Raw genomic sequence first — 905,213 nt, 5'->3', positions numbered from 1 at the left:
AGACGCATCCCCACGGAAAACATCATATGCGGAGTCGAAGCTAGCCTAACCAAAATCAACCCAGATGAAGCCAATAAAATCAGACTTGAAGTCACCAACATCCTCTGCTCCAGCAAACCACCCAGAAGCAATTTACACAAAGAAGAACAGAAAGCACTCACCAACCTGAGGAAAGACAACAACATAATCATTCTCCCAGCAGACAAAGGTAATGCCACTGTTGTGATGAACACATCGGACTACCAAGCAAAACTATCAAATCTACTCCAAGACCCTACCTACCAACCTATAAAAACAGATCCCACCACCTATCTGGAAAAAACCACCAAATCCAAAATAAAAGCCTCTCCTATCAGTGAAGAAATCCAGCTAAGAATCATCCCCAGAGAAAAATCATCCAGATGCCCCAAACTCTACGGCCTCCCCAAGATACACAAAGAAGGAACACCACTCAGACCAATAGTCAGCTCCATAGGCTCACCTCTACAAAATCTCGCTAAATTTCTCGCTAAGCAACTTCAGCCCTATGCAGAATCCATCTCTTCACACGTTACAAACTCCTTCCAGTTCATAGAAACAATAAAGAAGCAAAACCTACATCCCGATGACCTACTTGTGAGCTTCGATGTTGTATCTCTCTTCACACAAGTGCCCATTAATGAAGCCTTGACAGCCATTCAAAACAAATACAATCCCCCCGAATACATCCTGGACCTGACCAACCACTGCCTAACCAACACGTACTTCATCCACAATGGACAAAGATACAAACAGATAGAAGGAGCACCTATGGGATCACCCCTCTCACCGGTCATCGCAAATCTGTACATGGAACACTTTGAAACCAATGCTTTAGACAAGTCAGAACACAAACCCAAACTTTGGCTCAGATATGTTGACGACACCTTTGTAATTTGGCCACACGGGAAAGAAAAACTAGATAGCTTCCTCACACATCTCAACAGCCTACACCCCAAAATACAATTCACTATGGAAATAGAAGCCAACAACCAGCTTCCCTTCCTTGACGTCCTAATCTACAAAAAACCTGATGGCTCCCTAGGACACACTATCTACCGGAAAAAAACACACACCAACCGCTACTTACATGCTCAATCACACCACCACCCTGCACAAATAAACTCCGTAGCCAAGACCCTCATCTCCAGAACCAAACGCCTGACTGACAAAGACCACTTGACAACTGAGTTACAGAATCTCTCAAATGTGTTAATCGCCAATGGATACCAGCAAAACAGGGTTACGAAGCTAATCCAAAAAGAAACACCCCCCAAAAACCAAGACACAGAAGAAAACAATGGCATGGCCCTCCTTCCTTATATCAAGGGCACTACAGATAAAATTAGCAAAATCCTCCATAAACACAATATCAAAACAGCCTTTTGCACCAACCAAAAAATAGCCAATATCCTCAGAAACCCCAAAGATAAAATCCAGTTGGAAAACCAAGGGGTCTATGAAATACCCTGCAAAGTCTGCCCAGCCACGTACATTGGACAAACAAACAGACGAATAAATGCACGTATCGCAGAACACAAGAATGCCGTCAAAAAAGAAGAAAAATCTTCCTCTCTTTTCCAACACATGAAAGAAACAGGACACGAAATTAATTTTGCAGATTCCAAATTGCTCTTTAACATGGAACATCACCACAAGAGAATAATCATGGAAGCCATCGAGATAGAGAAACACCCTCACAACATGAACAAGCGTGACGACACGTCCCGCCTGCCAGACATCTGGAAATTAGCCCTCCCCACAAAAACCGACACCAGATCCAGAGGCACACAGAACGCCACCACCAATCAACCACACCAGACCCAAACCCAGACCCTCTCCACAGATAAATTACAGACACCATCCAGTAACCAAACCATAGTGGCACCTCCGGATGCTGCACCCCCCTGCAATCCCTACACAGATCTGGCTGGCACAGGGCACAAAACCACAGCTCGCCCCTATACACGAAGCCAAGCCAAAGCACAACTAAGTGCAGTACAGCCATCTTCCCAGAAAAACTCTTCACAAATTCAAGAGGTCAAGACACGAAGGCTTTAGCAACTAATCCACACCTAATGACCCACCTAAGTGGTACTCAGAATATCACTCAAGTAATCACTCAAGATATCCCTCAAGTAATTAAGGAACAAAAGAAGAAAAGAACACTAGCCTGGGAACTTCCCCTCTGCCCAGAACTTTTGAGGCAATACACCACACCCCTCTACAGTATTTATAGGAACTCAAACACTGAGATCCCGCTCTGTTCCAGTAACAAGAAGCCGAAAGCACCAGCCTGAAGATGACGAGTGAGACCTCGTCGAAACGTCGCCTAGACACCCCAACTTTTACACGGGAAGACACCCGAGGACACCAAAACCTGCATTCCTGTACCCGTGAAAATCTACGAAAACATATATATATATATATATATATATGCTTTCGTAGATTTTCACGGGTACAGGAATGCAGGTTTTGGTGTCTTCAGGTGTCTTCCCGTGTAAGAGTTGGGGTGTCTAGGCGACGTTTCGACGAGGTCTCACTCGTCATCTTCAGGCTGGTGCTTTCGGCTTCTTGTTACTGGAACAGAGCAGGATCTCAGTGTTTGAGTTCCTATAAATACTGTTGAGGGGGTGTTACTGTTGTTCCAGTAACAAGAAGCCGAAAGCACCAGCCTGAAGATGACGAGTGAGACCTCGTCGAAACGTCGCCTAGACACCCCAACTCTTACACGGGAAGACACCCGAAGACACCAAAACCTGCATATATATATATATATATACACACACACACACACACACACACACACACATATATATATATTGCGGGGGGCGGGCAGTGACTTGGCTGCGGTTTCTGCATTGCCAGGGGGTTGGACTTGATGACCCCTGGGGGCCCCTTCCCAACTGCACTTCCGCGATTCTTCTGCAATTATAGCGAGCACCAGGCTCACCAGTAATGTTGCCTTTGTGTTCCTAACAATGAATTAATTGTTGTTGTTGTTAATTACATTTCTATACCGATCTTCATCCTGGAATCACAGGACGGTTTACAATATAAAAACACAAAAATTCATGCCAAAGTAACAAACAAAAACAATACTGTTATGTAGTGAAGTTCTCACCCTGGGCCAGCAGGGGGATACTGTAGATAGTTATGCAAATAAGGGATCGAAAGTGACGTTCAGTGATTGGATAGTTTTAGAAAATTGTTACAGTTACGTTGTACTGGAGCTCTATATAAGCAGGCTGACTGAACCCTTCAGTTCAGTTCTGTTCTGGCCTGGGAATAAACAAGAGCTGTTTGAAGAATCGCTGTGTCGTCTGATATGTTCACCCACAACTTAACAAATACCACCACCTTCTTCTTCTTTGGCGATCCCTCGTAGCCGAGTAAGATTGTCTTCCATAAACACGGTTTTAACAATGAGTCCGTAAGTGAGTGTGGAGGCCAATTCTGGATCCACACATCCTTCCACAGTGGGGACATTGGTTTCCGGGCGGGAGTTGATCACGGTGTGGATTTGCCAAACGTGACTTCCTCTTGGCACGTTTCTCCCTTGTGTCCTGAGTTTGAGCATCTTCAAAGCCCATGACACCTTTGGGAAAGGCTGTTCTCCAACTGGAGCGCTCGCAGGCCAGTGTTTCCCAGATGCCAGTGTTTATACTACATTTTTGGTTCGAAAACCAAAGCAGTTACTTCCGGGTTTTCGGCCTTCGAAAACTGAAATGTTCGACTTCCGAGATGTTCGAGAATCAAGGTACCACTGTATTGCAATTAGTAAGCTGAATCAAAATTAGTTGCGATATTGTCTGAAAAGCCGCAGAAGAGTCTTCAGCAGGCGTTTAAAAGGAGGAGGAGAGAAAGCCCCAGGCTTTTTTTCCAAGTCCCCGTTGACCGTCCCAGAAAAGCAAGATCATTTGATGACCTGCATGTGTGAAAGAGCTGCCATGGATTGAACACCACAGGCGTCTCTGTCCTTTTTGTGGCCCTCCATTTGTATCATGGGTAGGGAAATGTAAGAACATCCAGATGGTCTTTGGGCCTACCAGGCCCCCCATATTTTTGACCCTCAGCAGGATAAAGCCCAGTTAATGTGATATTTTCAGCTGAACCCAGGAAGCAGCTTGGGGTGCCCGTCTCTAGCTGCCTGGCATGTGGAACGGCTGATCCTTAGCATACTTCTTGGTCCAGCCCGAAGCAGCCACCCCAATCGGCTCCTTTCTGGGTCTCCAGCAGACATGGGAGCCCAGGAGATGACCTTCTGCATCGGATCAGAGCCCTTTAAATGTCATGGAGGCTCTGGGTGAGAAGATGGGAGGCAGGCGTTCCTTCTCCTTCCCTCCCTCCTCCGACCTGCGATAATCGCAGCATTTCCCCTTCGGGAAAGTAGAGCCAGAGAACATTGGAGGCACAAGCCAGGAAAAGTCCTTTAGAAAAGGTAAAGGAACATAAAACGCACATAATTAGAGACGTTTGGCAATTGCAATGTCACGGACATCGAGGCGGATCTGCTCCCCCGAGGTTTATGGCTGGGATCAGGAAGGCTGGAGACGAGCAGTAGCAGCAGACTCAGCTCCACGTTGGCCTCATCCTGAAGCCCAACAGCAGCTATTTGCCCAGCTGGCTGCGCAGGCGGGGGCTGCTTGCAGATGTAGGTGAAAACATCTGCGAGTGGTCCAAGTTGGGGAAGGCCGCCTGTATTTATTTTCATAAAACAAATGCACTTCTTGATTGCAAAAACCAACCAACCTCAAAGCGGTTTACCAAAAAGGTGGAACAAGAAAATTATCCACAAGGAAAATTAACCACAATAATTTAAGACTTTGGAAAAGTTAAACCAACAATCGTTTAGAAACAGATTCAAATTGGCAGCAGTTTTCTAAATGTCTGGCTGGGCCTGTCTGAACAAAAATATTTTTAGCAGGCACCAATAAGAGTACAGCGAAGGCTGTCAATAGGCAGGGAGTTCCAAAGTGCAGGTGCTGAGAGACGATACAAGAGCCACCTTCAAATATCTCAAGGGCTGTCACGTTGAAGATGGAGCATGTTTGTTTTCTCCTGCTCTGGAGGGCAGGACTCGAACTCATGGCTTTAAGTTACAAGAAAGGAGATTCCAACTCAACATCAGGAAAAACTTTCTGACAGTAAGAGCTGTTCAGCAGTGGGGTGGAAGGTGGTGGACTCTCCTTCCTTGGAGGTTTTGAAGCAGACTGGAGATTTCTTGAGCTGAGATTCCTGCCTTGCAGGGGGTTGGACTAGATGACCCTCAGGGTCCCTTCCAGTTCTATGAAATGTCAAATGGGTCTTATGGGGCACTAATTCTGCAGATCAAAGAGGTCAAGTGGTCGTAGGGTGCTGAAGCAGGAGCCAGGTGGAACGCCAGTCAATCACTTCATCTTGAAATGAAGGGTAGAACCTTTACTTGAAAAAACGGCTTTCCCAAGGGAAGGAACTTGGGCTCATTTCTGCTGCTTGAGGGTTTGCTGGGCCGTAGTTCTGAGACAGAGCATCTGCATGCAGAAGGCCTCTGCATCCCCAGGCAGGACGGGGAAAGAGCTTTCTCCTCCCTGAAACCCTGGAGAGCTTCTGGCAGGCAATACTATGCTAGATGGGTCAGTGAGACCCAGTGTGGCATAGTGGTGAGTATCTGATTAATCCCTGGGAAACTGAGGTTTAAACCCTTGCCCCTGGGCCACTCACTGCCCCTCAGCCTAATCTACCTCGCAGGGTTGTTGTAAGGAATGGGGGAGCCATGTACGCCGCCTTGAGCTCCTCGGAGGAAAAGGGATCTGTCGGCACCCGTCTATCTCGAGAGAAAACGGAGCGTGCCTCTGGGGCAAAACGCTGCATGAGCAGCAGTACTATTTCAGACACGTGGTTTATATACTTAACGTATGTGTTTGCCCTGTACATTTATGAACATTTATTCTATATCTGAGACCTTAGAATTCTTATAAGAGTTCAGAGCAGGGACCATAGTTGCACAAACTATTCCAGAAGGAGCAGGACATGTCCCCCACCAGAAGTACCATCCTTCCCCTAACACCCCATCAAAAGTCAAAGGGACCCCTGACCATTAGGTCCAGTCGTGGCCGACTCTGGGGTTGCGGCGCTCATCTCGCTTTATTGACCGAGGGAGCCTGCGTACAGCTTCCAGGTCATGTGGCCAGCAGGACTAAGCCGCTTCTGGAGAACCAGAGCAGCGCACGGAAACGCTGTTTACCTTCCCACCATAGCTGTACCTATTCTTCTACTTGCACTTTGATGTGCTTTTGAACTGCCAGGTTGGCAGGAGCAGGGACTGAGCAACGGGAGCTCACCCCGTCATGGGGATTCAAACCGCCGACCTTCTATTCGGCAAGCCCTAGGCTCTGTGGTTTAAGCCACAGCACCACCCACACAAATGCAATAAATAAACAAATGCCCTGACTTCCTGCCTTCAACTCGGGTTGCCATATGCCTGGAATTTCCTGGACATATCCAGAATATTGAGGTCGGCAGCAGTGCCGGGGTGGAAACAAGGGAAATGTCCGGGATAATCCAGACATAGGGTGTCAATTTTTCATAAAAATAGCTCGGAAACGTCTTTTTTTTTCTTTTTTCAATTTTACCAACTTTTCTGTCCAGATTTTCACTGTTTGAAACAAGCCAACCCTACTTCAGCTTGCCCGGGCACAATCCTGCCCTGTGCTTGCCTTCCTTTCCCTTGCACCCACCTTCCCCTTGCACCTTGCACACCCCTTGCACCCAGAGCACGTTCCCTTCCGCTCCCCGGCTTTGACGCTGCTGATGCCATTTCTAGGCGCTTGCACCCAGACTTCCTTTCATGCACCGACTCCACTCTTGGGGGGGAAAGGAGGCTGGGGGGGCGGCAGTGGCGAGGAGCACTGCGCTTGCGAGTGGCACTCCATCTGACCCCACCAGAGAGGCTAACGCAGAGGGACGTTTGCACATGCCTCTGATCTCCCTTGACCCGGCTTCAAAAGGGGTCTGTCTCTTCGGCACCTGTCTCGTCTGGCCCTAATGCTTGTGGACAGAGAGGCCTCGCGTGGCACACAGATCAAGGGCACCGAGTAGGATTTGTGCCAGGCAAAGCTGGCACACGGGGAGTGGGGGAATATGCCACGGATTCCCATCAGCGATGAAACGGGAGGGATGGAGCTCAGGTGTCAGGTGAGTCGCCCTGGAGGGATACAGGCAGAGACCCTCATGAAGCACCAGGCTGGTTACCATGCATTCCCTGACATGAAGTCATTGGGCAAAACCGTCTTAGCAACCATGAGGACTAGAATCGGTGGGATGTAATGCATTGGTGCAGTCAAATGCAACATTCCTTACCATATTTTTCGCTCTATAAGACACACTTTTCCCCTCCTAAAATGTAAGGGGAAATGTGTGTGCGTCTTATGGAGTGAATGCAGGCTGCGCAGCTATCGCTGAAGCCAGGACAGCGAGAGGGATTGGTGCGCACCAATCCCTCTCGCTCTCCTGGCTTCAGGGATAGCCATGCAAAGCCTCTTCAGGGCAATGGGAGGAACGCTCCCCCTGCCCTGAAGAGGCTTGGCATAGCTATCCCAGAAGCCAGAGCAACAAGAGGGTTCGCTGCGCAGCGATCCCTCTTGCTGTTCTGACTTCACTTTCCTGGAGAGGCGCTGCGCAGAGAGGGAAAGCTGCGCACAGCCCCTTCAGCAGAGCAGCAGGAGAAACGAAGCCCCTTCCATTTCTCCTCCCGCTTTGCTGGAGAGGTGCTGCGCAGAGAGGGAGAGAATATTTTTTTTCTTGTTCTCCTCCTCTAAAACTAGGTGCGTCTTATGGTTGTGTGCGTTTTATAGAGCGAAAAATAAGGTATTTCCCTAGCGTGGGCACAGGCAGGGGGACATCCATTCAGTATAACTTTCTGTTCCACTCTTCTGGAGCATCCTTCCACCTGGATGTGACCTGGGAGATGGGCATGGCCCTGGCTGACTCCATAAAAGAGCCGAGTCACACAGCCATTTTCTCAGTCCAGTTCCATCTTTTCTTGCTTGCTCTCTTCTATCTTTTGCTGCCATGCTGCTCTCCTGCAGCGCTTTTGTTATCTTAATGTAATTTTGCTGTCTGCTGGCTCTCAGCCAGCAGCACGTGAGTTCAGTCTCCAAATGAGACAAACTCAGACTTTTGTTTATGTCACCACCAAGTAAAGCCTGCCTTTCAGGGATCATACCGTGAACTGAAATGTGAGTAAACTTTTTGTTACTTTACTCAGAAAGACTCTGGTGTCTTTATTCTTTTAAGAGGGATTAAAGGGGGCACCAGGAAATAAGTAGGGGCGCGGGTGGTGCTGTAGGTTAAACCACAGAGCCTAGGACTTGCCAATCAGAAGGTCGACAGTTTGAATCCCCACCATGGGGTGAGCTCCCGTTGTTCGGTCCCTGCTCCTGCCAACCTAGCAGTTTGAAAGCACCTCAAAGTGCAAGTAGATAAATAGGTACCACTCCGGCGGGAAGGTAAACGGCATTTCCGTGCGCTGCTCTGGTTCGCCAGCAGCGGCTTAGTCATGCTGGCCACATGACCCGGAAGCTGTGCGCCGGCTCCCTCGGCCAATAAAGCGAGATGAGCGCCGCAATCCCAAAGACGGCCACGACTGGACCTAATAGTCAGGGTCCCTTTACCTTTAAGAGATTCAAATGAATCTGCAAACTAGCTTCCAGCTACAGTGGTACCTCAGGTTACATACGCTTCAGGTTACAGACTCTGCTAACCCAGAAAGAGTGCTTCAGGTTAAGAACTTTGCTTCAGAATGAGAACAGAAATCGTGCTCCAGCGGTGCGGCGGCAGCAGGAGGCCCCATTAGTTAAAGTGGTGCTTCAGGTTAAGAACAGTTTCAGGTTAAGAACGGACCTCTGGAACGAATTAAGTACTTAGCCCGAGGTACCACTGTATATTGAGGGGAATCTGCTGTGCTAAATCACTTCACTCGCGTGAGTGAAGGAAGGATAATACTTATTCAATATATCCTTTCCTACTACAAAAACAGAAGTACTGTTTTTGGGGGACAGGAGGCGGGCAGGTGTGGAGGATTCCCTGGTCCTGAATGGGGTAACCGTGCCCCTGAAGGACCAGGTGCGCAGCCTGGGAGTCATTTTGGACTCACAGCTGTCCATGGAGGCGCAGGTCAATTCTGTGTCCAGGGCAGCTGTCTACCAGCTCCATCTGGTATGCAGGATGAGACCCTCCCTGCCCGCGGACTGCCTCGCCAGAGTGGTGCATGCTCTGGTTATCTCCCGCTTGGACTACTGCAATGCGCTCTACGTGGGGCTACCTTTGAAGGTGACTCGGAAACTACAGCTAATCCAGAATGCGGCAGCTAGACTGGTGACTGGGAGCAGCTGCCAGGACCACATAACACCGGTCTTGAAAGACCTACATTGGCTCCCAGTACGTTTCCGAGCACAATTCAAAGTGTTGGTGCTGACCTTTAAAGCCCTAAACGGCCTCGGTCCAGTATATCTGAAGGAGCGTCTCCACCCCCATCATTCTGCCTGGACGCTGAGGTCCAGCTCCGAGGGCCTTCTGGTGGTTCCCTCATTCCGAGAAGCAAAGCTACAGGGAACCAGGCAGAGGGCCTTCTCGGTGGTGGCGCCCGCCCTGTGGAACGCCCTCCCATCAGATGTCAAAGCGATAAACAACTACCTGACATTCAGAAGACATCTTAAGGCAGCCCTGTTCAGGGAAGTTTTTAACGTGTGATATTTTATTGTATTTTTTGTTTTTTTGGAAGCCGCCCAGAGTGGCTGGGGAAACCCAGCCAGATGGGCGGGGTATAAATAATAATAATAATAATTATTATTATTATTATTACTACTACTACTACTACTATCCTTAACATTCCCACAGAATCATACCTTAGGGGAAGGCCTACAGCTCAGGGGTGGGACATCTGTGTTGCATGCAGAAGGTCCGTGGCTCAACCCCCGTGATCACTGGGAAGGCCTGGGAGACACACACACACACACCACACTCTGCAATTTTGGAGGGTTGCTGTCAGTCAGGGTATGCAATACTGAGCTGGGTGGAGCGACAGTCTGACTCACTATAAGGCACCTTTCGTGTGCTGGAGAACTTATCCTTGCCTCCATCCCATGATTAGCAGAAGGAGAAGACTGGATTCTGAATGCAGCATGTGTGATGTGCAAAAATGCATTATTTATCCACGTTGCATAATCCATCTCTCTGTGTGTGGAGAAAACCTGAACTGCCTTGGCATGGAAGATGGTTACATGCGCCCGTCCGCAATCTCCAAGCGGTGAGAGATCGCAAGGGTTCCGGCTACTTCCCCAGGGTTCGGTTTCCTCAGAATGAAAGTCAGCAGGGACCGTGGTGTCTAGAGTGTGCACGGTTTTATTTATTTATTTCATAAGATTTACACACTGCTTGACTGTGGGGTTTTTAAAAAAACCAAACCTCTGAGAGCAGTTTGCAAAAAGATAGAGCAATAAAATCAAGAAAGATTTACAGCCCTACTTTAAAACACGCAAAAGTTAAAATACTAAAACGGATTAAAACTACTGCAACTTTAGGGCATCTGGGTGGAAACTGTGAGAACAGGATACCGACCTTGATGGGCCATTGGCTCAATCCAGACGGCTTTTCCTATGCTCTTCCGCTGCCCCAAATGTTGCAATGCAGCTCTCCAGTCAAACATGTATGTGCTGGGGAGGAGGATGTATAAACCCATAAAATGGGCGTGCATTTGTGAAAATGACAGTACAAAAATGCATTCTGTTAGAGGAGATCCCTCCCAAGATGTGTCCTTTAGGTAGACTAATTTGTTTGTTTATTTATTATTTCAAAGATGGAAGTTGGAAAAGACAGGTTTGACTTACTGAGAGCATACGATTAGCCAACATAATTGATGCTTTCCTGTGGTTTTATAATTTGTTGGAAGCTGCCCAGAGTGGCTGGGGCAACCCAGTGGGGGGATGATATTATTATTATTATTATTATTATTATTATTATTATTACTGTGGGTGGGGAGATAAATAGATAAAGACCAAAATGAGCAGACTCACAGAGAACCTACATAAGGACTCTGTATGGGCTCTTGGATACCCCATAAGGGGAAAAGGAGCAGTATTTTTCTTACAACATGACCAACAGAGAAGTGGCGCCATGCGCTCTGGCGGAAGAAGGAATCAGCTGTGGGGCTGCGGGGGAAGAGGCGACACAGCCCTAGATGCCAGGCCTGTCTGCTTACTTAGCTAACCACATGGCACTAACGCCATTGTTCACCGGCCATTGGGCTTGTGCCCCTAGCCTGTGGCAAAGGAGGGGGTCTTTCTGCATGCGCCAGGTCTTTGGGATGCGCCGGCTGCTGGCGGGACTTTGTGTGCCCTGAAAGACACACACACACACACACACACACACACACACACACACACACACACCCTGCTCAAGGGAAGACAGTGCCACGCACTCTCTCCATTAGTGTCGCTTGCTCTCTGCCTTCTGTGGCTCCATTGATGCTCAGCGAAGGCAGAGTGCGCCAGGGAGGGAGCGCACCAGCCGGCCTCGTGTGGAGCACGCCTGCGGAGCAGAGCAGCCGTGCGTGGCAGATGGCGCCAGAGCCTCCAAACAGGAACCTTCTGGGATCAATCCAAAGCCACAGCGACCTAATGAACTCCCCTGCCCCCCCCCCCGGACTTAAAGGGACAGAGTCCCCTCCTTCTGCATACCCAGCACCCTGCCATCTATTTCTCTGTGCACTTGGCAACCCAGACAGGGAGTGTCTCTGCCCCTGAGGAACCTACAGTTGGAAGAAACTGGGTGGTGTGGTTTATTTTGAGGGGAGGAGGGAGAATCGGTGCAGAAAGGGGAGGACAAAGGCACGCACACAAATTGGGGTTTTGTTTGATGGTGGGGTGGGGAGTTCAGCCGAAAGCTTTGCAGACCAGGTGGGTCGAGAGGAAGTGCAGGAAGGTCTTAGATTGGACCGATCGACCAGTCACAAAAGCTCCCTTTCAGGGGGAAGGTGTTGGAGATTAGATGACCCTTAGTGGGGCGCCAACTATAGGGGGCCCTGGGGGCCCGAGCATCCACAAAAAAAATTGTTACACTTTGGAACTCCCTGCCACTTGGCACCAGGCAGGCGCCTTCGCCGCAACGCTTTCCATGCCTGCTAAAAACATGTTTGTTTCGGCAAGGCTACCTGGATGTTCGGAAAGCCGATGCAAGTTTCAATCTGTTACCGTATTTTTTGCACCATAACACTCACTTTCTTCCTCCTAAAAAGTAAGGGGAAATGTCTGTGCGTGCTATGGAGGGAATGCCTACGGGTGGCATGCCTGCGGATTTTCCTCCTCTAAAAACTACGTGCGTGTTATGGTCGAGTGCATGTTATAGAGCGAAAAATACGGTATTTCAGCTTTCCAAACGTCTTGACTTGGCGTTGCTAATTCTTCTTGTCGGTAAGTTTTCCTCTTCTTTTGCAAACTGCTCTGAGGTTTCGTTACGGGTCCCACAACCAAAAGGTGCGTGGATTTTATGAAATAAATAACTCAAAAGAGATGCGCTGGCAGAAGCTGATGAGATGTGGAGGCCAAGACATCCACTGCAGCCCCGGGTTGGGAAAGGCGGATGTGGGTATTCTGGGAAAGGAGCCGGAAGCAGAGAAAAAGAGCCGAGTCTTTCGGGATCAGGGAGAAGACCCCTTCTGGGCTGGCAGACATCCTTTGCCAGGACTGGGCTGGGGCAGGAAGCTGCAAGGAATGCTTTGTATCGCCCACAAGGCTCGATTTGGGCTGGGCCCATGTCAGGAAGAGACAAGGAGAGAGCCCCTGGTGAGGATAACACAGGTGTAAGGGAAGAGCAGGTATATTTAAACTCCAAGAGGCAATGACAGCCACCCACCTGGATGGCTTGGAAAGAAGATTAGGCCAATAAGGTAGCGCTTTGTCCTGGATCTTCAGCGAGTAAATCGAGGAAAAAGCTCAACAGTTGAAATTATTGGCAGGAATACAATGACACTTGTAAAGCAACATGGATTTCGGATAGTATGATTATATAAAAGAGAGATTGCAGTAAACGATGCAGGGATTTATTTTATTCTATTTTTTAGAATTGGAACCTATGGAGGGAGGGAGGTCCTAAGGTTCGAATAAACCTTTTATTAAGGATTGAAAATGTTATGTTTATGGTGTACAACCTTTATGTAAAACCAATAAAAAATTATATAAAAAGAGAGAGAAAATCTCAAGAACTTTAGGGTTTGTCTTAAGAAAGCTAGACAATTTCAGTGATTTCCTAAACAACTTTCAGGATGTTTTAGTTTTTACTTTTTGAAATAGGGTAAAGGTAAAGGAACCCCTGACCGTTAGGTCCAGTTGCAGACAACTCTGGGGTTGCGGCGCTCATCTCGCTTTACTGGCCGAGGGAGCTGGCGTACAGCTTCCGGGTCATGTGGCCAGTATGACTAAGCCGCTTCTGGCGAACCAGAGCAGCGCACGGAAATGCCGTTTACCTTCCTGCCAGAGTGGTACCTATTTATCTACTTGCACTTTGACGTGCTTTCAAACTGCTAGGTTGGCAGGAGCAGGGACCAAGCAACAGGAGCTCATCCCATTGCAGGGATTCGAACCACCAACCTTTCGATTAGCAAGCCCTAGGCTCAGTGGTTTAACCCACAGCGCCACACATATCCCTATTACTTTTTGAAATATGATGTTATAAGAATTTTAAGGTCTTAGATATGTAATAAATGTTCATAAATGTACCAAGCAAACACGTACATAAATATATAAACCACATGTCTGAAACCCCACAGAAAAAAGTCCTAAACAAATTGACCTCAAATATTTCTCTGCAATGTCAAAGTGGGAAACCTCCCCATTGTCTTTTCCTTCACAAATCCTGTCTTAAGTGTATGTCTGTGTTTGAATAGGGTGAGCCTGTGACCTGGCTCAGGAACTAAGTATTTATCATTACAAAAGACTGGCCAGGCTCCCCAGGGTATCCAATCAAGTGAGCATTATTAGGTAACCTGTCGGACGAGATAAACAACACACTCAAATTTCTGCTGTAGATCGCCTTTTCTGTGATGTAGGCTTGATGTATCTGGGGGGGTTGTCTTTGGTTATACCCCTTCTGTGATGTCTTGAGTTCCAGGGCAGGGAATTTAAAATGTCTATATAAGGGGGGGCACACCTTGGTTCTGGGTTCCTCCCCTTTTCCTGCATGTGAGGGGAGCACCCTATTGCAACAGATCAATAAAGATCAGGCTTACTAGCTGCTTTGCTTCTCAGTATTCTCTGGCTGGCCTCTGTTGTTTTCTCCTACCAATAGGGAACCTACGTAAGGACTCTATATGAGCTCTTGGATACCCCATAAGGGAAAAAGGGCAGATTTTTGTTTACAACAATGGCAACCTTAAGATATAGAGGAGTGGGCTATTGCTCTGCCTCCACAGCTGGAGCCCCCTAATGCTTCTGAATGCCAGTAAAAAGGTAAAGGTAAAGGGACCCCTGACCGTTAGGTCCAGTCGTGACCGACTCTGGGGTTGCGGCGCTCATCTCACTTCATTGGCCGAGGGAGCCGGCATACAGCTTCTGGGTCATGTGGCCAGCATGACTAAGCCGCTTCTGGCGAACCAGAGCAGCACACGGAAATGCCGTTTACCTTCCGGCCAGAGCGGTACCTATTTATCTACTTGCACTTTTATGTGCTTTCGAACTGCTAGGTTAGCAGGCGCAGGGACCGAGCAACGGGAGCTCACCCCGTCAAGGGGATTCGAACCGCCGACCTTCTGATCGGCAAGTCCTAGGCTCTGTGGTTTAACCCACAAATGGGCATCTGGTTTGCCCCCGTGAGAACATGATGCTGGGCTAGAAGGGTCAGTGGCCTGATCCAGCAGACTCCTGTTACGTTCCTCCTGAGGTGGGGGCACAGGGGGCTGGCGCCCTCATGTTTCTCCAGGGCGGATGGCAGAGGCCGCGATGCTTGTGAGAGATGCAGAGACTTGGAGGAGGTAACGCCGGGTGGCACTTGTGACCCTGATGCAAAGTCACCCGGCCGCGCACGGACCTGGCGGTGCCGTTGCTCGCTGACCGTGCTCTGAACGCCAACGCCCCTGTGTGGCAGCCCCAGAGCAGCTCAGCCCCCTCTTCCCCCGCCCCGCGCCCTCCAGGCAGCTCCAGGCCATCGGGAAGAGCAGCGAAGAAAAGCGAAGTGAAAGGTGGCACACCTCGCTCAGGCCCTGTCAGCCTTGCTCACTCTCTCCCTGGCATCAGACAGCACTTGTGGCAAAACACCCTCCTTCACACATGCGGTGTATCCCCAGGAAACGGTCTGTGCTCAGCCAAACAGACTCTGCTGGGATCAGGCCTGTGATGAGAATTTTAAGGTCTCAGATATATATTAAATGTTCATAAATGTACCAACCAAGCTCGTACACAGGTCAGCACAGGAAGACCGACCTGAAACCATTTTTGATTCCCAAACTGACCAAATGTTTTCCCTGCAAGGAGGGAGGGGGGGTCAGGGAGCCTTCCCATTGTCCCAGGAACTGAGTAATCAGCACTTTAATGGGGGGCAGACTATCAGGAAAGGCAATCGGATAACCTGGCAGACAGGAAAAACAACATTCAAATTTCTGTTTCAGACCACCTTTTCTGTGATGTAGGTACGTGGGGGGTGGTCTTGGGATACACTCCTTCTGTGATGTATGTATGACATATGGAGGGGTGGTCTTGAGCTCCAGGGCAGGGAATTTAAAATGTCTATATAAGGGCAGGCACACCTTGGTTTTGGGTCCTCCTCCTTCTCCTGCGTGAGAGGGGAGCACCTTGTGACAACAGATCAATAAAGATCAGGCTTACTAGCTGCTTTGCTTCTCAGTATTCTCTGGTTGGCCTCTGTTATTTTCTCCTACCAATAGGGAACCCACGTAAGGACTCTATATGGGCTCTTGGGTACCCCATAAGGGAAAAAGGGCACATTTTGTTTGTTGTTGCTGTTTAGCCATTTAGTCGTGTCCGCCTCTTTGTGACCCCCTGGACCAGAGCACGCCAGGCACTCCTGTCTTCCACTGCCTCCCGCAGTTTGGTCAAACTCATGCTGGTAGCTTCGAGAACACTGTCCCACCATCTTGTCCTCTGTCGTCCCCTTCTCCTTGTGCCCTCCATCTTTTCCAACATCAGGGTCTTTTCCAGGGAGTCTTCTCTTCTCATGAGGTGGCCAAAGTATTGGAGCCTCAGCTTCAGGATCTGTCCTTCCAGTGAGCACTCAGGGCTGATTTCCTTCAGAATGGAGAGGTTTGATCTTCTTGCAGTCCATGGGACTCTCAAGAGTCTCCTCCAGCACCAGAATTCAAAAGCATCCATTCTTCGGCCATCAGCCTTCTTTATGGTCCAGCTCTCACTTCCATACATCACTACTGGGAAAACCATAGCTTTAACTATACAGACCTTTGTTGGCAAGGTGATGTCTCTGCTTTTTAAGATGCTGTCTAGGTTTGTCACTGCTTTTCTCCCAAGAAGCAGGCGTCTTTTAATTTCGTGACTGCTGTCACCACCTGCATTTTGTTCACAAGAGGCCAAAGGGGGCCCATCGAGTCCAGCATCCCTCTCTCTCTCATAGTGGCCAAACATATGCCTACAGCAGGATTCAAACGCAAGAGCATCTCTCTCTCCTCCTGCGGTATTCAGAGGCAGTGCTGTCTCCGGCAATGTAGGCAGAGTGGTTTCTTGATGACCTCTTATTTTCATAGAATCGCACATCTGGAAGGGATACTAAGCACCATCTAATCCAACCCCCTGCAATGCAGGAATTGCATCTAAAGAATCTCTGGCAGACTGGCATCTCATCTACTCCTGGGAACCTCCAGCGGAGGAGAGTCCAGAGAGTCCGTTCCAAATGGCTCTTCCTGCCAGCAAGGTCTTCCTAATGTTTAGTCAGCATCTCCTGTCTGGTCATTTGATTGCATTGTTGTTCCTGATTTTCCTTGCATACACACACACCTGAGCGCTCCTTCCCTCTCTCCCTCTTCCCCCCTCTCTGCATCCTGTCTTCAATTTGGGCTGCTGCATAAAACATGATGACCGCATCTGTGTCCTCATTTTGGAGGGTCACGCAAACAGTGAGCTGCCCTGGATCTCCCCGAGGGCAGCTTGCATCTCAGGAAGGCTGCTGAGCCAGTGGAGTCTCTTCCAACCAAAATAAAGTCCCAGGTTCAATCCTGGGGCATCTCTAGGTAGGGCTGGGAACGCTCACCGTTTGACACCCTGGAGAGGCACCGCTGGCCAGAGAAGACAGTGCTGAGCTAGATGAGCCCCATCATTATTCCACTTTCCCATGATTCTTCTCCCCCTCCTAATCCCCACAACAACCCTGTGAGGTAGGTTAGGCTGAGAGGCAATGACTGGTCCCCAAGGTCACCCAGTTAGCTTCATGGCCAAGTGGGAGGATTTGAACCCTCGTCTCTCCCAGGTCTCTAACCACTACACCACCGCTGTCTCCCTGTGGTCCGACTCTCTGTGCTTCCTGTCTTCCTTTGCCCTCACTGTGCATGCATGAGAGGCTCAGGCTGCCAAAGACCCAAATTGATGGGGTGCCCTAACAAGTCAATTTGGACTCACAGGTTGCCCGGAGCAGAACCAGCGAGAGGGGTCTCCTGTGGGTGGTCTGTCCCCCTTGAAGAGGCAGGTTTGGCCCAGGACTTGGAACGAACCTGTTTTGTCTAAGGAAATTCACAGAGGACATCCAGAAAGCTCTTAAGCACACCTAGAAGTAGTTCCCTCGATTGCCAGCTAAACAGAATGTGAATTAAATTAACTTTGTGGTAGAACTTGGAGGCATCTCTAAAGCGAAAGGATAAGGCCATCAAACCCAAAGAACCGAAAGTGCCAACTCTCCCCCACTTTGCAGAGGAATACACTTAATGCCCCACTGATGGGGGTTGATGTCACGGACTGGCTGGATGCAGAAGAATGGTGGGAGCTGGGGAACCCCCCGGGGAAGGAGACCCAGAGCCCGGGGGTTGGTGGTGGGACGGCAGTGAGTGGTCAGAGAGAGAACAGGGAGAAGACTGGGGGAGGAGGTGTCCGAAATGGAAGAGACAACAGGGCCAAGGGAGCAGGGAGACTCTGTGGCAGAGAGCAGTCTAGGCTCAAAGGAAGGAAGGAGGGGGGCAGGGGAGAGAGGTGAGGCCGGCTGCTGAAGAATCCAGCCAGTCTCCCCCTCCTGCTGCAACCAGCTGCCCTTCCGCCTGATATCCCAGAACAAGGAGAGGGATGAAGAGCACAGAGAGAAACAAGGTGACGTAGTCTCAGGTTGCTGGGGGAGGAATAAGTGAGAGGGGGGGAAAGGCAGGCGCCTTCAGTTTTCACAACTGCCTTCTTGGGGCAAGGAGGAAGAGCTGCTGGGACCATTCGCCCTGTGCTGTTTGGCTTTCTTTGAATAAAGAGTTAACTTCAGATTATTCACCAAAGCCAGACTAAACGTCTTTCCTTCTGCAGTGTTGGATGGCAGGTTGAGAGGAGTTCCCTACCAGGACAGACTTTGTGTGCTCCAGACATCGATTCTATAAAACTGATTTAGCTGTGCTGTGCGAAATATGAACAAGCCAGGGCTGAACTGATACTACCCTTGCTGGTACCTTTCCCGGGAAAAATCAGAGGCTCACTATGTCAGGTTCCTATTGGAAGACCGGACAAACGCTAGAACATTAGCAGTGGTGAAGTTTTTATTGGTGGTTGCAAGAACCAATGATCCCTATCTTTAAGTCTGAAAAAAATGCTTGTTTAACCTGGAGGTAGGCTGTCTGAATTGTGCATTGCTTTGTAACGATTTGTTGGGTCTCTGGACCATAATAAAGATTGATTGACTGAAGAGTTAACTTCACTCACACCAGCAGATTTGCTGCTGACCTACTCCTGACAGGTGAGGATGAACACCACCACAGCTATAGGTCCTGCCCCCTAAGCTATGCAGAGGCTCACATCAGATATCTAACCAAATTCAATGGGCCCTTTTTAAGCATATCTACGAGACTTATATTGGAATGGCTCCCTTTTGACCTCAGCAAGGCTTACTTCTGAGTAAACACACATAGGATGGCTCCCATGAGCTCGCTCTCCTTGGGACAGGGGTGTTGTGTGAGGTCACAACACCTGGGGAGGGCACATGCTGTGAGTTGGGGGGCAGAGGGTGAAGGAGCCCTGTGGGCTTGGCAGACCGAGGGAGAAACGAGCTCTGTTGTCCACGGCAAACAATGTCACCGGAGCATGAAGGAACGAGCCTCATGGGCCCTGACCCTGTGAGGCTGCAGGGTCCCTGAGATGTGCCCCCTCCCCAAAATGTGCCAGGGGCTCCGACCCCCACTGCCCGCCCGCCCCACTACTTCCTTCGATTTCAGATGGAGCTCTTTCCAGATACGCAAAAGTCAGGTTGCAGGTGACCTCACCTTCTGGCAGTCCAGTTTGGATGGGTGGGTGTGTGTGCATGGAGCAAGGCCCCTCCAGAGAGGCTTCTGCGAGAAAGGGTGGCGCAAACCAGCCCAGATATTTGGAATCTCTCCGGCGAATCAAATCCCTCCTGGACTTCCGGATGGCAGAAGAGAACAAAACAGACAGAAAAACCAAGACTCCGTTCAGGAGGAAAAACAACTGTCAGTCTTTGGGATCCCCTGACAGACGGCCGCAGAGCTGAGAGCAGCACTGGGAGGCACGTGCCAGTCAGGAATGGGTGGAATCGAAGGGGAGAAGCACCTTTCCATCTGCAGACCTGCCTCCTGCCTCCCCTGGACTCGGAAACAGCACAGTGGCCAGGCATGGTGGTTCTCTGCTCTGCCTCCACAACCAGAGGCAGCAAAGCTCCCAGAAAGCAGCTCCTAGAACCTGAAGGGCTGGGGTGGGGATCTTTCGCTCGGATCCTGCTTGCACGTTTCCCATTAAGGACATGGTGAGAAGAGAACGGTGCGCGGAAGGAACCCTTGGCCTGACCTGGCAGCCTCCTCTCCTGTTCTTATGTTGGGGGGCCTCCCTCTGCCACTCTCCCCAAGGGCAGCCCAGCAGGATCTGCCTGCCAGAGGAGAGGATAAAAACCCATTTGCCAAATATATGGGAGGGAGAGGGAGTGATGGGCAGCAAAGGGAGATATCTTGGCTTGGAGAAGCAGGAACTGCTACACTGGATGCTGAGCATCTTTCTTCTGAGAGAGGGATGCAGGAATAAGGACACATATACCTCTGGGCAATGAGTGCAATGAAAACACACACACACACACACACACACACACACACACACCAACCCCGACAGTCTGTTGCAGAAAAGCCAAGAAAAAGTACTGATTTACGCAGCACATAGTTATCCTGTGGAACTCCTTCCCACAGGAGCCAGTGATGGTTCTAAAAGAAGATTAGACCAGAGCTGTTTGGCCATGAAACAGTCTCCCTCGGGAGGCGGTGGACTCTTCTTCCTTGGAGGTTTCTCAGCAGAGGTTGGGTGGCCATCTGCCATGGATGCTTGAGCTGAGATCCCTGCATTGGCCGGGGGTTGGACTGGATGACCCTTGGGGTTCCTGCCAACTCTATTAAATTCACAGAGGAAGAAAGGGCTGTCGATGGCTAGTAGCCACAATGGCTGTGCTCTGCCCTTCCCAGTCGGAGGCAGCCATGATTCTGAATGCCAGTTTCCGGAGACCACAGGAGGGGAGAGTTGCTCTTGTTCTCGGATCCTGCTCGTGGGTTTCCCACAATGGGCATCTGGTTGGCCCCTGTGAGAGGCTGGAGGAGATGCGCCAGCAGGGCTAGTCTTGCCCTTTTACGATTTACAAAGGGGAGCCACAGTGATGTTGTTTGATAACATCGATCGGGGGAGACCTTTATCCAGCTCAGATGCCTCCATTTCCACGGGAGAGGTGAGGGAGCAGTTTGGGCTGGATAGCACCCTGAGGATGCTCCCTGGCACAAGCAAAGACACCAGGGGACCCACATGGAGCCTGCAGACCACCTGTCCTCTCCAGGGACAGGTGTGGGAGGTCACCTGTGCCCTTGTCAACGGGACGAGCTCCATCCGGCCGGCCGGCCGAGTGGGCAAAGTTTGCCATGCGCCTCCCAGGAAATGTGCAGGGCCAAGGCCGGGTCGCCATTCTTTATGCATGCGTGCCCTGATGCGGCCTGACATGGAAGCTGCATTTGGTACCTCGCACATAAGTGATCTGAACTGCCTGCTATTTTCGTTGACGATAATTTGCTCCGTGTTTGCGTGCAGTTCATGGCTCGGTCAGCCTTGCCTGATACTATATTCCCGTTTGTTCCACTAAAGGTTTCGCTGTCAGCTCAGCTCAGCCTCGACGGGCTTGATGAACCGTGAATGCACCGCGACTGGGGATCCGGACACGTGAGCTCGCCGCAGATGGGAAGAAGCTGGACTGGCGGGGGCAGAGGAGAGGAAAACCAGGAGCCAGCCAAGCAGGGGGCACAAGGGGCGGCCATAGGAGTGGGCACTGAACCCATGGCCAGCACCACCATTGAGGAGAAGTCTGGGGACGGTGAGGAAGAAGAAACTCGCAAGCAGTATCCGAGCATAAGAGCAACTAGCCGCTCCTGCATGCTGGAAATTGCACCCAGAATCTGAGAGTCAGGCTTCTCCTGCCCCTGAACTAGAAATATTCATTTTCTCCACGAGGGAAAATGGCCCTGTGCAAAGCAAGTCTTGCCATTCCATAAAGTGCCATTATGCCAGGAGGTACCTCAGGCTCTGGGGACGTGGGTGGCGCTGTGGGTTAAACCACAGAGCCTAGGACTTGCCGATCAGAAGGTTGGTGGTTCAAATCCCCACAACGGGGTGAGCTCCCGTTGCTCAGTCCCTGCTTCTGCCAACCTAGCAGTTCGAAAGCATGTCAAAGTGCAAATAGATAAATAGGTACCACTCCGGCGGGAAGGTAAACGGCGTTTCCATGTGCTGCTCTGGTTTGCCAGAGGCGGCTTAGTCCTGCTGGCCACATGACCCGGAAGCTGTACGCCGGCTCCCCTGGCCAATAAAGCGAGATGAGCACCGCAACCCCAGAGTCGGCCACGACTGAACCTAATGGTCAGGGGCCCCTTTACCTTTATCTAGTCTAGCACCCAACAGTGGCTAACCAGGGTGGGAAACCTGCAAGCCAGATACGTCAGCAGGGGTCAGCAACCTAAGGCCCATGGGCCGGAAGCAGCCCATGGAGGTCGTTTGACTGGCCTACGAGCTGCTCCCGAATCGAGCTGCCCACTCGTGAGTTGCACTAAACCAGCACAATGCGGCGCCGGGACTCACTTCTGCGGTGCTTGAAATCGCATCTGCGCATGGGCAGACACCGGAAATTGTGGTTGTGCATGTGCAATCCAGCCCACGGAGGGATCTCTGTGGGACCGATCTGGCACAGGCCAGATAAACCTTGCTGACCCCTGCATCAAAGGATGAGGGAGCTGAGTGCGAGGCCCCAGGGTTGGGGGTTGCAATAGGAGCAGGCAGTAAACCCTTGCCCACCAGCACGACTGAGGATAAATCTGGGGACTGTGCAGATGAAACTAGCAAAGGGTGCACGCTCCATGTGGAGGGTGCTGGCCCCAAATGGGAGTGAATAATAATAATTTATTATTTATACCCCTCCCATCTGGCTGAGTTTCCCCAGCCACTCTGGACGGCTCCCAATTGAGTGCTAAAAACAATACAGCATTAAATATTAAAAGCTTCCCTAAACAGGGCTGCCTTCAGATGTCTTTTAAAAATAGGATAGCTGCCTATTTCCTTGACATCTGGTGGGAAGGCGTTCCACAGGGCGGGCGCCACTACCGAGAAGGCCCTCTGTCTGGTTTCCTGTAACCTCACTTCTCGCAATGAGGGAACTGCCAGAAGGCCCTCGCCGCTGGACCTCAGTGTCTGGGGTGGATGACAGGGGTGGAGACGCTCCTTCAGATATACAGGATGGAGGCCATTTACAGCTTTAAAGGTCAGCAGCAACACTTTGAATTGTGCTCTGAAACGTACTGGGAGCCAATGTAGGTCTTTCAGGACTGGTGTTATGTGGTCACGGCAGCCACTCCCAGTCACCAGTCTGGCTGCCGCATTCTGGATAAGTTGTAGTTTCCGGGTCACCTTCACAGATAGACCCACGCAGAGCGCATTGCAGTAGTCCAAGAGGGAGATAACTAGAGCATGCACCACTCTGGCGAAACAGTCTGCGGGCAGGGAGGGTCTCATCCTGCGTACCAGATGGAGCTGGTAGACAGCCGCCCTGGACACAGAATTAACCTGTGCCTCCATGAACAGCTGTGAGTCCAAAATGACTCCCAGGCTGTGCACCTGGTCCTTCAGGGGCACAGTTACCCCATTCAGGACCAGGGAGTCCTCCACACCAGCCCACCCCCTGTCCCCCAAAAACAATACTTCTGTCTTGTCAGGATTCAACCTCAATCTGTTAGCCGCCATCCATCCTCCAACCACCTCTAGAAGGGGCCCGTATTCTGCCTTGAGCAGTGGTCCGCCATGCACCCTGCAACACCGGGAGAGCCTTCTTCTCGCAGTGGCCAACCAGCTGCCCTTTATGGGAAACCCACAAGCAGCACCCAGGCACGAGAAGGATGCTTTCTATAGGGCAACTATCCTCTTCTGTGGTTTACAGCACCCGGGGCTCAGAAGCATTGCTGCCTGCGACTGTGATGGCCACAGCAGAACCACGCCAGCTGGTCACCATTGCTAGCCTTCTCCTTCTCCTCCACAAATGTCTCCAATCCTCCTTAAAAGCCACCCAAGTTGGTGGCTATCGCTGCCTCCTGTGGCAGGGAGTTCCACCACTTAACTCTGTGGTATGTGAAGGTCTTTCTTTTCTCCGTCCTGAATCCCGCAGCATCCAGCTTCACTCTGTGGGATGTGATACACAAGTAGCAGTCAAGTACAACATTCCCAGTTTTCCTAGAGTGGACATGCGAGGGAATGTTTGGTCCAGTCAGTCGAAAACTTCCTGTTTCTTCCTGACTGGGGCATACTTCCTCTTGCATGTGGCTAGAGGTGGGCATGACCTTACCTGTGCAGGTAACAAAACCACAAGGCACACAGCCCTCCTTTTCCATCTTCCTTTCGTTGTGTGAACAGCAGTGATTGCCAGTCTGCGGTCACTGGGATGAGATCCACATGTATATACTTTGTAACTAAGTCTGCCTTCAGGGATCCATCTGTGAACTGAATGTGTGAGTAAACTTCTTTTATATACTTTACACAAGATTGTGGCGTGTTTATTCTTTTAGGAGGGATATAAGGGGACTTACCAGGTCACTAATACTGAGAGGCTTAAACAAGCCTGCAACCAGCTACCTGCTGTGCATTTAAAGGGGAATGTAAAACTCTGCTAAGTTATAGAACTTGCTAGTGTAAGTTGTTGTTGCTTAGTCATTTAGTCGTGTCCGACTCTTCGTGATCCCCTGGACCAGAGCACACCAGGCACTCCTGTCTTCCACTGCCTCCTGCAGTTTGGTCAAACTCATGTTGGTAGCTTTGAGAACACTGTCCCACCATCTCATCCTCTGTCGTCCCCTTCTCCTTGTGCCCTCCATCTTTCCCAACATCAGGGTCTTTTCCAGGGAGTCTTCTCTTCTCATGAGGTGGCCAAAGTCTTGGAGCCTCAGCTTCAGGATCTGTCCTTCCAGGGAGCACTCAGGGCTGATTTCCTTCAGAATGGAGAGGTTTGATCTTCTTGCAGTCCATGGGACTCTCAAGAGTCTCCTCCAGCACCAGAATTCAAAAGCATCCATTCTTCGGCGATCAGCCTTCTTGATGGTCCAGCTCTCACTTCCATACCTCACTACTGGGAAAACCATAGCTTGAACTATACGGACCTTTGTTGGCAAGGGGATGTCTCTGCTTTTTAAGATGCGCAAGTTAGGAAGGATATTAATAAACAATATATCCTCTCCTGGCTCTGTGAACATTGCCACACACTCAGCATTCATTCAGCACTGGATGAGCAGTGCTGCTCTCTGCATGACATGTCTAACTTTTGTTTTGTTTCCTCTTGTTCTTTCAACTGAAAAGTTCCAAACACCTTGGCTCCCTGGATTGCAACTTTGCACCGCAGAGCCACGGGCTCCGTCCCTTCGTGGACCTCCGGGAGCCACTAATGCAGTTCAGAGACGCAACATGTAGGCAGTCTCCCCCCCGGTCTCGTCCCCCATCCTCTCACCTCCGGATAGATGAGACTCCCTGAATCCCAGCGCCATTAGGAAGTCTGTGCGCAGCATGTGAGCTTCTGGGAGCCCAAAGTGTGGCTCAGGAGAGAGCCGGCGGCTGCCACCGGGTCACTTTTCCTCAGAAGCCCCTTCCGAGGCCTTGCGAGGAGTTTGGCGGGGAGGGGGGCAGGCAGGCGCTTCGCCCGGCACTTGTCGCTTGAGATCTTGACGTCCGAGGTGCTGAAATGTTAACGGGACCCTCCAGAATGCTCTGCGACATTTCCTATTCCCTTCATAGGTGACAGCTCAGACCCCACAGCCAGGAGGAGGCTGCAAACGCGGCAGAATTTCCTGGAGCACTTGGCATGTTCTGGGATAGAGGTGAGAAGAAAGAAAGAAAGAAAGAAAGAAAGAAAGAAAGAAAGAAAGAAAGAAAGTTCAGCATTTGTTTCTTTTTTTTTGGAAATCGTTTTCATTTCATTTTACCAATACTAGATTATTAAAAAACCCTAATATATATCCATATACAGAGATTTCTCCGTATCTCAGGACTCCCCACCCCCCTCATTAGAGTCCCATTTTAAAGATTTGAACATTTAAACATTTGAAACTGCATCTTGTTCCAACTTTTATATCAGTCCATATTATCCATGGTAATTATCACACTACAAGTGAAACCAGAAAGTTCAGCATTTGTCAAGGCTGAATATACACATCAGTGTGGAAAGGGACCCCCAAAGGTCATCCAGTCCAACCCCTTTCAGGAATGACAGCTAGAGAATCCCTGACGGTTTCCCATCCAACCTCTGCTTAAGAACCTCCCAGGAAGGAGAGCCTACCATCTTCAGGAGTCGTCCGTTAGCTGTTGCTGCCAGAAAGTTCTTCCTAACGTTTAGTTGGAATCTCCTTTCTTGGAATTTGAATCCACACCAAACATCTAAAGCCCCCCAACTTTGTTCCATGGCTGTGCCTGTCGAATATCCGATCTCAGCCACTGGATCGGACCTTATCAGAGGCGAGGAAAATCAGAGGGGAGGTTTTGCATAATCGAGCTTTGATTCATTGAGGAAGATCGGATTTTCGCGAGGTGCAGCTGCGGAATGATAAGAAAAGCTCTCGCACCCAGGGGAATTAATCGGGACGTGACACATTCAAAATGCAGGTCAAGAGAAAGGGGAGACGAGCCCAGAGTTAAGCCTGGAAGGACGGATGCAGCCTTGAGCAAGTGGGGTTTGCTTCTGGGGGCAAACCCTCTTATGCAGGGGTCAGCAAACTTTTTCAGCAGGGGGCCGGTCCACTGTCCCTCAGACCTTGTGGAGGCCGGACTATATTTGGGGGGGGGGGGGGAATGAACGAATTCCTATACCCCACAAATAACCCAGAGATGCATTTTAAATAAAAGCACACATTCTATTCATGTAAAAACACACTGATTCCCGGACCGTCTGCGGGCTGGATTTAGAAGGCGATTGGGCCGGATCCGGCCCCTGGGCCTTAGTTTGCCTACCCATGCTCTTGTGGACCGAGAGACTCACAGGAGGGAAATGAACACCCAGCCCATAAGAAACAGCTCCTCTAAGGCTCGAGTCAGCAGCAGGTGATTCCACATCTGGAGGGATGACGTGATCCGAGCACAACCCTAAAATGGACAACAGCTGCAACTTTGCAGGAACTACTCTGAAAAGAATAGCACACCTCGGCTATTATGAGTTTTTTGGGGGGTGCAGGCCAGGTCAAGTTCTGAAGCACAGGTGGGCAAACTTGCAAGATCTCTCTGCAATAACAACAACAACAATAAACAAAATATTAAAAGACACCAAAAAAATCAACCATTAGTTCCAGCTTCTGATAAGAACAAGGGGGCGAGAGGAAGAGAGAAAGGAGATTTGGAAAAAGAGGGGCAGATCCCTTATTTTTCATTTTATTGATTTACGAATCCCCCTTCCACGTGAGCCCCGAGGCGATTTGCGTCACGGTGGCCAAAAATAGCTTCGAAAGTCGTACGCAAAACCCCGGCAGCTAGAAATAGCTGTAAAAACCCGAAGCAGAATAAACACCCAAGGCCTTTCCGCCCAGCTGGAAGAAATCTGTCAAAACCGAAATGCCTTTGATTGTTTCCGTAAAGCACTTTGCACCCGTAGCCAGCCTGCAGCCCTTGAGAAGAGGATTCTGGGATAGAGGGGCCTTTGGCTTGACCAAGCGGAATCTCCTGATGCTCTTATATTAATTGAAGATGACATACAAGCGAGCTGAAGGGTTAACTTGAGCCCAGGCACAGCTGGCTTCACACCACCTCTGGCCTTCTAGGAGACCTGCCTATTCCTGCATCGCAGGGGGTTGGTATGGATGACCCTTGGGGAACCCTATGATTCCATGTGATAAAACAATAGGGGGTGGAGAGTCAAACAGGGGTGCGGCGGAGGGGGGGGTCATGGCTAGCTCCCCCCTCCCAGTGTGAAACAACAAGGCAGATATTCTCTTTTCCAGCATCTCTAGGGAGCCGCCGGCACTTAGCTGTATGACCTAAATGGATTCCCAGATGCAGTTCTTAGGATCATTCAGGGTATTAATAATGGATCACACCCTGGAGGCTGCAAAAGCACTTTAGCAAAAAATAAAAATCTAAAAAACCATTCCTTCGGAAAAGGAGGAAGGAGGAAGGGCAGGAACCCAGACGCTGGCAGACAGTCTGGACGGCACCTTAGCAGAATCTTACACATGAAGGAAAAGCGCCAAGACGTTATCCTACATTTTCCAGCCCCACGAAAGGAAGGGGCGATCCTCACATGCCTGTCAGTCACTCGTCACAGGCCCTCCTCCCAGTGATCGTAAAGCACCTAAAAATATATGGACGGTATATGCCTCCAGCACATAGTATGGTCTGGCTTGCAGAAATCCATCTTTTTATTCTTATTCTTATTTCAAACCCACTACCATCCGATTCCTGTAATAAAGAGAGCAGAGAAATAATTAATAACGAAAGAGCTGCAATAATAGAAAAGCAGTGTGTTATCACGCACCCGATTCAAATCTGAAGTGGGTTTCGTACGTATCCTGCATTTTGCTGATTTTGAATTTGCTTTCCGTTCTACTTTTTTTGTATTTTAAGTTGTCTTTAGATTTACAACGGCATCGAAATCCCAATTAAAAATAATGATTGTGGAAACAAAAAAACCCCCAAACCCGCACATTTTAAAGCAGCCTTTCTCCACCTTGAAGCGCCAGATGTTGCTAGACTACAACTCCCATCGTCCCTAGCTAGCAGGACCAGTGGCCAGGGATGATGGGAGTTTTAGTCCAACAACAATTGGGGGCTCCCCGGCTTGCAGTTAAATGACCTTTGGGGGTCCCTTTTGACTCTACCATTCTATGACTTTCCACGACTTCTGCTCTGGAAACCTCTGGGTAAAAGCATGTTAGATTTCCATAAGCGGGACGATTTCTCCAGCACGCGGGGGGAATCCAGACATGACCAGCCTTCTGCAGTGGGAGAGGAGCATGAGGCGACTGTCCTACATCGGAATCAGGACGTCGGCTTTTAGAGCAAACCCTGGACTCTTCCGTAGCCTGTAGGTGGGGGAATTTCCCTGTGAGTTTATTAACTCATTTTCCCTCCCTGCCTGGGGCTAGCTGGCAAATGTTCAAAATAAACAGAGCTGGATTTTCCACTCTGCAGGAGGCTGTAATTGCTGCAAGAGCTTAAAAAAGGAGAGAGAGTGTGTGTGTCTCTTAGGTGGCAGTCGACAGCTTTTGGCAAGTGCGTCCCTTCCAGATGTTTTGGACTACAACTCCCATCAGCCCCTGGGCCTTTCCCCCACCCCAAAGGCCACTTTTTCAAAACCTGCAACACACTTGGTCCCTTTTGCCTTGTCCTCGCTGCTACCATCGTCTCCCATCCTTCTTAGGGATATTTTTAAAGCTACCCAAACAAGCCTGCAGGATGAAGCCAAACTGCACCAATCTCCAACTGCGTTCTTTGATTTTCAAAGGCCCCACGACAATGTGCAAAGACTTTGGGGGCTGGGGCAGGGAGTCCTAAGGAAATCATCATTAAACAAATGGATGGTGTTGTTAATAATGAATAAAGGCACAGCTGCGCCGCAATCTGCGCATTACAGCTTTGCATAAAAGGAGGGGGTTGTTTTCCCAGGGTCCCCCAAACAGAACCCCCACCCCCCACGCCAGGCCGCCCTGAAATAATCTCAATTATGGGAGCACGGATCATTTTTAATGACTTGTTTCCTTTGCTGCGGCAAAGATGATAGGCCTCCCTGCCAGCTCCAATTAGTTAATTGCCTTCCATTTGCAAGCTGACTCAATAGCAGAGCCACTGGTCTACAAGAAGGCTCCCCTCGCCGCTAACATTTCCACGGAGAAAAAATAACGAGGCTTTGATTTATTTTTTCAACCTTAAGCAGACGACGGGCTGAGCTGGTAATGGAACAGCAAGTAAGTCAAACCATTATTATTATTATTATTATTATTATTATTATTATTATTATTATACTGCCCTATACCCGGAGGTCTCAGGGCGGTTCACAGAACAAGATCAACATATAAAACCACAATACTCATAATCAAAATAAAAACAATAACCCATTAACACCCACCTCCAAAAGAACCACATTTTAAAAGCGCGTTCCGTTCCAAGGAATCGTTGAAACTGGCTTTCACGCATGCATTTCCTACAAACCCCACTGCACATCAGTTCTACTGGATCAGGCCATTATTAGCATTATGTCCTCATAACCTGCAGGCTCAGGATCTGAGCACAAGAGCAATTCTCCCCTCCTGTGGTTTTTTTTAGCAATTTGGTAGCTTTGCTGCCTCCAGCTGTGGGGGCAAATCAAAGCCATCTTGACTAGAAGTAATAATAATATTATAATAATTTATTATTTGTACCCCGCCCATCTGGCTGAGTTTCCCCAGCTACTCTGGGCGGCTTCCAACAAAGATTTAAAATACATTAAAATGTCACACATTAAAAACTTCCCTGAACAGAAGCTATGCATAGTCGTCTCTCTCCATGCACTGGGATGTACTGGGATGCATCAGTGAAAGAAATCTATCCGTTCTTAAAGGAGCAGCAGCAGGTATCTCATCCTCTCTGAAGACCAAAATGCTCCGCATCTCAAAATCAAGCTCCCATGGTGAGCGAGCTGCAGAGATGCCAAATCTTTCAGAGAGCACGTTCCCCGGGCGAAACAGAGTTGGCAAGTCAGCTTCAGCTATCAGATGCAAAGTCCATGCACCACCACGGCTTGCATGCCCATGGCCCCCAAGATAACAGAAACAGCTGAACCAGAGTTGTGCACGCAGGCAAATGTCCAATGCAGCCCATCTGGGCGCCCTTCCAAATGTTTTGGACTACAATGCTCATTGGCACAGCTGGGACTGATGGGAGTTGTAGTCCAAACCATCATAAGAACATAAGAAGAGCTGGCTGCTATGTCAGGCCAATGGTCCACCTAGCCCAGCATTCTGTTCTCAAAGAGGCCAACCCTGCGCCTGTGGGAAGACAGCAAGCAGGATTTGAACACAGGAGCCCTCTCCCTTTCTGAGGTTTCCTGCCATTGGTCTTTGGAAGCATTGCTGCCTCTGACTGTGGTCACAGGGCAGAGCCATGCCTGGATAGCAACCATTGCTCCTCCGTGAATTTATACAATCTTTTTAAAAAGCCAACCAGGTTGGTGCCCATCCCTGACTCTTGTGGCAATGAGTTCCATAGTATGTGCTGCATGAAGAAGTCCCTTATCTGTCCTGAATCTTCCAACCTCACTTTTGGACGTCCACCAGTTTGCCTGTTAGGAGACGGAGGAGAACTTTTCTCCATGCTGTGTACAGTCTGGGAAGCCTCTATTCCAGGGGTCAACAAACTCTTTCAACAGGAGGCCGGTCCACTGTCCCTCAGACCACGGGGGGGGGGGGAGCAGCGGACTATATTTTGAAGGGGGGAAAGAATGAATTCCTATGCCCCACAAATAACCCAGAGATGCATTTTAAATAAAAGGACACATTCTACTCATGAAAAAACATGCTGATTCCCAGACCATTCACGGGCTGGATTTAGAAGGCGATTGGGCCAGATCCGGCCTTAGTTTGCCTACCCATGCTCTATCCCAGGGGTCAGCAAACTTACCGCACCTCAGGCCGGTGTCTCCAGCGCCGATTGCGCGGCGGGCCTGTGGGTGGGAGAGCGCGTGCCCATACGCGTGTGCACACGCTATTTCCCACGCACTTCCAGGTCAGATGAGCACTGGAAATAGAAGAAGAGTTTGGATTTGATATCCCACTTTATCACTACCCAAAGGAGTCTCAAAGCGGCTCACATTCTCCTTTCCCTTCCTCCCCCACAACAAACACTCTGTGAGGTGAGTGAGGCTGAGAGACTTCAAAGAAGTGTGACTGGCCCAAGGTCACCCAGCAGCTGCAGGTGGAGGAGCAGGGAAGCGAACCCGGTTCACCAGATTACGAGTCTACCGCTCTTAACCACTACACCACACTGGCTCTCATAGCTTGTGCACATGTGCACAGGCTTCCTCCGACCCGGATGTGCACTGGAAATAACGCTTGCACATGTGCAAATAACACTTTCGCATGCGTACAAGCTATTTCCAGTGCTCCTCCGACCTGGAAGTGGGCAGCTGCGCAGCGCCGGTAAGAGCGGGTGGCGGCAGCTGGTGGTGGGTGTTGCTGTGGGCTGGATAAACGAGTCCCTCGGGCTTTATCCGGACGACTCTGGGGTTGCGGCCCTCATCTCGCTTTACTGGCCAAGGGAGCCAGCGTACAGCTTCCGGGTCATGTGGCCAGCATGACTAAGCCACTTCTGGTGTACCAGAGCAGTGCACAGAAACGCCGTTTACCTTCCCGCCGGAGCGGTACCTATTTATCTACTTGCACTTTGACGTGCTTTTGAACTGCTAGGTTGGCAGGGGCAGGGACCGAGCAACGGGAGCTCACCCCGTCGCGGGGATTCGAACCGCCGACCTTCTGATCGGCAAGTCCTAGGCTCTGTGGTTTAACCCACAGCGCCACCCGCGTCCCTAAACTTAGAAGTCCCAAATGCTGCAGCCTGTCTTCCTGGGGGAGCTACTGCAGCCCCTTGATCCAGAGGGCACCAGGTTGGCCAAGGGGAGTAAAAGAAACTCCGGGAGGGCATTCCAGGCCAAGGAGAAGATGGTGAGTCTGTCAAGGTGAAGGAGGAAAAGGCGCAGAACCTTCTGGGGTGGAGACAGAGGTGGGGAGGGCAAGACCTGTCCAGCTGAGATCTCCAGAGAGCAGCAGCGTTAGAAGAGCAGAAATAATAATAATAATAATAATAATAATAATAATAATAATAATAATAATAATAATAATTTATTTATACCCCACCCATCTGGCTGGGTTTCCCCAGCCACTGTGGGGAAAGGATAGAAAGTGATTTAAAAGGAGTAGGGGGGCGCAGAATTAGATTAAGTGACAGGAAGGATTCAAAACCTGCGGACCAGAGATTCACAGAAGATTGGTAGAAATATACAAATTATTTGAAGAGCAACTGTAATCAACAAACAATGCTAGTAGGACTACGTATGAGAAGTTTTGTAAGGAGAAATGTATGAAACATTGCAAAAGTAGAGGAAGAGCAGAGGATATCAGTTATGAGTTAAATGTAATTGTGGAAGTAAAGAAATGTATATTTAGTGAAGGGATTGGAAAATTTCCAGATGCGATTGATGGAAGTCAAAAGAATGGTATAAGATATGAAAGTATGTTTAATTACTGTTGAAAATGATAAGTCGAAAAACCAATAAAAAAATTATAAATAAATAAATGAATAAAAGGAGGAGGAGGGATGAGAGGAAGCCTGAAAAAGTGGACCAAACAGAAAATAAAAAAGAGGAGCGTCATAACCAACACATCCCTCCCTGCTCAGCTGCCCACCTGTCAATCATCTGGTGCACCACTAACACCAGGTGACATATTTCCCCCCCCTTCTCCATCCCATTTTAATTCTGCAACCTGACTCTGTGATTGAATCCCACCCCCCAAAAAACAAAACGACAACCATCTGGAAGCACCTGTAGACCCCTGTGCTGTTCTGTGTCTCTCTCCCCCCTCGCTTTTCCCTTCGCCAACCCCCCAACCCACAAGCGCTTCCCTGCCAGTTCATTAGCTTCCTTGACATCCTGACTAAACGTTTGGGGATTTTGCCCGCTGAGAGGATGCCCCCCTGGGCTGGGGGGAGTGGGGGGCGGGCGCCGCAGCATCTGGGGCACGGCTAGCCCACGCCAGGGAGTCACATTCAATTGCTGCTCTTCTGATCTGAGGCGACAGGGAAGCAGGCGGCAAAGGTCAGAGCCTGGCGCCTCTCGGCAGAAAAGGCAGGGTGGGGGGGCAGGCAGGAGGGAGGGAGGGAGGGGGCCCAGGAAGCCCCCTTGCTTCCCCCTCCCTCCCTTCCCCATCCCTTGTCCTCTCCCCAAATGGGAAGGGCACCAGCACCCGGTGCCAGGCCTGCGTTCGAAATCCCAGTGTGGAAGGCGGTTGGCACACAAGTTGGCAAAGTGATCTTCTTCTTCTAGGGCTGCCGTAAGTCCAGAATTTCCTGGGCACAGCCGGGATTCGCCCACCGGAAATGGCACTCGAGAAGAATTTTCAAAAATGGCAGCCCAGATCAGTGTCAATTTGGGGGCAATTTGGCTTCATTTTTCTTTTTTTCTGAGATTTTCAACAGCTTTCATATCTGGATTTTCACATTTTTGGAAAACAGCAAGCCTGTTTCCTTCCTTTATGCAGGTGACTCTCAACACACGCAGGGGCTACGTTCCAGGAATAGCGTGTAATGCCAAAAGAATAAAAACATTAATGATAATTTTATGATTTATACCCTGCCCACCTGGTGTATAAAATAGTGTACAGTCATACCTCGGGTTACAGACACTTCAGGTTGCGCTTTTTCAGGTTACGGACGCACTGAAACCCGGAAGTACCGGAACGGGTAACTTCCAGGTTTCAGCAGTCGCACATGTGCAGAAGCGCAAAATTGCAACCCGCACATGCACAAACGCGGCGCTGCGGGTTGTGAACGTTCTCAACCCAAGCATCCACTGTATAGTCAAAACACATTGGGTGCAATGGTGGGTAGAATTGCCAAAGCCTTTTTCCCTGGAAGGTTGCCCCCTTTTGATTTTTTTCACTTGCCAAGCATGTAAAGGGGCAACCCAGTCATATGGGTAGGGTAATAATAATAATAATAATAATAATAATAATAATAATAAAGACCCTGATGCTGGGAAAGATGGAGGGCACAAGGAGAAGGGGACGAAAGAGGACGAGATGGTGGGACAGTGTTCTTGATGCTACTAACATGAGTTTGACCAAACTGCGGGAGGCAGTGGAAGACAGGAGTGCCTGGCGTGCTCTGGTCAAGGGGGTCATGAAGAGTCGGACACGACTAAATGACTAAACGACTAAACAACAACAACAACAACAATAATAGGTGAATGTGCACAAGTTAAGTGTGTGTAAGTTGTGAGTTACCAATATTGTATACCGCCCCGTGATATACAGTATTGTAAACCACCCTGTGCTCTTTGAATGGAGGGCGCATCAGAAATTTAATAAATAATAATAGTTTGCCCACCAAAAGGCATTTCCCCAGGCCAGGCTGATGGAAAGTAACCCAGGTTTGGTTCTCGGTTTAAAAGGACTTCCTTTCTGCCCGCCCCTGTGGGGCTGCCCTTGGCCCCGTTTGGTGCAGAATGCTGCGACCAGATTGCTGGTCTGGCTGAGAACATGTGACCCCATCGCTAAAACAGCTGCACCGGGTTCGAGGTTCTTGTCTTAATTCACAAAGCCCTGAACATTTGCGATCCAGAGAATGTCAGGGACTCCCTGAACCATTATAATATGCATTCTGTATTTTTTATTCTGTATGTTTCTGCGGTCATTGGCTAAGGGGTTGGGCAATTTCAAAAGTCTTTAAAAGTTGTTGCACACTTCGTTTAAGGTCCTCACCTCCTTGCAAGTGGCGGGGGGGTGGCGGAGTCTGTTGCAACAGGAAAATAAAGTTCTCTCTTGCTTTCCTTCTACTGCTTTCTGCCTCCATGCATTTTCCTCTGACCAATATCGAACTTAGGGGACCCTGAACCCCTTGATGGAGAGTTGGGCAGCAAAAGCCAAACCCAAACGTTTCTAGAACATAGCTTTGAAGGGGATTTAAACCAGTTCATAAAATGCTTCCCTCCACGGTGATTAACCCCCCTGATAGCCCAGTGGAGCCTCCAAGTTCAGAGGCAGTCTACCTTTGGCTACCTGAGGCAGGCTGCAAACAGGGCTATTGCCTTCCTGCCTGGATTGCGAGCTTCCTGGAAAGGTCTGGCTAGCCAAGGAGGCAGGATTGGACCTTTAACCCAATGCATCAGCAGGGCTCTTCTGACGCCATTAATCAATTACCATTCTTTTAAAACAGCTGCGCTGACTGCCAGCTCATTTCCAGCTTCAGTTCAAGAAGGGTGTTTAAAGCCCTGAAAGGCCGTCTCCTTCTTCACAGACCCTCTCAGGTGCTGAGATCGGCAGAGGGGACAGGGGACGCTTGGCAGTTCCCCCCGCCCTCAGAGGCTCAGGGTGATGGTGGTCCAGGGAGAGAGGGTCTTCTCTGAGGCAGCCCCTAAGCTATGGGTCTCCATCTCCAGAGGTGCACCAGTATACCTGAAGGAGTGTCTCCACTCCCATCGTTCAGCCCAGACACTGAGGTCCAGCTCTGAAGGCCTTCTGGCAGTTCCCTCCCTGCGAGAAGCCAAGTTACAGGGAACCAGGCAGAGGGCCTTCTCAGTGGAACACCTTCCCATCAGAAGTCAAGGAAATAAACAACTATCTGACTTTTAGAAGACATCTGAAGGCAGCCCTGTTTAGGGAAGTTTTAGGGAAGATAATAATATTATTACCGGTATTATTTATTTATTATTATTATTATTATTATTATTATTATTATTATTATTATTATTATTGCACAGGATGCTGAAGACACAGCTCTTTGAACACTGGAGATGCCATGTCTTTAGGACGGGCCTTACTTTTAGGATTGCAAGTTGGTTTACATTGTTTTTGATCTTGGGTTTTAACGCTGTAACGTGCCCCGGGACCTTAGGGTGAAGGGCAGGTAAATCATAATCATGACGGCAATGATAAAAATGATTAAATGGTAATAGGACTAATGATGATGGTTTTAAAGGAGTCAAAGAATCGCCCTGCAATTCAAGAGGTGTAATGTTGCAGAGAAATCCCTGTTGGGTCACAACATTCAGATCATGGGCTAAAGAAAAAGCGTTAAAGAAATGGAAGCAGGCAAAGAGGGAAGAAATATGCTGAGAAGCAGACAATTCACGGGAAGAAAGTTCACCTCCGTGGTCCTGCATGCACAGAGAAACGTCCCTAAGTCGGCATAACTCGGGATTTCTTTCTTCGAAGTTCTGGCGCCTCGTTCCACCCGTCCAACTTTCACGAGATTTCAGCTCCCCAGCTTTTGGCATCCAAGACGGGGCTGAGCCCTATGGAAAGGTCCAAACCCAGTATCCCAGTCTCCCAGCATGTGGGATTTCGAACCCTCTGAGCCCTTGTATTCCACAGGTGCCAGAACCAATGGCAAAGGCACATTCAAATCGCTGGTGGTGATTTAGGAAGAGTGCAGTGCGACACCCAGTTCAGGTGAAAACAGCCAACAGCAGCCCTGTTCCCCAACTGGCATTGCAGGGCTGCAATTCAACCCTCTTCCGGCGGTTCTGCCCCTTGAGCACCAAGCTCATCCTCTGCAGATTGGTCCTCCAGGCTTCCCATCCCATCCTCCCATCCTCCAGGTTTCCCATCCCATCCTCCTCGCCGGGACCTGATCCCAACATCCAACAAACTTGCACCAAACCAAAAGTGTTCCTCTCGTCACAAAGATCGCAGCCTGTGAGTCCTCTGTGTGGCACGGCTAAAAGATGCTCAAATGAGACTTCGAGTTCCCAAGGCCCGTCATTTGGGGCAAACAGAGGAAACTGCACATCCAACTTTGCACCTCCCATTTCTCTGCCTCCAACGGAACGGTCCATATTCAGAATTTCAGTTCGGGGTCCATTCCGCCCATCCTTTGTCGCCTGTGGCGTTCACCCTTCGTAGCCGTGGCCGATTCGCCGTAAAAGTGGAGGGTACTTTCCCATTGTGCGGAAGCGTATTCTTTGAGGCTTCCTCTGAATTCTTTTTGCTCTGGTAGCCTGAATCCGGTCAGCTCTGAAACAACAACAGAAGCATAACCAGAAGGGAGCGAAACAGCAAATCCCAGAGCACTGTCGAAACGCAGACAATTCCCTTCTCTGTGTTTTCCATGCTATTTAAAAAGCAAAAAACAACAACACGCCACTGTCACGACGAAACAGTACAAAGCCACCTTCTGTCCCCCTCGCACCCGAGTCCAGGTATTTCTCTCACTTTATTCAGGCTCGCCTGCCCCCTCCCTCCCTTTCCACCCGGACGAAATGCGCCTTGGAAGCTCTCCTTGCCGCTTGCTCTGGGTGGGCGGCGCCAGGCACAGTATTTGGGTCACTCGGCACCACTTAGAGTTGGCGGCATCAGCAATGACCCTCCAGGAATCTCTGCCCCTTGGAAGGCCACTCCATCGCTTGCCAGTTCACAGAGGGCCAAGAACCACCCAATGGATTTGATGGGGAGCAGGAGTTGGAAAGTTTGTGAGCGACTAGCATGTGATTAGCATGCGTGCATGTGATAGTTGTTTATGCTCGCATCTGCATGTCTGCGCACAACCCCGGCTTGGACTGCTCACATTTCTCTTGAGCAGTCCTCCTCTGACTGGAATCTACCTTTTCGATGAAACATTAGTCAGAGTATCGCAGAGAAAGAAGCAGGGAAATCCACCTGCAGTTGTGAGGAGGTCATGGAATCAGAGAGATGGAGGAGACCCAAAGACTCATCTAGTCTAACCCCCTGCAAGGCAGGAATCACAGCTAAATGATGTCACGTAAATGAAACAGGCTCATGGAAGTCAGGGTCATCTTTCTGGTTTGTCTAGTTTCTCCAACATTTCCCCCTTCTGTGCTAAAGGCTGGCTTGGATTAGGCATGGCGGCCCCAAAATACGAGTCCTGCCATCAACACCTGTATTTTTGCATGCAACCGATCCCTCTGGGTTTCCAGAGGGGAAATCCAGAGAGGAGAGGGAAACGACTCTTCTCAGTTGGTAAACAGCAGAAAGCAAACACAACAACATCCATTTGTGGAGGGACAATCTCTGGGGAGGAATCTGGGGCCTCGGGCCAAGACGATTTATCCAAGCAGCACGCAAAACCATCTCCCCACAGCAACTGCGCTATATTGAACCACATTCAGGGCTGTTGCTATTTCCACCAAAGTCTGAGGTTGTTCCTAAAAGGCCAGGCTTTTTTTTCTTTTTAAAAACGCTTTATCGATTAAAGACAACAAACAAAGGGCAAATTCAAAGCGCAGACAGCGAAAGGATTCAGAGGTCGGGAGCTGCAAGGACTGTAATGGGTCCAGAATGAAATCCCATCATGAGTTTAGTTTAAGAGGAGGAGGAGGAGAGTGGAGATAGCTGGTTCCTTTGGGAAGAAAGGCGGGATATACATTTAATTAATAAAATAAAGAAATGAACAAGGAGAGAGGCAGACAGTGGTTTTTGCAGCGAATTGAACGGCGGTTGAGAGAGGCAATTGCTGCTTTTGAAGCAGACATGCATCCGATTTTTTGCTTCTTAGCAAACGGGTTTGATGGGAATAAGTATTGCTTCACAAAAACTTCCTGCCTGCTATGGGGAGATCTGCTCCCAGCCATTGGGGACTCCTGGTCTTCTCTAGGCAAACCTCCAGAGGGGTTTATAAACAGCCCCACTAGTTCATTGCAGCAAAACCCATGACACCTTGAAGGCCGACATATTTGCCGTGGTGCAAGCTTTCCTTGGCAACAGTCTACTTCATCAGATACGCAAAGCGGACTCAAATATGTATCTATATCCCACGGGAGGGCAAATGCATAAAGAAAAACTGAGGTATGCCAGTCGGGTGAGCCCCAATCCAATGCCGACCACAGAAAGATGCAGGATTCCTGGAGGACCCACTCTCACCACAGCCATGGACAACTCTTCTGACAGAAGAAGCGAGCTGTTTCCACCCCCAAAATACTGTGCATAAGACAAAGAGGAACGGACCTTCTCCAAAGGGAAGCAGAGTCAAGAGGAACATCTGAGCGTTGGGAGCTGTTTGCCCCTGGGATCCGCTACGGAGGACAAGATCATGAGACCACCTTCCTTGGAGGTCTCCAAGCCAGGCTGTTGGGGGAGGGGGTGTGAGATCCGGGATCCTGTCCTTCAAAGGACAGAGGTACAACAGGAGATCCACCAGGTCTTCCTTCCAGTCCTGACACCCCTGAACGCCAAGGAAACTCCTTACAGGGGAGGGAAGCCAGGGAGTTCTGGGTACCTTCTATCCAAAGCACCTTGGAAGTCTGAGATAAGAGGACTTACCTGAGTGTTGCTTCTCCAGCTTGCTCAGTGCTGGACTGAAACTTTGTCCCAAGTCCAGACCGAAAAAGGGGGAGCAGAGCGTCCTGGGGGGGGGGTGCCTCTCTGCCGCCGACGCCTCCTCCCAGCGTTCCCATCACATGGGACAGACAGGCTGGTGCCAGAGGACTCAGGGAGTTAATGAGGTGGAGAATCGGGTGGCGACGCCTGGACTCTCCTGTCCCCCCATGCACACGCCTGGCCGTTCTTCCTGGGGGGCCTTAACCCTTGCCCTGCCACTGCTGCTGTGTGCAAGTTGGTGGGGGGAAGGAAGCTGAGCTGGAGTCCTCAGTGAGAAAGGCAGGACTGTGCTGGGATGGGAAAGGGGCAGAGATCTCGCCGGCACACATAGATGAGAGAGAGAGAGAGAGGCCAGGCTGTGCGGGAATGTCGCGACATCTGTGGCTCTTAGGCACATAAGACCATAGAAGAGTCCGCTGGGTCAGGCCAGCAACCCTTGCAGCCCACTGCCCTGTTCTGTGTGGATTTGGATTTGTTATCCTGCTTTATCGCTACCCGAAGGAGTCTCAAAGCGGCTAACATTCCCCTTTCCCTTCCTCCTCCATAACAAACACCCTGTTAGGTGAGTGAGGCAGAGAGACTTCAGAGAAGTGTGACTGGCCCAAGGTCACCCAGCAGCTGCAGGTGGAGGAGTGGGGAATCGAACCCGGATCACCAGATTACGAGTCTACCGCTCTTAACTACTAAACCACACTGGCTCTCTGTGGGAAAGCAGCAAGCAAGATTCGAGATCCAGAGCAACTCCTGCGCTTTCCTGCAACCGGTGTTCAGAAGCCCCTTGCGGCCTCTGACTGAGGAGGGAAGAGCGTGGTCGCTGTGGCTAGGAGACATCAGCAGACCTGGGACTCAGCTTGCTGTTGTTTAGTCATTTAGTTGTGTCCGACTCTTCGTGACCCCCTGGACCAGAGCACGCCAGGCACTCCTGTCTTCCGCTGCCTCCCCCAGTTTGGTCAGACTCATGTTTGTAGCTTCGAGAACACTGTCCCACTATCTCGTCCTCTGTCATCCCCTTCTCCTTGTGCCCTCCATCTTTCCCAACATCAGGGTCTTTTCCAGGGAGTCTTCTCTTCTCAGGAGGTGGCCAAAGTCTTGGAGCCTCAGCTTCAGGATCTGTCCTTCTAATGAGTGTGTTTCAAGTGCATTATGCAAACGTGACACTAGATGGCGATGGTGAGCTTACGGCAAATTCGATGCCTTTTTCAAAACACTTTTTAAAAAAGCATTTGGTGGTGGACGTGCAAGATAACAAAATAATTCTGGGAAATGATATACAATGAGTTGAAAAAAATTGTTTAAAATAATGTTTGTGGAAAAATCAGCTTTTTTACTAGGAATTTTAGATGCAGAGATACCAAAGGAGCAGAAAAGATTATTTATGTATGTGACCACAGCAGCGTGGATATTACTGGCCCAGAGATGGAAAGAAGATAAAATCCCAAACAGAAAAGAATGGCTGATGAAGATGACTGACTATGCCGAAATGGCGAAAATGACCGGGGAAATCAGAAACCAGGAAGGTAGAAACTTTAATAAGGAATGGAATAAATTTACAATTTACTTAAGAGAACACTGTAAATAACTACAAACTTTGGCAGGATTTGAGGAAGGCTTGTAATGTATTAAAAGGTAAGGTAAAAATGTATTGTTTTAAGAAAAATAAAGAAAATATATGATGCAGTAGAAAAAGTTTGATAATGGAAACCATGGGGGGGGGAGGGAAGTCTAAGGATTCAGAAAATTCTAAATGTTGATGATAATGATTACTGTTTGAATTCAAATGCATAGTGTAGAACAGAATAAAAAAGATTATTATTTATTTTATTTTTAAAGAAACATTTTCATAGTGTTTTTATATGTTGCAGCTAGCTTGGTACAGAAGAGGCAGCCAAGCCATGGTAAGATTTTGGTTTTTCTAAAGGGCCGTTCCTCGGAAGGCGGAGCAAGGTTGTCTTCTGAAGGAGCGTCTCCACCCCCATCGTTCTGCCCGGACACTGAGGTCCAGCTCCGAGGGCCTTCTGGCGGTTCCCTCACTGTGAGAAGCCAAGTTACAGGGAACCAGGCAGAGGGTCTTCTCGGTGGTGGCACCCACCCTGTGGAACGCCCTCCCACCAGATGTCAAAGAGAACAACAACTACCAGACTTTTAGAAGACATCTGAAGGCAGCCCTGTTTAGGGAAGCTTTTAATGTTTAATAGGCTATTATATTTTAATATTCTGTTGGATGCTGGACAGCTCTTCTGTCCAGAGTGGCTGGGGAAACCCAGCCAGATGGGTGGGGTATAAATAATAAAATTATTATTATAGATGCAGGTGCAAATGTAGAAATTCTAAGGGCAACTGAATCAAGCTCTTCTTTCAGACATGCTGGGCCCATGCACTGAGCTTTCCTGTGGGGCTCAGCAGAATGGAGGGGATTCCTGGGAACAATCAAGTCAGAAGCATTTCGCTCATTTCCCAGTGTTGCCGATGCAGGACCCCTCGGATGCCACGGCTGCTGGCCCAAGAGCAACACAAGAACAGAAACGCCTAAATGGAGCCCTGCTGAATCTGGCCAATGGTCCGTCCTGTCCAGCATCGTGTTATCACAGTAATCAGCCAGATGTCGCAATGGAAAACCAGCAAGCAGGATTCGCACTCTGTCCTCCTGCAATTTCCAGCAACTGGCCCTCAGGAGCATTGGTGCCTACCAGCCTGGCTAGTAGCTGTTAACAGCCACCTCCTCCATGAATTTCATAAAATCATAGAACTGGAGAGTTGGAAGGGACCCCGAGGGTCATCTAGTCCAACCCCCTGAAATGCAGGAAATCACAGTTAAAGAATTCCTGGTCGATGGTCACCCAACTTTTGCTCAAAAACCTCCAAAGAAGGAGAGTTCTTTGGAGTTTTTTTTCCCAATTTCGTTGTTCTGTATGGGACAATGACAATAAAGATTATCGTACTGTATTGTATCGTACTGTATTGTATCGTATCGTTCACTACCTTCTGAAGGAGTCTGTTCCATTCTTGAACATGTCTTTCTTTCTTTCTTTCTTTCTTTCTTTCTTTCTTTCTTTCTTTCTTTCTCCCTCTCTCTCTCTCTCTTTTAAATTGTTATTTTCTTTTACAAAAACAGTAACCAAAAATTGAACAGCTCTTACTGTCAGTTCTTCCTGATGTTAGTCGGAATCTCCTTCCTTGTAACTTGAAGCCCTGGGTTCGAGTCCTCCCCTCCGGAGCAGCAGAAAACAAGCTTGCTCCCTCTTCCACGTGAGAGCCTTTCAGATATTTTTTGACGATGGCTCTCTTCTCTCCTCTTCTCCAGGTGAAACCTACCCAACTCATTCAGCCGTTCCTCATCCGACGTGGTTTCCAGTCCCTTGGTCGTCTCGGTCATCCTGCTTTGAGCCTGTTTCCCATATCAGCGCTGGATTTAGGACAGTGCGGGAGGTTCCCCCTCCCAGGACTCCAAGCCGAGAGACTGCAAAACAAGAGCAATAATAATTGTTATTATCATGAACCAACTTGGCCCCTGCAATCGGGATCCAAGCCCCTTTGTTTGTATTTTCCCTCTGCAGAAGATCTAGAGGGTGGGAGCCGGAGAACGGGGCCTTTTCTGCAGTGGCTCCCCATTTGTGGCCCGCTCTCCCCAAGGAGGCAGATCTCTTGCTTGCCTTATCCACCTCCTGAGGAACATGCAGAGAAATGGGCTCATGGCCCGTCGAGGGAGATTGGCAGCGGGTCGGGTCGCCTAGTGACTCTGAGCTACTGGATGAGGACACCGTGGGCAGGAGCGTCCAGAGCTGGGTTCAAATCAGCCAGGTGCCAGGCGCGTTTTGCAACCACGTGGAGATCTCTGGTTGGGGAAAGCAAAATGCCACTTTGAAATATTTTCCTTGACGCTTGAATTTGTTTTATTCAGAATTGTTTTATTGAAGGAAGGTGAGGACAGGTGACCTCACCTAGGCCCGAAGTCATCCCCCCCCCCCAAGCAGGCTCAAAGCTTCTCAAAGCTTTTCAAAATCATTTTCTCAGCAGCTAAGCATCAGAAACATTCCGCTTGCTGTAACTAAAAAGATTGCAACAAGGTAGAGAACAGAGCCCATTGTCTTCTCAGGCCTTTCTCAGAACCACATTGCAACTTGCTTTCTCTCCGGGAACCATGCCAAAGCAAAAGAATGAAACAACGGGAACACTCTGAAAACCCCCTCACCCCCTTTCCTGCCAAGAGTCCACAATAGTCCCAAGACAGCTTTCTGTTCATGCTCAGAGGACTCCTGAGGGAGGAGAAAGGAGGAGGGAACTGGAAGGGGTATATATGCTTGTGCACATGATTGTGAACTCGTGCATGCTTTTTGTGACTTATCACACTTGCTCCTTCTACCAGTTCACGGATGGTAGAAATAAAAGCCTTTTCTCCGAAACTATTCCTTGAGTGTCTGTTGACTCCCACTTCCCTTTCCCAGGCGCAATATTTTTCCCACCCGAGGGCAAAGCCTCATAAAGCTACATTATTTGATTTTTAATGTGCTGTCAACTTCTTTGAGATTTGTTCTTTAAAATGTAAAGGGGTATAGAAATGGAAATAATGATGATGTTGATAATAATAATAAGTGCTTTGGGGGGGGGGCGCAGGGGAAGGCATACCCTCTAAAGGTTTTGTGAATCTTTGTACTTTTGTCCATTTCCTGTATTTATTTTTCCCGATTTGAACTTTAAAATGGTGATTTTCTTGAGTCAAAATGAGAGTACCCCAAAACATTTTTTAGAAAAAGCACTGATTAATAATAATAATAATAATTATTATTATTATTATTTATTTATACCCCGCCCATCTGGCTGGGTTTCCCCAGCCACTCTGGGCGGCTTCCAACAAAATACTAAAATACAATACTCTGTTAAACATTAAAAGCTTCCCTAAGCAGGGCTACCTTCAGATGATAATGATGTTAATGAGAGTGATAATTCCATTGGAGGGGGGAATGGCACTAAGATTGCCATGTGTCTGGGTTTTCCCGGACATGCCCTCTTTGTAGGGGCCAACATTCCCACCCGGGGAAGGGTTGCATTTTATTGGAAATGTCTGAGTGGGGGGGGGTGTATTTATTTATTTTTTTAAAAATTATTTTTTTAAAAAAAATTGGCACTCTGCTGCAGAAGCAGTTGCTTTAGTGGGAGGTGAGCGTGCAGAAGGGTCTGTTGTTTGAACCGTCGCATTCGATTCGCTGCACAAACCGTTGGCAGGTCTCCCCATTTAATTTGGAGATTTCCTCTGCCCACGGACACGGGGGGGGGGGAGAGAGCAGCCCCAGGGGAGCCCCTCAGGGTGGCACCACGCCAGGGCACCTCCACTCTCCTTTCCAGCCGCCTTCCACGGGCACAAGAAGTGTGTCAAAATATCCTTATGCAACCCAAACATCCTGCCTGCTGTTATTTACTAATCTCTGGCACCCTCTGATGTCAGCCCTGGAAAACTGCTCCAGATCTCCAGATTCAGCCAAAGCAAGGGAGAAAACGGAAGACTGGAAAATATCCCCCCCCCCCCCCCAGGAAGCTGCAGGCAGATTGAAAGAATGGCCTTTGCCTGTTGGGTCACGATATGTTGTGCTCACCCCAACATCGCTGCCAGTGGAACAGGGTATGCAAGGCTTTATTATTTTGCAAAAAGCAAACAGCTCTGCAAATGAGGCCCAAATGAGGCTGCACTCTGCTCCACCCAGCTCAGTCTAGTATTTTTCTTATTTTGCATTATTTTGCATTGCCTGACATTTTCAGAAGGCAAACTTAAAATTCTTCGGTTTTTGTTTTTTAAAAAAAGATATTTATTAAGTTTTCACAAATTATAAAATCACACACAATACAAACAAACACACACAAAAACAAACAAGTATAATTTCAAATCCTTATTCTCTTAAAACTTACTTCACCGACCTCCTCAATTGCATTCCAATTTCAAATATTTAGTTCCGCAAATCCTCACGCTTAATTTAATCTAATTATAATCCTTTCTTTTCCTTTAACCTAATCTTTACAGCTGTAATCCGCTTACTTCTATAGCCGCAACAGTTTAACACTCATTAATTTTACAATGTCTCTTAAGATAGATCTTAAATTTCTTCCAATCTTCTTCCGCCGTCTCCTTCCCCTGATCTCGGATTCTGCCAGTCATTTCAGCCTAAATTCTTCGGTTTTTGAAGGTCGATCAAGGGCTTTCTCATCAAACATGGACATACCGAGCTAAACCAAAGAATCCTAGAGCTGGAAGGGACCCCCAGTGGTCATCAAGTCTGTCCCCCTTGCGATGCAAGAATCTCAGCTAAAACATCCAGGACAGGTGGCCATCCTCCAGCCTCTGTTTTTAATATTCTGTTGGGAGCCGCCCAGAGTGGCTGGGGAAACCCAGCCAGATGGGCAGGGTATAAATATTTATTTATTATTATTATTATTATTATTATTATTATTATTATTATTACAGTGGTACCTCGGGTTAAGTACTTAATTCGTTCCGGAGGTCCATTCTTAACCTGAAACTGTTCTTAACCTGAAGCACTACTTTAGCTAATGGGGCCTCCTGCTGCTGCCGCGTCCCCGGAGCACGATTTCTGTTCTCATCCTGAAGCAAAGTTCTTAACCCGAGGTAATATTTCTGGGTTAGTGGAGTCTGTAACCTGAAGCATCTGTAACCTGAGGTACCACTGTATTATTAACCTCCAAGGAAGGAAAGCCCACAAATTAATAATAATAATAATAATAATAATAATAATAATAATAATAATAATTTTTATTTATACCCCGCCCTTCCTGGTTCAAAAACCGGGCTCAGGGCGGCTAACAACAAATTTATTTATTTTTTTTATAAATTTTTTTATTGGTTTTACAACATTTTTTAGACAATACAAACAAATAAAAAGACAAACAAACATGTATAATTTCATAACCTTTTTTCCATAATCCTCCTTTCTCGGACTCCCCCATACCTCCCCTTTCTGCATCCCAATTTACAAAATTATTTCAGCAGCTTCTAAGCAATTTTATCAAATATATGTCCTCTTAGTCCTTTCTTTAACTTTATCTTATGTCACTGTATCCCTTTTTCTGGCTAACAACAAATTTAAAAGCAGCATAAAATACAGTATAACAATAATGACTACGATAAGGAGGATGATGATGATGCAATATAGGCCTAGGGTAGCTCAGTCAGTGGAGCATCTTAATCTCAGGCGGTGGGTTGAAGACCCACGTTGGGCTGGAGGGTGGGGTTGGACTGCGGGACTTTTTGGGGTCCCTCCCAACTCCTATTTCCCGCTTCTTTCTTTCCGCCAGGCCTGTAAGACAGAGTTGTTCCGACTGGCCTTTGGCTTGGAGCCAATTTGATTCCCTCCCCCTCTCTCTTTTTCCTTTTTCCTCCTGTGATGAGGCTGCATTTTAATATTTTAATGTTTCAATATTTTAATTGTTGTATTTTAATCTTGTTTTTAAGTTGTATTCATTCAACTTGTTTTTATTATTGCTTGTTAGCCGCCCGGAGCCCGGTCTTGGCTGGGGAGGGCAGGGCATAAATAAAAATTATTATTATTATTATTATTATTATTATTATTATTATTATTATTATTATTATTATTATTATTATTATTATCTTCTGTGCAGGTCCTTGGCAATCGCTTTTTACAAAACAATCTCCCTGCAGGGCGACACCTATCCAACTCCCCAGGCGTTCCCAGGACCCAAAGCTCTCCAGAATCCCTGATGCTTTTACGCAGCCCCTTCCCAAGCGGGGCCGGGGGTCTCTCCCTGCGCCGGGGCAACGGGGAGCGCGGAGAAGTGGGGGGAGGTCGATGGGGGGGGTCTTCTTCCTCTTCCTCGTGCCCCTCCCCCCTTCCCAAAATAGCCCCGGGCGCGCGTGGGAGGAGCAGGAGGCGGAGCGAGAGGCGGCGCTTTCCTTCCTTCCTTCCTTCTTTCTCCGGCTGCGCCTGGCGCGCTCTCGCCCTCCTTTCTCTTCCTCTCCCCGGGGCTCCTCGGTGTCCGGGGCGGGTCGGCGGGCAGGTCCCTCCCGGAGGCTCCATGGCTGCGATCTTCGGCGGCGTGGAGGGGTGAGTGAGGCCGGAGCCGGCCAGGGACCCTGCAGCCGGGCAGAGGGGAGGAGATGGGGCGCGTCTGCCTCCTACCTGGGCGCACATGATATGGGAGCGGGGTCCCTGTTTCTCCCCAGCCTCGCCCTCACCTGGGCTGGATCCTCAAAGGCAAACCAGCCAGATGGGCGGGGTCTTGCTATTTTTATTATTATGGGCGGGGTCTTGCTATTATTGTTGTTGTTGTTGTTGCTGTTTAGTTGGGTCCGCCTCTTGGTGACCCCCTGGACTAGAGCACGCCAGGCACTCCTGTCTTCCACTGCCTCCCGCAGTTTGGTCAAACTCATGCTGGTCTCTTCGAGAACACTGTCCCACCATCTCGTCCTCTGTCGTCCCCTTCTCCTTGTGCCCTCCATCTTTCCCAAGATCAGGGTCTTTTCCAGGGAGTCTTCTCTTCTCATGAGGTGGCCAAAGTCTTGGAGCCTCAGCTTCAGGATCTGTCCTTCCAGTGAGCACTCAGGGCTGATTTCCTTCAGAATGGAGAGGTCTGATCTTCTTGCAGTCCATGGGACTCTCAAGAGTCTCCTCCAGCACCAGAATTCAAAAGCATCTATTCTTTGGCGATCAGCCTTCTTTATGGTCCAGCTCTCACTTCCATACATCACTACAGTGGTACCTCAGGTTAAGTACTTAATTCGTTCCGGAGGTTTGTTCTTAACCTGAAACTGTTCTTAACCTGAAGCACTACTTTAGCTAATGGGGCCTCCTGCTGCTGCCCTAATGCTGGAGCACAATTTCTGTTCTCATCCTGAAGCAAAGTTCTTAACCCGAGGTACTATTTCTGGGTTAGCAGAGTCTGTAACCTGAAGCGTATGTAACCCGAGGTACCACTGTACTGGAAAAAACATAGCTTTAACTATACGGACCTTTATTGGCAAGGTGATATTATTATTATTATTATTATTATTATTAGCTCTCAGCGCTGCCCCTGCCTCTTGCGTTCGTTCACTGACTTCCTCGCTTGCACGTATCCTTTCTGCAGCTGCCCTCGCAATCCCGGCTTGCAGGGCTTTCCAACAGCGAGGCTTGAAGGCAAAAACGCAGCCAGGCGCCGCATGCGGGGAACCCTAGGGTTGTAGAGCTGGAAGGGAACCCCGGAGGTCCTCTAGTCCAACCCGCTGCAAGGCAGGGATCTCAGCTGAAGCCTCCAGGACAGGCTGCCGTCCGATCCCCACAAATGCATTAGAATGCAGCCTGTGAAATGCGTCTTGGATGTACTCAAGGGAAAGGTCCAGTGCTGAATCCTCTAAAGCCACACACTCCAACCCCCTTAGGAACACAGGAAGAGCTCTGCAGCTGGATCAGGCCAAAGGGTCGCCCAGGACAGGCCCACGATGGGGGTACCCACTTACAGTTCCCATCAACCGATTATTAGAGGCTGAACACAGTAATAATAATAATAATTTTCATTTATAATTTATATTTATAGCTATTGTGGCCGATAGCTCTCTATTCCACAAATTTCCTGCTCTGAAAGTCATCTAAATTGGTGGCCATCACTGTGGCAGGGAGTTCCACAGTTCAACTCTGCACAAAGGAGGACTTTGTTTTCTCCATCCTGAATCTTCCAGCCTTTCGCTTCATGGGATGTTCACAAGTCTTAGTCTTCTGGGAGAGGGAGGAAAACTTTCCTCTATCTTCTTTCTCAATACCATGTTATACTTTTATAAGCTTCTGCCCTGCTGCCTCTTCCTCGCCTTTTTAATCAACGAAAAAGTCCCAAACTCTGTGACCTTTCCTGGTAGGAGAGTTGCTACCCTGGAGAGCTCCGTCGGTTAGAGCCTGGTGCTGATAAAACGCCAGCCTTGCGGGTTTGATCCTGCTGCATATTCCTGCTTTGCAGGGGTCAGTGGTTCTCAATTGTGGGTCCCCAGATGTTTTTGGCCTACAACTCCCATGATCCCTAGCTCACAGGACCAGCGGTCAGGATGATGGGAGTTGTAGGCCAAAAACATCTGGGGACCCAAGGCTGAGAAAGGCTGGATAGATTATCCTTCCAACTCTCTGATTCTTTATATTTTGGTGGCCCTTTTTCCAGCTCTACCATCTCCTTTCCCAGAACTACACATGCTATTCTTCCAAGCGCACCACAGATTTGTATTTGCACAGAGCGACAGGTGCTCAGATTAATGAATTTTCCATTTCTCTCGCCTCTGCTCTCCCAGAGCAGACACCGTTTGAAACGCTACGGCAAAATCATTTTAAAAAGCAAAACCTGCCATATGCAGGCAAGCGGGATCCAAACAGAGATATCCGGGAGGCAAATGAAAAGGCCTTTGCCTGTTGCTGAAAGGAGAGTGTGCAGGGCACCAGGGGAGGGGTCCAAAGCGGGGGGGACGGGGGACCTGCGGCAACAGATTCCCATCAACCCCTGACCACCCTTTCCTGGGACTGATGGGTACTGGAGTCCAGCAACCAGCCTTGGAAGCTGCCCAGAGGGGCTGGAGCAACCAGATCGGTGGGGTATAAACAAATAAATAATTCTATAAATAATGGAATCTGTTCCACTGTCAAGCAGCTTTTGTTGTCGTTGTCATTAATATCTATCATCTATCTATCTATCTATCAATCTATCTATCATCTCCAGGCAAGTTAGAAAGTACATAATTATATGTGCACTAAACATGGTGAGAGGGAAGCGGGTGGCACTGTGGGTTAAACCACAGAGCCTAGGACTTGCCAATAAGAAGGTCGGCAGTTTGAATCCCCGCGACGGGGTGAGCTCCCGTTGCTCGGTCCCTGCTCCTGCCCACCTAGCAGTTCGAAAGCACGTCAAAGTGCAAGTAGATAAATAGGTACCGCTCCGGTGGGAAGGTAAACAGCGTTTCCGTGCGCTACTCTGGTTCGCCAGAAGCGGCTTAGTCATGCTGGTCACATGGCCCGGAAGCTGTACGCTGGCTCCCTCAGCCAATAAAGCGAGATGAGCGCCGCAACCCCAGAGTCGGCCACGACTGGACCTAATGGTCAGGGGTCCCTTTACCCAGTGTTTCCCAACCTTTTTTGGGCAAAGGCACACTTGTTTCATGAAAAAAATCTCGAGGCACACCACCATTACAGCCCTGTGACGTCAGCACACAGCGTCACGCCGGGAGGGACATGAATTGCTAGCAAATTACATAATCACCTCCTTGAGGGCTGGCTCATCTTCTCCGAAGGCAGAACCCCATTAATTAACAGCACAGACTCACACCATAGCCAAGACAAGGGCGGAAAACCTCAGTCATGCACAGTCATGCACATGTGGGGGCTAAATGAGGACGAAGACCGGGCAGAGAGCAGGGTTCAAATCACCCCACCTGGCCAGGACAATCCCTGGGTGCTCCCTTGGGCCACTTGCCTGACCCACCTCGCAGGGCTGTTGTTGCGAGGATAACACGGGGAGAACCATGCGCGCCCCCGGGAGCTCCTTGGAGGAGAAAGCGGGCGATGAATGCAATGCACGAAATATATGAGAGGCGACCAGGTTTTGCAGGTGAGGGGCCCCCGCCAGCCTCCGCTTCCAACACCCGGCGCAACGACGCCAAAGTTTCCCCCCGGGCTCGGCTCGGGGAGCAGCGCTGCTCCCCCCCGGCTCCCCTTCGCCCTCCCGGCTCTCTCTGCCGCCCACTGGGGACCCCACTCACCTGCCAAGTCCGGAGCGCCGGTGGAAGTTGCATGCATGCATGCAGGGCGCCGCGTTGCCATTGCATTGCACTGCACTCCATGCAACGCCTGCACGCATGCATTGCCTTGCACGCCCGCCAAGGGGTCTCCCCGCGGTCCGATGCGTCCCCTCCGGCGCGGATGCAGCATTGCAAAAATAAAAAAACCCCGGCGCAGCCCTACCTGGGGGGCAGCCTCCGCCTCCGCCGCTCCGCCTCCGCGGGGATCCCCGGGCTCCATCCTGCCGCCCGATCTCCACGGGAGCGCAGGCAGGCTGCGCGGGGTCTGTGCGGAAGAGCCCCTGCCCGGCTGGCCGCCGCCGCCGCGCTCATTCCATGGCCGGGAGAAGAGCGCTTCAAACAAAACGCCCGGCCCGCCAGGCCACGCTGGGAAACGTAGTTTGCGCACCCCGCGCGGGCGCGGAGCCCAAGGGCGAGGGGACTACGGATCCCGGCAGCCCCCGCGCCGGGGACGGAGGGGGAGAGGCCGGGTGCAGGGATGGAGGGACGGGTGGGCGAGCGAGTGAGTGAGTGGCAGCCACCAAGCCTTGGCCGAGAGCCAGGAAGGGCCTCCCCGGAGGAGGAGGAGGAAGAGGAGGAGGAGGAGGGAGGCGCAGAGCGGGAGGGAGGGAGGGAACCCCAGGGGTCATCTAGTGACGGCGCCCCAATCGAAAATTTGACTTAAAAAAAAAATCTTTCGAATTTTTTAATTTTTCCCGCGGCACACCAGGCAACATCTCGCGGAACACTAGTGTGCCGCGGAACAGTGGTTGGGAAACACTGCCTTTACCTTTACCTTAAACATGGTGAGACATACATAAAAGAAAGAAAAAGAGAAGGGAAAGTGAAGGGGAAGACGACCCAAAACTGTATACTTCCAAAGTTTTTATTGTATCCTTCAAAAGTTGTGGTTGTTGTTACTGGGTGGCTGCCCCTGGTCCAAACAGAGCCTATCATCCCTTTATTCCTGTTCCATGACATATTATTTTTTAAAAAATGTGGTTCTTATTCTTCTTACTTTGAGGGGTTCTCTATTGCTTTCTAAGTCTGGGTTGAGAACAGTGGAAGCAAAAGGTGGAGAAAAAGGGGAACCTGATGTCTTAGGAACCGGGAAATCCCATGATGGCAACAGTGCAAATGCGTCTTGGGGCAGGGCTATAACTGGAGGAGGAACCTGGGTGTTCTGGAGAGGCGTGGGGACACTGGCCGCCTGCCCAGTTAGAGTTTCGCTTCCTCCAATTAGTGCTGAGGTTGTCTGAAAGGTCTATCTCGGCTGCTTTCTTGAGGCCGTGGGTGTTGCTGGAGGGCTGCACAACTCAGGTTTCCTCCCTGCACAGCTTGTCAGCTGGAGGGTTTCAATCGGACATGTGTATTCTTGTCTCATAAATCTCCCGCGTGATCCGCAGAACCAATATCTCAACAGGCCACGTCTCCAACGGGAACGGACTCTTGCCCTCCATTTCGGGGCGCTGCTTTTACCCCAATGTCTCACGTGGCTTGAAATGGCAGGTGGTTAGAGGCGAGGGTGATGATTGCCTGCCAGGTGTGCTGAGGGATGCAGGAAGTTAAATTGCAGAGAGTTCGTGGGTTTTTTCTTATTATTATTGATTTCTGTGCTATCACGAGGGATGAGACTTGGCGGAGAAATCTTGGGTTTCGAAAGACCCGGGTGGAGCTGTGCATGGATCTTTCGGCAGGACAGAGTTCTAACAGCCTTTTTAATATAAAGCACCTGCCTCAGATTCTGAACATTTATTATGTACTCCTTCCTTCCTCCCTCCCCCCAACTTCCACTTCTGGCTTGTTTCTCCTTCCACCCACTTTGCTACCTCCTAACAGAAAAAAGTTATCAATAACATAATATCAAACCTAAAAAGATAAAAGTAAATACACCATAATATTTCTCTATCTTTGAAACATTTTCTAATACTAACAGTGTGAATGTTTATTTAAATCCTGCCATCAAGTCTATTGACTTTCTTTGTTTCTGCAAGTATAATATAAACGGTTCCCATTCTTTTTCAAAGTCTCTGTTGTCTTTTTCTCTTAGTCAGTCTGTGATTTTTTGCCAGTTCTGCATAGTTCATCAACTTCTCTTGCCATTGTTCTTTAATTGGTATTTCTCCAGTCTCCCAGTTTTGTGCGATCAACATTCTTTCTGCTGTGGTAGCATACATAAATAAAGTCCTCTTTTCTTTTGGTATGTCTTGGCCAAAAATACCTAGTAAGAAAGCTTCTGGTTTTTTTTTACAAAAGTTATTTTCAATATTTTCTTCAGTTCATTATATATCATTTCCCAATAGGCTTTTACCTTTTTACAATCCCACCACATATGATAAAACAACCCCACTTTCCTTTTTCAAGGAGCTTTCCTTGCTTCTAGATCTTAAACACACAGGTTGTTGGCTTTGGTGCTGGGCTGCAAGAAGGGCTTGTCAGTTGCATGTGTCTCTGCTATTTTGGGGTTTCCAGCACAGCTACAGTTGTGTTCAAGGAGACGGGGTAGATGTGAGCGATGCCTGGATCTCTGCAACTGTTCAGCGCTAAATACGCTGCAAAGTTGTCAAATCTATGAGATTCCTCTGTCACAGGCAGATGTGTGGCTTGGCTGCGCTTCGATGCACTTGGGTGACACAAATGGGCACCCAAACCCCTTTTGGGATGTTTGCATGGGGAACAAAAATAGCTTCTAGCCTTATGAAAAACGATCATTTACGAGACCATAATTCAGTGCTGGAGCATTTCCTTGGCACAGAAAAGGTCTCGGGTTCAGTCCTTGACAGCAGGCAGAGCCGAGAAAGACTTCCCTCTCTGAAATCCTGCAGACAGTTGGCGTAGAGCAGAGGTCAGCAAACTTTTTCAGCAGGGGGCCGGTCCACTGTCCCTCAGACCTTGTGGAGGGCTGGACCATATTTAGAAAAAATATGAACGAATTCCTGTGTCCCACAAATAACCCAGAGATACATTTTAAATAAAAGGACACATTCTACTCATGTAAACACATGCTGATTCCCAAACCGTCCGTGGGCCAGATTGAGAAGATTGGGCTGGAAGATTGGCCAGATTGGGCTGGATCTGGCCCCCGGGCCTTAGTTTGCCTACACATGGCGTAGAGAGTGCTGCAATGCATGGGACAATTGTCAGACTTCTCCTGAGGCAGCTTCTTGCAAACCCAGCGATGCAAAAAGGAGCAGCCCAGCTCAGGGTGCCTTTGGGTTGCTCAATGGTCATGCCCAGTTGTGCAATTCTGGGCTGCATCTGTTTGCAAAAGACGGGCACAGCCACCTGCTTGTACTCTTCAGAGAACATCATTTAGCTCCCCACTTAACATTGCTCTGGTGTGTTTATGGCTGCATGTGGAGACTTCGCAGAGGGTTGTGTTGCTCAGCTGTCGCGCCAACTCTGCATGAAGCAGATTGTGTCGAAGTCTCCTTTTTCCCAATTTTTTTTATTACTTTTCCAATAAATTTTAAACAAACAAATACACGAACAAACATAAATCTCAGCCTATTTAAACCAATCTTAGTAACATTATTAAGTGACTTCCCCGTATCCCCCTTGTTGAATTTCAGTGTATATCATTTTAACAGTTTTCCAAAACCAATGTTCTTATGAAATTAACTTAATCACATAACATATTTATTTCATTCAAATTTGGCATTAAACATATTAATTAATCACATTACATATTTAAATCCTAAGCCTACCTGATATTTGCAAGCTTTTCCAATTAAGTTAAGTTAACATATTTAACTAAATAGTCTTTAAATTTCGCCCATTCCTCCTGGTACTCCTCCTCCTTCTGGTCGCGGACTCTTCCGTCAGGTCGGCTAGCTCCAAAAAATCCATCATCTTCATCTGCCAAGGTTTTGTTGAAGTCTTGACGAAAATCTGATTCTTTAAAATAAAATAAAAAAGTTTGATGCTTTATTAGGTTTTATATGTTCTGTAAGCCGCCCAGAGTGGCTGGAGGAACCTAGCCAGAGGAGTATAAATTATAAAATGAAGATGATGTTGATGATGATGTCTTTTAAATGGAGCCCAAAGATTGCTTCGGGATTCTCGACGCTCAAGGCGTGAGCATCTTTCCCCAGCATCCTCTTGTGCCAGTGTTAGAAACTCAGATACATAATGTTGGAAATGCAAAGAAAAAGAAGGTACTTCCTATCATATGTGGTGGACGTGTCCCAAGGTGAAAGACTTGTGGGAAAAGATATATAATGAGTTGAAAAAAATGTTGAAAAATACATTTACAGTGGTGCCCCGCAAGACGAAATTAATTCGTTCCGCAATTTTTGCTGTCTAGCGAATTTTTCTTCTTGCGAAGCACGGTTTAAACGGTTTAACAAAGTCGCAAGACGTTTTCGTCTTGCGAAGCAAGCCCATAGGGGAATTCGTCTTGCGAGGCAAATCGCGAATGAAAAAACCTTTCGTCTAGCGAGTTTTTTGTCTTGCGAGGCATTCGTCTTGCGGGGCACCACTGTATTGAAAAACCAGAAGCCTTTCTACTTGGAATAATAGGACTGGAATTGCCCAATTAGACTGTTTTTGTATGCCACTACAGCGGCAAGACTTTTATTAGCCAAAAATTGGAAATCGCAAGAGATACTAACAGTAGAAGAATGGCAGATGAAGATGATGGACTTTTTGGAGCTGGCCGACCTGACTGGAAGAATCCGCGATCAGAAAGAAGAGGAGACACAAGAGGACTGGAAGAATTTTAAAGAATATTTGGCTAGATATTGTAACATAAGATAAAGAGAAATTTATTGGAAGTAATAAATAGCCTAGAATAAGAATATGTTGTTTATAAATATTAAGGATTAGAATATTAATAAAGGAGAAGTTGGTAAATGAAAGAAGTTAATATTATTAGAAATATGAATTTGGAGAACTGCTAAACAGGTGATATAATGAAATTCAGTTAGAGGGGATTCGAGGAAGTCTGTTGTCAATGTAATGAACTTAGGATTTGGGAGTAAAAATTCTTTTTTATGTGCTTTTCTTTGTTCTTGTGTATCGTAATGTTCTCCACATTGCTCTTGCTGGAAGGCAAGGTTTCAAAAAGTCCTCTCTTTCCTCTGTCCCGAATCTTCCACCGTCCGGCTTGCTCGGATGACCGTGGGTTTTATTGCGAGGAGAGAGGGAGGAGAACTCGTCTCTCTCCACTTTCTCCACGATAGGCATGATTTCATGAACCCCTGTCGTGCGGCTTCTGACTCGGCTATTTTGGCTTTTGTTTCTCCCCTCACCACAGGGGAGGGACCCACTCCCAGGTGGTCCTGGTCTCTGAAGATGGCAAGATCCTGGCAGAGGGCGAGGGGCCTTGCACCAACCACTGGGTAAGTAGCCCCACCGTGGCTTCAGAGGTCATAAAATCAGAGGATAGTAGACTCGGAAGGGATCCCAAGGGTCATCCAGTCCAACCCTCTGCAACGCAGGAATCTTTTGCCCAGTGTGGGTGTCGAACCCAAAACCCTCAGATTAAGAGTCTTATGTTCTCCCAACTGAGCTATATGAATGTTCGGAAATGCCTCTTAGTCTAGGGTTACCAGACGTCCCCGGTGCCCGGGGACAGTCCCCAGATTTGCAAATCCAAGGAAACGTGGCAGCGGCAGCCTCAGCAGCCTGGAGCCAGCTTGGTAGCGCAGTTGGCTCTGGCTGGCTTCAGGAGCTGCTCGCTGCCATGGCACCCGCCATTTTTCCTCGCCAGAAGTCCCCATGTGATGTGCTGCTGCCACTTCCAAAGGGGAGCCGGGAACGTCTGGCGCTACAGATCTCCTGCCGACTTCCCCCTTTGTTTTGACTTATTGGGGGAGGTTTGGGAGTTGCAGGTGGTCGGCCGTTGCCCAGTTTTTTAAAGCCCTATACGGCCTAGGACCCTCGTACCTACGGGACCGTCTCTCCTGGTACGTCCCACGGAAGATCTTATGGTCTTCAAACAAAAACATCTTGGAGGTCTCGGGCCACAGGGAGGTTAGGCTGGCCTCAACCAGAGCCAGGGCTTTTTCGGCTGTGGCCCCGATCTGGTGGAATGCTCTGTCACAAGAGACTAGGCCCTGCGGGACTTGACATCTTTCCGCAGGGCCTGCAAGACAGAGCTGTTCCACCAGGCCTTTGGCCAAGGCACAGTCGGACCCCCTCCTTCTGTAAACCTCACAGAACTCTAGCCCAATGGTTGCCATTAATTTGATATTTAATTCATTTTAGAATGAATTGATTTTAGAATGCTGTGTTACTTTTATTGTTATTAGCCACTCTGAGCCCGGTTTCAGTTGGGGAGGGCAGGATTTAATAAAAAATTATTATTATTATTATTATTATTATTATTATTATTATTAAACTCTGTGCATTTATGTTTCACAAGGCACGAAAGAAGGGCTTTGCACCTTGCCTGGCAGAGAAACCTCGCGTCTTGTGCCCCTCCTGGGCAACGGCCGCCCACCTGCGACTCCTGAGCTTCCCCCAAACTGTCAAAACAAAGGGGAAAGGAGGCTTTAGATTGGGAGTCACAGGCGGACAGCGCGCTGTTACCCAGATTTTTAAAAACTCTGCGCATTTATGTTTCACAAGGCACGAAAGAAGAGCTTTGCACCTTTATACAATATGCATGCGTGCTTGGGCCATAGCTGTCAACATTTCCCTTTTCTTGCGAGGATCCTGTTCAGAATAAGGGAATTTCCCTTAAAAAAGGGGAAGCATTGACAGCTATGGCTTGAGTCCAGGGTCTTTTGCCTCACCATCCCCACTACTGACTCCTTGTTGCTACTCATCTAAAAAAAAAAAAAAAGTGTCCCCAGATTCATTGAAAAAATTCTGGTAACCATATCTTAGTCACAAGGGACTAAGTCCTTCTTAGAAAGGGAAGCAGTTAGGGTTGGTCTTTTTTTAAACTGAAATCATTCAATGTCTTCCCCCCCTCATCCCCCCCCCCCCCCGTATCTCAGGCAGCAACAGAGACAACTTCCTAGAGTAATGTAGGGATCACAATAAATCTCTGTTCATATCCTGCAAGACAGGATATTCACATCCTTGAGCAACCCAGCTCAAGTGTTTTACTGTTATTGATTGATTTGTTCATGGCATTTAGACCCCCACCTTTGGCTCCCAGGTGGTGGCAAACGCAGTTCTCCTGCCCATTTTATTTAATCCCCACAACAGCCCTGTGAGGTTGGCTGGGCCGAGAGAAATCATTGACTGGCTCCCGACATCGGGCCCACTGAGCTTCATGGCCGAGCGAGGATTCGAACCCTGTCCTCCACCCAGGTCCTCGCCCACCACTCTAACCACTACACCACACTGCTGGGGCCTCGCTCTCCTTTTGAAGCCCTGCATCACACATCGTTGTTCACCCTGAGCAGCTTTATGTGCAGAGATGAGTGGCTGCGCTCATTTGGCCTGCCAAGTCTGTGCAGGTCCCGTATCTGCTAAGGGACAGTTAGCTCCAAGTGGAATGCTGTAATAATAATAATAATAATAATAATAATAATAATAATAATAATAATAATAATTTATTTCTACCCCGCCCATCTGGCTGGGCTTCCCCAGCCACTCTGGGCGGCTTCCAACAAAATGTTAAAATACCATAATGCATCAAACGTTAAAAGCTTCCCTAAACAGGGCTGCCTTCAGATGTCTTCTAAAAGTCTGGTAGTTATTGTTCTCTTTGACATCTGGTGGGAGGGAGTTCCACAGGGTGGGCGCCACCACCGAGAAGGCCCTCTGCCTGGTTCCCTGTAACTTGGCTTCTTGCAGGGAGGGAACCGCCAGAAGGCCCTCGGAGCTGGACCTCAGTGTCCGGGCAGAACGATGGGAGTGGAGACTGCTGCCTCGCTCCCGACAGGAAGATGCCCATATCCCGGAAGGGCCCACTGAGGATGGGAGGCCTTTCTCCTTCCTTTCCAGAAAGCTAGGATAGGGGAGCAAGCGGTGCCTGTCTGTGCCTTTAAGTTTGGGGTGCGGCGCTGATTGGGGTCTCCTTGCTTTCTCCCCTTGGCGAGCAGCTGGTTGGAGCAGACAGTTGCCTGGAGAGGATCAACAGCATGGTCAGCGAGGCCAAGGGCAAGGCAGGGGCTGATCCACAGGTTCCACTGCGCTCCCTGGTGAGTATCCTCTCCTTTGCCGAGCGGGTCCCCATTGGCCATTAGAACATAAGAATCTGCTGGATCAGGCCAGGGGCCAGCAAGCACGATCCAAGCTGCTTCTGCTGGGAAGCAGCAATTGCTTCCAAGCCACAGTAGCCACCCCTCGGGTGTGTCCTTGGGGGTTCCTCGATGGGATGAGCAGTTCCCAATCTTTCCTGGGCTCCCGACCCCTTGGTTTCATAAACCCCACCCTCTAAAAAGCCTGATTCAGAAGAGCGTTTTGCACAACCCGCTAAGGAAGATTAGGAACACAGTTCAAAACAGCGGCGACTAATTGCACATTTTTTTGAAACCCGGTTAAAACTATCATATTTTTTGCTCTATAGGACGCACCTTGTTTTAGAGGGGGAGAACAAGAAAAAAAATATTCTCCCCCTCTCTGCTCAGCGCCCCTTCAGCGAAGCGGCAGGAGAAACGGAGCCCCTTCCATTTCTCCTCCCGCTTGGCTGAAGGGGCGCTGCGCAGCTCTCCCTCTCTGCTGAAGCCGGGAGAGTCTTGCTCTCTCGGCTTCAGCAAAAGGAACCCAAAGCCTTCGGAACACAGTGCGAGTTCCCGCTGCGCTCCAAAGGCTTCAGGCGGCTATCCCTGAAGCCTGGAGAGCGAGAGGGGTCGGTGCGCACCGATCCCTCTCGCTCTCCAGGCTTCAGTGAAAGCAATGCGTAGCCTCTGGAGCGCGGAGGGTGCGCTCCCTCTGCACTTTGGGGGCTTCGCGTTGCTGTCATAGAATCATAGAGTTGGAATAGACCACAAGGGCCATCGAGTCCAACCCCCTGCCAAGCAGGAAACACCATCAGAGCACTCCTGGCATATGGTTGTCAAGCCTCTGCTTAAAGACCTCCAAAGTAGGAGACTCCACCACACTCCTTGGCAGCAAATTCCACTGTCGAACAGCTCTTACTGTCAGGAAGTTCTTCCTAATGTTTAGGAAGAATGTTTGCTGAAGCCAAGGAGCCTGCATTCGCTCCATAGGACGCACACACATTTCCCCTTCATTTTTGGAGGGGAAAACGTGCGTCCTATAGAGCGAAAAATGTGGTATTTAGTATAATAGATTATGGGTTATATTTGATGCAGTAATGCCAGTTTTTCCATGTTGCCTCTTAGCGCCCCCCCCCCAGTAACCCCCCCCCAGGGGGCAGTACCACCTGCTTTAGGAATCACTGGTTCAGACAGTATCCATGAGAGAGAGTTTCTCCACTGCAGTCTATCTTTTCCCGTAGCGTCTAGCTGCAAAGAAGTGCCGAGCTTCTTCCAGAGAGAATTGGGGAGCTTGGCAGCTCACCCCCCAATAAACGATGGGGTACACCTTGCCTTGCTCCCCAGAGCTGTAATTCTAGAGGAGTCCCAGGTAGAACCAGTTGCAGAATTTGCTTCAGGTGCAGCACAACTCCTCGGAAAACTGAGGCATGTCTTGTGTTCCGGTGGGCTTTCCGAAAACAGTCTTCCTCCTCGCAAGCAGTCCCCCCACCCTGGGCTGAACTCTCCCCTGGCCTTGTGTGGTTCCATTCTAGCCCTGCCTTGCTGTCCGGCCCAGATATTGGCGGCTGGGGCTGAGCCAGGGTTGGGCTGGTGACGGTGTGGGTGTTTTGGCGCAGGGCCTCTCTCTCAGCGGAGGGGAGCAGAAGGAAGCCATCAACAAGCTCATAGAGGAGATGAAGACGCGCTTCCCCTGCCTGAGCCAAAACTACTACATCACCACGGATGCCATGGGAGCCATGGCCACAGCCACCGACCACGGTAAGAGGGACGGGTTTTGTGTCTTCGCGCAAAGATAGGTTCACGGAATTGTTAAGCTGGAAGGGACCCCGAGGGTCATCCAGCCCAACCCCCTGCAATGCAGGAATCTCGGCTAAAGCATCCAGGACAGGTCACCACCCAACCTCGGCTGGATCCGGCCAGCACCCATCTTACTGTAATTTTACTGGTGTTAGTCGCCCTGAGCCTGGCTCTGGCCGGGGATGGTGGGGTATAAATAAATTATTATTATTATTATTATTATTATTATTATTATTATTATTAGGTCCAGAACCTGACGAGGTGCGCCAAGGGGGGCTGAGCTTGGCAGCCTCCCTCCCTGCCCCACTTGCAACCCAGCATTTGGCTGGGGCTGATAGGGATTGCCGTCCAAAATGTCTGGTCCTGGGTGAGCAGAGGGTGTGCTGTCCTTCCATGCTAATGTGCATTGAGTGGGAAGGTGCCCTGTACACGTGCACAATCTTCCGGCAGGGTACGAAGCAGTTGGGCTGGATGGGATGAAGGGGAACTGAGCATCTCTGCCCCTTGGCACCACGAGGGAGGCACCTCCAGAGCCACAGGTCTGGAGAAAGAGGACGAAACTGCCCTGTTGTTGTTCGCCTCCATCTGTCTTCAGAGACAAGGGTGAAGTCAAAGCGCAGTGTGAGCAACACCAAAGTCAGCTCCCTGGGGTGCAAGCCTGGGCCGTGTATCTGGAGATTCTGGGCTGCCCAGATGACAAGACCCCCCTCTTGGCCTCATTGACGGGGGTCAAAGGAAAGCAGAGCAAGATGCTTGGCAGCAGGAGTTGCCGGAAGGAGGCACACAAGACGCCAGCCTTAGGGACTCCGCTCTGCATTTGTGTAGGGTTTACTCCTTCGCCTTTTTTTCTCTGGTTGATGTCTCGCAAGGTAACGGAGGTTTAGGACCAGGATTTTCCTTCTAGATGAGCTACCTTCCCAGGTAGATGAGCCCCACCTGCCTCTCTCTCTTTATATACAGTGGTGCCTCGCAAGACAAAATTCATTCGTTCCGCGAGTTTTGTCGTCTTGCGATTTTTTTCGTCTTGCGAAGCATGGTGTCGGGAAAGTTTTGGAAAAGCTTCAAAAATCACCAAAGTCTTTAAAAACCTCAAAAAAGGCTACCACACCGCGTGCTATGAGTTGCTCCTCAAAGTCAAGTCGCAACTGTATTAACGGTGTTAAGAAAAAGGAAACAAACTTGCAAGACGTTTCCGTCTTGCGAAGCAAGCCCATAGGGAAAATCGTCTTGCGAAGCACCTCAAAAAACAAAAAACCCTTTCGTCTAGCGAGTTTTTTGTCTTGCGAGGCATTCGTCTTGCGAGGTGCCACTGTACTGTATTTGTCGCTCCATAAGACGCACCTAGTTTTTAGAGGAGAAAAGCAAGAAAAAAATATTCTGAACAAAACAGTGGATATATGATTTTTGTGGTTCATGCTGTGGCCACAGACATGTGATTTGACGGTGAGTTTGGGGTAGCCCAGTGCAAAAGTCCTGAGGATCCATGTGGATCCGTGCTTTGTAACCACGTTTTTGCGCCATTGCGGCCCCACGCAAGAGTGGGTGCGTGATTTCTTTGGTGCAGGCTGTAGCCATGGACATGCTATGTGATCTGATGGTGAATTTGGGGTGACCCCATGTAAAAATCCTGAGCCGCTTCCCATTCAGCGGCTTTGTTTCAACACCCACTTCTCTCTTTCAAATAAAAAGCATGATCTGCTTTTCTCCCCTGGGCAATTCTGCTCCAGGGACCACACAGTCGCTCCATAAGCCGCACAGACATTTCCCCTTACTTTTTAGGAAGAAAAAAGTATGTCTTATGGAGCGACAAATACTGTATATGTTTATTATACAACAAACAGCAATTCAAAATCTAAATAGTGAGATTACTCTGAATCTCCTGACTTCCCCCATCCCTTCCATGCGTCCTAATGAAAATATTTACAACTGCATATCCATATTTGTCCAAATATTTTTATTTCTGAATTATCCATAGTGTCCGTTACTTTACAAGTGCGATGAAAACCCTGCCAGTGTTTTGACCTGCTTGCAGTGGTCTCGTATATAAACTATAAACTTTCCCCATTCTTTTATAAAGTTCTTGTCTTCTTGATTTCTGAGCTTCCCAGTTCATCTCGCCATTTTGGCAGTCCGCCCTCTTGATTTGCCATTCTTCTCTGCTTGGGGTTGACTCTTCCTTCCATTTCTGGGCCGGTAGTATTGCCCCTCTCTTCCCTCTACAGCAGCCTTTCTCAACCTGTGGGTCCCCAGATGATTTTGGCCTACAACTCCCATCACCCCTAGCTAGCAAGGCCAGAGCTCAGGGATGATGGGAGTTGTAGCCCAACAACATCTGGGGACCCAAGGTTGAGAAGCACCGCTCTACATCAAGTGCAGGTCAGGCCTTCTTGACCATTGGACCCCCTCTTGGTCTTGTCCACTCAATTCATCGAAGCCTCTCTTCAGAGGAGGCTCCTAACTCACCGAGGGTTCGAGACAAATTGGCTACCTTCACTTGGTATACAGTTTATAGAATTTCAATTTTCTAGGACAGAGGCCGCCCATGGCGGAAAGAAGTTTGTGCATGGCTGTACTTGGAGTGTACAAGCTGCTCACGTGCTCCTCTTCCTCTCCAGGCGGTGTGGTCCTCATCTCTGGGACAGGCTCCACCTGCAAACTCATCAATCCGGACGGCTCTCAGGTCAGCTGCGGGGGATGGGGCCACATGATAGGCGACGAGGGGTCAGGTGAGGACAGGACGCCTGGTTGGTGGGGTGCTTTGCTCAGGAGATGCCGGGCTCAGGTTCTCTGGGGATGAAGCAAACCACTTGGCTTTACAGAGGGGCATCTCAGGAGTGGCGCAGATCTTCCCCAGAACCTCTGGATTGGACCCCATTATCCAGTCCACGTGGCCAAAAGGGAGCCCAGACGCTTGGAAGGCCTTGCCACCTGGATGGTATCGTTGGGCATCGAAAGGTGTGGCGAGATCTTCAGAGCATGGCTTGGCACCAGAGGTCAATGGTCACGCTTGGGAGGCTTCTGGCAATTTTCCGCAGGCCTCAGAGCTTCCTTTATAAGCACCTAGAAAAATCCTGCTGGATCAGCCCTGGGACCCAACAGGGACCAACCAGATGCCCGTTGTGGGGAACCCACAAGCAGAATTTGAGCCTGAAAGCTGTGGTTTCCAGCAACTGAGGTTCAGAAGCATTGCTGCCTGTGACTTTGGAGGCAGAACCGCCAATAGCCCTCTCCTCCATGAATTTCTCCAGTCCTCATTGAAAGCCACCCCGGTTGGTGGCAGGGAGTTCCTTTTTTTAAAAAAAGAATAATTCTTTATTTAGAATTCAACAATAACAAAGGGGAAAAAACCACAGTAGTTGCTACATCAATTCATTACAATTAACCAATTTTAACAATAGATAAATAATGATAGAAAAATTACACAACATCACTTTTAACTTACTGAAGTTTTCATATTACACTTTTATCTCTTTATCTCTTTCTTAACATATCAAAAAGAGAAAGACCAAAAAAGGAGGCACAAAAAAGAAAAGAGAAAAGGAAGAAGGGGAGGAGGGAGGAAGGAAAGGGAAAAAAGGAAAAAGAAAACAAAGCAAACACATTTAGCTTCCGATTAGACTCATTGTACAATTTTTTCACACACAGTTCCAAGTTGCTGTATTTCTTTCCTTGTTTTCGTCAGATATCAAAAAATATTCTATTTGTTGTTTTACAAGGATCATTCATTTCTGCCAGGAGATATTTGTTATTGTAATTCTTTTCCAAATACTTTTCCATTCTTTCTGTACTTTCTGTTTTGGATAATCTCTAATTTTCCCTTTCATCATGGCCATCTGTAGGTATTCTTTCATATGGACCTGCCACTCAATTTATCGTAGGTGTTTTGTCACTTTTCCAGTTTCTTGCAATTAAGATCCTGGCTGCTACTGTTGTATACATAAAAAGTGGTCTAATTTCTTTTTTGATTTCTGGTGACATTATTCCCAGGAGGAAGGTTTCAGGTTTGTTCTTTAATGAAAAGTTAAATAGTTTTTAAAATTCATTACAGATGTTATTCCAAAATTCTTTAATGGCTGTGCAGTCCCACCACATGTGCATATATGACCCTGTACCATCTTTACACCTCCAGCAAATTGGTGATCTATTTTTATACATCTTTGCGAGTTTTTCTGGAATGTGGTGGTGGCAGGGAGTTCCATAGCCCTTTCTGTTCTCAGTCCTGAATCTTCCCACATCCCTAGTGCCAGGCGTAATATCCTCTTTTGGTGTCTGTAGCTTATTGGATCGCTCACCAGGCGGTGAAGATGGTCTTTGACAGCCTGGACAACCTCAAAACACCTCCGCACGACATCAGCTACATCAAGCAAGCCATGTTTGACTACTTCCAGGTAAGCTGCCTGTCTGGTGGTCCACCCCCACCCCACCCCAAATTGTGCTTTTTTTGACTCATGGCGAGAGTTGGGGGCGCGAGAGGCTGGTCACTGGCTCTGGGATCATGGGAGAGAGATCTCGGGTTGTCCGCAAGGGACAAAATACAGACACAGCCCACTGAAACCAGAATCGGACTGCATTTTCCAGAAACTGGGATTCTGGAGCATTTACTGTCTCCATCTGCGGAGGCAGAGCAGAGCCACCATAGCTCAGATCTTCAAGAGACTTGTTTGTGCTCTGAGACCTTTTCTATATTTCTTGGTAAGTCATAAACAGGAGACCTTCCTTCTCCAATGGTGCCCCCTTCCTGGCTCTGCCTCCCCTTTTATCCCCATCCGCCCGCCTGGCACCCTGCCGCTGTTTTGTGCTACAATTCCCAGCCGACATGGTTGTGCCCTGCTGGAGCTGATAGCGCATAACAGCTGGAGGGCACTGACTTGGCAAAGGCTGCCTTAAATGTTCTTTGTGGCTGCTGGAACCAGAGAGGAACTTGTTCTGGAATAGTCAAACGTAGGTTCACAGGTGCAACTATCTGCTCTATCTCCTCCTTAACTGATGCTTTTCCCAGGCTGCAAAGGTAGGCTTGGATGCAAAGTGGGGGAATATTTTTTGGGGGAAATCATCTCCAGTGCCAGAGGACTTCTGTGCTTAAGAAGCAGAATTTCAGTAGCAGAATAAATCATGGTGTAATAAACAAAAATCTGCCCTTATTCCCTTATGGGGGACACAAGAGCCCTTACAGAGTCCTTTGTAGGTTCTCCATCGTTCAGAGAAAATAACAGAGGCCAACCAGAGAATATTGAGAAGCAAAGCAGCTCGTAAGCCTGATCTTTATTAAAGCTGTTGCAACAGGGTGCTCCCCTCACAGGAGGAGGACCCCGAACCTAGGTGTGCCTGCCCATATATAGACATTTTAAATTCTCTCCCTGGAGTCCAAGACCACCCTCAGAAACATCATACATACATCACAGAATGGGTGTAGCTCAAGACTACCCCCCAGACACATCATGCCTACATCACAGAAAAGGTGGTCTACAACAGAAATCTGAGTGCGTTGTTTACCTCCTGCCTGGCAGGTTACCGGTTAATGCTTACTTGATTGGATACCCTGGGGAGCCTGGCCAGTCTTTTGTAATGATAAATACTTAGTTCCTGAGCCAGGTAACAGGCTCACCCTATTCATACACAGACATACCCTTAAGACAGGATTTGTGTAGGAAAAGACAATGGGGAAGCTTTTCCATTTTCCTTGACCTTGCAGAGAAATCATTTGGTCAGTTTGGGAGTCAAAATGGTTTCAGGGCTGTTTTCCTGTGCTGCTTCAGACATGTGGTTTATATATTTATGTACGTGTTTGCTTGGTACATTTATGAACATTTATTATATATATAAGACCTTAAATTTGCGACTGGGCAAAAATGCAATGGCCTCTTTAACTGTTCAAAATTCAGATTTATTTTTCTTCGTAAGTGCAGAGAGTACATGCCCTGCGTATGTCCTCCATCTTCCTCGCTTGCTCCGGGGTGGGGGTGGGTCCGGCCGTTTAATGATTAGCCTCTTTGCTGCCTTTTAAGCACCTGCCAAAGTCCACCTGGCTCATTAGGGTTCTCATGTCATCTGACAGCTTTTATGGCTTGTTTCACCTGGCATGAAAGGAGCCTCTGCATTGTGCTTCCTTCTGCGTTTCCCATTTCCTGAAGTTCGCTGCTTTTGGCCTCGGAAGGGGAGGGGCCACAGCTGCCCCTGTTTTGCACATGACATCAGGGCTGGGCGATATCTGTTTTTCAACACTGTGATGCATCTCCAGCCAACCGCTGCGATAGGGCGATATATCACGATGTCTGGGCTGTGCAGGGAGGGGGGGACCAGGAGGAAGGGGTGAGGAGGATGCCAGCTTGCTCAGGCAAAGGAAGGCAAACACCTTCTCTGGCTCCCTCTGCCAAGGGCAGAGCTGCGTGAATCGATCTTAAAAGCACCACAGTTCTTTTCATAATCTTTTCCTTTCGGATTTGTACTAGATGTCACCTCTTATTTGCTGGTGCTTCTCTAACATTCACCAGGGTTGCAGTCAGCGTGGATAAAAATCAATGGTTTTCTTATTTTTAAAAATCGGATTTTTAAAATTTTAAATTGGATTTTTAAAATAAAATGCTTTTGGGGGAAAAATCTTTCTAAGGATAGTTTTCTATTTAAGTTACATTATAGTCCAAAGGCTATTCATCAGGAAATAAGGATTTGTTTTAAGTTTTTTCATATGTGGTAAAACTCAGACTAACCGCATCAGTTACCAAACATGGATACATATGCTATACTGCTGATGTTTTAGTTAAATAAATAGTTTAAATTGTTCTTAATAAAATGATTATTTTTCTCCTTCCAATAAAGTACAGCAGAAAAGTTGTCCAAATATCAACAGTTAACTTATTAAACCTCACAATAATTTCAAATATCAACAGTTAACTTATTAAACCTCACAATAATTTCAAATATCAACAGTTAACTTATTAAACCTCACAATAATTTCATAATTATCTGTCTATGTATTTCTAATAGTACAGTGGTACCTCTAGATACGAATGGGATCCGTTCCGGAGCCCCGTTCGCATCTAGAGGTAAACGTATCTAGCGACGGCATGTCTGCGCATGTGCGTGACATCATTTTGAGCGTCTGCGTATGCACAAGCGGCGAAACCCGGAAGTAACACGCTCTGTTACTTCCGGGTTGCCACAGAGTGCAACTCGAACGTGCTCAACTCGAAGCGTATTCAACCCGAGGGATGATGGTATAACCAAATCGGTACTTTTTGATAAAACTGTAAAAACTACTCTGAAAATTTATTATTCAAAAAATGAAACCTTCATTTGGTTGTAAATATTAAGATTATACCAGCAAGAATGAGTCTTTCTGTAAAAAAAATGATTTGAATCAAGTCTTACTGACTGGTGATTTAAATACAGTGGTGCCTCGCAAGACGAAAAGAATCCGTTCTGTGATTCTCTTCGTCTAGCGGTTTTTTTGTCTTGCGAAGCAACCCTATTAGCGGCTTAGCGAATTAGCGCTATTAGCGCTATTAGCGGCTTTTAGCGGCTTATCTGCTGATTGGATCAGCTGATAAGCGGCTTAGAAAAAGGGGGGGGAGGAAAAAACCCCCGCAGGAACTCGCAAGACATTGTCGTCTTGCGAAGCAAGCCCATAGGAAATTCGTTTTGCGAAGCACCTCCAAAACGGAAAACTCTTTCGTCTAGCGGGTTTTCCGTCTTGCGAGGCATTCGTCTTGCGGGGCACCACTGTAGTGATTCAAATCCACCTTGGTTGCAATCTTAGCCAAAGATGCTTTAAGCGGTTAAGATTCAGATCAGTATTGGTGCATAGCTTATATGAGGATCCTTTTGGGGGATCCTTCCGAGTCAGAGATCAGGGCAGAAATCATAGAAGACTTGCATGCAACTGAACTTGTTTTCTCCTGTTCCCGCAGGTGACGGACAGGATGGGGCTCCTGACTCACCTCTACAGAACCTTTGAGAAGTCCAAGTTTGCAGGGTTTTGCCAGAAGCTGGCTGAAGGTATCTGGGGAGGGGCGCCAGGAGGAGGCGTCCTTGCTTCTGAACTTCCCATCATCATCATCATTTTTTATTTGTATGCCGCCTTTCCCCAGTTAAAAAAACAATGCTCAAGGTGGCTTACAGCACAACAAGATTTGCATAATTACAAAGGTCATAAACAATGAATAAACCACATTTTAAAAAGATACACAACCAAATGTGAAACAATTTTCACATAAATCAAAATCTAAAACTAAGAATACAGCATTAATATCACAGTTTAAAATGACATAGGTAAAAAATAACAGCAATTTAAACAAAAAACAAAAACAAAATGTAGCCCTCTCTGCCCAGAGACCTCGGTGGAGTTCAGAGTTGTTGTTGTTGTTGTTGTTGTTGTTGTTGTTGTTGTTGTTAATTGAGTTTATATACCGCCCTATCTCAGGGTGGTTCACAGAAAAGATCACAACATATATAACCAACAACCTAGCCCTATTACTCAGTTACAGGACAAAGGAACTCTGCACATGCCCAGTAGCACTGTATTGTTATTTCATGGTATTGTTATTTAGACAAGGCCTGGGTCCTGGAAATTGTATCTTGCCAAGAACAGAAAGCCATGAATTGTGTGTTAGGTTGCTATCTGTGGGTCACTGGGCAGGGGACAGGAAACAGCCCACACCACTTCCAGATGTTTAATTCACTGGTTAGTTAGCCTAGGACTTGCCGATCAGAAGGTTGGCAGTTCGAATCCCCACAACGGGGTGAGCTCCCGTTGCTCGGTCCCTCCTCCTGCCAACCTAGCAGTTCAAAAGCACGTCAAAGTGCAAGTAGATAAATAGGTACCACTGTGGCGGGAAGGTAAATGGCGTTTCCGTGCGCTGCTCTGGTTCGCCAGAAGCGGCTTAGTCATACTGGCCACATGACCCAGAAGCTGTACGCCGGCTCCCTCAGCCAAGAAAGCGAGATGAGCGCCGCAACCCCAGAGTCGGCCACGACTGGACCTAATGGTCAGGGGTCCCTTTACCTTTAAGGTAGTCTCTAAGGGAGTATATTGTATTCAATTATGGGGTATCAGAGTTTTTAGGGGGTTAACCAGGCTGGGATAGCAGGCTTGTTGGTTTTTGAATGTCTGATGTAGATTTTTCAATTTCGTTGTTCTGTATGGAACAATGACAGTAAAGATTATTGTATCATAAGGTGATCACCACAGCAGTTACATTCAAAGGCTCCAGTTATTGGTTCCGCAGGCAACAGGGAGAGCCATGGTCCTGTGGTCTGTTGTGCTGGCAGAACATAAGAAGACCCTTGTGAGATTAGACCCAGGGCTCCTCTGGTCTGGTGTCTTGTTCTCCCTGTGGCCAAACCTGTGGTGAGCAGGATCCTGGCCCCAGAGCCAGTCTCCCCGCCTGCTCTTTCCAGCAACTAGCATTCAGGGACATCGCTGCCTCCAACTGTGGCAGAGCCATCTTGGCTCGCAGGCATCCCTGGCCCTTTCCTCGGTGCATTTGCCTCATCCTCTTTCAAAGCCTTCTAGGTTGGTCGCCACCAGTGCCTCCTGTGGCAGGGAGTTCCACAGTCTAACTATGCGCTGTGAGAAGAAATGTCAGGTGGATGATGGGAGCTGTAGTCCAAATTGGCCAGAGGACAGCAGGTTGGGGAAAGCCGGGCCTCATTGTTTTTGCACCTCTGAAGAATTTATGTGAAGGAAAAAATTCTCATTGGTTTGAAAAGGAAATGGCATCCCGGATGCCGGAGACTCATTTCTCAGCTTTCAGTCTGCCTGGGGCTTCTTGCAGATCTTCCTGTAGGATCTTGAAGATGCCTGAAATAACACTCATTTGACCCAAATGGTTCATGCTTTCAAAGAGGGCAAGCCGGTTTCAGGACCAACGCTATTCCTGCGACTGCGATTTGGCTCAGCTGCCTTTAATTCTCGATTTCAAATTGCTGCAAACCCTCCCTGGGACCTGCTGGCGAAGGGTTCATAATGACGACGATTAACCGTCGCCATAAGTTTCCTTCCCTCCCAAATCATTTCCGTGCTTGAAACCAGCCAGTTACATTGATCAGCCCTTTCCCAAATTCCCAAACCGCCGCTCGATTCAGAAAATATCAACTCTCCCCATGTCTGCGGACAAGGGCAGTTCCTCTTGGTCTGAAAAATCCTCCGGAAAACAATTAATGCAAGCAAAGCCGCTGCTGCTGCTGCGTTTGGTGCTGTGACTTCCGCGGCATCGTTTTCGGATGCTGACCCTGGTTGCCCTTTGGCCAAAGGGAGCTGGCTGGGAGCCAGGCTGGGAGCTGCCCGTTAAATTTCCTGCTGCCCCAAAGGCATCGCGGGAACTTTTTAGCGGCGACCCTCCGAATTCCCCGCTTGGGCCCACCAGGAGGGTTCACAGCTGCCCTAGGAAGCCGCCAGGGTGACGTCAGGCCTGCCCTGAGTCGGGAAGGACCCAGCGGTCATCTAGACCAGGGGTCGGTAAACTATGACCCGCAGGGATCGTTAAACTGGCCCTTGGCCCTTGCTGCCCACTCAGTCAGTCCCCGCGCAGAGCTAAACCGACTGACTTCCGGGACGCAGCCAATAGGAAGCTGCAGACGCCTCTTCCTCTCCCGCCATGGCTCTGAAAGCCAGCAGGGAATGAGCGGTGGCTGTGTGCGCATGCGCACGGTACACGCGCTCTTGCACACGAGCAACCCGGCCCGCCGGCGGAAGTTTGCTGACCCCTGATCTAGACCAGGGGTCAGCAAACTTTTTCAACAGGGGGACAGTCCACTGTCGCTCAGACCTTGTGGGGGGCCAGACTATATTTTTTTGGGGGGGGAAATGAACAAATTCCTATGCCCCACAAATAACCCAGAGATACATTTTAAATAAAAGCACACATTCTACTCATGTAAAAACACCAGGCAGGCTCCACAAATAACCCAGAGATGCATTTTAAATGAAAGGACACATTCTACTCAGGTAAAAACAAGCTGATTCCCAGACCGTCCATAGGCTGGATTGAGAAGGCGATTGGGCCGGATCCGGCCCCCAGGCCTTAGGTTGCCTACCCCTGATCTAGACCAACCCTGCAGTGCACCAGGGCTGCTTTCCTTAATCTTCCATATCTTCCATACTGAAGGTTATTTTTTTAGTCGCTTTGTAAGCCACGTTTCTAAACTCCAGCGGCTTCCAAGTTTTGTGAAACGATTAAACAAGGGCAAAATCTTTCTCCATGCAGGAGCCAAGGCTGGGGACCCCCTTTGCTGCTACGTTTTCAACCAGGCTGGAGAAGTGTTGGCCCGGCACATCGTAGCTGTGCTGCCAAAAGTTGATCAGGTAAGCTGTGAAAGGAAGGGGCGGTGGGCAGAGGTCAGAGCAGAGGAGTCGGGGGCTGGATCTCCCCAGGACACTGTCACTAAGAGGCTGGCCGGCTGGTCCAGAGAAGGCTTTGGTCCGTGCAGTTAGAAGCCACTGGATGGACTGCAATCCTGCAGCCCTGGTGTGCTCTGAAAAGCAGTTATAATATGAAAAATTCCATAATTATTATTATTTAATTATTATTAGTAGTAACAGTACTCCATCCACATGACTGGGTTGCCCCAGCCACTCTGAGCTACTTCTAATATGGTAACAGTGGGGCGACATTCTCCCCCCACCCCCCAAAAAATACCTTTGGAGGTAATGCTGCCCCAGCTAGGTTGGCAAAGATGACCACTGCCTGTTGGGTTGGGGTGCCACGCTTCTCTGGGTGGGGTCCAAGCAGGTTTCATGCCTTGTGGCTTATTTCAATATTCCAGTTCTGTCCTGACCAAGGGGATAGAATCATACAATTGCAGGGTTGCAGGAATCTCAGGTTAACTGGCATGCACACCTAAAGGTGCCAGTGTGGTTATTTGTACAGATGCCTTTGTCTTATCTCGCCTGGAAACCTGAAACCGTAGAGGGAATTGTAGAATTGGAAGGGACCCCTGAAGGTCATCCAGTCCAACCCCCTGCTATGCAGAGTCAGGGGTGCTTCTCTCTGGGTTTCCAGGTGGCGCCTGCCACACATTCCCAGAGGCACCTTACTCTGCTGGCATGCTGCGCAGCCACTATGCGGAAGGTTTGGGCAGTCCCAGGATGGGAGCCTTCCTGGGAAAGGCCCTGCGTGCAGGAAAGGGGCGTGTGTGGGATGTGAAACACATGAGCAGTCAAGTACAACATTCCTAGAGTGAACATGTTTACACATGGAGAGGAATGTTTGTCCAGCCAGCAGGTAAACTTCCTGTTTCCTTCTGGGCTGGGACAGACTTCCTCTGCATGTGACTAGAGGTGGGCGTGGCCTCACCTGTGCAGGTAATGACAAAAGCACAGGACAAGGCAGCCATCTCTCTCTTTGACTACATGCATCAAAGAAGCAACATCTGCTTAGCCAAAGATGCCCTCTTGGCCTCCAGTCAAGAGAGGACAAAGGGACTGTCTCCTTATGAGATACTTTCCAGGTATATGTTACTTTTCGAAGATAAGTCTGCCTTCTGGGATCCGATTGTGAACAGAATGTGAGTAAACTCTTTTTATACTTTCATAGAAGACTGTGTTGTGTCTTACCTTTTATGAGGGAATAAGGGGAAAATACCAGAACAGCTATTATAGAGGCTTTAGCGAGCCTGAGCAAATGCATCCGCTGTGAGTTTAGAAGGGGGAATGTTACTCTGCTAAATTGTGGAACTTGTTAACACAAGTTGAAAAAGGATATAATCAGACAAAATATCCTCTCCTGCATCCCTGAACAGGGGATAGGAAATAAATGTCAGAAATGAATCCTCTGAGGCTCTTTTGTGTCCTTTCTCTTCCCTGCCAGAGCCTCTTCCTAGGAGACCAGGGGCTGCCCATCGTGTGCGTCGGATCGGTGTGGAACAGCTGGGAAATGATGAAAGGAGGTGAGCGGCTGTCAGGGATGAAGGCAGTCGAGAGTTGCGCACCTCTTTGGCAAGGCCGGGGATGTTTTGCTGCAAAGAGTGTTGTGGAATTGCAGAGTTGGAAGGGACTTGAGGGTCATCTAGTCCAACCCCCTGCAATATGGGAATCACAGCTCCTGTGCTGCCTCCTGTTTGCCTGCACGAAGTGCCCATCTGGGTACCGAATTAGCACCTGGTAGGGCTGGTGGCGCTGTGGTCTAAACCACAGAGCCTTGGGCTTGCTGATCAGAAGGTCAGCAGTTCAAATCCTTGCGACGGGATGAGCTCCCGTTGCTCGGTCCCTGCTCCTGCCAACCTAGCAGTTCGAAAGCATGCAGTGCAAGTAGATAAATAGGTACCGCTCTGGCGGGAAGGTAAACGGCGTTTCCGTGCGCTGCTCTGGTTTGCCAGAAGCTGGCCACATGACCTGGAAGCTGTACGTCGGTTCCCTCGGCCAATAAAGCGAGATGAGCACCGCAACCCCAGAGTCATCCGCGACTGGACCTAACGGTCAGGGGTCCCTTTACCTTTAGGGATTGGTGTCCTCCGAATGACCGTTCCCTGCCTCTTTTCCTCTCCCAGGCTTCATCCGCGTCCTCGACCAGGTGCACAGAGAGCAGCCTGGCAGTGCCTTCTCCAAGTTCAGCCTCCTGAAGCTGAAGCAGTCCTCCGCGCTGGGAGCAGCTAGCCTGGGGGCCAAGCACATTGGCCAAGCCCTCCCCCTGGACTACGCAGCCAACGTGAATGTCTTCTACACACACTCCTTTGCCTAGAGGTGCAAGATGCTCCCCACCCCACCCCACCCCATGACCTGACCTGTCCTGCTCTTTCTTGTTCTCTCTTTCTCTCCATGCCATGGACCCGTTTTTTAAATGTTCAAAGACTGCCTGTTCTGCTTTGGAAGGACGTTTTTGTAGGGGCATGTTTCGTAACGTTCATTAAAAAAAAGAAAAAAAGCAAGACCGCCAAGCCGCCGTGTTCTTGGTATGGTGGGCTGTGTGTCATCATTCAGCCTGTTTTGTCGGCAGCAAGCACCTGGCTGCGTCAAGGAAGTTCACCTAGTGAGTTGCTGATTAAATTTCTCTCCTCCAAGCTGCCCGGAGAGATGGAGAAGGGCTCTTCCTTGCGGTTGGGATAGCAGACCCTACGACAGAGCTTTCCAAACTTGTCATGTTGGTGACACATCTCTTTAGACCTGCATCATTTCACGACACAGTCATTCAGTTTTTACTAGCAAAAACCGGAGGTTAAACTGACCCCTTTCCAGCCCCAGGACAGCAAGGAGCATTTGTGTGACAAACCTACACACAGCAGCCGCAACACACTGATGTGTCGTAACACAGAGTTTGGTAAGCTCTGCCCTACTGATTTGGGCTTTGAAAAGGCTGGGGCAGGTTTCTATAGGAACAGGCTGAGAAACCACGTCCCAGCACCTCGTTTCAGGCTTCAGACTTAAAGATTTGGCTTTCGTATTTGCAAAAGCCCAACTGCTCTCCTGCATAAAGATGCTGTCACTGTGGGACGGATAGTTCGTGAGCCAGTTTAGCCGTTTGGGGATGGTCAATAATTGTCACGTTTCAGGTCACGACTCTCTCCCGAAGATGGTCACCAACCAATGGCTTTGAAGGAGCATTCGGTCCAGCTGTGAGGGCCTTCTGTCTGTTCCCTCATTTTGAGAAGTGAAGTTACTGGGAACCAGGCAGAGGGCCTTGTCGGCAGCGGCGCACGCCCTGTGGAACGCTCTCCCATCAAATGTCAAGGAAATAAAAAACTAGCTGGCTTTTAGAAGGCAGCCCTGTTTAGGGAAGCTTTTAATGTTTCCCTGTTTCCCCCAAAAAACCTTATTCCAATGCCCATCATTCTCCACGTTCCTTGGAGCCTGGACTCCCTCTTTCATGAGATGGTACAAAGGAGAAACCAGCCTTTTCCGCCACCACGTTTTATCCATCGCCACCTACTCCCCTCTCCCATTGGGGAGCAGTAGGCTCCGTGAGGAAGCCCCTCTTCCGAAATTGGAAAGAACTCTGCATCACACCCAGCTCAAAACCAATTTATTTTAAGAATGCATTGTTTTAAAAATGGACAGAACATAATTGCAAAGACTTCCTCAGAAAGAAACCAGAGATTGCAGGGGGGGGGGGGGGAGAAAAGAGCAAAGGGAGAGGGAATGGGGAAGAGTGGATATGGCCCCACACATCTGCTCTGTCCAATTATACTGCTGATTATTTAAATAAGCAAGCCTGAAACATGGCTTTGAAGAAATCTGGATCATGGAGAACTTGCCCATCTCCTCCTTTTTAAAAAAGTCTCTAAGGCCAAGAGCAGAGCCAGCTGCCTCTGCCCCTCTCTACAAATGCCAAATGCAGGCAGGTTAGGGCAAATGGACCGGTGGCCACTGAAAGCCAGGCTGGCCTCTGCCCCTCAAAGAGTTTGGGCTGGAGAACTCTTTGCACATGCGCCAAGAAGTCAGGTAGCTGTGCAAGACAAGCTGCTCCAAAGTGGATTGACACGTGATATGCCTTTGCAACTGGGAATCCATGGAAAGAATCTGGGGAAGGGATCTGGACGCACATACAGCTCCGTGGCTAAGCTACTTTGTCACTTGCAACTGCAAGACCACAGGCTCCCGGCTGGATCCCTTCTGTCAGTCTCCCCCCCCCCCAAAAAAAGGTCAGACTTGGTGGGGGCACCCTATGCATTCAACAGGAACCAGATTTTAAAGAGGAGAGGGGCAAGCTGGCCGTCCTCCTTGGCCGTGAAGGTCTCTGCCCCGCCATCTCCTGGCAGCTTGCTTTGGGGACCCGGTCCAGAATGGATGAACTGCAGCTGCCCCACAAGTCCATGGGGGGGGGGTGTTCTTCCCATGGCCCCCAAGAAAGCAAGAGGGCTAAGCAAAGGGGCTCTGAGCTGGCAATGCTGATGGAGAACTGCTGCCCCCTCCCTTTTTTTGCAGATGAAGCTAGGTGTGTTCATGCTGTAAAAATCCCCTCAGCAATTCCAACATATTCCCTCACCATTTTCCCCTCCATGGGGGAGCCCTGGAAAAAGACAAAACTTGGATAAAAGGACCTCTGGCAGTAGGGGTGGGGTGAGATAGGGAAGTTTTCTCAGCTCTTGCCTAGCTCTCCTTTCCTGCTCTCCCAGGCAAGATGCAGAGCATGGTCTTGCCGTGGGTCTTTTGCTGAAGGTGGCGGCAGACACCGGACAACCCAGAAGCCCAGAGGTTGGGGAGAAGCTCCTTCTGTGCAGTTGGAGGTGCCTGGAGTTTTGCAAGCTGTTTAGGGCCTGTTGGGCTGGTGTGGCCCACCTGTTCTTTCTGGTCCGCAGACAAGCCCAACTGCAGCTCCCCAAACTTCTCAGCAGCTAGGATGTTGAGGGAACTGGGCCCAGTTGGAGAGAAGAGACAAACCTGCCGGGATCAGAAACCCCCTCTGCCAAAGGCTCCTGGGCAGGAGCAGCAATGAGCCCAAAGCCTCCCTTCCTCAGAGAGAGGTCCTTTGTTTGCACTGGATCAAACAGCTGCCAGGTGGAGAAAATGTACCCTGTCGTTCCTGATTATTTTAGTTGGGGGCCGAAGCAGGGAGGAGGAGGAGGAGGAGGAGGATAGGAAAGCTGAGAGAGAAAAACAGTGATGCAGAAGACCAGGAAATGGTTCATCGTGCCTCAACAACTCTGTGGACTTCCTGGGACCCCCCTCCCTGCCTCCTCAGCAGGAGGAGGCCACGTGCTTGCAAATGGAGCGGGATGAGGTTCAAGCCAACTCCCCCAAGCCCTCAGGCTCCCCTGCCTTCAAGACCCCCAGGGGTTTGGTGGTGGGAGAGGTCACTTTGCAGGCTGAGGCCCACCGAGCTGCAACCCCACCTGCTGGAATCACAACCGGCCTGAGCGAGAGAGGGCAAGAGGAAGGGAGGTGCTCCAAAGCTAGGCGGAAGAGGAGAAGCAGAAGCACCGGGCTGGCTGGTGGCAGATCTGGCCTGCCCAGCTTGAGAACTTCCACCAAGGAGAGACAGACGTCCGGGGGGGGGGGGGCTTTCCCCGCCACGCAGCAGGGCCTGCAAAGTGTCCAAAGCATGCCCAGCGAAGGGGCTGCCCAGTGGGGAGGAGGAGGAGGCGGATGGGCGGGCAGGAGACCCTGCTGGCGGTCAGGCTAGGCTGGCTGCTGTTAAACAGGAAAAGGTGAGAGGGGGGGAAAACAAGAAAAACCAAGGAGGTGCCCCGTCTGGATCTGTGCTGAGTCCTGTGGTGGGCATTCCTTCTCGTCAGTTCGTCTCAAAGTGTCCCGACGCAGCAAGAAAAAAGAGGGATGAAGTAGCGTAAAGAGTCCCACCGATTCACCCACCAGGAGTCTATTTGCCCCACCGCTGCTTGCGGGTCCCGCTGCCCCACCCCCACCCCCCACCCCCATCCAGGGCAAAAAGAAATTGTCTTTGCAAGAAGGTTCAGTACTTCACTCCGGGGACAAACTCCTTGGCGTCGGGGTTTAAGGTGCTTTTGCTCTGAAAGGGAGAAGGGGGGAAAGAGAGGTCAGCTAGTTCCGTTCAGGGATGCAAATGGCCCATTTCCCTCCATTCCCGTCTCCTGAGAGCCCACTGCCCACATCAAACTTAAAAAGCCCATAACTTAAAAAGTTTTGATCACTGTTATTTGTTGAAGTTAAGAGCCGTAACAAAATGAGGAAAACCGACTGAAAAATGATAAAAGCAGAATGCACTTAAGCCAGAAAAGAGGTGGCAATTCCATCACCAACCCAGTACACATTTTACTTTGGAAAGTGGCTTGGAATACTGGGCCCCGTGTGGTGGGTCATTTATTACTAGTTTATAGAGACGGACAGGCGGATGAGAAGGAGCACCCCAGCCCCAAGGGAGCTCAGGGAAGACCAGTTGGGGAAATGGCAGGATTTCAGGACTTCCTGGATTTTCACTGGGCCAGAAAAGTGTGCCTGAGAGCAAGGGAGCCCACTGCCTCCAGTGCAACCACTTGGGGGACGGGTAGGGGTCCCCACTCCAAGATCATGGTGGTGCAACAAACCTTGGTAGGGCTCCCCAACCCCCTGTAACCTTCCAAAGCAGGAGCTGAAGAGAGACCAGGATTTCTGCTCTCTTCCCAATCACTGCACAAGGGCTCTTCTCTTGGTGCTTGCATCCCCTCCCTGCCCTTTCTTCTAATACTAACTGGCTGAAGTTCTCATCTCTTGGGCTGTTCCTCATTTCTACGCCCTCTCGATAACCCCTTCCTCCCTGCCTACTCCTCCCTGCGCGCCTCCCATGTTGAGGTATTTCCTGCTTGGCAGGGGGTTGGACTCGATGGCCCTTGTGGTCTATTCCAACTCTATGATTCTATGATATCTCAGCTTCTTCCTGGCCTGACCCGGCCAGATTTTCCCATAAAATTGTCCATAAAAACAGTTTTAAAATGGCAGCTATCGATAGCAGCTGCTGCCCCTCTGATTGCGGATGGATTCTAAAATGTGGGAGCACCGAGGAAGATTCTGCCCACCTTTTTTCTCCCGCTTCACATCCCTGCCCCTTATCTGTGACCGACCGACACAGCCAGGTCCCCATGCCCACTTCCAGCCCCTGTCCCAGGGCTTACCAAAATGTCTTCCGATACGTGGCTGTGGGTGTTGTCGTTGACCGAGAGCCCGTTCAGCTGCTGTTGAAGCTGCCCAATGCCCTGGGGCAGGTCACGGGACGGGATGAACCAATCCTGGTCCTCTTCATCCAGCATCTCCTGGAAACAGCGGTCGAGGAATTCCTGCTCCTGAAGCTCCTCCTCCACCTGGCCAGGAAGCAGATCCACAAGGGAGGGTCACATAGGAAAAGATGTACCTCCAACTGCTTGTCATCCTGTCAAAGTTACTGCGCCAACCCCAAAACATTATTTCTTTATACAATCCCTTCCTTCCACCATGGATCCCAGGGCAGCAACACAGGGGGCCATCCAGAGCTGCTTAGCTTCAGCAACGTGGTGGCATCAACGGCCTTCAGACCATGGCCTGGGATTCCTCCCTGGCTCGCCAATGTCAGCTGCCACTGAGAAGTGCCACAAAGAAGTATGCAGCTTGGAGAAACCTGATGCAAACAAGGAGGGCAGCTCCTGGCCAGCCCCTGCTCTTCCAGATACTCAGCCTCACCTGGGTTTTCCCTTGTCAGTTACGAATCGCCAATGGCAGGCCTCTCCCCTTCTTTGAATGCTTTTAAAGCCACCTAAGCGAGTGGCTGCTGTTTCGCAATGAATTAATTCTGCACTCTTTTTTTTTTTACAATGCAAAACTTTGGTTTAGCTTGTCCCCCCCCCCCAAGATCTTTATTGAAACTTAACACATATACATAATAACCAAAAATTCCCAATGATTCCCTCACATAAAATAATATCTAAATTACAACAGCTACTTAATTATACACTTAATTATAAAACCCACCACCCACCCTCTACTTCCCTCCACAGCAATTCAACTTCTTTATATTTCTTTCTACCTTTTTTCCTTGCATTCTATAATAAATTATTTTTGTTACATTCTGATTTTTCCTTCTTTCTTTATTGGTTTTGTTATTGCTTACTTTTTTTATTCTAAGCCTATTAGCATGTTATTTTTAGAACAATATTTTGACATATAATCTTCGAAATACTTCCACTCCATTCTTAACTTTTGATTTGAGTGATATCTTATAATTGAAGTTAATTTTGCCAAATCTGTATACTTAATTTACAAATCCACTCTTCCTTTGTTGTGTGTCCTGAGATTTCCATTTAGTGGTAATTACTACCCTGGCAGCTGTTGTTGCATATAAAAAGATTGTTGTTGTTTTTCATATGTGGTATGCCTTTGCCCACCAACCCTAACAGATAAGCTTCAGGATTTTTTATCAAGGGGGTCTTTGAGGGACTCTCCTCTCTCAGTGGATAGGAGCACATTGTTAAACTACAGAACTTGCTCTGCAGGAGGCAGGGAGGGCCACCAACTTGGACGGCTTGAAGAGAGGATTAGAGAAATTAATGGAGGAGAAGAGGGCTGTGCTCTGCCTCACTGTGAGGGGCAGCAATGCTTCTGAATGTCAGTTGCTAGAAACCCCTTTCTCCAACTCTTCTTTCTGCACAGGGCAATCCATCTCTTCATTAAGTTTCACTCATCAAAGTCTAGACGTTTTCGGGGCTGCCAAGCCAAGGTTTTCACAGACACTTGTGTGTGAGCTCTAGCGTCTCAGTAGAGCTCATTAAAACAAGAAAAAAGGCCAGAGACACCCTGACCCTTCGCTTCCCAATCATGTCAGCCTTCAAATCGCCAAGCTGGCAGAGCAAGAACAAGCTCAGATTTCACGTCTCGTCAGCCCAACTGCAGGTGGTGCTGTACTTCAAGCTGGCGCACGGTGGCACTTGGGACCCACTGCTGGCATTTGTCCCCAAGAGGATGGAGAATGGAAGCTGCACCGGCCCCAACAACACTGCAATTTCCCCGACATGTGCTTAATCCAGACATCACAGCGAGCACTAAACACCCCACCCCACCTGGGAACTAATCCTGCATTAGGGGGCATTGTAACACAACCATGCATGCATGTGCCTGACCTTCAGCTGGGGGAAAGACAGAGACAGGCAGGTGACAACGAGCAGTCAAATGCAGACTTAGCTGTGGATTCACTGGGCTGCTGCCTCCCTCCCCTCTCCTCATTACTATTAATCTCCAATCTTACGGTAGCGTGTCTGTTTACTGAAGGCTAGAAGGTCTCTTGGCTGGGATCATGTGACATTTGGCTGTTCTGCAGCCAACATGCTACTAGTTAAACAGCCGCTGACTTCTACGGCTACCTTAATTTAGGATATTATCCCTGGACACTAGAGCAGGATTCTTTAACCTCGGCCCTCCAGATGTCTTGAAACTACAATTCCCAGCATCCCTTACCACTGGTCCTGCTAGCTAGGGATCATGGGAGTTGTAGGCCAAAAACATCTGGGGGGCAGAGGTTGGGGAAACCTGCACTAGAGAGTCTTCCCAACTGACTTGGGAGGAAAACTCCCTAGACAGAGTGGCACAGCCATTTGACTGCCAATTTGCTGCAGAAATCAATGTATTTCTTGTTTTCCAATGTTATTAATTCCACTGTATTGCTGCAGCCACCGCTTTAATTTATTGTTATACCGCTCCGTTGGGTGAATGGGCATGACAAACACCTTTTCCTTTAAGCAAGTGGTTAGGGAGTGTTTTTTGTCCCTCTCTTAAAACGCTAATTAATGCCTGTGGTCACCCAGTGAAGGCGCATGTTGGAAAATTCAGACTAGCTGTGATTTTTGCATTACAGAGATGCAACCAGATGACCCTCTGGGTCTCTTCCAACTCTCTAACTCATACACAAAGGAATACCTCCTTCACAAAGCCAAACTCTGACATGAGCTACTGCAAGGTGTAATAACGGTCACGAACTTGGATGGTTCTGATAAACTCACGGAGGATCCGGCGGTGAACGGTTGCTTGCCGCACCACCTAGTATGCCCATATATTTGAGTTGCTGGGAAACAAGGGTGGCAGAAAAGGGGGCTGCTTGTGGGCTTTCCAGAGGCATCTGGCAGGCCAGAGGGAAACAGGATGCCGGATGAGCAGGACCTTAAGCCTGACTTAGCCGCACAGCTCTTACGTCCTCATTCCAGGTGCTTCCTCCCCACTCAAAGCCCAAACCAGGGAACATGGTTAAAAACCAAGGAGGACTAGGAACATGGTTTCTCAAGCCTCACCTCAGATTGTATGTGGGACAGTGGGTGAAATGCACAGGCCCCAGCCATGGCCAACTGGTCAAGGCCTCCTGGCCACCACCAACTGTTCCACACAAGGAGGGCCCAACACAGCCTTGAGCAACCTGGCACTCACCAGACGTTTTGCATTACAACTCCCATCAGCCCCAGCCAGCATGACCATCCTTTTGTATTTGTTACTTATTCAATGCATTTCTAAGTTGCTTTAGAGAAAAAGAATACCTCTCAGTAAAGATGATGAAGCACAGAAATCAAGCAGAAGCAAAATTTAAAAGCACCGTGCAGTGCAAAACCCCTCAAATGCTCAGCCAACAGCACAGTAAGAAGGAAAATGCCTGGGCCACCCTATTAAAAGATGAGCAGCACAAGAGAGATGAACAGAATACTGTCGAGTTGGAAGGGACCACAAGGGTCATCTAGTCCAACCCCCTGCAATGCAAGAATCTCTTGCCCAACAAGGGACTTGAACCCACAACCCTGAGATTAAGAGTCTCATGCTCTACAATAGTACCTTGGGATGCGAACGCAACTTGCGTCCGCGCATCTGCAGGTCACGTTTTGCCACTTCCCCGCATGCGTGTGACGTCATTTTGACCGTGTGTGCATGCGTGCGTGATGAAACCTGGAAGTAACGCACTCCGTTACCTCCAGGTCGCCGCGGAGCGCAACCCAAAAATACTTAACTTGAAGCACATTTATCCCGAGGTATGACTGTCCTACTGAGCCCAAGGACTAAATAAACATGCCTTAGGCCAGTGCCTAAAAATGAAGCATGTTGGTGCCAGGCAAGATTACCCAGGGACAGCATTCCTCAAGGATGTGTGTGTTGCCCAATGAAAAGGCCTGTTTTCGTGTTGCCCCTTTTTACTCTTCCTGCGGATGAGGCAGATGGAGAAGGGCCTCCAATGAAGGCTGCAGGGTTTGAGTCAGTTCATGTGGGAGAGATTGTCCTCCAGGGGTTGGGATCCTGAGCCGCATAAGGCTGATGTAGTCCAAACAGCTGGAGATGCGGTCCAAACCATTGGGAAGGCCTCAGACTGGGGAGGACTAGTTTCACACTTCCTGACAAACAGTACCCTAGACCCCAGCTCCCCTTCTGCTTGTGAAGCTCAGTTGCATTTGCAAGCAGGGAAGTCCCAGCCAGTAAATCCCACGGCTTTTGTGGCTTTCATTTGCACCAGCCACAGAGCGGCCTCTCCTGGACCAGGGACGCTTCGTTCATCCCAGCAGCTGTCACAATGCAGGCATGCCAAGAAGCCCTTCAGAGGCCAACTTCTCACGGTTGCAGCATTTCTCACTGCACACGGAATGCTCGACAATCCCTCCACTTTCACAACCACTTTGTGAGTCAGGTTCCCCTATGGGCAACAGAGCGAGCAACTAGCCCCAAGCCAGTCAGCCCACCCACTCAGTTTAGGAGCCCAGCTTAAAGTTCAACCACACCCTATGCCACAGGGGCACGTCTGGCCTCTCCGCACTTCCATGCATGCCTCCATCCTGCGGCTTCTCCACTTCCCCAGAACGTCCTGCCTTTGTACTCTTTCAAAAGAAGGAGAATGAATGTCTCCCTGGTGACTCTGTGGCTTGCCCTGCCCACAGAGAACATTTTGCAGGAGCTGCCATCCTCCTTCTCAGTGGTCTTGCTGCAAGCCTTCCTATCTGCTTCTGGGCCCCACCCAGAGGCTGCCCTCCCAAACAGAAGAGGCTCAGTACTGATGCAACTGGCTCCAGGAAAGCAGCAGGGCTGGTCTGCTCACCCCCAAGAAGGAATGGTTTCGGATTTCTTGTTTTCGGCTGAAGTTGCCTCCTCTGCCAATGAGACCCTCGGAAGGCAGGCGGGGCTTCTCCTGTCATCCCTGAGCAAGATTCCTTCCTGCTGCGGAGGCTTTCCTCGCACACTGCCACATCGCAGGCTTGGCAGCTGGACAGAGGCCCCGAGAAGACAGGAAGCAGCAAAACCGCCCCGCCAAGGCTTGGAGCGCAGCAGGCTAAGCAGTTCCAGACCTCCCAGAGCAGAAGGGAGATGCCGAGAGCAGCTGAGATAAGAACCAGGGAGCTTCAGCTGTCAGGTCTGAGGGCTCAGCTCTCACCAAAAATTGCCCCCCAGCTCATCCTCAATGGTCAAGCACAAAGAGAGTCTGGGAGGCAGGAATATAGGGAGCTGTGTCGCAGCAGCTCAGCCCCCCTGACCCAGGTAGCCTTGTACTGTCTCCCCCAACTGCCAACTGTTCTCCTGGGCCTCAGGTGGAAAAGAGCTTCCCCATCACCTGCCAGCTGAACCTTTCTGCTGGAGATGCTGGCAGAGATTGAACTCGGGACCCACTAGAGGCCCATTCCGCCAGACTGCCTAAGCGGGAGAGAGATGGGAAGCAACGGGGCTCATTTAACGCGCTCTACTGGAGGCCCAGGACACGGGTGGCGCTGTGGGTTAAACCACAGAACCTAGGGCTTGCCAATCAGAAGGTCGGAGATTCGAATCCCCGTGACGGGGTGAACTCCTGTCGTTCGGTCCCTGCTCCTGCCAACCTAGCAGTTCGAAAGCACATCAAAGTGCAAGTAGATCAATAGGTACCGCTCCGGTGGGAAGGTAAATGGCATTTCCGTGCGCTGCTCTGGTTCACCAGAAGCGACTTAGTCATGCTGGCCACATGACCCGGAAACTGTACGCCGGCTCCCTCAGCCAATAAAGCGAGAGAGTGCCTCAACCCCGGAGTCGGTCACAACTGGACCTAATGGTCAGGGGTCCCTTTACCCTTTACTGGAGGCCCAGCTCCATCAAGCACCTCCCTGCCCCTGAACTGTGCCAAGCTCCTCATTGGAGGTGCAACTGTTCATAAATTGGTGCCCGAGTCTTTATTTCCCTCTTCCCTCCCTGTCCCTTTCACCTTGCATGTCAGGTTTCTTTTCAGATCATGAGTCTGTGGGTAGCGTCCGTCTTGGCTACACGTAAGCTGCTCAGGGAGCCTTCTGGGCACAAATGCAATAAATAAATATTTTGCCCTGCCCCATTCATCTATGGTTCTCTCCAAGGAGCTTCCTCAGCAGGGATGGAGTAGGCAAGGGAAGGGAGCTAAGGTGGCCAGGGCGGAAAAGCAGGCGGGGAGGGGAGAGGCAAGGACAGAGACAGACCCAAGGACTCTGGCAACAGATGTAGGGAAGAGGAGCGTGCATCCTAAAGAGAAGTGGCAGCAAGCTGCAGGATCCTGCTCCCTGCCACCTCCTACAGCCCAGCCTTTGCAGCAGTTCTGTCCTTGAAGAGGTATTGAGGAGCGCAGCGAATGCTCCTGCCGAGGAGCTTGTCCTGCCTGTTTGGCAACTGCTGTGCTGGCAGCTGCTGGGCCTTCTCCAGGCGGAATTCAAGGCACTCCTGCTTACCTTTCAAGCCCCTTGTGGCCTTGGAACCAGTGGGGTGGGGGGCACCGCAGCCTCTTCCTGTGGGAGCTCCTACGGCAGCTACAGGCCGAGCCCAAGAGGCGGCCAGAACTTGGGACTGCCAGGAGAGGGGCCTTGAGGCCAGTAGCCCAAAAGCTCTGGGCTGCCGTCCTGGAGGAGGTATGGCACGGCTCCTTTCTCCTCTGTTTTTGAGAAAGCATTCATCTGTTGGACAGTCCTTCCCCTGGTTTTTAATGCTGCTGGATTTTACCGAGTCCTGCCATTTCTAAAGTTTGCAATCGGAAGCCACCTCAAGGGTAGAAAAAGTGGGTTGAAGATAATCTAAAATGAATAGATTCATAAAGACCAAATTCCTAGCTGTCGTGCAGCCACAGAGGCAGGTGGAGACTTGCCATCAGAGAGATGAGGGAGAGACTGGGGCTTCCTGAAAGATCAGGAATGGACGTTTTAGTGCCCACAAAATCTCCTTTCTCCTCCCGTCCGACGTCTCCTGTGCCCTCTCCATCTTACTTCCCTTCTTTCTGTCATCTGTCAGCCTTATCTTTACCCCAAGATAAAGTTCTTTCAAAGAAGCTTAAACACACCCCTTGATTAAAGCCACATCTTAGTGGCATGATTTTATTTTTTTTAAGGTAGGCAAATCTCTTTCTATTACTAATGCAGGTGAAGGAGAGCCACTTGCCCAAGGCTGAGGCGAGGTTCTAATGGCAGACTTCCTGCCTCCCATGGCACTTCTATAGACAGGGCTAGACTCTTGCTCAACATGGAAGTTACAGAACTCCCTCCCACAGGAAGCAGTGATGGCCACATAGTTAGATGGGTTTAAAAGAGGATTAGACAAATCCATGGAGGAGAGGGCCAGAAATGGCTACTAGCCGTGACAGCTTTGCTCTGCCTCCACAGCTGTAATATTTCCAAATACCACTTGCTGGAAGCCACAGAAGGGGAGAGTGTTCCTGTCCTTGAATGCTGCTTGTGGGTTTCACAGAAGAGGCATCTTGGTTGGCCACTCTGATAACAGGAGGCTGGACTAGCTCTTATGGAAGGTCATAAACCCCAACCCCCTGCCCTATCCAGAGTGTAGGCTGCCCCAACCTGTGAGCGAGGACGACACAAAGCAGGCGGCCAGCCCGAGCATCTATTTTTAAGTGATTTCTGATTTTCTAATGGTGCTCTGTACTCTACTGGAATTTCGCTTTTCATAATCCCTGTAGGCTGCCCCATAAAAACTGGCCTATAAACCGCGTGCCAAGGAACAGACTGGAGAGTCAGCAACTGCAGCAAGCCCCTTGACTGCCTCACCTGCCGGTTGAAGTCCTCTTCGTTCTCCATCCACATGTACTCGGCAAAAGGGTTGTTCTCCTTCTCATCATGCCCGTTCACTACCTGGTCCTCCTTGGATTTTGCAGGGGTGGTGGCAGTCGTGGTCGTGTTTGCCACGCTGGAACCATTCATCATTACGGAATCTGAGAAGGGAAGATGAAAAATGTGTTAGGAATAGGGAAAAGAATATGGGACACTTTCACAGCTCAGGAGCCAACAGCAGATGCCACCCCAGCCCCCAGTATAATGGTCATGGTGCTTCACAGAAATACTCCCTAGGGATTGAGAATTTCTGAAAGCTTGGATGTCTGGGAAGAAGAGATTTCTCCTGTTCGTTGGCAGAAAGAAGAGAACCTCTGCTGGCATTGGGGTGGAAGTAAGTGAGAAAGAGATCCACAGTACTGACTTGGCTCTCTTATACACTAGACTGCACATAGGGCACTGAAGTCCTGCAATGAGCATCCATCAGCCTGGGAGATGAGAGCCAGAGACAGGCAACGCATGAGAAAGGAGGAGATTCCATAGCTACCCAGTCTTCTACATGTTTACTTGAAAGGAAGTACCACTGAACTCAGGGGGTTTTTCTCCCATGGAATGGGATACAGGGTTACACCACCCCAGAGTGGAAAAGAAGATGCCCTCATGCTGGCCCATCCATCACCGTCTTCAACCATGAACTTGGAAGAGAAGCAGTCCGCTGTTTGCCTCAGTGACAGAAACCATGAGAGTGGTTGCCGGCACAGCCAACGGCAGCTGCAACCCCTGAAGAACGAGGCAACAGCAGCAGCAGAAAGGCAAACATGTCACGCCATGATACTCTGTAGGACTAGAAAGGAGCAGGCCCTGTTGAACTCAGGGGAGTGTTGCTTCCTATTAAACATGCCCAGGCTGGGGCTGTTACGCCTCTCTTGTGGCAAGACGTGCAAAGAAAATCCATAATGGGGAGGGGAACTGCTAAGAATCCCACCACATATAAGTTTCTTACCCACCCTAATTACCACTTGCTGCATCTGCAAACACCTGAGAATTGTGCCCGTGAGTGAGAGGGATCCCATGGAGACAGGCAAGCCTGCAAGTTGACACAGGGCTTTGAAAAGGATCCACCTCAGGACTGGGCATGGAAAGAGATTAGGAGCCACACAGCTGCCTCAGCACTAGTGGCTTGGGCTCTCAATCCTGAAGCTGTATTCTGCATTGTCTTCAGGGACAGTCCAATGGGCAGTGCATTCAAGTCATCTAGAGGTAACCAGAGCATGATGGATCACTGGGTTAAGACTCTCTCCCAGACACCAGGGGACGTTTGTGCTTGAGTTTCTCCTGAGCATTGCCTCAGGCTAAGTTGGTCTTGACTGTGACAAGGAGGGACACAGGCAAAAGAGGGTCTTCTCCACAGCAAGGAGGGCTGTGCTGGTGATGAAGGAAGCGAAGATGCCCCGTAGCAAATAATACTGTCCTACACAAATCCGAGTTGTGGGGCCACAGAGCCCAAACCCTATCCAGGTGAAAAATAATATGCAAAGGAGGACAAGGGTTGGATTTGGCCCCCACCCAAACTAGTTTCCATGCTAGAGAAAACCAGATGCCCTGTTCCAAATTAAACAATACGTTTCATTAATAACGTTTATTCCGTTCAATAAGTTTATTGTGCTAGCCAAAGGCCATGACAAAACCATCCAAACACAAACATTTATTCATACTAAGCAGCCGCAAGAAAGACCAAACTCCCAATGGACCGCTTGGGTGACGTGAGAGCTTGAGAGAGTTTGGCAGTGAAAACTACACAAGGCACAGGAAACAGCAGCAGAATGACAACATGGGGGGCTGAGAGGGAGAACAGCATCTAGGCACCAACACCTCGCAGCTGCAGTGCTTCCCCAACCACCCCTGGAGCAACATTTGGGGTATTCTCGGTGTGTAGGAGGGATGCATAGCTGTAACTAGACTCGAAACTGGGACAGCTGGATTGAAGACCCCATCTCTGCTATGCATGCTCAGAAAATTCACTCCCTTTCAGCTTCAACTGCCCATCTGTAAAATGGGAATACAGAGACCTATAGAAAAGGGGTGCACACAAATAACCACAAAATACATGGATAGGTTCTCCCCTTTTTGCAGTACCCCCAACTCCTTTCCATGCCACCAACCAAATGCATACTCCGACAGGGAGGGAGGGTGTGGCTGGAGCTTCAATCCCAGAGGATGTTGCCACAGCCTCGTGCTGCAGGCTCCATGCCTGCGTGTTTAAAAGATCTGCATGCAAAATCACTATTTTCTAGCCAAACGGCACAAGGCCTCCTCTCTCACCAGAGCCCTCTGCACGGGGCACATTAGGAACTCCACATGGCTTTCTTCAAGAAGACATTTGGACAAGGTATTTTGACTGTCCAGGCTGAGCAAGCCCTGGTTCCATGCTTGGTACTCATCTGAGGGACCCTTCTGCAAGATCCAGAATTGTTTTTCCAGTGCTTCTACACGACGCTACAACGCTTTCCACATGCATCATGTCAGGAGGGTTTTGGGTATCACATGGCAGGACAGAATTTGAAACAAAGACGTGCTCCTCCCAAGCTCACATTCCCAGCATGTTTGCACTCCTGTCTCAGTGATGTCTACACTGCCTTGGTCATGTCCACAGAGTGGAAGATGGCAGGATCCCCAAGAACGTGCTCTATGGGGATTGCATCACAAAGATGTCTGCCAATGTGACACAAGGGCTGGCAAAAACAACCCCACCATGTGGGAATCCCTTGCAGATGATCACAGTGCCTGGAGGCAGGCAGTCAGGTCATGCATCCATAGTAGCGACCAGGGGAAGAATGACCACTGGGGGGAGCGCAGAGAGAAGAAACACCCTGGCCCATCCCATCTGTGGCAGCACAACCAGACACCTTCTTCTGCCCCAGATGCAACAAAACATGTCTCTCCTGCATCGGTCTCTACAGCCGCAGCAAGTGCTGTACTCTCCAACCCTTTGACCTCACCCTCAAAGGCACACTCCTCCATTGTTTCCCGAGACAGACGGACGCCAAGCAACCAACCATAGACTGACACTGAAGTTCCAGTTGCAAAGTTGACTTGGCTGAGCCATCGCCCTGAATCAAAGCACTGGCCTGAGCCTCCGGCAGCCTCAGATGCTGTGGGTTCAGGGGGCTTAGCTTTTATCTGTACAGTTGACAGGACGTGGGCAGGAAGAGGAAGTTCACTGCTTCACATGGGACTCCCTCTCTCTCTTTCATCCACCTTCACCTATGTACGTATCATCAGAAGCTGCTATATCTTGAGTCAGACCATTGGCCCATCTATTTCAGTACTGTCTGCACAGACTCCTCTCTGGGATTTCAGGCAGGGGTCTCAGCCAACCCTGTCTGGGGGTGCTGGGGATTGAACCTGGGACCTTGTGTTTGCAAGACAGATGCTTTATCACTGAGCTACAGTCTTTCCCATATGCACTGGAAAGGCCCAGTGTCGGATTTTGGAAATTACTAAAACTAAAATGAAATCTCTAATCCCTAAAATCTCTTTAAAATTCCATTGCTCCTGTATAAACTTGGCCTTAGGATATAACTGACAGATACACCAAGCATTTCATAACAAAACTTGCCCAAAGTAGCCCTTTATCGGTTTCCCAAGTCCTCTATGCTTGAGCAGAAAGTACTTCCATCAAGGCAGATTGCCAAAACCACTGGCTACTGCCCCCTGCCCCATCTTATTTCTCCCTTTCTGCTGAGTAAATGAGCAGTTGATCCAGCAAAGCCACAAGATTCATGGAGGCTGAGCTGGTGAACGCCAGGCGCTGGCAAAGGCGGGCAAAATCTCCTGCCAGAGTGAACTCCCCATGATGGGCAGAGGCCGCACCAGTCTCAACAACTGAATGCTGGCAGGCGAGGGGGCCCTGCTGGGGCAATGGGTGAAGGAGGCCTTCTTGCCTCAGCCTCTGAATGTCGTCCAAGCTGCATGGTCCAATGCAAACGATGCCTATCAATTTCAGGGAAAAGAGCAGAAGTAAAACTTTCTGCTTTGAACAGTCTCTGCAGGCCACGTGCAAGTCGGTTCCTATGAACAGACAGCCTTTGGGACTGCATCACACACATCTTCACAAGTGCCCTCCCAAAGACAGTGCCCAATTATTTAGAAAGATCTCCAATGTCCACGTTTTTTCCTTTCCGTACTATGTAACAGACCATTTCATTCAGTGCCGTTATGTGACAGGTTTTCCTCAGCCACTGGTCAATGGTTGGAGCCACAGGGTTTCCCCCAAATTTTTGCTACTGCTTCCAAGGCAAGAGCCCGCATTTCCAGTTCTCTTCCAGTAGACAGTACTTGCTTTGCGCACAGAAATCTCAAATGGCACCTCTGGCTTCAAAGTGTGTGCACAGGCAGGCACTAACGGGAGACTTCAACCTCCTGCACCTGGAACGTGCCTTGCTAAGGCCTAGCTAAGGGAGCCTGTCTTGAAAACCAGAGAAACACTGTGCCTCTGAGCATAGGCAGAGCACCACTCATATTCCGGTCAGATGAAAGCACAGTATTTCAGAAGAACCTTGGTCCCACGTTCCAGCTCTTTTAGGAGTTCATGACTGCCCCTTTGGACTAAAACGGGGGTGGGGGTGGAGCTGACTAGGATGCTGCTGCTCCAAAGAAGCCACCCAGGCCCAGGGGCTCTTTCAGAAGGGCTCCACCCACCGCGGGATTCGCAGCCATTTCCTGAGCAGCCAAAAGGCTTTCCCAGCCATTTGCCAGGTGCTGAGCAACAAAAGCTGGGAGCTGGCGGCATCTCCCACCATATGGGCTGTAAATCAGCCCAGTCTGCGCCGAGGCCCCGGAGAAGAGAGTCCCTGCCGAGCGGGAGTTGGCAGGAGAAAAGGAACCACGTCACCCGGAGAGGCCGTGGAAAAACACCACGCGCCGATGAGATAAATGGCAAGAGGGACCCCGGGAGGGAGCTGGCTGGCTCCTGGCCAAGGCGAGGAAGAGGACACTGCTCCTGCAACAGGGGAGGGGGCTAAATCCTCCCCTCCAGCCTTGCAGCAGCACTGCAGCTTAGCAAGCCTTGCATGGGGAAATAGGTCAGCCTAAGGACTTCCCAGTCGGCACCTGGCGGGAATCCAGAGGAGCCCGAGGACAAGGGGGGGGGCTTCCTCCACCAGACCACCAAAAGAAGACAGAGCGTAGCAAACTCAGCTGCCTGGTAACAGGACAGCAGCTGGTGAGAAATGGGAGAGTTTGCGGGGGGGGGGGAGGTTGGTTGTCATTCAGAGTTAAGGAGCTGCGTCAGACACAGCTTCTGTGCAACTGAGGGCAAGTTGGGCAGGGTGGGGTTGGCAGAAGGCCATCTGCAGCCAGCAGGAGCAAACCAAAGAGACAGCTTGGCTGTTTTTATAGGTGCAGGCGGGATTAGTTGAACCGCCCTGGCCCACCAGGGCAGAGAGGCTTCCTAAGCTTCCAGCTGAGAAGTAAGGAAAAACTGGGGAGGAGGAAAGAACGTATGGAGCCCCTTCTACCCTTCGTGAGAAGACCAACTGATTGAGAAAAAGGATTGCATGCTGCTTTGCAGAAGGAGAGTCTCAAAGTGGTTTCCAGACCCCAACAAGCACCAACGGCAATCGCGAAATGCAACCGTCAATCTAGCTGTGAGGGAGACCTGTTGCTCCTCCTCCTTCCCTGTGCCCATTGTGCTTCGCTGTCTTGAGGAATGGAGGATTCAGAGCGTCAGGTAACCACGACCAATGCCAGCCTCGCCCAATGCCTGGGTGGGAGCCCACCAAGGCAGCCCCCAGCGGGATGGCTTCCCAGAGCGACTTGAGGAGGTTCCTCTTCCTGCAAGTCTGAGGCTCGGATCCGGGAACCATAGAGACCAGGGCTTCATTTCCTAAGACTTTCAGAAATGTCTGAGTGGCTCCATGGGGGGCTAAGCAGGGTGTTGGGCTGCTCCGCTATGGAGTGGGCCTGTGAAAGTTGCTCCAGTTTCACCGCGACTGCTACTGGAGCAGGGTTGCCAGCCAAGGATGTGATGTCCAGAGTTTTAACTTTTAGCGTGGAAACAACTCACCCAACAAAACTACCATTTCCCATAGATGGACCCAGAAGATCCCAACCAGGCATCCTACCCTGGCCTTGTGTCTTGCTCTTTACATGCTCGTTGCCATGGAGGAAAGTGAAACATTTATTTGCTACCAACACAAGATGCGATCACAGCCCACAATAAAAAGCCTCTCCATGGATCCCAGGCCTGATGCCAGATCCTTGGATTCCACAGTTTTGCACGAAGGCAGAATTCAGTACTCGGCAGCGTCTTCAGCACTCAGAAAGAAAAGGTTTCCCCTGCTCCCCACCCCAAGAGCAGAATTTTAGTCTTATGGCTGCAGAAAAGAACTCTGAATGTGTGCCCAGACAACCTCAGAGCAAAGGCCAAGCTGGACTACCTACAGTCAAAAGGTGGGGATTCAGTACACCCTACCCCAAAAGCTTCTTCTAATGGAATCACAGTGAGTTAAATGTTCATGAAGTGGCCCCTGTAGACAGGTTCAGACTTCCTTGTAAAATCTCAGCACAGAGCCCACACACAAATTCAGAGACCTCAGCACACTCATTCACAGGGGCAGGGGATTTCCCACATGCTCAGGAGCACAGCCATCTCACAGAAGGGTCTTCAACAGGGTGGGGAGCTCTCAGCAGGCAACCAAGGCACTTAGAAAATGCAGCACCTTTAGAAGGTGCCTGGGAAGATTAAGAGGCAGAGGATTCCTCGGTGGCTGAAATGCTGCCAGCGTCAGCACATGCAACCTTCTAATTAAAGAGAGAAGCAAGGCATGCATTTTATGGCTGCTCAGTGAACAGCATGATGTGCAAGGCACAACCACCGCTTGAGAGATTTGGAAGGCACGAGGCTGCTGGACAGAGAGCCAAGAGGCACAGACACAGAGGCGGGCAGGGAAGCGGGCCATGGGGGCAAGGGCAGTCAGTTTAACCCTTGCCCCTCCCAGACACACATAGGTGGGCAGCAAGATTTCTAAAACCAAACAGCTCATCCCCCTGTGTTGCCTCCCCGAACAGTATTCTGCAAATACACCCAAAATTCCTAGTCCATACAGAACTATGAGACTCATTTGTGGTGCACCGGCACCTAGACTTTCCATGGTTAACGTATTGGTATTTTAGGTGTTACTTACTGATCCAATGTTATTGTAGTTTTACTACTGGGGTAGTTTGCTCACCTTTGCTCCCTGCACTTCACTCAGATCTCACCCATGGCTCCTAAAGCTGTCAGCATGTGACAGTGGCCACAACCCAGGGGCAGCTTTGATTCGCTGGCTAAAGCAGGTGAGGGTAGCCGATAGGTCCCAAACCCTCAGTGAGTTAGGAAGTTCCCCTGCATGCCAAGACAGGCTCCGGTGGATTGAGGAGACAAGACCAATAGTGGGTCCAAGAAGGTGGTTTCTCCACATGCTATGGAGGGAAGTGAGGGTCAGATAGGGCTCATCAACTTGGGAAGGGAGCCCAGCTAGAAGGAAAAATCTGACTCGTAACCTCCATTTCCTTGTGGGATATCTTCAGAGAAGAAAAGTCTCAGGAGTGAATGCTACACAAATCTGGAGCAGAGTCCCTAAGGTGGTTGGATGGTGCCTTCTGGCAACTCCTGCAGCCAAGCTGGTGCCAAAAGTATTGTTTTGCTTTCCTCTGGACCACATCAGTAAAGCTAAGGGGGGCAGGGCGGGTCTGGACAACCCGGGACCTCCAGACACACTGCCCAGGCACGTGCCCCAGGGAGGTCGCTTTGGTGCTGCTGATGCAGTGGTTTGACTTCACCTCTGGAGGTGGACTTCCCTGTCTCTCAATGGACACCAATAGCTACTACTGTTTGCTGCTTTGGTACCATTTTGACGTGAAAGCAGTAAAAAATTTCTTTTAATAAAATCAATAAAAGAGAAAGCACTTTTCTGCTTAGTTACCTGGAGCGAATTCTGAATTCGCCCCAGGCAACCAAGTTGGACAAGCTTCCTTTTTCAGCTGTACCTCCCCTCCCCTCTACCCCACAAAAATAGATGTTTTCATCACTCTGAAGGCAAACACACAGGAGCCAACCCCCCCCCCCTTGTGACATTTCCGACATGCCAGAATTCTGGCGTCAACTGACTGGGTTGTGGCGGGTGCAAACCTGAGCAGCTGGAAAAGGCCTGGGATCCTGCTGCTGCTGCTGCAGCCTCTGTGGAGGAATAAGAGCTGCCCTTTGGCAGGGCCAAGCTGAGGTGCCTTTTGTAAATGATCAGCCAGTCAACAAACTGAACGATTCTCAAAGCTATTTATAGGAGCTCAAACGGGAACCCAATCGCAGGTGGCCTCTTCGCTCACCTCACCCTTGACATTCCCACCTCGAACAGCTCTTGACCAAAACTCTGCCTTTGGGAAACACCAGCCAGTGGGGGAACAGAGGCAGACCCCACTTTCCACCAGGACCTTTTACTCAGCCTTGCAAAAAAGCCCACTCAAGTTGCTAGTCCACAAGAAACACCAACTAGCCTGTCTGTGCCTATAGTAGCAATTTTCACTGGAAATACTTAAAAGTAGGGTTTCATTGAACTTTTTATGGCTAAAAGATTAGGGAAGCAAAAGGGAGGGGGGCAAACAGTTTTCAACTTTAACCACAAGAGCAAATCACTGGACATCCTTCAACCATCGTGACAAGCTTTCCCACATCTAGGCCCATCGTGCTACTCAAATACTATGTCTGAAAGACAGGGTCAGTGAATCCCCCAGACGACTCCTTGGCCTTCTGGCCCAAGATGGCGCCTGTTTAAGGTGGTAGACCATCAAAGCATCCTGAAAAAGCTGCTTACCCATCAGCCAAGTGCAGGTTCACAGCCTCACCAGATGGCCAAATCAGCCAGGTTTGCAAAATCTTTAGATTGCCGCACAATTAGATCGCATTTCAGTCTCAAAATCAGATGTTAATCCCCGTTCCTTAATCAGCTTTGAGCAGTAACCAACAGAGATAGGAATCTTCAAACAGAAAAACAAAGGGGCAGACTCACACGCTAAGAGGGCAGTCACACACTTTGTACTTAGTGAGAATGTGGCTGGTGCTAGATTTGAACCCCAAGCTCTCACACAACCATCTACAAAACCAACCCTGACCAAACTCACGCTGTCTTTTATAGGTGTCCAAAACCTGCTGTATCACTGAGTCAGTTAGCTACAATTCTTATAAGCTTTTGTCAAAGATAAACTCAATGCACCTTATAGCCGATTAAAACATACAAAAGTTGAGCAAAACTACTTTAGAAAGCACTGTAAATCATTTCATAGTAACCCTAACCCTAAAAGATCAACCCAATGAGAGACACACTTGTGAGAAGGTATGGATAGAGCAGCAGAGTTCATTCTGACTTCCCCTACAGAAATAATTGCTGCCAAGGTATTGTGGTTTTGATAGAACTGCCAACTCAGCTGTGTTTTTCTAATCACTTGGATTTAGCAGCGCTGCCCCCTTTCAACTGTGTGATGCAGCAGCAAAAAAAGTGAATGCTATACTAGGCTGCATCAACCGAAGTCTAGTGTCTCAAACAAGGGAAGTCATAATCCTGCTCTATTCTGCCCTGGTCAGACCACACCTGAAGTCCTGTGTCCAGTTCTGGGCACCACAATTTAAGGCTATCTTTTTATTTATTTATTTCAGGTGTGTTTCCCACTCTAGGCTCCTTTGGGATGAAGCCCAGGATGTAAATCTGATTTATATAAACCAATAAACAACACAACAGAGGTTTCAACAGGCCCGGTCACACTCCCTTTCCCCTTTGCTCTGGAATGCAACACTCTTGCAAGACACACAGAGCAATATTAGCCTCCGGGATGTGAACATCCAAACCACTTGCACTGGATCCTAGCCTGCTCACATGCACTACTGAGGATGCCTCTTGGCTTCTGCTCCACGTTATGTGATGCTGGAAACTTCCTGCTGAATTCTGACACTACCAACGTCATGTAACTTCCCCAAGATAAAGAAGTCTACCATCACTACTGTGCCTGACAAACAGGTTGCCAACGACTCCCAACTGAGAGTCTGGGAACCAAGGAAAGGCAACTAAATCACCAAAGGACTACGCATATCTCATTGGAAAAGACACTCCTCTCGCCTCCAAGCAAAATGCTTCTTTAATAATAGGATACACACTCAGGACTTATTCCAGAAACAGATGAGTGCCTAAAGACAAGCATTGTTGATAGACAATCAATTTTTGTCACAAAGAAACAGAGCACCACCTGGGGTCGCAGCCATCTACTCTGGAGAAGCAGCAGGAAGACACACGCAGGTCAAATGAAAGAAAGGGTAATTTTCGCTTTTTAAAATTCTATTTAAGCTGTCTTGCAGGGGGACTCTGACCTGGCCCTGCTTACCTCACTTAGTTATTGGTGACCTAGAAGACAGCACACACAAATGCACACACACTTAAAGCTTGCCTTCCGCAGGCAAGTGGCTATTTGCAAGCCCATATTTAACTATTTCTTGGGAAACTTCCTGTTCCTAGTTCATCAATGGCATAGACCACGATCAGAGTAGGTCATGGTGGGTTGCAGTTATGTCACTGGCAAAGCAGGACAAAAAAATAGCAATCCCTATTTATGCCCTTGAAGTGTAGGGCACAGCCCACTAAACCCTGCAATTTGCAAGTCATAATAATAAACAATATGCCCATTAATAGGATGTGTGGGATGTGTGCAGAGAATCATTTATATATTGCAAGGACATTAATGAGGTTCCTCTAAACACTCCAAGGCATGCAGACTTTCTTGGGAGGCCAGCCTTTCCTGATGCAGGGGGGAGCGCAGGCAGTGCCCCCAACCAGCCCATTAGTTTCCCCAGAGTATGACAGATATACTCTTCCTACATGAAAGAAAAGTCAAGGGGAACAGTCTGGAACCCCATTTGGGTGCAGTCATACCAGCTTCCAAGAGCAACCAAGTCTTCCACCTTCTACATCCACTTGGGTTCAGTTTCTGGGTCAGACTAGATGTAAAGTCAGGATCTGGCTTGAACTCTCCTAGTACTTCTCAGGCTGCGTGCACTTCAAAATTCTCACTCCTCTCACCTGCAACCCTCTTGGGAGGTTGGTATGACTCAAAGAGCAGATCTTAGAATCATAGAATCATAGAGTTGGAAGAGACCACAAGGGCCATCGAGTCCAACCCCCTGCCAAGCAGGAAACACCATCAGAGCACTCCTGACATATGGTTGTCAAGCCTCTGCTTAAAGACCTCCAAAGTAGGAGACTCCACCACACTCCTTGGCAGCAAATTCCACTGTCAAACAGCTCTTACTGTCAGGAAGTTCTTCCTAATGTTTAGGTGGAATCTTCTTTCTTGTAGTTTGGATCCATTGCTCCGTGTCCGCTTCTCTGGAGCAGCAGAAAACAACCTTTCTCCCTCCTCTAGGTGAAATCCTTTTATATATTTGAACATGGCTATCATATCACCCCTTAACCTCCTCTTCTCCAGGCTAAACATGCCCAGCTCCCTTAGCCGTTCCTCATAAGGCATCGTTTCCAGGCCTTTGACCATTTTGGTTGCCCTCCTCTGGACACGTTCCAGTTTGTCAGTGTCCTTCTTGAACTGTGGTGCCCAGAACTGGACACAGTACTCCAGATCTTGCTCTTCTGTATGCTTCACTGAGGAACAGGGGTGACCCACTGCCTAAGCCCTTGCAATGCTACAGTGGACTGTATACTCCTGAGCAGGGACTCGTCTGTGTCTATTGACTCAGTAAACAACCATGAACATTGATAGTGACATATAAATAAACATAATAATTAAGCAAGATGTCCCAAAATGACATATTTAAAAAAATAGGAACAATAAGGGCTAAACCCAGCTACAAAAAGAGTAATAAAAAAGACCTGAAAGACTCATTCAAAAGAATATATAAAAGGAAGAAATCTCATCCACACTACTCAAAAGGTTAAGTATGAAAAAAGAAGCCACAGACATTAGGGACCCTCCCAAGGGACTGGGTAAAGAATGACAGGCACGCCTAGTGAAGCGCAACACATCTGCTTCTCTGCTTTGCAATGTTTGAGGCCTTTCACAATGCAAAGGATTCTCTCAAGAACCAGGACAGTATGGAGGGGAGAGAGGTTATGGCAAGAAGCCATGAAGGCTCTGCTCTACCTCCACTGTCAAAGGCAGCAGGCCCCTGAAGACCAGTTGCTGAAACCACAGGAGGCGAGAGGGCTGCTCTGGTCAGATCCTGCCTGAGGGCTTCCCAGGAGAAGCACCTGGATGGCCACTATGAAAACAGGTTGAAAGGCTGTGGGGGCCCTGGGCCTGATCAACAACCCGGCTCTCCTGATTCTCTTAAGAACGTAAGGAGAGCCTGCTGGATCCGGCCAATGGGGGCCCATCTAGTCCAGCATCCTGTTCTCACAGGGGCCAACCAAGATGCCAATTATAGGAAACCCATAAGCAGGATTTGAGCACAAGAGCAACTCTCCCCTCCTGCAGTTTCCAGCAACTGGGATTCAGAAGCATTGCAACCCCCAAGCGTGGAGGCACAGCAGAGCCACCCTGGCTAGGAACCACCAAGAGCCCTCTCCTCCATGATTTTGTCATCCAAGCTGGGAGCAAGTGCCATAGTTTAGCTTAGAGAAAGAAGTTACAGGGAGCTCTATCATGGAGATTCACAGGCAGACCACATTCTAGGACTGGCCATGCTGCTGTGCAGCCAGCAGAAAAATAATAAAGATCAACAGCAACCCAACTGAGACCCAGACGGAGCAACTACACAGCATTCTTGATGGAAGGTTTGATCCAGCCCCCACAGAAGCAATACTGCCAATACAAGCAGGAGGTTCAATGGGGCAGGCAGATGTTCACAGGATCAAAGTTCTGGGGCTGACCTGGTCACTTGCAGCATATTTAATAGAGGCAAGGAGACCCTGACACGCTCTATATGCTATTGGACTCGTTCCCATCAGCTTCAGCCAGCGTGGCTAAACATCAGGGATGATGGGAGTTGTAGTCCAACACCATCTTGATGGCCGCAGGGTCCTCCCCCCGGTTTAATGGATCATTCTGGTCCTTGTGAAGCCAAGCACACCTCTGCATTCAGAGCACCACATAGAATGGGGAACAAGTTCCAGAGGGGAAGCAGCGTCACTCCCTTGTGGCAAGAAAACACCAAGCCCTGTGACTTCTTAAAGATTAACAAATCTGTTGTGGCAGGAGCTTACGTGGGTGCACCCCCCCCCCCGGCAGACACACGAAGAGGTCACCTCAGGAGGAAAAGAAGCAGATGGCAAGCCAAACAGAGAGATGTCTAGGAAGTGGCCACGGCAGGCTAGAGAGAGCAGTCTGTGAAGCCTCTTCCTATGGAGAGTATAAACAAATAGCAGATTCAGCCAGAGGGAAAGGGAACCGTGCTTTTAGAAAAGAGGAAAGCTTATTGGCAGAGCATCTGCTTGGCATGCAGATGGGCCGAAATTCAATCCCCTGTGTCTCAGGAGAGACCCTGGCCTAAAACCCTGGAGAGCTGCTGCCAGTCAGTGTTGTCAACACTAAGCTATGAGGCTTGCTATAGGACAGCTAAATGCAGGAAGTCACCAGCCACTGATAACAGGCTCAATATTTACATGTACTAATGTGGGAAAGCAGGAGAAAGTGAAGCAGGGCTTGTATCAAGCCAGACCATTTCAGCTACTACTTCCCAATCCGACTGCCTTGGAATAGGTGTAGAGCCTCCCCTCTGCCCACGATTCCCAGAACCAGGGCTTTGAGGAGCACCACACAATGCTGCGAGAGAATAGGCTCTGCATGCTGGTAGCCCCCCCCCCCATGCCCAGGAGCAACAGGGCCAGGTGGCTGGAATGCACCGGCTGCCTCCATCACTTTCCTTGGCCTGGGAGAGAGAATTTGCAGAGTTCAGCCAAGGAAGATGCAGCTGCTCGCCGGGATGTTCCCGTAACAATATCCAGCCATGTTGATACATGTTTTCCTGTGAAACCTGAAGAAGAGGCAGGGAGCGAGTCCTGGGGACATGCAAAGTAATAGGCTCAGTTGCGGGGGGGGGGGGGTGGGCTACGCACCAAGCAGAGGCGCCCAAGACCTGCCCCCAATGGAGAAGGTAAGGGAGCTCAACTGACAGGCCAGGCAACCCGGCACTCACAACAGTCTCCCACCTGCCTCTATACTCTGGGGAACTAGAACAGGGCAAAATAGCCATCTGCTTCAACAAACATGGACGCCTACAAGGACCACCGAGCTTACTTCTATTTGGTGGCTACATTTTGTTTCAATAAAAAGAGCACATGCACAGCATGATCAAACCTCACGGTGGCTACAACTGAGGCACCAGTGGTGACCAAATCAAGAAGTCCACAGACACCAGTGGACCAGCTGGAGAGAGCTTGAAAGTTTCCACAGTGGAGAAACAGCAGGGGGAGGAGATGAAACCAGATGTAAGTTGGGGTGGAAGATTCCCCCTGGTTTATTTGTTTAGTTAGTGGGGCAGGATGCACATCATCAGGTCATCAGCATGGTCATTGGACAGACACCAATTGCAAATGCAACATTAGGCAAGTTTTTAGCTTTGTTCACCAAAAACAAGTAAAATTAGCATGCTGAATCAAATCGCTCTCTGGGGCAGCCTTCTCCAACCAGGTGCCTTCCAAACATCTTGGACTACGACTCCCATCAGCCCCAGCCAGCAATGTGCTCACACCCCAAGGAGAGGAAGCTCAAGGATGCAGAAAATCTGCTAGAGGCTTCACAGAAAAGGTGGAGCCTGGGGCAGCTTGATAAACCAAAGGAACTATAATCTGACACCAGGTAACTCCATGTGGCAGAGTGGTCATGAAACCTGGCCTAAGCAAAAGTGATATTGCAGTTCTTTTGAAGTGATCGCTCTTCTGACAGTCGGGGGGGGGAGGAGAGAGAGCTTGACTGATGTGGTGATGAATTCCTTCTTCTTTGCCGTTTGATCTTGGCACACAGAAGCAACAGGGAATGGCATCCTTTTCTCAATTATTAGTGCTAGCCCACCCTTCCTTTAAGAAGCCCAGCAAACGACACTGCCCCATTTTGCTACTCATCTTAAGAGACTGAGGGGGAAAGTAGGAAAGGCAGTCTTCAAGTGTATAACCGAAGTTCTGCAGTATTGGACCAACCCAATTTTACACTTATAGGATCAAATAAGAGACCGACTAAATATGGCCTTCTTCCTCCCCACAAAGGGCTAGAATGAAAGAGGGCTCATTACCATGAACAGAGCTCTACCCCACTCCTCAAAAAGCTCTAATGCTCTGCTTGGCCAAAGTCCAAAATGGCAAATGTTTGGACAGTGCCAGATCACCACAGCCCAGCAAGGACGTCCAGGGAAGGATGCAAAAGACCAAGAATATTTCCAACATCTCACGGAATGGGGAAGAGCTCATTGGGGTTAGATTCATGCCCACTGGTCCAATTCCCCAGGGATTGAGGGGAGGCTCCAGCTAGTTCCACGTCCATGGTCAGCAAGATGTGCGGCCATGCACAGAACCAGCAGCTTTCCTGCATTCCCCTCTTAGAAGCTGTGGCACATCCCTGGGAGCACCAGCTGCTTGGACTACAGCTGTGGGGCATGACTGCATTCGCCACTGTGAATCAGCACAGCCTCCTCTGGCCTTGAGCCATTCCTTGTCAGCTATATAGAACAATGGGGCTAAGGGGGGGGGGGCATGGAGGTGGAAAGAGATAGGCATCTGAAAAGACTGGGCAAAGCTGACCAAAGTTATAGGTCAAGACTTCTCCAACACAGCCACTCCAAGCCTCCTAAAAGTCGGAGAAGCATCTGACTAGGACAAAAACTAAGGGCAGATGGCAGAGGCAGGAGTGCCAACCCTGATCCCCACCCCAAGGGCAAGCAGATGGAAGGAGGGTGGAAGGCCTTCTGCCACACTGGCCTGTCCCTTTGCAGCATCTCCTCTTGCCAATCTGCTTACGTTCCTCATCCGTGAATCCCATCTTCCCCTTTTCTACCTCTTTAGTTGCTGGGATCCTAGAGGGCAGTGCAGAGTTGCCCACATCATGAGCCACTAGAGCCACAGACTCTCCAAAGAGTGTCTCCCTGGGTAGAAACAGGTCAGGTAACAGGAGTGACTACCACCACCATCTGACCACAGACCTTTCCTAACTGGAAGGGATGTAATGGCTCCCTGTTTGAGTCGGGACTTTGCCTAGGCAGCAAGAGACTTCCTAGTGCACCTGCCTGGGTTGCACCTGATAGCTACCTACAGCTAGGCTCTGACACCACCCCTCTGGCCTGGCTAGACTACTGCTGCTTATATCTTCCAATCCACTACTCCACTCTGATCCCCTTGACCCAATTCTATTCAAACTTCATGATAAATCAGGAATGAGGAATTTGTGGTTGGAATATATCTCCCCTCACCGCCAGACATGCAGGTTTGGGCTGATGGGAGTGGTGATTCAACAGCATCTGGAGAAGCACAGATGCTCCCCCAGTCCTAGGAAGAAGAAGAAGAAGAAGAGTTTGGATTTGATATCCCGCCTTTCACTCCCCTTCAGGAGTCTCAAAGCGGCTAACATTCTCCTTTCCCTTCCTCCCCCACAACAAACACTCTGTGAGGTGAGTGGGGCTGAGAGACTTCAAAGAAGTGTGACTGGCCCAAGGTCACCCAGCAGCTGCATGTGGAGGAGCGGAGACGCGAACCCGGATCCCCAGATTACGAGACTACCGCTCTTAACCACTACACCACACTGGTGTAGAAACCAATGTTTATTATGGCAGTAACAAACTGCATGCTTCCCCCATCTGCCCCCACCCCACCACAGCTGAGAAAAAGCTTTTACTTCTGTGCTTAATTAACTGCAATTTCATGTTGCAGCCAAACCTGAAAGCTGTAATTAAACTTAGCTATTGTTTGAAACAAGTGAACTTCACAACCCATGGTTTGAAGTTTGTTTCAAACAAACCATGGCTAATATTGACCAGAGTGCAGGATTTCGACACAATGCTCAACTGTGATTAATGCAAAAACGGAGCTCTGTTTTCCTCCTTGTGTCTGCACCAGAGGAGGAAAAGGAGCACACAAGTCCCAAGACTTGCTCAACCCCTTCCTGTCACCATAATCCATCATTTATTGCCATGTCTGAACCAGCTCAGTGGCCTCAGCTATGCTGCTCTGGCTCAAACAGCCTCCTCTTCCTCCTCTTCTCTTACTCATCATATATCTACATATACATTTATACAGCTAAATGTTTACATGATCTCCTCCCCACACTTCACCCTAAGGTCCCAGGGCAAATTATAACAATATACTGACAATTAAGTCTATGACCTGAAACATGCTCTCTGGAAGGCAAGCTCCAATTGAATTGAATATACTTACAAGATACTGTAGCAAGAAGTGGCCCCAAAGCAAAAGGTTATTTGACAGGTCTGATACAGCAGATGACCAAAAGATCGTCAGTCACATTCCTGTATACTGGCATGAAAGTGGCTTCATTATAAAACCCCTTTGCATCTCAGCAGCTGCTCAGTTTGGTGCAATTTTTTTATTTATTCAGTTTGCTGCAGTAACTTTTTCTATAAAAACAGCATCCCCTTAAAAAACAAGTTTTGCTGGACTAATAAAAAGCAAATCTAAAAAACACACAATTCTCCTGTGATATTTCATGATAAAGGCAGCAAAAGAATAATTAGGGAGCAAAACCATCTCCTGCTACTGCATCAGAGGCACGACTAGAAAGGTCTCATACACCTGTCCCATTTGAAACAGACAAGAGCTGGGTAAGTTAAATGCTCCACTCAGACTTCATCAAGGCTAGAAACTCCATCATTAGGCCCTGATCTAAGAAAAATATGGTGTTTATCCTGGCCCTTGTCAAATCTGCAAAATCCAAGCGGGTGACTGAAGGATATTAACACAAGCTAGTCAGATGAGCACTGCTTATTCCAATAATCTTCGCTCTGAAAATTCTGAAGCCCAGAATTTTCAATGCTTTCCCCACCTCTTATTTCTGGACAGGCCCAGAAGCCGCCAGCATTCCCACACTGTTGTGGCTTGCCCTTGCAAACCTGCCCGACACACATGCTTTGCTCAGCGGCCCCTTTGGCGCGTGCTGAACAAAGTACAAGTTTTTCTGGCTTGGCAAGTGTCGGGCTGCGCAAGGACTTCCAGCACTGGTTCCTAATTGGATATGGGTATCCCCTCCCAGAAGCGGCAGCATCCAAGCTGGTGCCAGGCACCAAAACAGAGGCTAAGCCTCTCCCAGCTCATGCCATAGCACCTGACCCCACCCCTCAGACTGGGGCTTGCTGGCAAACACCAACATCCTCCTAAAAAGTAAGGGGAAATGTGTGTGCGTCTTATGGAGTGAATGCAGGCTGCGCAGCTATCCCAGAAGCCAGAACAGCAAGAGGGATTGCTGCTTTCACTGTGTAGCGATCCCTCTTGCTGTTCTGGCTTCTGAGATTCAGAATATTTTTCTTGTTTTCCTCCTCCAAAAACTAGGTGCGTCTTGTCGTCTGGTGCGTCTTATAGAGCGAAAAATACGGCTGTTATTGGTATGAGCTTTCTTCTTCAGAAGCATGCATGCACACGAAAGCTCATATCAATAACTAACTTAGTTGGTCTCTAAGGTGCTACTGGAAGGAATTTATTTATTTGTTTTGTTTCAACTTCGGCAGACCAACACGGCTACCTACCTGTAACTAGAGCCGAGAGATTCCAAGGTCAGCAGACCTGGCCTCCTGACCTAGTCTTTCACTCCTCTCCAGTCCACAAATCCACCTCTAACCCACAGAAGGCAGAAGCAAACAGTGGTCTATGGATGACTCACACAAACGTGCCAAGCTTCAATATGGAGATGGCCAAAGAAACACTTCAGAAGCGTTTCCTTGTCTGGCCTTAAGAGAAAGCATTGCTGTATCCCTACCCCCACACACTGTTCAGTCTGCTCAGGTGTTAAGAAAGACCCAGCCACCAGGTCTCAAAAAGAGAACTGCTATGGAAGGAAAAGTCCAAGTAATCCCACTGAGCTCCACTCTGAATGGTTGCCCCCCATGCCAAAGTTCACAAAGGCTGGGTAGAATGCTCCAGGTTTAGCTGCCACGGGAAAAGGAATGTTTCTTCATTATGCAGGATAATTGATGCCCAAGGAAGAGCTCTGTGGACAAAAACTCAGAAACTGGCATACCCAAATCCCAACAACGCCCTCCCCCCCATGGTGCTCTTTATCTTTGGGACTACGTAACCTGAACTATCTACTGCAAAACCAGAAAACAAGGTAAGCAAGGGGGCAGGTTTGCATGGACCAAGGTGGCTTTCAGGTGTCAGAGCAAGGAACTGGGGAGGGGCTGTAGCTTCATTCACTGACAATCTGCACAAAGGGCAGCACAGCCAAGGAAGCACTTACGCTGCCAAGCACTGACTGGAAAGTTACCCCTAGCGAACCAGCCCCCACTGTAAGAGTCTCACTTCACCAAGGCTCTTGAAATTATCCCTCTGTGCCTACAAGAGAAAGTGTGGCCATGCTTCAGGAGCAGATCGCAACCACTAGTCCCCTTTGCAAAGGGATGCCCTTTGCAAACTCTGTGTTCAAGAGCCCCAGCTCCTCTTCTCTGCTGGAGGGGGGCGGGAAGGCAAAATGCAGGTGGAAAGGCAACAATTTAATCTGCAAAGTGGCTGGCCAGAAGCAGAACTGGAGTGCTGAAAATCGGGTTGGATAAACTGGACAAGGCACCCCAAGGCAGAAAAAACGCCTGACCTGCCAGGTAGGAGAGGCCCCCTCCTTGGAGAAGGCCTGGGGTGTGCCTGCCTGCCCTCCCACAAACTAGGGCAAGCAGCAGCAGCAACAACCCACCCTATGGCGGAAGAGAGGCTACAGGCCAGCCCTGCTGCAGAGCACCCCAGGCTCCCACGCCAAGGCTTCTCCGAACTTTCAACTCAAGTTCTGCCCAAACAAAGGGGCACCAGAGCCAAGTTCAGCTGAGCCTCAGCAATTTGGGACAGGGACCCATCTCTTTGTCCTCACTCCCGCTGACGGGGCTGGAGTCACAGAAGCAGGCAGTCTCTGGCATCAACCTCTCCTGGGCTCCGCCAGAGTCTCCCCTGCCCCAGGGAAGCGGCCAATACCTGTTTATTTGGTCGGCTCCCCTGCCCCACCCTCGGAGCCCAACCCTCGTGGCAAGGGGCGATTACAACATCTTAAAGACACACAATGAAGCAACATAAAACATGTAGAGAAAACTCCTTCCCAGACAGGCGCTCGTCAGCAAAAGCCAGGCCAGCTTAAAGAAAGTTTCGCCGTGGTTATTGTTTACAAGAGAAGTGGCTGGAGGGTGTTTTTTTTTGGGGGGGGGGGTATGGGACTACCTTCCAACTGCTCGTGCTTTCATATGCCCAAAGAGCTGCCATCACACACAAGAGGGCTATGGTGGGGGGTGGGGGGGGGAGAGATTCCCACCTTATCCATATGGGTCCCGTATTCCAAGATGGGAGGCTTCTGCTGAACGTCTGATGGGAAGCGCATGCCCAGCAAGGGGAGCCCTGACCCAGAAGCCTGGCCACCATCTCCTGGGGGGCGTCCAAGCCCTGGGTCCCCTCCATCCCTCAACTATTTTCCGGCAGAAGGAAGGGCAGACCTGAACCGCCCCCTCCGCACGGACAGCATCCCTAGTGGGCAGAGCAGAGCATCTCCCTGGGTCTTTCTCTGCATCCAAGCGCGTGGGTGAAGTAATGGCGGGGAGGGGGGACGCCCGAAACAGCGGGGTCCCGTCTCGAATAAAACATTGGGGGGACACACACCTGTCCCGCATAATCAATCGCAAGACGCCGCGCGTGCGCACCATTCGAATGGCAAGGCACGACAACCTGGGACAACCCCGCAACTATTTTATATGGGGGGGGGGGGGGAGACCTAAGGAACCTTGGCTCCTAAGTCCTGAAGCCACAGCCGAGCCCCCCTCGCTTTGCCGAGATCCCAGCCGAGGACCCGGGGGGGGGGCTTTTGTCGGGGGGGGCGGGTGAGGTGAAGATTGACAGGTCAGCTGGCCAACGGGCGGGGGGGCCGGGTAATGTCGCCCCTCCGGGCCCAGAGGAGGAGAAGAAAGGAAAGGAGCCCCCACTCAACCTCTGAAATCCCCCCCCCCGCAGCCCGCGCGCCCCCGGCCCTGAGTGCGCGTCCGTCCGAGGGGGGAGGGGAACCCTCGGGATCCCCCGGGGCTGAGGAGGGTCTTCCTCGAAGGCCCGAGCCTGAGGGGGCGCCGCGCAGCCTCCCCCCGCCCTCCCTCTGGCCGTACCTGGCGTGGGCCCCGCAGGGCCGCTCTCCGCGCGCTGCCCGCCTGCTCCGGCCGCTTCCTCAGCCGCCGCCGGCCCTCGCTTCTCCGCGCTCGCTCTTCTTCTCCTCGCTCTCCCTCAGACACGCCGCGCGCGAGGCCTGCCCCCCGCCATTGGCCGCGCCGCCCGCCACTCACCTCCGCCCCGCCCACGCTCGGCGGCCCGCGACGGGGGAAGGGGACGGCCGCTCCGCCGAGCCGAGCTCCCATTGGCCGCTCTCCGGGACGTCGCGCCTTCCCTGCTTTCCTCTGGGCGCCCATTGGCCAGCCGCCCCCGTCCATCTCTCTCGGAGCGTTTCCCACCCGCCTACCATCGCTTTGGCTCGCTTTCCGCTCAAAGGCGGCGAGGCCCCCGTCGAGAACTCGAGCGCTGATTGGCCGAGGGCTTTTCCTCGTAAGCCCGCCCTCCGTCCCCGCCCCTCGGCTCCGAAAGGCGGCGGGCGGGAGGCGTCCCCCACGTGGGGAGGCAGCGCGCGACGGCGATTGGGCTCTCGGCCGGCGTGGATTGGGCGAAGTGCCTGCCGCTCCAAGTTGGGACTCAGCCAATCCGGGAAGGCCTCTGCGGACTGAACCATAGACGCGGGAGGGGGGGGGCGGCGCAGAGAACAATGCCTTCTTCTTTTGCTGCGGCTGCATCCACTGGCTCCACTGGGGGGGGGAGGTTCTGTCTGGTCTTCTGGCCTGTGCCTTTGAGTGCATCTGCTGTGTTTATAAGTTTTTATTTAAAACGGGGCTGCTTTTGTTTTAACCCCACTCCTGAGCCAAGCAAATACTCTATCCCTCTCCATCTGATATGTCACAAAAGGAAAAGGGACCAGGGAGGGCAAAGGAGAAGCCGGAGCAAACACTTTTGTATTTCTCAGCTACAGAATATCTGTAATGACCAACTGGAACAGGAAGATTTCAAGGCGAGAAAGAGCCAGAAGCCGCTCATCGTTCAGCCGTTTATTCATTCAGTTTTTATCCTGTCCTTCCTCTCGGAAAGAGCTCTGGAGATGCACTCCAGTGTCTGGTGGGATGATGATGGCAGACACTGTGAGCAGCTTTGAGGACCGTGGTGGGGAAAAAGCATACAAACCTGCTAAAATGCAACCTGTCTGTGTGAATTTGGCAGACCTGACGAAACGTGATTTTCCACACAGCAGCAAGAAAATGCAGGCAGTATAATTTACGTTTCAAAAGCGTAAATGCCTCTAGATTATTTTATAGAATCAGAAAGATGGCTTGTTTAAGTCATGCAGTTGAAGCTTGGAGCATTCAGCTCAGACCTCCTGACTGGTAGCATTCACATGGTGGGAGAACGAAGAATTTGGTCACCCTTCTAAGTTGAGGGAATGGCAGGACAGCTTCCCCTATGGTCTTAATCCCTTCATGCATTAGAGTTAAGCACGTTGGTTATAGGAAGCAGATTTATCCCACATCTCTGGAGGGCCAAAGGTTCCCCACATAGGATTTGGATCAAAGCTGGGCGACTTTAATGTGCTGCACACTTTCTAAGGTGTGTTCGGAAACTTCAGATGGAGAACGGTGAGCTGCAAGGGATGTTGGTCTCGGCTACTGTATTTTTCTGGGACCAAAGTGCTGGCCATAAATGGTCCAAGGCTGGGATACCTAAAACACCCATTTCCCAAGAATCCCACTAATATTGGAGACTTGATTGCTGTAAGCCCGCCATAGGGTTTTGCCATGCCCTGTCTCAGGAGACCTGTCTAGCTCTCTTCCCCCACAACATGCTTCTACTGGCAGAAATATGCCTGCACTCCCACTGTCCCCATTTGGCTCCCCTTTGCCTGCTCGTTTGCTGACTTAGCTGGAATCTACACATATATATAAAAAAGCTGTAACATTGGTTTTTTAAAAAAAAATACATTGAATTTGCTATAGCTCACTTTCGCCATCTAGTGTCACATTTTTATCTTGCGTTGTAAAGGTAAAGGTACCCCTGACCGTTAGGTCCAGTCGGGGACATCTGGGGTTGCACACTCATCTCGCTCTATAGGCTGAGGGAGCCAGCATTTGTCTGCAGAGTTTCCGGGTCATGTGGCCAGCAGGACTAAGCCGCTTCTGGTGAACCAGAGCAGCGGAGTGGTACCTATTTATCTACTTGCACTTTGAAATGTTTTCAAACTGCTAGGTGGGCAGGAGCTGGGACCAAGCAACAGGGAGCTCACCCCAATCTGCAAGCCCTAGGCTCTGTGGTTTAGACCACGGCGCCACCCGCGTCCCATGTTGCACTTTACAACACACTTAAAATGTTTCATTTGCAGCTACATAGCTGAGTCCTTTATGTTATCTGCAGGTTCCTGTGTTGGTTTATTTACAGGCATTTGGAGCTCACCCTTAGCATGTGGTTCCGGGGCAGGTTACATATAGCTCAATGCAAATTCTGTAATGTGTAAATGTCATGAATCGTAATTCCTAAACCACTAGGCCATAAATTAAAGTGAATCAATGAACAGATATAGGAAACAATGTGGTGGTTGCTGGATTTTATTTATAGGATTTCTTACCCTAAGATCTTTCTTCACCACAAGCTCTCCAGGCAGGTACCAACAACATAATCAGGCAAAACAAGTAAAGCAGTTCCAAAGAAAGTCATTAAAAAACAACTTGTTGTGTAATGACTTTTGTGGGTTTTTTTGGATCATGTTGTAAGGCACGATTGCCTGATACTAGGACAGAAAAATAGAATATTATAAATCTTGTTAATTAATTAAGAGGGGGCCTTCTCTGTGGCTACTCCCAGACTTTGGAACTTCCTGCCTAAAGAGGTTAGACAGGCAGGTTAAGAACTTTTTGATCCAACAAGCTTTTGGGAACTGACTGCTTTTAATGAAAGGGCTGAGGCCATGCTCTTTCTACTGTAATCTGTGGCAACCTAGTCAGATGGGTGGGGTACAAGTAATGAATTATTATTATTATGACAATGACTAGTATACTTAATTTTTAAAATAATTTTCACACACACAATTCCATTAATGTTTGTTTCCCCCCTATGTTTTCAGCTCTTGTTTTAACTGTAAGCTGCCTAGAATCCCTGCAATGGGTAAGAAGAAGGGATGTAAATCAATATATATAATAATAACAGCAATTCTCTGGTCTTGCTGTTTGAAGCTAGTGGCCAGCTGCTGGCTCTCAAGTTTATGGCTTGCTTTGTTTCCGAAAGTTGAAGGTGGTGCCCAACAGGCAGTGGCTTGTGAAACGGATCCCTCTGCTGTCTCTGCTAAAAAGCTTTCCCTGGTGTGGGGGGGGGGGAGAGAATTTTACCCTCCAGATGTTGCTGAAAGACAACTCCTATCAGCCACAGCAAGAAGGGATTTAAAACACTCGGTGCAGGTGTAGGAAACCCCAATAAGGGTGTTAATTGCCACAGAATTGTAGCAGCATTGGAAGGGATCCCAGGGCCATCTAGTCCAACCCCACCTCCATGCAGAAATCTCAACTAAAGCACCCCTGACAGATGGCCATCCAACCTCTTGCTTGAAAACCTCCAAGGAGGGAGAGTCCAACACCTTCCTAGTCCTCTCCTGCTCAGCAGCTGGTCTTGGTAACATCGAGGTAGACCGCCTCTGGAGCTGGAGATTGCATAGCTGTCAACTTTTCCCTTTTCTTGCGAGGAATCCTATTCGGAATAAGGGAATTTCCCTTAAAAAAGGGAAACACTGACAGCTATGAGATTGTGCTTGGCTATCCTAGCTTAGGAGCTGCATACTTCTTTCATTCATTTCTTTTGCCTATATCCCACCTTTTGTCTGTAAACCACCTTGTGGCCCTCGGATAAAGGGCAGTACAGTATATCAATTTAATAAACCAATACTAATTCCCACGAAGGCGGTGTGCGTAAGTCTCCTCATCCTCCTTTTTATCCCCACAATAATAATAATAATAATAATAATTTATTATTTATACCCCACCCATCTGGCTGGGTTTCCCCAGCTACTCTGGGCAGCTTCCAACAAAATATTAAAATACTGTACAATAGCCTATTAAACATTAAAAGCTTCCCTAAACAGGGCTGCCTTCAGATGTCTTCTAAAAGTCTGGTAGTTGTTCTTCTCTTTGACATCTGATTGGAGGGTGTTCCACAGGGTGGGTGCCACCACCAAGAAGGCCCTCTGCCTGGTTCCCTGTAGCTTTGCTTCTCTCAGGGAGGGAACCCCCAGAAGGCCCTCGGCGCTGGACCTCAGTGTCCGGGCAGAACGATGGGGGTGGAGACGCTCCTTCAGGTATTTTTTCCAACAACAACCCTGGTGAGGTTGGTCCGGCTGGCCGAGTGCGGCGGGATTCGAACCCTGGTCTCTTCCAGGTCCCAAACCCACCAACCCTCGAATACCCCATGGCCGCCAACAGCCTCTCGTACGTGAGATAAGGAAGAGCGCTGCCGGATCAGGCGGCCGCCCCGACCCCTTTCCCGCCGCCATCCGGCTCCCGGGGGTAGACTGCCTCTGGCCACGGAGGCTCCACCAGTCAGGAGCAGGGGCGCACGCGCAGGAAGGAGACGCGGAGCGCGCATGCGCTTTTCTCCAGATGGGCCTGAGAGAGAGCGCGCGCACATTCGTTCGGCCCCGCCCCCTCTGCCCGCTGGCCAATCCGCAACCAGGGGCCCGCCGCGCATGCGCCCTTCTCCAGATGGGCCTGAGAGAGAGAGAGAGAGAGAGAGAGCATTCGTTCGGCCCCGCCCCCTCTGCCCGCTGGCCAATCCGCAGCCAGGGGCCCGCCGCGCATGCGCAGTACACCCCCGATCAGCGCCTGCGGTGGGAAGAGGTCTCGGCTGAGGTAAGCGGCGCAAGATGGCGGCCGGGGATGGGGGCGGCCGGGGATGGAGGGTCCGCGCCTGAAGAGGCCTCGTTCTCCTTCCCCCGCTCGCCGCCTTGGCTCCGAGGCGTCTTCTTCGGAGGGAGAACTCTTCGTCTTCTGCCTGCGGGGCTTCTAGTCCTCAGGGAGGGAAAGAGCGGACCCTGACTGGCTGCCCCCGGGTAGGCCTTTCCCGTTGCCAGGCAGAAGTCGGGATGGAGGCTCCCCGGGGAGGAGGAGAGGGGTGTACCTGGTGTAATAATAATACAGTAATAATAATAATGATAATAATGTATTTATTTATTTATGCCCCGCCCATCTGGTTTCCTCAGCCACTCTGGGCGGCTTCTAACAAAATATTAAAAAAGAATAATTCATCAAATATTAAGAGCTTCCCTAAACAGGGCTGCCTTGTGGTTGTTGTTATTGTTATTTATTGTTTTGTTGTTGTTACTACTACTACTACTACAGACCCTCCAAGTGTCCCTGTTTTCCAAGGACAGTTCCAGATTTACAAAAGCTCTCCCAGTTTCTGATATGATCCTGGAATGTCCCGTTTCCCCTTAGGATGTCCCTGTTTTCATGGGAGAAATGTTGGAGGGTATGGAGTTATCTGACCCCAGAGCCGTCGGAAAGCAATCCTGTAGAGGGAAGTTAATGATTTTTTATTCTATTTTCTATATGTTGGAAGCTGCCCAGAGTGGCTGGGGAAACCCCGTCAGATTGGGGGGGGGTAAAGAGTAAAATTATTATGGAGTAGGACATCCCTATTTTCATTAGAGAAAGGTTGGAGGGCATGTTTCTGCCTTGGTCCAACCACGCTTGGAGTCCTGTGTTCAGTTCTGGGCCCCACAATTTAAGAAGGTGATCAGCAAGTTGGATTGTGTGGAGAAAAGAGTGACCCAGAGTCTGGAAACCAATCCTGAGAAGGGAGCTGGGTAGGTTCAGTCTGGAGAAGAGGAGACTGGTGAGATAGTTGCAATCAAAATTATTCAACCCCCAAGGCAAATTGGGCTTATTATCAAAGTTTGCAGACTTTCAGTTGTTTGCCATGAGCAAATCAAACAAAAGCAATAGAAATGACTCATCGGAAGGGATGCTTGAAGTGGCTTCCACAAATTCAGCTGAAATTGCAGCTTATAAATTGTAAATTTTGATAATAAACCCAGTTTGCAATGGGGGTTGAATAATTTTGATTGCAAGTATATGAAGGCCAGTTCTAAGTGTGAAGCTCTTCCCTTGTGTTTCACACTTCTTGTTCTTAGTTTGTGAGCCTGAAGGTAGTGGTTTGCTTTGTTCTGTTCTGATAATTACATGCAAGCCACTCTGGCAGCCTTTTTGGTGAACAGCTGAGTAACAAATACTATAAAGCTAAAATAATGTGATGTGTGTCAGGGCAAAAATATCCCTTAGCTTCACATCTTTTCCCGGGGGGGGGGGGGGAGTCTGAGCTGGCAGTGATGGACCAGGAACGAGGCCTTGTGGTAAGAAGAAGAAGAATATATCTGGCTTCCCCCAGAGACTCTGGGGGGGCCTCCAATACAAAATGACCTCAACCATCAAAAACAGGGCTACCCTTGGATGTCTGCCTTGGCAGTTGCACCTACCCTGGGGGACAACCTCCTGTCAGTTGTTAAGGAAGTAAACAACTATCTGACTTTTAGAAGACATCTAAAGGCCGTCCTTCTGTGTGCCTCCTTAAGAGGTCTGGAGGGTGGCAACATGAGAGCAGGGTCTTTTCTGCAGAGGCCTCTTACTTTGGGGATGCTGTCCCCAGGGAGGCTTGCCTGGTTGCTTCCTTACTTTAGGCTCCAGGCAAAAAAATTCCTCTTCTGCTCAGGCTTTGGCTGATTGACATCTGATGCCCTTTTAAACTATGTGTGGGGAATCTGTTGTTGTTTTATTATTGTCAACTGCCCTGTAATCCTCGGATAAAGGGTAATACAGAAATTTAATAAATAATAATAGTATTAATAAGTACGCACTGGAGCTGAACAATACTCCTACCTTCTGAAAATGGCCATCCAAGTAGGACTGAAAGCATCACAAAGCTGTGTCACCCACCCACAACTTTGATAGCTACCCTAGTATAATACCATGATCTGTATTCCTACTTACAGTGGTGCCTCGCAAGACGAAAAGAATCTGTTCTGTGATTCTCTTCGTCTAGCAGTTTTTTCGTCTTGCGAAGCAAGCCCATTGACGGATTAGCGCTATTAGCAGCTTATCGGATCAGCTGATAAGTGGCTTAGCGGCTTAGAAAAAAGGGGGGGGGGAGGGAAAAAAACCCGCAGGAACTCGCAAGACATTTTCGTCTTGCGAAGCAAGCCCATAGGAGATTCGTCTTGCGAAGCACCTCCAAAACGGAAAACTCTTTCGTCTATCGAGTTTTCCGTCTTGCGAGGCATTCGTCTTGCGGGGCACCACTGTATCAGACCACCGGCTGTTAGGATTCCTCCATCCCTCCCTGGAGGACTATCTTCAGCACAAGAGGACAACTGCACATCCTCCAAGGAATGGTCCCCTTCTAAGGGTTTGCTTGCCACTTCCTTAGCATAGTGTTCTTCTAGGGGAGCCTCATTGTCCACAACAGCATAGGAGCTATCATTCTGGTCTCAGAACCCAGTAGTAAAATGCCCAAATGCCTCATCCTCTCTGCCTCTCTCAATTTCTCTTGGTCAGCCACCCTGGCCTCAAGGACAGCAGGCCAACAGTCATGCATGCGACGCACAGTGCAGTACACTGGAAAGCCTCCGCACACCTCCTTCCTTTCTGATTACATTTTGTGTTTTTACTTTCAGCTTGGTGGTGGTGTCTGCTGTGAATTGCTGTAGATTTGGCATTTCCCTCTGTAGTGTCCTCCTCTGCAGCTTGTTCAGTTTAAGACCAAGTGATCTCAGTGGTTGAACCCTGTTGCTTCTGACCATTCTGCCACACTTCATCCTTAAATTGGTCATAGGTGTAATTAGCCATGGTTAAGTCTAAAAAAAAGAAAAACCAACAGAAGAAGGGAAATTTCCGGGATTACAGGTGGGGACCTAGAGGATATATACCCCCATGGATGAGAGGTCCTTGCCCAGGTAACATGTGGGGACCCAGAGGAAATATGCCCCCATGGATGAGAGGTCCTTGTCCAGATGACACGTGGGGACCCGAAGGAGATATGCCCCCGTGGATGGGAGGTCCTTGTCCAGATGACACGTGGGGACCTGGAGGAGATATGCCCCCGTGGATGGGAGGTCCTTGTCCAGATGACACGTGGGGACCCGAAGGAGATATGACCCCATGGACCAGAGATCCTTGTCCAGATGACACGTGGGGACCCGAAGGAGATATGACCCCATGGACCGGAGGTCCTTGTCCAGATGACACATGGCAACCCAGAAAGAAACGCAGAAAATATACGCAGCCAAATATGAGTGGCCCCTGTCCTAATATGTGTGATCCTAAAGAGAGCATGTCTTCAGGACCTAATGCACCTGACCAAAGGCAGTGTAGGACTTTTGAAGGGCCAGGAAAGTCATCTTCTGGGATGGAAGGATGTGGCACTAACAGTCAGGAGAATGATCCATTGCCACCTGGTACTTGTAGCTCAGATCAGCCCACTTCAGAAAATGCTGCAGATACTCAGAGGCATTACACAGAAGAGAGTGCTGCAAGAATTCTCTCAAACTTTGGCTTATCTGCTAAAGATTTGGAGGAATTTGGCCACTTTTCAGATGATCAGCTGAAGCCTGAAAACATGGCTATGATTCTGAGGGACATCGTTGAGCGCAAGAAGGCTCGTCAGTTGCCCACTTCATCTCAGGGCAAAGAAGAGGAATCCTCTGGCGGACATGGTGGATCTGATTCCCTGATGAAAAGTAAGTCCAGTTATGAATATGGCAGTAAGTGTGTAGAAACCAGGCTAACCAGTAATCCCATGAAGACTTCAGGGTTAAACTATGGCATTTTCTACCACAGTGACAGCCACCAATGTGGATGACTTCAAAAGTGGATTAGACAGATTCAGAGAGTAAGGCTTGTTATGATGGTTGCTTGTTATGATGAGGGATGCAACCTCCAGGATTGGAGGATGGGCACATCTGTATACTAGTAGCTGGAGAACAGAAGCGGGCAGTGCTGCTGAGCTCTGCTCTTGCTTGTGAGCTCTGCAGAACTGGCTGCTGGGCTAGATAGGCTGCTGGCCTGATCAGGTAGCTGGGCTCTTTTTAAGCTCTTACAAACACTGGTGGAGAAGAAAGACAACAGTTGGGGTTCCAGGAAAGCCCTCTCACACACCCATGGGTACTATAAGCAAGGAGGTTTTGGGGGGAGGGGGTGTTTTTTGTTGTTACAGTTATTTATATCCCGCCTTTCAGGATCCAAATCCTTCCAAGGCGGTTTACAGGTAACATTAACCTTTTTTTTTTCAAAAAAAGATAACATAGTATAGAATCCCATCAGTATCCTGCCTACTGGGCAATGTCTGGCAGAATTATTTATTAGTTTATTTATTAATTTCATTCTATCCTACCTTTTTATCCAGGGACCTTGAGGGGGCGTACATGGCTCTCTCTCTTCTCTTTTTGTCCTCACAACTGCTCTGTGTGATAGGTTAGGTTGAGAGGCAGTGACTGGCCCAAGGTCACTTTGCAGGCATTGTAGCCGGGTGGAGATTTGAACCCTGGTCTCCCAGCTCTGTGTCCTACACTAACCACTACACCACTGTGGATCTTCAGAATGGCCCTGGAGGATGGGAGCGGTTCAGCTGAAACAGACCCTGATGCATTATTTGGTTACTGTCCCCTGCGCAGAGTAGTTGATGGGAAATGATCATTTTGGGGGGCAGGAATGGGATATCCAGTAGGAGCAAGCTCCAAGGTGGCCTTTGCCCTTTTCACCCTCTCTCCTGGAATTTCGTGGGCATCCATCTGTGCTGCATAACAGAATCACGCCTTCCTTCAGCAGGACCTGGTGTACCGTCAGCAGCTCAACCCACAACACCACCTGCGGCTTCATTTACGCCTCAGTCTTCAGGATCTCCATCTCCATCAATGATGAACGATTATCATGCTGTGTCGCCAACAGTACTTCCACATGTGTGTTCTCTGTGTAAAATAGAATGTGCAGATATGACGGTGAGTTCTTTGTTTTTGCAGGAAAAAAGTGCACACGGTTGTATTGAGCCCAGGATGAGTGCATTATCCACTCTGGCTTTCAAGCAGATCTTACGCTATGAGGAGTGGTTGATGTTATCTTGGGGAAGTCAACATGGTGACTGCCAAATGTTGTTGGACAGCATCACTGCAGCATATCTCCCCTCCCCTAATCCCCAAGGAGACATCTCTGCCACCTCAGGGCATCATGAATCCCACATCCAGAACGCCCATTTGACATTGGTGGGATTCAGACCTGACACCATGTCTGGAGACTCTTGTCTTATCTAACTTTGAGCTGCTGTTGTCTATTTTAATATTAAATGCATTGTACAATATTGAACATTGTCCAGTGTTAAACTCATACACAGGACTGAAGGGCAGGTGAGTGTGTTTCTACTCTGCTGTAGAAACTCAGATATATAACCTAGGTGACAAATGGCTCTTAAACCAAGGTGTCAGTTGCCAAAATGGAATGTCTAGTTGCCATTTGGGGGCCAGATGGATCTGAAGTCTTATTTTACTAATGATGGACTGACTGTGATTGATTCTCAGTTAAACATCCGGCTAGTTCAAGCGACAACCTTGAGCCAGGTTAAGAACTTTGACTGTCACGATCCCAGGATCCCCAGGCTTGCACCTCCAGGTTGTGGAGACGTCAGGCGCCATCCTGGCACCCAGGCATCTCCACTTGGTTGTAAGCGTCTGATAGCCAGGTGCGAAATGTGCTTGGCCCCTGGCTAGTTTTGAGCACTGCCACGGACTCTCATGACCTTAAATGATGAGATTATGCAGTTTTATAGATGGAAGCCCCATCAATGGGTATTGGGCATATCACTAAGTGGAACTTAGTGTTTTATTGTTATAAAAAAATGTATATACCGCTATGTTTTTTAAAAAAATATAGTTGCTGCTGAGAGAAGCAGCAGCAGCAGCAGCAGAGGAGGGCCCTTCTGTGGGTTTCTCAGAAGCATCTGGCTGACTGCCGCAGGAGAAGGGATGCTGGACTAGGTGACGCTTTGTTCTCATCTAGCAGCCAGGCTTTTCTATGTTCTCATGCTGATTTCTTCCCTCCCTCCCTGTAGGGCTGGAATCTGCACGTGCGCACTGCTGCACACTCCGAGAAATGTGATGAGCTACGCCAGCGGTAAGGCCTTTCATTTTAATTTATTGGGAATAGATTGAGGATTTGAAATGGTTTGGAAATGACTGCCTGGACACCTCAGGGCTTTGCTAAAAGCAGTAGAGCCGTTGCTTACATGCCTTGCCACAAACCTCAGCCAAGGAAGTTGTGGGAGCTCACCTTTGAAGGAACGGTGCCTGCTCTAGGTTCTGTTTTGCCTGAATTTGTATAAGTGGTCTGTAGGCCGATTATGGAGCTGAACCAGGGAAGAAGGCAGAAGCTCAGAGGCATCTCATCTTGCGTTCTGTGGCTTTTAGATGCCTGTGGAGCATGAGCAGAGTTTTACGAGGGGTGGCTTCAGGACAAACCAGTTCTTGGAGGAGCTGGGACCTGAATCTCATGCCAGGGAGCTTTTGGAATACTGGGTCAAAGAGTCAGGGAATCCTCATGGAATCACCTTTAAACTTCCCCAGAAGATCAGTAGTAAGAGATTAATAATTTGGACAAAAGGGAGAGAAGTACTTGACAGTTTTAGAAACCTGCCTGAATGATAATGGAGTGGAGTACATGTACTGTGTCAAATGAATAACACAGCTGTTTTGCTGGCTTTTCTTGAAACAGGCATCCTGACTGGAATCCAGAAGACTGCCGTTCGTTACAGAGGTAACCTTTCAATCTCAACATGAATACTCAGTAATGAGATTAGGCTGCAGTAATCTCATTTCCCTGTTGTCCCCGATGGTGTGGGTTTTTGGAGACATTTTGAATGGGAAATTGTGTATAAGGGTATTCTGCACTGGGACATTTTCTGATGCCCAAGAAAGTGACCTGTGATCTAATTCTGGTCCTTCATTGTATTTAGTAGAGAAAACTCAAAAATGTAAAACTGCCAAGTATCTGCAGTTAGCCCCCGTTCACTGCTTCTTAGGAACTATGTAACAAGAAACACTTCTGCAGAAAAAGTAACCACCCCCCCCCCCGGATAATATTTTCCACCCCAGGTTACTGGTTGTCACTGACCCCGTACATGTAGGAGCTGCTTAACTCAGACTGCAGGTCTTCATTCTAAGGCTCCAGGGGCCAGCTGGCTGAGCAGCTGTGGGTTGCACTGTAGCTAAGCCACTAGCAGGCAGGTAGCCATTGCCAGTGCAGGTGGCAGCCATAATTTTCTGGTATGAAGCTGGGCATTCTGTTCCCAGCATCTGAGTTCCTTTAGTCACTGGATGCTGCAGGCCCATCACCCGTATTCTGTAGGCTTTTGATGCTTTTACCTTTAACCCTGAGAGTTCTTACTTCTAGTTGATTTCCGTTTGCAAAAATAACATCTTGGCAGATCTGATTTCTGCTTTTACATTTGAAAAAGAGAAGTCTTTCAAATCCTGTTTTTTCTGCCTTTTGCAGAAATGAAGGCGACAAGAATGAAAAACATATTCCAATGCCATGCTCTACCAGTTCTAACCCAAACACTTCAGAGCACTCAATATCTGGCCATGCCTCGAGTCAGACTCGGTCACGATCTAGGAGCCCTGGGCCCCACAGCAAACGGTCACGATCTAGGAGCCCCAGATGTAGGTCCAGGTCTTCAGAGCGACCAAGCTCCCCCAGCTCGAGTTCTCAAAGCTCTTTTAGCCAGAAGAGAGAACTGAGAAAATCAACTAGATTTCCAGGTAAGATTGATGTTACAGATGCTTCAGTAACTGGCCTTAGGTTTTTTGTAAGCAGGATTATGTGTGTGACATTGGCAGGCGTGTTGCAGTGGCTTTGGCTCAGTGAATACCGTATTTTTCGCACCATAGGACGCACTGGACAATAGGACGCACTTTGTTTTAGAGAGGGGAGAACAAGAAAAAAAATATCTCCCCCTCTCTGCCCAGCGCCCCTTCAGTGAAGCGGCAGGAGGCGCTGCACAGAGAGGGGGAGAACTTTCCTCCTCTTGTTTTCCCGCTCTAAAACAAGGTGCCGTTCAGGCAGCTACCTTGGAAGCCTGGAGAGTGAGAGGGGTCGGTGTGCACTGACCCCTCTCGCTCTCCAGGCTTCAGGTTCCTTTCAACCTGCTCTTTGGGGCTGGTGGGGGGAAGCCCACCACCAGCCCCAAAGAGCAGGTCAGGGAGCAGCGGAAAGGCGCAGCGGAGAGGCTCCTGCCATAGCCGCACGTCACCTCTCCATCCGGGATTGGGTTGCGGAGCTATGGCGTCTTCGCTCCATAGGACACACACACATTTCCCCTTCATTTTTGAAGGGGAAAAAGTGCGTCCTATAGAGCGAAAACTACGGTAGTTTGTTCTGTTCTGGGGTTTTTCTCCTGGCTTTGTCATTGTGTCAATATAATGCCTGCCAAGGAGACCAAGCTTGTTCCTATATTGGATTGTGTGAGTGACTCTGCAACCCATTTCAAAATAGGTTGTTGGTTGATCTCAGCCATTTCACTCCTCTGGAGTTTTCCCCACCCACTTGGTTTTTTTTACAGTTGCTTAGTACAATGACCTTCTTGCACTCATGCAATGCAGGGTAGAACTTTGTTGCAAATTCAGCTGTGACCAAGGATCAGGGGAGATATTCTGCTGCTTCCCTGCAGTATTGTTGCCAAAGGTAGACCTGAAGTTGTTGCAATAGAGTGTTGATGAACTGGGGGGGGGGGTATTGGTTCCATTTTGTATCTTTTGGGTTTTTAAATCTTGTATTTTAATGTTGTGAACTGCCCCGAGATGTATGGATGGAGGGCGGTATACCAATTTAATCAATACTACTACTAATAATAATCATAATAATAATAATAATGAGCCACTTGCTTTTTCTCCCCCTCTTTAGCGTCGTCTGCAGAAGCAGGAAGCTCCAGGAAACCTCCATCCAAATCTGATGTGGCAGAACAACCACCCAACAAGTCGGAGCATCCACTGCAGACAAATCCTGGCCACCAGGAGCCGCCCAAGAAGGAGGCCGCAATGGAGGAACAAGCAGACCGGCAACCTCCAGCCAAATCTGATGTGGCAGGACAACCACCCAGCAAGTCAGACCATCCACCACAGACAAATCTCAGCCATCAGGAGCTGCCCAAGAAGGAGGCAGCAACGCAGGAAGAAGTAGACCAGCAAAAGGAGACCACGAAGACCAGGACAAGGAAAGGAGGAAAAAGGGGACCAGCCAAATCTAATGTGGCAAAACCTCCAGCCAAATCTGATGTGGCAGAACAACCACCCAACAAGTCGGCCCGTCCACTGCAGACAAATCCTGACCATCAGGAGCTGTCCAAGATGGAGGCAGCAACGCAGGAGCAAGGAGACCGGCAACCTCCAGGCAAATCTGATGTGGAAGAACAACCACCCAACAAGTCGGAGCATCCACTGCAGACAAATCCAGGCCACCAGGAGCCGCCCAAGAAGGAGGCAGCAGCGCAGGAACAAGGAGACCAGCAACCTCCAGCCAAATCTGGTGTGGCAGAACAAACACCCAACAAGTCAGAGCATCCACTACTGACAAATCCTGGCCACCAGGAGCTGCCCAAGGAAGAGGCAGCAACGCAGGAAGAAGTAGACCAGCAAAAGGAGACCTGGAAGACCAGGACAAGGAAAGGAGGAAAAAGGAGACCAGCCAAATCTAATGTGGCAAAACCTCCAGCTAAATCTGATGTGGCAGAACAACCACCCAACAAGTCTGACCGGCCACTGCAGACAAATCCCGACCATCAGGAGCTTCCCAAGAATGAGGCAGCAACGCAGGAACAAGGAGACCGGCAACCTTCAGGCAAATCTGATGTGGCAGAACTCGCACCCAAGTCAGACCATCCACTGCAGACAAATCCCGACCATCAGGAGCTGCCCAAGATGGAGGCAGCAACGCAGGAGCAAGGAGACCAGCAACCTCCATCCAAATCTGATGTGGCAGGACAACCACCCAGCAAGTCAGACCATCCACCACAGACAAATCTCAGCCATGAGGAGCTGCCCAAGAAGGAGGCAGCAACGCAGGAAGAAGTAGACCAGCAAAAGGAGACCACGAAGACCAGGACAAGGAAAGGAGGAAAAAGGGGACCAGCCAAATCTAATGTGGCAAAACCTCCAGCCAAATCTGATGTGGCAGAACAACCACCCAACAAGTCTGACCGGCCACTGCAGACAAATCCCGACCATCAGGAGCTTCCCAAGAATGAGGCAGCAACGCAGGAACAAGGAGACCGGCAACCTTCAGGCAAATCTGATGTGGCAGAACTCGCACCCAAGTCAGACCATCCACTGCAGACAAATCCCGACCATCAGGAGCTGCCCAAGATGGAGGCAGCAACGCAGGAGCAAGGAGACCAGCAACCTCCATCCAAATCTGATGTGGCAGGACAACCACCCAGCAAGTCAGACCATCCACCACAGACAAATCTCAGCCATGAGGAGCTGCCCAAGAAGGAGGCAGCAACGCAGGAAGAAGTAGACCAGCAAAAGGAGACCACGAAGACCAGGACAAGGAAAGGAGGAAAAAGGGGACCAGCCAAATCTAATGTGGCAAAACCTCCAGCCAAATCTGATGTGGCAGAACAACCACCCAACAAGTCTGACCGGCCACTGCAGACAAATCCCGGCCACCAGGAGCCGCCCAAGAAGGAGGCCGCAATGGAGGAACAAGCAGACCGGCAACCTCCAGCCAAATCTGATGTGGCAGAACAACCACCCAACAAGTCGGCCCGTCCACTGCAGACAAATCCTGACCATCAGGAGCTGTCCAAGATGGAGGCAGCAACGCAGGAGCAAGGAGACCAGCAACCTCCAGCCAAATCTGATGTGGCAGAACAACCACCCAACAAGTCTGACCGGCCACTGCAGACAAATCCTGGCCACCAGGAGCTTCCCAAGAAGGAGGCAGCAACGCAGGGACAAGGAGACCGCCAACGTGAAGATCAGTTGCGCTCGTCGTTGACGCCTCTTGTAGAACAAAGTGTCTTGCAGGCCCTGTCGCTGCTGCAGCCTGGAGGCGCAGTGGGTGCTGGACTCACCCAAGGAACAAGCTTGCCCCCTGTTGTGCAGATCGATCCAGCATCCCTTGTCTCCATGATGCAGCTGGTTGCAACCCAGGTGGTGCAAGCTGCCTTAGCCTCCAAGGAGGCCTCAAGTGTGCGGGAAAGCCCAAGTGTGGCTGGCCCAAGCCCCCAGTTAAGTATTCCTGCAGGAAGCGAAGAAAAGAAGCAGGAGAGCGGTCAGGAAGTGGTGCCAGGAGTCGTTCCTCCTTGCTCAGGTGAGGAGTTGTCGGGAAGGGGGCTGAGGGTGGGTCTGGCTGTAGAGGGAGGTTGTTCTGTGTTGGAGATATCCGTCAAGACTTGCATTGGTGATATAATGCACAGTCCCTGCTCAGGTTCAGGACTGCCCTGAGATCCAGCCAGCTTCTCTGGTAGTGGTGAACACACCTCTGCTGTTGCTTCTAGGGTGCAGGGATCTTTTCTGCAATCCGTTGGTCCGGTCGACTGGTTCCTTTTGTGGCATAGCGAATACACAATGATATGTGATTTTACTGCTTTATGGCTACATTTCTATCCTCCGATGAGAGAACGTGGCATACATGATTCTCCCCCTCTCATTTCACCCCACAACAACCCTGAGAGCCAGTGTGGTATAGTGGTTAAGAGCAGTGGACTCGTAATCTGGTGAACCGGGTTCGATTCCCTGCTCCTCCACCTGCAGCTGCTGGGTGACCTTGGGCTAGTCACACTTCTCTGAAGTCTCTCAGCCTCACTCACTTCACAGAGTGTTTGTTGTGGGAGAAGAAGGGAAAGGAAATGTTAGCTGCTTTGAGGCTCCTTAGGGTAGTGATAAGCAGGATATCAAATCCAAATTCTTCTTCTTCAACATCACCCACTGAGTTTAAAGCTGAGTGGGGATTTGAACTCGGGTCTCCCTGGCCCTAGTCCAGCACTCTCACCACTTCACTACGCTGGCGCTTGGGCCAGTGAGGAAAAATGCTAGTTGAGGCTTCAAGAGCTGTGCTAGGAGAGCTGGTGCATTGCTGTTTAGGTGTTCTCATTGCTGTGGATGGATCTCTTGTGATTCAAATACAGCTTGATGGAGAAGCAAGCGATTCTCAAGGAAACGGAAGTAATGAAGTCAGATCAGGGTTGTGTCAGAGCACATGTTGCTTATATTGTGGTTTGAGGTTTTGCTGAACAGGAAGCTACAAGTATGTTAACTGAGTATGAAAGGCTTGTGAGAATTTATTAATCCTCCAGTTCTCTTTAGCACATAGTTTGTGGATAGTATCAAATCTAGATATTTTGCTAAGGATCGGGGATGATGGGAGATGGGAGTCCTGCATTGCAGGGGTTGGACTACAGGACTCTTGGGGACTTCTCCAACTCTATGATTCCATTCACAGCACCTGGATGGCACCAGGATCCTCTATTCTTGACATAGTCCAACACTGCTTGGACATGAGGGGAGTCAGAGATTTGCTTGCAGGTCACCAGTCTGGGTGATTGAAGAGCAGGGGTAGGCAACCAAAGGCCCAGGGGCCGGATGCAGCCCAATCGCCTTCTCAATCCAGCCCTCAGATGGTCTGGGAATTAGCGTGTTTTTACATGAGTAGAATGTCTCCTTTTATTTAAAATGCATCTCTGGGTTATTTGTGGGGCATAGGAATTCTGACTCCCCCCCCCCAAATATAGTCCGGCTCACCACACGGTCTGAGGGACGGTGGAATGGCCCACTGCTGGAAAGGTTTGCTGACCCCTGTTGAAGAGGATTGTAAATGCACCAGAGATCAAGAGCCTCATGGCCTACCAACTGAGCTATATAGACTGCGCACAAAGGGGTACGTGGTGGCATCACGTTGACTTTGTTTCTGTTTAGTTGCAACCCCTGCACGTAAGGTTTTCTGGACACAGTTGTGTGCTGTGCAAGGAAGCGCATGCTGGCGTCCGGGAGAGAATCCCACCTTGGTCTGGGTCACCGGCTGCATGTCGTGTGGCTGGGTTAGGAGGGCATGCATGATTTGGGAGCGGCTGGTGCCTCCAGATGTTATCCTCCTGCAGCTGGGCAAGAATAACTTGGCCACACAGAAAGGCATAGAGCTCAACTCTTGGCAATGTTGGATCCACCTGAGCTCAGTATTTTCTATACCATTATTCCTCAAACTTGAATTCTCAGCTGTTGTTGGACTATAACTCCCATCATCCATAGCTAACAGGACCAATGATCAGGGATGGTGGGGGCTGTGGTCCAATGGAAGCTGAGAATTCAAGTTTGAGAAAAAATGGTCTGCAGGGACTGGTGGCTTCAGGCAGGGAGTCTCTCCCAGCCCTTTTTGGAGATGCTGGGAACTGAACCCGGGACCTTTTGGTGCTGGAAGCTGCATCATCCTGAGTCAGACCACTGGTCCATTTAGCGTAATATTGCCTCATTGACTGACAGAAGCTCTCCAGGGTTTCAGGCATGGAATGCCGCCAGCCCTGTATATCTGAAGGAGTGGCTTCACCCCTGTTGCTCGGCCTGGACATTGAGGTCCAGCTCCGAGGGCCTTCTGGCAGTCCACTCATTGCTGGAAGCGAAGTTACAGGGAAACAGGGAGAGGGACTTCCCGGTAGTGGTGCCTGCCCTGTGGAACACCTTCCTGTCGCTTGTCAAAGAGAGAGGAATTCTGAAGGCAGCCCTGTATCGAGAAGCTTTTAATGTTTGACACTGTATTTTTGTTGAAGCTGCACTGAGTGACTGGGGCAACCCAGTCAGATGGGCAGGGTAGAAGAAATAAATAGTTGTTGTTTCGTTGTTTTTGTTTTAATTACTTATTTGTTCTTTTATCTTGTGAACCATCCTGATATCACTTGTTAAAAGGCAGTACAGTGGTACCTCGGGTTAAGTACTTAATTCGTTCTGGAGGTCCGTTCTTAACCTGAAACTGTTCTTAACCTGAAGCACCACTTTAGCTAATGGGCCTCCTGCTGCCGCCGCGCCGCCAAAGCACGATTTCTGTTCTCATCCTGAAGCAAAGTTCTTAACCCGAGGTACTATTTCTGGGTTAGCGGAGTCTGTAACCTGAAGCGTATGTAACCCGAGGTACCATTGTATATAAATCTATTATTATTATTATTATTATTATTATTATTATTATTATTATTATTATCTGGAGATGCTGCTGGGGATTGAACCTGGGAACTTCTGTACACAAAGCAGGTGATCTGCCACTCCATGGCATGGGACTTCAGGTGTGAGGCTGGTGGGTGAGACTTGGGGAAAACAGTGTCACAGGTCAAACTGACGCCTGTGCCAGAACAGAATAAGCTTGTTGGCTGGAAATTTCCTACGTCAGCCGTAAAAGGAGCAGCGAACGGCACAGCAAATCCAGCAGGCTGCTGTGAAGCTCTGTATGCAACTGCTATAGGGACTTGAATTCAGGTGGCACAGATTTTGGGAATACAGTGGTGCCTCGCAAGACGAAATTAATCCGTTCCGCAAGTCTCTTCGTCTAGCGGTTTTTTCGTCTTGCGAAGCAACCCTATTAGCGGCTTAGCGCTATTAGCGGTTTAGCGGCTATTAAAGGCTTATCTGCTTAGTGGCTAAAAGGCTATTAGCGGCTTAGAAAAAAGGGGGGAAAGCGAAAAAAATTGCAACACTTGCAAGACTTTTTCGTTTTGCGAAGCAAGCCCATAGGGAAATTCGTCTTGTGAAGCGCATCGAAAAACGGAAAGCCCTTTCGTCTAGCGGGTTTTTCGTTTTGCGAGGCATTCGTCTTGCGGGGCACCACTGTATAAGGGTTCCTTTCTGAAAGGAAAGGAGCAGATTTCTTGACTATTGGTGACCTAAGATATTTGGGCCGGGAGGGTGGCTGGCTGGCTAAGCTGGCCTCCCCTGGTGATGCTCAATTGCAACTCCCATCATCCTCGCTTCTTAGCCTTGCTGGCCAGGGCTGTTGGGACTTGAAGTCCAGCAACCTTTGGGGTGCCAGAAATTAGCTACCCAGGTTTAGGGCCACGTCTGTAATGTATGAATTCTTGGAACAGCTAGGCACCTGCGTACAAACCCCTGACATAAAACTAAAATGTGAGAGAGGGCACTTGCTCTTCATGCAAAAGGCCTCAGGTTAATGTGTAATTATCCAGTTTGTTTGTGGGTCGGATTAGGATCTGTGTATGCCCCCTCCTGCAGTTACGTGCATAGTAGAGGGATTGCGATGGCATCTTGAGAAGGGAGCAGGAGGCAAGGAAACCAAGCTCAAAAGCAGCCCACCAAACAGCCTCAGGATTCTTCTTCCAAACAGGAGGGAGGCCCAGACATGAGGTCCGCTGGAGGCCACGGAGTGGGTAGCGAGTAAGAAACCTTCCAAATCTAGTAGAATGGCTACTAAACCACGTTTGCTTGATATTGCAGCCTGCGTGGAAAGATCGGAGGCTTCAGGTAGTAAAGGGGACTTGTTCACTCCGAGCTTGTTCACCGTGCCATGGCTTCAGAAGGAAGATGCAAGACCTCCAAAGCAGAATCTTCCAGCGGCGATATCTGCAGGTGAGAATCTGGCACTTACCTTCACAGTGGTGGGGCTGGCTGGCTTGGAGCTGGGTTTCACCACGGGGCTCCTGTTGTGGGGTTGAAGGGGTTACGCAAATTTGGCCATTGCCACTGCCAGTTTAGGGGGAGGTACCAAAGGATGGGACAGAGCTGACTGAAGAACTGACACACACACACACACACACACAGAGAGAGAGAGAGAGAGAGAGAGAGAGACATTTTAAATCTATATTTACTTATAGGTGGTCTCTATATTTAGAGAAGCAGAACAAATGAATAAAATCTGAGGGAATATGAAAGAAGATAGAAAAAGATGTATAGAAATTTATTTATTAAATTTGTATGCCACCCTTCCTTCAAAGATCAAGGGCAGCTCACAACATAAAAAAAAGAAAATGAGAATGCAAAATAGAAAAATGAGTCAACCTGGCCAGCAGGATTTTTGGCACCTGATGGAGCGACATTGGAGAAACGGCCCAGTTAGGAAGAGTCCTGATGAAGTACATGGGCATAATATTGAGGGCTTATAATGAATTTGTATGTGGAGTATGGTGAGCCTTCCCAATCAAGAAGAATGGCTACTAAACCACCTTTGCTTGATATTGCAGCCTGCGTGGAAAGATCGGAGGCTTCAGGTAGCAAAGGGGACTTAACTCCCTCGACCTTGTTCACCGTGCCATGGCTTCAGAAGAAGGAAAATGCAAGACCTCCGAAGCAGAATCTTCCAGCGGATATATCTGCAGGTGAGAATCTGGCACCTACCTTCACAGTGGTGGGGCTGGCTGGGTTTCACCACAGGGCTCCTGTTGTGGGGTTGAAGGGGTTATGCAAATTTGGCCATTGCCACATCCAATTTATGGGGAGGTACCAAGGATGGGTCACGAAGAGTCGGACACGACTAAACAACAACAAAACCAAAGGATGGTACAGAGCTGACTGAAGAGACGTTACTGATGCAGCCAGGAGATGTGCGAGGAGAACTTTGTGTAGCCGCCCAGACCGACAGTCAATTGGGTGCAGTCAGGTAAGAAGGTGGACGCAGTTATGAAAGGTATCTCATTCGGGGAGGCCTCAAGTTGGCCTGGATATCCTTGATTGCCTGCCGCCAATGAGCAAATATGAAAAAGGGAGTTTGTGGATGTGTTTGTCCTTTCTTGATTTATTTGTTCTTTTTATTAAACGTATTCGTCACTTTCTTACCAAAATAACTAAAAGCAGATTGCAATACTTTTAAGCAAGCAAGCAAGCAAGCAAACAAACAAACACACACACACACACAGAGACATTTTAAATATCTATATTTAATTATTGGTGGTCTCCATATTTAGGGAAGCAGAACAAATGAATAAAATCAAAGGGAATGTGAATGAGAAGATAGAAAAAGATGTATGGAAATTTATTTATTAAATTTGTATGCCACCCTTCCTTCAAAGATCAAGGGCAGCTCACAACATAAGAAAAACAAAATGAGAATGCAAAATAGAAAAATGAGTCAACCTGGCCAGCAGGATTTTTGGCACCTGGTGGAGCGACATTGGAGAAAAGGCCCAATAAAGGAAGAGTCCTGATGAAGTACATGGGCATAATATTGAGGGCTTATAATGAATTTGTGTGGGGAGTATGGTGAGCCATTTAGGATGCAGGTAGGCTTTGGTGGTAGTTTTGATATGGGATAGCATAGTGTTCGAAGCTCCCATTGTTCTAGGCGCATTTTGCGACAGGGAATTTCATTAGCGCGATCAGTTTCTCAGCTCTGGGTTCAATACTTCGCCTAAGATTTCAGATTAAAACTGCAGAGTAGAAGGAAAGGAGGACCCTTTTCTGCCTCCCCACATGAAGACTGGAGAAGAGACCCTCTTAATATTAGGGAGGTGAGCAGGAGAAGGACTAGGTCTAAGGTGCCATTGAGCTCCTAGCTTCCATATCTCAGTTTCTAACAGGAGATAGGCAGGAGACCGAGCTCTGTTAAAATGTGTGTTAGGGTCCAAGTAAGTCACTATCATTGGTAGGTCCATCTGTGAGCCTTGGGTGAATAAGCAACAAAACGTCCACACGGCTCCTCAGAGTATGAGGCAGCTGCCTGCTCTTTTGGTTCTGGTCCTTAACACAACGCAATGATTGACCAAGTTGAAATACTGGGAAGCTTGGGAGATTGTGATCATGTCCTCCTGGGTTTCATGATCTAGAAGGAAGGGAAAGCAGAGTATAGTCAGATTTTAAGAAGACCAATTTCAAAAAGCTTAGGGAGTTACTGAGTGAGATCCCATGGTCATAAATACTTAAAGAGAAAGGAGTCCAAGATGGATAGGAATTTCTGAAAGGTGAAATATTGAAGGTACAAAGGCAGACAAATCCAACAAGAAAGAAAAGTAGGAGGCATCTAAAGAAACTTGTGTGGCTGCATAAGCAGCTTACAGGTGAGCTGAGATTTAAGAAAGGCATGTATACAAAATGGAAGGAAGGACAAATCACGAGGGATTAGGGCAGTGTTTCCCAACCTTTTTTGGGCAAAGGCACACTTGTTTGATGAAAAAAATCTCGAGGCACACCACCATTACAGCCCCGTGACGTCAGCGCGCAGCGTCACGCCGGGAGGGACGCACGAAAGTGTAAGTTTCAATTTTTTCCCCTCCCCCTTGCCGGGGAACCTCCAAGTTTTGGGGTGGGGGGGAGGAGGCAGCAAAGCGAGGCAGGAAGGAGAGCGCGGCTTGGCTGGGTGAGCTTTGGCAGGGGCAGGGAATGAGAGCTGCGAGGCGGGCGCTGCGGACGGAGGCGCTGCCCGCCGAGCTCGCAGGCAGCCAGGCAGGCAGACGGCGAGAGCCCCGCGCTGGGCGGCCTCTCCTCGCCGCCGCCTCTCGCCGCCCGACTTGCCCGCCTCCCTCCAGGCAACATCTCGCGGCACACCAGGCAACATCTCGCGGCACACTAGTGTGCCGCGGAACAGTGGTTGAAAAACACTGGATTAGGGTACACAGTAGCCAACAGTTGCAGGGAGAAGGTAAGGCTTTTGACCAAGTCCCCTGTGATAGACTTGCAGAGAAACTGGTAAAATGTGGGTTGGACGAGCAGTTTGAAAGCATGCCAGTGTAAGTAGATAAATTGGTACTGCTGTAGCAGGAAGGTAAACGGCGTTTCCGGGCGCTCTAGATTCTGTCACACCAGAAGCAGTTTAGTCCTGCTGGCCACATGACCCGGAAAACTGTGGACAAATGCCGGCTCCCTCGGCCTGAAAGTGAGATGACCGCCATAACCCCATAGTCGCCTTTGAGTGGACTTAACTGTCCAGGGGTTCTTTACCTTTTTTTACTTTACCTTTAGGTGGGTTGGTAGCTGGTTGACGGACTGAACCCAAAGAGTGTCCGTTAATGGTTCCTCATCATCCTGGAAAAGTGACAAGTGGGGTGCCACAAGGTTCTGTCCTGGGTCGTTGTTCAACGTCTTTATATATGACTTGGATGATGGCATTATGGGGATACTCATCGAATTGGCAGGTGACACAAAACTTGCAGGGTGGAGCCACTTCCGGTTGGTTGCCCGCTGATGGCAGACAGGAGTTCTTTCGGTTCAAAAAGCCCCAGCACAGGGAAGCAAAGGGGTGACTGCTAGAGCAAAGCGGTACCCCGGGAAACCTCAGATAGAGCGTTCTGAGGGCATGGTGTTCCGGAGAGTGCCTTCTGCGACTCCTGTACTCCCGGGTATGCTCTGGGAAAGAGACCCGAGGGTGAGTGGGATTGGAGACACGGCACAATGGAAACGACTTGTTTCCTTCACAGTGCAAAGCTCTGAGTCTGGCGATCGTGAGCGGCCAGTTTCTCCAAAAAAAGGCTAATATTTCGAACCGTAAGTAAAAGGAAAAAAGAAAGCATAAATTTGGCAACAATTTGGACAGAAAGGGATTTAAATACGCAGGTCTATCCATTTTCGCTGACCTAAAAGTGAAAGCGGTGATTGTTGACTGAAGCCGCAAAGAGGAAAAGACGGTCAGAAAAGGGAGAGGAAACTTTCAACTTTCGCTTCCTCTTTGTATGATACAAAGTATCTTGTTAATGTCTGGACTGGTTTCTGTGTTACAAAAAGTATCTTTTACCTCCAGAATTCTTTTTTAAAATTCTGAGGGTTGTGAGGAGTACTAAATAGCCTGTCTTTATAATAAAAAGGAAAAGAGGATCTGCTGGCTATCTGCAACTGACCATTGTGGGAATCTGTTTTTTTCCTTTCCCCCTCTGTGTGATTGACCTTGAGATTCCTGAGCAACTATGAGATGGGAGAAAGGAGGTAAGGGCACAGTAAGACAAGGCTCCAGAAGTGCAACTTTTGAGGATTATGTCATGCAATTGTTGACTGAAATAAAAGAGGACATAAAAGGTAATTCTCAGGGCATTGAAAAATTGGGCAAGGACTTTGAGGAACTGAGTGGAACTGAAAGCGGTGAAAATGAGTTAAAAGTCACGAGATGAGACTGACTCAGCTAGAGACAACTAGAGTGACTGATTTAGAAAGATTACAATATGAAAATTCAAATTTGATCACATTTCTTCAGATGAGAGAGCTGGAATCTCAGCTACGATTGAGAGGGATACCTCAACTGGACCAGGATTGGCTCAGGGAGTGGATGATAGATCAATTTGTGGTGTGGTGGGACTTGAAAAAAGATGAAGTTAACTCTTGGATAGAAAAGGCCTACAGATTTGGTTCTAAAAAAGATTCAAAAATTATCTACGGTTGAATTGTGGTCTTCAAGCCTAAAGAACAAAGAGATATTATTTTGGGCCTGCATTACAAAAAAGGTTTAAAAATTCAGGATAAAGCAATTGTCCTCTTTAAGGAGTTTCCTAAACATTTTTTGAACTTGAGATCCAATTATACAGATTTGGCAACCACCCGAGAAGGAAAAATATATATTTATAGGTGGGTATTCCCGGAGGGCCTTTTCTTCAAATTTGAGGGAAGGAAACAAAGAATTAAGACTGTTGGAGAGAAGGATAGGTTTCTGCAAAGCACTCAGTTGAACTTGGGTTGGAAAGCCCACAGCTGGCAGGGGCAGGGGCAGCAGCACTCTAACTGATTAAGATGGCTTTGAGAATTTAATCTTGGAATGTCAATGGTTTAAACTCTCCACAAAAAAGGAGTCAGATTTATCATGTTTTGTCAAAGCAGAATTGGGATGTAATTTGTTTACGTGAAACACACATCAAAAGACAACATAGAAAAATTCTTTTGAATAAGAAACTTGGTCCAGAATTCATTTCCTCAGATAAAGTTAAAAAAAGAGGAGTGGTGTTTTATGTTAAAGAAAAATGGAATCCAACATTGATTTTAAAACATGAGGAGGGAAGATACATAGCAATAGAAATTGCAGCACAAGGCAAAAAACATCTATTGGGAATCTGTGCACCTCATGATGGCAAAGCGGAATTTTTTAAGAATGTGGAAACAAAGCTTCTGGACTACTTGGATTATATATTAATTCTAATGAGAGATCTGAATGGAATTGCATCAACTCTAATGGGCAGGACTCAGAGACAAAAAATACTGAATGCTGGCAGACTACCGAAGACATTTTTTGACATAACAGATAAATTTGATTTGTCAGACATACGAAGAATTAGAAATCCAAATTAAATGACTTCACATTCTATTCAGATGCAAATTGATCATTTTTGAGAATCAACTATTTATAGATATCCAGAGACTTGGTTCCCAGAGTAACAAAAATGGAAATTTGCCCCAAAACCTGTTCAGATCACTATGCAGTATTTATGGAAGTGAAATTGTTTTTACAGGGATCTTTCAGATGGAGGATGAATGATGATTTGTTGAGGAATGGGCAAATAATCAATAAGGCCCAAAAGACTCTAAATGACTATTTTGAGATGACTATGACTTTTGGAATGGAAAAAAGTCATTTGAGACGCAAGTAAAGCAGTAATGAGAGGATTCCTCATTCAACAAAATTCAATTAAGAGAAAGATACAAAATGAAAAGAAAGATAAAATTTTGGACCAATTAAAAGAAAGAGAAGGACCTTAGAAGTAATCCAACGAATTTGCAGATACAAAAGAAAATTAAAGCCTTACAGATCCAGTATTCACAGATTATAAACCAAGAAATAGAATGGAAATTAAGACTGATGAGACAAAGGAATTTTGAATTTGCATATAAATGTGGGAAACTCTTAGCTTGGCAGTTAAAAAAAAGACAGAAACAAAGTACTATTACAAATACTGTATCAGAAGGAAAGTCTGTGGAGACCCCTGTGGAGATAAGAAGATGCTTCCAGAAGTATTACAAACAAATGTATAAAAATGGTAAAGAAGACAAGGTCAAAATTGAGCAGTTTATTAAAACTAATGGCTTGCAGAAGATTCCTGAAGGTAAAAGGATCCTACTAAATGGTTTAATTACACGGCAGGAGGTCGAAAGTGCAATAAATTCAATGCAACTTGGCAAAGCCTCAGACCAGATGGATTGTCAGCAAAATACTATAAGACTATGAAAGATTGGCTTATTCAGTCATTGGTAGAAGTTTGCAATAAGGTAATAGGAGGGGACAACGCACCTGAAACCTGGAAGGAGGCTTATATAACCCTGATTCCAAAAGAAGATCAAGATAGATCTAATGTCAAAAACTATAGGCAAAAACTATGTGAAAGATAATGTTAGGAATATAGTTGATATTTTGGAAAAGTTAGAAACAAGAAAAATTGTAAAGCAATGTTAATGTTTATTGATGCGGAGAAGGCCTTTGACAACGTGTCTTGGAGTTTTATGATACAAAATTTAGAACGTATTGGGGTTGGACAGGAGTTTTTAATGGTATTAATGTGGTTTATCATGAACAAAAAGGCGCAGCGAATCCAGCAGGCTGCTGTGGAGATCTGTATGCAACTCCTAAAGGGACTTGAATTCAGGTGGCACAGATTTTGGGAATACAAGGGTTCCTTTCTGAAAGGAAAGGAGCAGATTTCTTGACTATTGGTGACCTAAGATATTTGGGCAGGGAGGGTGGCTGGCTGGCTAAGCTGGCCTCCCCTGATGAAGTTCAATTGCAACTCCCATCATCCTCGCTTCTTAGCCTTGCTGGCCAGGGCTGTTGGGACTTGAAGTCCAGCAACCTTTGGGGTGCCAGAAATTAGCTACCCAGGTTTAGGGCCACGTCTGTAATGTAGGAATTCTTGGAACAGCTAGGCACCTGCGTACAAACCCCTGACATAAAACTAAAATGTGAGAGAGGGCACTTGCTCTTCATGCAAAAGGCCTCAGGTTAATGTGTAATTATCCAGTTTGTTTGTGGGTCGGATTAGGATCTGTGTATGCCCCCTCCTGCAGTTACGTGCATAGTTGAGGGATTGTGATGGCATCTTGAGAAGGGAGCAGGAGGCAAGGAAACCAAGCTCAAAAGCAGCCCACCAAACAGCTTCAGGATTCTTCTTCCAAACAGGAGGGAGGCCCAGACATGAGGTCCGCTGGAGGCCACGGAGTGGGTAGCGAGTAAGAAACCTTCCAAATCTAGTAGAATGGCTACTAAACCACCTTTGCTTGATATTGCAGCATGCGTGGAAAGATCGGAGCCTTCAGGTAGTGAAGGGGACTTGTTCACCTCGAGCTTGTTCACCGTGCCATGGCTTCAGAAGGAAGATGCAAGACCTCCGAAGCAGAATCTTCCAGCGGAGATATCTGCAGGTGAGAATCTGGCACTTACCTTCACAGTGGTGGGGCTGGCTGGCTTGGAGCTGGGTTTCACCACAGGGCTCCTGTTGTGGGGTTGAAGGGGTTACGCAAATTTGGCCATTGCCACAGCCAGTTTAGGGGGAGGTACCAAAGGATGGGACAGAGCTGACTGAAGAGACGTTACTGGTGCAGCCAGGAGATGTGCGAGGAGATCTTTGTGCAGCCGCCCAGACCGACAGTCAATTGGGTGCAGTCAGGTAAGAAGGTGGACGCAGTTATGAAAGGTATCTCATTCGGGGAGGCCTCAAGTTGGATATCCTTGATTGCCTGCCGCCAATGAGCAAATATGAAAAGGGGAGTTTGTGGATGTGTTTGTCCTCTCTTGATTTATTTGTTCTTTTTATTAAACGTATTCATCACTTTCTTACCAAAATAACTAAAAGCAGATTGCAATACTTTTAAGCAAGCAAGCAAACAAACAAACGAACGCGCGCGCACACACACACACACACACACACACAGAGAGAGAGAGACATTTTAAATATCTATATTTAATTATTGGTGGTCTCCATATTTAGGGAAGCAGAACAAATGAATAAAATCAAAAGGGAATGTGAATGAGAAGATAGAAAAAGATGTATAGAAATTTATTTATTAAATTTGTATGCCACCCTTCCTTCAAAGATCAAGGGCAGCTCACAACATAAGAAAAACAAAATGAGAATGCAAAATAGAAAAATGAGTCAACCTGGCCAGCAGGATTTTTGGCACCTGGTGGAGCGACATTGGAGAAACAGCCCAATAAAGGAAGAGTCCTGAAGAAGGACATGGGCATAATATTGAGGGCTTATAATGAATTTGTGTGGGGAGTATGGTGAGCCATTTAGGATGCAGGTTGGCCTTGGTGGTAGTTTTGATATGGGATAGCACAGTGTTCGAAGCTCCCATTGTTCTAGGTGCATTTTGCGACAGGGAATTTCATTAGCGCGATCAGTTTCTGAGCTCTGGATTCAATACTTCACCTAAGATTTCAGATTTAAACTGCAGAGTGGAAGGAAAGGAGGACCTTTTTCTGCCTCCCCATATGAAGACTGGAGAAGAGACCCTCTTAATATTAGGGAGGTGAGCAGGAGAAGCACTAGACTGTGATAAACGGACGTAATATTCTACCGTATTTTTCGCTCTATAACACGCACCCGACAATAACACGCACGTAGTTTTTAGAGGAGGAAAACAAGAAAATAAATATTCTAAACGAAACAGTGGATGTATGATTTTTGTGGTTCATGCTGTGGCTACAGACGTGATCTGACAGTGAGTTTGGAGTAGCCCAATGCAAAAATCCTGAGGATCCATGCTTTGTAACCACGTCTTAAGTGGGGAGGAAAGGAAAAGCACTCAAGGGACAAGGAGCACGCGTGGGGTGGGTGGAGAAGGATGCTGCTAATAATGAAGAGGGGTATAAGGAGAGAAGGCTCCTCTCCTCTCTCGCTTTGCTCCTTTAAAAAAGCAGGCTCTCTGTCCCTCTCTCCTCCCCACTCAGCGGCTCTTCTCCCGCTTTGCTGTTTCAAAGCGAGCCACGGAGCGGGGAAGGAAGGGGAACCATGGATCCTCTGCTCACGACTGCAGCAGATCCCCCCCGCCATCCGTAGGCATTCCCTCCATAACACGCACAGACATTTCCCCTTAGTTTCTAGGAGAAAAAAAGTGAGTGTTATAGTGCAAAAAATACGGTATTTTTGTTATTTAAAAAAGTGTGCCTAGACATTCTGTTGTGCCCATAGCCTAGGTCTAAGGTGCCATTGAGCTCCTAGCTTCCATATCTGCTTCCAACACTGGATAGGCAGGAGACTGAGCTCTGTTACAATGTGTGTTAGGGTCCAAGTAAGTCACTATCATTGGTAGGTCCATCTGTGAGCCTTGGGTGAATAAGCCAACAAAACGTCCACACGGCTCCTCAAAGTATGAGGCAGCTGCCTGCTCTTTTGATTCTGGTCCTTAACACGACGCAACTGATTGACCAAGTTGAAACACTGGGAAACTTGGGAGGATGTGATCATGTCCTCCTGGGTTTCATGATCTAGAAGGAAGGGAAAGCAGAGTATAGTCAGACTTTAAGAAGACCAATTTCATAAAGCTTAGGGAGTTACTGAGTGAGATCCCAGGGTCAGAAATACTTAAAGAGAAGGGAGTCCAAGATGGATGGGAATTTCTGAAAGGTGAAATATTGAAGGTACAAAGACAGACAATTCCAACAAGAAAGAAAAGTAGGAGGTATCTAAAGAAACTTGTGTGGCTGCATAAGCAGCTTACAGGTGAGCTGAGATTTAAGAAGGGCATGTATACGAAATGGAAGAAAGGAGAAATCACGAAGGATTAGGGTACACAGTAGCCAACAGTTGCAGGGAGAAGGTAAGGCTTTTGACCAAGTCCCCTGTGATAGTCTTGCAGAGAAACTGGTAATAATTTGGGTTGGACGAGCAGTTTGAAAGCATGCCAGTGCAAGTAGATAAATGGGTACTGCTGTGGCAGGAACGTAAATGGCGTTTCCGTGCACCCTAGATTTTGTCACTCCAGAAGCGGTTTAGTCCTGCTGACCACATGACCTGGAAAACTGTCTGGATAAACGGCAGCTCCCTCAGCCTGAACGCGAGATGAGCGCCGTAACCCCATAGTCGCCTTTGAGTGGACTTAACTGTCCAGGGGTTCTTTACCTTTTTTTACTTTACCTTTAGGTGGGTTGGTAGCTGGTTGACTGACTGAACCCAAAGAGTGCCCATTAATGGTTCCTTATCATCCTGGAAAAAAGTGACAAGTGGGGTGCCACACGGTTCTGTCCTGGGTCATTGTTGTTCAACATCTTTATGTATGACTTGGATGATGGAATTATGGGGATGCTCATCGAATTGGCAGATGACACCAACCCTGGAGGGGGAGCTAATGCTGCAGAAGGCACAATTGGGATTCAAGATGACCTTAACAGATTGGAGAACTGGGTCCAAACTAACAAAATCAGTTTTGATACGGGCAACTGTCAGGTTCTGCACTTAGGCAGGAATAACAAACTTTACAAATATAAGACAGGAAATACTTGGCTTGCCAGTAAGACATGTGAAAAGGATCTAGGGGTCTTGGTGGTCCACAAGCTTAGCATAATTCAACAGTGTGCTGCAGCAGCAAAACTAGCTAATGCTATTCTCGGCTGCATCAAGAGAAGTCTAGTGTCCAGATACAGGGAATTAATAGTCATCTATTCTGCCTTGTTCAGACCATACCTGGAATACTGTGTCCTGTTCTGGGCACCCCAGTTTAAGAAACATGATTGATAATCTGGAAAGTGTTCAGAGAAGGGTGGCCAAGATGATCAAAGGTCTAGAAGCCTTATGAGGAATGGTTGAAGAAACTGGGTATTTTTAGCTTGGAAAAGAGGAGGCTGAGAGGAGATACGATACCCTTCTCTACATACCTAAAGGGCTGCCACATGGAAGATGTAGCCAGCTTATTTCCCCCCTCTCTGCAGGGTAGGGCCTGAACCAGTGGCTTCAAGTTAGAAGAAAGATTCTGACTCAACATCAGGAAGAACTTTCTGACAGGGCGAGCTGCTCAACAGTGGGATGGTCTCCTTTGGGAGGTTGTAGACTCTCCTTCCTCGGAGGTTTTTAATCAGAGGTTAGATGGCCATCTGTCTGTTGGGATACTGCCAGGGAGATAAAGTCCATCATGGCCCCAAGCCGTGTGCCGGACGATCCATCGATCTCCCGTAATCACGCAGTATCAGCAATTAGCGACATGAGTTTCTTCTAGAGCTCATGCACGCTGTATCAGCAGATAATGCACAGCCAAAAGTTGCACGCAGGAGAGCATTATTTACAAGCTTTATTCAGCGTTGATCAGAACAAAGAAAGACATGACTGCCTGCGACAGTGTCTCAGACAGAGAGAGAAACGAAAGCAATAGCAAACAAACATCCTGTGAACAGAAAATGCGCAGGCTGTGACACAAACATCCTGCTCCCCCCCCCTTTTTTAAATAATCTTTATTAAAGTTTCAAAAGGTTACAAAAAACAAAACAGAAAAACAAAAGAAAACACAAAAAACAACAAAAAGATTCCACCTTTTAGATCTCACTTTCAGTAACTTATTTTCATGACTTCCCCACGCCTCCCCTTATTGTATTCCAACTCCAATTGTTTGTTCAAACAAGTTTTTGTCCTTAATGTCCTAATCATAAATTGTTAATTTGCTTAACCATAATTTGTTAATATGATTCTATAGTAAGTTTATGCCTTATCATTATTATCCTTATCCTTAGCTTAGCTTATTCAACCATTTTTAAAATATATACCTTAATCATATATAAAATAAAAAATATAGAACAGAAAAAATATCTTTCCTAAAGTTGCCCTTAATTCCCATCCACGGATTCCCCATTCTTATAATAAAAAAGAACATATAATTTTTACACTGCAAGATGAGAATCAGGCCGCCTTTGGACTTCTAAATCCCACCCTTCTCTCCCCGGTTTCAATCCCAAACCAAAGTCCAGTTAGTCCGTCTTTTTAGCCTGGTGACCTTATGTCCGAGGCTTTCAAATCTCTCTCAGTCCCTTTCAGCCGGCATCTTCGAAAGTCTCTCATGCGAAACATCCAGGGTCGAAAAGGTACCTTCTCAGTGTTGACCATGCTTCTTCCAGCCATGCCTACTTGTTTAAAGATGGAGCTCCAACTCTGCTTCTTGAATTTGTATGTCCCAAATGATCCAACTTTCACCTTAGTTGAATTAGAGTTCATCTTAGCAGGTCTCCGGCTCTCTTTTATCTTCTGTGGCATTTCAGCCACCCCTTCTTTCTGCTCCTCCTGTTCAGCAGGTGTCTTTTCCTCCTCTTCAATTTTTAGTTTCTTTTCTTGTCCAGCTGCCTGTGTTTTGAGCATCAAGTCCCTTTCCAACTCAATAGGTGTGTTTTCTGTTAGCTTCGGTTTTGTGGGGCTTGTAGACAAAACATGGCCTCGCTCGCTCGTCTCTCGCAGCTTTCCCACGAGAAAAATAAGCTCTTGCAAATCAGCTCGTATTTCCCGACCTAGTTCCATTCTTGTAATGTCCAAGAATCCCCTCTAGAGGGATTCTGGTTACTTTGTATCCTTTTCCCTTCCGATCCAAAAGTCAGATTTATTTGTATCAGTCTTTCTTTACTTTCAATATTTTGTAGCAATATGACGGTTAAAATTTAAGCTTTCAGTTTTTCCCAACTTTGACAGCTAGTTTGACAGCTGTCAAAAGTTTTCTGTAAATCCTCAGCAGGCTCTTTTCACGGGTTACTCCCGGGCTTGAGAAAGGTGGTACTCAAACAAATAAACTCTTGTCCTCCAGCACACTAACTTAGTCCTTTAAATCCGTGGCATTTATATTTTTTATCCAATCACAACAATTCTTCTCGCAACCTTAGCTGACAGATCCTTGCTTTAAGCTGTTTACAATAGGGGGGGAGACGGACTTCCTTTTTTTTCACCTCCCCCGCTCGTACCAAATCCAAAACCGAATTATTTGTAATCCAATTTCCAAATTACTCACGGGTTGTTGCTCTTGATTTTAAGTCCAAATTTTGACAGAAGTCAGCGCTCTCCGACAAACGGCATGCGGCTACGCTCGGCAGGGGAAGCAGAAGACTCACAGCACCACGCCACTCCCCGGCACCTGTTCCATAGCCTTTAAAAAGGCTCCTTCACGAGTCGGGAGGGCGCTAACGGTGCCAGCCGAGTCACCATGTCCACGGGCTCCGTGCCCATGGTTTTTTAGGGTCCCCGTGTCGCCGGCACGGCAAGACCCAGCCCCCTGTCAAGCCGATTCCCTCCGGAGCTCGGAGGGAATCCGCCATTAGTCGAATGCGCTAAGCCGGAAGTCCATCCTGCTCCCTTTTAAGGTGGAACAGAAATATCCTAACACTGTCATGGATGCTTAGCTGAAATTCCTGCATTGCAGGGTTGGACTATTTGGCTCTTGAGGTCCCTTCCAACTCTACTATTATATGATTCCATCAGTTTTCAATGTTCAGATTAGGGTAGGGGTGGTAACATATATGATCTATAGCTGTTGAGCAACTTGGGGAGTAGAACTTGCATATTAGGCGGCAGGACTACTAGTTGGAACGTTAATAATAATAATATTATAATAATTTTTTATTTATACCCCGCCCTCCCCAGCCAAGGCTGGGCTCAGGGCGGCTTACAAACAATAATAAAAACAAGATGAATGATTACAACTTAAAAACAAAATTAAAATACAACATTAAAATATTGAAATATTAAAATGTAGCCTCATCACAGGAGGAGAAGGAAAAGAAAAAAGAAAAGGAGGGAGGGAATCAAATTGGCTCCAAGCCAAAGGCCAGGTGGAACAACTGTGTCTTACAGGCCCTGCGGAAAGAAATCAGATCATGCAGGGCCCTGGTCTCATGAGACAGAGCGTTCCACCAGGCCAGAGCCAGAGTTGAAAAGGCCCTGGCTCTGGTTGAAGCCAATCTAACTTCCTTAGGGCCCGGGACCACTAGGGTGTTGCTATTTATGGACCTTGAGGCTCTCTGTGGGGCATACTGGGAGAGGCGGTACCATGGGTACGAGAGTCCTAGGCCTTGAAGGGCTTTAAAGGTCAAAAGCAGCACCTTAAATCTGACCCTGTACTCCACCGGGAGCCAGTGCAGCTTGAAAAGCACTGGGTGAATATGCTCCCATGGCAGAGACCCCATGAGGAGTCTCGCTGCAGCATTCTGCACCCGCTGGAATTTATGGGACAGCTTCAAGGGCAGCCGATTTCCGTGATCATGGGCAGGAGGAGGAGTTACGCTAGGACCAGACCATGTCATTACCGAGGGGGCAGGTTTACTTGTTGTTTGGAGACTATCCCTGCCTCTGGGTCTGGTCCTGACCAGAAGGTTACAGGTATCAACAAGGGTGTCCCACATGACCTTCAGGTGCTGCTGTGTAATGCCAGGTCAGTGATCCAGAAGACCACTGCCGTCCATGACTTGATCATGGATGGAGAACTTGAACTGGAATGTGTAACAGAGACTTGGTTGGATGAGGCATATGAACCTGTTCTTGCTGGTGCTTGTCTGCCAGGCTTCCCTTATGCACAGCAACCCAGGTCCTGTGGGTGGGGAGGGGGGGGGTTGCAGTGATTTTTAGGAAGTCCTTTGTTTTCATTGGGCGTCCTTATTAGGAAGACCCACTTCTCTAAAGTTGGGCAATAGGGGCAGTACAGGATTGCTATTGGTGTACCAACCTCCCTGCTGCACCAAGGATTCCCTGCTCACACTGCTTCAGGTCACGTCGGATGTTTTCCTGGAGCCACCCATCTTGGTCCTGGGTGAGTTTAACATCCATGCCAACATGACCTTACACGGCGCTGCTTGGGACTTTGTGGAAAGCATGGCCTTCATGGGGCTGTACCTGAATAAGTTTGGTCGAACTCATAGTGGCGGACATGCCTGGTGTTCACCTCTATGGATGTGGGTGATCTGACACTAAAAGTGAAACAAAAGAAGTGCTATGTCCAGGAGACTTTTCAGGTGGTTCACAATTTAGCGGAACCACCTGCAACATCGGGGCCCAGTACGGGCCACATGTTCTCCTGCAATGATTTTGCAAAGTTTTTTGCAGATAAAATCGCTCAGATTTGGGAAGAAGTAGACTCCACCGTGGGAGCAGGGCCGGGGCGGGAGAGTGCTAGAGTTCTGTCTAGTCAAGTTGAGTGGGATCAATTCCAATCTGTTACCTCCGAGGATGTGGAAAAGCTGCTTGGACGAGTAAAACCAACCACCTGTCTCCTGGATCCTTGCCCATCCTGGCTTATAAAAGCTAGGCGGGAAGGACTGGGCGATGGGCTTCGTGGGGTGGTGAATGCTTCCCTCCGTGAGGGAGCCTTCCCAGACCCGCTGAAAGAGGCGGTTATTAAACCGCTTCTTAAAAAAACATCTTTAGATGCGGCCACGATGGCCAACTATCGCCCAGTCTCAAATCTTCCATTCCTGGGCAAGGTGATTGAGCGAGCGGTTGCCGAACAACTCCAGGCACGCCTGGAAGAAGCGGACCATTTGGATCCCTTCCAGTCGGGATTCAGGCCTCATCATGGGACTGAAACTGCCTTGGTCGCACTGGTTGATGATCTCCGGCGGGCTAGGGACAAAGGTGAGAGCTGTTTCCTAGTTCTGCTGGATCTCTCAGCGGCGTTCGATACCATCGACCATAGCATCCTTCTGGACCATCTTGAGGGGCTGGGAGCTGGGGGCACTGTTATACAGTGGTTCCGCTCCTTCCTCCTGGGCCGTGTTCAGAAAGTGGTGGTGGGGGATGAGTGTTCAGACCCCTGGGCCCTCACTTGTGGGGTACCTCAGGGTTCTGTCCTCTCCCCCATGCTTTTCAACATTTACATGCAGCCGCTGGGAGAGATCATCAGGAGGTTTGGGCTGGGTGTTCATCAGTATGCGGATGATACCCAGCTCTACCTCTCTTTTAAATCCGAACCAGTGAAGGCGGTGAAGGTCCTGTGTGAGTGTCTGGAGGCGGTTGGAGGATGGATGGCGGCTAACAGATTGAGGTTGAATCCTGACAATACAGAAGTACTGTTTTGGGGGGACAGGAGGCGGGCAGGTGTGGAGGATTCGCTGGTCCTGAATGGGGTAACTGTGCCCCTGAAGGTCCAGGTGCGCAGCCTGGGAGTCATTTTGGACTCACAGCTGTCCATGGAGGCACAGGTCAAATCTGTGTCCAGGGCAGCTGTTTACCAGCTCCATCTGGTACGTAGGCTGAGACCCTATCTGCCTGCGGACTGTCTCGCCAGAGTGGTGCATGCTCTGGTTATCTCCCGCTTGGATTACTGCAATGCACTCTACGTGGGGCTACCTTTGAAGGTGACTCGGAAACTACAACTAATCCAGAATGCGGCAGCTAGACTGGTGACGGGGGGTGGCCACCGAGACCACATAACACCGGTCTTGAAAGACCTACATTGGCTCCCAGTACGTTTCCGAGCACAATTCAAAGTGTTGGTGCTGACCTTTAAAGCCCTAAACGGCCTCGGCCCAGTATACCTGAAGGAGCGTCTCCACCCCCATCATTCTGCCCGGACGCTGAGGTCCAGCGCTGAGGGCCTTCTGGCGGTTCCCTCATTGCGAGAAGCAAAGCTACAGGGAACCAGGCAGAGGGCCTTCTCGGTAGTGGCGCCCGCCCTGTGGAACACCCTTCCAGCAGATGTCAAAGCGATAAACAACTACCTGACATTCAGAAGACATCTTAAGGCAGCCCTGTTCAGGGAAGTTTTTAATGTGTGATATTTTAGTGTCTTTTTGGTTTCTATGGAAGCCGCCCAGAGTGGCTGTGGGGCCCCAGCCAGATGGGCGGGGTATAAATAAATTATTATTATTATTATTATTATTATTATTATTATTATTATTATTACTACTACTATGTCGGATCACTTCCTGTTGCAACTAGACTTCTCCGCTACCATCACCTGCATAGGGAAGTGGGACTGATTAGAATGGTCCATCACAGCCACTTAATGGATCTAGTTTCCAGAGAGTGGTAGGGGATGTTTTATTCCATGTTGATGGCCTTTCAGCTGATTTACTGGTGGCTCGTTGGAATGCGGTGTTAACTAGGGTTGTTGACTTGTCTGGTTCCGAAGTGCCCACTCTGATTGGATGGAGCCTGGATGACCCCTTGGTTCTCCCCTGGGCTGAGGGCAATCAAACAATGGCTAGAGTGCCGGTGGCAGAAAACCCACTCTGAATCAGACTGAACACGGGTTACAGCTCAACGTTGAGCCTACCAAGTTTTGATAACGACGGCAAAGAGGACCTTCTTCACCGCCTCTATTGCATCTGCAGAAAATAGTTCTAGGAGACTTTTCCAGGTGGTCTGGAGTTTTACAGATCCACCTTCACCAGCTTGAGTCCAGCACGGACTGCAAGGTCTCCTATGATGACTTCACAAAGTTTTTTGCAGGTAAAAATCAGATTCGGATGGAGGTAGACCCCACAATGGGGCAGGGTTGGGGTGGGAGAGTGCCAGAGCTCTGCCTAATCATGTTGCATGGGAACCATTCCAGTCTGTTACATCTGAGGATGTGGAGACAAGTGAAACTGACCACCTATTTCCTTGATCCTTGCCCATCCTGGCTCATAAAGAGAGCTGGGAAGGGGTGGGCGATGAGCTGTGCAGGGTGGTGAATGCTTCTCTCTGTGTGGGAATCTTCCCATACCCACTTAAAGAAGCAGTTATTAAACCTCTTCTTAAAAAGCTATCTTTTGAGCCCAGCCATCATGGCCAACTATCGCCCAGGCTCAAATCTTCCATTCTTGGGCAAGGTGATTGAGCAGGTGGTTGCTGAACAACTCCAGGCACGCCTGGAAGATGCGGACCATTTGGATCCCTTCCAATCAGGGTTCAGGCCTCATCATAGGACTGAAACTGCCTTGGTCACACTGGTCGATGATCTCCGGCAGCCTAGGAACAAAGGTGAGAGCTGTTTCCTAGTTCTGCTGGATCTCTCAGCAGCCTTTGACACCATCGACCATGACATCCTTCTGGACCGTCTAGAGGGGCTGGGAGCTGGGGGCAGTTATACAGTGGTTCCTCTCCTTCCTCCTGGGCCATGTTCAGAAAGTAGTGTTGAGGGATGAATGTTCGGATCCCTGGGTGCTCAGTTATGGGGTGCCTCAGGGTTCCCTCCTCTCCCCGATGCTTTTCAATATCTATTTGAAACTGCTGGGAGAGATCATCAGGGGGTTTGGGCTGGGTGTTCATCAGTATGCCGATGATACCCAGCTCTACCTCTCCTTCAGATCAGAAGCAGTGAAAGTCCTGTGTGAGAGGGTTGGAGGATGAACAGTGGCTAACGCTGAATCCTGACAAGACAGAAGTATTGTTTTGGGGGGACAGGGTGGGCAGTTGTGGGGGACTCCTTGGTCCTGAATGGGATAACTCTGCCCCTCAGATATGAGGTGCGCAGCCTGGGTGTCATTTTGGACTCACAGCTGTCCATGGAGGTGCAGATCAATTCTGTGTCCAGGGTGGCTGTCTGCTAGCTCTATGTGAGATCCTCTCTGCCTGTGCCCTGTCTCGCAAGAGTGGTGCATGCTCTGGTTAATTCCCGCTTAGACTACTGCAATGCCCTCTACATGGGGCTAGCTTTGAGGGTGACTCAGAAACTACAACTAATCCAGAATGCGGCAGCTAGACTGGTGACTGGGAGTAGCCGCCAAGACCATATAACACCAGTCCTGACAGACTCACATTGGCTCCCAATACACTTCAAAGCACAAAGTGTGGGTGCTGAACTTTAAAGCCCTAAACAACCTCAGCCCAGTATACCTGAAGGAGCGTCTTCAGCGCCAAGGCCCTTCTGGCAATTCCCTCACTTCGAGAAGTGAGGTTACAGGGAACCAGGCGGGGGCCTTCTCAATAGTGGCGCCTGCTCTGTGGAACACCCTCCCGCCAGATGTTGAGGAGATAAACAACAATATGTTTTTTAGAAGACATTTGAAAGCAGTTCTGTATAGGGAAGCTTTTAAAGTTTGTTGGTTTACTATGTTTTTATGTGTGCTGGAAGCCTCCCAGAATGGCTAGGGAAACCTAGTCAGATGGACAGGGTATGAATAACAAATTATTGTTACTATTACATGAAATGGGGAGGCTTTGCCACTGCCACTCCTGTGCCTTCTGAGATCGCACATCTGTGACTACCAGGTTCCAGCGAGAGATCCCAAGAGGTCTGTGAGATCTCCCTGGAATCCAGAAGTCACAGCCGCTTTTCGTTGCTTTTCTGGTGGAGCACTTCTTTGCCACAGGAGAAGTGAGAAGACACTGGGACTATGGCGAGATCTTGCAAGTGTTCAGTAGGAGCAGGTGGGGTGCCTTTGCGGGATTCCAGCGCCTGAGGAGGCTGCCTCAGTCCGCTTCATGTGTGGTCCGGCCCTGCCTGTGATTTCTCAGTCTGGTGTTCTTGGAGGTTGGGGTTCTACTGAGGACGCGGTTCAATCCTGACCGAAGAGCTTGATGGTGCCGTTAAGCCCACACTTGGAGGCTGATCTCTGAGCAATGACTGTCTTCGAGGAATATGCAGAGCATAGGGGCAACTCTCCAGGGATCTTCATGCCTCGTGCGCATGGCCATCTTCTTACGAAGTTTCAGTTCTGGACAGAAACTAAGAAAACACTTGAGCAGCTGGTGCTGGGTGTGTTGGAGGTACTCTGGGCCTGCTCATTTAGGATTACGGTCGCCCCAACTGCAGTACACCTGGAGACACCTTTGAGAGGCATACAAAACATAAACAGGTCATGTTCAGCATCTTACCAAGCACCGATAGGCATCTGAAAAGGCGGGGGAAAGAAAACTGTCTGGAGTTGCAATTTACTGATGATATTTTTTGTTGACAGATGGCTGGGATGGAGGCCAGCGTGTCCAAGTCCTCATCGCAGGCCACCGTACAGTTCTTCAGGCCAGACGTAGTGCGATACATTCCAGTCTGGGAACTGACTTGGGTCTGAGCCACATGGCCTCTGTTCAGTGGTTGGGCAAGAAGAGTTGCAGGTGGAGTCATCTGTTGCACACAATCTTCCAGGGCAGGGTGGTCTGGCAGAAGCTGGACATTGTGGTTCTGCACTTGGACGACTATGAAATGAAGTTTATGAAGTGTGAGGATATAGTTTCTCAAGTGGTGGCGGATTTGGAGGCATTTAGGCAAACGTGGCCGGGGATCCTTATCCTGTGGTCCAGCATCTTGCCCAGGAGTGCCTCATGCACTAAACCGTTCATGCAGCGATTGCGCCAAAAGCGGCAGTATATTAATAGAGGAGTGAGAATGGCGCTGTTTGCAACGGGGGGTGGAATGATATCTCACCCCCAATTTAATCCCAATAGGAACGAACTTTACGGAAAGGATGGGATTTCCTTGTCTCCTGCTGGGAACGATGTTTTCCTCTCTAATCTCCACAGAGAAATAAAAGCACATATTCTGCGGTGGTGGGGGAACATGGACTAAGCCGAGCTTTATCCTCCTGCGAAAGGGGAGAAGTTGGCAAAACCGCGAGCACCCCAAATCCCTTTTCAGGTTTCTAAGCGGCTCCAGGGGGACCTGTGGGGCAGGAAAGGGATCTCTCTTGAGGTTGACCCGTGTCACTTGCCTGGATTTGTGGGGCTCCAAGGGTGCATGAGTCAGCCAGAGCTCACCTTAAGGGGTGCGGTGGGGGGAGAGGAGGGCAATGGAGACCACCTTCCTTCCTGCAAGGTTGGCTTAGCCATTCACGACAGGATTTGGAGTCTCAGGAGAGACTTATACTCCTGCCCACGCGTCTCCTCCTTTCCTGCCTGCCGTTTGTAAGTTACTCTGCTGTAGTTAATAAAGTGACCCTCTTTAAATCCCACACTTTGTGTCTTGCCTCTTTAGTCCTGGCCACCTCATATGGCTGTCTTCAACTGATCCAGACCCGAGACCTATCTCTGAATAATAAATAACAACAACAACAACAACAACAACAATAACTATTTTATTTTATTATTTGTATCCCATCCATCTGGCTGGGTTGCCATTCTGGGCGGCTTCCAACAAAAATAAAACATAATAAACCATCAGACATTAAAAACTTCCCTATACAGTTCTGCCTTCATGATACCTAACTTTATTTTTTGTTCATACTTAATAGTGCTAACCATATGTATTATTAATCACACAGAGCAATATACATTGTCCTACCTTAGCGTTACTTCTAAATAAGAACCTATGATTTTTATACTTTGCCAAAACACTGGAAAGCATTTTAAAATCGGCTCTTGATATATTTGGAGATGGCTCTCGGAACTTCTCATTGTCTCCTCTTGTCCAGGCTAAACATGGCCAGCTCCTTCAACTGTTCCTCATATGGCTTGTTTTCCAGACTCTTGATCGTCTTGGTTGCTCTCCTCTGCACATCCTCTAGCTTGTGTATCTATCTGGTGCCCAGAATTGGACACAGTATTCCAGGTGTGGTCCAGCTAAGGCAGAATAGGACTCCCCTTGATCTGGACCCTGTACTTCTGTTGATGCAGCCTAGACGAGCGTTATTGATGAATTTCTTTTAGTTTGCCATTGTTCACTGCCTCAGGCTGCAGGAAATGTTGTTCATGCCCTACATACAGTTTGCATTTTGGTCAGACAAGCAGGCTGAGATCCTGACCTTGCCTCTTGGATGTGAAATCTGCAAAAGGGCAGAGGGCTCTTTTGCTGGAATCCTATCGGTATCTCGTTGGCTACTGTGAGAACAGGATGCTGGACTAGACGGGACACTGGCCTCATCCAGCAGGCTTCTCTTATGCAGCCTTAACAGCATCAACCCAGGGACCATTTACAACAGGGCAGTTGGCAGCTAAATTGGACATTCTGAGTGTGCCCTGCAATCAGGGGTGGTGTGTCCCATTTCTCCGCCTGAGATGAAATGGGGAGGCTTTGCCGCTGCCCCTGCTACACCAAGGACTCGCTTTATGGAATCACGCGTCTGCACATTCAATGAGATATTCCAAGAGGTCTGTGAGATCTCCCTGGAATCTGGAAGCCACAGCCACTTCTTGCATCTCTGGGGGGCACTCCTTTGCCACAGGAGAAGTGAGGAGACGCTGGGGCCGTGGCGAGATCTTGCGAGTGTTCAGTAGGAGCAGGTGGGGTGCCTTTGCGGGATTCCAGCGCCTGAGGAGGCTGCCTCAGTCCGCATCATGTGTGGTCTGGCCCTGCCTGTGATTTCTCAGTCTGGTGTTCTTGGAGGTTGGGGTTCTATTGAGGACGTGGTCCAATACTGACCGAAGAGCTCGATGGTGCCGTGAAGCCCACGCTTGGAGGCTGATCCCTGAGCAGTGACTGTCCTCGAGGACTATGCAGAGCATAGGGGCAACTCTCCAGGGATCTTCATGCCTCGTGTGCATGGCCATCTTCTTACGAAGTTTCAGTTCTGGACAGAAACTAAGAAAACACTTGAGCAGCTGGTGCTGGGTGTGTTGGAGGTACTCTGGGCCTGTTCATTTAGGATTGTGCCTCAATATGGAAACACCTCTGCGAGGCTTCTGTACCGTTGGGTTTCTGAAAAGCTGGGGAAAAGAGAACTGTCCGGAGTTGCAATCTACTGACGATGTTTCTTTTTAACAGGAGGCCTGGCTGGAGGCAAGCGTGTCCGAATCCTCATCGCAGGCCACGGTATTGTTCTTGGCGCCAGTCATAGAGCGAAACACTACAGTCCGGGAGCTGACTTTGGTCTGGGCCCGGTGGCCTCTGTTCAGTGGTTGGGCAAGATAAATTTGAAGTGGAGTCAACTGTTGCCCACAATCTTCCAGGACGGAGTGGTCTGGCAGAAGCCGGACATGGTGGTCCTGCATGCAGGTGGCAATGACCTCGGGTTGATGCCGTATAACAAGTTGCTTAAGAAAGTGATAGAGGATTTGGAGGAGATTAGGCAAAGGTGGCCGGGGGTCGTTATCCTGTGGTCCAACATCTTGCCCAGGAGAGCCTGGATTAACATCCCAATCATGAAGCTATTGTGCAAAAAGCGGAAACAGTTTAATAGACAAATGAGAATGGCGCTGTTTGCAACGGGGGACGGAACGATATCTCACACCCAAATTAATCCCACTAGGAACGAACTTTACGGAAAGGATGGGATTTCCTTGTCTGCTGCTGGGAACGATATTTTCCTCTCTAATCTCCACACAGAAATAAAAGCACATATTCTGCGGCGGTGGGGGAAGAAGAACTAGGCCGAGCTTTATCCTCCTGTGAAAGGGGAGAAGTTGGCAAAACCGCGAGTACCCCAAATCACTTTTCAGGTTGCTAAGCGGCTTCAGGGGGACCTGTGGGGCAGGAAAGGCATCTCTCTTGAGGTTGACCCGTGTCACTTGCCTGGATTTGTGGGGCTCCAAGGGTGCATGAGTCAGCCAGAGCTCACCTTAAGGGGTGCGGTGGGGGGAGAGGAGGGCAATGGAGACCACCTTCCTTCCTGCAAGGTTGGCTTAGCCATTCACGACAGGATTTGGAGTCTCAGGAGAGACTTGGACTCCTGCCCACGCGTCTCCTCCTTTCCTGCCTGCCGTTTGTAAGTTACTCTGCTGTAGTTAATAAAGTGACCCTCTTTAAATCCCACACTTTGTGTCTTGCCTCTTTAGTCCTGGCCACCTCATATGGCTGTCTTCAACTGATCCAGACCCGAGACCTATCTCTGAATAATAAATAACAACAACAACAACAATAACTATTTTATTTTATTATTTGTATCCCATCCATCTGGCTGGGTTGCCATTCTGGGCGGCTTCCAACAAAAATAAAACATAATAAACCATCAGACATTAAAAACTTCCCTGTCCAGTTCTGCCTTCATGAGACCCAACTTTATTTTTTATTCACACTTAATCGTGCTAACCATATGTATTGTTAATCATACAGAGCAATACACATGGTGCTACCTTACTAGGGAGGAGACCCTGGGGCTCGTAGGGGGTAGCCTGATGAAGGTTCCAGTGGAGTGAGTTGTGACTGAAAACTGCAGATTCCATCCCAGGGATCATTATGAAAAGTGTGGAAAATAGAATTGCTGCTATCATAACACACTCATGCAGATCTGCAGTGCGAATGCGTCTGGAATATTGCATATAGTTCTGGTTGTCGCACCTAAGAAAGGATGTTGTAAAGGATGTTGTTTCCTGTTTGGCAGGGGGTTGGACTCGTTGGCCCTTGTGGTCTATTCCAACTCTATGATTCTATGATTCTATTCTAAGATGGGAAAGGTTCAGAAGAAGGGGAACAAAGGGTTCCAGTGGGGTGGATGGCATTTGGGGCTTTTCAGTTGAGAGAAAAGGTGGGGAAGAGGCAACATGATAAAAGTTTATGAAATGATGCAGGGCATGAAGAAAGTGGATAGGGAAAGTTTTTTCTCTCTTACAGCACTAGAAGTAAGGAAGCTGGATATTTGTAGAATCAGGACAGATAAAAGTAAGTGCCATCTAGTCCAACCCCCTGCAATGCAGGAATATTGGCTAAAGCATCCCTGAGAGATGGCCACCCAACCTCTGATTAAAAACCTCCAAGGAAGGAATCCACAAGCTCCCAAGGGAGACTGTTCTACTGTTGAAGCAGCTCTTAAGTTCTTCCTGCTGTTGAGTCTGAATCTCCTTTCTTGTAACTAGAATCCTACCCCCCCCCCCCCCGGAGCAGGAGAAAACAAGCTTGCTCCATCTTCCATGAGAAATTTGAAGATAGTTCTCTTATTTCCTGAAGAAGTGTGCATGCAGACAAAAGCTCATACCAATAACAAACTTAGTTGGTTTCTAAGGTGCTACTGGCTCTTCTGGCTTGAGAAAGCCTGTTGCCTCTTCAGCACCCCACCATTCCTCTCCTCCTCCTCTCTGCCCCACCATCATTCCCCAGGCTTTGAGCCTTCCTCCTCTGCCTGGCTGGTGCCTCCTAGCTAACCCCCCACATCACAACAAATTGGGACTTACTAGCAGATAGAATTAAATCCCTTAGGAAATGGCATTCCAGGGCACACCTGCGCCCCTGAACTTACACTGTCTTGTTTATTTTCTTGGTTTTTTGAGGATTGGCCACCAAGAAGGTATGGATTTGCGGGCACAGCGTTGTGTATTGGGCTGAAGTCCGCGCAGTTTCGTCCAGGTGGGGCAGCAACCTGGGCTTCCCCTCGAATATAGAGCTGTCGTGGATCAGCCAGAGGGGAATGAGGTGGCATCAGCTCCTACCATTGCTGACTGCTCGGATCTCTACGGCGGGCCCACCTGATATCATCATCTTTCACCTGGGTGAGAACGACGTGGGCGAACATAGGATTTATGACCTAGTCAAGGCTATCACTGAAGACTTGGAGACCTTGCACTTTCAATACCCACGGACCAGCCTCTGTTGGTCCGAGCTACTGGAGAGGCAGCACTGGCCTGTTATTCTGAGGCCTGGCGCCCCGGAACCGCGACGGGCATCCATGAAAAGATCAAGGGAGAGAATAAGGAAGAAAGTGAACAACGACGTCACGCGCAAGGTGCAGATGCTGGGTGGCTGGGTGATCCGACACCCTGACATCACAGTCCAACGAGAGGCCTTATTCCGACAGGATGGGGTAGACCTCTCCGATGAGGGACTTGATGTTTGGTTGACTGACCTGGTGGGAGGCCTAAAGTATTGTTTTCAGATGTGAGCGGTTTGGCGGCAAGCATTTCCTTGAGGGCCGGTTGATGCATTGGATAGGCGTAGTCTTGGATTGAGGGGAGGCTGTAGCCTCTGCCTACCCCTCCGGAAAAGGGATCCGGGAGAGATGCTTCTGCCCAGATGCCCAGGTGGGGGCTAGGGCCATAGCACTCCCCAGGTGCAATCCAGCAAGGGACTTACTCTTTGATGCAGGTCAAGAACTCGCTCACTTCCAGTTGACCCCAAATTAAGTCCTTCTGGCAGACGGGCCAGAAATTGTTGGTTCTCCCTGATGCCTATGTGAAACTTCTTACACCAGTAGTTAATAAAGCCATGACCTGATTTTACCCAAATACTACTTGCCTTGTCTCTTTATTCATTGAATTTAAGGGGTGGGGGTTTCCGTAGGACAGGGGGGTGCATGGTCACATAATTCCACTCCCTGTCCTTGGTTGGCGCCATTGAGTGCTGGCACGTCCTCCACCATGAACAATCTGATGAGGGAGGCCCCTTGGGTGACTTTGTGGGCAGCAAAGGAGGTCCTTGGGCTGAGCTTGCTGCCGGGGAGGTGGATCCTGGCCGCTTGCTCAAGCGAGGGGGCAGACTCAGTCTGGTCCCTGGGCATATAACCAAGGCCCCTGGCTTGCCTTAGCAGCCACTTCCTTGTTATTTTAGGATGTTCTTTGGGGTGGGGATTTCTGAAAAAGTGGGAGGGCATGGCGTTTGCTGCAGGGCGAGTCGGAAGTTAGGGCTCACCCCCACTGATTAATTCTCCCGAGGGTCCGAGAGTTTCTCTCCGTGACTTGCAAAAGCTCAATCTTATGTGCTGAATTGGATCTTACCAGATTGTGTGGAAAATCAGAAGAGGTTTTCCATAACCCGAGCTTCAGTGCAGAGGCGAGGAGGGGAAGGTGATAACTTCAGCAAGCCTGGCACCTCTTCAGGAGCAGCAGGGAATTTATGCAGTGAAGGAGAGTTCAGTGTTTTGGTTTTGATAAGGGTCTGCAGCGTAACCAGGAACTTGAAGGCTGAAGTTAGAAAAACAAGTTTGTCTTTTTCTGCTGCACCCCCTCTTTCAAATTGGGAGGCACACTATCCTGTCTTCTGCCTTGGCACCAGGACACGATACAAGATCTGATGTGCTATTATTTTGCTATGGTTTAAAAGGGTAATAGTCCTGTGCCATGTCAGATTGCATCCTATGTCAGGGTTCACATGGTCGAAAGCTTTTCCATTTCCTACAGAGAGAAAATGAGCACATCGGGGCGATGGCTAGGTTTCAACCCCTGTCCCTGACATGCTTGTTTTCTACATGCAGGGTTTTTTAAAAAAAAAAATCGCCCAGGAAGTAGACTGCCTGTGCCAGCTTTTGCCTTTGACAATATGGGGGCTATGTAGTAGGTTGGATGGCTTCAAAAGGGATTAGACAAGTTTGTGGTGATGTTTGGCCCTGGAGCAGAGCTAAGCGTCCTGGATTGTCCGTGATCTCCAGGCGGATATTTCTTCTGAAAAAGCCACAGAGGGCTGTCCGCAAGTGCCACAAGGGTTCGACATGAACCCTCAAAGCTTGCTAAATGACAGCTGGCGAAATCTAGTTAAGCTAATTTAATGCAGGGTAGTGGAGACACATATCAAGGGAGGCTTTCGACAATCGGAGGCCAGGCGGCAGAAGCTGAATGGGCCAGTGTGGAAACAGGAGCATTGGAAGTGAGCGCATGAATGGTCATACGAGATCCTCCCAACCCTATAATGACATCTGTTTTTGTAACTAAATTTGTAATTTTGTAATTAAAGGCAGCATTCGTTACATTATTTTATCCTTTGCTAACTGGTGCCCTCCAGCTCTTTTGTGCCCATCAGCCCAGTTTGGTGGATGCTGCATTAATTATTGCCTAAGAAGAGCCTGTTGGTTAAAAAGACTGAAAATTGTTTACTGAATGTATAGGAGAAATTTGTGTAAAACGCTGGTAGCATTAAGATAAATTTAACAGTGTAAATAAGTTTTGATGGATGTAGCAATGGATTACTAATGGTTTAGTTCATGTGCAATATGCAGGGATTTATGATATGCAAAATGAACCATGGAAGGAGAAGAAGGGAAGTCACAGATGTAAGGTTATTTAAATGCATATTTTGAAATGTAATTTAGAAAAGTTAATACAATTTATTTATTTTTTTAAAAAAGAAGAACCTGTTGGATCAGCCTTAAGGGGGCCAATCTAGTCCAGCATCTTCTGCCATCGATCGCCCTCTCCACCTCCATGAATTTGTCCAATCCTCTCCTAAAGCCATCTAGTTTGGTGGCCATTCCTGCCTCCTGTGGTTTAACGGTGTGTTGCACGAAGAAGTCTTTTCTTTATCTCTCCTGCGTGTTTTGCATCCGTCTCCTCAATCATCTTTTGTTATTAAGGATTGTGTTCACTTCATTATGCGTTACGTTTTCTTTTGCTAAAATAGCTTTTGTTGCTCTTCCTGTGTGCTGGGCTTCCCCTCCTGGGGTAATGGCGCTCCAGGACCTGACTTTGGCGTCTGTCAAGTATGCAAAACAAGATTTACAAGCAGCTGCAGGAAACAGACCAATGCAAATTGTCAAGGCAGTTTCTTTTGGCATTTCTTGAAATGATGGCTCGGGATAAGAACTCTTTAGCTCACAGGCTGTTTCCCTCTTTTTCATCCCCTTAAAGACTTCGGTCCCGTCAGCGCCAGTGGATTGAGCTGGGTAATAATGGTAGCCAAAAGGAAATAGTGTGTTCAAATTGGGCAGAAACCTGCCATGAGTCACAGCTAGTGCTTCCATCCCACTCACCCAGCAGACTTCTGCTTCTGCACTAGAACTACTTCCTCCTCCTCTCCCCTCTCCCATGGTCTTCTGCACCAAAATGTTTGTGGAGTCTCCAGATCATTGTTTTTTTTTTGGGGGGGGGGTGCACAGCGAGAGGAAGCAATCCTGCTGCACAAGTGGAACTCCATTGGCGAACCATTTGAGACACCCCATTATGATGATGATGATAATGATAATAATAATAATAATAATAATAATAATAATAATAATAATAATAATTTATTATTTATACCCCGCCCATCTGGCTGGGCCTCCCCAGCCACTCTGGGCGGCTTCCATAAAAACCAAAAATACAATAAAATATCACACGTTAAAAACTTCCCTGAACAGGGCTGCCTTAAGATGTCTCCTGAATGTCAGGTAGTTGTTTATCGCTTTGACATCTGCTGGAAGGGCGTTCCACAGGGCGGGCACCACTACCGAGAAGGCCCTCTGCCTGGTTCCCTGTAGCTTTGCTTCTCGCAATGAGGGAGCCGCCAGAAGGCCCTCGGCGCTTGACCTCAGCGTCCGGGCAGAATGATGGGGGTGGAGACACTCCTTCAGGTATACTGGACCGAGGCCGTTTAGGGCTTTAAAGGTCAACACCAACACTTTGAATTGTGCTCGGAAACGTACTGGGAGCCAATGCAGGTCTTTCAAGACCGGTGTTATATGGTCTCAGCGGCCGCTCCCAGTTACCAGTCTAGCTGCCGCATTCTGGATTAGTTGTAGTTTCCGAGTCACCTTCAAAGGTAGCCCCACGTAGAGTGCATTGCAGTAGTCCAAGCGGGAGATAACCAGAGCATGCACCACTCTGGCGAGACAGTCCGCAGGCAGATAGGGTCTCAGCCTACGTACCAGATGGAGCTGGTAAACAGCTGCCCTGGACACAGATTTGACCTGTGCCTCCATGGACAGCTGTGAGTCCAAAATGACTCCCAGGCTGCGCACCTGGTCCTTCAGGGGCACAGTTACCCCATTCAGGACCAGGGAATTAGCAGATAGAATGAAGTCCGTTAGGAGGTGGCATTCCAGGGCACACCTGCGCCCCTGAACTTACACTGTCTTGTTTATTTTCTTGGTTTTTTGAGGATTGGCCACCAAGAAGGTATGGATTTGCGGGCACAGCGTTGTGTATTGGGCCGAAGTCCGCGCAGTTTCGTCCAGGTGGGGCAGCAACCTGGGCTTCCCCTCGAATATAGAGCTGTCGTGGATCAGCCAGAGGGGAATGAGGTGGCATCAGCTCCTACCATTGCTGGCTGCTCGGATCTCTACGGTGGGCCCACCTGATATCATCATCTTTCACCTGGGTGAGGAGGACATGGGCCGACAAAGGATTTGTCACCTAGTCAGTGCTATCACTGAAGACTTGGAGACCTTGCACTTTCAATACCCACGGACCAGCCTCTGTTGGTCCGACCTACTGGAGAGGCAGCGCTGGCCTATTATTCCGTTGCCTGGCACCCCGGAACCACAGCAGGCATCCGTGAACAAATCAAGGGAGAGAATAAGGAAGAAAGTGAACAATGCCGTAACGCACAAGGTGCAGCAGCTGGGTGGCTGGGTGATCCGACACCCTGACATCACAGTCACACGAGAGGCCTTATTCCGGCAGAATGGGGTAGACCTCTCCGATGAGGGACTTGATGTTTGGTTGACTGACCTGGTGGGAGGCCTAAAGTATTGTTTTCAGATGTGAGGGGTTTGGCGGCGAGCATTTCCTTGAGGGCCGGTTGATGCATTGGATAGGCGTAGTCTTGGATTGAGGGGAGGCTGTAGCCTCTGCCTACCCCTCCGGAAAAGGGATCCGGGAGAGATGCTTCTGCCCAGATGCCCAGGTGGGGGCTAGGGCCATAGCACTCCCCAGGTGCAATCCAGCAAGGGACTTACTCTGTGATGCAGGTCACTTCCAGTTGACCCCAAATTAAGTCCTTCCGGCAGACGGGCCAGAAATTGTTGGTTCTCCCTGATGCCTATGTGAAACCTCTTACACCAGTAGTTAATAAAGCCATGACCTGATTTTACCCAAATACTACTTGCCTTGTCTCTTTATTCATTGAATTTAAGGGGTGGGGGTTTCCATAGGACAGGGGATACATGGTCACATAATTCCGCTCCCTGTCCTTGGTTGGCGCCATTGAGTGCCGGCACGTCCTCCACCATGAACAATCTGATGAGGGAGGCCCCTTGGGTGACTTTGTGGGCAGCAAAGGAGGTCCTTGGGCTGAGCTTGCTGCCGGGGAGGTGGATCCTGGCCGCTTGCTCAAGCGAGGGGGCAGACTCAGTCTGGTCCCTGGGCATATAACCAAGGCCCCTGGCTTGCCTTAGCAGCCACTTCCTTGTTATTTTAGGATGTTCTTTGGGGTGGGGATTTCTGAAAAAGTGGGAGGGCATGGCGTTTGCTGCAGGGCGAGTCGGAAGTTAGGGCTCACCCCCACTGATTAATTCTCCCGAGGGTCCGAGAGTTTCTCTCCGTGACTTGCAAAAGCTCAATCTTATGTGCTGAATTGGATCTTACCAGATTGTGCGGAAAATCAGAAGAGAGGTTTTCCATAACCCGAGCTTCAGTGCAGAGGTGAGGAGGGGAAGGTGATAACTTCAGCAAGCCTGGCACCTCTTCAGGAGCAGCAGGGAATTTATGCAGCAAAGGAGAGCTCAGTGTTTTGGTTTTGAGATCCTTAGGAGGATAAGGGCCTGCAGCGTAATCAGGAATCTGAAGGCTGAAGTTAGAAAAACAAGTTTGTCTTTTTCTGCTGCACCCCCTCTTTCAAATTGGGAGGCACACTATCCTGTCTTCTGCCTTGGCACCAGGACACGATACAAGATCTGATGTGCTATTATTTTGCTATGGTTTAAAAGGGTAATAGTCCTGTGCCATGTCAGATTGCATCCTATGTCAGGGTTCACATGGTCGAAAGCTTTTCCATTTCCTACAGAGAGAAAATGAGCACATCGGGGCGATGGCTAGGTTTCAACCCCTGTCCCTGACATGCTTGTTTTCTACATGCAGGGTTTTTTTAAAAAAAAAATCGCCCAGGAAGTAGACTGCCTGTGCCAGCTTCTGCCTTTGACAATATGGGGGCTATGTAGTAGGTTGGATGGCTTCAAAAGGGATTAGACAAGTTTGTGGTGATGATTGGCCCTGGAGCAGAGCTAAGCGTCCTGGATTGTCCTTGATCTCCAGGCGGATATTTCTTCTGAAAAAAACACAGAGGGCTGTCCGCAAGTGCCACAAGGGTTCGACATGAACCCTCAAAGCTTGCTAAATGACAGCTGGCGAAATCTAGTTAAGCTAATTTAATGCAGGGTAGTGGAGACACATATCAAGGGACACTTTCAACAAACGGAGGCTAGGCGGCAGAACCTGAATGGGCCAGTGTGGAAACAGGAGCATTGGAAGTGAGCGCATGAATGGACATGTGAGATCCTCCCAACCCTATAATGACATCTGTTTTTGTTATTAAATTTGTAATTTTGTAATTAAAGGCAGCATTCGTTCCATTATTTTATCCTTTGCCAACCTGGTGCCCTCCAGCTCTTTTGTGCTGCAGTGCCCATCAGCCCAGTTGGGTGAATGCTGCATTAATTATTGCCTAAGAAGAGCCTGTTGGTTAAAAAGACTGAAAATTGTTTACTGAGTGTATAGGAGAAAATTGTGTTTATTTAAAAGCGCTGGTAGCATTAAGATAAATTCAACAGTGTAAATAAGTTTTGATGGCTGTAGCAATGGATTACTAATGGTTTAGTTCATGTGCAATATGCGGGGATTTATGATATGCAAAATGAACCAAGGAAGGAGAAGAAGGGAAGTCATAGATGTAAGGTTATTTAAATGCATATTTTGAAACGTAATTTAGAAAAGTTAATACCATTTATTTATTTATTTTAAAAAGAAGAGCCTGTTGGATCAGCCTTATGGCGGCCAACCTAGTCCAGCATCCACTGCCATCGATCACCCTCTCCATCTCCATGAATTTGTCCAATCCTCTCCTAAAGCCATCTAGTTTGGTGGCCATTCCTGCCTCCTGTGGTTTAATGGTGTGTTGCACAAAGAAGTCTTTTCTTTATCTCTCCTGCGTATTTTGCATCCGCTCTTCAATCATGTTTTTTTTTTATTAAGGATTGCGTTCACTTCATTATGTGTTACGTTTTCTTTTGCTAAAATAGCTTTTGCTGCTCTTCCTGTGTGCTGGGCTTCCCCTCCTGGGGTAATGGTGCTCCAGGACCTGACTTTGGCGTCTGTCAAGTATGCAAAACAAGATTTACAAGCAGCTGCAGGAAACAGACCAATGCAGATTGTCAAGGCAGTTTCTTTTGGCATTTCTTGAAATGATGGCTCGGGATAAGAGCTCTTTCGCTCACAGGCTGTTTCCCTCTTTTTCATCCCCTTAAAGACTTCGGTCCCGTCAGCGCCAGTGGATTGAGCTGGGTAATAATGGTGGCCAAAAGGAAATTGTGTGTTCAAATTGGGCAGAAACCTGCCATGAGTCATAGCTAGTGCTTCCATCCCACTAGAACTACTTCCTCCTCCTCTCCCCTCTCCCATGGTCTTCTGCACTCAAAAACTGCTCCAAAATGTTTGTGGAGTCTTCAGATCATTTTTTTTTTGGGGGGGGGGGTGCACAGCGAGAGGAAGCAATCCTGCTGCACAAGTGGAACTCCATTGGCGAACCATTTGAGACAAGCCATTATTATGATGATTATGATGATGATGATTTGGCTTATGCCCCAGGAAGGTCACTTTGGTGTTGCTAGCGCACTGTTAGTCTCCTCCCCTGGAGGTGTACTCCATTGTCTCTCGGTGTAGACTTTATTGATACTAAGCCGCGCTCCCTGGTTCATGCTGCCCATTATTGTAGGCAATATTGATTGGTGTTGCTGCCAGTCTGTGAGGACAATATTTGATTCAGGCGGGCTGCCTGCCAGTGTAGACATTATTGACCTCAGTGGTTTGCAATCTTGTGTATACGCAACTGTCTTTTATTGTTTGCTATGCCTGCCAACAAGAAGCAAGCTTCTGGTGCTTCTCCCCCACGCACTAGGCACGGGACTGCTAGAGTATCTCAGTACTCTGCTCCTTTGTCCTGTTGTGTTTGGGTCTGAACATCGTTTTCCCCACCAAATTTATTCCGGGGGTTAATAACAACATGGCTGACGCATTATCTCAGTTCCAGGTGGATAGTTTTCCATTTTTAGCGCCCGAGCCCCAGCAGTTAACAGGGCATTTTTTGGAAGCTTGGAAGCTTGACGTGATGCAGGGAGTATCTGCCTCTTGCACCATCCATGCTTAGATCCTACAAAAAGGCGTGGTCCGATTTTATTGCTTTCCGCACAAAATCTAACTCAGACCTTGCCAGCCTCCTACGGAGGATCACGTATTGCCTTGTGCACCTCTGGAGGCTAGGTCGCATGGCTAAAACATTATCCATCCAATCTGCTGCTCTTGCCTTCTTCAGCAAATGTATTTCCTGTTGATCCCTGCGCAGCATTTATGGTATGTAGGGCGATGAATGTTGGGGTAGACTTCAACCACCAAACACGGAGAGTAGAAAAACGATCACTTTTGACCTCCTTTACCACATCTGTAGGGTTTTAACAGTCATTTGCTGGTTAAAATACAAGTCTCGCCTGTCTTGGCAGTATATGTCATAGCATTATTTGGGGCCCTCAGAGTGGGCGAAGTTGTCAATGAGGGTGAGCCAGGCATTTCCTCCAGGGGGTTACTGTTAGAGGACATAAATTTGTCTTAGAATTGGTAATATGCATCCAACAATCTAAAATCGGGGAAAGGAGCCCTTATCAGACTCTCGGCATCAGAGCACAAGGGCCCGTGTCCCGTAAAGGATGCCAGGAGATACCCCTGCTTCAGGCGTCCTGGTCCGGGCCCCTTCCTTATTCACCAAGATCGCTCTCGCCTGGCTCGACACCAGTTTACCCGCGTGATGCGGAAAGCTCTCCAGGCCTGTGGTCTCCCGGCTGTGGATCTTGCTGTGCATTCCTTTAGGATTGGTGCTGCCATGATGTCTGCCCATTGGGGTGTGCCAACCGACAGAATCAAGGATATGGGATGCTGGAGATCTGATGCATATAGAAGGTATATCTGCAAGAACCCATGGTAATCACGCTCTGTCACTCCTTTATTTTCAGGTTGCCCCGTGATAAACATATGGATCGTAGGACACTGTATTATCCACTGGGCCCGTGTGCGTGCCATCAATACTGGCTTGGGTAGCTGCCTAGGGCTTCCTGAAAATGTCAGTGTCTCCTGGGTCACAAGGTGTGACTTGAAATGGGAGGAACTTATGCCAATCGTGATGGCCAGAGCTGCCTTGCATGGCCCCCCCAACGCTCTGATTGTTCAACTTGGAGAGAACGACCTGGGTCAAAGGAACGGCAATGACCTAAACATAAGCATGAGAGAGGACTTTGCTAAACTGGCTGTTTTGTTCCCAGACATGACCTTAATCTGGTCTGAAATGCTGGTGAGGCGGCATTGGCGAGATTGCTCCCGCCCGCACAGAATCGACAAGGCCAGGAAAGCTATTAATCGTAGGGTGGGATATGAGGTGCAGCTCTTGAATGGACGGGTGATACGACACCCCAACATTACTTACAAGCAGGAGGACTTGTTTCATAATGACGGCGTTCACCTTTCCGATTTGGGAAGTGATGTTTGGCTGGTTGATATCGTCAAGGGCATTAGGGATTGGTTGCAGGTGTGAGGGTGTTGGCAGCGATCCTTTGGGGTTTGAGTGGCGGTTAGGCATTGGGTAAGTCTTGTTTATGGGAGGGGAGATTGTAGCCTCCGCCTGCCCCTCCTTGTTAAGGGTATCCTGTTAAAGGGATCCGGGTGTGTGGTGCCTGTCCAAAGCCTGGGCGTGGGCTAGGGCCATGCCACAACCCCTTCGGGGACCCTGGGGGTGCCACAATTTGATGTATATCATAGGGCTCCCACTACCGGTGGTTTATTCTTAGGATATTATTCTTCTCCCTGCAGACAGGCAGGAGTCAGGATATAGTCTGGTTTCGCCCAATGCCTAAGCCAAACCGCTCACATATGTAACCAATAAAGTTATGGCCCATTTTATCCCATTGACCTAAATATTTGTGCCTGTTTTTTTATTATCTAAGGGGGCGTAAGGGCCCGGGGCCTCGACATGCAGTGAGACCAGGCTTGATTTCTGTTTGAATCCAAGACCATGGTAGGCAGTAGCCCCCAAGCTGTGGGGTCATCCTGGGGTTCCTTTTGCCCGTGAGGAAGGCCACTTCAACCTGCTGCTCCCACCACCACCTGTAAGCCGTAAGGAAGTAATTTTTTATCTATACCCCGCCCTGCCCGGCCAAGACCGGGTTCAGGGCAGCTAACATCAAATATCAAATACATTAAAACACAATCAAACAATTGATTAAAATACAGTTTAAAAATTAGAATCAGGATAAAATTAAGTAACTGCCCATGAATTACAACCATAGGGGTTGGGAACCTCAAGTATTCATCAGGGCCAGCTATCCATGTTGATCCCACATGAGCCAATAAAAGGACCAAAGAGGTAACTTACAGGGTTCCATAGAGGGAGGTCAAATTGGGCCTGGACTGAAGGCCATGCAGAACAGCTCCATCTTGCAGGCCCTGCAGAAGGATGTCAAGTCCTGCAGGGCCCTGGTCTCCCGCGATAGAGCGTTCCACCAGAATGGGGCCAAAGCCGCAAAGGCCCTGGCCCTGGCTGAGGCCAGTTTAACCTCTTTGAGACCTGGGACCTCCAAGATACTATTATTTGTGGACTGTAAGGTCCTCTGCAGGGCATACCAGGAGAGGCAGTCCTGTAAGTACGAGGGTTCTAGGACGTATAGGGCTTTAAAGGTTAAACCCAGCATCTTAAACCTGACCCTGTACTCCAGCGGGGGCCAGTGCAGCTGGTATAGTACTGGATGAATGTGGTCCTGTGGCAAGGACCCCGTAAGGAGCCTTGCAGTGGCATTCTGCACCTGCTGGAGTTTCTGGGTCAGCTTCAAGGGCAGCCCTGTGTAGAGCGAGTTACAATAATCGAGCCTGGAGGAGACCGTCGCTTGGATTACTGTGGCTAGATCAGGGCGAGAAAGGTAAGGAACCGGCTGCTTAGTAAGGCGAAGGTGGAAAAATGCCGCCTTTGCTGTAGCTGCAACCTCCATAGAGAGAGAGGAGTAGAAGGTTAAACCCAAACTCCTGATGGAAGGCGCTGGCACTAATTGAGCCCCCGCAAGAGATGGGAGTTGGCCCCCCAACCCCATGTCATCCCGACCCAGCCGGAGAATCTCTATCTTTGAATGATTTAACTTCAACCGGCTCCCACGCAGCCATCTAGCCCCAGCTTCCAAGCATCTGGTCATTGTGTCCGGGGCTGAGTCAGGATGGCTGTCCATCAACAGATAAAGCTGGGTGTCATTAGCATATTGATGACAACCCAGCCCAAAATTCTGGACAAGGGGGTGCATAAAAATGTTTAAAAGCATCGGAGAGAGGATTGCGCCCTGCGGCACTCCACACACCAAGGGGTGCCGCGACAGCTCCCCTAGCACCACCCTCTGTCCCCGACCTGAAAGGAAAGAGTGCAGCCATTGTAAGACTGTGCCCTGAATCTCTACGTCGGCAAGGCGGTGGTCCAAAAGTTCGTGGTCGACCATGTCGAAGGCTACTGACAAATCTAAAAGAATCAGCAGTCCCGACACACCTCGATCCAGCTGTCTACGGAGGTCGTCTGTTAGGGCGACCACAGCAGTCTCAGTCTCATAACCAGGAAGGAAGCCAGACTGAAATGGATCCAAAGCCGATGTTTCATCCAGAAACCTACTAAGCTGTTCAGCAACCGCTCTCTGAATTACCTTGCCCGGGTACAAAAGGTTCAAAACCGGGCGGTAATTGGATAGATCTAAAGGATCTGATGATGTTTTTTGTTTAAGAGCGGACGCACCACTGCCTCCTTCAACTCCCCTGGGAATGTCCCCAAGCCGAGGGACAAATTGATGATAACCCAGGGGGGATCCGCACCTCATCTGGACACGCTCTAATCAGGACGGGCACGGGTCAAGGAGGCAAGTGGTGGGCCTTCCAGGTAGGAGGAGTCTGTCCACATCGGCTGGGGGTATCCTATCGAAGTGGTCCAATACTGGACCAGAGGACAGTCGAGGGGTCTCCAGTTCTGTTATTGTATCCAAATTGGCAGGGAGGTCACGGCGGAGCAGCAAGACACTCTGCAAAAAGGGTCGCAAATGCCTCACAGCTATGAGTCGAATTCATATTTAAATTTGGCTGTCCCTCTGGGGACGTTAACGACCTAATTATTCTAAAAAGTTGTGCCAGGCGAGAGCTAGCGGATGCAATGGAAGCTGAGAAGTAGGACTTCTTAGCAGCTTTCACTGCCATCTCATAGGCTTTCCTAAGTGTCCTATAAGATGTTCTTGAGCCTCTGTCGCGAGCATGCGACGTTGAAGTCTCCCAAAACCAATAGGTTAGGAACTCCAAGGCCCAGTCTGCCACCACCTCCAACAGGCCTGACAGGGTGGCTGCCGGTACGCTATGTGGTTGGTACACCTGCCAGACAGCCAAGCTCTCCTTGGTGTCCCACACCAGGCCAACACCTTCAATTCCGGACATCGATGGTGCTGGCAGAGCCCTGAAAGAGCAATCCTCCCGAACTAACAGTGCTACCCTTCCCCCTCGATCCACAGTCCGCGACTGGTGAAGGACGGAGAAACCCAAGGGGTGCCATCTCATGGAAGGCAAGTGTTTCACCTTCATGCACCCAGGTCTCTGTCACACAAGCCAGGTTAACCCCCTGCAAGGTGAAAAAGTCTCGTAGGGTAGCAGTTTTATTGCCTATAGACCTGGCATTGGACAACACCAGTGACAGAGGTAGGTAATCCCTGCTCACCCTACCTTCATCCCCCAGGATGGGGTGCAGATGGGAACCTTCCACTCCTCTCCCTGGAATCCAGAAGCCACAGCCGCTTTTCGTTGCTTTTCTGGTGGAGCACTTCTTTGCCACAGGAGAAGTGAGAAGACACTGGGACTATGGCGAGATCTTGCAAGTGTTCAGTAGGAGCAGGTGGGGTGCCTTTGCGGGATTCCAGCGCCTGAGGAGGCTGCCTCAGTCCGCTTCATGTGTGGTCCGGCCCTGCCTGTGATTTCTCAGTCTGGTGTTCTTGGAGGTTGGGGTTCTACTGAGGACGCGGTTCAATCCTGACTGAAGAGCTTGATGGTGCCGTTAAGCCCACACTTGGAGGCTGATCTCTGAGCAATGACTGTCTTCGAGGAATATGCAGAGCATAGGGGCAACTCTCCAGGGATCTTCATGCCTCGTGCGCATGGCCATCTTCTTACGAAGTTTCAGTTCTGGACAGAAACTAAGAAAACACTTGAGCAGCTGGTGCTGGGTGGGTGTGTTGGAGGTACTCTGGGCCTGCTCATTTAGGATTACGGTCGCCCCAACTGCAGTACACCTGGAGACACCTTTGAGAGGCATACAAAACATAAACAGGTCATGTTCAGCATCTTACCAAGCACCGATAGGCATCTGAAAAGGCGGGGGAAAGAAAACTGTCTGGAGTTGCAATTTACTGATGATATTTTTTGTTGACAGATGGCTGGGATGGAGGCCAGCGTGTCCAAGTCCTCATCGCAGGCCACCGTACAGTTCTTCAGGCCAGACGTAGTGCGATACATTCCAGTCTGGGAACTGACTTGGGTCTGAGCCACATGGCCTCTGTTCAGTGGTTGGGCAAGAAGAGTTGCAGGTGGAGTCATCTGTTGCACACAATCTTCCAGGGCAGGGTGGTCTGGCAGAAGCTGGACATTGTGGTTCTGCACTTGGACGACTATGAAATGAAGTTTATGAAGAGTGAGGATATAGTTTCTCAAGTGGTGGCGGATTTGGAGGCATTTAGGCAAACGTGGCCGGGGATCCTTATCCTGTGGTCCAGCATCTTGCCCAGGAGTGCCTCATGCACTAAATCGTTCATGCAGCGATTGCGCCAAAAGCGGCAGTATATTAATAGAGGAGTGAGAATGGCGCTGTTTGCAACGGGGGGTGGAATGATATCTCACCCCCAATTTAATCCCAATAGGAACGAACTTTACGGAAAGGATGGGATTTCCTTGTCTGCTGCTGGGAACGATATTTTCCTCTCTAACCTCCACAGAGAAATAAAAGCACATATTCTGTGGTGGTGGGGGAAGAAGGACTAAGCCGAGCTTTATCCTCCTGCGAAAGGGGAGAAGTTGGCAAAACCGCGAGCACCCCAAATCACTTTTCAGGTTGCTAAGCGGCTCCAGGGGGTCCTGTGGGGCAGGAAAGGGATCTCTCTTGATGTTGACCCGTGTCACTTGCCTGGATTTGTGGGGCTCCAAGGGTGCATGAGTCAGCCAGAGCTCACCTTAAGGGGTGCGGTGGGGGGAGAGGAGGGCAATGGAGACCACCTTCCTCCCTGCAAGGTAGGCTTGGCCATTCACGACAGGATTTGGAGTCTCAGGAGAGACTTGGACTCCTGCCCACGCGTCTCCTCCTTTCCTGCCTGCCGTTTGTAAGTTACTCTGCTGTAGTTAATAAAGTGACCCTCTTTAAATCCCACACTTTGTGTCTTGCCTCTTTAGTCCTGGCCACCTCATATGGCTGTCTTCAACTGATCCAGACCCGAGACCTATCTCTGAACAACAACAACAACAATTTTATTTTATTATTTGTATCCCATCCATCTGGCTGGGTTGCCATTCTGGGCGGCTTCCAACAAATATAAAACATAATAAACCATCAGACATTAAAAACTTCCCTGTCCAGTTCTGCCTTCATGAGACCCAACTTTATTTTTTATTCACACTTAATCGTGCTAACCATATGTATTGTTAATCATACAGAGCAATACACATGGTGCTACCTTACTAGGGAGGAGACCCTGGGGCTCGTAGGGGGTAGCCTGATGAAGGTTCCAGTGGAGTGAGTTGTGACTGAAAACTGCAGATTCCATCCCAGGGATCATTATGAAAAGTGTGGAAAATAGAATTGCTGCTATCATAACACACTCATGCAGATCTGCAGTGCGAATGCGTCTGGAATATTGCATATAGTTCTGGTTGTCGCACCTAAGAAAGGATGTTGTAAAGGATGTTGTTTCCTGTTTGGCAGGGGGTTGGACTCGTTGGCCCTTGTGGTCTATTCCAACTCTATGATTCTATGATTCTATTCTAAGATGGGAAAGGTTCAGAAGAAGGGGAACAAAGGGTTCCAGTGGGGTGGATGGCATTTGGGGCTTTTCAGTTGAGAGAAAAGGTGGGGAAGAGGCAACATGATAAAAGTTTATGAAATGATGCAGGGCATGAAGAAAGTGGATAGGGAAAGTTTTTTCTCTCTTACAGCACTAGAAGTAAGGAAGCTGGATATTTGTAGAATCAGGACAGATAAAAGTAAGTGCCATCTAGTCCAACCCCCTGCAATGCAGGAATATTGGCTAAAGCATCCCTGAGAGATGGCCACCCAACCTCTGATTAAAAACCTCCAAGGAAGGAATCCACAAGCTCCCAAGGGAGACTGTTCTACTGTTGAAGCAGCTCTTAAGTTCTTCCTGCTGTTGAGTCTGAATCTCCTTTCTTGTAACTAGAATCCTACCCCCCCCCCCCCCGGAGCAGGAGAAAACAAGCTTGCTCCATCTTCCATGAGAAATTTGAAGATAGTTCTCTTATTTCCTGAAGAAGTGTGCATGCAGACAAAAGCTCATACCGATAACAAACTTAGTTGGTTTCTAAGGTGCTACTGGCTCTTCTGGCTTGAGAAAGCCTGTTGCCTCTTCAGCACCCCACCATTCCTCTCCTCCTCCTCTCTGCCCCACCATCATTCCCCAGGCTTTGAGCCTTCCTCCTCTGCCTGGCTGGTGCCTCCTAGCTAACCCCCCACATCACAACAAATTGGGACTTACTAGCAGATAGAATTAAATCCCTTAGGAAATGGCATTCCAGGGCACACCTGCGCCCCTGAACTTACACTGTCTTGTTTATTTTCTTGGTTTTTTGAGGATTGGCCACCAAGAAGGTATGGATTTGCGGGCACAGTGTTGTGTATTGGGCCGAAGTCCGCGCAGTTTCGTCCAGGTGGGGCAGCAACCTGGGCTTCCCCTCGAATATAGAGCTGTCGTGGATCAGCCAGAGGGGAATGAGGTGGCATCAGCTCCTACCATTGCTGACTGCTCGGATCTCTACGGCGGGCCCACCTGATATCATCATCTTTCACCTGGGTGAGAACGACGTGGGCGAACATAGGATTTATGACCTAGTCAAGGCTATCACTGAAGACTTGGAGACCTTGCACTTTCAATACCCACGGACCAGCCTCTGTTGGTCCGAGCTACTGGAGAGGCAGCACTGGCCTGTTATTCTGAGGCCTGGTGCCCCGGAACCACGACGGGCATCCATGAAAAGATCAAGGGAGAGAATAAGGAAGAAAGTGAACAACGACGTCACGCGCAAGGTGCAGATGCTGGGTGGCTGGGTGATCCGACACCCTGACATCACAGTCCAACGAGAGGCCTTATTCCGACAGGATGGGGTAGACCTCTCCGATGAGGGACTTGATGTTTGGTTGACTGACCTGGTGGGAGGCCTAAAGTATTGTTTTCAGATGTGAGCGGTTTGGCGGCGAGCATTTGCTTGAGGGCCGGTTGATGCATTGGATAGGCGTAGTCTTGGATTGAGGGGAGGCTGTAGCCTCTGCCTTCCCCTCCGGGAAAGGAATCCGGGAAAGATGCTTCTGCTCGGATGCCCAGGTGGGGGCTAGGCCCATAGCACTCCCCAGGTGCAATCCAGCAAGGGACTTACTCTTGGATGCAGGTCAAGAACTCGCTCACTTCCAGTTGACCCCAAATTAAGTCCTTCCGGCAGACGGGCCAGAAATTGTTTGTTCTCCCTGATGTCTATGTGAAACCTCTTACCCCAGTAGTTAATAAAGCCATGACCTGATTTTACCCAAATACTACTTGCCTTGTCTCTTTATTCATTGAATTTAGCGGGGGGGGGGTTCCATAGGACAGGGGGGTGCATGGTCACATAATTGCGCTCCCTGTCCTTGGTTGGCACCATTGAGTGCCGGCACGTCCTCCACCATGAACAATCTGATGAGGGAGGCCCCTTGGGTGACTTTGTGGGCAGCAAAGGAGGTTCTTGGGCTGAGCTTGCTGCCTGGGAAGTGGATCCTGGCCGCTTGCTCAAGCGAGGGGGCAGACTCAGTCTGGTCCCTGGGCATATAACCAAGGCCCCTGGCTTGCCTTAGCAGCCACTTCCTTGTTATTTTAGGATGTTCTTTGGGGTGGGGATTTCTGAAAAAGTGGGAGGGCATGGCGTTTGCTGCAGGGCGAGTCGGAAGTTAGGGCTCACCCCCACTGATTAATTCTCCCGGGGGTCCGAGAGTTTCTCTCCGTGACTTGCAAAAGCTCAATCTTATGTGCTGAATTGGATCTTACCAGATTGTGTGGAAAATCAGAAGAGGTTTTCCATAACCCGAGCTTCAGTGCAGAGGCGAGGAGGGGAAGGTGATAACTTCAGCAAGCCTGGCACCTCTTCAGGAGCAGCAGGGAATTTATGCAGTGAAGGAGAGTTCAGTGTTTTGGTTTTGATAAGGGTCTGCAGCGTAACCAGGAACTTGAAGGCTGAAGTTAGAAAAACAAGTTTGTCTTTTTCTGCTGCATCCCCTCTCTCAAATTGGGAGGCACACTATCCTGTCTTCTGCCTTGGCAGCAGGATGATGCAAGATCTGACATGCTATTACTTTGCTATGGTTTAAATGGGTAATAGTCTTGTGCCATCTCAGACTGCATCATGTGTCATGGTTCACATGGTCGAAAGCTTTTCCATTTCCTACAGAGAGAAAATGAACACATTGGGGCTAGGCTAGGCTTCAACCCGTCCCTGACATGCTTGTTTTCTACAAGCAGGGATATATTTTTAATTGCCCAGGAAGTAGACTGCCTGTGCCAGCTTCTGCCTTTGACAATATGGGGGCTGTGTAGTAGGTTGGATGGCTTCAAAAGGGATTAGACAAGTTTGTGGTGATGTTTGGCCCTGGAGCAGAGCTAAGCGTCCTGGATTGTCCTTGATCTCCAGGCGGATATTTCTTCTGAAAAAAACGCAGAGGGCTGTCCACAAGTGCCACAAGGGTTCGACATGAACCCTCAAAGCTTGCTAAATGACAGCTGGCGAAATCTAGTTAAGCTAATTTAATGCAGGGTAGTGGAGACACATATCAAGGGACACTTTCGACAAACGGAGGCCAGGCGGCAGAAGCTGAATGGGCCAGTGTGGAAACAGGAGCATTGGAAGTGAGCGCATGAATGGACATGCGAGATCCTCCCAACCCTATAATGACATCTGTTTTTGTAATTAAATTTGTAATTTTGTAATTAAAGGCAGCATTCCTTCCATTATTTTATCCTTTGCCAACTGGTGCCCTCCAGCTCTTTTGTGCTCATCAGCCCAGTTTGGTGAATGCTGCATTAATTATTGCCTAAGAAGAGCCTGTTGGTTAAAAATAATAATAATAATAATAATAATTTATTATTTGTACCCCGCCCATCTGGCTGGGTTTCCCCAGCCACTCTGGGCGGCTTCCACAGAAACCAAAAAACACTAAAATATCATACATTAAAAGCTTCCCTGAATAGGGCCGCCTTAAGATGTTTTCTGAATGTCAGGTAGTTGTCCATCACCTTGACATCCGATGGGAGGGCATTCCACAGGGCGGGCGCCACCACCGAAAAGGCCCTCTGCCTGGTTCCCTGTAGCTTCGCTTCTCGCAATGAGGGAACCGCCAGAAGGCCCTCGGCGCTGGACCTCAGTGTCCGGGCAGAACGATGGGGGTGGAGACGCTCCTTCAGGTATACTGGGCCGAAGCCGTTTAGGGCTTTAAAGGTCAACACCAACACTTTGAATTGTGCTCGGAAACGTACTGGGAGCCAATGTAGGTCTTTCAAGACCGGTGTTATGTGGTCTCGGCGGCCGCCCCCAGTCACCAGTCTAGCTGCCGCATTCTGGATTAGCTGTAGTTTCCGAGTCACCTTCAAAGGTAGCCCCACGTAGAGCGCATTGCAGTAGTCCAAGACTGAAAATTGTTTACTGAATGTATGAGGAGGGAGAAAGGTTGTTTTCTGCTGCTCCAGAGAAGCGGACACGGAGCAATGGATCCAAACTACAAGAAAGAAGATTCCACCTAAACATTAGGAAGAACTTCCTGACAGTAAGAGCTGTTTGACAGTGGAATTTGCTGCCAAGGAGTGTGGTGGAGTCTCCTTCTTTGGAGGTCTTTAAGCAGAGGCTTGACAACCATATGTCAGGAGTGCTCTGATGGTGTTTCCTGCTTGGCAGGGGGTTGGACTCGATGGCCCTTGTGGTCTCTTCCAACTCTATGATTCTATGAGAATCTGGTAGCATTAAGGTAAATTTAACAGTATAAATAAGTTTTGATGGATGTAGCAATGGATTACTAATGGTTTAGTTCATGTGCAATATGCAGGGATTTATGATATGCAAAATGAACCATGGAAGGAGAAGAAGGGAAGTCATAGATGTAAGGTTATTTAAATGCATATTTTGAAATGTAATTTAGAAAAGTTAATACAATTTATTTTTTTAAAAAAGAAGAGCCTGATCAGCCTTATGGGGGCCAATCTAGTCCAGCATCTTCTGCCATCGATCGCCCTCTCCACCTCCATGAATTTGTCCAATCCTCTCCTAAAGCCATCTAGTTTGGTGGCCATTCCTGCCTCCTGTGGTTTAACAGTGTGTTGCACAAAGAAGTCTTTTCTTATCTCTCCTGCGTGTTTTGCATCCGTCTCCTCAATCATCTTTTGTTATTAAGGATTGCGTTCACTTCATTATGCGTTACGTTTTCTTTTGCTAAAATAGCTTTTGTTGCTCTTCCTGTGTGCTGGGCTTCCCCTCCTGGGGTAATGGTGGTCCAGGACCTGACTTTGGCGTCTGTCAAGTATGCAAAACAAGATTTACAAGCAGCTGCAGGAAACAGACCAATGCGGATTGTCAAGGCAGTTTCTTTTGGCATTTCTTGAAATGATGGCTCGGGATAAGAGCTCTTTCGCTCACAGGCTGTTTCCCTCTTTTTCATCCCCTTAAAGACTTCGGTCGCGGAATCGCCAGTGGATTGAGCTGGGTAATAATGGTGGCCAAAAGGAAATTGTGTGTGCAAATTGGGCAGAAACCTGCCATGAGTCGTAGCTAGTGCTTCCATCCCACTAGAACTACTTCCTCCTCCTCTCCCCTCTCCCATGGTCTTCTGCACTCAAAAACTGCTCCAAAATGTTTGTGGAGTCTCCAGATAATTTTTTTTTTTGGGGGGGGGTGCACAGCGAGAGGAAGCAATCCTGCTGCACAAGTGGAACTCCATTGGCGAACCATTTGAGACAACCCATTATGATGATGATGATGATGATGATTTGGCTTACGCCCCAGGCAGGTCACTTTGGTGTTGCTAACGCACTGTTAGTCTCCTCCCCTGGAGGTGTACTCCATTGTCTCTCAGTGTAGACTTTATTGATACTAAGCCGCGCTCCCTGGTTCATGCTGCCCATTATTGTAGGCAATATTGATTGGTGTTGCTGCCAGTCTGTGAGGACAATATTTGATTCAGGTGGGCTGCCTGCCAGTGTAGACATTATTGACCTCAGTGGTTTGCAATCTTGTGTATACGCAGCTGTCTTTTATTGTTTGCTATGCCTGCCAACAAGAAGCAAGCTTCTGGTGCTTCTCCCCCACGCACTAGGCACGGGACTGCTAGAGTATCTCAGTACTCTGCTCCTTTGTCCTGTTGTGTTTGGGTTTGAACATCGTTTTCCCCACCAAATTTATTCCGGGGGTTAATAACAACATGGCTGACGCATTATCTCAGTTCCAGATGGATAGTTTTCCATTTTTAGCGCCCGAGCCCCAGCAGTTACCAGAGCATTTCTTGGAAGCTTGACGTGATGCAGGGAGTATCTGCCTCTTGCACCATCCATGCTTAGATCCTACAAAAAGGCGTGGTCCGATTTTATTGCTTTCCGCACAAAATCTAACTCAGAACTTGCCAGCCTCCTACGGAGGATCACGTATTGCCTTGTGCACCTCTGGAGGCTAGGTCGCATGGCTAAAGCATTATCCATCCAATCTGCTGCTCTTGCCTTCTTCAGCAAATGTATTTCCTGTTGATCCCTGCGCAGCATTTATGGTATGTAGGGCGATGAATGTTGGGGTAGACTTCAACCACCAAACACGGAGAGTAGAAAAACGATCACTTTTGACCTCCTTTACCATATCTGTAGGGTTTTAACAGTCATTTGCTGGTTAAAATACAAGTCTCGCCTGTCTTGGCAGTATATGTCATAGCATTATTCGGGGCCCTCAGAGTGGGCGAAGTTGTCAATGAGGGTGAGCCAGGCATTTCCTCCAGGGGGTTACTGTTAGAGGACATAAATTTGTCTTAGAATTGGTAATATGCACCCAACAATCTAAAATCAGGGAAAGGAGCCCTCATCAGACTCTCGGCATCAGAGCACAAGGGCCCGTGTCCCGTAAAGGATGCCAGGAGATACCCCTGCTTCAGGGGTCCTGGTCCGGGCCCCTTCCTTATTCACCAAGATCGCTCTCGCCTGGCTGGACACCAGTTTACCCGGTGATGCGGAAAGCTCTCCAGGCCTGTGGTCTCCCGGCTGTGGATCTTGCTGTGCATTCCTTTAGGATTGGTGCTGCCATGATGTCTGCCCATTGGGGTGTGCCAACCGACAGAATCAAGGATATGGGATGCTGGAGATCTGATGCATATAGAAGGTATATCTGCAAGAACCCATGGTAATCATGCTCTGCACTCCTTTATTTTCAGGTTGCCCCGAGATAAACATATGGATCGTAGGACACTGTATTATTCACTGGGCCCATGTGCGTGCCATCAATACTGGCTTGGGTAGCTGCCTAGGGCTTCCTGAAAATGTCAGTGTCTCCTGGGTCACAAGGTGTGACTTGAAATGGGAGGAGCTTATGCCAATCGTGATGGCCAGAGCTGCCTTGCATGGCCCCCCCAACGCTCTGATTGTTCAACTTGGAGAGAACGACCTGGGTCAAAGGAACGGCAATGACCTAAACATAAGCATGAGAGAGGACTTTGCTAAACTGGCTGTTTTGTTCCCAGACATGACCTTAATCTGGTCTGAAATGCTGGTGAGGCGGCATTGGCGAGATTGCTCCCGCCCGCACAGAATCGACAAGGCCAGGAAAGCTATTAATCGTAGGGTGGGATATGAGGTGCAGCTCTTGAATGGACGGGTGATACGACACCCCAACATTACTTACAAGCAGGAGGACTTGTTTCATAACGACGGCGTTCACCTTTCCGATTTGGGAAGTGATGTTTGGCTGGTTGATATCGTCAAGGGCATTAGGGATTGGCTGCAGGTGTGAGGGTGTTGGCAGCGATCCTTTGGGGCTTGAGTGGCGGTTAGGCATTGGGTAAGTCTTGTTTATGGGAGGGGAGATTGTAGCCTCCGCCTGCCCCTCCTTGTTAAGGGTATCCTGTTAAAGGGATCCGGGTGTGTGGTGCCTGTCCAAAGCCTGGGCGTGGGCTAGGGCCATGCCACAACCCCTTCGGGGACCCTGGGGGTGCCACAATTTGATGTATATCATAGGGCTCCCACTACCGGTGGTTTATTCTTAGGATATTATTCTTCTCCCTGCAGACAGGCAGGAGTCAGGATATAGTCTGGTTTCGCCCAATGCCTAAGACAAACCGCTCACATATGTAACCAATAAAGTTATGGCCCATTTTATCCCATTAACCTAAATATTTGTGTCTGTTTTTTTATTATCTAAGGGGGCTGCAGGGCCCGGGGTCTCGACACGCAGTGAGACCAGGCTTGATTTCTGTTTGAATCCAAGACCATGGTAGGCAGTAGCTCCCAAGCTGTGGGGTCATCCTGGGGTTCCTTTTGCCCGTGGGGAAGGCCACTTCAACCTGCTGCTCCCACCACCACCTGTAAGTAGTAAGGAAGTAAATTTTTATCTATACCCCGCCCTGCCCGGCTAAGACCGGGCTCAGGGCAGCTAACATCAAATATCAAATACATTAAAACACAATCAAACAATTGATTAAAATACAGTTTAAAAATTAGAATCAGGATAAAATTAAGTAACTGCCTATGAATTACAACCATAGGGGTTGGGAACCTCAAGTATTCATCAGGGCCAGCTATCCATGCTGATCCCACATGAGCCAATAAAAGGGCCAAAGAGGTAACTTACAGGGTTCCATAGAGGGAGGTCAAATTGGGCCTGGACCGAAGGCCATGCAGAACAGCTCCATCTTGCAGGCCCTGCAGAAGGATGTCAAGTCCTGCAGGGCCCTGGTCTCCCGCGATAGAGCGTTCCACCAGAATGGGGCCAAAGCCGCAAAGGCCCTGGCCCTGGCTGAGGCCAGTTTAACCTCTTTGAGACCTGGGACCTCCAAGATACTATTATTTGTGGACTGTAAGGTCCTCTGCAGGGCATACCAGGAGAGGCAGTCCTGTAAGTACGAGGGTTCTAGGACGTATAGGGCTTTAAAGGTTAAACCCAGCATCTTAAACCTGACCCTGTACTCCAGCGGGGCCAGTGCAGCTGGTATAGTACTGGATGAATGTGGTCCTGTGGCAAGGACCCCGTAAGGAGCCTTGCAGTGGAATTCTGCACCTGCTGGAGTTTCTGGGTCAGCTTCAAGGGCAGCCCTGTGTAGAGTGAGTTACAATAATCGAGCCTGGAGTAGACCGTCGCTTGGATTACTGTGGCTAGATCAGAGCGAGAAAGGTAAGGAACCGGCTGCTTAGTAAGGCGAAGGTGGAAAAATGCCGCCTTTGCTGTAGCTGCAACCTCCATAGAGAGAGAGGAGTGGAAGGTTAAACCCAAACTCCTGATAGAAGGCGCTGGCACTAATTGAGCCCCCGCAAGAGATGGGAGTTGGCCCCCCAACCCCATGTCATCCCGACCCAGCCGGAGAACCTCTGTCTGATTTAACTTTAACCGGCTCCCACGCAGCCATCTAGCCCCAGCTTCCAAGCATCTGGTCATTGTGTCCGGGGCTGAGTCAGGATGGCCGTCCATCAACAGATAAAGCTGGGTGTCATTAGCATATTGATGACAACCCAGCCCAAAATTCTGGACAAGGGGGTGCATAAAAATGTTAAAAAGCATCGGAGAGAGGATTGCGCCCTGCGGCACTCCACACACCAAGGGGTGCCGCGACAGCTCCCCTAGCACCACCCTCTGTCCCCGACCTGAAAGGAAAGAGTGCAGCCATTGTAAGACTGTGCCCTGAATCTCTACGTCGGCAAGGCGGTGGTCCAAAAGTTCGTGGTCGACCATGTCGAAGGCTACTGACAAATCTAAAAGAATCAGCAGTCCCGACACACCTCGATCCAGCTGTCTACGGAGGTCGTCTGTTAGGGTGACCACAGCAGTCTCAGTCTCATAACCAGGAAGGAAGCCAGACTGAAATGGATCCAAAGCCGATGTTTCATCCAGAAACCTACTAAGCTGTTCAGCAACCGCTCTCTGAATTACCTTGCCCGGGTACAAAAGGTTCAAAACCGGGCGGTAATTGGATAGATCTAAAGGATCTGATGATGTTTTTTGTTTAAGAGCGGACGCACCACTGCCTCCTTCAACTCCCCTGGGAATGTCCCCAAGCCGAGGGACAAATTGATGATAACCCAGGGGGATCCGCACCTCATCTGGACACGCTCTAATCAGGACGGGCATGGGTCAAGGAGGCAAGTGGTGGGCCTTCCAGCTAGGAGGAGTCTGTCCACATCGGCTGGGGGTATCCTATCGAAGTGGTCCAATACTGGACCAGAGGACAGTCGAGGGGTCTCCAGTTCTGTTATTGTATCCAAATTGGCGGAGCAGCAAGACACTCTGCAAAAAGGCTCGCAAATGCCTCACAGCTGTGAGTCGAATTCATATTTAAATTTGGCTGTCCCTCTGGGGACGTTAACGACCTAATTATTCTAAAAAGTTGTGCCAGGCGAGAGCTAGCAGATGCAATGGAAGCTGAGAAGTAGGACTTCTTAGCAGCTTTCACTGCCATCTCATAGGCTTTCCTAAGTGTCCTATAAGATGTTCTTGAGCCTCTGTCGCGAGCATGCGACGTTGAAGTCTCCCAAAACCAATAGGTTAGGAACTCCGAGGCCCAGTCTGCCACCGCCTCCAACAGGCCTGACAGGATGGCTGCCGGTACGCTATGTGGTTGGTACACCAGCCAGACAGCCAAGCTCTCTTTCGTGCCCCACACCAGGCCAACACATTCAATTCCGGACATCGATGGTGCTGGCAGAGCCCTGAAAGAGCAATCCTCCCAAACTAACAGTGCTACCCCTCCCCCTCGACCCACAGTCCGCGACTGGTGAAGGACGGAGAAACCCAAGGGGTGCCATCTCATGGAAGGCAACTGTTTCACCTTCGTGCACCCAGGTCTCTGTCACACAAGCCAGGTCAACCCCCTGCAAGGTGAAAAAGTCTCGTAGGGTAGCGGTTTTATTGCCTATAGACACCAGTGACAGAGGTAGGTAATCCCTGCTCACCCTACCTTCATCCCCCAGGATGGGGCGCAGATGGGAAGGGGTTCGAGCATCTCCGCATCTCAAGCTCCTTCGGCTATTGTATCTGCCCCCAAAGCCATACCTGCCTCGCTCCTCAACAATGGTGATCCCAAGCCCAGTGTTGGCCTTCCTTATAAAAGAACGATGTCCCTTTAATGATATATTTAATCCCTGGTCCAGGTCTCCTGAATCAAAAGGTGTGATATTGAGATAAAAAGTCAGTGGGACAATGTCCGTGTATAGCCTGGGTACTATTGTGTAGTTTCAACTGTCTATCGGCGACATGTGGTTCTTTGAACAGCTTAGGAATGTCAGGGTTATCAGATTCCCCCTCTTCATCACTGTTGCTTGGGAAGAGAGGATGAGCTGGGACAGCTGAGACCCCTTCCCACTAGGGACTTTCCTGGGAGTATTACAGGACTCTTTCCTTTGCAATTATTTTTTTTAAAGTGGAGATGGAATTAGTATGTTGTGATTTTTGAAGGTGGGTGGGTTTCATTTGGCATGTCACCTGGAAGAGGAGGAGGAGGAGGAAGAAGAAGAAGAAGAAGAAGAAGAAGAAGAAGAGGAGGAGGAGGAGGAGTTTGGATTTGATATCCCGCTTTATCACTTCCCGAAGGAGTCTCAAAGTGGCTAACAATCTCCTTTTCCTTCCTCCCCCACAACAAACACTCTGTGAGGTGAGTGGGGCTGAGAGACTTCAGAGAAGTGTGACTGGCCCAAGGTCACCCAGCAGCTGCATGTGGAGGAGCGAGGAAGCGAACCCGGTTCACCAGATTACGAGTCCACTGCTCTTAACCGCTACACCACACTGGCTCCTCTTCTCTTCTTGGCCTTGGGGGGTGGGATGGCTTGCAGAGGGAGCCTCAGCTGGTGCATGGAGGTCAGGAAGGGGGAGAAGCTGCAGCCAAAGAGCACTGTGGGGCTGTCTCTGCTCAATGCAGGAGGGCTTCCTGGGCTTAGCCCTCACTCAGCTGCTGTTTCTCCACCTTCTGCACTCACCCCCACCCTGTGGTGAGGCACCATGAGGGTCTTTATGGTGATGTCGACATTCCTGCATGGCCAGGGGTTGGTCTGGATGACCCTTGGGTATGGTGACCATATTTTTTTCAATGAATCTGGGGACATTTTTTTTTAAAAAAACATGCTTTATTATCCATAATTACATCTATAAATCAAAGACATATCTTCCTTATTTTACATAAATCAGTTTTGTCAAAGCAAAAATCCAACAAAAGAATATGTCTTCCTACAATAATTTTGTACATAAACTTGACTTCCTATCCTTTCCAAATAAAAAATAAAAAAATTACGTTAAAAAACCTATTGCTTCAACAAGAAAACTCCACGGACAAAAACAACAGGCATATAAAAGTTATGACGCTGGTAGATGAGCCCCTCAGGTCGAAAGGCGTTCAACATGCTACTGAGGAAGAGCGGATGACATTAGGTAAAAAAGAAAAATGGGGAGGGGGAGAGGGACTGAAAAGTATATTTTTAAATAATATATATGTATATTTTTTGTAAGAAAGGGCAGACAAATGCAGAATTTTTTATGGGAACTGATGGTTCTGATGCACAAGAGAAACGACTCTGTAAATAAACAGTGTGTTCTTTGATATCCAGGATTATTTTATCATTTGTCTGGACTTATTACAAAGCCACAAGCTTTTTATATTTTCCTTGCCAGTTTGTTTCAGCATAAATGCTGATGGCAAAGAGTTGCATTGGGAATGCAGAAAGTTTGCGGGGGAGGGACGGACGGACTTGGAACCATTTTCACTTACAAATGTTTAATGTGTTTTAAATATTTTTTTAAAGGGGATGGAAATGGAAAATTGAAGCGGGAACAGCCTTGGTACATACATTTCTATGGATGGCATTGTAGTTAAAAATAAATCTAATTGAAGCTATTGTGGGGCGTGAGGCACTGAGGCAAATGGCTGATTAATTAGGGATGCAGGTGGCGCTGTGGGTTTAACCACAGAGCCTAGGACTTGCCGATCAGAAGGTCTGCGGTTCGAATCCCCGCGACAGGGTGAGCTCCTGCTCCTGCCAACCCAGCAGTTCGAAAGCACGTCAAAGTGCAAGCAGATAAATAGGTACCGCTCCGGCGGGAAGGTAAATGGCATTTCCGTGCGCTGCTCTGGTTCGCCAGAAGCGGCTTAGTCATGCTGGCCACATGACCTGGAAGCTGTATGCCGGCTCCCTCGGCCAATAAGGCAAGATGAGTGCCGCAACCCCAGAGTCGGCCACGACTGGACATAATGGTCGGGGTCCCTTTACCTTTACCTGTGCTGAAAGCTGCTCCCTTCTGGCAGGCAGGGAGCATCTGCAAAGTCCTACCCACAAGGTTTGGGAAGACCTGGGTATAATTTGCCTGATCCCACCGCGCATGTGGGTGGCTTTCCCCTATTTTTAACGACCTCCTAATTAGCGCTTTGGGAAAGATGGCGGGCACAAGGAGAAGGGACGACAGAGGACGAGATGGTGGGAGTGTTCTGGAAGCTACGAGCATGAATTTGACCAAACTGCGGGAGGCAGTGGAAGACAGGAGGGCCTGGCGTGCTCTCTTCCATGGGGTCACAAAGAGTCGGACACGACTAAACAACAACAACAAAATAAAAAAATTCCTTCCAGTAGCACCTTAAAGACCAACTAAGTTAGTTCTTGGTATCAGCTTTCGTGTGCATGCACACTTCTTCAGATAGGTCTTTAAGGTGCTACTGGAAGGAATTTTTTTATTTTGACTATGGCAGACCAACACGGCTACCTATCTGTAACAACAACAACAAAACATGGAGGGGGAAAAGCTAAACAACAACAACAATTCGTGCCTTTCCCCCATTCCTTGGAGGAGGGGAGTGGGAGACACGTGTGGACCTGCAGCTAGAAGTCTCCCACATGCTTTTACACTCCCGGTGAGTCTGAGGCTGGACCGAGACAGACAGGATACGATCATCCTTATAGTCATTGTCCCATACAGAACAACGAAATGGAAAAAAATCGACACCAGACATTCAGAAACCAACAAGCCTGCTATCCCAGCCTGGTTAACCCCCCCCCCCAAACTCTGATACCCCATAATTAAATACAATATATTCCCACAGAGACTACCTTACACTGCGTTTAAAACCAAAATCGCATTTGAATAAAAACTTTCTCGGGCGGCTAGTCCTAGTCTTTATAACCCTGGACCTTCTCCTAGAAGGCAGAAGCTGAAAATGTCTTAAAAGACAGCCCTGTTCAGGGAAGTTTTTGATATTTAACGCTGTATTGTTTTAACACTAGTCTAGGAGGGGGGCAGGAAGCAAAGAAGGGCGAGAGGCTCCAAGCCACAGCTGCCAACGTTTCCCTTTTTTAAAAGGGAAATTCCCTTATTCTGAATAGGATTCCTCACAAGTAAAGGGCAAAGTGGACAGCTCTGCCCAAAGCCGGGGCTGCAAAGACCCCCTCAGCGACCGCGGCGGGGAATCTCCCCTCATTTTTGAAATTTTTAGTCCCCCAAAATTACAAGGCATTAATAAAAGTACGGTACTTTCTGGGCCCGCTCTCTCTGGTCAGGCGCTCCCTCTCCTCAGAGGCTGCAGCGACACAGCGGGGCCGGGCGCTCTTTTAAACCTCCTCTAGCGGAGGCCGCGAGCCAAAAGGAAGTTCTTCGGCTGCCGCCTCAGTTTAAATACCCCCCCTCTCCGCCAGCGGATTGGCTGGCTGGAATGCTCGCTCGTCCCCATCCGGGAACCACCCGGGCGCGCATGCGCGGCGCGGCGCCGCCGTCCGTGTCGCTTGTTCCCCTCAGAGCAGCGGCCGAGGAGGAAGAGGAAGGAGCAGCAGCAGCTTGAGCGTCTCTCCCTCCGCGCAGGCGGGACCCGAGGCCCAGCCCGGCGGAGGTGAAGCGGCAGCGGGGGGCAGGAGGAGCGGGGGAGGAGGCAGGGGAGGGAGGCCTCGGCGCCCGCGAAGCCGCTTCTCAGAGTCCCTCAGGCCTCGGGCTCCGCCGCCAGGGCCCCCCTCCCCCCCCCCCAATGCGTGAGGGGAAGCCGTGAGGGGGGAAGGGAAGGCCTTCGTGGAGCTTCACATACCGTTAAACATATGGCCAGAACAGGACCAGCTTTGGTTATCAACATGGGTCTGGTGCTCCTAGTACTCCGTTTACTCTTTAGCATATTATACTGTACAGAAAGGCCATAGCTTAGGAATAGAGCATCTGCCTGGTATATCCCTGGTATTTCAAGATAGGGCAGGAAGACAGCCCTAGCAAGCCATTGCTAGTTATTATAGGCAATACTGCACTAGATGGATCAGCTCTCTTGACTCCGTATAATTTACTATGTTCATACTACAGTCCTGCAAAATCTGCCAAGCTAAGTTAAGAGCCCATAAAATCTGTGAAGAAATTTCCTGTGGCTTCTAGGGTGTAACTGAATGTTTCACTTCTTGGCATGTGGTTTGCACTCCCCAGATCAAAACCTCATTCGCTAGTGGAAATGGGTCTCACGACCTTCATTTTCAATGTGTGGTAACTTACTGAATTGAATCATAGAATCCTAGAGTTGGACTAGACCACAAGGGCCATCGAGTCCAACCCCCTGCCAAGCAGGAAACCCCATCAGAGCACTCCTGACATATGGTTGTCAAGCCTCTGCTTAAAGACCTCCAAAGTAGGAGACTCTACCACACTCCTGGGCAGCAAATTCCACTGTCCAACAGCTCTTACTGTCAGGAAGTTCTTCCTAATGTTTAGGTGGAATCTTCTTTCTTGTAGTTTGGATCCATTGGTCCGTGTCCGCTTCTCTGGAGCAGCAGAAAACAACCTTTCTCCCTCCTCTATGTGACATCCTTTTATATATTTGAACATGGCTATCATATCACCCCTTAACCTCCTCTTCTCCAGACTAAACATGCCCAGCTCCCTTAGCCGTTCCTCATAAGGCATCGTTTCCAGGCCTTTGACCACTTTGGTTGCCCTCCTCTGGACACATTCCAGTTTGACAGTGTCCTTCTTGAACTGTGGTGCCCAGAACTGGACACAGTACTCCAGGTGAGGTCTGACCAGAGCAGAATACAGTGGCACTATTACTTCCCTTGATCTAGGGAATTTACAGAATAAAGAAAGACATCTCTGCATGTTCAGTCTGATCAATTCTAAAGAATTGAACTTCTTTAGAATTGGTTAACATTTGATCCTTGCGGTAACTTGGTTTTGCCTTGAGCACCTGTGTTCCTTTCCCTAAAGGTGTTACATTCATACAGAGACCTTCCCGCATTTCCAGTGCCGTAGTGGGATATAACACAGGTAGAAATTTTGGGTTTACAGAATAAAGAAAGACATTTCTGCATGTGCAGTCTGAGCATGTCCTATCTCGGTGAGTTCAAACGGTGAAAGAGAATGAACAAAGGAGGAAAATTAACTTTCTTCCAGGTGACCAACTGAGTCTTGGAATACTGTGGTCTCAACCCTTTCGTGCATTATCTAGTCTTAAACTTGCTAGTTATATTTGACTGCAATTTCCCGCACTTCATTTCATTGGTTCATTTCACGAAATGTATACACCGCTTGATTGTGAGAGAATGGCACAACAAAAGCTGGCGCCCAAAGGGATGCAGTGAAGGCACCTGCCTAATACCAGTCATGCTATTCATAGTTCAGTAGGTGGAAGTGGTGGCCATGTGGCAACTGAAAGATAGCAATGGGCTTTTAAAGGCAGCAGGGAAAGGCAGAAAGTGAGTTCCCTTCTTTCCCTGGAACTGTGCTAAATGATGCTGTGGCTCTTCGGGTCTTAAAAGTTGAAAATAGACATCGCTAGATAAGAGAGGCAAGAGGTCATTCACAAGCAACAAAACAACCTGTATGCTCTTCTCAGTGACGATAGCCCTCTGGGTGCAGAAATGCATCTTTGATTTGATTGTTTTGTATGTCTTTAAATGGCCCTAATGCTTTAAATGGCCTTTAAAAGTCCTCAAACTGCATATTTTCAGACAACAAAATCTTGTCTTAAAATGCATTTGGCCCGCTTCAAAGGAGAGCGTAATTCATAGGATTTAATCGCCATCTTCCAATATCTAAAGGGCTTTCACATGGAAAATGGAGCAAGCTTGCTTTTTGCTGCTCTGGAGAGTAGGACCCAAAACAATAGCTTCAAGTTACAAGAGAGGAGATTCTGAATTAACACCAGGAAGAACTTTCTGGCGGTAAGCGTTGTGGAACGGAATTCGTCAGAAAGTAGTGGACTCTCCTTCCTGGGAGGTTCTTAAGCAGAGGCTGCTTGGGCACCTATCGGGGATTCTTTAATTGAGATTACTGCATTGCAGGGGGTTGGACTAGATGACCCTCAAATGCCCTTTCCAACTCTACAATTCTGTAATTCTGTGATTCTATGCTGTGTGTGGGAATGGAGTACAATGGTACCTCGGGATACATACGCTTCAGGTTACAGACTCTGCTAACCCAGAAATAGTACCTCGGGTTAAGAACTTTGCTTCAGGATGAGAACAGAAATCGTACTGTGGCAGCATGGCAGCAGCAGGAGGCCCCATTAGCTAAAGTGGTGCTTCAGGTTAAGAACAGTTTCAGGTTAAGAACGGACCTCTGGAACGAGTTAAGTACTTAACCCAATGTACCACTGTATCCTAAAACTGAGTTAGAACACTGAACAGAAAGCACTACAATGTTTTATTGTGAGTCCCCTTGGAAAATCCAACAAGTAACTGCTACATGTTTCTTTAAAAAGTCTTGTTTCTGAGCTGGGGCTGATGCTGCAACTATGGTGGATATTTGAAGATAGAAGATCTTCAAATATCCACCATAGTTGCAGCATCAGCCCCAGCTCAGAAACAAGATCATGAATTTATGGTGGACTTCATTAAAATGAATAGTACTGCTAATTTAGCCCACAAGGTGGCAACAAAATTGTGCAGCTCTAATCCCAATACTAAGGGACGCGGGTGGCGCTGTGGGTTAAACCACAGAGCGTAGGACTTGCTGATCAGAAGGTTGGTGGTTTGAATCCATGCGGCGGGGTGAGCTACCGTGGCTCGGTCCCTGCCAACCTAGCAGTTCGAAAGCACATCAAATTGCAAGTAGATAAATAGGTACCGCTCTGGCGGGAAGGTAAACAACGTTTCCGTGTGCTGCTCTGGTTTGCCAGAAGCAGCTTAGTCATGCTGGCCACATGACCCGGAAGCTGTACGCCGGCTCCCTCGGCCAATAAAGCGAGATGAGCGCTGCAACCCCAGAGTCGGTCACGACTGGACCTAATGGTCAGGGTTCCCCTTTACCCTTAATCACAATTCTGCACAGGTCTAGAGGTGAATTTGCCCCTGCTCTGCATTCTTAAGCAGACTAACCCAATTCTCACGTCACTGACTGAAACACAGATTGAAACATACTTATATACTTCAGATTTTGCATTTATCTGAATTTTATGGTGCAGTACCGAAACACATATGATAATAATAGTTTGGGATAGTGTTAGTATTATTGATTGGTGTTACCCCAAGGTCTCCAAGCATCTTAGAACACATTAAAAAATGTAAAATATGTTTAGAAATGGATACATTGAGGTAAAACACATTTGACTATTTTGTGATAATATTTAGGAATATTGTGGTTCAGTGGTTATTGCGTTGGGCTAGGATGGGGGGACCGAGATTAGCTTTGCTGTTTCTCCATGAAGTGCAATGGGTGGCCCTGGGCCAGTGTCTCTCTCACTTCTTAACCCTCCTCATCAGCTTTCTTCGAGGAGAAGTGAGGGGGGAAGAACATAGGAGGCCACTTTGAGCTCCTTGTAGGGAATGCCTGATAGAGGTTCAGCATTTGATTCCTTAGATTGCTGGGGGATGTTGCAGTGCTCTCAGCAAAGTGGTTTTTTGTTTTGTTTTAAAACTGTATGAATGAGTTTAGCAAAAATGCTGCAGGGGCTGAACATTTGGAGTGACAACTACTTTTGTTTCACAGAAAACTAGAAAATTTAGTTTCCTTTCCCCAACTCCCTTAAAAGTTGCCTGCTTTTTGTCAGCCAGGTCTACATTGGTTAGTATGTGTGTCTATCTTACGTTGGTGGTGTCCAGCGTAATTACTTTTGTAGATGCATGGATTTTGGGTTAAACATTGGAGCCTATCGTTTTCCCTCTAGCCTCCTCTAATCTCCTTTGTGGGGTTAAGGGAACTCCTGGAACAGATTTAGGGGATGCACCAGGAGAGGAAAATTCTGCTCTGCTGCCCAAGGGGTCCTTGCTCTAGCAGAAGCACTTAGCTGCCTATTGCCCCCTCCTTTTGGTTCTGTCACACAAGTCTATAGATGCAAAGTTACGGGAGCTGTCAAAATTTGCCAAACTGTAACTTAATGTTTCATGAGCTTAAAGCAGGAAAGCTTTTTGCATAACATGCAGTATAGTAGCTTGCACATATTCTCAGATAATCTCAGCAGAAAATAATGTCATGAAGTACCAGCAGTAACTCTGCATATGCAGTTAAACTTGGCCTCTTCAGATGTGCATCATTATACACAGGCATAAAATGTATGAAGTATTTATTAAGTTTGCACAAATAGAAATGGGTTTATCAACCTTTACATGTTTGTTCCCCGATTGTGTTGGTGTATTTTCCGATTCATCAGTTTGTGGAATTCACTAGATGCGGAAGCTGGAAGAATTTTGTGTGTGAAGTAAACTATTTTCTCATGGATTTTTATGGGCCTTCACATTTATGTTTAATGCCTGTTTGAAAACATGAACTGCTTGTAACATGCGCAGCAACTCTATGGGGCTGAGGTGTCTTTGGCTCCCTCGAAATCTGTTGGGAGGGGGCCAGGCCTCCTGAATGTTGGGGTGGAGGAGGCAAAGCGCGAAGCCAAATGGGGTGCGGCTTCAGTGGCAGGCTCCTCCTGAGCGAGAGAGAGGAGGAATTGCTCACTCATTGAAGCCGCACTGCGCTGGGCTTCCCACTGGGCCCCTCCTGGCGACGCGACTTTGCATGTGTAACGCGTGTCACGTGCATGACCTCACATGAGCATGATGCGTTCTGAGCGCACAATGTCACACACACGCTGGGCCACCTCGATCTTGGGCACAAGTTGACACCTCTGGTGTGTAACACGTCCGGTCTAAGAAAGAAAAGGTTTTCCCCCCTTTTTTGAGTTTTATTTATTTATTAATTTCTTATGTTACATTGGTAAACATCATGTTACATTACAAGGCTCATTATAATACAATTTTCTGCATGTATACAAAGATTATATACCTAAAGAAAGAAAAAACAAGGACAAAATATTACAAAATCATATATGTACCAACACTTTGGACTTCCTATCTATCCTGTTGTATATTCCTTTTTTACAAAGGAATGTACTCTTATTATTGTATATTTCTTTACATTTTATCTAATACATTCCTATATCAATATGTGCTCTTAGTCTTATTTCTCAACTCAGTCTCTCTCCAACGTCAATTGAATGCTAGCGTAGATAGCGAACCTTTACTGTATTTTTGAACATACATCTTATATCTATCCCACTTTACCATAAATTTTTGTTTTGAATTGCCTCTCAGGCTATTTGTCAACTGCACCATTTTAGCAAATTCTTGTAGCTTTTTATGCCAATCCGTTATTGTTGGGACATTTTCTTCCTTCCACCCCTTTGCCACCAAAGTCCGAGCTGCAGCCGTTGCATATAAAAATACCTCCTGAAAGGCATTTGGGATGTCCCTGCCAACAATACTTAACAGAAATGCCTCTGGTCTTTTTAAAAAAGTTATTCCAAATATTTTTTTTAACTCATCATAAATTAAGAAAGAAAAGATTTTGGGACATATCAAGGCTAGAACCTCCTGATGGAAGGCTATGAAATTATATTAGATAACAGTGGTAGGTAAACCTTCAGAAGAATTTTCTAAAGACTGGTAAGTCACCAATATAGCAGGCTACTGAGACTGATGGTAGTTTGACAACTTACTTGATAGGGGTCCTGCCAGGGAAATGGACCAGGTGGTCTGTTAATGCACTTTACTTGCTACTCTGTGATTTTCCCCTGCCCACATAGTATCTTTAAGCAATTTCTGTGTTGAAATTGTTGAAGCCATTTCGTTGGGAAATTGTATGTAGCTCTTGCCACAAAGTTTCAAACATCCTCTAGTTTTGTTACTTGATGAGGTCACATAAATAGTGGTTGTAGCACATCTTCATTGTCAAATACATTGTTTTATAGGGCAATCCTTTACCTAATTACTTGGAAGTAAGTCACATTGAATTGAATGGAACCTGCTGTCTAGTAATAATAATAATAATTGAACTCTGCATATCGTTGTAGTGTAAATTATTATCTTATTTTTCTAACGGCTTAATTAAATTACACTTGATATGTGGCTAGAATGCATTAAAATCACATGGGTTTTCAATTGAAAGTGCTTGTTTGGTTGGTTTAGAGTGGGATATAAAGCCTTTTAAATTCAAAAGTTGTAGTGCGTTGAAACACATATGAAATAACTTTCAGTTGACAAATGAGTAAAACCCCCAACCCCTTTGCTAAAACAATTTGTTATTGAGAAAAAAACGAAATGGTTGTGTTTTTCAAACAATTTACTTACAGGCAGTAGAACCATTTTAGAAAGTAGGTTAAAAATAAATGTAATCTAATTTTTGTGTGTTTAACTTTCAGCTTTGTGGTGTTCTTGGAAAATTTTGCACCTTTTGTGAATTCTCTGAACCTTGGCATTGCCGGCCCACTTCTGTTGGGCCCTCCTCCTCCTCCTCCTCCTCCTTTGCAGCTTGCTCAGATTAAGACACAGTTGGCTTTTCACCAGTTGAACTCGGTAGCTTCAACCCATTCTATAGCATCTTACGCTTTGTTAAATGAAGCATTTCTGAAAATTGCCATGTTTAACCCTAGAGGAAACATGCCTCCAAGGCCGAGGGGACCCAGTGCACCTGGTCCAATGCTGCGTGGCCCTTTTCTGGGGCCGGGACCGGGACCGGATGGTCTTCAAAGGCCACACCCGTCTGCTCCTCCCAGAATGCCCCAAAGGGTCATGGAACCAGAAATGAGGGCAAGATTCCCAAGGCCAAATGTTCAGGTCACGCAACATGGAATGGATCCTAGACAAGAGCGGCACCAGAGGGAAGAGGGATGTGCTACTCACTTTCCGCTTGTAAGTAGTAGCCAGATCACTTCAGGAGAGTTTGCACAACAAGCCACACGTATCCAGAACCGTTTTACAACCGAGAATGCTTCCAGCATCTTAGCAAACTTTGGCTTATCTAATGAAGACTTGGAGGAACTTAGTCGGTATCCGGATGATCAGCTGACACCAGAAAACATGCCTTTAATTTTGAGGGACATCCGAATGCGCAAAATGACTCATCAGTTACCAAGTTTACCTTCTCAGAGCAGAGAAAAGGAAATGTTTCACAGTGACGATGGTCGTGGTAGCATGGTGAAGTGCAAGGTAATTGACTACGGGCATAAAAGCAAATATAAATATATTGAAACTCTTCATGAGGTCAAAGACTATAATTCTGATGCATCAACTGAGGGGAACATGAAAGGATTTCCAACACAGCAGACGACTCTCATGTCTTCGGCGCCCTTTGGTTTAACCAGTAGTCAAATGAAGGTGGTAGAAGAGCTGTTACGAAAGATGGGATTCCAGAGAAGCACATCAAGTACGCAGTCCTTTCCCCCCATGGATGCTTCCAACAAGGGGCCAGGGCTATGCCTCCCTCCAGCAGGAGCCGAGATACCACCTGGACCTGCCAGTGGCCAGAAGAAAATCCATGAGAAACCTCAGCATCCTATTGAGTCACCTTTTGGCGTGGTGAAAGCCTCTTGGCTTCCAGTTTTTTCACAGGCAGATGTCCAGAAGCTGAAGAGATTGCCAACTCCGTCGATGATGAATGATTACTATGCTGCATCTCCAAGAATATTTCCACATGTGTGTTCTCTGTGTAATGTAGAATGTGAACAGTTGAAGGTGAGTCACTCCCCCCCCCCCATTACATACATTTGTACGCAACGTGTTCTATGTACTGGGTTTAATTGACTTCTGGATATCTGTAGATTTTATTCCCGTAAGATGTCCAACAATCAAGAAGCTTGGGAATAAATACTGCGTGTGTCTGATTTGCACAATGTGACTGGCTATTTCTGCAGGTTTCACCTGTAAAAGCTGCCTTACGATAGACAAGTTCTCAATTGACTTTGGATTCCCAGTTCCCTCTACTGCTTCCTCTGTCTATAATTAAACTTGCTCTAGTAGCTTCTGGGATCAAAGGAAGTTGGACTTAAAGTAGACAGTGGATTAAGGTTGCAGTCCAGTCAGAAACATTGGTAAAGAAAGCATTATAGCGTTAGAATATAACATACGAATGATAGAAGACTCTGTCTTATCTGACTTTGAGCTGCTGTTGTCTGTTTGAATATTAAATGCATTGCACAGTATTGAACATTGTCCAGTGTTAAACTCATACACAGGATTGAAGGGCAGGGGAGTGTGTTTCTACTCTGCTGTAGAAACTCAGATATATAAGCTAGGTGACAAATGGCTTCTTAAACCAAGGTGTCAGTTGCCAAAATGGAATGTGTAGTTGCAATTTTGGGGCCAGATGGATCTAAAGTCCAATGATGGACTAACTAATTGATTCTCAGTTAAACATCTGGCTAGTTCAAGTAACAACCTTGAGCCAGGTTAAGAACTTAAAGAAGATAAATCACTTGGTGCAGGGACATTCCACATATATACCGGCCTATTCCTACCTCCTTTTCTGAATGGTGTCACGGACCAAAATATAACTGATAGAATTCTACAGGATGTGGTGTTAGTGTGTGAAAACTATCACGATCCAAGGATCCCCAGGCATGCACCTCCAGGTTGTGGAGACGTCAGGCGCCATCCTGGCATCCAGGCATCTCCACTTGGTTGTAAGTGTCTGGTAGCCAGGTGCAAAATGTGCTTGGACCCTGGCTAGTTTTGAGCACTGCCACGGACTCTCATGACCTTAAATGATGAGATTATGCAGTTTTTTAGATGGAAGCCCCATCAATGGGTATTGGGCATATCACTAAGTGGAACTTATGTATATACCGTTATGTTGTTGTTGTTTTTAATAGTTGCTGCTCCGCAGCAGAGGAGGGCCCTTCTGTGGGTTTCTCAGAAGCATCTGGCTGACTAGGTGACGCTTTGTTCTCATCTAGCAGCCGGGCTTTTTATGTTCTCATGCTGATTTCTTCCCTCCCTCCCTGTAGGGCTGGAATCTGCACGTGCGCACTGCTGCACACTCTGAGAAATGTGATGAGCTACGCCAGCGGTAAGGCCTTTCATTTTAATTTACTGGGAATAGATTGAGGATTTGAAATGGTTTGAAAATCACTGCCTGGACACGTCAGGGCTTTGCTAAAAGCAGTACAGCCGTTGCTTACATGCCTGAATCTCATGCCAGGGAGCTTTTGGAATACTGGGTCAAAGAGTCAGGGAATCCTCATGGAATCACCTTTAAACTTCCCCAGAAGATCAGTAGTAAGAGATTAATAATTTGGACAAAAGAGAGAGAAGTACTTGACAGTTTTAGAAATCTGCCTGAATGATAATGGAATGGAGTACGTGTACTGTGTCAAATGAATAACACAGCTGTTTTGTTGGCTTTTCTTGAAATAGGCATCCTGAGTGGAATCCAGAAGACTGCCCTTTGTTACAGAGGTAACCTTTCAATCTCAACATGAATACTCAGTAATGAGAATTAGGCTGCAGTAATCTCATCCCTGACAGTACCCCCCCACCTCACCCAGCCCCGGAATAATACTTTCCACCCTAGGTTACTGGTTGTCACTGACCAGTATATGTAGGAGCTGCTTAACTCAGACCTAACATTGATTGGGCAGCCGGGGGGGGGAATTTTCACTCCACTGGAACCCTTGTGTCTCCACACTCACGTGAGGGCTTTTTGGGGGTGCGCTGAACTCTAGCGCTGCCCTCCAAGCCTCTCTGCCGGCTCCGTGTCGTGGACGACACTCAGCACACCGCCATTGTCCTCTGCAGCAGACCGGAAGTCAGGAGCGGCTCAACTCAGACTGCAGGCCCTCGTGTCTTCGTTCTAAGGCTCCAGGGGCCAGCTGGCTGAGCAGCTGTGGTTTGCACTGCAGCTAAGCCACTAGCAGGCAGGTAGCCATTGCCAGTGCAGGTGGCAGCCATAATTTTCTGGTATGAAGCTGGGCATTCTGTTGCCAGCATCTGAGTTCCTTTAGTCACTGGATGCTGCAGGCCCATCAGCCGTATTCTGTAGGCTTTTGATGCTTTTACCTTTAACCCTGAGAGTTCCTATTTCTATTTGATTTCCATTTGCAAAAATAACATTTTGACAGATCTGATTTCTGCTTTTACATTTGAAAAAGAGAAGTCATTCAGATCCTGTTTTTTCTGCCTTTTGCAGACATGAAGGCGACAAGAAGGAAAAACATATTCCAATGCCATGCTCTACCAGTTCTAACCCAAACACTTCAGAGCACTCAATATCTGGCCATGCCTCGAGTCAGACTCGGTCACGATCTAGGAGCTCTGGGCCCCACAGCAGAAAACGGTCACGATCTAGGAGTTCTGAACGTTGCAGGAGAAAACGGTCACGATCTAGGAGTTCTGAACGTTGCAGGAGAAAACGGTCACGATCTAGGAGTTCTGAACGTTGCAGGAGAAAACGGTCACGATCTAGGAGTTCTGAACGTTGCAGGAGAAAACGGACAGGATCTAGGAGTTCTGAACGTTGCAGGAGAAAACGGACACAATCTAGGAGTTCTGAACGTTGCAGGAGAAAACGGACACAATCTAGGAGTTCTGAACGTTGCAGGAGAAAACGGTCACGATCTGGGACTTCTGAACATTGCAGGAGAAAACGGTCACGATCTAGGAGCCCTGGGCCCCACAGCAGAAAACGGTCACGATCTAGGAGCCCTGGGCCCCACAGCAGAAAACGGTCACAATCTAGGAGCCGCAGACATAGGTCCAGGTCTTCAGAGCGACGAAACTCCCCCAGCTCAAGTTCTCAAACCTCATCTAGCCAGAAGAAAGAACTGAGAAAATCAACTAGATCTCCAGGTAAGGTGGATGTTACAGATGCTTCAGTAACTGGCCTTTGGTTTTTTCTAAGCAGGGCAATGTGTGTGATAATGGCAGGCGTGTTGCAGTGGCTGTGGCTCAGTGAATAGTTTGTTCTGTTCTGGGGTTTTTCTCTTGGCTTTGTCATTGTGTCAATATAATGCCTGCCAAGGAGACCAAGCCTGTTCCTATATAGGATTGTGTGAGTGACTCTGCAACCCATTTCAAAAGGGGATGTTGGTTGATCTCAGCCATTTCACTCCTCTGGAGTTTCCCCCACCCACTTTGTACTTTTTACAGTTGCTTAGTACAATGACCTTCTTGCACTCATGCTATGCAGGGTAGAACCTTGTTGCAAATTCAGCTGTGACCGAGGATCAGGGGAGATATTCTGCTGCTTCCCTGCAGTATTGTTGCCAAAGGTAGACCTGAAGTTGTTGCAATAGAGCGTTGATGAACTGCAGGGGGCGGGTATTGGTTCCTGTACGGATATCAGGGGGTTACTCGAGAGCAATCAGGCAAGTGCCTCCCTGGTCGGATGTAAAGCCTCGGTATTGGTGCGAAAAACCCTTCACCATGCAGAGCGCCACTCTTCCGTGGCTCGCTCATTCACTGGCAGAATCTGTGAGTGGGCAGTCCTTAAACCTTCCCCAGCAGAGTAGTTTCTTGACACCCAATCTGCGCCTCCCCTCTCAGCGGGGAAGCCTACTGTGCAGAGAGGGCGTGGGTAACGGAGGATCTCTCTCCTCCCTGCTTTCGCCAGGCAAGGTGTCCTGGCACCGCCTCGCCTCCTCCGAGCCCTGAAGCTCCTCTACACTGGAGGCGTGGTTACTCTCCTCCGCTGAGGAGGTGCTGCTTCCCACGATCTTTGGGGGATCTCTAATCCATACGGCTTTTCCCCTCTCGCCTCTGAGCCAACGGCAGTTCCTTGACAGTTCCATTTTGTTCTTCTTTTTATTTTGTATCTTTTGGGTTTTTCATCTTGTATTTTTATGTTGTGAACCACCCTGAGATGTATGGATGGAGGGCAGCATACCAATATAATAAATACTGCTGCTAATAATAATAATGATCCACTTGCTTTTTCTCCCCCTCTTTAGCACCATCTGCAGAAGCAGGAAGCTCCAGGAAACCTCCAGCCAAATCTGGTCTCTCAGGTCTGTGTCTGACACACTAACCACTACACCAGAGTGGCTCTTCATAATGGCCCGGGAGGATGGGAGGGGCTCAGCTGGAGCAGACCCTGAGGCATTTGCTTTCTGTCCCCTCTCTACCGGGCACCTCACTGTGTATAGTAGTTGATGGGAAATGATCATTTTGGGGGGTGGGAAGGGGATATCCAGTAGGAGCAAGCTCCAAGGTGGCCTTTGCCCTTGGCATCCTCTCTCCTGGAATTTAGTTGGCATCCATCTGTGTTGCGTAACAGAATCATGCCTTCCTTCAGCAGGACCTATGGTACCTTCAGTGGCTTCGTTTATGCCTCCGTCTTCAGAATCTCCATCTCCGTCAATGAGGAATGATTATCATGCTGTGTCGCCAACAGTACTTCCACATGTGTGTTCTCTGTGTAAAATAGAATGTTCAAGTATGATGGTGAGTTCTTTGTTTTTGCAGGAAAAAAAGTGCACACGGTTGTATTGAGCCCAGGATGAGTGCATTTTCCACTCTGGCTTTCAAGCAGATCTTACGCTATAAGGCGTGGTTGATGTTATTTTGGGGAAGTCAACATGGTGACTGCCAAATGTTGTTGGACAGCATCACTAATCCCCAAGGAGACATCTCTGCCACCTCAGGGCATCATAAATCCCCACATCCAGAACGCCCATTTGACATCGGTGGGATTCAAACCTGACACCGTGTCTGGAGACTCTGTCTTATCTGACTTTGAGCTGCTGTTGTCTATTTTAATATTAAATGCATTGCACAGTATTGAACATTGTCCAGTGTTAAACTCATACACCGGACTGAAGGGCAGGTGAGTGTGTTTCTACTCTGCTGTAGAAACTCAGATATATAAGCTAGGTGACAAATGGCTTCTTAATCCAAGGTGTCAGTTGGCAAAAAACGTATATACCGTATATACCATTAGGGTTTTTGTTTTTTTTAATAGTTGCTGCTCAGCAGCAGAGGAGGGCCCTTGTGTGGGTTTCTCAGAAGCATCTGGCTGACTGCCGCGGTAGATGGGATGGTGGACTAGGTGACACTTTGTTCTCATCTATCAGCCGGGCTTTTTTATGTTCTCATGCTGATTTCTTCCCTCCCTCCCTGTAGGGCTGGAATCTGCACGTGCGCACTGCTGCACACTCCGAGAAATGTGATGAGCTACGCCAACAGTAAGGCCTTTCATTTTAATTTATTGGGAATAAATTGAGGATTTGAAATGGTTTGGAAATGACTGCCTGGACACCTCAGGGCTTTGCTAAAAGCAGTAGAGCCGTTGCTTACATGCCTTGCCACAAACCTCAGCCAAGGAAGTTGTGGGAGCTCACCTTTGAAGGAACGGTGCCTGCTCTAGTTTCTGTTCTGCATGAATTTGTATAAGTGGTCTGTAGGCCGATTGTGGAGCTGAACCAGGGAAGAAGGCAGAAGCTCAGAGGCACCTCATCTTGCGTTCTGTGGCTTTTAGATGCCTGTGGAGCATGAGCAGAGTTTTACGAGGGGTGGCTTCAGGACAAACCAGTTCTTGGAGGAGCTGGGACCTGAATCTCATGCCAGGGAGCTTTTGGAATACTGGGTCAAAGAGTCAGGGAATCCTCATGGAATCACCTTTAAACATCCCCAGAAGATCAGTAGTAAGAGATTAATAATTTGGACAAAAGGGAGAGAAATAATTGAAAGTTTTAGAAATTTGCCTGAATGACAATGGAATGGAGTACATGTACTGTGTCAAATGAATAACACAGCTGTTTTGCTGGCTTTTCTTGAAACAGGTATCCTGACTGGAATCCAGAAGAATTTTCCTCATTACAGAGGTAACCTTTTAATCTCAACATGAGTATTCAGTAATGAGAATTAGGCTACAGTAATCTCAATTCCCTGTTCTCCCCAATGGTATGGGTTTTCAGAGACATTTTGAATGGGAAATTTGCATCAGGGCATTCTGCACTGGGACATTTTCTGATGCCCAGGAAAGTGATCTGTGATCTGATTCTGGTCTTTCATTGTATTTAATAGAGAAAACTCATAACTGAAAACTGCAAGTATCTGCAGTTGGCCCCCGTTCATTCCTTCTTAGGAACCATGTAACAAAGAATACTTCTGCAGAAAAAGTAATCACCCCCCCCCCCGATAATATTTTCCACCCCCGGCTACTGGTTGTCACTGACCCCGTACATGTAGGAGCTGCTTAACGCACACTGCAGGTCTTCATTCTAAGGCTCCAGGGGCCAGCTGGCTGAGCAGCTGTGGTTTGCACTGCAGCTAAGCCACTAGCAAGCAGGTAGCCATTGCCAGTGCAGGTGGCAGCCATAATTTTCTGGTATGAAGCTGGGCATTCTGTTCCCAGCATCTGAGTTCCTTTAGTCACTGGATGCTGCAGGCCCATCACCCGTATTCTGTAGGCTTTTGATGCTTTTAGCTTTAACCCTGAGAGTTCTTCTAGTTGATTTCCGTTTGCAAAAATAACATCTTGGCAGATCTGATTTCTGCTTTTACATTTGAAAAAGAGAAGTCTTTCAAATCCTGTTTTTTCTGCCTTTTGCAGAAATGAAGGCGACAAGAAGGAAAAACATATTCCAATGCCATGCTCTACCAGTTCTAACCCAAACGCTTCAGAGCACTCAATATCTGGCCATGCTTCGAGTCAGACTCGGTCACAATCTAGGAACTACAGACGTAGGTCCAGGTCTTCAGAGCGACCAAGCTCCCCCAGCTCAAGTTCTCAAAGCTCTTCTAGTCAGAAGAGAGAACTGGGGAAATCAACTGAATCTCCAGGTAAGATGGATGTTACAGATGCTTCATTAACTGGCCTTTGGTTTTTTGTAAAGCAGGATTATGTTTGTGATAATGGCAGGCGTGTTGCAGTGGCTTTGGCTCAGTGAATAGTTTGTTCTGTTCTGGGGGTTTTCTCCTGGCTTTGTCATTGTGTCAACATAATGCTTACCAAGGAGATCAAGCTTGTTCCTATGTAGGATTGTGTGAGTGACTCAGCAACCCATTTCAAAATAGGTTGTTGGTTGATCCCAGCCATTTCACTCCTCTGGAGTTTCCCCCACCCACTTGGTATTTTTGTACAGTTGCTTAGTACAATGACCTTCTTGCACTCATGCTATGCAAGGTAGACCTTTGTTGCAAGGGGTGGTGGTATTGGTTTCATTTTGTTCTTGTTTCTATTTTGTATGTTTTGGGTTTTTAATCTTGTATTTTTATGTTGTGAATCGCCCTGAGATGGATGGATGGAGGGCGGTATACCAATTTAATACTATGGTTAATAATAGTAATGAGCCGCTTGCTTTTTCTCCCCGTCTTTAGTGTCGTCTGCAGAAGCAGGCAGCTCCAGAGAACCTCCAGCCAAATCTGGTCTCTCAGGTCTGTGTCTGACACACTAACCACTACACCAGAGTGGCTCTTCATAATGGCCCGGGAGGATGGGAGGGGCTCAGCTGGAGCAGACCCTGATGCATTATTTGCTTTCTGTCCCCTCTCTACTGGGCACCTCACTGTGTATAGTAGTTGATGGGAAATGATCTTTTTGTGGGGCAGGAAGGGGATATCCAGTAGGAGCAAGCTCCGAGGTGGCCTTTGCCCTTGGCGCCCTCTCTCCAGGAATTTCGATGGCATCCGTCTGTGTTTCATAACAGAATCATGCCTTTTTTCAGCAGGACCTGTGGTACCTTCAGTGGCTCAACCCTCAACAACACCTGCGGCTTCGTTTATGCCTCAGTCTTCAGGATCTCCATCTCCATCAATGATGAACGATTATCATGCTGTGTCGCCAACAGTACTCCCACACGTGTGTTCTCTGTGTAAAATAGAATGTTCAAGTATGATGGTGAGTTCTTTGTTTTTGCAGAAAAAAAGTGCACACGGTTGTATTGAGCCCAGGATGAGTGTATTTTCCACTCTGGCTTTCAAGAAGATCTTACGCTATGAGGACTATGGCACCCAGGCATCTCCACTTGGTTGTAAGTTTCTGATAGCGAAGTGCAAGATGTGCTTGGCACGTGGCTAGTTTTGAACACTGCCACAGACTCTCATGACCTTTAATGACCAGATTTACAGTTTTATAGACGGAAGTCACATCAGTGGGTTTTGGGCATATCACTAAGTGGAACTTAGTGTTTTATTTTTATTAAAAAATGAATATGCCGTGATTTTTTTTAAAAAAAAGTTTCTGCTGGGAGAAGCAGTAGCAGAGGAGGGCCCTTCTGTGGGTTTCTTAGAAGCATCTGGCTGACGGCCACAGGAGAAGGGATGATGGACTAGGTGACGCTTTGTTCTCATGTAGCGTCAAGGCTTTTTTGTGTTCTCATGCTGCTTTCTTCCCTCCCTCCTTGTAGGGCTGGAATCTGCACGTGGGCAGTATTGCACACTTCAAGAAATGTGATGAGCTACGCCAACAGTAAGGCCTTTCATTTTAATTTATTGGGAGTAGATTGAGGATTTGAAATGGTTTGGAAATGACTGCCTGGATACCTCTGTCAGGATTCACAGAATGCTGTGTGAGATAGTAAGTCTGCAGGCTGGAGTTTGCTAGCTGATGCAACCAGCCTGCAATACTTTCTATGGAATTGCTGGGTCAGAATGACTCAGCAGTAATGTGCTGTCAGCTGATTGGCTGTCATCGGTTTAAAAGGGAAACCTGTCCAGCAGTAAGGTGGTGGTTTAGAGGTGTGTGGTCAGATAGAGTTAGAGGTCTTCCTATTTGCCTTAAGGTGCAGCCAGGTACTCTGACTGACTGTATGAACTTCTCGTGTATTATAGCCTGTAAATATTTGTGTATATATATCTCACAATAAATTTACTGCACTGAAGAACCTGGAACTCTGAGCATTTCTGCTAAAGCGCCACAACGAATTCGCGACAGGGTTATGGGCCCAGCACGCTTCTGCTGTGCAAGTGTACAGGTAGCAGTTATCTAGCTGTGGGGAGCTGGAGGTGAGGTGCAGGTATGGAGCAGTCCAGAGCTGGCATGTTGCTGGAGAAGCTGATGGCCACGAACTACAGCACCTGGTCGGTCCGCATGCAACACTTCCTCAAGCGTGAGGGCCTGTGGAAAGTGGTGGAAGCCCCCTGAGGAGGATGAGGACGATGATGAAAAGCTGGCAGATGCAGAGGCCCAGCTAGAAAAGGATGAGAAAGCCTTGACTACAATCATCCTTAGATTGGACGACAGCCAGCTAGTCTACGTAACTGATAAGGTGACGGCAAGTGAGGCGTGGAATGTGCTCAAGGCTGTCCATGTGCGAGACAGCTGGCTCTCTGATAACCTTGACCAGGAGAATGTACCAGTGTCGGGAAAAAATGGGTGACTCTCTGGTAAACCACCTAAAATTCCTAACAGGCTGTTTCCAGGAGCTAGCCTTAAGAGGGAAGCCTGTGGGTGAAGAGAACAAAGTCTTTATGGTCCTGAGTTCCCTTGACAACAGCTATGATATGCTGGTAAATTCCCTCAAGTTGGTAGAGAATGATAAGCTGACTCTGGAATACGTGACCGGACGGTTGTATGCAGAGGAGGACATGCATGCAGAGCGAAAGACAACTTCAGCCCAGCTGTTGGAGCATCCCAGAGAGAACAACAGCCAGGAAGAGCAGAGGTGTCGGGAGCCGGAGAACAGTCAAGAGGAGCTGCTGCAGACCAGCTGGTGGTCAACAAAGTAAAAAGGTGTTTTTGCTGAAAGTCCAGTGGACATCTGCTTCGGGACTGCCTGAGAAAACAACAAAAACAGCAGGAGGCAGCAGAGAGAATCTACCGCTTGGGTGTCTGCACATGGCCAAGAAAAGGAAGAGCTGTGGTTCTGGACAGTGGAGCTTCTCAGACTTTTTGTAAAAGAAAAGCATTGCTGACTGATGCTAGGGCTTTGAACAAAAAGCATGTAAGTCTTGCTACAGGCCAGAAAGCTAATGTGATCTGTGTGGAGGAGATTGTGTTCCCACAGCTGAGACACACATTCAGGAACGGGTTGTGTGTGCCTAGTTTGCAAAACAATCTCCTCAGTATTCCGGACTTGGCAAAAGTAGGCTTTGAAGTAACCTTCGTGGGAGATGAGTTCCAGATAAAGCAAAATGGGGCAGTGTTGGCAAATGCTAACCTTAGAACTAATATGTATGTACTGCGGTGTGAGTCTAAGGTTGCGAATGTGCAAAATGTCCCAATCCACAATATGTGTATTCATCTCCTGCACTGGCATCTGGTTCATGCTAGCTTTAAGGTGCTGAACAAAACTTTGGAGTTGCGTGGGGGGATGAAAAACATTTAAAGTTGTGATAATTACTTAGACTGCAATATTTGCAAGAAGGTTAAAAGCAGGGCTTGCCTAGTAGCAAGAGCAAGCCAGAGAGAAACCAAAAAACCACTGGAGTTTTTTCATGCTGATGTAGCTGGTCCTTTTCCACCAAGTGTCTCCCGTAACAAGTATTGTTTAATCCTAGTGGATGACTATTCTAGGGTCTGCTGGGTCTATCCACTAAAGCAAAAGTCTGAATTTGCCCAAAAGGTGTGCTCTTTTCAGATGGGCAGGGGAGGAGAATTTATGGCTAGCTCCCTAAGAAACTTATCCCAAGGGATTAAACATAGGTGTAATGGGAATTGGGGGTTGCTCGTGTGTAAGTTGCCGCCACTCTCGGTGAGGTTGCCTGGATAAACCTTTCCCTGGCTGGACAGTCCTGATTCCGCGTCTGTCTCAGTCACTGGCAGAATCCGTCAGTGGGCGTTTCCTGAACTTCTTCCAACATAAAAGCTCCTTGACGGATAGTCTCCGCCTAGCCTCCCTGCGCGGAAGTCTTCTGCGCAGGGTGGGTGTGGGCAGTGGAGGACCAATGCTCTCCCCGCTGGTCTCTGGCGAAGAGTCCTGGAGCCATCCCTCCGAAGCCCGCCTCTGCCTGCCTTTCTCCCTGGTGTAACGCTGATTTCCTTCCCCGGTCACTGAGTCCCCTCTTTTCCTGCTGGGACCTTCTCCGGCATCACTCGGGAGCCCTTCCTCCACTCCTGACTGCGATGGCAGTTCCCTGACAATAGGCTTACCAATGTGGCAACTCCTCAGGAGAACGGAGTAGCAGAGCGTAGGGGAGGTGTCTTGCAGACACAAATGAAAGCATTGTTAGCAGATGCAAATCTTCTTAATTAAATATTGGGCTGAGAGTATTAAGACAGCCAATTATATTGGAAATGGTTTGTGGTCAAGGGTATTAGACGACATACCTTACAAGATTCTTTATAACAAAAGTCCCAGTTTGCAACATTTGAGAATTTTTGGGACAAAGGCATGGGTTGACATACCTGTAAAAACCCCCGAAGAAAAGGTGGAAAAAGGGCACAGCAGTTGTTATTTCTTGGGTATGAAAGCAGAACGAAAGCCTATAAGTTTGAAGATGATAAAAATCTTTTGAGTTCTAGTCGGTCGGTCAGCTTTAATGAGCAGAGAAATTGGCCCAAGATACATGCAAACCAACTGCCAGAAAAGGTTTTACTGCCGAGCGTACCTGATAAGGCAGTTGAAACAAAGCTAAGAATTGGTAGCATTCCCAGGGAAATTGAAAGGGAGCAGGTAGAGACTGAGCATTTTTCTCCAGCTACTTGCATGGAGCAGGGGGAAAAAGAAAGTGCAACCGGGACAGGAGGAGGTAAATCTCCAGAGTCAATCCACCCCAAAAGCAGTCCTGAAGGTAACCTGGGGGGGGGGGGAGATTAATGACCCAAGGAGGTCTGAAAGAAGTAATAAAGGTCAACCTCTGGTCCGTTATGGGTTCCCAGTCACCATAAACCAGGTTTATGTAACTGAGCCAGAAAACTTTGAAGTGCAAGAGTTACCTACTCTAGAGAAAGAGGCGTGGTTAAAGGCAATGCAGGCAGAGTATAACTCTCTGCTGAACAGCCTAGGACCCTCGTACCCACGGGACTGCCTCTCCCGGTATGCCCCACGGAGAGCCTCAAGGTCCATAAATAGCAACATACTAGTGGTCCCGGGCCCTAAGGACGTTAGATTAGCCTCAACCAGAGCCAGGGCCTTTTCAACACTGGCTCTGGCCTGGTGGAACACTCTGCCTCATGAGACCAGGGCCCTGCAGGATCTGATTTCTTTCCGCAGGGCCTGTAAGACGGAGTTGTTCTGCCTGGCCTTTGGCTTGGAGCCAATTTGATTCCCTCCCCCTCTTTCTTTTTCCTTTCTCCTGCGATGAGGCTGCATTTTAATATTTTATTGTTTCAATATTTTAATGTTGTATTTTAATCTTGTTTTTAAGTTGTATTCATTCAACTTATTTTTATTATTGCTTGTTAGCCGCCCTGAGCCCGGTCTTGGCTGGGGAGGGCGGGGTATAAATAAAAATTATTATTACTATTATTATTAAACAATGTGTTTGTACCTACAGAATTGCTTGAAGGTAAAAAGCCCATAAGCTGTAAGTGGGTTTTTAAAGTGAAAAAGCTGGCTGATGGTAGTTGTCAAAGGAAAGCCAGGTTGATCGCAAGGGGTTTTACACAAAGGAAAAGGATACATTATGATGAAATGTTTCCCCTAACAGCAAAGGCTGAAACAGTAAAATAAGTTTTAGCAATGTCAAGTCTGAGGGGGTTGAAAGTTAATCATTTTGATGTTGCCTCAGCGTATTTAAATGCTCCTATTGACACCAAGGTGTATTGACCGCAAATAGCAGGTTATGAGCTGGAAAAAGACAGCATGGTGTTAAAGCTGCAAAGGGCACTATATGGTTTACACCAAAGTGCACATCTATGTCATGAATGCATAGACACAGCTTTGAAAAAGATGGGATTCAAACAAAGCCTGGCTGATTCCTGTTTATATACAGCAATGGTGCAAGGAAGCATTTGTTATTTACTTTTATATGTTGACAAGATCTAATAACAACTGCACAAAAGCAAATGTCTTGGTTTATGAACAACCTAGGTAACAAATACACACTGAAGTATTTGGGTGAGATTCAAAATTACTTAGGAGTAGCGATTCAGAGAAATGAAGAGGGTGTCTACTCTCTAAATCAGAAAGACAAGGTCAAAAAGTTACTGAAGACATATTGAATGCAGAAGGCAAATGAGGTTGACACTCCCAAAGCTAAACAGTACAAAAATGAACCAGAAAAACAAAAATGTGAGAGTGCAATAGCGTTTCATTCTTTGTTAGGTTCTCTGTTATATTTAAGTTGCTGGATGAGACTCGACATAGCATTGGTAGTGCACATGTTAAGCCAAAGAAGTGGAGACCCGGCTCAGAGAGATTGGGTAACACTTAAAAGAATCCTAAGGTATCTGAAAGGCACAAAAGATTACAAACTGGTGCTGAATACAGGATATGATCAGCAAGTGTATACATATGCTGATGCCAGCTGGGGAGAAAGAGAAAATGGAAAGTCTAACATTAGTTATGCTATATATATTGGAAATGCCCTGGTTCAGTGGAAATACCAGAAACAAACATTGTTGCCACAAGTACTTGTGAAGTAGAGTACTCGGCCATAAGCGAATGTGTGTCACAAATAGAGTGCTTTGCTTGCCTAACAAAAGAACCAGGAATACCTCCTGAAATGCCAATCACTGTGCTCAGTGATAACATGGCAGCACAACAGCTTGCCAACCAACAAAACTTTAAGAGCAAAATTAAACATATTGCGATAAGATATGGTAATGTAAAAATGCTTTGGAAAGAAAAGTACAGCATTGTAACAGAAGATGTAACGTGGCAGATTTATATACAAAATGTTTGGATGCTCCTAAATTTCGGGACTTAAGAGAATTGTTAGGTCTCAAGCCTTTGACTTAAGGAGGAGTGTTGGGATTAACAGAATGCTGTGTTAGATAGTAAGTCTGCAGGCTTGAGTTTGCTAGCTTATGCAACTGGCTGATGCAATCTGCCTGCAACACTTTCTATGCAAGTGCTGGGTCAGAATGACTCAGCAGTAATGTGCTGTCAGTTGATTGGCTGTCATCGGTTTAAAAGGGAAACCTGTCCAGCAGCAAGGTGGTGTAGAGAAGTGTGGTCAGAAAGAGAGAGTTAGAGGTCTTCCTATTTGCTTTAAGTTGCAGCCAGATACTCTGTTTGACTGTATGAACTGCTTGTGTATTATAGCCTGTAGATATTTGTATACAGTGGTGCCCCGCAAGACGAATGCCTTGTAAGACGGAAAACTCGTTAGACGAAAGAGTTTTCCGTTTTGGAGGTGCTTCGCAAAACGAATTTCCTATGGGCTTGCTTCGCAAGACGACAATGTCTTGCGAGTTCCTGCTGGTTTTTTTTCCTCCCCCCCTTTTGCTAAGCCGCTTATCAGCTGATCCGATCAGCAGATAAGCCGCTAATAGCGCTAATCCGCTAATCCTTCAATGGGCTTGCTTCGCAAGACGAAAAAACCGCTAGACGAAGAGAATCACAGAACGGATTCTTTTCGTCTTGCGAGGCACCACTGTATATATGTTGTTGTTTAGTCGTTTAGTCGTGTCTGACTCTTCGTGACCCCATGGACCAGAGTACGCCAGACACTCCTGTCTTCCACTGCCTCCCGCAGTTTGGTCAAACTCATGCTGGCACCTTTGAAAACACTGTCCCACCATCTCGTCCTCTGTCATCCCCTTCTCCTTGTGCCCTCCATCTTTCCCAACATCAGGGTCTTTTCCAGGGACTCTTCTCTTCTCATGAGTTGGGCAAAGTCTTGGAGCCTCAGCTTCACGATCTGTCCTTCCAGTAAGCACTCAGGGCTGATTTCCTTCAGAATGGATAGGTTTGATCTTCTTGTAGTCCATGGGACTCTCAAGAGTCTCCTCCAGCACCAGAATTCAAAAGCATCCATTCTTCTGCGATCAGCATTTTTTATGGTCCAGCTTTCACTCCCATATATATATATATATATATATATATATATATATATATATATCTCACAATAAATATACTGCACTGAAGAACCTGGAGCTCTGAGCATTTCTGCTAAAGCGCTACAAAGAATTTGCGGCAACCTCAGGGCTTTGCTAAAAGCAGCAGAGTCATTGCTTACATACCTTGCCATAAACCTTAGCCAAGAAAGTTGTGGGAACTCACCTTTGAAGGAACGGTGCCTGCTCTAGGTTGTGTTTTGCATGAATTTGTATAAGTGGTCTGTAGGCCGATTATGGAGCTGAACCAGGGAAGAAGGCAGAAGCTCAGAGGCACCTCATCTTGCATTCTGTGGCTTTTAGATGCCTGTGGAGCATGCGCAGAGTTTTACGAGGGGTGGCTTCAGGACAAACCAGTTCTTGGAGGAGCTGGGACCTGAATCTCATGCCAGGGAGCTTTTGGAATACTGGGTCCAAGAGTCAGGGAATCCTCATGGAATCATCTTTAAATTTCCCCAGAAGATCAGTAGTAAGAGATCAATAATTTGGACAAAAGAGAGAGAAATAATTGAAAGTTTTAGAAACTTGCCTGAATGATAATGGAATGGAGTACATGTACTGTGTCAGATGAATAACACAGCTGTTTTGCTGGCTTTTCTTGAAACAGGTATCCTGACTGGAATCCAGAAGAATTTTCCTCGTTACAGAGGTAACCTTTTAATCTCAACATGAATATTCAGTAATGAGAATTAGGCTGCAGTAATCTCAATTCCCTGTTCTCCCCAATGGTATGGGTTTTCAGAGACATTTTGAGTGGAAAATTTGTGTGAGGGCATTCTGCACTGGGACATTTTCTGATGCCCAGGAAAGTGATCTGTGATCTAATTCTGGTCTTTTATTATATGTAGTAGAGAAGACTCAAAACTGTAAAATTGTTAAGTTATCTGCAGTTGACCACTGTTCACTGCTGTTTAGGAACTATAACAAAAAACACTTCTGCAGAAAAAGTAACATGTCAGATGCTGCTGCTGGTTGCTCGCGAGTAACCAGGCAGGACTCCAAACCTGTCTTTTACAGGTTTTATTGTGCAAACTATTTACATTGCAGATCTCCAAAGTTCATGTCCGTCTTAGTCACTTACAGAATCTGGGAGTGGCCGCTTCCGGCTTCTCCCCCAACATAAGAACTTCGACACCCCAAGCCCCCCTCCCCTCCTTGCGTTTCACCCTTCTGTGCAAGCTGGGTGGCGGAAGTGGCGTGCATCCCTCCTGGCCAACCTGGCGAGTTGAGATGCTGGGGCTCTCTGCAGCATCCTTGAGCCCATTCCTCACTTGGCTGGCCCCTTCCCTCTCTTCTCCACTGGAGGTGTGGCTTTTCCCACTGCTGGAAGAGGAACTGCTTCTCAGGAGTTTCGGAAGCTCTCTGTATTCCAACGCCCCCCTGCCTCCCTCCCTTGTTCCGATAGCAGTCCCCTGACATCCACCCCCCTCAAAACCTCCCGCCCTGTCAGTGGGGTCCAAAGCTGCTTCCCACTCACTGGTGTCGCCAGGAGGGGGGGTGGGAACCTGAGGAAGGAATCGTCGTTCTCCTCTGTGGAGTCAAAAACTGCTCCCCCCCCGACAATTCCGGCTCTGGCGGGAAGTCCCCGGAAGGTTCTTCCTCATCAGAGACCTCAGCAATTTCGTCCTCTATTTCCTCCCCAGGAATCCCTCAAAGTCCCCCTCATTCTCTGTGGGTCCAAACACTTCCCCAAATAACAACTTTGGGGGTTTGGGCTTGTGCAGTAAGAGAGCGTGGAACTCCTCTACAAGATACTCCTCGGTCACGCGCCCTGCCGGAATCCACACGTTTTCCGAACTAGGAGCCCCCTCCCAGGCAACTAAGTACTCTAGTTGATGTCCGTTCCACCTGGAGTCAAGTGTCTCTGTCACTTCATTACAGACTTCCCTTCTACATTTGGCGAGGTGGGCATCCCCTGTTCTTCCCTCCCCGGGAAGCTGTGGCCCTTCCTGTAAGGCGACAGCAGAGACCTGTGAAACTCTGGATGTATCCTCATGTTATCCGGCAACTTCAGCCTGAATGCTATTGGGTTGACCTGCTGTGTCACCTCAAAGGGACCAACCCTCCTAGGCTGCAGTTTCTTGCACCCCTCTCTCAGGGGCAGCCCCTGAGTATGACAACCACACCTTGTCCCCCACCCTGATAACCTCCCCCGGTCTCTTATGTTTGTCTGCCGCCTTCTTGTAGGCCTCCTTGGCTCTTTCCAGAGTCATCTTGAGCTGTTGGTGTATGGCCTCCATCTCTTCTGCGAAATGTTTTGTGGCTGGTACACCCCATTCCTTCTCCTTCTGCCCTGGAAAGGTCCTGGGATGACACCTGTAATTGGCAAGAAAGGGACTCATCCCTGTGGACACGTGTTCAGCATTATTGTACACAAACTGCCAGTGCTAGCTTCTCCACCCAATTGTTCTGCCACTGATTGACGTAGCAGTGCAAGTACTGATGCAAAATGGCATTTGCTCTCTCTGCCTGTCCATTAGTCTGTGGGTGCCAGGCTGTGGAAAAACTCACCTCTACCTACAACAAACTCATGAGCTAGCGCCAGAAACACGAGGTGAACTGTCTTCCGTGGTCAGCAATTACCCTAGAAGGGGTCCCATGCAGCCGAAAGATGTGATCCAGGAACAGCTTGGCAGTTTCCTAAGGTGACACCACATGGGAGGATGCCACAAAGTGGCATATCTTGGTCAGCAGGTCCACCACCACCAGGACTGCCGTCTTGCCTCGGGACATGGGCAGGTCCATCGTGAAGTCTATGGACACCACTTCCCAGGGTCTCCCTAGTGTTGGTAAGGGTTCTAGCAGCCCCGCTGGGGCCGCCCTTTCCCTCTTTGCTCACTGACACATGTCGCACCCTCAGACATGTTCCCGCACATCCTCCCTTACCTTGGGCCACCAGAAATCCCACCTAACTAATCAAGGACTTACGCTTTGTAATCCAAAGGGCATAATGAGGTATTCAAATGCCCCTAGGGGGGGTAAACATTGTCATCTTCCATTCATCTCCCTTCCGTACTCTGATCAGGTTGTAAGCTCCTCTGAGGTCAAGTTTGGTAAAAATTCTGCCCTTGCGTACTCTCGCCAGCACGTCATCGATGCGAGGCATGGGAAATGCAAGGAGTTCTGACAAGGAGTTGACAACCCTGAAATCCACCACCAGACGGCACTCCTTGGTCCCCTTCTTGTCCACGAAGAACACTGGACTTCCCCCCACCGTCTTTGATTTTCAGATGAAACCTCTTAGGTTCTTGTCAATAAAATACAGATCCTGTATCTCTTGCTCCGACATCCAGTACCGCTTACCCGCCGTCAACCTGGCCCCTGGGACCAAATTGATCTGACAATCATACGGCCTGTGGGGAGGTAACTTGTCAGCCTCCCACTCGCTGAAGACTTCCTCAAAATCCACATATTGCTGAGGAATTCTCTTCTCCCCCAGACTCGCAGTAGTGACCTTGGCTTTGCAATGGAAAGTCTAGTGGGAGTAGGTGCAACTGGTGCTCCAAGGCTAAGTCTCTGCTGAAGAAGTTTGCACTGGATCCTGAATCAACCAAGCCCTGCATTTCCACTGGGTAGCCATTAGCGAGCTCCAGTAGCACTGTGACCAGTATGCCCGCCTTGGGGGGGGCATGGTCAGGGCCCTTCTGCTTGCCTGGCTGGCTGCTGTCGTTTCTGTACTCTTTGGGCTCCTCTCCTTCCTCCATAGCTGCTCCCCCCACCATTCGTTGCCAGTCTTTGCGCTGCGGGCAAACCTTGGCAAAGAGTCCCGGTTGTTGGCAGAGGAAGCACTTTTTGGCTGACTTCCATCCCGTTCCCTCCTTTTTGCTTGGAACCGCAGCGTTTGAAATTTCCTGCGCCCGGGCTCCGTCAATTTCTATTGGCTCCGCCTGGGGCAGCCTGTGTGTAGTCCCAGCTGGTGTCTCAGGAATGTGGTTGCCATAGAAATGCTCCCCTCTGGCCTCCCGCCTTGTCTGTGCGTGTGCCTTCTGCCGTACACCAATACCTAATACTGCTTTGGTCAGCTCATGCATCGATCTCGGCCGGGGTCCCATGGAGAGCACATCCTTAATGTCCGAATTTAAGCCCATCTTTAAAAGTGCCTGCATGGGTTCGGACAACAAATCCCAGCCCAGTTTATGCACCAGCATTGCGAACTGGGACCAGTAGCTACAAACAGGGATCCCTGTTTGAATGTCAGGAGCTCCTACTGTGTGACATCCCCTTGAATTTCACTGGTAAACATTGCGTCCATTGCCTCGTAAAATTTCCGCAAGTCCTGGAGGGCATTGTTTCCTGCCGCTATCAGGGGTCTCACCCGTTCCCGGGCTGCGCTTTCTAAGTGGGAAACTACAAATGCCACCCTTTCCTCAGCATCGGCAAATTCCTTCTTTTGCAAGTCCAGGGTGTATTTAATTTCAATCTTAAAGGCAAGGTACTCTTGAGAGTTCCTGCTAAATTTGCTCACCAGCCCCGGTACCTTTCTCCCCACCGGAGTTGCTTTGATGTGCTGCTCCTGCAACCTGCGCTCCTCCAGCCTTGTTGTGAGGTCAGCGACATATGCTTCCAGCTCCACGTTCCTCTGCACCAGGGCCGCTATATTCCACGCCTCCTCTTCCTCAGCACCTCCGCCTGCAGCTCCTTGCTCCTCTGGCCTCCCTTTATTATTTTGACTCATCATGCTGCTCTTCACTGCTACACACGAACAACCGCAAAGACTCCCGGATTGCAGTCAGATGCTGCTGCTGGTTGCTCGCGAGTAACCAGGCAGGATTCCAAACCTGTCTTTTACAGGTTTTATTGTGCAAACTATTTACATTGCAAATCTCCAAAGTTCTTGTCCATCTTAGGCACTTACAGAATCCAGGAGTAGCCCCTTCTGGTTTCTCCCCCAACATAAGAACTTTGACACCCCAAGCCTCCGCCTCCACTCCTTGCATTTCACTGCTCTGCACAAACTGGGCGATGGAAGTGGCGTGCGTCTCTCCTGGCCAGCCTGGCAAGGTGAGGCGCTGGGGCTCTCTGCAGCATCCTCGAGCCCTTTCCTCACTTGGTTGGCCTCTTCCCTCACTTCTCCACTGGAGATGTGGCTTTTCTCACTGCTGGAAGAACTGCTCAGGAATTTCGGAAGCTTTCTGTATTCCAGTGGGCCACCCTGCCTCCCTCCCCTGTTCCAATGTAAGTCCCCTGACAGTAACCCCCCGGGATAATATTCCCCCCCCCCCAGGTTACTGGTTGTCACTGAGCAGTACATGTAGGAGCTGCTTAACTCAGACTGCAGGCCCTCGTGTCTTCATTCTAAGGCTCCAGGGGCCAGCTGGCTGAGAAGAAGAAAAAGAGGAGTTTGGATTTGATATCCCGCCTTTCACTCCCTTTAAGGAGTCTCAAAGCGGCTAACATTCTCCTTTCCCTTCCTCCCCCACAACAAACACTCTGTGAGGTGAGTGGGGCTGAGAGACTTCAGAGAAGCGTGACTGGCCCAAGGTCACCCAGCAGCTGCATGTGGAGGAGCGGAGACGCGAACCCGGTTCTCCAGATTATGAGACTACCGCTCTTAACCACTACACCACACTGGCTCTCTGTGGGTTGCACTGCAGCTCAGCCACTAGCAGGCAGGTAGCCATTCCCAGTGCAGGCGGCAGCCATAATTTTCTGGTATGAAGCTGGGCATTCTGTTCCCAGCATTTGTGTTCTTTAAGTTATTGGATGCTGCAATCCCATCAGCTGTATTTTGTAGGCTTTTGATGCTTTTAGCTTCAACCCTGAGAATTCCTACTTCTAGTTGATTTCCATTTGCAAAAATAACATTTTGACAGATCTGACTTTTCCTTTTACATTTGAAAAAGAGAAGTCATTCAAATCCTGTTTTTTCTGCCTTTTGCAGACATGAAGGCGAGAAGAAGGAAAAACATATTCCAATGCCGTGCTCTACCAGTTCTAACCCGAACACTTCACAACACTCAATCCCTGTCCATGCCTCGAGTCAGACTCGGTCACGATCTAGGAGCCCTGGGCCCCACAGCAGAAAACGGTCACGATCTAGGAGTTCTGAACGTCGCAGGAGAAAACGGTCACGATCTAGGAGCCCTGGGCCCCACAGCAGAAAACAGTCACGATCTAGGAGCCGCAGACATAGGTCCAGGTCTGCAGAGCGACCAAGCCGCCCCAGCTCGAGTTCTCAAACCTCTTCTAGCCAGAAGAGAGAACTGGGAAAATCAACTAGATCTCCAGGTAAGGTGGATGTTACAGATGCTTCAATACAGTAGTGCCTTGCAAGACGAAATGAATCCGTTCCGCAAGTGTCTTCGTCTAGCGGTTTTTTCGTCTTGCGAAGCAACCCTATTAGCGGCTTAGCGGATTAGCGCTATTAGCGGTTTAGCGGCTATTAAAGGCTTAGCGGCTATTAAAGGCTTAGCGGATTAGCGGCTAAAAGGCTATTTGCGGCGTAGCGGCTTAGAAAAGGGGGGGGGGGCGAAAAGAAAATCGGAACACTCGCAAGACGTTTTCGTCTTGCAAAGCAAGCCCACAGGGAAAATCATCTTGCGAAGCAGCTCAAAAACGGAAAACCCTTTCGTCTAGCGGGTTTTCCGTCTTGCGAGGCATTCGTCTTGCGGGGCACCACTGTAACTGGCCTTCGGTTTTTTCTAAGCAGGATTATGTGTGTGATATTGGCAGGCGTGTTGCAGTGGCTGTGGCTCAGTGAATAGTTTGTTCTGTTCTGGGGTTTTTTTCCTGGCTTTGTCATTGTGTCAATATAATGCCTGCCAAGGAGACCAAGCCTGTTCCTATATTGGATTGTGTGAGTGACTCTGCAACCCATTTCAAAAGGGGATGTTGGTTGATCTCAGCCATTTCACTCCTCTGGAGTTTCCCCCACCCACTTTATAGTTTTTACAGTTGCTTAGTACAATGATCTTCTTGCACTCATGCTATGCAGGGTAGAACCTTGTTGCAAATTCAGCAGTGACCAAGGATCAGGGGAGATATTCTGCTGCTTCCCTGCAGTATTGTTGCCAAAAGTAGACCTGAAGTTGTTGCAATAGAGTGTTGATGAACTGCGGGGGGGGGGGGGGGGCGGGGTATTGGTTCCATTTTGTATCTTTTGGGTTTTTTAATTTTGTATTTTTATGTCGTGAACCACCCTGAGATGGATGGATGGAGGGCGGTGCAGTCGTACCTCATGTTAAACATTTTAAGGTTAAACATTTTAAGGTTTCGCCGCATGCACAGATGCTCAAAATGATGTCGCTTATGCGTGGAAGCGCCAAATCGCGACCCGCGCACGTGCGGACGCGGGTTGCATTCGCTTCAGGATGCAAACAGGGCTCAGGAACAGATCCTGTTTGCATCCAGAGGTAGCACTGTATACCAATTTAATAAATATAAATATTACTAATAATAATAATAATAATGAGCCACTTGCTTTTTCTCCCCCTCTTTAGCATCGTCTGCAGAAGCAGGAAGCTCCAGGAAACCTCCAGCCAAATCTGATGTGGCAGAACAACCACCCAAGAAGTCAGACCATCCACTGAAGACAAATCCCAGCCACCAGGAGCTGCCCAAGAAGGAGGCCGCAATGCGGGAACAAGGAGACCAGCAACCTCCATCCAAATCTGATGTGGCAGAACAACCACCCAGCAAGTCAGAGCATCCACTACTGGCAAATCCCGGCCATCAGGAGCTGCCCAAGAAGGAGGCAGCAAAGCAGGGACAAGGAGACCGGCAACCTCCAGGCAAATCTGATGTGGCAGAACAACCACCCAACAAGTTAGACTATCCACTGCAGACAAACCCTGGCCATCAGGAGCTTCCCAAGAATCAGGCAGCAACGCAGGGACAAGGAGACCGCCAACGTGAAGATCAGTTGCGCTTCTCATTGACACCATTTGTAGAACAAAGTGTCATGCAGGCCCTGTCGCTGCTGCAGTCTGGAGGCACAGTGGGTGCTGGACTCACCCAAGGAACAAGCTTGCCCCCACTTCCTGCTTTGCAGATCGAAGCAGCATCCCTATCCCTTGTCTCCATGATGCAGCTGGTTGCAACACAGGTGTTGCAAGCTGCCTTAAGTGTGCAGGAAAGCCCAAGTGTGGCTGGCCCAAGCCCCCAGTTAAGTATTCCTGCAGGAAGCGAAGAAAAGAAGCAGGAGAGCAGTCAGGAAGTGGTGCCAGGAGTCGTTCCTCCTTGCTCAGGTGAGGAGTTGTCGGGAAGGGGGCTGAGGGTGGGTCTGGCTGTAGAGGGAGGTTGTTCTGTGTTGGAGATATCCGTCAAGACTTGCATTGGTGATATAATGCACAGTTCCTGCTCAGGTTCAGGACTGCCCTGAGATCCAGCTGGCTTCTCTGGTAGTGGTGAGCACACCTGTGCTGTTGCTTCTAGGGTGCAGGGATGTTTTCTGCAATCCGTTGGTCCGGTCGACTGGTTCCTTTTGTGGCATACCGAATACACAATGATATGTGATTTTACTGCTTTATGGCTACATTTCTATCCTCCGATGAGAGAACATGGCATACGTGGTTCTCCCCCTCCTCATTTCACCCCACAACAACCCTGAGAGCCAGTGTGGTGTAGTGGTTAAGAGCAGTGGACTCATAATCTGGTGAACCGGGTTCGATTCCCTGCTCTTCCACATGCAGCTGCTGGGTGACCTTGGGCTAGTCACACTTCTCTGAAGTCTCTCAGCCTCACTCAACTCACAGAGTGTTTGTTGTGGGGGAGGAAGGGAAAGGAGAATGTTAGCCGCTTTGAGACTCCTTAGGGTAGTGATAAGCAGGATATCAAATCCAAATTCTTCTTCTTCAACATCACCCACTGAGTTTAAAGCTGAGTGGGGATTTGAACTCGGGTCTCCCTGGCCTTAGTCCAGCACTCTCACCACTTCACTATGCTGGCACTTGGGCCAGTGAGGAAAAATGCTAGTTAAGGCTTCAAGAGCTGTGCTAGGAGAGCTGGCGCATTGCTGTTTAGGTGTTCTCATTGCTGTGGATGGATCTCTTGTGATTCAAATACAGCTTGATGGAGAAGCAAGCAATTCTCAAGGAAATGGAAGTAATGAAGTCAGATCAGGGTTGTGTCAGAGCACATGTTGCTTATATTGTGGTTTGAGGTTTTGCCGAACAGCAAGCTACAGATATTCAAGTATGTTAACTGAGTATGAAAGGCTTGCGAGAATTTATTAATCCTCCAGTTCTCTTTAGCACATAGTTTGTGGATAGTATCAAATCTAGATATTTTGCTAAGGATCGGGGATGATGGGAGCTGGGAGTCCTGCATTGCAGGGGTTGGACTACAGGACTCTTGGGGACTTCTCCAACTCTATGATTCCATTCACAGCACCTGGATGGCACCAGGATCCCCTATTCTTGACATAGGCCAACACTGCCATGGACAAGAGGGGAGTCAGAGATTTGCTTGCAGGTCACCAGTCTGGGTGATTGAAGAGGATTGTATTCTCTTTATTCAGTCATTTAGGGTTGGGTGAACGTTATTTAACAGAATCACAGAACCTTTGAATTGTGGAGTTGGAAGGGACCCAAAGCGTCGTCTAGTACAGTGTTTTTCAACCTTTTTTGGGCAAAGGCACACTTGTTTCATGAAAAAAATCACGAGGCACACCACCATTAGAAAATGTTAAAAAAATTAACTCTGTGCCTATATTGACTATATATAAAGTAATTCTCTGGAATAGGAATCAAATAAACACAAAAAGTATTTTATAATTACTTTATTATGAAATAGTAAGTAAACAGAAATATGAAAAATTATAAAATACTTGATTCAGTGCGCAACCTGGGCCTGTTTGGCTGAACACAAAGCTGATATTCTGGCTGGAATCGAAGAAAGACACACACGTAGCTCTTCGTCAACAGCTCTCTGTCTCTCTCTGTATTTAGTTTTTATAGCAATCATGCTTGAAAAGCTCATCTCACACAGATACGTAGTGGAAAATGGGAGCAATGTCAAAATAGCTTTGTTTGCCAGAAGGGGGAACTCCTTGGCAGTATCCAACCAAAAACTGTCCAAAGGTGGATCAGCAAATCTTAGCTTGAAACCACGATTTTGTCTCAGTTCAGTTCGTTCCTCCTGCTCCTGTAAAGTCGTGTCCTTTCCACCAACTGATGCTGAGCTATAAGGATCCCTAACCCAGTCAAGGCATTCAGTGGAGACTGAAGAGAAATAAAATGACAACTTCTCCGGTCCTCCTGGTGACTCGAGTTGTGACGTCTTCTTCTCTCCGCTGCTGCGCACACTGTGGTCGGGCGGGAAGGAAGTCGGAAGATGATGTCCTACTGTGATAGGTCCAGGCTGGAGTCTGGACCAATCACAGCCCGGACATCAGAAAAGTGGAGGGTGTCCCCCTGAGGAGCGCCAATCGGCACCCCTGCTGGCCGAGGGTGGGATCAAAAACCCCACCCCACCCATACCCAGGACACAGTCCGGCGCCCGCCTAGTGGGCAAAAATTTGAATTTTTATTTTTTAAAAAAATCTTTCAATTTTTCCCACGGCACACCAGGCAACATCTCGCGGCACACTAGTGTGCCGCGGAACAGTGGTTGAAAAACACTGCTTTATAGGTCTCCTGGGGTTGCCTCCTCAGCTGCCTGGGGTGGGGCTCCCAAAAGCCAGTAGCACCGTGCCAGGGAGGTGCTAGTCATTTCCCTACAATTATAGAATCATAGAATTGTAGAGTTGGAAAAGACCACAAGCGTCATCTAGTCTAACTTGCTGCAATGCAGGAATCTTATGCCTAACGTGGGACTTGAACCCATGTCCCTGTGATCCAAAGCCTCATGGTCTACCACCTGAGCTACAAAGGCTGCACTCAATGGGGTACTTGGAGGCATTAGTGGCGGTATCACTTTTTTGGGGGGGGTTATTAAACATATTTATTAAACATCCAATTAACATATCAAATCATAATCCAATTAAAATAAAAAACTAAAATATAAAAAGACCAAATTACCATCCAAATTATTGTTATTAATTTTTCGGGGCTTCCCATAGTCTGGACCTTGAAGCATCTCCAAATCTCAGTCCTGCCTCTCCTCGTTGTTTCAATATTTTCCACATCTCGATTTTAATGCTTTAAAGTTCTCCTCTGGCTCTGTGATTCTCAGTCATGTCAGACATCATATATCCTTGCATCCATCGAATACAGCTTTATTTGTATATATATCTTTTTTCAACTGTCTTTTTGCCCACGCAGCTTTCTCTGATTCCAGGTTCCATTCCAATCTAAGCTGTTTTCCAAATCTGTTATCTGAAGTTTCTGAAATTTAATGACGCAGCAACTCCCAAATTGTTAATCCTTCCAGTCCGGGCTGTTGTCCAAACCTTCCTTTTGAGATTTAATAACACGGTACCTTCCACATTATTGAGTTATTCTTAATAATTGTTGAGCAGACTGTTTGCAATATTGTAAGATAAATAAACTGTATTCCACAAATATCAGTCATCTGGCGATCGATCAGCCTTCCTGGAGACACAGTCCCTCTCCGGGCCCTAGAGGGGGGCTGCTAGGCATCCATCTAGCCTTCGCTCTCGCTCATAATGAAAAAACCTTCTGCAAACAGCTGCACTGTATGTTATCCAAAATATTGTTTCAAATCATTGTAATCAGCCAGTAAATAGTTCCTGTTTCTCTCAAAGAAAGGAGGATTTCACATTTTCCCGTGCTGCATAGTACTGACAGGCGCCATCTTATTTTTTCTTCTATCTTTAGGAAGCATTTCAAGTCTTAAGTAAAGGTGTGCAGTTGAATCCCCAATTTTAAATAAAAGTCCATTTGTACTCTTTTTTCTTTTTTTTCTTTTTTAAAATTTAGTTCTTAATGAGGCTTGGCATGGAAAGCCAATTGTAGATGTTAAGAAGAGAGAAAAAAGAACATACCAAACACCTCCACAATCCACGCACCAAAATGAGTATCTCTTTTAAGTCCAAGCTTGTGCACCAGAGACTATACAATTCTGCAGGTTTTTTCTTAAGCTTCTTCGGTCCAGACAATGTCTGTTTATTGTCCAATTCTAATCATTTCTTCAAATAGATATTCCCGGCTATGAGAATGACATCAGAGAGTGCCAACCTTCACTTGCTCTGCGACCCAGTGTCCTGCCACTTGCACCTTGATGCAAGTTGGCAATCTCAGACAATCTGCGGGTCTACGAGACAGTCCTCCTCCAACCTAGGGAGGCTGCCAGGGCTAATTACCCCCATATCAGCCCTGAATTACTGGGACGGCTGGGGTCCGGTCATATGGGAGTCAGTCATCACATTGACTTTGTTTCTGTTTAGTTGCAGCCCCTGCCCATAAGGTTTTCTGGACACAGTTGTGTGCAAGGAAGTGCATGCTGGCGTCCGGGAGAGAATCTCACCTTGGGCTGGGTCACCGGCTGCATGTTGTGTGGCTGGGTTAGGAGGACATGCATGATTTGGGAGCGGCTGGTGCCTCCAGATGTTATCCAGCAGCTGGGCGAGAATAACTTGGGCACGCAGAATGGCATAGAGCTCAACTGGAACATGCAGAGGAACTTGGTCTGGTGCACCGAGCAGTTCCCAGCAGCCGAGATCATCTGGTCTGATCTGTTGCAGAGGCTTTGTTGGAAAGACATCAGTGCGCCTGCAAAGATTAATTGCGCACGGGGGGGAATCAACAGGGCGATCACGTTCTTTGTGAAGTCCCGTGGCTGGGGTGTCATTCAGCAGCCAGGCATTTATTTTGATCGCTCAGAACTACACGGAAGATGGCTATAAATCTCTCAGACAAGGGCATTGACAAATGGCTGAAGAACATCTGCTCTGGTCTTTTGGAGCTGGTATAGTTTCCATCAGTGAGGCGTCAGTCCAGCTTGGACATTGGCAAGAACTGTAGTGGTGCTGCTGGGTATTGTGCATAGGGTACCTGAAGATGCCAAGGGAGAGGGACATAGGCGCCGACTCCATGGGGCCTGAGGGGGCCCGAGCCCCCTCAAAAATTCGTTTGGGGGGCTCTGCCCCCCCCCAATAATTTAAGAAAATTATTAGGCACCTTGCCAAAAACCGCGCAGGGGACTCCGGCGCGCGCCTCCCAAAGTGACCGGGAGCTCCTGAGAAGGGGCGGGCAGGTCGGTCAGTCAGAGGAAGACCCCCAGCGGCGGGACTTTAGAAAGGAATGGAGCCGCGGGGCCGAGGAACGGCGCATTCGTCACCGGCGAGGGACCTGGGTGAGGGGAGAATGGAGGGGACGGGAGTTCCCGCCGCCGGAGCGGGGCTTTTTTTCTGGGTTCGGCTAAGGTGACATTGGTAGGAGGGGGTGGCTGCCTCCCGGCGCGAAGCCTGGGGAGGGCAGGCCGGTTCTTGCATGCAAAAGCACCACTGCCATCCTGCCGCCAGTGTGGACCCCGGTATGGGCCCCCCCAATATTTTTTATAAGTCGGCACCCCTGGAGAGGGATGTTTCCTTAAGGAGCCATGGCACTTTGAGTCCTCAGCTGGTCAGCACTGGAACCTTAGCTTGGTGGCTGCAGGCACATTGAACAGTCCACATTGTCTGCTGCTTTGAGCTACTCCTCAGGTTATCCATCAGTCATTTTTCTCTCATGCCAGCAGCCGTCTCTGGACTTTCGGTTCCCTCATCTAATTGTCATCACGTGAGGAAGAGCTGGGATTTGTTGCCAGCATCCCTTTCTCCGTTGCATCCTCTTACTGCCCTGCTGCACTTCCATGCTTTGGGAAAATGAACAGCCGCAGTGAGGGCATCACAGAGAATTCTGAATCTCTGAAGTCTGATCTTGTGGGAATACAAATGGAGCTAATATTTGGGCTGCCCCTGCCAACTATGTCTAGGAAGCTGCCAACGGGGAAAACATGGCCTGTTCCAACTCAGCTGTGTGCGTGGATTCCTGAAGTTGGTGTGAACGGTTGCAAAAACTGAAGCCATCAGAACAGAAAATTCACAGGATGGCAAAGTGCAGGAGAACATGCTGTCTCCTTGGAGAGTACTTTCTCCTTGGAGAGTATTTTCTATACCCGTGTTCCTCAAACTTGAATTCTCAGCTGTTGTTGGACTATAACTCCCATCATCCATAGCTAGCAGGACCAGTGATCATGGATGGTGGGGGTTGTAGTGTAGCCTTATTGGAGTTCACCGATTGGGTCTGCGTTGCTCCGGGACAGGAGGAAGGAAGTCAAATGACACTGAGGTTGATTCCAAGAAAGAGTTTATTCTGCTCTCCGGATAGCAGAAGGCACTTGCGTGATCAAGTCCACAGCAAGTTCAAAGAAATGACAAGTTTCATGCAGTATATATATCCTCCAGGCACCCTCTTCCTCCTTCCCATATAAATCCAACCACGTCAGCCTATGTACGCAGGTTGACATCACATATCTTCTTGCTCTGGTATTCTTAACCATAAAAGGATCTTCCTCTTCCTACTCTTATCTGGGAGGAATAGGCCATCATCTCCGGGAACACTCTCTGGCGCTGTTCCCAGATTGGGTCTGTGCGTCTTTTGTGGTCAGCACATAAGATAAGGCACACACGCATCATCCCTGCTCTACTGGAACTTGGCAAGGTCACTCATTGCCGCCACGGACTGATAAGGGAGAGAGCTTCGAGGACAGCCGGGTTTTTGTTTATACATTGACTCAGAGCTCAGGTTAATGGATTTTAGCTAAGGAAAAATTTTAGCTAAGGAAACCCATTCCTTCAGTAGTCCAACAGCAGCTGGGAATTCAAGTTTGAGAAAAAATGGTCTGCACGGACTGGTGGCTTCAGGCAGTGAGTCTCTCCCAGCCCTTTTTGGAGATGCTGGGAACTGAACCCGGGACCTTTTGGTGCTGGAAGCTGCATCATCCTGAGTCAGACCACTGGTCCATTTAGCGTAATATTGCCTCATTGACTGGCAGAAGCTCTCCAGGGTTTCAGGCATGGAATGCCGCCAGCCCTGTATACCTGAAGGAGTGGCTTCACCCCTGTTGCTTGGCCTGGACATTGAGGTCCAGCTCCGAGGGCCTTCTGGCAGTCCACTCATTGCTGGAAGTGAAGTTACAGGGAAACAGGGAGAGGGACTTCCCGGTAGTGGTGCCTGCCCTGTGGAACACCTTCCTGCCGCTTGTCAAAGAGATAGGAATTCTGAAGGCAGCCCTGTATCGGGAAGCTTTTAATGTTTGACTGTATTTTTGTTGAAGCTGCACTGAGTGGCTGGGGCAACCCAGTCAGATGGGCAGGGTAGAATAAATAAATTGTTGTTTCGTTGTTTTTGTTTTAATTACTTATTTGTCCTTTTATCTTGTGAACCATCCTGAGATCATTTGTTAAAAGGCAGTATATAAATCTATTTATTTATATTATTATCATCTGGAGATGCTGCTGGGGATTGAACCTGGGAACTTCTGAACACAAAGCAGGTGATCTGCCACTCCATGGCATGGGACTTCAGGTGTGAGGCTGGTGGGTGAGACTTGGGAAAACAGTGCCACAGGTCAAACTGAGGCCTGTGCTGGGACAGAATTAAGCTTGTTGGCTGGAGATTTCCTACGTCAGCCGTAAAAGGAGCAGGGAAGGGCACAACGAATCCAGCAGGCTGCTGTGAAGCTCTGCATGCAACTGCTGTAGGGACTTGAACTCAGGTGGCACAGATTTTGAGAGCACAAGGGTTCCTTTCTGAAAGGAAAGAAGCAGATTTCTTGACTATCGGTGACCTAAGTTACTGTATTTTTCGCAATATAGGACACACTTTTTCACCTCCAAAAATGAAGAGGAAATGTGTGTGCGTCCTATGGAGCGAATGCACTGACCCCTCTCGCTCTCCAGGCTTCAGGAAGCTATCCGCAAGCCTTGGGAGCCCAGCAGGAACTCCCAAGGCTTGCGGATAGCAGCCCAAAGCCCAAAGCCCGGGGAGCGCAGCGCTGCGCACCCCAGGCTTCGGGCAGCTATCCGCAAGCCTTGGGAGCCCGGCGGGAGTTCCCAAGGCTCAGAAGGCTTGCAGATAGCAGCAAGCTCCGGGAGCGAAGGCAAGGTTGTGCGCAACCTCGCCCCCCCGCTCCCGGACCTGTTCTGGGGGCTGGGGTCGGGGGATGCTCGGGCTTCCCCCGCCCCAGCCCCGCGGCTGAAAAGGAAGCCAAGACAGCGAGCGGGATGGATCCTGCTGGCTGTCCTGGCTTCTTTGCTCTTTGGGGCTGTGGGAAAAAATATTTCCCCCCCTTTATTCCCCCCCCCAAAAAAACCCTAGGTGCGCCCTATGGTCCGGTGCGCCCTATAGAGCGATAAATACGGTATTTGGGCAGGGTGGCTGGCTGGCTAATTTGGTCTCCCCAGATGATGCTCAATTGCAACTCCCATCATTCTTGCCTCTTAGCCTTGCCAGCCATGGCTATTGGGAATTGAAGTATTCCGGGTGTTATCTGACCCAAGGCAGAATAGAGCAGGACTATTCCTTCCCTTGATCTGGACACTAGACTTCTGTTGATGCAGCCTAGAAGAGCATCGTTGATGCATTTATTTTAGCTTGCCATTGTTTGCTGCCTGGAACTGCAGGAAAGGTTGCTCATGCCCTACATCTAGTTCGCATTTAGGTCAGACAAGCAGGCTGAAGTCCTGACCTTGCCTCTTGGATGTGACTGATCCCGACGCTAAGAAAACAAACCTGACCCTGTGTGTGCCAGCGATCCTCCCCCAAGATTCTTGGCCTCATGTCCAGCCAGCTGGACTTGAGTGACAGGCAGCTCTGCCTTTGGACAGCGCATTCCAGGGACAGCTAATGAGACCCTCTTGGCACAGGCAGACGACTGAGTACAGCGTGTCCCTTGCCCAGAGGTGGCTGAGCTGTCGTTTTCCCTTCCTGCCATGCGGAGAACGTGGGACGCTTTTCTCCGGTGGATGGTCCCAGCCACCGGCATAAAGAGGAGAAGGATGGGAGACAGCAAGAGGCAGGCAAGGTCCAAGGGCGACCCGGACCTCTAAGGAGTGGTGGGGGGAGAAGGACCTGGTGTTCCCTGCACCCTTGTGGAAGGAGAGTCTCCTGTGTCCTCTCCCGTCTTCCAGCAACCTAGAAGGAGGACCTGTTTTCAGCATAAGCTACCCTTTGGCCAAGGAGTTTCTCTCCTCCGTTGATAGAGGAGCAGAGGCCAATGGTGACCGAAGAATCGGCTTGGATTGGATACCCTTGAGCCAAATATCTCATGCTTAGCCTTCACCCTTTTGCACTTCTCCCAAGAAGCCCTGGGGGGAGGAAGTTTTTGCCTGGGTTCCTGCCGATCTCGCTGATGGGAAGATGCAAGACGGGAAGAAAGCAGCAAGCACCAAAGGGAGCAGGGCTCCGTCCGGTGAAGTGGCTGCTCAGCACCCTCTAGATCCACTGAGACGGTAAGTCCATGCTGGACCAAGGCGGTCTAATCTGGAGTCACTGTTAGTAGCCCAGAGATAAGCTTTCTGCCCATCCATTGTCAGGATTCTTAAAGGATTTTGAGGGTCATCTCGTTCAAGCTCATAATACCATGACACTAATGCCTGGATGCTGGTCCAACATTTATTGGTTTCAGGGACCCTCCCTGTTTCTGGGACGCTTTGATCCCTTGTTAATTCATGCTTTTGTGAAAGGGCTTGTTGGTTCTCTTACCTGGGTATGCAAGGGCTTTCAAGTTGACAGGCCTCCAGCGGATGTGCTCTGTAAAGAAGAATGGAAGGATCTAGGTATAGTAAAGCACAAAGAGCAATGGCTTTCGGCTGTGCAAGAAAAGAAAGAAAGTTGGAATGAAGCAATGATTTTAAACCACCAGAGGTAGATTTAAATACGAAGGAAGGGGTGAAGTGAAGTCTTTCTAGGTTAAATACACACATACATATACATGAGCCAGAGAGAGAGAGAGTATACACACTCCACTTTGGGAGAATTGAAGCAGGACCGTGAATAAGTTATCTATAATACCCAAGTAAAAATTGAGTAATGACTGCATAATGGAAAGGATGTTTGTGTTGAGAGCCAGTGTGGTGTAGTGGTTAAGAGCAGTGGACTCGTAATCTGGTGAACTGGGTTCGATTCTCCGCTCCTCTGGTGACCTTGGGCTACTCACACTTCTCTGAATTCTCTCATCCTCACTCACTTCACAGAGTATTTGTTGTGGGGGAAGAAGGGAAAAGAGATTGTTAGCCGCTTTGAGACTCCTTCGGGTAGTGATAAAGCGGGATATCAAATCCAAACTCTTGTTGTTGCTTTATCAGTTTTTTAATAGAACAGATTGCTAACGTAGGAAGTGTGTGAAGTATCCTCTGAAGCTTTCTGAAGGGTTGAGCAAGGATTGTGAAGTGCAGCCTATCTCAACCTTATCCTTCCAAAAGAGCTGCCTTCCCCCAGTTCTGCTTGTGCCTCTCCTTGCACACAGGGGTCCTCTTTCTGTCGTTGCTCAGTGGCAGAAGGCAAGCTTTGCGCATGGAAGGTCCCAGTTCTCATCACTGCCATTTCCCTTAAAGATGAAAAGCCCTGCTGGGGAGGGCTTCTCCCTCTTCCGAAGTCCCTAGAGAACTTCTGCCACTCTGAGTAGGTAGCACTGGGCAGGCTGATCAGTGGACAGACTCGGCATGGCATTGATGTACGTTCCTTAATGGAAGTCAATTAAGAGAGCGGATTGAGGCCTGTGCTGCTGTGTAATTCTGTGCCAGCTCTTATGGCTGCCTCTCAGCAATTCTTGAGCTGTGATTCCTGCATTGCAGGGGGTTGGACTAGGTGGTCCAATGGTGATTCCTTCCAACTCTACACTTCTGATTTTATTGTAGTTGTTGCGGGCCTTTCTGGCAAAATGCACAGCAGAAATGTGTTTCGATACTATAAACGGCCCTGTAATCCTCGAATGAAGGGTGGTGCGTAAAATTAATATTCCCCCCCCCCCTTTAAAACAGTGAGCTGAAGTTGGTCATAGCGCTGAAGAGGAAGCATCTTTGGTCTCAATGACTCCAGGTGCATTGCTGAGCCTGCTCAGCGGCTGATGGGGGTAGATGGGGGGTATGGATGAATGGACTGTTTTGTCCTGCTTGGGCTACAGTGTAAAGGCCAGTTGCTGGCCAGACAAGAGACTGCAAAAAATCCTGTGTTGACTGTGTCCTCTCAGCCGTCTTGACTGTGATGTCTAGGCCAGTGGTTACATGGCGAGCTATGGCTCAGGCAACTACAGATGCGGGCATTTCATTGGGGTCCTGTGGCCTAAGCCTGGCTTCCTACAGTCAAAGCCCACTGAGCATAAAACACAAGGAGCTGCTCCTGCAAAAGCCCCACTGAAATGGGCTTGGGTATTTCACCAGGACATGCATTGGACCCTGTTTCTTGGGCACTAGAAAGGAAGGGAACAAGAAAGAGCAGGTTTAGGAGGGCAGCTGTTCCCTCTGCGATACCATAGGAGGGAGATGACTCCGCAGGATTCTGCTGTGAGACTGAGAAGACCCTGATATGAGATCCTCCCTGGAGGTCATGTGCAGGGTTTTGTTGCCCTCCCTTCTCAAAGCTCAGTGCATTCTCCAATCTTTGAACAGCTTTCAAAGAGGACCAGGCAGGAGGAGAAAGGGCTGTTTTCAGTAGGGTTGCCATATTTTAAAAGGTGAAAATATGGACAACTTTTTTTGGGCAAAGTTATTGAACTTTTTTTAGTTTTGCCCAAAGTTGCTGAGCTTTTCTTGCAAAAATCTCAAAATGAGATTTTAAGTAAATTTGGCGAAATCTACTTCCGACATGGGTTGCCATGCGTCCGGATTTCCCCTGACATTTCCATGATTTTTGCCCAAATACTGCTCTCGACTTCCGTATTCCATCCATGTCTAGGAAATTCTGGACGTATAGCAACCCTATTTTCAGCTACTGGCCACCGTGGAGCTGCTCCACTGTCAGATGCACCATGCCTCTGAATATCATGCCTTATGAATTAAGGTGCTTTTGATAAATAAATGCCTTAGCCCGGGGCTGGTTCCCCATGGCCTGGCATTTTACCAATCACTCAGCAATAACATACATTAGAAAAAGAAACCAAAATATACCAATTGTAAAACAAGTGAAGGAATTTATTTGAAAAGACCTAAGGTGAGATATGGCAGAGGATAAGTATTAAGGGATTTGTTAACTGAAATGGTGACTGTACTCTAAATTTCATGGTAGGTTCTTAAGGCAATCGTTTTCTAATGGATTAAGATGCTGTTGGTTTCATGGCATAGTATTTTGCTATGATAGAGGGTGGCAAGGGAGGTCCAGGAGAAAGCTGGTCAGTATGGATTAAGCGCAGGGGTCAGCAAACTTTTTTAGCAGGGGATCGGTCCACTGTCCCTCAGACCTTCGGGAGGGCCGGAGTATATATTGGGGGGGGGGCGAATTCCTATGGCCCACAAATAACCCAGAGATGCATTTTAAATAAAAGCACACATTCTACTCATGTAAAAACACGCTGATTCCTGGACTGTCCGCAGGCCGGATTTAGAAGGTGATTGGGCCAGATCCAGCCCCCCAGGCCTTAGATTGCCTACTCATGGATGAAGGGGAGGGATCCTTTCACAATCCAAGTATTTCTTGAAAATTGTCATGGAGAGTCTGCACCTCCACTTTGGAACTCCCTGCGTAGTGATATTAAGCAGACACCTTCGCTGTGCTTCCCCCCCCCCCCAGTCTGCTAAAATCATCTTTGTATATAGGCAAGCCTACCTGGATGTTCATAAAGATGGTGCGAGTTTTAATTCGTTTCCGTTTGAGCTTTCTCAAAGCCTTAAATTGTTAGTAATTCTTCTTACTGATCATTTTATCATTATACCTTTTTCCGTAAACTGCTTTCCAGTTTGTTTATTGGTTCATACAATCAGACAATGTGTAATTTTTATGAAACAGATAATAAAAAGATTGTGTGGTAGTTGTAACTGGGGAATAGTGTGTCTGACCAAAAAGCAGCAGCAAAGTTAGTTGGTGAGGAGGTTTTATGCCACCCAAAAATTGCCATGGGCAGATGTGTTGCTGAGCTGAGGAGGACGGAGTCAGAGTTGTGAATGACAACCCTGAACTGTAGCCCAGTGTGACTCTTCTGTTGTGTTCCTATTGTAGTAGCATTGCACATTTGGACCAAGGTGTTCAGGGACCGTCGGGTCTGCTTCTGGTCCGATAACCAGGCAGCGGTGAGCGTTTTGGCAAAGTCTTCACGTTCCAGCAGAGTCTCGGCCCTCTTACACCCTTTCGTTCTGCACTGCTTAAGTTTCAATATTGTGTTTTCTGCCCGGTTAATTCCGGGAGCTTCTGACGACATTGCTGGTGCTCTGTCCTGCTTTCATCTGGAGTGCTTCAGGTCCCTGGCTCCGGATGCACAGCAGCTGCCTGAGTTTCCCCCCGGATCATCTATGGAACCTTGGCGGCATTTAGTTTTACAGGGAGTAGCGGCTTCCGCTTCCCCTCCTACACTTAGGTCTTATAAGAAGGCCTGGACTGACTTCTTAGCCTTTCGCTCGCAGTTCTTGGCTATTGATAGGAGTTTGTCTCCATCTACTGAGCAGGTGCTGCAGTATTTGGCGCACCTGTTGCAGCTTGGTCGTGCCACTAAGACTATCAGGATTCAGTCGGCTGCAATTTCGTTTTTTAGCAAATCACTATTTTCTAAAGACCCTTGCGCTAAGTTTATCGTGTGCAAAGCCTTGGAGGGCTGGAGTAAGCTTCAACCTCCCAGAGCATTAGGGAAGAAGCCTGTCACATTTGACCTTCTGTGCCGCATTCGCAGTAAGTTAAGACTTATCTGCAGGACAAAATACGAGGCTAGAGTTTTTTCAGCTGCATATTCCATTGCATTTTTCAGAGCACTACAGGTTGGTGAGGTGGTGCTGGAATCTGCCCAGGGTCGAGTTACCAGAGGTCTCTTTCTGCAGGATGTATCCTTATCAGCAGCGGAACTCGTCATTACTGTCAGGAACCCCAAGACTGACCAATTGGGCAGAGGCGCCAGGGTTAGGCTGCCTGCCACTGGTAGGGAAGGCCCTTGCCCAGTTAAGGATACCAGGAAATATATGGCTCTTCATCCCCCTGGGGCTAGCCCATTCTTAGTGCATGAGAACGGCACCCCATTAGCTAGGCATCAGTTTACGCGGGTGATGGGTAAAGCTATTTCAGCCTGTGGCTTGTCAGCCACTGAATATGCGCCTCATTCTTTTCGCATAGGCACTGCCACAACAGCAGCACCTTGGGGCCTGTCAGTTGACAGGATAAAAAATATGGGATGCTGGAAGTCTGACGCTTACAAGGGTTATGCCAGGAAGCGTCACCAGCAGTGTGTGTTCTGATGCCTGCTTGTTATTCCCTTCTTCTCAGGTCTAGCAGCCATGCGTATTTGGATTGTTGGCCACAGCATTGTGCACTGGGCCAGTCTGCGGGCTGCGGAGTCTGAACTGGGGCACTCTCTTGGCCTTCCCAACCATGTGAGCATATCCTGGATGTCCAGATGTGGAATGCGATGGGATGAATTACTCCCACTGGTGCGGGCAAAGGTGTCCTGTGAAGGACCTCCCGCAGCGATGGTGGTGCAGCTGGGCGAGAATGATTTGGTGATGGTACACAGCTTAAGTTTGCGTTCCCGCATGCAAGAGGACTTGGAAGAGCTGGCGGCCGCTCTCCCTGGACTCAAAATATTTTGGTCACAATTGCTACAGCGACGTGCGTGGCTTGGTAGCAACAGCCCAACTGCCACCGAAAGGACTAGGAAGCGCACGGATAGTGCCGTGTCCAAGAAGGTTGTTACTCTGGGAGGCACTGTTATCCGCCATGCGGGCATTAACTTCAAGGATGCTGCCTTGTACAGGCCAGATGGTGTAAATCTTTCCAATGCTGGAAATGATGTTTGGCTGAGCAATGTGTCAGTGGGGTTGATGGGTTGGTTGCAGGTGTGAGTGGTTTGGCGGATATACCCATTTTAGCACAGAAATTTGGTCTTCTGTTTCTAGTTTTTCTGCTGCTTTAAACAAATACATTCAGATGCCTACCAAGCCATCAGATAATGGTGAGTGCCTCTTCAGCACTGAGATACCCATTGGCAACAAGATAACTATTGGCCAGGACATTCATAGTCATTGATTGATTGGTTCGTTGGTTGATTGTTATACTTCCACATTATTTTAAAAATGTCATTTTATCAGCTTCAAACAACATGGTATTTCAAGTTTGCTGATGAATGGGTCTGTCTTTCTTTCTCTCTCTCTCTCTTTCTCTCTCTCTCTCTCTCTCTCTCTCTCTCTCTCTCTCTCTATTGCACCTTCTTCCCTGATGGAACCTAAGGCGGTGTACAGATAAAAACAGGAACTGCTTATAACCCCATTCACAGTCAGTCAATGGATATTGAATGTACGTTGGCAATGAGAAGAGAGATCACATGCATTATCCATGTCAAATCTGCACACATTCATTTGAATGGGAGAACAGAGTGTACACTCATACAAATCTGTGTGTCAAGGGAGCTAGCCTTCCCCCCCCCCCCCCGGGAACAAGAATATTGCTATTCTCAAGTGAGCTAATTCGATAACAGAGTATGGCTTCATCCACTCACGCATTCAACGTTGCTGGAATGTTTATCTGAAAAGGGTTTAAAGTTTTATATAATGTGACCTTGATATGAGAATCCAGGATTTGACAAAAGGATGTTAGTGCTTCTGTATTAGTACCTGTGGATGTTTCCTAAATAGGCAATAAATAGACTGGGGAGACGAGTTGTTGGCAGATGCTATGTGAAAGCCAAACTACAAGTTTAACAATGTACTTATGGTGGACTATTTATTCCTCCTTAATAAAAAGTAGCTAGGTGCCCCCAGTCTGGAATGATACCAAGGGCAGTAGAGTGGCATTAACCTTGCATTGTTTTTCTACTGAAAATTCACCTCTGAAGCTTCTATTTAGCTCCAGTGGTACTATTTGCAGCAAATGGTGCTACATTACCACTCAGGGCTTATTCGCACTTCCGTTTGCCCTGTTTCTTCCCTACAGGGAAGCCCATTCTTTAGCGATGAATTGGAACAAATAGCAATCGGGTTTTTGGTGGATTGCTGTTTGTTCCAATTTCGCACTAAAGAGTGAGATGGGAAAACACCATCCCTAGCTGCTACTACTACCTAGAGCAAAGTCAGACGTATGAGAGGGTAGAACATATGGAGAATTCTGCTAACTGATATTTAGCATGAGCCTCCTATGCATAAACCATCAGCCTTCACTTGACTTGCTCTCTTGATTATAGCTACAGCTTGCCTCTTGAGCAAGTAGTAGCTACTACTCTTAGAAGGAGTTGTGTAATGGGACCTAAAAGTGTAGCAAATTCAGTTATATTTCAAGCTCCACATTTTGGCTCCATATGCAAATGATTCCATGTCCAGTGCACTCAAGATTTTCAAATACTTTATTTGCAGGATGTTAAGAACCTGGTGAAATAATTACAACTTTCCCTCAACTTCCTTTCATTACACTGTGCTTCAGTTAGACGCCCGAGTTGGACAGCACTTATTTCTGGGTAATGGCAAACTAATGTACCTTTCCCTGGACTTCAGCTCATTAGACCATTCTTCCATTAGACTGTGCTGATTTCTTTATACTTTCAACCTGTATTCAAACTCCCACTGCAACAATTTTATGTGAAATTTAGAGCTAACAGATTGTAAAATTAGGCTATCCACTACTATCTGAGATGATGTACAGTGTCCTTCCACCTGCTCTTGTTAACAAGGTCCTCAGAAATTCATACTTGATCTTCCATTCATGTGTTTAACCAGCATTTGCCCTCAGACTGAATCTTTCATGTGCTGTGCTGGCAAAATGAAACAAGGGCTTTAAATCGTATCAGTACTCTGTAAGCCAGGTTTTGTGGAAAGTTTATGAATGACACTTTGTAAATACAATCAGCACCATTTTGAAGATTTTGTGTGGACACATAACATACGGATCAACAGCTCGTATGGATCAATGTTTTTTTCCTGGCAGATCATTAAAACAGGTAGGTGGCACTTATAAATTTTGTACATTTAAAACCCTATTGTCCTGCAACTTAAAAAAAATTGTAAGGAAAGTTGAGCAAAAACTATTCCCCTTGCTTTGCTTTTGAGTCACAAAAAACTCCTGTTTTCCACCATTTTTGGGAGGAAGTACCTGAAAGTGATTCAGTGAAGTTAATTATGGGCCGGAGGGAGTCTGGGAAAACGGTCTTGGTGGTGAGTGGAAATGCGTATTTCCAGCAACTGGCATTCGGAAGCATTTCTGCCTCCAGCCGTGGAGGCAGAGCCATCTTGGTTAGTAGCTGTCAGCAGCCCTCTCCTCCCCAAGAGGGAAGCCTTCCACCTGACCCCTCAAGACTCTCTTTATGGTGTGAGGCTAAGGCTGTAATCCTCACAGCACTCTGCAGGGCTTATTTATGCCTCCACGCGGCGAGGATCACAAGATATGTTTTGAAGCAAACAACACGTCTTGCGTGCGCTCAGTTTCGGATGCGGCCGGGACACTGGACTGCTTTTTTGTAAATGAGCGAATGAAGACATCTGAAACAGGGGCTGCTGTCACAACAGCTCGGTCACTTCTTGCACAGCTGACCTTTGGCATCATGTGTCTGCCGCACACCAGCTGCCTTGAAGGCGAAAAACAACATAATCTCCCTGCTCCGGCTGGCAACCATGGGTGGGGAGCAGAGGCTGGGGAGAGGGGACCAGGATGGTTTGGAGACATTGATGGGTGAGGGGGCGACGTGCTTTGCAGCATTTTAGAGAGCCACCCCCTGAGATCCACATAATGGTCACCGCCTTGGCCAGAAAGTGCTGGACCACTGCCAGCGTGCGTTGAGCGCAGTTATGCTCTTACTTGGAGGTGACGTTCTTCAGGAGTTGCCAGCCTGCCCACGATCTCCAAATGCTTGTAATTCAGTACCCTGGAGATGTATTAGCTAGTCCTGCCGCCCTCCTGCCACCTTCATTTATGGCTCTGCAAAACAGACAGCTAAAAATAGCCAGGGGCTGGTGGTGATGAAATTGTAATTGCTCATTGCATGAAATGCCAGGGTATTCTGCCAAGGCGCTGAGCGCCCCTTGGTTCAAGACCCGGGAAAACCATTTAGAGGGAAGGGTTTGCAATAGGATGAGGCGTCTGGCCCCTGCTGGGTTATTTTTCTTTACTAAGGCATAGCCAAGCAGGCAGCACCATCAAAGAAACTGAGACAGCCTGGAGACTCCCAAGTTAGTCACAATGCTGAGTTCTTCTGCAAAGCTGCCTTTTAGGTTTTTGGTTTTCAGCTGAAACTAAAGCAGAACAAGGCATTCTTCATCTGCAGTTTTTGAACCCCTCTGCAGGCAGCTAGGTAAATTGCATGTTAGGTTGGCATCTGGGAGACAATGGAGGGGGTGAGGTCAGACTGTTGGCAGGTTGCAGCGTCTGCTGTGGCTGTAGAAGCCGATGCAGGAGAGACATGTTTTGTTTCAGCTGGGGCAGGTGAAGGCATCTGGCAGATGCACCAAGGTGTTTCTTCTCTCTCTGCTCCTCCCGCAGTCATTCCTCCTCTGATCACTGCTTTGGATACACTACTGCCTGTCTCCAATCACTGCAGTTGTATCTCTTGATGGTGGCAACTCAAGGAACTCCAACGGCTTCCTCCTGGTGGGTGGGTGGGAATCGGGGAGGTGAGGAATCTGTTCTTTGTTCTGCAAGCCCTCTGTGTCCTTGTAGATAAGGGGGTTGGGGAGCTTAGTGTTGGAAAACGCTCTGGGGGTGCCAGCAAGTCCCCGGAACTCCGAACATCCTCTGGTACGCGCAGCCCTGGAAAAGGCATCTCTCTTCTCTTCCAGTGCTCTTCTAGCGACATCATAAGGATATATGCACACTGAGCTTCTGGCAAAACACAGCAAGAAGTGTAAGACATCGTGGAGCTAATCTACTATCTATTTACACGCTTTGTACAGACAAAAGCATAACAGCGTCCATTCTCTTTAGGACACTTAGTCCAGTAAGAAGGGCAACCTCCTGAGATGTTTCTGCAGCCTCTGTCCTCTCCTCCTCTGCAACATTTGCTGAGTCTGAACCGCTTTCTGCACCTGGCTCTTCCGGCTCGAGAAAGCCTGTTGCCTCTTCAGCACCCCACCATTCCTCTCCTCCTCCTCTCTGCCCCACCACCACTCCCCAGGCTCTGAGCCTTCCTCCTCTGCCCGGCTAGTGCCTCCCAGCCAACCCACACATCACGACAAATTGCGACTTACCAGCAGATAGAATTAAGTCCCTCAGGAGATGGCATTCCAAGGCACACCTGCGCCCCTGAACTTACACTGTCTTGTTTATTTTCTTGGGTTTTTGAGGATTGGCTACCAAGAAGGTATGGATTTGTGGGCACAGGGTTGTGTATTGGGCCGAAGTCCGCACAGTTTCGTCCAGGTGGGGCAGCAACCTGGGCTTCCCCTCAAATCTAGAGGCCCAGGTGGGGGCTAGGCCCATAGCACTCCCCAGGTGCAATCCAGCAAGGGACTACTCATTGATGCAGGTCAAGAACTCGCTCATTTCCAGTCGAACCCAAATTAAGTCTTTCCTCCAGTAGTCAATAAAGTCATGACCTGATTTGACCCAAATACTAGTTGCCTTTTCTCTTTATTCATTGAATTTAGGGGGGGGGGGTTTCCGTAGGACAGGGGGGTGCATGGGCACCTAAGTCCGCGCCATTGAGTGCCGGCACTTCCTCCGCCATGAACAATCCAATGAGGGAGACCCATTGGGTCAGTTTGTGGGCAGTAAAGGACGTCCTTGAGTTGAGCTTGTTGTCCAGGAAGTGGATCTTGGCCGCTTGGTCCCTGGGCATATAACCAAGGCCCCTGGCTTGCCTTAGCAGCCACTTCCTTGTTATTTTAGGATGTTCTTTGGGGTGGGGATTTCTGAAAAAGTGGGAAGGCATGGCGTTTGCTGCAGGGCGAGTCAGACGTTAGGGCTCACCCCCACTGATTAATTCTCCCGGGGGGGCCGAGAGTTTCTCTCCATGCCTTGCAAAAGCTCAATCTTATGTGCTGAATCGGGTCTTACCAGATTGTGTGGAAAATCAGAAGAGAGGTTTTCCATAACCCGAGCTTCAGTGCAGAGGCGAGGAGGGGAAGGTACCAACTGCAGCAAGCCCGGCACCTCTTCAGGAGCAGCAGGGAATTTATGCAGCGAAGGAGAGCTCAGTGTTCTGGTTTTGAGATCCTTAGGAGGATAAGGGCCTGCAGCGTAATCAGGAATCTGAAGGCTGAAGTTAGAAAAACAAGTTTGTCTTTTTCTGCTGCATCCCCTCTTTCAAATTGGGAGGCACACTATCCTGTCTACTGCCTTGGCAGCAGGACACGATGCAAGATCTGACGTGCTATTATTTTGCTATGGTTTAAATGGGTAATAGTCTTGTGCCATCTCAGATTGCATCATATGTCAGGGTTCTCATGGTCGAAAGCTTTTCCATTTCCTACAGAGAGAAAATGAGCACATCGGGGCGATGGCTAGGCTTCAACCCCTGTCCCTGACATACTTGTTTCCTACATGCAGGGATATTTTTTTAATTGTTCAGGAAGTGGACTGCCTGTGTCAGCTTCTGCCCCCCAAATGTACCCCTTTGACAATATGGGGGTTATGTAGTAGCAGGTTGGATGGTTTCTTTCAAAAGGGATTAGACAAGTTTGTGGTGATGTTTGGCCCTGGAGCAGAGTTAAGTGTCCTGGATTGTCCGTGATCTCCAGGCGGATATTTCTTCTGAAAAAGCCACAGAGGGCTGTCCACAAGTACCACAAGGGTTGGACATGAACCCTCAAAGCTTGCTAAATGACAGCTGGCGAAATCTAGTGCAGCTAATTTAATGCAGGGTAGTGGAGACACATATCAAGGGAGGCTTTCGACAAACTGAAAGCTCTTCAGGCCTGTGGTCTCCCAGCTGTGGATTACGCTGTGCATTCCTTTAGGATCTGCCCATTGGGGTCTGCCAACCAATGGAATCAAGGATATGGGACGCTGGAGATCTAATGCATACAGAAGGTATATCTGCAAGAACCCATGGTAATCACGTTCTGTCACTCCTTTATTTTCAGGTTACCCCGTGATTAACATATGGATCGTGGGACACTATATCACCCACTGGGCCTTTGTGCGCGCCACCAGTACCTGCTTGGGTAGCTGCCTGGGGCTTCCTGAAAGCTTCAGTGTCTCCTGGGTCACAAAGTGTGACATGGAATGGGAGGAGTTTATGCCAATCGTGATGGCCAGAGCTGCCTTGCATGGCCCCCCCAAAGCTCTGATTGTTCAACTTGGAGAGAATGACCTGGGTCGAAGGAGCGGCAAGGACCTAGCCGTAAGCATGATGAAGGACTTTGATAAACTGGCTGTTTTGTTCCCAGGCCTGACCTTAATCTGGTCTGAAATGCTGGCGAGGGGGCATTGGCAATCTTTCCCCCACCCGCAGGGAATTAACAAGACCAGGAAAACTATTAATCGTAGGGTGGCAGAGAAGGTGCAGCTCTTGAATGGACGGGTGATACGACACCCCAACATTACTTACAAGCAGGTGGACTTGTTTCATAATGACGGCGTTCACCTTTCCGATTTGGGAAGTGATGTTTGGCTGGCTGATCTCATCAAGGGCATTAAGGATTGGTTGCAGGTGTGAGGGTGTTGGCAGCGATCCTTTGGGGCTTGAGTGGCGGTTAGGCATTGGGTAAGTCTTGTTTATGGGAGGGGAGATTGTAGCCTCCGCCTGCCCCTCCTCGTTAAGGGTATCCCGTTAAAGGGATCCGGGTGTGTGGTGCCTGTCCAAAGCCTGGGCGTGGGCTAGGGCCATGCCACAACCCCTTCGGGGACCCTGGGGGTGCCACGATTTGATGTATATCATAGGGCTCCCTCTACCGGTGGTTTATTCTTAGGAGGCTCCCTGCAGATGGGCAGGAGTCATGATATAGTCTTCTTTCACCCAATGCCTAAGACAAACCGCTCACGTGTGTAACCAATAAAGTTGTGGCCCATTTTATCCCATTGACCTAAATATTTGTGTCTGTGTTTTTATTATCTAAGAGGGCTGCAGGGCCCGTGGTCTCGACATGCAGTGAGACCAGGCTTGATTTCTGTTTGAGTCCAAGATCATGGTAGCCCCTAGGCTGTGGGGTACCTCTTGTCCGTGGGGAAAGCCACTTCATCCTTGTCAGGGCGGCGTGTTCCTCTCTCCACAAACAAACACCTCCGGAGACTTCTAGTGCTTTAATGGTCTTTATTTACAATATTTACAATGGTCATCAAGAGTTCATTATCATTCATCAGAGTCACTCAGTTCAGATACCGGTAGAGGCCTCCGCTTACACCGCCAACACCTCATAAAATTCGGGAATTTATCGCCCCGCCTTTCAAGTTCCCTCTTGTCCATGCACCTCACGAGAGCCGTCATAAATCTCTCGCCAGTCTCCGATCCAGAACTTAACCCTTGTCCCTGTGGAGCTGTTGGCTCACTAGCAGCCTCTTCCTGGCTCTCTACGCCTGAAGACACTGCCCTTCCTTCGCCTGCTCCTCCAGCTCCCTCTCCCTCAGGCACAGTGTCCTCTTCTCTACCCTGAATTCTCTCCCACATCCGGGGAACTCGAACGTACTGACTCAGCCCTGACAATCCTGCTGCTCCCACCACCACCTGGAGGATGAGCTGGGACAGCCGAGGCCCCTTCCCACACGGGACTTTTCTGGGAGTGTTACAGGACTCTCTTTCCTTTGCAATGTTGTTTGGGGTTTTTTAAGTGGGGATGGAATTCACACTGAGGTCCAGCTCCGAGGGCCTACTGGCAGTTCCCTCACTGCGAGAAGCCAAGTTACAGGGAACCAGGCAGGGGGCCTTCTCGGTAGTGGCACCCGCCCTGTGGAACGCCCTCCCACCAGGTGTCAAAGAGAAGAACAACTACCAGACTTTTAGAAGACATCTGAAGGCAACCCTCTTTAGGGAAGCTTTTAATGTTTAACAGACTACTGTATTTTAATACTTTGTTGGAAGCCGCCCAGATTGGCTGGGGAAACCCAGCCAGATGGGTGGGGTATAAATAATAAATTATTAAATTATTATTATTATATGTTGTGATTTTTGAAGGTGGGTGGGTTTCATTTGGCTTGGTGAAGCACCATGTCACCTGGAAGAGCTCCTCTTCTCTTCCTGGCCTTGTGGGGGTGGGGGATGGGATGGCTTGCAGAGGGAGCCTCAGCTGATACATGGAGGTCAGGAAGGGGGAGAAGCTGCAGCTAAAGAGCACTGTGGGGCTGTCTCTGCTGCCGCTGCTGAATGCAGAAGGGCTTCCTGGGCTTAGCCCTTGCTCAGCTGCTGGTTTCTCCACCTTCTGCACTCACCCCCATCCTGTGGTGAGGCACCGTGAGGGCCTTTATGGTGATGTCGTCATTCCTGTATGTCCGGGGGTTGGACTGGATGACCCTTGGTCCCTTCCAACTATTCAATTCTGTGATTTTACGACAATGAGAGAAGCAAGGCCTTCTGGGCGCTGATGCTGTAAGCCACTCCATTGTAGGATCGGTGTGTGTGTGTGTATGTGTAAATAAACCGTATATCCTAAAGACACCACAGTCTCTGCTGTGCCTCATTTCCAAAAGGAAACGCGAACCCTGGGGAAGCACCTGGAACCTCACACAGCTCGGAGCTTGGGGAGGCATGCTGCATACTAAAACACTTTTTAAAAGCGGTATTAAAAATCGGATATCTCCTTTGATACATATTGTGAAATGTGTCTCCAGACACCTGCTTTGGACCTTCTCGAAAGTACCAACAAGTGGGGAAAGGAGTGCCACTTTTTATAGTTATTTCCAATCCCCCACGCAGGAGAAATGTAGGCACTTTGGATGCGCAGCACACACAGCAATGAGCCTCTTTGGGCAAGCTGACAACCTCGATGGCTTTAAAAGACGACTGGAGGAACGGATGGAGGAGATGGCTCCTCGCCAGGATGGTTGGAGGCAGCAAGGCTTCTGAATGCCAGTTGCTGGAAGCCGCAGGAAGAGAGAGGGCTCTTGCCTTCACGCCCCGTTTGCTGGTTTCCCCCAAGCATCTGGTTGCCCCAGCGAGAAGAGGATGCTGAACTAAATAGCCCATTGAGCTGACCCAGCAGTGTCTCTGACTTCACCCCCAGAGGCGCACTCCATTGTCTCTTGAGACGGAAGGATGCCAATAACTATGAATGAAGCTCAGGGGGGACAAATCCTGATGTGGAAGGTGGGAAGGGGACCGAGGAAGAGTGTGAGCCGAGAGGATTCAGTGTTCCTTCATCTAAGGTGAGCCTGACGTTATCGTGCCTGCCTATCTCCATATTCAGCAGCTGCTGAGCTAAGCCTCTTAACCTTGGCATTTAGCAGGCAGCGACAAAACAACTGAGGGGATCTAACCTTGGCGCAGTTTATATTTTAGGAACATTTTACGTTGCAGTTCACAAAGCCTCCCTTTCTCCATTTAAAAATACATGCATACATGCCTGAAGCTATAAAAGTAGCAGGTTAGGCTACAAATAAACCAATGAATAAAATGAAAGGCTTTTTAAAAAATAAAGCAATCCGTTTGGAAGTGGCTTCTCAGGGGTCCGGCCTGCCAAGCGGGCTTTTCATTCTGCTGTGCTTGAGCATTCTGAAGGAGAACTTGGGCTCCCTTGGCATCTGCTCTCCAGGTCCCCAGACCACCTGCTGCTTACAAATTCCCTGACTTTGCTGCAAGGTGTCTGGCATGGAAACAGAGGTGGGGTGAGGGGCTTTAGCTAAGCACCCATCCCTGTCAAGGAGCATGACAAAGGCATGGTTGCCCCCCAGATGCTATGGCACTCCCAGGTTTTGGAAACAGGCAAGTGACCGGTTTGGGATGCGGTCACACTCCCTCTGAAGGAGCAGGCTTGCTGGTACACCTTTGTCACTAGGATTGCTCACAAATCCAATGAGTTTTCAAGAGTTCTGCATTCTGATTCCTGGAGCTAAGAAAGAAGGAAAAGGAGTTGCGAAAGGAAAAGGGACCTCATTGTTTGGGAATAAGCTGAGGCTGACTCCCTTCAGCACCAGGCTGGCAAAACTAAAAAATGCTAGAAAGTGCTGTTGTGCCGACTTCTCTGAATCACGCTGGGGAGAAAAGATGAGCTGTGCAGGCAGAGCAAAGCCAGCTTAACATAGCCAAGATGCAAACCCTCTCTGAGACACTCTCTATTTAGTTTTTAGTTCTAGCCAGTGCAAGTTTTGCATAGCTAGCACTTTGACCCTAAGGAAGCACCCAGCAATTTGGGATGCATAATATTCAAAAGGTTGAACAATACAAATTACGACAGCGCCTTAACAGATTTTAACTTTTGCAATCTGTTGTGGCAGATGCACTTTATAACACTAAAAACAGGGCGCTGGTTACTCAAAAGTTGCAGGTATAATTTCATTAAGTAAAGGTAAAGGGACCCCTGACCATTAGGTCCAGTCGTGATCGACTCTGGGGTTACGGCGCTCATCTCGCTTTATTGGCCGAGGGAGTCGGCGTACAGCTTCCGGGTCCTGTGGCCAGCATGACTAAGCCGCTTCTGGCGAACCAGAGCAGCGCACGGAAACACCTTTTACCTTCCCGCTGGAGTGATACCTATTTATCTACTTGCACTTTGACGTGCTTTCGAACTGCTAGGTGGCCAGGAGCAGGGACCGAACAACGGGAGCTCACCCCGTCACGGGGATTCAAACCACTTACCTTCTGATTGGCAAGTCCTAGACTTTGTGGTTTAACCCACAGCGCCACCCACGTCCCTAATTTCATTAGAAAACAGCAAAAGGCTACAGCTGCTATTAGCCCCTCTGAAGCAAGAAGGCAAGGCAGATCACTTTATGTAAAATAAACAATCAGGTGCATTTTGATCATGGGTGATCTTCCTCAGTGGCTTTTGGGATCTGTGTTGGGGGCAAGGACCAAATAGGCATCTAGAAAGGAGAATTCCCTGGATGCCAAGATCCAAGTTTGGGACAAGTGCTCTTGGTCAGTTTGCATTTCTTGGTACAGAAAGTATTGATCTGATGTATAGAGATCTTTCCTATTCTAATTAATTCAAGAGGGTTCTGGAGGTTTCTCTGTGTGAAAGAAACAAGCAGAAGGTTCCTGATGTTTGGGTTGCTGCTTCAGAGAAGCTGAGTACAGCTGGCTTAAACTGAGCCTGTTATCTCTTCTTCAATGCAATGCTGACTATAATAATAGGCCAGAAGGCCTGGGTTTTGCTCTCTTTTCTATCTTTCCTTCTGGTGTGGTGTTCTTTATATAGTGTTAAGGTTTTTGTCTTATTATAAATTTAAGTTAAGTCTGCTGCAACTAGATTTTTTATGAACATGACCAATCCTGAATGTATGGAATTTGTGACCATTATGCTCATTTGCCTTCAGTAGCAGTAAAGCTCTCTTGGATGAAATATTAATTGCCTCTGGTCTGTTTTTGGGGAAGCCTGCAGCATGTTTAAATTTTTACTCTGCTAACTATACATTGGAGTTCTGCTTTGGATCAATACTGAGTAGAATTCATGACACTCTTTGGTAAGAGAACAGCAATTTAAAATCACAAAACATGCAGCAAAATAAAGCATGGAAATATAGGCTGCTGGACCTTTTAAATATGGCTTTGTGAGTTCCACAACGTCCCACCTCCCTTAGCATGTTTGTTGAGTTAGAAATGGTTTACAGTGGTGCCCCGCAAGATGAATGCCTCACAAGACGGAAAACTCGCTAGACGAAAGGGTTTTGCGTTTTTTGAGCTGCTTCGCAAGACGAATTTCCCTATGGGCTTGCTTTGCAAGACAAAAAACGAAAACGTCTTGCAAGTTTGTTTCCTTTTTCTTAACACCGTTAATACAGTTGCGACTTGACTTCGAGGAGCAACTCATAGAACGTGGTGTGGTAGCCTTTTTTGAGGTTTTTGAAGACTTTGGTGATTTTTGAAGCTTTTCCAAAACTTCTTTTAAACTTTTAAAACTTTTTGGGGGTTTTTTTGGATTTTGGGTTGGGGTGTTTGGAATTCAAGGACTTGGTGTTGGGGAGGGGTTTGCAAGAATCTGGAAGCTTGTGTGTTTTTTTCCCTGCATTTTTATGATTTTCTGTGACCATTGGGCCACTCTGCTGTTTTTTTTAAAAAAAATCTGGATTTGAATTTCTGTGTGGTGGGCGGCTGGGGGAACAGTTGAGGAGGGGGGTCTTCAGCAAGAAGCAAAGAGTGGAAGAGGAACCTTCTTCGAGTTGTCCCCTAGAGTCTTAGAAAATGTACTGTACACTTTGTTGATTTTTAAATGTTTTTCTGTCATGTTTAGAAACTTAATTTATTGTTCCTTCAATTTTTGAAATGCTCTTTACAGTATGTGTGACTTTAAAGAGCACTTAATAAACTCTTCTTGTACCAAATTTGGCTTGGTTTGGACTTTTTTTTGACCATAGGAACGCATTAATTGAATTTCAATGCATTCCTATGGGATTTTGTGCTTCGCAAGACGAAAAATTCGCTAGACGAAAAAACTCGCGGAACGAATTAATTTCGTCTTGCGAGGCACCACTGTACTTCCAAACTCTCCAAAGATCAGATTCATGTGCTTTTCCATACAGCATTCAGAAAACACAAGGCAGTAAAACTTGGCTTAGTGATGAAAATTCCTAAATTATTGGTATAGGGCAGGGGTCTGCAACCTTTAAGACAAAAAGAGCCACTTGGACCCGTTTCCAAAGGAAAAAAAACTGGGAGCCGCAAAACTCGTCATTATAAAAATAACTTTTTTGTCACTTTTTTATTATTTCTTTGTTTGACCCCTTAGAATTACTCCTCCTCATAGAAATAAACGTTAAATTAACAAGTTACCTTTTTTGTGTGTGTGTTCTTCACTCCCCTTCAAAACAGTGACCAGCGCACATGCCCCCTTTCAATGCAGTGACCAGCGTACATGCCCCTTACAATGTAGCGGGCGGGTGGGCGGGAAAGTGATGTCGGGATGGTGCGTGACTAACGCACGCACTGCCCCCATGCGACATCACAGCCAGTACAGTGCCCGCCACAGTGGGGAGTGTCGGGGCGCACAATGCGCCTCCTCCCCTCGCTAGTATCCGCCCTGGAGCCGCGGCAAAGGTGTAAAAGAGCCACATGTGGCTCCGGAGCCGTGGGTTGCAGACCCCTGGTATAGGGACACAAGAATGACTTGTAGGAGCCATGCAGTCTGAGCTGCAATAACCGGCTCAAAATTACTTTACATGTTGAGCTGCTCTGGTAGACTGAAAAGGAACAAAAGCTTGGATTACCTAATCCCTCCTGAGGTGAGCTAAGCCTGGTAAGACAGTTGACTCTCTGGCATTAACCCCTTTGTGCATTAATTAGACTTAAGCATGTTGGTTAGATGAGGCTGTTTCTCCCAGAATCTGACGGATCCCAAAGCTCCTATAGAAAGCAATAGCCTGCCTTTCAGCATTGTTACTGAAAGCTCTTTAAAGCTGCACCATCTAAAAACAACATATTTCTTAAAGGTCTTGTGCAAATAGATGCACATATAATTGGCTGATCAATTGGTTTAGATTGTGGGTGTGTTTATTTCCACGTACGAATCGTGTCACCTTGACCATGCGGGAAACATCTTTTTCTTGTCATGTTAAGAAAAGAACGGCACCCCACGCCCCCGCAATATCTTGGGTCGAGGACAGATGGAGTCCGCCTTTCATCTTCTGGTGAAAAACAGGAGGAGACTGTTGCAGGGGATTTGCACGAGGCTCAGTTGGGAGCTGGGCAGGTGAGCTTTACTGATTTTCATGCCTTTAGAATAGAAACCTTTGCAAACCTAGATTCAGTTAGGTAGCCGTTTTGGTCTGACGCAATAGAAATATATATACCGTATTTTTCGCTCTATAACACGCACCCGACCATAACACGCATGTAGTTTTTAGAGGAGGAAAACAAGAAAAAAATTATTCTAAACGAAACAGTGGATGTATGATTTTTGTGGTTCATGCTGTGGCCACAGACATGTGATCTGACAGTGAGTTTGGGGTAGCCCAATGCAAAAATCCTGAGGATCCATGTGGATCCATGCTTTGTAACCACGTTTTTGCACCACTGCGGCCCCAGGCAATAGTGGGTATGTGATTTTTTTGGTGCAAGCTGTAGCCATGGACATGCTATGTGATCTGCTGGTGAATTTGGGGTGACCCGTGTAAGCGGCTCCTCTCCTCTCCCACTTTGCTCCTTTAAAGGAAGCAGGCTCTCTGTCCCTCTCTCCTCCCCACTCAGCAGCTCTTCTCCCGCTTTGCTGTTTCAAAACGAGCCACGGAGGAGGGAAGGAAGGGGAACCATGGATCCCCTGCTCACGACTGCAGCAGATCCCCCCTGCCATCCGTAGGCATTCGCTCCATAACACACACAGACATTTCCCCTTAGTTTCTAGGAGGAAAAAAGTGAGTGTTATGGTGCAAAAAATACGGTATATATAAAAATTGTCCAGTAGCACCTTAGAGACCAACTAAGTTTGTTCTTGGTATGAAATACAGTCCTACCTCGGGTTAAATATGCTTCAGGTTGAGTGTTTTCAGGTTCCACTCCACGGCGACCCAGAAGTAACGGAATGCATTACTACTGGGTTTTGCCGCTCGCGCATGCGCAGATGCTCAAAATGATTTCACACGTATGCGCGGAAGCGGCAAATCGTGACCCGCGCAGGTTGCATTCGCTTCAGGATGCGAATGGGGCTCTGGAACGGATTCCGTTCGCATCCAGAGGTACCACTGTACCCTGACAGGTATCTGAAGAAGTGTGATGCACACGAAAGCTCATACCAAGAACAAACTTAGTTGGTCTCTAAGGAGAGACATCACTTTGTCAACAAAGGTCCCTACAGTTAAAGCCATGGTTTTCCCAGTAGTGATGTATGGAAGTGAAAGCTGGACCTTAAAGGAGGCTGATCGCTGAAGAATTGCTGCTTTTGAATTCTGGTGCTGGAGGAGACTCTTGAGAGTCCCATGGACTGCAAGAAGATCAAACCTCTCCATTCTTAGGGAAATCAGCCCTGAGTGCTCACTGGAAGGATAGATCCTGAAGCTGAGGCTCCAAGACTTTGGCCACCTCATGAGAAGAGAAGACTCCCTGGAAAAGACCCTGATGCTGGGGAAGATGGAGGGCATAGGGAGAAGGGGACGACGGAGGACGAGATGGTGGGACAGTGTTCTCGAAGCTACCAGCATGAGTTTGACCAAACTACGGGAGGCAGTGGAAGACAGGAGTGCCTGGCGTGCTCTGGTCCAGGGGGTCACGAAGAGTCGGACATGACTAAACGACAACAACTCTCTCTCTCTCTCTCTCTCTCTATATATATATATAAATTCCTTCCAGTAGCACCTTAAAGACCAACTAAGTTAGTTCTTGGTATGAGCTTTCGTGTGCATGCACACTTCTTCAGATATATATATATATACACATATCCCTTTGCATATGGCTGAGCCATAAGCAACATATATCGGAGCAGCACCAATCCTCGCAGCAAAAAACCCCACGAAGTTAGAAGGCGGTCTTGTTGCATTTTGACCCCCGGTTTTAGCCCCTGACGAAGAGACCTGCGGGATCCGGAAGCTTCCGGGGACCTCTTTGCGGCTTCTCCGCATGCGCGTGCGTGGCGTTTTCCCGCGCATGCTCCGTCCCTTTCCCGCCTCCGCCCGGCGGCTCCTTTCGCCCTTCGCGCATGCGCAGCGGCCCTTTCCCTCGTCCCCATCCGGGAACCCCCGGGCGCGCATGCGCAGAGCCGCGCCGCCCTCCGCGTCGCTTGTTCCCCTCAGAGCGGCGGCCGCGTCGGGGGCGAGGCGGGAGCGGAAGGAGCAGCGCGGCGCCCGCGGCCTTGGCGTGAGTCTTCTTCTCCCTCCGCGCAGGCGGGACCCGAGGCCCAGCGCGGTGCCGACGAAGGTGAGGCGGCGGCGGCGGCGGGGGGCAGGAGGAGCGGGGTCCCGTCGGGGGAGGAGGAAGGGGGGAGGGAGGCCTCGGCGCCCGCGAAGCCGCTTCTCAGGCCTCAGGCTCCGCCGCCAGGGCCCCCCTCCCCCCCCCCAAAGCGTGAGGGGGGGAGGCAAGAATATTATTCGCGGGAATCAATAATAACCAGTAACAAGACGGTGGGTTTTGGGGGGGGGCTGCGCGTACCGCTAAAGAGGGCCGCCTCGAGGTTGGAGGAGGCCCTCGGCGCCTGAAGGGAACGGGGCCCTTTGTCAAAAACAAATTGTCGCCGTTTTTTTGTTGAATAGATGCAATATGGTAATTTATAGACTAAAGCCGTTTGCACTGAACAAATAGGAGACTACACAACACAAAACGCTGTTGCTGTATGTCGGTTTCATTTTTTTGTTGTTTTTCTCTTATATTTTGGAAATGTACATCCAGTCCCCCCCCTTTAATTTTTTTGGGGCCCCCCAAGAGAGTGGGACCCTAAGCTATAGTTTGTTTAGCTTATATGTAAATCCAACACTGCCTCTAAACATTTTGCGAATCTAAGTTGGGCCTCATTGAGGGGCAGTGTTTCAATATGAGTGGGAAAATGAGAGTACTCCTAAACATTATTTTTTTTTTTAGAAAAAAAGCACTGGCCCTTTGCTTGAATTTTGAAGATTAAAATCTTTGGGTAGAGGCAGCCCATTCTTATTTTTTGCATTGTGCTTAGTATACTTTTAGATGTTTAATAAATTGCATACTTATATACAATGGTTTTTTCTGGGTGTGTGTAGGGGTACGCATACCTCTAAACATGTTGTGAATCTAAGTTTGGCTTCATTGAGGGGCAGTATTTGAATATGAGTGGGAAAATGAGAGTACCCCTTAAACATTTTTTTAAGACAAAAACACTGATTAATAATAATAATAAGTCTCCACCGAAACCCTCCCCTCTTTGTGGGGGGGGGGGGACAAGTGAGTGCCTTGTGCGATGTTACATCTCCACCTGCCCTGTGAACAACACTATGTTGTTATAATTATTAATATTAGTATTCTTATTGGCTTCCATCCTTGGCTCGCCATTGCGGCTTCCTCTGGTTCTGCATTATTCTCACACTGTCACATCCCCAGTCCACCTCCCCTTTGCAGGCTTTGTTTTGGGCACCCGTGTCACGTGCGACATGAACTCCCTAGCCAGGATCCATGCATATCTTGCAGAAAAGACAAAGAAAAAACTATGACTCTTGCCCCTCGTGAAAGTTGCCTGTCGCCTAAGGCGCCTGGGGGAAGGTGGCAGCTGGGGAAAGGAAGCTATTGGAGAAGGAGCCAGGCGGGAGAGGGAAATCTCTGGGCTTCTTGGTCCTTCCTTCCATATGTTGCCTACCTGGGAATTGTGAGGGGGGGGGGGAGTTGCCTGTGCTTCTTCTTCCAGGTCCTGCCTGTGGGTTTCTTCCCACTGGGGCATCTAGGGGAGATCGTGAGGCTGACCGAGATGGGGCCCCTTTGGCTGCTTTTCATTAAATTTATGTACCGCCCTCCGTCCAAAGATCACGGGGCAGTTTGTTCAGCTTTTGTTGTGTCCCTAATTCCCATCACGCTGGTATTTTCCAGGGACGAGTCTAGAGTCCACTCGCCCTACAAGCTGATATTCTGCACAAACTGGATGGTGCTTGTAACTTCTTTCCCCCCAGGTATTTAGCCCCTCACCCTTCTGCCAAAACAGCTCCCAGGCCAGCTTTCACAAATCAGGACTCCTATCTGTAGATTGAAGTGACAAGAGCTGCTTTACTACTGAACTTCGGTGGTTTTTCTGTAGTGCCTTCAATACGCATGACATTTTACAGCAAACGTATAAGCTGTCTTAGTTTCTTACATTAAGGAAGCTGCAAGGTTTGTTTCTGACAGGCCAGAACAGGACCAGCTTTGGTTATCAACATGGGTCTGGTGCTCCTAGTACTCCGTTTACTCTTTAGCATATTGTACTGTACAGAAAGGCCATAGCTGAGGAATAGAGCATCTGCCTTGTATATCCCTGGTATTTCAAGATAGGGCAGGAAGACAGCCCTAGCAAGCCATTGCTAGTTATTATAGGCAATACTGCACTAGATGGATCAGCTCTCTTGACTCCGTATAATTTACTATGTTCATAGTACAGTCCTGCAAAATCTGCCAAGCTAAGTGTTAGGGATTGATTAGCTGCTTGTGCGTAAAAACGTGCTCCCTCAGAGTTTGTGCGACCCCACAAACCTCCGTGTGTGACGGAGCTCCTCAGACATGTCTGCTCTAGTCACTAGTAGAGTCCGACAGTGGCTGTCTGCGGAAGCGTTTCCAGCAAAGGAGCTCCTTAACGGAAACGCGTCTCCTGGACTCACGGCGTGACAGTTTCCGGCGAGGTGTGGGTCTCCCTATGGGAGACTCAGATACCTCCCCACTGTTCTCGCTGGAAGCTTCCCTGAGCCCTCCCTCCTGCTCGCATTCCCTCAGAGACCCACTCCTCCCCCTGCTGGTCCCTGCTTCAGCTGTTGAGTCTCTTTCTTCCTCCCTGAGTCCCTCCACCACCTGATGCTCCGATGGCAGTTCCCTGACATCCACCTCCCCTCCAGGGCCCCCCTCACCCCCTCCCATTTCCTCTCCCCTGGGAGGTGAAGGGCTAAAACCCCGAAACGAATCTTCCTCATCTTCCGACGTCTCGAACAATTCCCTCCATCGATCGTCGTCCTGGCTCGCTGAATCCTCTTCCTCTTCAGAATCTGGGAACCCCTCCAACTCCTCTTCCTCGTCGGTGGTGGCAAAGTATTCCCTTCGGAACCTCGCTACAGGCTGAGGTTTACGTGGGAACCTCTGATGAAAAGTCTCTATTAAAACTTCGTCATTGACATCCTCTGCCCTAACCCAGGTGTTTTCCGACTCCGGTTCCCCTTCCCACATTACCAAATACTCTACTTGATCTCCCTTCCACCTGGAATCGAGGATCTCCGCTACATGGTAGCTGTGTTCCTTCTCCTCCATTGCTGGTCCCCTAGTGACCCTCCCTTCACTGTCTCCTCTATACGGTGACAGCAACGACCTGTGAAAAACTGGGTGCAGTTTCATGTGGTTCGGTAACCGGAGCCTGAAAGCCACTGGATTGACCTGCTGCATGACTTCAAACGGACCCAGCCTTTTGGGTCTTAATTTCTTACAACCTCCTTTGAACGGCAACCCTTGGGTTGACAGCCACACCTGGTCCCCCACCCTGATGCTTTCACCTTCCCTTCGGTTTTTGTCTGCCTGCCTCTTATATTCCTCCTTAGCCCTGTTTAAGTTGAGTTGGAGCTGGCGATGGATCGCTTCCATTTCTTCAACGAACTGTTCTGCAGCTGGAACGCTCCAGTTCTCCCCCTCCCCCCCTGGGAAGGCTCTGGGATGGCACCCGTGATTAGCCAAAAAGGGGCTCATCCCCGTGGACACGTTCTCTGCATTGTTGTAGGCAAATTCTGCCAACGCCAGCTTCTCCACCCAATCATTCTCTCTGTCATTAACATAACACCTCAAATATTGTTGGAGAACCCCATTTGCTCTTTCCGCCTGCCCGTTGGTTTCTGGATGACGGGCCGTTGAAAAATTAACCTCTACATGCAGTAAGCTCATGAGCTTCCTCCAGAACCTGGAAGTAAATTGTTTCCCTCGGTCTGAAACCACCCTCAAGGGGGCGCCATGCAACCGAAACACATTCTCTACAAACAATTTGGCTGTTTCTTCTGCTGTGACCGCATGTGAGCAGGCTATAAAGTGGGCCATTTTAGTTAACAGGTCTACTACAACCATGATGGCTGTTTTCCCTCTAGACCTTGGCAGATCAGTCATGAAATCTATTGCCACTGCTTCCCACGGTCTTTCAGGTGTGGGCAGTGGTTCTAATAAACCAGCCGGCGCCCGCCTCTCCCCCTTGGCTCTTTGGCATTGTTCACACCCTCTCACATACTCCCGCACATCTTCCCTGACCTTGGGCCACCAAAATTCCCTGGTAACCAGCCACATGGTCTTGTGTTGCCCAAAATGCCCTGCTGTGGGGCTATCGTGCAGCTGCTTGAGTACCTTCTCCCTCAATCCCCCTTCAGGTATATATAACGCTCCCTTATAATACAATGCCCCGTTTCTCTCCTCAAAACCACCGGATTTGTCTTCCTCCCTCCTGAGATCCCTGAGTTTGTCCTGGGCGTATGCATCCTGCACCGTACCCTCTACCAATTCCCTTTGCCCCACCAAAGTCGCCCCACACACCCAGCGGTCCTCTGGAATGATATGGGTTTCTTCGGGTGCTCCCTCCCCCTCCAAATATTCAGGTTTGCGTGAGAGAGCGTCCGCCCTAACATTCTCTGGGCCTGGCACGTAACAAATCTCAAAGTTAAATTTGGAGAACTCCTGGGCCCATCTCAACTGCCTTTGGTTGAGCACTCGCGCAGTTCTCCAATACTCTAGAATTTTATGGTCCGTGCACACTTGCACCTTATGTTGTGCACCAACTAGCAGATGCCTCCATCTCCGGAACGCCTCATGAATAGCAAGAAGTTCTCGGTCGTACACCGTGTAGTTCCTCTCGGATTTGTTCAGCTTTCGCGAAAAGAAGGCACACGGTCGCCACTCTGACTCCTCCTTCCCCGGCTGCAGAAGAAGCACCGCCCCTATGGCTCTGTCAGATGCGTCTGTTTCAACCCTTAGCTTCTTTCGTAAATCCACATGCAGAAGTTGTTCTTCAGAGGCGAAGGCCCTTTTCAGCTCCTCAAACGCTCGCTCCGCCTCCGCCGTCCATACAAACTTCTTTTTACTGCTGAGACAGTCAGTGATGGGCGCCGTCAGATGGGCGAAGTTGCGGATGAACTTACGATAAAAGTTTCCAAACCCTAGGAACCTCTGCACATCCTTCTTGGTTTTGGGTGTTTTCCATTCCAGCACTGCCTGTACCTTGCCGGGATCCATGGCCAATCCCTTGTCTGACAGGCGGTACCCCAGGAATTCCACCTCCTTGGTATGGAACCGACACTTCTCCAGTTTGACCCACAGCCTGTTGGCTTGCAGTCTGCTCAACACTTCTCTGACGTCTCTCACATGTTGCTCCTCATTCTCCGAATACACCAACACATCATCTAGGAAAGCAACGCAATTCTTGTAGAGCAAAGGGCCCAGTACGTGGTTCATAAAAGATTGAAAACACGCTGAGCCTGCTTGTAATCCAAATGGCATAACGAGGTATTCAAATGCCCCCAAAGGGGTAAACATGGTGGTTTTCCATTCATCCCCTTTCCTTATGCGTATCAGATTGTACGCCCCCCTTAGATCCAGCTTTGTAAAAATCTTTCCCTTCCTCACCCTGGTCAAAATATCATCAATTCTGGGCATAGGGAAAGCCACCGGTTCAGTCACTGCATTTAACCTCCTAAAATCGCATACAAGTCTCGGCTTGTCCGCGTTTTTTTTGTCCACAAAGAACACTGGGCTACCCCCTGCTGCTTTGGACTCTCTGATGAAGCCTCTCTTCAGGTTCTTGTCAATAAACCCTCGCAACTCCTGCATTTCTCTGTCTGACATGGCATACAACTTGCCCACGGGAAGCTGTGCTCCAGGGAGTAAATTGATCTGGCAATCAAAGGGTCTATGAGGTGGTAGTTGGTCAGCTTCCTTCTCGCTGAACACGTCGCTGAGATCTGCATACTGTGGTGGTACCTTCACCTTCTCCATTACTTCAGTCCCTGCTAGGGTGGCTTGGGCCCCTGCTGAACCCTTTTCCCCTTTGCAGTGTTCTAAGCAATGTGCTGAACCAAAGGACACCACTCTTTGATGCCAGCCAACCAGCGGATCATGTAGAGCTAGCCAGCTCATTCCCAAAATAATGGGAGCGCCTCCCAGGGTGCCCACATTAAACGCTATCAGTTCTGTGTGCCTTGCCACCCTCATTATCATTGGGACAGTCTGCAAGCTGACTCCTCCTCCCAACAACTCCCTGCCATCAATCGTGGTCACCTGCAGGGGGTTGCTTAAAGGGATAGTCTGTATCTGGTGTTCAGCAGCAAACTCCTTGCTCATAAAATTGCAGGAGCTGCCTGAGTCCAAAAGCGCCTTTATTTTTAGGGGGTGCCCATTTTGCAGCTCTAGCGACACTTCAATCACTAGAGCAGGTCGAGGAGCTTCTGGCACGGGCACTTTCACTGCTCTTTGGCCTGGCTGCAGTGCCCCGATTGTGGCAACCAGGCGTTGGCTTTTACCTGCTCCGTTCCCCCCTGTTCTCCCCCCTCAACAGCTCCCACCATCCCTTGCCATTCCTTCCTCTGGGGGCAGACTCTGGCAAAGTGGCCTGGCTGTTGGCAGAGATAGCATTTCCGGGGGCCCTTTCCCTCCTTCTTAGCCCCCTCGCTGGTTTTTGAAAATGCGCGCGCGCGCGCTGTTCCGATTTCCATCGGCTCTGCCGGCGGGAAAGCTGGCTCAGGAATGTCTGGAATGCGGAACTCCTTCCAACGTTCCCCTCTCCCTTCCCGCCTCTCCAAGGCTCTTGCCTCCTGCCGCGCTCCTATGGTCAGCGCAGATTTGGTCAGCTGATCCATAGACTCCGCCCTGGGGCTCCGTGACAGCTCGTCTTTCACCGCCGAAGAAAGACCTTCTTCAAATAGCATTTGAATGGGTGCCGCCGATAAATCCCAACTCAGTCTGTGAATCAGCATGGTAAACTCAGTCCAGTACTCACGGACAGATCGACTTCCCTGCTTACAAGCCATTAGCTGTCTGCGCACCGCCCCTTCCTCAATATCGCTGGAAAACATGATATCCATTGCACGAAAGAACTTCCTCGTGTCCTTTAGTATGTCATTGTGCGTTGCCATTAGGGGTCGAACCCAGTCTCTCGCCCCTTTCTCAAGATGCCCAATTACGAAAGCAACTCGCGATTCCTCATCAGGGAACTCATCGAACTGCACATTAATGGCATATTGCATCTCTGTCCTAAAGGCATGGTAATCCTTGGGGTCCCCCCCAAATTTTTGCACCAATCCTGGTACCTTTCTGGGGAATTGAGTGGCTCTCCCCTTCTTGTCTGCATCCTGAGCCCTTCTCTCCTCCAGCCTCGCCGTCTGCAGCGCCAGTTGGACCTCCAACGCTCGGTATCTATCTTCCAAGCTTGGACCAGCTCCAGCCCCCGCTCCTCCGGTTCCGGTTGGTTCGCTCATGATGCTTTCTCTTGCACAGGCAGTGTACAGAGACTGTCGGACTGCTGTTAGGGATTGATTAGCTGCTTGTGCGTAAAAACGTGCTCCCTCAGAGTTTGTGCGACCCCACAAACCTCCGTGTGTGACGGAGCTCCTCAGACATGTCTGCTCTAGTCACTAGTAGAGTCCGACAGTGGCTGTCTGCGGAAGCGTTTCCAGCAAAGGAGCTCCTTAACGGAAACGCGTCTCCTGGACTCACGGCGTGACAGTTTCCGGCGAGGTGTGGGTCTCCCTATGGGAGACTCAGATACCTCCCCACTGTTCTCGCTGGAAGCTTCCCTGAGCCCTCCCTCCTGCTCGCATTCCCTCAGAGACCCACTCCTCCCCCTGCTGGTCCCTGCTTCAGCTGTTGAGTCTCTTTCTTCCTCCCTGAGTCCCTCCACCACCTGATGCTCCGATGGCAGTTCCCTGACACTAAGTTAAGAGCCCATAAAATCTGTGAAGAAATTTCCTGTGGCTTCTAGGGTGTAACTGAATGTTTCAGTTCTTGGCATGTGGTTTGCACTGCCCAGATCAAAACCTCATTCGCTAGTGGAAATGGGTCTCACATGCTTCCCCCTTCCCCCGCTGGATTTCAACATGTTGAAATTTTATTATCATGGTGGCAGCATCTCATGCGCGGAGCTGAGGTGAGGGAGGCTGGAGGGTGGACTTGTTTGGTGTGGGAGCTGCTGGCTGGCTGCTTCTGGGTTGAGGCTGTGGCGCTTAAGGGGTTTCTCTCGCCACTTGGATGCTTTGAGCCAGGTACGACTTCAAAAAATGGCATCTTCCAGTGCTACTTCCACATCTGCCTGGTTATATGTTCCTGAAGCACATGTGCTTTTGCCTTCCGTGTAGACCAGGAGAAGGAGCCTTACCATGGCTCTGCATCTGACACGTGCAGAGCAAAACAAAATGTTAGCCACCTGGTGAACTTGAGGCTGGACAGGAAGCCAGAGTTCATGCCCTCTTTGGCAGATCTTGAGCCTGGAGGAAACCTTGGGCTTTCTTTGCTTGCCAGATCCTGGCTGACCTCTCACTGTGACGGAGGTGGTCCAGATTGTCAAACGACGTTCATTGTCAATGTAACTTACTGAATTGAACTTCTTTAGAATTGGTCGACATTTGATCCTTGCGGTAACTAGGTTTTGCCTTGAGCACCTGTGATCCCTTCGCTAGCCGTGTTACATTCATACAGATACCTTCCCAGATTTCTAGTGCCGTAGTGGGATATAATACAGGTAGAAATCTTGGGTTTACAGAATAAAGAAAGATATTTCTGTGTGTGCGGTCTGAGCATGTCCTCTCTCGGTGAGTTCACATTCTCTCGGTGAAAGAGAATGAACAAAGCAGGAAAATTAACTTCCTTCCAGGTGGCCAACTGAGTCTCAAATACAATTCTGTGGTCTCAACCCTTCTGTGCGTTATCTAGTCTTAAACTTGCTAGTTATATTTGACTGCAACTTCCCACACTTAATTTCATTGGTTCATTTCATGAAATGTATACACTGCTTGATTGTGAGAGAAAGCCACAAAGTGGTCTACAAAAAATATAAAACAATAAAATTGTTTATTAAAAAACCAATCATGTAAAACATTCAGAAAACTAAAATCACCCTAAAACTAAAAACATATTAAAACATGTTTCAGCATCACTTTAAATATTGGGCAGGCTTGTCTAAACAAAAGCTGGCGCCCAAAGGGATGCAGTGAAGGCACCTGCCTTATACCAATCATACTATTCATAGTTCAGTAGGTGGAAGTGGTCACCCTGTGGGAACTGAAAGATAGCAACGGGCTTTTAAAGGCAGCAGGGAAAGGCAGAAAATGAGTTCCCTTCTTTCCCTGGAACTGTGCTAAATGATGCTTTGCTAGATAAGAGAGGCAAGAGGTCATTCACAAGCAACAAAACGACCTGTATGCTCTTCTCGGTGACGATAGCCCTCTGGGTGCAGAAATGCATCTTTGATTTGATTGTTTTGTATGTCTTTAAGTGGCCCTAATGCTTTAAATGGCCTTTAAAAGTCCTCAAACTGCATATTTTCAGACAACAAAATCTTGTCTTAAAATGCATTTGGCCCGCTTCAAAGGAGAGCGTAATTCATAGGATTTAATCGCCATCTTCCAATATCTAAAGGGCTTTCACATGGAAAATGGAGCAAGCTTGTAAAGGGAAGTTCTCCTTTCCAACAAGCTTGCTTTTTGCTGCTCTGGAGAGTAGGACCCAAAACAATTGATTCAAGTTACAAGAGAGGAGATTCTGAATTAACATCAGGAAGAACTTTCTGACGGTAAGCGTTGTGGAAAGGAATTCCTCAGAAAGTAGTGGACTTCTTTCTTGGAGGTTTTTAAGCAGATGTTGATTGGGCACCTATCGGGGATTCTTTAATTGAAGTTACTGCATTGCAGGGGGTTGGACTAGATGACCCTCAAATGTCCCTTCCAACTCTACAATTCTGTGATTCTATGCTGTGTGTGGGAATGGAGTATCCTAAAACTAGTTTAGAACACTGAACAGAAAGCACTGCAGTGTTTTATTGTATGTCCCCTTGGAAAATCCAACAAGTAACTGCTACATGTTTCTTTAAAAAGTCTTGTTTCTGAGCTGGGGTTGATGCTGCGACTATGGTGGATATTTGAAGATCTTCTAAGCCGTGAATTTATGGTGGACTTCATTAAACTGAATAGTACTGCTAATTTAGGCTAATTTAGGCCACGAGGTGGTAGCAAAATCGTGCCGCTCTCATCACAATACTGCACAGGTCTAGAGGTGGATTTGCCCCTGCTCTGCATTCTTAAGCAGACTAACCCAATTCTCATGTCCCTGACTGAAACACAGATTGAAACATACTTATATACTCCAGATTTTGCATTTATCTGAATTTTATAGTGCAGTACTTGGCTTAAAATACTAAAACACATATAATAATAGTTTGGGATAGTATTAGTATTATTCACTGGTATTACCCAAAGGTCTCCAAGCATCTTAAAGGTAAAGGTAAAGGTACCCCTGTCCGTACGGGCCAGTCTTGCCAGACTAGGGTTGTGCGCTCATCTCACTCTATAGGCCGGGAGCCAGTGCTGTCCGCAGACACTTCCGGGTCACGTGGCCAGCGTGACAAGCTGCATCTGGCGAGCCAGCGCAGCACACGGAACGCCGTTTACCTTCCCGCTGGTAAGCAGTCCCTATTTATCTACTTGCACCCGGGGGTGCTTTCGAACTGCTAGGTTGGCAGGCACTGGGACCGAACGACGGGAGCGCACCCTGCTGCAGGGATTCGAACCGCTGACCATGCGATCGGCAAGTCCTAGGCGCTGAGGTTTTACCCACAGTGCCACCCGCGTCCAAGCATCTTAGAACACATTAAAAAATGTAAAATATGTTTAGAAATGGATACGTTGAGATAAAACACGTTGGGTTATTGCGTTGGACTAGGATGGGAGGACCGAGATTAGCGCTGCTGTTTCTCCATGAAGCGCAATGGGTGGCCCTGGTCCAGTGTCTCTCGCTGCTTAACCCTCCTCACCAGCTTTCTTTGAGGAGAAGTGAAGGGGAAGAACAAAGGAGACCACTTTGAGCTCCTTGTGGGGAATGCCAGATAGAGGTGCAGCACTTGATTCCTTAGATAAATAAGCACACATTGCTGGGGGGTGTTGCACTGCTCTCAGCTAGGTGGTTATTTGTTTTGCTTTAAAATGGTATGAATGAGTTTAGCAAAAATGTTACAGGGGCTGAACATTTGGAGCGACAACTACTTTTGCTTCACAGAAAACTAGAAAATTTAGTTTCCTTTCCCCAGAGAATGTATGCAGTATTTATTAACTATGCACAAATAGAAATGGGTTTATCAAATTTTACATGTTTGTTCCTCAATTGTGTTGGTGTATTTTCCGATTCATCAGTTTCTTTCACTAGATGCAGAAGCTGGAAGAATCTTGTGTGTGAAGAAAACTGTTTTCTCATGGATTTTTATGGGCCTTCACATTTCTGTTTAATGCCTGTTTGAAAACATTAACTGTTTGTAACATGCGCAGCAACTCTATGGGGCTGAGGTGTCTTTGGCTCCCTCGAAATCTGTTGGGAGGGGGCCAGGCCTCCTGAATGTTGGGGTGGAGGAGGCAAAGCGCGAAGCCAAATGGGGTGTGGCTTCAGTGGCAGGCTCCTCCTGAGCGAGAGAGAGGAGCAATTGCTCACTCATTGAAGCCGCACTGCGCTGGGCTTTCCACTGGGCCCCTCCTGGCGACGCAACTTTGCATGTGTAACGCGTGTCACGTGCATGACCTCACATGAGCATGATGCGTTCTGAGCGCACGATGTCACACACACGCTGGGCCACCTCGATCTTGGACACAAGTTGACACCTCTGGTGTGTAACACGTCCGGTCTAAGAAAGAAAAGGTTTTGGGACCTATTAAGGCTAGAATCTCCTGATGGAAGGCTATTAAATTATGTTGGATAGTAGTGGTAGGTAAAACTTCAGAAGAATTTTCTAAAGACTGATATGTCACTAATATAGGAGATCACTGAGACTGGTGGCAGTTTGACAACTTACTTAATATGGGTCCTGCCAGGGGGATGGACCAGGTGGTCTGTTAATGCCCTTTCCGTGTTACTCCCCTGTGATTTCCCCCTGCCCACATAGTATCTTTAAGTAATTTCTGTGTTGAAATGGCTGAAGCCATTTAGTTGGGAAATTGTATGTAGCTCTTGCCACAAAGTTTCAAACATCCTCTAGTTTTGTTAGTTGAGGAGGTCACATAAATAGTGGTTGTAGCACATCTTCATTGTCAAATACATTGTTTTATAGGACAATCCTTTACTTAATTACTTGGAAGTAAGTCACATTGAATTGAATGGAACTTGCTGCCCAGTAACTCTGCATATTGTCGTAGTGCAAATTATTATCTTTCTAATGGCCTGATTAAATTACACTTGATATGTGGCTAGAGTGCATTAAAATCACATGGGTTTTCAATTGAAAATGCTTGTTTGCATGGTTGGTTTAGAGTGGGATATAAAGCCTTTTAAATTCAAAAGTTGTAGTGCGTTGAAACATATATGAAATGACTTTCAGTTGACAAGTGAGTAAAACCCCCAATCCCTTTGCTAAAACAAGATGTTACTTAGAAAAAAACGAAACGGTTGTGTTTTTCAAACAATTTACTTACAGGCAGTAGAACCATTTTAGAAAGTAGGTTAAAAATAAATGTAATCTAATTTTTGTGTGTTTAACTTTCAGCTTTGTGGTGTTCTTGGAAAATTTTGCACCTTTTGTGAATTCTCTGAACCTTGGCATTGCCGGCCCACTTCTGTTGGGCCCTCCTCCTCCTCCTCCTCCTTTGCAGCTTGCTCAGATTAAGACACAGTTGGCTTTTCACCAGTTGAACTCGGTAGCTTCAACCCATTCTATAGCATCTTACGCTTTGTTAAATGAAGCATTTCTGAAAATTGCCATGTTTAACCCTAGAGGAAACATGCCTCCAAGGCCAAGGGGGCCTAATGCACCTGGTCCAATGCCGCGTGGCCCTTTTCTGGGGCCAGGACCGGGACCTAGACCGGATGGTCTTCAAAGGCAACACCCGCCTGCTCCTCCCAGAATGCCTCAAAGGGTCATGGAACCAGAAATGAGGGCAAGATTCCCAAGGCCAAATGTTCAGGTCACGCAACATGGAATGGATCCTAGACAAGAGCGGCACCAGAGGGAAGAGGGATGTGCTACTCACTGGGACAATCCATTTCCACCTGTAAATAGTGGCCAGATCACTTCAGGAAAGTTTGCACAACAAGCCACACGTATCCAGAACCGTTATACAACCGAGAGTGCTTCCAGCATCTTAGCAAGCTTTGGCTTATCTAATGAAGACTTGGAGGAACTTAGTCGGTATCCGGATGATCAGCTGACACCAGAAAACATGCCTTTAATTTTGAGGGACATCCGAATGCGCAAAGTGACTCATCAGTTGCCAAGTTTACCTTCTGAGAGCAGAGAAAAGGAAATGTTTCACAGTGACGATGGTCATGGTACCATGCTGAAGAGCAAGGTAATTGATTACGGGCATGAAAGCAAGTATGAATATACTGAAGCTCCTCTTGATGTCAAAGTCTACAATTCTGATGCATCAACTGAGGGGAACATGAAAGGATTTCCAGCACAGCAGACGACTCTCGTGTCTTCGGTGCCCTCTGGTGTAACCAGTAGTCAAATGAATGCGGTAGAAGAGCTGATACGAAAGATGGGATTCCAGAGAAGCACATCAAGTACGCAGTCCTTTTTCCCCATGGATGCTTCCAACAAAGGGCCAGGGCTAGGCCTCCCTCCAGCAGGAGCCGGGATGCCTCCAGCAGCACCGCCCATGATGCCTCCCGTGGTACCATCCATGTCTGGGATGCCAGCATTGCCTGGGATGCCTCCTGTTGCCCCGCAGACTTTGCCTCCGCCAACTGTTCCTCAGCCCATGATGCCGCCCGTGAACCAACCACCTCCAACTATGAACCAGCCGCCACCTCCTTTTGCACCTGAGATGCATGATAGGATTCACCATGAATCCAGGGCTCATCCTTCTGATGTTCCACCTGGACCTGCCAGTGGCCAGAAGAAAATCCATGAGAAACCTCAGCATCCTATTGAGTCTGCTTTTGGCGTGGTGAAAGCCTCTTGGTTTCCAGTTTTTTCACAGGCAGATGCCCAGAAGCTGAAGAGATTGCCAACTCCGTCGATGATGAATGATTACTATGCTGCATCTCCAAGAATATTTCCACATGTGTGTTCTCTGTGTAATGTAGAATGTAGACATTTGAAGGTGAGTCACTCCCCACCCTCACGATTACATACATTTGTACACAACGTGTTCTATGTACTGGGTTTAATTGACTTCTGGATATCTGTAGATTTTATTCCCGTAAGATGTCCAACAATCAAGAAGCTTGGGAATAAATACTGCGTGTGTCTGATTTGCACAATGTGACTGGCTATTTCTGCAGGTTTCACCTGTAAAAGCTGCCTTATGATAGACAAGTTCTCAATTGACTTTGGATTCCCTGTTCCCTCTACTGCTTCCTCTGTCTATAATTAAACTTGCTTTTGTAGCTTCTGGGATCAAAGGAAGTTGGGCTTAAAGTAGACAGTGGATTAAGGTTGCAGTCCAGTCAGAAACATTTATTATAGTCTTAGAATGTAGCATAAGGATGATAGAACAAAATAAGTTATACAGAAGCATTAGTTAAATTTTCTTAGCTGATGCATCTAACTACTTGTTTGACCCTTGATACCTTAAGTTCAAGTAATAATAATAATAATAATAATAATAATTTATTATTTATACCTTGCCCATCTGGCTGGGCTTCCCCAGCCACTCTGGGCAGCTTGCAAAAGAATATTAAAATACTATAATACATCAAACATTAAAAGTTTCCCGAAACAGGGCTGTAAGGTTTGAAAGCTTCAGGTTAACACAGCTACATTTAAGTTGTCTTGGGCTGCAGTCCTGTACATGCTTACCTGGGATTATCTCCCAATTAACTTGGCACAAATTGTTCTTGAATAGGCCTGGATAAAAGTTTAAAGAGGAATCTAGCAGTATGGGCAGAGCTCCTGAGTTGACTACACATGGCCGATGAGGAATCGTGCACTGCGAGAAGGAAAGCCCAGCTAGATTTAGAAAAAGAAGACGGTGGGATTCAGAGCAAGTTCCTTTCTGTCTCATTGAAATCAAAAGTCTTAAGTTATTAATAATGCTACAGATTGATTTCACTGGACCTAAGTGAGACTTCCTTGCTCTGGATCCAACCCAGGGATTTCCTGCAGCTTTGAGAATTTCAGTGACCATAATCTCTGTATGAAATATTATCCTCCATACCAAAGAAGATACTATCACGAGTGTCTGATAGTCTCTTTTCCTGACAGAGAACCAAATGATAGGGTGGGAGAGGAGAGCCAAATATCATTTACAAGTATGGGATTCTGACAATAGTTTCTTTGTGGGTGGGGGATCACCCCACAACACAGAGAATATTAGTCAGACAAAGTGAGATATGTACAGTATTGATTTGACTTTGATTTCCAAACATCTTTTTTATTTCGCTTAATTCTGAAATAGATTGCACTAGACATTATCACAAAATTCAGTATCTTTCTCCGGCTCTTCCCCTCTTGCCCTAAGCATCTCAAGGGCCTAGCATGGGTTGCATTCATTTGTTCCTCCCAACAATCATAAGAAGGCTATAAGTACTTAGTGCAGTGTTTTGCGTTTTCAAATTCCAAAGGATTGAAGACCGACCATAGGTAATTTACCGATGTGCAGTTACAGTGGTGCCTCGCAAGACGAAAAGAATCCGTTCTGTGATTCTCTTCGGCTAGCGGTTTTTTCGTCTTGCAAAGCAAGCCCATTGACGGATTAGCGCTATTAGCGGCTTTTAGCGGCTTATCTGCTGATCGTATCAGCTGATAAGCGGCTTAGCGGCTTAGAAAAAGGGGGGGGGAAACCCCGCAGGAACTCGCAAGACATTTTCGTCTTGCGACGCAAGCCCATAGGAGATTCATTTTGCGAAGCACCTCCAAAACGGAAAACTCTTTGGTCTAGCGAGTTTTCCGTCTTGCGAGGCATTCGTCTTGCGGGGCACCACTGTACTCAAAAATATGTCCCATTGAGTTAAGAAGGAATGTACTGTTAGTGTGATTATAATTTTGTCCTTAGGGGATTACTCAGTTACAGAGTTTTTAAACTTTTCTTCTGTATCAAATTTCTGTTTCTCTTAATGTGCTTTGTGTCCACCTCAAACTGTGTGTTACTATCCCAACCAATTCTAGATTTTTGTTCATAGAATCTTAATCCATTAGCTCAGGCTGTGTAATAAATTGGGTTTTGTAAATTATGCTTAACTGCACAATGGTGGGGTTCTGAATTATATGCATTGCAGATGTTCATGTCTCCAAGTTTATATTTCTTACTTACTCAAAATCCTTTTAAGGGCATGAGAGTGCGGAAAATAAGTCATACAATCCTAAAATTGTAGAATGGGAAGGGAGCATGAGGGACCACCATCTAGTCCAACCCACTGCAGGGCAGTGATCTTTTTGTCCAACATGGGGCTCGAACCCATGACCCTGAGATTAAGAGTCTCCTGCTCTATTGACTCTGGACCAGTCTTTGCAGATGCCTAAAAACAGAATAAATACTGCAATATGGGAATTGGTTTGGGACAGAAAAACTTTGTACGAAATAAATAATTTTGTTGCCTGTTGCTTACTCTACACACTAAGCAGAACGTGAGTGTAATTTATTCAATGTTTTTCTATTCTCTTGCATTCTGCATACAAGGTAGTTGTTTACTGAATTGTTTAGGTTCCTTTCCCCACCCATTCATAATTTTTTGGTGCAGAACATGAATTTTAGCCTCTTTTTAATATTTAATGGAATAATATAATAATGTTCTATGGGCAGCAAAGCACTTCTGAAGCAGGAGGTTTTGTGATTCCTGAGACAAAAGTTTGGGTTTTAAAAACATTCAGAGAAGGGAGCATAACAGATGCGAGAGCCCAAAATAATGTTTCCATGTGAACACCACACTTTCAGGTGCTGCTGTTACTAAGATGACTGGTTGCTGTTTACGTTTTTAGGCTTATATTTTGGGGGGACTTCACGGCTCCCAGAAAAATATAAGCCTTACAGATGTCCGCAGACCACCGTAATGTAGCAGCACAGAATACTTTTATTGCGCAGCACTGCAAACCTTCAAATGCATAGACCATTATTTTTATTATTTATTATTATTTTTATTTGTATACCACCCTATACCTGCAGGTATGTTGTTTAAAAGGGGGGGTTGTGTCTTTGCAGCTCTTTATGTTGAAACACTTTTCTTTTACCTCTATTATAAAGATACCGATTGTAGTCAAGCTATATAGGTTGTGATGTCCCCCATTGTTCTTCCCAAGCCGCTGCTGCTGACTTGCCCATGTAGTGCTATCCCAGTTGTCTGTATGGTCACTAATGCTGGGACAAGTGGGCAGAATAGTTCTGCATTGCTCTTTTTTCCAGCAGAATGCATCACAATGCCATGGCAGCTGTATTTGGGTTTGCTTTTCTCTCTCTTCTTTCCCCTCTCTGAGAATTATGGCGTTTCTGTCCATATTTGTTTCCTTCTGGGCCAATGTAAAGCAGTACTTGGAAGACCAAAATACCCTAATTCTGTTCTGTATGCAGTTCAGAGGCCATTAATTTGGCAGGTTTGAATTAACACAGAACAGCAACATATTTCATATCTTGACATCAGACGACACTACACTGTAGATCATCTTGACAGAAGAAATCTTAGGCTTGCCTTATGAGTTTTGGACAACCTGAGTATATAACACAACATGGTTATAAGGGCAAATGGTGGCAGAGGGCGTGAGAAATCCATGTATACTACCATGAGCTGCATGGAGGAAAGCGGGGGTGTAAATGTCATTCTAATAACAATAATAAAATACTTGTAACTATGATTTATGGATTTTCCTTCTGTAGGACTGGATTCAGCATCAGAATACTACTGCCCACATTGAGAACTGTCGTCAGCTGCGCCAACAGTAAGAATGCCCATTTACTTTGATTATATGAAGATGGACTTGATTCTTGTACTTTCCTAAAGGGATACTAATAGTCAATAAAATGATTTCAGTGGGATGTGAATTTCAACCATAATACTTTTAAGCAGTATGTTCTGCTTAATCTGTATGTTGATCTGTTTGTTCTACACTGAAAAACTCTAAATGCCATGCGCCATTCTGAAATGAGATGAATGGTTTTTCAATTCTAGGGAATTAGGGTTGATCTGAGATGGAATATAGCCACACAACTTTAGGCAGGGTAGTGCATAAAAGGTAGAAGAACCAGTGGGTGGGCACAGGGTCAACACCACCATGATCAGGAAGGGTGAGGAGCATAGAACAAGCCAAGGACTCCAAGGGAGAGGCCCACCATTGGGGCAGTGTGGGGGGGGTGAGCCAAGTTTCAGTGAGGGCAATTACGTGGAAGGATGAAAAGAGAGAAAGAGCAAGGAGGGCGACAGTTCTCTAGGAAGCAGAGCGGGTGGTAAGCAACACGAGGATGAGATGCACAGAGAGAGCGAGAGGGTGGGTGCTTGAGCTGGGATCCAGACGTAGGTCTCGCTCTCAGGTACTTCTGGGGTTGGACCTGACTAATAATGTGACTATTTTTTAATTCTGTAATGTGGTCTTTCACTTAATTCAATTGCTGGGTTACATGTTGACCTTAAAAGCTCCCAAGCAGATTAGGACAACCTCTTAGAATATTTTTTAACACAGAGACTAACTTGGGAAATTGACACACCTCTGCCAGTACCTGGCAGACATGCAAATCTCACTCTCTGCAGCACAGGAAAGGGAAGGAGGTGCTTCTTAGCAATAGATAACAATGAAAATAATTCAAAAAAACTTCTTGCATTGATAGTTTTATTCTTGAAACAGATTTCCTGACTGGAATCCAGAAGCCCACTCAAAAAGGTAATTTTTCAAATACGACTACTTCCCATAGTACTGATAAGGTGCAGTAATATTTCATCTCCCTTTTTCCTAAAGATATTATAATGGATTGAGTTCTCTGTGGTTGGGAGAACGTTGTTTAAATCTTGGAATTGTGGATGTCGCTTTGCATGTTGTCCCAGGGAGATTTTGCAGCTGCTTCTTCTGCTTCTTCACCACCACTCACCTTTCACACTGATGTCCCAGGGCAGGTTGCAACAACTAAAACACAATATTAAGAACAGTTTAAAACAACTCACAATCACTGGAATAAGATGGGTCCTGAAAATGCATATCTCAAATGTCAAAAGGTAAGGTAAAGACATGCATCTTCAGTGTTCATTGCCAGCTGTGTAATGAAGATACCAGATGCTTCTCTGTGGAGATGGAGTTCCACAGTGTAGGGGCTGCCCCAGAGAATGCCCTCTCCCGGACCATCACCACCCTGAGCTTCTGAGGGTGGAGGAACAACCAACTATATAAAACTATATATGAGAGTTACCATAGTTACAGAGCTTATCATGGTTATAGGATGTCAGGGAACTGCCATCGGAAGGAAGGGAGGTGAAAGGGCTCACACAGGTTGGGAGAGACTCAGCAGCAGAAGAAGGAACCAGTAGGGGGAGAGGAGATGAGCTGAGGGAAAGTGAGCTGGAGGGATGGCTCAGAGACACTTCCAGCGAAAACAGGGGGGAGGTTTCAGGACCTCCTGTAGGGACACCCACTCCTCGCCGGAAACTGTCACGCAGAGAGTCCAGAAGACGTGTTTCCGTTAAGGAGCTTTTATGTTGGAAGCGATTCCGAAAGCAACCACTGTCGGAATCTGCCAGTGACTGACGGAGCCATGTTTAAGGGGCTCCGTTACAGACAGAGGTTTGCAAACTTGACCAAACTCTGAGGGACTTGGATTTTACGCACAAGCAGCTCATCGTCCCATCACATAGAATATCATATTTGTTTAAGTATGGCATTGCCTACCTGTTTGGCACTTGAAGGCTTGCATGAGTTTCTCCTGAGCCCAAGGAGTGTTACCAGTGCAGATACCAAAACATTCTGTAGGTGCTGATGCTTTGCGAGAGTTCTCTCACCATGACTGAAATGGTACCACAGTGCAAGTCAGTGTCTGTCATAACATCAGACTGGGTTGTATCCCATGCAGTTTACTCCGTGTAAATCGGTTGAAATTAATGGATGTGACTAACATAGGTTTATTCATTTTGGTGAATTTACTCTGAGTTGGACACAGCACTTTGTGTGAAAGCTTCATTGCTTGGCTTCTTTCACTCCAGCTTTTCCTTGCTTGCCGGATGTCCCCCTTTCTCCTTTATACTGGGTACCTTGGTTCTTGAATGGCTTGGTTGACGTACAAATCGGCTCCTGAACACTGCAAACCCGGAAGTAAGTGTTCCGGTTTGTGAACATTTTTCCGAAGCCAAACGTCTGACGCAGCTTCCACTTGAGTGCCGGAAGCTCCTGCAGCCAATCGGCAGCTGCGCCTTGGTTTCCTAATGGTTTCGGGAGTCGAATGGACTCCCAGGACGGATTAAGTTTGAGAACCAAGGTACCACTGTATAGGTGTAATAAATCAGGGTAGATTGTTGACATTTCTTTGGCATTCCAGTTGTCTTGATGCAGCCCTGTTTTTCAAATCCACCTTTATTTTCACTCTGTACTACTTGGGGGACGTAGGAGTCTTGTTCTGAGGCTCACTCCTGGTCGTGGAATCCACGAAGTCAAATAACATCTGAATGCACACTTATCCTATTTAATACTGCCCTGTAGTTTTATTTCTTATAAGGAATAAAGTATTTTTTTTTAATTAAAACATTTTAAAAACTGTCCAGTTAGATCAGATTACTTATTTCATATTAAATACAGAATGTTGGGGAAGAACAACCTTTTCTGTTTTTACAGACATGAAAGTGACCGAAAGGAAAACCATTCACCGAGGCGACGCTCTTGCAGTTCTAGTCCCAGGCGCTCAAGACGCTCAAGCTCTGGCCATTCCTGGCGCCGCTATCGCTCGCGCTCTAGGAGCCCTGGGCGCCGTAGACCCAGAAGTCGAAGCCCAAGATACCTGCATGGTCCCCGGTATAGGTCAAGGTCTCCACGACGCCCTCATTTCTTTTCTTCACGCTATCGAAGATCTTACAGCAGAGAAAGAGAAAGAGAAAGAGAAAGAAGATCAAGAAGATCCACCAGATCTCCAGGTAAAATGGAGGCTCCAGCCTGTGGGCCGTCGTAAGCCTTGCAGTGGTCCTGATCTGATCTGGAAAGCCATTTCCATCAAGGCACACCCAGATATGAGGTTAGGTGGGAGGCAGATAAAGATGCAGCTGCAAAAGAACAATTTTTGAAATGTGCTTCCGATTGTTCCTGGACAGGTGTGTGAGAGAGAAAAGCAGGCACAGACGACACAGATACATAGAGGGTGGCCCCATCATGTCTGGTCTGGTGTTAAGGGAAGGAGAATACAGTGGTACCTCGGGTTAAGTACTTAATTCGTTCTAGAGGTTCGTTCTTAACCTGAAACTGTTCTTAACCTGAAGCACCACTTTAGCTAATGGGGCTTCCTGCTGCTGCCACGCCGCCGGAGCACGATTTCTGTTCTCATCCTGAAGCAAAGTTCTTAACCCGAGGTACTATTTCTGGGTTAGCAGAGTCTGTAACCTGAAGTGTATGTAACCAGAGCTACCACTGTATTGTGTCATTGGTTATGCCTTCCATTCATTCACTCGAGCTCAGGGGTAACTAAATTACTACAGTGGTACCTTGGCTTAAGAACAGCTTCATTTGTGAGCAACTTGGATTAAGAACGCTGCAAACCCGGAAGTAGGTGTTTTGGTTTGTGAACTTTGCCTTGGAAGCAGAACATATTCCGCTTTCTGTTGAGTGTCTTCCATTTGTAAATTGAGTCCCCCGCTGCTGTGGGAAAGCACGCCTTAGTTTAAGAACAGACTATTTATTTTTTTCAAATTTTATGTTGCATGTACAACACCACAACATACCAACCTTGCTGTTCATGAGACTTAGATCATAGTCCTGTATTTTAGTCCAAGAAGATGGTGCCATGAGATTTTGGAGTTTCAACCCAATCGGGGTAGTCAACCTTTTTATACCTACCGCCCACTGATGCACCTTTCTTGGTGGTAAAATTTCCTTACCGCCCACCAGTGCTCGACGGAAGGAGGATTCAGCTTGTGCCATAGAACCCCCTACCACCCACCTAGAATCCTGAAACACCCACTAGTGGGTGGCAGGGACCAGGTTGACAACCCCTGGTATAAATAGTGCCCAGTTCATTCGCTGCAGCTGCTGTGTGTGCCCTTGCCTTCTTTGTCCAGGATCAACAAGTAGCGGCATGCTTTTCCCACGTACACTGGCAAAACAGTGCGTTCAGTATCTCTCCCCCTCCATTCAGGTAAGGACTTGGAAGAAGCGGTGAAATGTTTGGGTCCAAGTTTTGTTGAAGAGTACAACAAACAGCAAGCGCTCACCCGAGGGTCGGCTTTAAAGAAGATACCGCTTGAGCCAGAGAAGACTCCTGGAAGTGTGAAGAAGACCCCAAGTCATCCTACGGCTCCTCCAAAGTCTTCCAAGAAAGAGTTACCTCCTCATGGCTCATCAGATATTGATGTCCCAAACAAAGACGGAGTCGTAGCTGAGGAAACAAATGTTTCTCAACCCATTCCCTGCAGTAAGGTCAGTAAGTCTTCTGTGAAGGTGTTTAGGCTTAACGTGAGGTCTGGATCTGGATTTATGCGGGGTCAGTGCAGGGTCAGAGTTCTGGTGTCCTTGGCTCTCTGGTCCCTAGATGCAGATGGGCTTTTCTTTGTGGGACCAAACGGGAGCTTTTTGCTTATATGGGAGAAAGCTTCCTGCCTCTGATCCAGTCATTAACAATCATGCCTGCCCCTGGGTTTGCAGCCACATCCCATCATCTTTCATACCCCATACTAAATCACGATGAAATATTGAGAAATGACTTTTATTTAGATAGTTTGTGAAGTCATTTCAGCGCTTTTTCAAGAGATGTAATATGCAGGTTTTTTAATCCATTCTTGCATTTCCTGCAATGCTCCTTTAAGTGCATTATACTTTACCTGTTTCTATGTGTCTTCTGTCTCTCTCTGCCTGCATACATGAGAGCGAGAGAGCAAGCACACAAATCAGTAACTGGTTTTAAATTTGCTTGAAATACTGTTTCATTTTCAGTTTTTGACAGACAAAGCCTTGAGTTGTGGTATGATTCTTCGAATATCTGATTTACCAGATGATGGCTATACAGATAACGATATTAAAAAAATTGTTCAGCCCTTTGGAAAAGTTAGTGATATCTTGGTGCTTCGTGCTAGAAATGAGGTAAGTACCTTAATTGCCTAACAGAGTTTCTGCAAAATACCCCATCTTTTCTGTAAGTCACATTAGCTGGGGGTAATCCTAGCACCCAGTATGCTGACCCCAGCGGTCCTACGTATAGCCTCTGGTGTGGTTCACAGCAGCTCTGCACAACTGCTAGTAGTAAGCATGGTACACTGTGCATTCTTTAATCTATAAGCAATGTGCTTATTGATAGATTATTGACTGATTGCTGGAGTAAGGCTAGAATTTTGAAGACATCCCTTGGAGGTGTGCTGAGGTGAGCTGTAGCTAAACAGTCTAAAATTTCTGATCGTAGTAATGGAAAAACCTATTTTAAACCTCACTTTAGAAACTTTAGACTGTTTAGCTACAGCTGTTTTGCAAAACCACTTTAAAAGTTTTCTGTGAACTTTGGCCACTTGGCTCCCATTCTCAATTCTCCTGATGCCCCTTCACTCAAATCTTAAAACCACAATGTAAAAGGTTAGAGCAAGATGTAAATGATGAGACTTTTCCTTTTTGTTAGGCCTTTCTTGAAATGACTTATAAGGAGGCGGTAACAGCAGCTGTCAAATATGGTGAAACATCTCCAGTCTTGATTAATCGCAGGCATGTGAAAATAAGTGTTGCAGAAAAGTCCAAAGTGGATCCCAGCCTGGTAAGTTTGTGTAATTTAAGGTGCCTTATTTCCACAGCATCTGACAAGGTTTCTTTCCCCACCCCAAGATGGTGTATATGCTGCTTACTTACTTGAAGCATTTATATCCGCCCTTCATTATCGTCCTTTTATTATTATTATTTGTACCCTGGCCATCTGACTAGGTTGCCCTACTTACGATTCAGAACATTTTACAGCTGTATAAGAGTTCAGGACAACCAAAATAATAATAACAGCAGCAGGTTTTTTTTTATCAAAATACTAATAAAATCAAAAACATCTAACTGAATAAAAATAATGAACAAAAATAATGTTAAAAAAAAAAAACTTTAAAATAATGACATTTAAGTGATAGCTGTGTTAGGTGCCAGGCATGTCTTCTTAGGAGACTGGCTGTTGCATTGTTCATTCTGTTATCACCAGGTTGGGCACTGCTTTACTTTTGGGTGAAGACAGAGGCAAAGTAGGTGTCTGTCACCCAATAGCATTTCTCCGTCTACTTTCCCACTACTTTTTTGTCCTTCCTCTTGCTTCAAGTATAGCCTTTTTTATTAGTTTGCTGTCTCTTGCAATCTTGAGTTACTTCCTCCTGCCATGAAGGCAGATCATGGAGCCATCATGGCTAATGGCCATTGATGGCTTTGTCCTTTGTGAATTTATCTAATCGTCTTTTAAAGCCAATCCAGTTGCTGGCTATCACTGCCCCTTGTTGCAGTGAGTTCCACAATGTGTGTGGCATGAAGAAGGATCTTCTTTTGTCTAGTAGTGTTGGGAGAGAGGGTGAGGGGAAACCTCTCTCCATGCCATGAGAGTCTTGCATTGCAGGGGGTTGGACTAGAAGACCCTCGGGGTCCCTTCCAACTCTTCAATTCTATGATTCTATGCTTAATGTTATAAATTGTTGCCATGTCACTTCTTACTCACCTATTCGCTAAATGTAAAAATCCCAAATGCTGCAACGTTTCGTCCTAGAGCAGTCGCTCCATCTCCTTGGTCATTTGGGTTGTCCTTTTCTGAACCTTTTCCAACTCTACAATACCCTTTTTCAAGTGAGGTGACCAGAACTATGCTCTTTAATGCCTATATGAAGCTACTGGGAGAGCTGGGTGGGTTCTGGAGCAGGCCCTGAACACAGTGATGGGCTGGCTAGTAACAAAACTGACTCAGGACCAGGGGGAAACCCTGGGGGTTGGTGTTTCCTCAAGTCTAGCAGTTAGTAAGGTAGCCAGCTATGGACAGGATGACGGTCCCATTGAAAAATGAGATACATATTCTTGGGGTACTCATTGATCCATTTTCTAGAGACCCAGGCAACCTCAGTGGCTCTGGACACCTTTTGGTTCACCAGCTACAGCCATTCCTGGACAGGTATACTTTTCCTACAGCATGCTCTGGGAACCTCCTGAGTGAATTAATTCTAAAGCACGGTATGTCAGGCTGCACTTGAAGGTGATCCAGAAGCTGCAAGTAATGCAGAATGTGCTAGTTTAGTGGTGGAGCAGTTGCACTGATGGGTACCAGCGTAGTGGAAATTGTAGAGCTGGAAAAGGTTGTAAGGCTGGAAAGGGGAAGTTGTAGAGCTGGAAAAGGTTCAGAAATTGTGTGTCAGCCTGCTGAGTCTGTGTGGAAGAACTGTAGCCAGAGGACTGCATCCCAATATCTATGACTTCCATTTGTGACCTTGTTGAAACAGAAAACGTGCATGAAGGAACTGAAAAGGGTAGATAGGTATTGAAAAGGCCATTAAGTCGAGTAATGTATGCCAGAGAATCAAAGTAGACCCCAACACAGAGTGTGTTGTTAACAATTGCATTGTGAGGAGGAGGAGTTGTTGTGGTTCTCATCTAATACTGGGCACAAGGAAGCCAGTTTTCATTGGGACTACACCACATGTGGAGGGAAGGTTTGATCTCTCTCCTTCTCCCTACCCCCCCAGCAGTTATAACAGTGGCCCATTTATCTCTGCATCTGGTTTGCTGTTTATGCATACAGCTGTTAGGACGGCAGTGTGACTTTCTGTTCAGTCATTGGGGAAAGGTATTTCTGTAGCTTAAGGGTTTTTTGCACAGATTGTGCATGGGTATATTCATAAAAGAGAACATAGAGTGTTATCTTTTTCAGATCAAAGGAAATGAAAAGAAGCCATCACAGAGTATCAAGAAAGCTCCCCCAGGTACAGAGGTTGTTAAACCTCCCCCAGACTCTCAGAATGCCAAGAAAGCTCCCCCAAGCCCAAAGAATGTCAAGAAAGCTCCCTCAAGCACGCAGAATGTCAAGAAAGCTTCCTCAGGCACACAGAATGTCAAGAAAGCTCCCTCAGGCACACATAATGTCAAGAAAGCTTCTCAAGGCGCCCAGAACATCAAGAAAGCTTCTCTAAGCTCACAAAATGTCAAGAAAGCTCCCTCAACCTCACAGAACGTCAAGAAAGCCCCAGGTTCACAGGATGCCAAGAAGCCTCCCACAACCTCCCAGAATGTTAAGAAAGCTCCTTCAAGCTCACATAATGTCAAGAAGTCACTTGCAAGTGCATCGTAAGTATGACGCTACTTAGTCTGGCCTATCACATTCTTTAAATCAGCTTTTTAATTGTTTTCTGTTCCAACTTGTGATTTATTTTAATGGGATTGTATCCAGCAATTAACCCACGATTTTGTTCCCTTTTTCAGGAAAGATCAAACTGCTGCAAAAACGTCCTCGGCAGCTGCAAAACTGGCCACTGCCTGTGAGTTCTGGTTGCTTTTCCTTCCTTTATGCTCCGTCTCCTGTAGTTTGGTGCATTGTGTGCTGAAAGTGGGTGAAAAAATTGAAGAAGACTCTTGCCTAGTCTTCCCATCATGCAGGCTTACTGATATATGTGGATCCCTGTCAGATGGAAATGTGTTGAAGAATGTGGTAGCTGCATGGAGAAGGGGGTAATGATTTTCAGGGGTGGCAAGTTCAGCAAAATGAGGCCTTGAACAATTACATTTTTGGATCACTGAAGCCTATTCATTTTCAATAAATACTTTCCCACCAAAATATGTCAAACTGAAATCCTTCTCACTAATCTCTTGGGCTGCATTTTTGTTAACGATACAGAGGAGAGTTATCTTTTTAATATACTTCTCGTTGGAAGTCCTGGGTTCTTTTCAAATATTTTCTCATTTTAATGTTTCCTTTATTCTATAATTCTGTTAGCAGAACTGAGTTCCTGTTTTGTTCATTTCTGAACCTTCTTAAGTTGTCTGAACATAGTCTCGGGGCCACTGTAGTCACTGTCTTTTTTAAGGTTAATAACTTAAACAGGAAGCCCCTTCTAACCAGATGAATGTTTTGTCTGATCACAGCAAAAGATGACAAAAAATCTGGAGACTCTCGAAAGGCTGGAGAGACAAAAGTGGCTGTAAAACCAAAAAAGGCTGGAGATGTCAAAAAGACCGCAGGAGCAAAAACAGGTGGGAAGCAAAAGAAGCCTACAGATCCCAAGAAGCCTGAGGGGGTCCCGAAAGCTGCAGGAAGCAAGGACACAGCAGAACCCAAGACAGCGGTGAAGTCCAAGGCAAACGAGACTGGAGGGACAAAGGCTGCTGTGAAACAGAAGAAGCCTCACAGTGGCTCCAGGAAGCCTGAGGAAGCCACAAAAGCTGTAGAGAGTGAGAAGACGTCAGAACCCAAGGAAGCTCTAAAATCCAAAGCCAAAGAAACGAGCCCACCTGCAGAAGTGCCAGGTATCTTTGGAGACTCACTTCTGCCATCCTACTCAGAAGTCAGCCATAATAATAATAATAATAATAATAATAATTTATACCCCGCCCATCTGGCTGGATTTCCCCAGCCACTCTGGGCAGCTTCCAACAAAACACTAAAATACAATAACCTGTTAGACATTAAAAGCTTCCCTAAACAGGGCTGCCTTCAGAAGTCTTCTAAAAGTTTGGTAGTTATTTTTCTCTTTGACATCTGGTGGGAGGGAGTTTCACAGGGCAGGCGCCACCACCAAGAGGGCCCTCTGCCTGGTTCCCTGTAGCTTCACTTCTCACAGGGAGGGAACCGCCAGAAGGCCCTCAGAGCTGGACCTCAGTGTCCAGGCAGAACAAGTTCATTGGGTTTATTCCCAGAAAAGGGACTATAGCAGCCTTTCTCAACCTGTGGGTCCCCAGATGTTGTTGAACTACAACTCCCATCACCCCTAGCTAGCAAGGGATTATGAGTTGCTGGAGGGGCAAACGCAGGCCTCACCAGAGATCTGAACTGAGCGACTCTGATGGATGATAACGATGTGCTAATGACCGGTTGTAAATACTGTAAATAAAGACTATAAAAAAAACGGTCAAGAGGCTCCTGTAGTGATTGTTGTGAAGAGAGGAAGAAGATAGAGTCGTAGGCCAACAACATCTGGGAACCCACAGGTTGAGAACCACTGGACTATAGGATTGCAGCCTTAAAAGTGTTGCTTTCATTGAGGTAATTTTTTACCTGTTCCATATAAGACAATAGTCTGGAACAAAAGGATTGGTTCAGTTTAAAATTGGGGTTTCCTTGTTCTGGGATTTGGGCTTTCAACTCCCCAAATGAACTCTTCATCAGTGACAGCCACGTTACTTTTTCATCTTTTAACAAAATTATTTTTTAAATACAGATGTGACAGAAGCTGCAAAGAACATTGAAGCAAGTGAATCGGTCACCAAGGTGAGCTAAGATCCCGGTGGATGCAAGCAATTTTGTCCTCAAAATGCTTTGCAAACAAGGGAGAAACTATGGAAGAAAGATTTACAATTTACAGCATTCAGCACACTAAAAGAGAATTTTATGAAAATGTTATATAGGTGGTATCTGACCCCCTAAGTAGGTTAGCAAAGATGTATAAGTCAGAATCTGATATCTGTTGGAAATGTAAAGAGAAGGAAGGTACCTTTTTATCCTATGTGGTGGACATGCAAAATGGCTAAGGACTTTTGGGAGATGATCTATAAAGAACTGAAAAACATGTTTAAAAGGTCCTTTGTAAAAAGACCAGAAGCTTTTCTTTTAGGAGTAATTTTAGATATACCAAGCAATCAGGAAAAAAACTGTTCATGTACGGAACCATAGCAGCCTGAATAGTATGTGCTCAAAAATAGAAGGAGGGTTTAATAGCAGCAAAGGAGGAATGGCGGATGAAAATGATGGAATATGCAGAAATGGCTAAATTAACTAGTAGAATAAGAGATCAGGAAGATAGAGTTTTTAAAGAAGATTGGAAAAGATTTGTAGAACATTTGAAAACTATTGTAAACAAATTAAGATGTTAGCAGGGTTAGAGTGACGAAACGGAGAAATATAAGAATACGGATTGATTAGAATAGGCAGCAGAAATTTGGGCTGGGTTTGGGGAAAAATAAGAAACAGCAGGCTAATGTTATGTGAAAATTCGTCGATAATAATTCTAATTTTCCCGTTTTTGTTTTGCTTTTCTAGGAAGCAGAAGAGATGTGTGTAGTTTTGATTTCTAACCTGCCTGCTTCAGGATTAACTCCAGATGAGATTTCTAATTTAACCAAGCCCTTTGGAAAACTGAAAGATGTGTTAATTGTATCTTCACATAAAAAGGTATTGAGAAGCCATTTTTCACTGGACATGCAAATAAAGAGCAGAAATGCTCCATAAATGCTCCATAATGCTCCTTGGCAGGGGGTTGGACTCGATGGCCCTTGTGGTCTCTTCCAACTCTATGATTCTATGATAAAGCAGTATTTCCGTGAACGTTCATGGAAAACCACATAAAATTTCTGCATATTGTAACTTTGGAGGAGGCGATTATCTGGTTTCAGGTGGCTGATACAGATTTCTTCCTTCTTTTTCAAAAGGCATACCTAGAAATGAGTTGCAAAACTGCAGACTCCATGGTGCAATTTTATACCTGCTTTCCAATGTATGCGGAGGATAACCAACTGAGCATTACTTTGGCACCTGAATTCAAAGACATAAAAGATGAGGTTGGTAACTAAAACATTAAGAAAAATGGTGGGGGCGGGGGGAGAATGCAATGTGGTCTTGTGGTATTCTAAAGACGAACACGTTTATAATGCTATCTGTTTTATTTGTCTTTAAGGTGCCACAAGGCTCTTGGTTGCATCAACCGTTTGGGGGGCAAAGTGGGGATGGAACAGGGTATTTGCTGGCTTTTTCAATGGTGTTTCAAATATGGTCATCTGTCCTGGATGCTAGAGCTGAGATTCCTGCATTGCAGGGGGTTGGACTCGATGACCCTTGAGTCCCTTCCAACTCTTAAGATTCTATGCTATGCAATTTCACTTAAACGCACGGTACCTTGGAACGTAACCCCTGCGTAAATTCGGAGTTGCCTGTGCTACAACCAATTAATGCAGTCACATCTTTGATCATTGGCAAATGGTCTGCTAGGAGCTGCTGTCCTCTGCTTCCTCACATTTGATTTAGTTGTGCTTCACTTTTTATTTAGGCAAATGTGTTGCAGGACCAGTTTCAAACCCTGCCCTCGGGCCTTTCTTTCTATAAACAACTTGCTTGATACCTAGACTGCAGAGGCAGCGGTGCCAATTAGGATGATCTGAGGTTCTGTGCTTGGTGTGTCTGGGCTGGTTTGCATGGCTCAGTGCTGTGTGCAGGAGCTGAGCCAAGTATCTGGGTCCACATGCTCTTCTGCTCCCACTGCCAGCCAGCTGGGAGAAGGACTTTGCTAGGGTTTCCGTTCTGTTTCATAGGATCCTGGCTCAGCATTACACATGAACCAGAGAGTCATGGTTTGACTCAATCCCTGGTTGGTTAAGCAAGCCAGCTTCATAACTCAAGGTGTGGAGATTTGTTTAGAATCTGGCCAGTTTTTGGTCTGAACCACATTCTCTGGTTTGTGCCCAATGCCAAGATGGGATTCTGTGAAAATGAAAGTATATGCTAGCGAAATCCTTCTTGCTCCTCTACAGAAGAGGGAGGGAGCGTGTAAACCTGAGAATTTGTTAGGCTTGTTTCAGCTCACCCACATAGTGCTAAACCATGGCTTACCATGAGGTGCAAAGTATTCGTCTGCCTGTTTAATCCAGTAAATAATCATGAATTAACAACTCCCTGGAGTTGGAAGACTAATGAAAGCAGTGCTGGAAAACAGCTATGAAAAATGAGTGTGCGTTCATGAGCCAGAGCCCCATTTGTCAGGGGCATGGAGTGATATTCCTGGGGGATAGGTATATATTCACCATGAGAATGGGGGGGCGGGGGGGGGGGAAGAATGTGTTTGCAAAGTGGAGCCAAGGCTGAATGCTTTAAGAGGGTTATAGTGCTGAACACAAATCAAAATGAGACCCAGTGAAAATGGCTGTGATTTATGTATAATCTGTAAATCCGCAGACACCTTTAGTTTTCTTAAATAAATATTTTTGATCCCTTTTTCTTTAGGAAGCTATATTTGTTTCTATGATTAAGGATGTCAATCCAAAGGTAAGTAGCAGAAGCATTACGAATTGTTATGTAGTGCTTTCCCCTATAATCATTTTGATCCCGATCATGCTGGCGGCAAACCTCAGAATGGCCCAAGTGAAGTGCAGGTGTGAATAGCTGAAATACTGTTCTGTGGTCTCCACAGAATAGATGGCTTAAGGAAATGAATCCAAACCTCATGCTGCCGGAGAAGGCAGGAAACAGCCAGGCTCACTGGCCTAGCAGACCTGGTGAAAGAAAAAGTCAAACTCCAAATAGAAACCATCTGCTGTGCAGTCACTGCTTAACATGGGGCGTTATGGTGAAGGGTGGGCAGGAAATGGGGTACTGTAAATAGATAAAATTGATGCCTGCGTTTTCTTTAACTAGGTGAACACAGAAAATATCCATTCACAGTTTGTGCATTTGGGCAACCTGCCAGATAAGGGATATTCAGAACTCGAAATACTTTGTGTTGGACTTCGATTTGGACGCGTAGATCACTACATGGTGATAGCAAATAAGAACAAGGTGGCTGTTCTTGTTTTGGAAACTTCTTTTTGTAAGCAGACCTGTTACTTGATGCACTCTCCCCAGAGCACCATGACACAGTTTACTATTGTGGCACAGGAACCCAGTGGCACAGGAAAGTTCTCACCCACCCCTCCCCAGCTGCCTTAAAGGACAGCAACAAACTCCTAGAAATAATGTCTTTCAGGAGGAAAAGCTCCATCTGTCTAATAAGTAATATTTACATGCGTATCACTGTACTGACTGCACAAAGGGTATACTTTAATGTTAACGTTATGCATATCTTAACTTCTAAGGCCATTCTCCAGTTGGATAGTGCTGAGTCGGCTGCATCCATGTGCCGCTTCCTGAAAAGGTATCCACACAACCTTGGAGAATCACGGTTGACATTCTCACGCTCACCACAGATTGAACCGTCGCCGGTAAGTGAGCTTCCTTTCTTTAAACGCGTCTCAGTTTTCCAGCTTGTTTGCGTCTGTGGTGGGTACTGAAGACTCAGCCTGGATGTGGATGTTTGCTGTGAATGCCGCTGGGCTGTTCTTGCCCACTGGCATGGAAGGTTTGAAAGCTACGAAGTGGTCGGGAAACTGGACAAGAGCTCGCTTGTCTCTAGCAAGGACACAGCAGGTGCAGGAAAGCCCTGACTCTGCCCACCCACAACTAAGTCTAGTGCCACCCAGTGGCTAAACTATGCAACAGTTGTGGGGAAGCTTGAGGCAGCCCTATGTGGTGGCCCAGGCAGTTTTGGCCAAGCCCGACCCACCTGCCCTACCCATATAATGTCATTTATGATATGGTGTGTGGAGCAGGTAAAGACGAGGGTGGGACAGATTTGGAGTTTGCTGGCTCTGCCAGCCAGCTGATTGGCAGCTCCTGACTCTTTGTAAGCACTGCCTTGCGAAGGAAGGCTCCAACAATGGGTGTCCCCCGCAAAGCCCTGCACTTTGCAAGAACTGACCATCAGCTGATGCTCAGTTACACTCCAACACTCCCTCTTCCCCTGTTGCTTTTGTAGACTGATCAAGTTGCCAGCTAGGTATACGGTCCAGTCTTATTCCTTGACAGGGCTTAAAATTGGGCATTAGCATGGAGTCAGGTGTAATGGGCACAGCTTATAGTTAAGGTTGATTCCTGGGAAGTAGAAATCATGCGATTGAGCAGAGTCATGACATACGAGTTGCCCTGTTTCCCATTTTTCACTCTCATTTCTTTTTTTGTTGTCTTGCGCAAAAGTATTTAGTTTTGGACAACTGCAGAAAAGAGCCATTCATAGAGCCTCTTTTTCATTACTTTGAAAATTCTGTTGTGTATCTGTGGGCCGAAGTATTTCACACAGTTTTTTGTTAATTGCTTCAAGAGCTCAGAACTGGACATTGTTTTTGAACAGGCTGAAGTCACAAGAAAGGAGGAGAAGAAACAAGAACCAGGCAACGAAAGGTTTGTTTTTTAAATATTTAAATGAACTCTGTGTGTGTGTGTGAGAGAGAGAGAGAGAGCGAGAGAGTGTGTGTATGCATGCATGTGTGGCTTTTAAGATTTGTGATTGAATAAAGTAGACTAATTATCCACCTCACCCTTCCGTGGTAAGCCCAGTATTCTGATTTATTTAGGGTTGTCACTTCTTATGTGAAACAACTTGTTCTCTGTGTATCCCTCTCACCCCTCTGTCAAGTTTTGGACTTGTCGTGCAGTTGTAGCTGCTGAAGTCAGCAAGTGTGCCTGGAATGTGTGCGTACAGTACATTTCCATTAATATCCATGGAACTTTACCATTGACTTTAGTGGGGTGTGGACTGAACCATACACAGTATTTGCAATTCAGATGACTACAGAAAAATGACATTGGAATTAACCAGCTGCAGCAGTGCATGCAATTCTGTGTGACAAGCCGGTGTTTTTGAATCAGTGCTTTCAAGCTCTTTCCAAGTATATAAAGATATTTTGCTGTGCAATTCATTTTTTCAAGGAGTCTACAGTTGACCCTGAAGCTGGTCTATCATGTCACGCTATTTAAGTGTAATAGAAAAGACCATTAGCAGTTTAAAGTATCCCAAGAACCATGTGCTAAATGCATAGTGCATCCTGTCAAGTGTTCACACAATATAAAATTATGGATGAGATACACAGAATTTTAATGACTGTATTTATAATTAATTTGCATCAAAGAGAATAGGTTAAAGTAACAAGGGTTTTTTCTGTAGGTGGAAAAAAAGAAAATTTTTGTTTTCAAAATGACTTCTGCACCTCAAATTATCTTCCTAGATTCTTCTTAAAAGGGAGATGCATGCACAACTTTATAGCCTACAGATGTAGTTAAAATAATTGTACACTGGCTAGCAAGTACATTTGAAAATTATAACACCCGGGGTGTTTGTTACATCATAATGCTGCTATGTTCCCTATTTCACGTCTAATAAAACTGTGTTTTCCCCCAAAGCTCTCATCTACACACGTGCAGCCTGCTTAGTTGTTGATGATATGCACCTGCAATGGAAGTATAACACACATTTCTAATCCGGTATACATACACTTGGTACATGCAGAACACCAGGCTCATTTGGTAACTCATTGTCTCCTTACTTGAGTGTAAACGTTGGGTCCTGAGATACTGCATCTGAAGGAAGCATTTAACATAACCGCTGTTGAGGAAGCCCATGTAACAGAGTGACTTTGCATGGGTCATACCTGAGTCAGCTTCATCTGCTGGCTTTTTGCGCAAAAACCCCCCAAAACAAACAAACCACACACCCTTTTCTCTGTTGCAAAGAAACCAGCAGCATGGCTAGTAGGCATAAAGCTTGTTCTTCACTGAATCATTTGCACTCATGATGGACTATGGCAAGAAGAAAAATATTTTAAATCGTGGAGTACAGAAAGAAGGCAGATTTTTCTTTTTACTTGCTCCCCTGACCTTACTCTGTTGGGGAACAAATGGACGCCATATGTTTTTATGGTTGATCGGACGTAATAGATGAAATCTTGATTAATAAACTGTGTGTCACTTCTTCACAATGGCTATCACTTCATCTTCTGGATGAGTTGATGGACCTTCTTGCTCTGAATGTACTTTGATACCTCCTCCCATGATGGTATCTTTCCGGCAAACAGTTTTCCCCAGAACCAGATGGAGGTGGCTGAAGATGAACTGAGCTTCGGGTGAAGAACAGCTGTGTGTGGCTCTTTTGCCTCACTCACATGTGGCATGCTTTTTATGGGTTGTCCTTTCCATTAGCTTCCTCAAGGGTGCGAGACTGCAACAGCAAGTGGGGTTGTGTGGTGCTTCCTTGACTTGTTTAAATTATTGCACCCTGTTGACAGAATCTTGATGTCACAACTCGTATCATTCCTGAAAGCGCCATCTCTTTGGCACGATTTTATTCCTGGCTGTGAATTCTGCTTTTTTTTTTGTCTGTGCTTTTCTTGTCTGACAGAAGGTCCTGGAACTCTTAAATCTCCCAAATGAATTGCTAAAGTTCACTACCTGCACCTAAAAAACACATTTTAAAGGACTGAATCATTGTGTGAGTAGCTTCTCTTCTTCAAGAAAGGCTCCATCTTGGTTGAGTAGCATGACCAACCTCTCTATGGGAATTTTCCTGTTTAGATTCACCTGAAAAGAGTCACATGTGCAAGCTGTGTTGTTGAAAGCCCAAAGAGAAGGGGATATATGTGTTAAGCCAATCTCGGTTGGATATCTTCACAATTTAGAAACAGGTTCTTTGCAGCTTACCTCTGAATTCATGCAGCTGTCTATCCAAACCATACAGATGTGTATTACTCAGGAACTTTTTTGTTTCCCCCTGGAGTTCTGTAAATTCACTAATGCCATGAAGTTGAGCTGCGTCACATCACCAATCCCAGCTGGAAGGTCCCATCTATATTTGCCAAAAGTTGGAGGAACCATACTGTTTTTGCTTGGTTCGGTTCTCGATCCTGTTTGCTGTGCTTCGTTATAGTGTGCCTTGCACTCCTTACTCTCCTAGTTTCATCTACTCTAATACACATCAGCATCCCCTTTGCAAGTCACAAAATCCATGCCTTTTGTGCTTGACCATTTATTATTATTATTTATTAAATTTGTTTACCCGTAGAATCTCAGGCGATTAGCAGCATAAAATTGAAATATGAAAAAAGAGAAAATAAATAATAATAATAATACAAAGACAACCCAATAATCCACAACACAATCAGTCAGCCCAAGGCATGGTTGAAGAGGAACGTTTTCTCCTGGCACCTAAAGGTGTATAATGAAGGTGCCAGCCAAACCTCCCTGGGGAGAACATTCCACAAACGGGAAGCCACCGCAGAAATGGCCCTGTTCTCTTGTTGCCACCCTCAGGACCTCTTGAGGGGGAGGCATAAGAAGAAGAAGGGCCTCAGAAGATGATCTCAGGGTCCAGGTAGGTTCCTGACATCTCGGATTTAGTGATCTCAAATTTTTATTTCTGTTACTCAGCAAAATTTATATACTGATTGATTGGTGTAAAACCTCAAAGTGGTTTGCAAGAAATATTAAAATTATCAATGAGAACATTATTTTTGCATATATTTTACTGCTTTGTAGTCCTATTTTTTGAGGTTTGATGTTTCCTTTTGGAATTGCTCCTGCTTGGGCAAGACACTTTCCCCTCCTTTAATCGAGTGTGATAGTGGCAGTTCTTCTCCCATCAGTTGCCTGCACAGTTTACACGCCTCCCCTTTTCATTTGGTTCTGCAGAATACAGCACACTTCACCCTGCCAGTTGTGCTGTGTGTGTGGGGGGGGAGGTTGTTATGGAGCTTTTATTTTGCCCTCTTTCTGAGGGCACCTGACTCACTTCACATAACATGTAGAGCACCCAGTTTGGTGTGTGATCATCTTTCAGTTGTAATCTGTGATATCTTAGCATCCTTCCCTAGGTCATCAAAGCAGAATTGCCATTACCCCAGCTTTGAAATCATTCACCTCCAGGTGGAGATTATTCTAGAGACACACTAGAATGGGCTTTCAGGAGGCACCAGTTTGGCTGTTGCTGGAAGCTCAATGGACCAAATAGAGCCTTGATCTGATTGCAGCAGGACCGATTTTACATTCCTAATACTTATGTACTTGTAAGTGGAAGTTCTCTGAAATACTGTACATTGTCGCCTTGAATTTGGTTATTTGGGAATCTATCAGAAAGCTGAAAATGGACTAAAGGCTCAGCGAGTGTGTATGTGTGGACATTTCCACTCTTGTCTGACTCATTTCAGTTCTCTAGGTAACACCCCATTTAGCACCCATATTTCTGGAGCGGAACTGCAGGAAGGTGGATAAAAGATCAGGAGGGCTTCCTATTCTAACTTTAAATTGGTTTATATCCACAGCCAGAGCTATGCGTCCCTGTGTTCTGTCTGTCTTTCTCCCTACCTAAACTTAACCCTGACCTGTCAGCTCCAAGGTACACAGAGCACACATGCATATTGACTAGTACCATTAGAGAAATGCTAAGATGCCTGCCATGCTGAAGCAACTTAAGAGAGAGGTAAACTAGAATTTGGCTCATTGTGAAAACCAGTTTGGTTGTTAGGCTAGATTTCCTAATGCTAAACTCTGTTGCATCAGGAAATCCCAACCGTTGGCGTCGAGGGGTTATTGATTACTGTGGAGTTCTCAACATAGCTTGATTTCTTCTGTCTTTTTAAATATATTTAGCCCTGACTTGAACACATTTCCCGAAGGATCAGGAGTGGTGCACCCAGCTGCTGTTCCTTCACCAAAGCCTCCTGAGGCCAAGGAAGAACCAAGTTCGGATCAGAAGCCTAGGATTCCAGAAGGGAAGACTGAAGAAGACTCAAGGCCCATTGAGAAAGTGGTATGTGAAGTGGCATCAGAACCATCAAAGACAGAAGGGTCAGAAGAGGATTCTGGAACTGGAGCAACAACCACACCTACTACGCCAGTTGATTTAGGATCATCTGAAGTAAAATCCGAAGGAGTTCTTCTTACTTTGCCATCCAATTTGGAGAAGGAAGAAAAAATTAGAGACACCTCTAATGATGAATTTCTGGAAAATGCACCTGCAGCTACTGGAGAAAACAAAAGTGAAGAATTAGCCACTCCTCTTGGTAAATCACCAGAAGAATTACCCGGCACGACTGAAGCGGAGAGCATAGGAGTAGACTCTGTCACGACCGTGGAAGGAGAAGACACAGTTGCTGCCACCTCTGAGACATTTCCAGTGGACTCTGCAGAAGTTGCCGTGGAGGAAGTGTCAAGTGGCAACGTACAGTCAGATAACAAGCCAATAACCCAAGAGGCAGATAGTACTGAAGCATTACTCAAGATATCAGAAATACCTACATATCAGGTGATTGGGGGGGTGACAGACAAGGAATCTGAAATCCCCTGTTCCGCAGCTGAAGCTAATATAGTGGTGGAATCTGAGGCAGCGGTGCTGGAAGCTGTGGAAGTCACAGAGGAGAAACCTGAATTAGTCAAACCTGAACATGTAGTCAAGACGGAGACAACTTTAGAGAAGCAACCTGAAAGGCTGGTATCAAATGATGGACCAACCAAGGAGGAGAAACCTGAAAAGATTACAGGCGACAAGATTCCTGAACAAATTCTACCCAAGGCACAGCCCAGTAAAGGACCGGGACAAGCGACTGAATCTATCAATCTTGCATCAGAATCAGCATCCAGTGCGGAGACTACTTCCGTTGGTGAAAGTATGCTAAAGGCTCCGATGTCTGTCCCAAATGTATCCAAGACGAAAGCTTCGACTCTGAGAAAAGAGAAGCAGAAGACTCCCGCGAAGCCGGCAACCAGGAGTCGCACAGTCACTGAAAAGAAAGTGGTGTCAAAAGAAGGGAGTCAGCAAAGGCCTCCGAGCGGCAGGTCAAATGTGACAGATGGCGGCAAGTCTAAGCCCAACGTATGTTCTCTTGTTGTTAAGTTAGGCATTGGGAAGAGTTCATCGCTGCCAGACAAGGACTCCCCAGTGGAAACTAAGGGTAGCTCAAAGCAGACCCCGGAGCGGGAGAGTAGATCATCCAGTGTGAAGCGAGACAGCGGCAGCAATAAGGTGAGAAGGGCTAAAGTGCTGGCTCCTTGTGACTGGCTGGTAACTAACGTTGACGCTTCTTCCAGATCCTGAACCAGTGCAGTGGTAGCCTGGGCCCAGTTCCCTTCCCCTTCCTCTAAGCGGTTGCATTAAGCGGGGCAAACAGGCAGGCGGGGATCTTGCCGTCTCTAGATTCATGGCACACACAGCTGGAAAGCGGCTCACTCGGAAGCACTCGGTGGACGGGAACTTCTGGGTAAACCTGAGAGTAGAGCACCAGCTCTTCACGGTGCAGTTCTGAATGGGCGGCAAGTATTGTTCATTCTTTCCCTTGCTGTCGCTGTCTCCTCTGCCGTGAGGAGAGGCTTTCTGTGTCGAATCCTGACGGTTTTGCACATACTGGCTGCTGAGAAGGGACCACTTACTCACGAGGTGGTTGGTGCGCTCAATACCCGGATCTTAAAAATGATTGCCACGGTCTTAACTTTCTTAGCGTGTAATGAATTTCATCCAAGTTTAAAGGGGGAAGTCGTGTATCGGTGAGCTTGCAATTCTGTTGTTTTGATTCTTGTTCCCCTTTCTAAATTTTCTTCAGGTATCTGCTGGGAGAACTACTAGAAGTTCTAAAAGCTGCACAAAACCAAAAGAGGTAAGGAAAGAAACAAAGCGAGTGACAGCATTAGAATTACAATCACTTCAAGAAGCACCTGAAATAAGGTCTCTGCAGTGAGTTTTTGAAGGGTTATTTTTTCTTACCACTTTCCCATCGACTAAAAAATTATTATAATGCTCATGGTCATATAATACCACAACTGGAGAAAGCTGCTATGGCTCAGAACTTTCCTTAAGGAAGATGGGCACTGTATTATTATTATTATTATTATATTAGGAAACAAGGTGAGGGTCATTTTTCTGACCTATTCTGACCTTTTGTTTGAACAACTGATGGAACTGAACACGTGTATCTGAAGAAGTGTGCATGCACACGAAAGCTCATACCAAGAACTAACTTAGTTGGTCTTTAAGGTGCTACTGGAAGGAATTTTTTTTGACTATGGCAGACCAACACGGCTACCTATCTGTAACTGGAACTGAACACGGTTCCACTTAAATTTTGGATTTGGATTACTTGGGTTGTGTTTCCTGCAGCGGAGCAGGGGGAGAAACCCAGCCTATGCCGTTGGTGTGATTCGAGAGATGAGAGAGGGAAAGTGTGAGGTGGGGGAGATTCTGAGTTTTTTCTACAAACACAGCAATTGCTTCATAGCAGTAACAATAATATCCCAGTTTTTTCTTTTCCTTTTTTTAAAAAAAGGGTTACCACATTTCTTCTTCTTCAAAGTTTGGGTTCCTAGGAACTTTGGTGGGTAAAGGGTAAAAAGTTGCTGCATTTAAATTATAGAATTCCCTTCCGCAAGATGTAATGGTGGTCACCAGCTTGGAGGACCATCCAAGCAGATGAGACACATTCACAGAGGACAAGACACTCATCTACGGTTGCTCACGGCGGCTATGTTCCACCTCTCACGTCAGGCAGGATGGCTCTGAATACCAGTTGCAGGGAGGGTGTAGCTGTTGCACACATGTCTTGCTTGTGAGCTTCCCCATGGTGCCTGGCTGGCTGCTGTGGGAACAGGATTCTGGACTGGAGGGGCCTTTGCCTTGATCTAGGGTTTGGTTTGGTTTGTTTATTTATAAAATTTATATGCACCCCTTCATCCATAGATCTCAGGGCACTTCACAACATAAAATTGCAATATATAAACCGCAAAATACCTGGTCTGTGTTCTTTAGTCATGCTAAGCTCAAAAGCCTTTACTTACACCCCCATTTTAGGGCAAAGCCCCTCCAGATAGCAGCTTTTATAAACAGTAGTTAAAGACACAAATCCTGTGTTTGTGTGGCCATGGTAAATTTCTGTTTCTATGTTCACCTCTTTGGTTTTCATCTGCCGTTACTGGGCATCTTTGTCACCATACTTCTGCTGATTTCTCTTGCTCGCTAAAGCTGAGCTTTGTTTTTCTTTTGTAGGAAGAAGAGCTTTCTCCATTTAACTTGGATGAGTTTGTGACCATGGATGAAGTTCTAGAGGAAGCGGACTCTCCCACTCAGCCCAGGAGAAACCCCGTACGAGGCAAAAGGAAGGATCACACCAAGAAAAGCCTTCCTTCCGAGCCGAGTTCCAAGAAAAGGAAGGGCAAGAGCTCTGCTCACGTTGATGAGAATGAGCTTTCCTTTGTTACTCTGGATGAGATTGGAGAAGATGAAGGTGGAATGTTGCAGGCTGAGCTTCTGAACTTGGAAGCCGTGCCAGATTCCCAGACTTTGGTCACGGTGGATGAAGTGAACGACGAGGAGGAGTTGATTGATGAAGTGATCAAAGATCCACAGTCACTTGTTACTTTAGATGAGATATCAGAGCAAGAAGACCCTAAGGATGCATTCGCTTTAGGGGATAATGAGTCGGACCTTAAAGCAGAGCCCTTAGTCACCGTGGATGAAATTGGAGAAGTGGAAGAGATGCCGCTGAGTGAGCTGTCACATTTCAAGGTTGGCAAGGCCATAAAATCCAGGGAGGGTGAGAAGCAGGTTGTTGAGGATCCTGGAGAGGATCCTGGAGATTTCCTTTCTTCTCAGATCCCAGAAGATCCCAGCACTCTAGTTACCGTGGATGAGATCCACGAGGACATCGATGATCAGCATCTGGTGACTTTGGATGAAGTGGTGGAAGATGACGAAGACTTCCTGGCGGACTTCAATCGCTTGAAAGAAGATCTTAACTTTGTTACTGTAGACGAGGTTGGAAGCGATGAGGAGGAAGAGGGGAAAAGTGACTCTCCTCCCCCAGCAGAAGTGAAAGAGTCAGTTGCTGAAAGTATATTGGGAGAAGAGGTTGTCATGGCAGTAGCTGAACCAGAAGAGGATGTGGCCAAGCCAGAAGAAGTTGGAACTCCAGGTGAATCTCTGGCTGAGAAGAGAGAGCAGGCCTCGAAGGAACAACCTGAAGGAACTGAGGCTCAGGCAGAGGAGCCTCAGGAGGAGACCTGCATTTCTGTGGCCGCCACAGTTGACAAGCCGGCTGCCTTAATAGACACAGAAAAGGATGAAGGAAGAGATGAAGAAACAAGCCGGACGCCTGAAGCTGACACAGGGTGTGAGCAGCCAGTGGCAGGTAGGAATGGAGTTATGTCTTAACAGGGCTCAACCCCATGGAAGAGGTGAAAGCCACCTGAGCAAAAGTGTCAGAATTATATATGCAACCTTCTACTTGCAGAACCAATATTGAACCAGGCAGAAATGCCAGATAGCGAGAGCAGTATGAGGGAGGACCAGCAACCACCTGGTGAGATTTATTTACTTGAGTCTTGCATGTCTCTCCTGCTTTTCCTTCCAGGAGCTCAAGAGGGCAGGCAAGTTGCTTCTCTCCCCATTTGGATCCTGTGAGGTAGCTTCAGGCTGAGAGACTTGACTGGCCCAAGCTCCCCTAAAGAGCTTCATGGGGATTTGAACCCTCCTCTAGCTCAGAGTCCGACACACTTGCCACACTGGAGGCTCATGCAAGGACGAGTTCCTGCATGATGTACCTCGCAGTTAGGCGTGTTGCAAGAAAGGAACTCTGTTGTTTCTCTTTCCACTAATCTGAGCTCATGCAAACTCCTTTAAGAGTCTCTAGGTGCCACGGAACATAGGCTCTCAGGAGATGGCCTATTAGAAACATATTACCAAGAGGTCCACACTAGGCAAATTTGGAGTTCCAGGCAGGACCCATGAAATTCCTTGCAGCTTGGGCCCTGCATGCCTTAGTCTCTATGCCCCATTTGTGGTCCCTGAAGTTGCCTTGTACACTCATAGTGTCACAAAGGTTTCAGACATGTTAGTGCTGGGGTGGGGGACATCCAGCCTGAGGGCCCACAAGGCTTTTGTCCGGAAACATACTTTGCATGATTCTCTTTTACGATTCTCTGAATGGGTTTGGTTGTCTGGATGCAGAATTTTGAGAAATGTTTGTCAAAATGAAAAGAAGGGAAGTCTGCATTTTGAAGATCACAGTTTTGCATGAATTAAAAAGATGAAGCTCTTAAACTGCTTATGTTTGGCAATGATTATTAGTCCTTACTGATAATGCAACTCCAAACTGTTGTGAGTTCCTCAAGATCTGAGGAAGAGTAACTGAGCTGTCTGACATTTATGCTGAACTAGAGCCGGATAGTCTTGGAGAGGGTGCTGTTGGTAGAGAAGCTGATACGGAAGTTGAAGAAAGCTCTGCATCCACTGCCAGTGAGGAGAAAGCAGGAGAAAATGTGCAGGTGCCTTCCTCAGATGTGAGTGTTTCTATGGCAGACAGTCAGGCCACGGCCACAGCAGAACTGGACACAAAATCTGAACCTCAAGACCAGGTTTCCGGTGCAGAATTGAAGGAGGAGAGCTGCAGTGAGGTGACGTCTTCACAACCTTCTGAGAAGCCTGAAAAAGGTAGGAGCCAGAAACCAGTTTTGTAGTTTTTATGTTCTTGGTTTAGGTGAAAGCTGACCGAACAGCCCAACAGATGCTTGCAGTTGTTTCTATCAGGTAGTCTCTCCAAACCGTTCAGCACCTCAGGCACGGTGCATCTGTGCGGCTAAGAGACGGAGCTATGACTCAGGAAGGCCATGGCTCACATTTTTGAATCTACCTTGACCTCACTAAGGGGCTTTTGGTAAGCCACACTCTTCGCCTTCATCCTCCCAGCCACAGTATGGGAACAATAATACTGACTTGCCTTATAAAATTGTAAGCACTGCAACATCATTGCTGTTATTTGTCGTAATGGTATTGCAGTCAGTGCAAGCCAATTTTGAGTATCTGTATTTGCAAGTGGAGAGCAAATTGTTGCTTCAGGTGCAGTGAGCAGGCGGTAAAGCTCCCAGTTCAAAACCAGCTGTCTAATGGGTTGCTTTAAGAGATATTGGCAAAGTAACCCGCCAGGGCCTCTCTGCTTGTGTTTGCTGAGCTCTTTCACATTCCACCTAGGGCCAGGAATTTATCAGGACCCCCCGTTTTATTGCTCAGGAGTAGGGAGGCACAATGGAGGTGGGAATAGCAATGCTCCTTGACTTCACTCCACAAGAGCCTATTACTGCAGCTATGCTTCGATTGGGATAGCCTCGCCCTGGTAGTGTGCTGGCCTGTCCTTGAGGAATAGAGCTCATGTAAGAAGCTGCTGCAAAGTTGCTAACAACTGCGTCTGTACATGCTCACACAACCCCTGTTATGTGGGATCCGCAGTGGCTGGCTATATGCTACCAGATCCAGATAAGTTCTCCATATTAACTTGTCCTCAGTTGCATGGGACCGTATCAACCATCTTGGATCCTGTGGCCAGCAAGGGGTGCTTATCTCATCATCCCACCAGTGAGCTCAGTCAGCTGCGTGGTGACGCAAGAGAGAACATTCTCTGTCATCCTCCTCCCTGCCCCCCCCTCCCCGGACTGTAGAGCTCTCTTCCTCTGGAGGCATGGAGGGCAGTAACTCTGATGGGTTTCCACCAGCAAGTAAAGACAATGTTCTCCCAGGCATTTGGAATAATGCCTCTTACTTGGGTTTAGTACTTGCTGTTAAGGCTGAAAGAAATGCTGTATCCTCAGCCCTGCTGTATACTTCAGATCAGACACCCCCAAACTCAGCCCTCCAGATGTTTTGGGACTACAACTCCCATCAGCCCTAGTTAACAGGACCAGTGGTCAGGGATGATGGGAATTGTAGTCCCAAAACATCTGGAGGGCAGAGTTTGGGGGTGCCTGCTTCAGATGATTCCTGTGTGTTTGTAGTATGTTGGAAACTGCCCTCTGATCCCCAAGCATTGTGGAAAGCGGTCTGCAATTTGAAAGCGAAGCTAAATGCGAGTCCCAGTGGATCGAAAATTTAAAAAGAGAGATTAGAGCTAGGATTAGGTTGAGGTTATGAAGGGGTTCAGTGAAGCAGGCAGACAATAAATCTAACGAGCCAAGCCACATAGGCATCCTTGGAGACCTTTCTCGGAGCATCCTCACCTGGCGTGGCATAGCTGGGGGCTGTGAGGGGAAAGGGCCTTTTCAGCAACACCCACCACTGAGTCAGGGTCAAATAGGGGTCTCCTGACACTGAGGACTCAATTACTGAAGGCAGCCCTGGTTTGGGGAAGCCTTTAATGTTTGATGTTTTATTCTGTTTTTAATCTGTTGGGAGCCGCCCAGTGTGGCTGGGGAAACCCAGCTGGATGGGTGGAGGTATAAATAATAAATTATTATTATTATTATTATTATTATTATTATTATTATTATTATTATTATTACAGGTACAGTGGTCTGGTTTGCATGTAACATTAAAACCAGATTCTGGCTTAGCTTGAATCTGTAGGCATGCTGGTGCGTGGAGCGAGAAACAGCTGTTTTGCCTCTCCTGCTGCTGCTGCTGCTGCTACATTGCCCTAGAAAGTGAAAGCTTTGCTTAGTGTTTTGCGCAAACCTGGGGAGGCAAGCCTACGTTTGCCTAGGGTTGCACATAATCATGGTTTAGCTCCTGGGAGCAGGAGGAGAGCAAAGCAGCCGCTGTATTCCTTCCGTGTACCAGCACAGTTTCTTATTCATACTTCTCCATAGTTTATTTTTATATGTGAACGTGGCGTTGTTACTATACTGGGGGGGGGGGAGGAATATGTACGCTTATTAAAATGTTGCTCTTACAGATTTAACTGACTCAGAATGCGAGGAACCAGAGTCTAAACGGAGAAAAACAGATTCTTCAGAGAAATGCAAGGCTCCGAGCCAGTTGAAAGGTAAGATAGTGTTATGTTCTACAATAAAAAGCACTTCAACATTCTTATCACTGCTTCCTATTTAACTATTTACTAATTCAGTGGTAATTTGTGGTGAATCTTTTGTTCTGTTCCCACATTTGGGATGTAGCAGAGTTGGGAGTTGGTGTTGCAAATGAAGTAGGTGGTTTTTTTGTCTTGGTTTTGCTCTAGTATAAGATGTGTCATCCTGCATCCACGTGTGGTATCCTGTGGAAGTGACCTAAGGACTTCTTTCTGTGTTTTGCATGACAGTATTAACAGTGACATGAATCTTACAGTTCGTTAGCTGTGATAAAATTAGCAATTTATCCAACTGCTTCCTAAATACCTGTCATGGATACAGAGCCTATCCATCCTGAAGTGCCCCTATGTCTCTCTAATACATCAGAACTAGCATAAATCAATTTTAAAAAGCTTAAGCAGCCCAAGTAGCATAAATAACCAGACCTAAATAGCATAATTAACAAAGCAACGTAAATACAAAAAACAGTATAAACCACTTAAGCTACATACAGAGGTAAAGTAGCGTATATAAGCTAAGTATTATAATTACATGGCAATGCTAGGCCATCTGAAATTATGGTTTATAGGTATAGTAGTTATGAAAACTGTCTTAAGCCTCAATGAATCATTGTCACAAAAGGAAATAGATAACTTTTGCATTTGTAAAGGGAGTCTTCTGGTTGTTTTGGCCTTTTGTGTCATTTTTCCTCTTTTGCCCCTATCTGGGCAAAATAAAAGGATGACTTTTAATTGCACTTGTTAACGTGTGTGTCCTTTCTCTTTTAAGATTTGGATTTCCTTGTTCCAAAGGCTGGCTTTTTCTGTCAGATCTGTTCCTGTTTCTGTGTAGATGAAGCATCTATGAAAACCCATTGCCAATCACAGCTTCACCAGGAAAATATGGAGGTAGTTCTTGTTTTCTTTTGTGCTTCCTTCTGGTGAATGAATTGTTTTTACTGAAAAATGGAAGTCCATTTCTCCTGGAGTGTGATGTCTCAGGCACTAGGAAGGCACTGGGGGCCTTTGTAAATCAGATAACTGTGAAGTTGGAAGAGACCACAAGGGTCATCTAGTCCAGCCTCCTGCAATGCAGGAATCTTTTCCCAATGTGGGGCTCGAACCCACAGCCCTCTGTTGGGAAAAGAGTTATGTTCTACCAAGTGAGCTGTCCCAAGCTTATGCAAAAAACATGCCATGTTTCTCTCCCAGGAGGTCAATCTTACTTATATGTGGTCATTATCTCCAGATTCTCTGTACATATGCACACATGCATATAAAAGAGTGCAACTGACCCTAGCAGCAGTGTGTTATGAGGGGCTCATTAATCTCGGGGCAAACTATACTTTAGGGACGCGGGTGGCGCTGTGGGTTAAACCACAGAGCCTAGGACTTGCTGATCAGAAGGTCAGCAGTTCGAATCCCCACGACAAGGTGGGCTCCCGTTGCTCTGTCCCAGCTCCTGCCAACCTAGCAGTTTGAAAGTACATATAAGTGCATGTTGATAAATAGGTACCGCTCTGGCGGGAAGGTAAACGGCATTTCCGTGCGCTGCTCTGGTTCACCAGAAGCGGCTTAGTCCTGCTGGCCACATAACCCGGAAGCTGTACGCCGGCTCCCTCGGCCAATAAAGCGAGATGAGCGCCACAACCCCAGAGTCGGCCACAACTGGACCTAATGGTCAGGGGTCCCTTTACCATTTACCTTTTAAAGTATACTTTAATGCCAGTTTTAAATGCATTTTAACTCTTGTTTCCAACAAGTTTACTTTTTAATGCTGCAAGCAGCTTTGAGCCCTGCTTTGGGAGAAAGTGGTATGTAGGTATGTTAAATAAATAATAAATCTGATTTGGGGGTCTGTGACATTTTAGAAGCTGAAGGTCCTGCCCACTTGCTCCCCAGGCTCCTAACGCCCAGATTCCCAAGGCTAGAGTGGCCTAGCATACTGGCCAGTCTTCTCTGTGCAGTCACACGCATGGGTCAGTGCAGACATCATTTTGAACTTTCTGGAGCCAGGCTAGTGTTTGGCAGACTGCCCACCCCCACCCTCGGGGCTTTGTCCCTCTCCTAAATGAGCACCCGCAAAGCCGGCAACCAGGGGAGTGGAATGTCGCCTAAGCACCGGCAATAAATTCAACAATAAAAGCACCCCCCTCAAAAACCTGAGGAAGTTCTCAGTCGCTGCAAAAGAGTTTGTTTCTGTGTTTCTCTGCAGAAATTCATGGTCAAGAGTACAGCGGAGGAAAAGAAAAAGGAGGGTGACGGGGAAGCTGAGGAGCAGAGCTCGAGGTGATACGAAGACAGGAAGAGCCTCCCCAAACTTCACTTAGGGTCCAGTCAGTTCTGTGTATCGTGTTCATGTTTCCTTTTGTTCCTTTGAAGATTTCCATGTGGTATACATGTTGTATATAGTTTATTCAGTATAGGTGGACTGATCTGAATAGTGCGGTGGCTCTGGGTTGCTGTTTGCAGTGATGCTGAATGGGTTCGAATAAATGTTCCTACTGTGCTGCTGGCACAGATGTACACGGCGTTTGTTTTTTATCAGCTCAACGCTGCCTGTTCTGGTGTGTTGAAAAGCCAGACTTTGTGTCGCTGACAGATGTCTCCTGTCTGAATCCAGAAGATGTAGAGAATCACTGTTGCTCAGGGCTAATGTAGTGACAGTTTTAGTTGCAACAAAAACAGTCTTGTATCACCTTAAAGACCAGCACATCTTTGGTGACAGGAACTGCTTGCTGAGTATAGGGACAGGATATGACAAAGAACAGAATCACCGCCTCCATGGTTTTCTTTGGCGTCATGTTTCCAGTGTTGGAATGGAAGACAAAGTTGCATAAATGCTGTGTTGCGTCTCCCAAAAGGAAGCCGGATCTCAGAAGGAAATTTCCCTAACTCAAGAGTTCTTTCTCATTCTTTAATTTTGAAAAATGTACAGTCTATAAAAGCACATGGGTAATGTTCAGGAAGAAAATGAATTTAATTTGCAAATGTCTGAATTAAGACTGAGCACCTTGAGGAATTCCTAGGTGGTTTTAATTTTTTGTGGTAGATAATAAGACATTAAATTGATTCAGTTTTGCTGTATTTAACTATTGCTGAGTATTCTGAAAGGGGATGAGAGAAACCCATAATGTGTTGCCAAGTTGCAAATGCTTTTATTTAGAGAATGCAACTTTTTTACCAGAACACTATATGTGTAATTCTAATATAGTCCTTGTGCCATCCTGGTAATAAAAATCACACACACCCCGCAAAAAAACACATTTTTTTTTTGTTTTGTTTCACCAGAAAGCTCGGAATTCCAGTAGTCGAAAGATAAGCTTGTGCTGCAGTTCTGTACTCCCTTAGCTGCAAGTTGAGAACAGCCTGTTGGATCAAGCTGGTGGCCCATTGAGTTCAGCATCCTGCTCTCAGGGTAACCCCTGATGACTGTGGGAAGCCAGCAAACAGGATCTGACCACAGCAGCACTCTGCTCATCTGCAGTTCCCAGCAGCTAGTATTCAGAGGCAGCGATCACAGTGATCTAGCATACACTGAACTCAGTGGGAATTACATCTGAGTAGACTGGCTTAGGGTTGTGCTGTTTCTTTGTCCTGAGCAAATGATGATGATGATGATGATGATGATGATGATGATGATATATTTATACCCTGCCCATCTGGCTGAGTTTCCCCAGCCACAATTTGCTTCCCCTTCCCTCCCCCCACCCAAATATTCAAAAGCTAGAGGTTCCTTAGCTGGATGTTTGCCATTCTCTGAACATCCTGTCTGATTTGCAGATGTGGCCACGAGCTCCTCTTTTTCAAACAGGTACATTTAGGCAGCGTGCACTTTTTTTTTTGCTTTTTTTTATTGTATTGCACATGCACACAAATCAAAATGCACAAACTTAAACAAAAGAAGAAGAAAATACAAACAGTTATGTAGAGAGAGCAAAAAAGAAAAGAATAAAAGCAGAAACTCCAGAAAGGAAGAAAGAAGTAAGAGATATAAATATATGCCTCTCGTAAGCACATTTAAATCTTGAAAAGAAAAGGAAAAAGGGAGCATACATAAAACAAAATTAGTTCATTCTTCAATAAACTCAGACATTAAAAAAAAAGAAACGTATTTATTATGGACTTCCGCCAACTTCACAACAGTTCATTCTTTCTATGCAGCTTGCACATGTTATGGACCCTCTGACCAGTTTCAATGGGTATGAAGGCCGCCTGCCAGCAGTAGGCAGTGCCAGAAGCAAAAGTGGGTGACCTTTGTCTAGTCACCTTGAGACATAGCATGACTTCCCCATGACAGATGAATACAAACTATTATTTACACACAAAACTACACAATTGCCACCAGTTTTTAATCTTTTGGGATATAGACTTGGACAAACACCACTTTTGTGATAAGAACTTTCGCCCTGGGATGTGGGCTGGTTGCTATTAGTACCCAGTGCCACTTTGGGGGACATCCAGTCTAGAAGCTGAAAAGGGTTGACTTTGTTCTCCCTTTGTTCTGCCTTCTGCTGCGTTTCATGACCTTATAAAATCTGGAATCGTTCTGCCAGGATCTTCCAGGCATAGCAGCTTCTGAGTCCTGTCTTTAGTTTCCGTTTTCACTGTTCAGAAAAGAGCTTGAGTTTCGGAAACTAGAACAGTAACTCCCATATATCGGGGGGGGGGAGTGGCAGATGGGTGGGATGGGGGAAATGTCAAAAGTATGCAGAGATACAAAAAATGGGAGCTTGAAGCAACTGAGTGTGGAATACAGTGGTACCTCGGGTTACATACGCTTCAGGTTACATACGCTTCAGGTTATACACTCCGCTTACCCAGAAATAGTGCTTCAGGTTAAGAACTTTGCTTCAGGATGAGAACAGAAATCGGGCTCCGTCGGTGCAGCGGTAGCGGGAGGCCCCATTAGCTAAAGTGGTGCTTCAGGTTAAGAACAGTTTCAGGTTAAGAACGGGCCTCTGGAACGAATTAAGTACTTAACCCGAGGTACCACTGTACTGACTTTTGGCAGGGAGGTGCTGAAAGGCAGGAGGAAAGGCAAGGCAACGGGCTGCCCTAATGCACATAGACATTAAAAGAGTAAAGGTAAAGGGAAACCAACTAATCCAGAATGCAGAAGCCAGACTGGTGACTGGGAGCGGCCACCGAGACCACAACACCGGTCCTGAGAGATCTGCATTGGCTCCCAGTACGTTTCTGAGCACAATTCAAAGTGTTGCTGCTGACCTTTAAAGCCCTAAACAGCCTCGTCCCAGTATACCTGAAGGAGCGTCTCCACCCCGGACACCAGGGTCCAGCTCCGAGGGCCTTCTGGTGGTTCCCTCATTGCGAGAAGTGAGGTTACAGGGAACCAGGCAAAGGGCCTTCTTGGTGGTGGTGCCTGCCCTGTGGAACGCCCTCCCACCAGATGTGAAGGAAATAAGCAGCTATCTTATCTCTAAAAGACATCTGAAGGCAGCCCTGTTTAGGGAAGTTTTTAATATTTAATGCTGTATTATGTTTTTAATATTCGTTTGCGAGCCGCCCAGAGTGGCTGGGGAGGCCCAGCCAGATGGGCGGGGTAATAATAATAATAATAATAATAGTAATAATAATAATAATAATGAATTAATTATTATTATTATTATTATTATTATTATTATTATTATTATTACTAAAAGGCCACGGCAAATAGAAACTCCTGCTTTTTCTTACTTGAGCCTTATTTAGTGTGAAACGTTTTCAAAGCTCCCTCTGCTGATGTAAATTCCCAAGTAAAGTTGCTTTGTTGTTGCAGGAGCTGTGGCCGGGAGTCAGTGACTTAGCAGCAACTCTGCGGTGTTTACTGAAGGTGTTAGACCCAACTACTGCAAGTTTCCCTTCTATTCTGTCCCCACATTACAGGTTGAACTGAGAGAATAAGGTAACAACCCTGAGTAGAAACCCGGATTATGCCAGATAAAAGTAGCTGGCTCTTGCTGGCTCTGTGATTCTTTGCTTTGGGGCCAGCATCCTGGATTCGTCCAGTTTTTACAGCCCAATTGTTTTCCCTTGTGTGTATTGATCTGATCCTGCAAATCCAGAGGGGCTACATTCTTCAGAGGGATATAAAAATGTTCCATGCGACATGGAAAGGTACAGCTTTCCTTGCATCTGTTTCAGAGACGGTGGCAATTACATTATTTAATCATTTAACTAATCGCATCCCATAAAAACCTCCCGAAGTCATGCAACAATAAAAATGCATAGCAAAAATTTTCAAATCCTGTACAGGCTTGAAGAAAAAGGCTTGTAAAATGAAGGTTTTCATTAGGCATAAGCAGTTCTTTTTTCTGGGGGGTACGCAGACCCCTAAGGATTTTGTGAATCTTTGTACTTTTGTCAATTTACTATATTTATTTTTTCTGATTTGAACTATAAAATGGTGATTTTCTTGAGTCAAAATGAGAGTACCCCTAAACATTTTTTAAGGAAAAAAAGCACTGGGCATAAGATTATCAGAAGAAGCTGCTTGGATGAGACCAAAGGTCCATCTAGTAGTCCGGCATCCTGTTCTCTCAATGACCAACCAAATGTCTGTGGGAAATCCTGGTATTCTGGGATGGCAGCTGCTGATAGCCCTGACTCCTCCATGATTCTGTAGAGTTAGTTTTCAGAGCCATCTATCACTGCTTTTTGTGGGAGTGAGTTACAGAACTTAATTATGTCATTCGTGGTTTGCTTAATTCATTTCATCTCTCTGTTCATCCCCCACTTTAAAAAAGGCTCCCCGTGTGGTTTACAAATGTCCATGATAACACAGTTCATGCCCTCAATCTTGCAATCTTAAGACACAACACAAAAGGAAAAGGCAGTGGGAGGGAGGAGGGAAGAAGCAAACACACTGTCTCATAGTTACAAAGTCTTTTGTAATGACCAACTGGAACTGAAAGATTTCAAGGCAAGGTGCAGCAAAACGTTGCAAATCCTTCAGCAGAGAATGGATAAAACAGCATCTCAGAATTAAGGAACAGCTTGAAGAGGAATGGTTGAGAGAAAATCAAAGGAGAAAAGCTGCTACAAATGATACAGCTGGGAATGACCAGGTTTATTCAAAGAAATAAGTGACTGGTTTAACAACGCTCCGATATGAATCTATGCTGCAACGTGATCTGGAATTATGTGCAGTTCTGATTGCCCCATTTAAAAAAAGGATATTGCAGCAGAGCTGGGAAACGGTGCAGGAGAGGGTAAAAAAAGGGAGCAGGGAGCAGGAGCAACGCCCCTACAAAGGAGCTTGTTGCATTTGCTTTTGCTTTTCAAAATTTTATTTTTGCATTTTATATAGCATAAACAAAGAAAAGAAGATACACAATCAAATAAAAACATAAAATCCCCTTTGACTTCCCTCCCCGCCCTTATTGGTGGATCCTCATAAGGATTTTCCCCTCTGCATCTCTTCCATAACTCTACTCTTCTAAGTCCTTTATCCATAATTCAAATTTTTACTACAGGTTTTCTGTCAGACCTACCAATGAATGTAACTGTTTACCGTAGTTTTTCAAATATATACTCTTCCCATTCTTTAGTAAATTCAGCCTCCTCCTGGTTTCTAATTCTTCCTGTAAGTTTTGCCATCTCAGCATTGCTCATCAATTTTACCTGCCATTCTTCCTTGGCCGGAGTTGTACCATCTTTCCATCTGTTGCATTTCGGGTGCTAGAAAATGAGGCCATGAACAGGAATTTCAAAAATGTTGCACTATGTGGAGAAAGTGACTAGCCTCTCTCATAACACTAGAAATCCGTTATTAGACGACACACCTAGGATTCTGGGATAAGGAAGCAAGAGCTGCTCTCCGCTTCTGAGAAAATAAAGGCTGTCTTTCAACTCAGATCTGCGCCCCTTGCCATAAAACGAAACGCAGGCTCCCGCGTAGGCAGAAAGCAGAAGTACAGTAAAAAGGAACATGGCAATTTTCAATGTTGCAAAGCCAGGGGCTAACTTTGGATGGGGGAAACTCGGTAAAAAGGGTCATTGGAAGCCAAATGGTATAGCATTACCTGAAGATTAGAGGTTGTGGAAACACAGAGGCAGGTGGTGGCTGTGTCATGGAATGACCTCCTGGCCGAAATACGGGAAGCCCCATCAGGGTTGGCATTCCGCCCTGTGAAGGGAAGCATTTCCCTGAATTGAAATCCCTATGCCAAGAAAGAAAGAGAGAGAGAGAGAAAAGAGAGAAAGAAAGAAACAGAAAAAGAGAGAGAGAGAGAGAAGAAAGAAAAAGAAAGAAAGAAAGAAAGAAAGAAAGAAAGAAAGAAAGAAAAGGGAAAAAGGAAGCTCTGAGGATGCTCATTTTTTAGCGTTTGACAGAAATGCCCAGAAAAGCCCAAATTGTTTCCTAGGGAAGCCAATTGGGATTCACACCTCACTAATCCTAATACCTGTTTCAGTAAACGCAGTTTAATAACCACAACAGTCCCCAGAGATTCTGCCCAGCCACCTTCGGCAGAGCGAGGGGGTGGGGCCCATTTTCTGTGTACAATCTGCGCTGAATCGATGAAAGGGAGAGAGAAAATGATTTATTTATCAAGGAGTTTGAGGTGGTGCACCTAATTGACTCCTTCGCCATTTTACCCTCGCCACAACCCTGTGAGGTTGTCTAGGCTGAGAGGCCGTGGCCATTCCCACCACCCCTCCCCACCCTCTCACTATATAGAAGGCTCTGGTGATTTCTGTTTCAGTGTACAGTGGTACCTCTGTACATACATACGCTTCGGGTTACATACGCTTCAGGTTACAGACTCCACTAACCCAGAAACAGAACCTCGGGTTAAGAACTTTGCTTCAGGATGAGAACAGAAATCGTGCGCTGGCAGCGTAGCGGCAGTGGGAGGCCCCATTAGCCAAAGTGGTACCTCAGATTAAGAACTGTTTCAGGTTAAGAATGGACTTCCGGAAGGAATTAAGTTCTTAACCTGAGGTACCACTGTATCTGAAGAAGTGTGCATGCACACGAAAGCTCATACCAAGAACAAACTTAGTTGGTCTCTAAGGTGCTACTGGACATTTTTTAAAATTAGATATATATATATATATATATATTTCTACTGCATCAGACCAAACCCCCCTGCCCCTGCCCCTCCCCCTCTTCCCACCTTTTCTTCTTCCTAATTGTTTAAAACAATTCATAAACCAAGAACTCATACATTGACCACTAATAATCAAGCATAGGTTGTAGATATTTTTCCACATTTGTTATGTATTTTTGTGATATACAAATGACATGAGAAAACTTGGTATACTTATTTGTATAACATTATTCTTGTTTATAAAACCCGAGAGAGAGAAGTTAGTCATCAGAGAATCTAAAATAAAAAAAATGCACTTGTCAGATGCTGTGATTCAGTTAACCAACCAAGTAATATTGGGGGGGTCTACATCTGTTAGGAGAAAAACGGCTCAAGAAGATGCTTATATTGTGTGCCTTAAGGGAAATTCCCACTGAAAAGCTGTCAAATTTCCACTAAGAATTTAAAAAGCAATTGCAAACTGACATGGAAATGTGGCCAGAAAAATCAGAAACGGATCCGGGCACATTTGTCTATCTCTTTGAACTTGTTCTGTCTTGAGGCGATGACCTAAAGGCCAGCTCCGGAGTGTCCAGTTGTCTAAAAACGAACACCAATGTCTTTGCAGGCCCTCTTGGCTTCGGAGCTGGCCAGGGCTGGTGTCCCTTTAAGAGCTCTATCTGTTTGTCACTGGAGCTGGAGCCAAGCTGTTCTGCCAGCTCCAGAGCAGGAGGGAGACGGGCCTGAACTGTAGGGAAAGCAAACATCCCAGTGGACGGGCCAGATCCGAGGCGAGGAGGGGGAGGAAACCCTCTGGGCCTCCCAAAATGTTGCGGGTCTTCGTCCTCCACGCACAGAACGTCCAGACTCCGGATACGGATATCAGCGATGCTTATTGCTCCGTGGTGTTTGAAGGTAAGGAGGAGGCAGGATGAGTTTGCAACTACAGGGGCCGAGGCAAGGAAAGCAGAGGCGCAGGGTGCTGAGAGCACCCAAGGGTGCCGGGGGGGGGGGGCGGAGAACACAACCTCTCTCTCTCCCATTCTCAGGGGCCAAAGGGGATTTGGAGACGGGTGCTTGGGGCTGTTTCTATTTGCAGGTTGCTGAATGCGGGACAAGCAAGAAATCAATCCCTGTACACATCTGCATAAACCTCAGATCTCCAGGGAGGTCTGTGACTTTTTAGTTTAGAGGAAAAGAGAATTAAGATGTGGTTAAAGGTAAAGGAACCCCTGACCATTAGGTCCAGTTGTGGCTGACTCTGGGGTTGTGGCGCTCATCTCAATTTCAAGGGAGGCATGTACAGCTTCTGGGTCATGTGCCAGCAGGACTAAGCTGCTTCTGGCGAACCAGAGCAGTGCACGGAAACGCCATTTACATTCCCGCTGGAGCGGTACCTATTTATCTACTTGCACTTTGACGTGCTTTTGAACTGCTAGGTTGGCAGGAGCAGGGACTGAGCAACAGGAGCTCACTCCGTCGCGGGGATTCGAACCGCCAACCTTCTGATCGGCAAGTCCTAGGCTCTGTGGTTTAACCCACAGCACCACCCGCATCCCAAGGCGTATAGAAGTTTATAAAAAGTCTGCATGTCATGGGGAAAGTGGGTGCAGAGAAATTTTACTCCCTCCTATCCCTAGAACTTGGGCACACCTGGCAAAGGTGAATGTTGGAAGGTTCAGGACAGATACAGTCCTTCATGCAGCTCGTAGTTAAACTGTGGAACTCCCTCCCACAAGAAGTGTGATGGCCTAGGCAGCTTTACGAGAGAATCAGACAAATTCCCAGAGGAGAGGGAGATTGATGGCTACTAGCCAGGCCGGTTATGTTTCTCCCTTTGCAGCTGGAGACAGCAAGGCTTCCAAAAACCAGTGGCTGTAAACCCCGGGAGGGAAGAGGGCTCTGGTGCTCAGATTTTGCTTGCAGGTTCCCCAAAGGCAGAGGTCAGCAAACCTTTTCAGCAGGGGGCCAGTCCACTGTCCCTCAGACCTTGTGGGGGGCCGGACTATATTTTGGGTGGGAAATGAACGAATTCCTATGCCCCACAAATAACCCAGAGATGCATTTTAAATAAAAGGACACATTCTACTCTCGGAGAAAGATACTGATTCCCAGACTGTCCACAGGCTGGATTTAGAAGGTGATTGGGCTGGATCTGACCCCGGGGCCTTAGTTTACCTAAAAGGTAAAGGTGCCCTGACCATTAGGTCCAGTCGTGGCCGACTCTGGGGTTGTGGCGCTCATCTCGCTTTACTGGTTGAGGGAGCCGGTCTACAGCTTCTGGGTCATGTAGCCAGCATGACCAAGCCGCTTCTGGTGAACCAGAGCAGCGCATGGAAACGCTGTTTGCCTTCCCGCTGGAGTGGTACCTATTTATCTACTTGCACTTTGACGTGCTTTCGAATTGCTAGGTGGGCAGGAGCAGGGACCGAACGACGGGAGCGCACCCCGTTGCGGGGATTCGAACTGCTCACCTTCCGATCAGCAAGCCCTAGGCTCTGTGGTTTAGACCTACCCATGCCCAAAGGCAGCTGCTCAGCCCCGTTGAGAACAGGAGGCTGGACTAGATGGGCCGCTGGGCCTGATCCAGCCGGCTCTTAGGAGGTGTGTCTCCTGCTCATCCTCAGCCAAATTTCATGGCCTCAAAGTACCTCATCTTGGTGCAGTTGCTCAGCCTGCGAGAGAATCAATATTTGTGGCAGAGTCTCTTCCAGGTCCAGAAAGGAAATGGGACCCAAGGAAGAGGCTCAATCCAGCCCAAGTTTAAAGTTCTGTGTTGGGAATTTGCCTTGTGAAATCATAAAAATGCTCAATTGTGGCTGCGTCCATTCACTGTGTTTCTGCTTCAATGCAATGCTAAAGAACCCGCTTCTCTTTCTTTGGAATGGCTCAGAGGACCAGCCCTACCATTGGGTAAAGGGGGAGCAGCTGATTTTGGCTATTGCTCAGTCTTATTTCCATCATTATAGTTGCGTTTCCACGGCTGGGGAGAGGCAACATCAAACTTGGCTTGCCCCTTGGGTACTTTGCATTTGGGCTGGGAGTGCAGGAGATTTGCTCTCCTGCCTCAGGCAGCAGAACACCTTGGCTGGGGCCACTTGAGTTGCTGCGCATGCGCATTAAGGTGCTGTGCATGGACTGCACCACTTCAGACCGCAGGGGGCTCTGATGGATGTAAGGCACTCCGCGTAGTAACTGTATGTTGCTGTGGTCCTTTACTGCATCCAAGGGCATCTAGAATGCTTCTCCCTTACATGCTAGCTTTCTCTGTGCGGGGATTTTATTTGGGCTTTAATTCATTTGACGCCTCCCTCCCTTTCCATATTCCAAAGCGGGTGGGGGTCACTCTCCTGCATCTGAGGCTACAGATTTGCTGCTGCTGCTGAACTCGTTCACAAGGAAAAGCAAAACAGGATCTGGGTCAGTGAAGACCAAAGGGGTCATCATCACCCAGCTACGTCTCTCTGGCAGTATTTTAAGGAAGTCTGATGATGATGATGATGATGATGATGATGATGATGATGATGATAATAATAATAATAATAATAATAATAATAATAATAATTTATTATTTATACCTCACCCATCTGGCTGGGCTTCCCCAGCCACTCTGGGCAGCTTCCAAAAAAAAATTTAAAATACTATAATACATCAAATATTAAAAGCTTCCCTAAACAGGGCTGCCTTCAGATGTCTTCTAAAAGTCTGGTAGTTGTTCTTCTCTTTGACATCTGGTGGGAGGGCGTTCCACAAGGTGGGCGCCACTACCGAGAAGGCCCTCTGCCTGGTTCCCTGTAACTTGGCTTCTCGCAGTGAGGGAACCGCCAGAAGGCCCTCAGCACTGGACCTCAGTGTCTGATGACTGATTTGTTATGCACATTGTAAAATTTATACCCAATTTATTGGATATAATGTCAGAGCAACCGACAGTTGAATCCTATTACGTTTTTATGTGTGTGTGTGTGTAACTTATGAGTCAGTGAAGCTAAATGCCCCACTTACTTTATTTAATCATTTATATCCATTTCATAAAATGTATACGCTGCTTGATTGCAGGCGGAAACCTCAAAGCGGTTTGCGAAAAGATAAAACGAGAAAATTGAGGGGGAAATTACAACAATAGTTTGAAACATACAAAAAGTATGGAGCCAGAGCAGAGCCATCCCCCCCCCCCATCCACCACCCCCTCCATGGAGTCTCCTTTTGAACATCTACAACTGCATATTCATCTGCACTCCAGATTTTACACCAAACCATGTTGCCCTTAATAATTTTTACACTACAAGTGAATCAAAATCCTGCTCTTGTTTCCGTCTGCTTACAGTGGTCCCCTAAAGAACTAATAATTTTTTCCCAACATCAAACCATATTGTCAATAATAATTCTTGCTCATCCCTCTTTGAAAGCCATTCAGGTTGGTGGCCTCCCTGCTTCCTGTGGCAGGGAGTTCCACAGTTTAACTAGGCGCTGCATGAAGAAGGTGGGGCTTTTCTTTTGCCCCGAGCTTGAAAGGCTGTGCCTGGAGGAAAGCTCTGCCTGGCCCTCTGGAGTCTGAGGCCAGAGTCAACAGTGATATCTCTCCTGCTGATTTCCCTGAGCAGATGGCTTTAACCTTTGAGGGCCCAGCCTAGAGGGAAAGGTCCTGGGGGAAAACAGCCCTTGCAGCATTTAGCTTCAAATGAAGAGGCGCTTGGCCTCTAGGATGCGGGGTGCTTTTGGTCAGGTGTCGGTGCACTCTGCACATGCTTCAGGTCACACTTCCTTTTAGGGTTTATGCATATATTTGAAGGGACACGGGTGGCGCTGTGGTCTAAACCACAGAGCCTGGGGCTTGCCAATCAGAAGGTGGTGGTTTGAATCCCTGCGACGGGGTGAGCTCCCGTTGCTCGGTCCCTGCTCCTGCCAACCTACCAGTTCAAAAGCTCTTCAAAGTGCAAGTAGATAAATAGGTACCGCTCCGGTGGGAAGGTAAACAGCGTTTCCGTGCACTGCTCTGGTTCACCAGAAGCGGCTTAGTCATGCTGGCCACATGACCCGGAAGCTGTACGCCGGGCCCCTCAGTCAGTAAAGCGAGATGAACGCTGCAACCCCAGGTCAGGGGCCCCTTTACCTTTACTTTTCATATACCGTAGATTCTGGCATATAAAACGACTTTTTAGCCCTGGAAAAGAGGTTAAAAAGTTGGGGGGTCATCTTATATGCCGGTATGGGCGGTGTGGAGCAGGGGCAGCGGCTTTCTCCCAGTGTGGAGCTGCCCAGCGTATTAGGCGACTGGGCTAATAAGACAAACCCCCAAATTGCAGTTGCCAATTTGGGGGTCGTCTAATGTGCCCAGCTGCCTAATATGCCTAATAATGTGCCCAGTCGCCTAATACGCCGGAATCTACGGTATTTCAAAGTTGAATCCTGGCTCGAATTAGCCTCTTGGGCTCTTGTGCATGTTCTTCCTGTCATCCATCATCATAAAATGATAGAATTGTAGCTGGAAGGGACCCAAGGGGGGGGGGGGGAGCCGTCATCTAGTGCAAAACCTGAATCATCATCAGCATCATCATCACTATTACTCCTTCAATATGCACGGTGCATTACAAGGCAAAAGAGGGCAGGTCTCTGCCCCAAGGAGCTTCCAAACTAAAGCTCGGCATCAGGTAGACAAGCAGAGGAAATGGGAGCCAGAAAGAGGCAGGAGGAGCTGGCGATGCGCACTCACAGTGCAATCCTATGTATGTTTACTCAGAAGTAAATCCCGCTATCTAGCGGAGGCTTCCTGGGAAAAGGATCTCACAGGGAGAGAGAGAAGGGAGGGGTCTGTTTAGGGAAGCTTTTAATGTCTGATGTTTTATCGCTTTTTTATTATTATCATTAATTCTGTTGGGAGCTGCCCAGAGTGGCTAGGGAAACCCAGCCAGATGGATGGGGTATAAATAATAAATTATTTTTATTGTTGTTTTTATGCCTGGCATGTGGCAGTGACCTATTTTCTTACCCCTGCGTGGCCCTGGTTAACTTCCCTCCAGGCTTGGCTTGGAAAAAGCAAAGGCGGAAGGAAGAGAGTGTCTCTGCGCATATGCAGAGGGCTGTGTCACATGGAGAAGCCACAGTCTGTGGCTGAGAGGGTTTCAGAGGAGGTGATAACATAGCATTATGTACAAACAGCAGAATGTAACAACAACAACAACAACAACAACAACAACAACAACAACAACAACAACAACAACAACAACAACAACAAATTTATTACTTATACCCCGCCCATCTGGCTGGGCTTCCCCAGCCACTCTGGGCAGCTTCCAACAAAATATTAAAATACAGTAGAGCATCAAACATTAAAAGCTTCCCTAAAAAGGCCTGCCTTCAGGTTTATTTGATGTAATAAACCAAAAATGGAAGTTGGGGGAAGTCAACAGGGGGAGGGGGGGAATTGGAAAATGAATGTTAAATAATGATATTGCATATTTGTTATGAGAAAAGAAAATGAATAAAAATTATTTATAAAAAAGGGAGTGTTTCAGAGGGTCTCCGGTCCTCCTCCTTTCCCGTTCCCCCTCCATAGACCCTTCCTCGTAATGGGAGAGACTGGATCCTGCCCTGGGTATTTGGCAACAGGCGCTGCAGAAGCCCAGCAAAGGAGCCAGATGAGAAACATAACCTCCCCAGCACCGCCACACCCTGCTCTTTTTATAGTTTCCTCCTTGCCGTCACGCTGTGCCTTTGGATCCTGGCCCCAGCACCTGTTTGGCCGGCAGGGGCTGGGGTGGCTGGCCTGGCAGAGCTCTCTCTGTGTCACAGAAGCTCCAGCAAGGGCCCAGGGCTCAGCAGCCGCTTTGCAAAGGAGGAGAACATGAGAGGAGCAAGAGATTTTTGATCGTGGAACAGGCTCCCCATCCTTGGAGTTTTTGAAGCAGAGGTTAGGCCATAGCTGTCAACTTTCCCCTTTTCTTGCGAGGAATCCTATTCAGAATAAGGGAATTTCCCTTAAAAAAAGGGGGAACGTTGACAGCTATGGGTTGGGTGGTCCTCTGTCAAGGGTGCGTTAGCTGCGATTCCTGCATTGCAAGAGGGTAGAATCCTAGAGGGTGTTTAAAAATAAATAAATATTTATTTGGTTTTTCAGATTAAAACTTTACAGTCACATATCAAACATATCAATAAGATTCCAAGAAATCTCTTGGACTTACACCCCCCCCCCCTTTGCGGGTCCTATTGTTAATCATTTCCTCCCGCATCTTTCATGATGATCCAGATCTTTTACATCTCCATTGTGTCCAAAATTCGCCATTAAACTACAAGTGTCATTCCAATCCTACTAATGATTTTAACTGTTTGCAATGCTCTTTAAGAGAAGTTATAGATTTTCCCCATTTCTTATTAGATAGATATATAAGACCAGCTTTTAAAACACACTTGGGGGTACAATCCCAAAAGGAAAGCAAACTTTTAAAACAACATACAACAGTAAATTTAAAATTTATAAATGCGACAAGCGTATAGACACTTAAAACTTTAAGATAAACTACCAACAGAGAGACGTCCCAGAGTCACCCATGGAACCGAGTTTGGGGATTTTCTTAACGAACTAGTTTGGGTTGGGGGATGGTTTACACCTATGCATCTGTACACAGAATCTGGCGATCATCCAGGTCGTCTTACGATCTTTGCCTAACAGGAAAAGGTCAAATTTTTGCTTCCATTCCTTATTAAAATTCTGGTCTTCCTGATTTCTGATTTTCCGGTCATTTTTGCCATTTCGGCGTAATCTATCCACTTCATCTGCCATTCTTCTCTGGTCGGGACTTTATCTTCCTTCCAATAATGTCCGCACAGTCGTGGTTGCATACATAAATAGTCTTTCCTGTTCCCTTGAGATCCTACAATGCTAGAGTTGGAAGGGACTCCAGGGGTCATCTAATCCAACCCCCTGCAATGCAGAAATCTCAGCTCAAGCATCCCTGACAGATGGCCACCCAACTTCTGCTTAAAAACCTCCAAGGAAGGAGACTGGAGATGACGCCATATGTCCTTGCCAAAACAATCAGTATGGAAATCAGAATTCTGTGAACGGCCCTGAGACCTGCAGGTAGAGGGTGGGATATAAATTCAGTTAATAATAATAATGAAGAACTGGTCCAATGTCATCATTACAAGTCGTCCACAACCTTCCGAGGGAGACTGTTCTGCTAGGGTTGGCCTAGATGATCTCCGGGGTTCCTTTCCCACTCTGCAATTCTGTGATTCTATGATAAGCAGAGGCTGCTGGATCAGGCCAAGGGGACCCATCCAGACCACTTTATCACCAATGGAAAGACTGCAAGCCGGACCTGAGCATCCTTTCCTCTCCTGTGGTTTCCAGCAACTGGGGTTCAGAATAATAACAATAACAATAACAATAACAATAACAATAACAATAACAATAATAATAATAATTTATTATTTATACCCCACCCATATAGGGACGCGGGTGGCGCTGTGGGTTAAACCACAGAGCCTAGGACTTGCCGATCAGAAGGTCGGCGGTTCGAATCCCCGTGACAGGGTGAGCTCCCGTTGCTCGGTCCCTGCTCCTGCCAACCTAGCAGTTCGAAAGCACGTCAAAGTGCAAGTAGATAAATAGGTACCACTCCAGCGGGAAGGTAAACGGCATTTCCGTGCGCTGCTCTGGTTCGCCAGAAGCGGCTTAGTCATGCTGGCCACATGACCCGGAAGCTGTACGCCGGCTCCCTCGGCCAGTAAAGCAAGATGAGCGCTGCAACCCCAGAGTCTGTTACGACTGGACCTAATGGTCAGGGGTCCATTTACCTTTACTTTTACCCCACCCATCTGGCTGCATTTCCCCAGCCACTCTGGGTGCTCCCAACTGAAATAATAATAATAATAATAATAATAATAATAATAATAATAATAATAATAATAATTTATTTATACCTTGCCGATCTGGGCGGCTCTCAACTGAATATTAAGAACATAATACAGCACTAAACATTATAAACTTCCCTAAACATGGCTGCCTTCAGATGTCTTCCAAAAGTCAGTTGTTTATTGACTTGACATCTGATGGGAGGGTGTTCCACATGCTGGGCGCCACCACCGAGAAGGCCTTTGCTGCCTCCGACTGTGGAGGGACGCCCATTGATAGCCCTCTCTTCCTCCATGAATTTGTCTAATCCTCTTTTAAAGCCATTTCGGCTGGCGGCCAGCGCTGCCTCCTGAGGGAGGGAGTTCCACAGTTTAACACTGCGCTGTGTGGATGTCCCATTCCCCTGTCCTAAATCTTCCATCCATCAACTTCATTAGATGTGGTGAGTTTCTGTTGTTATGAGAGAGGGAGAAGAACTTCACCCGCTGTCTCCATGCCATGCGTCATTCTATATCTTGCCAATTCTTCCTCCCTTCCTTTTCTCCAAACTGAAAAGTCCCAAACCGAGACTCCAGAGGCAGGACCAGATTTCCCAGCTGGATTCTTTCTTTCCTCCTGGGATCACTGAATCATCAGTCCTCCTGCTGCCAAAGGGTATTTCCACCCAACAGGTGCAGAATTTGTGGGGGGAACAGTCATCCGCTTTAAGCTCGTGTTATTTAAGGTGGTTCTGCTCTGCCTTCGACGTGCACAGGGCAGCCGAGAGGACTCATCCTGCACACGCCTTCTAGAGCTCTTCTTCATGAAGGCTGCTGCATCACCAACCTGCGAGGCTTTCCCCCTCTTTCTTTTTTCTGTCTTTAAAAAAATATATATTTAATTTTCAATGCAAAATTACAACAAAAATTACAAACATTGAATCCAAAATAAAACTATACAAACAAGAAAGAAAAACAGAACACAAAAAGGGAAAAAAGAGAAAAAGAAAAAGCACACATCTACAAATAAAACCATATCTTCATTTTAATCTAGTCATTACATACATATACACATATTGACTTCCTTCGGTTGTTCTAAGACCTCAAAAATTTTACTCTTTCTAAATTGATGTGTCTAATTTAGATTACCTTTATCTTTATAATTTTTACATCATTTTTCTTTTTCTTTAACCCTGCAAAGCGTCATTCATTACACGCCGATATGCTTACTCCAGAACAATGTTTTTTTCATATACATCCCCATTCTTTAAATCATTTCTGGTCCGATTGTCCCCTTATGAATGCTGTGAGTCTTGCCAGATTTATATATTCACAAAATTTAATTTGTCATTCTTTCATAGAGTTGGAATAGACCACAACTCTTTCACTGATGGAATTTTTCTCCCTTTCCAATATTTTGCTATAAGCATCCTGGCAGCTGTCGTTGCATAAAGGAATACTTCCCTTTGATTGTCAGGAATATCATTTGTGATTGTACCTAAAAGGAATGCCTCAGGTGCTTCCCCCCTCTTTCTCAGGGATTGTCCGCCCCCCTGCCTGTTGCGATGCACTCAAGGGGATGGGGGCAATTGACAGACCTCCAGGTGGCTCCAGCCCACCAGCCAGCAGCCGGTTGAACTCCAGTCCTCGGTTCTGCATCAAAACTGCGACTCGGAGCTTCAGAAGCCTTTCCAAAGCTTAGCAAGCAAGCCAGCAGAGATAAGAATAGAATAGAATCATAGAATCATAGAGTTGGAAGAGACCACAAGGGCCATCGAGTCCAACCCCCTGCCAAGCAGGAAACACCATCAGAGCACTCCTGACATATGGTTGTCAAGCCTCTGCTTAAAGACCTCCAAAGAAGGAGACTCCACCACACTCCTTGGCAGCAAATTCCACTGTCAAACAGCTCTTACTGTCAGGAAGTTCTTCCTAATGTTTAACAAACTCCTCGCGGTGGAAGGGCGGACAGAGGCATATGTAAAGCATATTTAGGTAAGGTAAAGGTACCCCTGCCCGTACGGGCCAGTCGTGTCCGACTCTGGGGTTGTGCGCCCATCTCACTTAAGAGGCTGGGGGCCAGCGCTGTCTGGAGACACTTCCGGGTCACATGGCCAGCGTGACAAAGCTGCTCTGGTGAGCTGGCACCAGCGCAGCACACCGAAACACTGTTTACCTTCCCGCTATAAAGCGGTACCTATTTATCTACTTGCACTTAGGGGTGCTTTCGAACTGCTAGGTGGGCAGGAGCTGGGACCGAAGACAGGAGCTCACCCCGCCGCGGGGATTCGAACCGCCGAACATGCGATCGGCAATCCCTAGGTGCTGAGGTTTTACCCACAGTGCCACCCACGTCCCATATTTACAAGCAGTTTATTTAGCATACATCAGTACAAAGGAAAAAACATGTCTTCCCCCTTTCGTGTCCAAGAAAGAAGCAGCAAAAGGCAAAAGCTATACCATATAGTTAAAGCTATGGTTTTCCCAGTAGTGATGTATGGAAGTGAGAGCTGGACCATAAAGAAGTTGATCGCTGAAGAATTGATGCTTTTGAATTCTGGTGCTGGAGGAGACTCTTGAGAGTCCCGTGGACTGCAAGAAGATCAAACTGATCCATTCTGAAGGAAATCAGCCCTGAGTGCTCACTGGAAGGACAGATCCTGAAGCTGAGGCTCCAAGACTTTGGCCACCTTGTGAGAAGAAAAGACTCCCTGGAAAAGACCCTGATGTTGGGAAAGATGGAGGGCGCAAGGAGAAGGGGATGACAGAAGACAAGATGGTGGGACAGTGTTCTCGAAGCTACCAGCATGAGTTTGACCAAACTGCGGGAGGCAGTAGAAGACAGGAGGGCCTGGTGTGCTCTGGTCCAGGGGGTCACGAAGAGGCGGACATGACTAAATGACTAAACAACAACAATACACAAATGGAAGTTCCTGGCAAGCTGTGCTGGAATGTAAACAGACATGTGACATACAACAGCTCCACACATATGTTTAGGTGGAACAGAACATCAATATCCTAACAATGCCAAGAGGAAAGTGGCCCTTCCTGTTGCCATCTGCTTTCTGGCCCTGCCAACTTCCTGTCCACCCCTCCCCATCTTCCCATCAGATTTCCACCTGAGGTTTAAATGGCTAGAATACTTTGAAAAGATGCTGTCAGTGGCTCAAATGTGTTCCTTCCAACTTTTCCCATTCTATGTTTCTATGGAACCCTCAGATGGCACAGCTGGGTTTTTCTGTGACTGTTTTTATTCTATCTGTTGGATAGGGTCTCTAAAAGGTAAAGGGACCCCTGACCATTAGGTCCAGTCATGGCTGACTCTGGGGTTATGGCGCTCATCTCGCTTTACTGGCTGAGAGAGCCAGCGTACAGTTTCCGGGTCATGTGGCCAGCATGACTAAGCCGCTTCTGGCGAACCAGAGCAGCGCATGGAAACGCCATTTACCTTCCCGCCGGAGTGGTACCTATTTATCTACTTGCACTTTGATGTGCTTTTGAACTGCTAGGTTGGCAGGAGCTGGGACTGAACAACAGGAGCTCACCCTGTCGCAGGGATTCGAATCGCCGACCTTCTGATTGGCAAGTCCTAGGCTCAGTGGTTTAACACACAGCGCCTCCCATGTCCCGGATAGGATCTCTATCTCCTGCTTAATCACCCATAGCCTCCAAGTGGTTGATACAGAATATAAAATGTTCATTAAAAATACAGATTTATTGAATTTGTATCCCAACTTCCCTCCTCTGCAAGAGCTCCAAGTGTTGCACCTGTGTCAGTGAGTGAGCAGGCCAAACCCAAAGTTTTCCCATTTCTCTAATCTCACTCTCCAGTTAGGCAGTTTCGGTCACTGATGAAACTCAAACAGAAGAATTAAGCCTTTTGCTGTGCTGGCTTGAGGCCCCATGTGATCAGCCTGGCCGCAGGCTTGGAATGGACAAAACTCACTGTGTCATGGAAGTGGCCTGGGGAACTCATTGCAACCAGATGTCATGGTGGACAGAAGCACATGGGGTTTTCTAAGTGTGTTAGATTGTGGCGGAGGATGGTTGGTGTATTAGATGGGTGCTGCACGTGGCAGGCAGGAGGGGAACATCCCATAATCAGAGGCAGCCTCCCTCAGGCTACCCGATGCCAGGGAGGGAGAAAGGACAGTCGCGGACATCTGTCACCTTCTTGTTCTGCTAGTGAGCTTCATGGCTGGGTGGTGATTTGAACCCTGCTCTCCTAGGCCCTGGTCTAACACTCTCAGTGGGTCTCAAACGTTTTTGTGCTACTGCTCTCTTGGTTCCATCAACGCGCCCCCAGTGCCCCCCACCCCACCCTGCCCTACACCATAAAAGCCCCCGGGAGGCGAGATTACCTAGGAGGATGCAAAGAAGCAGGGGGCAGCAGAGGAGGGGATTATGGAGGGCACAAATGAGAATCAGACTTTGAAAATCTGATATTATAGGATTAAGTTCATCAGTTTTCTTTAATTAATTAAACTAAATAGTTTTAGCTGGATTTTGAATAAATGGGCAATTAATTTTTGCTGTTTTGAATTTTATCATGTTATTTCCAGGTGAAAATGTTCCTTTTTAACCAGGTCTTTGGCTGATTAATATTCAGTGGCCTTTTAAAGGTGTTTGTGGGAAGGGAATGTTATTGTTTCCTTTCCTTTTTGTTTTCACTATTTATTTTGTGCTCCCAGCCTGTATTTCTGTCTTGTGAACCACACTGAGATCTTCAGATAAAGGGCAGTGTATAAAATCAATCAATTAATTAATTAATAGGAAAAGAAGTGCGGGAACTCACCAGGAACGCCTCCCTTGTTCTACAGGGTAGGTGGAATTCCAGTGCAGTTAATGCAGTTAAACCGGAGTGAAGAAAGAGGTGATTTCATCTTGCATTCTAGGCGGGGCTGGATTGAGACCTTTTTTAAGAGGCCCCAAACACTTAAAAGATTTTGGTGCCCCCATATATATCTCATTCAAAATATAAACAACAATAAACTGTAAATCTAAACTATACTTTTTGAAATGAAACAAAACCTGCAGTAGGATGGAAAATAATCTTTATTTTTGTATGCTCCCACTTTATTTCTATTTGGGAAAAAAATTCTCCGACTTTTTCTAATTGCAAAGTCTTTGATCAGATCCTCAAACTAATCTTACCTGACACATTTGCTTCTGTACTCAGTCAAGATGAGGCACCCAGCCTGCCTTGTTGCACTCTTGTTCTATTGGGGCTTTAAATATACTTTAACTGAGAAAACGAACACTCAGAGGAGCAACTGGTGACCATTCCTGTCTTGCAGCGGAAAATTTATGGGGTGCCTCCCTTGATGCCCTAAGCACGTGCTTATTTTGCTTAACGGTTAATGCAGCCCTTATGCTTGGACTTTTTTTTGCTGTCTTTTATTGCCTATGGTTGCTTTTAAAATTATTATTATATATTCTCATTTAAACACCTTGTTGTAAGCCGCCCAGGGAATATTAATGGACTGGTGGCTATATAAATTTAAGCAGACAAACAAACAAACAAACATATCCCAATGACGAAATGCGGCGGGGGCGAGTAGCTGCGCGCAGCTGCGCTTCCTTTTGCGCTTGGAGCATCCCGGGCGGCCGATCGCGCAGCGCCCCCTGGCGGGATAACGCGCCGCCCTGCCTGCCTGCCGACTGGTCCTGATGCTGCGTCCGGCGCTGGGCGGGCGGCTGGGCGGGGATGGCTCTGTGTGACCGGCGGGCGCTGCGCCCCTGAAGGCGGACGCGCGCCAGAGACAGGGAGAGAGAGAGACCATGTTCCGCTGCGTCGTGCAGAGCGCCTGCAGCCTGCCCGCCTTGGAGAAGGGCGACAAGCGCAGCGACCCGGTGGCCAGCGTCACCTTCCGAGGTAAGGGCCCCTCCGAGACTCAGCCCAGAGGCAGAGGGTGGGGGGCAGAGGTCTGGACAAGGGGGGGGGGACTCCTCCTCCTCTCTGCCCCACCCCACAGGCTGCTCAAAAAGGGAGCTCTGCCCGGCACTCCTGTTTTGTTGGTTTTGCAGAGGGAGTTTATTCTAATCTGTATCTTTGATTCATGCTTTTGGACTTACTTTTCATAGTGGCAGTCTTCGTATTTATTTCATTGCATTTTATAGCATACCTTGTCTTTTGAGGAGCTCAAGGTGGCCGGCATGGTCCCACCCCCCTCCTCATTTAATCCCCACAACGACCCTTCGAAGCATAGCTGTCAACTTTCCCCCCTTTTAAAGGGAAATTCCCTTATTCCGAATAGGATTCCTCACAAGAAAAGGGAAAAGTTGACAGCTATGCTTCGAAGTAGGGACGCGGGTGGCGCTGTGGGTTAAACCACAGAGCCTAGGACTTGCTGATCAGAAGGCTGGCGGTTCGAATTCCTGCAACGGGGTGAGCTCCCGTTGCTTGGTCGCAGCTCCTGCCAACCTAGCAGTTCGAAAGCACGTCAAAGTGCAAGTAGATCAATAGGTACCGCTCCGGGGGGAAGGTAAACGGCGTTTCCGTGCGCTGCTCTGGTTCGCCAGAAGCGGCTTAGTCATGCTGGCCACATGACCCGCAAGCTGTACACCGGCTCCCTTGGCCAGTAAAGTGAGATAATAATAATAATAATAATAATAATAATAATAATAATAATAATTTGTACCCCGCCCATCTGGCTTGGTTTCCCCAGCCACTCTGGGCGGCTTCCATAGAAACCAAAAAATATCATACATTAAAAACTTCCCTGAACAGAGCTGCCTTCAGATGTCTTCTGAATGTCAGGTAGTTGTTTATCGTTTTGACATCTGAAGGGAGGGCATTCCACAGGGCGGGCGCCACTACCGAAAAGGCCCTCTGCCTGGTTCCCTGTAGCTTTGCTTCTTGCAATGAGGGAACTGCCAGAAGGCCCTCGGCGCTGGACCTCAGCGTCCGGGCAGAACGATGGGGGTGGAGACGCTCCTTCAGGTTTACTGGGCCGAGGCCATTTAGGGCTTTAAAGGTCAACACCAGCACTTTGAATTGTGCTCGGAAACGTACTGGGAGCCAATGTAGGGCTTTTAAGACTGGTGTTATGTGGTCTCGGCGGCTGCTCCCAGTCACCAGTCTAGCTGCCGCATTCTGGATTAGTTGTAGTTTCCGAGTCACCTTCAAAGGTAGCCCCACGTAGAGTGCATTGCAGTAGTCCAAGCGGGAGATAACCAGAGCATGCACCACTCTGGCGAGACAGGGCACAGGCAGAGAGGATCTCACATAGAGCTAGCAGACAGCCACCCTGGACACAGAATTGATCTGCACCTCCATGGACAGCTGTGAGTCCAAAATGACTCCCAGGCTGCGCACCTGGTCCTTCAGGGGCACAGTTACCCTATGAGCGCCGCAACCCCAGAGTCGGTCACGACTGGACCTAATGGTCAGGCGTCCCTTTACCTTTACCTATGTTTCGAAGTAGGCTGAGAGGCAGGGACTGGCTTCCAAGCCACACCTAGTGAGCTTCCTGGCCAAGTGGGGATTTGCTCTCTGGTCTCCTCCCGGGAGAAATGGGAAAGTCTTGGGTTTTCTCTGCCTCCACAGTCGGAGGCAGCGATGCTTCTGAATCTGTTGTTGGAAACCACCGGAGGGGAGAGTTGCTCTTGCGCTCAGATCCTGCTTGCAAGTTTCCCATTGTTACATCTGCTTGGCCCCTGGGAGAACAGGATTCTGGCCTAGATGGGTCCCCTTGGGCCTGATCCAGCCGCGATCTTCTCAAGTTCTTATGTATCTGCCCCTTTGTTCCTTCTGAACTGCTGTCTTCTGATGTGTTTCCACCAACCTATTCCAATTCACGTTTTCGTTTGGTGTGATGTTGTCACGACCCTCTTCTTCCTTATACCTTTGACCAAATAAATAACAGAATGTATTTATTTATTGAATGATTATAGCTAAGGAAAGGACAGAATTAAACAACAACCCAGCAACACCCAGAGACATTTTAAAGCATAAAATCATTGGTGGCTGTCTTACACTGAGTCAGATCATCATTGGTCCATTTAGCTAAGTATTCTCTGCTCTGACTGGCAGCTGCTCTCCAAGGTTTCAGGCAGGGAGCCTTTCTCAGCCCTGCCTGGAGATGCTGCCAGGGATTGAGATGTGGTTATTCTGCATGCAAAGCGGATGTTCTTCCCCTCCTGCCTTTCCCCTCCAGACCACACCAATGAGCATTGTGGGCAGCACCCATCTTACATTTACTGATCACATGAAAACCCAGTTAAAGCAAGAACTCCTTTAAGCCAGACATCCACAGAGTTTCTGGGAACCTGCAGGGAACTAGATATCTGCATCCAGCAAAGATTTATATGGGCATACCTATATTCCAGGGAGTGATCTCATAGCAGAATTGTGGACTTGGAAGAGACCATGAGGGTCATCTAGTCCAACCCCCTGCAATGCAGGTATCTTTTGCCCAATGTGGGGCTTGAACCCACTGTCCCGAGATTCAGAGTCTCGTGCTCTACCAGCTGAGCTAGGTCTCAACCTGATATCAAGTTGAGAGGTTCAGCATGTTGATTGTTCCCTGGGAACAGAGGTGCAATTTGACATTTCACTCGTGTGGGGCAATGGTGGAAGTGGCATGAGGTATGGAGATGTGTGTAACCTCAGATAAAACTGTAGACAAGACGCCCTCCAAACTCTCCACCCGGCTGAAAATAAGGGCCCCCTTCTAAGCTTGGAATAGTTCTATTTTCATGCCAGGGATTCCTGCCAGTGCCCCACCCTGTTGAGACCTCCAATTCTGCTCTCCCTTCTGTCTGTTGCTGCATAGCTGGCCCTGCACTTATTCCAAAGCACAGAGTTTCTCAGAGACCTGAGGTCCAGAATTGCAGGTGAGGTGACTGAAACCTGGAGATGGGTCAGCGACTCACGCTTAGCAACATTTGAGCCATGCATTATTCCCTTTATATTATTTTAAAATTATTTTTTTCAGACGTTTTCACAATCACCTCAAATCAAATAATTACATTACATTACATTACATTACATTACATTACATTACATTACATTATTTCATCTGTTGACTTCCCACCCTCATCTCCGCAGTGTTTTTACTCCTGGATTATATCTTTATCTATTACAAAAAAGTTTCTCTGCTGCAATCATTTTGTCATTTTTCTTCTTCTGCTTTTATCTCAAATCCTGCCTGCGATTTCATTTGGCTGTAATGCTTTTTAAAAATGAAAGCCCTCCATTTTTCTTTGAAAAATTCATCATTCTGAGCTCTTAATTTCGCTGTCAGCTTTGCCATTTCTGCCTAGTCCATTACTTTCAAAAGCCACTTCCCCTTCATTGCAACCTCCTCCTCTTTCCATTTCTGAGCATATAATATTCTAGCTGCTGTTCTCACAAACATAAATAGTTTGGGCATCTTCTTTGGAACACCTGCCCCTATTATACCTACAAGCTTCTGGTTTTGGGGTAATATCCCATTTAAACCTTTTCTTCCTTTCATTATATATCAAGCCAGGCGTTATTCCTCAATGGGGGGCCAGCAGGATTTCCTGGGCCTGGTGTATTGTGTGTGTTATTTCAGGTCCAGATTCCTGCCTTGCAGGGGGGTGGACTAGATGACCTCTGGGGGGATCCCTTCCAACTCTATGACTCTACGATTCTATGAAGTCACAGTCCAAATTGCCTTGCTGAAGGCTGGTTTGGCTTCCCATTTTGGTACGTTGGCTCATGTTGCCAGCTGAGCTCCCGTGTCCTGCAAGGAACAATTTTATTTTTTTGTATATAATTTTTAAATTAAACTTTATGTTTTACAATTTAAAGTACTCGTTTTTTACATCCTTAAAATACCCATGACTTCCCTTCTTCTCTTCCCATGGTTCATTTTACGTATCATCAATCCCTGCATATTTTACAGAAACTATACCATTCAGCATTCCCTTATTACATCCATCAAAACTTGTTTACACTGTTGAATTTCTCTTGATGCTGCCATCGCTGCAAGGAACAATTTTAAACCTGCACGTGTGTCACGGGGGGGAAATTAGCATTTGCAAATGAGCGGTGGCCTTTTTCTCCCCACAAGAGGCGGCAACTTTGGGCGTTCTCTGCCCTCCTGCACTTCCTTGGGAACAAATATCATCTGCAAACACAGCTCCATTCTTTCCTTCCTCCTTCCCATTCTGAGCCATGCCTTTTTCAAATGCTGCTCCGTCTGAGTCTGCTGAGTGACCATATATAGCAGTTTTTGGCTCTGCACGGGGAGAGCCGCAGAGCTATGCCAGGCAGACCTTCCTGCAGACCTTTGGCAATAGCAGCTCCTCCTATTGTTCTGTCTCTCAAGAGTCTTCCTTTTCCTTTTACCATTCTGTGGCAAAACTGAGCACAGAGAGAGTCCCTTTCTGCCCTGCCAAATGGTTTTCTTAGCCTTCCAAGCCCTTTTTCCTCTGCTTTGGAGTCTAGATCCTCCTTCCGGTTTTGGACATCTCTGTTTAGACGATCGAACACGTGATGCGCTCCAAAGATAGATTATAAAAGCAACAAGCGGATGAGGCAGAATTGTTTTCGTCTCCTAGGACAGGCGGCCTCTGTGCCAGGGGAATGTCGCTAGGTGGTTAGAGCAGCCTTACAGATGTTTGGGTCTCCATCTCCCATCATTCACAACCATTGGATGAGCTGACTGAGGATGTTGGAGGCTGCAGCCCAATAGTAGCTAGGACAGCAAAGTCAGAGAACTCTGGCTGGGCAAGTCTTGCATTTTTGGAGGGGGAAATAGGTGGCCCATATCTTAAAAATGAAACCAAGCAAATGGATAAATGATGCCAAGCAGGGCCTGAATCGGGGCCTCTGGTCTGGGCTTTTTACAGGCTTTGACACGAAGGAGTCAAGCGCACATCTGTATGAGGAAAGGTGACCTGAGGAAAGGTGACCTGGTGTCAGGGCCAGCCCAAGGCATATTGCTGCCAGAGGAGAAACAGCTGATGTTCCCCCCTAGTGAAGCTCTCCCCATTATCTCCTTATTTTAGACTCTGCACACATATACAGAGAGAGAGAGAGACAGAGAGGAGAGAAAGAAAGAAAGAAAGAAAGAAAGAAAGAGAGAGAGAGAAAGAGAGAGAGAGAGAGAGAGAGAGAGAGAGAGAAAGAAAGAAAGAAAGAAAGAAAGAAAGAAGAGAAAAAGAGAGAGAAAAAGAGAGAGAGAGACAGACAGACGGACAGGAGAGAAAGAAAGAGAGAGAAAGAGAGAGAGAGAGAGAAGAGAAAGAGAAAAAAGATAGAAAGAAAGAGAAAGAAAGAAAGAAAAAAAGAGAGAAAGAAAGAGAGAGAGAGAAGAGAGAGAGAGAGAGAGAGAGAAAGAAAGAAAGAAAGAAAGAAAGAGAGGGAAGAGAAAAAGAAAGAAAGAAAAAGAAAGAGAGAGAGAGAAGAAAGAGAGAGAGAGAGAGAGAGATATTAATAAAGCTGGATGGATCAAACATCAACTATCTGTACAACTATAATGAATTAACTTGTTTCTGAAATGGCGAAATTAACTGCCAAATTAAGAGGGCATAATGATGAAGTGTTTAAGGAGGATTACCTCTCAAATTATAACCCATATATTAAGTCGTCTGCAGGATTTGAAATATAAGACACAGATTATTGACAGAATTAACGATAGCGGGGTTTAGAAAATTAAAACATATGTGCTGTAAAACAGCTAATAAAAAGGAGTAAAAAAGAAACATCTGGAAAGGAGGGGCTGGAAGTCCAGAAGAAACTTTGCATGTTTTTGTTTTTTAATTGTATATGATAATAAATGTTTTGGAATATTTTTGGAGATAAAAATGATATGGAAAAAACAAATTGATTGCTTTCCCTGTTCTCTTGTAAGCGCCAACATCTTCCTCTTAAATTGGGCAGGTGGATAAACAGAGCACTGACGCCTGGATCTATGCAATCTGGGACAGCTGTGTGCAGGATCTTCAGCCACACTGGCTGCCAGGGATCTTGTTGCTGTTACTCCTTCCAGAATTGCAATTGTCTACTCTGATGGGGACAGACAGATGGGTGGCTTTAGACCTGCCGTCCAGAGGAGATGGCTGGACCGAAGGCTTTCTGTGTTTTAGAGAGAATGAGTGTGGATGTGCTTGTGTGTGTGAGAAAGACCTCAAAGAAACCTGTTTTGCACCCAGGCTTGTTCCGTTGCTGATGCCATTGTGCTTGTCATTTGCCTTTTCTGCCCATGCCCAGCCTTGGAACTGCAGCCCTGATCCTGCTGCACCCCTTCCCCTATCTTGCCTACTGCCCACTACCCTGGCACCCAGTAGCAGGGTGCCAGCTGGAGTCTCTTTGGGCAGGAGTTGGCCATCTGCACCAACCTCTGGCCAAGGATTCAGAGGCAGCTCTTTCCGCCCAAGATAATTTTAAACTTGGGATGCAATAGTTTGAACTCAGGTTCTTGTGCACACCTCCTGCTGCTGCTGATCTCTGCCCCTTCTCTGACTGGGCTGTGAATTGTTAATGCGGAAACACCTGTTCAGACCATTGTGCAAAATGTGCTGCTACTGGGGCCGTTTCTTACCTTTCTGCTGTCTTTCCTAGGGGTGAAGAAGAGAACCAAGGTGATCAAGAACAACGTCAACCCCGTGTGGAACGAGGTGAGTCAGCCGCCCCTCTGCCTGAGTCTCTGATGGGTATGACCCTGTGCTTAATTTCAGCAGAGACGGCTGTGGGTCAGTCCCAGCATCACGTTCCCACTGTCAGGGATCAGCTCTGGAAGATGCTCTGTGCCTGCACTTCCACCGCACTGAGTTGTTGAATGATCTCTTTAAATTTAAATTCATTATTGTTCCACAAGATGTGTATTTCTTTTAAGGCCAGAGCAAATAACGTGACCTAGTTTTAAAGCTGTGAAGCAGTACAGCAGGTGCTGTTAAGTTATGTTAAGTAAGCTGTTGGGTATAGAATATAAAGAGCAGCACCTAGCTCTCTCAGTACCCTAGTGCAGTGTTTCCCAACCATGGGCCTCCAGCTGTTTTTGAACTACAATTCCCATCATCCCTGACCACTGGTCTTGCTATCTAGGGATGATGGGAGTTGTAGTCCAAAAACAGCTGGAGGCCCAAGGTTGGGAAACACTGCCCTAGTGGATGGGTCATGCTTATTGATATATTGTAAAAGGAGTTTTTGTTTTTGTTATTATAACCTTGCAAAAATTACCGTATTTTTCGCCCTATAGGACACACTTTTCCCCCTCCAAAAATGAAGGGGAAATGTGTGTGCGTCCTATGGGGCGAATGCAGGCTTTCGCTGAAGCCTGGAGAGCCCCACTGCCAGCCCCGCAAACTCGGGGGACAGCGGCAGGGGCGCAGCACGCCTTTCCCGCTGTCCCCTGACTTGGTTAGAAGGCTGGCGGGGGGAGAAGCCTGCTCCTCCCCGTCGCCAGCCCCGCAAACTGGGGGACACCGGAAGGCGCAGTGCGCCTTTCCCGCTGTCCCCCGACTTGGTTAGAAGGCTGGCGGGGGGAGAAGCCTGCTCCTCCCCGTCGCCAGCCCCGCAAACTTGGGGACAGCGGGAGGCGCAGCGCACCTTTCCCGCTGTCCCCCGACTTGGTTAGAAGGCTGGCGGAGGGCTTCCCCCTCCTCCAGCCCCGCAAGCTCCCAGAGCCATGCCAAAGCTGCACGCAGCTTCAGCATCGCTCTGGGTCCTGTTCTGGGGGCCCCGCGCCTGGGGGAGGGGAAAATAAATTCCCCCCCTTTATTTTCCCCCCCCCCCAAATCTAGGTGCGTCCTATGGGCTGGTGCGTCCTATAGGGGCGAAAAATACGGTATTTTGCATTCCTTGTAATGTGTGGTCTCCCCAGCACGCCTTCTGCAGTGCAACTAATCTGCAAATAGCCAACATGAGTAACTAGATCAGTTGGATCTCCCGGCAAGTTGAGAGGGAGGATTGGGACCCCCGCCCTCAGTCCCTGACCTGCTTCCCTCCTCTCCTCTTAGGGCTTTGAGTGGGACCTGAAAGGGATTCCATTAGATCAGAATGCGGAGCTCCACGTCGTCGTCAAAGACCATGAGAAGATGGGCAGAAACAGGTAGGAGATCTCCACAAAATCTTCAGAGCAGCTGGCCAACTTTGGCTCGCGGCCGGTCCTACCGTTGGGAGATGCGAGGCAGTGGGACGTCTTGCCATTTGCAAATTCCCCCAACGAGGGGTGCTCAAAAGTTGGAACGTGACTTGCGAATTCAAAAGACCTTTTGCTTAAATGGATAATAAATTAGCTTTGCTTGGGAAGCAAAGTGTGCGTGAAATAAAGTTCTCCGTGAATTTGGCTAACCCTCTTGTGAAGCCGTCGGCTCATCTAGTCTAGCATCCTGTCCTCACATTGGCCAAGCAGATGAGAACATAAGAGCTCAGTCGGTAGACTCTTGATCTCTGGGCTGTGGGTTCAAGCCCTGCAATGGGCAACAGGGGCTGGACCAGATGACCCTCATGGTCCCTTCCAACTCTACAACTCTGTAACTTAATGCAGAATAATAATAATAATAATTAATTAATAAATAATTTATTTCTATCCCACCCTCCCCAGCCGAAGCTGGGCTCAGAGCGGCTGCCAACAGTAAAAGTAACACAGTTTACATAAAATTACAATCTATTACCGTATTTTTCGCTCTATAAGATGCACCAGACCATAAGACACCCCTAGTTTTTGGAGGAGGAAAACAAGAAAAAATATATTCTGAATCCCAGACGCCAGAACAGCAAGAAGCATCGCTGCGCAGTGATCCCTCTTGCTGTTCTGGCTTCTGGGATAGCTGTGCAGCCTGCATTCACTCCATAAGACGCACACACATCTCCCCTTACTTTTTAGGAGGGAAAAAGTGAGTCTTATAGAGCGAAAAATACAGTAATTGAAATACATTCTAAAATTATTTCATCCTAAAATAAATTCAGAATCATATTAATGGCAACCATTGGTCTATAGCTCTATGAGGATTGCAGAAGGAGAGAGGGGGTCAGACTGTGCCTTGGCCAAAGGCCTGGTGGAACAGCTCCGTCTTGCAGGCTCCCTGCAGAAAGATGTCAAGTCCCGCAGGGCCCTGGTCTCTTGTGACAGAGCGTTCCACCAAGTCGGGGCCAGTGCTGAAAAGGCCCTGGCCCTAGTTGAGGCCAGCCTAACCTCCCTGTGGCCCAGGATCTCCAAGATGTTTTTATTTGAAGACCGTAAGGTCCTCCGTGGGACATACCAGGAGAGGCGGTCCCGTAGGTACAAGGGTCCTAGGCTGGATCAGGCCAATGAACTGTGCTGGATCAGGCCAATGGTCCCTTTAGGCCAGCATTCTGGTCCCCCAGTGGCCAAGTGGGTGCCCCAAAGCGAAACCCACAAGCTGGATTCAAGCACAAGAGGAACACTCTCCCCTCCTGTGGTTCCAACAACTGGGATTCAGAAACATTTCTGCCTCTGATTGTGGAGCAGAGCCTTCTTGGCTAGGGGTCCATGGGAATGGAGCTGGCTGCTGCAGGCGTTGGAGCACCCATCCTGTGTCAGTTTGCATTTCTTAGTGCAAAAAGTATTGCTCTGATGTGGAGAGATCTTTCCTATTCTACTTAATTCAAGAGGGTTCTGGAAGCAGCTCCGTGTGAAAGAAGCAGGCAGAAGATTCTGATGTTTGGGTTATTTCTTCAGAGAAGCTGAATGCAGCTGGCTTAAAATGGTTCTGTTATCGCTTCTGTTAAGGTCATGCGGACTATAAAAGGAGGGCCAGAAGGTGCCTGGGCTTCACTCTCTCTTTGTGTGTCTCTCTTCCTTCTGGTGTGGTGTTCTGTATATAGTGTTAAGGTTTTAGTCTTATAAGTTATTGTAAGTTTGAGTTAAGTCTGCTGCAAACTGCAATTCTTATGGACAGTGCCAGTCCTGAATGTATGGGATTTGTGAACATTATGCTCATTTGCCTTCAGTAGCAGCAAAGCTCTGCTGGATGACATATTCATTGCCTCTGGTCTATTTTTGGGGAATCCCGCAACACGTTTAAGTTTTTACTCGGCTAACTATACATTGGGAGTTTTGTTCTGGATCAATATTGAGCAGAATTCCTTGCTCTTTCGGGGCATGCAAACTGCTTGCCACCTACTCTCTGCCTGAGGAGAAGTTTAGGCATTCTTCACACAGGGAAACGCCTGGCCTCTCCGTGGCTCCGCGAGTTCCTAGCATTGGCAGGGAAGGAGGTGGCTGAAAGGACTCTTTATGCTGCTGAGTGACATGGAAAGAATTATCGGAAAGGGAGAGAAAGTCACAGAGCCACATCTTAGGGGCACCAAGGGCCTTCTCAACATTCAGCAGGTCACACGGTCAATCCTTGGCTTCTCCCTGCTGCCCCAAACCCCCAAAAGGCACAGCTAGTCTGTGAGCTTGGTAGACCCTGTGGTCACCCTGTGGCCCTAAACCAAGGCGTCTGTTGAAGAGAGCTACCCAAATCCATGTTCCTCACCTGATAAGGCAGCCTAAATGTACTATGGAAGTTCAGCATGGTGGTGACATTGAATGTGGCTGGAGAGTTGCACCCCATCTTAGGCACTGATGTTGTTGTTTAGTCGTTTAGTCGTGTCCAACTCTTCATGACCCCCTGGACCAGAGCATGCCAGGCCCTCCTGTCTTCCACTGCCTCCCGCAGTTTGGTCAAACTCATGCTGGTTGCTTCAAGAACACTGTCCCACCATCTGGTCCTCTGTCATCCCCTTCTCCTTGTGCCCTCCATCTTTCCCAACATCAGGGTCTTGTCCAGGGAGTCTTCTCTTCTCATGAGGTGGCCAAAGTCTTGGAGCCTCAGCTTCAGGATCTGTCCTTCCAGTGAGCACTCAGGGCTGATTTCCTTCAGAATAGAGAGGTTTGATCTTCTTGAAGTCCATGGGACTCTCAAGAGGCACTGATACACCTGGTCGATTGTGCCAAATTTTACACATACCCTCCAACGTTTCTCCAGTGAAAACAGGGGCGCTCCATTCCATAAGGATAATTTTCCAATTTATACCCCACACGTCTTACTGGGCTGCCCCAGCCACTCTGGGCAGCTTCCAACATATATAAAAACAGAATAATACATTAAACATTTTTAAAAGTTCCCTTTACAGGATGGTTCGGGGGTCAGGTAACTCCATACCCTCCAACATTTCTCTGATGAAAATAGGGACATCCTAAGGAAAAGTGGGACATTCTGGGTTCAGATCAGAAACCGGGGCGGCTTTTCTAAAGCAGGGACGTCCCTGGAAAATAGGAACACTTGGAAGGTCTGTTCTTCACTTGCACAGGTGCTTATAACAGGCTTTTCCTGCTTTCAGCTTCACTTTCTTTCTAAGAGAAAGTTCCCAAGGTTCTGATGCAGTTGATGGGAACAGTGTGACCTTGCGCCGAGTTTGCATCTGCCAGGGGATCCTGTGGATCCAAGCGCTTGATCAGGAACCACTATGAGGAGCAGGGAATGGTGTTTGGCTGGACTTTGCTTTTTCCTGGCTGAGGGACAGGATGGTTCCCTTTGGCTAAGTTCTGACCAACGTCCCAGTTGAGGATAGATGCAGGGTAGAATCGGAAGCCTCTGCCTCTTGTTTGTCTGAAGTGGCCAAGGCTCTTGTCCCAGGGGGATATCCAGCCTCAATTTCCAACTGAGGCAGAGCAGAGCCATTGTGGATCAGAGTCTCTCCTCTGCGAATTTGTCTAGTCTCTTTTCAAGCCATCCAGGTTGGTAGCCAGCCTTGCCTCCTGTGGGAGAGAGTTCCAAAGTCTAACCCTGCAAGAAAGAAAACTGGACATTAGTTGTTGTGTCTGGAAGGAGTCGTTAGTTGCTCGGGTCATTCCAGGAAACTTAGCACCTGATTCAATTTACTCTTTCTCTGTCTGTCTGTCTGTCTGTCCATCTGTCTGTTTAATCCTCAACGGCATAAGAGCAACAGTGCGTCTGACAAGGGACTCAGCTGCATTCATCAAAAACAGTGTTTGGAATGCGTTATAAACAGGCAACACCAAATGGTGCTGGAGAGTAAAAAAAAAATTCTTTGCGATTTCCCATAGCATCCCCCCCTTTTGTTATAATGATTTAATTTCTGACTTATTTATAGCATTTCCCCCCGTGTGTAGATCCACCCGAGCTGACCTCTGGGGGGTGGAAAAGGGACTTTCAGAGAATTACGTTTGTGTGTACAAGGTGTTCTCTGGACAAAAACAAATGGGAATGCCAACGTTGTGATGAACATGGTATTGTTGACAGTCCCAGCAAGATGTTCTGCTACCAGTTTTAGAACTAGACTCTTAAACGTGTATAGAGTAACTTCCCACTTTGCAAGCTCAGCCAGGCTCGACCTTGCTAGAGATTATTGTGGACTTTAGGAAATGTAAATTGAATATTCAGCCACTCATTATTGAGGGGAAGTGCATGGAACAGATCTTGGTGTTGCGATTTCTGGGAATGGAGTTGAGAGATGACCTAAGCTGGGGAGAAAACAGTAAATACCTGATGAAGAGAGCAAAGCAGAGGTTATATTTTCTGAGAATCCTCCAGAAAAACAATATCTCAAAGGACCTGTTGATGGCATTTTACCACTGTACTGTGGAGAGTGTATTAACTTATAGGTCTGTGTGTGTGGTTTGGGAGCTGCACGGTCAGGGGAAAAACAATGCTGTCCAGGGTTGTAAAGACTGCGGAGAGACTATTTGGGTGCACTCTTCCCACCTTGGATCAAATCTACGCTTCCAGGTGCCATAAGAAAGCTGCAGAGATAGCGCAGGATAGTGCGCACCCCGGAAATGATCTCTTTCAGCTTCTGCCTTCTGGATTACAGGGTTATAAAGACTAGGACTAGCCGCCTGAGAAACAGTTTCTATCCACATGCGATTTTGGTTTTAAACACAGTGTAAGGTAGTCTCTGTGGGAGTATATTGCATTTAATTATGGGGTATTTTAAGGGGGCTAACCAGGCTGGGATAGCAGGCTTGTTGGTTTTTGAATGTCTGATGCAGATTTTTTCAATTTCGTTGTTCTGTATGGGAAAATGACAATAAAGATTATCGTATCGTATCTTTGGGGGAAGGAGCTTCTGGGAAGATGGTGGCAGAGGTCAGGGGTGGCTCCTTGCATGATCTCTGAGCCTCATCAAGTGGCTGGTCCCTGTTGCTTTTGTGGCAAGGGAGCCAGAAGTCTTCTTGCAAAGGAAGAGCCATCCGGGAAGGTTCGTCTCCTCAAAGAGTTCCTGAAGTGCTGAACAGGCGCACCCATAAAAGGTGTTCTTGTTGCACCATAGAGAGAATCTGAGCCGGCCACAAGAGTTCAGTGTGTCAGCTCTGAGAAAGCAGCCCCTGCTAGGCGGGTGGGAAGGGAAGAAGAGAAGAGGACTGTTTAAGAATAGCCCTGTCGAAAGAGGATATCCAGGAATAGCAAGGATGATTCAGGGCAAGAGAATCCGGAGACCTCAAGTCTGGCTGTGTGCCCGAGGTCGGGGGGGGGGGGAATGATCGGAGGGATGTCTTTCCTTCGTCGAATATTGGAATGGTAGAGTTGGAAGGGATCGCCAAAGGTCATCTAGCTCAACCCCCTCCAACGCAGGAACGGCAGCTGAGCAATTCCCGCAAAGCAGGAACCAAAGCCATTGGAAGGGGACAAGACTGCAAGATGCACACAGGGCTATTGGGACCAAAAAAGAGACGGGCAAAAAATAGATGTTCCTTCAAAAAGATGAAATTGAGTTCGTTAAATCCTAATTGAAGCGCACAGATCTCTTTGCATTAGCAAAGCCGGCTAGTAAATGCTAGTGTGGTTCTTGCCAAGGTAGAATAAGAGATTCGTGGAATTGTAGAATTGGAAGGGGCCCCCAAAGGTCATCTGTCCCAACCCCACGCCATGCAGGAACCAGAGCTAAAGAATCCCCGGCAGAGAGTTCTCCAGCTCCTGTTTAAAAACATCCAAGGATGGAGAGGCTGGCCCCCTTCTGAGGGAGTCCATCCCACTGTCAACTAGGGCTGGATGATATCTGGTTTTCAACATCACGATATATCACCAGCTAAATATCACAATATCTCGATATATCACGATATATATCTGTGGTGGCAGAGGGCCTTGATGAGGCTCCCTGCGGCTGTGAAGGGCCTTAAAGTGTAAGGAAGCGGTAGGGGTAATAAAAAATATTAAATAAACTTCCACATAATATATTTAATATATTCTCAACTAATTTAAGACTCGTCAGGTTGAATCTGCTTCCCATCTCTGAGGTCTAAGTGGAATCTGTGCATGCCAAAGCCCCACTGAGTTCAACTCAACGGACTTCTACTTTTCTGGGAGTAAGCCTCATTGAATTCAGTAGGGCTTGCTTGTGAGTAGACACGCATTTGCTTGCACTGCTTACCTCCCCATCATTCTCACATAGTACCCCACCTCCCATTTCAGCATAAGGCAGCCAGCTAAATCTTCTCCCCTCCATTCCCCCCCCAAGCCCTCATCCCACCAATCTTTCGCTTTTAATCAAAGGGAGGGAGGACAAAAAAGAAAGCAAAAAGATCGTCTCCTTTAAATAATAATAATGATAATAATGATAATAATAATAATAAACATTCTATCCCTTTTAATATGGATGAAAGCTATTTACAGGGAACCAACCATGTAAACACCACAAGAAAATAAAAATAAAAACTCTTCCAGGCACTCCTGTCTTCCACTGCCTCCTGCAGTTTGGTCAAACTCATGCTGGTAGCTTCGAGAAAAACCATCCCACCATCTCGTCCTCTGTCGTCCCCTTCTCCCCTCCATATTTCCCAACATCAGGGTCTTTTCCAGGGAGTCTTCTCTTCTCATGAGCTGGCCAAAGTCTTGGAGCCTCAGCTTCACGATCTGTCCTTCCAGTGAGCACTCAGGGCTGATTTCCTTCAGAATGGAGAGGTTGGATCTTCTTGCAGTCCATGGGACTCTCAAGAGTCTCCTCCAGCACCAGAATTCAAAAGCAGCAATTCTTCAGCGATCAGCCTTCTTTATGGTCCAGCTCTCACTTCCATACATCACTATTGAGAAAACCATAGTTTTAACTATACGGACCTTTGTTGGCAAGGTGATGTCTCTGCTTTTTAAGATGCTGTCTAGGTTTGTCATTGCTTTTCTCCCAAGAAGCAGGCGTCTTTTAATTTCGTGACTGCTGTCACCATCTGCAGTGATCATGGAGCCCAAGAAAGTAAAATCTCTCACTGCCTCCATTTCTTCCCCTTCAATTTGCCAAGAGGTGATGGGACCAGTGGCCATGATCTTCGTTTTTTTGATGTTGAGCTTCAGACCATTTTTTGCGCTCTCCTCTTTCACCCTCATTAAAAGGTTCTTTATTTCATTACCGGTATTCAATGATATGGCGATTTACTGCACAGCCCTCCTGTTGAGCGGCTCCTAATGTCAGTCAGATCTTCTTAATGCTCAAAATTGGAAAGACCTCTAGAGGAGAAGCGGCCGGGGGCATTTTTGCCCCCATGCCAACATCAGATTAGCTGGATATTTTGTCTTCTTTTATAACCATTCCAGGGTTACATGCAGCAGTGGGGAAGCAGGCAGGGTGCTGTAGCAGTTTGGGCATCAGACTTGGACCAGGGAGAGACCAGGGATCGAATTCCACCACTCAGCTGTGAAACTCACAGGCTGGGACCTTGGGGACCACCCACAGCCCCTCTCTCTTTTTTTGAAAAAAAATTATTAACAATTTCAACATATCAAAATATCAAAACATCTCATATTCATTATTTCCCCCCTTCCCCCACCTCCCCATCAAGCCCTCCCTCCCCCCCCAAGACATCCCTCAGCTCCTCTGATTTTTCAACATATATTATTCTCTGCATACTGTAAAATTGTATAAATTCTTATATTATCTATCTTCTATATTAACAATCAATAAATTTGTGTCTGTTTATTCAAAACCTGCCAAGGAGTCCAATTCATTTTGTTGTCTTTTTAAGTAATTTGTAAAGAGTCCCCATTCTTCTTTGAAGTCACAGTTGTCCTTATCTCTCAGTTTATATGTTAGTTTAGCCAGCTCTGCATAGTTCACCAATTTCTCTTGCCACTGTTCTTTTGTCGGGGTTTCCTCATTCTTCCATCCTTGTGTTATCAAGACTCTTGCTGCTGTTGTTGCATACATAAATAGATTCTTTATTTTCCTTGGCAGGTCTTGCCCTACAATCCCTAACAGTTTTTTTTAACAAATGTCATTTTAAACATTTTCTTCAATTCATTATATATCATTTCCCAAAAATTTTAATTTCTCTACATTCCCACCACAAACCAGCCACTGCCTCTCAGCCTGACCTCCCTCTCAGGGTTGTTATGGGGATTAATTGGGGGCAGGGAGAACCATGTTTGCCACCTTGTGCTCCTTCGAGCTGTTCAAGAGCGAAACAGCCTCCCTCAGAAGGGGGAAGCCTGCAAGGTTTTAAAACAGAGGCTGGAGAGCTATCTGCCGGGGATTCTTCAGCTGTGGTTCCTGCAGGGCACGGGGTTGGGCCAGATGACCTTTGGGGTTCCCTTCCCATCCTACAGCTCTACGATTCTGCAAGCTTTTGCATGTGCTGCTGTATTAAATACACCACAGTTCTCTCTTTCGTCCAGCCAACCCCACTGCTGCTGGGCTCTCAGGCCCCCCAAATGAGAAAGCTAGTCCCACTTTCCTAACAGGACTTCCTTGCGAGGATTCTCCCCTCCCTATAATCTGAGCAGAGGGTGAATTGCTATTGTATTTTCCCTGATAGGGGACACCACCCAAGATAAGTCTGGAACTGCCCTCTGACGCCTTGGCGCCAGGGTGCTCCTTGCCAGCTTTCTTCATCCTGTTTTCATATGCTAGTTATGCACCCTCAAAAGTCCAGAAGAAATCTGAGGGTTCTGTCCACCGCTTCAGAAACTGCATTTATTTATATCCCAGTTCCAAGGAGCTCCAGGTAGTGTCCAGGGCAGCTGTCTACTAGCTCTATCTGGTACGCAGGATGAGACCCTCCCTGCCCGCGGACTGTCTCACCAGAGTGGTGCATGCTCTGGTTATCTCCCGCTTGGACTACTGCAATGCGCTCTATGTGGGGCTACCTTTGAAGGTGACCCGGAAACTGCAATTAATCCAGAATGCGACAGCTAGACTGGTGACTGGGAGCGGCTGCCGAGACCACTTAACACCGGTCCTGAAAGACCTACACTGGCTCCCAGTACATTTCCGAGCACAATTCAAAGTGTTGGTGCTGACCTTGAAAGCCCTAAACAGCCTCGGCCCAGTAGACCTGAAGAAGTGTCTCCACCCCAGATACCAGGGTCCAGCGCCGAGGGCCTTCTGGTGGTTCCCTCATTGCGAGAAGTGAAGTTACAGGGAACCAGGCAGAGGGCCTTCTCAGTAGTGGCACCCTCCCCGTGGAATGCCCTCCCATCAGATGTCAAGGAAATAAACAACTATCTGACATTTAGAAGACATCTGAAGGTAGCCCTGTTTAGGGAAGTTTTTAATGTTTGGTGGTTTATTCTGTTTTTAGTGTTCTGTTGGGAGCCGCCCAGAGTGGCTGGGAAACCCAGCCAGATGGGTCGGGTGTAAATAATAAATTATTATTATTAACATATATGAGGTTCTCTCCCTGTTCATTGAAACCCCACAACCACCCTGTGAGGCAGATCAAGCAGAGAGATAGGGACTGGCCCAAGGCTATACCCAGTGAACTCCATGGCTGAGCGGGGGATTCAAACCCTGTACTCAGGGGTCCTAGTCTGGCACTTTGACCGGTTCTTCTCCAGTTCATTTAATCCAGGGTTTCTCAAACTGGGATCTCCAGCTGTTTGGGGACTACACCTCCCATCATCCCTGACCGCTGGCCTTGATAGCTAGGGATGATGGGAGTTGTAGTCCCCAAACAGCTGGAGACCCCAGTTTGAGAAACCCTGATTTAATCCCCCTCAAAAAGGAAAGCGAGTCTTGACCAAGCAACTGGAGGCAGGTGGGGCAATGCTGGGCCTCTGGACGTTCTTCCGTTTTTGGTGCAGCCACAAAGAAGGCCCTTGTCTTCCACGGGGAAAATCTCCAGCATCTGAGCATGGACAAAGTGTAGGAGCACCGAAGGATGTTCCCTCTCATGCATGCACCGACTCTCGCTTCTGGATACCCAGATCTTGCCCAAAGGTTTTTCTGAAGCTCTTCTGTTGTGTCCTCTGAAACTCGAGTCAGCCGGGCTTCCCCTTGGCTCACCTCGCCTGAAGTTGAGCTGCGTCATGATTCATTTTGCGTCAGAAGCTGAAGGAGCAGGAAGGGGATTTCTACGGAAAAAAGCCCCTCTCTCCTGCGGAGACAATGTGCGGAAGTGGAGAGGGAGACATTGGAGCAGACTCTCCAAGATGGGGATTTTACGGCCCTGGGCATGTTTTGCCAAGAAGGTGTTGGGAAGGCTATTTGCTCCTTCCTATTTTTAAATTGGGTCCAGCTCCGCCCGCCGCTTGTCAGTCTCCAGCCAGTGCAGCTCTGTTTCCTTAGCAAGGTCTCCACCTCTCCAGGGAACTTCAAGACAGGATGGTTAACTTATCTGGTTTTCCTTTTGGCGCTTAGCATTGTGTCTCAAAGTGGCGCAACAGATGTTCAGCCTGAAAACAGGGATCGGTCCAAAGGGTTTATGGGATTAAGGCTGCCTGCAGTCCTCTTAAAGACCCTTTGCAGAACCTCAGTCCCCTTGAACTTGGAGGGACTTGCTTCTGGGGAAACAGAATCCTTGAACTGTAGAGTTGGAAGGGACCCTGAGGGTCATCTAGTCCAACCCCCTGCAAGGCAGGAATATGCAGCTGTCCCATATGGGGGATCGAACCTGAAACCTTGGCATTATCAGCATCATGCACTAACCAACAGTATGCTTAGTATCTTTTTTGTGAACCGTCCTGAGACCTCCGGGTATAGGGTGATATATAAATAATAATAATAATAATAATAATAATAATAATAATAATAATAATAATATCAAATAGATGACTAAAGAGGATGCAGCATGATGGCAGAGTGAACTCCCTTCCCAGTCCATCATCCTTTGCGTTGTGTGTTCATTATGATTCATAATGATAGCTCTGCGGGTTCGAGCCCCACGTTGGGTAAAAAATTCCTGCACTGCAGGGAGTTGGACTAGAATGACTCTTGTGGTCCCTTCCAACTCTACAATTCTATAAAGGAGCATTGGAACAGTTAAACACTGTTCTGCTTTCCAGATTGATTGTTTTGGCATGGACATATGTCTTCATTTGCAGTCTCCTTCCTTGGAGGTTTTTAGGGAGAGGCTGTCTGTCATGGATGCTTTAGTTGAGATTCCTGTCAGAAAGTAATTCCTGATTGTCAGGTGTGCGTGCAGGAGCCAGGCCTTGTGACCAATAGGACTTTGCAGGACTGGGGCCTTCCTAAGTTTGTTCTGAAGAGGCAAGGCGTGGCCTCACAGGTGCGGCCGATTGGTAACTCACAGCACCTGGTGGCAAGAGCTGGGAAGGGTTATAAGGTCAGCATTTCCCTTTGGCTCTTTGCCACAGCAACATGTTCCCTGCCTTGCTGCGTTTCGCTTCTTGCTTCCTGATCCTTGAACCTCGGCTTCTTGACTCCCTGCTTCCTGACCCTCGGACCCTTGGCTTCCTGAATCCTGGCTTCTGGACCCCCGTTCCTGCTCCCACCCCACCATTTTGCCCCCGGTCCTGATGACCCCTGCCGGGACTTCGATCACCCGTGAACCATTACACTGATGTTTAGTTGGAATCTCCTATCTTGTAACTTGAAGCCATGGGTTCAGGTCCTGCTCTCCAGAGCAGGAGAAAACAAGCTTGTTTCCTCTTCCATGGAGATGTCCAGCATTTAAAATGCTAGTTTTAAACTTTTCTTCGTCTTCTAAAGAGAGCTTTAATTGTGTCCAATATCCCAAGCTCTGCTCTGAACCCCCTGAGAACTTTTGTCCTTCCCTGTTCACAGTTTCTCCTCTTCTTCTGTTTTCTCTCAAAGGTTCCTGGGCGAAGCCCATGTGCCCCTGCGGGACGTCCTGGCATCTCCCAACCTGGCGGCCAGCTTCAACGCTCCCTTGCTGGACACCAAGGGGCAGAGCACTGGGGTAAGTCCATTTCTTGGTGGTGCATCTCACTGATTTGCAGCTGGAGGAAAGGGAAGTCCACTGACCAGATGATGGTGCTGTGCACACTCTCAGGCAAGTCCTATCAACCCTTGGCCACAACAGTGATGGCTGGAAACATCTCACCTGAAAGTCCGGGGAGCCTCTGTGAATGCGTAGATAGATAAACTTTATTCGCATTAGCCAACGGCCATAGCAACATAAAACAAGCAATATATGCAATTAAAAAGAAAACAATGGGTAAAAAGGACAATCAAAGGACCAAGATTATTGTTCAGATAGTGGCCCTTAATCTCATTGCACCCTTGATAAACCTAGCAACCTTTGCTGTTGTCTGATCATTTTGATCTGATAAAAGAAAGACCAATATGGCCGCAGATGGGCGGCCTGGGATGGTAAGTAGGAGTGGGGTGATGATCTCATCCCTCAGATCTTTGTAAAGGGGACAGGACAGGAGAACATGAGCCACTGTTTCCAGATTGCCATCTCCACAGGGGCAGAGTCGTTTCTCAGTTGGAATCTTCTGGTACCTGCCCTCAAGTACGACAGAGGGCATCACATCCAATCTGGCCAGTGTGAAGGCATGTCTGTATTTTGGGATGGTTAATTTATACAAATATGGTGCCAGGGAATCAAACTGAGAAGGGGGGAGATGCATACCAAGGTTGTTCTGTTGCTCTAAGTCCTTCAGACGCTGTCCAATTAGCCTTTTTGCTTTAATAAAGCCCATCGTGAGAAGCTGATGTGGGTGGAGTCCACAGGAGAGGAGTTTTTGGTGCACGCAGTTTTAGACCACGCACTTTTATGGGGGTCTTGTGTCACTAAGGGCAGTAGACCGGGTGGATCTGTGAATGCGCAGACATTAGTGAGATAGGACTGAGTAAAAGCAGTGGCGTAGCATGGCTTGCCTGGGGCCGGGGCTGCCTGGAAGGGTGGGTGGGAGAGAGGGAAATGGACAGAGTATGCATGTGCATTGAACTGCCTAACGGTGCCTGTGTCGCTCAGGAGATCTCAGCCACAAAAATAAGAAAAGAGCTGTTCCATTGTCTGGTGAGGTTGTTTCCTGCTTCACATGGAAAAGGAGAATTTGACACCTGGGTGCCCTGCACCCCTTGCACCCCCCTGGGTAAAGACGGCCCTGGGTTTTTGCTCGGGTCCTGCGTCAGGGCTTCCCAGATCTCCTGTATGAAAAGAGCTTTGGAAATCAGGCTCCTGGACCTTGGAGCTTCACGGTTTGAGCCTCCTGCTTCTCAGGGTCTTTGGTGAAGGAGCAAAATCTCTGGCCGAGCGGCCAGAATCACGTTCCTTGGAAGCATCGCTGAGAGATTATTCCAGTCAAGCTTTTCTTCGGAAACCTTCAGGGTCAAAGAAGGCGACTCTGTCTCATTTCCTTGCTGGGAATTCTGCTGCTGAATTGTTTGCACAGCTAGGAAATTATCCATCACCGGTGGGAGGCAGCCTGCAAACGATACTGCGCCAAAGTCGCAGGATTTGGGAATCTGCCTGCTGATACAATCTTGAATTTCTGGGCCTTGATATGAGTGGTTGAGGGCTGCCCCTTAGTGGCCGGCTGCTGAATCACATCTGATGGTAAAAATAAAAGAGGCGTACCAAGATCTGCAGTTGGGTTGTGTCTTAGAATGCTTCCAGCTGGCTAGATTTTATATTTCCCACCCAAAGTGAACAGCACTGTTGCTTCTCTTTAGGTTGCAACATGAGATCAGTTTTGCACCAGGGAGAAGCTACTTTGGAGGCCAAACTCAGCAAGACATTACTTGCATGAAGGCAATTAAAGTGACTGGCCTGGTTTGCATATAACACCAAGCTGGGACTTACTAAACTAAGGTTTACTGGTTTGCAAATAGCACCCTGGTTTGCTTAGTCACTGGAATCCTGCCCCACAGCTGAACAATTCACTCGAAACCATGGTTTGTGTTAACCATGGCTTGGTGTTACCTGTGAACCCAGAACACTTCCTTGTCCGTAGGTTGTTTGACGACTCCCCCGAGCTCCAGTTGCTCAACAAGCGACAGAGCAAAGAGCAGCTGGAAAGCAACCCAAACTTTGCAGAAGGAAGCAATGGTTTGTCTTAGTGTTGTGTGTGAACCAGGACATTGCTTTGCAGACCACAATTGCCCTCCTGCAAACCTGAGCCTCACCAGGATTTGTAGGGAGCATCCAGGTGTGCTGTGCCAAGGCTCAGAGCACCCCACTTCCATCAGGCATCTTCTTTCCTCCTCAGGCGTGTCTCATCCTGCAAGCCTCCTACGTCCCGCCTCCTGGGGCTGCTCCTTTGTTTCCGCCTCCTGCCCCCCCAGAGCCAAATCCAACCCCCGTTGAGCTGGACATGGTGACAGGTCAGTACGAGACAGTTTCCCTCGCGTCCTACTCTGGTTTCTATTTATTAGATTGGTCAGCTATTCTGAATTACCGTATTTTTTGCTCTATAAGATGCACTTTCCCCCTCCTAAAAAGTAAGGGGAAATGTGTGTGCATCTTATGGAGCGAATGCAGGCGGGAGGCTCTGCTCAGCGCTCCCTTTAAAGAGCCACATGGAGTGTGTGTGCGGCTCTTGGGGGCTTTTCCCTGAGGAGGGAGAAGGGCTGCCCCTCTCCCTCCTCGGGGAAAAGCCCCCAAGAGCCTCACACATGCTCCACGTGCTCATTAAAGGGAGTACAGCTGTCCATAAGCCAGGACAGCCAGCGGGATCGCAGTGCTGTTTTCCTCTTCCAAAAACTAGGTACGTCTTATGGTCAGGTGCGTCTTATAGAGCGAAAAATATGGTATGCTTTTTACAGGGTGGTGGGAATGAGGCTGTGGTACCAAGGGGACGCCCAAAGGTTTGGGAACTGCTGCTTTCGAAACAACCTTGTTTCCTGTTCCCACCAGATACAGCCGGCGAGGAAGAGTCTGAAGACCCCCTTGGGACGGGCGATGAAGCTGATCCTTCCACGGGCCCCTCTGCGCCAGATCAAGTCTCCTTGCCCAAGAAGCCCCCATCGCACGTGGTCCATGGGACCAAGAGGAGGAGAAGCGCCTCCAAAAAGCTCCTGTCCAACAAGCCGCAAGACTTCCAGGTGATCAAGCGCCCTCTCCTCTGGTCGCTCCCCCCTGCACCCGAACTTGCAGGCTCTGCCGTCCCTCCTCTTGGCCTGACTTTTGGCCCTGAGGCAGAAGGATGTGGTGCAAGTTGAGCCCAGATCAAAGGACATCCTTCTTTGCACATGGCGTTAGTTGAACTTACAGAATATGTCTGCAAAGGAGGCAGAGCTGGCTGCCAGCTTGGAAAGGAGATTGGAAAAGTTCGGGGAGTAGCTGAGGCTTTCAGTGGCTGCTAACCACAAAGGCTACTATTCCCTCCCTTGTCAGAAGTTGTAAATGTCCCTGGATGACAGAGGTTGGGAATTGCAGGGGGGCTGCCCTTGAAGCTGACTCAGAAACTCCATCGGGTGCAGAATGCCGTAGAGAGACTCCTTACGGGGTCCTCACCGTGGGATCACATTCACCCGGTGCTATACCGGCTGCACTGGCTCCCGGTGGAGTACAGGATCAGGTTTAAGGTGCTGGTTTTATCCTTTAAAGCCCTATAGGGCCTAGGACCCTCATACCAGGACCGCCTCTCCTGGTATGTCCCACGGAGGACCTTACGGTCTCCAAACAAAAACATCTCGAAGGTCCCGGGCCACAGGGAGGTTAGGTTGGCCTCAACCAGAGCCAGGGACTTTTCGGCTGTGGCCCCGATCTGGTTGAACGCTCTGTCACTAGAGACTAGGACCCTGCGGGACTTGACATCTTTCCGCAGGGCCTGCAAGACGGAGCTGTTCCACCAGGCCTTTGGCCAAGGCACAGCCTGACCCCCTCCTTTGGTAATCCTCACAGAACTCTAGCCCAATGGTTGCCATTAATATGATTTTGAATTGATTTTAGAATGCTGTGTTATTTTTATTGGGTGTTACTTGCTCTGAGCCCGGCTCCGGCCAGGGAGGGCAGGGTATAAATATTTATTATTATTATTATTATTATTATTATTATGCTTGAATCCCGCTTGCGGGTTTCCAGTGGGGACGGGTTCAACAACTCTAGGGTGCCCAAGGCACCTTGGCTCCCTCCACATTTGGGCCCCTTCGGTCTTGAGGTGGTCCTGCATGCTTTGCACCGGTGCAACATGGTGTGCGTGACGCCTGGTGCACGTCGCACATCCAGGGGCTGGCACCTCCAGAGCACTTGTTCTCTTCCACCGCATGCACATTGCGGTGTTCAGTGCACGCTGGGCCCCCTGAATCTTGAGGGCAACCTGGTGTCTCCGAATGGAAATCTGACAGGAGAACAGGATGCTGAACTAGATAACAACAACAACAACAACAACAACTTTTATACCCTGCCCTCCCTGGCCAGAGCCAAGCTCAGAGCAGCTAACACCAATAAAATTTCAGTAAAAACATAATAAGAAAAAAGAAAAAGGAAAAAAACCCAAGTTAAAATAAAGGTTAAAATGCAATTTAAAATGCAGCCTCATTTTAAAGTAGCCCATAGATCAAAAGCATAAGGGGAGGGAAACAGAAGGGTCAGACTGAGTCCAAACCAAAGGCCAGGCGGAACAGCTCTGTCTTGCAGGCCCTGCGGAAAGATGTCAAGTCCCGCAGGGCCCTGGTCTCTTGTGACAGAGCGTTCCACCAGGTTGGGGCCAGTACTGAAAAGGCCCTGGCCCTAGCTGAGACCAATCTAACCACCGTGCGACTTGGGACCTCCAAAATGTTGTCATTTGCGGACCTTAAGGTCCTCCGCGGGGCATACCAGGAGATGGTATGGGCCTCCTTTGGCCTGATCCAGCTGTCCCTGGGCTCTTCCGATGTTCTCCTTTTGGGAAACCGACTCAGCCTCAGGAGTCCCTGACGATGTCTATGGCAACCTCCTTCTTCTGCAACTTTCCAGATCCGGGTGCGAGTCATTGAAGGCCGGCAGCTTCCTGGAGTCAACATCAAGTCTGTGGTGAAGGTCACGGCCGCCGGGCAGACCAAGAGGACCAGGATCCGCAAAGGGAACTGCCCCGTCTTTGATGAGGTGAGGAGGTTGTGCTCAGGTGCCGCTTTTGGGGTTCCTTGGGGGGCATCTGGGTGGCCATTGTGAGAACAGGAGGCCGGACCAGGTGGCTCCCATTTGTCCACCTAACAATGTTCTTCTGCTGCTCTTTTGAGGAGGCCAAAGAGGAAAAGGAGAGGCTCACTCAGTATTTCTGGGTGGGAGCCAGTGGAATATAGGTACCCTGACCATTAGGCCCCTGACCATTAGGTCCAGTTGTGGCCGACTCTGGGGTTGTGGCGCTCATCTTGCTTTATTGGCCGAGGGAGCCGGCGTACAGCTTCCGGGTCATGTGGCCAGCATGACTAAGCCGCTTCTGGTGAACCAGAGCAGCGCATGGAAACGCCGTTTACCTTCCCGCCGGAGTGGTACCTATTTATCTACTTGCACTTTGATGTGCTTTCAAACTGCTAGGTGGGCAGGAGCAGGGACCGAGCAACGGGAGCTCACCCCGTCGCAGGGATTCGAACCGCCGACCTTCTGATCAGCAATTCCTAGGCTCTGTGGTTTAACCCACAGCGCCACCCGTGTCCCTGTTTCATGGAATCACAGAACCATTGAGCAGGAAGATGTTGGGATGCCTCCAGGGAATGGGGGCAACTTGCAGGCCCCCAGCTGGCTCCAGCCTACTGGCCGGCAGCCAAGCGAACTCCATTCTCCCTTGGAACAGCATCAATCAGTGAATCATAGCTTCAGAAGCCTTTAGAAACTTGAGCACGCTCTATCAGCAGAGTGAATAACTCTTCACAATGGAAGTGGCGGACAGAGACATGTGTAAGCATTATTTACAGCATTTTATTCAGCATAGTTCAGGACAAAGAAAACATGTCTACTCTCTTTCGTGTCCAAGCAAAAAGCAGCAAGCACAAAGCAAAAGCAATACCCAAACGGAAGTTCCCAGCAAGCTGTCCTGGAATGTAAACAGACATGTAACATACAACAGCTCCACACATCTGTTTAGGTGATCATAATCCTAACAGAAGGGACCCCAAGGGCCTTCAACGCACTTCAGCGCAGGAATCACAGCATCCTCCATTACTTTTTGAAATACTGCAACCCTCGTTAACTCCATCTTTGAACTGTTTGATTACTGAATGGCATGTTCTTGGGACGCCCTTCTATAGCTCAGCTTTGAGCATCTTTCAGAAGTGGCGCGTGGCCTTTAGATTTTGAGAGGAGCAGGACAGAAGAAGATAAAATTGATTTTTGGGGGGTTGAGGCGCTGTCTTTTGGTGGTCCTTTCAGGCAGGCTTCACTGTCGTCCATTGTGGTCTTGTGTGCAATGCCTTATGCGTGCATGGGTGCACCTATGGGTGATGAGTGAACCCATGTTTCTTTCTGTTCCCCACAGACTTTTTTCTTCAATGTCTTTGAATCCCCGATGGAGCTGTTCGATGAGCCCATATTCCTCACGGTAAGTGGGGGTCAGGGAGTGTCCACTTTGGGGACTGTTTCTAGGGATGGGGAGAAATAAGATTCAGTTCACATTAATAAATAATACTACACTTGGTCTTAGCCAAAAGGCTGAGAAGGGATAATAAATAACAAATAATAAAGATAATAATTTAACGGCAAACCAAGCTACTCCACACTTTCCAAAGCAGCCCTTTGAGGTTTGCATTTCTCTGAAGTTGGCAATGAAATTCTCTAGCCAAACAAGATGCAGAGACATGACCAGGACACACTGTGCGCATAGATGCACATCTTGGTGAAAACTACATACAAGAATGCACTATATTAGGGGAAATTGCTCTGTAAATAAACCCCTGCATGTTGAAGGCAAAATGGCACACAAGACTGTGAACACGAGGAGAAATTTGTAGTAAAATGTCAAAGAGTTTTTGAGGACTTAAAAAAAAAAAGCAAATTGATGTGGGAAACTGAGTTTAAAAAGGGGGAAAGGAGAAACTGAAATGGACCCTACTGTATTCGCCCATTGCTAACACATTTTATTGGTTGCGTCAAAAGTTCATTTGAGGTGATTTCGTTCAGGAGTAGTTTATTTTTATAAATATATTTCTATACCACTATACTGTATCCTAAAATAAAAAATCAAAGCAGTTTACAGTATGCCTGATTACTCAGTATTGTTCTTGGAGAAAAACCTATTGGATGGATCTCCTGTTAGATACCACCAACTATGTCGTCTAAAGACTATTTGAGGATCCACTGAATATTCACCATTAAAATCTGCAGAGCAGAAATTTTGTGGGATGGCTTCATTCTGATTGATGCAGCTGCTGAGCATGAGCACTCCATGTTGGGTTCTGTAGTCTTGCAATATTCTTCACTTAACGGATGGTTGAGTCGCTGCCTTGTCTTCATTTCCTGAGCTCCTGATTTCTAGGTTCAGGCTTTGAATCAACGCCCTTGGATTCGCCATGCTGAGCTTGGCATCACAGTCCAGGAAGAGGCACCACTTTGCAGCCGCTTTGCCTGGTGCCAGATTGCAGGCCATGCCTGCAGCCGACCAAAATGCCTCTGGGAAGAGCAGAGGAGGCAGGTGGTGGCCTCTGGTCGGCCAGGAGGCTCCATTTATGGCCCAGAGAAGCTTGCAGATCCATGTCCCCTGCAAGATGCAAACTAACAGAAGGTTCTTCCTGCGTATCGAGCTCTTTGGAGCTTCTCTGACATTCCTCCTTCCTCCTCTCTAGGTCGTTGACTCTCGCTCTCTCCGGACGGATTCTGTCCTTGGAGAATTCCGGGTAAGGGCTACCTTCCATTTCACTTCTATGGGTTTAGGAAACCGGTCCTTCTTTGCGTTCCTTCTATACGATGCCTGGCTGAGGACACAAATGCACGCAAGACCTTTGGGCTCGGTCTCCTTGTTGGCCCTTATCTGCATGCTTGGCTCCTGGCCTCTTCCTTGGGGTAGTTTTTCCTCTGTGAAGAGCTTCTGAAGGGGAGACCAGACCCAGTTTCTGATTTCATCCCTAAATGTCCCACATTTCCTTAGGGCATACCTAATTTCACTGGAAATTTTTTGGAGGGTATGGAATACGACATCCTTATTTTCATTGAATAAATCTTGGGATGTCCCGCCAGAGTGGTGCATGGTCTAGTTATCTCTCACTTGGACTACTGCAATGTGCTCTACGTGGGGCTACCTTTGAAGGTGACTCGGAAACCACAACTAATCCAGAATGTGGCAGCTAGAGACCACATAACACCGGTCCTGAAAGACCTACATTGGCTCCCAGTACGTTTCCGAGCACAATTCAAAGTGTTGGTGCTGACCTTTAAACCCTAAACGGCCTTGGCGCAGTAGAGCTGAAGGAGCATCTCCACCCCCATCATTCTGCCCGGACACTGAGGTCCAGCGCCGAGGGCCTTCTGGCGGTTCCCTCACTGCGAGAAGCAAAGCTAAAGGGAACCAGGCAGAGGGCCTTCTCGGTGGTGGCGCCCACCCTGTGGAATGTCCTCCCATCAGATGTCAAAGAGATAAACAGCTACCTGACATTTAGAAGACATCTGAAGGCAGCCCTGTTCAGGGAAGTTTTTAATGTGTGACATTTTAATGTATTTTTAATCTTTGTTGGAAGCCGCCCAGTCAGATGGGTGGGGTATAAACAGTAAAATTAACACGATGGAACGGGACGTCCCTGTTTTCATGGGAGAAATGTTGGATGATAGTGTGTTGGGAGACACACTAGCTGTGCTTAGCCCCCATATGGCCACTTCCTACAGAAACCTGGTGGAAAAGTGGGTTGGGGGGTCTTTCAACGAGGTGGGGGCCGCACACATTGGCCAGACTGGGGAGCAAGCAAAGGGATTCCTCTCTCCCCGATTCAGGATTTCCAATGGGTTGAAGGGGGTTGGACTAGATGACCCTATTTTGTCCCTTCCAATTCCCCAACGCTATGATTCTCTGTGCTTGTGTTTTGCAGGTGGATGTTGGGACAATTTATGCCGAATCCAGTGAGTGGAATTTGTTTCTCGATTGCCTCTTGACTTCGTTTTAGCAAGGAATTGGTTTGTTTAGCATAGATAAATGAGTTTAGCGGGGAGGGAATGTGCTCTGCCACTTCCGAGATGTCGAAACTATTTTATCCAGAGGACTGAATGATTTTCTTTATTAAACTAGGGGTGGAAGGAGAAGAAAGTTTGGCAAGAGGGAAACGTAGAGCTTGTGTGTCCATAGCTCAGTTGGTCCCAAGTTCTTAAGGGCTTTATATATGAGCTCACTGAACGTGACCCAGAATCAAATCAGCAATAGCGTCTCCTCCTACTTCCTGGGTGCCAATTCGATATTTGCACTTCTCTTCCTGCTGCAGGACACGCCTTCCTCCGAAAGTGGCTCCTCCTTTCCGATCCAGAGGATTTTTCGGCAGGGGCTAAAGGCTACCTGAAGGTCAGCTTGTACGTCCTGGGCCCTGGCGACGAAGCACCTGTGAGTATTTCTTTAAATTTAACAAAAAGGGCAGAAGAAAGAGGTTTGGCTGTGACACTTTCTCATCTCCAGAAGGGGTGGAAATTTATTGGGGGGATCTTACATGCTGGGCCCCCAAACCATTTGGGGAGAAACTCCATCATTGCAGGACCCATGACTTTACTTTTCTTTTTAATACAGTTTTTTATTTATGTTCATGGTACAGAAGATAAATGTTGAGAAAACAATTATTACAACAGTAAACAACAAGTACAATCATACCTCGGGTTGAAGTAGCTTCAAGTTAAGTATTTTTGGGCTGCACTCTGCAGCGACCCGGAAGTAACGGAGTGCGTTGCTTCTGGGTTTCGCCGCTCATGCATGCGCAGATGCTCAAAATGACGTCATGCGCATGTGCGGAAGCAGCGAAACGCGACCTGTGCAGACGCGCAGTCACATGTTACGTTTACTTCAGGATGTGAACGGGGCTCCGGAACGGATCCCGTTCGTATCCAGAGGTACCACTGTAACTTGTCCCCACTGATGAAATTGCAGACTTTTATCACGCCGTGTGTTAAAGTTTCATTTGCTTGCTCTAAGAAATCCTGCCCCACTTTTCCAGGAGTACTGTGTGGGTTCCTGCTGCAGCCTGAACAATTTATGTATTCAATAAACCGTTGCTATATATTATAAAAGGAATATATAGTATATTGCTGCTCTCACCTGGCATGTTAGTTTCTCAGTCAATGCTATTGACCACACTCTGTTGTACCAAGAATCAACATTCAGCCCAGAATCCACACACTGTCCTTAAGCCCTGTGCTGTTTTGACTGATTTTTATCACCTGCATTCCAAAAAACATTGTTTTAATGATTATTCCAGTTTAATGGCCTCTTATCCTGCATGCGTTTTTAGCTTTTTATATTTTATGTACCTGCATTGTTTAAACATGTTGAAAGCCACCTTGGGCCCCAGCTTGGGAAAAAGGCAACAGATGAACAACCATTAGTCTCGACTAAACTAGACCAGGGTGGGATCTCAATGCATAAAAAATGCTTTAGAAAAATATGTTTTGAAAAACAGATTGGAATTGCCATCATCTCGCCATTGCCATCTATTGTCACATTTGTATAATGCACTTAAAACGCCCTTGAAACATTTTATTTGCATTGTTTTATAAGAGTCCTAGAACTCTTAGAACAGTGCCTGGAATCAAGGTGCACAGGACCCCGAAGTTCAACAGGTGCAGTTTTCCTTGCAAGCTCCAAGGGTGAATTCCTAGTCCTCTCCTTTTATCCTCCCCTCCCCCCCCGCCGCTTGTTCTGCAGGTGGAGAGGAAGGAAACGGCCGAAGAGAAGGAGGACATCGAAGGAAACGTCCTCAGGGCGACGGGGGTCTCTCTGAGAGGGGCCCATTTCTCCCTCAAAGTGTACCGAGCAGAGGACTTGCCCCAGAGTGAGTGGGGCTGGGGGCTGGGGGCTGGGGGGCTGGGAACGCAGTTGCAGAAAGAGCGTGGGGGGAGGAGCAAAGGGGAGAGCCAGCCGCAGAGGGAGGCCTTGGCTGTGCTCCCGAGGGAAACAGTAGGACAACGCTGAGAATATCCCTGGACAAGCAGAAAGCAGGAATTATTGGGCAATTAGGTGGTGGTTGTTTTTATTTTGATGATGAATTTTGTGCTTTTGTATTCTGATTTTATTCTCTGAACTGCCTTGGATATAGGGCAGTATAGAAATCCAGTAAATGAATAGAATAGAATAGAATAGAATAGAATAGAATAGAATAGAATAGAATAGAATAGAATAGAATAGAATAGAATAGAATAGAATAGAATTATCAAGAGCTCCTGGGCTGGCGCTCACCTTTAAAATGCTATTAAAAATATTGTTCCCAAATGTCAAGACAGAAAGAGACCCCTTTGCTTTCTCTCTTTTGCTTCCTTTCCACAAAGTTTCCCTCGTTTCTGGAAAGGGGTCACTCTGCAGCAGCCCCTGATGTCACATATTATCAAGACATTATTAATGTTAAAAAAAGAACGGCACACGGCTCTGTTCCGTTGAGCTTCCGTCAAGGCTGTGAATGGTGGCACTGTTGTGGCGTCCAGTCCGCTTCCACTGCACCCTTCTGCTTCTCCCGGCTACAGCAGAGTATCTTGAACAGCAGTGTATCTGTATGGAAGAAATCTCAGCCATGCAGTAAAACTCTCGTACAACAGCTTCTTCTATTCTACGAAGCTTTATTGTACAGCAGCAAAACCAACAATTCAGCCAGGAGAGATCAAAGACATGATGCTTCTCCTGTCACAGCCAAAACAGAAAGGAAAAGAGCCAGTGTGGTGTAGTGGTTAAGAGCAGTGGACTCGTAATCTGGTGAACCGGGTTCGCGTCTCCGCTCCTCCACCTGCAGCTGCTGGGTGACCTTGGGCCAGTCACACTTCTTTGAAGTCTCTCAGCCCCACTCACCTCACAGAGTGTTTGTTGTGGGGAAGGAAGGGAAAGGAGATTGTTAGCCGCTTTGAGACTCCTTCGGGTGGTGATAAAGCGGGATATCAAATCCAAACTCTTCTTCTTCTTCTTCTAAAAGCGCTCACATAACAAAGTACAAAACCCCGTATGCGAACACCCCCCCAGTGACAGGACATCATTTCCCTTGAGCTGTTAACTCTGTAAGCTCTGGGTCTCCTCACAGGCTCTCTGGTTATCGGGACCATTCCTGAACTTTTTTTTAGCGTTAAAAAATATGTGTGTAGATCTGCCCTGTTTGCTTAAAAAGAGCAGGTGATGAAATTTTGAGATGGGCGGTTGACTGCTTGCCTAAAAATGAGATGTGCTTAAGCACTGAGAATAATAATAATACTAGTAACAACAACAACAACAACAAAATGACTGGGTTAAACTGGCCGCACTGCCTTCCCCCCACTGCTCCTGCCTCAGTTTCTCTTTCTTCCCAGTGGACGATGCTGTCCTGGACAGCGTCAAGCAGATCTTTGGCTTCGACAGCAGCAAGAAGAACTTGGTGGATCCTTTTGTGGAAGTGAACTTTGCCGGGAAAATGGTGAGCCAGCTCTGTTCCCTGAGTGGGGCACACGAAAGACCCCCAGGTCTCCAAAAGCCAAAAGTTGGGTTCTGGGTGTGAACCTGGGCATTACAATGGATTTGTCGGCTATCTGGCCTCTGCTGTGCCCTTAAAGTGGGTCTGAGAAGCGTAGCAGAACACATAATTGCATGGCATCGCCCCTTCTTGCACCCAGACCTCCCCCATAGCACACAAATGGGTCAAAAGCAGCTTTCACAAGCAGGCTGGAGTCGGCTCCCTCCATGCGTGTGTTCAGAGCAGTACCGTATTTTTCCGTGTATAAGACGTCCCCATGTATAAGACAACCCCTTTTTCTTGGAACCCAAAATGAAGAAATCGGGTCCAAACCCCCACCCAAGCTGCGCATGCCAGAACCAGAACCCAAACCCGAGTCCAGGCCACCCTCACCAGAGCCCCAACCCCTGTGCATTCACCACCCGTGTATAAGACGACCCCCCAATTTTTGACTAATTTTTTTCTTAGCAAAAAACATCGCCTTACATGGAAAAATACGGAATATAAAAGGGGTTTTTCGTGTGGCCTCCTTACCCAGGGCTCCCTCTCTGAGTCCCCCTCCCCACATTTAACCCTGATATTCTACCCGGGGTGGGGGGTGAGGATCACGATCCGGCGTTGTTTTGGGATGATGCGCAGGGAAGCCGCCTTCTCCCTGACCCCTGAACTCTTGTCTCCCTCCGGCAGTTGTGCAGCAAGATAGTAGAGAGGAATGCCAACCCCCAGTGGAACCAGACCATCACTCTGCCGGCCATGGTGAGTGTTGGACATCATATTTGCTGAATACACAAAGCATCACAGCTTGTGTTTCATCGTACAAAGTTTCGTACCTCGCTTCTTTTAAAGATTTTCAGAGACTTTGAGACTTAAAGATTTCATTTTGTACTTGTTATGGTTTGAAGGAATTCTATAAAGATTGTCTATGTACATGGCCATCGTGTTGCCTAGACATTGCTGGCCATGGTGAGTGAGCAGCCAGAGGGCTTGCGCTCCGGGTATGATCCTGCGTCCTGCTGAGCTGCTCGCCTTGACCTCCCGTCTCCTCTTGTGTTTCCCTCCGTAGTTTCCATCCATGTGTGAGAGGATGAGGATCCGGGTGGTGGACTGGTGAGTCAAGCAGGAGTTGGGCCCTCCTTGGCCCTTGCTCTGCCTCTGGGCTCCTCTAAGGCACAAGGCAGGGAAGGGAGACTTTTCAGTGCTACATGGGAGCAAATAGCAATCCGGAGGAAATCTGAATTACCTTTTCTTTACTCCGATTGAGTGCTAAAGAGCAGTTTCCCCCAGGAAAAGCAGCAGGACAAGACACTTTCTTTCTCTCTGTGTCATAGAATGCGTGACTCGTCCTTTTGTTACCTGGACAGGTAAGGCCATGCCCACCTCTAGTCACATGCAAGGGAAGGATGCTCCAGCCAGGAGGAACAGGGAGTTTCGACTGGCTGGACTAACATCCCCTTGCATGTCCACTCTAGGAAAACAAGGAATGTTGTATTTGACTGCTCCCAGTGGATTACATCCCACACGGGTAATCTAATCCACCCCCCTGCAAAGGTATGAGGGATCTTCTTTGAGAAGTTGCCCCAGCAAAGAGGAAGCTCCGAGTTTTTGCAGAAGAAAACGAAAACTGTCTACAAAGTCCAAATCTAAGACGCTGAAATAAAAACAGCCCTTCTTGTTCCAGGGACCGGGTCACTCACAATGACATCATTGGCACGATCCATCTCTGCATGTCCAAGATCTCGGCTCCTGGAGGGGAACTGGAAGGTATTCAACTGCTCTCCATATCATCTTACCTCGGAGTTGGGGGGGGGGAAGGCTAAGGAGCTGGCAAGAGGGGGCCTTTCAGCTCCTGGGTCTGAACTGGAGTCTGAACTGGAAGCTCTCCTGACAGTCAGAGAGCATCACTTCCAAAGTGAAGAGGGTGGGATTTCTTTAGCCCACCCAGGCTGAGGATCAGACCAAGAATGGAGGCTGTATTCCGCTTTCACCAGCCTCCCCATTGCACCTGCTCTCACCCCACACTGGTTTCTTGCTTGCAGGAGGTTGGCACAGAGTTTCCACTCATGCCAGTTGCATTTACTGTGCATTTGGGACAATCCTGTCCTGGCATGTCCCAGAGCTTCTCCGCACTTATCTTTTGCCCTGCTCTTTTCCCAGGCACAGTCTGTGTCTGAGCGCTCTTTTTTCTTTTTTGCTTTGGCGATTTCCCTGCGAAAAGCCACTCTTTAAAGCTCAATGGGAGCAAACAGCTCTCTGCGGAAAACCCAATTTTTTCCTTCTTTATCTAAGCTTTATTATTGATTTTCCACACACACACACACACACACACACACACACACACACACACACACACCACCTAGAAAAGATGCACCCACCCTCTCCATGTTTCCTTTATATTAAACATCTTGCTTTGATTTGTCTTTATTAATTTCTAAAAATTCTCTTTTCTATTTCGTAATCGTTTCCCATCATATATATTATTTACAGAAATCATTCAAAGGCAGCTACCATGTTTAGGTTACAGCTATTTTTCAAATAATTTTTGAAATTACCCCATTCTAGAATCAACTCTTGTCTGGGTTTATCTCTGATTCTTTCTGAAAGGGAGGCTAATTCTGCGTATTCTGTCAATTTGAGTAACCATTCGACTCTGATAGTGAGTTTGTCATTTTTCCAACATGTCGCAATGAGCACTCTCGCGGCCGCAGTGGCATATAAAAAGAATTTTCTTATACCCTTGGGGATGTCAGTGCTTGTAATACCCAGAAAAACACTCCTGTGGTTTTTTTTTTTTTGAGGGAAATTTAACTTTAACATTAGTTTTAGTTCTGAGTGTACACATATGCGCGGAAAACCCAAATTGACGTTTGCTCCAAAGAAGCACTTTGGAGGGTGGGGTTTTTGTGTTTGTGGGGGAGGCTTTTGGACATGGAGCTCAAAAGAACGAGGCCACAGGTAATTGGGGAGGAGTCCCCAGTTAATATCTAGCGGCTTTTGCCCTGCTGTCCTTCCTCTCTTCGATTCCCTCCACCCCCAAATCACCCCCACCTCTCTCCATGGCAGGAATAGGGAACCTCTGAGCTGTGGGCCAAAGATGTGGCCAGTTTGTAGGCACAACCCCTTAGCAGATCCGTGGCTCTTTGCAATCCTCAACAATCAATCCCAAACATCAATATTTGATGTTTTATTGTGTTTTTATATGTATTGGTAGTGGCTCAGAGTGGCTGGGGCTGGATCTACAAACACACAGAGAAAACACACACACTTTAATTAAGTCAGAAATTAGATCCTTACAACAAAAGGAAAAAAAAACCCTATGGAAAAGTGGTAATAAAAATGTCCTGCTCTCTGGCGCCCTCTGGTGTTGCATGTTTATAGTACACTCAAATCGTGGTTTCTTTCCAAATGTAGCTGAGTCCTGGGTCAACCCAGCCAGGTGGGTGGGGTAGAAATGATAAAATTATTATTATTATTATTATTATTATTATTATTATTATTATTATTATTAGTCAGCTGGTTGTTGGTGCTTGCCTAGACCAGTGTGCAGTGCTTGGAAGCATCAGGGTTCCAAAGCGCCTTGTTAGCTGGGATTCCTGCATTGGGTTGGCCTAGAAGACCCTTTGGGTCCCTTCTGTGCCCACCCTTGGAGACGTGGGGTTTAGGAGCCCCCAGACCCCATGCCTGGCTTCTTTTTAACTCCTCTCCTCCTTTGCCCCTCTTTGGTTCACGAGTTCTGGTCTTACCACCTCCCCTTTCCTGAATCCTGGGTGCGGATTCTGTCCCCGAGACCTGGAGATCCTAACATTCTGGTTTCTCTCCCATTTCTTTGCACCTCAGAGGAGTTTCCTGTCCCTGTTAAGCCTTTCCAAGCTACCAACAGTATGTTCCTTTGCACGTGCAAACTTGGCTTCCCTTTCGCACTCGACACCAATACTCGTGCATGCTCAAAATCTGGACTTCTTCTTTTTAAAAATTGTGTGCAATTCTCTGTTTTGTTGCTGTTAGTAGTGTTAGCAGTGCATCTGGCTTTTTACTGTCCCGACTCCAACTGTAATGGCTGCTTTGTTCTGTTTTTTATTCATTTATCTATTTTGTAAAATTTATATGCCGCTTGATTGTTTTAAAAAAAGCAATTAGCCCAACAAAACCCGAAAAGTTTTAACTTATGGAATGAAAGTGTTTTTCTTAATTTTTCTTAGGTGGATCTGCACATAGGAAAAAACGCTATAAATAAGTCATTAATTATATTGTTGTAATGAAAAGGGAGGGGATGCGGGTGGCGCTGTGGGTTAAACCACAGAGCCTAGGGCTTGCCGATCAGAAGGTCGGCGGTTTGAATCCCCGCGATGGGCTGTTTTATTGTTGTTGTCCCCCCCCCCCCCGCAAATCACTTTACAATCAAATGGCATGCAGATTTACTGAAACAAGTGAGCAAGCAAGCAAATAGACAAACAAATGAGTTTCACGGAAATTTGGTGTCCTGGGACATGGCCCCCATCACCCTAGCGGACCACCCCCTGTGTGTTTCTTTTGGGTGGGTGTTGGTGCTTTGCTTGCTTCGGCCCCCTTGCAGCTCACCGGTCAGTCCAGAAAAGTCCACATTTCTCAAGCCAACGCTGCTACTGCTTCCTGTCTCACCCTCTCGGTCTCCCTGCAGTGGACGATGCGCTGGGCTTCCTGCCCACTTTTGGCCCCTGTTACGTCAACCTGTACGGCAGCCCCAGGGAATTCACGGGATTTCCGGACCCCTACGAGGAGCTCAACCTGGGAAAGGTGAGGAAAGTCGGGAGAAGCGTCCGGGGCGCGACCGGACACCCTAAATGGAGATAAACGCTGTGGCGTAGACTCTGACATTTCCTCGCGTGGAAAGAGGGACGTTCTCTTCCCTGTCCGCGTCACTGCCGGAGCATTTCTTCCTGGTCAGGTTCAAAAAGTCAGAAGAGGAAACCCAGAAAACAGCAATAAGTACAACTCACTAGCAGGGATAACTGATGCAGTATGGAACTTTGAAGTGTCAGGCATAGCCCTAATGGCTTTAGCCCAAACGTAGCAGAGTTTTCCTGCACAGCGAAGAAGCTAGTTGAGGTGGAAATGACTAGTCAGCTAGACTCAGAATAACTATTTACAGGATTTATTAAAAAGGGGAAAAAACAGCAGAGTTTCTGCATACAAAACAAAGCAAATAAATCCTTTCTCTCTCTCTCTCTCTTAACCATACACAGCACTTCTACTCCTGCTCCTAACACACCTAACACCAAACTGTGCTAGCATTCCTAGATAACAGAGTTGAGTGCTGGTCGTTAACCAATCAGAGTAAGTAGTTTCTAGGTCAAGCAGACCTTGGCTTTCTGCCAAGAGTAAATTGACACTGCCTTGAGTTAATTGTGTGAAGCCAGAATCTGTAAGTTTTCATGAGAATCAATTAACAGAAACTGAACATAGCTAGCCTCAGGTTGCCATATTTCCAGAAGTGAAAATCTGGACACAAACAAACGGCTGAGAAAATTCCCAAAGTTTTTGAGTTCCTTTGTTAGAAAGCCACCAAAGTTGTTGAGAAATAACCCAAGTTTTGTTGAGCATTTTAGGTTAGGTTGCCGAAGATCCAGGACAAGCCACTGCTTTTCGGAAATCCCCCCTGGATTTTCTGGTAATATCCAGGAAAATCTGGACATATGGCAACCCACCATGGTTCTGCCCAGCCTCCACAGCTGGAGGCAGCAATGCGTCATGGTGCTGGTAAGGCCAAGGTTGCAGGTTAGATCCCCTCATGGGGCAGACGCATAGTCCTGCATTGCTGGGGGGTTGGTCTGGATGACCCTCGGGGTCCCTTCCAACCGGAAGCTTCCATGATTCGGACGGCCACTTTCTGGAAACCCCTATTTTCATGGGAGAAATGGTGGAGTTATCTGACCCCCTAGCCGTCTGAAGGCAGCCTTGTATAGGAAAGTTAATGTTGTGTTATGTTTTTCTATGTTGGAAGCTGTCCAGAGCGGCTGGGGCAACACAGTGAGCTGGGTGGGGGGCTATAAATGGGGAAATTATCATGATGTAGTGGGATGTCCCTCTTTCCATGGGAGAAATGTTGGAGGACTTGGCTAGATCTCTTCTCCTCCACCCTCCCCAGGGAGAAGGGGTGGCTTATCGCGGCCGGTTGCTGGTAGAGCTGGAGACCAAGTTGGTGGACCATGTGGAGCAGAAGGTCGGGGACATCCCTCCCGATGACATTCTGCTGGTGGAGGTAAGCCCCCCCCCCCAGGACACCCCCTTCCCTTCCGGACACAAGGCCAGGTCTTCCCAGAGACATCACAGAGCTTCCATTCCCTGCCATCCACCTTGCAAACTCCTGGTGTGTGTGTGTGTGTGTGTGTGTGTGTGTGTGTGTCTGTCTCTCTCTCTCTGTGTTTTTTTTTTAAAAAAATATATTCTTCCAGTTGTGTTTTAAAATATATTCTTCTGGTCTGACCCACTTATGTTCATCAGGGAAAAAACCCAGGAGTTCCTTCTGGGTCTTGAAGGATGAAAGAATCACCCAGAGAAAACAAATATACTCTGTTTGTTTTCTTTTTTTGTAATCTACCGTATTTTTCGCTCCATAAGACGCACCTAGTTTTTAGAGGGGAATGCAAGAAAAAAAATATTCTTTAAAGGGAGTGCTGAGCAGAGCTTGGTTTTTCCCCCCAAAAGATATTTATTAAAGTTTTTAAAATATAACAATGAAAAAAATAAAAAAATAAAAATAAACAAAATACAACATAAAAACAGTTAAAAAACAAATAGTTTCCCATAACATATCTTCCTTACGCTTATTTCCCCAGACCTCCTCATACCTCCCTTCTTTGTATTCCACTTTAATTTGTTAGTTCAGCAAATCCTTACCATTAAGCTTTTACCCATTTATAAACTTTTTTCCCCCGTATCTCCTAAAGCATTACAGCTGGAAACCCCTTAGTTTCTATCCAACATCCTTCTAACATTCATTAATTTTACAATATTTCTGTAAATAGTCTTTAAATTTCTTCCAATCTTCTTCCACCGACTCTTCTCCCTGGTCTTGGATTCTGCCAGTCATTTCTGCCAATTGCATGTAGTCGATCACCTTCATCTGCCATTCTTCCAGAGTGGGTAAATCTTGTGTCTTCCAATACTTTGCAATGAGTATTCTTGCTGCTTAGCAGAGCTTGTATGCATCCCAGGCTCTGCTCAGCGCTCCCTTTCACGAGCCGCGTGGAGTGTGTATGTGGCGCTTGCAGGCTTTTCCCCGAGGAGGGAGAAGGGCCAGAAGCTAGAACAGCAAGAGGGAGCGCTGCGTAGTATTCCCTCTCACTGTTCTGGCTTCTGGGATAGCCGCGCAGCCTGCATTCGCTCCATAAGACGCACACACATTTCCCCTTACTTTTTAGGAGGGAAAAAGTGCGTCTTATAGAGCGAAAAATATGGTAAGTTGAGAGGTGTATGTATCTATGTATAATATGTTTGTTTAGTGTTCTGGTTTGTGTTTGTAAGTATCGCATTTATGAATAAAATTTTTAAAAAGGAAAAAGAAGAATCACCCAGAGGTCCCTCTTGAGGCTGGTGGGCCGGGCGCGTGCAGCAGAATCCCAACACAAGGGAAAGACCAAAGTCTTTTGCCTAAAGTTGTTGAAAATCTTGAAAAAAAATGAGGTTTTGGAGCTATTTTTAAGAGGAATCACCCCAAACAGGGGTTGCATTTTCCCAGACATTTCGACAATTTGCACCCAGGCGCTGCTTCTGACGGACAACTATGAAAAGTCTCGTGACACCTTAAAGACCAGCAGGTCGATCGCGGCATGAGATTTGGAGGGCAAGAGAGTTTTGCAAAAAAAAGGAAAAGTGACTCCTAAGTTTGATTTAATGATAATTAATAGTAATCATATGGTCCTTGCGGAGCTCTACATTTCTAATAATAATAAAATGCAAAAGTGCTTTTGTCCCTGCAGCGACTCTCTTCCAGCTTTCAGGACTAGGTGGCCCTGGGGGAGTTGGATTATTATTATTATTATTATTATTATTATTATTATTATTAGCATTTCCCCCAAGGAAAGCACAAGGTGGTGCCCATGTTTCTCCCCCCCCCCCATGATCTCCTCAACACAACAACCCTGCAAGATAGGGTTAGGCTGAGGGGGAGGTAGTGGCCAGCCCCCCGAGTGGGAATTTGAACCCTGCTCTTCCGGGTTCCACGCCCAGCACTCTAACCACTGCAGCGCACTGCCACACCCCGATTTCTGGGTCTTACAAGAGTCTGGCGTGCCCGATCCATGCCGTCTGTCTCCTTCCTCTTCCCCGCATGGCAGAAGTACCTTCGCCGGAGGAAATACTCTCTCTTTGCCGCCTTCTATTCAGCCACCATGTTGCAGAACGTGGACGATGCCATCCAGTTTGAGGTCAGCGTGGGCAACTATGGCAACAAGTTTGACAGCACCTGCCTCCCTCTGGCCTCTACCACCCAGTACAGCCGGGCCGTGTTTGACGGTAAGGACGAAACAGAACAGACTAAAACAGATTAAAAACTCCTACAAACTTTCTAAGGGTCTGGCTTGTCTTGTCTAAGCAAGAAGGCTTTTAGCAAGTGCCAAATAGCGGGCAGGGAAAGCGCTTGCTTGGGATCAAGTGGTGGGGAGTTCCAAAGTCAGGTCCTGCTGCAGGGAACGATCAGGTTTTATAGAATTGCTTTATAGAATCTCACAATTGTGTGGTCGGAAGGGTTCCCTGAGGGTCATCTAGTCCAACCCCTGCAATGCAGGCACCACAGCTCAATGGGCCCGGAGAGGTGGCCACCCAACATTTCCAGCAAGGACGAAGAGTCCGCCACCTTCAAGGGAGGCCGCTCTGCTGTCAAACAGTGCCAGGGATTCTTTAGCTGTAATTAACCTGCGGAACTCCCCCCCACTGGAAGTGGACACCATCTCGGACGGCTTTAAAAGAGGACTGGGCAAATTCATGGAGAAGACGGCTATCGATGGCTCCTAGCCGAGATGGTTCTGCCCTGCCCTCCGCAGTCGGAGGCCTCAGTGCTTCCGAATCCCAGTTTCTGGAAACAGCAGGAGGGGGAGAGTGTTGCTCTTGGGTTCGAATCCCGCTTGCCGGTTTCCCGTTAGGATATCTGCTTGGCTCCTGGGAGAAGAGGAAGCTGCACGAGCAGACACTCCAAGGGCCTCAGTTTTCCAGGGACAGTCCGGGATTTACAGAAGCTGTCCCGGTTTCTGATCTGATCCCAGAATGTCCCGCTTTTCCTTAGGACGTCCCTATTTTCATTGGAGAGATGCTGGAGGGGATATATAATATAATATAATATAATATAATATAATATAATATAATATAATATAATATAATATAATATAATATAATATAAATATATTTTATATATAATTGTATTAACTTTTTATTATATTTCTTATTATATATTATATTTTAATATATGTTGGAAGCTGCCCAGAGTCAGATGGGCGGGGTAGCAAAATTATTATCACGGAAGAGGACATCCCTATTTCCACTGCAGAAATGTTGGAGGGTGTGGCCTAGATGGGCCATTGGCCTGATCTGGCAGCCTGATCTTATGTATTCCTGCATTTCCGCGGGTCAGACTAGATGACCCATGGGTACCCCTCTGAACTCTACACTGCTGCGATTTTCCATCAGAGCGCTGGACTCAGCGGATGCTCAGCCTGAAAGTCAGATATATCTGTGTCTCTATCTCCTTGTCTCACTGGCTGGGGGCTATGGGGTGTTTTCCATCCCTGTAGGCTGTCAGTATTACTACCTGCCATGGGGCAACGTGAAGCCAGTCGTGGTCCTTTCCTCCTACTGGGAAGACATCAGCCACAGGACCGACGTTCAGAACCGCCTCTGTGGCGCCGCAGACCGGCTGGTGAGTGCCGTAAACATTTCCCATTAACACTCTCCCTCCTCCCGTTTTTGGGGGCCTTTCTCTGCCTTCACGGGAGACCAGTCGACTCGGCAACATCCCCCCTGGGCAGCCCAAAGTGGCCTAGCCCTGAGAAATCACTCTGCACTGGCTCAGGGGAGGGCTGCATGCTTGCCACAAGCAAACAGAGGCTGGGAGGCGCCTCTGGTTTCCTGCCTTAAAAGCATTTCATAAAATGTATCTACTACTGGATGGTAGGGAAAAAACAATCTCTAAGTGATTTGCTAAAAAGGTATGGCAAAAGGTATGGTAAAGGGATCCCTGACCATTAGGTCCAGTTGTGGCCGACTCTGGGGTTGCGGCGCTCATCTCACTTTATTGGCCGATGGAGCCGGCGTACAGCTTCCTGGTCATGTGGCCAGCATGACTAAGCCGCTTCTGGCGAACCAGAGCAGCGCACGGAAACGCCATTTACCTTCCCGCCGGAGCGGTACCTATTTATCTACTTGCACTTTGACGTGCTTTCAAACTGCTAGGTTGGCAGGAGCAGGGACTGAGCAACGGGAGCTCACCCCATTGCGGGGATTTGAACCGCCGACCTTCTGATCGGCAAGTCCTAGGCTCTGTGGTTTAACCCATAGTGCCACCCGCGTCCCTTCAACATATATAAAAACATAATAAAACATTAAACATTTTAAAAACCCCACTTCCCTCTACAGGTTTGCCTTCAGGCGGCTCTGAGGTCGGAGAACTCTGTACTCTCCAACATTTCTCCCATGAAAACAGGGACATCCCATTCCATCATGATAATTTTACTTTTTATACCCCTCCCATCTGACTGCGTTGCCCCAGCCACGCTAGGCAGCTTCCGACATATAGAAAAACATAATAAAACATTAACTTCCCCATACAGGATTGACTTCAGACAGCTCTGGGGTCAGAGATCTCCATGCCCTCCAACATTTTCTCCTTGAAAATAGGGACATCCTAAGTAAAAGGGATGCGGGTGGCGCTGTGGGTTAAACCACAGAGCTTAGGACTTGCCGATCAGAAGGTCTACAGTTCGAATCCCCATGACAGGGTGAGCTCCCATTGCTTAGTCCCAGTTCCTGCCCACCTAGCAGTTCGAAAGCATGTCAAAGTGCAAGCAGATAAATAGGTACCACTCTGGCGGGAAGGTAAACGGCGTTTCCATGTGCTGCTCTGGTTCGCCAGAGGCAGCTTAGTCATGCTGGCCACATGACCTGGAAGCTGTACGCCAGCTCCCTCGGCCAATAAAGTGAGATGAGCACCGCAACCCCAGAGTCGGTCACAACTGGACCTAATGGTCAGGGGTCCCTTTACCTTTATATCTTCCACATTCAACCGAAAGTCCCCCATTATCCTTCCCTGTCCCCAGATATCTCAACCCCAATTTTCTTGGAAAGCAAGCTCCATGGAAGTGCAAGACGGTTCTCTGTGCAGATCTAACAAAGCCATGCGCTTTTCTTTCCCAAGCTTTCCCCATGCATGAGCTTGCAGCCATTCTTAAGAGCATCCTGGAAGGCAGATCAGCCATACTTCCAAAGTGCAGGTGGAAAGCACATGACCCGAAAGCTGTACGCCGGCTCCCTCGGCCAGTAAAGCGAGATGAGTGCCACAACCCCAGAGTCGGCCACGAATGGACCTAACGGTGGGGGTCCCTTTACCTTTAAGGAAAAGTGGGACATTCCGGAATCAAATCAGAAACTGGGATGGCTTCTCTAAATCAGGGACATCACTGGAAAACAGGGACACTTTGGAGGGTCTGAGATTGCCAAGCAGTGCCCCCCTCTGAGCACAGGAGTGAGAGGCTGGCAAGGCCTCCCTCCTGTCAGCAATTGGGCTGCAGCATCCTGCCCTCGCTCCAGCACCAGGGAAGCCCCCCACGGAGCGCATTGCAGCAACCCAGACTTGGAACAACCAGCACATGAGCTGCTGTGGCAAACCTCTCCGTGTCCAGGAATGGCCGTAGCTGGTGAAGCAGCCGCTCAAAGGCACTTCCAGCTGTTAACGGAGAAATCTGAGGGCTCCCTTGGACAAAAAAAACCAAGGAGATCAGCCAGGAATACCAGAGCAAAACAGCAGCCAGTAGGCTTGGTCTTCATTGAAGACTGTCGCGACAGGACTCCCACCTGCCACCAGGTGAAAGAAGATGGAGGCCCCGAACAAAAGAGCCTCCCAAACATTTATTAGCTGCTAATCCCCATGTTACACCCCCCCAAACTATATCACTCATACATCACAGTCATATCATGAAAGGGGAGGTCTGGTGGCAGTAATCTGAGCATCCTGGACCCTGCCCCATGGTTCCCCTTGCCCTCCACCAAACACACATCAAGTGTAACAAAAGAGATCTTTACATTTCCCTGTTTCCCAGCCAAGTTCATCACACCCTTTTGTCTTCATCTGGGTTTGTTCTTTCTGGAATGGCTACCTGTCTGGCACTCAGGTATCAGGAGGCCAGGAATTATCACTCAGACAGAGAAGCTGCTGAGTAGCTGATCTCACATGTCTATAGGAATTTCTGAAGTTTTCCCAGTGAGCCAGTACATAGAGACATTTATCAGTGAATTCTTACATTTGGTATTGTGCAGCAGAGGCCCTTTGAATAGCTAGGAAGAAACTGTGATGAAGTATTTTGTGGGGACAAGTCACAAAAGCGATTGTGCTGATTTTGGTAGTGGGCTGCATGTGCATGATATCCGCTGGAGGGCAACCCCCCAACCTATACATAAATTCCTGCAACACAGCCCCCCTCCCGCTTGCGCACCCACAAGCTGGCAGTCTTGCCTAGTGGTCTGTGTGCATGTGTGACTCCAGCAGTGTGTGTTTTTTTCTCTTTCTCCCCAATGTAGGAAGAGAACTTGGCGCTGGTCCAGCTGGCCATCAAAGCCAAGTGCTCCGTGGGCGACCTGGACACCCTTGTCGCACGGCTGATCGATGAGGTCATCGCGGACTGCAGGTAGGGGTCTGTGGGGCCGGCAGTCTCTTTCTGTGGGGTTGTTACGAGCCGGGTTGTTTGGGTTGGAGGGGGTCCCTGGCAGCAAAGAATGCCCTCCTTCTGGCTGGGAGCATCGGCGGAGCCAAGGCACGGATTCGAAAAAGCGATACTTGAGGCAGGTCGTAAATTTCCACTCGGTGGGCTGCCTCCCTGAATGGCCTCATTGTGTTTCGGGGCAGACCCTCAATTGGGGGGGGGGGCAGACAGCCGCCTCCAGTTCACGGCCTCACGACTGGTTCCTAACTCATACCCTCCAACATTTCTCCCAGGAAAAGAGGAACGTCCTACAGCAGAATGATGATTCTACTTTTTACACCCCTCCCATCTGACTGGGTTTCCCCAGCCACTCTGGCCTGCTTCCAAAATATATATAAACATAATAAAACATATTTTTTTAAAGCTTCCCTCTGCAGGATTGCCTTCAGATGGCTCAGGGGTCAGGTAACTCCCTACCCTCCAACATTTCTCCCATGAAAATAGGGACGCCCCATCTCATAATGATAATTGTACTTTTTATACCCTGACTGGGGTGCCCCAGCCGCTCTGGGCTGTTTCCAACATATAGAAAAACATAATCAAACATTCAACATTTTTAAAAAAATGTTTTATATACATTTAAATGTTTTTTATACAGGGCTTCCCTATTCAGATGACTCGGGGGTCACATAACTCCATACGTTCCAACATTTCTCCCATGAAAATAGGGACGTCCTAAGGAAATGAGGGATCAAACCAGAAACCAGGATGGCTTCTTCAAATGTTTAATTTCCCCTGGAAAATAGGGGCTCTTGGAGGGTCTGCTAACTGGGCATCTGTGGCCCGTTCTCGACAGGTTTGCAAAAAACCCCATGAGGACCTGCAAGGATTGCGGTCGTTTCCCCTTTGAAGAGGCTGTGTGCCTTACAAAATTCCCCCCTCTCCCCCCAAAGAGTTATTGGTTCTTTGGTTCACATTTGTGCCCTGTAGGCTTCTGTGTGTTTAAGGAATATCACATATTCCAGCATGCAGAAAGAGACTGAGAGAGGGGTGGGTGGGTGGGTGCGCGCGCGCTGGTCTCTTGCAACGAAAGGCGTCTTGCATTGCCTGAAAAATTTAACAAAGGTGAAGCAGGCTTTGGTCCATGCAAGCTTATCTCATGGAATCAAAGAATGGTCAAGTGGGAGGGGACCCATGGGGTCATCCAGTCCAACCCCCTGCAATGCAGGAATCCCAACTAAAGGATTCATGGCAGATGGCCATCCAACCTCTGCTTATAAACCTCCAAGGAAGGAGAGTCGATCACCTCCCGAGGGAGTCTCTTCCACCGTCAACCAGCTCTTAACTGCCAGAATTGTCTCCTAATGTGGAGACAGGATCTCCTTTCTCTTCCTTTGATCTGTTGGTTTGGGTCCTGCCCTCTGGAGAAGCAGATATGTGTTTCAGATATTTGAAGAGGGCTACAAATGAGCAGAAGGGATGATGATGATGATAATAATAATAATAATAATAATAATTAATAAATAATTGATGATAACAATAAAAAATTGGTGTAAATAAATAAATAAATAAATAAATAAATAAATAAATAAATTGATAATAATATTGATGATAATAATAATAAAAATAAAATAATTGATGATAATAATAATAAAATTGTTAACAACAACAACAACTTATTACTTATACCCCGCCCATCTGGCCAGGCCTCCTCAGCCAGTCCCCACAAAAGGAGATTGTGACTCAAGAGAGGTGCTGGACTCTGTCTTCTCAGAGGTTTTGAAGCAGAGCTTGGATAGCCACCTGCTATTGGGTCCAGTCGTGACCGACTCTGGGGTTGCAGCGCTCATCTCGCTTTATAGGCCGAGGGAGCCGGCGTACAGCTTCCGGGTCATGTGGCCAGCATGACTAAGCCGCTTCTGGCGAACCAGAGCAGTGCATGGAAACACCGTTTACCTTCCCGCCGGAGTGGTACCTATTTATCTACTTGCACTGGTGTGCTTTTGTACTGCTAGGTTGGCAGGAGCAGGGACCGAGCAACGGGAGCTCACCCCGTCGCGGGGATTCGAACCGCCGACCTTCTGCTCAGCAAGTCCTAGGCTCTGTGGTTTAACCCACAGCGCCACCTGCGTCTCCAAACCCTGGGTTAGGCAAAAGCTAACTGGGAGCCGCTGGCAAAGTCCAAGCGGCAAAGCTGGAAACGCTCCAGGAACAAACTGCTTGATATGTGGAATGGGTGTCACTGCATCTTCCCAGCTCCTGGTGTGTTTTTCTGAGCCCCCCAGAAGGAGCTTCTCTTGCTCTCTCTCTCTCTCTCTTTTTGTCCCCCCTCGCTGATGCTTCTCTCCCCTATAAGAAGACGTGCTTGTTTGCAAACGGCCCAAGACACCCCCAAGTCTGCTGCGCGTGTGTCATACGTGACCTGGGTCAATTCCCGGGACTTTGTTTTCCCGGAGGGAAGCCTCCTTCCAAGAAAAACTCAATTAAACCAGGGGGAGATATTGCTGGCGAAGCTGCCAAGCCGGCGTTTTGTGCAGGCTGGGCTCCTGGGCTCCCTCTCTCTCCCCCTGGCCTGTGGTCTGTCGTTTCCGCTTGGAATAAATCACTGAGCCACAGCAGCTGTCCTGGGAGAAGGGGAAATGATGTCGTGTCGATGGCAACAGCAGGGAAGGCGGCAGGGTAGTTTTGGTCCAAATAACAGGCAATTACTGGACAAAAGATGTCTCAGGGTCCAGAGTTGGCTCCTTTCCATCTTTTCACGGGAGACGGTCTTCGCTTTCAGCTCAAACCTTTGCTAAGTTCTCTTCTCCTTGCAGCTCAAAGCCAGGAGATCCTGGAAGAACTCAGAGGGTGGTTCCTTGACAAATTGTTGCAAGAGGCAGACAGTACTTGGGGGGGAATTAAAGCCTGAAATAAAATTGGCACGAGGATCCAAGCCCAAAGGCTCATTTGCAACGGAATGGCAGAGCTCTATTACGGACGAAGCTGAAAACAGAGCCCCCCCCCCTATTTTATGAAACTTAAACTGTTTGTTGCCTTTGATGCAAAGCATAGTCTGGGACGCGGGTGGCGCTGTGGGTTAAACCACTGAGCCTCTTGGGCTTGCCGATCAGAAGGTCGCCGGTTTGAATCCCCGCAACAGGGTGAGCTCCCGTTGCTTGGTCCCTGCTCCTGCCAACCTAGCAGTTCGAAAGCACGTCAAAGTGCAAGTAGATAAATAGGTACCCCTCCGGCGGGAAGGTAAACGGTGTTTCCGTGCGCTGCTCTGGTTCACCAGAAGTGGCTTAGTCCTGCTGGCCACATGACCCGGAAGCTGTACGCCGGTTCCCTTGGCCAATAAAGCGAGATGAGCGCTGCAACCCCAGAGTCGGCCACGACTGGACCTAATGGTCAGGGTTCCCTTTACCTTTACCTATAGTCTGGAATAATAAGTCCTTTGGCTTTAATTGGACCTGTATCGCCTGAACGCCAGCTTCCGGGTTAGGGTGGGATATTTCATTTTTAAAAATCTGTATCATGTTGTTATATTTTGAAAGAATTTAATTTGAAAAAAGCGCCTGTGGCCTTATCAATCTGAACATGTCTGATCTTGGAAGCTAAGCAGAGTTAGGGTTGGTTAGTACTTGGATGGGAGCCAACCGGGAATACCAGACACCGTAGGTTCAATAATTTTTTTTTAAGACAATGAGCCTATGCACATTTACTCGGGAGAAGGGCTGGGGTTTCTGACAGGCATCTGAACAGGATGCTAGGTTAGATGGGTCTCTTTGGACTGATCCAGTCCAATGCCTTTGTTGTGTTTACCATCTCGAACCCAAGAAGTTGATGGGAATAGAGCTGTCCTTTGAAATTCACACTTCTCCAAATTTTGTGATAAAGGAAAGGCCGTCTCTAGGCGCGTGCAAAGTGCATTTCCAATGGAGGGCAAAGAAAGGAAGGTATCAGATAGAGGCATGAAGGGTGGAAAGATTTCAGATTTGTACAGGAAGGCAACCAATTCTGCTTTGGTTTGTTCAATCAAAAAGAAATGCTGACTCAAGATGCTTGAAGTCCACCTTTCCAAGCAAAGCTTCTGAAAGTTTCCAGCTTGTATGATAAAAAGATCACAATGCAATTCAGAATAAGTATCTCAGCACTAAATGCCAGATAAATTAACACCCCCCCCCCGAGATGCTGGGAATTGAACATGGGACCTTGTGCTTGCAAGGCAGATGTTCTGCTACAGAGCTATGGCAGGGAGGAGCACCAACCTATTGCAAATATTAATATTGCACAGTTTCAAGCAACTGGATGCATAAAAATGGACTCCTTTTGGAAATACAAATTCTCCTGACCCAGAAATATGATGCAAAGATTTACTAACTAAAACTTCTCCCAAACAGGTACAAAACCAAATCAATGGTACATCGAAATGATTCCATGCTTTGCCAAGCATGGGCTCAGCATCTTCTTTAAATATATAATATAATTCTAAACGGACCTAGGTTCAAAAGTCTCTCTCCTTACAGCCTCCATCTGCCTGCATTCCAGCCTGAGGCTGTTTCTCCTCTAGAGGCATCATTAGCGAATCCTTCTTTGACTTTGCCCAGGAATAAAAGACCAAGACAGCTCCCTTCAAAATGGAGATTTGCAATTGAATACCTTGATCGTGCGATCTAAGGTTAAACACTCACGTATAAACTAGCAGAAAACGCTAACAGTTAATTATTTTTATTTTTTAATATATTTTTATAGGTTTTCAGATTTTTACAAATCTGTCCAAATTACTTTGAGTTATTGAGTTAATTAATAGCCTGCTAAACACCCAGTGAGCTTTCGTATACCTCAGGGGAATTTTCCAATGTCAAACCTTTGAACAATACACATGCTGGCATTCTCTTTATAGATCTATCATTTTTATTAAATCTCCAAAAATATTCCCAAACATTTATCATCATATACACAATTTTCTTCTTCACTTCCTGCCCCCCACTTTCCCGATGTTTGCTTTTGTACTTCTTTTTGCTAGCTGTTTTAGCACATACAGAAACTCCGCATTTTAGTGCGCAATTAAACTGTTATCCTTAACATGTCCTCTCTGGAGTCAGCCTCTCATCAGGAGGTCCTTCTCGGCAAACCCTTGGGGTGATTCCCTCCTGCTCTTTGCCCTCCACAGCCAGCCGCTGGTGGACATCACCCAGAAGCCAACCAGCACCCATCTGGACAAGTTCCTGTATCGCTTCCGCAGCACCAATCTCAACCAGATTGTCGAGGCGGCTCTGAGGTTGAAGCATGAAGACTCTGACCTGCAGATGGTGCTGGACCAGGCGGAGGACTGGCTCTCCAGGCTGAAATCCATGGCGGAGGAGGTGAGGGCCTTGCCCCGCATTCATTCATTTTGTAAACTTTGCACATCGCTTGCTTCTATAAAAAGAACCCTCAAAGTGGTTTGCAAAAAAGATAAAACAAGAGGAAAGGCCAACAATGATCAAAGGCTTTCAAAAAGTTAAAATAACTTTTGGAAAGTTGAAACCAGTTTTCTAAACATCTGGGCAGTGCCTGATTTATGTTTGATGAGCCCCTCAGCTCCTGAAGATAATGGGGACCTTTATATGTCCAGCTGTCCTTTGTCGACAACAAATTGTCGCTTTTTTGTGTTGAATATACGCTATATGGTAATTTATGGACCCAATAGGTATCTAAAGCCATTGGCACATGTTCCCCTGCAACCAGTCCATGCAGAATGTAGTCACCCTCTTTGCCGCCTGGCTTTTCTCACAAGTAGGGTTGCCATACATTTGATTTTCCTGTACATATCCAGAATACTGTGGTTGACAGCAGTGTCTGGGTGAAAATCGGGGAAATGTCTGGGAAATTCCGGGCGTATGGCAGCCCATGTCGACAGTGCCATTTTTTTGCCATTTCCCCATAAAAATAGCTTAAAAATGCCTTTTTCGTGATCTTGCCCAAAAAGCTCAACAGCTTTGCCCCCAAACCTCTTTTCCAGCCTCAGAACAGCCTGCCGGACGTGGTCATCTGGATGCTGCAGGGAGACCGGCGCGTAGCTTACGCCCGGGTGCCAGCCCACGAGGTCCTCTTTTCCCGGAGTGGGGCCAGTTGCTGCGGCAAAAACTGCGGGAAGCTGCAGACCATTTTCTTGAAGGTAGGCTCCGCCGGTTCCAAAATGTCTTTAAGGAAAAAGGAAAGAAAATCAATTCCTTTTGTGAAATGTTTAGGGCGCCGGATTGCAGAAATAACGACCTTGATGCAGTTTTGCAAAGAGAGAAAACTGTAAAATGGTTGGGATAAATACACAGTAATACTTTAAAACGTACCCAAAGTTAAAATACTGAAACAGGTTCAAATTCTGATAAGCAATAAATAGTTTTCATTTGGAAATATTATAAACATAAGGAATATTATAAACATAAGGAACTGCAGAAAGAGTGGGAGGGGAGTTGAAATACGATATATGTAATAACTTGATTTTTAAGAGTGTTTTGCTTTTTGTTTGTTGTAAAATGAAAATTATAAATAATATATATATATAATTCTTGCCAACTTCCTTAGTAACTTGGGTAGGCTTGTTTTTAGCTGGTGCCCTAAAGAGTTGATATCAACCAGCAGGGAATTCCCAAGTTTAGGCACCACCAAACGAAATGATTGACACCCCAAAATAGGGATGGGATGAGACTTGGGGGCGGGGCGGGTGAAGTGGGGCTTTTGGCAAGAGGTGTGATCCAGCCGTCGCCCGGGAAGGCAGAGAGATGCTGGGTTTTCACGGCTTCTTCTCGGTTTTGTCTCAGTGTCCTCAAGGAGAGGTGATGGGGCCCAGGATCCCAGCCCAGATCCGGGTGCAACTGTGGCTGGGGCTGGCCGTGGACGAGAAGGAATTCAACAAGTCGGCTGAGGGGAGGCTCTCGGTCTTCGCGGAAACGGTGAGCCAAATCCTCTTTGGGTTGAGCTAGGCTTGGACTTCGTGGAGTCATAGAATGGCAGAGTTGGAAGGGAATCACAAACCCTCCAAGCGCCTCTATTTTCCAGGGACAGCCCCGGATTTACAGAAGCCGTCCCGGTTTCTGATTTGATTCCGGAATGTCCTGCTTTTCCTTAGCACATCCCTATATTCATCAGAGAAATGTTGGAGGGTCTGGAGTCATGCGACCCCAAGGAGATAAGGAACTAGACAACCTTTACAAGACACCAGAAGGCAGCCCTTTGCGTGGCAAGTTCCCGCCTCCCCCCAGTGGAAATAAAGACACGTGACACAATTATTAAGGTTAATGGGCAAAATAAGGTCACAACTTTATTGGTTACAGGGGATGAGCAGTATTGGTCCTAACCGACTATATCCGACTCCAGCCCATCCGCTTGAAGTCCGGGAAGGGTTAACCACCAGTGGGGGGAGTCCTGCTGATGCACATCAACTAGGAGCTCCCCGGGGTCACCGATAGGGGGCGTGCCTTAGGCTCTCACCTCCTTAGGCTTTGGACAGGGCCACACCCCCCAGAATCCTTTATCGGACTACCCTTCAATATGTGAGGCAGGTGATGGCGCTACCTCCCTTCTTCCATCTACAGAGCAATACCAATGCCTAACCACCAATACCCAGAAAGCTGTGATGATTTGCTACAAGGTAGGCGAAAATCAAATGGCTGGTGCCAATTTGCCAAGTAGAAAAATTCCTACTAGGCCCCTCAACGGCGACCAACCAAGGTCCATAGCAAGGTCAAGGAATGAAAACTTTAAAGGAACAGGAACAGCTGGTAGGCGGAAAGAGAGGGAGATCCCCGGCCACGCCTGCCTTAAATAGGGCAGGCCACGCCCCCAGAACCAGCTGATTGGCTGGCCAGGGGGTGATGCGGTCGGGGATTCCCCCCAATCGTGTGGGGGCTGGGCTCCAGCCACCGTGTGTGTGGTGGGGCCGTGAAGCCCGCAACCCCACCTCCTCCGAAGGGCAGAAGTGGCTTTATAGTTTTATTATGTTTTTATATATGTTGAAAGCTGACTGGGCAACTGAGTCAGATGGGCAGAGTAATAATAATAATAATAATAATAATAATAATAATAATAATAGGGACTGGATGTCCCTATTTTCATTGGAGAAATGTTGGAGGGTCTGGAATCACAGCTGAGGAAGCTCTGACCAATGGCTGTCTGGCCTCTGCTTAAAAACCTCCAAGAAGGGGAGAGCCCACTACATTCCCTGTCAACTGTTGAATACTTCTTCTTGTCAGAAGGTTTTTTTAAGTCACAATCTCCTTTCTTGCCATTGGTATGAAGGGCATTTGTTTTTTTGTTTTTGCCTTTAAAAAACCTTTGCAGCCAAAACTCATTTTTATTTACACCTAATTAAAATATCCTTCTGTTTGTGCATCCACGCGGCTTGTTTTCAAAGGAGATCTTTAGTCCCCCCCCCCTTGTAGCCCTTCAGCTGAAATGGAGAATTACGCTTTTAGCCCTCAGGATTACAAGGGGGTCTTTGTAGCCCTCGATAAGGGCAAGTCCATGTTTCCTTGACTTCTACCGTCAGACAGGCAGATCCATAAAATACATGGAATCACCTGGAGGTGTTTTAGGGAAGATTGTTGCAGACACTTACCTGCAAGTAAGTCCCAGGGAACTGAATGGGATGGCCCTAAACGGCCTCAGCTCAGTATACCTGAAGGAGCGTCTCCACCCCCATCGTTCTGCCCGGACACCAGGGTCCAGCTCCAAGGGCCTTCTGGCGGTTCCCTCACTGCGAGAAGCCAAGTTACAGGGAACCAAGCAGAGGGCCTTCTCGGTGGTGGCGCCCGCCCTGTGGAACGCCCTCCCATCAGATGTCAAAGAGAAAAACAACTACCTGACATTTAGAAGACTTCTGAAGGCAGCCCTGTTCAGGGAAGTTTTTAATGAATGACATTTTAATGTATTTTTAATCTTTGTTAGAAGCCGCCCAGAGTGGCTGTGGAAGCCCATCCAGATGGGCGGGGTACAAATAATAAATTATTATTAATATTATCATCCTTTCAGGAGTTTTTGAACAGTGAAACATACAAAAGCAAAGCTTTTTGGCCAGTGAAGCAAACGTATCCCTCTCCTATGATACACAGCATCCAAGGGCAACTCAATGGCACAAAGGCACATTTTCTATCAGTTTAGACATTCCCCTCTTGCAATAACGCCAGTGTTTCACAGGGTGTGTAGGGATGTGTGTGTCAGGGTCTGTCCTCTTTGGGGATTGCCTCAGCCTTTTCCTTGCTTCTTCTCCGTTAAAACACCCAGCTCTACCTCTCTTTTAAATCAGAACCAATGAAGGTCCTGTGTGAGTGCCTGGAGGTGGTTGGAGGATGGATGGCGGATAACAGATTGAGGTTGAATCCTGACAAGACAGAAGTACTGTTTTTGGGGGACAGAGAGCGGGTTGGTGTGGGGGATTCCCTGGTCTTGAATGGGGTAACTGTGCCCCTGAAGGACCAGGTGCGCAGCCTGGGAGTCATTTTGGACTCACAGCTGTCCATGGAGGGGCAGGTTAATTCTGTGTCCAGGGCAGCTGTTTATCAGCTCCATCTGGTACACAGGATGAGACCCTCCCTGCCCGCAGACTGTCTGGCCAGTGTGGTGCATGCTCTGTTTATCTCCCACTTGGACTACTGCAATGAGCTCCACATGGGGCTACCTTTGAAGGTGACCCGGAAACTACAACTAATCCAGAATGTGGCAGCTAGACTGGTGACTGGGAGCGGCCGCCGGGACCACATAACACCAGTCCTGAGAGATCTGCATTGGCTCCCAGTACATTTCCAAGGACAATTCAAAGTGTTAGTGCTGACCTTTAAAGTCCTAAACGGCCTCGGTCCAGTATACCTGAAGGAGCGTCTCCACCCCCATCGTTCTGCCCGGACACTGAGGTCCAGCTCCGAGGGCCTTCTGGCAGTTCCCTCATTGCGAGAAGCAAAGCTACAGGGAACCAGACCAAGGGCCTTCTCGGTAGTGGCGCCCACCCTGTGGAATGCCTTCTCACTAGATGTGAAGGAAATAAGCAGCTATCCTATCTTTAAAAGACATCTGAAGGCAGCCCTCTTTAGGGAAATTTTTAATATTTAATGCTGTATTGTTTTTAACACTCGATTGGGAGCCGCGCAGAGTGGCTGGGGAAACTCAGTCAGATGGGTGGGGTATAAATAATAAATTATTATTATTATTATTAATGTCCCCCCTTCCTCCTTTCTCTTTCCCGTCTCAGTATGAAAACCAGACCAAGCTGGCCTTGGTTGGGAACTGGGGCACCACCGGCTTGACGTACCCCAAGTACTCGGATGTCACCGGGAAGATTAAGCTGCCAAAGGACAGCTTCAGACCCTCCGCTGGCTGGGCCTGGGCTGGAGAGTGGTTCGTCAGCCCCGAGAAGACGTGAGTACAAAGAATCAGGGGGTTGTCGAGTTGGAAGGGACCCCTGGGGTCATCTAGTCCACCCCCCGAATGCAGGAATCTCAGCTAAAGCATCCCTGACAGATGGCCATCCAACCTCTGCTTAGAAACCTCCAAGGAAGGCGAGGTCACTTGCAAGGGAGACTGAATGAATTTTATTATTTCGGTCACAGACCAGTTCCAGCCCACATACAATAAATATCAAGGAAGTCATAAAACACGATAGGGGTACATTTGCATTTGCAATTAGTTATAACAGGGACAATACAGATATAGCAACACTTAAAAATATATATAAATTAAAACATATGATGGACTACATGGAATTGGCAGAAATGATTGGTAGAATCTGAGACCAGGGAGAAGAGTCGGTGGAAGAAGATTGGAAGAAATTTAAAGACTATTTACAGAAGTATTGCAAAATTAATGAATGTTAGAATGATGTTTGAATGAAGCTAAGCGGTTTCTAGCTGTAATGATATAAAAGAATATGGAAAATTGGATTTTTAAATAGGTAAAAATTTAATGTTATTATATATTAAGATCAAAGATCAGGATAATAAGGAGGGAAAGAAACTGCTGAATTAATTAACTGAATTGGAATACAAAAAAGGGAGGTATGAGGAGGTCAGGGAAACAAGGATATGAATGTAAGATATGGAAAGGTTGATTTTTTATTTTTATTTTTTTTATCTGTGTATTCTGTATTTTTCTTGTATTTTTATTTTTGTCTTTTATTCTTGTATTTTTTGCTTTAATGCAATTCCTTTTTCTGAAACTTTAATAAATATTTATATAAAAAAACAACAACAACATAGTCACTAACATATAACCTAAAATTATCATTTAAAACCTTAATCGTTATGATAGCACAGCTTGTTCCCTAAGTTTTATGGCAATCCTACAGAATTTGGTTACCCTTAACATGATCTCAGGATCCTTGTCCTCTGCCAGGGATTTTAGACATTGAAGTTCGGATTCATTTGGAGATTTTTGCGTAATAAATACCGAGCGTATATCCCCGTAGAAGCGACAGTTTCTACCTCCATAAAGCCGCAGGGGCAGACTCGTTCCGCGTATGGTTTACCCTCAGATCTGCCCTAGCAAGGGAGACTGTTCCATTGTCAAAGAGCTCTTAAAGTTCTTCCTGATGTTGAGATGGAATCTCCTTTCTTGTTGTTTGAAGCCATGGGTTCGAGTCCTACGCTCCAGAGCAGGAGAAAACAAGCTTGTTCCGTCTTCTGTTCAATGGCCCTTGAGATAAGATAGTTTGAGAATTATCAGCTGTTCAGCCCTCTGCTGCTCTGGCTTAGCGCCAGTGGAATTTTCCAGTGGTACCCCGCTAGCAATACACATACGGAGCTATTTTTGGTGTCAATGCACAACCAAACAATGATACTCACCACTCCCCGTCATCTCTCCATCCCACCCAACACAGGTTGCTGTACGATGTGGATGCTGGGCACATGAGCTTCGTGGAGGAAGTCTTTGAGAATCAAGTGCGCCTTCCGGGCGGTCAGTGGATCCACATGGCGGAGGCCTACACTGACGTGGTGAGGATCCCCCTCTTGGGATGCTTCTGTAGAAACTGGCTCCGTTGTGTGGGAATGTTCAGGGATGCAGGAGAGGATATATTGTTTTGATTATAGCCTTTCCAACTTGTGATAACAAGGTCACAATTTAGCAGAGTAACATTCCCCTTTTTAAACTTGCAGCGGATGCGTTTGCTCAGGCTCGCTAAAGGCTCTATAATAACTGTTCTGGTATTTCCCCCTTATTCCCTCATAAAAGATAAGACACGACACAGTCTTCTATAAAAGTATAAAAAGGTTTACTCACACATCATTCTGTTCACAATAGGATCCCAGAAGGCAGACTTATTTTAGAAAAGTAACATACACCTGGAAACTATCTCATAAGAAGACAGTCCCTTTGTCCTCTCTTGGCTGGAAGAGAGCATCTTTGGCTAAGCAGATGTTGCTTCTTCAATGCATGTAGTCACAGAGAGAGAGATGGCTGCTCTGCCCTGTGCTTTTGTCGTTACCTGCACAGGTGAGGCCACGCCCACCTCTAGTCACATGCAGAGGAAGTCTGTCCCAGCCCAGAAGGAAACAGGAAGTTTACCTGCTGGCTGGACAAACATTCCTCCCCATGTGTAAACATGTTCACTCTAGGAATGTTGTACTTGACTGCTCTTGTGTTTCACATCCCACATGTTGGTTTAGGGGAGCTTTCCACAACCGCCACCCTTCGGAAAAGGACTGGGTTTCACGGGCTCCCTCTCTTCTTTTCCAGAATGGAGAGAAAGTCCTGTCTAAGGATGAGATCGAATGTCCGATGGGATGGAAATGGGAAGACGTGGAATGGGACACGGATCTCAACAGAGCAGTCGATGAGAGAGGTATTTTGGAGGGGGGGATCCCTGTTTCCTTTAAATCTCCTTTCCTCTGTCCTCCGTGGCAATCGTCCCTTGGTGGGCAAAACCTCCTCTTGGATATTCATTCTTCCTGGGGTTTGGTTGCCCTCAAGTCAGCAGACTCATCTGGTGGGCTTTGGCCGGTGCAGATGTTCCAAGCGCAGTTCCACACGCTAAACCTTTTGAAATCTGACACGTCGGGGCCCATTTCCAAGATACTGCCCCCGTGTTTTTGCCCCATGGGATTGCCAAGTGCGAAATGGTCCCCTTTGCCCGCTTAAGAGGTCAGGTGTTCCTTCTGGCCACTTCCATGCCCCCTTTTATGTCTTTTTTTAAAATAAAAAAATAGATGTTTACATGTTTTATTTAAGCATATTTACAAACAAACAAACAAACAAACAAACAGGTACACACTTAACCACGAAAACCAAAGAGAGTAAAGGGAAAGGGTGAGAAAGAAAAAAGGATGAAGTACCAGACCCATTTGACTCCCTTCCACCAGCGCTTGTCATATTTAATTTCTTATTTACATTGCATATCATTTATCGCTGTAATTACTTCTTTTATAGTACTGTTATGGTATAACATCAAGTTACCTTACAAGCTTAGTCTAAACATATCAGCATGTTATCTTTACAGCGCTCTTTGTTCATATATTCTTCGAACCATAACCATTGTGCCCTTAATTTCTGGTGTGTTTGATATCTTATTACCACAGTGAATTTTGCCAATTCCATAAACTCTGTTAATTTAATTAACCAATCCTCTTTTGTAGGTATGTGATTTCCTTTCCAGTTCTTTCCAAGGAGTATTCTGGCTGCTGCAATTGCATATAGGAATAGTTTTCTCCTATCTTGTGGTACCTCCTTTCCAGCTATGCTCAGCAAGAATTGTCTTGGGGTTTTCCCCCTATAGATATTCTGAGCATCTTTTTTAATTCTACAGGGATGCAGCTCCAATTTTTTTTTTTTTACTTTTTCACATCCCTTATCTGTCTTGTCTCCAAGGGTGGGAATACGGCTTGACCATCCCGCCAGACCACAGGCCGAAGTCCTGGGTGCCAGCAGAGAAAATGTACCACACGAACCGGCGCAGGCGATGGGTGAGGCTTCGAAGGAGGGACCTGGCGCAGAGGGAAGCTGTGAAGAAGGTACACCTTTTTTGGGGGGTGAGGTTGTGGGTGCAAGAAAAGGGAGAGCATGCCAAGCCAAGCGAACTGCCTCGCCAGATTGGTGCATGCTCTGGTTATCTCCCGCTTGGACTACTGCAATGCGCTCTACGTGGGGCTACCTTTGAAGGTGACCCAGAATCTACAAGAAGAAGAAGAAGAGTTTGGATTTGATATCCCGCCTTTCACTCCCTTTAAGGAGTCTCAAAGCGGCTAACAATCTCCTTTCCCTTCCTCCCCCACAACAAACACTCTGTGAGGTGAGTGGGGCTGAGAGACTTCAAAGAAGTGTGACTGGCCCAAGGTCACCCAGCAGCTGCATGTGGAGGAGTGGAGACGCGAACCCGGTTACCCAGATTACGTGACTACCACTCTTAACCACTACACCACACTGGCTCTCAACTAATCCAGAATGCGGCAGCCAAACTTGGGGACTGGGAGCGGCCGCCGAGACCACATAACACCGGTCTTGAAAGACCTACATTGGCTCCCAGTATGTTTCCGAGCACAATTCAAAGTGTTGGTGCTGACCTTTAAAGCCTTGGTCCAGTATACCTGAAGGAGCGTCTCCACCTCCATTGTTCTGCCCGGACACTGAGGTCCAGCTCCGAGGGCCTTCTGGCAGTTCCCTCACTGTGAGAAGCCAAGTTACAGGGAACCAGGCAGAGTGCCTTCTTGGTGGTGACACCCTCCATGTGAAATGCCCTCCCACCAGATGTCAAAGAGATAAACAACTACCTGACATTTAGAAGACATCTGAAGGCAGCCCTTTTTAGGAAAGTTTTTAATGTGTGACATTTTAATGTATTTTTAATCTTTGTTGGAAGCTGCCCAGAGTGGCTGGGGAAACCCAGCCAGATGGGTGGGGTACAAATAAATTATTATTATTATTATTATTATTATTATTATTATTATTATTATTATTATTATAGAATCATAGAATGGTAGAGTCGGAAGGGACCCCAAAGGCCATTTAGGCCAACCCCTTGTGATGCAGGAATCTCAACCAGATCACCCACGACAGGCGGCCACACAACCTCTGCTTAAAAAACCTCTCTTGGTTGCTGGACAATGTCAGCACTGACAGACAGCAAGCAATGGCTCTCCAGGATTTCAGACAGGACATTCCTTTTCTTTTCTTTTCTTTTCTTTTCTTTTCTTTTCTTTTCTTTTCTTTTCTTTTCTTTTTTCTTTTTGGTAAATTTATTTTTTGGGGTTTTTCAAATTAAAATTTTCCAATAACATATCAACATACAACATACCGTATTTTTCGCTCTATAGGACGCACTTTCCCCCCTCCAAAAATGAAGGGGAAATGTGTGTGCGTCCTATGGAGCGAATGCAGGCTTTCGCTGAAGCCTGGTGAGCGAGAGGGGTCGGTACGCACTGACCCCTCTCGCTCTCCAGGCTTCAGGAAGCTATCTGCAAGCCTTCTGAGCGCAGCAGGAGTTCCCGCCGGGCTCCGAAGGCTTGCGGACAGCAGCCTGTTCTGGGGGCTGGGGGCTGTGGTTGGGGGAAGCCCGGGCTTCCCCTGTCCCCAGCCCCTCAAGCTCCGGGAGCATCGGCGAGGTTGCGCACAATCTTGCCACCGCTCCTAGCCCTGTTCTGGGGGCTGGGGTTGGGGGAAAGCTAGGGCTTCCCCTGCCCCAGCCCCATGGCTGGGGGGGGGGGATAATTCCCCCCTATGGTCCGGTGCGCCCTATGGAGCGAAAAATATGGTATTTTAAACATTTTTTTCAGTTCATTATATATCAGACAGGGGACATTCCCAGCCCTTCTTGGAGATGTCACTGGGATTCGAACCCAGGACTTTCTGTATGCAGAGCAGATACTCAAAGCCACTGAGCCAGGGCACCTTTTCCTGCAGCATCCAACCTTGGGTCTCCTGCTGTTGTTGAATTACAACCAGGGCTGCCATATATCCGGGTTTTCCCGGACATGTCCAGTGCAGCAAAATGTCTGGGGTAACTCAGTATTATGGCAAGCAGGGTGGGTCCCCCCCCCTTGATTTTCACTTTGGGAAATATGGCAACCCCTATTGACAACTCCCAACATCCCCAGCTAGCAGGACCAGCGGTCAGGGATGATGGGAGTTGTAGTCCAATGACATTTGGGGACCCAGAGTCGAGAAGGACTCTCTAGCACTGCCTGACTCCTAGGAGAAATAAAAATATATATTAAAAAATTGGCCAGTAGCACCTTAGAGACCAACTCTGTTTGTTCTGGGTCTAAGCTTTCGTGTGCATGCACACCTCTTCAGATACATGGAAACAGAAGCCACCAGGCCCTTATATATAGTGGGAGGGTGGGGTTTTTTTCTCAGAAGGGTAGTAGGAGATGGGTGATTGACTCAATGGGTATTGTTAACAGAGAAATCTGAGGGCTCCCTTGGACAAAAAACAAGGAATACCAGAGCAAAACAGCAGCCAGTAGGCTTGGTCTTTATTGAAGACTGTCTCGACAGGACTCCCACCGGCCACCAGGTGGAACAAGATGGAAGCCCCAAACAAAAGAGCCCCCAAACTTTTATTAGCTGCTAATCCCCATGTTACACCCACCTAAACTACATCACTCATACATCATGGTTACATCATGAAAGGGGAGATCTGGTGGCCGTAATCTGAGCATCCTGGACCCTGCCCCATGGTTCCCCTTGCCCTCCACCAAACACCCATCAAGTGTAACAAAAGAATTATTTACATTTCCCTGTTTCCCAGCCGTTAATCACACCCTTTTGTCTTCATCTGGGTTTGTTATTTGTGGGATGACTACCTGTCTGGCACTCAGGTATCAGGATGCCAGAAATTATCACTCAGGGAGAGGGGCTGCTGAGTAGCTGAGCTCACATGTCTATATGAATTTCTGAAGTTTTCCCAGTGAGCCAGTACATAGGAACATTTATCAGTGAATTCGTACATTTGGTATCGTGCAGCAAGGCCCTTTGAATAGAAACTGTGATGAAGTATTTTGTGGTGACAAGTCACAAAAGTCACAAAAGTGATTGTGCTGATTTTGGTAGTGGGTTGCATGTGCATGATATCTGCTGGAGGGGCAACCCACCCCCCAACCTATACATAAATTCTTGCAACAGTATGGTAAACCTGTTGATGACTGTTAACGACTGCAATTAGTCCTACAGGAAAAAGCAATGGACTTTTCCTAGGAGGTGAGGATCAAAGTTAGTTGGACTTGCTTGAGCTCTTCTCTAGGGGTCTCCCTTGCACAGCAAATCCACCAGCGCAGAGAGGGAAACCCCCAGAAGTTTTATTTGCTGCTTTTAAACCTTTAAATCGAAAGAGACGCATGAAGATGGTGGGGAAGAGGGGCTAGGAAGATGCAGTGAGGGGGACCCAGGTGGAGACTCAGTGCTGTGGGATGCAATTTCCTGGTCCGGATTACCTGGTTTTTTAAAAAAAATCTGAAAGGCCCTCATTCCATGAAAGACTCACAAAGGGCTTATCCACAGTCACTTTTCCTCTGCCATTTCCAGTCACACTCGGCACCCGAAAGCTGTGTCTCTGCGCTCTCTTGTTTTAAGCTAGGGAGTTTTCCCTGCACAACCCCGCTCTTTAAAGCAGAATCGGAGCAAATGGCCGCGGAATACCCCATTTGTTGCTCTTCAGGTTGACAGAGCAGGTTTTTGCAGGGATAGCCCCAGGGCAAAAAGGAAAACCGGGGCACTCGAGTACGCAGCTTTGAAACGCAGAACTGCACCTGGACAAAAAGTCTCAGGCTGGGGTGCCAACTGGAATAAAATGGGGGGGGGAGGAGGTAAGCTCCACCCCACATAATTGATCACAAGACGCAAAATACACACTATTTGAATAGCAAAAAGTTTGGGGGGCACCAGTTTGAAGGGACCTGGGACCCTAGGAATTCCACTCTCCCACCACCAATGGCAGGGGTTGTCTCTCCTATGTCAGCTGGCTGAAGAATGGGCTGACTCTGAGGATGTGCACAGCACAGACGCGCCGCTGCGGGTTGCGGACGCTACGGGTTATGAACGCGCATCCTGCACGGATCACATTCACAACCTGAGAGTCCACTGTATATCATTTCCCAGTGAGCTTTAACCTTACTACAAGACCACCACATATGATGATGATGATGATGATGATGATGATGATGATGATAATTTATTTATATCCCACCCTCCCCAGCCGAACCCGGGCTCAGAGCGGCTAACAACAGTAAAATGATACAACATTCTAAAATCGTTTCATTATAAAAACAGTTCAAATCAGATTAATGGCAACCATTGGGCTAGAGTTCTGTGAGGATTACAGAAGGAGGGGGTCAGACTGTGCCTTTGCCTGGTGGAACAGCTCCGTCTTGCAAGCCCTGCAGAAAGATGTCAAGTCCCGCAGGGCCCTGGTCTCTTGTGACAGAGCGTTCCACCAGATCAGGGCCACATTCGAAAAAGCCCTGTCTCTGGTTGAGGCCAGGCTAACCTCCCTGTGGCCCGGGACCTCCAAGATGTTTTTATTTGAAGACCGTAAGGTCCTCCGTGGGACATACCAGGAGAGGCAGTCCCGTAGGTATGGGGGTCCTAGGCCGTATAGGGCTTTAAAGGTTAAAACCAGCACCTTAAACCTGATCCTGTACTCCACCAGGAGCCAGTGCAGCTGGTATAGCACCGGGTGAATGTGATCCCACGGCAAGGACCCCGTAAGGAGTCTCTCCACGGCATTCTGCACCCGGTGGAGTTTCTGGGTCAGTCTCAAGGGCAGCCCCACATAGAGCGAGTTACAATAATCCAGTCTGAAGGTGACCGTCGGCTGGATCACAGTGGCTAGGTCAGGGTGAGAGAGGTAAGGAGCCAACTGCTTAGCTTAGCACCTTATTTCCCCTCTTTCCCGCAGTATAAACAGGAGGAGCTGGAAGGAGAAGGCTGGGAATACGCCTCGCTCTTTGGCTGGAAGTTCCACATGAAGTACTGCAAGACCGACTCCTTCCGCCGCCGGCGCTGGAGACGTCGGATGGAGCCCCTCGAGCAAACGGGCGCCGCGGCCGTCTTTGCCCTGGAAGGGGCCCTGGTAGGCTCCCCATATTCTTTCTTTCTGGGTGGGGGGCTCAGCGCCGCCTGTTCAGCTGTGAGTCAGTAGAACGAGGTGCATGAGGAGCAGGGCTTGCACCACCACTGCCTCCTGCCACTGCGCACTGGCCCCAACCCCCAGCGGTGTGCAAAGCGAAGACCCTTGAGGGAAGCATGCCCACATACCGTATTTTTTGCTCTATAAGACGCACGTTTCCCCTCCTAAAAAGTAAGGGGAAATGTGTGTGTGTCTGATGGAGCGAATGCAGGCGGGAGGCTCTGCTCAGCTCTGCCTCTAAAGTGCCGCACACACGCTCCGCGCGCTCTTTAAAGGGAGTGCGGCTGTTGGGGGAGCCTTCCGCCCACTGCCTGGGAGAGGCTGCACACAGCTATCCCATAAGCCAGGACAGCTGCGCAGCAATCCCTCTTGCTGTTCTGGCTTCTGGGATTCAGAATATTTTTTTTCTTGTTTTCCTCCTCCAAAAACTAGGTGCGTCTTATGGTCTGGTGCGTCTTATAGAGTGAAAAATATGGTATGCGCTTGCAGGCCAGGAAGATGTTTTAGGCCTGTGAGGCTGTGGCTGTGCTCAGCTGCCTTCAGATGGGGGCTGACAATTGGCGCAACATTTGATGCTCTCTTTCTACTGGTCCACAATAGAAAGTGTCCTTTCATACTGCATCACGGTGTGGTACGCTGGTTTGACATCATCTGATAGGAAGTGCCTACAGAGGGTGGTGAATACAGCACAAGATATTATCGGCCGTGAATCCGCTGGATGAAATAGCGGAAGAAGGTAGAGAGCCAGTGTGGTGTAGTGGTTAAGAGCGGTAGTCTCCTAATCTGGGGAACCGGGTTCGCTTCCTCCGCTCCTCCACCTGCAGCTGCTGGGTGACCTTGAGCCAGTCACACTTCTTTGAAGTCTCTCAGCCCCACTCACCTCACAGAGTGTTTGTTGTGGGGCAGGAAGGGGAAGGAGAATGTGAGCCGCTTTGAGACTCCTTAAAGGGAGTGAAAGGCTGGATATCAAATCCAAACTCCTCCTCCTCCTCTTCTTCTTCTTCTTCTTCTTCTTCTTCTTCTTCTTCTTCTTCTTCTGCCTCAGGAAAGTGAGGAAAATCCTCAGGGATGATTCACACCCTGGCTGGCACTTTCTTGATCTCCTGCCCTGAAAGTGAAAGGGCCAATGTCCTAAAATGCTGTTATTCAGATCTATGGTGTGCCCCCCTTTGGAACAGGGTGTGCTGTGTTCTGGTCACCTTGCCTCCAAAAGGATCTTGTTGAGTTGGAAAAGCCTCACAAACAGAAAGCCAAAATAAGAGGGACGTCCCATTCCACCATGAAAATTTTACTCTTTATTCACCACCCAGCCCGACTGGGTTGCCCCAGCCACGCTGGGCAGCTACCAACATATAGAAAAAACATAATAAAACATAAACTTCCCTCTACAGGATTGCCTTCAGACGGCTCAGGGGTGGGATAACTCCATACCCTTCAACATATATCCAGCAAAAATAGGGACACCCTAAGGAAAAGTGGGACATTTCAGGATCAAATCTGGAGGGAGTGATGCTTCTGAATGTGGTTGCTAGAAACGGCAGGAAGGGGCAGTGCTACTGGGTTCAGATACTGCTTGCTGGTCTCCCAAAACGGGCCTCTGATTGGCCTCTTTTGGTGGACCTTGGGGTCTCAAACTTCATAGATGCCCCGTGCGATGTTAAAATTTGGTGCCGCCCCCTCACCTTTCATTCTGCTTCAACCAGAGGCAGGGCCTTTTCAACACTGGCCCCGGCCTGGTGGAACGCTCTGTCTCATGAGACCAGGGCCCTGCGGGATCTGATTTCTTTCCGCAGGGCCTGTAAGACAGAGTTGTTCCACCTGGCCTTTGGCTTGGAATCCACTTGATCCCCTCCCCCTCTTTCCTTTTTCCTTTCTCCTTCTGTGATGGAACTTATTAAGTAGTGGGTTGACATAGTAGCCGGCACAGCGATTTCTTCAAGTAGCTCTTTTATTAAGATAAGCTGAAATAGAACTGACTGCGAACAGCTCAGCCGGCCTGTATTTATAGGCAGCCGGCTGACAACATTGTAACCACAACAGCTCAGAGTTCCCGCCTAAACTAACTGCCGCGGACCTGAGTGAAAACTACCTACAGACCTGAGTGAAAACTATATACAGTATCCCCCTGCTGGCCCAGGGTGAAACTACACTACATAACACCCCTCCCCACCGAGATAAGGCGTTAGTTACAATCGTAATGGTTTCCTTATATACAGCACTACGCGTAATGGTTCAATTAAGCACAAAAGCATATCGGTTACATTTCCCATACTTAGACCAACAGTGATACCTGTCCAACAACATAGTCCTTTAAATAAGTTGGGCGCTTGGAAACTCTGCCAGACCGCCGGGGACTGGTAGCCAAGTCCGGAGGGCCACACAGTTCTCGCTGAGGCTGTGGTGCGACCCTAGGTGGCGTTGGAACCAACTCCCCTGGATCCGCTGCTGTGGGTGGAGCCTCCGCAAGTGGAGTGGTCTGAGTCTGTTCTGAGACGGCTTGGTTCGGCTCCACGCTGGCAGTTTGCGTGGGAGGTGTAGGTGGGGCCTCGCCATCTGTACGTGTCTCTTCTGGAGCCGCAAGCGCAGTTGGGGGCACCTCGGTAGTGTCTAAGTCGCCAACCCTGCGCCTAAGCTGGTCTATGTGTCGTCGCCACAAACGTCCGTCTTCGAGTGCCACCTGGTACGAGCGAGGTCCAGTGACTCCCACTACTGTGGCTGGCACCCAAGGAATGTCCCCCACATAGTTCCGGGCAAAGACCTGGTTTCCTGGGACAAATGACCGTGGTGCGTTGGCACAGCCTGGGGGTTCAGCCACGGCAAAGTCTGGGTGTAGCCGGTCGAGCGGTGACCTGAGGCGGCGGCCCATAAGCAGTTCAGCAGGACTCCTCCCTGTGGCCGCATGAGGAGTGATGTGCTGCACGAACAAGTACTCGGCGACCCGCTCATGCCAGTCACCCCGGTCCAGGCGCGCCAGTGCCTCTTTTGTCGAGCGCACCATTCTTTCCGCTTGCCCGTTGCTGGATGGATGAAAAGGTGCCGTTAGGGCATGGCGGATGCCCAGTCCCAAAAGATACCGCTCAAACGTACCTGATGTGAACTGCGGTCCGTTGTCAGAGACAAGGACATCAGGACACCCATGCGTTGCAAACAGGCCTCGCAGCACCCGGATGACAGCTTCGGTAGTGGTGGAGGGCATCAGGGCGACCTCCAGCCATTTGGAATAGGCGTCCACCACTACCATAAAGGTCCGGCCGTGAAAGGGGCCAGCCAGATCGATGTGCACCCTCGACCAGGGTGTCTTTGGCGTCTCCCAGGTGTGTCCCTTAGCTGCCGGTGGTGCAGGCCTCGACTCTTGGCACGCTTGACAGGCGGACACCCAGGCAGTGATGGCATCGTCCATATTAGGCCACCAGACGTAACACCGAGCCAACGCCTTCATTTTGACAATTCCCGGGTGGCCAACGTGCAGAGCCTCCAGGACGCGCTGACGGAGTCCCTGGGGAATCACGACGCGGTCTCCCCACAGCAGACAGCCGCGATGAGCTGAGAGTTCATGTTGTCTGGTTGCGAAGGGCTGGAACTCCGATGCAAAAGGCCCTTGTGGCCACCCCCTCCACACCCAGTTGAGCACCCGGCTGATGGTGCGATCCTGGGCAGACGCGGAGGCCACAGTGGCAGCCGATACAGGCGCTGCCGGAAGATCCTCAATCAGGAGGAGCGATGAAGCTGGAGCCGGGTCTTCCACAAATGCTGGAAGAGGGCAACGGCTGAGGGCGTCGGCATGGCCCATCGATTTCCCCGGGCGATGGATGAGCCGGTAGTGGTAGGCAGCCAGGAAAACAGTCCATCGCAGCATGCGTGGTGAGAGGACCTGTGGCGTTGGACGATCACCGGCGAGGAGGCCCAGGAGTGGCTTGTGGTCAGTGATGAGGTCAAAGGTCCTGCCATAGAGGTATTCATGGAACCTCTTCACTCCAGCCACAAGTGCCAATGCCTCCTTGTCGAGCTGGCTGTAATTCCGTTCCGTCGGAGATAGTGTCCTGGAAAAGTAGGCGAGCGGTGCTTCTCTTCCATCTGGGAAACGGTGACTAAGGACAGCACCGATGCCAAAAGGTGAGGCGTCGCAGGCAAGGACCAGCGGCCTGGATTCACTGTACTGTACCAGCACACTGTCTGAAGAAAGGAGAGCCTTGACCGCGTTGAAGGCCGCCGTCTCTCGATGACCCCAGGCCAAAGGTGTCTTAGTGCTAAGGAGTCGGTGAAGAGGCTCAGCCACTGTGGCTTTGTGGGGCAGGAACATGTTATAAAAGTTCAGCAGCCCCAGGAATGCCTGCAACTCCGTTTTGTCCTTTGGGGTGGGGGCCTGCTGGATAGCGCGGATCTTGGATGTGGTTGGATGAAGGCCGGAGGCATCGATAAGATAGCCCAGGAACTCTACCTGTGGAACGGCAATCAGGCACTTCTCCCTCTTCACCTTGAGCCCGGCCTCCTGGAACCTGGTCAGCACGGCACGGAGGCGCTCGAACAGCTGCTGGTGTGAGTCTGCAGACACCAAGACGTCATCAAAATATGGTACCACGCCTGGAAGCCCTTGCAAGAGGCGCTCCATAAGGCTTTGGAAGATGCCAGGAGCCACACTCACCCCGAACTGCAACCGGCGGCAACGGAATGCCCCCCGGTGGGTGACGATCGTCTGGGCTTCAGCAGTGGCATCATCGACTGGCAGTTGTTGATGCCGGCGTGAAGGGCGATGGATGGAACACAGTGCTCTAGCCAGAACAGTCAGCTCTGAATTGGTTCTGCCCAGTGATTTCGCTCTGTGATTTAGCTCAGTTCAGAGGCTGGCCGCATCTGGCTGTGCTCTGATGTCCATCCTATCCCATCCTCGTCGCCAGTATTAAGTAGTGGGTTGACATAGTAGCCGGCACAGCGATTTCTTCAAGTAGCTCTTTTATTAAGATAAGCTGAAATAGAACTGACTGCGAACAGCTCAGCCGGCCTGTATTTATAGGCAGCCGGCTGACAACATTGTAACCACAACAGCTCAGAGTTCCCGCCTAAACTAACTGCCGCGGACCTGAGTGAAAACTACCTACAGACCTGAGTGAAAACTATATACAGTATCCCCCTGCTGGCCCAGGGTGAAACTACACTACATAACAGAACTCCTACTTGGGGACTTCCCTGGCTTTTTTCTGGCCCACGTAGGACCAATCTGGATAGTTGGCCTAGGTGAAGACTTGACGTTTTTATCCCCCAAAAAGTTTTTGATTTGAGTTTCCACTGAAAGGAGGCTACATTTTAATGTTTAAATATTTTAATGTTGTATTTTAATCTTGTTTTTTAAGTTGTATTTCGATCAATTCTTTTATATCAGGTGTTAGCCACCCTGAGCCCGGTCTTGGCTGGGGAGGGCGGGGTATAAAAAAAATTATTATTATTATTATGGCACCCCCGATGCTCTGTGTCCCGTGCAACCAAACCTCTCACTCCCCCCCAAATCCTCCTTCTGGCTGGACCAGATGGCCCCCCTCTGGCCTGATCCAGCAGACTCTTCTGAGGTCCTTATGGCATTAACCTCTGGCAGACCACTGGGCCGACCTGGCCCCCTCCAACTAGCTCAAACTACAGCTCCCACCAGCGCCGCCTAGGAGTCGTAGTGCCGCACAGTCTGACTGTAGCGGTTTGGCCCGGGCTCTGCCAGGCTGCACCTTGGCTTCGGCCCACGAGGTGCCGGGTTCGAGGCCTGTGTCCTTCTGCAGCTGTCCCCGCTTGCGATGACCTCATCCCAGGGAGTCACAGACACCTGTCCAGGGCTGTTTTCCTAGCTGCTTTAAATGCTGCCGAAATCAAGGCCGCTGTTCGCATGCCTGGCTGGGAGCCTCGCTGTCAACCTCTCCCCCGAAGCTGCCCCTCACCGGCTCCCCCTTCCCACATTTATTTTCTTAACTAATATACTGGCTTTCTTAAGACATTGGATTTCATAATCTCTTGGCTTTTCAAGGAGCTAATGGGAACCAAAGGACTCCCAGCACAAAGACGCTATTATATTTCCCCCTCCCTCTACCCTAGGATTTTCCTTATTTTTTTGCTACATTTCGTCCTTGCCTTCTTTCTTGACATTTGGAGTACGTTTTAAACAACTTAATATATAAAATGTAGTCATGTAGTTTTTTTTTAAAAGGGTGTTTTTTTCCCTCCTTTCCCCCCTCTTTGGCATATTCTTATTCGCCTTGAGACCTAGCCAAGTTTCCTTTACCATATGACTGTGACTGCACACTCCGCGTCCCTCAAAATGTGGTTCTGAAGGAGGTGGGCTTCATGGCCTCTGCCTGCCCCACAAGATGCCCTCTGGGAAGTCTAATCTGGTGCAGAGATTTCCGTTCTTCTTGCTCTGCTTCTTGCCCCTTCTCTTCCTCTTAAGAAGACCCCTGCAGGATCAGGCCAGGGGCCCATCCAGCCCAGGCTCCTGTTCTCTCTCTCTTTTTTAAAAAAGATATTTATTAGAGTTTCCAATTTTTTGCAAACAAAAGAAAAAACAAACATAAAAATATTAAAAACACTTAAATTTCACAACTTATTTTCTTGTGACTTATTTCCCCGACCTCCTCATACCTCCCCTTCTTGTATACCCAGTTTAAGTTGTTTATACAGCAAATCCTTATCTCAGCATCTTAAATTATTGTAGCTTTAAATTCTTGCTTACAAAAAGAAAGTCGTTTTATCATAGTTACAGCTTGAAACCACTTAATTTCAATCCAGCATCATTCAACATTCCTTAATTTTACAATATTTTTGTAGATAGTCCTTGAATTTTTTCCAATCTTCTGCCGACTCTTCTCCCTGGTCCCGGATTCTGCCAGTCATTTCTGCCAGTCCCATACAGTCAATCAGCTTCATCTGCCATTCTTCCAAAGTGGGTAGGTCTTGTGTCTTCCAACAGGCTCCTGTTCTCACGGTGGCCATGCAGATACAGCAATGGAGCAAAGAACACTCTCCGACTCCATGGAAAACCCAGGTCCCATTTGTTCCAATTCAGTGATGAATAGCGGGTTTCCCTGGGAAAGCAGACAAACAAACAAGCAAGCAAGCAAGCAAGCCAACCAAAAACCCACTCAGACAGAGACCTCGAAAGCACTGACCTGTGCCTTGAAAATGTGGCACAAAGGGATGAGCCCAGACTCGTCTTTTCTCTAAACTAAAAACTCCCCAACACTGCAATCTTCTCTCACAGGGTAGCAGATCCTCCAAAGGTCCCTGTTTTCCAGGGACACCCCTGATTTAGAGAAGCTGTCTCGGTTTCTGCTTTGATCTCCCACTTTTCCTTAAAGGTAAAGCGACCCCTTGACCGTTAGGTCCAGTCGTGGCTGACTCCGGGGTTGTGGCGCTCATCTTGCTTTACTGGCCGAGGGAGTTGGCGTACAGCTTCCAGGTCATGTGGCCAGCATGACTAAGCTGCTTCTGGTGAACCAGAGCAGCACAAAGAAATGCCATTTACCTTCCCGCCGGAGCGGTACCTATTTAGCTACTTGCACTTTGACGTGCTTTCGAACTGCTAGGTTGGCAGGAGCAGGGACCGAGCAATGGGAGCTCATCCTGTCGCGGGGATTCGAACCGCCGACCTTTGGATCGGCAAGTCCTAGGCTCTGTGGTTTAACCCACAGGGCCACCCGCGTCCCAACTTTTCCTTACGATGTCCATATTTTCATTGGGGAAATGTTGGAGGGCATGGCGTTACCTGACCTGTCTGAAGGCAATCCTGCAGAGGGAAGTTAATGTTTTATTATATTTTTATAAAAAAATTCCTTCCAGTAGCACCTTAAAGACCAACTAAGTTAGTTCTTGGTATGAGCTTTCGTGTGCATGCACACTTCTTCAGATATCTTCTTCAGTGCTACTGGAAGGAATTTTTTTATTTTGACTATGGCAGACCAACACGACTACCTATCTATATTTTTATATACAGTCGTAGCTTGGAAATTGAACGGAATCCGTTCCGGAAGTCCGTCTGACTTCCAAAACATTTGGAAACCAAAGCGCGGCTTCCGATTGGCTGCAGGAAGGTACTGCAGCCAATCGGAAGCTCCGTTAGATGTTCGGGTTCCAAAAATAGCTCACAAACCTGAACATTCACTTCTGGGTTTGCCGCGTTTGGGAGACAAAACGTCTGAGTATCAAGGCGTTCGAGATCCAAGGTACGACTGTAGGCTGGAAGCTGCACAGAGTAAAATTATCATGATGGAATGGGATGTCCCTATTTTCATGGGAGAAATACTTATTTTGGCTCCGTGTTTTGAGGCTTTTCCAACTTGACAGGACCCTTTTGGAGGCAAGGTGTCCAGAAAACGGCGCCCACTATTCCAAATGGGGGCGCACCGTAGATCTGAATAACAGCATTAGGACATGGGCTTTCTCCTCTATTCTCCCCAAACTTGGTGTAAAAGGTTCTGTGTACAGCTTCCGCTGTGCATTTAGGAAACTGGCCGGACTCTGCGCTGCGAGTCGGGTGCTGTCGCTGCCGTGGCCTCGGGTGGCCCCCCATAAACCTTGAGCATTGCACAGCCCGCAATCTGGGTGGCGGCATCCGTTGCATTGTGTGGGAAGCCTTTGCCGCGCCAACTAACGGCCGGGGCAACCTGTGTGCGTCTTTGTGCATGTGAGACACTCCTGGCTCTCAGCTCCCCAGCAGGAGGTGAACTTTGGAGAGGTTAGGAAATGACGGGAGGGTGGGGGGGGGGGCCTGGAGCGCCGTCTCGTCCGGCTGCCTTTCAAGCGCCGGTTTGAGCCGGGATGTTTTACGGGGGACTTTCAAGCGCGGCAGCCCGGCTCTGGTTTCATGTTCATTAGGCTGTAAACAGGATGGGGCTGCAGCCAGGACTGCTACTGTGAGGGCAGCTGGGGGCCCGAAAAACAGGCTTCTGCAGGGCTCTGGTGGGGGGCCTTTGGAGGGGATAGCACTCCCCCCCTCGCCTTTGCCAAACTCTCCGCCTTGGGAATCCTGGAATAGAGGCCGTGCTCTGTCTTCCAGCCTGTGTGCGTTCATGTGTCCGCTGCCCCCCTGCCAACCTGGCTGCCCCCCACCCCCAATACCTGCCTCATGGCTCAAATCCTGCTCGTGGGCTTTCCAGAAGTGGCATCTGTTTGGCCACCTACCTGATCCAGCAGCTTCTCCTTACATCCTGCTTGCCCCCCTTTTCTCATCCCCTGCCCCCCCGACACCCTGGCAGACCCTCCAAGTGCCCCTATTTTCCAGGGAGAGTTCCAGATTTACAGAAGCCGTCCTAGCTTCTGATTTGATCCCCAACCACCCCGCTTTTCCTTAGGACGTCCCTATTTTCATCGGAGGGTTATGCAACCCTTGAGCCAAGGAGATACAGTGGTACCTCGGGTTAATAACTTAATTCATTCCGGAGGTCTGTTCTTAACCTGAAACTGTTCTTAACCTGAGGCACCACTTTAGCTAATGGGGCCTCCCACTGTCGCTGTGCGATTTCTGTTCTCATCCTGAAGCAAAGTTCTTAACCCGAGGTACTATTTCTGGGTTAGCGGAGTCTGTATCCTGAAACGTCTCTAACCAGAAGCGTATGTAACCCGAGGTGCCACTGTACAACCTTTAGAAGATTTCTGAAGGCCTCCCTGTGCAGGGAAGTTTTTTTTAATGTTTAGTGTTTTATTATGTTTTTATATATGTTGGAAGCTGCCCAGAGTGGCTGGGCAAGTCAGATGGGCAGGGTATAAATAATGAAAGAATGAAATAATGATGATAACAACAACAACAACAACAACAACAACAACAACAACAACAACAATGGAATAAAGGTAAAGGTAAAGGGACCCCTGACCATTAGGTCCAGTCGTGGCTGGCTTTGGGGTTGCGGCACTCATCTCGCTTTATTGGCCGAGGGAGCCAGCGTACAGCTTCCGGGTCATGTGGCCAGCAGGACTAAGCCGCTTCTGGCGAACCAGAGCAGCGCACGGAAACGCCGTTTACCTTCCCGCCAGAGCGGTACCTATTTATCTACTTGCACTTGGACGTGCTTTCAAACTGCAGGGTTGGCAGGAGCAGAGACAGAACAATGGGAGCTCACCCCATTGAACTGCCGACCTTCTGATCGGCAAGCCCTAGGCTCTGTGGTTTAACCCACAGTGCCACCCGCGTCCCTAATGGAATAGAACATCCTTATTTCCAGTGGAGAAAAATTGGAGGGTATTCCCTGGTTGTTCCAGCTCTCCTTTCCCCCACCACAGGAGTTCCTTTAAAACCCCCCAATGTTCTTTGGTTGGGCTCCTTGTTGGGTGAATTAGCTCTCCAGCCACACCAGCCATCTTAATTTCTCCAGAGTAGGAACACAACGTACAAGCCTAGAAACAGCTGACCCATCTCCTCCAGCCTCCTGTTCTCACAGGGGCCAACCAGATGCCTTCATGAGGAACCCTCAAGTAGGACCCGAGTGCAAGAGAAGCTCTCCCCTCCAGCGGTTTCCAGCACCTGAGATTCAGAAGCATTGGTGCCTCCAATTGTGGTGGCAGCTCATAACCTTCATGGCTACTAGCCCATCAGTAGCCCTCTCCCCTTCCAGGAATTTGCCCAATCCTCTTTTTAACGCCATCCAAATTGGTGGTCATCACTGCCTCTAGTGGCAGGGAGTTCCATAGTTTAACTGCATGAAGAAGGGTTTCCTTTTATCTATTCCGAATCTTTCAATTTCATGGGATGTCTGTAAGTCCTAGTGTTGAGAGAGAGAGGGAGAGAAAGTTTTATTTATCTGCTTTCTCTGTGCTAGCATAATTTCATAAACTTCTGTCTTCTCGCCTTTGCTCCAAACTAAAGAGTCCCAAACGCTGCAATCTTCTAGGAAATTCGCTCCACCCCCCCTTGATTAATTTGATCGTCCTTTTCCAACTCTACAGCTCCATCCTTTTTGAGGCAAGGTGACCAAAATGGGACTCAGTTTTCCAAATGTGGCCGCACCATAGATTATGTTATTGGCCCCTCTTATTTTCAATTCCTTTCCTAATGAACCCTGCCATGGAATTCACCTTTTTCACAGCCGCTGAACATTGGGTTAACCCAGGGGTCAGCACAGCTTTTCAGCAGGGGTCCGGTCCACTGTCCCTCAGACCTTGTGGGGGCCGGACTATATTTTGAAAAAATAATGAACGAATTCCTATGGCCCACAAATAACCAAAAGATGCATTTTAATTAAAAGGACACATTCTACTCATGTAAAAACATGCTGATTCCTGGACCATCCACAGGCCGGATTGAGAAGGTGATTGGGCCAGATCCGGCCCCTGGGCCTTAGTTTGCCTACCCATGGGTTAACCACTTCATTCAGGTATCTGCTAGGACTCCGAGGTCTGGTTCCTGGTCGGTCACTCCCAGTTCAGACCCCATGAGCATGGATGTGGCATCGATACTGTTTGCATTCCGACATGCATTCCTTTACACTTGTTGACAGGGAATTATATTTGCCATTGGATGCCCGATAACTTCTTTGTGGAGGTCCTTACGCAGCTCTTTGCAATCTGCATTCCGTTTTGTTTCAATGACTGTGATCAATTTAGTGTTGCCGGCAAAATGGGTCACTTCACTGCCCGATCCTCATTTCTGTCCTGGAAGCTTTAGTTGAGATTCCTGCATTGCAGGGGGTTGGACTAGATGACCCTTTGGTCCCTTTTGTTGTTGTTTAGTCGTTTAGTTGTGTCCGCCTCTTCGTGACCCCCTGGACCAGAGCACGCCAGATACTCCTGTCTTCCACTGCCTCCCGCAGTTTGGTCAAACTCATGTTCATAGCCTCAAGAATACTGTCCCACCATCTCGTCCTCTTTCGTCCCCTTCTCCTTGTGCCCTCCATCTTTCCCAACATCAGGGCCTTTTCCAGGGAGTCTTCTCTTCTCATGAGGTGGCCAAAGTCTTGGAGCCTCAGCTTCAGGATCTGTCCTTCCAGTGAGCACTCAGGGCTGATTTCCTTCAGAATGGAGAGGTTTGATCTTCTTGGAGTCCATGGGACTCTCAAGAGTCTCCTCCAGCACCATAGTTCAAAAGCATCAATTCTTTGGCGATCAGCCTTCTTTATGGTCCAGCTCTTGCTTCCATACATCACTACTGGGAAAACCAGAGCTTTAACTGGGGCCCCTTCCAGCCCCACAAATTGCTGCTTCCTAGTCTGAGCATGACTGCTCCCTTTCCTGAGCGTTGCCTTGCTGGGCCGCACATTATCCCCTGTGCACACAGCTCAGCAGGTGACTCAGGCCCCCATCCTGGCTCGGCGGCCAGACCTCATGGCGCGAGGCCGACTCTGGGAGGGTTGGGGCCCAGTCCTGAATTCTCAAGTGCAGTAGGTCATCCTGGATCCCCTCCAAGCTCTTCATAGCTTGGGATTAGTGGGTTCCGTCCCTGTGGTTCCAAGGCTCTTCGCCGAATACTTTGCTAAATGGTTTTGCCAGATTTTATAGGTTTTGGGAGCCTTTTTTCCAAGCACTCCTGGGCTTCCAATTCAAAAGCGCATCTTGACCTTTGGGACGCAGCCAAGGGCTTCACTTTGAGTTTGCATCTCATTCCCCATCCCTGAAAAAAAAAAGCCACACAAAAAACACACAACCCATGTCCTTGTTCCTTAAAACCACTCTGCGCTACTGTTTGCCTGCAGGATTCCATTGGGAAATGGCAACTCTTGGCAGTTTTGGGTTCATGCCTTTGCTTTCCTCCCGAAACGTGTCCACACATGTAAACACATGTAAATATGTGTCAGTTCTCTCACTTCCAGCATGCAGTTAGCACCAAAAATAACAGCCAGACCCTCCAATATGGAATCAATGCCCCCCTGGCTTCCTATGGGAGGAAGGGTGGGGTGGAAATATTATATATAGATACATTTCCTATGGAGGTTTCTTTTCTTTTCTTTTTGTCTGTAGCAAGTCACAAGCAGTGGAAACAAGGAGGTGTGTTTTTTAAGGTCAGGGGGCTCGCAGTTGCGCCTTGGCAGGTATGGGAATCTCAAAAATAGCCTCCAGATCAAATCCTTGAGTGGATCAAGATTGGTTAAGTTGCAGGAAGCAAAGCTCAGGAAGAAACGGACCATTCTTCAAAAGGAGAGGAGGAGAAAGTTTAGTCCCCCAAGGAATGGCACTGGGATCTGTGCTTTTTAAACTACAGTGGTACTTCGGTTTATGAACTTAATCTGTTCCGGAAGTCCATTCTTAAACCAAAACCGTTCTTAAACTGAGGCGCACTTTCCCTAATGAGGCCTCCTGTCTCTGGTGCCCTTCCACTGTTCGGATTCCATTCTTAGACCAAGGTAAAGTTCTCAAACCGGGACACTATATCCAGTTTTGTGGAGTTTGTAAACCAGACTGTTTTTAAACCGAGGTACCACTGTAGTTCATAAAGGATCCAGAGTTAGGACTGAGCAGTGAGGTGCTGGAGGAGACTCCTGAGAGTCCCATGGACTGCAAGAAGATCCAACCTATCCATTCTGAAGGAAATCAGCCCTAAGTGCTCCTCACAAGCGTAGGAGGCTCTCTGTATCCCAAACGCCCCCTTCCTCCTTCCCCTGTTCCGATGGCAGTCCCCTGACACTGGGGAAGCCTGTTAGGGTGCCAACTGGAGCCTGAAAAGTGCATCTGGGAATGGTGGGGGAAAACCAGGGTGCTTTTTCCTTCTGCCCCACCCTGTTAGTAATCCTGGGGACTGATTCATGCATGCCCAGGTGATTCGCAGCTGAGATATCTGAATCCCCCAGTTGAGAAGTCCTGCGCTTGATGGGACAGATCACTGCCACCCGAGTTGACTGATTCTATCGGAAGTGAATCCTGGAAGAATGCATGCCATGAATGACGTTTTGGGGGGAGTTGGGAGCTATTTGGTGCTTCACCACCCATCTCTGGGCAAAGGAAGGGATCTCAGGGTGAACAACCGGGCAAAACGGAGAGCATCTTGAACAGCAATAGGCTAGAGCAGGTCTCGTGTGACCCAGCTTGACTCTGCTATAAAAATCTCCAGTCAGGCTTGCTTTGAGCAAGAGAAGAACTCAGCCATGCTGTGCCACAGGGCTGTGTGCCCCTTTGGCTCAACAAGATCTTCCTCAGGGGGCAGGAAGGGCTCTAGATCAGAAAAGCCTGCGCAAGCAACCGTGGATCCCTTAAGCCAGCTCTTGAGACTTCCTTGGTTCTTCTTTCCAGAAAATAGGCAGCTAGCAAAAAGATTTGAGGGAAACCAAGCAAGAAGGAGAAGAAGCATATTTTCAAGGCAGCGTTAGCAAAATCTCAGCGTCCCCCAATTATCAGGAATGGTCGGAGCTGCAAAGCCTGTGTTTCCTCTGCAGGAATCTCACGCTAATGTCTATTCCTGATGGGGGATTTTTTGGGTGGAAAGAGCTGGACCACCTGACATGTTCTCTAGGACCAAGCGGCCCCCCCGGAGGGGCTGGGAATTGCACAGTGGTTGCCATTTTCCAGGCCATTGCCAAACATCTGAGACTTAAAAAGATGGAAAGTTTGGGGGGGGGTTGCGTTAATCCAGGAAGCGGGATCATCACACAGAGCCCCTGTTTCCTGCAGCCAAATATTTCACCCTGATTGCCCCAATTAGCAGGCGATAAAAGGAGCCTTTGGGGAGCGGGAGAAGGAGACAAAGGGTACTGGGGTGGGCTGCCTTTCAAGCCGGGTTTCAAGGCACTGGGCGGACCATTAAGAGAAGTTATACTCCATTAACTTTACTGGCCGACATTCTTAGCAAAATACGTTTAACAGCTAGTTCTTTGAGCTCCGTTTATAGCAGAGCTAGCTCAAGGCTTGTCGTGTTTTATGGGGAGGGTTGGGGGTTAAGGAGAGTTCCAGCCCTCACTCTGCCCCCAACGCAACCCCTAAACCAGTCTCCCAGAATCCACAGTGACAAACTGGTCTGGGCTTATCTCACACTCTGCATCTCTAGGGACAGGTTTGGGATTTCCAGGTTTGCATCTGACAGCTATTTTCCTCTCTTTCCTTCTTCTCCTGGTGCTTCGCCCAGGAGAACCCCATCTTTACCACTGAATTGTAACAAACAGGAGTCTGCGGGAAAGCCTGAATTGCCCTATAATCACAATAATCACAATAATCACAATTTATTATTTGTACCCCGCCCATCTGGCTGGGTTTCCTCAGCCACTCTGGGCGGCTCCCAACAAAACACTAAAAACATGATAAAACATCAAACATTAAAAACTTCCCTAAACAGGGTTGCCTTCAGATGTCTTCTAAAAGTTAGGTAGTTGTTTATTTCCTTGACATCTGATTGGACAGAGTTCCACAGGGCAGGCGCCATCACCGAGAAGGCCCACCGAGAAGGCCCTTCTCACAGCGAGGGAACCGCCAGAAGGCCCTCGGAGCTGGACCTCAGTGTCTGGGCTGAACGATGGGGGTGGAGATGCTCCTTCAGGGATACTGGGCTTTTGAAGCTGTTTAGGGCTTTCAAGGTCAGCACCAACACTTTGAATTGTGCTCGGAAACTTACTGGGAGCCAGTGTAGGTCTTTCAGGACCGGTGTTATATGGTCTCGGTGGCTGCACCCAGTTATCAGTCCAGCTGCTGCATTCTGGATTAGTTGTAGTTTCGAGGCCACCTTGAAAGTTTACTGATTCTGCAGTAAACACTGGGCAGGGGGGAAAAGCACACTTGGACATGGACTTGGAAACTGTAGACTTGAATGGATGAGCTCTTGGAAGAAGGTTGCACTCTGCTCTGTTGAATGCCATTACGGGGCCAATGAGTTATTTGCCACTCAAGGGTCGGCTTGAGCATTATGGGATGTCCCCACTGAATTCTAGTGTTATGGGAGAGGGAGAAGGAACTTTCTCTATCCATTTTCTCTGCACCAGGCATCATTTTTAAAAACTTCTATCATGTTGCCTCAGCTCAGGAAAGAAGTGTTGGGCAATTGTGATGAAGCGTTGCGCTGGAGCAGCCCCGTCACATCATTGAGAGCAGGTTGTGGCATGATGAGACTCTGCACATTTGTTGTACATGTTGCCACTTCATTAGATGATTGCTAGAATTAAGCAATACTTTTCCAGTTCATCCCTTCCCAGACCTAGGCTGGCACAGAAAAACACAAAAAAAACACACCAAGCACACTCTCTCTGCCCCGTCTATCCATTGGGTAGCTGGTTGCCCCAGCTATTTTGAAAGTGAGATAGCCATGTCATTGGGGATCAAAAAGCATAAAGCAGGGATGTCCTCCAGTTCTTGATGGACTACAACTCCCATTGTTCATGTGCGGTGGCTGAAGGCGGCCATCTGCTGGCTTTCTACGCCTGCAGGAAAATTAGCCATCGGGTGGAGTGGCTCTCCACCCTCTCATCACCCCGAAATCTCAAAACTGCTGCAGCTCATAATGGAACTGATTTCCTTCTTCAGGGCGGAGTGACGGACGACAAGAGTGATGATGGCAAATCGGTGTCGACCCTCAACTTTGGCGTGAACCGTCCCACAATTTCCTGCATTTTTGATTGTAAGAGCGCACGCAGTCTGCTTCTGTTGCCAAATGCATCTACCGTATTTTTTGCACCACAACACTCACTTTTTTCCTCCTAAAAAGTAAGGGGAAATGTCTGTGCGTGTTATGGAGGGAACGCCTACGGGTGGCATGCCTACGGATTTTCCTCCTCTAAAAACTACGTGCGTGTTATGGTCGGGTGCGTGTTATAGAGCGAAAAATACGGTAATTGGGCTTCTTAGAGCAAGAGGATGTTGATGGGAACTGGGAAGGGGTTCTGCCTGTGCTGGACAAAAAGAGAGATGGGATCTCTCTGGGCTCAGAGAATTCCTCAAATCAATCACACAAGCAAATTTTTCATGATTGTAGCAAACCAGCCCCTTAAAAAAAATCTGGGTATGCAATCACCAGAGAGAGAGAGAGAGAGAGAGATAGAGAGAGAGAGAGAGAGAGAGAGAGAGAGAGAGAGAGAGAGAAAGAGAACCTGCAGTTCTCAGAAGATCTGACTAGGCTGACACAACCCTGGTGCTCAGGGACTGTGCATGTTTTTGGCCAAACTGTGTGGGGAGACTTTGTGCCCCTTTGCTGAAACCCACACCTTAAGTATATAAACCAGGGCTCCAATTTTGGATCAGTAGTGGCATATAAAGTTGAATCCTTACAAATCCAAAATCATCATCTTACTGTGCCTTATGTTCACCTCCCCATAGCCTCTCCCCCTCCCCTTGGTGTCTCCCCCATGAAGCCCCCCACCACCAGCCAGGCCCAGTTCTGGCACAGCTTCTTTGTTGAAGAAATGAGGACTTGAGTGGGGAAGCCATAGGTGGGTGGGTGTGTTTGTTGGGGTGTGTGGAAGCTTCAACAGCTCCTACCACAAGACCCCTTTTGCCCCCAAACCCCATTCCCCCCCCATGACTTGAGCAGTCCAAAATATCCAAAGGATACCAGTTTGCCTGAGGCGGCACTGACAGACATCTCCTCCTCCGTGGGCATCAGGAGTGCCAACTTGGCCCCATGACTGTGGGTGCCCTGCAGTGTGTATGGCCCTGGCACTGAAATTTGTGGGTGCCCGGCCCCTTCATGGGGAATTTTGTGGGTGCTTGGGCACCCACGGCCCCAGGGAGTTGGTACCGATGATGGCATCACCCTGCCTTGGAGGTCGTGAAGTTTTGTAATTCACTTTGTGTGCTGTAACGGAATGCCATTCTAAAACTGTGTCTTGCAAGTTTGGTTTTCAGGCTCTGGCATGAATTTGGATAATTTGTTGTTTTCATTCCCCCTCTTTCCCTTGAAGATGGGAACAGGTACCACCTGCGATGTTATATCTATCAAGCGAGGGATCTGATTGCCATGGATAAGGACAGCTTTTCAGGTAAGCTGGCCTCCTAAATTGCATTGCTCCCTTGGGGTTTTACTTTATTTTATTTGTTAACTTGTTTGTATTGAAATATTTTCATGGATAACTAATGTCCGTATATTATCTCTGTTTTCAATTCGTAGTGTCCTTTCTACAGGTCATTTACATTTCATGTGAGACGCGGCTATCATAGGCATTTTGAGGTTGGGGGGGGGGGCTGCCATATGTCCAAGATTTCCCAAACATAACCCGGATTTATCCATTGGAAATGTCATCCGGGTGGAATTTTCTAAAATATCTGGAGAAACCCTGGTGTATGGCAGCCCATAATGAAAGTGTTAATGTTTTGCTGAAATTTCCTAAAAAATAGCTTTAAAACTCCTTTTTTGGGGGGGGGGGATTATTTTGCAAAAAAAGCTCAAGAACCTTTGTGTCCGGATTTTCGCTTTTTGAAATATGGCAGCCTTATTATGGGGAGAGATATATGGGAGAAAGAAGGGGGACAGTGATCTTTCATTATTTCGCATTGTGTACGTGTGGGTTTTTGTGTCAGCATCATGTGGATAAGTTGTTTGTTTGTTTATTCGTTCTTGATGGCGGGGCAAAGAGATTTGGGAGCCCAGAGCATGGAAGGTTGCATTTGGTTAGTTAACAAGACTCCCCAGGGATTTTAGACGTAGGTCAAAGTGCTACCAGGCACAGCACCCTGTGTGATACTGGCATTCCTTAGTGCTCAAAGAGCACTGTGGCTCCTTGCTTCCCGAAAAGTGTCAGTCTTGAGGACCTTTTGCCAAGGAAGGCAGATGAATGGACCAGTTCCCATCTGTGTAGGAATGGAAGCAGCCTGCCAAACTTCCTAGTCGCCTGTGAGCGTTTTCTTGGCCCATTTCCACATGTTGTCTGATGATGGAAGTTAAATTCCATTGTTTCAGGGCCTTACTTTTGCCTCACTCTTTTCAGGTCCAGGTCCACACTTAAAATCTTTGTGTCCAAGCGTTTTTCTTTTTTCCCCCTCCAGAGATTTCCCTGTGAAAACCTTCTCTTTAGTGCTCCATTGGAGCAAACATCAATTGGACTTTTCCATGGTTTGATGTTTGTTCCGAGTGAGCTTTAGAGAGCAGCTTTTCACAGCGAAATCTCAGAGCAAAACAAAGGGCACTCGGACATGGAGCTTTAAAGCACGGATTCTGCCTGTGGGAGGAAAGGTATTTGTGGATTAGCCCTAACTCTGCTCTGTGTGAAGAAAGGCATTTGATTCCTCTCCTTCTGGGCAATTAATGAAAAGTGTGCAGGAATGAGCTGGAAGTTTAAAGACCGGGGGCTGTTGGAGGTGTGTGAGGGACCGTTGTTTTCTCTAAAGGTGCCTGGATGGAAACGACATGTGGAGCTGATGTTCCAGTATTCTTAGACTGGTGAAAGTAAAGTTCTCTCAACTAATCTGTTTTTTTTAAAAAAATAAAAATAAAAAATTAAGCCAGATCTCAGTTTGCCCGGAGAGCCACATTTTAGACATTTCAAAAAAGATAAAAGAAAAACATTGCCTGGCACTTTAACTGCTTTCACTCTACTGCTTTTTGCATTTTTACTGTTGCTACGATAATTGCTTTTGTTTCTGATATTTATATTGCCCTGTGGTTCTCTTTTGTAGGCTATCTTGGAAATCACTGTATTTTTTGCCCTATAGGACACACCTGCCCATAGGACGCACCTAGTTTTTTGGGGGGGAAATAAAGGGAGAAAAATTTACCTCCCCCGGCCTGGGGCTGGGGCGGGGGATGCCCAAGCTTCCCCTGACCCCAGCCCTCAGAACAGGCTGCTATCCGCAAGCCTAGGGAGCCCGGCGGGAAGTCCTGCCAGACTCCCCAGGCTTGCGGATATCTGTGCCCTGAGCTTATGGGGCTGGCAGCCTCCAAACCAGGTCGGGGAACAGAAGGATGGCGGTGCTGCACCTCCCCGCTGTTCCCTGAGCTTGTGGGCTGCAGGCTGCTGCCCGCAAGCCTTGCGAGCCCACGGGAACTCCCGCTGCGCTTGCAAGGCTTGCGGATAGCTTCCTGAAGCCTGGAGAGCGAGAGGGGTCAGTGCGCACCGACCCCTCTCGCTCTCCAAGCTTCAGCGAAAGCCTGCATTCGCCCCATAGGGCGCACACACATTTCCCCTTCATTTTTGGAGGGGAAAAAGTGTGTCCTATAGGGCGAAAAATACGGTAATAAAGTGATGTTATTGTGGTTTTTTTGGTGTGTGTGTGTGTGTGTTTAAAGCAAATGATGAGCGAATGTGTTTTGTGGCTCCCAGTGTGGGATGTTGTTCACAAGAACAAACGCCTGTTTGTAGAAAGTAATACATGGCAGGTTTCCTGGTGCTTGCTGCGTGTGGGGGAAATGTCATTCATCCGCTCCAAGATGCTGCCGTCTCCCTGCACAGAGAATATTTTGCAGATTCTCAATTGAACTGGGCAGGGACGCTTTGCAAACATTGGCGTTCGCTCAGCGGAGAGGGGAGTTCTGGGTTTTGAGGTCAGGTCAACACCTATAGGGTGAAAGGGGGGTGAGGTGGGCCGTTCGCAGCTCCCTGCCTCATGTGTGATCTCTTTGGGGCTTCAGATGCTTTCAGCCGGATAAACCGGAGCCATACAAACAGGATCTTCTTCTTCTTTGGCGATCCCTCGAAGCCAAGTAAGATTGTCTTCCATAAACATGGTTTTAACAATGAGTCCGCAAGTGACTGTGGCGGCCAATTCTGGATCCACACGTCCTTCCACAGTGGGGGCATAGGTTTCCAGGTGGGAGTTGATCATGGTGTGGATTTGCCAAGTGTGCCTTCCTCTTAGCACATTTCTCCCTTGCGTCCTGAATTCGAGTTTCTTCGAAGTCCACAACACCTTTGGTAAAGGCTGTTCTCCAACTGGAGCACTCGCAGGCCAGTGTTTCCCAATTGTCGGTGTTTATGCTACACTTTTTTAGATTTGCCCTGAGAGAGTCTTTAAACCTCTTTTGTTGACCGCTAGCATTACGCTTTCAGTTTTTAATTACAGGTAGGTAGCCGTGTTGGTCTGCCGTAGCTGGAAAATAAAAATCCTTTCAGTTTTTAAGTTCGGGATAGAGTAGTTGCTTTGGAAGACGAGAATTAGGCATCTGCACAACATGAGCAGTCCAACCAAGCTGATGTTGAAGAATTGTTGCTTCGACACTAGTGATCTTTGCTTCTTCCAGTACAGTTACAGACGCTTCAGGTTACAGATGCTTCAGGTTACAGACTCCGCTAACCCAGAAATAATACCTCGGGTTAAGAACTTTGCTTCAGGATGAGAACAGAAATCGTGCGGCGGCAGCAGGAGGTCCCATTAGCTAAAGTGGTACCTCGGGTTAAGAAAAGTTTCAGGTTAAGAACAGACCTTCAGAATGGATTAAGTTCTTAACCTGAGGTACCACTGTACACTGGCATTAGTTGGCTTCTCTTCCCAAGTGATGTGTAAAAATTTTTGGAGACACAATTGATGGAATCTTTTGAGGAGTTGATAGCTGCTGTTTGGAGGGGTGAAGCAGTTGCAGGAGTCTCCCTCCTGGATTTGCAAAGCTAGGCTTGCCGAGAACGGCATGGCAAACTCCCCACTCTCACCCTCACAGTGGCCTGGCTGCTCACAGCCTCCCCTGTAACAACTTGGGCTGCGTTTATACCATTGATCAATCAATCAATTGCATTGATATCCCACCTTTTTCTTTGAGGAGCTCCAGGTGGCAGTCAAAGCTCTCTCTCTCCTCATTTAATCCCCCACAACATCCCTGTAGGTTAGGGTGAGAGGCAGTGTGACTTCATGGCTGAGTGGGGATTTGAACCCAGGTCTCTGCAAAGTCCACCAGACCACCACTGGCTCTTGTTCACAGCACCTCCCAACCCCGGGAAGTGAAGTATCCCCCTCGTGGAGCTCCAATTCCCAGCACCCTAAGCAACCTACAGTTTCTTTTGGGAAAGTCCTGTGCTTCTCTAAGTGCACAGAGAGGAAGAGGAGAGGAACAATTCTCCTTTGGCGTCTCCATCTCCTCCTGAGCTGGGATGGGAAGGGGGAGATGGGCCTCAGGTCTCCCTGGTCCTCTCCTGACTCGGGAGGTTCCTGAAGGCTGCACCCCAATCAGTTTTGGGGTTTAGCACAGCCAGCTCCCTTCTGGACCTTGTTCTCTTCCTCCTCCTCGGAAAAATCTTTCCACGGTTCTAATTTAGAAATTGTGCACAAGCACATCCGCTGGAACAAAATTTTCCGGGCCAGTTATCATCAACGGAGGGAGAGGAGGTCGCCAAACTCTTCTCGCTGGCAATTTTGTGTTTGGCCTCGCTGTGAGTTTCCACTAAAAAAGGGAGCCCTTATAGGACGCGTCGCGGGTCGGGTTTGTTTTCTCAAGCCTGAAATGTGCCCTTCTTTGTGATGATGAGCGCACAGCACGTTCCTTCTGCGCTTTCTGACTCATTGGACTGGGAAACCATCAAGTGGAAACCTGCCCCATCCCTGATCTTGAACCGAGACCAGGCTTGAACTGGGATCACCCACTTTCTCTCCACCCCGTGGGATCTCTTCTCTCGCCCGTGTCCACAATGAGCCCCTTATTTCCCCTCTCCTTTTCTTGTTTGTTGCTGGTTTATTGCCTCGGATCCAAACCAGAGTGATCTCATCCCTCCTGATTGGCCGGCCCGGGTGGGAGTCGCTTCCCTTGGGTGGATGGTAGCCAATGACAACACAGGGAGCAGACGTCCACAATGTGGGATTGTGATTTACCGTCCCTCGAACAAAGCATAAAGGAGCCCTTGAAGGCGAGCCTTTTTGTGGTTATGAAAATAAAACCGCGTGTGGATACAAAGCTCAGACAAAGGGCCTTTTTAAAGGATTTAACGTTCTGTTTATCGTAGTGCATTCAACCTTCCCCGGGCTGGAAAACCCAACAAGCGTCGGCTGAGAAAGACATGCTATTCCTAGCAGGAGTTCGGCCTGTTGTAGCTGATCGTATCGCAAACTGCCTGGCTCATTAGAGATGTACATTGGCTGGGATGCCAACCAAGGCAAGGAGTGGGGGAAGCCCGGCACTCCAGGCACCGTGGCACAAAACGGGCACCCGGCTGGCCCGGTGCCCTCCAGGCTGCAAGTCAAAGTGCTGGGTTTCAAATTCTCGTTTCGGGAGCCAGGCCCAGAGTGGCAAAGGAAACACCAGCCCCACCAAAAAAAAAAAAGGTGGCACCGTGTGCAAGCTGGCAGTAACGGGAACTGCACTTATAAGAATTGGGAACTGGTTGTGTTTCTGCTCCCAAAGACGGCACAGGCAATGGGCTCTGTTTGGCATACGCATTGCAGAGAATAATAGACTCATAGGTGGTACCCAGACGATCCGTTGAGCTTGCATGGTGGTCTGTTTGCATTGGTTTGAGGGCACTTCATAAGATGTCAGCTCAAGCAGTTGTTCTCTGTTTTCCACCATCATTTTCCTTAGCACACAAGGTCCATTTTTTTAAAGTGGATTTGTTTTGCAAGTGCCAAATCCGCTTTAACTGCACAGACTGAATTTGCCACACACTGTTGAATCACACCCACAAAATAGGATGCGTGTTGCAAGTGTCCATATTTAGCCCTCGCTGGATGGTTCCAGACGCAACGTTTGGGTTTGGTCTCAAAGCTTCTTGAGAAATAGCTCTTTTATTCACGCGGCATTTCTGAGGAGGGTCTCAAGGAGCCGCTTCTCAGTGGCGGTTGAAGGACTCAAGAGGGCCCTGGCAATTGTCTGCATGCATGCGCAGTCCCCAAGGAGTCTGGAACTGTGAGTGCCCACCATCAGGAGTCAAGGATGTCAAGCAAGACATCAGGACCCTGGACAGAAGACAAGGGAGCTGGAGGTTGCTCAAACGCTGGCCAGAACATCTGAAGAGCCTGCTGGATCAGGCCAGTCTAGTCCCAGATGCCCATGGGAATCCTGAAGTCAGGATTCGAGCACCAGAGCAATTCTCTCTTCCTGTGGATTTTAGAGGCTTTGCTGTTTCCGGCTATGGAGGCAGGGCAACAGCCATCATGTCTAGTTTCCATTGATAGCCCTCTCTTCCATGACTTGGTCTTTGCTCTTTTAAAGCCATCCAAGTTGGTGGCCATCACTGTCTCCTGTGGCAGGGAGTTCCACAGTCAAACTCTACCCGGCACGAGGAAGTGCTGTGTAAAGTGTGGACTGGAACCCGGGAGACCAGGGTTCGAATCCCCACTCGGCCATGGAGCTCACTGCATGCCCTTGGGCCAGTCACTCCCTCTCAACCTAACCTACCTTTCAGGGTTGTTGTTCAGGGAATTAAATGAGGAAACAGGTGAAGCCATGTCAGCCACCTTTAGCTCCTTGGAGGAAAAGGTGTGATGTAAATGCAACGGCGTGACCAGAATTGGACTTTTTACAGTCATACCTCGAGTTAAATGTGCTTCGGATTGAGCATTTTCAAGTTATGCTCTGTGGCGACCCAGAAGTAGCGGAGCGCGTTACTTCCGGGTTTTGCTGCTCGTGCATGCGCAGACTCTAAAAATGACGTCATGCACATGCACAGAAGCGGCAAAATGCAACCCATGCTCGCGCAGTTGCGTCTTATGTTCTACTCAGGATACAAACGGGGCTCTGGAACGGATCCCGTTCACATCCAGAGGTACCACTGTATTCCCAACAAAGTCATGCCATGGGTTTGTATAAGGGCATTATGATAGTGGCAGTTTTGTTTTCAATTCCTTTCCTAATGATCCCTAATATGGAATTTGCCTTTTTCATGGCCGCTGAACATGAGGTCGACATCTTCACCAAGCGATCCACTGTGGACCCTGAGGTCTCATTCTTGGTCACCCCCAGTTCAGACCCCCATGTGAAATTTAAGGTTTTTTGTTTGTTTGTTTATGTAGAGCTTTCTGAGACTTGATCCTGGCTTGTGGAAGAACGTGAACCTTTTGAATCACGGACCTTGCCTTGACCCGCCTGCCTTTTCTCTTCCTTCTCAGATCCCTACGCCACCGTCTCCTTCCTACACCAGAGCCAGAAGACGGTGGTTGCGAAGAACACCCTGAACCCCACCTGGGACCAGACCCTGATCTTCCACGAGATCGAGATCCATGGAGCCCCCCAGAACGTTGCCGACTCCCCTCCCAACATCGTGGTTGAAATCTACGACCACGACACCTATGTAAGTGGGTAGGAACGTGAGAATACACCGGGGAAATGGGGCGGCTAATCTCAAGAAAGGTTTCTTCGGGATAATGAGGATTATAATTATTTGTATGCCACTCTCAAAGGAAGGCAAAAAGTGGCGATATAGTTTCATTTTTTAAAAATATATATTTATGATTTTCAATTTTATACATTTCAATAATTTTACTGTCATTTTAACATTTTGAAACTTGACTTCCTTCCCCCTCTTTCTCCAGTTCCTTAAATTTATTTTTTAATATTTTCTGCATATTCCAAATTAACTCAATCATTTATTCATCTCCTTTAAATGTATACTCTTACAAAACTGCAGGTTAATAAAAATATCTTGCCAATGTTCTTCTCTGTTTGCAGTTTGTTTGTAAATGGTTCAATAAACCATTTCCATTCTTTTATAAAACGTTTGTCACCTTGATTTCTTATTTTTCTGATAAGTTTAGTGGCAATATAGTTAGGGACATAAGAAGTGTCCTGCTGGATCAGGCCAAGGGTCCAGCCCCTCCAGCATCCTGTTCCCGCTGTGGCTGAACAGTTGCCCATTATGGGAAAACCTGCAACCAGGATCTGAGCGCCAGAGCATCTCTCCCCTCCTGTAGTTTCCAGTAACTGCGATTCAGAAGCATCACTGCCTCTGATTGTGGAGGCAAAGCAGAGCTATCCTGGCTAGGAGAATCCGATAATAGGCCTTTCCTCCGTGAATTTGACTAATCCTTTTTTTTTAAGCTTTCAAAAGGCTGTTGGTGCCTTTTGTGGAAGCAAATTCCCTTGTTTAATTGTGCACTTCCTTTTTCCTTTTTAGCATGCATATACATCGTTACTTGTTAATTTCTGTGCCGTCCTTCATCCGAGGGTCACAGGGTGGTTTACAATATAATAACACAAAATTACATAGCAATGAACAAAAGCAAACCCCCCCATCTACAAGGGAGGGGAAAACTGAAACAAATATTATAATCTTAGAATCTCTAACTGTGAAGATACATAAAATGAAAGGGTTTAACATCAGTGAGGAGGAGGCCGATCGGGTTGAGAAAATATCGAATTATTTGGGCAGGTTTGAACAATTTGGGGCAATTAAAATGTTAAAAGTTAAATAAACCTTGTGGAGGGAGGAGTGTTAAGGTATAACGAAGTGTACATATGGTTGATTTGAATATGTTATTATTGATTATGTATACCCAATGTATCAGCTGCCTGGGGGTTTTCACTGTTTGTGTTTTGGTTGTTGGTTAAAAAATTAAATAAATAAATAAAGTATATTGCACCTACATGTCGCTTATGTAGCACATCTATGCGCTCGGTGCATGTATGCAGCTCCTGCAATGCTCCTGCACTTCTCATTGGGGCTTGTTGAGGAGAACGTCCTGCTCAATTGCGAAGATGATGAGGATTCTGTCCTTACAAGTACCGTGTTTTTCGCGCCATAAGACGCACCTGACCATAAGACGCACCTAGTTTTTAGAGGGGGAATGCAAGAAAAAAAAAATTCTTTAAAGGGAGCGCTGAGCAGAGCTTGTACGCATAGAATCATAGAATCAAAGAATCATAGAGTTGGAAGAGACCACAAGGGCCATCGAGTCCAACCCCCTGCCAAGCAGGAAACACCATCAGAGCACTCCTGACATATGGTTGTCAAGCCTCTGCTTAAAGACCTCCAAAGGAGGAGACTCCACCCCACTCCTTGGCAGCAAATTCCACTGTCAAACAGCTCTTACTGTCAGGAAGTTCTTCCTAATGTTTAGGTGGAATCTTCTTTCTTGTAGTTTGGATCCATTGCTCCGTGTCCGCTTCTCTGGAGCAGCAGAAAACAACCTTTCCCCCTCCTCTATATGACATCCTTTTATATATTTGAACATGGCTATCATATCACCCCTTAACCTCCTCTTCTCCAGGCTAAACATGCCAGGCTCTGCTCAGCGCCCCCTTTCACGAGCTGTGTGGAGCGTGTGTGCGGTGCTTGCAGGTTTTTCCCCGAGGAGGGAGAAGGGGCAGAAGCTAGAACAGCAAGAGGGAGTGCTGCGTAGTATTCCCTCTCACTGTTCTGGCTTCTGGGATAGCTGCGTAGCCTGCATTCGCTCCATAAGACGCACACACATTTCCCCTTACTTTTTAGGAGGGGAAAAAGTGAGTCTTATAGAGCGAAAAAATACGGTATTTTCTGGCTCGCTCTGAGCATTCGCCCCCCACTTTTCAGTGAAGCCGTGTGTGGGGCTGCCTTGTCCCCCTTCCCTGACTCTCTCTCCCTCTCCCCAGGGCGCCGACGAGTTCATGGGGCGCTGTATTTGCAAGCCGAGCCTGGACCACAAGCCGCGGCTGTCGTGGCATCCCATCTGGAGGGGCAGCCGGGGCGCCGGAGAGCTCCTGGCTGCCTTTGAGCTCATCCAGCGTGAGAAGGTGAGCCGAGGGGAGGCGGGGGTCTTGGACGTTGGGGCAGAAGGCTGCCCAGGGCACCGGCCGAAGGCCTGAGAAGGGTTCTGCCACATCTCGAACCCAGAGGATGGCCTCTTCCGTCTCTGAGGATGCAGGAATCCCGGGGGAGCTCAGATCCTCCAAGCTGGCTTGCAACCTCCCTGGAAGTCGCAGGACGGATTGCCTGAACCTCAGCCAGTCAAGGCTAATTGAATGTTCTTGTTTACGGAGCAGCGTTTGGCATCCAGGTGGCGGTTTTTATTTATTTGTTTGCTTGTTATAAAAACACATTGTTTCTTTGGCTGCGGGGCTGCTCAGCAGAGCACACAACGTGGAGAGAGAAATTCAAAAACATTAGCATAAAATAGCCAAAAAAAAAAAAAAAAAAAGATTGCATAAAACCTTTTCTTTCTTTCTTTCTTTCTTTCTTTCTTTCTTTCTTTCTTTCTTTCTTTCTTTCTTTCTTCCTTCCTTCCTTCCTTCCTTCCTTCCTTCCTTCCTTCCTTCCAAAATATCAGAATAAAACTGTTTGGAAACTCATACGGTTACAGGCAGCAGCCGCAGCAGACTGGGATCAACCAGCTCTGTGGCCACAGAAAAAGGCTCAGTGGGGAAAAAATAATAAGAGCCACTTGAAAATCAGGTCTGGTGGGAAGGGGGTGGGTGCTACCACTGAAAAGGCTCTGCTCAAAGTTACTGATAAGGTCAGTCACCTTTGACTGGACTTAACCATCCAGGGGTCCTTTACCTTTACCTTTACCATAAGGCTTAGCTGCTCTAGCTAGTAGCCTGGAGATGCCCCGGGGAATGGAACCTAGGACCAGTGCTTTACCAACTGCACTGGCTCCCGGTGGAGTACACGGTCAGGTCTAAGGTGCTGGTTTTGACCTTTAAAGCCCCATGCAGCCTAGGACCCACGTACCTACAGGACCGCCTCTCCTGGTATGTCCCACGGAGGACCTTAAGGTCCACAAATGACAACACTTTGGAGGTCCCTTGCCTCAAGGGGGTTAGATTGGTTTCAGCTAGGACCAGGGCCTTTTCAGCACTGGCCCCGATGTGGTGGAACGCTCTGTCACAAGAGACTAGGGCCCTGCGGGACTTGACATCTTTCTACAGAGCCTGCAAGACAGAGCTGTTCCGCCTGGCCTTTGGTTTGGACTTGGTCTGACCCTTATGTTTCCATCTCCTTATGCTTTTGATCTATGGGCTACTTTAAAACGAGGCTGCATTTTAAATTGCATTTTAACCTGTATTTTAAATTGGGTTTTTTCTCTCTTCCCCCCTCCCCTTTCCCTCCCATTATGTTTTTATTGTGATTTGATTGGTGCTCTGGCCAGGGAGGGTGAGGTATAAATAAAATTATTTATTATTATTATTATTATTATTATTATTATTATTTTATTTTGCATGCAAGTGGTTGTCATCCCCCTGAGCTGTGGCTCCTTTGTAATCTCCTGCAGGTTTGTCCCCCCTGGACCCAAGACCATCTGCTTGTGAAAGGGCCAGTTCACTTACAGTGGTACCTCTGGTTACATACTTAATTCGTTCTGGAGGTCCGTTCTTAACCTGAAACTGTTCTTAACCTGAAGCACCACTTTAGCTAATGGGGCCTCCTGCTGCCGCCGCGCGATTTCTGTTCTCATCCTGAAGTAAAGTTCTTAACTCGAGGTACTATTTCTGGGTTAGTGGAGCCTGTAACTTGAAGCCTATGTAACCTGAAGCGTATGTAACCCGAGGTACCACTGTACAGATGTTGAACCTGCTTCTGGCCGTCTCCCTGTTTGGAGGGCAGAACCACTCTCTCTGTTTGCTTTGGACAGGGGTGCAAAGCATCACCCTCTGCTGACCTCCTATCTGTTCTCCTCCATCTGATCATTTTCCACAGACAGCCTGTTCTGCTTCTGCTGTGGTTAAGTGGGGCCGGTGTTGCTTTTCCAAGGGAAATGCGGACCTTTGAGGCTTTGGGGACAGAGGTGGGGGGAGCTACACCCCCCTTCAACTCCTGGGTCTGTTCCCATTAGGGAGACATCTCTCTTGGAGAGCTGAGCCAAAAGTGCAAAGTGTCTCTATGTTTATCTCGCTCTCCAGCAGGCAAGGAGTGTGCTGTGCCGGGCTGAGGGAAGACACGTTCCGAGTCCCTGCAGCGGGAAGGAGAGGCTGGTCTGTCTGTGGGCAGCCTCTGCCAGCTGGCACCGCTGGTCTGTTGACATTGGCAGGGGTCAAGAACAGTGCCTGGCAGGAGAAAAGGCAGCCCCGGGTTTGCGGCAAGAGAGGAGCGGTTGGCAGATGGGACAATTTTGACATCTAAGGAGTGTCTGGCTGGCTGGAGCATAACTAGAGCACCAAACGGGGGCACAAACGATAGAATCAGGATTCGAGATTGGGGAGCGGAGCCAAAACTGATGGCCAGGGCCGGGTTTAGGTTTGATGAGGCCCTAAGCTGCTGAAGGTAATGGGGCCCTTTATATGTACAGCTGTTGAATAGATGCTATATATAGTCACTGATGGACCGAAAAGGTATCTCAAGCCATTTGCACATGTTGCCATGCTACCAGTCCATGTAGAATGTAGGCACCCTATATATAGAAAGGAGCAAACCAGGGATATTTTAGGGAGCAGGCTAGCAGGCGGGGCCCATGACTTACACCATAGGAGCCTACACAACACAAAACACTGTCGCTGTAGGTAGGTTTTATTTTACAGTGGTAACTTGGGTTACAGACGCTTCAGGTTACAGACTCCACTAACCCAGAAATATTACCTCGGGTTAAGAACTTTGCTTCAGGATGAAAACAGAAATCATGCTCGGGTGGTGTGGCGGCAGCGGGAGGCCCCATTAGCTAAAGTGGTGCTTCAGGTTAAGAACGGACCTCAGGAACGAATTAAGTTCTTAACCCGAGGTACCACTGTATTTGTTTTTTATCTTACATTTTGGAAATGTACATTCATTTTTTGGGGGGCCCCCAAGAGAGTGGGGTTCTAAGCTACAGCTTGTTTAGCTTATACATAAAACCGGCACTGCTGACGGCATTTGTTTTTAAGCAGAGGTTGGATGTTCACCTGTCAGGGATGCTGTAGTTGAGATTCCTGCCGTGGGAGTTTGGACTAGATGACCCCCAAAGTCCCTTCCATCTCTACAGTCCTATGATTCTACCTGGGCATTGAGTGCTTAATGCACCTCCAGAGATTCAGGGCATTTGCAAAATTTGACATCAGTTGCAGTGTTCAGCACTGTGAGAATCCCATCTCGGAGGATGTTATGACAAGTTTTAAGTTGTATTTCAATCAATTTGTTTTTATATCAGGTGTTAGCCACCCTGAGCCCAGTCTTGGCTGGGGAGGGCGGGGTATGAATAAATTATTATTATTATTATTATTATTATTATTATTATTATTATTATTATTATTATTACAGCTTCTAGGAGCCACAAGTAAGAGCTGAGAGCAGGTTGGGCACCAAGGTGGGCAAACCACCCCAGAAGGAGCCCAACGTCCTCTGGAAGTACTACTCCATCCCTGCTGTGCCAGACGGTCCATAAAACTCAAAATTAAGCATTTATAGAATCATAGAATTGGAAGGGACCTCAAAGGTCATCTAGTCCAACTCCCTGCAATACAGGAGTCTTTGGCCCAACATTGGACTCAAACCCACAACCCTGAGATTAAGAGTCCCATGCTCTACCGACTGAGCTATCCCAACCTGCATTGGATCAGCTAAGCCAAAACTGGGTTTCCATTTAACGTGCCTCGTTGAGTCAAATTTCAGAATTCCACTTTATTTATTTGCACGTGTGTATGTGTGTTCCGATTATTCCTCCCTGGTATCTGAATGAAGTTCCTTCTGGCAGCTTTATAGCTCCTGGGGGGGGGGGGGTTTCGATTGTCAGGACTAGTAAGAAGAGGAGGCTGAGCGAGGCAAGAGCCCTTGGAAGGAAACCAAGTGTTTTACAATCTTTAAATCTTTCTTTTACAAGAACTCTACATGGTGGCACGGTAGCCCTGTTCCCATTTACAGCTAGGGAACGGAGAGGTTATGGAGTTGCCACCGGAAAAGCTTCCCTGCAGGAGAGAGATTTGAACAGCGCGTTCTGCCCCCCATGGGCCTTCTGCTAGCCCTGAGGGGCCTTGAGGACGCGGTCAAGGCCCTGGGATCAGGGTGGGTGGCTCTGCGCGCTTTGGGCGCTTAACCCCCGGGGCTGGTTAAGGGTGTAGGGGAGGGGATGGCTGGCTGGCTGGGCCAGGGAGGAGGTTGGGGGTGGGAGGGAAGGTCTAATCCAGGGGTCAGCAAGGTTTATCTTGCCTGGACTGGATCGGTACCGTGGAGATCCCTCCGTGGGCTGGATCATGCATGCCTGCCCGTGATTTTCGGCGTCTGTGCGTGTGCAGACGCGATTGATGGCGCCGCGGAAGCAAGTCCCCGCACCGTGCTGCGCCAGTTTAGCACAGCACGGGAGCAGGGGGCTCAGTTTGGGGGCGGCTTGTGGGCTGGTCAAACGACCTCTGTGGGTATTAGGTTGCTGAACCCTGGTCTAATCCTTCTCTCTCTCTTTTTCTTATGTGTGATATATCTTTATTGTTTTAAAATAGGTACATTTATGCCAGGAAAGCAAACCAACCAACCAACATACAATCAAATAAACAAACAAACTATAAATTGACAAACAGACAATAGCAATATATGAAACAACACAGTTCTTATAACTAACATCATTTGTACTCCCAATGATGTGAACGATTGTAAAACTTAAAAATGACTTCCAATTATTCTTGCTGTACTTTATCTGTTGATTATCTTATACCAGACAGTTACATATTTCTTATGTAGTTTCTGTTAACTTCCCTAATCCTTCTCATGGTGCCATTGTCAGAGCTTTGGGGCTATTTTGAAGGGTACGTTCTCTCAAATCTTCCTGGTTTGTGTTCTTCTCCGTATTTTATCATGCTAAGTTGCTCTGAGACCTATCCTTCCTATAAAGCAGCCATAGGCAAACTCAGCCCTCCAGCTGTTTTGGGACTACAACTCCCATCATCCCTGATTGTTGGACTCTATGAACAGACAGGTGGAATAGACACTTTCACATATATGGACCTTATGCATAAACTGATTAGAGAGTGAACTGATCCACTGGGTCTTCTACTTTTTCCGTTGAACTTTATGAACTACTTCTGCTGAAATCTACAATTCAATACAATGAATAGTATATATTATTTTTTCAAATGTACAGCCGGTTACGTCTTGTGTGTTTATTGAATGATGCAGAACAGAGCACAAGAGGTGGGAGAGCAGCACCGAATTTTAGCGTCACACAAATTTTGAGAGCCCAAAGTCTGCTACTGTCCTGGTGCAATAGCAAGCAAGCTGGCTCCATCTCCCACGAAACAGCCCTTCAGATATCTGAAGGTGGCTATCCTGTCAGCTGCCAGTCTCCTCTTTTCCAGACTAAACACACCCAACTCCCTCAACCGTTCCTCATCAGGCTTGGTTTCCAGAACAAGATGATTAGGAGACTCTGAATGCAATGGCTTTCAAAATGGGTCTGGTGGCTTCTGCCCACGGCCAGACGTGGTCCTGGGGAGAATGACCGACTGGGGCCATTTGGGGAGCTGGTTCACTCCAGTGGCCTTGCGTGAGATGCCCGTGACAGCTGCATTTCATGGGGCCATTGCGCTGCTCTTGGCGCATGAGAATGGGGTCTCATTTGTTCCCACATTCCGGATGAAGACGCTGATACAGGTCTTTGCTTTTTGCTTCCTTCCCACAGCCGGCCATCCACCACATCCCTGGCTTTGAGGTAAGAACCCCTTTCTTGGCTGTGATTTCCAGGAACTGCTGTGGGACTGGCTGCCTTTGCCGCCTCTTCTCATGACTGAGTGATGCTGATGGCGAAGGGCCTGCTTGCGTGGCGAGTTCCCGCGCCCCCCCCCAGTGAAAGTAAAGACACGTGACACAATTACTAAGGTTAATGGGCTAAAAAAGGCCACAACTTTATTGGTTATAGGTGATGAGTGGTATTGGCTTAGGCACTGGTCCTAACCGACTATATCCGACTCCAGCCCATCCGCTTGAAGTCCGGGAAGGGTTAACCACCAGTAGGGGGAGTCCTGCTGATGCACATCAACTAGGAACTCCCCCGGGGTCACCGATGGGGGGGGCGTACCTTAGGCCCTCACCCCCATAGGCTTCAGACAGGGCCACACCCCCTGGAATCCCTTACTGGACTACCCTTCAATTTGCGGGGCAGGTGATGGCACTACCTCCCCTCTTCCATCAACAGAGCAATACCAATGCGTAACTGCCAATACCAAGAAAGTTGTGACGATTTGCCAAGAGGTAGGCAAAAACCAAGTGGCTGGTGCCAATTTGCCAAGTGGAAGAATTCCTACCAGGCCCTTTAACGGCGACCAACCAAGGTCCATAGCAAGGTCAAGGAACGAAAACCTTAAAGGGCAGGAGGGTGGGAAACCAGAGCATCTGGAGGCGGCAAAAGTGGGAGTTCCCCGGCCACGTCTGCGTTTAAATCAGGCAGGCCACACCCCCTGAGCCAGCTGATTGGCTGGCCAGGGGATGATGCAGCCAGGGATTTCCCCAATCACGCGGGGGCTGGGCTCCAGCCTCCGTGCGTGTGGTGGGGCCGTGACGCCTGCAATTCCACCTCCTCTCCAGGGCGGAAGTGGCTCTAGTGAATCTCTGGGCCTCTGGTGCCTGGTGGTCTATGGTGTGTTTGCATGAAGTGTGCACGGTCAAGGAAAGGAGGGTGTGCTTCAGCCGTCTTTGAACTGTGGCTGCTGAGTTGTTCCTTGAGAGAGACAGAGCAGGCCTTTAAGCTCTCCTTAGAAGCTGAGGGGAAGCAGGAGTTGGGGGCAAACTGTGGCCTCTTGGCTTCTCTGAATGAACTTTCCCCAGTCCACAACCCTGTTTTGGACTACAACTGTGGTCAGTCCCAGAATTACGTGGGCATGCTGGCCAGAGCTGATGGGATTTGTAATCCTAACCCTGGGAGGGCACCTGGTTGGAGAAGCTGCCACCCTCCCTTTCCCAATGTCTAGCTACACAGCTGTGCCCAGCAAGTTCCACCCGTTGATGCTCACAGCATCTTTAATTTATTTCCCAATTAAAAACACATTTATATACTGCCATTCCCCTTGTTTGGATTTGAGAGCAGCGTCTAGCAATTCAGCTTTGAATCTTCAGAGCTAGCCGGCTGTCGCTTTTTGAATTTGCCGATTTGCTATAAGCAGGAGCTGAATGACATCCAGCCATGGATAGGGCGCAAAATACCGTTTCTAACGCTGAAAATTGCTTTTTGGATGTGTGCACAAAACACTGGCATTTCTGACCTTTTTCTGTCTCTGTCCCCATCCTGCCCTCTTCGCTCCACTTCCTGTGCAATTGGGAAAACTCCGCAGACCGAGCTGTCGTCCGTCTTCGATGAGGTGAGGCTCTTTGGAGAACTTTCTCTCTTTCGCCTTCTGCCTCTCTTGGTGTGATCCAGGAAACTTGTCGCACGTGATCCCCCTCAAAATGGGAGCTCCACCACAGCCCAGGAGCCTGTCCATCCATCTCACCTGTTTGTAACAAAGGCCTTAGGTGAGCTGAGGCTCATTGGAGAGCACTGCTGCCCCTAGCCAGGATGGGACCATCTCACCTGAAGACCCTCCAGAGATGTGTCCAAGGATCATGCCAGCCCACAGTGGAGGAGGAGTGAGCTGGGGGCTTCTCCACAAGGTGGACCATAGATCAAGTCTCTCTCAGACCCCCAGGCCATGTAGCTCAGTGTCAGGGCTCCTGTCCCAAGCCCTGAAACAGAGGCTCCTCAATGTAAGAAAACAGACTTGTTCTGAGTTAGCGGGACCAAGTGACCAACAGCCATCCGTGGAAAACCCAATTGCCGTTTGCTCTGATTCAGTGGCTGTTGTTCTGAGTTAGTGGGACCAAGTGATTTTCCGAGGGACTGTGGTGGGGCGAAGGCAAATCCCCTCGGACTTGTGGCTAGAAAAGGAAACCGCTTGAACATGTGTGCTATGTACTGAGTTGAATAGGATCCAAAAGGCAGCAGTCTGATTGGTCCTAGATCAATAGGATTCAGAATGCAGCAGTCTGATTGGTCCTAGATCAATAGGATTCAGAATGCAGCAGTCTGATTGGTCCTAGAACAATAGGATTCAGAATGCAGCAGTCTGATTGGTCCTAGAACAATAGGGTCAATAATCCAGCAGTCTGATTGGTCCACAGGAGCCACCCAATCCAGCTCCAGGTGGAAATGAATCCGCAACCTGATTGGCCTATCGGTGAATCCTGGAATTAGCCAATCACATGGGGCCCATTGTGTAAATAATATAAAGCAGACATTCTGGGCGAACTTCCATTCCTCCTCACCACTATGAGCAGACTAAAGAGAATAAAATCCACTCTCGACTCCGAGTATATTTCAATGTGCTTTCTAGAAGTGTGGCCAAGTCCTTTATTCGAGGTGTGTAGTAATTCAGGGGCATTGCCCAAGGCACAACTAGGAAATCTGAGATGAGCCTGAGACTGTATGAAAGCGCCCAAGATGTCCCAACAGATGGGAATACGCCTCTGGTCAGCTTTTAAAGGCGAGACGTGGCACCCTTGCTCATGAGACTCTGCATGTGAGGCTGGTGTGCTTGGAGCTGCATGCTTCCCTACGAGACAGGGGTTCATCTGCTTTCCATCTGCACTTTGGAAGTATGGCTGATCTGCCTTCCAGGATGCTCTTAAGAATGGCTGCAAGCTCATGCATGGGGAAAGCTTGGGAAAGAAAAGCGCATGGCTTTGTTAGATCTGCACAGAGAACCGTCTCCCACTTCCATGGAGCTTTCTTTCCAAGAAAATTGGGGTTGAGATATCTGGGGACAGGGAAGGATAATGGGGGACTTTGGGTTGAATGTGGAAGATATAAAGGTAAAGGTAAAGGGACCCCTGACCATTAGGTCCAGTCGTGGCCGATTCTGCGGTTGCGGCGCTCATCTCGCTTTATTGGCCAAGGGAGCCAGCGTACAGCTTCCGGGTCATGTGGCCAGCATGACTAAGCCACTTCTGGCGAACCAGAGCAGCATTTACCTTCCCGCCGGAGTGGAACCTATTTATCTACTTGCACTTTGACGTGATTTCGAACTGCTAGGTTGGCAGGAGCAGGGACCGAGCAAGGGGAGCTCACCCAGTCACAGGGATTCGAACCGCCGACCTTCTGATCGGCAAGTCCTAGGCTTTGTGGTTTAACCCACAGCGCCACCCGCATCCCGATGGCCCCATACCTGAGGCCAGACTTGGAAGGAGAAGCTCATTTCCTACACAGGAGTCTCCCACAGATCCAGGCTGTGGCTTCCCCCTCTTTTAAAAGCTCCAGAGAAAGGAGAAATCTGGTAGCCCCCCATAGCACCAGGGCTCTGTTGGTCCAGCAGCTGCAGAGATGTGCAGGTGCAAGAGGGTCCTTTGCGCTCCTTGCGCTGGTGATGTTCCTCATCTGATGTTCCTTGTCTGCTTTCTCTCCCCCTCCATCTTGCCTTGCCTGGGACGGGCGCTTCACAGCTGTGCACCCACCTCTTCTACCAAGAAGGGCTTCTCCAATGGGTATCATCATGTTTTGCTCACCCTCTCCTTTTCCACCGCTTTCTGCTGGGCAATCATCTTGGGGACTGGGCAACTGGGCCAAAGAGCTTCAGAGCACTCCCCCTGGAGGATGAAGGCTACCAGATTGCCGTGGGGGCTAAGAACAGAACCTCCTCAGGCAGGGGCACTGTATCTTGGATGCCAGGGACCAAAGACCAGAGACTTCTGCCAGGCTGCTGTTGGAATGGGAGTGCCGGGCCAAAATGCCCCCTTCAGGGCAATTATTATCAGGTCTTTCCTATGAAATGCACCTGGAATTCTCCTCGATTCGGCCACACGCTTCTCTTCTCGTTGCCTTAAATGTTGGAAGAAACCTCACCCCGCCCCCCCAAATCTGCAGAATAAATGTCTGAGGCTCTTTTTGCCCATTGCTCACGCTCCAGAGACGACTGCCTTAACCCTTTGCTACCCAGCCATTCTAATTTCCCACTTGGCATCATGGGTCACGGAGTCCGTTTGGCAAGCGAGATTTTTGCAGACTTAATCTTCACAGCACCCCTGCGGCAGGGGTGTGTGTGTGTTTGCCAATGCTCCCTGTTTTTCTCAGAGCCAGAGGATATGTGAAGTTGGTACATTATTTGGCGGGGTGGTGGTTCAGAGAGTTTTAACGGTGCCCAGTTGCAATTGCCTAGATGTACGGGTTTTTTTTAAAAAAAGAATGTTTAAAAATGCAGGCCCTTTCCATTCCTGCAATTTTGGAGCCCAAATCTGGAAGCTCACTGCTGAATTTGGGATCCCCCACTGCTTTTGCTTCCCCTAAGTTGCCAAACAAGAGAGCCTGGCAGCCCAGCTAAGCCTGGCGCCAGCGCCTGGCATTCTCGGAAAATTGCTGATGCTTCCCCGGGCCCTTCTTCAAATTATATTTCTTCCCCAATTCTCCCGTCGGTGCTGAGTCTGGGAGCCTCCATTTGGACTTCCCGCAACGGGGACTTATAAGCAGTGGCTCCCGGAGCCAGCTGTATGGCAGCCATTAGGGTTCTGCTTACCGCTGCCGGTAGGTAGCGGCAGAGACAGGATGGGGCCCGCCAGAGACCCCTTTGCTGTGGGGTAAATCCTGCCAGAGCCCTTGATCTCTGAGCCACCACGGCAGCTTCCTACTGCTGGGCTTGCTGGCTTGCTCTGTGCTGCAGCGCCCCCTCTGTGTGTGGCCAAAATGTGGTAATTCAGCTACTGGCTCATCAGGGATCAGGTGACTCCGTTGTCCTATAGAAGGGCAGATTCTGTCCTGGCTTGTCCAGCCTGGCTCAACTAATTCCTGGACTGTCTGTCTTGCATGCTGGCCTGACCAGCAGCCCTGGCATTTCTCATGCTTCGCTTTCTACTTCTAAAGCAAATCTAAGCATTGGGGTGGGACTCAACCTCCTAAGCAAAGTTCACTCTGATGATGATGATAATGATGATGACTTTATTTTATTTTATTTTATTTATACCACACCCACTCTGGGCAGCTTCCGACACACATCAAAACATAATATAACATCAAACAGCAACCATCTGATCCAATAGAAAAAGTCACAATAACTTTAAAATAAGCAGCTTCTATCAAACAAAGCAATATTCAACAAGCCATCAGAATCTAATAGCAAACCATAAAGTTAAACATCAGCAAATAATAAAGAGTTTACACTTATCAACCACAATAAAGAATTACCAATCTATAATCAATAAAAAAATAACAGCAAATCACAATGTATACAATTAACAGTGATTGCCATCTAGCTCAAGGTCTCCTGGCTAACCGACAGTTAATCAATACCCAACGTCTAATCAATACCCAATTAGGTTGGGTCTTGCGTACCAAAGATGCAGATGATGTCACAGGAACGAAGGAGAGTCAGGCCACTGGTCAGTCTAGATCAGTCTTGTCTACACTAGCTGGGAGCAGGGTTTAGGCAGGCAGTTAAAAGTCGAAAGAGAAGGCACCTGCTGAATCTACAGTGGCAGAGAGTTCCATAGGGCCAGGCACATGACACGAGAGGCTGAGTTTCTCTTTGTGGTCAAACGAGCCTCACCAACTCAAGGAATGGCCAATTGCCAATGGCCTGGAGAAGATATCAGGGATTGAGTTGGGATATTAGGGCTCAGGTGAAGTAATTCAGGAATTTGTAAATTTATGCAAGGACCCTGAGCCTGACTTGGGAGTAAGCGGGCAGCCAGTGGCAGCTAAGAATGGCGCCACAGGTTCTTGGCCAGCTGCTCCCATCCGCTTCTGCACCAGGGCCAAGGGCAACCCCACACAGAGTACATCACAGTCACCCAGCTGATGGCAATAGCTCATGCCCTCCTTTGAACGGTGGCACTGCCAACCTTGCAGCCGTTCGCAGAACAGCAGCCTGGCTTGGAGAAGGCAGGGTCCCTGCTACCCACCCCACCCCCTAAATCCTCCCGGTTTGCTCCATCGGGAGAGACACTCGTGGCTCCAGTTTCCCCCAGCGGACCTGGCAGAGCCCCTGCTCCCGACAAGCTGTTTTGATTTGGCAGCTCCTGGCAACCGCCGAGGAAAATTGCGAGCCGACGTCGGAGTGCCTCTGGCAGGCCACCGCCCGGCATCCCTCTCCGTAGCCTTATTAATGCGCACATATAGGGATCTATAAATAAATATGGCCTGATCCGATGTTTGAAATGTATCTGCCTCCTTCATTTAATGCAATAATGCTTTAGCCTGGAAAGAGTGACTGGCTCCTAAATTGCTTCCAACTGCTGCCTCTGGTTCGGGGGCGCCTGGTCCCCACCCCCCAGACCCCGAGGGTTTTCCATTTGCTCCGGTGACTCTCAGACTAGAAAAGATCACGGTTAGGATGACCCTTGGGAACTTTTCTTGCTAGGAAAACTAGGGCGAAGGCAGAGCAGGAAGGAAGACTCTGGAAGCGGCTTCACTGTGATGAGTTCAAATATTATTATTATTATTCTCATACCCTTCAACCTTGTAAACATAAAAATAGAAATGAGGCATAAAAACAGACATTGCAAGGGTCTCTGGCCAGGTCAAAGATGTGCATCTTCAGTATCCTGTTCAATGAAGGTGCCAGGTGCGCAGTTTAGGAGGCACCACAGATAAGATTGCGTGTCGAGACCCCGCAGCCACCCCCTCGTTGGGAAATAACTCACACAAGGACACAGGTATTAAGTTTCTGTTATTGGGCAAATTTGGCCGCAACTTTATTGAATTACAGAATGTGAGCGGTATTGGCTTAGGCATTGATTGGATCCGACTATATCTGACTTCTGCAGTAAGTCCGTTAAGGGTAAGCCACCAGTAGGGGGAGCCCTGTCGATGCAGACCAACTCAAGCTCCCCCTGGTGTTCCCATTGGGGTCATGTCATGGCCCTAGCCCCCCGACTGGGCTTCGGACAAGATCTACACCCCCGGATTCCTTTAACGGAATACCCTTAAGCATGGAGGCGCAGGTGATGGCCGCACCTCCCCTCCCCCACACAAGGTCAAACAATGCCTAACCGCAACCCTAACAAAGTTGTGACGATTGCTACAAGGTAGGTGAAAACCAAGTGGCCAGTGCTAATTTGCCAAGTGGAAAAAATTCCTACCAGGCCCCTCAGACAACCAAGGCGACCAACCAAAGTCCATAGCAAGGCCATTGCCTAACCTGCAAAATAGGGAGGGAGGGCGGGTGGTTGGGGAAGCGAGACAAGAGGAAGTTCTCTGGCTTGTGCCTCGGTTTAATCGGTCCTGCCCCCCCCCCCCCCCCCGCTGAAGGATTGGCTGGCCTGGCGCTGATGTGGCTGGGATCCCCGGGCTGGGATCTTCCCGGTGGGTGGGATGTGGCTGGGATCTTCCCGGTGGGAAGTGGGTGGTCACGCGGTCCACCGCAACTCCCCCCCCCCCGGAAGTGGAGCGGATTTTTCTCCCATGAGCCCCCTTCCCTGGCATATGGTTGTCCAAGCCCTGCATAAAAACCTCCAAGGAAGGAGAGCCTGCAACCTCCAGATGGAGACCATTCCAGCACCAGGTTGCGAAAGGTGGTGTTGAAGTGAGGAGCAGGCAGCGGAGAATCATAGAACTGTAGCATTGGATGGGGTCCCCAAAGGCCATTCAGCCCAACCTGTTAGCATGCAACCAAGGAAACGGGGCAACTGGCAGGCCCCCAGCTGGCTCCAGCCCAACGGGCGGTGTGCCGGGCGATCTCTAGTCCTTGGTGCAGCATCTGTGACCTGAGCTTCAGAAGCAAGGGCACGCTACACAGCAGAGTAAACGCTACACAACAGAAGTGGCTGGAGAGGCTGTGTGAGCATATTTTGTTGTTGTTGTTTAGTCATTCAGTCGTGTCCGCCTCTTCGTGACCCCCTGGACCAGAGCACGCCAGGCACTCCTGTCGCCGTGAGCATATTTACAAGCAGTTTATTCAGCGTAGGTAAAGGTAAAGGAACCCCTGACCGTTAGGTCCAGTCGTGACCGACTCTGGGGTTGCGGCGCTCATCTTGCTTTCTTGGCCAAGGGAGCCGGCGTACAGCTTCTGGGTCATGTGGCCAGCATGACTAAGCTGCTTCTGGTAAACCAGAGCAGTGCACGGGAACGTTGTTTACCTTCCCGCCAGAGCGGTACCTATTTATCTACTTGCAATTTGATGTGCTTTCGAACTGCTAGATTGGCAGGAGCAGGGACCGAGCCACGGTAGCTCGCCCCATCGCGGGGATTCGAAGTCCTAGGCTCTGTGGTTTAACCCACAGTGCCACCCGCGTCCCTTATTTAGCATACATCAGGACAAAAGGAAACATGTCTGATCTCCTTCGTTTCCAAAGCGAGACAGCAAAAATCAAAAGCTATACACAAACGGAAGTTCCCAGCAAGCTGTGCTGGAGTGTAAACAGACATGTGACACACAACAATTCCACACATCTGTTCTTAAGGTGGAGCGGAATATTCCAACACAACCCTCTGCAATGCGGGACCCAGCTCACGATTGAAATCATTGCACACCAGTTGTGTTTGCCTTGCTGTGTGAAGAAATTTTAAATCTGTCCATATTGCCCATAATACTTGTTACATTACAAGTGTTATTAAAATCCTGCTAATGTTTTCACCTGCTTACAGTGGTCTCCTAGCTTGGTTTGCTATTCCTCTCTGGACAGGACTTTATCTTCCTTCCATCTCTGGGCTAGTAACATCTGCGCGGCTGTTGTTGCATACATAAAAAGCCTTTTCTGATCCTTTGGAATATCGGCACCTACAATTCCTAATAAAAAGGCTTCTGGTTTTTAAATAAAATCAAAGTTATTTTATTTTTTTTTTCATTTCATTCTATATCATTTCCCAGAATGCTTTTATTACTTTAGATGACCACCACATACGATAAAAGGTACCTTCTTTTTCCTTACATTTCCAGCAGGTATTTGTACTTGTCTTACACATTTTTGCTAACTTACTAGGAGTCAGATACCACCTGTACATCATTTTCGTTTAGTTTTCTTTCAGCGTACAACATGCCGTGAATTTCAAATTTGTGTTCCATAACCTTTCCCAATCTGAAAGTTGAATATTGTGCCCCAAATCCCCTGCCCAGTGTATCATTGCTGATTTCACCTGACTCCTTTCCCTTTCTGTTCCAGTCTGAAGATTCGGACCTGCCTTACCCTCCGCCCCAAAGAGAGCCGAACATCTTCATGGTCCCTCAGGGGATCAAGCCTGTCCTTCAGCGTACAGCCATTGAGGTGGGTGCCGGAGGCCACGTGAGCCATGCCTGGGGGGCCACGAACAATCCTCTGGGAGAGAGAAACTTTCATTTGATATGATCAGGCGCAATGCATTGGTTCTGACAATACAATGCTGATTTTTGAGGGGTCGGTGACTCCCTGGTCCTGAATGGTGTAACTGTGCCCCTGAAAGACCAGGTGCGCAGCCTGGGAGTCATTCTGGACTCACAGCTGTCCATGTAGGCGCAGGTTAATTCTGTGTTCAGGGCGGCTGTCTCCCAGCTCCATCTGGTATTCAGGATGAGACCCTCCCTGCCCGTGGACTGTCTCACCAGTGGTGCATGCTCTGGTTATCTCCCGCTTGGACTACTGCAATGCGCTCTGCGTGGGGCTATCTGTGAAGGTGACACGGAAACTACAACTAATCCAGAATGTGGCAGCCAGACTGGGGACTGGGAATGACCGCTGAGACCATATAACACCGGTCCGGAAAAATCTTCATTGGCTCTTAGTATGTTTCCAAGCACAACTCAAAGTGTTGGTGCTGACCTTGAAAACCCTAAATGGCCTTGGCCCAGTAGACCTGAAGGAGCGTCTCCACCCCCATCGTTCTGCCCGGACACTGAGGTTCGGCTTCTGGCGGTTCCTTCACTGAGAGATGTGAGGTTACAGGGAACCAGGCAGAGGGCCTTCTCGGTAGTGTCACCTGCCCTGTGGAACACCCTCCCACCAAATGTCAAAGAGAACTACTACCAAACTTTTAGAAGACATCTGAAGGCAGCCCTGTTTAGGGAAGCTTTTAATGTTTGATGCATTACTGTATTTTAATATTTTGTTGGAAGCTGCCCAGAGTAGCTGGGGAAGCCCAGCCAGATGGGTGGGGTAGTAATAATAATAATAATAATAATAATAATAATAATAATAATAATATTAACAGCCATGTTCCCCTTTCTGAGAAGTTTAACCCCTTTCCCCTCTTTGCTTTGAGGGGTCTCCTGCCCCCATAATATGGGGTTCTGCTTTATCCCAAGCCAGACCATTCCTCTGCTCAGCTTAGCTTGGTCCTCACTGACCGACAGCAGCTCTCTGGGGCACATACCTGGCCTGCCCTGGAGGTGCTGTTGGGAATTTGGACCTGGGACCTTCCGCATGAAAAGCAGGTGCTCTCCCACTCAGCTATGGCCCTCCCCTTACAACCTACACCAAAGGGATTGCGTCACGAGCCAGGAGGATGCAGTGGTGAGAGGGTCAGGCCTGGGTTCCAATTCCTACTTGGCCGTGAAGTTGACTCCATCCCTTTGGGCCCGTCACTGCTTCTCAGCCTACCTCGCAGGGTGGTTGTGGGTGGATTAAATGAGTAGAAGGGAGAACCATTCCACCACCTTGAGATCCTTGGAGAAAATGGTGGAACGTGAATGCATTAAATTGATTTGGCCACGCTGAGTTGCCACGTCAAGGAATTTCTCATTTTCTCAACCGTTTTCTCTCTCTTCTATGACCGCACACCTTTGGGTGCCATTTCCTTTTTGAGAATAATTTTTATTAGTTTTCAATTACAATAATCCAATCATAGCCTCATTATAGCAATGCCAAATTATAATGCAATTACCAATGCCAATCATTCAGATACCAAATTATACAATATAGGTGCCCCTCCATGTGCTAGAATTGATAGTTTGATGATTTACTTTATTTCTGCATTCCAAAATCTTATTCATTTCAATTACACTCCAGTCAAAATAAGAATCCCTTATACAACAACTGCAATTTTAATGACTTTCATTCCTATTGACATATTTACAAATCTATAGGTGAAGCATTCAAGCTATATCCTTGTTCTTCCTGTGTGTGGCAATTATTCTGTCCACGATGTTTCTTCCTGTTGTAAAATATTCTGTCTATCTTTCCCAGTTGTTGCTGTTCTCCATCATGCTGATATCCCATTGTGGTTTCAGAAGTTCTCCATTGCTCTGCCCTGTGTGTCATTGTTTTGCAACTTTAGCAGCAGCAGCTGCAAAAATCGCACTGTCCCAATAAATATTCTGTTTTCGCCATTTTTCTCTAAGCCTGGGAAGGAGAGCTATCTGTCAAGCTTCAAATAACTCAGTAATGAACCTTACCTTGGCAAGCTCACAGGTTCCTTTCATCCCTCCGTTCAGCCAAAGATAAGCGATTATACTTCTTTCCTTTTGTCCTTACCGAATTTAGATATTGGCTTGGGGGCTCCGGAACCTGAAAAGCTACCAGCTGGCCAGCGTGACGTCTCCCAGTCTCCTGGTGGAGTGTGGAGGACAGATGGTTCAGTCGTGCGTCATCAAGAACCTCAAGAAGAACCCCAACTTTGACATCTCTGTCCTCTTCATGGAAGTGGTGAGAGGCCGTCGTTTCTGCTTCGTCTTGGCTCTGCATGCTCATCACACCTTTCTCTTGCCATTCTTGGCTGGAGAATCACCTTTGCTCTTTGAATCATATAATCAAAGAGTCGGAAGGGACCCTGAGATCATCTAGTCCAACCCCCTCTCCCATCTTTATACTATTGTAGATAATAACATGAGAGACGTGGGTGGCGCTGCAGGTTAAACCACAGAGCCTAGGACTTGCCGATCAGAAGGTCGGCGGTTTGAATTCCTGCGACAGGGTGAGCTCCTGTTGCTTGGTCCCAGCTCCTGCCCACCTAGCAGTTCGAAAGCACATCAAAGTGCAAGTAGATCAATAGGTACCGCTCCGGCGGGAAGGTAAACGGCATTTCCGTGTGCTGCTCTGGTTCGCCAGAAGTGGCTGGTCATGCTTAGTCATGCTGGCCACATGACCCAGAAGCTGTACGCCGGCTCCCTCGGCCAATAAAGCAAGATGAGTGCCGCAACCCCAGAGTCGGCCACGACTGGACCTAATGGTCAGGGGTCCCTTCACCTTTACCTTTAGATAATAACATTGCACTGCTTGAAATAATAGGATGCATAAAAGCTGACTCCTTTTGGAATAAAAATGGTCCAGACCCATAAATGTGCTTCAAAGCATATTTACTAACCAGAACTCCTTCAAAACAGGTACAAATCAATCTATGACACATCCAAACAATTCCAAAAGTCTTATGCTTGTCCAAGCATGGGTTCTTTTACTTCAATATATAAAATAATTACGATCAGAGCAAAAATCAAAGCTCTGTCTCTCCCATAGGTTGCTTTAGCCTGCATCTAGCCTAAGGCTATGCAGGTCCTGGGGAGGCTCATTTATATGACCCAAGTAAACTGTATCTGGGAACAAAAGACAAAGGCACCTCCCCTTTGAAATGGCGATTTGCAATTGAATACCTTGATCATGTAATCTAAGGTTAGACACTCCTGTGTAAGCGAGCAGAGAACAGCAGTAGTTAACTTGTTAGAGCTCAGAGAGCTTCAGAATACTTCAAAGGAAATTTCCAATCTTAAACCCTTTCAGCAATATACCTAAGGCATTGTCAGAGACCAGGCTGAGGAGTACAGCTCTGATAAGGAATGGTGGGAGCCTCCCCCTCCCCTTGCTCCTGACCAGGATTCTGAAGCTGCCCAGGAGCAGTGGAGCAGTATAGATTTAGAACAGTAGTTTGCAGAGAGGCATAGTTCTGAAGACAAAAGTTGGGAAGAACTGGGGGGGGGGGGTGAACAGCAAGGTGAAGAAGAATTGGAAGAGAAAGAACTAACAGACTCTCTCTTGCTCGAAAGTGTCGAGCCTATCAGTCCAAGGTCACGTAGAGCTGATAAGGTGGCTATACAAAAAGCACGGTGGTTGTGAAGTCAGGTTACAAGCAGTGGAAGTGACCAGGGAGGAAGTGGGTGGAAACCTTAGTTGGGAGCATCTTCATTCTGAGATGGACTCTTTGCTCTTTCGCTGTGATCATTAAAAATCTCTTTAAATGGTAAGAGGCAATTTTTGCTTTGTTCTGCTTATCCATGGCCAAAGGGAGGGAGGAAGTCGCTCTTCCGAATCCTGACAGGCACTCTCCATTTCAGTGTGCAATACAACAATTATACTTAACATATGCCCAATGGAAAGAGGTCCAGCCTCCCTCTTTCTCCTCTACCTCCCTCTCTTTCTTTGCCTTGCTGTGCTAATTCTGCTTCTTGTTTCAGAACTTGCCAAGGGAAGATCTGTACTGTCCCCCCATCATCATCAAAGTGATTGACAACAGGCCCTTTGGCCGGAAGCCAGTGGTGGGCCAGTGCACCATCCGCTCTCTGGAAGCATTTTTCTGCGATCCCTACAAGGAGGAGGTCGTGTTCCCTGAAATGCATGCAGGTATGGCAAGCCGGGGAAGGTCAGGCTGGTATTTGATTCCTTATTCACAGAGAGAGACATAATAATAATAATAATAATAATAATAATAATAATAATAATAAATTTATTTATACCCCGCCCTCCCCAGCCAAGACCGGGCTCAGGGTGGCTAACACCAGGTATAAAAACAATTGATTAAAATAAAACTTAAGAACAAGATTAAAATACAACATTAAAATGCAGCTTCATTTCAATGGAAACTCAAATCAAAAACTTTTTGGGGATGGAAACATCATATCTTCACCAAGGCCAAATATCCAGACTGGTCCTACATGGGCCAGAAAAAAGCCAGGGAAATCCCCAAATAGGAGTTCCATCACAGAAGGAGAAAGGAAAGAGGGGGAGGGGATCAAGTTGATTCTAAGCCAAAGGCCAGGTGGAACAACTCTGTCTTACAGGCCCTGCGGAAAGAAATCAGATCCCACAGGGCCCTGGACTCATGAGACAGAGCGTTCCACATAACACTGGTCTTGAAAGACTTACACTGGCTCCCAGTACGTTTCTGAGCACAATTCAAAGTGTTCGTGCTGACCTTTAAAGCCCTAAATGGCCTCGGTCCAGTATACCTGAAGGAGTGTCTCCACCCCATCGTTCAGCCCGGACACTGAGGTCCAGCTCCGAGGGCCTTCTGGCGGTTCCCTCCCTGCAAGAAGCCAAGTTACAGGGGAACCAGGCAGAGGGCCTTCTCAGTAGTGGCACCCACCCTGTGGAACGCCCTCCCACCAGATGTCAAAGAGATAAACAACTACCAGACTTTTAGAACACATCTAAAGGCAGCCCTCTTTAGGGAAACTTTTAACGTTTAACAGACTACTGTATTTTAATACTTTGTTGGAAGCTGCCCAGAGTGGCTGGGGAAACCCAACCAGATGGGTGGGGTATAAATAACAAATTATTATTCTTTTTCTTAGGTTCTTATGTCCTTAAAAGAGTCTCCTAAACTGGGGAAGAGGAGAATGGGCTGGTTGTGATTTGCACACGATTCCAGTCCTGCCTCCCCGCACTCTGCAAATCTCATTTATTTTGTATTTCAGATGACGTGAGCCTCACTCCAAGGGATGACGTCCTCATTGATATTGACGACAAAGAGCCTCTCATTCCAGTCCAGGTAATCACTCTGCAAGAAAGGGGAAAATTAAGGCTAACCTTTCCGGTTTCTAGCTCAGAATACAAGCTGGAATTGCGAAGGGATCACATTTTTCATCAAATGAAAGCGGCAACAACCCCTAAAAGGTTGCTAACCGGGAGCAGTGGATGTTGGGGTCCTGTTCCCCTGCTATCCCTCATCTGAGGAGACTTCTGTTTCGGGGTGTGGGCATGGCTGGACCCCGATAGAGATGTGTTGGTGTTGCCCACAAGTGAAAAGTCTGCCGGGGTGAGTCAAGCTATTTGAGAGCCCTTGGGTCCCAATCTCCCTCTCTCAGTCTTCCCTACTTCATAGGGTTGTTGTGTGGATTTTCATGATTTTAAAAATGAAAATTAGGATGCAAATAAGGACTATGAATGCTGATGAACAAATAAGGAGATTCTGGGACTAGTGAGGAAATTATAATAATGATAATAAATTTTATTTATACCCTGCCCTCCCTAGCCAGAGCCGGGCTCAGGGTGGCTAACACCAATAAAATCATAGTAGAAACATAATAGGGGGAAAGGGGGGCAATTTAAAGTACAGCCTCATTTTAAAGCAGCTGATGGATCAAAACCATAAGGGGAGGGAAACAGAAGGGTCAGACTGAGTCCAAACCAAAGGCCAGGCGGAACAGCTCTGTCTTGCAGGCCCTGCGGAAAGATGTCAAATCCCGCAGGGCCCTGGTCTCTTGTGACAGAGCGTTCCACCATGTCGGGGCCAGTACTGAAAAGGTCCTGGCCCTAGTTGAAACCAATCTTACCTCCTTGAGGCTCAGGACCTCCCAAGTGTTGTTATTTGTGGACCTTAAGGTCCTCCGTGGGGCATACCAGGAGAGGCTGACCCGTAGGTACGTGGGTCCTAGGCCGCAGGTTAAGTACACACAGCCATAAAATATTGTACATAAAAAACCCCACAGAGATGTAGGGAAAAGGCATTGGGCCCCTAGAATTAAATGTGAAAGGAAAGCCTTTAAGGCATTTCCAGTTGTCGACCTACAAGATTGAGGACTCTGCTGAGCACGTATCCCCTGCCCTGGTAAGGGGCCAGGGTGGTCCATCAGCTGGGATGCCTTCTCCTGTTCGTTCCTCCTCTTGGGTCAAATCTGACCTCCCTGATTCAGGGAGAAGTGAAGATTCAGGGATTTCCCATGAGGGGGCACCCCAAGTCCCCCACCCTCCTATTCCTCTTCCCAAATGATATAGGAGGCTACCATAATGGCTGAGTTTAACTGTGGTTTCAGGCATGGTCTCTTTCCTATGGAAATGCAGACCTACCTGGAGAAGCCAGGAACTGAATTCTGCCAGTGTGGTATAGTGGTTAGAGAGACTAGAACCTGGGAGATCGAGGTTTGAATCAGCAATGGGTGACCTGGAGCCAGTCAGTGTCTTCCTGTGACTCCAGCTTACTCTTCCATCTGATGCCTTACTTTAAGTCTTTATAATAATAATTTATTATTTGTACCCCCATCTGGCTGGGTTGTCCATCTGGCTGGGTTTCCCCAGCGACTCTGGGCGGCTTCCAACAAAGATTAAAAATACATTAAAATGTCACGCATTAAAAACTTCCCTGAACAGGGCTGCCTTCAGATGTATTCTAAATGTCAGGTAGTTGTTTATCTCCTTGACATCTGATGGGAGGGCGTTCCACAGGGTGGGTGCCACCACCGAGAAGGCCCTCTGCCTGGTTCCCTGTAGCTTTGCTTCTCACAGAAGGCCAGAAGGCCCTCGGCGCTGGACCTCAGCGTCCGGGCAGAATGATGGGGGTGGAGACGCTCCTTCAGACCTGGACCACCCTTGTGCTTCACCTGAGCATCCAGAAGGCATTGGTGCCTCTTCTAGTCTGAACAACCGCTAGGTGAGGCCACCTTCATCCAAGCAAGCCCTGTCCAATCTGCAGAGCACTCTCGCTTGCCTCATTTGTGAATGGGGACGAGAGGACCATGGAACACCCTCAGATGCTGGATCAGTTAGGAGTGGCTTTGAACACTGCTCAGGACAAGATGTTCCTGTCCCAGGACAGTCAGGAAGAGGTCGAGGATCAGGGTCTCCAAGTGCTTCTTCTGGAGTGCAGATACCTCACGCCGTTGTCAGTGTTCCTGAGAACACTCACATCTTGCCAGGAAACTCCTTTTCATGCCAGGTCTCTCCAAAGGCTCCTCCTTCCCTTTGAGCTGGACACAACATCAGCAACAGGAAGCCCTGTTCCCTTTCTCTCATCACCCCAGTCAGGGACAGCTTGTGTTGGTTCCTTGCCTGTCGTGACCCCGGAGTCCAGCAGCGCTCAAGACAAAGAGTCAGAGAGGCTGCTGAGTCATCTGGCTAAACCCTAGGATGAACCTTCTGCTGGCAAGAGCTGCTTGAGGTGGGTATGGACTCCCTTGGAAGGCAGTGGACTCGCCTTCCTTGGAGGTTTCTAAGCAGAGGTTGGATGGCCACCTGTCATGGAAGCTTCAGTTGAGATTCCTGCATTTCTGGGCGTTGGACTAGATGGCCCTTGGTGACCCCTTCCAATGCTACACTTGTATGATTCTAAGAAGTGAGATGGGATTCCTGACTCTGATGCTTGTGACCAGGAGCCCCCACTAAATCAAGCGCTGGTGGGCATCCCCTGGAACAAATTCAACGGACCAACATGGGTGTCTTCTACTGGACCCCTAACCTACCTCCTGATAAATAAATAAATCTTTATTTATACCCCGCCCTTCCTGGTTCAGAAAACTGAGCTCAGGGCGGCTAACAACAAATTTAAAACACTTAATTGATGCAACAAAACCAGCATAAAATACAGTATAAAACGTGAATAACAATAAATTCAGAATTAAAAAATCAATTTAGGGGGAAAGTCCATCCAATAAACATTAGATGATCACCAGGGCTAGCTGGCTAAATTAGTCCTATTTGGGCCAGCGAGGAGGCCAGGGGAGAATTAGCTGTGGGATCCCAGAGCGGGTAATCTTCATAAAAAGGGGAGGAAGGGGAATAAAAGATCAGACCAAGTTCAAATTGATAGCCAGGCGGAATAGCTCTGTCTTACAGGCCCTGCAGAAGGAGGTTAAATCCTGCAGGGCCCTGGTCTCATGGGACAGAGCATTCCACCAGGTCGGACCCATCACTGAGAAGGCCCTGGCCCTGGGGGAGGATAGTCTGACTTCCTTAGGGCCCGGGACCTCTAAACTATGGTTATTCATGGACGTTAAGGTCCTCTGCGGAGCAGACCAGGAGAGGCTGTCCTGATGGAACGGCACAGGGAGTGCACCAGATTGGAGACTAACGGGTGCAGAAGGTCAGGCACATGGCCTTTAAGAGGTTCCGTTCCTTCAAACGTGGGGCATGTCATGAGGAAAGTGCCTTGAGAAAAGCTACCCCACCCTTTCATAATACTAGAAAAGGATTCCAGGCCTGGTGGGCCATTGGCCTTGTCAAGGAGGCTCTGTTCTTCGGGAGCCTTAGAGAGAGGGACTGGAAGCAGAGGCTGAAAAGGCCACCTCCAACCCTTCTCAGAGCAGGTTGCTGATCAGGAGCTCTCCATGGTGCTGCCTTGCCCTGTGGGCTACATGGCCAGGCCAGAGATGGGCATAACCAGCCTGGCAGGCTGGCTCAGATGATGCCTTGGGATACCTCCCATGGTTGAGGAAGGTCTGTTGTGTTGAGGGGCCCACTCTGAAGAATGTGTTGATGTGAGGGTTCTTGGATGGCCAGCAAGCGCACAGCAACATGACTCAGGAAGTAGAGAAGAAGAAGAAGAAGAAGAGGAGGAGGAGGAGGAGGAGGAGGAGGAGGAGGAGGAGGAGGAGGAAGAAGAAGAAGAAGAAGAAGAAGAAGAAGAAGAAGAAGAGGAGGAGGAGGAGGAGGAGGAGGAGGAGGAGGAGGAGTTTGGATTAGATATCCCGCCTTTCACTCCCTTTAAGGAGTCTCAAAGCGGCTCACATTCTCCTTTCCCTTCCTCCCCCACAACAAACACTCTGTGAGGTGAGTGGGGCTGAGAGACTTCAAATAAGTGTGACTGGCCCAAGGTCACCCAGCAGCTGCATGTGAAGAAAATGAGCAGGTCAAAGGCAGAGTTGGGAGATAAGGAAGAAAGAGGGTGAGATGACAGAGGCAGCCCTGAGATACCCCAGACCTGGACCTCTTAGGCTTCAAAGACCAGCACTTCAAACAAACAAACAAACGCGTCCAGATTTTGTGATGTCATGTGGATGAAGGGCTTCCCTTCTGGGGCACGTCATGCTCTCTCCTGGACCAGATCGGTTCCATCTGGTGGATGGGAAGAGAGTCATTCAAGCTGAGCTCTGCCTGAGCACTTCTCCACACGCAATGCCATATCCCGACACATGGAAGCTGCCAACGTGGCCTTTATTACGTGGAAATTGCTTATGACTTCATCCCTGTCCATTGGTGGGGAAACAAACAATCCCTGCTCCCCTGCTTCAGCAGCCCTTTCGTCAGGCAGCCAGAAAGGGTGTGTGTGTGTGTGTGTGTGTGTGTGTGCAACTGACGCCCTTATACTTAGAAGGGGAGGGGTCCTCTCCCACATTCCTCTGGGGTTCTGCCTGGTATTATAGCTGAGAAGATGGTGAGCGACTGGGGTCTGGCAAGCCTCTTGGGACTCCACTGTGGCTTCCTTTGAAGTGGCATCTCTCTCTCTCTCCCCCCCCCGTCTCCGTTAAGAGGACCATAACCTATGAGGCTTAAGTGGAGGCTGATCAGATCCTTCTGTGGAAAGTTGCAACCCAGTTCTCTTTCCAACAGGCAGTTCTCTAGGAGTTTTCTGCTGCGTCGCCTTTGAACTTCAGAAGATTCAGGAGATGCAAAAGGAAGGACTTAGAATTGTAGGGTTGGGAGGGGCCCCTTTCTGGCAATTGGAAACCTCAGTGTGTGGTGCAACTATGGGATTTGCTTCCAGGAGGGTCTGTGATGGTCACCAACTTGGATGGCTTTCAAAGATGATCAGGCCCGTTAATGGAGGATGAGGCTATGCTGTTGCAATGGGACCCTGTTGGTGGGCTTCCATGGGCAGCTGGTTGGCCACTGGGAGAACAGAAGGCTGGGCCAGGTGGAATTCAATCTGAGGCTGTTCTTGTGTTGCTCACTTTGTCTCATGGCAGAGGTTTAGACAGACAGCTCTGTCTTGCAGGCCCTGCGGAAAGATGTCAAGTCCCACAGGGCCCTGATCTCTTGTGACAGAGTGTTCCACCAGATTGGGGCCACAGCCGAAAAGGCCCTGGCTCTAGTTGAGGCCAGCCTAACCTCCCTGTGACCCGGGACCTCCAAGATGTTTTTGTTTGAAGACCGTAAGGTCCTCCGTGGGACATACCAGGAGAGGCGGTCCCATAGGTACGAGGGTCCTGGGCCGTATAGGGCTTTAAAGGTTTAAACCTTTAAAGTCCTATATATAGCTTTGGCACAGATTTGGCATTTCTACGTCTGTCGTCAGGGTGGCATTCCACCTCCAGGATGTTTCCTGCTGCTCCTGCCATTGCTCCACCCGGCTGCCCGTCCTTAAGCCTGCTCCCAATTAAATTCATTTGGAGCTGCCGGAGGGGCTCTCTGCCTGCTTGCTGCCAAAGGCCCTGGTCTTCTGCTGCTGCTTAAATTGCCAAAGATTTATCCCGCTTAGATGTGGCGCAGAGTCAGGGGCAAACAGGGACTTGGGTTTGCCACACCCTGTTGCCGCAAGATCCATGTGCAGCCCCCTCTCCCCACCAGGCAATCGTTTGCCAGGAGACGGAGAGGGAAGATGGGATGGGAGAGAGTTCAGAGCTTAGGTAGGAGAGGCACTGAGAGTTTCCTTGCAAATAAAATGAGAAGCTCGTGTCTGGGATTCCAGAGTTGAGATGCAACTGGGAGCACCAAACCTCAGGGGAGCAGGGCTCTCTGGCACCTACAAAAAACTGCCCTGGTGATGGGCGCTGGAATGGTGCGTGGGTCTGGAGGAAAATTTTCCCTTCAGCCCATCTCTCTCTCAAATCATCTCATGGGCTTCTGAGTTTTTTGGGGTTCTGGGTGAGGTGGTAAGATCATATCCTCCAACATTTCTCCGATGAAAATAGGAGCACCCAGGGCTTCTTTTCAGCTGGAACTCAGTTCCAGCACCTCTCAGGAGGGCGTCAGTACCAATATCAGAGGACGAAGGAGGTGTTCATGGTGAGTTCTGGCACCTCTTTTTCTAGAAAAATAGCACTGTGAATAGCCTATTCCATAATAACAACAAGAACAAGAACAAGAACAACAACCTTATTATTTATACCCCGTCCATCTGATTGGGTTGTCCCAGGCACTCTGGGCTGCTCCCAACATACAGAAAAACATAATAAAACATTAAAAAACTTTCCTATACAGGACTCTCTTCAGAAAAGGTGGAGTTCGGATTTTAATCCCAGTCTGCTTTTGCCTGATTAACTCTGGAAGCTTGTTGTGCTCTTTGCATTGATTAACCTCGGTTATCCACATCTCTGCAACAGGAAAGTTATTGCTTATCTAAAGTTTCCATGGGTTGTGCATATCTGGGCGTCATTAGATGCAATGAGGATGCAATGAGATTCAGTTTCCTCTGACTAGCCAATTTCTTTGCTCCTGTTCCCACCCTGTTCCCACATTCTCTAGTTCAGGGCTGCCACACACCCTGAATTTCCCAGTCTTAGCTGGTATTTGGCCCTTGTAAGCAGGCGTTCAGGCTGTTGTTCTCCTTATTTAGGATCCTGTGCATCTGATGTCCAAAATGACCCCCCCCCAAAAAAAACCCTAGCTTATAATGAATAAACAAAGGGGTGGGGAGCATTGAAACACACTGTGGCATAGAGTGCTAGACTAGAACCTGGGAGACCACGGTTTGGATACCCGTTGGGTACAGTCACTGTCTCTCAGCCTGACCTACCTCACAGGGTTGTTGTGGAGATTAAATGAGAGGGAGAATAATGTATGCTGCCTTGCGCTACTTGGAGAAAAAGGTGGGATATAAATGCAAACAAACAAACAAACAAACAAACAAACAAACAAACAAACAAACAAACAAACAGCACTTTGAAAGCAACACCATGAAATGCTTTAAAGGTATAAAATCTGCATGTCCAAATGAAAAGAGAGACCTCAGAGGCCATCTTGCCTCTTTGCCGTTTTGGATGTTCAAAATAGGCCTCCCACCACCCACTGGCCTGGTTCGCAAGACATCATGGTGAGCCAGAGTATCTCAGGACGGTGTGATCCTGCCCCCCTTTGCTCCTCCCGTAGCTTTTTAGCTCAGGGCGAGATGACGGCTAAGCCAAGGCTCGATAGCCAAAGTTCAGGATAGATACAAGAAAGTGCTCCTTCCTGCAGTCTGCAGTTAATCTATGGAACTCACTTCCCCAGGAAGTGCCAACCTCCATGACTTTAACAGGGGATGGGGCAAATTCATGGAGGAGGAGAGGGCTATTGATGACTCTGTTCTGGCTCTATTGCGATGCTCCTGCATCCCGGTTTCTGGGATGGTGTTGGGATGGGAAGAGTTGCTGCTCTTGTGCCTGAGTCCTTCACTCGATGGGCCATTGGCCTGATCCAGCAGCTCTCCGTATGTCATCATGATCCCTGGGATGGTTCTTCAGGCTTCTCTCTCCCTAACCATGTGCTGTAGCCCAACAGCCAAGGGTCTTGGCTAAGCAGGAGTGTTAGTGGTGAAGCCCAGGAGGAGCCAAGCAGGTGCCACCATCTCCTGCACAGCCAGGCATTCCTGAGAAACCATGGCTTGGCGAAACACTATGTGCAAAGGCAGCTGCTGTATCCACAAAACCAGTCAGCATGGATATTTTTTCTCACACCTTGCTTGTCCTTGAGTTATTGGAGATTCAGTTATTTGGACTCGAGGTCTTTCCCATGTGCTCGTTTGGATAAGGGAGGTTGTATTTCTATGCCTTGTTTGTGTTTTACAAAAGCCAACCCTTGCGCCTGCCATTGTGTCTTGGATTTGTGCTTGTCTAACTCTGCCACTAATCAAAGCTTTTAATTTGTAGCCTGAGGACGGCATGACCAGCTCAGCTTTCATTAACACGCAAACTTCCCGGGCCGACCTCTATGTATGTATGCCTTCATTTCTCACCTAATTACTGGGTTCGGCGGCTTTATGCTTTATTTTGCAAACCGGGGTTTTTCTTTTCTTTCTCTTTTAATGACGTGTGGTAGGTGGTGGAAACAGCCACAAATTGGAGGCTGGGAGTGTCGGATTGACGTTTTCTCAGGTTACACAGAAAGATGAGAAAACCCCAGCCTTCTATTTATGCCTGCAAAATTTGTCCTGATATTAAAGGAAAAATAGAAAATTGGAACCGCAAAATTGGGTTATTCGGTTGAGGCAAAGCCCAGGATTCCTTGCTGGGTGGAAGTTATTGGGTCATGAAGTTGGAATAGCTGGATGCCTTGACGTGGCTTCAGGGACTCCCTTTCCTCCCACACATCTCTCAAGTGATTTTGGGGGGATTTGAGGATTGGTGGGTGCTGAGAACTTGGGAGTGCATGAAGAACATAGAAATTGTTCCTGTGTAGACGCCAGCCACTGTATCTGCAAGGCCTGGAGGTCGAGAGTCTGCAAAACCCACCATCTGGGAGGCTTCACTCAAGAGTACGGAGGGACCATAAAACAAGAACCAGTTTAGGAGGACCCTAACTGAATGCTATGGGACACGGGTGGCGCTGTGGGTTAAACCACAGAGCCTAGGACTTGCCGATCAGAAGGTTGGTGGTTTGAATCCGTGCGACAGGGTGAGCTTCCATTGCTCGGTCCCTGCTCCTGCGAACCTAGCAGTTCAAAAGCATGTCCAAGTGCAAGTAGATAAATAGGTATCACTCTGGCGGGAAGGTAAACGGCGTTTCCATGCGCTGCTCTGGTTCGCCAGAAGCGGCTTAGTCATGCTGGCCACATGACCCGGAAGCTGCATGCCAGCTCCCTCAGCCAATAAAGCGAGATGAGCGCCACAACCCCAGAGTCGGCCACGACTGGACCTAATGGTCAGGGGTCCCTTTACCTTTACCTTTAGGCAAACTAAGGCCCGGGGGCCAGATGCGGCCCAATCGCCTTCTAAATCCAGCCTGCGGACGGTCCAGGAATCAACGTGTTTTTACATGAGTAGAATGTGTGCTTTTATTTAAAATGCATCCTTGGGTTATTTGTGGGGCATAGAATTCATTCCCCCCCCCCCAAATATAGTCCAGCCCGCCACAAGGTCTGAGGGACAGTGGACTGGCCCCCTGCTGAAAAAGTTTGCTGACCCCTGGTTTAGGGTTTGGGAGAACGCTGATGTCTCAGACCTGGAGAGGGGCCTGATTCAGCTTCTGCCATTACCAGAGGGACTAATCCTGAGGAACCCAGTGCAGGGTCAGGTGGGGAGAGCCCTGCTCCTGTTGCTCCTGCCTGTGGACTTTCCCCTGGCTGCCCTCTGGGAGAACAGGATCCTGGGATAGCTTGGCAGCTGCTGTGATCTAGCAGCCAGGCTGTAATGATGTCCGGTTCAGCCTAATCTCGGTTCAGCAGCCTTATCTCCGCTGTTTCATTTGCTTAACAAACAAATGTAAAAGCAACACTGTGTACTTGAGATATGACATGGCATTTGGTTTCACTGCTCACCTCCCCGTTTGCAAATTAACTTGTACAGCACATGCCGGGAAGTCGCAGATACGGAGATGATCCCTGAGGAAGCTGGGTCACTGCACATCAGTGCAACACACACACACACACACACTGCCCAGGATGGATGGGAGGGTTATGCCTGCAGTGAGCCGGATGGATCCCTTTACACCCATGTAGCTGTATTTCTCAGATGGGGCCATTCACACAAAACAAGCAATTCTGCCATTGGAATTTGCAGAGTTTCCAACGCACATCCGGGGGACTTGAGGAAATGGCTACACTTAAGAAATTCCACAAATGAATACGCAAGATGAGCCTGCTGGATCAGGCCAATGGCCCCTGCAGTCCAGCATCCTGTTCTCAAAGTGGCTAATAATAATAATAATAATGATAATGATAATAATAATTTATTATTTATACCCCACCCATCTGACTGGGTTTCCCCAGCCACTCTGGGCAGCTTCCAACAGAATATTAAAATACAATAACCTATTAAACATTAAAAGCTTCCCTGAACAGGGCTGCCTTCAGATGTCTTCTAAAAATCTGGTAGTTGTTTTTTTCTTTGACATCTGGTGGGAGGGCGTTCCACAGGGCAGGTGCCACCACCGAGAAGGCCCTCTGCCTGGTTCCCTGTAACTTGGCTTCTCGCAGGGAGGGAACCTCCAGAAGGCCCTCGGCGCTGGACCTCAGTGTCCGGGCAGAACGATGGGGATGGAGACGCTCCTTCAGGTACACTGGACCGAGGCTGTTTAGGGCTTTAAGGTCAGCACCAACACTTTTAATTATGCTCGGAAACATACTGGGAGCCAATGTAGGTCTTTCAGGACCGGTGTTATGTGGTCCCGGCGGCCGCTCCCAGTCACTAGTTTAGCTGCCGCATTCTGGATTAGTTGTAGTTTCCGGGTCACCTTCAAAGGTAGCCCCACGTAGAGCGCATGGCAGTAGTCCAAGTGAGAGATAACTAGAGCATGCACCACGCTGGCCAGACAGTCTGCAGGCAGGGAGGGTCTCAGTCTGCGTACCAGATGGAGCTGGTAGACAGCTGCCCTGGACACAGAATTGACCTGTGCCTCCATGGACAGCTGTGAGTCCAAAATGACTCCCAGGCTGCGCACCTGGTCCTTCAGGGGCACAGTGACCCCATTCAGGACCAGGGAATCCTCCACACCTGCCCGCCTCCTGTCCCCCAAAAATAGTACTTCTGTCTTGTCAGGATTCAACCTCAGCCACACGCTCCAAAGGGAAATCTGCAGGCAGGATTCGAACTCTCCTCTCCTTTCCAGCAACTGGCGTTCAGAAGAATTGCCGCTTCCAACTGTGGAGGCAGAGAAGAGCTTTTGATAGCCCTCTCCTCCTCTGTGAATTTGTCTGATTCTCTTTTAAAGTGGACCTGACCATGACCGCCACTGCCTCTTGTGGGAGGGAGTTCCACAGTCTGCGCTGCGTGAAGAAGTTCTTTTCTCTGTCCCGAATATCCCAGCATCCGGATGCTATGTGCCACGAGTGCATTGGAAGTAGATGGAGAGAGTGCAAATTTAAATTGGATCGCCAACATTGGCACGTGAAGAAGATGCAGTCTTCCGTCCCGTCAGCGGAGAGAGCTGCCGCTTTGGAGAGCTGTTGGGTCGCCTCCTCGCAGCCAGCCAGGCCTTCTGCTGCCTCTAATACAAATAAGCCATTAAGCGACAAGTTAGCACGCGAAACACGAGCCAGAAAACATGCGAGCCGAAATCTGTAAACTATTTGGGGTAATTGGTTATTTGCTGCGCTTGCGAGTCTCAAATCGTGGCGCATATTTTATGGCCTATCTGGTTACCCTTCCCTGGAAGAGCCACTGGGATCGGATATCTCCAGCTGAACCTGACAGTTGATACCCAGCCCCGAGACTCTTGGAAGGGGTGGCCTGCCAGCTGGGCATTCCTGTGGTCACCTCCCATGAACGCAGCCGTGCCGGGGCCTCCCCACACCCAGTTCAGGATTGGGTTGCCAGGCCCAGGCTCTAGGGAGCGCTGGCTGGCTCCTGACCCTTGCAGGGAACAGCTTGCCCAGGCCACACAGAAGCCCGAGACCGCCCAGGAACCTCCCACTTCCTAGGGGCTCCAATTCACTGGGAAGGTCTCCTGCACAGACCCCACCAAAATGGGGAGGAGCCAGCAGAGGTTTCTCAAATGATGCCCAGCAGGAGGAAAGGGGCTAGAGAGAAGCTGTTTTCACTCTCTCCCCATGCTAGAACTTGTGGACGTGCAATGAAGCTCAGTGTCGGAAGTCTCAGGACAGGGAAAAGAAAGGACTTCTTCATGCAGCACGTCGTTAAACCATGGAACTCCCTGCCACTGGAGGCAGTGGATGGCTTTTGAAATATACTCGGAGTCGAGTGTGGATTTCATGCTCTTTATTCAGCTCATAGTGGTGAGGTGGAATGGAAGTTCTCCCAGAATGTCTGCTTTATATACATTATTTACACAATGGGCCCCACATGATTGGCTAATTCTGGGAGTTACCAGTAGGCCAACCAGGTTGCGGATTCACTTGCACCTGGAGCTGGATTGGGTGGCTCATGTGGACCAATCAGGCTGCTGCATTCTGAATCCTATTGTTCTAGGACCAATCAGACTGCTGCATTCTGAATCCTATTGTTCTAGGACCAATCAGACTGCTGCCTTTTGGATCCTATTCAACTCAGTACATAACAGCTTTAAAACAGGATTAGACCAATTCATGGAGGAGAAGAGGACTCTCAATGGCTACTAGCCATGAGGACCACAGTTGGAGGCTTCCAAACCACAGTTGCGGGAAACCACAGGAGTGTAGAGGGATCAAATCCTCCTCGCTGGATCTGGTTGGTCATAGTGACAGCAGGATCCTGGACTGGATGGGCCCTGGGCCTGATCCAGCAAGATCTTCTTATGAGCTGCTCAAGAGAACTCTTGTACAATCCCTGTTCATTTCAGCAAAAGCTTTTGTTTAGTTTTGGCTCAGTTCTTGTCCTCTCCCTCCCAAGTACCACCTTGTCTCTCTGTTGTCGTTCATAGGACAGAAACCCCCAAATTTGACACCGTGGCACATTGGTGTGCTGCGGGAGGAGCGCTAGCATGACTCATGAATATCGCTGTAACGTTAACCCAAGGCTGGTGCCAGCCCTAAATCCCCAGTTGCTCCACACCAGAAGAAGACACTCCTTGGCACATCTCTGCATGATTTGGGGGCCTTCATCCAGCCAGGCTTCATTTGTGAGGGTGAGGGGGCAGGTCATGGCGCCCATTTCCTTCCTTGGGTGCAATCGGGCCGTGGCGGAGGAAGCCGCTCGGGTGCCTGGAGTGGCACGCTCTGCGCATAGGGGCAGGGCACACCACAGAGTCTGCCTGCCTCCTCCCACTCAGCCACCCTATAGCTGGGGGCAAGACAGCGGGCGGAATGTTTGGGCAGTGCGCACACAAGCCACCGTGTCTCTCCCTTAGTGGTGACACCTGGGGGGCCCCCGCACCTAGCACACCCCCTTCTTCTGCCCCTGCAATTGGGTGCTCTTGCCACTCCCGGTGGAGAAGCTCTGTGGAACATGCCACCAGCTCTCTCTGTCTCCTGCATGACATCACCTTGCTGGGCGTGATTCATGTGGCATCTGCGAACAGCCTGGCAGTGCATGGATGCCATACAATGTCTTTTTTTTAATAAAGTTTTTTTATTAAGAATTACAACATAACATTTTATCAATAAAACATGTTGTTGTTGTTTAGTCATTTAGTCGTGTCCGCCTCTTCATAACCCCCTGGACCAGAGCACACCAGGCACTCCTGTCTTCCACTGCCTCCCGCAGTTTGGTCAAACTCATGCTGGTAGCTTCCAGAACACTATCCAGCCATCTCGTCCTCTGTCGTCCCCTTCTCCTTGTGCCCTCCATCTTTCCCAACATCAGGTTCTTTTCCAGGGAGTCTTTTCTTCTCCTGAGGTGGCCAAAATCTTGGAGCCTCAGCTTCAGGATCTGTCCTTCCAGTGAGCACTCAGGACTGATTTCCTTCAGAATGGAGAGGTTTGATCTTCTTGCAGTCCATGGGACTTTCAAGAGTCTCCTCCAGCACCAGAATTCAAAAGCATCCACTCTTCGGCGATCAGCCTTCTTGATGGTCCAGCTCTCACTTCCATACATCACTACTGGGAAAACCAGAGCTTTAACTATACGGACCTTTGTTGGTAAGGTGATGTCTCTGCTTTTTAAGATGCTGTCTAGGTTTGTCATTGCTTTTCAATGGAACATATCATCCTTAATTCCCGCCCCTACTTCCCCCCCTCTCCTCAAAAAAGAACCCATCCTCCCCTCCCTCCCTAGACTTCCCTCTGCTCCTCTCTCTGGTTTTTCCATACTTATAATTCTCTGCATATTATAAAATTGTCAAAATCCTTAACCTACCGGTATCTATCTATGTGTTATTAATAGTAAATTTGTGAATGTTTATTCAAAACCTGCCAAGGAGTCCAATTCAGTTTGCTGTTTCTTTAAATACTTTGCAAAAGGTTCTTTGAAGTCACAGTTGTCCTTGTCCCGCAGTTTGTGCATCAATTTTGCCAGTTCCACATAGTCCATCAGTTTCTCTTGCCACAGTTCTTTAGTCGGGGTTTCTTCATTCTTCCATCCTTGTGCTATTAAGACTCTTGCCGCCGTTGTCGCATACATGAAGATATTTTTTAATTTCCTTGGCAGGTCTTTCCCTACAATCCCTAACAAAAATGCTTCAGGTTTTTCAACCAATGTTAATTGGAACATTTTCTTCAACTCATTATATATCATTTCCCAAAATTTTCTAATCTTACTGCAATCCCACCACATATGGTAAAAAGTCCCTTCTGGATGCCATGCAATGTCAATCCAGGGCCTTCTGTGTCCTTCGCAAGACGCTTAAGCCAGCTCCCTTCTTAGCCTTTCTTGCCAGGCACGGCTTCCCTGTTTCGACTGAGCAGCCAGTGTCCTTTCCAGTTAACATTCCAGCTGCGTCTCCTGGTGTTTTGCTTAAAAAGAAAAAAATACACGCATCCAAAACACCCCCCTAAAAAACACAAAAAACATGTTATTCTCCGTAACCTCAGCCCCAACATCAGCAGAAACCTCTAACCCCCTTCTTTGTCTTGGGGCTGCAGAGGAGACCAGAGGTAAAATCGTCAGATTACTGAAAGTGCTTTCTTTGTAACACGGCACCTGTGGAATGTCATAATAAAGGCATTTTGGTTAGAATGCAGCTCCCCCCTCCCAATTCAAAAGGATGGCCGAAAAGGGAGATTTATGCAATATTCCTAGGAGGGGAGGAAGTGTATTGGGGGGGGGGGAGAGAAAGTTCTGGGTCCCAGTGCAATGCCTTTTTGAGAGAGGGACTCTCAAGATGCCTGCCTGCCTGGCTCCCAGTCAAACTCCATAAACCCCGATTATCCCGGCTTCTCCGTGAGGTTAGTGTGATGGAATTTTGCGGAATTCCAAAATGAGATATTTATTTGCTTAAGGATGTTTCACGAATTACCAATTGCTCCTTCATCTTGGCTCCAGTTGACCTTGAGAATTGTAGCCATTACCAAAAAAAATAACATTTCTTTACAACCCCCCCCCCCCCCAGTTCAAACGAAGCCTTCTGTGTGCCTTCTACTGAGCCAGGCCAACGGCTTCCTCTTTACCTACTTAACTAGGCAAGTTGAAAGGTTCAGGGCAGATACAAAGAAAGGACTCATTCGAGCAGCACAGTGTTAAACTGTGGAACTCCTTGCCACAGGAGACTGGGGTAGCCGTCAACTTAGATGCCTTGAAAAGAGAATTGGGGAAATAAATGAAGGAGGCTAATAGCCAGAGTGGCTCTGAGTTCGAGGCAGCAATAATAATAATAATAATAATAATAATAATAATAATAATAATAATAATTTATTTGTACCCCACCCATCTGGCTGGGTTTCCCCAGCCACTCTGGGCGGCTTCCAACAAAGATTAAAAATACATCAAACTGAATCCCAGTTGCTGGAACTGCAGGAGGGGAGATCTGCTCTAGTGCTTGTGGGTTTTCCATTGGGGAATCCAGCTAGCCATTGTGAGAAGAGGACGCTGGACTAGATGGGCCATTGGTCTGATCCAGCGGGCTTTTCTTAAGGGATTGAACCCAGGGCATTCTAGAAGCAGAACTGAGCTGCGGCTCCAGCTTTTCAGAAGCCACTGAAACTCCCCGCTGGTTTTTCTAATAAGAGAGTTGTGTTTCGCCGCAATGACTTGCGCCGTGCATTCTGGAGCTCTGTTGATGGAGACCCATCGTGCAAACCGAGAGCCGCTCAGGTGTTGCCGATCGCTGTCGGGATTTCTTGATACGAAGTGTTGCTTCTCCTCTCTCAGGAAGAAGAGTTCATCGATTGGTGGAGCAAGTTCTACGCTTCCACGGGCGACCGGGAAAAATGCGGCTCATACCTGGAAAAGGGTTTTGACACGCTAAAGGTAACTGGTTGGAGGGAGACCTCTTGTTCTTTATTAGTACAGCTCCAGAGCTCGATTCCTCAGCAAATAGCATCTGATTATACTATGCAAAGGAAAGGATTTTTCTTGTTGAGACACCGATGCAATTCCAGTTATTTGAGCAATGCAGTTAAATTGGTTCCTGGATGGCAAGGGCATCCGAAAGCATCAAAACCAAATTGTAAAAGCAGTGTAATAGCAAAGTGTGCTATTGTTATATATTTAGGTAACACAATTTGTATGCTGCTTACTTCAGTTTACAAAGAGCAATCATTAATGAAAAAAGAGTTCCTTCCTCTTGTTTATGGCATTAGATGGTGGACAGCAGCAATCGAAATCAATAACCTTAGATCAGTGGTGTCCAAACTTTTTTCAGAGAGGGCCAGATTTGATGAAGTGAAGGGCCGTGAGGGAGACCTTCCTTGGGAGGGGAAGGATGGTGGTTGTTGCTTAGGAGGTGAAATTGCAGCACCTGGGACTCGAGCTGGGGGGGGGGGGATTGTGAGGTTAGACTGAAACTTAGCCAGGGAGGTGTCTGGGACAGTGGCCACTCTGAGCTTCACCAGCTCCTCGGAAGCAACAGAAGTCTAGTGTCCAGATCAAGGGAAGTCATAGGACCACTCTGTTCTGGTCAGAACCAGTCTGGAGTCCTGTGTCCAGTTCTAGGCCTCCCAGTTGAAGAAGGATATGGACAAGCTGGAAGGTGTACAGAGGAGGGAGACCAAGACGATCAAGGCTCTGGAAACCAAGCCTGATGAGGAATGGTTGAAGGAGCTGGATATGTTTAGCCTGGAAAAGGGGAGCCTGAGAGGAGATAGGATAGGCATCTTCAATTATCTCAAGGGCTGTCACATGGAAGAGGGAGCAAGCTTGTTTTCTCTTGTTCTGGAGGGCAGGACCCAAACTGATAGCCCCATGATGAGAAAGAACCACAGAACCATAGAATTGTTGAGTTGAAAGGGACCTGGAGGATCGTGTAGTCCAGGCATAGGCAAACTCGGCCCTCCAGATGTTTTGGGACTACAACTCCCATCATCCCTAGCTAGCAGGACCAGTGGTCAGGACCAGGGAATTGTAGTCCCAAAACATCTGAAGGACCGGGTTTGCCTATGCCTGATCTAGTCCAACGCCCTGCAGTGAGGGAGGAGGTTTCTGACTAGACATTAGGGATAAATTTCAGATGATAAGAGCCATTCAACAGTGGAATGGACTACTTTGGAGGTTTCTCAAGAGAGCTTGGAGACCATCTCTGAGGGATTCTTGAACAGGGAATGACTTTGCAGGGAGTTGAGGTACACGACTTCTGCAGAAGCGCCAACTATAGGGGGCAGAAGGAGCTCCAGCCCCCTAAGTATTTCTGGGCAAGGGTCTGAGCCCCCCACCCCAATACTGAAGGGGCTGTTATCCCCCGCCACTCCCGGGCGAGTGCTGGTGCACCGAGTGGGGCCGGGACTTCTGGAGGGTGAAGATTACCTCCTGCACTCCCCGCCCCACCAACAGGCAAGCAGTGGGGGGCAAGTCGGCGTCCCTGGTCCTTTGGGACCCCTCCCAACTGGACAAACTGAACCCACGTTTTTCTTCCCTTAGGTCTATGAAACGGAGCTGGAGAGCGTAGAAGACTTTGGGGGTCTCTCGGATTTCTGCAACACCTTTAAGCTGTACCGTGGCAAGACTCAGGATTCGAATGAAGACCCGACCATTGTGGGGGAATTCAAGGTTTGCTAACCTCTTTCAGATACCGGAGGGCCTGGAGACGATTGCTGTGCTTCTTCTTCTTCTTCTTCTTCTTCTTCTTCTTCTTCTTCTTCTTCTTCAGCAATCCCTCATAGCTGAATAAAATCATCTTCCATAAACACAGTCTTAACAGTGGGTTCATAAGTGACTGTGGAGGCCAATTCTGGATCCACACATCCTTCCACAGTGGGAGGTGGGAGTTGATCACGGTGGGAGTTGATCATGGCGAGGGTTTGCCAAGCATGCCTTCCCCTTAGCATGTTTCTCCCTTGCGTCCTGAGTTCGAGTGTCTTCGAAGTCCACAACACCTTTGGTAAAGGCTGTTCTCCAACTGGAGCGCTCACAGGCCAGTGTTTCCCAGTTGTTGGTGTTTATACTGCATTTTTTAAAGATTTGTCTTGAGAGAGTCTTTAAACCTCTTTTGTTGACCACCAGCATTATGCTATGAAATGAACGAAGCCAAAGCTTCGGGCCCCTAATCCCAGAGGGGCCTCAGAAGAGACCCCATTGCTTAATTTTGTTGCGTCTAGTAGAGTCACATTGATTCGAGTCAAATGGATTAATTTTTCATTGTATATATTTCAACAATCCCAATGTAGCATAGATGTTGCAAAGGTGTGGTCACCCGTCGTGGAACAACCCCATGGAAGAAGATAACCGTGGATACCCACACCTCGTTGCTGGTTGCAAAGGGGCCCACATGACAGTTTAAGTTTCAGGGGGCCCCAAATGTAGGCCTGTTCAGGGCCAAGATGGACTCCTAGCCAGAGCCACCTTCCTTCCTGAGGGTCACAGCCATTGCGTTCCTCGAGAGATGGGCTGGTTCACAGTGTGAGCCCTTCGGGTCCTGCTCCGTAAGCTGTGACCCAGCTGAGCTTGGCTGTAGGGTGCAGGGAGTTGCTGATGGCAGGCTCTAATGGGCCGCCCCACTTGGCTTGCAGGGCGCCTTCAAGATCTACCCTCTGCCGGATGACCCCACGGTGGCAGTTCCTCCTCGCCAATTCCACCAGCTTCCAGCCAGATGCCCCCAGGAATGCCTCGTTCGTGTTTACATCATCCGGGCCTTTGATCTGCAGCCAAAGGACTCAAACGGAAAGGTAAGCCTGGGAGAGGATGGGCAGGCAGGTAGGATCCCTGGGGGTCTCAGGGCAGTTTACAGAATAAAAGCAAGATATAAAACCACAAAATACCTAATAAAAATAAAAACAACAACCCAATAGCTACCCAAAATAGGGTTGCCATGTTTCAAAAAGGAAAAACCAGCAGGATACCCCAAATGTTGTTGAGCTTTCTTTAAGAAGATCTTTTCTTAGGTAAACACCAAAGCCTTTTTTTTGTGCTGGTCCCGTGGGTTACCCGAGAGGCGAGGTCCAAGTCTGGTCCGTGGTCAAAGGTGCAACATGGAGGCAGTCCGTAGTAGCTGGAGCTGGGTGCAGGGCAGGGAGTCGGGTGAAGTCAGGAACAGGCTTGCAAGCAGGGAGCCAGGGCAGGACAGGAGCTCAGGCAGGAAAGCTGGACAGGGTTCAGACAGGAACTAGCAACCAACAATGTTGCTCCCACAACTTGGGACTGGGGCTGGCAGGCTTTTATCTCCCCCGAGGCATAGGGCGGCCCTGATCCTCTGGTGACTTGCCTCTCCTGGCCTGGAGGCAAGCACTCCTCCTGCGGGAACTTAGTTCCCTCTGCCTCTCTGCCCTGAGCCTCTGCAGCTCAGGAGAGGCTGGAGGGTTATCGGACCCAGAGGCAACCTCCTCTTCCCGTGACGGGGCTGAGAGTGGAGCACCTGCAGGCAATGGGTCCTTCATCACCTCAGGAGCCAGAGCAGACTCAGCTGATGCCTGCACCTGAGGATCTGGCACAGGTGAGAACCATTCAGGCTGATGCCCCAGCCCCGGCTCAGCTGGTTCTGGAGGCAGGGAATCCTGTGCAGGCTGGGATTCCTCAGGTTCAGCATCCAAGTCCGAATCCCAGGCCATCACATTTTTTTTAAACAATAATGCCAAAAACCCCCACAATTTTTTGGTTCATTTTCCTAAGATCCAGGAGAAACTGCCACCTTCCAGAAATTCCCGCCGGAAGTTGCTTCTGCCTTTGAAATCCCGGTAATGTCTGGGGAAATCTGGACGTATGGCAGCCCTAACAAGAAACAATATGTTTTTTAAAACTTCTACTTTTCCTTGTCATCCACTTTTTATTAGCAGTTTTGGTTTTTTGCTTTAAAGAGGATTATCCCTGACCATGGACTTCTTGGCTGGGATGATGGGAGTTGGAGACCAACAATGGCACCCAAGGGTGAAAAACAACTAAGGTAGAATCCTACACACAGACACACACACACACACACACACGGTATATAAATACACAGTATTTAAACATCTCCCTAAGACCTATTTCCCATATAATGGGAAAGGGGGGTATTGGTTTGTTTTATTACGCATTTTGTGTTTTTATCTTGTATTCTTGTGTCGTGAACTGGCCTGAGATCTATAAAGGGTGGTATATAAATTTTGACAAGTAGATAAATAAATAAGATATCTAGAATGCCAGGGTGTGTTTTAAGCTGTTTTCCATTTACTGTCGATTTTCCGAAGGTTTAAAATGATTGCTGTTAATTTTTTCCAGCAATAATATTATTGATTTTTCCTCCTTCTTTTTGTAAAGCGCTTTGAGGTTCTTTTACTATCAAACGTTGTACAAAAATTATGAAACCAAGCAACAAGCACGTATCTTTGGGGGGCTTCTGTTGGGGGTCAGGAAGTGGGGACCTCATTAGCCTCTGTTTGCATCTCTCCATTGGCTAGACATGCCCAGGTAACCTTACCTGGGTCTGCAGAGAGCGCACCTTGACTGACCACCTTTCTTTTCTCCTCGGCAGTGTGACCCTTATGTCAAGATATCTGTGGGGAAGAAATCCATCAATGACCAGGATCATTACCTCCCCTGCACGCTGGAGCCCGTCTTTGGAAAGTAAGGGGTGCATGCAAGGCCAGGCATAGATGTAGACACCTGGGGGTGTGGAAGGGAAGAGGGAAAGGCTCCCTCTTCAATCCTTCTTTAATACCTCTTATTCTTATTCTTATTTCTTGAGTTTATATACCGCCCTATACCCAGAGGTCTCATGGTGTTTCACAGAAAAGATCACAACATATATAGTCAGAATAAAAACAACAATCCAATAACACTCCACTCCCCGAAAAGAGACACATTTCAAAAGGGCATAGGATGTCAAGCAGGTCAACCAAAGGCCTGGTTAATAAATTTAATTTTTTTGAAAAAGAGTCCCATGCTCTGCTAAATGTGTAACTCATGGGTAGGCAGACTAAGGCCCGGGGGCCGGATCCGGCCCAATCACCTTCTAAATCCGGCCTGTGGGTGGTCCAGGAATCAGCGTGTTTTTACATGAGTAGAATGTGTGCTTTTATTTAAAATGCATCTCTGGGTTATTTGTGGGGCATAGGAATTCGTTCATTCCCCCCCCCCACATAGTCTGTCCCCCCGCAAGGTCTGAGGGACAGTGGACCGGCTCCCTGCTGAAAAAATTTGCTGACCCCTGGAGTGTAACCAATCAATCAACAATACAGTGTATAACCAAGCAACCAAGCAACCAATAAAATTAATTATTATTACCATTATTAATTGAATTTATATACCACACTATGCTTGGAAGTCTCAGGGCCGTTCACAGAACACATTGCTAAGCAAGTGTAGCAAAAGTGACCCTGTCCACCTGAGTAACATTGAGCCTTCCTCCCCCCCATAGGATGTTTGAGCTGACGTGCATTCTGCCCCTGGAGAAGGATCTGAAGGTCACCCTCTACGACTACGACCTCTTGTCCAAAGACGAGAAAATCGGGGAAACCACCCTGGACCTCGAGAACCGGTTCCTCTCCAGATTTGGGTCCCGCTGTGGCCTGCCCCAGACTTACTGCATGTGGGTGCTTGGGGGAAACCGAGGCAGCTCAAGGGGGGGGGGCGTGCCCTTCTTTTGGGGAGGGGGATTCATGGGAATATCCACAGGAGAGACCTGGGCCTCCGGGTGGCCTCAAGACCCTCTGTTTTTCCAGCTTCTGAGAAAAATACAGAACATTCAGCAAAGCCACAGAGACTTGCGAACTACCCAGCCTAAAATGAACTTATAATGTCTGGTTTCAATAGATTTTTCAAATGCTTAACTCAGTCTTTTAGATAAGTTCATGAAGATACCAACAAGATACCAACGACAACTATCTATCTATCTCGGCATTGTGAATAACACTGAACTTACCTTTCATTGGGATCATGGCCACTGGTCCCATCACCTCCTGGCAAATAGAAGGGGAAGAAATGGAGGCAGTGAGAGATTTTACTTTCTTCGGCTCCATGATCACTGCAGATGGTGACAGCAGTCACGAAATTAAAAGACGCCTGCTTCTTGGGAGAAAAGCAATGACAAACCTAGACAGCATCTTAAAAAGCAGAGACATCACCTTGCCAACAAAGGTCCATAAAGTTAAAGCTATGGTTTTCCCAGCAGTGATGTATGGAAGTGAGAGCTGGACCATAAAGAAGGCTGATCGCCGAAGAATAGATGCTTTTGAATTCTGGTGCTGGAGGAGACTCCTGAGTGTCCCATGGACTGCAAGAAGATCAAACCTCTCCATTCTGAAGGAAATCAGCCCTGAGTGCTCACTGGAAGGACAGATCCTGAAGCTGAGGCTCGAAGACTTTGGCCACCTCATGAGAAGAGAAGACTCCCTGGGAAAGACCCTGATGTTGGGATAGACGGAGGGCACAAGGAGAAGGGGATGACAGAGGATGAGATGGTGGGACAGTGTTCTCGAAGCTGCTAACATGAGTTTGACCAAACTACGGGAGGCAGTGGAAGACAGGAGTGCCTGGCGTGCTCTGGTCCAGGGGTCACGAAGAGTTGGACACGACTAAACGACTAAACAACAACAACAACCTTTCATTGGTATCTTCATGAACTTATCTAAAAGACTGAGTTAAGCATTTGAAAAATCTATTGAAACCAGACATTACAAGTTTGTTTTAAGCTGGGTAGTTTGCAGGTCTCTGTGGCTTTGTTGAATGTTTTGTATTTTTCTCAGAAGGTTGATAAAGTATGTATAATTATTGTTCTGTGTATATTAATCGCCAACGTGCTGCATGAGTCACACTACTTCTATAAGCAGCACAGACTGCATTTTTCTAGCACCCCTGTTTATCCAGTCTGGTTCCTGCAAAGCTGAGGGTGACGGGAGGCCAAGGGGGAAAGCGGAACGGTAGAACTGCAGAATTGGGGGCCACCCCAAAGGTCCTCTAGTCCAGCCCTCTGCAATGCAGGAATGACAGCTAAAGAGGACTGGAGACTGCAATGAGGCCGAACATCACTTTGGGGTAGAGAGCAAGCCTTGCATGCAGAAGCCTTCAAACATTTCCAGCTTGAGAGGATTTCCAGCATTAGCCTAGGAAAGTCCTTTTTTCGCCTGGGGTTTTGGAGAGACTGTGGAGCTGGGGAACTAAACGAGAAGAGCTGTGAACCTGAATCTCGAACCCAAGGCTGATCGGAGGGGCCTGCAGAGCCCCGAAGCAGCTGGTCGCTCACTATCTAAGGCAGGATGTTGGGCTTGTCCCATGATGGCCGTCGGCTGATGTTCAGGGGTTGGAAAGCTCCATGTGCTGGGCTGCAAAAGCCCCAGTGATCAGCTGCTTGTCAGGTCTGGCATAGCGCTGCACATGGTGCTCAGCTGATCCTTGGGGCTTTGTGAGATGCCTGCAAACCATCAGCTGATCGACAGGCAGCACAGCATACAATAGTGAGAAGTTCTCCTGCACATATCACATTGCAATAAAAGGGGAGGTGTGCAGGAACAGGACAGCGTCTCTCGGAAAAAGTGCAACAAGGCACATCAAATTTTACCTGCCTTGAGCCTGGAGGATAGGGCTGGTTGAAGCTTTCGTTTGCTTTCTCTTTTGCTCTTAGTTCTGGTCCCAACCAATGGAGAGATCAACTCCGTCCTTCTCAGCTGCTCCACCTCTTTGCTCTGCAACGCAACTGGAAGCCTCCCGTCTACAAACCTGACCGGATCATCTTCAGAGATCAAATCTACCGTCTCCCAGACCTTGGTAAACAAAGATCTTTGTTAAGATCTTTCATAAAGGTAAAGGGTAAAGGGACCCCTGACCATTAGGTCCAGTCGCGGATGACTCTGGGGTTGCAGCGCTCATCTCGCTTTACTGGCCGAGGGAGCCGGTGTACAGCTTCTGCGTTATGTGGCCAGCATGACTAAGACGCTTCTGGCGAACCAGAGCAGCGCATGGAAACATTGTTTACCTTCCCACCAGAGCGGTATCTATTTATCTACTTGCACTTTGACGTGTTTTCAAACTGCTAGGTGGGCAGGAGCAGGGACCAAGCAACGGGAGCTCACCCCATTGCGGGGATTCGAACCACCGACCTTCTGATCGGCAAGTCCTAGGCTCTGTGGGTTAACCCACAGCACCACCCAAGATCTTTCATAGGTTCATAGAATTATAGAGTTGGAAGGGACCCCAACCCCCTGCAATCTCAGCTGAAGCATCCATGATCATTGGCTGTCCAACCTCCAAGGAAGGAGAGTCCACCACCTTCCAAGGGAGCCCATTCCACTATTGGACAGCTCTAACCACCAGAAATCCCTCCTATTTCTTGTAACTTGAAGCCATGGGTTTGGGCCCTACCCACCAGAGCCAGAGAAAACAAGCTTGCTCCCTCTTCCATGTGATGGCCCTTTAGATATTTGAAGATGGCTCTCCCATCTTCTCTCAGTGTCCTCTTTCCCAGACTCCTTCACCCGTTCCTCATCAGGCTTGGTTTCCAGATTCTTGATCACCTTAGTCTCTCTCCTCTGCACACCTTCTGGCTTGTTAATAATAATAATAATAATAATAATAATAATAATAATAATTTATTTGTACCCCGCCCATCTGGCTGGGTTTCCCCAGCCACTCTGGGCGGCTTCCAACAAAGATGAAAAATACACTAAAATGTCACATATTAAAAACTTCCCTGAACAGGGCTGCCTTCAGATGTCTTCTGAATGTCAGGTAGTTGTTTATCGCTTTGACATCTGATGGGAGGGCGTTCCACAGGGTGGATGCCACTACCGAGAAGGCCCTCTGCCTGGTTCCCTGTAACTTGGCCTCTCGCAGTGAGGGAACCACCAGAAGGCCCTCGGTGCTGGACCTCAGTGTATGGGCAGAACGATGGGGGTGGAGACACTCCTTCAGATATACTGGACCAAGGCCGTTTAGGGATTTAAAGGTCAGCACCAACACTTTGAACTGTGCTCGGAAACATACTGGGAGCCAATGTAGGTCTTTCAAGACCGGTGTTAATAGCCTTCTTAAATACCTTACTACTTACAGGTTGCTCGGATTCTGTTCCAGATGGAAAAAAACCATGTTTTACCCACTCTCTCTCCTCCTGCCCACCTGCCTTTTCCTTGGCATCCTTTTGGCCACGCAGTCATCTCCAAGGGTTGTGTGGGCAAGCAGAGGCCTGTATTTGTAGGTTTTGGCCAGCAGAGAGAGACATTATCACACAGACGGAGCTATCACAATATAAGCCATGACCTGCCGGAGAGTCTCTTGGCAGCCGGAATCGGCATTCCCAGAGGAATGGAGGTTTTGCAGGGTTGCCCTCTTCTTCCTCTCCCCTGGGCCCCAAGGGGGTGTCTGGGGCCACCGAAGCAAAAAACAAAAACAAAGAAGGCAATAGGGATTGCAAGACATGAAGGGCTTGCTATGCTTCACTGACTACAGTGGTGCCTCACAAGACGAAAAGAATCCGTTCTGTGATTCTCTTCGTCTAGCGGTTTTTTCGTCTTGCGAAGCAAGCCCATTGACGGATTAGCGCTATTAGCGCTTTTAGCGGCTTTTAGCGGCTTATCTGCTGATCGGATCAGCTGATAAGTGGCTTAGCGGCTTAGAAAAAGGGGTGGGGGGAAAGGAAAAAAAACCAGCAGGAACTCGCAAGACATTGTCGTCTTGCAAAGCAAGCCCATAGGAGATTCGTTTTGCGAAGCACCTCCAAAACGGAAAACTCTTTCGTCTAGCAAGTTTTCCGTCTTGTGAGGCATTCATCTTGCGGGGCACCACTGTACTTTGGATTATTTCATGTGTAAATAGCCTTGAGATGGTGATTTTACGTGCAATTAGTATTAGTATTAATGTATTGACTGGATTATTATTCCACCTTTTCCTCCAAGGAGCTCAATGTAGTATGCAGGGTTCTCAAAAAATCCTCCTTTAATCCCTGTCTCGCCCGAGTGGTGCATGCTCTGGTTATCTTTTTTGGACTACTGCCATGCACTCTACGTGGGGCTACCTTTGAAGGTGAGCCGGAAACTGCAATTAATCCAGAATGTAGCAGCTATACTGGTAACTGGGAGCAGCCGCCAAGACCATATAACACCGGTCTTGAAAGACCTACATTGGCTCCCAGTACGTTTCCGAGCACAGTTCAAAGTGTTGGTGCTGACCTTTAAAGCCTTAAACGGTCTCAGTCCTGTATACCTGAAGGAGCATCTCCGCCCCAATCGTTCTACCCAGACACTGAGGTCCAGCACCGAGGGCCTTCTGGCGGTTCCCTCGCTACGAGAAGCCAAGTTATAGGGAACCAGGCAGAGGGACGTCTTGGTGGTGGCACCCTCCCTGTGGAATGCCACAGATGTGAAGGAGATAAAAAACTATCTGACTTTTCGAAGATATCTGAAGGCAGCCCTGTTGAGGGAAGCTTCCAATGTTTGATGGACTATTGTATTTTAATATTTTGTTGGGAGCCATCCAGAGTGGGTTGTATAAATAATAAAATTATTATTATTATTATTATTATTATTATTATTATTATTATTATTATTATTATCATCCCCACAACAACCCTGTGAGGTAGCTTAGGTTGAGAGGGACAGTGAGCTTCATGGACAAGGGAAACCTGGTGTCTCCTAGTTTAACAATCTAGGTGCTATCCTCTAACCACCACACAACACTGCCTCATATTGAGTGAATACATGGATGGAAGGAAGGAAGGGAGGTTGCTGTTGGTTGATCCCAGCCAGGCCTCCAGGTGTTCCTTTGAAGGTGGAGGAAAACTGGGTGCTGGGCAGGGAGGAGAATCTGCTTTGGGGGCAATCATAGAATCGTGGAATTGTAGCAGTGGAAGGGACCCAATGGCTGCACCCTGTGCAATGCAGGAATCGCAACTTGAGCATCCATGACAGATGGCCATCCAACTTCTGCATAGACACCTCCAAGGAAGGAGAGCCCACCAGTTTCTGAGTCCATTTCACTGACCATCTGAAAGTTTTTCCTGATGTTTAGTTAGAATCTCCTTCATTGGCACCGAATCCGTTGGTTCAGATCCTGTCCTCTGGAGCAGCAGGAAACAAGCTTGCTCCATCCTCCGTGTGACAGTCCTCCAGATATTTGATGGTGGCTCTCCTGTCAGTCTTCTCCTCTCCAGACCAAAGGAGTCTGGATGTTTGAGGGCCCACCAAGGGCTGGCTCACTTCACAGCAGCTTTGTGCCCTCAAAGTGATCCTGGCTGAGGGTGTCCTCAGGTTTACATGGCTGCATAAAGCTGAGCAGAGCTCTTTCTCCCTCCTCCTTCAAACCCAGAACTGAAGCTCTGGCAGCTTTGACCTTGGGACTGGGGGGGGGGGGAGAGAACGGGGTCTGGAAAGCAGCTGTGTTAGAGCTGAAACTGAATTCACACAAGTCCAGAGGGCAGAGGACATTTTGCAAGCTTTGGTTCTGGGCCTTGCTTCCATCAGCTCTGCGCTGGTGATGTTTGAAGTGTGGCTGGGGAGACAAAGAAGGAGACAGATATATTTTCAATGTGGAGCCGCTGCTTCTGTGATGTCCATGCACACCCAATGACAGAGTTGGCTGCTGGGGACTTGGAGACGGCAGTCTGACTTTTGCAGATCAAAAACTGGGATACGTGCTTTCTGGGATGTGCTCCTGGGCGAGTCGCTTGACCCGCATGCACTCTGACCCCCCAAAATGCGTTTTTTCAGGGCAAGAGTGTTGCAAGAAAGAGCAGCACCCAAAATGGCCACCACAATCAGGCACGAAAAAATGGGACGTCCCGTTTTTTGTGGGACACTTGGCTGGTGTGACCCCTGCTTGGCCAACTGGAGGCAACAGACAAGGAGCACCTCACGGAAGGATGGAGGCCTCACAGAGGACATCCTAGGAAGACTTGCGGCCATTTTATACTGAGGGCTGAGCCACACTCATCTTTTCTCTGCTCTTTTCAGGCATAGCCTGCCCTCTGAAGCTCTTTGTCCGAGTAATTATAATTTTTTTCCTTTTTGCCCCAGAGCTTTCCCTGTGAAAGCTGCTTTTTGGCGCTTGTTCGGAGCCAGCATCCACCCACGGAAAAAACAAACGGATGTTTGTTCTGATTGAACACTAAAGAGCAGGTTTTCGTGGTGAAAGTGGCAGAGCAAAAAGATCACAGGGCGGTGGACAGAGATTCTGGCCATGTCAGTTTCCTTCCCCCCACCCACCCTCTGGAATACTTGACAGCCTCGTCTCTCTCTGTGTGTAAGTAATCTGTGGGGAAGTTGAACAGGGACCGTCTCCCAGCTGTCCCAAGCCTCTTCCGTCCTCTTAGCTCTGCCCTTTTATCTGCTCTGGGAGTAGATGGGTGGTCCGCTACTGCAGTCTCCTCCTCCTCTCTTTCATTTAGATGATGGCAAGCCCCCCAACCCACACCTGGGTCCCCCGGAGGAGAGGCTCGCCTTGTACGCCCTGCAGAAGCAAGGCCTGGTCCCCGAGCATGTAGAGACGAGGCGACTCTACAGCCCCTTGCAACCGGACATCGAGCAGGTAAGACCTGGGTGGGAGAGGCAGCGGTGAGTCTCAGGGCACAGCTGCCGTCATCTTGAAAGCCCTTCTGTGCCAGGCCAGTGCCTGAGGCAGAAATCACGCCCCCAAATAGCCAGATGAAAGATGGAATGCAGTAGGGATACAATACGATAATCTTTATTGCCATTGTCCCAAACAGAACAACGAAATTGGAAAAATCTGCATCAGATGTTCAAAATCCAACAAGCCTACTATCCCAGCTATCCCAGCCTGGTTAACCCTCTAAAAATACCTCATAATTGAAGGCAATATACTCCCACAGAGACTACCTTAAAGGTAAAGGGAGCCCTGACCATTAAGTCCAGTCGTGGCCGACTCTGGGGTTGCGGCGCTCATCTCGCTTTACTGGCCATGTGGCCAGCATGACTAAGCCGCTTCTGGTGAACCAGAGCAGCGCAAGGAAACGCCGTTTACCTTCCCGCTGGAGCGGTACCTATTTATCTACTTGCACTTTAACGTGCTTTCGAACTGCTATGTTGGCAGGAGCAGGGACCGAGCAATGGGAGCTCACCCCGTTGTGGGGATTCGAACTGCCGACCTTCTGATTGGCATGTCCTAGGCTCTGTGGTTTAACCGACAGCACCACCTGCGTCCCTATCATTGTCCCATATAGAACAACAAAACTGAAAGAAATCTACATCAGACATTCAAAAACCATAATTAAATGCAATATACTCCCACAGAGAGTACCTTACACTGCGTTTAAAACCAAAATCACATTTGGATAAAAACTGTTTCTCAGGCGGCTAGTCCTAGTCTTTATAACCCTGGACCTTCTTCCAGAAGGCAGAAGCTAAAAGAGATCATTTCTGGGGTGTGCACTATTCTGCACTATCTCTGCAGCTTTCTTATGACACCTGGAATCATAGATTGATCCAAGGTGGGAAGAGCGCACCTAATTATTCTCTCCGCAGTCTTTACCACCCTGGACAGCATTGTTTTTCCCCTGACCGTGCAGCTCCCAAACCACACACAGGATAAAGATTTACATCAGCAGTTCCTAAACGTTTGGGGGCCACCATCTCGTTCGTTCCATGAATTCATCCATAGTGCCCCTTCCATAGCGAAAATTATTGGCCTCCGTCTGTCTAGATTTCACTTTGCATTCCCAAGAGGTGATGCTTTGAGGGCCTACTGCGCAAAGAAACAAAAGCCAAAGCGTCCCTGAAGCTCTCACAACCAACACCAGCTGGGGAATCCAAACTCATGCCTTTATCTTCCCTCTTCCATCTTTTCCCCGGAAATAGCCAGCTTCCAGAAGGAACCCCTTGCCCCCTTTCGGTCAATTCCTCTCTCCAGAAGCAGGGAGATGGAGCAGGGCTGTCTGAGCTCCCAGAACAAACTCTCCCTGCCTCACAGCCTCTTTTCCTCATTTCAGGGAAAACTCCAGATGTGGGTCGATGTGTTTCCCAAATCCCTGGGCCCCCCAGGGCCCCCGTTCAATGTGACCCCACGGAAAGCAAAGAGGTAATACGACTCCTATTTGCCACTGTCATACATTCACACCCACACCACAAAATCACAAGAATTGCCCTGCTGGACAAACACAAATGTCCTGCGATTCCTTCATTTTGGGGGGTTGGACTAGATGACCCTCAGGATCCCCCCTTCCAGCCCTACAACTATATGATTCTATGAGTTTGTTTAATCCCCTGTCAAAGCCTTCCAAGCTGGCAGCTGGTTTGTGGCTGCATCCAAACTGTGCATTGAAAACACCCTCCAAGGATGTGGAGGGCACAATGTGTCATATGTGGTGGGGTTGCACAAAAATTAAAAGCTTTTGGGATATTGTGTATGAAGAATTAAAGAAAATGTTTAAAGAAACATTTGTAAAAAAACAAACAAACCAGAAGCCTTCCTTCTAGGTATTTTGTCAACAGATATCCCAGGTGATAAGAAAAAGATATTTTTATACGCAACAACAGCAGCGAGAATGTTGGTTGCTAGAGATTGGAAGGGAGAGAAAATCTCATTGAAGGAAGAATGGCAGATAAAAATGTTTGCGTATTTGGAACTTGCAAAAATGAAAGAAATAATCAGGAATCAAACAAACCAAAAGTTTACAAAGGAGTGGGAATGTTACAGAGGGTATTTAAAAAAACACATTGTTCCCAACTAAAATCTCTAGCATGCCTGCACTAATTTTCGTAAATTGCATGATTGATAAATATTGTACTGGATATAATATAGATGATGGTTAAGGTGATAAAGGATGAAAAAGGGGGGAAAGGAATAAAGGGGGGGGGAGAACCCCAGTGAGGTAGACGGAAGTCACCCTTAAAAAGCAGAAGACTATCTAATCATGATTTAAGATCCTGAAGACATACGGTGTTGAAGCTTTTTTATTAAGTATGGATGTTTCCTCATGATTTTTAGGATGTATTTTGTGTATCTTATTTTGAAGGTGAATGGAACACTTGTAATATCTAATGAAATCAATAAAATCAATCAATCAATCAATCAATCAATCAATAAAGCAAGCGCCCTCCAAGGAATCCTGTTTAGGGTGGTTCATTAAGGGTGCTGGGAATTGCAGCACTGTGTAGGCCAAAATATAGTTCCCAGCATCCTTTGAGAGGTGTGCTTCCAGTGCAGGGTGGGTGCCCATAGCCTAGATGCACCCACTAAACCCAATCTCTTTCCCGTTGGGTTTCCCGTTGGGTTTCAGGTTCTACCTGCGCTGCATTATTTGGAACGCCAAAGACGTCATCCTGGACGACCTCAGCATCACGGGGGAGAAGATGAGTGACATCTACGTCAAAGGGTAGGCCATCCTGCCAGGGCACAGGGGAGGTCCTGGAGATGGGCACCAGCTGCTTAGCATAGGGTTACCAGACGTCCCCGGTTCCCGGTGACAGTACCCGGATTTGCAAATCTGTCCCCGGACAAATTCTTTTTTTTTTTTTTATAAAATTTTTATTGGTTTTACAAAGTTTTTAAGAAAAACAGACAAACACTAAAAATGACAAACATACACGTATAGTTTCAAACATATTTTCATAAACCTCTTTTCTTGGACTTCCCCATACCCCCCCTCTCTGCATCCCAATGTCCAAAATTCAACTAGCAACTTCCAATTGTAATTTTCCAATCTTTATCATCTTAGTCCTCTTTTATAATCTAACCTTGTATCCCTGTACCCTTTTGCTTCTGGAAACCACAACATTTTAGCATTCATTAAGTTTATGGTAGTCCTTAAGATACCTTTTAAATTTTTTCCACTCTTCTTCCACCGTCTCTTTTCGTTGGTCACGGATTCTGCCTGTCATCTCGGCCAGTGTCATATAGTCCATCACTTTCATCTGCCATTCTTCCACAGTGGGTAAATCTTGTGTCTTCCAATACTTTGCGATGAGTATTCTTGCTGCTGTTGTAGCATACATGAAAAAAGCTCTATCTTTCTTTGTCACCAGTTGGCCGACAATGCCCAAGAGAAAGGCCTCTGGTTTTTTAGGGAAGGTACATTTAAGTACCTTTTTCATTTCATTATAGATCGTTTCCCAGAAGGCCTTAATCTTCGGGCATGTCCACCAAAGGTGACAAAAGGTACCTTCAGTCTCTTTACACTTCCAACATTTATTATCGGGCAAATGATAGATTTTTGCCAGCTTGACTGGGGTCATGTACCACCTGTATACCATTTTCATAATGTTTTCCTTTAAGGCATTACATGCCGTAAATTTAATACCGGTGTTCCATAACCATTCCCAGTCAGCTGACATAATGTTATGTCCAACATCCTGAGCCCACTTAATCATAGCCGATTTAACTGTTTCATCCTGTGTGTTCCATTTCAACAGCAAGTTGTACATTCTAGATAAATTCTTAGTATTGGGTTCTAACAGTTCGGTTTCTAATTTTGATTTTTCCACCTGGAAACCGATTTTCCTGTCCTGTTTAAAAAATTCCATTATTTGACGATATTGGAACCAATTTTCTACTTTATGCTTCAATTTCTCCTGACTTTGTAGTTTGAACTTATCTCCATCCTGTTCTAAAATTTCCCAATACTTCGGCCATCCGACCTCCATATTGAGTTTCTTCACTGCTTTAGCCTCCACTGGTGAGACCCATCTAGGGGTTTTGTTTTCCAATAGATCTTTATATCTTACCCAAACATTAAACAATGCTTTTCTGACAATGTGATTTTTAAAGGCACTGTTAGCTTTATCATACCAAAGATATGCATGCCAACCAAAAGCGTTATTGAAACCTTCCAGATCCAAGATGTCCGTGTTCTCGAGGAGCATCCATTCTTTGAGCCAGCAAAAAGCTGCTGCCTCATAGTACAGTTTCAGGTCCGGCAGGGCAAATCCCCCTCTTTCTTTAGCATCTGTCAATATTTTAAATTTAATTCGGGGCTTTTTGCCCTGCCAGACAAATTTCGAAATGTCTTTGTGCCACCTCTTAAAACATTCCATCTTATCAATAATCTGCAAGGTCTGAAACAAAAATAACATTCTAGGCAATACATTCATTTTGATTACTGCAATTCGGCCTAACATTGACAGTTTCAAATTTGACCATATTTCTAAATCTTTTTTGATTTCTAACCAACATTTTTCATAATTGTCCTTGTACAAATTCTGATTCTTAGATGTTAAGTAAACCCCTAGGTATTTAACCTTCTTGACCACAGTCAAACCTGTTTCCTCTTGAAATTTCTCCTTTTCCATATCTGTTAGGTTTTTCCCTAAAACTTTGGTTTTTTGCTTGTTCAACTTAAATCCAGCTACCTGGCCAAACTGTTGTATTATTTCTAATACCTTTTTCGTACTAGTGTTTGGCTCTTGCAAAGTCAATACTAGGTCATCTGCGAACGCTCTTAACTTATAATGTTTAGCTCCGACCTGCACACCTTTGACCTGCTGGTCATTTCTTATCATGTTCAGCAACACCTCCAGAACTGAAATAAAAAGTAATGGGGAAATCGGGCACCCCTGTCGTGTTCCTTTTTCTATCTTAAGTTCCTCAGTCACAACATTGTTTACAATCAGTTTAGCTTTTTGTTCAGAATATATTGCAGCCATACCATTCTCAAAACCCCGGCCTACCCCCATCCCATGAAGATTCTTCTTCATAAAACTCCAAGAAATATTGTCAAAGGCTTTCTCCGCATCCACAAAGATCAATACTGCTTTAGTGTTTATATTCACCTCTAGCTTTTCCAGAATGTCTATTACATTCCTTACATTGTCTGCCAGGTGTCTTTTAGGGAGAAAGCCTGCTTGGTCCTTATGAATCTTCTCCATCAAAACTCTTTTAAATCTTTTTGCCAAAATGTCTGCAAAAATTTTGTAATCCACATTAAGGAGTGATATTGGGCGGTAGTTCTTGAGTTGGGTCTTTTCAGTCTCTGACTTTGGTATGAGTGAAATATATGCCTCTTTCCACGATTCAGGCGCCCTTTTTCCCTCAAGGATCTCATTACAAACTTCTCTTAGTGGTTGAGTCAACCATTCCTTCAGCGATTTGTAGTATCTGGAAGTCAGTCCATCTGGTCCCGGAGATTTGCCCAGTTGCATATTCTGAATGGCAGCCTCTATCTCTTGTTCCGAGATTCTCTGGTTCAAGTCCATCTTGCTTTGATGAGAGATGTTTTGTAATCCATATTTTCCAAGGAATTTATCTATATCTTCTTCATTTTGCGGGCCTTGAGTGTAGAGTTTTTTGAAATAACTTAAAAAGCAATTTCTGATTTCATTGGGTTTAGATATATTCTTTCCATCCACCTCAAGGCTTGTAACTGTATTTAGTTTCTGCCTTTTCTTCAGTTGCCATGCCAAAAGTTTACCACATTTATTTGCTGATTCAAAGGTCTTTTGCTTCATTTGCTTTATCTTCCATTCAATCTCTTGGTTCATCAATTCCATGTACTGTGTTTGATATAGCTTGATCTCTCTTAAAATGTCTTGAGACTTTGGTTTTGTTCTTAATTTCCTCTCTCCTTCCTTTATCATTTCCAAAATCTTCTCTTTTTTCTCATTTTGTTTTTTCTTCTTTATTGAATTTTGTTGAATCAAAAATCCTCTCATAACCGCTTTGCTTGCATCCCAGATCACTCTTTTCTCCACGTCGGTCCTCAAATTTATTTCAAAATAGTCTTTTAGAGTCTTTTGGGCCTTCGTGAGAATCTCCTTATCACGAAAGAGGGTGTCATTCATTCTCCATCTAAATTGACCAGTTATTGTGAGTTTCATCTCCATCTTCACGGCGTTATGGTCGGAGCAAGTTTTTGGGCAGATTTCCACTTTCTTAATCTTTGGAGCCATTCCACTAGTAACCCAGATTTGATCGATTCTGGTCCAGGTCATCATTGCTTGGGAGAAAAAGGTTCCCTCTCTCTCCAGAGGGTTCCTTGTTCTCCAAATGTCTATCAAGTCCATGTTTTCAGTCATTTCGAAAAAAGTCTTAGGGAGTCTCCCTTCTTTGGTGACTGTTAGTCTTTGTGCCTTGTCCATATTGGTGGAGACCACGCCATTCATGTCTCCCATGATTATCATATTGTAATCCAAATAGTCCATCAACGTTTCATGAAGTCTCTTAAAGAAGTCGGATTTGCCTTCATTTGGTGCATAAATTCCGACAACTAGAAATTTTTCTCCTTGTACTTGTATCTCCACAGCCAGATATCTCCCTTGTTCATCTTTGAATATCATTTTTGGAGCCCATTTCTCTTTCACATATATTACAACTCCTCTCTTCTTGACTTTGTCTGATGAAATAAATTCTTGTCCTAGCCTTCTGTTTGTAAGTAATCTCCTGTGGGCTCTAGTTATATGAGTTTCTTGTAAACATATCAAGTCCAGTTGTTCTCTATTTAATACATGAAATACTTGTCTTCTCTTCAAAGGCCCATTGAGCCCATTACAATTCCAACTAAGGAATTGCAGAGCCATCTTTCTATTTTTCTGAGGCTCCTCCAACAGCTCCCAATTGTTGCTCTTCTTCTGATGGTGGTGGTTTTTGTCCAAACGAGAGATTCAGGATGTCCAACGCTCTCCTCTGTTCTGCAAGTGCGTCCACAGTCCCCTTCTGTAGATCCTCCTGGTATCTTGCCAAAAATTTGTCTTTATCTTGAATTGTCTTTATTTTCACTTTGTTTGCCTTGTAATCAAATGACAGCCCTTGTGGGAATTCCCACCTGAAGCGGATAGAGTTTTTCTTTAATAAAAGGGCTAAATCCTTATAGAAGTTTCTTAAGTCCAGAATGTATTTTGGGATGTCTTTGAAGATCTGTACAGCTGAATTTCCAATTTGCAAGGCCTTTTCAAAGTGTAGTCCCAATATTTTGTCTCTTTCCTCCTTGGATCTGAGTGTGATCAAACAGTCTCTCGGGGTCTTTCTGTTTTGCTTTTTGCCCAATCTAAAGGCAGTCGTAATTTTGAATTCGTCTTCCTGGAGGTCCCAACAGTCCACAAACTCCCGTGTCAAGTATTCCACAAGGTTGTCTCTTTCATTCTCCGGAATCAGTCTTATTTTTAAATTTCTCTCTTTCCTCTGTAACTCCCACAAGGCCAAAGTTGCATCATGCTCATAGACCTTCTTGGCGATCGGCTCTAACTTCTCCTGTGTCTCTCCCGCAGTAGCTTTGGCGTCTTCGGCAATTTGGCGCGTAGTGGCGTTTTCCTCCACCAATTTATTTATAGATTCTGTATTCTGGTTTAATCTTGCTGAAATTTCTGTTAGTTTTAGTGTATTCTCTGAAGTCTGTTTTGTCAGAGACTCCAGAGTTTGATTTATCTTGAGCAGAGCATCTGTCACAGCTTCCATGGAGACGGCTGCTCCTTTGTCTTGCCCTGTTGTTCCTGTTGATCCTACTGTTGCGCCTGAGATTGAGCCTCTTTTCTTTGCCTGTAGCTGCTGCAGCTGTTGTTGTTGTTGCTTGGTTTTGGCTCTTGTGACTATCTCCTCTTGTGCGCCACTCATGTCAAGGTCAGTTCCCACGGGATTTATTCTCCCTTGGAAAATTCCACTGTCTTAGGCCGTGCCGGACCTCACTTTGTCCTCTAGAGGGAGCAAATCAAAATGGCCATAAAACAAAGTTTCCAAGTATAGAAACAAAGGAGAATGTCCAGGATGTAAAAAGGGAGGTTAACACAGTCAAAGTCAGTATTACTAAAAACTTGTTACTTCAAATTGCCACAGTTGCCCAATTTATGCTACTTCTTCTTGTATTGTACAGTAGCCAGGCGCTGTGGAAACTTTGTATCAAGATATCACTTCACAGGGAAAAGTCAGTTCAGTGTGGTACAAAGGCAGACCGTTTCTTTTTCAGATGGATGAGACAGCAGAGGTTTTTTTACTTCCAACAAATCATGCAGTTGTTGTTCAAATTCACCTCCCCTCTGCCCTGCTAGCTAGAGGGGAGATCAAAGGGTCTAAATGTCCGGTTAAGCTAATCGAAGAGCAAATTTAAACGGATGCAGGTTTAGAGCTCCGTTGCTTTCACTTTCATGCAGTCGGGGGGAGGCAGACTTCCTTTGTTCAGATCTCCCCCGTTTTTAGCCCAATTTTTGAAATTTAAAGGGTCCCGATTATATTTCAGCTCTTACTCACGGGGATTCAGTCCAAATTTTCTTTTCAGGAAGGAATCGGCGCTCTCCGCTTATGGCGACGCGGCTTCACTTCGCAGGCTGGGTAGCGACTCTCAGCACCGCGCTCACTCCCGATGTCGATCCGTAGCCTTTAAAAAGGCTCTTTCACGGTACCGGGGGGCGCAAAGGTGCCCACCGAGTCTCCTTGTTCTCAGGCTTCAGCGCCTGGGATTTTAGGGGTCCCCCGCTTGCCGTAGCGGGTAAGACCCGAACTTGCGAAGCAGTCCTTCTCCGGAGCTCGGAGCTAGGACCGCCATTAAGCGCTGGCACCGACCGGAAGTCGTCCCCGGACAAATTCTGTCCCCAGAATGTCCCCAGATTTGCCTGGTAGCTCAGTTGGCTCTGGCTAGATTCAGGAGCTGCTCACTGCCCACTGCTGTTGTTTAGTTGTTTAGTCATGTCTGACTCTTTGTGACCCCCTGGACCAGAGCACGCCAGGCCCTCCTGTCTTCCACTGCCTCCCATAGTTTGGTCAAACTCATGTTAGCAGCTTCGAGAACACTGTCCCACCATCTCGTCCTCTGTCGTCCCCTTCTACTTGTGCCCTCCATCTTTCCCAGCATCAGGGTCTTTTCCAGGGAGTCTTCTCTTCTCCTGAGGTGGCCAAAGTCTTGGAGCCTCAGCTTCAGGATCTGTCCTTCCAGTGAGCACTCAGGGCTGATTTCCTTCAGAATGGATAGGTTTGATCTTCTTGCAGTCCATGGGACTTTCAAGAGTCTCCTCCAGCACCATAATTCAAAAGCATCAATTCTTCGGCAATCAGCCTTCTTTATGGTCCAGCTCTCACTTCCATACATCACTACTGGGAAAACCATAGCTTTAGCTATACGGACCTTTGTTGGCAAGGTGATGTCTCTGCTTTTTAAGATGCTGTCTAGGTTTGTCATTGCTTTTCTCCCAAGGAGCAGGCGTCTTTTAATTTCGTGACTGCTGTCACCATCTGCAGTGATCATGGAGCTCAAGAAAGTAAAATCTCTCACTGCCTCCATTTCTTCCCCTTCTATTTGCCAGGAGGTGATGGGACCAGTGGCCATGATCTTCGTTTTTTTGATGTTGAGCTTCAGACCACATTTTGTGCTCTCCTCTTTCACCCTCATTAAAAGGTTCTTTAATTCCTCCTCACTTTTAGCAAGGAAAACTGGCGGGCGCCACGGCAGCAAGCAGCTCCTGAAGCCATCCAGAGCCAACTGAGTTACCAGGCTGACTCCTGGCTGCTGACTGCCACTGCCAAAGGGGAACTGGGGACGTCCGGCGGTACAGATCTCCTGCCCCCTGCCCCCTTTGTTTTGACAGATTGGGGGAGGCTCAGACGTTGCAGGCAGTTGGCCGTTGCCCAATTTTTTAAAAACTGTGCATTTATGTTTCACAGGGTGTGAAAGAAGGGCTTTGTACCTTTATACAATAGGCATGTGTGCTTGGGCCCAGGGTCTTTTGTCTCGCCATCCCGCTACTGACTCCCTGTTGCTTGTTGTTTTCGGGTTGCGCACCAGCCGAACCTGGAAGTACCAGAACGGGTTACTTCTGGGTTTCGGCGCTCGCGCATGTGCAGGAACACGAAGTCGCGCTTTGTGCATGCGCAGAAGTGCCAAATCGACCCACGCGTGCGCAGACACGGCACTGCAGGTTGTGAACGCTGTGGGTTGCAAATGTACCTCCCACACGGATCACGTTCGCAACCCGAGTGTCCACTGTACTTTGAACATGCCCCTGATTTGCAAAAAAGAGCCCACCTTAATCCTCACTTGCACAGGTGTTATGTACTGAGTTGAATAGGATCCAGAATGCAGCAGTCAGATTGGTCCTAGAACAATAGGATCCAGAATGCAGCAGTCTGATTGGTCCGCAGGAGCCACCCAATCCAGCTCCAGGTGGAAGTGAATCCGCAACCTGATTGGCCTACAGGAGAATCCCAGAATTAGCCAATCACGTGGGGCCCATTGTGTAAATAACGTATATAAAGCAGTCATTTCAGGGGAACTTCCATTCCTCACTACTATGAGCTGAATAAAGAGCATGAAATCCACTCTCGACTCTGAGTATATTTCAACAACCATTGAGCAGCCGGACCTGTTTGCTCCTTTTGCAGGTGGCTGGTCGGTTATGAAGAGAACAAGCAGAAGACGGACGTGCATTACCGGTCGATGGGAGGCGAGGGGAATTTCAACTGGAGGTTTGTCTTCCCCTTTGACTACCTCCCTGCCGAGCAGGTCTGCTGTGTCTCCAAGAAGGTGAGTGTCCCTGGACTAAAGGAAGCTCTCTTGGTCCCAGGCTGTTTTCTGATTTAGCAACAGTGACGCTACACAAAACACAGACACACAGCACCCTTGCACTTCCACCGTCTCCAGTCTCTACCACCTTCCCAGTCTCCCACATGGGCAGACCAGTGGCAGAGTTTGGGGCTTTCAAATTTTAGCGGCACCCCGTGCGACGCCAAAATTTGGCACTCTCCCTCAGTTAGGCTGGCTAATAATAATAATAATAATAATAATAATAATAATAATAATAATAATTTAACCAGGTGACAGCAAAAACTGCAAAAAGAAATTTGCAGGGGCAATTAGAATAAGATCTATTACTGTGGTACGTTGGTTCTCAAATGGCTTAGTTGCTGAATAAATTGGCTCCCGAATCCCAAAAACCTGGAAGTAAGTGTTCTGGTTTTTGAACGCTTTTCAGAAGCCGAACATCCGACGCAGCTCCTGCAGCCAATCCGAAGCCGCGACTTGGTTTTGGAATGGTTTCAGGAGTTGAACGGACTCCTGGAATGGATTAAGTTTGAGAAGCAAGGTACCATTGTATTTCATTATTGATGTAAACCTCCAAAATGTATTTTGTATAGTTAAGTTTCACCTCTATCTTCAGTACACTATTTTATTTTATTTTATTTTATTTTATTTTATTTTATTTTATTTTATTTTATTTTATTTTATTTTATTTTATTTTATTTTATTTTATTGCTGTGGCTAGTGGCTGATGCAAATAAAGATTCTTCTGAACTGATATAAAAGTAACAATAATAATAATAATTTATTTGTGCCCTGCCCATCTAACTGGGTTGCCCATGCAATCCTGGCCCGTCTTGCCCTGAGCAGGTCTTGTGTTCTGTCTGCTGCCAAAAACGTGGCTCGATCCACCCCACCCCCCTGCAAAAGCGCGGCTCTCCGAAAGAGCCTCTGAGCAAGCACCCCCCGCGGCACCAATATTGATTCCCCCTCCCCGTGCGCCAGCCGTCGCTGGATGCAGGAAAGAAACAGCTTGTAAAAGGTTTCGCAAAGGTAGAAATAATGAGTGACAAACTGGGCTCTGGAGGCAGGAGACGCATTCCTCTCCGGTGGGTTTTGATCTCGCCATGTGCCGTTTGAAGTCCAGCTTCATTACTTGAGGCTGTAAAAAAGAAGAAGAGAGAATTTTTTTTGGGGGGTGGGGGGAGACGAGAAGCAAAGCGGCACAGGCTTGAAGTTCAAACCGAAACCCTCAGATGGAAAAGTGTTCTGCCGCAGCGGCACCTGCCATGAAGAGGGCCAGCTGGGGTGGCAGATGAGGCCTCCAGGCATCTAGGGCAAAGCAGCTGCAGAAGGAAAGGGCCCATGGGGTGGGGGCCTCCCTGAAAGGTGGCGCTGTGCCCTCAAAATGGATCTGGGCTTTCAGGGTGCTGTGTATCCAAGACATTTCCAATCCCTCTGTATCTGGACCACGTTTGATAAACATGATAGAAGAATCCTCTACGCCCCTTCGTTTTCTCATAGGACATGTAGCTGTGCCATCCAAATCTCAGGCCCTATCCCTACAGATACAAAATACAGTGGTATTTCAGGTTACATACGCTTCAAGTTACATATGCTTCAGGTTACAGACTCTGCCAGAAATATTACCTCAGGTTAAGAACTTTGTTTCAGGATGAGAACAGAAATTGTGCAGCAGCAGCAGGAAACCCCGATGGAGGTGTGGCCACTCCTGACTCGTGCCCTCCCTCCTGTGGTGAGCTGCCAGCGCTTGCCCCCTGGCTCCCTTCCTCTTCCCTGCTCCCTGGCGGTGACGCTGGTCCCGATTTCCAACTGCTCCCCTCTGAGTCCCCTCTGGCTCTATCTTCCTGGGGTGCCCCCCTAGACTCCCCCCTTGCCCTGGCCACTGGTGCTCCTTTCTGTGAATCCTCTGATTCACTGGAAAGACTCGGAGATCTCGGGTCGTCGTCATCACTCATCTTTTCTTCTGCCTCCTCCCCTTCGCTCTCTGTTTCCTCCCTTGCCCTTGCCTCTGCTCCTAAACCCCTGACATCCATCCCCCCCTCGAAGCCCCCCATTCCCCCCTCCCCTCCTTCCGGTGCTGGAGCTGGGTGCTGCTGTGTCAAAGGGACGAACGTCGGATATCGTTCGCTTCCCGTGGCAGGCCTCCATCTGAAGTCTCCCGGGTCTTCCTCCCTGCTCTCGTCGACGACGGTCCCTTCCGCTTCCATCTCTGTGCCGCCGTGCTCGAAACCAGGGTCGTCCCCGAAAACGTCCATGTCCGTCTCTCCCTCACTTCCTCCTGGCGGCGTTGCTCATCCTGGGCATTCCAGCCACTTTCTGCGGAACTGCTCCTCTGGTCTATCGTCCCACCAATACGAGGGTTCTGAGGCAGATCCCGAGGGTGACCCCTCCGGGGAACGGACGTCTCGTGTCGGGTCCTCGTCCGAGTCGAACCCCCGGAACGTGCTGGCCGAAAGCGTGGGCGTGAAAAGCCAGTCGTCGAAAAAGTCTGCTGGCATTGGTCTATGTGGGAAGAGGGCATGAAACTCGTCTTTGAGCAGAGGTTCGTCCAAGGCGTAGCCCGGCACCCAGCTGTTCGCACTGGCCGGGGTGCCCTCCTTGGCGAGAAAGTATTCTACCCCCTCTTCCCCCCATCTGGAGTCCAAAATCTCCGTGACTTCGTTGATGCGCTCCTTCTGTGCCACTCCCGCGTGCCCTGTTCTGTCTCTGACCGGACTCGGCGCCGTTCCGGGTTCCTGGAACCTGTGCGGTGCCTTGTAGGGAGTGAGCACCGATCTGTGGAACACCGGATGCATTCTGGAACCCTCCGGAAGTGCCAGTCTGAAAGCTACCGGGTTGACCTGCTCTTCGACTTGGTAGGGCCCCAGTTGTTTATGCCCTAGTTTCTTCTTGGCCAACGACCTGGCCGGCACTGCGTGGGCTGCTAACCAGACCCAGTCTCCCACGTGGAGCTCTTCGCCAACCCTTCTGTGTTTGTCCGCTTGTACCTTGTATGCGTGCTTGGCCAGCTCCAGGTGGCGCCTCAGCTGATCGTGGACTTCCTGCAGCTCCGACGCGAACGCATCTGCTGTCTGCGGCTCCCCCTCCCCCATTCTTTCCAGTCCCGGGAAGGTTCTGGGGTGCCTCCCGTTGTTGGCGAAGAACGGCGTGACACCCGTGGACACGTGCTTCGTGTTGTTGTAGGCGAACTCGGCAAGCGGCAGGTAATCCACCCATGTCGCAGGCTGTTGATTTGCATAACATCTCAGGTACTGCTGCATGATGGCATTGACCCGCTCCGCTTGCCCGTTGGTCTGCGGGTGTCTCGCCGACGCCAGGTTGATCTTGACGTTCAGGAAGCCCATCAGCTTCTGCCAGAAATTCGAGATGAACTGCCGCCCCCGGTCGGACAGAATAGACCGTGGCAGACCGTGAACCTTGAACACGTGGTCTATGAACAGTTTGGCGGTTTGCTCCGCCGTGGCCACCTTAGCACACGGAATGAAATGTGCCATCTTGGAAAACAGGTCCACTACCACCAGCACTGCCGTCTTGCCCCTCGAGCTGGGCAGATCCGTGACAAAGTCCAGGGCCACCCTTTCCCAAGGTTCGACCAGAGTTTGCAGCGGTTCCAACAGTCCGGCCGGCGGTCTGTGCACTGGCTTGGCCCTCTGGCAGGTGTCACACCTCGCCACGTAGTCTGCGACCTCCCCTCTCATTCCAGGCCACCAGAAATCCCTGGCTACTAATTCCACCGTCTTCTCCTTGCCAAAGTGCCCGGCAGTGGGCGCGTCGTGCAGCTGCTGCAGCACCTTGGCGCGAAGGTCGTCTCCCGGCACGTAGATGGCCCCTTTACGGATGAGCAATCCATCTCTTAGCTGGAAACCGTCGGCCGCTGCCTTGCCCCTTTGCACCTCTGCCATCTTTGCTTGCGCGAAGGAGTCATCCTGCAACGCTCGTCGCACCGCCTCCAGGTCCACGGTTGCCGCGGCGCACGCCCACACTGTTGGTGCGAAGATGTGCATGGCGGCCGCTGGCGTTGCGTCCTCCAGATACTGTGGCTTACGGGAGAGAGCGTCCGCCATGATGTTAGTGTCCCCCGGGACATACTCTATGCGGAAGTCGAAGTTCGCAAAGAACTCAGCCCAACGTATCTGCCTCTGGTTTAGGAACTGTGCCGTGCGCCAGTGCTCCAGATTCTTGTGGTCCGTGCAAACCTGCACCGTGTGCTTGGCGCCGATCAGGAAGTGCCTCCACGCTTTGAACGCTGCATGAATGGCCAGCAACTCCCTGTCCCAGATGGTGTAGTTCCGCTCGGACTTGCTGAGCTTCCTGGAGTAAAACGCTCCCGGTCGCCACACCCCCTGCGGGTCCTTCTGCAGCAGGACCGCCCCCACGGCTCTGTCCGAGGCGTCTGTCTCCACCCTCATCGGCCTGCTGGGGTTGACATGAAGCAGCTGCTCTTCCGACGCGAAGAGACGCTTGAGTGCCTGAAAGGACTGCTCCGCCTGCTCTGTCCAAATGAACTTCTTTTTCTTGGAGCTAAGCGTGTCCGTGATGGCCGCTGTCTGCATAGCGAAGCCCTTGATAAACTTGCGATAGAAGTTCGCAAAGCCGACAAACCGTTGGACCTCCTTCCGGTTGCGTGGGCTCTTCCAATCCAACACCGCTCGAACCTTGGCGCTGTCCATGGCGAGCCCCTTGTCAGACAGCTTGTAGCCCAGAAAATCCACCTCCGTCACGTCAAATTGGCACTTCTCCAGCTTGGCGTAGAGCCTATGTTGCTTTAGCCTGCTCAGCACTTCCTTGACGTGTCCGTCATGCTCCTGCTGCGATTCCGAAAAGATCAGGATGTCATCTAAGAAACAGACGCACGTCTTGTAGAGAAGTCCCGCCAACACGTGATGCATGAAAGCTTGAAAAACGTGGGAGCCATTTTGCAATCCAAAAGGCATAACTCTATATTCGTAGGTACCCAGTGGCGTGAACATGGCTGTCTTCCACTCATCTCCTTCCTGCATGCGAATGAGGTTGTACGCCCCTCGCAGGTCTAACTTGGTGAACACTTTTCCCTTCCGCACCTTCGCTAGGAGGTCGTCGATTTGGGGCATGGGGAAGTCCGATGGCTTGGTCCCATTGTTTAAAATGCGATAGTCCACTACCAGTCTTTTTTGGGGCGTGTCCCGCTTTTTAACAAAGAATACAGGACTGCCCCCCGCTGCCTTGGACTCTCGGATGAAACCGCGCTCCAAATTATGATCTATGAACTCTTTGAGTTCTTGCAGTTCGTCCTCTGACATGGAATACAGTTTCCCTTTAGGCAGCGCCGCCCCCGGCAGCAGGTCAATTTTGCAGTCATATGGTCTGTGAGGGGGTAGCCTGTCTGCCTCCTTCTCGCAGAAAACTTCCAAAAATTCTGCGTACTTGTGGGGAATCGCTTGCAGCGTGCCTAGCAGCAGCTGTGACTCCTCTTCCTCTCCTTCCTGCCGGGGCACGATGCAGTGTTCAGCACAAAAGGAAGAGCCGAAGGTCAGCTGCCTCTGGTACCAAGCCAGCGTTGGGCTGTGCTTGTCCAGCCAACTCATTCCCAATACAATGGGCGTATCCGATAGTTGAGTGACGTTGAAGCTGATGATTTCTTTGTGATTCCCAAGTCGCATCACCATCGGTGGCGTCTGCTTCACCACTTGCCCCCCGAGCAGCTCCCTGCCATCCACCGTGACAACCTGCAGGGGCAGTGTGGCCGGCAGCAACTGTATAGCGTGTTTGTCGACAAAGTCCTGCCCTATAAAGTCCGCATTGCTGCCTGAGTCAATGGTGATTGGCACGTCCATGGTGATTCCATTGGGCAGCTGGAGAGATGCGGTGAGCCTCACTACTGGTTTGGGCGGGAGGGGGTTCACGGGCTGTAAAATCTCTGGGGACTGTGTCACTAACACGTCTGGCTGGGCCCCAGGGCCTCTTCCTCCAGCCAGACTGCGTCGTTTCCCTGCTGTGGTCCTCCTTGCTGCGTTGCTGCAGTCACCATTGCTGAGGCTGCAGTGAGCTTGTGGAGCCTCTGGGGACACTCTTTCGCCATATGCCCAGGCTCCTCACAGACGTAACACTTCCTGTTCCCTCTAGGAGGCTTCGCTTTCACTGCTGCCGGTGCTAGGGCTCTGGTTGCTGACTGAGCCCTTGCACCTCCAACCTCCATAGGTTCCGCTCCTCCTCCTGGTGGAGGCGTGGATTGCGCACGCGCTGCTTCTCTGGGAAGGAAGGAGGAGCCCCTGGCTGGTTCGCGCCCTCCACGCCCTTCGTCCCTGCTCCACGGACGTTCTTCCAGCCGCACCCCCACTGCCAGTGCCCTCTGAACGACCTCCTGGGTGGTCCGGGGTCTCTCCCCCCTCGCGATTTCATCTTTAATCGAGCTGTGCAACCCCTCCCAAAAGAGGTCTCTTACAGGGGCCGAATCTCTGTCCCATTCCAGGGCACTGACCAAAGCGAAAAAGCGGGCATGGTACTGCCTCACGCTGGCCCTCCCTTGCCTTAGTCCATGCACCTCCTTCCGGGCAAGATCCACGTCAATGCTTGATAAAAAACACCCATCCATCGCTTTAATAAAGGCATCCGCATTTTGGAGCGCCGGATCCTTATCTCTCCACAAATTGCGCAGCCATGCTTTAGCATCCCCATGCAAATGGGACATGATGAATCCCACTTTCTCTTGCTCATCTCTAAAGTCTTTATTCAGCAGTTGCAGTGCGCACAGTACGTCTGCTCTAAAGTTGGGATACTGTTGCAGGTTCCCATCGAAGTGAGAGACCAGACCGCCTGTTCGTCTCGCCAACCCAATTCCCTCCTGCCTGGGTGTCTGCTTTGTAAGCACGTCTAACCTGACCTGGAGATCCCTGCAGGCGGCAGCTGCCTCCTCCTCTCTCCTCCTGGATGCGAGAGCCGCTGCATTCAGTTGTGACACTGCTTCTCTGAGTTCCGCTATCTGCTCCTCAGCCGTCATGTCGGCTGCCGTTCGTGAGCTCGCTGGTAGGCACCTGCTTCTCTCCCCTCCTCGAGGCTGTAGATGCCCACAATTGTGAGACGGAGCTTACTGTCAGAGCTGCTTGAAGATCCTAGCTCACAGAGGATCACGCTAGCCAGCGATCATTAAGTAAAAGTCTTTATTGAGTTACAGTTTCCATTCTCAAGCTGCTGCGTGCAACTCTACGTCTTATGCTTAGATCGGCGAAGCTCCGTCTGAGTCTCCGCCCCGTGTGCACCAACTTAATATCCTAGCCCGGCTCCACCTTTTCCGCCTGACTGTCCTCCTCTGGGTCCCTCTACCCCCCGGGGTCTCTTCCTTCCGGGATTCTTCTGACGCTGACCCCCCGGACCCTCCTGTCTCCTTGCGCCGGGCTTTAGGACCTGGCTCCCTTTCCGGGCTGCTTACTGCGCCGCCTTCCTGTGCATTTGAACTTGGCGCGCGCGCCCAACCTTCCACTTTCCGCTTAACCGTTTCTTCGCTCCCCGATGGAGGTGTGGCCACTCCTGACTCGTGCCCTCCCTCCTGTGGTGAGCTGCCAGCGCTTGCCCCCTGGCTCCCTTCCTCTTCCCTGCTCTCTGGCGGTGACGCTGGTCCCGATTTCCAACTGCTCTCCTCTGAGTCCCCTCTGGCTCTATCTTCCTGGGGTGCCCCCCTAGACTCCCCCCTTGCCCTGGCCACTGGTGCTCCTTTCTGTGAATCCTCTGATTCACTGGAAAGACTCGGAGATCTCGGGTCATCGTCATCACTCATCTTTTCTTCTGCCTCCTCCCCTTCGCTCTCTGTTTCCTCCCTTGCCCTTGCCTCTGCTCCTAAACCCCTGACACATACGCTTCAAGTTACATATGCTTCAGGTTACAGACTCTGCCAGAAATATTACCTCAGGTTAAGAACTTTGTTTCAGGATGAGAACAGAAATTGTGCAGCAGCAGCAGGAGGCCCCATTAGCTAAAGTCGTGCTTCAGGTTAAGAACAGTTTTAGGTTAAGAACAGACCTCCAGAACAAATTAAGTACATAACCAGAGGTACCACTGTACCTGCATCTTTTAATCTAATCCACTCTTTTACCCACACCAAACATGCAGCTTCATAATACATCTCCGTATTACGAAGCGCAAAGACTCCTCTATCCTTCCCTCCTATGAGTATTTAATACTTGTACCTTGGTCTTTTCCCCCCTGACATACAAAATTTCTTAGATATTTCTTCCATTGTTTGAAACAATACGTGGCTCCTTCTATTCAACCATGCCTTCCTGGGAACTGAGCTACAGAATCGTAGAATTGTAGAACTGGAAGGGACCCCGAGGGTCATCCAGTCCAACTCCCCGCAATGCAGGAATCTCAGCTCAAGCATCCCTGACAGATGGCCATCCAACCTCTGCTTATAAACCTCCAAGGAAAGAGAGACCACAACCTCCTTCTTTTCCTCTGCCCCAAATCTTCCAGCGTTCATCTTCCTTGGATGTCTGCAAGTCCTCGTGTTAAGACAGAGGGGGAAAACCTTTTCTCTTCCCACTCTCTCCCTGCCAGTCATCATTTTATAAACTTCAGTCTATCAGGTTGCCTCTTTCTCACCTTTTCTCTGAACTAAAAAGTCCCAAATGCGGCCAACTTTCCTCATATGGGAGCTGCCCCACCCCCTTCGTCATTTTGGACAATATCCTTTTTGAGGTGAAGCCAACAGAGCTTTGCACAATATTGTATATGTGGTGGCACCATAGGTAAAGATAAGGATAAGGGGGAGGAGGAGGGGAAGAGGAAGAGGAAGAGGAAGAGGAAGAGGAAGAAGAAGAAGAAGAAGAAGAAGAAGAAGAAGAAGAAGAAGAAGAAGAGGAGGAGTAGGAGTTTGGATTTGATATCCCGCTTTATCACTACCCTAAGGATTCTCAAGGGACGCGGGTGGCGCTGTGGGTTAAACCACAGAGCCTAGGACTTGCTGATCAGAAGGTCGGTGGTTTGAATCCCCGCAGTGGGGTGAGCTCCCGTTGCTCTGTCCCAGCTCCTGTCAACCTAGCAGTTTGAAAGCACCTCAAAGTGCAAGTAGATAAATAGGTACTGCTGCGGCAGGAAGGTAAACGGCGTTTCCGTGCGCTGCTCTGATTCGCCAGAAGCGGCTTAGTCATGCTGGCCACATGACCCGGAAACTGTCTGTGGACAAATGTCAGCTCCCTCAGCCAATAAAGTGAGATGAGGTGAGTGAGGCTGAGAGACTTCAGAGAAGTGTGACTGGCCCAAGGTCACCCAGCAGCTGCATGTGGAGGAGCAGGGAATCAAACCCAGTTCACCAGATTATGAATCCACTGCTCTTCACCACTAAACCACACTGTAAACGACCCCTGGATGGTTAAATCCAGTCAAAGGCGACGATGGGGTTGCGGCGTTCATCTCGCTTTCAGGCCGAGGGAGCCGGCATTTGTCCACAGACAGCTTTTTGGGTCATGTGGCCAGCAGGACTAAACCGCTTCTGGCGCAACGGGACACTGTGACGGAAACAAGAGCACACTGAAATGCTGTTTACCTTCCCACCGCAGCCATACCTATTTATCTACTTGCACTGGTGTGCTTTTGAACTGCTAGGTTGGCAGGAGCTGGGATAGAGTGATGGAAGCTCACCCGTCATGGGGATTCGAACCTCTGACCTTCCGATCGGCAAGCCCAAGAGGCTCAGTGGTTTAGACCACAGTGCCACCCATATCCCATAGATTTATATACTGGCATTATGATATGGCCAGTTTTGTTTTCTGTTCCTTTCCCAATGCCCCCTGCCATGAAATTTGCCTTTTTCTCACAGAGTGGGAGAACGGATATGTCCTTGAGTGATGAACAGGCATGGAGACCTGGTGTCTGTGGTCTCTGGCACAAGCCTGACCTCTCTGGGATGGGGCACTTGTTTCAAATGCCCAGCTTTCATGAGGTGTCACCTGAGCTGCTGGAAGCCTGTGTGTGTGTGTGATAGATAAGATAAAACTTTATTCTCATTAGCCAATGGCCATAGCAACATTAAAACATTACAGTATACGCAGAAAAGGAAGTTTGATATAAGAGCACAATTTAAAGTCCTGAATCAGCCGTCAGTTAGTGGCCCTTATTCTGATTGCCCCTGCCATGAACCTAGCAACCTTTGCTGTTATCTGCTCATTTTGATCTGATAGGCGAAAGGACATTGCGGCAGTGTCTGAGCGCCCTGGGATGGTTAGTACGAGTGGGGTGATAATCTCGTCCCTCAGGTCTTTGTACAGAGTGCAAGACAGGAGGACGTGTGCCGCTGTTTCGGTGCTGCCGTCTCCACAGGGGCAAAGACATTTCTCAGGTGGGATCTTTTGGAATCGACCCCTCAAGTACCGCAGATGGCAAAACATCCAGTCTTGCAAGTGTAAAAGCACATCTTTATTTTGGGATAATACGTTTGTGCAGATATGGGGGCCAGAGAATCAAAATGGAGAAGTGGGAAATGGACATACCAGGGCAGAATTTCCTTATAGTGGCCAGGTTGTTCTGATGCTCGATATCTTTTAGACGTTGACCAATTAGACTGTTTGCTTTAGTAGGGCCCATAGTGAGTAACTGGGGTGGGGGTGTGGAGCAAATGAGCTCCCCCACCACCCAAGGGTGCTCCTGGCCCCAGCACATGAACGAACCCTTGGACTGAATCAGCGGCCAACATGGAATTCCAATCTGGATTTGCCAGGCCTGCTCTGTTCCCCTGCTGGGCTCCACCATCTCTCCAGATCATCGTTTCTCATTATTTTATTCCAAAGCATCAAGCCGGGCTTGTAAACCCCCTCCTCCCGAAATAAATGGAGCCAGGAAGCTCTCTCAGTGCACACCTTGACTTTGGAGGTATTTGTAATTGTGCCTCGAAGCTGACACCTTGAGGTTAATCCTACGTGAGGCCGTTTCCCCCAGATGTTGCTCTGGAGGCCTCCTCTCGCCATTGTCTGAGGCGATGGGGCCCCCACTGGTCCTCTGGGGAGCTCATTATGAAGATGGATACTTTGTGTGCCTCCCTGGAATGTTCTCCCAGATGTTTGTTTTGAGCTGGTTTCATTCCGACCCCCACCAAAAAGAGAGATTTCGGTCCTCCCTGGCAGTGGAGTGGCTAGTTCTTCCACCCTGACCTCCTCGCAGGCTGCTGCCCAGTTATCCGTGCCCCGTAGCCTCGGGGGCCCGGTCCAATTTGGCAAGGTGTTCTGGAGACTGCCCAGCTGGTGCAAAAGCTCCAAAACCACCCCACTGGAGAAGGAACTGGTGTCCCGCAATGATCTGGTTGGGTTCCTCCTTCATGTTCACTCTCTCCGGGACATCCCCGTGCCGATAGTACCAAGTCAGGCAGAGCGCGTGGACCCCACTGACCCCACACTGCACAGAGTTAAACTATGGAACTCCCTCCCACAGGATTCAGGGTTGGCTTTTGGGAACATGAGACAAATTCATGGAAGGCTATCAAAGGTTACTGGCTAGGAACGCTCTGCTCTGCCTCCACAGCTGAAAGCGGCTTTCTGAATGCCAGTTGCGTGGAGTTCCCGCCCCCCCCCCCGTGAAATAAAGACACATGATGCAATTATTAAGGTTAATGGGCTAAATAAGGCCACAACTTTATTGGTTACAGGTGATGGGCGGTATTGGCTTAGGCATTGGTCCTCACCGACTATATCCAACTTCAGCCCATCCTCTAGAAGTCCGGGAAGTGTTAACCACCAGTAGGGGGAGTCTTGCTGATGCACATCAACTAGGAACTCCCCCGGGGTCACTGATAGGGGGCGTGCCTTAGGCCCTCACCTCCTTAGGCTTCAGACAGGGCCACGCCCCCAGAAATCCTTTATTGCCCCAATATGTGGTGCAGGTGATGGCGCTTCCTCCCCTCTTCCATCTACAGAACAATACCAATGCCTAACCGCCAATACCAGGGAAGTTGTGACGATTTGCTACGAGGTGGGCGAAAACCAAGTGGCTGGTACCAATTTGCCAAGTGGAAAAATTCCTACCAGGCCCCTCAACGGCAACCAACCGAGGTCCATAGGAAGATCAAGGAACAAAAACCTTATAGGGAGGGAGGGTCTGGATCCTTCCCTGGGACGATTTTGTGATAGATAAATAAATAAAGGTGATGGGGGAGGGGCGATTGATTCAGATGGGGGCTGATGCCCACCCATTTCCTGCTGTAATTCATGCTCAACTCCTAATGCCAACTTCTTATAGTTCACCTCTTGATCCTTAAAAATTCTGCCGCCATGTTTAAATGCTGGGATTCTTGACGTTGGTGGATACCAAACACTCAAACCTAGCCTTCAGTTTAGCTGATAAAATGAAAGAAACCAGAATATTCATCCTTCTAACGGAGCATTTCCCGTCTTCCCGTGTCTGTATAAATGCAGGAGCATTTCTGGAGCCTGGACAAGACAGAGAACAAAGTTCGTCCGCAGCTGGTCCTTCAGATCTGGGACAACGACAAGTTCTCTTTTGATGACTACTTGGGTGAGTGGCAAGCGTCTCTTCCCCCTTTGGGCTGTCTTTGGACTCTTTGCCCTGCATTTCACTCTGCTGTCCTCGTCGCTTAACTTGTAGCATTTCCAAAAATTAGTTTTGGGATTGGCGGATGCACAGCCAGGCATAGTTTCCCTCTGGACTCTTTGACTGCGCATGCATTGAAAGGAAGCACAGGAAGGAAACTTGATGTGGCATCAGGATTTTTTCCTGTGCCAAGACATCACCAATGCAAAGAAGCAGCATTGCGCATGGAGGCCCGCGCAGAAACCAAGAGGAACATTGAAAGCTGGAGCAAATTGGCGTGCTTTGAGCAGTTGGAATGAAGCCCAGAATTTAAATGCAGGAGAATTTCCCAGTCCTGTGTACAGGTGAACCACTGTGCATAGGTGACCTGCCACTGGTTGGCAGCCACAATATGGAACTGATCAAACTGGCAGCTGTCTGGCAGCTGTGACTTGTGCGGTAGCCCATAAAGCAGACCCAGACAGTCTCCTTTTGAGAAATGGTTGAACTTATTTTCTGTTCTTCTCAACACTGGCGCATGACCAGCAAGGCTGAGTAGGTGTTCCTTACTCTTCCAAAGAGGAAAGACTTCTCTTCTGTTCACAAGTATTGCCTTCCATTGGCATTGAGTGACCCCATACCAGTGGTACCTCGGAAGTCAAACAGAATCTGTTCCAGAAGACCGTTCGACGTCCAAAACATTTGGAAACCAAGGCACGGCTTCCGATTGGCTGCAGGAAACTCGAATGTTCAGGTTCCAAAGAACATTCGCAAACCAAAACACTCACTTCTGGGTTTGCGGCGTTCGGGAGCCAAAACATTTGACCCCCAAGGCGTTCGGCTTCCAAGGTACAACTGTACAACCAATCAACATTGGCCTTTTGTTAGAAAGGAGATTCTAACTAAACTTTAGGAAGAACTTTCTGATGGTGAGAGCTGTCCAACTGTGGAATGGACTTCCTTGGAAGATGGTGGACTCTCCTCTCTTGGAGGTGTTTAAACAGACGTTAGGTGGTCGCCTGTCAAGTCTTTTCTATCTGTGATTCCTTCATTGCAGGAATGACTCCTGGGGGTCCCTTCTAATGCTACAATTCTATCATTCCTTCCAGGTGACCAGAATGAAAGCATTTATGAAAGTCAGGTCTTTGTTCTCTGTTTCGGTCACAAATAAGTGACATCTATAACGGTGGGCAGCTGGGCTGTCAAAAACCCCTGCATGCTAGTAACTTCAGCAGACTGCTTTTCTGGTCAAGGGTAGCGATGGCGAAAGCAACCTGTGTGTCCATATTGTGCAGAACCATGCTTCATGCATGGAGTCGGTGGATGTTGGCTTCCACACCAAGGCAGATTGCCCACAAATAACACCCCTGTTGCTGGCAGAAGCTTGCCTAACCCGAGTCCTCTGCGGCTATCCAGCCTGCTTCATTCACAGCGCTGGGCTCCTCCTTTCTTCCCGCCTTGTAGGTTCCATCCAGCTGGACCTCAACCACATGCTGAAGCCAGTCAAGATAGCCGAGAAGTGCACGGTGGACCTGCTTGACTCCGCGGAGAGGGTGGTCTCGCTCTTCGAGCAGAAGACAGTGAAGGGCTGGTGGCCTTGCGTGGCAGAGGAGAACGGAGAAAAGACCATCGGAGTAGGTCCCTCTCTTCTCTTAAAAAAACATTTTTATTAAATTTTCCACTTCAACAATCCAATCCAATCACATTAAATATTCCAAATTATACATATAAAATAATCTGGATATTTTGCCAAATTATGAATTTTTAATAGGACTTCCCATGCTTCAAATTTGGAGTTCAACTTGAAGGTTCCTCTCTTCTCATTGCACAATGAAAGCCTTCTCTGGGTCGAGCAGGGGTGGCAGGATCTGGGCCACGACTGTGGGGTCTGAGCTTCTGGGAACAGGCCAGAAAAGAGACCTTGGGATTGTGGCAGATCACTCAGTAAAAAGGTCTTCCTAGTGTACAGCTGTGAAAAAGGCAGATTCCATGTTTAGGGATCATTTGGAAAGGCCTTGAAAATAAGCCTGCCAGTCTCAGATATGCAAATCATTATACAAATCTATGATGTGACCTTGTTTGGAATATACTGTGCAGTTCTAGAATTGATGGAGGTTCGGAAAAGTTCAAGGGGCTGGAGGAAAGGTTGCATTTGCATATTTTTAGTTTAGAAAAAGTGGGAATGTGAATGAAGAAGATTTTACAAGTTGTAATGAAAGCAGATAGGAAAACTCTGAACGCTAGAACCAAACAGAGTCACTCGGGGAAGGTGAACGCTGGAAGTTTCAGGGCAGACAAAAGAAAATGCTTCTTCACACACACAGTGCATAGATAAATTGTGGAATTTGATGAATTAAGTTGTATTTCTATGCTTCTTTTCACCCAAATGAATCCCAAAGCACCTTACAAACAAGAAATAACCATAACAGAACTGAGCGCTGCAAGTATGACGTAAATCATAGAAAACAATGAACAAATCGTCAGTAAAGGAATTGCAATCTGGAAGTCGCTACTAACAAAGTGGCAACCAGAAAGGAAGCTAAACACCACAGAGGTTTTCTGGGGTGGCCGTTCTGGGCCTTTACATCACCCTGAATCAGAAAGCGTACCTAAATATTCTGGGGGAATTAGACTGCTTGGGCTACATCTAACTCAGTCCTACTCAGAGCAGAACCATTAAAATTAAGGAGCAGGAAATTAGTTCCGTCTATTCATATCAGTGGGTCTGTGCTGAGTAGGACTAATGTTGGATACAACCCTTTGTATATCCAGCCAGGGTTCCCTGCCCTGACTGGCCTTGGCGCTCCAGGGTCTTAGGCAGAGAAGGGTGTCTCCTCCACTTGGTCTCCCCAGATCAGTGTTGTGGTCTTTGCATCTCAGTCTTCAAAATTTCCCTTTTCTCCCATACAGGGAAAGTTGGAAATGACCCTGGAGATCATCAGTGAGCAAGAGCATGACGAGAGGCCGGCTGGGTTGGGCCGGGATGAACCAAACATGAATCCCAAGCTGGAAGACCCAAAGTAAGAGGAGTTTGCAGTCGCCTTGGGGTATACAAAGGGGCTCTGCGCCTGTGCTCCTTCAGTCCATGCTGAAGCAAACGTTGGGAAGCGGGTTTGGGGGAAATGCCATGCCATGCAGCAGGGCACTCCTTGCGTTGGTATTGCAGTCTGTTGTTTTATCCCACTGCAACAATCCTTCTATTGCATTGTCCCATCTCTTGCATGGCCCTCTCTTGTGGCGGTATAGTTAGGGATACAGACCACAGGTTCTGGGTAGCTTGAGACTTTAGAATACCTCAGAAGACCTTAAGGTAAAGGTAAAGGTACCCCTGACCGTTAGGTCCAGTCGCGGACAACTCTGGGGTTGCGCACTCATCTCGCTCTATAGGCCGAGGGAGCTGGTGTTTGTCCGCAGACAGCTTCCGGGTCATGTGGCCAGCATGACTAAGCCGCTTCTGGTGAACCAGAGCAGCACACGGAAACGACGTTTACCTTCCCGCCAGAGCGGTACCTATTTATCTACTTGCACTTGACGTGCTTTTGAACTGCTAGTTTGGCAGGAGCAGGGACCAAGCAACGGGAGCTCACCCCGTCACGGGGATTCAAACCGCCGATCTTCTGATCGGCAAGTCCTAGGCTCTGTGGCTTAGACCACAGCGCCACCCACGTCCCATCAGAAGACCTTAGTGCAGAGTAATTTTACAGTGAAGGAGACAGGCGGAGGTCTTCACCCTGGCCCTACCCATGCCTGTCTCTGTGGGCTTCTGAAAAGCCTGTGGTTGCCTTGACCTTCCATCTCAACCCTGCCCTGTCTCACCTGCTGCGATTCCCCACATGAGCGCCAGGGGATGACTCTGCCCAAGGGCACTGCCCTTCTGAAGGGTATCTGGCCCATCCTGGTACCGCTTCCAGGATTTCTGAGCCTAGCTGTGTCTCTCTTTGTCTGCAGGCGCCCAGAGACCTCCTTCCTGTGGTTTACCTCCCCCTACAAGACTCTGAAGTATATCCTGTGGAGGCGGTTCAAGTGGGTCTTCCTCGTCTTCCTCTTAATCTTCATTGTGCTGCTCTTCCTGGGGATCTTCATCTATGCCTTCCCGGTAAGAACCACAGGGAGTTGGTTAGATGGTGAAATGCACGCACACTCCATGTCCAAAGTCATAGAATTGTAGAGGTGGAAGGGACACTGAGGGTCATCTAGTCCAACCCCCTGAAATGCAAGTATCTCAACCAAATGAGCATCTCTTTATAGCAGGGGTGAGAGACCCTTTTCAGCCTCCCATGAACACTGGGTCCACTTTTGCCCCGGTCTCCATTTCAAGGTGCTATTTCTCGGTAGGGAATCCTACAATTTTAGGCTTGGAAGGGACTCTGTTGGATCATAGGCGTCTCTAAGAGAAGCATACCAAGAAAGCAGTTTGCCTGGGAGCTCAACTCCTTCTCGGTGCTCAGTGTGGAGAATCTCCTGGAAAGTGTTCCCAGCTTGAATCGCTTAAAGATGGAGCAGGATGCTTTATGGAGAGTCACGCAGCCTGGGTTGCTCGTTCCTGGGGCTTGAAAGGCGCTTTCTCTGCCCCCTCCCGAGGCCTAAATGCAGAGGAAGGGGCTGCCGCCTCATTAATCTGGACGGCAGAGTTTCCTCCCCACCCCCAGGCCAGTCCTAGCTAGATTCCACCTGCCCAGCTTGCTATGGGGCAAAGTTCCTGAGTACTGGAATAATTCATTCGGTGCCGCGAAATGTCCTCCTGCACAAACCCTGATAAGAAAAACGACCCACTTGCCCTGGTCCCACACATAACAAATTCTGCGGCTGGGATATTAAAAACATACCTGCTTGGCCTGGAGAACGGAGGCCGAGGTGGCCAGGCAAATGAGGTGACAAATGGTCAGATCCTTTTGGGATGCCGGTTCCTTGCAGAGCTCAGCGCTCCCTGGCAACACAGCAGACTCCCCATGTTTTTATTCCCCTGTCACCCTGGACACATTAGCTGCCCAGGAATGCGGCCCTAACTCATTAGCTGCCGGGAGAAGCCCAGCCTCCCTTATCTGATGAGCTTCCCAGATGAACCCAAAGCAGCCAGCGAAGGTGTTGTTTTTGGGGTGAGGCTGCTGGGCACCTATCCTGATGCCCTTTTCAGTGTGCATCCATTTCTGTGCATGATGGTATTGGGCAAGTTATGCATGGAATTGTAGAGTTGGGGGACCCCCAGGGTCATCCAGTCCAACCCCCTGCAAGGCAGGATTCATGTGCTGGCCTGGGGGCAACCCGTGAAACGCAGTCCAGGACCAGTCCAGAATCCAAAGGTTCTGCTAGGAGTCAGTCCGACAGGTCCAAGGTAGGACATGAGGCAGGAAACCAGGCAAGGACAGGTACAGGATCTGGCATATAGCAACATTGCTCCCACAACCTGGGGCAGGGTCCGACAGCCTTTTATGTTTGTCGGGGTAGCAGCCAGTCCTGATCCCCCAGTGACTCACCTCCCTGTTTTGCCCGAAGACGAGCACTCCTCCTGCGAGTACTCAGGTCTCTTCTTCTCTCAGACCTTAGTCTCTGCAGCTCGGGAGACGTTGGTTGGTAACTAGACCCAGAGGCCGCCTCAGCCTCCCCTGACCCAACCGGCAGTGGAGCAGCTGTAAGTGATGGCCCAGCTGAAGGCAACAAGGTAAAACAAGCAGGCCCCTGACTCAGCCCAGTTGGTGTTTGTTGCAGGGGAACCTGTGCAGACTGGGACTCTTCAGAATCAGGCCCCAGACTAGGTTCAGATGATGCCTGAGGCAAAGGATCCGGTGCGGACTTAGACTCCTCTGGTTCCGAGTTTAAGCCAGAGTCCCAGGCCTTCACAAATCGAAACTGAAATGTCCCTGACAGATGTCCATCCAACAGCTGCTTAGAAACCTCCAAGGAAGGAGAGTCAGTCTTCCAAGGGAGCACGTTCTGCTGGTGAGCAGATCTTACCCTTGGGAAACCCGTTCATTACTGCTTGGATCCTAGAAGATTGAAGGCGGGCATCCTGGCTGGTTTCCAATCCGTGCATATCCCATATCTTTTGGGCAAAACATGACAATGCCACAAATAAGAGCGTCAGAACAACAGAAGAGGCCTAGTGGGCCAGGCCAAAGAGGCCCATCTAGTCCAGCCTCCTGTTCTCACAGTGTCCAGCCAGATGCCCATTATGGGGAACCCCTAATCAGGATCCGACCACAAGAGCAACTCTCAGAAGCATGCCACCTTGGACAGTGTTGGTGGTGCAAGTCAGCCATCGTGGTTAGCAGCCATTGGTGACCTAATCCATTTCTATAGCCAACCAGTTGACTCATGGAGGTCCTTCGTGGCCTCACTGTGATGCTTGACAAAACCACAGGAAAATCTCCGCTTCATTAATTGTCGATCCCACTCCCCTAGGGCTGCCATTTTGTCCATCGAAAATGGCATCTGGGAGGAAATTTTGGAAAGCGGCTAAAATGTCCAGGAAAACCCGGGCTTAAGACGTAAGAAGGCTGATCACTGAAGAATGGATGCTTTTGAATTCTGGTGCTGGAGGAGACTCTTGAGAGTCCCATAGACTGCAAGAAGATCAAACCTCTCCATTCTGAAGGAAATCAGCCCTGAATGCTCACTGGAAGGACAGATCCTGAAGCTGAGGCTCCAAGACTTTGGCCACCTCATGAGAAGAGAAGACTCCCTGGGAAAGACCCTGATGCTGGGAAAGATGGAGGGCGCAAGGAGAAGGGGATGACAGAGGACGAGATGGTGGGACAGTGTCCTCGAAGTGGCCAACATGAGTTTGACCAAACTGTTGGAGGCAGTGGAAGACAGGAGTGCCTGGCGTCCAGGGGGTCACGAAGAGTCGGACACGACTAAACGACTAAACAACAACAACAATGGCAGCCCATATCAGAAGTGTTGATTTTTTGTGTGTGTGTTTTTCATTAAAAAAAATAGGTGAAAAACTTCTCTTTAGACAAGAAGCCTCCACAACTTTTGTGTCTGTGTTTTCACTTTTTGAAATATGGAAACCCTACACTCCCCAGATCTTTTAAGAATATGGAACCAGATCCTCAGCATGTTTGCTCAGGTGTAAGGGCCGTAGCTTATTGACAGAGCATCTGCCTCCCCAGAAGAAGGTCTCAGGTTCCATCTCCGATGACCTTCTCCCATTAGGGCTGTGAGCGATGCTTGCTTGAAATCCTGGCATGGTGGCTGCCAGTCTGTGCAGGCACTGCACTGAGAAACATGGACTCGGTATAAGTCAGTGCCCTCTGAGACTTACGGCATAAGCCGAACCATGTCTACTCAGAAGTAGACCCTATTGAATTCACCGGGGCTCACTCCCAGGTAAAATGGCTCAGGACTTCAGCCTTACTTTGGTGTCAATGTCTGCTGCCTGAGGTTGCATTTCATGGCAATTTGGATGGTGGAAGAAGCCCTTAAGTCTCTGGGATGAAGCAGAACAGAAATCGAGCTGGATTTGTGAAAATGAAGGGGCAGCCCGACTCGTATTTCTGAAAAGCAACTGAGGCATGTCATGGAATTTTTCTGCTTTCATTTATTTAGAATCGTTCCCCTGCCCCCCACCCAACCCCTTCCCTCTCCCCATTTATTGAGGTTGCTGACTTGAACGTCTCGCCCTGGATCTGGGATCTCTTTCCCTGTTCTGTTACCCATTACTCTTTGGCAATAGTGCTAGCATTGGGGAAGGGCAGGGGGAGGAATTGGTGACGCTCCGAGGATCAGGGATGCCCCCAAACACGAAGAGGCCTGGCAAGGCCCCGAGAAGTGATTTCTTGCTTCATATCAGAGTGGATGCGGATGGAAAATTGCACAACGGCCGGCTTTTAAAAATACTGCTGCTCAGCTCATACATGGAAGATGGAGCAAGCTCGCTTCCTGCGGCTCCACAGGGCTGGACCCAAACAGATAGAGTCAAATTCTAAGGAAGGAGATTCTGACTCAACTTCAGGAAGAACTTTCTGGTGGTGAGAGCTGTTCAGCAGTGGGACAGACTCCCTTGGAATGAGGTGGACTCTCCTTCCTTGGGGGTTTTCAAGGGAGGTTGGATGGCCAACCTATCAGGGCTTCAATAATAATAATAATATTTATACCCCACCCATCCAGCTGGGTTTCCCCAGCCACTCTGGGCCACTCCCAACAGAATATTAATAACATGATAAAACATTAAAAACTTCCCTAAACAGGGCTGCCTTCAGATGTCTTCTAAAAGTCAGATAGTTGTTTATTTCCTAGACATCAGATGGGAGGGCGTTCCACAGGGCGGGTGCCACTACCGAGAAGGCCCTCTGCCTGGTTCCCTGTAACTTGGTTTCTTGCAGTGAGGGAACCACCAGAAGGCCCTCGGAGCTGGACCTCAGTGTCGGGGCTGAACGATGGGGGTGGAGACGCTCCTTCAGGTAGCTGAGATTCTTGCAAGGCCAGGAGTTGGACTATATGATTCTCAGGGTCCCTTCCAACTCTACAATTCTACGATCCCATGATTCAGTTTGCTGCCTTGCTGGAACAGGTAGATGGGAGGCTATAATGTTCTTCCATGGCTACCTCTTTCCTACAAGGCAGGCCTGCCCAGGGTAGCCCAGCAGCCCTGCCCAGTGGCTGACAGGGGACTTGAGAACCCCCTTCTGATGCTCTCCTAGGACTGTGCATGAGTCCCAGGGGATGAGGGCCAGTGCACAGTGGGAGAGCATGTGCTGTTCATGTGAAAGGACCCAGGTTCCTTCCTTGATGGCAACACCATCCTGGGATGGGAAAGACCCTGATCTCAAACTGAATAGCTCAGACATTAGAGCAGGAGAAACCTAATCTCAGGGTTGTGGGTTCAAGCCCCCCATTGGCCAAAAGATTCCTGCATCACAGGGGGTTGGACCAAATTACCTTCACGGCCCCTTCCAACTCTATGAGTTTGTGATCCTAAACCCCGGAGAACCATCCCCTCTTGGTGTGGAGCAGGGAGGCTAAAGGCCGCTAACTAAAGGCTCTCTGGGTGTTCTCGCGCTCCCGGCTTCTGTCAGGCTCAGCCACAGAAAAAACCCCAAACCCAAACTGCAGAGTGAGATCCTGCGCATGTTTCCCACATGGAGCGAACATGGGCACACCGCCCACAAGGGGCGTCTCCTGCTGCCACTTCCTACAATCTCTTTCTCCCCGTCTTGGGCGATGAAGCCTTTTGGGCTTCTGCCATCCCTCCAAGTTTGAAGAAGTAGTAGAAGAATTTGGATTTGATATCCCGCTTTATCACTACCCGAAGGAGTCTCAAAGCGGCTCACATTCTCCTTCCCCTTCCTCCCCCACAACAAACACTCTGTGAGGTGAGTGGGGCTGAGAGACTTCAGAGAAGTGTGACTGGCCCAAGGTCACCCAGCAGCTGCATGTGGAGGAGTGGAGACGCGAACCCGGTTCCCCAGATTACGAGACTACCGCTCTTAACCACTACACCACACTGGCCTTTTCCACCCAGATGGGAGGGCCCCCTCCCCATCCTGGCCTCGCAGACAAGCCCTAAAAATAACAGTCTCAATATTCTGGAGGAAGCCTCCCGAAAGACAAATGGTGGGAAATTAATTAGGAGGTTCTCATGTTCCGCCAAGGGAGCTTGCTAATGGTGCGTGATGATGTGCCTCGCTTTGGACTGGCTCGCTTTATGGGGCGGAGGGCGTTCCTCCCCCCACCCTGCCCCCCCAGTGGGAAGAGCCCCTCATAAGTTGGTGCGAACGGCAGTTTATTACACTGCCTGGGGTCACACTTCCCTGCCCCACCCCTTCCCGGTTGGCTCTGGTTCCTCTCACTCTCCTTCCAACGTTGCTTTTTTAGGGTGGGGGCAACAGAACGGGCCAAGCAGTGGCTATCAGCCTGTCCCAATTAAATCCAGCGGGTTTGGAAGGGAACTGCCTGCCTTCGCCAAGCCGTGTGTATGTGTGAATCGGAGCTGCTTTCCACCTCTTTCCAAGCAGCATAAACATGGATGTCAGCTTGGCTTTGCTACAGATTTAATAAGGGAAGCGTTCGGAATATTTATGTGACGGGCTCCGTGCTGGAAAGATGGCCGGCCACAGAGGGGAGAATAGTCCAGAGGTTGCCAGAGCTGGGGGTCAGGGTGAAGATGTGAGCACGTGCACCAGGGTCTTATTTATTGAAGACCATTCTCTGCAGTTTACAGACTTTTCCCCAAGCCACTGGGCCCTTGGTTCCATTCAGAGGCATCGGGGCGCGGGTGGCATTGTGGTCTAAACCACTGAGCATCTTGGGCTTGCCGATCAGAAGGTCAGCAGTTCGAATCCACGCGACGGGGTGAGCTCCCGTTGCTCGAGGGAGCCAGCGTACAGCTTCCGGGTCATGTGACCAGCATGACTAAGCCGCTTCTGGTGAACCAGAGCAGCGCACAGAAACGCTGTTTACCTTCCCGCCGGAGTGGTACCTATTTATCTACTTGCACTTTGAAGTGCTTTCGAACTGCTAGGTGGGCAGGAGCAGGGACCGAGCAACGGGAGCTCACCCCGTCGTGGGGATTCGAACCGCCGACCTTCTCATCGGCAAGCCCTAGGCTCTGTGGTTTAACCCACAGCACCACCCTTGTCCCTTATTGTTAATAAGTACTATTGAATCTGGGTGGATTCCAACATATATAAAAACACCAGCTATTAAAAACCTCCCGACACAGAGCTGCCTTCAGATTTCTTCTAAAAGTCGAGTCGTTCTTCATCTCCTTGAAATCTGAAGGGAGGGCGCCACTACCGAGAAGGCCCTTCCTCAACTCACCCCCTGGGTCCCTAAACTCATCCCCCTACCTTATCAAAAGCATGATTCCTAACGGAGGTTTGCACAACCCACTAAGGAAGACGGCGACACGAGAAAATTCGAAACGGTCACTATTCATTGCACGTTTATTCAAAACCGAATTAAAACTATTCAAGTTTGGTTGATACAGCAGAACGGATGAATTTGACATAGTGATAGCAGTTTTTCAAAGTCGGGTGGTCATTTATGCCTCATGGCACACACACCCCCCCGGTGATTCCCCACTTCCCTCCCCCCAAGGGGGGTCCTGCCTGCTTTGGTAGGGTTGCCACATTTATTTATTTTGGGGCCAAAGTTGTTGAGCTTAAAAAACACTCACTTCTGACATGGGTTGCCCTATGCCTGGGTCTTCCTGGACATTTTTGCTGATTTTCAGAAATTCCACCTAGACGTTATTTCCAGCAGATGAATCCTGGCTACATCCGGGAAATTCTGGACTTATGGCAGCCCTGCGCTTTGGGAACTGCCAGCTTAATTTTCCCCCCCATTTATAAGCGGCAGACATAAAAAAACCCAAAGAAATCAGCACAAAAGAGGACCAGAAGTCCCTAAGAGTTGATCAGAAAGCCAAACGCTCCCTTTTTCTAGGTTATGACCTGTTTCATTCTCCCCTGTCCTTGCTGGTCTTTTTTTTTGTTTCCCAAAAATTTTATTAGTTTTCCAAATTTATAAGAAACAAATCAGAAAACATTGTCCTTGCTGGTCTTGCCTGGACCTGGACGCTGCCAGACTCTCCTGCCCGGTCCATCCTCTGGCAAAGGCCTCTCTCGGTGGCAGAGATTGTTAGGAGGGCAAAAGAAGGAGCTGCTCTCGCCTGTTGGGAAAAGTTATCGGCCGTTTGGAAGACTTTAACTGGCGCTCAGAATCTGTTTATGGACCAGGGGTGTTTTCTTCTTCTTCTAACATATGGAAGAGATGAAGCAAAACTGTTCCTGGAAATGAATATATCAGAAGTATTCTCTGCCAGGCCAGTAATGTTAATTTTTTATATATATAAAAAGAAATCTGTGCTATTAGGTATTTCCACATGGGTTATTTCTTCAGGAACACTTGTTGTTTTCTGCAAATTTGCTCTTGTTTTGGGGAGGGGAAAGAGCCACTTTTGAGGAAGGAGAGTATATATTTAAAGAAGATAAATATATGAGTATGTTAAATAATAATAATAATAATAATAATAATAATAATAATAATAATATTAATAATATATTCTTTATACCCTGCCCATCTTGCTGGGTGTCCGCAGCCACTCTGGGCGGCTTCTGACAAAAGATTAAAAATACATTAAAACATCAGTGATTAAAAACTTCCCTAAACAGTTAATTTGGATATGCAGAAGATATTAAAAATAAATTTACGGAACCACAGAAAGAGGGGGAAGGAAGTTAAGTTTTAAAATGTCAGAATGATTGTAAAATCAGTGAAATTTATATATCTGAAAAGTATAAATACCGTATTTTTTGCTCCATAAGACGCACTTGGCCATAAGACGCACCTAGTTTCTAGAGGGGAATGCAAGAAAAAAATATTCAGTATGCATCCCAGGCTCTGCTCAGCGCTCCATTTGAGGAGCCACTTGCAGCGTGTGTGCGGCGCTTGCAGCCTTTTCCCCGAGGAGGGAGAAGGGGCAGAAGCTAGAACAGCAAGAGGGAGCGCTGCGCAGAGATCCCTCTTGCTGTTCTGGCTTCTGGGATAGCCGCGCAGCCTGCATTCGCTCCATAAGACGCACACACATTTCCCCTTACTTTTTAGGAGGGAAAAAGTGCGTCTTATAGAGCAAAAAATAGGGTGATTAAAATAAAATAATTGCCCAGAGCGACCTTTCCTCACCTGCTTGCCTTTGTCTCCCTGCAGAACTATGCTGCCATGAAGCTGGTGAAGCCCTTCAGCTGAACGTGGGCCAGGGAGGAGAAAGAGCTGCTGGGAAGGAGCTGGAGGACCCGCTGAGATCCCCGGACGATGGCGCCTTTCCAAAGTCACGGCCCGACCTCTGCCACACTGTGCAAAGGGGGAAAGGAATTGGTGGCGCCTCCTGGCCGAAACTGCTCTCTTTCAGACACACACACACACACACACACACACACACACACAACCCCTCCCTCCCTACTTTTCCAACCCTGCGACTGCTGCTCAGGTGACTGAACTGGTATACCAAAGCTGGCCTTTCCCCAACCCTCTGCAGGCTTGTTTTCTGTACAGTGGTACCTCCGGTTATGAACGGGATCCGTTCCGGAGGCCCATTCGCAACATGAAAAGAACGCAACCCGCAGCGGCGCATCTGCGCACATGCGGGTCGCGATTTGCTGCTTCTGGTCATGCGTATGATGTCGTTTTGTGCATCTGCGCATGCGCGAGCAGCAAAACCCGGAAGTAACCCGTTCTGGTACTTCCGGGTCGCCGCAGGACGTAACCTGAAAGAACGTAACATGAAGCGGATGTAACATGAGGTATGACTGTATAGAGATGCTGAAAGAGTTTCCTTGAGACTTCCCTTGGACACCGGGACAAGAAAATGGTCGCTTCTTGCCCAACGGTAGCTGTCCCAAGAGGAGAGCTGGATCCTCGCATGAGACTTCCTCTTCCGGCATCGGCAAGGTGCACGAAGCCTCTTGGAAACGGAAAAGCATGGTCCAGTGGGTTTTTAGGATCCAGACCCCGGAATCCTCCACACCTCATAATCCAGATACTCCCCAGCGTTCTTGCTTACCAGGAGCAGGGTCCTGTTTCACAATCCCTCCCCCTGAAAAAAACTCTACGTTGGTTTGGTCGCTTTCCGGGATGCCTTATGCAAATATTCGTGTGAGTTTCTTCTTCAAGTCTCAGCCCCTTTCTCCACTCTCCGGGATCTCTAGGGCTGAAATCTCTGGGGCACCCACCTCTTGTGCCTGGGTCAATGCAAGCACTCAAACAGAGGGCCACCATTTCATACACTGTGACACTTAAAGTATATTTTGCACTGTTGGCTAAAGATTGGAGGGCGGCGACATTTTTCTTTGGAACAGATACCCTATTAGTTAAAAAAATTGTTTGTAAAAAAGGCTTGGAAAGAATGAATGATCAGAGCAGATGGAGAAGATCCATGTGTAATGAGAATTGGGGTGTGTATTATTTCACCTGTGAACTGTTTGACAGCACCCAAAATCCTGTGCTCATAACCAGGGATTCAATTTTGTTTTAATTTTAATGAGAAACTATCCAATGCACACTTTCTGATCTGCAAATTGAAGCACACCTATTCTTTGAAATTCGAACTTCTCTGAGTTTTGCCGGTCAATTTCCCAGCCAAATTGTGTGCACAAAATGCCATATATTAGGAAGTGTGCATTAAAAATGCAGACAATGGTGAAACTGGCATACAAAAATGCATTATGCTGGAGAAAATTGCTTTGCAAAAATGTGTACATTAGTCAAAATTGCATACAAAAATGTGTACATCAGGAGGAACTAAAATGCCCATGAGTGCTTTTCTAAGAAATAGCAAATTGTTGCCAAAATGTGGAGAACTAAATTTAAGATCAGAAAAAAGAGGAAACCATAGAAACTTAAGCAGACAGATTTGTCTATCTATCCCGTGTCTAATTAATTCCACAATTGTCACAGGCAACCAAATTGTTCAAATTCTGATAAGATAAATCAGACCGTTACAGAATTCAGGGAGCAGAAATAAATTTGGAGGACCATCTGGGTGGATGTTCTCCTGCTGCGGCTTCATTCCATGTTCTTGTACCAACCCCATGCACTTCTGCAGGGCTTGAGCAGGAGAACTTCTCACTGGATGGTGCTCTTGAGAAGCAGGTGATCAGGGTTAAAATTCACCAAGTTTAGACTGACTTCCAAACATTTCAAAAATAAGTACAGTACTGGGCGATTTATTTTGGACAGCATTTGCAAAGACCTTGCGACGGGGCTGAAGACAGAGGCTGCTCCCCCCCCCCTTTAATGCAAAGTTGTCAAGTTTCAAAATGTGAAGAGATTGAAAACGTTGCCAGGTTTCACACTGGTGAGAAATGCTTTTTTCAGATCTGCCCTCTGGCAGCTGGACCTGCCACAGCTGTTGACTGATGGCAGGCTGGACTAAGTTATTATTGGGCTGCAAAGAAGAACACTCTCTCTCTCTCTCTCTCTCTCTCTCTCTCTCTCTCTCTCTCACACACACACACACACACAATTCTTTTTATTTTTATTTTTTCTAGCAACTCCTGACACGCTTCCAATCTGCCTCTGCCCGCTTTCCAGTCCAAAGCCTGGACCTCCCATCAACCGACCTACTTTGGCCAGCCTAATGTGGCTGTTCCCTCATTAGCAAATCTGCAAAAACTAGAATGGCAGATTTTCATTGCTTTGCCAAGCAAGCCTTTGCCTGTCTGCTCAGAAGCAAACCCCTCTGAATCCCACAGGACTTACTCTGAGAAAAGTGTGCTTAGGATCACAGCCATAACCATGTAAATTAATGGAGAACCTTTTGGTCAACTGGGCTGCCAATTTCAAGACAAGCTGCGATTGTTTTTTCTCTCATGCAAGTGTTTTCTGAATGCTGTGCCTTCTCTGGGGGCTGGAAGTTTGCTTCCCCGCCCTCCAGAACAATTGTTTTTACTTCTTATGCAAATATGTGTAGATTTAATCAGTGCTTTCACCTCTTAGCAACTGAGCAATTTAAGTGGCTTACAAATTATTTCACTGGTTGGCAGCCAGGGATGGGGCAGAAATGCAATCAGGTTCATGTTTAAAAGCGAACCTACCGAATTCTCACTTTCTGAAACAAGAAGGGAATCGAAATGCTGTCATCCGTCGAAATTCGCTCTTTTCTGAATTTTGCAATGCAGTTCTCCAGTCTCAGACGAGGCAACTAAAAATGTGTACGTTTGTGAAAGTAATATGAAAAGATTCATTATGTAAGGGGGGGATTGCTTTGCAGGAATGTTTGTGTTAGGCAAAATTGTGCCCCCCCCCCAAATTGAGATTGTTAGAAGAAATTTACGCTAAAATATTGACGGATGTTCATGAGGACTTGGAACTTCAGAGTGAAAAATTAGGAGCCAAGAGAAATTTGCCCATCCCTAGCAATGGTCCCACCAAATGACAACCCTTCAGCAGTTGGGGAGATGCTTCTGCTGACAGTGGCCTACATGAGTCCTCTTGGACAACCAACCCATGCAGAGGCGTTTAGACTCTGATTTTGCATAACCTCAACAGACCCCTGCGACCCACCCCTTGCTTGCTCAAAGGGTTTATTCTGTTTCCTGGCCTGGGTGCTGAGGCCCAAAAGGCAGGCTAGGCTTCCTGTCCCATCCAGAGGGAGCGAGCCCCAATCCGTTTTGCATTTTATTTTATTATTTTATGCAATATTATGGAGCACCTTCTGCAGGCCTGATCTTTGCTGCAGCTGAGACAAACCAGAAGGCACATATAAAACTGCTTCAGAGCCGCTCCAGAGCTCAGGGCTCTTTGAAAGGGAGGTGGCTGGGAGTTTTCTGTATCACCTGTATTTGCCTTGGAAGCAATATCGCAATTGCATTGCGGTTACCAGTGAAATCCTATTAAACCTCCCGCATGCCTCTGGTGTTTTATTTTCCAGAACATGAAGCTCAGGGGTGTGGGAGTGGGGTGGGGTGTTTATAGCTCTCCCATCTCCCCCCAACCCAACCCCCCAAAACACGTGGAGAGCCATTGCATCTGATGCCACTTAGCAGGGAATCAAATGGAGGTGTGTCGCCATCTTGTTTATCTCCATTGCACTGGGTGAAGAAGGTGAGATGGCTCAGGATTCTTTGCTTTCAACTGCCAGCAGCTCTCCTGGTAGGTTCCCCGCACATTTTGCAAGAGTAACTGTGGGACAGCAGGTCCTCTGCGTGCAAAAAATAAAACAAAGCCCAAATCCAGTCCTTCTGGATTAGACTAAGGTGGGTCCACCAAGTCTTGGGTTTAAGCACAGTGAAGCAGATGCCAAGTTGCCAAGCAAGGCGTGGCAGGGATGGTCCTTCCAGGCTGCTTTGTCCCTGGTTGGCATCTGGTACCCAGAGGCACTGCTCAAGTTGTAAGGGGGTGAGCAATGTCTAGGCAACATGATGACCATGTACATAAGCAATGGACAATCTTTTATAGAATTCCTTCAAACCATAACAAGTACAATATGAAATCTTTAATCTCAAAGTCTCTGGAAATCTTTAAATGAAGTGAGGTACCAGATGAAAGACAATAAAATTATTTGTAAAGTGATATGTGCATGCAGGCCATCATCTGTAAAAAATTATTTTCAGTTGATGAAGCAATTCTCTATCCTCCCACCACACTGACGAAGAATTCTAGGAAACAGTAGTCAATATCCGGAATCACTGTTCAGTGTTGGACATCATATTTGCTGAATACACAAAGCTTCACAGCTTGTCTTTCATCATACAAAGTCCAGCTGCAGGGCTTTTCTTATGTGCTCAGGAGAGTAAGTGGGAACAGTGATTCAGCAGGGATAGTAGTATTGGAAAGGTGGGGTATAAATCTGTATCATAAATAAGTGGGAATCAGCCTAGAGGTAGGTCTGTGTCATCGTTCCCACCCACCATCTCCACTTCTGGGAATTATTCAGAGCTTTGTGGAAATCCTATTTTGGCTATCCTGGCTCCTAGCCATTAAGAGACCCACCCTCGTCCCTTGATGGCCGTCGAAGCCATTTTCGTGGCAACCACTGCATGATGTGATGGAGGACTCCCTTTTGTCTCTTCTGGAGAGTCTTCTGAGATAGACCTTCCACAGTCACTGTCGTTACAGTAAGAGCTGATTGACTGTGGAATGGTCTCCCTTGGGAAAATGGTGGAGGTTTTTAAGCAGAGGTTAGATGTCCATCTGCCAAGCTTGATTCCTGCATTGCAGGGGACTGGCCTGGATGATCCTTGTGGTCCCTCCCAACTCTCCAGCTCTATGAGCTCTCCTTATTAGTGCACCTGCGAGTTGCTGTTAGGAGGTGAAAAAGACTCTCCACCTGCTTTCTCCACCCGTTGCATCATTTTGCAAACCCAAGCTTGTGCTCTCGCTCTCTCCCCAGTGGGAGAGGAAGGGAGGCAGGTAATCCTCTGGCAAGGTCGGTCTCCAAGAAGGCAGCCACGTTGCTGCACACTTCTTGACTTTATGTTGGAATCATTTCAGACCCACCGTGGAAGTGTGCCCCCGGCACCACCGCCAGGGAGATCTCCTGCCAGGAACCCTCTGATGGCCTCCAACACCATCTTCCTGGCTGCTTTCCCATACCTCTCCCATCACGTAATCGCCATGGGCCCGTCTGAGCCGAGCTTTGCTCGTAATGCTTTTTGCAGGATGCCCCTTGAAAAGATCAACCCACGAGATGGTTGGATTTCCCCCATCAGGCTGGTTCTGTCCCAAAAATTCCGGATGGGCTGCAACCGAGACAAGAACATACCAGAATGAAAAGTCATTTCAAAACAAACCAGTCTCCTTCCTTGGAGGTTTCTAAGCAGCGGTTGGCCGGCCGTCTGTTGAAGATTCTTTAGCTGGGATTCTGGCATTGTAGGGGGTTGACTAGATGGCCCTTGAGGTCTCTTCTGATTGTGCAATTCTATGATCGTATGAACCTAAAGACCATGAGCCTACTGAGTGGTAGAGAGTGGGAACAGTCCTCTCAGGGGGCAGGAGGAGATGAGATGGTTATAGGAGCCGAGAGAAGGAGAAATGAAAACAAGAAAGTTGAGGATGAGGGGAGAGAAGCCATCTATGTAGCATTTGGGGCCTTCCCCACAAGGAGTTTAGTGCACATGGGATCTCTATGCTTTGTTCACGCATTTTATATGGGGCCTCCACACCCAATCATTATCCTCCTGTATTTTCTGGGTGGTTCCTCCATCTTCTCCCAAGCTATAGACTGACTTTTCCAAAAGAATAAAATAGTAAGGCAATCTCTGGACAAGGCTCACCTGACCACTCTAGTTCATACCTTGGTAACTTCAAGGCTGGATTACTGCAATGCACTCCATGTGGGGCTGCCCTTGGGTCTGGTCTGGAGGTTTCAGCTAGTGCAGGATGTTGTGGCTAGACTGGCGATGAAAACAGATGACCGCCAACACTTGACCCCAGTGTTAAAAGACCTGCCCTGCCTTCCTGTCTCCTACCAAGCCAGGTTCAAGGCTCATGGACGGGTGTACAAAACCCTGAATATCTTAGGGCCTTGCTCCCGACACTCCAAGTCCCTATTAGCCTGAAGTGTGGCATCTGTGTTGTAGAATTTCCAACTCTATGGAACTTCCTTCTATGACTAGACAACAACAGCAACAATGCAGCGAGTGCCTTGATTGCAGAAAGTGGGGAGGAATTAAAGAACCTTTTAATGAGGGTGAAAGAGGAGAGCGCAAAATATGGTCTGAAGCTCAACATCAAAAAAACGAAGATCATGGCCACTGGGCCCATCACCTCCTGGCAAATAGAAGGGGAAGAAATGGAGGCAGTGAGAGATTTTACTTTCTTGGGTTCCATGATCACTGCAGGTGGTGACAGCAGCCACGAAATTAAAAGACGCCTGCTTCTTAGGAGAAAAGCAATGACAAACCTAGACAGCATCTTAAAAAGCAGAGACATCACCTTGCCAACAAAGGTCCGTATAATTAAAGCTATGGCTTTCCCAGTAGTGATGTATGGAAGTGAGAGCTGGACCATCAAGAAGGCTGATCACCGAAGAATGGATGCTTTTGAATTCTGGTGCTGGAGGAGACTCTGGAGAGTCCCATGGGCTGCAAGAAGATCAAACCTCTCCATTCTGAAGGAAATCAGCCCTGAGTGCTCACTGGAAGGACAGATCCTGAAGCTGAGGCTCCAAGACTTTGGCCACCTCATGAGAAGAGAAGACTCCCTGGAAAAGACCCTGATGTTGGGAAAGATGGAGGGCACAAGGAGAATGGGACGACAGAGGACGAGATGGTTGGACAGTGTTCTCGAAGCTACAAACATGAGTCTGACCAAACTGCGGGAGGCAGTGGAAGACAGGAGTGCGTGGCGTGCTCTGGTCCAGGGGGTCACGAAGAGGCGGACATGACTAAACGACTAAACAACAACAACAATGCAGTGAGTGGGTGAGGGGAGATACCAAATGAGAAGGACACACAGGGGGAGGTTTACTTATTTATTTTGTGATGGCAGCAGACGTTGCTGAGATTTGCATCCCCCTCCCTTGCGCTTTCGTTCCTGCCTGGTCTGTCTGCACATCTGCACATGCGAGCACATAAGCGCACCAGGAAAAGGCCTACGAAGTGCCGCCGGGGCCCGGAGCGCTGTCTCTCGTGTGCGCATAAAAGTTAATTGCAGAATGTTCCACTGCTTAGCGAAGTTTGTGATGCTTGTTTTCATATTATTTCCTTGGTCTTTAACTCTTGTGTTGTGCGTAATTGAAGGCTGGAATTATGGAGTGTGCCAGCTGCCCGTAGGGGAGGCCACAACAACATACCTTTGTGTTCCTGCGCGGTGTCGGTTCGGCCTGGCGAGGCGGAGGGCTGCCAGGATTAGACGCTGGCCGGCTGCCACACCGCAAGCAAGATGAACTCTTGTAACCCCAAGTAGCAGACTCCCGGGCTTCATGCGCCTGAGGTCCCCCCCCCCCATTTATTTGCTGCATTAACTGGTCTCTTTGCAAAGTGGAAAATATCACCTTTTATCTTTTGCAAATAACCACCAACACCAACATGTCAATGGTTGGAAAGTTGTCACTGAGATGTTCGTGTTACGCAGAGTGTCTGGGGCAACCCAGCCAGATGGGTGGAGTAGAGATAATATAATTGATTAAAGTACAATTATATTTATACCTTAATCGGGGAGGGGGGGTCATATTTCTCTCCATGGTGTGGGAAAGGAGTCTTTTAGGACATGACCTGAAATGTTAGAAAGGAAGTCCCACCAAACTGAACATAAATGCTATGAAAGTTCCTTTCTTTTCACAATTTGAAGTGCATGTGTTATCTTTTGGTAGGTAGATAGATAGATAGATAGATAGATAGATAGACAGACAGATAATTAAGAATTAATTACTGGTATTACAAGCTCCCAAGCCAGGTCTGGGCTCATTTCATCTGAGTATTTTGAGCAGTGGGGTTACCCAGAGACCCTGCTCCCCAATCCTGACCCTTTGCCCTGAGCACATGTGGGGCTTTATCACCAGCTAACAGGGACCCTGGTGGGCTTGCCGTTGCCTTGATTGATTGATTGATTGATTGATTGATTGAATGAGTGCATTTTAAAAAATATACCTATTCACTTTAAAAAAGAACAATCCTCAAAGCAGTTTACAAAAACCCAAAACATTAAAATTAAGCTAAATTAGTAAAACAGAAACCGGGCCAGATGGGCGTGGTGTTATTATGGTCTAAACAAAAGTGTTTTTAGCAGGTGCTTGGAAAGAGCACAGGAAAGGCGCCTTCTGATCTCAATAGGCAGGGAGTTCCAATGTCTCTCTGCTGCCACACTAAATGATCGAGTCCTTTCAAATGCAGAATGAGTAATATACGTGGCACCTCTATGAGTGCCACTTTGACCGATTGAAGGGGTCGATTGGCTGTGGGCTATGGCAAATTCACAGGGAAACGTTGTTAAGAACCCTATATACTAATAGTAGGGACGTGGGTGGTGCTGTGGTCTAAACCACTGAACCTCTTGGGCTTGCTGATCGGAAGGTCAGCGGTTCGAATCCCCGTGATGGGGTGAGCTCCCGTTGCTCAGTCCCTGCTCCTGCCAACCTGGCAGTTTGAAAGCACACCAGTGCAAGTAGATAAATAGGTACTGCTGTGGCGGGAAGGAAAACGGCGTTTCTGTGCACTCTGGTTTCCGTAATGGTGTTCCATTGCCCCAGTAGTGGTTTAGTCCTGCTGACCACACAACCTGGAAAGCTATTTGTATGCGATGGCCGGCTCCCTCAGCCTGAAAGCGAGATAAGCATCGCAACCCCATAGTCGCCTTTGACTGCATTTAACCGCCCAGGGATCCTTTACCTTTTACCTTATACTAATAGTAATGCCTTGAGCTTGGACTGGCACCCATTCAACAACCAGCGCAGATTTCTGGTGGGATGGAAATATCCCCTGGAAAGCTTCTGGGGAGAATGTTGGACTCAGCAAATATTTTGCGCCAAAATTACTTGCAAGGTGGGAGCAGAGCAGAGACTTGAGATCTTCTCCTGCAAGCGGGGACATCCTTGTCCCAGGAATGGCTCCAACTCCATTTAGCAGCAGCACCCCTTCCTTAGGATGAGGGGAGGGAGCCCAGTTCCCTGCCATGTGCTCCTCATGCTGAACATTGCAGGTTCATCTCCTGGCATCCCTGAAGGATCTTAGGTGGAAGGACCCCGGAGAGAGCTTTTGCTTAATGGAGCAAAGTAATGGCATTGCAGATGGCAGCACCCTATGATTATAGAATTGACAAATTGGAAGGGAACCCCAAGGCTCATCCAGACTAACCCCCTGCAATGTAGGAGTCACAATGGGGAGCGGCCGCCGAGACCATATAACACCGGTCCTGAGAGATCTTTATTGGCTCCCAATACGTTTCCATAGCGCCTGGGGTGGCCTGCCCCCTCTGCCCCCCCTTTGTACGCCCCTGGGACTAGTCCCTGCAGAAAAGCAGGGAGGCAGGAGATGCTCTCTTGAAACCCATAGCTACCCATATCCCAAGGGCATTGAAGAGGCCAATTGGCAGGTCTCTTTCCCAAAATGTTGCATTGGCTGCTCCCATGCTCCATAGATAGGAAATTATGCTACTGCCATGAAATGAAAGAAGAAATTTTGGGAGAACAGGCACCAAAGAAGTGACGTGTCAGGGAACTGCCATCAGTGCCGGAGGGAGAGAGCAAGATCCAGAGGGATTCCAGAGAGCGTCCCGGGATTGGGAGAGGCAGCCCATCTTCTGGGGAAGGGAATCAGCGTAGCACCAGTGGAGAAGGGGGGCAGATGGGGGAAGCGGCGAGGCGGTCCCATGACTCCTTGCTGGGGACAAGCGGGGAGAGTAGGAGTCCTCCACTGCCTATGCCCTCCTTGCGCAGAAGGCTTTCGCGCAGAGAGAGTAGGAGGAGACTAGGAGTCATAGAGCTTCTTTGCTGGAAGAAGTTTAAGAAACGCCCACTGACGGATTCTGCCAGTGATTGAGACAGCCACAGGTGAGTGGCTGTCCAGACAGAAAAGGTTCACTCAGGCAACCCAGCCAGGTGTTTGCACCGGCTTACGCACGAGCAACCCCTAGAACCATTACATGACGTGATAGAAGTTTGTTTTTAAAATCATGCGTGGCAGGGAGGCAGTGGATAGAGAGACATTTTGCTCCCTCTCACACAACACATCTGATAAAGAGGAAGGTTTGGAGATTCAGGACAGAGAAAAGCAAGTCCTTCTTCACGCAGCACAGAGTTAAACCATGGAACTCACCGCTGCAGGATGCAGGGATGGCCCCCAACAGGGATGACTTGGAAAGGGGATTTGACAAATTCCTAGAGGAGGAGAGGGCTTAATGGAGCCACAAGAGTATGGTTACCAGATGACCCTGTTTCCCGGGGCCAGTCCCCGGATTTACAAATCTGTCCCCAGACAAAATCTGTCCCCGGAATGTTCCCGGATTTCATTTAATGTCCCCAGATTTATATTTCAAGTTTTGCAGATTTATTAGTAGGGAATGAATGTTGCGTGATGGGTTCAACGGCACAAGATACATCATATGGGGACTTCTGGCGAGGCAAAATGGCGGGCGCCATGGCAGCAAACAGCTCCTGAAGCCAGCCAGAGCCAACTGCACTACCAGGCTGGCTCCGGACTGCTGATACTGCTGCCACCGCCACCACTGCCAAGGGGGAACCAGGGACGCCCGGCGCGTCAACTGGGGGAACCACTGACACCCCAAGACCCAAATCGAGCCGGGAGCAAGAGCGCCCGGCCACCTGGCCAACTGCCCAGTGGCACTCTGGGGCCAGGAAAACCCCAGAGATGACTCAGGGAGAAGGAAGAGAGGGGAAGGAAGTGAGAGAAAGAGGAAGGAGAAAAAAGAGGGGAGCCCTGACTTTGCCACGCTGCTGCCACCACTGAGGAGAAAAGGTAGGAGAGCACCAGGAGGGCAAGGACACGTGGCCGAGCCCAGGCCCGACCTGAGCCTACTGCATGGTGGCTAGCGCTCCAAGAAAGCAGTCCGGGGCCCAGAGGAGGGCTGCGTGACAGAGGAGACCACAGAAGAGAAGATATTGTTGTTGTTTAGTTGTGTCCAACTCTTCGTGACCTCCTGGACCAGAGCATGCCAGGCACTCCTGTCTTCCACTGCCTCCCACAGTTTGGTCAAACTCATGCTGGTAGCTTCGAGAACACTGTCCCACCATCTCGTCCTCCGTCCTCCCCTTCTCCTTGTGCCCTCCATCTTTCCCAACATCAGGGTCTTCTCCAGGGAGTCTTCTCTTCTCATGAGGTGGCCAAAGTCTTGGAGCCTCAGCTTCAGGATCTGTCCCTCCAGTGAGCACTCAGGGCTGATTTCCTTCAGAATGGAGAGGTTGGATCTTCTTGCAGTCCATGGGACTCTCAAAAGCCTCCTCCAGCACCAGAATTCAAAAGCATCAATTCTTCAGCGATCAGCCTTCTTGATGGTCCAGCTCTCACTTCCATACATCACCACTGGGAAAACCATAGCTTTTACTATACGGACCTTTGTTGGCAAGGTGATTTGTCTGCTTTTTAAGATGCTTTTCAAAAAAAAAGAAAAGTGTCCCCAAATCCTGTGAAAAAAATCTGGCAACCTTACACAAGAGGGGAGAGGGCTCTTGTGTTCGAATCCCGCTTGCGGGTTTCCCACTGACTCTTCTTAGATTCTTAAATCTGACCAAAGGCCTTGCAATAGGGATGGAGATGGGGGGAAATCGATCAAGTCATTTCGCACATGTTCTATGGGGCAGTAGCTTCCCCTGCTCAAATTAGAAAGACAGAGCAGGAGTAGTGCGTCGGGGCTTTGCTAATTTGTAGGTTGTAATTTGCCATTTCTCCAGAGAAGGCACTTATTTTATGAGGTCTGGAACCGAACTGACAACAAACCGCAAATTGGGGGTGGGGAGAAAGAGGAGGCCGGCTGCGTGAGGAAGCAGGGAGGGGAGCCTGAAAATGGGAAACGTTATTCCATTTGCAGGAGGAGAAATTTTTTGGTTTCCTTGCCAAACAACAGCAGATAACTTTGGGGCTTGGCAGTTGGGAGACTGCGGGGAAATTTTTACACATTTGCATTCTCCCTTCACACGCTCGGAGTTTCTCATTTCATCTCAGGAGGGACCCTGGTTCTCCTCGCTTGGAAATTCACAGCTTTCCTTTTCGTCCCCAAAGCCGCTTATTTTCATAATTGAATTATACGGCTTAAGCCCATCATTCGGAGTATCATAGAGTTGGAAGGAACACCAGGGGACATCTAGTCCACCCCCTGCAGTGCAATCTTGCATCTCTAAAATCCTGATGCCTCGCTGTGACATCACTGGGGAACAATTTCCCCCCCCATTTTCTGTTGCATGAGATTTTTCAACTGTTCTTATATGTTCTTTCAATGCTGATTTCAAATCTGAAATCAATTTTTGTGTACATGCTATAGTTATCTTTCAATTTCAGACTTTTGCCGATATATCATATTTACACTGGGGATAAGTGGACGCTGACACGTTGATCTACCCTAACCACATGGTAATTGTTGTTTCGCAAACTTAATTTTTCTTTATTTTTATAGTTTTGTAACCTAAATATTGGTATTTTTCAGATCGGACCATGAACTCCTTTTCATATGGAGAAAGCCTGTGGGGGTTTTTTTGGGGGGGGGATTTTTTAAATTGAATTTTACATCATAATCACAACTAACAATATAATCACAAAATAAATTCCTGATTACTCCCTCCCCCACGACTTCCCCCAACTTCCCCTCCTGGTTTCTTACACATTCGTTTGTCCTGCTTGGTGTCTTATTATGTCCTTAACATTTTAACCTCATTTTTATATTTTCTATAACAAAAACAAAACAAAAGGTCATTCACTGTTAATAACTCATTCTCAAATCAGATTCTGTGCACAGATCTGTAGGCGCAGACCATCCCCCGATTCCATCTAGTTTGTTAAGAAAATTCCCAATCCCAGATCCGCAGGCGACTTTGGGTCATTTCTCTAAGGTAGTCTGCTGTAATGTTTTTATGTGTTTATATGCCTAGCGCACTTTTAAACTTAAAATCCCTTGTTGTATATTGTTTTAAATGTTTGTTTTGCTTTTGGGATTGTAGTTCCATTTGTGTTTCTCAAGCTGGTCTCTGACCGTAATAAATTTCATGTTCATTCTCGAATTGCCCCCCTTAAAAAACCAAATTGCCCCATGTTGGGAACCACGGGACTAGAGGGACACTGAGTGAGCACAGACGTCTGTTGCCTTCTGGATGGAAGCGTGCAGCCAGTTTGCCAGAATCCCATTTATTCCCATCATGTTCATAATAGTAAATAATAATAAAGCCACTTCCGAGCTAGGGAGGAGGTGGGGTTGTGGGCTTCACTCCCACCCCACTCTCGCGGGGCTGGCCTCAGCCCCACGATGACCCGGGGAATCCTCGGACGTGTCATCCCCGGGCCAGCCAATCGGCTGGGCCAGGGGGCGTGGCCTAGCCTCATTTAGGTCTGGCGCGGCCGAGGCTCTTCCTCTTTGCCGTGCAACTTCAGCCAGGTTTTCCCGTCCCGCCCACCCATTAGGCTAGGCTCTCCGACGATGCTATGGACTAAGGGAGCTGGGCATGTTTAGCCTGGAGAAGAGGAGGTTAAGGGGTGATATGATAACCATGTTGAAATATATAAAAGGATGTCACATAGAGGAGGGAGAAAGGTTGTTTTCTGCTGCTCCAGAGAAGCGGACACGGAGCAATGGATCCAAACTACAAGAAAGAAGATTCCACCTAAACATTCGGAAGAACTTCCTGACAGTAAGAGCTGTTTGACAGTGGAATTTGCTGCCAAGGAGTGTGGTGGAGTCTCCTTCTCTGGAGGTCTTTAAGCAGAGGCTTGACAACCATATGTCAGGAGTGCTCTGATGGTGTTTCCTGCTTGGCAGGGGGTTGGACTCGATGGCCCTTGTGGTCTCTTCCAACTCTATGATTCTATGACTCCGGTCAGTCGCCATCAAGGGGCCTGGTAGGATTTTTTCCATTTGGCAGATTGGCCCAGCCACTTGGTTTTCACCTACCTCATAGCAAGCCGTCACAACTCTGCGGCATTGGCGGTTAGGCATTGGTAGGGCTATTGTTCTATTGTTATGCAGATGATGGGGGGAAGGAAGCGCCATCACTTTCCCCAAACTAAGGGTAGTCCGGTAAAGGATTCCGGGGTGTGTGGCCTCATCCTGAGCCTAGGGAGGTGTGGGCCCTCGGCACCCCCCTAAGCGGTAACTCTGGGGGTAGCTCTTAGCTGACGTGCCTCAGCAGGACTCCCCCTATTGGTGGTTAACCCTTACTGGTTGAAACCGGTTAGTTGTAGGACCAATGCCTAAGAAAATACTGCTCAATTCCGGTAATCAATAAAGTTGTGGCCTAATTCGACCTATTACTCGAATTCTTGTGTCTCGTGTCTTTATTTCCAAGGGGGGAGGCGGGAACTCGCCACGCAATAAGAAGAAGACGGTCATAAGCAACTCCACAGGAAAGGAGCTCCTTTTAGAACATCTTGCCTGGCTGGAGAGGGGGATTTTAGTTAGGACTGTGACTGGGAAAGGTTAAAACACCCCCCCCCCAATGCAGTGGTGTGGTCCTGAATCGCGTACCTGCCACCATCTCACTTTGAGTGGGAAATCCTGGATCTGCAAAACCTGTTCCGGCTTCCGTTTTATATGCCCCCGGCATATAAGCCGCCGGCATGCGTCAAGAAGCCAGCTTTGCAACTGTACTTGCATATAGAAAAATTCTCCCCACCCCCCGTAGTATCTCTAGAATAGTGATTTCTACCAGAATAGTGATCACTGCTAGGTGGAAGTCACAAACTATACCTACAAAGGAGGAATGGATTTGTAAACTAAATGAATATTTCATTTTGGCAAAATTAACTGCTATAATAAAAAAAATCAGTCAAATCAAAAATTTAAAAAGGAGTGGAAATGTTTTGATGGCAAAATATTGCTGGGGAAAAAAGATACGCTAATATGCCTAGATTAAAATGTGAAGTACTGGATGGAGGAAAAATGAGTAAGGAACGATAATAAGAATATAGAGATGATTTGAGAAGATTGTAGAATGCAAAGATTGTTGTAAATTGTATAATGTGGAGGAAATGGAGTGGGGGTGGAGGGAAGTGGGAGGAAGAAGAAAAGAATAATATGATGGATTGAGGAAATATAAATGTAGATGTAAATGTATGGGGAGGAAATGGTGTTGGTTTTGGTACATCTGTATTGTAATGTAATATTTGAAAACCAATAAAAAAATGAAAGAAAGAAAGAAAGAAAGAAAGAAAGAAAGAAAGAAAGAAAGAAACCAGCTTTGAGAAACCAGGCACCATCTGGAAGAAAAACTTGGGGGTTATGGAATCACCGTTGGTGCCTCAAGTTGAATAAAGCCGTGGCGGAAACACATGACTGCCTGGTCCCTGCGCAACGAAGGTGGCATCTAGTTTGGCTCTGGGCTGCCTGGGATCAGTTCAGAAAGGTTTGGCCAATGAGGAGAGACGTGGGCAATGGCGTCCTGGAGGATCCTTAGCCCAGCAGACCTTTCCTTAGTGCCACTGAGCACCAGGTGCCCTGAAGCACAAGCCAGGATGCGTTCCTTGCCTGGGCAGACAGGTATGGTATTGAAGTGGGTGGGCAGTTGGGGTGAAGCATCTGCCCCAAAAATGTGGCCAGGAAATACTTTTGACTAAAGGGTGTGTTTTTTGTTTTGTTCTTGTTTTTATTATGTGTTTCATGTCTTTTGTTTTGCATGTTTATGTTGTGAACCGCCCTGCGATCTACAGGTGAAGGGCAGTATAGAAATTTAATAAATAATAATAAATCCACTCTTGTTAAGGCAAGCACCCTGAATTCCCTTCCTGCGTCCGCTTCCTTTCTTGTCCTCCTTCCTTCCTTCCTTCCTTCCTTCCTTCCTTCCTTCCTTCCTTCCCTCTTTCTTTCTTTCTTTCTTTCTTTCTTTCTTTCTTTCTTTCTTTCTTTCTTTCTTCTCTCTCTCTCCTCTCTCTCTCTTTCTCTCTTTCTTCTCAGCCCCCCTCCCGCCCCGCTATTTATAGAACAAAACCCGCAATCAAAGAATTTTTAAAACCTGTTAATTGTTTCCATCCAACAGGCTCCCCTGGAATAATAACTCTGGCCATCGCCCTGGTGGCCCGAGGCGTTTTCTTTGGCCCGGCCAACCAGGGCGCCTTCCAAGACGGAGCTGAGCCTCCCCGACACGTCAAGGAAAGTTCCATTCCGCCTTGCCGGGAGCCCCCCATAACAAGGCGCGGATGAAAGGGAGGAAGAGGAGCCCCCCTTCCCGCCTTCTCCCCCCCTCCAAATGTGAACGGCTAAAGGAGTGAGTCAGACTTTCCTCCCATAAAAAGGTTCCCGGCCACACATGACACGAATCGGCAAGCTAATTGCACCTCGAGGACTGCTGGGTCAAGCTCGCCTTGTTAACCTTGTCAAAATGACGGGGGCAGGGGGAGCCAGCTACTGTGCAGGGGGCTCAGGGAGAAAGAGGCGAGGGGGCGGAGAAGTCCCACCCGCCGGTTGGTTTCCCTCCCTTCATTTTTAGATTCATAGAATCAGGGAGGAGGAGGAGGAGGCAACAAACCTAGAATTGTAGAGTTCAACCTAGCAGTTTCAAAGCACATCAAAGTGCAAGTAGATGAATAGGTACCGCTCTGGCGGGAAGGTAAACAATGTTTCCGTGCACTGCTCTTATTCGCCAGAAGTGGCTCAGTCATGCTGGCCACATGACCCGGAAGCTGTACGCCAGCTCCCTCGGCCAATAAAGCGAGATGAGCGCTGCAACCCCAGAATCATCTGCGACTGGACTTAATGGTCAGGGGTCCCTTTACCTTTACCCCTGGGGACGCAGGTGGCACTGTGGGTTAAACCACAAAGCCTAGGACTTGCCGATCAGAAGGTCGGTGCTTCAAATCCCTGTGCCGGGGTGGGCTCCCGTTGCTCGGTCCCCGTTCCTGCCAACCTAGCAGTTCGAAAGCACGTCAAAGTGCAAGTAGATGAATAGCGGAACGGCAAACGGCATTTCCGTGCGCTGCTCTGGTTCTCAAGAAGCGGTTTTGTCATGCTGGCCACATGACACATCCACGACTGGACCTAATGGTCAGGGGTCCCTTTACCTTTACCCCTGGGGCCTTTCAGTCTAATCCCCTTCAATTCAGGAATCTCATCTCAAGCATCCAACCTCTGCTTAAAAACCTCCCAGAAAGGAGAGCCCACCAAATTCCAGGGGAGTCTAGATGATTCCCGGGGGTCTCTTGCAACGCTGAAATTCTGGGATTCTTTAGCCATGATTTTTGCATGACATGGGGTCGGACTGCCTGACCCTTGGATCCAGAATCAGAGCTCTCTGCAGCTCTGGGATCAGGCACAAGGGAAGCCCCACATATCCATCCTTTGGGTGAGTTGCTTTGAGCTGAGATGGATTTCGGGGAGTGCAGCCGGTTCGGTCGCACTGGGAGCTGAACCTCAGGGGGACGCCAAAATGAAGTTTTTGACTGGAGTGCAAGAGGCAGGGCACATGTGCTGGATTGGGGCGTTGCAGAGGGTGCCGCTGGAATTTGAGACCCCAAGGTCTGCCTCTGCTTTGAGACTGTTCTTGTGCAAAGCAACACACCAATGAAATAATGAATAATCCTAAGAACATACAGGTGAAACTAGAATATCGTGGGAAAGTTCATTTATTTCAGTACTTCAACTTAAAAGGTGAAACTAATATATGAGATAGACTCATGACCTGCAAAGCGAGATATGTCAAGCCTTTATTTGTTATCATTGTGATAATCATGGCGTACCACTGACGAAAACCCCAAATTAACAATCTCAGAAAATTAGAATATTAAATGAAATCAGCAAAACAAGGATTGCAAATAGAGCAAGATTGGACCTCTGAGAAGTAGAAGCATGCATATGTACTCAGTACTTGCTTTGGGCCCCTTTTGCATCCATTACTGCCTCAATGCAGCGTGGCATGGATGCTATCAGCCTGTGGCACTGCTGAGGTGTTATGGAAGACCAGGATGCTTCAATAGCAGCCTTCAGCTCTTCTGCATTGCTCGGTCTCATGCCTCTCATCTTTCTCTTGGCAATGCCCCATAGATTCTCTATAGGGTTCAGGTCAGGCGAGTTTGCTGGCCAATCAAGCACAGTAATCCCATGGGCATTGCACCAGGTTTTGGTACTTTTGGCAGTGTGGACAGATGCCAAAGTCCTGCTGGAAAATGAAGTCAGCATCCCCATAAAGCTCGTCTGTGGAAGGAAGCATGAAATGCTCCAAAATCTCCTGGTAGACGGCTGCGTTGACCCTGGACTTAATTAACAGTGGACCAACACCAGCTGATGACATGGCTCCCCAAATCTCTTTTCTGATGAGAGCAGCTTTTGCATCTCATTTGGAAACCAAGGACCCAGAGTCTGGAGGAAGAATGGGGAGGCACACAATGCCAGATGCTTGAAGTCCAATGTGAAGTTTCCACAGTCTGTGTTTATTTGTAGTAGATAGGTAGCCGTGTTGGTCTGCCATAGTCAAAATAAAAAAAATTCCTTCCAGTAGCACCTTAAAGACCAACTAAGTTAGTTCTTGGTATGAGCTTTCGTGTGCATGCACACTTCTTCAGATACACTGCTGTGGAGTCCCTTTTTGTGTAACACTTTTTTGGTGGTAGTTGGTGGTCGGTGTTCTGTTGGGAGGGTGGTTGTTGTTCTCCAGTGGGTTGAGAGGTGTTGTGTTGTGAAGTTGTTGTTTGTTCTGATTTGTCTTGTTGTTGTGTGTGTTGAAAATACTCCTTCAGGCGTAAACGGCGGAAAAATGCTTCCAAGTCCCCGTAGAACTGAATCATGTGTGGGGATTTGGCAGGGCAGAATGACAGTCCACGTGAAAGGACTGATTCCTCGGCTGGGCTGAGTGCTTGTTGTGAGAGATTGACAACATTGTTGATCTTGTTTTGATTAGTAGCCTGTAGCAGTGTATCTGAAGAAGTGTGCACTGAAGGAGTATTTTCACGAAAGCTCATACCAAGAACTAACTTAGTTGGTCTTTAAGGTGCTACTGGAAGGAATTTTTTTTATTGTGTTTATTTGGGGAGCCATGTCATCAGCTGGTGTTGGTCCACTGTGCTTCATTAAGTCCAGAGTTTCACCTGTAAATAATGTGGAGATTAACAGTTAGAGAAATGCTGGTCAAACAGGAAAAAACTTCCATGTGAGGGTAAACTGCCGTAAAAAGGCTCTCTCTGCATGTGTTGGGCAGGACTTAGGCCCAAAGGGGTATAAACTGCTAAATTTTAAAATATATATATAAAAAATGCCAGGCACCATCTGGTGAGACGTTCTCCTGTGCAAAGCCCATTGAAATGAGCTGTGGGCAAGAAGGCGAACCCAAGGACACTTAAAAACCAAATTACAAAGGCCCGGTGCTATGCGTATATTTATTCAAGGGGTTTATAAGCTCCGCTCTTGCAGCAAATCCTTCACCAAGCGTCTTGCAAGATTTTAAAATTCAATTCCATTTCGCGAAACCTTTCTAAAACTATATCGGCAGCAGCTGTAAACAAGGGCAGCACGAAAACCATGAATACTGTGCCGCCGTGTCGGCAGATCCCAGGAAAAGGCCCTCATTCATTTATCCTGCACCTGTCCATAAAGCTTTGCGTCCACGAAGGGCGGGTGCTCTGGAGATGAGCTTATGGGACCAAGGGGTTGGGGGGGGGTCTGAACGTTTATTGGGAACCACTGACCAGGGGTGTCGCAAAGGGGGTGCAGGGGGTGTCATGCCTGGGGGTTGTGACAACCCCCCCGGCAGATCAGCGTGGCAGCGCTCGCACCCCTGGTGTGCAGACTTTCATTATTGGTGTCAGGTGTGCGTGCAGGAGCCAGGCCCTGTGACCTGGACTGGGGCCTTCCTGAGTTTGTTCTGGAGAGGCAAGGTGCGGCCACACAGGTGAGGCCAATTGGTAACTCACAGCACCTGGTGGCAAGAGCCAGGAAGGGATATAAGGTCAGTATTTCCCTTCGGTTCTTTGCCACAGCAACATGTTCCCTGCCTTGCTGCGTTTGGCTCCTTGACTCCTTGCTTCCTGACCCTCAGACCCTTGGCTTCTTGACTCCCAGCTCTCTGACCTTCGGACTCTTGGCTTCCCAACTTCTGGCTTCTGAACTCCCGTTCCTGCTCCCACCCCGCCATCTTGCCCCCGGTCCCGACGTCCCCAGCCGGGACTTCGACCTCCCGTGAACCAGACTGTGACAATTGGTGCATTTGTTGTCGTGAAAATCTGCCTGCTGATTGTGCAAATACCCCCGGCGATCAGCCTGGCACTCCCCGTTGGGCGGTGCTCACATCCCCGTCGGGCAGTTTTATGCGGTTGGATTTTCAACCTTCCCTTTAAAAAAGCTCAATAACTCTCGGCAACATTCCCAAAAATTGCAACGTGGGGGTGTGCGTGACAAATTTTCCCCGACACTGGCTACCTGCTGACCTTGCTACGCCTCTGCCACTGACCTAGAAGCCAAGGCCCCTTCCCTTCCCCAAGACATGACCCGAGAGGCTTGGCATCCGAAGTGTGTTTGCAAGTGTGTGAACATAGCAGGGAGAAAGGCTCAGCTCTTTCAGATAGCAGCTGCTGTGACCTGATTTTGTGTTTTTGGCCGTTGAGACGGTGCACGGGCCTAAAGAAAACCAGGTGTCCCCTGCAGGTTTTTAAAGCATGATTTATACGAGAGTTGTGGGTTACAGCCGAGCGCGATATTGTTTCCAGGTTCTTAGGCATGGCTCGTAACTTTTTACTGCCTGTACCTTCCAGGTATTGTTCTGCTTTTCTTTCAAGCGGCAGAACCATTACATGGAAAGTAATCCAGGTCTGGGCCATTTGCCTTCCCCTCCAACCTTTGACCCCAAGTGCCCTGCCTTGGCGGAGGCAAGGGGCATAGAGGACCCTCGTGCCACTGGCAGAGAAGAAAGCACACTGGGGGTTGCAGGCCCAAGACAGCGGAAATTGCTTGATTCCATAGAATCATAGATTTGTGGAGCTTGGAAGGTTCTCCAGGGGTCAGGATTTGCAGCAAAAGAAACCCTAATGGAAAATGCAATCCCCAATGAAAGAAAGTCCATCACTTTCCCCAGGAATCTTACATCTTCTTTCCTGACTTGGGATGAGGGAGAAATTTGTTCAGGTCACATTTTTAAGGTGGGGCTGCCTAATTCATACAGTGGTACCTCGGTTTTTGAGCATATCAGAAACCAAACGTTTCAGTTTTCGACACATCTCCTCACCTAGATATGGAACATGCCCTTAAAGGTTGTTGTTGTTTAGTCATTTAGTCGTGTCCGACTCTTCGTGACCCCCTGGACCAGAGCACGCCAGGCCCTCCTGTCTTCCACTGCCTCCCTCATGTTTGTAGCTTCGAGAACACTGTCCCACCACCTCGTCCTCTGTCGTCCCCTTCTCCTTGTGCCCTCCATCTTTCCCAACATCAGGGTCTTTTCCAGGGAGTCTTCTCTTTCCATGAGGTGGCCAAAGTCTTGGAGCCTCAGCTTCACGATCTGTCCTTCCACTGAGCACTCAGGGCTGATTTCCTTCAGAATGAAGAGGTTTGATCTTCTTGCAGTCCATGGGACTTTCAAGAGTCTCCTCCAGCACCAGGATTCAAAAGCATCAATTCTTTGGCGATCAGCCTTCTTTATGGTCCAGCTCTCACTTCCATACATTTGCCTACCCATGATTTAAATAGAGGACATCGCAAGTGTGTAGCACACACCTGAGTCACACCCAAAGCTGGCACCTTTCTCCTGCCAAGCCCCTTGCTTTCTCTAGCCTGCTGCCACAGAAATGCCACAGGGTACCAGATGCGAGCAGAAGCTCAGCTTGGGGCAAAGACTCCCCCCCCCCAAGAAATGCTTCTCAACAGGGGCTGCTGCAGTGACGGGAACAAATGTTGCTTGTTTGCCCCTGACCTGCCGTAAAACCCGACATGGAAATAATGAAGGCATCCTGCAAATTAGTCACTCGAAATCACTCAAGCCATAAAATATTACGATCCCGAGAATGGGGAGGGAAGAGCTGGAGGGGAGAGGAATGAGAGAAAGCTAGAAAAATCCTCCTCCGTAGACAAATGGCTTTTCTGCTTGTATTAATGAGGGTCACGCAAGGGCAGAGAAACAATGTAAAAAAAAGAGAGAGAGAGCAAGCAAATGGTAAAGGGAAACTGGGGGTGGAGGGTGGGGCGAGAATGGATGGGGATGCAGGCAAGAGCAGAAAGGTGTAGCAAAGTTGGACTCTGAAAAAGCAAGGAAGGCTTCTCCATAATGCCGAAAATCACCAACATTTTTTTCAAAATTGGAAGAAAAACCAGCTTCTGCAATAACTGGGACCAGCAAAACAGCCTATTTCACTGAGAATGAGAAGCAGAGGACTGGAAGGCTGGGAAAATGAGAGGGTTTTTCTGGCTGTGCTGCAGATGCAGAAGAGGAAGAACAAGAGTTTGGATTTGATATCCCGCTTTATCACTACCCGAAGGAGTCTCAAAGCGGCTAACATTCTCCTTTCCCTTCCTCCCCCACAACAAACACTCTGTGAGGTGAGTGGGGCTGAGAGACTTCAGAGAAGTGTGACTAGCCCAAGGTCACCCAGCAGCTGCATGTGGAGGAGCGGGGAAGTGAACCCGGTTCACCAGATTACGAGTCCATCGCTCTTAACCACTACACCACACTGGCTGTACGCAAGATGTGGTGGAGGCTGAGGGTGCGCCACAAGCATGTTGTTGTTGTTGTTTAGTCGTTTAGTCATGTCCGACTCTTCGTGACCCCCTGGACCAGAGCACGCCAGGCACTCCTGTCTTCCACTGCCTCCCGCAGTTTGGTCAAACTCATGTTAGCAGCTTCGAGAACACTGTCCCACCATCTTGTCCTCTGTCGTCCCCTTCTCCTTGCGCCCTCCATCTTTCCCAACATCAGGGTCTTTTCCAGGGAGTCTTCTCTTCTCATGAGGTGGCCAAAGTCTTCGTGCCTCAGCTTCAGGATCTGTCCTTCCAGTGAGCACTCAGGGCTGATTTCCTTCAGAATGGAGAGGTTTGTTCTTCTTGCAGTCCATGGGACTCTCCAGAGTCTCCTCCAGCACCAGAATTCAAAAGCACCAATTCTTCGGAGATCAACCTTCTTTATGGTCCAGCTCTCACTCAAGCACGTTACTTCCCCCAAAAGGTGCATTTGGAGAAGGAAACAGCACTGCATGCAGCACAACTGTTGACAGGACGGAGCCCCCGGTATTTTGGGGGGAGCAGGACCAGCGTCCCAGGCAGAGAGCCATTCCCTGGCTATTCAGCTGCAACTTTTCACAAGCTGTGGCTTTCAGGGGGTGCAGAAGGGGGCGAAGGCCAGCCCCCAATTGCTCGACTGCCTCCTACAATTAAAAGGAAAAAGTGGCTGGGGGTTTATCCAGCGGTTGATGCAGGCCGAGGTTCACCAGGTGCCTCCTGCCCCCTTGATGCCCACCCCGGCCAATTTCCCTTGGAGATGCATTTCTGGGTGGCAGGAGCCAGAAGATGGCAAACAGGCCTCCAGAGGGCTAGGGACAGGCCAGCATCTGCCAGCTGTACCCACAGGCAAGGCTGCTTCCAATGGCAGGCTGAAGGCTCCCCGATTAGCTCTGCCTTCTTGAGACTCTGCGGGGAAGTTGGCCAATGGCCACCTTGACCAACGACAGCAAATAATGATGCTAATGATCTTTCGTCAGGAGGCGGTGGAGGAGGAAGAAGCAGCCAAGAGATGGCCACCACTTAAGGTCCACCCACTTTAGTTGTAGTATGGGAGGAGAAAACACATAACTCCTCATAGGAAATAACGAAGTGACTCTCCTATGTGAAAGGTTTGCAGCATTGGGGACTAGAGAAACAGCATGAGACCACATAACACTGGTCTTGAAAGACCTACATTGGCTCCCAGTACGTTTCTGAGCACAATTCAAAGTGCTGGTGCTGACCTTTAAAGCCCTAAACGGCCTCAGTCCAGTATACCTGAAGGAGCGTCTCCACCACATCGTTCAGCCCGGACACTGAGGTCCAGCTCCGAGGGCCTTCTGGTGGTTCCGTCCCTGCAAGAAGTGAGGTTACAGGGAACCAGGCAGAGAGCCTTCTTGGTGGTGGCTCCCGTCCTGTGAAACACCCTCCCATCACATGCCAAGGAAACAGGCAACTATTTGACTTTTAGAAGACATCTGAAGGCAGCCCTGTTTAGGGAAGTTTTTAATGATTCGTGTTTTAATGTATTTTTAATATTTTGTTGGGAGCTGCCCAGAGTGGCTGAGGAAATCCAGCCAGAAGGTGGGTGGGGTTAGAAATAGTAAATAATAATAATAATAATAATAATAATAATAATAATAATAATAAAGATAGGGGGTTGTCCCAGACAAACGCAACCTCCATCAGAAGTCTTGATTTCGCCAAATTAACTTCAATGAATTTTAAGATTTTCCACACACAAAAAGCTCAATAACTTTGCCCCCCCCCCCAAGGCTCAACAATGTTTGTGTTGGGATTTTCACTTCTGTAAGTTTGGCAACCCTATAGAGGCGGCATGAGAGAAGTTTGTAAACTGATGCGCTGCATGGAGAAAGCAGATGGAGAATAGTTTTTCATTCCCCATTGTAACGCTATAAGTCACAGGGGCAGATCTATTATGAAGGTAATGTAGCTTAAGCTTCAGTGCTCCAAATCTGGGGGGGGGGGGGGCAGATGCAACTTTAGTTCACATTGCTTAAAATTTTTAGGTCTAGGAGACCCAGTTTGAGTTGGACGATGCACACTGATTTTGGGGGTATGTATTTCAACAATCCCAAAGTTTGAGAGTCAGTAGCCCAGATGTTGTAAAAGTCGTGGAGAAACCCCATTGAAGAAGATAACAGGGACTCCCCAGACCTTATTGCTGGTTGCGACGCCCCCCCCCTCCCGGGACAGTTCAGGCTTCAGGGCCCCCAAAATGTAGGTCCTTCACTGAGAACTCCTGGGCATCCCATGAAGCTCAATGTCGGAAGATTCAGAACAGATAAAAGAAATAACATTTTAAAAAATATATTATTAAATTTCATGAAAAAAGTAAAATTTCCACATATACACTCCAACACACATAATTTTGCCTTTTGATTTGTTGACTTTCCGTCCCATTTTCCATAGGGATTTTGTTTTCTCTCCCTTTGCTGCACCTGATCTTCTATCAAGTCACAGCAATATTGCAGTAAGTCCTAATTCTGTCTGTTGCTCGTACTCCAAATCCTGCTGGCAAATTCATCAAACTAGAATATTTCTTTAAATAGTCTGAAGAAAGGCTTCTGTTCTTCCACAAAACTGTCAAAAAGAAAGGGCTTTTTCGTGCAGCTAAACTGTGGAACTCTCTCCCTCAAGAGGCAATGATGGCTCTGAAATTGGATTCTCTCATGTTGCCTTTCACTTGCCTTTTCACAGCCATTATGTCAATGACACGCTGCAGAATTAACTGACGAGAAACAGGCCCACCCAGAGAACCACATTCTGCATCGCTGGCAGAAAGTCCCATGTACAACTGCTACATCTCCAGCACCTCCCACTGGAAACCCTGGAGGGTCATTGCTACCAGTCAGTGTGGACAATATTGAACTAGATGGACCTCAATGGTTTGGCGCAGTATAAGGCAGCTTCCTCTGTTCCTGTGCACAAAGATTTGTCTGCAAATCTGGTCTGCTCTCCTGGTTCTCCAGCCACAGCCCCATGGTTTCTGGGTCATGCACATTGCGATGATGCTGGAGAGGGTATGTTGGAGGTGCAGCTTTGCAGAACCCCAGATGTGGGATGTAACCCATTGGAGCAGTCAAATGCAACATTCCTTATTTCCCTAGCGTGGGCACAGGCAGGGGGACATCCAGGCAGTGTAACTTCCTGTTCCACTGGTCTGGAGCATCCTTCTCTCTGCATGTGACCTGGGAGATGGGCATGGCCCTGGCCTGAGCCAAGACACAGCCATTCTCTCTCTCTTGCTCTGATCTCTTGCTTGCTGCTCTCCTGCAGCCATTTTGTTCTCTCAGTGTAATTTTGCTGTCTGCTGGCTCCCAGATGAACTCACAGATTGTTATGTAAGTCCTAAGTAAAGACTGACTTTTAGGATCAAATTGTGAACTGAAATGTGAGTAAACCTCTTGATACTTTCAAGGAAAGGCTCTTGTGCCTTTATTCCTTTGAGAGGGATAAAAGGGGGCACCAGGAATAATCCATCTGGGCCAGCCAGATTGGATTACTTAACTAAAAAGATTCAAACAAATCTGCCAACCAGCTTCCAGCTCTATTGAGGGGAATTTGCTCTGCTATATCACTCACTAGCATGAGTGAAGGAAGGATAATACTTAATCAATATATCCTTTCCTACTATCCTTAACATTCCCACACCAGACACCTGCACCCCGGAAAGCCCATCACGCAGAAGTGGCACCCTTTGTCTGCACAATCTGAATTTCCACCCAACCCTTCATGCGCCAGCCATCTGCACATCGAGGAGCTCCCAGCATTTTTGTTTTTTTTTGTTTTCCACCCAACGCAGGCCTCCATCAGGAGCTGAGCGGTTTCAGGTGCTCGCCCCGTCCTTAATCCAAGATTTTCCTTTCCACATAAACAGCTGCTCTAACCTCTCCCTCATCCAGAACGAGAAAAGGCTGAACCTTTCCAAAAGGGTTCTGCAGTTTGTGTGCGACGCCGGCAAGCAGACGCCTCGCATTAGGCTGGAGGGGGCGTCCAAGATGCTGCGAGGGGATGAAAGCGGTGCTTCAACCAGCCTGGATGGGGAAAGGATTGGACGGGGGTCTGTGGATTCAGAAGGGAAGGAGAGATGGGCTCCGGCACTCCTCTGATTTCACACCTAGCTTCTCGACATTATAACGGAATCTCCCTGCTTTTCTGAGAACCTCGCAGGCTTCCCTTCCAGCGAGGAAGACGTCTGCGATGCACACATGGGATTCATTAGCCTAAAAATGCAGACAACCTGAGAAATGGTGCTTGGGTTTCAGGGTGTGCCACCCCTCCTTGGCCCTGAGGGGCTGATCTTAAAGGGTATAAATATGTGACAGGAGGTTCCTTTGGCCTTGGCACACCGGCCAGCTTTCTGACTCTGAATTAGAGGCGCCTGGTTTGAAGGCTGAGCTCCCTCCCTTCCTCCCTGAAAGCAGGTTGTCCAACTTTCCCCTACCAGATGCTTGAGGTTTCTTAAATAACGCCGTTTGCAATGGAGCTAAAGTCGCCCCCCCCACCCGCCCCAGGAACCAAGCTTACTGCAGAAACATTTCCCCATTTGAAAGCCCATTTGCAAGTGCATTAAAGTAAGTCAGATGTTGCACGCTGGACAGGATTTGCTGCCCTTTCCAAGAGCAACGTTGGCTCGCTTTCGTAAGAGTAGAAGAAGAGCAAATTCCCGGAAGAGAGCAAATTCCTGGGGGCAAAATGTGGATCGGGAATCAAAACTCCCGTCTGGATGTCTGGCATCTCAGGTGCTCCGGCTAAGAGGCTGGAGGCTGGGGTGACCCGGGTTCAACTCTCACTTTGGCCAAGAAGGCATAGGAACATCAGAAGAGCCCGGCTGGATGAGGCCCAGGGTCCATTAGCCCAGCATCCTTTGAACCCTCTCAGCCTCTAGCCCAGAAGCTTGGACTAGAATCAGAATGAAAAATGCACATGGCTGCAGAAATGCAGAGAAATTAAAACACTCCGTGCTTGGGGGCTGCCTATATTTATTTTGCAAAGAATTGTAGCCTCGGAAGGCACTCCAAGGCTCATCTAGACCAACCCCTCGCAGCAATCACAGCTAAAATAATCCCCGTCAGATGGCCATTGAACCTCCAAGGAAGAACATAAGGAGCGTGTGCTGGATCAGGCCCGTGGCCCGTCGAGTCCAGCATCCTGTTCCCCCAAGCACATGCCTGGGGGAAACTTGTGAGTGGGATTCGAGCACAAGAGCATTTCTCCCCTCCTGCCGTTCCCAGAAACCGGGATCCGGAAGCATTTCTACCTCTGAATCTGGAGGGCAGAGCAGAGCCGTCAGAGCTGACAGCCATCAATAGCTCTCTCCGGCTCCATGAATTTGTCTAATCCTTTTTTAAAGTTGTTCAAGTTGGTGGCCATTGTTTAAACTGTGCACTGTGTGAAGAAGTCCTTTCTTTTATCTGTGCTGAATCAACAACAACAACGAGATTTAAGCAGTGTTTGAGTGGCCATTACTGCATTGCTATTATTAGTAATTATTTTTTAAATAATGTTATTATTTATACTCCGCCCATGTGACTGGGTTGCCCCAGCCACTCTGGGGCACTCTTGAGTCTGTATTATTATTATTATTATTATTATTATTATTATTATTATTAATACTATTAATACTATTAATACTATTAATACTATTATTATGTCAACACCTGCTCTTCATCATAATGCCTTTTCTGCTCTTCACAACACAGGAAGGACACAATATTAAAATCAGCTGAAACCATTTGCAAACAAAAGATTTGGTTGGGTCTTGTCACCAGAGCCGTCCAAAGTCAACAGGGCGAAGAGGTCGGGGTAGGCTGGATGACCCCTAAGACCCCTTTCCCCTGCTCTGCAACACAGCGATTCGATGCTTCCATGCCCTGCGCATGAACTTTCTGGGGGCCCCTCTCTGGCCGCGCTTGCAAACCCGCTGCTGGACGGAGCGAAACTTTGGACTGATTCAGCGAGGCAATTCTTTACGATCTCGTGTTCCAAAGGATGACAGAATTGTTTAGAATAGTTTCTGTCTGAAGGGAGCCCGGTCCGCTCCCTCGATTAAGTAACGCTCTCTGCCCGCCAGGCGAGGGTTAAGCGCTCTCATCATCCGCAAAGCGAAAACCCAGATTTCTCGCCACCTATCATTCCTGCTCCGTAGAATCATTTATGGTTTCTCTTTTGCAAAGTTGGCCAAAGGAAGCTCTGGAAAGACTGCTCCCTTTTCTTTTTTCGCCACAGCGAGGCTGATTCAAGAAGGCCAGGAGGCTGACCACAACCCTGAGCCAGCCAAGGCACTAAAAATTCCAGTAAATGTTTTTTCTTCTTCTTCTTCTCGTATGAAACCAAGAGCTCATAAGCAAATGGACCTTCCCTGGAGATGCACTAACCTTCCCTTTACCTGGAGAGGCTCCACTGAACTCAGGCTGCCCCCGTTCCCTTCCTTGGGAGGCAAAGTTTGTTTTTCCAATGTGCTAGACTGCTCTGGAGGGCTGCAGCCTGAGGGCATTTTGAAATGCAGGCCTGTGGTGGAAGGTCATGGCTTGCATGCCCAGGCGTTGGGCTGGAGTTCTCAGGAGCGGAGAAGGCTCTCGTGGTCAGGTTCTGCTTTCGGTTCCCCATAACAGGCACCTGGTTGTTCACAGTGGGAAGAGAAAGCGGGACTTGATGTGGCCCTGGCCTCATCCAGCAGGCTCTCCCTATCTTCTGATGCTCCTTGAGCCTTTGCATCTTTCGCAGGTTTGGGGTCAAAATGTGAATTCTATACACAGGGCATCTTGTAGAGAGAAATTCATAGAATCCTAGAGTTGGAAGAGACCACAAGGGCCATCGAGTCCAACCCCCTGCCAAGCAGGAAACACCATCAGAGCACTCCTGACATATGGTTGTCAAGACTCTGCTTAAAGACCTCCAAAGGAGGAGACTCCACCACACTCCTTGGCAGCAAATTCCACTGTCAAACAGCTCTTACTGTCAGGAAGTTCTTCCTAATGTTTAGGTGGAATCTTCTTTCTTGTAGTTTGGATCCATTGCTCGGTGTCCGCTTCTCTGGAGCAGCAGAAAACAACCTTTCTCCCTCCTCTATGTGACATCCTTTTATATATTTGAACATGGCTATCATATCACCCCTTAACCTCCTCTTCTCCAGGCTAAACATGCCCAGCTCCCTTAGCCATTCCTCATAAGGCATCGTTTCCAGGCCTTTGACCATTTTGGTTGCCCTCCTCACCTGCACAATCCCCATCACCTCTAGCTGTGAACGGGATCCATTCCGGAGGCCCGTTCACAACATGAAAAGAGCGCAACCCACAGCAGCGTGTCTGCACAAGCGCTGGTTGTGATTCGCAGCTTCTGCGCATGCGCATGATGTCATTTTGCACTTCTGCGCATGCACGAGTGGTGAAACCCAGAAGTAACCCTTTCTGGTACTTCTGTGTCGCCGCGGGACGTAACCTGAAAGAACGTAACATGAAGCGGACGTAACATGAGGTGTGACTGTATTGTTAAGAATTACAGCGGTACCTCTGGTTACAAACTTAATTCGTTCTGGAGGTCTGTTCTGAACCTGAAACCGTTCTTAACCTGAGGTACCACTTAATGCTGTATTGTTTTTAACACTCGATTGGGAACCGCCCAGAGTGGCTGGGGAAACTCAGCCAGATGGGCGGGGTATAAATAATAAATTGTTGTTGTTGTTGTCGTTGTCGTTATCATCATCATCATCATTAGCTAATGGGGCCTTCCACTGCCACTGGTGCACAATTTCTGTTTTCATCCTGGGGCAAAGTTCTTAACCCAAGGTACTACTTCCAGGTTAGGGGAGTCTGTAACCCGAAGTGTTTGTAACTGGAGGTACCACTGTACGTATTGGGAAATGATTTATAATTAAATGAAGAAGATGTTAAAAATAACCTTTGCCCCCCCAAAACCCCCCCAGAAGCTTCCCTATTAGGATCACAGGAATGGATTTACCAAGATTACAAAAGAACTCGTTTGTGTATGTGACTACAGCTACACGAACATTATTAGCACAACATTGGAAAGAAAACCATGTCCCTGCTAAAGAAGATTGGCAAGTTAAATTAATGGAATATGCTGAAATGGCAAAACTGACAATGAAATTAAGAGGAAGAGACGGTGACAAATTTAAGGAAGAATGGAAGAACTTTATTGCATATATACAGAAGCAATGTACACATTGGCAGGATTTTGAGAATACTTGTAATTTTATTATGAGTGGACAATAAGTAATTCAAACGGTTAAAACTTTATAGTGGACATGTAGTACATTGATATACAATGGAACCAAGGAAGGGAATAGGGGGAAGTCAATCTGTTTTGTTTTTGTTTTTATTGATGTTTGTTTTGTTATTGTTATTGTTGGAAAATTAATAAAATCTTATGGGGGGAAAGAAATGAATGGGAACTGCTGGAGAGCATGAAACTATGGAATGATGAGGTTGGCAAGTAGCCAGATGATGATGGTGATTACTATAATTTATTAGAGTGGGACGGATCCACTCGGAAGGTGGTGGGCTCTCCATTATGACCTGCCCTTCACCCTTAGGTCACAGGGGGGTTGCATCCATTAACACATATTAATATTAGAACACAACATTACACAATATTTAAAACAGTTCAAAACAAATTAAATTTAAAGAATAGTATTATTAGCAATTGGAGGCTGTCATGCTGTGGGAATTGCAGATGGCGAAGGGGGTGCTTGCAGACTTTCTATTAATTTGCATTTATTTATTTATTTATTTATGTATGTATGTATGTAAAAGCATTTTTAAACATCTAAATTATGTGTTACAATTGCCATACACCTGGAATTTCCCAGACCTAGCCGGGATTCAGCTGTTGGAAACTGAGTCCGAGCGGAAATTGCTGGAACGTCCGTGTAAATACGGACTTATGGCAACCCAGATGTGTAGATTTTGGCGAATTTCCTTAAAAATGGCTCAAAAACTTTCTTCTTCTTCTTCTTCTTCTTCTTCTTCTTCTTCTTCTTCTTCTTCTTCTTCTTCTTCTTCTTCTTCTTCTTCTTCTTCTTCTTCTTCCTCTTCTTCTTTAGATTTTGCAAAAAGAGCTCAACAACTTTGGGCAAAACCAGAAAAAAAGCCCAACAATTTCAGCCAAAAAAAGAGAGCTCTGGATTGTCACTTTTTGAAATATGGCAACCCGAAGTTAAATGCTAACACATAAGCTTTATTACAGAAGTTTTGTGCATTGTGTTTATGTGCTGGTTACTTTGGGAAAGCTGGAGTGTATATGCACACAGAACATTATATATATATATAATATACGAATGCAGAGAAGGTCCATTCCACACTTCTTCAGTGTCTGGAACTCCCTGGCCATTGATAGGAGGCTAATGTGGTGCTTTCGTTGTCTGCTAAAACCCTTTTCTTGTTTTTGTTTAGACAAACCTTTCCCCACAAAGTCTGGAGTCTAAACTTGCCTGTCTGCCTTGCTGCCTGCAATAAATGTGTTGTGTTGTGCTTGACTGGTTCATGCTTCAGAGTTTCAGGGGAAGAAACCTTCTTTGCAGGACAGACCAAGTGGGTCTTTCTAATACAGACCTACCATTGGGAATCTTTTTGCACAATGACAAATTGATAGGCATGGGCGAAATCTCTCAATTTTGGTTTCCCAGCTTCTCATTTTAAATCCAGTTCTCCACATTTATGCAGCGATTTGCAGATTTTCTTTTTTAAAAACTCATGAAAATTCGCCAGCGAATTTTTATGGTGCAAATTCCCCCAATAAATACATTTACATAGGCAGCTGTAATATGTGCATTTTTGCAAGCAATGTATGCCTTGCTATGTGGCTCTCTCCCTAACCTATGCATTTTTGTACGAACTGTGTGGCTGAAGAACTGCATTGCAAAATTCAGAAAAAGGCAAATTTCAAAAGATGGCTGTGTTGCGGTGGCTGTATCGGTTCAAAAAGTGCAAATTAGTTTCTCGTTAGAATGGAAATAGGATCGAATTTCTCCTCCATCACCAGAAGTCTTGGAGTAGCTAAACACCACAATTCACACTTTCTTTCTGAGTGTACCGGGACCATTTCAGTACCTCTCTGAATGAGCAGCATCCATGCGTCTTGAGATGTCCTAAGGTTGTCCCCGCCTTTACTCTTCAAGGAGATATAATTCCAGTAGCTGCTGCAGCAGCCCTTTCTGAAGTGGTGAAAAGGGGATTTAAACGTGCTTTGATTGCTGTAGAGGGAGCTCTTCCATTGCAGATAAAGAGCGAGGCGTGGACTGCAGTCAAGGTGATCCAAATTGCAGTATTGCAATGGGCAAAAAGATTTTTGGATATATCATTCAGTTAGAAACCTGGGAAAGGTTATGGAAGGAGGGTATCAATTTTACCGCATGCAGTGCACTAAAAGAAAATGTTATGAAAATGTTGTACAGTCATACCTCGGTTTGCAAACGTGATCCATGCGGGAGGCACACTCGCAACCTGCAGTGTTCACAGCCTGAAGCGCCGCATCTGCGCATGCACATGACGTTCTTCTGTGCTTCTGCGCATATGTGTGACGTCATTTTCTGCTTCTGCGCATGCACGAGCACCGAAACCTGGAAGTAACCCGTTCCAGTACTTCCGGGTTAAGCGCAGTCTGCAACCCGAAACGTGCAAACCGCAGCGTTCATAACCCAAGGTATGACTGTATAGATGCTATCTAACACCATCTAAACTTGCTAAAATGTACAGGACAAGAATGAGTGTTGGAAACACAAAGAAAAGGAAGGTATCTTTTATCACATGTTCAAAGAGGTAAAAGCTTTCTGGGAAATGATGTACAATGAGTTAAAGAAAATGTTTAAAAATATTTTTGTGAAAAAAGAAGCAGCTCTTTTACTGAGTATAGTGGGGGAAGAGATACCAAAGGGAGATAAAAACTGTTTATGTATGCAACAACTGTGGCAAGAATTCTTTTAGCCCCAAAATGGAAGCAACAAGAAGTACCAACGAAAAAAGAGCGGCAGACGAAGGTGATGGACTTTGCGGAACTGGTGAAGCTGACGGGAAAAATCCGAAACCAGCGCGATCAAACATTCCATAAGGACTGGAGTAAATTTATACAATATTTGAAGGCCCATTGTAAGCAATTAACATCACTAGCAGGGTTGTCAGAAGACTTGTAATGACAAACGTTTCCCCTTTTTATGGCTCCCAGTACGTTTCCGAGCACAATTCAAAGTGTTGGTGTTGACCTTTAAAGCCCTAAACGGCTTCGGCCCAGTATACCTGAAGGAGCGTCTCCACCCCCATCGTTCTGCCCGGACACTGAGGTCCAGTGCCGAGGGCCTTCTGGCGGTTCCCTCATTGCGAGAAGCGAAGCTACAGGGAACCAGGCAGAGGGCCTTCTCGGTGGTGGCGCCCGCCCTGTGGAATGCCCTCCCATCGGATGTCAAGGTGATGGACAACTACCTGACATTCAGAAAACATCTTAAGGCGGCCCTATTCAGGGAAGCTTTTAATGTATGATATTTTAGTGTTTTTTGGTTTCTGTGGAAGCCGCCCAGAGTGGCTGGGGAAACCCAGCCAGATGGGCGGGGTACAAATAATAAATTATTATTATTATTATTTATTTAAATATTGTGGTATTTTTTAATGGGTGAAACTTGAATTGGAAAATGGATGAATGCTATGATATAAAGGTTAATTTTGAAAGTCGTTAGGCTCTAAAAGAGCAAGAGAAGTAAAGTGGATAACAATGACGTGATTATATATTAGAAAATGGAAAATCAATAAAAATATTGTACAAATTGTAGTATTGCTTCCCTCTCCTCACCCTGAAGCATCTCCAGCAGAAGACTCCCATCCCCAGACCAACGCCTCTCGGGTCTCGTGTACAGCAGGGCCCCCATCTCAAGCATGACCCAAAATAACTGGCAAATGAACGTCAAGGGAGACCAAGAGCAGAGGTGCACCTCTGGCCTTGGCCTTTAAGTATAAAATCAATGCTCTGGCTCAGAAAAGACACCACTGGAGGCTTAGTGCCAGCAGAATTTCCCTTTCTCTGGTTGGCTCTGCCCTGCATTCCATTCCTTCTGAATCCTAGTCTGGGAGAATTTGGAAATTAATTTTGGAAATGGAGCGTGCATGGTTTGCCACATGCAAGAAGAGCCTGTCTGCTGGATCAAGCCCAAGGGGGCCCATCGGAGGCCAGCACCCGGCTCTTACGGTGGCCAAGCAGACAACCCGACAGGAAACTCAAAAGCAGGACAGGAGCACCAAAGCAGAGATTCCAGGAACTAGAATTCAGAAGCGTCGCTGACTTTTAACGTGGAGGAGACACAGCGCGTAGAGTCATCCTGGCTAGGAGCCCATCAACAGCCCTCTCCTCCTCCACGAATTGGCCGACTCCTCTTTGAAAGCCACCCAAGTTGTTGGCCATCACCGCCTCCTGTGGCAGGGAGTTCCAATGTTTGCAATGCATGAAGGACTTCCTTTTAGTCAGGGACAGATCTATGACGAAGCTTAAGCTTCAGGGCCCCTAAACTCGGAGGGGACCCCAGAAGCGACTTTAGATCACATTGCTTAAAAAATTAGGTAAGGAGTTTAACTCTGCATTGTGTGAGGGAAGGACTTTCATATATGAGTTCTGAGTCTTCCAGCATTCAGCTTCAATGGACGTCCCCGAATTCTTGGGTTACGAGAGAGGGAAGCTTTTCTCCACCCACTTTCTCCTTCTTCTTAGAATCATAGAATCATAGAGTTGGAAGAGACCACAAGGGCCATCGAGTCCAAAGCCCTTCCAAGCAGGAAACACCATCAGAGCACTCCTGACATATGGTTGTCAAGCCTCTGCTTAAAGACCTCCAAAGTAGGAGACTCCACCACACTCCTTGGCAGCAAATTCCACTGTCAAACAGCTCTTACTGTCAGGAAGTTCTTCCTAATGTTTAGGTGGAATCTTCTTTCTTGTAGTTTGGATCCATTGCTCTGTGTCTGCTTCTCTGGAGCAGCAGAAAACAACCTTTCTCCCTCCTCTATGTGACATCCTTTTATATATTTGAACATCCTTTTATATATTTGAACATGGCTATCATATCACCCCTTAACCTCCTCTTCTCCAGGCTAAACATGCCCAGCTTCTTTGGCGATCCCTCGTAGCCGAGTAAGATTGTCTTCCATAAACACGATTTTAACAATGAGTCCGTAAGTGACTTTGGAGGCCAATTCTGGATCTACACGTCCTTCCACAGTGGGGACATTGGTTTCCGGGCCGGAGTTGATCATGGTGCAGATTTGCCAAGCATGCCTTCCTCTTAGCACATTTCTCCCTTTCGTCCTGAGTTTGAGCGTCTTCAAAGCCCATGACACCTTTGGTAAAGGCTGTTCTCCAACTGGAGCGCTCGCAGGCCAGTGTTTCCCAGTTGTCAGTGTTTATACTACATTTTTTTTTATTTGCCTTGAGACAATCTTTAAACCTCCTTTGCTGACCACCAGCATTACGCTTTCCATTTTAAAGTTCGGAATAGAGTAGTTGCTTTGGAGGACGATCATCAGGCATCCGCACAACATGACCAGTCCAACGAAGTTGATGTTGAAGAATCATTGCTTCAACACTGGTGATCTTTGCTTCTTCCAGTACACTGATATTAGTTCACCTGTCTTCCCAAGTGATGTGTAAAATATTTCGGAGACACCGTTGATTGAATCTTTCGAGAAGTTGGAGGTGGCGTTTATAAGTGGTCCATGTTTCACAAGCATACAGTAAGGTTGGTAGTACAATAGCTTTGTAAACAAGCATTTTGGTTTCCCAGCAGATGTCCAAGTCCTCAAACACTCTGAACTTCAATTGGGAGAAAGCCGCACTCACAGAGCTCAGGCGATGCTGGATTTCAGCACCAATGTTGACCCTTGTGGAAAGATAACTGCCTAGGTAGGAGAAGTTTGCCTTCACCCCCAGAGGCACACTCCATTGTCTTTTGAGACAGACAGATGCCTATATATATATATATATATATGCACACACCAATAAAATATATGTTTATTTGCTTTTTTATTTGCACATTTTATTTGAGAATTACTTTTTACTCTGTGTCATAAGAAATTTGGGTGCTTTTTGACCGTGGTTTTACTCCTGCCCCCCCTTTTATTTTCCTTCTTTGGACGTTGCCATGGCCTTTGGCCAGTGCAATAAAATCCAATTTTTTAAAATGGCTTTTTTATGATATCCTGGGTCTATGTTTTAAGAATAATAGAATCATAGAATGGCAGAGTTGGAAGGGACCACAAGGATAGTCTAGTGCGACTCTTGGGGTGCAGGAATATTTTGCCCAACGTTCGGCTGCTGTTGCTATTTTCTCTGTAAGCTGCCTTGAGTCCCTGTCGGGGGGGGGGGGGGAAGTGGGATCTAAATAGTTGTAGTGATGATGATGATATCTCCCACACACAAACAGATAACTTTGCAGGAAAAGGGTGGGCAGAATTTTCCCAGGCAAACTGACGCTCAGAATGCGGGAATGTCTTCCCGCTCATCTTCCCCACCTGCAAAGACCACCTACGAGCTCTGGCGGGCAGCATCCACTGTGCGATTCTGCTTGCCAGGCCTCTCCAGCTGATAGTCTCGTTTGGCTGCCTCCTGAATTGCTCTTCTCTTGGAGGGAGCCCACGAGATTTCCCTGCTGCTCAACGGCTTTTTCGGGGCCAGTTTCCCGGCCTGGGTCTCAGCCAGGCCCAGCCGCTGGGCAGACAGCGATGCCTTGTTTCACTTCGTCCTCTGGAGCCCCGAGACGATTTGAAATGAGAACAAGAGCGAGAAAAACGTAATAATAGTTTTGATGGCCGCTGCTTGTGGGGTATTATGGGCTGGCTGCAGAGACGGCGGCCTGGATTCCATTATGAGCAAAGTGTTAAGAGTCTTCCTGCTTGCAAGGGTGGAGGGCTTGCAGCGCGATCCAAACAGCACAAGGGGGTCGGGTATCACCCTTCCCCCGCAAAGGAGAGCGTTGTCCTGGCCAGTGATGAGTGGATTGACATGGCTCAGCGCTAATAGTCCGGCTGATCTTGACCTTGGCTCTAGAACACATTGTGTGGGGATGTTCAGGGATGCAGGAGAGGACATATTGTCTGATTATATCCTTATCCAAATTGTGTTAACAAGTTCCACAATTTCAGCAGAGTAACATTCCCCTCTTTTAAATTTTGCAGCAGATGCGTTTGCTGAGGCTGGCTAAAGCCTCTATAATAACTGTTCTGGTATTTTCCCCTTATTCCCTCATAAAAGATAAGACATGACACAGTCTTCTACAAAAGTATAAAAAGAGTTTACTCACATTCTGTTCATAATTGGATCCCAGAAGGCAGACTTAGCTTAGAAAAGGAAACGATCTCATAAGGAGAAAGTACCTTTGTCCTCTCTTGCCTGGAGGCCAAGAGAGCATCTTTGGCTAAGCAGATGTTGCTTCTTTGTGCATGTAGTCACAGAGAGAGAGATGGCTGCCCTGCCCTGTGCTTTTGTCGTTACCTGCACAGGTGAGGCCACGCCCACCTCTAGTCACATGCAGAGGAAGTCTGTCCCAGCCCAGAAGGAAACAGGAAGTTGACCTGCTGGCTGGACAAACATTCCTCCCCATGTGCAAACATGTTCACTCTAGGAATGTTGTACTTGACTACTCCTGTGTTTCACATCCCACACATTGCACACCCAGGATCCCTGGAACACAGTTTTAAAAACCAGGGATTGAGGTGGAGTGGGAGGCAACAACACTTCTGAACATCAGTTTCTGGAAACCACAGGAGGAGAGAAAATTCTCGCACTCGGATCTTGCTTACTGGTTGGCCCCTGTGAGAACAGGACGCTGGACTCGATGGGCCACGGGCCTGATCCAGCAGACGCTCCTTATGTTCTTCCTTGGAGGTTTGATGGCCATCTGACAGGGATTATTTTAACTGTAATTGCTGCGAGGGGTTGGTCTAGATGAGCCTTGGAGTGCCTTCCGAGGCTACAATTCTTTGCAAAATAAATATAGGCATCCCCCAAACATGGAGTGTTTTAATTTCTGCAGCCATGTGCATTTTTCATTCTGATTCTAGTCCAAGGTTCTGGGCTAGAGGCTGAGAGGGTTCAAAGGATGCTGGGCTAATGGACCCTGGGCCTCATCCAGCCGGGCTCTTCTGATGTTCCTATGCCTTCTTGGCCAAAGTGAGAGTTGAACCCGGGTCACCCCAGCCTCCGGCTTCTTAGCCGGAGCACCTGAGATGCCAGACGTCCGGATGGGAGTTTTGATTCCTGATCCACATTTTGCCCCCAGGAATTTGCTCTTTTTCAGGAATTTGCTCTTCTTCTACTCTTACGAAAGCGAGCCAACATTGCTCTTAGAAAGAGCGGAGAATCCTGTCCAGTGTGCAACCCACATTTTACACCCAGGAATTCACTCTCTTTCAGTAAAGTTGGAAAAGAATTAAGGAACTGCTGGGGGCAGGGAATCGAAGAAACCCTCACAGCAGAAGCAAAGTCCTTCATTTTCTCTTCAAATACTGGAAGGGAAAACGATGTTCCCGTCCATCCTAAACATTTATCAAGAGGCTGTGAGCTTTGCCTGGCGATATGCAGACTTCTGTGACTCTGGCAGCTGAGAAACCTGGGAGATGAGATTCTTTGCAGCTTTCCTTGCTCCCCACTCCCATTTCCCCCACCCTTCGGGGAAATTAGACCAGATAAGAAACACATATATATGTTACAGTGGTACCTCAGGTTACATATGCTTCAGGTTATATACGCTTCAGGTTACAGATGCCGCTCACCCAGATATAGTACCTCGGGTTAAGAACTTTGCTTCAGGATGAGAACAGAAATCGTGCAGCAGCAGTGGGAGGCTCCATTACCTAAAGTGATGCTTCAGGTTAAGAACAGTTTCAGGTTAAGAATGGACCTCCAGAACAAATTCAGTACACAACCAGAGGTACCACTGTATTTCCATGCCTCCTATCTGCTTTCCAGGAATGGCCCAACAGCAAAACAGCCTATTTAATCCCGGAACAGAAGCTCCAATAGGACGATGATTTGTTTATTTATTATTTTCCAGTAGTGATGTATGGAAGTGAGAGCTGGACCATCAAGAAGGCTGATTGCCGAAGAATTGATGCTTTTGAATTCTGGTGCTGGAGGAGACTCTTGAGAGTCCCATGGACTGCAAGAAGATCAAACCTCTCCATTCTGAAGGAAATCAGCCCTGAGTACTCACTGGAAGGACAGATCCTGAAGCTGAGGCTCCAAGACTTTGGCCACCTCATGAGAAGAGAAGACTCCCTGGAAAAGACCCTGATGTTGGGAAAGATGGAGGGCACAAGGAGAAGGGGACGACAGAGGACGAGATGGTGGGACAGTGTTCTTGAAGCTATGAACATGAGTCTGACCAAACTGTGGGAGGCAGTGGAAGACAGGAGTGCCTGGTGTGTCAGGATTCAATGTCAATCTGTTAATGATGATGGTGGTGGTGCTGTTCTACCACAGGCCTACCTCCCTGTCATGGAGGAGAGGGCTATGGATGCCTCCCAGCCATGATGTTTGTGCTCTGCCATCACGGCTGGAGGCAGAAATGCTCCTGAAGACCAGCTGCTGGCAACCACAGGAGGAGAGAATCCTGCTCTTGTGCTCAGTTTCCCACTGGCATCAGTTTGGAACAGAACGCTGGACTAGATGGGCCACTGGCCTGATCCTGCAAGCTCTCCTTATGTTCTTCACAGCATGTTTTCAAAGCAGAGGTCGGGTGGCCATCTGTCAGGGATTCTCCAGCTGGGATTCCTGCCTTGCACGACCCACAGGGATTCCTTCCAATTCCACATTTCTATGATTCTAGGAAATAAATGCCGCGTTGCCCAAGGCCCTACCACCATTTCCATTGTTCTAGCTCCGGCGGCTCCCTCCCTAGCCCTCTCCTACCACATCTGAAGCCACTCAGGGATCTTGCTGCCAACATTTGCTGCAGCAAAGCAACGCCTGTGTCTGGCTCCTTCCGTGCAGTTCTCTGGACCTTCAGCTGTTTGGACCTTCAGAGGCTTTCAGCCAGTAATTGAGTGATAAGAGGCACTAATCCCGTTCCCTATTAACTCAAGCTGCTTGGATTTATTAGGGAACTCTTGGCTGTTCCGTGGGAATCATGGAAAGTGTTAGAAGCCTTCGGCTTACCAGCACACTGTGGAGAACAACTGGTCTACAAGCCTCAAACAGAACGTTCCCAATAACTCTTGCCAGGACGGGAAGTCTGTGGCCTGCTCACCTACCATATGGGGCGTTTGGGGGTCAAACTCCCAACTGTATGCTCACAAAAGCCTTGAGGACCATTTGATTCAAACGCTTCCACAAATCACCTTGTTGTTGTTTAGTCGTTTAGTCGTGTCCGACTCTTCGTGAGCCCGTGGACCAGAGTATGCCAGGCACTCCTGTCTTCCACTGCCTCCCGCAGTTTGGTCAGACTCATGCTGGTAGCTTCGAGAACACCGTCCAACCATCTCGTCCTCTGTCATTCCCTTCTCCTTGTTCCCTCCATCGTTCCCAACATCGGGGTCTTTTCCATGGAGTCTTCTCTTCTCATGAGGTGGCCAAAGTCTTGGAGCCTCAGCTTCACGAACTGTCCTTCCAGTGAGCACTCAGGGCTGATTTCCTTCAGAATGGAGAGGTTTGATCTTCTTGCAGTCCATGGGACTCTCAAGAGTCTCCTCCAGCACCAGAATTCAAAAGCAAAAAAGGAGGAACCTGGAGGAGGAACCAGCAAGCCACTCCAGTATCCCTGCCAAGAAGACTCCATGGACAAAGACAACAGGCATATAAATGACCTGCGTCCAACATATTCAAAGTGCTGGTTTGGCCCAGGCCATGTGAAGGACCATATATCTCAAATGCAAACCTGCCTGGGCTATGAGATCTTCAGGTGAAGACCATTTTATCCCTCCAGTCCTGACCTGGACCCTAGAATGCAGCTAGAGTGAAGACTCTCAAGGAGAACAAGGCTCGTCCCAAATCTGATGAGAACACAGTTCAGAGTTCATTATCAAGTCAATTCTGTGGCAACCAGGACAGCAAAGAAAACCTGCTTTTCCACCAAGGTTGTATCTGCTTGTGTCTATTTTGTGTGATCCATCTTGGTCCTTGGCAAGCTCACCCAGCTCTGTAGCTCAGCTATTGCGAAGGACGGCGGACTGTGAAACTGACCATTGTGCGGGTTCTTTTGGGGTCAAAGGTTCCAGAGTTGCATGGAAAGGCCGCGCTGAAATGTTCTCCGTGTGATCCAGATTTCCTCGTCCCTTCACTGCAGACTTCTTTCATTTCCATTTCACACGCAACATCTTGTGACTGGCCTCTGGCCGCGAGGTGTATAAACAGAACTCCGTACAATTAATTAAAGCTGGTTGTAAAAGCCGCTCGGAGAGCAAAAATAAAATAAAAATTCCACTATTCAAGCCAGCACTTGCATTTGGCTGAGGTCTTGCCTTTCTTCAGAAGGCTGACTCCCTCCCTCCCTCCCTCTCTCTCTTTCCTCCCTCTCTCCACGAACCCTTAAAAACAAAGCCCTAGGGATTTTTTTCAGAGGCTGGTCTGAGACAGTGTCCCATGAATACACTATGCCAGTGTATTTTGGCACCCTGGATCAGGCCTCATCTACAGCGATAATCCAATAATTACTTTTTACTGATTATGTTTTATACGTTTCAGGCTTTTGGTATTGTTTTTGCATTGTTTTAATTTGTGTAAAGCCACCTTGAGTCCTGGTCTGGGAAAAAGACAGGATGTAAACAGAGTTGTATGGGACACGGGTGGCGCTGTGGGTTAAACCACAGAGCCTAGGGCTTGCTGATCAGAAGGTCGGCAGTTCGAATCCCTGTGACGGGGTGAGCTCCCGTTGCTCGGTCCCTGCTCCTGCCAACCTAGCAGTTCAAAAGCACGTCAAAGTGCAAGTAGATAAATAGGTACCACTGCAGCGGGAAGGTAAACAGTGTTTCTGTGCGCTGCTCTGGTTCACCAGAAGCGGCTTTGTCATGCTGGCCACATGACCCGGAAGCTGTACGCCGGCTCCCTCAGCCAATAAAGCGAGATGAGCACCGCAACCCCAGAGTCAGCCATGACTAGACCTAATGGTCAGGGGTCCCTTTACCTTTACCTTTAAATAGAGTTGTACCTCGGTTTTCGAATGTCTCTGTTGATGAACATTTCGGAACTTGAATGTCGAAAACCCGGAAGTACATGCTTCCGTTTTTGAACGTGCCTCAGAAGCTAAGCAGCTTCTGCTGTGGTACCGTTGTATTTTTCTTAATTTTCTGTGTAAATTTGCAGACTGCCCTTGGTTTTCGAACATTTCAGAAATCGAACGGTCTTCCGGGACGGATTACGTTCGAAAATCAAGGTTCCACTGTACATAGAGTAATGGAATTGCAGGGTTGGGTGATTTGAGGCTACCTGCATTTATTTGATAGAATCATAGAACTGTAGACTTGGAAGGGACCCCCCAGGGTCATCTAGTCCAACCCCCTGCAATGCTGGAATCACAGCTAAAAAAATCCCTGACAGATGGCCATCCAGCCTCTGCTTAAAACCCTCCAAGGAAGAAGAGTCCACCATGTTCTGAGAGAATCAATTCATTGCCCATTAGAAGAAGCCCACAAGGAGGACCCATGCACAAGGATACTCTCCCCACTCGTATTTCCAAGCATTCCCAGAACGAAACTGGGGACAGAGCACAGCCAAAATGGCTGGTAGCCACCGACCAATTTCACCTCCAAGAGTCCTTTTTCAAAGCCTTCCCAGTGGAGTACAGTCATACCTCTGGTTACAGACGCTTCAGGTTGCGTTTTTTCGGGTTACGGACCTGCTGAAACCTGGAAGTACCGGGATGGGTTACTTCTGGATTTCAGTGGTCACACCATGTGCAGAAGCACTAAATCGCACTTTGCACATGCGCAGAAGCACCGATTCACAACCCACGCATGTGCAGATGCGCTGCTGCAGGTTGTGAACGCTGCAGGTTGCAAACATGTGCACAACCCAAGTGTTCACTGTATCTGCTTGGCCTACCGGACTAGGCAGGCCACTGGCCTAATTCAGCAGGCGGTAAGAGCCGTTTGGCAGAGTCACTTGAGAAGTTGTGGGTTCTCCTTCTCTGGGGGTTTTGAAACAGAGGTTGGGTGGGCAGCAGGCAGCTCTTTAGCTGAGATTCCTGCATTGCAGGGGGTTGGACTAGATGACCCTGGGGGGTACCTTCCAACTCCACAAGTTTATGATTCTAACAGCAACAACAACATGGTGGTGGCAGAACAGGGCCTCCTTCAGCTCCCGTCTGGAAGAACCAGTGGGAGTCTTTCCTTGCTGCTTGGAGAGGCCTGCCGCTTCCCTCTCTCCAAACCTTGGCCGGAGCCAAGCCCCTCTGCCTTTTATTTATTTTCTCCGCTTGCCATTTCTTTCTGCTCTCGATTCCTTTCTGCCTCTGGAGTGCAGCAGGGCTGTTTGGTCAGGCCTGGCGGCTGCAATCCATTCCTCCGGCAGCCCGCAGCTCTGCTTTCCATCACCTCCCTTACCACACACCGCTGGCTGCTCGGCCACGCTTAATTCGGCAAAGCTCTCCGGGACATGGTTGGTGGGGGGAAGAGGCGCTCCTCGCCGAAAAGCTCGCCTGCCTCGTGCCCTCGGCAGCCGATGCCCCCGTGGCTTCGACTCGAATCAGAAGCCACCTCCGTTAAGCCGGGGAGGGACCCTCGCTTTCTCCCAGCCAAGAGGCTGCTTAGCCTCACCCTGACAGCCAAGTCCGGACACCTGCGGAGTCCAGCTGCAGGCTCGGCGGCACCAGCGGCAGCCGCACCTGGAAAGCATAAAGTATTTACAGTTCGGAACAAGAACAAACTCCCTCCGTGAAAATACTTGCAGGGGGATCTGCACTCTCTCAAAGGCTTGATGCAGAAAACATTTCTCTTCTGACAGCTCCATTTGCCAGGGGGAGCAAACAGAGGGAAACAGGCTAGATCAGCCAGCGATTCTGGAGCCGTGATTCCTGCGTTGCAGGGGGCTGGACTAGATGGCTCTCGGGGTCCCTTCCAACTCTACTGTCCTGTGAGATTTTGCTACTAATGTCGGTGGCAAAGGAAGGCTCCCTCGGTTTCAGAGGGATGGGCAGAGTGGTCCCTGATGGATCAGCCATGCAGGAGACCAGAAGTTACTCCAAGGCAGAATGAGCCTTGAAATAGGATGTGCTGGGCCCAGGGGTTAACCCGAGCAACGCGGTCCAGGTCCGGTCCCGAATCCAAGGGTTCTGCGAGGAGTCAGTCCAACAGGGCCAAGGCAGGACACAAAGGCAGGAAACGAGGCAAGGACAGGTAGAGGATCTCAGGCAGGTTCCAGCAAGCAGCAATGTTGCTCCCACAACCTGGGTCGGGGTCCGACACCCTTTTTATCTTTGTCTGGGTAGCAGCCGGTCCTGATCCCCCAGTGACTCACCTCCCTGTTTCGCCTGAAGGTGAGCACTCGTCCTGTGAGTACTCAGGTCTCTCCTCTCAGACCTCAGTCTCTGTAGCTTGGGAGACATCGGTGGGTTACTAGACCCAGGGGCCGCCTCAGCCTCCCCTGACCCAACCGGTAGTGGAGCAGCTGTAAGTGATGGCCCAGCTGGAGGCAACGAGGTCATCCCCACATCTGGAGCCAGGGCAGGCTCAGGCCCCTGACTCGGCCCAGCTGGGGCTTGTTGCAGGGGAACCTGTGCAGACTGGGGCCCTTCAGAATCAGGCCCCAGACTTGGTTCAGATGCCACCTGAGGCAAAGGATCTGGTGCAGACTGAGTCTCCTCTGGTTCTGAGTCTGAGTCCGAGTCCCAGGCCATCACATAGGGGACAAAGGTCCACCAATGACAAGTCCACTCCCAAAGAGCTTTTCCACAACAGGTTGAGATCCTCCAAGGGGCACCAAATGCTGTTGTCACTGAGATGTGCCCCTCTGTCCCCTCTTCAAATAAGTGTAGTGACAGTTGTTCCCTCTTACCTGGCCTCTGCTGCCTGAGATGGCCTCTCTAGTCAACCTTAGGATATTTAGCTATTGGTTCATTTATTTATACCCACATTCCTGGGCACCAACTCCTAGGGGCCAAGGTCCCTTCGTTGCCCCCAATAAAATATTTGAGGGGGCCATGGAAGATATGGCCCTTGAAGGTCACTAGCCAGGGTGGTTGCACTCTGCCTCCACAGTGAGAATGAGCAAGGCTTCTGAATCCCAGTTGCTGGAAACCTCAGGAGGAGAGAGTTGTGGTTGTGCTCAGATCCTGCTCAGATCCTCAGGCATCTGGCTGACCACTGTGAGAACAGGAGGCTGGACCAGGTGGACGATTGGCCTGATCCACCAAGGTCTTTAGATGTTTTCATGTTCTTATAATTTTAACATCTTTATCCTATCTCCTCTATCTCACCTTTTCTCTAAACCAGGGGGTGGCCAACTTCCAAGAGACTGTGATCCTACTCACAGAGTTAAAAACTGGAAGTGATCTACCCCCTTTTTGGGGGTTCAGGTCAAAGTTGTTGAGCATCTTTAGGGAAGAGGAAAGCAACGTTGATCTTTTTTAAGGAAGAAAAGCCCTGTTTTTGGTGGTTCAGGTCATTTTAGGGGTGCAGAGCAAAGATGTTGAGCTTTTTTTTAGGGGAGCCAAACTTGTTGAGCTTCTTTGGGGGGAGCCACTGATCTATCGGTGATCTACCACAGACGTCCAGTGATCTACCGATAGATCACGACCTACCTGTTGGACATGCCTGCTCTGAACAAACAAGCCCCAATTCTCGAAACCAGTGTTTCCCAAACCTGGGTCTCCAGCTGGTTTTGGGCTCCAATTCCCATCACCTCCTGCTAGCCAAGGATGATGGGAGTTGTAGTCCAAAAACAGCCAGAGACCCAAGTTTGGGAAACCCTGTCTAAACTAAGAAACCTCACCTGTTGTAGCTTTTCCTCAAAGGGCGGCTCTCTCCATCTCCTGGAGCTGATTTCATACAGCCAAACAGACAGGACTTGAAACACGCATCTGTGCAGAACTGGAACGGCACAGAATGGCCCTGGAAATGAGACGCGGACGCTGTTGATTTCTTTCTGATACAACCTTCTGAGGACAAGAAAACCTCATGTCCTCTGAGCTTTGCTGTCATCACCTCCCACCAGCTTCACCCCATTGCACTTAAGGGATTCTTGCCTTGTCAAAGCACCACGGTGACAGGCGGGTGAGTCAGCGATGGGGTGTTTTCTTCGGTGCCCTCCGCCGATGAATCAGAAAGCAAAGAGGGAAAGCCAAGGCGGCTTCCTGCGGGGCTGCCCACCCTGGGACCTGATAAATCTGCCAGACAATTTATTTGATCTCTGAACTCATGGGTCCCTCGGAGGCTGGCTATGAAGTCTGCAAAAGCAATCAGATAATTAAAGAAGAAAAAAACAGTCTCTAATAAGACATAGGCTTGGTCCTTCTCCAGGCAAGATTTATAGCACTGGGTGGAAAATCACTAGGGTTTAAAATGTTCTGCATAATCTTAGAGATGTGTGTGTGTGTGTGTGTGTGTGTGTGTGTGTGTGTGTGTGTGTGTACACACACAGTTGGCATAAATATCTTTTTAAAAAGATAAACCCATTAGGAGATGGAGATAGGCTTGGGCTGCATTGAACGTTCACTCATATTTTGGTTGGGGGATTAATGCTTTTTGAATGGAATATTTCATGGGAAATCTCTATGGAAATAGATGCCTTTTCCAACCCTTTCTGAAGACCATTTGTTTCCCGTTCCTTCCCAGAGTGGCCCTAGCTAATCAGAGAGCAGTGCACAGTTAATCTGTGGAACTCCCTCCCACAGGAGGCAGTGAGGGCGGCCAACTTGGATGGCTTTAAAAGAGGACGAGACAAATTCATGGAGGAAGAGAGGGCTATCGATGGCTACTAGCAGAGGTCGATTTAGAGCAGCACAACCGGTTCCCCTGCACTGGGTGTTGAGCCAAGGAGTGTCCCACTGGACATAGCTGCTATGACGTAGTGCACATGCAAAACAGAAGGCAAGAGGGCAGAGGTACCAAATTTTGGCCTTGCACAGGGTGCTGCTGAACTATGAAAAAACCAAGTCTGCCACTGCTAATAGCCACAATGTGCTGGGCCCAGGGGGTAACCCGAGAAATTCGGTCCAGGTCCGGTCCCGAATCCAAGGGTTCCGCAAGAAGTCAGTCCGACAGGGCCAAGGCAGGACACCAGGCAAGGACAGGTACAGGATGAAAGACAGGATCTAGCATACAGCAATGTTGCTCCCACAACCTGGGTCGGGGTCCGACAGCCTTTTATCTTTGTCGGGGTAGCGGCCGGTCCTGATCCCCTGGTGTCTCATCACCCTGTCTCGCCTGAAGGCGAGCACTCCTCCTGCGAGTACTCAGGTCTCTCCTTCTCTCAGACCTCAGTCTCTGCAGCTCAGGAGACGTCGGTGGGTGACTAGACCCAGGGGCCGCCTCAGCCTCTCCTGACCCAACTGGTAGTGGAGCAGCTGTAAGTGATGGCCCAGCTGGAGGCAACGAGGTCATCCCCACATCTGGAGCCAGGGCAGGCTCAGGCCCCTGACTCGGCCCAGCTGGTGCCTGTTGCAGGGGAACCTGTGCAGACTGGGGCTATTCAGGATCAGGCCCCAGACTTGGTTCAAATGCCGCCTGAAGCAAAGGATCTGGTGTGGACTGAGACTCCTCTGGTTCCGAGTCCGAGCCTGAGTCCCAGGCCATCACACACAATGGCTATGCTTTTCTCCATGCTCAGAGGCAGCAGTGCTGGTAACCCAAGGAAGGGAGAGTTGCTCTTGGGCTCAGATCCTGCCTGTGGGTTTCTCTTTGGGGGCTCTGGTTGGCCACAGTGAGACAGGAGGCTGGACTGGACGGGCCATTGGCCTCATCCAGAAGGATCTTTCTATGTTCTTAAGAGGAAGCATGGTAGGAACGCACACACAATTGTGTTAGGGGCTAGTGTGCACCAAGATCCGCCTGCTAGCGGAAGGGTGGAGAAACTGGTGACATGGCAGCCTTGTTCCCTCTCATAGCAACGAGCCTCTGGAGCATGGAAGCATTTTGAAAGCAGTTTGTCATACAGCTGGGTCTCAGGAGGTAGTGGGGAGGTAGGCAGTGCCTGCTTGACCTTGGCAAAAAGTCCTGTTGGCAGCCCTTGGATGTGTCTAACTAGCTTCCTTGAGCTCTCTGCTAGTGTATGGTTACCAGATTTTTTCCAGTGAATCGGGGGACACTTTCTTCTCCTCCTTCTCCTCCTCCTCCTTCTTCTTCTTCTTCTTCTTCTTCTTCTTCTTCTTCTTCTTCTTCTTCTTCTTCTTCTTCTTCTTCTTCAAGCTAAGTAGCAACAGGGAGTCAGTAGTGGGATGGTGAGGGCCTAAGCACATATGCATATTGTATAAAGGTGCAAAGGCCTTCTTTCGCACCCTGGGAAACATAAATGTGCAGAGGTTTTTTTTAAAAAAAACTGGGCAACAGTGCGCTGCCCACCCGTGACTCTGCAGCCTTCCCCGATCTCCCGTCCCTTTCCCCCTCTGTTTGGGGGAGGCTCAGGAGTCATGGGCAGGTGGCTGTTGCCCAGGAGGGGTGCAAGGCGCATGGTTTCTCTGCCAGTCAAGGTGCAAAGGCCTTCTTTTGCACCCTGTGAAACATAAATGCACAGAGTTTTTTTTAAAAACTGGGCAGCGGCCGGCCAGCTGCAACTCCCGAGCCTCCCCCGATCAGTCAAAACAAAGGGGGAAGGGGGCAGGAGATCTGTACCACTGGATGTCCCCGGTTCCCCTTAGGCAGTGGCAGTGACTCACAATACACATCATATGGGGACTTCCGGAGAAGAAAAACGGCTGGTGTCACGGCAGTGAGCAGCTCCTGAAGCCAGCCAGAGCCAACTGCGCTACCAGGCTGGCTCCGGGCTGCTGAGGCTGCCACTGCCACGTTTTCCGGGGACAGATTTGCAAATCTGGGGACTGTCCCCGGGAACTGGGGACGCCTGGTAACCCTATGCTATGGCGCTTGTTGCTGCGTTAAAGAGCATCATGCTTAAACCTTGTTCCTGCCTGCACTCCTGCAAATAAAGGCATCTCACATCATCTAGGAGACTTGCTGGACCTCTGGGGAGATGCCACCTTTCCCGTCCCTGACACACAGAGGCTCTTATCAAGCCCATAGGAGGAGCTGGAGAGAGCTAGTTCAGCCTCTGGAGCTTCATCTGATCCTGGGCTTTTATGGCCCCTGAGCTTCTGCCAATCATATATTTACACCTCTTCCTTGAAAGAATGCGAGTGGAAACACCGATTCCCAGAAATACCAGGAGCCTTGTTGGAAGGTCTCCACATCCTTCAACTCATGTTTTCACTCTTTTCTTTTCGTTCCAGAAGATCATTTGGGAAGACTGGCTTTTGTTATGCCTTTTCACGGTGAGAGACAGGAGAGCACTGAAGATGCTTCAGTTAAGAGAGTCTCTTTTTTTTCCCCAGGAAGAAAGAGGGGCAGCTCCCTTCAGACACTGTGGTGGGACACTGTGGTGGCCACCGACAGATCTTGCTCTTGGACATCAGAAGTGTTGAAACAACTGGAAAGGAAGGCTCCATCCTTCAAGTGATCTCCAAATATCACTGAAGAAGCTCTTGAATGGGGCTGGGCAATATCTGCAGATGTTGTTGGGCTCTGTCACTCATCCAGCATGGATGATGGTCAAGAATGAAGGCTCACAGGTTCCTCCTATATGCTCTGGAAAGAGGGTTATAGAATCATAAAACTGTAGAGTTGGAAGGGACCCAAAGGGTCATTTGGCCCACTTCTCAAAATATCAATTTCAGAAGAACTGAACACTGAAGCAGAAGAGTATTTACTGTAATGTATGTCCAAAGCAAAACACTTGCAATGATACTTTTTTTGGGGGGGGGGGGAGGAAGAGAGAATGGAAGAACCTTCCGCTCACGAAACACGTGTTTGAATATACGTGTCATCTATTGGTCCTGAAACATGAAAGATCTTGGTGTGCCGGGAACAGAGAGAAGCAGGTGGCCTGTCAGTGGTGCAGAATTTCTGTCCAACTCATTATTAGGGAGGCCAGTGTCATTCACTCAAAAGTGCAGCCTGACCCCAAGACTGGTAAGAACCAGTTTAGGAGGAAGCTAAGGGCTCAACAACTCCAGATAAGGTGCAAGGAGGGCTCTCCATGTACAGTAAATAAATTGGATTAAGTAAGTGTTTTCAAGGACTGTCGTTGGATGAGAGGTGGTGGAGCGAGGGGGTGGCAGATGGTGGTTGGCCAGAGGATGGAACAGCCAAGTTCTCGCAGACTCCTAGGTCTTTTCTTCAAGAGTGCATTACTGAATAAAATCTGGCTAATGGGAATTTCTTGCGAACCTCCCTACCTGACTCCCCAAGAGGAATTTCTTCCACATCAGGCGTGGAAGCACATCATATTGGCATTCCTGGGGTGGTTAGGGGTGGGTGGAAGGAGTCTAGTTTTTAAATGCTGTGGGCAATATTATCAATTCACTTTCAGTTTTTTGCATACCACCCTTTAGCGGTCTGGTTGTGCGGTTGGTGTGAATCAGTGCTGGGAACCGTGTAGAATGACAGCTCTGGGAGGATTTGGTGCTGGATGATGGAGGGTGTGACATGGCCGCAAATGCTTGCCAAGTCAGGGTTCAGGTGGCACAAGTAGGCTGAAATAAACCATGTTGTTGTTTTTTGGTCATTTAGTCGTGCCCGGCTCTTCGTGACCCCCTGGACCAGAGCACACCAGGCACTCCTGTCTTCCACTACCTCCTGCAGTTTGGTCAAACTCATGTTTGTAGCTTCGAGAACACCGTCCAACCATCTCATCCTCTGTCGTCCCCTTCTCCTTGGGCCCTCCATCTTTCCCAGCATCAGGGTCTTTTCCAGGGAGTCTTCTCTTCTCATGAGGTGGCCAAAGTCTTGGAGCCTCAGCTTCAGGATCTGTCCTTCCAGTGAGCACTCAGGGCTGATTTACTTCAGAATGGATAGGTTTGATCTTCTTGCAGTCCATGGGACTCTCAAGAGTCTCCTCCAGCACCAGAATTCAAAAGCATCCATTCTTTGGCGATCAGCCTTCTTTATGGTCCAGCTCTCACTTCAATACATCACTACTGGGAAAACCATAGCTTTAACTATATGGACCTTTGTTGGCAAGATGATGTCTCTGCTTTGAAATAAACCAAGGGGGTGTTTAAAGGCATCGAGCAGGAAATCTATTTAGACCAGGGATCCTGATCACAAGGGAAGTGAGGAAGGAACTCTACAATTCTATTATTCTATGCAATTTTAACGTTTTCTCATGGCTGCTTTGGCCTGGCTGGGTTGTGCCTTCCTTAAGTCTTGCCCATAGCGCATGGGAAAATGTGTGTGTAGCCCTGGGCTCCTGGTTTGGGAGGTCAGGAAGCTGTTGCTGTTTCCTGCATTGCAGACTATTTCGGGTTTTGCAGACTATTTCAGACTGGGTGCTGGCTGCTCCCCATACTCCTTAGCTCTCCATGGACATATCAACAGGTTTTTTTTGGGGGGGGCATAAATTGGCCAAAGCCCCCAAACAATCCCTGCATCAGATTCAGTTGGGAGAAATCCTCTCCTCCTACAGAAGCTCTTTCCTCAAGATTCTGCACATGTTTTGCATCCAAGCAAAAATCTCCGAATCCATATTGAATTTCCCTGTAGGCAAAACTCAGTTGAGACATCTCAGGCGGTGTTTGTGTGTGTGAACTCTGTTGTGGGGAAAATGTTTTCTGATTCCTATTACAAGTCATTTTTGGTTCCTTGGAAATTTCAAGCCACGACCTCCAAATTAGACTTGATATTTTTTTGCTGTAAAAGGAAAAGGCTCCTGCCTCCAAAAGGAACTTGGCTTCAGAGAAGTGGCCCCGAACTTCCTGCCCGGCAGAGAACCTATTGCTGCAAAAAGGGGTGGGTGGGTTGTCTATTCAGGTGGATCCTCCCTTGTCCCCTCTAATTAGTTCCTCAGATAACTTCAAGTTATCCTCACGATTCCTTGGACCTGGAGAGCTTTGAGAAAGTCAGTTTCTGCATGGAACAGCTTTAGCTTCAGACTCGGGTACGAGCCAGTGGCCTCAGCGTGAACCCGTAATCCTGGCCTCCGAGTAACAACTGTGAAAAATCAAGGCCAATCATTTCCATTTTTCATATTGATGCCTTTGGCTTGGCAGTCCACTTTTCCTCTCTCTCTCCCTCTCCGCCCCCCTCCCCGCTACGCTGTTTTCTCAGTTGCGAGAAAAAAATCAGCACGGACAAATTCAGCAGTCCAAGCTGTAGAAAGATGTCCTGATGATGGAGGCTCCCTGGAGAGGCTTTAAAATCATTTAGAGCGGGGAAGGTTTTCTTCACTCGGAGTGCTTTGAACATGGAGAAACAGGCAAACATCCTTGGCGAGGCGTCATGTTGGAGAACGCTGCGCAGAGCCAGCGGAGGGGGTTATTGCAAAAATGTTCCACCAACAGCAGTTAACAATTCTTATCCACCTTTTTGAAAAAACCAAACCATTTTGCTATTGGGTTTTGTACATTCAGTTTCCGAGAGTGAAAAGGCCACGATCCAGCGGGAAAGTATCCTGCCCAATCCTCATTGCCCATTAATTCTGAGAACTGGAATTCTTGTTGTTGTTACTGCCTTTTCGCCAGACCAGGACCCAAGGGGTCTCACAAAGGCTTAAACAAGCACAAGTAAAACATAGAAAGCTAAAAAAGAAAACAGTAACCAAACTCTACAAGAATTAAAACAATGAAAAATATATATTACAATTTATAACAATAACAATAATAAATAAAATAATAAAATACAGTTAATAAAAGCAGCACAGCACTATTAAAAGACCTCTCCTTAAAAAAAAATCTGGTTTACAAAGGCCTGTTGGAATTAAACAATGGTCAGTTGATGTCTCTTTTTAACTTTCTTTGAAATGTTTTAAACTGTTTTATTGCAATTTATTGTGATATGTTTTTATAGCTTTGGGCTTTTTTAACAATACAGCGGCATACAAATATTTTTTATAAATAATATTTATAAGAAATGAATTCATTTATCTGCGCCGCCTTGGACAAAGGGGGTTGGTGTTGGTGTTGCTGCAGCGAAACCTCGTGCACAGACTCTGGCCGGCTGCTCCTTGAAAACTCCCCGCCACCATTTGCGGAGGCTGCTTCCCTTCTTCCTCCAGCCCTTCCAAGCGGCCTTTTGCAGAAAGGCCCCGGGACCTTTTCCCAGGTTCACGAAGCTCGTCTCAGGCACACTCTTCAGAAAAGCTCTCTGGCTCCAGCCGACGTGAGATCCAATTTCCCCTTTTAAATTCCCAAGATTTTCCGTTCCCAGAACTGTGCTCTGAACGTATTTATTCCAGCTCGGGTGATGGCGAGGCCCAGATTGCTCGACACAGCCTCTCCTGCCTTCCAGAGACTTGTCAAAGGGCCTGTTGTTATTCCGCGGCCGAAGCCTCTGCTTTTTACGGCTTATGGCGCGTCCCTAGATTTAATTTAGATCAGGGATAATTGGGAAAGGAATGTCCGTGCTGGAGGTAGCTGCAGGGGCAGCCGTTACCGAGAGGCCACGCGAGGCCACGGCGGGCAGCAGGGAAGGGCAGGTTCTGCTTACAGGGCACGATCCGCGGGACGTTCTCCTGCACAAGCCCCCTTGTAAGGAGCGGGGAGTGCGCAGTGGGCTTGCTCAGCTCCCATCGACTGCAGCAAAGTGTGTGCAGGAAAATGTCTCTGTGGATTGTGGCCCCAGGTTAGTGAGTTTGCAGTTCCCTTTGGATTTTCTCCCCCAAGCACTGCCATAAACTCAAAGTCAAAGCATCATGATTGTAGGGTTGGAAAGGGCACCAAGGGTCATCCATTCCAACCCCCTGCAATGCAGGAATCTCAGCTAAAGCATCCTGGACAGATGGCCACCCAACCTCTGTGGGAAAGTTCAGGGAGGCAGGAGAGGATATCTTCTTTATTAATATCCTTCCTAACTTGCGCTAGCAAGCTCTATAACTGAGCAGAGTTTTAACATTCACCTTTTAAACGCACAGCATGTAGCTGGCTGCAGGCTTGTTTAAGCCTCTCAGTATCAGATTCCTGGTAAGCCCCCTTATATCCCCCCTAAAAGCATAAACACGCCACAATCTTGTGTAAAGTATATAAAAGACGTTTACTCACACATTCAGTTCACAGATGGATCCCTGAAGCCAGACTTAGTTACAAAGTATATACAGGTGGATCTCATCCCAGTGGCAGCAGACTGGCAGTCACTGCTGTTCACACAACGAAAGGAAGATGGAGAAGAGTCGAAAAGAAGGAAGTGTGATGCGTGCCTTGCCCTTTTGTTACCTGGGCAGGTAAGGTCACACCCACCTCTAGTCACACGCAAGAGGAAGGATGCTCCAGGCCAGGAGGAAACAGGAAGTTTTCAACTGGCTGGACCAAACATTCCCCCACATGTCTTCTCTAGGAAAACAAGGAATGTTGTACTTGACTGCTACTTATGTATCACATCCCACAACCTCTGCTTAAAAACCTACAAGGAAGGAGAGACCGCCACTTTCTAACTGGAGACGGAGAGTCGGAAGTCTGCTTGCTGGAGGCTTGCTAGAATTATGCTTTCTGGATCACGGGGACCAAAGATTATTTATTCAGGAACTGGGATGGATAACAACAACAACAATTTATTATTTATACCACGCCCATCTGGCTGGGTTTCCCCAGCCACTCTGGGCGGCTCCCAACAGAATATTAAAAACACGATAAAACATCAAACATTAAAAACTTCCCTAAATAGGGCTGCCTTCAGATGTCTTCTAAAAGTCAGAGAGTTATTTATCTCCTTGACACCTGATGGGAGGGTGTTCCACAGGGTAGGTGCTACCACCGAGAAGACCCTCTGCCTGGTTCCCTGTAACCTCACTTCTCACAGGGAGGGAACTACTAGGAAGGCCCTCAGAGCTGGACCTCAGTGTCTGGGCTGAACTATGGGGGTGGAGACGCTCCTTCAGGTATACTGGGCCAAGGCCGTTTAGGGCTTTAAAGGTCAGCACCAACACTTTGAATTGTGCTCGGAAACGTACCGTGAGCCAATGTAGGTCTTTCAGGACTGGTGTTATGTGGTCTTGGCCACATTCTGATGGAGCGAAGACCAGCAAAGCAGAGGCTGTGTTAGTTTGTGGGAGATGACCAGAGTCCTTGCAACAACAAAGCAACACCCCTGAACCCTTCCATGGAGCTAGGCTTGCCCCCCCCCCCGGAAAATGACCCCGTTTTTGGACAAAAGTCTTCCCTATTCCATTTGGACTTCAAAGAGGACTCCTTTCCCCCCTGTATTTGAGATTGGCTAGCCCCAAATGATGGTTGCGTTGCCGGTAAGGAGCCTGACCCAGCGCAAGTGACTATACAGAGAAGGCACGGCCTTCTCTCCATCTCTCCCGCCTCCTTTCGTCCCTCTTGCTGGTGCTCCTCCTCAGCCGCCACCCATTGGTCCAACCTGGTGCAGGGTCCATCACCACTTGGGCCCCTCTGCCACCTGACCTGACCTCTCCTCCTCCCTCCTCTTCCTCCAGCCTCGTGTCTCTTCCAATGCCAGCATGGGGGAGAAGCTGGGGCCATCTACCCCAGCCCCTGCCCATTTAGATGAGTCGAAGGGAAGAGCGGGGCAGGAGGCCGAATGCAGGGAACCCCCCTCCATGAAGGGAGGGAGATTTGGGTGTCATGAGATAGTATTGTGGGATGTGAAACACAAGAGCAGTCAAGTTCAACATTCCTAGAGGGAACATGTTTACACATGGGGAGGAATGTTTCTCCAGCCAGCAGGTCAACTTCTTGTTTCCTTCTGGGCTGGAACAGACTTTCTCTGCATGTGACTAGAGGTGGGCGTGGCTTCACCTGTGCAGGTAACGACAAAAGCACAGGGCAGGGCAGCCATCTCTCTCTCTTTGACTACATGCATCAAAGAAGCAACATCTGCTTAGCCAAAGATGCTCTCTTGGCCTCCAGTCAAGGACTGTCACCTTATGAGATAGTTTCCAGGTGTATGTTACTTTTCTAAGCTAAGTCTGCCTTCTGGGATCCAATTGTGAACAGAATGTGAGTAAACTCTTTTTATACTTTTTTTAGAAGACTGTGTTGTGTCATATCTTTTATGAGGGAATAAGGGGAAAATACCAGAACAGTTCTTATAGAGGCTTTAGCGAGCCTGAGCAAACGCATCCGCTGTGAGTTTAGAAGGGGGAATGTTACTCTGCTAAATTGTGACCTGTCCTTTATTTTGCCTGACCTGTCCATCATTTCATCAGTCCAAAGGCTGGGAACCCTCCATGGGGCACAGAATCTGGCCCTGCAGCCCCAGCTCAGCTAGAGATCAGTGGCTGCCAGGAGAGCCCCCGGGCATCCCTTTGGGTCGGGGAAAAGCACAATCAATACCTCATGCGACTGGAACGCGATGGCAAGCTCTGCGAGGGAGCGACGTGGTGCAATTTCTCTGCCGTCTTTCTGCCAACGTCCTGAGGTTCAGAGCTCCACCACTTCATGGGAAACAGAAACCCAGCTATGCTAAAAGGCTCTTTAATGGGCTGCAGATTGGAATGGTTTTGCTGTCCTAAGTGCCACCGGGGCACCGGGGCAGCACGGACCCTGAGCAGAAGGTGCCACCAACTGGCCTTGTCATGCCAAGATCCGCTTCAGCCTTTGCCCTCCCAAATTAGCTAATAAATTCACAAGCTGCTCTCTGTCGGAAAGAGGTGTCCCTGACGAAATATACCCAGCAGCAGTTCTGTGGGTTGAGGATGTGCTGACCTTGCCAGCTTCTGCAAATGTTGGCCTGGCGAGCCCAAAGCTGCCAAACCACAGGCAGGCAGGAGTGGAAAGGGATCTGTGTGGAGCACAAAACAAATTGGTTGATCCCTCTTCAGGTGCTGGCCACGATGACAGATCAGCTCCCAGAGGCAGATGCTGTCAGGCTCCCAGACTTTGCCACGGAATCACTGAATCGCAGAGCTGGAAGGAACTCCAACGGTCATCCAGTCCAACCTGGTGCTGTACATAAAGAGGATGCAAAAGGAAAACAGGCTGCCATTCGTTCCATCCCATGTTTGAACATCAGAAAGGGAAGCGGATTCGCAAACATGCCCTCTTACTCTAATTTTTGATGGGGGGAAAACTCACAGTGACATAGTGTGATGGTTTGGGACTCGGGCTCGGACTCAGAGCCAGAGGAGTCTCAGTCCGCACCGGATCCTTTGCCTCAGGTGGCATCTGAACCAAGTCTGGGGCCTGATTCTGAAGAGCCCCAGTCTGCACAGGATCCCCTGCAACAAACACCAGCTGGGCCGAGTCAGGGGCCTGAGCCTGCCCTGGCTCCAGATGCGGATATGACCTCGTTGCCTTCAGCTGGGCCATCACTTACAGCTGCTCCACTATCAAATTGGGTCAGGGGAGGCTGACGCGGCCCCTGGGTCTAGTAGAAGAAGAAGAAGAGTTTGGATTTGATAGTAACCCACCAGCGTCTCCCGAGCTGCAGAGACTGAAGTCTGAGAGAAGGAGACACCTGAGTACTTGCAGGAGGAGTGCTCGCCTTCGGGCAAGACAGGGAGGTGAGTCACCGGGGGATCAGGACCGGCCGTTGCCCCGACAGAGATAAAAGGTTGTCGGACCCCGTCCCAGGTTGCGGGAGCAACATTGCTGTTTGCTAGAACCTGCCTGAGACCCTGTGCCTGACCTAGCCTGGTTTCCTGCCTTTGTGACCTGCCTTGGTCCTGCCAGACTGACTCCCAGTGGAACCTTCAGATTCTGGACCGGACCTGGACCACGTTTCATGGGTTACCCCAGGGCCCAGCACACATAGCTCAGTCTTGCAGAACATGAAACCTTTAATCTCAGGATCATGAATTTGAGCCCCACGTTGGGCAAAAGCGTTCATGCATTGCAGGGGGTTGGACTAGATGACCATTGGGGTCCCTTCCAACTCTGATTCTTTGATCTTTGATCAACCTCCCATGATCTATCAATTTTGGCCAGAGCGTTTGGTCCATCTAGCCATGGGAATGCGGCCCTTCATTGGTCTTTGGGCTCCATCCAGCTCCCATCTGCCCTAGCCAATAACAAGTCACGATCTGCAGGGACGTTCTCTTGCACAAGCCCCCTTGCAAGGAACGGGGACCGCGCAGTGGTCTTGCACAGCTGCCATTGCCTGCAGCCGAATGTATGCCTCCTGGTTGCTGAACGAAAGGGCAGGTCTGAATTCCCTCTCTGAGGTTCGTTTCTATGAAAGTGGTTTTTCGGCTGAGGTCTGACTCTCAACCGCAGTGCTCCTTCTGAGCAACTCTGAGCGTCTGCTATTTCTGGTTCCTTGTAGGATCTCCACGTCATCCAGCCCAAATTGCTTGGCACGGCGTCCGCTCCCCAAACCAGAGTCTAATTGGATGTGTTGGCTGGTCTGGAAACTCCTAAGCCATTTTAATGATGATCTCATGGCTCCCAAGTACCTGTCATTCAAAAGGGCATCCTATATCTGCTTTCCTAATTCCTTAAAGCTGTTCCCCTTTCCCCCGCATTGGCTCAGCGAGCTCTGTTTACGCCTATCTTTCTTGGAGACCTCACGTCTCAATATTTCGAACGTGGAAAGGATTATTTGAGAAGGCATGTGGGTTCTGCGCTTTCGACGAGGGAGAAGCACATCTTTAAGAGGAAAACTACCCCAGTGTTCGGCACACACATGTGTGCACGTTCTTGCAATTCATCATTTTTTTCGTTCTAATTAAACAATTGGGTCATAAGTTGTAGCATCAGGACCACAGGCGGTCCTTGGCGCATTTTGATGATCCCCAGACCATAATGAAAATGACAGGGGGGGGGGGAAGCTGGAGGGAAATATATGTCTTTAATGTTGCTTCCACAAGATGAAGAAGCAAGCCACTTTTCAGTTCAAAGTTGCTTGCCTCTTCAGCAAAGCAAATAGCTGTCGTGGAAGCTTTCCAGGGGTGAGCAGGGTTCTCCCGCCTGCACGACTGGAGCCCCTGTGAATCCCAGCTACAAACGACAGTTGCATCCCAGAAGTGGAGAGAGCGCTTTCCTTCCTACTATGGACGAGGGAGAAATTTGTTCAGTTTGCATGCCGTGAACCAATTCGCAAACCGAAACACAGTGCTCCTTGGAAAATTGCAGACCTCCAGGTTTTGTGATGTAAAGAAAAACAATATACCGTATTTTTCGCTCCATAAGGTGCACCGGACCATAGGGCACACCTAGTTTTTAGAGGGGGAAATCAAGAAAAAAAATCTTATTTCCCCCCTGGTCCCAAAGAGCAGCGTACAGGCTGCGCGCAACCTCTCCCTGCTGGAGGGGTTGCGCATGGCTATGGCACAAGCCAAGACAGAAGCCATAGCCGTGTGCAGCCTCTCCCTGCCGGAGGGGCTGCGCGTGGCTATCCCTGAAGCCTTCTGAGCATAGCGCAAGTTCCCGCTGTGCTCCTCAGGCTTCGGGTTCCTTTTGCTGAAGCCGGGAGAGGAAGACTCTCCTGGCTTCAGCGAAAGGAACCTGAAGCCTCCAGAATGCAGCGGAAACTCTCGCTGTGCTCCAAAGGCTTCAGGCGGCTTTCCCTGAAGCCTGGAGAGCGAGAGGGGTCAGTGCGCATCGACACCTCTTGCTCTCCAGGCTTCAGCAAAAGCAACGCGAAGCTTCCGGAGCGCGGAGGGAGCGCTCCCTCTGCACTTCGGGGGCTTCGCATTGCTGTCGCTGAAGCCAAGGAGCCTGCATTCGCTCCATAGAACGCACACACATTTCCCCTTAATTTTTGGAGGGGGGAAAGTGCATCCTATAGAGCGAAAAATACGGTAAATATAGAAAACAAAAGAAGAGGAAGCTCATAGTCATGAAATCAATGGTGGGAATGCTGTGTGTCATTACTGCCTCCTGCAGAAATGAGTTCCATAGGTTAACTATGCAGCACATGAAAAAGTAATTTATTTTATCTGAATCTGTCAACGTGCTTCTTTATTAGATGTCCACTTTATCTACTCTCTCGGTGCCACGTATAATTTTACACATATCCGTCACATCTTCCTTGAGTTTTCTCTCAGCTCAAAAGTGTCCAACGCTGAAAGCTTTCATCCCAGGCTAGTCTCTCCAAGATCCACTTGGTCACCTGGGCCGACCTTTCCAGAAGCTTTCCCAGCCCTGCCACCTCCTTTTCGAGGTGAGGCTTCCCCTGGCTTCTCTCCAGCCTCTGGTCCCGATGAGGAGGCGGGCGAACCAGAGGCGATAACCTTCTCGCCGCAGCCTTGACTCACCGAGGTTTCCTTTCAGCGCTGTCAGCAGAGTCGCATCTAAGCCGCTCGTTCTTTTGTTACAAGAAGCGACCGCGGCGGTTCTGCCAGCTGCAGCATCTGGAGCGGAACTTATCTCCGACTGATCCTCAGCTTTGCAACATAGCAGATCCTGGAAGAGGCCGGGGTGTGTGTGGAGAGGCAGAGATCTTTGGCCAGCCCAGATGCTGGAAGCGCACAGAGGATAATTCGAAATACTTTCTTTCCTTTGCATTACCTGCACCTGTCATTTCGAAAGATGCCTTTTATATGACCTCCATCAGCACGCCAGTGGAAATTCCCCTTTATTTTATTATTTATCTTACCGCTTATTTACTGTATTTATTTATTGGGAAAAGCCCCGGCTCACGGTCCATCCTGAGCTTGGCAGCGATGGCCCTGGCAGGGAAAATAGGGGCATTCTGGGATCAAATCAGATAATAATAATAATAATAATAATAATAATAATAATAATAATAATTTATTATTTGTACCCCGCCCATCTGGCTGGGTTTCCCCAGCCACTCTGGGCGGCTTCCAACAAAGACTCAAAATACACTAAGATGTCACACATTAAAAACTTCCCTGAACAGGTAGTTTATCTCTTTGACATCTGATGGGAGGGCGTTCCACAGGGCAGGTGCCACCACTGAGAAGGCCCTCTGCCTAGTTCCCTGTAGCTTTGCTTCTCGCAATGAGGGAACTGCCAGAAGGCCCTCGGAGATGGACCTCAGTGTCCGGGCAGAACGATGAGGCTGGAGATGCTCCTTCAGATATACTGGACGGAGGCCATTTAGGGTTTTAAAGTTCAGCACCAACACTTTGAATTGTGCTCAGAAATGTACTGGGAGCCAATGCAGGTCGCTTCGAGAACACTATTCAACCATCTCGTCCTCTGTCGTCCCCTTCTCCTTGTGCCCTCCATCTTTCCCAACATCAGGTGGCCAAAGTCTTAGAGCCTCAGCTTTTTAGGGTTCAAGTTGTTTTTTTTAGGGAGGAACATTCCATTTTTAAACGGGTGATTGATCAGGGCAAAGGAATACATGAAAAAAGTTGCTCATCAATAATCATGATCATAATCATAATAATTTATACCCCTGTCCATCTGGCTGGGTTTCCCCAGCCACTGTGGGCATCTTCCAACAGAATATTAAAATACAATAATCTATTAAACATTAAAAGCTTCCATAAACAGGGCTGCCTTCAGATATCTTCTAAAAGTCTGGCAGTTGTTTATTTCCTTGACATCTGATGGGAGGGTGTTCCACAGGGCAGGTGCCATGACCGAGAAGGCCCTCTGCCTGGTTCCCTGTAACTTGGCTTCTCTCAGTGAGGAAACTGCTAGAAGGCCCTCGGAGATGGATCTCAGTGTCCGGGCGGTGGGGGTGGAGATGCTCCTTCAGGTATACTGGGCAAAGGCCATTTAGGGTTTTAAAGTTCAGCACCAACACTTTGAATTGTGCTCAGAAATGTACTGGGAGCCAATGCAGATCTCTCAGGACCGGTGTTATGTGGTCTCGGCGGCCGCTCCCAGTCCCCAGTCTAGCTACCGCATTCTGGATTAGTTGTAGTTTCCGGGTCACCTTCAAAGGTAGTCCCACATAGAGCACATTGCAGTAGTCCAAGCGGGAGATAACTAGAGCAAGCACCACTCTGGCAAGACAGTCTGCGGTGGCATGGCTTTTGCAATTCTGAGACAGTCCCTGGAAAACCAGGGCATTCGGAGGGTATGCCATATTTATATCTGTAGACAGTGCTTTTTCCTGGGGGGATGCAGGGGTATACATACCCCTAAACATTTTGTGACTCTAACGGGAGAAGAAACTAAAAAATAATAATTTAAATTTCTTCTCTTGTACGGTGAATCGTCAGTTCCATTGCTTTCCCCAGTGTCCATTTACTGAACCCCCCCCCCCATTTGAACTATAAAATGGTGGTTTTCTTGAGTCAAAATGAGAGTACCCCTAAACATTTTTTTAAAGAAAAAAGCACTGTCTGTATATCTATACTCTTGGCCACCTGGGAATTCAAGACCCCCACTTGCCCTCGGATGAGGCCAGGCAAGCCTGGAGACTTCAGGCCAGACCTGGAGGACAGGTAACCCTACTTGGCTTTGCAGGCGGTTGGAATAGATGACCGCCTGGAGTCCCTTCTACGATTCAGTTCTACACTTCTAAGGTCAGCCACGGCTCTCTCCTCCTCCGCTCCTCTACACCCTTCAAGGTCCGTGTCTGCGTGGCCAACTGGAGACACGGCTGCGTAATTACAGCCAAAGTCTTTAGAGCTATTTCCAAGCCCCCTCTCGGTTTTCCTTCCTGTCCCAGGAATGCAGAGCCGTAAGTGGCAGCCTCCGAGAGGATGGCTATAAATAGAGATGCGCTGTGGCTTCCCCTCTGACCCTCCTGCATTGCATTCTCTCCTCCGTTGCCGCTGCTGGGCCTATTATGGCCTAGGCGACCACATCAAGACCTGGCGGGGAACGTCTTGAGTCGCCGAAGAAAGGAGAGGGAGCCCCGTGCAGACAATGGGCCTCTGTGCACAAGGAGACATGTTCCTGGGGAAACTGCTCACAACAGGAGGCCTGTCTGCATGTTGTTGTTGTTTAGCTGTTTAGTGGTGTCCGCCTCTTCGTGACCCCCTGGACCAGAGCACGCCAGGCACTCCTGTCCTCCACTGCCTCCCGCAGTTTGGTCAAAATCATGCTGGTAGCTTCGAGAACACTGTCCAACCATCTCGTCCTCTGCCGTCCCCTTCTCCTTGTGCCCTCCATCTTTCCCAACATCAGGGTCTTTTCCAGGGAGTCTTCTCTTCTCATGAGGTGGCCAAAGTTTTGGAGCCTCAGCTTCAGGATCTGTCCTTCCAGTGAGCACTCAGGGCTGATTTCCTTCAGAATGGAGAGGTTTGATCTTCTTGCAGTCCATGGGACTCTCAAGAGTCTCCTCCAGAACCAGAATTCAAAAGCATCAATTCTTCGACGATCAGCCTTCTTTATGGTCCAGCTCTCACTTCCATACATCACTACTGGGAAAACCATGGCTTTAACTATATGGGCCTTTGTTGGCAAGCTCATGTCTCTGCTTTTTAAAATGCTGTCTAGGTTTGTCATTGCTTTTCTCCCAAGAAGCAGGTGTCTTTTAATTTCGTGGCTGCTGTCACCATCTGCAGTGATCATGGAGCCCAAGAAAGTCAAATCTCTCACTGCCTCCATTTCTTCCCCTTCTATTTGCCAGGAGGTGATGGGCCCAGTGCCCATGATCTTCATTTTTTTGATGTTGAGCTTCAGACCATATTTTGCGCTCTCCTCTTTCACCCTCATTAAAAGGTTCTTTAATTCCTCCTCACTTTCTGCCATCAAGGTTGTGTCATCTGCATATCTGAGGTTGTTGATATTTCTTCCGGCAATCTTAATTCCGGCTAGGGATTCATCCAGCCCAGCCTTTTGCATGATGAATTCTGCATATAAGTTAAATAAGCAGGGAGACAATAACCCCCTTTAAAGCCATCCTGGTTGGTGGCCGTCCTTGCCTCCTGCTGGAATGAGCTCCATCGTTTGGCTATGGCCAACTGATGAAGTACCCCTGGTAATTGAATAGCACCCATGAGTGTATGTCCAAAGAAACACAGAACTGGAGAGTTGGAAGGGTCCCCAAGGGTCATCCAGTCCAACCCCCTGCCATGCAGGAATCACAAAACCAATCCTGGTCTGACTGCACTAGCTACCAATTAGTTTCCGGGCGTACAGAAACTGGTTTTGACCTATAAAGCCTTGAACGTCTTAGGACCGCAATACCTCAAGGACCGCCTTTTTCCATATGAACCTCCCTGGACCCTGAGACCATCTTCTGAGGCCCTTCTTCATGTGCCTCCTCCTTGAGAGGTCCGGAGGGTGGCAACACGAGAACAGGGCCTTCTCTGCAGTGGCTCCCTGTCTGTGGAATGCTCTCCCCAGGGAAGTTCACATGGCACCTTCATTGTACACCTTTAGGCTCCAGGCAAAAGAATTCCCTTTTAACCAGGGCTTTGATTGATCTGATTGACATCCTACGGCCTTTTGAAATGTCTCTCTCTCTCTTTTTAGGGGGGTATTATTGGGTTGTAGCTTTTATTTTTATTATATATACTGTGGTTTTTATGTTGGTCTTTTCTGTGAACTGCCCCGAGACCTCTGGGCATAGGGCGATATATAAATTCAATAAATAATAATGATAAATAATGAGAACTAAATCCCTGCCCTCGGGCACGAGGAGGATATGTGGGGTGGGCAGAGGAGCAGCAAGGATCAATGAAGGGTGTCGTCTTTCAATGGGGAACAGGGAGCAAGACTGTGACTGGAATCAAGTGGTTCCAACACATGCTAAAGGTAAAGGTAAAGGGACCCCTGACCGTTAGGTCCAGTTGCGGCCGACTCTGGGGTTGTGGCGCTCATCTCGCTTTATTGGCCGAGGGAGCCGGCGTACAGCTTCTGGGTCATGTGGCCAGCACGACTAAGCCGCTTCTGGCGAACCAGAGTAGCGCACGGAAACACCGTTTATCTTCCCGCCGGAGCAGTACCTATTTATCTACTTGCACTTGGACGTGCTTTCAAACTGCAAGGTTGGCAGGAGCAGAGACAGAACAATGGGAGCTCACCCCATTGAACCGCCGACCTTCTGATCGGCAAGCCCTAGGCTCTGTGGTTTAGACCACAGCACCACCCACGTCCCTAACACATGCTAAAGGGGGTGGCAAATCAATATAAAAATAAGTGGCTCTTAGCCCTAAGTAGGTTCCCCTCCACCCAATGGCAAATGTTCCTTTAACGCAACTAGGGGACACATGAATGTTAGAAGAGACGCTGACAAATATATATATAATCTCAGTGCTCTCTGTTCATCCGAGCCAACGTAAATGGATCTGGGCAACAGTAAGTTTATTGTTCCCAAGCCCTAACCAGATTTCAGCTGTTTTCTTAAGTGAGCAAATGTATGTTTTGGAGCGGAAGGTCCTGACAGTGTGAAGTAAAAAGCTCATATGTTAAAGATACTTGGGGATGTTACCTCCTCATTCATTTGCATCGGCCGGCTTGCAGTTCCTTGGCAGCGAGAGCTTTGTCTGAGAGGCACGTGCAGGAAAATGTCGGGGGGTTGATTCCGAAGCAAAGAGCCCCTTTTATGTAACCTCAATCCTCAACCCGTATCTCCTGGAGGCTCTGCAAGGAAGTCACAGCCACCAGTGGCGTAGTGTGTGTGAGGGGGACACAGGGCGGTTGTCCCAGGTGCAAAATTGCCAGGCGTGCAAAATTTCAACACCTGGTTCTCCGTTTCTTCTAAACGACTTCTCCATGTGAACCAGGAAGACACCTCTCCAGACAATGGAACGACTCTTCTTTTCTTATCTCTGTGGTCTTCTGGGTGATGCAGACACTGTTAGGCAGCTAAATGTGCATGTGTAATCCATCCATTTGCATGGACAGGCGGAGTCCCCCAAACCCTGGGAGGCCCCCATGTGGAATAACGACTCTAGAAATGTGCTATGGGATTAAAATTGGCCACAACTTTATTATGTTTCAGATGTGGGTCAACCTTGGCTCAGGCATTGGGCGTTTATCCCTTCCAGTCCCCTGCCGGGGATCTGGGGAACATCAGGGTTATTCATTGTGTGGGGGGAATGGGCTGGCTCTGGAGAACATATGTTCAAGCAGAGAGAGCCTGCCCCCATTACACCACCGTCGTAGAGGAGAGCAATGACGCCCTCTAGGCATACGGCCAAAGCCTCGCCTCAAACAACCCCTTTAACGGGGAACCCTGGTATCGCCGCCACAAAGAGGAGGGGGACATGGGTCACCACTGCATGCTACAGGAGAATTCCTTTCCAGCCCTTCAGCAGCGACCTTGACGTAGCAGCGCCTGCGTACCTGTGGAGAAAAGGTTAACCTGCAAAAGAAGTCTTAACTGAGGGTGGGTAGGGTGAGAGAAGCTCTGTAGCCAACTGACGATTCCCAGGTAAGATCCTCCCCCTATTGTGTGGGCAGGTGGTCCCTCCCACTACTGGCCTGATCACCTTGGCAACGCTTCCCCAGACGGGATTGGGCAACTGCCTGAGGTAGGCGGAGACCTCCAGGTATCCCACCTGGGGAAGGCGAAGCTAAGCCTGTGCCACATAGGGTCCAGGGGGTTGCACGCAACCATGCAAAAGGGCCCCCCCATTTAATGTGGGGAGCAGTCATTCCTTCCTCCCCACCCATGCTATGCCACTGGCTGAATGAATTTTTTGTATCTGCCTTCACAATGGAAGACCCAGGGCAGATCCCAGCACCTGAACTACCTTTTGCAGGAGGGAAGTTGTCTCTGCACGACCGCAGGCACTGGCAACCCACGCTATGCCACTGACGGCCCCAGGCATAAGAACATCAGAGGACCCAGTTGGATCAGGCCAATGGTGTCCCATCTCATCCAGCACCCTGTTCTCTCTCTCTCTCTCTCTCCCTCTCCTTTATTGTTCATAATTGCATTCATATAACAGAAACTTGAATTCATTGTTATCCACAACTCAGTCATAAAAAGATACACACACACACACACACACACACACACACACAAATTTTCTAACAATAAATGTTCTTCATCAAAATTTGACTTCCTGTTCTTTCCATATTCCATTCTTTTTAATAAGCTTGTTGCTTATCTTAACTATTTATTTAACAAATATATATATATTAAAAAACATTTACATTTTCCCTTGACATACACTTTTTACAGAAATTACTCAAAGGATACAGCTGTGTTCAGATTGTGGCAATTATTTTTAAAATAGCTCTTCAGAGATTCCCAGGTTGAAATAAACTCTTGTTTAGGCTTATCTTTGATCTTTTCAGAGAGGTTAGCTAACTTGGCGTATTCTACCAACGTCAATATCCATTGAGGTCTAGTTGGGATTCTGCCGCTCTTCCAATATTTTGCTGTGAGTATTCCCGCGGAAACAGTAGCATATAAGAAAAGTTTCCTTACATTTCTAAGGATATCCCTAGATTTTGTTTTCTGCCATCTTCTCAATTTTTCCATCTTCTTTTCTCCACATCTCCACATCAGGATGCTTTTAAAAAAAAGCCTTGTGAAAATTAACCAGCATTTTACCCAATTTCTCCCATTAAATACATTTGTGTATACTCGTTTGCCTAAGGGCTTGTCCACACTTCGGCTTTTCCCATGCCTAGAAAGTCTGGGTCCCAGAGCTTTGGGGCCTTTGCTCTGCTGCTTTCCCCTGGAAAACCTGCTCTTTAGCGATAAATCGGAACAAAAGGCAACCTGCAGAAAATCCGAATACTGTCTGCCCCCATTCAACTCTAAACCAGGGGTTTTCCTGCAGCGGGGCAAATGGATAAGCCCCCAAACACACATTTTTGCAAAACATTTCTCCCCAATGTAACACCTTTTTGCATTTTATGTATGCACTGATATGAAAACCATACTCGAGTACATGAAGGTTTTGTACACATTGCACCGCACAATTTAGAGAGGTGTTCATTTTGAGGATGGCTGGATTATGTTTGACATACTGTTTCAGAAAGTCTTAATTCTTTAGGTTCACTTTTCAATGCAAACTGAATCAAATTTCTCCCCCACATCTGGGGAAATCATGTAAATCAGTCTTCCACCCAGTGGGGGGGGGGGAGGTGCCATTACTCATCATAATGCAGAGAGTTCCAGCTTTGCAAATTGTTAAGAATAATCATGGCGGAACAATTTTGGGCACTCATTGCTCGCCTTTGGGGAAAGCACCAATCTCCTTGGATACATGGCTGGTTGGCTCGCTGTTTTCTTCCCTTGACTCTCTGGCTGTTTCTTTAAGGGGTACAAACCAGGATGTCCATACGGTTTTATTTTATGGATAATCCCCTCTCCTCCTACAGCATAAATTGGCTCATGCCAACGACAGGCTAACCACTTCCTTTCCGGTTTGCGTGGACACAATTTTCAAGTCACTTGTGAAAACTTCCTGACGAGTCATTGAAGCTGAAATGTTCTGGAAGCCAAGCCTTATGAGGAATGGTTGAGGGAGTTGGGGATGTTGAGCCTGGAGAAGACGGAGGGGTGGTGTGAGATATTTAAGGGGTTGTCACATGGAAGACAGAGCTTGCTTGTTTTCTCATGGTCTGGAGAGTAGGACCAGAACTGAGGGATGCAAATGACAAAGAAGGAGATTCTGACTCAACATTAGGAAGAACTTTCTGATGGCAAGAGGTGCTCAACACTGGGATGGATTGCCTTGGGTGGTGGCGGACTCGCCTTCCTTGGAAGTTTTTAAGCAGTTGTTGGGTAGCAGTTTGTCAGTGATTCTTCAGCTGTGATTCATTCATTGTAGGGGGATCAATGGCTACTAGCCATTTTAATAATAGTAATAGTAATAATAATAATAATTTTTATTTATTTATATCCCACCCTCCCCAGCCAAGACCGGGCTCAGGGCGGCTAATGCCAGGTAAAAACAATTGATTGAAATACAACTTAAAAACAAGATTAAGTACAACATTAAAATGCAGCCTCATTTCAGTAGGAACTCAAATCAAAAACATTTTGGGGATGGAAACATCAAGTATTCACCAAGGCCAACTATCCAGACTGGTCCTACGTGGGCCAGAAAAAAGCCAGGGAAGTCCCCAAATAGGAGTTCCATCACAGAAGGAGAAAGGAAAGAGGAAGAGGGGATCAAGTTGATTCCATGCCAAAGGCCAGGTGGAACAATAGGCCCTTACAGGCCCTGTGGAAAGAAATCAGATCCTGCAGGGCTATCTTCTACTTCCAGAGATGGAGGCAGAAATGCTTCTGAATACCAGCTGCTGGAAACCACAGGAGGAGAGAATTGGGTAGAGTGGTGGTGCCAATAACACCAAGGTTGCAGGTTCAATCCCTGTATGGAACAGCTGCAGATTTCTGCACTGTAGGGGTGGGAATAGATGATCCTCAAGGTCCCTTCCCTACTACAATTCTATGATTCTTTGATTCTCTTGCTCTTGCCAGTTTCCCACAGGCATCTGCTTGGCCACTATGAAAACAGACTAGATGGGCCATTGACCCAGCAGGCTCTCCTCATGTTCTTATTTACAATTCTGTTATTCTCTGGAAAAGCTGCCCTTCTCTCCCTCCCCCCTGTCTGTGTAGGCTAAACATTCCAGAGTTCCCTGTTTTTGGCTACCCAGCGGCCATGATGCAAAACATCCAAAGGTTAGGAAAAGAGAAGGGAATGTAGCACTCTTAACTCGCCAAGCTCTGGACTCGGAGGACCTCTCTGGGAAGGCCATGTTCTTGGCAGAAATGAAGCCCAACCAACATCTCTCTTGCTCATCAGGAAGTCAGAAGCCCTCGTCCCGCTTCCAGTTCAGCCTGGGTCAAAAAAGTCCCCAGTCATTTTATTTATTTTTCTGGCGTGTGTCAACAGGGAGCAGCAGCAAATGGAACCAGAAGAAGGATGGCGGCAGCTAAAAAAGCCAATGCAATTCTGTGCTGCATCAATAGGAGTATAGCATCTAGATCAAGGGAAGTAATAGTGCCACTGTATTCTGCTCTGGTCAGACCTCACCTGGAGTACTGTGTCCAGTTCTGGGCACCACAGTTCAAGAAGGACACTGACAAACTGGAACGTGTCCAGAGGAGGGCAACCAAAATGGTCAAAGGCCTGGAAACGATGCCTTATGAGGAACAGCTAAGGGAGCTGGGCATGTTTAGCCTGGAGAAGAGGAGGTTAAGGGGTGATATGTTAGCCATGTTCAAATATATAAAAGGATGTCACATAGAGGAGGGAGAAAGGTTGTTTTCTGCTGCTCCAGAGAGGCAGACACGGAGCAATGGATCCAAACTACAAGAAAGAAGATTCCACCTAAACATTAGGAAGAACTTCCTGACAGTAAGAGCTGTTTGACAGTGGAATTTGTTGCCAAGGAGTGTGGTGGAGTCTCTTTCTTTGGAGGTCTTTAAGCAGAGGCTTGACAATCATATGTCAGGAGTGCTCTGATGGTGTTTCCTGCTTGGCAGGGGGTTGGACTCGATGGCCCTTGTGGTCTCTTCCAACTCTATGATTCTATGATTCTATGATTCATCTTCCAAAGCTGTCCATTTCCTTACCTCTTTTCCCCTTCTCTTTGGATCCTTACCATCTTCAATGGCTGATGATCGATGAGGGCATATTTCAAGGCCTTGTTATTCTTGAGCACCTCTTGGAAGGGGAGAAGGAAGCGGTCCAGCAATATGTCAAAAGTCCTGCCCTTGTGGGGGGAAGGATCGGCTCTTGTCCAAATGAGGACTGGGGGGTGTTTTGAAACATCTGGGGCAGAACCGCCGTGGGGGTCTTGTTCTTGGTGCTTCTCCTTCCTCCCCCACGCTATTGGGGGTCTCCCGGGATGTTTTCCTCAGAACCCAGCCTGGACTGGAAATGTTAGAAGCACAATCAAAACATCAGGAGGTGGGAAAAAGTTATTCCAGCATTTAGCTTAGGTTCACTTCAGGGTCGCTTCAAGTTATATGCACAGGTCTCCTTCAGGGTCCCGGCCCCCCCAAAACCCCTACACAGATTAAACCCATTCACCAAACTGGCGCCCTCCAGATCTTTTGGGCAACTGTTCCCAGTAGTGCTGGCTGGGGCTGATAGGAGCTGTATTCCAAAAGATCTGGAGGACACCAAGCTGGCAAAAGCTACTATATAGGCAAGTCTGCATTTTCCATGAGGAAACGGTGTCCATTTCCATTATGTTCTCATTTACGGTTCTGCTGATTTCAGCTTTGGAGACTGAGTTGGACTCAGCAAAGACTTCAGCTGGAGTATTGTGTTAGAATGTCATAATAAAATGTTCTTTTAAAAAGCCACAACTTGAAAGAAAGCAGGAAAAAGTGACTGAAGGCAAGAAAGGAATGAATGAAATGTTCCCCATCGGAGTCATTTGCCACCCAAGCTGCGTTGACTGTGTACAGAACAACAACCGAATTGATAAAGCATTTGACTGAGCATTTGACTGCTTGCAGGATATTTTCAAGACCCACCTTATTTCTACGATTGCATTATCTTGATTGTCACTTGCTTTGAACTGTTTTTAATATTGGGTTTTCATGTTGCAACCCACCCTGGGTTTGTTACTCGCTACTCACTCCATGCCTCCAGCGGACCTCATGTCTGGGCCTCTGTTATGAACTGAGCTGAATCCTAGAACAATAGGACCCAGAATGCAGCATTCTGATTGGTCTGCAGGAGCCACCCAATCCAGCTCCAGGTGGAAGTGAATCAGCGATCTGACTGGCCTGCAGGAGCAGCCAATCAGGCTCATGGATGAAGTGAATCAGCAACCTGATTGGCCTGCAGCAGCAGCCTGGAATTAGCCAATCATGTGGGGCCCATTGTGTAAATAATGTATATATAGCTAGACGTTTTGGGGAAAGATTCATTCATTGCTACCATGAGCGGAATAAAGAGCATGAAATTCACACTCAACTCCGAGTATATTTCAGCCTCCCTCCTGTTTGGAAGAAGAATCCTGAGGCTGTTTGGTGGGCTGCTTTTGAGCTTGGTTTCCTTGCCTCCTGCTCCCTTCTCAAGATGCCATCACAATCCCTCTACTATGCACGTAACTGCAGGAGGAGGCATACACAGATCCTAATCCGACCCACAAACAAACTGGATAATTACACATTAACCTGAGGCCTTTTGCATGAAGAGCAAGTGCCCTCTCTCACATTTTAGTTTTATGTCAGGGGTTTGTACGCAGGTGCCTAGCTGTTCCAAGAATTCCTACATTACAGCCCTGGCCCTAAACCTGGGTAGCTAATTTCTGGCACTCCAGAGGTTGCTGGACTTCAACTCCCAACGCAGAACTCCCAAAAGCAAAACCGCCATCATTGCAAGAGAGCTGCGATGTTTTCACATCGATATTGCAGCACTTCAAGAAACTCAAAGAGCAGGTGAGGGACAACTGAAGGAAGAAAAAGAAGGCTACAATTTCTTCTGTAAAAGATCTACCTGAACAAGAATGTTGAATACATGGAGTAGGCTTTACTATCAAAAATGATCTTGTGAAGCTCTTGTCAGAAGTCCCTATTGGCACTGATGAGCGACTTTCAACCCTTCGAATAAAACTTGCAAAAAACCAACAGGCTACTATTTTTAGGGTGAGGCAAGTGGAAATAATAATAATAATAATAATAATAATAATAATAATAATAATAATAATAACAGGCAGCCTCTTTAAGCAGGCTCTGCGGCTGTGAGCTACTTTGCACTCTCATCCGTCCGTTTTTGTGATGATACGATTGTGTTGCTATTTATTGCACCCTGCCTTGGGCCAAGTGTGTGTGTGCGTGTCCCCACCACAACCAAGTAAACAAATAGAAACCTAAATAAACAAATGCATCACAGAGATGATATCACTTCTATTCCACAAGCAATGTTCCAAGAACACAAAATACCAGGACTCCAAAAGGAAGGTCAGGCGGTCAAGCTTTTCCAGATCGGAATAGATTCCTTTCCTCTGTCCACACATTGGAGGATTTCTTTCTCTCTCTCTTTTTTCCTTTTTGGAAGCCTGCTTACTACTTGAGTGATTCATGCCTGCTTTTCCCCAGCCTGCCCTCTTGCTGCTGCCACAGGACGTGCGACCTTCCGATGCCCTCGGCGAGGAGATACCCGCTTCGCTTCCTGCGCACTGCGTGACCTCACAGGTCTATTCCATTTGCCTCCCAAGTCTGCAGCTTCCAAGGATGTCAGGGGAAGAAATATTTCCCTCCATGCGAGGGAGGGGAGCAAAGCAAAACCCATTTGCCGTCTTAAATGGGGGGATAATTGGCCAAAGGCGAACCAAGCAGTTGAGCAGTGATACCTCTATCCCGGCTCCCTGATGTTGGCAGCGAGACCACCGGCGCTCGGGAAAATGGGGAGAATTTATGGCAAAGTGGGAAGGAGTTTGTTTTGAGATAGTTTAATGGTAATATTGAGGAAGAATTTACAAGCGTTTGCTGCTACCGAGTGGAAAAATACATTGTCCACAAAGCCAGGGGTGTTTGCCAAGCGTAATGATTCACTCCTGACTCATAAATAATAGGTCCCTAATGACCAGAGGCTATAAGGGAGCTCGTCTCTTGCCAAATATTTATTAGAAAATAGAGCTAAATCATTAGCTGGGAGCTCTCTTACTGGAAAGCCGAAACCACATCGCTTTACGAAAGGTCATAAGCTATTTCCACAAGAATTTAGACAAAACATTATTGCGTTTTAAAACTTTCATCTTTAGCACCAAAGAAAGGGGGGGGGGGAGAGAGAGAACAGTTCATTTGTTCTTGGGATTGTGCGACAGCTCAAATTTGTTCTGAATGCTTTTCCCCTCCAAGTATCCAAAAGGGTAAACAGAGACGGCAACAAGTTTCAAAGCATCTTCAGAAAATTGCAATTCATCATCTATGTCTTGGTTGGATGGTGGAGAGTAGAGGGAACATTTATCAAAGGGCCGTCACACCTCACATGGAGACAAGGACAGCATGTGGAACAGAGGTTTCTGGAGTGCGCATGGACAACACTGGCTATTTTTAAAGTTGTCTCACACTTTTAAAAACACTTTGCTGATCTGATATTAGGGTCAAATAGAGCCCTAATATGCCATAGTTAAAAGCAAGAACACAAGGAGACCAATGACCCATCTAGTCCTGTTCTCACAGGGGCCAAACAGATGCCTGTGAGAAACCAGCAAGCAGGATTTGACCACAACACCTCCATCGTTCTGACCGGACACTGAGGTCCAGTGCCAAGGGCCTTCTGGTGGTTCCCTCGCTGCGAGAAGCCAAATTACAGGGAACCAGGCAGAGGGCCTTCTCGGTGGTGGCACCCGCCCTGTGGAATGCCCTCCCACCAGTTGTCAAAGAGAAAAATAACTACCAAACTTTTAGAAGACATCTGAAGGCAGTTTAGGGAAGCTTTTAATGTTTAATAGGTTATTGTATTTTAGTGTTCTGTTGGAAGCCGCCCAGAGTGGCTGGGGAAACCCAGCCAGATGGGCGGGGTATACATAATAATAATAATAATAATAATAATAATTATTATTATTATTATTATTATTATTATTATTATTATACAGCAATTCTCCCCTCCAGCAGTTTCCAGCAACTGGGATTCGGAATTGTTACGGGAAAATCTAGGTGCGAGGCTGCTCAGTCACCTAGCTGGTCAGGCAGCGCCCGTGGGTCCTGGTGGAATAAAGGAAGGAGTCCAGCCACCAACCGGAGCAAATCGCTGTAGTCCAAAGTTTATTGCGCAACAGGTTCAAAGAGGAATTTTGAACCCTGAGGATGGGGTGACAAGGACTTTTAAAACATTCCCACCACATCCCATAATACAGTTCGTACAGCATCATTGCTACATCACAAAAGGGGAGGGGTAGACAGGGGTTACACTAGTTTAACCTTGGCAAACATGTCCAGACAAGTCCTTGGTACAAGATTAGCATAAGCAGACATGTCAGGGCAAGACTCAGGTATAAGATGAGCATAGGCAAACCCCTCTGAAGCCCCACCACCCAAAGTACAATAGACCTTCCTTTGCATGTCTGGACCCCTTGGCAAGTCTGGTGATGAGATTTGGCTCTCCTTGGAGAACAATGAGCCCAGCAATTGTCACCTCTGGGCATTTCCTAGGGTAGGAGGTGTGTACACATGTCATAGAATCATAGAATCATAGAATAGAATCATAGAATCCTAGAGTTGGAAGAGACCACAAGGGCCACCGAGTCCAACCCCCTGCCAAGCAGGAAACACCATCAGAGCACTCCTGACATATGGTTGTCAAGCCTCTGCTTAAAGACCTCCAAAGTAGGAGATTCCACCACACACCTTGGCAGCAAATTCCACTGTCAAACAGCTCTTACTGTCAGGAAGTTCTTCCTAATTGATACGGAACGGAAGGGGGGGGCTCCTTTCCCCCTTCCTTCTAGGAACATCCGAGGCCCCGCTTATTCCTATGGCCCCGCTTTAGCCAATCACAGACCTCCTGTTACAATGTATCCATTCTGTTTCTGCTTTTGCCCTATAGTACAGAATGGGTTTGAAATCATTGAAATCTTTAAAAATTGATATAAAATCAACCGTAACTCCAATTTCTTCGCTCTCAGTGTCATTCAACTCAGTTCCCCGTGGACTCCATAATGCTATCCCTACTTCCATAATCCCCGAAGCGGCAGGTCACGTACGCAGGAACTTCTTAATTTGCCAAACCTTCCCTCTAGGCAATATTAGGTGGCAGACGATGCATATCTCTGACCCATTGTCTTGCCACCACCGGTACTCAATAAATGTGTATCTATGTATATTTCCCGCTCCGCATATCCCCCCTCCCTCATCCGAAAATGCTAATTAATGTAATCCCACCTTTTCATAATGTATTCATGACGTGTAAAGTATATTCATGATGTAACTTGTGAAACCCAACCTTCCCATAATGTATTCGTGACGTTTCATGCACTGTATTCTGGGATATGGAGGGAAATTTCAAAAGTTCATGTCACCCCTTTCTCTGGGTTCAATCTCGCCTTGAACCTGTTGCGCAATAAACTTGGATCTTCTGCAGTTTGCTCCTGCGTCCGGCTGAGCTCATTTTCTTCCGCAGGGACCCACGGACTTAGTCCGATGAGCTGGGTGGCAGAGTAACACTGCACCCAGATTTTACCGTAACAGTTGGCGCCGCAACGTGGGGCTTGCGGTTCTCCCGAGCTGCTGACTGGGGGCCCCGAAATCTTCAGCCGGCTCCGGGCCATTTTGCCTGGGAAGATCCTTTTGGACCCCCAGCCATCTTCTGGGCGGTAATCGAAAGCCCTAGGAGTTCAGCCGGGGAGCAAAAGAGGGATCCAGCCGGCTTATTCATCGATCCCGGGATCATCATAGAAGACGCGTGAGTATAAGGAAAAAGGAAAATCCAGTGCACTGGTGGGAAGGGGGGTGGAATCTCCTGGCAACTGAATTCTCTGCCCTCCTCTCTATCGCTCCTTCTTGCCTTTCTCTTGGTCCGGTTAGTGAGAGAGACCGTGGACCGCTGCTCAACCCGAAAGGGGGGTTCTGAGCTCTATCTCTTTTCCTTAAAATTTCCAGCCAGCCGCACCAATTGGGAGCCCGAAAGTAAGACGGTGAGACCCGGCTTGGAAAGACAGCCGACTCTCCGCAACGGGCATCTCAGTTGAAAGCAAGGGGTTGGAGTTCTCTTTCCGAACTTCCCGAGCGTCCTTGCTAGGGGGCAGGAAGTGGTCTTGCTTTCTATCCCAATCCCAGCCGCACTGGTCGGTAACACGTGCATCGTGCGTGAGCCCGCTTCCAAAAGCAAGGGGGATTTTCAGTTCGAAATTCTATCCAGGGATCACCCGATCTGGCACCGCATGGCGCGGGCGTCCAGTAGGGCCCCTTTTCCTGAGATGTGACGATAGGTAGGAGGTTGCCAGGAGGGATAGCCCATGAGGAATTGGGCAGGACCGGCAGAGTGGAAAGAGACCCCAGGTTATAGGAAATAAGGAAATAGGAAATAAGGAAATAGGAAAGGGAACGCAAGGAACCGGATAGCTAGAGCTCTCTAAAACCCACTAAGGAAGTTGCCAGGCAACTAGAAGCCCCTTCTCCTCTTTACTATACGTCCCTGTACTAAGCATACCAAACCCCTAGACATACCAATCCTAATCAACCCCTCTCTTTCCCCCTTCTCTATCCCAGACACCCCCCCCCCAAAAAAAGGAAAAAGCAAAAAAGCAACAACAGCAACGCATGCATCTATAAAGGGGTACCCAGTCGACCAAGCGTTATGAGCCCTACCAGTTTGATTAACTGGTGGTGTGTTTGAAGAGGCAAGGAGGCTCATAAAACCATGTGGGACCTTCCTACTAATTTCACTTAATGAAGCCAGAGGTAGTGGCCCAACTCCTTGCAATAACCAACTAAAGGATGAGAATATATCTGTTTATATGTTACATGTTGTCTGTTATGTGTGTTGTCTGTTAATACATATATGAGAATATGTATGTTTACATGTTGTCTGTTATGTGTGTTGTCTGTTCCTTCTGTCTCTGGCAGACTGCTTTTCTTAAGTGTGCATAGTTTAAACTGCAAGCTTGCTTCAAAATTTAAATCTAAGGAAGCCATGCTGGATCTTAGCAGTCCTAAATAAGACAAGATGAGAATGAAGTGTGCAAATGTTTACCCCACCTCTTGCTTTGCCCCAACTTTTGAGATTGTGAGTCTACAGTCTTATTTTGGAAGGTGATGATAACCTAATGTTTCTGCTGCAAAAGCCTAGTTGAGCACAACTGCTCGCTCACGCTAAAATGCAGTGTATGTATTTCATTAAGCGTATGCCCATAAAAGTATGGTGTTCATTCTAAGAAAAATATTTGAGTCCAGTTTTAACTTTGATCTGGTTGGACAGAAGAGTTATTGTAAGGCTCCTGATATCAGTCTCTATAAGACGTCCTGGCCTCTTTTCTTAGAAAATGCCCCCCCTTGTTTCATTCTGTCTCTTTCAGGTTTTTTTTTCCTTCTCCTTCTTATTCTGTGCCAGGTAAATTTACTCCCGAGTAAGCTTCCTTTAAAGGAAACTGCAAAGGTGGGGGGGGCATAGATTAGGCTTACTATTCCTCTGCAAGTGCAGGAAAAATTGTCACTTTTGTATTCCCTTTAAATCAAATCTATGGCTGTTTTAACTATGCTTTATAAGAGATCCTCTCCCTATCTTAGGAAAAATGTTCACTTCAGTCTTTAAAGATAATTTATCTAGGAACTTTCACTCTTTAGTCTAAGGAAGTAAACACTCACTCAAACTAGCTTCAAGATCTGCTAAAAGGGTTGGGTACTTTTATTTTCCTCTTCCTTAGTACATGATAGGCGCATGGCTTGTGGTCTCTTCCCCAGTTGTGTCTGTGTACATAAGTATGTGTGTGTCTCTCTGGTAGTACAAATCTTGCTATGAACCCTGTATTTTAGGGTTGGACTAGATGACCCCAGGTCCCTTTCAACTTTCCCAATTTGTAGCTGATGTGTTGAAATTCAGCCCAGATTTGCTCGTGATGTTTGAAACAGAACTGGTGATATCAGGCATTTGAGTGATTACAGTATTTATCATTTTGTCTACTATTTAAAAAAAAAAATCAAACTTAAAAGTCTATTAAAAGTTTAAGCACATAAAAATTCATATAGTTAAGTAGAATTAGCCTTGACCATGACTGAGAATGTTAAAAAAACTAAATAAAAATCCTATGAATTCTAACTCTCTGGCCATTTTTACTCATAAATAAGAGAGCGGTTGATTGTTCCGCGAATGGCCAGAGGGATATTAGCCCTTTCCTGTACATAAAGGAAGCAGACTTTGCTTGGGCTGAATGGTGAATACTTGAATTGCTGAGTTTCTCTTTTTTGTTTTAAAATCTAACCCTATTTTTAAAATCTACTCCTTACCTTTCCCTTCCTTATTCTAATTGAGCCAAAAAGATGCAACATTTTCAATGGTATAAAAGGTTTGCTGAGGCATGAACTCTGCACATGCACAGAGGCTAGATCAGCTTACAAAAGAGAGAGAGAGAGAGAGAAAGGAGGGGGGGAGAGAGAAGGTTTGGAGAGCCTGAAACCTATACAAATTTCCTTATGTAAAACCTTGAACCATTGAGGGAAATCACCCTTAATGTGTTTTGCTCCAGGGCTACTTAAGACAATAAAGTTAAGTACTGGGCATGCCAAATTCTTTTCACAGGTAAATATCAAAGCACTCCCACTGTGAGTTCCTCTCTTGAGTAGTTCCCCCCCCCCCATTGGATTTAAATTTTATAAGTTTTTTTTTGTGTGTGTGTGTGTATGTGTATATGCCTATGCATTTTAGGAACAGCATTTCCTGACAAACCTCTCACATGAAAAAATTTTTCCCTTTCAACAGGTGTGTATATGCCTATACATTTTAGGAACAGCATTTCCTGACAGACCTCTCACATGAAATAATTTTCCTTTTTAACAGAGTGTCCTTTCTTTTCTCCCACAGCACAAATGATAATGAGGGGATGCAAACAGTGATTTAAATACTCTATAAAAAGTAATTGCATTTGTTTTTCTTTTGTCTTTCTTTCCTTAAAGCCAAACAGTCACTTTCTTTCTGTTCAGCAAAACAAGTCTGAATCCCTGCTATATTAGTTGATTTCCTTCTATCTCTTTGTGGCTTTGACATTTTTTTAGGTTACAAATAATCTGTTTTCGTTTATTAAGTTCGTTTTATTAGTTCTTCCATTATATATATGAAATTAATCGAAGCACAACCAAACATTGTTTGTGGAATGGTATTTGTTTACCTTTGGCCTGAGCATTTCTTACTAATTCTGTCATTTTGGCTAGTGCAAGGTACCTGCACAACTTTAAATTGCCATTCATTTTTATTGGTATTAACTCATTTCCCAGTATTCCGCTATTAACATTACAGCTGATGTCACATCAAGAAACACTTTTATTTTCATTTGGGATGTTAGAATGCCAAAACAGATTACTTCAGGTTACTTATTAATGGTGTGTCTTAGCATTTATTTATTTTTGGTTCCTCATAGCTCATTTTGTGTGTGTGTGTTCTACTTTAGGGACATGTTCATCACATGCTGAAAGTCAGTTTCATGAAGTTCTTTTATCAGATAGCACATGGTGAATTTTAAGTTTTTCCCCATTGTTTTCCCATTTTTTTCAGTCTAGTAGTAATCTGCGTGGTTTTGATAATATATTTAATAATAATTCTTTTCTAAATCTGATGTCCTTGTGTCAAGTTTGTTTTCATCTGACTGGTAATCTAATTTTTTGCTTTCTTTTGTATTTTTTAACCTTTGTATTTTTTACAGTTCTCTTTCTATACATGTGGAGTAATTCTTATTTTATAATATGAAAAGAACAACAACAAAAACTAAGTGAAGGAAAGCAAACAAACTTAGCAGATAATAACAGTAATTATGTGGAAATGTGATAATAAATAATAATAAATAATTTTATTTATATCCTGCCCTCCCCAGCCGAAGCTGGGCTCAGGGCGGCTAACAACAATCAAAATAGTCCAATAATGATAATGAATAAAATGTTTAATCCACTAAGATTGTTATTATTTGCAGCTTCCCATGGAAACTGGAGGACATCCTTTTTGCCTTTTGCCCCTTCCTTGTCTGTGTCTTTAAGTCTCCCCAAAAACCCTGCCCCCTTACAGGATATCACTTCTACAGATGTGCAATGATGAAAAGGAGCAACAACCCCTCAGTTCTTCGCCATCACAAGACCAGCAACACCAGAGTTTTCAAAGTGCCCACAGCTATCTCTTTCAAAGGATATAGACTGAGGGGGGAGTGGGGCTGACAAAGGGGGGAGGAGTTGAATTGCAAGGACATTTTCTCACTTTTGAAACTCAAGCCTCTGTGCTCCAGCATTCAAAAGATACATACGTAAAAGATCACAATTGTGTCAAGATATGCAACAGATATTTAATTATTTTGTTTTGTATTATGTGTTATTATGTAAGAATGTTGAAATGTGTCTGACAGTGTGATTTCCACAAAGGGGGGCAATTTATTGTGTGTAATTGTTTTTATGTTTTATGTCTTATTGCTTACACACCAATGGAGAATTCTCATGCATTTTATACTTTCTAATAGCTCACACTATTGTGTAGTCCAATGTTTAGATAACCACAATTCGTTGTCCCACCTGGCACTATGCCAACCTTCCCTACCCATTTTAAAAAATGTGCTAAAACTTGCTTTACCAAGGAGAAGCTTCTAAGAAACATGAAGGTGGATATGCTTTGGTTTAGCAGGAATGATTTCTTATAGACTTAAATTGACTTATTTGGACAACTGCCCTTGTTAAGAATGGTTTTCTTTTAACAGATTGGTTTGAAGAGTTGAGAACCATGGGGCAAGATAAATTCAAATTGGACTCAGTTTGAATTGGGCAAGTGTATCCAGGCTGCAATTAGCCTTTTGGTCCTTTAAGTGCAAGTGAGCAACCCCCATGCGTGCAAAACCACAGCCTATAATAGAATCCCATAGCTAAAGGCCAAGGCGAAGACCTCTCCCTCACGAGATGCCCAAACCTGTGCCAGCTATGGTGAATGCCAGGCGACATGGTTAAATGAAAGCCCTGAGGGGATTCAACAGACAGGATGTGTTGCTGTAGCACTATGTCAGTGTGAGACCACAGAAGAGCTACCTTGACACCTGAGAACACACAAATGGCGGGGGGGGGGGAAGCCAACTGCATTTTTCAGTCAATTAGACCTTCCTGCTAGGTGTAAAGCATAAAACACTATTGAGAATGCCACAACTAATTTAGCAACAAAATACAAGAGGTGTTCTTTATATAATACCCTATATGCAGCTACCTGCACTGCTATACTTGCAAATGACCGTAAGAGGCATGGCTTGCAAGTCCCTTTCAGGTTTGCATAAAGCCACACATCCCATTCACCGAGATTTAGGGTGCGGAGAAAAGATTTGCAAGTTCTTACAGAACTTTAATGCAAATCTATCTCCGAATGGGGGACTGATACGGAACGGAAGGGGGGGGCTCCTTTCCCCCTTCCTTCTAGGAACATCCGAGGCCCCGCTTATTCCTATGGCCCCGCTTTAGCCAATCACAGACCTCCTGTTACAATGTATCCATTCTGTTTCTGCTTTTGCCCTATAGTACAGAATGGGTTTGAAATCATTGAAATCTTTAAAAATTGATATAAAATCAACCGTAACTCCAATTTCTTCGCTCTCAGTGTCATTCAACTCAGTTCCCCGTGGACTCCATAATGCTATCCCTACTTCCATAATCCCCGAAGCGGCAGGTCACGTACGCAGGAACTTCTTAATTTGCCAAACCTTCCCTCTAGGCAATATTAGGTGGCAGACGATGCATATCTCTGACCCATTGTCTTGCCACCACCGGTACTCAATAAATGTGTATCTATGTATATTTCCCGCTCCGCATATCCCCCCTCCCTCATCCGAAAATGCTAATTAATGTAATCCCACCTTTTCATAATGTATTCATGACGTGTAAAGTATATTCATGATGTAACTTGTGAAACCCAACCTTCCCATAATGTATTCGTGACGTTTCATGCACTGTATTCTGGGATATGGAGGGAAATTTCAAAAGTTCATGTCACCCCTTTCTCTGGGTTCAATCTCGCCTTGAACCTGTTGCGCAATAAACTTGGATCTTCTGCAGTTTGCTCCTGCGTCCGGCTGAGCTCATTTTCTTCCGCAGGGACCCACGGACTTAGTCCGATGAGCTGGGTGGCAGAGTAACACTGCACCCAGATTTTACCGTAACACTAATGTTTAGGTGGAATCTTCTTTCTTGTAGTTTGGATCCATTGCTCCGTGTCCGCTTCTCTGGAGCAGCAGAAAACAACCTTTCTCCCTCCTCTATGTGACATCCTTTTATATATTTGAACATGGCTATCATGTCTTCGAGCTTGGGGAGGTGGCAGGGAAAAGAGTCCTTTTTCCAAGGGCAAAATGGTGTTGGAATGGAGGAACTTGGCAAAGGTGTTGATTTCATATGATTCATAAAGCTAGGTCTATTCCCTCAGCTGTCAAGTTGAAAGGATACATTCAGGCATAATATTTGTAACTGTTAACAACCTTAAAGTTGTGCCCCGCCCCCCCCTAATTTCCGTAACAGGAATCATTTCTACTTCTTCCAGAGCTAGCAGCCATCAAGAGCCCTCTCCTCCTCCGTGAATTTATCCAATCCTCTTTTCAAGTTACCCAAGCTGATGGCCATACCTGGCTCCTGTGGCAGGGAGTTCCATAGGTTAACTATGCACTGCATGGAGACAGACTTCTTTTTCTGTGTCCAGAATCTGCTTAACAATTTAAGGGCTTCTTTTGGAAACTTCAGGAAGTCTCACGAACTATGCGGAAGATGTGGTCCTTTGGCCAGCTGAAGCCATTGTTTGTTTTCTCATCAAGTCTTGCGTGGGGATGTCATGGGACTGGAAAGAAGATATTCCATTATTTCCCAATGTTAAGGCAGGGTCCTCTTTAGTCAGAGTGTTAGTCTCCTGTTTTGCTCTGCCCCACCCAATTCCCTTCCTCCCCCCCACCCCCCGGTCAGCCCTGATGCTTCCAGGTGCCATAAGAAAGCTGCAGAGATAGCGCAGGATAGTGCGCACCCCGGAAATGATCTTTCAGCTTCTGCCTTCTAGAAGAAGGTACAGCGTTATAAAGACTGGGACTAGCCGCCTGAGAAACAGCTTCTATCCAAATGCGGTTTTGGTTTTAAATGCAGTGTAAGGTAGTCTCTCCTGCCAACCTAGCAGTTCGAAAGCACGTCAAAGTGCAAGTAGATAAACAGGTACTGCTCCGGCAGGAAGAAGAAGAGTTTGGATTTGATATCCCGCCTTTCACTCCCCTTCAGGAGTCTCAAAGCGGCTAACAATCTCCTTTCCCTTCCTCTCCCACAACAAACACTCTGTGAGGTGAGTGGGGCTGAGAGACTTCACAGAAGTGTGACTGGCCCAAGGTCACCCAGCAGCTGCATGTGGAGGAGCGGGGAAGCGAACCCGGTTACCCAGATTACGTGACTACCGCTCTTAACCACTACACCACACTGGCTCTCAAGGAAGGTAAACGGCATTTCTGTGCACTGCTCTGGTTCGCCAGAAGCGGCTTAGTCCTGCTGGCCACGTGACCCGGAAGCTGTACATCGGCTCCCTCGGCCAATAAAGCAAGATGAGCGCCACAACCCCAGAGTCAGCCACAACTAGACCTAGTGGTCAGGGGTCCCTTTACCTTTTAAGGTAGTCTCTATGGGAATATATTGTATTTAATTATGGGGTATCAGAGTTTTTAGGGGACTAACCAGGCTGGGATAGCAGGCGTGTTGGTTTTTGAATGTCTGATGTAGATTTTTTCAATTTCATTGTTCTGTATGGGACAATGACAATAAAGATTATTGTATCGTATAAGCAACCTCTTCTCTGGTTCCCCATGAAAACTGCATCCTCCGATAAGTACAAGCGGCTGGCGCCATTCTTCTCCTTATGGAGACACTTGTGAACTCTGGGAAGAAGACTCACTTTCCCCCTCTTTGCAGAGCAAGAACGGGAAAGCTGCACCTCTCTGGAAAGCTACAGTAGTGGTGATGGGAGAAGCGGTTCCCAAACTTGTTCAGGCCCCTACCTCCTTGGTTCGATAAATGCAACCCCAGGGCCCCCTGCCCCATAAAAAAGCATTACTCAGAATAGAGGTTAGTACGAATCAAAACGGTAACAATTAATTGCACGCTTGTTCAAAATAATAATAATAATAATAATAGTAAATTTACGCCGTCCTCCCGGGCCAGGGCCAGGCTCAGGGCAGCTAACACCAAATATAAATTACAATAAAACATAATAGGGAAAAGGGGAAAAAAAACCAAAACCCAGTTAATTAAAATACAGCTTAAAATACAGCCTCATTTTAGTAATAGCTCATAAATCAAGACCAAGAAGGGTGGAAACGTCAGATATTCACCCGAGCCAGCTATCTATGCTGGTCCTACATGGGCCAGCAAAAAAGCCAAGGGAAAATTTATATGCCAAAGCCCATATAAGGGGTCAGAGTGAGTCTAAGCCAAAGGCCAGGCGGAACAGCTCCGTCTTACAGGCCCTGCGGAAAGATGTCAAATCCCGCAGGGCCCTGGTCTCTTGGGGGAGAGCATTCCACCAAGTCGGGGCCAGTGCTGAAAAGGCCCTGGCCCTAATTGAGACCAATCTAACCTCCTTGAGGCTTGGGACCTCCAAAGTGTTGTTATTTATGGACCGTAAGGTCCTCCGCGGGGCATACCAGGAGAGGTGATCCCGTAGGTATGAGGGTCCTAGGCCACATAGGGCTTTAAAGGTCAAAACTAGCACCTTCAACCTGACCTTGTGTGGTCAGACCATTGGCAGGTTGCAGCTCTTGCTGTAGCTGCATAGACCGATCCGAGAGAGACATGTTTTGTTACAGCCGGGGCAGATGAAGGCGTCCGGTTGCTCTGCTGCAGAGGCAACATGGCGTTTCTTCTCTCTGCCCTAAGGCCCCGAGCAAATTTTGAACAAGCCGGGAGCGATGGAGAAAGCAGCACTCGAAAGCCGCCAGAGAGGGGCTTGCAAAAGGGGAGCGAGGGGAAATGTTTTCAATTATGGGGGCTGTGGTTTTCACCAAGAAGGCTTCTCTCTGGTGGATAGTCTGCGCCTGCCGGTTGCCAGACTGGGGGCAGGCAATTCTCCCCTCCAGTGGTTTGGAGGGAGAGAGAGCTACCCTGGAACGAGCAGCGAGATGCATGTGGAGAAAACATTCCGGTTTCTCCCGAGCATCTTTCGTCCCCGCTGGTTTGTGGTTGCGAGATAAATGGAAGTTTATTCTGGGATCGAAAATGACCTCACCCGCTCCAGAGCCGAGGCTTTGGGGAGCATGCGCCCTCCTGCACGGCGCAGGAACAGAAGTTGATGTGCTGAACTCCCCCAGGGGCCTTTAAAAATCAGCAGAGAATGCCCAGACCTGAGGGTTGGAAGCATAACAAAGCAAAGGGCCCACTTTCGGGAGCCTGCGCTGGGAATACCCCCCAATTGTAAAATAGGATACGGCTATTAGCTGACATGTGGAAAACTCCAGATGCTGGCCTGCGTCTCTCGCCAGATCCATGTTGATTAGGAGCAAGAAAACAGCTTCTTTCCTTTCAGGAATAATCGCAGGGGTTGTTAAGATCCTTGTAAAGCTCGCCTGCGGAGAAGGCCTTCCACCTTTGAAGTAGATGGGGAGGTCAAACAGATCTTTTTGAAAAACAAAATAAAAACGAAATAATAAAAACCCGAAACCAGAACGGGGTCCAGGTGCGCACCACCTTCCTTCCAGAGCCTGGGCAAGGAAAGGAAGTGAGGAACAAAGAGTGAGGAACAAAAGGAGGGCATCATTAACGATTTCGCTGGAGAGTCCAGATCTGTTTTCCAGAACCAGCTTTCGGAGGCTTGTTATCTCAAGCTTGTCAGGAAAGGTTCCCTGAGATGACAGTCAGCGTCTACGCAGAACACAGGTTTCCAGGGTGTTTCAGCCCCACACACCCTTCTTGGCTTTCTCGGGTCATTCACAAGTCACCGGGTGTCACCGGGGAGCATGTCAACACCCCTGGCTGCTGTTTACATCATCCCTAATCCCAGGACTAGACGAGTGATCAGTGCATCAGTTTTGAACTTGCCAGGAGATGTTGAATCACTTTCATCTCTCCGTCGCTCGCAGATCAGCACCGGGCCCCGATTCCAGCACCATCGGAGATTGCTCATGGGAGGACAAAACTGCAGGTGTGGAATCATAGATTGGAATGGAAGGATTGTCGTGTTGGAAGGGCCTCAAAGGCGATCTAAATTCACCCCACATGCACACAAACGCCGATTCAGAAATCCCGTTTTCCAGCATCCGAACTCTGATTGACAGTTCCCCATCACCTTGCAAGATGGGTCACCATTCAACTACCGTATTTTTTGCTCTATAAGACTCACTTTTCCCCTCCTAAAAAGTAAGGGGAAATGTGTGTGCGTCTTATGGAGCGAATGCAGGCTGCGCAGCTATCCCAGAAGCCAGAACAGCAAGAGGGGGTGCTGCTTTCGCTGCGCAGTGATCCCTCTTGTTCTGGCTTCTGAGATTCAGGATAATTTTTTTCTTGTTTTCCTCCTCCAAAAACTACGTGCATCTTATGGTCTGGTGCGTCTTATAGAGCAAAAAATATGGTATTTGCCCCATCAGGCAGCGCTTCCTAATGTTTAGTCCAAATCCCATTTCTTGTGAACAGGATCCTCCCTTCAGGAGCAACAGGAAACAAAGCTCTTCCTTTGTCCACATGGCAACAAACATTGGAAGGTGAGCAATGAACCTGTCCTGAACCTGCCCCTTCTCTGGGCTAAAGGCTCCCTAACTCCTTTGACGTGTCCTTATAGCAGGACTCAGTCTCTTCCAAGTCCTTCACCTGCTTCCTGGCATGTTCCAGGTAAGACCATGAGAAGAGCCCTGCTGGATCAGGCCAATGGCCCACCTAGTCCAGCATCCTGTGCTCACAGTGGCCAACCAGATGCCTATGAGGAGCCCACAGGCAGGATTCGAGCACAAGAGCACTTTCTTTCAAGACCACATCTTGAAAGATCTACACTGGCTCCCAGTACGTTTCCAGGCACAATTCCAAGTGTTTAACAGACCACTGTATTTTAATACTTTGTTGGAAGCAGCCTAGGGTGGTTGGGGAAACCCAGCCAGATGGGTGGGGTATAAATAAGGAATTATTATTATTATTATTATTATTATTATTATTATTATTATTATTATTATTTCTCCCCTCCTGTGGTTTCCAGTAAGTGTTATTCAGTAGCATTACTGTCACCAACTATGGAGGGCAGAGCATAGACATCCTGGCTAGCAGCCATCGTATAGTCCTCTCTGCCATCTCTGCCTCCTGGGGGAGCAAGTTCCATAGTTTGTGCTGTGTGAATAAGGACTAGTTTTGCCTGTGCTGAGTCTTCCAACAGTCAGTTCCGCATGGGGCACAAGTGCTGCAAGCCAAACCCCTCTTGATCTGTGCAAACAGGTAACTTGGGAGGGCCAGTCCTGTGCCACCAACAAACTGCTCCACTTTCTTCGCCTGAACACCTTGCTATCAAGGGAAACCAGCGGATTCTGTGCACACAAAACTCCAGCCCTCCAGTCTGCCTGCATTTCTGCCTGACTCTCCGACTGACTCCTCCCCAGTTGTTATTGGCCCAACATTTTCTTTCACCGCTGCTCCCGGCCATGCCCAAAACGCATTTGGGAGAGGAAGGGCTTCCAGCTCAGAGGTTGTGGCTTCCTGGCCAGTTTGAGCCTTGGTCTCCCTTCCTTTCTCTGTCTTCCAGCAATTCAGGGCAAATGAACTACTGTAAAAGGTAAAGAGACCCCTGACCGTTAGGTCCAGTCGTGGCCGACTCTGGGGTTGCGGCGCTCATCTCACTTTATTGGGCAAGGGAGCCAGCGTACAGCTTCCGTGTCATGTGGCCAGCATGACTAAGCCGCTTCTGGTGAACCAGAGCAGCGCACGGAAACGCCGTTTACCTTCCCGCCAGAGCGGTACCTATTTATCTACTTGCACTTTGATGTGCTTTTGAACTGCTAGGTTGGCAGGAGCAGGGACCAAGAAACGGGAGCTCACCCCATCGCAGGGATTCGAACCGCCAACCTTCTGATTGGCAAGTCCTAGGCTCTGTGGTTTAACCCACAGCGCCACCCGCGTCCCTATGAGCTACGGTAGCAGCAACCAAAAGGGCTTGTCGTTCCGGCCCCCAGGTGGCCCACAAAACCGGCAGCTTGACTTCTGGTAGTCCCAGAGAAAACACGGAGAACAGAGAGGGAGAGAGAGAGGAAAAACTCTGGTCAGAATAACTCTGGAAGGAGAGGGAGGCAACAGATTCTCCTGGAACAAGGAGGGAGCCCCCAAGTCCAGCGCTGGGAGACTTTTTATAGAACTCAGCCGGGCCAAGATAAGCTACCCGAGTTATATTTGTGCAGCATATTTCAAGTAATAAGACACCCCAGAGTGTATTATAACATGTTGGGATAACCCTGTGCTCCCTGCGGTCGTGAGATGGAGCGGGAGAAGAGGCCGCCGATGAAACAGCATCTCAGACGTCAGCAAGGTCGAGAGAGAGAGCCTTTCTGTCCCGGCAGGTCCCGATGGCTCCCTTTGGGATCCTCGACATCTGACAGGCCTTGAGCAACAGGAGTCGCTCCTGCGACGGAGGAAGAGATGTCTCAGGCTCAAATTGGCGGCTGTTTTGGTTGGGAAGGGGTGTCCTGCAGCCCTGAGCGTGCTCCCTAATGCGCCGCCGAACTTCCAGGCGTCTTGGTAACACGACTCCGAGAGCTCTGCAAGTTTATTTATCTTTTTGAGAAATGTTGATCTTTTTTTAGCGTGCCCAATCCATGGTGCAAGAAGTCAAATGGATATTTTAAGATCCAGCTGTTGGGACCGGGTTCCTCGTGGCTCCGGTTTCCACATCAGAACTGCAAGAAATGTAGCTTTAGTAGGAGACTTCAGGCTAGGGGTGAGGCAGCAGCTTCCGATCTTCCTCCTTCAAGACCTGCTTTGAGGAGGAGGTTCACCGGTTCAATCTTCAGTGGCATCTCAGGCAGGGCCAGGAAAGACCTCTGCCCAAAACTCTGGAGAGCCACTTCCAGTCATTGTAAAGCAGAGGTCATAGGATCATAGAATGGAAGAGATGGAAGGGACCCCAAGGGTAATCTAGTTGCAGGAATGGTATTCTGTGTCCAGGGCGGCTGTCTCCCAGCTCCACCTGGTACACAGGCTGAGACCCTCCCTGCCCGCAGACTGCCTCGCCAGAGTGGTGCACGCTCTGGTTTTCTCTCACTTGGACCACTGCCATGCACTCTATGTGGGGCTACCTTTGAAGGTGACTCGGAAACTGCAATTAATCCAGAATGCGGCAGCTAGACTGGTGACTGTGAGCGACCGCCGAGACCACATAACACCGGTCTTGAAAGACCTACACTGGCTTCCAGTACGTTTCCAATCACAATTCAAAGTGTTGGTGCTGACCTTGAAAGCCCTAAATGGCTTCGGTCCAGTATACCTGAAGGAGCGTCTCCACCCCCATCGTTCTGCCCAGAGTGTCTTCAGTTGGAAGACGCCCAGAGTGGCTGGGGAAACTCAGCCAAATGGGCGGGGTATAAATATATTATTATTATTATTATTATTATTATTATTATTATTGAAGCAGCCCTTCCAACTCTGATTCTATAAGGGCTTAACTGAATAGACTCGATCTAAGGTAGCTTCCCATGAAGTGCTCCAGACCATAAACAGGGATGAAAGTTTCACCAACTCCCATGAAGAACATGATACCAAAGGAAACGAAATCGGGCTCAATCAAGACAAAGAACCAACGTCACACCTCTGAGTCCAAGAGCTTTTTCGTTGTTCCAATGTTGTGCCTTGTGAAAACCTGATCTCACGCCTCTGAACTGAAGCTCAGCTAAGCAAAATCTCTCTTCTGATATTCCTCACATCTGACAAGAACAGATTCGGCAGGAATGATTGGGTTTTTGCAAGGTACAAACAATGAGAACAGCTCTCAGCCTCGGGGGAATTAATTGGTACACAATACAATCAAGACGCAGGTCAGGTGAGAGTGTGGATGAGTCAAAGAGATGTTTCGTTTGGCCTTCTCTGGCTTATGGTCCAGGATATCTGAAAGACCGAAGTCCTCCCCAAAGACCTGGCCAGGCTCTGAGGTCTTCAAGGGAGGCCCTTCTCTCAACCCTGTCACATTTGCAGGGACACTTGGTTGGGGGCGCAGGAAAGGGCCTTCTCGGTGGTTGCACCCAGACTTGGCACTCCATCCTTAGGGACGTTAGACTGGATCTCTCCTTGTTTTGGTGTTTCTTTTTCCAGCAGGGAACTGACTGCATTTTAAGAAAAGGGCTGGTGCTGTTAAGTTTTTATTGCAGTGATCAGCATCTTAAAAAGCAGAGACATCACCTTGCCAACAAAGGTCCGTATAGTTAAATCTATGGTTTCCCCAGCAGTGATGCATGGAAATGAGAGCTGGACCATAAAGAAGGCTGATTGCCAAAGAATTGATGCTTTTGAATTATGGTGCTGGAGGAGACTCTTGAGAGTCCCATGGACTGCAAGAAGATCACACCTCTCCATTCTGAAGGAAATCAGCCCTGAGTGCTCACTGGAAGGACAGATCCTGAAGCTGAGGCTCCAAGACCTCATGAGAAGACTCATGAGGAGAAGGGGATGACAGAGGACGAGATGGTTGGACAGAGTTCTCAAAACTACCAGCATAAGTTTGACCAAACTGCAGGAGGCAGTGGAAGACAGGAGTGCCTGGCGTGCTCTGGTCCAGGGGGTCACGACTAAACAACAACAACAACAAAGTGACATTGAACTCGGTGCGATTGACATCTGAAGCAGACAAATTTAGGATTCTTCTGTAAGGAGTTTGTGGTGTAAATAGAAACTTTGAAGCTCCTTTTTGTCAGTACCTCTCACATATGGAGAATTATATATAGGGACTTAGCTACATCAGTTGCCTCCAACCTGATGGCCCTCAAGGTGATTATGCTCTCTCTCCACAGCTGGAGGCAGAAATGCTTCTGAAAACCAGTTGCTGGAAAATACAGGCATGCTCTGGTCCATGTGGTCACGAAGAGTCTGACACGACTAAACGACTGAACAACAACAACAAAATTTCTAGAAAAAGAGGTACTGGAGCTTACCATGAACACGTCCCTCATTGTCTTAGAATGGCAATGGCACCCAACTGAGAGGGACTGGAACTGAGTTCCTGTGAGTTCCCTCTGAAAAAGCCCAGTTTTAATAGATTTTTTGCACACACACGCATTAATTCTAAGTAGTGTTTAATTGATTTTAATGCTTTTCCCCCTCCATGTTTTCAGCTGTTTCTATCTGTAAGTCACCTTGAGTTGCCGTATATATATAATATAGCACTTCTCAAAGTCTCACATTGTTTTGAGCACATTAGTGAAAAGGCGCAACCCTCGTGAGAGATGGAAGGGTAGGGTGCCATGGGAGGAGACCTCGCAAGAGCCACGGGCTCCAGCATCTCTGCCCCCCAGGCGCGTTTTGACACGACGTTTTCCCAAAGGCATGAAGGAGGAGGCCAGGTCAGGGACAAGGGTCTGCCTGGGACAGAGGCCAGGAGGCAGGGAGCGCCTCCGGCGAATCGGGGCCCGGGGAGCACATGCATGCCTGGCTTTGGGGTGGGGTTGCCTCCTGCCCGCCATGCTAGAGTGCACAAGCATCTCACGCCCGTCTCCTCTGTCAGTCAGACGTCTGTTTAAGAGCCGCTGGGTTTGCACATCAAATGCCTGGCGTGTTCAGGAAGAGAAATGTAATCCCCGCAATTTCTTTGAGAAATTACGGACCCTGACATTTTACACCTGTAATTATGATAAAAGCTCCCGGCGGAAGGCTGCCAAGGTTGCTGCGAAATAAATCACCGCCACCCCTCTCTCCGAGGAATTCCGAGAGCGGCCCGTGGCCATAAATTAGCACGGGGGAGAGAGAGAGGAGGGTCTCTCCAGGCATGGAGGTGGCTGGGGCTGCCTTCTCTGCAGCGATGGTGGAAGAAGTGCCGCACGCTGAAGGCACAGAGATTCCAAAGACTTGGAAGAGACCCTGAGGGTCATCCAGTCCAACCCCTTGCAATGCAGGAATACTCCGCTGCCCCTTATGGGGATCAAACCTGCAATCTTGGCGTTATCAGTACCACAGTCTCACCAACTGAGCTAGCCTGAAGGAGCGTCTCCACCTCTGTCATTCTGCCCGGACACTGAGGTCCAGCTCCGAGGGCCTTCTGGTGGTTCCCTTCCTGTAAGAAGTGAGGTTACCAGGAAGCAAGCAGAGGGCCTTCTCGGTGGTGGCGCCCGCCCTGTGGAATGCCCTCCCGTCAGATGTCAAGGAAATAAACAACTTTTAGAAGACATCTGGAGGCAGCCCTGTTCAGGGAAGTTTTTAATGTTTGATGTTTTATTCTGTTTTTAATCTGTTGGGAGCCACCCAGAGTGGCTGGGGAAACCAGATGGGCAGGGTATAAATAATAAATTATTATTATTACAGTGGTACCTCGGGTTGAGAACTTAATTCGTTCTGGAGGTCTTAACCTGAAACTGTTCTTAATCTGAGGTACCACTTCAGCTAATGGGGCCTCCTGCTGCCGCCATGCGATTTCTGTTCTCATCCTGAAGCAAAGTTCTTAACCCGAGGTACTATTTCTGGGTTAGCAGAGTCTGTAACCTGACGTGTCTGTAAACTGAAGCATTTGTAACTCGAGGTACCACTGTATTATTATTATTACAAGATCACCTTGCCCCATAGACGCCTCCTTGACCTGCCCCAAGTGCTACCTAACACTCATTCCACATTTCTTTCTTTTTTTAAAAAATAATATTTATTAGAGGTTTAAAGATTACAGAAAAAAGAAGAAAGAGACAATGAAAAGTTAGACAAAACAAAACAATACCTTACAATACATTAGAGAAGAAAAAAGAACAAACAAAAAGAAGAAGAAAAGAAAACAATACAGCAAAACAAGAAAAACAAAAACATTTAAAAACACATCCAATATTTCCGTGTCTTTACCTTTCATTTACTTGTTTCATCGACCTCCTCACACCTCCCTTTTTTGTATTCTAGTTCAATGAGCTATTTCAGCAAATCCTTTCCATCTTTCTCAATTTTCGTTCTATAATTTATCTTAAGACAATCTAACCTTAAATTTTCCACTTTGGTCCATTAACAATCTATTTTTACTTAATTCTTTATAACATTTCTGCTAGAGCCATATAACTTCATTCCAGCATCCTTCTAACATTCATTAATTTTACAATATTTCTGTAAATATACTTCCAATCTTCTTCCACCGACTCTTCTCCCTGGTCTCGGATTCTGCCAGTCATTTCCGCCAATTCCATGTAGTCCATCAGCTTCATCTGCCATTCTTCCCTGGTGGGTAAATCTTGTGTCTTCCAATATTTCGCGATGAGTATTCTTGCTGTTGTTGTTGCATACATAAAGAAAGTTCTATCCTTCTTTGGCACCAATTGGCCGACCATGCCCAGGAGAAAGGCCTCTGGTTTCTTCAGGAAGGTATATTTAAATACCTTTTTCATTTCATTATAAATCATCTCCCAGAAATTCTTAATCCTTGGGCATGTCCACCAAAGGTGAAAGAATGTATCTTCAGTCTCATTACATTTCCAGCATTTATGATCGGGCAAATGATAGATTTTTGCAAGCTTGACTGGTGTTATGTATCACCTGTAAATCATTTTCATTAGATTCTCTTTTAAGGCATTACATGCCGTAAACTTCATACCTGTAGTCCATAACTGTTCCCAGTCAGCCATCATAATGTTATGTCCAACATCTTGTGCCCATTTAATGATAGCAGATTTCACCGTTTCATCTTGAGTATTCCATTTCAACAGCAAGTTATACATTCTTGACAGATTCTTAACTTTGGGGTCTAACAATTCCGTTTCCAATTTTGATTTTTCCACCTGGAAGCCTAGTTTTTTGTCCAAATTATATGCCTCCATTATTTGATAATAATGGAGCCAGTCTCGCACTCTATTTTTCAATTTTTCAAAACTCTGCAATTTTAATCTATCTCCCTCTTGTTCCAAAATTTCCCAATACTTCGGCCATTTGGCCTCCATATTGAGTTTTTTCTGAGCCTTTGCTTCCATTGGTGACAGCCATCTTGGGGTTTTATTTTCTAGCAAGTCCTTATATCTTATCCAGACATTAAACAGTGCTTTTCTGACAATATGGTTTTTAAAAGCTTTGTGTGCTTTAACCTTATCATACCACAGATATGCATGCCAACCAAATACATTGTTGAAACCTTCCAAATCCAACACATCAGTGTTTTCAAGAAGCAGCCATTCTCTCAGCCAACAAAAGGCGGCTGATTCATAATAAAGTTTAAGGTCTTGCAGGGCAAATCCACCTCTTTCTTTAGCATCAGTTAATATCTTATTCATTCCACATTTCTTATTCTTCTAGCGTGGCAGCATCTGCCCTTTGGAACTCCCTTCCTCTTGATGGCAGGCAGGTGCCTTTGCTGAGTTCTTGCTGGCACTTGCTAAAGACATTCTTGTTCAGGCAAGTCCAGCCAGAGAGTCAATGTGAGTTTTCCTCTTTTCTTAGTCTTTTGCTGTTTTAGCTTTTGGAAAGTTTCAGATTGTTGTTATTCATTGTCTTATTGATAATTTCATTGCTTTGTCTTCTTTTTGTAAACGGCTCTGAGGTTCTTTTTTTACATTCAGGTGGTTCATAAATTTTATGGGGTGGGTGGAAATAAATTAGAATGAGCATCCAGGCCCACAGCCAAAGAGATGAAGGTGTCCTCTAGGTATCTGGCTGAGAAGAACTGCAGACCTTTGGTCCCTGGACCAAAGTTCCTAACCTCTGGGTTATCCAAATTGATCCTCTGGCTGGCGGTATCAAAAGCCACTGAGAAGTCCAGAAGAATCACAAGGTCACACTCTTCTTTTCTCTCCTCCCAACATAAGCCCCTCACACAGTTCACCAAAACAGCCTCGGGGTCAAATTCAGGCCTTAATTCTGATGAAAATGGATCTAGAAACTGAGAGCTGGGAGATGGATGCTGGGGGTTAGACTAGATCAGAGACAGCCAACTTCCAAGAGACTGTGATCTACTCAAACAATTAAAAACTGGCAGTGATCTACCCTGTTTAGGGTTCAAGTTGTTTTTTTTAGGGAGGAACATTCCATTTTTAAACGGGTGATTGATCAGGGCAAAGGAATACATGAAAAAAGTTGCTCATCAATAATCATAATCATAATAATTTATACCCCTGTCCATCTGGCTGGGTTTCTCCAGCCACTCTGGGCATCTTCCAACAGAATATTAAAATACAATAATCTATTAAACATTAAAAGCTTCCCTAAACAGGGCTGCCTTCAGATATCTTCTAAAAGCCTGGCAGTTGTTTATTTCCTTGACATCTGGTGGGAGGGCGTTCCACAGGGAAGGTGCCACCACCAAGAAGGCCCTCTGCCTGGTTCCCTGTAACTTGGCTTCTCTCAGTGAGGAAACTGCTAGAAGGCCCTCGGAGCTGGACCTCAGTGTCCGGGCTGAATGATGGGGGTGGAGATGCTCCTTCAGGTATACTGGGCAAAGGCCATTTAGGGCTTTAAAGGTCAGCACCAACACTTTGAATTGTGCTCAGAAACGTCCTGGGAGCCAATGAAGATCTTTCAGGACCGGTGTTATATGGTTTCGGCGGCCACTTCCAGTCACCAGTCTAGCTGCCGCATTCTGGATTAGTTGTAGTTTCCGGGTCAACTTCAAAGGTAGCCCCACATAGAGTCCTCCACACCCACCCACCTCCTGTCCCCCCAAAAACAGTACTTCTGTCTTGACAGAAGTCCACCTTAATCAACAGATTGCTAATGAAGCAGTCAGCGATCTGGAGGACGGGATGAGGAGGCGGGGCCGGATGGAGGGGCCAGCGATCGCCCGCAATCTACCTAAACTTCCAGGGGATCGACCAGTAGATCACGATCAACCTGTTGGACATCCCTGGACTAGATGATTCTTGGGGACCCTTCAAACTCCATTTACTTATTTATTGCATTTATATCTCACCTTTTCCTCCAATGAGCTCAAGGTGGCCTACAAGAACCCTGTGAGGTAGGTTGGGCTGAGAGGCAGCAAATGGTCCAAGGTCACCCAGGGAGTTTCATAGCTGAGTGGGGATTCGAACCCTGGTCTGCCGGGACCTAATCCTAGTCCAACACCCCAACCACTAGACCATGCTGCCTCTACTGTTCTATGATTCTGTATGCCATTTGTCCTGATGCGTTTGTCCTTCAACAAGCCATGGCAGCTCTCGAACTGGGGGCCCCCTGAGGAAGTCTCCCCCGGACTCTCTCCCCACACCCGCTGTCCAGAAGGGGAAAGAAAGGCCAAGGATTCACAAGCCGGGCCATTCTTTAAAATTCCCTTTGCGCATGTTTTTGGAATCACCAGAATGATAAAGCTGGGTGCGAAACTACCACAGGCCTGTCAGTTCCTTGGCAGAAGTTCTGAGCTGTGTAGTAGTTTTAAATAAAGTAACCAGCTACAAGATCCACCCCCCCAAATGAATTATTAGACTTTTATCTCATGGATTAAGAACCAAAAAAATTGACAGGAAATGTAACACTCCCCCCACCCCCCAGAGCTGTGTAACATTAGAGTACTTAATTTTATTAAAAGTTTGTTCACTTCAATAGCCTTTAAAATCTTTTTTTCCAGGAAAAGGGATGGCTGTTAGAATGAATGTGCTCCTTAAAACAAACTTCTTGTTACAGAATATCCCTTTTACAGTTTTGGGGGAAAAATATGTGAGGGGTGGGTGCAGCGGAAAATGATTAATAACTTTATATGGGGGGGGGGAGAGAAGGCTCAGATTAGCTCTGATGTGCTCCACAGACATAGGAAAGAGGAGGAATGGGAGTACCAGACCTTCAATTCTAAACTCTTAGCTAATTTACTCATCCGGTTGCTGAAAGAACTGGATGGAATTGCTTAAAATGGTACAGCAACACGGTCCATCGTCAAGCTGTTAGTCCGCACCCATTCAGGGCTTTGTTAAGGTCGGATTCTGCAGCGAGAAGTTGGCTATGGGGGGCCTCTAGGCGGTCGATTTGAAATGTGGGATGTGAAACACAAGAGCAGTCAAGTACAACATTCCTAGGGTGAACATGTTGACACATGGGGAGGAATGTCTGTCTAGCCAGCAGGTCAACTTCCTGTTTCCTTCTGGGCTGGGACAGACTTCCTCTGCATGTGACTAGAGGTGGGCGTGGCCCCACCTGTGCAGGTAATGACAAAAGCACAGGACAAGGCAGCCATCTCTCTCTTTCTGACTACATGCATCGAAGAAGCAACATCTGCTTAGCCAAAGATGCTCTCCTGGCTCCAGCCAAGAGAGGACAAAGGGACTGCCTTCTTATGAGATAGCTTAGAAAAGTAACATATCCCTAGAAACTAAGTCTGCCTTCTGGGATCCTATTGTGAACAGAATGATGTGTGAGTAAACCTTTTTATACTTTTATAGAAGACTGTGTTGTGTCTTATCTTTTATGAGGGAATAAGGGGAGAATACCAGAACAGCTATTATAGAGGCTTTAGCGAGCCTTAGCAAACGCATCCGCTGTGAGTTTAAAAGGGGGAATGTTACTCTACTAAATTGTGATCTTGTTAACACAAGTTGGAAAAGCATATTATCAAACAATATATCCTCTCCTGCATCCCTGAACATTCCCACAAAATATTCAACAACTGATGGGCCAGGTCAAGCCTGACCCTTGCTGATGTCCACTTTCCATTTTTGTCCTTCATTAACCTCTCAGCTGGCAGTGCAAAGGCTTTGGGTCCCAGGCCTCATTCTGGAGAGACTTTTTGAATGCTATTTAATTTGTCCCCCTCCCCCCCCTACCTCCCCACCACCTCCCTAAATCCCCACATGAGAAATGACAATTTGATCCATACTTACATTGGAAATTTTATTTGCTCTATGTTGTGTTGAATGATTTGTTCTTTCACTGCTCCTGACTGCCAGACGGGTCTATTTTCTGTACGTAATATTTTGACTTTTACTGAAGAGCCTGTTTCCCCCTTTTCCTGTGTTTCTGTTCTTGAAAATGCTCAGTCGAAACTGTGTTTTTAAAAAAGATGATGACTTGGAAACTTCAGTTGCTCCAAAATGCAATGGCCAGGGAACTGGCTGCTCTCCTTCCTTGGAGGTTTCTAAGCAGAGGTTGGGTGGCCATCTGTCATGGATGCTTGAGCTGAGATTCCTCAGCATTGCTGGGGGTTGGACTATTCTATGCATTCTATGATTGAACTGAATTTTATTATTACGGTCACAGACCAGTTCCGGCTCACTCACAATATCAGGAAAATCATAAAACACAACAGGAATACATTGAATTGCAATTGGGTATAACAGAGACAATTCAGATATAGCAGCAGTTAAAAATATATATTAAATCTTGATCACTAAAATATAACCTAAAATTGTTATTTAAAACCTTAATCATTTTGGTAGCACAGCTTGTTCCCTAAGTTTTATGGCACAGAATCTGGCCACCCTGAGCGTGATCTCCAGATCCTTGTCCTCTACCAGGAGTTTTAGACATTGAAGTTCAGACCCATCTGGAGATTTTTGTATAACAGGAGTGATAAATACCGAGCGTATATCCCCGTAGAAATGGCAGCGTAACAAGACATGAGAGACAGTTTCTACCTCCATCACACCGCAGGGGCAGACTTGTTCCGCGTATGGTTTACCCTTGAATCTGCCCTGCAATGAGGCAGATGGCAGCACGTTGAATCTAGTGAGGGTGCATTTCCAGGCCCAATTCAAGGTGCTCATGTTGACATTTAGGCCCCAAATACCCGAGAGACCCCCCTCCTTCCCTACAGATCCCCATTGGTGCCAAGATCTGCAGAGAGGTCCCTCTTGGTAGTTCCTTCACCCTCAACGGCTCAGGGGGTGGCAGCCCAGAAAGAAAGGGCCTTTCCTGTGGTGGCCCCTAAATTGTGGGACTCCCACAGAGGTGTGCCTGGCGCCTTCATTGCACAAATTCTGAAGGATGCTCTTTGCTCTCGTCTTTAACACCTGAGACGTATATTTCCAGCACCCACCTTGTTATTTGTGATTGCATTTTTCTGTGAATACATTTGTCCAACTGATTTTGAAGTTGTAATTTAAATTGTTGAACCCCCTTTGTTTTTGTTTTCTTTTAATCATACATTTTTATTAGTTTTAAATATAATCATACAATTTTATCCAAATTTTACCTAATTTTAACAAAATACAAATTTTGACTTCCTTCAACTTCTCTGGTAATCATCCATTTTTACCCTTCAATACGCATTCCTTTAATTGCATTGTTTTTGTTTTTTTTAATGCTGCAGTTTGTTTTTATTTTATTTAAAACACCACTGCTATTCATTTTTTGGTAAAGAGGTTTCCAGTGTATTTCTATAAACTGTCTTGCTTTATAAAAGTCAACAATGAACAATATTAACTATTCTTCCCTGGGCGCTATGTCAACTCCAAAACTGCAAAATGATGTCACAACAAAGCTTTTATTACAAATAAAATGCACCTCTCCTGTTCCCTTCTGTTGTTCCCTTTCAACTGCCCCTCACTGCTTTGCGTGTCAGATTGGGAAGTGCCATCAACTTGAAAGATTACAAAGAAGTTGAGCAGCGGCTAGTTTTCTACACAAAGTAGGAATAGTTCGACCCTTAGTATGAGTAAGCCATGGACTACGTACCTGCAGATCTTCTGTCACCCCTTCTTGATCAATCATCATTTAGCCTTAAAGCAATATTTTAATCAACAGATAACTAAGACCTCAGTATAAGTGCCTCTTTGATGAACAGTGAAAAGAAACAATAATTTATCTTAAGTGTGAGATGGCTTACAACGTAGTAAAGGATAATTTCCAACAATGTTGCATCCAACTTTGAGTCCTTGGGATGAAAGATGGGTAGATAACAACCACCACAGCCGACTCAACACCTCGCCTTCATGAGGTCTCCCTGAAAGCCTATCTGCTTCCCTTGTCATCCCTAGCGATGCACCTCTTGGAGTCTTAAGAGCCCTTAATGGAAAATGTCTTCTGATCATTCTCACACGTGGTTCTTGATAATTCCAGAGGCATTTCTAACAAGAAATGATGGAGTCCCTTAACAGATTTTGTTGAGGATTGTAGGTCCCACCAGCATGACCTGATCTTCTGGGCAGGGTCAGTTGTGGGACACCCACTGGCGAAGTTTGGGAAAGGATGAGTTTTAATGAACATGTTGTTGTTTTTTCATATATGAAGGACATGGGGAAAAGCCAAAGGTTTAGTGGAAATGACACACAATGAAATAAAAAGAAGAAGAAATTTAAAATGGTAATCCCCCCCCCCAAAAAAACCTGAGGCTTTCATTTTAGGGATAATAGGGGCCAGAGGACGCCACCCAAAGATGATTAACTCTTGTATGTATGGAAGGACAGCAGCCAGAATCTTGTATGTGCAGAACTGGAAGGAAGAGAAGACACCAATGAAAGAAGAATGGATTTTAAAGCTAATGGACTCTGTGGAGCTGGCAAAACTAACAGCAAAAATAAGAAACAAACATGGTGGACTATTCATGGAAGAAGGTAAGCCCTTTTTGGAATATCTGAAAAAATATCATAATGAGATGAAATTGCGAGCAGGATTTGAAATACGAGCGGCGGTAGAAGATGGATAACGTATGAAATAGAAGAATACGGCTTTAGGTGAAATGTTTATCAGAATGCAGTATGCAAATGGGATGGGATTAAGAACAGCATGGAGGGGAAAGCAGGAAGTCAACGTTTAAAGAGAAACATATAACGAAGTTGGAATCGGTATGTAAAGATTTAAATTTAATCTTTAAATTTAAATTTAATCTTAATTTTAAAAAATGACTCTAAAAAAATAGAAAAGGGTGAGTTTTTGAAGGTGTCCCGTGGTTGCGCATGGGGAAGAATCTCAAGGGACCATCCTGATCAGAAAGGGAACCCTTTCTTGCTGAGCGAGGCAGCCGTTTCCTTCCTGCTTCTTCCTTATATTGAGGCAATCTGGCTGGGCGCCACTGAACTGTTGTGCTATTTTTCTCAAGGCGCACTTACCGCTCCGAAGCCTCGCTGATGCTCTCCAGCATCTCCTCAAGAGCTGCTCTCCAGTGGCTGCCGGAGGACGAAGACAGGAGGTTAAGTGGATAATTTAAGAACCAGAAACTGCATTTCAGGCAAAGAGGGAACTTGCCATAACAACAATAACTCATCGCGGACCCCGTCTTGCCCAGATCAGAATAAAATATAAGAAGGTGGGAAGATTCAGAGTCAAAAGATAAGTTGTGGCTGAGCTGAAGGGTATAGTGCTTGCATTATTAAGCTGTCTTGGAGTTCTGCAATGGGAACAAATACTTGGCAAGATTTATATTTTAACTCCTGGTTAAAATTTGGCATGAACCTTGCAAGGAAAGTCCCTGCTTTGGATCTGGGCCACAGTGCAGGGGTGATAGGAGGATGGACCCCATCTTTTCTTCCTGCAATGCGGCTTCAATCCCAATTGCCCCCTGGAGTCCCTTTTAGCCACAGAGGAGGAAACCTAATGGATTGATAGGGTTTCTCTTCTGTGGCTGGTTGGCCACTTTTATCAATAGTCAATAACCACAATGACTATGCTCTACTTCCATGCTTGCAAGTGGGGAGAGTGTTGCTGGTGCCCTCAGGTCCTGCTTGCGGGGTTCCCTTTGGGGCCTCTGATTGGCCACTGTGAGAACAGGAAGCTGGACGAGTTGGACACCACTGGCCTGATCCAGCTTCAGTGCTATTTGCATGTTCCTCCTGATTCCCCAAAGTGAGTTCTGTGCCCCCCTAAGGCAGTCTGCTGCCCTGGTCTGGGGCACCAGGGAACACTATTCCATTGCTAGGAAGATTCAAAGAATAATAGGAGGTCCGTATAGTTAAAGCTATGGTTTCCCCAGTAGTGATGTATGGAAGTGAGAGCTGGACCATAAAGAAGGCTGCTCGCTGAATAATTGATGCTTTTGAATTCTGTTGCTGGAGGAGACTCTGGAGAGTCCCATGGACTGCAAGAAGATCAAACTTCTCCATTCTTAAGGAAATCAGCCCTGAGTGCTCACTGGAATGACAGATCCTGAAGCCGAGGCTCCAAGACTTTGGCCACCTCATGAGAAGAGAAGACTCCCTGGAAAAGACCCTGATGTTGGGAAAGATGGAGGGCACAAGGAGAAGGGGACGACAGAGGACGAGATGGTGGGACAGTGTTCTCGAAGCTACCAACATGAGTCTGACCAAACTGTGGGAGGCAGTGGAAGACAGGAGTGCCTGACGTGCTCTGGTCCAGGGGGTCACGAAGAGTCGGACACGACTCAACAACTAAACAACAACAACAACAAGAGTTGGAATGGATCCCAAGGGCCATCTAGTCCAACCCCTGCAATGCATCCATGACAGATGACCACCCAAACTCTGCTTGGAAATCTCCAAGAAAAGACAGTCCACAACCTCCCAAGGGAGACTGTTCCACCGTTGAACAGCTCTTGCTGTGAGAAAGTTCTTCCTGATTTTTAGTCAGAATCCCTGTTCTTGGAGCTAACTTGAAGCTATTGGTTCAAGTTCTATCCTCCAGTGCAGAAGAAAAACCAGCATGTTCCCTCCTTCATGGGACAATCCTTGAGATATCTGAAGATGGCTCACATCTCTCCTCTCAGTCTCCTCTCTTCCAGGCTAAACACATCCAGCTCCTTCAACCATTCCTCATCAGGCTTGGCTTCCAGACCTCTGACCATCTTGGTCACCCTCCTCTGCACACCTTCCAGATTGTTAACATTCTTCTTAAACTGTGGTGTCCAGAACTGGACACAGTATTCCAGGTGTGGTCTGACCAAGGCAGAATTATCTGCCGATCTGGTAGGATTCTGCCTGTGGAATGGAGGGTGCCAGTTTCGCCTTTCCGTCATGAAGTAACATGTATTGCTCCAACCACCATCCCTTGTCCCCAGGGTGTTGGATTTGGCAGTGGCTACTTGGGTGCACATCAAAAGTAATTCTGCACATGGTCAGAGATATTCTCTTAAGAACATAATAAGAGCCTCCTGGATTAGGTCAATGGTATTCTGTTCTCCCAGTGGCCAACCAGATACCCAAATGGAAAATCCACGAGTGGGATTTGAACACAAGACCCCTCTTCCCTCTAGTGGTTTCCAGGAAATTACTTTTTGCGACTTCCCCAGGTTATATGGCTGAGTCCTGCCAGTGAGAGCCAAGGTTTGCAACTTCTGAGCCTTGATGAGTTTCTGCCCAAACAAAGTCCAGCTCCCATCCCAAATCTTTGTTTTCCTTCTCTCACCTTCACCCTGCCAGATGGAGTATTTGGGAATGCATCACCAGCCCTGGCAATAAATCACCCCGTCCCCCAAGCTTTACTGCATGGCAGACTGTTTAGAGATTCAGAATCAACAAATCATCCCGATAAATATGATTTTTCCGATGGCGTTTCATCAAAATACTTTATGTCTCTGACAATTCAGGGCGAGATTTATAGCACCGGGTGCTTGGGAAAAGCTGTTGGCCATCTTATTGAAATTCAGCTTTTCTTATTATTTTACTTCACGTCCGACTGCCCCCCCCAAACCTCCCTCCCTCCAGTGCTACATTGCAAGAAAAGTAGAGTTTTCAGACTTTCTGTTGTCAAGTGGAAAAATCCACCATCAAGGTCATGGCGAAAGCATCCCAGGAGCTGCCCAGGGGCCTGGAAGCTTCCTATGAAGAACCAAAGACTTCCTCAGCTTGGACAATCCTTTGCTCTGTGTGTTATGTGGACAGGAGAGCCTCACCTGACCCATAGGAACACAAGAACATTATGGGAGCCCACTGGATCAGGCCAATGACTCATTTAGTCCAGCATCCTGTTCTCTCAGTGGCCAACCAGATGCCTCCAAGGGAAACTTGTAAGCAGGATCCAGCCACAAGAGCAGCTCTCCCCCATATGGTTTCTGGCTGTGCTGGTCTCATGGGTTAACTGAGAGGTCTGAGTCCAGTCCGAGGTCAGAGATTCAATATGAAGGCAGTCTGTCAAAGGTGAAGCTGGGTGCAGGGCAGGGAGTAGGGTGAGGTCAGAAGCTCCGGCAGAAAAGCAGGACAGGGTTCAGGCAGGAACTGGCTACCAACAATGTTGCTCCCGCAACTTGGGCCTGAGGCTGGCTGGCTTTTATCTGCCCTGAGGCATAGGGCGGCCCCAACCCACAGGTGACTTGCCTCTCCTGGCCTGGAGGTGAGCACTCCTCCTGCGGGAACTTAATTCCCTCTGCCTCTCTGACCTAAGCCTCTTAGGGAATTTTCTTAACAAACTAGATTGAATCGGGGGATGATCTGGTCCTACAGATCTGTGCGCAGAATCTGGCGACAATCCGGGTCATTTTGTGGTCTTTGCCTAATAGGAGAAGATTGAATTTTTGCTTGACCGGGAGGTCAGCAAGCCTCACTAGCAGGGGGTCAATAGTTTCTCTACGTGCCTCACCATAAAAGGGACATCTAAAAAATATGTGTTCAGGGCTTCCTATATCCCCCAGTGGACAGGCGCAAATTCTCTGGTCAACTGAGGTCAGAAGAGCATAAGAAGAGCTCAGCTGGATCAAGCTCAGGAACCCCCTTGCCCAGCACACTTTTCTCACAGTGGCCAACCAGAGGCCTGTGGGAAGCCCACAAGCATGACATGAGCACAACTGCCCATCTATATTTCTCAGCAACTGAGATTCAGAGGAATGCTGGCAGTGCAGGTGGAGCAGGGCCATCACGTAGCCGTTGATGCTTCTCCTCTAGGCATTGATCGAACCCCCTTTAAAGTCACCCCCTTGGTGGTCATCACTTACTTCTTGTAGGAGTGAAGTCTATGGATTAACTTTGTGCTGAGTGAAAAAGGACTTCCCTGAATCTGACCAAATTCAGCTTCACAGGAAGCCCAGGAGTTCTAGTGCTATGAGATAGAAAGAAATTTTATTCTCTGTTCTCATTCTCCACACTCACACAATTTTATGTCTCCTCTGACCTGCTTATTTGCTTGCTTGTTTAATAAAATTTGTACACTGCCTGGTTGTAACACACACACACACACACACACACCTTTTTTGTCTTTATGACATGTGGTTTATTAACACATATATACAATCTATTTTTTATTTTTTTATTTTTTATATACATTTTTATTGGGGTTCTTTAAACATATCATTTCCAACAATCATATAGCATAACTTCTTATCTTATATAATGTTTTAGACTTCCGTCAACACCTCTGATGATTTTCCGTTCTTTATCACTTATTCTGCATTTCTTAATTTCTCTATTACTCTTAATTATCATTAACTAATAATTCTCCTCATAGTCTTTTTTGCAATATTTCAGGTAGTCCTCCTTACAAAACTTCTTGCAGTCCTACTAGCGTGATTTGTTCATTACAATTGCTTTTCAAATAGTTCGTATATTTACTCCATACCCCTTCAAAGCAGGTTGAGAAAAGAGTATAACAATAAAAATATTGGTAAAAAACAGTGAAAAATAACTATTTAAAATAAGCAATAAACTTTTAATAGAAGTCCCACCAGTTTTGCAGGCTTCTGAACAAAGAGGGTTTTTTCTCCGCTGACCTCCCCTGGGCCTTTTAACTGGAGATGCAGAAAACTGAACTTCAGACTTCATAAAGGGGGGGGGTGTCTGCTCCTAGCCTTGAGTTATGGCCCCTCTAATGCCACAGGTAAGGAAGATGCAAATTAAGGATCCAATCCCCCACTCTGGTTACTTATATTGCCCTTTCTTTGCACCGGTGGCAAAAGCTGTGACCCTGATTTATACGCCCCATTCACTTTTTCCAGCGCACTAACTCTTTATGCGCCTTCTCCAAAGCAATCAAGGTGATGTATTAAAAAAATGGAGAAGCTGTATTTCTGCCACCCTGCTAGTCAAGGGGCGATCGGAGGAGTCTAGAGGACAAAGTAAGGTGCAGGGATTGTAGAACCTGCTGCCAGAGGAGAAAGACTTCCAGGAGGTGCATGAAATGGTTCCACTTGTTTAGGAGATGAAGAACACCTCCAGTCCATGGGAGAAAGCTCTTGACCATGCTTTGATCCATCATCATGCATGAACACAGAAGGACCCATGATCAGGACCCATGGCAGTCTGGGCTCAGGCCTGGGTATGTTGTGGAGTTGGGTCCGATCACCCTCACATAGGACCTCCATTGAAGGAGTGATGGGGAAGTCCAACCCTTTCATTGCTCTTGGATCTTTGAGTGGCTTTTGATACCAGTCACCATAGCATCTTCCTGGACTGTCTCTGTGTGTTGGGAGTTGAAGGCACAGTATTCCAGTGCTTCTGCTCCTACCTTTGTGGCCAGTGCCAGAGAATGTCATTTGGGCAACCACATGTCTACATCTTGGCAGCTTAACTGCAGGGTGCCACAAGGCAATAATCAGGAGGTTGCAGACACAGTGTCATCCGTATTGGTTCAACCTCAGGGTTTCTTGTTTCTTGTGTGGTGTAGTGGTTAAGAGCAGTGGACTCGTAATCTGGTGAACCGGGTTCGATTCCCTGCTCCACCACATGCAGCTGCTGGGTGACCTTGGGCTAGTCACACTTCTCTGTAGTCTCTCAGCCCCACTCACCTCACAGAGTGTTTGTTGTGGGGGAGGAAGGGAAAGGAGAATGTCAGCCACTTTGAGGCTCCTTCGGGTAGTGATAAAGTGGGATATCAAATCCAAACTCCTCCTCCTCATAGAATCATAGAGTTGGAATAGACCATAAGGGCCATCGAGTCCAACCCCCTGCCAAGCAAGAAACACCATCAGAGCACTCCTGACAAGAAACACCATCAGAGCACCCCTGGGTGTCATCACTGAAGGGGGTGACAAAAATATGAGGTTTTTTTCCTTAAAAAAAATGGGTTCATGAAACTTTTTAGTTAAGTCAAGAAACATAACGAGACGTGGCTGGCACAGGGCGCCACACCGTGGCGGTCGGCACTTACCGCAGGGCCTGCACCATGGCCCAGCCACGTGTCTCTCCTGGGAGTGACGTGGCAGCTTGGGCACCTGCAGGCTCCACACTGCCTGAAATGGCAGCATGGGGCTTGCGTCTGCCTACCGCCTCTCCCTCAGCTGCCCTACATGCAGCTCACCCCGTCCCCATGGGCAGCTCATCCCACCCCTGGCTGTAGGATAAGCACCGGGCATCCAAGCAGTTAGCTACGCCACTGCTTCTAGCCAGGACGGCTGTGCTCTGCCTTCAGAGGCGACTAATATACACACAATAATCACCAAAATAATTATACATTCTTTATCAATCTTCTGAGACAAATACAAAACCTTATGCAAAGCCACAGAGACCGACAAAAGGTAAGTTCAGTGTTGTTCAAAATACCGAGAGATCCTAGTGAAGTTGTAGATGGATGTTAATGAAGTGGTAGCACACTCCCGAGGTAGTTTTCTGGGCTTCTTCAGTGGTCTAATGACTGTTTGTTTGACTGTTGTTAGCCGCCCTGAGCCCGGCTCGGCTGGGGAGGGCGGGATATAAATAAAATTTATTATTATTATTATTATTATCTAATCTCAAAGCCTTGATATGTATATTGCTACCTGCAAGCCCCACTAGAAGGGTCCCATCGGGGGCGAACAGCGGCCTCTTGATTACTTGGACTGCCAGGGCGAAACAGGTGCAAAACGCCGCCACCCTGTCTACAATTTCATTAACATCCATCTACAACTTCAGCATCTCTCGGTATTGTGAACAACACCGAACTTACCTTTTGTTGGTATCTTCATGAACTTACCTAAAAAGATAAAGAAAACAAAAGGCAAAAGAGTGAAGCATTTGAAAAATCCATTGAAACCAGACATTATAAGTTCATCTTAGGTTGGGTAGTTCGCAAGTCTCTATGGCTTTGCATAAGGTTTTGTATTTGTCTCAGAAGATAGATAAAGAATGTATAATTCTTTCGGTAATTATTGTGTGTGCATTAGTCGCCAACGCGTTGCATGAGTCGTACTAGTTGTATTTTTCTAGCTTCACAATCAGAGGCAGCAATGCTTCTGAAAACCGGTTGATGGAAACCACAGGAGGGGAGAGTTGCTCTTGTGTCCCCCACGCATCTTGTTGGACACTGTGAGAACAGGATACTGGACTAGATGGGTCACTGGCCTGATCCAGCAGGCTCTCCTTAGAAAGTTCTTAGGAAGAATCTTAGGATGTTGTGGCGTAATTGTCGGCAGGGGCAAGACCCTGTCAGCACGTGACGCTTGTGCTCAGAACCACTCCGCCCTCCATCTTTGGCCCTGGGACGCGAGAGCGTGTGATTCCTCTCTCCTTCTTTGGCAAGAGCCAACGGCTTCCTGGGGCCCTCGTCCTCCTGTTGGCGCATCATTGCATCTTTGTGCGGCTGGGAGATGTTTCTGGGAGCCCACCTCATTAGCCCAACCGTGATGGACGTGGTCCAACCTTGGGAGACATTCCTCCCCATTCACCTCCCACTCTAAACGATCCCTTTATCTGAGAGAGGTGCATTAACTCCCCTTTCAGGTCCTAATTTACTCGGGGAGTCAGAGGGGTCGCGGTCAGTACCTGCCGCTTTGACGGATCGAGTTTCCGTCGAAGGCCCTTGCCCTCTCAGCCCTTTGTTAAGCTTGAGAAAGACATCTTTATCCTCCCCGGCCTGTATTTTTAGCTCCTTTCGGTTCTTGTTTGGGGACAATAAAGTTTCCCTGAGAACAGATCCGATAATGTCACTTCTCAGACTTGGAGGTTTAAGTCTCACCTCGGCTGGAACTCGAAGAGAGCAGCCAGCCAACCTGAAACCACTTAATTGCAACTCAGCCCTGTGAGGGGGTGTGTGTGTTTGCAAAGGATACTTTGCTGCAGAACAATGTGGAAACTGTTAGAATAGAGCGCGCCGGGTCTATTACAACGTCGAGAGTGCTGCCTCTTTCTTTCGCCTCTTCTTTCTTTCTTGCCACACAAAATATCCCCTTGCTGAGCAAAGATTAGGGAACCAGGCTAGTACATAGTCAACATTCATTCGTCATGCGTCTCAATAGGCTGTGGCAATTCCATGGGAAACATCCAAGAAAATCCATCTTGCCGGCAGCCCGGCAAGCCTCTCATGCAGAACTCTTCTCTTGCACAGAATCCTAGAATTATAGAGCTCTAAGGGACACCAAGGGTCATCTAGTCCAAAGCCCTGCAATGCAGGAATCACAGCGAAGGAATTCAAGCCAACTTGACTTTGCTCTTTTGCAGGTCCTTTGCACCACAAGGAATGAGCAGAGGTGAGGGTTGGATGGACCCATCCAAGATTGGCTGCTTTGAAGGTAGTACATAGCCATCCATCCTGGCTAATAGCTGCTGATAGCCCTCTACTCTATGAATTAGTTTACTCCTCTTTTAAAACCATCCCAGTTGGAGGGAGGTCCATAGTTGAACTACGCACTGGGTAAAGCAGAACTTTCTTTTCTCTGTCCTAAATCTTCCAACATTCTGCCTCATTGGATGGTCATGAGGTCTAGTAGACCCGGAGGCTGATCCAGCAAAGGACTTGTTTCCATGGAAGCACGTTCCTTGGGATTCAGAGAACAGAACCTGCAGTTTCGCCTGCAAGCAGCCCTCCTTCTTATCTGTCCATCTCTCCATAGTGACTGAGTGCACCCCAACCGTGGCTTTGCAGCAGGACAACAGATCCAATGATGGACCGCCAATTTAAATGGCTACGATGCTCTGATGACTTCAAGGCGATAGAAACGATCCTTCTCTGCGTGGTTAAAGGAAGGGCAGAGATTTGCAGAGACAACAAGCCCTTCTCGTGTTTCTCCTTTTCATTGCCATCAGATGCCACGGCGGAGCCCCTCAAACAAGAGTTCAGTGTTGTGCGTTTATCTGAAGGATGCAAATGGACAGCGACTCCTGTTCTCTCTGGGGTCTTGAGAACAGAATCTTCCCAGGCTTGGAGGACAAGACCAGCTGTTTGAAAACCCTTTTCAGTGAGAGTCATTAGCGGGAGATAAAGGTCTCTCGAGGCTTAGGATTTCTCTCCTCTCATTGGCACAGCCTTGCTGCCGCCCTATGACAACGGCCAGGGCCATTTTTAATAGCCACCCTAATTGTATATTTCCTCCCGTTCCTGCTTCTGAGAAAGAGAGTTGCAGAGAAAGGGCCCCATTTCGACAGCGTTTATCTGATGAAACCGCCGAAGATGGCTTTCTTTCTTCCTTCTGCCTTTCTCTTCTCGACTAATCGCCCTTCCAATTGCTGACTGTTTTCTTGGCCTGTGCAGAATGCAGGCTCAAATGAAGGGGCGGAAGAGCGCTGAAAGGTGAAACAAAGAGAGCTTGACTTGGCCGGCAGTGGCCGGGTCCCAGGGCACAGGAGAGCACAGCTAACAGGCTTGCTCTAATTTACGGCCATTGTCCGGGATTTGCTGGAGGTGGATGGCTGAAGAATAGGGCTCTGTGTCGCTGCAACCCAGCTTGAGATTCTTCCAGTTGGCCACCAAGCACCCCAAAAGGTGAAGCGTTTAGATGCTAACATACAGAAGTGAACCCCTGGCCTCTCTGATGTTCCTCATTGGTGGATATAAAGCTGCCTTCTTCTGCGTACTTCCTTGAGAATGAGCCCCCATTGAAGACAAGGAAAAACCCTGCCACTCCCCATGGATCTTTCCGGTCAGCAAAAGGAGGAGTCTCCAGCCAAGTTAAAGAAGCAAACAGCGGTCAGTAGACCTGATCTTTATTTGTTGCAACAAGGTTCAAACACACAGGGAGTAGGAACTCCGAGCATGGGGTTGCGTGAACTTTTAAGACCTTTCCCCATTTCTCATAATACATTTTTCAACAGCATCATCAATACGTCACAAATATGTCACAAAGTGGGAGTGTTTGGCATGTAGAAACATGAGTCCATCACCCACCCCTGTCAATCGCCCCAGTTCCCGACACCTTTTAACTACCCTCTTCCCCAAAGAACAATAAGAGTATTTACACACTCCCCTAGCTGCAAGGCTTTTGCTTCTCCTTCAAAAGTATCAGGATTCAATTCACCATCCCGATGGATTTCTGCCTGGGGTATGGGCTGCCCCTGATTGCCTCCTGCCTCCTATTGTGTGGCTAAATTCACACCTTGTGGAGAGGGAAGGATTATGTGACCTTATGCTTAAGGGATTATGGATTCCCCTCTTCCAGAGGAGTCATTAGCCATTGGAACCAAGGAAATCGGTCAAACTGTTGAATTTTGATAATTATTTGAAGTTTCTACAGTTTTCTTCATGACCCCATGAACCAGAGCACGCCAGGCACTCCTGTCTTCCACTGCCTCCCGCAGTTTGGTCAAACTCATGCTGGTAGCTTCGAGAACACTATCCAATCATCTCGTCCTCTGTCGTCCCCTTCTCCTTGTGCCCTCCATCTTTCCCAACATCAGGGCCTTTTCCAGGGAGTCTTCTCTTCTCATGAGGTGGCCAAAGTCTTGGAGCCTCAGCTTCAGGATCTGTCCTTCCAGTGAGCACTCAGGGCTGATTTCCTTCAGAATGGATTGGTTGGATCTTCTTGCAGTCCATGGGACTCTCAAGAGTCTCCTCCAGCACCAGAATTGAAAAGCATCAATTCTTCAGTGATCAGCCTTCTTGATGGTCCAGCTCTCACTTCCATACATCACTACTGGGAAAACCATAACTCTAACAAAAAGGACCTTTGTTGGCAAGGTGATGTCTCTGCTTTCTAAGATGCTGTCTAGGTTTGTCATTGCATTGTGATGGTAAATACTTTAATTCCTGAATCCAGGTCACAGGCTCACCCTATTCACACACAAAGATGCCCTGAAGACAGGTAAGCAAAAGACAATGGAGGGTTTTCCCATTTCCTTCCTCCTTGCAGAGAAACATTTGAGGTCAATTTGGGAGAGTCAAATTGGTTTCAGGACTGCTCTACTGTACTATTTCAGACACGTGGTTAATATACTTAAGTATGTGTTTTGTAAATTTATGGACATTTAATTTATATAGTTCCGACCTTAAATTCTTATAACAGGGGGAAGGAAGCACACATAAAGACAAGCTTTGCAGAATCATAGAGTTGTGGGTTTTCATAAATCACCTGACGGCACCTTGCTCTCCTCTGCTTTGTGTTGAGTGTGATGGTGCACTTAGGAATTTGAATCTCGACTAGTAGATTCTTGCAGTGTTGTTTTTGTGTTTGTGTTTCTGCTGCTATCTTGCATTTCACAGAGATTTTTAAATGTGTTTATAGATTGGTTAGCCATCACAAAGCATTAAGAGGTGAGTGAAGCACATTGGGGGGGGGGATTAGAAAGTATTGTGAATGTCTTGGAAGGAGGATATTTATAGCTGACCAGTGCAGAATCCTAACTAAGAAACTCTGAAATTCTTTTTTTACTTCCAGACGCTTTGCAGCAGACGGCTCAAGGCTTGAGCTCTGCTTTGGAACTTCCTTTTTCTGGCAAATTCTGCAGCAATCACAGCCTTCATCCACCAGCCAGCACAAACCACTTTCCCTCCACGTTGGGGCACATGGTTTTCATTCTTCCAATTTTTCTTCCCAGCAACCCTGAGAGGTGGGCTGGGCAAGTCTTAGTCTGACACTCACCACTACACCTCCCTGCCCACCACCGGTGCCTTTGATGTGGGGCTTTGGGGGGGGCAGACTATTGTGGCTAAGACTGGCACTATGAAACCTTTTCAGAGCACCAGGTTGGCAAAGGCTGCCTTCTCCAATCCAGACATTTTCATCTCATCTCAGAGCACGGAAATGTATTTTACGCAGAATTTCTGGAAGCCCCCAGGTTCATCCTCGCCCCAAGAGGGGGGCTTTAAATCCTACTTGACCTCCTGACCTGAGTTAATGAGTCAGAAGTCTCCCCCACCGACAATCCAATGAGGGAGACATAGAGGTCTTGAACCTTGTGCCAGAAAGTCATTCTGAGTGAGCGTCAGCCCTGCTCCCTCTGCAAAGCTGCCTCGGCCCCCCTCTAATCCCGTCTGATAAAATGGTGCAATTTAGCACGCTTCAGAACAGAGGGAGGGTGGCGAGGTTGTGACATGGCAGAAGCCAGAGCATGCCATCCACAGGATGAGGCAATTCCAGGAGGAGAAAAGGCTGCAGCATTAGGGAATTTCTGGTTCGGAGAAAACGTCAGGGCTCACCCTCACTTCCCTTTTGCCCTTTGCTTCCTAGGCACAGGCTTGCAGTTTCAGTGTTCATGCCCTTCTGTTTTTTGCAGGAAAGCCCAATTCTTTGACGCTGAATCGGGACAAGCGGAAATCCAGGTTTTCCACGGATTGTTGTTTGCTCCGATTCAAAAGTAAAGAGTGGGTTTCTCACGGGGAAAATGGAAGGCAAAATAAAATAAAGGTCTTAGACACAGGCCTGGAAATCCCAGCCTAGAAATCCCCAGAGCAAAGGGATCTGTGCATTAGTCCCAAGAGGAAACATGGTTAGAAGTTGATAAAACCCCACAGGGCAGGGAGAAAGCGGATGGAGAACAGTTTACACCTGTCTCTCAAAACACTCAAACTTGTGGACATGCAAGTAAGCTGGATGTTGGAAGGTTGAATCCTGACAAGGCAGAAGTACTGTTTTGGAGGGACAGGGCGTGGGCTGGTGTGGAGGACTCCCTGGCCCTGAATAATAATAATAATAATAATAATAATAATAATAATAATAATAATAATAATAATAATAATAATATAATAATAATAATAATAATAATAATAATAATAATAATAATAATAATAATAATAATTATTATTATTATTTATTTGTACCCTGCCCATCTGGCTGAGTTTCCCCTGCCACTTTGGGTGGCTCCCAATCAAGTGTTAAAAACAATACAGCATTAGATATTAAAAACTTCCCTTCAGATGTCTTTTAAACATAGGATAGCTGCTTATTTCCTTCACATCTGAAGGGAGGGTGTTCCACAGGGTGGGCGCCACTACCAAGAAGGCCCTCTGTCTGGTAATGGGGTAACTGTGCCCCTGAAGGAGCAGGTGTGCAGCCTGGGAGTCATCCTGGACTCACAGCTGTCCATGGAGGTGCAGGTCAATTCTGTGTCCAGGGCAGCTGTCTACCAGCTCCATCTGGTACTCAGGATGAGACCCTCCCTGCCCACAGACTGTCTCCCCAGAGTGGTGCATACCTTGGTTATTGTTATGTACTGAGCTGAGTAGGATCCAAATTGCAGCAGTCTGATTGGTCCTAGAACAATAGGATCCAGAATGCAGCAGTCTGATTGGTCTGCAGGAGCCACCCAATCCAACTCCAGGTGGAAGTGAATCCGCAACCTGATTGGCCTACAGGAGAATCCCGGAATTAGCCAATCACATGCGGCCCATTGTGTAAATAATGTATATAAAGCAGACAGTTCGGGGGAACTTGCATCCCTCACTACTTATGAGCTGAATAAAGAGCATGAAATCCACACTCGACTCCGAGTATATTTCAGTTATCTCCTGCTTGGGCTACTGCCATGTGCTCTACGTGGGGCTACCTTTGAAGGTGACCCGGAAACTGCAACTAATCCAGAATGCGGCAGCTAGACTGGTGACTGGGAGCGGCCGCCGGGACCACATAACACCGGTCTTGAAAGACCTCCATTGGCTCCCAGTATGTTTTGTTGTAATATTTTCTTGCTTTATCTTTTCATAAACTGCTTTGAGGTTTGATTTTTACAATGAAGAGGTGTGTAACTCTTATAAACTGATAAATCATAGGAGCTTCTCCCTGAGACGGCCGGAGGTTCAAGGTGCAAACCCAGAGTGGGGCATCGCCATTGCCAGTCCATGCGGAGGGTTATTTGGGTTGACAGATGACCCCCTAATGACCTGTGTTCCTGCAGCTCCCCTAAAAATAGATGTCAGGCTGAAACTCCTTCTGGGCCAGTGGTCGTTTAACATATCTAACCTCCCCAGCTTGACCCCGTGCCTGGAAATGGAGTTAAATTGGGGGCTCCTGCTGTGGAACCGCTTAATCAGATCCCTAATAGGAAAGACCTGGCCTTGAACCCTGGACCTGCTGAGCTGGGTGGCGGAGCTGGAGCACAACTTTGCAGAGGCTTAGCTGCAAGAATTCGGGGTGCCTGGCATCAGATCTGCACTGCTAAGGGGAGGGGGAGGGGAAGGAATCCTAGAATTGTAGAATTGGGATCCTGAGGCTCATATAGTCCAGCCCCCGCAATGCAGAGTTGGAAGGGATCACCAAGGGTCATCAAGCCCAACTCCCTGAAACACAGGAATCACAGCTAAAGAGAAGTCACCCAACTTCTCCTTAAAAACTTCCAAGGAAGTAAAGTTCTTGCGAAACAGTCTGTTCCACTGTCAAATGGCTCTTGCCATCAGGATGTCCTTCCTAATGTTTAGCTAGAATCTTCTTCCATGCAATTTGAACACATTGCTCGGGGTCCTTACTTCTGGATCAGGAGAAAACAAGCCTGCTCCGTCTTCTACATGGCAGCCCTTGAGATGTTTAAAGATGGCTCTCAGGTCAATTCTCCCTCTCCTCTTCACAAGGCTACCCAACTCCCTCAACCAAATAATCATCTCTACGGCGGTCAAGGCAGCTTCTTCCCACCTCGAGTGACTCCGCTGTGTTTTCACAAGGATGGTTTGTGTGTTTATTGCTCTATTTCCAGAGTGAGCTCCCAGAGAGATGGGCTAAGCCCTAGGATGAGGAAGGAAAATAAACCAAAGAGAGTGAGGCACTTAAAATAAGATCATTGACCTGAGCAAACCTCCCTGGCTCTTCCTCCCATTCTTCACGGAGCCTGCTTCCTTTGGCCATGCGAGGGCACAGTCACATTAGAAGTATCATAGCCAGATCAAGGACCGTCATAGTACCACTCTATTCTGCCTTGGTGAGTCCCAGCCTGGGGTACCAGGTCCACTTCTGGGCACCACAGAAGAAGAAGAGGAAGAGGAAGAGGAAGAGGAAGAGGAAGAGGAAGAGGAAGAGGAGGAGGAGGAGGAGGAGGAAGAAGAAGAAGAAGAAGAAGAAGAAGAAGAAGAAGAAGAAGAAGAAGAAGAAGAAGAAGAAGAAGAAGAAGAATTATTATTTATACTCCACACATCTGGCTGGATTTCCCCAGTCACTCTGGGAGGCTCCCAGCAAAATATTAAAAATACATTAAAATGTCAGTCATTAAAAACGTCCCTAAACAGGGCTGCTTCCAGATGTCATCTAAAAGCCAGAGAGTTGTTTATCTTCTTGACATCTGACTGGAGGGCGTTCCACAGTGTGGGTGCCACCACTGAAAAGGCCCTCTGCCTGGTTCCCTGCAACCTCACTTCTCGCAGTGAGGGAACCACCAGAAGGCCCTCGGAGCTGGACCTCAGTGTCTGTTGGAAATTTCTATTCCACCTTTAGTTGCAGACATGGAACTGTTATGTGTCACATGTCTGTTTACATTCCAGCACAGTTTGCTGGGGACTTCCGTTGTGTATAGCTTTTGCTTTTGACTCTCTCTCTGAGGAGACGGAAAGAGAGACATGTTTTCTTTGTCCTGATTTATGCTTAATAAATCCGTAGCTTGTTAATATGTTTCCACAAGCCTCACGCCTCTTCTGTTTGCGCAGTATGCTCTGCTGATATAGTGTGCTCTGGCTTTGAAGTCTGAGTCGCTGATTTACGTCGCAGCAGAGGTAGGGGGTTCGTCATGGCTGGAAGGGCATGATCCAGCTGGGGGCTAGCCAGCTGGTATCTTGACCCCCAAAGGATGCCGACAGTGCCAGGCTGAATGATGGGATGGAGTCGCTCCTTCAGGTCTACTGGGCCCAGGCTATTAGGGCCGAGGCTACAATATTCAAGAAGGATATTAGGAATCCGGAACATGTGTAGGGGAGGGTAGTCAAGATGTTCAAGGGGCCTGGTGAGGAAAAATTGGTAGTAGAGCATGAGACTCTTAATAATAATATTTATTTATTTATTTATTTATTTATTATTTATACCCTGCCCATCTGGCTGGCTTTCCCCTGCCCACTCTGGGAGGCTTCCAACCGAATATTAAAAACAATACAGCATCAGACATTAAAAACTTCCCTAAACAGGGCCGCCTTCAGTTGTCTTTGAAAAGTAAAATAGTTGTTTATTGTCTTGACAAGTTTCAGTTTTTTATAAGAAGATCAGCATTTTCACTTTTGAGTTCTTTGGGAACTCTTGGGTGGATGCCATCCAGACTGGGCAATTTGTAAGTTTTTGATTTATCTATTAGACCTAGAACTTCATCTCTCTCCATCCCCACTATCTGGCTCAGACTCCCCTCCAAAAGAGAGTTCAGGCACTGGGATCTGCCCTGTGTCTTCCATTGTGAAGACAAATAGAAAGAATTCATTCTGCCAGGGGCATAGCGTGGGTTGCCAGCACCCAGAGCCGCGCAGAGGAGCGGGTGGGAAGGAGGGAAACAGATGGAGTACGCATGTGCATTCAACTGCTTAACAGCGTCCATGTCAGCTGTCCATGTCCAGGAAATCACAGCTGCCAACATAAGAAAAGAAGAGTCATTCTGTTGTCTAGAGAGGTCACTTCCTGGTTCAAATGAAGAAGTCTTTTTCAACAGAGCCCAGCTACAGAAGCACACAGCTGAATTGAGGAAGCACCAGGTGATGAAATTTTGCACCCCCTCACAATTTTGCACCCAGGGCAATTGCCCCTATGCCCCCCAATGCTACACTACTGCATTCAACTTCTCTGTAACCTCCACACCAGCGATTTCCTTGTCATCCAAAGTTCCTACCGCCTCCCTAGCTGGTCTCCTGCTAATGATGTATTCACACAATTGTTCCTTGTTGGTCTTTATGTTTGTTTTTAATCAATGAGCTTCTCAAATCCTTTTTTAGCATCCCATATTGTCTGCTTGCATTTATTTTACCAAAGTTTGTGTTCCTTTTTGTCCTCATTTGGACAAGATCTCCATTTTTTGAAGGAGACCTTCTTGCCTCTAAGAGCTTCCTGGACTCTGCTCATTAACCACACAGGCTTCCTCTTGGCCCTGATGATACCTTTCCTAGTCTGCAGTGTACTTTCCAGCTGAGCCACTAATATTACCGTCTTAAACAACTCCCAAGCATTTTGGAGAGGTATGATCCTCTGCCTTTCAACTTCCTTTCAACAAACCCAATTCTTTCAATCAACCTTTCACCACAGGGCTGGAGACCACATCCTAAGAGGAAAGTTAGAAGGACCTGGATATATTTAGCATAGAGAAGAGATGGTTGAGAGGAGAAGGGATAGCAGTCTCTGGTTTTGGAAAGGTTGTCATATAAATGGTAGGCATCCAACCTGGTGCTTTTCGGATGTTCTTCAACTACATCTCCTATCATGTTGAAGCTGATGGGAGTTGGAGTCCAGCAACATCCAGAGAGCATCAATTTGAGGAAAGCTGATTCAGATGGTGGAATCTGAAGTGCTGAGGGCAAATTATTCTGGATTTCATCAGGTTATTCCCTAAACATTAGGAAGAATGTTTCAGGCTGTTCATAGAATTGTAGAATTGGAAGTAACTCCAAGGGTCATCTAAGTCACCCCCCTGCAATGCAGGAATCTCAACTAAATCACCCGTGACAGATGGCCACCCAACCCTTGCTTAAAAAACTTCAAAGGAAGGAGAGTCCACCACCTCTCGAGGGAGATCGTTCCACTGCTGAACAGCTCTTACTACCAGAAATTTCTTTCTGATGTTTAGTCAGAATCTTGTTTCATGTAATTTGAATCTGTTGGTTCAGGTCTACCCTCTGGAGCAGCAGGGAACAAGTTTGCTCCATATTCCATGCGGCAGTCCTTTCAATATTTGAAGATGGCTATCATATCCACCCCCATCGTTCTTCCTGGACACTGAGGTCCAGTGCTGAGGGCCTTCTGGCAGTTCCCTGGCAGTTCCCTTCTGGAAGTTCCCTCGCTGCGAGAAGCCAAGTTACAGGGAACCAGGCAGAGGGTCTTCTCGGTAGTGGCACCCGCCCTGTGGAACGCCCTCCCACCAGGTGTCAAAGAGAAGAACAACTACCAGACTTTTAGAAGACATCTGAATCATAGAATCATAGAATCATAGAGTTGGAAGAGACCACAAGGGCCATCGAGTCCAACCCCCTGCCAAGCAGGAAACACCATCAGAGCACTCCTGACATATGGTTGTGAAGCCTCTGAAGGCAGCCCTGTTTAGGGAAGCTTTTAACGTTTGATGCATTATGATATTTTAATATTTTGTTGGAAGCTGCCCAGAGTGGGCAGGGGTATAAATAAATTATTATTATTATTATTATTATTATTATTATTATTATTATTATTACTACTACTAGCTCCCAGTCTCCTCTTTTCCAGGGTAAACATACTGTACTCTCTCAACCTTTCCTCATAAGGCTTGGCTTCCAGGCCCTTGATCATCATCTTGATCACTCTCCTTTGACAGAAGGTGGCGGCTTCTCCTTCCTTGGTGGCTTTTAGGGATGCTGATGAGATGGAGTTGCAGAATTGGACTCAATGACCCTTGGGGCTCTACAATTGGTTCCTGGCAACTGCCCAGTTCATGTGGCCCCATGCCCACATTCGTGGAACTCCTAATGGTGGGATTTGGAGGCTCAGTTGGTCCCATCTTTTGGGGTGGTTCTCTGTATGGCAAAAACCTTCCTGTTCAGACAGCCTTTTCTTATGCTGTTATGTTCTTACAGTACTGAGCTCGGCTGAGCCCAAGCTCTGACTTGCTGTGGAACTGCTGTGCTCCTACGAGCCAGAGGAATGGCAAACATTCAGAAAAGGGCAAATATTACTCATGAACCAAAATGCCTTAACTGAGCAGGACAAATCTGAGGAGCACCTCCCTCTCCCGACTCATGGAGCGCTATGCCAAAGAACCATCTCCGTGTGTGTGTGTGTGTGTGAGAGAGAGAGAGAGAGAGAGAGAGAAATATCAAGAGGGTTTCTTTGTTCCTCTTTGCTTTTCTGTGTTGAAAGACCAATTCCCCCACATCCTCATCATCACCGTCAAACAGCAGCAGCAGAACAAAAACTCCTTGCAAGGTCTCTGGATCTCAGTCAACCTGGGGAGGGAAGAAGTGGTCACGCAGGCACACACCGGCGGAGTGATTCAGGGGTGAAGAGGAGAGCACAGCAGAGCAGCCAGCCTTTTCCAATCTTCCCAAATCCACCGGGGATCCTGGATGATTCAGGGGTGAAATTAATCCCAGCCGCATCTTCTCCTTCTTGACGTTTGATGAGTGGCCGGGCATGAGCAGTGGCTTTAATAGGAGCTGAAAATGCCCGGCGTTTTGAGTCAGAGTGACCCAAGAACGATATGTTTTTTTACAAATATAAAAAAAAGAAAGAAAGAAAATGATTGAAGTGGGAGCCTTGACAGATCACTCACTGGTGATGGCCTCCCAAAGCTGTGTGGTAAACCAAAAATATGCTGCATGAACGGCCCAGTTCTGCTAAGGAATGCTCTGGTTTCACAGAGGGCTAAGGCAGAGAGCTGCAAGGTCCCCTATTCCTCCCTCCTTCCTTTCTCCTCTCTGCTGGTCCAGGAATTGCCTTCTGTTTGCAGCCAGAAAGGCCCCAGCTAGCCAGGGAACACAAGCCCCTGGCTCTGGGGCACTGGAGAGGCCCAGGGAAGCAGGAGAGTGATTGCCCATCCTTTCTTGTGACATGTGTCCTGCGTCTTCTCCGAAGGAGGGTGGTCCTCAAAGCAGGAGGGATTTGCCCCTTTACAGTTCAGATTCTCCTTCCCCTCAACTCTTTGAAAAAAAAGCAATATTTATTATCTTGGGTAGCTACACAGGCTGCCCATGGTCAGAGGCAGAATCACATTCTGGGGACATCTAGCCAGCCAGGACTGGGAGCAGGATGCTTTTGCCGATGGATCTAAGGTCTGGGCATGGATGGACAAAAGATGGACCATAGATCTCAAGGAACACAGGAAGCTGCCTTTAGGCCTGAGTCCACCTAGGTCAAGTATCATCTACTCTGATGGGCAAAGCCTCTCCAGGATTTCTGAAAGAGGTTTGTGGCGTTTGCCTCCTAGGTGGGTCATAAGGAAAGGGTTAAAAGAGTTGAAGGGCTAAAAGGAGTTGAAGAAGGAAGAGGGAGTATATAAGTCTGTGGGTTGGTTGAGTTGTGTGGTGAGAGAGTGAGAGGAATTGTTAGGTGGAGTCAGATAGTTAGCTGGGATAATCAGTTTGAAGTTGTTAGGAATGAATAGGACAGTTAAGGAACTAAGATTAAGAAACTGCCAAGAAAAAATAACTGAAACTATAAGCTTGTTCATGCCTATAAAATAAACTTGATTATTTGTTAATGTTACCAACTGACTGGACTCTGTATGTCCCTGTGAGAAACGGGTTGGTGGCAGCGAAGAAAGCAATCACAGTGGTGGCACAGGGTCAATAGACCGTCAAACCGTCCGGTTATTCAGGATAGGTGAAAGAAAGTCTTTATTCACACACCACAGAGTCAAACTGTGGAACTCCTCACTCCCACAAGAAGCAGTGATGGCCACCAATTTGGAGAGCTTTAGAAGACGATCAGGCATGTTCATGGAGGAGAGAGCTATTGATGGCTGCTAGCCAGGGTGGCTCTGCTCTGCCACTAGGTTTGGACGCAGCAATGCTTCAGAATCCCAGTCGCTGGAAACCACAGGAGGAGAGAGGGCTCTTGGGCTCAGAACCTGCTTGCGAGTTTCCCCAAAGAGGCATGCAGATACCCACTGTGAGAACAGGATTCTGGTTGTTCTTACCTGGAGATGCCAGGGTTTGGAACGGGGACCATTTGCGTGCCAAGCAAATGCACTCCTTGGTAGTGACTACGTAATAGTAAGTTGGCCACAGCTCTAGTCTGAGTGTGATGGCCTGGGACTCGGGCTCAGACTCAGAACCAGAGGAGACTCAGTCTGCACCGGATCCTTTGCCTCAGGCACCACCTGAACCAAGTCTGGGGCCTGATCCTGAAGAGCCCCAGTCTGCACAGGTTCCCCTGCAACAAGCACCAGCTGGGCCGAATCAGGGGCCTGAGCCTGCCCTGGCTCCAGATGTGGGGATGACCTTGTTGCCTTCAGCTGGGCCATCACTTACAGCTGCTCCACTACCAGTTCATAGAATCATAGAATCATAGAATCATAGAATCATAGAATCATAGAATCATAGAATCATAGAATCATAGAGTTTGAAGAAACCACAAGGGTCATCGAGTCCGACCCCCTGCCAAGCAGGAAACACCATCAGAGCACTCCTGACATATGGTTGTCAAGCCTCTGCTTAAAGACCTCCAAAGCAGGAGACTCCACCACACTCCTTGGCAGCAAATTCCACTGTCGGACAGCTCTTACTGTCAGGAAGTTCTTCCTAATGTTTAGGTGGAATCTTCTTTCTTGTAGTTTGGATCCATTGCTCCGTGTCTGCTTCTCTGGAGCAGCAGAAAACAACCTTTCTCCCTCCTCTATGTGACATCCTTTTATATATTTGAACATGGCTATCATATCACCCCTTAACCTCCTCTTCTCCAGGCTAAACATGCCCAGCTCCCTTAGCCGTTCCTCATAAGGCATCGTTGGGTCAGGAGAGGCTGAGGCGGCCTCTGGGTCTAGTAACCCACCAAGGTCTCCCGAGCTGAAGAGACTGAGGTCTGAGAGAAGGAGAGACCTGAGTACCTGCAGGAGGAGTGCTCACCTTCGGGCGAAACAGGGAGGTGAGTCGCCGGGGGATCAGGACACTACCCCGACAAAGATAAAAGGCTGTCGGACCCCGCCCCAGGTTGCGGGAGCAACATTGCTGTATGCTAGATCCTGCCTGAGATCCTGTACCTGTCCTTGCCTGGTTTCCTGCCTTGTGTCCTGCCTTGGCCCCGTTGGACTGACTCCTAGTGGAACCTTCAGATTCTAGACTGGTCCTGGACCGCATTTCACGGGTTGCCCCTGGGCCCAGCATACGACACATACAAAACAGCCTTTGGGTGTAGGCTCCTTGATGTTCCTTCACATGAGCCACACACACACACACAAACACAGTGCTGGATTCAACCCTTTGGAGGCCCCTAGGCAGTCAAAATCTTGGGGCCTTCCTCTTGCACACCCTCTCACGAGATAGCATTGAACTAAGAAAACTTGCTTGTGATTTTCTTTCAAGATCAAATCAATGTCATTTTGATCCATTGTTGACGGGGCCCTAAGAGATGTGGGGCTCATCATCCGGCGCCTACTCTGCCTACTTGGTCCTATGTGGACTGGGAGATACTTCCCTCCCACTCTCTGACATTGTCAACATTCAGGTTGCTGCTGGAACTCCTCCTGAATCTCCTCAGCCAGCCTTAGGAATGGAGGATGCTGCCATATTCCAGATTTGGCCATTGCCCCACCTGCCTCAAGACACTTCCAGGCAAACTATTTCTTGAGCCTTATCCTGATTTGTTTGCAGGGAGATTGGGCAAAGTTGGCTGTTTTATGAGCATTCATTCCAATTAGTTTGTAGAGAGGCGAGACCACCTTTGTTTATGAATTAAATGTACACCCAGCCCCCGCCTCCCAAAGGAATCAAAGATGGCAAATGCATCAAAAAGAAAATGCAATTAAAAAAAACCCAAACCCAGTTAAAAGCTTCTTTTTGAAAAAGCAAGTGCTTTCCCACAGCTCATTTTCTCATCACTTTCCTTATTGCAAAATGTCTGGCTCTGTTGCGCAAGAGCTGCAGATCATCTTTCATTGTGCAACCTGGATTTGCCACATGTGACTGAATCTCACCCCGAAATAGCAACAGACTGGAAGTGTCCTCCGTCTTCTCTGCCCTGACTGGTCTGGCAACGGTTCTCCAGAGTTCCAGGCAAGGAATCTTTCCCAGGGAATCCCAGCCAGGCCCAGAGATTCTGGTAATCGGCTCAACCACTGGGATATGTGGGGAGCTGCTTTGTGTTGAGGCAGACCCATGGTCCACCTGGCTCCGTATGGTCCACCCTGACTGGTTTTTAGGATGAATTCTCCCCTGGATATACCTGGAGATGCCAGGGATCAAAGCTGCATGCAAAGTAGATGCTTCGGCTTTCTGGTTGGTGCTGAGGCTAAGCCACCTTCTCTCAGCCTTGGCTCCCCATTCTCATCTGTGTTCTGGTAGCTATAAGCTGGCCGTCCCTTCTGGGGCTGTTGCTGGAATACAGAAAGCTTAACGTTTTAATCTTTTAATTTTTTTATTAGTTTATTTTTTGTGCCCTACCCATCTAACCAGGTTGCCCCAGCCACTCTAGGAGGCTTCCAACAAGATACAGTGGCACCACAGGTTACAGGTGCTTCAGGTTACAGGTGCTTCAGGTTACAGATTCTGCTAACGCAGAAATAGTACCTCAGGTTAAGAACTTTGCTTCAGGATGAGAACAGAAATCACACAGCAGCGGTGTGGCAGCAACAGGAGGCCCCATTAGCTAAAGTGGTGCTTCAGGTTAAGAACACTTTCAGATTAAGAATGGACCTCCAGAACGAATTAGGTTCTTAACCCGAGGTACCACTGTACACAAAAGCACAACCACAACAGAACAGAACACCACCCATTTAAAGTATCCTGATACAGTGCTGCCTTCAGATGTATAATAATTTATCTCTTTGACATCTGAGAGCACAGCCAATCAGATGCCTTTGCAGAAGGGCCACAACTCCTCTTCTGCGGTTTCTAGAAACAGGGATTCCAAAGTATTGCTGCCTCTGACTGGCAGAGGAGACCGATCCTGGCTAGGAGCCATCCATAACCCTCTCCTCCTCCATGAATCTGCCCAGTCCTCTTTTAAAGCCAGCCAAGTTCTGGCATTTAGCCTCATATCTAAGTTGTGGGCTTTCCACAAAGCCATCTGATTGGCTGGTGGGGCATCAGGATACTGGATTGGTCGGGCCCTTTGATCTGATCCAGCAGTCAGGCTCCTCAGATCCCCTTCGGAGATCATTAGCAAGGATCTCAGCCAGCAACCCAGCAGTGACTGTCTCAACTTTTGGCCGCTTGGTGGTGCCCTCTGTTTGTTTATTTGTGTTCGATGGCTCTTCTGCTTGAAAAGGGATGCCCCAGGCGGTTCACCTCACATCCATAAAAGGTAGAGCCAGGCACCTAAAAACACAGCAAAATGCATTTAGCTACCAGGCAGGAAAGCATAGAATCATTGGGTTGGAAGGGCCCCTAAAGGCCATTTAGTCCAGCCCCCTGGATTGCAAGAGACGAGCAAAAAATATTCCCTTCTAATCTCTTTGAAACTCACCAAGTGATCCTCCCTCTGACATGTTAAGGATCTCACCTCTCCCCTTCCAATAGAGTGTTTCTATAAATGACAGTTCATCAACAAGAAGATCCACACTGGGGAAGCAGACTTTGGGATTTTAAGCTAGTCGCGGCCAAGGATGGGCCACCTGCGGCCACAGCACTGACCAAGAGTGATAAGTGTCTTAGCTTGAATTGCCTCCAGTTCCACCATCCAACAAGAATGTTTCAGGGGGTTGGGCTAGATGACCTTTGGGTGAATTCAAACTTTGCCATTCTATCATTCTAAGTCGCCATTAAGAAGTGGAAGGGAACTGGAACTGGGATATTCTTCAATGGGTGTTTGGCAAGGAGGAACAGGGTGGATTTCGTTCCTGGGTTTTCTTTAAATAAATCTGCTTGAGTGTTTTGGTGATGTGTTTGCAGTGGTCAAAAGAGTATGAACAAGATTATTGATGGAGATATATAGATGATAGATAGATGATAGATGGATAGATGATGGATGATATAGATAGATAGATGATGGATGATATAGATAGATAGATAGATAGATAGATAGATAGATAGATAGATGATAGGTAGGTAAGGGACGCGGGTGGTGCTGTGGGTTAAACCACAGAGCCTAGGACTTGCCGATCGGAAGTTCGGCGGTTCGAATCCCCGCGACAGGGTGAGCTCCCGTTGCTCGGTCCCTGCTCCTGCCAACCTAGCAGTTCAAAAGCACGTCAAAATGCAAGTAGATAAATAGGTACCGCTCCGGAGGGAAGGTAAACGGCGTTTCCGTGCGCTGCTCTGGTTCGCCAGAAGTGGCTTAGTCATGCTGGCCACATGACCCGGAAGCTGTACGCCGGCTCCCTCGGCCCATAAAGCGAGATGAGTGCCACAACCCCAGAGTCGGCCACGACTGGACCTAATGGTCAGGGGTCCCTTTACTTTACCTTTAGGTAGGTAGATTTTCTCTCTCCAAAGTAGAATTTACGTGCCAACAGCAGACATTCAGTTCTCAGGCATTGCTCATCACTGGACATAACTCAGGGTGGACAAAGCGATCCTTGGCTACTTGGAAGAAGGAGATGGTGGCACAGTTAGGACTGTTCAAGGAGAGAAACCCCCAATAAACTGCCAGGTATAAGGAGCAGAAGCATCTGGATGAAATTATTACAACGAAAAGGGGGGGGCGGAGAGTGAGAGTGCACAAACCTTAAAAATAACTCTGAGAATCACTCGGAATGGCTCTCTCCGTTAGGAGGAAATTTCAGGAAGGGGGGAAAAATACAGAGTTATTTTTATTCCCAAATGAGCCCCATTCTCCAAATGAAAATCTTTCTTCACCTCTTTTTTTGATTTTCCTTACACTCTCTTCTGTCCTTTCTTCCTTCAGGGAAAAAATTGTTCTGTGATCCCCCCTTTATGAAGCCCATAAAACGCCTGGAAATCTACCCTGGCAGCCGGCTGCGCTTGGAGAGATGGCGGCGCGTGAGTCAAACAGCAACGGAGAGGCAGGGAGAAGAAAAAGGGGTTTGGAAAAGCGCTCAGGTCTGGAAGATTTCTCGGGCAGCCTGTTACTCTGCTTAAAGGTCAGAGCAGGATGGAATCGCAGGAAGGCGGGCTGCAGAGATGGAGGCCGGCAGTCTGCATGTTTGGCGATGCAGCAGAGGACCACATCTGCAGGTTAAGAACCGCGATGAATCAGAGGCCTGGCAGCCTTGGAAGGCATCTGTGCCCCGAGGCACGGCTTCCCATCAGCAACCACCTCCACCACAAATACCACCAATGAACTCTCAGGAGAATGTCAGGAGTTCCCTGTGGCTGGATCAGGCCAAAGGTCCCACCAGGATGCCCATAGGGAAGCCGCCTCAGAAGAGGAGAGTCAGAAGAAGATCAGAAGAGCTTGCTGGATCAGGCCAAGGACCCATCCAGGCCAACATCCTGTCCATACAACGGCCAACTAGATGTGGGAAACCCACAAGGAGGACCATCAGGAGACAAATTCCTGGAGGAGAGCCAGCCAGATGCTTCCATGGGAAACCAGCAAGCAGGATTTGGGCAGAAGTGTCAGCAAGTGGTCTTCAGAAGCAGAGCTTCTGTGGAGGCAGAGCATAGCTACCATGACTAGCAGCCATCAAGAGGCTTATCCTCCAGGAATTTGTCTAATCCTTTTTCAAAGCCATTCAAGTGGGTGGTCATCTCTGCCTCTTGCAGGAGGGAGTTCCACAGTTTCTTTTATGTGTCCTGAATCTTTCAACATTCAGCTTCATTGGGTGTTCATGGTTTCTAGTGTTATGAAAGAACTTTTCTCCATCCACTTCCTCCATGCCATGTGTTATGTACTGAGTTGAATAGGATTCAGAATGCAGCAGTCTGATTCGTCCTAGAACAATAGGATTCAGAATGCAGCGGTCTGATTGGTCCTAGAACAATAGGATTCAGAATGCAGCGGTCTGATTGGTCCTAGAACAATAGGATTCAGAATGCAGCAGTCTGATTGGTCCTAGAACAATAGGATTCAGAATGCAGCAGTCTGATTGGTCCTAGAACAATAGGATCCAGAATGCAGCGGTCTGATTGGTCCTAGAACAATAGGATTCAGAATGCAGCAGTCTGATTGGTCCTAGAACAATAGGATTCAGAATGCAGCAGTCTGATTGGTCCACAGGAGCCACCCAAACCAGCTCCAGGTGGAAGTGAATCCGCATCCTGATTGGCCTACAGGTGAATCCTGGAATTAGCCAATCACATGGGGCCCACTCTGTAAATAATGTATATAAAGCAGACATTTCGGGGGAACTTCCATTCCTCCTCACCACTATGAGCTGAATAAAGAGCATGAAATCCACACTCCACTCCGAGTATATTTCACCATGCATCGTATTATCAACTTCTATCTAGTGTGTTGCCTCTTCCTCGTCATATCTCTAAACTGCAAATGTCCCAAACGCTACAACCTTTCTTCATAGGGAGTCGGTCCATCCCTTGATCAGGGGTCAGCAAACCTTTTCAGCAGGGGGCCGGTCCACTGTCCCTCAGACCTTGTGGGGGGCCGGATTATATTTTTTTGTTGGGGGGATTAACGAATTCCTATGCCCCACAAATAACCCAGAGATGCATTTTAAATAAAGGGCACATTCTACCCATGTAAAAACATGCTGATTCCTGGACCATCCGGGGGCCAGATTTAGAAGGTGATTGGGCCAGATCCTTAGTTTGCCTACCCATGCTCTTGATTGTTAAAGTTGCCCTTTCCTCATTCCCTCCCCCCAACTCTACAATAGCTTTTTTGAGGTGAGGCATTAAGAGGTGTCCTCCAAATGTTTTCCAAATGTGCTTGTACCATAAATTTGTATTATGATACTGGCCATATCCAGGGTGTCTTCCCCCCAGCCGTAACTCACCGGAACGCCATTCCGGCCCCTGTCAGGTGGGTGCCATTGCCATTCTAAGAGAACAAGGGAGGTGTTCATGGTGAGTTCCATCACCTCTTTCTCTAGAAAAATTGCCCATATGGGGCCCATATCTGAGTATGGAACACCCCTCAAGTCTATCCAATTTATCTACGTGGGGCTGCCCTTGAGACTGACCCAGAAACTCCAACGGGTGCAGAATGCCGCGGCGAGACTCCTTACGGGGTCCTCGCTGCGAGATCACATTCACCCAGTGCTATACCAGCTGCACTGGCTCCCGGTGGAGTACAGGGTCAGGTTTAAGGTGCTGGTTTTAACCTTTAAAGCCCTATACGGCCTAGGACCCTCGTACCTACGGGACCGCCTCTCCTGGTATGTCCCACGGAGGACCTTACCATCTTCAAACAAAAACATCCCGGGCCACAGGGAGGTTAGGCTGGCCTCAACCAGAACCAGGGCTTTTTCAGTCGTGGCCCCGATCTGGTGGAACGCTCTGTCGCAAGGGACTAGGGCCCTGCGTGACTTGACATCTTTCCGCAGGGCCTGCAAGACAGAGCTGTTCCATCAGGCCTTTGGCCAAGGCACAGCCTGACCCCCTCCTTCGGTAATCCTCATAGCACTCTATCCCAATGGTTGCCATTAATTCGATTCTGAATTGATTTTAGATTGAATTGATTTTAGAATGCTGTGTTACTTTTATTGTTGTTAACCGCTCTGAGCCCGACTTCGGCTGGGGAGGGTGGGATATAAATAAAATGTTGTTGTTATTATTATTATTATTATTATTATTATTATTATTATTATTACTATTATTATTATTGCTCTGCCCATCCACTTCCCACCTTTTCACAACTCCTCATCTGCATCCAGCAGCTCACGCTGAATTGCACACCTGCACCCAGGTATCTCAGCCACCTTCATCTCAGGGCAGGTGTCGCTCAGGGCCAGTCACCTATTTCAACCGAGACGAATGGAAGAGGAGTCTTGCTGCTCTCTCCTCCTGGCATCCATTCTTTCGCGAGGCAGAAGAGAGTTCAGCGTGTCCCATTCCTTGAGGTCAGGGGAAACTTGCTCTCCCCACCCCCATAGCTCTTAGTGGGTGGCTGCATTTCTTACAAACCGCACCGGCCATGGCTGTATTTATTTTGCCCCCTGTCAGAAGGAGGAAAGAGGGCGACTTCTGCCAAGTAACTTTACCCCAAAGTATTTCCTGCAGATTCCCTCCAAGACAGCTTGATCGGAGGTTACCTGGGGCTGCAAGGGGGATGGGCAGAGGGACTGGTGCAGCCCCACAATCGCTAGAGGATTGTTCTTGATGGTCCAATAACAAGGGAAGGGAGAGGAGGGGGCAGCCCAAAGCGGGGGGCAAGTCAAATGGAGGTGGGACGCTGGGACTGGTCTCTCCAGCTGCAAGACTTTTCCATTCCAGAAGACAAGCTTTCTTCTCCGGCTGGGGCTCTGCCCTTTCCCAAACTGTATTAAATCCTCCAGGAATTCAGAGGGGTTTTGAAATATACTCAGAGTCGCAAAGTGATTTCATGCTCTTTATTCAGCTCATAATGGTGAGGAGGAATGAATGAAAGTCCCCTCAAAGTATCTGCTTTATATACATTATTTACACAATGGGCTGCACATGATTGGCTAATTCTGGAATTCTACTGTAAGCCAATCAGGTTGTGGATTCACTTATATCTGGAGCATGATTGGGTGGTTCCTGCAAACCAATCATACTGCTGCATTGTTCTAGGACCAATCAGACTGCTGCATTCTGAATCCTATTGTTCTAGGACCAATCAGACTGCTTCAGTTTGGATCCTATTCAACTCAGTACATAACAGGTTTATTATTATTATTATTATTATTATTAGTAGTAGTAGTAGTAGTAGTAGTAGTAGTTGTAGTAGTATTAGTATTAGTATTAGTATTATTAGTATTTAATTAAGAGAATTTCATTTATAAAAAGAGTGAGAAAAAGAGAGTGAGAATGAAATAAAAGAAAAAATACTGTTACATTACTATATGTTAATATTGTTGTTGTTGTTGTTGTTGTTGTTGAGTTGTTTAGTCGTGTCCACCTCTTCGTGACCCCATGGACCAAAGCACGCCAGGAACTGCCTCCTGCAGTGTGGTCAGACTCATGCTGGTAGCTTCGAGAACACTGTCCCACCATCTCGTCCTCTGTCGTCCCCTTCTCCTTGTGCCCTCCATCTTTCCCAACATCAGGGTCTTTTCCAGGGAGTCTTCTCTTCTCATGAGGTGGCCAAAGTCTTGGAGCCTCAGCTTCAGGATCTGTCCTTCCAGTGAGCACTCAGGGCTGATTTCCTTCAGAATGGAGGGGTTTGATCTTTGAGCCAGGGAAGTCCCCAAATAGGAGTTCCATCACAGTAGGAAAAAGGAAAGAGGGGAAGGGGATCAAGTTGATTCCAAGCCAAAGGCCAGGTGGAACAACTCTGTCTTACAGGCCCTGTGGAAAGAAATCAGTGTTCCACCAAGCCGGAGCCAGTGTTGAAATGGCCCTGGCTCTGGTTGAGGCTAATCTGACTTCCTTAGGGCCTGGGACCTCTAGGGTGTTGCTATTTATGGGGTGCTATTTATGGGCCCGGGACCTCTAGGGTGTTTGCTATTTAAGGTCCTCTGTGGGGCATACTGGGAGAGGCGGTCCCGTAGGTACAAGGGTCCTAGGCTGTAAATAAACATTAGTTGCTGGAAACTCCAGGAGGAGAGAATGCTCTTGTACTGCCAGAGCCATCTTTCCCATTGGGTTTACTCGCGCATTGTGCCAGGGTGCTGGCCTCTCAGGGGCGCCCCAGTGAGTGGGGAGCCGAGCGGCTTTGCCGGCGGCCTCCTCTTTCCCTCCTGCATGCCCACCAGCTGAGTTTGGGAGAGGTTTGATCTTCTTGCAGTCCATGGGACTCTCAAGAGTCTCCTCCAGCACCAGAATTCAAAAGCATCAATTCTTCGGCGATCAGCCTTCTTTATGGTCCAGCTCTCACTTCCATACATCACTACTGGGAAAACCAGAGCTTGAACTATACGGAAGCTTGTTTAGACCAAGTTAATGGCCTAAGACTCTGTCTCTGCATATACGGCAACTTCCTGTGTTGCCAGTCGCTCCCGGTGTGTGTCCTCAGAGCACAGCCCTTGGCAGGATAAGGAGATGAATTCCAAGGATTTGCCCCCCCCCCCTCCCTTTATCTGCAAGGCAACAGCGAACTGATCTCCCAGCGACATTGTTGCAAGGAAGAGCGTAGTCGCCGGCCGTTGCAGCTGGACAGCAGCCGAGATCTGCCTGACTGTTTCCTTTCTTGCTACAGGTGCAGAGTCCGTGCAGATAAGGAGGGGTCTTCGGGTTTCTAAAAAGGCATCTCTCTTGGAAGGTCAAGCCAGCAAGTCGAAACATTAAGTAGAAATGAAATCATTTCCAAACTCAGCTCCTGAAAGAGCACGAGACAAACGAGGGGGAGGTCCCCAAAGCTATTTTCAGGATTGGTGGTTTCAGGAACTGGTGAATTAGGGACCAATTTGGGGTGGGGGACTGCATCCTAGGAATCTAGTGTTGAGATCCTGTGCGTACACAAGGTCCAGGATTTCATGGACGGCTGCCTAATAATAATAATAATAATAATAATAATAATAATAATAATAATAATTTATTATTTGTACCCCGCCCATCTGGCTGGGTTTCCCCAGCCACTCTGGGCAGCTTCCATAGAAACCAAAAATACACTAAAATATCACACATTAAAAACTTCCCTGAACAGGGCTGCCTTAAGATGTCTTCTGAATGTCAGGTAGTTGTTTATCGCTTTGACATATGATGGGAGGGCGTTCCACAGGGCGGGCGCCACTACCGAGAAGGCCCTCTGCCTGGTTCCCTGTAGCTTTGCTTCTCACAATGAGGGAACCGCCAGAAGGTCCTCGGCGCTGGACCTCAGCATCTGGGCAGAACGATGGGGGTGGAGACGCTCCTTCAGGTTTACTGGACCAAGGCCGTTTAGGGCTTTAAAGGTCAACACCAGCACTTTGAATTGTGCTCGGAAACGTACTGGGAGCCAATGTAGGTCTTTCAAGACCGGTGTTATGTGGTCTCAGTGGCCGCCCCCAGTCACCAGTCTAGCTGCCACATTCTGGATTAGTTGTAGTTTCCGAGTCACCTTCAAAGGTAGCCCCACATAGAGCGCATTGCAGTATCGCAGTAAGGCCGAATTGCTGTGATAAAAATGAACGCATTGCCAAGGATGCTGTTTCTGTTTCAAACATTGCAAATTTTGGACAAAATGGACTGTTTCAAGAAGTGGCAGAGAGACATCTCTAGATTTGTCTGGCAGGGCAAGAAGCCTCGAATAAAATTTAAGATATTAACTGATGCTAAAGAAAGAGGTGGATTTGCCCTGCCAGACTTAAAACTTTATTATGAATCAGCCACCTTTTGTTGGCTGAGAGAATGGCTGCTTCTTGAAAACACTGATGTGTTGGATTTGGAAGGTTTCAACAATGTATTTGGTTGGCATGCATATCTGTGGTATGATAAGGTTAAAGCACACAAAGCTTTTAAAAACCATATTGTCAGAAAAGCACTGTTTAATGTCTGGATAAGATATAAGGACTTGTTAGAAAATAAAACCCCAAGATGGCTGTCACCAATGGAAGCAAAGGCTTAGAAAAAACTCAATATGGAGGCCAAATGGCCGAAGTATTGGGAAATTTTGGAACAAGAGGGAGATAGATTAAAATTGCAGAGTTTTGAAAAATTAAAAAATAGAGTGCGAGACTGGCTCCATTATTATCAAATAATGGAGGCATATAATTTGGACAAAAAACTAGGTTTCCAGGTGGAAAAATCAAAATTGGAAACAGAATTGTTAGACCCCAAAGTTAAGAATTTGACAAGAATGTATAACTTGCTGTTGAAATGGAATACTCAGGATGAAACGGTGAAATCTGCTATGATTAAATGGGCACAAGATGTTGGACATAACATTATGATGGCTGACTGGGAACAGTTATGGACCACAGGTATGAAGTTTACGGCATGTAATGCCTTAAAAGAGAATCTAATGAAAAGATTTACAGGTGGTACATAACACCAGTCAAGTTTGCAAAAATCTACCATTTGCCCGATAATAAATGCTGGAAATGTAATGAAACTGAAGGTACATTCTTTCACCTTTGGTGGACATGCCCAAGGATTAAGAATTTCTGGGAGATGATTTATAATGAAATGAAAAAGGTATTTAAATATACCTTCCTGAAGAAACCAGAGGCCTTTCTCCTGGGCATGGTCGGCCAATTGGTGCCAAAGAAGGATAGAACTTTCTTTATGTATGCAACAACAGCAGCAAGAATACTTATTGCGAAGTATTGGAAGACACAAGATTTACCCACCCGGGAAGAATGGCAGATGAAGTTGATGGACTACATGGAATTGGCGGAAATGACTGGCAGAATCCGAGATCAGGGAGAAGAGTCAGTGGAAGAAGATTGGAAAAAATTCAAAGTATATTTACAGAAATATTGCAAAATTAATGAATGTTAGAAGGATGCTGGAATGAAGTTATATGGCTCTAGCAGAAATGTTATAAAGAATTAAGTAAAAATAGATTGTTAATGGACCAAAGTGGAAAATTTAAAGTTAGATTGTCTTAAGATAAATTATAGAACGAAAATTGAGAAAGATGGAAAGGATTTGCTGAAATAGCTAATTGAACTAGAATACAAACAAGGGAGGTGTGAGGATGTCGATGAAACAAGTAAATGAAAGGTAAAGACACGGAAATATTGGATGTGTTTTTAAATGTTTTGGGGGTTTTTTTGGTTGTTTTGCTGTATTGTTTTTTGTTTTTGTTTTTTGTTGTATTGTAAGTTATTGTTTTGTTTTGTTTAATTCTTTATTGTTTCTTTCTTCTTTTTTCTGTAACTTTCAAACTCCTAATAAATATCATTTTTTTAAAAAATAGAGCACATTGCAGTTGTCCAAGCGGGAGATAACCAGAGCATGCACCACTCTGGCGAGACAGTCCGCAGGCAGATAGGGTCTCATCCTGCGTACCAGATGGAGCTGGTAAACAGCTGCCCTGGATACAGAATTGACCTGCGCCTCCATGGACAGCTGGGAGTCCAAAATGACTCCCAGGCTGCGCACCTGGTCCTTCAGGGGCACAGTTACCCTATTCAGGACCAGGGAGTCCTCCACACCCACCCGCCCCCTGTCCCCCAAAAACAGTACTTCTGTCTTGTCAGGATTCAGCCTCAATCCATTAGCTGCCATCCATCCTCCAACCGCCTCCAGACACTCACACAGGACATTCACCGCCTTCACTGGTTCTGATTTGAAAGAGAGGTAGAGCTGGGTATCATCCGCATACTGATGAACACCCAGCCCAAACCTCCCAGCGGCTTCAAGCAGAGGCCGGGGGATCTGTCTTGACCATGTAGATACTTTTGGTGGGACCTTTCAGTTAAAGATCTGGGATGGACTGTTTGGAGAAAACACTGCAGACGGTCCCTCCAATCTTCACATAGTGCCCCTAAATTCCAGGCAGGATCCAACCCAAAGGGGTGCAAAGTCACATTTTGTATCCTGCCTCACTGTGCCAGGCAACAACCTCAGGCAGTTCACAAGATGCTACCTTTGAAATCAAAGCAGTTTCCCCAGACTGGGCAGCTTGCACAAATTAAAACAATGCAGGCTAAAGACAGTTAAAACACAATTAATTATCTGTGATTAAGCTATAACAGAATTAAAACAATATAAAAACAGATCTGCTAAAATACAGTTGGTAAAAGCAGCATAGCACTATTCAAGCCCTTTCCTTAAAGAAACAGTTGCCAAAGATTTGATGGAATGAGACGGTCTCCACCTGCCAGCAAGACAGCAAGCAGGGAGCCAGTCTGGCTTCTCTAGGGAGGAAATTTCAAAGTTGCCTGGGAGGAGCCACCACTGAGAAGGTCTTCTCCTGCATCCCCACCAAAGGTGCCTGTGAAGGTGGTGGGACTAAGAGCCTCCCTTGAAGATCTCCACTTTCAGCAGGAGCTCTCATGCTCCCATGTGTCACAGGAGCTAAGGGGGCCTATTTCTTCAAGAGATCTGATATGTTACAAACCCAGACAGCTCTGTTTATCGCTTTGTCTATCCATGGAGCTACTGAGTCTGCAAAAGTCTAGACCCTGAAGTCCTGTGTTCAGTTCTGGGTGCCACAATTTAAGAAGGGTTTTGACAAAGAGGAACATGGGCAGAGGAAGGGCGACCAGGATGATCAAGGGTCTGGAAACCAAGCCTGATGAGGTACTGTTGAGGGAGCTGGGCATGTTTAGCCTGGAAAAGAGGCAACCAAGAGGAGATATGTGTCAGGTGTGTGTGCAGGAGCCAGGCCCTGTGACCAACAGGACTTTGAAGGACTGGGGCCTTCCTAAGTTTGTTCTGGAGAGGTAAGGCGTGGCCGCACAGGTGAGGCCGATTGGTAACTCAGAGCACCTTGTGGCAACTCACAGCACCTTGTGGCAAAAGCTGGGATATAAGGTCAGCATTTCCCTTCAGCTCTTTGTCACAGCAACATTCTTCCTGCCTTGGGCTTCTTGCTTCCTCACCCTTGAACCTTGGCTTCTTGACTCCCTGCTTCTTGATCCTCGGACTCTTGGCTTCCTGACTCCTGGCTTCTGAACTCCCGTTACTGCTCTCAACCCGCCATCTTGCCCCTGGTCCTGATGTCCCCTGCCGGGACTTCGATCGCCCATGAACTGGACCGTGACTATATGTAAAAGTAAAGGGACCCCTGACCATTAGGTCCAGTCGTGGCCGACTCTGGGGTTGTGGCACTCATCTTGCTTTACTGGCCAAGGGAGCCTGCGTACAGCTTCCGGGTCATGTGGCCAGCATGACTAAGCCGCTTCAGGCGAACCAGAGCAGCGCATGGAAACGCCGTTTACCTTCCTGCCAGAGTGGTACCTATTTATCTACTTGTACTCTGACGTGCTTTCGAACTGCTAGGTTGGCAGGAGCAGGGACCGAGCAACGGGAGCTAACCCCGTCGCGGGGATTCGAACCGCCGACCTTCTGATTAGCAAGCCCTAGGCTCTGTGGTTTAACCCACAGCGCCACCCGGTAACCAACTTCAAATACCTGAAGAGCTGTCACATGGAAAATGGAGCAAGCTGCTCCAGAGGGCAGGACCTATACTAATGGAGTCAATGGACTAGAAAGGAGATTCCATCTAAACATAAGGGAAAACTTTATTATGGTAAGAGCTGTTTGGCAGTGGGACTGAGTCCCTCAGAAGGTGATGGAGTCTCCTTCACTGGAGGTTTTTCAACAGAGGTTGGGTGGCCATCTGTCAGGGATACTTCAGTTGTGATCCCTGTGTTCCAGGGAGTTGGGCTTGTTGACCTTTGGGGGTCCCTCCCAACTTTACGACTTTCTAATTCCCTGCTTGATGTTCCATTCCAACCAGGGATCTCAGGCCAAGCCCTGCAAGATAAACCGGATTGATCCCCAGTGCTGCCTGAGCCAGTCTGTGTGTCTTTATTTTGTCCTGGCCGCGGGCCCCAGTTCAAGGAGAGTTGAATTTCTGATACTGCGGAGAATACAAGATAACTGTTGCATTTTTAACATACTAACAATTCCTCCGCTGGCAGACCGTTGCGGCAGCAGCAGGCATCCGCAGATCACAGAACAGTTACTTAGTCGCAGGGAGCCTGGAATGGGACGCTGCCTCCCTCCGAAGCCTGGCTGGCGCGCTTGCAAGTGGCCTTTGTCTGCAGGCGGCTCGGGTGCCTCTTCCTCTCCCCGGCCCTGACGCAGGAGTGGGCAAGCAGGAGGCGAGCTCTGCTGAATCAGCTGATGTCACCAGGCCAAGGAGATGGCTGGAGCGAGCCAAGGGGGGAGCAGCTGCTGCGTTCAGTCGCAGGAAGTAGGGCAGCAAGTCTGAGTGGCAGAGTGGAGGAACACAGAGCTTTGCGCCAAGGACCAAGAAGTCCAATTGCGGTAGAGGGTGCAACCCGTCGTAGCCACTTTGCCAGAAATCATTGGTGGCCTTTAAGATCAATAGGTTGACAGAGACGCAGAGACAAAGACAGAGTGATACAGATGATACTGATATGCACAGGTGACAGTACTGGAGTCTGGCAGTTTTGCACCCTAGGCAAAGCTAACTACAGTGGTACAGTCATACTTTGGGTTACAGACACTTCAGGTTGCATTTTTTTGGGTTACGAACCGCCGAAACCTGGAAGTACCAGAACAGGTTACTTCTGTGTTTCGAAATAAAAAAATTCCTTCCAGTAGCACCTTAAAGACCAACTAAGTTAGTTCTTGGTATGAGCTTTCGTGTGCATGCACACTTCTTCAGATACACTGAAACAGAAGTTGCCAGATCCTTCTATATAGTGAGAAGGTGGGGAGGGGTATTACTCAGAAGGGTGGTGGGAATGGGAGATTGGCAGATAGCTGAGATGAGCGTGTTGACGACTCTTAACGACTGCAATAGGTCTTACAGGAAAAGGCAAGGGGTGAGAAGGTGAAAAATGGCTTAGTCATGTATAATGAGATAAGAATCCAATGTCTTTGTTCAGACCAGGTCTCTCCATGGTTTTAAGTTTGGTAATGAGTTGCAATTCAGCAGCTTCTCTTTCCAGTCTATTTCTGAAATTCCTTTGTAGTAAAACAGCTACTTTGAGATCTTGTATAGAATGTCCTGGGAGATTAAAGTGTTCTCCTACTGGTTTCTCTGTTCTGTGTTTCGGCGATTGTGCATGTGCAAAAGCGCCGAATCGCAACCCGTGCATGCGCAAACACTTGAGGACTGCGGGCTAATATAGGGAGTATGCAGGGCGCTCCTGCTTCTGCCCTCCAGAAGAGGGGAATAGCCAGGGAGGTGCTGTGGTGGCAGCCACCCTTCAACCCAGCCAGATGGGTGGGGAATGAATGAATGAATGAATATTATTATTATTAAACTCAGGGGTGCCAACTTTAATAAAATAATCTGGGGGCCCAGGTAAGCCCAGCCCCACATAATCAATCAATGCTGTATTATGTTTTTAATATTCGATTGGGAGCCACCCAGAGTGGCTGGAGAAACCCAGCCAGATGGGCGGGGTATAAATAACAAATTATTATTATTCAAAATAAAATAAAAAATAAAAAAATTGTCCAGTAGCACCTTAAAGGTAAAGGTAAAGGGATCCCTGACCATTAGGTTCAGTCATGGCCGACTCTGGGTTGCGGCGCTCATCTCACTTTACTGGCCGAGGGAGCCGGCGTACAGCTTCCGGGTCATGTGGCCAGCAGGACTAAGCTGCTTCTGGTGAACCAGAGCAGCGCACAGAAACACCATTTACCTTCCCGCCAGAGCGGTACCTATTGATCTACTTGCACTTTGACGTGCTTTTCAACTGCTAGGTTGGCAGGAGCAGGGACCGAGCAACGGGAGCTCATTCCGTCGCGGGGATTCAAACCGCCGACCTTCTGATCAGCAAGTTCTAGGCTCTGTGGTTTAACCCACAGCTCCACCTGCATCCCTCCAGTAGCACCTTAGAGACAAGCTAAGTTTATTCTGGGTCTAAGCTTTTGTGTGCATACACACTTCTTCAGATACACTGAAACAGAAGTCACCAGGCCCTCATATATAGTGGGAGGGTGGGGTGGGGTTTTTCTCAGGAGAGTAGCAGGAGATGGGTGATTGACTCAATGGGTATGGTAAAGCTGTTGACGACTGTTTAAGACTGCAATTAGTCCTACAGGAAAAAGCAAGGGATAGTATGCAGATGACCTACCTGAATCTGTTGTTGTTGTTGTTGTGACGCAGTGCACACACACCATTTGAATGGGAATGCCCATCAACTTTGTGGGGGCCCTGCCCCCTCAAATATTTTATTGTGGGGGCCGAAGCCCCTGCGGAGTTGACTCCTATGCCTCAGCTTCTGCCACCTGAGGCAGTAGCCTCCGCCTGCCCAATGGTTGCACAGGCACTGCACTGGGGACAGTCTGCTCCCCAGACTCCTGAACCGCCCGTCAGTTCCATCCCCCAGCCCTTGGCTGGGCAAATGCACCCCCAAATAACAGAGCCACCAGCTCCTGCTCCCACACTGCCCTTGGTGGCCCTTGGCACGGATCCACAGAGGCACTTGGTCCACTTGGCCTGGCTCACCTGGAGAGACCGCAGCCTAATCATCAGCTAAGACTCAGGGCTTAGAGCAACAGCACAGCACTCTCCTTGCATTCCTTGTCAGGCCTGATCTAAAACACATTGGCTGCTGCACCACAGAAAGCCATACTCTCCGAGGGATGGCCAGAGGAAAGGATGGAGGAGCATCTATGACTGGTGTTGCCTTTGCAGCTCAGATCTAGCTTCTGCCTCACTTTGCCACCTCCGCGACCCAGCCAGTCCACAGGCCTCTCCACCAGGGCTTACATTCCCGGTGTCTTGATAGGAGCCATCCATCACGACAGGCCCAAGCGCCTGCCTCCCTCCCCGCCCCCCAAAAACGTCTGGACAGGACCGGTTGCAACAGCAGCAGCTGGAGAGTTCATCTCTTCTTTATCCCCCCCCCACCCGCCGTTAACACAGATCCTCTTGTGTTGAAGCAGAAACAAACAGGCCCCGTCCCAAACAGGATTCAACCTTCTAAAATTCCAGGCAGGAGACACTGTCGCTCTGCCAATGCGCAGGATGGCGCTCACCCAAATCTGTCGGAATGACCTGTGGGCTGCTTCCCCAGTGGGACTCTGGTTACTCCAGACAACTCTGTGTCCCTCTGACGGCTGCCTGCTCATTCATCACTTTCACCTGCTTTCCTACCCAGACACGATCCCTCCTGCCTCCCTTGCTTTGCTAAATATAAAACTGGCCTTCGCCAGCAGTTGAGATCCTCCTCCTCCTCCCCCTCCTCCTCCTCCTCCTCCTGGTGCTCCGTGATTTCTCCCCACCCCCCTCTGAAGAGTGGAAGCCCACCCATAGGCCTTGGAACTGTTTCTCACAGGCAACAGAATGGTAGACTAGACGTGCCATTGGTCTGGTCCAGGGTCTTATGCGCTTATGTTCTTAGATGATTATCTCTGGCCTATTGTGCCTCCCGCTACCTCCATGAACCAACCCAGACCCTGAGATCATCATCTGAGGACCTTTTTTTGTGGGCCTCCTTCACAAGAGATCTAGAAAGTTGGCAAAACCAGAACAGGGCCTTCTCTGCAGTGGCTCCCCATTTGTGGGATGCTCTCCTCAGGGAGGCTTGCCTGGCAGCTTCACTGTATTTAGGCTCCAGGCAAAAATGTTCCCCTTCTCCTAAGGCCTTTGGCTAATTAAACCATTGATGGCTTTTAAGCTGTGGGGTGTGTGTGTGTTGTTTTTGTTTGTTAATATGGTCTGCATTTTAGTGTTTTTATGTTTTTAAACCTGTGATCTTCAGAAAAAGAGCAGTATAGAGATGATGATGATGATGATGATGATGATGATGATGATGAACAACTGCCCTTCCTGCTTCAGGATCTGGCTCCAGACAGGTGGGCCCTGCCTCAGATGCGGGCCCATTAGATTCTGAGGTAATAGCAGGAGCATGAGTTGAGCATCTGGTTCCTTTCCATTTTTATGCATTGTGCTTTTGGGGGTGGGGAGGGCAGGGGCAGAAAGGCTCCCCTTCCACCACGAATTCCTCCCCACATTTCAAAAGCAGAGTGTTTCTGGAAGTGCTTAGGATATGTATGTCCAGGGCGGGCAAAAGCCTCCCCTTGGATGCTTGGTAGGGTGAAAACCCTCAGGGTTCTTACCTGGCCAATCCATCAAGCAGAAGATATTGGGTTTCATGGCGCAGCATCCATAAAATCTAATTGTGGCATCTCTCTCCCTCGCCCCCGGCAGACACGCAGTTTGGCCCAGCCAAATGTGCTCTGCTTTCAAGGAGGCCCAGTTTTCCTTGCCAGCCCTCAGACCTCTTGGTCAGACTCTCCATCATCTGGGAGGAGGAGTTCCACGAGGGAGAACTTCCCCTGGAGATGCTTCCGAGCTGGATTGGGTAGAGAAAATGCTGGATCCCAGGCTGTAGAACTAGAAGCAAGTCAACTGCTGCCTCCTCCCTTTTGTTCTGAACTCCTCTTTATTTTTTCTTACCCTACCAATACATGAGGAAAGCAGACCAGATGGACCTTTGATCAGATTCAGCCTGGTCCATAGGTCTGTCATCATTTGCTTCTGGTGTAAAGGCTGGTCCATAGAGTTGTCCTCCTCCTTCCCCAAAGAACATTCCACAACCAGAGCACCACCAATTTTGAAAGCCTAATAGCCATAGCTGCAATGTATGGCAGTGCCAGAGACACATAGATGTGTGAGATAGATGCTGGACCCACCCTATTTTCTTGATTGCAATCTGTTTTAACTGCTTTTTAATATCGCCTTTTTTTTAAAATTATGAATTTATAAGAGTACAAAATACAGAACTGAAGGATAAAAAAGAAAATTTAATATTGTCTATTAAACCTGTTGAGACCCTGGGACCTGAGGGTGAAAAGCTGGTAAGAAACCAAATAAACAGATCCCCATCAATAGATCACCAGGGGGCAACTTTTGACTGATGGCAAACACAATCCACAATTCAAAGTGTTGGTGCTGACCTTGAAAGCCCTAAATGGCCTCGGCCCTGTATACTTGAAGGAGCATCTCCATCCCCGTTGTTCTGCCCAGAAACTGAGGTCCCGCTCCGAGGGCCTTCTGGCAGTTCCCTCACTGCGAGAAGTGAGGTTACAGGGAACTAGGCAGAGGGCCTTCTCGGTGGTGGAACCCGCCCTGTGGAATGCCCTCCCATCAGAGATGTCAAAGAAGAAGAAGAAGAAGAAGAAGAAGAGTTTGGATTTGATATCCCGCCTTTCACTCCCTTTAAGGAGTCTCAAAGCGGCTCACATTCTCCTTTCCCTTCCTCCCCCACAACAAACACTCTGTGAGGTGAGTGGGGCTGAGAGACTTCAAAGAAGTTTGACTAGCCGAAGGTCACCCAGCAGCTGCATGTGGAGGAGCGGAGACGTAATCCCCAGATTACGTGACTACCGCTCTTAACCACTACACCACAAACAACTATCTGATGTTTAGAAGACACCTGAAGGCAGCCCTGTTTAGGGACGTTTTAATGGCTGATGTTTTAATGTATTTTTAATCTTTGTTGGAAGCTGCCCAGAATGGCTGGGGAAACCCAGCCAGATGGGTGGGGTACAAATATAACAACAACAACAACAACAACAACAACGATAATAATAATAATAAATCCTGACTATCAGAGAATGCAGGAACAGGAGGAAGCCTCCTTCTGCAGAGTTAGACCATTAGTCCATCTAGTCACTTTTTCCCACTCAGACTTCCAAGGGATCTGCAGGATGTTCAGGCTGGTGATCTTTCCCAGCCCTGCCTAGAGATTCCTTCTTCTTGCACCTGGAGTTGGACTCTGTCCCTGGTTTTTCAGTGGCAAAAAAAACCCCTTCTGCGTCTGCACAGAGGATTCACAGAGGAGAGGGCTCTCAATGGCTCCTAGCCACAACAGCTGCTTCCACATTTGGAGGTATCAGGGCTTTGGATCCCAGCTGCTGGAAACCACAGGAGGGGAGAGTTGCTCTTGGGCTTGAATTCCACTTGCAGGTTTCCCACTGCGGCTTCTGGTTGGCCCTTGTGAGCACAGGGTGACCTGTCCCCTACCAGGCAGGTCTTTTCCCATCTGACCTGGGAGGATGCAGCCCAGACTGACTCCAGCTACAAAAGCTGAGGCTGATGAACAGATTCTTGGACTGGGGTATTGTAGGGTTTTTGTTGGTGGTGCTATTGATATTTAGCTTTTTATCTCTATGAAAAAAGAAATGGAGGAAGTGACAGATTTTACTTTCTTGGGCTCCATGATCACTGCAGATGGTGACAGCAGACGGAATTAAAAGATGCCTGCTTCTTGGGAGAAAAGCAATGACAAACCTAGACAGCATCTTTAAAAGCAGAGACATCACCTTGCCAACAAAGGTCCGTATAGTTAAAGCTAAGGTTTTCCCAGTAGTGATGTATGGAAGTGAGAGCTGGACCATAAAGAAGGCTGATCGCTGAAGAATTGATGCTTTTGAATTATTGTGCTGGAGGAGACTCTGGAGAGTCCCATGGACTGCAAGAAGATCAGACCTCTCCATTCTGAAGGAAATCAGCCCTGAGTGCTCACTGGAAGGACAGATCCTGAACCTGAGGCTCCAAGACTTTGGCCACCTCATGAGAAGAGAAGACTCCCTGGAAAAGACCCTGATGTTGGGAAAGATGGAGGGCACAAGGAGAAGGGGACGCCAGAGGACGAGATAGTGGGACAGTGTTCTCGAAGCTACCAGTATGAGTTTGACCAAACTGCGGGAGGCAGTGGAAGATAGGAGTGCCTGGCATGCTCTGGTCCAGGGGGTCACGAAGAGTGGGACATGACTAAAGGACAAACAACAACAATCTCTGCTTTTAGATCTTCTTATGATACGGAAATCGTCAATTATGTATTTTCCATTTTTTTAATATTGTGCTTTTATGTTGTGAACTGCCCTGAGATCTACGGGCATAGGGTGGTATACACATTTAATATAATAACAATAACAACAGCAACAGCAACAGCAACAACAATAATGTTGTGCACTTTTTGATGTGTTTTATTTATTGTTTCTATTTTTGTTACATTTGCAATTATGTAATATTTTTTCATGTTGTAAACCACCTTGAGCACAGTTCTAGCTATGGAAAGGCAACATACGAATCAAACAATGTATGCATTTAGGACCATGTGCTGCTCTTGATGGCCCTTGGCCTCATTCAGGAGATGTTTACAGGTCTCCTTCAATTTCCGATGTTCGGGTTGTGGCGTGCGGCTGCCAGAGTGCAGCCAGAACAGCACCACCCATGGACGAGAGCTTGGGGGAACTCCAAGCCCTGGGGAAGTTCCACTCCCCCCCCCAAAAAAAACAAATAACATCCCAATGCAGAGGAGGATGGCGTGTGCTCCAGGGACACAGGCAAATGAAAAACAAGGGAAGCAGAGGGAGGGTGTCTGCGAAACCAAAGACCAGCAAGATGTTGACCACGAGCAACAGCAGCTTTTTGTGGCAAGTCCCACGGGCCCTTCTCCTCCGTTGCTGCCGCTTTGGAGCCACGAGGAGCAGGAGGAGGTTAGGTCCTGGGGCATAGCTGTCAACGTTTCCCTTTTCTTAAGGGAAAGTCCCTTATTCTGAATAGGATTCCTCGCAAGAAAAGGGAAAGGTTGACAGCTATGTTCCGGGGAGAAGGGAGACAACCTCTCTGCATTTCCCTGGTGCAATTGGTTGCGTCCTGCGGAAAGACTTCCACCTTTTGCCTCCCTCTTCCGAATCGCCTTTCAACCTCCTGATGTCCAGATGCTCAGATGTTCTGCCCTTGACCTCCTTGCTTCTCTCCTCCTCCTCCTCCTCTTCACAACTCCCCCCATCACACACACCCCCAAAGTGAAATTAGCTTACTGAAACATGTTTTCTTTTAGGAATCCGCAGCCTAATCCAGAACAAACAAAACACGTTTTCAGAAACCGCCGAATGCATGAACTCTTGCCCTCGCCTTGACCGCGGGTGCTTCCTCCTCCCCCCTCCGCCCCACCAGCCCTTCCCTACATCTCCCCCCCCCCCCTGCACAACAAACATTACCATATGCCTGAGGTTTCCAAGGCATTTCTTTCCACTGACAGATACAATCTGCAACAAGGCAGACGCTGCAGACCTTTTTTCCCCCCTTCTGACAACCACCGGAGGGGCGGGGGTTTATTCTTAATTTCCTTCAATGGGTGTGGAACAAGTGGGGCTGTGTGTGTTCAGTGGGGGCGGTGGGTCTGTGTGTATATTTGTGAATGGTGCATAAAAGTGAGGGTTAACTGGCATGTGTCTCTTTGGCTAGACAGAAGTGCTGAAGAGTAGGAAGTGGCCAAAGATGTCATTGAATTGTAGAGTTGGAAGGGACCTCCAGGGCTCCTCCAGTCCAGCCCCCTCCAATGCAGGAATCACAGCAGAAGAACCAGTCACTGGTGGCCATCTGAACGCTGTTTAAAGGCCTCCAACAAAGGAGAGGCCAGAACCTTCCAATGCGGCCCGTTCCATTGTCAAATGACGCTTGGCTTCAGAATGTTCTTCCTCATATTTGGCAGGAATCTGCTTTTTTGTCATTTGAATCGGTTCAGGTCCTCCCCTCCGCAGCAGCAGAAATCAGGCTTGTTCTATCTTGCATGTGAAGGCCCTTCAGATATTTCAAGACGGGTGTCCTATCCTATTCTTGGGCTCCATGATCACTGCAGATGGTGACAGCAGCCACGAAATTAAGAGACGCCTGCTTCTTGGGAGAAAAGCGATGGCAAACCTAGACAGCATCTTAAAAAGCAGAGACATCACCTTGCCAACAAAGGTCCGTATAGTTAAAGCCATGGTTTTCCCAGCAGTGATGTATGGAAGTGAGAGCTGGACCATAAAGAAGGCTAATGGCCGAAGAATTGATGCTTTTGAATTATGGTGCTGGAGGAGACTCTTGAGAGTCCCATGGACTGCAAGAAGATCAAACCTCCCCATTCTTAAGGAAACCAGCCCTGAGTGCTCACTGGAAGGACAGATCGTGAAGCTGAGGCTCCAAGACTTTGGCCACCTCGTGAGAAGACTCCCTGGAAAAGACCCTGATGTTGGGAAAGATGGAGGGCACAAGGAGAAGGGGACGACAGAGGACGAGATGGTGGGACAGTGTTCTCGAAGCTACCAGCATGAGTTTGACCAAACTGCGGGAGGCAGTGGAAGACAGGAGTGCCTAGTGTGCTCTGGTCCAGGGGGTCACGAAGAGGCGGACACGACTAAACGACTAAACAACAGCAACAGTCCTATCCACCCTCTGTCTTCTCTTCTCCAGACTAAACTTCCCCAAGTCCCTTAATCATTCCTCATATGTCTTGGTTTCCAGGCTCTCCATTATCTTGGCGACTCTCTTCTGCCTGTTCAAGCTTGTCAATCTCCTTCTTTAACTGGGGCTCCCAGAATGGGACACAGGACTCCAGCTGGGGACTGAGAAGGGCAGCAGTACTATTCCCTTTGATCTGGACACTCGGCTTCTGTTGTCTTCTGCAGCACATTTCCTACACTGGATCCCTTGGCATGAATGATTGGTGCTCTCCATTTTCATGGAAAGTGTGTAGGATATGTTCTGCAGCTTCCTTTGTACTTTTTAATGTTTTTAGATATGCTGTAAGCCTTCCAGAGTGGCTGGGGAAACCCAGGCAGATGGGTGAGCTATAAGTAATAAAATTGTTGTTGTTCCACGATCGAATTCAAGATGGCCTCCAGGATTACTTAAACTAAAAGCTTAAACTAGCCTATCTAAGCCTTTCTCTTTTAAGCTGCAAAGGGGTGTACTTTGTCAAACTCACAAACGTGAGGAAAGGATGATAATTGCTAATAAATATATCCTCTCCTGGCATCTATTCACATCTTTACATACCCACCCACATTTTCACAGTCTGGGGGTTCCTGAAACGGTAAATGGCAAGCTCTGCAAACACACTGTAGTGCTAAATCCAGGCTAAATGCGCCAGTTTGCTATTATGAGTCACAGAAAAGCAATCCTTGCCTTGTGATTCTCTATCGAGCGTTCGGCTGCCCTGACTGTGGGACTCAGCTGAGGACAGGGCTTGAAACGGACCCAAATTCTGACAAATGAGTGAGCGCTTTAAATGAAACCCAGATTGACGGTTGTTTTGGAGATGCCTTCGTGGTGTTTTGGGGGCGGCTGGCTTCCCGTTTTAGTACATCTGGAGCTGACTGAGGCCTGTGAATTCCGCTCGCCCTGCCTTGCGCAACTCAAAGTAATCTCAGAGTTGGCCAAAGGAAATGACTCCAAGGCGGCTTTGGTGACCTCTGTTTGGAGAAGAGATTGGCATCCTCCGTTTGGACTCTGGGTCTTGTAAGGCATTGTCACCGGAGGCTGAAGTCACCACCTTTGTGTCCTTTTCACCTCTGAGTCAGCTCACCAAACCCCCAACCCCATGGGAGAAGATCAGTGTTTGCCAGTTTACAAAGAAAAGAAGGAGATGAGGGCATTTCCTGCTTCATGAAGCATTTGGAGATGTGAGGAAGACATGGAAGGAGACTCCTTTGAGCTGAACCACACAGCCATCCTTTATTTCACACCAGATAAGAATGGAAGGTCATCCTAGAGGAATCTGCTGCATCAGGCCAGTGGCCTATCTGGTTCAGCATCCTGTTCTCACAGATGTCTCTGGGAAACCCTCAGGCAGGATTTGAGCACAAGCACCAAAAAATGCAAGGGACGCAGGTGGTGCTGTGGGTTAAACCACAGAGCCTAGGACTTGCCATTCAGAAGGTCAGCGGTTCTAATCCCGGCGACGGGGTGAGCTCCCGTTGCTCGGTCCCTACTCCTGCCAACCTAGCAGTTTGAAAGCACACCAGTGCAAATAGATAAATAGGTACCGCTCCGGCGGGAAGGTAAATGGCATTTCCGTGCGCTGCTCTGGTTCGCCAGAAGCGGCTTAGTCATGCTGGCCACACGACCTGGAAGCTGTACGTTGGCTCCCTCGGCCAATAAAGCGAGATGAGCGCCACAACCCCAGAGTCGGCCACAACTGGACCTAATGGTCAGGGGCCCCTTTACCAAAAAAAGGCTACTGCTGTTCCAGGCTGCATCAATACGTGTCTAGTGTCCAGATCAAGGGAAATCACAATACTGCTCTATTCCACCATCTTCAGACCATGCCTGGAGTCCTGTGTCCACTTCTGGGCACCACAAGGATGTCAACAAGCTAGAAAGTGTGCAGGGCAGGGGGAGCAACCAGGATGATCAAGGGCCTGATGAGGAATGGTTGAGGGAGTTGGGCATGTTTGGCCTGAAGGAAACTTAGTGGTGATATGATAACCATCTTCAAATATCTACTTGCACATGAAACATGGAGCAAACTTGTTTTATTTATTTCCAATAAGCCCCTAGGTATCTGAAGAAGTGTGCATGCACACGAAAGCTCATACCAAGAACTAACTTAGTTGGTCTTTAAGGTGCTACTGGAAGGAACTTTTTTATTTTGACTATGGCAGACCAACACGGCTACCTATCTGTAACCCCTAGTTTTTTGCTGCTCTAGAGAGCAGGACCCAAACCAATGGATTCAAATGACAAGAAAATAGATTCTGACTAAACATTATAGAATCATAGAATCATAGAGTTGGAAGAGACCACAAGGGCCATCGAGTCCAACCCCCTGCCAAGCAGGAAACACCATCAGAGCACTCCTGACATATGGTTGTCAAGCCTCTGCTTAAAGACCTCCAAAGTAGGAGACTCCACCACACTCCTTGGCAGCAAATTCCACTGTCGAACAGCTCTTACTGTCAGGAAGTTCTTCCTAATGTTTAGGTGGAATCTTCTTTCTTGTAGTTTGGATCCATTGCTCCGTGTCCGCTTCTCTGGAGCAGCAGAAAACAACCTCTCTCCCTCCTCTATGTGACATCCTTTTATATATTTGAACATGGCTATCATATCACCCCTTTACCTCCTCTTCTCCAGGCTAAACATGCCCAGCTCCCTTAGCCGTTCCTCATAAGGCATCGTTTCCAGGCCTTTAACCATTTTGGTTGCCCTCCTCTGGACACGTTCCAGTTTGTCAGTGTCCTTCTTGAACTGTGGTGCCCAGAACTGGACACAGTACTCCAGGTGAGGTCTGACCAGAGCAGAATACAGTGGCACTATTACTTCCCTTGATCTAGATGCTATACTCCTATTGATGCAGCCCAGAATTGCATTGGCTTTTTTAGCTGCTGCGTCACACTGTTGGCTCATGTCAAGTTTGTGGTCAACCAAGACTCCTAGATCCTTTTCACATGTACTGCTCTCAAGCCAGGTGTCCCCCATCTTGTATTTGTGCCTCTCATTTTTTTTGCCCAAGTGCAATACTTTACATTTCTCCCTGTTAAAGTTCATCTTGTTTGTTTTTGCCCAGTTCTCTAATCTGTCAAGGTCGTTTTGAAGTGTGATCCTGTCCTCTGGGGTGTTAGCCACCCCTCCCAGGAAGAACTTTCTGAAAGTTGGAGCTGCTCGATGGTGCAACGGATTCCCTCAGAAGGTGATGGGCTCTCCTTCCTTGGAGGTTCTTAAATTTAGATTGGATGGTCATCTGTCAGGGATGCTTTAGCTGGAATTCCTACATTGCAGGGTTTGGAGTAGATGAGCCTCTAGGTTCCTTCGCACGTTGCAATTCTATGATTCTATGAAATGGGATTAGGCCAAGTCATGGAAGATGAGCCCCTCAATGACCATAATGGCCCTGGCAACAGAAGCACCATATCTCTGAATACCAGTCCCTAGCACCAATGAAGGGAAGCAGCATTGGCCCACATGGCAGCGGTGGACTTTGGTAATACGGCTCCCTGAATGGGGACAAAATTTGGCGCCCCTCCCTTAAATATTTCTTATTTTCACAATATAGTCATACCTTGGATCCCAAATGCCTTGGTACTCAGACATTTTGGCTCCCAAACGCCACAAACCCAGAAGTGAGTATTCTGGTTTGCGAACGTTCTTTGGAACCCGAACATCCAATGGGGCTTCCGCAACTTTTGATTGGCTGCAGGAGCTTCCTGCAGCCAATCAGAAGCCACACTTTGGTTTCTGAATGTTTTGGAAGTTGAACAGACTTCCGGAACGGATTCCATTTGACTTCCAAGGTACGACTGTAGTTTATTTTGGCACAGTTGCTTTTTTATAGATCTTATCGCATGAGAATGTTGTTGTTGTTGTTGTTGTTGAGCTCCTTGGCTCAGCACCCTGTGTGGGAGAACTACCCACACCACCCAAAATCTGATGCTGCACATGGATTTCTTATGGGCTTCCCACTATGCTTGCTCACTATGGCAAACTGGATGCTGGACTCAGTTGTCTTCCAACTGTGGGATCCTCTGATACCAAGAAAGGTGCTCTCAGCATCTTCCTTGAGCTGCAGTCCCACACATTTCTCAGATTTCCAGATTTCTAATGAAATTGCTGTTGTAGGGCTATGTACAAGGACTGGTGTGCACATGTGCTGGGATTTTGCATAGCTGCCTAATAAGGAATTCCATAGACCCATTGCATCAGTCTAGCTTCTGCCAATCCTTCTGTCTGGCATGTTTTGTCATGCCTGCAGATTGCAAACAGATCCTTCTACTTAGGTAATGTTCACCAGAAGAAAGCCCCTAACTGTTTCTTGAGTTCTTTTCAAAGAATTCGTACGGCATCTTTTCCATTTCTCAGGAAACTAGTGTGTCCTAACTAGTGCGCCAGCTAGAGCTATACACATGATTCAACCATGTCCCTGATCCTGAGACAGATCAGGCCTAGGAGGAGGGATCGGGGCCTTGCTCAAGTTGGGGTGAGAAAACTCTGGATTGTTTGAAGTTGAGTGGTCCAGACGCATCAAGGCCATGGGGCAGGGAAGAGAGGCAAGCACAAGTGAGAAAGCTGTGAGAGACCACATGAAGGAGAGACCTGCCAGGTGGTTGCAACTTAACCTCAGAAGAGCCTGCTGGATCAGGCCATTGACCCACCAAGTCCATCATCCTGTTCTCATGGTGGCCAACCAGATGCCCATTTTCGGAAAAACAAAAGAATATAAGAAGAGCCGGACTGATCAGCTCAATGGCTTCTCTCGTTGAATATCCTGTTCTCATGGTGGCCAACAAGCAAGACACATGGGCACAATGCTCCCACATATGAACCTCCCCTGTCTCCAACCACGGATGCAGTATATCTTTCATGCCTCAATCTTTCAGTCCCTACACTTTGGAACTACCTGCCTTGAAAGCTCTTTTCACACAAGGTCTGCTTCAGTTACCTGGCGCAAGAAGATCTTTTGAGCTCTCTGCCTCTGTGTTTCTAAGGGGGCGATTTGAATGGGCACGATTTTACATATATGTGGAACCCTTGGAAGCAAACCCCAGCAGAAGAAGCCACCGCTATTCAGAAGAAGTGTTCTTATGCTCAGTAATGATCACATGACCTAAGAGAACACATTCGTTGCAGGAAATATGGTGATGATAATGAGCTGAATGGTTGCAAGCAGAAGAATCTGCCAATAGCCATATATAGATATATATTCAGAATGATTGGGCAAGACAACACATGGATGGAGAAACCTATTGGCTGTAGACAGTTCTTTTCTGGATGTTTCATAGAGAAGCTGCATGAAAGCCGTCATCTTCCATCCATCTGCTGCCTCCTGGAAGGCTTCCCTCAGGTTCATGAACTTCCTGCATGCCTCCACAGAATGGGTCACTGTGCACACACAGACAGCTTGCTCACAGATGATTCCACTAACTCTGGCTGGATTCCTGGACTCTTCCACTTTTACAACCTTGTTTATCAATGAGCTACACAGATGAGCGCCAGTCAGCGCCTCCCCTACACACAATGTTTTCCTTGCACGGAGGCAATTTCTTGCAAATCTTCTCTTCTGCCTGGGCATGCCTGGAGCATCAGGGCTGCAGTCCTCTCTGCTCACTTACCTGGGAGTAAGGGAGGGAAGAGAAATTTGGCGTGGCATTTAAAGTTGTACCCATACCTAATTCGCATTTCATGAAAAATTGCACGAATCGAAACACAGCCACCCTTTGAAATTTGCCTTCTCTGAATTCTGCAACACATATCTCCAGTAATGTGCACAAAATTATGTGCATATAGTATGGTAAGGTGTGTGAATAATTGCAGGTATTAGTAACATAACATGCTAAAATGCATTATATTAGGGCATATTGCATTGTAAAAATATGTGCAGCAGTTCACATTGATGTGGGTGCCCTCTGTCCTGGAGGCTTCAGCTGAAATTCCTGCCTTGCAGAAGGTCAGGCTACATGGCCCTCTGGGTCCCTTCCAATTCTACAGTTCTATGATTCTGTGACATGGAGATGAATTTTCATGGAAATCATTTTTTGGCTAGAAAACTATATTGCAAAATTCAGGTGAATTTTCAAGGCTGGCTAAGTTTTAGTTCTTGTCTCATTTCAGGAAGTACAAGTTTCATCAAATCAACTGAATTGAACCGAAGGTCTTCTCCATCTCTAATCATGAATATCTCACCCCATTGAGTTCACTGGAATTGAAGTTCAGTTCACATGGTCTGGACTCAAGCCATGACTTTGGGGTAAAAAAGGTAAAAGACCCCTGACAGTTAAGTCCAGTTGCGAACAACTCTGGGGTTGCGGCCCTTGTCTCACTTTATTGGCAGAGGGAGCCAATGTTTGTCTGCAGACATTTTTTCCAGGTCATGTGGCCAGCATGACTAAGCCGCTTCTGGTGAAACCAGAGCAGCACACGGAAATGCCATTTACCTTCCCGCTGGAGCAGTACCTATTTATCTACTTGCACTTTGATGTGCTTTCGAACTGCTAGGTTGGCGGGAGCAGGGACCGAGCAACGGGAGCTCACCCTGTCGTGGGGATTCGAACCGCCGACCTTCTGATCAGGAAGGCCTAGGCTCTGTGGTTTAACCCACAGCACCACCCACGTCCCTCCTTATCTTCTTACATTATGCTAAATGGCCAACTGTCAAGGATTCCTTAGCTGTGATTCTTGCATTGTAGGGGCTTGAGCTCGTTGACTCTTGGGAATCCCTTCCAACTCTAGAATTCTCGGATTCTGTGTTACACACAACACCTGCTTGCGCCACTGGCAAGACCAGAGCAATGGACACAAGTCTTTAACCTTGACGACCTGCGCTAAGATCAAAGGGGGTTTCTTTTGCTTCCACGCAGCGACTATTTTCGACTGAAATTGTTTCTACGCCGTATAGCGAAAGCCCCCATTTCCCAGAAACGCTTCTGGGCGGAAAAGTCTTTTCAGAGCCAGGTCGATTTTCAACACACACACACACACACACACACACACACAGAGAGAGAGAGAGAGAGAGAGAGAGAGAGAGAGAGAATTTAGCAAGGCCATTGGAACCAAAATGATTTGGGGAGGGTTGGTGGAGGGGTTGAATGTCAAGGGGTGGAAATGACCTTTGTGCGTGGCAACCCTCCAGAGCCACTCTGACCGGTGGAGACACAGAGAGGCAATGTCTTGCGAACCGAGGGAGGTGAGCTTCACTGAGCCTGTTTTCATCCAAACTATCTTGGTGGCACTGAGTTTTGGCCGTGATCTGCGCCCGGGATTTAGTTCATGAGACACCGAGGCACCAGGAAACAGTTTGGAAAGAACCTTTTTCTTTTCCCCCCTCAAAGGTATTTTTTTTCTATTAAGCCAAAGGATGGAAACAAATTATTTTCTGAAACCGGGAACCCTTTCAGCGTTATTTCTGGCACTCGGCTCCTTTCCAAGTCAATTCCCTTTCAAGGTGGAAAAAGTCAATTCTTGGAGGTTTCGTAACAAGCTCTGGGGACTGGAAGGTTTGCGGCCGCAGAGGACAAGGCGGCTGGATGGGCGCGATTCACCGAACAAGTTAGAATGACAAGGGAGAAAGAAGTAAACTCAAAGTGTGGGGTGGATTGGTAGTATTAAAAGTGACAACGAGGGTTGAAAGGGGGTCATTAGGGGTTACCCCCTCTTTGTCAATGTCAAGGAGTCTAAATAATAATAGTAACAACAAAATAATAATATTTTATTTATACCCCGCCATTCCTGGTTTAAAAACTGGGTTCAGGGTGGCTAACAGCAAATATAAAACACTGATTAAAATGTGACTTAAAAACAGCATAAAATACAACATAAAATGCAGCATCAATATCAATAAAATTCTAAAATTCAGGGGTCATGGGGTGGCGGGAAACCCAGTCAGTAGACATCAAATGATCACCAAGGCTAACTGGCCAAGTTGGTCCTACTAGGGCCAGCGAGGAGACCAGGGAAGAATTTAAATGTGGGGTCCCAGAAAGGCTTTCTTCATAGAAGGGGAAAGGGAAAAGGGAATAGAGGATCAGGCTAATTCAAATTGAAGGCCAGGCAGAATAGCTCTGTCTTACAGGCCCTGTGGAAGGAGATCAAGTCCTGCAGGGCCCTAGTCTCCCCATGTCCTAAATCTGTTGGTTCAGGTTTTACTCAGAGGGTAGAACCTGAAACAACGGATTCCAAAGGCAAGAAAGGAGATTTTGGCTAAACATCAGGAAGAACTTTCTGAGGATAAGAGCTGTTCAACCGGGGAACAGACTCCCTCGGGAGATGGTGGGCTCTCCTTCCTTGGAGGTTTTTAAGCAGAGGTTGGGTGGCCATCTGTCAGGATGCTTGAGCTGAGATGCCTGCACTGAAGAGGGTCAGAATACAGGACCCCTGGTGGTCCCTTCCAACTCTACGATTTTGTGATTCTAAATCTCAGTTATCCATCTGTCAACTGGAAATAACCATAACTAGCTTTGAAGGTTTCATTTCGTTTGCTTTGTTTTTCAAGCAAACCCTCCAAAACCCAGAAAGAAAGCCCTTCTTTCTGTGGAAATGATTAACTGCTTTTGGAAGAAGCCGCCTCGGTTACCTCCAGACAGGACAAATGTGATAAACGCCATCAGATGTGTAAAAAGAAAAAAAAAGCGCCGTATAATTGACTGGTTGGCACCGCACTCGGGCGTAGCGCTCTGGGATGAAGGCGCTTAAGAATCGCTAAGGTGTGGCCGAAGCAAAACGCACATTCCCTCCCGCCCCACGGCCTGCTTTCCTGAGATGATGGAAAGATTTGTGTCAGCTCTGGTTTGGAAGCCGCCGTAAGCCATCCATGGCTGCGTAAAGTGCTCTTGGCTCTGGCCGTGATGTGGTGAGCTTTGGTGGGGCTGGATCAGTGCCGCGGCAGAGTCGGGGGGCTCTCAAGCAAAGGAGAAACGAGGTGAGAGGAGTCGGCAGGAGCCTCCTGAGCGGAGGGGGGACGCTTCGCTGAGCGCAACTCTGAAGGAGTAACTGGAAACAATTTAGTCTCGTCGAGGGACCTCCAGCCTCCGCCAGATCGGCAGCTCTGGGCAAAAGTCCAGGATCCCGCATAATGGGAAACAGCAGCAACTGATAAGCAAAAGTGATCATGCTAATGATGATAGGAACAATAGGGGGAGGCTTTGGAGAGCTACTGCTCTGGCAGGCTCCAGCTCCTGGGAGCGACGGCGAAAGCATCACGATCTGCAGCTCCTCCACCAAAACACTGATGGATGCTGGCAGGCAGGCCCAAAGCGGACCATGTCTAGCATGGGATTTCGAAGGTCCCTGTATGGAGAGAGGTGAGGACTCCATCTTGGGGAATCAGCAGCAGGAGACCAGCGCTTCTCAACCTGGTGCCCTCCAGATGTTGCCCGACCAAAACTCCCATCAGTCCCACCCAGCCAAAAAAGTTTAGAGAAAAGGAGAGGAAGAGACGACGTGGTGGAAGCTTCTAAAATGATGCCTGGAGAAAGAGGATAGAGAAAAATTTTTATCCCCTCTCTCCTAATTTTAGAACTCAGGGACATCCAGGGAAACTCCGTGTTGGACTGATAAAAGGAAATAGCTTCTCCAGGCAGCGCCAAGTTAATCTATGGAACTCACTCCCCCTGGAGACAGGGATGGCTCCTAACTTAGATGGCTTTAAAAGTGCATTAGACTAATAATAATAATAATAATAATAATAATAATAATAATAATAATTTATTATTTATACCCCACCCTTCTGGCTGGGTTTCCCCAGCCACTCTGGGCAGCTTCCAACAGAATATTAAAATAAAATAGTCTATTAAACATTAAACGCTTTCCTAAACAGGGCTGCCTTCAGATGTCTTCTAAAAGTCTGGTAGTTGTTTTTCTCTTTGACATCTGCTGGGAAGGCATTTCACAGGGAGGGCGCCACCACCGAGAAGGCCCTCTGCCTGGTTCCCCTTAACTTGGCTTCTCGCAGGGAGGGAACCGCCAGAAGGCCCTCGGCGCTGGACCTCAGTGTGTGGGCAGAACGATGGAGGTGGAAGCACTCCTTCAGGTATACTCTGGTTTCCAGAGCTTTGATCATCTTGGCTGCCCTCCTCTCCACACCTTCCAGCTTGTCAACATCCTTCTTGAATTGTGGTGCCCAGAACCGGACATAGCACTCTAGGCAGCACCATGGCAGAATAGAGTGGGACTATGACTTCCCTTGACCTGGACACTAGACTTCCATATTCACATTTGTTGCTCTGGCCCCTGGCATTTGGCCCTTAGAAGGACTTTCCAGAAAAGAATGTGGCCCTTGGATTGAAAAGGTCCCCCACCCCAAAACAACAGTTGCAGAACCACTAGGAAAGAATCATATCATGCCTTTCCTGTATAGGGCAATTGACCTCATTCTTTGATGAGGAGGAGGCCCCACTCCCAGACGTGGCGGAGATAATGCTCTTGGATCCTGGAGTCTTTCTCGGGCTCTCCTATCAATGGGCCTGATATGTGGGACTGCTCCCAAGGGGCCGAGTTTGGGGTGACTTCATCTGTTATCCTTAGAGCTGCACAGCTTGCTACAACCGGGTTTGGCTCTCAGATCTCCTTCCCTGTTCGCGATTAGAACTATTTTCTTTAGCAAAGACTTTAGTGGTCAATGTGGGTTCATTTTTCTTACCCTTTAATCGAGGTTACTTGATGAATGCATGCAGTAATCTCTTCCTTGAGTTCCTGGACATAAATCACTCGCTAACGAGAATTTGTGGCACAAGAACAGAGGAGCCCACAAGGTAATGATGGAATCGACCAGTGGGGACGTGTTGTGTGTGTGTGTGTGTGTGTGTGTGTGTGTGTGTGTGTTTCTAAAGGGACTATGGGAATCAGGCTGGGCCGGTTCCACACTGATAACTCACAACATAACAAAAAATGTGGGGTTGCGCTTTTCCACTCACCCCCCCCCACTCTCCTTTCTTTCTTTTTTTGTCTCAGAAATTGTAGGTCAATGATTAGTCCATATGCACAAGATAGAAAACAAATTATTTCCATTTTAGAACGTGCCGGTGGCTTATGCAGGAGGGTCATTGATATAGAACTTGCTCCCCAACACTCGCCTTGTGGGCCACGGGTGGATGAAATGGACATTTTGACACCTTCCACAGTTTTCGGTTTAGAGAAAAGGCAGATCAGAGGAGGCGTGATGGACATTTGCAAAATGATGCCTGGCGTAGAGAAAGCAGATAGAGACAAGTTCTTCTCCCTCTTCCCTAACAGCAGAACTTGTGGACATCCAGGAAGCTGAATATTAGGAGATTCAGGACAATTAAAAGAAAGTCCTTCTTCACGCAGCACAAAGCCAAACTATGGAACTGCCTGCCACAGGAGACAGTGATGGCCACCGACTGGGATGGCTTTAATATAATATATAATAATAATTTATTCTTTATGCCCCGCCCATCTGGCTGAGTTTCCCCAGCCACTCTGGGCGGCTCCCAATAAATGCTAAAAACAATACAGCATTAAATATTAAAAGCTTCCCCAAACAGGGCTGCCTTCAGATGTCTTTTAAAGATAGGATAGCTGCTTATTTCCTTCACATCTGGTGGGAGGGCATTCCACAGGTCTGGTAGTTGTTTTTCTCTTTGACATCTGCTGGGAAGGCGTTTCACAGGGCGGGTGCCACTACTGAGAAGGCCCTCTGCCTGGTTGTTCCCTGTAACTTGGCTTCTTGCAGTGAGGGAACCACCAGAAGGCCCTCAGAGCTGGACCTCAGTGTATGGGCTGAACGATGGGGGTGGAGACGCTCCTTCAGGTGTACTGAAGCAAGAAAGCTACACAAGGCAAACTTTCAAAAACTACTGAATCAGTTTGGCACACAGCCAGGTCTTGACTCTTGAAATATGGCTGTCCAGGGGATCATATAGTTGGAAGGGCCTCATTGATCCCCTCATCCATCCCCAGCCAAAGGAAGGATGGGCACTCTATTCCTCCAGCATTCCTGGGCTGCCATTCTAAGGATGGAGAGTCCTTATTTATCATATCCATTTAGAAGACTTGTATCTTGCTTTTCTTGTAGGGAGGCAAAGTGGGCTAGAATAAATACTGTAATTAAGGCTGCAGTCCTACATAGCAAATTACCTGGGAGTAAGTAACATATGGTGATGTATGGAAGTGAGAGCTGGACCATAAAGAAGGCTGAGACTCTTGAGAGTCCCATGGACTGCAAGAAGATCAAACCTCTCCATTCTCCATTCTGAAGGAAATCAGCCCTGAGTGCTCACTGGAAGGACAGATCCTGAAGCTGAGGCTCCAAGACTTTGGCCACCTCATGAGAAGAGAAGACTCCCTGGAAAAGACCCTGATGTTGGGAAAGATGGAGGGCACAAGGAGAAGGGGACGACAGAGGATGAGATGGTTGGATAGTGTTCTCGAAGCTACCAGCATGAGTTTGACCAAACTGCGGGAGGCAGTGGAAGACAGGAGTGCCTGGCGTGATCTGGTCCAGGGGGTCAGGAAGAGTCGGACACGACTAAACAACTAAACAACAACAAAGTGACATTGAACTCAGTGCGATTGACATGTGAAGCAGACAAATTTAGGATTCTTTTGTAAGGAATTTGTGGTGTAAATAGAAACTTTGAAGCTGCTTTTTGTCAGTACCTTTCACATATAGAGAATTATATATAGGGACTTAGCTACATCAGTTGCCTCCAACCTGATGGCCCTCAAGATGATTATCAGTTCCTAAATTTTTTTTGTCTGGCTGGGACTGATGGGAGTTGTAGACCAGGTTGAGGAGAGGTGGTCAACCTCTGTTGATTCCTCAAGATGGAGTCCTTACCTTTCTCCATATAGTGACCCACCACTTGGTCCAGCCTCCAGGTGGGGCCCTTCCACCCTGTTCCTCATTTCCCATGCTTTTAATGAATGACCACAATGCCCATTAGGAGCATCACGAGTGATATTATGTCCAATGCCATCATGGACAACACACTATATCACAAGAGCCAGTCCGGCATAGTGGTCAGCGTGCTGACCTAGGACCCAGGAGACTAGGACTTGGCCACAAAGCTCACTGGTGTGACCCACCTCGCAGGGTTATTGTGGGGATTAAATGAGTAGGGAGAAACATGTACGCCACCTCAAGCTCCTTGGGGGAGAAAAAGGTGGGATAGAAATGCAGTTAATAAATAAATAACATTTTATAGTCTCTACTGTGTCTGTCAAGGGACTCTCACCCCTGGTTGAAAACAAGTGCATGACCCTTTCTGAACTTCTGGCAGTTCCAGCTGTTTTTGCTTTTGTGCAGAATTTATTTGGTGACGAAGAGGTTCTTTTCTGCAGAGATGAGGAGCCTGTGGTCCTCCAGATGTTCTTGGACTCCAGCTCCCATCAGCGCCAGCCAGAATGGTTGGTGGTCAGAGATGATGGGCGCTGGCGTATAGAAACATCTGCTCCCCACCCTTGATTTCTGGCTTCGCTCGTCTTCTTCCACACGAAACCTGGCTGTTATCTGCCCCCACCCCACCCCGCCCTCGGGTCCCCTGCTCTCACTTCCCTCTCCCTCCAGTTCTCTTGCATGCTTGTATTTCGAAATTTACAAATGGAGTGCGAGCCTGAATTCCCCCCCAGATTTATAGACTTTTGAAGAGAACATTTGTTCCATTCCTACCCATGTGTGTTTCATTATAAAACAAGTTCAAGCAACCAAATCATGAAAAGGGGAAGGCAAGAAAAAAATATCCATTCAATGAAAACTTGGGCCTAAGATCCTGAAGATTTACTTGCAAGTAAATCTGTTTGCACTTCAGACCTAGATCCGCATGGGACTGGGGCCTTGATCCTTCTGCTCTTGGCGCTTGGTGGAGCTCTCCCACCACCAACCCCTGGAGTGCTCTTTCCATTTCCTGTTCCTCTCCTTCTACATCCTGAATCATTCTCCTGGAAGGGTTGTCCCTCTCTCTCGGTGGTTTGGTGCCAAGGAGAGCAACAGTGCAGGGCAGCAAGTAAATAGTTTGGAAGTTTGCGGTGAAAGAGAAGGCCATATTTATTGTGGAGGGCTCAAAGAAAAAATGTGTCAAAAGGCAGAGCGGGTTCCCACACAAGCGTTCCTTGTTTGTCCACAGAGGACCATGATTAGAAACATACAAGTTGGACGCAGCAGCTCAGAATCTTGGAGAAGTTCCTTTGACGGATGTTCTGGCAAGCGAGAATTGCTTGGCATGGTCCTGGCAGAGCTTCCAAGGTTCAGGAAATGATGTTGAGCAGAAAAACGCCATGGAGGATAATCATCCACCAAGGGGAGGGGTGGGGACGCCAAGGACGGCTGGAAAGGACTTCCGCCCTGAGACAAAAGCTTGGAAAGGAATGGGAAATTGCTGCAGCTCTGAAAAATATTGGTGGAGGAAGTATGCATTGACCCCAGACTGCATTTAGGACCCCAGTTTGGTGTTTTAGAAAGAAAGAAAGAAAGAAAGAAAGAAAGAAAGAAAGAAAGAAAGAAAGAAAGAAAGATGAATTGGTTCAGAGGGTTCAAGTCCACTTCATTCCCCACTCCCATTCATGATTGGGAGATAAAAAAAAAGTGCTATAACTTTCCCCCCTGTTTTTAACAGAAATGGATAAAATTTGCAGGCAGTGTAGCATCTCCAGAGTGCATTGTTGTTGTTGCTTAGTCGTTTAGTTGTGTCCGACACTTCGTGACCCCCTGGACCACACTATGCCAGGCCCTCCTGTCTTCCACTGCCACCCGCAGTTTGGTCAAACTCATGTTTGTAGCTTCGAGAACACTGTCCCACCATCTCGTCCTCCGTCGTCCCCTTCTCCTTGTGCCCTCCATCTTTCCCAACATCAGGGTCTTTTCCAGGGAGTCTTCTCTTCTCATGAGGTGGCCAAAGTCTTGGAGCCTCAGCTTCAGGATCTGTCCTTCCAGTGAGCACTCAGGGCTGATTTCCTGAAGAATGGATACGTTTGATCTTCTTGCAGTCCATGGGAATCTCAAGAGTCTCCTCCAGCACCAGAATTCAAAAGCATCGATTCTTTGGCGATCAGCCTTCTTGATGGTCCAGCTCTCACTTCCATACATCACTGCTGGGAAAACCATAGCTTTTACTATACGGACCTTTGTTGGCAAGGTGATGTCTCTGCTTTTTAAGATGCTGTCTAGGTTTGTCATTGCTTTTCTCCCAAGGAGCAGGCGTCTTTTAATTTCGTGACTGCTGTCACCATCTGCAGTGATCATGGAGCCCAAGAAAGTAAAATCTCTCAAGGCCTCCTTTTCTTCCCCTTCTATTTGCCAGGAGGTGATGGGCCCAGTGGTCATGATCTTTGTTTTTTCGATGTTGAGCTTCAAACCATTTTTTGCGCTCTCCTCTTTCACCCTCATTAAAAGTTTCTTTAATTCCTCTTTGCTTTCTGCCATCAAGGTTGTGTCATCTGCATATCTGAGGTTGTTGACATTTCTCCCGGCAATCTTAATTCCGGCTAGGGATTCATCCAGTCCAGCCTTTCGCATGATGAATTCTGCATATAAGTTAAATAAGCAGGGAGACAATATACAGCCTTGTCGTACTCCTTTCCCAATTTTGAACCAATCAGTTGTTCCATATCCAGAGTGCATAGAGCCTGCCAAATTGTAAGCACGCTTCCTTCCTTCCTTGCTTGCTGGTTGGATGGTTTAATTTAATCCCAATTTTTTTCCTCCAGGCTGCTTACATGGTTCTTTCCCTCCTCGTTTAATCTGCACAGTGACCCTGTGAGGTAGGCTAGGCTCAGAGGCAGTGACTGCCCCCCCCCCAGGTCACACCCAGGGAGCTCCATGTCTGAAGTGAAGAATATATCTTTAAAAGCCAGTTTTAAATCTGCTAAATAAAGAAGCGTGTTCCGCAAATGCAGTCCTAAACGTGTTTGCTCAGAAGCAAATCCCTGTCAGTAGGGATTGCACCCAAGTAACTGTGCAAAATAAAACTGGGGGAAAATTATTATTATTATTATTATTATTATTATTATTATTATTATTATTATTATTATTATTTCTTACAGCCCGCCTATCTGACTAGTTTACCCTAGCCACTTTGGGCGGCTTCCAACGAAAATGAAGGAACAAGAACAAGAAGCAGAACAACACAAGAGCAACAGTGGTGGCGGCAGCAGCAGCAGCAGCAGCAGCAACAACAACATCTAACATTAAAAGCTTCCCGAAATAGGGCTGCCTTCAGAAGTCTACCAAAAAATTATATTGTTGTTTAATTCTTTGACATCTGCCAGGATGTCAATCCACAGGGTGGGTGCAAGTTGTGTGGTTTCTGACAGTTTGTACAGTTGGCTTTGTATAGTTCCTTCCATTGCCTTTCCTACCGCTTTTAAATAATAATAATAATAATAATAATAATAATAATAATAATAATAATAATAATTTGTTATTTATACCCCACCCATCTGGCTGGGTTTCCAACTGAATATTAAAAACAATACAGCACAACTTTTTGTTCTGAGCCACAATACTCCCCGATGAAGAAAATGGGATTTTCTGATTTAGAGAAAAGGTGAATAAGTGGGGGGACGACGACACGGCAGAAGTTTATAGAAATTATGCACGGTGTAGAGAAAGTGGATAGCAAAAAAGTTTTCCTTCCTCTCTCGTAACACTGGAACTTGTGGCCATCTTCACACACATCCTTTCCTAATTCGCTCTCTCTTCTCATTGCACAGCCAGCATTTTCATTCCAGAAGCGACCCATCTTTTGCCACCGACTCACTTTATTCATTTATTTTATTCGTAACAATGTTTTATATAGCACTGTGTCATAAAAATAATAATATCACAGAGGTTTGCAAGAACATAGAAATGTAAAACCAGGCAGTAAAACCATAAAACTTATAAAGTAAGTTTAAAGCTAGAATAAATAAATAAATACATCAGTAGACCATTGTGGAAGGATGTCTTCTGCATTGCCTGCAAAGGCCTGGAAGAATTAAAATGTTTCCAGCAGGGATTTGAAAGTTGGCACAGAAGGTGCCTTCTGCTGAATCTCCAGTGGCAGAGAGTTCCACAGGACTGGCCCATTGACACTAAAGACTTGGTTTCTCATTGTCATCAAATGAATTCCACCAACTCCAGGAATGACTAGCGATGCTCCTGCAGATGAGCTCAGTTTGGGGAATCCCTGAGCTATCCTGAACCTACAATTACATTGTTCAGGGCTTTGCTTTTTTTATATATAAAAAATTATTGGGTTTTTGATAATTTTATACATATAAAACATAACCATTTCAAACATTAAAATACAAGGTTATTTTGAACCTTCAGACCTCCTTCCCTCCTTCCGTGAGTTCCATATTTAGATTTAAGTTTACTGCATCTTTTACCCTTATCCATCTGATAAATAACCATAATTATCACAAATAATTCCATGTTACACGTGGCATTACATCCCTGCCAAAGGTTTTAACTGTTTACAGCGGTCTTTCAAATAAATTGCAAATTTACAGAACATGATCTTCCTGGTTTCGAATCTTCCCCGTCAGTCTCGCCATCTCCTCATACTTCTCCAGTTTTGTCGGCCATTCTTCTTCTGTTGGTTCTTCTCCTTCCTTCCATCTCTGGGCTAGTAGCATTCTCGCTCCCTTCATTGCACACATAAAAACTCTTTTATCTTCTCTTGGTAGCTCTTCACCTATTATACCTAGTAAGAAGCCTTCTGGTTTTTTAACAAATGTATTTTTAAACATTTTCTTTAGTTCCTTATATATCATTTCCCAGAAAGCCTTTACTAGTGTACATGTTCACCACATATGGTAAAAATTCCCCCTTCTCTTTACATTTCCAACACAATTTTGAACTTGTCTTGTACATTTTAGCAATTTTACTCAGTACAGTTGTACCTCATGTTACGTTTGCTTCATGTTACGTTTTTTAAGGTTGCGTCCTGCGCCGACCCAGAAGTACCGGAAAGGGTTACTTCCGGTTTTCGCCACTCGCACATGCGCAGAAGCACCAAATCGCACCACGCACCTGCACAGACACGACGCTTCAGGTTGCGGGCTTTTCATGTTGCGAACGGGCCTCCGGAACGGATCCTGTTTGCAACCGGAGGTACCACTGTATTAGATACCGACGATACATCCTTTTCATATAGTTTTCTTCCAACGAACAGCATGCGGAAAACTTTATTCCTTCTTTCCATAACTCTTCCCAAGATAAAAGTTGGCTATTACACCCTGTTATGTACTGAGTTGAATAGGATCCAAAATGCAGCAGTCTGATTGGTCCTAGAACAATAGGATGCAAAATGCAGCAGTCTGATTGGTCCTAGAACAATAGGATCCAGAACGCAGCAGTCTGGTTGGTCCTAGAACAATAGGATCCAAAATGCAGCAGTCTGATTGGTCCTAGAACAATAGGATCCAAAATGCAGCAGTCTGATTGGTCCTAGAACAATAGGATGCAAAATGCAGCAGTCTGATTGGTCCTAGAACAATGCAGCAGTATGATTGGTCAGCAGGAGCCACCCAATCTAGCTCCAGGTGGAGGTGAATCCACAACCTGATTGGCCTACAGGAGAATCCTGGAATTAGCCAATCACGTGCAGCCCATTGTGTAAATAATGTATATAAAGCAGATATTTTGGGGGAACTTTCATTTCCTCCTCACCACTATGAGCTGAATAAAGAGCATGAAATCCACTCTCGACTTTGAGTATATTTCACACCCAAAATCTCTAGCCCAATGTATCATCACTGCCTTGACTTCTTCATCTATTGTATGCCCATTCTAAAAGTAACTTGTACATTTTTGATGACACTTTGCAGATTAATTCAAGGTATCTGAGCCTGGCCTGGTAGCAGCTGGGCAGTCCACGTCCCTCTTTAATCCTGAGCTCAGCCTTTTACTCCCGAGTAGCCCGACTAACCTCTTCTCCTTTGACATCCCTGAGCCTGGTTTTTCTCCAAACAGAAAGGGATATTTTTTGGCCCCAAAGAGACCCGAGCTCTGAGCGGGCAAAAGTGTAGCCAGAGGTTTGTTTAGAAGACAAGCGGGTGAGTCACTTTGCAGTTATTTTGCTGGTTTACAGTACACTATGAAAAATAGGCCTTGTGTTTAAATTAGGCAAGCCCATTGTGTATTTTTTTTTTAAAAAAATGGCTTGCGTGCGCGAGGCTGCAATTAAGGTCCCGGAGAGAGCAGCAAACTGACGGGAGCGGATGTGCGGACCCGGGGCAGGGAGGGTCAGCGGGGTGTCAGCGCATGGAGGGTGCTGGTGTGGCGATCACACAGGGTCCCTGGACGTTTGACGGTCTATTGATCCCAGTGCCACCACTGTGCTTGCTTCCCCACTGCCACCAACCCGTTACTCTCGGGTACACACTGAGTCCAAGTTTATTTTATAAGCATTAACAAGTTTATGGTTTCTCAGATAATATTCTTGTCACTTTCTTAACTTTAGTTTCTTTAACAGCCTAGACCATCCTAATACCTTCTGACTGATTATCTCAACTGTTTGACTGACTCCTCTTAACAGTTTCTCTCACTCTCTCACATCAGACTAGCCCAACCCACAGACTTATCCTCTCTGTGTCTCTTCTAACTCCAGACTGACTTCTCAACCACCCTAATTCTAACTCTAACTCTCCCCTTGGGTTCCCATTGGTTAGTCATTTTACAATTAGGTAACCCTTTCCTTCTGAACCCAGTATGATGTCACACACCTAGGAGGGCAAATGCCACAGCTGGGAACCCGGGAAGCCGTCTGAGGGCTCTCCCAGGGGAGATATGCCAAGGCGGGAGCCTGCCAGAGCACCTGACCCAAGGGCTTTTCCAAGTGGCTCCTTTGCAGCTGGTGGGGTGCCTACAGTTCAGCAACCCCACTCCCCCCTTCTCCCCATCAGAGAAACAGGCAGGGGCTGAGCAAGATGGGGGCGGTCCACCCTGGGTGTCATCTCCGAGGGGGTGACCTTTGGCGTGCCGGCCGGCCGCGACTCCCGCCTACTCCGAGCCGTTGTGTAATGGGGGAGAGCTTTGCCGCCCTGCTGGCTGCCTTTACCCCCTCATTTTGACAGCCCAGCTGTAGGAGGCATGTAGACAGGCAAGGAGAGGAAGGAGGCAGGCGAGGAAACAAGCGGAAGGTGGAAGGAAGGAGAGAAGTTTCCTCAACTCAGGACCCAACCCCTGTATTCCCCCCAAAAAGCTCAACAACTTTGGCCAACCAATAGCTCAACAACATGGGTCAATCACTCCCTTAAAAAAGTTCAACAACTCCTGGCAATGACAATGGGTAGATCACAGCCAGTCTTTTTATACAGTGGTACCTCTGGATACGAACGGGATCTGTTCCAGAGCCCTGTTTGCATCCAGAAGCAAACGCAACCCGCGTCTGCGTGGGTCGCGATTTGCCACTTCCGCGCATGCACATGACATCATTTTGACCGTCTGCGCATGTGCAAGCGGTGAAACCCGGAAGTAACGTGTTCTGTTACTTCCGGGTCACCGTGGAGCACAACCCGAAAGCGCTCAACCTGAAACAACTTCAATCCGAGGTATGACTGTACTGTGAGTAGATCACAGTCTCTTGGGAGTCCAACTAGATTTCAATGTGTGTGTGTGTGTGGGAGAGTGACAAGAAATTTTCTGCCCTGGGTACCACCTGACCTTGCTACACCACTGGCAGCAGGACTGATGTCTGCACCGCAAGGAAGGTTTTTTTTCCTCCTTCTCCTCACCTCCTCTCTCCAGGGTCCTGCCTCCTTTTGTCAACAAGGCCAAGGAACCTCCCTCGCTGCCAACAGATCCTGCCCTCACTTTGCAAACGTGGCTCAGAGTTCAGGATGAGAAGAATTGCTCCACCTATGTTTCCCCGCCACCCTTCAAAACTCACAAATAAGACCTTTTTTCTTCCTTTCTGCTGGAAGATTCAATAATTTCATTGGGCTCTTTTAACCCCTTGCTGCAATGCTGTACTTATTTCAGATTTGGACATTTCCCCCCTCTTACGCCTGAGTCCGCAACAATTTGAAATTTGCATGTTAATTGTTGCTTTTTCAGGCCCCTGGCTGCCCCCTTAATTCCATAAACTCATCACCAGTGAACCTTCCCTACAGGAAGCATTACTTAAAATAGCGCTTTGCGTGACCCACCTAGGAAGGTAATAACACCATAAAATCCAATGTTTATTCTCTGTGTCTCTCTCTCTGTGTGAATGTTTGTTTGTTTTAAATCTGCGTATTTCATTTCATTTTCATCTAACTTTTAATTTGTATACTGCCTTTCTATATTACTCTACAGGAGGCATCTGAAGATTTCAGGGTGGTTCGCAACATAAAAATGCAAAATGAAAACACAAAATTAATAACAATAAAAACAACATTAATATTAACAATGCCCAATTCACATTTAAAAGGACGTAGATTGTTAATCAGCCAAAGGCCTGGCTGAAGACAAATGCTTTTGCATTGAACATATTAAGTGAGGGTGTCAATGACTATTAATTGCACATTTGTACAAAATCCAATTAAAACTCTTTGGTTTAATTAATTCAACAAAAATGGATGAACTTGAACCGTTGATAGCAGCTTTTCAAATCCTGGTAGCCATTTACACCTCAAGCAGCCCCCACCCCCTTGCCTCTTAGTGCCCCCCCCCAGGGAATCCCACCTCCCTGCAGTGGGCACTGCCACCCACTTGGGGAACCCCTCAAGTCAATGCCCCTTTGAGTCCCGTCCAGAATTCCCTAGCTGTGATTCCTAGAAGTCAGTTATTCCCTGTGTTTGGATCCACGCATCGCCTTTCCTTGCTCCTCTCTGCATGCAATATTTATATTTTAGTGGGTTCAGACTCCCTTTCCGGCACGGTGTTCCGAACCCTCCTCCCTCCCAGCCGTCAACTCAGGTCCAACTTTTCCAGCTCCCACACTTCCTTCCAGAATCCAATCAGCTCCGTCGTTTCTGGTCACGCTGCAGGTCCTTCAGAGTTGCTGGCTGCTCGCTCTCGGCCAGGAAGCAGCAAAAATTGTATCTGTGTTGTTAAAACTTGGGCCAAATCTCTCTTTTCCCTTCCCCTCATTTTCTCGCACCAGCCAGCAAAACAGAACCCTGCAATTAAGCCTTGTCTCTGTTCCAGAGCTGATGCTGGGTGGGGTTTAATGGGAGAAGCCATGTGGGCTGCTGCTGAGCATTATGTGTCGAGGTGTCTTCCAGATTTCTAAGGTACAGCGAGTGTTACCACTAAAATTGCAAGGGAATTATATTCTTCTGGTTTTGCATCTGGCCAAGGAGCGCAGCAAACCCATTTTGTGCCCTTTGAGGCTTCCTCCAAGACCCATCATTTATCCTCCTGCAAGAGGGAACGAGACGTGCAAGGAGGAGGCTCACCTGGCCCAATCCAAAACAGCCGTTTCCCCCTCGAGTTTCGCAGAACTTTGACGGGGGCAGGGAAAGCGAAGACAAGCCATGGACGACCTCAGCCGGCCAACGCAAACCCGAGACCAGAGTCTAATTAGTACATTTCTGGGTGTTCCAAAAAGTTCCTTTTAGTGCTTTTGGCAGGAGGTTTTCAAACACTGAACTTCCCCTTTGGCTCCCCTACTCAAAACGGGGGGGGGGGGGAGAGTCACTTGCCACAGCAGTAGGTTGCAGATGGAGAGAGCTCTCTCCTTTCTCCAGCTCAGCCAGTTCAGAAAGACTCAGGTGGGGAGAGGTGGCAGAGGAATTGAAGGACAGGGCTATGTGGGCCCCGTGCCCGGCCCTGCACCCCGCTAACAAAGCCTTCTGCCCACAGGTGGGCTGGAGCTGTTGCCCCCCAGCCAGGGCCAGCCCAAGACACTTCATGCAATCACAGAATTGTAGAGTTGGAAGGGATTCCCAGGGGTGATCTAGCCCAACCAACCCCCTGCGATGCAGAAACCACAGCTAAAGAATCATCTTCTTCTTTGGCAATCTCTCGTAGCCGAGTAAGATTGCCTTCCATAAACACGGTCTTAACAGTGAGTCCGTAAGTGACTGTGGAGGCCAATTCTGGACCCACATGTCCTTCCACAGTGGGGACATTGGTTTCTGGGTAGTTGTCTTTTATGACCGCCAGGTGGTGACCCCTATGATTCGCAGAATTCATAATGCGAAAGGCTGGACTGGATGAATCCCAAGCCGGATTTAAGTTTGCCGGAATAAATAGCAACAACCTCAGATATGCAGATGACACAACCTTGATGGCAGAAAGTGAGGAGGAATTAAAGAACCTTTTAATGAAGGTGAAAGAGGAGAGCGCAAAATATGGTCTGAAGCTCAACATCAAAAAAACGAAGATCATGGCCACTGGGCCCATCACCTCCTGGCAAATAGAAGGGGAAGAAATGGAGGCAGTGAGAGATTTTACTTTCTTGGGCTCCATGATCACTGCAGATGGTGACAGCAGCCACGAAATTAAAAGACGCCTGCTTCTTGGGAGAAAAGCAATGAAAACCTAGACAGCATCTTAAAAAGCAGAGACATCACCTTGCCAACAAAGGTCCATATAGTTAAAGCCATGGTTTTCCTAGTAGTGAAGTATGGAAGTGAGAGCTGGACCATAAAGAAGGCTGATCACCAAAGAATTGATGCCTTTGTTTGCCTGTCTACTGGGAAGTAAATCCCATGGGATTTACTCACAGGTAAGGCTGGGGGAGGGATTTGATTCACACTGAAAGGCAAACCTACCTAATCTGAAATTTCCGAAACAATATGCAAGAGAGAAACACAGCCATCCTTCACAACTTGCACTTCTCTGAATTTTGCAGTGAAGTTCTCCAGCTAAATCATGTGTACAGAAATGCATATCCTAGTGGAAAGTATGCATTAAAGTGTATATTAGTGAATGTATGAAAATGCATTGTCTGGGGGGGAGGGGAACAGATTGCAAATATTTGTATAGTAATGAAAAATGCATATATGAATGTGAATGTTAAGAGAAATTTGCAACAAAATGCAAGCAGAAATCAAAAGGGAGGGAGAGAGAGAGAGAGAGAGAGAGAGAGAGAGAGAGAGAGAGAGAGAGACCAATGGCCGGATCCAGCAACACTCTCCTGATGTTCTCATGTAGGGTTCCTTCTTAAGAAACAGTTCCTATTAGAAAACTCATTAGAAACAGACAGTTAAATTAGAAAACTCATTAGAAACAGACAGTTAAAACCAGGTTACTGCAGATGATTCTGATGAAACCTTTCCTCCATTTGTCCCAAGTTTTTACTGTTGGATGAAGACAAAAATGGGAAGACCACCTTGTTCTCCCTGCCCTTGCCTATCACAGTAAATAACTGTTTTCAGGGCATCTCACTACACAGATGGTAAAAAGGGTTAATTTGAAGGGAGGTGTGTTTCGCCTCGACCCACCAGGCCTGATTTTCCTCAACAGCCCATTGTAAAAATGATTGTAACTGCACTGCTGAAAAATACGATTCACTATTAGGCAGCTTGGTTTCCCCTTCATCCATTCCCCTATATAAAGTTTTAACAGTAATCCTTGCTTGTTTCTTTTTAATATGCTCACATAAACATTTTAAAAATTGGCTCTGGAATCAGGGTAGCCATTCCTCTGTCTCATATATATATCTATATGAATGAACACATAAGACTCTAGCTATCAACATAATTTCTGCAGGGGCTATATGGAAAGATTCAACTTATTCCAGTCCTACCATTGGGGCACATTGATGAAACATCACACAGACATTTTCAGTACCATCTATACCAGCTTTTGCCCACCTAGTGCTCTCCAGAGGTTTTGAATTACAACTTCCAGAAACCCCACTAAACATTGTGCAATGGTGTGTACCATCGCATCAAGAATCCTTTCTGTGTGCTGTTCTACAAAGTCCAGATATTGAAACAGAGAAGAAGAGTCGGTGGGGGCAGATGCCTTGGTGTCTCTCCACGAAGATGACCGGGTAATTTGGAGTCCCAATATTGAAAGAGAAATTTGAGTGGGAAGAATTTTGAATCCTTCGCTGGCAACTTAAGTCGGTGTCACTAAATTACACTGTTGTCTGCAATGGTTCATAGACTTTGTGTGTGTGTGTGTGTGTGTGTGTGTGTGTGCGCGCGCAAGTCTGTATGTACATCATTTATATAATTTATAACATGGCCAGTGTGTAAAATTAAAATTTTCCATCAAGATTGGGTATGGAAACCTAATCTTTTATTTTTGTCACAGCAGCCTGAACAGAGCTGAATAGTTGTATAGCATACATCTGAATGAATGAATGAATTTTTATTGTTTAAGTTCATAACCAACATTCATTTCGACATATTTGATGGACAAATATATTCTGCATTGCTATTTTATGATGCCCTCCTCTTTGCCGCCCCCTGCCCCGGGGTCAATAAAAAAGCACATTGCCTGAAGTGGTTTCTTTTCTTTCTTTCTTTCTTTCTTTCTTTCTTTCTTTCTTTCTTTCTTTCTTTCTTTCTTTCTTTCTTTCTTTCTTTCTTTGGCTCTCCTGTGTTCAAAAATGACCAGGATGAAAGGAAAGACCTCCCCCCTCTTTTCCTTTGAGGTGTATCTCCCCAGCTAGCAGCGGTGGAGAACGCAAATCTGTTTGTTGGTCTTGGCTCCAGATTTGGAGCCGTCAAACTCCACAGCGGAGGCAGCAGCAGCAGCAGCAGTTCACATCCAAACTTGCTCCGAGCACCTTGGTCGGCCATTGTTTCTCAAGGCCGGCTGGGTCTGAAAAGTGAACTAAAACTTAGCAGTAACAATTCAGCCCAAAGATGAGAGTCTCTTTGCCGTGTGTAGAAACGAAATTGCAGGAAGTGCTGTGGTGGAAAAGACCGATCATCTGTCTAGCGCAACATCCTGTCTCCATCTTGACCTCCTGATGGCAACTTCCTAGATTTTCATGGTCTGCCCACACTCTGACTTGGCACAGTCTCTCCCGTAAACTAAGGCATGAATGAATTACTGAACAGGCTGGATGTATGGGGAACGTGACGTCATATCCCTCCTCCCCAAAGGTATGGAACTGGTTGCTTTGAAGGGTTGGCACATAAAAGGGAAGATTCAAGACTGAAAAAGAAAGTCCTTCATGCCATGCATAGCTAAACTATGGAAGGATATGGAAGCCCATTCATAGATGTGATAAAGCTAAAAAGGTAACAGGACCCCTGACCATTAGGTCCAGTCACAGACAACTCTGGGGTTGCGGCGCTCATCTCGCTTTACTGGCCGAGGGAGCCAGCGTACAGCTTCCCGGTCATGTGGCCAGCATGACTAAGCCGCTTCGGGCGAACCAGAGCAGCGCACGGAAACGGCGTTTACCTTCCCGCTGCAGCGGTACCTATTTATCTACTTGCACTTTGACATGCTTTTGAACTGCTAGGTTGGCAGGAGCAGGGACCAAGAAATGGGAGCTCACCCCATCGCAGGGATTCGAACCGCCGACCTTCTGATCGGCAAGTCCTAGGCTCTGTGGTTTAACCCACAGCGCCACCCGCGTCCCAACAGGCCTTCAAACCATGGCAGATGCTTGCTTGTGGCAGTCAGTTGAGCCTGGCCTTGCTGCTCTCCACTCTCTCAGAACTGAAAATGCTGGATTGGACCTACTTGATTCAAACAGAAGGCCACAGAATTGGACCTGCTGGCTCAGTGGGAGAAGACACATTGGGTCTGCACAGGTTCATTCCCTGGTATCTCCTGTTAAGAAGGATCAGGTAGCTGTGATGGAAATGTTCTCTCTCTCTTGGTCTGAAAGCAATTGTCTATCAGAGTAGACCATACTGGGACAGAATGTGTAGCTCCCCCAATTCTTATGTTTGATGACTGCTTCTGAAGAGCAGGTGAGCGACCACATGAACGCTCAAACAAATGCCTAAGCAACAGTGGCCTAGCAAGGGTTGCTTGTGCCCAGGGTGGGGAAAGTGTTGTGCCCTCTGGTGGACTGGGCAGCTGGGTTGGGGCGCTTGATTGTGCCCCCTCAAAGAATTGCACCTGGGGGTCCCACACTCTATGCCTCTTCTGATCCAAACCACTGGATTCCAATTACAAGAATGGTGATTCCGACTAAACATTAAGAAGAACTTTCTGATAGTGAGCTCCATTCGATGACTACCTGAGGACTCCCTCAGAAGCTGGTGGCCTCTCCTTCCTTGGAGGTTTTTAAGCAGAGGTTGGATGGCCGTTTGTCAGGGATTTGTTAGCTGAGATTCCTGCACTGCAGGGGGTTGGACTAGATGACCCTTGGGTGCGGGATCCCTTCCAACTCTACAATTCTATGAATCTGAGTCCTAGTGCTATGAGTGTGGGAGAAATGTTTCTTTAGTTACCTACATTCTGTAGACCCTGCATAATCACATACTGTATTTTTCATTCCATAAGACGCACCTGACCATAAGACGCACCTAATTTTTAGAAGAGGAAAACAAGAAAAAAAATATTCTGAACAAAACAGTGGATGTATGATTTTTGTGGTTCATACTGTGACCACAGACATGAGATTTGACGGTGAGTTTGGGGTAGCCCAATGCAAAAATCCTGAGGATCTGTGTGGATCTGTGCTTTGTAACTACATTTTTGTGCCATTGCGCCCCCACAAAACAGTGGCTGCGTGATTTTTTTTGGTGCAGGCTGATCTGATGGTGAATTGGGGTGACACAATGGGTGACCCACCTCAACCTACAAGCTCTCCTCTTTTTCTTTCCAACATCCTTTTTCTCATCTCTGGGAAGCTCTCAGAATCTCTTCCCTTAATCTTGTGTCTTCTCTCTCTCTCTCTCTCACCAGGCTGTCCCCAGGGAACAAGCAACCAAGATGCTTCCTAGATCAAGAAAAGCTTCTAGCCGGTGGCTGGCAGTCTGGCTGAGATCCTTCCCAGATGCCTTGGTGGCTGGACCCTCAAAATTAGACCCCTTGTGCAATGTCCCATCAACCTTTGCTTCACTCCCGCTAGCTGGCAGGCAGATTCCATTGCAGTGCTTGGGTGTAGCTGAGATGCTCAGGAAAGCCCGGCCAAGACTAGTATTTAGAGCAGCCACTTCTCATCACGTCTCCTCCTTCCTGTGCCCTCTGACTGCCCTTTTGGCAGCTGAGCTCCAGTGACCGACACTTGCCCACACGAGCTGCCCGTTTGTTTGTGTTACGGAGGCTGCTGTCGACTTTATTCCTGGATTGCTTCCCTTGGGAACTGTGGGTCATTTCCTGGCCTGCCATGTTCCTAAACAGCCAGCGCAAGGGAATGACACACACCTGTTGCCCGGCAGCTGTGCAAGGCCCTGGGCTGACTAACGTCGCTGTTGCAACACACTTTCTTGTGTAGATGCTGGGTGAAGAAAATGCCGTAAATAAATGCACAACATCCCAAGACTCATCCTGGCATCATTAGTCTGCAAAAGGAAATGGCTGAGAGAGATCAGCTCTCTGGCTTGGCTTTCTCTAGCCTTGTCTGTGGTGATTTTCTTTAGTCATGTGGTCTTTTCTGCAGATATATGTCTGTGGGATTTTTAGAATTGTAGGAAGAACGCCTTATACCAGGGGGTCAGTCCACTGTCCCTCACACCTTGCAGGAGGCCAGAGTATATTTTGGAAAAGAAAAAAAAATGAACAAATTCCTATGCCCCACAAATAACCCAGAGATGCATTTTAAATAAAAGCACGCATTCTACTCATGTAAAAACACCAGGCAGGCCCCACAAATAACCCAGAGATTCATTTTAAATAAAAGGACACATTCAACTCAGGTAAAAACATGCTGATTCCCGGACCATCTGCGGGCCAGATTTAGAAGGCGATTGGGCCGGATCCGGCCCCCTGGCCTTAGTTTGCCTACCCATGCCTTATACTGACTCAGCTCTTGTGTCCACCTAGCTCAGCAGCCCCCAAACGCTTTCAGCCATTGCCTCCTCACCAACTCATCCGCAGAGCCCCCTACCCCAATAAAAACATTATTCAGAATAGTGGTTTGCATGATCCCCTAAGGAAGATAATGCACTAACCACTAGGCCACACTGACTCCCTGCTTGAACTGGACTGAATCAGGGCTACCTCTGCCATGACAGGAGCCTGATAAGGATGGGAAAATCTCTCCATTTGACTTTCTCATTTCTCCTCTTTCAATTCCCCATATTTCCATATCAGTTTGCTATTTTTAAAAATAAATAAATCTCATGAAAATTCATCACAGTTTTAGTGCTAATCGCTCTTAAATTTATATGCAATTCCTCCAAACCTACAACTTTTGGGGAAAACCAATTTCCCTGATAATTTTCACTAGCATATGCATTTTTATGTGCACTTTAACCCAGTGTATGCATTTTTTAATTTTTTTTTGTACACGTAACTTGGCTGAAGAACAACATTGCAAAATTCGGAGAAGCGTGAATATCAGTGGATGTCTGCGTGTCAGTTTGTGAATTGTTTTAGAAAGTGCGAATTAGGGAGGTTTACTTTTAAATGTGAACGGAATCAGATTTCTTCCCCTTCTCTAGCACTTGACTGAAACAGAACAACAAAGAAGTGAGTTTTTTACTTTTATTTTACTGGAAATGGGGAAGCAGCCCTATCTAATACGTTCAGTATCTCACCAGCAGCCATTTCCATTCTCAGTGCTTCTTCTTCTTAAGAACTGGAGCTGATTTGATCAGTTTTATGAAAGGGGGTCTGAGAAAATGCCCCGAGCCCCATAGCAGAGAGAGGTTCGTTCCTGACCTCCCGCACGTCAGTTCAGCATCAGTTCAGAATGCCATCAGTAGAGGGCAGCCGTGAGACGCCATCACCAGGCGACACCGACACATATATGTAATATGGAAACTTTTAAAAATCTCTTTTTTAAATGGTCGATCTGCTGCTCTTGATATTTATGGCGTGTGAGGCATAAGCAGGGGGCAGGGAGGAGAAATGGAACATACGATTTAGCCATGTCTCGAATCTAGCAAAAAGAGGTGTTGGCTCATGTGAGACACCATCACCCTGGAACTGCATCTGCTCAGCCAAACGACTCACCGTTTCCCACAAACATTTTGTGTCAGGCGGAAAGGCCTCCTCTTTTCAATTTCGTTTGCGTTCGCTTGACTATATTATTTTTGTGGTGCCCTGCTTTCATGTTTTGAAAGAAAGGAAGTCCCTTTTTCACGCAGCACGGAGCTGAACGATGGAACTCACTGCCACTGGATGGCCACCACTTGAAAAGAGGGCTAGACATAATCATGAAGGAAGAGGGGGCTGTCGATGTCTGTCAGCCATGATGGCTTTTCTCTGCCTCCACAGTCGGAGGCAGCAAGGCTTCTGAATCCCACTAGCTGGAAACCGCAGGAGAGGAGAGTTGCTCTTGTGCTCGGATCCTGATTCCGGATTTCCAAGAAGAACTTCCTGGTGCTCAGAGCAGTGGAATGAACCACCTGGGAAGATGGTGGACTCTACTTCAACCTTCATTGGTGGTTGGGTGGCCATCAGCTGTGATGCTTGCATTGCAAAGGGTTGGATAGATGAACTTGGAGGTCCCTTCCAACTCTACACTTCAAGGATTTTGTGACCTGAGTGAGAGCACAAAATGTGCAGCTCTCCTTCACTGGGTTGTGCTCTTTGCACATTTAAAAGCACAAGGAAACACCTCGTAATTTCTCTCTCTCTACACTGTAAAAAATATACCACTGAGCCAGCAACTGGCATCTTGGCACAATCTTACAGAACGACTTTAATATAAGGGAGGAAGCTTGCAGACCTGAGGAGGGGAGGTTGCCAAGAGATCTTGCCTGGGGAGGAAATGGCAAGGAAGGGTGTCCAGGCGTTGTCTGCATGGCGTCCTCCTCACCTTTCCCTGTCGCCCTTTTTATTCCACTGTCGACACGTCTCCCTGCCCGGGTCTCTCTTTCAGGGCCAGCGCGTGCTCCACTCGCTTTCCCTACGGCTTGGGCCTGACCCTCGTTCGTCTGGCAGCCCAAGGAAAGGGAACGAAATTTGTTCGGAGCCGCCGGGAGTTACTCGAGGGACCGCCCGCGGCGTGAGTTGGCTCTCCTCCTGGCCTGGATGGGGGCCTCCCATTCATGAAAGAACGAGGAGGTGACACTTAATCATCAGCTTGACAAGCCCTCTTCCAAGCCTCCGAGAAAATAAATGAGCAAAAGGAGAGATATTCTGAGAAATAATTGCGGCCTCCCTTTGGCCAGGCATTGTCAAGGAGGTATTTTTAGATCGGCAGAATTGCAGCCGACTTTGCTCAGAAAGGCTGTCGAAAAAGACTGTGCAGGCTGAGGGCATTGCAAAGGGCAGAGGAGAGGAGCCGGCTGGGTGGGGGGACAAGTTAGGCAGGCAGCTATCCTAAGGGTGACCTCCCCGGGCAGATAGAGATTGCTCTCCTGCTTCCTCAGAAGCAAGGCCAAGTTCAAGGTGTTGTTTAGTTGTTTAGTCATGTCCGCCTCTTCATGACCCCCTGGACCAGAGCACGCCAGGCCCTCCTGTCTTCCACTGCCTCCCGCAGTTTGGCCCAACTCATGTTGGTAGCTTCAAGAACACTGTCCCACCATCTCGTCCTCCGTCCTCCCCTTCTCCTTGTGCCCTCCATCTTTCCCAACTTCAGGGTCTTTTCCAGGGAGTCTTCTCTTCTCATGAGGTGGCCAAAGTCTTGGAGCCTCAGCTTCAGGATCTGTCCTTCCAGTGAGCACTCAGGGTTGATTTCCTTCAGAATGGAGAGGTTTGATCTTCTTGCAGTCCATGGGACTCTCAAGAGGTGTGATGGGTAATAATATAGAGAGATGGAGAGGCCCAGTCTCAGAGAAGACCTGGCTGTCATCCAGCAGCAGCAATTAAAGGCAGCGGGGTGAAAGGGAGGTGAAGTTCACCGAGCTGCAAAACCAGATCATTTCCTTCATGAACCACAACTGGGCCAGGTCTGGGGGTTCCTCTGCTCCCCCAGCCCTGATTCTGCCTTCCCCTCTGCCCCAACTAAGGCCGGCCTCTTTGCAGCCACAGGTCTCCTGGGCTTATATGGCCTGCCCTGCCCCTGGCCCCCCTGGAATGTCATCACCCCCTCGCCTCAACTCCTGGTAGGCTTATCTCCACAATCCTCCTCCTTCTCTTTTCTTTGCCATTTACACCAGAAGGGCTTCAGGTCACTTAAAAAAAAATGATGAAGAGCTGAGGGCTGTTTTTTCTTTTAGCGCTGCCCATTTTATCTCTGCTTCCAGGCACAGCGTGATAGGGCTGCCCCATGGCAAAAAGACACAGATCTGCATTTGATTCAAACGGCAGCATGGAAGGAAAATAGCAGTGATAGCAGTGCTTTTTTTTCTGGGGGGACGCAGGGGTATGCATAACCCTGGACATTTTGTGTATCTTTGTACTTTTGTCCATTTACTGCATTTATTTCCCCCAATTTGAACTATAAAACGGTGGTTTTCTTGAGTCAAAATGAGAGCATCCCTAAACATTTTTTTTTAAGGAAAAAAAGCACTGGTTGATAGCGTAGTGGTCCCCCCCCCCCCGTGTGTGTGCGTGTGTGTGTGTGTGAGAGAGAGAGAGAGCGCAGAGCCGCAAATGTTGTCTGGGGTGAAGCATCAGTGGGTGGAGTTTGGAGGAGTTTCGATTTGATACCCTGCCTTATCACTACCCGAAGGAGTCTCAAAGTGGCTAACATTCTCCTTTCCCTTCCTCCCCCACAACAAACACTCTGTGAGGTGAGTGGGGCTGAGAGACTTCAAGACTTCAGAGAAGTGTGACTGGCCCAAGGTCACCCAGCAGCTGCATGTGGAGGAGTGTGGAATCGAGCCCGGTTCACCAGATTACGAGTCCACCGCTCTTAACCACTACACCACACTGGCTCCCCAGTGACATTGACACTCTCACCTGCCAGCCAATCCATGATGAGACCAGGCTGCCCACCCACCCCCATCCCCAATAGGTCCAAAGTGGGTTCTGCTTTCGCTTTTGTTGACTGGTCCCACCCCACCTGTGGAGACAGGTGCCCCTTCCTTCTTCCCTCCCCCCTCATCTTGCTTATTCTAAATGGGAGAGCCTTCTCTGTGCCTCTCTGCCCAGGACAGCTGTGTTGGGCTGCAGCATCAGCCCCTCCCTCCGTTATGTGGCCCTCATGTGGCCCTCATGTGCTCCTTGGTGGCCAAACGCGCAGCTCTGATCTGCAAGTCTTTAAAGAGACATGAGAACCTTCTTTCCCATGATCCTGTGATAAGGTTGTAAATATTGGTGTTTGCTTTCTCACAATTCAGATCTCGGTTCCACTGTTACTTTTTGTGGGGTAGGGCGCAGGGGGGAAAGTGGAATTAGACATGGAGAACTAAAACCAGAGAAGTAAATAACCCTGTGCTGCAGAAAAAGGAAGTGAGATATTTCCTTATATTACTGGGGAAGGACTTGCAGTGCTAACCTCCAGGCATATTTACTCTTAAGTAAGGATCACAGAGTTCAGAAGAAAGCCCTGGTGGCTAGCGCAATGTCTACGCATGCTCTGCACAGAAGTAAAAATCATTGAGTTCAAGAGAACGAAAAGCAGTCAGGGAATTACAGTTAATAACCTTGTGCTGTGGAAAAGGAAGTGAGATCCTTCCTTCTCTTACTGTTAATGACTGCGCATATGTCCTCAGAAGTAAGAATCACTGAGTTCAAGAGTAAGCCTTTTTATCTGGAAGCTACCTTTGCAATAAAGAGCATGATGTCAAAGAAACCCTCTGGAGCCAAATATCAGAAGAGAGCAAAGAGGTTGTGTTTGTGTGCATGTGCGTCTATGCAAACGTACATGGAGGGGGTGCCGAACCCAGGGGAATAAAAGCCTAGTTTTGCCAAGAGAAAGGGAGATCTGCACTTTAGAATGACTGCAATTCTGATAATCTTTTTTTATATAATATTTTATTAGGTTTTATCAATAGAAAAGTTTAGAAAAATACAAAAACCGAAAAAGATACAAAATTACAAAATACAAAAATACATACATTAAACACAAAGATAGAAAAGGAAAAAACACATATAAAAGAAAAACAAAAATTCCCTCTTTCTTAGTTTCTCATCTTTAGTTAACTTATTTTCCTGACTTCCTCACGTCTCCCATTTTTGTATCCCTTTTAGAAATTGGTTCAGCAAATTCATGTCCTATTAATTTATCTACTATTGATCCCATCTTACATTTTACCTTGTTGCTAGAACCCCTTCAATTCATTTCAATGTCATCAGCATTCAAAAATTTTACAATATTTCTGCAAATAAGTTTTAAACTTCCTCCAATCTTCTTCCACCAACTCTTCTCCCTGGTCTCGGATTCTGCCAGTCATTTCCACAATCTCCATATAGTCTATTAGTTGCATCTGCCATTCTTCCAAGGTGGGTAGGTCTTGTGTCTTCCAATGCTTTGCGATGGGAATTCTTGCTGCTGCTGTAGCATACATAAAAAAAGTTCTATCCTTCTTTAACACTGATTGGCCAACTATGCCCAGGAGGAAGGCCTCTGGTTTCTTCGGGAAAGTGTATTTAAATACCTTTTTCAGTTCATTATATATCATTTCCCAGAAAGCCTTGATCCTTGGGCACGTCCACCAAAGGTGAAAGAATGTACCTTCAATTTCTTTACATTTCCAACATTTGTTATCGGGCAAGTGATATATTTTTGCAAGCTTGACTGGAGTCATGTACCACCTATACATCATTTTCATAATATTCTCTCTGCAATTCTGATAATCTTTCCTAGGGATTGACACAACGTGTTTTCTCAGATGAGTTCTGCTGGACTTCCTCCCAGTCCCAGGTAGCAACAGAAACACATAAGAAGAGCCCTGCTGGATCAGGCCATGGGCTCGTCTATTCCATCATCCTAGTCTCACAGTGGCCAATAAGATATCTTTGCAAAACCCGCAAGCAGGATTTGAGCACAAAAACAACTCTCCCCTCCTGTCATTTTGGAAGTATTACTGCCTCCAGCCATGAAGGCAGACCAGTTCCTCTTTCTCTCTGTCACATAATAGCATTTCTCTGGTTTATCCACGCGGAGGACCTACCACTTGCTTGTTCTCCCTCTTGCTTCAAACATAGCCAAAGAAACCTTTTTAAAAATTATTTTTAAGCTCTCTGAGCTCATTCTGAACCCACCTGAGCTTCACCTTGCAGCTGTTGGCTACACGTCCTCTTTTGTGATTTCCCCATTCCTTCCATTTCTTATACATGTCCTTCTTAAATCTCACCTCATCTATAAACTCCTTATGCAGCCACACTGGTTTCCTTAGATGCCTCCAACATCTTCTAGCAAGATCTGAATGGCCAATGGTACTCCAGACCTGCCCTAATACCTTGAAGGTTGCCAATTTTCTCCTAGACATAGGACTCTAGTGTCATTTTTACCAATTGCTTGAGTGATGGGGTCTCCCTGGTGGTGACCCCTTCCTTCCTCCCTCCCTTCCTTTTTGAGAAGGCAAGATTTGAAGTTGCCACCATCTTGATGACGTGCTTTTCTCCGATGGGTGTTACCACTGATGTAGAGGTCCCACGGACTGCAAGAAGATCAAACCTAGAAGGAGACGACGGAGGGCAAGATGGTTGGACCGTGTTCTCGAAGCTACCAGCATGAGTTTGACCAAACTGCAGGAGGCAATAGAAGACAGGAGTGCCTGGCATGCTCTGGTCCAGGGGGTCACTAAATGACTGAACAACAACAAGAGACATAGGCGTACAAGACCTAGGTGGGAAGGGTTGTTTGACAGTGGAACAGACTTCCTCAGAAGGTGGTGGACTCTCCTTCATTGGAGGTTTTTAAGCAGAGTTGAGATTCCTGCATTGCAGGGAGTGGGACTAGATGACCCTCAGGGTCCTTAGGAATTCTACAATTCTATGATTCTACGACTGTGATCCAGACTTCCTTTGTGGAGATGCTCCAGTCCAGTCTGTCAGGAATGCATGCAGGAGCCAGGCCCTGTGACCAATAGGACTCTGCAGGACTGGGGCCTTCCCAGGTTTGTTCTGGAGAGGCAAGGCACGGCCACACAGGTGAGGTCAATTGGTAACTCACAGCACCTGGTGGCAAGAGCTGTGAAGGGATATAAGGTCAGCATTTCCCTTTGGCTCTTTGCCACAGCAACATGTTCCCTGCCTTGCTGCGTTTGGCTTCTTGACTCCCTGCTTCTTGATCCTCAGACCCTTCCTGACTCCTTGCTTCCTGACCCTTGGACCCCTGACTTTGTGACTCCTTGCTTCTTGATCCTTAGACCCCTGACTTCATGACTCCTTGCTTCCTGACCCTCAGACCCTTGGCTTCTTGACTCCTGGCTATCCTACCCTCGGACTCTTGGCTTTCTGACTGCTGGCTTCTGGACTCCCATTCCTGCTCCCACCCCACCATCTTGCCCCCGGTCCCATCATCCGCAGCCGGGACTTCGATCACCTGTGAACTGGACCGTGACACAGTTTCTCTGACCATTTCTCTGATGCCCTGCACTGAAGCAGGGAAGAGAAAGGAGGAACAGCCCCACTTTCCAGAATCTTTTCAAGATCCCTGCCCTTCCGTGAGGCATTAACTGATGTTGTCTCATGGGCTGGTTACTGACGAGTGCCCCAAACAGGCCAGTATGAGATCCACAAGTCACATGGGCACGTCATGCTTATTTCTGCGACTCCCACTGTGACTCTAAAAGGGTGGAAAAAGATTGATGGCAGTAGGTCATTCATCTGGCCTCCACTCCAAATTGGGTCACAGCGGGCTTGTTCCATGCTCTGTGATCCCAGAGGGTTTGCCCGGGACACTCCGTGATGGCTCAAGCAAGAGGGTTTGCGACTCATCCCATGGGGAGCAGGGATTCCACTGGCCCATCACACATTGCAGGGATGACCGCAATTTTCCTGACTTGTTCTGAACCCAAAATTCCCCACTCCTTGTTCCATGACCTCTTGCCCAGCTCAATGAGAAACAAACTCTCTTGCATCGTGACGACAATGTACAATATTTTCCTATCGAAGTGCATACGTGCCACATTCCCTCTCTTGGAGCGAACCCAATGGGTTCCCTTTTGCTCCGTGCAGCAAATGGGAGTGAAAACTGAGAAAAACTGAGCAGGTCAAGGGAGTTGAGGGAAAAAGAATAAGAAGCTGTGTGAGAAAGTTAGAAGTTAAAAATCTAAAAACATAAGACGAGACTGCTGGATCTAGCCAATGGTCCATCTAATCCTGTATCCTCTTCTCACGGTGGCCAGTCAGATGCCCATTATGGGATACCCGCAAGCAGGATCTGAGCACAAGAGATCTCTGATACCCCATAATTAAATACAACATACTCCCATAGAGACTACCTTAAAAGGTAAAGGGACCCCCTGACCGTTAGGTCCAGTCACGGACGACTCTGGGGTTGCGGTGCTCATCTCGCTTTATTGGCCGAGGGAGCCGGTGTACAGCTTCTGGGTCATGTGGCCAGCATGACTAAGCCACTTCTGGCAAACCAGAGCAGCGCACAGAAACGCCGTTTACCTTCCCGCCGGAGTGGTACCTATTTATCTACTTGCACTTTGACGTGCTTTCAAACTGCTAGGTTGGCAGAAGCAGGAACCGAGCAACGGGAGCTCACCCCGTCATGGGGATTCGAACCACTGACCTTCTAATCAGTAAGCCCTAGGCACTGCATTAAAAACCAAAATCACATTTTGATAGAAACTGTTTCTCAGGCGGCTAGTCCTAGTCTTTATAACCCTGTACCTTCTTCCAGAAGGCAGAAGCTGAAAGAGATCATTTCTGGGGTGCGCACTATCCTGCGCTATCTCTGCAGCTTTCTTATGGCACGATTCTATGAGTCTAAATTAGTTCACAACTGTGAGTACTGGAGAGTGAGAAAGATCATCGTGGCTGCCATTGCAAAGAGTCCAGACTAGCCCTACCCAAAGACCAATGTCCTGGGCACCACAGTTGGATAGCGACAAGCTGTTTCTAAAAGTGCTGTGATTCCTGCATTGCAGGGGGTTGGACTAGATGACCCTCGGGGTCTCTTCCAACTCTACCATTCTATGATTCTGTGACATGGAGTTCGCACAAGTCCTGTGGCCTTCTGTCCACCACCCGCTTCCTCTTGTGTCCGTGGCATTTTGCACCGAGGCAGCTGAGGCCTCGTCCTTTGCTTAGCCCAGGGAGCCCTTTTTCTGTGGGGGTGCAGTTGGCGCTGGACCACATATCAGTGAAAGAATGAAGCTCTTGCTTTGCATAATGTATTTATCTTGGAGATCGTGGTTTTCTTCAAGCTATCCAAGAATCCAAGTGCTGAAACTCACACTAAGTCAACAGCACTTATAGTAATGAAATAAATTCTTTTGAGGAATCCAGCAGGAGGAGTTGACGAGGGCTTCTGAGCCGCTTGTTTTTCTTAAAATTCTCTCTTTCTTGCAAACCGGCATTGTCTGTGATTCTTGGATGTGGCCGGCGTGAGGGGAAAGTGCAAAGTCTACGCTGGAGTTTATTTAGTCTGCCTGCCTGGAGCAAAGGCAAATAGGATGCTTAATAAAAGATTTCCTTTTGCGGGAGACCCTGCAAATTGCAGATACTGAGATAAGCGGCCTCTGCAGTGGAAGGTATAATTCCACAACGAAACAGGGATGACCTTCCCCAGCCCAAGCCGAGAGGAATATATCTTGAGCAGTCGGTTAACCACAGCCCTGACTTCGAAGCCGCGAGAATCGAAAGCTTAAACAGTTCCTAATTGTACTGTAAAACTCGAAGGAAAATATTTTCAAAACTCTGTCCTCTTTAATCTAAACATGATTTAATTTCAACTGCGCTGCTCACCCTATGCCACCAAGAAACTCAAATTTGTATTTCATAACCGTTTGTCAGCCTTCCGGAGATGGATTTCAAAGCAGGGGGCAGATTCGGATGGTCTGGGAGCAAGCGATGGAGGAATGCTGACTTTCCCAAGGATGGAAGACCAAAGGCGAGGTTCACACATGGGATGACGGAGGTTGCCATATCCCAGGCTAAGATGGTTCCCCCATCCAGCCCTGTGGGCACAAGCAAAAAGTGGGCTTCTGCAAACACCGCAACTTGATCCTTTTCCTTGGATGCCCCAGGGATGAATCTTGGGACCTTCAGGGATGGGGCCATTGATTGCTACTTGCCGTGATGGCTCTGCTCTGCCTCCACAGCAGGAAGAAGCAATGCTTCTGAATCTCAGTTGCTGGAAACTTCAGGAGTAGTCCTGCTCTTGTACTCAAGTCCTGCTTGCGGGTTTCCCATAATGAGCATCTGGTTGTTGTGTCGTTTAGTCATTTAGTCGTGTCTGCCTCTTCCTGACCCCCTGGACCAGAGCATGCCAGGCACTCCTGTCTTCCACTGCCTCCCGCAGTTTGGTCAAACTCATGCTGGTAGCTTCAAGAACACTGTCCAACCATCTCGTCCTCTGTCGTCCCCTTCTCCTTGTGCCCTCCATCTTTCCCAACATCAGGGTCTTTTCCAGGGAGTCTTCTCTTCTCATGAGGTGGCCAAAGTCTTGGAGCCTCAGCTTCAGGATCTGTCCTTCCAGTGAGCACTCAGGGCTGATTTCCTTCAGAATGGATAGGTTTGATCTTCTTGCAGTCCATGGGACTCTCAAGAGTCTCCTCCAGCACAATAATTCAAAAGCATCAATTCTTCGGTGATCAGCCTTCTTGATGGTCCAGCTCTCACTTCCATACATCACTACTGGGAAAACCATAGCTTTAACTATATGGACCTTTGTGATGTCTCTGCTTTTTAAGATGCTGTCTAGGTTTGTCATCACTTTTCTCCCAAGAAGCACGCATCTTTTAATTTTGTGACTGCTGTCACCATCTGCAGGGATCATGAAGCCCAAGAAAGTAAAATCTCTCACTGCCTCCATTTCTTCCCCTTCTATTTGCCAGTAGGCCACTGTGAGAACAGAATGCTGGACTACATGGGCTGTTGGCCTGACCTAACAGGCCCGCCTTACATTTTCAAACAATCAGTCCATTGAAATAGTTCTGCCTTTCCACAGAAATTCATCTTCACCCATTCCCATCTGGTGCCCCCTGGGTGTCATCAGTTGCTAGGCAGGGCTAATGGGGAGAAGTTTGGGGGATGGCACAGGCAGGCAAGCAGCCAGTCAGCACTTTGCATAGCCCTTTGTACTAGTTCAAACTTTTTCAGTCTGAGTTTGAGCCTCGTGATCACACAAGACTCTCAAACGCAAAAGAATACATTTAAATATATTGGAAATATGTAGGGATAATATTTAACAGATATACAGCCTGCCAATCACCCTCTAGTTGGTACACATACCGGTAATAGTCAACAAAAATAACCAGCAATAAGAGAAAAAACATAAATAAAAGATCAATTAATACCCCAAAGGGAAGCGCTGTTGCCAAGGATAGCAGTGAAATGGAAGCCAAGTATTTAAAAGCAGGAAGAAACCCTAAAAATGAACATATAAAATTTATATAAGAACTGTTCATAAGAAACCAACTGCACATCTATTCAGCTTAAGATCTTAACCATACAAATTTGCGCAAAATCATACCTATAAATCAATGGATTCCAGTTTTTGATCCCAAACCCCACGTTAAGATTCCTCCTGAGCCGAAGAATGGATAAATACTAACTGTTTGAGGTTTGCCCCATTTTTCCTGCACAACAACCTAGCGAGGAAGGTTAACTTAAGACTGGGCCCAAGCCACAGTGAGCTCTATAGAAGGGAATAAAAAATTGAGGGGCAGAAAAGAGAGCCCAAAATGGCAGCCTTACCACTTTGCAAAGGCGACAAAGGATCTGCTGCCCACATTGCTTCATTCTTTGGATAGAGGGCTATAGTAGCAAAATTTGGTTCAGACTTGCAGATCTAGTTCAGGAGGCCTTTTCTACACTCACAGATTGTACAGAGGGACAGTTAAACTGGCAGCCCTGGGCTTAATCCTGAGTGGGGCTCAATGACTTGGCATGAGAAGTTAAGGGATATTATTATTATTATTATTATTATTATTATTATTATTATTATTACCATTATTGTTATTATTATTAATACCCTGCTCATCTGGCTGGGTTTTCCCAGCCACTCTAGGCAGCTCCCAACAGATTAAAAACAGAATAAAACGTCAAACATTAAAAACTTCCCTAAACAGGGCTGCCTTCAGATGTCTCCTAAAAGTCAGATAAGTTGCTTATTTCCTTGACATCTGATGGGAGGGTGTTCCACAGGGCGGGCACCACCACCAAGAAGGCCCCTGCAGGGGATATAAATGAGGTAGTGCGGTGTAGCGGTTACAGTGCTGGACTAGGACCTGCAAGACCTGGGTTCAAATCCCCACTGACCCATGAAGCTCCTTGGGTGACCTTGGACTGGTTACTGCCTCTCAGTCAAACCCATCTCACAGGGTTGTTGTGAGGGGGGACGGGGACCATGTAAACCATGTTGGGCTCCTTGGGGGAGAAATTCTGGAATAGGAAACAAACAAACAAACATCAACTCAAGACCACGGCACAAGAAAGCTCCTTTCAAGTCATAGAATCATAGAATCATAGAGTTGGAAGAGACCACAAGGGCCATCGAGTCCAACCCCCTGCCAAGCAGGAAACACCATCAGAGCACTCCTGACATATGGTTGTCAAGCCTCTGCTTAAAGACCTCCAAAGTAGGAGACTCCACCACACTCCTTGGCAGCAAATTCCACTGTCAAACAGCTCTTACTGTCAGGAAGTTCTTCCTAATGTTTAGGTGGAATCTTCTTTCTTGTAGTTTGGATCCATTGCTCCGTGTCCGCTTCTCTGGAGCAGCAGAAAACAACCTTTCTCCCTCCTCTATGTGACATCCTTTTATATATTTGAACATGGCTATCATATCACCCCTTAACCTCCTCTTCTCCAGGCTAAACATGCCCAGCTCCCTTAGCCGTTCCTCATAAGGCATCGTTTCCAGGCCTTGGACCATTTTGGTTGCCCTCCTCTGGACACGTTCCAGTTTGTCAGTGTCCTTCTTGAACTGTGGTGCCCAGAACTGGACACAGTACTCCAGGTGAGGTCTGAAGTCAATATACACGAAAAACAGAAATTTGCCCATAAAGCAAAGCCACCTTGGATTTCGCATGAAGGAACTTTTGCAAGGCAGTTGGGGGAATGAAGTGAGCCTGTTCATTATGGAGATGATTTTAAACAACGGTCACCAACCGGGTGCCCTCCAGGTGTTTTGCACTACAGCTCCCATCATCCCCAGCCAGAAAGGGAACTGTAGTCCAGAATACTCTGCAAGAATCCAGTTGGTGAAGGTGGATTTAAGAGAACTGAAGATAATTAGAAGCTCAAGCAAAGGTATGCCCCAGATTGGAAAACGTACAAACAAATTGAAGAGGATCCCACCAAGTTAAATAGTTGTGACTGTTGAGGAAACCATAAAAGGCAAAGATGCATCTTTTCGGACGGGGAACTTTTTCCCAAATGAGAATCATAGAGTTGGAAGAGACCACAAGGGCCATCGAGGGCAATAAGAAAGAGCAAAATCCCTGGTGAAGCCAATGGAAGCTGACAATAAGGCAAGCGAAAAAGAATTTGAGAGGCATGCTGCTAAAAAAAATAAAAACAAACCATTCTGACATCTTAAAACATATCAGAATAATAGAATCATGGTCCATGCCTTTTGGGAAAAAGTATTTCATCTGACCTCCAAAATAACTAAACAAGCATCTCTGCTAATTCAGCACTTGCCTTACTATCCTTAGATCTGACCCCAAATTCTACCCAGAAATCTAAAGCAGGGGAAGGCAACCTAAGGCCCGGGGGCCGGATGCGGCCCAATCGCCTTCTAAATCCGGCCCACGGACAGTCCAGGAATCAGTGTGTTTTTACATGAGTAGAATGTGTCCTTTTATTTAAAATGCATCTCTGGGTTATTTGTGGGGCATAGGAATTTGTTCATATTTTTTTTCAAAATATAGTCCGGCCCCCCACAAGGTCTAAGGGACAGTGGATCAGCCCCCTGCTGAAAAAGGTTGCTGACCCCTGATCTAAAGAATTAATTTCCCAGCAGCTAGACTAATTATTGCCCAACAATGGAAGGAAAGGCCTCTCCAAAAAAGATACCTTTGACACAATTTGGTCTCCTTTTTTTCTTTTACTGAAGAAGAACAGGATATTTTAATGCCATCATCATCGCAGAGGTGTCTGTGGTTGGGGATACCTTGTCTGAAAATGTGTAGTAAACCAGTTTGGTAGCTGGATGTCAGTTGAGGGCATTTGGCAAGCCAACATGACAGTGATGGGGGATTGAGGGTTGATTGCTCTGTGGTTTTATGGCAGTGGACAAAGCTGTAGGGTAATTTTAATGTTTTATTTAAGCATATTTACAAACAAACAATAAAGTACACACACTTAACCCCAAAAACCGAAGAGAGTAAAGGGAAAGGATAAGAAAGAAACATGGATGACGTACGCACCCATTTGACTCCCGTCCACCAGCGCTCGTCTTCTTTGAGTCATTTAAGTTCTTATTTACACTGCATATCATTTATTGCTGTATTTACTTCTTTTATAGTACTATTATGGTATAACATCAAGTCACCTTACAAGCTTAGTCTAAACATATCAGCATGTTATCTTTAGAGCAGTGTTTGTTCATATATTATATATATTATTCAAATCATAACAATTGTGCCCTTAATTTCTGGTGTGTTTGATATCTTATTACCGCAGTGAATTTTGCCAATTCCATAAAAGCTGTTAATTTAATTAACCAATCCTCTTTTGTAGGTATGTGATTTCCTTTCCAGTTCTTTGCAAGGAGTATTCTGGCTGCTGCAATTGCAAATAGGAATAGTTTTCTCCTATCTTGTGCTACCTCCTTTCCAACTCTGCTCAGCAAGAATGTCTCAGGTTTCCCCCCAATAACTCTTGATTTTGTGGGAAATTTAGTGCTATGATTTGTTTTAATATTAAATGAATGTGTTTTTAAATTAGGAAAAAATAACAATCATGGGATTGCAGAGATGAAAAGGACCCAAAGAATGATCTAGTCCAGGCATGTCCAACCAGTCAATTGTGATCTACTGGTTGATCATGAGGCATCCCTGGTTGATCCTGGTTGATCGTGTGATCCTGGTCCCCCCCCCAAGGAAAAAAAAGCTCAAAAACTTCAGGTCTTCCTCCCTCCAAAAAGATCATCAACTTTGGTCAATCCAATGGGTAGAGGACTGCCAGTTTTTTTTAATAGTGGGAGTAGATCACAGTCTCTTGGGAGTTGGTCATGCCTGATCTAATCCAATCCAATACACAAATCACAGCTTAAGAATCCCTGACAGATGGCCATCCAACATCTGTTTTAAAATTCTCTGAGGCAGGAGAGTCCACCAGGGAGAGTCCGAGGAAGTCTGATCCACTGCTGTGTGGCTCTTAGGAAGAGAAAACTGTCCAGGGAGAAGGGTGGATCTTTAGATCAGGAAGGTTTCAAAGAATTACTGAAGGAAGAGAACAGGAAAATTGCTAAGAGACTCCTCTGCATCCATCATCTTTGCTATTGAAAACATTGCTCAAGTCCGTTTTTGCAAGGAAGGGCATTTGAAAAGCTAATCCTGTGCATTTCTGCTCAGAAATAAGTCCCACTGGGGTCATTGAGGCTCCTAAGTCAGCAGCTGGGCAAGTCACAGAGAGGTGAAAGCAGATCAAAGTTGCAGAGTCAATTGACAAATTGCAAATTAACAACCTTCCAGGTCCAGAGAACATCATCCGCCTGAGGGTTCCTAAGGAGCTCAAATGTGAATTCACTGCTCTTCTAACAAGTAATGCACACATTGTCTTAAAAATTGATCACATTAGCCAATGTGACATTATTATTTTTAAAAAATGGATGAAGGATCTGTGGGGAAGGCAGAAAGTCACTGGACTATTGGTCTAATGTTTCTATCGGGTAAACTAGTGAAAATTATAGAATAATAGAACTGTAGAGTTGGAAGGGGCCGGAAGAGTCGTCTAGCCGGATCCCCTGCAATCACTGACAAGATGGCCCTCCAAAAGTATGATTGAAGCTACAACTATAAAACAAAAAGAAGACCATCACTTCTGCCTCATTAGCCTTGAGGATTCTTTGACAGTGTCACCATACATGTAGGCAATGCCATCAGGTAAACGTTGGTCTGGTTTGCTCAAAGTACAACCATGTGCAAACCTCTGGGCTCACCAGCTCCACTCTTCCTTCTCCTCCTCTGGGGAGACCACAAGGAGGAGAGGTGAAACTCACACCTCCTTCCCCAATCAACCATGGTTACTTGTTACAGCCAAGAGGCAGTGCGGTTTAGTAGTTAGAGAGACAGGAAGAGACCAGGTTCAAATCCCCATGTGGTCATGAAACTCACTGGGTGAACTCGGGGGCCAGTCACTGCCTCTCAGCCTAACCTACTGCTTATTTTTATTTATTTTATTTATTAAATTTATCTACTGCCTTTCATCTGAGTAAGTAAAGGGACCCCTGACAATCAGGTCCAGTCATGGCCGACTCTGGGGTTGCAGCACTCATCTCGCTTTACTGGCCGAGGGAGCCGGCATACAGCTTCTGGGTCATGTGGCCAGCAGGACTAAGCTGCTTCTGGCGAACCAGAGCAGCGCACGGAAACGCCATTTACCTTCCCGCCGGAGCGGTACCTATTTATCTACTTGCACTTTGATGTGCTTTCGAACTGCTAGGTTGGCAGGAGCAGGGACTGAGGAACGGGAGCTCACCCCGTCACAGGGATTTGAATCGCCAACCTTCTGATCGGCAAGCCCTAGGCTCTGTGGTTTAACCCACAGCACCACATGCTAACAAACAAAAACAATACTACCCCATCCTAGGGACCATGTCCCCCACCTTGAGTTCCTTGGAGAGAAAGTTGGGATATAAATACAATAAATACTTCTCAAAGTATGGATGGCCGTTCCCTGTTTTGTGCCAGGTTGGTGGAGCTGCCTGCTGCTCCCATTGCAGAAGAGTTTATTGTTGTGCTTATTTTATTTTATCTATTTCCTAAAATTTCTATGCTGCGTGATTATAAGAAACAAAACCTGAAGTGTTTTACAAAGACAACCAAACTATCAAGCTATCAGTACAAACAACTCTTTAAAACATTCAAGGGGTCGGACTGGATGACCCTTGGGGTCTTCCCAACCCTACAATTCTATGCTTCTATGAAATGCAATAGATAAATAAATAAAACCCAGATCAATTGTGGTTAGAGACGCATTAGGGAAACAAACCAACTTCAGGCAGTGGTTCATAATCCTCACTTGTTCCTCTACGCCTGGAGAACCTGTGGGGGGCCTTCCAGATGTTGTTGGATTACAACTCCCACCATTCCTGACCGATTGGCCTTGCAGGCTGGGATGGATGGGAGCTGGAGACCAATGACACCTAGAGGACTGCAGGGTCCCCATCCCTGCCACATGCATCAGAGTGGCTGCCAGTTCAGATGGGCCTCTGATCGGATCCAGCTGCCGGGCTTTTCTCATATCCTTAAGGCACGGCAAGCACAGAGGACAAGGCATCTCAGCAGTGCTTTGGCAGAGAGGCCAAGCAATGAGACCGTTCCGGTTTGTGTTTCGTCCGCACGTGCTTTGCCGGTGGAACAGGAACCAATAACAACAGACCGTTCTAGCAGTTGCATGTGATTGATGATGACAACAATAACCAGCGCCACTTTTTAGCCAAGAACATCTCCTGTTGCAGGAATCTCTGAGAACTGGCTCTTGACCAGCGTCATCCATCCATCACCCAATGGCCCTGCTCAACAGGCACTTTCTGATGTTGCCAGCCTCTTCATCTTGCCCACGAGTAGAACGGGCTCATTGCACCATCTTACGATTCTACTCTTTGCATCGCTGGGTCCTTCCGTTGACCCGTTAGTGGGGAGGGTTACTGCAGAGGACCAGGTTTGGATGGAGGGAAGGAACCCTATGTTCAGATCCTCAAGCTGTCAGCAGGGGAAATGTCAGCAGGAAAGATGAGTGCATCGCATTGCTTACCAATTATTTCACCATCCCACAAATTTGGTTTGGCTCCATCTTCATGGCTGCTCCTGTGCTTTTAAATAGCAGACCCAACGTCAGGCATTCACACGGCTTGGCGGTCTTTCAAGGACTGGATCAAGCATCTGGAAACCAAGCCTTGAGAGGAATGGATGAGGGAGTTGGGGGTGTTTAGCCTCGAGAAGAGAAGACTGAGAGGAGTTCTGAGAGCCATCTTCAGATATCTCTAGGGCTGTCCCATGGAAGATAGAGCAGGCTTGTTTTCTGCTGCTCCAGAGGCCAGGCCCTAAACCAATGGATTCAAATTACAAGGAAGAGGATTCTAACTAAACATCAGGAAGGACTTTCTGAGTGCATGAGATGTTCGACAGTGGAATGAAACAGATTCCCCTGGAAGGTGGTGGACTCTCCACCATTGTAGACTTTTGAGCAGAGGTTAGATAGCCACCTGTATAGGATCCTTTAGCTGTGATTCCTGCACTGCATCTCAAAAAAGGACAGAATGGGAAAGGGTCAGGGAATGGCAACTGAAAGGGTCAAGAGGTTGGGTCATCTTTGCTGTGAGAAGGGATGAGGGGAGGAATTCAATTCACATTCAAAGGCAAATTTGTCAAATTCGTACTTTCCAAATTTAGCAATGCAGTTGTCCAATCAGCCAGAGATGCACACAGAAGAAGTGCGTGAAAATGGTTGTGGAGGCAAATGCATTCTATTAGGAGAACCTAATATGTGTACATTATTCAAAGTTTCACATAGAACGTGCGCATTGGGAGAAATTTACACTCAAACGCAGAAGAATTTTCTTGAGAATAAAATAATAATAATTTGCAAGGTGTTGCGGAGATGTTGAGAACTGAATTGAAGACTAGAAAAATGAGGAACTGAGAGAGCCAAAATGGACAGATTTATCCATCCCTACCTGTGAGGAAGGTTACAACATTTGGGACCTTTCGTTTACAAAGTGGCAAGGAAAGGGGGACGTGATAAAAGTGTAAACAATCATGCAAGCAATGGAGAAAGTGGGCAGGAAGAAGCTTTCCTCCTGATTCCACAACACTAGAACTTGTGGACCTCCAACGAGGCTGAAAGTAGGAAGACCCAGGAAATATAAAAGAAAATACTTCCTCACATAGCTGGACTATGGAATCCATTTCCACAAGAAGCAGTTAGGGTCACCAACCTGGGTGGCTTGAAAAGAGGACTGGAGAAGGCTACCCATAGCGGGTGTCCATGATGCTACATCCTTGGGATAGCAGTTGCTGGAAACTGGAAGTGTTTGCAGGCTCCCCTTGGGGTCATCTGGTTGGCTCCTGTGGGAACAGGACCATGGCTTAGATGGACCTCTGGCCTGACCAAAGCAGCCAAGCTCCTCCTCTGTTCTTCTGTTCACCTGAGCAAAGGGAAACCATGCTGGTCCCTGTCTTACTCCTTGTTGGGAGCAGAGGTGGATTTAGGGCAGGACAAGCTGTGCAGTTGCACCAGGTGTGCTGCTGAGGAGGGCACCTTCTCAAAGCCTGGCAAGCACTTGCCCAGCTTTGGGAAGGAAGCGTGAGGGCTTGGGCAGGGTCCTAGAGTCTTCCTCCCTGCTTCCCAAAGCTGGACAAGAGCTTACCATGCTTTGGGAAGGAGGTCGAAGAGCGGTAGGGTCCTGCCAGAGCCGAGCCTCTTTCCCAAAGACCAGCTTCAGCTGGTGCCCTGAAGACTGGGGAGAGGGCACTAAATGGTCTCATGCAGGGTGGCACATTTCCAAGGTTCACCACTGCTGGTCGCACACCTTGTGTCTCTCACTTTCTTCCCCAAGAGGGTCATGTTTCATAAAGTCATATGGGGACAAGGCAACGCTTTACCTTCACCACAATGACTCTGGGCCTGATCCAGCCCTTTCTTAGGTCACTTCAAGGAGAAGGGTCACCACATCCTCTCTGGAAAACAATGGTCTCTGTACACAGAATAGGATTTAAAACACATTAATGTCCAATTCCGCTGATGTGACTAAGAGAGCGTGGGGACCCACCACATCCAACTTCCTGTTGCGTAACCTCCAGAATCCATGGCAAGTTCTCACGAGGAACGCCAGACCTCTGCCTCTCGAGTTGGCCTGGTACAAGACCACACGCAAGCAACGGTCTTACAAATTATATCCCAGCCCTTCAAATTTAAGAACGGTAGCCCTCTCCTCCATGAATTTGCCTAATCCTCCTTTGCAGGCAAGTTCAATGTCTTACTATTGGGACCAGTTTGCTTATGAGATCACCTCGCTGAACAAGGTGCCCACTTTGATTGGCAGGATTGGCACTGCTTCAGGTGCCACGTAATGCCTGTTCCACCTTTGTAAAAGCTCGGACTCTGGAGGAAGGGAATGAAAAGATGCAGAAGAGGTCCTCAGTTGGGTCGATCTCATCTTTGCAACTGCAGCCCCTTCCCTTCCCACCCACCCACAGGAGGAGCAATAAAACTGCTAGCACATTGGCAAAGCTAAGCAGGGCCCAGTATGGTTTCAAATGGGATGGGGGACTGTGTGTGGAGATCCCGGCATTGGAGGGGGTTGGACTAGATGGCCCTCAAAGTCCCTTCCAACTCATATGTATATGATTGTATATGATTCTATACCCCGATTCTTGTTGTTTAGTCGTTTAGTTGTGTCCGCCTCTTCATGACCCCCTGGACCAGAGCACGGCAGGCACTCCTGTCTTCCACTGCCTCCCTTATGCTGGTAGCTTCAAGAACACTGTCCCACCATCTCGTCCTCTGTCGTCTCCTCCTTGTGCCCTCCATCTTTCCCAACATCAGGATCTTTTCCAGGGAGTCTTCTCTTCTCATGAGGTGGCCAAAGTCTTGGAGCCTCAGCTTCAGGATCTGTCCTTCCAGTGAGCACTCAGGGCTGATTTCTTTAAGAATGGATAGGTTTGATCTTCTTGCAGTCCATGGGACTCTCAAGAGTCTCCTCCAGCACTAGAATTCAAAATCCCCATCGTGGATCACTGCCTTGCCGTGGCGATGGGGCTTGAATAACTCAGAGAAGCTATGAGCTATGCTTTTTTGGGCCACCCAAGATGGACAGGCCATAGTGGAGAGTTTTGACCAAACATGATCCACCTGGAGCAAGAACTGGCAAGCCACTCCAGTATTCCTGCTTAGAAAATTCCACGGACAAAGACAACAGGCATATAACCCGATTAGGAGTATATTAATCTTAGGTGAGCCCAGCCCTGTGGCGGCACCTCACATGGGCTCAAGAATTTTTTAGCATGCCAAGGGAAAAGTGATCGCTTGGGGTGGGGGGTGATGTGGGGTGAGGCCAAAGAGAGGGAGGGGGGACTACAGAGAAGGGAGACTTGCGACCAGCCATCACACACTCCCAAGCCAGGGCACACGGCCGGATCGACCGTGGTTAAAGCAAACACAGCTCCCGTTGCAGGAAAGAGTGATGGTCCAGGAAAAAGGGCCGCAGAATCAAGAGCTATTGCTCAGGGACCCGGAGAGAAGGAGGGAACCTTGCATGAAGGATTTGAGCTGAAATGGAAGGCGGGGAGGATATTAATGATTATATAATGGGAACCAAATGCTGGAGTTCAAAGTTAAATCCTTAATAATATACAGTCACTTTAGGTTACGCCGGGCTCCAAAACAGATTGTTTTTCAAGGCAAAGCATTGTGGGTAAAATGTTCCGAATTCCCAAGGAGACAATAGCATTGGGATATTTTTGGCTGCTCTGAGAAACACCCGCCCCCCAACCCCAGAATCTTCTCTTCTTTTCCGCGCCACCCTCTCTTGTGTTGTTATTCCCCAAACTTTGCTTTGCACATTGGCTTCTGGTCCTGTCGACAGGTGGCCGCCTGCCACTTGGAAAGCTATTTTTGCCCGTTCTCCTAGCGAGAGAGGAAATCGGTTTTCCCAGCAGGGTCGGGCCAAAGGGTTGGTGTCGAGAGCTTCTGTGCTGCGGAGGTGGGCCAGCCTTGGCGCGAGGCGTCGTGTGGAAAAGGCCATCGCGGCTACCAAGGGCACTTGAAACTGATATAACTCTGGGTGGGGGGGTTTGGGAGTGGGAGGAGTTGACCCCCAGCCTGGACTCTGGAGTCTCTGGAGAGGCTTAAACCTAGGTACCCTCCCTGCCAAGAACCCAGATGGAGATGCAGAGAACCTCCATCCCAGTGTTCAGACTGAGAATCTGATGGACGGGGAAGGTGCACTGTGCCCCCACAAGTGATCTTCATGGATCCCTTGGGGGATCTTGCAAAAGAGCACGTGAGCATATGGGTAGATATGCCCACTTTTGGCCACCATCCCCCAGCACGCAACTGCTGGAACAGTTGGCCAAGGGTGATTGCAGCCCTTAGACCCTAAATATAATAATAATAATAATAATAATAATAATAATAATAATAATAATAATAATAATAATAATAAATTTATACCCCACCCATCTGGCTGGGTTTCCCCAGCTACTCTGGGTGGCTTCCAACAGAACACTAAAATACAATAACCTATTAAACATTAAAAGCTTCCCTAAACGGGGCTGCCTTCAGATGTCTTCTAAATTTTGGTAGTTGTTTTTCTCTTTGACATCTGGTGGGAGGGCGTTCCACAGGGCGGGTGCCACCACCAGGAAGGCCTTCTGCCTGGTTCCCTGTAACCTGGCTTCTCACAGCGAGGGAACCGCCAGAAGGCCCTCGGCGCTGGACCTCAGTGTCCGGGCAGAACGATGGAGGTGGAGACGCTCCTTCAGGTATACTGGACCAAGGCCTTTTAGGGCTTGAAAGGTCAGCACCAACACTTTGAAATGTGCTCGGAAATGTCCTGGGAGCCAATGTAGGTCTTTCAAGACTGGTGCTATATGGTCTTGGCTCCCAGTCACCAGTCTAGCTGCCGCATTCTGGATTAGTTGTAGTTTCTGGGTCACATTCAAAGGTAGCCGCACATAGAGCGCATTGCAGTAGTCCAAGTGGGAGATAACTAGAGCATGCACCACTCTGGCAAGACAGTCTGCAGGCGGGGAGGGTCTCAGCCTGCGTACCAGGTGGAGCTGGTAGACAGCTGCCCTGGACCCAGAATTGATCTGCACTTCCATGGACAGCTGTGAGTCCAGAATGACTAGAATCATAGAATCATAGAGTTGGAAGAGACCACAAGGGCCATCGAGTCCAACCCCCTGCCAAGCAGGAAACACCATCAGAGCACTCCTGACATATGGTTGTCAAGCCTCTGCTTAAAGACCTCCAAAGATGGAGACTACCAGGCTGCACACCCGGTCCTTCAGGGGCACAGTGACCCCATTCAGGACCAGGGAGTCCTCCACACCCACCTGCCTCCTGTCCCCCAAAAACAGTACTTCTGTTTTGTCAGGATTCAACTTCAATCTGTTAGCCGCCATCCATCCTCCAACTGCCTCCAGGCACTAAATGGTTAGCAAGCTCCTGCCCAGGGCCAGTGTGAGTGTCTGAGGGAGTCTGTTTGACCATCAAATAGCTCTTGCCCTCAAAAAGTTCTTCCTGATGTTTAGTTGGAATACCCTTTCTTGTAACTTGGACCCATTGATTTGGGTCCTGCCAGGGGCGTAGCTGGCTGCTCTAGCATCCAGAGCGGCAGGGGCAGGGTGATCCACACACGGGGGTGCCACGGCAAGCTGCCCACAGAGTCTGCCTGGTGGACGCAACCCCCATGCTGCCATTTTGGGCAGCGTGGGGGCCCGAGCCACTACGTCACTCCCAGGAGAGATGTGTGGCTTGGAGATGCTGAAGGCCAGGCCCCGCGGTAAGTGCCACCCCCCCCTCAGGGATGACACCCAGGGCGGTCCTCATCCCCCACCCACCCCTTCCTACACCCCTGGGTCCTGCCCTCCAGAGCAGGAGAAAGCAAGTACGTTCCCTCCTCCGTGTGACAGCCCTTAAGGTATTTGAAGATGACTGTCATATCTCCTGGGACGCGGGTGGCGCTGTGTGTTAAACCACAGAGCCTAGGGCTTGCTGATCAGAAGGTCGGCGGTTCGAATCCCCGCAACGGGGTGAGCTTCCGTTGCTCGGTCCCTGCTCCTGCCAACCTAGCAGTTCGAAAGCACGTCAAAGTGCAAGTAGATAAACAGGTACCGCTCTGGTGGGAAGGTAAACGCCGTTTCCGTGCACTGCTCTGGTTGCGCCAGAAGCAGCTTAGTCATGCTGGCCACATGACCCAGAAGCTGTCTGCGGACAAATGCCAGCTCCCTCGGCCTATAGAGTGAGATGAGCACCACAACCCTAGAGTCGTCCGTGACTGGACCTAATGGTCAGGGGTACCTTTACCTTTACCTTTACCTATCATATCTCCAGCTCCTTCAACCGTTCCTCATCAGGCTTGGTTTCCTGAGCCTCAGTCATCTTGGTTGCCCTCCTCTGCACACCTTTCAGCTTGTCAACATCCTTCTTAAATTGTGGTGTCCAGAACTGGACACAGGACTCCAGATGTGGTCTAACCAAATCAGAACAGAGTAGGACTATGACTTCCCTTGATCTGGACACTAGACTTCTGTGGATGCAGCCTAGAATAGCATTAGCTTTTTTGCTGCTGCATCAAACTTTTGAGTCACGCTAAGCTTGTGGTCTACTAAGACCCCTAGATCCTTTGTGCATGTATGTGTCCCCCATATCTTATATTTGTGCAGCTGGATATTCCTGCCTAGAGTTGTTGCCAGGGGCTGGACCTGAGAGTGTCTGCATGTCCAGCATGTGATCTGTCCTTGAGCCACGATGTCCCTTCGCCAGTCTCTCCCAAGTGTCTGAGAAGGGGAAAGTGCCCCTCTTTTAAGGTGACACTTTTGGCAATTCACACGTTTTATAAGCATGGTGATGGAAAAGAAACATTTGCCCATTCAGAATTTATAAAGGATATTTAATTAGACATTGTCCACAAGTGAAAACCTGGACAGGCTTTGACTAAACTCCTCAATCTGTAAATTAGATAAAGAATGCATGAGATAGAATAAAGAAAGAGATTGAGATAAGGAATATTGAAGCAGTGATAAGAAGAAAAAAAAAAAAGGATGAACCCTCAGTGAGGAGATTGGAAGTCATATGGAGAAATTAAGTAATTGTGAATTAAGAAAAATATTAAAATAATACAAGTCTTCTTTAGGAATTTAAGGATTCATATATATATTTGTTTATTTGGAAATCTTTTGTTTCCTCTGTATCTTATTTGGAATGTATACTCTTTACCATGCAAGAAAATCAATAAAAAGCACAACAATTAGGGGGGGGAGAGAGAAATATTTGCCCATTCTTTCTGGGGCCCTCACTCAGTCAGTGAAAAGGTAACCGATTAATCTAACTGATCAGTCAGCGAATCATTGGAACTTTGCTTTTGAAGTCTTCTGCTAAAAGACAGAGGGCATTTAAGAATCAAGCGCAGAGGAAGAACACAATCTCTTAGGGGCATTGGGAGATTCTATCTGGGCTTGTTTGGGGAAAAGGCATGGGATAATTTGTCTAACAGGGATTAAGCTTTGCAACGATCAAAAATGAAGCTTCCATGTTCAGGAGAAGTTTACCTCTGAGGGCTGGCTGCTGGGAGCAAACCCATAAGAGATGGCCGACCCCTTCTTGTCTTCCTTTTGAGCTTCCAGAAATATCTTGTTGGCCGCATTTGGGAAAGGGAATGTTGGATTGGACAGGCCTTTGGTTGGATCCAGCGAGGACATTTTTCTGCTATTCGGTTCTTATCTAGTTTTAATGTCTCCTGGCAGTCTACCATCCCATCACCATCCAAGATTTCTTGCTAGCAGAGCCGGCAAACTTATTCCAACCTCCCCTCCCCCTTATTCTCTCTCCCCCCACAAACACTCGCACTTTTTTATTTTATGGTCCTGCGTGGCCCAAAGGTAAAAAACAGTTCAGATCTTCCTAAGTTTGCCTCTCTCCCCCACCCCTGATTCCTTTTCCTAAGCCAACGTCGCCATCTCCTTGCCAGAGGACCTTAATCAATGTCTGTTTGTCAGGGGTTACGCCGGGAGAGGAGGTTTTAGTGTCTCTGTTCTATAAATACTTCTTAGATCCTCTTAGAAAATTGGGATTAGGGGAATTGATGTACCTGGTGTGGTCTCGCTCCAAACCACCCACATCCCAGCCTTAAACAAGCCTACAGCCCAAGTCTGTTGTGGAATGGTTGAGGGATCTGGGAATGTTTAACCTGGAGAAGAGGAGACCGAGAGGAGATGTGACTGCCATCTTCAAATATCCGAAGGGCTGTCCCATGGAAGATGGAGCAAGCTTGTTTTCTCCTGCTCCAGAGGGAGATTCTGACTGGACATTAGGAACTGGACTGCATGCTCTAGTTATCTCTCGCTTGGACTACTGCAATGCGCTCTACCTTTGAAGGTGACTCGGAAACTGCAATTAATCCAGAATGCGGCAGCTAGACTGGTGACTGGGAGCAGCTGCCAAGACCACATAAAACCGGTCTTGAAAGATCGTTTCCGAGCACAATTCAAAATGTTGGTGCTGCCCTTTAAAGCCCTAAACGGCCTCGGTCCAGTAGACCTGAAGGAGTGTCTCCACCCCCATCGTTCAGCCCAGACACTGAGGTCCAGCGCCGAGGGCTTTCTGGCGGTTCCCTCGCTGCGAGTATTGAGGCTACAGGGAACCAGGCAGAGGGCCTTCTTGGTGGTGGCGCCCACCCTGTGGAATGCCCACATATCAGATATCAAGGCAATAAAGAACCATCTTATTTTTAAAAGACAACTGAAGACTGCCCTGTTTAGGGAAGTTTTTAATGTCTGATGCTGTATTGTTTTTAATATTCAGTTGGAAGCTGCCCAGAGTGGGGGAACCCAGCCAGATGGGCGGGGTATAAATAATATATTATTATTATTATTATTATTATTATAACTTTCTGAGAGTAAGAGCCATTCAACAGTGGAATGGACTCCCTCTGAAAGTGGTGGGCTCTCTTTTGTTGAAGGTTTCAAAGCAGAGGTTGGGTGGTCTTCTCTCGGGATTCAAACTGTGACTCCTGCATTGGCCGGGGGTTGGACTAGATGACCCTTGGGATCCCTTCCAACTCTACAATTCTATGCTTCTATGATTCTCTGTGTTAAAGTACAATGGAACCTCGGGTTGCGAACATGATCTGTGCAGGAGGCATGTTCACAACCCACAGCGCTGCACCTGTGCACGTGCATGATGCAATTTGGCGCTTCTGTGCATGTGCAAAGTGTGATTTAGTGCTTCTGCACATGCGTGAGCGCCAAAACCCGGAAGTTACCCATTCCAGTACTTCCGGGTTTGGCACGTCCGTAACCCAAAAATGCGCAACCCGCAGCGATCGCAACCCAAGGTATGACCGTACATATAAATATGTATATTAAAGGCTGCCGCCTGATTCACCAGGAGCACTTAAAAAAATAAATCAGAATATTATTTTGAATAAATTGGATTGAAAAAACTAATTGAATAAGCTAAGCAAATAGTTGGCAAAAGATGGCAACATTCTTTTTTACAGATTGGTTTTGTTTTTTGTTTTTATATGTTACTTACCTGGGTGTATGTATGTATGTATGTATGTATGTATGTATGTATGTATCAATCATAGAAAAGTGAGTTGTATGGCTCATATTAATGAGCGGTGAGCAGTTGGAGCCAGCGACGCTCTGGCTATCAGGACTTATTCACCCTTCCTCCTGTTCCTCTGCTTTTTCCCACCCCCCACCCTGGGGAAAAGCACTCTTCGGCTAGAGCAAACACCAATTCGACTTTTCTCTGGCTTCAGCCAACAACTGATTGATCCCTGGGTAAAGCAAGGACCTTATTGTATTGCGTCACTTAAGTGAAACCATTTCAGTGACAGCCTTTCTGAAGCTCTCTCCAGAGGCTTTGTCCTGGGAACTTAGTCCACAATTGGTCAGCCCGTCAGAGCAGTTTTTAATTCCTCCCTTCAGTTCACAGAGTGCTGTCCTGTGCTGTCCTTCACCTCACTGGTTTTATCTGTTATTGATAAGGCTGTTCATTTAGCGCAGGAAACAAATCACATTTGTTGTTTAGTCGCTTAGTTGTGTCCAACACTTCGTGACCCCATGAACCAGAGCACACCAGGCCCTCCTGTCTTCCACTGCCTCCTGCAGTTTGGTCAAACTCATGCTGGTCGCTTCGAGAACACTGTCCCACCATCTCGTCCTCTGTCGTCCCCTTTTCCTTGTGCCCTCCATCTTTCCCAACATCAGGGTCTTTTCCAGGGGGTTTTCTCTTCTCATGAGGTGGCCAAAGTCTTGGAGCCTCAGCTTTAGGATCTGTCCTTCCAGTGAGCACTGAGGGCTGATTTCCTTCAGAATGGTTTGATCTTCTTGTAGTCCATGGGACTCTCAAGAGTCTCCTCCAGCACCATAAACGAATCACATAGAAGACCACAAATGCTTCATCATCATCATCATCATCATCAAGCACCAGCAGTGGTTGGTGCTTTATAAAATGGAGTTGGAAGGGGTTCTTGCAGTGCAGGAATCACAACTAAAGCATCTCTGGCAGGTGACCATCCACATGGCTTTTAAAAACACTTGTAGGTGATGATTAGAACCTCATTGGGAAAAGGTCAATTCTAGTACAGCCTCCCCCAGCCTGATAACTTCCAGATATTTTGGACTACAACTGCAACATGTGCTGTCTATGGCTGATGGGAGTTGTACTCATAGAATCATATGATTTTAGAGTTGGAAGGGACCCTGAGGGTCATCTAGTCCAACCAACCCCCTGCAATGCAGGAATCTCAGCTAAAGCATCCAAGACAGATGGGCACCAAAACTCTGCTTCAAAACCTCCAAGGAAGGAGAGGCCTTCCTTGGGCAGCTCATGCTGTCAGAACGTGTTTCCTGATGTTAGTCAGAATTGCCTTTCTTGTAACTTGAAGCCATGGGTTCGAGTCCTACCTTCCAGAGCAGGAGAAAACAAACTTGTTCCCTCTTCCACATGACAGCCCTAAAGATATTTGAAGATGGCTACCATATCTTCTCTCATTCTTCTCTTCTCCAGGCTAAACATACCCAATTCCCGCAACTGTTCCTCACAAGACCTGGCTTCCAGAGCCTTGATCATCTTGGTTGCCCTCCTCGGCACACGTTCCAGCTTGTCAATATCCTTCTTAAATTGTGTTGTCCAGAATTGGACATAGTTCTCCAGATGTGGTCTAAGGCAGAATAGAGTTTAAGAACATCTAGAGCAGCGGTTCTCAACCTGTGGGTCCCCAGATGTTTTGGACTACAACTCCCATCATCCCTGAGCTCTGGCCTTGCTAGCTAGGGGTGATGGGAGTTGTAGTTCAAGAACATCTGGGGACCCACAGGTTGAGAAAAGCAGATCTAGAGGGCACCAAGCTGGGGAAGGCTGCTCTGCTATCTCATGAAAGGGCAGGCAAAATCCCAAAAGGAGTCTTCAGACCTATGGCTTTTTATTCCTGTGCACAAGTACGAAGATTTAATAGGTGTCTTAATTGTTTAGTCATACAAAAGGGTGACTAGGAATTAAAATGCCTAAAAACTACCCTAAGGGCACCAGTGGCACAATCTCATGTCAACACGTTGCGGTCAAGGAGTAACTGGGGAAAGACCTTTTGAGCTAACACCCACCTCCAGATGTTCTGCAGTGAGAAGTTGCCAGAGGTTAGCATGTAATAAACGAAGCCTAAAGAACTGTGAGTTAGCCAAGGGCCATCCAATAAGCCAAGATTTGAGCCTTGTCTTCTGCAACCAATCCTGACATCTCAAGAAAAGGTGCCTTAAACCTTACCCCCAAAGAAGTTTTTATTAACCTTGGATTGAAACACCGCACCAAAACGGACACCCACCACTTTCTGAGGCAACCTATTCCGTAGCCGAACCAAGTTAGAAGGAGGAACGTGACTAAATCTTCCTTTCTCTCCTGCTTCGTTCCCCTTGTGTTCTCCATCCATCGTCATTTTTACAGTTTTCAGCCGAATTCTCTGACAACCTCTTTAGGTTCCTGACAGGCAAAAAGATATATGCAGCAAGGCTTCGTTTAATACCTTCTTCTCTTTAAGCAGAAAAAGGGAGGTTGTAGGGGAGGAAATCTGTCAGGATATAAATTTATGGCAAAATGTCCATTTGTTTTGTTTTTTGCCTCCATTTTCCTCCTTTGAAGCCTGCTCCCTCCCCAGATTGTCAGATGTTTCTTTACAGGAGGAGAGAGAGAGAGTAAGTATATATCCTTTGTCTTCTTTTTCTGCCCCCTCTCATTTGCTGTTCCAAACAGAAGGAGAATTTAAGTTGGAACAGGTCGCAGATGTGGAACCAGCAAGAGCAGACTTGAGTGAAGACCGTCTCTTTCGTGGAGTTCATCCAAGGGTCAGAAAACTTGGCTGCGGTGGGACAGAGCAGGATGGAGAAGACAGGCTGGGGGAGAGACAGAGAGGGAGAACCCGAGAGGACGAGGGTGTCACCACTAGCTGGGACACTGGGCAGACACGGAGCAAAAGTTGATGGCCAAGCGGGTTGTGGGTTGGGCTCAGAGGCCACCTACACACACACACACGAAGCTTATGTCAGGTTAGCCTGAGAGGGAACGATCCATAGCTCAGTGTTAGAGCATCGTTTTTTGCACCTTGAAGGTCCCACGTTCAATCCCTGAAGCCACCTCGAGTTAGGGCTGTGTTATGTACTGAGTTGAATAGGATCCAAATGGCAGCAGTCTGATTGGTCCTAGAACAATAGGATTCAGAATGCAGCAGTCTGATTGGTACTAGAACAATAGGATCCAAAATGCAGCAGTCTGATTGGTCCTAGAACAATAGGATTCAGAATGCAGCAGTCTGATTGGTCCACAGGAGCCACCCAATCCAGCTCCAGGTGGAAGTGAATTCGCAACCTGATTGGCCTACAAGAGAATCCCGGAATTAGCCAATCACGTGGGGCCCATTGTGTAAATAATGTATATAAAGCAGACATTTCGGGGGAACTTCCATTCCTCACTACTCTGAGCTGAATAAAGAGCATGAAATCCACACTCGACCCCAAGTATATTTCAAGCTGAAAGTCTGGAAAGCCACTGCAAGTGCAAACAGTACTGAGTTAGATGCACAGAACGACAGCTTCCCATGATTCTAAACCAGGGACTCATTCACTCTTACCTTTTGCCCCATGCTTTCTAGCACAGGAGCCAACTCCTAGGGACTGAGGTTCCTTTCGACCCCCAATGAAATATTTGAGGATGCCGGTGTTCCCAAAATTAATAGGCATTGCCATTCAAATGGTGTTCCTGCGCCGTGTCGATTATGCAGGGCATAATTATGCGGGTGATTGATTATGTGGGGCATGGCTTACCTGCCCCCACCCCGAATATTTTATTCAAGTTGTCACCCCTGAAGAAGAAGAAGAAGAAGAAGAAGAAGAAGAAGAAGAAGAGGAGGAGGAGGAGGAGGAGGAGTTTGGATTTGATATCCCGCTTTATCACTACCCGAAGGAGTCTCAAAGTGGCTCACATTCTCCTTTCCCTTCCTCCCCCACAACAACACTCTGTGAGGTGAGTGGGGCTGAGAGACTTCAGAGAAGTGTGACTGGCCCAAGGTCACCCAGCAGCTGCAGGTGGAGGAACAGGGAAGCGAACCCGGTTCACCAGATTACGAGTCCACCTTTCTTAACCACTACACCACACCTGCTTTCTAGGCACAAGCCTGCCCTTTATAAAAAGTTTGTTATCTTGATTTCTTGTTCTTGCGGCAAGTTTCATCCTTTCTGCATATTCCATAAGTTGTTGTATCCATTATTCCTTTGCTGGGACTTCTGCTTCTTTCCATTTTGGGGTGAATAGCCACACTTAGGTTTTGCAATGTTGTCTCCAGACACAGTTCTGTGTCTGAGGACCCTTTATTTCCGCCCCTCAATAACCCACTCTTTAAAGCCAAATGGCAATAAATGTGGGTTTTTGCAAGCTAAAAAAATAGAGCACTCAGATATGGAGCATGAATGTGCGGACTGTACCTGGAAAGCAAGGTCGCCCAGTGAGTTTCATGGCTGAGTGGGGAATTCGAACCCAGGCCTCCCAAGGTCCTAGTCCAGAACTCTGACCACTGCACCACCGTGGCTCTTAGAGGGTCTCTGCTAAAGCAGAAAGCCTGCTGGACAAATACAAAAAGAGCTGAAATTTTAAACGATGCAAAAAGAAAAAGAATAAACAATAACCACTGAACTGAAGAAAAACAGTGATTATGATCTCACATCGTTAGAGTAAAGAAAACAGTGAGTTTGGTCACACTTCATCACCAAATTTCTTACTCCAGAGGAAAATAGCAATTGCTCATTTTTCAACAAACGGGGGATCCTAAAATTGAGTTTTCTTTTCCTTGGACATAGTAAGCAAACTTATACATTATTGCTGTATTCCAAATGGTAAAGAACCATTTTGACAAAGGCGGGGGAGTCGGCCTGTGTACATTGAAATTGACATTTTAGCTGCTATCAAGAGACTAGTAACTATTTCCACATCAACAATTGCAACACAGCCTTCCAAGTGGGAACTCCCTTCTCTGGAGGCTTGCCAAAGCTCTGCTCCCAAAAAATCCTGACCAGCAACAAGTTTGTGCTAATAATGTGCATAAGTTCAACTGAACCTTCGCGTGTATTGCGAAGGTAAATGGAAACGCAGGCTATAAGCACATCACCACCCCAAAGCATGCTGGGAACTGTAGAGGTGCTGGGAATGGTTACCAAATCATAGAATTGTAGAGATCGAAGGGATTCCCAAGGGTCATCTAGCCCAACCCCTGCGAGATAGGAAGTTGTTTCAGATTGTTCCTTTATTTGCCGTATTTGTAGCCCGCTTGTCAATTCCAGAGCAGAGAACAAAGTGACTGAAATAAGTAGAGACAAACAATATACAAAAATTACACAATCATGAAAAGAGGGCCAATAAGCAACTGCACTGTAAGGCAAACAAATAAATGACAACAACATACTTTAATATTTCCAATTTACATTTATATTGTATGAGACATGCAGTATAAAGTATTTGTTAAAGGTAAAGGGTAAAGGGACCAGTCGTGGCTGACTCTGGGGTTGCGGTGCTCATCTCTCTTTATTGGCCAAGGGAGCCGGCGTACAGCTTCCGGGTCATGTGGCCAGCATGACTAAGCCGCTTCTGGTGAACCAGAGCAACGCATTGAAATGCCATTTACCTTCCCGCCGGAGTGGTACCTATTTATCTACTTGCACTTTGACGTGCTTTCGAACTGCTAGGTTGGCAGGAGCAGGGACCGAGCAATGGGAGCTCACCCCGTCATTGCGGGGATTCGAACCGCCAACCTTCTGATCGGCAAGTCCTAGGCTCTGCGGTTTAACCGACAGCGCCACCCGCATCCCAAAAGTTTTTGTTAGATAAAGTTAAATTAAGTTAATGAAAAGCAACTTCACGGAGTTGTGTAAATAATCATTTAATTGTAAATTAGTACAATGGGTATAGTCAGAAGTTTCTTTTCTTTGCTGATTCAAACAGTGAATAACATTATGTCTTTGCTTTTATTCACACTTTCATTCTTCTTCTTTCTCTTTGTTTTCCCTTTCTTCTGTTATTTTCCATTCTTTTCTTTTTATATTTATATTCTTTATATTCTTTATAATCTTTATAACATTTTTATATTTATATAAATATATTATATTTATATTCTTTATAATCTTTATAACATTGTGACTGTTGTTTTGTTGGTATTGCATGTATTTTAAAAATCTGTTTGTTTAATAAAATCTTCAATAAATAATAATGATAATAATAATAATAATAATAATAATAATAATAATAATAACAACAACAACAACAACAATAACAATAATAATAATTCTGATTTAATGAAATACGGGCCTTGAGGTCAGCAGCGCTGCCAGGTTGTGATGTGCAGCTGAATTTGCTGGCTTCCCCCATCTCTTTTCTCCATACCTCCCCCAACCCTTGCCGACAAAGGTCCATATAGTTAAAGCCATGGTTTTCCTAGTAGTGATGTATGGAAGTGAGAGCTGGACCATCAAGAAGGCTGATCGCCGAAGAATTGATGCTTTTGAATTCTGGTGCTGGAGGAGACTCTTGAGAGTCCCATGGACTGCAAGAAGATCAAACCTCTTCATTCTGAAGGAAATCAGCCCTGAGTGCTCCCTGGAAGGACAGATCGTGAAGCTGAGGCTCCAAGACTTTGGCCACCTCCTGAGAAGAGAAGACTCCCTGGAAAAGACCCTCATGTTGGGAAAGATGGAGGGCACAAGGAGAAGGGGACGACAGAGGATGAGATGGTAGGACAGTTTTCTCGAAGCTGCTAACATGAGTTTGACCAAACTGCGGGAGGCAGTGGAAGACAGGAGGGCCTGGCGTGCTCTGGTCCAGGGGGTCACAAAGAGTCGGACGCGACTGAATGACTAAACAACAACAACACAAAACCCATCATCCAAAGGCAGTGCGATGCTGGCATGATGGGAGCTGTAGTCCTAAACATCTGGAGGGCACCACGAAGACTAGGTTAAACCACACAATACAAATACAAATACAAATACCTTTATTGGCATTACAAGTTAAGGCATTTCAAATCACTGGGATAAATTTAAAAGGGACAGGAGTGAGGCTGTTGAGGGTCACAAGGCACTCAAATTTTCTGCTTCACCCTGTCTGTTTCCTAGAGGGATGATTCATTAAGAACCCTTTCGGGTAAGATGGAGATTAAAAAGGAAGCTACTGAGGCAGTAACGTCCTTGTCCCTATCAGCTAGGAGGAACCTCATTTGGCTTTCTCTCAGGGCCGTGGGTTGGTAATAATAATAATAATAATAATAATAATAATAATAATAATAATAATAATAATTTATTTGTACCCCGCCCATCTGGCTGAGTTTCCCCAGCCACTCTGGGCGGCTTCCAACAAAAATTAAAAATACACACATTTTAATGTCACACATTAAAAGCTTCCCTGAACAGGGCTGCCTTCAGATGTCTTCTAAATGTCAGGTAGTAATTGTTCTCTTTGACATCTGGTGGGAGGGTGTTCCACAGGGCGGGCGCCACCACCGAGAAGGCCCTTTGCCTGGTAACTTGGCTTCTCACAGTGAGGGAACCACCAGAAGGCCCTCAGAGCTGGACCTCAGTGTTCGGGCAGAACGATGGTTAAGCCACTCTTCCATCAGCCTCCCCAAAGCTGGAGCCCTCTGGCTATCCTGGGATTTTTATTGATTACTCTTATTTCCTGAATTTCTATGCCCCCAAGGATCACAGGGCGGTGTGCCATATCAGAACACAAAAACACACAGCATCTCTGGGACTGATGGGAGTTGTAGTCCACAGCGGGCAGAGGGCACCATGTTGGGGAAGGCTGATTCCGAGGCAGGTCTGGTATGCCGATTTGCTTGTCTTCCAAAGAGCCTTGATGCTTTCCAGAGGTGGATTCCCCCCCCCCCCCCTTGACAGCAGGAATTAGTTTGTAATTTAATAAGAGGTGGTAGTTTTGGTTTACACAAAGGCCGGGACAATGTCTTTGTCTCTCTCTGTCTCTCTTTGGGGAAACTGAAAGGCAGGTTCGCTCTGCCTTTCTCCCTCTTGCCCTCTCTCGGGATGAGGATGGGCAGAGAAAGGCCCCCTTTCATCCTGCTCGCCTCCTTTCGCCTAATTGCTTCGTTTATTCTGTGTTTATGGAGGGATCAAGTTCTGCGTTAGGCAGGGATGGAGGCGGTCACTGATTGGAACGGGCTGCGTGGAGGGTCGGATGGCCGCATAAATCGGGGGCGCAAATGACTCGCAGGATCTGGAAAGATAGAGACATCAGCAGCTGGCGAAAAAAGCGGGAAGTTTCTCCAGAGTGGTGGTGGGGAGGATCTGAGATTCAATTATAAAGAAGGGGAAATGTAAGAGAGAGGAGCAGATCCGTTTCCACCTGGGAGGTCCGTTAAGTGGTGGCAGAAGGTTTCTGGGATGTTGGATTAATCAGTTGCTAGATTCTTGAATTTACTAACATGCTCTGTATTGGGCATATTTCACAGAATTATAGAAATCGTAGAATCGTAGAGTTGGAAGGGCCCACGAGGGTCATCTAGTCCAACCCCTTGCAATGCAGGGATCTTATGCCCAATGTGGGGTTCGAACCCATAACCTTGATATTAAGAGTCTTGGGCTCTACGGACTGAGATATCCCAGCTGCCTTGTGTTGCCAATGCTCTGCATTTCAATATTTTGTATGTTTGCAGCAACATCAAAGGTCACATGATTCCTGCATTACAGGGATTGGACTAGATGACCCTTGGGGTCCTTTTCAACTCAACAGTTCTATTATTATATGATTATATGGAGGAATTAAAGAACTTTTTAATGAGGGTGAAAGAGGAGAGTGCAAAATATGGTCTGAAAAAAATGAATATGGTCTGAAAAAACCGACCAAAATATGGTCATAAAAAAAAACGAAGATCATGGCCACTGGTCCCATCACCTCCTGGCAAATAGAAGGGGAAGAAATGGAGGCAGTGAGAGATTTTACTTTCTTGGGCTCCATGATCACTGCAGATGGTGACAGCAGCCACGAAATTAAAAGACACCTGCTCCTTAGGAGAAAAGCAATGACAAACCTAGACAGCATCTTAAAAAGCAGAGACATCACCTTGCCAACAAAGGTCCGTATAGTGAAAGCTCTGGTTTTCCCAGTAGTGATGTATGGAAATGAGAGCTGGACCATAAAGAAGGCTGATCGCCGAAGAATTGATGCTTTTGAATTATGGTGCTGGAGGAGACTCTCTGGGTCTCTGAAATTGGGAGATTGTCCTTTCAGTAATGTGTAATGTAGTCATAAGGTCTATTTCCCCTTTCTGTTGCAAATTCCCCCTGATCTTCAATTTCATGGGGGATGAAAGATGCATTTTCTGAAGTCTGCAGAATGACAGGAATGCATTAAGCAGGAGCATTTAAATGTCCAGGCATTGCTACTAAAAGCCATTTTCCGCAAACACAGTTGTAACATTGTCTTCATTTGCAGTAGCCACTTTTACCCAGAAATGTGTAAAAGGAAAGTGCATGTTGACATTCATTAGGAAAGGAGTCCGAAAGAGAATTGGAAATATTGTGATGCCTTCTTTAAAAAATAATAATATCTGAACTGTAGCTGCACTTGGAATGTGCCTAGTGTCATCACAGGTGACCTTTAGTCACTCCGTGAAGATGTTCCTATAGTGGGGGAAATTCCTCTTGGGGGCTCGTGTATGAGCGCTCAAACCAAACCCACAACCGGTCAGACATTATTCAGTTATGCCTTACCAGGAAGAGTGCAGAGTAGGCTTCCTCAACCTCGGCCCTCCAGATGTTTTGAGACTACAATTCCCATTATCCCTGACCACTGGTCCTGCTAGCTAGGGATCATGGGAGTTGTAGGCGAAAAACATCTGGAGGGCCGAGGTTAAGGAAGCCTGGTCCAGAGTGTATGGGAACACATATCCATTAAGAGGCGCACACGATCTGGACAAATGTACCTCATTTTAGCTGTTCATCTTATACCCAGCCAACTTCTGCCTCCCCAGCCCCTCACCATGTCTGACCCAACCAGAGACCTTGGAATCACTTGGAATCACCCTTTTTACTGCACATGTCAGAACCCTCCTTGTACCTTCCATGGCGTTGCTTTCCACTTTAAGAGACGGCCGTTAAACGGATTCCTCTTGGACTAATCAACCACTCTATTCTGAACTGAAAAACAGGAAGCGTAATGCTGGTGGTTAACAAAAGAGGTTTAAAGACTCTCTCAAGGCAAATCTAAGAAAATGTATTATAAACATCGACAATTGAGAAACACTGGCCTGCGAGCGCTCCAGTTGGAGAACAGCCTTTCCCAAAGATGTCATGGGTTTTGAAGACGCTCAAACTCAGGACGAAAGGGAGAAAAGCGCTAAGAGGAAGGCAAACTTGGCAGACCCTCACTGTGATCAACACCCACCCAGAAACCTTTGTCCCCACTGCGGAAGGACGTGTGGATCCAGAATTGGCCTCCACAGTCACTTATGGACTCACTGTTAAGACAGTGTTCATGGAAGACAATCTTACTTGGCTACGAGGAAGAAGAAAGAAGAAGAAGACGACCAGTCTGGTGGTCAGGTTGCACCACAAGACCTCATTCATAAGAGGCCTAACAGCAATTCTGCATGACTATCCCCCAGGCCCTTTGCAGGACCTAAGGTACAGCAGGATGAAGTTTCTGTCATGATGCCCCCACAGCCAGACACCCTCAAGGTTTGCTTCAAGTCGAGAGGCATTTTTTTCCTGAGTAATAAAGGCGGGGGAATCGTCATGGTCTCAGCAGATGCATTCCCTGTTTTTATTTATTTATTTAGAAAATGTTCATCCTGCCCTTCATCCAGTGATCCAATGTTTTCCAAAGAGGGTGCCAACACCTCCTGGAGGGATTTTTCCTCCCTCCTTTCTCCGGCTGCAGACGGGAAGCATCGACTTCTTACAATGTATATTTTTCTCTGCTTCACTGGAGCATCCAAAGCCAGCTGGTCCTGCAACAAAGGGAACTTAAGTGAATCAAAAATGCAAGCAAAAACTCTCTCCGCTCTAAGCCTGTTCGTTGCAATGTTTACCACAGGACCAGAAGAAGATGTTCTGGAAACCTCAGAAGAGGTGTCCATTTCAAAGAAGGTTTAGAGACAGATCCTTCAGGATCTGCACCACCCCTTGAAGCCTATTTGCTCCAGTAAACAATCTGGCATATTGAACGAGAAAACATCACACACACACCAAGGTCACCATTATTCTGAGAAGTTGTGGCAAGAGATAGGACCAAATGTCACACAGAAGGACTCAGGTTCAACCCCCAGTGAGATCTTTGCTTCAAATTTGATTTAGAATCCCACAATTTATTGCACAGTTGTATGATCTGCATTACCCAAGGGCAGGGGCGGGGAGATATTTGAATATTTAAAGGCTATCACTCATTCCTTCCCAGCCTTGAGGCTGGATGGCTGCAGAAAACTTGGCGTGGCCTTTCCAGGAGAAGCTGTGGGCATCGAGATGACTTGCATTACGGCTCCCGTCATCTCCAACCACCGGTCATGCTCTCCAGGGTTGGTGGAAGTCCAACAGTATGTGGAGGACCAAAGGTTCCCTTTCCCTGACCTCCCCATGTTGGAGAACCTAAGGATCTAAGCATCTTGAACGCGAGAACATCACAGCACCACCCAAGGTCACCATTATTCTGAGAAGTTGTGGCAGGAGATAGGCACCAAATGTCATGCAGAAGGGCTCAGGTTTAACCCCCAATGGGATCTTCCAGATAAGGATGGGGAGAGGACTCCCTTTCTGAAATCCCAGAGGGCTGCTGCCAGCCACTGGAGATCATACTGGGCTAGATGATCCAAAAGTCTTAGGATAAGCCTACGGATATCACAAGAACATGAAAACATTTCTCACCTTCTCACCCCTTGCCTTTTCCTGTAAGACCTATTACAGTCGTTAAGAGTCGTCAACAGGCTCATCTCAGCTATCTGCCAATCTCCCATTCCCACCACCCTTCTGAGTAATACCCCTCCCCACCTTCTCACTATATAGAAGGATCTGGCAACTTCTGTTTCAGTGTATCTGAAGAAGTGTGCATGCACACGAAAGCTCATACCAAGAACTAACTTAGTTGGTCTTTAAGGTGCTACTGGAAGGAATTTTTTTTATTTTGACTATGGCAGACCAACACGGCTACCTATCTGTAAATGAAAACATGAGAGAAGCCTTCTGGATCAGGCTGGTGACCCACCTAGTCCAGCATCCTGTTCTCACAGAAGCCAACTAGATGTCCCTTGAAGAACATGCCAGCATGATTCAAACACAAGAGCCCTCTCAGGGTCTCCAAGTGTCCCCAGGACAGTCCCAGATCTACAGAAGCTGTCCCGGTTTCTGATTTGATCCTGGAATGTCCCACTTTTCCTTAGGACGTCCTTGTTTTCATCAGAGAAGTGTTGAAGGGCGTGGAGTTATGTAACCCCCGAGCCAAGGACATAATTAACTATACAACCTTTAACAGATAGGTAGCCGTGTTGGTCTGCCATAGTCAAAATAAAAAAATTCCTTCCAGTAGCACCTTAAAGACCAACTAAGTTAGTTCTTGGTATGAGCTTTCGTGTGTATCTGAAGAAGTGTGCATGCACACAAAAGCTCATACCAAGAACTAACTTAGTTGGTCTTTAAGGTGCTGCTGGAAGGAATTTTTTTATTTATACAACCTTTAGAAGACATCTGAAGGCAGCCCTGGATAGGGAAGTTTTTTAGTGTTTGGTGTTTTATTATGTCTTTGTATATGTTAGAAGCTTTCAGAGTGAATGGGGCAACCCAGTCAGATGGGCAGGGAATAAATAATAAAATTATTATTATTATAGACTAGGACTTCCTTATTTTCACTGGAGAAATGTTGGAGGGTACGCCCTCTCCTCTCCAGCAACTGGCTATTAGCCATCGAAAGCCCTCTGCTCCAGGCATTTGTCTCATTTTCTTTTAAAGCCAAATAGATTGTTTGCCATTACTGTGGGAAGGAGTTCCATAGTTTAATTATGCATTGCATGAAGAAGGAAGGACTTTATCTTTATCTCTCTGAAATCTTCCAACAGTCAGATTCACTGGATTTCTACGAGTTCTGGTGTTATGAAAGAGGGAGAAAACCTTTTCTCTATCCCCTTTCCCCGTGCCATGAAGAATTTTATAAACTTTTATCAGGTCATCTCTCACTTGCCTTTTCTCTAAACAAAAAAACCCAAATGCCACAGCCTTTGCCAGTAAGGCCATCCCCTTGATGGAAGCATTTGGGGGTTCACAGTCATTCCTACACAAAAAAGCCTTCCGTGTAGGAATTTTGCAGGAGATCCAGAATCAGTGAGACGAACTGTTTCAGAAGGACTGGAGCAAATTTATATTTTATATGAAAGAAAACTGTAAACATTTGAAAACGTTTGTAGGTTTGAATTGAAATGCTTTGTAATGTAAAAATAAGGAACCAATTTACATATAAGGAGGTGATTTATTTTTTAAAAAAGAAGATATAAGGTAAAAAAAGTGGCAATAGAAATGTAAAAATTTACTAAAAGATGTTTGGAAGTCAGAAAGAGGGAGGGAAGGAAGTCAATGCTCTGTCTCAGCGATGCTTTATGTTATAGATTTGTGTAATGGAATGTAATTAAATATGGAAAACTCAATAAAAATCATTTAAAAATAAATAAATTGCAGAGCATGTGAAGCAGCTAAGAGTCACCCAAGACAAGGATTCCAATAGAGAGGGAGGACATCCCCGAGGCAGAGGAGGCAATATTGTTATAAATAGCTGTTATGAGACCAGAATGAGCAATGGAAAGAATGAGCCCTCCAGGCTCCCCCAACGGCGAGGCTGTTGAAAGAGGGTCCCTACGGTGGAAACCCCATCATTTCAGTTATGTCAAGTCCGACCCTGCATGTCATGATGCACGTCGGGGAACAAGTCTGTCTGGGCCAAGGGCGTAGAGTCAAGAAGGTGACCTCATAGGTCTTCTCCAAATTTCCCCTTGATGACTTGAAGGCATGACTGGATGAGGGCAAGAGGACTTCGCCTTGGCGAGTGCAGCCAAGGGAAACAGCAGGAACCGGCGCATGACGGCCAGAGCTGGACCATCCACCCGTTGGCATGGAGATGGGCGGAACGGCCCCTGGGTGTTTCCCAGACTCAACTGTTGCCAGAAATCTAGTATGACTTTGAGCGTCAAGAGCAATCAAGGGATTAAACATCTGGAGAAGACCAAATGTGCGAGGGGGCCTTCAGGTCATCTGCCCAGGGCCCCCAGTGGTGTAAACTCAGGTCAGAGGATTTGAAAATTATTCCTAGAATCAGAGAAGGTGACGTATTTCAGGGGTACGTTCCCATGAGACACATGCAGCAGGTCCTAGGCTCCATCCAGGGACAGGTGACCAGGAAAGGACTCTCTTTGCCTGAAACCAGCCCTCCCCAGCCCTCAGAGAGCTGCTGTCAGGAAGAATAGGCAATATTAGAATAGCTTAGGGGGCAGGAAGCCTCCAAGATGTGGTCTTCAGATGGCTGGCTCCACCATTAGGCAGAGTGAGGCAGCTGCCTCAGGTAGCAGATGCTGCAGGGTGGGCAGCAATGGAGAGGCAGGATTATTGTTGTTATTGTTATTGTTATTGTTGTTGTTGTTATTTCTATTTCAAACCCCGCCTCTTTCCCTGAAAGGGACACAAAGCAGCTTATGGATAAAATCAGAAAAGCTCAGGGCAGCCCAAAGCAACTTAAATTGAAATAAATGGAGCAACGCTTGTGGAAGCTCAGAGAAGCTATGTCTTTCTTAGAGGCAAATCCACACTCAGGATTTGGGACGAACGGACGGACAGACGGAGTTTTGTTTCTTGTTGCTATTATGTCATTGTGTTTAAGTTTGAAAAATCAATAAAATATGTTGAGAGAGATGTGTTTGGAAACCTCTCTGGATTTTGCACAGCTGGAAAGCAGCCTTCTGAATGTAAGGGGATAGTACTAATAATAATAATAATAATAATAATAATAATAATAATAATAATAATAATAATAATAATAATAATAATTTTACTATTTATATGTCACCCATCTGACTGGCTTGTCCCTGGCACTCTGGGCAGCTTCCATCACTGGTGAGTAAAACACACTCTCTCTCTCTTAAAGGTTTTCGATGAGAAAATTCAGCCTCAGTTTCCCCCCATTCCTAGACATTTTTCCATGTTGGTGGAAATCTGCCAGCACCGTGCACCAAACGCAGGCACTGGATTCGCCCCTGACCTGGTGCATCTTGCCTCAGCCCCAGGAGATGCCCCCACTCCTCCTAGGTTGACCCTGCTCTCGTGCCTTCCCAGATCCACAGGGCAAAGGCTTGCTGGGACCAGCTTCCTGGTGTGGTCTTCTGGAGCCCAGCCACACTGCTCGCAATCCACGAGACCATTACGGCCCGACTGTTCACAGAGAGGTCACCGTCATATTCGTAGGGTTTGCCAGCATTGTTTTAAATCAAATGGGTTTTGTTTGTTTGTTTCCAGACAATCAACGTACTTGGATCGAGGACCTGCATGTTCCATCCTAAGCTGAACTTGCAGGAGGCAGCCAGCGGCTGAGGGGTGGGGTGTTGCAAGCATCTCCCCTCCCCAACACACTCCCCAGGACCTCAGGAAAGTTAGAAACAGATGCAGGCAGCTGGCAGCTGGGATAGGAGGAGGGCGGCACTTCGCCTTGCCTTCTCCTCTTCCCTTCTTTCTTCAGTTCAGAAAGACAGTTGCAGCCCTTCTGATGCTGGGAGGGATCTCTGGTCCAGTGCTGGCCCAAGACATTTCACAATGAAATATACTCAGAGTCGAGAGTGGATTTCATGCTCTTTATTCAGTTCATAGTGGTGAGGAGGAATGGAAGTTCCCCCAGAATGTCTGCTTTATATACATTATTTACACAATGGGCCCCACGTGATTGGCTAATTCTGGGATTCACCTGTAGGCCAATCAGGTTGCAGATTCACTTCCACCTGAAGCTGGATTGGGTGGCTCCTGTGGACCAATCAGGCTGCTACATTCTGTATCCTATTGTTCTAGGACCAATCAGACTGCTGCCATTCTGTATCCTATTGTTCTAGGACCAATCAGACTGCTGCATTCTGAATCCTATTGTTCTAGGACCAATCAGACTGCTGCCTTTTGGATCCTATTCAACTCAGTACATAACACGCAGCCTGAGGCAAGCCAGTCAATGGATCCCTGCCCTGCACAGTCCTGCAACCTGCCTAGGACATGGAACAGTCACCAGGGGTTAATTAGGGTTGCCATATTTTGAAGAGCAAAAAAGAGAACATATACGTGTTTGTGTGTGTGTGGAAACTGTGCATAACAATGCATGAATTTCATGCATTATTTGAAGGGAAATAGGCTTGCAAAGAAATGTGTATAATCCGGGGGGGGGGGTGTTTATTGGGAGAAAGGCATGCTAATAGGCTGATGGATTTTCCAGAGGATTATTTCAGGAATTGCAGCTTGCTCAGGAAATGTAGAGAACTAAATTGATGGCGGGAAGAGACTCTTGCTCTCATTACACCATCACTTGTGGACTCCCAGAGAAGCTGAATGTTGGCTGGTCCAGGGGGTGATGAGAAAGTGAGAGAATCAAAACCAACGAATCTGACCATCCCTAATTGTGCCCAAATATGAGTAGCATCTTGGGGTCCAACTCTGCAACACTGCGAAGGAGCCAATATTGTTTCTTTTAGGTTCTGTTATGGGGAGATTTTATTGGATACAATATTAACCTAAAATACACAGTTTGGGCACTTTTTGAGGGCGGGGAGAGAGAGAGAAAGAAGAAGAAGAGGAGGAGGAGGAGGAGGAGTTTGGACTGAACCCCAAAATTCAGAGAAGCACAAAACCCAAATAATAATTACATGCCAATCCACACATTTGTGTGGGCATTGGTGATGGGTTCCATTTGCACCCAGACACCAAATCTCATGGGCAGCCCCCATCACACCTAGCAGCTCTTAGGCAGAGCTGGCTGGGCCTCTGAGGTGTGGTCCTTTGAGCTGCTGTTGGAACCAGCCTAGGGACCAGCAAAGCCAAAGTTTCTCCTTCTGCAGGAGAGCAGACTGGGGTTCACGTATCATCTTTCAGGGTCCGTGGGAGAAAGCACTCCTGAAAGAGTGCTCCTTTGCTGTATCCTTAAGTGTCCGCTGCTAAGGAGGGAGGGAGGGACCCCTCCAGGCTCAGCATTTTTCGCATGCCAGAGAGAGGGCCGTGTGCCAGGAGGGTTCACAGGAGACCAAGACCTGATGGGGAGAGAAGCCACTGCTGCCTTGGACAGGAACGAGGACAAAACATCCCAGCCAGAAGCAAAGCATCTCCCTGCAGGGCCTGCCTCTGGCATGTTGTTGCTTAGATTCATAGAATCACACTATTGTAGAGTTGGAAGGCACTCAGCGGTCATCTAGTCCAGCCCCCTTCAATGCAGGAATCAAAGCTCTGTGATCCCATGAGTCTTTGAATAGGTTTGGATGGTCCCCAAAGGTTGAGGGGGACTGTTCTGCTTCTGCAAGGGAGCTTGGGAGGCCAAGCGTCATTTGACAGAGCCTTCTGCATGAAACCTTGCACTGCAGGTCATTGCTTTTGCCCCTTTCTCTTATTTAAAAAGCTTCAGGGAGAATTTGGGAGGGTTTGGGGCATGATGAAGGTAAACAGGTAATAAGCAAGTACAGTGGTACCTCGGGTTACATACACTTCAGGTTACAGACGCTTCAGTTTACAGACTCCGCTAACCCAGAAATAGTACCTCGGGTTAAGAACTTTGCTTCAGGATGAGAACAGAAATCGTGCAGCGGCAGCAGGAGACCCCATTAGCTAAAGTGGTGCTTCAGGTTAAGAACAGTTTCAGGTTAAGAATGGACCTCCAGAACGAATTAAGTTCTTAACCCGAGGTACCACTGTAGCTCTTTAGACCCATTTAGAGAATCATAGAATCATAGAATCATAGAATCATAGAGTTGGAAGAGACCACAAGGGCCATCGATTCCAACCCCCTGCCAAGCAGGAAACACCATCAGAGCACTCCTGACATATGGTTGTCAAGCCTCTGTTTAAAGACCTCCAAAGAAGGAGACTCCACCACACTCCTTGACAGCAAATTCCACTGTCAAACAGCTCTTACTGTCAGGAAGTTCTTCCTAATGTTTAGGTGGAATCTTCTTTCTTGTAGTTTGGATCCATTGCTCCGTGTCCACTTCTCTGGAGCAGCAGAAAACAACTCTTTGTGCCCACCAGTAGATCCCTTCCACTTTACAACTGCATGGAAACTGGTGCATGTGTCCCAACACATTGTTCCTCTGAAGTGAGTCCCATTGAGTTCAGCTCAGCTTGTTCCATGGTAGCTGGGCAAAGGGTTTTCCTAATTCCCCTTCCAATTCCCTACAAATGTTCTGCTGACCACCCCAATTTGCCTTGAATTTAGTCTTTGGTGAAATACACAGGCAATTCCCAGCTTTGTAGGTCAAGGCCAGAATTTCGCTTTGAGCCCAGAGACAATCACAGAAGGACACTTCCACTGATGCCATGGGCTTCCAGCCTCACCACAAAGGGAGCGACATTCCACACTAGCAGAAGCTTCTAGACAACCTTTTGATGGTTACTGGCCAGGATGGCTCTGCTCCGCTTCCACAGTTGGAGGCAGCAATGCTTCTGAACACCATGTTTTCATGTTCTTGTGATATTCGTATGACACTGGCTTATCCTAAGACTTTTGGATCATCTAGCCCAGTATGATCTCCACTGGCTGGCAGCAGCTCTTCACGGTTTCATAAAGGGAGTCTTCTCCCCTTCCTCATCTGGAAGATCCCATTGGGGGGTTGAACCTGAGTCCTTCTGTGTGACATTTTGTGCCTATCTCCTGCCACAACTTCTCAGAATAATGGTGACCTTGGGTGGTGCTGTGATGTTCTCGCGTTCAAGATGCTTAGATCCTTAGGTTCTCCAAAATGGGGAGGTCAGGGAAAGGGAACCTTTGGTCCTCCACATACTGTTGGACTTCCACCAACCCTGGAGAGCATGACCGGTGGTTGGAGATGACGGGAGCCGTAATGCAAGTCATCTCGATGCCCACAGCTTCTCCTGGAAAGGCCATGCCAAGTGTTCTGCAGCCATCCAGCCTCAAGGCTGGGAAGGAATGAGTGATAGCCTTTAAATATTCAAATATCTCCCCGCCCCCGCCCTTGGGTAATGCAGATCATACAACTGTGCAATAAATTGTGGGATTCTAAATCAAATTTGAAGCAATGGTTTGGTTCCATATCTGGAGGAACTTGGGCCATTTGGTTTCCATTAGGCTGCATATGAAAGCTCTCTCTGTGCAAGCGAGTGACTCAGAAAGGGAGAGAGAAAGAGGGGGATTCTTGCTCTCTGCCTTTTTCTTTCTGGATGGACTCACCATACATCTCTGGGCTTTTCGGAGTTTCCTCTGCTAATTGGTAGCAGAGCCTCAGCTTAGACACAGGGAGGAAGATCCCCCTGGCCCTGACTCCTCGCAGGAAGGGCAGTCTGGGGGGGCCTTGCCAAGCAAACGGCAAGGCGAGGAGAACAATCCTGGTATTCATAGCTTCCTGGAAATGCAGGCAGCTCAAGGGCCATGGTGAGGATCGCGGTTGCACTTTTTGGAAAGCAAACCTACCCCCCCCAGTCTTCCTCATCCCCCCCCAACCCATCATGTGAACCCAATTTCACATTGGGTTTCCAAACATGGCAAGGCCCCTTGGTCTTTGCCATGAGCTCATCTTACCTTGGGACTGCCTCAGCTGGTGTCTAAGGCTGAGGTCCCAGCCCCATCAAAGAATTGCAGAGTTGTATGGGTCCCACAAGGGATGCGGGTGGCGCTGTGGGTTAAACCACAGAGCCTAGGACTTGCCAATCAGAAGGTCGGTGGTTCGAATCCCCGTGACGGGGTGAGCTCCCGTTGCTCGGTCCCTGCTCCTGCCAACCTAGCAGTTCAAAAGCACGTCAACGTGCAAGTAGATAAATAGGTACCGCTCCGGTGGGAAGGTAAATGGCGTTTCCGTGCGCTGCTCTGGTTCGCCAGAAGCGACTTAGTCATGCTGGTCACATGCCCCTGAAGCTGTACGCCGGCTCCTTCGGCCAATAAAGCAAGATGAGCGCCGCAACCCCAGAGTCAGCCACGACTCGACCTAATGGTCAGGGGTCCCTTTACCTTTTATGGGTCCCACAAGGACCATCTAGTCTAACCCCCTGCAAGACAGAAGTCACGGCTAAAGAATCCCTGACAGATGAGCACTCAAACTCTGCTTAGAAACTTCCAAGGAAGGAGAGCCCATCGCCTTCTGAGCAAGTCCGTTCTACTCTCAAACGGCTCTTCCCGTCAGAATGCAATTCCTCACGTTTAGTCAGAATCTCCTTTCTTATCACTGGAATCCACTGATTTGGGTCCTGCCCTCTGAAGCAGCAGAAAACAAGCTTGCCCCATCTTCCACAGGAAAGCCCCTTAGATCCTTGCAAACCCTCCAAGTGTCCCTGTTTTCCAGGGACAGTTCCAGATTTACAGAAGCCGTTTCTGATTTGATCCTGGAATGTCCTGCATTTTGTTAGGACGTCCCTGTTTCCATCGGAGAAAGGTTGGAGGGTTCGGAGTCATGCTACTCCCGAGCCAAGGAGATAAATAACTATACAATCTTTAGAAGACCCCTGAAGGCAGCCCTACATAGGGAATTTTTCTAAAATGTTTAATGTTTTGTTATGTTTTTATATGTATTGGAAGCTGTCCAGAGTGGGTGGAGGAACCCAGTCAGATGAGTGGGGTATAAATAATAAAACCACTTCTTCTACTACTACTACTACTACTACTACTACTACTACTACTACAATTTCCATTGGAGAATGTTGGAGGGTATGAGTACCAAACCCTCGTTGGTGGTTTTTAAGCAGAGGTTGGATGCATAGCTATCAACGTTTCCCCTTTTTTAAGGGAAATTCCCTTATTCCGAATAGGATTCCTTGCAAGAAAAAGGAAAAGTTGACAGCTATGGTTGGATGGCCACCTGTCAGGGATTCTTTAACTGTGATTCCTGCATTTGGGGGGGGTGGACTAGATAATCCTTGGGGTCCCTTCCAATTCTAACATTCTATGATCGTGTAGCCACTACCATAGGTCCACAAAGACCTAGGCGATACAGTGATAGTGGGAGGGACTAACAACAACAACAACAACAACAACAACAACAACAACAACAACAACAACAACAATTTATTTGTACCCTGCCCATCTGGCTGGGTTTCCCCAGCCACTCTGGGCAGCTTCCACAGAGACCAAAAATACACTAAAATGTCACACATTAAAAACTTCCCTGAACAGGGCTGCCTTCAGATGTCTTCTGAATGTCAGGTAGTTGTTTATCGCTTTGACATCTGATGGGAAGGCGTTCCACAGGGCGGGCGCCACTACTGAGAAGGCCCTCTGCCTGGTTACCTGTAATCATAATAAATTTTATTTATATTCCGCCCTCCCTGGCCAGAACCGGGCTCAGAGCGGCTAACATCAAAACATATAATACATTAAGACATAAAATTCAGGAATCAACTCTTTGGAGCATCGAGGGCCAACTCTGAGGGCCTTCTGGTGGTTCCGCCACTGTGAGAAGTGAGGCTACAGGGAATAGGGCCTTATCAGTGGTGGCACCTGCCCTGTGGAACGTCCTCCCATCAGACGTCAAGGAAATAAACAACTATCTTACTTTTAAAAGACATCTGAAGGCTGCCCTGTTTAGGGAAGTTTTTAATGTTTCATGCTGTATTGTGTTTTTAATATTCGGTCGGGAGCCACCCAGAGTGCCTGGGGAAACCCAGCCAGATGGGTGGGGCATGAATAATAAATTATTATTATTATTAGAATCCCTGACTGATGTGACGCACAGTGTGTGGACTCTGGGAAAAAGGGAAAATAGAGATTTGGCTTTTCATGCTGACACACTTATGTGTTGCAATGACCCCATCCAGGGATATGGACTTCCACCCCAAGTCCTGGAGATCTTGAAGAGCCCTGCCCTTGTCACCAACCAAGAGACCCCGTTTCTTTTTTTCTTTTTTTTATAATAATATTTTATTAGAATTTTCCAAAAAGTTAACATCAACAAAAATCAGAAAAAACAAACAACAAACATCGAAAATCCAAACAAAAAAAGAAAAAAAAGAAAAATACAAAGGAAAAAAATTAGCATAAAAGAAGAACACTCTTTTATATTAACTTTCAAAACCTTGTCTCTTTGCTTCCACCCGCCTTCCATTCTTGTATTCTACTTTAAAAATTAGTTCAGCAAGATCGTTCATTATTCATTTTAAACCTTTATCCCTCCCTTTATAATCTTATTTATCTTAATCGCTAGAACCCCTTCATTTCATTTTCAGAGCCTTCAACATTCATAAATTTTACAATATTTTTGTAGATAAACTTTAAACTTCTTCCAGTCCTCTTCCATCTGCTCCTCTCCTTGATCTCGGATTCTGCCGGTCATCTCTGCCAGTTCCATATAGTCTATCACTTGCATCTGCCACTCTTCCAAGGTGGGTAGGTCTTGCGTCTTCCAATGCTTTGCAATAAGTATTCTTGCTGCTACTGTAGCATACATAAAAAAAAGTTCTATCCTTCTTTGGCACCCCGTTTCTTTTGCATCCAAAGTGGAATTCTCCTCTTGCCTCCGTGATTTAAGAGCCGCCCGTCTCTGCAGAATTGCTGCTGGTGGTGACCTCTCCTAACTCCTAACATGCTCGCAGGAACATCCGCCGCTTTTAAGAAGCCAACCGTAATGTCTGCAAAACCTTAAACAAACAGGCTGCGTATTTACACGAGAAGACGTAGTAATTGTTTCTTTTAAAACGATTATTATTAGAAGCAGGTTCACGAATGAGGCGGGGGGGGCAGGCAGTGGGGATGAAACGAGAGACACCCCCAGCTTCACCCAGGCTGTTTTTGATCACCGTCTGGTACTTTGCACAACACGTGGCAAAAATTTCGCTCTCTCGCTCTCCCTTATAAATCTAATTCTCAGTTTAAGGTGACAGTAATAATATGTTAAATACCAACAGATTATTAGAAACACATTCATTGAAAATTACCCATGTAATAGATGGTTATCTGTGACATCACGGACCTAAGTACACACAGATGTTTCCCAGATGAAGGTAAAAGGGGAGCGAGAGGCAACGGAAAGGCAACCATATTCCATTTGCAGGGCTCTGACCCTCCATGAATTATATTTATTTGTGTGCTCCCTATTCCTGAAATACTGCAGATGCTTTGCATTCCTGAGCAATGTGTTCTTAGGCAAAGGAAGTGCATTGTAATAATCATAATAAATGTTGTTTGTCCGGCACCCACGGGCCGTGGCGGTCTTGGCTCCTTAGCAAACAACAACACGGTTACCCACCGAGCCGTAGAATGCGAAAAAGATAGTGCAGGGCTGGAAATCAAGCTCAGCACATTTCACTGGGTGGACAAGGGCTTAGGAGGCCACATTTTTGGGGCTATTTCACGGCAAAACTGGAGACTCGAGACAGCCAAAGAAGATTCCTTTCATGCAAAGAGTTTATTTCTCCTAGGAAGAACTGAGAGGTGGCATGGTAGACCTCTTCAACTACATACCCTTCAACATTTCTCCAACAAAAATAGGGATGTCCTATTTCATAACATCAAAAATAATAACTTTATTATTGATACTGCACCCATCTGAGTGGGTGGCATCTACATTTTACTTGTTCTGCACCTAGAAAACAAGAGTCTGAGTGGTTTTCTGCTTGTCCCACCTCTTTTCCCAGAAAAAAACCAGCTCTTTACTGCTGAACTGGAACAAACATCAATCCACGGAAAATCCAATTGATATTTGTTCCAATTTAGCAGTAAAGAGCAGGTTTTCCCAGGGAAAAGTGGCAAAACAAGCAGATATGTGGTTTTAGCCAAATGTTGATGTTCAGGAACCCTAAAGTAGAATCCTGGATCTGTCCACCTTTTAAACCTGGAGTGCTTAAAGTTACTCCTATTTGTTCCTCTCCTAAATTACTATATTGGGGTTTGCATCTGCGGAAGTCTAAGACCTGCAATCTCGGGCCATTTATGGTCGTCTTTCTGGTAGTAAACCTGTGAAAAGAGAGGTCAGGCTGAGGTGAAATGCTAAGAAATTTCAGCAGGTTTACAAGACAACTGTGGTTCAGCGGCTTCACCTGCATTCGGGATCTTCCCATTTACCTGAGGTCAGAGAGATGATTCTGTCTCGCAGCTTTGCTTAGACATTTCGCCCTGCTAATGTGGCCGTAAAGTTCTGGCTGCAGATTGCTTAACAGGAAACAGCAACCATCGCTGGATAAATCCTCGATCTTTCAAAAAGCAAACATTTTATTAAACTGATCTTAATGATTAAATATGTCCTTTCTCGTTACGGCTTTGAAACGTTACTTCCAATCTACTTGACCTCTTCAGCATGAAGCCGAGAGAGGCTTTGACTGGCAACTCGGCGTCTGGGCAGGCGGCCTGCTCTTTTCCCTCCCATAGGTATCTTTTTCAAAGTTTCCCATCTCCCGCGGGTCTTGGGGCTCAACTGACAAAGGAATTGCAAGGTGAACGGGTGACGAGAGAAGGAGGAGCAGGCTCAAGAGCAAGACTTTCAGAAATGATCAGGATTCCTTCCTCCGCTGTCACAATTTGGGGTTTCGTGAGCTCCTGCTCGTGAAATGTCACTTCTTCCTTCTGGGGTCACGTGGCTCCCTCAAAGGTCAGGCCTGCTTTGGCCAAAAGACAGGATCAAATAATGTGGCAAAAGCTGAACTTGGTGGTATTTTCCTTAGAAGCAGAAAAGGAAGCCCACCAAATTGTTGTCAATCACAGTCTTCACCCAGTCCTAAGACTTTGTTATGGATGGTCAAGTCAAAAGTAAGCTGAGGCAGCCTGCATTCTGTCACAATGAGGTTGATATCAATAGGGTAGATGCTTGAATTTTGCCCCAGTGTGGACAGTAGATTAGAAATATAATATAATATATAATAGATTGTAGAATTGGAAGGGACCTGAGGGTCATCTAGTCCAACCCCCTGCAGTGCAGGAATCACAGGTAAAGCCTTCCTGGTAGGTGGCCATCTAACCTCTGCTGAAAAACCTCCAAGGAAGGACAGTCCACTACCTTCCAAATGCGCTTTATTTTATTTATTTTATTGCATTTACAACCCACCTTTTACTCTGCTCAGAACATTGTTCTCCCTCTCCTCACATAATCCCCACAACAACGCTGTGAGGTAGGTTCGTCTGAGAGTGAGTGAATGGCCCAAGGTCGCATAGCGAGCTTCATGGCTGAGTAAAGTTTTGAACCCTGGTCTCTCTCATGTCCAGGCATGTCACTCTAACCACGATGCCACACTGACTCTCCCACTAGTCCGTTCCACTGTCAAACATCTCTTGCTGCCAGGAAGTTCTTCCTAATGTTGAGTTGCAATCTCCTGTCTCGCCGCTTGAATCCATTGGTTCATCCCTTGGAGTAGGAGAAAACAAGCTTGCTTCACCTTCCCTTCAGATACTTGAAGATGGCTCTCATATCTCTTCTCAGTCTCCTCTTTTGCAGGCTAAAAATATCCAGCTCCTTCAACCGCATCTCATAAGGCTTAGTTTCCAGACCCTCAATCATCTTGGTTGCCCTCCTCTGCACACCTTTCAGCTTGTCCATATCCTTCTTAAATCCTGGTGTCCAGAACTGGACAAAGGACTCCAGGTGGTCTGAGCAAGGCAGAAGAGAGCAGCACAGTGACTTCCCTTGATCTGGACATTAGACTTCTGTGGATGCAGCCTAGAAGAGCATTAGCTCTTTCCTACTATGTCGCCTCACTCAATACTGCAGGAAGTGGCTTCCAAACCAGGTCATTTCTTGCATCACCAGCAGTGGCGTAGCGTGGGTTGTCAGCACCCGGGGCAAGGCAAGTAATTTGTGCCCCCTAACCCGTGGATTTGCGCCCCCTAACCCGTGGATTTGCGCCCCTAACCCTAACCCCCAGATGTTGCGCCCGGTGCGGCCGGCCCCCCCTGCACCCCCCACGCTACGCCACTGATCACCAGTGTTATGTACTGAGTTGAATAGGGTCCAGAATGCAGCAGTCTGATTGGTCCTAGAACCATAGGATTAAGAATGCAGCAGTATGATTGGTCTGCAGGAGCCACCCAATCCAACTCCGGGTGGAAGTGAATCTGCAACCGGATTGGCCTACAGGAGAATCCCAGAATTAGCCAATCATGTGGGGCCCATTGTGTAAATAATGTATATAAAGCAGACATTTCGGGGGAACTTCCATTCCTCACTACTCTGAGCTGAATAAAGAGCATGAAAGCCACACTCGACTCCGAGTATATTTCAACCAGACTTTCGGACAGGAGCCCCCCATGCCATGTGGAGCCCTCAAGGCCTTTCTATACAGCCACCCTTCCCTCTCCAGCAATGTTCTGTCCCCTCCAGTGACTCCCCTTTGAAGAAAGGTTGCAGTGCCTGGGAGTTTTTAGTTCAGAGAAAATGAGAATCAGAAGCAACCTGGCAGAAATTTAAAATGTGATGCCTGGCATGGAGACAGTGGGTAGAGATAGGTTTCCCTCCCCATCTGCCATAACACTAGAACCCACGGGCGTCCCATAGAGCTGAATGCTGGAAAATTCAGGACAGATTTTTTAAAAAATAAGTCTTTCTTCATGGCTTGGTTGTGTGGTGAAATATACTCGGAGTCGAGAGTGGATTTCATGCTCTTTATTCAGCTCATAGTGGTGAGGAGGAATGGAAGTTCCCCCGAAATGTCTGCTTTATATACATTATTTACACAATGGGCCCCACGTGATTGGCTAATTCCGGGATTCTCCTGTAGGCCAATCAGGTTGCGGATTCACTTGCACCTGGAGCTGGATTGGGTGGCTCCTGTGGACCAATCAGACTGCTGCATTTTGGATCCTATTCAACTCAGTACATAACATGTGGGTTCCATTTTGCCAACTCTGCTGGACAGTCTTTGCAATTGCTGTTCCACTGTACTGTCAATTTCCATCCCGTTCCAGCCTCTGCAGCTAAGCACCCCAGGAAGCTGGTTGCGATGAAGAATTATTAGCTATGAGATGGCTTTGCTGTCATCAATCCCTCTCTCCAGAGCAAAGGCCTAGTGAATCGCCCAGCCTCCTTGGGCTTGATGAATATGGGCACCTCCTCAGCCAGTGTCCAGCAGCCTCAAAAGCACATCAATGTCATCACCTCCACTGTAATGAGCGCCCGTTCAGTCCCTGCCACACGGATTATTGAAGTGGGAGTCCAGCTGACTCCCATGTGGATGGGGGCATCTTGCGAGGCAAGTTCCTAACCCCCCCCCCAGTAGAAATAAGGACACATGACACAATTATTAAGGTTAATGGGCAGAAAAAGGCCACAACTTTATTGGTTACAGGTGATGAGCAGTATTGGCTTAGGCATTGGTCCTAACCGACTATATCTGACTCCAGCCCGTCTGCTTGAAGTCTGGGAAGGGTTAACCAACAGTAGGGGGAGTCCTGCTCATGCACATCAACTAGAAGCTCCCCCGGGGTCACCAATAGGGGGCATGCCTTAGGCCCCCACCTCCCCAGGCTTTGGACAGGGCCAAGCCCCCCCCCCCCCCCGGAATCCTTTATCGGACTACCCTTCAATATGCGGGACAGGTGATGGCGCTTCCTCCCCTCTTCCATCTACAGAACAATACCAATGCCTAACCGCCAATACCCAGAAAGCTGTGACGATTTGCTACGAGGTAGGCGAAAACCAAGTGGCTGGTGCCAATTTGCCAAGTGGAAAAATTCCTACCAGGCCCCTCAATGGAGACCAACCGGGGCCATAGCAAGGTCAAAAGAAAACCTTAGAGGGTGGGAGGGTGGGAAAAGCAGGAACAGCTGGCAGGCGGCAAAGAGGGAGATCCCCGGCCGCGTCCTGCTTTAAATAAGGCAGGCCATGCCCCCAGAGCCTGCCCATTGGCTGGCCAGGAGGTGAAGCAGCCGGGAATCCCCCCAATCGCGCGGGGGCTGGGGCCGGGGCCGTGAAGCCCGCAACTCCACCTCCTCCGAAGGTCAGAAGTGGCTTTGTGCTAGATGACCCTTGAGGTCTCTTCCAACTCGACAGTTTCGTGATTCTATTATTCCTTCTGCATTTAATTTAAAATAAACCTAGTTATAGTTCAGACCTGTGCCTAGAAAGCACAGGGCAAATGAAGTGTGCATGAGCCCTTTGATGCTCACAGAATCATAGAATCACAGAACTGTAGACCTGGAAGGGACCCCCAAAGCTCATCCAGTCTAACCCCCAGCAATGCAGGAATGTGCACCTTATCAACAGTGCTTGCTTCTAGACCACCAGACCTCTCCTGGTTCCCCTGACCCAGAACACCCACCTTTGGGCTGCTGCCTTATTGCTAAAGTTTTGAAAGTCTGCCAGTCCTGGCATTCCTCCCAAACTTGGCCTCCCTGTTGTCGTTCTACTGGGAACCTTAAAGCCCTGCTCATTGGAGCGAAGAACAACAAGGAAATTCAGAAAAATGGGAAAGTCAGCGGCTACTGTAGTGACAGGATCTCCAGGCCCCTCTAGCTGGCAGGATTGTTTTACGGCTTGGCACATGACGGATGGGATTCCCCAGCCATATTTTTCAATGCTCTCTGCCTGGCTGTGCGCAAGAGCCCCCGGGAGAGATAACTTCCGTTTGAGTGATGGGGCCCTGTGTTAATAGCAATTAGTCTCCCTGCTGACACTTCCCAAAGCCACCTCGCTTGTAATACGCGGCTTCTCTCGATGACTCAGTAGCCGTGTAAATAATGCCTCTCTCGCAAGGCCCCCTCTCACCCGCCAGCCGCATAAATCTGCCCTGCAGCATGGAAGCAGCTCGGGAGATATATGGGATGGGCTGGAGAGTGTAAACTATTGATCTGCGTTACCTGCTGTATTTTAACGGAGATTCACAGCCCAACGGCTGCTTAAGGAAGAGCAGGTGTTGCGCTGTGCTGAGCTGCCTTGAAACAAGTTTTACGATCAGGGGGGTGGCAAGGGGTGGGGTGGCTCTTCGTGGTGCTAAATCTCTTTACGGGGAGGGAGGGTGGAGGGTGGAGAAGAGTTGGACCCCAAAGTGTGCAAGAGGCTGGCGAAGCTCCCAGGAAGTAGATCCAGCCAATCATTTGTTGTTGTTTAGTCGTGTCTGACTCTTCGTGACCCCCTGGACCAGAGCACGCCAGGCCTCCTGTCTTCCACTGCCTCAAACTCATGCTGGTAGCTTCTATGACACTGTCCCACCATCTCGTCCTCTGCCATCCCCTTCTCCTTGTGCCCTCCATCTTTCCCAACATCAGGGTCTTTTCCAGGGAGTCTTCCCTTCTCATGAGGTGGCCAAAGTCTTGGAGCCTCAGCTTCAGGATCTGTCCTTCCAGTGAGCACTCAGGGCTGATTTCCTTCAGAATGGAGAGGTCTGATCTCCTCCAGCACCAGAATTCAAAAGCATCCATTCTTCAGCAATCAGCCTTCTTGATGGTCCAGCTCTCACTTCCATACATCACTACTGGGAAAACCAGATCATAGAATAATAGAATTGCAGAGTTGGAAGGGTCCCTGAGGGTCATGCAACTCCCTGCAATGCAAGAGTTGTGGGATGTAATCCTCTGGGAACAGTCAAGTACAACATTCCTTGTATGGCTAGAGTTTGATCCAACCAGTCGAAACTTCCTGTTTCCTCCTGGGCTGGAGCATCCTTCCTTTTATATGTGACTAAAGGTGAGTGTGACCTTACCTGCCCAGGTAACAAAATGACAAGTCACGCAGCACTCTCTCTCTCTCTTTCACGTCCTTCTACATTGGGCCAGTTTCTTAGCTAGGACTGCCTTGCTAGCTTTTCAGCTAGCAGAGGCACTGGGATCATTCCTTCCTATGGGATGGACCCACATGTATCTATTTGTAACTAAGTCTGCCTTCAGGGATCACACTGTGCTCTGCCTGATGTAAGTAAACTTATTTTATTGACTTATGAATAATATTGTGGTGTGTTTATTCTTTTAAGAGGTATTTAAGGGAACTTACCAGGGCCATACAATTCAATCTTAGATAGGTTGAATTGCATAATAGTGAGAGGCTCACACGAGCCTGCAACCAGATATCTGCTGTGCATGTAAAAGGGGAATGTAACTCTGCTAAGTAAAGGAACTTGCTAACGCAAGTTAGGAAGGATATTAATAAACAATATATCCTCTCCTGCCTCCTTGAACATTCCCACAAGAGTCACAACTAAAGAATCCCTGGCAGATGACTATTGAACCTCTGTTTTAAAAACCTTCAAGGAAGGAGTCCACCACCTTTCGAGGGAGCCTGATGATAAGGACCTGCCCTGTGGGAAAGCCACTTCTGCCTTTAGGAGGAGGTGGGGTTGCGGGCTTCACGGCCCCTCCACGTGTGCAGGGGGTGGGAGGCCAGCCCCGTGCGATTGGGGGATTCCTGACTGTGTCACCCCCTGACTGACCAATCAGGTCTGTTTGGGGTTGTGGCCTGCCCTATAAAGGTGGGACACAGTCGGGATCTCCCTCTTTGCTGCCTGCCAGCTGTTCCTGCTTTTCCCACCCTCCCACCCTATAAGGTTTTCATCCCTTGACCTTACTATGGATCTTGGTTGGTCACCATTGAGGGGCCTGGCAGCCCCTTGGTTTTTGCCTACCTCTTGGCAAATCGTCACAACTTTCTTGGTATTGGCGGTCAGGCATTGGTATTGCTCTGTAGATGGAAGAGGTGAGGTATCGCCATCACCTGCCCCGCATATTGAAGGGCAGTCCGTTAAAGGATTCCAGGGGGTGTGGCCCTGTCCGAAGCCTAGGGAGGTTAGGCTGTTGGAAGTGTGTGTTTTTTTTTTAAAAAAATTATTTATCCAATTTTCAAAAACAACAGGAAAAAAAACATTCCATATGAGTTAACATCCAATTCCAGTCTTTGTACTTTTTTAGACTTCCCTCAGCCTGTCGGAGAATTTTTCATATTATTACTATTATTCACATTTCTTCAATTGGCTGTTGGAAGTGTATTATGGGAAATGGGGAGAGGTCTTAAAAGTTCACGCAACCCCAGCTCGGGGTTCCTACTCCTTGTGTGTTTGAAACTTGTTGCAACAAATAAAGATCAGGTCTACTGACCGCTGTTTGCTTCTTTAACTTGGCTGTAGACTTCTTTTTCTGACCAGAAAGATCTGGAGGAGTGGCACCCCAACAAGCTGGGCAGCGGAGTAAATACTCACCCCAGGATTTTTCCTTATCACTTCCAACCCTACAATTCTATGATTCTTTGGTTGGTCACCCTCTTCTGTACACCTTCCAGCCTGTCAAGACCCTTCTTAAACTGAGGTGCCCAGAAGTGAACTCCAGAACAGAGCATTTCCCTCGATCTGGACGCTAGACTTCTGTCGATGCCGCCTAGAATTGCATGAGCTTTTAATTGTCAGGTCAATGGCTTCTTAATATATACCGAGACAAGCGAGATGCAAAGATTAGGCTTGTAACTGGCACACTTTGAAGGCAATTTGTACATCGCGAGGGAAGCGGGGAATAGAGGCCTCATTGTAGTCTCTCCCTGTGTCCATATGAGCCCAGCAGCCAAAAGCAGCAAACAGACCCGTCGTGAAATGAATGTGGAAAGGAAGCAATCAAATTTGGAGGGGGAAACGGGGAGAATAGCTGCTTTTTTGTGAAAGAAGAAAAGTGGGGGGAGAGAGATTTTTGATCTATCTGGAGGGGCTCAGAGGTGAGCAACTGGAGAAATGGCAGCAACTAGGTTTCCTTAGTAACTCTGAGTCGAAAGCCTCCATAGGCCCCTTTAAAACAGAACGATGGATCTAGGAGCTAAGGAGACATTTTTCTTCCTACTTTGCAGATGACGGGGAATCGATAATGTTGCAAAGGAATGAGTTCTCCATCCACACGTTTTTGTTTTGGGCTGCTCTGATCTCTCAGTTGGCATATCCCCAAGCAGACCTTGCAGAAGAACGCTGCCTAGCCGGAACACTTTACAAGTGCAGGCGAGAAATGGACACCGATCTTCATCAGTGCTGAAAACAAGGCGTTATAAATCACCCGCTTTTGCTTTTAGCAAACATTTAGGTGCATGCTTGAGATAAATGGGAGGCTTCCCTTGCGGTGTCCCCTGGCAGCCATTCTCTCTGCTCACCTATCATAGAATCATAGAACTGTAGAGGTGGGAGGGAACCCCAGCGGTCATCTAGTCCACCCCCTGCAATTCAGGAGCCGCAGCTAAAGAAACTCTGACATATTCTTTATGAAGGACTTTCTGACAGCAAGAACTGTCCAAGCGTGGAACAGACAACCTGGGGAGGTGATGGGCTGGAGGTTTAAAAGCAGAGATCTGTCACTGATAGTTTAATTGTGATTCCTGCACTTCAGGGGGTTAGACTAGATGTCCTTTGAGGGTCCCTTCCAACTCTACAGCTCTATGGATAGGAGGAGGAGCATCGAACCTCTACCCACTCCAAGCATTTGATATACTTAAGGAAAAGCTGGGGAAATGTTCAGAAAGGGTGAAGGTCAAGGGAGATGGACAGGGTCTGCTAGGTGTGCAAAAGGTAGCATGAGAGAAGTTTATGAAATCCGGCAGGCCGTGAAGAAAGTGGGTAGAGAAAAGCTGTTATCCCCCTCTCATCACACCAAAACTCGTGGACATCCAGTGAAGCTGAATGCTGAAAGAATGTTGAAAGTCCTTCTTCGAATGTACAGTGGTGCCCCACAAGACGAATGCCTCGCAAGACGGAAAACTCGCTAGACGAAAGAGTTTTCCGTTTTGGAGGTGCTTCACAAAACGAATCTCCTATGGGCTTGCTTTGCAAGACGACAATGTCTTGCGAGTTCGTGCTGGTTTTTTTTCCTCCCCCACCCCTTTTTCTAAGCTGCTAAGCCGCTTATCAGCTGATCCGATCAGCAGATAAGCCTCTAAAAGCCGCTAATAGCGCTAATAGCGCTAATCCGCTAATCCGTCAATGGGCTTGCTTCGCAAGACGAAAAAACTGCTAGACGAAGAGAATCACAGAACGGATTCTTTTCGTCTTGCGAGGCACCACTGTATAAAACTGGCTCAAATATATGTTGGAAATGTAAGGAAAAAGAAGGGACTTTTTACCATATGTGGTGGGATTGTAGTAAAATTTTAAAAATTTGGGAAATAATGTACAATGAGTTGAAGAAAATGTTCCAGTTAACATTTGTTAAAAAGCCTGAAGCATTCTTGTTAGGGATTGTAGGAAAAGACCTGCCAAGGAAACTGGAAAATAGTTTTATGTATGCGACAATGGCAGCAAAAGTCTTAATAGCACAAGGACGGAAGAAGGAGGAAATCGCAACCAAAGAACTGTGGCAAGAGAAACTGATGGACTATGCGGAGTTGGCAAAATTGACACACAAACTATGTGATGAGGACAACTGTGACTTTAAAGAAGAATGGGAACCTTTTACAAAGTACTTAAAGAAACAACAAAATGAACTGGACTCCTTGGCAGGTTTTGAATAAACATGCACAAATTTATCATTGGTAACATATAGATAGATAAATTAAGGATCTTTACAATTTTATAATATGCAGAGAATAACATGTGCTGAAAAACCAGAGAGAGGAGCTGAGGGAAGTCTGGGTTGGGTTTCTGGTTTGGGGAGGGGTGGAGGGGAAAATAGGGGGGATGAGGATGATATGTGTTTGATAAATTGTTATGTTGAAATTCTTAATAAAAAAGGGGGGGAACAAAGAAAGTTCTTCTTCATGCAGAGTTAAACTGTGGAACTCCTTGCCACAGCAGGCTGTGATGGCCACCAACCTGAATGGCTTTCAAAGAGGGTTGGAATATTTCATGGAGGAGAAGAGGGCTACGCATGACTACTAGCCAGGATGGCTCTGCAGCAATGCTTCTGAATCCCAGCTGCTGGAAACCATAGGAAGGAAGAGTTGTTCTTGTGTTCGAATCCTGCTCATGAGTTCTCCACCTGCTTGGCCACTGTGAGAACAGGCTGCTGGACAAGATGGGTCACTGGCCTGACCCAGCAGCCGGCTGTTCTTGTTTCTTCTCAAGGCACGATCCTCTCTCCTTCTCTTTACGCTCAGCGCCCTTGCAGGAAAGGCCCAGCGTCCCCACTGCCAAACACCTCGGGCATCACCACTCAGGGCGCCTCTCAGCAAGCCAAAGAATTCAAGACACATGGGAGTGGAATTCTGGCACGCCGGGATCTCATTTATTCCTCAGCGCTGTTTTAAAAATAGAGTTTATAAGCAGGGAGACACTGAGGTCCCAGTAACCAAAATAAAAACGACACGCAGGTCTCCATTGCTTACTCAATGCAGGCCAGGAACCAGCGATGCAACAGAGTTCGCGGCCTTGGCAGCCGAGGGAAGATCTGGAGGGCTTGGAATTGTCTGGCAAGAGCCTTTTCCAAATAATCTCCAGCCAGGAGAACACATGGACTCCGCTAGGGACCAAAGCTGCGGGTTGCAAGGGCAGATCGCTGGAACGGCACAGAGCCCCCAGGAAAAAATGCCGGGAATTTCGCAGAGGTCCAGGAGCCTGCACTTTCTCGACACCCCGGAATTGACCCCCATTGCATGAGTTGTGGCCATTCCTCTGCATTTGGGGAGGGTGGGGGGCAAGCCTGTGGTCCTAAATGCAGCAGCTCAGAATGGGACCCCAAGGCTCTGTTACTGCCATGCTCTCCCAGAAACGTGTTTGGGTGCTTGGGTGTAGCTCTCGTTGAATGCAAGAAGGAACAATGTACATCATGAGATATGGAATGCCAGCTGGCCTTTAGGGGATCTGCGCCAGGGGATATTGCTCAGCTCCCTCCCCAGCACGCAAAGTCCCAACAACAACAACGGGTTATATCCAACATTAGCTGGAACAGACCCGCTGGAATTAACAAACGTGACTGAGAGGCAGTGTTTCATAGTGGTTAGAGTGTCAGACTAGGACCTGGGAGACCAAGGTTCAGATCCTCCCACTCAGCCATGAAGCTCACTGGATGACTTGGGCCAGTCGTAGAATCCTAGAATCATAGACACCCCCCCCCCCAAAAAAAAAGACCACATGGGAACTGTAGTTTATTCAGAGTGCGGGGAATCGCACCTCTATGGTGGGTAGACTACAGCTTCCAGTTTTCCTTTTGGGAACAACGTTCTTTGAATGTGTGGTGCGGCGCCCAGGCTGGATGTGATCTCTTGCAAAAAAGGGAAGGATCACACCCACCCCCCACTTTTGCCTCTAGGCTCATTGAAGAAAAAAATGGTAGGCATAAATGTAATATATAACTAAATAAATAACTTAGGTCTATGAATTTCAGTGGATCTGCTCAAAGTGGAACTTAATTGGACACTGCAGTGCGTAGATTCAGAGAAATGGGTCTTCTTTGCCCTATAAAGCCTGACTCATCATCAAAGGTGAACTCTGCAACCGCTGCTTATCTGATAAGACGCCTTGTATGAACAACATCGTTCTCTAGCCTGGCTGCCCGGTGAGTTTTGGCTAGGGAGGACAATTCGGACATTGCAATAAGTGCAAATGGATGCCTGTACAGTGGTACCTCGGGTTAAGTACTTAATTCATTCCGGAGGTCCGTTCTTAACCTGAAACTGTTCTTAACCTGAAGCACCACTTTAGTTAATGGGGCCTCCTGCTGCTGCCGTGCGATTTCTGTTCTCATCCAGAAGCAAAGTTCTTAACCCGAGGTACTATTTCTGGGTTAGTGGAGTCTGTAACCTGAAGCGTATGTAACCTGAAGCATATGTAACCTGAGGTACCACTGTACAAGTAACTCATGGATCAACATTTCTTTTTTCTTCTTACAGTTCAGGTAAACGCTTTGGTATTGTCAGATCTTATCAGATGCCTGGAAAACCCGGAGAGATTTTGCTTATCCAAGCTCTGGTTCAGCGGATAAGATCGTATTTTCGCCAAGTGCAGCTGCAGAATGGCAAGAAAAACTCTGGGATCCAGGGGGATTAACCGGTGCACAATACTACTACCAAAATACGGGGCGAGCGAAAGTGTGAATGAGCCTGGAAACAGCAACCTCAATTTGACCCTGAAATGAGGGAACATTTGGTGCAGATCTCCTTTGCTGTCCACACCATTCATGGTTTCATAAATGCTCTCTATTTCGCATACACCCCTAAACTTGCCAAGGAGTCGTTATGCCCAGACCATTAAAATGGTATCTTTGGTCACTGGGGCGGGTGTTTGCATTTCCCCTCTGTCCTCCCCCCATGCCAAGAGAGATGTTTGTCTCTCACTCAGAAGCTTGCACCCTCTTTCAGCACCGGTGGGTGTTCACTGCTGACACGAAGCAGAGCTCTGCAGCGTGAGCCATTTCTGCAGTCGGCTGGCTTCTCCCGGAGACCTTCAGCTGACTGCAACCGCTGGCGGTCTGGCAGGAGAAGCTGTTTTCTCGTTGGCCTTTGAGAACCGCCAGCAGAACTCTAGAGGGCGTCATGGGAGACGGAGGCGGCTGGGTAGGCCTCCTGGGGACCCTTTGCTCCTGCGAACATCGGGCACAGCCAAAGGCCGCCCGTAAACTATCCCAGACATGTGGGGAAAGGACTGGAGCCGGCCTGCCGACGGGTTGCGGTCCAAGGTGACTCCTCCAAAGATTTTCATGATGGTGGCTCAGCCCCAAAGCTGAGCTCAACGATGCACCATTTGAGAGCCATATTTGGACACCAGAGCTCATGAACATCTCATGCAGCTGAGTGTTGGGAAATTTAGGGTGGTTAAAGGAAAACACAGGACATAGAATTGAGCTGTGGAACTCTCTCCCACAGGAGACAGCTAGGGCCAATAATTTGGAGGGCTTTTTAAAAGGATTAGACAAATTCCTGGAGGAGGAGAGGGCTCTCAATGGCTCCAAGCCAGGCTGGTTCTTCTCTGCCTCCACAGTTGGAGGCAAACGCTTCTGACTCTCAGTTGATGGAAGCCACAGGCAGGGAGAGTTGCTCTTGTGTTCGAATCCTACTTGCAGGCTTCTCATTCTGGTCGACCACTGTGGGAACAGGATTCTGGACTATATGGGCCATTGGTCTGATCCAGCAGGGTTCTTCTTATGTTCTTATTTCGTCGAGAGTAAAGGAGAGCTGAAATTCCCAACCTGCCATTTGGCTCCAGCACTTACTCTCTTCTTTTCCCTCCTCACCTTCCAGTTTTTGCATTGCAGGAAAGGTCTGGCCTTACGCAACAAGCACAGGATCTGCAGCACACTGCTAATGACATTGCCGGTTGTGGGGGTCAGTCTGGATGATGCTCTGAGCCCCTTCTGATTCTCAGGATTTCATGTATCTCTGCGGGTGGAAGGGATGAGAGCAAGCTTGCCAAACCTGTCCCGTTGTCTAGGTAACGGTTTGTACTGACTAGTTAAGCACCGCGATGGGCATAACCAAAGAAATCACTCTGTGCCATAGAAAAACTGGTGGGGGCCTCTGCCACCCCCACCAACACGGTGCTAGGCACAATTGACAGAGTAATGGATGAGGAAGCTGAAATCAGGCTGGAAGTTGGAGACACAGAGATCTGCTTGCTCTGTGCTGGACCCAAACTTGTGACAAGGTCTGCTGGGATGCTAATACTAAGAGCCCCTCGATCTTATGCTCAGGTTGCATATATGTGTAAATAAAACCATATTTCCTAAAGACATCACAGTTTCTGCTGACCTTCATTCCAAAGAAACTGAACTTTGGAGAAAGCACCTAGCACTCCTGGAGTATCAGAGGTTAGAGGTGATGTAGTGGGGGCAATTCTCAGATTTTCAGAGGGGTTATCACAATTTTCACCGAAAGATTCAAGCACCAGCAAATTCAAGTTGTGCATTTATAGTTGATTGGGAGTCCTTGTGCAAGAAACCCACTTTCCCAAAAATTCAAATGTTTTGCGGCAAGACAGATGGGCAAATGCACTGGGAAGGACAGGATACAACCCTTGCTTTGATGCAACGTCATCTAACCTCCCCCAAACAAATCAGAATGAAAGCTCATCTAATAGCCATTGTCCAAGTGGCTTGTTTTCTCCTGCTCTGGAGGGTAGGAGGTGAACCATTGGAGTCAAGAGCCCCAAAAGGAGATTCCAACTAAACTTCAGGAATAACTTTCTGACGTAAGAGATGGTCAACAGTTGAATGGACTCCCTTTGAAGGTGGTGGCCTCTCCTTGGAGGTGTTAAAGCAGAGGTTGGGTGGCCATCTGTCATGGATGCTTTAGTTGAGATTCCTATATTGCTGGGCATTGGTCAAGCGGTCCCTCAGGGTCCCTTCCAACTCTACACTTCTATGATACCATGATCTTTGCTTGCTTGCTAAAATCTGTTTGTTCATTTGTGGGTTTTCTGGCTATCATCTCCATGTGGCTGAACAAAAGAATTGGATTTGATGGAGGCAGATGTGGCTCCTTCTCAATGGACTTATCCATTACCCAAAAAGTGCAACATCTCTGGCTGAAGATGTCTCAACAACAGCTATCATTTCCACAACCGGGTACATGAAGATGGCCTAGATCTCTGGTCAAGAAATCACTGAAGGCTTAAGAACTTACACCATGCCAGATATGTGTTGGAAATGTAAAGCAAAAGAAGGGATCCTTTATCATATGTGGTGGGATTGTAGTAAAATTAAAAACTTTTGGGAAATGATATATAATGAGTTGAAGAAAATGTTCCAATTAACATTTGTCAAAAAAAATCCTGAAGCTTTTTTGTTAGGGATTGTAGGAAAAGACCTGCCAAGGAAACTGAAAAATATCTTCATGTATGCGACAACGGGGGCAAGAGTCTTAATAGCACAAGGATGGAAGACTGAGGAAACCTCGACTAAAGAACTGTGGCAAGAGAAACTAATGGATTATGCAGAATTGGCAAAACTGACACATAAACTATGTGACAAGTATAACTGTGACTTTAAAGATGAATGGGAACCTTTTACAAAGTATTTAAAACAACAACAAAATGAACTGGACTCCTTGGCAGGTTTTGAATAGACATTCACAAACTTTTTATTGATAACATCTAGATAGATAAATTAAGGTTCTGAACAATTCTGTAACATGCAGAGAATAACATAGGTTGATAAATTAGAGAAAGGAGCTGAGGGAAGTCTGGGGGGAGGGGGTATGTTTTGGGGAGGGGGGAGGGGGGAAATAGGGGGGAATTAAGGAGGATATGTTTTTGATAAAATGTTATGTTGAAATTCCTGGGCTGAGAGAAGGGTCTCTCCTGCACGCCTCCCCCCTGCCCTCCTGGCATGTTGGGAGGAGGGGCTTCTTAGAGTGACAGCCACATTCTGGGGGAGAGGTGGCGGAGGGCGTCCCAGCAACTGAGCGAGAGAGGCGCCCCGCCTTCCTCCAGAGATGTTGGCCCCCTTCCTGATCCTTCAGGAAATCAAATAGAGTTAGGAGGAGAAATAAAGCAGATAACGCAGAGCAAGTTGTGTCAAATAACCATAATAATGGCAGGCTGGGAATTCCCAGGAGCTGCGTCCGACTCCAAGAATCGCTAGTTTGCTTTCTCCATTTCAAAGATGGCTCTTGCTCCTGCTTATCTTGGCCAAGGAGGGGTGTGATTCTGCGTGCTAAAGGAGAAAGCGGAGGAGGAGGAGGGAGGAGGCAGGAAAAAGGCCCCCCTGAATGGCACCAAGTGCATTGGACCATTGCCCTTTGTGTTGAGGTCAAGATGGACCTCCTCAAAATGATGGGGCCTGGAGCTTTCCCCCAAAGTAGATTCATTCAGGTTTGCTTGTTTGTTTTACTAACCAAACAACCCTTACTTATTCTTGACTGGGATTACTGGGGAGATCGTCTGAATAGGTGGATTCACTGTATCCCGTTCTAGGCACCCTTTGGGGCAAGCGTTTTCACCCGTGCCCCAGACGTATGACATCAGACGAGCCTGCTGGATGGCTTGATGGCCTACCTAGTCTGGCGTCCTGCTCTCAGTAGCCATCCACAGCCCTCTCCTCCTCCATGACTTTGTCTAATCCTCTTTTAAAGCCATCCGAGTTGGTGGCCATCACTGCCTCCTGTGGCAGGCAGTTCCACAGTTGCCGATCGGAAGGTCAGCAGTTCGAATCCCCGCGACGGGGTGAGCTCCCTGCTCCTGCCCACCTAGCAGTTCGAAAGCACACCAGTGCAAGTAGATAAATAGGTACCACTGTGGCAGGAAGGTAAACAGCGTTTCCATGTGCTGCTCTGGTTCGCCAGAAGCAGCTTAGTCATGCTGGCCACATGACCCGGAAGCTGTCTGCGGACAAACGCCGGCTCCCTCGGCCTATAGAGTGAGATGAGCGCGCAACCCCAGAGTCGACCGCGACTGGACCTAATGGTCAGGGGCCCCTTTACCTTTATGTTTATGTGAAGAAATCCTTTCTTTGATTTTTCCTGATTCCTCCAGCATTCAGCTTCACTGAGTGTCCATGAGAGATGAAGAAAAGCTTTTCACTCTCCACTTTCGTAGAATCATAGAGGGGACCCCAAAGGCCATCTAGACCAACTCCCTGCAACGCAGGCATCTCAGCTAAAGCACCTCATGCATAATTTTATCACATTGCCTCTCCTGGAGGGCACCAACTTGGGGAAGGCAGTTGTAATGGTTATTCTGCTTCATCTCTGTGAATAAGGCAGATTTTTTTTTTTTTTTTTAAAAAAAGAGGAATCTGCAAATGGGCTACAGTCCTAAAAGACAAATGTCTCAAATGTAGCAAGGCGGAGTCAGGTCACAAATCCTATTGTAAATATTACACCGTCCCTAAAAAGTTCAGGGTTAACTCAGCTCCATTCCTTCACGACTGACAGTTCTGTTTTCTCCTTTTGCGTGTGTGCCTGTTTTGCACATTTTAATTTTTTGGGTAGAACCTACTTTGGTCGCAACCCAGCAATCTGTTTCAACTTGGGAGTCAACTTCCCGGTTGTAGGCGAAGGGCCAAGGTTCAAGTTAGGGGCAAGTCATATATGTGTCAAAATGAGCAATGTCTTTCGGGGTCACGTATACTTTTGACTTCGGTGCTGCTTTATGTAGGCTGTAAAATTAATAGGTGGGAACGAGATTTATTTGTCCCCTTGGCATGTTAGTTGCTTGTTAGGTTAAACTCGCTGATTTCCTTGTACAAAAGTGCTGGTTAAAATAATCGCCCTGGAAACAGTCCCCTGGGAATCATCCGTCTTCTGAAATCACAATTCCTGAATGGCTAAGCATGGAGAGAGAGAGAAAAAAAACTTGAGCAACAACTAAACAAGAAGAGGGAAAATCAACCTTGGAGCTGGTGCTCAATTTAGGAGCCTGCAGGGGGCGACAAGCCTAATAGTGTGATCCCATACCTCTGTCTACTCAGAAGTAAGCCACCCTGGCCTCACTTACTCCCAGGGACACTTACCTGGGACTAAGTTTCATTGAACTCAATGGGGCTTGCTTCTGAGTAAAAATTATTATTAATCACAAGCGTAGGCTTGCAGGGCTCATTAAACCCAGGCAATAATAGAATTGGACTTGAGCTTCCAGCTGAAGCTTGAGAAGAACTTCCTGGTGGTCAGAAATGTTTAACAGTGAAACGGACTCCCTTGGCAGTTGGGGGACTCTCCTTCATCGGAGGTTTCTAAGCAGAGGTTGGAAGGACATCTCATGGATACCTTAGTTGAGATTCCTGCATTCCAGGGGGTTGGTCTGGATGACTCTCAGGTTCCCTTCCATCTCCACAGTCCTACACTCACCTGGCTGCTGCAGGGAACTTCCCACCTCCCAATAGGAAAAAGCCCACAGTATGGCTTATTTTTATCCAGGAGTAGTAGATAATAATAATAATTTGTTATTTATACCCCACCCATCTGGCTGGGTTTCCCCAGCCACTCTGGGCGGCTCCCAACCAAATATTAAAAACAATACAGCATCAGACATTAAAAAACTCCCTAAACAGGGCCACCTGTTTAAAAGTTGTCTTTTAAAAGCAAAATAGTTGTTTATTGCCTTGACTTCGGGGGGGGGGGGCATTCCACAGGGCGGGCACCATCACCGAAAAGGCCCTCTGTCTGGTTCCCTGTAGCCTTGCTTCTCACAGTGAGGGAACCTCCAGAAGGCCCTCGCAGCTGGACCTCAGTGTCTGGGCTGAATGATGGGGATGGAGACGCTCCTTCAGGTCTACTGCGCCAAGACCCTTTAGGGCTTGAAAGGTCAGCACCAACACTTTGAATTGTGCTCGGAAACTTACTGGGAGCCAAGGAAGATATTTCAGGACCAGTGTTATATGGTCTTGGCGGCTGCTCCCAGTCACCAGTCTAGCTGCCGCATTCTGGATTAATTGCAAGAGTAAGTGAAGAATTAGAGAGAGGAAGAGGGGAGGAAGAGGAGAGAGAGAGAGAGAGAGAGAGCATCTAAGTGCAATCTCCAAGGGACCTGACGCCAAACTCCATCATGGAGCCTAAGGAGAAGTTTCCTGTTCTCCAGACATTATGTCACTGGGGCTCGGATGGTAACAAGCTTCTACCCTCTCCTTTTGCATCTCACCGCAAGCCATTTATGCGACAGGACACTCGCCCACCTCCTTCAGAGTCACACTCCATCAATCACAGGGAATTCGCTTTCTTAGAATTCAAGGAAGGAGCCCATGGTGGAGTGGATGGGGAGAGTGAGGAAGAGGGTCCAGGGGCCTCCCTTCGAAGCGGGATACAAGCAAAGCACTCTTACTTCTCCTGGCCCAAACAGATGGAAGACTAGGGCTGCTTTTGAAGCCTTGCGTTTTCCCAAGGGGAGAGATTGCTCTCTCAAAAGCTACTAGTCATTCTGGCTATCTGAGGTCTCCACAATGCTGTAGAACAGAGCATCATCATCATCATCATCATAATTTATTTATACCCCACCCATCTGGCTGGGCTTCCCCAGCCACTCTGGGCAGCTTCCAACAAAATATTAAAATATCGTAATGCATCAAACATTAAAAGCTTGCCTAAAGAGGGCTGCCTTCAGATGTCTTCTAAAAGTCTGGTAGTTGTTTTTCTCTTTGACATCTGGTGGGAGGGTGTTCCACAGGGCGGGTGCCACTACCAATAAGGCCCTCTGCCTGGTTCCCTGTAACTTGGCTTCTCGCAGTGAAGGAACCACCAGAAAACCCTCAGAGCTGGACCTCAGTGTCCAGGCTGAACGATGGGGGTGGAGACGCTCCTTCAGATATACAGGACCGAGGCCGTTTAGGGCTTTCAAGGTCAGCACCAACACTTTGAATTGTGCTCAGAAACGTACTGGGAGCCAATGCAGGTCTTTCAGGACCGGTGTTATGTGGTCTCGGCGGCCGCTCCCAGTCACCAGTCTAGCTGCCGCATTCTGGATTAGTTGTAGTTTCCGAGTCACCTTCAAAGGTAGCCCCACGTAGAGCGCATGGCAGTAGTCCAAGCGGGAGATAACTAGAGCATGCACCAATCTGGCCAGACAGGGAGGGTCTCATCCTGCATACCAGATGGAGCTGGTAAACAGCTGCCCTGGACACAAGAGGCAGGGGCACCAGATTTTACCATCGCACAAGGCACTGCTGCCGTTTGAGAGCCTAAAGTCCACCACTGCTCTTCTCCAAGGTCCTCTCATGATTTTTGGGAGGTGCCAGCCTGTCCTTGGGTTAAGGAAGAGCCCCTGTTCGAAATGGGTGCCCTGGGAGAACGCAGGACAGAGAGCTGGCCACAGCAGGGGGGCATTTTAAGAAATTTGCTCCAAGTCCCCCAGGCATGGCAGCCCCAGTTCACCTTAGGTTTCATTCACGTTGTTCCAAGGCGTCCTCGTTCCAGTCAACGGTTCAGAAAGATTTTCCCAAGGCGCTTTAGAGTCCATATCTGTTTATAACAGCAGCCCCTCCGTATCCAAACAAGCCTTGATTGCTTTCGTATTGCTTCCCTATCTTGCCTCAAATGCCCTGGTAACAATGTTCCCAGGATATACAACTCACACAAGACACCATTTGGAGGTAATTTCTTCTTGCTGCTGCTAGTATAAACATCTTCCTGGATTCTCCCCTAAAAAAGAACCTTTTTTTTATTGAAAACAGTCCGGCCAGACGCCGCTGTCTGTCAGTGACACACTGCAGCAGGCAGAAGCTGTTGAGTTGTCCTCTGGCATTTGCCAGGACAGGACTTTGCCTATGCGGGGCCGAAAGTTCCCGAGAGAAGCTGCAGAATTGCTCAGCAGGGGGAGAAGGACCCAGTGCCTTTTGTCACCCAGGCTCTAACATCTTGTTCCACGATCGGCTCCAATCTCCCAGCAGTGAAAGATTCCAGGGTTTCTTTTTCTTTTTCAAAAAATTAAATTTATTTATTTTATTAAAATAATTCAACATTAATACATACATGTCAGGGGTTTAGGAGCAGAAGCACGGGCAAGGGAGGAAACAGAGAGCGAAGGGGAGGAGGCAGAAGAAAAGATGAGTGACGACGACGACCCGAGATCTCCTAGTCTTTCCAGTGAATCAGAGGATTCACAGAAAGGAGCACCAGTGGCGAGGGCAAAGGGGGAGTCTAGGGGGGCACCCCAGGAAGACAGAGCCAGAGAGGACTCAGGGGGGAGCAGCTGGAAATCGGGACCAGCGTCACCGCCAGGAAGCAGGGAAAAGGAAGGGAGCCAGGGGGGAAGCGCTGGCAGCTCACCACAGGAGGGAGGACATGAGTCAGGAGTGGCCACACCTCCACAGGAGGGAGGACATGAGTCGGGGATGGCCACACCTCCATCGGGGAGCGAAGAAACGGTTGAGAGGAAAGTGGAAGGTCGGGCGCGCGCGCCAAGTTCAAATGCAGAGGAAGGCGGCGCAGTAAGCAGCCCCGAAAGAGAGCCAGGTCCTAAAGCCCGGCGCAAGGAGGCAGGAGGGTCTGGGTCAGCGTCAGAAGAATCCCGGAAGGAAGAAGCCCCGGGGGGTAGAGGGACCCAGAGGAGGACAGTCAGGAGGAAAAGGTGGAGCAAGGCTAGGATATTAAGTTGGTGCACACAGGGCGGAGACTCAGACGGAGCTTCGCCGACCTAGCTACTAGGCGTAGAGTTGCGCGCAGCAGCGTGAGAATGGAAACTGTAATTCAATAAAGACTTTTACTTAATGACCGCTGGCTAGCGTGATCCTCTGTGAGCTAGGATCGTCAAGCAGCTCTGACAGTAAGCTCCGTCTGCACTTGTGGGCATCTACAGCCTCGAGGAGGGGAGAGACACAGGTGCCTACTAGCAAGCTCACGAACGGCAGACGACATGACGGCTGAGCAGCAGATAGAGGAACTCAGAAACGCGGTGGCACAACTGAACGCCGAGGCTCTAGCATCCAGGAAGAGGGAGGAGGAAGCAGCCGCAGCCTGCAGGGATCTCCAGGTCAGGTTAGACGTGCTGACAAAGCAGACACCCCGGCAGGAGGGCATTGGGTTGGCGAGACGGACAGGCGGGCTGGTCTCTCACTTTGATGGGAACCTGCAACAGTATCCCAACTTTAGAGCCGACGTACTGTGCGCACTGCAACTGCTGCATAAAGACTTTAGAGATGAACAAGAGAGAGTGGGGTTCATCATGTCCCATCTGCATGGGGATGCGAGAGCATGGCTACGCAATTTATGGAGAGATAAGGATCCGGCGCTACAGAATGCAGATGCCTTTATTAAAGCAATGGATGGGTGTTTTTTATCAAGTATTGACGTGGATCTTGCACGGAAGGAGGTGCATGGGCTGAGACAAGGGAGGGCCAGCGTCAGGCAGTACCATGCCCGCTTTTTCGCCTTGGTCAGTGCCCTGGAATGGGACAGAGATTCGGCTCCTGTAAGAGACCTCTTTTGGGAGGGGCTGCATAACTCGATTAAAGATGAGATCGCCAGGGGGGAGAGACCCCGAACCACCCAGGAGGTCGTTCAGAGGGCACTGGCAGTGGGGGTGAGGCTGGAAGGACGTCCGTGGAACAGGGACGAAGGGCGTGGAGGGCGCGAACCAGCCGGGGGCCCCTCCTTCTTTCCCAGGGAAGCAGCGCGGGCGCAATCCACGCCTCCGCCAGGAGGAGGAGCCGAACCTATGGAGGTGGGAGGTGCAAGGGCTCAGTCAGCAACCAGAGCCCTAGCACCAGCAGCAGCGAAAGCGAAGCCTCCTAGAGGGAACAGGAAGTGTTACGTCTGTGAGGAGCCAGGGCATATGGCGAAAGAGTGTCCCCAGAGGCCCCACAAGCTCACTGCAGCCTCAGCAATGGTGACTGCAGCAACACAGCAAGGAGGACCACAGCAGGGAAACGAGGCTGTCTGGCTGGAGGAAGAGGCACTGGGGCCCAGCCAGACGTGTTAGTGACGCAGTCCCCAGCGATTTTACAGCCCGTGAACCCCCTCCCGCCCAAACCAGTAGTGAGGCTCACAGCGTCTCTCCAACTGCCCAATGGAATCACCATGGACGTGCCAATCACCATTGACTCAGGCAGCAATGCGGACTTTATAGGGCAAGACTTTGTCGACAGGCACGCTGTGCAGTTGCTGCCGGCCACACTGCCCCTGCAGGTTGTCACGGTGGATGGCAGGGAGCTGCTCGGGGGGCAAGTGGTGAAGCAGACGCCACCAATGGTGATGCGACTTGGGAATCACAGAGAAATCATCAGCTTCAACGTCACTCGACTATCTGACACGCCCATTGTATTGGGCATGAGTTGGCTGGACAAGCACAGCCCAGCGATGGCTTGGTACCAGAGGCAGCTGACCTTCGGCTCTTCCTTTTGTGCTGAACACTGCATCGTGCCCAGGCAGGAAGGAGAGGAAGAAGAGTCACAGCTGCTGCTAGGCACGCTGCAAGCGATTCCACACAAGTACGCTGAATTTTTGGAAGTTTTCTGCGAGAAGGAGGCAGACAGGCTACCCCCTCACAGACCATATGACTGCAAAATTGACCTGCTGCCGGGGGCGGCGCTGCCTAAAGGGAAACTGTATTCCATGTCAGAGGACGAACTGCAGGAACTCAAAGAGTTCATTGACCATAATTTGCAACGCGGCTTCATCCGGGAGTCCAGGGCAGTGGGGGGCAGTCCCGTATTCTTTGTTAAGAAGCGGGACACGCCCCAGAAAAGACTGGTAGTGGATTACAGGATTTTGAACAGTCTGACTAGACCATCGGACTTCCCCATGCCCCGTATTGACGACCTCCTCGCAAAAGTACGGAAGGGCAGAGTGTTCACCAAGTTGGACCTGCGGGGGGCGTACAACCTCATTCGCATGCGGGAAGGAGATGAGTGGAAGACAGCCATGTTCACGCCACTGGGGACCTACGAATATAGAGTTATGCCTTTTGGATTGCAAAATGGCTCCCACGTTTTTCAAGCGTTTATGCATCACGTGTTGGCGGGACTTCTCTACAAGACGTGCGTCTGTTTCTTAGATGACATCCTGATCTTTTCGGAGTCGCAGCAGGAGCATGACGGACACGTCAAGGAAGTGCTGAGCAGGCTAAAGCAACATAGGCTCTACGCCAAGCTGGAGAAGTGCCAATTTGACGTGCCGGAGGTGGATTTTCTGGGCTACAAGCTGTCTGACAAGGGGCTCGCCATGGACAGCGCCAAGGTTCGAGCGGTGTTGGATTGGAAGAGTCCGCGCAACCGGAAGGAGGTCCAACGGTTTGTCGGCTTTGCGAACTTCTATCGCAAGTTTATCAAGGGCTTCGCGATGCAGACAGCGGCCATCACTGACACGCTTAGCTCCAAGAAGAAGAAGTTCGTTTGGACAGCGCAGGCGGAGCAGTCCTTTCAGGCACTCAAGCGTCTCTTCGCGTCGGAAGAGCAGCTGCTTCATGTCAACCCCAGCAAGCCGATGAGGGTGGAGACAGACGCCTCGGACAGAGCCGTGGGGGCGGTCCTGTTGCAGAAAGACCCGCAGGGGGTGTGGCGACCGGGAGCGTTTTACTCCAGGAAGCTCAGCAAGTCCGAACAGAACTACACCATCTGGGACAGGGAGTTGCTGGCCATTCACGCAGCGTTCAAGGCGTGGAGGCACTTTCTGATCGGCGCCAAGCACACGGTGCAGGTTTGCACGGACCACAAGAATCTAGAGCACTGGCGCACGGCACAGTTCCTGAACCAGAGGCAGATACGTTGGGCTGAGTTCTTTGCAAACTTCGACTTCCGAATAGAGTATGTCCCGGGGGACACCAACATCATGGCAGACGCTCTCTCCCGTAAGCCACAGTATCTGGAGGACGCAACACCAGCGGCCGCCATGCACATCTTCGCACCAGCAGTGTGGGCGTGCGCCGCGGCGACCGTGGACCTAGAGGCGGTGCGACGTGCGTTGCAGGAGGACTCCTTCGCACAAGCAAAGATGGCAGAGGTGCAAAGGGGCAAGGCAGCGGCCGACGGTTTCCGGCTACGAGATGGATTGCTCATCCGAAAAGGGGCCATCTACGTGCCGGGAGACGAACTTCGAGCCAAGGTGCTGCAGCAGCTGCACGACGCGCCCACGGCCGGGCACTTTGGCAAGGAGAAGACGGTGGAATTAGTGGCCAGGGATTTCTGGTGGCCTGGAATGAGAGGGGAGGTCGCAGACTACGTGGCGAGGTGCGACACCTGCCAGAGGGCCAAACCAGTGCACAAACCGCCGGCCGGACTGTTGGAACCGCTGCAAACCCCGTTCGAACCATGGGAGAGAGTGGCCCTGGACTTTGTCACGGATCTGCCCAGCTCAAGGGGCAAGACGGCAGTGCTGGTGGTGGTGGACCTGTTTTCCAAGATGGCGCATTTCATTCCGTGTGCGAAGGTGGCCACGGCGGAGCAAACCGCCAAACTGTTCATAGACCACGTGTTCAGGGTTCACGGTCTGCCACGGTCTATTCTGTCCGACCGGGGGCGGCAGTTCATCTCGAATTTCTGGCAGAAGCTGATGGGCTTCCTGAACGTCAAGATCAACCTGGCGTCGGCGAGACACCCGCAGACCAACGGGCAAGCGGAGCGGGTCAATGCCATCATGCAGCAGTACCTGAGATGTTATGCAAATCAACAGCCTGCGACGTGGGTGGATTACCTACCGCTTGCCGAGTTCGCCTACAACAACACGAAGCACGTGTCCACGGGGGTCACGCCGTTCTTCGCCAACAACGGGAGGCACCCCAGAACCTTCCCGGGACTGGAAAGAATGGGGGAGGGGGAGCCGCAGACAGCAGATGCGTTCGCGTTGGAGCTGCAGGAGGTCCACGATCAGCTGAGGCGCCACCTGGAGCTGGCCAAGCACGCATACAAGGTACAAGCAGACAAGCACAGAAGGGTTGGAGAAGAGCTCCACGTGGGAGACTGGGTTTGGTTAGCAGCCCACGCAGTGCCGGCCAGGTCGTTGGCCAAGAAGAAACTAGGGCATAAGCAACTGGGGCCCTACCAAGTCGAAGAGCAGGTCAACCCGGTAGCTTTCAGACTGGCACTTCCGGAGGGTTCCAGAATGCATCCGGTATTCCACAGATCGGTGCTCACTCCCTACAAGGCACCGCACAGGTTCCAGGAACCCGGAACAGCGCCGAGTCCGGTCAGAGACAGAACAGGGCACGCGGAAGTGGCACAGAAGGAGCGCATCAACGAAGTCACTGAGATTTTGGACTCCAGATGGGGGGAAGAGGGGGTAGAATACCTTCTCGCCAAGGAGGGCACCCCGGCCAGTGCGAACAGCTGGGTGCCGGGCTACGCCTTGGACGAACCTCTCCTCAAAGACGAGTTTCATGCCCTCTTTCCCCATAGACCTATGCCAGCAGAATATTTTGACGACTGGCTTTTCACGCCCACACTTTCGGCCAGCACTTTCCGGGGGTTCGACTCGGACGAGGACCCGACACAAGACGTCCGTTCCCCGGAGGGGTCACCCTCGGGATCTGCATCAGAACCCTCGTATTGGTGGGACGATAGGCCAGAGGAGCAGTGGCGCAGACGGTGGCTGGAAGGCCCAGGACGAGCAACACCGACAGGAGGAAGTGAGGGAGAGACGGACATGGACGTTTTCGGGGACGACCCTGGTTTCGAGCACGGCGGCACAGAGATGGAAGCGGAGGTGACTGTCGTCGACGAGAGCGGGGAGGAAGACCCGGGAGACTTCAGATGGAGGCCTGCCACGGGAAGCGACCGATACCCGACGTTCGTCCCTTTGCAACAGCAGCCCCCAGCTCCAGCACCGGAAGGAGGGGAGGGGGGAATGGGGGGCTTCGAGGGGGGGATGGATGTCAGGGGTTTAGGAGCAGAAGCACGGGCAAGGGAGGAAACAGAGAGCGAAGGGGAGGAGGCAGAAGAAAAGATGAGTGACGACGACGACCCGAGATCTCCTAGTCTTTCCAGTGAATCAGAGGATTCACAGAAAGGAGCACCAGTGGCGAGGGCAAAGGGGGAGTCTAGGGGGGCACCCCAGGAAGACAGAGCCAGAGAGGACTCAGGGGGGAGCAGCTGGAAATCGGGACCAGCGTCACCGCCAGGAAGCAGGGAAAAGGAAGGGAGCCAGGGGGGAAGCGCTGGCAGCTCACCACAGGAGGGAGGACATGAGTCAGGAGTGGCCACACCTCCACAGGAGGGAGGACATGAGTCGGGGATGGCCACACCTCCATCGGGGAGCGAAGAAACGGTTGAGAGGAAAGTGGAAGGTTGGGCGCGCGCGCCAAGTTCAAATGCAGAGGAAGGCGGCGCAGTAAGCAGCCCCGAAAGAGAGCCAGGTCCTAAAGCCCGGCGCAAGGAGGCAGGAGGGTCTGGGTCAGCGTCAGAAGAATCCCGGAAGGAAGAAGCCCCGGGGGGTAGAGGGACCCAGAGGAGGACAGTCAGGAGGAAAAGGTGGAGCAAGGCTAGGATATTAAGTTGGTGCACACAGGGCGGAGACTCAGACGGAGCTTCGCCGACCTAGCTACTAGGCGTAGAGTTGCGCGCAGCAGCGTGAGAATGGAAACTGTAATTCAATAAAGACTTTTACTTAATGACCGCTGGCTAGCGTGATCCTCTGTGAGCTAGGATCGTCAAGCAGCTCTGACAATACACATTACGAATATACAAACAAACATACATTTCATACTGTCCTTAAAAATATTAATACATGTTGTTGTTGTTTAGTCGTTTAGTCGTGTCTGACTCTTTGTGACCCCCTGGACCAGAGCACGCCAGGCACTCCTGTCTTCCACTGCCTCCCGCAGCTTGGTCAAACTCATGCTGGTCACTTCGAGAACACTGTCCCACCATCTCGTCCTCTGTCGTCCCCTTCTCCTTGTGCCCTCCATCTTCCCCAACATCAGGGTCTTTTCCAGGGAGTCTTCTCTTCTCCTGAGGTGGCCAAAGTCTTGAAGCCTCAGCTTCAGGATCTGTCCTTCCAGTGAGCACTCAGGGCTGATTTCCTTCAGAATGGAGAGGTTTGATCTTCTTGCAGTCCATGGGACTCTCAAGAGTCTCCTCCAGCACCAGAATTCAAAAGCATCAATTCTTTGGCGATCATCCTTCTTTATGGTCCAGCTCTCACTTCCATACATCACTCCTGGGAAAACCATGGCTTTAACTATATGGACCTTTGTTGGCAAGGTGATGTCTCTTCTTTTTAAGATGCTGTCTAGGTTTGTCATTGCTTTTCTCCCAAGAAGCAGGCGTCTTTTAATTTCGCGGCTTCTGTCACCATCTGCAGTGATCATGGAGCCCAAGAAAGTAAAATCTCTCACTGCCTCCATTTCTTCCCCTTCTATTTGCCAGGAGGTGATGGGCCCAGTGGCCATGATCTTCGTTTTTTTGATGTTGAGCTTCAGACCATATTTTGCGCTCTCCTCTTTCACCCTCATTGAAAGGTTCTTTAATTCCTCCTCACTTTCTGCCATCAAGGTTGTGTCATCTGCATATCTGCATATTCATGCATACCCACACTCAATCCCACACATACTTCCTTTTCCCACCACCATCCCTCACTTGTGTTAGACTTCCAATCTACTCCATTGCAATTTCTTTCCACTTCTATTACTTTCTTTCACACACTTTTAAACCAACTTTCTGCTTCTTTTTCTGTTACACATTGTTATCCATCTTATTTAGTATTTCAGTATTTATAACAGAACTTATTTATTCTAATAGGAGTTCTGAAGGATTCCAAAAGAGAAGATAGACAAGGACTGGAAGGTGCTTAAAGGATATTTGCAAAATCATATTGAAAAATCAGAGATTCCAGGGTTTCTAGAGGCTTACCCAGGTTCAGTTTCCTTGGGATGAAGGTCAGCAGAGACTGTGATGTCTTTAGGATGCGTGGTTTTATTTACACATATCAACAACCTCACAGCATCAACACCCCCAAAAGAACTGGCTTCTCCATTAGTTACTGCTTTGGATCCAGCACGGAGAAAGCAGGTCTCTGTGTCTCCAGCTTCCAGCTCTCACAATATTGTTCTCCTACCTAGCTGCTAGGTGAGGGGAGCAGGTGAAGAAAAGACCTGACATTAGCCTGCAGGGCACCTTCTCTCAGTTGTAGCTCTTGCAACCTGAGCTACATTTGTTCTGATATAGCACTAAAGAGCATGTTTTCCAGAGGAAACTCGTACAGTGGTGCCCCGCAAGACGAATGCCTCGCAAAACGGAAAACTCGCTAGACGAAAGGGTTTTCCGTTTTTGAGCTGCTTCGCAAGACTAATTTCCCTATGGGCTTGCTTCGCAAGACGAAAATGTCTTGCAAGTTTGTTTCCTTTTTCTTAACACCGTTAATACAGTTGTGACTTGACTTCGAGGAGCAACTCATAGAACGCAGTGTACATAGTAGCCTTTTTTGAGGTTTTTAAAGACTTTGGTGATTTTTGAAGCTTTTCCAAAACTTCTTTTGCAGCCATTTGGTAAGTTAAGCTTTTAAAACTTTGGGGGGGGTGGATTTTGGGTTGGGGGTGTTTGGAATTCAAGGACTTGGTGTTGGGAAGGGGTTTGCAAGAATCTGGAAGCTTGTGTGTGTTTTTTTCTGCATTTTTATGATTTTCTGTGACCATTGGGCCACTCTGCTGTTTTTTAAAAAAATTCTGGGTTTGAATTTTGAAATGCTCTTTACAGTATGTGTGACTTTAAAGAGCACTTAATAAACTCTTGTTGTACCAAATTTGGCTTTGTTTGGACTTTTTTTGACCATAGGAACGCATTAATTGATTTTCAATGCATTCCTATGGGAAACTGTGCTTCGCAAGATGAAAAATTCGCTAGATGAAAAAATTCGCGGAACGAATTAATTTCGTCTTGCGAGGCACCACTGTACCTAGAAAGCATGGGAGAAATAGAAAACTGCTCAGACCCATACTTTCCAGGCACAGGGCATGCAGAGGTGTGAGGGAGCCCTAACTGTGGGTCACAGTTGAAACTCTTTGTATTTGCCCTCTTTAGAGTACATCAGTGGTTCCCACACTTTTACTGGCCACTGTCCTTTTGGTGCCATAAACTCATAGGGTCTTCCAGTCCAATTCTCCACAATGCAGGAATCACAGCAAAGGATTCCAACCTCTGTTGAAAATCCTCCAGCGAAGGAAAGCATGCCATTTATTCATTTTGAATTCTTGTGAAGATGGCATTACTGGCATTCAGACTTCGTTGACATGGTTTTATCCTTTTTGTATCTTGCGTTTAGGCATCTTATCCTGCTCTTTTTATTTTGTACTCAGCTTCAATGGCTTTGGGCTGTGAAGCAGTCTATAAATGTGGGTTGTGGGACAGCAGGTTCTGTGTATGCCCCCCCCCCAAAAAAAAAAACCTGTGTTGTTTGATTAACTCAGTACTTGCAACAGGCATTACTGTGCAAAAAAAAAAAAGGTGCCATGTTCAATGGACTATATTTGTTCTTCCCTCCGATAGTTCAGTAGGTGGCACTGTTCTCCTGGGAAATTAGATTAATTAGCCCCCTCCCCCTTCTCCAAGTTCTTCCCAAGGGAGATTATGCTGTGCTTTTTATCAGGGTGGAATCTTCTGGATTCAAGTGTCCCATATGAGTTAATACTCAGTTCTTCTACACGGGCAATAATGCTTTCAGGTGGGGGGTTTCAACTCAGTGACTATTCAACCTCTCTGAGATCCCATCCTCAAGGCCACAGAAAGCCCAGGAATGTGAGATATGAAATAAAATGGCCCATTCTTTTTTTAAAAAAGGGAAATATGAAGCTGAATGTTGGAAGATTCAGTGAAGATAAAAGGAAAGTCTTCTTCATGCAACACACAATTTGCATGGGTCTCCTAAATGCCCCTAGGGGCACCTTGAATACAAGGCCAGTTGCGTCTCCTTTTTTCATTGGGATGAACTCTGGGTGCCCTGGGTGCTTTTTGGGTCAGCTTTTAAGAAGCGCCTCCTGAGCTTGTTACATAAAGACCAGACAATCCCCTTTGGCTGAATGTCACAAATGCAAAACATTTTCTTGTTCCTCTCCCAAACTTGTTATTTCTTCCCATCTTCCTGAGCTGCTGCAAAGGGAGCTCCAGGCAATGCCATCCAATGGAAAGAGCAATTCTCTGAAGATTCATGTCTGCTCCAGAAATGGTTACCTTTTAAAAATAAGACACTGCTGGAGGTGGGAAAGTGCCGTTTTGCAGAGTCGTTCTCCATTTGCTGAGGAGGTGCAGAGAGAGCATTGGAAAAGCCTGCTGGATCAGGCCTTTGGCCCCCTCAGATCCAGAATCTTGGCCTCACAGTGGCCAACCAGATGCCCATTATGGGAAACCTGGAAGCAGGATCCAAGCACCAGCGCTCTCTCCCCTTCTGTGGCTTCCAGCAACAGGTCTTCAGAAACATTGAAACTGTGGAGGCAGAACAGAGCCCTCCTGGCTAGGAGCCCTTGATAGCCCTCTGCTCCATGAATTAGTCCAATTTTCTTTTAAAGCCATCTAGCAGAGACATCCCCTTCATGGATCAGTGCCTTGACGTGGCGAAGGGGCTTGAATAACTCAGAGAAGCTATGAGCTAGGCCGTGCAGGGCCACCCAAGATGGACAGGTCATAGTGGAGAGTTTTGACCAAACATGATCCACCTGGAGCAGGAACTGGCAAGCCACTCCAGTATCCCTGCCAGGAAAACTCCACGGACAAAGCAATGACAAGCCTAGACAGCATCTTAAAAAGCAGAGACATCACCTTGCCAACAAAGCTCCATATAGTTAAAGCCATGGTTTTCCCAGTAGTGATGTATGGAAGTGAGAGCTGGACCATAAAGAAGGCTGATCGCCGAAGAATTGATGCTTTTGAATTCTGGTGCTGGAGGAGACTCTTGAGAGTCCCATGGACTGCAAGAAGATCAAACCTATCCATTCTGAAGTAAATCAGCCCGGAGTTCTCAAATGGATTAAGTTTGAGAACCAGGGTACCACTGTACTTTAGAAATGCTGCTAAAAAGGAAGGGTAAGCCAAATAAGTTTTTCTTCGTTTGGCAACCCTTTCAAAGAATATTTTCTAACACACATGCTGTTGGGCAGAGGTGGGGGGGAGGCATTTTCACCTATATGCAAGAGTCCCTTACTCTTTCTCCTTCTTCATATATGCAACGTTATCATGTGGATGTGTAAAGTGGTTCGCATATTGAATTTGTTCTCCAGGAATTTGACCGATCCTCTTTTAAAGCTCTCTGAGTTGAATGCCAGAACTGCCTCCTATAAGAGCGAGATCCATAGATTAACTCTCTGCTGATTCAGGGTTTATCCACATTGACCTTTCTTTTGCTCTTTCCAGGGATGGTCCACGATTTAAGGCTCCGTGTTCTAGGGCATTAGTAGTAGTAGCAGTAGTATTACTCTGGAACTTTCTCCACAAAAAGCTGCTCTTTAATGTTCAATTGGAACAAATGGACGTCCATGGAAAGCCCGAATGGATGTTTGCTTTGATTGAGTGCTAAAGAGTGGGGTTTCATAGGAAAAGCTTTGGGACAAAGGAAAAATGCTTGGGCACAGAGTTTTTAAGTGCAGACCTGAGTCTGGAAAGTGCAGGGGGAAAGGTAATTGTGACTAAGCCCTTTTTCTTGTCTGTCCTGGTTCTCCCAACATTCAGCTACGTTGGAGGTCCCCACAGAGTTCTAGGGTTGAGAGAGAGAGAAATGTTCTCTGTCCACTTTATCCATGCCAGACATCATTTTATAAATTTCTATCATGTCGCCTCTGACTCATCTTTTCTCTAAACTAGCAAAGCCTGTGATTTTTACTCGGGACAAAACTTTTCGGCTGGGTTACAAGAACATCCCTGGCATTCCGTTAAAATCCTGTGAGGACCGCTCCTTCTCCTGGCTTAACACTTTTGCTCATCAGAGCCAGCCTGGAGCAAACAGCTAGAGAGGCTCAGGTGTGTCAACAGGTACACCTAAGAACAGGCTATGAACATGATGAAGAGGCCAATGAGGTCACATGAAAAAATAGCTTCTAAGCCAGCCACCCAGTTTTGGCTCGCTAGCCTGTCATTATCAAATCTGTCTCCTTTTGGCCTTCCCATTCTAAAAATGACAACAAGGCACTAAAACTGACTGGATCGCTCTTTTATTATCTGTTGATTTCTTGACTGCAAATGACATGTCACACTTCATCCCGCAAGCTCTGGCATGTCTCTCGTTCTCAAATGCCTAGCTGGGGCACAGCTCTGTGGCTGCGGAGAGGGGTTCTCCTGGTTTAACTTCCATGTGGCAGCCCTTCAGATTTTTGAAGATAGCTCTCCTATCTCCTCTTTTCCTTGCTTAACATACCCAGCTCCTTCAACTGTTCATCATCAGGCTCAGTTTCCAGACCCTGGATCATTTCTTTAACACTGAGTGCGCAGGAAGTATCAGCAAAAACCAAACGAGGAAAGCAATTTCCAGGGAAACTGGCTCCATAGCCCAATAATATTTAGCATGGATGTAACACTCCAGAATATTTAAAATACTTCATGTAAATACTTCCAGCAACAACAGCCCTGTAAGGTGGGCCAGTGTTGTCTCCACGTTGCATGTGGGCAGTTGAGGCTTGGACTCTGAGCTTGCAGCTTTCGCTGGTTCTCAGATCAGCATCTCAACAGACAACTAAGGAGCTCCCTTGCACTTGGCCGGCATCTCTAGCTCTGTGTGTGCTCTTGAGGAGCTTTGCCTCTCCAGATCCAAGCCCAGAGGGTTCGTAGCTAACCTTGACCTCCAAATCATTTCACCAGGAGATGCTCTTGTGTGCTTAGTTGTTCTCCATCATTTCATGTGTAAATGGCCTTGGGACAGCAGCATAGAAGGCCAATAACAAATCATTTGGTGGTTATTATTATTATCATTTAATAATTTATTATTTGGGACGCGGGTGGCGCTGTGGGTAAAACCTCAGTGCCTTGGACTTGCTGATCGTATGGTCAGCGGTTCGAATCCCCGCGGCGGGGTGAGCTCCCGCTGCTCGGTCCCAGCTCCTGCCCACCTAGCAGTTCGAAAGCACCCTCAAGTGCAAGTAGATAAATAGGTACCGCTTTATAGCGGGAAGGTAAACGGCATTTCCGTGTGCTGTGCTGGTGCTGGCTCGCCAGCTGCAGCTTCGTCACGCTGGCCACATGACCCGGAAGTGTCTTCGGACAGCGCCGGCTCACGGCCACTTGAGCTAGATGAGCGTGCAACCCTAGAGTCGGTCACGACTGGCCCGTACGGGCAGGGGTACCTTTACCTTTACCTAATTTATTATTTATACCCTTCCCTTTTCTTTTTTTCTTTTCTTTTTTATTAACATATAGAACACATACATATACATTTACACAATACACGTACACAACACCCTACCTAATTTTCATAACATAAAACATACCTACATTACTCTATATAATACCTACCTGTACTATACATATCAACATACCTACACAACTACCCCATACCCGATTATTTAGACCCTTCCCATCTGGCTGGGTTTCCCCAGCCACTCTGGGGAAATAATAATAATAATAATAATAATAACAATAATAATAATAATAATAATAATAATAATAATAATAATAATACTATGCGTACCTGTCATTGCCATCTCACAACAATAAATCAAACTCAATCCTGAACCCATCAAAAGTATGTATATAGAAAAATGAAACTGCTCTGCCAAACAGGCAGAAAAACAGAAGCATCTTTGGCAGGCAAATTAAACTCTTTGAGACACCAGAGGGCCAGATCCAGCACGGCGCAACCTCAGGGTGCTGAAGTGCCTGGGCCCAATTTATTCTCAGACCTCCCACAACCTCCATTCCGTTGTACCTGCAATGACTTGGGAGAAGGGGAGGCGCAAAGTCCAGGAAGGTTGGCGTCATGCCAAGGCTGCTTTGGAGACATATCAGTGCTCGGTGGCCAGGGAGGTGGGTGAGGAGAGGAAGGAGTTAACTCCCAGGCTGGGGTGGGATCCAGAGGCAGCAAAGCCATAATTAGAGAAGCTTGGAGTCAGCAGATAAAAGGGTCGGCCCTGCTCAAAAAAGGCAGCTTGCGGCTTATGCTGGAGGGGAGGCCATCCTTGGGGACCAGTTAAATCAGGACATGAATTGGAAGCAAAGGGAAGCTTTCTTTGACCCCCTGGAGTAAGGGCTGGAAGGAGAAGGGGGCTGAGAGAAAGCGGGGTGGGCCTCAGAGGACGCTCTGGGATTGCGTCCAGGGCGCAGATGGGCAGAGATGAAACACAATGGATTGACGACACCAAGAGAGGGAGAGAGACCACTCTGCACACTTCATAGTGTCATGTTGTTGTTTAGTCATTTAGTCATGTCCGCCTCTTCGTGACCCCCTGGACCAGAGCACGCCAGGCACTCCTGTCTTCCACTGCCTCCCGGAGCTTGGTCAAACTCATGCTGGTCGCTTCGAGAACACTGTCCCACCATCTTGTCCTCTGTCGTCCCCTTCTCCTTGTGCCCTCCATCTTTCCCAAATTAGGGTCTTTTCCAGGGAGTCTTCTCTTCTCATGAGGTGGCCAAAGTATTGGAGCCTCAGCTTCAGGATCTGTCCTTCCAGTGAGCACTCAGGACTGATTTCCTTCAGAATAGAGAGGTTTGATCTTCTTGTAGTCCATGGGACTCTCAAGAGTCTCCTCCAGCACCAGAATTCAAAAGCATCAATTCTTCAGCGATCAGCCTTCTTTATCGTCCCGCTCTCACTTCCATACATCACTACTGGGAAAATCTTAGCTTTAACTATACGGACCTTTGTCGGTAAGGTGATGTCTCTGCTTTTTAAGATGCTGTCTAGGTTTGCCTTTGCTTTTCTCCCAAGAAGCAGGCGTCTTTTCATTTCATGACTGCTGTCACCATCTGCAGTGATCATGGAGCCCAAGAAAGTCAAATCTCTCACTGGCTTCCTCCAAATGTGGTGGCACAACATAGCAGTCCTTTCTAGCAGCCATTGATGGTCTTCTTCTCCCATGAATTTGTCCACTTTTAAAGCCATCCAAGTTCGTGGCCATCTCTGCCTCCTGTTGGAAGTGCAGTGATTTGCTTTTATCCATCCCCATCTTCCAAAAATCAGCTTCATTGGAGATCTAGCGTTACGACTGAGGGAGGAAAACCTTTCACTGTTCACTTTTCTCCCCGTTTGCATGTTAAGCTTCTACGTCTAAGAGTCCTCTCTCGTCTCATTCTCTGTTAATTGCCATGTACACTGATGGCACTATATAAATAACGATAAGCAGTATTTATTCCATGCACACAGGAAGTCATAAAGCAAATTAGCAGCATGGCTGTTGCGCTAAATCTGTTTTTATCAGCTAATTTTTTTCCCAAGCAAGCAACATCCGACAGCAGGGATGCGTTTAATTTATTTTCCTGCTGGCAGAGAAAAATGGCCTGAAGTCTGCAGGAAAAAAAATGGATGGAGGCTCTTGTTTGGGTCATAAATTAGTTTCCATTAGTGTAACCAAATACACCTTCAGTAAACTTGAGATGCTCATGATTTCAAACGCCAGGAGTGGAGGGAGCCCCGAAAATAAATTTATGGAGTGTTTGTTCTGATAAATCCACAAGGGCAAATTTTGAGAAAGGGGGGGGGGAGCTGAGTGGGGTGGATTTACAGCCCTTGAGAAAGAGCCAGCTGCTTTGGTAAAATGTGACTTTCCAGCTATTTTTACTTTTGCTCATTGCATCTTCAGCTTATGGCAATCTTCACCAACCAAGGAAACTCCTGTGGCTTTCATACAACAATTCCCATCAGCCTTTATTCCCTGGCAGGAAGGGGGGGTGCCTTTTTGTGGTTCACCCCGGGTGCCAAAATGTCTTGGGCCAGGCCGGCTAATGGGGAGATAGATGTAGTCCAAAACTCATGGAGGGCGGCTGGTTGGTGAAGACTAACTTAGGCTGCCTAACAAATGTCTGACTTGGTCAAAGGCAGCTTCCCATGGTCCTCTGTCCCTGTTGGAAAAGCATGTCCCCAGCTGCGCACATGCACACCAGGCAGGCGATGTGGTTTGGTTTACTTGAGAGTCCCATGGACTGCAAGAAGATCCAACCTCTCCATTCTTAGGGAAATCAGCCCTGAGTGCTCACTGGAAGGACAGATCCTGAAGCTGAGGCTCCAAGACTTTGGCCACCTCACAAGAAGAGAAGACTCCCTGGAAAAGACCCTGATGTTGGGAAAGATGGAGGGCACAAGGAGAAGGGGACGACAGAGGACGAGATGGTGGGACAGTGTTCTCGAAGCTACCAGCATGAGTTTGACCAAACTGCGGGAGGCAGTGGAAGACAGGAGGGCCTGGCGTGCTCTGGTCCAGGGGGTCACAAAGAGGCGGACATGACTAAACGACTAAACAACTACAAAAAACACAGAGCTGTGGTTCTCAAACTTTTTCCTCCCACTTTCAGAATGAAAATTCGCTCGCGCCACACTGAATTTTCAGCTGAAAATGCGTTTTAGGAAATTGATCAAATAAATAAATCGGTCCCACTATCTCCAGCCTGCACCCTGTCGCTCCCACCACCAACCCCAGCTGGAACCAGATTTATTTATGTATTAAGACCAAATAAAAAAAATGCCTTGGCAACCCTGATCCTTCCCTTTTTCATCTTCAAAGAGCAGAAGTGCTTGGGAGCTTCCCAGCGCATAAGCATGGAATCCAGAAGACACAGCCGTCCTCCATAGGCACGGACTGAGTCACCAGGAATTCTCCTCGTTGCGTAATCTCGCCTCCCCCTTTCAGATGTCAGTTTGACATGCAAGAAAATGAAAAATAATTTGTCAACAAGTCCTTTCAACCCGGCTTGTTTCGATGAGCCGATTTCTCCTTAATTAGCATGTTAATAGCTAGGTGAGGTACCTGTGCAGGTGTGAACTACGGGAGATTTATGGACTCTCGGCTGTCTCCTGTTGCTTCAGCTGCCTGATTCATCCTCCTCGCAGGGACATGAGGAGCAAGCCAAGGAGAGGTGGCGGTGGGGACAGCGAAGTGGGAGAGCCCTGGGTGGTGGGAGGAGCCAGAATATTTGTGGGGGAGATGGCTCCATAGTGGTTAGAGCAGGGGTCAGCAACCTTTTCCAGCAGTCCACTGTCCCTTAGACCTAGTGGGGGGCCAGACTATATTTTGAAGAAAAAAACGAACAAATTCATACGCCCCACAAATAACCCAGAAATGAATTTTAAATAAAAGCACACATTCTACTCAAGTAAAAAGACACTGATTCCCAGACCGTCCGTGGGCCAGATTGTGAAGGCGATTGGGCCGGATCCGGCCCACGAGCCTCAGTTTGCCTACCCCTGGGTTAGAGTGTTGGAGACCTGGAATCTGGGAGACCAAGGTTCAAATTGTTACTTGGCCAGGAGACTCATTGGGTAACCTTGGAGGCCAGTCGCCGCCTCTCTGCCTAACCTACCTTGCAAGGTTGTTGGCAAGATAAATTGGAGAGGTGGAGAACTAAGTTAAGCCCCCTTGAACTCCATGGAATAAGGTGGGATGCAGATGTCAGTTTGCACTGGAAGGTGTCTTCACTTTCCCTGTTACCCAGCAGAGTTTCTGCTCAGTCAGAAGGCCTGAAATTATCTCTCTCTTTTTGGGGAGGAAAGAAATTGTTCCTTCAGTGTGTGTGGCTGGAATCTTCCCACCAAAAAACACACAAACAAATAAACAAGCAAACCCAAAAAAGTTGCCTAGGCAAGTACCGTATGTGTTTGGCAATGAGGAAAGATGTACTGGTACTTGTTTTGTAATATAGCTCTGAGCAAAACATTTCCCCCCACTGCTAGGGAGAAACAGAATGGGAACAACCCTGGGGTGCTAGGAAGACTAATTTGCTTGTTGGTGGAGGTGTGTGTGTGTGTGTGTGTGTGTGTGTGTGTGTGTGTGTATGTGTCGCTTTTCAAATTATTGTCATTGTGTAGTGCAGGGTGAGGTTCTGGGGTAAGCCTAGCCCAAATCCAGCCCTTTCTCTTTTCATTCCCCTGCTATTTAAAGATGCCTGGGAGCTGTAGCTTGCGCCACACTGCGCAATGATTCCCAGCACCCTCTGCCCTGGTGAAAATAGGGACATTCTATTGCACATCGGGAAGCTTCTCCCGTGTTTGATGTTACCAAACACATCGAGGTCATGGCCACATCTAAATCAGTCACCTTGAGCCACTTACAACCTCTCCGCCTAATTTTCCTTACAGGGTTGTTGTGAAGGGAAATGGTGTGAGGGAAGGGATTGTGTGCAACTCCTTCAGCAGATAAATGGAATGAAATAAGCTTGAGTCTCTGTCAGGGAAAATGTGGGGAAGAAAAAGGAGGAGGAGGAGGAGGAGGAGGAGGAGGAGGGGGAGGGAAATTGTGGGGACAATCAGGAACATACCAGAGACTATATCCTATTGAACTCATTGGGACTTAGTTCTGAGTAAACATGCTTAGGATTGCAGTGTAAGGCTGCCCAGTCTTTAGAAAGTTACCTGGGAGTAAGCGCCATTGAATACACTGGGACTTCCCTCTGAGTAGACATATAAAGGCTTGTAGTCAAAGGCTTCATTTACAATAAATAAATTAACACCCCCACATATTTCCTAATGATAATAATAATAATAATTTTTTATTTATACCCCGCTCTTCCCAGTTCAAAAACTGGGCTCAGGGCAGCTAACAACAAATTTAAAACACTTAATTATAAAAGCAGCATAAAACACAGTATAAAAACATGAATAACAATAAGATTCAAAAAATCAATTAGATAATCCCCAGGGCTAGCTGGCTGAATCGGTCCTACTTGGGCCAGCGAGGAGGCCAGGGGAGAAATAGCTGTGGGGTCTCAGAGTGGGTGATCTTCATAAAAGGGGAGGGGGAGAGAAGAGAAGGGAAATAAAAGATCAGGTTGAATTCAAATTAAAGACCAGGTGGAATAGCTCTGTCTTACAGGCCCGACGGAAGGAGGTTAAATCCTGAAGGGTCCTAGTATACCTCGGCCCAGTATACCTGAAGGAGCGTCTCCACCCCCATCATTCTGCCCGGACGCTGAGGTCCAGCGCCGAGGGCCTTCTGGCGGTTCCCTCATTGCGAGAAGCAAAGCTACAGGGAACCAGGCAGTGGGCCTTTTCGGTAGTGGCGCCCGCCCTGTGGAACGCCCTCCCATCAGATGTCAAAGCGATAAACAACTACCTGACATTCAGAAGACACCTTAAGGCAGCCCTGTTCAGGGAAGTTTTTTATGTGTGACATTTTAGTGTATTTTTGGTCTCTGTGGAAGCCGCCCAGAGTGGCTGGGGAAACCCAGCCAGATGGGCGGGGTACAAATAATAAATTATTATTATTATTATTATTATTATTATTATTATTATTATTATTATTATTATGTCATGTGACAGAGCGTTCCACCAGGTCGGAGCCATCACTGAAAAGGCCCTAAGAAATGGCCGGCTGCTGAAGTATTGCAATTAAAGAATTTAAAGTGAATTGATGACCTTTTCCTTTAGAATTATAGGAAGGGCTTTGTATGCCTTCATTTGGTTCAGGTATTTTGTTTTCAGGATAAACAGGACTCTGTTTTTGCACCTACACAGAGAGAGACACACACACACACACCACTTTTAATTGTTCCCCAAGACATGGAGGGGAGAAAAGGGGAAACTGGGACCTTCCAGGAGCAAATCAGAAACTGGGACGGTCTCTGTAATTCTGGGACTGTCCCTGGAAAATCAGGACACTTGGAGGGTATGCATCCAGACTGACCACCCCAAACCCACAGCGTCATGACACGAGCAAAAAGGCAAAAGAATTCAGGGAGCTCTGAGCCAGAGAAGCTGGTGGTCCTTGTGTGGCTGCCCTGCGTAGCATCGTTCTCCTGAGACAGAAGCCTCCCTCACAGTCCTTTGACAGCCAGACAAATGCCGGGGCTCTGGGTGACCTTTCTGTCTTTTGCAGTTGGTGGCAGGCCGAGTCTCAGCTGGTAAAGCCAAGGGCTTTGTGTGCTGCCAGCTCCAGATCCCAGATTTCAACTTCCTTTGATCAGCAAATGGCAGCAAGCGAGGAAGCGAAGCCACAGGAGGGAAATGTCAAGGGGCGTTGGAGTCAGTGCGCTAAACTCTTGGTGCAAGGAATCTAATGGGATGCTCATGTCATGCCAAGCTGGGCGTAATCCCTTCTGAAGGCAAGAGCGGAGGCAGATCTTCAAGGAGACCACGAGAAGCTGGGAAGGAGCACAGAGAGTCCTGAAGCAGCTGATCCTGTTATCTTCCTTGCTGTAAACATTGTGAAAGGCAGGCAGTAGATTAATACTAGTAATGATCATAATCTTCATCATCAGGTGGTACTAACACAATGGGCTGGAGATGTTTCACCTGGAGAAGAGGTGTTATGATAGCCATCTTCAAATATCACAGGGAAGATGGAGCAAGTTTGTTTTCTGCTGCTCTGGAGGAAAGGACCTGAACCAATGAATTCAAGTTACAAAAAAGGCGATTTGGAATAAACACCAGGAAGAACTTTCTGACAGTGGAACCAGCTCCCTCTTGAAGTTGTGGACTCTCCTTCCCTCGAGGTTTCTAAGCAGAGGTTGGGTGGCCATCTGTCATGGATGCTTCACTTGAGATTCCTGCATTCCAGGGCGTTGGACTAGATGACCTTTGGGGTTCCCTTCCAACTCTACAATTCTATGATTCCATGAATTCCTCTTCTTCTCTCAGTGCTCATTTAGGACCTCCAATGAAGGGGGGCAGCAGGGTGCCTCTGCCCTCCTGATATTGTTTGACCTCCAGCTCCAACCATTCCTGGCCATGTTGGCTGGGGCTGGTGGGAGTGGCATAGGAAGGGGTGTGAGGTGGGTGCAGGCTGCCCCAGGTGTCATCACTGAAGGGGGTGACAAAATGGCAAAAATATGTGTTTTTAATATGTGTTTCAGCCTGAACCACATGTGTTTCCTGAAGGGGAGGTGACAGGTGAACTGCTTGCTTAGCTCCACCCTGCTTTCTTGAGCAGCTCAGGACTTGCGTCTGCCCACCACCTCAGCCACCCTACAGCTGAGGGGGAGGCAGCGGAGTGGCTCCATGCCTTGCCTTGGCTTGCCAGGCCCCCATGAGCGGCTCACTCGGCTCCCAGCTGCAGGGCACGCGCACCACTCTGGGCACCTTAGCGGCTAGTTACACCACTGCACCCCAACAGCACCTCAAAGGCACCAGGTCGGTGACCCCTGCTGTGGGGCATCAACTGCCTTTGCCAGTTCCCGTCTCCAAAGTCACGCTGATATCTGGAAATTCCAGGAAGGATGCTTTGCATTATCTTGTTGAGAAATCAAGAAGTGTGGAGGCCAGAGGAAAACACATCAAAGTCTTCCTCGGGTGCCTTGAGACATCCAAGCGTGCAGCTGGCGCAAGGAGCTGCCTCTGACCTGAGCAAAGGTGTCATTTCGGCTGGGTGTTTTTGCAACAAGCATGCTTCCCCGCCCCCTCCTTGGGGAGATGTGGGCCACTTCTTTGTTTGGTGATTGCAAACTCCACGCCCTTCCTCGACCGCAAATCACCCAGGGCCAAAATAACGAGAGAAAAACACTTTAATTCCCAAAGGCGGAGTTGATAGTGGTTTCTCCTTATTGCTCAAATCCAGAGACTGTTACACGCCATCCCAATCTGCTCAGCAGTCCAAGACTCCTGGGAGTTCCAGGTGCTTTTACAAGGATCTGTGTTTCCTTTTGGACAGTGAATCACAGCAGAGACTGTGGCGTCATTATGATATATGGTTTATTTACACATATATACAACCTGAGCCTGAACGTGTCCAGAGGAGGGCAACCAAAATGGTCAAAGGCCTGGAAATGATGCCTTATGAGGAACGGCTAAGGGAGCTGGGCATGTTTAGCCTGGAGAAGAGGAGGTTAAGGGGTGATATGATAGCCATGTTCAAAGATATAAAAGGATGTCACATAGAGGAGGGAGAAAGGTTGTTTTCTGCTGCTCCAGAGAAGCGGACACGGAGCAATGGATCCAAACTACAAGAAAGAAGATTCCACCTAAACATTAGGAAGAACTTCCTGACAGTAAGAGCTGTTTGACAGTGGAATTTGCTGCCAAGGAGTGTGGTGGAGTCTCCTACTTTGGAGGTCTTTAAGCAGAGGCTTGACAACCATATGTCAGGAGTGCTCTGATGGTGTTTCCTGCTTGGCAGGGGGTTGGACTCGATGGCCCTTGTGGTCTCTTCCAACTCTATGATTCTATGATTCTATGAAAGGAGGGACTTAAAGCACAGCACTCCAAGTGGGTCCTTACTTGTTTCATTTAGCAAAGTGGCCTCTTTTCCCCCCAAGGCCACATCACCATCACCACGGAAATCCTAAACTCAAGTGCTTACGGGGTCCTTGCCGCAGGATCACATTCACCCAGTGCTATACCAGCTGCACTGGCTCCCGGTGGAGTACAGGATCAGGTTTGGGGGGCTGGTTTTAACCTTTAAAGCCCTATATGGCCTAGGACCCTTGTACCTACGGGGCCGCCTCTCCTAGTATGTCACACGGAGGACCATACAGTCTTCAAACAAAAACTTCTTGGAGGTCCCGGGCCACAGGGAGGTTAGGCTGGCCTCAACTAGAGCCAGGGCTTTTTCAGCTGTGGCCCCGACTTGGTGGAACGCTCTGTCCCAAGAGACCAGGGCCCTGCGGGATTTGACATCTTTCCGCAGGGCCTGCTAGACAGAGCTGTTCCGCCAGGCCTTTGGCCAAGGCACAGTCTGACCTTTGGTGATCCTTTGGTGATCCTCACAGAACTCTAGCCCAATGGTTGCCATTAATTTGATTTTGAATTGATTTTAGAATGAATTGATTTTAGAATGCTGTGTTACTTTTATTGTTGTTAGCCGCTCTGAGCCCGGCTTCAACTGGGGAGGGCGGGATATAAATTTTTTATTATTATTATTATTATTATTATTATTATTATTATTATTATTTCACCACTGCAATCCTGAAGTCAACTATCTCTCAGTGGGCCTCCATCCCTTTACTGGGTTTCCCCCCTCTTCCCTTTACTCTCCTGAATGGTCCTTCTCCCAGGTGATCTCCTGAATGGGAAAAGTGGTTTGGCCTGTATTTTAGCGCTTTGCTAAATTTGGTGTCTGGCGAAACCAGAGGCCTTTCTTCTGGGCATAGTCGGCCAATTGGTGCCAAAGAAGGATAGAACTTTTTTATGTATGCTACAACAGCAGCAAGAATACTTATCGCGAAGTATTGGAAGACACAAGATTTACCAGTAGCACCTTAAAGACCAACTAAGTTAGTTCTTGGTATGAGCTTTCGTGTGCATGCACACTTCTTCAGATACACTGAAACAGAAGTTGCCAGATCCTTCTATATAGTGAGAAGGTGGGGAGGGGTATTCTCACTATATAGAAGGATCTGGCAACTTCTGTTTCAGTGTATCTGAAGAAGTGTGCATGCACACGAAAGCTCATACCAAGAACTAACTTAGTTGGTCTTTAAGGTGCTACTGGAAGGAATTTTTTTATTTTGACTATGGCAGACCAACACGGCTACCTATCTGTAACAAGATTTACCCAATCTGGAAGAATGGCAGATGAAGGTGGTGGACTATATGGAATTGGCAGAAATGACTGGCAGAATCCGAGACTAGGGAGAAGAAATGGAGGAAGAAGACTGGAAGAAATTTAAATACTACTTGCAGAAATACTGTAAAATTAATGAATGTTAAAATGATGTTGGACTGAAAATAAGTGGTTTTGGTATTAAGGCTAATAAGAATATGTAAATATAGATAGTTATATGGATGAAAATATATAGTTATAATAGGTTAAGTATACAGAGTAAAGATAAATGAAAGAGGGTAAGGATTTGCTGAAAGGACTTTGTAAACGGGAATACAAAAAGGGGAGATGTGAGGAGGTCAAGGAAATAAGCAAATGAACTTAAAGATATTGAAAAATGGATTATTATTTTTCTAAAATATTTTTTTTCCTTTTTTATTTTTTCAACTACCTGTTTGTTTGTTTTTTGTATTTTGCATGTGTAATTGTTGGTTTAATTATTTTTAATTTTTAAAACCTATGTTTAGTGTAAAATCTCAATAAATATTTAAAAAATAAATAAATTTGGTGTCTGGCACCTTAATGCTGTAAGCACTGATCAAACTCCAGCGCCCATTAAATCCAGGCACCCCCAAGCTTTGGCACCCAAAGTGCATAATGGCATATAGGATATTGTTTATGCCCTGGGCACCAAGCGATTGCCTCTGCCTATGGCTTGTATCTCTACAGATTTCCAACTTTCGCTGTCAAAGCCAACAGAAAAGCTCTTTAGCACCCAGCTGGGTTTTCTGTGGACCGATGTTTGCTCTGATTGAGCACTAGAGAGCAGGTTTTCATGGGGAAAGCTCCAAGGCCAGGGGGGGGGGGACTTGGACATGAAGCTCTAAAGTGTGGACTGTGCCTGGAAAGAGCAGAGGAAACTATAGGCCTGGGGGTCATTATCATTTGGAGTGTGCTCTTCTCCAACGCAATTTTCAACTCAAAATGTTTCAAGGCATGCTTCAAGGTAAAATATGTTTTGAAATACGTGTTTTGAGATAAAATGCATCTATACTGTATTCACTCAAATGTAATGTGCACCTTTTCTTGGCCAAATTACGTCGTGAAATTTAGGGGGCGCAATAGATTCGATGGCACCAGCAAATACTTTTTTGGTTTCAAGGTTTTGAAAACAGAGGTGCGCATTAGATTCGATGGCGCATTAGATTCACATAAATACAGTGTGTTTTGTGGTTTTAAAATTCATTATTTAAATATAGATTCAAAATACAAATTTTCATGTAGATTTTTTTAAAAAAATGTAATGTGAAAATGGGACAGATTGATGAATGACCATGTGCAAAACTGACGCAGGACAGAAATGGATGGATATGTCAGTCCTTAGCTCCCTCATAATGATAAAGGTAAGAGTAAAGGGACCCCTGACCACTAGGTTCAGTTGTGGCCGACTCTGGGGTTGTGGTGCTCATCTCGCTTTATTGGCTGAGGGAGCCGGCATACAGCTTCCAGGTCAGGTGGCCAGCAGGACTAAGCCGCTTCTGGCGAACCAGAGCAGTGCGCACGGAAACGCCATTTGCCTTCCCACCGGAGCGGTACCTATTGATCTACTTGCACTTGATGTGCTTTCGAACTGCTAGGTTTGCAGGAGCAGGGACCGGACAACGGGACCTCACCCCATAGCGGGGATTCGAACCACCGACCTTCTGATCAGCAAGTCCTAGGCTCTGTGGTTTAACCCACAGTGCCACCCGCGTCCCTAATAATGATAGTAGGAACTAAAACAAAAACCAAAAATCTTTTGCCTAGATGCGTGGGGGGAATCTGTTATGGGCAACACCAGCAGCAAACCGAAGCCAAAGGTGGAAACCTTGATTGTTTGTTGCTCCATACTGCCCTTCATCCGGTCATGATCCCAGGGAATGCCACAGAATAAAATGAAACTGCAATTAAATATGCATATATTCTAACATAATCATGAAAACATCAACTATAACTTGTTCACAGTGTAAATCACGTCCCCCCCTTGGATTGCTTCCAAAGAGGATTCCTTTCTGTTAATAAAGGAAAGCAAAAACCCCCCACCAAAGTGCTTTTGCCATGACCAAGGATGCCATGACAAAACAAGGCGAAATCTTGCATTTTCACAATGAAAATCAAAACCATCACATTCTTCAGTTCACCCCTAACAAATCGTCTCTGGACATTGAAAGAGGTCAATCTGAGATGGCTCTTCTGCTCTTTCAGCCACGAGATGGAAGAAAAACTCCAGAGTCAGGAATTGCCCCAATTTCTGGGCTATATTATTAGCTTAAAAATAAATGCTTGAATTGAAGAGTGGGGCGCCTTGATTTTGTTTCCCCATATATGGAAGAATTTCAAGACTTTTCTCTTTCTTTTTTAGAAAAAAATGAAAAGGTTTCCCATTTGCATCTGGCATTGGGAAAGGCCTATCAAGTTGTCTGTATCGATGAGCTTCCTCCGAGCTGAAAATGACCAGAACAAATCATTAGTGGCAAAGATGCTAAAAACACCCCTGGGAAGAGAGGAGGCGAGTCTCACGTCAGTCGGCCGAATCCGGCGGAGCAAGCGAGGAATTAGCCCAGACCCAGAAGCACCGGGGTGACGACGACCATCCTTTTAAGAACAAACAGAAGATGCCACCAGAACTACTACCAGTAGTTCGCGGGATGCCAAAGATGGTTAAGGAGAATAAAACCCAACCACCCTGTTTGGGGTTTTTTTTACTGCATGCCCCCCCCCCCCAAATACTAGTTTAATTGGAAACTAGCTGGATGCGTTTAAGAACATGTGCAGCGACGACATCTGTTTCTCGTTGGGAGAGCTCGGCTTTCTCAAGTAGCGTTTTCCATCTTCATCATCATCCAAAGATTCCCACATCACAACTTGTCCTCTTGCCTTCTCCTCCTCCCCCCAGCCCCCTCCCCGTTGCTCCTTTCCAGAAAATGTGAGCTTGAACTTTCGACTCGGCATAAAATGGTTGGAGGGAAACCATGATAAGGCCCCAGAGATCCGTTCCCTCTTTCTTCCCGTTATCTTACTTGATCCTTTACAGCTTCTGGGTTCTTGAAATGCTACTTTGAGCCGCTTGACGCCAGTGGCACCGAGATCAAGGGAGAGAAGGAAAACCTTGAGGAAGGTCTGGAATGCTGGATATCAAACATGGAGGGAGAAAGGTGAGTCAGCTTTCCCCAAAGGATCCACCTGGGCCAAGTGCCTTGTCTGCTTACTTAAGGCTCTAAGGTTAGCTGAGGTGCAGAAAGATTTCCCTGGAGCCGAAACAAAATTGAGATTTAGCCTGTTCACCTCCTCTATACTTTCCCTTTGTTGATCTGCAGAGCTGCACTCAATTGCAATAGCCTTTAACCAAGGGATGTGGTGGAACTTGGATGGAGAATAGTCTTGAAAAGTGCTGGCAAGAAGACAAAGTGTCTAAGGAGGCAGGTTTCCTACTCCCGGGCCCCCGTCTATTTCTACAAAGGACCTACTTGTGCAATTACTGTTCACAAAGCTTGGTCAGTCTTCTCTTTGGTATGGCAATCTTTCAAGTGTGTTGTATGCTACAACAGCCCATCAAGCACAATGCAAACTGCATAAGAGGACCACACCATGGCGGGTCCATCTAGGCCAGCATCCAATCAGATCAGGATCTAAGAAGAGCCTGCTGGGTCAAGCCAATGGCCCATCCAGTCCATCATCTCACTGGGGTCTAGCAGATCCCTGTGGGAAACCAGCAAACAGGATTTGAGAGCAAGAGCCTTCTCTCCTCCTACAGTTTCAAGCAAGTTGTGGAAGCATAGAATCCTAGAATTGTAGAGATGGAAGGGACCATAAGGATCATCTAGTCCAACCTTCTGCAATGGAGGAATCTCAATGAAAGCAAGGAAATTATAACTAAACACCAGGAAGATATCTTTGACAGTAAGAGCTGTTTGATGGAGGAGCGGACTGCCTCCAAAGTTTGTCAAGTCAACTTCATAGGAGGTTTGTGAGCAGAGGTTGGGTGGCCAGGGGTCCATTAGCTGTCATTCCTGCATTGCAGGGGGTTGGACCAGATGACCCCCCAGCTCCCTCCCATCGTTACGATTCTAGGATTCTATGAAGCTGCTTTCTTTCATGGTGGGAACAGCGCACTTGCCTCTTCCAGCTTTGCCTTTCATCAAGCACCTTCCATGGCAGACACACAGCCGCCCTCCCCAGAGGCAAACAGCGAACAAAGACGGAGACCCACGTCTCAGGGACGGGCTTGGGAAACCGAGGCAGACAAGTGTGTCTTGCTGGGAAGAGAACACAGAGGGAGGGACTCCAGGGACCCAGGTGAGGTCAAACGCTCTGGGCCTAACCTCTTGCAGAAAGGGATGGTAATCTTATCCCCTGTGGAGGTGAGACTTGGCAGAGGAGCAAAATTTTATTAGATCAGCCCTGTACCCGAGGTGTACTGGGAGGAGACCGCATGTTTATTTGGAAACAAAACTTGTTTTTCTCATTTCCCCCTCTCCTCTCCATTTTTTTGTTTGCGCATCTTTTTTCACCCCAAGGCTTTTGGGAGTCTGTTCCAAGTCACACTCTTTTATTCCTTTTAACCCTTTCACGTAGGCCTCCTGCCTCTTGGGGGCAAGCGCGTCTCAAGAGATGAGCAGAGCTTCTGGCTAGAAGTGTCTCCTGGCGACAACCGCTCTGCATCTTGGCATATGGTGGGCACATACCCGCCAACATTGCTCAGATGAAAACAGGGACATTTCTCACTCCCTCCCCCCCGCAACTGAGCCTTCCTCCTCCTCCTCCTCCTCCTCCTCCTCCTCCTCCTCTTCTTCTTCTTCTTCTTCTTCTTCTTCTTCTTCTTCTTCTATAAATTTTTATTAGAAATTTCATCACAATAATTTTAACAAAAATACATCATCCACATTGTTTCCCCCCTCCATTTTCCCCCTCCCCCTCCCCCCAAACAGAAAACCCAACCTCCCACCCCACCCCCCACCCCCGGTCTTCCCTCAACTCCTTTCTCTGGTTTCTCAACACATCTTTCTGTCTGCATGTTATGAAATTGTAAAGATCCTCAAATTATCTATCTATATATTACAATAAAGAGTTTGTTTATTCAAAACCTGCCAAAGAGTCCAGTTCATTTTGTTGCGTCTTCAAATATTTCGTAAAAGGTTCCCATTCATCTTTGAAATCACAGCTATCCTTGTCACGTGGTTTGTGTGTCAGTTTTGCCAATTCCGCATAGTCCACCAGTTTTTCTTGCCACAGTCCTTTCATCAGGATTTCCTCATTCTTCCATCCTTGTGCTGTTAAGACTCTTGCCGCCGTTGTCACATACATAAAAATATTTTTTAATTTCTTTAGCAGGTCTTTTCCCACAATCCCTAATAAGAAAGCTTCGGGCTTTTTCACAAATGTTAAACATTTTCTTTAACTCATTAGATATCTTTTCCCAAAACATTTTAATTTTACTACAGTCCCACCACATATGGTAAAAAGTCCCTGCTCTTTCCTTACATCCCCAACACAAATTTGAGCCAGTTTTATACATTTCCCCTAATTGTACTGGTGTTATATACCATCTATATATCATTTTCATGTAATTTTCTTTCAGTAAAGAACAGTCTGTAAATTTTAAGTCAATTTCCCATAACCTTTCTGAAATATACTCAGAGTCGCAAAGTGATTTCATGCTCTTTATTCAGCTCATAGTGGTGAGGAGGAATGAATGAATGTAAGTCCCCTCAAAGTATCTGCTTTATATACATTATTTACACAATGGGCTGCACATGATTGGTTAATTCTGGAATTCTACTGTAAGCCAATCAGGTTGTGGATTCACTTATATCTGGAGCATGATTGGGTGGTTCCTGCCAACCAATCATACTGCTGCATTGCCCTTGGACCAATCAGACTGCTGCATTCTGAATCCTATTGTTCTAGGACCAATCAGACTGCTGCAATTTGGATCCTATTGTTCTAGGACCAATCAGACTGCTGCAGTTTGGATCCTATTCAACTCAGTACATAACACTTTCCCAATCGCAACCGACCCTTCTTGACCCTCCATTTTTGTCCCACTCCCCACAGAGGATTTCCTTTCAGAAGAAGGGCAAGTGCCGCCACCGCTATACCAACGGGACACACACACGCCCTCCACAAAAAAGAGGAAAAAACACACCAATAAATAAATTTTAGAAAGGGGCAAGATTAGATGCAGACACACAAAGCATTAAACATATATACATCAAGATTTCTTGCGCTCTGCTCTGCTCCCCCTTTCTTCCTGCCCAGGGTGACCCTGACCTCTGCCTGCCCCCCAGAGCTAGCACAGCGCACAGGGTTGGACCTTGGTGGCCGCAGTCTCTCCTTCTCCTCCTTGCCTGCTCTCCAGCAGCCACTACAAGCTTCCCAAAGGAGGAAACTGGAAGCAGTGGCCATGAAGGGGCAACGGGGTGCTCTCTTGCAGCACCACTGATGCCGCCACCCAGGAGAAGCGCCGACTTATCCTCCTCCCCAAGCTCAGTGGCAGCGCTAGTGGGGAATGTAGACATATTCCGGGGTTAAATCAGAAGCCAGGATGGATTTCATAATTCTGGGACTTTCCCTGGAAAATTGGGACACTTGGTGGGTATGGTGGACTGAGAATCTCATACTTTAGGCTGAGTCTGACCATTTGGCCTGCTAGCTCAGGACTGTCGGCATCCCTGGTTCCCAAACTTTCCAGGTCACCACCCGCCTGGTTCCACAAATCACACTAAGGAAGATAGTAACACAATAGAATTCAAAACAGCAACAATGGATTGCACATTTGTCCAAATGGAAGCTCAGGTTGCACCAAGAGACAGCTAGGATGGTCTCAGAGCTCTTTAGCAACCTCAGCCAGTGGCGTAGCATGGGTTGCTGGTGCCCTGGTGGGGCAAGTGCTGCATCCCCCTGGTGGACTGGGCAGCTGGGGTGGAGGCATGTGCTGGGGTCCCATGACGCACATGGCTGCTGGTGCTTCCACTGCTGGAGGCTACATGTCATATCGGATTGCAAGCTCCACAGCCTCCTGGCTCAGCCAGCCCAGGGCGGGGTAAGTGGGCATCCATTCACCGGCCACAAGGAGAAGGAGGCGCCTCCCAAGATCCGAAGGCCAGGGCCCAGCTTACCTCCCCATGGCTCCGGAAGGTGGCAGGAGCTCAGAACCTGTCAAGGTCGTGCCTAGTTGCACCCGTCTCAGAATTTTGTGCCCAGGGTCACCACCCCTCTGCCTCCTCAATGCTACACCACTGACCTCATCCTTTGTAACCAGAGTCAGTCAATGCCCTGCCCTCCGAGGCCAGATGAGAAAAGCCTGCAAGGCAGGGAGCAGGTCTTCTAGATCTTATAACCAAGATGGTCTCTTAGGAAGTGATTTGTAAATGAAATAAATAAACTGGGAAGAGAACTTCATTGTCACCCAAAACTCAGAAGTGTGAGGGAGCCAAGCAGACCTCTACGGGGAGGGATTTCCAATGCCTGGGTGCCACCCATCACCCAGATGTTTGACTTTTGATGGCCCACCAAGCATTCTCCAAAGACAGAACCTGGAACAACAGGCTCTCAGACACTGAACTCACTGTGTGAGCAAGTTCACCAGTGAGTTTTGGGAGAAACTTTAGGGTTGTAGATCAGGAGGTGATTTCTTCCTGAAAAATTCAGTTGGCTGAAGATAAGAATTTTCTTGGAAAGCCATGAAATCTCCTTCCTCGAAGCCTTTTTCCCCCAGAGTTCCTAATTGTCTGCCAAGCTTCCCATAACTTAAGATCAGCCCCTGAAGCCCTCTGGCCTAGCAAATGTCCTTGAGACTTCCTTGAAATTTTCATTTAGTTATTACATTTATATTGTGCCTTTCCTCCGAAGAGCTCAATAGATGTTCTCCACCTCCTCATTTAATCCTCACAACAACCCTGTGAGGCAGATTAAGCTGGAAGACAGTAACTGGGCCAAGTGAGCTTCACGGCTGAGTGCGGATTTGAAGCCTGGCCTCTCAGCTCCTCATCCAATGCTGTAACCACTGGCTCATATTGCCTCTGTGGGCACACACAAACACCCACACCTATGCCTGCTCTTGGGCTGGCAGACTTACATGCTAGGACTGAAATCATCCCCATTTTTTTATTTGTTGGTGGTATTTTTAACCTGCTCTTCATAGGCAAAGCATCTCAGGGTGCGGCCCAATAAAACAAGGTAAAACAGAGAACCGTTTCAACACCATATCGTAAAACAAGGGCAGATAAAAGCGAACAGCAGCTAGCATGGCAATAAAACAATGGTAGTCATGGAATCAGGGCAAAAACCAGCGCTCTTACCCAACGAAGGATCCATAAGAGCAAGATTCATAAGGGTTAGACCCAGGCGTGCCTCAGAGGGGAGGAAATCTACTACTGCTTGGGACAGGATCATTTTTAGGTTTGAATGGGGTTGTGATCCTACCAGTTTGTTATATATATATATTTTTATATATATTTTAATGGTTTTCACAAAATTATAAACAGACAAATAAACAAACAAACATAAATCATAACCTTATTAATATGTGTAATTTTAAGTGACTTCCTCGCTCTCCTTTGGTTGGATTTCAATGCATATCCTTTTAAAGGTTTTCCAAATCAAAGATCTTATAAACTTAACTTAATCACTTAACATCATTCTATCTTTTCAATTCAGGATTAAACATATTAATTCATCACTTAACTTATATAAAATCCTAAACCAATCTAGTACTTGCAAGCTATTTCCAATTAGTTTAACATATTTAACTAAATAGTCATTAAATTTCGTCCATTCTTCCTCATACTCCTCCTTCTGGTCACGGACTCTTCCGGTCAGGTCGGCTAGCTCTGAAAAATCCATCATCTTCATCTGCCATTCTTCTATAGTTGGTAATTCTTGCGTTTTCCACTACTTAGCTAATAAAATTCGAACAGCAGTTGTGGCATACAAAAATATTTTAACATCTTTCTTGGGCAGTTCCAGACCTGTGATTCCAAGAAGAAAGGCCTCAGGTTTCTTTATAAATGTATATTTCAACTTTTTTTTCCAATTCATTATAAATCTTTTCCCAGAAGTCTTTCACCTTGGGACAGGTCCACCACATATGAGAAAAGGTTCCTTCATTTTCTTTACATTTCCAGCACAGATTGTCACGGTTATGATATATTTTGCTAGTTTAACAGGAGTCAAATACCATCTATACATCATTTTCATTATATTTTCCTTTAACACTGTACATGCAGTGAACTTAACCCCTGTCTTCCACCATCTAGTTTGTTATATATTTTTAAAGAGAACATTCAAGCCCCCTGGATCAGGCCAATGTCCCGTCTAGTCCAGCATCCTGTTCTCACAATGGCCAACCAGATGATGCCCATGAAGGGAAACCCTCAAGGAGGACCAGAGGACAAGAGCAACTCTCCCTTTCTGTGGTTTCCATGACGACATAAGAAGAATCTGCTGGGTGAGGCCAGTGGCCCATCGAGTCCAGCATCCCATCTTATACTGGCCTGTCCATTGCCTGTGAGAATCCAGCAAGGGGGATTTGAGCTGGAGAGTCTGATGGGTGGCTGGGGCAACCCAGGCAGATGGACGGCATTGTTGCTGTTTAGTCGTTTAGTCTTGTCCGCCTCTTCGTGACCCCCTGGACTAGAGCACGCCAGGCCCTCCTGTCTTCCACTGCCTCCCGCAGCTTGGTCAAACTCATGCTGGTAGCTTCCAGAACACTGTTCAACCATCTTGTCCTCCGTCATCCCCTTCTCCTTGTGCCCTCCATCTTTCCCAACATCAGGGTCTTTTCCAGGGAGTCTTCTCTTCTCATGAGATAGCCAAAGTCTTGGAGCCTCAGTTCAGGATCTGCCCTTCCAGTGAGCACTCAGGGCTGATTCCCTTAAGAATGGATCGGTTTGATCTTCTTAGAATCATAGAATCATAGAGTTGGAAGAGACCACAAGGGCCATCGAGTCCAACCCCCTGCCAAGCAGGAAACACCATCAGAGCACTCCTGACATATGGTTGTCAAGCCTCTGCTTAAAGACCTCCAAAGGAGGAGACTCCACCACACTCCTTGGCAGCAAATTCCACTGTCAAACAGCTCTTACTGTCAGGAAGTTCTTCCTAATGCTTAGGTGGAATCTTCTTTCTTGTAGTTTGGATCCATTGCTCCGTGTCCGCTTCTCTGGAGCAGCAGAAAACAACCTTTCTCCCTCCTCTATGTGACATCCTTTTATATAATTGAACATGGCTATCACATCACCCCTTAACCTCCTCTTCTCCAGGCTAAACATGCCCAGCTCCCTTAGCCGTTCCTCATAAGGCATCGTTTCCAGGCCTTTGACCATTTTGGTTGCCCTCCACTGGACACGTTCCAGTTTGTCAGTGTCCTTCTTGAACTGTGGGGCCCAGAACTGGACACAGTACTCCAGGTGAGGTCTGACCAGAGCAGAATACAGTGGCACTATTACTTCCCTTGATCTAGATGCTATACTCCTATTGATGCAGCCCAGAACTGCATTGGCTTTTTTAGCTGCCGCATCACACTGTTGGCTCATGTCAAGTTTGTGGTCAACCAAGACTCCTAGATCCTTTTCACATGTACTGCTCTCAAGCCAGGTGTCACCCATCTTGTATTTGTGCCTCTATTTTTTTTTTGCCCAAGTGCAATACTTTACATTTCTCCCTGTTAAAGTTCATCTTGTTTGTTTTTGCCCAGTTCTCTAATCTGTCAAGGTTGTTTTGAAGTGTGATCCTGTCCTCTGGGGTGTTAGCCACCCCTCCCAGTTTGGTGTCATCTGCAAATTTGATCAGGATGCCCTTGAGTCCATCATCCAAGTCGTTGATAAAGATGTTGAATAAGACCGGGCCCAAGACAGAACCCTGTGGCACCCCACTAGTCACTCTTCTCCAGGATGAAGAGGAACCATTGATGAGCACCCTTTGGGACTCTCAAGAGTCTCCTCCAGCACCAGAATTCAAAAGCATCCATTCTTCGGCGATCAGCCTTCTTTATGGTCCAGCTCTCACTTCCATACATCACTACTGGGAAAACCATAGCTTTAACTATATGGACCTTTGTTGGCAAGGTGATGTCTCTGCTTTTTAAGATGCTGTCTAGGTTTGTCATTGCTTTTCTCCCAAGAAGCAGGCGTCTTTTAATTTCGTGGCTGCTGTCACCATCTGCAGTGATCATGGAACCCAAGAAACTAAAATCTCTCACTGCCTCCATTTCTTCCCCTTTTATTTGGCAGGAGGTGATGGGACCAGTGGCCATGATCTTCGTTTTTTTTTGATGTTGAGCTTCAGACCATATTTTGCGCTTTCCTCTTTCACCCTCATTAGGCATACAAACCATAAAATAATAATAATTATGTTGTCGTCAGAATTGAATAACCTGTGCTGCTTTAAATCAGGGTTGGGGGAAGGAGGTGCAGTGGGGCGGGCTTCCCCAGGTGTCACCACTGAGGGGGGTGACAAAATGCCAGGCGGCACTCACCACAGGGCTGCAGCGCACCCGAGCCATGCGTCACTCCTGGGAGCAACGTGGTGGCATGGGCACCTGCAGACTCCGCTCTGCCCCAAACGGTCCACCTGCCACCTCCCCCTCAGCTGTAGGGCGGCTGAGTGGGAGGAGGCAGGCAGACTCTTCAGAGGCCCCACGGAGCGTTCTGCCCCAGCTCGCCCTACCCTGTGTGTGGCTGGCCCCGCCCCTGGGCACAGCCCCAGGCGCCCAATCGGCTTGCTCCACCACTGCTTTAGATCACTGGCGTCTTACTGATTTCCCAAACATAGAACCATAGAATTGTAGCATTGAAAAGGACCTGCAAATGTCAACTGGTCCAACCCCATGAGGAGCAGGAATCAAAACTAAATAATCCCTGACAGGTGACCATCCAACATCTGTTTGAGAACCTACAGTGAAGGAGTGTTGTTTTCTCTTGCTCCAGAAGGGTGTAGGCCCTCAAGGCAACAGATTCAAGTTACAAGGAAGGGAATTCGAACTAAACGTTAGGATGCTGGACTTAGATGGTCCCAATTGGACCGATCCAGTAGGCTCATCTGAGGTTATTATGCACCAGAGTGGTGCGTGCTCTGGTTATCTCCTGCTTGGACTACTGCAACATGCTCTACGTGGGGCTACCTTTGAAGGTGACCCGGAAACTGCAATTAATCCAGAATGCAGCAGCTAGACTGGTGACTGGGAGCGGCCGCCGGGACCACATAACACTGGTTCTGAGAGCATTGGCTCCCAGTATGTTTCCAAGCACAATTCAAAGTGTTGGTGCTGACCTTTAAAGCCCTAAACGGCCTCAGCCCAGTATACCTGAAGGAGCATCTCCACCCCCATCGTTCAGCCCGGACACTGAGATCTAGCGCCGAGGGCCTTCTGGCGGTTCCCTCATTGCGAGAAGTAAGGTTACAGGGAACCAGACAGAGGGCCTTCTTGGTAGTGGCTCCCGTCCTGTGGAACGTCCTCCCTTCAGATGTGAAGGAAATAAGCAGCTATCTTATCTTTAAAAGACATCTGAAGGCAGCCCTGTTCAGGGATGTTTTTAATATTTAACGCTGTATTGTTTTTAACACTCGATTGGAAGCCGCCCAGAGTGGCTAGGGAAACCCAGCCAGATGCGCGGGGTATAAATAATAAATTATTATTATTGTTATTATGCTCCAAGCAGGAATGACACAGAGTTGGACATGTCTTCAGTTCCGGCCCATCGTGGCTCCTCCACTGCACGTTTGAAGTTTGTTGCAGCGACTGGTTCTGCAGGCCTAGCAAGGTCCTGATAAGCCAAAGATACAAGTTCAAGTCCAGTCCAACCTGCTGCTGCACAGAGTCCCCACCGGCCACCTCCAAGCCCTGGTACGTGCCTTCTCCCCTTCCATCCCAGCCGGGTTGCCTTCCTCACCTTCTAAAGGAGGCGGTCCTCAACCTGTCTTCGCGAGGAAAGCGATCCAGCACTTTCACAACTCTGGAAGTGGAAGCGACTTGTCAGAATGATGAAATTCCTACAAAACAGAGAAGCGCAATAGGTGAGGATGAGCTAAGTGGTGAGTGGAAACCACGATGACAAATGTATGGAGTCAGAAGGAAGGGGAGGAGGAGGAGGAAACATGCCCAACTATACTGATGCTTGGAAGCGGCAGCCTGAGGCAGGCAAGAACCTGTTGAAGGGGGAAGCAATTTTTGAAGCTGGGCTGAGGTTGCCCTGAAGCAAGAAGCCTTCGACATTTGGCAAGGAAGAGGAAAAAGGAGATGGTGCTTGTACCTTTCTGTGTGGAGAGATTTGGGGCAACCAGACAAGGGAGGGGGGCAATTTGGGCTGGTCCCTCCTTCATATGTTTCCAGGATGCACTCATACGGAGACCATGGAGACAGACTGTGAACACGGACCAGCAACCACAAAGAACCATAGAATTATCAAGAGCTGGAAGGGATTCCAGGGGGTCATCTAGGACAACGCTCTGCAATGCAGGAATCCCTACTAAAGGATCCCATTTTCAACAACAACAACAACTACTACTACTACTACTACTACTACAATGAAACTGGGAGGGGTAGTTAATGCCACAGAAGACAGAATCAGGATTCAAAATGACCTGGACCAATTGGAGACCTGGACCCAAACTAACAAAATGAATTTCAATAGGGGCAAAGTAAGGTTCTGCATGTAGCTTGCTCCATCTTCCATGTTAACACAGACCAAGAATGGAAGACGTGAAATTGACAAATGGCTGGCAAACTGGTATGGAGCAGATTGGTTTTATAGCTGCAGATTCCCAGTTGTGGCAAAAATAGAGTTGAAGATTCATATCATGTGAAAAGTTCCTATTATTATTATTATTATTATTATTATTATTATTATTATTATTTATACACACGGGAGCCAGTGTGGTGTAGTGGTTAAGAGCGGTGGACTCGTAATCTGGGGAACCGGGTTCGCGTCTCCGCTCCTCCACATGCAGCTGCTGGGTGACCTTGGACCAGTCACACTTCTTTGAAGTCTCTCAGCCCCACTCACCTCACAGAGTGTTTGTTGTGGGGGAGGAAGGGAAAGGAGAATGTTAGCCACTTTGAGACTCCTTCGGGTAGTGATAAAGCAGGATATCAAATCCAAACTTCTTCTACCCCGCCCATCTGGCTGGGTTTCCCCAGCCACTCTGGGAGGCTCCCAATAGAAAACGAAAAACAGAATAAAACATCAGACATTGAAAACTTCCCTAAACAGGGCTGCCTTCAGATGTCTTCTAAAAGTCAGATAGTTGTTTCTTTCCTTGACATCTGACGGGCTTCTAAGCTACTGGCCATCACGACATCTATTGAAAATGAATCCCAGAAGTTAACTATGCATTGCCCTTGAGTGACTGACATTCCATTCATTTGTCATTTATAGGCATCATTTACAAGAAAGGAGATTCCAACTCAACATCAGGAAGAACTTTCCGAAGTAAGAGCTGCTCAGGTTGGACTCGATGACCCTTGGGGACCCCTTCCATGATTCTAGGGTGACCCCAAGTTCTGGCGTTTTCAGAGAAGAGCCACTTTACTCCCTATAAACAGAAGCAAGAGAGATGAAACAGAGGTCATAAACACCGGAGCTTGAGGCCCAGTGATCATTTTGTAAGTCTTTTCCACGCTCCCTCTTCCTTCCACATCCTAAACTTCCATCTCTCCCCCGCCCACCACATGCCCTTAAGTTTCCTTCCTGGGAAGATGTTCCACACCTGTTGCCCTACGTCTGTGCGTGCACACACAAACTCCTTGGATTTCTGTCATTTCACTCAGTAACATGTCATTTCTCTGACACCCGTTTTCAGCTAACACTTTGTAGCCAAAGGGGCTAGAAACTTGACACTGGGAAGCAGGGAAAAAGGGATTCTCTGAGCTGGTATGTTTGGCATACATCGAATTGAATCTCATCCAGGCCTTGTGGTTAAACATGAAATTTGAGACGTCACAGGATCTTGGGGGAAGGCAGGAGGGGGCTGGAAGTTTTGTGGCATCCAAAATAAATACACTCCCTGGAATTGTTAGCACACCCCTGGATCTCGGCTAGCGTGGTAATGAGAGGTTCGTGGGGCCTGAGTCAGAGAGAGAGAGAGAGGCTTCACGTCAAGAACAGTGGCTTGGCTGGTGCCCTGTGACTCTGGTGGGTGGAAGGTGAGAGTGCCCTGCCCTTAATGGGAAAGCTGGTGCCTGGAGCGAAGGTGCAGCAGAAGGCAGCCCAGGCTTTTGCAAAGCGGTGTTTTACACACCAACGTGTGACTTCTCTGCAACCCAAGGAGGTGCCATCCCAGCCAAGGCTACACTTATGGCTTGCCCTTGCGTAGGAAGGTCAGCGCTCGAAAAATCCCCCCATAATTCCTGCACAGTGGTGTAGCAAGGTCAGGTGGTACCCGGGGCAGAAACTTTCTTGTCACCCCACCCCACCCACTGAAATCTAGTTGGACACCCAAGAGACTGTGGTCTACTCACAGTATAAAAAGACTGCCTGTGATCTACCCATTGCCATTGCCAGGAGTTGCTGACCTTTTTTTAAGGAAAGGATTGATCAAAGTTGTTGTTTTGGGGGAGGGGTGGCAAAAGTTGTTGAGCTTTTGGGGGGGGATTCCAGGGTTTGGGTCCAGAGAACAACTCATCTCCTTGATGACCAAAGACTCCTGAGTAAGCTTGGCAGCCAAGGAATAAGAGGAGAGCTCCTTTTGTGGATCAGGAATTGGTTACATTGCAAGAAGCAAAGCGTAGGAATAAATGGACAGTTCTCTGAATGGAAAGGAATAGAAAGTGGAGTCTCCCATGGATCAGTATGGAGACCTGAGCTTTTTTTTTTTTTCATAAATGATCGAGTGTGAATGAGCAGTGAGTGGCTACGTTTGCTGGTAAATTGTTCAGGGTGGTTAAAACAAAAAGGGATTGGAGATTGCTCCAAGAGGACCTCTCCAAACTGAGTGAATGGGCAGTAAAAGGGCAAAAGCAATTCAATGTAAACAAGTGGAAAGTGTTGGGGCAAAAAACATTAATCTCGCATATAAGCTCGTGGGGTCTGAGCTGGAGGTGACGGAGAAGGCACCCAGATTTCTCCAACTTTTAGATAATAATAATAATAATTTTTTTATTTATATCCCACCCTCCCCAGCCAAGACCGGGCTCAGGGCAGCTAACACCAAGTATGAAACAATTGATTGAAATACAACTTTAAAACAAGATTAAAGTACAACATTAAAATGCAGCCTTGTTTCAGCAGAACTCAAATCAAAAAACTTTTTGGGGATGAAAACGTTAAATCTTCACCAAGGCCAACTATCCAGACTGGTCCTACATGGGCCAGAAAAAAGCCGGGGAAGTCCCCAAGTAGGAGTTCCATCACAGAAGGAGAAAGGAAAAAGGAAAGAGGGGAAGGGGATCAAGTTGATTCTGAGCCAAAGGCCAGGTGCAACAACTCTGTCTTACAGGCCCTGGGGAAAGAAATCAGATCCTGCAGTGCTCTGGTCTCATGAGACAGAGCGTTCCAGCAAGTCGGGTCCAGTGTTGAAAAGACCCTGGCTCTGGTTGAGGCTCATCTGACTTCCTTAGGGCCCTGGACCTCTAGGGTGTTGCTATTTATGGACCTTAAGGTCCTCTGTGGGGCATATCGGGAGGCAGTCCCACAGGTATGAGGGTCCTAGGCCGTGATGTTCACATTGATTGTGCAATGATAGCAAACATTAATGGCAAGCGTTAGCAAGACCATTCTGACGGTAAGAACTATCCGACAGGGAGAAGGTGCTGGACTGTCCTTCCATGGAGAGTTTTCAACAGAGTGTGGACGGCCACCTGTCCGGGATCCTTGAGCTGCGATTCCTGCCTTGCGGGGGGTTGGACTTGATGACCCCAGGGGTCATCCTTTCCGACAAGTCTAAGATTCTGTGATGGTGAATGGCTCCTTGTTTCTAGATGCCATCAACCCATCCTAGCCTCCGACCGCGCTTGCCTCTCCCTGAGACCGACTCTGCTGCCTCGGGGAGATTCAGCGCACAATAGCTGGCATTGCCGAACCTTAATTTTCCATATAAACAATGATGAGGAAATGAGCCTTTGGTGCATACTTTTCATGCCTCTTTGATGTTGGGTGATTTCACAGGTTGGTAATGATAGGAGGCAGGAACAGGGAACACCCTAAATTCTTAGCACTCAATTCATCACCCAAGGAAACTTGGGAGAGATGTTGTGTCTTCTTTTCCTCCCACCCCCCCACCCCCCACCTTTTTTTACCTGTAACAAATTATACTTGTTTTCAGAATCTTTGCCTGAGGGGCTTAATTAAAACAGGCTGGTAAATTACATAGAAGGACACTCCTTCCTTGTCCCCACCCCCACCCTTCCCTGGAATTGCTCCCATAAACTCTAATAACATCAGTGTTCTCAGAAGCCAGAAGTTGGGAAAGATGGGGACAGCAGAAGCGGAAATGGGGGGGGCTGCTTGCTTGTTGTGGGGTCTCCTGCCGACTTTCTGGGGAGGAGAAATGCTGCCACACCATGCCACACCTTCTTTTCCGGTGGAGTACAGGGTCAGGTTTAAGGTGCCGGTTTTGACCTTTAAAGCCCTATGCGACCTAGGACCCACGTACCTACGGGACCGCCTTTCCTGGAATGCCCCACAGAAGACTTTAAGGTCCACATATGACAACACTTTGGAGGTCCCAAGTCTCAAGGTGGTTAGATTGGTCTCAACTAGGGCCAGGGCCTTTTCAGTACACTGGTGCCCTGCAAGACGAACGCCTCGCAAGACGGAAAACCCGCTAGACGAAAGGGTTTTCCGTTTTGGAGGCACTTTGCAAAACGAATTTCCCTATGGGCTTCCTTCGCAAGACGAAAGCCCATAGGGAAATCTCCAGGACAGCGGGGAAGCGCAGCGCTTCTTCCCCACTGTCCTCGGACCTCCTCCGAAGGCTGGCAGTGGGGCGGAAAGCCCTTCTCCCCGCGCCAGCCTTTGGAAGGCTCCTCCGAAGGCTGGCGGTGGGGCGGAAAGCCCTTCTCCCCACGCCAGCCTTCGGATGGCTGCTCCGAAGGCTGGCGGTGGGGTGGAAAGCCCTTCTCCCCGCGCCAGCCTTCGGAAGGCTCCTCCGAAGGCTGGCGGTGGGGCGGAAAGCCCTTCTCCCCGCGCCAGCCTTTGGAAGGCTCCTCCGAAGGCTGGCGGTGGGGCGGAAAGCCCTTCTCCCCGCGCCAGCCTTTGGAAGGCTGCTCCGAAGGCTGGCGGTGGGGCGGAAAGCCCTTCTCCCCACGCCAGCCTTCGGATGGCTGTCCTGAAGACTTGCGGTGGGATGAGGGTTTTCCTTCCCACCGCCAACATTCAGAATGCTGTTCTGAATGTTGGCGGTGGGGAGGAAAAACCCTCCTCCCACCGCAAGCCCCGGGAACAGAGGAGAAGCGCTGCGCCCCTCCCCCTCTGTTCCCGTACCTGTCCTGAAGGCTTGCGGTGGGGAGAAAAGCCCTTCTCCGCACCGCCAGCCTGGCAAGCGGTTTCCATAGGAATGCATTAATTGATTTTCAATGCATTCCTATGGGAAACGGTGCTTCGCAAGACGAAAAACTCGCAAGAAGAAAAAACTTGTGGAACGAATTAATTTCGTCTTGCGAGGCACCACTGTACTGGCCCCGACTTGGTGGAACGCTCTGTCACAAGAGACCAGGGCCCTGTGGGACTTGACATCTTCCCGCAGGGCCTGCAAGACAGAGCTGTTCCGCCTGGCCTTTGGTTTGGACTCAGTCTGACCCTTATGTTTCCCTCCCTTTATGGTCTTGATCTATGGGCTACTTTTAAAATAAGGCTGCATTTTAAATTGCATTTTAACCTGTATTTTAAATTGGTGGTTTTCCCCCCCTATTATGTTTTTACTGTGATTTTATTGGTGTTAGCTTATCTGTTCCAATTGCTTGCGGTCAGCGGTTTTGTTTCAACACCCACTTCCCACTTTCAAAAAAAAAAAGCATGATCTCCTTTTCGTCCCTGGGTAATTCCGCTGCAGGGACCATGCATTTGCTCCATAAGATGCACAGACATTTCCCCAAACTTTTTAGGAGGAAAAAAGTGCGTCTTATGGAGCAAAAAATACGGTAACTCTGCACTGCTTGAAGAAGTCCTTCCTTTTATCGGTCCTGAATCTTCCCACAGATCCACTAAATTCTGATCTGCGCTTTAGTCCGCGAGATCCAGCTCAGGCGCACTGGGACTGGAATCGTGGAAAGGCAAACTTCTCAGGCCTCTTTGACACTTCCTAGCTAAGCTGTTGCACAACAGCCCTGTACTCAGGCCCAGAGCCAGCTGCGTTTCAGCCGCGGACAAGGAAGTCGTGCTTTTTACGGCATGTTAAAGTGTTGTTGTTTTTTTACGAGCTCCCTGGATGTAAAGAGCGACATGAATGTCAGGTGTAATCGTCTACAACTTCCCCTCTCTGCTTTTGAAAACGGCTCCCTTTCAGAGTGTCTGAAGTTTTCTTTTTAAGGAAGAATACGAGCCACACAGTATGGAGCGGCAGCACAAATTACAGGGTGCTTTAGGCAATGTGTTAATAATAACGCTTTATGAGCGTACATCACATTCCAGGGCAAGAGTTGAAAGCACCACGGCTGGGTTCCTTTCTCTCTCCCCCTCTCTTTCCCCTCCATTTTACTCTATGACATTCGGAGAGGGCTTCCAACATCTAATAACTAATTTTATGGATATTAATAACTTGTATGCATGTAAGAGATTTGATCCAAAGGAGTCACAAAGGACGGCGTGTTGGTTAGCGATGGATGTAAACATCCTGGAATTCTATCGGAGGGAATTTTAGAAATAAATGTGCAGCTGCAATCCTGCAACTGCTATTCATGGAGGTGCAGGTCCATTCTGTGTCCAGGGCAACTGTCTACAGCTCCATCTGGTACGCAGGATGAGACCCTCCCTGCCTGCAGACTGTCTCATCAGAGTGATGCATGCTCTAGTTATCTCCCGCTTGGACTACTGCAATGCGCTCTATGTGGGGCTACCTTTGAAGGTGACCCAGAAACTGCAAGTAATCCAGAATGCGGCAGCCAGACTGGTGACTGGGAGCGGCCACTGAGACCATATAACACCGGTCTTGAAAGACCTACATTGGCTCCCAGTTCGTTTCTGAGCACAATTCAAAGTGTTGGTGCTGACCTTTAAAGCCCTAAACAGCCTTGGTCCTGTATACCTGAAGGAGCATCTCCACCCCCATCTTTCTACCTGGACACTGAGGTCCAGCACCGAGGGCCTTCTGACAGTTCCCTCACTGCGAGAAGCCAAGTTACAGGGAACCAGGCAGAGGGCCTTCTCGGTAGTGGTGCCTCCCCTGTGGAATGCCCTCTGTCAGATATCAAGGAAATAAGCAACTATCTGACTTTTAGAAGACATCTGAAGGCAGCCCTGTTTAGGGAAGTTTTTAATGTTTTATTGTGTTGTTAATATTCTGTTGCGAGCTGCCCAGAGTGTCTGGAGAAACTCAGCCAGATGGGTGGGGTGTAAATAATAAATTATTATTATGTTTATTATTACAGTGGTACCTCGGGTTACATACACTTCAGGTTACATATGCTTCAGGTTACAGACTCTGCTAACCCAGAAATAGTGCTTCAGGTTAAGAACTTTGCTTCAGGTTAAGAACAGAAATCGGGCTCCGGTGGTGCGGCGGCAGCAGGAGGCCCCATTAGCTAAAGTGGTGCTTCAGGTTAAGAACAGTTTCAGGTTAAGAACGGACCTCTGGAACGAATTAAGTACTTAACCTGAGGTACCACTGTATTATTATTATTATTATTATTATTATTATTATTATTATTATTACTCTGATTTCAAGCCTTCATAAGAACATGAGAAGACCCTTTTCATCACCTGGACATGAAACTGAGGCTTGGCCCATCCATCTCTCCATCCCTGAATGGGGTGCAGCAGTGAAGCGATTTCCCTTGACACACGCAGGGCCCTCCTCAGCCGAAGATACCGCTAGCAGGGCTAAACGAGGCTGAAAGAGCCGGTACCAGTTTGTCTTGCTGTCTCGCTCTCCCAACTTGGCTGGGAAGGCAGATTTGTTTGTTTGCTTTAAACACACACACACACACACAACGCACCACTCCCACCTCAAAACATAAAGAGCCGTCAAGCCCCATCCGTCAGACCCTCTGGAATCTTGTAACCGCCAGGCGTCTCCTGCCAAAGGGAGCTTTAATCCTATTTGGAGAAGATTAGGGAGATATTGAAAATGACAGCTCCTCACCACAATATCCTCATGCAAGGTGGAGGACTCTAGGCATGGGCTGGGGCAGCCTGGAGCAAGGCAAGGAGAGAGATCCATCGGGAGCACCCTGACATTGCGGAGGTTTTGTTGCTATGGCTCTGTTGGGGAACGTATGAAGGAAGGGCAAGAGCACCTCTGAGCATGTGCAGAATACTCACCTGTCAAGCCACAGTAATGACCACCATGTCCTCCTTGCAACCTCTGCCATCTGATGTTCAGTGGTCGAACCAGCTTATAAGAACCGAAGAAGAGCCTTCTGGCTCAGAGCAATGGCCCATCTAGTCCAACATCCTGTTCTCACAGTGAGAAACCCACAAGCAGGATCCGACCACAAGGGCCCTCTCCCCTTCTGTGGCTTCCAGCAACTGGCCTTCAGAAGCATTTGCCACCACTGAGCGTTGGGACAGAACTTAGCCATCAGGGCTATTAGCTATCTCTCCTCCATGAATTTGTCCAACCTCTTCTAAAGCCATCTACGGTAAGTTGGCGACCATCACTGCCTCCTGTGGCAGGGAGTTCCACAGTTTAACTCTGAGCTGCATGAAGGAGGACATTCTTTGACCTGTCCCAAATCCTTCAACATTAAGTTTTATTGGCTGTCCACAAGTTTTAATGTTATGGTAGATGAAGAAAGGCTTTTTTCTATCCACTTTCTCCAGGCCATAGGTATTTCTACACACTTCTATCATGTCACTTCTTGCTCTCCTTTCCTCTAAACCAAAAAGTCCCAAATGCTGCAACCTTCCCTCGTGGAGGAATTGCCCCAGACTCCCCTGGTGGAACATGCAAAAGAGGCATAAGGAAAGCAGGATGGCACCAGCATCCTTTCTTGCCCACATCAACTAAGACTACCTCTACACTGGACCAGGCATTGGTGCTGCCCAGTTAAAATTTGGCGTTTGTATGGATGAGTCTCATCACCTTGCCAACAAATGTCCGTATAGTTAAAGCTATGGTTTTCCCTGTAGTGATGGATGGAAGTGAGAGCTGGACCATCAAGAAGGCTGATCGCTGAAGAATTGATGCTTTTGAATTATGGTGCTGGAGGAGACTCTTGAGAGTCCCATGGACTGCAAGAAGATCAAAACTCTCCATTCTGAAGGAAATCAGCCCTGAGTGCTCACTGGAAGGACAGATCCTGAAGCGGAGGCTCCAAGACTTTGGCCACCTCAGAAGAAGAGAAGACTCCCTGGAAAAGACCCTGATGTTGGGAAAGATGGAGGCCACAAGGAGAAGGGGACGACAGAGGACGAGATGGTTGGACAGTGTTATGGAAGCTACCAGTATGAGTTTGACCAAACTGCGGGAGGCAGTGGAAGACAGGAGGGCCTGGCGTGCTCTGGTCCATGGAGTCACAAAGAGTTGGACACGACTAAACAACTACAATAACAACATGGATGAGTCTCTTGAGTGATCCTTTCGCTTCCTCCCTGAGCCTATTCAGTACATGCTACAGAAGGTCCATTTCTGGGGTCTGCATTGCAGGAGGTTGGACTAGATGCCCCCCAGGGTCCCTTCCAACATTCTACAATTCTATGAACCAGAGAGAGATTTGGAGGAGACCACCTACATCCTACAAGGTTCATATTTTATCTGGGTCGCAAGATTTAAGACTCCTCTAGCAGCAGAGAGATATTTTCCCCTCCAAAGCCATAACAACAAACTGAGTTGAGTGAAGAGGGGGAAATTAAATACTTTCCCAACAAAACATTGCCTTCAGCAACATCAGGTTGAGTTATGGACTGTTGATCAAAGCTTCCTTTCTTGCATGCAATCCCAGAGGTGGCAGCCATCCAGCCCTACAGAGGGGCAAGGCGCGATTTCCTGCTCGTAAGAGACGTACAACATTTGTTTAGACCCAACGAAAAGGTGCATCGCATTTCCCAGCAAGGGGGGGACTGGAATGCGACGTAATGTAAGGAGAGGTATTCCTCCCTGCCTCTCCACCATTTTGAACGCTGAGAAGAGACTCCCTAACTCTTTGCAGCTCCTGTTCATCCAAATGGACCTTGTGCGAGAGAACTTCCCACTGGAACATGGCCATCTGGATCATGATGGTGAAGTTTGAAGGTGCTCCCCAGGGTCATCTTCTAGTCCCACCTCCAGCAATGCAGAAAACACAGCTAAAGAATCCCTGATAGATGGCCATCCAACCTCTGCTTCCAAAACTCCAGTGAAGGAGAGTCCACCACCTTCCAAGGGAGTTCATTCCACTCTCAAATGGCTGTCCCCATCAAAAAGTTCTTCAAAATGTTGAGTCAGAACCTCCTGTCTTATAACATGCACTCCAGAGCAGAAGAAAACATGTTTGCTCCATCCTTCACGTGACAGCCCTTGAGGTATTTGAAGACAGCAGTCACGAAATTAAAAGACGCCTGCTTCTTGGGAGAAAAGCAATCACAAACCTAGACAGCATCTTAAAAAGCAGAGACATCGCCTTGCCGACAAAGGTCCGTATAGTTAAAGCTGTGGTTTTCCCAGTAGTGATGTATGGAAGTGAGAGCTGGGCCATAAAGAAGGCTGATCGCCGAAGAATGGATGCTTTTGAATTCTGGTGCTGGAGGAGACTCTGGAGAGTCCCATGGACTGCAAGAAGATCAAACCTCTCCATTCTGAAGGAAATCAGCCCTGAGTGCTCACTGGAAGGACAGATCCTGAAGCTGAGGCTCCAATCCTTTGGCCACCTCATGAGAAGAGAAGACTCCCTGGAAAAGACCCTGATGTTGGGAAAGATGGAGGGCACAAGGAGAAGGGGACGACAGAGGACGAGATGGTTGGACAGTGTTCTCGAAGTTACCAGCATGAGTTTGACCAAACTGCGGGAGGCAGTGGAAGACAGGAGTGCCTGGCGTGCTCTGGTCCAGGGGGTCACAAAGAGGCGGACACGACTAAACAACTCAACAACAACAACAAATCATATCTCCTCTCAGTATCCCAGGCTAAACATACCCAGCTCCTTCAACAGTTCCTCATCAGGCTTGGTTTCCAGACCCTTGATCATCTTGGTCTCCCTCCTCTGCACACCTTCCAGCTTGTCAACATCCTTCTTAATCAAGGCCAGGGAGATTTAAATGTGGGGGAGACTCTCATAAGGTGCCACAGCTGCCCAAAGCTCAATTTCTGCAGCAACCCAACGGAGGATCTTTGGGTGATGGCAAGCCCTTCCCTTATGGAACTCCCTCCTCTCTGAGAAACACCTGGCGCCAGCTGTGATGAATTTCCAGCTTTGATGAAAGCGTATCTGTTTGCACAGGAGTAGCTGGGCATTAATGCTGAGACACGTTTGTTTCATTACGCTTTTGACTGGTTGTTGAGGACTGGGAATGATATTTTCCCTTGAATTTTATTTTAAATGAGTAATTTTCAGAAAAGTTCTGTGTCCTCCTCTATGGGATTTTTATATAATTTTTATAGATTTTTCCACGTATACTTCTTCTAACAATATATCTTTAACAATTTTTCTCCAATTGTTTTCCCAAAATTTTCTCAATACATATAGTCTTATTTTTTGTTGTATAAAGTTGTGATTGTTTACTCAAACCCTGCCAATGAGTCCGTTTCTTTATGTTGCCTCTTCATATATGTTGTAAATGGTTCCCATTCCCTTTTAAAGTCTTTGTTGTGCTTTTCGTGTAATTTTTCTGTTAGTTTTGCCAGTTCTGCATATTCCATAAGTTTCCCTTGCCATTGTTCTTTCGTTGGTATTTCTTCTGTCTTCCAAGTTTGTGCTAATATAATTCTTACCGCTGTTGTTGCATACATAAATAATTTCCAATTTTCTTTTTTTGCATCTAAAATTCCTAGAAGGAATGCTTCTGGTTTCTTAACAAAGGTCTTTTTAAACATTTTTTTTCAATTCATTATATATCATTTCCCAGTAATTTCTAATCTTTTTGAGCCTCTCCACTCTTGTCCAGAGTAGCTAGGAGGGAAAGCAGTGAGTGGAGGGAGGGAGGAAGGCAGGAAGACAGAGGAGGAGAGAGGAGGAGGAGGAGGAGGAGGAGGAGGAGGAGGAGGAAGAAGAGAAGAAGAAGAAGAAGAAGAAGAAGAAGAAGAAGAAGAAGAAGAAGAAGAAGAAGAAGAAGAAGAAGAAGAAGAAGAAGAAGAGAATAGGTACATGAAGTCACTGGCAGAGCACGAAAGGCAATGAACTGCAAACTTTTTTAGTTTCTGTTCCATGGTCTCTTGCATCTTCAGAGGCACTAATACATCTCCTTGCCAAGGATGAAGAGTGACAAATATTTTAAATTAATGCTCTTCATTTAAAGCTGGACAGTACAGTGGTACCTCGGGTTAAGTACTTAATTCATTCCGGAGGTCCGTTTTTAACCTGAAACTGTTCCTAACCTGAAGCACCACTTTAGCTAATGGGGCCTCCCACACGATTTCTGTTCTCATCCTGAAGCAAAGTTTTTAACCCGAGGCACTATTTCTGGGTTAGCGGAGTCTGTAACCTGAAACGTATGTAACCTGAAGTGTATGTAACCCGAGGTCCCATTGTAATCCACTTGAGGTCAGGCCAAAAACACAATAGGAGGCTGCTGACCTTGCAGTCTGGACCCTTCTGTCAATGCAACCTGGCATTGCATTTAGCCATTCCCCCCTCCCCCCCCCCCCCCCGTTGCATGGCTGACTCAGAGGTAGCCTAGATCTTTAGACACCCATCTTGTCCTTGTGCATCTGGTTCTTCTTACTTACATGTCAAACTATGTGTTAATCTCTGTTGAAATTCATGTTGTTTGTTTTGGTCCAGCTCTCTTTCCTGTCAAGTTCATCCTGAATCTCATTTCTGGCTTGCAAGCGATTAAGTTACCGCACCCGGTTTGGCGCTATCAGTAAATATGATGCACTTCCTTTTCGTGGAAAGATAAAAGGGAAGAAGGGAACGGCTTTGTACCCCTCGACCTCATGATTCATGACTGGAGAGCAACTGTGGTGTAGAGGTTAGAGTGTTGGACCAGGATCTGGAAGACCAGGGTTCAAATCCCCCACTTGGCCATGAAGTTGCTTGGGGCCAGTCACTGCTTCTCAGCCTAACCAACTTCACAGGGTTGTTGTGGGGATTAAATGAGGATTGGGAGAACCATGGACAACGACCTTGAGCTTCTTGGAGAAAAGAAGTAGGATATAAATACAATAGAATTAGATAGATGATAGATAGATGATATAGATAGATGATGATAGTTAGATAGATGATAGCAGTGGCGTAGCATGGGGGGTGCAGGGGGGGCCGGCCGCACCGGGCGCAACATCGGGGGGTTAGGCAAATCCACGGGTTAGGGGGCGCAAATCCACGGGTTAGGGGGCGCAAATTACTTGCCTTGCCCCAGGTGCTGACAATCCATGCTACACCACTGGATGATAGATAGATAGATAGATAGATAGATAGATAGATAGATAGATAGATAGATAGATAGATAGATAGATAGATATAGATAGATAGATAGATAGATAGATAGATAGATAGATAGATAGATGATAGATAGTAGATAGATAGATAGATAGATAGATAGATAGATAGATAGATAGATAGATAGATGATAGATAGATAGATGATACATACATAGATAGATAGAGATATGAGAGAGAGAGAGAGAGAGAGAGAGAGATTATCCTGCTGGAAAGTTGGAAACAGGGCATGCAAATCTCGACCGAAACCTGCCCAACACATTTCATAGACTCTGAAAGATCTGTGTGGTGCCAACACAGGGAACTTCCTTGCAAAGCTGGAATTCCGTCTTTCTCATGCCTAAAAAAGCATTACAGGAAGTAGACATGGGACCAGTTTTCATGGAACTCTGAGTTTGTGGAATAATCCCCAAGGAAAATCAACTTCTGGGTTGCCGAGTCGCTGATTTTTTCCTGAGAAAATGCCAAGGAACCCAGTTGGCGCGTGGGTGTCGGCTGAGTTTCTGATGAACCCGGTTGACGCACTAGCTAATAATTGTCTTCCCCGATAAATAGTTGTCTTTCCGTGCACGATACCAAAGCAGATGATCCAAGGGGGAGGAGGGGGGTCTGTTTGCAATCTGTAGGCAAGGAAATACATGGGGAAGAGCAGGGTTGGCGGGACCCAGGCTGCTGCAAGGAGTCCACAGAATGCTATATTAGGGAGCGATGCAGAGTCAAAGTCCATGTGTGCGCCAGGCGCTGTACGTGAGCAGCCAACAGTGACTCCTTTCGCAATCTGGAAGCCTGTGTGGGCTGGTTGCTTAAGGAAGGCAAAAACATCCGCTCGACTTGGAAGCATCCTTGGTATAATCTGCTCTGGAACTGCCTGGAGTGGGGCACGTTGTTGTTTACAAGGTGGTTTACAGTATAAAAGCAAAACAAAAATGCATGCATAACAAACAAATTAATAACAGCCACCCCAACACATCTAAAAGCCCCTAGGCTGCATAATCTGGAAAGGCCTGGGTGAAGAACATTTTCGCCTTGTGCTTAAAGGTCTATAATGAAGGCAACAGCCAAAGCTGCAGGGAGCCACTGCAGAAAAGGCCATTCTCATGTTGCACCCTCTAGAGCATGCGTAGGCAACCTAAGGCCCGTGGGCTGGATGCGGCCCAATCGCCTTCTCAATTCAGCCATTGGACGGTCCAGGAATCAGTGTGTTTTTACATGAGTAGAATGTGTGCTTTTATTTAAAATGCATCTCTGGCTCATTTGAGGGGCCTGCCTGGTGTTTTTACATGGGTAGAATGTCTGGAGTTCAGCCTACACTCGAGTAGGACCCTGGCAGAGACACATGCCCGACCGACATGTTCTCTCCCTCCTGGTCAATCGTTCGGGAGCTTCAAAGCTTTCTTCAGCCCGAACATCACAGCGACCGATGCCAACTAACATTGGCACACTTAGGGATCCGCAGAGTTTGCGCAGCTTGCATAACAGACCTCAGCAACTCAGCATTTTGGCTAATCTACTTTATTTACATATAAACACATGGAGCACTGCAACATGGCTCCCTCTCTCTCTAGCATCAGACAGCAAAGAGGAAAATAAAACAAAGGACAATAGTCCCACTTCACAGAACACAGAAGTGTCTCCGTCACTTCCCACTTTGTGGAGTTGAAACATCCACCATCATGTGAAAGACAACAATCCCATGACTGCAATCACGGAGCAGGAATTCTAACATAGAATGTGTCCTTTTATTTAAAATGCATCTCTGGGTTATTTGTAGGGCATAGGAATTTGTTCATTATCATTTTTTTCCAAAATATAGCCTGGCCCCCCACAAGGTCTGGGGGACAGTGGACCGGCCCCCTGCTGAAAAAGTTTGCTGAATCCTGCTCTAGAGTATCTATGGAGGGGGCACACAAAGAAGGATCTCCAATGATTTCTGAGGGTTGTCTTTTAAAGAATGCTTTCTCTGGCAGCCACTTTCATTGCATCCCAGAGAAGGGAGGTTGTTATATTGAGAAGGGCCTCAGAGGATGATCTCAGGGTTCGGGTCGGTTCCTATGGAGAGAGCCAGTCCTTGAGGTGTTGCAATCCTGGCCGTTTAAGGCTTTATAGATCAAAACCAGCACTTGGAATCAGGCCTAGAAACTAACTGGCAGCCGATGCAGTCGGACCAACGTCATGGTAATATGCTCAAACCATCTTGTCCCAGTGAGCCACCTGGCTGCCATATTCTGCACCAGCTGAAGTTTCCGAACTGTCTTGTCCCTTGAAGAAAACAAAGAAGGTCAGCTGTGGAACTACCGTGGCCCCGTAGGTCGTGCCCTACACTCAGGCAAAAGCGCTACATGTCACATTTTTGAAAAAAGAAATCTAGCAAGGCTTATTTGTTTACTTACTTATTCAAACATTTGTATGCCACTGGGTCACTAAAAGAAAAATATTAAAGCTATTTACACTAATAAAAACATAAAATTGTACAATAAAAAACCTATAAAAAGTTAAAAACAGACATCGATTAACCATGGTGGAAGAATGTCTCCTAGATTGCAGTCTTGGAGGAGTAGAAAGTTTTCAGCAGGCTATTAAAAGTTGGAAGGGAAGGTACCTGCTGAATCTCCAGTGGCAGAGTGTTCCACAGGATGAGGCTCACCAGGAAGTACCATGGACCTAACGTGTTCAGCTGGAGGCCACCACCAGAGGGCAGTCAAGATCTCCTGGTGGGAGAGTCAAAGCTGGACTCTTTGAGGTAGGGATTTTGAGAGCTGCCTTCTCTTTTGCAAGGGCCTGTTTCAGCTGCCACCAACAAGCCTTCCCCAACCTCTTCCCCTACAGGTTTTTGAAGCTTCCTTACTTGCCTTGACCACATCCTCTACTCCATGTCATGGAACAGCCCATCTCCTGCCAGCAGGGAGAAAGAGAGGTCAGGACTGCCTAATGGGTGGGATTCAAGGCCAGAGGAAGCAATGGTTCTGAATACCAGCTGCTGGAAACCACAGGAGGAGAGAATCTTGCTCTTGTGGTTGTTAGGATATTTCCCTTCCACCTTTAAAAAGGGAGCAGGTTGTTGTGTCACAGCCTGCGTACTTCCGGCTCACGGGAAGTTTCTCTTTTGTATATAGCTTTCGTTATCTCTCTGTGCCTTGACATGCAGGCAGGCAGTCATGTTTTTCCTTTGTTCTGACCAACGCTGAATAAAGTTGTAAATATGCTCTCCTGAGTGCATCTTTCATTGTGCGAACTCTGCAAAAGGGCGTGCACGACTCCTTGGAATGTGGACAGCTGCTTCTGAGGCTTGTGTCGCTAATTGACTGATACTGCGTTTCTACGGGAGATTGATGGATCGTCCGGAATCGACGTGGAGTCATGATGGCCTTTGTCTCCCTAGCAATATCCCAACAGTGATTCTGTTTGTGGGTTTCCTGGTATGCCAGTGGGAGAACAGGATAGTGGACTAGATGGGGGAAAGGACCTTCTTGGTAGTGGCACCTACCCTGGGAAAGTGGCAGAGGGCCTTCTCAGTAGTGGTGCCCGCCCTGTGGAACGCCCTCCCACCAGATGTCAAAGAGAAAAATAACTACTAAACTTTTAGAAGACATCTGAAGGCAGCCCTCTTTAGAGAAGCTTTTAATGTTTAATAGGTTATTGTATTTTAGTGTTTTGTTGGAAGCTGCCCAGAGCGCCTAGGGAAATCCAGCCGGATGGGCAGGGTATAAATAAATTATTATTATTATTATTATTATTATTATTATTATTATTATTATTATGGGGTGACCATTTGTGGTAGTGAAGATCAGTCGGTAAACCTCACACAACAGAGGCAGCACCCTGCAAAGAGACAACTTGTGGAAAGCCAACCCAGGTTGGGGGGCCACCTGTCAGGGATTGTTCTGCTGTGATTCCTGCATTGCAGAGGGGGTTGGTCTAGATGACTCCTGGGTGTCCCTTCCAACTCTATGATTCAATGATCCAAGTGTTGGTGCTAACCTTTAAAGCCTTAAACGGCCTCGGTCCAGTATACCTGAAGGAGCGTCTCCACCCCCATTGTTCTGCCCGGACGCTGAGGTCCAGCGCCGAGGGCCTTCTAGCGGTTCCCTCATTGCGAGAAGCAAAGCTACAGGAAACCAGACAGAGGGCCTTCTCGGTAGTGGCACCCACCCTGTGGAACGTCCTCCCACCAGATGTCAAGGAAATAAACAACTATCTGACTTTTAGAAGACATCTAAAGGCAGCCCTGTTTAGGGAAGTTTTTAATATTTAATGCTGTATTGATTTAACACTCGATTGGGAGCCGCCCAGAGTGGCTGGAGAAACTCAGCCAGATGGGCAGGGTATAAATAATAAACAGTTACTATTATTACTATTATTAGGGCAGCCTTTCTCAACCTGTGGGTCCCCAGATGTTGTTGAACTACAACTCCCATCACCCCTAGCTAGAAAGGCCAGGGCTCAGGGATGATGGGAGTTGTAGTCCGACAACATCTGAGGACCCACAGGTGGAGAACCGCTGCATTAGAGGGTTTTCAGCAGAGGCTGAGTAGATCCTTTAGCTGTGATTCCTGCATGTTGGATGTCAGCAACTAGATGTTCCTTGGGAATCCCTTCCAACTTCTACGATCCATGCCTTGCTGCGGATGATGATAATGTTTTTGTGCGTTCCTTGCCCCCCTCCCTGCCTCCACTTCCCTCTGACCTTCAGAGTGCCTTGTGCAAAACACCGAAAACTGGATTTAGCGCCCTGAAATTAGCATACCAGATTCCTGCTCCTGCTCCCCGTGTAATCTGCACCTGCAAAGATGCCCCGGAGCAGCTGGGCGTAGCCACCTGGTGTATCCATAACACATTGGTTGTTGTTCCTTTCCATGCTCAAAGTTGCAAAACCCTCCATGTTTGTCTCCCTAGAAACCGCCGCCGCAGCACCAGTGTGGTCCAACGAGCGGCCAGGGTGAAGTTCCCAGCTCGGCTGGAGGGGGTGGGGGGCTCCTTCTCCCCCTCCATGCCCCTGAGCAAGTTCCGCCCCCAAACAAAACTCTCCCAGGCTGCTGCCGAGAGTTTGGGGGCTCACCAGAGTGGGTGGAGGGGTCAAGGCACGGCCCTGTCACCAGCAGAGGAGTCTTAAGAGACCGCAGACTTGCTTTCCATACACACTGCAGCATCAAAGCACATTCTGCCACTCCCTGCAAATAAATAAATAAATAAATAAATAAATAAATAAATAAATAAATAATAATAATAATAATTTATTTATTATTTATTATTTATACCCTGCCCATCTGGCTGAGTTTCCCTAGCCACTCTGGGTGGCTCCCAATCAGGTACCGGTATTAAAAACAATACAGCGTTAAATATTAAAAACTTCCCTAACTAGGGCTGCCTTCAGATGTCTTTTAAAGATAGGATAGCTGCTTATTTCCTTCACATCTGAAGGGAGGGCGTTCCACAGGGTGGGCGCCACTACCAAGAAGGCCCGCTGTCTGGTTCCCTGTAACCTTACTTCTCGCAATGAGGGAAACGCCAGAAGGCCCTCGGCGCTGGACCTCAGTGTCCAGGCTGAACGATGGGGGTGGAGACGCTCCTTCAGGTATACAGGACCAAGGCTGTTTAGGGCTTTCAAGGTCAGCACCAACACTTTGAATTGTGCTCGGAAACGTACTGGGAGCCAATGTAGGTCTTTCAAGACCGGTGTTATGTGGTCTCGGCGGCCTCTTCCAGTCACCAGTCTAGCTGCCGCATTCTGGATTAATTGCAGTTTCCGGGTCACCTTCATAGGTAGCCCCACGTAGAGTACGTTGCAGTAGTCCAAGCGGGAACTAAAATAAAATAAAATAAAATTCATAAATTCATAAATAAAAATAAAATAATATTCATGGGAACTGTAGTTTCTTAAGGGAGCTGGGAACTGTAGATCTGCAAGGGGGGGACACACTGCAAGTTCCCAGGATTCTCAGGGGAATAGAATGTGCTTTATAGGGATGGTACTTGTCTACAGCCTCTGGCTTTGTGAAGTCACAGTTCCAGTCTTTTCTCCGCCTGCCAACTCTTATTATTTAAGGATTTATTGCCCACTTTTCTCTCCAGAGAGCCAGTGTGGTGTAGTGGTTAAGAGCAGTGGACTCATAATCTGGTGAACTGGGTTCGCGTCTCCGCTCCTCCACATGCAGCTGCTGGGTGACCTTGGGCCAGTCACACTTCTCTGAAGTCTCTCAGCCCCACTCACCTCACAGAGTGTTTGTTGTGGGGCAGGAAGGGAAAGGAGAATGTCAGCCGCTTTGAGACTCCTTAAAGGGAGTGAAAGGCGGAATATCAAATCCAAACTCCTCCTCCTACTCCTCCTCCTCTTCTTCTTCTTCTTCTTCTGAGAGCCAGTGTGGTGTAGTGGTTAAGAGCGGTAGTCACGTAATCTGGTGAACTGGGTTCGCGTCTCCACTCCTCCACCTGCAGCTGCTGGGTGACCTTGGGCCAGTCACACTTCTCTGAAGTCTCTCAGCCCCACTCACCTCACAGAGTGTTTGTTGTGGGGGAGGAAGGGAAAGGAGAATGTTAGCCGCTTTGAGACTCCTTAAAGGGAGTGAAAGGCGGGATATCAAATCCAAACTCCTCCTCCTCCTCTTCTTCTTCTTCTTCTTCTTCTTCTTCTTCTTCTTCTTCTTCCAAGAAGTCCCAGGCGCTCTCTTTGCTTCTCCCCCTTCTCATTTAATCCCCACAACAACAACCCTGTGAGGTAGGTTAAGCAGAGAGGCAATGGCTGAGCCCAAAGGTCACCCAGTGACAGGGGTGCCAACTTGAATAAAATATTGGGGGGAGGGGTCCCAGGTAAGCCTCACCTTCATAATCAATCACAAAGCATGGTGCACACAGACACCATTTGAATGGCAATGGCCATCGACTCGAGGGCCCCCCCTCAAATATTTTATTGGGGGCCCAAAGGGACTCCTATGCCCACTGGTTAGCTCAACTACTGTGTGGCCCCCAAATTTTGAACCCCTCCCAAACTGATGCCAAAACTTTTGCTAGTTCTGTGTCATGTTCTGCCACGAACCCCATGTTTTCTGCTGCCCACCCCCCAAACTGAGTATTTGACACAGCAAATTGGGGTCACAAGTTAATGCCCAAAATTTCAACCTTGTCCAATTGACTCCAGACTGGTGCCAAAGTTTTGTGCTAGTTTTGTTGTTGTTGTAGTTTTGCCGTTTTGTGCCCCAGACCCTGCATTCTGTACCACCCCCAGAACTGAGTAATTGATACTCAAAGCAAGGACAAAGTTGGATTGGGGGGGGGTGGCCATTGACTTGTGACCCCAGTTTGAGTGTCAATTACTTAGTTTGGGGGTGGAACAAAAAGTGAGGTTCGCAGCACAAAACAGCACAAACTAGCACAAAACTTTGACATCAGTTTGGGGCGCATCTGAAATTTTGGGAGTCACATGTTAATGGAGCACATGTTAATGAACCACTACGCCTCGCTGCCTCCAACACTGACGTGCATCAGCTCTTAAAAGTTGCGCTTGAGGGAGGAATGTTTCCTTTCTGCCCTTGGAGGGGGCAATGCCACTTTCAAAAGGAAAGGACCCCGCTCTGGACATCATTTGGGGGCCGCATACCAGGACCAGACAGGGCCAGTGGCGTAGCGTGGGTTGTCAGCACCCGGGGCAAGGCAAGTAATCCCCCTAACCCGTGGATTTGCGCCCCCTAACCCTAACCCCCAGATGTTGCACCCGGTGCAGCCGGCCCCCCCTGCACCCCCCACGCTACGCCACTGGACAGGGCCGAAGGCTAGAGTGAGCTGAGCAATAATGGTGCAGTTTAACCTTTTAGGGTCAGCTTGCTTCTCCTTTGGAACAAGACCAGAGACTGGGTGTCTAAAATTGCATGTATTTCTCTCCCACCTCCCTGAGCTCCTTCCCTTGCCTAAACTTACTTGGAGCTCAACTGCAGGTACCAACTTCAGGGTCCCCATTCCTTGCTGGATTCTGCCTCTCATCATCCTTGAGCTCTGGCCTTGCTAGCTAGGGGTAATGGGAGTTGTAGTTCAACAACATCTGGGGACCCACAGGTTGAGAAAGGCTGGCCGTGATTATCCTTGGGATCCCTTCCAACTCTACTAATCTGTGATTCTAAGTTCTTCCGGGCAGAGCAGAAAATTGGGAGCTGGGTGCAAGTACACACCCTGGGTTTCCTTCATAGTGTGGGATTTTAGGAGCTCGGGGACATCACACACACACAAACACACACACATATTGCAAGCACATTTTGAAAACCTAGCAGTGAGAGTAAACGATTACATAACGTCCTTTGAAGACTGCAGAATATGATGGGAAATGCGAGCTTTTATTGCAGGGTGTGTAGTGCTTCAGCACAACCCATGTGCCTCTTACAAATTGATGCTCTGTTTCCCTTTGAGTAAAAGGTGCTAATTAGATGTGGGAGGCGAGGAAATGTGTTTTATGGGATGGAATGACTCCTCCAGAAGACCTTTGCCCTTGAAACCTGGGAAAGAGGGAACAAAGGTTCCTTCCTTTCAACCTCAGGCTTCCCCCCAAAAATAGCATGTCCCCACAATGATTCATGGCAGGCGGTTATTTGGGCGTCCAATATCTCTGGAGGGCACCAGGTTGGCAAAGCCTGCTTTCATTAGTGGGGTACAGAATAATAATAATAATAGAATGGTAGAGTTGGAAGAGACCCCCAAGAGTCATCTAGGGCCATTTCAAGGCAGATGCACTCAAAAGAAAGTGTTGTTCAAAATACAGTCGAATGCCACTGCATTTAGAAAACATTTGTGCATGTGGATGTTTTACTGTTACAAAGTTCTTTGTGCTTCTGTCGAATTGCAGCCACCGGCTCCAACAAATAAAAGTACATCTGGTCTAAGTTAATAAGTAAGTAAAATAAAAAAGAAATTTTTAAAATCCTGTATTCTGGATTGCCAAAGGAAAGGGGGCGGGGGGGGGGAGAAGCCATATTTCTGCTGTATCTTTAGAGGAAAGGGGTGTTTTATTTTTAAATACGAATCACATTTCCAGTCAATCATCTGGAAAGCACCAGACATTTCTCTGCCCTGATCATCTTTCTGAGCCAAAAATGGAACCTAAATGATTTTCCTCCCACAATGTAAAACAGAGGCAAGAGAACAGATGGGGAGAATGGCACTAAGGCAGGAGAGAGAAAAGGAGCCCTGTCTGGCCGTTCCACACGAGAGGGTACCATGGACAGCGATGGATCCAGGAGACTTTCCCCCTCGATCATTTTGCCCCTTAAGAGGGATCCCTTAGGGATGGCTGAGCTCTGGGGGAAATCCAGCTCTGGACTCCAATGAAGAAGCAAGCATGTTGCGTGGTCTAGGTGTTTCTTCGGGGTCACATAAGTCAGGGCACCCCTGCATTTACAATAACTCTCTGCACAGAAAGAAACAGCAAGGAGCCTTGCGACGCCTTAAAATAGGGTTGCCATGTTTCCAAAAGTAAAAAATCAGTTGTTTAAGTTGTTTTTTTAGACGAACTCCAGAGTTGTTGAGCTTCTTTTTCACACACACAAATCGCCCACCCCCCCAAATGATTTCTCAATTGACTTGCCTAAGATCCAGGACAAAGCACTGCCTTTCGGCAATTCCCCCCAGATGTCAATTCCATCTTTGAAATCGCGGTAATGTCATGGAAAATCCAGACTTACAGCAGCTCTACTTAAAAACTAACTCAGTCGTCCCCAGAGTGAGTGGTTCTGCCCCTTATGGGGGCACCAAGGGGCGAGGGGGTGGCCAGAGGCAGATTATGGGGAGCCCAACCAATTTGGTCACACTGGGCATGAAGCCTTAGGGTGCCACAGGGGGCTCCACCACTATGGTGTAACATAGAAGGCAAGAGACGAGGGGGCACTGAAATGTGAGGGTGGCAGGGGGGCTGGCGGAGTAAACAACAATCAGGCATTGAAAGATTATATCCAGGGGCACCAACTATAGGGACGGAAAGGGCATCAGCTCCATCAATACTGGTGGGCAGGGGGCTGACCCCACCCAATATTTATGGGGCTGACATCCCTCATCACAGCCAGGTACCCTTTGTGTGCCCCAGCCCATGCCAGGCATGGGGTGGGACGAGCGAAGGCAAAGATTGCCCTCCGTGTGACCCACCTGGCACATGCCAGGCATTGCCACATGACGTGACACGCCACACAGCTGGGGTCCCTCAAGTCAACACCCCGATGGTATCCCTGTATCACGTTCATCTATTTTGTGCAATTAATCCAACTAAATAGTTCTAATTGGCTTTTGAAAAAATGTGCAATTAATTGTTACCGTTTTGAATTGCGTTGGGTTTATTTCCTTTCTTAGTGGGTCATGTTGTCGTTGTTGAGTCGTTTAGTCATGTCCGCCTCTTCGTGACCCCCTGGACCAGAGCACGCCAGGCCCTCCTGTCTTCCACTGCCTCCCGCAGTTTGGTCAAACTCATGCTGGTCTCTTCGAGAACACTGTCCCACCATCTCGTCCTCTGTCGTCCCCTTCTCCTTGTGCCCTCCATCTTTCCCAACACCAGGGTCTTTTCCAGGGAGTCTTTTCCTCTCCTGAGGTGGCCAAAGTATTGGAGCCTCAGCTTCAGGATCTGTCCTTCCAGAGAGCACTCAGGGCTGATTTCCTTCAGAATGGAGAGGTTCGATCTTCTTGCAGTCCATGGGACTCTCAAGAGTCTCCTCCAGCACCATAATTCAAAAGATTTAATTTATATACCACCCTCCTCAGCTCCAATACTTGGGTCATGCAAACCGCTATTCTGAAAAAACAAAAATGGGAACCACTGTTCTAGGCATTCTTGGGCCAGACCTATTCCAACTGCAGAGGGGGCACCCATTTCAGTACTTCCAATTTAAAATAACTCGCCTCGCTCCCAGTGCATCTGTCCTCCTCCTGTCATGGACATCAAAGTCAGGGTGGCAGAAACCCATTTGCTCTGCCCTTTGCCCTCTGGCCCATCCCTGGGTTCATTCTCTTCAGCAAAGATGAGAGATGGGGTGGGGCCGAGAGATGGACCTCACAAAAATGGCTTAGTATGCACATATGCTTGCCGAAGAGCTCAGAAGAATTTGCACACATTATGCCACCAACCCTCTCGCTATCATTAGGATTAATTGGTTTCTCGCTCCACCTAATGAAACGATGCTCCAGGCAGCTTATGGCAACGCTTGATGGTAGGCTCGCATTCTTCTCCATGCGCTGCAGGTACTGGGCGGCTGAGGCTGGCAGATGGGAGCTTGCTGAAGGCCACCCAGGAAGCGGGTGAACAAACGGGGAATCGATCCCTGGGCTCCCAGCTCCAAACTCATGGCAGCAGCTACAAGGCAAAGGAATGTTCTCTCCGAAGTGAAGTGGCCAATGAGAAGTGTTTCTCCCCCAGTGACCTGGACCTATGGTGGCTGTTCTCTTTCAAGGAAAAATTCAAAGATGGGCATGATAACCATAGCAGACAGAAAGGGGCAAGCAAAGTGGTCAAGGAGACGGTGCTTCTCCGCTACTGAGTGATGTTGTAGCATTTGGGAAATGACATATAATGAACAAAAGAAAATGTTTAAGAAAACTTTTATTTTTTAAAAAACAGAGGCTTTTCTGCTAGGTATAATAGGTTTATAAATAAAAGACTATTTGTGTATGCAACGACGGCAGCAAGAATGCTTCTAGACCAGAGATGGAAAGAAGGAGAATACTGACCGGAGATGAATGGCAGGTGAAACTAATGGAATATGCAGAAATGGCAAGACTGACGGGAAAGATCAGAAACCAGGAAGACCAAGTATTCTTAAAAGACTGGAATAGCTTTGTAATATATTTAAAAGACCACTGTAAACAGTTGAAATCATTGGCAAGGATACAATGACACTTGTAAAGGGAAATGAACTTTGGTTAGTTAATGTAATTATATAATAGAATGATAACGGTAAAAGATGGAGGAAAAAAGATTTTATTTTTATTTTTATTGAAATGGAAGCCATGGAGGGAGGGAAGGACATCTGAAGGTGCGAAAGAATCTTCTCTTTCTTGATGTTTTGGAATGGTTATAGTAATTGGATCATTTTATGTAAAACCAATTTTTTTAAAACTTATTTTAAAAAAGCATTTGGGACTTTTAAGGCAAGTAAGAAAGGACAAGAAAGAAGTCTATAAAATAATGTCTGGCCTTGAGAAAGTGGGTGAATTTTCTCCCTCGCTCCGAACACTAGAACTCAGGGACATTCAATGTCCCTGGACCAAGAAAAGAAAGTCCCTCTTCACGCAGTAGAGAGTTAAACTGTGGAACTCACTCCCACAGGATTAGACAAGTTCATGGAGGAGAGAGCTATCAATGGCTACTTGCCCTGATGGCTCTGCTCTGCCTCCGAAGTTGGATTCAGGCTGCATGCAGCAAGGCTTCTGAATATCTGTTGCTGGGAACTGCAAGAGGAGGGAGGGCTGCTCTTGTGCTCAAATCCTGCTTTCAGGTTTCCCCAAGGGCCTCTGGGAGAAGAGGATGCTGGGCTAGATAGGCCATTGGCCTAATCCTGCAGGCTTTTCTTACGTTCTTAGAAACACAAGCACACTGAGCCAGAGAAACAGGCAATCAACAAAACTCAAGATTAAGTGTTGATGTGCCTTGATATCAATGAACAATGCTCTTGGGTGATAGCTTACAAGGCCCCTGGAGGTACCTGGATCACGCCTGGTCCAGCCCACCGCTTCCAAGCAGGGATAGCCAGGTTCCCTGGAAGGCTCACACAGGAGGTGTGTAAAGACTGTCTCTGACTCCTGTTTTCTGTCCCAACCTGCATCCAATATCCACAAGCAGCTGGAAGACTGGATGGGTAAGCAGGTACAGAGTAGGTGTCCAGCATCTGACCTGGAGATGCAAATCCTGGGAGTGTTTAGCAAGACTTTCCCCTTTGCCAGGTCCTGTCCAGCTCCCAGCAGGTTAAGGCAGGATGAGACTGCTAGGGTTGCCAAGCAAGGTTCAGGGCAGGGCGCGCGAGGGATCAATCCCAGGGCAGGTCATGAATTAGGGCAGGCAATGATCAATGCATATGATCAAGGGCAGAGTTCAGATTCAGGGAAGAGCACCATGGCAGCAGATGACAAGCAGGAACAAGTAACTGCAGAAATATCCTGCTGGCCTCTCATTTATTTATTTAGTACCTTTATCTCCCGTAGAATCATAGAATACAGCGGAACCTTGGTTCTCAAACTTAATTTGTTCCAGGAGTCCGTTCAACTCTCAGGCATTCTTTAGCTGTGATTCCTGCATTGCAAGGGGTTGGGCTAGATGGCCCTTGGGTTCCTTTCTCTGATTCTGTAACCCCAGAAGGCAAGCAGTTTGCTACACCTGAGGGACAGTTTGAGCTGATGGAGGCTGTACACCCCCCAGGTAAAGGTAAAGGACCCCTGACAGTTAAGTCCAGTCGCAGATGACTCTGGGGTTGTGGCGCTCATCTTGCTTTCAGGCCGAGGGAGCCGACGTTTGTCCGCAGACAGTTTTTCCGGGTCATGTGGCCAGCAGGACTAAGCCGCTTCTGGCGCAACGGAACACTGAAACCAGAGCAGTGCAACAAAACACCATTTACCTTCCCGCTGGAGTGGTACCTATTTATCTACAGTGGACACTCGGGTTGTGAACGTGACCTGTGCAGGATGCACGTTCGCAACCCGTAGCATTCGCAACTGGAAGCAGCGCGTCTGCACACATGCAGGTTGCGATTCGACGTTTCTGCGCATGCACGACCCCCAAAACCTGGAAGTAACCCGTTCCACTACTTCTGGGTTTCAGCGGGTCTGTAACCCGAAAAAACGCAACCTGAAGCATCTGTAAGCCGAGGTATGACTGTACTCGCACTTTTTGAAATACTTTCGAACTGCTAGGTTGGCAGGAGCTGGGACTGAGCAATGGATTCGAACCGCCGACCTTCTGATCGGCAAGCCCAAGAGGCTCAGTGGTTTAGATCACAGCGCCACCCGCGCTCCTGTACACCCCCGGGCTCTGACCCAGATAAAGGTGTGGAGAAGTGTGGGGATTCTGTTTGGGCCGTTCAGGAAGCAGGTTGCTTCACCCCACGGTTCAAGAAGGAGTCACCCTCGCCGTTTGCGAAAGAGTCGTGTTTACTACGAGCCATCGTTGCACAACAGGATCCACCAGCACCGCCTCCATCTTGAACTCCAGCTCCCCACTGCCGTTGCCTCAGCCCTGCCGGATCATGCCAGCTGCTTGAGATGCACCGCCCCCCCCCCAGATGCCACTCAGGAGGAAATGCACCCACGGGTGCTGAGAGGCCCGCAAACTCCCTTGCTGTGCAGGCTGGGATGGTTTTGGAAGGGTGGCCGGTTCAAGCCTTTTGAGGGAGGGTGTGCAGGACTTGTGAGCACAGGCAAAGATTTTCATACGAACGCATCTCATGTGCTCTTCCAACAAATTCCCTTCCCACACCCAAAGTCGATCTGCTACTTATCTCAGATATTCGGGAGGCATCTCCAGAGCAGCGCAGAAATTGACAGTCCCCAGAAGGCAGGGATGGGGAAACCGGCTCAGTGCTGAGAGCCAGGAGGGAAATAAACCCTCCGATGGGGAGTCGCAACTAATTTGCACCGTTTTATTGCAATTAGCATAATGCACAGGGCTGTATCTGATTATTTTTTCTGGTTTCAGGTATCAGTCTAGTTTCCTTGAAAGGGTGGGCCCGGATGTGCCAAAAAGCCACCATTTTCCCCGTGTCTAACCTGTTCTTCTTTGTTCGTGAAAAGCAGGGTCAAATGCTGTAAGTAAAATGAAATAGAAACATGTACAGATGCATCGTTAAGGAACCATTTCCAGAAACATAGGTGAAGACCAATCCTTTAAAAAAAAAAGGTCTATCCTGCCTCACTGTAAATGCAGATGAACTTACAATTAAAATTGACAAAACACCATCAAAATACTGCTGCAGAAGCCAGGTGCCCACAGTGGCAACAGCCCATGGAGTTCCAGGCACCCACAGAGGGTCTGTGTCCCTTTGGAGAACTGAAGACACAGCAGAGACTGTTGTGGCTTTAAGATATATGGTTTATTCACCTATGGACGCCTTCAGTCTGCATGGAGGGAGTCTTATGGCAGCAGTGCTGGGAACCTTCAGGCTGCTTTCCTCAAAGATGGATCTCTCCTTTCTTCCTCCCAGAAACCCCTTGCCTTCGCCCAGAGCAACTACCATGGCCTCCTTCCAAATCCCAGCCTCTGTTCACACCTGGGGGCAAGAGGGGAGCTCCCTTGTCTTGTTAATGGCTCTCTGTCATTCTCTTGATAGCCCTAGCTCAACAAGGTTGGTTTCCATAAGCCAGAACAGGAATGTGGGACTGTTTTTAAACTATTGTAGTATCTTTTAGTGCTCCAGTTGGAGAACAGCCTTTTCAAAAGGTGTCATGGGCTTTGAAGACACTCGAACTCAGGATGCAAGGGAGAAACGTGCTAAGAGGAAGGCACGCTTGGCAAAACCACACCGTGATCAACTCCTGCCAGGAAACCAATGTCCCCACTGTGGAAGGACGTGTGGATCCAGAATTGGCCTCCACAGTCACTTGAGGACTCATTGTTAAAACCGTGTTTATGGAAGACAATCTTACTCGGCTACGAGTGATCACCAAAAAAGTATGTGCTCCTAATTAAGTTTTCCTCCTACTTCCTCCCGAGTTATCCCATCACTTCCCCTTCTCGTAACCTGATCTTGCATCACTGAGCCTGCTGTGTAGCAGCATTATCAGCTCTCCTTGCCCTTGGATAAATAGGCTGGATGCTTTCCTCTTCTCTCTCTCTTCCTGTTCTGCTCCTCCAAGCTGTTCCCCACTCAACTCTGTCCAGCTGTTGTTTTCCAAACTATGTCCCTCTGCAAACCAAGTCTCTAAATCTATACTGCTCCACTGTTCCTGGGCTGCTTCAGCATCCTGGTCAGGAGCAGGAAGTGTGGGAGTTCCCACCATTCCTCCTCAGAGATGTAATCCTCAGTCTGGTCTCTGACAATATCCTTCTTAAATTGTACCCAAAGCTGGACACAGTTTTCCAGGTGTGATCTGACCAAGGCAGAATAGAGCAGGACTATTCCTTCCCTTGATCTGGACACTAGACTTCTGTTGATGCAGCCTAGAAGAGCATCGCTGATGAAACTATTAAACTATTTAAACTATTGTAGTATCTTTTAGCACGCCAGTTGGAGAACAGCCTTTACCAAAGGTGTCATGGGCTTTGTAGATGCTCAAACTCAGGACAAAAGGGAGAAATGTGCTGAGAGGAAGGCACACTTGGCAAATCCACACTGTGATCAACTCCCACCTGGAAACCTATGTCTCCACTGTGGAAAGACATGTGGATCCAGAATTGGCCTCCACAGACACTTACGGACTCATTGTTAAAACCGTGTTTATGGAAGACAATCTTACTTGGCTATGAGGGATTGCCAAAGAAGTTTCAGGAGCCTTGCTGCCTGCAACTGTGGAGGCAGAGCTGAGCCATCACAGTAGTGGCTCTCCATAGCCCTCTCCTCCTCAAATAATTTGTCTAATTCTTTCCTCAAGCCACCCATTGCTGCCTCTTGTGGGAGGGAGTTCCACAGTTTAACTTTGGGCTGTGTGAAGAAGGGCTTCCAGCTGTCTGTCCTGCGGGTCCCTCCAGGTCGTCATTTGCACTCAGGTTCTCTTCAGCACCCCAAGTCTCTTCCTCAGAAGAGATCTTGCCAGGTTCTGGGCCAGGTAGGATCCTGATGCCTGGAGAAGGAATCAGAAGGGGCACCTTTTGCAGGCTCTGCCACTGAGCTGCAACTTCCCCCTAATGTCTGGCACATTCGTGAAGCGGTCTGCCTGGGGCTAGACATGCATTCTGAACTGTGGTGAAAGTGGCCTGAAGAACACACACATTCCTCTGCCTGGTAAACAAATGCCTCAGAACTTAGCAAACAGATGGCAAAAACCACTTCGACCACATTCTGAAATGTGTGTCTGTCTTTATCCAAAACATCTCGCTTCTGTGGAGAGCTTAGGAACAGACTGTTATAGATTTGGGGGAGAGACCCCCTCTAAGCCCTAGAAATTAATTAAACGGTAGGGTTTTGATTAATTGGGGTGTGGGTGAAAATACAAGCTGCAGAGCTGTGCCAGGCAAGGAATCCCTGGGCTGGTTTATGCAAACCAGCCTGGCTGGTCTAGCAAAGAGCAGATCTGTTAAGACAGCAAAAGGGGTTAATGGGCCATCTGAGAGAGACAGACGTTGCCAGGGTGATGGGGTTTGTGTCTGACGTGACAGGAAAAGGGAGCTTTTTAGCAACGGAACAAGAAGGGAGAGAAAAGACTGGGATCCATCTTGGGCAGGCTGGCTGAAGGCTGGCTGGGAGAGATGCCTTGGATGCTGCGTGGAAGAAGCCCTTCTTGAAAGGACCATGCTGTAAGATCTGGACTTCCTCCATGCAAACCGAAGGTGTAACTAGGTGAAGGAACCATATTTCTTAAAGCTACCAGAGCCTCTGCCGTGTCCCAGTTCTCCAAAGGAGCACAGGCCCTGGGTGAGTGCCTGGAACCCCCTGGGCTCTTGCAGAGAGAGGGAGAGGCACCCAACTTTTGTAACAATATGAAGCTGCCTTATTCCAGACCATTGGGCCACCTGGTTCAGTATTGTCTGCTCTGACTGGCAGTGGCTCTCCAGTTTCTCTGGCAGGAATTCCCTCCCATCGTTTTGCATCCGAAAGGGTCCCAGGTTTGATCCCCAACAGCATTTTCCAGGAAGGGCTGGGAATCTCCCCTGCCTGAAACCCTGGACACCTGCTGCCAGCCAGTGCAGCAGAGCCAATGCCGAATGATATGGCAAAATGGCCTGTCTCAGAATATCCTGCAATTCCTGCATTGTAGGGGGTTGGACTAGATGACCCATGGGGTCCCTTCCAGCTCTACCATTCTACAATTCTAAGGAAGTTTCTGGTGGCAGAACCAAACAAGGGCATTTCAAATACTGAGATAAATTGGGAACGAAGTTTTCACACTATACTTCCCAAAATCCAAGATTTCAAATAGTAAAGTGGTGTCAAACGTTATCTTGAAAAATGAAACAGGTCTTCATTTCACCTATAAAGCAGATATTAAATGGTTACAGCTGGTTTTGGGTTCACAACCCAGCTACAAATAGCAGAGAAACTCACCAGAGTCACCTTTGCCAACCTGGTTCCCCCTCCAGCTGTTTTGGACTACAATACCCATGAGCCTGAGGCAGCATAGTCAGGGTTGATGGGATTTGTAGTCCAAAGCAGCCGGCGGGCACCCCAGGTTGGCAAAGCCTGCTCCATCCTCTAACCAATTCCACCTGCAACTGAGTCTGCGGGCACACTTTGCTCGTTCTTATCCATCTGTACATCCAATTTGCTCTCTTTCTCTCCCCCAGCCCAATACATTATCTTATTTGTTTAGATTACTTTTCCAGATTCCTCTTTGGCAACAGAAAACGTGTCTTATTTCCACCCCCTCCCCTCGCCCGCCTCCCTCCACTTAATCTTGCTATCTGGATGAATTATTTCTCTTGATGGTCCATTTATCAGGCTCATGTTCGTTCTCTCTCTGATGCCCTTCCAAAGAGAAAAAGAAAACAACATCCAGACAGCTCGCCCCCGAAAGCATCCACTCTCCCTAATTCCTTGTTATTGCTAAGATGCACACTCAATCAGAGCTCATGCGTATCGGCCACCCTCCTCTGCCGAGATCCCTGGCCACCTTTCCCGACTCCTTCCTAGTCCTTTCAGCCCCAGACATCACTTAGGATCCAAAACCTTCCTGGAGGGAGCGGATGGCTGCCTCAGACCTCTCTGAGACAACCTGGGACCCTTCTGACAATATTCAATCCTCCGCTCTTAAGAACTTAAGAACACCAGAAGAGTCCAATGGACCAGACCAGTGCCCCATCTAGTCCAGCTTCCTGTTCTGACCATGGCCAAGCAGATGTCCATTATGGGGAACCTGCGAGCAGGATCTTAGCACAAGAGCATTCTCCCCTTCTGTGGTTTCCAGTAGCTGGTATTCAGAGGGACTGCTGTATCCCACAGTGGAGTCAAAGCTTGGCCATCGATTGCCCTCTCCTCCGTCAATTTGTCTGATTTTTTTTTAGAGCCATCTAGGCCATCCGTGCCTCCTGGTGCCACGGTCCGGTTCATGAGGTCCTCTTCGGTCAGATCCCACCTGGGGTCCTGAGTCTAGTTCTTGGCACCACAATTCTGCGAAGATGAAAAGTTTGCAGAGGAGGGCACCCAACATGGTCAAGGGTCTAGAAACCAAAGCTGATGAGGAACAGTTGAGGGAGTTCAGGTGTTTAACCTGGAGAAGAGGAGACTGAGAAGAGATATCTGAGAGCACAATTCAAAGTGTTGATGCTGACTTTTAAAGCCCTAAACCAGGCGTCATCAACCTTTTTCAGCCATGGGCTGGAACACCATCCCTCAGATGATGTGGTGGGCCGGGCTATATTGGGGGGGGGATGAACGAATTCCTATGCCCCACAAATAACCCAGAGATGCATTTTAAATAAAAACATGTAAAAACACACTGATTCCCAGACTGTCTGCAGGCCAGATTGAGAAAGCGATTGGGCCGCATCCGGCCAACGGGCCTTAGGTTGCCTACCCCTGCCCTAAACAGCCTCGGTCCAGGATATCTGAAGGAGCGTCTCCACCTCCATCGTTCTGCCCAGACACTGAGGTCCAGCTCCAAGGGCCTTCTGGTGGTTGCCTCCCTACGAGAAGCCAAGTTACAGGGAACCAGGCAGAGGGCCTTCTCGGTAGTGGCACCCACCCTGTGGAACGCCCTCCTACCAGATATCAAAGAGAAAAACAACTACCAGACTTTTAGAAGACATCTGAAGGCAACCCTGTTTAGAGAAGTTTTTAATGTTTAATGCTGTATTGTGTTTTTAATATTCAGTTGGGAGCCGCCCAGAGTGGCTGGGGAAACCCAGCCAGATGGGCAGGGTATAAATAATAAGTTGTTGTTGTTGTTGTTGTTATATGATAGACATCTTTAATCATCTAAAGGGCTGTCACATGGAAGATGGAGCAATCTTGTTTTCTGCTACTCCAGAGGGTGGGACTCAAACAAATGGGTTCAAGTTACAGGAAAGGAGATTCCAAGAAACTATCAGGAAGAGTTTTTAATCAATGGTGGAGGTTTTTAGGCAGAGGTTGGGTGGCCATCTGTCAGGGATCCTTTAGCCATGATTCCTGCACAGCAGGGGGCTGGACTAGATGACCCTCAGGGTCCCTTCCAACTCTGCAATTCTGTTATCATGGATTGCATTACCTTCTGCTCACAAAGCATCTTCTCTGCGGCTGAGCGGCTTTCCTTCTCCCTGTGGGAGCTCTGATTCCATGTCAGCCACATCCCAATCGGCATTGAGCAACCAGAATCAATCTGAGTCACCATCTTTCTTTTCTGTTTTGTTTACGCTTCCAATGAGACGCTCTCCATCGCCTCCTCCTGCCTTCAGGAAACCTCTGGGAGGCATATGAAGCAACGCCAGATCCAATGGGATGTGGCTGCACCTGAAAGTGATGGAAGCCTCCTGGAGGAAATGTTCTGCGCTGGAAGGGCATGAACCGGTCCAGGAATGTAAACAGCCCACCATGTGCAATTGGGGAGGAACTCCCAAGTGGAGAGATGGAAACAGCCAGAGGCAGAGGAAGGCAGCGGCACCAAAAGCGCGCATGATGATGACCAAGCCATGGGACTGGCATGCTGAAGAGCAGCGGGAGGCAAGCCACAGGCCACAGGTGGTTGGGAAGGACCCTGGCAGCAAAGTTGGGGACTGTGTGCCCCCTTCCCAGAAGCAGCTGGGCTTCAGCTCTCAGTCCAACTGGTCAGCGATGGTCCAACAGGAGAACAGGAGAACTTCAGAGCCCATCCATTCCAGTGCCCTGGGAAGCCAAGGAGGAGCTGCAGCCTAGTTTCTAAATTCTAAATTTGCTGCACAATGTCTTTCCCTGACAGCTGCAGAACAGTTTGAAAAGGTTTGGGAGGGTGGATACTTTGTCCCTAGGACTGATACGCCCTGTTGAGTGAGTGTGTGTGTGTGTGTGTGTGTGTGTGTGTGTGTGTGGTCCAAAAGAGAAACTTGGAATCATAGAATTGTAGGGTTGTAAGGTTCTCCCAAGTGCCATCTAGTCCAATCCCATACAATGCAGGAATTGCAGTGAAAGAATCTCTGTTTGGAAACCTCCACTGAAGGAGAGTCCAACACCTTCTAAGGGAGTCTCTTCCACTATCAAATGGCTCTTACTACCAGGAAGCTCTTCACAAGGTTTAGTCAGAATCTTCTACTCCTATCCCTTGAGCAGCAGAAAACAAGCTTGCTCCATCTTCCTGTGAACTGCCCTGAGATCTGCAGAGATAGGGTGGTATATAAATTAAATCTTTTGAATTCTGGTGCTGGAGGAGACTCTTGAGAGTCCCATGGACTGCAAGAAGATCAGACGCATCCATTCTGAAGGAAATCAGCCCTGAGTGCTCCCTGGAAGGACTGATCCTGAAGCTGAGGCTCCAAGACTTTGGCCACCTTGTGAGAAGAGAAGACTCCCTGCAAAAGACCCTGAAGTTGGGAAAGATGGAGGGCACAAGGAGAAGGGGACGAAAGAAGATGAGATGGTGGGACAGTGTTCTCGAAGTTACCAGCATGAGTTTGACCAAACTGCAGGAGGAACTGGAAGACAGGAGTGCCTGGCGTGCTCTGGTCCAGGGGGCCACGAAGAGTCGGACACGACTAAATGACTAAACAACAACAACATAAATTCATTCAATCAATCAATCAATCAATCTTCCATGTGGCAGCTCTTCAGATATTTGTAGGTGGCTGTTATATCACTTCTCATTCTCCTCTTTTCCAGGCTAAACATACCCAACTCCCTCAACTGCTCCTCAAAAGGCTTGGTTTCCAGACCCTCAATCATCTTGGTCTCCCTCTGTGGCCAAGGGGGGCAGGAGGCAGCTGCCCCCTAAATCAAGTAAATCAATAAAACAAGTGAGGTTCTGCCCTCCTAACATAAAGCCTGTTCCTTCGCCAACATAAATCCTGGCTACGCCTATGTCTGCCTCCTCTGCCCAGCTTCCAGCTTGTTCAACTTCAATTAAGGGCTCACCTGAATTGTGGGTCGTCAAAGGGGGAGGTTTGCTCACATCCCTCTTTCTTGACCTCAGTTCCCCATCTGTCAAATTGGATTGTCCAGAGCCTCCGTGAGGGCTAATACAGAAAAGTTACATTGCTGTCATTAACTGCTATGACTAACGTATAGTTCGGGGAGTTGCTGAAATGCCACGGTCACAGGAGCAGCACATGGGTGCCAGAAAGGTGCCCCAACTTTGAGAACTCCCAAGTGGCTGACTCAATGCTTCCTGACAGTTAAAGGACCCCGTCAAGAGCAGGAAGACTGAAGGACCCTTTACCGAGGAAGTTATTAAATGTCAAGGCTATTAACTGTCATTACGGCCATTACCAACAGAGGAACTGGAGAAGCTGCTCCAACGCACGTGCATACAGAGAGAGACACAGCTATAATGACCTTTTCAAGGAACGGGAAGGCATCAAACTCCACAATGCCTCATCACATCCACATCATTGCAATCCAAAGTCCAATTCCCAGCCCATTCAAGGGGGTCAGATCCCACTCTGTGTTTCTTGCCGTTCTCGTCCGTTTGTCCTACCTCTTGGGCATGAAAGTTTAAAAAATAAACTTTTTGAATACCTCGCTAAAGGAACCTCAGGCTGCTCTTTCTGGATGCAAAGTGAAGCACCCACTGCAGGCAGATCAAAGGAGCACCTTGTGCCCCTGAAGTTGGGGGGGGGGACGTCTTGGGGGCAGGTACCCAATGAGCAACCAACTTGGGTTCTCCTGGGAGTCACCAAAGACTCTAGTAGGGGGCCAAGCCTCGACTGCCCTCTGCCAAAGCTCCAGTCCTGAAAACAGAGCACTTTTGCAGCCCAAATGTGGAACAACTTTAAATGGCCATAGCAGGCGCAGAAGAGGCAGCAAGTTGTAGATTCAAGGTCTGTGTCGTGACACAGTGCCAACATGAAACAGTTGTATGCCTGAGCCTCTAGGATCTTGCTTGCCTCACCAGGGGCATAGGATAGGGTTACCAGACGTCCCCGTTTCCCGGGGGCAATTCCCGGATTTGTGCATAAGTCCCCGGACAAATTCCATCCCCTGAATGTCCCCGGATTTCATCTAATGTCCCCGGGAAACGCAGCAGCGGCAGTCTCTCAGCAGCCCGGAGCAGTTGGCTCTGGCTGGCTTCAGGAGCTGCTCGGAAGTCCCCATTTTTCCATCTCTGTGCCTTAGGTCTAGAGTGCCCCTCCAGACATCAACGACCCTGGGGGAGCATTGCAGAACATCTCATGAAGCAGAGTGATGGATGGACAAGCCAGTATAAATCCATCACTCACCCACTGTTGTTGCACAAATTGCATGTTGCAAAATGTCCCCACCAGTTTGGGGAGGGTGCTGAAGGCTTCTGGCAGAAGTCGGTCCCAGCTTTGCTAGTTGAGATCCCAGAGACAACCATCCTGCATGCAAATAAAGTTTTCAAGGCTTGCCCTGTGCAAAAGGCAATGCAGGAGGCAAAGCAGTCTGACCCAAATTACCTGTGCACCGGAGTGGAGTCAATTCTCAAAGGATACCCAGGTCTGTGTGCCACAATATCAGCAAGACACAGAACCTGAACACAGAACACCAAGATCAAGGCATAAGAGCTAAAGAATATAAGAGTCTAGATCAGGCCAGTGACCCATCTGGTCTAGTATCCTGGTCTCACAGTGGCCAATGGGAAACCCACGAGCAGGACCTGAGCACAAGAATAATTCTCTTTTAAAGCCATTCAAGTTGGTGCCTGTCACTGCCTCCTGTGACAGGGAGTTCCATAGGTTAACGACCTGAATCTGTCCTGAACCTGTCCATGGCATGGGATGTCCATGAATTCCAGCGCTATGAGAGAGGGAGGCATCTTTTCTCTGTCCACTTTCTCATGCCATGGATATTTTCACTCTTTAGCACAGCTTCCTCCAACCTGGGGCCCTCCCCCGGATGCTGGACTAGGACTCTCATCTACCATGGAAGTTGTAGAGCAGCAGGACTGTCTGGGAAGGCTACGTCTTGCAAACCGAAGTGGCTCAGATTGTGAGTTCTTTGAAAGAACGAATGCCAACTTCACGTGTCCTCGGCCAAAACCTTGGCACTGAGCAGGAGCTCCTTCCTGTCTTAAATTAAGCTCAACTCCCCAAGGTTTTTTTTTTTTTTTTCCAGAATAATGCCAAGGTAACTGAGATGAATATCTCTTACGGGAATGGTAACCACACCAGAAAACCAGAGCCTCATTCCAGGCATGCCATGTGGCTTCCAAGTTCACTTCGCTTATAGAGGTTCGTGTTGTGTAATTGTGGATGGCTTGCTTGCAATGACAAATTTGAGTTCTGAGTTCAACATTTTTCTGAGCTGTGCCGCTTCAGCCGGCAAGACATGCTTTTGGGAGCTGGGTCAATTTACAGCTCCAGCACTTTGCCAAAGAGCTTCCAAGCTTTCTTCTCAAGACCAGAAATCCTGAGCCCAACGCAGTTGGGGCTTGCTAGAGGAAAGGTCATGGTGAAGTAGTTGTGACTGAGGGGCAACATCCGTCTCCCTGGACCAGCCTTGAGTCTTGCACCCATCAGCTGGGACTTGACTTGCAGCCTCCCACCATGCAAGACCCTGAGTGTCAGGTGTGCATGTAGGAGCCAGGCCCTGTGACCAATAGGACTCTGCAGGACTGGGGCCTTCCTAAGTTTGTTCTGGAGAGGTAAGGCACGGCCGCACAGGTGAGGCTGATTGGTAACTCACTGTGCTTGGTGGCAAGAGCTGGGAAGGGTTATAAGGCCAGCATTTTCCCTTCAGCTCTTTGCCACAGCAACACATTCCCTGCCTTGCTGCATTTGACTCCTTGCTTCTTGATCCTCAGACCCCTGACTTCGTGACTCCTTGCTTCCTGACCCTCAGACCCTTGGCTTCTTGACTCCTGGCTCTCTGACCCTCTGACTTTTGGCTTTCTGACTCCTGGCTTCTAGACTTCCATTCCTGCTCCCACCCCTCCATCTTGCCCCCGGTCCCGACGTCCCCAACCGGGACTTCGATCACCCGTGAACCGGACCGTGACGCTGAGGATCTCTTTGGATGTCAGAGGAACATCAGAAGTGCCTGCTGGATCAGGCCAAGGGTCCATCTAGTCCAGAATCCTGCTCTCACATTGTCCAATCAGATGCCTCTTTTGGGAAACCTGCAAGCAGGATCCGAGCACAAAAGTAATCTCCCCTCTCTAGCAGTGAGCAGCCATTGCTAGCCCTCTCCTCTGTGGACGTATTTGTCTAATGCTGTTTTAAAGCTGATTTGGTGGCCATCCCTGCCTTCTACATAAGCAAGTTCCATAGTTTAGCTCTGTGCTGCGTGAAGAAAGGAGGTTAAGGGGTGATATGATAGCCATGTTCAAATGTATAAAAGGATGTCATATAGAGGAGGGAGAAAGGTTGTTTTCTGCTGCTCCAGAGAAGCGGACACGGAGCAATGGATCCAAACTACAAGAAAGAAGATTCCACCTAAACATTAGGAAGAACTTCCTGACAGTAAGAGCTGTTCGACAGTGGAATTTGCTGCCAAGGAGTGTGGTGGAGTCTCCTTCTTTGGAGGTCTTTAAGCAGAGGCTTGACAACCATATGTCAGGAGTGCTCTGATGGTGTTTCCTGCTTGGCAGGGGGGTTGGACTCAATGGCCCTTGTGGTCTCTTCCAACTCTATGAGTCTATGATTCTATGATTCTATGATTCTTTTGCCTGCCCTAAATCTCCCGACATTCAGCTTCATTCAGTGCCCATGTGCAAAGGTGTACCTAGCAGGTTGACCTCCGCCAAGAGGCAGGACCAGGGTGGCCCCAAAATCGCCCCTCTCCACTCTAGCTTGGAGTTGCTAGGACGGAAAGCAGTGGGTGGAGGGAGGCAGGAAGGCAGGCAGACAGACGGACAGATGGCAGAGAAGGACAAGGAGGACAAGGATGGGAGGTGGAGCAGAGCAGAGCACGGAAGGCAACAAAAAGCAAACTTACTGAGTTTCTAGTCCATGTTCTCTTCTGGCTTCAGAGGTGCTGATACATCTCCTTGCTACATCTCCATGATATTTAAGATATCATAATTTGAGGAGGATATGGGTGAGAGATTGACTGGGGAGTAAGGGACGTGGGTGGTGCTGTGGGTTAAACCACTGAGCCTAGGACTTGCCGATCAGAAGGTCAGCGGTTCGAATCCCCGCCACGGGGTGAGCTCCCGTTGCCCGGTCCCTGCTCCTGCCAACCTAGCAGTTCGAAAGCATGTCAAAGTGCAAGTAGATAAATAGGTACTGCTCCGGCGGGAAGGTAAATGGCATTTCCGTGTGCTGCTCTGGTTCACCAGAAGTGGCTTAATCATGCTGGCCACATGACCCGGAAGCTGTACGCCGGCTCCCTCGGCCAATAAAGCGAGATGAGCGCCGCAACCCCAGAGTCAGCCACGACTGGGCCTAATGGTCAGGGGTCCCTTTACCTTTTTAAATTAATAGAAGGAGTTGGGAACATGGGAAGCCACTTTATACAGAGTTAGACCTTTGGTCCATCTAGTTCATTATTGTCTACAGTGGTTCAGGCAGAGAGTCTATCCCAACCCTGCCTGGAGATGCCATTGGCATGGAGCCTGGGACCTTCTGCTTGGCAGGCAAAGACGCTGCCAATGAACCATCCTGGCTCTTCACCAACCTGAGGCCTGACAAGTCCTCATCTTCTGGGCACATTCAGACCGAGAGCCCGCCTTTGGTGGCCCTCGCGGTTTGCTCAGAATTTGCAACACATCTGTTGACTAAGGAACAAGGTGGCACCAAATCCTTAGCACCTGGCCCTTATGATGAAGGTAGAGGGTGCTCAGTCTCATATGTCAGGAAGACAGGGAGATCAAGACAGCAGACCTATGCCTTGAGCTCCTCAGAGAAAATGGAGGACTATAAATGCAACAAATAATAAGTTCCCAGGCTCCTCAAAAGAACCTGGGACCTTCTGTTTCCAAGGCACACACATGCTACTGAGCTATGGCCTTTCCCCATATTAGTGTCACAGGTGCAGAAGTAACTGGCTTTCCTTGAGGTGTGGGAGCCACTCACGGATGAGCCCTGGGCTTGTTGCTCCCTGGGTGACCCAGGATCGCCTCTGGCGCTGCTGCCACCTTGCCTTCCTTCCTGACCTGACAGCAACGTTTGAGATCCTCACCTTCTCCTGATCCTCCCTTGCGTGATACAATTGACACATTTTTGGAGAAGGTCTGAATTAATGAAGAGGTTGGGCTGGGTTGGGCGCTGCATCCTTCAGCACCCATTATGTGACACCCTTTGGGAGATGTGTTGCTTTCAAAGGACTCCTCCAAATAAGAGAATGTTCTTCGCCCCCTGGCCTGGAAGGCAGCCAAGGTGACTCCCTCTGCAGCCATTAGAGGAAAAGTGTCTGATCCCTGAGAGATTAGGGAGGCGACCTGGGCAGATGGGGAAGATCTGAGGGATTTGAAATCTGATAAGGTGGAAGGAGGAATGTCAGAAGGATTCTCCTAGATCAGATCACAGGTCCATGAAGACAGGATCTTCCTTCCCACAAAGGCAGCCAGATGCCTTCAGGAAGACCACGAGCAGGGCAGGGCATGTTGGTCCTCCCACATCCCTCTTCTCACCCCTCCCCAGACAATTGCTAGTCGGAGGTATGCTGCTTCTAATCATGGGTGCTCTATATATTTCGTTATTTGCTCCAGGCCAGTGGCTCCCAAACTTTGATGGGCCCCTGTCCGCTTGGATCCATAAACTCCTCTGCATGCTCCTCTGCCCTGCCTCGTAAGGTGAATCATTCAGAATAATGGTTAGGACAACCCACTAAGGAAGGTAAGGTAAAGGTAAAAGGACCCCTGACCACTAGGTCCAGTTGTGGCCGACTCTGGGGTTGCAGCGCTCATCTCGCTTTACTGGCCGAGGGAGCCGGCTGACACTTCCGGGTCATGTGGCCAGCATGACTAAGCTGCTTCTGGCGAACCAGAGCAGCGCACGGAAACACCGTTTACCTTCCCGCCGGAGCGGTACCTATTTATCGACTTGCACTTTGACATGCTTTTGAACTGCTTGGTGGGCAGGAGCAGGGACGGAGCAACGGGAGCTCACCCCGTCGCGGGGATTCGAACCGCCGAGCTTCTGATCGGCAAGTCCTAGGCTCTGTGGTTTAACCCACAGCGCCACCTGCGTCCCAGCAAGGAAGGTAAGATCACAATAAAAATCCAAAACATTCACAATGAATTGCACATTTATTCAAAATCCAATTGAAGCTATTTAACTGAATTCATTCAACAAAAATTGAGGGATGATCCAGTGATCCCAGCTTTTCAAAGTCTGATAGTCATTTACATCTCCAGCAACCCCCTACCACTTCCTTGCCTCTCAGTGCCCTCCTAAGTAATGCCACCCCACACCCCCAGGGGGCAGTACTGCCCAGTTTGGGAACCACTGATCTAAATGAATAGGCATATTCCTATGGGGAAAGGGGGTGGTCTACCAGGTTGCGTCCTCCTGTCACCCCTTTGCCTCCAGGTGACCCACTGAGGATCTCTTGCCTCTGGGACCCTGACATCCTGAAAGAGGACTGTGACCTTTCTTCCGATGGCGTTAGAGATGCTCGCAAACCTCCAAAGCCCCCGGTTCTCCTGGGCAAACTCATTGAGAGCCGGTTCGCCCTCTTGCTGATTTCCTTTCCTTGTTTCTAGCTGTCTTGCTTCAGGACTGGAATAAATAAAATAATCTAAAGAGACAAGAGTTCAAGTATTGGCTGTCCCAAATTAGTTCGTGAACAAGAGAGCTCTCGTTTCTGCGTGCTGACGCCTTCCGACCATTTAGCCCACATGCAATTTCCTTCAAGGAGAGCTCTGACCTTTCAATAATACCACTATTAATAGCAGTAATAATAACAGCGGCTCTGAAAAGGCCAGGCAAAAACTGGAGGGGGCATTTAATTAATTCCATAGGACGTCATAGTGGAAGGAACATTGAGATTCATGGAATCGTAGAACTGTAGAACGGAAAGAGACTCCTAAGGATCATCTAGACCAGTTCTCTGCAGGGCCGGGATCTCAGCTAAAGCACCCAAGACTGAGGGCCACCCATCCTCTGCGTAGAAGCCTCCAAGGGAGGAGAGTTCACCACCGTCCGAGGGAGACCGTTCCACTGTTGAACAGCTCTTACCGTCAGGAAAGTTATTCCCAGCATTTAGTATTTTATTGAGAAACAGACAATCCACACAAAGAGAAAAAGAAACACAAACATCAAAATAATGTAAGTTCAACACAAGGGGCTTTTGATTTAAAAGATATTTTTTTTAAAAAAAAATGGTAAGATTATAAAATTGTTTTTCAAAAAACAATGAAAAAGGTGGGGGGGCAGAGAGAAAGGTTTTGGCTGTTTATAGATGCCACCAAATAAAATAATGTTTTGAAGGGATTTGCCACCCGTGTGACTCTGGCATCCTATCCAATATTTAATAAGGAACCCCCAAACAGAGGAGAAATCAGAAGGGTCCATGTCACTCCAGTGGCTCACATATTATCTGTTTATTTATTTATTGCATTGCATCTCTGTTGCCCACCTTTCTCTCCAAGAAGCTCAAGGCAGTGCACATGGTGGTCCTTCCCCTCCTCATTCAATCCCCACAACAACCCTGTGAGGTAGGTGAAGCTGAGAGGAGGCAGTGCCTGGACCACAAGCTCACACACAGTGAGTGTTATGGAGGCTGAGTGGGGATTCGAACTCTGGTCTCCCCCAGCGTCCAACATCCTAACCACTCTACCATGCTGGCCCTCCATTTTCTTGAGCCAGTTATCTAGGGGGGAGCATGAAGTGTCTTTCCACGCCTGAGCTACCAGAATACATACAACTGAAATCTAAGATCTTGTTGTTGTTGTTGTTGTTGTTGTTTAGTCATTTAGTCGTGTCCGACTCTTCGTGACCCCCTGGACCAGAGCACGCCAGGCACTCCTGTCTTCCACTGCCTCCCGCAGTTTGGTCAAACTCATGTTTGTAGCTTCGAGAACACTGTCCAACCATCTCTGTCGTCCCCTTCTCCTTGTGCCCTCCATCTTTCCCAACATCAGGGTCTTTTCCAGGGAGTCTTCTCTTCTCATGAAGTGGTCTTAGTATTGGAGCCTTAGCTTCAGGATCTGTCCTTCCAGTGAGCACTCAGAGCTGATTTCCTTCAGAATGGATACGTTTGGTCTTCTTGCAGTCCATGGGACTCTCCAGAGTCTCCTCCAGCACCATAATTCAAAAGCATCCATTATTCGGCCTTTTTTATGATCCAGCTCTCACTTCCATGCATCACTACTGGGAAAACCATAGCTTTAACTATACGGACCTTTGTTGGCAAGGTGATGTCTCTGCTTTTTAAGATCCTGTCTAGGTTTGTCATTGCTTTTCTCCTAAGGAGCAGGCGTCTTTTAATTTCGTGACTGCTGTCACCATCTGCAGTGATCAGGAGCCCAAGAAAGTCAAATCTCTCACTGCCTCCATTTCTTCCCCTTCTATTTGCCAGGAGGTGATGGGACCAGTGGCCATGATCTTAGTTTTTTTGATATTGAGTTTCAGACCATATTTTGCGCTCTCCTCTTTCACCCTCATTAAGAGGTTCTTTAATTCCTCCTCACTTTCTGCCATCAAAGTTGTGTCATCTGCATATCTGAGGTTGTTGATATTTCTTCTGGAAATATTAATTCTGGCTTGGGATTCATCCAGCCCAGCCTTTCACATGATGAGTTCTGCATATAAGTTAAATCTAAGATCTACATTACCTTTATTAAAAATAGACAAAACACATTTTGTCTTAAAAATGCATTTTTACCTGTAAGTGTTCTGACTTGTGTATTCACTCATTTCCAACACACACACCCCACGTGAGATCCTGATCTTGTAATGGGAGCCAAATGTACTGGGTTAAAATACCACCATGGGATGACTGCCAAAGAATTACCCCTCATGCTGGTGGAGGCTAATCTAAGAGGGTGGGGAGAATGAACACTTGATAGGTCTGGGGAGTCCTTAAAAAAAATTAAGAATTTGTGAAGATTCTATGGTTGTTTAGCTCTGATTCCTGGGGGGTGGACTAGATGATTTCTGGGGTCTCTTCCAAGGCTACAATTCTATGATTCTAAGTGAAAACGGAGAGGTGGAGAACCATTCATGGCCCCTTGAGCTCCTGAGAGGAAGGTAGGAGAGAAACATAGCAAATAAATAAAGGAGAGGCTGGCAGGACATTTCCGCAGTTTCTCGCTGCCACCCATCAGTTCCTCCCTCGTCCTCTTCCAGGGAACTGAACTCTGCCTTTGATCGTACACCTTGATCCTTACCTGTCCTAGTTCGTGACTTGCCCTGAGATTAATCGCTCCGTGCCCTTGCCCTGAACCTGGCCTGGCAACCCTCCGGAGCCTCATCCTGCCTTAACCTGCCAGGAGCTGGACAGGATGTCGCCAATGCCACCCACACTCTCCTGGCAAAGGAGAACGGTTTGCAAAACCACTCTCGGGATTTGCATCTCCAGGTCAGATTCTGGACACCTCCTCTGCACCTGCAAAGGAGCTCCCAGGCCAGGGCTCACGTTTCTTCTCAGGCTTCCCCCCCCCCCAGCAACATCTCTCAGAGGGGCACCCAGCGCAGGCTCCTCTGCTGCCCACTCTAAATGCCCCTTGCCTGTTGGGAAGAAACCCAACCAGACCTTCTCCTCCTCAAATGGCCATTGCCAGGCTCTTTGCCTGCAGCTCAGCTGCTCCATGAGAATCGTTGGAAGCCTCTCGATCCTGACCTGGAAGTTCAAGAATGTGGGCATTTGCCACCGAGCTATTTTGGACATGTGCAGACGCACGCGCCAGCATATTTCCTCCCTCGCCTGCCCAACCCCAGCAAAAGCCGGACTTCAGAAGAGGCAAATCATAAATCAGGGTTCGGTATGCCTGGCACCTCCGCCTGCCAAGAAGAACGTGCCGTGAATCCTCAAGGAAGATGCAAGAAGTTCAAGAGCTCTGTGCCGTTCCAGGGCTTGGAAGCCCAGCCATTGGCAGCGGAACGTGGAAGGAGGGAGGGAGGATGAATTATTGCGCTCCCATGTATGTTCTTGGAATGACTATTGAGAGCATTTTGATGGGAGAGAGAGAGAGAGAGAGAGAGAGAGAGAGAGAGAGAAGAGAGAGAGAGAAGAAACTACATTGACCAACATTTAATTACTGCCTTGCTCTGCATAAATATATTTAACTCCTGACAAAGCCAAGGACAGGGACAACAGATTCCCAAGTTAGCTCCAGTCTCCCCTGTTTCCAAGAGAACAGGTTTGCCCACAATGTCTGTAGTCAGAGTCTAAGTGCATTGTTAAATACAATAATAAATATATTTTTAAAAAAACAACCAAGCACTAAGCAAAACGCAACAAATCCTGGTGGCTGGGGAACCTGAGATGTGGACGCAATGCAGAATCTTTCTCTCGAGTCTTGAGAAATGCAATCAAATCTTAACTATTTCGAATTTGGGGTTTATGTGTCCCGGTTTCCCCTAAAATCCTTCTGTTTATAAATATTGACCCTTTGCCAGAGTTGGAGTTCCTGGATTACTGGCTTTTGAATATTTTTTATTTTTGAAATACATTTTTCATAGAACCATAGAACTGTAGGCTTGGAAGGGACCCCACGAGTCATCTAGTCCACCCCCTGCAGTGTATTCTCATAGCTACATAGTAATTGCAATAATCAGAACCTGCGGGCCCCTCAATGCCTGCTAAAAGCTTTGTTTAGGTAAGCCTACTAAGACTTGTGATTTTGTTTTGTAACATTTCTTTTTTAAAAACTGCTGTTTTTATCTCTATTTCAATAATTTAAGTCTACTTTTATTGCTTTTAATTGCAATTTAAAAAACATGGTCAGATCCATCTGCAGGACTCTTTGCATGTCCTTATGGCATGATGAGAGAACTTTGTTTGCTGCTAGTGAAAGAGGGAGCCAGCTTCGAAGAGCACACTGGAAGCCGTTCCCAGTAGTGATGTATGGAAGTGAGAGCTGGACCATCAAGAAGGCTGATCGCCAAAGAATGGATGCTTTTGAATTGTGGTGCTGGAGGAGACTCTTGAGAGTCCCATGGACTGCAAGAAGATTAATCCTCTCCATTCTGAAGGAAAGCACCCCTGAGTGCTCACTGGAAGGACAGATCGTGAAGCTGAGGCTCCAAGACTTTGGCCACCTCAGGAGAAGAGAAGACTCCCTGGAAAAGACCCTGATGTTGGCAAAGATGGAGGGCACAAGGAGAAGGGGAGGACAGAGGACGAGATGGTGGGACAGTGTTCTCGAAGCGACCAGCATGAGTTTGACCAAACTGCGGGAGGCAGTGGAAGACAGGAGTGCCTGGCGTGCTCTGGTCCAGGGGGTCATGAAGAGGCGGACACGACTAATCGACTAAACAACTAAACAACAACAACAAGGGGCATGCATGCAAGCAACATGCTCACCAAAAGACTCTGGGGTGAGTCTGGAGACCAGAAGACCCACAGTGCTTGAATGCAAGCTCCCTTCTGGGCAATACAGTCTTGGAAGAGACAGCATCACCTTGGTGGATTAAGCCATGGCAATGGGAACAAGCTGCTCCAGAACCCCTCATCGGCTCAACGGCAGGCTCCCCAAAAAATAATAATGCCCCAATCAAAAGAATCAATTTGAGAATATTGGAGAAAGAATTTGGCAAAAACTTTCGGAGTTCCAAAAATGGCGTCCACTCCGGAATCGGTAGAAACAAGCTGAATGGGGAAAATCTGATTGAGGAAGTCAAGGTAAAAAGTAAAGAGCCCGCTATGAAATTCAGAAATAGGATGCAGAGATTAATATGTGCAAACAAATCAGAGAGGGAAGCTGAGGGAAGTCTTTGGGTGGGTAGAGGGAGGGGGGAATGAAAATGGGCAAAAAATGTAATTGGTTATTTTGATTGATAATTTGTTTTGTTGAAATTGTTCAATTAAAATATTTTAAAAGGGGGAAAAAAGAAATTAAGAAATAGGGGGGAGATCTGATGAGATCCAGAAATCACTGCGTACCCCTGAATTCGTCTCCTCACTGCCTGCTTCCCTTACCTCCCAAACACTCTTGGTTGCTGCGATGACAAGAAAAACTGGGTCTGTCTCTGATTTGGATTGTTATTGCAATTCCTATTTGGATTATTTATTTATTTCATCAAATAAAACAATTATCAACGGGGGGCGGGGAATAACAGCAGTAATTTGAGATTTTCTGAAACTTCAAATAACAACAGGCTAAAAACAGATCAAAACTCTCATCAGCTTTCCTGCATAAGGGGCAGTGCTTTTTTTTCAAAATAAAAAATACAAATGTTTAGGAGTACTCTCATTTTCTCACTCACATTGGAATACTGCCCCTCAATGAGGCCAAACTTAGATTCACAAAATGTTTAGGGGAATGTGTACCCCTGTGTGTCCCCCCCAGGGAAAAAAAAAGCACTGACAAGGGGTAACGCGATCTTGTGGGTAACCTGGTCTCAAGTTCTTGGGGCCTTTATATATTTACACCTTGCAATTGTTGCTGCATTTACCGTATTTTTCGCACCATAGGACGCACCGGACAACAGGACGCACTTTGTTTTAGAGGGGGGAGAACAAGAAAAAAAAATCTCCCCCTCTCTGCCCAGCGCCCCTTCAGTGAAGCGGCAGGAGGCACTGCGCAGAGAGGGGGAGAACTTTCCCCCTCTTGTTTTCCCGCTCTAAAACAAGGTGCCGTTTAAGGTGCATTCAGGCGGCTACCCTGGAAGCCTGGAGAGCGAGAGGGGTCGGTGTGCACTGACCCCTCTCGCTCTCCAGGCTTCAGGTTCCCTTCGACCTGCTCTTTGGGGCTGGCGGGGGGAAGCCCACCACCAGCCCCAAAGAGCAGGTCAGGGAGCAGTGGAAAGGCGCAGTGGAGAGGCTCCTGCCATAGCCGCGCGTCACCTCTCCAGCCGGGAGAGGGTCGCGGGGGGCTGCTTTAGCCCCGCACACACTCTCCCGGCTGGAGAGGTGACATGGGGCTGTAGAGGCTCCTGCCATAGCTGCACGTCACCTCTCCAGCCGGGAGAGGGTCGCGGGGCTATGGCGTCTTCGCTCCATAGGACGCACACACATTTCCCCTTCAGACTAAGGGGAGACTAAGGTGAAGCTGCATCTCTTTTGTCACAGGTTGTAAGGATTTTGTTGTGTGTTGTCTTCTGAAACATGCAGCTGAACATGCAATGAAGGGAGCAGGTTTGGGGGAGCTGGGCGGAGCCCAGTTGACTTTCGTCAAGTCTCAACAAAGTGTTGGGCTCTGTGATTCCACGTGGGCTCAGCTCCAGAGATGCTTCACTTTTGGGCATTCCCACCCCTCTCGGACTTTCCCGCAGGTTTCCCAACTGAAGAGCTTCCCATTTGAGTCAACAGAGATAGGATCTGTTGGAGACTGGGTGATAAAAAAAGGCAATTAAGTGGAACGAGAGGCACAAGCAAATGTTCTGCTGACAGCTGTGTGGACACTGGGCCAAGCCGAGGCCGTTTCCCAATCTCAGGATTGCAAGGTGTGTCCACAAATGTTTACCAGGTTCATCACTTGCGGGGAAAACAACAGAACAGGTTTGCAAGCATATTCTCACCACTTAGAGGAAGGCCCGTCTTGGATCACATTGGCCCCGCTTATGGGGAGCCGGTGCTATTCTGCTAGAAAAAGTGCCAGAACTGAGATCTGGCCTGGAGGGCTAGAGGACCAATAAATAATAATAATTTTATTAATTATACCCCAGCCATCTGGCTGAGTTTCCCCAGCCACTCTGGGAGGCTTACAGCACATATAAAAACATAGTGAAACGTCAAACATTTTAAAAAAACAAACTCTCAGCAAGTAGAACTAGTGAAGGAACCTTGAGAACAAATCTTCTAACAGCAGCTTTGGAATCATGCACCCACCAGCTCTAGTCACAGATTGTTGTTGTTGTTGTTGTAGTAGTAGTAGTATTTATCTGTATCTCACTTTTATTCCCTGATTGGGGGAAAGCAATCATTTTAAAAAAAATTTAAAAAAGTATACATATTGTCTTGTCGTCGTCTTCTTCTTCTTATTTGGTGATCCCTCTTAGCCAAGTAAGTTTGTCTTCCATAAACACAGTTTTAACAATGAGTCCGTAAGTGACTGTGGAGGCCAATTCTGGATCCTCACGTCCTTCCACAGTGGGGACATTGGTTTCCAGGTGGGAGTTGATCACGGTGAATGTTTGCCAAGCGTGCTTTCCTCTTAGCACGTTTCTCCCTTGCGTCCTTAGTTTGAGTGTCTTCAAAGCCCAGGACACCTTTGGTAAAGGCTGTTCTCCAACTGGAGCGCTCGCAGGCCAGTGTTTCCTAATTGTCGGTGTTTATACTACAATTTTAAAGATTTGTCTTGAGAGACTCTTTAAACCTCTTTTGTTGACCACCAGCATTACGCTTTCCATTCTTAAGTTTGTAATAGAGTAGCTGCTTTGGAGGACGATCATCAGGCATCCGCACAACATGACCAGTCCAACGAAGTTGATGTTGAAGAATCATTGCTTCGACACTGGTGATCTTTGCTTCCTCCAGTACACTGATATTAGTTTGCCTGTCTCCCCAAGTGATGTGTAAAATTTTTCGGAGGCACCGTTGATGGAATCTTTTGAGGAGTTGGAAGGGATCCCAGTGGCCATCTAGTCTATCTCCTTGCAATGGAGGAATTTCAACTAAAGCATCCATGACAGCTGGCCAGCCATCCTCTGCCTGATAAAGCCCAATGAAGGGGAGTCAACCATCTCTCAGGGGAACTCATTCCACTGTCAAACAGCTCTTACCATCAGAAAGTTCTTCCTGATGTTCAGATGGAAACTCCTTTGGTCCTTCCCTCAGGAGCAGGAGGAAGCAAGCTTGCTCCATCTTCCCTGTGACAACCCTTTAGATATTTGAAAATGCCTAAGATATCTCTTCTCAGTCCCGTCCCCTTCAGCTACCAGAGTTTTCCACGTGTGGCAAATGTCAAAGTGGGACGAAAATGATGAATGAGTCACCCATCCTGTGTACATGAAGCCTCCTCAGATCAAGACGTTGCAAATGAGATTCTGAAATTATTTCCATGAGCAAACGCTGACTGGACTCTGCCTCCAGCACCCTGAATGTCAAAGTGCCTCTTCAGACAGAAGAAGCCAATTTGTGATGTCTAATATGCCCCTTTCAAGGGGACCAGCCCCCAACATGCGGGGGGTTACGGACAAGCTGCCAAGTGCCATTCCAAAGAAACTCAGAAATAAAGCAAAGGGGAAATAACTCTAATAAGGACCCCGTTTCTGAATACGCTGCCATAATGTCAATGAAAGGCAGCCTGCCTTCTCTCGTTCCATGAGATTCAGGAACCTCTTCCCACAGCCCCTTCAGAAGGATGGCATGTGAGCTGTCGTCTGATGCACGATGAGCACTGAACGGCAGCTGAAATGCCCCATCGCTGCCCATGGAACACAGTACCGGACACCCTCTAGGTGAACTCCATGGTTTTCAAACTTTTGGGGGGCCCTGCCCCCTTGGCTCCATAAATGCATCCCAAATGCCCCCTACCCAATGAAAAGCACTATTCAGAAGAGCCGTTTGCACGACCCACTGAGGAAGATAATAACATGATAACATTCGGAACAGTAACAATTAAGATCAGATTTATTCAAAATGCAATTAAGGGCTCATCATTATTATTTGCCCCTGCCACTTTCCCCATGAAAATCCACTCTCTACCGCTAAATTGGAGCCATCAGCAATTCGGGTTTTCCACAGGCTGCTGTTTGCTCCGATTCAGCGGTAAAGAGCGGGTTATCGTGGGGAAAGTGGCAAGGCAAGAAAAAACAGCGCTTGGACACAGACCTGGGAAGCTTGGACCTGTTCCTAGAAAAGCAGCGCAAGGATAAGTGTGGATGACCCTGAGACTGCCTAGTTTAATTCATTCAAAATGATCGAGGGGGTGGAGTGGTTCTCCTATGAAGAAAGGGGAAAACATTTCGGACTTTTCAGTTTAGAGAAAAGATGAGTAACAAGTGACAGGATAAATAAAAAAATTCCTTCCAGTAGCACCTTAAAGACCAACTAAGTTAGTTCTTGGTATGAGCTTTCGTGTGCATGCACACTTCTTCAGATACACTGAAACAGAAGTTGCCAGATCCTTCTATATAGTGAGAAGGTGGGGAGGGGTATTACTCAGAAGGGTGGTGGGATCTCCCATTCCCACCACCCTTCTGAGTAATACCCCTCCCCACCTTCTCACTATATAGAAGGATCTGGCAACTTCTGTTTCAGTGTATCTGAAGAAGTGTGCATGCACACGAAAGCTCATACCAAGAACTAACTTAGTTGGTCTTTAAGGTGCTACTGGAAGGAATTTTTTTATTTTGACTATGGCAGACCAACACGGCTACCTATCTGTAAGTGACAGGATAGAGGTTTTATGCAATTATGCATGGAGAAAGTGGAGAGGAAAAATGTTTTCTCCCTCTCTCCTCAGCTGAACTTACATCACAAAGTTGTTATAAATAAAAAACGTGCAAGGAAAGGGATCATGTGCAAGACCTTCCACAGATAAATGGAATGAAATAAAATGTTTGCAGGGAAATGGCAGGTATTAATAGTAGTAACAGAAAATGTGAGAATGATCAGGAACATTTTGTTGTTGTTTAGTCATTTAGTCGTGTCCGCCTCTTCATGACCCCTGGACCAGAGCACGCCAGACCCTCCTGTCTTCCACTGCCTCCCGCAGTTTGGTCAAACTCATGCTGGTAGCTTCGAGAACACTGTCCCACCATCTCGTCCTCTGTCGTTCCCTTCTCCTTGCGCCCTCCATCTTTCCCAACATCAGGTTCTTTTCCAGGGAGTCTTCTCTTCTCCTGAAGTGGCCAAAGTCTTGGAGCCTCAGCTTCAGGATCTGTCCTTCCAGGGAGCACTCAGGGCTGATTTCCTTCAGAATGGAGAGGTTGGATCTCCTTGCAGTCCATGGGACTCTCAAGAGTCTCCTCCAGCACCAGAATTCAAAAGCATCAATTCTTCAGCAATCAGCCTTCTTGATGGTCCAGCTCTCACTTCCATGATCAGGAACATACCAGAGATTAAATCCTATTGAACACAGTCAGACTTACTTCTGAGTAAAACTGCTTAGGATTGCAGTCAAAACAAAAAAATTCCTTCCAGTAGCACCTTAAAGACCAACTAAGTTAGTTCTTGGTATGAGCTTTCGTGTGCATGAACACTTCTTCAGATACACTGAAACAGAGGTTGCCAGATCCTCCTATATAGTGAGAAGGTGGGGAGGGGTATTACTCAGAAGGGTGGTGGGAATGGGTGATTGGCAGATAGCTGAGATGAGCCTGTTGACGACTCTTAACGACTGCAATAGATCTTACAGGAAAAAGCAAGGGGTGAGAAGGTGAGAAATGGCTTTGTCGTGTATAATGAGAAACATGTATAATAAGAATAAGAATGTATAATAAGAATGTATAATAAGAATCCAATGTCTTTGTTCAGGCCAGGTCTCTCCATGGTTTTAAGTTTGGTAATGAGTTGAATTCAGCAGCTTCTCTTTCCAGTCTATTTCTGAAATTCCTTTGTAGTAAAACAGCTACTTTGAGATCTTGTATAGAATGTCCTGGGAGATTGAAGTGTTCTCCTACTGGTTTCTCTGTCTTGTGATTCTTGATGTCAGATTTATGTCCGTTTATTCTTTGGCGTAAGGTTTGGCCTGTTTGTCCAATATAGAGAGCTGAAGGACACTGTTGGCATTTGATGGCATACACAATGTTAGACGATGAGCAATTAAATAGTCCCGAGATGGTATGTGTGATGTTGTTGGGGCCAGTAATGGTGTTGTCCGGGTGTATGTGGCAGCAAAGTTGGCATCTGGGTTTATTGCAGGCTCTGGTGCCAGTGTCCGTGTTAGGTCTGGTTGTAGTATTATTGTGGGTTAGGAGTTGTTTAAGATTGGGTGGCTGTCTGTAGGCAATGAAAGGTCTTCCTCCCAGAGCTTGAGAAAGAGAACTGTCATTGTCCAGGAGAGGTTGTAGATCTCTGATGATGCGTTGTACTGTTTTAACTTGGGAGCTGTATGTGATGACTAGAGGTGTTCTGTTATTTTCTTTTTGGGGTCTGTCTTGCAGCAAGTTCTCTCTGGGTATCAGTCTGGCTCTGTTGATCTGTTGTCTAACTTCATCTGCTGGGTATTTTAGTTCTAAAAAGGTTTGCTGTAGATCTCTTAGGTGAGAGTCTCTGTCTGTAGAATTGGAACAGATACAGCTCCATTGAACATAGTGGGACTTACTTCTGAGTAGACAGTGCAAGGCTCCACTTACAACAAAGAAACACATACTCCATGTGTTTCCTAGGAATGGGTGGCTGCTGAAGCCTTGCAATTAAAGAAATTAAAGGGGATTGGTGACCTTTTCCTTCAGAATTATAGGAAGGCCTTCCTATGCCAGCGTCACTGTTTCCTGCATTTAGTGTAGGAATTTTATGGAATGGGACGCCATTTTTGCAACTGCCCCTTTGAATTCTTCTCTGAGACATGAAGGGGAGGGAAAAAGAAAAGCGGGACATTCCGGGATCAAATCAGAAAACGGGGCGGCTGCTGTCATCCTTGGACTTACCCTGGAAAATAGGGACACTTGGAGGCTATGCAAATGAAGAAAACCAAACTCTGCCTCATAGCCAGCTTGAAAAAATGCCCTCCCAGCTCCCTTGACGCAACAACCGCATGGACACGTTTTCCAAAGGCGCAGCTGTTTTGAAATCCAGCTTTCTATGGCGGGAGATCTTCCCATTTCTGTGGCAGGGAGGAGAGATTTGGGTTAAGTCTCCCACTTTGCCATCTTCCCAGCTAGAATTAGAAAGCTGTTCTTTCTTAAAGGGCAGAGTCAGTTCAAAGCAGCAGCAGCAAAGATTGGGGATTCTGTGGCTAAGGGACTACTTTTTTCCACTTGCTCCATCCCAGTGCCTGATCCTTTACTGCAGTAGCCTAAATCCCAAAGACTTCTGCCTGGCAGACGTTAGAAGGAAATTGACAATTTGTGGAAAATAGTGGCCTTTTGGTGGGAACCTAGAAAGATTTTTTTTTAAGGTTCCCATATTTGATTGTGTTTTTTCATCAAATGCTATTTTTACAATTGTACGCAAGCAGATGAAGAATTACTAAAATCAGTGATTCCCACGTATCGGAAATAATCTTGTCCAACTTCCTCTTCAAAGCATTGTGGGCTTTTCCTTTCTACTTCTCTGCCTGCAACAGGGCATCGCCCAAGGCAGGGGGGCTGCCCTGACCCCCTCCTTGTGGTCCTTCCTCCAGCAGGTGAAAACCTTCTTATTCCAGCAAGCCTTTAGGAACTGACTGTTTTTAAGGAAAGGACTGGTGCTGTAATTTTTTTAATTGTTGCTATTTCCATTTTTAATATATTTGAATTTTTGTATTGTTTTAATCTTATTAGTGCTTAATTATAGAATCATAGAATTTTAGAGCTGGGGGAGACTCCAAGGGTCTGTAGTCCACTTTTCTATGTTTTTAGTTTTTAGACTTTTCTATGCTTTTAGTTTTTCCTATTTTATCCGTGTGGGGTGTGTGTGTGTGTGTGTGTGTGTGTGTGTGTGTGTGTGTATATATATATATATATATTGCCCCCAACTTGATATTTTGTTCCATATGTAATTGTTACTGAATCTCTGGCTCAATTTGGTGCTGGGCTTGACAAGGAAACCCATTTCCAAAACACATGGGAGTAGATCTTTGGTTCTTCTCAATCCAGTTTCAATCCGTGAAACTTATTCAATCCAGTTTCAGTTCTCAGTCCGTGTCTGCTTCTCTGGTTGTTTTCTGCTGCTCCAGAGAAGCAGACACGGAGCAATGGATCCAAACTACAAGAAAGAAGATTCCACCTAAACATTAGGAAGAACTTCCTGACAGTAAGAGCTGTTTGACAGTGGAATTTGCTGCCAAGGAGTGTGGTGGAGTCTCCTACTTTGGAGGTCTTTAAGCAGAGGCTTGACAACCATATGTCAGGAGTGCTCTGATGGTGTTTCCTGCTTGGCAGGGGGTTGGACTCGATGGCCCTTGTGGTCTCTTCCAACTCTAGGATTCTATGATTCTATGATTCAGTTCTGAAAATGAGACCCCATCACAACCCTGGACAGAGAAATATTTTTCTTCCTATCTCCGAACACTAGAACTTGTGAACATCCAATGAAGCTGAAGATTTGAGCCCAAGAGCAACTCTCCCCTCCTGTGGTTTCCAGCAATTGGTATTCAGAAGCATTGCTGCCTTCAACTCTGATAGCCCTCTCCTCAATGAATCACTCCAATCCTCTTTTAGCGTGATCTAGGTTGGTGGCCAGGTTGGTCCGAATCCCCACAACAGAGTGAGCTCCCGTTGCTCTGTCCCAGTTCCTGCCAACCTAGCAGTTCGAAAGCACACCAGTGCAAGTAGATAAATAGGTACCACTGTGATGGGAAGTTAAACGGCATTTCTGTGTGCTCTGGTTTCCATCACGGTGTCCTGTTGCACCAGAAGCAGTTTAGCCTTCTTCTTCTTCTCCTTTGGCAATCACTTGTAGTCAAGTAAGATTTACTTCCATAAACACGGTTTTAACAATGAGTCTGTAAGTGACTGTGGAGGCCAATTCTGGACCCACACTTCCTTCCATACTGGGGACATTGGTTCCCGGGCGCCATACTGGCCACATGACCCAGAAAGCTGTCTGTGGACAAACACTGGCTCCCTCGGCCTGAAAGCGAGATGAGCGCCGCAACCCCATAGTCGTCGTCATCTTTATCATCATCTCATCATCATTTTATTTGTATGCCTCTGACTGGACTTAATCATCCAGGGGTCCTTTACCTTTTACCTTTACCTTGGTATAATAGAGGGACATGGGTGGTGCTGTGGTCTAAACCACAGAGCCTAGGACTTGCCAATCGGAAGGTCGGCGGTTCGAATCCCTGCGACGGGGTGAGCTCCCGTTGCTCGGTCCCTGCTCCTGCCAACCTAGCAGTTCAAAAGCATGTCAACGTGCAAGTAGATAAATAGGTACCGCTCTGGTGGGAAGGTAAACGGCGTTTCCGTACGCTGTCCTGGTTCGCCAGAAGCGGCTTAGTTATGCTGGCCACATGACCCGGAAGCTGTACGCTGGCTCCCTTGGCTAATACAGCGAGATGAGCGCCGCAACCCCAGAGTCGTCCATGACTGGACCTAATGGTCAGGAGTCCCTTTACCTTTACCTTTAGGTTGGTGGCCATCACTGCCTCCTAAAGGAGCAAATTCTATTGTTCAACTATGCACTTAGTGAAGAAGTGCTTTCTTCTGTCTGTCCTGACTCTTCCAAAATTCAGGGGTTGTTGAGCTCTAGGCTGACAGTATTCTGTTCTGTTTTACTAGGACTCATTACTGGGGCTTTGCACCAATTAGGGTTCCTCCAGAAGCTTTGGCTGCACCGGGAAAAGGATTGCCGGAGATGCAATATCTTGACCCCGGCAATATCTCTCCGCCATCCCGTGGCTGGAAAGAGCCACTGGTTTCTTGCGACCTGTGCAAAGCCTACTACAGGGTGACCCTCTCGCTCAGTCATCCCTGCACCACGCCCGGGACTTCTGGCCAAAATGCCTCATGTGGAAGGCCCATGCACTAAGCTGTTCCCAGATCCAGGAGCCAGTGGGACATTTGCAATGGAAAAATGTGTTCTGGCATCTTCCCTCTCCCTTGGTCTCTTGGGTGGCCTTGATCTCAACCCAGGCAGACATGGAGGGTTCTACAAGGATTTTCCCATCGTCATGGAGCCAAGGGCTACATCATCCTTATGTTCTTCCTCTTCCTCCAGGGACGCTGGAGGTTGCGCTCGCTTCCGGACACCTCAATACCATTTGGATGCCGTCAAACTGGAAAGGGTTCAAAGGACCAAAAAAGAAGAAGATGATTAAGTGGCTGGGAGGACGGAGTTATGAGAGGAAAAACAAGCGATGCAGAGCTTGGCAGCCTGAGGGGAGAGGGACATTGCTCTAGGATGCTCCAATGGATGTGTTCAAGAATCGCTCTCGCTAGGCCAAGTGGGGGAAATCTCAACAACGTGGGGATAAAAACCAAGCAATGATTCCAAAGAACATGGAAGTAGTAGTCACACATGCGTACTCCGCTTTACCAAATTACAATCTGGGCCCTTTAGGAACACATCCTCTATGCTGTGATGGACCCAGCCATAAGAACCTAAGAAAAGTGCTGGATCAGGCCAATGGCCCATCTAGTCCAGCCTCCTGTTCTCACAGTGGCCAACCCAATGCCTGTGGAAAGCCAGCAAGCAGCATTCAAGCGCAAGAGCCCTCTCCTCCCTTATCGACCCCATCAACCCATATTCAGAACCATTGCTGTCTCAATCAATAGCCATAAATGGCCCTCTTCTCCCAGGAATTTCACTAAAGCATCCCTGACAGAGGGCCATCCGACCTCTGCTGAAAAATCTCCAAGGATGGCTTGGAAACAGGATGAGGATACTCTGCATTTAGGAGGGGAGACCCACTTCACCCCTTTGAACTTGACAATCCCATCCCATTCCAGAAGACTTGGTGGAGGAGGCCTGCCAAGGTTATCTCCACAGTAGCGGTGGGAAGCGCAGAGGAGGTCAACAGAGTCTGGATTCTCTGCCAAGCTGAGCAAGCAGGAGGGGAGGCGGAATCCCCTCAGAGCTAATTTCAGAGCAGTCACATCATTCCTCCCTCTCCCTTTTCGGTCTCCATTTCAGCAGCTGGATTGGAAGGGCGCAGCTGGAGAAGCCCCCCCTTTCGTCCCTGCGGTTTCCTGAGGAGGGGAGGCTCAGCGCTCCTTCTGCACCATCCCTATGGGTGGGAAGCCAGGGTGGTTTGTTTTCTCAAAGCTCCCGCCTCTGTCGCAGCTCGTCCTCCGGGAGGGTGTCGTGTTTTGATGGTGTTAAAATAGAAGCATTCAGTAAGTCGTTCCGACCCTCTTAAGTGAATAATGACAGAGGCAGCCTGCCAGCCCTCGTGGGCTTCCTTGCCCGCTGAGGTTTGGAAGGGGCTTTTGAGGCAGAGGCCAAAGTGTTCTCCCTCGTCCAGGCCCTTTGGTGACTTTGACTCATCATGGCGAGGGTGGATTCCGATGACCCGAGTTTCTTTCCCTGTCTGCTGCAAGTCGCTACCTAGCGGGATCCCCAGGCTGTCTGCTGCAGGCACCTGGCAGGCAGCAAAGAGGAATCAGGTGGATGTGGACCCTTCCTACCTGGAGACACTCTCTGCTCCGCCCCACTGGGAACTTCATGGTCTTGTTTTAGGGGAACCCTCCAAACACCATGTCCAAACAGGCCGAGGAACAGGAAGTGAGGCTGGGTGTTCTCCAAGACTGGGATCTCAGGAAGGCCAAGTCTGGATGGAAAGAAAAGTCCAGCCATCTTGCAGAGTGACACAAAGCCAAGTCTTTTGTGGCCAGTGACTGAACATGCAGGGTGGAGGGCAGGGGCTGTACTTTCAGTGACCAGGATGCTTTCTTCTTTATTTCTGTTTATTTTAAACAATAAGAAATAAATGAATCAAGTGTTTCTCATTCCACACATTTCATAAACGTTCCTTGGTCTCTGCGGGCAAAGCAGCCTAGGATTCCCAACAACAGAATGACATGGGAAGTTCGACTGACTCCTTGTGATTTCCGTGAAACTCACACAGGGGAAGGAAGGACAAGTTGTCGGGCAAAAACTGCAGGCAAATTTGCTCGTTTGCACCATTGCTTGAGAACATAAGGAGAGCCTGGCTGCAGGATCAGTCCTATAGACTGTGCTCAGCACCCTCTTCTGCCACAGTGGCCAACCATATGCTCCAAGGGGGAGCCCACGAGCAGGACAGGAGGAGAGGAGCAGACTTCTGCTGTTGTTTTCCAGTGACTGGTATTAACAGGGATGGTGCCCCTGATCAGAACTAGTAGCCATTGACTGTCCTGTCACAGAATCATAGAACTGAAGTTCGAAGGGACCCAAAGGGTCATCTAGCCCAGTCCCCTGAAATGCACGAACATCCTCCACAGATGTTTGTTTTTCTTCTCCACATGGGTCTTCTGAATGCACCTGCACACACTGAAAGCTTAAGCCACCGTTTGACTTGAGCCAGGTCTTTCCAAAACCCCAATCACATAAAATCATTCGCAGGACTTTGAAAGGTCCACTTGACCCTTTATGGGTAGTGGTCAGCAAGAGCTGGTGAATAGATTGAGCTATCCATTTCGTAGCCAAAGCCCTGAGAGAGGAAGAATAAGCCCGGGTAAGAGGAAGAACAGTGCTAGCCTGGAACTTTCCTTCCCCTTCATTATCTGAGGAGCCCCAAGGGCAAGCCGAGTTTTGCATTGAATCCTGATGGCCAGAACGAGAAAATAATAATAATAATTACTTGCATTTCTGCTTATTGGCATTATTACAGGACTGGGATTACAGCCTGCTTACAAAAGAATATTGGAAGAACATGTTAAAGCCATTGTAGATAGGTATTAGTACAGGAGAATGCTGTGGACATCGTGTATCTTGATTTCAGTAAGGCTTTTGACAAAGTCCCCCAAGATATTCTCATGAGGAAGCTGGTAGAAAGCGGGTTGAATTAAGTAACTGTTAGGTGGATTTGTAGCTGGTTGACTGATCAAACCCAAAAAGTACGTCCACCCCACTTTTTAGCAGCTTCCCACAGATAATGTTTCCAAGCACAATTCAAAGTGTTGGTGCTGACTTTTAAAGCCCTAAATGGCCTTGGCCCAGTAGACCTAAAGGAGCGTCTCCACCCCCATCGTTCTGCCCAGACACTGAGGTCCAGCGCCAAGGGCCTTCTGGTGGTGCCCTCCCTGCGAGGTTACAGGGAACCAGACAGGGGGCCTTCTTGGTGGTGGCACCCACCCTGTGGAATGCCCTCCCATCAGATGTCAAGGAAATAGACAACTATCTGACTTTTAGAAGACATCTGAAGGCAGCCCTGTTTAGGGAAGTTTTTTATGCTTGATGTTTTATCGTGCTTTTAATATTCTGTTGGGAGCTGCCTAGAGTGGCTGGGGAAACCCAGCCAGATGGGAGGGGTAATAAATAATAAATAATAAACTAGTAGTAGTAGTGGTAGTAGTAGTCATCTACCCAGATGTTAGAAAAGTTACTGTGAGTTTTAATCGATTGTTCTTTTAACTTTTGGACAGTTTTAAATTACTGTTGCTAATTTCCTTTCTTGTTTTATCTTTTTTGCAAACCACTTGGGCAGAGCGGGGTTGACAATCAAGCTGTGCGTAAGTTTTATGAAATAAAAAAATTCACAGACATGCCATTCAAACAGCAAAAGTTATTTTTAAAGCAGCACAATTTCTACCCGGGGACAAGAAAAGACAGACTGTGGAGGAGCAGGTAGCCTCAGTGGAAAGAAGCAGGTCGGCCGCCCAGTTGGTGACCCAACCAGTCTACCACGAGGGCAGGGATAATAAACAGGTCTGCGGTTGCAAAGCAGCTCCGTTTCCCAATGGGTGGGAAGGAGAGAGAGAGAGAGAGAGAGAGAGAGAGAGAGAGAGAGAGAGAGATTTGGTGACAACAAGCAAAGGCCTCCATGTGCCAAACCTCAGAGCCTCATTTGCAACAAGTGCCAGGCAGGAAGATCTGCATAGCAATTCATCAGCCTCCTCTCAAGCCAAGTCAAAATGCCTGTGCTAATGTCAACTTTTTTTGTATACCGGTAAGCAGTGACGGATTTACGTATAAGCTAAACAAGCTATCGCTTAGGGTCCCACTCTCTTGGAGGCCCCCAAAAAAATTAAAGGAAAAGACTATCTGGATGTACATTTCCAAAATATAAGATAAAAAAACAAATAAAATAAAACCTACCTACAGCAACAGTGTTTTGTGTTCTGTCGGTTCCTGTGATGTAAGTCATGGGCCCCGCCTGCTAGCCTGCTCCCTAAAATATCACCTGTTTGCTCCTTTCTATATATAGGGCAGAAGTCCCTGGCGTGCTCTGGTCCATGGGGTCACGAAGAGTCGGACACGACTAAACGACTAAACAACATATATAGGGCGCCTACATTCTGCATGTGCAAATGGATTTAGGTACCTATTAAAGGTAAAGGGACCCCTGACCATTAGGTCCAGTCATGGCCGACTCTGGGGTTGCGGCGCTCATCTCGCCGAGGGAGCCGGCATACAGTTTCCGGGTCATGTGGCCAGCAGGACTAAGCCACTTCTGGCAAACCAGAGCAGAGCACGGAAATGCCATTTGCCTTCCCCCCGGAGCGGTACCTATTTATCTACTTGCACTTTGATGTGCTTTCAAACTGCTAGGTGGGCAGGAGCAGGGACCCAGCAACGGGAGTTCACCCCGTGGCAGGGATTCGAACCGCCCACCTTCCGATTGGCAAGCCCTAGGCTCTGTGGTTTAGACCACAGTGCCACCCTTGGGTACCTATTAGGTCCATAAATTGCCATATAGCATATCTTCAACACAAAAACCCGTGGCAATTTGTTGTTGACAAAGGACAGCTGGACTATAAAGGGCCCCATTACCTTCAGTATCTGAGGGCCTCATCAAACCTCAATCCAGCCCTGGGTTTAAGAACAGAAGAAGATCTCTGCCAGATGAGACCAATGGCCCATCTAGCCCAGCCTACTGTTCTCACAGGGGTCACCCAGATGCCTGTGCGAAACCTGCAAACAGGATCCGAGCCGAAGAGCAACTCTCCCTTCCTGTGGTTTCCAGGAACTGGGATTCAGAAGCCTTGCCACCTCCGACTGTGGCGTCGGGGCAGAGTCATCCTGGCCAGTAGCCATCAATGTCCATGGCCTCCATGATTCTGTCTATTCCCCTTTTAAAGCCATTCAAGTTGGTGGCCATCTCTGCCTCCTGAAGGAGCAAGTTAAATAGTTTAAATATGTGCTATGAAGGACTGTCTTTAGTTGTCATCTCCTCACTCCAATGATGGCTGGGAACTGACGTTCTTTACTGGGGGGACAGATATAACTTGAGCACCTACTGTGTAGCGGCTGCTATGCCTGCACATTTTATCCACTTCTGCCAAAACAGGGCAAAAACAAACAAACCGGTAGACTTTAAAATAAAATAAAAATCGCCATAATAATGACTGTTGGAAAACAGAGCTTAATTTTTAGCAAAGCTGCTTTAGACCTAAAGCCCCTTCTTGAAGTGACAAATAGATAGATAGATAGATAGATAGATAGATAGATAGATAGATAGATAATTCTACTTGTATGTCACCTTTCCACAGTTCAAACCATGCTCAAGGCAACTTATGACATGAACAGACATGCATAGCTAGAGCATAACAACAGTGGTCATAAACAATAAAGGAAACATTTTAAAATGCACAACCAAACTGAACGATTTCAACATAAATCACAACCAGATCTATAATAAAAAATACAGAAAATGAACAGCAACAACCACACACACACACACACACACACACACACACACACACACACAACCCAAACAACACCCCAGCTCACAAAGCAAAGGTTGTGGCCAGTGCATAACCCTATATATGACCATTATGATATATGCCTGCGTAATTTTTTAAAAAGTGTTTAGCACTCACCAAAAGCCTATACAGTGGACACTCGGGTTGCAAACATGATCCGGACGGGAAGCACGTTCGCAACCCGCAGTACCACGTCTGCGCATGCGCAGGTTGCAGTTCGGAGCTTCTGCATATGCGCAAGCGCCGAAACCCAAAAGTAACCCGTTCCGGTACTTCCGGGTTCGGCGCCGTGCGCAACCCAAAATTGCACAACCCAAAGCGTCTGTAACCCAAGGTATGACTGTGTTAGTGGGAGCTTGCCTTACTTCCAAGGAGTGAGTGTGGCTTTTGTTTAACAACTTTTTCTGTTTTGCAGTTTATATCATTTTAACTGCCCCAAGACAGGTAGCAGAAAGTCAGTCCCATATCCATCCCATTCTGTGTGTCAAGCCCACAGCAGGACATTAAAATGTGGGTGAAATTGGGGGGGTGTTTTTTTCTTCTGGGTGGAATGTTGCCCCCCAGAACTCTCACCTTAGAGCCAGCCTCAGACTCTTTGAAAGGCAGTGACTACTGAACCTGACGTCTGGTGGCACACACATGCTGGGCGAGGAGAGCTGTGCCGGGCTTTTGCTCTCCTCTCCCAGGGCTGCCCAGCCAGCCAACCGCAGAATGTTTTGCCACCTCACTTGGAAGCACCCAGAGTGTAAATAAACTGCAAAGTGCAAAGTAACAAAGACCTCTGAGTCCCGGCTGACTTCGTTCTTGAGGCTTGGGCTGGTCAAACTCTTCCTTCCTTTTCTGTCTGCTCCAGGATCCTCAGCAGACGTCCCCAGGGCTCTGCACCCATTTGGTTCCGCTGTCTGCACCGCAGAACCTGTGGGTCTGCCACCCAGATGGCCTTCCCTCCCCGCAGACAAAACACTCAGCTGTGACGTGGACTCTGAGGTCAACCTTTGCTGCCTGCCTAGGGAGGGATGGAAATATTCCAAAGTTTGAAACCCCTGCAGAAACCAGAGGACTCCCCCTTGCTTCTCCTCCTTCAGCTCCTAACCCATCCCAGTTGTCCTTTCTAGGCTTTCCACTTCCATCAATGTTTCCTAAATGTTACTTGCAGTCAACTCGCCCTGCACCTATCCTTTCAAGATCAGTGGAAAGCACTTTGCAACTCAACTCCACCTCCAGGCAAGTGGCTTTGAGCCTTCAAGGGAGCTAAGCTCTATTGAAAATTGGTTCATTTTACTCCGACAAAGGTCTGTATAGTTAAAGCTATGGTTTTCCCAGTAGTGAGGTATGGAAGTGAGAGCTGGACCATAAAGAAGGCTGATTGCTGAAGAATGGATGCTTTTGAATTCTGGTGCTGGAGGAGACTCTTGAGAGTCCCATGGACTGCAAGAAGATCCAACCTCTCCATTCTCAAGGAAATCAGCCCTGAGTGCTCACTGGAAGGACAGATCCTGAAGCTGAGGCTCCAAGACTTTGGCCACCTCATGAGAAGAGAAGACTCCCTGGAAAAGACCCTGATGTTGGGAAAGATGGAGGGCACAAGGAGAAGGGGACGACAGAGGACGAAATGGTGGGAGAGTGTTCTGGAAGCTACCAGCATGAGTTTGACCAAACTGCGGGAGGCAGTGGAAGACAGGAGTGCCTGGCGTGCTCTGGTCCAGGGGGTCACAAAGAGGCGGACACGACTAAAGGAGTAAACAGCAACAACTCCGGCGTGGTAAGTATCAAGCTTCTACTCTGAGGGAGGAGGAGGAGGAAGAAGAAGAAGAAGAAGAAGAAGAAGAAGAAGAAGAGGAGGAGGAGGAGGAGTTTGGATTTGATATCCTGCTTAATCACTACCCTAAGGAGTCTCAAAGCAGAGAACATTCTCCTTTCCCTTCCTCCCCAACAGCAAACACTCTGTGAGGTGAGTGGGGCTGAGAGACTTCAAAGAAGTGTGACTGGCCCACGGTCACCCAGCAGCTGCATGTGGAGGAGCGGAGACTCGAACCCCGTTCCCCAGATTACGAGACTACCGCTCTTAACCATTACACCCCAGACTCCTCCCGGGTCAACATCTTTGAGAAAGAGCTCCTTGCAGATAATTCAGGGGTATATTCTCCGAGGGGATGTTTTTGTGCACCTGGAGTGTTCTTACGGACATAGAAAGACCTCAGTGGCTTGGGACCGAAGTATCTCCAAGAGTGTCTCCCCCAATATCAGCCATCTCAGACGCTGTGCTGAGGCCTTGTTGACCCATGACAGAGCCTTTTCAGTGGTGGTTCTCTGCTTGTGGAATTGCTCTCCCCAGCAAGGTGCACCATCTTGGCTGTGAGTATTGGAAGACCTGCTCCCTGCCTTGCAGGCCTTTTCCCACCTGGTCCTGGTGGGCGGGGCCCTGACTGACTCCAGCTACAAAAGCTGAGGCTGCTGAACACTCTTGGGCAGGGTTACTGTTTAGTGGGGTTGGTTGGAGAGGTGGGGTTTTTTTTGCTGTTTTTCACTTTTTGAATCTTTATTTTTAGATCTTATGATTTATGTGGAAATTGTTCAATTTGGTTGAGTACTTTTATTTAGTGCTTGTGATTACTATTGTAATTATGCAAATCACATTGCATTGTGCCTTGAGCACGGTTTTAATTAAGTGAAGGTGGCATGCATATAAAATTATGGTGATGATATACCTGCTTCCATCATCACATGCCCTCCAACGTTTCTCCAATGAAAATAGGGAATCCATTATTATTATTATTATTATTATTATTATTATTATTATTATACCTCACAGTGGTAGAGGCAGTGAGAGATTTTACTTTCTTGGGCTCCATGATCACTGCAGATGGCGACAGCAGTCACGAAATTAAAAGACGCCTGCTTCTTGGGAGAAAAGCAATGACAAACCTAGACAGCATCTTAAAAAGTAGAGACATCACCTTGCCAACAAAGGCCCGTATAGTTAAAGCTATGGTCTTCCCACTAGTGAGGTATGGAAGTGAGAGCTGGACCATAAAGAAGGCTGAACCCTGATTCGAACCCTGCTCTCCCAGGTCCTAGTCCGACACTCTAACCATTATGCCACACTGGCTCTCCACCACCTCATTCATGTGAGGTCCCTGACGCGCCCGGAAGGTGAAACTTGCTTACAACACGAGGCACAGAGGTGGCGTAACAGTGGATGTACCTGTGCCCTGATGCAGTGGGGGGTTGGGGGGGATGGAGCACAATGTTCCAAGACTTCTGGGTTTTAGTCAATGGCAGAAACCAATTACTCAATGCGTGAGTGAGTGGGCGATGAGTGTAATTGGAGTGTAATTGTTCCCACTAAGCATAATTGGAGTTAGTCATTGGAAGATATTGCGTTCCTGCTCTGTGCCCAAAAATGCTGCTTCCGTACGTCCCATGAATGGAGTCGTTTCCAGCAGAAAAGGTTAATAAGGACAATAAAGCTCCTGGATTTAGTTTTGGATGCACAAATATACAACAGAAGATTGGCTTTGTTAAATCCTAGTTGTAAAAGCAAGGCAAGGTCCCGCGGGCGACTTAAAACCTAATGCATTTGTTATGGCGTGTGCTGGCCTGTGTTACAACCTACAAATATTTTGGGTTTTCCCAAAGAAAAGCAATGCAAACATTTATGTGAAGAACTCAGGAGGCCCACATTCATCTACCCCATCAACTTATCACTTCTATATTATCCCTATATAATGCTGATATTTTGACATTTAGCACCTGGAAGTAAAGAATAAACTTACCGCTCTGATCCAGAGCTCACTGTCTTCTCCAATGAGCACAGAGAGCATTTATAAGGCATTTGCAGGCACTTAATGGATAATAATGATAATAAATCATACCCAATATTGTATTGGTTTTTATGCAAGAATTCCTAGCCGCTAAGATCAAAAAATAGCACTTAAAACCCATTGGACTTGTGGAAAGCCATCCAGAAAAATAGAAGAATGGCAAATAACAAAAACAGTCAGTGGAAAGCAGGGAGGGTTACTCCCCGTAACAGATGCAACCCACCCCCTGCAAATAACAACCACAACAACCCCTCAACCTCCTCAAAGGTGTGCCAAATCTTACCTAGGTTAAGGATGGAGTCAGGGAGGATTCTCTGGAGATAGCATTTCACAAATTTTGCACCACCACTGAAAAGGCCCTGCCTTACTAGTTCCCTTCCATAATTAGTTGAGACTCCTGCACCGGAACAAGGATGGTGTGGGGACAGTGGCCAAGCTGCATGCACCGCTACCAGGGGCGGAGAGCAGGCAGAGGCATGGCTGGCGCACATCCCATTATTTTTATTATTTATTTATTTATTTATTTATTTATACCCCGCCCATCTGGCTGAGTTTCCCCAGCCACTCTGGGCGGCTCCCAATCGAATGTTAAAAACAATACAGCATTAAATATTAAAAACTTCCCTAAACAGGGCTGCCTTCAGATGTCTTCTAAAGATAGGACCTGCAGCCTTGGCATTATCCGCACCAGGCTCTAACCAACTGATTTGATTTATTGTATTTCGGTCGAACGAATCCCAGAGTGGCTTACAAACAATAAATAACTGTAACACTATATATTGTAATAGAGCATCACAAACAAATTAGCGAAGCATCAGTAAAGCAATTACAGTCTGCAAAACACTATGAACAAAACAGCAGCTAAAAAGCAAGCCAAACATTACAGTGAAAGTCATATTATATTGTTGGAAAATCAATAATTTACCATCCATTAATAATTATGATAATAATTATTTATAATCCATAAAACAGCACCAACAACATTAACAGAAAAGCAACTTTTAAAAAACGAGCTAAGCGTTGCAATGTTCAGGCACACAGCTGGTATGAGGCATTCTGGCACAGTACGAGAGACCGCGAACACCAGCTCACTTGAGGGCATAAATCAGTGGTGCAGATTAGAAGGGATGTGTGTTTTTGGACACTGAGAACAAAGGGCTGGCTCTTGGACCTCACTTTGCAAAACTCAAGCCACTTTGCAAAGCGACAATGAGCCCAAATGCCTGTAAAAATTACCTGTTGCCCCTGAAGAGGAGGCGGTGTGCATTAATCTCAAGAGCAGCATCGCTCTCCCCCAAATCCTCAGAAATGGAAGGGACCTCGCAGTGACTTCATCGTGTAAGCAGCACAGTGGGAAAATGGCAGTCTTTGTCTACACCTAAATATCCAAAAGACGGCAGCCGGTTTTGGTTCAAAGCCGCTTGTCATAAGTGGGTGTAATCATGCGCGTTGGTGAGCTGCAAATTAAATCCAGAGCACCAAAACAGCAAACTTGCTCCCTCATTGAGCACCGTTTCATATCAGGGGTCTCTACAGAGGCTGGGCTTTACCTCCATCAAGGCTTTTCTCTTTTTTTTTTCAGGTGGGGGGTGCATTAAAGACAGAAACGTTCCAGGAGTTCAGCAAAAGTTAAAACAAACCTGCGTAATGTGAAACTCGGGGCTGGAGCAGAGTGGAAAGTCTGCTTCCCCGCCTGCCCTGCCCCCACCAGATGGAAGCAAGCCCCCCCCCCCCCCGACCATCCTGTAAAGCAGCGAGCTTCTGTTGGAGCGAGGCTGGCTACACCAGCCCTCTCCAGGGGCCTGCTATGGCTTTCCAATAAAGCTGTAAATTAGAGACAAAATAAATAAAATTCGGGGCGAGGAGGATGAAAATGGCGGGGGTGGGGAGCAGAGGCCAGAAGGAAATGACCTTCCCTTTGGTTAAGTAGGTGTGAGGTGGGTCTTAGCAAGGAGCTGCGGGAGAGGCCCCTGGATTTGGGGAGCTCCTGGGGGCAGGAGGAAGCCCATCTCAAAGCGCTGGCCTCGGCTGAAGCTTCAAGGTGCCCCTTTGACGTCAGCCCTGGCAAATCGTATCCAAGAAAGGCAGTCCTTTGCTCCAAGAAAGAGGAGCGAGCCTTCGAGGCAAAGGAGACCTGTTTCTGCTGAAGGGGCAAGCCTGCAGGGCCAGGGCGCGCTCAGATTTTCCACTTCATTCATGCCTCCCGAGTTTCCTTTGACTTTGGGGAGGTTTGCAGTGAGAAGCAGAGTTCCCAAAGCAGAAGCTTCAGAAGCCATCGATGGAGAGTTGGAGATGCGCCTCACAATGACTGCGCTCGCTTCTCTCTGGTCGGGGACAGAGGGTGGCGCTTGGGGGGTAACTGTCGTTACGCCACTCCTGGTGTGTGGAGTACCTCAGGGTGCGATACTCTCCCCGATGCTTTTCAACATCGTTATGAACCCCCTCGCCCAGCTTGCCCAGAGTTTTGGGTTGGGGCTGCCATCAGTATGCTGATGACACCCAGCTTTATCTGTTGATGGATGGCCATCCTGACTCGGCCCCAGACACACTGACCAGATGTTTGGAAGCTGTGGCTGGATGGTTACGTGGGAGCCGGTTGAAGCTAAATCCTTCGAAGACAGAGGTCCTGTGGCTGGGACGGGGCGATATGGGATTGGGGGGGGGCAACTCCCATCTCTTGCGGGGGCGCAATTAGTGCCAGCACCGTCCATTAAGAGTTTGGGTGTAATCTTCAACACCTCCCTTTCCATGGAGGCGCAGATTGCAGCTATAACAAAGGCAGCATTTTTTCATCTCTGCCAAGCTAAGCAGTTCCTTACCTCTCTTGCCCTGACCTAGCCACTGTGATCCACGCGACGGTCACCTCCAGACTGGATTATTGTAACTCGCTCTACGTGGGGCTGCCCTTGAGACTGACCCAGAAACTCCAGTGGGTGCAGAATGCCGCGGCGAGACTCCTTACGGGGTCCTCGCTGTGGGATCACATTCACCCGGTGCTATATCAGCTGCACTGGCTCCCGGTGGAGTACACCGGGTTTAAGGTGCTGGTTTTGACCTTTAAAGCCCTATACGGCCTAGGACCCTCGTACCTACAGGACTGCCTCTCCTGGTATGTCCCACGGAGGACCTTACAGTCTTCAAACAAAAACATCTTGGAGGTCCCAGGCCACAGGGAGGTTAGGCTGGCCTCAACCAGAGCCAGGGCTTTTTCGGCAGTGGCCCCAATCTGGTGGAACGCTCTGTCCCAAGAGACTAGGGCCCTGCGTGACTTGACATCTTTCCGCAGGGTCTGTAAAACAGAGCTGTTCCACCAGGCCTTCCACCCAGACCCCCTCCTTTGGCAATCCTCACAGAACTCTAGCCCAATGGTTGCCATCAATTTGATTTGAACTGATTTTATAATTTTAGAATCATAGAATCATAGAATCATAGAGTTGGAAGAGACCACGAGTCCAACCCCCTGCCAAGCAGGAAACACCATCAGAGCACTCCTGACATATGGTTGTCAAGCCTCTGCTTAAAGACCTCCAAAGTAGGAGACTCCACCACACTCCTTGGCAGCAAATTCCACTGTCAAACAGCTCTTACTGTCAGGAAGTTCTTCCTAATGTTTAGGTGGAATCTTCTTTCTTGTAGTTTGGATCCATTGCTCCGTGTCCGCTTCTCTGGAGCAGCAGAAAACAACCTTTCTCCCTCCTCTATGTGACATCCTTTTATATATTTGAACATGGCTATCATATCACCCCTTAACCTCCTCTTCTCCAGGCTAAACATGCCCAGCTCCCTTAGCCGTTCCTCCTAAGGCATCGTTTCCAGGCCTTTGACCATTTTGGTTGCCCTCCTCTGGACACGTTCCAGTTTGTCAGTGTCCTTCTTGAACTGTGGTGCCCATGTATTATTTTACTGTTGTTAGCCGCTCTGAGCCTGGCGTCGGCTGCAGAAGGTGGGATATAAATAAAATTTTATTACTATTTTATTATTGACCAACCGACAATGTTCGACAGTGGAATTTGCTGCCAAGGAGTGTGGTGGAGTCTCCTTCTTTGGAGGTCTTTAAGCAGAGGCTTGACAACCATATGTCAGGAGTGCTCTGATGGTGTTTCCTGCTTGGCAGGGGGTTGGACTCGATGGCCCTTGTGGTCTCTTCCAACTCTAGGATTCTATGATTCTATGATTCTAACCGCATTATTTCTGATACTGTGGGCAGAATAAGCCCTCTCTTCTTGAGAACCATCTTCTTCTGCACAGCTTGCCCTCTTCCAAAAGACGTGAGCAGAGGACTATCCGTGGCTATTAGCCATGAAGGCTCTGCTCTGCCTCTACGGTCAGGGACAGCAATGCTTCCAAATGCCACTTGGTGGAAATTCAGGGCCAGCCAGTCCATGAGAGAGGCTGACACAGCTGCCTCAGGCAACAGAACCCCAAGAGGTGGTGCTCCACCTACACATACACCTCCATCGCTGGCAGAGAAGCAGAAGTGGCTTCTGGCAAGATCTTGGAAGATCTCGTTGAAATCGCATGCGCTCCATGAGAGCTTGAGACATTTTGGCAAGATCTTGCCAAACCCCACCATCCCCACTGCTTCGCAGGTGCTACCACACATCCCAGGTAAGGGAGGGGGAGGGGCAGTTGGCTGCAGGGAAGCTGGGGGAAAGAACCTCCCCATTCTGCCTCAGGTGCCCAAACATCTGGGAAATCCCAGAGAGTGGTATTGCGCTCAAATCCTACTTGTAGGGTTCCCATTATGGCATCTGGTTGGCCCCTGTGAAAACAGGTTGCTGGACTAGATGGGCCACTGGCCTGATCCTGCAAGCTCTTCTGATCTTATATAATAGGTGCTAGAAAGGACTTCCCTACTTGCAGAAGAGGAATGCATGCGGTTTTTGAAGGTGGAGCTCTGCTTGAGATTATGTAGTGTTAGTGGTTTAGACTTCACTTAAGCCTTTGTCAGAAGTTAGGGCTGGTGAATCGGCCAAATCCAGCCCTCCCACTTTAACATATTCATTTGCAATTATTATTTCTGAGTCATGAAAATTCATATGTTCCCAATGCACACATTGCTGTATGCAACGTTGCCTTAGGTACACGTTTTGAGGAAGGAAATTTTCCCTGTTACATTATGCATTTTTATGTAATATTTTCACTAACATGCTAAGAGGAGGACTTTCCCTCCTCTGCCCTGAATCTTCCAGAATCCAGCTACATTGGGCACCCACGAGCTTGTAGCGTTGAGAGAGAGGAAGGACAACTGATTCAAGCCTGAAACAAAGGACAATAGTAAGGTCTGGAGATTCAACAGATTTTTATTATTATGGAAGTCTATAAAATAGCCACATTGATATTTTTCCCCCCTTATAAGATCACGAAATACACAACATCCATTTATTCAACACGTCACAGGGGCGGGTTTGCTGGGACGCCCCCAGTGAAATCGACGGGAGCCCCCACTCCAAGCAAAGCAGCAGGGCTCCCGGTTCTTTCAGCCGAGCGTTTGCGAGAGAAATGGAGATTCCAGGTAGACCAAGCTCAATATTATATACACATGAAGAAACCACATGACACAGAGCACATCTTCACACGGCACCGTGAAATACCCCTACCCAACAGGTGCTTATTTCTTTCAATATTAAGAAACGACAGACACAATATGAGCAATGGCAAGGGGGGCGTATCTCCTGCACATCCCTTAGGGAAAGGGCACTCCAACCATTCAGGGCCATGAGGGTGGCACAGGAGAAGCCCGCCCCCCGCAACTCCTTCCATATTGGGCCACATGCAAATAAAACCATATTAATTGCTTTCTTTTCCCTTGTAGACAAGTTTTTTCTTTGTTGTTGTTTTACAATAAAGAAGGAGGCAGAGCAGGGGTGAGATATTCCATACTTTACTAAATAACAAATATTCTTTTTCTTAAAAAAAAGAAACAGGCGAACTTTTTTTATATACTAAATATCTATTTTGAATTATAACAAAAATAGTACTTATAATAACAATAACAATAACAATAATAAGTTTATAAACTCAGACCAAAAACAAAAACACCACGCCACCTTTGTGTATAAAATAATATAGCAAATTGGAACTGTGCCAGCAAATTAAAAAAAGACACACAAGACAAGACACATATTCTGAGACTCAAAAGTGCTTCATCCTGCAAACTGCAGTAACAATTTTAATATCTTTTCTTTTTTTTAGTCAAGTTATATTAGTTAGGAATGGTAAATCGAACAGGAGCTATCCTTGCCTAGATACAACGCACACGTATGCATATATATATAAAGTTTATAAATGTATGCCTCTTATATTTCTCCCCCTTCCCTCCCCCCCCCCCCCATTACTGGTCCATCTTCTGGTGGGTCGCTCAACTTGCAGTGAGCATGTCTTTTCCTCTGCTTCCCATCAACGCATGTATTTTCATGCTCCACTTTCCTCGCCATGCCTGGGTCAACCGACCGCCCCATCGTTGGCCCAGGCACCATTTGAAGAGTGCAGTCCCAGCACCCTCTGCAAAGGATTGTGGGATGCACCCCTCAAAAGGGCAAGCGGCTTCACTGACCACCCTGCCCCCTAACAATGTTCCTGCTGCCAGCCCAGCAACCAACCTCACGAGTGGCCCACCCGACACAAACCTCAGCACTTTTATATATCTGTGGATGGCATAGATCTGCTGTATTGCGAGAGGAAACAGGTTGGGAGACCTTAGGGAGGGGGAAAGGGAAGCCAGAGCTGATCTTGTTAACGGAAACAAAGGGCAAAGGTGGATTTATCTTTAGAATCATAGAACAGTAGAGTTGGAAGGGACCAGAGGGTCATCTGATCCAACCCCCTGCAAGACAGGAAGAAGAAGAAGAGGAGTTTGGATTTGATATCCCGCTTTATCACTACCCAAAGGAGTCTCAAAGCGGCTCACATTCTCCTTTCCCTTCCTGCCCCCCAACAAACACTCTGTGAGGTGAGTGGGGCTGAGAGACTTCAGAAAAGTGTGACTGGCCCAAGGTCACCCAGCAGCTGCATGTGGAGGAGCGGGGAATCAAACCTGGTTCCCCAGATTACGAGTCCACCGCTCTTAAACACTACACCACACTGGAATCTCAGCTAAAGCAGGGTTTACAATCCTATTCCATGCATCTTAAGACTTACGCCTCGCCAGGAGCGAAAAAGAGGATGGAAGCAGAGCAGACCAGCCTGGTGCCCCCAAAATGCTTTGCCCCAAATATCTGAAGGGTAGCGACAGCTCAAGCCAGGCCCTGAGCATGCAGTGGTTAATTTTGGGGTGGGGAAAGTGCCAGGGCTCAAGCCCGTCAAGGAAGTTATTTATTTGCTTATTTTTTTCATTTATTTCTTACATTTATACACCACTTTTTCCTCCGTGGAGTTCCAGGCAGCCTGAATGGCTTGCCCCCTCCCCCCTTTTTGTCCCCACAACAACCCCGTGAGGTGGGTTAGTCCAACCCCCCTAGATGGCAGCTAATGGTTTGGCATTTGAATTGGCTTTATAAAAGAATAATATTCCTTCCTTCCTTGCTTGCTTGCTTCCTGCAATCCACAAGTCCCAGGGGCTTTGAGAGTTTCCCTGCAAACTGGGCATGGTCTGAACTCTCTTGGCTGACCACAGCTAACCAGGGAGGGCTGCTCAAAAGTATTTCAGCTACACAGAAAGTGCCTCCAGAATTTACCCTGTTTCTCCAAGGTTTGGAACTTTGCTTTCAGACATGACTGGTTCTGAACTCCCGCAACTGATGAGGAGGTTATGGGATCTGAGAGCCTGCAACACGTCAGAGCAACCACTTGGGTCCAAGGATCAACAATAATATAATTATTTTTTTCAAAAGCAACAACAACAACCTGATGGTAAACATGGCTAACAATGTAGGCAACCATTGTTCTGAATTCAAAGGATGGCCCCAGAAATGTGGCTACTTGATTGGAAACCCATTTCCTTAAATAGAAATTTCCTTAAATAGATGGGGGGAACCAGGGATGGGGGCTTTCCCCATGGCAGGGTGTGTGTGAGAGTGTGTGTGGGTTCTCTCTCTTGCAAAGTAATGACAGTTTGGCTTAAGGGCGCAAGAGCACATTAAACGCTCAACTGTGCCTAAGGGAAGTCTATGCAATGATCACCATGGCTTGGGGTTGGATGGTGGATGGCAGGATGGGACCAGCAGAGGATTTCAACATGGGTGGCAGAGCTTCAGCTCCAGAAAACCATATTTTGCTCCTGAACCCCATTCTCGACATTTGTCACTGACCCTCATTATCATAGTTAGGAGGTGGCCACAGGCTTTGAAATTTGGCTGGTGACCAGAGAGTTTAGGGGCTCCCCAGACATAAAGAAGCTTCTTCTCATGAGAGTCCGCAGGTCAGTTCTTCAATATTACACTTCCACAGCAGTGATTTTAAAACAGGTGTCTTAAAATCAGCCGGAAGAACAGGCCAAGGAGTCTCAAATGCATGGACTCCAAAGTCCCTCCACGCTCTGCTGAAGATGGGCTCCTAACTCATGCCTAAACCTCTGGATAATTTTTAATAAATCCATGTTCTCCCTCAGCCGTTTTTCTGACAACTTCCCCATGCGCGTCTTCAACACACAAGGAGCTGAGCATCAATGTGGTGTATAGCAGTTCCAACGCCAGGCCCTGTTTAAGCAGACATCCTGGTACCTCCTGGAGGCATGGGATGCAGCAAAGCCGTCGCTATGGCAACGCAAAAATGTATTCCTCCCACCAACACACAATACTGACTTTAGCCAGACCCCACAGAGGGGGTCCTCTTGGCCACTCTCTCTAAAGAAAGCTAAAATAAAAAAAAGATATTCCCCAAATGCTGTCACAGGTCACTGACCAGTTTAACACTGATGCTTCGAAGGTCAGGATCTGCCAGAGGTCACTCGCTACCCCGACCCCGGTCAGGTAAGGCTTCTGACAGAAGGGCAGGACACCCAGACCTCCGGGGGCCAGCAAAGAGCAGGGGGTCCTGAACCCCAAGAAAGAGCAGCAGACAGCAGCAGCAGGAGCAGCGAGGAACCTCTCCTTGCAAACGGAAATGCTTCTGTTTCGGATTATATTTATATATTTATATATATTTATATATATGTGCATATATTAACATTTACGTACTGTTTATAGCCAAGACAATCCCCTTCTGCTTAGTGTTAAAACAAAACAAAACAAAACAGAATCCATCCAGGTGGTCTCCGCAACCTGTTCCCCACCTGCCCACCCCTCGCGCTAATGCGCCACCGTCGTTTTGGCATATTCGTCAGAGAAGGCTTTGCCCAAGAGGTGTCAGGCGGCAGGTCTCCATCGTCCATGGCAAGCTGGGCTTTTCCCTTTCCATTCCTCCATTCTGGGGGCCCTCAACCTCCCCAACCAAGAGAAAGCAAACCGAGGGTCCGGTTTACACAGTGGCGCCCAGCATGGCTTCTGTCTCTGTCAAGATTTCGTTCTGGTTCGAGTCGAGTCCGAAAAACTTGACCTTGAGCCCGTCCACCGGGTGGACGACGGGCACCAGCGTGATGCGGGGGAAAGTTCTGGTGGCCAGCTCAAAGCGGCTGGTGCTGGCCAGCTCGATGGCCAGAGCCTTGAGGAAGAGCTTGGCCAGGTGCTTGCCCAGACAGGTCCGTACGCCTCCGCCAAAAGGAAGGTAGTGGAACCTGCCGTCTTTATCTTCCGTGCGGCCCTGGGCAAAGCGGTCGGGGTCAAACACGTCCACATCCTTGAAGACGGGAGCCGTGTCGTGAGTGTCCCGGATGCTGTACATGACGCTCCAGCCTTTGGGGATTTGGAAGCCCTGTGGAGGAGGAGGAGGAGAATTTAAATTCGGTTTGAATCTGTTTTCAGTTTACTACAGAATAATAATAATAATAATAATAATAATAATAATAATAATAATAATAATAATAATACCCTGCCCATCTGGCTGGGTTTCCCCAGCCACTCTGGGCAGCTCCCAACAGAATATTAAACAGAATAAAACATCAAACATTAAAATCTTCCCTAAACAGGGTCTTCCCTAAACAGGGCTGCCTTCAGATGTCTTCTAAAAGTCAGATAGTTGTTTATTTCCTTGACATCTGATGGGAGGGCGTTCCACAGGGGGCACCAGCACCGATAAGGCCCTCTGCCTGGTTCCCTGTAACCTCACTTCTCTCAGGGAGGGAACTGCCAGAAGGCCCTTGGAGCTGGACCTCAGGGTCCGCGCTGAATGATGGGGATGGAGTCGCTCCTTCAGGTATACTGGGCTGAAGCCATTTAGGGCTTTAAAGGTCAGCACCATCTTCTAAAAGTCAGATAGTTGTTTATTTCCTTGACATCTGATAGGAGGGCGTTCCACAGGGTGGGTGCCACTACTGAGAAGGCCCTCTGCCTGGTTCTTTTGAATGTATTAGCATTTGTTCTTTTTTTCCCCCCAAGACTTTTTTTTAGTTTTGCAAATGAAGGGTACAAATAAACTAAAAGATGATGATGATGATGATGATGATGATGATGATTTATTTATACCCTGCCCATCTGGCAGGGCTTCCCCAGCCACTCTGGGCAGCTTCCAACAAAATATCAAAATACAATTATGAGATAAGAGACTTATTAACTGACTGGTTGCTGTTTCACCAATTAAATGGCATATTTAAGATAGACCGGATGCCCCTTATGAGAAACCTGCAAGCAGGATCTGAATCAATGAGCCCTCTCCCCACCTGTGGTCTCCAGCAATGGACATTTTAATATTGTATTTTAATCTTGTTTTTAAGTTGTATTTTAATCAATTGTTTTATACCTGGTGTTAGCTGCCCTGAGCCTGGTCTTGGCTGTGGAGGGCGGGGTATAAATAAAATTTATTATTATTATTATTATTATTATTATTATTATTATTATTATTCAGAAGCATCGCTGCCTCTGACGACAGAGGCAGAGCGCAGCCATCGTGGCTGGGAGCCAGATCACTTTATACGGATCCCTTGAAGAAGAAGAGTTTGGATTTGATATCCTGCTGTATCACTACCCAAAGGAGTCTCAAAGCGGCTAACATTCTCCTTTCCCTTCCTCCCCCACAACAAACACTCTGTGAGGTGAGTGGGGCTGAAAGACTTCAGAGAAGTGTGACTAGCAGCTGCATGTGGAGGAGCGGGGAAGCGAACCCAGTTCACCGGATTACGAGTCTACCGCTCTTAACCACTACACCACACTGGCCATCACACACTTAAGCTGCTGCGCATTTGGTGAATTTCCATTTCGGGAGGCCTGTCGCCTGAGGAAACTTTTATGGAAAAGCAACAAGGGAAGCAACTCAATGCAGGCACTATGTGCAAGGCGTCCTGCTCTATACAGAACTGAACCCCATGCCACGTGCAGCAGATCTCCTGCCAGGCCCCTTCCTCACGCAGCGAGCCAGAGATGCTAGAGGGTTGTAAGGCAGGTCTCCGTACTCACGTCCAGCTCGAAGGTCTGCAGCACCGTCCGGTACCCTCCGGAGATGGGGGTGAAGAGCCGCAGGACCTCCTTGATGACGCAGTCCAGGTAGAGGAGGCTGCTGATGGTATCCAGCTGGAGGGAGCCCTCACAGAGGCACCCGTTGTGGAGGATGCCTTTGCTCCTCAGCTCCTCCCGGAGCTTCTCCAGCACCCTGGGGTGCTTCAGAAGCTGCATGATCAGGGAGGTGCTGGCGCTGGCCGTAGTGGCGTAGGCGGCAAAGATCAGCTCGAGGGTGCCGTCCTGAAAGGCAAAGAGAGACGTGTGTTATGGGTGAGAGAGAGAGAGCCAGCACGGTGTGGTCAGTCCCATGGAGTCGCGGGTTCAAATCCCCATTATGGCATTCTGGCGCCCCTGCATTACTGTGGTGCCTCGCAAGACGAAAAGAATCCGTTCCGCGAGTCTCTTCGTCTTGCGGTTTTTTCGTCTTGCGAAGCAAGCCCATTAGCGACTTAGCGCTATTAGCGGCTTAGCGGGCTTGGCGGATCAGCTGTTAAACGGCTTAGCGGCTTAGGATCAGCTGATAAGCGGCTTAGCGGCTTGGGGAAAAGGGGGGGGAGGAAGAAAACCCCGCAGGAACTCGCAAGACATTTTCGTCTTGCGAAGCAAGCCCATAGGAAATTCGTTTTGCGAAGCACCTCCAAAACAGAAAACCCTTTCGTCTAGCGGGTTTTCCGTCTTGCGAGGCATTCGTCTTGCGGGGCACCACTGTATAGGAATGCTTTTGGACCAGGGAAGCAGCTTGCTTGCTCTCTGGGGGGCTGGAGGGATTTTCATTCCCCGTATCAAAGTTTGCCTTATCCCTTGGAATGCTTTAGCCTGTGAAACTGGCACTCTTGCAGGCCCCACATAATACCCGACCCACATTTGGGAAGCACTCAGTCTTGCAGTGTGGCAGCACCTAAACCCTGGAACTCCCTGCCTATTGAGAAAAGGCAGGCAATTCATGTACAGTGGATGTTCAGGTTACGAACGTGATCCATGCAGGAAGCACATTCACAACCCGCAGCGCCGTGTCTGCGCACACACGGGTCGTGATTTGGCGCTTCTGCGCATGTGCAAGCACTGAAACCCGGAAGTAACCCTTTCCTGTACGTCCGGGTTTGGCGCAGTGCACAAACCCGAAATCACACAATCCGAAGCGTCTGTAACCCGAGGTATGACTGTACTCTTTTTGCTGCCTGCTTAAACAAGGCTCCCCAGACATGTAAAATGTGGGTGCACGTTTTTAGTTGAATGTTTCAATGAGTTGTTTTTATGGATTTTGTTCTCTTTCTAAACTGCTTTAAGGTGGGTTTCTTTCTTTCCTTCTTTCTTTCTTTCTTTCTTAAAAAATAAATGAATCCTTTTAATTTCCCTTAAAGTTCCAACAGATTTTACACATTTTGATTGATTGATTGATTGATTGATTGATTGATTGACTGAATTTATTACTTGCCCTCCCTCCCAAAGGAACCCGGAGCAGGAAACACATCAGAAACAAAACAATACGATAAAAACAGCCAGAAACAATCACCTAAATAAAAACAATTAAAAACACTTGAGCTCTTGTGGCTGATGCTGTTCAGCAGAGCAGCCATGAGACCACCAGCATCAAAAGCCCCTGAACTGAGTAGGACTGAGATGAGCTCCACCCCACCCACCCACTCAGGGCCTGTGACCCCCAACCTCACCAGCCCCCCTGGAAGTGAGAAGCAACAATGGCAGCGACAGACAGCAGGGCATATCAAGAGTTGACTGATGCGCAATGCCAGACAAGGCGCAGGGCTTCCTCTCCTAAAGAAACCATTTCTCACGCTTGTAGTATAGGAGAGGGAAGCCCGGCCTCCCCCAGCGTGCTGCCCTCCAGGTTCTTCAGATGAGAGCATGGCTGGTGTTGACTGGAGGCTGTTGTGACTTAGCATCCAAATGACCTAGAGGTCCCCAGTCTGGAGAAGGTTGGCCAAGTTGCTATGGGAAGGCAGAGGACCCTCGTACCTACGGGATCGCCTCTCCCTGTACGCCCCTCGGAGGACCTTAAGGTCCATAAATAGCAACACCCTAGTGGCCTGGGGTCCTAAGGAAGTCAGATTAGCCTCAACCAGAGGCAGGGCCTTTTCAACACTGGCCCCAACTTGGTGGAATGCTCTGCCTCATGAGACCAGGGCCCTGCAGGATCTGATTTCTTTCCACACAGCCTGTAAGACAGAGTTGTTCCGCCTGGCCTTTGGCTTGGAATCCACTTGATCTCCTTCCCCTCTTTCCTTTTTCCTTTCTCCTTCTGTGATGGAACTCCTATTTGGGGACTTCCCTGGCTTTTTTCTGGCCCATGTAGGACCAGTCTGGATAGTTGGCCTTGGCGAAGACTTGACGTTTTTGTCCCCCAAAAAGTTTTTGAGTTCCCACTGAAATGAGGTTGCATTTTAATGTTGTATTTTAATCTTGTTTTCAAGTTGTAATTCAATCCATTGTTTTTATATTTTGTGTTAGCCGCCCTGAGGCCCGGTATTGGCTGGGGAGGGCGGGGTATAAATAAAAAATTATTTATTATTATCTAAAAGTTGGGGAAATCTGGGTTCCTGCTCTGTCAACTCCAGCTCAGACTCCATGAGCCTATATGCGAGATTAATGTTTTTTGCCACAACACTATCCACTTGTTTACATTGAATTGCATCTGCCCTTTTACTGCCCATTCACTCAGAGCAACATAGGCAGCTGCTTTATGCAGAATCAGACCATTGCATCGCATCTACCTCAATATTGTCTACACTGACCGGCAGCTCTCCAGGGTTCAAGGCAAGGTTCTCTCCCACCCTATCTAGAGCTCCTTTGGAGGACTGAACCTGCAGGCAGAGGAGATGCTCTGCCCCTGAAATACAGCCCTTCCCCCCAGACCATGTTGTTTTACTGCAAGAGAGGGCGTCTTTATCCTGTGCAAGAACAAGTCAAAGAAATGCCTTATGAGGAATGGCTAAGGGAGCTGGGCATGTTTAGCCTGGAGAAGAGGAGGTTAAGGGGTGATATGATAGCCATGTTCAAATATATAAAAGGATGTCACATAGAGGAGGGAGAAAGGTTGTTTTCTGCTGCTCCAGAGAAGCGGACACGGAGCAATGGAGCCAAACTACAAGAAAGAAGATTCCACCTAAACATTAGGAAGAACTTCCTGAGAGTAAGAGCTGTTTGACAGTGGAATTTGCTGCCAAGGAGTGTGGTGGAGTCTCCTACTTTGGAGGTCTTTAAGCAGAGGCTTGACAGCCATATGTCAGGAGTGCTCTGATGGTGTTTCCTGTTTGGCAGGGGGTTGGACTCCATGGCCCTTGTGGTCTCTTCCAACTCTAGGATTCTATGATTCTATGATTCTAAGAGCCACGGGCTCCTTGTGGCCCCCCAGCCCCGACCCACCTTCAGTTCCTGCATGGTGAGCTCCTTGCCGTGTTCCTTGCCGCTTTCGATCAGGAGGTCCAGGGCGTCGGAGTAGTCCTTGCCCTGCGTGTTCTGCAGCTTTTCCCGGATCGCTTTCTCCAAGCTCTTCTGCAACAGCTCTCGAGCACGGATTCCCTGGAGGAAAAAGGAGGAGGTTGGAACCCAGGAAGAGCAGCTGCCACACAGCAAAGCCCACGTCCTGCTCTCTTCTCACTCTCAGCTCCAGCCTTTCCTGGAGCACCACAGAAGTATAGCAACCAGAACCGTCTTCCCCATTGGTGTTAGTGGTTCATTGCGCCAGGGCGCCAGCCTCTCAGGGACGCCCTGGTGAGGAGGGGAGCTGTGTGGCTTTGCCAGCAGCCTCCCCTTTCCCTGCACGCCCGCCAGCTGCGCCCCGCTAACTATATGGCTGGTGGGCATGCAGCTTCCTTCCCGAGCCTCCTCAGGAGGAGAGCGAGCCCAAGAAGCTGCGCAGCTTCCCTCCCAAGCTTCTGCAACTGCTAAAGATGGCCCTGATCCCGGTCGTTGTCCTCCTCCTGCTTCCTGGCAAAAGACGGTGAGCAGCCTTCCCAGGCTGCCTTCTTGGGCGCCCCAATGCCAGGACGTTTTCCTGCTTGATTGCCGCCACCACACCAGGGATCGGGGCAGTGGGGGAGGCAGAGGACATTTTCCACCACCCCCTCCCTTGTTTTGGAGTTGTGGGGGTGGGCTCTCTGGAGGGATCTCTGCACCACGGCACCAGATATGCTTAAGACGGCCCTGAGAGCAACCCCAAAATCATCTGCTGTAGCCCCCTGCAATGCAGGAATCACAGCATCAGCAGGTGAAGCGCTCAACACCTGCAGGGAGAGGGAGAGCAAGCAGCCCAGCCGACCCTCCAGAATCAGCCATCTGGACATGCTCCAAGATGCTCTGAACACTACCTAATAGTGAGGTCAGTATATTCCCATGCTGTCTGCTCTGCCCAGTGACAGCTCTCCGGGGTCTTGGGCACAGAGACAGCTCCCCTTCCCATCGCCTGCTTAACTGGTCACTTTCATCCCAAGGATCGAACCCAGCGCCTTCTGTAGGCCATGGCGTTCTTCTTCCAAGCCACTTCTCCTGACCAAGACATCTCTTACCTTCCGGTAGCCGCTAAAAGGCAGGTCCACAGGCAAGGAGAAGACGTTCTCCATGAACTGCTGGTAGACCTCGAAGAGCTGGCTGAGGTCTTCGTCCGGGATCCGGAAGCCCAGCAAGACCCTGATGGCCATGCGGAAGGTGAGCTGCTGGGCTTCGTAGTAGACATTGATGGGATCCGGGTTGCTGCTCCATGCCCTCAAGGTGTCCTGGATCACCAGCTGGATCTTGGGCAGGTAGCTCTCCAATGCCTCGTGGCTGAAGATTTTGGAGAACACCTGAAATGGAAGGGACAGGTATATCAGGAAAACACCAGGGGAAACTTTCTGATAATTCGACAGTGGAACAGACATTGTTCCTTGGCTGCCATTGGGCACAGGCAGGAATCACTGGCCCAGTTACACAGCTCCCCTACAAAGGAAGGTTGCAGGGTTTGGGCAAAGGCAAGTCGGAGGCAACATTGGAGAAGATCATAAAATTATGTGCAGCATGGGAAATGTGGATAGAGAGAAAATGCTTTCTCCCTCTCTCATAACTCTTGGACTCATGGACGGCCAATGAAGTTGACAGATTCAGGAGGGACAAAAGAAAGTCCTTCTTCACTCAGTGCCAAGTTAATTTATGGAACTCTCTCCCACAGGATGCCTTTGAAAAAGAATTAGAGAAATTCACGGAGGAGAGGTCTATGGATGGTCACTAGCCATGATGGCGAATGTTCTGCCTTCACAGTTGGCAGCAGCAATAATGCTTCTGAATACCAGAGCCCTGGCACAGCGAAATGTCTTGGACCAGCCTTGCCACCCCTGGCCGAGGGTTTCATTGGCAAGGAGTGGAGGGAATGGCATTGATGACCCAGATACCTGAACACCAAGAAAGGAAACAGATAAGATACTTCTTCACCCAGCACAAACTATGGAACTTGCATGAGAACATCAAAAGAGCCTCTGCTGGACCAGCCCAAAACCCATGGAGCCCAGCACCCTGTTCTCAGAGTGGCCAACTAAATGCCGGTGGGAAACCAGGGAGCAGAACATGCGCACAAGAGCAGGATTCTCTCCTCGCATGGATCCAGCAAATGGCATTCAGAAGCCTTGCTGCCTCCAACTGTGGAGGGCAGAGCGCAGCCATCCTTGCTAGGAGCCATCGACAGACACCTTCTAAAGATGGCTTTAAAGGAGGATTCAACACACTCATGGAGGCCATTCCTTTCCTGATGAGAAAGGGAAAAGGAAAGGGAGGAGGGGATCAAGTTGATTCCAAGCCAAAAGCCAGGCGGAACAACTCGTGTCTTACAGGCCCTGTGGAAAGAAATCAGATCCCGCAGGGCCCTGGTCTCATGAGACAGAGCGTCCCACCAGGCCGGGGCCACCGCTGAAAAGGCCCTGGCTCTGGTTGAGGCTAATCTGACTTCCTCAGAGCCGGGACCTCTAGGGTGTTGCTATTTATGGACCTTAAGAGCCATTAGCCTGATCCTGCAGGCTCTTCTGATCTCTGTCAAGGCTCCCCTGGCCTCTCTCTTGCAGCCGGCAGTCTCTCCAGCCCTGATATTTATGTTCTGCCCTGCGTTGCCTCTCTCGCCCTCCCTCCGCCCTGAATCCTGGGCGGAAGGAGAATGTTTGCTTACTTTTTATTAACTGACATGTGCGACGCTGCTGCCGCCACCGCCGTGATCTGGGCCCCCCAGCTCCAGTAGCAGCGGGGAGCACGCGCCAAGGTAAAGCTCAGGCGGTCCTGTGCGATGCAGCCGTCTCCAGGAATCTGGCTCGTGTCAAGGAGGACTTGCGAGGTGGGGGGTTGGAGATTTGGGAAGGCAGAGCAAGCAAGGACCTCTCCGCTTGCAGGGCTGGAGAGATCCTTGCTCCAAGAGCCTCGCTTTGCAAGCTGCGTGGGAGAGAGAATTCCCTCCCCAAGCCACGCACACAGATCTGTTCAGCCACTGAGATCTGCCCAGGAAAAGGAACTGTTTCTTGGACGCAGCTCTGCCCTGCCACGGCACGGGGCGCCTTCTGCTCTGGTTTTGTTTAGTCAAATAACAGCCCCCATTTTTTAATGGCCTTTGCCTCAGCGCCAACAATGCCTGCTTCATAAGGAGGGCTAAGCCTGACTCGCTAGGCGTTCCTAGGTGGGACGGGCACAACACCAGATTTAGGGCAGTCTGGGGACGCCAAGCCCAGGGGGCAGTAAAGAATTATATATTTATACAGGTACCTACTGCGAAGATCCTTAAGAAAGCAACTGTACCAAAAGGAATTACAGTGGACGCTCGGGTTGCAAACGTGATCCATGCGGGATGCACATTCACAACCCGCAGAGGCGCATCTGTGCACACGCAGGTTGCAATTCAGCGCTTCTGCGCATGTGCAAAGCGTGATTTAGCACTTCTGTGCATGTGCGACCGCTGAAACCTGGAAGTAACTCATTCCAGTACTTCCAGGTTTCGGTGGTCCATAACCCAAAAAAACGCAACCTGAAGTGTCTGTAACCCAAGGTATGACTGTATTGTGAATGTGAACATAAATATTTGGGGGGACGTCAAATTTTGTCCTCACTTAGGGGTCTATATTACCCAAGTCCTGGTGGGAGGCATAAGTTCCCCTGGATTAGAAATGAACAAACAGCAAAACGGAATCTGTTCTGGGATCTCAGGCCAGAGTTTGACCTTCTCCAAAAGGGACACAAAATGTCCCACCATCAGGATCAGAGCTCAGGAGTCCTCTCTGCTCCTGCTGAGCTTTCCAGCAACTGCTTTTCAGAAACATCGCTGCCTTTGGCTGTGGAGAGATGACAGGAACAGATGGTGGCCTAGGTGGGCCTGATCCAGCAGCCTCTTACGGTCTCCCTGTAGGAAAGGAAGCCTGCCAAGAGGAAAGGCGAAGAGGTGCAGGTGGTCAGCCACATTTCGGTTTCCTCTTTTTATTCACTTCCAATATTTAAATGTAAAGGTAAAGGGACCCCTGACCATTAGGTCCAGTCACGGACGGCTCTGGGATTGCGCACTCATCTCACTTTATTGGCCGAGGGAGCCGGCCTACAGCTTCCGGGTCATGTGGCCAGCATGACTAAGCCACTTCTGGCGAACCAGAGCAGCGCACAGAAATGCCGTTTACTTTCCCGCCAGAGCGGTACCTATTTATCTACTTGCACTTTGACGTGCTTTCAAACTGCTAGGTTGGCAGGAGCAGGGACCAAGCAATGGGAGCTCACTTCGTTGCGGGGATTCGAACCACCAACCTTCTGATCGGCAGGTCCTAGGCTCTGTGGTTTAACCCACAGTTCCACCTGCGTCTATATACCACCTAATGGCAGACGTCCTCTGGGTAGCTCAGCAGGGAAACGGAAGCCCATGAGAGGTCTGGGCTGCACTGCATCAGAGGAAGCTACTGCATACAGAGTCAGACCATTGGCTCCACCTGCTAGGTATCGCCGGCTCCGACTGGCAGCAGTGCCTCTCTGGGATTTCAGGCAGGGAGGGTCTCCCAGACCTATGTGGAGAGGCAGGCAGGGATTGTACCTACGGTACCCTGATTTCCAAGCAGATGCTGACTACTGAGCTGCCGCCTGTCCCCCTAAGAGGGTCCTTCCCCTCTCAGTAGATCGGGGTAAAAATGGGGGCGGTGCCAGAGTCCCTCCTCTCCCTCTCCCTTCCTTGAACCCCCTTGCAGGGCTCTGAAAAACCATCCCACTGTGGAAATCCCAAAAGGCTCTCTGCATTCCCCTCTTACCTGCGTACATTAATACCCCTGCGCCCTCTAGTGAGCAATTGCAGAATAACTCTTCCTATCCCCCCCCCACTGCACCCCCACCCCAACAGGCCATCCGCTGCCTTCTAGACTGCACAGGTGTCCTGGGAATCGCAGAGACCTGACCAGTGGAGCGGAGATGAAAGAACAGGGAGACATGTCCAAACCGTGCCCTCTGCTTCTGCAAGGCCACCCATTGACACCTGAAGATAAATATTGGCAGAGCGGGAACGACGCTATTGCTAAGTGGTCAGGGGGGGGAGAGATGTTCACAAAAATGGAACCTTTCTTTAGCAAAAATAATCAAGGATCCGGATTGTATGCACCACGTAGCAATCGAGTCTTTAATCTATCATGCAAAGCGGCCACAAAGGCGATAATTGGCTGGGTCTCTCCACAATCGAAAGGGAGTCTTCTGCAAATGCGAAGAAGAGATTGCAGGATCAGGCCAGTGGCCCATCTAGGCCAGATTCCTGTGCTCACAGGGGCCAGCCAGATGCCTGCAGAAATCCAGCAAGCAAGATTTGAGTGCAAGAGCGACATTCTCCCATCCGGTGGTTTCCAGACCTGAGATTCAGAAGCATCTCTGCCCCTAATTGTGGAGGCCAAGCAGAGCTAGGAGCCCATCAAGAGTCCTCTTCTCCTCCATGAATTTGTCTAATCCTCTTTTAAGGCCAACAAAGTCAGTGGCCGTCACTGTCTCCTGCACGGGTGAGTTCCACAGATGAACTATACACTGCACAATAAATGACTTTATCCGTCCTGAGCCTTGCAACCAATAATTAAACAAGCATCGGCTTGGCAGGGAAGCTGGTCACTTAGACCCACCCAGAGGTTCTCCTCTGCCACCCACCCACCCCACCTTGCCCCCCGTGACCTTGTGAGACTGTGCTTCGTTCCCTCCCCACATTTCCCTGCTACCTGGGAGACGGCGACAGAGGTGGTCTTGCCCCAGACTTGCTCAGGGGAAGCTAAGTAACATCACACACGTTGTGGTAGGGCTGGGATCCATTTCACATGGAACGCTGCGCTGAACTCTATAACCAAACCAACCCTGGAGCCACTCGGCAGGAATGTCTGAAATCCGGGAGCTTTTGAAGTTGTAGAATCGGTTGTTAATTATTATGTCTCCGAGTGCAGAAATTGCACAGAGACGGTGATATTTTTATACGCCCGCTGGAGACACTCTATCCGAGTTTTCTGGAGTGACGTTAGACAAAGGTCTCTTGACATTGAAGGAGTTTCAGTCCCCTTGGACTCTCCCGACAACGTCTTTTACACGTCAGCTAGGGTGGCAGGGCCAGCTTACGGCGGTGATCCTTTTAGAGGCAGGACGTAATGGTTTCCCCAAGACATTTTACTGCCCAAGCAGCTAGACCACGTGCTCCCAGAGCAGCGCATAAGGAAAAGATGCTGCAGTGTGGCCCTTCCTCATAAACAGCCACCCGCTTTCTGAAATTCTCATCCCAAAGATGCCTCTGGGATCATACTGGGGAGGCGCTTGGGGTGACAAAATGTTTTCGCTCAGCCCTGCAGCCCAATCCTTGCACTCACGAACCCAGCTACACAAAGGGTGCGGCTCATTGTAATGCATAATTTTAATCATCTGACAGCTAAGACTCTTTTTTTTTTATGGGTGTGTGTTCAAAACCCTTTGGAATAGATCCACATGTTTTCAGAATTCATTTCATAAGTATGGCAAGCATCATAAAATCATGGAATTGTAGAGTTGGAAGAAATTCTCAGGGTCATCTAGTCCAACCGCCTGCAATGCAGAAGAAGGAACTCAATGCACTAAACCTAGGAAACCTATAACATTTATTCAAAGTCATGGTCATTTGGTATTGGCAATTTTTTTGGTGGAGGGTTGTAATTTGAGTGGTGGTCTTTGTGGGCGGGGGGGGGGAGAGGACAAATCCTGGGTCTTAATTGTTTTCATTATTTTTTTTTGCTGTGCTGTGGAGCTCCTGCCACTCCCTTTATTAAAACTTTTTTAAAAATAAAGATTAGAAAAGGATGTTTACAGGGTACCTTGCAAAGTGCATGTTCCCTGCAAGGCACCTGCCACCTTCCTTTGTCCAGAGACATCTATGGGTCGACACCCGCATCCCCAAATCTGATGCAAATTTGTGCAATAAGTCTGTGCCCCAAATTCTCCCCCACTGGAAAGGGAGAAGGCCAACAATAAAAGGGGGGGCCTGGAATAATAGTAGTAGTAGTAGCAGTAGTAGTAGTAGTAGTAGTAGTAGTAGTAGTAGTAATAATAATTTGTTATTTATACCCCACCCATCTGGCTGAGTTTCCCCAGCCACTCTGGGCGGCTTCCAATTGAATGTTAAAAACAATACAGCATTAAATAATAAAAACTTCCCTGAACAGGGCTGCCTTCAGGTGTCTTTTAAAGATAAGATAGCTACTTATTTCCTTCACATCTGAAGGGAGGGCGTTCCACAGGGCGGGCACCACTACTGAGAAGGCCCTGGTGGAAGATAAATTAATGGTGCAATCCTGCTAAGTATGTTTAATCAGACATTGATCCCTTTGAACTCAATTGTATTTTGCACCCTGGGAAGTGAACTTAGATCTGCAACCCCAAAACTCTTTTCCTGGTAGCACCGGTGTGAAGCCGTCCAGACTGGAACATTCTGGAGGCTGGAACAATGCAAGAGCCCTGCAGGATCAGGCCCAGGGGGGCCCACCCAGTCCAGCATCCTGTTGTGACAGCAGCCAACCATATGCAAACAGGATTCGAACTCCATGAATTGGTCCCATCCTCTTTTGATGCCCTAATATGCTTTTTGCGGGACAGTGATGTTCAGTGCAAAAGGGGGCAGCTCTTTAAAGAGCAGAGACGCCTTTGCCAGTCTCCTGGGGCTGCTTGCGGCTGCCAACACCAGAAGCCGCTTGCTCCCGAGAGGAGTGAATGATCTCGACTCTGAACGTCCAACCGAGCCACCGAGTGGAATGAAAACAGGATATTTCAAGCTTTATGGTTTTCCTTAGGCAGAACATTCTTGCACCGGTGTCTCGGCGGCAGGATGTACAGTGCGCTCCAGGTATGTGCGACACAAGAGTCTTTGCTGGGAACCTCAGAGCCTCCCTCTTGTTTGGCTGTTTTTTTTCTGGGTCGGGGTGGCGGGGGGGGTGGGAGGGAGAAAGGGGAGACCTCCGGGTGACCTTTGGGTGGAGAGTAAATTTCAGATCGAGACTGGCACCACACAAATCCCCGGCTGCAGTTGCCAGATACAATCTTCCTGCAAATATTCAGCCCCCTTCTATACAATTGCAGCAGAGGGAAGCTTTCTTAAGTGGAAACATCAAACGAAAGTCAACACCAGGCCTGTTTACGTGATCAGCTGCCCTCCGACAACAACTGAACTCGCTTCAACCTCCAAGTTGTTTGCATGCCGAAGGGGTGAATCCAGGTTTTGAAGGAGCCAAGAGGAAATCAGCTGCCCATGGCAAGGCCAAGCACTCTTGACTCGCCTCTCTTTCATCCTGGGATGTGAGTTCCAAGGGATGAACGGCAGCAGGGCTGTGAGCACTAGTGGGTAGAGCTTACAGGTCCCAAGGGAGCCCCACTGGGTGGTACCCTGGAAGAGTGCCTGGATATGCTTCCAGCATCCCCCAGAGCCCACAACGGGCAACACACTGAAATTGAGCCAGGGAGGTACTGCTGCAGCACAAAAGACTAATGAGACTTATTTGCACATGCTTCCTGTCCACAGCTCAGGAGATCACAGCACTGATCTCACTGTTACCAATATGGTGGTGCCAGGCTGCCAGGCTACTGTTTTGCGGGCCAGGTTTCCAAAAATATGTTGACAAATTGGAGGATTAAGAGGATGATGAGGCCCCAGTCTCCACAGTGGCCTGGGCTGGCTTATCGCTTTCTGTGCACATCCGAGCCACACGGCACATAATGCACCACAGTTCAGTTGCACACCAGTGACGCCCTGGTAGAAAAGCCACACAGGAGGACCCACGCGGCCTGCAGATGGGCACCATCTCAGCCCTGAAGGCTCAGTTCTAGATTCAACTCCGTGCCACGCTGCACCAATTCTCAAAGTAAAGAGTGCCAGTGTGGTGAAGTGGTTCGTGTGTTGTACTAGGAAGTGGGAGAGACCAGGGATCCCCACCCGGCCATGAAGCTCAGTGGGTGACCTTTGGCCAGCAGCAGCCTCTCAGTCTAACCTACTTCACAGGGCTGTTGTGGGGATGGGGAGAGGCATGCACACACCACCTGAGTTCCTCAGAGGGAAAAGGCGTATACATGGCAAAAGATAAAATAAACCCCAGGGCCTTTGATTCAATTCCCTCCGACTTTGTAGCAGCAGCAGCAGAAATCAGCCCCATCATTTCTATTTTATGAGTGTGCAATTTCAGTGCGCAAACCCTATTGTCTTACTAGCCATGCTCTTTTAAATGTGTCCTCAACATTTCACCTCCTTTAGGAATGATTTATTTCAAAACGTTTAAGATAAAAAGATCACTCGTGCAACATTAAATGTATATTCTATACTTGACCTTGGCTTTTAAAAAAAAACGTATTTAAGCTAACGCTTTAGTTTCCTGTTATTTTATACTGCTTTGAATGAATATATTGCATTTGATTCTCCTTCTGCAATTTTAATTATTACTTTGGAATGACTTATTTGATATTTCGATGCGGCTTGTATATCGCTTTGAGATCTGTTTCCTTAAAAATATGAAGCGGCGTGGAAACGAATAATAATAACAGCACCCATATTTGTTTCTTCCCATGGAGAGAGCAGGTCCAGGGGCGCACTCCCTGGCGTGCCCAAATGTGCTCCTTCGTTAAAACGAGTAAAACAAATCAAACGAGCACAATTCCTAGGACCTGGTTGGAGAGTTCCCAGGCACTCCGAATTGGGCAACCCTCTGCAGTAAATGTATGGGGAAAGGGGGCCTGTGCTAAGCTTTTGGATATGTCCGAAGGAAGAGACAGGACAAGTGCTCAAAACATAAACCCCAAACAATGTGCTTCGATCAGAGAGGGCAGATTCAGGCTCCTCCCCCCCCAGTAGCAGCGAGGAACCCAGACTCTGAAAGCGCTTTGTCCTCCTCACACACAGGCAAGCTCCAAAGCCGCATCCACACAGCGCTTGCGCCGAGGCCTCCAGCCCTGGCCGCTGCTCAAGACAGGATACCCGAATTGATGGTTCAGTGGCCTTGCAAATCTTACATGCCGGTATTTTTGGCTGCTGGGGCCGCGATCGCAAGCAGGAGAGCATGTCTCGGGAGTCTGCCAGCTCCAGCGGAACAGAAAACAAAGAGAGGGCTCCCTGGCCTTGCACTTGGCCCAGGAGACGGGGCGGGGAGTGGGGAGAGAGGAGGAGGAAGGGAAAAAACACTCTCCAAAAACAGCTTTTTCAGCTGCCGCTTGGCACCCTGCGAGTCAGGCAAGAGAGGCGGAATCGCTGATCTTTCTTTCTTTCCAAAGCCATGCACAGGAGCGCAGTTTGAGCCCCAGCCTTGAATGGGATGCCCAAACCATGGAATTGTGGAGCTGGTACCCCCCAAAGGTCATCTAGTCCAACCCCCTGACATGCAGGATTCACAGCTAAATGTGTGGGGCCAGAGCATTAGATGCTCTTAAGGCCAGCAGAAGGCGTTGCACAGAGGAGGGGTGCTACACTTTGGAGAACATTGGCAAACTCCAGGCACAGGGGAGGGGGAGCAAAGACAGCCTGAGGGCCATGTGCCCTCCTGAACAACTTTTCAAGGGCCGCATGCTCAAGGTGGATGATTCAGGATGCAAGGAGCAAAAGCAAGAGGGGCCGAGAGACAAGTGTTTGTTGTTGCCTCAGCACCCACCCATAGGGTACCCACATTCCAGCCAGGCAGACCCGTCTGTGCTCACACCCCTCTCTGTCTTATCATAGAACTGGAGAATTGGAGGGGACCTCAGGGGTCATCCAGCCCAACCCCCTGCAGTGCAGGAATCTCAGCTAAATCACACATGACAGGTGGCCATCACAGCTGTGCTTACAAGGAAGGAGAGTCTGCAAGGCATCCTTAGGGTTCAAGGGCTCCTCCCAGCCAGTCAAAAGGGCTGGAGGAGGCCATGGGGGGTGAGAGTCCAGACAGAGAGAGACCAGAAATGGAAGCAAGAAGAAATTCCAACGAAAGAAGAATGGCAGACGAAATTAATGGACTATGCAGAATTGGACAAAATGACAGGAAGGATTCGAAACCTGCGGGACCAGAGATTGACAGAAAGTTGGAAGAAGTATATGAATTAGTTGAAGAGCAACTGTCATCAACAAATTATGCTAGTAGGACTACAATAAGTTTTGTAAGGAGAAATATACGAAGTGTTACAAAGTAGAAAAAGATAGAGATATTGGTTATGAGTTTGAAATGTAATAGGGAAAATAAGAAATGAATACTAAGAGATTAGATTGGAAAATTTTCAGACAGGACTGATGGAAATAAAAAAAAATGAATAAGATGTAAAAGTATGTTTAATTAATGTTGAAAATGGTATGTTAAAAAAACTAATAAAAATTTATATATATATAAAAAGAGAGTCCAGACAGAGAGGTTTGGGTGGGCACATTTGGCCCCTGGAAAAGAGCCGAGAGTAGAAAGTCAGTGTGGCATCGCAGTTAAGAGTCTTGGACTACAGCTGTGGTGACCCGAGTTCAAATCCCCAGTCAGCCAGCAAGCTCAATGGGTGACTTTGGGCCAGCCAAGCTCTCTCAGCCTAACCTACCTCCCAGGGTTGTTGTGAGGAAGAATGCAGAGGGCAGAGAAGGGTGGGGGAAAGGAAGGGTGCGGCCTGAGCAGATGACAATGCTCTGTGCAAAAAGAATACGACTAAGGCTGCATTGCAGGGGGGCAGGACTAGATGACGCCCCCAACTCTACAAAATCCTATAATGCGAATGAATTGCTGCAATGCATTGCTTACTTCCTGGGGGGGTTTTAGGCAAAAGCGATGCATTGCAGCAGGAGGAATACCAGGAAGAATGGATGAAATTTAAAGACTATTTAGCTAAATATGTTAAGATAATTTAATTGGAAAAGCTTGCAAATATTAGATAGACTTAGGATATAAATATGTAAGGATAAGATTCAAGATGTTTAAAGTTAAATTAGAAAGATTGATAGATGTTAAGTGATCAAGTTAATTTTTTCAAAAAATCGGTTTTGGAAAACTGTTAAAATGAAATCTAATGAAATTCAACCAAGGGGATTTGAAGAAGTCACTTAATAATGTTACCAAGATTTAAACAGGATGTATGTATGTATGTATGTTCTGAATTTTTGAAAATCAATAAAAAAAATTGGGGGGGAAATAAAAACCCCTTACTTTGCATACAGTATTCTGGGCAAGAAGCTACGCGGAGCAGGGAAGGATGTGCACACTGAGCTCTCCACCCCTTATTTCAGAGGGACTCCTGCAGGATCGGGGCCATTGCCTGCTTGGCCTTTGGAATGTTCCGGGAGGGGAGAGAGCTCCCCTTCCTTCAGTCACCAGCCTGATCAGCCCTGGGGCAGAGAAGGAGAGGCTTGAGAAGGGCAGGGGTGGGACAGCTGCATAGCATGAAGCACATCCTTCAAAGGCCAGGCAGGCAGGCGTAGCAGGAGCACCAGTGCGCGGCGGGAGGCCCCCCTGACACCTGGACACATGAGGCTCACCTGACCCTGGCAATCTGGAAATGCCATAATTAAAGGGCAGCCCCGGAGAGGCAGAACCCATTCTCTCCCCCAAAGGAAACGGTTCCAGCTGGAGGGTGAGGCCCCTGGCACCAAGGCTGCCTCTGGCTGAAAGGGACCCCTCTCCTGAAATCACACAGAAGCAATCTCCGGAAAGAGGCATTGCAGAAAGAACCTTTTGGCCGAGCCCCCGGATGGGCTGCATCCTTCTGCCATTTATTTCCCCCTTTCCTGCAGCAAAGAACAAAGCTGGACGTTGGAAGATTTAGGGCAGAGAAAAGTGCTTCTGCATAATCTGCGGAACTCCCTCCCACAGGAGGCAGTTAATGGGCACCGACTTTAAAAGAGAATTAGGCAAATTCCTGGAAGAGGATGCGGTATAAATGGCTCCTAGCCAGAGTGGCTCTGGTTGGCCCCTGTAAGAATAGGACGCTGGACCTGATGGGCATTGGCCTCATCCAACAGGCTCTTCCACCAATGACAACACTTTGGAGGTCCCAGGTCACAAGGTGGTTAGATTGGTCTCAACTAGGGCCAGGGCTGGACCATAGTGAAGTGAGAGCTGGACCATCAAGAAGGCTGATTGCTGAAGAATTGATGCTTTTGAATTCTGTTGCTGGAGGAGACTCTTGAGAGTCCCATGGACTGCAAGAAGATCCAACCTCTCCATTCTGAAGGAAATCAGCCCTGAGTGCTCACTGGAAGGACAGATCCTGAAGCTGAGGCTCCAAGACCTTGGCCACCTCATGGGAAGAGAAGACTCCCTGGAAAAGACCCTGATGTTGGGAAAGATGGAGGGCACAAGGAGGAGGGGACGACAGAGGACGAGATGGTGGGACAGTGTTCTCGAAGCTGCCAGCATGAGGGAGGCAGTGAAAGACAGGAGGGCCTGGTGTGCTCAGGTCCAGGGGGTCACGAAGAGTCGGACACGACTAAATGACTAAACAACAACAGGGCCAGGGCCTTTTCAGTTCTGGCCCCGACTTGGTGGAACACTCTGTCACAAGCGACCAGGGCCCTGCAGGACTTGACATCTTTCCGCAGGGCCTGCAAGACAGAGCTGTTCCGCCTGGCCTTTGGTTTGGACTCAGTCTGACTCTTATGTTTCCCTCTCCTTATGGTTTTGATCTATGGGCTACTTTTAAAATGAGGCTGCATTTTAAATTGCATTTTAACCTGTATTTTAAATTGGGTTTTTTTCCCTATTATGTTTTTACTGCAATTTTACTGGTGTTAGCCACCCTGAGCCCGGCTCTGGCCAGGGAGGGCGGGGTATAAAAAAAGTTGTTGTTGTTGTTGTTGTTACCTGGAGAACGTACCTTCTTCCATGGCAGCCTCACCTGTACAGGGTCTTGGCCACAAAGCCTGAACATTCTGCACATGCCCAGAGATGCGGGTTTCTAAACCCACAGCTGAGCGTAACTGCTGAGACAGAAAACTGTCCAAGTAATTTCACAGCAACTATGAGAACCACCCACCCGCCTTGAAGTCGGAGGACGTGGAGGGGGCTCCCAGTTCAAGCTGCCCCCATGACGTCCTCCACCTACTGAGATTTGGGAAATGTGTGCAGAGGGGGCGAGAGTGGGGAGGAGCCTCTCTCTGTTCCAGAGGCAAAGCAGAAAAATATTTAGATGTACCTGAAAGCCCTTTCCGGTCTGTCCTGCCTTGCGCAGGAGTCCTGAATAGGAAACTGGAGGGGGCTGAAATTGAAGGGCTCACCCTTCCTGCCATTGGCAGAGGGGCACACCCTGTTCCCAGCCCTCCTTCCCTAACAAGACAGCCACTCTCCGAAGCAGCAAAGGCAGCCCAGAGGCCTGGAGGCCATCGCTGCATCGCAGCATTTCGGAGACAGGGGCCGATTCAGGGAAGGGGGCGAGATGGGGGTGGGAGGCAATTTGCCCCACTGTCACCCACAGCTGTTTCCAAAGTTCCAGCACCTTAGCACAGCTAAGCAGGGTCTGTTGTGGGGTTTCAAGAGATGGGAGCCTGGGGCGAGGAGGAGAGCAGAAAACAGACCTGAGCAAGGCTGTCCCAAATTAAACCCAAAGGGCACTCAAAGGCACCCTCCTGTTACGGCAAGGCCATCTCTCCATCATGACCCACGAACCCAACAAGATGGGTGGGGTATTATTAAAGGGATCCCTGACCATTAGGTCCAGTTGAGGACGACTCTGGGGTTGCGGCACTCATCTCACTTTATTGACCGAGGGAGCCGGCGTACAGCTTCCGGGTCATGCGGCCAGCAGGACTAAGCTGCTTCTGGCAATACAGAGCAGCACACGGAAACACCATTTACCTTCCCGCCGGAGCGGTACCTATTTATCTACTTGCACTTTGACATGCCTTCAAACTGCTAGGTTGGCAGGAGCTGGGACCGAGCAACGGGAGCTGACCCCATCACGGGGATTCAAACCGCCGACCTTCTGATCGGCAAGTCCTAGGCTCTGTGGTTTAACCCAGAGCACCACCCGCGTTCCAGGGTATTATTATTATTTATTATTATTATTATTATTATTATTATTATTGACACAGTCTCATAAGAATGGAAGAAGTGTGTGGTGGCTCAGAGTTCTGATCTCACAGAGGCCAACCAGATCTCAATGGAAAACCTACAAGCAGGATTCGAACCCAAGAACAACCCCCCTCTGGTTTCCAGCAACTGCGATTCAGAGGCATCGCTGCCTCCAAATGTGTAGGCAAAGCATAGTCATTGCAGCTGGCAGCCATCGATAGCCCTCTCCATCAATTTGTCCAATCCTCTCTCTTTTTTGACAGCCTCCTGAGTGAGGGAGTTCCACAGTTTAACTATACACCACACCAAGTCTTTGAAACGGGATTTTTGAATCACTCTCTTGTGAGCTGCTGGGGCACACCAAGGAAGAGGCAGCATCACATAGTGGTTACAGTGTTGTGCTAGGGCCTGGGAGGCCAGAGCTCCAATCTCCCCTTGACCCCAAAGCACACTGGATGGCCTTGGGCCAATTGCCGACTCTCCGTCCTACCTTGCAGGGATGTTGTGGGGACTAGGACCTGGGAGACCCGGGTTCAAATCCTGCCTCTGCCACAGGGCTCAATGAGTGACGTTGGGCCAGTTGCAACCTCTGGGGCTTAAATGGGGGGGGGGGGAGCCATGAACAAACCCTTAGCTCCTTGGAGAAAAAGGTGAGATATAAATGCAATCAATAAACCTCACTGGGCCGGACGACCCCCGCCCCCCCCCAATGCCTGGCTTCTGCTAACCTGGTGCCCTTCAGCCGCTTAGTGTGAAACGGGCAGAGGGCATCCCGTCGGAGAAGCCTGCGCGTCTCTAGGTCCCAGGTCCGAGGGTGCCCTTCTAGTTGCGGGGAGCCGTCGAGCGGCGCGGTGGTCCCGCCTGGGGCATCGCCCTTTTAAGGCTGGAGCCGCCGCCGCGCCGCCGCGCCTTCCAGGTTACTACAGTTCAACTTCCCCACGTGCCGCCTGGAAGGGGCGGACGGAGCCGGGGAGATTCCCGGCCTCGCCGGCGGAGGGAGGCAGCCAGGGGCGGAGCCGCCGCCGCCGCCGCCCGCCGTTCAGCCGGAGGACACCCGAAAGCCATTAAGCCCGCGGACGGCTCCCCCGACGGCAGCCCAGACAGCCTCGCCGCGGGGGTCGGCGGGCCGGGGGCGCCTGCGCCTCGACGGGGCCTCGACGGAGCCCCCGGGCCGGAGAACGACGAAGGCCCCCCCCCACCCTTGCAGAGCCCCGGTGGCAAAAGCCCCCCCGACGGTCAGCAACAGGTTCCGGGGCTTAGGCAGCCCTGCCTGGGAACGCCCGCTCGGCTGCCCGTCTCAAAGGCACGGTCCGTTTCCCTGCGAGCCAGCCTTTCCTGGGGAAAGCGCTCTGTACGTGCTCAGGGGCCCCCGCTCACGAATACCCGCTTCAAACTAGCTTTTCCGGCGGGACGCGCAGATCACGGGATTTTATCGTGGAGCCCTGGGGAGGGTCCGCGAGGGTCTCCCAGAAGCGCGACTGAAGCCCCCCGACGGGCAGGCGACCTCGCAACCCTTTGCTGCGGAAGAAGCTTGCCGCGAACCTGCTTGCTCGCGAGTAAAACCTCACAGAGTGGCTTACGGGACGGTGGCCGCGCGCAAAGCGACTCGACGGCGACCGGAGGAGGGGAGGAAAGAGTTCTCCGTGGGGGAGGGGGGTGCCACGTGTGAATGCGCTGCCCGACAGTGCCCTCGCCCACTACCGTGTCAAGTCAGCGGTGCCAACCGACGTGTGTATGCGGGGCGTTCGTCCGCAACACGTGGCTAAGCGGCGGCGGAGTCCCATCGCCCCTTTAAATTCCTCAAAGGCCGCCGCGTCTAATGTTGAGACACCGGGCGGGGGGGGGGGGTTGGAAGAGAAAGAGGAAGCCCACGTGGGGCGGGCGAAGGGGGGGGGCAGAAGCCGCAGCCCGCAAAGCATTGGGGAGGGGGGGACGTTAGAAGATGACGTCGGATGGAAGAGCCCCCCCACACACTCCCCGAAATGCCCACGCAAAAGGGACCCCACCACCGACAGAGCTCGCTGCCCCAGTTACTGTTGGGTGGGGGGCAACCCTCACCCCCCACATGAACAGATCAGCCTCACCACGCGAGCTCCCAATGCCCCCCTTCTCCTCGGATACAGACACCCCCTGAACTCAGCCTTCCCCAAGGAGGATCCGGCCTCTAGCCGCACGGAGAGGCGGGCGCACTCTGCACATGCACAGACGCTCCAAAGTGGTGGGTCGAGAGAACACTCCCTGCTTCTTCCAAAATCCAGACTGGGGCGACCTCTTCCTTCAGCCAACCCAAATGTCCCCCGAACTCTTCTCCGGCCAGGTGGGAAACGGGGCTACGGGGGGCTGCGAAAGGAATTTTGGGCCCCTTCTCCGTGCCAGCCCCCTGTTTTGCCGCCTCCTTCGCTGGCTCTGCTTCCCCTCCAGCCTGGCAGGAGGAGAGTTCAGGACAACTCCAAAGCTCACATGCGGTGTTACGATATTTTTGGTCAGCCTAACAAAAGATGCATTTTGGATTTTTTTTTGTAATTGGCCAGCGCAGCTAACTTAACTTACTGGTTGCCTTGGAAAAGGGTCCCTTTACAACTCTTAGCAGGTAAGGCTGAGGGGGGGCGGGGGGGCTGCAGCTTTGCAGCAGAGCTAAGTTTTGAACTTGCTCCAGAAATAAGCCCATCCTTATTTTATCGTGGTCACGGGGCACCTTAGATTGGAAGTGATCTCTCTGGCTGCATCTCAACATTCTAGCTGGAATCTCCCTCCGCTAAGGCAGGGATTCTCAAAAAAAAATGTTCTCTGGGCCAGCCACACTTTTGGAATAAAAATTTGCTCGTGCCACACCATTTTTTGTTATTATTGTTGATAAGAAATACATTGCGGGGAGGAGAGAAACAATACCCAGTGCTTGGTTTTGAAAACTCTGCAAATAAAAATACTTTATTTTGATACTATACTGCACAATGCTACACTGGAATGTTTCAGTGTTTCTTTGATTGCCCTTGAATCTTCCTGCCACACTTGGCATCCTTTCCTGCCACACCCTTTGAGACCCACTGTGCTAAGGGATAATAATAATAATAATAATAATAATAATAATAATAATAATAAGTGCTTTTTTTAGGGGATATTCAAGGGCACGCAGCACCAGCACCTCTTTTCGTCATTGTTAAAAAGTGCTACACTTAACTGTAACAACTTCAAAAAAGCACTGATAACAATAATAATTTTATTATTTGTACCGCACCCTTCTGAATGGGTTGCCCCAGCCCCTCTGGGCGGCTTCCAACATATATAAAAACAAAGCACAACATTGCACATTAAAAGCTTCCCTATGCGGGGCTGCTTTCAGGTGTCTTCTAAAGGTTGTATAGTTCCTCATCTCCTCGATTGGAGGGCGTTCCACAGGGTGGGTGGTGCCACCACCGAGAAGGCCCTACGCCTAGATGATTTAGTTGCGATTCCTGCATTGCAGGGAGTTGGATGAACCTGGGTGATCCCTTCCAGCTCTACAATCCCCTCTCGCATACACATTCTCCTTCAAGACAGGCTGCTGCCGCCACCACTCTTACCTTCCTCTTGTGCCGGTGGATGTCCCCGATGGAGTTGGCGACAGTGTTGGGCCCCAGCAACATCCGCGTGCTGCGGGGCCACTCGGTGCTGACCAGGCTGTGCTCGCCCATCAGGATCTTACGGACATTCTCGGCGCCCGTCACCCGGACCAGGGGGCGGCCCAGCAAGTGGGTCTTGAAGACGTTCCCATATTTCTCCCTCCGCGACGACTGGAAGTAAGAGCCCTGAAAGAGGCAACCGGGAAAACCCTCCTAAGTTGGGATAAACCCGCTTCCAGTTCTGAGGTCCCTCTCGACACCAGAGACATCCAATTTATCACCGCCATCCCCAGATATTTGGAAAGCACTCTGCCTCCCCTCTCATCTCAGCTCTGTGAGCACCCGGTGAGCCTGCCTAAGCCACAGCACCCAGCCCAGACTCACAATATATGGGATTATAAAGCATCCTTGAACATATGCAGAGCGCCTTTTCTTTGTTGCATTACAACACCGAGAGAATTGGGGAGAAAGGCTCTGGTGCAGAGTGTGGCTTTTTGACTGGCTCAAATCATGTCCTTGCCTTCCTTTGGGAGTTTAAGCATGGGGTGGGGGCATTCAACTCATGCCGCCCTCCTTCAACAACCTTGCATGAGTGGGTCCATAATTTCAAGGAGCATTTATGTGCAGGGTATAATCAAATTTGGGGAGAGGCTCTTCCGTTCACAAAGGTCAATACCCCAGCCTTCTCCCTGAGCAGGGGCTAAGAAGCAGGAATATAAGAATATTATATCACTAAGAATTCTGGGCCGCCTTGTTTTCCTTTTCCCTCCGCAGCCCTTTTTTCTTTAGTGTCATGTCTTTTAAAATGGCTAAACTTTGGGGGAAAGGAAAAAGAAGCTGCCATATACCTAGTCCATCTAGAGCACTATTACCTACACTGACTGGCAACAGCTCTCTGGGATTTCAGACGAGGGTCTCTCTCTCTGCCCTTGTGCCTGGGGATGCTGAGGAGTGACCCTCAGCCTCACCTTAGTTGCACCTGCAAAGTCACCTGGATCTGCTGTGTTTCCATCTCTACCCCACACCAGTGGATGGGAGTGGAGGGTCTTTTAAAAACTGTCTGGCAATGTAAATGCTAAGGGTTGACATTAGAGGGGAACAGAGAATGTGAGGCTGTGAACAGGAATCCTCCATTCACAGATTCCCAAACCGGAACATTTCTAAATGAACGACAGGTGGAGCGTTGGAAATATTATCACTGGACGATGCTTGGGAAATGGGGGTGAACGGTGGCCCTGGTCTAGGGAAGAAAGTGTGAACTGCAGCCCTGCTGAAATGTATCCTGCAGGGCCCAGATTGCAGAGCAGGGCAGGGGGGCAGGGGTTGGGTCCACAACCCCGGGTGAGGCTCCCCTCCTCCCCTGTAGCTCGGTGAACTTGGGCAGAGGAGATCCAAGTTCAGCCCTTCCTCAGCCCACCTGCCCTCTTCCTTGGTCAAGCCCACAAACATCTTCTAGATCCAGCAGAGCTCCTGCAGATGGAAGCCTGAGCAGATGGCTTCAGGAAGTAAGCCAAGTTACGTGTCGCAAATGAACACGTACACCCCTTCCAAAGATGTAGGGGCACCAGCAGATGGGTTGGGGGAGGGAGGATACTGCAACATTGTCTCTCATCTACCAGTTCTCTAGAAGCATAGGGTGGTAGAGTTGGAAGGGACCCCAGGGGTCATCCAGTCCAACCCCCTGCAATGCAGGGATCTCACATCCAATACAGGTGGCCCCCCAAGCTCTGCTTGAAAGTCTCCAAGGAAGGAGAGTCGTTGGATTCTCCTTTCTTGTAACTTGAGCATGAGGAAAGGCCCACAGGGACAGGGCAGCCCTGAGCCCACCAAGGGCTGAAACTTACAGACCACCATTCCTCATCCATTCTATGGGCACAAGGCTGTCTCAACATTATCCGGATGGTTGTGAGGAACACAACTGATGCAACGGCTTGATAATTAGCGCTAATGAGCTGTGTTTAATTCTGGGGCTCTCGCCTGACCGGGAAGACCTGTCCCAACCAAAGCTATGAGGGATGGTCATTGCAATTGCTCCCGGGCTCTCTGCACATGCTCAGGTGTACATTCTGACCTCGTAAGCCCTGAAAAGAAGACTTGGGGTTCACCATGAACCTCGACAAAGGCCCTTCAATCACGAGGCAGTTACATGTGAGGTGAAGTGCACCCAGGGGACCTTCCCAGCACCCTTAGCAAACTAGAGTTCCCAGGATTCTTTGGGAGGAATCATGTGCCTCAAGCGTGCAGTGGAGGTGATTTTATGTGGGTCAGATGCAAGGTGCAGATCTCACACACAGCTTGGGAGGGTTCTCGCTGTTGTGGCTACTCCAGAGTCTGGCTAATGGCCGGTGGAAACCAGGGATCCTGCCCTCTCCTTTGCCTTGCCCTCTTAGGGTTGGAAGGGGAAGGATCCAGCGCATGGGAGTTTTGGCTCCCCAAAATATTGGTGGGTTCCTTTCATTCAGGCAGCTGGTGGAATGAACGCACAGAGCGCGTCTGAGCTGACTTAATTCCCCCAGCTTTTACGCAGACCCCTATCCCAAATTAACAAGGATAAGAGAGCCGGCTCCCCCCACTCCACAACCGCCCCTCTCCCCTTTGCTTCCAGCCCCATAAAGCTTCTTCAGTCATGTGCGTTTTTCGGGGCGGGGGTGGGGTGTGGACCGACTGCCTTAACGCACTGCAATTATCCTTGACTAAGTCGTTGGACAGAGTTTGGGGCTTTTAATAACTTTCCCACATGCCGGTCCGGTCCTTAGCAGGGGAGGGGGCGTGACAGCAAGGAAAGGCGACCTGAGCACCCCTCCCCTGCCTTCTCCCCACCCCTCACACATCCTACACACACCTCTGCTACCTCCCCCACCTCCAATACCAGCATCAGGTTTTTTAGGGGGTTTACGTGCCCTATAAAATTTCGGAGAAACTGTGCAAAGGCATATGCCCCTTTAAATCCAGCTCTGCGCTCTCCCCCGAGCCCTGCCGGGTCTCTAAGCGAAGAGGGTGGCGGAGCCTTTGGGGGGCAGGTGGGGGGCGGCGGATGGGGGGCGCCCGTGTGTGCGTGTGTGTTTTTAAACAAAAGCACAGTTGTGAAGTTCAGATGTTCAGGTGACCCTGTTTCTTGATCTGCGTAAATATAATTAAAGTACTTTTTGTGGCATTAATAAAGGGTTATTTGTACAACATTTCCATCACTGTACAAAGGCCGCCTTTATGTGGCGAGAGTTTTCGAGCCGGAGTCCAATTTATACAAAATTTTTTGTATTTTTAGCCCTGGACTCTGTTTGGATGGAGCCTTGTGGAAAAGGGAGAACCCTTTCTCGGTCCCCCTGTAAAAATCTGATAAATTTCTTTTAAAAATAAAGCCCTATTGAGTGAGGGCAGTTAACCCTTGCGCTGCTGGCAGGGAGCTCCCCTCTCTACCCCCTCCATCCACGGAGGTCTCTCGTGCTAAGTCTGCGGTGCTGTTACTTCTGAGTTTAGAGACGAGGACCCAGAATAGGGTTTTCCTCCAGCTGGCGGAAGGAGGACCCATCGCGGCGGGAGGTGTTCCAGAGCTGCACCCTCCGCGGGAAAAGGCAACCTGCTCTCCCCCCTCCCCCCCCCACCAGCAAGACCTGAGCCATGGGCCGTGTCGCAGCATCTCTGAACAGAGACACTTTCCTAAGGGGCTGCGGTGGGGGAGCTGCCCCTCCCCAAAGTTTAAGGGTTCTAGAACGGGTAATAAAGCTTGTGCATTTCGGAGAGGTGCGAGACAAGGAACTGACGGGTGTCCTATTGAAAGGCGGGTTTGTCTTTTGCTGGGTCTGCCTTCTCTCTCTGCTCCCCACCTGGCATCTCCCTCTCGGTTTAACTCGGGAATCTCCACGCGCGCGCACACCCACCCCAGTGACCGCGTTCCTCGAGAGGTGGTTCAGCATTTAAGAAGGTTAATCCCGGGTTAATCTCCCGATTATCTCGACCCGGGGGCTTCCCCGCTGCTTTGCTCAGCGACTCTCGAGATCACCCGGGCGGCTCTCGGGATTCCAGGCAGAGGGAGCTGCCGGAGTCCGAGCGAGGCGCCGCTGCTGACAGCGCCCCCAGCCCGCCCCCTCCCTGCGGTCCTCCCCGGAGCCGGTCCTTACCTGGCGGCTCGAGGGGGTCCCCAGACAGACCCCGCGCCTTAAAGGGGCAATGCAGCCCGCCACGCCGGCGCCTGCCTTCGGACCTGAGCGGGGCTTCCTACACTCGTTGGGCTGGGGGGAGAAGTTTTTGAAGAGAGCCCTCCTGAAAACGGGGAGGAGACCGAAGCGAGCCCAGAGCCCCGGCACCAAGCTCGGCTGGAGGGAGGTCACCAGTTCCAGCCCCGGCTGCGAGGGAGGGCGCCTGACCGTTAAGCGGATCCGGCCCCTTCCGAGGCTGCAGAACCACGCGGCGCGGCTGGAGGGGGGGGGGGAGAGACCATTCGCTTTGCAAACCCCTCAAGGATTGGCTGGGACCCGGGGAAGCTCGCCTGTCGCGCGCAGGACTTGCTCTCGAGGAAAGGGGCCAGAGATCGCGCGCGCGGGATTTGCACGTCGCAAGCAGCAACTGTGCAAGCCACGCGTTTTGTACGACGGCGGGGAGCCTCCAGCAGCCACACGGTGCGTCCTAGCTGCCCAGGACCCCCGGAGCTGGCCGGCCGGGGCGCCCGGCGGAACGGTGCTAGGAGGCCTCCAGCGAGCGTGGCTGCGTCTGCGCCGCTCTCCCGCCCCCCGACGCCGGCGGGCTTACCTGCAGGAGCCAGTGGAAGGTCTCTCCGACGAGCGGGAAGCCCATGGAGCCCTTGGGGATGGGCAGCTTGCAGCTCTTGTCGCGCGTGGCGGCCCAGCGGAGCTGCCACAGCTGCTGCGAGACGGCCAGGAGGAGCGTGACCGAGACGAGGCAGGCGACGACGGTGGCCAGCGCCGAGAGCAGGTCGAAGCCCTGGAAAAGCATCTTGCCCGGTGGCGCTGCTTCCTCTGAGGAGAGTGTGGGGGGCGGCCCCCGGGAGGTAGCCGCCGAGCCGCGCACCGGGCCGGCGGGGGAAGGAGAGAGAGAGAGAGAGAGAGTCGTCGGAGCGGCGCGCCGGGGAACGAATGCGCCCCGGCTCTGGGCAATTTGTGGCTTTTAGAGAGATTGGGGAGGGGAGGGAGGGGAGGGAGAGATATAAAAGCAGCTCCTCCCCACTTATAAAAGAATGCGAAAAGGGGGGGAGTATCAAAGGCGAGGAGGGGGCAAAAAGAACCTCAAAGAAACTCCGGTCCCCAAAAGCGACTCTTCCCAATTCTCCTGCTGCTGCTGCTGCTGCAAACTCTGGCGGGCTTGCGCCAAAAAAACTTCACAGAAACTCTCAAATAACGAGGAAAGGAGTTTCTGTTTGTTTTGCACCAAAAAACGGGGAGGGGGGGAATATAAATAACGACTGCAGGGTGGTTGTTGTTTGTTGTTTGTTTGTTTGTTTGACTCAAACGGGGGTGGGGAGGAGAAGCGGAGCAGCAGGAGGAAGAGGAGGGCGGGGAAAAAACCGGCCCGGAGGAACTGAGCGAAAGGCCGACGCGTCTCCAAAGCCCAAGCGAAGGCGCAGCGAGCTCTCCGGAGCAGGACGGCTGTGTTGCGCCCGGCGGCGGCGGCTGGCTGCGGGTGTCGCTCCGTCCAACTTGAGCGGCTCTCTTGAGCGCCTCTGCCGGGGGCCGGGCTGGGCTAGGCTGGGCCGGGCTCGGGGGGAGGAGGAGGAGGAGGAGAACGGGCGGACGGGGGGAGGGCAACGGCGTCGGCGCTGCTGCTGCTGCTGCTGCTGCCACTTTCCAGCACTGCGCCTCGGCCGGGAGGAGGAGCCGCTTCGCGCCGCGCCAGTTTGCGGGGAACAGCCCCGGCGGGTGTTTATATAGAGGCGGCGCGGGCCGGTACTCTGCCGGCGGGCGGGGGGGAGCCCCTCCTCCCTCCCCTTCGAGGCGGGGGCGACTGCGACGACGGGAGGGGGGCAGGAGGCCGGGCGCTGGAGCGTGCCAGCTCTGGCCGCGGGCCCGCCGGGAGAGACGCACCGAAGAGCCTTGCTGGACGCCCTCCGCCGCCAGCCGTCGGCGCTCCGTCCCTGCGGAGAGAAGAGCACACCGAGAGTCCGTCAGCCACGGAGTGGGGCCGTCCCTTGGCCAGAAGACGGCGACGGAGTACATGGACCCCCCAACCTGCCGCCCATCCCGTCTGCTGCTGCTGCTGCCGTCGAGAGAGGAGAGCCGGCCAGCTCTCGAGGGGGACCGGAGCGTCCCTGGCGGAACCACCAACGGACCACCGAGGGTGCGCCGGGTGGCCCCCATCCCTTGAGTGGCGGAGGGGAAGGAAACGGTCTCTAGCGAAGCGCCGCCGATAGAAGGCGAAGGAAAAGGAATCGTTTCTCTCAGGGCCACCGCCGGCCACAGGAGCTCCCTCCAGTCGTTGCTACATTTCGACCCTGTCGCCCAGAAGCCGAAAGGACGCCCCAAAATTCCATCACGGAAGGGTCCGTGCCCTCCACCGCTTCTGCTTTTATTTTCTGGGGTGCGGGGGAGAGGACAGAGGGCAGTGGCGCGCGAGTCGCGGGGAGGCATTCACCTCTTAACAGTTCTTTGCTTCAACGCAGGTCTCTATCTCAGGAGATACGGGGAAAACCGACCATCCTTTCCCGCATCTCATGGGAAGATCTCCTGCGCAAGCCCTGTTGCATTGGGCAGGAGGGAGAGGGAGAAGAGGCATTGCAGGCACCTCCGGTTCATTGCAAGAGGGGGTTGTTTCTTGAAGGGGTGCCTTGTGCAGGAGAAACTAACGCGCTTTGCAAAAACGCCTGACTCTGGGCACTTTCTGGATCCGCCTGGCTGGGAAGCACCTGGGAAGCCAGGTAAGGCTCCCTTCAGGGGTAAGGAACACAGGTAGGACACGAGTCTTTCCAGCGTGAGCGGGGGGTGGGGTGGGGTGGGCAGCGCTGTGCAGCAACCTGGTGGAACCTTAGAAAGTGGCACATTTTTGTGGCATAAGCTTTGGTGGAGCCCGTTCCACCCCCTTAGATTCATGGTTATACAGCAGAACAATTGGCGGTACCATTGCAGTACAATCGGCTTAATTCTATAACATGAGGTAGTGTCGTGTAATAGATGGACCAACTGTTTTACAGAACCAACTTTTAAAACAAACAAACAAAGGGACACACCTTAAATGCACCTGAAACATGTTTGTTTTGATCTAAGTCTGCTGGTTCAGTAGCTCCCTCACTTAGGTAGCCAGCTGGAGAGGTGGGATCCGGTCTGCGTGTTAGAGTCACCCAGATTTAGATCCTAAGCCCACAATCAGGGGTTTCTTGGGTGCTTTTTATGGAGGAGGGGGGCTGTCAACTTTGTATTGCATTTCACAATAACGTTTTCTTTTTGCTGTTCTTTTAATATTACGTTTTCTGGCACACTGTGCCATCTTTGCTTTTAGGCACCCAGGAAATAAATCACCAAACATGATGATTGCCCCCACAAATCCGGACCTTGAATGCACAGCTGTGAGAGGCTCACTGGAGACCCTCCCCCCATGGGGATTTGGCACCTGGCAGAGAGGAGTGAGGTGCCCCTCAAGTGCCTGAATCAACAAAGGTCTTCAGATGGGGTCCCATGTCCACACTGATCACGGAGGGACAACGATAGCCAGGGATGGCTTGTATGAGTGAAAGTCCCTTCGAGAAACGGAACTGCCCTGCTACAAACGCCCCTTGCATTTCAGCAGAGACAACCCACGCTGGCAAGATCCACGCAGCATCGCGACAGAGATGGAATTCTGGAGAGATAGTCAATGCACAGACAGAGTCTACAGATTGGTGCCCCCCCTTTAACCCCTTTAACCCCTAAATACATCTCAGGGGTCCAGCTCCCTGGGAAAAGGTCCTTTCTTGGGGGTTTGTTCAGGCACATCATGCTTAGCCCACCAGAATGCCACTCCCAAGAAGGCTGGTCTCTGTTTTTCCCTAGCAGCCAGAAGGAATAGCACAAGTCAGGGCAGGTAACAGAGGCTGGCCCATCGTGCTGTTGAGGCAGCTGCCTCTGTTTCCTAGATGCCAGCCGTTTGCCAGTTCCAGGGCCAACATTGCTCATTTACTTGCTGCGGTTGTATCCCTCCATGGAGCTCAAGGTGGCATTGGTGGTTCTCCCTCCCCTCATTTAATCCCCACAGCAACAGCAACCCTGCAAGGTATGTTAGGCTGAGAGGCAGAGGCTACCCCCTCCCAGGTTACACCCAGTGAGCTTCATGGAGGATTTGAACCCTGGTCTCTCCCAGGTCCTGGCCCGACACTCTAACCACTGCACCACACTGCCTAGCTTGAAGCTGCACACAGGGCCTGGGTGCAAACATAAAACAATCCATACTGATTTGGTTTTGCTTTTTGGCAGGGGGCTTGCTGACCTTCTCCATCAGCAGGAATAAAGAATGGGGAGTGGGCAGAGCTGTGCCCAAGAGGCTCATGAGTCAAAAGAGCCTTTCCCTTTTGGGGTCTCCCCAGGGGGGCTTTTTAAGGAAGGCCCCCACCTGTTGCTGTGGAGGGGTTTCAAAGCGGGAGTGGGTTTCAGTTGCCTTCAAGAAGATGCGTCTTCCGTGGCCCAGCCCAGTTGAGGTCTCCTGATGTTCTGATGGTCAGTTGTCCGTGTGGAGTCCACGGGCTCAGGATGAATTAAAAGCCCAAAGCAGAGGCTTTTCGGACACAGCCGAGGCTCACAAGAGAGACCTTTGCCGATGTGGCTTTGTGGTGTAATGCTAGAAAGCACACAAGACCCCAGGCACAGAGACCCAGAGCCCTGGCCTGCCTCTCCCCTTCTGCCTTAACAGCCCCATCATAGCTCAAGAGAGGCTCAAAGGTGACCTCACAAAATCACAGAGCTGTCTTGTTCGAAGGGGAACCAGGGGTCATCTAGTCCAACCCCCTGCTATGCAGTGGATTGGCTCACTTGTAAGCAGACTTGGATTTGTGGCAGAAGCATCATGTACACAGTTTAAAACAAATGTAGCCAGTGCATTACCAAAACACACACTTGCAATCTGAAAGCAAGGTAGAAATCTCCTCTCCCCTGACATCAGAGACAGGCCCTGACCCAGAGATGCAGCACTGCAGTCTCGTGTGTTTAACACCAACCAATCGGGTGGTCGGTGAGGCCAACTCTGCATTTTCCCTAGCGCCCCCACCCTCTCAAGAAGAGAGCCAATTGGTCAGGCAGCATCTGTGGCCCTCTGTGGGTGGCGCCCAAATCCAGCTCCAGAAATCTCAAGCCCAAGACAAGCCCAAGCCCTGTGCATTTCCCAAGGCAGCGGTGGATCTTGCCCACTGCCCATGAGCAGATTTCCATAGCAGGTTCAGGTTCTCAGCTGGGGAGAGGAAGAGCCATGGATACGGGTGTGAAAGGAGACCCAGGAAGCCACGGTTCATGGGGGCTGATTTGGGATCACAGCAGTTTTGGAGATCTGCTTGACCACTGTGCCCCCAAGTGGGAGAGTGACTAAAGAGCCTAAGGCTGGGTTGGGGGGGGTGATCTTGCCCCACCCTGCTCCAAGCTGTTTTGCTTTCCCTTTTGTTTTGGGGCTCAGTCACAGGAAAGTCAAGAAAGTGTTTCACACACAAGATGCCAAAGAACTGTAGCCCCCAAGCACAACAGGGGTGGGAAGTCTCCTTGGCCGTCTCCCATGGATGCTTTAGCTGAGATTCCTGCATTGCAGGGGGGTGGACTGGATGACCCTGAGAGGCCCCTACCAACTCTGTGATTCCTGCACAAACCCCACTGCAAAGAGTCCGAGCTGTGAAATCAGCAAACTTCTGCTTTTGAGCAACTCCCATTGATTTCAGCAGGGCCTGTGCAGGAAATCATGTCAATCCATGAGACTGGCGGGGTCAAATGGCTTTGCGGCCCCCACCCTGATCCTTCAGTAATCCTCACAGTCTTCTCAAAAAAAAAGGTAGCCTAAAAGGGTCGACTTGTATCCCCCAAATTCAACTGATGTCCCACAAAAGAGGAGATTGTTTTGTCTCGACAGCATTTCGCCCCCAGCCCCAAATCAGGGCTCTTCCGCAGCCTCCGGGGTCTGTGCAGGGCAGGTGGAAATGGCCCGGCCCCAATCCAGCCCCCAAGTCCAGCTGCTTTGGCCCTTTGCGATTACAGATCTCCCAGTCCACTCTTTGCCCTGTAACCCCACCTGGTGGACAATTCGGGCTGCGCAACGTTTTGTCATAAGCTCTCCCCTAGAATGTTGTTTTGTTTGTTTCATATTAAAAATGCCAAGTCTGCTTTCTTAAAAATTATTATTATTATTATTATTATTATTATTATTATTATTATTACTCTAAGGATCCAATCAACATCAGTCATCTGCCTACATTCCAGACTCTGGATTCAACAAGAAGGATTTTTACATCTTTGGTTTTTGTGCAAATGCACCTTCTATTTTTGCTGATGGCCACAGGTGGGGGTCTTCCTTGCTGCTTCCCTCATCCCAGTTAACTGTGGCCCTGATACTGGCTGGGACTGCCACTCAGTGTGTCTGAAGCTGCCAGCCCCCCCCTTTTGGCAAAGGGTCTTAAATCTGCAGGTGAACCTGGAGAAGGACGGGGAAGGAACATTCGTTTTGCAAACAACTCCTTGGGATCTCATTGGCCAGTTTGCCTCCTCTTTGGGGAAAAATCAGCGAAACAGTTATGGCGCTTGGCAAATAAGAGCCTAAGGACAGCCTGCAGGATGAGGCCAGTCTACTCCATTATCCTCTTCTCACTGTGCAAACCAGATGGCTGTGAGATCCAAGCACCAGAACCTGCTTCCTTCCTGTGGTTTCCACTAACTGGGATTCAGAAACATTCTGGCTTCCAAATGTGGAGACGCAGCAGAGCCGTCCGGCTAGGATCCACCAACGGCCCTCTCCTCCTTCATGAATTTGCCCGGCCCTCTTTTAAATCCGTCCTGCCGAAGGGAGTTCCATAGCTTAACACTCTGCGTTGTGTGAATAAAAACTGACCTGTCCTGAACCCACACGAATCCAGAAAGCAAAGAAGCCCAAGGGCTTTTGTCATTCTAGTCTCTGACACCACTAAGATAATGTTTTGTTTGTTGTCTGCAAATTGACATTGGGGAGGTGGAGAGAGAGAGAGAGTTACCTTGATGACTGGATCCGGCTGTTCACAGCCCAGTCATTGGGCAAGTCTCTGCATTTGAACCCAGCCAGGCTGATGCCAAGGTGAGGTCACAGCCTTCGTGAACTTGGGACCCTGTGAACTTTGGGTCACCAGAGATTTTCACCAGAGCTTCCTTCTTTCCGGCGCCTCGGCTCATTTCCGAAGCTGAGCGATGCATCACTAGCTCATTGAGTCCTGCCCTGCCCTGGGTTCTCTAGTGTGTACATAAGACTGCATGGCGCTTAATCTCGCTCTCCCGACAACACCCAACTGGCCTGCCTACAATCTGCCCTTCTTGACATGGCTTTCATCCAACCACCTCTTCTCAATAAGTCGTCTGGCCTTCGGGGAGAGCAGTGGCAGAGCATTAAATCCCAATGGGAAGGCGTCCTTCACGACCCCCACCAAAGCCATGTCCCTTCCAAGAAGTATTTTCCAGGCCATGCCGATACTACAGCTGCAATGCCAAGCCAGCTATTCCCTCCTTCTTGCTGCCTTCCAGTCTGCAGGAACATGAGAAGACCCCCCCTGTACCAGGCCCATGCAGGGATGCAGGTGGCGCTGTGAGTTAAACCACAGAGCCTAGGACTTGCCGATCAGAAGGTCGGCGGTTCGAATCCCCGCAATGATGGGGTGAGCTCCCGTTGCTCGGTCCCTGCTCCTGCCAACCTAGCAGTTTGAAAGCACGTCAAAGTTCAAGTAGATAAATAGGTAGCACTCCAGCAGGAAGGTAAACCGTGGACCTGGGAGAAGGGGATTTTGGTTTCCCAAATGTGGAGGGTGAATTGAAGGCACAGGGCAAAGTTGAGAAAAAAGGCTAATGGGAAAAGGAGGAGGGCAAGTTCAAGGCAGCTCTGAAAAAGATGGGGGCAGGCAGCTGCAGGGGCTGGACTGGATAATCCACTGGCGTCTCTTCCAACTCTGCAATCATATGATTCTAAGAGGTTCCAGCGACTGGCCTCACAGCAGCCAAGAGAGGCTATATTTCTTAATACAGGGGGAGAATGGCTCGGAAATACTGGAGAGTTCGACTCTATCATCATCATCAGTCTAAAGTCCAAGGGCAGGTTAAGGTAAAAAGGTAAAGGACCCCTGGATGGTTAAGTCCAGTCAAAGGCGACTATGGGGTGCAGCACTCATCTCGCTTTTCAGGCCAGGGGAGCCGGTGTTTGTCCGCAGACAGTTTTCCGGGTCATGTGGCCAGCAGGACTAAACCACTTCTGCCACAACAGAACACTGTGACGGAAAGCAGAGCACACGGAAACACCGTTTACCTTCCCGCCACAGCCATACCTATTTATCTACTTGCACTGGTGTGCTTTCGAACTGCTAAGTTGGGAGGAACTGAGACAGAGCAATGGGAGCTCAGCCTGTCGTGGGGATTCGAACCGCCGACCTTCCGATCAGCAAGCCCAACAGTTTAAAGCAGCTTTCAATCACAAAAACCACAATGCCAATCTAAAGCTAATCTAAATGTTAGCATTGTTAATACACTGTTATTGCAATAATATTGGCATTAATATTGGTCTGCTTTTAAAGTAATGGAAGCAAGGATACAGGACGGTTGGGCTGGCCTTTTAATGGACAGCTTTTTGTTTTATCATTTACGTATTAACCATGAAAAGGAACCTTCTGGACTGGACCAGGTCAACGTCCCATCTGGTCCAGAATCCTGTTCTCACAGTCTTCAGCCAGATGCCCAAGGAACCCTGCAAGGAGGATTTGAGCAAGGAGGCACAAGAGCCGCTTTCTGCAACCATGGTTTCCAGCAACTGGCATTCGGGAGCCTTGCTGTCTCTGAATGTGGAGGGATAGCACAGTCCTAATGTCCAGTAGCCATCAATGGCTCCCAACTCCCTCCCTGGATTGTCCCACCCTCTTTTAAAGCCATCTACCGGTAAGTTGGTGGCCTCCTGTGGCAGGGAGTTCCACAGATAAACTATGTGCTGTGTAAAGAAGTGCCGTCCTGAATCTTCCAACATTTTGCTTTTAGAGCAGAAGCAGTACTTCAGTGTTTATGTGTGACAGAGAAATTATGACCCCCCTCTTAAAGGGACCCCTGACCATTAGGTCCAGTCATGGCTGACTCTGGGGTTGCAGCGCTCATCTCGCTTTACTGGCCAAGGGAGCCAGCGTACATGTGGCCAGCATGACTAAGCCGCTTCTGGCGGACCAGAGCAGCGTACGGAAACGCCGTTTACCTTCCCGCCGGAGTGGTACCTACTTAGCTACTTGCACTTGGACGTGCTTTCGAACTGCTAGGTTGGCAGGAGCAGGGACCGAGCAACGGGAGCTCACCCCGTTGCGGGGGTTCGAACTGCAGACCTTCTGATCGGCAAGTCCTAGGCTCAGTGGTTTAATCCACAGCGCCACCCGCGTCCCTGCTCGACCCCCCTCTTAAAAATCCCTAAATTTTTAAGAATTTTTAATCCCTAAATTTATTTCAATGCCCAGGTTTTTACTATCCTGCTCTCTCCCTTGATTTCTCTTCTCAGCTGCCATGGTGTAGACACAGTTCTTCCCCCCTCCATGCTGCCCCCCCCAGTTTCTTCAACTGGCCAAGAATGGGTGGTCCAGTTGGAAATGGTACTGTGAATGTGATGTTGCTGCACTGCTATCTCGCCAGATAGGGCTGTGGTGGATCGAGCCCAGTGAGGGCAAGTGAAGATAATTAAGGGCGATGGCTTCTGGATGCCCTCGCTTGGCCCTCCCTCTGAAAGCAGAAACACCTGCAGCCCAAGTGAAACGCGGGGAGCTCTCTACATTCAGGTGCTGAAAGAGGAGCAAACTCTCCCCCCTGGGGGGAAACATGCTCCCTGCTTGGAAGCGTGGAGTTGCAGATTGGGAAGGGACACCCAGGTGTCATCTAGTCCAACCCCAGCAATATGGGAATGACAGCTAAAATTAGCCCTGACTCAAGCCTGTATGAACCAATGTCAGCTGTGCACTCCATGATCCACACTTTGAACATTTCATTGAAACAAATGTGAGCTACACAAGAGACAAACTGGCAAATTAAGCAAACAGGTTAGTGCACGGGTAGGCAGACTAAGGCCCAGGGGCTGGATCCGGCCCAATTGCCTTCTCAATCCGGCCCACGGACGGTCCAGGAATCAGCATGTTTTTACAAGAGTAGAACACGTCCTTTTATTTAAAATGCATCTCTGGGTTATTTGTGGGGCATAGGAATTCATTCATTATTTTCCTTCAAAATTTAGTCTGGCCCCCCACAAGGTCTGAGGGACAGTGGACCCTGCTGAAAAAGTTTGCTGACCCCTGGGTTAGTGCAAAAGCGGACAGGTTTTGCCAAAGCAAAATCCCCTTGCTCGAGGAGCTCCCATTCATTTCAATGGATGAATGTCTCCCATTCATTTGGGGGGATACCAGCCTCATGGACTGTGTCCAAACCAGGGCGGCATAGTGGTTAGAGTGTCAATTTAGGACTTGGGAGACCAGGATTCGATTCCCTGCGCAATCATGAAGTTTGCTGGGTGACCTGGGGGGGGCAGGCACTGCCTAACATACCTTGCAGGGTTGTTGTGGGGCTTAAAGGGGGGAGAGAACCATGCACCCCCCCCTTGAGCTCCTTGGAGAAAAAGCTGGGAAATATAAATGCAATAAACAAACAAACCAAAACTCTGCTACCATCAAAACACATGCTCCTGGCTTACATCATTTGAAGAGCAAATTTAAACTTCTTGTCATATTCACCACAGTTCCTAGCAACAGATCCCCATCTCTGTCCAGAAACATCCAGCAGAGAAGGGCAATCGGTTTATGACTTATTCACCTTGCCAAAGAACCCTGGTGGCCAAGATGGGGTGCCCTGCAGGAGAACATCTCAGGAATCCCAGGGAAGGTCCATTTTGTCCAAACATGCCTAAGAACCTCAGAGGAGACCCACAGCTGGATCCGGCCCACAGCCCATCTCCCATGGCCCATTCTCACAGTGGCCAGCCAGATGTCCAGCATATGTCCGGCTGGCCCAACAGACGCCTCTTCTGGGAAGCCTCTGAGCACAACCTGATCACTAGAACATCGTCCCACTTGGCGCTTCCAGCAGCTGTGGCTCAGAGGAACAGCTAGCATGCTCTCCGACATTTCTCCAATGAAAATAGGGACGTCCTATTCCATTATTATTATTATTATTATTATTATTATTATTATTACCCCACCCTTCTGACTGGGTGGCCCAGGCACTCTGGGCGGATTCCAGCATATATAAAATCATAATAAAACATTAAACATTAAACTTCGCTATGCAGGACTGTCTTCAGAAGTCTTCTAAAGGTTGTATAGTTACTGATCTCCTTGGCTCATGGGTCACAGAACTCCAAACCCTCCAATATTTATCCGATGAAAATAGGGACATCCTAAGGAAAAGCAGGGCACTCCGGAATCAAATCAGAAACCAGGACAGCGTGTGTAAATTCGGGACTGTCCCTGAAAAACAGGGACACTTGAAGGGTCTGAACTAGCAATACTTTGCTTTTAGCAAAGTACTGAATATTGAGTATTGATATTGAAAAATAGGGGTGGGTATGGCTCTGTGTTTTCCTTCCCTCAACTAATTTTGCCACTGGAGAGCAGCTGAAAATTTGATGGGAACAAGCTGGGACCCTTCAGATGTCTTGGCCTTCCATCCATCCCAGCCAGCAAGGCCACGATCCCCTCAGCCCCAGGAGCATGCAGCCAGGCTGCCTGGTGCTGATGGGAGTTGTAGTCCAAAACATCTGGAAGGCACCGAGTCACGGGGTGATGAGGGAGGCTGATCCGGAAAGCTCTCTCCTGCGAAGGCGCAGAGAAGTGATAGCGATTCTGCCTGAGGCTACTTGCCTCTGAGCTTTACAGAAGCATGACAAGTAAGCAAGTGAAGTTAACTGCTTTGAGAACTTATTTTTGGATCTTCACAGCTGTGGATTCATCATCATTCTGGTTGGGCAGCTGGTAATATTAAGGTAGGTAAAGGTAAAGGACCTCTGAATGGTTAAGTCCAATCAAAGGCGACTATGAGGTGTGGTGCTCATCTCGCTTTCAGGCTGAGGGAGCCGGCGTTTGTCCACAGACAGCTTTCCAGGTTATGTAGCCAGCAGGACTAAACCACTTCTGGCACACGGAGGACCATGATGAGTGCCAGAGCACACAGAAATGCTGTTTACCTTTCTGCTGGAGTGGTACCTATTTATCTACTTGCACTGGCATGCTTTTGAACTCCTAGGTAGGCAGGAGCTAGGACAGAGTGACGGGAGCTCACCCCATCACAGGGATTCGAACCGCCAACCGTCTGATTGGCAAGCCCAAGAGGCTCAGTGGTTTAGACCACAGCACCACCCGTGTCCCTAGCTGGTCATATTAAGGTCCTGTACAGCAGAACAACTCAACAGTGGATTATGGATTGTCAGAGAATGTTGCATGCTAGTCACTTTGGGATGATCAATGCACAATATAAAAATATTGTTATAACAGGGAAATCTCTCCCCCCCAATATATATATATATATATTTTTAACTCTACTCCAATTGCAATCAAGCAAAGTGTTAGCTGGAATCCTCTAAAATAAATCTTCCTTTATAACTGCACCCGACACCAGCAGGCCACCTTTAGCCCAATCCAGAGATTAGAAGAGTCTGCTACTGCTGCACACCTCAAGTGTTGTTTATGGGATGCAGTGGGTGCATTTAGGCTTGCTCTGTTCCTCATTCATCTGTGATGAGGTTGCTGAATATGATTCCCCTCCCATCATCTCATGGAGCAGATTAACACAAACACCACCACCACCAGCAGCACCCCAATTTATTACAGCAGAACCACCTGGTTCTGAAACATATTGGCTGAGTTAAAGGCGCCATCCACCCGTATCTAGTCACCATCAATTCATCAATGAGAATTATACAGGCCCTTAATAACTGATATTTAGAAAGGTGATGCGAGCTTTATTTTGTTGCTTTATTGTTGTTTTAACTTTCTGAAAGTCTTAAGTAATTATTAATTCTTCTTACTGATAATTTTATAGTTTTATCCTTTTTTGTAAACCACTTTGAGGTTTGTTTTTTAAAAACACAATCAAGTAGCTTTTATGGAATAGATATGATATGAAATAAGCCTCCTTAGAGCTGGGCATTCCGTGCGCTCGGCTTTAGCTATAGTTTTCTTTTTAAGAAGGGTTTTCTCCTCCGTTCTGCAGTCTGACCTAGTAAAATGTCCCATCCAGGACAAATCCGAGCACACCAGTCTGGATCTAGTCATTGCACAAAAATGAGGCGGCTCCTCGTGACTCCTTGTGCCAGAATGTGCCGTCTTCTGACCCGTGTCCAAATGCACATTCCATGGAAAGAGATGCAGTACAGCGGACCCTTATGGGGACAGAGGTGTGATAGGTTTCATACGGATAAAACAAAGGTTAGTAACCAACAGCGACTACTTGCGTGTTCTCATCAGAGGATGGAGTTATAATTGGGTTTAAATGCTAGCAGTAGTTTCTGCAAATAAGGCATTACGTATGCCAAGTTATAAATTATGTGCTATACCACCATAATTGCAACTGAATATCCAATAGGAATTTTAAAGGTTTTTTAAAACTAATTTTAAAGCCCAGGGGACCTTTTTAAAAAACAAAACCAAACCTATTTTCAATTGCCACTATTGCATTTTGAAAACTTTAGATTATACTCTCTAGAGGCTGCTATCATCAGAATGCTGGGATCCGACTGAAACATGTCGCTGGTGTTCTGGTGTCCAAAGACGGCAACTCTACCCCACTTCCGTGCAAATTTCTTAATGTAAAGAATAACAAAATGAATCCAAAGTCCTCAATCAAAAGGAAAAGGCGTGGGGGGGAGCAGAGGGCGAGAGAAAGAAAAGATTTGGAAGCGAAACTGCTGATTCCAGATTGAAAAGTCCTAGACAAGGCTGGCATCTCCCAGCGAGAGTGATTTCGAAGAGATGGAAACTTTCAACTTACCCAAACCCGGCTTGAAGACAGTTGCAAGCCGCCTTCTCCGACAGATTCCTCCAAGTCCTCTTCTACATGCTCAGCCTCCAGCAGAGACACCTCAAGGAGGACCTTTTATAGGATAAATGGAGGTTCGATGTCAAGTCCAAAGAGAATTCAGAGGCCTTCAAGAGGCATGACAATGGACGGCAAGCCCTGCCTGCCCTCGCCCCCACCGGCTGTGGCTCCCAGTGAATTTACACATTGCAGATTACAGACATTACTTTTTCCACTGCTCCCCCCCCCCCACACACACACCACTTTTTTTTTTTAGATGTTCAATTGAGCATCTCAAATATCTCACCCCCTTCTCTCCTTCCCCCATCCATAACAGTTTTTGAAAAGAATCGGAAACCGGTGTGTTTTTGCAAAGAGTTTATCAAATTACCTTTGGTGACAAAGAGCTAGAGTGCATTTTCTTGAAGGCTCGACAATTGGGGATCCATCAAGGAAAGGGAAAGAATGGCAGAAAACCAGGGGCTTTTGTCAAGCGCAGAGAGAGCAATCTCTCCCCCCCCCCCCACCAGCCCCGTGCGCCGAAAAGCTCTTTTAGGAGCGCTCAGTTTATTTTTGCTTTGGAGAAGGCCTGTTTTTATTTACCTCTCTCTCTCTGCCTTTTGAAGTTTGAGCAGCAGATGAGGCCAGGTTGGTTATGGGGACGTCAAGAGGGTGCGGGCGGGTTCTGTGGCTGTTTTTTTTTTAATTAAAAAGAGAAAGAGAGCAAAATCTGACAATCTCGCTCAGAACAAGATGTCAGTGTCTAAAGAAGCTCTTTAGAAACGAGAGGCTTTTGGGGATAATGACCCCGATCTTTCCAAGATTGCATGGGAACAGGTGAGCCTCTTCCTTTTCCTTTTCCCCGCTTTGTTTCAGAGGGATACTAAAGAGAGAAAGGAGCCAGATCATCCTGATATTCTCCTTTGTGCCGGCATTGTGGTTTTGCTTGAGAAAATTGCTTCTTGGTCAGCGTCCAGACTTTATTAGAGGCAACGGCTGGGGAACACAAAGAACCTCCGCCTCCTCCTGCATTGCCTTCGTCCCCCGCCTAAAAAGTAGGCCTCATCCCCTTTCCTTTTTAAAGGCTTCAACGCAACTTCAGGGGTGCTTGGGAGAGGTGGCCGAGGGCAGAGGCTCCTTCCGGGACCAGGGAGCCAGTTCCACGGCAGCATTGACTGCGCACTGTTGTTCTGGTCGCCTCAACTCAAAACGGAGATGGCAGAGTTGGAAAAAAGGCAGCCCAAATGATCGACTCCCTCTGTGAAGATACGTTGTGACGGTTGGGGCTTGTTAGTTAAGAGAAAAGGTGAGGGAGAGGTGACATGAGAGTGGTTTATAAAATTATGCCTGGCGTGGAGGAAGCGGACAGAGAAAATCGTTTCTCCCTCTCTCATGACACCGGAACTCATTGAATGAAGCCAAATGTTGGAAGGCTGAAGGTAGATAAAAGAAAGTCCTTCTTCATGCAGCACAGAGTTAAACTGTGGAACTCCCTCCCACAGGATACAGCAATGGCCACCAACTTGGATGGCTTTAAAAGAGGATTAGGCAAATTCATGGCAGAGGAGAGGGCTGTGGCTACTAGGCAAGATGGCTCTGCCTCCAGAGTTGCAGGCAGCCGTGCTTCTGCATCCCAGTTGCAGGAGGGGAGAGGGCTCCCCTTGGGGGGCATCTGAGTGGCCCCTGTGAGACCAGGATGCTGGACAGGATGGGCTATGGGCCTGATCCAGCAGGCTCTTCTTGTGTTCTTACACGGGAGCATCTTGACATGCAAAGGAAGGCTGCCCAGTGTTGAGAGCCAGTGTGGCATAATGGCTAAGAGCGGTAGACTCGTAATCTGGTGAACCAGGTTCGCTTCCCCGCTCCTCCAGATGCAGCTGCTGGGTGACCTTGGGCCAGTCACGCTTCTTTGAAGTCTCTCAGCCCCACTCACCTCACAGACTGTTTGTTGTGGAAGGGAAAGGAGATTGTTAGCCGCTTTGAGACTACTTAGGGTAGTGATAAAGCAGGATATCAAATCCAAACTCTTCTTCTTCTTCTTCTTCTTCCATGGCTGACTGCCATTGTGACCATCTCCTCTCTGTCCCCACAGAGGTTCACCAGCAGTGGGGGAGACCTCCTGGCTGCCCCATAGTGATTGCTCACACGGCTTATGCAGCTGGGCAAAACCCAACCCAAACTGGACCCAGCAGCCCATTGACCTGACCACCCTCTTAATCAGCTGGTGCTAGACAGATATTTGTGGGGTTGTTCCCAAGGTCTTTGCCCAGCAATGGTCACCCAAGGCCGTCTGCCTCAGCCACTGTGGCTCAGGGGTTACTCATCCTAGCCTTTTCCACTCCTGCACAATGTGAACGGGAAGTTAATCAGTAATATGAAAACATACACAGCAAACATGAATTTCCATGCCCATTTAAGCAGCAGCAATAGATATCCAGTCCCATGTCCTTCCCTCTTCTTCAAAACCCCATGCAAAGAGGCGATAAAAACTCCCAACACCTCAGAGCAGAGGTCATGCCAAAAGTGTTGTGGGGTCAGCACCAAGGGTCCCGCTGCCACAGATCTCACAGAGTGTGTTTGCCCCTAACAGGGCACCCCCCTCCCCAAGGTCTTGGCCCTTGGGAAGATCAATAGGGGACCTCCTCACCACCATCTCCTGGCACTTTTAAAAATTGCCAGGCCATCTATCTCCTATTTATGACCCTCCCTCTCCAAAGCACTGCTCACAAAGGCATAAATAATTCTGCTTATTATTACTGTGTGTAAGGAATGCGTTTTTGTTGGGAAACGAATTGTTTGCATGACTCGGGACAAATATTAAAGCTTTGCTCCGTGTGAATAAGCCAGCCAATCTCCCCCAGCCCAGGAAGGTATGCATGTGCATATCGAGGGAATTCTCTTATTGTAGAAAGCGGAATGCCAGGGGTGGGTAAGGGGTTTGCGAGAGTGAGAAAGTCTTTCCCGGAACAGAGAGGAGCAAAGAGGCTCAGGGGCACAGAGGCAGCCGAGAAGAGACAGGAGAACTGGAGAGATAGAGGAGGCAGGTCGTGAAGGGGGAGGTAAGTCGACAAATGGACCTATTGGCATGAAGAGCGCCCCATTGCTGGGGGCTTGTGCAGGAGAGGGTCTGCTTTTTGTTGTTGTTTAGTCGTTTAGTTGTGTCCACTTCTTCATGACCCCCTGGACCAGAGCACGCCAGGCACTCCTGTCTTCCACTGCCTCCCGCAGTTTGGTCAAACTCATGCTGGTAGCTGAGAGAACACTGTCCAACCATCTCGTCTTCTGTCATCCCCTTCTCCTTCTGCCCTCTATCTTTCCCAACATCGGGGTCTTTTCCAGGGAGTCTTCTCTTCTCATGAGGTGGCCAAAGTCTTGGAGCCTCAGCTTCACGATCTGTCCTTCCAGTGAGCACTCAGGGCTGATTTCCTTCAGAATGGAGAGGTTGGATCTTTTTGCAGTCCATGGGACTCTCAAGAGTCTCCTCCAGCACCAGAATTCAAAAGCATCAATTCTTCGGCGATCAGCCTTCTTGATGGTCCAGCTCTCACTTCCATGCATCACTGCTGGGGAAACCAGAGCTTTAACTATACGGACTTTTGTCAGCAAGGTGACGTCTCTGCTTTTTAAGATGCTGTCTAGGTTTGTCATTGCTTCTCTCCCAAAGGGTGCTGCTACCCCATCTCAAACGATGGCACCCCACATCCTTGTCAAAGCTGCCCACCACCTAATGCATGACGCCCCAGTATTTGCAGAAGGAGCACAATTTAGGATGGGGCCACCAGAATAAGAGCCTCTCCCATTTGCAGAGTGGCGGTGTGGGCTGTTCCCCAAAGCTTGGCCTGAACAGACTAAGGTTGTTTTGTGGCACCTGGCGCTGGGGCAAGTGAGGGGCACAAAACATCGCTTGCTCCAGGGCCGGTGACAGACAGGCCAACCTGGGCTACGGGAACCGGAGCAAACGTTGCTTAAACTCAGCAGCAATTTCTGGCATTTCCCGAAAGAAATCGATTCAGCAGAAAACAACATTTTGCTCAGGGTTTTCCTCGCAGGCTGTAAAGTGCAGAAGTGCATTGCAGTCACCTTTTTGGTTAACTGAGAACCTTCTGTAGGGACTGAAGTGGAAAATGCACAGAGAGCAACTTGGTTTTCTCACTGGGATGGTGGAGGATAAAACAGCAAGAACCATGTGCTGTTATTTATAATATGTTGTTCTTTTGTCTGACTTCAGAATATGTGCGCTGTTTCAGCTTTTCAGCTTTGCTGTGGCATTTCTGGCTTCAAATTTATTTCTTCGTTAAAAGAAATAAAAACCCTTTTAAGTACCCCCCCCCCATAAAACATAAAGGCAATTGTACGATTACCTTCATGCAAAAAAAGGGTCCTCTTTCTTGTCCTTTCTGATTAGGCCATGTGGATGTTCGTAGCATCAAAGCAAAACTCCTTTCTGTTTGACTCCCTTTTACCTAAACACTGAGCTGCTTAGGTCATTTAATCATCCCGTTTTCCTCTTATACAAATACAATGACATGCAATTGCTAACTATTTGCATATAAGCAAATTCATACTAAAGTTGCCGGGAAATATCTCCAGCTTCTTCAGATCCAATGTATCTTTTAATTGCACTTCTGAAGTTTCATTGTTTCGATTCTTCATCACTTATTTTTTTAGAGAGCTCGTTAACAATTAAAACTTTCTGGTTGCTATTATTATTTTTAAACAAAGTAAAATAAATTTGTGAAAGTGATGCGCTTTTGACCCAAAAAAAAGTTTCTCTGTGGGGAGAGGGGAATGATCTTATTACCAATTTTGTTGGTACCTCCCCCTCCCCCCCATTAATACGAAGTCATTGGGATACCTCAAATAACAGGATCCCACACAGAGGAGACCCAGACCCAACCCCTTTGCACATTTCAGAGGGCTGTTTGGAATTTTCTGTTCCCCCTTCTCCTCTCCCTCTTTTAAGGATTTTTGCATCACTGCAAGAATACAGCCCCCATTATTCTGCACAAGAGGCGGTCTTTGATGAAATTAAAAAGCTATAACGAGAAACATCTTATGCAGCTAATGAGGGGAAATAACTCAGCTGAATTTCCCTGTGCGTTCCAAATGCCAGCGTAACCCGAGACCAGAACAGCCAGTGAGTTAGGGGGAAACATATCCTCATTACATATATATTTTAGATAGATGGAGGTTCACTAATGCTGCTCTTAGGGAAAAAAGAAAGAAATCCAGATTGATTAACATTTCTTTTGCTTTCGCAGACGCTGGGTGACGGAGCACTCTGAGGAGTTTTAAAATTTGCTCCTTGAATAGCTCCAAGTCCTGCTAAGTGGAAATGAATATTGCAGGGCAATTCAGTTAACAGATTCTGAGGTCAAGGAGGGGGCCGGACTCTTTAGACTGCCCACCTGAAAGGGGGAAAAGCCAGACCCATAGAGCTTCCTTTGTTAATTCATTTGACACTTGAACCATATCCTGGAGGAAAAAGCACCTTGTCTGATTACAAAACAAGAAGGCAAGTCAGGCATTGATCAGTCTCTGCTCCCGCCCACAGACTTCTCTGGTGGGAAACTGAGGCAAGTTTGAAATATCTGGGCCAAATCCTGCTAAGTCTGTAAGACAAGCATAGAAACTTTCACAGTGGCCATACTAACTAATTAAACTCAAGTCCCATTTTTAAAATTTTGTTTCTTTTTTTCTTTTTTAGTTCACACACCACCTTAAAAAAAACAACAAATTTTTTTGGGAAGAAGCTGCGTTAGTCCAAAAGATCTGTGGTCTTCCATCGACGCAGTTGCAAATGATGAAGGCTCGATATGCAAAATGTCCCTTTTCCTGTATATTGTACAGTCTGGTCCCCCAGTCTCCCACTGCATTTCAAGTACGTGAGTGGAACTTGCTGCTGACTGTCAAAAAGAAAGGAAAGCCTCAACAGAGAGAGAGCTCTGCAGCCATATTTTTAAAATTCCTTTGCTCAAAACAGTTGCAGCCTCTTTCCCCGACCCTCATCTTAATCGACACTCAGATATTCCTTCTCGTTTAATTCATTCATCATCCTTTGTTTGCAAAGAATCGTGGAAGATTCTCCGCCCGGGACGGAGTTGAGTAGCGTGCAACCCTAGAACACGCAGCAACGCCCGGCCGCATCCAGAAGGGGACTTGGCCTCAAAGAATCATCCGCTGTGCATATAGGAAAGGCTACAGCTCCTCTGATTGATATTTCTCCCTCATACAGCTCACACCAGCATCCGCCCAGAGGGTCTGCCTGCACAAAATGATCCGTCAAGGGTCTCTGCAGTCCCCTTGCCTTAAAAAAATAAAAATAAAATCTGTTTTTTTCTAGACAAAAGGAAGGTGGCCAGAGGAAGTCAGTGTAGAGAGAGAGAGTCTTGAAATGGAATTATTCAGCATTTCAGATGGTGAATCTGTGCTTCTTGAATGTGGCAGGTAGAGACTGCAAATAGTTACCCTACTATTTACCAACACTATCAATTCCCTTATCTCATCCAAAATACTATGGCTAGAGGTTTCCCCCCCACTAAATGTGTACAGGTTATCAAATTTTGACCTCTCCTGTGCAACCATTGATCTCTCTCTCTCTCTCTCTTCCCTCCTCCCTCCAATTCCCACAATTAATGCAGATCCACCCACAGCACAGAGATTATTTCCGCGGCTGCTGAGACTAAAAGGAGTCAGGCGAGGAACAGAAATAAACCCTACAAATAGAAACAGAAGCAGCATCAGAAAGAAAGAAAGAAAGAAAGAAAGAAAGAAAGAAAGAAAGAAAGAAAGAAAGAAAGAAACGTCACCATATTTACACACACACAAGGATTTCCTGACTACCTCTCCTAAAAAAAAACTTTTAAAACCCCAGAAGTCCTAATGGTCTTTTAAAAAGAAAGAACTAACTATTTAAAACTTTTGCAAATTATTAAAACCCTTAAACACTTTAAAACACTTAGCGAACTGTTCCTATCAGTGAAGTTATTGGTATCTGAAGAAGTGTGCATGCACACGAAAGTTTATACCCAGAGCAAACTTAGTTGGTCTCTAAGGTGCTACTGGACAATTTTTTAATAATGAAGTGCAATCAATTTGATGGAGACAAATAAATGAACCCATTGTAAGTGTTTAAATGGAAGTTACACAATTTGGAAGGGATGTTTTGTGATGAGTTTTGGACTCATGCAGTTCGCATATCCCAATTCCATCATTCAGAATTGAGTCTTCTCTTGGCTGCAAATCTGCAACAAGTCAGCCCTGCAAATTTTCTCCATCGGCACTCCTAACGATGGTGTGCAGCAATAAAAAACTTAAGGTAAACGTGCACATCCAAAGCTTTATATTATTTCAAAATTATGCATTGCTAAAATAAGTCCCCAGAGCACACTCACTCTCACATGTGAGGATTTTTTT

The 905,213-nt window shown here is 48.0% G+C and overlaps 7 protein-coding genes and 3 long non-coding RNA genes across 31 annotated transcripts; 6 read left to right on the top strand and 4 right to left on the bottom strand.

Annotated features, from left to right (window-relative positions):
* The first annotated feature begins 47,649 nt into the window (after positions 1-47,649).
* Positions 47,650-75,295, top strand: NAGK (N-acetylglucosamine kinase). The gene is made up of 10 exons (XM_083458964.1): positions 47,650-47,823; positions 56,761-56,845; positions 59,507-59,605; positions 61,243-61,384; positions 64,039-64,149; positions 65,699-65,811; positions 69,331-69,418; positions 72,628-72,725; positions 74,230-74,308; positions 74,909-75,295. The coding sequence occupies exons 1-10, from the start codon at positions 47,795-47,797 to the stop codon at positions 75,097-75,099; spliced, it is 1,035 nt and encodes a 344-aa protein (XP_083315090.1). The 5' UTR covers positions 47,650-47,794; the 3' UTR covers positions 75,100-75,295.
* A 1,065-nt stretch (positions 75,296-76,360) lies between these two features.
* PAIP2B (poly(A) binding protein interacting protein 2B) lies at positions 76,361-109,506 on the bottom strand. Of its 2 annotated transcripts, none has more exons than XM_083459139.1 (4): positions 109,254-109,506; positions 87,770-87,933; positions 79,922-80,107; positions 76,361-78,822 (listed from the first exon to the last, which is right to left on the bottom strand). In XM_083459139.1, exons 2-4 carry the CDS (start codon positions 87,923-87,925, stop codon positions 78,766-78,768), a joined length of 399 nt encoding a protein of 132 aa, XP_083315265.1. In that variant the 5' UTR covers positions 87,926-87,933; positions 109,254-109,506; the 3' UTR covers positions 76,361-78,765. The 2 variants fall into 2 exon arrangements, with proteins under 2 accessions (XP_083315265.1, XP_083315264.1); XM_083459138.1 differs by having other exon boundaries at positions 109,080-109,261.
* Positions 109,507-113,884: 4,378 nt separating this feature from the next.
* LOC310714794 (uncharacterized protein) lies at positions 113,885-165,435 on the top strand. 10 transcript variants are annotated; one of them, XM_083520432.1, is made up of 12 exons: positions 113,885-114,091; positions 116,711-117,110; positions 117,161-117,772; positions 118,857-119,029; positions 120,133-120,194; positions 120,792-120,833; positions 121,572-121,837; positions 122,979-125,387; positions 129,506-129,637; positions 130,249-130,383; positions 137,192-137,323; positions 154,915-155,865. In XM_083520432.1, the coding sequence occupies exons 2-12, from the start codon at positions 117,047-117,049 to the stop codon at positions 155,520-155,522; spliced, it is 4,635 nt and encodes a 1,544-aa protein (XP_083376558.1). In that variant the 5' UTR covers positions 113,885-114,091; positions 116,711-117,046; the 3' UTR covers positions 155,523-155,865. The 10 variants fall into 10 exon arrangements, with proteins under 10 accessions (XP_083376558.1, XP_083376554.1, XP_083376551.1 ...); XM_083520428.1 differs by lacking the exon at positions 154,915-155,865 and adding an exon at positions 164,481-165,435 and having other exon boundaries at positions 116,711-117,772; XM_083520425.1 differs by lacking the exon at positions 154,915-155,865 and adding an exon at positions 159,425-160,363 and having other exon boundaries at positions 116,711-117,772.
* On the bottom strand, positions 115,802-116,713 carry LOC310686029. Its single transcript, XR_014515658.1, has 2 exons — positions 116,337-116,713; positions 115,802-116,022 (listed from the first exon to the last, which is right to left on the bottom strand). It is a non-coding gene; the product is annotated as an uncharacterized lncRNA (long non-coding RNA).
* LOC310686025 lies at positions 130,504-135,656 on the top strand. The gene is made up of 2 exons (XR_014515653.1): positions 130,504-132,126; positions 132,607-135,656. It is a non-coding gene; the product is annotated as an uncharacterized lncRNA (long non-coding RNA).
* On the bottom strand, positions 157,341-581,680 carry LOC310686051. The gene is made up of 3 exons (XR_014515682.1): positions 581,577-581,680; positions 175,603-178,521; positions 157,341-158,349 (listed from the first exon to the last, which is right to left on the bottom strand). It is a non-coding gene; the product is annotated as an uncharacterized lncRNA (long non-coding RNA).
* On the top strand, positions 184,718-217,724 carry LOC310714800 (uncharacterized protein). The gene is made up of 17 exons (XM_083520458.1): positions 184,718-184,846; positions 191,609-192,920; positions 194,192-194,253; positions 194,601-194,642; positions 195,373-196,031; positions 197,132-197,188; positions 197,476-197,624; positions 198,303-198,364; positions 198,962-199,003; positions 199,735-199,964; positions 200,502-200,558; positions 200,849-201,021; positions 201,530-201,591; positions 208,673-208,714; positions 213,947-214,293; positions 215,505-216,251; positions 216,439-217,724. The coding sequence occupies exons 2-17, from the start codon at positions 191,826-191,828 to the stop codon at positions 216,510-216,512; spliced, it is 3,900 nt and encodes a 1,299-aa protein (XP_083376584.1). The 5' UTR covers positions 184,718-184,846; positions 191,609-191,825; the 3' UTR covers positions 216,513-217,724.
* Positions 224,310-295,745, top strand: ZNF638 (zinc finger protein 638). 4 transcript variants are annotated; one of them, XM_083520406.1, is made up of 26 exons: positions 224,312-225,400; positions 259,400-260,960; positions 264,666-264,727; positions 265,628-265,663; positions 267,596-267,891; positions 269,103-269,383; positions 269,897-270,043; positions 270,570-270,701; positions 272,823-273,235; positions 273,371-273,426; positions 274,031-274,411; positions 275,323-275,372; positions 276,141-276,272; positions 276,530-276,658; positions 278,094-278,135; positions 278,505-278,645; positions 278,942-279,067; positions 280,033-280,082; positions 284,319-285,690; positions 286,265-286,318; positions 287,701-288,841; positions 288,944-289,012; positions 289,870-290,142; positions 292,373-292,462; positions 293,274-293,392; positions 294,699-295,745. In XM_083520406.1, the coding sequence occupies exons 1-26, from the start codon at positions 225,309-225,311 to the stop codon at positions 294,774-294,776; spliced, it is 7,323 nt and encodes a 2,440-aa protein (XP_083376532.1). In that variant the 5' UTR covers positions 224,312-225,308; the 3' UTR covers positions 294,777-295,745. The 4 variants fall into 4 exon arrangements, with proteins under 4 accessions (XP_083376533.1, XP_083376532.1, XP_083376534.1 ...); XM_083520409.1 differs by lacking the exon at positions 224,312-225,400 and adding an exon at positions 246,769-246,930; XM_083520407.1 differs by lacking the exon at positions 288,944-289,012 and having other exon boundaries at positions 224,310-225,400.
* On the top strand, positions 302,110-497,436 carry DYSF (dysferlin). 9 transcript variants are annotated; one of them, XM_083520417.1, is made up of 57 exons: positions 316,084-316,222; positions 322,886-322,941; positions 324,283-324,374; positions 336,278-336,383; positions 338,644-338,758; positions 339,291-339,478; positions 341,334-341,462; positions 342,832-342,894; positions 344,135-344,185; positions 345,368-345,398; positions 345,755-345,870; positions 347,179-347,305; positions 348,798-348,901; positions 349,625-349,693; positions 350,001-350,044; positions 350,616-350,698; positions 352,772-352,813; positions 353,592-353,707; positions 355,059-355,172; positions 357,250-357,427; positions 358,699-358,823; positions 361,697-361,803; positions 366,974-367,166; positions 367,805-367,960; positions 368,604-368,735; positions 372,026-372,192; positions 373,649-373,763; positions 374,506-374,611; positions 375,634-375,776; positions 380,657-380,830; positions 397,286-397,379; positions 398,659-398,736; positions 405,719-405,900; positions 408,177-408,317; positions 414,098-414,127; positions 415,743-415,769; positions 417,886-417,927; positions 423,532-423,633; positions 425,824-425,985; positions 427,725-427,890; positions 428,964-429,037; positions 437,046-437,108; positions 445,014-445,112; positions 446,718-446,846; positions 447,806-447,961; positions 449,740-449,831; positions 450,625-450,795; positions 452,827-452,969; positions 457,579-457,718; positions 459,136-459,224; positions 460,426-460,521; positions 468,441-468,582; positions 480,975-481,074; positions 482,554-482,723; positions 484,000-484,109; positions 485,038-485,185; positions 493,744-497,436. In XM_083520417.1, exons 1-57 carry the CDS (start codon positions 316,129-316,131, stop codon positions 493,780-493,782), a joined length of 6,321 nt encoding a protein of 2,106 aa, XP_083376543.1. In that variant the 5' UTR covers positions 316,084-316,128; the 3' UTR covers positions 493,783-497,436. The 9 variants fall into 9 exon arrangements, with proteins under 9 accessions (XP_083376541.1, XP_083376537.1, XP_083376539.1 ...); XM_083520411.1 differs by lacking the exons at positions 316,084-316,222; positions 417,886-417,927 and adding an exon at positions 302,170-302,430; XM_083520410.1 differs by lacking the exon at positions 417,886-417,927.
* A 269,737-nt stretch (positions 581,681-851,417) lies between the features above and the next one.
* Positions 851,418-884,746, bottom strand: CYP26B1 (cytochrome P450 family 26 subfamily B member 1). Its single transcript, XM_083458830.1, has 6 exons — positions 884,404-884,746; positions 879,619-879,843; positions 862,124-862,399; positions 860,982-861,137; positions 857,559-857,840; positions 851,418-855,921 (listed from the first exon to the last, which is right to left on the bottom strand). Exons 1-6 carry the CDS (start codon positions 884,605-884,607, stop codon positions 855,529-855,531), a joined length of 1,536 nt encoding a protein of 511 aa, XP_083314956.1. The 5' UTR covers positions 884,608-884,746; the 3' UTR covers positions 851,418-855,528.
* Positions 884,747-905,213: the final 20,467 nt, after the last annotated feature.

This window comes from Podarcis liolepis (assembly GCF_965112155.1).
Source record: "Podarcis liolepis genome assembly, chromosome: 9".
Lineage (NCBI taxonomy): Eukaryota > Metazoa > Chordata > Lepidosauria > Squamata > Lacertidae > Podarcis > Podarcis liolepis.
This window is presented reverse-complemented; position numbering and strand designations above follow the sequence as displayed.

Bases quoted from the DNA above. Each gene is read 5' to 3' on its own strand.
- ZNF638 (XM_083520406.1), top strand. From the start codon at position 225,309: ATGCAAGACGGGAAGAAAGCAGCAAGCACCAAAGGGAGCAGGGCTCCG. The intron at 225,401-259,399 runs GTAAGTCCATGC...TTTAACTTTCAG, and splicing joins CCTCTAGATCCACTGAGACG to CTTTGTGGTGTTCTTGGAAA. The intron at 276,273-276,529 runs GTATTGAGAAGC...CTTTTTCAAAAG, and splicing joins TTGTATCTTCACATAAAAAG to GCATACCTAGAAATGAGTTG.
- CYP26B1 (XM_083458830.1), bottom strand. From the start codon at position 884,607: ATGCTTTTCCAGGGCTTCGACCTGCTCTCGGCGCTGGCCACCGTCGTC. The intron at 857,841-860,981 runs GTGGGTCGGGGC...TTTGCCTTTCAG, and splicing joins TCACCATGCAGGAACTGAAG to GACGGCACCCTCGAGCTGAT. The intron at 855,922-857,558 runs GTGAGTACGGAG...CCTCCTCCACAG, and splicing joins TGCAGACCTTCGAGCTGGAC to GGCTTCCAAATCCCCAAAGG.
- LOC310714800 (XM_083520458.1), top strand. From the start codon at position 191,826: ATGTTTAACCCTAGAGGAAACATGCCTCCAAGGCCGAGGGGACCCAGT. The intron at 194,643-195,372 runs GTAACCTTTCAA...TGCCTTTTGCAG, and splicing joins GACTGCCCTTTGTTACAGAG to ACATGAAGGCGACAAGAAGG. The intron at 201,592-208,672 runs GTAAGGCCTTTC...TTCTTGAAACAG, and splicing joins TGTGATGAGCTACGCCAACA to GTATCCTGACTGGAATCCAG.
- DYSF (XM_083520417.1), top strand. From the start codon at position 316,129: ATGTTCCGCTGCGTCGTGCAGAGCGCCTGCAGCCTGCCCGCCTTGGAG. The intron at 368,736-372,025 runs GTGAGCCAAATC...TTCCCGTCTCAG, and splicing joins TCTCGGTCTTCGCGGAAACG to TATGAAAACCAGACCAAGCT. The intron at 447,962-449,739 runs GTAAGCCTGGGA...TCTCCTCGGCAG, and splicing joins CAAAGGACTCAAACGGAAAG to TGTGACCCTTATGTCAAGAT.
- LOC310714794 (XM_083520425.1), top strand. From the start codon at position 116,881: ATGGTTAAGTCTAAAAAAAAGAAAAACCAACAGAAGAAGGGAAATTTC. The intron at 117,773-118,856 runs GTAAGTCCAGTT...GCCTTCCTTCAG, and splicing joins ATCTGATTCCCTGATGAAAA to CAGGACCTGGTGTACCGTCA. The intron at 137,324-159,424 runs GTGAGAATCTGG...TGGTTTTTTGAG, and splicing joins TCCAGCGGAGATATCTGCAG to GATTGGCCACCAAGAAGGTA.
- PAIP2B (XM_083459139.1), bottom strand. From the start codon at position 87,925: ATGATGAATGGTTCCAGCGTGGCAAACACGACCACGACTGCCACCACC. The intron at 80,108-87,769 runs GTGAGGCAGTCA...CTTCCTGGCCAG, and splicing joins AAGAGGACTTCAACCGGCAG to GTGGAGGAGGAGCTTCAGGA. The intron at 78,823-79,921 runs GTAAGCCCTGGG...TCTCCCTTTCAG, and splicing joins ACGTATCGGAAGACATTTTG to AGCAAAAGCACCTTAAACCC.
- NAGK (XM_083458964.1), top strand. From the start codon at position 47,795: ATGGCTGCGATCTTCGGCGGCGTGGAGGG. The intron at 56,846-59,506 runs GTAAGTAGCCCC...CTTGGCGAGCAG, and splicing joins GGCCTTGCACCAACCACTGG to CTGGTTGGAGCAGACAGTTG. The intron at 61,385-64,038 runs GTAAGAGGGACG...CTTCCTCTCCAG, and splicing joins GGCCACAGCCACCGACCACG to GCGGTGTGGTCCTCATCTCT.